The sequence below is a fragment of the Lissotriton helveticus genome, chromosome 7 (genome assembly GCF_964261635.1).
Source record: "Lissotriton helveticus chromosome 7, aLisHel1.1, whole genome shotgun sequence".
Classification (NCBI taxonomy): Eukaryota; Metazoa; Chordata; class Amphibia; order Caudata; family Salamandridae; genus Lissotriton; species Lissotriton helveticus.
Window position 1 is genome coordinate 382771625 of NC_136068.1, and position 1153433 is coordinate 383925057.

At 45.8% G+C, this 1153433-nt stretch overlaps 3 protein-coding genes and 1 pseudogene across 5 annotated transcripts in view; all 4 read right to left on the bottom strand.

The window, feature by feature from the left end:
- Positions 1-724: 724 nt before the first annotated feature.
- On the bottom strand, positions 725-496984 carry LOC144768497 (CMP-N-acetylneuraminate-beta-galactosamide-alpha-2,3-sialyltransferase 2-like). 2 transcript variants are annotated; one of them, XM_078652207.1, is made up of 7 exons: positions 496848-496984; positions 279053-279770; positions 201989-202182; positions 143109-143288; positions 49787-49832; positions 30619-30738; positions 725-1016 (listed from the first exon to the last, which is right to left on the bottom strand). In XM_078652207.1, exons 2-7 carry the CDS (start codon positions 279365-279367, stop codon positions 849-851), a joined length of 1023 nt encoding a protein of 340 aa, XP_078508333.1. In that variant the 5' UTR covers positions 279368-279770; positions 496848-496984; the 3' UTR covers positions 725-848. The 2 variants fall into 2 exon arrangements, with proteins under 2 accessions (XP_078508333.1, XP_078508334.1); XM_078652208.1 differs by having other exon boundaries at positions 496533-496982.
- A 192857-nt stretch (positions 496985-689841) lies between these two features.
- Positions 689842-692780, bottom strand: LOC144769099 (uncharacterized). The gene is made up of 2 exons (XM_078653099.1): positions 692041-692780; positions 689842-690079 (listed from the first exon to the last, which is right to left on the bottom strand). The coding sequence occupies exons 1-2, from the start codon at positions 692778-692780 to the stop codon at positions 689842-689844; spliced, it is 978 nt and encodes a 325-aa protein (XP_078509225.1).
- Positions 692781-779260: 86480 nt separating this feature from the next.
- The window catches only part of LOC144768499 (arf-GAP with SH3 domain, ANK repeat and PH domain-containing protein 1-like), a 1182076-nt gene continuing 807903 nt past the window's right edge, over positions 779261-1153433 (bottom strand). Inside the window, exons 18-29 of the mRNA XM_078652209.1 lie at positions 1077599-1077785; positions 1073649-1073734; positions 1050962-1051077; positions 1047773-1047840; positions 1023859-1023966; positions 971139-971370; positions 968440-968598; positions 939823-939883; positions 910052-910107; positions 853723-853889; positions 785204-785326; positions 779261-781542 (exon numbers count right to left, since the gene is read on the bottom strand). Of these exons, the coding sequence (XP_078508335.1) occupies positions 781468-781542; positions 785204-785326; positions 853723-853889; positions 910052-910107; positions 939823-939883; positions 968440-968598; positions 971139-971370; positions 1023859-1023966; positions 1047773-1047840; positions 1050962-1051077; positions 1073649-1073734; positions 1077599-1077785 (1438 nt within the window). The 3' untranslated portion in view covers positions 779261-781467. The remainder of the gene's footprint in view (positions 781543-785203; positions 785327-853722; positions 853890-910051; positions 910108-939822; positions 939884-968439; positions 968599-971138; positions 971371-1023858; positions 1023967-1047772; positions 1047841-1050961; positions 1051078-1073648; positions 1073735-1077598; positions 1077786-1153433) is intronic.
- On the bottom strand, positions 981324-982154 carry LOC144768500 (diamine acetyltransferase 1-like; annotated as a pseudogene). The gene is made up of 2 exons (XR_013598553.1): positions 981773-982154; positions 981324-981660 (listed from the first exon to the last, which is right to left on the bottom strand). The product of XR_013598553.1 is annotated as a diamine acetyltransferase 1-like (transcript).

A 1153433-nucleotide genomic window follows, 5' to 3' on the forward strand; every position in this document is an offset into this window, starting at 1 on the left:
TGAGACGAGACAGACTTGGTTAACAAAAAAGATCAAACCTTCTGCTGACAAAAGAGGACATGTGAAAAACAAGACATGGGAAAAACAAGCTATCGGGGACGAATTTTGTTTGCACAATTAACCATAACTTACTTAATACTATACACTACACTGTAACTTAATTTAGTCGGTTTCCCGTTTTGTTTCTCAACAGGATCACTTCAGCTGCGTTTTCCCCTGGACTTTCTGATTTTAAATATATGTTTATGTCTTATGAGAAAAGATATATACAAGATTGACATTTTCATTAAAAACAAAAACTAAACCGTGGGCAGCAAGGTATTGCCCACCCACCCTAAGGACAATACAATTTCTCTCAATATTTTGTCATTCCTGAAGCTAGCTGAAATTTAATTAAATGACACCTAAAGTTTATTTCTTTGTGGGAAGCACTTATTGACGTGGGGTTCCCCTTGCAGTAAAATTATGTATAAGAGGCGTTCTTGGTATGTAACCTTTTTTTTTTTTAGCCCAACTACCTTATTTTATGTTGGAAATGTGTCTTTCCACTAGTTAATTTGGGACCTCGAAATCAATAAAAGAAGAGAGAAGAATAGAATCCAATTTAGGAAGATAACATACTAACGATTATACACAGGATTCATTACATTAAATAGAGGCATTCCAAGCTATGTCTGTTGATCAGATCTTCAGTATGACTGAGAAAAGAATGAGCAATAAATCCTTATGAAGGCTTATTTTTTTTTATTAACAAAGCGTCAAAAAGTACAAACGTTGTTCAAATGTTAACAAAGTGCATTTATTTTTGCTCCTTTAGGGGCTTTGTTAAAGGCAATCTGGAAGGCACTTTAGAGGTAATATGTCACTTTGCCCTCATGCGCTAATTGTTTTATTAGATTCTGCTCAAAATCTGCATTGTGCACCCTGGTCCGGCGAAAGGCTCCAGCAAACTTGTTATGTTCCCAATAATGGTGCCAGTCTCCTTTGGAGTCGGCACCGTAGCCAAACACAGACACCTAAATGGGAAAAAGAAGATTGACACATTAAAAAAATTGCATAATCTATGTGAAAGTATCTGAACTACCAAACTCAAAATTTGAGTAGTTCACACCCCCAATCACCCTCAACAATAATAAACTGCATTAAGCTCTTCATTCTGTTTGCAGTTACCTAGACGAAGCTTTAGACATATAGGCCCATACAACTGGCACTAGAAGTAGACAGCCTAGTCCACAAAAGAATACTTGCTCCTGAAACCTTAATCCAGAAAGTAGCACAATTATAGACGCTGTAGTTCAGCACTGCTCCACACTAGCGTAACTAGAGCACGTGCATATCACTCCTTAGTGCAGAAAGGAGGGCGGGAAAGGGACAGAACGTTTGGAATATCAGCCTGCCCACCCGTCACGCAACTGTTTGCACTGAATGAATAGTAGGAACGACCGCAGAGTGGTAAAGAACAGGCAATGGGGATGAGAGGAACACATGAAAGGTTTTTAATTCTTAAAAGTGGAGTTACACTCCTTAGTAGAACCTGTCAACCTTTACAACTGCCTCTTACTTGGTGTATAACAGATTTTTCTAGTTTTCCTAGAATAGTTAATTTAATTATGTACGGGTCGAATAATAGGCGAGGCAGCACCTGCTTGAGATATAGCGTATAGCGAAGTTCTTGCTGCACCCAAGGTTGCCAGAACTGTTTCTGCAATCTACCTCTCACCAGTCCACAAAAACGTGCAACACTGAATATCTCCTCAACCTCAAGCTAGTGACCCTTTTGGCTATAGTCCCAAATCAGAAGGCTTTTTTTGGATAACAAAAAAACAACAAATAAAGGCTATCTATGTGCTTTGATTTCTTTGTTAAGATCTCTCATGCACACTGAAATTATTTATCAGCTCTATGTTCATGAATAGCTTTACAAACCATTTCCTCCTTTTTTGCCCTGTTGCAAAAAGAAAATGTTAGTTATCCTGTAAGCATCTGTTTGTGGCATGTAGTGCTGTAGATTCACATGCTCTGCATACTCCTGCCATCTAATGTTGAGCTCTTACATATGCAACTTTTTTTCTTCTAAGAAGTCTTTCAGGATCAAGGTATAGTGACTTCTCCTACTACTGGAAATGCGCATGGGTATCAGCTCTATTGTTTTCCAGCAGATTAGGATGAAATGGAGCATGGAGAAACAGATGAGGACTATTCAGGGAGTTTGAAACAAAGGCATCTACAACAAATTGAGGCTTCTGGGAAAGGGTGGGTGCATGTGAATCTACAGCACTACATGCCATGAACAGATTCGTACAAGGTAACATTTTCCATTTGTGGGATGTGTAGCTGTAGATACACATGCTCTGCATAGATTGTAAAGCAGTTCTCTCTCGAGTATGTTACAGAGGCTGGAAAAGTGTATGTAGAACAGCCTGGCCAACATTATTTTGTAATGCTTTGTGAAAGTGTGGGGTAGACTAAATAGATGCCTTACATATGCCATCTTTATGGATGTTAGCCAGGGAAGCCATGGATGCCTCCATTTTGCGAGCAGAGGGGGGTCTGGGTACGGCAGGTAATTGCCTCTTGGCTTTAGCATAACAGGATAGAAGCCATTTGACCAACCACCTGGTTATGTTCACTTTGGAGAGAAAATGGCCTTTGTTTGGATTTGTGAATGAGACAAAGAACTGCTGAGTTGTGCGGAAGGGTTTTGTCCTGTCAGTGTAATACATGAGGGTCCTTTTGATGTCTAGTGTGTGAAGGGCCCTTTCTGGCGCAGAGTCCAGGTCTGGGAAGAACACTGGGAATTCATTGGTTTGGTTACTATGGAAGGAAAATACCACTTTAGGCAGAAATGTTGGATTTATTCTAAGGTCAACTATACCATTGTGCACCTGAAAGAAAGGTTCTTTGAGGGTAAGAGCTTAAACCCCACTTGCACGCCTGAGTGAAGTTACGGTGACTGACTAAGTAAGCCGCCTTCGAGGATAGAAACTGTAGAGGGCATGAATGAAGAGGTTCAAAGGGAGAGAGCATGAGTCGTTTGAGAACAATGTTGAGATTCCAGACAGGTGCCAGTGGGTACTCTGGGTGGAATGGCCTATGTAAGTCCCTCCATGAAGGCCTTGATGACTGGGAACCTGAACAGTGAAGCCTGTTCCCTATTCTGAAGGTAAGTTGCAACTAAGGCTAAGTGAAGACAGACAGAAGTGTAGGCGAGGCCTGACGTCTGCAAATAAGCAGGTAGGAGACAATGTCTTGGACTGCTGGCTTGCAAGGGTTAATATGTTTAGAGGGGCAGTTAGGGACACATTTTTTCCATTTAGCCACATAAAAGGCCAGTTGTGGGTCTGAGGATAGACATTCTCAGGAGGAAGATTGAGGTAGGCAAACTGTAGGACTTTAGGAATCAAATTGTGAAGATTATGCTGCATGTGGTTTGAGGGCCTAGTTGTGAGTGAGAAGGAATGGCAGGTTGGGCAGCTTCTCGTGGGTCACTAAGGACAAGTCAAGAAGGGTGGTGAATAAGGGGTGTCTTGCCACATGGGAGCCACCAGGGTGAGTGATGTTTGCCGAAGCTTCCAAACAACAAATGGAAGGAGTGGGAGATGCGAAAAAGTGTAGGGTAATATTCCTGACCAGTTCTTCCACACTGCATTGCGCATGGACTGAAGGTTTAGGAGCCTGGAGGTGAAGCTAGGGTATTTGGCTGTTGTTTGGTGGTGGCGAAGAGGTCTATGTTGGGAAACCCAAACATTGGAAGTATTGCAGTAGGACTTGCAGATGGAGTTCCAACTCATGGACTTGTTGCTGCCTAATGCTGAACAGTTCTGCAAAGTCGTAGCCCATTCCTGGCAAGTACTCCACCAGTAGATGGACATTGTGGTGGACTGCCCATCACCAAATTCTCTGAACTAACCCTGACAACTGTGGTAAGTGAGTCCTACCCTGTTTCTGGAATCATTCAAGTCTGTGCTGATTAGAACCACCTTGTCTTGCTGGTTGCAGAGGCGGCTTTGAGTGCTAACCGGATGGCCAGTTGCTCTAAGTGGTTGATGTGGAGAGCCAGTTGGTGTGGTGCCCAAATGCCATGAACAGTCAAGTCCTCTAAATGCGCCCCCACCAAATTAGGAAATAGTTTATTGTGATGGTCACTTGCAGAAATAGGTAGAGAAAAGCCCGGCCCTGCAACGGATGGTTGCTATTCAACCACTGCATTGAGTGATGAGTGATGGTCCAAACAAACACTAGATCTTTTCAGTGACCCTCAGATGAGGAACCTTGTACAGGTAAACACTCCTGCAATGACGCTTGTGTAATCTGGCATGGGTAACTATGGCAATGCAGGAGGCCATCATATCTAGAAGGTGCCGGATTGTGCTGGCCATTATTTGGAGATGTGGCTGAAAAACGGGCAGTAACGACTAGAAAGCTTGGGCTCTAGTTTCACTGGGATATTTGCAGTGGTTGCCCCCAAGAAGGGCTAAACATGAAGGTGTTGACAGTGGGACCTGAATATGTTGAAGGTAAACCCTAAAGTGTGAAATAGGTCTTTGGTGGTCTGGGTAGGAGCCAAGCACTGTCATTTATTTGTGCTCTTGATCAGCCAATCGTTCAAGTAAAGTAACACATGGATGCTAGCCCTTCTAAGATGGGTGGCTGCACAGACAAGACACTTTGTGAACACCCTGGGGCTGTGTTGACCAAGAAGGGTAGCACTTTGAACTGAAAATGCTGGCCACTTACCACTAACCGGAAATATCTTCAATGTGCAGGATGGATGGGAATGTGAAAATAGGCATCCTTCAGGTCAAGTATGGTCATGCATCCGCCTTGCTGTGGTAGAGGGATTACATCCTGGAGCGTAACCACGTGTAAGTGCTCTAACGGGATTTATTTATTGAGGGGTCCGAGGTAGAGCATAGGTCGAAGCGGCAAGTCATTCTTGGTCATAAGGAAGTGCAGGGAGTATACTCCTTTGCTGTGTTGGTGTTGCAACTCAGGCTCTATGGCCCCCTTGCAAATAAGAGCCTCTACTTCCACCTGAAGTAGGTGCTGAAGTTCTGGTAAGAGGGTGTGTGTGCAGAGAGGGATGCTTGGGTGGGTTGCAGGGCGTTCTAAGCAGTAGCCCTTCCCTATGATGGAGAGAATCCACTGGTTGGATGTGATCACATGCCACCATGCAAGAAACCCCTGTAGCCTTCCCCCAATAGGTGTAGTGTGATCAGGAGAAGAAAAATACGAGTCACTGTTTTTAGGGGCGGCTCCTCTGTTGGAGCGGCACACTTAAATGCCCCCGAGATGAAATATAAAAAGGTGATTCATTACCATTTTATTTTTCATCCGCTCGTACTGTACAGAGCGTCAGGACGGGTCAGGTCCTGCTGAGTGACAGCAGCAGGATAGGCTGTCTATGCACTGTTTAAAGTGCACATGCCTTTTTGGCTGGCCATCTTGTGCACTTTAAACCCCTCTAACCCAGCTGTCTTAAGACAGCTGGGTTATAGCAGGTGCAAGGATCCAGAGTGCTGTGGAGCACTGAGTGAGGAAGCTCCTCCAATCAGGGTGCTGCACACATGCTGGATGTCAAGGGAGTTTCCTGGTGGCTGGACTGCAGTCCCGATTAGGACCTCCGGAGTGAGGAGCTCTTGTCGAGTTTGGCAAGCGTTTCTTTTTCTTTAATTTGCCTGCGCGGCCTCTGGTAGGTGGTAGTCGTTTTTATGGTAAGTGGTCTTGGCATCCCCTCTGTAGTGGGACCTTGAAAAGGAGAAGGCGCGCGGAGAGCCCCCATAGCCTTTGCTGTATTCATGTCCTTCTTTGTATTTTGAAGCATCTGGTCAACATGCAGTGTCTGAAGAGGTGCTACCCATCAAAGGGCAGGTTGAGCAGATTATGTACTTCTGGCTTGAAGCAACAGACAGGCAGCAAGCCATGGCCCCGGAAGAGGAAAATTTCAATGATGCCATATGATGCAGCATCAGCAGTGTCCAAGGCACACCTTATGGTGGCATTTGAAATACATTTCCCCTCAGACACAAACTCATGGCTAGGATCTCCTCAATTTTGTCCCAGTACACCCGATTACACCTGGAGACCAGACTGACTAAATTGGTGATGCGCCAATCTCATACTGACTTAGCGGCAACTCATTTACCAGCAGCCTCTATCTTCCGGCTCTCCTTCTCAGGTGGAGGTGCATTTCCGGTCCCATGGGCGTTGGGGAGCTTGAAGGCCGCGTGGGCCATGAGAGAGTCCGGAAGGAGTTGTCCTCTAATGTACTGTGTGTCTGAAGGAGGGGATTGGTACTTTCTGTCCATCCTAGGGGTGACCACCCTGGCTTTTACTGGCTCCTTGAATACTTCAGGAGCTGTTTTCAGTATTCCCTTGAGCAAAGGGAGGAACTGCAGGGAGCTCTAGGTGGAGGACAGTCTTCCCCACGAGGATATCCTAATCTTCCTGGACCTTGTAAATCTCGACTTTATGGAAGGCAGTGGCCCAAAGCAGAACCTTGCGATAAGAGCTAGTGTCATCTGTCAGGGATAGTTTGGCAGGTAGAGGTCCGAATCAAGTGTCCCTGGGTGGGTCAACACAATGGTCATCCCCTGAGTCATCATGGGGCTGAGGGTTGAATGGGGACTCGTAGGGATCCAGTGGGCAAGTTGGACTGCCCCTCCAACAGATGAGTATGTGATTGAGGCAGAAGGGCTCCCAGTGTTTAAGGTGATGCAGGGAGTGAGGGAGATGATGGAAGAGGAGGAGGATTCAGAGAAGCTGGAGGAAGAGGATAGGGTCTAGCAGGTAGAGGGCTAGTACACTGATCCTGGTGCTTTTTGGTTTTGACTGGTGGTCCAGGCTCCAGGGCAAGAACTTCCTCAATAGTCTACTTCCTCTTGGAGGTTTGGTGAGGATCCTGATAGTTTGCAGGTGAATGAGGATCCTCTTTTATCTGGCACTGCAGGATAGGCTGCTCCTGGTCCTCGAATACAGTGAAGGACAAGCCTTTGGGCACAGATCATTTTGGTGACAAATATGGATTCTGGCTTGCTGTAATAAAGGGAAGTGTTGGCACCATTGGAGTCTTTGGACCTGAAGAGGAGGATCTGTTGTTGCCCAAGGTGTTGTTGGTGCCGGGAGCCGGATCTTTTGCGGCTGTTTCAGTGACAAAGGCTGACTCTGATCCAAGGGCATATGTTGGTGCCAACTATGGCCTTCAGGCATTATTCAGACTGGAAGCCTGACATTGGGCTCGATGCCTGACCCCCACGAGAGTGGTGTTTATCCTGAGTTAGGTGTCAGGGAGTTGGAGGGGGGAAGGACAGAGTACTCACAGTCGACGACTTCTGTGGTTTGACCTTGAAGACCTGTAGTTCTTCCACCTCCAAATGGTAGCTTGGCTCAGGGCTGAAATGAAAGGGATGCTCGCCTGAGAGCCCTGGCTCAGTTTCCTCCTTGACTGATCGGTACCCGAAATGGTCAGGTGTGTTGTCTCCTTGCCGTTGCACCATAAGTCATCAAGCGAGTCGTCAATTGAGTTGGTTCTGCAATGTCTTTCTTGAGCGAATGGTGAGGCCGGGCGCGCAATATGCATTGTCATGCACAGAGGACAGACAAAGGATGCACAACTAGTGGAGATTTGTCCAAGGATACTTTGCGCGACACTATGGAAACTACTGAAAATGAAGACATGTCCATTATGCAGTCAACATTTCCAAGAGAAAAAAGGTAGGAGAAGCACCTGAAAGGGAGCATCAAGTAGAGCCAGTCGCCAAGCCCAACGAAGGATGCAATGACACTGAAACATACTGCGAGCACCAATTGTTTTCCCAAACAGGAACGGAGGATCCTAAAGGGCCCAACGGCTAACAGCACAGGGCATCGACCAGGAGGGGGCACAGTATACACACCCAAACCTGTGGTAGAGAAAAAACTATCTAACAAAGGAGCCGATGCCCATGTGTGTTACCAGTAATAGGAGGAGTCACTATACTGCGTAACTCGGAAGACTTCTTTGAAGAAAAACAAATTGCACATGCCCAAGATCAAAACTAGATGGTAAGAGTATGCAGAGCATGTGTAACTACAGGTACACATGCCACAAACAAGACATTATTTCATGATGTAATGCTGGTCTTGAACTGCAGATATTCTAATTTAATTTATTAGTGGCATTTCCTTATTTGTTTCACTTGTTTGCCCCTGATATTTGTTCCATCACTTAATCTAACTGGAGTGGCTCGATTAATCTATTGGTTACTAGAGCGCTCTAATAACTGGAGTGGCTGGATTCAGCTGTCTATTGGTTATCAGGGCTCTCTTCTGCATTTGAGCAGCTATAATTTGGATGGGATGGACCTGTAAAGTTTCAGGGGTAAATGAGGTAGACGTTAGCTGAATATCAGGAGGGTGTGTATAGGTTGAGGCCCATCAACCCCTCTGTCAGAACCCTTGGAGCCTTGACTTACAAGCTGGATTTACTTGGTTCAGGGGTCTTTGCTTTCCTAGCCAGGGATTGTGTTGAGAAACAATTAGCCAGGGATTGTGTTGAGAAACAATTGATTAAGGGACTTTCTGAGGCTGATTGTTTCTTAGTTTTCTTTATTAATGTGCTCTCCTTCTCTTCCAAGAGCCTCTGTTTATGTTATATGTGGGTTTTCACAGTATGAAATAGTTCAGCGCACAATGGAATGGAATTTATCCCAGGACAGGAGACCTTGAAGGGGATGGTTTTAGGGGGAAGAAATCTCCTTAAATTGCTGTGAGTCTCTGAAAATCAATCTAACTCACTATCACACCATGCTTGGATGTCATTTGGGTGTCCCCACGATTGCAGTTGCGACCCCTGGCTTTCCCCTTGTACCCATGGCACTGCCTTTACGACCCCTGGCCTCAGAGGTAGGAAAATCAGTGCCAACAATACAGAGTGTGTACGATGCAGCACACATGCAAAGTTGGAAAAACAAGGAGAAATGAAAACATTCTCCTGGTTATGCCTGCCCGAAGGTGGCATAATAATTTGTTGCAAATTCTGGTCTATCAATGTTTGTATCTAGGGATTTGCATTAAACCCCAACGGAGGTTGCATGGAAACGCCCATGCACCACCCATGGAATGCCCCTTGATACAAAATAACACAAAGCAGTGCAACGCGCAACTTTGCCTTACATTGGGATACTATGCAAAGCAAATCCGCAAATATTGCAATATTAGGGTCATGTGTAATGCCTTATTGGTAAAATCGTGGTCGTGGGTAATGATGTCACTTCCTGTGATGTCATTAAAGTCAAATGGTATGTGATGTCACTTCCGCTACCTATGGCATTTTGGTGAATTGAAACCCATGCCACCATCCCGCTTTTACCAAGTAAATTGGTTGGACTACGCCCTTCTGAATTATAGAGAGCTTTACAATACAATGTGATCCCCAGGAGTAGGCAATACACATGGGCCCTTTTTTGATATTTCTAATACTCTCATACATTGGTTTAATAGGGACTGGATTCCAAGGCTTGATCTTTTAATAAAATCAGCAAAAAGAGCAGATGTCCCCACTCTCCTTTTATCACAACTCTTATCATCTGTTGTTTTCATTGCACTTAATTTGATCCTGGTTTTAGATTCAGCCATTTGAGGTCCATACCCCGACTTCTTGCCCCCTGTGAGCCTTGTTCTTTGAAAACTGACTTTAACACAAGATCCAACTAATTGTCTCTACAGCCCGTGTGTAATGATGGCAGGTTTGGATACAGTGATACTTCAAAGGGTTACCTGATGGACCTGAAGTATGGGCGTAAGTTAGCTTCCAAACACCTCTGATTTTCACTCTGGCTGTGCTAGTCATGGACGTTCAGGAGAGAATAATGGAAGACATTATAAGCATTGGCATCTGCTTTGGTGTAGGATGTTCATTAACTGAAGGGTACAGCTTAAATGGAATTAATGGGAACTTTTCAGGGAACAGGGCCTTCTTGACTCACTTTTCACTGGCATGCCGCTCTTGGGACAAACTGCTCCTACAAAACCTTAGCACAGACCCTGGAGTCTGTTGTGAAAGCAGCGTTATATAAGAACAAGAGACATTACTACCAAGCAGAAGCAAATGTCCCTTAAAACATCCACGGCAATAAGTGCATGTAGATGCTGGCACCCGAACTTCTATGCCTGTACCATGTGCCAGTTTAAAGGAAGACTAGAGAAAAAGAGGTGCAGAGAACCACTCAGCATCAAGAATACAATACCTACAAACAGCAGCACCCTAGTCACCAAACTGAACTGCCACAAGAATCTGGAAGCCATCAGCTCCACTGCAACACTCTGCAAGCTACTTGGCCTTCAAACTTCCTGGAGCCTTTGGAAATGTCAACCACCAAACATCTGGGCACATTATGAGGTGAAGGCTCCTCGCAGGTCTAGCCAGTGCATAGAACGTCCATCTGCCAACACTGAAGCACTGCAGATACACCGCGAACAGGCACTGCAAGCTGCCCTGAACAGTATGAAGGATCAGGCTTGAGGGGGTGCATATGTTCACCCCCCCTGCGCGTCCGCTGAGATTTAGATCTACAAAATCATTATGCCACATGGAATAGAAACAATCTGTGCACCTTAATGTTTTGTGTTGTTAACTATGTGGTGTACCAAAATTACTATATGCTCCCCATGAAAAACCCTTTGAATACTGTACAAACATTCTTCACAGGAGAAAAGGTGTGATGTCGACAGTCATCGGGGGTACTCTGAGTAATCCTTAGTTGGCAGGTGTGAGGAATGTGCCATCTTCCTCTATATTTTTGCCTTGTAACTGGCAACCAAAGTCAGGCCTAGGGACCTGCTCCTAATATTGACACTGGTCAGAGCGTTGGCTGTCTTGAAACCTTGGGGCAGCTTTCATTAAAGATTTTCAACGCTATAGGCAAAATAATATTTCGCTGTTTCCACGTACTCTAGCAACAAGGCCAAATGCGATGCCTTTTGTTTTGCGCTGGCTTCTTATGGCGCTGCAAGGCATCTGTCTACAAAGTCTTAATGTAGCGTCCGTGCCACCTGAGGGCAGAGGGCAAGGAGATGGCCTTTCAAGTCACATCACCTCTTTCTGGACCACTGTGAAAAAAGCTCTTTCTTCTCCCCATGCTGTGTTCTGCAGACAGCAACCATTCACAAAAATACATCAGATTTCGGCTTTGCTCGCTCCATTTCTGGTCTTTCACTCAAAGTGACACGGGTCTATCCTCTTTGTTTAATGTGCTATTAAAATTCCCTGATTAGTGCCAGATCCCCACTGCACTCTACACACGATCCGGGCCTATCGAAGAAAAAAGTTTGTATTTTTTAGATTTGTGGCATAAATATTTACAGTGTAAAATTGACTCCCATCCAGTTGCCCTACAAAGAGCACATACCTTTCATTTTGGAATCCAACACAGCACCGCTAGCCACCCTACAGACAAATGAGTGCTAAGCATGAGAGACCTGATCTTCCACTTTGAGTGTCCATCACACAAATGACGGCAGGCGACAGACATAATATCAAACTGATATCACATATTGCATCTGATATCTCACATGATAATGCCACTGAGCGAGAGTGGTGGCCTCCGCTTGGCTAGTCAGTGCCTCAATGTTACTGGCACTGGAGTTTGTTTTCAAACAAACATGATGATTTGAAGGATTAACAACTGCCCCTTCTCCGTTGGGACTTAGTCCAACCCACAGCTGGCAGAACGCCCCGGCCCTCAAGAACAAGTGGTGATTTAGAGCACAGGCGAATATCGGCACAAATTTAAACTGACCCTACGTCAGTATCGTTTACAGATGTGGTAGGATGCAAGCTAGCCAATAGAGCACAAGCTTCTAGACCGTAGGAGGCAAGCTAGCCAATAGAGCACAAGTCTTCTAGACCAGCAAGCTTGCTACTCGTTTAATCACAAAAAGTAAAAGCCAAAATTATTTTCAAGAACGACTCGCGAGTCTATGAACTGTGTCTCTGCCTTCCTTTAGCAGGTAGGGAGATGATAGAAGGCACCTGAAATATCTGAAAATAGCCAAGTCATACAGGAGAATGTGCAGCCTACTGCCTTGCTGATCCTAGTAGGAGAAAATAAAAATTGTGATGCCATTGTTGGATGGAGTATTGGGCATTATAGAACTAAACAACATCCAATCAGTGTACAGTATACAGGATGGGAGATCCTGAGCAACCTACACTAAAATTGTTGGTTTTTGGTATCCTGTGGAGCGCATATTACCAAATCATCAAGCTTTCAGCTACCCACAGGTTCTAAAGTGTGGGCCAATGCTTTAAGTGCTAGAATTTCTTATATATCCCGATGACATAACTGCCTGACAGATACTGGAGTAACAAACTGCAGTTCTTTTCATTCCTGGCTTCCATGTAAGAAGACCAGTTTTATAAGTTGTGTCTTCACTTATAGTAATGTGGCCACTCATTTGACAAGTATGTGGGTCTCGCCTCCACCTTCACGGTTACAAGCCTAAAACAAATAATGAGTACCTCCCTTTTGGCCAAAGTAGACTCAGGGTGAAAACACGGTCTGAACCTTGATAGACAAACTGTCCCGTGCACAGGCTTAGGTGTTTTCTGGGCCAGCCATATCTGCACAACATTGACAATAAGCTTAAGCTTAGAGATCTACAGTATGGGAGAGATAAAGAATAATTATGATGTCTACGGAGGCAATGTTTGTCGGGTGGCATAAGCACTGTACAGAAAACAGGTAGAATACTTTGAATTTAAATTAGTCATTGGACAGAATTCAAGACTACTTCTATCCTCACTCAAAGGAGGAACCACTGCCTGCAAACGTGCATGAAGCAGCTAGCATCCAGCGTGGTCATGGAGGTCACTAAGAAGTTACAATCTTCTTCCATGGGTCGAACTTTGTGGCATGATTCCAGAAGGGTCAAACTAATTGTGTGAGTTGCTCAGGAGCAAATTACGTTTGAAGCCTGCTCTGCTCCCAACACCAAGTTGTCTCCCATTTGGCATGTGGACTTGCAGCATGGCTGATGGCAAACTCTGGGTGCCATACTGGAAGGCGCCTTGAGCTGTGTCTTTCGGCACTTCCCATTGAGTCTGCTATATTTCTACACACAGTTACTTTCAGTGACACAACTGTTGCTTGTGTTTCCTCATCATCACTGTAAGCTGGCTTTCATTGAAGATGTATATGTGCATGCATACGCTCGACATGCACCCTTCTTAACTCATCTCGTCATTCTGGAAGATGATTCTCCATACACTTGCCAAATAGACTCTTGCTTGATGCGGTTTAACATGGTTGCTTTATTGTATGTATTTGCTATTTATCACATTCAAACTCTGAAAAAGTAAATTCACAATGTATGTAGTAATCATGCCTAGCCCATCATGTACAGTCCTAAACTAGACAATTCCCAACTAACATTCTTTACCAGGTTAGAACAAGTATTTTCTGCCAAATGAGAAACCATCCACAATCCAGTTTCCATAAAAAAATATTTAAGTCTTACTATACTCAAGGCATTAATTCGTAAGTCCATGTCTAACAAAATAGCTTGAGAACATCTCAAAATGTATCAGAGATTAATGGCAGTAATGCACCTTATGGTCTGCATTCTGATTTCTGGAGGTCTCTGACTAAGCAAGCTACAACACCAAAAGTATGCAGAATATCTACGAGAACCTATGGGAGCCATAATTAGAGGCAAATGCTGATACAGCCTATCAATAAGCCTACTTTACCATCTTCTCTGGGTACTGGAAGAACTTATCAATACTGTTGCCGTTTTTTTATTGACGGATATCAGCCTCTGCTGACAGTACTTTTTTCTGAGACATAAAATGATGTTTAACCATCACCCTAAATAGACTGGTTCAGGCACCAATTTCTGGAAAGGTTTCACTTTGTATGTGGATTACCTCTAGTTTGACAAAATTGACTTCTGCATCTTAACCAGTAGAGATATCCTCAATCCACGATGGGACTTGGTGTTTTCAGGCAATCACATGTAGAGAGGAATGTGATGAGAGCATGTCTGAAATAAAGGCATGCACTTGTAGATGCCACTTGCAGGGGATCTTATGCAGATGAAGACCAGTGTCAATGAGGAGTCTTCAGGCAACAGCTCAGAAAGAGTCAGTAGCATTGGTAAGAAGACTATTTTGGAAAAAAGAGTGGAGGCAGAGATGAATTAGGAGTGAATGAAAAATGGGAAAATGGGATGATAGTGGGAGTTCAGTGGGGAGATGTGAAGTGAGAAGGAAGCAGGAAGAAATTAAATATATCAAGTAGGTATTTCCCTAGGGAGGTGCCGCTAGCTAGAAGGATGCTTCTAGGGCTTAATGGGTTAACAAACCATTACCCCACCCACCCACTCCTGGAAATGGCCATGAAAAGCTTGTTTAGTAATTTAGAGTGCACAGACCCAAGTAGATAGCCGTACCACTGACCGTCTCTCTTCAGTCCTGAGCAGACCCAGCCAGTAAGAGTAAGAGATGCCTCTGTTCGCCTAGTTGTGCCTAGCCGTGCCGTGCCTAGCCAAAGCCACGCCCCGCCAGACCAATTGCTGGGATCACAGAACCACAGAGTGGAGCAAGGAGCGCGGGATTCAGGAGCTGGAGGATACGGAGGATACGGAGCAAGCCCTTGTCAGCCGGACTCCAGCGATAGGCGGGTAACGGGCAAACCGATATTGATTTCCGCTTCAACCTCCGCAAATAGCGGAGCCCTCGGAGCTCTCGGGGAGAGGCAGGGAGTGACGAGGGGTGCGGGTGTGAGAGCGGGAGCAGCGTGAGCAGGAGGGCTCGCCGAGCATAACGAGACTCTGCACACGCAGCTGCCGCAGAGAACGCCACTGATAGCCTGCACCAAATTGGACCCCCTTTTCAGCCCTCATTCTTGCAGACTCCGACTATTAGCTGGATCGGTGGATTCAGCTGAGTCTGCAAGTCAATAGCTTTCGAACTTCGGTGTTGTAAACTGGTAACAAATGGCGTGTAATTGAAGCACTAGCCCTCAGAAGACCAAACACCACCAGTAAAGTCGGAGTCTTCAACACGAAGTATAAGTGGGGCAAGGCAACAGGCGGAAGGCAACTAAGGCAGAACAGAGGTAAGTGAACAATTTTTAACAAAAGTAAAATTAATAATTAAGAGTTACCACCCGTAGTATAACAACAGTTGTTTTTTTGACTAAAAATGGCACCTAAAAGAGTGCAAAAATTATTGGATGAACTAGGAAGGAGTAAATCATTGGAGGGCTCAAAATCTCTGGACGAAAGCCAGGAAAGTCATGCATCATCTATGGAAAATAGTAAGGGGAGACAAAAGAAAAGAAAAGTCAAAAGAGCAATGAAGAATGCCCAGAAGGCAAAAAGAGGCTGCAATCAAACATCCAATAAACAGAAAGAGAACACGGGAGCGGCGAAGTCTATAAAGGACTTTGTAGGCAAACACTATAAATCATTAAACCCAGCAATAACATCGGCTCTTGATGAAGAAATAGTGGAAATTGGCGGAGAAATTGGTGAAAATTCAGGCGTGCCAGATGTAAACCAAAGACGGTCAAATAAGGGAGAACTCCAGGAAGAAGTAAATCTTGATAATGAGGAAGATGGAGTGAACCGTAAATCACTAAATCAGACACAGCAGAGCCAAAATCACCAAATTTCGGCACCTCGACTATCATCTTCACCAAAGATGTTCGCACTGTTGTCACCAGGGATTGAAGATCATAGGAGAAATGAAGCCCAGAACCAGAGCGATACCTGGGGAGGCGTACCAGATCAACTCCTACAATACCTACCATTGCAAAAATCCCCAATACATCAAGAGAGCTTAAGGACAAGTTTCCCAGCAATCCCTGTCAGGAATACTACACAGGACTCGGTGCTCTCTGAAACTCCTACATCTTCGTTGATGGATCTAATCTTGCTATTGCAGAAAGCTCTTCAAGGAATCCTGGAAGTAACCCTCTCGAACAACGGAGTGATGAAAGCTCAGAAACAACATCTAAAGAAAATAGAAGAAGAACTCGGAGAAATAAAGAGCCAATTGCCAAGTAGAGTAAAGATAATTGATATAGCACCACCAAATGAGGAAAGCGAAAGGATAATACCTGAAGAAGAAAGCATGGTAATCCTCGAAAGATCGCCGAAACCCGCAGAACAATCAGCAAAGGATGCTGCAGAATCTGTGGACAATGTGTATATATCAAAAAGACCTATGCTGATAAAAAGGCACGGAGGGTATGTCACACTCGGGACCAAGAACCGGATAGGAAAGCCCAGGCAAAAGAAACATGCAGGAAAGAGAAAAGGGATGGAAACAACGAAGGGGGGGTTGCAGTCAGGTCTAAATGCCTCAGCCCCAACATTTATTACACATAGATTTACACAGGTAGAGGCAAAAACTTCAACACCCCCAAAGACCCCGAGAGCACCAAGGAAAAAGCAGACTCATAGGGAGGAAACTGAGAACCCCCCCTCCACCCGTACGACGAGACAAAAAGTAAGGCTATTGGATGGATCTGTAAGACCACAGATACATGAAGATCCCAACGTGAGAAATAAAGGTCGGAAAGGAGGGAGAACAATCACCAGTCAACAGACGCATGAAATAAACATGAATTCATATGAGAGAGATGATAACAAATGGTTATTTCTGGACCTGATACCAGCAGGGAGAAAAGAGAAGTTGACAAGAAAAGCTAATCCCCTGAATAGGGCATTGATACTGACCGCATTTGCAAAATGCGGCAGTTTGAGGGGGATTGGTACAAAAGATCTCCAGCAGGTTGGTTTTGTAGAAAACAGGTTTGGAAAGGAAATAACAAAAATCACTCTTTATTCAGACCTGGTAAAAAGGGCAATCCTGAAAGCCTCAAATGAGATAACGAAACAGGGAATAAGGATTATCCCAGAGAGAGACATAAAAACCTCTAAAGATAATCTCTTAAAACAGCATGCCGGGCTACAGAAGAGGCAAGTGACTCTCTATAAAGAATCAAAAGGTGATCGAAGCACTCTGAACATTGTAATTGACAACACAGGGAATGACTCCTTATGGGGTAACTGGTCGTTACACAGCAACTCCGAGGGAGAAAGTAATGAGAGAAATACAGTGGACACAGATGATGAAGGTGGTTTGAGTGACGTTGAATAGGATGGAGTGGGTTCGCAAGAACTAGGTCTCTTAACCTGGAACGTAAATGGGCTAGGCAACGAGCAAAAATGGGAATATATAAAGGAATCCATAAATAAAGTGGACATTGCCTGCCTGCAAGAGACCTGGTTATGTGACGACACCCCATCCCTCGACGGCTATGCCCAGATACATCAGCCAGCCATAAAGAAAATCGTGGAAGGCCCTCGGGGGGGGGGGCTGTTGACATTGGTATCAACAAAAGTTATGAGGGAAATCAATCTGTTGAATACAAAATGCAAATGGGTACAATCAAGTAGAATTGAACTCATGACGGTGGATCTAAATTATAAAATGTTGATTTTAATGAATGTATACATGCAGTGGGACAATGGGGAGGAGTATGATAGGGAAATGAGGTGTTTTAAAGAGGATGTAGACAGTACTCTAGAAAATTACCCCGCAGACATAATAATTATAATGGGCGATTTCAATCATAAACTAAACCCAAAAAAGGCTGACCTTTGGAATAGGGAACAGTTAGAGGTATATGGAATAAATCCGGCAAGGTTTCCAGTAGGGGAATCTTCGAAACAAGATCTAGCCTTAATACACATCTTAGGAGGCAGGGGTTTTCACTGCGTAAATGGGAGAATAGAGTCAGACTCACCTGCAGGAAAAACGTTTATCCAAGGGCAACAGAATTGCCCAATTGACTATATATTTTTGCAGGCCTGTAATTTTCACCAGATTAGGGACTTTAAGTTATATCAAAAAGAGGTGAGTGATCACAAACTCCTTCACTTAGTGATAGCGGGGGGAAGGAAAATACAGAGAGAAACGGTGATTACCCAGGAGGTTGAGTACCCCAAACGCGTGACGACACGTTTAACTGAGGAATATATGGAAAAACTGAAGGCCTTGCAAACTAAAATGGCACCTGAAAACTGTGAGAATAAAAAATTGGAATGGTTTATTGGAAAATTAGAAGAAGTTGTTCAATGCCTAAAGATAAAATTAAAATGGAACAATCCCATTGGGGTAAAACATTTAAACCGTGGTAATGAGTTCTCTGTGGCGTGTCAAAATAAGAAAAGGGAGATAAGAGCAGCTCAAAGGAAACAAAAAAAGAACTTTACACAAGAGAGACAGGAACAACTAGTTAAGCAGAAAAAAGAATTCAAGCAAATGGTTCTCTCCGCAAAAAGGTTATATAAAGAAAAATGCTGGTCAGAATTATTAGAAGCCATAGAGAACAAAAATCTAAGGCAATTTTGGCAATTAGTAAAGGCTGCAGTCGGAACAACAGATGGTGAACTAAATTGTGTGGTGAGTGAGGCAGCATGGGAAGTGTACATAAGGGAGTTGTACAGGGCAAGGACGCCCAGAGAGGAGATGGAGATCAAAACATGGCAAGAAATCTCAGATGACCTCTTATTGGAGTTCAATGAAGAACAAGTTGAGCTCACAATAAAAGAACTTAAGCTAACTCGGGCAGCAGGCCCAGATAATCTGCCTGCAATAATTTTGAAGACCGATGTTAAATGGTGGGCAAGATTCCTTGCCAAGATGTTCCAGGTAGTCCTAACAAAAGGGGTAATGCCTCCAACCTGGAAGGGGGCCATAATCAGGCCGATCCACAAGAAAGGGAGCAAAGAGGAGCCAAAAAATTATCGGCTGATTAACCTCCTAGATATTGGTGAGAAAGTGTTCTCTAAAATTGTATTGAAACAACTGAATGCATGGGTAGATGAGCACCAAATAATTCCCATAGAACAGGGTGGATTTAGAGCGGGCCACTCGACAATAGACCACGGATTTGCTTTATGGGCGATGGCGAGGAAGTCGACGGAACAAAATAGCAAGTTATGCTGCTGTTTCGTCGACTTCAAAGCAGCCTTTGATTCTGTGGATCGGGCCTGCCTATGGGAGACCCTAAAGAGGTTAAATATTCCAAAAGACCTCCTTACTATAATAAAAGAATTACATAGGGAAAACTGGGGACAAGTAATTAAAGATACGGTGGGTTCCTTGACCTTAAAAATACCGATTGCTAATGGATTAAGACAGGGCTGTGTGCTGGCCCCCCAGCTTTTCTCGATCTTCCTGTCAGATCTCCCGGTACACCTAGAGGTGGAGGGTAGTGCCAGCCCAAAAATGGACGGAAATAAGATACCCTGCCTACTGTACGCGGATGATCTGGTAATAGTAGATCAGACTGAGAGGGGCCTCCAAAGGAAGCTTAATGCCTTCAATACATACTGTGCCAGCAAATTTTTAAATATCAACCTGGATAAAACTAAAACCCTATGCTTTGGGAAAAAGTTAAGCAAATTCAGTTGGTACATAGGTGATCTCAAATTGGAGACAGTCAATGAGTACCGATATTTGGGTATATGGTTCGATAGGACTCTAAACTGGAATACCCATTTGGAAACCCAAAAAGCAAAGGCACTCTCTTCCATATGTGGCCTAAAAAGATTTAATGGGGACTATGGTGAGATGTCACACCGACCAATGCTTAGAGCTTTTGAAGCAATGACCCCCCCCAAGTCTTATATGGCGCAGAGATCCTTTATTTGAGCGGTAAGGGATCTTGGGACGTGATAGAGGGGAATTGCATAAAAAGGCTACTATCACTTCCTCAATCTGCTATGATTCAAGCCATCAGAACAGAAATAGGCACAAAATCCTGGGCGATACTAACCCAGATGGCTGTGATCAGATTTTGGAAGAGATTAGAAGACCCTGAAAGTAAAAAAGTAGCATACTGGTGTCGCAAAGAGATCCAGAAAAGCGAGCTAAAATGGGCGACGGCCAGTAGGGAAAAATTGAAGGGAATCTGCAACTCATTAGAGATCGATTTGGACATGGGAACATATCAAATCCCTTGTACCAAAGGTGACCTGAAGCAAAGGGGGAAAGAAGTTTCCAAATTACATGATATAGGCTACTTAACAAAGAAAAAATCAGTGGCGCATATGCTAAATGCTTGGCCCCATGAAAACTGGTTCCACTACCTTGATAGATTACCCAATCGCGGATTCAGACAAGAGATCCTGAGACTTCGAATTGGGATCAACCCATGGCTAATATGCAGAGACCTTAAAACAAAAATGTTAGATCAGGAAGGTCGCTGCAGGTGTAATTTGGGAACTAAGGGAGACCTGTTGCATATTCTGTTAGACTGTTTGACACTCCTAGAACATAGAAAACTTTGGCTGCGCCCAGTTTTTATAAAATATGAAGTAAAGACAAGGTCGCAGGCGGCCAGCCTTCTAACAGAAATCCCCTACATCGATATTGTAATTGCCCTCGGGAAATTTATAAAAGTGGCCCTGAATGCATTGAGAGCCAAAGAATAACATGTAGTACTGTATGGTTTTAGTGGAATGAAATTGTTTGGAGTAGTAAGAATGTGAATAGGTTTTAATATACAAAATAAGTTTTAAGTAACTGTAATTTTATAGACTTTTGTACTTTTTGATAACGGCGTGTATGATCTTTTTAATGGATACGTTTTAAAATAAGTACATGAATTTATGGTGCATACTCCACTCTGCGTTACGTTCACTGTATTGTTTAAAGACTATGGTCACAATAAACATATATTTTGACTATGACTATGACAGTAAGAGTCGAAGGAGCCAGGCTCAGACAAGAAACAATGCTGTTTTCACTACAAATCAGATGAAAATGCCTTGTAGAAGTAGTATTCTGGGGATTTCTGGTGGAAGAAGAGGATTCTGGCTGGAAGAATGGCATTGGACTCCTGTTGGGTGCTGTATGTGTTCAGGACAATGGCAGTGCTATATTATTCTTTCAGTCATTACATGGGGCCTAACCTTTCCGGAATACGGGCAAATTGGTATGCCAATACTGGGGGCTGCTCACCTGTTATAGCGGAGAAGCCCCCCCCCCCTTGCAGGCTGCCAGCCGGGCCGAGGGAGGCGAAGGGACATTCTTAGTGATACTGCAGCACCAGGAAGGAGAGGAAGTGGTGGCCACTGCTAAGTGCGCATGGCAAACTTGCACACTTAGACTTTCTCCAACCTGAGCTGCATTGCACAGCTGGGTGGAGAGGCAACACAGGCTCTCAGTATCTGTCTGAGGGCCGAACTATGGCGCTCAGACCAATCTCAGCACTGCTATCATGCTGGGAATAGTATTCCCAGCATTAGATGGGATTGTAAACTGGGAGCCTGTGCAGTGTGCATCAGTTCTTGGAAGGAGAAAGGTTGCGGCTGTCAGAGCAGGTAAGAACTATTTCATGTATTTGTAATTCTGCCTTTTTTTGTGTACACTTCACAGTACGAGCGACCACTACTGGGTAATACTGGAATGGTAATGATCTTCTACATTTTTCCATAATAGGAATTAATGTAACAAAGTTAGCAAAATCCACTCGAAATTCCTTGCGTGGAAACCCAATCCTAAAAAAGCTTATCAATGACTGATAAAGTATTGATTTACAAAAACAGGTGTGTGAAACGTACAGGGAGTTTAGAATGTAATAAGGGCTACAATATGTGGTTGTCTTTTAATTATTTTGTACCTTCTTCCCTTTCTCCCCGGACGGAAACTTCTAGGCACTGCTTAACATTTACTGTGTTATCTGTTAGAGTTGTCAGTCCGAAGATAAGATGAGGGTGAGCTGCAATTTTGAACGTTCCAGGAGAGTTTAGTGAGCAGTAACAGAGAGATGTGATTAAAATACAAATAACCTAGTATAGCAAGTAAAATTAGATTGCAAGATGTACCTAGAAACACGCCTACAATTGGGAGCATAGCAGAGGATCAAGTAAGCTTTTGATCCACTTCTGTGCATACCCGTGCACTTATAGTGACCGATGACCAGCTGTGAGTCCGGAGCTTGCTGTGCCCTAGGTATACCTCACTACTGAGATCCCACAAACCTGAAACTCATCAGAGTTTGCTTATGCTGTGCACAAGGCCTAACAATTCTAGCTAGACTACTTTTTCGGGTGAGGCAGAGGGGGACATGTTGGATACATTTAAAATTTTATTTTATTTGAGAGTTTTCTATATTGCAAACAGAACCCGGGGGCATCAGAGCGCCGAATAAAAGATTCAATGTCCCCCTGTAAGAGTGGTTACATAGAATCATGTTCAGGTTAAATATAGAGGTTGCATAGGTTCACATTAACTATATTCAGGTAAGCATGTTTCCTCCTCATAATCTTCCATCTGAGGTAGACATTAAAGACTCATTTGTAAACTATGGATTGTCCACCAGTAAAAATGGTTACATAGGTTCAAGGTCACTTAAACATATGTTTCATATATAATAGAGAAAAATACCAACCTGCATTAGAGGTTACATAGAATCACATTATGCATATTCAGTTAAGCATGTGTTCACTCCTTATATGTGCCATGCGAGGTAGATCTAGAAGACTTCTTGTGAACTATGAATTGTACGATATGACCTCTTGATATTTCCAGTAGGTAGACTTAGGAGGTTATTGGTGATTAATGTTTAATGACAGCATTGTAAGAGTACTCAATATGCATTTATGCCAACATGTCTTTACAGCAATATTGTTTTCAACTTTTTCTTGAAGTTGGCTAGGGACAGGTTGGTACGCAACTCTGGAGACGGGGAGTTCCAGATTCTAGGTGTGTTGCCCGAGAAAGAACAAGCATTTGTCTTTTCCTTCTTGAAGCGGGGCAGGGTCAGTTGAAGTGAGTCAGTACTTTGGAGGGTGCACAATTTTCCTGAACTTTCTAGTTTCTCTGAAAGGTATTTAGGTGTATACCCAGGAAGAGCTTAGTGTGTGTTATACAAGTTTCTTTGTAAATGCATCTTGCTTCTATCAGGAATCTGTAGGATTCCTGTATGCAGCTGAAGGAAGACGCTGGAGGGGTGTTGGTAATAACAAATATAGGTTTATTCTTAAAGAGGAGGAACCAATCCAAGCCACAGCCAGAACAGGTAAATCCAAGAGTAGTTTTGAACACATACATTCTAACACCAAGGACACAAGAATACAGAACACAACTGCATTCTCCCAGGTAACCAAGACAATGATGAATAACAAATGACAGGAGAAATGCCACACATCTTGCCTCCCAATACAACAAAAAAAACAAGAAATTAACCCCTTCGATGCTTGTGACGGAACCGTTCCGTCATCAGTCACGGCTGAGCTGTGCTGATGACGGAACGGTTCAGTCACGACCGTGCCCTGTTCTGGAATGTCCAGCACAGGGGCGGAATCGGCACCACACGCAAGGTGTTAAGATACATAATCACTTAAATAACTTGGTTTTCTAACAGTCCTACAAGAAGAACGAGATGAACCCAAAGGAGTATTCTTAACTTTAGAATAGGTATCAGAATTCTCCAAGTCCCCGGGGCCTGAGAATATAGAAACTCTATTAATATTCCAGATCCTGTGATCTTGGGTTCTCACAGCATTCTTAAATACCTTCACAACTCTTGTAGGTGCAGAGAATTTGACCTTCGAACCAGGAAGTTTGATGACAACAAGGTCGCCAACACCCACCACAGTATTCTTAGTCGACTTTTTGCAATCAAAGGATAATTTCCCACCCTCACACCTAAGTTTCTCTCTTAAACGTCAAAAAGGTTCTTCTGAAGGAGATTTAGAAACAACTTCACCTAAATGTCTTACCCAAGAGGGTTCAACAAGAGTACAAGGATTTCTACCTTCCAAAAGAAAAAACTGACATTTTCCAGTAGATGTATGAGGCGTAACACCATAAGTATTCACTTTTTTGAGAACTTCCTCCTTCCAATTGAGCCCAGAGGCGTTGGCCCAAGAGATGGTCTCCTTTAACACCCTGTTAAATCTTTCTACCATGCCATTTGTTTCTGGGTGATAAAGTGAGCACCTCTTGTGCCTAATTCTCCTATTCTTCAAAAAGGTCTCCATTTCTTTTGAGACCAACTGTACCCCATTATCAGTGAGGATAGATTCTGGGTATCCCTCCCTGGCTATAAGAGACTAAGAATTTTATAACTTGAGAGGTCTCAATACCTGTGGTGAAGTGGATCTCAGGCCACCTGGAGAATAAGTTTAAGAGAACAAATATAACATTTTGCTGGCCATTAGAATGAATGGGGCCTACAATGTCCAACGCCACCTCTCTCCAAGGTCCCTTGGGAAGCTCCCTAATCACCATTGGCTGAACTCTCACCACCTTGGACTTTTCACTAGAGGCACAGACCACACACTCCCTTACAACCCTCTCAACCTGTATGTCCATGCCTGGCCACCAGTAGGAACCACTGAGTCTCTTTGGTTTTAGACATCCCATAGTGAGATTTATGTGCCAAGTCAATCAACACTCTACGAAGATCAGAAGGAGGTACAAGCCTAGTTCCACGTAAAAGTACCTCATCACAAATTGCCAACTTATACTTGACAACCCAACACTTAGATGCCTTAATAGAACCCTCTTTTTTCGTATGCCAACCCTTGTGAATAAGAGACCTAACCTCTGATAAAATAGGATCAGAAGCTAACAAGACCCGCCATTGCTCTTGGTAACAATCTCTTCATCATTTTGACAAACATGAATATCAGGATCATCCCACTCATCCAAAGGAACATCATCCTGACAAATTTCTACCAAGCACAAAAGAGTGTCAGCAACACTTTTTTCAACCCCAGGAATATACCTCATCTCAAAGTTGTATTCCTGTAAAACAATAACCCATTTGGTGATCCTACTTGAAATAAGGTCAATTCCTCTTTGTAAAAGGTTTCACACAAAGGTTTGTGATCATTTTTTACTAAGAACTTGGTGCCCCACAGACATTTTTTAAATTTCCTAATGGCCCAAAAAACCGTCAGAGCCTCACGTTCGATGACTGAATAGCGAGACTCTGGATCCTTTAGTCCACGTGAGGCGAACATGATAGTTACCATACCATCCTCACCCTCCTATTGGAGGACAGCACCCAACCCCTTAAGACTGGCACCAGTAGTAATGACAGAAGTCTTGCAGGGATCGAAACTTGTTAACTTGGGAGCACTGCTAAGATTAGCCTTAAGAGAAGTAAACTCTTTGTCAAAATCAACATTCCACTAAAACTCAGAACCCTTTCTTAGAAGTCCTCTCATGTTGGAAGACAGCTCAGCAAACCCTTCAACAAGTTTATTGTAATACTCAATCATGCCAAAGAACTTGGTGAGTTCCTCTCTACAACTGGGGGGGGTGGCATGCGAGCTATAGTGTCTACAAGACCCGACTTGGGAGTTATCCCATCCCCTGAAATACTGTGGATTCAATAGTGAATGGATGAGGTCCAACATTTGCATTTTTCAGACTTAATGGTGAGATTAACTTTTCCTAAATTACTCAAAACAACAATAAGATTATCTTCATGCTCTTTGTGATCTTTACCAAATACAAGAATATCGTCTTGATAAACACAGCAGCCCTTGCAACCTTCCAGAGTCTTTTCCATGATCCGTTGAAATACAGATGCCACAGATACAAGACCAAACGGCATACAAACAAATCTGAATGTCCCAAATTGAGTGACAAAAGAGGTATAATCCCTTGAAGTTTCATCCACCTCGATTTGATGATAGGCAGAAGTCAAATCAATGGTACTGAAGATTTTGGCTCAATTCAACAATGTGAGTAGTTCAGAAATGTTGGGTAGTGGATAGTGATCCACCACCACCACACATTTATTTAATTGCCTCTAGTCCACACAGAGGCGAAAAGACCCATCAACCTTGCGAGCAGCCCTAACAGGAGAAAGCCAGTCAGTCCCAGCGACATAAGAAACAGTAGAAATACCACAGAAGCAATCTAATTTTGTCAGTGTGAGGGTTAAGTGGTTGTGTCAACAGTTTCCTGCTCTAAGCCAGACTGCTGCATTGAGGTTGGCCCTCACAGATACCAGGTGCGATTTTGGTGTGCATGTAACAGTTGCATTGCCATAGTCTAGTCCGGAGTACTAGGGGATTAAACCACAGTTTTGAGATCATCCTCGGTAATTAAGGGTTTGACTTTTTCTTACTAGTTTGAGGTAGTAAACTGAATTTCTCACTGTGAAAATGTATGTTATGCACCATGTTCAGGTTTTTGTCAGGTGTGATTCCTAAAGATTTTGTAGATCACGGTTTAGGGCATCTCTGTGCGTGATTCATTCATTTCTAGATTGGGAGAGGGGGCCCTGGAGAAGATAGCAGAAGGTTCCAGGACACCCCCACGCCGCACGGCCCACCAGCTGTAGGCACGGCTCTCCCCCAGCGCCATAGGTCCATCCCTGACCCCAGGTGCCCCCTCGCTGCTGCTCGCTATTTTTGCCCCTTTTTTTCCGCTTTTTGCCCCTCTGTGCCCAGCTGTCATTGTTCTGCTTTTCTACTGTGATTTACTGTTTAGTGCTTCTTTTTTGTAAGTAGGATTATTGCTCCTTGTATTTTTTCACTGTTACCCTAGTGTGACCCCCCCTCCGCTCCCCGCTTTCCGCCGCTGCTCCCTCGCAGCCCCACCCCTTTTCATTCTGTCAACCCCATTGGCCCCCCCGCTCCCGCCTCCCAGCTGCTCCTCCCTCCCACTTCGCCTTAAATGGAAACCGCACGTACGCGCCGATTGTGCGCCGAAGGCGTGCCAAAGGCAAGCCCGTCTACACCCGTCCGCGCCTGGACCGCGCCCAGCGCCAGGACCCCAGGCTCCCGACGATGCCAGCCCACACGACGGACCTACGACGCCGCCACCCTCAACGCACTCAAACCCGACTGGAACCCCGCTTGCTACCGAGCCACCCTGAAACGCACCCACGGACCCTTCAGCTGCCAAGCCTGCAAATTCACCTGCACCGCACCCAAAAGACCAGCCACCAGCAACAACCACCTCAAGTGCATCCTGCTCAACACCCACTCCGTCCACAGACACGCCGTCGAACTTTGGAATCTGCTCGACACAACATCACCAGACGTCTCCTTCCTCACGGAAACCTGGATGAACGCCTCCTCAGCGCCCGACATCGCCATAGCCATCCCGGACGGATACAAGATCACCCGGAGAGACCGCGTCAACCAAACCGGAGGAGGCATCGCCATCGTCCACAGGAACACCATCCGCATCTCGACCGACTCCAACGATACCTTCACCGCCGCAGAGCACCTCCACTTCCAGATACACATCGACCCCAGGACCACCCTCAGGGGCACCCTCATCTACAGGCCCCCGGGACCACGCATCCAATTCAGCGAAGACATCGCAGACTTCATCAGCCCGCACGCCCTCCTCTCCGCTGACTACATCCTCCTAGGGGACCTCAACTTCCACCTGGAGAACACCAAGGACTGCAACACCACCACCCTGCTGGACAACCTCGCCAACCTCGGAATCAAGCAACTGGTGAACACCCCCACCCACTACGCCGGCCACACGCTTGACCCAGTCTTCTCCTCCAGCAAGCACATCTACTTCAGCCACTACTTCAGCCACTCCACCGGACTTCATTGGACAGATCACAGCTGCGTCCACTTCTGCTTCAGAAGAACCACGACCCACCACCACCCGCAACAGGCTCCTCGCAGCAGCTGGAGCAAGATCACCGTCGACCAGCTCACCACCTCCCCCAGCCTGAACCCTCCCGCCCGCGCAACGGACCCCAACGAAGCAGCACGCACCTTCACACAGTGGCTCACCAACTGCGCCGACGACCTCGCTCCACTGAAGAACCCTCCCAGCAGACCCGGCAGCAAAAAAACCTCCTGGTACACCGACGAACTCAAAACATCCAAGAAATAAGGCCGCACCCTCGAAAAAGCCTGGCGCCACGACCAGACTCAGAAAACATGACTGCCCTCAAGAACGCCACCCGCACACACCACCAGCTGATCCGCACCACCAAGAGGACTACATTCAAAGAACGACTGGACAACAACACCCACAACAGCAAGGAACTCTTCAGCATCGTCAAAGAGTTCTCCAACCCCAAAGCCGGAAACAACGACATTACACCCTCGCAAGACCTCTGCGACTCACTCGCCACCTCCTTCCACCGCAAGATCACCGACATACACAACAGCTTCGACGCACAGACCACGCACCCAACCACCGAACCAACACAACAGCTTCGACGCACAGACCACGCACCCAACCACCGAACCAACGCCCACCACCACCACCCTCTGCAACTGGACCCCGGTCAGCACCGAAGACACCACCCGCACGATGAACACCATCTGCTCCTGATCGCCAACCGACCCCTGCCCCCACCACGTCTTCAACAAGGCCGACTCCATCATCGCACCCCAACTCCGGGACATCATCAACATCTCCTTCGACACCACCACCTTCCCGGAGAGCTGGAAGCACGCCGAGCTCAGCGCCCTCCCGAAGAAACCAACAGCTGACCCCACCGACCTCAAGAACTCTCGCCCCATCTCGCTCCTCCCTTTTCCTACCAAAGTCTTCGAGAAGACCGTCAACAGACAGCTCGCCGTCTTCCTCGAGACAAACGGATCCCTCGACCCTTCGCAGTCCGGCTTCCGAGCCAACCACAGCACCGAGACCGCCCTCATTGCAGCCACCGACGACATCAGATCCCTGCTCTACAACGGTGATACAGCGGCCCTCATCCTCCTGGACCGATCTGCAGCGTTCGACATGGTCTGCCACCGCACCCTAGTACAGTGCCGCAGCAATATTGGTATCCAAGGGAAGGCTCTGGAGTGGATCATCTCATTCCTCGTCGGAAGAACCCAGAGAGTCCGCCTCCCCCCGTTCAGATCCGAGGCCACCGAAGTCATCTGCGGCGTACCACAAGGATCCTCACTCAGCCCCACCCTCTTCAACGTCTACATGAGCCCCCTCGCAGCCATCGCACGCCAACACAACCTCAACATCATCTCCTACGCCGACAACACCCAGCTGATCCTCTCCCTCACCAATGACCCCGCCACCGCCAGAGCCAGCCTACACGAAGGGATGAAAGACGTCGCCGAGTGGATGAAGAACAGCCGCCTGAAACTGAACTCAGACAAGACGGAAGTCCTCATCCTGGGATCATCGCCCTCCGCCTGGGACGACTCCTGGTGGCCCCCTGCCCTGGGCACCACCTCCAAGCCAACAGACCACGCAGGAAACCTGGGCTTCATCCTGGACTCCTCCCTCACGATGACCAGACAAGTCAACGCCGTGTCATCATCGTGCTTCAACACCCTGCGCATGCTCCGTAAGATCTTCCGATGGATCCCCACCGAAGCCAGGAAGACAGTCACCCAGGCACTCGTCACCAGCCGACTGCACTACGGGAACACCCTCTACGCGGGAACCACTGCCAAACTACAGAAAAGACTAAAGCGCATACAGATCGCCTCCGCATGACTCATCCTGGACATCCCTCACCACAGCCACATCTCGACCCAACTGAGAGACCTGCACTGGCTCCCCGTCAACAAGATGATCACGTTCAGACTCCTCACCCACGCACACAAGGATCGCCACGACATGGGCCCGAAGTACCTCAACAGCCGCCTCACTTTCTACACACCCACCCGCCAGCTACGATCGGCCAGCCTCGCCCTCACCACCGTACCACGCATCCGCAGAGCCACTGCGGGAGGAAGGTCCTTCTCCTACCTGGCGGCCAAGACATGGAACTCCCTCCCCATCCACCTACGGCTGACCCAGGACCACCTCTCCTTCAGGAAACAACTCAAGACCTGGCTTTTCGAGCAGTAACGGACCCCCCCCCCCCCCTCCCCCCTGCGCCTTGAGACCCACTGGGTGAGTAGTGCGCTATACAAAAATTGTTGATGGATTGATTGAAGGAATTCGGTCTTCAGGGTATTGAGTTTTAAGTGGTTTGTAGCTAGGTAGTGTTGAAGTTGCTTTTGTGTTTTTGTTCAGATTGAGGATATCATCAAGTGAGGAGATTTTTAGGTTTAGTTGTGTGTCATGTGTATTGGTGTTAAAAAGGTTTAGCACATTGTAGAATTGTGGTCAGTGGCTCCATGTAGAGATTGAATAGGCTGGGTGATAAAATTGAGCCTTGATAGACTCCTTGGTGTATGGGAGATGGTTCTGAGTATGCATCTTTCATTTTTACAAGTTGTGTTCGGTTGTTGAGGTATGAGGTAAACCAATTAAGAACTGTCCCTCCTATACTGATGTGTGTTTAGTAGTGTTTTGGGGCTGACAGTGTCAAATGCTGAGATCCAGCAGTATGAGCAGGCAAGTTTCCTGTTTCCATTGTCTGTTACATTGAGTATACCTATTTCAATGCCATACCATGCTCTGGATTGGTTACCATTTTACAGAAAAACTCAAAATAACTGCACACAAACACAATATCAACAAAAGGTTCAGGATCCTTTTCACTCGAGCATATTCTTCCCTAATTTTACGGTTGTATGAGTTTTACCACTCACTAGCTTAGAACAATGTTGGTGGGATGTTATTCAAATGAACATCTGTGAATACATCATAACTGCAGTGTGTATAGGGATTGAAACCATGCTACTTACCTCATCACATATGTGTATTGCAAAAAATAATGCCAACATTCCTGTGGAGGGATATTTCCCATGATGGTTTATCCAGTTGTCATGGACGTATTTTAAAAATGAAGGATTAAATATTAACACCTGGAGGAAAATGCAAACATACTTAGATGAAATACTGCAACAAAAATAGCAATCAGCAAAACTCACACATTTACTGAAGACCATAAAATATGTTTGTGTGAAACTCATGCAAGATCATATACAGGTGGAAAGATTTAAACCAAAATAAAAATCAGTTAGACCGCAATTGAGCCGGATATTACATTCAGAGAAAGAATCAAGCAATCACCATGTCATAAATTCTAAAATCAGAATACATTCTAAAATCAGAGTTCAGAACACATACACTTATTATGAGAAAGAAAGAATAAACTATCAATTTACACAACCGTCATGATACACAACTTTAGTACATGATACATTCACCTTACATTCTCCTTACTCTAGCGGTCTTCAAACTTTTTGCTCTGAGCCCCCTACCCAAAAAGTTTTGAAGTCAGGCCCCACTCCTCTATCCAAAGCTTTATGGAATGACTTGGAGGAGCCGGAGGGGCAGGGCTAAACGCAGGGTGTAGGGCTTTTGCGATCATTTCAGGACTACTTTTTCAGTAGCTCATAATACACACTAAATGTAAGACTTCTTAAAGAGCAAATACACACAAAAACTGAAATAGACAAACAAACACTACTCCCATTAATAGGGGTGTTGTGACCCCTACAATCTCCTGGATCTCAATGAAACTGCATTTTCTTCACTAAGTGTTCACCTGCACCACAGTCACCGAAAACTCTATCCACTCATCATAGGAACTCTGCGCCGCCCTCGCCGTTCACTTCTACACCAAGACACTAACCAACTATAAAAACATCAATCCCAGACTCTTCAACCTCCTCAGCCGCCTATCGACCACCACCACCTACCACGTGCTCAATGTATTGAAACAACTCAGCACACCGAACACCACCACCCTTATGAACTCCATCCACTCGGGAGCACGCACCGACCCCTGGCCCCACCAACTCTTCAACCACGGAAGAAACACAATCAGCCACCAACTACGCCTCGTTAGCCACGGCTTCCTTACCAGACGCCTGGAAACAAGCAGAGGTCAGGTGCCTCCTCAAGAAACTCTTGGCAGACCCAATGAACTCCAGAACTACCATCCGATCTCACTGCTCCTGTTTCCCGTGAAATCCTGGAGAAGCTCCTCAACCCCCAACACCTAGAGAGAAACAACCTACTTTACCATTCCCAATCAGGATTCAGCACCAACCAAGGCACAGACAGCTCTTATCGCCGCAGCAGACTAAATCCACACCCTATTCGACAGAGGAGAATCAGCTGCCCTGATCCTGCTTGACCTCTCCGCTGCCTTTGCTACAGTCTCCGACCTCATCGATCGCCTGCCCCAGACTGGTATACCACACGATGTGCTCAGATTTATTTATCTATTTTTGAGATTTATACAGCGCGTACAATTGCCCGTAGGCGTCTCGGCGCTAGAAACTTTGAATGTATTCCCGAGGTTAGGCTGGTAACTATTCTTGATCAAACAGCCAGGTCTTTATCTTTCTGCGGAAATGCATCAGGGATGGGCTGTCTTTGATGGAAGCTGGCAGGGAATTCCATAATCTGGGAGATGCCACAAGGAAGCGTCTATCGCCCCAGTTAACTGTTTTTGTTTGTGGTATTTGTAGGATTTTAAGGTTGTTATATCGGAGCGATCTTATAGAGGACTGGTATCTGAGTTGGGATTTCAGGAAATGTGGGCCACAGTTGTGCAATGCTTTATAGAGTATGCACAGCGCTTTAAACTTGATCCTGTTTCGAATCTTGAGCCAATGCAGGTCCCTTATAGTCTCAGAGATTGGTGAGAACTTTGGGATTCCTGACAGGAGACGGGCTGCAGCATTCTGGATGGTCTGCATTTTGTTGGTCACTCTTGCTTGGGCGTTGATGAATAAGCCGTTACAGTAGTCAAGAGATGACAACACGAGGGCGCTTACCAGCGTCTTACGTGCTGAGGTTGGTAGAAACGGCATGATTTTCTTGATCAGCCTGAGTTTATGATGGGCTGTTGCTGCTATTTTAGTTGAGTGGGCCATGAAATTTAATTTATCGTCAAAAATCACCCCCAGATTTCTGACGGGGATGGCTGGTGTAGGTGGTGTTCCGTGCGTAGGGGGCCACCAGGTGTTTGACCATCCGGGGGAGAGATGTCCAAATATGACGACCTCCATTTTTTCAGCATTTAACTTTAGGCAGTTAGAGGCCATCCACTCACCGATCGCCCGCATGCCCTCTTGGAAGTTTTCGGCTACCTTGTCTCCATTCCCGTTGATGGCCAACACAAGCTGGGTGTCATCCGCGTATGAGGTAAGGCTCATCCCATAGGCCTTGATGACAGAGGCCAGGTCCGACACGTAGATATTGAATAGTGTCAGACTGAGGGATGAGCCTTGAAGAACCCCACACGGTAGTGACAGCTTGTGCGATTGGAAGGGGCCCAGTGTGACCACCTGTGATCTACCGGCCAGGAAGGAGGAAAGCAGATTTCTAGCCATGTGGCGGATGCCCAGGTTTTCGGCACGGTCGACCAAGATCTTGTGGTCGACCGTGTCGAAGGCTGCCGACAGATCGAGCAATACGAGTATTGCTGTACCTCCTTGGTCCCGTATCACTCTTATGTCCTCTGTAGCTTTTATTAAGGCAGTTTCGGTTCCATGGAACTTGCGGAAACCAAATTGGATGACATCCTTTCACACAAGATGCACCCATAAGGTTTGCCTCCCTCCCTTCCCAATGCAAGCCAAGCACAACATCTGCAGCGTTCCCAAAGGCTCATCCCTCAGCCCAACCCTCCTCAAAGTCTACATGACACCACTCGCACACATTGTCAGATCGGACCACATCATCTCCTACGCCGACGACACACAGCTCGTCCAATTGCTCTCAGTCGACCCCACCACAATGAAGACAAACTTCCACAACTGTATGAATAACGTCTCAGTCTGTATGAAAGATGCCTTAAGCTCAACACGGACAAGATTGAAGTTCTCATCTTGGGCAAACACACCGTCCTCCAAAAGTCAGTCAGACCTACTACCATGCCGAAAGACCATGCCCACAACCTCGGCATCATCCTAGACAGCGTACTCTCCATAAAACGTCAGGTCAACACCACCTCTCCAGCCTGCTTCCACACACACTGCGTGCTCCGCAAACTCTTCAAGTGGCTCCCCATCAGCACCAGGAAGGCAGTAACGCACGCCTTCATCACCAGCTTACTAGACTACAGCAACATATTCTATGCTGGCACCACCACCAAATTCATACAAAGACTCCAGACGATTCAGAACGCAGCCGTCATACTGATCCTCAACCTGCCCAAGAGAACCCACATGACCCAGCACCTGACCCACGGCTACAAAGCCCTCCTTGGCCAAGGACCTGCCTACATGAACCACCGCCTGCTCTTCCACCGTCCCCCCAGAAATCTCAGCTCCGCACACCTCGCACAGATCCCTCACATATGCCACTGCCAAGCCAGAGGATGCTCCTTCTCCCATCTTGCTTCCAAAGCCAGGAAAATCACCCCCTCTGCACCGTGCCTTCGCTGACAGACTTCAGGAAGGGACTCAAGACCTGGCTCTTCGACTGAGACCTACAGCAATTGCCTGGATACCCTCTGGGTGATAAGCCGTGGTCTACAAATACTACTTGATTGATTGAACATTGAGTAGCAGGCTAGCCCCTTTGCCTCTTTCACGATTTTCCTACTAATCCTGGCCATATGTCCAATTTTTAAACAGACTTTGCGCCCTTTTTTTGAGTTTCTTGAGAAGGGTCGACACTTCCTGACGCAGCCGATCTAGGTGTAGATGACGTGACTTTACTGGAGGAATATTTCTTGGGGCAAGCAAAAACGTAGTGCGTACCCATTGTTCAGTATATTCAGCACCCACTGGTCTTTGGTGATGTTGCGTCACTCTTGTATGTAGTTTGAGATACTTCCTCCCACTGGAGTGTGCAACGGTGCTAGAGGAAGCAGAAAATCATTGCTTGCCTTGAGTATTTGCTGCGGAGGAGGACTGTTGTTGGTGTCGTCCTCTTCCTCTCGAGGAACGACGGCCTTGAAACTGGGACTTGTTCTGCTTGTTTTGTTTGAACCCTCTGTTGGTAGTTTTTACGATCGTAGGGCTTGTAGCGTCATTTAAACTCCTTTTTCTTCTCCAGGCCCACAGCCTTTAACGTGTTTAACTCGGCTTTCATTCTGGCCACTTCCTCATCGGTGTGTGATCCAAACAGGGAGGTTCCAGAAAACGGAAGATTTAAAATGCGTTGCTGTGCTTCCGATTTCAACCCTGTCAGGCGCAACCAGGAAGATCTTCGTGCACATATGCCATGTGCATACGAGTGATCAGCCAGAGACGCCCCATCCACTCCAGTGCTTATTACCTGGTTGGCCACCAGTGCCCCTTAATAAAGAATCTTGTAGAAGTCCTGTTGGTCCTCCTTTGAGAGTTTGTCTTTAAAACGCTCCAGTGAATCCCATAAGGACCTATCTTAACGGCGCAGCAGGGCAGCAGTGTTAGACAACTGAAGAGAAGATGCTGCAGAGCCGCATGCCTTTTTACCCCAAGAATCCTGCGCTCTACTTTCTTTATCTGGAGGAGCTGAGGAGGAAGCAGCCACCACGGTGTCTTATTTGCTACTGCAATAATGACAGAATCCGGTGGTGGATCCGATTTCAGAAAAAGAGCATCTGATGCAGGAGGTTTATATTTTTTCAGGATCCGAGGCGGAGCTGTTTTAGCCGATGATGGAGTGAGGAAGATGCCCATTACTGGCTCAATGATACCAGGAACCAAAGGAAGCAATGGCCTAGCCGCAGATCTCTGATGAAGAGTCTCGAAAATGATGGAAGTGGTGATCTGAGGAGCTGACATGGCTATGCCCTGCTTTTGTGCTCCTCTAGCGAGAGCATCGTGAAAGGTATTATCATCATCTAAGGGCAACACCCTAGAAGGCGGACTATCCGTAAGTTGGATAAGTGTGTCGAAGACTAGGACCAAGATGGCGTTTCTCCGTCTCTAGTGATGACCCCGAGTCGACCTGCGCTCAGGGGACCTCCTCTGTGTTCTCTGGTCCGAGTAGTGCGGGACCTGTTGTCTACTTCCTGCACGAGACGTTGTAACAGGGATCTGTGCAGTGGACTGGAATAGTCCGTAGGTCACTGCGCATGAACAGAGGGTCCTTTTTGACAATGATGGAGAGGTTGGAGCCATCTGGGCGAAAGTGGATTGACGGAGATCGCTGTCGCCTCAGAGAGCCTCTTGGAGGCTCAGATGAGTGAGCAGAAGAGCTGCGTTAAGTCGCAATAGTCGGGGGTGAGCTCCTTATAGAATGAGAGGACTCTCTGGGACTTCTGGAACGTGATCGGCGTATTGATGAACGATGTGACGTCGATGGAGAGGGCCTCGACCGGCTCTGCGTCACCATCTCTGGTGAATCCCTAGAGCGTGATCTTCTCCTCAACGTCAACCTCTCCGTGTGCTTCGACGTTGTATGATGTGAAGTCGAACACCTGGAGCCAACAGACTTCACCTTCGACGTTGAGCGTGCAGGAGACCTCAACGAAGTACGGATGCATGGAGAAATCCTTCTCAATGTTGCTTCTTGATGCCTTTCAGATCTCTCTCTCGACGCTGATCGTCTACTGGAAGTCAGCGGAGTTGAGATCGGGGCACTTCTGTTCGTCGATGGAGACCATCGTCTCGACGTCGAACGACGTCTGGTGTATTTCACTCTGGGTCTCGCCAACGAATCTTTCTTCGTCATCGGTGAAGATCGAGCCTCTGACATTGAGCGTCGCTTGGATGACAACGGAGGCGATGAATGCCTTGCCTATGGTGACGAGGAGCGTCTCGACGTTGACCGCCGCCTGTTTGACGGCAATGGAGATGCCTGCTTCGCCGCCGATCGCCAGTGACCTTGCAACGGCGGAGCATGTCTCGATGTCGAGCCCGCACCAACAGAGAGTGTCTCCTCGGCTCCGATCGTCGCCGGGTTGACGACGGCAGAGGATCCAACGTACCTGTAGTCTTCGTCGATGGTCTTCTCGTCGACGTTTTCGTTGACGATGAAGGTATTTGTGGCGCCGAGCCAAACGCCGATGGAGAGCAGACGGGGACCCTACTTCTAGATGGAGTGGTGGCTCTCTCTTTCCTCTTCTTCATCGCAGACCTGCCTCTTGAAGGTACTTTCCCCTTCTCAGCCAGCCCATAGAGGCAAATTCTCTCCCTGTCCTTCAGAGTTCTTTTGGACAGCAACTGGCATTGCGGACACGTCTTGGGAGCATGAGCAGAAGGAAGGCAGAGAATACAGACAGGGTGGGAGCCTGTTTTAGCCTTCTTCTTGCCATAGGAAGGGCAAGAGTCAAAGAGAGAGGGCATTTTTGACTGGATATAATGCTCAGCTCTCTCAAAAATAGTAGAGAAGTACTTCAACCTCAAAAAGACGTCAAAGTAAAAAGATTTTGACAAAAAATGAGAAGTCATTTCTGACAGAAATCAGAAAATGCAGAGTTGAAGTTACCAGGGTCCTGACAGAAGGAGCCGGAAAGAACAGCTTACCTAACTGTCACCACTGAGGTATGATGGGAAGCTAGGGGTCATGGCTGCCTTAACTCCTTGGATGCTCATGACGAGCTCAGATCGTCCTGAGCAACGGCACTCCGGTGCTCATGACGAGCTGAACTCGTCATGACCACGCCCGTCCCGTGGAACGCTCGCACGCTGGGCTAATTCCCTCGCTGTGCTGAACGTTCCATTGGAACGGGCGCGGTCATGACGAGCTCAGCTCGTCATGAGCACCGGAGTGCCGTGGCTCATGAAGAGCTGACCTCGTCATGAGCATGGGGGCGCTGTACGCGCCACCCCCCAGCACAGCGGGGAAATATTGCGAGCAGTGAAGGGGTTAAAGGCACAGTGCCAGTGTGTTTTCTGTGGGTTAGCTGTTCAACTTTCTATACTGAGGTTTCTGCAATGCAGCCTATGTGCTGATAATGTTGTTTCATTCCTCTTGCAGGATTATGTTTTCTGCTGTATATTAAAGAAGTTCTCAAATGTGTTTCTTTCTCCCAGCTTTATTGAAATTGTATTTATATGCCAGGGAAATTCTTACAACATTGCTCAGCATTGTGTGGTATATGGAAGGCTGCATTGTGTGTTTATTGTGATATATATATATATAGCTACATATATGGTTTCCACATATATGTTTTATATGTTTCCGGGATCCAGCGCATGGGTGGGTGGGAATATTAATTTGCCTATGACTTTTGAGGAGGATCCCCTGGAAGAGAACCATGTTCTATGAACAAACACTTTTATTCAGTACACCTATGGGAAAAGAAAGGGTTAGCACATGTAGATGGCACATCAACTATGTACACTGTGTGGCCCAGTGCACTCAGACCTACCCAAAAGTGCACTTAATCCTAAAAAGTTGGGCGTGGTGGTGCACAGTTGAGCTCCATGGTAAAGGAGATGAGCAGTGGTCGATGGCCTCTAAGTCAATACAGTGAAAAAGGGGCAGCAGTGAATGCCAAAGAATGGCTGGTACAGATGGTAAGACAGACTCAGCCACATTCAGGTGAGGAATGCCAGGATGGACATGTGAAGGCAAGTTGCAAAGTCTTGGCAAGATGGCACGAGGAAGGCCACAGATGGGATTAATGCACCATGCGGGAATCCAGGATCTGAAGTTAACAGCAGGGCAATAGCGTTGGTTATTAGCAATCAATCCCCCCCACCTCCCAATAATGAACAGGGAAATGCAGCAATTCGCAATGGGTGCCACAGACCAAGATAGCTGCTCTTCAGTGAGTTATGAGGCACAGCCGCGCTAAAAAACATCATGTAGTAATCCACTCATGAGTACCTACAGAAAACTGCACAACTATGAACTCTATAGTGTTGATGAATAATTATAAACTAAGCTCCAGGAGGTCCTGCCATGGCCTGCATAGTTTAGGGTCCCAAAACGATCTAAGTAGGAAAATCAGCAATTGTTTGAGGAGGTGTGGGTACTGCATGGAGTAGAAATGGGTGGATTGGAACACAGATTCCATGGCCTTCTGGTGTTGACAGCTGTCGGAGGTTCTTTCACTGAGCGGAAGGAAGGTCAGGAGTACGACTCTATCCAGTCTGAATTGGACTTGGCCGGTGGGCAGGCTGAAAACTATGGTGGTGATTATATTGCAGTTGGCTCCTGGTATTCACTGACTGAGGCCCTACAGGACAGTGACAGCCATGTTAGCTGTCTGCTGAACCTGAGCAGTGGTGGAAGGCCTGTCCGATGAAAGATGTCTCACAGAGGCAGGGAACAAGAGTACCAATAGGTTATAGAGCAGGCAAGATTAATTGCTTCCTCGAATGTGTATGCATGTATTTTGACTGCGAAAAAATATTATGTCGCTGAAATAGTTCTATACACCCACTGGCTCTATGCCAGTGGGTGTGTAAATGTACTTATGTATGTATATGCTATTTCTATAGCACAAACCTAGCCAAAAGGAAGTGGAGTGCTGTACATGATCAAAGGCAACCTTAAAGTCAGTGAGTAACAGGAGCAGAAATGGAGTTATAGAAATGTGCTCTTGGTTGAATTGAGCTTCAGGAAGGTGTTGGACAGTCCGGTCTGGATGATGTGAAAACGTTGTTTGTGGCATTGAATGTAAGAAGCTTAGGATACTTCAAGTAGAGTTGTGTATCATCAACATTTTGGGTAATGTAGATGCTGTTATCTGTGAGTAGAGCGCCAAGTGGCACCATTTAAAGGTTGAAGATGACAGGAGACAATATGGAACCCGGAGGAATCCGCTGGTGATAAGAATCTTTTCTGACCTGACGCTGCACATGCAAACACACTGGTGTTGCTTGAAAAGATAGAAGAGAGGCAGTGAAGGACATTGCTGGGGAATCAGATTTGCCACTCAAGGAGATGTATGAGGGTGGGATGGATGACTTTGTCAAAGGCAGATGATAGGTCCAACAACATCAGGATGCAGGGGTCATCTTCACCTGTGGTCAAGAAGGCATTGTCTACAATGTGCAAGGCGGCAGTCTCCATGCTGCACTGTGAGCCGAACCCAGACAGCGGCTGTGCAGGATATAGTTAACACTGATGTGATCTTAGAGTTGAACATAGATTGCTTTTTTAATCATCTTGCCAATGAATGGTAGGTGATTGATGGACTAGTAGTTGGCGAGGTCATCAGGATCTAGGTTTCTTTACGAGTGGGAGGACCTGCCCAGACTTGAGAGCTTCTGTGAAGATGCCTTGATTGAGGGAGGCATGGACAATGTTTAGTATAAGGACATCCTCAGAGAGAGCTTTGATGTAGGAGGATGGCAAGACATCTTCATAAGAATTGACTTTAACCCCTTCCATGCTCATGACGAGCTCAGCTCGTCATGCAGCACACTGCTTGTGTGCTCATGACGAGCTCAGCTCGTCATGAAACATGGGACTCAAAGATTTTCAGCACAGAGGATGAATTGCTGTAGCATTGATGTGGTTAAGGGAGTTGTGCATGTCAGCCGGATCTGTGACAGATAGGTCTTTGAAGACTGACCATTGTGGAAATCCAAGAGAAGGGGTGGGTGTGAGGGATGAAGCAGGCTTTGTGTTGCCAATGTGCTGTTAGATCTTCTGTATTTTTTCAATGTAGAAAAGGCTGATGGCATTGCACTTATCTGTGAATATGGTACTGATGCATTTCACTGATCACGTTTTGTACTGTTTGGATGCTGAAATTAAACTCAGGAAAAACAGAGGTGCTGGTAAAGAATCCGTCCCTTTGTGGATCGCAGTGCTGGCTGGTCACTCTGGGTGATACCCCTGTCCCCACCCCCAACGTAAAGAACTTTGGTATTTTAGTGGATTCTAAGCTCTCTATGAAGCCTCAGGTGGCAAAGGTGTCTGTTACCTGTTTAGCGACCTTGAAGTGGTTATGCAAATTTATATGGATTCTTCCTGAATCTGCCCAAAGAACTGTTGTCAAGGTACCTATCTTATCCTGACTGGACTATAGCAGCATTCTGAACCTGGGGGGCTGGCAAAGCCTCTATGAGATTTAAGCAAGTGGGGCAGAATGCTGCCGCAAGGCTGATCTACAGATTGCCCAAACTTGCATGCGCTACATCTCTTCTTTGCAAGCCGCATAGACTAAAGGTGGAGAAAAGCATTAAATCTAAGGCATTATGCTATGTTTTCAAAGCAAGGGCAGGCACTGCAACCACAAAATCACTAGCCTGATAAATTCCTATGAGCCTGTTCACGGCCTGTGTTATAGTAACCTCTCCTTTTACACTGTTCCCAGGAATGAAATGCCTTGCCTGGGCGGCGGATCCTTTGCATACCTAGGCCTGAAACTGTGGATTGCTCTACCGGTACACCTTAGATATTGCACTTCAGTGGTCCCCTTTCACAGACAGTTAAAAACATGGCTGATCTGATTTAGCTGGACGTGGGTCCCCTTGTCTGTTGCTAAAGAGCCGGGACACCCCATGTTAGGTAGCTGCTGCCCTTTATAATTTTTATAAATGAATACATAAATGGCTAAATGGAAAAGTAAGGGAGGCACTTGAAGAGGTACTTGTATAAATCTTGAAATTATTTAATTACATTATGTGCTTGGTTTCTGTCAGAAGAACAATATAGGTTACCTCTGGAATAAGTAATCATCGTTTTATGACCCTGTGCACATATTGACTCAAGAAGGTTAGTATGCGAATTCATAAAGGAGATTTTATACATTTTCAGGAGCAGAGAGTGGTATTTGACATGTAGTATGTAACCTCACCAACAGTTTTCCCTAATAATCAAGGAGATCCACTACTGAAGTGGCCCAAATGGTAAAAACTATGCAAGAGTATGTGGCACCAGTCTAAGTTTAGAGAGAAAATTGTCTCTTCCATTATACACTCTGGGAGCAGAAGGTTGAGATATACTGGAGAATTTACCCGAACTTCATCAAGAAGATGCTAATGGACTGAATTAATTTGAAGAAGTAATAAGGAAACTTGATCTTCATTACCTGCCATGCATGAACACAGTTCTGGAACGCTATCACTTTGGAAGGTGAGTGCATAAAGACAATGAGACAAAGGAGAAATGTGTAACTGATGTGAGAAAATTACCCCCTACCTACCAATAAGGGGCTTTTTTTAACATATAAGAGATCAGTTTTGTTACATTGCAACAGTGACAGAATATGGAAGAGTTGTGGTGAAAAGAAGATCCTCCTTTGGAAGATGTGTTAGCAACAGAGTTCTGCACATGTTAAACTCCGTTGAAGAGTTACAAAAGGAGAATACAGTGAAAGATCTTATAAAGACTGTAGTTCTGAGGAGTGTAGGCAGACATGTAGGAAAATTTGAAGGTAGGTGTTATACGTGTAGTCAAATCGGCACATGGCAAACTGTATTGAGTGTCTAGCTTTGAGAGCGATTTGTAACCAATGTAGTCACAAGGGCACTTTGTCAAATGCTTTCATACTCAGTAAAGGAAATAAATCTAGTGACTAAAAGGAATTGGGGAAGAATTTGGTTACATATTAAACATAAATGGAATACACAGGAGAATAAGTAGTTCTGCAGATGGGAGTCAAGGTGTCTGAAGACAAGGTCATGGTGGAGGATGTGGAGATTGTTTTTTTGTTAGATTTATGTTCACAGCTCACTATGATTGCCAATTCTACTTTGTGAAATTTTTTGCAAACAACCAAACCCTATGTCACTTGGATATAAAACCTAGTGGCTATGGTGGACAGGAAATGAAAATGAAGGGATATTTTATGATCTGTGTAGAGTATAAAGGACTTGATAAAGTGTACATAGTCTTCAAAGGAAATAACATCCTAGATTAGCAACATAAAAAAGAACTTGGTATTTTCCATGATCCCAATGCACAGTCTCAAGTTGAAATAAGACAAATTGAGGAGTGTTGTGCTGATTTTTGAAGTCTATTGCCAGATGTTTTACTAACAAATTGGGTTGTCTAATGAATTACACTAACCATATAAGACTGGAACCAGATGCTACACCGTAAACCTCTAAAGTAAGGAAAATCTTGTTATGTGTGCAGAATGATGCACTCAAATAACCAGTTAGATTGGAGACCGTAGGGATCACACCTGTTCATGCTACAGAAGGGTTGCCATACACAGTGGTAGCCATGAAGCCCACTGGGTCAATTCGTTTTTGCATTGATCTCAAAGGTTTGAAGAAGGGAGTATTGGTAGACAAGTAACCCCTACCCAACAATTCTGACATTATGTTTTATCTACTCTAGTTGGGGCTAGGGTTATCACCACCCTTGATCTGGCATCCGCTTACCATAAGATTGAGTTATATTCTACCTCAGAAGGCCCAACTGCTTTCATAGCTCCCACTCATATTTTTAGGGATGTGTTGGGATGGAAAAGTTCCTCGCATGATGATAGACGTGTACCCCTCCTCTGAGTGCCCCACTTGTAGTAATATCTGGATCCTTGGTAACAATTTTCAGTCATCAGCGAGCACTGATCAAGCATGTGCAGTATGACCTTGGCCTGTCTCATAGACTGCCATCTGCTTAGACCAAAAGGGGTGCCCAAAACACTACCCTCAAGTGCTGGAAGGGTACTGCCTTAACTGGGAATTAAGTAGCATGAGCACAGTGTTGGAAGCATATTGTGCTTTTTGGTTTTTAGTAAGAGTAGAGTGTACCGGCCTTTTTTTTACCTGTGTCACATGAGTGCCGTCTCCTGCCCCACTCTAGTAAAGTTCCAAGGCTGTGTGCTTCACTCACCCTTGGTCTGCATTGGAATATGTGCAGCCCTGAGATGTGTGTGTTCCTGTGGAAAGGTATGGTGCATTAGAATATAGTGTATGTGGGCACTGGAATACATGCATCTCTGAGAAAGTACAGTGCATTAGAAAACAGAGTATGTGGTAAAGCATATGCGTGGGGCTGTATGTGTGCCAGTAAACTGGTACTGGATTCAGGAGTTAGCAAGCCGTATTGCAGGAGTGTGCTGGGTTGTATGGATGGCCATTCGAGGGTACAGTACATTGGAGGCTGCACATGTGTTTATAAATGTATAAAGTGGTATGTGTGTGTGCTTGCAAGGCACATAACACATGTAAGCCACTAGGTTCCATTTAAGGGAGGCTCAGTGCTTGCAGGAGGAGAAAAGAGAGGTACAGGTATCCTCCAGACAAGATTGCAGATTGCTGCAATCCTGAAAGCTGAGTGGGAGACAGACTGGAGGAAGGAAGAGCCAGTCTCTTCAGTGCACAACAACAGGAACTCTGATTCTGAAAGGTCTTCACTGGTCAAAGGGGCCCGAGCATATTTTAGGAAGGAGATGGGGCTGAAAAGAGAATCAAAGATTAGGGCTGGGTTCCTTTGGTAACTTTTCAATGTGCATATCACTGAGGCTGACATCAAGGTGTGTACCTCTAGTCACTCTCATGGCCTGTGTTTGGGGCGTCCATCCCTGGAAACTGTCATGCAGTAGTAAACTACTATATGGAGGAAGAGCACGACATAGGAGATGGCAGTTCAAAGTGGGCACCTCCAGAACACATACTTCAAAGACACTAAATCACAAGTGAGTCTCTGATGACATCTCAAATGACATTACTGATGACATCATCCAGTGACTGTGTGTTTCTCTAAAGTTTAAATATATATATATATATATATATTATAGTTAGCGGAACTAACTATAATGGCGGAATTTCTCTGGTTTTGTATGAAATGTCCAACTAACCATAACGTTCCTGAAACCTTTGGTTTTTGCAGTGAAATATATATATATATATATATATATATATATATATATATATATATATATATATATATATATATATATATATATATATATATATATATATATATATATATTAATATATATCCACACGAACCTCCAGTAAACCAAAGGAAGAGGCCACACGGGGAATCCAGGAAAGGCTTTTATTCGGACAGCAGTTCAGGCATTATGCATTTCGGCTATGGTGCCTTCCTCAGATGCCACTGCTAAACTGGAAACACAGGCACGCCTCCGCTTTTGAATGTTCCTGCAGCCCTCCCACAATGAGAAGCACACTCCTCTCCCCAACCATGTGATCGTCCACCAGCTGTAACGTTGTGGACACTACAGCTCCCAGAATACACTGTGACTGGGCGGGTGGTACGTGGGGAAAATGAGTACATTTAAGGCCATGTGGCAACAGTGTGTCGCAGGGCAAGGCGACTCGTGTCCAGTTAAAATACAGCCCTACAGCCTCCCTGGGTCCCCGCATACGTCCTAACCTCTGTGGCACATGTCCGCCGGGCCGTGGGCTGATTTCAATGAATCCACGCTCCTCACGAAGTCATGAGCTGCCGCCTGGCAGTGGTCCTTGCTAGACCTGCACTTAGGAGGTGGGCTGGCGCAGTTCCAAAACCTTGGACGAAAAGAAAACTGCAATGCAGGAGCCAGTGATGCAGCCAGCCAACTTGACAGGACGGGGCCCCTTAACGCGTCTCTGGCTGACGCGGTAATATCCACACGAATCTCCAGTAAACCAAAGGAAGAGGCCACACGGGGAATCCAGGAAAGGCTTTTATTCGGACAGCAGTTCAGGCATTATGCATTTCGGCTATGGTGCCTTCCTCAGATGCCACTGCTAAACTGGAAACACAGGCACGTCTCCGCTTTTGAATGTTCCTGCAGTCCTCCCACAATGAGAAGCACACTCCTCTCCCCAACCATGTGATCGTCCACCAGCTGTAACGTTGTGGACACTACAGCTCCCAGAATACACTGTGACTGGGCGGGTGGTACGTGGGGAAAATGAGTAGTAAAGAACTATATGGAGGAAGAGCACGACATAGGAGATGGCAGTTCAAAGTGGGCACCTCCAGAACACATACTTCAAAGACACTAAATCACAAGTGAGTCTCTGATGACATCTCAAATGACATTACTGATGACATCATCCAGTGACTGTGTGTTTCTCTAAAGTTTAAATATATATATATATATATATATATATATATATATATATATATATATATATATATATATATATATATATATATAATAGTTAGCAGAACTAAATATAATGGCGGAATTTCTCTGGTTTTGTATGAAATGTCCAACTAACCATAACGTTCCTGAAACCTTTGGTTTTTGGAGTGAAACAAAAATATATATATATATAATTGTAAATAAATATATTATAAAAAAAATAGTAATTTTTTTGTACTTTAACATAACTATTTCAAAAAGATTACATTAATTGAAATTAATTCTATACAAAACATTTTGTAACCTTTACTATGCAATTAATAAATATTACAATAACTGGTTTTTTTAAATAAATGTTTAAAAGAATTTAAATGTAATGTAATACATTTAAATTAAATATTTAAGTTAAAATTATGTTAATAATGCTGTAGTTTTTTTATTTTGTTTTACATTTAAAACAGAAACATAAAAATAATTTAAATTATCATTAAATATAACTTTATTTTACTTTTTTTATTTACCTATACATTACCACAGGGAGATATCTACCCAGTGATGGAGACATCCGCTTAGTGTGAAAAGCGACTTCCCGTCATTAAATGCTTTTCTAGAGAATTTTTATCAGCAACAGAAAAAGCAGAAGCACAAAGGTTTATATTTATGTGCATGCTTCTGCTCTCGAAGTATATAATGAACCAAACATCATTCTACGTAAAATGATGTATCAAGGGATTATGATAAGTACTCAGGTCGACTTAGTCTAAGCAGAGACCCCGTTAACCTGTACAGTTTACAGACAGACTCAATGAAGAAAATAAACGGGGTGCCCAAGACCCACTTACAGGCATTCCTCAGATTCAGGCAAAAATCACCCGGTATGTTTGAGGTGTTGTTTCATATATTCTACAAGGTTTATCCTTTGTCTTACTCTACCTTAAATATGTTTGAAATGTATCCGGTATGAGTGAAAGCTACACACTCGTTATCATGTTTAGATCTCGCATAGCCATTCCCAGCAAAGACTGTATCGCCATATGACACAAATTATACTGCCTCCTAGTAAGTTAAACATTGTACAAGGATTTCTGAATGTAACGAAAGTCAATGGAAGCATTAAATATGCTACTAACACAGTACATTCAAAAAGCAAAAATGTAAGGCATTGGTCATGGCACATATCATTTACTCAACCACACGTCCGTTGATTCTACCAAACATGGAAGTTGAGCGATTGACCATATTGCACTGCATATCATCAACACCCAGTGGCAACATTACAGATAAATGTTAAAAATACAGAAGATACAATAGCACATTAACAACACCAAACCTGCTTCCCCTGACACCCACTCCTCATATGGATTGCACAATGGTCATCCTTCAAATCCCTGTCCCTTAAAGACCTCACCAACAGGTTTCTCTCCCTCAAGGACCTGTAATAATTTAATTAGGCCGTAAAGACCAAGGTTCCTCCCTAATCTAGCTAAACTTGTAAATTCTGTTGAGGTCTCCGTAGCACTAGCTTTGTATTCTGTGTAGTTGGTACTTTGACAACTGGGGTCGTCATTACCTCTGAGCTTCGTTCAATCTGAGGTGGTGCAATAAGGGTTACTTGCGAAATAGCTGAGTGACCACGGTTATTGATCGTCTCTACTGATGGGACAATTTGCAAAACTTGTAAAGGTCTTTCAATTTAAGCTAATTCTGGCTGTACTGGGGCAGTGGGCATAGTCTGAATCACACTAATGCTTATCTCTCCTGGATCCATATAGGTCACAGGAGCTACAAAGATGGTGTCATAGCCTAATCGTTCAACAAAGACCTCTCTGGAGAAGCTCCCTTACCACTACACACCATCCTCACTGCCGCCGTAACTCAAGGCGTCTTCTATGAAGCTCCCAGGACAGGCCAGTTCCTTCCATGCCTGAAGAAACAAACACTAGACCCTTAGCATCTGACTAAGTACAGGCCCATCACTTAACTAACCTTCATTTGTGGGATAACTGAAAAAAGCAGCGTAAGCATAACTTTAAGATCACATCAACGCCAGTCGTTTCCTGTAAGACTAGAAGTCCAGCTTCAGACAAACCTGCAGCATGGGGACCGCTTCCTTACAAATCATAGATGACTTCTTGACCGCAGATAAAATGAACCTTGCCTGCAGGGGCTTAACACAGGCCCCCGCTGTGAGGGGGGGGCGAGTTGCAGGGGTCCCCTCATCACAGAACTCAGGCCTGAGAGTTCCAGATTAAATCCAGAGCGGGTGTCCCCTCAACTTTCGTTATGCCACTGCTTGCCTCCTGACACTACTAGACCTATTAGCTGCCTTCAACAGAACACCCTGGGATCCACACCCTGAAATCTCGAATGGGATTCACTGGAAATGTCCTTCACTGGTTCTACCCCGACTTCTCAAACTAACACCAATTCATTCATAGGGAAACCACTACGTCCCACAAGACTCATATTAAATGCAGAGTTCTGCAAGGTTCCATCCTGTCCCACTTATCTATCTTCAACCCCTACTTGGAGCCCCGTAGGGCTCTACTCACAGATAATTTCAAAATAACCCAAAGCACTGATGACACACCGATATACGATAGTTGCCTCTGCTCCAGACCTCCAACGCCTGCTATAACACAGCCTGCAACTCATCCAGATTTAGATGTCTTAACACCGATCTGAAGCTTACCTCCACCAAAACAGATTTCCTGTTATTTGCTGAGAACAAAAAGCAATTACTTGCAATAACTAGTTCAAACCCGGCTCATCGACATGAACCTAGGAGACTCAAACCCAACATTTCACCCAGATTCAAGTCACTTGGATTCACCCAAGACACCACTCTCACCTTAAAGGAAAACGTCGGCAACAAAACCAAGACGACCTGGTACCAGCTCTCTTTACTTAAAGGGCATAGTCAATCTCGAACAGCTGTCAATTTGTAAATAAATAATAATTAAATAAATTAAGTGTCATGATGATCCTAGGTCATCGCTGGCACTACCCACTGCAACCCCGGGTGTGCCGCTTGTGTTCCATACATTTCTCTTACAACACTCTGTACTGCTATGACCAGTGCTCCGCGGAACCCCAACTAGATGTGAGCAGCAGTCTAGAAATATCAACGCAGGCATTACAATACAGTGCAATTAGAAATGGAAGCAACGAAATTAAGTCTAGTTACTCTAAAATGTGCTCCAGAGCCGAGCCTGAAAAATAATACTACCTCAATTTAAGCACTGACTTCAACCCACCCCTTCGGTCTACAGTGATACCGGAAGCCCTGGAGCAACAGTGGAGTGATGGAATCTGCAGAGAATAGGACCAGTGTAGGTGATGGACTCCTGCCACAGGTCACCGCCACGAGATGTTAAATGTATGCCGACTCATTTATGAGCACGTTAGAGTGAGCCATATCTAACCAATTCCGGCAAAAAGGAATCATTTCATTTCCGCTAGGCCAGAGATTGATCCTGTGTATGACAGAACGCTGGTGCATCCAAGTCCTCTTCTGCAAACAATGTTAACCACCGGGTGCTCCTTTCCCAGAGGCAAATACTTGCTTGGTATTACAAATAATATACAATTAGGGGGCTTTTTAGTGGGGAAGTACGCCAAAACTAAGTGCACACTGGCCTACTGCTCGGTGTGTTACTGATCCTTGAGCACAATCAGGCATGGCCCTGCCAGGCCCGTCTCTCTCCCATGCCCTTCTGGGCCACCATACATCAAGGTTTTCGACTAGTAAGGAGGCTGGCCTGCCGCTCCCGGAAGCTGATCTAGAGCCCTCCTTACTGATGTGAATGACATCATCTCCTCTCTAAGAAAAGGAACTGTTCTTCCGCTTAACAGCCCACTCGTAATTTCTTAAGTGCTCTAATGCCTTTGGACAATTATTCAACATTAATATGTTCAGGAATTATCTTTAGCAAGAAAAGCACACGTATCTTCACTATAAAGAAGTACCACAAGGTGGCGCGGCACTTAGCTTGAGTGAAAAAATAGACAAGCCCAAATAATTAAAAAGAAAATCAGAAGAACATGAAAGTCTGCCTTACCTTGTCTTTATCGGCCTTAATAAACTGCTTAACTCTCGTGTATGTGCTGAAGGAGAAAATATTGTGGAATTTAAAAGCATTGTCTATCAAGGTCTTTCATTTGTAATATTACATAAATGGACACTGTAATTAAACACACATTAACAACTATAATGTTGCACTGGAGGAAATGGCACCATTCATTTAGGAACAAAATGAACACAGCGACGATACGGTCTTTCTAGACCACTTCAAAGCGGCTGAAAGATAAGACTCGCGTCAGTCAGTGTGCAACCATAACAGTACTAAATCAAAACTGTCAACGTTTACGTTAAAATACATTCATGGTGGCCGTAAGACGAGACCATATTTCCAGACAGGAAGCAAAATAAGAAGGCGTGGACAGGTAAAATGTGACAACTGCACAATACTACAATTAATAAAACTGATGCTTTTTTCCTAACACTGACATTTGCTAATTAATGATGAATGCTTAACAAGATTACTGGGTAACACTGCCCAAAACTTAATGGACTTTCAAGATACTTTACTGCCTTATGTAGAAGTTCACCACTAGCTGGAATTACAATTCGCATAATGAACACACCCTCGCAGTTTTCCCCTGGCAGCTTCCAGGAGGTCAAGCCTGAAGAAATGTATTGTGGGTGGGGGAAGGCCCGGCCAAAAGGCAAACGTGGAATTCACTATGTTAAAAAACACGATTCTGCAGGTTATGGTGACCGAAATTACCGCATATTTAGAAATAGACATATTTTAGCACAGTAGGGATGCAATTTAGAACATATTTTAACATCAGTAAAATGCATATTTAGAAATTACTTGAAAAATGTGTGATTATCGTTTTGTAGAATAAGTAAATACAACCAAAACATATTGTAGTGTGACAAATATAGACATGAAAGATGCTATTAGAAACTCTTCACTGAAATTCCATGTATTTTAAAATTTGCACTAAGCAACTATACTTTAGCCTGTGCAGCGACCAGTACTGAAGCTTCTTTCGACCTTTGCCCATAGTAAACTTAGCTGTGCAACAGCCTAACATTGATGTAATCGTAGAAATGTGCTGACTTTAGTATTATCTTCATTTAGTTTCTCTCACCCCATGTTAGCTAATTTCCATTGAGAATAATAAACTTATTAAAAATGAATAGAATAAATGGTGATGTAGACTTATAATATTGCTTAATTATTAACTCAATATGTTTTCACATTTGCGGACTATGCTTTGTTTCTAGGCTGAAAACTCACAATGCGTCTTTAACTCCGGTAAGAGGGTTCTCATGTGAACCTTCCTTCATGTAACAACTGTGCCGAAGGATGGAACTTTTAACACCGAATTTTAGGCCATTTAAGGGGAAAATTGTATGAAATGAAGTCACCACCTCGACCTATGCAATACGAACCTTTACAAATGTGGGGAAAAGTTGCAAAGGAGAAGGAAATATATCAGCGGAGAGCACGAAGAGCAATGAAGAATTATGCAGACACTCGATGGGAAGAAGAGCAGCGTAGGTGGAGAAAGGGCATTATCGAGGGAACAAGATTATATCCAGTTCTTACACCAGAAGAGAAGGATAAAAATGCAGTTAAGCAAGAGAAGAGGAAGATTAAGATATTGATTCAGGAGATGAAATATTGGAAGAAATGCTGTCATCCCGACCACCTCCTGTGACCTATACGGATCCAGGAGACTAAAGCTCTAGCGCGATTCACACTATGCCCACTTCTCCAGTACAGCCAGAATTAACTTAAATTGAAAGACATTTACAGGTTTTGCAAATTGTCCAGTCAGTAATGAGGCGACCAATAACTGTGATCCCCACTGACACTGACTAAGCTATGTCACAAGTAACTCCTACTGCATCACTTCAGACTGAATGAAGCCCAGACGTAATGACAACTCCAGTTGTAGAAGAACCAACTACACATAACACAAAGCTAGTGCTATGGAGACCTCAACAAAATGTACAAGCTTTGCTTCAGGATGAGGCTGCAGGCATCGAGAAGAAGATCGGAGGAGGTCGTCCAACGCTGGATCCAAGGTAAATATCACTGGAGGGACCTCGTTGGGGTGTTGGGCCACTCAGACTTGTACCGTGGGCGTTGGGTGCAGCGTGGTGAGGGCTTGCGGATCTGGCTGGACCTGGAGTCCTGGTTTGGGTTGTTGGACAAATCCGGTGTCCAAGGAAAATCAGAGTTCTTTGAGAAGGCAGGGCAGGTCCCCAGCGTTCTATGAGGCTGCTGGCTGCAGGACACGCCGGTTTCTTCTTCTGCAGCATGGCTCTTCAGTCCTTCTTGTCAAGTCAAATCTGGTTTCTGGGTTCAGGGCTGCCCCTAAATACTGTGCTTAGGGGGCATTTTAGGGGTCTTGAGGTAGTAGCCAATGGGCTACTGTCCTTACGATGACTGCACCCTTAGGGTGCTCAACCCATTAGGGGGGTGGACACCATCCCTATCCCTCAATGGAGGGTGCCTGCCATCTGCAAGATGGCGGGCACTAAAGAGTGGGCTTCATCTTGCCTCCCCCACCTGAGGGGTAGGGTTGGCAGACAAGAGCATACCTTCTGGGTTGATCTACGTTTTCCCGCCTGTCTTTTCGCCGAAAAGGTGTCGAGACAGGTAGCGAACGCTCCTCCTGATAGCAGGTTAGGCTGGGGGTCGATGTGTAAAGGTGCCAAAGGCCTTTGAAGCGCCATTCCTGACCTGGGAGAGGGGTGAACACCTCTTCCCAGGAAAGGCTTTGTTTCTAGGCCGAGAGAGCAAAGGCTCCTACAACAGGGGTCCAGATTCCTGTCTCATGGTGGCAGGCTGGTGGTCACCAGTCAGAATACCCACCAGAGGCTGGTTTAGTTCAGGGGTCCCCTCTAGAAGGGACCTCTGAGTGCAGTGAATAGGAAATCGGACACTCGGATCAGTGCAGGTTTATTCATTACTTATTTTTTAGAGTTTTATATAGCGCAAACTAGATATCAGGTATCAGAGCGCTTTACATGAACACCAGTTTCTTTACACATAGACACATTCATTTTTTTTTGTGTTCGCCACGGGGAGATCGAGTGATTTGCCTAGAATCACAGGATGTTAAGCGTCGTTGCCAAGCCTCGAACCCGGTTCCCCAGTTTCGAGGTCGACCACATCCTCTCCAATTTTGTCTTTGATACCAAACATCTCAAGATTAAGTAAAGCCGTTATGGTGCTAGGTAATTCGTACAGACCAGTTTCCAGACCATATACCCTGGATGGCTTTACTGTGCTCTTATAATATTTAAGAATGGCCTTAGATATTATAGGGGCCTGTCTGCTCATGCAGATAGGCCCTCACATGAGACATAGTGCCCCCTACCTGAAGGGTGACTTACCTAGGCCTCATGCAGCACTGGGCAGGCACACAGGGGTGTGTGCCATATCGACTCTTCACTTTTAGCTGTGCTAAAACATGCAGGCGGCAATGGCAGTGGTTCATGTTTGTGGCGAGAGGTCTCTGAGGGTGGCATAACACATGCTGCATCCCTCAGAGGCCTTTCCCTGGCTACTGAGCCCTTGGTACCGTGGGTACCCCTTACAAAAGACTTATAGGTAGGCTAGAGTTGTGCCAAATGTGGAAACAATGGTACAGTGTAGGGAAAGAACACAGGGCCTGTGAACCTGATTGGCAGGGGCCCAGGGCACACTCAGTCAAATTGCATCAGGTATGTGGCAAAACATTTAGGGGCAACCCTGCAGAAAGGGCACTTTCCTACACAAGCACCCCCCCCCCCCAAACGAAAGGGGGCGATACTAATCTTTCCCAAAAGAGTTGTCCCCATCTAAATGGAAATCTGCATTGGAATGGGCAGTCCCAGGTCAGTGTTCCACTGAAAAGTCCATTACCTGTAGGGAGATGGACCACCTCAACAGTTTGGGGTTTTCACCATTCATTTGCATTAGCCATCTGAGAGTTCTGTGGTCAGATTGGATTAGGAAGTTAGTCCCAAACAGGTGAGGTCTCAACCTCTTCAGGGACTAAACCACAACCAAGGCCTCCCTCTTAAAGACACTCCACGCTGGCCCCTAAGGAGTAGCTTCCTGCTTAAAGGAGCAATAGGTTGGCCCTGGCCATCATCATTGGTCTGGGATAGGGGTGCTTTTATCCCTAGCTCAGTGGCATCAGTCTGTACAGTGAACTGCTTGGAGTAGTCTGGAGCTTTGAGAGGATGTGCTGAGTGCATTGCCTCTTTCAGGGTGGCAAAAGCCTTTTGACAGTTCACTTTCTTTGGCATCTTCTTAGAGGTCAGTTCTGTGAAGGGGTCCACTGTGACGCCATCCCTTCACGAACCTTAGTTAATACCCAGTCAAGCAGGGGAATGCCCTGATTTGGGTATGGGTTGTTGGAGCCTCCCAGTCCAGGTCGGTCTGAATCTTGGGCTGTAAAGGCTGCACTTGGCCCCCACCTACAAGGTAAAACAAGTATACAACAGTTCCGTGCCCTATCTGGCACTTGGATGTCTTGGTATTTAGGCCTGCAGATTGCAGAGACTGTAAAACCTTCCCCAGGTGGACCAGGTGATCCAGCCAGGAGGAGCTAAAGACAGCAATATCATCAAGATTTGCTACACTAGAGGTCTCCAACCCCGCAAGGAATTGATTCACCAACCTTTGGAAGGTGGCAGGGGCATTCTCAAAACCAAAGGCCATAACAGTAAACTGATAATGCCCATCAGGTGTGGAAAATTCAGTTTTGTCTTTGGCTCCTGGGCTATGCAATCTGCCAGTACCATGAAGTTAAGTCAAAGGTGCTGAGAAATGTGGCTGCCCCTAGTTTGTTTATGAGCATGGGGTGAGCATCTGTCTTAGTGACAGCATTGAGCCCTCTATAGTCCACACAGAACCTTGTCTCTCTTTTTTGAGGTTTGGGGACTAAGACCACTGGGCTGGCCTGGGGACTTTCAGAGGGTTCAATTACCCCGTACCCCAGCATCATGCTTACTTCACCATTATTGCTCTCTTTGACTTGGTCAGATTGTCGATAGATCATGGTTTTAGCAGGCAAGCTGACCCCAGTGTCCACATCATGGGTACACCAGTGTGCCTGGCCAAGGGTCAAAGAGAAGAACCCAGCATACTGTTGCAGGACATGCCTGCAAACAGCCTGCTGTTGGGGAATGAGAGTTTCTGAATAGATGAGCCCATCAACCGACCCATCTTGGGGGCTGGAAGAGTGAGGTCAGGGAGAAGTTCACTCTGTCTCCCGACCCTCATCAGTGAACAAGAACAAGGACACATCTGCAGTGTCACAAAAAAGTTTCAGGAGGTTCACATGGATCACCCTCTTGGGATACCTGCTAGTGCCCAAGTCTAAAAAGTAAGTGACCTCACTTTTCCTTTCTAGGATAAGGAAAGGGCCACTCCATTTGTCCTGAAGAGCCCTTGGTGCCAAGGGCTCCAAAACCTACAACTTTGCCATGGTTGGAACTTCACCAGGGCAGCTTTTTGGTCATACCACAGCTTCTGAAGTTGTTGGCTGGCCTCAAGATTTTTGGATGCCTTTTCTATGTACTCTGCCTTCCTCGAACGTAGGCCTAGTACATAGTCCACCACATCTTGTTTAAGTTCATGGACAGGTCTTTCCCAACCTTCCTTTACGAGATCAAGTGGTCTCCTCACAGGATGGTCAAATGGAAGTTCAGAGGAGGAAACCCTACTCCCTTCTGAGGCACTTCTCTATAAGCAAAAAGCAGGCATGGCAATAACACACCCCATCATCTTTTGACTTTTTCAGGGAGCCCCATGATCATGCCCTTGAGAGATTCAACGAGACCATTTGGTTGTGGGTGGTAAGGTGTTGTGAATTTGTAGTTAATTCCACACTCGTCCCTAGGCTATCCTGTTTTAGGTTTAAACCAATTATAACTGATAAAACCCCACCAAAAGGAAAATAGCCCTCCCCATTGTAAACATATAAACACTGAAAAAACACCTGCACAACCACAAACTAAATGCCTTTCAAAGAAAGGAAAAGGAGAGTGAAAGAGTAATTTGTATTTCTTCCTGAAGGGGCCAATACAATGTAACTTTGTTATACAAGGTAGCAGCAACAAAGACAGGCTAACCTGCTTGGGGTTTGTTGTTTAGGAATGTCTTCTTCCTTTTGCTTTTTTCAGTTTTGTGGTCTGTGGTCTAAAGATGCAGTGTTTAGAAGCATGTTTTAGGTCTTGTTTAATTATTTTATAAACTGTAGAGAATTAGGAAATATCAAAATCATATTTTATATTTTGGCTATGCTTGATTTGTTCACTGATAGCTAAAGGAATATGCTACTTACCAGTATGCATCTGTTCTTGGCATGTAGGGCTGCTGACATTCATATCTGTGCATAGATCGCCGCCTAGTGTTGGGTCCGGATGATTGCACATTGTTGTCCTGGAAGAGTCTTCGAAGTATCACAAGATAGGTGGCTCCTCCCTCGGACTACAGTGCGCATGGGCATCCTCAGATTGTTTTTCGCCATTGTGGCAGAGATGGAGTATAGTACAGTAAGAGATGTCCATGCAAAGAGTGAATGCTGCAGCTGCGACAGGCACCGGGGAGGCGGGTGGGCGATATGAATGTCAGCAGCCCTACATGCCAAGAACAGATGCATACTGGTAAGTAGCATATTCCGTTCGAGGCATGTGGGCTGCTGAATTCATATCTGTGCATAGAATGTATAGCAGTATCTCCCCTAGCGGTGGCTGCCTGTGTCAGCTGCAGCAGTCTGAAAAAGAGTTTTGAGAACAGCCTGTCCTACAGCAGCTTGCTGTTTGGAATGTACATCTACACAATAGTGTTTGGTAAATGTATGTATAGTTGACCATGTGGCTGCTGTACAAATTTCTTGTAAAGGAATATTCCCTAGGAAAGCCATGGATGCCCCTAGTTTGCGTGTAGAATGCGCCCTAGGGGGAACTGTTAAGGTACGTTTTGCCTTTAAATAACATATCTGAATGCACTTAACAATCCATCTGGCTATACCAGATTTTAAAATAGGGTTGCCTTTGTGTTGCGGTGAGAAAGCAACAAACAACTGTTTTGTCTTTCGAAATGCCTTAGTTCTATCTATATAGTAGAGCAGAGCTCTCTTGACATCTAGAGTATGCAAGGCCCTTTCAGCTACTGTCTGTGGATTTTGAAAGAACACTGGCAGTTCTACTGTTTGATTTATATGAAAATGGAATACCACTTTTGGCATGAATTTAGGGTTGGTTCTGAGAACTACTCTATTTGCATGTACTTGAATGAATGGCTCTTGAATAGTTAGGGCTTGCAGCTCACTACCTCTTCTAAGTGAAGTAATGGCAATAAGGAAAGCCACCTTCCAAGTAAGAAATTGTAGTTCGCATGAGTGTAGTGGTTCAAAAGGTGGTCCCATAAGTCTGGTTAAAACTATGTTTAGATTCCAGACTGGTGAAGGTGGGTGTTTTGGTGGAATTACTCGTTTGAGTCCCTCCATAAATGCTTTAATTGCTGGCACTCTAAACAGTGAAAGGTGTTGCCTGTTTTGGAGATATGCTGCTAACGCAGCTAAATGTATCCTGATGGATGAGTAGGGTAAATTGCAACGTTGTAGGTGCAAGAGATAGCAAATGATGTTTTGTGTAGAAGCATCTAATGGGTTGATATCGTTGTTACTGCAGTAAATGACGAAACGTTTCCACTTAGCTGCATAACATGCCCTGGTAGTGGGTCTTCTTGCCTCTTTGATAATATTCATGCAGTCTGGAGGCAAGTTCAGGTATCCAAACTCTAGGATTTCAGGAGCCAGATCGCCAGGTTTAGCTGTTGCGGGTCTGGGTGTTGGATTTCGCCATGGTTCTGAGTTAGAAGACTGGGTGTGAGTCGCAGTCTTTGATGAGGCACCACTGACAGTTCTAGGAACGTTGTGTACCATGGTTGCCTCGCCCATGTGGGAGCAACTAGGATTAGCATCAGCGAATGTTGGCGCATTTTGCGTGCCACTAGCGGTATTAATGGAGCTGGGGGAAAAGCGTACGCAAATTTGCCTGATCAGTTCATCCATATCGCATTGCCCTGCGACTGCGGATGTGGGAACCTGGCGGCAAAGTACTGGCATTTTGCGTTTTCGCTTGTGGCAAACAGATCTATCTCCGGTTGTCCCCACTGCCGGAAGAATGGTTGGAGCACATTGGGGTGAATCTCCCATTCGTGCATCTGTTGACTGTGCCTGCTGAGCAGGTCGGCTATTTGATTGTCCTTGCCTGGGAGGTGTTCTGCCATGAGAAGCATGTTCCTCTGAATGGCCCACTTCCACACAATCTGAGCCAGGTGCGACAGCTGTGGGGAGTGTGTTCCTCCCTGTTTTTGAATATAATACATAGCTGTCATGTTGTCCGTCCGGATCAACACAGTCTTGTTGCATAAGTGTTTCTTGAACACTTTTAGGGCTAGAAAGACCGCCATCAACTCTAGTAGGTTGATGTGCATCTTTTTCTGTTGTATAGTCCATAGTCCGTGGACTGTGTAATGCAGGACATGGGCTCCCCAGCCTAGCAGGGATGCGTCCACTGTGGGACAGGCTCCTGGAACAGTCGTCCTTTGCAAAGGTTTTGTGGATTCCACCAATGCAGAGAGTTGTATGCCCGACTGGTCACCAACACTAGGTCCTTTAATTGTCCCTGAGCCTGGTTACACTGCCTTGCTAGGCACTCCTGTAGCGGACGTATGTGTAGTCTGGCATGAGGGACTATGAATATGCACGAGGCCATCATGCCTATTAGTTGCATAAACACTCAAGCTGGCAATGAGTGTTGTGGTTTGAACTTTTGGATTAACATTTGCATTCCGTTGATCCGTGCTGCGTTTGGATATGCCTTTGCTGCTAGTGTATCTATTGTTGCTCCCAGGTACTGTTGGACAGGGGGGGGGGGGTTGCAGGTGTGACTTTGGGTAGTTTAGCGAGAAGCCTAGACAGTGCAGGAGATGAATGGTCTTTGAGATGTGGCTGGCACATTGCTGGGCCGATGGCGTGTGTATTAGCCAATCGTCCAGATATGGGTACACATGAATGTGTTGTCTCCTGAGATGTGCCGGCACTGTTGCTAGGCATTTGGTGAATACCCGTGGAGCTGTTACACCGAATGGTAGGACTTTGAACTGGTAGTGCTGTCCTTGAATAGTAAACCTCAGATACTTTCTGTGAGCAGGGTGTATTGGTATATGAAAGTATGCGTCTTTGAAGTCTATAGTTGCTAGGAAGTCTCTCTGGCGCAGCAGTGGTAAGACTTGTTGGAGAGTGAGCATATGAAAATGCTCTGATAAAATGTACAGGTTGAGGGGCCTGAGGTCCAATATTGGTCTGAGACAACCGTCCTTTTTTGGAATGAGGAAGTATAGTGAGTATACTCCTGTTCCTTGATGTTGGAGTGGGACTGGTTCTATGGCCCCTTTTGCAGCATACTGATGACCTCTTGCTGCAGTAATGTTATATGTTCCTGTGACATTGGACGGTGTACGGGTGGTATGTTGGGTGGTGTTGATGTGAGTTCTAGGCAATAGCCATGTCGGATAATTTGCCTGACCCACTTATCTGTAGTGATGTTTAACCAGACTGGCAGGAATTGTTGTAGTCTTCCCCCGACCGGTGTTATATGGTCTGGGGGTAGTGCCAAAGTCACTGTTTGGTGTTAGTGGAGGATCTATTGGCATTGCCTCCACAACCTCTGCCCTTGTTATTATTTCCTCTGTATCCACACCTGTTTGTGTTTTTATTGTATGTGGATTGCGTGTTACTTTTGTATGTGGAGGATTGCTGCGATGTGTTACCTCGCTCTCCTCCTCTATAATTGGAGCGACGAAAGGAGCCTCTGTGTTGTTGTGACTGAAGAGCTCCCATGGACTTTGCAGTCTCTGTGTCTTTTTTCATTTTGTCCAGAATTGAGTCAACTGCTGGACCAAACAAAAAATCTGGATTTATAGGCTGATTAAGAATTGTGGCCTGTACTTCACTCTTAAATCCAGATATGCGAAGCCATGCGTGCCTCCTAAGCAGTACGCTTGTGTTGATAGATCTGGCAGCTGTATCTGCCGCGTCTAGAGCACACTTAATGGAGGCATTGGTGATGAGCTTTCCCTCCTGTATAAGTTCATCCGCCTGCTCTTTGAAAGGCTCAGGTAAGTGTTGGAGAAGTCCTTCTAATCTGTCATAGTGCGCCCTGTCATATCTGGCCAGCAAGGTCTGAGTATTGGCTATTCTCCATGAGTTTGCTGCTTGAGCTGCCACTCTCTTGCCTGATGCTTCTAAAATCTTTGACTCCTTGTCAGGAGGAGGAGCCTCTCCAGTAGTTTGTGAATTAGCACGCTTTCGTGCGTTGGATACCACCGAGTCTAAAGGCAGTTGTCCCCTGATGTAAGTAGGGTCTACTGGTGCAGCCCTATACTTCTTCTCTATTCTAGGGTTGATGACACGTGCCCTAGCAATGTCTTTGAATATGTCATTTGCGTGCTTTAGGACGCCCTTTAGCATGGGGAGTGTTTTGACACTTCTTTCTGATGTTGCTAGCGTATCAAATAGAAAATCTTCTTCTATAGCATCTGAATGCATGTCTACATTATGGTAGATTGCTGCTCTATCTATTAAAGAGTTAAAAGCCACTGTGTCTTCTGTGCGTGATGGCTTAGCTGGGTATACAGTAGGGTCTGTAATGGGTAGAGCCCCCTCAGTGTCTGCCCCCCCCTCTCCCCTCCCCCCTCCCTGGCTGTGAATTCGGGTCTACATATGGGTTTTGTGGATATTCAAAACCCACATCTGCATCCTGATCTTCATCTGGGTTGTAGTCAGAGCGTGCAGGTGAATATGGGGCATGTGGAGTAGTAGGCATAGCTGGAGAGATAGGTTGGAAAAGAATAGGAGAGGTTGCACAGTCTCTCTTCTTTTTGAGTGGAATTCTAGAAAAGTCTTCAGCAGGCACTGGTCTTTTCTTTTTTGTATAAACAGTCACTTCCCAGTATTTGGGTCAATATATAGCTTGGACTGATCTTCTGTGGAGGGGTCTGGATGGATGATCTCCTCTTCCACAGTCTTTTGCCTTGGCGTCGTAGTTTTTGGTTTGACCTTTCTTCGGTTCGATGCCTTTAATCGGTTCGACCGCTTTTGGTGCCTGGATCGGTTTTTGAGGCTTTCCGACTGGTTTTGTCGGTCCGACGTCTTTTACAGGTTTCACCACTTTTTTCGGACCTAGCGGTTTCGTCGGTTCGATAACTTCTTTAGGCTGTAGAGGTGTCCTCGAAGCCTGCGGCTTTGGCTCGATGCCCTTCTTCGGATCGATGGGCTTCGGCTCGACTGCTTTGGTTTGGTCTCCCTTAGGTTTCGCCATCGGTTCGACGACTGCCTTGGGCGTAGCCCTTTTGCCTTCGTTGACAGGCTTCCTTCCTTTTTCGACAGTCGAACCCGATTTGGTCGATTCGAAGGCCTTTGGCTTTGAAGGTTTATATGGAACGGTGGCCTTCGGCTCGGCGCCCTTTGGCTTTATCACCTTCGGTTCGACGACATTCGGTCCAAAGACGGTTCGACGACATTCGGTCCAAAGACTGTCGTGTCGATGAGTTTCGGTTTCGATTGAACCGGCCTTGGATTACGTGTCTCAGACGGCTCTTTTTGTATGTTCTTAGCCGGGCGGTACGGCGGGGCTATAGAACCAGTATTTAGATCTTGGCTAAGGCCTGTTGGCGATGCCTCGACCTGAGTCTCTGATATTGGTGTAGTGTCTGTGTGGGGCGGTGTACTCACGGTTCGCCTCTCGTTGTCATCGGAGTCGTCTTCGACAGCTACGATGTCTTGATCGTATTCTTCGACATCGACGATTTGTTCTTCCTCGTCGATATAATATTCAGAGTCGTGCTTGGAGTATTGACCTTCCTCTTGATCCGAGTCTTCGGCGTCAACTAGTTCTTCCTCATCGTCGAAGATATTCTCGGGCTCCGGTGCCGACCTCTGCATTTCTTGCCTTGCCGCCCGCCGATTCCGGATCTTCTTTTTGGACCGGAACTGGGCACAAGCTAGGCAATTATCTTCATTATGATCTGGAGATAAACATTTGTTGCACACAGGATGCTTATCTGTGTGCGGGAACTTTGAGTTGCACTGCGGGCAGTATTTGAATGGACTTCGTTCCATCGACCGTCCGTCCACTTGGCGTCGAGAAGGCCTAACTGCCCGATTCGACGACCGGAGTGCAAGCAAATGGTGAAGAAAGTTTATCGGTACCGATCGAAAACAATACCGACGAATCCGAAGACCTTTTGGCCTGTTTGAAAACTTTCTTTTGATTCCGAACTTGGAGTGCTCGAAAGTACATCCGAACCCAATGGCTGAAAAAACCAATCTGAGGATGGAGAGGATGCCCATGCGCACTGTAGTCCGAGGGAGGAGCCACCTATCTCGTGATACTTCGAAGACTCTTCCAGGACAACAATGTGCAATCATCCGGACCCAACACTAGGCGGCGATCTATGCACAGATATGAATTCAGCAGCCCACATGCCTCGAACATTGCTGTTTTCATAAGAATCTTTTCCAATATGTGCCATCACATTTACCCACAAAGAATTAATAAAACCCCTTGATACATCAGCCCCCTTTTCTAGGGAGTCAGTATTGATAGTAGGTAAATTGCAAAACACCCCAAGCTTTAAACATTCAATGCAAGGTGTAGAAAGAGGTATATGTGAAAAGAGTGATGTCACCAAGCATCCGGAACAGAGGTAAAAACATGACACCAGACGTTTGGAAAACATGGAATACAGTGTCACTTGAAATGCTGCTGTAAGACGTTCTTATCAAGTTCAACAAAGATTGTAGTGCTATTATTTGTATTTGCAGTGATTCAGCTAAGTATATGAACAAGCATTTTCAATGCAATAGGTCTCGCATTTGCGAGCGTTTAAGAAACCTTGTTTACTCCTGAGGCGGAAAGCCGGGAGCTGTTTATATTTTAATATTTGTGTGTCACTCGTACCTTGCTGATTTTAAGAGCACTTACCCTTCCCTGACACTACAGGACTCGGCTCCTGGGATCACCGCACAGCTGACTCTGCGCTGTCTGCGGACTTTGATTCACAAACAATTCCCGCCGCCATTCTCGGCGTGCCGCGAGGCCACGCCCCCTTGGAGGCCACGCCCCCGCCCTGTTGGTATAAAGCGCTGACTGCTAGCGCCTTCTCCCAGAAACCTTGTTTACTCCTGAGGCGGAAAGCCGGGAGCTGTTTATATTTTAATATTTGTGTGTCACTCGTACCTTGCTGATTTTAAGAGCACTTACCCTTCCCTGACACTACAGGACTCGGCTCCTGGGATCACCGCACAGCTGACTCTGCGATGTTTGCGGACTTTGATTCACAAACAATTCCCAACGCCATTCTCGGCGTGCCGCGAGGCCACACCCCCTTGGAGGCCACGCCCCCGCCCTGTTGGTATAAAGCGCTGACTGCTAGCGCCTTCTCCCAGAAACCTTGTTTACTCCTGAGGCGGAAAGCCGGGAGCTGTTTATATTTTAATATTTGTGTGTCACTCGTACCTTGCTGATTTTAAGAGCACTTACCCTTCCCTGACACTACAGGACTCGGCTCCTGGGATCACCGCACAGCTGACTCTGCGATGTCTGCGGACTTTGATTCACAAACAATTCCCGCCGCCATTCTCGGCGTGCCGCGAGGCCACGCCCCCACCCTGTTGGTATAAAGCGCTGACTGCTAGCGCCTTCTGCCAGAAACCTTGTTTACTCCTGAGGCGGAAAGCCGGGAGCTGTTTATATTTTAATATTTGTGTGTCACTCGTACCTTGCTGATTTTAAGAGCACTTACCCTTCCCTGGCACTACAGGACTTGGCTCCTGGGATCACCGCACAGCTGACTGCGCTGTCTGCGGACTTTGATTCACAAACAATTCCCGCCGCCATTCTCGGCGTGCCGCGAGGCCACGCCCCCTTGGAGGACACGCCCCCCCGCCCTTCCTTTCCCCTTTATATTATGTGCGTCCATCGTACGCGCAGCGGACGGGCGCGCCTTTTGCGCGCCAAAGGCGCGCCTAAGGCAAGCCTGTCCTCGCCTCTCGCCTGTCCCCCTGCTCAAAATACATGGACTGGCTTTCAGTATGACAGAGATTGCCTCCATGTACTCAACTCGGGCCAAAGATGTGACAAGTTAGTTGGTTGCCTTGGTCAGACTGGCCTACAATATAAGTCCTGCAACTTTGTCACTCCCAAACCGTGCTTATCAGGGCACAAAACCAGTATGCCTAAACACTTTCCTTTTATTGTCCTCCAACTTAACGTTAGGTCCCTTGTTAAGCACCACCCGGAGGTTAATACTCTCCTTACCGATGAGAACCCTGACGTCTTATTCCTTTGCGAAACATGGCTACAGGAAGAGCTGACCAGCATTCCGAGTCTTAAGCTGCCGGGGGGTTTCTCTATGAAATCTATTAATAGAGATACTAGGGGAGGCGGCATAGCCGTCATTTACCGTACACTATACTCCTGTTCTTTTCTGAAGGAAGACATTAAGGGGTGTGAATGTGCCCGGTTTAAAATTACTACAGACCCCCACTTCTCCCTTTCCGGCCTTTACATTTACCGACCCCCGCTTCTAAGTTTACTGAGGAACTCCTAGAGTTAGCACTTGCTCTGGTAGTGACCTCGGCCAACTTTTCTATACTGGGAGACCTTAATCTCCACTTTGACTCCACTTCGGACCCCACCATCAGAAATCTTCTGGCCGATTTATCTGCTCTACAGCTGACCCCTCTTATTCACACCACTACGCACTCTGCTGGCCATTTACTTGACCCTGTTTTTACCAACATCCAGGAGGCCAGAGCTGACCTACCTAAACCCATGGGATGGACTGACCACTTTCTCATTAAATTCACGATACTGGTAAACAAACTGTCCTATAAAGCTCCACCCCCCTCTTGCTACAAAAGACCTTGGCATAAATTACAAACTGATGATCTCCTCACTACCCTTGGAGAATTCCATCACGAAGCCTCTAACGACATCAACACGTCCTATGATGCATTTCTGGACTGGATCATTAAAGGACTTGACACCCTTATACCAGCTAAATGGACTAGAGGACGTAGCTCCCCCTCTAACCCTTGGTATAATGAAAATCTGAAACTTTTGCGGAAAAAAGCTAAAGTAGCCGAACGCAACTGGAGAAAGGAGTTTAAAGACAGGGATAAAGCTCTGTACCTGTCTAAATTAAAACTATACCACAAAGCCATACGCGCGGCCCGCGCATCTTTCTACGCTAAAGAAATCAACTCCAGCTCCAACCCCACAAAAACCATCTTCAATCTGGTGAAAAAATTTCAAAACGGCGGCAATCCAGCCTCTTGCATTACCTCCGCACAGCTATGCGAGGACCTCGCCACCTTTTTTATCGAAAAGGTGAGGAAAATCTACAGTGCCTTCCCACAGGACTCCTCCAATTCTATTATATCCTCCAACCTTTCTATTAAAGGCACCAAGCTACCACTTCTACCCGAGATCTCCCACAGTGATCTAGCCAAACTCTGTAGGAAGGTTAAGTCCGGCTCCCCGTCAGATCCCATGAGACCGGCTCAATTTATTGAATCTTTGGATTTCTTTCTGCCCTCACTGGCCACGCTTCTAAATCTCTCATTTTCTTCAGCAGTGGTCCCCACTTGCTGGAAGCAAGCTTGGGTCACCCCCATTATTAAGAAGCCAACATTGGACCCCTCAAAATCAGAAAACTTTAGGCCCATCTCACTACTCCCCTGGGTGTCGAAGCTAGCAGAAGCTCATGCTAATAATGTCCTGTCACATCACATGGCCCAAAATAACATCCTGGACCCATCCCAGAATAGGTTCCGGCCAGGTCATAGTACTGAGTCTGCCCTTTTGTCCACCACTGAACATCTTCGGAGGATACTGGATGCCGGTCAGAGTGCGGCGCTGATTCTGCTCGATCTCAGCGCAGCCTTTGACACGGTTTCCCATACCATCCTGCTTAGACGCCTGGAAGCTATAGGGATCCGTGATCTAGCCCTTGACTGGTTCCGTTCTTTTTTGACGGACAGATCCTTCCGAGTCTCAGCTCCTCCCTTCATTTCCCAACCTCACTCCATAGGTCAAGGAGTCCCCCAGGGCTCTGCACTCAGCCCTTCCCTTTTTAACCTCTACGTACAACCTCTGTCGGATGTGGCCAGAGAGTGGGACCTCACGCTGGTGTCATACGCCGATGACACTGAGCTTGTCATCACTCTCACTGAGGGCCCCCCGACCTCAGCCTCGAGATTCAGGGATGGCCTGGCTGCAGTTGCTCAGTGGATGACAGGCAACTGCTTACAGCTGAACGCAGGGAAAACGGAGGTGTTGCTCCTCGGAAAAAACTCCAGCTGTTGGAGCGATCACTGGTGGCCTTCCTTGCTGGGCTCCATCCCATCCCCAAAAACTCTGGTAAAGAACCTAGGGGTTTGGCTGGACTACTCGCTGAGTTACCAAACCCACACAAAAAAAGTGGCCGCTACCTGTGTGGGCCTGCTGAGAAGCATTAATCCTATACTTGGCTTCTTCGACTCCAAAACGCGCCAGCTCATAATCCAATCCATCATCCTCTCTCGGTTGGATTATGCTAGTGTCCTTCTTCTTGGCGCCAACAAAACAGAAATAGCGAGGCTTTAACGGATACAGAACTCAGCGGCCAGGGCTGTAGTGGGTCTTCCCAGGAGGTGCTTCGCTAGAGCCACCATACAAAGACTTCACTGGCTCCCGGTTGAATCTAGAATTCAATTTAAGACCCTCACCACTGCTTTTAAAATTCTCAAGAATGATGGCCCTGAACTTCTTCGACCGCTTTTAGTACCCTATACCCCTCAACGCAACCTGCGGTCCACGGGCCAACATCTGGTGGTGGTTCCGCGTACGAAACTCTGCCGTGTTGGGGGCCGCTCGTTCAGAGTTTTGGGAGCAAAACTATGGAATTCCCTACCTCCTTTCATTCGCTGCCTGGACAATCTGTCCGCTTTCAGGAAGGCAATTAAAACCCATCTGTTCCCACTGTCCTAACCTTTTGCATCCTTCCCCCCCTCCTATCTGTTGGTTATTTTATGGTTTCAGCGCCGGGACGCCTCGTTGCTGAGGCAGCTGTCGCGCTCTATCAAATACATAACATACCATAACATTTGCATTGTAAGAACTATTGTTACTTACCTGTAAACAGGTGGTTCTCCAGTATTGGTGTCTTTCATAGATTCACATGCTTGAATATTCCCCGTCGTCGAAGTGGGAGTCCCACGGTACATAAAAATAGCAATATTGCTAATATAACATAAATGATAATATCATAGAGTACTAAAAATAGAGATAATACACTGTAAAACCTCTAAATGGTAACTTCCATAGGAAGACATTACAAGAGAAAAAACTCATTTGTAACATATCAGTGTCATTATGTTGGTCCAAACTGCAGCCAATCAGGCTCAAGCACCCTCTAGAACCTTCTCCTCAGAAGCTCAAGCCCTCAGATTTTCGTAGCACTAGTAATAATAGCGTATGAGGAGAAGAGAGCCTCTGAGGGGAGGAAGGGTGGGTCGCATGTGAATCTATGAAAGACACCAATACTGGAGAACCACCTGTTTACAGGTAAGTAACAATAGTTCTTCTCCAGTATTAGGGGTGTCTTTCATAGATTCACATGCTTGAATAGAATAGATAGCAGTAACTCCTTAGCACTGGGATTGCAAGCATCTTCACAAGAAGTAAACACATAGCTTAAAAGCATATAGCAATCACAGAAGAAAAAGGAGGAGGGAACAGAGGCTCACCTTATTTAAAGAGATGGCGAAGCACTGCTTGCCCCACTGCGGTATCCGCCTCATTGATGGAATCCAAACAGTAATGTCTGGTAAAGGTGTGCCTATTCGACCACGTTGCCGCCCGGCAAATCTGGTGTAGAGGCACTCCGGCAAACAAGGCGGTGGAAGACGCCATCGCTCTCGTCGAATGTGCCTTCACAGGACACTGTAAAGGCTTGCCAGCTTGTTGGTGACAGTAGGATATGGCTGCTGAGAGCCATCTTGCAAGTGTTTGTTTTGTCACTGAATGTCCCCTTCGCATTCTTCCATATGCTACAAAAAGTTGATCTGATTTGCGGAAAGGGGCAGTTCTTGAAATGTAAAACTTTAGACAACGACTGATGTCTAAGGAATGAAGGCGTTGTTCTGCCGGTGACTGTGGATTCGGGAAGAAAGTCTTCAAGAAGACAGGTTCGTTCAGATGGAAATCTGTAGGCACTTTTGGCAAAAAAGAGGGATTGGTACGAAGAGATACTCCATCGGGTTTGAATTGCAAATAAGGAGGCTTGATTGTGAAAGCATGAAGATCGCTCACACGGCGAGAAGATGTTAAGGCCAAAAGCAAAACGACCTTCCAGGTAAGAAATTTGTTGTCTGCTCTGTGGATTGGCTCAAAAGGAGGCTTCATGAGCTGTGACAATACCACGTTGAGTTGCCATGCCGGAGGCGGGCGTCTGATAGGAGGAAACTTCCTGAAGAGACCTTTAAAGAATTGTCTGATAATTCTGGATGAGCAGAGAGAGGTTGAGCCATCATGCCTGAAACGTGAAATAGCTGCCAGAAAGACCCTCAAGGTGGCATGAGAGAGGCCAGACTGAGCAAGGCTTAGAAAGAAAGGCAACAGCTGTTCCGGGGCAGAAGTGAGTGGATGGACATTTGCTTTTGCGCACCAATGGCAAAACCGTTTCCACTTTAGTTTGTACGTTTGAACAGTTGAGGAAGCTCTAGCAGAAGCTAGAATCTCTCTGCATTCTTGGGGCATCTCTAAGTTCGCGAATTCGAGGTATTCAGGTTCCATGCCCATAACTGAAGAGTGGTCGGGTCTGGATGGCAGACTTGGCCCTCGTCCATGGACAGAAGGTCCGGACGTGGATGTAGACGAATGGGCGTGCATTGGGACAACAGAAGAAGTTCTGAGAACCAAGCCTGTCTGGGCCAACGAGGTGCGATCAGTATCAAGTGGCAGGGTTGCCTGCGCATCTTCCACAACGTCCTCGGCACCAATGGAATGGGAGGAAATGCATAGGCGAACAGGCCGCTCCAGTTCGTGAGAAGGGCGTTGCCGCTGGACCCCGGATGAGGATGCCAGCTCGCAAAGGCGGGGCACTTCCGATTCAGTGGAGCGGCAAAAAGGTCCATCAGGGGACGACCCCATCGGCGGAACACCATGTCCAGAGTCTCTTGATGAAGCTCCCACTCGTGGGTCGATGATGTGGACCTGCTCAACGAATCCGCTAGTATTTTTTGAAACCCCCGGCAGATGGACCGCCGTCAGGGAGATTCGATGGCGAAGAGCCCAGTTCCAGATCTTCTGAGCTAGCCGAGACAAGGGCTGAGATCTTGTGCCGCCCTGTTTGTTCATGTAGTGCATGCTGGTTGTGTTGTCCGTTTGAACCAGCACGGACTCTCCTTGCACTACTGGCAGAAAAGATCTGAGAGCAAGGAAGATCGCCAGCAGCTCCAATCTGTTGATATGCCATGTTCGTTGTGACGGAGTCCACTTTCCTTTGATTGAAAGGTCTAGGAGATGAGCTCCCCAACCCTCCATGGATGCATCTGTGGTCAGTGTTAGATCCGGAGGAAGGGCCAGAAAGGAAACTCCTTCGTTTAGGTTGGATGGTTCTCTCCACCAAAGGAGACTGTCTTTCATGCGAGACGAGACTCTCACTAGATCGTTGAAGGATCCTGACACTTGGCGCCATTGCAGGTCTAGTTCCTCCTGAATAGGGCGAGTGCGGAGCCTGCAATTCGGGAGTAGAGCGATGCAGGACGACGCCATCCCCAGAAAGGACTTCAACATGCGCACAGAAACTGACTGTTTTGAACGGATGAGGGTGACCAGACGTACTATTTTCACCTGTCGTTCTTGGGAAACGAAGGCTTTTGATAATTCCGTGTCGAGAATGGCACCCAGGAAGTTCCTCCTTTGTGATGGTGTTAAATGTGACTTGTCCACGTTGATGGTCAACCCCAGTGACTCGAAAGTCCGCAGGCAGAGACTTGTGTCGTGAGCCAGCTGAAGAGGAGACGGAGATTTCAGGAGGCAATCGTCCAGATAAGGAAAAATCTGCACTCCTTGAAGACGTAGATAAGCCATGACTGGGGCCAGGACCTTCGTGAAAACACGAGGCGCTGAACGCAGGCCGAAAGGCAGCACCTTGAATTGGTAATGGACAGTGCCCACCTTGAACCTCAGGAATTGGCGATGTTGTTGCAGAATCGGCACATGAAAATAGGCGTCTTGCAGATCTATCGTGGACAGGAAATCTCCGCTGCAGAGAAGCCGCAAGACTTCTGACAATGTGAGCATGCGGAAAGACTGCTGTTTTAGAAAGAAATTGAGCGCCCTCAAATCCAGTATAGGCCGCCACTCTCCCGTCTTCTTGGCAATGAGGAAAAAACGTGAGTAGAAACCTGTCCCTTGTTGTGATATAGGAACCACTTCGACTGCACCTTTTAGTATGAGAAGACGAACTTGATGTTGCAATTCTAGCAAATGGGGAGGTGGCGGGCCTGATGGCGGAGAATGAGGAGGAATCTCTGTGAACTCCAAGGCATGACCCTTGCGAACAATGTCCAATACCCATTGGTCCGATGTTATCAGAGACCATTGGGAATAAAACTGCGAGATTCTCCCTCCAACTCCTTGTGTGACATGAGAGTCACTGGCGTTTGTTGTTGGCACCCCTATAAATAGGTTTTCCTTTATAGGGTCTTGACTGATTTTGGCGAGTAGACTGCTGGGAGGAGTAACGTTGATTGCCTTGGTTGAATTGGCGGTACTGAGTGTGTCCTCCTCGAAAAGTTGTGGAAGACGAACCTCTTCCACGGGCGCCACGAAAGGGCTGCTTCTTAAATTGTAAAGAGACTAGCGATTTTGCTGTATCGGTGTCCTTTTTAATTGACTCAAGCGCCTCGTCAATGTGAGCGCCAAAAAGAGATTCACCGTCATAGGGCATGTCGAGTATCTTCGACTGGACTTCTTGTCGGAAAGAAGTGGATTTAAGCCAGCCCTGGCGGCGGAGAGCCGCAGCACTGGCGAGGATGCGAAATCCCGTACTCGCCACATCAATCGCACAGTCAATCATTTCCTCTGACGCCCTCATGCCATCCTGGAGAACCTGCTGGGCTTCCGCTCTGGACGCTTCTGGAATTAGTGAAACGAATGCGGAAATGTCAGACCACATTTGCCTGTCGAAACGACCTAGAATGGCCAATGCATTTCCAGCGCGTACAGACGTAGAGGACATGGTGGAAAATTTCTTCCCAATGGCGTCCAAACGTCGACCCTCTCTATCCGGTGGAGTAGTGAGAGGAGTCGCCGGATTGCGGGATCGTCGCTGTGCCGCCTGTGTGACAACCGAGTCTGGTTTGGGGTGCGACAGCAAACAAGCAGGAGAACCTGCAGGAGCCTTGTACTTCCTTTCCAGGCGAGGGACTTGTGCCGGCAAGGAGTTTGGAGAATTCATAATCCTCATCCCTTCTTTCCATACAAATTCTATGATTGGTATGGTGTGAATTTGTTTGTATGGTTTGTTTTTGAAATCGTAGAGAAAGCAATCTTCTTGCCGCTGTTCTCTTGGCAATTTAAAGCGGTCCGCCGCTTTATTCATCAGCACATGGAAGCTTGCTGTATCAATGGAAGGCGAATCACCTGCCTCTGGCTGTTGCGGAGAAGGTGTCTGTATCCGATAGTCGTCGTAATCCACCATATCTGGATCTTGCTCATCGTCAGTATCCTGGTGTAATTCTCCTTCTTCACTGTCCGACTCATCCACCCCGTGCGCACTAGGTTGCGGAATAAGAGGGGGGTGAGGGCGGGGAAGCTCTGGCAAAGCAGGCTGCTCCAAAGACTGCGGATGGGTGGCAGGGCCGGAGTCCTCCGCAGGAGCGTGGCTTGGAGTACCCTGCGGGGTAGGCGGAAACCTTCGGTTGTAGTCATCCAGCATATGCTGGAGGTTTGAAAACAAAGAAACTGGGAAAGATGCCATAGGAAACTGGACCAATTGGTCATCCGGTTGGACCACTTCCTCCACCTCCTCCTGGTCAGAACTGGAGTCTTGACATTTTATGATTAACTCCGATGGACTGTGAGCTTCATCGTCATCCTCTTCCCCCATAGATCCAGTCTCGTGATCAGTTGCCATCAAAGGTGAGGGTAATTGGAGATCAGGAGGTGGCAACTGCAGAGAAGAGTCCCTGCCAGAGGTCAAGGAAGGCAGTGGTACCAGAGGCATGGTGGCAAAAGAACCCAATCCTGACGAGGATCCTGAACATGCCGCTGAGGAAATCGCCATCGTCGACGAGGTAGGGCCCACTGAGGGATTCGTCGTCGACGGTATCGTCGTCGACGGAACGTGCGTCGACGGAGTCTTCTTTGCTGGGATCTGAGGAGACGGCAGCCTCGTCGACGGTGTCTTCGTCGACGGTATCTTCGTCGACGATAATGTCGTCGACGGCATCGTCGTCGACGGTACCTTCGTCGACGGTACTTTCGTCGACGGAACCGGTGTCGCTTTCTTCGACGACAACGCCGTCGTCGTGGAGCTGGTCGACGGAGCACTCGACGTCGACGGGGCTCTCGTCGTCGAAACCATCGTTGCCTTCTTCGTCGACGATGTCGACGTCGACGAGGTGGTCGACGGAGAGGCTGACGTCGACGGGACCTTCGTCGACGATGAATCCTTCGACGTCGAAGAGGTTTTCTTCGTCGACGGCAACTTCGTCGCCGACGAGACAATAGGGATCGTCGACGGGATTGTAGTAGCTCTCGTCGACGCCGAGGACGTCGACATCACCGTCGTCGACGACGAGGAAGCAGACGTCGTCGTCACAGAGGTCGTCGACGAAGACATCAAAGCCAATCTTGTGGACGGAACGGTCGTCGACGAGCCCGTCGACGACCTGGGAGTCAAGACTGTCAGAATACTGATAGAGCCTGGACAAGACGCCTGAGAGCCAGGTCTCGTGGGCGTTGACACAGAAGGCATAGAACTTGAAGATTGTGCCACAGGCAAAGCCAGCTTTTTCTTTTTCTGAAGAAAAGGAGAAGGCAAGTCTTGAACACTCCCACGCTTGGAAGGGACAGTGGAACAGCCTGACTGAAGACTTACTGCGTCTGACAGAACATCTTCTTTATCTTGGAGGCGCTTCAACCATATAAGAAGACGACCTTCCCTGTCTCTGAGAGTCTTAGAAGGAAGAGCTCTACAGAATTTACATTCATCCACCTTGTGGTCAGGGTACAGGCAGTAAATACACTTTTGGTGGGGGTCCTTCTCAAACAACCGTAGTTTCCCACATGAAGAGCAAGCTCGAAACAAAGACTTCTTACTTGACATTCTGGAAAAAATAAGTTGAAGAGACAAACTCTGAAGAAAACTGAGCAGAGCTCAGGGAGACTCCCTTCACACGACGTGCGGTAGAAAATCTGAGGGCTTGAGCTTCTGAGGAGAAGGTTCTAGAGGGTGCTTGAGCCTGATTGGCTGCAGTTTGGACCAACATAATGACACTGATATGTTACAAATGAGTTTTTTCTCTTGTAATGTCTTCCTATGGAAGTTACCATTTAGAGGTTTTACAGTGTATTATCTCTATTTTTAGTACTCTATGATATTATCATTTATGTTATATTAGCAATATTGCTATTTTTATGTACCGTGGGACTCCCACTTCGACGACGGGGAATATTCAAGCATGTGAATCTATGAAAGACACCCCTAATACTGGAGAAATGACGATACCTTTTATTTATGTGTTTTTAAAAGCAACACATATATAAACGATATTGTTATTTTTAATGCCAAGAGCTTAAACTCTCACAAATGCTAGAGCATTTTAATGTTGGCAATGCCCCTTTTTGTAACGCTGCTTGCATATTCAGGCTACTGTGAGCAGCGTCTAAACAAAGGGGTGCAGCCAATATTAAAGTGATAAAAAATAATGAATTTTAAAAACGTATGTAGCACGGCCGCTAAAGTGAAAGCGGAACGCGCTGTATATTAATTAATTAAATAAGCACAGCAACTATAGTTTAAGTGAACCACGTTGTAATTTGAAAAAAAAACACTATTAAAATAAAAGCGGGCGGGAGCTGCGATGTCCTGGGTGGAATTGGGGATAAGCATTAAAGAAAATAGTGCTCACCAATTTATATAGCAGACCATGTAACAACACCAGTAAAAGTCCAGTCGTTATGGGAGGTAACAAATGCAGACAAGGTGGTACAAAGTAGGGACTAACAAGCCTAATAATGACTCGGATGCCAGGGTTTACAAATACCAATGACAAGCAAATACAAAATATGGGTGGAGAGTGGGCAGTGCTTCTAAGACATACTCCACTACTGCATGCCTCGCAGCAGCGCATGCACTGCCCAGGCTCGACCTAAAACTAACATAAAGCAAATCACCAAGCAAAAATTAGCATGGCACAAACCACATGATGGAAATGACATGGAGTAAATCACACGGGGGACCAAATTACACAGAGGATAAGATCACAATGGAGCAAATCATATAAAGCAATGTTGTGGGGGTGGAGTTATACGTAGTAAAGCGTAATCAGACATTTTTTTTTTGCTGGAGACAAATACATGCATGTATGAATGAGTCTGCCTAAACAGACTTTTTAAGAGGACTAATGCAAAAACTACTAAGGTTTAGTACTGTGACACATTCAAAAATAGTATATTTCCGATATTTTGAGTAGAGGTGGGTGAGCCACTGAAAGCTCGAGCCCGAAGCATGGCACAGGCTCAGCTCGGGGTCCTGTTGGAACCTCGAGCCTATATCGAGCTAACCATTCATGTGGCTTCTGCTTGCCACACTCGCTCTACAGAAAGAGGTAAAAAAAGCATTAACATATGAAGTAAAAATTAGAGACAGACAACTCTATGGTGCCTGATTTGTCCAAAGTAAAACCAGAAAGCCTGCATTCATCGCAGCTTTTTGGTTAACTAAATTGCGTGATCTTGGGCAAATACTTTATTTGACTGATCCTCCTTTTTCATCACTCTCACAAATGAATGCACCTTCTTATTTTCATGGGTATACAACACCAGCTGTATTAAAACGTACTGTGTTTGAACAAATAAAGAATAATGTCGCTCTATCTGTAAGAACGCATCAGGCACATACACCGGTCACCACATAAATACTCACGCAGACACACACAAATAGACTGTCTAATTAAAGCACCAAACAAGAATCGTGCCAGCATCAAACAAATAACAGAAACTGAAGCAGAAGAGCACAGCTGAAACAAGCCTTCGCCGAGTCATTCGTACAATTGAATCGCATTAAAGACATCTCAGGGTTAAGTAAATGACCAGCTAACTCCGATGTGAAGGTTTGGTTCAAAATCCAACTTGTAAACAAGTGCGCCTCATATACAACCTACCACGTGTAATGCTCATCACTTACCAGCATTAAGGATTTTTTTTAAACTACAATTATGTTTTTCATGGATAACATACAATGCAAACTTTACATAATGCACCACGCCTCTCCTGTTTATTATTGCCATACAAGAGACGCAGGTCAGAGGAAGACACTCGGGTAATTTGGGCAGGATCACACAACACAGAGCAGATGCAACCAATTTGCAAACCCGGATCTCTGGTTCCGAAGAGTGCAGTTTAGTTACCAGATCACTTCTTCTCATAATCATACAAAACCAGACATGCTGTATTTTTGAAGACACGAAACGCGAGGGTTGTTGCGTAAAAGAGTACTCCGGTCAAAGCTGCCTCATGCACCCTACTCACTTCCGGCCGACACGCTGCGGGCCCCCTGCTACCAGTGACATACCTTTCCACTGAGTGACTGACAATACAATAAACCTGCAAAGCGCGTACACATATCCACTGGATCCGTGCACACCAAAAGTACAAAAAAATCAGAGTACATACAAGTGCACATAATATAGGAGCACGTGACAGCCAAAACCGGGATCCAGACAGCGAAACTGAGGTGGCGCTGTCAGGAGCAGCAGCAGGCAAGGGCTGCGCAGATGAGGAGGAAGACTGGCAACAGTGGATTCAGAAGAGCATAAATTAAGTGAACTTACCGGGGCCCCAGAGAGGATTGTGCGACACCTCTCAGTTCCGCTACGCTTCAGAGCTGGCAGCTTCAACACTCTGAGGCGGGGGTCGGGAGGGGCCTGTGCGGGAGAGATAGATGACCGACCACAGCCAGTGCACGCTCACACCACCAGGGTTTAGACATACTGGGAGGGGGGTCCATGCCAGCAAGCATGCAGCGTGTACCACACTGTATCTCTGATCTCTGATCAGCAAGTGGGCAAAGAGCGAGCACCGATGTGCCCAGTGCAGGCCCTAGCCTGCTGATTATCCTGCTGGAACCTAATGATTAAATTTGCGGCGCTCCTGAGCCAATTCAGTGAGTTCTCACGTGTTAGTACTGTTCCTGTGTGCAAGCTACGTGCGCACAAACACATCGGATCCTGCACGCACATGCGCAGGCAGGACAACCCTGGAAAGAGTGGACGTGGATACAAATAAAAACAAGCATTTGCAATGCAATAGGACTTGCATTTACGCGAGACCTATTGCATTGCAAACGGGAGTGCGTACGGGCGGGAGGGGGCGAGAAGGCACAGACATCGGGAGTGCGTGGGAGGTGCGAGAAAGCAAGGAAATAGGGAGTGCGGGCGGGGGAGCAGGAAATAATAGTGCTTGTATCGTGCAGTGTAACACTCCAAGTAAAGGGGCCAATAGCTATGAGAGGGGTCACATGATAACATGGACATAATAAGGCAGGACTAACAAGCCTCATAATCAATCAGAAGACAGAATTTACGAAGGACAAAGACAGAAGCCAATAAAAAATATGGGCAGAGAGTGAGGGAGTTTGTCTCCCCATACTGGTGCTACTGCATTGCGTGCTGCTGCTAAAGCTCGACCTAAAAAGGTGTGTGATGACCTGTCAAAATCGATACCGGAGCTGAAGTGCTTCACTGTAAGAGATCCTTGCCACTTGCTAGATGGTATGCCAAAAGCATCTTTACAATCTTCAGAGTTAATGAAGACTGCTATTGACTTTAGTCCAGTCATGTGCACTGTTTTGTTATGCGTGGGAACTAAATCGCAAATATTTCTAATTTTGTGCTTTGCGTGGCATCAAAGAAAGATTCATCCCAACTGTGCCACTTAGCTGGTGGTTCTTAGTCCTTGAGGCTGTGAATGCTATATTATACATGTGCCAACAGTTTACAGAATTGTTGCTGAGTGATGATGCCAAAGGCAAGAATTGTGAGGCTCTTCGGTCGCATAGTGATAGTGATGTGAAAAAAAGTACACTGTACTGCTTATTTAGATTTTTACAGGAAAACATGACTGTTATAGTGGACATAATAAAAAAAAACTAGAACCTGAAAACATCTTTGTCTACCAAGTATTCAGCATAATTGGTGTAGATGTACTCATGGAGAGTAGGCTGCACAACACTTTTAGCTTTGGCACTGCAACATGTTCCTTGCCACTTATTAAGCAAGGAAATGTTGAGGAGCAATTTAGGAAATGTAATTTTACACTGTATGAGAAATGGCTTGCAATGATCCATAGAAATGTCCCTTCACCAACCACGGCATTTGAAGTCAATGAAGGCTCAGTGTGGAAATCTGCACAAATTCTAGATCCCTTCAGTAAAGGGGAATTTTCTTTGGACCATTTCAATAACTCTGAAGGCATATGTGCCCAGTTCCAAACACATTTCTTGCAGAACCTGTCGCGGAGAATCGCAATCTTCAGGTGCACTTGTATTGGCATGGAAAGCTATGTCAGTGGCCAGAGTTAACAAATTGTGTACTGGCTGTTTTGGTGTTGCCCGTCTCAAGTGCCAATGTTGAGGGGGCCTTTTCACTGATAATAGTTTACATCAGAAGGAAAGAGTAAGCGTGCATGACCAAAGACTCACCGAAGAAGTATTATATGGTGTATTACAATAAGTTTGATCTTGACATATTAATTTTGACTTCATATACACTGTACGTACACTGTCTATATACCTTGCACTATCAGTGCAGAAAGCAAAATGTTCCATAAACACTAGAAAAACAAGGTCTCTATTGTTTTCAACAGCTTGAAAATGTGTAACCACTGTTTTTAAAGGTACTGAAAACCCCGAAACCCACCCCCACCAGAATTTACCAAAAATAGAAACCGAAACAGGAAAGCCTACTCATCCCGAATGTGCTTCAGGTATGCAGACATGAAGTTGGTACCTCTGTCTGACACCACCTCCTTAGGGAACCCTTCCCTGGTGAAGATACAAAGGAGGGCTTGGTCTACAGGTAATTTCCAAGAAGACAGTCAGGCAGCTGGAAGTTTTGGGGAGACCAGCGCCTGCTTCAGGCCAGTAACTCCCTCTACTCTAATGTCACCATGGTCATGGAATGGTCAGTTGTGACACTGTCAGCGTTGGTGACTGGATAGATTTATCCAGTCAGTTATTGTCCTAGGGAAACCAGTGCATCTCTCACAAAGGTGACACTGCCACATGTTTTCTTCAGGGTTTCTAACCTAGACCCATTCACTATGGGGTATTGCAAATATTTTCTAAGCTAGGGGGCCAGACAGCTAAAGCGCCCAACTCACCCTCTCCTTCAGAAACTAGAACAGCTTCAGTGTGAACACTGATTTACTCTGGGCACACTGTTGAGCCCATCTGGAGATTTGCCACACCATTGCTAACTGGAGGGGGACTAGGAGCATTTTTGCTTGGAGAGGCAACATCTCCAGTTGGATATCCAACCTTCCTACAGTTGCGACACCAGGCGTTTAGGGGATCAAAATGTTTACCCTTAGACCTACCAGTGGGCTGGGAAGACTGTTGGGCCCACCCTCCTGAACAGGTTTTTTTGGGCTTTTAAGAAGACTCTTGGTTTTTATCTATGGGGGTGGGGGATCACCCCCTTGGGAGGTTTGTAACCCCCTTTTTTGTTGACCCCCAGTGGAACCTTGTCCAGACACAATGGTCTGCCTTTTTTTCCCAATTCCTGGGGAGAAATTAGACCTAGGTCAACCAGATACTGATGCATCTTTTCATTTGTGTAATTACATAACATGTTCTTTCATCAACAAATTGTAAAGACCAACATGGCCCGGCACATCTCTTCCAATTAACCAACCAATTAGTGTTTTTACTGAGTAGTCCACCAAGTCATCCTCGGATTGGCTTGGAGTTTTGTGAGCCATTCTGAATCTAATCTTATACTCTTCAGTTGTGAGTCCAAAGCCCTCAATCATGGTACCCTTCAAGAGGTAATAGGATTCAGCATCTTGCCCAGTGAGGGTCAGTAGGCTGTCTTTGCAGTTACCAGAGAACAATTCCCAAAGTAAGCCCCCCAAGTGCGACTTCTTCACTTGCCTCATTCCCACAACCCCTCTCAAAGGCTGTGAACCATTTGGTGATGTCATCACCTTCCTCATATTTGGGGACAATGCATTTGGGGATTTTAGGGTCATAAGAACTTTCTTTCTCCCTCGGCTTGATATTACTGCCACCATTACTGGGGGGACCTATCCCTAATCTTAATTTTTCAAGAACCAGGAGTCTGAACTCTAGGTCTAATCTTTTAGCCAACCCTACTAGAAGGATGTCCTCTTCACTGAGGCTGTCTTCAGTGATTTCACTAAGACCTGACCCACCTGATTGGGTTCTAGGTGTGGCGAGTGCTATTTGTGGAGTCAGATACACAGGGGCCCTGTTCTCCTTATTTAGTGAGGTAGGTTGGAAGTTATTCTTACCATCCCTGGTTTCATCTACCTCTGAGGGGGGATCATTCCACTCAAAAGGGTGGTCCCTTGAGTATTTTGCTCCTGGAGCTTGACCTTGGAGGATGGGACCCAGAGAGTATTTTCTTAAGTTTGCATAGAGACCTTAACTCAGCCAACTCCAGATAGAGGAAGGGGCTGGTCTTGAACTCCACACACCTATTCTCTATGTCAGCTATTACTGTAGTCATGTGTGGGATCTTTTTGAAAGAGGTCAAAAACTTCTAAACCCATGGAGGAGCTTGGCGGGCATCCGAGATGGCTGCGTGAGCACAGCGCTCCCCGGACACCCGCCACTCCCGGCATGATATCCTGAACTTATCCTGACTTTTTACGAGGATTTGTGTAGAGGACACTGGGCTGATTGCCCTGGACTTTTTGGAATTCGATTTGGACCCGGGGTTCCGGAGTTACGTCTGTTTGAACTTTCGGGCTCCACTCTCGAGGTACGCCCGGGACTGGGTGAGGCTCAGTGGCCGTCTTGGAGTTGAACAACAACGGCAGGGGGATTCGACCTGTGGGTCCCCCTCTTAAGTTTCGGTTTCGTTTCTGCCTCAGACTGAGCCATCTGGCAGAGGAGCCTGGCCTGGGCTGCGGTCTGGGCACGGAACGGCTGTCGGGCATTTGGCTAGCTTATTCTCCTATCTGTTGGCCCTTCTACTAGTGGTGCCCTAGCTGCGGTTCTTTGGTCCCGAGGCCCTACTTTCCTGTGGCCATTCCATCCAGCCTGGTTAATCACCTGGTGACGCAGTTCTGATATGGCGGGCAGAGGGGACCGAGAGACTCGGAAGACCAAGACGCCCCTGCGTGGGGGCCCGGTCCAGTCTAACGTGATGGACCGCTACACCCATTCCAAGGGGTCCCCCGGAACCGCCCTGCCCGGAGCCAGTAATGCTGATCTCCCTGTGGACGCGTCGACGGAGCCTTCTTTGCAGGACATCATGGGCGCCATTTCTGCTATGAAGGAGACGATAGGCCAACAATATGAAGCTTTGGCCCACAAAATCGACACCGTGGCCATTGATGTAAACTTGATTCGTGCTGACCTGTCGAAAACCAATGAGAAGGTGAAGTCACTGGATCTTAAATCATCCAGTCTCACGGAGGACGTTTCGGAGATACAGACGGAGGTCGGCAACCTTCGCAGGGTGAACGACTTCATGACCCGGCGCTTGGAGGACTTTGAGAACAGGGCACGTCGCTGTAATGTACGCGTGGTCGGGGTTCCGGAGAATCCAGAACCTCACTCTATTGATCTCCTTGTTGAGGACTTGATCCAGAACCACCTCTCTCCGTCTGGTCTGACGAAGTTTTTCGCTGTGGAACGTGCCCATCGTGTTCCGGGGGGCAAGGGTAAACCAGGCGCCCCGCCGAGGCCTATTGTTGCGAAACTCTTCCATTATAGGGACCGGGACGCTATCCTGCAAGCATCGCGTGTGAAGGGCCCGGTGGCCTTTGAGAACGCCACGGTGAACTTCTATCCGGACTTTTCTCAACAGGTCCAGAGACAGCGTATGGGCTTCCGTGATGTCAAGAAACGTTTCCGAGACATGGGGCTTCGCTACGCCATGCTTTTTCCGACCAGGCTGCGCGTTGAGTACAACGACCGAACCTTCTTCTTTGATCGGCCTGATTCTGTAAATGACTGGATGGACTCTCTGCCTGATCGATCTCCTGGGACTGAGTCCGCCGCCCGCCCGGGTGGTGCTGAGGGTGGTGTGGAGAGCTGAACAATTTGCCTACGCCTGGGCCCTCGAATAGAGTAAACTCTTCAGGGATTTAATGCCTCAGTGCCTCTGCTGTTTGAATATTCTCCTCCTTATCTATCTGTCTTACTCGGGGTGGCGGGTGGGCCGGAGCCTTTCCTCCTCCGGGGTTCTTTTTGTAGAATGGGGGTTCTTGGGCGACAGGCACACTGCATGTTGGGGTGGCTATTTAGCATTTTGCAGGGGTGCAGGGTGGGGGGTGTTTTCTTGATTGTTGGGTGGTGGGTGGTTGGGATGTTTGATGTTTTTGTGTTATGTTTTCAAGGCGAATCAATCTGGCTTCTGCTCCTTTTTATGTCATGCTCATTGCGGGGGGGTTTCGGGGTTGCTGTGTGGGATGGGGGGTAGCGGGTTGAGGCTTGTTTCGTGGAATGTTAATGGTCTGGGAGATTGCATTAAGCGGAGTGTGGTGTTAAAATGTCTACGCCGTTTATCTCCCGATATTGTTTTCTTGCAAGAAACTCATTTGGTGGGCAATACTTGTCGTGCGATGAATAGGTGGGGGTATCGCCTTGCTGCACATTCGGGGTTTACCACGGGTTCCAGGGGGGTGGGTATCCTTGTTCGGGCTTGTATGTAAATGTATGTATAGGCATTTATATAGCGCACTACTTACCCGTAGGGTCCCAAGGCGCTTCGACCGCTGCGAAACCCTTCCTGGCTTCCCTGAGAGATGGTCCCTTAATGGGTATCTCCAGGGTGAGACCAGGCATCCCCGGCGGTCTGGTGGGGCCGTTAGTGAAGATGAGGCAAGCTAATGCCCAGAGTTGCCGAGTGTGAACGCTGATCAGAGTGGGCACCGAGGCGAGAGAATTATCGAGTCCGCTGACCCTGGTCCAGAAACCTGCCGCGCCGGGAATCGAACCCTGGTCCCGGGCCGTCCTCTGCTCTCGGGTCTGCCGCCTCTAACCAGTGAGCCACACTACTTCACTTCCTCCCCCTAGCTATTGATGATGTGATCCTTGATGATCGGGGGCGTTATGCTGTCCTCGTGGGTCACTATGAAGGTCGTACCCTCTCCTTGTTTACTGTTTATGTGCCCCCCGGCCTACAGACTTCTACCTTTGCCGATTTGGGCCGTGTCTTGTTGGACCTTCCTGATAGTACTCTTTTTCTTGCAGGAGATTTTAATTCTGTGATCTCCGGTCTACAAGATCGCTACCCCCCTAGGGATACTCCTTTAGCCCAACAGTGGTTAGGTGGGTTTTTGGATACGTTTGGTTTGGTGGATTGCTGGAGGCTCCTGCATCCTACCCAGCTTCAATACACTTTCCATTCGGGGGCCCACGGGAGTCTGTCTAGACTGGATTATTTCCTGATGCCCGCGGCGCAGACGCCGGCGGTGCGTGAGATCAGACACCTTCCCCGGGGCATCTCCGATCATTCTCCGCTCTGGCTTTATTTTGAGTTAGGGGTGGAGGCGGTGGGCCGAGTGGCTCCAATTAACCCCTGGTATATTGCCTCCCCTGAGACCCGAAACCTTTTGACTAAGTCTTTAGATGCTTACTTTTTGGACAACGAGGGGTCAGTTTCCTCGGCGGTATCCCTGTGGGAGGCCTTTAAAACAGTGATTCGTGGGCAGGCCCTTTCTCTAATTGCTGAATCCAAGAAGGCTAGGAATCGGGAGGTGGTGGACCTTGAGATAGAGATTGCTGAGAGGGAGGCCGACTTAGAGTCTGAGATCACCTCTAATAAACTCCACGCCCTGGGTCTGAAACAATTTGCTTATAAATCCTTGGTCACAGATGCGGCTAGACTGATGTTCCGGGAACAGCAGGGTCGTTTGTATGATGTGGGGGACAAAGCGGGTAAATTGTTGGCATGGTTGGACAAGAAAGAGAGAGCGAATCGTGTTGTGCCTGTGATTCAGTCGTCGACTGGTGTCGGAGTGACAGACCCGGTTGGAATAGTTGAATGTTTTGCTGAGTATTTTCGTGTGGTGTATACCCCTGTGTCTGAACGAGATGTGTCTGACTCTCGCCTTTTGTTGCGAGACATAGCTTTGCCCAGTGTTTCCGATCTGGACCGTGTCTCGTTGGAGTCCCCTTTTACTACGGATGAAATAGCGACTGCCATTCGTTCGCTCCGCTCGGGCAAGGCCTTGGGCCCGAATGGGTTGCCAATTGAGCTGTACAAGCTACGCCCTGACAAGGTGGCGCCCTATCTCCGTGCCATGTTTTTGGAGTCCCGGGAACGGGGTATTCTCCCGTATGACCAGCGTCTTGCTACGATAGTCGTAATTCCTAAGGACGGGAAGCCGCGGGACCTTTGTTCGTCTTATAGGCCCATTTCCCTGTTAAATGTTGAGCCTAAGGTCCTGGCTAAGCTCCTGGCAACCCGCCTGCTGACGGTCATTAGCGACTTGGTTCATCCGGATCAGTCCGGATTTATCCCACATCGCAACACGGCTCTTAACCTACGTCGTCTTCACGGCGCTGTTGCGAGGGCGGGGCTTCTGACGGAGCCGGCCATTTTGGCCTCGTTAGACGCCTCGATGGCTTTTGACACGGTTGAGTGGCCCTATCTTTGGGCAGCTCTCGAAAAATTTGGTTTTGGACCTGAATTTATTGGATGGGTGAAGTTGTTGTATGTGGAACCCTTAGCGCAAGTGGTGGTGAACGGTAGAGTTTCTGTCCCCTTTAGCCTTGGTAGAGGGACCCGTCAGGGTTGCCCCCTGTCTCCATTGCTTTTCGCGCTGGCCTTGGAACCGTTAGCTGCGTGGCTTCGTTGGGAACCCTCCCTCAAAGGGATCCGCTGGTCACCGGACTTTGAAGACCGCGTCTCTCTCTACGCGGATGACATTCTTCTTTATCTGACATCCCCGCGTAAATCTTTGAACGTCTTATTTGATGTTCTTACTTCGTTCGGTGCTAACTCGGGCCTTGTTATTAATTGGGCTAAGTCCTGTGTGTATGTTCTCTCGGGTGTTTTGCCCTCTTTGCCGGCCAGATTCCCTATCCAGGTGGTCCAGTCTGGCTTCAAGTATTTAGGGATTTTTATTACCCGGGATTCCTCTCTCCGGTTTGAGCGTAATCTCCTCCCCCCGCTTCTTAGATTGCGACTGGATGTGGCTCGTTGGCGTAAGCTGCCCCTGTCTCCTCTGGGTAGGGCTGCTCTCTTTAAAATGATGTCTTTGCCGCGGTTCCTCTACGCCCTTCAGAACTCTTTCGACGATGTTCCTGCTACTTATTTCAGAGAAATCGAGAGTCTGCAAAGACAATTGATTTGGGATGGGCGTCCACGTATAGCCCTTGCGAAACTTACTATCCCTTGGTATGACGGGGGCATGGCACTCCCCGACATCAAGAGGTACTACTGGGCAGCCCAGCTATCGGCCATTAACCATGCGATGTACTCGCCGGGTCGCGATCCGGCGTTTGAGATGGATAAGCTCCAGTTGCCGAGAGGGGACTTTAATAGAGCGCTATACTCCAGATCGGCCGGGCGCCATCTTGTGGGCCCGACCAGGGCAGCGGTCAACGTATGGCGCGCAGCGAATGTGAGTTTGGGATGGGAGAATCGGCTGACGCTGGCGACTCCGCTTTATGCTTCTGAACGTTTGGGATGTCTCTGGTCTTCTAAGGGCTTTGACCGCTGGGATGTGATTGGGATTTGTAAAGTGGGTGACGTTTGTGTAAATGGTTGCGTGAAATCATTCCAGGCCCTTAAGACAGAATACGACTTGAGTGATAGAGAGTTTTTCCGGTATCTGCAGGTCCGACATGCCTTGGCCTCGGTTCTGACTCCTGATGTGGCCCTGCCCGAGTCTTCCCCCCCTTGAAGATCGTATACTAGATGGACACTTGCCCGACAGCACCATCTCTCTCATCTACAAGAAGCTGATTCATAATCGCGCTGATTTGTTGGTCCGACTCCGAGAGATGTGGGTAGGTGATGGATTGGAACTAGATGACGAGGACTGGCAGTCGGCACTCTCCTCCCCGAAGGAGGTCGCCATTCCCGCCCGTCTTCGTTTGGTGCAACTTAAGATCCTCCACCGGGTGTATGTGACTGGTCCGCGTCTGGTCGTGATGGGTTTTTCCCCGGATGGTTTGTGTAAGCGTGGCTGTGGGATGAGCGCTACCTTTATGCACATACTTTGGGAGTGTCCTGTGGTGGCAGCTTATTGGGTGGATGTGCTTGCGTTGATGACTGTGGTGACTGGTGTTGACCTGCGGCCTGAGGCCCGTCGATGTCTGCTGAATGTGTGGGAACCTTCCGATTACTCTGTGGCCCAGACTAGGTGGGCGACCCTGGGTTACATGGTCGCGAAGCATGACATTGCGCAACTCTGGGGCGCATCCCGACCTCCGGATGTTTCGGTGTGGGAGGACAACATGGACTGGTCCATGTTCCGTGAGAAGACAGTCTACGTGGCTAGGGGCAGGCCGGGGGCGTGGGCGAAAATTTGGGGTCAATGGAATGCATACCGTGGAGAAATTTGTACCCCTCCCTTGGTTGCCACCTCCGATGTTACCCTGTCTCCTTAGGCTGACATTCCCGAACTTTTTCGCTCTGTTCTAGGATTTTCCTGTCCTCCCTGCTCCCCCCCCCTCACGGCCTTCCCGACTCGCATTGATGTATTTCTGTTCTCCTGTTTCGTGACCTCCCCCTCTGCTATTTGGGCTGACTTGATTATTGCACTCGCCTTATGTTTGTGTTGGTTAATTTCATGTTTTATATAGAAAATTGTTGTATCCTGTTCTATGTCTTGAGCAATTTTGTTCTACGATTTGGCCTGACCTAGGAAATGATTGCTTATTTCATGTGTCGTATTATGCGACTTAGCGGCCAGCCCGTGTGGTTGTGGGCCCATCTATGTAATTTTATGTGATTGCTCAATAAAAGTTTTTAACCAAAAAAAATAATAATAAAATTAAATAAAAACTTCTAAACCCTTTACCCCTAACTACAGTGTGTTTGATACTTAAAAAAAATGCTAGTGTGGCTTAACCAAGGCCCTAACGAGACTTACGAATTTAGAAAAATTGTCAATTCAAAGAAATGAGTTGAACTAAAGTCAATTTTTGATTGTAGTCGTGTGATCAGGTGTTGACCAAGTGGTCCAACAAATGCAACATAGAACACCCCACCGCTGATCCACCAATGTAGAAAGCTGGCTCAGTATATACTATACCTAAGTAAGGTATAGTGTGCACAGAGTCCAGTGGATCCTCAGAGGTATAACAGAGGCTAAAGTAAATAATACCTTACTCTCTTTTGGGATAGTGTGGTTGAGCAGTCAGGCTTATCACAGGGTGGTGTTAAGCATTTGTTGTACACACTCAGGCAAGAAATTATGTCACGCTCAAGCACTGAATCCAGCTCAATTGTTTGTATAAAAAGTTGGTATTTTTATTTCTAGAACCAAGATTTACTCAGTAGCAGGTAAGTTATACTTTTCATACAATGTTACTTTTCAAAATACAGTGTGCACTGGTTTTGTAGGAACATGCAAAATACTTTTGCAGTTGAGAAAATGGTTTACAAGCTGTTCAGAACACTTGAAATTACTTTCAGATTACTTTGTAGTTACTTTTCTAGTTTGGCATGAAACAAACTAATAACACGGTCTAAACATCACAGAACACCAGTAAGCAGGTTACCTCTTTTAAAGACACTAAGGAGAATTCAAGGATAAAAGAGTGAAAAAGCTGAACTGAGTCTATATGAAGTTTATTTTTTTAGGTATCTGTTTTACTTAAAACTAACCTAGGCCCAAGAAGAAAGTTACAGGAAAATAGGGATAACATACTAGGAGAACACAGAGCAGGGTTAAGGATTGTCTGACAGAGACCTGTTCAGAAGAAAAGAAAAAAGAAAGAAAAAATACATTTTAATTGCAAACTCCTAAATTTCTGACTCAGATGCATTATGTGCGTGAGTTTCGTAGTAACAGTTATGATATCAATAGTATTAATTGGATTCTATTTGACCCCGTACCTGAAACACCTAGAGTTAACATTACTAATGCGTATGCACAAAAATTCTGCAACAACCCCTTTACTACACACTTTGGAAATATTAAAAGGAAAAGATGATTCTACTAATGTTTATTCTTGGTTAGTGCAGGAATATACGAATGCTTTAGATGTTAAGGACTGTTATGTTTATGCAAATTTGCCATCTTCAGTTTCAGAAGACGTTACCTACTATCACTTATTCTTATCTTATGAAATCTCATGTAGTATTCTGCTTTCATTAGTTTACAAGCAGGAACACTTTGAATATTTCTACTCCAATTATGATTTAGTGCTTTCACAAGTAACTATGAGAGAGAGCTTGAATTTACACCCACAAAGAAAAACAATAGAGACAGCTTGGTATTATTTCTTCCCACATTTATCAGTGAACACCGTAGATGCTTACAAAATAAATGTAATTTGCTTAATGCAGCCCAAAGAAAAGGCATACATTATGATGTTAGAAGAAGGATACATCAATATGAAAAAGAATGCTGATCAAAAGGGGGATGTATTGGAAAATGTATGGAAAAAAGGGGGGAAATTAATATATAAGAAAACTAACATATCCAAAACTTAGATTAGACGCCCAACATAAAGGAAACGCCTGCTTTTATAAGAAACTAACACAGAAACGAACAAGACATGTAGGGATCAGCAGTTGCAACCACACTTTCAAATTATTGGGGGGAACTTGGCAAATTTTACAGGGAGCAGAGAAAGTCATTCCCAGGGTATACTACATTTGTGAACAAAATGCGTATGAATTGAAACACCAAGTCTGTATGAAAATTTTGGGAAGGGTTTAAATACAATTGGCAACTGGTTCTCAACAGCAGGCATAGGGATAGTAAAAGCAATATTAATGCCTATACTATTTGTCGGATTATGCCTGATAATCCTATATATTCTACTTACTTGACCTGTAAATATATACTACGCAAGAGACATGCTGCTTATCAATGACAATAGTTTGAAAAACAACCAAAAAATCGGGGGGGGGGGGGGGGTTAAGGCTAGGTTTACCCTCCTGGGAAAATAGAGTAAGGAGGGTCAAACAAGGGGGGAATATTTAACGACCATAGCAACTCAAAACCCTACAATTACTAGAAAATACAATGAGAGATGCTAGGTCTGTAGTGTTGTCTGTCAGTTGTGTTGGGCCAAGAGACGTGAGTCCACCAAACCACTATTGAAATATTGCTGGGTTGAAGAAAGTTCCCATCAGCCCACCCTTATGATGGAATATCGTCATGTGGGATAAATCTCATAAATCCAGATCTCACCCAACGCACCTCCCACTTGTTTGCCTGTTACTCTGTTTGTCAGGGTTAGACTTACAGGATCTTGTTTATCAGTCAGCTGTTCCCAGCTATTTTCCTATATTTTCTTATATGTACTAAGCTATGTTATATGATATATATTAGCCACCACGCTCTCCCTGGCCAAATTGGGTGAGAATAGAATGGATTCTTGTCACAAAGACTGGCCTTTATACCTTTTCTTACAGCCAATTCTATGTTAAGGGTGAGTCTCTCTTTTTTGAAAACTGGGTCATTTAGAAATCTATTGGGAATGATGGATCAATATATCAATACACCTCTAAAAATTGGCTCTGAGGTGGTTTTTCTTCATTTTCCATTCTAACAGAGCGGGGCCTCCCTTTTTCCCCGAGCGGGTGCCGGGTGAGGTGAGGCGACTTCCCACAAAATGATGGGTAAGTTCTATTTAACTAAATTACACTACAAAATTTGTATTGTTAACCTCAGGAGTACTTTTCTGTCTTCTGACCGGCACAGAGAGATTTTCTCTTTGCCTTGTTTGTGTTGTTGTGTTGTGTCCTTCTTATTGTGATGTCTCCATGCACTATTTTTACCTGCTGGTCTGCACAATCTTCTCTTTCCAGGAAGAAAAGAATGATTGGATATCCGCCAGATTAGAATTTTGGTTCCATATTTCTGGTAGGAGTAATCCATTATCTTTGTGTATGATTATTAGCATTATTATTCATAAATTTCACACTTTTGCAGTCGCTAGAACCATCTGGTCCTGAAGAAAGCTTGGACACTACATCCATTAGAGCTGAAACATGTTGACCCCACTGCACCGCGCCAACAGATAGTTATTATTTGAAACTATCAGGCGTTGTTTTAATTTTTGACCCTAGGATAATATCTATTAAACATATTTTTTGTTCTTTGAGTCAATTTTATTGCCACACTTTCTCACTTTGTTTTTCACTAGCACGCACTCCATCTGCACCATTTGAAAATTGCTGTGGTTGCGATAAATATTATCAAAATCCTTCTCCGCACAATCACCAGGTGCGTTGGGTGAGATCTGGATTTATGAGATTTATCCCACATGACGATATTCCAACATAAGGGTGGGCTTATGGGAACTTTCTTCAACCCAGCAATATTTCAATAGTGGTTTGGTGGACTCACGTCTCTTGGCCCAACACAACTGACAGACAACACTACAGACCTAGCATCTCTCATTGTATTTTCTAGGTTTACCCTCCTTACTGTATATAGTTTTACAAAATTAGAGTATATCGAAAAAAAACTAACCTATGGGGGATGTAGAATTCAACAAAACTTAATTGTAATCACCTTACTAGAAAAAAATACTCTTTTTCTACAGACCCCTCACCCACTAGGGTCTCCCCTAGGTGGCATGCTTCATCATTGGGGTTCCTCTCAATCCTCTACTGATTGAGGCGTGCTGCAACTTGCGAACTACGTAGGAGCACTTAGTTTTGGACTATGTGAGGTGCAGTGATGTGGGGTAGAAGGAAGAGAAGTCATAAAAATACCTAACTAGTGAGCTACTATTTTATTCCCGCCCCTAGCTGGTATGATTAAAATCCCCCGCCGACCTGAGGCGGCCTTGGCCTTAACACGGGCGGCGCTGACTGTCACAATGAGACGCAACGTACTACGGAGTGCGCCTGGCTCCGCAGCTACTATCTCCCGACCATGGGCAAAGCGGACCCCAAACAGCCCAAGATCCCATTTGAAAGCAAGTGCCACACACGCACCATGGACACGCTGACGGAGGCCTCCAGGGCCCATTAGATAATGCGAACGACTTGGAGGAGGACATGAGATCCATAATGCTGGAGGTGCGCACTGGTCTTAAAACTATTGATAGTAAAATCGAAGCCCTCACATCCAGCCTTGATGCAGTCAAGAAAAAGGTGGACACACATGAAACCAGACTATACGTGCTGGAGAATAGGTTGTCTGACACTCAGTACTCCAGTGCTGAAGCGAGGACACAGATCCTCAATATGAAGAAAGTGCTGGAGGTTATAAGGATGAAAAACGAAGATTTGGAGGCGCGCTCAAGACGGAATAACCTTCGAATAATTGGTCTTCTGGAATCGACAGCCACCTCGAAAATGGAGCCCTTTATAGACAACCTGCTACATGAACTGTTTGGTCCGGTGCTATCCCCAGTCATGGTTGTGGAGAGGGTGCCGGGCACACCGCCGCGCTCGATAAAAGCGCGCCTCCTCAACCATGCAGACAGGGACGCTATTCTCCGTGAGGCAAGGGTAAAGAGCCCCATTACTCATTAAGGTAATAATCTGTCCTTCTATCCAGATTACACTCCAACAGTGCAAGCAGCTCGCAGAGAGTTCATGCCAGTAAAAAGGATTCTACAGTCCGCCTCCGTTCTCTACGCAATGCTATACCCTGCTAAATTGAAAATCACTCACAATGGACAAGCACATTTCTTTACAGATTCCAAGGCGGCTCTGAAATTCACGAAACACATCTGTCCCCGCAAACCGGCTAAAGCCGCTTCAAAGAGCTCAACGACGTCGCCATCTTACAGTGATGCTGATTAATACATGACTTAATTGATGTACATTATTGTTGTTTAATCACGGAAATGCAAATATGCACATAATAGCCGGTGGTACTATAGAAAAGCACGGGATCCGGCCACGGCGCTGTGCTGTGCTGTCAGTATACTGTCACTAGTGTTTAATATTTATTTGTTATGGATGGTTTTATCCAGCACATTTCCTCTTACAGTGTTTGTAGAGCTAGGAGGTTCCACTGATATTGCAGCATGGCCACCCCGAGGGTGATCCCCTAGTTGCTTGTATTCTCGATCTAATTGGGAGGATGTAGAGGGAGGGGGTGGGCAGGGGGTTCTATGCGTATGACACCAGCCACTGTACATATACATATATGGAGAAGATTGTTTATTGTGATGGTATCGGAACCAAGACTTAGAGTTATGTTTTTGATCCAGTGTATTATGATAGCCAATCGCTCGATCCAGTTGTGAATTGTCATGCTAGAGGGGTCAATGGGTGAGGATTATAGATTACTGACATGGAACATTAGAGGGCTAAAATCAGACATGTTTTTGCATATCTTAATCGCCACACACACACCTGACCAAGGTCTCAGAAGCGAAGATAGCGATTAAATGGGCGGGGTTCAGGTTAGCCTCCTCTTACTGATTTTATGCCAGGGGGTTATCATACTGATCAAAAAGGGCATTCCGTTTACGCTACACAAGACTCACATTGATGATGAAGGCTGATGCGTAATGGTTCAGGGTAAATTAGGAAATTCATTAATCACCCTTGTCAACAAGTACGGTCCCATAGCAGATGAGCCAGAAGTGTTTCAACGAATGTATGGCATACTAAGACAGTGGCCTGAGACAGCCATAGTGTGGGGGGGGCCTTAATACTTATCTGGATCCCACTCTAGATAAATCTAACCCACAAAGCACTTAAACGCCTGGAGTAGCCCCCGAGTATCAACCAAGCTAGATTGGAATTTGAACTGGTGGATGTCTGGAGATTGCCCAACAATACGGCAAAAGAGGGAACACACGCCACACCCGCGCATAACAGTAGGTCTAGGCTAGATTACTGGATCCTCAGCGAGAGCGCAGAGGAGTTGGTGACTGATGTCGCCAACTACCCACGCACGCTCTCTGATCACAATCCAGTGAAACTGGTTCTGCATATCCCCACTTCGACACGTCGCCAATTCACGTGGCGTTTCCACTCAGATGCGCTACTGGACCTCCTGTAGAACGATGCAATCCACACAGCGATAGAAAATTACTTCCTGGAGAATAAAGGCACCATAGATAGTGCTGCATTCTTTGGGAGGCGTTTAAGGTGACAATCCAGGCAGTTTGTATAGGTACCGCAGCTGGTATACTGAAGGATCTCAGAACGCAACTCCCCAAAATACAGACCACACTAAAAACCCTAGAGAGAGCGTACACAGATAACCCTACTCCCGACACACTATCACGTATCCACACATTGTTTCAGGAATACAAAGTGGCCGCAGAATCAGAAATACGCTACATCTCATGCCGCACAGTAGCTAGGAAATACGGAGAGGGTGGTAGACCGAGCCGTAACCTTGCTGAGAAAATCAGGGCACGAGATGACCATCATCATATACATAAAATAACAGACTCTCAGGGAAGGGAACACTACGCTCCACAGGACATAGTGGAGCAGTTCAGAGATTACTATGCCAGTATGCATACTTCTCGGGGAGCAGGCCCATACTCCGCAGTTGAGGAGTACCTGGAGGACATTGCCTGTGCCTGGTTGTCGGATGGGCATCGGGAGTACTTGAGTCAACCCATAGACGAGGTGGATAAAAAAGCTGCGTTCCATGCCTTGCCGAACGCAAGAGCGCCGGGACCAGATGGTCTGAATGTAGAATTTTATAAAGCCTACGCGGATCTCATCACTCCATTACTATTAGAGATGGATTCTGAAGCACATGAGGCTGGCGCTCTAGTGCCGTCTCTTAGACAAGCACTCATTATTACCCTTCTGAAGAAGGACAAGACCCCTGATGCGTGTGAATCCTATCGGCCCTTGTCCCTGATTAATATTGACACAAAAATACTTGCCAAGATCCTGGCCACAAAACTCCAGCCATTGATATTGTGCTTGGTTCTACCGGACCAATTGGGATTTATCCCGGAGCGCTCTACCTCTCATAACCGTAGGACCGTTTTTGCGATGATGCATGTTCTCGACCCCAATTTCCATGCTGCGGCGGTCATGCTTGACGCGGCCAAAGCATTCGACTCTATAGATTGGAACTACATGTTTCGTGTGGGTAAGGATACTGTATACTGACCCGTCGGCAAGGGTCCGAGTGGGTGGACTAACATCCGATTCCTTTTCTATCAAGCAAGGTACCCGTCAGGGCTGCCATCTATCACCACTGCTATTTGCCACTGCAATTGAGCCCCTGGAGTGCGTGATACGCCAAAGACACAGAGAGACAGCTTTAAATTTTAATCACCACCCAGTTGGTATTTCGCTTTATGACGACGACATGGTGCTCTTTATACATGAGCCTGTTCGGTATCGGCACAGGTGTTAAGAGAATACATTAGATTTGGACTAATCTCAGGCCTCAATCTCAATTGGGATAAGTCGATCATCGTTCCTCTGACACCAATCACCCCGGCGCAGCCCTTGGAATACCAGAGTGTATGGTCAGCAGACCCGGTCAAATATCTCGGGGTCTGGGTTCATCGAGACCCAGATGTAGTTGTACAGGAGAAGGAGAACTATGGGCCAGCCTGTGTGGCACTAGATCACAAAATAGATACATGGGTAGCATTGCCGTGGTCCCTGATGGACCGCATAGCTCATTTAAAAATGGTGGTATTGCCCCGCTTTCTATATCTCTTCTCTAACATCCCTATAAAGCTGACGCAGGGGTTCTTCGCTACATTGCGAACAACACGGATACAAATGATCTGGGGAGGCAAATAGGCTTGGGTGGCATGGGCAACCATTACTCTGGATTATACCAAGGGGGGGAATCGGTGCACCGGGCCCATACATGTATTACTTGATTGCCCAAGTACAATATACATAGGAAATGCGTTACTTACCTGTAACAGCAGTTATCCAGTATTGGTGTCTTTCATAGATTCACATGCCTGAATCATTCCCCGTCGTCGAGACGGGAGCCTCCGGTAAATAAAAAAGTAATGTCCTATAGACATACATAGAGAAAATAGGCCCAAGGGTCTCCCCTTAGTGGCCTTTCCTTGTCCTTATGTAAAAAGGACCAAACTCTTACAGTCAGCCAATCAGCTCCGACCTCCCTCTAGGACCTCCCTGGGAGGAGCCCCAGTCCCTCAGATTTTCGTACGCACCCAACTAGGTTGGCGTAATATTGTTAGAGAGGGATGTGAGACCTTCCAGGGGAGGCGGGAGGGTTGCATGTGAATCTATGAAAGACACCAATACTGGATAACTGCTGTTACAGGTAAGTAACGCATTTCTTATCCAGTATTTGGGTGTCTTTCATAGATTCACATGCCTGAATCAGAATAGCTAGCAATCAGATATGCACCTGCGTGATGGAAATGCTCTGTAGTCACAGTAGACAATGCATGTGTCGTCATACAACATGTGGACAGCATAACAGTAACATCACAATAGCAAGGAACGTGCATACCTGGATGGCGGGATGTAGGAAGGCTCACATCACTGAAAGAGATGGCGAAGCACTGCCTGGCCCACTGCCGCATCCTTCTGAAGTTCGATATCCAGGCAGTAATGTCTGGAGAAAGTGTGCGGTGACTTCCAAGTCGCCGCTCTGCAAATGTCCAAGATTGGTACCCCAGCGAACAGTGCTGCGGACGTGGACATCGCCCTGGTGGAGTGAGCAGTAACATGCTCAGTTAAAGGCCGTCCGGCCTTGTCGTGGCAGAATGCAATCGCTGAGGATATCCACCTGGAGATGCTTTGCTTCGTGAGAGGCAGGCCCACTCTTGGTCTGCTGTATGCCACAAACAGCTGTGAAGATTTCCTGAGAGCCTTAGTTTTGTCCAGGTAGAATTTTAGGCACCTCTGAAGGTCCAGAGAATGCAGCGCTCTTTCCGCTGCTGTGGACGGATTTGCAAAGAAGGACCTGAGGACAATTGGCTCGTTGAGATGAAAGTCCGAAGGGACTTTAGGTATGAATTTAGGGTTTGGTCTCAGCACTACCCTGTCTTGTCTGAATTGCATATATGGTTCCTGAATGGACAAAGCTTGCAGCTCGCTAACTCTCCTGGCTGATGTTAGAGCGAGCAAGAGTGCTGTTTTCCAGGAGATGTGTTTGATGGATGCTCGATGGATGGGTTCAAACGGACTTCTCATGAGTTGGTTGAGTACCAGATTCAGTTGCCATGTTGGAGGGACTTTCCGAGGCCTCGGAAAGGATCTGTAGAGCCCCTTCAGGAATTGTTTGACTAGTCTACTGGACCACAGAGAAGGTCCTGTGAAAGTCCTAGCGAATCTAGAGATAGCTGCGAGGTGAACCTTTATGGATGCATGTGCCAGGCCTGACTGTGCTAAATGCAGCAGGTATGGTAGTATTTGTTCAGGGGTGACTGAGAGTGGTCGTAGATCCCGATCCACACACCACATGCAGAACCGTTTCCACTTGAGAGTGTAGGTTTTGTTTGTACTATCCGCTCTCGCTTTCGACAGGATATCCCTGCAGTCCTGCGGGATATTTAGTCCACTGAACTCCCTGTGCTCAGGAGCCAGGCCGACAACTTGAGTGATTGGAGGTTCGGGTGTTGCACCTGACCGTTGGACATTGTTAAGAGGTTCGGGTGCTGCCTCAGACGGATCGGTGACCTGATGGAAAGTCGAAGTAGATCCGAGAACCAGTGTTGTCTCGGCCAGAACGGGGCAATCAGGATTAGGGTACATGGCTCCGCCTTCATCTTCCTGAGGAGCCTCGGGATCATTGGAAACGGAGGAAAGGCGTACGCAAGCGCGCTGGACCATCCGATGGAGAATGCATTCCCCAGAGACCCTTGTTGGGGATGCCAGCTTGCGTAGTGCGGACATTTGGTGTTTTCTTTGGTGGCAAACAGGTCGATGTTCGGGACTCCCCATTGAGAGAAGACGTGTTCCAGGGCGTTGTCGCTCAGCTCCCACTCGTGGGAGAGGGATCGTTGCCTGCTCAGGGCATCCGCGATAGTATTGTCTTTTCCGGGGACATAGTCCGCCTTGAGTTGGATCCCGTGTAACACCAGCCAGTTCCAGATTTTCTGCGATTCGCGTGATAGAGAGAGCGAACGCGTTCCCCCCTGTTTGTTGAGGTAGTGCATCGTCGTGGTGTTGTCCGTTTTGACGAGCACTGGGGAGTTCTGGATGCGTGGCAGGAATGCCTGTAGAGCAAGATATACCGCCCTCAGCTCCAAGAGATTTATATGGAGCAGTTTTTCCTGAGAGTCCCACTTGCCGCTGATTCGAAGATCTTGTAGAACGGCGCCCCATCCTTCCAAGGAGGCGTCCGTGGTGATCACCAGAGGTGTCGCCGGAAGGAGAAACGGTAATCCTACATTCAGATTTTTTCGATTCCTCCACCAAGCTAGGCTTGTGGACATTTTTGGTGTGATTTGCACAATGTCCTCGAAAGAGCCAGTGCTTTGGGTCCATTGGGTTGCGAGAGCTTCCTGCAATGGGCGCATCCTGAGTCGGCAGTGAGGGATAAGGAGTATGCACGAAGACATCATTCCCATGAGGGATGTGTAAGTGCGCACTTTGATGTATGTTTTTGTCGCCACAGCCGTGGCCAGAGATAGTATCTTGTCCGCCCTCTCCTTCGAGGGAAAGGCCTTCACGCACTCCGTGTCCAGGATAGCCCCTAGGAAGGTGATCCTTGTCGTAGGGGTGATGCAGGATTTTTTGAGATTGATGGTTAATCCTAGCCTCTGAAAAAGATTGGTGCAGGCGCAGGAGGATGCTGCCGCGTCCTCGGCTGAGGGTGCTTTCACCAGCCAGTCGTCTAGGTAAGGGAAGACTTGGTGACCCAACTGACGCAGAAATGCCGCCACCGGTGCTAGGCACTTCGTGAAAATCCGCGGCGCGGACTTGAGGCCAAATGGTAGGACTCTGAACTGATAATGTCGGCCCGCCACCTCGAACCGCAGGAACTTTCTGTGACGCTTGAGGATGGGGATGTGGTAGTAGGCATCCTGGAGATCTAAGGATGCCATGAAATCTCCTTGTTCGAGAGTGCCCAGGATTTCTTGAATCGTCACCATCCTGAACGATTGGCTCCGTAGGAAGGCATTGAGTGCCCGAAGGTCTAGAATGGGCCTCCACTTGTCCTCTTTCTGTCTTACAAGAAAGAAGTGTGAATAAAACCCCTTCCCCTCCTGGGATGCTGGAACTCGTTCGATTGCTCTTTTTTGTAGCATTATAGCGAGTTCTAGGGTAAGGAGCCGTAGATGTTTGTGCGTCCGTCTTTTGGGAGGTGTGTTGGGAGGCAGGGATGTGAACTCGAGAGAGTGTCCGAATCTCATAATTTGGAGAACCCATCGGTCCGTGGTGATGTGTTGCCAATTGTCGAGGAAATGGGTCAGTTTTCCTCCAATTTGAAAGGATGTAGAGGGTGGTGGGACTGGCTGGAGTAATCGGTCACTGGCGTCCGCCAGCGCCCCTTTTGGAATTCCTGCCCCTGAAGGTAGATCGTCCGTATGAAGATTGACGGGCTTGTTGGTGTTTATGCTGGTATTGATTTTTGTTGGTAGAGGAATACGAGGACCGGTTCTGGTAGGAACCGCGATAAGAGGACTGACCTCTGGATCGGTTTCCTCGAAAGGACTGGTTCCGGGACTGTAACGTGCCTAGTGCCCTTGCAGTGTCGGTGTCCTTCTTGATAGTTTGCAGTGCCTCGTCGATCTTGTCCCCAAAGAGATGCTGGCCGTCGAAGGGCATGTCCAGCACCTTCAATTGTACTTCCTGGCGGAACGACGTCGCCTTCAGCCATCCTTGACGGCGTAGCACAGCAGCTCCGGCTAGTTGACGGAAGCCAGTCATGGCTGCATCTATAGCGCAGTCAATTATTTCCGCCGCCGAAGATTGACCTTCCGACAGGAGAGCCTTGACCTCCCCCCTTACGGCATCAGGCAGTTCCTTCAGGTATGGGGCTATGTCCTCCCAGAGTTGGCGATTGTAGCGCCCCAACAAGGCAATGGAGTTGGCGATCTTGATGGTCATGGCCGACGTGGACGTGAATCTCTTCCCTATCGTGTCCAGCTTCCTGCCTTCCTTGTCCGGAGGAGCGGACAGTGGGGAGGAAGGGTTGCGGGAGTGTTTCTGGGCCGCCTGCGTGACCACCGAGTCAGGTTTTGGGTGCCCGTTGAGGCAAGCCGCCGCCTTAAGTGGGGCTTTATATTTCTTGTCCAGGCGCGGAACAACAACAGGCACGGAAGCGGGTGTCAGCATCAATTTCTTGCCCTGTTCCCACAAGAACTCTATGATTGGAATAGATTTGGTTGCCTTTTGTGTCTGCTCTTTGAAGTCATGCAGGAAGCAGTCCGTTTCCGTTGATTCCACTACCATATGGAATCTCTTCGCTGCCCGTTCCACAATTTTGTGGAAGCCTGCTATGTCCACAGGCGGCGAATCCGCCTGTCGCGGTTCAGGTGAAGCCGGGGATGGCGCTACATACTCGTTATCTCCATACTCGTTATCTCCATCCTGGTCCGAGTGGACTTCCTGGACCTCTCCTTCCTCCAATTCTTCCTCCTCCTCGTCGTCGTCCGAGGAGTCCATCACCTGAGGCTGGGTCTCACGGTGGGTTTGAGGGAGAGTTTGAGATCGTTTTGGGGCAGACGCTGGTGTATGGTCTATCGGTGTCTGATGACCACTGTCCGCATCCGGGAATCTTTGCTTGTAGTCCTGTACAAGGAACCGCAGGTCATTGACCAGAGTCGCCGGTAGGCATATCATGGGGGTGACCTCCGTGCGGACACTAGTGTGGATGGAGTGTTCCTGAAAAGTTAGCTCCTCCTGCTCCTCTTCGGTGCTTTGGCACTTGACGTTGAGGTCCGAGATGGAGGTAGCTGGACCCATGCGGTCATCCTCTTCGGATTCCTCACTTTGGAAGATGTCGTGAGGTGGTTGCATCTCCACTTTGCTCGGAGACGTGGTTTCCGGGGTAATTTGCGTTTTTCTAGACTTGCTAGACGCAGCATGTGTTCCTGTCGACGTCGAGGGCGTCGTCGACGGCGGTAGCATGAGGGTCGGCATCTCTACCAGTTCGGATTTTTTCCATGGTTCCGATGCCATCTCCGACGACGAGTCTTCCTTCGTCGTCGGCGTCGTCGACGTTCCCTTCGTCGACGGTTCCTTCGTCGACGGTCCCTTCGTCGACGGTCCCTTCGTCGACGGTTCCTTCGTCGACGGTGCCTTCGTCGACGGTGTCGTCGTCGACTGCGTGGACGACTGTACCTTGGTCGTCGACGACTTCGATGACGATGTTGTCGTCGTCGGTACCTTCGTCGACGGCGAGCCCGCCGTCGACGGTGTCTTCGTCGTCGACGTCTTCGTCGACGTCTGTGAGTTCGACGACGACGGTGGGCTCGTTAATGACGATGCCGTCGTCGATGGTGTGGTTCTCGTCGTCGACAGGGTCTTCGTCGTCGACGACGATTGCAGTAATATAATAGAGGAAACAGGTCTACCTGATGATGTTGAGGAAGTAGTCGTCGTCGCTGAAGGCGATGACGCTGATGTCGTCGACACAGTGGTTGTGACAGAGGTTGTTTTGTGGGTCTGTCTGGTAGACGATGGAGCAGGCCTTTTGAAGGTGTGATCAGCCTGAACAGACACTGAAGATGACGTAGATCTTGCCTCTGAAGACTTTTTTGTCTTCGTAGGAGGAGTGTCTGAGGGGCCCGGGGAAGATACCCTAGGCCTCTTTTTAGAGACTTCTGAGCTTTTGGAAACACTGCCCTCAGAAGATTCTAGATTGTCTCTGTCCTTCAGCCTGTCCAGCCAGATGAGAAGGCGTCCTTCCCTGTCTCTCACAGTCTTTTTAGGGAAAGACCTACAGATCCTGCACTTGTCCGAGACATGATCTGGGTAAAGGCAGTACAAGCATAGCTCATGCTTATCATCCACATGGATCCTCTTCTTCCCACAGGAAGAGCAGGCCCTGAACAGGGCTTTCTTCTGTGACTCCGACATGGAAGAAGTTTGTGGAAAGAAGCCACTTACTGCAAAACAGTGTAGTGAAGAATCCTTGAAGGGTTGAGAGCGAGGAATCACTTTTGAAGAAAGTTAGATGATTATAAGTAATCTTGAGCAGAGCTCAAGCTGGAGACTCCCTAGCACAACGTGCGGTAGAAAATCTGAGGGACTGGGGCTCCTCCCAGGGAGGTCCTAGAGGGAGGTCGGAGCTGATTGGCTGACTGTAAGAGTTTGGTCCTTTTTACATAAGGACAAGGAAAGGCCACTAAGTGGAGACCCTTGGGCCTATTTTCTCTATGTATGTCTATAGGACATTACTTTTTTATTTACCGGAGGCTCCCGTCTCGACGACGGGGAATGATTCAGGCATGTGAATCTATGAAAGACACCCAAATACTGGATAATATTGGTTTACCAGGCATCACTTCATACCCCACGTGGCGGTTGAGAACGGCGATGCCTTCCCGGTTCCTCTTCGTAGTATCATCACTCATACGCGACGGAACACTCCAAAAATAGAAATAAACATGATCGATACTACAATAGCAGTACAAAAGGGGGTGGTGATGGACGGAGCATCCGAACCAATCAAACACTCACACCCAGTCAACAGATCTGGGTTTAATCCATCACCATTCTTTAGCCCACTCTGCCATCCCAGTTCAGACATGGCCATATGCAAATCTGTCTGAACCTGTGCCTCATGGGAACAGTCCAGCCCGAACTGCCAAGCCATGCCTTCCCTGGACCGGAAACAAGCTTCCTAGGACCGGTTTCTGGCATTACAGCTGTCTTCAGCCAGGCTTGCTTGAATCCAGTGGCAAAGTGAGCAAGGGACTCACGTCTGAGCAAACCCTGCCAACAATAGCGGCACGGCAAGCTATAGGACAGCTCGCTGACTAATTGCCTATATATGCCCTTGCGATGCCGCTGGAACATCACATGGCGCTATCGGTAACCCAGGAAACTGGCTCATTGCGCCTGTTTGGGGAGGCAGGACTGAGCACTATGCAGGACTTGTATCCAGGTGGCACATTCCTCACACCTGAGGACTTGCAATATATTGTTAATCCCACGCTGCTCTTCAGATTCGCTTAACATAGGCTAAGGCATGCTATCAAATCACACTACCGCACATACCCGGCCGAACTCCTGTTTCTCCAATCTTTACAGTTAGTACTGACAACTCCCTCATGAAGGAAGCTAATTACGAAGTTATACAGGGCAATAAGGGCTGAAAAAACTAGCATGCCAGACAAGAGCTTGGATAGTTGGAATGCTGTGTTGACCCCTCCCCTTATAACATTGGCGGAATGGGAGCATGTGTGCAGTCTCACCTGTAAACTCATCCCTAATGGGAACCTCCACATAATTAACTACAAATACCTGCATCAGGCCTACCACACACCCGCTTTGCTTACACAGATGTGGTTTAAAGAAACACTAGTAAATGTAAACAATGTGGTCAGATGGAAGCAGATTTCAAGCATCTCTCTTGGGAATGTGGGAGGGTGGCCTGTTATTGGCAACAAGTGGTGCAGAATATACAGGAAATGTCTGGGTTGGAAATTCGATGTACACCACTGGTTTGTCTTTTATGCTATGTTCCTCATGTAAAAGGGGTCCTTGGAAAAGTCATATGCATTGCTCTGCTCATGGCTAAACGCAGAGTTGCTATAACAAGGAAAGCTGCACAGGCGCCGAAAGCTGCGCACTGGATCAGAGACATGGTATACTGTAACTTGGAGTTATATGCGGAGGAACTGCCGATATCATTCAAACCCAGAGACATGTGGGAGCCCCTGCGCCAGTTCTTACAGATACAGCTCTCGGCTTAAAAAGCAGGATTGAGACAGAGTGAACACTATGCTGGAAAGCACCTCTGGCTTATCCAAAGTGCACTGGACTCAACAATCTAATATGTTATGTATTAAGTCTTATAGTGTTGATCGATCACAATGTATTGATGGGTGGTTTGACGCAGATGCCAGTTTGTATAGTGGTATTGATTATTATTTGTGAAATGCAATAAACAGAAATACATTTTTTTTTTTTAAAAAGGTTCAAGAAGTCAGGGGCGAAATAGGGGCAGATCAAGTCCCTGATAACCCACATATGCCAGGTGTACCAACCCAGCAACCAGAAATACGGCTGACATGATGGAACATAGCTGGGCTGAAAAGAAATCTAAAGGATGTCAAATGGCAGGAATATATTGATCACAGTGAAATCTGCCTGCTGGAAGAAACTTGGGCCCTGGAACCTCCCACAAGCTTGGGTATAAAACATTCAGCGTTAATGCCATCTCCTCAGCTAGAGGTAGACCCTCGGGTGGCCTTGTCATATGGGTAAAAATCACCCTAAGCGTTCATATAACCCAGCTGGAATTTCCAACACAAGATATAATGGGGATAAAGATTTCAACATATGACAAAACTGCAATCTATATAGTAAATATCAATAATAGACTAAGTCCATCCAGTAAGGAATCCCCAGCAACAGAGCTGCTAGACAAGTTTTTAAGCACAATTGACCCGAGGGCAATAGTAATTGTGGGGGGACTTTACCCACAAATTTGAACCGGTAGTGGGATTAGAAAATAACTTTGAAGATGAGGACATTGCAAATAATATCCCTCCTATGGATAGCAGCCCGCAGTCCCCTGCACAGTTTCAGTATCGCAACTTACTCGACTAGTTTCAGGGCATGGACTCATGGCCTGCAACGGTCGACTGCCGTCTGATAGACCGAGTGCTCCTATATTTAGCAGGGGGAGTGGTAAGAGCAGTAACGATGATACATTGGTATTTATCAACTTCTGGCCAAATGTCCCCGATCTAATAGTTGAAATTAGAGATAATAGTAATAATTTTCCTCTGTGTTAAACATTAGCAGGCTCTCTTTCAACCCATGAAACTGGAGAGATAATGACAATAACTCAATTCCAATTGAACCCAGTTAGTAACAATGGTAGAGCCTTGAAATGGCCATCAATAGTGGGAAAAGACGAGGTTATAAGGATCTATAACACCTTTTCAGATGTCATCTCTCCTTATATCGTTTAGCCTGTTGCAGAGATCCCCACAGTGCAGATCCACCATACAATGGTAGGCAAATTAAAACTTATCTTGATGAGGATCCCCAGGGAGAATGGGAGAGGGAAACAGCTGTCAATATCTCAGTTGATCAGTATTACAATAATGAATGCCGCAAAGGCAAGAGTGAGATTATGGCAGCTAAATCAAATGACGTCAAGACACAAAGAGACGAAAGGTCCGAGTACAAAAGATTACTGGTGCAAACCAAGAAAGACTGGATCGGTAGTGTCTAGACAGAATTGATTATTGCAGCCAAAACCAAGGATCACGCAGGCTTCTGGCAAAGGTAAAAATTGGGAATAAGTAATAAGGACCTTTTCTTAGACTCGGGTATTTATTATTTATTTTATTTATAGTGTTTTATATAGCGCGAACAAGACCCGTGGGTATCAGAGCGCTTAACATAGAAGATTACAGATTGACATTATAGTAGCAATTATAACAGCAAAACAGATATGAAGGTAGAAGGTGATATGCAATCTGGGGTGATTAGATAAATATATTCCTAACGCCTGTGCAATTAGCATTAAGAGGTGCATAAGGTTTAGCTTGTGTCATAGTCATACAGTCAGCTCGGTGAGGTAGGGTTACATAGTATTATCAGTACAATTACCTGAGTAATTAGCAATAAGAGTTGAATGGGTTTAGCTAGTAGCAAGGATCATAAAGATAAACAAAGTAAGGTAGAGGTAATATCTTTTTGGGTGTGAGATACAGTGTAGAGATCACATAAATATGAGGTAGCAGTAAAGTGTACAGCCGAGGCTTGAGCGGTAATCAGTCATTTGTCTTATTGATCTTCAGATTATTCATGATGAGTCCGATCCTCTTTTGGCGTAAATGTTCATACCAATGGTCTGTAGGCATCTCTATGTAGGGTATTTACTCATCATGTGGCTCTTCAGTTCCCGTTTAAATGTTGCAGTATTTTTAATCTTCCTGATGTTAGGAGGGAGTGAATTCCAGACTCTGGGGGCGGCTCCGGAGAATGCTCGGTCATAGGTCTTTTTCTTCCGGAAGAAGGCCGGCTGCAATAGCAACTCTTTAGCGCTTCTAGTTGGTCTGTTACCTCCCGATAGCTTAATTTTCTTGGCTAGATATCTAGGCGTGTTGTAGTGGACCGCTTTGTGGGTAATACAGGCTATCTTCATTTTAATTCTAGCTTCGTATGGTAACCAGTTTAGTGCCTTCAGGTGAGGAGATATGTGATCGAATTTCCTCGTTCCCGTGATGAGTCTTGCCGCTGCGTTGAGACAGGCTTTTAGTGGTGCAGTGGATGTTTTCGGTAGGCCAGCTAACGTGGTGCAGCCATATTCGATCCTCGAGATAACTAGCGATTGGATAGCAAGTTTTAGATCCGCTTCTGAGATAAAGTGTTTCAGTTTTCTTAGATAGTTCAAGTGGAAACGGGCGCTCTTGGCCATTGAGTTGATGTGTTCTTTCATGTCAAGGTTCTCGTCTAATGTAATTCCTAGTGATTTGGCTGAGTTAACTAGGGTCGGAGTGCAGTTAAGCGCAGTCACCAATTTAGCCCATTCCTTTACCTCTGGTTGACTCCTTGTCGGTGAGATTAACAGGAATTCTGTTTTGTTGGCATTAAGTTTCAGATGATTGGCTGTTAGCCATTGCAACGCTTTCTTTAGAGTTGCATTCATTAGGTCAATGTCATCACTGCAGGCAATCTTCATATATATTTGCGTGTCGTCTGCATGCATGTGGTAGGAGATCTGTGATTTTCGAAGAATCTCCGTGAGAGGTTCTACATACAAGTTGAATAGATCTGGGGATAACGTTGAACCTTGAGGGACCCCGATTGCGTTAGGGCATGGGGAGGAGATTGCTTGGTTGACCAGGAATAGTTGAGTCCTGTTCTGCAGGAAGGAATTAAACCATTTCAGTACGTTTCCAGATAAACCCATCCTGTCTTGTAGCCTGATCATCAGGATCTCATGATTTACCGTGTCAAATGCTGATGACAAGTCTAGAAGGATCAGTAGGCACGCATGATTTTGGTCAAGGGCTTGTAAGGCGTCATCAACAATATGTAGGATCGCAGTTTCAGTACTGTGACCTGTTCTGAAACCTGATTGGCAGTCATCAAGTAATGAGAACTTAGCGATGTGTTGACTCAGTTGGCCCTGCACGCATTTCTCAATAAGTTTGGCCAGTAAAGGGATGTTGGACACTGGTCGATAGTTATTCGGGTCTGTTGCATCCGCTGTCGTTTTTTTGATGATGGGAACTACCTGCCCCGTTTTTAGGCAGTCAGGGAGGGTCCCTTGTGCAAGTGAGGCATTTATTATCTCAGTCCAGATCGGAACTAGAGTGTGGCTGATTTCTCTTACACATTTTGCCGGTAACGGGTCTTGATAGTGGTTGTTCGGTCTAAGTTCCGCTAGCGTTTTGGCGATCTTTCCCTGGTCATATAGTTCAAATGTGTCCCAATTTGCCTTATTTTTTGTTTGAAGATCTTCCGTTGTCGCATTAGCCTCATTTTTAGATGAGGGAAGGGTCGTGAGGTTAGCCGCTGCACTTGTGAGCTCAACTTCTAGCAGTTTGGTTTTTTCCGTGAAAAATGAGGAGAATTCCTCGTAGCTTATGGGATTTTTTGGGTTCTCTTGAGCCGTTTTGGTTAGTTTATTTGACTGTTGTTTTAGGATCTCGAAGAGTTTTCGTGGTCTGTTTATGGCATTGTCCAGTTCAGCCCTTATAAATTATTTTTTGGAGTGGATTATCTTTTTGTTATATTGTTTCCTTGTTTTTCAGAGGGCTTTCAGCTCGGGGGAGGAGGGATGTTGTCTCCATTTCCTTTCAGCCATTCTCAGTTTTTGCCTGTCCTCGTTCAGTGCCTCATTAAACCAAGGATTTTTTGGCTTTTCCGAGACTCTTTTCAATTTTTGAGGCAAGGTGTCATTAACTATATTACCGATCGAGGTTATGTAGTGATCCGTCAGCTCATTGACATTCTGCCTGTTGTTACGAGGCTTCAGGTCTTTCTCACATCTTTCAACCAATAGTTCAATATTAGCTTCTTTTGTATCTCGTATCAGTTTTTTGAACTTACGGGGTTGCACGGTCCTGCCCTTTTTCATTGTAGGTATCGCGAATGTTATGGCGTGATGGTCAGACCAATCACACGGGTCTATAGCGAGGATTGATGTCTCTTTGTTTCTTGGGTACTTGGGTCAACCATTTTTCTAAACTGTATTCAGGGACTATAACGGACACAATAAACAACCAGCAAGGTCATATAACAAACCCCGCAAAAATCACCCCGATTTTTAGTCCAGAGGACACCTTAGCAGCAATCGACGCAGTAAAGCCCGGGAAAGCTCCAGGCCCAGACAAACTACAAGGCGACCTGTTGAGACATGATAAAGCTGTCTGGGGGCTATATGTCAATCTTCTCTGTAATGCAGTGGCAGCGGGCGCCTCAGTGCCAGAGTCATGGAAAGGGGCTGAAATTATAATTGTTTTTTAAAAAGGTGATCACCAAAAGACCCTGCAAATTACCGGCCTATAAATTTAATCGATACTTTATGCTAAGCAGATTTTATCAAAATTAAATGACTGGATTGAGGAGAACCATATTTTATCACAATACCAGGCTAGGTTTTGAGCTAGGACCAGTACAATTGACCAGGTCTTTAGATTCCTCTGTATACATACGATTAAAAAAAAAAAGGCCACTTGTACATAGATTTTATAGATCTGAAGGTCGCCTTCAACCGCATCCCCAGAGATTTGCTCTGGTGTTCCTAAAAAAAAAAAAATCAAGGTGTACCAGAGGATCTTCTTGTGCAAATAATAAGACTGCATGAAGAGAACTATGCAAAAGTTAGATGGAGTCTGAGGGGAGAGCCTACTGAGGCAGTCCCCGTAAGGAGGGGCGTAAGACAGGGCTGTGTACTGGCACCCACCCTATTTTCACTATATGTAAATGATGCCCCAAAATATATTCTGGGGTGTAGGCACAACTCACCGAAGCTAGTACCAGCTCTTTAATTTGCAGACGACACTATTTTAATATCCCACACTCCGAAGGGACTTCAATGTCTATTAGACTTCTTCGGCGTTTACTGTGATTCTAAGATTCTAAGGGTCTAGAAATAAATTCTAGCAAAACAAAATACATGGCAGTTAACCCACACAAATCGTTCAAGAAGAACATAGCTGTCCAAAAACAGAAGCTAGAGTATGTGTCGAATTTTAATTACCTAGGTATCACACTCGACACTAAAATGACCTGGTACACACATCTGCAAAAAAAGCAAGACCATCTGGCTCCAAAATTCCTTACCAATATAATAAAAAAAATGCGAATAGTACTACTAAGGCAGTGTCCCCTGCACTTGAAGTGTATAAACAAAGGCACAATCGGCATCTCTTTATGGTGCAGAATTATGGGGGGTACCTGTAGGAATACTTTTGTGGGGGAAGAAAATAAGTTTTTTAGGAAGTTGCTACGTCTCCCTGTTATTCCTATTGTCACGGATTTGAACATAAAACGCATTGACCACCAGGCTACACTGAGACCATTGTTGTTCTGGGTGCGATTGTGGACCACTACAGAACTAGCAAGTTATAAAGAAGGGCTAGAAGAGATTTTAAGGTTTGACCAAGGTACTAGCCTCCAGTGGTTCAAGCATGTGCACATATGGTTTTGTAGACTTGGGTTGAAGCATTTCTGGGAAGCACCTACTTTATTGTCACCAGCCTCCAAAACAATATTGAAAACCGCTTTTTGGGCGTACATACAAAATAGTGCTTCCCATAGCCCAGATATTGGTAGATTATAGTCTCAGTTCCTTCTTTTAAAACCAACCCCGGTTTTTGAGCAATATCTGGATGAAGTGCAGCCCCAGTTGGCTAAATCTTTGTACATGAAATCCTGCTATGGTGTTTTGCAAGTTAATTTAAACACAGCAAAATGGGGTCGAATAATTGGTAAGAATAATAATAAGGACTGCTGTGTACTATGCCAAACCAAAGCACAAGAAAATGATTTACATATGCCATGGCGAGGCAAAAATGGATTAAACCCATCTGTCGAAACTTGGGAATAAGGTCTTTTTTTGAGGCGAAAAGAATACTAAAAACCGACACCTCACAGCAAAATGTTTCTAGTGTTAGCAGATATTTGTTCACTGTGGGTATCCTAAGAGAAAACAAAAGATTGAAATGTTAATGTTCTAAATGTAATATGTTGTCCTAATTTTTCATATGCACCCTTCTGCATCTACACTTTAGAACTGTCCAAAGATTAGGCAGAACGTATTGCTGTGTACGCTACGTGCTGCTCAAGTTTGCTTATAAGCACCTTTAAAGCACTTGCACTTTTTTTGCTGTTCAGATTCTGAGAGATAACTATCCATTTATATGTACCCTTCTAGTATTTGCATCTTCCTAACCCAACCTTGATTTTATATTCTCTTCAATGTTTTAATTACATTGGATTGTAGCTTAGCATTCTTATCATATTTTACCTGATATATCGATTGCCGGTATTTTATTCTAATTGTAAGTATTTTTAGTATCTGCATTTTTCTAAGGCGGCACCAATGGAATGTTTTGTATTTTAACTGTGTATTATCAAGCAATATGTATGAATTACTTATCTTGCATCTTTTATGTTTTTTTTCAAACCAAAATAAAGATTAATGAATAAATGACAGACATCCAAGATTACAATTCCCGTCAAGTAAAATTGTGATTGAACAATTGGGGAAAAAGGGCATCTCTAGACTATCTTGCACTAGTGACCAATGCTCCTGACCAAATGGTCCAACTGAGGTATAAGTCAGAACCAGATTTGAGTGAGCTGGAGGATGACAAGTGGGCGAAGGCCAAGATGGCACCTCAGAACCTGGCTTTAACCTCTTGCCTAAAGCTTATTCAATTTAAGTATCTCCACAGGTCTTATTATGCATCAACACAACTATGGCATATGGGTAGGGTCCAGCACCCCAACTGCCCTGGGAGCAATGTTCCAGACAGCGACCTCTTCTACATGATTTGGACTTGTCCCTTTGTGAACTGATACTGCAGAAAACAGGCTCCTTCCTTGGTAATGTCATTGGTCATGCAATAACACCAGACTTTAAAATAATTTTGCTATAACTGCGTGACGCATGGGTAGAATGGAATTTTGAGCAAAGACCAAAGAATTGGTTTATGAGGTCCACGGTGCATCAGAAAATAATCCAAAATATGATGTCTATGGTGGGAATATTCACAGCTTTATTTGGATTTGTTGTTTATGCTCTTACCCTCCTGCTGGGAACTACGCCATTCATTCCACGACTCAGTGCTGTTCTCCTCGCTGCATCCATCCATCTATGAGATTTTACACTGTGCTGCCATTTAATTCTAACTTATACCTAGCTATAGGATGCAATGCATGCTTTCTGTGTTGTTATGATGAAATGCCGATAAAGTGTAAAAAAATAAAAGAAAAACAGTAAGAAGCCAGAGTACCATAGGACTATTACAGCAACAACATCTTAGCATTGACTGGTAAAACTAACTAGGCATTTTTACTTTAACCAAAATACTAGAAGAACTGGTCTTGCTAACAAACAAAAAAACTTGAAATGGGACACCAAAAAGAAGGTTGTAGTAAATGTTTTGTGAGAAATGGCTACCTCGAAGGGATTTGCCAAATCGTGAAGTTAAGTCACAGCAATAAACTGGTCATGTCCTTGCGACCATAACAGAGGTGTGTGCCTTTCTAGTACGATGCTGATTACCCCTCTAACAGACGGTCGAGAGATGTACGAGAGTAAATGGCAATATCTAACTAGTTACTCAGACATGCTTCCATTGCTGAAGAGGATATTGATGAAGACCTGTAGATGCAGGATTGTATTCTGGAATATCGAGTACAAAAATATTATGGACAAGATATTGAGAGATAAGATTTTGATAAGTAAGTGCACATAGGAAAGTATAGATTTACTTAACTTAACTCCACATCTATGTGCCTTGAAGATATATATTTATCTCTAAAGCACAGATGTTGAGTTAGGTATAGAAAATCTACACATACTAACCTTTCGATATTTTGTCCCTTGATATTCTGCCAACAATATTAGTGTCCCACATGCTTCTGTAGTCGATATTTAGCATCCAGACCTTGAAGAAAGTGTAGAAATGAGTGTATAGGTCTTCCAAAACCTGGAGCAATTCAAGAACATGTACCTCATTGAACCATCTCATCCAAGCTCAAGGTCACAGCAGCAGTGCAAAACACGGTCTCTCTGAAAATCAAAAGGGTAAACTCAAACATGCAGACTCTGCTTTACAAAGTCAACTGGCAGGTTAACTGATGGCGGCTGGCAGTTCTGAACAGACATCAGCTGGAACCTACAGCGTGGAGCATGAAGTCGTAAGTAGGACAGTTTGTCTACCAACTGCCAAGGACTGAGCTGAAGCCGACAGGATATGCAATACCTTCCAACTGTCTGTGAGCTCAGGAATCTAAGCTAGTCCTGCCTGAACCGAATACACTGTCCCATTGAAAAGGCATTATCTGTTAGGCCAGAAACCTGTTGGGAGCAGGGGAAAGAGTGCATTGCAGTGACTCCACATTATGACACTAAATACCCACAGTGTATGCCATTTATGGCCTTCACTACGCAATGTGTGCTTGAGGCACTGTGGTACCTATACCCAGGCCAAGATTTCCCTTTCCCATGGGACTGATTTTGACCAACATAAAATGTGAATATCATCATGCGCTTACAGTAGCATATATATGGGATTGAAATAGCACTCCTTTAGGCGAGTATAATTATTTTTGGAGGGCTAAACAGTGCTGTGCAGCTGGTACTAAGGGCTGTATCAAGAAAAAAGACGGTAGGGTGGGAGGCTTGTTCTTGGGACAATAACCAGGTGAGGAATAGAGGCCTTAGTGGGACTTGATAATCATAGCGAACAAACATAATATTTTCTTACAAGGGCAGTTGTTATGCAACATTTAAAAGAGTTACATTTTGGAATAAGAATAAGTTCATTTGATAGGTCATTCCCACTTTTTGCTCCCACGAAACCACATGTTTGACCCCAAAATTTAACTTCTGCACAGGATTGTGCTGTGGCACTTAATATAAGTAGTCTAGATGGCTGGCAATTACAGACTATTTTTGTGGACACTAAAAAAGGACGGCAAAGAAAACAGGGGAAGCATTCAGAGAAATGCATGCATATCTGTTCTTAGCATACTGGCAGGCTCCTCAGGGGGCAATGCTGCTCAACTTTTTTTAATTAATCTCTGAGTGATCTAAACAGGCCTTGTCTTCCTCTAACTCCCCTGGGTAAATAAAAAAAATAAAAAAAGAACCGAATGCCAAAGGGAGAGGTAAATAAGTTCACAACTTTGTGCAAAGCAGAAAAAGATGGTACAAGCAAGCACTCATATCTGCTTACCCAAGGAAAGGTTGGATGGCATAGTGCCGGTCATAGTGTTAGTCCTAGTTTTGCGATACAAAATCAAGATAACTTGCACATACCACACAGGGTGGTGAAGAAACTGAATGACAAACCATGTAGATTGCAACAAGAATATTACACCTCCTAGAATGTCATATTTAAACTCTATAACATTTTATCAACGCTTTACTGAAATTTCCCTGTTTGCATTTAGCCAGGATGTTCCCACTGAGTATGGAGATGTGAGTATGAAGATGTGAGATACTATACCTGATCGGCTAGAAGAGAGTTGAAAGAACCCCCCTTGGGGGAACAGGAATCCTTTGGCAGGCCTCATAATGTCCCAGTAGAAAGATCGCAGGTGGATGCTGAATCGCTCAATAGCATATCATGCAGCAGTGCAAGCTTAAAGTAGTGGTGGCACAAAGCACCGACACATCAGACTTGCACATCTTTCCTACTAGGTATCTTCGGCTGAACAGGCAGGCACCCTGAGTGAAATTAAGGTGGAGAGGTGTGGCTCAGGGGTTAGAGGCAGCAGACCCGGAAGCTGAGATCAGTCCTGGACCAGGGTTCAATTCCCCGCCTCGCCGGGTCTTGGGCTCAAAAATTCCACGGACTCGATAATTCTCGTTCCGGTGCCTACTCGACTCACGGGTTCACACTCTGCGACTCTGGGCAATAGCTTGCTTAATCTCCACTACGGCCCCTCGTGGCGGGATGCCTGGCTTTCACCTTGTGGATACCCTGCTGGGGTTATCTCACAGGGGAATACCAGGACGGGTTCCCAAGGCAAGCGCCTTGATGCCTTCGGGTGATACGTGCGCTATATAAATCGCAATACATTTACATTTACAAGGTGACCCTGGACTCGAGTCCACCAATAACGTTGTTGACATCTACTAACTAAGTTAAAGGTAAACCAGAAACAAGACCCATTTTAAAACATTTTAAATAAGCACATTTCACACACATTGCCTGAATTATAATTAACACATAATTAGAAATTGTAATTCTTTAAAAAAAAAAATACAAATGTTAGTAAAAACATTTTTTCCATTTTACAAGTGAAATATTTTTTTGGGTCTTTTCTTGACATTTGTAATAAAAAAAAGATTTGCAAGGCTTTAAAACTAATCCGATAACATAAAGATCTATTACTTCTTTATCAGTGTGCAGGTGTTGGCCAGAAAGCAAAAGATACACAAATGATGGCCGGAATGCAGAACAAATCAAACATTCACCCCAGTCAAGAGATCTGGCTTAAATCCATCATTCTTTTATTCGGCATGCCACCCCAGTTTAGATCCAGTAATATGCAAATCAGTCTTGATCCTGCTCATCATGGGAACAGTCCAGACAGAACTGGCAAGCCTGGCCCTCGCTGGACCAGAAACAAGCATCCTGTGACTGGTTTCGGGGTGGCATGGTGAGGATGCTTGTTTCTGGTACTGGGAGGACCTGACTTGGCAGTTCGGATTGTGGATTGGGTTGCCTTTCACTACCCAGACTCAAGTCAGAGCTTTTCTGGGCCTGACTGGGTACTACAAAAGATATGTTAAGGGGTATGGGTCCATTGTGACTCCCCATAATGACCTCACCTCTAAGAAGATGCCTAGGAAGTTGAATTGGACAGATAGCTGTCAAGAGGCCTTTCATGCCCTGAAGAAAGCTGTGTGCTTAGCTCCCATTCTGCAAAGTCCTGCCTACTCCAAACAACTTATTGTCCAGACAAAGGCCTCTGAGATAGTAGTAGGAGCAGTGATGTCACAACTTAATGAAGAGTACGAGGATCAACTGGCAGCTTTTATCAGCAGAACCTTGACTCCAGAAAGAAATGTTGGTCAGCTATTGAGAGGGATGTCTTTGCTGTGGTCTGGGCCTTGAAGAAGTTTAGGCCATACCTGTTTGCCACTCACTTCATTGTTCCGACAATCATGGCTAAAAATAGATGATGGGTGAAAACCTCAAACTTTTGAGGTGGTCAATTTCCCTACAGGGAATGGAATTATTTAGTGGGACACAGACCTGGGAGTAACCATGCCAATGTAGATGTACGTTCCTAATATTTCCACTTAGAATATGAAGACTCCGCTGGGAAAGGCTAGTCTCATCTCCTTTCAGTTGGGGGGGGGGGGGCTTATGTGGAAAAGTAGGATCTTTCTGGCATAGATACCCCCACTTTTGCCTAGTGTTAGTGTGATTTGACTGTATTTCACTGGGATCCTGCTAACCAGGACCCCAGTGGCAGTTCTATCTCCTCTAAATTAAATGCTACTTTGTGCACCCCATACTAGGCATACTGGGATACCCTTGTAAGTCCGTAGTATATGATACTGAGGTACCAAGGGCATTCCTAAACCAGGGCTCTCCCATGGACTGCAGCATGCATTATGCCACCCATTGGAGTCCATGCAAACTGTGTCTGTAGAGCTGCCATGGCAGTCTGTGTAAAATGGTACTTGTACCTTTCACTTTGGATAGGAGTTTCCCCTTATATCCCAGTCACTGCACGTTAAACCTATAAGTCACGCCTTTAATAGGTCCTTCAGTCCAAGGGTAGGGTGCATGGTTCTAGGTGTGTGGGTACCCCTGTATGAGCAGGGGTACCCTTACAAACCATGGACTCCATTCTCAGGGCTTTATAGGTGCGGGTCATCAATTATAAGGTATGTAGTTGACACTGACAAGTCAAGATATCCAACTAAAGAGTGGCTGCTCTGAACTTGGTCATGTTTAGTTTCAAACATGTTAGAATCATGCAACTACACTGATTCCAGTGTTTGGTACATGATTTCATGTACTGTGCAGCTTCTTAGAGGACCCCCCTTACCTACCAGTGTAGCCTTACAGGGTCTGCCTGCCAGCCAGCCACGCTGACTGACCCCAGACAGTGTTCTACCCCTCTGCCTTCACCTTTTTAGGGTTACTAAGGGCTCCCCTGATGGTGGGTCCTTGGATTCTAACCAACATCAACTTCAAGATCCGACTGCCTGTTGTCTTAAGACTGTTCAAAAACTCTTCTGCTGGTGGACACAGGAACTCTGCTGCTCTCAAGCCGGGATCTATGACCAGACTGCTTTTGTTGGGAAGATTACAGCTGTATCTTCATCCCTATGCTTTTTCCAGTTCTGCAACTCCATGGACGTGCATTCTCTAATTCACCAAGGACTCAGCCTGCATCCAAACCAAAAGAAATCTCCCTTGAAGTGAAGGAGTCACTTCCCTGCATCTGCAGGCACCTCTATGATGACGACCGGTTTGCTGATACTGTTGTCCCACTGACATCACCCGGCTCTGCAACTAAGGTGGTAATTTGTTGGCTCTCCAGAGGCCTGACCAGTCTTCCCTGCAACTGGGGTGACTATAATCCCTCTCCAGCCCACCTGAAAGGCCTCCTTGCGCACTGTATCTTTTTGCTGTTGTCAAGGCTTGTTGGATCTCTCCACAAAAGATCTTCAACCTCAAAGAAGCCCCAGCCTTCAGCATTGCACAGCTCCAAGATCGGCATCCTGCCTGCATTCTTTGCGCCGTGGGCCTTTATCTACTGTGTGCTGTTGAGGCTTCCCTGCGACTCCCTGTGCCTGCTGTCAGAGGGTCCTCGAGGGGGACTCAGTCAATCCCTGCTGGCTCTCCTGCATGTTGATGGCAGGCTCTGACTTTAAAGCACAAAAAGAATGAGAAGAGGGTCCAAGGGAAGGCAATTTAAAGACCTGCGAGAAGAAATTCCCCAAATACAATAATCATTACACAGTACTCCTCGCGTCTAACGTGAAGTGAAAAGTGTCTCTCTCAATAATGCCACTACGGGGAGCAATCCCTTTTAGGACAAATGCCCTCACCCACCATAGGTGGCATGCTTCATCATATGGCCTTCTCCTCCCAGTGGGAAAACCTAGTCCCACTAAGGGCTACAACTCCCTCACTGTGAGGTAGGAGCTCTGGGATGTTTTTTTTGGATGTCCTAAGATGTTAAGGATGCTCAGATCCCATATGTGAATACTAGGCATTGTGAGGGTGCAGCGCTGAATGAAATTGGGAAAATGTGCGAGATTCTAAAACTACCTAGTTGGAACAAAATAATTATTTATTCGCTTGTCCGAAGTAGCAGGATTAAAAAGCAGTGCAAAGCAGTATGAATTTATACTTCTAAGTTGGTAAAAACGGTCGACATGTTTCAGCCTATATGGTCTTTAAAAGTGTCCAGGCTTTCATCAGGACCTTGAAGAAAACCAATGCTGCTACATACGTGAGGAAAGTAAAGAAAACGATACAATACAGTGATATCAAACCAGTAGTCAAAGTTTGTTTTGCATGGTAAAACTGGAACCTATCTGTAGATAAGAGACACAAAAACACAAAGTGCAACCAGTCAAAATACAGTGCAATAAATATACCTTATTGTCAACGTTTGTGGGACATTACTTGTAAACATGTCCGCTCTGACTTTGCCTTGCAGGGCTAGTCCCACATACTTTGACGGTCTACAACACAGCATCTTCTCCCACGAACCGTTTGTGTTTGCTAAGTTTTGTTGATGGTCCTGTTGGCCACTGACATTCCTGCTCTCATCGACCAGCGTGGGACAGCTCGTAGACAGCTCCTATGCTCCTGCATCATTGCCTGGTCTCCACAGCTGGTGTTTTAACCTAACTGTGCTACAGCAAAAACCTCAAACAGGACTGGTATGGTGCTCCTGTGCCTCCTGGACACTTCCGGGTGGTTTGGACTCTGTCCCCTCTGCTTTCAGGTTCTTCTAGTCTGGATTCCACATCCTGGTTGCACGGGCATGGTCCATGAAACTGTAGCAGTTGATCTTACACGAACCTGCATTGGCGTCTATGGGTGGTTCCGACACCACTTCAGCCCTATGCACATGGGCTGCCTGGTGCGGGTGTCCTGGTTCCTGGGGTATCTATGGGTGGGGTGGCTCTCCAACCTTCCCTGATTCAAGTGGTTCCTTCGGGTCCTTTGGGAAGGGTCCTAGAACTGTAAATCTCCAACCCTGTGTTATCCTATTGACGTTTTACCCTGCGTAACGACTCTGCACCCGGGCACCTTGGGGTCCCTGGCTACTCACCTTGGGTGGCTCCGTGCTTCCACGGGGCGTCCTCCACCCTTGGGTATTCGTCCAGTTTTGGAACTTACCTCACATTCCACTATTTTAGTATATGGTTTGGCCCCCTAGTTGTGTCCCATGTGTTTTCTTATACTACTTCTGAATATTTCTTGTGTGTAGTTGATATCTCCGGATAGAAGATATACCAAGTTAGTGTCTAGTGTGTGTTAATAAATACAAAGTATTTTTATTCTCACCTGGTGTAGTTCTTTCTTGTGTGAAAAGCTTACTGGGTGGGTAAAGTGGTAAATGCACCTGCTTTACAACCTCCTGAACAAGCCTTAACTGCTCTCCACAGCCACCCCTTGAGAGCTCCGTTTTTCAGAGACCTAAACACTATCACGAAGGATTGCCTGGACTCAGTGCACAGTGCCTCACCATAGGTGGACACTATGTACTGAGTCAGCCTCCTACAGTGTTCATTTCAGAAATACATAGGTTTCTTTGATACCAATTTTTCACTCTACATATTTCACCATATAATTTGGTCTACACTCAGTACACAATGAAAAAACATTGTATGCTGCAACTCGGTTGTTGGATCTGGGTGCCTTGGATTCTTTGAGAACCTACAAACCCTATATATCCCCGCAACCAGAAGGGGCTAGCAAACGATACGGTATATTGCGTTTGTTAATCGGCCATGGAGACAAAAAGTTGCAGATGCAAACATGGTCACAAATGTCAGTTTTTCCTACTCATTTTCAATATTTCTTTATTTCAACAGTTAGTTTCTCTGGGAACACGTTGTCCCCTTGCTGAATTCAGAATTTTGTTTACTTTTCAGAAATCTGTAGCTTTCCTGTATCACTCATGGGTTTCACACCACAAACTGGAAGTAGGTTGAGAGCAAAAAAAAAGAAAAAGGGCGCCTCTCTGAAAAATTCCCAAAAACTGTGGTGAAAAATTCGATTTTTTATTTAGCTCTGTATGTTCCTGAAAGCTGGAAAGATGGTGACTTTAGCACAGACACTTTTATCCAGAGCACTCTTTTCTCTCAAAAAGTCAAAAGTTAGCTATGCTTTGCAGATTATGTCAGTCCCCTCCAGGGGAACACACACACTGGGAACCTTTAGAATCCCCACGATGTTGGAAAAAAAGGAAGCAAATTTGATGTGGATACCTTATGTAGAAAAAAAGTTATGCAGCCCTAAACGCAAACTACCCCAAAAAGCCAAAGAAGGGATCAGCACTAGGGGGAAAAGCAGTTAAGTGGTTAATGCTGTATCACTCTTGAGTAAATAAGCTCCAGGATTCTAATTCCAGGAGGCTCCAGGATTCTAATTCCAGGCTCCAGGAACCAAATCGCAAGCTCCCCTGATGCGTAGAAGTCTGCTGCAGTTAACCAAAGTGGGTGGGGTCGCATACACTGGCTGGCAACATTGCCCCAGGTCTCTGCAATGCATGTTAGTACGTGCTGTCACAAACAGTCTTTCCTCACTGTAGAGTAGTGGTTGTATCAAGCTCAAGCATAATGTCAAGGTTGAAAATGAACGTTTAGCCTGTGGTAAGGTAACATACCCTTAATTTGTAGCAGAACCAGATAAATGGATACCAGACAATAGAAGAGTGAGGTCGTGTAGCCAGGCCTTATCCAAATGAGTTACAAAGCACTCCTACTGTACTCTTCAGATGCTTTGCTCTGCATTACTGCAACCTTGACGTACCTCAAAGCAAGCTGCTTTAATAATGCAATGTTAGACAGTTTGTGCAGATACTCTGTGACAGATTTGTTTACGTACTGAAGCCATAGTTTTGCTTCGCCTATCCGGTTTGTCCCTCCTTGTGAGCCTGTTAGAGAAGCTTCGTCAATTTTTCAATCATGGTCTCACAAACAGGAGTTCAAAACATGAATTTGTTGAATGGAAGTACTAGTGGTATCAGGAGGATGTCACTCCAGACTTGGGCTGTATCAGGAGCTGAGCTATGTCCATCAGGGATCAAGATTTGTGCTGTAACAGCATCAGCAGCTGAATCATGTGCATTTGTGAGCGAGACTAGCTTAGCCATAACAGCATCTGAATTATCCTACTGAGATCGCACTCATGCAATAACAGCAGTGAAGTTGTGTGCATCTGGGATAGCGACACAAACAATAACAGTAGATGAACCATGTGCATCTGGGATTGAAACTCATACTACAACAGCATGTAAATTAAGAGCATACAGGATTGAGAATATTGCCATGAACAGTAGTGAGGCCAAGTGCATCTCAGACACTCACAGTTAACCAAGGCTTCAGACATCAAAATCATTTTTAGCTCCTTAATCTCTTTCGCATTGTTTTATGACAACGGGATGTTATTTTGATTAGTCTAAATATTGACATTTTGCTTTCCATTGAATCAACACTAAATCTTGGCTTTAAGATATACTTTAAAGTATTATCAATATTTTGCTTTTAAAACAATTAATTAGCAAATCAGTCTTTTAAATCACACTGACTATCTTTACCATACATTTTATTTCTGAATTTAATAAAATGTTTTTAGGAAAGAATGTCCTTTGGTGATTTTCTGCTAAAATAAATGCATAATTGAGGGCTTGATCAAATTAATGGATCATTAAGGACCAGTGCACAACAATTGGAAAGGAAACCAAAAATCTATGTACAGACACTGTATTTTCAATCTATATTCGGATCTATTGAAAGTTGTCTCTGCTGCGAAACAATGGAAGCAAATGCTATATGGTCTGATAAAACTTCAACTTTTGACAATCCAGAAGAGAAATTCATTTTCCTCCACATAATAGAAGGGAAGGAAATTGGAAATACATGATTCACAGTGCTTTGCTATTATCGTGTTCACTCTTTCTTTTATAATGTATTTGACTTCCGGGCTCTCTCTTATTGATACTTACTATTTCAACACTTTTTTTCAGATCTTGTCTCTTTTGAAGACATTTGAAGTTTTAGTGTTCCTGTGTCTTCTCGTTTCCCTAAATGTACACTCATCAATGTATTGTCTTGTTGTGGTAAATGATTTTCTTGTCACTTCTATATTATGCTCTCAGAATACATAATGTGTTATCTGTCTTCTTCACTTCGGTAGATCTCTATCCAACAGTTATTGTTTCATCACTTCCATTTCTCTCAGGGGCTGGTCTTCCTTTTTTCGCTCCACCCTCTCCAGGTTTAATTATCTTCCATTCTTATCTTCCGATTTATTTGGCTTTAGCATTTTGGCCAGTTCTATTCAACTAACATGGGGAGTTTCATCGTCTCCCTTCTTACCTCATTTGTCTTTTTCATAGTCCTTTCTTTTTTAGGTCTTGGCCTAGCGTACACTGTGCAGCAGTGTTCACGCAGCCAGAGTCCTTTTGGCAGGGTTTTGTAAATGGACCTGGAAATTCCACACGCTTGTGCGTGTGATTTCCCTTTTGCGGCCAGCCTATGGCCTTTCACTGCTTGCTTTTTTGTAAAGTAGACACCAATAGGCCAGAGGCGGGCGCATAGCTCCGCCCCTGGCCTATTGGTGTCTATTACGTGCATTTCCTGCCATATGCTTTCAATTATCAGGCTCAGACACGGGTGTGATAATTAAAAGCATATGGGCGTGCGCGCACCACTCACAGCTTTGTTGTTGACAAAGGCAATCACTTTCAGTTTTGCGACCGCCTTTCTCCTCCCTCCCCACTCCCCTTTCATCCCCTCCCCGCCATCACAGTAGCACCACTCACCAGGAATCAGCAGGGGCCGGCTGGCAGGCAGGTCCCAGCAGGTCAGCAAGGTGAAGAGGCTGAAGCGGCACTGAGGCAGCGCGGCGCGGGCTCCAGCCGCGCGCCCGCCGCGTGATCCAGAAGGTAAGCATGGCAGAAACTGCTTTCTGCTAAACTTTGCCTAGTGCTCTGGCCCTGGCTCAATACTGTATTTTTAGTCCTTCTCCGTGCCTGACGCGGGCATCCGTGCCAGTCTGGGACGGCGGGCTCCTTGGAGGCTGTCGGAGCCTGCCGCAGTCCGGGAGCCTCCTGTTCAGCGATCCCGGCGGGCGAGTCTTCTCGGGCCGGGGCCCTCAGACGTCCCCTGCGCTCCCTCCTCCGCCGCCAGGCCTCGGAGCCAGCAGCATGGGCTTCACATGGAAGAAAGGGGCCGGCTGCTAGCAGGGGGAGTCCGAAAATGTATTGCACAGCACCAGAACTGCCCCATTATTCGTAGTGTGGTATTCAAGTTCTGGTGCTGTCCTACACAAGTATTGAAGTCCTCAGAAGCATTAGTACTGTCCCGCTAGTTATATTATAGTCCTTAAGTAGCGGTGCTGCCTTGTAGGAGTACTGCAGTCCTCGGAAGCACCGGGGCTGTCTCATTAATTGTATTATACTCCTTAAGTATCGGTGCTAGCTGTACGAGTATTGCGGTCCTTGGAAGTTCAGTACCGTCCCTTTAGTTGTGTTATATCGCTCAAGTAGAAGTGCTGTCTTTATTGCGATGCATCTGTGAAGTTTTCCTAATGTTTTATTAGTCCTATTAGAGTCCTTAAGTGCTGGTGCGGCGCTACATAAATATTACAGTCCTTCTGTGAATAATGTCTTTTAATCATATTACAGTCCTTAAGTGTCAGCATTACTCAATTTTAAGTATTAGCCTTGAAGTGCCGTAATGTCCTACACAAGTATTGCAGTCCTCAAAAGTCAGCAGTTCTCTGCAAAGCTATTGAAGTGCTTCTGTTAGGTGTCACTAATTTCTTAATAGTCATATTGTCAGTACTACCCTACAATAGTACCAGAGTCCCTCTCAAAAATATTGCTACTGTCTCAGTAATATTACAGCTCTTATATTTTGGTACTGTTCCAAACAGGTAGTACAGTTCTTGTGTGGCAGCACTGCCCACCATAAGCCTTACAGTCCTTCTGTGAAGTTTCCCTAAAATCCTATTCATAGTACAGTCCTTAAGTGCCAGTATTGTCCTACACAAGTATCACAGTCCTTAAGTGCCGGTACTGTCCTTCACAAGTATTGCAGCCTTCCTGTAAAGAGTTTTCTTTGTCATATTCGTCCTTAAAGTACTATTTGTATAGGACAATACTAGCACTTAAGTGCAAGTACAGTCCTAAACAAGAATTTGAGTCCTTAAGTGCCGCTACTGCTCTATACAAGTATTACAGTTCTTAAAATCCACTACCGTCCGACAATTGCTGGAGGCCTTCTCAAAAGGTCAAAAGTCCAACTGTCATTAGTAATATTCTAATTCTTGAAATTCTTGTCCAGCCCTGTACGAGTATTACAGTCCCTGCGGGGCGGTACAGCTGTGCAGTACGCGCGCAGTCCTCCTGGGAAGTACCTGTCCGCCGGGCTCTGCGCCACATCCTACCCCGGAATGCTTCACGCGCGCGAGCGGTGTTCATAAAAAGGCCGTGCATTCGAGGCGGAATGCTCGCCCGCATTCCATCCGCTCTCTCTCTAAATGGCCCGTCTCTCCTGCCCGTCCAGAAAGCAGCCATAAATCGCATTGGTCTTGGGTTCCTGTGAAAGCACATTCTTCGCCATAAACCTTTTATATGCCTTTCCCAGCTGTGGCTTTAACAGGGCTGAATCAGATTGCAGCGGAGGTGCAGGGGCCGGGAAGAGCAGAAGGTCAAACTTTATGGTCACTGCTTCTGTGGTCAGGATGCTCCCCCAGCCCATAGATACCAATACTCCTTTTGTAAACTAAGGTTCTGGGAAGGACGATACATTGGAGGATGGTGCAGGATTTTGTAAAGCCTCAAAACTCTTGGGGCTACCTTTATCAAGTAGGTGCTTGTTCCTGATTGGCCACCCACCTCTAGAGTCTTGGGAGTACCATTAACTAATTAACACCTGCTTCTGGCTTGTCAACTATCTCAAGAGTCTTAAGCGTACCATTAACCGGTAAATTTGAGCTCTGGACTAGCTGCCCACCTCAAGAGTCTTGGAACTTCAATTAACAAGATGCATATTCCTGACCTAGCCATCCACCTCGGGCTCCTTGAGACTACAATTAACCAATAAACTTCTCCTCTTGACTGACCACCCACCTCAAGTCTCTTGAGAGTACCATTAGTAAGTAAATGCCTGCTCCTGGCTCGCCATCCACCTCAGGCACCTTGTTATTTCTTTCTACCTGTTTTCCGCTTGTTTTTTCTACATTGTCTTCCCCTAGCCTTGCCTATGTACTGTTTTCATTGTTCATGCAATGTTCAACTCACTAATATCACACACTGTGGTAATCATCATGTTAACTATTTTTCTTTTTATGACTATATCACATGACTAATCTTCATTTGGTATCACGAAATGTTAAAGGTCTCCACAATACTTTAATAAAAAACAAAGAGTTCTCACCCATTTGTCTAGACCAATATGCCATTTTGCTCTCTTACATGAAACACATCTTTCAGATTTTTTTTCTTGCTAAAGAAGTAATGGTTGGTAAAGTTTCTGGTTGGACGGCTGCCTTGCTCGGACCAGCCCGACATGCATACTTGAACCCTCACCTACCTGCAAAGCTAGGAGCACCCACATTTCCAAAAGAGCATTGGCAGCTCCTGACCCAGCCAATCCTCGTGCTCCTCTCATGCTGTTCACAGCAAGGGAGCAGTGGATCAAGAGTTGTGGTGGGGTGGGTCTGGAGGGTCGAACTGGTGAACAGTGAACTCCCATTCACGCCTCGAGTGAAAGTGCTCTCTGCTCCGTGACCATGGCGGACTGAATGGTTAGTAGTAGGCCTGCCGCTTGCTAATTTTTGTTTAAAAAGCTGCGTTCTTAGTGCCTCAGTCTGTGTTTCTTCTTCCCCGGACCTATGTTTTCCGTAGCGCAATGGCATAGGTCTTTTGCTATGGCCCTGCTTAAACACATAAACCCCGCATAATCTTTAGAAGGTAGAGGCACGAGAGAGGGGATCAGAAACTTCTCCTACTGCGTGGGTTACCCAGGCCAGCCAGTCCAGTCTAGGTGGGAAGTTCAAGTTACAACGGGGGAGCTTTTGAGACCTCACGTTTTTCTTCTGTTAGAGCTTAGAGGGCAGCAGCCAGCACACCTCAAATTTGGCATGCCCTTGTCGGTTCATTAGTGCCTGTCTTTCCGGCTGCGCTGTCTGCACTGTGGGTATTATTGTGGGACTCGGAGTTCCTGTTGTGCAGAACAAAGGATCCAGGGTCTACATGGAGAAAGCAATGCCAACTGTTCTTCTTTGTAATCTTCTTTGCTGTGCTGCAGACTGCTGCTCGCCAGGGCCAAGGCCAGTGCTGAAGCGGAGTCTCTTCCTGATGCTGCCAGCCACAGGATCCATGAAACCACCATAAAGCAGAGGACAGACATCTGGAGATTAAAGCAGTCCGAAGGAGTGACTCCCCTCCCTCACCTGCTTTTTCATCACCAGCTGCTACCAGGAGGATTTAGTCGGGGAGTAGTGCAGCAGGTCCCTCTCTGAGGAGTCACCACTCTGCTCAGTCCTGAAGCATCTACTGAGAGTGAGGAGATGAATGTGTGTGGTTTCGAGAGCTTAACATGGCTGTGAGTGATGGCTTGCAGGGGTTCCATGTTTAAATATCGATTACAAAAATATAGTTTACAAAAATATAGATGTAAAAATATCGATTACAAAAATATCGACTCCCTATACTTAAACGGGTAAGTACAATAATATCGACTCAAAAATATAGATGTAAAAAATACCGACTTAAAAAAATATTATAACTTAAATTAAATAATTAAATATTATTAATATTATTAAAAAAATAAATTACATTACATTTATATTTTAACTATTTATAACAAATAAACTTAATTTAATCATTATAAACTTAATAAATGTGTACATATACATATATTTTCTTAAATACATTTTATTATTTTCTTTATTTAATTAATAAACTTTAATATTTATATAAAGTTAAAATAAAAACATATATAAAACATTTTGAATAAAATAACATTTTCTATATTACTATTCCCACTCCAGAGGGTGCAACAGTAGGGAAAGCATTGGATAGCGTAGGTGTAAAAATTACTATTTCCACTCCAAAGGGTGCAACAGTAGGGAAAGCGTTGGATAGCGTAGGGGTAAAAATTACTATTTCCACTCCATAGGGTGCAACAGTACGGAAAGCGTTGGATAGCGTAGGAGTAAAAATTACTATTCCCAATCCAGAGGGTGCAACAGTAGGGAAAGCATTGGATAGTGTAGGGGTAAAAATTACTATTTCCACTCCAAAGGGTGCAACAGTAGGGAAAGCGTTGGATAGCGTAGGGGTAAAAATTACTATTTCCACTCCATAGGGTGCAACAGTAGGGAAAGCGTTGGATAGCGTAGGGGTAAAAATTACTATTCCAACTCCAGTGAGTGCAACCGTAGGGAAAGCGTTGGAGAGCGTAGGGGTGAAAAATACTATTCCCACTCCACAGGGTACAACAGTAGGGAAAGCACTGGAACCCAAAACAATAAAAAAAATTAAAAAAAATAATAATTTCCAATATAAACATAATTAATATATACATTTAAATATTTTATTATTAACAAAGATAATAAAAAAAAATATATTTACACATTATTTAACACTATATCCACCACACACCTAAAAATAATTACACAATTACATTTAATATTTACTAATTAATTAATGATAATTTTTTTAAATTAATTAATTATTTAATTAACCGATTTCACACCATATACACTTAAACACCACAACACAAACCTAAATTTAATTACACATTTACAATTAATAATTACTAATTAATTAATGGTAATTAATTTATAAAGTATTTAATAATCAATCAATAACAATTTAATTACTTCACACCATTTACACATAAACTCCACTACACACACCTAAAATTAATTAAACAATTAACATAATTGATTAACATAATTAATAATTGACTAATTGAAATTAATTAACTGATAATTATTAAATTAACACATTAATTAATCAATTAATTTTATATATTTAAATTACTTCCCACCCTATTCCCCTATAAACCCACAACCCGCTACGAAACTAATAACACAAAATTCAACATAATATACATGAATAACTATTAAAATTCAACAACATATATTAAAATGACAAGCAATTCTCATTAAAAACACTAAAATACATGACATTATTAAAAAATCGATATTTTTGTAAACTATATTTTTGTAAACGATATTTATTACAACTATATTATTGTTATCGATATTACTTACCTGTCTGTCGATATTCTGGTCAAACTATATTTTTGTTATCGATATTTCTTCAATTCGATATTTCTGCGGGGATATTTATGTCAGACGATATTTCTCTGACGATATTCCTGCTCTGCACCCCTCAGAGGGGTGCGCATCAAGGTGGGCGGATGGCATGGTAGACCTCAAATAAGGGGAGGGGCCATCAGAGATGTAAGAGAGGAGATGGCACAAGGATTGCATGCTTCTTGAAGTGCTGTAAGAGCTGTTTGTGTTTTAAAAATGCCAGTAATTAAGGTTCTCCGACTGCTTCTCGTCACCGACGATGCTGTGCTGAACTCACACCAAGCTTCAGATTAAGCATCTGGTGAATTCTGGGAGTAATAGACCAGCATTTTGCGTCAGTACAAACTTTTGACTTAAAAAGTGAAGTAGGAGTAAGAAACAATCTATTATAGAAAAAGTACAAGGTTTGAGTGATGCTCGCCGAGTGAGATGTGGAGTCCATTCTTGACAGTATAATGCTCCATATGTGAAGTGGAAAATCTTGTTAAAAATCATTTTCCCATTGTATCTCGACCTTCGTTTTATGTGTGCCTTTTCTCCCCTCAGTTACTTGCGTTATATATTGAACCATTTATTCAATCTCTTAAACAAGTGAGATACAGTCTCTGACACTGAATAACTATAAAATTAAAATCCTGGCCTACGCGGATGAGGTTGCTGTCTTGATCCCCCTGCTCCGAACAGAGGCTTACGTGCAGGGGTTTTACCAGCCCAATCATCCGGAGAAGTCGCTGTTTACAAGTTAAATTCAGATAAGACTCAGATCTTATCCAATGTGGCTGCTCTGGGTCAGGATGAGAGATGGGCACAGTCATTGGTGCATCTTGGGGTTACCCTAATTATTAACATCTCGGAGACTCTGGAGTATAGTTATGGGAAGTTGTACCAACATTCCATAGAATTTTTTTGTAAATGGAATCGTTGTAATCTTATTAAGATGATTCGCCTCCCTCTGTATATTTACCTTTGCATCCCACTTTTTCCCAGTGGATTTTTTCCCTAAAGTGAAGGCATTTTGGCAGAAGTTTATTTGATGTTATCAGAAACCTCACTGTAAGATTCAGTTCTTACAACAGCCTAAGGTAGATGGTGGGGTCTCACTTCCGGTCCTGAGGTTTTATTATTTGGAGTCATTTTTTTCACAGCTTTGGTTGGTTTTGTGTTGAGAGGTGTCGCCACAGGGGCGTATGTTCACAAAGTTTCTTCCGCTTGGCAAATCAATAGTCCCCGGTGTGGTTATCATGGACAGATTATACTTTAAGCAAACTCCTTTTAAGACACCTAAGGTTTTTCACCTCATCTTTGGTTCCTTTAAGGGAATATATTCTGGTATCACCCCATTTAATCAGGTCACATATTTGGGCTATTATCCTAATTTTTCTTATTGTATTCATGATGGTTTTAGAGAGACCTGGGGAAGGGTTCACCTCTCAAATTTAGGTCAACTATTTGATGGAAGAGATGCTGTATCTTCATTTGCGAATATACAGCAACAGATCGCTCTTCCTTATACAGTTTTTAGGTCTCAGCCTGCGTAGGCTGCACTTGCGCAGTCTCGCCGGCGAGATCTTATGTTTCTTAGTGTTGGGCTTAAACCTGCCCCTCTTCTCCATTGGCTGGCTTCCTAAACGGAGGCCAGCCATTGGAGGAGAGGGGCGTCTTTCCCTTTAAGCCCCGTCTTTTTGGGATTCGGAGTTTTTTTTTTTTTTAGTTTCTTTCTCCTCTTCCTATTGGCTGGAATTTTACATCCCAGCCAATGGGAAGAGGAGAGAAAGAAACACACGCCCTCATATCCGAAAATGACGGGGCGTTTCTCCAAGGCATTTCTGCATGACCTCGGAGAAAAACGGTGGTGTTCGACTGCCCTCCTGACGACTTGTTTTCTCGGGGACGGAACTGCGGGGTTTGGTTTTAACTGTGTCGGAGCTGGTTTTGGTGGGAGGAAAGGGAAGGAGCCAGGTGCGGGTCCCGCATTGGCACACTTGTTGCTGCTGTAGTCGAGCAGGATGGCGGGCTGCTGCCTTTCGGAGGAGGAGAAGGAGCAGCACAGGATCAACTCGGAGATCGAGCGGCGGATCAAGAAGGACAAGCAGAATGCCCGCCGCGAGCTCAATCTGCTGCTGCTCGGTGAGTGACCGCGGGCTTCGAGGCGCTGCCCTGTTACTTCTCGTTGCAAGTCCAGGCAAAGGTGTTGCAAGCTTTTAAATGCGTTTTAAAGATCTTCCTTTGGCTGTGGAGTCTTGCGAGCTTTATCGAAGTAAGATGATAGCCCTTGCAATAACTCAGTTCTTTTACTGCAAAATCAGTGGCTTCCAGATGAAAATATACCGTGCCCTGGCCCAGGACTGCTGTGTAAATTAAGCTCAAAGATAAACAGAGAGGGCTCCGTCGAGAACAGTCCTCTTACTGCGCTGCAAACCGAGAGAAGAAAATGAGCTGCACTGGGCCTAAATAAAACGTAAGTGTGTCCCGCTGTGAAACCGGAGTGCCCTCAAACCAGGCCTCAGTCTAGGTTTAGTTATTTTTGTTAGATAATTGTAGGCACACCGGGAACAGGTTTTCTATATCATAACGCAGTGCCTTGCGTAGTAAAAATAGCACTATTTGCATTGAGAAACATTGATGAAGGGATTTTGTTCAGTGACATTTTTCTGCAAGATTCACGAATACTCAAGTTAGGAATTCCATAGGCAGCATCATTAAAAGTTTCCTTTCAGATATAGGTGGGCGGCAGCAACGGTGCAAGATGCCATGAGCAGCGTTTTTAGGTGCCCTGAGCTGCGTTGTAAAGTTCTTTCTCTCTAGCACACACGGATTTAATGTAGCCATCAAAACCCTAGCAAACGTACCTCACAAACTGAACGGAAAAGGCAGAGGTAATGCGCTCTTGCCGTTGGTACACACAGTCACAGCAAGGGGGAGGGGGTGTTGGGGTGGGGGGGGGAGCGGGGTGTTGAGGTGTGTGAGGGGGTGTTGGGAGGTGTGTGTGGGGGTGTGAGGGTGGTGTGCATGTGTGCGTGTTAGTGTTGGTGTGTCCTAAAAAGTTGTGGTGTTGTGATGATGGATGTTTGTTGGGCCATGCGATGGAAAATGCATTTCCGAGGGTACCTGAGTGTTGATGCCTGCTTACGAAGCTTTGGCATTTGGCGTTCTCTCTTGTGGCAAAGAGGTCTATTCGCGGAGTTCCCCATTCCGCGAAGATGTTCCAGCACTTCCATATCTAGTTCCCATTTGTGGGATGGAGATCCCTGTCTGCTCAGAGCGTCCGCCAAGACGTTGTCCTTGCCCGGGACATACTCTGCTTTCAGCGTTATCCCATGTTCCACAAGCCAGTTCCAGACCCTTTGTGATTCTCGAGATAGTGAGAGCGATCGCGTCCCCCCCCTGCTTGTTCAGGCAGTGCATCATCGTGGTGTTGTCTGTCCTGACGAGCACTGGGGAGAGTTGAATGCGTGGTAGGAAGGCTTGTAGAGCTAGGAAGACCGCTCTTAACTCCAATAGGTTGATGTGGAGCTGGGTTTCCTGTTCTGTCCACTTGCCATTGATCTGGAGTTCTTGGAGGACCGCTCCCCAGCCTTCTAGGGATGCGTCCGTTGTTATCACATGTGGCTCTGCGGGAAGCAGGAACGGCAATCCCTGTGACAGGTGTTTGAGCGATCTCCACCACTGTAAGTGGTTGACCATGTTTCGAGTGACTCGTATGCGGTCCTCGAATGATCCTGTACTTTGTGTCCATTGGTTTGTCAACTCCTCCTGGAGTGGGCGCATCTTGAGGCGGCAGTGGGGTATGAGCATGATACATGAGGACATCATGCCGAGGAGGGACTTGAAGGTGCGGACCGGTAAAGTCTTCCTTGATGCCACTGACGTGGCCAGGGAGATGAGTTTGACTTTTCTTTCCTGAGAAGGGAAAGCCTTGACACGTTCCGTGTCTAGAGTCGCCCCAAGAAATGTAATGACCTTGTTGGGCTCCAGTGCAGACTTCTCGTGGTTGAGGGTCAAACCTAGGTATGGGAAGACCTGGTGTCCTTGTTGACGAAGGAAGGCTGCCACAGGGGAGAGGAATTTAGTAAATATCCGTGGAGCAGATTTGAGGCCAAACGGGAGGACACAAAATTGGTAATGCTGCCCCGCCACAGCAAACCTGAGGTACTTCCTGTGCCCTTTGAGGACAGGAATATGGTAGTAAGCGTCCTGCAGGTCTAAGGACGTCATGTAGTCCCCTTCCTCCAATAGTCCCAGGATCTCCTGGAGTGTTACCATACGGAACAATAGTTTCCTTAGGAACACGTTGAGTGCCCTGAGGTCGAGGATTGGTCTCCACTTTTTCCCTTTCTTGTGGATCAGGAAGAAGTGTGAGTAGAAACCTTTTCCTTTTTGGGTTGGTGGAACTCTCTCTATCGCTCCCTTCTGTAGCATGGAAGAGATTTCCTGAAGAAGCAATCGTAGGTGCCTGTGGGACCGTTTGCGGGGTGGTGTTGTCGGGGGGATCGTGACAAATTCCAGAGAATGTCCAAATTGAATGAGCTGGAGCACCCACCGATCTGTTGTTATCAATCTCCAATTGTCTAGGAAGTGTGTGAGATTCCCTCCAATTTCGAAGAAGTTCGATGGTGGATGGACTGGCCATTATGTAGTATAACAGGGACCCCCTGGAGAGGATAAAAATCCTGGGACAGGGAAATTGTTCAGTACAAAGGTATATACCCAGGCCTACAATTATGAAGACAACCAAGGCTATTTCAACAGCAAGATTAAAAAGGTGAACACACAAAATGACAAAAAGTTATTTTCTGATATTTAAGAATTTAATTCTAGTGATAAAACAATTGATCAATAACATATCGACATAACAAAACTGATATATTGAATACACTTAATACATTAAAAAATTATTTTCATTCATCAATTTCTTAAAAACGACATTTGTTCTGATAGATACGCAGATTTACAGATAGGGTCTTCCCAGATATTGTTGGGAGGGCTGTTTATCTCAACGCGTTTCGACACGTAGTTGTGTCTTCATCAGGAAAATATTTATACAGCCAATTATCTAAAGAGAACAAAACATATTTTTAAATTTTTTTTTGAAACATTTAAAACTGTGTGTTGAGAGACAAAATATGGTTACATAGCCTGGTTTGGTTTAAGGATAAAAACTATTTTATAATGCTGAAGTATTAGCTTTCTAGATGCAAGAAAGCTAATACTTCAGCATTATAAAATAGTTTTTATCCTTAAACCAAACCAGGCTATGTAACCATATTTTGTTTTTTCATTTTGTGTGTTCACCTTTTTAATCTTGCTGTTGAAATAGCCTTGGTTGTCTTCATAATTGTAGGCCTGGGTATATACCTTTGTACTGGACTGGCCATTGACACAAGTCATTGGCGGTTGCCAGCGGGTTTTTTCTGGTTCTTTCCCCTGCAGTTCGACTTGCCTGACGCCCTTGCTGCTGTTGTCGCGGTTGGTATTGCGTTCTGTTCTGGTTGTATGAATAGGAGGACCTGTTCTGGTATGTGCCTGTATAAGAAGATTGTCCTCTATTTTTGTCTCCACGAAAGGACTGGTTCCGGAATTGTAGTGTTCCAAGGGCTTTGGCAGTGTCCGTGTCTTTCTTGATAGTAGTTAAGGCCTCATCAATCTTTTCTCCAAAGAGATGCTGGCCGTCATAGGGCATATCAAGAATCTTCGTTTGCACCTCCTGGCGGAAAGAAGTGGCTTTGAGCCAGCCTTGTCTTCTGAGTACAGCCGCACCTGCCAGTTGCCTGAAACCGGTCATGGCGACATCCATTGCGCAGTCAATGAGCTCAGAGGCAGATGTCTGGCCTTCCAAGAGAAGCGAATGAGCCTCCTCTTTTACATCCTCTGGCAGGTTAGATAGGTAAGGTGCTATATCTGCCCAAAGTTGCCGATTGTAGCGGCCCAGAAGTGCGATGGAAATTGCCACCTTCACTGTCATGGCCGACGTGGTGGAGAAACGCTTGCCAATAGTATCCAGTTTTCTGCCTTCCTTGTCAGGTGGTGTTCACAGAGGCGATGCTGGGTTACGTGAATTTTTCTGTGCCGCCTGGGTTACTACAGAATCTGCCTTGGGGTGACCTGTGAGGCATGCTGGCGCCGAAGAAGTCGCCTTGTATTTCTTGTCGAGCCTGGGTCCTATTACTGGGAGTGAAGCTGGTGTTTGCATCAGTAATTTCCCTTGCTTCCATATAAAGTCAATGATGGGAATTGACTTGGTTGTCTTTTTAGTTGGTTCCTTGAAGTCGTACAGGAAGCACTCGGTTTCCTGAGATTCCATAGCCATATGGAATCGTTTGGCTGCACGCTCTACAAGGTTATGGAATTCACCGATGTCTGCGGATGGTGATTCTGAGGACTGTGGTTCCGGGGAGGCCGGAGAAGGAGCGATATAGTCTTGATCAACATCTGGGTCAGACTCGTCTTCATGGACCTCGCCCTCTTCCTGGTCTCTTTCTTCGTCATCAGACGAGTGAATTTCTTGCACTGGCTCTTGTTCCCTACTAAGCACCAGTGGTGGCGGCTTGTGTCGGGTCAATGGAGTGGGTGCGTGTACAGCCGTAGGTGTAGGCGTAGTGGGTTTCTCCGGAAACCGCTGTTTATAGTCCTGTATTAAAAATTGCAGGTCTGATACTATGGCCGCTGGTAGGCACACCATCGGCGTAACCTCTGTGCGGACTTGAGTGTGGACTGTATGTACCATATCTTCCACTTCCTCCATTTCCTAATCAGTGCTTTGGCACTTGACCACAAGGTCTGATGGGCTTGTTGCTTGTGTGTACATCTCTTCCTCCGACTCCTCACCTTGAAGCAGGCAGGTTGGAGGCAGCTTTTGCACCCTACTAGGTGACGTCAGGTCTGGCGTAATTGGTTTCCTCGAGCTTTTAATGCCCATATGGACGGTCTGTGGCGGCAAGGTATCCATGGCTTGAGAGAGTAACACAGACTCTTTCCATTTCCCTGTTGGCGGTGCCATATGTGGCGCTGATGACGACGATGAATTTCCAGGGGTCGTCGACGACTTCGTCGACGGCGTCTTCGTCAGCATTACCTTCGTCGACGGTAATTTTCCCGTCGTCGACGGTGCCCCCGTCGACGGTGCTCCTGTCGACGGAATTCTCGTCGACGTGTTCTTCGTCGACGGGATGATCGTCGTCGACGGCGCAATCGCCAGCGACTTTGACTTCGTCGTCGACGATAAGATCATCGTCGTCGATGGTGTAAATGGAATCGTCGACGACACTGGCATACTCGCCGTCGATGAAGGCGTCGTCTTCGTCATCGAGGAGGAGGCCGACGATGCTGTCGTCGTCGACACTGTCGTCGTCGACGTTGAAGCAGTTTTCCGCGCTGAAGAGCTAAACAACGCTGTCGTCCTCGAGGTCAGCGGTAGCTTCCTGGAGACAGGAAGATCCTTGTCAGACACTGAGGTTTTGCCCTCTGAGGACTTCTTGAGAGTCTTCTTAGGAGGGGTGTCTGAGTGGCTAGGGGAAGTAACCCTTGGCCTCTTCAAGGAAAATTGTGAAGCACCAGATACACTCTCACCGTCTTCTGACACCAGGTCGTCTGTCCTCTTCTTCAGCCTGTCCAGCCAAAGCAGCAGGCGTCCTTCTCTGTCTTTCAGGGTCTTATTTGAGAAGGTCCTACATATTTTACAGTCCTTGGGTAGATGGTGAGGGTAGAGGCAATATAAGCAGGTTTCGTGCTTGTCCTCTACATGGAGCCTTTTCTTTCCACACGAGGAACAGGCTCTAAAGAGACCCTTTTTCTGTGAATCAGCCATGAAGTACTAAGTTTGTTAAATTCGTTTTTTGAAGAAAATCCTGAGGAGAACTCAGGTGGAGACTCCCTAGCACAACGTGCGGTAGAAAATCTGAGAGACTGAGGCTCCTGACAGGAAGGTTCTAGAAGGAGGTAGTAGCTGATTGGTTGGCTTCTTTACTTTGGTCCTTTTTACAAAAGGACATAGATAGGCCACTAAGGTGGGACCCTTGGGCCTACTCTAGTTTGGTCCTTTTTACAAAAGGACGTGGATAGGCTACTAAGGTGGGATCCTTAGGCCTATTCTTTTCTATGTATGTCTATAGGACATTACTTTTTTATATACCGGAGGGTCCCGTCTCGACGACGGGGAATGATTCAGGCATGTGAATCTATGAAAGACACCCAAACACTGGATAAGTCAGAGATATCAACTATAATAATATTTACAGTCTGGTATTCTTTGTAATCGTCTAGGGAGCATTCTGTTTAGTCGCACATAACTAGGTAGATCACATTTTAAGGAGAGAAAAGTAGACACAAAAATAGCAGTACATGCTCACACTCATGTGAACATATTCACTTCTCTTTTCGAATATATGTATATATATATATATATATATATATATATATATATCTATACACACTCTATGGCATGACATTTAAGGACCCCCCCCCTACTTTGTTCCAAGGGCTGGGTTGAGCCCCCTTGGGTCTTAGACTCTGTGAATGTTAATTTGCCCTTCAATAAATCCTCCTGCTGTGCTGCAGTGAATAAGACCAGGCAGTACAGCAGGAGACCCTTATCAATAAGCTCTGTCCCAGGTGTAATGGGAGGGATAGTGTAACATGAGCGTGCACAACACTATTAAAGTGTGGGTGCTCACCGACCTCTCTTTAAAAACCGGAACATGGAGTTATTTTTGCAAAATGTGTCGACACCGGGACAGTCCATGAAAAACTGAGACTATCCAGGCCAATTCTGGACGTCTGGTCATCTTACACATAACGGATTTCTCTTTCCTCTCATCTTTTGGATTTTAGCTTTGCTTATGCGCAAATACTAGCGCTTGGTGCCTTAGTCACTTAACTACATAGGTAATGCTTAGGTCAGGTCTGGATTGGTAAACTTTGCCTTTCATTTAGTGTAAATACCACGTTAGATTGAGCAACTAGCTCAAACACGTATAGTCTATATAAAGTACTGGATAAAGACTTGGTATAAAAAGCGCTTTTATAATAATTAACTAATCCACCAGCCCGTGGAATCGAGGTGTTTTGTTTGTATTCTTTTATAAGCAGTCATATTATAGCCAGTTCCCTTCCCTCATTGAAACCCATCAGAAAAATGCATCACACCAGTGAGTGATCTAGGAAATGCGAGCAGCCCGGTGGCAGTGGGCTTGCTGGCAGGAACTGGATGGTTGCTCTCTCGTTTTAAACTAGCGCATTTTGTCACACTGATTGCGAGCGGTGACACGCTTCTGTTAATGCTGGAATTGAATGTTTTTAATTGTGCACTAACCTGCCCTGAAAATCAACAGGTTATTAACCTTTACCTTGGATCCTAGGGGCTGTGCGTGGCTGTCTGTGAGCTGATTGACATCGCGGGCTTACAGCGGCCGCGGCCGCCATCTTGACTTGGGCTGGATCGCCTAACCCCACCCACGCCACTCCCCCCACGCTACTCCTCCATTTAAACGGCCCACATGTGTCAGCGCAGCGGACGAGCGCAGCGGGCGCGACGTAGGCGCGCCGGAGTCACGCCAGAGTCGAGCCCGTCTGCGCCCGTCCGCGGCAGGCCGGGGCATGGGGCACCTCATTATGTCCCCTTGCTCACATATTCTTCATTCCATCGCTGCTCATACTGGAATCCCAGCTCGATTGGACCCACTGTCACGGACCTCCTGACCCATCTTGGTCTACTTTCCTTCCCCTCCCGCACTCCACCCGCTATTATATCACGGCTGATCTCCTCGCCCACCATCCTCCCGCCTATTCCCTCCCCCCCCCTGTCCTCCATACTCCGGTATTTAACACCGCAGCCACGCTTCTGAACACCAGGTCGGTGGTCAATCATCAGTACGAGCTATTCGATTACATCGATACATATGAACCGGATCTCCTGTTTTTAACGGAGACCTGGTTCAAGGCCGACTCCCTGCCTAACGTTCTAGCTGCACTGCCCCCCTCATACTCTGCCATTCGAGCGGACCGACCGGAGGGCAGAAGAGGCGGCGGAGTGGCCCTGATAGCTCGCACTGACCTTCATTTCCAGATCCTTCCCTTCCCTCCCATTCCTGAAGTGGACTACTTGGTAACTCGGTCGAGCTCCCATCAAGCTCCTCTGACCTCTGTTCTTATTTATCGTCCCCCTCACTCCACCCCTTCTTTTGTTTCCAGCCTCTAAGATCTCCTGGCCACACTGGTAATAAATAACTCCTCAGTGTTAGTCCTAGGTGACCTTAACTTCTGGCCGAACGACCCTGTTGAAAGCTCCCTCTCTAAGGAGTTCACCGACCTCATGACTAGCCTCAACTTTACATCCCACATGCACAGCCCCACTCACACTCAGGGCCACACGTTGGATCAGGTTTGGACCCTGAATATCCCCACCTCACCTCCCCTCATTTCCCCTTGCTCCTGGTCTGACCACTCTTTAATTTCATTCTCCCTTGCCCTAGCCCCAGAGACTAAGCCCCCGCTCCTCAAGAACACCTGGGTTAGGAAATGGGGCAAAGCCGACATGCCATCTTTCTGCTCGTCTCTGGCCAAATCCAGCCCTGACCTTTCCGGCCTTGCAGCTCCTGCTCAGCTGGCTACCATTAATAATTGGCTGACCCAAGCGGGCGATGAATTCGCCCCTCTGAGGCGAATCACGGTTAAGCGAGCTCACGCTGCTAACCGCTGGTTCACCTTAGACCTTAAGGAGAAGAAACTTGCCGCACGCAGAGCCGAGCGAGCATGGAGAAGAGCGTATTGCCCTGTTTTAAAAGCCACTTATCTATCTGTTCTCAAGATATACAAACAGGGCATTCTTCACGCCAAAACTGAATTCTACTCTAATAGGATACTGGCAGCGGAGTCCCAATCAAAAGAAATTTTTGCCACTGTGCACGAACTGGCCTCATCTGATAGAACTACGGCTATGATTCCCCCCTCCCAATTTCTCTGCGAGTCGCTCAACGATTTCTTCGTTGATAAGGTCGCAAAGATCAAAACCAACATCTCTCCTCCATCCTCCACATTCATCAATCCCTCCCCTCCTCCCACCATCCCTAAATTAACTACCATTCCCCTTCTGACTAAAGCCACATTCCTCCCCCTGCTTCAAAGGGTGAAGTCGGGCTCCCCCCTGGACTTTGCCCCTGCTTATATCCTTAGAGAAATCTTCCTAGCTTGTCCTACCCCGCCCCTCACACTTCTCAACGATTCACTTAGCAATGGGGTTGTCCCTACCCCCCACAAATCCGCGGTCATCATCCCTATCTTAAAAAAGGCCGGCGCCGACCCATCATCCCCTTCGAACTATCGTCCCATCTCTTTCTTGCCTTACTTGGGTAAGGTTTTAGAAACCCATGTGACCAGCACCCTGAGCACCCACGTGGAGATAAATCATTGCCTCTCCCCCTGCCAGGCGGGCTTTCGGCCCTCCACTCTACGGAGAAGGTGGTGATCTCAGTGATGGACGGGCTACGTGAAGGCATCGACACCAACCTCCCGCAAGCCCTCATTCTCTTAGATCTGTCCGCCGCTTTTGACACGGTGGACCACTCCATCCTCCTCACCCGTGTCAGGGCGGCGGGCATAGAGGGCTTAGCCTTCGCGTGGCTCGAATCCTTCCTGAGCGAGAGGGCTCAGGCGGTCCATCTTGCCGGTTTCACTGCCGCTTCCCGCAAGGTAGTGTGTGGTGTCCCCCAGGGCTCTTCACTTTCCCCTCTTTTGTTTAATTTATACATCTACCCCCTCATTTTTATGTTGCAGCAGCTCGTGGTCACGGTGTTTGATTACGCCGATGACCTCCAGCTAATCTTTAACCTTTCCTATTCTTCCTCATCCGCCCTGAATGTCCAAACTGTCATGTTGTTCATTCAGGACTGGATGAACTGCAACCACCTCAAACTCAATCCGGACAAGACGGAGCTGGTCTTGACCGGAGGTGGTTGCAGCCCCTGGTCTCCGTCCCACTGGCCCCCTTCACTTGGTGTTCCCCCACTCCCTGTTCCCAAGGTCAAAACTCTTGGTATCCTCCTTAACTCCCAACTTTCTGTTCACTCTCAGGTTAGCTCTGTTGTGTCCTCTTGTTTTTTTCCCCTCAGGACAATCAGGAAGATCTCCCGCTTCTTTTCCCTCCCGGCTCTAAAAATCATTGTGATGGCAATGGTGCTCTCACGCCTTGATTATGGCAACATAATCTATAATGGCGCGCCGGCCTATGCTATTCACCGTCTGCAACTAGTGCAGAACCAGGCTGCTCGCCTGATTCATGGCCTGCCTAAATTTTATCGTGCCACCCCTCTACTGCAGGCACTACACTGGTTGCCTGTGAAAGAGAGAGCCTTATTCAAACTTGGCTGCCTCACCTTTCAGGCCAAAATGGGCACCGCTCCGGAGTTCATATGCTCTGCCATCAAGCCTTACATGCCGGGTAGAGAACTCCGCTCCACCCACATGGCACTCCTGACCACTCCACGATTCAAAAAGAAGAAGGCTGGTGGAACAAAATTTTCTGTCCTCGCCCCAGCTTTCTGGAACTCTCTCCCTGTGGGACTTCGCACCTCACCTTCCTACATAGAGTTCCGAAAAAGTCTTAAAACCTTGCTTTTCTCCCGAGCTTTCGCTGCCTAATTTCTCCTTGCCACTGTTGTTGTTCGTAATCTGAAAAGCGCCATGAAACCGCTTGGTAAAAGCGCGCTTAATAAATATTTTTAAATTCAAATTCAAATTCTAACGTTATAATGTGCATTCAACAGTGCACGAGTAAATAACTACTATATCTTCAGTAGGCAATTAAAATAAAACTAAAAATGTGCTCCTTTTTAAAATCTCGAGTGGTTGCCGTGGGGGAATCTAACAAGCCAAGAAGCAGAGTTAGAGGACCACACACTGCCATTCTATAATTATGCATCTATGAGGGAAGACTTTTGGTGTTATGAGAGGTTTAGAGGGGAGTTCCAAACGTGGTAAAAGTAGCTGCACATATGTACGAGGGAAGTGAAGAGGAGTATGAGGACTACAGTCACATCCTGCGTCTACTTACGAATTTGTGGCAAAGTAAACAACACCCGGGGAAAGAATACCGAGAGCAGGGTGATAATTGCCAACTCAGATAGGACACACCAAGAGCCGCGTGGTCAGTGGCTCTGTATGTGTGTGTGGCTCTGTGTGTGTGGCTCTGTGTGTGTGTTTGTGGGGCTCTGTGTGTATGTGTGGCTCTGTGTGTGTGTGTGGCTCTGTGTGTGTGGCTCTGTGTGTGTGTGTGGCTCTGTGTGTGTGGGTGGCTGTGTGTGTGTGGCTTTGTGTGTGTGTGTTTGTGTGGCTGTGTGTGTGTGTGGGTGTGTGTGGCTCTGTGTGTGTGCAAATGTAATAGGTCTCTCATTTGCGAGAGATTAAGCTGTTGGCATTGTAAATGACAATGCCATTTATTTCTCTTTTCAAAACCAATACATAAATAAAAAGTTTGTCATTTACAATGCCAATAGCTCTAACTTTTGCAAAGGCGAGACCATTGCATTGTAAATGCTTGTTTATAGATCTCTTCAGCTGCAGCACTTTATCTGAAGTCTGATGGAAGATTTGAGTTGATTTAAGTTAACCTCAGCCTGGTCCTTATAAGGAAAGTCCCATTCAAGAGAAACATTGGGCTGGTCTACAAGTTAATATATCTGTCTTCTCAGGATCATTTGGATGATCTGTTCCAGCTGAGGGTAAATAAGTGGGGCGATCTGCTCAATACAGAACTAACAGTTGCTGACCTCCGACCAACCAATGTGTTCTCACTCAGCTTTGGAAGTGTCACTATTAAAGTACATAATCTCAAACGTGTCAACGACTGGTACTATACCCCACACTGTCTCTTCATCATGAAGCTATGGCTGGAGGGATGTGGTTTCTGCTATGGGGTTGTGGGAGCTTATGTGGTTCATGTCTTTGCATCTTGCTCTATTTTGCGTTTGCATTGGGAATTTGTTTTCATTAAGTTGTATGGCTTCTCTAACCTTGGGGTCATAGCTCAATCAAAGTGATTATGCTGGGACATTCACCAGTTATTCCTCCCTACCTATCTGGCTTATATTTTTTTCCCATCTCGCTGGCTGGACTAGTTTTGTCACGTTTCTGGATTTCTAGTGAGCCTCCCAATCCATGGATCTAGTCGTGTGAAGTCTTGAGTACGTTGAAGATTGTGCTAATTGAGAACAATCCTCGGAGGAGTAAGCTGGGCCGGATTTGGGCACCTGTTCAGGGCTGGTTGGCTGATGCGGCTGCCTCAGAGGACTTGTGTGCCTACTTCTTCTTTTAATTCTTCCTCCACAGCGCCCTCCTCCACCCATGCAGTTATTTGTCTCCTTATGACCAATGCTGTTGGTTTAGCTTTGCAGCACATTTTGCTCTTACATTATTTGCTGGATAAGTAATTTTTGTGTCCCCTTGCTTTTGGCATTTTTAGCTTTCTTTGCTATTTCAAAATTAATAAGGAAAGGATCAAAAATTAAAAAAGTGGTAAAGTGCACGGAGCCCTAAAAACAGCAAAAGATAGAGCCATTTCTCACAATTCTGCACTGCTGCCTTCGAAGCCCTGGTCAGAGTAACAATAACCTGAAGATATGTGCTCTCTTGGGTGGAACCAAGCCTTAAGTGACAACTTCAGTCAGTCCTGGGTTTACAGCCTACAGTGCGTTTTATACTGGGACTTGTTGGGCCACACCTGTAACGTGAAATATAAGCTACAGGTCCCACAGTTACTAAAAATGTATGAGCTTAAAAGGACACATGTGCAATCAATGGCAGCCCTTGACAGGTACAAAATATTTTCAGTACGCATGTGCATGTTCTTTACTTGTTGTCCAAATCTCATTTTGTGTTCTCTTTAAAGTTTTTTTCTTTTCTATATAGTAAGAAAAAGCTGCGCTACATTTACTATGCAACAGCACAAAGGTGCAGAATTATTTTTCAACACACGCTATTCTTAATAATGCTTTACACTATGACTTCCAAAAGAAGACAAGATCTTATAGTCCACTATCAGTTTAGAATTTCTGTGACTGTGGAAGTTGTAACAATCTAACAGGTTTTATAGACAAAAAAAAAAGGGAAGTGGCCAACAGGAATTCCGTACGCGAAGAGCATAATGGTAAAAGGTTGCGCTAGGCCCATCCAGAGTATCAATACTGTTTCATGTATATAGCTTTTATGACATGTACTGTCAAATAAAGCTTATGATGAGATGATGAGTATCAATATATTGTCCCATCATTACTCCCAAGCCTTATGCAGTCACCTGATTAATCAGAGTTATCATTTTGCCTGTACTGTTCTAACATATCTATAGTTTGCTTGTTTCATTTATTCTCTTAATTTTAGGTTTATTTTCAATGTCCTTCTCTCTCCCTAACCCTCACCAGAGCTGAGGTGATCTCTAGTGCTAGTAATACTCTTTTAGATTATTGTACCAGACCAGCTAATCAATTCGTGATTAAGACCACTAGTGGGAGACAGGGTACTCAGCTAAGGAAACGAATTACTTTCATCTACGTCAAGGGTACAGATGGCACAAGTAACAAATTCCTAAAGTTACTCATAAATTGTGGTAACTGCTTTAACCCAGTGCTTCGTGACGATTGTGAACCTCAATGTGGCTTTGCATCATGGATTGGGCTATTCAGAGGCCTGTATTTAAGAAAAGGACAAATATTCTTCTTTCCAGTTATCGCCTCTTTGCCCTGACAGACCCCAATGAAAAACACAACTTTGCAGACTTGCTAGCATGGGCTACAAACACCACAACTTACAATCGGTTTCAGAGAGGGAGGGTTGCTGGCCTCAGTTTTAGATCTTTCAAGATGATGACAGACAAGACAGGAGAGAAGAAAACGGCACCCTTACTTTATAAATTGCTTAACTTCTCCTACTTCCATTCGATAAGGTGGAGGAAAGGTCACTAAGGAAAAGATAGCACCCCAAGGGACAAAATACCACTGCTGAACTCTTATCAAGTCCACGAATAGAGATATTTGGGTTAGAGTAAAATATGAATTTAAGTTCCAATAAAAGAACAGATCTAAATACCGATCCTATCCTTCCAGTATGGTAAGATGAACCTTTCCAGAAGCAACTTCCAGAATTCGAAGTTAAGCATGAGCAACCAACCTTCTCATTGTGACACTGGAACCGCCTATGCTACACTTCATTGCGATACCTAAAACTGGATCTTATTGAAAGACACAACTATATGAAAATGAAGGTGCCCCACAAAATGGTTTATGAATTGAAAACTTGCCTTGGGGAAAAAAACGAAATAACTTTTAAAATGAAACACGTGATCGCTCAATGAACTATTTTACATTGATTATGTTTTGCAATTTGGATTATTTTGATAGAATATTATGCATTTGTAATTTGGACACTTGCTAACGAACTCAAAGTTTCTTTGGTTTATTTTGTTTAAAAAAAAAAAAAATTCTCAAGTGCAATAAGAAGTCTTTTGCAGGAAATAAAAGCTATCCCTTGTGTTTTTTTGTAAACTCCTCTTAATAAAGTTAATGTACATCATAGTGGAGATGTGGACTCCCTAACTGGATGCAGCAGTAATAGCGGTCTTTTCCTACTTTCGCCCCACTTGCATTCCACATAAACCTGTAGCTTTATCAAGCTGCTTAGAGGTCACTCAGTAGATCACCCTGAGATCCCAGTGAAAAACAAGTATACACGCAATGTTTTTCGAAACCTACGAAGTGGCAATGCTTGTTATTATGTTCACAGACAAAGCCTTTTGTATTTACGCATAATTATTTTCTTAACGCTTCACACAGCTAGTACATCAGAAGTCAAAAATAATCAAGCCTACTAAGCAAAGTGCTCTTACAATTTGAGCTCTCCGGTAGAAAAGGCACTGGTGATCCATTTCAGGTCCTGAGGTTTGAATGAAATCAGCACGAGGTGCACCCCGGGTTGAAGGTTCACAGCGCTCTCTGGATACATGAAGTGATGAGTCGTTTTGCCTCCTACGTCCTCTTCGAAACCATCAGTTGTGGCTTTATTCATCCTAGAACAGAACAATGTGACGTTATTCAAGTGCTGCCCAGCAAATTACTTCACACATTTTGTCTAATATTACAGTCGGAACTTAGTTTGTCTGCTACTGAGATGCAATGATGAACCAGATCATCGCTGAGTAGTTTCACTGTGCAGTTCCTGTAGAATTTCAGGCATCCATAAAGGGCGCGGATGTACTATTTTCCTGCTTAACTATCACAAACTTTAGGGGAGAGGAAGAAAAGAAAAAAATGGAAGTTTTGGTTATCAGAACACACCTTCACTTATCACACTACAGGTGACTTTGACGCCAGTCTCTGCAATCGAAACCATGCTTTTCAGACAATGCCACACACTCCTATTCTGCCCACCCCAGCTACTTGTATTCCATCCTTAATTCTAGCATGTTAGGGAATACAGAAATACATTACTTACTGCTCATTCTCATTAAACTGAGTTCTGAATCTCTAAAAATATTTGCAACAAATTGGGAATGAGTAGAACGTGTGACAAAGACAACAGAATTGCCCGGGCCAGCAGATGGGAAGGACATGATTAGCACTTCTCACCCCAACCCTGCAAGAAGCCAAATGGTCAGTTGACCTCAAGGAAGATTAATGAAATAGAGCAGGACAAACTAAACCAAATTAGATCAGATCAAACACCATAATCTGAAGAGAGAAGCAGAGGGAGGAAGTGAAGACAATTGCAGCAGAAACTGTATGCATACTCCTAAAACACAGGGTGGCCCTTTTCGTGGAGCATGTGTCTGTTGTTATTTGATGGTGGTGGGGCTTCTGCTGCTGAAAACACATGAAAGTCCATGTGAAGAGAATCTGTACCTACTGTGGCAAAAAGTAGAGCAGCTGTTTGAGTAAAGGCTAAATTGCAATGACTTAATTATATATGCTCACTGCACTCAGCCTGCATGTTGACCCACATGCTAATCCTGTAGCGTGACGTTCCTCAGGCATTCGTCTGTCTGCACCCTGTCCTAGGTGTTTCATTTCCACAATCCAGGAGACAATTGCTGGGTAGTCAACCTTGAGCCCTAGGCGATGCAAAACTAACATGGCAGTGCTTTGTAGCTACTCAGCTTGGCCAGACCAAAATCAGTGGCAGCTGAGTTGCAGAATTGGGCAAAGAGATTAATTTTACATGGGCTAAACACAACCTTACTGTACCAGAAATAAGAGTGTCTGACCGTGGGGCTGCATGGGAACGGGGGATGAAAAGCATCATAATGCAACTGCAGCACAAAATGTCATATGTTACAGAATGTCATAAGTAATAGTTAAGAAATGTAACTCTCGTTGCTTGTCTCCTCTTCCCCCCTTGTTTCTATCCCCTTTCTCATCCTGTCTCTTTCTCTTCTTCTCTAACTACAGTCAGGTGGGGTTAGCTAAACATACGGGACATACACGTCTCAACATATCGAAGTATAAAATGTGCTTAAAACAACTCTGCTAACCCTGTAGCAGAACAGCTAAGATGTTCATGTAAAAATGTAATAAAATATGTGAAATCAAAAGATTCCCATCAAGACTTTTAACCGAAAAGACTAACAGCAAGGCTGAGGTCTCCTCCAGTAGCAGAGCACTGTTAATTAAGTAATTTAACAGAATGTGCTTCAGGCAAGGGCAGATCAGTGTGTGGTCTGAGGCAAACAGCTAGAGGGCAAAGTTATATTGCACAATTAGGAAGCACAATGTCGGCCTAATTGCCTTGTATTCAGTCTTGCATGTAGAACACGTAATTTGATAATAGCTACATTTTGGCCAGGACTTTCACTCTTGAGCCAACTGATTCTCACAATCTCAAGAAATGCCACAATCAACAAAGAGGAACAGAAACGTATTTGAAGTTGAGAGAAAACAACTTTTTGTGCAAGACTGCAACAATCAAACAACTGTTTCCTTTAACTGTCTACGAGAAAAAAGTTCAAATTAAGCGACAGTTAGTATAACCTAATCAACTCAAATGCAAGGGCAACACCAATCTATCAGTGGAGGACTAATGAAGCAAGGCTTTATTTTATTTGACAGTGTGAGTAACACAACAAAAGGGGAAGAAACACAATACATTTCGAGAAAATAATTTATATTTATTTAATGCGATTTTATATAGCGCAAACATTACCCGAAGGTGTCAGAGCGCTTTACATAAGAACCAGTTGCGATACATAAGGACTTAGGATTAAATGAGTTACATAAAAGATACAAACAGAAAAAAAATAAGAAAAAAAACTTGCAAATGTACAAGTGGTAAAGTCACACAAGTTGTAGAGTCACACAAGGACGAGATACAAACAGAAAAGATTGCAAATGTACAAGTTGTAAAGTCACTCAAGGAAGAGATACAAATGGATATACTCTATGAATCACATAGGAATGGTAGAGAATACAGGACTACTACATATACTAGTGGTTAGAGTTATCTCTATATACATATATATACAAATAGTAGATTTTCTCAGGTCAAGACCCAAAAAAACAGGAAAGCGGGGTTCCATTAAGTGGGGTCGGAGGGGGGACGTAGTCACAGCACCAAGGGAGGGTCGGAGGGATACAAGAGTATGGAGAAAAGGCAAATCAGAGGATCGTCAAGGGGGAAACGAGGGAAAAGGACGAGGGAACGGACGAGGGAACGGACAAGATGGCGGGTCAGGGTCCTGAGAAAAGTGGCTAGGAACAGCAGCAACAACATTACCCGAAGGTGTCAGAGCACTTTACAAAAGAACCAGTTGTGTTACATGAGGACTTTGGATTACATGAGTTACAAAAGAGATACAAACAGAAAAAAAATGCAAATGTGCAAGTTATAAAGTCACTCAAGGAAGAGATATAAAAAGAGAAAAATTGCAAATGTACAAGTTGCAAAGTCACTCAAGGAAGAGGTATAAACTCTAAAAACACATAGGAATGGTAATAAGTACGAAGGTCTACTACATATACTAGTGGTTAGGGTTCTATATATACAAGTAGTAAATTCACTATTACATAGGAACATAAAAAACATTACACAATTTCATCCCACAAGATAGGTGGGGTAAAGAGCAGGGCAGCGGGGGAAAGTAAGAGGGTCGGAATGAGGAGCGGAGCAGGAGGAACAGGTAAGGGTGAAAAAAGAAACTTAAAGGGAAACCAAAAATCGGGGTTAATATCAGCACAACCGGTTGGTACCCGCAAACAAAAAGACCAAAGTCGGGTTCAGATTTTGCAATAAAATAATTTTGGACAAGGAAGGGGTTAGAGGGGGGGTGGGGAGGGGGGCACAAGGCACAGTCCAGGGTCATGCATGGTCCAGTAAGTCCATTTACGCCAGAAAGACCGTCAAGATGACTGCAATTGTTGGTATTGTTTTTCTATGTGCTGCAATCTTTCAATAAAAAGATTTAATACTAAAAAAGCGACTAGAGGGTCCGGGAGAACCAAGAGGTGTGGGCCAAAGGAAGGGCATTTACCTCCTAAACCCCCGTTCTCCCTTACGTCCAATTTTAAAATCATGGAGCAGGTTGCTGCTTCCACAATAGGGGTGGGAAGTAAGGCCGTGGAGATGCTACCCCACGTTGAACCGCCGCCTTTGGAGAATGGCTTTTCTCTACTAGCAGAAAATCAAGATGACACTCAAGCTGATACACAAGTTACCCAGGAAGATATAATGGGTAGTGGGGCTGTGGGCAACAGTCCTAGCCTGATACAGGATAATGGTGGGAGTCCTGGGTCAGATAATCACCCCCTAGAGGGGTCTTCCCTAGGAAATCAGGTAGAGAATCTACTCCTTACCTTGAGAAGTGGTATTCTGATTAAATTTGAGATTTCCGTACATAATCAAAAGGGCATCCAAGAGAAATGTGGGATACTCAAAGAGAAAATAGATGGAATCGCCCAACGTAACTCAGTTTTGGAAGGAGAGGTCAAGTCTCTGTCAGTTGCTTTGGCCGAGAATACCAGTGATATTGTAGGTCTTAAAACGCAAAATAAATAGTTGCAAGAGGATCTGGGGAGGCTGGAACTACATGCTAGGCGCAATAATGTAAGACTTCTCAATATTCTGGAAAATTCTGAAAATAAAGACATCAAAGCTTTTATTTGTAAGCTTTTGGGGGAGGACCTGCTACAGGATAGGCCTGATATTGATTGGGATAGAGAAATTCAAAGGGTGCATAGAGACCCATTCAGGCTAAACCCAGCGAGGAAGAAACCAAGGAAAATTTTGATAAACTTCCTTTCTTACTCGGTTAAGGAGTTAGTGCTGGGACGTGCAATGAAGGAACTCTCTTTGAAGTTTGGAGACATTAACTATCAAATATGATTGGATGTCAGTAAGAGAACAGCGCAGAGGCAATGGGAGCTGAGCACAAAAATGAATAATCTACGCAGTAAAGGGGCCCAAGTACAGATGAAGTTCCTTGCAATGCTGAGGATAATGTGGCGGAACAAAGTGCACAATATCAGAGACCCAGAAGAAGTGGACTCTTTGTTGGCGCAGATGGAAGGGTCAGAATAGTGGAGTAGAGGATACATCTACATATTGATTTACTTTTTTTTAACTCTTACTCACGCCTTTCTCCCTTCAGTATTAGTTATTTTCTTGGTACTCTGGATTCCCTCCCCAAGCTCGGGGGGTCGAGAAAGGTGATTATCTCGCCTAGGGATAGGAATGGGGGTTCCCCAAGGTGGGTGGGTGGTGGGGTGCACTGGGTGGTGGGAGCATAGGGGAAAAATAGAAAAAATTGTCCTTGTTCTGTCATATGCCCATATGATCTTAGTTATGGCGGGCCTTTTGACCCTTTTTAGGGGGGTAGCCGACTTTGAGGAAAGGTCAAGGTGGGTCTACAGGAGTTGGGGGACTAGACTTAAAGATGAGTAAATTAAATCTGGTCTATTGTATATCATGAAATGTGAATGGTCTGAGGTCTAGGAAGAAGTTGGCCAGGGATTCTGAATTCCTTAGGAATAGCGAGGCTAGCATTATCTTGCTCCAGGAAACTCACTTGGAACGGGAGGAGTGTAGGTCCTCTTTTATAAAATTGGGTTGGGTTCAGGAAGCAGTCTGTTCGGACCAGAGAGGCAACTCAAGAGGTGTGGCGGTCATTATTTGAAACAATTCAGGCATAAAGTTAGAAAGATATGAATCTGAGTCCTCTGGCAGATCGTTGGTTGCCAACTTGATGATACAGGGTATGCCTGTAGTCTGTGCCAATTACTATGGTCCGCATGAGGATGCTCCTGATGCTTTAATTAAGCTTGAATTATGCCTCTTACAGGCTACCGCCCTGATAATAATTGGAGGAGATTTTAAATTAGTGCAAAATAATGACCTGGATAGAACTTCCAAAGTTAAATATGTTAGTCCCCCTAAAACATTGGCAGTGCCGAAGACTATGATCCAGGAGCTTAATCTGATAGATATTTGGTGGAGTAAGATGGGGAGACCAAGGATTTTACTTTTTACAGCAAAAAATATGGCCATCACTCCCACATCGACTATTTCCTGGTAGATCAGGAGTTATTAGCATTGGTTGAGGAGGTTAAACATTTGCCTGCTATTCTTTCTGACCATTCGGCAGTCCTCCTGTCCCTTAGGCACCACTACAAACGTCTTAATAAAAGGTGGACCCTAGATATGACTGTACTGTTACACAAAGGGGGTGGTTTTAGGTATAAGAGAGGAGGCCTCGGTCTTTTTCCAAGCTAATTTGGGTTCGGCTACAACTCAAGTTATCTGGGACGCCTTCAAAGCTTTCTTAAGGGCAATAGATAGTTCCATGGGAACGAGGCAGGCAATGAAACGGGAAGAGGAGGAACAAATTAAAAAGATCAAGGGTAAGGAGCGTGACCTCCAAAATGCATCATTGGAAGGTTCTAGTAGAGTTTCCCTTCTTGGCAAAGAGTTAAAACATCTCCAGGCGGAATATCAAGGGCAACTCGATAAAAAGTTATTAGACAGGTGGAAGATCAGTAAGTTGCAGCATTTCTCATATGGAGAGAGGAGTGGGTCACTTCTTGTTTGGAAAGAAAAAACAAATAAATCTAGAAACCTAATCCGAAACCCAAGGGTTGCTGAAACAGGAGCTTTACTAGAGACCAATTCAGATATAGGTACAGAGGCCCGTAGGTACATGAGTAGGTTATATAAGGATGATATTTCGCCAGGGAGGGCAAACATAGAGGCTTGGTTGGGAAAGATTGAACTTCTGAGTGTAAACGATGACCAAAGGAGGTTTCTAAAGGCTGAGATAACTGAGGATGAGGTCCAACTACAGATCAATAAAATGGCAGGCGGGAAGGCGGCTGGCCCTGATGGCCTCCCGGTTGAGATTTACTCCAAGCTTCTCGATATCATTGTACCAGTACTGAAAGATCTATTTAACGCTATACTTATGGACGGCGAAAAAGCCCCGCTCTCTTGGGCTGTGGCCACGGTAACGTTAATCTTGAAACCAAATAAAGATCCTCTGGCGGTGGACTCGTAGGCCAATATCAGTTTTGAATTCTGATTATAAAGTTTTCTCGGGGATATTGGCCTCTAGGGTCTCCCAGGTCATCAAATGGGTTATCCATCAGGACCAAAGAGGTTTTATTTGCGGGAGGCAGATCAATGAGCTTAATTTTTGGATGCTCTGGGTTGTGGACATGGCAGAAGCTCAGAATTTACCTGTAACAGCAGTAGCCGTAGACGCCGCAAAGGCGATCGACCAAGTCCATTGGCCCTACCTGTGGGATGCTTTAAAGATCTTTGGGTTCCCGCAGAATATGGTAAGGGCTGTTCAAAATGTTTTTATAACACAAAAAAAACATGGGACTATACTCGCACGAAGACAGATAAATAAATGCCGGACTGGGGTCTCACAAAATCTCCACAGGGGAGAAATCCTATTTAGGATGAATGCCCTCACCCACCATAGGTGGCATGCTTCATCATATGGGTTTTCCCCTCCCAGAGGGAAATCCTGGTCCCACTGAGGGCTACAACTATCTGAGGCAAGAGCTCTGGGATGTTTTTAGGATAGTGCTACACTGTTAAGGATGCTAAAATCCCATATGTGAATTTTCTGGTGTAATGAGGGAGCCGCGCAACTGAGTAGAGAAGTAAATTAAAGAAGTAAGATTAAAACTACCTAGTGGGGGCAAAAAGGAACCTTTATTCACTTGCTCTCACTGGTAGGGTTAAAATGCAGAGCAATAAGCAGTATGGTTATAAACTGCTATGTTTCAAAAAACGGTCGACATGTTTCAGCCTAAGTGATCTAAATAAGTATTCAGGCTTTCTTCAGGACCAGAAAGAAAATAAAGCTGCAGCTAATTCAAAGAAAAGATCATACGAAACCAGTAATCCTATGTTTTGTTGTTGAGTATTACTGGAACTATCTATAAAAGTGAGACAAAAGGGAACAAATGTGCCAAGTCAAACAAACATCAATCTGCCATTCTGAATCTGATACATGTTCCTTTTTAAAGGATTAAGTATATATCCTTTCAAAACCATAGGGGTACTCGTGTATTTATGTAGATTCACTTACCCAACAGTATTGGATAAGTAGCCACACCTCAACCTGGCAACAGCTCAGGGAAGGGGGCCCGCTCTGTAAAAAAAACAAGATGGTGTGTCATACGTTTTTGTGTTATAATGGTATTTGAAAAGGGGATATTTTCCATGCAGGTCTCTAAACTTTCTCCCTTGAACCCTCTCCTCCTGTTTTTTGTGTTATTTGTCCAAAATGTTTACCATCTGCCTAGAGCCAGGGTTTTAGTCAGTGGGGAGCTATCAGACTGATTTAATATTACACGTGGAACCAGGCATGGGTGCCCCTTGTCTCCGCTTTTATTTAATCTTTATATAGAGTCGTTTGCCTCATTGATAAGAGCTGATTCTACTATTTTGCCGTTTAAATTTGCGGGGCTGGTGGCAAAGCTGGCGTTGTACGTGGATGATCTTATACTCTATACTATTATTCCAGAGGTAGCTATTCCAAACTTAATGGCTAAGGCGGAATCTTTTGGGAAGATATTGGGCTATAAGATAAATACAGGGAAGACCGAAATGATGAAGTGGAACCAGCCTAGGCAAAGTCCGGGGGCTAAGACCAAAATGCGTTAACTGGGCATAATAATAATGCAGAAGTTGGATGATGTCTCTAGAGTTAACTGGAAGAAAGTAAGTCAAGAGATTGGGAAGCTCTTGGTAAGGTGGGCAAATTTACCTTTAATCATATATGGTAGGGTTAACCTGATTAAAATGATCGTCCTCCCTGAGATCACTTTCCTTTTTAATTTCATACCCTTACCCTTTAAGTTTTCACTTACACTGCTATTTTAAAGTAGAAGCCTTTCACTCAGGAATTGCCAGATCTTCAGAAGGAGTTCTGCTGTTTCTGTCTTCAGGCTGGTGAAGACCTATATGGAATGGTTCTGTTGTATTCAAGAGTTATCATCTCTCTCTCTACATCTAAGTTGCACTTATTACTGGGTTTCTTATCAACGTGTCCCATAAAATCGATTGAATTATCACCAAACAGGTTTTAGCTTTAAGATAGATGTGGCATTCTCACTGCTGAAGTAATTTTAAAAGTAATGTTAACCTAAGGGTAATGTTCCTAAACTTCATCTTAGTAAGTCCCTGCTGCAAACTAGAGGATGAATTCCATGAGGACCTTTGCTTGTACTATTTGACCTGCTCCAGTAATTAGCATTTTTACAAATATTTCTACATTTTGCAATACCTAATATTTTCTTATTTGACAATCTAATTTCAAAATATTCATAAGTACCTACTCTGCATGTTCCCATCATCCTCAGAATGGCCTATATTGACATTTTAGTATCTAAGAATGGCAGAAAGTTCTACAAATTCTGTAATTAATGTTCATGAGTAAACACTTCTAAATATTTGTATTCTTATATTGAATTCTGAATATTTGATAGAATGTTAGAATATTTTTTCAGGTAACGTGCAGTTACCTTAGGCCTCCTATAATACTTAAAGTCTGGCTGTACGTCCTAGGTAACAGTTAGACACTCAGCACCCTGACAAAAGGGAGAGACCAATTATGAGATAAAAGCCATTTTGACTTTGCCTCTAATCATTTTGAAATGAAATTCCTCCAGCATCTAATAACTTCACAAACGACCCAGGATATGGAGCACTGTTTGTTCATTTTTGAGGTCTGAAGCACTGCAGTTTATTAAAAATGTCAATACTAAACTAGGCGAGGCCACTTTGGGGAAACACCAGCTGATCCACACTGACTAGTCCTTTCCTTGTTTCTCAGCACAAGTTCTGTCACATCGAACTTCCCACTTTGGAACCTGACAAGGATGGGGTTTACAGTGAGAAACCTACATTTAAAAGCTAAAATAGATGCCTGAAGCATGGTTTGTAACCAGAAATATAAGTATAAAACCCAAATCAAAATAACTGCCCCCACTCACTATCCACTTAGGAAAACCTCAGAGACCAGCTGGGCAAACGCCCTCAACACCTCCAACCCTGCTACCGCCACCTACCTCAAACAGGGAGTGAAAAACTTCAACGCCTGAGTCACCAATTGTGCGGACAGCATCATCCCCATCAAGAGGAACATCAAGAGAAAATCCTCCAAGAACTCAGAACAGCAAAACGGGACAAGAAACAGTTGGAGAGGAGATGACGCACCAGCAATGACACCTCTGAAAGGGCAGCCTTCAAGACCTCTCTCAACCTCTACCATCCCCTGCTGTGGGCAACAAAGAAGACAGCCCTTGCCACACAACTCGAAACCAGCGCCAAACCCACCAAGGAACTTTTCAACATCGTTAATGAATTCTCCAACCCATCTGCCAGCGAAAACAACATTGCCTACTCCTTCCACAACAAGATTGCAACTATATACAGAAACTTTGAACCCCAACCCACACCTAAGGACTTTCTCTATAGATATGCCACCAGCGTAACAGACACGAAAAACACACTGAGCACTTGGAGCATACTCTCTACCAGGATACTTCCCCCACCATGAAATCTATCCACTCTGGAGCTCCCACAGCCCATGCCCACACCACATCTTCAACCTCGGAAACCAAATGATCTGCAAAGAACTCACCACCCTACTCAATACCTCTATAACCATCGCAACATCTCCCGAAGCATGGAAACAGGTTGAAGTCAGACCCCAACTCAAAAAACCCTACAACGACTTCAGCAAACTCAAAAACGACCGGCCAGTCTCCCTCCTACCATTCCCAGTGAAGGTACTGGAAAAGATCATCAACAATCAACTAATGACACACCTGGAGCAGAACCAGCTACTTGACACCTCCCAATCCAGCTTCCGCAGCAATCACAGTCCCAAAACCGCCCTGGTCACAGCCACAGATGACATCTGAATCCTCCTTGACCGAGAAGAAACAGCAGCTTTGATCCTCCTCGACCTCTCGACAGCCGTTGACACAGTATCCCACCATACGGTGATCAAAAGAATCCAACATATCAACATCGGAGAGGATGCGCTCAGATGGATCACCTCCTTTCTCACCGGAAGAACCCAGAGCATCCACCTCCCACCTCTGAACCCAAAGAGATAATCTGCCGTGTCCCCCAGGGCTCATCCCTCAGCCCCACGCTCTTCAACGCATATATGACCCTGCTAGCAAACATCTTCAGATCCCACGGTCTCAACATAATTTACTACGCAGATGACACCCAACTCATCCTCTCTCACCAAAGACCCCACCACCACCATAACCAACTTCCACAGATGCATGACAAACATTACCGACTGGATGAAAAACAAATGCATGCAGCTGAACACAGACAAGACAGAACACTGATCTTTGGCAACAGCAGCAACACATGGAAGGACTCCTGGTGGCTATCAGACCTAGGACCCGCACCCACTACCTCTGACCACATAAGAAACTTCATCTCCTCCGCCTGCTTCCTCACTCTGTGCATGCTACGAAAAATCTTAAAGTGACTACCCCTACACACGAGACGCGCCATGACACAAGCCCTCATCACCAGCCGACTGGACTATGGCAATGCCCTTTAAGTAGTAATCAACGCACAGAGACTTCAGACCACACAGAAAGCCGTCGCCAGACTCATTCTCTGCATGCCCTGAAGAACCCACATCACACCCCACCTCAGGCAACTCCACTGATTCCCTGTACAGAAGAGATGCCAATTCAAGCAGCTGACCCATGCACACAAGGCTCTAGACAACCAAGGACCTGCATATATTAACCACCTGAATGAACTTCCACCAAGCAGAGTAGACTACGCTCCATCTCCTTTTCACTTGTCCATATTCCCCGCATCTACCTAAACAGAAGGGGAGGACTCTCCTTCTTCCACATATAGGAAAGACCTGAAACATCCTCCCCACACACTTCCAGACCATCACCTAACTTCCGAAAATCCGAATGGCCCACAAGACCTGGCTGTTCGAATAAGCCTCCGGGACCTGCAAGCACTTGGATACCCTACTGGGTGATTAGCTGCACTTTATTAATCCTGATTGATTGACTGACTTATAATTTTAGGGTGAGTGCAGCATTTTTAATGTACGTTCTCAGGTAGCCAAGTCACACCAGAGAATGTACCAGCTATGACCGACTGGATGATCAACTCAATCTAGAATTCCCTTTGGCCATCTCTGTGTAATGCGAAACTGTCACTCATGTGTGACATCTGGCCACATGAAACACATTTCCCAAAATAGAAATACGTATATCATTTTGATGTATTTGTTAAATTAAATGTTTAGCACGATGTGCGGCAAATTAATACATCCACCCTGCAGGTTTTCTCTGAAAGGTTTGAGAATAATTAAGATTCTCTGATTGGTACACATTTGTGTGGTATATAATATACACTCTGAATGAGGAACTGGCACAATTAAGTGTGTATTAGTTGCCTTGTCTAACCTCTCTTAGCACCCACAGTAATGCAGCTGCAGTTTCACAGATTTTAAGGTGCCATGAGTGAAGTTCTTTGGCATAATTCCAGGGAACTACATTTCAGGGAAAGATGGGGCTGCAGTACAGAGGATTCCAGGACGGAAACACTGGCTCGAAGTGTCTGCATTCAATGGACTGTGACCTGCAGGGTTGGACTGAGGCACATCTATACTGTTTTTGAGTTACCAGAAACCCAAAGAGCCTCTAAATTACCATGGACAGCCAAAGCTTTATGAGGCTCAATCTATTAGAATAGCAGACAGAGCGTAAGGAAAAACAGGCTCAGCTGTGTGGAGTGAAATAGCATAATAGTATGGAACAGGGTAGAGGTGATCATACAAAGTACTATTTTTCAGCCTATAGCCTCACGCAGGAGAGTTCTATGCAACATTTTAGCTGAATACAGAAATGTTGAGACGTTCCCCTAATGTGAGGATGACATGAAACTTTAAAAAAGAACAGTTAAAATCACTAAGATAATTAATTTCACAATGAATTGCATACATTTTGATTAACAGAAAACTTCAATATGCACTACACGGAAACAAACATAAGTATGATGGTTAGTCAGTGATGCATACACTGCTGTTGAGGGCCACTAGTTGACAAAGTGGGTGGTTCCTGCTGTGGTTGCTTTCTAAAAAATAAGTTTGACTCCAGCACTAAACATTTTACAAATTTAGAATGGGGGCCTAAGCAAAGACTCAATTGGTATCCACTATCGGGGACTGCAATAATCTCACCCACAAGACTGTAGTCCATTGTGTTCTCTTTTACCCACTGTAAATAGGCTTCTTCTATGTTTTTCTGAAACTGATTTTTTTTATTATGAATAGGTAAGAAATTTGGTTACCGGTTGAGGACAGTGAAGCCCTACTCAAGCAACTACCACAATCCTTGTCAGGTTGAGGCACAAGTAAATTAAACTGGCTTGGCACACAGAGCATTCAGGCTTAAGTTAGAGGCAATGTGGAAAGTATTTAAGCAGCACTTCAAAAAAGTGGAAACGCAACACAAGAAAAATCTCACACCAACTTAGAAAAATTGAGCTAAATTTAATGAATGAATCAAGACCAAAACGCCATAAATCCAGTCAGTAGAACTGGAGATATGCAACTTGAAAGATTTAAGTGAAAATATCGCCAAAAAGTCCAAAACACTTCTTGTGACTATCTGGTTTTGCAAGACCAGTAAAAACTCACAAGCTCATTCCAACCGCGATGGAATGTGGTTTGGATTTAGGGGTCAGGTTAGTTCTGCTGAAAAGTTACTTTCTCAGTCCAGCACTAAGAGTCCAGTTTCAGTGGAGGGGGGCAGGAGGAGCAGGGAAAATGCTGCAGAATGTCGTCCTTGTAGAGTGAAGAGCATGCCTGGCATCACGGTTGGCCCTCGCAAACAGTTGTCATCGGCAATGGTCAGGCCGAAGCTTCGCAGTGGTACTCCCCGCAAATGGTTGATGCTGTAGCGCAATTTGGCGGTCGACAGGACTTCGCCTTGGCGGGCAGTGTGAGCCACAAGATTTTGTTGCTATTGGGCTCATCTGCTTTTGTAAAGAGCCCAAAAACTTCAATTCGGCTCTAAGGAAGCAACACCAAAAGTTCGGGACCTGAGGGGCACTACGTGGGGGTCAGGGGCTTACTCCAGCTGTATCTTGATGGTTCAGGTGGCTGGGTACCTGTTATGCCCCTGTGGTTCTGAACAGGAGGCCAGGAGACTAGCCACTGGAGTCATTCTGGGAGTCCTTAATTCAGGTGCAGAACCAATCCCTCTGACTCAGGAAGGAGGTTCAATACTTATACCAGGTGCCTCCTTTGAAGTGGAAGAGGCTACTAGAAATTTCGCTTTGAAGTGCACAGGTTTCTAGCCTCTCCTGTCCTGCCTCCACATTAACTATAGAGGGTATTGTAGTGTAGTTCCTATATTCCCAATAGGCTCTGCGTATTGGAATAATATATCCTATAGATTTGACGTAGGACTGAGGTCGCTTAGGTCTCTATCGAATATATTAAACTTAATAGTGAGTGACAGCTAGCTCAGAGGTCACTAGAAACTTTCTCGAATAAACAAGAAGGGATTCGTTTCTGACAACCGCATAAACATGACAACTTTGTTTACCAAGAATAAGAAGTATCTCTAGAGTCGCGGAAACAATAGATAGATATTTTACTCAGTCAATCGTGCATGCTTCGTTTCATCAGAGGTGCAGAGAAATAGAGAGACAGGCCTTTTCAATAAAAAGGTTTATTCAACAGTCTTCTTTCTCATGCAAAAGAAATGAACCGCTACAATCGTAATGCAGGCTGCAAAGTATAATGCGTGCAACAAGAATAGTATTATGAAATAATACTGTCAAAGCATTGTATGGTTTCTAAACCATATATAAATACATACATACATAAATAACAATGGCTAAAAGTACTCAATTGGTGCTTTTAAAATACGTCAACCCCAAGGTACCTAACCTAAGTCTAGTACGAGGGAAGAAGTAAGTGTGGTGTAGTATAGGTTTAGTTTATTTGCCAAGAATCTATCCAAGATTTCTCTTGGGGGGGGGGGGGGGGGGGGGGGCGTGGCCAGCAACATGGCCGAGTGAGTCGCACGGTGCTGCAGCTCCGATGAGCCGAACCTATCCGTCGTTCTTTTACCCATCCAGCTGCCCGAAAAGTCCGCAAGAGTTGTGGAGGGAAGGTCGCAGACATTGGTGGCTGCCTTGGATGTCTCCCGGAGGTCAGGGAGAGGCTGAAAATTGCCGAAAAAGTTTCAGAGCCCAGAGCTGGAGCCGAATCCAAGATGGTGGCGCCCGACGCGGAGTGTGAGCGGAGCCGGAGACCGAGCCCGGCGATCGTCCCGGGAGACCGGGGGAGGAGTACCGCGGTATCCGAGGGCTGCACAACAGCAGGTGAGCCCCGGGAGGCCTGGCCAAGCCATCGGTCAGGGAGCGCGACCCTGTGAGGACACAGAGGCAGAGACCCACGCCCTGCACGGCGGTCCCCGGATTGGAGGGTGCGGCGGCTCCGGGACACCACTAGCAGCGACGGGGACGTGGACAGGCTTCTTCTCCCCCCCCCCCCAACCGCCCAGAGCTGAAGCGGCGCACCGAGGGGCTGACAGAGGCCAGGTGTGCTACACGGCGTGCCCGCCACTCTCCCCCTCCCCCCCATTTAACACCTGCAGAGTGGGAGAGGTGGCGCTGAAGACGGACCAAGACCCGCGGCCGAGAAACGGCTGAGGGCGGGCGGTGCTTGGTCCTAGCAACATCCTGGGCATTTTGGGAGACGATTCTGAGACCGATTGAGAGTGGAGGGGGTCCCTCATCGCCCCCCCTCCCTGTCTCCCGCCGACTGGTGGTCCCGGCGCAGCTACAAAGGAAGGGACGGCCCTTGATCGAGGGAACGCTCTGAGACTGGCGTCGGGCCCGGGGGAAGGCTGAGGCAATCACACTTGGAGGCCGAGTGAGGAGAACACCTGATACCACTAGATCCGGGACAGGGGAACCAACCCACCCACGCAGCCCAATCACCATACGTCGGTGCACACGACCTCCGGCTGGATATACCGCTCATAGTGACCCAGTAGCGAAGGAGATCCCACCGACCCCCTGGGAAGAGTGCGGAGGTGTGGAAGACTTGGGACCCACGCCTGCCGCACACAGCTATTGAAATCTGATTCACTACCACCAGACAGGGCCGGCAGAGAAGCGACGAGGTGGAGGGCAGGAGAGAACGCCGGAACGCTACGAGGCACGCAGATATTATCCCCCCCCCGCCCGAGGGACCAGTCCAACATGGGAAAGAAGGAGGCGGCCCTCAAGGTCTCGAAACAAGGCCCTATCGATAAATTCGCAGTGGCACCGCAGCTGAACGCCATGTAGGGAGCGAGCTCTGACACAGCGCTTCTTATGGGAGCGATACAGGCCTCTAGGGAAGACATTCAGGCCTCGCGAGCGGCCCTGGAGGTGAAGATAGGGGAAGTGGGAGTAGAGGTCAACCTACTACGCAAGGATTTTCGAAACCTCAAGGAGAGAGTCACCACTGCAGAAACAAGGCTGAGTGAAGCGGAGGACGTCATACATACCTTACAGAGGGATGTTAAAGAACTGAAGGACTCACACAAACAGCTGCAGTGGAAGGTGGACGATGCAGAAAATAGGGCGAGACGCAACAACCTCCGCTTTGTGGGATTTAGGGAAGGAATTGAAGGGTTCAACATGGCGGAGTTCCTGCGAACATGGCTGGTCAAAACACTACCCCAAGCGACTTTTTCCAATGGATTCATTGTAGAAAGGGCGCATAGAGCACTTCTTGCCAAACCCGCGGCTGGGGCACGACCCAGGCCTATCATTGCGAGATTCCTAAACTTTGCCGACAGGGATGTAATCCTACGGGAAGCCAGAAAGTTGGGCGAGATAAAGGTTGAAAACTCGCATATAATGATCTTCCCAGATTACAGCCAAGAAGTGCAGAAGATGAGACGCTCTTTCAACGCGGTGAAGGCAAAACTTAGAGACCTAAAGATCCAATACATGCTCCTCTTCCCTGACAAACTTAAAGTAATATATAAAAAAAAACGTACTTTTTTACACATCCGGATGATGCATGGCAGTGGCTGGAGAAACGGCCGCCACCGCGAAGGAGAGAGTAGGGAGAGCGAGAGGTGGCAGTGGGGGGCCCCACAACGGGGGGACCACTGGGAGTTAGTGAAAACACAATGGAGACGCAGAATAAGGGGGACGAGGAAGACGCAAACGACCCCGTATCCCTCACAGAACCGGACTTCCAGGACAAAGCAAGACCCTGGTACCCCGCAGCAAGACGCCCAAGCAGATTCTAGGTTCCGCCCCTTGGAAGTTCCGGAACACTCTGGGGGAGAGGAGGACACAGGAGGCGGCCTGTCAGGGAGCGAAGAGGAGGACCAGTCCCTTCACCCTTTGGTGGCAGCCATCAATGAGCTGGAGCGAGATCCCGCCACTGAAGGGATCCCAGTGCAGGGCGAGAGCAAGGACCTTCCTGAGTGAACAAAAAAAGGTGCTGGATGGACGAGATATCGACTACAAGGCCTAGGAGCACGCAAGTGACTTACACGCTCCCCAATTTTTATGTTATATATTGTTCGTTGCTTGTTTTTCTACCTTTCTTCTTTTTCCACAGAACAGCAGACTTTGTGGGACTATATCCTTGCCAGTTGTTCTTTGACAGACAGGTTGGGGTAGGTCGGTAGAGAAGAGGGGTATTAGGGAGGACGAAAGACCTTTTCCTACCAGTAAGTCCTATCGTAGTGGGGGGTGGATGATGGGACTGCAGGGGGAGGAAGGTGGGGAGGGGGGAGCGGGAGAAGTTGGGGTTGTTCCTTGAGTCAGACAACAGGGGTTATATGCAAGAGGGGGAGGGCGGGTGGGGAGTTGGGGGACGTTGGGGGGGAGAGGGGAGGGGAATTCATATCATGAGGACCGCACGACCTGGCACCATAGACACCAGCCCCACACAAGAGACCGGCATTATAGTCCAGATACCAATACAGGATGTTGGGTGATACGAGGGGACAGGAGCTGGAGAGAGAGGGTTTCACGGTATTAACGTGGAATGTGAACGGCCTGGGCAGCAGGATAAAGAGGGGTCTAGTGAATGCATACATAAAAAGGCTAAACCTGACTTGATGCTGTTACAGGAGACACACCTTAAAGGGACACAGTGCGCCTTCCTAGCTAGAGGTCAATATAAAGTATTGGCGCATGCAGGATATACTATGGGCTCGAGAGGGGTGGCCATACTCATCAAGAAGCCCACACCAATCGCCACTGCTCAGACGTGGACGGACCCACTGGGGACCTATGTCGGGGTAAAGGGACTGTGGAAAAGACGAGAATACACAATATTCTCGGCATATGGCCCTCTGAAACTGCAAGCCGCTACGCTTACGGGGGTTGCGGCGATACTACTGGACACGGCTGACACCATACATGTTCTCGGGGGAGATTTTAACGACGTCATGGACCCAGCGCTTGACAGAACGGGACTGGGCTCTAGAGATAGGACTCAGACTGCACTATCCAAAACTATAGCTGAAATTAGGCTGATACACGTGTGGAGGTGGTTGCACCCAGAGAGCAGAGCCTTCTCCTTTTTCTCGGGTGCCCATAAAATGAACTCGAGGCTAGACAATATCTTCCTGCCCAGACAAAACTTGAAGGTAGGGAACGCAGAACAATACAAGAAGAGAGGGATCTCGGCCATTCCCCACTCCTGGCACAAGTGGGAGGTGGGAGACATGACAATAGAGGCACATGGAGATTGACGGCCTGGGACTTACAGAATATTACTATATTGAAAGGTATCAGGGCGGACGTCAAGATATATATCTCGGATAATGTAGGGACGGTTCAATCTAGGACAGTTTTCTGGGAGGTGCTCAAAACAGTCATGAGAGACAGGGTGCAAAATAGATTGGCGGGGGAGAGGAGGAAACTCACAACAGAGATAGAGGCGCTGGAGGTACGAATACTAGATCTAAAGCGTAGGTATCAGGCATCGGGGGAGATAAGGGCCCTCAGAATGCTGACAGACGTGGAGCAACAGTACCGGGAGGCGGTGACTGGGGAGGCTAAAACACAGGCACTGGCCACACTACACAGACTGTATGACGTAGGGGACAAGTCAGGGAAACTGATGGCATGGCTCAGTAGGAAGGAACGAGCAGCTAGATGGGTAGAGCAAATTAGAAACCTGCAGGGGGAGCTGCTCCGCTCTGACACTCAGATAGCGGAGGCGCTCGCTGCCCATTACAAACTTTTCTATAGGGCCAGAGATTTTGGGACCAGTGAGGACGCACTGCACTATATGGCGGCGATTGAATTGCCAGCCCTAACCGTCGAGGCTCAGCAGGGTCTAGAGGCGGACATCACGCTGGATGAAATTAAGGTGGCCCTGACCAGGCTGCGGACGGGGAAATCACCGAGCCCGAATGGCTTCCGGGCGGAGTTTTTTAAGCGGACGGCAGTCCTCCTGGTGCACCACCTCAAAGGATTGTTCGAGGAGGCAACTCTGGAAGGGAGACTCCCACCAGATTTATGTATGGCAACAATAATACCGATACATAAAGAGGGAAAACCGAAGGAAGACTGCACGTCGTACCACCCCATCTCCCTCTTGAACGTAGAGGTTAAGCTGTTAGCGACTGTCCTGGCGCTGCGACTGCGTGCTGTAATAGACGGACTGATCCACTTGGATCAGACGGGCTTCCTCCCGGATAGGGCCACAAGATTTAACCTCAGACGCACACACAATTGGCTCCAGGGGGTCCAAGGGAGGGAGGAACCACATTGGTTCCTATCCCTCGATGCCGAGAAGGCATTCGATGCGGTCCATTGGTCGTTCCTAGAGGGAGCATTACTTAAATTTGGATTCGGCCCAAAATTCCAGAAGTGGGTCCATTTGCTGTACATGGAACCCAGAGCCACGGTGAGGGTGAACTGGGTGGTCTCTCGAGACTTCCCGGTTCGGAGGGGGACTAGACAGGGGTGCCCGCTGTCCCCCCTCCTCTTCGCGCTTACGATAGAGGTGCTAGCGGTCAGGATACCTCAAAATGAGGTGATTAGGGGCTTCAGAAAGGGGGTGGATGACCTAACAGAGGAGAAAATATCCCTGTACGCAGACGATGTCCTGCTTTACATTTCGCAGCCGGAGACCACAATCCCGGAGCTGTTCGAAGACTTCGAACGGTACGGAAAGTGTGCGGGGTATCCGATAAATTGGCACAAGTCGATTCTATATGACCCTAAGGGGCGAGAGTCTTGGCCGACATTGCCTAGACGTCTGCTGACGACATTGGATGGGTTTAATTCCCTCGGAGTATACATTACACTGGACCGGAAAAGGTCATTTGAGAATAATATTGAAAGGATAATCAGGAACTTTACAGAGGACTCAGCCCGATGGTGACAGCTGCCCCTCACCATATTGGGGTGAACAGTGATGTTCAAAATGATCACTCTACCCAAATTTCTATACGCCATGCAAAATGAGTACTACCCTTTACCACGAAAGGTATTTGACAGGATTAACGCAGAACTTCGGTCCTTCCTGTGGTTAGGTAAACAACCAAGGGTGGCATTGAAAACACTACAACGCCATCAATACAGCGGAGGGCTGTCACTGCCGAACCTGGAGGCGTATTACTGGGCGGAACAAATAGCTCCGATCAACGACTGGCTACATATACAGGCAGACCATCCCACATACGCCCTCGAGCGGTATCGCATGTCTGCGCGGACACTGATGTATTACCTATATGGCGGCAGAAGAGATGGGAAGCTTCTCTCAGCCACGACACTCACCCTTGGGTTGTGGGACAAAGTTACTAAATGTATTGGATGGGGGAAAAGAGCCACTCGTCAAACGCCAATTTGGCAGTGTACGTGGATGTCGGAACTGCACAAGTTAAAGGGCTTCCAGAGGTGGGACGATATAGGGATATCGACCCTGGGAGACAGTGGCGAAAGGAGAGCTGAAACCGTTTTCGGCCTTAAGGGCAGAGTATGGTCTGCATCACACGCAGCTTTTCAAATATGCACAATTACGACACGCCTGGAGAGCACAACAGATTCCATCGGGCACACTCCCAGAATAAGCACCACTTGAGGGTAGATTGCTGAAAGAGCGGATACAGGAAAAGGCAATATCACTCACGTATAAAACACTACTGAACAACATGACGGACGGCCTGGTCAAACTCAGGGAGCAGTGGGAGAGAGAAGTAGGAACTATGGATGACGTGGATTGGTACACGGTTTTAATGCATCCTAGGGAGGTAGCCATAAAATCCAGACTAAGACTAATCCAGTTTAATGTGCTCCACCGTACCTACTATGACAGAGAGAGATTGCATAAGATGGGCAGGTCTGATGAAGCGAGATGCCTCAGATGTCTTGCCGCGGAGGGGAACTATTACCACACCATCTGGTTGTGCCCAGTGATTCAGAGGTACTGGCAGGGAGTGTTCAGTGAGCTGAGCGAGGTGTTAGAGACCCCCCTCCAGGCGGAGCCTAAGCTAGCCCTCCTAGGTATGACAAATTACGTGGATCTGGCCCGCCCGCTGTTGATCTTCCTGGTGCTGGCATTAGTAGTCGCAAAGAGAGACATAGCCAAGCACTGGGGAGCGGCCGAGCCACCAGTACAGGAAGAATGGAGGAGGGGACTGGATCTCTATATGGCGGCGGAAAGGGTCACATATAAAGCGAGGGGTTGCCCTAAGAAGTTCCGAAAGGTCTGGGGCAAACGGAGAAAGTATCACAGGCTGGATGGGGGACTATGAGCTGAGACGGGAGAACCTCGGAGGGGCACGAACACTACTATGTAAGCAACGAAAGTATAAAACGTGGGACACACTCGACTCTCGTATAGCCCTTCACGGGAACGTAGGACGAGAGGATCAAGAGAGTAATGTTGATGTATTGCTGGGGGGGGTGGTGGGTGGAGTGGGAGGAAATGTGGTCTGAACATGATATGATGTTAATGTTGACTAATGATAAAATACAAATACAAATATAAAAAAATAAAAAAAAGATTTCTCTTAGGGTCTAATCAGCTCCACACCTTAGTGTAGAATGAAGGAGGTCTGGTATCTCTGTCACGGACTCGATTTCCCAGCACCCTGCAAGGGGAGCTTGGAAACACTGGAGCTGGATTCTCAGCAAGAGAAAGGACAGCTTCTCGATCAGTGTGTCAGCTGGAGGGTCGGCTTCCTTCGGAACTTGCTGTAGCAAGCTGCGTTGGGCAAGTAGATAGTCGAACTGCTCCTGAACCACCACGCGTTTGATAGAGCAAGTGAAGGCATATTTATACCTGACGGTGCCTAGTTTGACGTACAGTCGGGCATAATAACGTCAGTAAAGAACTCCAACAGAATGGTAGTTCTTTGCAAACTCCAGGAGTTCTTGGACAAATCAATATTCAAGCAAGGGGATGTCCCTGACTGCCTAAGCCGATGTTCCAAGAAATCGTTGTGGTTTTTTGGTATGGGTGGAAGTAGCCAAGCCTGTATTTGGACTGTATGGGCTACGTCTAAATATGGGTATGATTTCGATGCCTATATTAGGACAATGTGAATTGCACCTATTTAAGGGCATGAATCGGAAAATATTCACTCGGTGCCTAAAACACCACCCAACACCCACTCCACTTTATTATGTACGACATTACTAAGTTCTAAACACATAAAAACATAGCTAAACAAGATGTGTTAAAACCCACCCCAAAATACATTAAAATGCATTGGTTTCGGTTGTACATGAAAAAGAGCATTTGTGCTGTACGCATTTAAAAGCAATGTTTCATTCAAAGCATATAGATGACATTGGAAATGCTATCCGAATGAATTACGAAACGACATTTATGAAGTGGCTCTTAAATACAGAAAAAAAGTCGAGACCATTCCATGGCAGAATATATAAACTGTTTAGGTTGTGGACAAGGTCGCATATTGTCTCTTGGAAGTATTTCAATGAATTCTTGTTCTCTATAAATAGTTCTACTCTAAGCAGATCACTTTGTGCCAAAAAATGAATTTGGAAAAACAAAAGTCTGATAATAGAAAAAATAGAGTCCCATAGACCGACTGCACAAAAATGTGAAGCATCGCCGTCAGCGTCAGCCGCATTAGCAATGTTCAATGGAGATGGAGATGGTACCTGTGTGCCTGTCGATCCACGTATCTCACCGTCAGCAGACTGCGTCTGTGAGACCTCAATGAATGCAGTCATCAGGATTGGCGGCCTCTGGGGACAACACAATGCATAGGCCGTTACCGAACCAAGCAAAGTATCAACATCCGTTGGCAGGACTGATGGGAGTGTCAGACAGATGTCCAACATGCATTCTTCTCCACATAACAGGTAAGATGCAATCTTGCCAGATTGGTCGGAATGATAGAAACCACGTGGCATTCAGATCTCTTAAACGAGCCAAGCACAGAATCTGTATCATGCGCTCACAACACTTCATTGCCAGGAGAGTGTTCTCTATGGTAATCTGGGTGACAATGGTCACTTGACTTGCCATATCGGATCAGAAGGAACAAAAATAGTATTCCTGCTACGAGTCCCAAAATGATTGGCAGTCTGCCGAACACAGAGTGCACGAAGTTTGGAAATATGCCGATGACTGCTTCAAAAGGTGCCAACAGTCCCGAAAAAATATTCTTAAATACATGTATAATACCACTGGTATCAGACATGTTTAAGATACGACCTAACATTTCTGCAAAATGTATGGGGCAGTTTGTGGATAAAAGGGCATGTATCTCTGCAGAAGACCTTGCAACCTGTAGTTCTTACGTCTCTTTGGACGAGGTCAGTGGCACAGTTTTTTGTTAAAGAATGGCTTTCATTCTGCTTAAAGTATCAATTCGTATAGAAGAGATGTTTAGTGAAGGCCATAACGGCGACTCCCCTCTGTCTTAGTTTTAGGAAACAATACTTGCATACAGCAAGTGACCCTGGCTGACACAGTTACGAGATAGGCTATTCCTGGCAACATTCCACAGCAGCTGTGAGCATTCAACATAATATAGCTTCCGTTAGAAAGCTGCCAAAAAATTGGATCTATCACTGCAGCTGGAGAACCTTGCAGGTGGCAGGATAAGTTGTGTGAAGAACCATCGCAGGCCCCGTGTAAATTAATACCCTGACATAAAAGTGTACTGCTTAGTGCGCTTTTGCAGTTTGTACCACTAAGAAATACTTCTTTTCCCCTACTCCAACATCTGTGTGTATATGGTAAATCCCAGGTTGACTTGATGTATTCTTTACCCAACCTTTCATATACGCCGGTTGGTATATGTTTCAAACAATATTGAAAATGGAAAATTTTGACAGGCAGAGTGATTGTATCATGTATTAGCCATTCTGTTGAAGGTTTTTCCGAAACAGTTAATGGTAATCTTTCCAGTTTTTCAATGCTCAGCACCGTGTAGTCTGCTCCTCTTTGTGCCAAAGTGATTTGTTTATCTGTTAGGTTAAATACAGAAAACAATGACGTGGTGTTGATTAGATGCCATGGCACATATCCAGAACGAAGATTTTGTAACATCCAGCCTAAAAGCATTATAGAACATAATTGTGACTGTCCATGCTGTAGCATGAGCAAGTCCTGTTCCATTATGTCTATGGCAGAGGATACTATGCTGTCCAAAGAATAAATTCTGAGTGACAGACTTGTTAACCCATTGCCAACTACAGAGAAAGATTTCTCTAAATTAATACAATCAATTTCTCGCATTCGTTCTGCAGTCTCTGCTTGTGTCGCTTTCCAAGCTTCATTATAAATGGCATATATACCTGCGTAAATAAAACATTTATTACGCCGTTTCGCAGGACCTTGTAAGAAGTCCCTTAAATCAACGCCATCTTTCAGTAAAGATAAGTGTTGTTTTACCTCTGTCAGTGTGGATTTTTGCAGCCAATCAAGGCACAGTTTCCCTACACTGTATGTTGTTACTATCCCTGTATGTTATCTCTGGACATATCTTGGATCTGGCCTATTGAATGAAAACCCTTGTGTCTAATTCAGGAATCTATCTGGACAGTTGTTTGTGTCTGTGGGCCAGTTTAACCATTTTTTCCAATCAGGATCAGTTCTGTTTTTAAGTAAAATTGTTTTTATGTCGACCCCTCCTTCTGTAGTGTTTTTACTATCAGGTGTAGGTATGATGAAAAAGGGTTCAGGCGGGTCAGGTCGATTACCCCTTTTCTAGGATTGCCCGGCGTTAGCCGCTTCTCACCCAACTAACGGTTACCAAATAAAGAGGCAGGCGCTGGAGACTGGAAGGCAGGAAACAGGAGTTTATTTCCGACGGAACAGAACACGTCAAATCAGACAACAGGGTATCTTCTCGAGGTGCTCTCTAGACATCTCTGAGGCCTGGCCTCTTATACACTGGTTTATTACTTTATTACATGCAACACATTCTTGGTAATGCTTTGAAGTACGGAAAAGGCGTCTTTGGAATCCCCGGTTCAGGCCCGTTCCCACACATATCTACAGTAGGAGTCCCCACCCCAATCTCAGCATGATGGCTATCGCGCAGCTGGACATTCCGCTGGGAACAGGAATGCGGGCGATCGATCGGATCTAGGGGTGTGAGGGCATTGATTAATCCCCGCTCCTTTGAAGTGAGGCGAGGTCTTACTGTAGGGGCAATAAACTGCATCTGTTGGGCTAAGTAATAGCCTGGGATCAGGCCGAACAATAGGGCAAGGAGGAAGAGGTTATCAAAGGGCCTGTTTTATGAATGAGATGAAAGGGTGTGGGGTTCAGCACGGGATGTGGCTCGGAGGCAGGGTCGCGCTGGAGGTGCGTTTAGGCCCGAACAGGAGAGACCGGGGGCTGTCGGGGCGCGAGGGGGAGAGAGAGAGATGCAGGCTATTGGCAGTGGGCAGAGAGGTCACGACACACAAAATGGCTACTATCTATGTTCGTAATGGGGCCTAAAAGGGGACCAGATGGCGGGGCCACTGCGCCGTGACTTTCGCTTTAACTTCAACAGTGGTGAGGGTGAACACAAATGAATGCCGCTTATGTACATATACATTGTCATTTTCCACAGTCGCCGCTTTTTAACATAAGTTAAGTCATTTGTGTTTTTTTTCATAGCTGACGGGGTGTACATGTATTATATACGGAACTTAAAACAAAACATAGAACAGTACTTGGCCAAAGATATTTCTTCCTGCATGCTGCGCATCCTTAGTATCCTATTTAATTCGCTTGGCTGTCTTTTGCTGTTGGCCTCTGTTGCAAATACCTTCACTTTCGTCAATTGTTCGGGAACTAACCTGGTCGGGCTAGTACTTACGGTGGAATCTTTGAATCCTCATTAGTGAATGGGTATCCAGGCTGAGGCAACGGAGGGTGTCAGTCGGGGGAACAATGGGCAGCTTCGAGTTTCATGTCTTATGAGGATGCAAGAAGGAGGTAGTAACTCTTAAACATTTACAATATTCTCAGTCTTCCAGGAGGAGGGTACTTGGGTAAACCTCACCCGAGAACAGCCCTGAACCTTCCCCTATTTAGTTATCGTATGAACCTACTCGTAGGTGCACGTCATTCTTGGTTGCATTATTCGGGGCCGGTTGGAGTCATATTTTTGTCATACTGCAATAACCCGTCAAGTTTCTGTTTCGGCCCCCTTCCAGTCGTCGGGTTCAGAGAGAGAGAGATGGTCGTTTCTAAGTAAGGCAGTGTTATATCTATGTTTGCTCGTCGTGTATAGGCACCATGTTCAGACCCCCTTTCTCCTCATTCCATCGGTCGTTTGATCATCACTCAAGTCGTACAAAAACATCTCTCCTATCAAGTCAACGCGTGCAACGTACATCCAGTCGAGTTATACACTTCCCGTCATACACGCGTGCATTCATATCACCCAAAGTCGTCATGTCCTCAGGGGCAGTCCCCATGGATAATGTATCATTTTTCCCCGCGGAACCATGGCGCGTTGCTTAGGTCTTCTCAATACTTTTAGTCGATGTTCCGATGTGACCTGCAGAAAGAAGGGGAAAAAGAAGGGGTGGGGGCAGCGTTTTAAGGCACATCCGCGCACATAAACCCAAAAGGCATTTACTTACCACGTATTCGACCTATCTCTGCGGGGTGCAGTCCTTTTCATCTCGGCGTTTTAAGCCCAGAGGGACTGGTAGTGCGGGAGGCATAATCATTGATAGACTGTACATTGCATAGATCGCCCATGTCTGGTATTGCGGATCTTGTGGGGGGTCTTGCTTAGGGGCACCTGAAACAATTTCCCTGAGATATGTGGCATATAAAGTAAAACAGAACACCGGGACCTTTATCGATTGCCTTATGTTGCACAAAAGTAAAAAAATACACGTAACAGACTTGGATCATTCACATTTTCACTATTTCTGGGCACTTTGCTTTTTGACCTTTCAGTAACCGACTTGCTTTATTTCGCCTGTATTTTACGTAGATCGGAAACAATGGCTATGTATTCGAACTTACCAATCCAAGAGCTACTATTATATTTGGTTTTCACAAAATCTTTATTTAAAAATGATGACGTACAAATGCAGGCATACAACCACGTAAGTGATGATGCACAAATGCAGGCCTAAAACCACGTGGGCCAGCCACGGAGCAGACTGGGACTGTACATGAGGGCATATTTATCTGAGGAAAACATAACTGAGTCGGTGGTCATTTTATTTCATCAAGGTACGATAAGTGCAATAGAATCATATCGAAAATTCATTGTGGGCAAGTACCATCAGTGTTGAAAAATCGACCTTTCAATAATACTGTAATTAATGATGCGTCAGAACTTAATATCAATTCATTGTCCGAATGTTCAAGCAATACTCATCCCCTCCCGCCATGTGCTTCAAAAACTGCATCCATATTTCATGATCTCAAGTCTGAGCATCCGGAACACAACGGGGAATTGCGAGTTTCGTTTATACCGGCGCCATTTTGGGTGGGGTCAGGCGGGCCCAAGTATAGTAAAAATGTCTCCACCAACTCTGGGTTGGACCAGAATCTCTTTCGGCAGTCCAGAAGTTCCGTTAAGGGGCAACAGAAGGGACCGGTGACATGAACCATCAATCAAAGAAAAGGGAGGGGCAACAATCTTTCCTACCGGGTCATACTGATGTTCCACCGGAACCGATCAAATCAGTAGTCTGCAGGATTTTTGGTCATTCAAACTGAGGCTGGCGTCAGCATGAGAGCGCCAACGTCTCGTGGCTACGTCTTGGTCGTTCTGCGGGCAATCATGGCAGTCCTTTCCCATCGGGGGCGGTCGGGGGCCCGCGGAGGTCGAGGGCCCTCCGCAGTTCTCATAGAATCTTCAAAGCTGAGGAGAACGCTTCTGGACAGGGGCCCATTTTCTGGTTGACAGACGACCAGGCCAACCTCTCATGCCAGGCCCATTCCTGCAAAGTCGGCCGCCATTTTTAGGAGATCTGCAGCCACCGGCAGTCACTGGGTTGCAAGAGCAGACGGACTCCAGCCTGTCGGGCGAAGCGTCGTTGCACCGCCACAATGGACGAGACCCTGCTGGGTGAGTGGAGCGTCGCTGCACCGCAAGAGTGGGCGAGTCCTTTGCCGGGCGCGTGGAGCGTCCCTATACCGCCACAGTGGACGAACCCTTTGCCGGGTGCGTGGAGCGTTGGGGGTGCAGCTGAGGGGCCTCCACCTGGGGAGGCAGGAGAGGCTCGTCCGCGCCGCCTCTCCCTCCCAGTGCACCCCACGGCGTCTCGCTGACATTTGTTATGGCCGGACCAGGCGATGAAGAGGGGGGGGGGTCGGAGGCATATGCAAGACATCCCCCCCTCGTGGCCTGCAAGGCGCCGAAAGAGGAAGGGAATGGGAAGACCAGTACATCTTGGGTCGGGCCCATGCCTTCTCCGGCCGATGGCGGCCGGCCGCTCTTTGCCACGGCCCCAGGAACGGATCCCTTGGTTCATCCTGGGGACAGGCCTTGGCGCGTGGTGTCGCCTCCGGACTATTCGCGTAATGGTTCTCCACCCCAGGCCGTTGCCGACGGCTTTTGTAGACTTTCTGACACCCAAAAACCCTACTAGAAAGCAGCCCAAAGTAGCCCAACATTGCTACTTTGGGGAAGGAGGGACAGGGACGGCGTCAAGCAGACGGCGAAATGCATTGTGGGTTTGTTGCTGCAGCCGTTTACCATGTGAATAGTTGTTTAATATATTTTTGTTCAAATAAAAACGTTTTAACCTGTTACTTTGCTATCGTGTTGTATGTTTCTAATATTTGCCTTGGGTTTGTCGTTAATTGGGCGGGGTGTTTCGGTGGAGCCGAGTTGTCTCGCAGTCATCATGACGTTGAGTTCGGCTTTCCTCACTAGTTTCATATTTTCCTGAGGGGTTGTTCCTAATGCTTCCATTTCAGTGAGGTTGAAAAGAGATCTCATCAGTGGCCTACTGATTTTACTCGATTCCTTTTGTTTTTCCTAACGATTTTTATGTTCTTTTATTTGCTAGCACGATACCGCGGCTAATCCGCATTTTTCTTAATATATGTCCTTTTTATTAGGGGTGTCCTCCGGTGGAGCCAGATGGTCTACCTCTAATAAATGGTCCGGGCTGAACCAACTACTGAGCAATGGGGAGAAGATAGGCATGACGGGTTACAACGGGGACAAAAGTCAGCACTACCTATCCTTCACTACTTTGCGGAGACTAGGTAGAATATTTCTATTCTACAGTATTCGCAAATAGGGAATACCCAAAGAGAGAACCAATTCCAAACAGTCAAGTTCGGACAAACAATCAATCAATCAACTGAGGAATAAAATAGGCGCGACGGGTTACAACGGGGGCAAAAGCCTGCGCTACCTACCCTTCACTATCTGCAAAGAGAGAGACCTTCCTGTTCCTCTCTGTTTGTAGGCAGAGAAGATCCTTTCCGAGAACCAATTCCGAACGATCAATGTTCGGTCAAACAATCAATCAGTGGGGGATAAAAATAGGCACGACGGATTACAACGGGGGCAAAAGCCTGCGTTACCTATCCTTCACTATCTGCAAAGACTAAACAGAGTATGGCGACTCTGTGCTTGTTTGCAAATAGAGAATGATCCAAAGAGAATCAATTCCAAAACAATAAATGCTTGGATAATAATCAATCAAATGGAGAGGGAAGAGTAGGCGCGACGGGTTACAACGGGGGCAAAAGCCTGCGCTACCCACCTTTCTTTATCTGCAAAGGGAGAATACTCCTATCCTTCCCCGTTTGTAGACAGAGAATCTCTCAGGACAAAACAATCGAATGCGTAATTGTGACAGGGTGGGTCCGGGGTGGCCTGAGTCACCTGTCTCCCCTCTTTTTGTGCAGCATACCGACGCCTGGAGGAGCGCGGAAGACTCCGACGGTCTGGATCACGAGGAGGCTGGAGAGTCCTGCTTCTTTAATTGGGCGGAGCTGGACAGAGAAGACGTCACCACATACGGCCCCTTTGAGCAGGTAAAAGCCGCCCACAACACCACACAGGTGTGTTACACACCCGGAGGTGAAGACGGAGAGGCGGACGGTTGGAGAGGCGAGGACGAAGGCGAGAGGAGCACGAAGGCGGAGGAGAGACGAGAGCAAAGGAGCGAGGGAGGCATCGGAGCAGAGCGGAGCCGGGAAACCAAAGAACATCTGAGACCCGAGGCCGAAGCAAGAGCGGGAGAACGGAGGAGAAGCGCGGAGGCGAACCCAGACGAGGAGAGGGAAGGACGCACAGAGGGTCGACATCGGAAGGGAGAAACCGACAAGCCAGGAGGCCACCAGGAAGGCGCTTCGCCCAGCCACACTTCAACAAGGGAAGTGTGGCTCCCAGAGGTACGTGCACGGCTTCCAGGTTGGGCGGGCTTGAAGTGGTTTAAACCACGATAGTAGTTACACACTCACATCCTGCCGCACTACCCCTCCCTCACCTCTCACCACCGTAGTCCTTAGGAGTTGTGCACGTGTGAGCCCTCACTCCCTCCCCCGTGATTGCGACACCGGCAGTCAGCTAAAACGCTGTTCTTCTTTCTCCCTTGCACGGCGGACGACTTGGCATCGTGGAGGACGGCTCCAGGACTCCCAGTCCCAGAAGCCACCGGGACGCGCGAAGAGCTGCAGCGGAGAAACGCCTACAGAGACTGACAGAGGAGGCGGAGACCGCGCTGCCATACTACAGAAAGACTGCATCTCGCAAACGAACATTTAAAACAATAAAACCTGCGTTACCCCACACACCGGTCTCTGTGAGTCTGTTTGAGGGGGCGGTAGACCCGACCCCGACCCCCCTAGACGTTCACCCCGACCCCGAGGCGCCACAGTAATACTAGTATTTTCCAATGACAATCAAACAATCAATTCGCAATTTGTCGTGTATACACGACCTTACCCGGACCGTATGGACAGTTTCTCGTCTTCCGTTTCCAGCGCCCGATCGTCCTCTATTCTCCGTAATTGCTGTGGCACTCCTGATGGTTCCCAGTCAGGACCGTAGATCACTCGAGAGAGGTCTGTTCGGAACCAGTGAAGTTCGGATGATCGGCTGCCAGACAAGGGTCTATCGGGCAGGAGCTCTTCCCGATCGTTGCAGTCGTTCACTCTGTCGTTGGGACCTCTCTCACTGGATCCACGTGTCGCTGATGGGCCCCACGCTTGGGACGCCAATTGATGAAAAAGGGTTCAGGCGGGTCAGGTCAATTACCCCTTTTCTAGGATTGCCCGGCGTTAGCCGCTTCTCACCCAACTAACGGTTACCAAATAAAGAGGCAGGCGCTGGAGACTGGAAGGCAGGAAACAGGAGTTTATTTCCGACGGAACAGAACACGTCAAATCAGACAACAGGGTATCTTCTCGAGGTGCTCTCTCGACATCTCTGAGGCCTGGCCTCTTATACACTGGTTTATTACTTTATTACATGCAACACATTCTTGGTAATGCTTTGAAGTACGGAAAAGGCGTCTTTGGAATCCCCGGTTCAGGCCCGTTCCCACACATATCTACAGTAGGAGTCCCCACCCCAATCTCAGCATGATGGCTATCGCGCAGCTGGACATTCCGCTGGGAACAGGAATGCGGGCGATCGATCGGATCTAGGGGTGTGAGGGCATTGATTAATCCCCGCTCCTTTGAAGTGAGGCGAGGTCTTACTGTAGGGGCAATAAACTGCATCTGTTGGGCTAAGTAATGGCCTGGGATCAGGCCGAACAATAGGGCAAGGAGGAAGAGGTTATCAAAGGGCCTGTTTTATGAATGAGATGAAAGGGTGTGGGGTTCAGCACGGGATGTGGCTCGGAGGCAGGGTCGCGCTGGAGGTGCGTTTAGGCCCGAACAGGAGAGACCGGGGGCTGTCGGGGCGCGAGGGGGAGAGAGAGAGATGCAGGCTATTGGCAGTGGGCAGAGAGGTCACGACACACAAAATGGCTACTATCTATGTTCGTAATGGGGCCTAAAAGGGGACCAGATGGCGGGGCCACTGCGCCGTGACTTTCGCTTTAACTTCAACAGTGGTGAGGGTGAACACAAATGAATGCCGCTTATGTACATATACATTGTCATTTTCCACAGGTATGGACGGTTGTATTTAAATATTTTATCTTGGCTAAGCCAAGATAGGATGTGTGTTGAACAGTGTCATTCAAAAACATTATCTTTCAGGGATAATGCAGGCTCGAAATAAAGCTTTGATTCCCTGCACCTGCCAGTCTTTTGTGCCACAGATAGTTTTTGTTTCAATGTTGTCTTTCCAAAAGTCAAAACCTAATGTAAACAGCTGAGAATAAAAGAACGCAGAATAAATTTGCTTTGTATTTGTCAACATATTTTTCATTCCTGTCCTGATTCTGGATTTGAAACCTTATAACCTGAAACGTATGGAAATTTGCCATAAAATGTTTTTGAGCTACCGTTTGGTGGCGTTGGACAATGTTCCCATTGATTATAAGTATAAACATTTCTAGGGTTTGTAGATTTGTGCAAGAAATGATGACCATAATGATGATAACAGTACATTTGTTCATAATCTGATGAACATTCTAAGTATTCATATTTTGTAAATTTTGCAGGCATTTTTAAGTCTGACATCATATTATTAACAGTCTCAAAGTCCCAATCACCAGAAAATGTGCTGGGTGAAACAAAGTCACTCAAGGAAACCTTGAATTGGTGTAGAATCTTCAACAGCTCTGCAGGACCAAAGATGTCATAATCAGTTCTGCCCCATGCTATACCACCAGGTATAGGAACGGCTGTGATGTTCACTGATATTCAGTCTCTTTGTTCAGGATGAGATGATTTGTGTGGTTTGAGGAATACGTTGATGTTCTTACTTGCTGTGTCCATTTTACTATATCTTCCATTTATCAGCATTCCCAAACTTAATACAAGAATCAGCCAAAGTAGGAGAAAAAGCACGCCTAGCACAATACAAAGTTCAAACCATGGTGAAACCAGATAAGTCTTTTCCAGTTGATGAAAAAGTTCTGTTGCTTGTTCTTTAAAAGTTTTATTTGCAGGCGTCGTTTCAGGTTCACTGGGATCCTCGGAAAGCGTATCAAAGTTAATGAAATAGCCAGAGGCAGTTCTGTCAATTGTAGGGATTGCATCTGGATTTGTTGAAATCGCTGGAATCAATCAATCAATCAGGAGTTTGTTAAAGCCCGACTACTCACCCGTAAGGGTCTCAAGGCGCTAGGGGTGGGGGGGGTTGGGGGGGTGCAGGTTCCATTCCATCAAGGAGGGGGTCTGTCGAAGAGCCATGTTTTGAGGTTTCTTGTGAAGATGGGGAGCGATGTTGTCTGTCTGAGGTGGAGCGGAAGGGCGTTCCATTCTTTGGCCGCGAGGAAGGAGAAGGAGCGGCCTCCCGATCTGGTCTTTCTGGTGCGGGGGACCACAGCGTAGGAAAGCTGGGCTGATCGTAGGGTCCTTTGGGGTGCGTGGAATTTGAGTCGGCTGTTCAGGTATGCTGGTCCGGTGCCGTGGAGGGCCTTGTGTGCGTGGGTGAGCATCTTAAAGGTGATTCTCGCCTCGACGGGGAGCCAGTGGAGTGTGCGCAGGTGCTGGGAGATGTGGCAGTGTTTTGGCAGGTTGAGGACCAGTCTTGCGGCGGCGTTCTGGATGTTCTGTAGCTTGCAGATGAGGTTTTTGTTTATTCCGGCGTAGAGTGCGTTGCCGTAGTCGAGTCTGCTGGTGACCAGGGCGTGAGTGACTGTCTTTCGGTGTTCGAGGGGGATCCATTTGAAGGTCTTACGAAGGAGGCGGAGGGTGTGGAAGCAGGAGGATGAGACAGAGTTGATCTGGCGGTCCATTTTGAGCTCGGAGTCCAGGATGATTCCCAGGTTGCGTGCGTGGTCTGTGGGGGTTGGAGGGTTTCCGAGGGCGGTGGGCCACCAGGTGTCACTCCAGGCGTCGGGGTTTGGGCCCATGATGAGTACTTCTGTTTTGTTGGTGTTTAGTTGTAGGCAGCTGTTTTTCATCCATTTGGCGACGGCTTCCATGCCTTTTCGAAAGTTGCGTCTGGCGGTGTTGGGCTCGTTGGATAGGGAGAGGATGAGCTGGGTGTCGTCTGCATATGACACGATGTTGAGTCCGTAGGTTCTGACGATGGGGGCAAGTGGAGCCATGTAGATGTTGAAGAGCGTCGGGCTGAGGGAGGAGCCCTGGGGGACTCCGCAGGTGATAGGTGTGGGGTCCGAGAGGAAAGGGGGGAGTCTGACCCGCTGCGTCCTGCTGGAGAGGAAGGAGCAGATCCAGTCGAGGGCCTTGTCCTGGATTCCTGCATCATAGAGTCTGCGTATTAGGGTGCGGTGGGAGACTGTGTCGAACGCCGCTGATAGGTCGAGGAGGATGAGGGCTACTGTTTCTCCTTTGTCCAGTAAGGTGCGGATGTCGTCTGTTGCGGCGAGGAGGGCGGTTTCCGTACTGTGGTTTTTTCTGAAGCCGGATTGGGAGGAATCGAGGATGTTGTGTTCTTCAATGAATGTGGCGAGTTGGCTGTTGATGGCTTTCTCGATGACTTTCGCTGGGAACGGGAGCAGGGAGATGGGTCTGTAGTTTTTGAGGTCGGTGGGGTCCGCTGAGGGTTTCTTTAGGAGGGGGTTGACCTCGGCGTGTTTCCAGTCGTCGGGGAATGAGGCGGTCGCCAGGGAGCAGTTGATGGTTTGGCGGAGGATGGGTGCGATGGTGTTGGCGGCTCTGTTGAAGATGTGGTGGGGGCAGGGGTCCATGGGGGCCCCTGAGTGGATTGACTTCATTATCTTCAGTGTGTCTTCGGTGGTGAGGGGTGTCCAGTCATCAATCGCTGGTTTCCGGGTGTCGGGGGTGGTTGGTGAGGGTTCAGTGTGTTGGTTGTCTTCGTCGAAGTTGTCGTAGATGCTCTTGATTTTGTGGTGGAAAAAGATGCTGAGTTTGTCGCAGAGGTCTTGTGAGGGAGGGATGTCGGTAGACTCGCTGGTGGGTTGGGCGAACTCCTTGATGATGCTGAAGAGTTCCTTGCTGTTGTGTGCGTGGGTGGAGATTCTGTCTTCAATCGCTTTTTTCCTCGTTTCTCTGATGAGTTGATGGTGGGCGTTGGTGGCGGCTCTGAAGTTGTTGTGGGCTTCTGTGGATTTGGTGTTTCTCCAGGCCTTTTCGAGGCGGCGGCATGTGCGCCTGGACTCTCGAAGTTCGGTGGTAAACCATCTGGCTTTCTTGGCACGGGTATTGTTGTTTTTCTTGAGGGGGGCTATGGTGTTGGTGCTGTCCGAGATCCATCTATGCAGGGTTCGGGCTGCGGTGTTGGGGTCATCGTTTTCCGCGATGGTTGGGGTGGAGTTGTTGAGTGAGGAGGTGAGCTGGTCATCGGTGATTTTGGTCCAGTTTCTTTGTGGAAGCAGGTGCTGGTGTCTGTGGATGGTGGGTGTTCTGAAGGTGAAGTGGACGCAACGATGGTCGGTCCATGGGAGTTCGGTGGTGTGGCTGAAGGTGATGGAGTTTCCTGTAGTGAAGAGGGGGTCGAGGGTGTGTCCTGCTGAGTGCGTGGGCTCGGTCACGATCTGGCGGAGTCCAATGTTGTGGAGGTTGGTCAGGAGGGATGTGGTGTTGGGGTCCAGTTGATTGTCGAGGTGGAAGTTGAGGTCTCCCAGCAGGGTGTAGTTGGTGGATGCGATGGAACCACTTGATCACTTGTTACATTTGTATAGTCAGCTGCTATTTCATTGTAGACAGGCGTTTCATGACAAACTGTTATTTGGGTCTCAAGAGGCACAAGGTCCATGGCTTTGTTGCTTAGTTCTTCTTTTCGTACTACAGATTCTTCAAAGGTGATGAGTCTCTAAGTTTGAACCTCTTGGATAGTAGCCAGATTTGGTTGTCTGCTACATCTTTGGAGTCCACTTGGCCTATTACTTTTGCTTGGCCATATGATGTGGTTTTACCCGGTCTATGGACACTAACCTGTTCTCCTTTCTTCAAGCAAGGGGCGGCAGTAACACTGTTCTTGATCCGTGGATTGCTAGCACAGGTACTGGTTGTCTGTAAGAAGGCCCAAATTCCTTCTTATCCGCGATCTTTTCTCTGACTAGATCCCCAATCTTTGGAATCCAGGCAGGCCTTGCTGGGATGGGTGGTTCCCCTTCAGTGGTCGCTGGCTTCTGTAATGTGTTGCTTTGACTTCTCCTTGTTTCATTTAAGTCCTGCAAAACAGCCAAACGGTCTTTGATATAAAAAGTTTTTTGTTCTACCACTGAAGTGTGACGATCATTCTAGTACCAAAAAGGATTTCATATGGAGTGATTCCACCCAGAGAACTTCTTGGCAGATTATTAGACTACGTTGGACACTTATTAGATGTTTGTCCCACCCGTCACCCAAGCCTAATACCCTAGCTATTATAGATTGCTTTATGTCCCAGTTTTTTCTCTCCACTGCAGAATTTCCCTCAGGAACTAGAATACCGCATTGCAACACCCAGATTGGCCATGACCTCCTTGTAAGCTTTAGAGCTAAACGCAGGACCCTGGTCAGAATGTAGCGTGTCGACTGCGTATGTGCCGATAAAGACTCGCATATCTTTTATAACAGTTCGAGCATCAGCAGAGTGCTGAGGCCACATCCAAATGAATCTGTCCTAATAGTAGCGGGATCGCATTTGTCCATGGGGACGTCTGCGTGTAGATAGTCTAATGCTGTCTAATAATGGTGTCTGTACTGGGCTGGCTACACTGTAGTCCGGTATCTGTTGGCGTTCTATGCTGCGATCTCTGTTGCAGTCATGGCAATTAATTGTAAATTCGTGAATGTGACCATTTATTCCTGGCCACCAGGACGTCTCTTTTAATTCTAGTATAGATTTAGAGATCCCCTGATGTATCAGACCCTCTCCCAAGTGTGCTTCGTGTATCAAACCTACTCTACGTTTCCTGTTTGGAATGAATCTATCACCCACTTCAGGAATTCGAGCAAAAGGAACGGAGTTTGCATCAATTATGTATGAGTATTTGAGTGGAAAGTGTTGAGGTAACGCTGCACCGCTGCCTTTGCTTGTTGCATTGACAGCTAGCATTATTTCGCCGTCTATTTTTGTTTTTGAACGAGTGAGTGCAGCTACGGAAGCCGTTTGAACAGCTGCCTTTGCGGCTTCATCAGCCAATTAATTCCCTGTCACGTGAACGTCATCACGTTGATGACTCGTTGTATGGATCACGTGAGACTTTTGTAGTTCTTTTTGTAGCTGAACTACTTGTTCCCAAAGCAATTTATGCTTGATTGTGCCACCTTTTGCATCTTTGAAACCGTTTTGAATCCAGTTCTGCAAGTATTCATTGTAAAATTGAACGCAGTAATTGGAATCGCACACTATAAGTTTGGGGAATTAGCGATCCGTATTTTCAAGTGCCATCTTGAATGCTTCTAGTTCAGCTCGCTGAGCTGTACAATCTCCGAGAGATTGAGTTTTTGTGACCATAGGTCGGAATTTACCATCGCGCCAGCGACCTTTAACGATCGCACATGCAGCACTATAAGCTTGATTACCCCCAATTGCGGGTTGTGCCGTTCAGTCTGTATAAATTATACATTTGTATTGTTCCAGAGGCAGAATCTCAGTGGGCAGAGGACATTCTTGTTCATATTGTAGAAATTCTTGAGTTTTCAAGTAGGGGTCAAAAACTTATTCAACGTCTGTTGCAGCAAGAGAATTAACCCATTGTATCCATCTCGGATGTAAAGCCTTTGCATTCGGAATGCTTGCTTTTGTTACTGCCTCCAAGGCAGGTACAGGTGTAAAGACCATTATGCGTTTTCCCTGTGCGAGGGCTCCCTCTTTTGCTACAGCAGTTTGAACCGCTGTCAGAATTTTCTTTGTAGAAGTGAATTTAATTTCAGCTTGTGTGTACAAGTGTGATTTATAAGCGATTGGTACTTTTTCACCTTCATTAAAGGTTAAGTACGTGAATCCGCATCTTCCTGGAATGATTCGGATCACAAGGTTGCATATGTTTACGCAGTTTTGTAAATGTGCTGTTGCTAACATGTCTGTTTGCACTGAACGCACATTTTTGTGTTTTTGAGTCCAATTAACTGTTTTGAAATCAGGTTTGATTAATTCGTAGAGAGGTTTAGCCCTTTCTGCGTAGTTTAGAATGTATGTTCTTCCGAAATTTAGGAAACCTAGAATTGACTAAGTTTTTCAGCGTTTTTGGAGGTTGGAGCAGCGCACACTTTTCTAAAAAGTTGGCTGCCAGGTTTTTGCCTTCACTTAATAACTTGTATCCTAGAAAAAGGACGTTGAGGTGGGCAATTCTTGATTTTTTTAAATTGAATTCATACCCTTCAGAGGCGAAGCCAAGTATAATGGTATTTGTGAGAAGTTAGCCTGGCATATGTTGTCCACTAGTTCTAGTGAGCACCTTGTACCAGTCTAATCGACCCTTATTGATGGTGGTTGTAATGTCAACCTTATAGAAAGCTATCCTAGTGGTAGCATGGACCAGCAGTCATCTGGCTAAGACTTCAGAGAGTGTATTAAGCAAGTTGCTTTACCAATTATAATCCCTTGAGTACCAAATGAAAGGACACCACACAAGGTATATATATCAAAGATATATGTATTTATTCTAAACACAACCCCTCTGCACTCTTTATGAGGTCAGAGGTAAAAGTACAATACAAGTTACTTAATTAGCATACGATAAGTTGCACAGTATACGTTTTGCCCTAGGGGCCTGACAAACCATATACTAAAATAGTGGTATAAGAACAACGTGTGATTTAAAAAGCAGGCTCGGGGCCTGTGGAATCGCTGGGGCTACTCTAAACAACCAAAGGTTAGGAAGTAGAAGGCCCACGGGAGACGCGTGCTGTGTCTAAACACAGCTGCAGGTTACCATTGACTTTCTATGGGAAATAAACAAGTTCCAAATTTACAATTTAAGGATACTTCCGGATTGACTACGATGGAACACTTTTAGATGTAGACACTAGGAGGGCCAATACCCTCGAGACTACCAGAGTACTCGTGTTACCTCACCCACGGAAGCCGGGTACATAGGTGTCTTTTCATGTCGGGTTTCGTCATCGATTTCAATGGAGAGCTGCAAAGAAGTGCTGCAGGCGACCAGAGGAAAACTGTCCGGGTGGATCCAAGGGTGGATCGAAGATCTGAAGAAGGGACAGAGTCTGGGTCACTTGCCAGTGACCAGGATGGCGATGGAAAGCTGCCAGCCAATGTCTGTGATTTCAGGTGAAAAGGTGAAGCTTGTCTCTTCAGCCACGAGGTCCAGAAGGTGTCGACAATGACCAGGAGCTGGATTCGAGCTGTCCCACGAAGGATCTAGTTGACTGCGGTGTCGGTATCCGGATTGGACCCAACAAGCCTTGGCAAACGCAACCCACGCAGGATGTCGAGATTGACTTTGTTGCAGACCAGCAAGAGCTGGGGCGCTTCTCCTTTGTAGGGAAGCTGGAGCAAGCCTGGGGCAACCAGGAAATCAAGTTAGATTCAAAAGGAAGTCTGCCAGGGGCTAACTAGCCAACGGACTAGGAACCGGGAAGACGCGTTGAGCTGAAATGCAGAAGTGGGGCCCACGGGACACTCGTGGAGTGGGGTCTCTGAGCTTCGGTGCAAATGGTGCTCGGGTTGGGGGCTTCAAGCACCCCAATGCACCACTTCGAGATACCTTGTGAAGTGAATGCAGCTTGCAAAATGCAGGATGTCCAGGAGTTCTGGTCTCACGACTCTCGTGCCCGCCACAGGTCTCAGCTTTGCTGTGAGCGAAGGTCGGGGTCAGAGATGTCTGGAAGTCCGTGTCCTGTGTCGCAGATTCTTCAGGATCCGGCAGGAGCCTCGAAAATGCAGACAGGCAAAGTTGCTGTTGGTGCCTGTTTGAACAGGGTGGTCACTCCTTGACCACAAGAGAGATGTCTTCCGTCTTCCAGTCGTAATGGAATGTTGTCCAGGATATATGTTTCAGAGTTTCGTCCAGGGTCATCTAAAGTCCTAGGGACTGGGTTCCTATACTTATACTAAGTTTAGGGGCTGGACTATCTTTAAGGTCCCTCCTGTGGGTGGACCTGAGAAGGGGGTGGTTACTCCCCTTTCCCTTTGTCCAGTTTCGCGCCAGAGCTGGGGCAGAGTGCCCCAGCAACCGGCTTGAACTGGGAAATGCATGGAGCACCTTGTGTGCCCCATGTAGTGTCTGGAAACCATTCACTGAATGCAGCCCTCCCTGCCCCAATATACTAAAGTGCTAGCACCTCCCTGGACAGGAAATCTATTGTCCAGGCCTCCCCTGCCGGAGTTTCGTCCAGCAGCAGGAGGGCAGACTCGTGTCTGTGCAGCAGCATCCATTTTGTGATGCTGAGGCTCTGTTTAACTTTAACCGGGTTTACCAGTAACTACATCTTCTCCCTCTAGAAGAGTGGAATGCTACCCCTGCCACCAGAACTGGCGGGAGGGGGGGGGTAGTACTCCAAAGTGTTTGACACCTTACACAACAGGTTTTGATACAGCCATACCAAAGTTAGCATTAACCATGAGGATTATAATGCACTTAAGAGTATATGGTATGGCTATATCATAGAACAGCTATAAGGAGATGGTTCCGAAAGCTGCAGAGGGGCTCAGCTCATGTTAGGGCACCCTCTCACATAAAACCAAGCACTCTACCTCCAGGATTGTCGAGGTCTGCCCTAGGCGTGGCTTATAGGTGTATATGTGTTAATATATGTATATAGATATAGGTATACTATATCTAAGTAAGGGGTGATTACACCACCTTACCCAGGCTGTGTGAACAGACCTGTGGTGTCAGTTTAGAAGGCAAACCAGAGGTGGCACAATACATGCTGCAGCCCGTGGTATGCCTAGGGTGCACCTATGCCCTGGGTACCTAGGGTACACTATACAGGGGCTCACAAGGGTGACCCAGTAACCAATCTGGTAGTACCTAAAGTACATGGTATCAATTTAGAGAGAGAACAGCTAGGCTGTGTGCCTGATTAGCAGGGCCATAGCCAGACTAAAGACGAAAAACCAGAGAATCACAGCAAAAAGTCGGGGTAACCATAGGAAGCAGACCCTACTCTCCTACAGTATTCACCCTGTTCAAGTGCCTATCCAAGTCATCATCCGTTAGATAGATGTCATCGACATATGATAATGCCTCTTCATCATAGGTTTGTAGTAACTCTGTTACTCTGGCTGAAAATAATCCTGGACTATTCTTGAATCCCTGGGGGAGACAACAGAAGTTACGGTGTGTCCCCATGATTGAGAAAGCGGTCAAGTACCTGCTTTCAGGTGCAATGTTTTGACAGAAGAAACCGTTAGAAATACCTAATGTAGTTTTATATTATTTGAGCACGATGTTATTTATTAATGCTGTAGTGTGTGGATTTTGTACTGCAAAAGTTTTGCAACAAGAGTTTAAATGTCTGTAGTCCAAAATTAGACGATATGTATTGTCTGGTTTGGAGACAGGAAACAAAGGATTGTTCATTGACGAGGTGCATGTTTCAATCACCCCTTGGTATTTAAGTTGATCTAATATCTCCCTGACCTGTTTTTTAGCTTCTTGCTTAACTGGATACTGCCTTGGTGCAGCTGGTTGAGTTTTTAATTGGATTTTATGGCGAGGGGAATCCTCATCCCATTCTACATGATTTTTAGGTCTCGCACCTGCGATGCGGGGCGAAGCTCTGTCGCAGCGAGACCTATAGTTGGCGGCTGTGCTTACAAGGAGACAAGAGATGGGCACGCGCAGCATGCCGGAATCGGATCAGGTCGTGCGCGTGAACACGCGCTCCGATTCCGGCATGCTGTTCCCAGTCACAATGGATCAGGACATGTGCATGCATACACACACACAGACACACACGCGTACACACACACACACACACAGACACACGCACACACACACACACAGACACTTGCACACACACAGACACACGGGCGCACACACGCGCGCGCACACATCCCCCCCCACACTCACCGGGCTCTTTCCGCGTGTCCCTCTCTCCCTCGGCAGCCAGCGGGTCAGTCTCGGCAAGAGGCAGGGCTCTCCACGAGCACGGGAGCCCTGCTAGCTCACACGCAAATCTTCCGGCTGGCTTCACGGGCACAGGAGCGCGTGGTAGGCTCCCGTCTGCTTCCTGTCTTTTTGCGGCCCCGCCCCGTTCGAAACAGGTTGCCTGGCTTCCTGTCCAAGCCGGGCTGCGGCGGTGAGTTTTTCAATACCCAACTTGTTATTTATTTAATAGAGTGCCCGTAATGCTTGTTATTTAACCTTGCACTATGTGATCACTTCTCGCACTGAGCAACGTGTCTATTATTGTTGAAATTGCATACCTTTCCTAATATTTTGGAACTTGGTGATTACATACAACATGGTGTGTATTCTACTTCAGCTGTTTAGTAATTGATTTAAGGGTTAATTAATTGCACCATAATATGTTAAACTGAACGTTACAAAAGAAGCTGACCACATTGAAAATGTATTTTGGTTAATACATATTGTACTGCTGGGGTTCCTACAAGCCACACCGGACTGGATATACCATTTAAATGTTAGAAATACCTTTCTTTGGGAAATGTTCCTAGGTGCTGGATGTAATCCTCTACTATGGAAGCTTCCCTATCGAAAGCATTCTCTGCTTCCTTGCCTCCTGCTCAAACCCACTGAAAACCCACACAGCTTGCACACTGCCAATCTCAGGAGGGAAAACAGATGTTGGTCAGGCCTTGTCAGGGACATCTTCCTGCGTGAGAAAGGTTGTTTTGGGAAACAAAACTGTTGAAAACCTGCCGAACGTCACGTTCAATTTGTTGGCACAACAAGCAGTTCGCAATGGGAACCATATGATGTGAAGATGTTAAGAAATATATATTTGTGATATGTTTTCATATAATCCAGGGATGATACTTTTAGTCAAAATACAGGTACCTCAAACTGCTGTTTCCCTTTTTAGTTGCTTTCCAAATTTCCCAAATGTACTGCACCCTGCTTACCACTTTTGGACACCATGGAAACACAGAAACTCCAATATGCGCTACCCTCACACGTAGGTAATCCAACAGAACATGGATGTGTTCCAGAGAGGGGGAGATTGAAAGGATGTATCATGGTTTGGAAAAAAACTGACAACTGTCATGTCAGTGTGTTCTTCTGGCTAGCCGGTCACGGAAAGAGATGTCTGGGTAAATAGAATCCTTAGGTCATAAAGAATTTGAAAATGTATAGTTTCTATGATTTCCATATTGGCCAGAGTTTGAAATGTGAGATCAAATGACCTATGGACAGTGATTCTGCCCCAAAAAATTTATCTGCACTAATATTGCATAATTGATTTTGCAGACTAAATTACTTAGAAAAGCCCACATTTATTTGCTATAGCCAGAGGTCAGGCATTCTAGGTAACAGTTCCCTGTTTGGCATTCAGGTTTGTTAATTTGAGAAATACACCAAACAAAATAAGCACACATAACAAAATTAAAATATTAACACAGTTTTCATTATATTTCTAGGCTGCAATGAGATATTGATGAAGGATTTGCCCCAATGGATAGTGCTCAATATGCAGGAAAAACATACAAGCGTGTTCCTCCATAGCAGAAATGTGCAGCACCCCAGCAGTAAAATGGTTTATGCACAATGTGGACAAAAAAGTGAAGTCACAGAATTTAATGTTGCTTTTGCATGCGAGTCAAGTCTAGTATTCAACGTGGAATAGAACACTTCATAAAACATTTTTGGTCGAGCCTGGGAAGTGCTAAGCTGCTCTATGAGGCATGCTGTATTCCGTTGGGGACTTTCATCTCCGCTCACTCTCCACCCATATTTTTCATCGGCTTTTGTCACTGTCCACTGTAAACTGTGGCTGTTCATTGATCAATAGGTTTAGTAGTCCCTCCGTACCACTGCCTTGTCTTATTTTGTAACCTCCCATGGCAACACCCCCTGTTACCTGTGTTGTTACTCCGTCGGCTTTAATTACAGCTTCCGAGCACTATTTTCACAAATAGCTTCGTCCTGCCTGCTGTTGCAGGCAGGACACGCTCTATCCTAACGCTTTTTATAAAATGTTATAGCACGAAAGCATTCGCAATCCAATAGGTCTCGCATTTGCTAGAGTTTTAGCTATTGGCATTGTAAATTACAATGTCTTTTATTTATCTATTTTAAAAACAACACATTAATAAAAGGCATTGTCATTTACAATGCCAATAGCTCAAACTCTCGTAAATGCGAGAACTATTGCATTGCAAATGCTTGTTATATAATGCTGGAGCGTGGGCTACAGCCCATTTTCTGGCATAAGTGTATTTTAAATGAATTGGAATATGATTGGAGAAGGCTGCCATAATGATGTGTTCCCCATGTGGGCATTCCTGACAAATTTTGGTGGACAGTCTTTTTCAGCTAGAAGAATGTCATAACCCTTAGGCAGCTTCTCCCAAAAGAGTGCTCTTATCTTCCTAGTTATGTCCCCCTCCATCCGGAGCGTTACTTCATATAACTTATGGGGTATACTAACCCTGGTACCAGCAGTTTCAACTTGGATGTACTCATTCAAGTCCACTGTCTCCAGATGATCCTTCAAGAACTTGCGAGCTATGGTGACTTCTGCGTTGTCCAGCATTGTCTGGGCCCACTCCCCGTTCTTGAGTTGTGTCCTCAAGATCCTCGGCATGTGTGAATTTTAGACCTGCTACTTTCTTTTTGGTGAATTGGGTTTTCCTATTTTTTGGAACATGTTGATAGTCTTTGGACTTCACGCGTTCTTCCTTGTGTTCTGACCGTCCTCTTCTTTCCGATTTATGTGAGGAAGTCTGAAAGGTACAAGAGGAACGTGTATCAGTATCTTAATATCTATCAGGTTTTTTCAAATTATCCCTGTTCCTGAGGTTATACCTCTTTTCAGAGGGCTCCTTTTGAGGAGACCTTCCTCGGGATTGAGAACGCTTCTCTTTAGAAGTTTGTTTAGTATTCTCTGACTTCTTTTTGGGAACAGTGAGAGTGTTTTTAATAAAGACCTTTTCAGGACTCTCTGTTAGTTGTGGTTTGACTGGTTTCCCACCCAAACTATCTCTACATAGTTCTTCATAGGATTTTTCAATTATTCTGGCCAGTTCCTATGGTTGCTCAGTTACATCAAATTCTCTTAATGTTTGGAGGATCGCCATGGATGCTGCCTCGCCTTTAATATTGGCTAATAATATAGCTGAGACCTGTTTGAAATCTCTCAGTAGTTTCATACCTAAATTTAAAGCAGGCTCGGCCCCGTATTCATTTTGAATCTGTTCCAGGGCATCTGGTATTACCGCCATGGACGGAACACCATGTGTTTTTGTGTAGATTGCAGCAAAGACTGTACCCCAAGTGTCACGGTCTTCCAGGTGTGGTGCGATCCCCATTGGTAAACAGATTGTTAAAATCCTGTGTTTCTCATGAGGGGTAGTATGGGAAATACTGCCTCGATTTGAGTAATTGTTTGAGCTATCCAGAATTGAATTTGTTCCCTTTTTGCAGACAATTTACTAATGACTGATTGTATAGTCTGTGGTGTGATTTTATTTGTGTTCCCCTGGTGAGGGGTTTGTTGTGGAATCCTTATAGGAGGTTGGACTGTTAGAGTCCGCATGACATATTGAACCAATTGTCTATGGATTTTGATTAGTTGTTTTAGTTGAACTAATTGTTCTGCATCTGACATTTCTTTAATGGCAGGATGTGGTGTATAGCTGGCTAATACCGACCATGTTGCTCCTGGTCTTCCTAGTGGACCAAGCCTGGTAATGTGATTTTGATGTTGTAGGGAGCCTTTAAACCAGAGCACATGCTCTTGGTAAGTTAGTGGAATTTCAACATCCTCGAAAGGAGTGTATTCCGTTGGAGGTGTGATACTGGATTTGCTTCAGGGAAGATAATCCATGAATAGAATACCTCTGTCTGCCGATACTCATGCACCTCTATCACAAAAATTACCCTACCGCCTCTTGATGATAGGCCATTTGTTATAAGCTTTATAGTGATGGCTTTCCTTAAATTTTCCGGGTCGATTATAGCATCCGGTCGATCTCTTGGAAACCTGTAACGTCAAAGCCTGGTTGGGCTGCAGCTACCAGCTACTGCAGCTCCACCGGTTGAGTTGTAGTCTCTGTTATTTGACATTGTTTAAAGAAAGTTTGCAGAGCAAGTTTCAAGGAAACAAAGATAAGGTGCACAATATTTTGGAACACTGTATCCTTCAACGTTGAACAAACCAAAAACTAATACATAGGAATATAGGATTTTTGTCCTGCTCAGATATGGCAGATATTTTATCCTTTTACCCACTTCAGACGTCTTTGGAGTATTTTACGGGAAAAAGGGGTCTCTGTGAAATGCACGACTGAGTTACTCTAGTATCTAGCGTTAAATTAGTGCCTTACCAAACGTTGGGTGCCATGTAGTGCAGTTCCAATATTCCCAATAGGCTCTGCGCATTGGAATAATATATCCTATAGATTTGACGTAGGACTGAGGTCGACTAGGTCTCTATCGAATATATTAAACTTAATAGTGAGTGCCAGCTAGCTCAGAGGTCACTAGAATTTTTCTCGAATAAACAAGAAGGGTTTAGTTTCGGACAACCGCATAAACATGACAACTTTGTTTCCCAAGAATAAGAAGTATCTCTAGAGTCGCGGAAACAATAGATAGATATTTTACTCAGTCAATTGTGCATGCTTCGTTTCATCAGAGGAGCAGAAAAATAGAGAGACAGGCTTTTTCATTAAAAAGGTTTATTGAACAGTCTTCTTTCTCATGCAAAAGAAATGAACTGCTACAATCGTAATGCAGGCTGCAAAGTATAATGCGTACAGCAATAATAGTATTATGAAATAACACTGTAAAAGCATTGTATGGTTTCTAAACCATATATAAATACATACATACATAAATAACAATGGCTAAAAGTACTCAACTGGTGCTTCTAAAATACGTTTACCCCAAGGTACCTAACCTAAGTCTAGTACGAGGGAAGAAGTAGTTGTGGTGTAGCATAGGTTTAGTTTCTTTGCCAAGAATCTATCCAAGATTTCTCTTAGGGTCTAATCAGCTCCATACCCTAGTTTAGATTGAAGGAGCTCTGTCACGGACTCGATTTCCCATCACCCCGCAAGGGGAGCTTGGAAACACTGGAGCTGGATTCTCAGGGAGAGAAAGGACAGCTTCTCGATCAGTGCGTCAGCTGGAGGGTCGGCTTCCTTCGGCTCTTGCTGTAGCGAGCTGCGTCAGGCAAGTAGATAGTCGAACTGCTCCTGAACCACCTCGCGTTTGCTAGAGCGAGTGAAGGCATATTTAAACCTTGAAAGTGCCTAGTTTGACGTAAGGTTGGGCATAATAACGTCAGTAAAGAACCCCAAAGGAATGGTAGTTCTTTGAAAACTCCATGAGTTCATGGACAAATCAATATTCAAGCAAGGGGATGTCCCTGACTGCTTAAGCCGATTTTCCAAGAAATTGTTGTGGTTTTTCGGTACGGGTGGAAGTAGCCATGCCTGTATTTGGACTGTATGGGCTATGTCTAAATATGGGTATGATTTCTATGCCTATATTAGGGCAATGTGAATTGTACCTGTATAAGGGCATGAATCGGGAAAATTCCCTTGGTGCCTAAAACGCCACACAACAGTATGCAATGCTTTGTGTGGAAGCATGACTCAGCATATTTAAGTGTAAGTAGGGATGTGTCCATCTCCACCCTCCCATCCTGTCAGTGAAGGCCCATCCAGGCACTCCTAAGCTCTCTATTGTGTGTGGTTGTCTAAAAGGAATACATAAAACCCATGTGTCAGCTTCACCCAGTCATGTGGTCCAGAGACAGGCTGCAGGCATTAAATGGCTAAGGCTGGTGTTAGAAAGTGGGTAATTGGTAGGGGCAAATGTAGGTCTGCCACTGGCAATAAGGCCACTAACACATGGTACGACCCAGCATAGGTCTTAGAAAATTATTCCTATGCTCAACCCTTGGTAACGTGGCTGCGAGCAGACAGGCTTAACTTTAAAGACAGGTATGTAAAGCATTTAAAAACACCATTCAGTAAATAATTAAGACACAATACAAAATAAAAATCCAACACTAATTTATAGAAATAGGTAATATTTTTATCTTTTACATGACACCAAAACGAAAATAATCCACTGTACGGAACCAGAGATATGAATTTTTAAAGATGAGTCATTTTCTAGTGCTTAGAAACCCACAGTGCCCCTTTCAGTCATTTAGTTTTCTCTGACAGGGACACACCTTTAGAAATTGTTCTGAAGAATTTTCTCACCCCTGTGTTGTGCCGCCTTCTTCAGAAAGCGGGGTCCAGTTAGAACTCCTTCCTTAAGTTCTGCTTGCGGGTCCCAAAGTATCCAAAACACAATCCAAGGTTCTGTAATCTCCAAGAGGGTTCTTGAAAGTGTGAAACTTCAATTCCGCAATCCACTTGAACAAAACCCTGACAAATCCACTGATGGGTCTCCCCAGTGTAGATTTAGTTGATGATGTTCCAGTTGAGCTTCTTTTAACCTGTAGCCTTCAGGGAGTCCACTCCTTAGTTCTTTTCCAGCTAGATAATCCACAGGGCTGTAGTTTCAGATGGTGCAGTCTTGATAGGTCAGGCCTTAGAGTTCCTTGCACAGCAAAATCTTTTCAGCAGGGCACTTCCTGCTTCATTCAGTTTCAAGCAGCAAATCTGGAGGACTCTGCCCCTCTCAGATACTTATTCAAAATTATCTGGGTCACGCACTAGGTCACTTCTGACCAATGAGAGCAGGGTAACTCCTCATAGTTATGACCACATCCTGTAGAGTGTGGCATTATCTTGTCCCAGAGTGCACCATTCTTACAAATCCATAATGGCTGATTTTCCAGAAAGGAGGTAAGAGCTGGCTAAACACACCCCTGGTATGGATTATCTCCATGGCCTCTCCCCCTACCATCTCCACATACCTACCTTAAGCCTAGCCCTGACTCTGGGTCAAGAGTGTAAGAGTGAAACTGAAGCTCATGCCTCCCCTCTGCCTTTGAAGAGCATGGTTTACGACTCCACCCCCTGACCTGGCATTCCTATGGAACAACACACTGCCCTCCCAGGACAGTTGGTAACCCCAGGGGCCCTTTATCACCTCTTCAAAGCAGCATGGCTAATCCACTTATCTCTGACCAATCAGGGCAGACCACTGGAAGGCTGAATTTTGACTTACAAACAAGAAAGTCTTATAACTTCTTGTATGTACATTTTAGGAGAAATTCAACAATATAATATTGTTGGATTTACTACTAGCATTCTGGGAAGTCTTTGAATGGTAGGCATAGTCCTCTCCTATCAATTATTTATTAATCAATAACTTCCTACCATGTTAACCTATGGGCCAAGGGGTTTGCAATGGGGAAAATGACTAGTTTTCTAGCACCAGGGCTTATTAAAAAAACATATGTTATAAATATTTCCCTAATTTCTACAGGACCCCACCCCCTGTGCAACTAGGGGAGACTTAAGGGGTTCTGAATCTGTGGAAATATTGCAGATTCTATTTACCCAGTGCTCCTAGCATCAAAGTCGATTTTGAGCAGTACCTTACAGGGATGTGGAATTCCTGTAGCCCGATGCCCAGGACATATTGTTTGGGGTCAAGGGCAACAAGTTTTAATGTGTATTTTGTCCTTGGGACAAGTAGGCCCAACCCCTGCAGCACAAACCCTTTGATTGCCAGTTTGCAGTACCACATTATGGATCAGGGAAGGGCACTGTCTGCAGTTAAGGTAATATTTTTGTCCATATTAATGCTGTTCAAACTTGTATTTATGGTTCTTTAATTGAAAGCCTTTATTATCAGGGTGAGCACTCAAAGTAAATGTTGTAAGCTCTGACTGCACTACTGACAGTGGTTCCAGTATAAAAATGTATACACACATTTTTAAAGTTTAGCAATATGAGGCTATGTATAATGCTCCCAGAATGCTCTCTGATTTGATGCACATATTGGCAGAAGCCTGAAAGCAAGATTGATGATTCTTTGCTTTCAAAATAAAATGTTCATAAAAAATGAAAGCAGGAAAAATAATTTAGCCAAACTACTGTAAAATTTCAGGTACCATTTCTTTGTAGCATCATCATTTAGTAACATGTGTTGATGCATTCTTGTATTTCCCAACATATTTATAATGAAACATCAGTGTAACCAGTTTAAATATGGGACACAAAAATAAACAAGAACTGGCAAATCCAGTAGGTCTGAAATTGGTGGTCATCTTTTTAGTTTTATCAATGTGTGACTAGTTTTGGCATGGTTTTTGTAAAACCTTATTGGTGTGGGAGCTGTCGGGCTCTCTCCATTATAAAAAAAAAATTGGCAAAAGCAAAACTGTGTGCCAATATGCTCCCTGTGAAAGAGTATAATGCTGTGAAGCCAGCCAATACAGAGGGAGAGACAATTTTAATAAATGCAAAAGGTCATGACCAGCGCAGGCCAAATTAGGGGCCCACTTATTAAAGAGAGTCTCAAAAGTGCACCCATGATATATGTCCTTGCATTAAGTTCAGCTATACAGCTTTCGTGAATTCCCAAGAATTTACAGAAGTAGGACAAGAAATACTACTCCTAGAAAATATTTGTGAACTGCATTTTAGCATGAGCAAATGTGTATGAGTAGATTTGCTCATGCGAAAGTCTGAGCGTGTGCAAGTTCACTTTCCGTCCAACCACTTTTTTCCCAACTCTGGAAGAAGGTTTACGTCTGCCATTGTCAGGAGAACATTTCCAACATTTCTCTGCATGGGAAAAGATTAGACAAGAGTTGTTGAAAACCCTTAAAACATGCCAAGTTAGTAAGTTTGCACAGACTCAAACGGGCATTCCAAATCTGGAACTATTGCGTACCACTCCCTTCAGCCCCAGTATGTAGATCTGAGGAAACGTGGCAACGTAAGTGGATTGCAAGTATTCAAACACTATTATGGTATGATCCCTGGCATAATCAGAGAGGCTGTATCAGAGCTCTTATATAATGAGATTGCTGCCATAATTTGTCGCTGCACTACATGGCTCCAAAGGGACATGTGGATTTTGTTACAGGGCAAGTGGATTTATAAAGCAACCTGCCCCATGGACAAGTAGATATTTTATTAAATTCCATAACCTTGACCTAAAAACAATGTGAGGAGTAAAATGTGAAATTTCACTTTACCCAAGCATATAAAAACTCATTTTATAAGGGTGTACCTTATAGATAACGGACTCCCCACCCCTGGGATACCTAGGGGAGACCCTGGGGTTCCCTAAAATGCCAAAACACTGTAGGTTTCCATGTTTAAGTGTCCCTACCACCAAAGTCGAGTTTGAGCACAATTTACTTTTTAAAAGCAGTCCTGGCAGCCAGGCCGGTTTTAAACTGACCCCAGGCTTCAGCAGTGTACACATGCAAGTGCAGAAAAGCTGCTGGGCTCTAAACTGCCATGCCCCAGGATACGGGGGATTTTTAGGTAGTTTCAATCCCGTGCCCTATTATATACTAGGGGCTTATGGGGTAGGTCATGCCAATTACAGGGGTACCCCACCATAGTGTACCCTAGTGTATGTTGGGTGTCTTAACTGTATTCTAATGTGTTCCTTTCAGCTTGGCACTGGCCCTGGGCCTGGTTAAACAGAGCCCAGGGTTAGCCAGAGTCAGTTACCACCAGTTCCAGTCAGCAAAAAGTTGGATGACTTTGCAACAGCTGGAAAATGCCAACATTCTAAAAGTGAATGGAACAAATGATGGACAGAATGCTTAACAATGCAAACATTCACCCCCAGTCACAAAGATCTGGGTGTAATGCATTGTTCATTTGATCACCACACCACCCCAGTTTGGACCCAGCCATATGCAAATCAGTCTTGACCCTCCCTGTTCCTCATGAGAACAGTCCACCACAAACTGCCAAGCCAGATCCTCCCTGGGCCAGAAACAAGCACCCTGGGATCAGTTTTGGGGCATCATCACTCATCAGCCAGGCTAGACTGAATCCAGTGGCGCAGTGAGCACGGACCTACGTCTGGGCATACCTTTCAATACAGACGGTAGGACAACAAAGGCTGATCTTATAGCAGTCATATAACTTGGAGATTGTGAATGGATAAAAACCTTAAGAGCAACCTATAGGAGGACCCATCCATTGAGCAAAGTCTGAATAGGAATCAAGAATCTGAGAAGATCTATTAGATGCAGCTAAGTGTAACACAAAAATATTTTGGTATCTAGTGTCACATGGTGATCTAAACCATTTTATGAAACCCGAGGTCCTTATTCAGGCAAATGACTGGGTCAAACATTTTCAGGATTTTATAACTACCAGGCAATAACTGATGCTCCAGACACCCTTGTAAAAGTTTGTTTGGTTAAGCGAAAGCCAAATCTTGTGTACGTGGTTACTTTCTCCTTAAGAGAAACTGCAATAGATGTCAGAGCACAGAAAAATGCTAAAGTAACCTGGCCAGGGTAAAATCCTCTCTGATCTTTTCCTTTATGAATTGGTAATGTGGGATCAATACATAAATACTCTATCTAAAGCAATAGATGATGGGGCACCAATCCCAGATACCTTGAGGGTTGCAGAAATAGTTGCAATATACAACATGGGAAGCAGTACTGAACTGGGTAAATACTGACCCATAACCAAGATTGATAATCTTCAGAAAATGTTCTGCAAGCAGGCATTGGACAAACGTACCGCCTAGATTTTTATTTGTTTTTATTTATTTAAGAGTTATATAGCGCTAGCAAGATCCGAGGGTATCTGAGCACTTCACTGCTCACACACTCAGTTTACACAAAATAAAAGTAAAATCAGGACAGCAGATTTGAGTTCAATCAAATCATCGGGTGAGCATGAAGGGAGAGAAATTGCACGGAAGAGGTTAAAGAGAGCATGGGATGAAGAGTCTCTCAATGATAGGCAATTAATAACCTCCTAGTTGAGGAGTCTGTGGAGGAGGAGACTCTTTAGCTGTCTCTTAAAGCTCAAGAAGGAAGGGTTTGTCCTAATGTGTGTTGGTATGGAGTTTCAGATTATAGGGGCATTGCACGAGAAAGAGTATGCCAGAGTTTTTTGTTTATGGACTTTAGGTGGAATGAGGAGTAGGGTGTTTGAGCTTCTTAGATTTCTTGTCTGACCTTTTTTGAGTTTTGAGGCAAGGTAGGCAGGTTACCCGTGTGGAGCAGTTTGTGAGTGAGAGAAGCAGTTCTAAAGCTGCATCGAGATTCCATAGAGAGCCATTTCAATTCTTTCAGGGCGGGGGTATGTGGTCATATTGTTTTAATCACGTGACCATTCTAGCTGCTGCACTGAGTGTGGTTCTCAGGGGAGCAAGGTGAGAGGCAGCAGCTCCTTTTAGGGTGGCTTTCCCATAGTCTAATCTAGGGAGCACTAGAGCTTGCATGGCAGACTTGAGATCATTGGGTGGTAGGTAGGGTTTGATTTTGTTTAGCAGTTTCAAGTTGTAAAAGGCACTCTTCGCATTGTTCTTTATGTGGTTTTTCATGGACAGTTTGCGTTCCAGTGTGATTCCTATAGATTTGAGGGAGTTAGCTAGGTTAGATTGCAGTTAGGAGCATCTATGGAGTTATTCCAATCATACATCTGGGGTGAAACTTCTGATTTGGATATGAGGAGAATTTTGGTCTTGTCTCGGTTGTGTTTTAGGTGGTTACATATTGGTCTCCTTTGAGGGTGGAGTTTAGCCGGTGTATGTTTTCTAGTAATTCCATGTATAGCTGGGTGTCATCTGTGTATAGGTGGAAGGGGATGTTTGCTTCGTTGAGAATGACAGTGAAGGGTCCCATGTAGACATTAAACAGAGTGGACGAGAAGAATGAAAATAATATACTGAGCCAGTTGCAGGCCAGGTTTAGATGCAAAACAAGCACCATCGTTAAGGTTTTTGCTTCTTTTTGGTCGGGCGGACAGTAGTCGATATCAGCAGAGGCAACATATATCGTGCCTGTCGATTTATGGGATGCCTTTAATATGGTCCCTATCTGAACTAGGAATCCCTCCAGATCTTTTCTATATAAATAGGCGACTAAACATTGGTAATTTTGCCCAGGTTCTGTGGGGGCCCAAATGGAGAATTGACCAACAGGATTAAGGTTAAATAAACAAAAAGGCACCCACCAGGATTGTGTTTTGGCACTAACTCTTCAAACTAACTTCTTTTTGTAAACAGCTATACGGGCTACTTAAAAAATTGTGAGAATGACTGCTATGTTTTGGACAGTAAGAAAGTGCCTGATCTTCTTTTCGCTGATGACATCTTGCTTATCTCCAAAACACAGAAAAGGATAGGGATTCTCCTCCAACTGTTTGCCTCATTTTGCAGTACAAAATGTTTAGAAATATAAGTACAAAAGACGACATTTATGGCATTTAAGCCACACAAAAACTTCTGTGGCAAAATGACACTAGGTAACGCTCGTCTAAAAACAGTAACTGAGTTTGATTATTTGGACATCAGTTGGTCTGACTCACAGCACGAGTAAACAGAAAATTATTATTGAAACATACACCATGCTCACAGATTATATTTGTCAAGCCTGGTGTAACTCATCCGGCATTACCTGTCCTCGAGGTATATAGAGCTCAGACAGTTAGGGCAGCTCTCTAGCTCGAAGCTATCGGGATTTGCAATCTGTAAAGCCTTCAAGTAGGCAGAAAATGACTTCACAAATTCCTTGATGAGGCTTTCAAATAGTTCCCTGCTGGTGCCCATTAGACTTGATCTGGACCAGAACTCGATTGCTGGACATACATAATTAAGACCTATGCTGTTTTGGATGAGAATATAGTCGACGATGGAGCTCAGATCATATAAACAGGATTTTTTCAAAGAAATTACGAAATCACAGGAGATTAAGATCCAATAGCTGAGATATATAAGACATAAACTGACTTGAGGTTTGGAGATTATTGGTATAATACCTTATCCATCACTAGAACCACCTGCCATGCTGTTGATGAGCAAGATTTCGCATCGCGACTTGCTCGAGTCATGAACCTCGAATCTGTTGTAATCCTATAAACAAATTGTACGTTTTACTAATCTCCTTTATTTTGATTGTGCGTGTGTATTAGTGAAGCTTGCCTATGTGTTCTACTAATACAATTAACCCTTGTACCTAAAATGGCCGCTGCTTGAATTTTCGCTTCTGCGCATGCGTTAGTCACACTCACGTGACGTGACGTAGTGGAAATCTGGAGGGAAAGGGTGCGCATGCGTAATAGCTATAAGATGGCCGCTTAGCGTGATGACGAGGTGAAGCTTGCACCACTGCTCTTGTGATGTTGTCTGTTGCACTTACCTTAATCGCATAGCATATTTTTATAATGATAAACCTGAAGTACGAAATCATGATATGTAATACATTCATTTATTTCTATGTTTTAATTTGTTTTCGCTTACTTTTCATGTACCGCGGTGTTGTGTATCTGATGCGAGGCTCAAGACTCCATATTAAGACGATAGTCTGCGCATGCCCGAACTGTAGCTGTGGCATTGACAAAATGCCAACTGAAGGTCCCTGCCAAGATGTGCCTGGGAAGATGCACCTTCACCCAGCTATGAAACTGAAAATGTTCTGTACTTGATACATTTGTATACTTTCCTATTGTATTCTGTCGAATAGATCATGGGAACCCCAAATCTGCTAGGCAGTACCAAATATGAAAATTGAGACTTGTAGAAGTTTGTTCTGATTGGTGTGTTAACCTATCCTACTTGGGGACCAATCCAAATTGGGGATTCTGACACTTTGCAACATTCGGGGTGGTACACTGACCCAAAACAGTATATCTAGCCTAGGTTCAGCTAGAGAAATTGTCCTACTTGTCCGAATAGCTGACCTGTCACTGACCCAACGCACTCAATAGGTGACTGAATATACAGAGCGCTGCGGAGCACTCTGTCCGAATTTGACCATAGACTAAGGTTTTACTAAACCTAAGTGCTGGCGGAGCACTTTGCTGGGGAGTTCGCTAACCCAATCGGGGTTCAGACTGGTAGCTGCAGAGAGGGTGGAGCGCAGGCGTTGCTTCCGAACTGCGGGTGCTGGTCGTGCCTTGGTGGTCCTGTCCTGATCCGAATCTGGGTTTCCTGTCCTGTCCTGAGGTGCCCATTCTGCATCTGCTGTCCCATTGATGTCTGTCCTTCTGTGGGGTATTTCCTGTCCTTAACTGACCCGTGGCCAGGGTTGGTTTTCACACCAGTCTAGGTAAATATCGTTCTGAAACTCCTAAACTGCACCTTTCTATTTTTTCTGTCTTTGCTTCAATAAAGACATACCTTTGCATATGATAAATTTCCATGCTTTCCGCAACCATTGCATCTCATAAAGTCATTTGCATTTGAATTTCATAGCGTGTTCCTATGTTACCCTACCTTTTAGAAATCATTTTCTCCATTACAGTTTGCAATTTCCTGATGTGGTCTCTAATTTTCTCTCATAAAGCTGACTAAAGTAATTTTGATTTATAGCGTGCTTCACTTTTGTTCATTCTAATAGCTGTTTAGGATTCCAGAGTTCCTAGATATGTTCATAAAGTATACCCAATAGCTTAATTTTACTTTTGCATAAGCTTGCCCATTCATAAATGTCCATTTTTGCGTTACCATTTTTCTCCACTTAACGTGTTCCCTGTCTCATTATTACTTAGAAAACCTAAATGATTGCCCTTTCACTGTTCCTTTATGGTTATATGCTTTTTTTTGTTATCTTGACTATTGTCTGTCCTTTAACTGTAAGCCTAATGCTCTATGAAAACGAAAGCTAGATAAATCTTTTAAAACTTCCAGTTGTCCGTGGTCATTTTATAGAAAATCAAAGTTTAAATGTTGGGTTTGTATTTCTTCTGCCTTTCCTTTTACAGCTAGCTCCCTGACCCATCGTGGTCATAGGTACCCGTGACAGTGGTTGGTAAGTCGGGTACACTGGAAATAGTAGAAAGGGACTCACGATTATTGGTAGTAGATTGTAAGGTCATCTGATCAATGTAGAAAGTGAATTAAAGTATATGGGCCCGAGACCGAAGTGGTGAAAATATTGGTCGGGTGACCTGCGATCTCTATCACTGTGAAAGAGAGATATTGGTATTGTGCTCACGAGAGACTGTTCTTAAATATAGAGATCGGCCAAGTGACACGTACGTTCTGATCCATGAAGCACAAATACATTTTTGAGGAATATATGTACTTTATCTACTTCCCCTCTACCAGGCCCTATATATTAAGTTTAGGATAGGCACTCTACTGCTAGCCACTTTCACAAATATGTGGTCCAAGTTAGAATCTGAACTTAAGCTATGTAACTGTGTAGATTAATTGATAAAACTGAGGAGCATGTTCTTTTTTTGTATCGCATATAAGATGCCAAGTTTGAAGTGGATTAAACCGCTTTGTTTACTATTGGTTATAAGATAATGCCACCTTGCTTTAAGAATATGCAATCTTAACACTAGTACTTGTTTTTTGTTTGCAACTGCAAAATTATTGCAATCCACATTGTACCCAAGGGCCAGAGGATTAAAATTCGAATTGCAAACTGTCTAGTTTAGGAAATGTACTTTATATATAAACTATTTCACAGTTTTCCATTTGATTTCAATCTGTAATTTTTGTATACTACGATGTTAAAATGTATTTGTCGATACATGTTTTGTATCTAAACTGGCAATAAAGTAAAGTAAAGAGCCAGATGTATGCTACTTTCAGGGAAAAAAGTATTACGGTTTACAGAGAAGAGGAGCAAGATTGGTCAACAATTGACACCTGGTGCCCAGTTGACAATTCAAGTAGACCATGGCCATGTGGTTGCTTGTAAGCTACTACGCCAGCTGCCTACCAACAGGAAAATAATTGAATTTAAACTACTGCCAATTGAAGAATGAACTTTCAACGAAGTGACCCATGAAAAGTGATCGCTCTCGAATCCCAGGACAGTCATAGATTGGCATGTGTTACGAGTACCACAAGATGTGAAATATAAGATCTCCTCGTGCAGAAAGATGGGCAGAAGGAACCACAAAAAACAGGACTTGATTGCATGTAATCCTGGAAGAAGGACACTAAAGAGTAGGACATTTTCAGATGTCGCAGAACCAGTGTATCACTTTGAAGCAGCCCAAGGCTTTTGACCTGTAGACACTGACATACTGTGGCACACAGGCAAATCTGGTCTGAAGCGTGATACCTCAATACAGAAGAAATAATATTAAGAACATTGACAGGTGAGTGAATTTTGCAAACCTCAGTCTTACAAACTAGTCATGAGATGCTGCAGCGATAGAAGTAAAAAATAACTTTATTAGTTGAAACTGCAGTTAGACATTCACAATTTGATACTAGTTGCAAAGATATAGAATACAGTATAGCTCAACCCATAGTTATAGTTTGTGGATATTTTAGGTTTTTCAAGTTTTATAGTGGTCTGTTATTGATCCTAAAATGAAGAGTTTGGACTAAGTGATGTTGGCTGATCTGATCTAAATATCTACTTTGTCACTCAAAGACTACTTTTGCAAGGCTTATTTACTGACTTACAAAACTGTTCTGGGTGTTTGTTTGTTGACTGTAGTTTCAACCTTGGACCGTCACGAATTAGGCCTTATAATTTGTTTTCACTACCATTGCTTTGTTTCATTATAGTGGGGCAGTACAGCAGTCTACAACTACTAGCATTAGGAGGTGTCTATCTTCCAAGAGAAGACTTACCTTATAACAACATGATGAGAGTCAATTATTCCCCCATACTTAGTGCCTTTGAGATTTCCTGAGTTTCCAACGACAGCGCATGTCCTGCACAGGGCTTCCTCCCGTGGATCTTCAAGCTCATCAGAGGGTATCTCAGCAAAAAGTTTATCCAAAGCTTCCTGGACCTGGCCTTCATTACTGGATCCTTGTAATTTCTTTGACGAGAGTAAAGCATATAGAAGTATTAGCAAATTTCAGAGGGAACAAGCTAGGATTTAAAATAGATAAAAGACACAAAAAGGCTAAAATGAAAGGAGAAGCAGACTCTATAACAGGTGTTCACAAGTGGTAGGGATTTGAAAAGTGTTTGTTCTAGCTCAGTGGTCTCCAACCTTTTCTTTATTGAGAGCTACTGAAGTTCAATGAAACGCATTGAGAGCTACTAATATTATTAGTGTTGTATAATCTCAAATTCTTTAGAAGTATATTAATTCAGCCAAGCAAAAGCTTTATAATTTAATATGCTGGGCTGCACACAGGTGAGCTACTCAAAGGTAGCCAGAGAGCTACAGTAACTCATGAGATACTGGTTAAAGACCCCAGTCTAGCTTCTTGCACTGTCTAGAAAATCCTGATCTCACTTGCAAAAGCAGACAATGAGACGTGAGAGACTGAAGTCCGTTGATGAGTGTGCAAGAGTTTGAATGAAGTTTTTGTTCTAGAAAAGTTGAATTCTATCCATGTTTAATCATTCTTGATGTCATTCATGAAAATGAAGATAGTATAACACAGTATTGTATCTGTGACAACGTACGCAATGTTGGAAGAGACTATGATGGAGTGGCAGTAAAGGTAGTATCTTAACTGGGGAAATTACTATATTTTCAAAGTTTTGGTTAGGGCCAGTTCTAGGGCGGTGCGACCGATGCAGCCACACCTATCGCTAACCTCTGAATTGCCACTGTTTTAGAAATAACTTATGGTTTCAAAAGCACATGCTGCAGAGTTCCTCATGTGTGGGACAGTTTTCAGGCAACAATAAAAATGTCAAGATAACTCTGGCGATTCATGTTCCTGCTGGACAGAGATGAATTTTGTCTATTGACAGTTATGACTCATCATAAAGTAGCGCAGAGGGGTAATATGCCTGCTGAAAAGAACATGTACATGTAGATCACAGAAATGCATTTATATAAATAGCTCACAGGTTACTACTTTTGTCCCAGATATCCTTTAGTTACTTGCATTTCATTAGTTACAATTCTAATATACCATAGTGACCCATGAACTTGCAGATCTGCATGCAAACTGCAAGTAATAGTGTTGGAACCTTCTGTTTTTCACCAATCTTTCATCATTCTAATGTTGTTAAAAAGGGTTAGGGCCTGATTTAGATCTTGGCAGACGGGTTACTCCTTCACAACTGTGACAGATATCCCATCAGCCAAAATCTAAATTCCACAGGATATAATGGGATTTATATTTCGGCTGTCGGGATGTCAGCACCATTGTGATGTAGTAACTGTCCGCCAAGATCTAAATCAGGCCCCTTGTTTGGTTAGAAATACATTCTTGTTAGTAAAGGCAACACCAACCACTGTGGTACGTTTTAAATCTAGAGTTTGTGCTTCTCCAGACCAAACACTCTTAAAATGTAGTGCCTACTAGTATAGATGACGTGATTCCCTACACCTTGTAATCCTCATTGTCTTATGTAGCATTTTTTTATAGACTGATTAATATACATATGTCTTATTGTCTCTGGTTAATGTGTGTGATGTAAAGTGCTATGACTTCCTACACTGGTAAGGGTAGTGCTGTAAAACAAATGAAATGCATGTGAGAGAGGGGCTATGGAGAGATGAAGGGTAATATTGGAGCGTGGTAGTGAGGGTATCCATGAAGTGAGAGGTACCTAAAAATATTGTTGCACAGGACACCACCAGCGCTAAAGCTGGCCTTGATATGCAGTATTAAGACATGGTGATCCCTAAATATGCAGCCCCACCGCTTGCTTGTTTGTTCAGGGCACTTAATTTGTTGATAGATTTACATCTCTTTAATTGGCTGACTTGAGCATCGCCTTGATTTTTTTTTGTTTTTTAAATAAAGATGTTTGAAACTTGGCTAGCCTTATACCCAATCTTCAATTCACAAAGAAGAGGGTCCCGGGTAAATCAAACCTGCCCCTGAAATAATTTCAGGTGCAGACACAGTGCAGGAGCTGGATGCAAATGTTGCTGTTAATGAGACTAAGGGCGAGAGGGAAGCAGGTCCAGGGCCAGAACTACCTGTGCAGTCAGACAATCCAGTTGTACCAACTGAAACAAACCATTCATTACAACCACCTCGAATATCGCCTTATAGAGGCCCAACTTTCAAAGTAAACTTCTCATCACAGCCACCTCGAATATTTCCTTTCAAGGGATAAACTAAAGAAGCCACAGTTGCAACCGTTGAAAACGGATCAAGGAGTGTGTGTTTAGACTCCATTAAGGAGCTTTACAAATCACTCCATCTCTGCAAGACACACTCAAAGAGTGAGGAGAATATTTTCAGAATGGGAGCTAGCCGCAATAGATCTTCTCCCATACCCCAGCTTGAAAACTCAGTCTCTGTAATGGCTGCACCAGATATTACACCTGGAGCGCAAATCACGGACACCCGCAAAGGGACTTGCACACTTCTCTGCCCAGACTATATTTCCAAATGTCCATTTGATAGCCTGAATCAGAGCAACAATCTGAAACTCACTCGACTGATTCCCTCACTCAGGGGACAGGGAGTCGCAAATACGGACATCATCTCGATCAAGCTCCTTGACTCTGGTCCTGGACTTCGCAATGAAACCCCTAAAGCAGAGGTCTTCAAACTTCTTTGCTCTGAGCCCCCCTCCCACCCCACAAAGCAAAATGTTTTTTGGGTCAGGCCCCTCTACAAAGCTTTATGGCAAGGATTGGGGGAGCAGGAGGGACATTTATTTTATTTATTTATTTATTTTAGCAACTTATAAAGCGCCTGGTGACCCGAGGGCATCCCCGCGCTATAGAGATTAAATCCTGCTGAGGGGGATAAGGGAGAAGGGTTTATTTAGGAAACAGGAGGGTTTTAAGTTTTTTCCTGAACGTCAGGTAATTGGGCTCCAGTCTGAGGGAGCGTGGGAGGGAGTTCCAACCAGTGGACGCTTTTACAGAGAAACGTCGGCCTCCGGTACGTGTCCTCTTGAATTTGGGGATATTGGCCAGGTGCTCGTTCTCAGACCGTAGAGCTCTCGGTGCTATGTAAGGGGTGACCAAGCCGCTGAGAATCGCAGGTCCCGAGCCATTGATTAGTTTATGGGCCGTGCACATGGCTTTAAATTTCACCCTTTGGCGGACTGGGAGCCAGTGCAGAGCCTTAATAGCGGGTTTGGCGGATACTCTGGGAGGTACGCTCATGATTAGGCGAGCTGCTGCATTCTGGGCTCTTTGCAGTCTCTCTAAGGTAGCTTCCGGCGCACCCAGGTAGACCATATTGCTATAGTCTAACCGTGATATTATGAGGCCCTGAACTAGAAGTTTCCTGGACACGGGCGGTAGAAGGGGGAAGATTTTGCGGATAGTCCGCAGAAGCCCAAGACAGGTCCCGGCCGTTTTGGCCGCTTGGGTCTTCATTGAGAGATCGGGTTCTAGCCAGACTCCGAGGGTCTTGATTTCGTGTTTCGGGGTGGGGATTTCCCCGAACACGTCTGGCCAGATCGCCGGGGGGATGGTCGCCCATTGTTTGCCCATGAGCATCACTTCGGTTTTGGAACCGTTAAGTTTCAATGACGATTCGCACATCCACCCGTGAATTTCGGTGAGACAGTTTGGTAATTTGTCTGGGTGGTCGTCTAGTTGGGATAGGGAGACGACCAATTGTGTGTCGTCAGCGTAGCTCACGATTTTTATCCCGAATGGTGATACCACATCTTCCAAAGGGGCCATATACACGTTGAAAAGCGTGGGGCTCAGGGAGGAGCCCTGAGGAACCCCGCTGGTGAGTGGAAGTGTGGACGAGTGGTATTCACCGTCCCAGACCTGGAACGTGCGTCCGGTGAGAAAGGACTCTATCCAGCTGAGTGCCATCCCGGTGAGCCCTGCTGTCGCCAACCGATGGAGGAGGACACGGTGGTTGACCGTGTCGAAGGCGGCACTCAGATCCAGGAGGATCACTGCCACTGATCCTCCTGAGTCTAGAATGCGCCTTGCTTCCTCGATGACGGCAAGAAGGGCGGTGTCTGTACCGTGTCCCGGACGGAACCCGGTTTGGGATTGCCGTAGGATGTTATTTGTCTCGAGGAATCGGGAGAGTTGACTATTCACCAGTTTCTCGGTAATCTTGCTAATCCCCGGGAGGAGGGATATGGGTCGGTAGTTTGCCATATCAGTTGGATCAAGCTGAGGTTTTTTAAGGAGTGCCTTCACCACTGCACTTTTCCAGCTGTCGGGGACTGATCCTTGTGCAAGTGAGCAGTTGATAAGCTCCGTGAGTGTAGGGGTGATAGCGGGGGCCACGTTTTTGAGAAATCTCAAGGGTGCAGGGTCTAAAGGAGATCCGCTTTTTATTTTATTCAGGGTTGCTTCCACCTCGTTAGGCGTTACTGGCCTGAATGTCTCAAGTTGGGGACATATTCCCGTCTGACCGGGGGGCTGAGTAATATTTCTGCGGGTGGGGGAGCTAGGAAGAGGGAGGGATGTGAGGATACGGGCGATTTTATTGTTGAAATATGTGGCTAGGTCATTGCTTCTGTCTACCTGGGGGGTGGTGGACAAGGGAGAGATGGGAACTTTCAATAGCTCCTTCACGATGAGGTAGGATTCCCTAGAGGAATTTGAGGCTTCCTTTATCCGGGTGTCATAGTGGGAGGCTTTGGAGAGCTTAATAGCAGTTTTATAGATTTTGACTGAGGAGTGGTAGGCCTCTTTGCTGGCATTATGCCAGTCTTTTCTCCAAAGCCGTTCGGCTCTTTTACAGTTTTTGCGGAGCTGACGAAGTTCTGGGGTGAACCACGGTGCAGAACCCGTGTTGTTGGTTTTGTCTTCGCGCATTCTGAGTGGGAGCACGGAGTCAAGGGAGGTCGTGATCCAATTTCTGAAGTTACTATCGGCGTTGTCCGGGATATCTTCATGAATCGGGGCAGTAGATATCAGGGTATTGGCCCATTCTTCAATGGGAAGTTTGGACCAAGTCCTGCCTCTGGTGAAAGTGGGCAATTTCTGAGGTTTCCTAAGGGAACCTGGAAGTTGGAATAGGACCAAGAGGTGGTCCGTCCAGGGAAGGGGGATGGAGTCTATTGTTTGCATCGCGGGGGAGCTGGTGAAGACTGGGTCCAGCAGGTGGCCTTTAATGTGAGTGGCTCCTGAGTTAAGGAGACGGAGGTCCGAGGCCGCTAGTTCAGTGATCAGGTCGACTACTCCAGAATCTGAAGTGTCTTCGAAGTGGATGTTCAAGTCTCCCACTAAAATAAAATTCGCGACGGAGTGAGCCTGTGTAGCTACAGTGTCTAAGAGGGCATTGGGAAAGGAACCAGGGTGGCCGGGGGGACGGTAGACTAGAATCCCTGAAAGGGAATTCGTAGGGTCTAGTTTGATTGAGAATTGAAGGCTTTCAGAGTCTGAGATTTGTGCGTCGCTGGAATTGCAGATGAAAGAGTCTCGGTAGATGATGGCAATACCTCCACCTCTACCTAGTGGTCGAGGGAGAGACTGGATGAGGAATCCAGGTGGTGTGGCTAACACTATGTCCGAGTCAGAGTGTGGGGTGAGCCACGTTTCCGTTAGGAAGAGAATGTCAATCTCGTAGTCTTCTATTAAGTGGTGGATTGGTGTTGCATGTTTAGGGAGGGAGCGACAGTTCAGCGAGGCAAGTTTGAGGGTTGCGGGCTTCAGCACTCGTGTGGAGAGTTTAAGCTGGGCTGGCTGGCAGTTCGTGCAGCTGACAAAGGGTCCATTCATATCATGGATATATCTGCATGAGGGGGCGATGGAAGGTCTGAGGCTTAAAAGGTCACAACGGGAGTATGTGGTTTTGGTGGAGGCTCTGGGTGCCAGGGGGTCTGGCCCTAGGCCCGGTCGTGCGCGGACGGGCGCAGACGGGCTTGCCTTAGGCGCGCAAACGGCGCTCCCGCTGCGCTCGTCCGCTGCGCTGGAATGGCCGACACATTTGTAGTAGGTATTATGGGCGTGGCCTCGCAGTGGGCGTGGCTTCGCCTTTGACCGCGCTGGCGGTGTGGGCGTTTTCCCCCTCTGACAGCGGGGACTCGCTGTGTTTTGGAGGGTCTGGGAGGGCAGGCTGAGCGCGTGAGTACGGCGCTTTTGCTCAGGTGAGCTTCGTGGTCAATTACAGTTTTTAAAATCAACAGTAAGTGAAGACAATAGTGACAGAGTTTAAAATACAATTCAGGTGCAGCGTGCTAACCTCCGGCTTTCCGCCTCAGAGGGAAATTAATCAGAAATGAGTGTTGCGCTGTTACGAGCGTTTAAGTAGTCCGGTGGGCGTGGCCTCGCAGTGGGCGTGGCTTCGCCTTTGACCGCGCTGGCGGTGTGGGCGTTTTCCCCCTCTGACAGCGGGGACTCGCTGTGTTTTGGAGGGTCTGGGAGGGCAGGCTGAGCGCGTGAGTACGGCGCTTTTGCTCAGGTGAGCTTCGTGGTCAATTACAGTTTTTAAAATCAACAGTAAGTGAAGACAATAGTGACAGAGTTTAATATACAATTCAGGTGCAGCGTGCTAACCTCCGGCTTTCCGCCTCAGAGGGAAATTAATCAGAAATGAGTGTTGCGCTGTTACGAGCGTTTAAGTAGTCCGGTGGGCGTGGCCTCGCAGTGGGCGTGGCTTCGCCTTTGACCGCGCTGGCGGTGTGGGCGTTTTCCCCCTCTGACAGCGGGGACTCGCTGTGTTTTGGAGGGTCTGGGAGGGCAGGCTGAGCGCGTGAGTACGGCGCTTTTGCTCAGGTGAGCTTCGTGGTCAATTACAGTTTTTAAAATCAACAGTAAGTGAAGACAATAGTGACAGAGTTTAAAATACAATTCAGGTGCAGCGTGCTAACCTCCGGCTTTCCGCCTCAGAGGGAAATTAATCAGAAATGAGTGTTGCGCTGTTACGAGCGTTTAAGTAGTCCGGTGGGCGTGGCCTCGCAGTGGGCGTGGCTTCGCCTTTGACCGCGCTGGCGGTGTGGGCGTTTTCCCCCTCTGACAGCGGGGACTCGCTGTGTTTTGGAGGGTCTGGGAGGGCAGGCTGAGCGCGTGAGTACGGCGCTTTTGCTCAGGTGAGCTTCGTGGTCAATTACAGTTTTTAAAATCAACAGTAAGTGAAGACAATAGTGACAGAGTTTAAAATACAATTCAGGTGCAGCGTGCTAACCTCCGGCTTTCCGCCTCAGAGGGAAATTAATCAGAAATGAGTGTTGCGCTGTTACGAGCGTTTAAGTAGTCCGGTGGGCGTGGCCTCGCAGTGGGCGTGGCTTCGCCTTTGACCGCGCTGGCGGTGTGGGCGTTTTCCCCCTCTGACAGCGGGGACTCGCTGTGTTTTGGAGGGTCTGGGAGGGCAGGCTGAGCGCGTGAGTACGGCGCTTTTGCTCAGGTGAGCTTCGTGGTCAATTACAGTTTTTAAAATCAACAGTAAGTGAAGACAATAGTGACAGAGTTTAAAATACAATTCAGGTGCAGCGTGCTAACCTCCGGCTTTCCGCCTCAGAGGGAAATTAATCAGAAATGAGTGTTGCGCTGTTACGAGCGTTTAAGTAGTCCGGTGGGCGTGGCCTCGCAGTGGGCGTGGCTTCGCCTTTGACCGCGCTGGCGGTGTGGGCGTTTTCCCCCTCTGACAGCGGGGACTCGCTGTGTTTTGGAGGGTCTGGGAGGGCAGGCTGAGCGCGTGAGTACGGCGCTTTTGCTCAGGTGAGCTTCGTGGTCAATTACAGTTTTTAAAATCAACAGTAAGTGAAGACAATAGTGACAGAGTTTAAAATACAATTCAGGTGCAGCGTGCTAACCTCCGGCTTTCCGCCTCAGAGGGAAAATAATCAGAAATGAGTGTTGCGCTGTTACGAGCGTTTAAGTAGTCCGGTGGGCGTGGCCTCGCAGTGGGCGTGGCTTCGCCTTTGACCGCGCTGGCGGTGTGGGCGTTTTCCCCCTCTGACAGCGGGGACTCGCTGTGTTTTGGAGGGTCTGGGAGGGCAGGCTGAGCGCGTGAGTACGGCGCTTTTGCTCAGGTGAGCTTCGTGGTCAATTACAGTTTTTAAAATCAACAGTAAGTGAAGACAATAGTGACAGAGTTTAAAATACAATTCAGGTGCAGCGTGCTAACCTCCGGCTTTCCGCCTCAGAGGGAAATTAATCAGAAATGAGTGTTGCGCTGTTACGAGCGTTTAAGTAGTCCGGTGGGCGTGGCCTCGCAGTGGGCGTGGCTTCGCCTTTGACCGCGCTGGCGGTGTGGGCGTTTTCCCCCTCTGACAGCGGGGACTCGCTGTGTTTTGGAGGGTCTGGGAGGGCAGGCTGAGCGCGTGAGTACGGCGCTTTTGCTCAGGTGAGCTTCGTGGTCAATTACAGTTTTTAAAATCAACAGTAAGTGAAGACAATAGTGACAGAGTTTAAAATACAATTCAGGTGCAGCGTGCTAACCTCCGGCTTTCCGCCTCAGAGGGAAATTAATCAGAAATGGCTGCACACAGGGAGCAGGGCTTATGAGATGATTTCAGAAATACTTTTTCTATAGCTTATGAACCCCACTAAATATGAGACTTATGAAACAGCAAATGCATCAAACAAAAACAGATATCATCCCAAACAAACTGCTCCCTATAATTGGGGTATTGCAAGCCCCTCACACTCTTGGACCTGCAACTACACCTGCTGCGTTAATCATAACTGCAGTCCTGAGTAGCAGGCAATCTCCTCTGCATCTTTTCCCTCTTCCCCACCATGACGGATCGTCACCTCGGTCCTAATGCTTGAAAGTAAAATAAGCTGCCATGTCCTTTTTTAAAGGTAGAAAGTTATAATTGTGATGCAGTGGGCCACTCAAATCCCTGGGCCCCTGTCCTGCTGCATCTGCTTCCTTAATGATAACTAGCAGTGGCTATTTACACACTTGGCAGTAGTACCAGCTTCACTAATAAATGTCCCTTAAAAAAAAACACATATTGTTCACTTCTTTGGGGTATTTCTTTGAAGAAGCGGTCTCTGGCCATTTGTAAACATAAAAACGAGTCCCCATACAGTGCTCCCGATTCTGGGCCTTCTCTTTAACAATATCTATGAATCTCGCTCCTTTCCTCTGTCTCCTAGACCATTACTGTGAGGCTGCAGGGATCGAGAGGATTGGGGCTCTGCATCTGAATGCAACCCTGCTGGCCTTCTACTTGTCAACCCATGGACTCCGCTTTCACACAAAAAACTGCCCCTTAATGGTTAATACTGACTTTGAGGTGCCTCTGCCTGAAAGCGGAGGGCGTAGTATTGCAGAAAGATAAAAAAGAAACCAGCTTTTTTACCAGCCATTAATTGATTGAGTCACCTAAAGTCAGGGCCACTGGAATTATGAGTTTCTGTAGTTGTTTACTGCAGTATTTGGGTGTTAAACTGGTACTAATGAGGTGAAATATTTCCCCTAACAGCGTTATCTTGAGTTAAAATGACATAATAATGAAGTAAGGCTAACCACAAAATCTGGCGCATTGTGCTGCATAATTTACCTTTTCATGCTGCATAATTTAGTCAAACCTGACGCCTAATGTGGTCTTTTTCTGCTGAATAATTCCAGTGCCATGGTGGCAAAGATTTATTCTTTTTGAGATCTGGAATAGTGGAGACACTTACAAAAATGTCTGCATTAGATACAGTTTGATTACTTATTACTAAAAAGTATATTTTGGAAGAACTTGTTTTATCTCGATCACTGCATCATTTTGAAGCAGCCTAGCGTAGACAATGCAAATACTTTTTTTAAATAATGACTTAAATATTCAGTGCTTTCTTCCACAGGCTGGGCCCTTAAAGCACTATAAACAGGGCCACTAGAATTATGCGCAGGAGAAGGCCAAATTATGCAGCAGGGTTAACTAAATTCTGCAGCAAGCAAAGGCGAATTATGCTGCATAATCCATAGTTTGTGATAGCTTTACTGCATTGTTTAGCAATTTTTACACTTAACACTGTCCTGGCTTTAATTGGCCTCATAAGTACCACATTAATACTCACATATAACAATAAGCAACAGAAAGGAGACTAGTCAACCATTTGAAAGGGCCTTCCACTGCGAGGTAACATGTGTGGCTGCATTTTCAGTAACTTTTGAACAGTTTGAGCTAGAAACTATTTTTTTTTCAAATCTGCAAATTAGCAGCAGATGATGGATTATGTGGCAAACGTGGGAAATCCATAACTATGTGCAAAAAGCCAAAAACGCATAATTCCAGTGGTCGACTATAAATAAAACGTCACTATTTCCCTGCAGCAACTATGGTTCAATTATGTGTTGCTCAGCTTTAACACGCAGAGAAATCTGCAGTGATGGTAGTCGCTAACTGAGATTTCATAACCTAAAAGAGTGCATTTATCACCAGTTAGTTTAACTTGCATTTATTATACAATTATTCTGTTATTGCATTATTTTATACACCCTTGCATTACTGTGAAAACACAAAACACTTAGGCTTTTTTTTAGCAACCTCTTTGACCCTGCCAGCACACCAGGTGCAACTAGACCCGAACTTCGGGGGAGGGGTGGGCTAACACTCCCATCCAAGGCTGGCCCTAGCACTGGTCGCACATGGTGCAACAGTCTTTTTTGCCCCCCCCCCCCCCCCATTTCCTCCTTCTCCATTAATTCCCTAGCACCTTTCAGACAAACATTTAATTTTTTTATTGCGCTACTCTCTTTACTCACACTCAGTTCTGTGATCTGCATGTTCTTTGTAGCAGGCACATTAACTTTCTACGCTGTGTGGGAGCAGGCGTGCCCATGTGAGTACACAATGAGCGATGCAACAGTGTGAGAGTAGAGTAAGAGGAGTGACTGCAGGGGGAGTGAGGTGACCATATGACTTTGGGTGCGGATGTAAGTGCAGAATGAGACGGAATAATGCATCGTTAGTGATCGGCTTGTTTGAGTGAGACTGCAGATTGAGTGGTGAGGGGGACAGGTGAGTGAAGGGTCACATGAGTGCAGGATGAGTACTGTGCTTGTGTGACTGCAGGGTGAGGTACAGGGTGAACAGCACAAGTGCATTGTGAGTGCAGGGTGATAGCTGTGATTGCAGGGTGAGCGTGAAAGTGAAGGGCGAGAATGAGGAGTGAGTTGTCTGAATGCAGGGTGCATTCACAGACACCTCAGCATGTTATTGACGGCGGCGTAGGGTTTCAGATATAAGTTAAACTATTGCTATTATGGCATTAATAAGGGATAGAGGGTGGAGGAAATAAATGATGTGCCGATCCTGCTACAAACTTTCAGTCTTATGAATAGGGTTGCCAGATCATTATTTTGATGTCCCGGACTGTACACATATAAACAGTCACCTAAAGCCGTATTTTCAGCACTGAACTGTGCGTACTTCAAATAGAAAATAGAAATAGAAAGCGCTTTTAATAGTGTTCTAGGGATGCCTGAATGATTCATGACTGATAATTAAAAGGACCAAAGACAGAAAAGTCACATTACAAATGAATACACACTTTTTTATTTATAACCCTATTTAGTGTCAAAATAAGGTCTTTGCAGGCTCTTTAACCCATTCGCTGCTAGGCCTTTTCCCCTGCTGTGCTAAGCCTTTTTTTGGCTATTTGGGGTAGTGTGCGCTTAGGCCCCTGTAACTTTTTGACCACAAAAGGTATCCATGCCAATTTTGCGTCCTTTTCTTCCAACATCATGGGGATTCTAAAGGTACCCAGGGTTTGTGGATTCCATTGGGGAGGTCCCAGAAATTAGCCAAAATACAGTAAAATATTAGTTTTTTTAAGAAATATGGGAAAAACGGGCTACAAATGAAAGCCTCTGGGCTTTTCCCTGCAAATGTTATCAAAAAAGGGGTTGTGGGGCTGATATCACCATTTTCCCAGCTTTTAGAGAATGACAGTCTTTTGTCAGAGAACCAACATTTTTTACACAGTGTTGGCATTTTTCTGGGACATAGCCTATTTTTGCTATTTTTAGTGCTTTCAACCTCCTTCCAGTTAATGATAAAAATGAGTATGAAAGCAATAATGGATCCTGGAAAGCTATACATTTTAGAAAAGTAGACAAAATTCTGAATTCAGAAAGGGGTCATTTGTGTAGATCCATCGAGGTTTCTTTATAGACACTAACAGTTAAATATTGGAAAAAGTGAAAATTTGTTGAAAAAAACAGCCTTTTGTGTCAACGTTTTCACCTGTAACTCCTTGTAATTATGACAGCTCTTTGAAAGCAAAATACCGTTACATCCGCTGGACCTTCCTAGTTGTGGGGCTATATAGGACTTGTAGGTTCACCCAGAAGCAGACGAACCCAGAGTCAAAAACTGAGTAGAAATTTGAAATATCTTTTTATTATGTACCGGGTATATAGCAATTATTGTGCGAAAATGTATACATGGAAAAATCGGTATGAAAGACTTCTATGTATTTCTGAAAAGGGTAAAATTATAGAGTTTAGAAACAGTACATATTTGCACATTTTCAAAATTGGGAATACTCATACTAGCATGAGAATTATTGGTCATTTTTCAAAATGACTTCTTTTTTACACAATGTCTTTCATTTGGAAGGCAGAAATGCATCAAAACACAACAGGCAATAACATTTCCTTTACAAATCTGAATTACCGTAAGTCCCCGATAAAAATGGTACCTCACTTGTGTGGGTAGGCATAGTGCCCACGACCGGAAAGGGCTCAAAACCCAACGTGAACATACCACATTTTAACAATGACAATTTACCTTTTTTTTTGCGAAGTGTGTAGCTGTTGTTTTTGAACCCTAGCTCTGCCGGCACCTAGGGAAACCTAGCAAACCCATACATTTTTTAAAACTAGACACCCAGGGGAATCAAGGATGGGGTAATTTGACTGCCTGCCACCATGGTCTGTTACCCAGAGTCCCTTGCAAACCTAAAAAAAAGTCAAGAAAGCCACATTTTCCTCACATTTCTGTGGTGAAAAGTTTTGGAATCTGCGTGGATCCACAAATTTCCGCCCACCCTGCGTTCCCCAAAGTCTTCTGAGAATAATGGTACTTGTGTGGGTATGCCTAGTGACTGCGACAGGAAACGGCGCATAACGCAAACATAGTCACACCTCAATTTCGCAGTGAAAAATGACCCTTTTTTTGCTAAGTGCCTAGCTGTAGTTTTTTAACCGTAGCTCTGTCGGCACCTAGTGAAAGCTAGCAAACCAATACATTTTTGAAAACTATATACCAAGGGGAATCCAGGATGGGGTGACTTGACTACCTCCCTCCAGGTTCTGTTACCTAGAAACCCTTGCAAACCTAAAACATTGACAAAACAAAACACATTTTCCCCACATTTCTGTGGTGGAAAGTTCTGGAATCTGTGTGTATCCACAAATTTCCTTCCACCCTGCGTTCCCCAAAGTCGTCCGAGAAAAATGGTACCCCACTTGTGTGGATCGCCCTAGTGCCGGCGACAGGAAACGACGCAAAACGCAACGTGGTCACACCTCAATTTCGCAGTGAAAAATTACCCTTTTTTGGCAAAATGCCTAGCTGTAGTTTTTGAACCCTAGCTCTGCTGGCACCTAGGGAAACCTAGCAAACCTATACATTTTTGAAAACTAGACACCCAGGGGAATCCAGGTTGGGGTGACTTGACTGCCTTCCACCAGGTTCTGTTAACCAGAAACCCTTGGAAACCTAAAGAACTGACAAAAAAACAAATTGTTACCACATTTCTGTTGTGGAAAGTTCTGGAATCTGCGTGGATCCACAAATTTCCACCTACCCCGCGTTCCCCAAAGTCTTTTGAGAAAAATGGTACCTCACTTGTGTGCGTCGGCCTAGTGCCTGCAACAGGAAACGGTACAAAATGGAACGTGGTCAAACTTCAATTTCACAGTGAAAAATGACCCTTTTCTGGCAAAGTGCCTAGCTGTAGTTTGTGAACCCTAGCTCTGCCGGCACCTAGGGAAACCTACCAAACCCACACATTTCTGAAAAGTAAACATCTGGGGGCTTCCAAGGAGGTATGGCTTGCGTGGATCCCCCAACGTTTCCTTACCCAGAATCCCTTGCAAATCCCAATTTTAGCTGGAAAAAAAAAATCTGTTTTTTCACACATTTTCGTGTGGGAAAGTGTGGCATCACCAGGCTCACACAAATTGTCTACCACCTAGCGTTCCCCCAGGTCTCCCGATAAAAATGGTGCCTCACTTGTATGTCAAGTGGGCTTTTTGCCCCCCCGGGGGGGCAGATTGGGGGCTACTGCCCCCTTCTTCCCTCCAGGGGGGCAGAAAGTCTGTAATTGTTGCGTTTTGGGCAACCTACACCCTAATAAAAATGTGCCCAAAAAAATCCCTGGTGTCTAGTGGGTTTTTTGACCCCCCAGGGGGGCAGAAAGCCTACTAGATGCCAGGGATTTTTTTGAGCAAATTTTAATTAGGGTGGGATTTGCCCAAAACGGGCATGCCAATGCCCACACCCTAATATAAATTTCCCCCAAAAAATCCCTGGTGTCTAGTGGGCTTTTTGCCCCCCCAGGGAGGGCAGATTGGGGGCTACTGCCCCATCTGCCCCCAGGGGGGCAGGAAGGCCGTCATTTTTGCGGGGGAGTGGGTGGGGGCATGGGCAAACCCGTTTTGGGCAACCCCACCCAAATTCAAATTTGCCCAAAAAAAACCCCTGGCATCTAGGGGGCTTTTTGCCCTCTTCCCCCCCCCCCGGCGGGGTAGATTGGGGGTTAATGCCCCATCTGCCCCCCAGGTGGGGCAGAATGTCCACTAGATGCCAGGGAGCTTTTTGTGCAAATTTTAATTAGGATGGGGTCTGCCCAAAACAGCCATGCCAATGCCACACCCTAATAGAAATGTGCCCCAAAAAATCCCTGGTGTCTAGTGGGCTTTTTGCCCCCCACCCGGGGGGGGGCAGATTGGGGGCTACTGCCCCATCTGCTCCAGGGGGTGGCAAGAAGGCTGTAATTTTTGCGGGGGAGGGGGTGGGGGCATGGGCATGCCCATTTTGGGCAGCCCCACCCTATTTCAAATTTGCCCCACAAAAAATCCCTGGCGTCTAGTGGGCTTTTTGCCCCCCCCCCGGCAGGGCAGATTGGGGGGTAATGCATCCATCACTCCCCCAGGTGGGGCAGAAAGTCCACTAGCCGCAAGGGAGTTTTTTCTCCAAATTTTAATTAGGGTGGGGTCCGCCAAGAACGGGCATGCCATTGCCAAACCCTAATAAAAATGTGCCTAAAAAAATCCCTGGTGTTTAGTGGGCTTTTTGCCCCCCTGGGGGGGCAGATAAGGGGCTACTGCCCCATCTGCCCCCGGGGGGGCAGGAAGGCTGTAATTTTTGTGAGGGAGGGGGTGGGGGCATGGGCATGCCCGTTTTGGGCAGCCCATCCAAATGAAAATTTGCCCAAAAAAATCCCTGGCGTCTAGTGGGCTTTTTGCCCCCCCCTCTGGCGGGGCAGATTGGGGTAATGCCCCCATCCAGCAGCGGTGCGTCCATTGGGGCGTAGCTCCACTAAGCCTGTGGACGCACCTGCGCTGCGTGACATTGTGAGAGCACCGACGATAATAAAATAAAGCGCCGCTTGAATCCGCTTGCGGGAAACACCCGATGTAATAGGGAGTGGCAGGGGGTGGGGCTGGCTGGCTGGTGGTCTACAGTCTGCGCATGAGGAATTTAGGAGGAAACTTTCCGGAGCATGCGCGTTAGCGTGAAGTTGCAGTTCCCATTAGAGGCTGGAAGGGGCCAGGGGGTGGTGCTGTTTTATCCGGGCCCCGTCATTGGTCATTTTAAAGGTTCCAGGGCGAGTAGTCTGTGTGCCTCTCTAGCCAATCCTGGCGCTTATGCAGCGACAGGATTGGCTGGGCCACCGCAGGCAATCCATTATTGGATGCCGCGCGTGGGTGGGGCACACTGGCTAGGCTCAGCTCATCATGGCCAATCACTGTGACTTCAGGATGTGAAGCCATTCAGTGATTGGCCATTCGGGAACGTGCGCTGTGACATTGCAGAGAAGTTTGAGTTTCTAGTAGGGGCCGGGGCTCCCTCTCCTCTCTGTCTCTCGTCTCGTGGCAGCACCGGCGGTAGTAGCACGTCCGTCCAACGGCATATGAAAGAACAACTCCTGCATTAGAAATAGCGGCCCCTGGTTTCAGGAGGTGAGTGAGTGGGGTATATTGTTACGGAAAGTAATATAAGCGAAAGTTTGTCCATGTCTGCATCTCCTTATGCCTGCCTGCGGCCTGCCTTAAGAAGTCGGGCAGAAAGAGCTGTCGGTTACGTAGCACTAGGACAAGACGATAGCTGTGTTTACTTGTTTTTTAGTTATGGAAATTAGTCTGCTGCAGTACACTTGGCATCTTCCATTTTGCTAATTAACAAGTTCCTCTCTATCGCAGAAATGTGCCAGTTGTGCTTCATTTTCGGTAAACTGACCTCAAGCACAGTCACTCTCAGTGGCTCATTCACTAAAGCACTAAAGTCTTCCCTTCAGTGTGCCTCTCTCCGCGTCAGACTCGCCCTTTACCTTTGTCTCTATTCTTCCTCCACACTGTCACTCCCCTCCCTCCTCACCTGTGCTCCCTGCGCTCCAGTCAGTAACCCGAGTGAGCTCAGCGCTGCAGTTACTTAGGAGGTCGCCTCGCAGTCAGTTGTTTCTCGCTCTAAGTCGCTGCTCGTCCCAAGTCCGGACCCCGAGGGGAGAAGCTGCCCGTGAGGATGAGGCGCCCAGAGACGATTCTGCTGTTGGGGGTCCTCTTGGCCGCCCTCCTCGGAGAAGCAGGTACCTGCTCACTTTACCGCTCATTCACAAAGTAATAGTAGGGAGGAATGGACAGTAGGTGGCACAACCTCCCCGCCCTACTTCAGGATGTTCTGGAAATTTCAACGACAGGCCATGGCTAGCTAAGTAGTACTATGCATGCACTAGGGTTCGTGTCTTTAAGGAGCTCGCTATAGCCCAATTTACTAACAACGTGGCGGCCACGGAAGCATATTTTCCTTGCTTGCATTAGGTCCTATGACAGTAGTACCACACTGAAATTGCTACGACGTCAGAGTTGCTAAGTCTGACTTAGCTTCATATCTATTTATAACTTTTATTTGCTCAGCTCCACATGTCACCGATCAAACAGCTTCAGAGCGTTATGGATGTTACTAGACAGGAAAAGCTAACATGTGACAGGTCACATTGGTTACTACTCAAAGATAGGCTTGTCAGTTGATGCGTAGCCTTACCTTGTAGCTGAGCCATGAATAATCAAACGTGGTTTGATGTTCCAGCTGTTCTTAAGCAGGGCTTCACTGCACATGAACACCTGCCATGCTGTAGCGAATGGGAATCTGGATGGGTGGATGTTGAAGCGGGAATGTCCTTTGCCTGTTCTACAGAGGCAAACTCGAGCCGTGTAGGGTGTATTGTCCCTGTTTGCCCTGTTGCACAACTTCAAATGTGTGCACTGGTCTCAAATAAGGGCAGTGCGCCCTATTACTGTGAAAATGTGTTCCCCGAAGGCAGACGCAAGCTCAGAGCTCCCCTGGAGGCAGTGCATTAGAGAAAGACGGAGCAGCTGCTTAAAGCAGCCATTTTATTATGGTCAGGCAGTGTTAGCTTGTTCAGATCTCTCATCCTGCATGCCCTAGTTTGGGAACTGTAGCGTATAACAATGATAACAGAGGAAGGCAAGCTGTGCTCAAGATCAATACCCCGGAGTAACGTGCTACTTGCTGAAAAAGCACTTTGACGCCTCGTCAGGGGTAGTAAGTGCTAAATAAATGCAATTACAATACAATACACTGGATGGCCCCTTTAAGCAGAGGAGTTATGTGGAAGGATAGGTGAACAATCACAAGAGGACTGTTCAAAGGGAAAAGCGTATTTCAATTAAATAGATTGAAAAGAATGCTACCTATTAGTGATCTAATAGAAATGTTCCGAAAAAAGCTAAAGGGAAGTGTTCGCATTAACGTTAATAAAAAAGCGAGAAAGGTGGAGGGGGAAGAAAGTAGGGCATGGGTAAGATGGCAGTTTCAGTTTGCTTATGGAATCAGTTCACATTTAAATAGAGGCGAGTGGGAGTAAGAAGACAGAAGTAGTGTAAAAGGAACAAATCAAAGGGTGTCTCCGTTTTCAAAAAGTACAGTTTTTCTCAGACAAACAAATCTTGCTTTAACCACTTGACTGTGAAATAATGAACTTTATTTGGCACAATAAGTTGCACAGACTCGGAATATTTTACACATGGTGCGCTTCCAGCTCGACCTTCCCATGAGCCATGTTTATATGTTACAGGGTCTGCTGATTTCAATGCCCATGTAAAATTGACTGCACAATTCCATGCATCAGTCTTGGAGGGCCTCTATAAAGTAACACATAAGCTTCCATTATGTGATCATCAAAGAAGGCAGTGGGCATTTATGTACCTGTCTGCGCTGCACTTCCCTTGTGGCAGAACTCTGTACTTCCAGATCTGTGATTGTGGAGGATGTAATTGGCACGTATTTTGGTTCATCCCCCTCTGAATAGCATTTGCTCCATCACACCCTCTTGCATGACTGAGCCCCAATCTTTGTCACGAGGCAGATACATGGGAGCAATGTGTACATACATAACACATTTGTTTGTGTGCAGATGTGTGAAGATTTTGTTAGTCATTTCATACCAACTGCACTAGTTATTCTGTTTCGGTGGCGTTTAATTATACATGTGGGCCGTGGCTTGTGGCATTGCACATTTTCACTGCTTCCTGCTCAGTACAACAGTAAATGTTGCTGCACCCACCATAATGTGCTGCATAGCAAAATACTTATAAGGTCCCAAAGGCTAGACTGATTGGATTGCAAATGCTTGTTGTTATGGTGATACTTCCAGCCAGGGACATTGGCAGACCCGCCCAGAGTTTTGATTTGCGCTCCAACCAGTCCAAGAGTTTGACAAAGTTTATGGACCAGATGTCCAGATGTTGAACACGCGGGGTAATGTTTGCAGTATCATCCAGTGCAATACTACCGTGGCATGGTCCGATAACGTGTGCAGCAGGTGCAGTGCGTCTATGGTCCAGGATGCAATATCACTTGTTACAAGCCAATAATACAGTCTGGACCAGGTGCTGTGATGTAAAGTGATGCATGTACCCTCTCTGGCATCTGGATTTCTGCTACGCCAGATATCAATATGACTGTGGACCAGAATGATAGTGTTTAGTTGCTGAGCTGCCCTAATATGTGGAGAGCGTGATATATTCAGACTCAAGGCAAGAGAGAAAGGATAGAAGGGTGAGGAGGAAAGGTTACACGGCCAGTGGTGGGGTGGGCTTTAGTAACTGGGAATGTCAGGTTCCCCCATCTTCTATCCCCTGGACTCCCTCCTCGCAGAGGAGGGCCCTGGCCTCTCTGCTCTGCTGCACCTCTGGGCCAGAAGCGACCTCTGCTCTTTTTCACCTCTCAAGGTGAGGTACCACCGGGGCAGGACACCTGTGTGTTTATAGAGACCCGGCTCACCTGTGTGCCTGTAACACACCTAATGGGGTCTGAAGAGGCCTGGCTCACCTCTGTGTGCCTGTACCATCTACAGGGTCTGAATAGGCCTGCCTGCCTGGCTCACCTCTGTGTGCCTGTAACACACCTCACAGGGTCTGAAGAGGCCTGGCTCGCCTCTGTGTGCCTGTAACATCTACTGTCGTGTATTTCTATAGGTTCTGAATCGATCCCCCTATTCCTGACCATATTCTGGTTAACCTACCTAGGTAGTTAACTAACAGTCAGCCCATGAGGCAAGAAATCCCCCATGATGCAGATACCGTTATCTGACGCAGTCACACTACGGCACAGGAACGTGTTATCTGATTAGGTCATAACGCTTGAGATCTAATTAGACAAGCGACATTCCTCCAGCCCCTGATAAGGCATACGACGTTCTCATAACAAATCAAACCTATGACAACCTGGATAATCCGTGCGGCCATTGTTTTGATTTCACAGAGAACTTTAGTAAAGAATGTGCTAACGAGCAAGTCGTATGACATCTTTATTGACGTACCTATGTCCATCCTTACGTCAATCCCGGCACCTTTAAGGTATAAATATTGCCGACCTTGCCCTATGCAAACACACGCGTGGTGACAAGACGGAGCAGCCATACTTGCCGAAGCAGAGAGCAGAAGCAGACCCCGCAGGCAACAGCCCCGCCTTCCTGACGCGCTGAGAGACGCGCTGCTATCTCAAGCCGAGAGACCCAGCACCGGCGCTTCTGGGCAGCCCTCGCAGGCAGCCTGGAATATCGAGAGCAGAGAAAGAGATACCATTCCTCATTCATCCTAAATTCCAGGTACAGAACTGAATAACCCCTCCTAGAGAATTCTTTAGTTATTCACTTGGCAAAAACAAACTTAACTTAAACTGTAACTTTCTATTCCCGCCCACGTATTAGACTTAGGTCAGGTACACGGGGTAGGCGTATTTAGAAACACCAGTTGAGTACGTTTAGTCAAATGTATATGTGTATGTAAATATATTTTAATCATTTTAAACATCATATGGCTCAGAAACCATATCAATGTTTTTACAGTATTATTTTATACTATTGCTTTTAATGTATGCACTTTACTTAACTATAAGTATTGCAATAATATCGATCCATTTCTCTTGTACGAGAAAAGAGACTGATCAATAAATAACATCTTTTATTGAACACGCCCGTCTCTTCCTTTTCTCTACATTCTGATGAGACTAAGAATGCACGTACTGACTGAGTAAAATAATTGCCTTGTGCTCACACGACTCATGAGATTGACTCTTGATTAGGGGAGAGCAAAGTTGTCATGTTCTATGGTTGTCAGAAACTAAATCCCTTCTTGTCTAATCAGGGGAGTTAATCCTTCCTTGAACATTCGAGAAAGTTTCTAGCGAACTCTGAGCTTAGCTGGCAAACCCAAAAATTAAGTCTAGTATCGACAGTAGTAGACCTAGTTAACGTCTGGCCTAGGCCTTTACTGCTGTAGGTACTATTCCAATGCGCAGAGCCTATTGGGAAAATAGGAGCTACACTACATGGCGCCCAACGCGTTTGGAAAGGGCGATAAAACTAACGTAAGACATTTAGAGTAACTCAGTCGTGCTTTCTCACTCAGACCCCTTTTTCCAAAAAACTCCAAAGACGTCTGGAGTGGGTGAAAGGTTATAATATCCTCCAAAACCTCGCAGGAGGGAACTCCTATGTATGGTTCTTGGTCTAGTCAACGTTGAAGGATAAACAGTGTTCCAAAATATTGTGCATCTAATCTCTGTTTCCATAAAGAAACCTGATCTGCAAATAAACATAATACCATCCTGTCAGCAAAATGGACAGCGATGAAGAACGAGAGGTTACTAGATTAGCTACTGAAATAGCAGATGCTGATGCTACCATGCAAGCAGCAGACGCGGATATAATACTCATTCCGGTCGCCAAAAGGAGATCTATAACCTTAAAACTTATAGAAAATGGACTGACACCTAGAGGTGGCACAGTCATATTCGTAATCGAGGCACACGAATATCGGCAGACAGAGGTATACTATACATGGATACATTTTCCAGCAGCTAATACTATAACAAAGTACTTCCACTATTACAAAGTAGAGGAACCTCCTAATGAGTACACTCCTTTCGAGGAGGTGGAAGTACCACTCAAATTCCAAGAGCATTTGCTCTTATTTGATGGCGCCCTAAAACATAATAATCACATTACAAGGCTCGGTCCTTTAGGAAGACCAGGAGCAACGTGGCCGGTCTTAGCCGGATACACACCATATCCAGACATCGAAAGAATGCCTGCAGCAGAGCTGTTAATACAGCTAAAACAACTACTAAAAATTCACAGACAATTAGTTCAGTATGTAATGCGGACTTCAACAATTCAGCCAGCGATTAAACTTCCACAGCTGACCCCTCACCAGGGGAACACAAAAAAAATTACACCACAGAACATCCAATCCTGCCTAGGTAAAGTTCCAGCTAAACGGGAACAGATACCATTCTGGTTGGCACAGAAAATTACCCAAATAGAGGCGGTGTTTCCTGACACCACCCCGCTGGAAAAACACAGGATTCTGACTATATGTCTCCCAATGGGAATCGCACCACACATTGAGGACTGTGACACTTGGGGTACAGTCTTTGCTTCCATCTACACAAAAACGCACGGTGTTCCATCCATTTCGGTAATACCAGATGTGCTAAAACAAATTCAAGATGAATACGGTCCAGAACCTGCTTTAACTCTTGGTATGAAATTACTAAAAGACTTCAAGCAGGTCTCGGCTATATTACTAGCCAACATAAAGGGTGAAGCAGCAAACGTGGCGATCCGCCAGAGGTTAAAAGAGACAGATATAGCAGACCAACCAGCTGAAATTGCCAGAATCATAGAAAAATCCTATGAAGAACTAGGCAGAGATAGTCTAGGTGGAATACCAGTAAAACCGCAACTGACTACAAGTCCAGAAAAAATGTTTTTTAATAATAATAATAATTCACCAAAAAAGAACTGGGATGGGAACAAACAATCCAATCCAAAAGAAAAGAAATTCCAGTCCAGAGGAAGGTCTCCTAGGCGAAGAGAGAAATCTCCAAACCCGAGACAAAGGTCACCTCAGAGTGAACCCTCTGGGAATAGATATAACCTTAGAAATAGGGATAATATTAAAAAACCTGATAGATATCAAGACATTGATACACGTCCCTCTCAATCTTTTCAGAATTCCTCGCAGAAATCGGAAAGAAGAGGACGATCAGAAGAGCACGCCAAGTCCAAAGACAAGGAACCTGCTCAACTGAAAAAGAAATCACAATTTCCAAAAAAGAAGGTAGCCAGTATCAAGGTAGTTAACAATGCCGAGAATACTGAGGACACAACTGAAAAACGGAGAATGGGCTCAGACAATGCTAGACAGCGCAGCAGAGGTGAGCATAGCTCGCAAAGTCCTTATGGATCATCTGGAGACAGTGGACACGAATGAATACCTTCAAGTGGAAACTGCAGATACCAGAGTTAGCAAGCCCCACAAAATATACGAGATAACATTACGTATAGAGGGAGATAAGACTAGGAAAATAAGGGGACTATTTTGGGATAACCTCTCAAAGGGTTATGACATACTTCTAGCTGAAAAAGACTGGCCACCAGAGTTTGTCAGGGAGTGCCCTCATGGCGAAGAAGTAATTATGCCTGCCTTCTCGAATCAAATCCCGATTCATAAAAAATACACACTTGCTAGAAAGTGGGCAGTGGCCTTAGCACCTGCTTTATATAAAAATCATGTAGGATGGGATGAGGATTCTCCTCCTCACAAAATCCAGTTAAAATCACAACCAACTGCACAAAGGCAGTACCCAATTAAGCAAGAAGCTAAAAAACAAGTAAATGAAATACTAGATCAGCTAGAATACCAGGGGGTGATTGAAACTTGCACCTCACAAATGAACAACCCTTGGTTTCCGGTCTCCAAACCAGACAATTCATATCGTCTAGTTTTGGATTACCGACACCTTCACATGTTGCAAAACTTTTGCAGTGCAAAACTCACACAGTGCTGCACTAATGAATAACATAGTGCGCAAAAAATACAAAACAACCTTGGACATCTCCAACGGATTCTTTTGTCAAAACATAGCACCAGAGAGCAGATATTTAACAGCTTTCTCAGTAAATGGCACTCAAAAACAATTCTGTCGGTTAGCCCAGGGGTACAAGAACAGCCCGGGGGTATTCTCAGCGAGAGTAACAGAATTACTACAACAATATGATGATGAAGCATTATCTTATGTCGATGACATTTACTTAACATATGATGACTTGGAAACTCACTTGAAAAGAGTGAACACCATAATACTTGGTTTCGCTGCAGAGGGTTACAAATTCAACTTCAAAAAATCCAGAATTGCCCATCTGACAGTCCTATTCTTAGTATACGAGTTATCAAGTGAAGGCAAAAGCCTGGCAGACAATTTCCTAGAGAAATGTGCCGTAATCCAAGCTCCTAAAACACTAAAAAACCTACAGTCAATCCTAGGCTTCCTAAATTTCGGAAGAACTTACATTGCAAATTACGCAGAAAGGGTCAAACCCCTTTACGATCTAATTAAACCAGACTTTAAAAGATCCAGTTGGACTCAAACACACACAGAAATTTTGAGATCCTTACAAACAGACATGCTAATTAAAACAAAATTAGAAACCCGTGATAATACACGCAACCTTGTGATCCGAATCATCCCAGGGAGATGCGGATTCACATACCTGACCTCTAATGAGGGAGAAAAGGTACCAATTGCATTCAAATCACACTTGTACACAAAAGCTGAACAGAGATTCAGCAACAAAGGAAAAATTGTTCAAGCAGTTCAAACCGCAATAGCTAGAGAAAAAGACATAGCTGACGGTAGACATATCACTGTCAGAACAGCTGAATCAGCCTTTGAAGCATTAACAACACCGTGTAATTTACCAACAACAACATTGGATCCAGAATGGTTACAATGGGTAAATTCAATCACAACGGACAAAGTATACTACTTCTTTGATCCAGAACTAGAAGAATTAAAAAATCTAAAATATGAAAAGACGTATCCTCTGCCAATCGACATTCTGCCTCTACGACATTACGCCTGTGTAATCTATACAGACGGACATGCTCAACCCTCCGTTTGGGGAGAACATGCATACAATCCCACATGTGAGATCACAAAAGAAGTGTGGCGCGGAGGTAAACTAAGACCTCTAATAACAAAATCACACTCAGTAGAAACAAATTCAGAACTGCAAACTGAAATAATAGCTTTGAAAATGGCGCTAGATAATGCGGATCGCGAATTCCCGACACTTATAGTGTCAGATTCATATTTCTGCGTCAAAGCATATAACAAGGATTTGCAGACATGGATTCAGAACGGTTACAAAGATGACACAGATGCACCAATAAAGCAGAGACTTCTCTGGGAACAAGTAGCTCTTTTGAAGAAAGAACTACCAAAGACTCACGTGACTCACTCACTGAGTCATCAACGTGATGGCGTTCACGTTGTAGGGAATTCATTGGCTGAAACAGCCGCAGCGGCAGCCAGTAAACCGGCTCCCGTAGATCGAAAAAAGCGTACATTAAAATACATTGACGGCGAAACATTGCTGGCGGTGAAAACGTCATCAAAAGGCGACTGCTCAGCGTTACCGATCAACTATCCACTCAATTATACATACATAATCGATGCAAACTCCGTCCCTTTTGCTCGAATCCCTGGAGTGGGGGATAGAGTGATTCCAAACATGGACAGGAGAAACTTGTTAATCGCAGACGCACACATGGGCGAGGGTCACAGACACCTTAAATTAAAAGATTCTCTGGAAGATTTACAATCACGGTACTGGTGGCCAGGCATGAGCCTCCATCTTACCATCTTTGTAAAAAACTGCCCAAACTGCAACAGAGATCGCAGTGGGGAGAGAAGCAGTTTAATACCTCGTCGTATCAAGGCAGATAATATTACCAGCAAAAAGAATGGCTTGCGATTAACATATACAGGCTAGTTCCCACTTATAATGTAGATCCACAGCACTCAGCTGACGTCCGGACTGTTATACAAGATTTGCGAGTCTAAATGGCATATACGCTAAGAGCATGCTACGTTCGACCATTGTTTTCTTTTTCTCAGGCAATCCAGCCTGGGGGGGGAAAGAATGGCCAAATGAGCACAGCCCAGCGGGAATCTTCTCACTTCCTTCCTGAGGGTATGGGATGGTGTAAAGAAAAAACCAAGACAGAAAGCAATCTATAATAGAAAGGATATTAGGTTCGGGAGCTGGGTGGGTCAAACATCTAATAAGTGTCCAACGTAGTCTAAATAACCTGCCAAGAAATTCTCTGAAGGGATTCAGTCCGTACGAATTATTATTCGGAACTAGGATGTTGATCTCTGACCTTGATAGTCAGACTTCAGTGGTAACAGAAAAAAGCTTTGATGTCAAAGACCGTTTGGCTATTTTGCAGGACTTAAACAAAACAAGAAAAGACCTGAGCAACATACAGTTGAAACAACAGCCAACAACCACTGAAGAATCACCACCTGTCCCAGCAAGACCTGTCTGGATTCCAAAAGTCGGGGATCTAGTCAGGGAGAAGATCGCGGTAAAGAAGGAATTTGGGCCTTCTTACAGAAAAGCAGTTCCTGTCTTGTCTGTCAACGGGACAAGATCAGTTGTACTACCGCCACTTGCTGGAAAAAAGGAGAACCGAGTTGTATCCATCGACCTGGTAAAACCACAACATGTGGCCAATAACAAACAGTAGGCCAAGTGGACTCCCAATAAGTAGCAGAACACCAAGGTTTGCTACCAGTACAGAGGTCCTAACAAAGAGGCTCATCACTTTCGAAACGCCTACAGAAGAACAACAAGGACTATGCAACAATGCAATAGAACTTAGACCTCTGAAAACCCAAATAAAGACATTTAGCAGAGACACACCAATCTATACTGAAGTACCAAGTGAAAATGCAAAAAACAAAAATCCTGAACCAATTGGAACAATTGACAGAACTGCATCCGGTTACTTCATCAACTTCGATGATTCCTCTGAAGGCTTCAGCGAACAAAAGACACAGCCATCATCAAAATCCTTTAAAGACAAAGCGAAGGAACTTTTGAAACAACTAAAAGAAACATATCTGATTTCTCCATGGATTGAATTTTGGGTGGGTTTTGGTGCATTTATCCTCATACTTTGGCTCATCATGGTATTTACTTTGGGACGCTTCATTGAGGGAAAATATGCTAAAATGGACACAGCAAGTCAGAACATCAACTTGGTCCTCAAACCACACACATCTTCACACGTCGAGAAACGAGAACTTTCTTCAGAACTTTCTTCAGCCAACTTCACAGCAATTCCAATACCTGGTGGGGTAGCCTGGGACAACACTGACTATGAAATTTATGGTCCAGTCGAGATCCTGAAATATCCACACCAAATTAAGATCTCTTTGAGTGACTTTGCAAAACCAAACTCATTTGCTGATGATTGGGACTTTGAAAGTATAAACAATATGATGTCTGACTTAGTAATGTCTGCTAAATTTACAAAACATGATTATTTGCAAGGTTCTACAAATTATGATAGTATGTATTGCTATAACCACTATGGTAACCATTTCTTGCATAAATCTGCACAACCTAGAAATGTTTTAAATTTTAATCAATGGGAACATTGTGCTACACCTCCAAAAGGGAGCTCTAGAACCGTTTATGACAAATATTCATACTTTCAAGGTTTTAACACTAGTAATGCTGAAACATTTTATTATAAATTGTCAAACAAGACAGGGACCAAAACCATGATAACCAACACAAAATTGATTTATTCTGATTCATTCTTTGAAAAAATGAATACTTTTGGATTCGATTATTGGGACAAAAATGTTGATTTGAAAAGTGTTTGGGGCACAAAAGAATGGCAAGTACAGGGTTTAGAAGCTTTGTTTAGAGCCTGCATGATCCCAGAACAAATGATATTTTTAAATGACACTGTTCAACAAACCACCTGTCTTGGCTTAGCCAAAATCAAAGATTTAAATAACCCGTCTATTCCAAAGCCAACAATGTTTAGCAATAACTCTGATACAGATGAAGAAATAGACATAAACCATATACTTAACCAAAACAGAACACATCCTGATTGGAAACAATGGTTGATCTGGCCCACAGATACAAATAACTGTCAAGATAGATTCCTGAATAAAACACAGGGTTTCAAAATGACCAGGCCAGACCCTAGATATCCCCAAAGACATCACTCAGGGATAATAACAACCTACAGTGTGGGCAAATTATGCCTTCAATGGCTACAGTCTTCCACACTGCCTGAAATTAAGCAACACCTAACTTTACTTACTGATGGTGCTGACTTGCGTGATTTTATAATGGGACCACGCAAACAGCGTCAAAAGCGTTTCATAGCAGCCTCTGTATATGCAGCATACAATGAGGCCTGGAAGGTTACTCAAATTGAGACAGCAGAAAGAATACGGGAAATTGACCGTATTAATTTGGAAAAATCACTTTCTGTAGTGGACAATGGGTTAATGACTCTGTCCTCCAGAATTTTTTCATTGGACAGCATTGTGTCTTCAGCAATCGATATATTATCGCAAGACTTACTGTTATTACAACATGGTCAGTCACAATTGCGCTCTATTGTACAGCTTGGCTGGACGTTACAAAATCTGCGTTCAGGCTATGTGCCTTGGCGTTTAATCAACACTACGTCACTATTCCAAATCTTTAACCTTACTGATAGACAAATCGGTATGGCGCAGAAGGGTGCTGATTATACAATCTTGAGCATTGAAAAACTAGAAAGATTACCGTTGACAATGTCAGAACGACCTGTCAGTGAATGGATAATCCACGGAATCATAAATATTCCAATCTCAACCTTCAGGTTTCAATACTGCCAGAAATATATACAGGCTGGCATGTACGAGAAATTGGGAAAGGGGTACCTTAAAACAACTTGGAACCTGCCCTATTCACATGCATGTGTCAGTAACAAAGGACAGAAAGTGTTTCTTAGTGGCAACAATTGTGCTATGTCACTAAGCGGCACGCTTCTGTGTAACGGTATTAGTTTGCACGGAGCCTGTGAAGGGAATTCATACAACCTTTCATGTCACCAGCAAGGCGCACCTGCAACTGAAATAGAACCATTCTTTCAAAGACTCTATAATGGGAGTTACATTCTTATTGTAGACCGCAGATGTTGTAGTCTTATGCCCGGGACTCCTTATCTCGTCACTACGACGGCGAAGGTCAAGTGCTGTGGACGTTCTTTGTTCCCCAGCTCCTTTCCAGACAGGGAGGCGAGGGCATGGCCCAGTTTGAAAATTACTTCTATTCGAATAGACACTTTAAGCAGAATGAAAACAGTGCTTCTTCAGACGCCTACAAGGCTCACGTCATCAAAAGAAACGTATGATCTACAAGTCGCAAGGACGACTGCAGAGATACATACATTATTATCAACCAATTCCCCCGTACATTTCGCGGAAATCCTGAGCGAAATCTTAAATATTTCTGATACCACAGGGGTCTCAAAGGTATTTAAGACAGTATTTTCGATGGCATTAACACCATTCAAAGCCATACTGGGTATTTTTCCAGATTTCGTCCATTCGATTTTTGGCGGACTTCCCCTGATCCTGGGACTAATTGCAGGAATCCTATTCCTAGTCCTTATTTTTCGTTATGGCAACCCATGTCACAGATCAAACTCTCGCGACAATGGAAGATACGATCCTAGCCATTGGATACCGGGACCGGATATCAAAAATCCTGGGACTCTCCCGGCTTAGAGACCTAAACATGACTTGGTTTCTATCATTTCGACCAATGTGGCAAAGGTGTGTTTTACCTGTACTAAGGTGTCTGCTATGCGGAGAAGAATGCGTGTTAGACACCTGTCTGACGCTACAATCGGATGCGCCGGTGGATGCAGATACACTGTTGGTTCCTACCAAGGTTCACGCACTGTGCTGCCCTCAAAGGCTGCCAATTCTGATGACGGCATTCCTGGAATCTTCACCACTGCGATTGAAGAGTAGTGAAGTTCAAGATGAAAGCAGCATCGAACAGGTACGACCTTCTGTCAGCAATGCAAATCAGAATGTCAATGCAGACAATCATGCGCATGAATGCATGGTTACACCTATTTCCGACTTAGTGGAACTTTCCCATGAAGCTGTTGACAGTTTTTTCGAAAGCCTGAATGATATGATGTTCTCTCCGGAACAGAAATAGAGACTTTTGAGTAAACTCGCACACGGCGTTCCCTGAATCCGGCCTTCAACTTAAAAAATAAAGTCACATGAACAATTACAATCCAGTTCACGGACAGCAACTTTTTTCAGCAAGCCCTTAAAATATTTTTTTATATATTTTTCCCCGGGACACTGATCTTCTGCTTAAAGTAAGAAACTATTCCTAGAGAACTAAGATTTCTATTTTTTTAGATACTTTATAGACTTTATATAGACTTTAGCTGCCCGCTGGTATGTTCACAATATATTTTATGTGATGAAATGGTTTCGACTTTTTTTCTGTATAGCCATATTAAGAGCCATTTCATGTGTATTTCTCATATACCAAAAAGCAATAATGCATAACAATGCGTGTTTACTTTTGCATTTAATTCATAAGCTTAAGTGCATACTATATATATGACTGCAATTTTTCAGTATATTTGAAAATTTCAAAATGCATTTATGTATTTTGGGGTGGTAAGGTATACACTATACTCTATAGTATGTTGTACTATGTTATACTATGCATAGATTAGTAGATATGACCATAGTTAGCGTGGAGTGGGTGTCGTGTATTTCTATAGGTTCTGAATCGATCCCCCTATTCCTGACCATATTCTGGTTAACCTACCTAGCTAGTTAACTAACAGTCAGCCCATGAGGCAAGAAATCCCCCATGATGCAGATACCGTTATCTGACGCAGTCACACTACGGCACAGGAACGTGTTATCTGATTAGGTCATAACGCTTGAGATCTAATTAGACAAGCGACATTCCTCCAGCCCCTGATAAGGCATACGACGTTCTCATAACAAATCAAACCTATGACAACCTGGATAATCCGTGCGGCCATTGTTTTGATTTCACAGAGAACTTTAGTAAAGAATGTGCTAACGAGCAAGTCGTATGACATCTTTATTGACGTACCTATGTCCATCCTTACGTCAATCCCGGCACCTTTAAGGTATAAATATTGCCGACCTTGCCCTATGCAAACACACGCGTGGTGACAAGACGGAGCAGCCATACTTGCCGAAGCAGAGAGCAGAAGCAGACCCCGCAGGCAACAGCCCCGCCTTCCTGACGCGCTGAGAGACGCGCTGCTATCTCAAGCCGAGAGACCCAGCACCGGCGCTTCTGGGCAGCCCTCGCAGGCAGCCTGGAATATCGAGAGCAGAGAAAGAGATACCATTCCTCATTCATCCTAAATTCCAGGTACAGAACTGAATAACCCCTCCTAGAGAATTCTTTAGTTATTCACTTGGCAAAAACAAACTTAACTTAAACTGTAACTTTCTATTCCCGCCCACGTATTAGACTTAGGTCAGGTACACGGGGTAGGCGTATTTAGAAACACCAGTTGAGTACGTTTAGTCAAATGTATATGTGTATGTAAATATATTTTAATCATTTTAAACATCATATGGCTCAGAAACCATATCAATGTTTTTACAGTATTATTTTATACTATTGCTTTTAATGTATGCACTTTACTTAACTATAAGTATTGCAATAATATCGATCCATTTCTCTTGTACGAGAAAAGAGACTGATCAATAAATAACATCTTTTATTGAACACGCCCGTCTCTTCCTTTTCTCTACATTCTGATGAGACTAAGAATGCACGTACTGACTGAGTAAAATAATTGCCTTGTGCTCACACGACTCATGAGATTGACTCTTGATTAGGGGAGAGCAAAGTTGTCATGTTCTATGGTTGTCAGAAACTAAATCCCTTCTTGTCTAATCAGGGGAGTTAATCCTTCCTTGAACATTCGAGAAAGTTTCTAGCGAACTCTGAGCTTAGCTGGCAAACCCAAAAATTAAGTCTAGTATCGACAGTAGTAGACCTAGTTAACGTCTGGCCTAGGCCTTTACTGCTGTAGGTACTATTCCAATGCGCAGAGCCTATTGGGAAAATAGGAGCTACACTACACTACAGGGTCTGAAGAGGCCTGCCTGCCTCACCTCTGTGTGCCTGTAACACACCTCACAGGGACTGCCTGCCTGGCTCGCCTCTGTGTGCCTGTGTAACGCATCTCATACATTCTAAAGATGCCTGTCTGCCTGGCTCACCTCTGTGTCTGTAACACGTCTAACAGGGTCTGAAGTCGCCTGGCATGAAGGGTGTGAGCATAAGATGTAGTCATCTCACACACAAAAGGGGAGAGGGTCTAAATACCTGTCTACCACCCCGAACCCCCAGTAACAACTACAATAACCACACAAAAGAGGGGCGGAGACAACAAACAAAAAACACAGACTCAACACCCCGGTGCAAGTACTGGCACGCTTCTGGGTGGTGAAAAACTGCCCTCACTCACACACAATGTGTGTGACATGCTTCATCATAGGGTCTGCTGCGACGTCCGAGCGTAGCCACACAACGGACGGAGCATAGGGAGGGGGAACAGAAAATGTATATACACACAAACACAGACACTGGACGTGACCATAAGGTCCACATGCAATGACTCGAGACTGGACACAACAAAAGACAACTCAAATTGCAGTAGGTAATATTAAAACTGACTCATGGATACCAAAGGCAACTTTATTATTAGGTTCCACGGACAGGATTAAAAAATGATAGGATGGTGGTGTTATAAGTGGTAATTAAGACCCACTAACACCCCACTCTCACTGCTTGCGTCATAAGATGTAGGCCTGCTAATGCAGGGTTACATGGAACCATTCTTATGGGGCTGTGGTACAGAGCGGGGCTGTGTGTTATGGAGCAGGCACTCAACATCACGGGGCTGATGCAGTTTGCTTTGGAGCTGTAGCATAATGCGGCAAGGAGCTCTGGCCAGTGCCATATGACGTTGTGTAGAGGGAGATATGGGGCTGCTTGCATAATGTATCACTGCAGTGTATTAAGAGGGCGTAGCACAGTTACTTAGGGTGGTACAGCTTGTTACAGAGTAATATAGAATTGATGAGTACAGTATGCACTTCACGTGGCCTGCACCCTGTTGACTTTTTCAAAGGCAACTGCATATTGCCTACACCACCTTCTCTGCATTTGTGGTGCATTGGAATGTTAAAAACAAGTATGCTGTTTGACTAGTGATGCATGAGTACGGACTGTGACTGTTTTACCATGTTGTTAATCCAATAACTGATATTATGACTTTATAGAGAATTTCCAGCAATGTTTGCTCAGAAATACACAGCCTATACTAGAGGGTCATTATGATATACATTCCCGCAGGGGCATTTGAAAGGTTGTATGTTCTAGTCCGCCTTTTTGCACGTGGCTTCAAAACGCTGTTATAATATGGATTCTTTATTTCTGCGTTTTGCGCATCTGGGGCCGCGTGACCAGCCCTGGCCTGTCTTACTTTTAAATGTTGTTCATGTGCCCCGAGGTTTATTCCCTTATAGATTGTTACTTGCACTTTATCATACATTGGTGCTGCGTGTCGTGAACTCTTTACACACATTTGTAAGAGTAGTTTTTATCTAATGAAATATTGTTTATCCTGTATCATTCACAAAGGCAGTGTAGTTGCTATTCTCTTCTGCTTTTAATCATGATGCTATTTTAACAATGTTTTAATTGTTTTGATGAATTATGAAACTGTACTGTATGTGGTGTTAAGGATTTTTTAAATCCGAAAATAACTTGAGGATGATGACTAATAGTCGCTAAACAAACGATAGTCTGAAAAATGATAGTGGTGAATTCACGGGCTGGTTTTTTATTGATTTGTTTTTTATCTGCGCCCTGACTGTTGGCCCTATGGTGTCGTTTGTCAGTGTTTTCTTTCTGTTTTTCTGTCTTGGCCCAAGTCTGTCTTCTGATAGGCTTTCAGTGTTAGCTGTTAACTTGCTGATCTGAAGGCTCGAGTACCCATTAATGTTTTCAGCACATGGTGGTTTCTCACAATACACCACTTGTCGACTGCCCCTCCACATTTATTCATGTTTAAGGGTAGGTTATGTGTATTTGTAGAGCGCTCCACCGCCCACGAGGGTATCCAGGCGCTGTGTACGGGTCCAGCCTCGCCTAGAGGACCTAGGGAGAGTTATTCGAAGGACCAGTTCTTCTTCAGCTGTATGTGTGGTGGGAGTAAAACACAACTTGTTCTTTATCCATCACATCTTTTGTTTTTGATGTGCGTGTAAGCCACTGCTAATCGCCCAAAATTGGCCTCCGAGCAACTGAGGAGTACATACAGAGCCGGCTTTAGGGCGGTGAGACTGGTGCAGCAGCACCTGTTGCTGACCTTGGTGGGGGGCACAGTTTAAATTACTTATGGGTTTAAAAGGACTCTGATTCTGGGCAAATCACTTAATCTCCCTGTGCCTGAATGTGTCCCTGTGTAACATAACCGGTGCTCATGTAAAGTGCTCCAATACCTTTGGGTCAAGTTCGTGCTATATAAATCTGCATTAAAAAAAAAAGGCTTATTGTATGTTGATGGCAAGGAAACCAGTCGCACCTTTTTTGCTGGTGCGTTTGAATTAGAAGGCTCATCTCTCCCGTTTTGTCGCTTTCACTCACAGAGTTTTTTGGGAATATCCTGATTAAGTGATTTGTAATGAATCTGTCACACATATATTCCTCATTGCTTCCCCAGTGACTTCCCAGCCAAAAGACAACTGGATCACCTTCCAGCAGTATCTGAGTCTGAAATGTGTCTCTGTTATGTAATGCTCACCTTAAATTTAGCCTTTACTACTCACATCAGTGGCACCTCATTGTTTTGGTTGTGGGCAAAGTTTTATAATTGGGTAGCTCATGTGCATTTTCATGACTAATGGGTGGGACAGATGCTAGTCTATAAGCGATCCTTGGGGATGGTCTGAGAACAGTTCAATACATTTTACTCCTCTGCATGTACCATTGTTGCTTGCTTGGCATCAGTCATGGGTCATTGACATCCCATTCTAGTTGCTAAATGTTCTGATTTAAAGCTGTGAAAACACAAGGAATCTATTTAATCCACATCAAAAACTGTTTATTGGTAATGGGGTAACAGTCAGTACCAATGTTGTAGGACAGGATCTTGATATGGCTGCCATCCTTCCATCATGCTGCCTTATCCATGGTTGCTGAGTCCATCTTAGAATATCTTCACTCTGTCAATGCCACCAATTGCAATGATTTGATCTTTCCTTGTGTCATCACCCACAACAACTTCTTCTACTCTTAGAGCTGAGATTTTCATGAAAGTCTTATAGTCTGAATTCAGCACCTGAGCGTAATAGGACGGAATGTATGAAGCTCTGTGGTTATATTGAATAAGCAGCTACCTATGTTATGCCGCCATCTATTAATGTAATAACAGCACTTTCACAATTGCTTTATTAACCTTCCTGCTTTCTCAAATTTGCTTGAAAATGCACGATTTTTCTTCTTTTTTTTCAAAATTTTCTTGGGGGGGGTTATCCCCCCAAACCCACCTTCTGGGGTTCGGGCTCACTCGCTGCGCTCGCTCGCTACGGTGCAGTATGCAAGTCACTTTGCGCCTCACCACTTTGAAATGTCACCCACCGCCCCTGCCCCCATCTTCCGTCAGAAAGTCCACTACATGCCAGGGAGTTTTTTGGGCAAATTTTAATTAGGGTGGGGGCATTGGCATGCCCGTTTTGGGCAGACCCCACCCTAATAAAAATTTGCCCAAAAAAATCCCTGGTGTCTAGAGGGCTTTTTGCCCCCCCCTGGGGGGCAGATTGGGGGTTACTGCCCCATCTGCCCCCTAGGGGGCAGGAAGGCTGAATTGTTGCGGGGGATGGGGTGGGGGCATGGGCATACCCGTTTTTCAAATTTGGCCCAAAAAAAATCCCTGGCGTCTAGTGGGCTCTCCACCCCCCCCCCCCCCCGGCGGGGAAGATTGGGGGCCAATGCCCCCAAGTTCACTAGACGCCAGGGAGTTTTTTGGCCAAATTTTAATTAGGATGGGGGCTGCCCAAAACGGGCATGATAATGCCCCCACCCTAATTAAAATTTGCCCAAAAAATCCCTGGCCTCTGCTGGGCTTTTTGCCCCCCCCGGGCAGATTGGGGGCTAATGCCCAAAGGCTGTCATTTGTGTGGAGGAGGGGTGGGGGCACTGGCATGCCCATTTTGGGCAGCCCCCACCCTAATTTAGATTTGCCCCAAAATATCCCTGGCATCTAGTGGGCTTTTTGCCCCTCCGGGGGTGCAGAGTGCCCCCCAGGGGGGGGCACAAAGGCTGTAATGGTGGCGGGGTGCGGGCATTGGCGTGCCAGTTTCGGGCATCTCCCACCCTAAACAAAGTGCCCCAAAAAAATCCCTGGTGTATAGTGGGCTTTCTGCCCCCCCCGGGGGGGGCAGAAAGACTGAATAATGTAAATTTCTTTTTTGGGGGGAGTGAAGGCCCTTGCCCAAGGGACCGCTCCCCCCTCCCTGGTGTCTAGTGGGTGCATCCCTGCTTGGGGATCGCCCTCCTAGGGCGATCCCCAAGCAGGGATCCACTGGGAGAGTCTCCCCTTTCCAATGATACCTCTCCCGTCTTTCTACGTGCTCAGGAGGCTGAGATAGCCCCCTGAGCATGTAGAAAGTGAAACTGAAATGAGCCTAAAGGTTCATTTCAGTTTCGGTTTGTGTTCAATGACGACAGCGCGACGTGCACGCTGATTTCCATTGAACAGAAACCAGGGAGGGGGCCTCAGGAGCTGGGGAAGATCTTCCCCAGCTCCCAAGGTCACAGGGGAGAAAAGGAAATCCCTCTGCTGTCTGCAGCAGAGGGATTTCGTGCCCCTGGCCTCATGACGGAATGGTTCCGTCATGAGCACAGGGGCACCGATGCTCATGATGGACCCATTCCGTCATGAGCATCAAAGGGGTTAAACAACACATGGCTGGCATGTTTCTTTTGGCAACCCTACTTTATATTCCTTTTTTAGCTTTTTTTCCCATCTGAGTAGGAGTGAATGGCCACACCCTCCACCTGCCTATCTTTTTGATATGGTATAGCATGGCGAGATTTCTGTGGGCGATAAATTCGCCCCCCAGGCACCTTTACTGCTTAGGGTATACCTATTTGGAATACTATTTGTTTGAGGTTTATTGCTGTTCACCCCTGCGAGCACCTGTTGTGCCCCAGCACTTCCAGGTTTTATGCAATCCGCAAAACCCACATTTATTTTAGTCCTCTCTCCTTCAAGAAAGGGCCCCCACGCCCCCTTCCCTTTCCTCTTCCGCGGGAGGCCATCATCATCCGCTGCATCCTTCCTGCCACCCTCCTGTTGCTCAGCCACCTGTGGTATTTTAAGCGGGCTTCCACCCTTCCACAGCCCGATTCTGGCCGCTACGCGTCGCCCTCTGGCGACCTGTAGCACTGCCTCCGCCCAGATCCCACCTCGTGGCGGCAGGTCGGCGCTCCCTGCAGCCTCAGCCACAGCGACAGCGACGATCGCGGCGAAGTCCCCCTGCCCGGGAAGAAACCAACAAGCACTTCAACGCGAGCCCTGACCCTGACCGCAGGCCACGAGAGCACGTCTGAAGACGGGTCGTGTGAGGGCGAACCGCAGCACCAGCGCAAATTCACGCACAAGTATTGGTATGCGCTGCAGGCTACGGGAGAGTATCAGGCAGTATCAGGCAGTCGACGTGAGTAGGTAAAACGAACCGCTGGACAAAAGATATGCCCCTCGGAGCTATTCTTAATTACTTAATGTTAAATTCATTAGATACAATTAAATAGAATAGAAGAAATGCGTTACTTACCTGTAACTGCAGTTATCCAGTATTGGTGTCTTTCATAGATTCACATGCCTGAATCATTCCCCGTCGTCGAGACGGGAGTCTCCGGTACATAGAAAAGTAATGTCTTATAGACATACATAGAGAATAGTAGGCCTAAAGGCCTCATCTTAGTAACATATCCATGTCCTTTTGTAAAAAGGACCAAACTCTAGAGAAGAGCCAATCAGCTATCAACCCCCTCTAGAACCTTCCTGGCAGGAGCCTCAGTCTCTCAGATGTTCGTACGCACTAAGCTAAGTAGGCATGACACTGAGAGAGTTAGGTGAGTCCTTGTGAATCTATGAAAGACACCAATACTGGATAACTGCAGTTACAGGTAAGTAACGCATTTCTTATCCTGGTTTATGGGTGTCTTTCATAGATTCACATGCCTGAATCAGAGTAGCAAGCAATGCAGAGTGCACATTTCTGATGGAACAGCATATACAAGTCCTTAGATAAGACACATCATGCGAGCATGAACCATCATTAGACCTCCACAATAAGTATTACTAAAGAAATGTGCACACCAGAGTAGGATGGAGGGATGGAGGAAGGCTCACCTTACTGAAAAGATGGCGTAACACTGATTGTCTCACTGCTGCATCTTTCATCAGCTCCGTATCCAGGCAGTAGTGCCTAGTGAAGGTATGCGGCGACTTCCATGTTGCTGCCCTGCAAATGTCAATGACTGGCACCCCTGCAAAGAGAGCTATAGAAGTGGACATAGCTCTCGTGGAGTGCGCTCTCACTTTGGAATGCAATGGCTGTCCAGCTTGGTCATGACAGAAAGCAATGGCTACAGAAATCCATCTGGAGATGCTCTGCTTGGCAAGCGGTAGACCTTTCCTAGGTCTGCTGTAAGCTACGAATAGCTGGTTAGATTTCCTAAATGTTTTCGTTTTGTCAGTGTAAACTTCAAGCATCGCTTGAGATCCAAAGAAAACAGCGATCTCTCAGCTGCCGTGCTTGGGTTTGGAAAGAAGGAACACAGAACCACAGGTTCATTTAGGTGGAAGTCCGACGGGACTTTTGAGATAAACCTAGGATTGGTTCTCAGGATTACACTGTCGTTATTAAACTGTAGAAAAAGATCCTGGATTGAAAAACGCCTGTAGCTCACTGACCCCCCTTGCAGATGTGAGCGTCAGGAGGAGTGCTGATTTCCACGAGGCATACTTTAGGTCAGCTCTGTGTACTGGTTTGAACGGATGTTTCATGAGCTGGTTAAGAACCACATTGAGATGCCAGGTAGGTGGCAACATCCTTACTGGCGGGAAAGATCTGTATAATCGTTTTAGAAATTGCTTAATCAACCCGCTTGACCAGAGCGATGAACTCGTTGAAGTTCTTTATAACGAGATATTGCTGCTAAGTGTACTTTAATGGAGGAGTGGGCTAGGCCCGACTGTGCCAGATGTAATAGAGAAGGTAATATTTGCTCCGGTGATGTGGAGAAAGGCTGAATTCCGTGATCTGCACACCAAACACAAAAGTGCTTCCATTGCAGGGAATACGTCTTGGTCGTGCTATCCGCCCTTGCTCTGGCAAGAATGTTTGCAGTCTTGTGGAATATTCAGATTGTGGAACTCTCTGAACTCAGGAGCCAGGCGACTAACCTGAGAGACTTCAGATCCGGATGTTGCACTTTATTGTTGTTCATTGTAAGCAGAGATAGATACTGCCGCAGGAGGACCGGCGGCTCCAGGGATAGACGGCGGAGCTCTGTGAACCAATGTTGCCTCGGCCAAGTTGGGGCTATTAAAATTAGAGTACCAGGCTCCACCTAAATTTTCCTGAGGACTCTGGGAAGCATCGGGAATGGCGGAAAGGCGTACGCAACAACGTTGCGCCATGCGATGGAAGATGCATTCCCTAGAGACCCTGACTGGAGATGCCAACTTGCAAAGTGTGGGCATGTGGCGTTCATTGTCGTCGCAAATAGATCGATTTGCGGCGTGCCCCATCTGAAGAAGATCTGGTCGATAATTTGTTGATCTAACTCCCACTCATGTGACAATGTTTTCTGCCTGCTCAACACGTCGGTGAGCACATTGTCTGTGCCTGGGACATATTCCGCTCTCAGGGTTATATTGGGGAGTATGAGCCAATTCCAGATTATTTTTTGCAACTCGCGAGAGTGTGTCAGCGAGCGTGTCCCTCCCCCTTTGTTGAGGTAGTGCTTAGTAGTGGTGTTGTCTGTCCGGATAAGCACCAGGAAATATTTTATTCTTGGCAGGAAAGCTTGAAGGGCCAGGAAGGCCAGAAGATTGATATGTAGTTTCTTCTCCATAGGAGACCACTACCCGCTTATCTGTAGCTCTTGCAGAAAAACTCCCCAGCCTTCCAAGGAGGCGCCTGTTGTGACAACATGAGGAGCAGCCGGAAGCAGGAATGACAAGCCTTGAGACAGGTTTTGAGATGACATCCACCATTGCAGGTCTCCGACCATTTGAGGATTCACTTTTATGTGGTCGTCGAATGACCCTGTGCATTGGACCCACTGCTTCGAGAGCGCCTCCTGTAGATTCCTCATTCGTAGTCGACAGTGAGGAATCAGGAGGATACACGCTAACATCATCCCCAGGAGGGATTTGAAGAGACGGACTGTCAAGACTTTCTTCGAGGCTACTATAGCAGCTAGAGCAAGGGGCTTGTTCATCCTCTCTCTGGATGGGAAAGCTTTTGCTGACCGTGTGTCCAAGGTTGCACCTATGAAACTGATGCACTGAGAAGGTTGTAGGACCGATTTTTCCTGATTGAGGGTGAGACCCAAGCAATCGAAAAGCTTTAAACAGGCGTTGGAAGACCTGGACGCGTCTTCTAAGGATGGAGCCCTGACCAGCCAGTCATTCAGATACGGAAATACTTTGTTGAGGGCACTGTCTGAGATATGCCGCCACCGGGCTACGACATTTCGTGAATATGCGCGGTGTAAACTTGAGCCCGAAGGGCAGAACGCAAAACTGCAAGTGTCTGCCCGCTACTGCAAATCGCAAGTACCTTTTTGTGATTCCTTTGAATTGGGATATGGGAGTAAGCATACTGTATGTCTAGGGACGCCCTAAAATCCTGCTGTTACAGTAGTTCAAGACCTCCTGGATCCTTACCATGTGAAACGACTGCTTCTTAGAAATTTGTTGAGGGCCCTAAGGTCCAAGATTAGTCTCCACTTCTTGTCTTTTTTCTGGATCAAAAGAAGCAGGAATAAAACCCTTTTCCCTTCTGAGATGGAGGTACTCTCTCTATTGCTCCTTTCTGCAGCATAATCGAGATTTCTCATAGAAGCAGCCGTAGATTTTTGTTATGTCCGCTGTCCTTTACCTTGAAAGGACAACCTCCCAAAAGAGGATTGCTTGTTTTGCTGTTGTTGGCGCCGTTGGTATTGCGGTCTACTCTGGCCTGAAGGGCAGGAAGACTTGTATTAATAATTTCCTCTGTAGGAAGACTGTCCTCTTCCTCTATTTCTAAAGGACTGATTCTTATACTGAAGAGTGCCCAAAGCTCTCGCAGTGTCTGCTTCGCCAATTTTTTTTTTTTTTTGTGCCAAATAGTAACTGGCTAACATATGGCATGTCTAAAATCTTTGTTTGCACTTCAGGAAGGAAAGACGTTGCCTTTAGCCATCCTTGGAGCCGCAATACTGCTGCTCCAGCTAACTGGCGGAACCCTGTCATTGCGATATCCATCGCGCAGTCTATAGTTTCTGACGCCGATGCTTCACCATCTAGCAGAATCCTCTTTACTTCCTCTGTGGATGAATCTGGCAATTCCGACAGCTATGGGGCTATGTGTGCCCACAATTGCCTATTATAGCGTCCCAAGAGAGCTAGGGCCGTCATTGCCGATATTGAGGAAAACCTGTTTCCAATGTTGTCCACTCTTCTTACCTCCTTATCAGGAGGAAGCGACAAAGGGGCCGAAGGATTCCTGGAGGTCTTCTGGACCGCCTGTGTCACCACTGAGTCCGGCTTAGGATGTCCTGTTAAACACGCCGGTGCTGTATCTGGCGCCCTATACTTCTTATCCAACTGAGGGATCACTGGTGATACAGAGGAGGGGTTCTGCATGACCTTTACCCCTCTGACTATAGGTAATCGATAATCGGTATTGACCTTACTGCCTTCTTGAGAGATTCTGTGAAGTCATACAAGAATCGGCATCATAGACTATGCCGTCGTAGACGAGCAGTCATAGACTAAGCCGTCGTAGGCGACGCCATAGACGATCTGTTGTAGACGAGGCCGTCGACGACGAGCCATCGTAGAGGAGCAATCGTAGATGAGGCCATCGTAGATGAGGCCATGGTAGACGAGGCCGTCGTAGACGAGCCCATTGTAGACTAGGCCATCGTCGACGCCGTAGACAGGCCGTCGTAGACGAGCAGTCATAGACAAAAGGTCGTCGAAATTTTAAGAACTGCGCCCAGAAGACCCATGGGTGATCTTTTTGAGGGCCTTCTCAGGATTTTCCCCTGAGGAATGAGTCTGAGGAGATTCTCTTCTCTTTTGAGGTCTCCTAGACGTTGAGGATAATGCCTCATCACAGACACTGGAGAAAATAAAAAACCTCCTTTCTGGTCTTAGTGTTTGACACCATATTAAAAATCGCCCTTCAACCCGGTTGAGATGTCGTGTATTTCTATAGGTTCTGAATCGATCCCCCTATTCCTGACCCTATTCTGGTTAAACTAACTATCAAGTTAACTAACAGTCAGCCCATGAGGCAAGAAAACCCCCATGATGCAGATACCGTTATCTGACGCAGTCACACTACGGCACAGGAACGTGTTATCTGATTAGGTCATAACGCTTGAGATCTAATTAGACAAGCAACATTCCTCCAGCCCCTGATAAGGCATACGACGTTCTCATAACAAATCAAACCTATGACAACCTAGATAATCCGTGCGGCCATTGTTTTGATTTCACAGAGAACTTTAGTAAAGAATGTGCTAACGAGCAAGTCGTATGACATCTTTATTGACGTATCTATGTCCATCCTTACGTCAATCTCGGCACCTTTAAGGTATAAATATTGCCGACCTTGCCCTATGCAAACACACGCGTGGTGACAAGACGGAGCAGCCATACTTGCCGAAGCCGAGAGCAGAAGCAGACCCCGCTGGCAGCAGCCCCGCCTTCCTGACGTGCTGAGAGACGCGCTGCTATCTCAAGCCGAGAGACCCAGCACCGGCGCTTCAGGGCAGCCCTCGCAGGCAGCCTGGAATATCGAGAGCAGAGAAAGAGATACCATTCCTCATCCATCCTAAATTCCAGGTACAGAACTGAATAACCCCTCACAGAGAATTCTTTAGTTATTCACTTGGCAAAAACAAACTTAACTTAAACTGTAACTTTCTATTCCCGCCCACGCATTAGACTTAGGTCAGGTACACGGGGTAGGCGTATTTAGAAACACCAGTTGAGTACGTTTAGTCAAATGTATATGTGTATGTAAATATATTTAATCATTTTAAACATCATATGGCTCAGAAACCATATCAATGTTTTTACAGTATTATTTTATACTATTGCTTCTAATGTATGCACTTTACTTAACTATAAGTATTGCAATAATATCGATCCATTTCTCTTGTACGAGAAAAGAGACTGATCAATAAATAACACCTTTTTATTGAACACGCCCGTCTCTTCCTTTTCTCTACATTCTGATGAGACTAAGAATGCACGTACTGACTGAGTAAAATAATTGCCTTGTGCTCACACGACTCTCGAGATTGACTCTTGATTAGGGGAGAGCAAAGTTGTCATGTTCTATGGTTGTCAGAAACTAAATCCCTTCTTGTCTAATCAGGGAAGTTAATCCTTCCTTGAACATTCGAGAAAGTTTCTAGCGAACTCTGAGCTTAGCTGGCAAACCCAAAAATTAAGTCTAGTATCGACAGTAGTAGACCTAGTTAACGTCTGGCCTAGGCCTTTACTGCTGTAGGTACTATTCCAATGCGCAGAGCCTATTGGGAAAATAGGAGCTACACTACATGGCGCCCAACGCGTTTGGAAAGGGCGATAAAACTAACGTAAGACATTTAGAGTAACTCAGTCGTGCTTTCTCACTCAGACCCCTTTTCCCAAATACTCCAAAGACGTCTGGAGTGGGTGAAAGGTTATATCCTCCAAAACCTCGCAGGAGGGAACTCCTATGTATGGTTCTTGGTCTAGTCAACGTTGAAGGATAAAAACAGTTCCATAATATTGTGCATCTAATCTCTGTTTCCATAAAGAAACCTGATCTGCAAATAGACATAATACCATCCTGTCGGTAAAATGGCAGAGAGTGATGATGAAAGAGAGGCAGTTAGATTAGCAACTGAACTCGCAGATGCTGATGCTACCATGCAAGCAGCAGACGCGGATATAATACTCATTCCGGTCATCAAAAGGAGATCTATAACCTTAAAACTTATAGAAAATGGACTGACACCTAGAGGTGGCACAGTCATATTCGTAATCGAGGCACACGAATATCGGCAGACAGAGGTATACTATTCATGGATACATTTTCCAGCAGCAAATGCTGTAACAAAGTACTTCCACTATTACAAAGTAGAGGAACCTCCTGAAACGTACACTCCTTTCGAGGAGGTGGAAGTACCACTCAAATTCCAAGAGCATTTGCTCTTATTTGATGGCGCCCTAAAACATAACAATCACATTACAAGGCTCGGTCCTTTAGGTAGACCAGGAGCAACGTGGCCGGTCTTAGCCGGATACACACCACATCCAGACATCGATAGGATGCCTGCAGCAGAGCTGTTAATACAGCTAAAACAACTACTAAAAATTCATAGACAATTAGTTCAGTATGTAATGCGGACTTCAACAATTCAGCCAGCGATTAAACTTCCACAGCTGACCCCTCACCAGGGGAACACAAATAAAATTACACCACAGAACATCCAATCCTGCCTAGGTAAAGTTCCAGTTAAACGGGAACAGATACCATTCTGGTTGGCACAGAAAATTACCCAAATAAAGGCGGTGTTTCCTGACACCACCCCATTAGAAAAACACAGGATTCTGACTATATGTCTCCCAATGGGAATCGCACCACACATTGAGGACTGTGACACTTGGGGTACAGTCTTTGCTTCCATCTACACAAAAACTCACGGTGTCCCATCCATTTCGGTGATACCAGATGTGCTAAAACAAATTCAAGATGAATACGGTCCAGAACCTGCTTTAACTCTTGGTATGAAATTACTAAAAGACTTCAAACAGGTTTCGGCTATATTATTAGCCAACATAAAAGGTGAAGCAGCAAACGTGGCGATCCGCCAGAGGTTAAAAGAGACAGATATAGCAGACCAACCAGCTGAAATAGCCAGAATCATAGAAAAATCCTATGAAGAACTAGGCAGAGATAGTCTAGGTGGAATACCAGTAAAACCGCAACTGACTACAAGTCCAGAAAAAATATTTTTTAATAATAATTCACCAAAAAAGAACTGGGATGGAAACAAACAATCCAATCCTAAAGAAAAGAAATTCCAGTCCAGAGGAAGGTCTCCTAGGCGAAGAGAGAAATCTCCAAACCAAAGACAGAGGTCACCACAGAGTGACCCCTCTGGGAATAGATATAACCTTAGAAATAGGGATAATATTAAAAAACCTGATAGATATCAAGACATTGATACACGTCCCTCTCAATCTTTTCAGAATTCCTCGCAGAAATCGGAAAGAAGAGGACGATCAGAAGAGCACGCCAAGTCCAAAGACAAGGAACCTGCTCAACTGAAAAAGAAATTACAATTTCCAAAAAAGAAGGTAGCCAGTATCAAGGTAGTTAACAATGCCGAGAATACTGAGGACACAACTGAAAAACGGAGAGTGGGCTCAGACAATGCTAGACAGCGCAGCAGAGGTGACCATAGCTCGCAAAGTCCTTATGAATCATCTGGAGACAGTGGACACGAATGAATACCTTCAAGTGAAAACTGCAGACGCCAGAGTTAGCAAGCCCCACAAAATATACGAGATAACATTACGTATAGAGGGAGATAAGACTAGGAAAATTAGGGGACTATTTTGGGATAACCTCTCCAAAGGCTATGACATCCTTCTAGCTGAAAAAGACTGGCCACCAGAGTTTGTCAGGGAGTGCCCTCATGGCGAAGAAGTAATTATGCCTGCCTTCTCGAATCAAATCCCGATTCATACAAAATACACACTTGCTAGAAAGTGGGCAGTGGCCTTAGCACCTGCTTTATATAAAAATCATGCAGGATGGGATGAGGATTCACCTCCTCACAAAATCCAGTTAAAATCACAACCTACTGCACAAAGGCAGTACCCAATTAAGCAAGAAGCTAAAAAACAAGTAAATGAAATACTAGATCAGCTAGAATACCAGGGGGTGATTGAAACTTGCACCTCACAAATGAACAATCCTTTGTTTCCGGTCTCCAAACCAGACAATTCATATCGTCTAGTTTTGGATTACCGACACCTTAACACATGTTGCAAAACCTTTGCAGTGCAAAACTCACACAGTGCTGCACTAATGAATAACATAGTGCGCAAAAAATACAAAACAACCTTGGACATCTCCAATGGATTCTTTTGTCAAAACATAGCACCAGAGAGCAGATATTTAACTGCATTCTCAGTAAATGGCACTCAAAAACAATTCTGTCGGTTAGCCCAGGGGTACAAGAACAGCCCGGGGGTATTCTCAGCGAGAGTAACAGAATTACTACAACTATATGATGATTGTTGGAAATGGGATCCCCGGCTGGCCAGGGCTTTCGCCAAAGTCAGTCAGAGACCACCACACCCAAGTCAGGGCAAGGGAGTTACACGCCAAGATAACCCCTACTCACCCTCTAGGTAACGTGGCGCGAGCAGCAAGGCTAAACTTGGAGGCGATGTAGGCTAAGTATTTGCGCACGCACCCCAGCAACAACAACCAAAGGCCCACCACAAAGGAAACTCCACACAAGGTTATATAAAAATAGCCTTTGTATTACACCAAAACACATTAGATAAAACACACACTTTACAATGTGCCAGAGGCACGGGCAGAATTTACAAGGGATTATTTACAAGACAGGGCCACCTGGACCACTGTCAGGAATCAGAAGTAGCACTTTCAGAAATAGCACTTAGTACATAGAATGTAGCACAAAATAGCACACAACCAGTAATCACTGGTAACCAGGACCTCACTAGCACCACCTGTACTAGGGAGAAAACAACCACCTATGTATTACAATACCTGTAGGGGTGTAAGAGGAAAACACATGATGCAATGCATAACATTCATTCAGAGGTGTAAAGGCACATGACGCATAAAAACACATTCAGAGGTGCAGAAAGTACAATTGCGCCAAACTCACGTAAGTCACCACCTGTGACTGTCCCTAGGCCCTCTGGCCTTGTTGGGGCTAGGACGCCCTGTGTCCAAAGTCAGGGTCCTAAACGTAGCAGTTGCCCACAAAGTGCTGGGCAACTGGTGCAATTGAGGAGGATGTGGCCACCCACTAGAGCCTCGCAGGCTCTGGCAAATAGAATTTCCCCTAGAACCTCTCTGGGCTCAAAGAACCACCACTGTGGCACTGGTGAGCCTCTCTTAGGCTCTCTCACCAGCAAGGGGGGCTGCTGAGCCTCACAGGGCTCCAGCAACAGGAAGGTACAGCCTCGCTGGGCTGGGGGGTCCCTCGCTCTGGGGACCCAAAGCAATAATGCTGGCCAAGAGCCTCGCTTGGCTCTAACGCTACTGGTGCCCCCGGGGCACCTCGTGGCTCCACAAACGCGGAGGTGCTCTCTCTCGTTGGAGCCTCTCTGGCTCGGGTTGGAGTCCCCCTCTTGGGGACTCGGGTCGCTCACAAGTGCCCCCTGAGCCCTCAGGCTCAAAACACAAAGGCGCGAGGTCGCGCTACAGAGAGGGGGCGGGGCGGACACCGGCAATGTGTCCCGACGCTCCCCCCTCCTCTGCAGGCACCTACCGGGTTCGCGCTGGGCTCTCCAGCGGAGGCGGGTCTCTCCCGCTGGTCCCGGGGCTCTCCTCTTCACACGGGAGCCTCGGGGACCCGGCCGGCAGCTTCTCTCTCCCCGGCTCGTCGGAGGAGGCGGGACTTCCGGTCGGCCTTTCCTGGGCCGCGCTGCGATTGGCCGGGCGCTTTACTACTTCCGGGTCGCCGCGGGCAGCGCGGCGGCTCGCTTCTAGGCAGGCAGGCGGCTTCCCAGATGATCCGAGGAGTGGGCTCCCTCGTAGATCGATAACCACGGGCACAACAAAGCGGCGAGGAGCGGGGTGGCACCCGCGCCGCCAAAGCAAATATAAAGCGAGGTAGGCACTCGCTAGGCCACCACGAGCAGGGTGGGCACCTGCACAGCAATTGGCGCCCTCCCAAGCGCTAGGCAGATAATCACAGCGCTCCAAGCGCTATAATTCAAAATAAAGCGCTCTCAGCGCTGGGGTGAAGGCACAGCGCTCCCAAGCGCTACAAGCCAAATAAAGCGCTCTTAAGCGCTATGAGTAAAATAAAGCGCTCCCAGGTGCCCTCAGCAAGCAGGGCAGATTCCCAGCAGTCCTTGGGCAGGCAGGGGGGACAAGGCTGGGCCCAGAGCCAGCACACTGGGTCTCCAGGCAGGGAGACACCCAAAGTGGCGGTCCTCTGGCCCAGCAGCAGCAACAGCCCCCCTCAGGATCCTGGAAGAGAACAACATCTGTGGGGACACAGCCCCATTTTTATACAGTGCATTCCTTTGTTCAAGGGTGCAGAGTGGGGGCGGAACCAGTCGCAGCTGGTTCTTGAGTACTCTGTTTACCTCAACCACCCTCTCTATTCACTGGCAGGGCTTGGGTCATTAGACACACCACAGGGGGGCGGAGCCAGCATTGTGTGGGGAAAACCCAGCCCATCCAGGACACAGGTACACTCCTCCCACACATCACTCATGCTAATCTCCCACTCACCACCGGGCAGACCCATCCAGACTTCCTGGAGCCTGGCATGCCAGCCAGCTCCAGCCAATCACACGCCAGCACCCTCACAGCACACGTACAGCCATGTCTAGAAATGGCGCTTCGCTACTAGACACATACATGCTGCATACACCATCTCGCAGCATTCACTCTCACGAGTTCACACATACCAGACTCAAGCCTGTACACCCCACGCATCAGGAACTACCAGGGACACATACATTCCCCATGCATTCCTATGGGCGGGCAGGCCTAGCTCAGCACATGCACTCAGAGTGCGCACGCACTTTCCACTGGGACACAGTGAAAGTGCGCACAATCCAAAAATCACCATCTCCAGGTCACCATTTCAAGCAAAAAGTCTCGGGGTGAACCTGCCCTAAGGGCCAAAGTCCAACATAACCCCCTTCCAGCCAAAACGCAGGGGAGACCAATCACCACCGTGATGGACTTCCCTGCTTGGGGCGATGGAACCGGACGCAGGCCCGCAACTGCAGGGACACCCTCCTGTTCTACGCCACGGTGAACCCATGGGATTCCTTCTCAACACACTGCCTGGACCAACTGGGCTACCCCACTGGTACTCCCAAGTTGTCCGCGGCCAGGACCAGGCCCTGGGCCACCCAGGTGCCACTGGTCCATGCCAATTCGCAGAGCGGGGGGTAGTAACCCCTGGCACATAGGAGCCATTCTCCACTCTTCCTGTCTGCAAGACAGGACTAGACTGCCACTGGTTCTCCAGCCTAGGGCCTACAACCTCAGGCGGACCAGGAGTCTCAGGGAAGGCTCTCCTCCCCCTACCTCTTCTCCTAGGGTTCCTCCTCCCTCTGCGAGGGGTACCCCTAGAACGCCATTCCAACCCAGGACTTATCCACTCAGGTTGCACCGGGGTCAGAGGTGGGCTCTCCCACCCTCTGCACCCCCTTCCAGAGGTCTGCCCTCTCCCACCTGGAGAAGTTCCTCTGGAAGAATAACCGGTCAGGACACTGGTTACAGTCGTCCTACCCTTCAGGTCAGGCTGACCCTGAACCTGGCCTTCCAACCTCTGGTCTAAAACCTTCGGTGGAACAATTGCCTGGCACTCCAGGACTTCTGGGGACTTACCCTCCATCCCCCTGAGGCTAACAAATGTCACATCTGTTGCGTGACTGTCTGTCTGGCGCAGATCTCCCGCCCTCTGTCCACCTGACAGTGCGTGAAGATCCCCCAGACCAGAAGTGTTGTTACCATGGTCACTACACGGGAACCTAGCCCAACTGGGTAGTCCCTGACCCACTGGTCCTTCCACTGGGGAACTCCCCCAATCACTCCTCACTCTGGACTCCTGTACCCTCCCTACCGGAGCGGTACTGCCAGACTCTAGAACCACAGGAGCTCTGGTTACAGACACTCCAGGTCCTCTACTCACTAGGAGATCCTCCTCAAGTGGACTAACAGGACAGCCTAGGTCCCCAACCTGGTGTTCCCTCAAGAAACCACCCAGGTTCTGAGACAGGGCTTCGGGCCTCTGGGGGCTCTCAGCCACCCACTGACTCCTGCTCCACTGAGCCAGGCAGTCAGCCCCTACACCCTTCTCACTAACCAGGGACCTAGCTGGGCTACACTGAGCTTCTTCCACCACGCTGGGCTGGAAGATCCCTGACCCACTACTTTTGGAGTCACTCACCAATGACTCTACAGAACCTCTGGTCCCTTCCCAGCGGTCTGCTTCCTCTGCCAGCTCACATGGTTCAGACAATCCACACCCTAACAGGTGTTGGCGCAACCCTGGTGAACAACAACTGAGCAACTGCTCTCTGAGAAACATATCGAACAATATGTCCCAATCACATTTCGTGGGCTCCCGTACCCAATCACACAGGGCTCTACAACAGTCATCCTCAAAGTCTTCCCAAGACTGATGAGACGGTTTCCTAAGGTTCCTAAACCTCAACCTATTCTCCTCCTCTGGGGAAACAGGAACCATACTCTGGGAACTGGGACTTTCTAGACTGAGATTTAAATAGCTGCCACCACTGGACCCAACCCTCCCTGGGGGATCCAGAAACTCAACACTGCGCGCAGGGGATAGTCTACCCTCCAGAGCTACTTTGCCTCTGGTGGCGGCCCTCTCAGCCTCCTCTATCCTGTCCTGCGCTAAGACCCTCTCGGTCTCCAGCTGTTGCCTTCTAATGCCCAGCTGTGCCATAGCCTGGGCATGCTCCAACCTGAGCTTTTCTAAAGCCAGCTGGTGCTCCCTTTCTCTCCTCCTATCTTCCAGCTCCTCTGGGGACAGGGAAAGGGATGAGGCGCTGCCTCCTAAACTGGACCCAGCAAGGGACTCCCTATCTATGGGGTCCTCACTATCTGCTGGCGTCCCTGTGCTATCATCTTCTTCCTCCTCAGACTCTTCAGGGCTCCCCTCTGACCCACCACCCTCATGGTGTGAGACCCGGGCCCTCTCCGCACTGTGCTCACGCTCCCAGTCATCCTTCTGCCATTGGATCAGGTTACCCCTAAGTTGGGACTGGGTGTCTGACTCATTCACTGCAATGTCTCTCTCTTCGCAAAACTCTCTCAGTTCATGCAAAAACAGACCCCAGACATTAAAAGCAGACTCCATCTTGGCAAGATGCTCACAGACACGTGCAACACAGGGGACGGAACAATCTGAAGTAAGAGGACACAATTCCAAAACTTCAACAATCTCCTTATCAAAGAGAACTCATACTCATGCGTCCAGGAAAACACACCATTCATCCACACACACCCTCCCCTCGGATCGGTAAGGCAGTTTCTACCACCCCTGACTTCTCAACCTGACCAAAAGCGACACAGGTACCAAACTCTGGAAGCAGGGCAGGGGACAAATGTACTGAACACAATCAAATGACACTCTTCAGGAGAAGAAACAATGGAATTTCCAAAACAATACAATCCCCTAAAATGTGGTCATCTAAATGCAGAGTTTTGTGGTATGGCCAGTTACTACTAAGGTACAACGCAAACACAAATCCTTATCCCGCCGCTTGCCGCCAAACTCACGTAAGTCACCACCTGTGACTGTCCCTAGGCCCTCTGGCCTTGTTGGGGCTAGGACGCCCTGTGTCCAAAGTCAGGGTCCTAAACGTAGCAGTTGCCCACAAAGTGCTGGGCAACTGGTGCAATTGAGGAGGATGTGGCCACCCACTAGAGCCTCGCAGGCTCTGGCAAATAGAATTTCCCCTAGAACCTCTCTGGGCTCAAAGAACCACCACTGTGGCACTGGTGAGCCTCTCTTAGGCTCTCTCACCAGCAAGGGGGGCTGCTGAGCCTCACAGGGCTCCAGCAACAGGAAGGTACAGCCTCGCTGGGCTGGGGGGTCCCTCGCTCTGGGGACCCAAAGCAATAATGCTGGCCAAGAGCCTCGCTTGGCTCTAACGCTACTGGTGCCCCCGGGGCACCTCGTGGCTCCACAAACGCGGAGGTGCTCTCTCTCGTTGGAGCCTCTCTGGCTCGGGTTGGAGTCCCCCTCTTGGGGACTCGGGTCGCTCACAAGTGCCCCCTGAGCCCTCAGGCTCAAAACACAAAGGCGCGAGGTCGCGCTACAGAGAGGGGGCGGGGCGGACACCGGCAATGTGTCCCGACGCTCCCCCCTCCTCTGCAGGCACCTACCGGGTTCGCGCTGGGCTCTCCAGCGGAGGCGGGTCTCTCCCGCTGGTCCCGGGGCTCTCCTCTTCACACGGGAGCCTCGGGGACCCGGCCGGCAGCTTCTCTCTCCCCGGCTCGTCGGAGGAGGCGGGACTTCCGGTCGGCCTTTCCTGGGCCGCGCTGCGATTGGCCGGGCGCTTTACTACTTCCGGGTCGCCGCGGGCAGCGCGGCGGCTCGCTTCTAGGCAGGCAGGCGGCTTCCCAGATGATCCGAGGAGTGGGCTCCCTCGTAGATCGATAACCACGGGCACAACAAAGCGGCGAGGAGCGGGGTGGCACCCGCGCCGCCAAAGCAAATATAAAGCGAGGTAGGCACTCGCTAGGCCACCACGAGCAGGGTGGGCACCTGCACAGCAATTGGCGCCCTCCCAAGCGCTAGGCAGATAATCACAGCGCTCCAAGCGCTATAATTCAAAATAAAGCGCTCTCAGCGCTGGGGTGAAGGCACAGCGCTCCCAAGCGCTACAAGCCAAATAAAGCGCTCTTAAGCGCTATGAGTAAAATAAAGCGCTCCCAGGTGCCCTCAGCAAGCAGGGCAGATTCCCAGCAGTCCTTGGGCAGGCAGGGGGGACAAGGCTGGGCCCAGAGCCAGCACACTGGGTCTCCAGGCAGGGAGACACCCAAAGTGGCGGTCCTCTGGCCCAGCAGCAGCAACAGCCCCCCTCAGGATCCTGGAAGAGAACAACATCTGTGGGGACACAGCCCCATTTTTATACAGTGCATTCCTTTGTTCAAGGGTGCAGAGTGGGGGCGGAACCAGTCGCAGCTGGTTCTTGAGTACTCTGTTTACCTCAACCACCCTCTCTATTCACTGGCAGGGCTTGGGTCATTAGACACACCACAGGGGGGCGGAGCCAGCATTGTGTGGGGAAAACCCAGCCCATCCAGGACACAGGTACACTCCTCCCACACATCACTCATGCTAATCTCCCACTCACCACCGGGCAGACCCATCCAGACTTCCTGGAGCCTGGCATGCCAGCCAGCTCCAGCCAATCACACGCCAGCACCCTCACAGCACACGTACAGCCATGTCTAGAAATGGCGCTTCGCTACTAGACACATACATGCTGCATACACCATCTCGCAGCATTCACTCTCACGAGTTCACACATACCAGACTCAAGCCTGTACACCCCACGCATCAGGAACTACCAGGGACACATACATTCCCCATGCATTCCTATGGGCGGGCAGGCCTAGCTCAGCACATGCACTCAGAGTGCGCACGCACTTTCCACTGGGACACAGTGAAAGTGCGCACAATCCAAAAATCACCATCTCCAGGTCACCATTTCAAGCAAAAAGTCTCGGGGTGAACCTGCCCTAAGGGCCAAAGTCCAACATAACCCCCTTCCAGCCAAAACGCAGGGGAGACCAATCACCACCGTGATGGACTTCCCTGCTTGGGGCGATGGAACCGGACGCAGGCCCGCAACTGCAGGGACACCCTCCTGTTCTACGCCACGGTGAACCCATGGGATTCCTTCTCAACACACTGCCTGGACCAACTGGGCTACCCCACTGGTACTCCCAAGTTGTCCGCGGCCAGGACCAGGCCCTGGGCCACCCAGGTGCCACTGGTCCATGCCAATTCGCAGAGCGGGGGGTAGTAACCCCTGGCACATAGGAGCCATTCTCCACTCTTCCTGTCTGCAAGACAGGACTAGACTGCCACTGGTTCTCCAGCCTAGGGCCTACAACCTCAGGCGGACCAGGAGTCTCAGGGAAGGCTCTCCTCCCCCTACCTCTTCTCCTAGGGTTCCTCCTCCCTCTGCGAGGGGTACCCCTAGAACGCCATTCCAACCCAGGACTTATCCACTCAGGTTGCACCGGGGTCAGAGGTGGGCTCTCCCACCCTCTGCACCCCCTTCCAGAGGTCTGCCCTCTCCCACCTGGAGAAGTTCCTCTGGAAGAATAACCGGTCAGGACACTGGTTACAGTCGTCCTACCCTTCAGGTCAGGCTGACCCTGAACCTGGCCTTCCAACCTCTGGTCTAAAACCTTCGGTGGAACAATTGCCTGGCACTCCAGGACTTCTGGGGACTTACCCTCCATCCCCCTGAGGCTAACAAATGTCACATCTGTTGCGTGACTGTCTGTCTGGCGCAGATCTCCCGCCCTCTGTCCACCTGACAGTGCGTGAAGATCCCCCAGACCAGAAGTGTTGTTACCATGGTCACTACACGGGAACCTAGCCCAACTGGGTAGTCCCTGACCCACTGGTCCTTCCACTGGGGAACTCCCCCAATCACTCCTCACTCTGGACTCCTGTACCCTCCCTACCGGAGCGGTACTGCCAGACTCTAGAACCACAGGAGCTCTGGTTACAGACACTCCAGGTCCTCTACTCACTAGGAGATCCTCCTCAAGTGGACTAACAGGACAGCCTAGGTCCCCAACCTGGTGTTCCCTCAAGAAACCACCCAGGTTCTGAGACAGGGCTTCGGGCCTCTGGGGGCTCTCAGCCACCCACTGACTCCTGCTCCACTGAGCCAGGCAGTCAGCCCCTACACCCTTCTCACTAACCAGGGACCTAGCTGGGCTACACTGAGCTTCTTCCACCACGCTGGGCTGGAAGATCCCTGACCCACTACTTTTGGAGTCACTCACCAATGACTCTACAGAACCTCTGGTCCCTTCCCAGCGGTCTGCTTCCTCTGCCAGCTCACATGGTTCAGACAATCCACACCCTAACAGGTGTTGGCGCAACCCTGGTGAACAACAACTGAGCAACTGCTCTCTGAGAAACATATCGAACAATATGTCCCAATCACATTTCGTGGGCTCCCGTACCCAATCACACAGGGCTCTACAACAGTCATCCTCAAAGTCTTCCCAAGACTGATGAGACGGTTTCCTAAGGTTCCTAAACCTCAACCTATTCTCCTCCTCTGGGGAAACAGGAACCATACTCTGGGAACTGGGACTTTCTAGACTGAGATTTAAATAGCTGCCACCACTGGACCCAACCCTCCCTGGGGGATCCAGAAACTCAACACTGCGCGCAGGGGATAGTCTACCCTCCAGAGCTACTTTGCCTCTGGTGGCGGCCCTCTCAGCCTCCTCTATCCTGTCCTGCGCTAAGACCCTCTCGGTCTCCAGCTGTTGCCTTCTAATGCCCAGCTGTGCCATAGCCTGGGCATGCTCCAACCTGAGCTTTTCTAAAGCCAGCTGGTGCTCCCTTTCTCTCCTCCTATCTTCCAGCTCCTCTGGGGACAGGGAAAGGGATGAGGCGCTGCCTCCTAAACTGGACCCAGCAAGGGACTCCCTATCTATGGGGTCCTCACTATCTGCTGGCGTCCCTGTGCTATCATCTTCTTCCTCCTCAGACTCTTCAGGGCTCCCCTCTGACCCACCACCCTCATGGTGTGAGACCCGGGCCCTCTCCGCACTGTGCTCACGCTCCCAGTCATCCTTCTGCCATTGGATCAGGTTACCCCTAAGTTGGGACTGGGTGTCTGACTCATTCACTGCAATGTCTCTCTCTTCGCAAAACTCTCTCAGTTCATGCAAAAACAGACCCCAGACATTAAAAGCAGACTCCATCTTGGCAAGATGCTCACAGACACGTGCAACACAGGGGACGGAACAATCTGAAGTAAGAGGACACAATTCCAAAACTTCAACAATCTCCTTATCAAAGAGAACTCATACTCATGCGTCCAGGAAAACACACCATTCATCCACACACACCCTCCCCTCGGATCGGTAAGGCAGTTTCTACCACCCCTGACTTCTCAACCTGACCAAAAGCGACACAGGTACCAAACTCTGGAAGCAGGGCAGGGGACAAATGTACTGAACACAATCAAATGACACTCTTCAGGAGAAGAAACAATGGAATTTCCAAAACAATACAACCCCCTAAAATGTGGTCATCTAAATGCAGAGTTTTGTGGTATGGCCAGTTACTACTAAGGTACAACGCAAACACAAATCCTTATCCCGCCGCTTGCCGCCAAACTCACGTAAGTCACCACCTGTGACTGTCCCTAGGCCCTCTGGCCTTGTTGGGGCTAGGACGCCCTGTGTCCAAAGTCAGGGTCCTAAACGTAGCAGTTGCCCACAAAGTGCTGGGCAACTGGTGCAATTGAGGAGGATGTGGCCACCCACTAGAGCCTCGCAGGCTCTGGCAAATAGAATTTCCCCTAGAACCTCTCTGGGCTCAAAGAACCACCACTGTGGCACTGGTGAGCCTCTCTTAGGCTCTCTCACCAGCAAGGGGGGCTGCTGAGCCTCACAGGGCTCCAGCAACAGGAAGGTACAGCCTCGCTGGGCTGGGGGGTCCCTCGCTCTGGGGACCCAAAGCAATAATGCTGGCCAAGAGCCTCGCTTGGCTCTAACGCTACTGGTGCCCCCGGGGCACCTCGTGGCTCCACAAACGCGGAGGTGCTCTCTCTCGTTGGAGCCTCTCTGGCTCGGGTTGGAGTCCCCCTCTTGGGGACTCGGGTCGCTCACAAGTGCCCCCTGAGCCCTCAGGCTCAAAACACAAAGGCGCGAGGTCGCGCTACAGAGAGGGGGCGGGGCGGACACCGGCAATGTGTCCCGACGCTCCCCCCTCCTCTGCAGGCACCTACCGGGTTCGCGCTGGGCTCTCCAGCGGAGGCGGGTCTCTCCCGCTGGTCCCGGGGCTCTCCTCTTCACACGGGAGCCTCGGGGACCCGGCCGGCAGCTTCTCTCTCCCCGGCTCGTCGGAGGAGGCGGGACTTCCGGTCGGCCTTTCCTGGGCCGCGCTGCGATTGGCCGGGCGCTTTACTACTTCCGGGTCGCCGCGGGCAGCGCGGCGGCTCGCTTCTAGGCAGGCAGGCGGCTTCCCAGATGATCCGAGGAGTGGGCTCCCTCGTAGATCGATAACCACGGGCACAACAAAGCGGCGAGGAGCGGGGTGGCACCCGCGCCGCCAAAGCAAATATAAAGCGAGGTAGGCACTCGCTAGGCCACCACGAGCAGGGTGGGCACCTGCACAGCAATTGGCGCCCTCCCAAGCGCTAGGCAGATAATCACAGCGCTCCAAGCGCTATAATTCAAAATAAAGCGCTCTCAGCGCTGGGGTGAAGGCACAGCGCTCCCAAGCGCTACAAGCCAAATAAAGCGCTCTTAAGCGCTATGAGTAAAATAAAGCGCTCCCAGGTGCCCTCAGCAAGCAGGGCAGATTCCCAGCAGTCCTTGGGCAGGCAGGGGGGACAAGGCTGGGCCCAGAGCCAGCACACTGGGTCTCCAGGCAGGGAGACACCCAAAGTGGCGGTCCTCTGGCCCAGCAGCAGCAACAGCCCCCCTCAGGATCCTGGAAGAGAACAACATCTGTGGGGACACAGCCCCATTTTTATACAGTGCATTCCTTTGTTCAAGGGTGCAGAGTGGGGGCGGAACCAGTCGCAGCTGGTTCTTGAGTACTCTGTTTACCTCAACCACCCTCTCTATTCACTGGCAGGGCTTGGGTCATTAGACACACCACAGGGGGGCGGAGCCAGCATTGTGTGGGGAAAACCCAGCCCATCCAGGACACAGGTACACTCCTCCCACACATCACTCATGCTAATCTCCCACTCACCACCGGGCAGACCCATCCAGACTTCCTGGAGCCTGGCATGCCAGCCAGCTCCAGCCAATCACACGCCAGCACCCTCACAGCACACGTACAGCCATGTCTAGAAATGGCGCTTCGCTACTAGACACATACATGCTGCATACACCATCTCGCAGCATTCACTCTCACGAGTTCACACATACCAGACTCAAGCCTGTACACCCCACGCATCAGGAACTACCAGGGACACATACATTCCCCATGCATTCCTATGGGCGGGCAGGCCTAGCTCAGCACATGCACTCAGAGTGCGCACGCACTTTCCACTGGGACACAGTGAAAGTGCGCACAATCCAAAAATCACCATCTCCAGGTCACCATTTCAAGCAAAAAGTCTCGGGGTGAACCTGCCCTAAGGGCCAAAGTCCAACAATGATGAAGCATTATCTTATGTCGATGACATTTACTTAACAGATGATGACTTGGAGACTCACTTGAAAAGAGTGAACACCATAATACTTGGTTTCGCTGCAGAAGGTTACAAATTCAACTTTAAAAAGTCCAGAATTGCCCATCTGACAGTCCTATTCTTAGGATATGAGCTATCAAGTGAAGGTAAAAGCCTGGCAGACAATTTCCTAGAGAAATGTGCCGTAATCCAAGCTCCTAAAACACTAAAAAACCTACAGTCAATTCTAGGCTTCCTAAATTTCGGAAGAACATACATTGCAAATTACGCAGAAAGGGTCAAACCCCTTTATGATCTAATTAAACCAGACTTTAAAAGATCCAGTTGGACTCAAACACACACAGAAATTTTGAGATCCTTACAAACAGACATGCTAATTAAAACAAAATTAGAAACACGTGATAATACACGCAACCTTGTGATCCGAGTCATCCCAGGGAGATGCGGATTCACATACCTAACCTCTAATGAGGGAGAAAAGGTACCAATTGCATTCAAATCACACTTGTACACTAAGGCTGAAATGAAATTTAGCCCAACGGAAAAAATTCTTACAGCAACACAGACAGCTATAGCAAAAGAACGAGCCCTGGCACAAGGAAAACGAATAATAATCGTGACACCAATACCAGCCTTAGAGGCAGTAACAAAGGCAAGCATTCCAAATGCTAAAGCACTCCATCCCAGATGGATACAATGGGCGAACTCTCTTGCTGCAACAGACGTGGCGTACGAATTTGATCCTTACTTAAAAACACAAGAATTTCTACAATATGAATTTGAATGTCCTCCGCCGACCGAAATTCTGCCTCTAGACCAATACGGCTGTATAATATATACAGACGGATCAGCACAGCCCGCAGTAGGGGGTAAACAAGCTTACAGTGCTGCGTGCGCGATTGTTAAAGGTCGTTGGCACGAAGGGAAATTTAAACCAACCCTCACTAAAACACAATCTCTAGGAGATTGCACAGCTCAGCGAGCTGAACTACTAGCATTCAAGATGGCGCTTGAAAATACCGATCGAGAATTCCCCACGCTCATAGTGTGCGATTCGTATTATTGCGTTCAATCTTACAATGAATACTTGCAGATCTGGCTTCAAAACGGTTTCAAGGATGCGAAAGGTGGCACAATCAAGCATAAAATGCTATGGGAACAGGTAGCTCTTTTACAAAAAGAACTACCAAAGACTCACGTGATACATACACTGAGTCATCAACGTGATGGCGTTCACGTTGCAGGGAATTCATTGGCTGATGAGGCCGCGAAGGCAGCTGTGCAAACGGCTTCCGTAGCGGCCGTCACCCGGTCAAAAACAAAAATAGACAGCGAAATATTACAAGCTGTCAGCGCTTCAGAAAAGGATTCGATAGAACCACTCCCTAAAGGCTTTCCAGTAAAATACTCATACATAACTGATGAAAACAATGTTCCTTTTGCTCAAATCCCTGGAGTGGGGGATAGGGCAATTCCAAACATGGAACATAGATTAGGACTAATAATAGCGGCACACGAAGGGCTTGCTTCTACCCATGCTGGCGTCTCAGCCACAGTATCATTATTAAAACAGAGATACTGGTGGCCACAAATGAGAAGACAAACAAGGAACTATGTTCTAGCATGTGAAATATGTCAAAAAATGAAAGTATCAACTGTGAGACGTCCAGCACAGACGCCCCTTCTAATCTCGGATAAACCATTAGCCTGTGTTTATCTAGACCACTGCGGTCCCTTACAAAGGGATGGTAACTATAAATATATCTTGGTCGCAGTGGACTCATGCACGAGATTCATATGGATGTGGCCCCAGCGAACGGCTGACGCCAGAACTGTTATAAAAGATTTGCGGGTCTTTATCGGCACATACGCAATTGGCATTCTGCATTCGGACAATGGTCCTGCTTTTAGCTCTCGGGCTTATAAGGAGGCCATGGTCAGCATGGGCGTGCAATTGCGGTACTCTTGTCCATTTCACCCTGAGGGGAACGGAATTGTTGAAAGAAAAAACCGTGACATAAAGCAATCTATAACGGCAAAGGTATTAGGTTCGGGAGCTGGGTGGGTCAAACATCTAATAAGTGTCCAACGTAGTCTAAATAACTTGCCAAGAAATTCTCTGAAGGGATTCAGTCCGTACGAATTATTATTCGGAACTAGGATGTTGATCTCTGACCTTGATAGTCAGACTTCAGTGGTAATAGAAAAAACCTTTGATGTCAAAGACCGTTTGGCTATTTTGCAGGACTTAAACAAAACAAGAAAAGACCTGAGCAACATACAGTTGAAACAACAGCCAACAACCACTGAAGAATCACCACCTGTCCCAGCAACACCTGTCTGGATTCCAAAAGTCGGGGATCTAGTCAGGGAGAAGATCGCGGTAAAGAAGGAATTTGGGCCTTCTTACAGAAAAGCAGTTCCTGTCTTGTCTGTCAACGGGACAAGATCAGTTGTACTACCGCCACTTGCTGGTAAAAAGGAGAACCGAGTTGTATCCATCGACCTGGTAAAACCACAACATGTGGCCGATAACAAACAGTAGGCCAAGTGGACTCCCAATAAGTAGCAGAACACCAAGGTTTGCTACCAGTACAGAGGTCCTAACAAAGAGGCTCATCACATTCGAAACGCCTACAGAAGAACAACAAGGACTATGCAAGAATGCAATATAACTAAGACCTCTGAAAACCCAAATAAAGACATTTAGCAGAGACACACCAATCTATACTGAAGTACCAAGTGAAAATGCAAGAAACAAAAATCCTGAAGCAATTGGAACAATTGACAGAACTGCATCCGGCTACTTCATCAACTTCGATGATTCCTCTGAAGGTTTCAGTGAATCAAAGACACAGCCATCATCAAAATCCTTTAAAGACAAAGCGAAGGAACTTTTGAAACAACTGAAAGAAACATATCTGGTTTCTCCATGGATTGAATTTTGGGTGGGTTTTGGTGCATTTATCCTCATACTTTGGCTCATCATGGTATTTACTTTGGGACGCTTCATTGAGGGAAAATATGCTAAAATGGACACAGCAAGTCAGAACATCAACTTGGTCCTCAAACCACACACATCTTCACACGTCGAGAAAAGAGAACTTTCTTCAGAACTTTCTTCAGCCAACTTCACAGCCAATCCTATACCTGGTGGGGTAACCTGGGACAACACTGACTATGAAATTTATGGTCCGGTCGAGATCCTGAAATACCCACACCAAATCAAGATCTCTTTGAGTGACTTTGCAAAACCAAACTCATTTGCTGATGATTGGGACTTCGAAAGTATCAACAATATGATGTCTGACTTAGTAATGTCTGCTAAATTTACAAAACATGATTATTTGCAAGGTTCTACAAATTATGATAGTATGTATTGCTATAACCATTATGGTAACCATTTTTTGCATAAATCTGCACAACCTAGAAATGTTTTAAATTATAATCAATGGGAACATTGTGCTACACCTCCAAAAGGGAGCTCTAGAACCGTGTATGACAAATATTCATATTTTTCAGGTTTTAACACAAGTAATGCTGAAACATTTTATTTTAAATTGTCAAACAAGACAGGGATGAAAATTATGATAACCAACACAAAATTGATATATTCAGATTCATTCTTTGAAAAAATGAATACTTTTGGATTTGATTATTGGGACAAAAATGTTGATTTGAAAAGTGTTTGGGGTACAAAAGAATGGCAAGTACAGGGTTTAGAAGCTTTGTTTAGAGCCTGCATGATCCCAGAACAAATGATATTTTTAAATGACACTGTTCAACAAACCACCTGTCTTGGCTTAGCCAAAATCAAAGATTTAAATAACCCGTCTATTCCAAAGCCAACAATGTTTAGCAATAGCTCTGATACAGATGAAGAAATAGACATAAACCATATACTTAACCAAAACAGAACACATCCTGATTGGAAACAATGGTTGATCTGGCCCACAGATACAAATCACTGTCAAGATAGATTCCTGAATAAAACACAGGGTTTCAAAATGACCAGGCCAGACCCTAGATATCCCCAAAGACATCACCCAGGGATAATAACAACCTACAGTGTGGGCAAATTATGCCTTCAATGGCTACAAACTTCCACACTGCCTGAAATTAAGCAACACCTAACTTTACTTACTGATGGTGCTGACTTGCGTGATTTCATACTGGGACCACGCAAACAGCGTCAAAAGCGTTTCATAGCAGCCTCTGTATATGCAGCATACAATGAGGCCTGGAAGGTTACTCAAATTGAAACAGCAGAAAGAATACGGGAAATTGACCGTATTAATTTGGAAAAATCACTTTCTGTAGTGGACAATGGGTTAATGACTCTGTCCTCCAGAATTTTTTCATTGGACAGCATTGTGTCTTCAGCAATCGATATATTATCGCAAGACTTACTGTTATTACAACATGGTCAGTCACAATTGCGTTCCATTGTACAGCTTGGCTGGACGTTACAAAATCTGCGTTCAGGCTATGTGCCTTGGCGTTTAATCAACACAACGTCACTATTCCAAATCTTTAACCTTACTGATAGACAAATCGGTATGGCGCAATAGGGTGCTGATTATACAATCTTGAGCATTGAAAAACTAGAAAGATTACCGTTGACAATGTCAGAACGACCTGTCAGTGAATGGATAATCCACGGAATCATAAATATTCCAATCTCAACCTTCAGGTTTCAATACTGCCAAAAATATATACAGGCTGGCATGTACAAGAAATTGGGAAAGGGGTACCTTAAAACAACTTGGAACCTGCCCTATTCACATGCATGTGTCAGTAATAAAGGACAGAAAGTGTTTCTTAGTGGCAACAATTGTGCTATGTCACTAAGCGGCACACTTCTGTGTAACGGAATTAGTTTGCATGGAGCCTGTGAAGGGAATTCATACAACCTTTCATGTCACCAGCAAGGCGCACCTGCAACTGAAATAGAACCATTCTTTCAAAGACTCTATAATGGGAGTTACATTCTTATTGTAGACCGCAGATGTTGCAGTCTTATGCCCGGGACTCCTTATCTAGTCACTACAACGGCGAAGGTCAAGTGCTGTGGACGTTCTTTGTTCCCCAGCTCCTTTCCAGACAGGGAGGCAAGGGCATGGCCCAGTTTGAAAATTACTTCTATTCGAATAGACACTTTAAGCAGAATGAAAACAGTGCTTCTTCAGACGCCTACAAGGCTCACGTCATCAAAAGAAACGTATGATCTACAAGTCGCAAGGACGACTGCAGAGATACATACATTATTATCAACTAATTCCCCCGTACATTTCGCGGAAATCCTAAGCGAAATCTTAAATATTTCTGATACCACTGGGGTCTCAAAGGTATTTAAGACAGTATTTTCGATGGCATTAACACCATTCAAAGCCATACTGGGCATTTTTCCAGATTTCGTCCATTCGATTTTTGGCGGACTTCCCCTGATCCTAGGACTAATTGCAGGAATCCTATTCCTAGTCCTTATTTTTCGTTATGGCAACCCATGTCACAGATCAAACTCTCGCGACAATGGAAGATACGATCCTAGCCATTGGATACCGGGACCGGATATCAAAAATCCTGGGACTCTCCCGGCTTAGAGACCTGAACATGACTTGGTTTCTATCATTTCGACCAATATGGCAAAGGTGTGTTTTACCTGTACTAAGGTGTCTGCTATGCGGAGAAGAATGCGTGTTAGACACCTGTCTGACGCTACAATCGGATGCGCCGGTGGATGCAGATACACTGTTGGTTCCTACCAAGGTTCACGCTTTGTGCTGCCCTCAAAGGCTGCCAATCCTGATGACGGCATTCCTGGAATCTTCACCACTGCGATTGAAGAGTAGTGAAGTTCAAGATGAAAGCAGCATCGAACAGGTACGACCTTCTGTCAGCAATGCGAATCAGAATGTCAATGCAGACAATCATGCGCATGAATGCATGGTTACACCTATTTCCGACTTAGTGGAACTTTCCCATGAAGCTGTTGACAGTTTTTTCGAAAGCCTGAATGATATGATGTTCTCTCCGGAACAGAAATAGAGACTTTTGAGTAAACTCGCACACGGCGTTCCCTGAATTCGGCCTTCAACTTTAAAAATAAAGTCACATGAACAATTACCATCCAGTTCACGGACAGCAATTTTTTCAGCAAGCCCCTAAAATATTTTTCTATATATTTTTTTCCCAGGACACTGATCTTCTGCTTAAAGTAAGAAACTATTCCTAGAGAACTAAAATTTCTATTTTTAGATACTTTATAGACTTTAGCTGCCCGCTGGTATGTTCACAAGTATTTTATTATGTGATGAAATGGTCTCGGACTTCCTTTCTGTATAGCCATATTAAGAGCCATTTCATGTGTATTTCTCATATACCAATAAGCAATAATGCATACAAATGCGTGTTTACTTTTGCATTTAATTCATAGCTTAAGTGCATACAATATATATGACTGCAATTTTTCAGTATATTTGAAAATTTCGAAATGCATTTATGTATTTTGGGGTGGTAAGGTATACACTATACTCTATAGTATGTTGTACTATGTTATACTATGCATAGATTAGTAGATATGACCATAGTTAGCGTGGAGTGGGTGTCGTGTATTTCTATAGGTTCTGAATCGATCCCCCTATTCCTGACCCTATTCTGGTTAAACTAACTATCAAGTTAACTAACAGTCAGCCCATGAGGCAAGAAAACCCCCATGATGCAGATACCGTTATCTGACGCAGTCACACTACGGCACAGGAACGTGTTATCTGATTAGGTCATAACGCTTGAGATCTAATTAGACAAGCGACATTCCTCCAGCCCCTGATAAGGCATACGACGATCTCATAACAAATCAAACCTATGACAACCTGGATAATCCGTGCGGCCATTGTTTTGATTTCACAGAGAACTTTAGTAAAGAATGTGCTAACGAGCAAGTCGTATGACATCTTTATTGACGTATCTATGTCCATCCTTACGTCAATCTCGGCACCTTTAAGGTATAAATATTGCCGACCTTGCCCTATGCAAACACACGCGTGGTGACAAGACGGAGCAGCCATACTTGCCGAAGCCGAGAGCAGAAGCAGACCCCGCTGGCAGCAGCCCCGCCTTCCTGACGCGCTGAGAGACGCGCTGCTATCTCAAGCCGAGAGACCCAGCACCGGCGCTTCTGGGCAGCCCTCGCAGGCAGCCTGGAATATCGAGAGCAGAGAAAGAGATACCATTCCTCATCCATCCTAAATTCCAGGTACAGAACTGAATAACCCCTCACAGAGAATTCTTTAGTTATTCACTTGGCAAAAACAAACTTAACTTAAACTGTAACTTTCTATTCCCGCCCACGCATTAGACTTAGGTCAGGTACACGGGGTAGGCGTATTTAGAAACACCAGTTGAGTACGTTTAGTCAAATGTATATGTGTATGTAAATATATTTAATCATTTTAAACATCATATGGCTCAGAAACCATATCAATGTTTTTACAGTATTATTTTATACTATTGCTTCTAATGTATGCACTTTACTTAACTATAAGTATTGCAATAATATCGATCCATTTCTCTTGTACGAGAAAAGAGACTGATCAATAAATAACACCTTTTTATTGAACACGCCCGTCTCTTCCTTTTCTCTACATTCTGATGAGACTAAGAATGCACGTACTGACTGAGTAAAATAATTGCCTTGTGCTCACACGACTCTCGAGATTGACTCTTGATTAGGGGAGAGCAAAGTTGTCATGTTCTATGGTTGTCAGAAACTAAATCCCTTCTTGTCTAATCAGGGAAGTTAATCCTTCCTTGAACATTCGAGAAAGTTTCTAGCGAACTCTGAGCTTAGCTGGCAAACCCAAAAATTAAGTCTAGTATCGACAGTAGTAGACCTAGTTAACGTCTGGCCTAGGCCTTTACTGCTGTAGGTACTATTCCAATGCGCAGAGCCTATTGGGAAAATAGGAGCTACACTACAGAGATAGTTGAGGTGTTTGCACAGCACTTTCGGGTCGTATACGCGCCGGTTTCGGGCCTGCCGGAGGAGGACTCGTGCTTGTTACTTCGTGATCTTGACTTGCCCAGTCTCTCGGAGTCGGACAGGGTGTTAATGGAGGCTGATTTTTCCCTTGATGAGGTTGCGCTTGCTATTCGCTCTCTTCGTTCGGGGAAGGCCTCGGGCCCTAATGGTATACCGGTTGAGTTGTATAAGTTATGCCCAGACAAAATGGCGCCGTATTTGCTGCGTATGTTTGCGGCCTCGCGAGATCTTGGCTTTCTTCCTAGGGACCAGAGACTGGCCTCCATTGTGGTCATTCATAAAGACGGCAAGCCTCGCGAGCGTTGCGCATCGTATCGTCCGATTTCACTTTTGAACGCTGAGCCCAAGATATTGGCGAAAATGCTGGCAAATCGACTGGTCACGGTGATTGGCGGACTGGTTCACCCGGATCAGTCCGGTTTTATCCCGCAGCGCAATACTGCACTCAATCTTCGTCGTCTCCATGGCGTCATCGCGAGGGCGGGATCTCTTAGTGAGCCGGCCATCTTGGTTTTCCTTGATGCCTCGATGGCCTTTGATACGGTCGAATGGCCGTATTTGTGGGCCACCCTCGCCAAGTTTGGCCTTGATCCGAAATTCATTACATGGGTTAAACTCCTGTATGAGCAGCCGCTGGCACAGGTGGTGGTTAATGGTAGAGCCTCGGAGCCCTTTGCTCTCGGGCTGGGCACGAGGCAGGGATGTCCTTTGTCGCCGCTGTTGTTTGCGCTCGCACTTGAACCGTTGGCCGCCTGGCTCCGATGGGAACCCACCCTAAAGGGTATTCGGTGGTCTCCGGATTTTGAAGACCGTGTCTCATTATATGCCGATGACATCCTGTTGTATTTGACTTCCCCCCGTAAGTCCCTGGGAGTTCTCTTTGATGTTCTGCACTCCTTTGGCCGTAACTCCGGGTTGGTTATCAATTGGTCCAAATCCTGTATCTTTCCGCTCACCAATGACCCTCTTTCTTTGCCCCGAGTATGCCCGATTCCGGTTTCCGCCGATGGTTTTAAGTATTTGGGGATTTATATTTCGCTTGACCCTGCGCTGCGTTATGATCGGAATCTGATGCCTCGGCTCGCTCGGCTACGGTCGGACGTTGCGGCGTGGTGTAACCTGCCCTTATCCCCCTTGGGACGGGCAGCATTGTTTAAAATGATGTCCCTTCCCCGGTTCTTATATGCCGTACAAAACACACTTGATCTGGTGCCGGCTAGCTACTTTCGTGAGATTGAGTGTCTCCAGAGGAAGCTAGTGTGGGCTGGTCGTCCCCGTATTGCATTGGCTAAACTCACGCTGCCCTGGTATGACGGGGGCATTGCACTACCCGACATACGTCGTTATTACTGGGCATCTCAACTGAGTGCTGTGAACCATGCTATGTATGGCCCAGTTCCGAATCCTGCTTTTGAAATGGACCGATGGCTCTTACCCGGGGGGGACTACTACAGGGCGTTCTATTCTAGAGGTGCTAGGAAGAACTTGACGGGTCCCACGGCGGTGGCGGTGCGGGTGTGGGGCAGCGCGACCGCAGCTACTGGGTGGGCGGATAGGCTTACCAGAGCGACCCCTTTATTTGCTGCGGAGAGGCTGGGTGAGCTATGGACTTCAAGGGGGTTTGACAAGTGGGATCTCATCGGGATCAGTAAGGTGGGTGACCTCTGGGTCAAGGATAAAATTAGGACCTTTGCTGAACTACAGCAGGAGTATGGTTTGAGGGATTCGGAATTTTTTCGATATCTTCAGGTCCGTCATGCCATTGTGTCGGTTTTTCCGGCCGGCTCTGATATCCCGGAGAGCTCCCCCATGGAGGATAGGGTGCTGGACGGGCATGTTCCGGACAGCACTATCTCTCTTATTTATAAAAAACTTATCAATACTCGATCGGACTTGCTTGTTCACTTGCGTAGTGCCTGGACTAACGATGGGCTGGAACTGGATGATGAGGACTGGCAGGCCGCGATATCCTCTCCTAAGGAGGTCGCGATTCCGGCGCGTCTGCGACTTGTTCAGTTGAAAATTCTGCACCGTGTCTATGTCACGGGTCCCCGATTGATGCGTATGGGTTTCTCTGAGGATGGATTGTGTCGGCGGGGATGTGGCCTACTTGCTACTTTCCTCCATATTGTATGGGAGTGTCCGGCGGTTGTGTCCTTTTGGAAAGGTATACATGAGGTGATGAGTGAAGTCACGAATGTTCATATGCTACCTGAAGCTAGGCGCTGCCTATTGACTGTATGGGAACCGAATGATTGTAATGTTGCCCAGACTCAGTGGGTGACACTGGGGAACATGGTCGCGAAGAGGGACATTGCACAATTGTGGGGATCTCAGAGGGCTCCATCGGTCTCCGGGTGGGAAGATAATATGGACTGGTGCATGTTCAGGGAGAAGATTGTTTATATATCCCGTGGCCGACCCAAAAAATGGGGTAGGATTTGGACCCAGTGGAACGCATTCCGTGGGGATATATGTGAGCCCCCCTTCATCGATCCCCCTGATATTCCTTGTTCCCCTTGACTGTACGTTTCGGCTCCTTCCTGTGCTGTATCACTGATAGTTCATTGGCTCTGGGTCCCCGCTCTGCCCCCCCCTTTATTTCTCATCTCCTGTAGAATCCCCTACTTTTAGTGTTGTCTGACTGCTTCTCCCCGCACCTTATGGAACGGATCTACTGACTGGAATACAGCCTTGTTTTTTTTCCTCGTTGTTTTTCTTGTTTAGATGTTATAAAAATGAAACCTTTCTATCTCCTGTCATTCTGGAACTTACAGATTTCACTACTATGGCTGCCGGACCCCTGGTTGTCGGCTGATGAGCTGTGTACCACACTGTCGATTTGTGATATTGCCATAGCCGGCCCATTGGGTTGTAGGCATGTCTCTGTATTTATTTCTTGCAAATAAAGGTTTTAAAAAAAAAAAAAAAAAATCGCCCTTCACGACCTCTCAAAAACTTACTTGAGAAAGTGCGACATACCTTGAAGTCTTTGGCCTGTGGTATAGAAAGTAAATGGGTCCATGTGAGGATCAAAGCAGAGCAACCTCTAGAAACAAATTGCACAGGCTCTTAAAAAATCTTTTCTTCTCCTTACCAGACCTTCTTTAAAGAATGTTTTTGAAGATAATTCATTTTAGAAAAGAATCCTTGACAACAAAGTAATTTAATGAAGTGAAAAAACACAGAATCTGAGCAGAGCTCAGAGGATACTCCCTTAGCACAACGTGCGGTAGAAAATCTGAGGGACTGAGGCTCCTGCCAGGAAGGTTCTAGAGGGAGGTGATAGCTGATTGGCTCTTCTCTAGAGTTTGGTCCTTTTTACAAAAGGACATGGATATGTTACTAAGGAGAGGCCTTTTGGCCTACTATTCTCTATGTATGTCTATAAGACATTACTTTTCTATGTCACGGAGACTCCAGTCTCGAAGACGGGGAATGATTCAGGCATGTGAATCTATGAAAGACACCCATAATACTGGATAATAGACTTTAAGGGCCAGATGTAGGTAGAACTTATTTACCGATTCTTAATTACCGAATTTTACCGATTCGGTAATTAAGAATCGGTAAATAAGAAGGGGGGGTATGTAGGAACATCCAGATGTTCCATTTACCGAATCGGTAAATATCTGTATTTACCGATTCGGTAAATACCGACCGGTAATGCTCCATTCATTCCTATGGGCTTTGAAGCCCATAGGAATGAATGGGGCATTACCGGTCGGTATTTACCGAATCGGTAAATACCGATTTTGACAAGGGTGCAGGGGGTGTCACTTTGACACCCTCTAGCACCCCCAAAAAAGGTTCGGGGGCCATGTGGCAGGCATACCTGCCCTAAGGGCAGGTCTGCCTGTCATATGGCACAGGTGTGCATGCACACATGTGCATGCACACCTGAATCGGTATTTTACCATCAAATTGAATTTGATGGTAAAATACCGAATTTGTAGGGCTTGTGGGACTCAGAAGAGTCCCACCTACATCTCAATTTTACCGATTCTGTAAAAATACCGGTCGGTAAATTTACCGACAGGTATATTTACCGAATCGGTAAAATTACCGAAATGGCCTGTTGCAATCCCCCTACATCTCAAAAGCCAAATACCGGTCGGTAACGGCCGAAATCGGCCGTTACCGACCGGTATTTGGCTACCTACATCTGGCCCTTAATGTTTAAGTAGCTACATCCATTGTTTTCAGGCTCTCCTTTCCCGTCTGTTCAGAGGTGACGAGACCGCGACCGCTCAGCTCTGACTGTCGGCCGCCATGTTCCCCGTCCCAAAAGAGTTTAACAAACAATATTGATTACATAGAATAATTGTTGAAAATGTTTGTGTTTATATTACAGTAATATAAAATTGAAATGGATAATGAAATGGAACTTTTATTGTGAACAAATAACTGAGTCAGTTTATTCGCCTAGAGAAAACTGCACGCTTTACAGAGAAGGCCTCAACCCACTGTTAGGGTTAATTTGCTTTTTAAACGTGGAATGCAGAAAATTTTATTTTGTCCTTAGTTATGATTATTGTGTTCGTTCCTGGTCAATGGCTACGTGATTGGAGTATCAGTGGAACTTCCTATTGTCTGAGGAAATGTTTAGTTTTGAGGATAACTTCTCTAGTAAATTGTAACAAATGTTTCCAAAATGTGAGCAAGCCTAGGAAGGAGAATATCGTGATTTTCTCTGCTGAAGGACGCTGATGACTGAATGAGTCTAAAGAAAGAACTTTTGAGAGTAAAGAGCGACAGGTGTGGTGTGACTGAACATCCTATGCTCCTGAACCAATGAAAGCTGTGAACTGCTTTGACTTTGCTACTAAATTAGGGATGGACTTTAACATTTAGGGTATAACTATTAGTGTAGAAACTATGCTTGCTGGAATGAGAGAGAGGAGATTATGCTAGACAGGCGTGGTGAGGGAGAGCATCTTCATGTGAGCTGTTTCCCTTGAGTTTCTCTTTGGCTGCTGCTGTCTGATCTTGACTCTAACTTTTCTCCTCATACCTTTGTGAGGTTGCCCCAGCTTCCCCTTCCGGACAGAGGGTTAGCTCTTCAGACTATTAGCACGCGGTGCTATAGTTTTCTTAGCTATGCTTGCAGGTCAGGCCGCCCCCCCTCCGCACGGGTCCGCCTGTGTTGTGCCTGCCTTGAGCCAGCTGCTGATGCCTCGTGAGTTTGCCGCTCCCCCCTCCCGCTGGTATATTGTACTGTGTCTCTCTCCTTGATTTTCATTTTTATCCTATATTGTACTGTGCCTTAGTATTTACCGTTCTCTGTTGCCCTGCATTGTTGACTGTTTTTGTGCCCCTGCCCAGCTGCCTTTTTGCCTTCTGTCTCTCGCTGTCCCGTTCCTTTCCTGCCACTGCTTCCCTGCGCCCCCCCCCCGCTCTCCCATTCGCCACCCCTCTCCCACCTCCCAGCTGCTCCTCCCTCCCACATCCCCCTATATGGGGGCCACCGCCCGATAGAGGGAGCGACCCGTGACCCTGCTTGCAGGTCAGGCCGCCCCCCATCCACACGGCTCCGCCTGTGTTGTGCCTGCCTTGAGCCAGCTGCTGCTGCCTCGTGAGTTCGCCGCCGCCCCCCCCCCCTCCCACTGGTATATTGTATTGTACGGAGTCTCTTTCCTTGATTTTCGTTTTTATCCTATATTGTACAGTGCCTTAGTATTTACCATTCTCTGTTGCCCTGCATTGTTGACTGTTTTTGTGCCCCTGCCCAGCCCCCTTTTTGCCTTCTGTCTCTCGCTGTCATGTCCCTTTCCCGCCGCTGCCTCCCTGCAGCCCCGTCCCCGCTCTCCCATTCGCCACCCCACTCCCACCTCCCAGCTGCTCCTCCCTCCCACATCCCCTTATATGGCGGCCGCCGCACGGTAGAGGGAGCGACCCTTGACCCTGCTTGCAGGTCAGGCCGCCCCCCTCCGCACGGCTCCGCCTGTGTTGTGCCTGCCTTGAGCCAGCTGCTGCTGCCTCGTGAGTTCGCCCCCCCCCGCTGGTATATTGTAATGTCTCTCCTTGATTTTCGTTTTTATCCTATATTGTACTGTGCCTTAGTATTTACCGTTCTCTGTTGACCTGCATTGTTGACTGTTTTTGTGCCCCTGCCCAGCCCCCTTTTTGCCTTCTGTCTCTCGCTGTCCCGTTCCTTTCCCGCCGCTGCCTCCCTGCAGCCCCGCCCCCCGCTCTCCCATTTGCCAGCCCACTCCCACCTGCTCCTCCCTCCCACATCCCCTTATATGGCGTCCACTGTGAGACCGTGCAGCAGACGCGCGCAGGGGGGCGCGCCGCTGGCGCGCCGAAGCCGCACCTACGGCAAACCCGTCTGCGCCTGGACCGCGCCCAGCGCCAGAACCCCTGGACCCTGCAAACGCCACATCACCAGACTCCAGTACGACGCCAGCACCCTCCACGCACTCAACACCGGCCGAAACCACACCTGCTTCCAAGCTGCCCCGAAACGGACTCATAGACCTTTCTCCTGCCACACCTTTAGCTACACCTGCAACAGAGCCACCAAACCGCCAAGGACTGGACCCAACCACCTCTCCTGCATACTCCTCAACACCCGCTCCGCACGCAAACACGCCATCGAGCTCTGGGATCTGCTCGACACCTCCGCCCCAGACGTGGCCTTCCTGACCGAGACCTGATGGAACAACTCCTCGGCGCCCGACATCGCCATAGCCATCCCGGACGGTTACAAGATCACCCGCAGGGATTGCGCCAACGGAATCTGAGGAGGAATTGCCATCGTCCACAAGTCAACCCTCAAAGTCCCCACATACACAGACGACACCCTCAACACCGCCGAACACCTGCACTTCCGGATCCACACCGACCCCAACACCACCCTCAGAGGTAAACTCATCTACAGGCCCCCCGGACCCAAGCTCAATTCTGCGACTCCATTGCCGACCTCGCCAGCACCCACGCTCTCGCCTCCACGGACTACATCCTCCTCAGAGACCTGAATTTCCACCTCGAGAACAACAACGACGCCAACACCGCCGCCCTGATCGACAACCTTGGCCTCAGATAACTCGTGACCGCACCCACCCATGCCGCTGGCCACACGCTGGACCCCGTCTTCTCCACAGGTTCCCACGTCGCCTTCAACCACACCACCGAACTCCACTGGACCGACCACCGTTGCATCCATTTCACCTTCAAGAAATCAACCACGCACCACCGCACCCAACAGCTACCCCGCCGCTGCTGGAGCAAAGTCACCGACGACCAGCTGATCACCATCCTTGCCCAAAACCCTCCCACCGACCCCACCAACCCAGACACCACAGCCCGCAACCTCAGACAGTGGATCAACGACTGCGCCAACACCCTTGCCCCACTCAAGAAACCCTCCAACAACCAGGCCAGTAAGAGAGCAACCTGGTTCACTGACGAGCTGCAGATGTCCAAATGCGCATGCCGGAAACTGGAGAAGATATGGCTCCACGAACGCACCCCGGACAACCAGGCAGCCCACAAGGACGCCACCCGCAGACATCACCACCTCATCAGACTAGCCAAGAGATCCTCCTTCAAAGACCGCCTGGGTAACAGCACACACAACAGCAAAGAGCTCTTCAGCATCGTAAAGGAACGCTCCAACCCCAGCGCCAATGCCAACGACATACCGCCCTCACAAGAACTGTGCAACTCACTAGCCATCTTCTTCCACCGCAAGATCGCGGACATCCATGACAGCTTCAACACCATGACCACCCCGACTACACCAGACTCTACCTCCCCTGTGAACACCACCAGCGCCAATCGCTTGACCTCCTGGTCCAACGTCAACGACGACGAGACACACAAGGTCATGAACTCCATTCACTCAGGATCTCCGTCAGACCCGTGCCCTCACCACGTATTCAACAAAGCAGACGCAGCCATCGCACCCCAGCTACGGAAGGTCATCAACATCTCCTTCGAAACAGCGGCATTCCCGGAAAGCTGGAAACATGCCGAAATCAACGCCCTCCTCAAGAAGCCCAAGGCGGACCTCAAGGACCTCAAGAACTTCCGGCCCATCTCCCTGCTCCCGTTCCCGGCAAAGGTCATCGAGAAAATCGTCAACATACAACTGGCCCGCCACCTGGAAGATAACAACATCTTGGACCCATCCCAGTCTGGGTTCCGACGAAACCACAGCACTGAGACAGCCCTCATCGCCGCCACAGACGACATCAGGCGCCAACTAGACAACGGCGAAACATCAGCCCTCATCCTCCTGGACTTGTCAGCTGCCTTCGACACGGTCTGCCATCGCACTCACACGCCTCCTAGAAGCCGGAATTCAACAGAACTGGACCACGTCATTCCTCTCCGGCAAAACCCAGAGCGTCCGCCTCCCGCCCTTCCGATCCGAGGCCATCGACATCATCTGCGGCGTCCCCCAGGGCTCATCCCTCAGCCCGACGCTGTTCAACGTCTACATGGCCCCCCTCACACAAGTGGCCCGCCAACACGACCTTAACATCATCTCCTACGCCGACAACACCCAGCTCATCCTCTCCCTCACCAAGGACCCGTACACCGCCAAAACCAGCCTCCACGATGGAATGAAGGCCGTCGCCGAGTGGATGAGCAACAACCGTCTGAAGCTGAACTCGAACAAGATGGAGGTCCTCTTCCTCGGAACCACCCCCTCAGCCTGGGACGACTCCTGGTGGCTTACCACACTGGGATCAGCACCAACACCCACCGACCATGCACGCAACCTAGGATTCATCCTCAACTCCTCCCTCTCCATGTCTAAACAGGTCAACGCCGTCTCCTCCTCCTGCTACAACACCCTCCGCATGCTCCGCAGGATCTACAAGTGGATCCCGACCGAAACAAGAAGAACGGTGACACAGGCCCTCGTCAGCAGCAGACTGGACTACGGCAACGCACTCTACGCAGGAATCCCAGCCAAACACCTACGACGACTACAACGCCTCCAAAACGCATCCGCCCGACTGATCGTCAACGTCCCCCGCCGCAGCCACATCACCCCCCACCTGAGAGTCCTTCATTGGCTCCCCGTTGACAAGAGGATCACCTTCAAGCTCCTCACCCACGCACACAAAGCACTCCACAACGCCGGACCAGTCTACCTGAACAGCAGACTCAGCTTCTACACCCCACCCACCAGCCTCGCCCTCGCTGCATCCAACGAACGACCTCCGGTGGCAGATCCTTCTCCTACCTCGCCGCCAAGACCTGGAACACCCTCCCTACGGCAGACCCAAGACCTACTCACCCTCAGAAGACTCCTCAAGACATGGCTCTTCGAACAGTAGTGCCCCCCCCCCCCCCCCCCAGCGCCTTGAGTCCCTCACGGGTAAGTAGCGCGCTTTACAAGTACTCTGATTGATGATTTATGTTCATATGGTACTCTGTAATTGCATTGATTTGTTACAATGCTCTTTTGTCTCTCTTCCTATCCACTCACTCAGGCTCGTTAAGAGGGATGTTAATGTGAATTACCCTATTTTGTTTCTCTTATGTGACAAACTGAGATTCGATGCGGCACCTTTGTTTGACCATTTCATATGCTTTCAAAGAATTAGATAAAGCTAAGTGAATAGTAAAACTGAGTCTGTCATTATTGATAATTGTGATTAATGAGGTTTATATATTGTGATGTATAGTTTGGTTTGTAGAATATTCCCTTTGTTGTAGGTCCTCATAAGGGGAGTATTATCTGTCTTAACTATTGGCAATCCCTGTCAACTCTCAAAAGGTTCATCGGAGGACCAGTTATAGGTATGGGTCAAATTTTGTTTTAATAAAGAAAGGTTATTAAATTGGTTATGTGTGGTGAATATGTTACCCCATGCTCTCTGCTGTATCACAGGTCCCTCGGGCACCATCAGTTCCTGATAATTTTAACTGCAAGCATTCATTCATGAGGTGCAGGTCTCTAAACGTTTAGTGAAATTCATTCATGAAAAATGATGAAGGCGGGGACTTAAAGGAAAGCCTTGGGATTTGATTGGAAGGTAGACTGGAATCTTAGAGCACAGAGGGAAACGGTGCAGTCTTTTCTCTCCCCACAAAAAGTGTAAAGATTTAACAGGAAACAGAGGAAGGAGTGTGAAGGACGGAAAGAAGCAGCATCCTGCAACTGCCGCCTTAAATGAATCATTGGAAACTGATCACTCCTCAATCTGGATAAGGACAAGGATGCTTGATCCGGTTTTAACAGCACAAGTTGACGTCAGTGTGACACAGCGTCCCTTGTCTCACGTTAAGCATTGACGAAGCTGGTGTATGTAAAGCTGCTTCCCCTCAAATGTTGGCTCCTTTAAAACTGATAACATCCATGCTAGGGTATGTCCATTCGTCAAAGTCTTAACAGCAGTGGTCTGAAGTAAAGTTCTAAATGGACACATTTCACATAGCTGGAAAGAACGCCCTGTATGCCAGAGGATGAAAAGGAGCGTCTGTCCCGCTACCTGCAGTGCAGAACACCACCTTAATGCAGCCCAACCTACGAGGCTCACTATGGACATTACACGTGTGAAAAAAGGGCCATAACCCGAAGATGTTAAACCCAAAGAATAAAGCAATCGAACATAAACTATGCAATTTTTAGATTTCCATTGTTATTTTGCATTATAAAAAGTTTGTACAGTAATTATTTAGCGACAAAACAATCAGAAAAGTTGCATATTAAAGCTACAGCAGTTTGAGGGATTACTCACCAACCACCACCTTTGCACATGCACAGGAATCTCTGGGTTTTGGGCGGTTAGCAGCGGGCTGACTGAGGAGTTGAAGCGTTCATCAAACCAGCTTGATACTCCTTTCTCAGAGATGCATTTTTTACAGCTGCATGGCCGATGCCTCCTAGCCTGGGTCAAATTCCAGATGCTGCTGAAGCTACAGTAAGGCGACGAGTGATAAATGCACATGATCTGGTACATCTTGTGCACCAGGAGTAGTAGAAGGAGGAGGGCCGGGATAAATAACTTCTTGTGCTGCATCTTTCTGCAGTGGTTTGCTTTGTAATTCATCATTTAAAGTTTTCTTAGTGAAAAGATCACCAGCTAGTACACTTCTCGCAGTTTATTAGGACAAATGCATTTCCAGTTTGGACTTTAGAGAGACGCATTTTTTTTTTTTACGGTTTCTTCAGCCTCGAATAAGAGCCATGGAAATTTTTCTTCTTTCTTTCAACCAACTGATTTGTTTTTCTTTCCAGCTTTATCTCATTACCTATGTGGATGTAAAGCATGATCTACAGCACACGAGAGGAAACCATCAAACTCCGTTGGCGAAAAGGTCTGTGCAACATGCAGACAAACGGAAATCTCTCCAGTCAATAGAAAACTTCGAATTTGCAGTCTTTGGTGAAATCCTCACCTATGCTTCACACACCAAAAGTTCTTCCACAGAAGATGGTGTCTGGACTTTAAACATCTGAAAAGGAAACATGGATAAGAGTTGGATCATTGTTAAATATTTTTAAAGTGGTATGCGTATAACATTTCTTGCCAACAAAATAACAAAACAATCTGACATATATATTTCAAAAGTGTTAGAGATGTTCTACGACACAATTTCAACTCATAGCTGTAATCATGGATAGATTTTCAGAAGCAACGAGTGATCAGTTATCAGGATCTTGCTAGGTTTTTCCCCACTTACCCAAAAGTACCTTTGTCTATACTCTTTGCAGGCGTCACAGCGTTTGATCTTTTACGGCTCAACCTGGCACCCAGTGCCGTTATGCCCAAGGGGGGCTGCCTAACCTCACTTTGCACTAGGATATGCCTCCTAAACTCTGAAAAATTGGAGGTTAAGCCTTGAAGTGGGGGCTAGAAATGTGTCCAGCCTGTGTGTGAACTGCACACTATGGGTCATATGTATCATCAACCTGATTTGCGATTCTGAATTTGCGATTTTTTAGAAATCGCTATTTCAGAATTGCAAATAGGGATGTATGTAAAATTCGCTATTTTTTTTGCGAATTCTTAGTATTCCTTAATTGCGATTAGCAATTTGCGTATTGCAATTAAGGAATACTTTCCCATTCATTTCTATGGGCCAGGAGGCCCATAGGAATGAATGGGAAGTTATTCTTAATTTGCGATTCGCAATTTGAGAATCGCAAGTTGAGAATAATTTCATGGATGCAGGGGTGTCCAAAGGACACCCTGTTGCACCCCTGAAATAAGCATGGGTGCAAATGTGGCGCAGATACAGGCCCTAAGAGCATGTATGTGCGTCACATGGCACATTGAAAAACGCAAAAATTTGCATTTTTCAAGGAATTCGCAAATTACCACCAACTTCAAGATTCCTTAAGGACAATTAGCCTTTTTATTGCTTCATACATTGCATTTAAGGAATCGCTAAATTTGCAATTCCTTAAATGTAATTGAAAAATAAGGAATCGCAAATTGTGCGATTCCTTGTTTTGCACCAGATTTTCCTTAATACATACCATTTGGCAAATTCGCATTCGCAAACGCCAAAATCAAATGCGAATTTGCTTGATATATATGGCTCTATGCAGCTAAAACTCGGAAAAGAATGTGGCGCCCAGGATTGAAGAAGTTGTCTTCATCACGGTTTCTGAGATGGGCGACATTACCTTTGATTCCGGACCTTCTATTTTTAGGCCTGGCATTATTCCATGAGCAGAAATTAAGCAGCTTGTTGAAAAGCTGCCAGAGCATCTGGAATGTGTGACTAAAGAAAATGTGCTTATCTCCTTCATGTCCTACAACATTACACTTCTCCTCTACCCAGCTATTGCTCTTCTGTGACCCATCTGTGGTTTGCAGTGTTGTTGGTCCCTGTTCCAGTTCCTAATTCAGGTCTATACTGTTTTATCAAAGCTGGTGCCAGTCTCCGTCTGTAGGCTATTTGGGAGCATATCACCTGTCCTCTCAACTCGCTCTGTTTAAGTTATTGTTCGACTTACTCTTGCCTTTAGGGCATCCATACAATGTGCGCTTTGTGCATTCTAAACTTTATAGGCTATGTCATGTGCATTTGTGAACTACTTAACCCCTTCCACGCTCATGACGAGCTCAGCTCGTCATGAGTTACGCCTGTCGTGCGCTCATGACGAGCTGAGCTCGTCATGAACCGCTGCTTTTTAAAAAAGTCAGCGCACAGCAGGAAAACCCGCAGCACGCATGGGGTTAAACACCATTTGGAATGTCCTGTGGCACTTACGGAATCTGCTCACCCTCCAAAGTTCTACGGTAGTCGCTAACTTCAGTCAGTGTGGTCCGATAACCGTGACAGTTGGGTGTGTTTCATAATCTTGATCAGTGAGTCACAATGCAGTGTCTGGCAAGGGAGAAACAGACTAGTGTTGCGTTTAGTGATGAACCATATCGCATAACTGCCAGCTAAAACTGGTTATCGATTACCGTGGAGCATTACGTATATGGAAGTGTGCATTCTGAAAGACACTCATTTATTTCACTTTCTGGGATTTATGGTTGACCCTTGCTTGGCATAGGGTAGTTATGTTTTGAGGCATATTTGCCTAGGAGAAGGTTTTAGCTAGTCATATGGCTTGATCCGAGTTGTTTGCATGGTTGTGCAGGGAGGGGAGTTTAGGGTCTACTGTTGATGTAGTCGAGTTATTTGGATATCCTGGACATGGTTGTGCTGACTTGATGGAAAATCTTAGGCAACAATTTGGCTTAGAGGCGTGTTGTGCTCTTGATGGCACCAGGGGTTTTGTTTCATGTGTATTGCTGGTGCAGTGTGACATATGAGTATGACCTTATACGGAAGTGACACTAAGGTGGCAAACCCACATTCAAATGTATGGTGTCTAGAGAGCGTGTGTGTATGTATTTGTGTGTGTGTCTCATCACTTCAACTATTTATTAATACTATGGTCTGGTTGGGGGTGTGGCTTGGACGGCAGTGGTAATGGCTGCTTAACCGGGAGCTCCGTAGTCCAGGAGAGCGACTACAGCCTTTATCCCGGTGATTCCCCGCACTAACTCGAGCGCAAAACAGAGACCACGAAGCCTAAAACCATGAGGTGTCCTCCGGTTTCCTGATCTGCGACCCCAGACGCCTATTTGCAGACTTTTCTCCAGTTTTCGTCCGCCCGTGCTCCGGCTCCGAGAAGCCCTCAAAATGGCGGCGCCCGGTCACAGACTCATTGCCTGACACCGAAGGCTGGTTCTACACCCACAGCCAGCATCCACCCTCCACACGACCCGGTGATGGAAAAGAACACCTAGGCATACATACAGATCCCCACCGAGGTGAGAAGACCCTACGAAAGTGCCGCTACAGCCCGAAAATCGGCCCGACGTGCTGGACCTCAAAATGGCGGCGCCCTCGGAATTTCGAAATATCTTTATTCACTGTTCCTAATGAAATGCCTCACGTCGCGGGGAAGCCATCTATCGCCACAAGATCCCTTCGATCTGCCCTACAAGAAGAGAGATGCCCTGTGAGCAACACAGTCGTGTTTAAACGCAGCAAAGGTATTCTCCACACCTCGTGCTTGTCACAATAAGACCAGACGCTGATCACCAAAAGCCCCCTGCTGCCTCCACACTGCGGGGAGTGATGCCCCATATCCCGCGCTTTCAGCCATCCGTGTGATGAGGATCAGCCCTACACCTCTTGTTCATCGCCATTCAGTTAGGTGCCTCTGCCCTTCATAGACTGTCTCCAGGGGTAAGAAGGTCTCTAACCGACATTTTTAGAGAGCTGTACGAGGCTCTTGCCTCCACTTCGACGTGCAGTGACTTGCTCACTTTCTACCTGCGACCTCCTGAACCATCTGACCCTGTCCAGTCGCCGGATACATCCCGATGCTTCTAAACAAAGCCCATTGAACACCGTCTTCCAGCTGTATCTCCACGCCAACTCCGGGCTCTGCTGACTCTCACACTCCTACGATCAACTCACTCCGGCTCCAGGCGGTGACCTGTAAGAGAGTTGTAGTCTCGCCTGCACAGTACACCTTTAACCGGATCATATTCAATCACACCTGGACTAATCACAAAGAGCGATAACCGCGACTACAAGACTCACCTATAAGTTCTCCTACAATTCTTATCGCTGCGACCACTACTCTATTCTGCCACAATGTCGAACAGAGAAGATAGAAATATTGTCAAGAAAGTAAAACCAGAACCGACTATCTCAGAATCACCCATTAAAAACAAAACAGACATGGCGGCCACGATGGAAATGATTCTTAGGAAATTAGCAGACCTCCATGAGCTCTCTAAATTCACCAAAGCTAACACCGAATCCATGCAGCTCAAACTCACAGCGATTAGGGCCGACATGAGCGTACTGAATACAGGATTGGGGGTGGCCGAACAACGCATTAGCGACGTGGAAGATCTATCACGACAATCAACGAAGAAAATCCAACACCTAGAGAATACAACTGACTCTCTCAGACGTCACAACGCTGAGTTAGAAGATCGGAACAGAACGGGGAACATTAGAATTTTCGGCGTACCGGAGAATTCTGAAAAGGACGCGGACTCTTGCGTGGCCTTCCTGGAATCATGGATCCCCATGATCACCAAAATAGACTTCCCACACGGCCTCGAATTGGACAGGGCACACAGGATCCCCACCTTCGCTAGTAAACACACCAAAGGCCCTAGGCCGCTGATATGCAAGCCGCTCAGGTTCCAGCACGTTGAGATGATCCTCCAATATGCAAGGAAAAACCACTCCATTCTATGGGAGGGCCAAAGAATCATCTTCACGCAGGATTATTCAAAGGACACGGTGGAGTTGCGCAAGGGTTTTCTAGACCTACGCGACAAGCTCAGATCCAAAAACATCACCACCTCTTTCGCAGGCCCCGCTAAATTCAAGATTATGTTAGACGGCCGCCCCAGATTCTTCACGAATCCCAAAGTCCTAGCACATCTCCTCGAAGACCACACTGCACAAGAAATGGATCAATCAACCGGTCTCTCCAATAAAAGGAAAACGGCGGCTCTAACCCCTCATGATGCAGCCCTTCCGATTCATTGACACCCTGTTCTGGCAGGGTCAAGGTTTGCTACCTGCGAGCTCGAGATGTGCTCGACACTATGGACCTCTATCCAGGTGCCACCAACCCTCCAATCAAGAAGTGCAACACCCTGCCTGAGTGTTCTCTTGTTCCGTGAGTTTATAGCCTAGACGGTAGGGCCATGTTAGTGACTTTAAGAATCAGGTTAACCAGTGCTAATGTTCTACTTAGGCTACTCTGGTTTCGAACACTGTATTCTTGTTCCATACAATGCGTATACCGCAAATCAGACAAAGCTCTATCTACCCAGCTCTATAGTTCATATCAAAGCCAGGCTACCACCTAGACCTGGGTAACCTACATCCTCACTGTTTGTTTAGTTACTAATTAGAGCCAATGGGCTCACACAATAGGTTCCCAACCTTAGCCCCTCCTGCCGATTTAAATATTGGCTCGGATGGTTTAATATTTGTTAATCCGGCTCTTACAGCGGGATTGTATACTCCCAATTGACTCTACTACAGGGAATGTTACTATGTTATTGTTAATGTTACTCCTGTTCTACCTAGCAAGGTACTGTCGTCGTACTCCCTACGTACGTATTTGTGGGGGGGGGAAGGAGGGGGGAGACATTGGGTGAAATTGGAAGGGAGGGAGTTATAGAGGGTTAAGATGATCCAGAAGTCAAGAGATTCTACCTATATTTTGTACTGCTTTTTGCTTATGTTTGTTCTTTGCAGGTACAGCACTCACTTTTTCTCGGCACAAACACCTTTTGCTACATGCTGTAACCTCCACCCTCTACTTAAAGTTGCATCTCCATACACTGAACTATGCAGGCTATCCTTTCTGCATACAAAAAGTCAAGGCCTACATCCACCACCCGATCCACGCGGGCAACCACGGCACCCCGCTCACCGAGCGCTCTTTCCACCAGATCAATCCTTAGCGAGTAAGGCTCACACCGATGGCTAGCGCCAAATCATTAGCAGACGACCGTAACATAATCTCCCTGAATGTCAAAGGACTTAACCACCCGGTAAAAAGACGAACATTTTTCGAATACCTCGCTAAAACAAAAGGGGACGTCATCTTACTCCAGGAGACCAAGCTGTCAGAGGAGGACTTACGTTTCCTGAACATACACTGGGCGTCACAAATACTGAGCTCCCCCGCAACACACAAAAAAGGCGGAGTTATCACTTTACTGGCGAAAAAATCCAACTTAACTCTAGTCTCACACACACATGACACGATGGGAAAACGATCGGTGACACACCTCCTAAGGGAAGATGACCCTATACATGTTGTGATTATCTACGGCCCCAATTCTGATGACCCCGAATTCTGGGACTCAGTCTCTCGCTCGATAGAACACATTCCACAAGACGATCTACTTGTAGTAGGGGGCGACTTCAATCTCCCCCTGGACCCAATATTGGACAGGCAATCCAAATGCACATTTCACTCCTCCCGTTCACACGAAGCCCTCTTACGCCTTTGTGAGCGATACTGCCTAAAAGACTCCTGGCGCCTCCAAAATCCAGATGTTAGAGACTATACCTTCTTTTCTGCCCCACATAAATCATATTCACGCATTGATTTTTATCCTAATATCAAGCTCCTTCACACACCTGATAGAGGAAACTGAAATAGCCCCTAAATTAGTATCCGAACATGCCTGTATCCGCACCAAACTTGCTGGCTCCCGCTCGATCCTTCCCCCTAGGAGATGGAGATTTAACGAGGAAACCTTATCCGACCCCTCTAACAAACTACTCATAGCTAACGCCATTGAAGAATATTTATTACTGAATGATGTTCAAGACACTGCACCTAATACCTTATGGGACGCACTTAAGGCTACGGTTCGTGGGGTCATTATCAGTATCAGAGCCAAAACTAACAAAGCATTAAATAAGGACCTAGAACAACTGAAACAACAGATTGGTCTCCTAGAATCCCACCACAAATCCAATCCCCTTGATTCCAAATCTCTAGAACTACTGACCCAAAAGAAATATGAATACAACACCATCACTAGTAAGAGAGCGGGTGTATGGATCAATCGCTTCAACGCCCTAAAATTATGTGAGGGAAACAAGGCAGGCAAGCTCCTCGCTTCCTATCTCAAACATAAACAGAGACTGTCCACCATATCCTCGATAAAGGACTCCACAAACAACACCCATACCAGACAATCCAAAATCCCTGAGACATTCAAAACCTTCTACGAAGACCTATACAAAAACGATAAAACATTGGACATGGCAGCCTGCAATGACTATCTTGCGTCCCTACAACTCCCCAAATTATCTGAAGGCGATAAGTCTCAACTAGGGTCCCCCATTACAAGCGCAGAGATTACAGCGGCCATCAAAACATTAAAGAACAATAAGGCCCCCGGGCCTGATGGCTTTTCCGCGGCCTTTTATAAAGCCTTCACTAACCAACTCAACCCCGCGCTCCAAACCCTTTTTAATTCCACAGCGACCAGTGGAAGCATTTCCCCCTCGATGAGTAAAGCCACAATCATAGTCATCCCCAAGGAGGGAAAAGACCCTCTCCTAACCAAGAACTACCACCCCATCTCTTTGATAAATCTTGACTGCAAGATTTACGCCAAAATCTTAGCGAATAGATTAAATTCCTTCCTCCCAAAACTGATTAGCCCGGCACAGGTTGGCTTCCTGAAACATCGGATGTCGAAAGACAACACCAGATTACTGTGTCACCTATTGGAGAAAGCTAAGAACTCTACCTCCCAAATAGTGGCGATAACCTTAGATGCAGAAAAGGCCTTCGATAAGGTCTCATGGTCTTTTCTCCAACAATGTATTCATAGTTTCAACCTCGGTCACTCCTTTATCAAAATGGTGATGGCCCTTTACTCCTCCCCGTCAGCTAGAATAGCAATCAACGGTACCCTCTCCAACCCGTTTCGACTCTATCAGGGCACCAGGCAAGGCTGCCCGCTCTCCCCAGCACTTTTCCTCCTAGCCCTTGAACCCCTCCTAACTGATATCAAGCGCAACGAAGAAATCGCCGGAGTCTCTTTCGGTGACACCCGGGTAAAATTAGCAGCCTACGCTGACGACATCTTAATCGCAACAGAAGACCCCGCTAAATCTATCTCTGGACTCATGTCCTCAATCGGTAAATACTCAGCCCTATCAGGATATAAATTAAATAAGGACAAATCCGAAGTCAAGCCCCTAAATTTCCACACCACCAAGGAGGTCCTAGGTGACTCGGGACTAGCATGGCAAACGGATGTTATTAAATACTTGGGAATGGAATTTACTGACTCCCTTCTGAGCACACTCAGACACAATGAATCCACTACCCTTACCAAAATTAAACGCCTACTTGATGGTTGGTCTCCCCAGTTTATTACCTGGTGGGGTCGGGTGGAAACCATAAAAATGATGGTATCCCCGTTAGTCAACTATCTCAGCACGATGCTACCCCTCACCCTCTCCAAAGAATTCCATAACAAGCTAGACAAAATGCTTTCCTCCTTTCTCTGGCAAGGCAAAAAAGCCAGAATTAGTCTAAAAAAGCTACGATTAGATAAAAAACTGGGAGGTGTTAATCTGGCGGACTTTAAGCTATACCAAACCGCCTTTCTGGCCAGACAGGGTTCGTATTGGATAACGCCACAGACGGACTACACCCCGGTGTGGCTGACCGTGGAAAAATCCCTCCTCCAAGGCCTCGACCCCTCCACCCTTCTCACCATTAAAATTCGCCCCAACCTAGGCTCAGGCCCCATCTTTAAAAATACCAAAATGGCCTTACTCTAAGTGAGCATACACCTACCACACCAATTCCAGAATTCAAGATGGGAATCGCTCAGGCAGAACAACACCCTAACATATAAAGGGAAACCACTGCACTACACCACATGGATAGCCAAGGGGATACACTTTCCACACCAACTCTACAAGGGCTCGTCACCGCTCCCCTTTAGTGCACTACAAAATAGATATCAGCTCCAACGCATGGAATTCTATAACTTTTTACACATCAAAGTGGCACTCACAAAGGCAGACTTAAGTGATCTCACCCCCTCCCTCCCTGACTTCCTCCATACGCTCAATAGACTTGGCCATCAAGTTTCGAGAATCTACAAATTAATCCGCCCACAAAGTTCCACCTTGACTGACCCCCTAAGATTATACTGGGAATCTTATTCGTCCACACCAACTTCAGAAATAGAGTGGGCCAAACTTGGGAATCCACCACACGTCACAAAATCAGCCCCACTCTGTCCCAAACTAAGTTCTGGCTTCTCCACAAAGCCTTCTGGACGCCGAAGAGGCTATTCCTACACAACATTAGGGACGACGACACCTGCTGGAATTGCAAGGAAGAAAGTGGGGATCTCGAACACCTAATACTTAAATGCCCATGTGTCACCACCTACTGGGACAGAATCTTTGATTTCGTCACCAAAGTCTTACATGTCTCGCTTCCGAGGGAATTCTCAACCCTCGTGTTGGGATTTACCAAAGCTATCACACTCAATGATAATGACAAAGCCCTACTTGACCTACTACTGACGGCGGCGGTTAAGATCATACGAAACAATTGGAAGGACACAACTAAAGCCTCCTTTCCCCACTGGCTTAACCGGGTCTCCAATCTCAGAGGAGCCGAAAATATAGCCCTTGCCACTACCCCTTGGCGCCCCCCCACATAGGAAACTCTGGACCTCACTGGATGAATACTTTGACTTACACAAACCACCATGATCGCCTGATGAACCCACGTTATTATGACAAGGTTGTTAATACGTTCATGTATCCTGTATGCCTGCTTGCAGACTTACCGTCATATCAGTGAAATGTTGCAACGCTCTTATATTTTATTTCTGTACATAATTTCTTAAATGTAATTTTGTATGTATAATTTATATGCACTTTCATCTGTTTCTTTGAGCTTGCCACCATCATGTAATCTTTATTTCCTTCATGTAATATTTAATTTGTACTTACGATTGTTTTACATGCTGATCACTTCTTAAACTCCTAATAAAAATTTGTGAACTCAAAAAAAATACTATGGCCTGGTTGCTTATCTGGTGATTGATCATCTAAGCGAAGTCGGGGTTAACAGCACATCTTACTATTACTCCTCACAATGGTACACATTCTATTCATCTGGTAAGGATGAAATGCAGTGTTTATATAAACGGGCTTGAACCAGGGACAGTAATTTTTTTCACTGATCTCTGCAAAGGATTCGTTAGTTGACTGCTTTATTTGGCTTGCATTATCTCAAAAGTATGTTTTACTCTTTTTGCCAATTGTCTTGAATCAGTGCGAAGTGCTGCTCTGCCCCTTGGACCACACTCACTCAAAACACTCAAATAAAATAGGTACCCGTCCAAACCTCTCTGCGACAACCAGGTAGCAATCTTCCTTTTTGCATCTAGTGTCGAATGATGGTGTATAATAATGAATAATGCATGCTTCTCTTAGCATTCTCTTCGAATGGGTCTGATAAATAAAAGATTCCAGCAGGTGTGGAAAATTAAAGAGAACTTTTCTATTCGGAGGATCTCAGACAGCTGCTATGTTTATGTCTCACTTACAGACAACTTTTATAATACGAACACTAAGACGGCGTTTTGCACCACTGATCATCATTGGTTTGCTTCCTTGTCAATCATTTGCTAGTTTATTATTCATTTGTTTTCCTTCTTTTTCTTGTGTTTCTCCCTCCCCTTGAGCATAGCTTATTTACCATCCTTTTGAAATGATGGTTTGTATCTGTCCATTGCTGACATCAGGGAATTATTTCCTTTTGTTTCAGCACTCCATGGGAATGCATGTATTTTCTGTCACTCTCCTTCGTGTGTGATGCGTCCCCGTCATATCCCCTCTTTCTCTGCACTCTCCATGCTGCTCCTCTCAGTTCGTCTATAATTTCCGCCCGTCCTGCTCAGCCTTCTTTTGGGGCCCATCGGGAGACGGGGAGGGGAAGAACCGACCGGACACAGATGTAAGGTGTGATAAAGGCCGCTTTTATTGGAAAACAGGTGCATCCTGAAAACATACCCCAACCTTGGCCTTTGCCGTACAAAACTAAGCCTAACTAATTATACATATACCTGACCAATCCCCCCACCCCCACCCCTAAACAGTTCCCCGCCAACATCATAAACATCCTTGTCAGTTACCCAAACGCCTGCCTCAACTGTTTTAACATCTGCCATATGTACACTCCCTCCCCTTCAACCAGTAAAACTCCTTCCTCCTATCCTACCCCCCCCCATTTAACTAGGGAAAAGCGCCATCCGACATAAAACATTCCAGCACCTGCTCCCAGCGACAACACTTCTCAACCCTAACACAGAAAGCACCTGCGACCAACAAAAACCCTTCTTCCCAACCCAGAAAACAAGAACCCCCGGACCCAATCCCCCCTACACCCTCCAACAAAAACCTATCCTAAGGGAGGGCGGGTGGGACAACGCTAGACTATGCCCCCCGGCTGCTGGGTCACTGTCCCACGTAATGGTGCACAGTGACCCAAAATGGCCGCTTTTCAACCCTCAGAGCCCAAAACCCACCAACAAGCCCAACCAGCCCAAGGTCCCTTCCTGTGTCCCCTCTAAATTCCTCCCCCCACCCTTCCTCCCGGGGCCCCAAACTCCCCGGGGGGGCGAGCCTCCCTCCGGCCGGCCACCCCCCGCAAAGCCCCATTGCCATCCCCCCAGCTCCTCAGTTGCTTTGTAGCACTCATCTGAACCGATCTGCTTAATTCCCCTCTGATATGCCCGTCGCAGCGCTGCTGACCCACAACAGCGAAAACGTAGAAAACAAAAAAAGTTTGTTGCTGATGTTGTTCAGCACCGACAAGTTCTATCAACACCAAAATGTCATCTTTCAAATATGAGAACTATTGGCTTAGCCAATGCTTGTTTTCTTTTAGGTGCAGTAGCATTATTTTTTAGCAATGTTCGAGAGCAAAAACATATGTTTAACAAAGGAAAAATGACTTCCACGAAATTGAATGGCATGTAGGTTTTATTTAAAAAAAAAAAGTCAAGCGTGAAACCCTTGGAGCCAAGCATTAAGTTTGCCTCAAAATGTGAATGGTCAACATGTGAAGAGTTTTTGTCCAAGGTTTGGAGAAGGCAACACTATTGGAGAAGGCAGTGCTAGGGTGACCAGTTTATAGGCCATATTAGGGTAAGTATGGACAGGGACGACATGGGGTGAACGGAGTTCAGATCTAGAGGCTAGCAGGTGAGAGCGCTTGGCATGCCTGGTCCCTTCCCTCGCACCAGGGTCACGACATTCCCCTAAACTGCCCTTGCACTCTCTCGCCCCTGACAAGCACTGTATTATGATTAGCTTGTGTGTTAATGCATGAATGTGTAGATGAATGTGTAACAGCATATGTGTGCGTATTTCCATAAAAGGAAATCTACAAGTATACTTTTACTGCAGTTGTGTATGTCCATGCACATATATGTATTTCCTTCCTTGATCAAGTAGTGACAATCCTATTTTTCCTAGAGCTACAACTTGCAGGAATAGTCTCATATTTATCATTTGCAGGTTTCGTAGAGCTCTTGTTATTCAGAACCTACCAAATCTATATTCTCAACTATTTTCAAGTAATTGCTGCTCATACCTACAAGCCACATCCAGGTGCTTGTATATCAAGATTTAAAATGCATATAATAGAACTAAACATTTTATTTACAGTGTGGCATCAGATACCACAAAGTTTTATAATGGTAAAGTGTTTTCACAGTGGAAATCAAATAAAACATTTCTACCAATGAATTATCCCTCGTACAGGGATGTGGAATGCATTGATGGCTATGTCGGATTTTTATTTGTGTTTGCTTTGGTTAGGATAAATGGCTATAATGTAACCTTTGGGCGGACACAATGTTAGCAGCAACTAAAAACACATTACTGTGTTTACCTTATTATGTAACCTTTTGTTCACATCTTTGTACAATTTTATTAGTTCATCTTGCTAACCTCCCCTACCCTCTCTTCAACGTCCCCTTACTTTGTTCTGATACCCTTCGGGGTCTTGTTTGCGGGATCTTGTTTGTGCTATACAAAACTTTATATAAATAAATAAAATAAGTAAATAAGTGCACGGGTGCGTAAATACATGGATATGACTAGATTTAGGAGTGTACATTTGCCATATGTTTCACAGATGTGTGCGTGTGTATGCACTTGCACTACAAGGTAATACCAGGCCATACAGTGGCACTACTTGGCATATGGCGCCAGTTAGCAGCACCTAATGCTATCCCTGAAACCCAGGTTATCAGACGTGATTAGAAACAGCAAATCCAGTGCCCCCTCTCTCAGGTTCCATGTGTGCCTGATAATTCCACCCACATGAGTTACAGGCCTTAAAAAACTGTAACCCCCCCGAACCCGCTGTGGGTTTTAGCCCATTTCACGCACTTGTGATCACCCACCATTTATGACCTACTTTACATACCAGCTCGAGTACCTGGACTCGAACTATGTCCATTGCATCCTTGTCACCTATTGCTACAAACAAGTAGACCATTAACTGGGACCCCGGAATTTCGACTTTGGATCAGTTCTTTGGCACCCTAAACCCATACTTTTTTCTGTCCATAAAGAGGTTAGTTCATTTTGTATGATAGGCTTTTTTTTTAACTTTATCACATTTTTGTCATCAGAGGCATTATCTTCCCCTTGTAGTCACAGCTTCTGAGAAATCAGGACGAATGACAGATGCATTATAGCATGGTTGATACACCTTAACATTCTATTCAGCACATTCATTACTATTGATTGGGCACTGTACACAAAGCCATAGCAAAACAACTGAGGCCAAACATGTTTCCAAAGGCTGTTGAAATCTAATGTTTCATTCCCATAGAATAGTATTGACCATAGACCTCAGTGTCAGAGTACAGCGCCTTAGCATTTAAACACTATGCTCCTTGTCTAGACCATACAATGATTAGTTTTAAAGGCAACTTTGTGGACTATTAAAGAAATCGAAGCTCAAGCCGAATTATAAGGCTGGAAATGTTTAACAGAAAGAACGTTTAATATGGAAATCACAGAGCCAGTGCGACAAGAGGATCCTCTAGTATTCAATAAGTACAAATACAGATAGATGCCCACTAGTACAGAATACAAAATGTGCATGTTTTCATATGGAGGCTCCAATGGAGATAATGTGACAAAAGCAAAACAAAAAGATCTATGCAGGTGCAGAAATGTAATGGTGGGATAGTACACACTCAACATTCAAACTGTTAGAAAAATTTAGACTCTCGTAGCGAGAGAAGCTATTCAAGCATTTCTGGGCTACAATACAAGGCAGGAGAGTGAGGCTTTGCACGTCAGATGTGGGCACAACCTCATATCATTGAGCAAACAATTACTGCCGCTATTAGTTACATTAAGGTAATATTTTTAATTCCATATGAGGTGACAAGGGGAGAACCAAAGATGCCCTAGTGCTGCTGCCTCTCAGGTGGGAATGCAGGGAGACCCTTGCTAGAACACTTTTTAGGTCGAGCCTAGCGTCAGCGCGCATGCGCTGCTCTGCATGGCATGCTGTATTCCCTCTTTGAGTTTGGCCACGCTCTTCGCCTTTCATAGCTTGCTTAGCCTCCACACCGGCCCCTGTTGGCTCTTTTTTTCAGCCTGTTGCTTTCGTGTTGTGTTGTGTTGCCTACCTTGTCAAGCGCCAGGACGCTCCTTTGCTGGAGCAGCTGTGCGCGTTATAAGTTTACATAACATAACATAACAGCGCTAAGGATGCCTGGCTTAACCCTGGGGGTGCCCAGGAGTGGACACTTCACAGGGAAAGCCAGGAGGGGTTCCACAGCGGTATGAGTATCAGCGCCAGGAAGCCGAATAGGCGACACTGCAAGGTGACCGTCTGGTGACAGTGCGCTCTATAAGTACCATGACATTTACATTTCATTGGTTCCTTCCTGCCCCTTTCAAACTGCCTTTCTTTTGTGTGGTGAATTAGTGGGATTTATCCCTCCTTTTGGTGTTTTTGTCATGCCCATAGCAACTGACCCTGTTACAGGGGTAATTTCGCTTCAGGCCATTTCTCTTACTTGCAGCGCACTATTTTTTAACATTTGTTTTTGGCCGGAACACGAGCGCTCGTGTTTTGAGTCGCTGTTGGTTTCTGGCCAGAACATAATTTTTACATCTCCCACCACTGCGTCCACACAACCGGAGATTCTACCCTCCCCTTCTTGTTATCACATTTTTTATTTATGTGTTTTTGGGACATAAAAAATGTACAATATTGCCCCAAGGTATCGCAGCTCCCCAATGAGGTCCAGAGTTTGTCATCTCAGGCCATGCTTGTGACGCGGCGTCGCAGTCTGCGAATACCATACAGGTTATCTTTAAGCAACGTCTTTTTCAGGGGTTCTCACAATGCGAAGATGCAGTAAAAATAGGACTATGTCTCGCCGGCTGAAGTTCCCTCGCGAGGCTGCCACAGAAGCCTGGGAGCGGGCTCTTCGGGATTAGTAATAACACGGGAGCCGCACGATTCAGGTTAGTTTTCCTGGCTGGGAGGAAGTGATCCTTCCTCTATTACACATCAGTGTCACCAACAAGGCTGCCCCACCGCTCTATTGTGCTCCCAACAATAACACAGTGAGTAAAAATGCCCATGGAAACTGACCGTTGCACTAGCACTGCGGGAGTCTCGTTTTCCCATAAAAGAGGGAGGGGTGTCTGTGAAAAACGGAGGATGGAGGGGCACAGAGTAACACGTAACACCTCACTTTTTTAGGTGACAACACATTCCTCTGTTCTGCATCCTTCACATTTTAAATACTTTCGTTTTTTTGTTTAAATATGTTCCCATACACTCTATCTAATAAATCTATGAAAAAGGTGTGACAGGACGGGTTTGAATTATTGGCCACATGACTAAAAGTCGTGTACATCCGCAGAATGTGTGTTGTGATAAAAATGGATGCCTACAACCAGGCACCGCGAGGGATCAGGAGGACATATATTGCTGCATTTGTTTAAACTGGGAACTACTGCAAATGGACGACGCTTAGTCACAAGCAGGATGTTAATATCCAGTCGATTCCAAGACAAAGTAAAAGCCAGAGCTCCACTGTACAGAAATCAATTAATTAGAGCAAGAGCTGCCACTTTAGAACTGGGAAACCTGGCTCCAGTCTCAGCGTCGGCTCAACAACCTTTGATTCTAGGCACATTTAATCTCCCCTGCCTAAAAACAAAAAAATTGACCTTACTGGTTCTCATGTAAAGCACTCCAGTGCTTTCGGGTAAAGATTGCGCTGTATAAAACTGCACAAAAGTGTGCCTGTGTTTGGTAGCTTTAACTGAGGCACATAAGGATACAGCGACAAAAGAAAAGCCAGAGCTTCACTGTACAGAAATCAATTAGGGCAGGATAGAGGATGAGGATTTGTCGTTTTCGCCAGAGATGCCACTTTGGAACTAAGGAACCTGGCTCCAATTTCGGCAGTTCTCAACACCCTTTGATTATGGGTACACTTTATCTCCCCGTACCTAAAACAAATTAAAACAATTACCTTGCACTTTCTCACTGTTGCTCATCTACAGTGCTCCAATGCTTTCAGGTGGAGTTCCCGGTGTATAAAACTGCCAAAAAGTGTGCCTGTGTGTTTGTTAAAGACAGGGCAAGAGTCCTATAAAAAAAAGTGGGGGGACTGACAATATGCATATGACCTCATGACGTCACGTGCTGAACGTGTCCCGGGACACATTCAGCATAAGAATATGTTTAGAACATTCAACTGAGCCACATTAAGATACAGCGACTTGCATTGGACCATTAACCACAGAAAAAAATGGGAATTTCAGCTGGCCACTTATGAATTGTTTCCAAAGCAAACAGTTGCTGCTTCTGTGCTTTGGACCGTGCGCTTTTTTTGGGAAATACCATTCTGGCACTCCTGCTTCTTAGGCCTGGAAAGTATAAAGTAAATATATAAAAAGTTGCTGCTTAGAAGGGTTTGTCGTCTAGGTTTTCCTTACCATATACGTGGTTTTCTCGGATGTCGGAGTTCCTGTCAGGCGGCAAGTGAAGGCTGCTATTGCACCTCCCCCTCCCCTCCAAGAAGTTTGGTAGATGGGGTGTGGGGGTAATTTCTGGGGCATGTGTTTGGTTGGGTACCCTCTTATTTTAAGTTGAGCCCACTAGGCAGCGCATACGCTGACCTTTGCTAGGCATATTGTGCCTCATCATATCATGAGTATAGAGGGCTTGAAGCCCGCCCACTGCTTACCATTGGTTGGCATTCTATGTCACACTTATTTGCTTGCTTCTTATTTGAGCCCCAGCTTGTCAATGTTGTGTTTGTCCATCAAATGAAGCATTGCCTCTTTATTATTTCTTTGATTGGGTGTCATATCTGCTTTTATCGCTTGTTTTTTGATTGGGTGTCATATCTGCTTTTATTGCTTGTTTTATTTTAAGGTATAAAGGAGTGGCACTTAAGGATACCTGTCAACTGGACCTCATTTGGATGCTGGACATTTTACTCATACAAAACCTTTGAAATTCCTCCGTTATAGTCAGTTGTACTAAGTATAACTCGCGTGCCCGCAATCCACTGCTAATTATGTCACATATTACATAATTCATGACATGGTCAGTGACATCACTGATGACATCTCAAATGACATCACTGATGACATCACCCATGTGACAATCAGATACACCTCATCATACACTAGTATAACCTTTCATCACTCACTGTAAAATACAGAGTACCATATTTGAATCCATTGGCAGACCAATACAATTTTCTAAAAACCCACTCAGTGATTCCTAGATCTACACACACATCTAATTACTTGCCTGACCGTTTTCACTCATGTAAACACTCCTAGATGATAAACTATACACAACCTTCATATTAAAATGTACAAGTTTTCTTATACGAGGATACATATTGCTCTTTAAGGCTGTTTACTAAAAGTCTTTTATTGTTTTTACCCTTTTACTTTTAGAACGACAGACCTATTGTCCTACTACTCATCATTGACAGCATTTACAAACGCTCAAAAAATAACCCAATTTCCGTATTTATCCACACTTTAAAATAAATACAGAGAGGAAAATAGTTTTCTGTCCGTATTTATCTGTAAAAATCAATAAAAACATAAATCAAGGAGCCCTACTTATAATTTAAGAATATTTTCAACTTAATTAGCAGTAATTAACATATAAGTGTGGTAAAAGTATGACGAAGCACCTATAATACCTGACTTTCAAGAACAGCGTTCACAGTTCGATTCCAAAGTCCATCAGCATCTTAGCCCACCACTATCTCACTGTAGGTAACACCTTGCTTAATCTTCCCAATGCCTCAAACGCCGGCACACCTTTCCGGGGATAGCTTTACGCTTTACAACTGTTGGCATTTTTTTTTTTTTAAAAGCATAGTGATAACAAATATTAATACGTCCTTTTTTTTATTCTATTATAAGCAATATATTTTTTTTATATCTTCTATTTAGATGTTTTTAATCATGAGAATGCAAAGGACACAGTTTACCGGGTAACACTTTTTAAACTCTCCAACGTATGTAGATAATAAGGACCCTATAAGTGTTACTATGGAAATCGAAACCTTTACAGCTTCACAGTTTGTAACTTTTCCCAACACGTGCACAAGTAAAACAGTTAAAACGTGAGCACATGTAAACTGTAAAACGTGACAACTACATAGGCGGAGCCGAATCTTCCTTCCATAGACTACTAAACAGCCAAAAACTATATAAACCACACCTATTGTGCGATTAGTTTTGTTTTCGCAAGTTATGTCTGCGTCGCCAAGCTGTGATGCAGGTTCCCTTTTCTAGCATCGGATTCTTGTTTTGCGTCAACAAACATTTTCCGGAGTTGTACGTTGTTTCATTATGGCATAGTAGATTGTTATAATTTGTGGCTATTTGTTAATATTTAAACATTTATATCTAGAAAAAAGTGTTATTGCAGGTTTTTCCCATTTTCTCTGTAACGTCAACAGCTTGTTTTCAGAAACAGATAGATTACAACAAACATTGCTCCTTTTCTGGCTCCTTTCAGCTTATATATTGTGACTTTCTATATTATAATATTGACACTGTACTTCGCTTCAGAGGTGTTGGTGACCTGTCGGCGCAAACCCTAAACATTTACAATCAACGTCACCACCTTCCAGTTGTTAGTGTGTTTTCCCCTAGGGATTATATACTGTTAATATGTAGATGTGAGGGTGACCCCTACCCCATCCGTACCCGTGTACATAACCCCAAAGACATAACGGGGATTCCCTACCATTATGAGAATGAGGAGGAAACCAGTACCGATCGCCATCGCTAATACGCGACTCTTCCCTCCTCCTGCAGTATTCTGGAAATTACCCGGATACAGCTCGCTCCTTGGGAGGCGGGTCAGACGACCTACGTGACCAATCAGGATTCCGCACAGAAGAACAGCAGCCGCTAAAAAGGGAAGGAGAGACACAATTGGGCGCGACTGCAGAGGAGACACCGGAAGAAGATTACCGGAAGATCCAGGAGCCGCCGAGGAAGAACGCCGACTTCGAAACCGAGGAAACTGAAGACGAAGAGCCGGAGAGCTGGAGCGAAGACTGGTGGAGCCCGGAGGACGCACGAGCCGCTACAACTCAGGCGAGTTGTGGCTACTAGCGGTACGTGGCGGACAAGGGCTTAGGGAAGGGGAGGGAGGTTGCAGTTGGTGAGAAGTTAACTTGGAGAGAGGGTGGGTTTTGACGGCAAGTCTCTTTATGTTTCACGCCTCACCCTGATAATTGCCACTTATTCGGACCGCGTAAACTGCTTCACGCCTCTCCCTGATACTTGTCCACATATTCGGCCCGAGTAAAGTGCCTCACTTGTTTTAGGGCACGCCGGGCCTCAGAATAATACCCCCCTACTTTCCCTTATAATCTTCACTAATGCTAGAATGTCCTACACGAACCTCTCTTTTGTAGCACTCACGTGGTTTTGACGGTATCCCTTAGTATTAAAAGGGTAGACTCTGACGCCACTCTCTTTTGTTTGAGGTGCCTCCGCGAACCGGACAGAACACCAGAAACCCGTAATAGGTTTCTCAAGACCGGGAAGACCATCAGAAACCCGTAATAGGTTTCGAAGCACCCTGAAGAGAGGAGTACCCATCCCCGGATTGTCTACCACGTCACCCTGCTTCTGACTTTCCATTGCTGCTTCACCCTGACTGTTTGCCTTATAATTGTAACGTGAAAGTCAAATAAAACCCTCATTATTGACCCCATACGGCCTCCTCGCTTCTGCTTCCGACCATCCCTCCGACATTATATTATAATATTAACAGTTATGCTAATCTCAGTGGAGTTCATGACCCGTCGTCACAAAGAGTAAAGATATATAAGCATCGTCACCAGCTTCTGGTTTTCAGTCTGTTCCCCCTTTTGATCACATCTGTGAATATATATTATAATTTTCACAGTCATGATCTCAGAGGAGTTCATGACCCGTCGCCAAGATCATCAAACTTTTTGACCTCCCGGAGAAAAGAGGCTCAGAAAATAATTACCGCTCGAATGTATTTCGTTATGGGTGTTCTGTTAAATAGATAACTTTATTTTCCTTTACTTTTTACTGTAACAATGGTATCAATCGTTATATTGTAATAGATTGTCCTATTGTTGCAGAAGAGGAATAGGAGATTTTTCGACACCATCTGTAATACAGCTTAGGAAGCATTAGAACGTACTTGATCAGTTTTTTTTTCCAGTGAGCATATTTTATGAAATTGCAGAATAATAAATATAGCTTTCATGCATACTTTGTTACTTTAAATATTTGATAAACCCTACATTTCTGAATGTTATTTTCTAATTTCTATTTTTCTCATTTGCGGTTCCTATTCACCTTCTCCCTAAAGAATATATAGGACCAGTTCTGTATATTATAATAGTACTATCCTATATATTCTTAAGTGAGTATGTGATTTGTTAGCGGAACAGTGTGCGACCTCTAAGCACTACGACAGAACGTTCCTGAATTCTACAGAATAAAAAATTTGAAAAATAATAATGCATACATTTCTATGTAATATGAAGTCACGTGTATTTAACTGTTTTTTACTTGTTCTCCTGACCTCAGATAATGTAGTGCGGGAGTGTTTGTTGTAGCACTTCTATTCTACTTTAAAAGTAACTGATGCCCTCTTACATTATCAAGAATATGGGGCAACACTTTTACAAACTATAGCAGAAAAAAGGAGGGTATGGCCACGCTTAACTGATATTTTCTGAAATTGCATTTTTGTCACCCCTTTCTTATATACAGCGTCAGTTTCTGAAGAAAGTTTATTTGTATTTGCTAAATAAAAACTGTTTCAAACCTAGACTGAAATTTTTGCCTCGCAACCACAACTCCCCATCAGAAAAGTAAACACCACATTATAAGTAAATAGTGCTCCCGGGAAGTATCCCACCCGCAAACTTGATATAAAAAACACCGCAAGACACTGTCATTTTTCCACCGTGATTTGTACACCACACAGCAAATATATAAATGGCCCTTAAAACATATAAAAACAATTTTTACCTTCATAATCCCTGTTCACCACCTTGTGACCACTGTACAGAGTTAATAGTGTTCCTAACCTCCCCTCTACTACTTTCTTTTCCCATACTCCTTTGGAAGTGCGATACAAAATCACTGACAACAGTGGACCGTTCCCACCCAATAAGGAGCAAACTTGTGCTCGAAACACTTTAGCCAATAAAATGTCCATGTGGTTCCGCAGAGGAAGGAATGACTGCCAAAACTTCTACTTTTAATGCTTCATACCCAATGAACATTAAGCTTCGTAAGGTCCCGCTTGGAACACGTTACCCAATTAATTGTCCCTAATACTCCGCGAAGAGGGAAGAAATCGCTGACAACACTTCTACTTTTAACAGTTTACAGCCAATCAACATTAAGCTTGGGAAAGTCCTCCTTGGAGCACATCAGAAAATCAGATGTTCCTCCTACTCCGCAGAGCGGAAGTGAATGGCTGGCAACATTTCTACTTTCAATAGTTCACAACACACGAACATAAAGCTCAGTAAAGTCCTCCTTACAACATGTAAGCCAATTAGATGTCCTTGTTACTCTCCGGAGCAGAAGTGAAGTGCAGAAAACCCTTCTACTTTCAATAGTTCGCACCCAATGAACATTAAGCTTGCTGTTGGAACACCTTAGCCAATTAAACGTTACATTTGTTTCACGCACACATACAGAACACACCGTCCTACATATTAATAAATTTCCTGTAAGAAAGGGACTCTATCCGTAACAAAAGTGAACACTGCCTAATAAACATTATTCCACATTATATTAAAGAAAAGCCACAATAAGCCGCATAGTTGTTTTCCCGATATAATTTACACAGCCTACTGCACCCCCCTCCCAACATGAATGAAGCCCCGGGACTGTGGAGGCCCCAGCGAACCCCCACTATTATTTTTATTATATTTTCCACAGACTTCTTCTACGACCAACGGTTCCTATGGAAAACTTTTAAAACTCCAGCACAGTAACTGTTTCGATTAGCAACATAGTGTGATGAACTTCTAACCTCTGTGCTCACTCAAGTGTTCCATGGACTGTTATGGTAACAGGCAGTAAGCAGTTTTAAACGGCTGCAACCTACAACAAAAACGCTGAACCTGGACTTCAAAATCCTTGGTTATCTTACCAGAAAAATGTCTCAAAATTGCTGTTTGCTATCCAACAGTAAGAGCCACCCCCCAGAGCTATAAAATAAATGGTTGGAGTGGGCTCCAAGCCCCCCCCCCTGCAAAATTAGAAGTGGAAGGGCCTCAACGACCCCCCTCAAGCCCCGGGAACCACCACCCCTGGGGCTTTGTGTATTGAGGGAGGCTGCGTGGCCCTCCGCCTGGAGCCCTCGAGGGCCCTGGGGACCTCCACCCCCCAGGGTCGGCTTCTGCAGTGTCCCGGGGTGCCTACCCCTGGGACACTGCTGTTTGCTATGAGAGGGCGGGGGTCTCGCGGCTCCCGCCCTCCCATAGCAAACTTGGTTTGCATTTTGAAAGACAGAGCAGTGAAATCTGTTCTCACTTTCAAAATCCAAACCAGATTGCTTTTCCACATGCAAGTTAGCATCTCCCCATGTGGAAAAGCAATGCTGGCTCCCGAAGGACGCGGGGAGCCGGCAGGACCGTGAGCGCATTTTGGCTCCCCCCACGGTCCCCAACATTTTATATAAGCCCCAGGGGATGGGGTCCCCGGGGATATTAGAAATTACTGATAGGGGCTTTTTTTTACTGTAAAATTAGAAGTCGCACACCCAGCTCGGCGCTCAGTGCGGCCCCCTGGTGTGCACGCACTGGATGCACGACTCATAATCTGTAGGGTGCGCGACTCTAGCGCCTTTGGTGCACAACTTCTACGCGTTTGGGAGCCTGCATTGCTTTTCCACATGGGGAGCTACTAACATGCAGCTCCCCATGTGAAAAAGCAATCTGATTTAGATTTTGAAAGAGAGAACAGATTTCCTTGCTATGGGAGGGCGGGATGGACACCCCGGGACACTGCAGGAGCCGACCCTCCCACAATACATAAAGCCCCTTGGAGTGGTAGTCCCCAGGGCTTTGGAGACCTTGCAGCCCCCCCAACCATTTGTTTTTGTATCCCCAGGAGGTAACGGGCCCTCGAGTGCTCCAGGAGGTGGGACACGCAGTCCCACTCCCACAATACATAAAACCCCGGTGGTGGTGGCCCCCGCGGCTTTGGGGACCTTGGACCCCTCCGCCCACCATTTTTTTTTTAGCCCCGGGGTGTGACGATCCCCGGGGCTGCCCCATAAAATGTAATAATTATGCCCCCAGTATTTAGCCCCCCCGGGGGCTAATTACAAAAAAACACTCAGTTTTATTTTATTTATTTTACGGCAGAGTCCGCGCACACTACACGTACCTGCCGGGTCTTTAAAAAAAAAATTGTGGGCCCTGGAGGTCCTTCTGGGACCCCCTAAGTAGGTCTAAAGGGTAAAATAATTTCTACCCTGCCCCCTTTCTTCGTTTTGCACACAAATTCCACTGACTTCCTCAGCCTCGCTTCTACCAAGGCACAAAATGACTGCCAACAGTTCCCGGTTTCGAATGTTGGCAACAACTTGACAGCCAATTAGCATTCAGCGCGTGATCGGAAGGGTGCGCTTATAGTACGATGACAATGCGCGCAGACTCCGCGGATCCACTGCGCCCATAGATATATAAATGATTTTAACTGTAATCTTCTCAGGAACTACTGAACAGGTTGACACATTTAAGCAAAAGGCACAAGTCCGAACTGAGGGCTACCTCTTTGCCAAATTTGGTGTCATTCCGTTCAGCAGTTCAAGCTGTAGCTGTGGCTAAAGGTCCTATGGGAAATTGCATGGGGAAAACACGTTTTGGGACCCCACTTTTTTCTCGGCCCCCACTTGATGAATCACCGTGAAACTTTCAGGATAGGAGCGGACCAGAGCTGGACAAAAATTTGGAAAATTTCGCAAAGATTCATCAATCTGCACCAAAGTTATTGGGAATAGAATGTTGTGGATTTCCAATGCATAATAGGCTCTAACTATAACTACCTACTGGCGACCGCCAGTAGGTAATCCACACACACATATATACACACACACACACACATATATATACACACACACAAATATACACACACACACACGTATATATACACACACGTGTATATATACACACAGATTATATATACACACACGTACACACACAAATACACACATACATGACCTTGCATATATACACACATATATATATATACACACACATATATACACACACACATATATACACACACCCACATATATATACACACACACACGTGTATATATACACACACGTGTATATACACACACATTATATAAACACTCACATACATATACACACACATACACATAAACACGCATATACACACACACATATATATACACCCATACATATATACACACACACACATTATATATATATATATATATATATATATATATATATATATATATATATATATACCAGTGTGGGAGCAGAATGGTACCCAAATATAAAGCACACCCAAAGTTTAGATCACTCAATCTACATTAGATGGTTCTCACCAGGGTTTATCTGCCAGAAAAAGGCACCCTACTCAACATCAATTTAGCATAGTAGCTCAATAAATCATGGGCACTACTCATTAAATGAATTCTAATTCAGGGGAAAAGGTGATTGGCTGTGTGTTTCTAACTAAGTGTGGCATCTGACTTTATGGTGTTTTTGGGAATGCCCGTTCCTCCAGCCAACCATGTTTTATTGGGGGCCAATCTCCTGAGACCATTGTGGTGTTGCTGCCTACCTGTGGGATCGATGTGGGTTTTCCTGTTCTCAAGTTTGTCGAAGGGTTACGGGCCCCCGTGATCTGTCAATCAGTTGCTTCAGGCCTAGGTCGCAGGGCCAGCCTGACCACAAATTTCTGACTCTGGGTTCAGGGGAGATCATATCGGGTGAATTCAACAACGGAGATGTGAGTTCGTAATTATATGTACATATATCGTGGAGTACATCGACATCGCATTTATCATTATTATCAGACCTATCAAGCAGTTCTTGGGAATGGATCAGTGGTGATTTATGCAGTGTGCTCATTGATCAACAATTGTTGGTAAATGTACACATACCACCCAGATACCTTGAAGTGTAGATGTTCAATTTTACTTCAGAAGAAGCAATGACTCCAGTCTTGATAACTCTTTAAAAGGGGACCACACAAACAAAAACAGGCATGCCATGAAACAACGATGTACGGATTAGTTATGTAACAGCAATGGAGTAACATAAGGAGAATGTATGCATGCATGCGTTTATGTGGGATACAAATGCTCTGTATTGAAGCAACCTTGTGCATGAGGATTCAGCATGTTGTAGGCCAGTCAAGCTGTAACTGATATGCTTGCAATGTACAGTTTAAGTTGAAGGTTTCTTTAATCAAACAAAGGCAGTGGAAACATAAGGCGGTCTGTCAAGCGTGCACTGTCAGGGTGCAATACTGAGAGGACCAATGCTTTTGAAGCAGAATTTCAAAATTTATTCCTTGAGCACTTCACTTTGACAATTAATGACTGTAATGACATGGTTGTGCACTAGCAGCCAGACGATGTGCTGTTGTGTTCTTTGTGCTGCTCTGCTTACTTTGGCATTTTCTTTTACATAGTAAATGAACTGCTGTTTGTGCTACGTGACTCACCTGATCTACTGCTGTATCACCCGCCACGTGTACTACCCCTGGCATTTTGGCCAATCGATGTCCATTTGTGATTGGTTAGGTGGACTGATGGGCCAGAATGTTCTGAGACCTAGAAGGAAGCCTCTTAGGAAACAGTGGTGCTTGGCAGACCTAGGAGGTCATCTCGGGTCCAGCCTGGAAGGGGTAGTCCAGGGCAGGAATGTAGGCAGTAGGTCCATCCTGGCCCACGAGTGCTTTATCTCTTGTAACCACCTGTCACTCACCAGATCCAGGCCTAGACAAGTCCTCGTTCAGTTGTGACACAGGATTGGCCACCAAGATTTCTGGAGAGAGGGAGTTCAAGGGAGAATTGTCTTGGGGTACTTGCACAGATTCTGCAAAGTATGTCCAGGGAAAATGTTGAACACTTTAATATTTTTCTGGGAGAAGCTCCTGCTCTAAGACAGTGCAACGAAGACCCCGCTGATATCAGGTGCCTCCACTATCATAAGTCTTGGACAAGAACAGAAGCCATTACACTTGGTGTCTGTTCGTGTTCCTTGGACGCATAGAATGTCATGTATGACAGCAGGCTATGAAGAAAATTAGAGTGGACCTTGCCCCCAAGTGCCTTATTCATGCCCTCCCATAGGAGTGCAATACGGGCCAACAAATGTACGCCCGCCAATCAAGGGCGTATGGCTCACACTACCGTCTCTGTGCTTCTTTGGCGGGAATAGCAATGACGGTTGTTGGCTGCTAAATCACCACGTGGAAGTATTTGATATGAATTAGTTTTCATGGGCTCCCCACCGGGAGGCACTCTTAGCAACTATCCTGAGGCTCGGAAGACCACCTTTAAGAGACACACGATTGTTCCACTTTTAGTCTCAGCAATGGTGGACAGGGTTAACAATGGAATACACTTAAATGTCTTTCATGTGAAGCCAAACAATTTAGGCAATAACGGAGAACGTAGCATTGTAGTTAGATATATGTTTGCTAGTACAAGCACTGTCAAGTACAAGGCTTCTATTTCATCGCTATTTTAGAGTGTATTTTTAGTGGGCCACTTCCTGCCGGATCTGCAGTTCCTGCATGTTCTCGTGCAGCCCGACCAGCCCAACGTTCTTTTCATGAAGCCAGTCTCTCTGGAGCTGCTCAATCTGTATCTCTTGTACGTAATGTGGATGCTAGAGAGCAGAGCCACGGACTGAAGCAGATCTGCAGCCTCTGCCAACGTCTGGGCTGAAAGAACTGTGACAAATGTCAAGGCTGTCATTTCATAGAACATCGTTTTCTTTTTTTAGACTTCTGAGTTCACGGTGTACAAAAGGTTTTGTTTAGCTAGAATCTTATTTGATTCATTTTATTGTTCCGGTTTTCTGCAAAACCCCACCTACTGGCTTTAAAAGGCCGTGTCCATACCTATTGAGTTTAGATTCAAAATCCATAAGACCCTACCAAATTCCCAGAAGCAAAATCGGGTTGGAAGTCTTGCAGCACCCAGGTGGAGAAGGGTACATTTCTGAATCTCAGTTTCAATGTTGAGCAAGAGGTGTTCGGTGGGTAAAGGAGATCAAATGAAGACCAGTGGATTAATGCACTAAGAAAGTCCCGGAGTCTGAATGTCCAGTGGTAGTTTCAGTAAATGTTCCTGTAGGTGTGGGTGATGGAATATAAGATCGGTAGGTCTAAGATGTGAAGCGCTGGCTAGTGCTGGGAAGCTCAAAAGACTAGATCGTTAGACCAGTGGGTAAATAAGATGGGTAAGGATGTGGAACCCACAGGCCAGACGACATTAAGTTTAAAGGAACCAGGAGAGGGAGTGGTGCATTTAAAGGAGACGGGGTCAGGATATATTTTATGTTAGTCGGCTGTTTAGGCTACTTTTGTCAGGCGAGATAGCAAGAATCATAGTTACTATATAAGTGTACACATCTGTCTCCTTAATGTGACCTATAATTGTTGTTTCGATGGCATGTGAGAAATGCCTTCTGCAATTAGTTTACATGGTGAGGGTATCGATGAACGCATCTGGAGTTACTTCCAGAAAGGGAGGCCATGCTCAATGACCTTCTGAAAAGTAGACAGAACAACTCAAAAGGCAGACAGGTTGGCCCAATGGTACAATGAAAAGACTCAAAAGAGCATATGTAGAGGGAGAAGTGGACCACAGGACATCTGTCCAGTCACCATGGTGGCATTCTTAAAGCATAGGCCCACTTAGCAAGATTGCAAGATTCCCTGCCTCACCTCGATCCTTTTGGCAGAACACCCTATGTAGTCCTACATTGTTGCTCAGCTCAGAGAGAGTGGTGTTGGAAATCACCGATAGAAAGTGTTGTTATTCTCCACAATGGAAGTAGAAGACTACAGCATAATTTTAGCTGTGGAGACAATTCTGGGAAATTTTTAATTGAGGCAACTGACTTGTTACATTTGCAGATTTCCCAGTAAGCATTGGGCTATGAGTGCAGCGATAATGGTTTCCATCCCATCTGAAAACTGGTTTAAGAAATCCATTTCTTTTGAGTATGTTTGGGGCCGGGTATGCACGTATGTATGGTGTTGCAGAACTGGTGACATCAGTATGTGATGTTATATCAGAATGTTCAGTGTGGTATCTGCGTGTGGCTGAAAGTGGTATGATACAAGGCTTTTTGATCCTGGCTGGCATCGTAAATTAGGCCCAGATATAATTTCACACCACAGAACTACTTAGGGATACTCATGAAGTGGCAAGGAGGCACCTTTTCTAATGACCAGAAGATGCCCTATCCAAATGCTATGCAATTTCATGGAGCCAACCTGGTTAGACAAAACCTTCGATTATTCTTGAGGTGTTTATATTTGCTCGCTGGAAAACGGTAGCAGGTATTTATGTGAAAGAAGTAGCCAGATTAGCTAATAGGTAAATCATTATATAACCAATCCACTACACAAAGCCAAGTCACTCACATGATACATTTCTTTCTTTCCTATACAGCTGTATAATTCCTTCTCCAGTAAGTGCTTTGGGGTAATGAATTGACGGACCGAGGGAGCCACTCTAAAAAGGTAATTGCTTTAAAAATGTTTTAAGTAAAGATATAGGTCATTGGTCACACAAGTCCAGTGGCTACACTTATTTCTATTTTGCCAGTTTAAATATTACGTAATGTTATCCTCGTCCGAGCCTTAAAATAATTAAGAACAAGATGGAAGCCCATATGGGCATTATATTACAACAAAAGTACAGCAGGCTACGATAGTCACACTGGTGACAAGGAATGTATTTTGCAGATCATCAGTTTCAACAAGAACACAGGACACCCACTCTCTTCTGCGAGAGTGCTACTCCTGCCAACCCCCAGTTTTTAGGTTGAGCCCAGGCAGCGCATGTCTCTCGACAAGCTGTATCTCCTCTGTCGGCTTTTGGCACACCCATCGATTTCCATTTGTTAATTTGTGTGCCGTTCTGAAATGCAGGCTTTTTATTGGTGCATTGGTTGTATCTGTCTCGCATTTGTGTGCTTGCTTCCCTCCAATGGGACTGGCCCTCTTATGTGCTGTTTACCAACTAAAATGTGTCTGAGATAGCTTTCCCTACTCTCCAACCCACACCACCCCTCCCCAACCCACTCCATCCTGCCTCCAGGACGTGATCTCAGCTGGAGCTGTGCCATCCTCAAGCTCTTGGCAGCCAGGGGAGTTTGCCTTGCATGTTGGTTAGTATTATGGGGAGCAAGAGGGCCTTTTTAACATGTCCACAGGCAGGTTTGTATAATGAGATTATCTCCCACTGCATACGTTTAATATTTTGTGCTTTGGCTATGCGGGTTTGTAAAATCCAGCATCACAATATGTGGTACTGAGGTAGGCCATGAAGGGTATGGATGGGAGCTCTTGAGTGGAGGAGACCTTGAAGAGTCATACAGCACTGGTAAGACCAAGCATGCGGAACCAAGTAGCACAAATGAAGAAAATATGGGCATTATTTACCAATGTCATTCTTGGTTTAAGGCTATATTTCCACAGGTTTTTCTTGGCTTTATGCAGCCATAGGACTGTATATGCCACATTAGGCCTCGTCAGTCTTGGGATCCTATTCTGTGTGCTGAAGCTGGCTCCATTCTAGCGTTGGATTAGCGTTGTTCCACTGAAACGACTGCCGTCTCTGTGCGGCTCCCACGCACCCTTCTTTTTTCATGCTTGAACTGCTAAATGGCAGTCGTAATTCGGGGATCACGGACATACTATCGAGGTACATAATATCGACTAGCAAAAATATCGTTGACAAAATATCGACAGACAGAATATCGAGTTTGTATCTACAAAGAGGTAAGTACAAAACTATTGAGTAAAAAATATCGTTTACAAAATTATAGTTTATAAAAATATCGACTTTATTAAAAACAGTGTTAAATTAATATTAAAAATTAATTACTAAAGTATACTTAAAATACTTAAATTAACTTATAATAATTAAATAATTAATGAAAGTTATAAAAAAAATTACAATCATATTTGTTAAAACATATATATATATAGTAACATAATATAATTAAATAATATCCAATATTATTACCGTACGATAGCGGAAGTGTAAAAATTACTATTCCCACTCCAGAGAGTGCAACAGTAGGGAAAGCGTTAGATAGCGTAGGGGTAAAAATTACTATTCCCACTCCAGTGGGTGCAACAGTAGGGAAAGCATTGGATAGCGTAGGGGTAAAAATTACTATTCCAACTCCAAAGAGTGCAACAGTAGGGAAAGCGTTGGTTAGCGTATGGGTAAAAATGACTATTCCCACTCCAAATAGTGCAACAGTAGGGAAAGCGTTGGATAGCGTAGAGGTTAAAATTACTATTCCCACTCCAAAGAGTGCAACAGTAGGAAAAGCGTTGGATAGCGTAGGGGTAAAAATTACTATTCTCACTCCAGTGAGTGCAACAGTAGGGAAAGCGTTGGATAGCGTAGAGGTAAAAATTACTTTCCAACTCCAAAGAGTGCAACAGTAGGGAAAGCACTGGATAGCGTAGGGGTAAAAATTACTATTCCCACTCCAAATAGTGCAACAGTAGGGAAAGCGTTGGATAGCGTAGGGGTTAAAATTACTATTCCCACTCCAGTGGGTGCAACAGTAGGGAAAGCGTTGGATAGCGTAGGGGTAAAAATTACTATTCCCACTCCAGTGGGTGCAACAGTAGGGAAAGCGTTGGATAGCGTAGGGGTAAAAATGACTATTCCAACTCCAAAGAGTGCAACAGTAAGGAAAGCGTTGGATAGCGTAGGGGTAAAAATTACTATTCCCACTCCAAATAGTGCAACAGTAGGGAAAGCGTTGGATAGCGTAGGGGTTAAAATTACTATTCCCACTCCAAAGAGTGCAACAGTAGAGAAAGCGTTGGATAGCGTAGGGGTAAAAATTACTATTCCCACTCCAGTGAGTGCAACAGTAGGGAAAGCGTTGGATAGCGTAGAGGTAAAAATTACTATTCCCACTCCAGTGGGTGCAACACTGAGGAAAGCGTTGGATAGCGTAGGGGTAAAAATTACTATTCCCACTCCAGTGAGTGCAACTGTAGGGAAAGCGTTGGATAGCGTAGAGGTAAAAATTACTATTCCCACTCCAAATAGTGCAACAGTAGGGAAAGCGTTGGATAGCGTAGAGGTTAAAATTACTATTCCCACTCCAAAGAGTGCAACAGTAGGAAAAGCGTTGGATAGCGTAGGGGTAAAAATTACTATTCTCACTCCAGTGAGTGCAACAGTAGGGAAAGCGTTGGATAGCGTAGAGGTAAAAATTACTATTCCAACTCCAAAGAGTGTAACAGTGGGGAAAGCACTGGATAGCGCAGGGGTAAAAATTACTATTCCCACTCCAAATAGTGCAACAGTAGGGAAAGCGTTGGATAGCGTAGGTGTTAAAATTACTATTCCAACTCCAAAGAAAGCAACAGTAGGGAAAGCATTGGATAGCGTAGGGGTGAAAATTACTATTCACACTCCAAATAGTGCAACAGTAGGGAAAGCGTTGGATAGCGTAGGTGTTAAAATTACTATTCCCACTCCAAAGAGTGCAACAGTAGAGAAAGCGTTGGCTAGCGTAGGGGTAAAAATTACTATTCCCACTCCAGTGAGTGCAACAGTAGGGAAAGCGTTGGATAGCGTAGAGGTAAAAATTACTCTTCCCACTCCAGTGGGTGCAACAGTGAGGAAAGCGTTGGATAGCGTAGGGGTAAAAGTTACTATTTCCACTCCAGTGAGTGCAACAGTAGGGAAAGTAAATACTTCATATATTACTTAAAAAAATTTAAATTAATATATATTAAAAATTATTTAAAAGTAATTACCAATTTAATTTAATATACTAATTATTCAATTAGAATTACAAATTAAAATTAATTATTACAATTAATTACCTATTAACACAAATTATTTACAAATTAACAATTAATAATTTAACATTTAAAAATTAATTAACAATTAATTCAAATTAAATACAATTAAATAAATTGATTTATTTAATTTATTATAAATAAATTACTTCCCACCCTATTCCCCTATAAACCCACAACCCGCTACAGAAAATAAATTAGTAAAATTAACATAATTAGCAATAACTCAATGAAATAAAATTAATTGGCAATTCAAATTTAATTAATTACCCATAAAACATTAATTAACAATTAATTCTAAATAAATACCAATAATTTTACATATTTAATTAATTATTAATAAATTACTTCCCACCCAATTCCCCTATAAACCCACAACCCGCTACAGAAAATTAATTATTAAAATTAACATAATTAGCAATTAATAAATTAATTAAAATTAATTTCCTATTAAAATGTTATTAATGACCAAATATAAATGAATTAACAATTAATTAAAAATGAATACCAATAAATAAACTTACATATTTAATTATTTATAATTAAATGACTTCCCACCCTATTCCCCAATACACCCACAACAGAAAATAAATTAGTAAAATTAACATAATTAGCAATTAATCAATTAATTAATTGCCAATTAAAATTTAATTAATTACCAAATATAAATTAATTAACAATTAATTTAAAATGAATACCAATAAATAAATGTACATATTTAATTAAATATAATTAAATTACTTCCCACTCTATTCCCCTATAAACCCACAACCCGCTACAGAATTAAATTACGCAAAAATTTTAAAAACTAAATTCATTAATTAAAATAAATTATAACATAAATACACACTTTTCACACATATAATAACATAAAAAACACTATAAAAAATTCGATATTAAAAATTCGATAATTTTAATAACCTATATTATATACTTCGATATTTTAACTTTCTATATTTTTAACATTTGATATTACATTACTTATCTTAAAAACAATATTTTTGATGTCTATATTCTGTCCATTCGATATTTTGTCCATTCTATATTTAAAACTCGATATTATGTCCATTCGATATTTTGTAGTCGATATTTTGACTGTTTACCGTCATTCGGTATTTGCTAAAGTTTGCATACGTATTTTATCTTTTTAATGGTGAATGATATTTCTATTTAAGAAGCTTGCAAAATAGCATGTGGAGTTACCACCTTCCTCTAGGTCACTATGCAAGTGGGTTCCTGTCCTGGACTATTAAGTGCCCCAATACAGGATAGTGGATGTTGTAGTTGGCTTGCTTTTATATACCTAATTAGATTTACATCCCCGAAATCAGTGATTTCTAGATGGAAAATTAATGTCTGAATATCGTGCTGCTATTTTAAGTTTTTTGGTCTCATCTTCGAGCCTCCTGTATTTACACTGTGGGGTAAGTGTACTCCCAGGTGCACGCTCATTGCTGCCATTGGTTCTTTGTAGTGCCTCTTGTAAAAGCATGTCTTTTACTGGTCACTTAGTTGTACTTGGCCCTTCATGTTGCTCGGTTTCCTGCCATGCACACTGCCCTGTTACATGCACACTTACTCTATTCGTAATGTATGTGTTTGTCAGCGTACTATTTTATTTTTTGGTTTGGCTCGTTTCCAGCTTTAGAATGGTGACTGTGACACTACAGTCAAAATGGAATGCAAGTTCTGCATCCAGCCGCTACCGTGCTCCCTCATCCCCACAGCACTCAATGCTTCTTTTATTCTTGTTTGCTTGTTAGATTTACAGGCTTGTTACGTTTTAAAGGAAGCCCTTCAACCGTCTTTCAAAATATTCCATGAACTCCCCTCGCCATTGTTTTTTTGTTTTTAGTCACAGAATTAGACAGGCGGCTGGATAATGAAGCCATGCAGCTCGAGCACAAAATCTCATAGCAGGGGCACGGCATCTAGCACAGCTTGAAATAGGGCTCCATCTTCAAACGCCGCTGTGCAAATCCACCTTCCCCTCTGAGGGTCTGTGGTGGTGTGCCCTTCCCTTGTCCTCAGCCCCAGTGTATAAATGAGGCGGGCCAGCAGAGACCTATCAAGAAGGACACAGGACATGATGTCAGCTTGTTTCTTAATGCTATTTAAAATGCAAACTGGCGTTAAATACAATGAAAATGTATTGTGCTCGCTATTTAGTTTTAATAACACAGCATTGACCCTATTTCGGCGTACACCTCATACTGGATTGGCTTTTGGAAAAATGCATGTGATTATTATATCCATTTCAAAGGCATTCACCTTGTACATATAGACTAGTTGAAAGGGAGAGTCAATCATGGCAGTGATTCATATCTGTCGCTTCTAGGTTTCTAGTGTCCAATCACTGAGCAGTAACATAGTTTTTGTGTGTCGACAATAGCCACAGTCAGTGCTTTAAATGGGCTGGTACTCACTGGTACTGAGTACCAGCACTTTTGATTTTTCTTGCCGTCAGTACCGGTACTTCTCTACAGGGTTGGATTGGGATTGAAAATCGGCCCGGGCACGCCAAAACAAAAATCGGCCCACATTTGCATAATCACTCCTCAAATCACTGCTTTGGCGTAATCTTATAAAAAAACTTTAGGAGGGGTGTTAAAAAAATGCATGCGTTAGTTTACACTTGTGAAACAAGTGAAGCCACTTCTACTCAGGCCCCCTGCCCCCGCTCAGTATGTGCACACATTAATGGGCCAGCCAGCGAGAGAAAGGGAGTGACACCTCTGCCTGTTGCTAAACGGAGGTAATAAGCGCCCATCTGCCTCTAGAAAGGCCACTCAGACACCCACTGGGCCGCTGGCTGAGCCTGTATTCGAACAATAGACACAGCGCCCAAATTGCTCCCCAGACTGCTAAAAAAAAGCAGCCCACAGAAGAACTCGGACACCGGCCCCTCGGGCATTGCCCGAATGCCCGTGTTACCTATCCTACGCTGCTTCTCTATAGCCAGGGAGAGTACCGGTACCCTGATCCCCGGCACAGCAGGCGAAGGTTAGGTTTCTCCTCCAGTGCAGGGCAGATGCCGCTCTGCTTCCGAGGAGCTTGTAATGATTAAACCGATACTTATGCAGAGTTGCAGCGCCCATTTGAATGTCCCCAAACTGCAGGGGTTTGAAAGGGCTTGTGTCACACTGTGATTAACTGGACAGGATCTCTAGACAGACCCTGCACTGTCAATCAGGTGTGCAGCGGCCATTTCGGTTAAAGTGCAATCATGGCTTTATGTATAATAAATGTATCTGTTTTATTGACATAAATGCATTTCTCGTGTGCTTTAATATGTGCTGCAACTAGTACAAAAGTCATGTATGATCACATCTTGCCCTTAGCCCCGCCCACTTTCCACACCTCTATTTTATTAAGTGCCTGCCTGCACTTATTTTTTTCCATTTCAGGCACAGGTCACAGTGCATTTTCAGCGCCTCGCATTCATATAGAAATCTAGGATTTCCTGATCGAAACACTTAATGAGAAGAAGCATTGAGGTATTGGCTGTGGGTTGCTGATACTCTTAACATTCCGCAAGAAGGATCATGCCTTAATATGAACCAAGTGTCTTTGTGTTGGCTGCTCTACTTTAAAGTTTTGTTAACAGCCATGGGTAGATGTGCAGCGGAGCCACCATTTGCCCCAAGGCCCCCCCGAAAGAAAAACAAGCATTTGCAATGCAATAGGCCTCGCATTATTAAAGTTTGAGCTATTGGCATTGCTAAATAATGCAACACCAATAGCTCCAACTTTAATAATGCGAAACCTATTGCATTGCAAATGCTTGTATTGTTTTGGGTTTTGGCCTCGATCTTACATGGGTTTTCTGACTCTGACCGACCTCATGGCCTTTCCTGTTATCGTCTGTGCTGTCTGGATTCTCTGTGTTACCTTTGCCTTTATTTGGGACTACTTGAAGAAACTCCCCACCTTCTTAATGACACTGGTTTTCTGGTGATGAATAGTTAACTAATTGGCTGGTTGGCCGCCGGCTGGAGCCATTTCCTCAGCTGATTTTTTGGCAGGTTTTGCTGGAGCGACTGGAAGGTATCTGGTGAGTAAAGTGGAAGAACAACACTTCCCTTGATGTGTCGGTGTCTAGCTGGCTCCCTGGTATCGTCTCAGGTCATGGTTAATCGCAGGTCGCTGTGCAAAAGTTCAGATATGGTTTAATAGTATGCCAGGTGTAGACTTGCTTGATTTACTCTTGTCCCAACTATGAGAGTATAATCGTGCGAGGTGGTGAAAGGGGTAAGGAGTCAAACGTTAAGCATAGTCGTAAGCTCAGGAAAACCGGAAACGGCCCGTGTTGAGAACACCGTTACTGGCAGTTTCCGGTTGGTACAAGTGAGCACAATCAGGCTGTGAAAAATTAAGTGCTGCGAGGAGACGAGCGGGTGGTGGCTCTATGAGCGGGGCAATCAGACCTAGCCGGGGCGCCTCTGCGAATTCGCAGAGCACACACTTGGCAGCCTCCCTCATGGAGGGCTGCGCTCATACTTGCTCACACTAACACGCTCACCGGCGTCTCGAGGCTGGTTAGGACTGGCTAGGGATGGCTCTCGGCTCTCAGCAAGAGTTCTGTCTTGCTTCGCAAGAGGTGGTCGTGCCGGAGACGGCCCAAGAAGGTGAGGCTAAAGGTGGTATCAACGCAGCGCTGAAAATACTCCCCCCTCTAGCAGGCGGGGGGCTGTTGAGAGAACCTCAAGGTTGCCGAGGGGGTTGGATGCTTGGTGCGGGACCCACTAGTGGCAATGGTTTTTTTACAGCCTCCTCGCCACAACTAACAACCGCTGCCGACTGCCACAAAGTGCATAGTTGCATGTTCTCTCGAGTCTCGTGAATTCTCGTCTAGCAACAGGGAGTTCACTCTTTCACAATCACTGCAAACTAACAGGGGTGTAGCCCCAGGGCGGTTTTTTTCTTCCCTCTCTCTCCTCTGGGCGGTGTGTTGCTCTCTTCGGGAGCAACCGCTGGCCCCCAGCTGGGTCGTCCCTCCCCCCCCTCCTCGCAGCTAATTAGCGTCGCGGGTCAATTTGCGGGCTGTTTGCTGGACGGCTGGGGTCCGGAAAGCTGGAAAAGCGCTGTAGACCTCGCCGATCCGATCTCAGTGTTATGCTCCGCCCCTCGTAGCGTGTGCTTGCCTCTGTAGTGTAATTTCTTCCACGTATGGAGAAATCTGAGTAGCAAAGGAAACACTTGCACTCTGACAAGAACAAGATGATTCTTGAAATCATGCACAAAGAAGCCAAAGACATGAAAACGGCTGATGATGTACCTTTGAAAATCCTTGCACATAACAACTTTGTGGGACAACAGATATCATTCAAGAGGCGGTCTGGCCGAGAGCGGGACGGAGGAGGGATGCGGGCAGAGGGAAGGGGGGCGAGAGCAGGACGAGGAGGGCTGCGGGCAGAGGGAAGGGGGGCGAGAGCAGGACGGAGGAGGGCTGTGGCAGAGGGAAGGGGGGGCGAGAGCAGGACGAAGGAGGGCTGTGGGCAAAGGGAAGGGGGGGCGAGCGGAGCCGAGCAGCTCCAGAAAGAGCTGAAGGCGAGAGACAGACGCAACGCCCACGGATCACATCAAGCCGGGGAAAAGAGTATGGGACCTCGGCGAAAGGGAGGGTGTGGGGGGCGGGACTTAAAAAACGAGACAGAAACGCCCACGGATCGCATCTAGGCGGGGAAAATAGTAATTGACATACCTCTCTTCCAATGGCTAGGCTCCATTTACGAAGCTAGCCAATGGAAGAGAGAGGCGGAATAAAGCACACTGTTGAAGTCATTAAATCTCGGGCTCCGCCCACACTGCTTACGCAGTGTGACGCTAGGCCAGAGACCTAAAAAAGCTCTAGGACGCCGCCAGTACTAGCCGTGGCAAAGCACTTTTTACCAGCTTTTCTAATGGTTCTTTGACATTGCCACCGTCGTTGCCACTTGCCATGTGGCTCCCAACACCTCCTGCTAATGTCTGTGTTTGTGCTATGCGCTATAAGTGCGACTCGGAGGGCGATGGAAATGGAGCTGTTTTCTTGACTTCTCTACTGCAACGTGGCTGATTTCTCTGCACCCTTGTGGTAAGCATCAATCCTAGAGCGGATCTCATTGTCTCCAGATAGCCCAAAGGGGCTACCGAGCTTTCTGAAGATCTTGGTTGCTATAACAGAATTTTCCTTATTGGAAGTGCCCGACCCTCATACAGTAACGATTCCTTTTACCAACATGCTGGGCTAGCCCTTTACGCAAAGAGATCTGTCCTGGCTTCTGGTGCCATTATCCATGTATTTCTTTCCTCCTTTCAGATGCCTCATGCTGTAAAAAGTAGGCGTTACTATTGCAGGTCGCAATGGTAATCTTTTTAGGAGTGCTTAACCCAGTGAGCTATCCCAAAGGCGTGTTTGAATTCTGACGCATTTCTTATGTCAATACCTGCTTTGTATCTTATAATTTTGGTGGCTGCTGTCCTGCTCACCGTGGAACCCTTCTAGGGGCGCTCAGAGCTGAAGCCTTGCTAAGTGGTATTCAAAAGTAGAATGCAGACATTAATCATATTTCTTCAGGCCTTTCTCACTCCCTAAAGCTACAACTCACCCATGTGTGTAATAGCAGGCAAACAAATGTAGAAGGTAAATAGCCTTTAAATTGAGGTCTAGTTTTGGGGCCACATTGGCATAATTAGTTGTCACAAAAGACATCGCTTCTAGGCACTGACTTTCTGTGAAATGTGTCACAGGACAGGCCCCTCTTGACCCTGAGCTTCTGCAAAGACCATTCGAACTGCAGTCGGTTCAACTTGTGCAATGTGACAGCATGAGGATGCTCTAATATTAAAGGCTTTATTCAGGGGTGTAGCTTGCTCAGTAAGATTTAGCTTTATCTAAATCAGGAGCAAATTTGTTTTTGAGGTTGAAATGGGAAGGCTGTCAAAATTACTTCCGGTGTGTCAGAATGGATTTCATTTCCCCCTTGAAAAAAGAGTTTGGAGGTGCAAATACACATTTTATGGCTATGTAGAAATGCACTGCTACGTGATTATTATTCTTGGAACTGAAAATCCAAAATGACTCGTGTCATGACGTATAAGCATGTATGCATGTTGATACGTGCACAAGGATATGCTATCATGTATGCTGGGGCAATCACAGCCTTATTACACATACATATGCATGCTTTATGATGCATCCTTACTTCGACATCATCGCCCCAGGCATTTTTATTTGTGTTTTCGGTTCCGCAATAAACCTTTTTTAATCTTTCTTTTTGTCAATACTGAACAGCATTGGCAAAAAAGCACCTGTTTTTTTTTTTAGCTGGGTAGGGTTGTCTGATCCAAAGGGGAGAGGAGGTGAGAAGGCAGTTTGAGGGCCTAGGAATTGTACATGTTGGGGCACTCTGGATTAATGCTGTGCACCCATCGAAATCCACAGCCTATATTTTCAAAGGACAATGTGCCAATCCACCTTCCCCTCCAAGGGTAAGATTCGCTTTTTTTATAAAACAAAATCCACAACTAACACTTCCAATCCAACCCACATAATTCCACTACACCTCATATACATACACATGGGTAAAAGACATTGCTATTTTCAAACGGCAATGGCTCTGACTTGTTTAATTTCCAATGCTTGTTTTGTTTTGAATTGCCACTGTTTCTTTTAGGGATGCAATCTAGTGAATTTGTCTATTAAAGACTGCTTCTTGAGTGCACGCACATTCTTTGCAGACCCCCATTTGCTTGTCTGCATTCTTGCCTTCTAATGGTGCATTTATGGGGTCCGGTCAAATACTGGTGGTATGCGTTTGCTCCGTGTGTGTCTCCTCACATCTGCTGTTGCATTAAGGAGTTTGAGAGTGTGGGAGAGATTATTCTTGTTTTAAACAGTTTTTTACTCAACATTTTTGCACTTCAGGATAAAATTACAATTCATCAATTTAACAAGGGAGCTAGTTTGATTTATTTTTTTACTACACTCACCGGAGTACCATATGGCATGCCTGCATGTTTAGTTTAACACACAATGCAAAACCACACAACTCAACTGCACACAAATCAACAGCACCCAATGTATTTACACACCACATAAGACCACTCAGCACAGCATAATTCGACTCCACATAATAACACTCTACTCACTACCATATAATTACACACAACATAAATGCAAACTAAACTACATAGCAACAATCCACATAAAACACACTGCACCATGTCACATAATGTCATCAGCTTAATTTCATTTCACATTTCCATGCCACACCACATAATTCAACAACAAATCATATAATTCTAATCAACAACACAATTACGTATCATCACATACATCCAAAATACACCAAATAATCACACATCATACCACAAAATTCTACAAAGCACCACATAGTTAAACTCTACTACATAACAGTCCACAGCACAAAATAACATTCCAGATAATTACACCCCATAACACACAATCCCACTAAGCATACTTCCAATACTCTTGAATACACCATAATTAATTACTATGCACATGATTCCACTACACACCATGCCACAAATTTGTACTACACAAATCCACTCCACAACTACTAATTCTAAAACAAACCACACAATTCCACTACACACCACATTCATCTAATACACTCCATAACACAGAGGTAAAGTACATTTGCATTTACAACGCCAATAGCTCTAACTTTAGTTTCTGTCCTTGTCCTTACTTTCACACCTACCCGCACACCTCACACCGTAATATCATTGCTGGCAGCAGCTGTTGTAATCTGAGCCATATTGTAACATTAGCTCAATAGCTTTGTTCTTACTTTGATGTCTAACACATATGCCTGTTTTAACTATATTTGTGGCAACTATGTGTATGGCATAGTTCTGTGACATTTGTTTAAACTGCTGTAGGATTTGAATGTTTTTACACCATAAATGTGCTGGATATATAAATCGATCTATCCTACATACAATAATGTTGCGTTACTAAATGTGTATGTTTTATCTGGTTTTTCATATTAATTACTTTAGGCAGAGGATTTCTGGATGTTGCAGTCTTCATTTTCTTTTTTCGCTTCTTAAATCAATGGCACTGGTTGTGTCTTGGATGATGAACAGGTCGAGGAACACTGTGTTTTTTTAACTAAGTAAAGCACATGGCGAACACATTTAAAAGTAAAAAAAATGTTTTAAAAAACATTTCAGTCTTGGCACTTGGCATCAACACAACATATGGGGATCTTGGAAAATTTCCACTGTCGATATTTTATCTACCTGGTCTTTTCATGTGGTAGAGTCAGCCAAATTGCAACACTAGTTGAAAAAACTTTCACTTTCACGTCTAAAACATATGCTGTATTTACCATATCTGTGGCAACTACGGTTTAATGGCACACGCCTGTGTAGACCTTTGTAGGCCTTTGTAGGCGTCATGTACTACACTTCGTGAAAACGCATAGACGAAATTTTGTGAAATATGCACACTGCAATACATATATATAATTTTGTATTTATATTCGTCTCTGCACTGTACCACCTTCATGAGAGTAACGCTGCTTTTAACCCGCTCTCTATACATAAATAGCTACTGGGAACTGCTAAGAGTGGGGTCACACCCCTCCCAGGATGCTAGCTTTTCTTGCCCGAATCTGCACTAAGGGCCAGATGTATCGAGCCTTTTTGCGTTTGCTGCCCGTTTGCGAACGCAAAAAATGCTTTTCCGATGTAGCAAACCCAATTTTGCAATTCGGTAACCTGTTACTGAATCGCAAAAAGGGTTTGCGATTCGGTATTAGGAAGGGGCGTATTTAGGGGTCCCTTTCTAATACCGAATCGCATTGGTATGTATGAATGTTTTGTGATCATAAATGCGGTCGCAAAACATTCGCATTTTACCACCTACTTCAAGTAGGTGGTAGCCCATTCGCAAATGGGAAGGGGTCCCCTAGGGACCCCTTCCCCTTTGTGAATGTTTGTAAAACCATTTTTAAAAGCAGGCAGTGGTCTGTAGGACCACTGCCTGCTCTTAAAAAATGAAAAGAAAACTTTTCATTTTTCTTTTTGTAAAGCATATCGTTTTCCTTTAAGGAAAACGGGCTGCTTTACAAAAAAAAAGATTGTTTATTTAAAAGCAATCTAAGACATGGTGGTCTGCTGTTCTCAGCAGCCCACCATCCCTGAGATTTTGGTGGTTCCTAGGGAGTCGCAATTTGCGACCTACCTCATAAATATTCATTAGGCAGGCCCATTTGCGACCCACTAGGAATTGCAAAATATGTACTACACACCTTCATACATTCCATTTTGTGATTTCCTCATTGCGATCCCTTGTGATTCGCAATTGGGAAATCACAAATTGGTATATTCATACATCTGGCCCTTTATACACTGTGAGAATGCACTTCAATACAGAGAATGTGCGCTCCGACTCCACTCGGTTCTCTGAACAGCCTAGATGCACTTCTACTTTACGATCTATTGTGAAGCACTAAATGCGCAAAGTTCCTTTCTGGTGTTTATTGCAGTTCTGACCGCGATTTCAGGGTTAGGGAAGGTTAAGTCACAGATTGGATGCATAAATACATCGTTGCGTGCGTATCTTCCACTCGTCTTTATTTTTGGATCTTCCTATTCTTACTTTCAAACCCACTGCACACCTCACGCCGTACTATTATTGCTGGCAGCTGCTAAGCATTGGCCCATTTGCAGATTTTGATAGCGCAAACTCAACCTGAAGGTATTGGAGCGCTGTACACGAGCACCAGTTACGTTACACGAGGAAACATTCAATTTTGGTAGGCATGGGGAGATTAAGTGATTTGCCCAGAATCACAGGATGTTGAGCCGAGGCTCGAACTTGGTTCCCCCCAGCTCCAAAGTCGACAGCTCTGGGCGTAAGTTTACTCAGCTTACTCAAATTTAGCTTTTTCTGTGGCCAGGTATCTAGACCTTTGTACCCACACTTGTAAACCTCTGCCCACAGAAGAGATAATAAGAAAGACCCTGGACCTGGAAGGTTGTAACATAAGAATCATAGACAGAGGGAGGGAGAAGTCTCTGATGGACTTTGCCTGCAGCTGACCCCCAGGACTGGATGGGTCTTGCCAGGGCCAGTGGCACTCTGCCCTTTATGCCTCCTAAGGACCAGCTGCAGGAAGATTTGGACTCCACTGCCACCTCATAAGATAGCCAGGAGGCTCTGGGGCTCGTGAGTGTGGGAAGGAGGTTGTTCGCTGGCTTTACAAGATGTCCCCACCAGCGGGAGAGGAGCAACCAAAGAGGAGAAGACTGGTGCAGGAAGTAAATAAAACTAGCAACCTAAAAAGTGCATCTGTGTGAGGCCTTGAGGTCTGTCTTGGTGGCTAGGGCTCACCTCCATGAATCAAATATGCCAAAAATAATCAAAATCGATCCAACGGGGCATGAGTTATGAGTCCCAGAATATTTACCCATTTTAACGGGCCTGGCGGGCCGACGAGCGCATACATCCCACCATACTTTACAACAGTGGTTCCCAAATATTTGACTCCTGAGGACCCCCACTGAGTCACCACTGGAAGCCGGGGACCCCCAAGCAATTTGTATGATTTAAATTTAATTAAAATAGTAACTTGAAAAAAACCCACACATGTGCACACTAAACAAAAACTGGAATTACTAAGGATTTTTGTATTTTATATTGAAAGAATTGCAAAACGTGATATGTTTTTATAGGAAGGCGGGTGCTGCGTCTCCCTGACTGATTTTTAAATGGTTGGTTTTATTTCATGGAAAGAGGCTTCTGCCAGGGGCGGACTGGAAACCGAAAGCAGTCCTGGCAAATGTTTTCAGAGCAGTCCACATACGGCGCACAGCAAGTGCAGTGAGTGAGCCTGGCCACAACAAAGGGAGCTTTGGCAGGTTCTCCCCCCCAAGAAAATGTAGGGAACAATAGTGCATTCTAAAACACATTTATCATTATATATTGAATTGTATTAGCTTTTAAAGAATAGTAAACAATGGCCTTACTGTGCACCAGGATACGACAATCTTTATTGGGGTTCTTCAATGATTCCCTCACTATCACCCTCCAACAGCGCCTCTCATCTCTCCTTAGCCCCTCTGTCACATGTTTTTCATTTGTTTTATAGCACCTCTTATACCAGTGTAGGATGTCAGAGCACTTTACATATCACACATATAGAGACAATAAATCATATGTGTAAATCAGCGTATAGAAAATGTTGCACAAGGCAAAGGAGACTACAAGGTGTAGGATTCACACATCATCCATACTGGTAGGCGTTTTGAAAGAGTGCTTGTTCTGGAGAACCAAAACCCCAGGATTCAGAACATGAAGTGGTTAGCATTGACATTAATAAAAACAATGTATTTCTACACAAATAAACCTTTTTAGCAGCTTGAGGATAATGAAAGACTGGGAAAAAACATAAGTTACTAACTTGTACCATGCAGTTTGCAAGCAGCTCTTTAACAGTTTATAGGTCACTGTGTTAGATTACGATTGTAACTTATGAACTGTGCAGTAACAAAAGAATCTCAGTCTGAAAAGCAGTAACTCACTGAGCTATTCACATAAAAGTTTTTTTAAACTGCATGGTACACGTTCTTTGCAGTAGGCATATTAACCCTCTGTGCTACCTTAGATAACTCAAAGCTGCTACCGGACAAAACTCTAATCTCTCTCAAGCAGGTACATTAATTACTGGTGTTCTCTTGACACTTTTATTGTTGCCCAAAAACTGCTAACTATACAAGGAACTTTGCCGAGCTTTTAAAACTGCTGCCTGTGGACCCCCTGGGAATGTGTCACAGACCCCAGTTTGGGAAACACTTCTTTACAAGTTATACCCTCGGGGAGAGCCAAGTCCACGGGGTCTGCGTAAACTCACAAATATATTTCATCGGTGGTGGAGGCCTCTGTTAGGCCCCGAACAAGAGGCTCCTTCAGCCCAGGGGACTCCTTCCCCTGAGGCTTGGCACAATACAGACTGGGATCCCAGACCCCATCTTCAGACCCAACCTGAGGAGAGGGAGAGCCATTATGCACCTGTGTGCTGACACTGAAACCCGCTCCCCTAGCTCGTGGCTTAGGGGGTGTAGGAAACAGGTACAAGGCAGATGCCCACCTGCAAGTAAGGTGTGCTGAAGATCAATGTGAAAAATATATAAAACTCGCTATGGGGAACTCAAAGTAGGGGCACAGGCTCTCCAGAGCAATTCATGAGCCCTTTCCATTCCAACACAGACACATGCAGTTGCAGCAGCAGCAGAATAAAGTAGAGAACTATAAATTTTTGTTCCAAATCCCTGCTATAATAGGGGAATTGCTGTCTACCATGAAACCAACATGAGCCAACACAGGTACAACAGAATCAATGCTGCACAAAATACTTGCAGTGATAGACTCAATATCCTTTAACACACCGTGGATATCCTGGCAATCATTAATAAATTAATACCTGCTGACTATAAGAAAATCTTAGAAAAAGATACATACCTAAAGGGATGTTAAGGTCTACTGGTGGCAGTAACCTACCTACAAGAGGAGTCCAAATGCCCTGCACAAGACCAGGATGCAGAAGACAGATTACTAGAGTGCGTGAACGTGCAGAGCTGTTGCGGAGGATCCAATTATCAACCATTGAAACCAAAGGATTTAACTGCTTCTTTTCAACTGAAAGGGTGCACAGGGCGCCTGTGCCTCACCGCAGAACTGGGTCTCTCCTAGGGCTATAATAGCATGCCTCCAATTATAAGGACAAGGAGTTGATCCTACAGACTGCAGAAAAACATGACCCAATAGTGTATGTGCCAAAAGAACAATTGATGGGCCAAATGCTGAACAATGTCAAACATTCACCCCCTGTACAGAGATCTGGGGCTAAATCCATATTCTTTTTGCTCACCCCACCACCCCAGTTTTGGGCGTAGCCATACACAAATTAGTACTGACCCTGCTCCCCATGGGAACAGTCCAGCTCGAACTCCCAATCAGGTCTTCCCTGGACATCAAACAAGCACCCTAGGACTGGTTTTGGTTATCACCCCTCATCAGCCAGGATACCTTTCAATCCAGTGGCATGACGAGAAGGGACCCACGTTTAGGGACAGTTGGTGCATATGGGCGAAAGAGGAGGTGCACTGCCAAACAGAAGAGGAGAAGAATGAAACACACAAGCAGCCCAGTGAGAGGACTGGCTGCTCCATAAGGCTCGAGATGTGTGTTTTTTTGTTTTGTTTTACAGAAAATGTAATAGTTCCTCTGCCTAGCGAGATTTTCACTTGCCCCTAAGGCAAAGTGAGAGTTCTTGTGTCATTGAAGAGGTGTAGCCTCTTGTTAGTGTCAGTGGTTTGATAGGCTCAAGGGCGATTTATTAGTGGCCCTGGACATGGCCAACTTGGTGCCATTGGCTTCAATGGTTGGGGAGGACAGACAGGCACAGTCAAGGCAGTAGTGGGTGGTGCAGACTTAAAGGAAAGTCATGGGCTCCACCCTCCTCTTGCTTTCTCCTCACTATTGGTTGGGCTTGGTGAGGGGCTGGGGAAGAGACCAGGAAGGAGACTGACTCACTGGCTCCTTCCCAGCCCTTCCTAACAACCAATTACAAGTAGACGCTTGCCAGACCAAAGAATTAGCTTCCGTGAGTGGCTTGCACATGAAGTGCACTTAGAGAGTCAATCTCTCATGCAGTGAGTGCTTCGGTCCAGGCTCCAAGGCCTACTGCTGTATGCATGCCATGTAAACAAGAGTTAAGCAGCTTTAACGAGCCCCTCTTCAATTCTCACATAGGACTCAGCTGGCGGCAAGAAGAAACACCAGTAGGCATTGCAGACTGTGTCCCGGCAGTGCTTGTGCAATGCCACTGAAAACATACTGGCAGTGCAGTAATGCAGACTCTTTACCCTCCTTCATTCAGGTTAGTGTTTCGAGATGGGAGGGCGTGTTTATTTATGTTTATATGGTAGCAACTGTTTTCATCCCCTAAAAGCAGGTTTAACTGCGCACATTCAAAATCAATGAGGTAAGTGCGCCCTACCACTTTATAATTTCACCAGCCGCCACTGTCCACATCTGCATATCTCCGTACCACTTGGGGTGACAAATGCAAAAAGAACAATGGATGGACGGAATGCTGAACAATGTCAAACACCCCCCCCCCAGTATCTGGGCCTAAATCCATAGTTTTTTTGCTCGCCACGCCACACCAGTCTGAACCTAGCCGTATGCAAATCAGTCTTGACCTGTGAACAAAACTCCTAAGATAGCCTTCTTTCTACAAATGCATACAATCTCCCTATGAGGGAGGGATGGACATTGCAACCCAAGGTTTTACTAACGAGGCCTTCAAAATTCAAATTATCAATGACTGGCTGTTCCGGGATCCTGGCACTCTTGCATTCCGCCTGGAAGTGCACCTGATCGGAGGAAAAAATATTGAGGGTTTGCTATATAGGGATACCCTCCCAGTATAGCTCCCTGAGGTCATCTTGGTGCCTGTCCTGTGCTGGTAATCAGTCGTCTGATGCATCCAGAGGGACCGGAAGCCCCTGCAGGAGACTCCACTATGGCAGGTAGGTAGCTTCTCCAGGTGGTCTGACTAGAGGGATTTGGCTGATGGAATGTTAGCAGCATATCCTAGTTGGGCAACGTCTGGAATGTTTCACAGATTAAATCATTACAGGAGCTTCAGATTGAATTCGAAATCCACAGACCCAATTCTGTATTTACAATTGTGCCACACATTGACAGTGCTTAACCCATTGGAATACAACCCACTGGAATTACTCTCAGCCCCTTAGGGCGAGACGCCCCATCGATCCTCTACCGGTCGAAACCGTTTTGCTATTTTGATAGAGAAGTGGGTAAGTTGGTTGGGCCTTCTGGATGAAACTGGAGGGACGCAAGGATGACCCCTTGTGAATTGGTCATTCCCATCAGTTTGCCCATTATAATACTGAAATACTTGCATCTATCTTATCTCACTTCTCAACGCCAATGGAGGATGGGGACACCTGCCACACCCATCTGCCCCAGATGTTCTAGTGTGGACTGTGGCTTCTTTGATATAACTTGGGAATGTCCCAGCGTAGAGCGTTCCTAGTTCAAGATTTTCTCTACTCTTTCTGGAATACTGAAATGACACACTGATTGCTCCCCCCGCATTGCTCTACTGGGCATTCTAGAGGTTGTGGGTGACCTTAGAGGGGAGCATACCATTTTAGGCATTAATTCTACCTTAGCCAACATTGGTTGAAATCCTCCCAGCCCCACCCTTGGCTGAATGGAGGGAAGCAATGGACTGATGTGCTAAACTGGAGGAACTGCTCTACAAATCGCAGGGTTGCCCACGCGAACATGGAAGGATCTCGGCAAGCGGTGGTCCTATTTAACATACTTACTCATCGATGTACTGTGTTGCATCCTCCTATGAAGTCACAATAGTTTCTATAAATGCGATTGCACTGTGAACACGGTTTACTTTGTTTTGCTCTCTACAATATAAAAAATAAAAAAACAGACCTCTTTAAACACTTGCAAGACCTTACCACCAACCTTCATCTTCTGAACACTATCTAAAATGAAACCAATGACTAAATAGTTAAATAAAAAATGTTTTGTATGTTTTACAAAACCATAAAATACATAAATATTAAAATGACTCAATAACGGAGGAGCTTCGCGCGCAACCGGGATGGTCGCGTGAGCACAGGGCTCCCGGACCTTCGCCACCTCCGGCACTTATCCTGACTATAATCCTGGTTATGACGACGGATCATTGAGGATGCAACCCAGCTGATCTACGAGCTGCTTTAAAAAAATGATTTGGTCCAAGGGAACCGATTTTACGACAATCTGAATTTTCCTGGCCTGCTCCACGGGCCTCTCCCCGGGCTCGAGTTGATGATCTGCCTGGGCGGTAATTGAACAACAGCGGTTGCCCCTGATCCAACTCTCCACCCTGGATGTGGCTTTCGGTTTCGCTTTTGGTCCAGACCCTCCTACGTCGCGTATTTGACCTCGCTGCCTACGGATTGCTTTCCTTCGTGGTCATACTCAGAGGCCGGGACTGTGCATCATTGCTTGGTGTGTGACGTGATGAGCATCTGTGAGTGATTTTGACGTAGCCATTTTCACCAGATCTCAGGGTCCCCTCGGGGACTTAGCTTCCAAGATGGCCGGCAAGCCCGAGGTTGAAAAGTGAAAGACCAAGACTATTCACCGTGGGGGCTCCATACAATCTAACGTCATGGACCGATACACTCATCCCAAGGGATCCCCCGGTGGAACGGGCAAGCACCCGGTGTACAAGGGAGAGGATTCTATGGCAGACGACAATCTGACTCTGCACGATGTTATGGGGGCCATTGCGAGTATGAAGACCTCAATCGGTGAGCAGTATGAAACCCTGGCTCACAAATTGGATACGGTGGCTATTGATGTCAACTTGATCAGGGCGGATTTAGCTAAAACAAACGAAAAAGTTAAATCCCTGGACTTGAAGACTTCTAGCCTCACGACGGATGTCTCCGACCTACAGACGGAGGTCCGTGATTTACGGTCCTCTAATGATTTCTTCTCCCGCCGTCTGGAGGATTTTGAAAGTCGTGCTAGGCGGAACAACGTCCGTATTGTGGGTGTCCCTGAGAATTCCGACAACTTAAATGTTGACCTCATCGTGGAAGATCTCATCGTCAACCACCTTGCACCCAAAGGTCTGAGCAAATTCTTTGCGGTGGAGCGGGCGCATAGAGTGCCGGGTGGTAAACCCCAAGCTGGGTGCTACCCCGCGGCCCATAATCGCCAGGATATTCAATTTTCGTGATCGGGATGCTATCCTGCAGGCGTCGCGTTTGGGTGGCCCCACGAAATTTGAGAATACAACGGTGAGTTTTTACCCAGACTTCACTCAGTTGGTGCAGAAACAGAGTGGGGTTCCAAGGAGTGAAGAGACGATTGAGAGACAGGGACATGAAATACGCAATGCTATTTCCAGCTCGGCTACGTGTGGTACATGGAGATCGGACGTTCTTCTTTGATCACCCTGAGGCTGCAAGTGACTGGCTTGACACGTTGCCCAGGCGGCAGGAACATTCTGAACACTTTGGTGGAGCCGAAGGTGGCCCGATGGAACAGGAATAGTAATGGCACTTGGTTCGCCGGACTCCGTATAGATCTTTCAGCCATGGTTTGCGGATCCTTTAATTTGCCTTAATGGAGCTGGGGTGGCGGAGGACGTGGGTCTCTTCCTCCTCCGGGGTTTCTTTTCATAGATTAGTTATTTGCTAGGGCGACAGGCACACTGCAAGTTGGGGGGGGCCTTTGAGTCTAATGCAGGGGTGCAGGGTGGGGGGTTTTGTTTTTGGGGTAGATTTGGGGGAGGAGGGGGGGGGGAAGTTGTTTTTTGTTTGGTTCATTTCAAGGCACTGTATCGATGGACTTTTGGGCTTGGCTGTTGCGACTAATGGGGGGTGGATGCTGCGACCATATTTGGGATGGGGGGCAGGGGGCTAAAATTGCTATGTTGGAATGTTAATGGGTTGGGGGACAGGATAAAACGTGGTGTGGTGTTACAACTTTTGAGACGTCTCTCCCCTGATATCGTGTTATTGCAAGAGACACACTTGATAGGTAACACATGTCACGCTATGAATCAACGGGGCTACCGTCTCCTTGCACACTCTGGTTTCACCACTGGCTCTAGGGGGGCGGGTATCCTGGTCAGGGCCTCCCTCCCCATTGAGATCGATGCCGTCATTCTTGACGACAGGGGGCGATATGCCGCCATTACAGGACGGTGGGAGGGGAAAATCATCTCTCTGCTTTCTGTTTATGTCCCACCTGGCCTTCAGACTGCGACCTTTGCTGATCTGGGGAGGGTGATACTGGGGCTCCCAGAAGGCGTTCTTGTGGTGGGCGGCGATTTCAACTCAGTGGTTTCCGGGACTAGTGATCGCTACCCACCCGGGATCTTGGGAGGTCCCAGTCTTGGCTGGGTGGCCTCCTTGACACCCTGGGATTGATAGATTGCTGGAGGCTGCTACACCCTGGACAGTTGCAATACACCTTTCACTCTGGTGCACATGGTAGCCTCTCAAGACTAGACTATTTTTAGCAGGATTTGGCTGGGTTTCGTCCCCCTCCCTCTCACTGCATTTAAAAGTTTGTATCACCGCCGTTTTGGCGGGTCCAGGTCCCGGGGGTGGTTCTTGTGGGCGACATCTTGCCTTGGGCTCGTTATTCTATCTACGGGCGCCATTTTGGAGCGTTCTCGCGCTCGCGCTGGGACTGGGCCGCCTATTTAAAGCTTTCCTCTCCCGCGCAGTGGGACGCCCAGGTGGGACGCCCTCGCTTAGCCTGAGTCGTGCCAGAGTCCTGCCCGTCTGCGCCGGTCTGCGCCCGTCAGCGACGAGGAGGCGCGAGACGTGGTAGGGCTCTGTTTCTTTGTTCTTTGGTTGCTACGTTTATTTGGCACGCCCTACCAATGCTTAATTACACTCGGGCTGATCTGTTAACAATTGGGAAAAGGGTTGCGGTCTGCCTATGTGATCCTGTGGACCCTCTATCTGGCCCATATGTTTGCGCCTGTAAGGATTGGTGCATAGAGAGCCCGACTAAGATCCGCTCACTGGAAGATGTCATCCCGATCAAGCGCAATATTAATGCAGACCGGGGCCTCCGGATCTGGAGTTTAAATGTGAGGTCATTGGCCAAACATTACCAGCTTATACGTGACCTCATCGAAAAAGATGATCCTGATCTTTTTCTTCTTACTGAAACCTGGCTCCAGGATTCGGATACCGCCATTCTGAATCTTACTTTCCCATCAGACTACACAATTTTCACTCTGAATCGGACGACGAGAGGAGGCGGCATTGCCATGGCTGTTAAATCCCGCTTCCCTGCTGAATGGAAAGCTCTTGGGCTGCCTGCGTGTGAAAGCGCCCTCTTCAAAGTGGCTTTTAGCCATCATTTTATGTTTAGCGGTCTGCTTATTTACCGCCCACCTGGCAATGACTCTGTCTTCAAGTCCGCTCTTGCCGATACGGTAAGTTCCTTAGCGCTTGGCTGTGCGAATTTCAACATCATGGGTGACCTTAATATTCATTTTGACAACAGGTCGTCCACTGCAGTTAACACCTTGCTAGCGGATCTTGAAGCTCTTCAACTGGTCCAGTTAGTTACTCTTCCCACCCACACTGGAGGTCATATCCTCGATCCCTTTTTTTCCACTCTTGAGAGGGTGAATGTGTCTGACCCGATGTTGATGGGATGGACGGATCATTTGCTAGTGGAAGTCTTTTGTCCTATTCACGATAAGCCATTTAAACCTGTGGATAGGTTAACTTTCAAAAGGCATTGGCACAAGCTTAAACTTGAAGAGTTTTATAGACTACTGGAGCAGAAACCCCTGAGCGCTTTTTTGAATGTGGACCATGGGTACCATCTATTTTGCACATGGATTTTAGGCGCTCTTGATTCCCTTATACCTATGCGCTGGTCGAAAGGTCATTCAAAGTCACCCAGCCTGTGGTATACCGATTCTCTCGCCGAGCTTAAAAAAACTTGCCGGAAAGCGGACAGGGACTGGAGAAGATCTTATGATCCTGCCCTGAAAACCTTGTATTATACCAAACTCAAGCACTATCACAGGGCAATCTGCAGAACACGGGCCGCATTCTATGCTCAGGAATTTCAATCTAGTAGTAATCCCTCTAAACTAATATTCAAGGTCTTGAAAGACCTTATGAATAAAAGAGCTACCTCGGCAGAGATCTGCACTGACTCCCATTGTGAGAATTTGGCAACTTTCTTCTTGGAGAAAGTGCAGAAAATATATCGAGGATTTGACCCGTGCCGACCGGATCCAGAGCCAGTTGACCCTAATTCTTTGGGGTACGAGATGTTGACTTTTTTTACCTGATCTGTCTGCTGAGGCTTTTGACAAACTTAGCCTTAGCGTTAAATCAGGCTCTGCCCTGGATCCGCTAAAGCCAGCTCTTATTAGTACGCTTTCCCCGCTGTGTCGAGCACCGATTCTTACTTTAACTAACATGTCGCTGTCCACTGGAACGGTCCCTTCTGCGTGGAAGCTGGCGGTAGTTACCCCTATCTTGAAAAAGGCAAATTCTGATCCCCTTTTGCCTGAGAACTACCGCCCCATATCTCTTCTGCCATGGACTGCCAAAGTCACCGAAGCCCATGTTAATTCAATCTTATCTGCTCACCTGGCCCGTAACCAGATATTGGACTCCAGCCAAAACGGCTTCCAGCCAGGACACAGTACCGAGACCGCCTTGCTCTATATTATCGAGCATCTACGCCTGGTACTTGATTCCGGACGTACGGCAGCGCTCCTGCTATTAGATCTGAGCGCTGCTTTCGATACTGTGTCCCACCATATACTGATTCAACGCCTAGAGGGAGCTGGAGTAGCAGGCACCGCTCTTCAGTGGTTTCGATCTTTCCTTTCAGATCGAACCTTCAAAGTGGCAATACCACCCTGCCAATCTACTATCCATCCCCTGGGCCTGGGGGTCCCACAGGGCTCCTCGTTGAGCCCTACTTTGTTCAACCTATATGTGAAACCGCTAGCTGCAGTCGTCAAACAGTGGGGTCTGACGATGACCTCATACGCTGACGATACGCAGCTGGCGGTGACACTAAGTGGAGACCCTGAAGTGGAGGCCCCCAGATTCCGAGCCGGACTAGTAGCAGTAGCGAGTTGGCTTCGTACCAATTGCTTACAGTTGAATGCCACCAAAACTGAAGTGCTGGTCTTGGGGAAACATGCTGAGTTATGGGGAGACCAGCGGTGGCCTCCAGAGCTGGGCATCACTCCTATCCCAGCCTTAGAAGTGAAAAACCTAGGAATTTGGCTGGACCCCGCGCTCACCTTCATAGGCCACACGAAGAAGGTTGCAGCCACCTGTTATGGTATCTTGCGTGGCATAAGGCCAGTTCTGAAATACTTCGATCCTCCCACTCGGCAGCTCGTGGTCCAAGCTTCAGTTTTATCCCGGCTGGACTACGGAAGTGCGCTGATGCTAGGGGTGAATCAAGCTGAGGCATCCAGACTTCAAAGGGTACAAAATGCCGCAGCGCGGGCCATTGTTGGTCTTCCCAGACACTGTTCCGCCTCGGGCACCATCTCGGCCCTACATTGGCTACCGGTCAGGCAGAGGATCAAGTTTAAAGCGCTCTGTCTGGCCTTTAAAATCATGAAGCTTTCGTCGCCGCCGGTTCTGACTAACCTACTTATTCCTTACATCCCTTTGAGATCCTTAAGATCAGAGGCTCTTCATCTGGCAGTTTGCCCTCGCTTTAAACTTTGCCGAATGGGTGGCCGCTCTTACCGGGTGCTTGCTGCGGGGCTGTGGAATTCGCTCCCGGTGCACATCCGAGCTTTGAATGATCTGCTCACCTTCAGACGCGCCATCAAAACTTTCTTGTTTCCTGCATCTGAGTAGCTGTCCCCTTTTCTCCTTTTTCTTTTCTGTGTTATGTTACAGTACCTGTCTAAAGCGCCAGGACGCCCCTTTGCTGGGGCAGCTGCGCGCTATAAAAATAATATTAACATAACATATCTTGATGCCCGCAACACAAGCCCCGTTGGTTAAGGAAATTAGACACTTGGCTAGGAGCATTTCAGATCACTCTCCCTTATGGCTTGTAATGGAAACTGGGCCGGGAACTGAGGGACGGGTGGCCCCGATTAACCCATGGTATCTCCGTGACCCTAAGATCCGATCGGAATTGATCAAATCACTTGACCATTATTTTGTGGATAATGTGGGGTCTGTGTCATCGTCTGTCTCACTATGGGAAGCATATAAAACTGTCATCCGCGGCCACTCCTCATCGTTAATTAATAATGCTAGGAAGCGTAAGTGCGAGGCAGTGGTCCGACTTGAAACTGAGATATCAGATATAGAAAGAGACCTGGAATCCGATGTTACCCCGGATAGGTTGCACCTACTCAGCCTCAAACAAACTGACTATAAAGCATTGGTCACTGATGCCGCTAAGGTGATGAGTAGGGAGCAGCAAGGCCGTTTGTATGACGTGGGAGATAAGGCCGGAAAGTTGATTGCTTGGTTGGACAGGAAGGAGAGGGCTAGTCGTGTGGTTCCTTTGATTGAAAAGGCGGATGGTGTGAGAGTGACTGACCCAGTTGAGATTGTGAAGTGTTTTTCTGAATATTTTCAAACAGTGTTCTCTCCAGTATCGGGTAGGCCGGAACAGGACTCGCATCTGCTTCTTAGGGACATTGCTTTGCCCTGCCTGTCGGATCTGGATAGGGAGCTGATGGACGCGACACTCTCCGTCGAGAAGGTCACCGCCGCGGTCCGCTCTGTGAGATCCGGGAAGGCCTCGGGTCCGAACGGACTTCCCATCGAACTTTATAAGCTACGTCCAGATAAAATAGCACCACATCTCCGTTCTATGTTTTTAGAATCGCTAGAAGCTGGTACCCTCTCATATGATCAACGACTCGCATCTATCGTTGTGATTTATAAGGAGGGGAAGCCACGGGATTGCTGCGCGTCGTACAGGCCCATCTCGCTCTTAAATGCCGAGCCTAAGATCTTTGCAAAAGTGCTTGCGAATCGCTTGATCACTGTTATCTGCGACTTGATCCATCCGGATCAGTCCGCACCGTAATACGGCACTGAACCTTCGGCGTCTGCATGGCGCCCGCGCGAGAGCGTCCTCGCTGCGCGAATCGGCCATTTTTGCCTCTTTAGACGCCAAGATGGCGTTTGATACGCTGGAATGGCCGTATCTTTGGGCTGCCCTCGCCAAGTTTGGTTTTGGCCCTGTCTTCATCAGTTGGGTGAAATTACTGTATCACGACCCCCTAGCTCAGGTGGTCGTTAATGGTCGTGTCTCTGGCCCATTTTCTCTCGAGAGGGGCACTCGTCAGGGGTGCCCATTGTCCCCGCTTCTTTTTGCCCTTGCTTTGGAACCCGTGGCGGCTTGGCTGAGGTGGGAACCGTCAATGAAGGGTATACGTTGGACCCCCGACTTCGAGGACAGAGTGTCGCTTTATGCAGACGACATCCTGTTGTACCTCACATCACCTCGGAAGTCGCTAATAGTGCTATTCGATGTATTGACTTCCTTCGGTAAAAACTCTGGCCTTGTGATCAATTGGTCCAAGTCCTGCGTGTACGTTCTCTCGGGAGATTCTCCTCTCTTGCCGCGTGGGTGCCCAATACAGGTGGTACACGAGGGTTTCAAATACTTGGGGGTCTTTATCACCCTCGATCCTGTGGTTCGCTTTGAACGTAACCTGCTACCCCCGCTTCAGCGCCTACGGTCCGATGTTGAGGCATGGCGTAGACTTCCGTTGTCCCCGCTCGGACGAGCGGCTCTAGTCAAGATGATGTCGCTGCCCCGATTTTTATATGCCCTCCAGAATACTTTTGATACTATCCCGGCCAGTTACTTTCGAGAGGTCGAATGCTTGCAGAGACAATTGATGTGGGGTGGGCGGTCCCGCATAGCTCTAGCCAAGTTAACACTTCCTTGGTATGACGGTGGAATCGCTCTCCCTGATATTAAGCGCTATTACTGGGCCTCTCAGCTGGGAGCGATTAACCACGGCATGTACGACCCCGCATCGAATCCCGCGTTCGCAATGGACAGATGGTTGCTGCCCGGTGGAGACTACAACAGGGCGCTTTATACGAAATCCGCCGGGAGGATGCTCACTGGCCCTACCAAGATAGCTGTGCAGGTATGGCATCGTGTCAATGATGCTATGGGATGGAAGGATAGACTTACACGCGCAACCCCTTTTTACGCTTCCGAGAGGCTAGGCTCCTTGTGGAAGACGAAAGCTTTTGATAGGTGGGACGTTATCGGTATAGGCAGGGTGAATGATGTATGGATTAAGGATCAGGTTAAAACCTTTGAGGAATTGAGACTGGAGTATGACTTGAGTGACAAGGAGTTTTTTAGATATGCCCAGATCCGACATGCGTTGATGGCGGTTTTCCCTCCGGGCACTACCGTTCCGGAGGCTTCGCCGCTTGAGGATCGGGTGCTTGACGGGCACGTTCCAGACAGTACGATTTCGCTTATTTACAAGAAGTTGATAAACAATAGGACCGACCTTCTACAACGCCTCAGGGAAGCTTGGACCGGTGATGGCTTAGAGTTAGATGACGAGGATTGGCAGTCGGCTATATCCTCGCCGAAAGAGGTAGCAATTTCGGCCCGCCTCCGATTTGTACAGCTCAAGATCCTTCATAGGATCTATGTCACCGGTCCGCGCTTGGTCAGTATGGGTTATGCTTCGGACGGGCTGTGCAGGCGTGGTTGCGGCCTCTTGGGCACTTTTCTTCACATACTCTGGGAGTGCCCGTGGTTGTTCGTTTCTGGACTCGAGTGCATGCAGTGATGGAAGAGGTCACAGGTGTTGCGTTGTTGCCAGAAGCTAGACGATGTTTGCTGAATGTTTGGGAACCCAATGACTATGATTTGGCCCAGACGCAGTGGGTGACCCTCGGTAATATGATTGCTAAGAGGGATATCGCCCAGTTGTGGGGCTCTCAGAGGCCGCCCACAGTCTTGGCATGGAAGGAAAATATGGAGTGGTGCATGTTCAGAGAGAAGACGGTGTATGTTGCACGTGGCAGGCCCCGCAAATGGGGTAAGGTTTGGGGTAGATGGAACTCCTACCGGGGAGACATCTGTACGCCTCCCTTCACACACCTAGTGGCGGATCCTCCTTCCCCTTGACCTGACATTCCTCCTATTGTAGTGCTTGGATAGTCTCCGGACTTGCTTCATCCCTCTTCCTCCCATCCTGTAATGTCATTGTTTGTATTGTGATCTTATGCCTTCCTCCCCGCAGTACGCTTCGCCATTTAATTGATTGTACTGCCTTGTTATTTTTTCTTGCTTATGTTGTTAAAAGTTTTAATAAAAAGAAATATAAAAAAAAACTTACTCAATAACTCAAAAACATGATGCTTCCCTTTTAAATAAAAAAAATAGACAAAATTATAGTGCAAAGTCAGAGTAATGGGTGATGAAGAGTGAGGGGCTACACCAAGGGAGTGGCTAGAACATTTGTAATGTGACCCACTTAGTACTAAACCTCTAATGACACAGAGTGATCAAAGTGGCCCTTCCTAGAACAGTTCCATTTACTCATCTATTCATTAATATTCCCACCCTCCATTCATGCATCCTTTCACCTTTCCATTATTTTACGCTTCCTTTCACCATTCCATGCATCCGTTTACACATCTACCCTCTCCTCCATCTATCCACCATTCTAAAAATACCATTCCATAGTTCCAGTCATCCTTTTCCACGTTATTCCTTTGTTTTCAAACTTCCTTTCATCTATTCTTTCAGTTGTCCTTTCTTCCTTGGTTCCCTCCTTTCACGTTTTCTTAGTTTCACCCTGTCTTTCTTTTCCCTAATACCCTTTCCACTTTTTTATTTTTTTTATTTCAAACAACAAAGTTTCTTTTTCCCCCCTCATCTTATTTTTCCCTCTTACCTTTTCCCTCGTTTTTGTTTCTTTTTGCTCTCGCTTTTCTAGATTTCCATAATTTATTTCCCTGTCTACTTAAAAAAACCTGGCTCGCTTAGGAGCCCTTGACCCCGGACTCAATTCTGACCTGGGATTTCCTTACCGGCATTTAATGAGCTTTTATCTGCATAATCCAAAGTGAAACTAATGCTCCTTTTAGTGGGTCATTTTACCAGCCATCCGGTCAGGAGGCAACCCCCACTTTCGCTGCTAAAGCAGGGGTGGGGGATCTTGTAATGCCAGCTGGGTTCAGAATATATAAATCTGTCACAGCATGGTATGAGGTGTGCATTCTTAAATACACAGCTTAAGAAGGGGTTGTAGTAAGCCCTGCACAGGCAGCAGCTTCTAGGGCAACATGCGTCAGGGATGGTGTTCTCATTTATAGCTTGAGACATGCTTAACCAAAGTACATTTCTGGAAAGCTTCCAAGAAAGCATTTGTAATTTTTGTAATTCATGGATGAATGAATAACCATCGGGCCCATTTCACAGAACAATTTCCTACATAGTTTTCAGCTCTTTCTCTTCACTGATACCATAGAAGTATGATAAAAAAAATTGAATAGCCATCATTAGCTTTAAAAACATGTTTATAGGCGCTACGGCTAACCAGGCAAAAGGGCGTTGGTTCCTAATATAGGAAAGCGGCAGACATGCACATACTTGGCTTCAGCATGAAGGACTGGCACGGGAGGGTATTGTGTAGTTCTGTCGCCCTGCTTCTTGCAGATCCTCGGTCATGACGTGCACTAACTTGAGTGGCCCATACCAAGCCTGACTTTCTATCCTCTGCACTCACTCCCATGCCAGTGATTGCTACCACGTGCTCGCCTAGGCTGGCAGGAGGGCCAGAGTCAGACCGGGTCAAAAGGTTTCCACTCAGCTATCCATTCTGGGACGTATGCCAGTAGTAATGCCATTGGGTCTCTAGCGGCAGGCGTCTACAGGACCCGGGGAACCCAGTTGGAAGGGAAGGCAGGATTTCCACCACAGGAGGGACACCATGCAACCAGGTAGGACTAGGTAGTGAAGGACACTTTTAAGCTAGGGGTTTTGTTGAACTCGTGCAGATTATCTGTGGTCACTTGGAGGTAGTAATACCCCTGGTTTGCCATCGGTGTAGGAGCTCAAGTGGATTCATCATCCACCTGGGACCAAAGGCTGCCCTTAACAACTTATAATCTTCTTGCTCTTCCCTGCATGCAAAGCCCTTCAGCTCTACCTACTACCATCACCAGCCAAGCAGGATCCTACCCTATCTTTGGGCACATCTGTTGCAAGCTGAGAGGGATAACATTGAAGGCAGGACTGAATGTCATGTCAAGAACGGAAGCTAGCATTATGCATTAGCTCTTACTTGCTACTTCATGGCACCCATTATAAAGCATATCAGTTAATCACAATAAACATTCCATTATTAGAACATCTGTCTATATAAACCTCAGCACAGCAGCCATCTTCCCCTTTTCTTTGCTGCTCCATGACATATAATCACTTTGACTGTTATATATTTGAAAACATTTTACGTAGAAATATTGTAGCAGACGGTACTTTTTATAATTATTTTAGTATGGTAATGTGTTTTGGACGGAGTTGCTATTATTTTTCCAGTTTATGGGAGGTTAGGGTGTTTACTTAACATTCCTAGATATGGATTTGCTTAGATCTGTGTGACGTATGACGAGTGTATTTTGAAATGTTTCAACATGAGCAGATGTAAAATAGGTTTTAAATAAGGTAACTTTTGTATGGAGCGCTAAGGGTGAAAAAAGAGAAGGAGGAGTCAGGAGGAAGGAATTTCTGGGAAACAGGTTCAGTGGGAGATTATTAAACAATGTATTCAAAAAGAGGTGAGGTCATCAGTAAAGAGGCTTTGGAGCTTGTTTTGAAGATGAAAGAGAAAGATTTAGGAGTTTTGGTCATTAAATGAGAAGGAACCTAAAGATGTGAGGAATGAGGGTGGTAAACGAAAGATGAAAAAGAAGCATGAGGAGACTGTATATGATGAGAGTATAATGGCTATGGAAAAAGGTGGTCTGAGCACCAAAGAATAGGCAAGTGTCGCTCACGGCACAACAGAAGGTGTCCTAAACTGTACAATCGAGATTTAGTCTAAACCGGAAGATAAAGCTTTCTATTTTACACAAGATGGGCAAGTGCCGATAAAGTATTTTTAGATGAATATGTATTTGATGCCTATGGGGATGACTATTGGGGGCCTGGACTTTGACAAGAAGAAGGTTTTCAAGTAAGAAAGGAGTGGTTAAGGAGCCTCAGGGAGCGCATATGTTTAGTCCAGATATGATAAGGCACCCATTCAGTGCTGATTAGTGGCCACTAGATCAGGTTTCTGAATTTACCAAGCTATGAATGCTTAAGCCGTCAGAGGAGAGGCTAGGGCAGGTATGCAAACAGAGTATTCGCAGCCAATGAGTGATAATACATCATGTCGCACCGGATCTGAACCCAGATTTCATAAGCTTTCTTGTCAAGATGGGCAGAGATCCAAGGAAGGGTCTAGAGAGGGCTCTTAAACAATGCCAGGATAGGCGTCTGGATGTTATTGGTCCACCGGCTAGGAATATGGACATGGCCGAGGAGGCAAAGTCAAAGGGAGTGACTGTTGACATTGATCTGTTAAGAGGTTGGAGTTAGAAGCAGTCAGTTTTTGGGAAAATGCGAATGCTGTTCTAACAACAGAAAGGAGGAAGGCGGTCCTTATGAGGATAAGTTCTAAATTGAGGGGCTTTGCAAAAAAAGAGTCAAGCAAGAATCCTAGAGGGATACTTATTAGAAAAGGTTTAGTAAAAGGAGTTAGCAAATACGTTTCAACCTTCACCAGCTTGGACAAGACTCAGTCCTCTCTTAGGAGAGTTTTTGGAGGGAGAGTTTTTGACAGGGCTGGAGGAAAGGGATGTTTTTCTGGCCAAGGTTTCTCAAGGTCCCAATATCGAGCACAATGACGAGGAAATTTCAGGGGTTTCTAGGCGGCTTCTGCATTCTTTCTGCAGAGAGGTAGATTTGGCAGAGGAAAATAGTCATGAGAAAGAGGTCAGAAAATGTAGAGTAACCAAGGTAAGTATGAGGTCTTCAATTGGTTCTTTCCAAGGAAAGGTAGGGGGTCAGTTAAAAGATTTTCTGAACAATTGGTGTTGGTCAACAAGAGATCAGTGAGATTCCTTTTAAATATCAGGAACCAAGGGAGATATTTTTTTCCAGAAGAACTGCAAAAAAATAGAGTTTGATGTTCAAGAAATGCTGAAAAGGGTACTGTAGAACAGGTGTTGGAAGAGACTAGCTTTTGTGGGTAAAATTTTTTGAAAGCTAAAGAAGGGCAAGCGCTGGAGACCGGTGATAAATTTGAGAAATTTAAACTGGTTCCTAGTCTACAGACAGCTCAAGATGGAAAGTACCGGGAGGAGCTACGCGCGATTCCAAGATGGACGCGTGAGCTAAGGGCTCCCGATACCCCTTCCGCCTCCTGCGACTATCCTGAAAAGATCCTGATTCTGACGACGGGTACTTTTTATTGAAGCCCTGCTGATGCCAACGTTCTTTTCGGAAATCGATTTGGCCGTCGGATACTGGACTTACTGCGCATTGAACTTTGAGGCCTACATCGTATGCCAGCCGGGGGCTTGGGTCCCCGAGGTACCCAGGTGGCAATCGAACAACAACGGCTAATAAGCCACGCCCGCTGCCCCTGGTGTACTTTCGGTTTCGTTTCTGCCCTTTGTTGTGAACGCTCACTTCCAGATCGGAGTTCCGATTCTGCTATCGCTGCCAGCCTGTTGCTAGTGCTGTGCCCCTAACTATTCGCAGTTCAGAGCCTGCCACGACGACAATCGATTTGACTGGATTCTACAATTCCCGTTGGAGCCCCCTCCGCGACATGACGGGCAGAACAGTCGTTGAGAGACGCGGCACTAGAGGCTCGTCCCGAGGGGGGTCACCCAGTCTCAGACCATTGATCGATTTACTCGACCACGGGGCTCCCCGGGCGGATTGAGTGGTGCCCTGGAGGACGCTGGGGACGGTACTCCTGACGACGAGGAGCCAACATTGAAGGACGTTATGGGCGCTATTGCGAGTGTCCAATCCGCCATGGGCCAGCAATATGAAACTCTGGCGGCTAAGATTGATACGGTGGCGATTGATGTCACCCTTATCAGAGCGGACCTTGGGAAGACGAATGAGCGTGTCAAATCTCTCGACCTCAAGACTGCTAGTTTGACCACGGATGTCTCAGACCTACAGACCACGGTCCGCCATCTTCGGACTACTTGTGACCTGTTTGCCAATCGGTTGGAAGATTTCGAGGGCCGGGCCAGGCGCAACAACGTCCGCATTGTGGGTGTCCCGGAGAATTCTGCCGACATGCCCGTTGATATCCTGGTGGAGGACCTAGTGTTAAAGCATCTGGTGCCGAAAGGCCTAAGTAAATTCTTCGCCGTGGAGCGGGCCCACCGTGTTCCGGGTGGCAAGCCGAAGTCGGGAACCGCTCCGCGGCCCATAATTGCTAGACTCTTCAACTTTCGTGATAGAGACGCTATGCTGCAAGCTTCGCGCACCAATGGGCCCACTAAATTTGAGAACGCTTCAATTAGTTTTTACCCTGACTTCACTCAGGCAGTTCAGAAACAGAGGATGGGCTTTACAGGTGTGAAAAGGCGTCTTAGGGACCTGGGACTGAAATATGCTATGCTTTTCCCGGCCCGCCTGAGAATTGAACATGCTGATCGTGCATTCTTCTTTGACCGCCCTGAGGTGGTTAGTGACTGGTTGGACACTTTATCGACACGTCATGTGGTCCCGGAGGACTCGAGAGGCGCAGAGGGAGGCGTGGAGGACCAGGAGCAGTGAGTCTACATCGGCGAGCTGGAATCCGTTGCAGTGGCTTAGAGACTTTGTTTCAAGCATGGTATGAATGCCCGGGGGTGGGGGGGGTTCAGGGGATCTTCCTCCTCTGGGGACTTTTCTCTCTTTCTGTAGGTTAGTTCAATGGGGCGACAGGCACACTGCAAGTTGGGGTGGCTATCAGGTCTACCGCAGGGGTGCAGGGAGGGGGGTGTGAATTTGATGGGTTCATTGGGGGTGGTGGTGGGGTTCTTTTCTCTTTGTTGTTTCCGAGGCTGTGCTTTGCTATACAATTGCTTTCATGTGTCTGTTTCGGGGTGGGAGGGGCGGTCGGTCTTCTTCCGGGATGGGGGGTAGGGGACTTAGGGTGTTGAGCTGGAATGTTAACGGTCTTGGGGACAGGATAAAACGTGGGATTGTGCTACAATATTTGAAGAGATGTTCCCCGGATGTGGTCTTGCTCCAGGAGACCCATTTGGTAGGCAAAACATGTCATGCATTGAACAGAAGAGGCTATCGTTTGGTGGCGCATTCCGGCTTTACCTCGGGATCGAGAGGGGCTGGTATCCTGGTCAGGAATTCCCTTCCTCTGGAAATAGACAGCACAGTGCTGGATGATAGAGGCCGCTATGCTGGCATTACGGGGAGATGGGAGGGGAAATTGATTTCCATACTGTAGGAGAGTAGGGTCTGCTATCCTATGGTCACCCCACATTTTTGCTTTTTGCTTCACTGGTTTTCGACTACTGAGGCTGTGGGCCTGCTGATCAGACCCCCAGCCTGCTGTTCTCTCACTAAATTAATGATACATGTGCTATAGGCACATACCACAATTGGAAATGGACTCCTTGTCAGCCCCTGTATAATGCACTATAGGTGCCCAGGGCATAGGGGCCACCAAGGCCTACCAGGGGCTGCAGCATATCTTTTGCCACCCCTGGCTGGTTCTTAAATTGACACAACTGGCTGATCACTCAGCTGGGGTAAGGTGGTGTAAGCACCCCTTACTTAGATATAGTATACCTATATCTAAACCTATATCTGGACACATATAAACCTGTGAGCCACTCCTATGGAAGGCCTCATCAATCCTGGAGGCAGAGTGCTTGGTTTAATGTGAGATAGAGCTCTAGCATGAGCTGAGCCTGTCTGCAGCCCTCGGGAACAACTCCCTAAGCTGTTTCAGGATAATGCCATACCATATACTCTTAAGTGCCTTATAATCCTCGCGGTTATATAGCAACTCTGGTTTGGCTTTATCAAAACATGTCGTGTAAGGTGTCATACGATTTGGAATACTATCCCCTCGCCAGTTCTGGCGACGGGGATAGCATTCCACCCCTCTAGAGGGGTAAGACATGTTACTTTACTTAAATGCGGTTAATTTCTAAAAGGACCTTCGATCCACAAAATGGATGCCTCTGCCACAGACAAGAGTCTGACCCCCTGAAGCTGACCGAAACTCAGCCAAAGGGGCCTGGACAAAGGGTTTCCTGTCGCAGGGAGGTGTTACCACCCCCCAGACAGGAGATAGTGGATTGTAGCAGGGAGGTTTGAAAGAAACCAGACACTGCTTGGGGCGCACAAGGCTGCCCCTTGCATAATCCGGCCACACCGGTTCTGGGGCACTCCAGCCCTCATGCCAGGGCGGCCTGGATCAAAGGAAGGGGGTGTATCCACCCACTTCCTGGGTCCCACCCATAGGAGGGGACCTAGCAGGTAATCCGGCCCCCAAAATTAGTATAAGACTGGGAGCAGTGCCAATGCACTTCAGATTATCCTGAAGAAACATAAGAAACGAAATTCTGGACCCTTCGACATCCTACTCGACGTAGAATCCCGAAGAATCTCCCTTGTGGTCAAGGAGTGACCACCCTGTGCAAACAGGCACCATCCAGCCATCGACGTCTGCTTTGTTGCAGTTCCCGCCGGAACTCGAGCGACAGAGATCGACGAGATCAAGCTTGCCTGCCTTCTAACAGCCCGATCCACAGTCCCTGCAGAGCTGAGACCCGTGGAGGCGACCGGAAGCGTGGGGCACGCCATCTTGGAAAGACCACGAGACGCTGACCGTGCAGCCCACGAGTGACCCTCGAAGCTGTACAACGGGGTTTGAGAAGCCCCAACCCTGAGCCACTCTTGCACCGAAGCTCACCCCTCTACACTCACCGAGTGCTGCGTGGGGCCCTTCTGCTACTTTTGGCTCAACGCGTTGGCCCGGTCACTTGCCAGCCGGCTAGTGGCCCCTGTGCCGACGAAACTTGAAATTCGACCTGCGATTCTGGTTGCTCCAGATTTGCACCAGCTCCCCTGAAAAGGAGCCCCCACTCTGACCCTCCTGGTTCGAGTGAGAAGCAATCTCCCGGTTCCGCGTGGATTGCTCTTGCCAAGTGTTGTTTGCTCCAAACTTGAAGCCGACTGCGCCGACGGTGAGAGCCCTCGTGGGACAGATCGTGACCCGCTCCTGGACGTCGCAGATGCCCCAGAGCCCACGTGACAACGGAGAGAAGCTCCTCGACGACCACCTGATTGCGCCCGACATTGCCTGGTTCCGTCCTGGTTCCACCCTGGTCACTGCTGAGTGACCCAGACTCTGTCCCCTCTGCTTTCAGGTACTTTTCGACTTGAGTCCACCCTTGGACTCCACCGGACAATTCTCTTTCACCCCGCCTGCAGCCCTTTCAGCTTCAAGCACCAAGAGCCTGCGTGACGAAACCCGACTCAACTTCGACCCTGTGCACCCGCTTCCTGTGGGTGAGGTAACTTTGCTCCGCCGGTGTACCCACACTGGTACACATCTCTAGGGTCTGTGTCTTAAGTTTTGTTCCTCTAGGTTCAGCGGAAGTGTCCTTAAACTTTAACTTTACAACTTTTACGCACCATTGGTTAACATTGGTGCATGCGTGCGCTTTCCGCACTGCACCCGAATCCCGTGGGCCTTTCCCGACTTCAGCATTGCTTGTCCCGACTGCTCCCAGCGATTCCCTAGGCCCTAGGCCTAACCACTGTTCGATTGGTATCTCTTATACCACTTGTTTAGTATATGGTCTGAGTGGCCCCTCGCCCTCATCCATATTTGTGCAACTTTGTATGTTATACTGAGATTTTGATTTAACGCTTGTGCCCCTTTATTCACAAAGAATACTGGGGATTGTTTTTAGTAATAAATACATATATTTTTATAATATATACTTGTGTGGTGTCCTTTCATTTGATATTACAGGATTGTATGTGGTAAAACAGCTCGCTTAACACGACCTCTTAAGTTAAGCCTTTAGGCTGCTTAGTCCATGCTACCCCTAGGATAGCTTGTCTAATAAGGTTGACTTACAACCAGACACCATAAGGGATTGTTTGGTCTGATAACAGGTGGTTCCAGAATTGGAAACATCACCTATCAGGCCAACTTCTCACACATACTGTCTATTTATGTCCCGCATGGGCTGCAATCTACCACATTTACCGACTTGGGTGAGGTTGTTCTGGGTTTGCCCGATGGCTTGATGGTGTTGGGTGGAGACTTTAACTCTGTGGCGAATGGAGAGAGTGATCGTAGCCCCCCCAGGCTCCTCCCTGCATCGCAGTTATGGTTAGGGAAATTCTTGGATGCCTTTGGTTTGGCCGACTGTTGGAGACAACTGCATCCTGGCCGATCTCAGTACACCTTCCACTCGGGAGCCCATGGCAGTCTCTCGAGAATTGACTATTTCCTTGTGCCAATGGTGCAATTGACCTCTGAGCGTGAAATTAAACACTTGGCTAGAGGGATCTCAGACCACTCCCCGATGTGGCTCCACTTAGACGTCTGTTTAGGGAACGAGGGCCGAATTGCTCCAATCAATCCATAGCATTTTCAGAACCCCAAAATAAGATCCGAGGTGGTCAAATGCATGAATTTTTATTTCGCCGAAAATGAGGGATCGGTGTCTTCCCCGGTCTCCTTATGGGAGGCATATAAAACTGTTATCCGTGGTCAGACTTTATCCCTAGTTGCTGACGAGAAGCGGCGTGCACAAGAAGAGGTGGTGAGTTTGGAGTCTGAGATTACTGTGTTGGAGGAGCGGTTGGAGACTGGGGTTACGCCTGAGACATTGCATGTTTTGGCTCTTAAGCAGTCTGCCTACAGAGCTTTGGTGACTGCCTCGGCTGAGGCAATGCATCGTATGCAACAGGGGCGTCTCTATGATGTGGGTGATAAAGCAGGGAAGTTGATTGCTTGGCTGGATAAGCGAGACAGATTGAATCGTGTGGTGCCTGTGGTTGAGAGGGTTGATGGGGTGCGTGTCGTGGACCCGGTTGAGATAGTTGAGGTGTTTGCCCAGCACTTTCGGGTTGTGTACGCGCCGGTTTCGGGCTTGCCGGAGGAGGACTCGCGCCTGCTACTTCGTGATCTTGAGCTGCCCAGTCTCTCGGAGTCAGATGGGGTTTTTTTTTTTTTTTTTTTTTTTTTTGCAGAGTTTTATATAGCGCGAACTAGAACCGAACCGAATCAGTTATCAGAGCGCTTTACATAGCACCAGTTACGTTACATGAGGACACACTTTCATTTTTAGCCACGTTTTAATGGAGGCTGACTTCTCCATCGATGAGGTTGCGCTCGCTATTCGCTCTCTTCATTCAGGAAAGGCCTCGGGCCCTAACGGCATACCGGTTGAGCTGTACAAGCTATGCCCGGATAAAATGGCACCGTATCTGCTGCGTATGTTTGCCGCGTCGCGAGACCTCGGCGTTCTTCCTAGGGACCAGAGGCTGGCCAATATTGTAGTCATTCATAAAGACGGCAAGCCCCGCGAGTGCTGCTCCTCGTATCGCCCGATTTCGCTTTTAAACGCGGAACCTAAGATATTGGCGAAACTACTGGCGAACCGACTGGCCACGATGATTAGTGGACTGGTTCATCCTGATCAGTCCGGTTTTATCCACCAGCGAAACACTGCACTCAATCTTCGTCGTCTGCATGGGGTCATTGCGAGGGTGGGATCTCTTAGTGAGCCGGCCATCTTGGTTTCTCTCGATGCCTCGATGGCCTTTGATACGGTCGAATGGCCATATTTGTGGGCAGCCCTCGCCAAGTTCGGTTTTGGTCCGAAATTTATTGCGTGGGTTAAACTCCTGTATGAGCAGCCGTTGGCGCAGGTGGTGGTAAATGGTAGAGCTTCGAGGCCCTTCAATCTTGGGCGTGGCACGAGGCAGGGATGTCCTTTGTCGCCGCTGTTGTTTGCCCTTGCGCTCGAGCCGCTGGCCGCCTGGCTCCGGTGGGAACCCTCCCTGAAGGGTATTCGGTGGTCCCCTGATTTTGAGGACCGGGTTTCGTTATATGCCGATGACATCTTGTTGTATTTGACGTCCCCCCGTAAGTCACTGGGAGTTCTCTTTGATGTCCTGCGCTCCTTTGGACGTAACTCCGGGCTGGTTATCAATTGGTCCAAATCCTGTATCTTCCCGCTCACCGGTGACCCGCTCTCTTTGCCCCGAGTATGCCCGATCCCGGTCCGCACCGATGGTTTCAAGTATTTGGGTATCTATATTTCGCTTGACCCTGTGTTGCGTTATGACCAGAACTTGTTGCCTCCACTCGCCCGGCTCCGGTCGGACGTCGCGGCTTGGTGTAATCTGCCCTTATCCCCCTTGGGACGGGCGGCCTTGTTTAAAATGATGTCTCTTCCCCGGTTCTTATATGCTGTGCAAAACACACTTGACCTTGTGCCGGCTAGCTACTTTCGCGAAATTGAGTGCCTCCAGAGGAAGCTAGTGTGGGCTGGCCGACCCCGTATCGCGTTGGCTAAGCTCACGTTACCCTGGTACGATGGGGGCATCGCGTTGCCTGATATACGACGGTATTATTGGGCGTCTCAACTGAGTGCCGTGAACCACGCTATGTACGGTCCGGTTCCTAATCCTGCTTTCGAAATGGACCCCTGGCTCTTGCCCGGGGGGAACTACTATAGGGCATTCTACTCTCGGAGTGCTAGGAAGAATTTGACGGGACCCACTGGAGTGGCGGTGCGGGTGTGGGGCAGCGCGACCGCGGCTACTGGATGGACAGACAGGCTGACCAGAGCGACCCCTTTGTTTGCCGCGGAGAGGCTGGGTGAATTGTGGACTTCAAAAGGGTTTGATAGATGGGACCTCATCGGGATCAGTAAGTTGGATGACCTCTGGGTTAAAGACAGAGTTAAGACGTTTGCTGAATTGCAACAGGAATATGGCTTGACCGATTCGGAGTATTTCCGGTACCTTCAGGTTCGTCATGCCGTTGGGTCGGTTTTTCCGGCTGGTTCTGCCATCCCGGAGAGCTCCCCCTTGGAAGATAGGGTGCTGGACGGACATGTTCCGGACAGCACTATCTCCCTTATCTATAAGAAACTTATCAATACTCGGTCGGACTTGCTTACTCACCTACGTGTTTCCTGGACCAACGACGGGCTGGAGCTAGATGATGAGGATTGGCAGTCCGCGATATCCTCTCCTAAAGAGGTTGCGATTCCGGCGCGTCTGCGACTCGTTCAGCTGAAAATTCTGCACCGGGTCTATGTCACGGGTCCCCGACTGATGCATATGGGTTTTTCAGAAGATGGATTGTGTCGACGGGGATGTGGTATGCTTGCTACCTTCCTCCACATTGTATGGGAGTGTCCGGAGGTCGTGTCCTTTTGGAGTGGAGTATATGCGGTGATGAGTGAAGTTACGAATGTTCAGTTGCTGCCTGAAGCCCGGCGTTGTCTTTTGAATGTGTGGGAACAGACTGATTGTAATGTTGCTCAGACTCAATGGGTTACACTGGGGACCATGGTTGCGAAGAGGGACATTGCACAATTGTGGGGATCTCAGAGGGCTCCATCAGTCTCCAAGTGGGAAGACAACATGGACTGGTGCATGTTCAAGGAAAAGATTGTCTATATCTCCCGTGGCAGGCCCAAAAAATGGGGTAGGATATGGGGCCAATGGAACTCGTTCCGTGGGGATATATGCGACCCCCCCTTCACTGATTCCCCTGACACTCCTTGTTCCCCTTGATTGTGCGTTTCGGCTCCCTCCTGTACTGTATTATTATTGTTAGACCATTGGCTCTGGGTCCCCCTTCCCCCCCCCCCTTTTTTCGTCTCCTGAAGGTTCTCCTGTTTTTTCCCTATTATTTTTGGACTGACTCTTCCCGCATCATATGAAACAGACGTGATAACTTGGACATAGCCTTATCTCTGTCTTCTTTGTTTGTTTGGTTGTTTAAAAATGAAACCTCTCCTTATCCTGTTGCTCTGTAACTGATTGATGTCATGCACCATGGCTGCCGGACCCCTGGTTGTCGGCTGATGAGCTGTGTAACTTAAAGATTGTCTAGTGCTATTGCAATGGCCGGCCCGGAGGGTTGTAGGCGCATTTTTGTTTTATGTTTCTTGCAAATAAAGGTTTATAAAAAATAAAAAAATTAAAAAAAAGATGGAAAGTACCCACCTATTGAGTGATATCGTGCACATGAATGTCTGGCCTCTGACATTGGAAATGTAAAATAAGCATCTTTTAGCTCCAACTTTAATAACCAGTTGCAAGTATCTACTGTTCAGGTGCTTAAGTATTCTTTACTAATTAACTTGTCATCCTTTTGGGCTGGCTTCAGCATCTTGGTGTTTTACGAAGGTACCACATCCAGTGGCTGCATATCACAGAGAGAGGTGAATAAAACTGATCATGTATTTGGATTATATTTTATTTTTATTATGTCCCAAGATCGAGAGGAATTGAAGAATCAATTAAAGGTTGTGATGGATCTTTTTAACTCATTAGGGTTTTTGATAAACATGGAGAACTCAATAGGCAATCCTTGTCAGATTTTGGAACTTTTAGGATTTTACGTAAATACTGTTCAGGCAGTTTTGAGTTTGCCAGAGAAAAAAGGTTGAGAGAATAAAAACACAAGTGAACAATGTTTTGAAGAGGAGTTTTCTAGGACAATAGTGAGGATAATAGGATTATTTTATTCCTTGATTAAAGCAGTTTTTCCATGTCATCTTCACTACACAGCTTTGGAGAGGTTGAGGCGGAGAGTTTGAGGAGAGGTTTATGGCATGGAGATTGGAGTGTTCTGACTTTGGAAGTAAGAGAAGAACTGAGCTGGTGGCTCTGCATGTTGGATGCTTGGAATGGTCGGGCGATATTTGGACTTTTTCCAGAATTAGTTTTAGTTACCAAAGCAAGTCTGTTTGGTTGGGGGGAGCATGTTTAGGAGAAAAAGAGACAGGTGACAGCTGGTCAGTGTAGGAGGGATTGAGTCACATGAATGGTTTGCAGATGAGGGCAGATTTGTTTGCGTAGGAGAGTTTTGCAAGTTCTTTAAAGAATTGTAATGTTTTATTGAAAAAGGACAATGTTTCAGCAGTACATTATATAAACCCATTTGGTGGAAGCAAACAAGAATTTGACAGAGTTGGCCCAGGAGCTTTGGAATTTCTGTTTGTGACACATATAGGTTTGCGAGCGGAGTGTTCTCCAGGTTTGAACATTTTGACAGCAAATTGGAACTCTCAGTATTTGAGGGATTACTGTGATTGGAAGCTGAATGTTCAACTCCTTCAGAGATTACGGGACATTTTGGGACCTTTCAAGGTAGATCTGTTTGCATCAAGACTACTAAAACAGTTGGATCGGTATTTCAGTTGGAGAACGGATCCACAAGCAGAGACAGTGGATGCATTTCACCAGGATTGGAGGAATCTTCGGGGTTATAAAGTTCTATCAGATGCCATGATTCAGAGAGGGTTGCTGATGGCGAGGAGACAGAGTTGCAGGATAGTTCTCATAACTTCTTTTTGGGTAGCTCAACCTCTGCTTCCAGGGGAGCAGGAACTAGCGGAGGAACTATCTTCTCTGGCCCAAAGTACAAAAGGTTTACTGGTAGGACTAAAAGAGGTGGATCATCCTTTGGTGAACGCAGAAATGTTTAACCTTCTGGCTTGTAAGATTTCAGGGAAGAAGAGTCGTTTGGAGGACTTTCGGAGAAGGCTCAGGAGCTGCTCACAGAATCTTGGACCCCAGGCACACGAAAGACATATGTTGGAGCATGGAGGTGCAGGGTTTGTTGTTGCTTGCAAAGGGATTTGGATCCCGTGGAGGCTTTCCCAATAGAGTTGTCAATTTGTTTAACAGGCTTTTATGGAAAGGGCCTGTGTTATAGAATAATAAATTGTTACAGATTGACAGTGGCTGTTGGTCACATTCATGTTAATGGTTTTTCAATAGGAAGAGATGCTTTAGTTTGCAGAGATATGAAGGGCATCAAACTGTGTAGACCTCCTAGACAAACCTAATTTTTTATGGGAATTGAATTTAATTCTTAGGAAGCTGGAAGAGTGGCCTTCAAACGTTTTTTTCTTTAGAATAGTTATTAAGTAACTTAGCAACATTGTTATGCCTGATGTCTTTTAGGAGTGTATCAGATGTGGAACTTTGGAGGTAATCGTTTTTTTATAAATCCAGATAGGGTGCTGTTTTAGATCGCGCAGAGGACAAAAACAATGTTTTCAAGTATTTTTTATCCATGAATTGATGAGCACCCAAAATTATGTGTGGTTAGGTGCATGAAAGAATGGGACGATAGAATGGAAGAATATCGCAGGGATAGAGTGAATCAATTGGTAATATCCCAGGGGCGGCTGGTGTCCACGGGGGAGATGGGTGTCGCCCTGCCTATCTGCTCTGGGGGATTAAAAAAATGCCTGATGGAACACTGAACAGCTAGCAATAAATTATGCTGGCTTCTCAGTGAACAAACATTGGCAAATCTGGATTTTACTTTAAGGTGGTGGGGGAGGATGGCCCTTGCTCTGCGCATGCTTTTTTGGCTAGGTGAAGATTACTTCGACCTGGAGCCAGAAAGCAGGGCGGGGACGACACACTGGGTGGCACAGCCTGTGTCTCACTGCCAGAATAGTATTTAGATTTTTGGCGTTATTCTCTTGGCCTGGGGAGGAGTCGGAGACCCTCCATTAATTTCAATGGCTGGGGGCGGGCAGTCCGGCTTAGAGATATAGAGATCCAGAAACAGTTGCTTGTTTTAAAAGTGATTGGTTTGCTGGAGTCTGCGGGAGGAGTCCAAATCCAGTATTTTCCAGTTTGACTTGCGTGTGCTATAGTTGCTATTGCAACGCTGTCTGCACTGCAGTCCTGCTGTCACGAGGAGCCTGATTTGAGAAGGATAACGTTCCATAGGTGACAAAGGTAAGCGACCCACCCCACAACAACCTCTTGTTGGACCCGGTCCTTTGGGCAGGTTCACCCCGTGACTTTTTGCTTTTTCCTAGCCTGTTTTTGGAACCTGGGTTGGTGATTTTAGGCCTATGCGCACTTTTTCACTGTGGTACAGTGTAAAGTGCGTGTGCTCTCTGTGTATGTATGGTGAGTGACCTGCCCTCCCATAGGAATGAATGGGGAATATGTATGCCCATGGTAGATTCCTGATGCGTGGGGAGTGCAGGGTCGAGTTTGATATGTGTGAACTCGTGAGAATGAATGCTGCAGAATGGTATATGCGGCATGGCTGTGTCTAGTCTAGAAGCGCCACTTTTAGAAGTTGGCATATTTGTGTAGTGAGTCTGCTGGCACGTGATTGGCTGATGAGCCTGGCCCAGGAGTGCCTGGGCCTGCTGGTGGATGGACTGTCTGTTTTGAGTAGGACGGGGTCTGCAGGGCCCCGGAGGAGGGGGTCTGAGTCAGCCGTAGATGAAAGGCCCCCATCTGCTGTCAGGGATGGGAGGAAAGAGCGTCTGGTGGAGCCAGGCTGTGCCTGTCGGCCCACCATGCTGGCTCTCCCTCCTGATGGCCCACTGTCACCTCTGACCTGAGGCTGACAGGAGAGGGAAACCAGATACACCCAGGGCTCAGGGCTCGCTTACACAAAGACTTCAAAAGACTTCAAAGCCTTTTCTGTGTATAAAAAGGGGCTGTGTCCCCTTCCAAAATGTTCTTGTTCTTGCTCTTGAGGCTGACTTGAATCTACCAGGGACGGGCGCTGCCCAGCCCCTGGATGCCTGGAGGACTCCTGATGGACTCTCCTGGATCCCTGGACTCCTGGGGGACCCCTCTGCCCTACCTGGGCTGATGGGGGGACTTGGCTTTACCCCTGGGAAGCTCTGGGACCGTTGCAGCATGGAGAAGCTGCATTTTTCTGTGGAAAGCTGCCTGGAGGCGCTGAGCTTCCCCCTGAGCGCTCTGCCTGTTTGCTAGCGCTGTGGAGCGCTTGATTTCCCCCTAGCGCGTAGGAGCGCTTTATCCTTGGCCATAGCGCTTAGGAGCACTTTATTGTGTTCTGTTTATTGGATTGATTGGGCCGATCGAGTGCCTACCTCGATTTATTCTTTTTTAAAGAAGCCGGTGCCCACCCGGCATTTGCCTCCCATTCACCGCCGCCGCCCGGGCTTGGAATCGCCTGAAGAACCGAAGGCGCCGCGCTCTCATTGGCTGAGAGAGCCGAGCCCCCTCACCAACGCCGCGACGGGATAGGCCCGTGCGGCGCAGCGTCATGGCCCTTGTCGTGCCGTGATTGGAGGAGGAGAGGAGACTCGTCATCGGGGCCGCGACGGGATTGGCTGGTCGAGGCGGCCCCGGGAAGAAAGGAGAAGGCGCGGGAGATGGCCGTTCGCGGGGCTCCTCTCGGCTGAGGGAGCCCCGAGGAGAAGAGGCGGCCGGTTGGCAGCGCTCCCGTGTGCCGAGGGAGCCCTGCAGAGAGAGAGAAGGCCGGCGCGAGGCTCCCCGCATGGAGGGAGAGCCTCGAGTGAGCAGAGACCTGCCGTCGCCCCGCCCGCGATGGGCTGCCGGTGAGTCTGGGCTGAGGGCCGGGCAGAGTGGGGCAGAAGAGAGGAGGGGCGCCGGGACACGTTGTCGGTGTCCGCCCCCCCCCCCCAGTGGCGCGAGCTCGCGCCTGTTGCCAGTGCAAAGCCACGAGGGCTCCAAGGGCGGCCCCAGTGGGCAGTGGGTCGCCCCCACGTGTGTTAGCCCAGAGAAGCTCAGAGGGGCCATATTTTGTTCAAGAGCCTGTGTGGCTCCAACGACCCCACAGTTGTTCTAAGAGCCTGCTAGGCTCAGGGGGCATATTTGTTCGGAGCCTGTGTGGCTCTGCTTGGGCCAGTTGTTTGAAAGTTCCACGGAGGACTTGGGGGCAGGTGTATTTCTAGAGCCAGATGGCTCCAACGCCCCACAGCTGTTCAGAGCCTGTGTGGCTCCAACCTTTTGCGCAGTTCGTTCTAGGGCCAGTGAGGGCCCCGGCGCAGTTTTGATTCTCCAGCTGCCCAGCAATTAGTGGGCAGCTGCACCGTTTAGGCGCAAGATGGAGAGTGAGTCAATGAGAGGGATAGAGATGGCACAGAGGTGCCCGGCCAGTCACAGCTGCGCAGCACTTAGTGCCAGCTGCAGCGTTTAGGCCCTTGTGAGTGTTCCCAGGTGCCCAGCAAGTAGTGGGCACCTGCATCGTTTAGGCCCCTGACATTGAGACTCAGGGCGTTCTAGCCCCAACAAGGCCAGTTGGCCTAGGGACTGCCACAGGTGGTGGCTTGTGTGAGGTTTTGCGCAATTATATGGTTATTGCACCCCTGAATGTATTTCCTTGCATCATGTGTTATTCCTGCACCTCTGAATGTTTTAGACATCATGTGACTTTTGCGCTACTGTATTATTCTGGTACCTCTGAATGTATTTTTATTGCATCATGTGTTTTATTCTTAACACCGCTGAATGTGTAGGTTTATGCATTATGTGTTTTTCTTTACTACTCCTCTGAATGTGTTTTATACATCATGGGTAATGTGTTCTTTCTTAGACCCCTAAATGCTGTGTGATACTTAGGTGGTTCTTTTCAGTACAGGTGGTCCTAGTGAGGTCCTGGTCCCCTGCGTGACAGTCTCCTAAGGGTTTAGGGTTGCGTAGGTGGTACTTACCTGTCCCCAGTAGTTACTGGATGTGATCTATAACTGTTACTTTGTGTTACAGTGATTTTATACACTTTTATTCTAAGTTCTATAAGTACTATTTCTATTTCTAAAAGTGCTGATTATGACAGTGGCCCATGTGGCCCTGTCCTGTGTAAATAATCCCTTGTGAATATTGCCGTGCCAGTTGGCACAATGTACATGTGTGATTCCTATCTGATATGTTTTGACAATACAAAAGTTATTTTAATATAACCTTGTGTGGAGTCTCTTTTGTGGTGTGCCTAGTTTGTTGTCGCTGTTGTGCGCTGACGCAAATGCTTTACACATCGCCTCCGAGTTTAGCCTAGACTGCTCGTGCCAAGCTACCTAGAGGGTGAGCAGGGGTTATCTTGGCGTGTGACTTCCTTGCCCTGACTAGAATGGTGGTTTCTGCCTGGCTTTGGCATCAGCCTTAGCCTACCAGAAATAGCCGGTTCTAACACCTCCTAATTATAGGGGTACTGTTTTTGTCACCTGCGATTACTGACGGGGGGACTTTGAGCCCCTGCCGTGGCGGTGTTAGTTGGGGGTGGCTTTGAGGCCCTGCCATGGTGGCGTACGGTGTAGGTTCAGGGTGCCTTTGAGGCCCTGCCGGTGCACACTGATAGGATATTAGCACAGAAATTCCAACGGATATCCTTAGGGCGCCACTGAATACTTTGCAAGTTGGCCTGGGAGGTTTCTCTGCTCTCCGGCTTCCTCGCTCTTTTGAGGCATTACATGGCGGCGTGGTTATGTGCAGGGGGAACTAGTGGTGAATGGCAGGAGATTATTGCGAAATGTACAGGCTGTTGTGAATGTGATGAAAGGTAATTTTTTACAGAACAAGAAAAATAAATCGCTATTCGCGCCGGTGATCCATCTGAGAGGAGAGGATATGCTAATCGGGCCCTCTCCAGTGCACAGCACTGCACAGTACAACTGCTCCTTGCCCGGTTGCCCCCAGACCTACTTCTCTACCAAAACGGCACAAGGAGACGGCCCAGTTTCACTCCGAATCATTCCTTCAAAATCTCAATAATGGTGCCTGTCACTACTCAGGACCGGACATTGTGCCCCCTTTTCAGACATTTCTCTGGGAGGGTCGTGGACAGCGTTAGCACCTACACAAGCGCAATTCCCACAAAAGAGCGAGGAAGCTGGAGAGCAGAGACTCACACCGAGGGTTAGACAGCAATGTGCGTCCACGAGAGAGAGCAATTCATAGGCTGGTCTAATTCCCTTAGAGACTCTGACATAGGAGAGGCCTGTGTCCTGCTTAAGCACTTTGAGGCAGCACTCACAAGAGCAGGTTAAGAGATGTGGAAATCAAAAGCTGTCAGTGAGGATTTGACGTCATTCAATGTCCAAGTCCACTGTGACTATGGACTGGTGTCTGTTAAAGACCCTGCACTCGGAGTGGTCCGTGTTCTCCCGTTTCTCTTATGCTGCGTGGAAAACACAAACTAATTCCTTGTAGATGTGATAAGGGACTCAGATGGTGACACTGGGGGATAAGGCAGTGGTCTGCCTCCCAGGGCAGGACACAGTGCACCAGGACCTGCCTCAGTGAAAAGCACTCAGATAGGAGGGGCTGTTTCTGACTTTAGTCTAAGCTTTCTGGATGTTTTCACAGGAGTTGGTCAAGGGACGGAAGTGGCAGAGCAGAGGCTGTCACAGAGGACCAGGCAACCTTCAAAACACACAGGAAAAGGCAACGTTGAAGACAGCATAGATTCTGCTTGCCACTGTTGGAGTGTGTTGTCCGTGCTGATTGTGAGCTGGTGACACCCAGGACTAACAGCCTCTAACTGTAAGTGAAACCAGTGACTGATGGATGAAGTTGGGCCACAATGTCCGAGTAGCTGGGGAAAGGGAGGAATTGCGGGCACCCAACAGTGACTTCTGCAAATACCCGTGCATCCTGTTACGTGTAAAACCAGTTGACTGACGTGTGCACTTGCGTGGCATGTGCTACGAATAAATGCAGCTCTATGCATGCGTGAATCAATATGGGCACTCTCATGCATGGCAGCTCCGCTGTAACACAGGCAGAGGGTAGAAGGGTGCGGTGCTGGTTGGTTCACTCGCAGATCTTGGTGCACATAGCTGCACGGACGATGCATTCAAGTGCCTGGCCTCTACGAGACACTGCCCGTGTGTAGCTGTCAGGACAGCAGTACTTGGCTTGCGCTAATCCTCTTAGAGCCCGACTCCTCCCTTGGTGAATGCGCCACCTGACATTTAATAGAAAATGAAGAGGAGTAGTACGAGTTACTTACCTTCGGTAAGGATGTATCTGGTAAAGACGATTCTAGCCGCAGATTCCTCAACGTAGAATTATCCCCAGGCGTGAGACTGGATCTGGAAAACTTTTTGCCACAGCATCCCTGCGCGCTGGGGGGGCGGCATCACCCGACTCCGCCCAGGCGTTGTCCGTGTATGTGACATCCGCGAGTTCACATAAGCCCCACCCCGGCGCTCCTACGTCAGTTTTCTTCGGAGAACTTTTCGGCGCCACAACGCAGAGCCAGCAGGCAAAACTGTGAGAGTATAGGAACAGTGTGCAAAAGAGCAGAAAAAATGGAAAAAGGAATGGTGAGGAACAACAACATGAAGAGCAGTGCCAGGCACTGCAGTCCCCAAAGATACGGAAAAGAATAAAGAACAGAGCCCAGCCCTGAGCAGCAACCCTGCCAGTACGGAGATAGCCCCCCATTGGAGACAAAGAACATATGTAAAAATTTCATGATAACATGTAGCAGGACTACAACCCCAACCAAAAACAATAAAGGGTAACCAGTCCCGGACAAACCAGGAACGGCAAAACTCAGAGACAGCCCAATCACAGAGTGTGACAACCCTCATAAGGAACAAAGGGCAGAGGCACAGCCAAAAGACCCCAACCTAGATTATAGCAGAGGGCCCAGAACCCTAGTAATAAAGGGGGAGGGTGGCGGGGTGGAAGGTAGGCCCCAACCCGGAGCAACCAGAGCACAAGGGCACCAAAGTACCTATAACCCATCCTCCAATATGCCAAAAGGGGAGGAAAGGAAACAAATAAACAGGACGAACATCCTGTCAGAAAGAAGGAAAGAATGTACTCATAGAAGACACAGCCGCCCACAGGGAGGCGAGTGCAGAAGACCAAGTCCTCGCAGAACGGGGAGGAAGGGCGGGCCGTGAAGGAATCTGCGACTAGAATCGTCTCTACCAGATACATTGTTACCGAAGGTAAGTAACTCGTACATCTGATAGAGACTACTAGCCGCAGATTCCTTAAAGTAGACTAGATACGCTATCCATACCCAAAAGGGAAGAGGGTCTGCAAGAGGACCCCACCCGCCTGGACAAAAAAGAGTCCCACAGGGGACGGTTCAAGCGGACAGGGCGAAGAGCCCCGTCCCCCGAAGTAAGGGGAACCCCTACACTTAGAGGACCACCGACCCCAGAGGGGATGCAAGAAGACAATAAAAGAGGTAGCCCATCCTCACTCAGCAGAAGAAAAGAGGGCAAGGTGAAAGGAGGCCAAAGAACCCCACGCCCATACAAGGCAACGGAACCTCCATCGAAGGCCAAGGCAATAAGAGGAGCACAGAGGTGGAAGAACAGCCTAGAGACTCCAAGGAGAAGAGGAAGAGCAAAGGCAAGCCCTCCCACCGGAAACACACCCAGTGAAGAGGGCAGCCAAGCCCATCACAGTCAGAAGGCAATAGACCAGACAGAACGGCGCCGTCAGCAATAAGCAGGCAGAAGCAGACAGGAAAGCCCAAGGGCACCCAGGAAGAACCAACCAACGCTCTTCAGGGACAGACTGCCCCCAAAAAGGGGGCAAGAACCATCTCATCCCCAGGGAGGAGAGTTAGAACTGAATGCAGGGCCTACTGGAAGAAGCGGACAAGGCAAGGAAGACTGTCCCACGAAAGCACCAAGAAGGCACAATGGTGCAGAAAGACAGTAGGTCGGCAGCGGCAAGCACAGCAGATGCCGAGAGCACAACAGAAGGATGCACTCAGGGCAAGCCAGACGTCAGCTGAAGACAGACAGCAAGAAGGTGAAGAAGGGTCCGGACACGCTCCAGGGAGGAGTCCGCGCACACAGCCCAAAAAGAAGTGGAACCAGACAGAACCAAGACACCAGGCCGCAGACAGCAGGCCAGACCAGGCGAACGGCGCAGTAACCCCAGAGAAGGACACCCGGGGGCGCAACTCAAGCCATTCCAAGCCCTCAGCAAGAGGACTGCATCCGCAACATACCCTAACCCCATGGAGAACAGAGGCCCGAAGGCGACTACAGCTCCCCAGCGCATGACAAAGCAATATAACAGCTACCTCTGCCCTACATATGGCATGTTACGTCCCAAGACATGGGAACCTCTTAGGAAAAACTTCGGCAGCAGAGGGCAACAGAAAATACCTGCGGAAAAACCCACAGAAGGCTAGTCAAGCAGCCAAAGAGAAAAAACAGAAGGCCTAGTCTCAGGGCCAGCATGGTATAGAAACCCAAAGCAAAAACACGCAGTCATGAAGGGCCGGCCAGCAGCCAACAGAACTACAGTCCCAACAAGGAGGACTCGAATGCACATGAAGCAAACAGATCACACAACTGGGGCGACCCGCCCCAACGGAAGAACACCTCCCAAAAACCAGATCAACTCACAGGTCACTGAGGGAAGAAGGAGGAGGAGGAGGAGAAGGAGGAGGAGGCCAAATCCTCGCCAAGAACCTCCGAATAGCCGAGTCCGCTGGGGCATTGAACAAAAGAGCGCCATCAAAAGGAAGGTCCACCAGCCGTTCTCGAACGTTCTCTGGGAACACACTGTCCAGAAGCCAGGCATGGTGCCGAAGCGCAACCGAAGAAGCCATGGCACGACCAAGCACCTTAGAGATGTCCAGAGCGTAGTGAAGAATAAACGCTGCCAGCTCCGGCGACCCAACACATGGTGCCTCAAATCAACACACGCGGTACAAAAGGGGGTGGTAATGGACGGAGCATCTGAACCAATCAAACACTCGCACCCAGTCAAAAGATCTGGGTTTAATCCATCACCGTTCCTTAGCCCACTCTGCCACCCCAGTTCAGACATGGCTATATGCAAATCAGTCTGACCCTGTGCCTCATAGGAACAGTCCAGCCCGAACTGCCAAGCCATGCCTTCCCTGGACTGCAAACAAGCTTCCGAGGACCGGTTTCTGGCATTACAGCCATCTTCATCCCGGCTTGCTTGAATCCAGTGGCAAAGTGAGCAAGGGACTCACGTCTAAGCATACCCTGCCACACTTATGGCGGCCAAAAGCGGTACAAAAGGAGGTGGTAATGGACGGAGCATCTGAACCAATCAAACACTCACACCCAGTCAAAAGATCTGGGTTTATTCCATCACCGTTCTTTAGCCCACTCTGCCACCCCAGTTCAGACATGGCTACATGCAAATCAGTCTGACCCTGTGCCTCATGGGAACAGTCCAGCCCGAACTGCCAAGCCATGCCTTCCCTGGACCGGAAACAAGCTTCCGAGGACCGGTTTCTGGCATTACAGCCGTCTTCAGCCCGGCTTGCTTGAATCCAGTGGCAAAGTGAGCAAGGGACTCACGTCTGAGCATACCCTGCCACACTTATGGCGGCCAAAAGCAGTACAAAAGGGGGTGGTAATGGATGGAGCATCTGAACCAATCAAACACTCACACCCAGTCAAAAGATCTGGGTTTAATCCATCACCGTTCTATAGCCCACTCTGCCACCCCAGTTCAGACATGGCTATATGCAAATCAGTCTGACCCTGTGCCTCATGGGAACAGTCCAGCCCGAATTCTCTGGGAACACACTGTCCAGAAGCCAGGCATGGTGCCGAAGCGCAACCGAAGAAGCCATGGCACGACCAAGCACCTTAGAGATGTCCAGAGCGGAGTGAAGAATAAATGCTGCCAGCTCCCGGCGACCCAACACATGGTGCCTCAAATCAACACAGGCACCCTCCTGAGAAGCGGCAGACATAAGGGACTCCGACGAGTCCCACAAGCAAGACGTGGCCCTAGCCAGAACGCACAGAGTGTTAAGAGCCCTCAGAGCTGCACTGGTAGAGGCGAACATATTCCGCCCCCAGGAGTCCAGCCAGCGGGCCTCCCGTGATGGGGGAGACAAGAGCGGCGGCAGAGATGGAAAGGCATTCTGCAAAAGAGGGCCTCTGGTAGAGGGGTGGAAGGAAAGATACACCGGATCACGCGGCGCCAGATGGGGGCTGTGCAGAAGGTGTTGGGGCACCGGGTCCCCGTGGCCGGACGGCCCCAAGTCCCCAAAAGAGAAGAATGGAGCGAACATTCAAAGGGAAACACCAGCCCCTTACCACCAGAGCCCTGGTGGAGAACCTCCAGAAGATGATCCTCAGGGAAATGTGCAGCTGGATCACCCATGCGCAAAATTCCCACAGCCGTGGAAACAGCGCGAGCGAAGGCCGCATCCGCCTCCGTAGGGCCCCGCGGTGGGGAAAGCAACTCCTCACTAGGCGACGGCTGCAAGCTAAGGCGGCTGTCCCCAAGCCCACCGTGGGAAGGAAGGGCCAGGTCCAGAACGGAGGAAGAGGGATCGAGGAGTAGGAGACCTGCGGCTCCTCCGGCAAAGACCGCGGCGACGGCGAGGAGCCGTCCTTAGACAACGGGGGGGAAAAAGCCACCACGCGTCGGCCCGTCTCTGGTGAGGATGACACTAGCAAGCGTCGAACCTCTGGAGAAGAGGCGTCGGAGGACGAGTCAACAGCCCGACGTCAGCCTGGTGCCGTAGAGTCCGCAATCTGAGGCAGGTCATCGTCATCCGACGCCAGGGGAGATGCCGGAACGACCTCGGCCACAGCGCTCTGAGCAGGAGACGGGGGCTGGCCCAGAACCAGGGCAGCGAGGGAACGGTGCCAGAAAGCCGCCGAACCAACCTCCCACGAGGCAGCCGCCTATGTGGAGGGGTGAGAGGGACCCAGGGGAGAACGAGGAGTCTCCCGTCAACCTCGACCCGTGACTGGACGAGAAGGGCCCTCACCAGCCCCTGTGGCGCTGCCAGGGCCAGCAGCTGCCAGCTCCGAAGCGGCGTCACCTCAGCCGAGGCCACCGCCTGTACTGAGGACCGAGTGAGACTCAGGGGTACGACCAGAGTCCCGGCGACCACCCCCAACACCACAGGGACTCCCACGGGAGTTTACAGCGAAGCAGAGGCGCCGTGGGCCGAAGGAGGGACTCCCGAAGGGCCGCACCCCAACGGCGCAACATCCTCCAAGCCTGGATCTGAACCAATTGGCGCCGCTGCGGAGGGCCCCACACACAGCAAGGGATCTGCTGACGTCCCAGGAGGGGAAGGAGGAGGAGGAGGAGAAGCCATCAAGGCCTGTAAAGCTGCCGCATATGTCTCCATCTGGGCTCTAGTCAACCCCACGCCAGGAAATGGTGGATAGTGGGACGACATGTGGGGCCGCACCACCCGCGCCCCCAAGAGGCCAAGAACCAGCCCTCGGGGACAATCTACGACATTTACCGACAGGTGAGCGATGCTCGTGCGACCCAGGAGAGGGACGATGTCTAAGACGGAGGCGACGGTCCTGAAAACCCTCGGCAGGGGCCAGGCGTGGCGACGACAACGACATGGACATGAGAGCTGAGAGAAGTTTCCTCCGGCGCTCCCGCCAGGACTTCGGTTTCATCCGCTGGCACGCCTCACAATCAGTGGATTTGTGGTGTTCCTCCAAACACCACATGCAGATGAGGTAAGGATCTTAAAGCCCGAAGGCATCTGCATACTGTTCCCATACACACGCAATAGCGAAAGGGAAAGGCCTGAACAGGCCTGGAGCACAATCCGGATCCGCGATGCACGAGGAAAAGGAAAAACTGACGTAGGCACGCTGGGGTGGGACTTATGAGACCTCACTGAGGTCACGTACGCGGACAACGCCTGGGCAGAGTCGCGTGATGCCGTCCCCCCGGCACGCAGGGATTCTGTGGCAAAAAGTTTTCCGGATCCAGTCTCACGCCTGGGGATAATTCTACGATAAGGAATCTGCGGCTAGTAGTCTCTATCAGATATAATAATTTTAGAGCAGCTGGCGCCTGCCTCTATAGTACAATGGCCCGCACATTCCAACTTCAATGCCACGCATTCATCTGTGTGACTATTGTGTTTGGACTCACAGGTTTGTTCGAGGGGGGGGTGTAAGGGCTGAGGCATACTATCATTATATGAATGGCATCACTTAAATAACGTATTTTTTTGTCAAAGATGTTTTTAATACAGTTTAACACCATACATCTGAGATAGAACCAGGGCCGCATCCCTCACAGGGGAGCAAAGGAGTGTAGCATCAATACAAAGTCCAAAAAGAAAGGGGATGTAATGCTCAAAATAAAGCAAGCTCCACCCAAATAAAGTAATCCAAGTAAGAGACACAGCTTCTCAACATTAAGGAGCTTAGAGATAGCCTGACATATCCAGCAGAAAATGATCATTTTCACCGCATATCGTCCAGTATCTACTACAGCATGCTCTACATGTCCGAAGCATAACGTATAGGATGTGCAATAACCAATATTCATCGAACATAGAATCTCAGATGTACAGAAATTGAAATAGGAACTGAAACAAAAAATAACCCCCCCGCCCCATAGACCCAGCCCCACACTCCCTGTGGTGGCGGCAACAATCACACAGTTAGGAAGTCACATGACCTAGGGCACTATTCAAAATTGAAAGAGGTGAAGAGCTGTTATGGAAGCAGGACATACAGCAGATGGAAGGCCCGGTGAAAGGAAGGAGACCAGCGGGCCCCACTTAAACTCAAAGTTCTTATAGTTATCTCTGAAGTTATCAAACATATGCTTTAAGCTGAGCAATTTCCACAGGCGAGAGTGTCAAAGGGAAGTAGCTGGAGCTTCCTTTCTCTTCCACGCGGCCGCCAAATTAATCTTAGCTGCTCCAAGACATAACCATAAGATCGCTTTGTCGGCTTTGGTCTGGTGCTCTAGGGCGAGGTCACGAAGTCCCAAAAGGACACCTGCAATGGTAGCAGGGACGGGGTATCCCAATATTTCCTTTATATGGGCCAAAATTTCCTCCTAAAAAGGGGCGGATGGTCGGGCAATCCCACCATATGTGCTGAAAATCACCTAAAAATCCACATCCTCTCCAACATTCAGCAGAGGTGGGGAGGAAAATTCGACTCAACTTGGCGGGATGCAAGTTCCAATCCATCATAGTCTTCAAATGTGCCTCTCTAAGCTCTGTGGGGTGATTAAATCTTGCAATATCGGACCATAAATGCACCCACTCCTCCTCAGCTATAGGACGGTGTATCATATCTTCCCACAGGGACATGTATCGAGAGCGCGGAGCCAGATAAGTTTTAAGTAGAAAGCTATATATAAAGGAAATAACCCCTCTCAGATAAGTGGTCTTGGGGAGGAAAGCTTCAAACTTTGCATGGGGCAGAGTGGCGGCATCTTGTACTGGAGGGGTAAGAGCCCAGTGCATCAATTGGGTATAGTGATATCTCTCTGAGTGTCCAAGTTCATAATCCCGTTTACAGACATCAAAAGTAAGAGGGTCGAAGTTGTGAAATAGGTGTGTCAACGCTAAACAACCCCCCTTCCTCCAGGCATCAAAGGGTCCCTCAGATAGAGCCGGGGGAAATGCGGGATTGAAGTGAATTGCCGTGAAGGGGGAGGGGAACGAAGTCCATCTGTCGTCGCCCGAGACAGAGTCCCAAACCTTAAGGGTAGTGCGCATAGGGGTGCTAATGTACGAGTTTTTAGGCCCATCTTGTCTAGGGAGCCAGACCAAATCCCAGATAGTCCTTCCCGTGATGCTGCGATCCATGTGTAACCAATGCTTCTCAGAGTCCCGTTGCGACCATTCAACTAAAACCTTAACTGCGCAGCCTTATAGTATAATTGAATATCAGGGAGCCCAACTCCCCCTTCGCTACGGGAGCGGCGAATTAAAGAATAAGAGAAGCGAGCCCTTCCCCCCCCTGCCAAATGAAGCATAAGATCATGGCCTTCACTTTCCGGAAAAAATCACCCCCAACTCAATCGGTAAGGCTTGAAACAGGTAAAGAAGCTTGGGCAGGAGAGTCATCTTCACCGTGTGAATGCGACCTAGCCATGAGAGAAAAAGAGGTTTCCACTTCGTAAGTTCAGATTGGATGCGAGCAAGGATAGGAGGGAAGTTGGCAACATAGAGGCCCTCTAAACTCGGCGTAAGCTGAACCCCTAAGTATTGAATGGAAGATGTAGCCCAGGGCAAGGTCGTAAGGGCTTGGAGCTCGAGAACGTCTGCAGGTGTGAGATTAATGTTGAGTATATACGATTTATCTATATTGATTTAAAACCCTGACACCCCTTCAAAACGATTGAGTTCCATATGTAGGTTAGGGAGGGAGGTAGCAGGCTCAGACAGGGAAAAAAGGACATCTTCCGCAAATAAGGAGATTTTGTGGGGCTCCCCAGTGAAAGGCACCCCCATAATGCCAGGATTAGTCCGGATCGCTAATGCTAATGGCTATATACTAAGGGCAAAAGCAGAGGCGAAAGGGGGCACCGCTGCCGAGCCCCTCTGGAGTGACGAAAGGAGGATGATTGCACCCCGTTGACTACTACCGTGGAATAGGGGTGAAGATAATTAGCTCTAATCATAGTGAGGAATTTGGGCAAGAAACCAAATGCTGTAAGTGTCTGGAAAAGATAGGGCCACCCTATCAAAGGCTTTTTCCGCATCAAGCCCCACTAGGACTGCAGGGATATTACGTCTATTGGCCTTTTCTATCAAATGAATAAGTCGTTGAGTGTTATCATGCGTTTGACGTCCTTTAATATAAACCCCGACTGATCCGGATATATGAGAATGGGCATAATGTCATTCAGGCGTTTGGCTAGACTCGCAGAATAAAGCATTGCGTCCAAATTTAAGAGGGCAATTGGCCTATAAGATGCACTGCATTGAGGGTCCTTCCCTGGCTTAGGTATCACTGAGATCACGGAACCAACCATAGTGCCGGAGGTCGTGCCTTCTTCCGCCATAATGTTAAAAAGACGACCAAGATGAGCGCTAATATCAGGGGCAAACGTTTTAATTGAAAAGTGCAGTATACCCTGTGGGGCTTCAGGGCTTTAATGGCCGTAATAACTTCATTCTCCGTAATATGAGCCGTAAGTATATCATTCCATGCATCTGACACTTGGGGTAGGGGCAACGTCTGGAGATAGTCCCTCTGGGCCTCTAGATCCAAGACTCCCCAGTGTAAAGATTTTGATAGAAAGAACCAAAGAGGGTAGCCTTTTCCTCATCCTTGCAGTAATTTCCCCCGTTGGTCCTTTAATGCCACCTATATACTCTCTCTCCCGTTTATCTCTCAATTGTCTAGCAAGAGGTTTACCAATTTTATTACCCTGCGTGTAGGAGAGGTGCCGTAACTTGAGGAGTGTAAATTCCGCCCGAAAACTATATATAGCTCTAAGTTTGCCTCAAAGTGCTGTGAGGTTGCGTAAAGGTTGCCTTGTGGGATTACGTTTGTGCGAACGCTCAGTAGAAGTTAACTCTGCTTCCAATTGTTCTCTCTCACTAGTCCGTTGCCTGTTTAACGTCGCAGTGAGGGCAATACATTCCCCTCTAAGGACAGCCTTAAAGGCATCCCAGGTGATGAGCTCTGAGGTGTCATCCGGACTATTAGTCTCGAAGAAAGCAGTGATAGCTTCTCTTAGCTTAGTACGGGACTCCTTATCCCGTAGCAACGCTGAGGGAAAATACCATCTAGATGTGGACGTGGCGTTTCCACACCAGGAGAGGCTAATGGACAGCAGGCTATGGTCGGACACTGCAAGGGGGGAAATCTTGGCATCTTGTAGGGCGTCCTGTAATGATTGGCTAAGGAAGGTATAATCGAGCCGTGAATATGTTCGATGGACATGCGAGTAAAAGGTGTAGTCTCGCGTCCGTGGAAAACGAGAGCGCCAAGCGTCCAAGAGACCCAAATCATGTAGGCGTTGTTGTGTGGTCTCTGAAAAAGAGCCCATACCTGAGCGGTGTGTGTGTGAATATATCTAAGTCTTTCTGCCACACCTGATTAAAATCACCCATAAGGATTAGTGGGCCTTCCAGGAAATCTGTAAATTTCCCCAAAAAGGTCTGTAGAAAGGCCGACTGTCCAGTATTGGGTGCGTAGACTACTGCAAAGGTACAAAGTTTCCCCATTAACCGCCCTTTAATCACAAGCCAACGGCCCTCCTTATCATTCTGAACCCCCAGTGGCTGAAATTGTACGCCGAGCGAAACATGATGGCCACCCCTCTGTGTTTTGTGTGGGCGGAAAGTGTTTGTGTTTAAGGCGAGTGTCCTCAGCCCTAGCTAAATGCGTCTCTTGCAAGGCCACTATGTCAAGGTGGTGATCAACAATATACTTCCATACTTTTTTACACTTTTGTGGGGAATTCAGCCCTTTAATATTCCAGGTTCCGATAGTAATCGGCATCAGAGCAAGGAAAAACCATTATAGCTCACCCAAAGTCCCGCTGGCCTCCCAAGATCTTCGCTTCTGAACCCTCCCTCTGAAGATAAGTAACAGCCGTCCACACCTGCTACGCTGTCCCAATAGTCATATACCCATTCAAATGCACTTGAGAGCAAGCCGCCATCACAACCCTCCCACACCCACCCCGCTACCCCTAAGCAAAGGAAAATAAACATAACCAAGGAAACAGTACAAACAGTACAGTTGGGCCCCCAGCGAGGCTGAAGAGACCCCTCTGGAACCAGGAGGGACAGCAGGTCCAAGGACCCCATCCACGCCTGCCACAGGGCAACACCGATTCGAGAGTTTGTGTAAGCGGCTAATGGCAAAGAACCCAAAGGCATCTTAGAGAGAAGTCCAAAACGAAATGGACACAGCTGTAGACAGCACGTACATGTGCGAGTAACATAAGAAACATAAGAAATAACATTCTGCCTCCTAGATTGTGCCCAGACGTAATACTTATCGACCTGTTCGTCTGTAACAAACTGCTATGAAAAGAAGAAACATAGCTCTTACATATAGAGTCCTCAATGTCCATGAACCACCTTGCCGCGTACTTAGGACAAAAGCTGGAGAAGCAAGAATAGCTGCTGGACTAAGAGACAGGACTGTTGTGGTGTCCCAGAGCATGGCTCCAGCTGAGGCCAGCAGTGGCAAGCAACACAACGATTACCAAATGGTCCGTACGTGCGCGGACCATTATGTGAGTTTAGCTGGCATTAGCGTCTTCCTCTCCGTGACCCAGCTGACCATGCTGATGCGGACGCAGATCCACGAGACGATTCTCCATGTTTCTTTTGTAAGGAAGTATCCTCCTCAGAAGGGAGTCCCAACAAGTCGATACCCTTCTGTAGATCAGTGATATAACGTCGTTTATTCTGGTATTCAAAAGAGAGCCCAAAGGGGTAAGTCCATCGATATCTGATTTTATCCTCTCTCAAATTAGTGGTGATGGGCCGGAACAGTTGCCTCCATGCAAGCGTGGATGGCCATACATCCTGATAGATCGTGCAAGAATGGCACTGGAATGAAACAGAGTCTTTCGTTCTGGCTTGAAGAACCGCTTCCTTGACCTTAAAAGAATGGAACTTTGCTAGGACGTCGCAAGGCCTCTTCTTCTCACCATGTTGCAGGGCACCCACTCGATGTACTCTATCCAATTTTATTGTGAGTCTGCGGGGACAGGATCTCTGAAAAAAGACCCACCAGGAAGGTCTCCAGGTCAGGCCCTTCCACTCCCTCCTCCAGGTCACATATGCGTAGGTTCTCCCTCCACGCTCTGTTCTCGAGGTCCTCCGCCTTAAGTTGTGCTTGCTGCAATTGTTCTTTGAGTGAACGGACATCGTCCCAGAGTTTCGCAGAGTATTGGACCTGCTCCCGCTGTTGTGTTTCAAGGTCAAGAATTCTAATGCCCACGGAATCAACATCCTGCTGCAGGGAGGACAAGCGTTCTGTCAGATCTGAGCGCAGCTGATCTATAGAGGATTTAAGATCTTGACTAATGTCACTACGTAGTTCAGATTTGAAGTCTTTAAACATGGCCAAAAGGGCGGTCTTCGTGAGTGCCATCGTTGTCGCTCTTGCGTCACTCCGCAATGCGGAACGCTTTTCCGTCGTAGTAAAGAAATCTGAGAGCTTATTCGGTGGTTAGTTTGTAGACTTCTTAGGCGGCATGAGGCTGAGACCTTCACAGCAGTGCAGGTAATTCAAGGAAGTAGGGAGCCGGATATCGTCGGAGGAGCGTCATAAGGCAGCCACATACACATGAAGCTGTGCTTTAGAATTGTGCTCTACAGCATTAATGTAGAGTTCTCCGCAGGTATTGCACTTCCCAGTCAACTAAAGTGGTAAGAAAAAAAGATGGAGTCCGCAGCCACATAGGGAGAGCACACTTAAAAGAATTGAAAGACATGTCGGGCCACTGCCACATCCAAAACGGCCACCGTAAAGAGGTAACTCTAGGTTTGGCAGTGAGGCTACCCCAGGTATCTTGAAGAGTCAACACCCCCTGATGTTGAAATCCAGCGCTCCTTGAGAATTCATCCGTGGGCAAGGGCGCAGAAGAAGGTGCGCTGCACTATAAGCACCAACAGCAAAAGCTTCGTATCAGGCCATCTGCAACACAAGAAGACCACCCAGGCAGAAGATAAAGGAGGCGCTGAACATCATATCAAAAGCGCCCCCTGCAAGAACCGCCGGTATCCCCAGGACTTCAGGTGCCATCAGTGAAGTCTGGCGCCATTTAGCGAGGAACCGTCGCCATCTTAGGGTCAGGCAAGGAGGGAGAAGGCAGCGCCCAGCATAAAACAATAAGGAGCCCCTCACTTCGCTGACAGCCACAGTGAAACAATACCTGGGGCATCAAGGAGCTCCTCATTTCTGCAGCCGCGTCCGCACTACCGCTCCGAGAGCAGAACAAAGACCAGTTAGCTCAGAAGGCGAGCCGCCGTTTTGAGCGCGGTGCGAGCCTTCTCCATGGCAGCGGCAGACAACAAGATCCTTCCCATGTCGGTCAAAAGGTAAAAGTGGCCGCCACGGGTGGTTCACATCTTCCCACGCCGCGGGGTCCGTTTCCAGTGCCTCAAGAGTGTCTGTAGCCGCACGTAGCTGCCCCAAGAGCGCGCGTGGACCGGGAGCCGAGACGGATTATGTCCGATCGGCCATCTTACCCGGCCACGCCCCAAATAATGTATTTTTAAAGAATCCCATACTACCTACTGGCAGAGGCAAAAGATGTCAATGGATGTATCTGACCCCCGAGTCTAGAATTTTGTTTACCACTCGTACAACAATGTGTGATTCTGGGCGAATGTATTTTGGTTCCTGTGCCCCTGCTCTTGTTTCTGCATTAAAGGGGGTGGGGCGCTAAGCATTTAAACAAAGCACAGGCTAGCAAAAGAGGGGCGTTTGGTTGGCATTTTAAATAGAACACTAACATCAACTCAGGTTTCTTACATAGTTGTTTGCGTTTGTGTTGATTTTGTAATATACGTGCTTTAAAGATGAACACAGTTGTGAGGACCAAGGCCAGAGAATATGTTTATATGCGCGGCTGCGTGGGTCGCAGCCACACGGCTTAGTTTTTCGATGTCTGTGACCAGACAGGGATTGATTAAGCACATCTTGTTTTGCTGCAGGTGAACTTGTGGCTCAATGTTATAGTTCTAGAAGCATTAAGAGGCACAGTGTGTCCGGTCTATGGTCTGGAAGGTAGATCCTTACCGTTAATGTTTGCACACAGTATACAGGTGTGATCTTCTGCACATGGGTTCCGAGCAGACGCGGCTGAGCTGGGTGTGTTTACGAATATCAGAGAACTGAGAGGCACTAGAGTTGTCTCTCGGGTTGTGAACCTTAAGGCACTGCTTCGATTAACAAAGCTTCTATTGTTATATGTTTGAGTGTCTGAGATGCAGGGATATTGGAAATAGTGCAGTTCTGGTCTCACACTTTCGTGTCCTGTATCCGCTCCTAGAAGATTGCTTCGAAGCAGTATATTAATTCTGTACTAAGAAGTAAATGGAACATTTAAAAAAAAGGAATGCTAATCGATAAGTACATAGAAATCGATCCGAGTAACCACATAGACAGGAATACTAGTCTCTGACTGTGCTGGGTGAGAAAAGAAAAGATCCCTTTGGGTAGATAATATTACAGAGTAGAATCTATTTTCATATGTCACACATACCTATATAATCTTTCTCATTATCCACACATACCAAGTTTGGACCATATATAATAGGGAAAACAACTTCAACACTTTCTGTAAAAAATGATATCACATATATTTATTGTTTGTTTGCATACAAAATTTCACGTTAAAAAAAGCCCGTAAATTCATACATTTGAAAACACAAAAATTAATAAAAACACAAAACATTAAAAAGATTTGATCACAGTAGGCATGAAAACATGTGAAGAGTGAAACAACCAAAAGCTAGACATAAAAATTCGGTCTTAACAGTTTACACCTCCGTCATAACATCATATCACAGGCATCGAAATATGCAATTTGTATTTAGCTTTCTTTCACCAATGCCCAATGAACGGATTGTGTATCAAAATGTAGCGTCGCCGCGTTTCGTTGGAATCGCCTTATAAATCCATCTTTATCAAGACTTGTATTATATACACTGTCTTTTTTTTATAAACGTTTTCATGCGGTCACATGAGGTAATATGGACCAAGTCTGCCCCAGCGTTAGGCGGACACCTCTCACTCTGGGCGACTTCTTGTGAACACTTTCCCGTTATCTGGTTCCTAAGCTGGTCAACTTATAGCGGAACCGCACATCTCATATACCGCATTGGGCTAGTCTTAATTTGGTGACCTCTGTAGCCGCATCGATTTAAATATCGGCTTTCTAATATCCACAAACCCCCAGCGGCGTGTAGATGCGTCCGTCCTGGTATCGTATTTCAAGGACTTGTACAGACAGTGACGAAGACGTAACTAGGGCCGAACTGGACTGCCTCAAGTTGAGAGGCCCTGGTGGGATCATCCTTTCTTGGCTCTGACCCTTGTGAGAACATGTGCTAGCTGTGTCTGTGCGCTGAGGTACATGTGGAGAGAGTTATAATATAAAAATCCCAGAGTTTGCTGAAATATAATTTCTGTTTATCTGGCTAATACTAAAAAAAATCAAGGATGAACTGCAATCCTGGGATGGATCTCTTTCGTCATCTAATTTTTTAAGAATTTGCAATGTACGGTGTTACCAATGGTGTGAGCCTTGATGACTTCATCAAACAATACAGTAAAGAGGCAGAGATATGTTACAGGTAGAAAACACTTAGAGGGCCTGTTTCCATTGGTTGTGTGTGCTTGACTTGGGGGGCCATTTTGCAAGCAGGCCATTTCGAGGATGGGACACATTTTTCATTTGTTTCTATTGTTTTCTTCACATTTATGCTTTAAAATGCCATATTTGAATCCCTTCTTGCAACAATTTGCAGTAAATATGTGGTGTAAAAAGCCACAATTTGAATCCAGTTTTTGCAAAATGTTCTTGCGGGGAAATACCCCCCCCTCCTTTTGCAGTTTGGGCTCGCTCATTATACTACGATACAATTTTTCACCTCACTACTTTCAAAATCCCCCGGCCGCCACTGAATATCCCATGTGAGGCCTTATAATCCAGTTAGTTCTGCGACTATTGCACGTTGGGTCACATTTTGCAAGGTCGAATGGGGAATGCTTGGGAAACATTTTGTAAGAGCAGCAAAGGGAAGTAAGGTTTATTGTTCAGGAGGTGGATTGAAAGAGATTTTGAAAATGGGGATTGGCTGAAAGCTGGAGTTTTTGTGAGATTTTACTTGTAATCTGTAGATCATATATCTTCTGTAGCTATTCCTAGCTTTGAACATGTATAATGCTAGCCTCAGTTCTTGATAGGACTTGACATCCAGATTCTCCAATCACTCAATTTGGAGAAGCTGCATTCCTGGAATACAACTGCACATAGCTGTGTCTTTCAGCATGACTCCAACAGTTTCACAGTACATATGTGTTTGTTGTCCAACCTAGTCCTTCCAGACACAGGGAATATAATTTATTTATATAGTGTGTTCTTGTGTACTAATGCAAACTTGTAACTGTATTGTGAATAGTTGAGCCTGGTATTTCTCTCCTATTGCAGATGCCGTGCACACACTCAATCCCAATTGTCTACTTCAGTGTACTATGGAAGTGATAATTAACAATAACACACACACACCCACACTTTGCAATACTGCACAAACTCTCAGAAAAACACTTCAACCGGCCCCTTTCTTTACAAACCAAACACAGGTAAACTGTTCGCCTAGACACTCGAGTGAGCATGAAATTCTCTTTACATCCCCCAGTTTTCAACCCAACCTCAACCACCACCAACATTCTACTCTTTCAGTGTAGCAATCAAAACTTCTCTGACGGACACAAAACATCCCTGACCGAACATGGAAGGCGTTTCCGCTAAACTTATGGACCATATTTACTCTTCTGCAGCTTTAAATCACTCGATTCTCAGCAATAAATTACCTCAAGTAAACTGTCTTTTAATTATTGCATGTTTAATAGTCAAAAACTAGTACAACATCCTCGTTGTACTGGGGGAAGACAGAATTTAACATACTTTTCCAACCGAATGCTAGGTTGGGGTAGACCATGCCCAAATGTTTTATTAAGCCATCCAACCACACTATTCTACCTAGGCACAATTCCATTAGTAGCAGAGGCAGTAGTTTGGCCACAGTATGCAAGGGTACAATAACTTTCAACAAAGCTGAGGAAGTGAACATACAAGGTTCTGAATCTCTTCTTGTCAGCAGCAAGCCTAGCTCCACCTACTTATGCAACTTCCTCTATGAGTCACCTTCCAACGATGGAACATTTTCAGACACCTTTTTAGACTAGCTATAGGACTTATATAGCACTATCAAAACCTCTGTATTTTGTGTGGCCTGAATATCTGGATCGACAAGCCTAATGTGCGACATTCCAGAACAATCCATACAAGCCTAGATACCCACGACCCATGCCATCTCGTTCCCAATACAAACCACATTTCTGGACACAACTTTAATATCATTTTCAGCAACCTGGGACTAGTCCCCTTCAAAAGAATAACCCCAGTCAAATGGACAGATCATCACAGTCATCTTCCAAAACATGATTCTATAATAATCTCCAGCCACATGCAACTTACCTGCAACTACTTACATCCCTTGCAACAAAATGAATATGGAAGACCTAGAAACCTAACTTATCTCCAACACAGACTTGAAGAGAAAAGCTGTAAAGAAACTCTACAGATGGCTCCAAGAGTCATATGGCACATTAATCCCCCAGAAAACAACCCAAACGAAAAAGCCCCTTGGATCAGTGCATAATTAAAAAAGCTAAAACAAGTTGCAGACCTTCAAAGGATCTAGCATAAATCCAAAAATCCACATGATAAAATCCACCTACACAGACATAATAGAATGTACAAGTCGCAAATCAGAAAAGTCAAAACATGCTACTACTCAGGGATAATCTACAATGCAAACTGTGTCATTAAAGAGCTCTTAAATTTCACAATCTCGAACCCCTCCAAGAAACCCGTCCTAACTCTCAGGACCTCTGTAATAAACTGGTGACTCATTACATAACTAAAGCAGACATGCTGGAGTTTCACTTAATACATAAGAAAACCATCAGCCCCAAGCCACTCAGAAACCCCTGCTCAAGTAGAAGGGCTACTCTTTCCCTGTTATCTTTCCAAGAACGGTCAATGAGCAAACTCCAGAAACTTGTTAAAACTAGCAAACCATACGGCTGCCCCCTGACCCTTATCTTTCCCAAATCTTCAAAACCATCATTCTATCAATATCTGCAGCCAGTCACAGACCTGTCAACACTCACCATTAACCGGAGACTTCCCACAAACTTTACAAAAGTCCTACAAACATTCACTACTAAAGAAAAACAACTTGGACCATGAACACCACAACGATTACAGAGCAGTAGCAAATTGTCCATTTCTTGTCAAACCTATGTAGAGAGTTGTTTTCAAGGATATCTCAGATTTCATGGAAGATAAATGCCTACTCTTAAAATTCCAAACTGGTTTGACCCTGGAAGAGACATAGAATCCGTCCAGATCACCTTCTTTGGATCTTTCAGCAGCATTGGATACTGTCAACCATGACACCTTAATCCTCAGACTTACAGAATCGATGTTGAGGACACCACTCTCACATGGATATTCTCATATTCATATCTACACATTTCAGCCAAAATCACAAGTTGCCCCTTCCTCATCTAAACTCTACAATATAATTGCAATAGTTTTTTAAGGCATGATCATTTCCGTGCTTCTTTTCAACATTTACATGAAATCCCCATGGGGGCTGAAAGTAATTATTGCCTCTTTTGGGGTGTGGCATGGCGCAATGCCCGTGCAGGCCACCCCATCCTTTTGTTTGCTTTGCAACCATTTTGAAATCCGTGGTATATAGTGGGCTTTCTGCCCCGGAGGACCTGGGACGGGCAGAATGGAGGAAACCTCCAATCTGCCCCCAAGGGGGCAGAAATACTGTTGCACATTTTTTGGGGAGGAGGCATGGCCATGATCATGGTAGGCAGCTCCCACTACTTTTTTTTCTGTCAATATCCCTGGTGTCTAGTGGGCTTTCTGTCCGCCTGGGGGTGGGAGGAGCAGAATAAGGGTAATCAACTTTGAGGGAGAGGCTAGTGGGAGCACAAGCCCTTGCCCAGGTGGTTGCTACCCATGCCTAAAATCCCTGGGGATGTGTGGATGGATATGTGCTGGGGAATAGCCCTCCAATGGCGATCCCCAAGCAGGAATCCACAGCGAAAAGGGAGATTCTCCCCTTTCCAACAATACCTCTCTCAACTCAATCAGTGCTCGGGGGCTGAGATTTGCCCCTGAACACTCCTGCAGTGAAAGTAAAAACAAGCAGATTGTCTCCTTTTCCTTTCACTTTAGTAGTAATGACACCAGCACACCCTGTGCGCTGACCACCATCCTCAAAGAAAAAAAACTGCCTCTGGTTGCTAGGAAAGCTTTTCCCAAGTCTAGTTTTCCTTTCACTTTAGTAGTAATGACACCAGCACACCCTGTGCGCCAACCACCATTCTCAAAGAAAAAAACAGCCTCTGGTTGCTAGGAAAGCTTTTCCCAAGCAGCCGGTGCTAAAAATTAAAAAAAAGGAATCCCTCTGGTGCAAGTACCAGAGAGTGCTTTATAGCCCACCAGAGCATCGGCCACTGGCCATCAGACGTTCTGGGGAGGGAGTGCGTTCCTCAGCCATTGGCCAACACACGCATTTAAAAGGTTACAGCTCAAGGTACAATAGCTCTCATCCTTTCTTAAGTGGACTATAACAATAACCTGTCCCATGGCTCACCTTTATCAATGCTGAAGAGACTACAGATAATTCAGAACTCTGCTACCAGACTGCTTCTACATCTCACTTGCCTTGAAAGCCCTCCACTAGTTACCAGTTGCCAGAAGCAAGGCAATAAATGACAATGGACAGGTATTCCTCAGGAATAGAATCACCAAATATATCCAAAGCAGGAATCTACTCATTGACGAGTACCTTGCCTAACAATCCCAGCACACAAGAAAAAAAACACATTCTTGGCACATCTTTGTCAATACAAGCTGCCAAACTATGGATTTCCACATCGCAAAGATAAGGGCCACTGAGAATCCTATGGCTTACACTCTATAATATCCAATCAGCAGTAACAGAAAGAGCATACCACCAAACATAACTTCAGGTCTGATAGGATAAACTTGTACCAAACTATATCTATCTATCTATCTATCTATCTATCTATATATATAACCATAACTGATATAAAACCTATGTTTTTTTTTAATGAATATATATATATATATATATATATATATATATATCAAACACACGAGTTTGCCTGTTGGAGAGAGGACCACACACAGGCGAGTTGTTATCTTGCTTTATTGGTTGACCAGGAGGCATTTCTTAGCGACTTGTTGCACAGCAATAACATAAAACAGTCCCTCCCGACGCGTTTCGTGCCTGGTAGGCACTTCTTCCTGGGGTTGTGGGCTGGAAACAGTGGAGAAAGCGTAGATTTCCAACACTCCTTTTCAGGTAAAACAGAGTTCCGCCCCAGTGGGTGTGGCCACCAGCGTGGCCTGATGGTACATGTAGTGTTGTTTGTTTGCCTCTAGTGAGTCTTTGCTTTTCACCACGGCGTATATCAGAAAATTAATCCCAAGTGGGTTTGTTGTGTCAAGTTTGTCGCACGGAGTGCCGCTTACTCCCATCAGCCGCGCTCTCCTGTCCCAAGGCTGAAGCGTAGGTTGACGCTTCTGCAGGACTGCGCGAAGCGCAGCGGGATCCTCTCGTGACCCAGGCAGAGCCACATCACATCAAACACACGAGTTTGCCTGTTGGAGAGAGGACCACACACAGGCGAGTTGTTATCTTGCTTTATTGGTTGACCAGGAGGCATTTCTTAGCGACTTGTTGCACAGCAATAACATAAAACAGTCCCTCCCGACGCGTTTCGTGCCTGGTAGGCACTTCTTCCTGGGGTTGTGGGCTGGAAACAGTGGAGAAAGCGTAGATTTCCAACACTCCTTTTCAGGTAAAACAGAGTTCCGCCCCAGTGGGCGTGGCCACCAGCGTGGCCTGATGGTACATGTAGTGTTGTTTGTTTGTCTCTAGTGAGTCTTTGCTTTTCACCACGGCGTATATCAGAAAATTAATCCCAAGTGGGTTTGTTGTGTCAAGTTCGTCGCACGGAGTGCCGCTTACTCCCATCAGCCGCGCTCTCCTGTCCCAAGGCTGAAGCGTAGGTTGACGCTTCTGCAGGACTGCGCGAAGCGCAGCGGGATCCTCTCGTGACCCAGGCAGAGCCACATCACATCAAACACACGAGTTTGCCTGTTGGAGAGAGGACCACACACAGGCGAGTTGTTATCTTGCTTTATTGGTTGACCAGGAGGCATTTCTTAGCGACTTGTTGCACAGCAATAACATAAAACAGTCCCTCCCGACGCGTTTCGTGCCTGGTAGGCACTTCTTCCTGGGGTTGTGGGCTGGAAACAGTGGAGAAAGCGTAGATTTCCAACACTCCTTTTCAGGTAAAACAGAGTTCCGCCCCAGTGGGCGTGGCCACCAGCGTGGCCTGATGGTACATGTAGTGTTGTTTGTTTGCCTCTAGTGAGTCTGGTCAACCAATAAAGCAAGATAACAACTCGCCTGTGTGTGGTCCACAACCCCAGGAAGAAGTGCCTACCAGGCACGAAACGCGTCGGGAGGGACTGTTTTATGTTATCTTAGTCGCTAAGAAATGCCTCCTGGTCAACCAATAAAGCAAGATAACAACTCGCCTGTGTGTGGTCCTCTCTCCAACAGGCAAACTCGTGTGTTTGATATATATATGGGAACCATCTTTTAACTTTTTGAGGTATGTTCTATGCCTCTCTCAACACGGTAGAACCAATAACTTCCCAGTTATTATTGAGAACATTTAAGTAATCTTTTGTTCCATTATTTATAGATTCTGCGATAATGTTTTGAAGAGCGAGTGTTGCAATTTAATATACTTTAACAGGTATTTATTTGATAGACTTCTTACTTCTCTGACTTAGGATTACCCAGAACTCTGAGTTTAATCAGTCTGATGTCATGTTTTGTCATAGGAGTCTGAAAGATCCTTTAAATCTATATGAACCGTCAACAAAGAGCACAAAATACTGCGGTACATAGTGTTTTTATTCAGGTAATAATATGTGGATTAGCTCCTTCCTTAATTACGTGCTATAATAATAAACTGCCCCACACTTTTTGCTTAGTGTAATAAAACCTATTTAATATCCATCCATTCGGGAAGGGTAGATATATACTTGATAGAATACTCTTTTTAACATAAGTATATGTCATAGATGAGTTTGTACCATATGTTACACTATAGTGCCTTTAATAAATAGGTCAATGCAGTAACATCTCGCCTATAATATTTTTCTCTTATCCGAAACAGTAATACAAAATCCCTGGTAACAATTTTGAAGCATCTATCCACGGCTTCGGAACCTTTTTGAACTATCATTAGGTAAAGAATATTATTTTCAAAGTTTAATCATTATCTGACATCGTGTCAGTAAACATTAGATTTACAAATTATAGAAATCTGGTGTCTCATTCTCTATGTTCTTATTTAGATCATTGTCGTACAGAAAAACGAGTCTGCACTTTGGTCTCTTTATCCTGTAACGCTGTTGCTTTATTTATGTAAGTACATTCTGAAGAATTGGGTGCCCACCGTTCCCCATAAGATATTTGATACCCCTCATGTAAGTTTTAGGTTAATTTCAAGTATCGTAACGCCCCCCCTTCCTAGTTCCCCAGGGTATGTTGGGCGTGTAATGCACAAAGAAATGAAGGCCCTCAGCAAAGACGCAAAAAATAAAATGTATATTTGTTTGACAATATGAAAGTGATGTGAAATGTAGGTTTGTTTACATAATGATTTTATAAATTATTTAGAGATGACATGCTTTTATGAATATGCTATAGGCTAGTATAATTTTTAAATCTGGTTATTTTTTTGCTCCTCTCTTTTTCTTCATCGCACAGGATATACGTGGCAACTCCAGAAGAAGGCGCTGGCCGCCGAACCGCGCGTAGAGAACTTATTTATTAATGCCACAGTTTTATAATTCTTTCATTTGATGTCTGAGAATTAATTTGTTTAAGATTTCATAAATATGCTTTGAATGTTTCTTTTGCTGTTAATTTTTTTAATTGTTTATTTTTCCCCTTTTTAAAGTCTTTTTTATATATATAATTTGTATTAGTGTTTGTGATCTCTTTTTTAATTCAATTAGTAATAAAATTTGAATTCAGACCTACTTACACTCCTTCCTCATTTGTGATATTATCAATTTGTTCTTCAAGTGCCTTGGTTGTTACTTTTCGCTCTGTGGTCCTCTCTCCAACAGGCAAACTCGTGTGTTTGATATATATATATATATATATATATATATATATATATATATATATATATATATATATATAGATATATATATAGATATATATATGTGAGTTCATTCGTTGTTTATTCTTAACAAAGCATCATCAGTCCAAAAATGTGGGGGCGAACATGCAAAAAGAGGCATTTCCTTACAAAGTGGAAAACTGAAAGCATTTTTTACTGAGGATACTGTAGTAAATTAGGAGACTAGGGAGCATCATAACAAAAACTTCTCCCAAGATGGTAACCAGAGGAAAAATAGTCCAAATGTAGCACAAATATCACACCAAAGTTGCCCAAGTATAGTGCAATGACAGAAGTGTGCAAACACTTTTAAATTTGTTCGCAGTTTTACATAGCTCTGACGTGAACCAAAGGTATTGAAGTGCTTTACATGAGGATCAGGTACATTACACAAGGACACATTCATTTTGGATTTAGGCATAAGAGATTAAGTGATTTGCCAAGAATCACAGGACGGTGAGCCAACGCCATCACTCGAACCTGATTTCCCAGTTGCAAAGTCGGCATCTCTGGCCGTAACACAAACATCCTCTCCCATAAGTGCAACAAATAATCAAGTGATTGACTGGATAAAAAAACAAATACAGTAAGTAATTTAAAAGCGCTTTGTCACTATGTGAGAACTCAGAAAATGTCTCCTCATTTTAGTTTGTTTGAGCATTAACCATAATTTCTATGGGACAAAGACCCATTTATTTTTATAATATCTAAAGGAAATGCTTTAGGTATTACAGGTTTGATTACATCAAGATGACTTCAGGCATGCCACACTTTTGTAATAAATATACAATGTTAGCAATCTAGTTGTTCACAGAATCAGACAATTGATGGCAGGGAGGAGGGGGCAGAGGCAGCAAAATGACCACGCTGGGAGGGGCAGTGGCTGCACAACGGACCATCCAGGGCAGGGGAAGGGGACAGGGGCAACAAAGCAACCTGACAGCACAGGCAAGAGAGGCTGTGGAAAAACAACAGTCCATTGAGAGCAGAAGAGCAGTGGTAGTACAACCATACATGCCAACATACCCGATTCAGGCAGGAGACTCATGGTGTTTTTAAGCCCAAACAGGCTGTATTTTAGCAGTCTCCGGCCTAAAATCTACTCTTTTAAAATGTAAGTCAATGGGGAAAATTAATTCCCCAGATTTGTTTTCTCCAAAATCCCACCTCTTACCAAAGTTCAAAATGTTAGCATGAATGATGCATTGGACCAATGAGGGCAGGAGGAATGGGCTAGGGACATAGAGTTGGAAAAAAGAGGGCAGGAGAGAGGTGAGCAGGGGCACCAAAATGACCTTACAGGGCAGGCGCCAGGGGGTTACAGAAGCATGATACACCACACAGGGCAAGTGGGAGGGTAGTGCGGCATTAAAAGACCATGGAAAGCAATAGGGAGGGGACAGGGCCATGCAAATGGAAAACGGAGGGCAGGAGCAGCAAGCTGACCATTCAAGGAAGGCTTGATGGGCACTGGAAGCACAACACATCGTGGAGGGCAACAGGAAGACTATAATGGCATACACAGACAACGGAGGGAATGTGGGAGGCGGGCAGGGGCAGCAAGCTGACCACACAACCCAGGTGGGAGGAGCAGTGGCAGCACAAAAGACCATGCATGGCTAGCAGGAGGGTTAGTGGCAGCACAACGGCTATGGTGGCCAAGAGGGAGGGGGCAGGCCCATGCAGAAAGGACCGTGGAGAGCAGAAGGGAGAAGTTGGGTCTGGTCACAGGCATGAGAAGGCAGGGGAAGAGAGAAGAGATTTCAAAAAATAACATTAGGAAGAGCAGGAGGAGCAGCTGCAGTTCAATAGAGCATGGAAGGCAGAAGGGGGTGGCTGCAAAACGGCCCATGGAGGACAGGAGGGAGGGGATGGGGCATGGAACTCAGACGATGGAAGGCAGGGTGGAGGGGGCAGGAACAGTCGGCAGACATCTGAACATACTGGGCAGGCAGGAGGGGCAGTGGCAGTTCAACAGAACACTCAATAGACAGGAGGGGCAGTGGCAGGTCCATGAAACATGGTGGGCAAAGGGGAGGGAGCAGAGATATCGAAGGACATAGGGAAGGGATGCTAGGGACTTAGACTGGAGGAGTGGGCAGGGACATCAAGCTAACTGAAGGGTAGTGGCAGCACAACCAACCATGCAGGGTAAGAGAGAGAGGGGGCAGGAGCATGGACCCGGACAACAGAGGGCAGAGAGCAGGTGGTATGGGCAGCAAGCTAACTATGCTTGTCTGGTGGGAAGGGCAGTGGTAGAACACCCACACAGGGTTGGACGAGGGGGCAGGGGTATGGACTTGGACAATGGAGGGCAAGGAAGAAGGGGCAGCAAGCTTGGACAGGGGCAGGACAATGGCAGGCCAGACCCTGCTTCCAATGCCCCCTCCTTACATTATGATGGACATCTTACTAGCAGAGCTATCACTTGCGCCCCAGCCATGCACTGCTTATGACTTCACATATATCACTCATGACATGTTCTATGACATCATTTATGACATCTTAAATGACATCATGGATGATATCATCCAACGAGTCTGCTAGTTTATTTTTTAGTTTACATAGTGGCAGGTAACTACCATATTATTTATCTTCCTAATTCTGTACAGCCTGTGTCCAACTAATGGATGTGTTTGCAAAATACATGTGCTCCTAATGCATCATAGGTGTGTAGAAGTATTAAACACGTTATAAATCTTTGTATTGAAGAGTAAGTTTGTGTGCTGGTAACAGTTGACGACTTGTGTTCAGCATGTTCCACACGTTTCTAGGGTCTGCAGAACAAATTTCCAACAGGGCAAAGATTCTACATAATAGATACTAGGTTTTGTAAGCAGCCTTGAGTTATTTGACAGAATCATCTCAACATGACAACTTCTACATAACATACTAACGTATGTACATGTGCTTTTCCTTCAGAAGATGGGCTATCTGTAACATTTTCACCACAGTATGAAAACTGTAGGTAGAATGATTTTTATCATCTTCAGAACTTGGTTATTTGAAGGAAATAGTGTCTTTACTGACATGTGTTGCATAGACTGTACACTGTTCTTGGTAGATACTTTATAATACTGTGTGGTGTATTTCACATGAGAGTTTTACTGTCTGGAAAACAGCATGATATAGAATAAACTCTCTCCATAGAGAAAACACTGTTAGCTGTATCCACTTTTCCACTCTTATCAACTTAATTTCTCAATGTCGGTTCAGTGACTGTGACGGGTTTGATACAGGTAAAAGCTGGCTGGAATGGGGCATTAATTTTGGAATAGACGTTGAGTATTTTGAGGCACTTGGTTTTCTTTGAACAGTTGTATACATATTGAAGAGGGTTTTCCACAGATCTGTGGTTGATTGTTAATGTGAAATAGGTTACCCGTGAAGTGTATGGTAAGGATCGATGCTGCACACAACAGTTGCTTGCTACATCTAAGGAAGTTGCATCTGTGATTGCATTAATGATGCGTCATAGTACTCTGAGCTATTTTGTACTTTCAGGCCTCCAATGCCATACTAGTTTACAGAGCATTGTGTACAAAAAAAGCTTTGGTGATGTGTATGTGATGTCATCAATGATGTCATAGGACATGTCATGAGTGAAGTAATATGAGAGGTCATAAGCAGTGCATGATGCGGCACAAGTTATAGTTAATTCTATTAACTTTAACTGGTGAATTTCAGTGGTTTATTTTAGTTCAAAACAATGTTGTTACTGACATATTTACCCAACTATAACATCACTTTATCCTTTGTTTTTTCAGGGAAAATCTCTTTATATACACTTCCTTTCACAATCACCCATTCATATAACCACCCACCCCGTTTGCATGCACCCCATTTCTCTGGTCCACTCTTACATCGAATCTACTTTTTCTCCAATCCAGACTCCCAAGGACTATCTATCATAACCACATTTAAAGCTTCCCTGAATCGTTCTATTCTATTCACCTAACTAACATTAGCTCAAATCACTCTTTGCAATGAACGACTGTCCCTTGACTAACACTGGAGTAAATGCGTGAGTATTTGAGTGCACAAGAATTAACCCAATAATTTACAAAGTACAACAAAGCAAACTAATCAAACAACGGCTAACTTTGGGTTCCGGAGAAGTATTGGACTTGACAAAAAGTCCTTCAGTGGCTTGTCAGGGATAATAAAAAGTGCTATATAAACGCGGTTACTATTAAAATAAACGCTAGGCCAGAACGAATGATCTTGTCAGTTTTGCTTGCTTTCCAGTTAAGTTTCATCTATGCATTTAACTTCATCCTCCTCGTTTCCTCCTCAGACAGTGTCGTCGTGCGTTTTTGTTTTTTCACTGACAGCTGCACTCTGTTTGACAAATTACTCACCGTTTACATTTCTTAAGTCTATTTAGGGCACTTATTGAGTCTTCTATGCTGTGAAATATTGATTTTGAGGGCTCAAGGGATATGTTAAATGGGTATAAAGTAGGCTGTAGGATGTTTAAATGTCCATAATCATTTTTTAATTGCAGCTCTTTGGTGGGTGTCATTTCATTGCACTGTTTATAATTACATATTCCACTTCTTGAGAAAGGAGGCAGCGATACCAGGAAACACTCCTCTTATGTGAATACAATTAGGCTTTTCATTCAGAAAGGATTTTGCGTTCAGCATGGTAGCTGTGTGGATGCGGTTACCAGCGCCTTCAGAAATGTGGGGTGAGAGGGCTACTGCGTTGTATAGAGAAGATAGAGAAGCGGTGAAATAAATAAGGCGAGGCTGTAGCTTAAAAACACGCCTTGGCACACATACACAAACGAACAACACAAGGAAACAATGTAGATAGAAAACAACCAATAGGCAGAGGTGTAGATACCACATAGACTTCTGTATACTACTAGGTTAGTAAGTGTCATACTTTCGCCCGGTACTGTCCACATGACAGGAGTTGCCATAACATGAAACTTATTAAGATAGGTGTTGTCACCATATTTCCAGGCACTGGCATAATATACACATGTTCCACAACCATGTTCTCGGTATTGGCATCAAATTCCCAGCTATTTGGACCATGTGGCTTCTTTAGCCAGCATAATCACAGACTTGCGCTCAACATGGATAGAATGACCACCAAATCTACAGGTACTGCCACACTAAAACAATAGGTTTACTTCTTCCCACCACCTTCTGGGAATTTCTATCACACGGCCAGCTACTTTCCCAATATCGCTGGCAGTACCTTGATTTTGGACACACACACGCAAAAAGTCACATACAAGCCCTCATGTTGTCATACACTCAAACATCAGTCAAAATCTTTATTCGGTTTTCATTATTCGAAAAAAAACATAAAAACACAAATTTAACGTGGTTCCAGTTAAAATCATTTAAAAAGAAGAATACATAGTATGATTAATAAATAGGACAATCATTAGTTAATTTAGATTAGGACGATGATTTACACAAAATTTTAAAAAACAGACAATGGATTTAGCATATAGTTCATTTTCTAACAACTGAAGTGCTAGGAATGCTGGGCGGCAGGATCGAAGTCCCATTTGTCTCAGTAACGGGAGAATCCATCGTCTGCGTGGAGCCTCATAAAATTTGCAGAACAGGGAAACATGGATTGAAGATTATGGCGAGTTGTGGTCACACGGACATGGTGGCAAATTCTTAGTCCAGTCATTCTGCTTTGGGAACGAGACCAGCCTGTGGAATATAGTTAATCTGAATCGAGTGAGCAAAAATTTCTCAAATTGGGTTAGATTGTACTTCAGATATGGCTGAATCGAGAAGGTGGTTTAAATAGTCAGCAGATGTTGCACTGAACGCTTTCCTATTTCTTGAACCAATTGAAGGTCGCCCAGATGAAGGAGAGAGATCCTTTTTAGCTCTCTTCTGGGTATTTCAGAGATAGTGTCTGGGTGAATAAAATATCTCTGCAGGCCTAAATCATTAAAAAAGGACTTTATGTAAGCTAACCATCTGATCTTTTGGGTATTATCAAGTAACATGCATTCCTCAATGAGGGAACGGGTTAGCTCACACTGTTCAGTGGTCCAGATAAGCCGCCACAGCATTATGGGCTGGATTTTTATAATATCCGATATGTGGTCCAGTCCTAGTTCTAAGTGGCAGCCATATGTCGTTGTGCTTTGGGGAACTGACAAAAGGTATCTAATAAAAGAGTTCTCTACCTTCTGCAAAGCTTCAGTGTTTAAGTAACCCCATAGCCCTGAACCATAACTGGCGACACTGGTGCATTTTGACTGATAAATCTTTAACATCTCTTCAGGCGATCTCTTGCCTAGCTTTTGAGCAAAAGCCACTAGCGCTTTCGTAGTCCTTAAAAAGGATAACTTCCTAGCTTGAATTGCCTTTGCCCAATTTATCTTGTTGTCTATTAGGATCCCTAAATAAGGGTAAGATGTTGTGGTCTCTAAGCTAGAGTTGTTAACGAATATAGCTTTACTTTATGTTTTATTTGTTCCCGGACCAATATGCATTGTGAATGTCTTTTTTATATTAATTTTAAGATTTAGGGAGCTCATGAAGTTACAGTAGGTGGTTAACGAGCGTTGTAGCTGTACAGGGATTCTGGCCAGGATGACGGCGTCGTCGGCATATAAAAGTGCCGGTATAGGTCGACGCCGTATTGTTGCTAAATCTTGGCTCTCTTTGACCATCTCATATTGCAACCCATTAGTATACAGTGTAAATAGGAAGGGGGCCAAGACACACCCCTGTCTGACCCCCCTCTCTCTATCCTAAATGGCTCGGTCAGCTCTCCCTCTACCCCATATCTTACCCTAGCCGATGCATCCGAGTAAAGCTCTCTTAGGAAATTCACCAGCGGGGGATCTACCCCATGTCTAAGATTATCACCCACAAACTTTGAATGACTAACACAGTCGAAGGCTGCAGTTAGGTCTACATAGACCATGTGCAGGGCTCCTCCCTTCGCTGAGACATACTTCCCTATTAATAGGGCTAAGTTCAGAGCCTGATCGACCGTGCCCAGGCCTTCTCTGAAGCCATATTGTAAATCCGATAGTATACTATTCTCAGAGGCCCACACCAGAAGGCGGTCTAAAAGGATTAGTCCAATGGTTTTACTGAGGGAATCCAAAAGTGATATGGGCCGATAACAGGCCGGGCTATGACAGTCTTCTTTTTTTTAAATTGGTACCAAAATAGATGTGGACCATGACTCAACTAATCCTATACTGATTGCTGCCTCCAATACCCTCGTTAAAATGGGAGACCACAGGTCTAAGTTATATTTAAAAAGGTCTGCCGGGACCCCGTCCGGGCCTGGTGCTTTGCCGGATTTTGACAATTTAAGGGCAGTAATGACTTCTTTATGTGCAATTTTTAGCTGTAATGGATAGTTAATTTGCTTCAAACATTCTGCTGGACCTAATAAGCTGTCATCTTCTTTTCTGAAGATGTTTAAAAAATGTTCGACCCACTCGGCGGCGTCTATCGCCACTTCCAATTTTGGTGAGTCATTACCATCGCAAAGAAAGGGAGATTTAACTATCCTCCAGAAAGTGATGTTATCTTTCTTGGTGCAACTCTCATGTAGCTGCTTCCATAAGTTGTCCTTAATCTGTATTTTGCGATTTTTTAGGGCTAGCTTATAGCTTTTCCTTAGTTCCACTATTTCATTTCTGTCCCTTGTTTCCCTTGTTAGAGCTACCTTTAATTTTGTATAGGCTTTTGTACAATCTGTGCTAAACCAACCCTCTCTTGTGAACCCTTTCGATTTCTTTTTACATAGCAATTTATCTCTTATGGTTTTAATGATGATATCATAGTTAGACAATACCAACTCAGGGGTAGTATATGGATCTAAACAAACAAGGACCATGGGAAGAGCTTTTTTTAATACATTAGTCATTAATAGTTCTTTGTCAATCTTACCCCATTTCAGTGAGAAACCATTTAGTTTGTCTAAGTAAAGAGATTGCTGGTCCAGGATGCTCCAATAAGCTTTCTCTGTCATAGCAGAGAGACTGCTCATTGAGATCTTATTTGGAAAGTGGTCGCTAACTGCATTTGTGATTGTTTCAAACTTGCCTAATCTTGATACAATATTTTTTGAGGTGAGTATAAAATCAATTGTGCTATTAGCGCCTCTTCCATTAAAGGTTGTAGAAAAAGGACCGGTGGGCTGACTATTTCGTTTGCAAAGCCCAGATTTGTGGCTACCATTATTTCATTCACGTGGTCTCCGCCAGTCGTGTGTGAAAAGTGTGTTCAATTGTTCCCACACTCGTCCTCGATGCCACATTTTTTGGTGCCGCTTTCTTTGCACAAGGTCAAATTAAAATCGCCGCCCTGTATTAATATTACAGATTTTTTAATGTATTTCTGGGATAAGTCCTGAGTTAAAAAGGAAATCTCATTTAAAACATCAATTAATTCTGATGTGTTCATATTATTATAAAAATTTATAATAACAAAAATGGTGGGAGTTTTGTCGGCTATCATAAGGGCCTGATAATTAGTGCCTAGCTTTAGAACTTCGATTTTGTCAGCGGGAAGGGTGTTACATATAAATATTATCAAGCCCCCCTTAGCTCTTCCAGAGGCTGATGGAATGGCTTTTGAAAAATAGGTTTTGTATCCCAGCAAATGAACTGGGGTACATAGCCATGTTTCCTGTAGGGCGATAATGCTATGTGATGTTACTTCTGTTCTCCAATTAGTATTCTTAAATTTATTCTGTAGTCCGGCCACATTCCAGAAGATGATGTCTAATGTTGAATTCTTTTTGTCTGCCTCAACTAATAAATTAGAATTCAGTGAGGAAGATACTATCTGGGGTGTACCGGTTAAATGGATCTGTTCAGTATCTCCCTCCCCAGGTATGCCTCCCATATTTCCAACTACCTTGGGGCTTCTTGGGTCCAGCATGCTAGATAATGGGCCCTTGAAAACAGTTAGTGAATCCGTTGTTTTTAATACGGATGAAGCCGTGGGCAATACATTGATGAGTCAATCTACCCCATCCAAACCCGTGAATGCAGCAAATCGTTTTGAGGTATGGATGTTGAAGATTGAGCCCCCCAGGATGTTATGATGTGGATTCATTAACCTTAATTGCTGGGGTAGTAGTGACCTAGGATAAAAATAACTCCGGTCATGTATCCTGATCCCCTCTTCTCCGCTATCATTATACCAGTCGTTAAGGTACGAAATGACCCTGTGGTCCCTGAAATTGATCATTATAACATCGCCATGAGTATCTTTGGGCCTCTGTCCTACCCAACCAAACCTTCTCACGTTTAAAATGTCCCCGTTAATATTGGGAGGTAAAGGTCTGTTGTTCCTTAACCAATATATTACCTTGTTTTTGAGCTCTGAGTACAATTCAGTTTTCCCTATTTTCAGTTCTGGGACCCTTGTCAGTACCGCAACGTAAGGGGCTGCTTCTGGGGGCAGGTCAATTTGTATATTGGAGCCATTTGAGTTCCTGATATTTAACTTCTCTCTATCACTTTTTCTGTGCGCGTCCAGTGGCTTATTTTGATGTTCAACAGGTCCTTTCGTCCTGGATGTTTTAGTTGTTTTTGGGTCACTGTTTGTCTTCATAAGGGTCGGTGTTTTTACCGGCAATGGGTGTGTCGGTTCTAATGTTTTGTTCAACTTGCTAGCATTGTGCAACCCAGATTCCACTGTTAAAGTTAGTTTTCTGTGTTATCTTCTACTAGACCCTGTAGTAAAGTTGTGTTTGAGGTGATGGCATCCTCTATTGACCCCAAATGAGTTGCTAACCTTTTAACTCTTTCCACAAGGGGCGGTAGTATGGGTTTTACTAGGATCTCGATATTCCCCATTAGGTCTTGGTTTGAGGGGGGAGTCGATTTCTGACCTGGTGCTGTATTCTCAGTTCCTATACTATGATTATTTGGGGGATGCTGGGAAATGTTAGGTAGTTTAGCCTGACACCCCCCTATGTCTATTTCCCCCCTCTTTCTCTTTAGTGTGTGCCCTTTTGAATGTGTTAAGGGTTGTGGGTTGGTCTTTGGGTTGGACATTAAAGGATGAAGTATCAGGGATTCTTCAGGGATTATTTCTAGTATAGGATCTGTACTAGAATCCCTGTTGCTATTGGATCCACTAGGGTCAGATATTGTTGTAGCATCAAGGAGTAGAGAGGGGACACTAATATCGCTATTTATCGATTTATCCTTCCCATTGGTTGAAGTAGGAGTCGTAGCCCTAGCGAAGAGCGTCTATTCTGAAGTTCTGTCGAAAGGCGGCGCTCAGTGTTGGCAATCTCTTGTTCCAGCGCTGAGGACGCCTTTGTAATGTACTGATCGATGGTCCCCCTCAAAGAGCCTCCCAACTAGGGATTTCCTACGCTTAACAGGCTTTGCACCCCTTGGGGGCATGTTCCCAGACACTTCCGTACTAACTTGCGACGTAAACTCTAGCACAATGATAATACAAACAACCAAGAGCAGTATAGCAATGGGTCAATAAATACTAGAACCGAAGTTCAATGTACCTTCTGTTGCAGGGTCTATAGTATTCTGAGTCAAAGGGGAAAGGGAGTAGGCCCGGCCTGGCCTCCTCTGGCCTCCGAGGGCCACAGAGGGCCCGCCATTTGCCCGGCGCCGCCCGCGTGCGTCCCGCGACGCGGAGGGAGTCAGGTCTTTTTAAGCGCCTCCGGGCGCAGGCTGAAGGTAGGCGGCGTCAGCCGCAAGGGCTCTTGGGGCTGTGTTCCCCCCCCTCCCGGCTGCGGCGCGGGATGGAGTAGCGTCACTGGTGGCAGAGGGGGACCTGGGCTGAAGGCAGGAGCCCGCAGCAAGGAAGCGGATGAGCCCCAGAGGACCTGGGCGTGTGGCAGGAGCCCGAGACAGCAAGGAACACCACGGGTAGGCAACCGTGTAGTGCAAAGGATTCCCACTCTGCCGAGGGAGTCAGGTCTTTTTAAGCGCCTCTGGGCGCAGGCTGAAGGTAGGCGGCGTCAGCCACAAAGTCTCTTGGGGGCTGTAGTCCCCCCCTCCCGGCGGCCGCGACGCGAGATGGAGTAGGGTCACTGGCGGCGGGGGGGGGGGGGGGAGACCTGGGCTGATGGCAGGAGCCCGCAGCAAGGAAGCGGATGAGCCCCAGAGGACCTGGGCGTGTGGCAGGAGCCCGAGACAGCAAGGAACACCACGGGTAGGCAACCGTGTAGTGCGAAGGATTCCCACTATGCCCGAGGGAGTAAGGTGTTTTTAGGCGCCTTCGGGCGCAGGCTGAAGGTAGGCGGCGTCAGCCACAAAGGCTCTTGGGGGCTGTAGTGCCCCCCTCCCGGCGGCCGCGACGCGGGATGGAGTAGCGTCACTGGCGGCGGGGGTGGGGGGGGACCTGGGCTGATGGCAGGAGCCCGCAGCAAGGAAGCGGATGAGCCGCAGAGGACCTGAGCGTGTGGCAGGAGCCCGAGACAGCAAGGTAACACCACGGGTAGGCAACCGTGTAGTGCGAAGGATTCCCACTATGCCGAGGGAGTCAGGTCTTTATAAGCGCCTCCGGGCGCAGGCTGAAGGTAGGCGGCGTAAGCCGCAAAGGCTCTTGGGGGCTGTAGTCCCCCCCCTCCCGGCGGCCGCGACGCGGGATGGAGTAGCGTCACTGGCGGCGGGGGGAGGGGGGACCTGGGCTGATGGCAGGAGCCCGCAGCAAGGAAGCGGATGAGCCGCAGAGGACCTGAGCATGTGGCAAAAGCCCGAGACAGCAAGGAACACCACGGGTAGGCAACCGTGTAGTGCGAAGGATTCCCACTCTGCCGAGGGAGTCAGGTCTTTTTAAGCGCCTCCGGGCACAGGCTGAAGGCAGGCGGCGTAAGCCACAAAGGCTCTTGGGGGCTGTAGTCCCCCCCCTCCCGGCGGCCGCGACGCGGGATTGAGTAGCGTCACTGGCGGCGGGGGGGACCTGGGCTGATGGCAGGAGCCCGCAGCAAGGAAGCGAATGAGCCGCAGAGGACCTGGGCGTATGGCAGGAGCCCGAGACAGCAAGGAACACCACGGGTAGGCAACCGTGTAGTGCGAAGGATTCCCACTCTGCTGAGGGAGTCAGGTATTTTTAAGCGCCTCCGGGCGCAGGCTGAAGGTAGGCGGCGTCAGCGGCAAAGGCTCTTGGGGGCTGTGTTCCCCCCTCCCGGCGGCCGCGACGCGGGATGGAGTAGAGTCACTGGCGGCGGGGGGGGACCTGGGCTGATGGCAGGAGCCCGCAGCAAGGAAGCGGATGAGCCGCAGAGGACCTGGCCGTGTGGCAGGAGCCCAAGACAGCAAGGAACACCACGGGTAGGCAACCGTGTAGTGCGAAGGATTCAAACATAAATGCATGCACCTACACACAAACACACATGCGCCCAAAAAAACAATTAAACATGACCGTCAGTGGTTTTGGTGCATGAAATAAGAAACGGATATATACAGGTTAGCCCTCTGAGACTGCACACAAACACATGCACTGACTCCCATATATGGCCTCAGACACCTATGAAGAGTACTGCTGTTGCCTCATGGATGCAGACTGCCTACATCCTTCCAAAAAATCTCCTTAGATCGGAAGAAGAGAAATGTACAGAGACAGAAACCACGTATGGAAATATAAACAAGCATTGGTATTTTCAGAGGACCTGAAAACCACAAATCAATGGAGTGGTAATAAACTGCGTATTTCAACTCACAAAACAACAAGGTTAATCTAGTGTCCTGAAGCTAATAAAAAAGAAGCGATAGGAGCAGCCGTAAACGGCCTTTGCGAACAAGTCAAAACCTTTCATGGAGACTTTCAGATACATCTATGCACAACAGCAAAGGCCCCAAAGCAGGGCCTGCGATGAAAACACGAGCACTCATGTGAAGTGCTCTTAATCAAATAAACATGCATTGATGAGGGAGGGTGGGAGCATCGAACAGGCGCTTGGTGAAAACAGCATCTGACACTTGATCTCGGTCTTTGAATGTACCGCAAATGTGGCCAGATAAGAACAACATTTACAGGCCTGTTTACAGAAATGGAGCGGAGCGAGTGAAAACAGGACAAATCGTGTAAATTGCTTTTTAACAAACAAAAAAGTAGTACCTAAAACAGATGTTAAAATGTGATCAGTGGATTGATATAGTAATTGGTCCGTGCTCTCGAGGAGGGCTAAAGACAGAAAGAGGCATGACACATGCATGCCATGGACAAATGGGGAGAAACCTTGGAGCCTGCCCATTACTTACCATTGGTTGGCTTCCATGACACACTTGTTTACTCAATTCTGATTTGTCAGCGCTTTTGCTGCTTCCTGCTTCCTCCAGGACCTTCCAGATTGGTTCCTGCTGTGGAACACGAACCAAGTACAGCGTCCTATCTGCGGCCAGTGTCTTTCCACTGGCCGTGCGCTCCAGTAGACCTTTTTTTATTTTCTTCAAAGTTTTGGACATGTACCCTCGAAGAGTACATGTCAGCAGTCCGTCTCCTGCCCCCTCTCGTTTTGCTTGTCCCCCTGACCTCCTCCTGCTGTCTAGTGTGTTGCTGTTCCACCCCCCTCCCATGTTGCTATTCACCCGCTGTTCGATGTTGCTGCTTCCATCCTCCTATATCACACGTGGTGCTGTTGCTTTATTTTAGTAGTTTTATGTAGTGCAAAATCGACCAGAAGGTACTGAAGTGCTTTACATAAGAACTATTTACATGAAACTATTTTTAGGCACGGGGAGATTAGGTGAGCTCCCAAACACCCATTTTTACTGCTCCACTGCTGTGCAATGTGGCTTCAAGTTTTAACAAGCATTTGCAATGCAATAGGTCTCGCATTAGGAAAGTTTAAGCCATTGGTATTGTGAATTACATTTTTTTATTTATGTGTTGGTTGTGAAAATAGCTATAGTAATAGCTAAAGTAATAGCTTTGTCATTTACAATGCCAATAGTTTTAACTTTCACAAATGTGACACCTATAGCATTTGTAATGCAATATGTGTTGTACTTTCACGAAAATCCAAGAACAGAAGTGAAATATTAACATTTTTTTGTGACATTTATAAGACAGACGTCATTGTCGAGTACTTTACGCTGGTGTTTGGATTCCTGTAAATCCCCAGTGTTGCAGGGTGCTTAAGAATTTTGTGATCACAGTGGTACTGTATTCCGGGCTGGGGGGAGGGGAGGAGAGAGAGAGAGAGAGAGAGAGAGACAGGGGAGAAGAGAGAGAGAGAGAGAGAAAAGGTGGGGAAGAGAGAGAGAGAGAGAGAGAGAGAGGGGAGAAGAGAGAGAGAGAGAGAGAGAGAGAGAGAGAGAGAGAGAGAGAGAGAGAGCTTGGGCTATAGTATGCGGCAGCGTTGGGTATAAAAAATAAAAATACAAAAAAGAGGCCAAATTATGTGGTAACAAATGTATAAAAATCACAAAGTTGTATAAAACAATTATCAGTTATTGTATGGAAAGGCGATGTGGGATGGCGCGACTTGAAAGCAGTAAACCTATTGGAATCCAATGAAGAAGAGGTTAATTGGGGCTAGAGCGGGCCCACGGTGCTACCAGGGACGTACCAATATGCTGGCTTTACTGTAAAGGTCCTTGGTAGGTCTGTGCGGGCCATTCACAATGTTGAAAACCTGCTGCACACACTTGTAGAAAAGGACTGCGAACGCTTCAACACACACCATTCAGCAAGTGAAATGTGACGAGGGGGAGGAAACGATACGAACTGACTCACCCGAGCTAGTTCAGTCAGACCAATTATAGTTAATTATGCGGTCAAAGCGCCAGACAGGCGAGCGGCGTAACTTGAGCTTCAGATGAAATCCTATTAGTCTGTCCCGCTTTTAATTCTAAGCTTTGTGCCATTTAATTGGGTAATAATACATGAAGAGCAATCTTGAAATTACAGGAGCGTGAAGGGAAGTGCTACATAGGCAGCATTTTATTTTAATGTCAAAACGTCACCTATCCGTAAACATTAAGTGGAACAGCAGCTGTCTAAGAACGACTTTATTCTGTGACAGACAGCTGTGCCCACAAATGAACAGTGAGGCATTAACCGCCCTATTTCAAGTCAGTCGAATATAGGTGCAGGAATGAAGGTGTCTCTTTTCAGTCGTCATCTGCATGACGTCACGAGCTGTCAGCAAAACCAAGCGCTGCTGAGTTTCGGAGCAGAGACAGAGGGTCCGAAGCGCTAGAAGCGGGTCCGAGGCGCTAGAAGCGCATCCGAAACCAGACATCCAGGAACACAAACCAACCGGCAGCATCGAAAGAGAAGCTGAACACTCGTCAGAGGTTACAGCTGCCAGTGAACACTGCAGGGCACGGGAGCTCTCCAGAGACACCGGGAACTTCCTGAGACAAGCATTGTGCACCCCGAGGTGTGTACATTTCCATGCATAACCTGTTCTTCAAAAGGGACCTCAAAGTTCTCCTCCTCCAGAGACACCTCCAAAAGTAATTCACGTCCTCTTGCTATTGTGAGGAAGACTTCCCACTACTGATAATTTCTACTTTCCATGACCATGGAAGTGCCTTCCCAGTGTATGCCTGTGATTGGAGGGTCTGCCTTTTTGCAGTATTTTCCATGTACTGGTGTTCGGTGCCCTTTTGTAACATGCACACACCACTCTGCCCTTGCAACACACGGCTGCTACCTCTCACATGTCTTTACCGTTGATACTTGCACAAGTGCCACCTTGCTCATGTAACGCTTGTTCCTGAGCCTGAGTGTCTAGCACTTATTGCAGGACTATACCTCTAATCATACTCTGTTTTCTCTTATAACTGCACACTTGTCACTTTCATTTCCTCTTGTGCACTTTTGACTACCTCATGTATTTTGGTTGCTCACAATTGTCACTATTACCTTATGTAAGTAACGTATGTTTTTGCAACCTGTTCTTTTGTAATGTTTCTCATTATGTTTCATTTCTGTTCCTGTTGTGAAGCCTCCGACGCCTTCGGGTAAAGTCCGCGCTATATAAAAATGCATAAATACATGAATAAATAAATACCGCCTTCGGGTAAAGTCCGCGCTATATAAAAATGCATAAATATATGAATAAATAAATACCGCCTTCGGGTAAAGTCTGCGCTATATAAAAATGCATAAATATATGAATAAATAAATACCGCCTTCGGGTAAAGTCCGCGCTATATAAAAATGCATAAATAACTAAATAAATAAATACCGCAAATCCAACATCCTCGTCACTCTGCCGGCCTGCGACCAGGAAGTCAGGCAGGCCGGCGCGACAACCGGAAACAGGAAGTAGGAGGGCGGGAGCCTACCCCGCCTCCCACGGAAGAGCCGCGATTGGAGCCGTGTTGGGAGCACCGGAGCAGGCAGGAGCCTACCCTGCGCCCCGGTGCCGAAGGAGGGAAGAAGAGTCCTGCTGCCGCCTTGCAGCTGAGGAGAGGAAGCCGGTGAGTGCGTTGCTGAGCTGCGGGCGGGCGGGCAAAGGGGCGGGGAAGCGTGTGTGCGCGCGCGCGCGCGGGGGCGGCCTGTGTATGTGTGTGTGCGTGCGTGCGTGTGTGTGTGTATATGTGTCTTGGAGTGCGTGTGTGTGACTGTGGGGGAGGGGGTGTGTGTGTGTGAGCGAGTGTCTGACAAAAACGAACGAAAGCATTCAGTCTACAAAAACGAAAGAATTCAATTAAAGCGATCGCGCTAGAGAAAACGAAACTGACATCACGCTTACACAGCCAAAGCGCGTGCACGCAGTCAAATCCAGGAGAAGGAAAGCTCGTACACCTTTTCGTCCGTCCTTCCCTCGAGACAGATAACTATAAGTCTCCAACCTGGATGCTTCCTTCGGAAGCTATTCCAGGCGAGACCTAAAAAGTGAAATGAAATTAAATGAAAAATTGCATTTGTATAGCGCATAACTGCCCTGAGGCCTCGCAGCGCTTAAGTGCAACAACACGGCCAGCGTTGACAGAGTCATAGTGATTTTTTTCTTGACTTTAAGCCATGTTGCACAGCAATGCTGGCTGCTGTGCAACATATAAAAAAAAAACCTTGACAAAGCCAATAAACCTCGCATAGGTAAAACCTAATAGCTTTGCCGATGATTGCTTTTATACGGCCTAGACAAGAAGCAAACTGAAAGATTATGGTCTGCGCACTGAGTGCATCCAATGCACTTCGCAGATTTTTCTGCATGCTTGCCATACCAACACAGGGTCAGACTTGCCTCAAGGATAATTTGGCAGTGCTTCAAGGGCTGGTCTGACAGGTCAGTGTGCAGGGAATTTTTTAGGCAGTTTGTGGACCTGTTTTCTGGAATAGTGGACTAATATTTACTCTCGATTTCCTCGATATTACCGCAGACATTGTCTGCAGCAAGTACCAATGCATGCAGCCTCCCATACCTTCCAAAACACCTACTCTGCGTTACCTTCCAGGATCAAACTGCCCTGATTTCCAAATGTGGGTCACATTTTTAGCTAACTGATTCGCTAATGGGGGTCACTTTTTTGTTGGAGCCTGGACCCGGTTTCTGTCCCAGTCCGAACACGCAGAAGCACAATTCCCGTGGGCATACATACTTATCGTGGGTGCTAACGGAAGTTGTCCTAGTCCACATTCAATTCACTTAGTCTTTTGTACAGTTCACTCGTAACTTAGTTGCATTACTCATTCCCACAGCCGGCTGTTTTCCTACACGAGTAGTTCGGCAGACCACTTCTGCTCCGCCTATTATCGTCTTTTTGACAGTCTTACGCCTGATTTGCATAACACGGTGCAACTACATTAGCACAGTCATGGTCCTAAACCTACCACCTACTAGGAAACTTGCAGGCATAAAGCTCTGATAAGCTTCTTACTGGCAGCCCCAGAAGAGGCTTAACACGACGTATATGCTAGGTACCGAATAGAAATGATTATTTGTTTTAAAATTATTATCGGAAAGCCTCGATCTGTGTTCACTTTCAGTGCACTAAGGTACCCAACAACCCTCCCCACATGCATGCACTCTAGGAACCTGCTCTCAGGGTCTACACGCCAGCCAAACACCAGTAAGACAGGAGCTGAAAGCTTGCTGGGCCACTAGAGAAAAACAATCCCAAAAATATAAATGCAGAATGGACAGACTCCTGGCTCAAGACCACTTGGGCTAAGTCCCCGACCTCTCTCATCTTCATCTCATCACACTTTCAGTTACATTGGGGCTACCTCAAGGGCATACTCACACCGAGTTTGACGTAAGTTTTCCAACTAGTGCATGCCTTTAGTGCAATTTTTCAGCTAATACGTGTTTACCCATTGCCCACCTATACATCCGTAGCAAGATTTAGACTCACCTCTTCATAGCTCCTACACAATCCATTCCACCTCTTGGTAAGCGCCCTATGCACCCTTTAATCCACGTGACAGCACTTTAAATAGCTCAATAAACAGATCTCTTCCTAAACTCATCTTGGGACAATTCCACTTGAACATGAGCAGAAAGGAGGTCCACAAAAGGCAGCAAGCTAATCCGTTACACTTATTTTTATATATTTTTAGAACACAATATTGCCATTGGATAACCATAGGGAGCACCAACTGCTGAATGCATCAATGTTACGTCACTGTTGATGAGCACGTAAACATACTGGACGTCTCAACTTTCATTCTGGGGAGGTATTGTAAGTAAAGCCAGGACATGCTTGGCGCCATTGTTTTGGTGTCTAAACAGTAAAGAACTCCAGCGTATGTTCTAATAATTTAGAAAGACCTTCCGCTTACCATCTAAACAACAGTTTTCCTGAAATTGTATTGTATTGTATTGTATTGTAATTGCATTTATATAGCGCTTACTACCCCTGACGGGGCGTCAAAGCGCTTTTTCAGCGGGTAGCACGCTACTCCGGGACCCATAGAGGATTAGTGTTGAATTAGTATAGTGAAACATGCAAGTACGTTTTATGTGGTGGATAGGTTAGTCAGTTATTTGGATATGAAATGATAGCAGAAGGATAGAGGAGGACAAAGGTTTGTATTTATTTATCGCTTGTTGACGCACGCTATTCCGGAAGCCTATAAAGGATTAGTGGTGAATTAATACGGTGAAATATGAGGTAATTTCAGTGGTGGATATTAGTCTGGTACTTGGAGTGAGAAGGATAGCGGAGGGATAAAAGGGGAAGAAAGATTAGCATTCATATAGCACTTGTTACCCCTGATGGGTGTTGAAGCGCTTTTCTGGCGAGTAGCGTGCCACTCCAGAACCCATAAAGGATTTGTGTTTAAAATTAGTATAGTATAAATATGAAGTCATTTGAGTAGTAGATATGTTATTCAGATATTTGGGCAGTATATTAGTATAGTTGAATATGGAATTTGAGAAGTGAACATGTTAGTCTGTTAACTTTGATTGAAAAGGATAGTGGAGGGATAAAAGAGGGAAAGTTTTTTTTTTTTTTTTTTTTTTTTAGGTCTTAGCAGTAGGAAGAGAAATGAGAAAAGGGCAGCATTTCTGGCCCTAGTCCCCAACAGGCTCAAAGAGGCAACTACCCTTGTCCTCTCCGCCCTTAGCCTCGATGCCCGGGCTGAAACGCACTAACCCTGGCCTCGTGTAGCCCTAGTAATCAGGTGACCCCTTCAGCCAATGAGAACCCTAGCCCTAAAACTATCCAATCACAACACTAGCCCTAAAATCTAGAACCAATAGGAGACCAGGACCTTACTGCCAATGTTAGCCCTAGTCCAAGCACCCAATCAGTTAAAAAACCCTGATCTCTACGTCCAATAAAGGCCTTAGCCCTACCAATAGTCCCAACCCAAGTCCAAGCAGCCAATCGTACAGGTAGCCCTAGTCCCTACTTCCAATAGAAATCCTAACCCTAGCCCTAGTCCCAACCCTACAATGATTGAATCACAGACCCAGAAACCAATCAGAACCCTCAAATACCCAACCAATGAGGACATTAACCTTAACCCAATAGAAACACCAGATACAACCACCAATCAGTGTACACATGTGCCAACAACTAGCAGACCATATAAGGTCCCAGCGACCTCAGATAAGGTTTGCTGGCCAGGGAGTTGGAAGTTGCTTCTCCTGTTCAGAATCTCCTAGGAGACAGACAGGGTCAATCCACACTTTGGACTTCTGCAGGAAAAGGCTTCACTAACTCGAAATCTAACAATACTGTTTGAATGAAACTTGACTCCCCCTGCTGGCCAAAAAAGGAAGTGCACAGGCCCCAGTAAATACAGTTTAAACAGCTCACAGAAGCAACCTCTGATGTAGAATATCCATGTTTCCATGTTGCTGAGGGGAGGGGGGGGCAGGGGGGCTGGCCTCACTGGCTTGTGAACACAAAATGGTGGCTGGGGGTGCACTTTTTTAACACACAGGTCTTAGCACAGAGCAAAGGAGAAATTTGGAGGGAAACAGATTTGTCACCAAGGAATGAGAGGGACAAACTACAGAGGTTGGACTGCAAATCCCACAATTCAACACGTTAAATGCAAGCAATCATGGGCATGGAAAACCACAAGTTTAAAACACAAAACAGGTGATAAAATGTGCAATCACAGGCAGGTCAAAACTGCAATTTTAAACTGTAACAACCACATGCAAAGACAGTAATCACAGAAAGGGAAAATCGTTTTTTTAAACAACTTTTGTTTTGGGAAGAGACAGCACTAGTCTGTCTCCTTACCACTTCCTGGACTCTGCTCACTGCAATCTGGGTCACAGGTAGGCTGCAATTCACAAGATGGAGGAGTTCTGTGTATGTGCAGAATCCCTGCAACACTCAGACACAGTGGAGCTTGCACTCTCAGTCACAGTGGAGCTTATAGTTCTTCATCTAAACAGATGGCTGGTGCCCTCTCACAGGAATATGGAAGGTACATCTACCAGTACAGGGGAGTATGCAGAGCTTTTCTCCACTGAGGATACCATGAGTTAAGGCACAATGATTGGAGCTCTTTCCTTTGTTTGTGGTGCCAGCAAGCCATACATGAATGATTAGCACACATTCACTAACAGAGACTCCTGCGGAAATCCCTCCTGTTTCAACCTTAAAGTTGAGCTGTCCTCATAAGCTTTATGCTTCACTCCTCCACTCACTCACTTTGTGGATTGCCTGCTTCAACCACGCCAGGGTAGTGCATGTATAAAACATGAACTCCTTCAGTATGTGAAGGGTTTACATTTGATGTTTCACTTGAAAAATAATTTTAAATTGGACTAGACTGTCTTTTACAATTCTAAAACATAGTGAATCTGTCACATGTGCAACACCTTCACTCCAAACCCAGTGCTTAATTTGCTAAAACAAAAATGTATGCTGGTGACCAAAATGATTCTTTGGAGATTGGTCTCGGCACCATCCACAGCCAGTTCAGTCATTGCCCAGTGACTCAGTGAAAGGCCGACTTCTGATGATGGGATCAAAAGGAAGGGGTGAAAAATGCTGTAAAGTTTGCTTTAGTCAACGTAGTCACCGCCTCCTCTTTCCACACCCTCAAAATACTTAATTAATCTTCAAATGGCTCCCAGTCAACACATGCAGAATGGTCACCTAGAGCACTCATCACCAGCAAACTGGACTACGGCAGCACACTCTGTCAGAATCACGGTCTAACTGCTAGAAGACTTCAGACCATACAAAACCCAATGGCCAGACTCACACTTGGACTTTTTCCATGCTCCCAACATCACCCTGCACCTCAAAGAGCTCGATTCGTTCCCCATTGACTAACCCACACTGGTAAAACTGTTTACACATGCATTCAAAGTCTTGTACAACCTCTACCTCGCATACCTTAATAGTTGCATCAACTTCAACACACCTACGAGACACCTCTGCTCAGCCAGACTCCTGCTCGCACACACTGCATGCATACACAGAACCAGAGTCGCCTTCATGCTTCCTTCCTCGTGACCAAAGCCTGGAACGACCTGCCCATGCACCTTAGAGCTACCTCCTCAGGACTTGAGCCCTGCAAGAAACTGAAAACATGGTTCTTCACCTGGACAAGGCCCAGTCACAGCAGACATAGCCCCTGCTTTCTCAGCACTACAATTATGTCCATGGTGAGTTGTGCACTTCACAAATCATCCTAACATAACATAAAGTATGCCTTAGCATCATTGTTTTGCTGTTGTACATACGTCTCTCACTCTGCTCTGGTATTTCCTGTTTCACACTCAGCCTCTATTCTTTTCCATCTTAGCCACACTCTCCTCTCATTTCTTTCTCCTCTCTGCCTAGCATTTCTGTCCATATTCCTACATATGCTTAGTTCTCTTTTACTACTGTCTACCTTGTCTCTCCCTCTCTCTTCAATTGCTTCGCGCAATCCCTTCTCTCAAACTGTCTTACCCCCTCCCAATTTCTCCTCTTCACCCCTATCAGAAACAGGTCATGTACAAGATTGACCTGGGCGAGAGACTTGTCATACACCAACAGAATATTAGCTGGTCTCAGTTTCTCAGTTCCCACAGAACCTCAGGTTTTATCATATAGGAATGAATACTGAAAGAGCTCAACTCTGAATGTGAACTGACTGAACTTGATCTCTGTCCGTGCAGGGGCTCAGCTACATACTTGGAATAGCTCAGCTCTGTCTTGCCAAGGCTGCAGCACTACGTATGCAGGAGCTCAGCTGTCGCTCAAAGAAAGAAATTACCTATGGGTGCATGGTCTCTGCTCTATCTGTGCATGGGTTCTGCACTAGGTATGCAGGGACTTGGCTGTGACTGTGCTGGAGGTCAGCTCTGTCTGTATAGGGTGATCTAAGATGTTTGTGGCAGATCACGGTCTCTGTATGCACAAGAACCTACTTCTCTATGTTCAAGAACTCGTTATTGTCTTCTAAGCACTCAGCCTATCTCCAGAAGAACAACCGGCTTCCTCTGCTTAATAAAATATGCACAAAAAGGAGCTTCTTGATACAGAGCAGACTTTACCCTTCAGAATGTTACTTCGAGTCTGGGCACGTGGTGCTTTGTTTCACAGTTGCCCAGGGTGATGCTGAGCATAGACCAAGTGAATGGGGTGTCGATTGGCAAGTGAAATTAGTTTTATGGTTCTTTCATTTGAACTCTGACTCCTCGGTTGCAAAGGGGAAGCAAGGACTATTGAAGGACAGAAGGTACTATGGCATAATTGGTCGGAGGGGGGAAGGTGTGTGAAAAGAAGCAAACATGTTTACAGAAAGAAGGGGGAATAACTAAAGTCGCAAATGTTATGTAAGACATGGCGCAAGAGAGCAAAAGAAGGTAGTAGTGAAGAATGCAAAGGAAAGAAAGGAGGAAGGAAAGAAGGGTGTAAGAAAAACCCACAAAAAAAGGAAAAAGAAAAAAATGGAAAGGAGGAAAGGAAGAAGGAAGGAAACTTTCCTTGGGGAATCAGTTCCTTGCACGTTCCAGTCACTCGCTCAGACATTTGTTTTTTTTGCTACTCCCTTGGCGTAGAACCCCGCCGTCTTTCCTCATTTCTCGAGGAGGCGCCGTGCAGGAGTCAATGTGCACAACCTGATCCTCTGAGCTTAAGGAACACGATCTGAAACCTTTCCAAGAATAGCAGCCAAACACTATTGCTGAGACGAAGCCGCACTCTTGTAAAAGCAAGAGAATACAATTACCGTGCGATAATTAGTTTCATGAAATTAGGGTTAAAATAAACTCAATAAGAACTGAAAAGCTGAAGCTTGCAACCGTTTCAAGAGGTAAGAATCAGTAAGAATTGCAACCACATTGGCAGGTATAACTTTTAACCCCTTCTGTGCTCGTGACGGAACCACTCCGTCACGAGCCACGGACGCGCTGTGCTGGTGACTGAGTGGTTCCGTCACGGCGCCGCCGCCCCGCCCACGCTGCAGGAACCACTCTGTCACAAGCACAGCGCGCCCGTGGCTCCTGACGGAGTAGTTCCGTCACGAGCATGGCGGAATTACCGCCGCGGCCAAGGGGTTAAGGAAACATGGACATTGGGGGAATGCATTGAGTTGTTGAAAACTGGAAAGGGAGAATGACACAGTGAATTACCTCCTCGTCTGTCTTCCCAACCCATTCCTTAAACAAGCATTTGCAATGCAATAGGTCTCGCATTTGTGAGAGTTTAAGCTATTGGCATTGTAAATGACAATGCCTTTTATTTATCTGTTTTGCTAATTAACACATAAATAAAAGGCATTTTAATTTACAATGCAAATAGCTCAAACTTTTGTAAATGCGGGACCTATTCAAAGAAGTGACCGCCATTCTCCAGGCTACTCGGAAAGTTAAAGTCGCATGGTGAGCTGATTGTTGCAGGAAAGCAGGTCGTGCCTGCCGTAGGAGAAACTCGTTAAAGAAAATACCGTGTAACAACCGAAGTAAAAGGGCCAATCCACATGGGAGGTTACAAGTGAAGACAAGGTGGTATAAAGGAGGGACTAACAAGCCTATTAAGGAATCAGAAGCAAGCATTTACGAAGGACAATGACAAAAGCCAATGACAAATATCGGCAGAGAGTGGGCGGTGCTTTTATTCCATACACTAATACATCGTGCCACAGAGCAGCGCTTGCGCTGCCCAGACTCGACCTAAAACAACCTTTAACCTCTTGACTGCGAAAGCTTTCACCCCGGTGCGAAACCTTTTTGGGATGTTTGGGTTACCTTGTACTTAAATTTTCTTAACTTTTTCAACCCAAAAAAGGTATACATGCAAAATGTGTGCCTTTTTTTCTCTCAACATCTTGGGGATTCTAAAGGTACCCACCCAGCCTTTGTTTATTCCCCTAGAGGGCACTGAGAAAATGACCCAAATATAACCACATTTTACTTTTTGTAAAAAAATGGGGAAATGTGCTGTGCAAGAAAGTCTTTATTTTCTTTCTAATCATGGCATCAATTAAATGTTGGTGCTGTGGGAGTGTGGGGAGTACCCACACCGGATCCTAACGGTGCTCCTGAGTAGGTATTATCCTCTGAATTGTGCGCAATTTATTCAGGTTCAGTAAGCCAAAAATTGTAGTTCAAACAAAGTTTTTATTCCAAAGTCATGTATTCAAAGCATATAGACTTAAGGAATGTTCAGCGATGATTCATCGTAATTATTATTCACAAAAATATCTTTCAGAATCCCAAATCCCAATGCATTTCGGGACAAAGTCCCTTCCTCAGGGGATATGTAGGTGATCCACACGGTCAAATGACCACGCTCAAACGGCGGGTCTACGTTGTTACGAAACGAAGACCCGCCGTTTGAGCGTGGTCATTTGACCGTGTGGATCACCTACATATACCCCGAGGAAGGGACTTTGTCCCGAAATGCATTGGGATTTGGGATTCTGAAAGATATTTTTGTGAATAATAATTACGATGAATCATCGCTGAACATTCCTTAAGTCTATATGCTTTGAATACATGACTTTGGAATAAAAACTTTGTTTGAACTACAATTTTTGGCTTACTGAACCTGAATAAATTGCACAAAATTCAGAGGATAATACCTACTCAGGAGCACCGTTCGGATCCGGTGTGGGTACTCCCCACACTCCCACAGCACCAGTTTTCACTTCTTGTTCCTTATCTGCCGGAAGGGACATTCCTGCGGCGCCCAGAAACGTCACACCTGCACCTAGGATTACTGATTGTAAAGTCTCCATAAAGTTTGGTGTGCCACACCACCCCGCTTTTATATCAATTAAATGTTTGCTGTGCTAGGATCACCATCTTACCAAATTTTAGGAACAAACAGTTGTACATACTATATTGCCCCTTCTGGGGTAGGATATGGCTCGAAGCCAGGGTAGACTGCCCCTATCCTTTTGTTTGTTTTTGCGCCATGTTAAAATCCCTAGTGGGCTATACAGCCCACTCAAGGCAAACCGCTCTCTGGCCCGACCCGCCCCCCCCGCCCTGGAGGGTGCAAAAAGACTGGTTTTCCCCTTATGCATGAATGGAACATCACTGGTGTCTAAAGGGCTTTCTACCCCCACTGGGGGATGAGGGTGGAGTTAGGGGCAACTTCCCCAATCGGGACAAATCTCAGTTAAGCCCCAGATTGACAGAAACCCTCTGTTGCCCCTTCTGGGGTGGGGTGTGACTCGATGTCGGTGTAAGCTATCTCAAACCTTTTGTTTTTTTGGCTCTATTTTGAAATCCCCTCAGTCCACCTCCACCTGAGGCAAAGCCCTTCATGGCCCCTTGGGGAGGCAAGTTGGGTAGAAAGACGGCAAGGCTATTTTTGGTGTGAGGATATGCCCCGGTTCATGGTAGCGCAGGCGCCAGGCGCTCATCTTTTTTTTCAATTTTTCCCTGGTGTCTTGTGGGCTTTCTGCCCACTCTGGGTGGGTAGATTGTGGTAAACTCCTAATCTACCCCTTGGAGGTGGGAGGGGTGGGGGGATATGGCCTTTTTGGCAGGGTATGTGGTGTGCCACCCCACTTCTTTTTTTTTAATGTTCCTGTTGGCCAGTAGGCTTTCTGCTCCTCCCTCCAGGGGGAGTCAGATTGGGGGCAAGAGACGCAGTAACTGTGCAGAAATGTCAAGGGTCACGCTGCACTCTATGCACGCTCTGCAAATCAAGAGGTAGCAGGTGATGAGAATGTAGAACATTCTTACAGACATTTTGAAAAAGATGTGCTGATTTCAAACAAAACAATAATTTTGTTATTTCATTTACAGAATGGATGGAAATATTATTCATCCCATACATCGTAAGTTAACATACAAAAGCAACTGAAGCTGCGTGTCTTAGAATTATTTTTAAAGGGCAAAACACAGACCACGAGTACCGTTTTCTGAGTGCGAACAGAATTTACTAAAATCAACACCTAACAAAGGGTTTTAGCGATTCATACAACACTTTGCAACTGTACACAAGCTACTGCTACAATGTGCGTGCAAAAGGTAAAGGAAAAAGACAAGATAGGAACAGTTACTAATTATTTTTGCTGAAAAATTACTCTTAATTATTTATAGTACAAAACCATAAAATCGGTTACATATATCTAAGATTTAAAAACATCTCGGGTTTTCTTTTTATTCCAAATGTGGCTTCTTTACAAAAGCACAAAGCTAAACTCAGCCTAAATAAACGAAAGGTTTACAAAAATGAAGTTAATGGTATTAACAGAGAGATCATTAGAAATGGTACAGTTAAATGTTTGCAAGCAAGAGCATTAATTAGGCTGCTGTTGAAAACTACATGCGCAGCAAAAAATAAAGCAGAGATGAGGAAAGAATGTCTTTTTAAACAATATTTACTTTACTAGTAGCCACGTTGTCAGCATTTGCAACAAAAAGAGAGCGAGGGTGAGTGGGACATCGATCATAAAACTGAATGACCACAACAGTTTAAATAATGAACGGAACACTTCCATAAATAAAACATTTGATGACAAGTTTCAATATCACGTTTAACAACAATGGTACAGTTTACAGGCAAGCACATATTGTGGCCAGCCAACAAAACAAATTGCTGTCAATCAACCCGTCAATGGAATGATCGACTGTCTCTCAAAAGATGGGGGTTTGGTGATAAAGCAGACACAGAAAGCCATTGGCTATAGGGCTGGCCATTTCCATAGTATATATCGGTACCCAGTACGCTCACCCAAATTTTTATTGGCAATCAAACTAACCAATGACAAAAGAAAGCGGACTGAAAGAATATGCTGAATGTACAGCTCACGGCTAATGCTCTCTCTATGCTAGCTTTTTTCTGGTGAGGACCAGTGCTGATAAGTAGGGTAATGCCCCTGGATCCCGGGTCCATAAGGTATTTCAAGGGCAGATCTGGGATCCCACGACTCAAAGAAATATGCTGAATTTGTCCTGGTGTCATTCTCCAGCACCGGGACATAATTCAGCAGCGTCCACACGTGGTTTGCTTTTTGTTTGGAGCAGCAACGTGCAGAGGGCACGTTTTTTTTTTTCTTGTATTCACTTCCTGCTGGGCCCAAAACAAAAGCCTGATTTAAAAGGGCATTACCCTCTTTCGGTATCATTATTACTAGGAGCAATGGAAAAAAACAAAGACACTCTGCTTATCAGTTCACAAGTACTTTAGAGAAACTATGACCTGGAGGCAGGTTTTTGACTTTGTTCACCTCCCCCTTCCAAGTAAGAAATGTGCATGCACTGTGAGAATATACGATGTAGCTGCGTGTATGAGTAATTACAAAAATAATGATTTAAAAGGCACCTCCTAGTCTAGCCCGAGCCAGCCGGAGCTGCCAACGTGCACATCGCCTGTCCGGGCGCGTGCACAGCGCGTGAGGGGAGGAGAGCAGTGCGCCCGAGCCAGCCGGAGCCGTGAACGTGCACATCGCCTGTCCGGACATGTGCACAGCTCCTGTCCCCCTTCCCAACACAACCGACGACAATAGATCTCGCCAAGGCGTGCAGCGCATGCGCTGCATCACTAGGCGAGACCTAAAAATTATCAGCTCGGCTGCTCCTGCAGAACCCTGTTACCCAGCAAGGTCAAACACTTTACCTAATATGTCTATATTATCGGTGGATTGGAAGGTTGTTGATGGTCCTTTTTTGGTTTAATTCCGAAAGTGACATTACTGTTGCCTATGTGGAAGATGTAGTCATGGTTGCTGAGGGTGCAGTCACAGCTGCGGAGTGGGGCAAGTAAATGGAAATGGATGGTGTTCTGAAAAATGTCACATGTTTGTTGAACAAGGGTTCCAGGAGAGAGAGAGAGTTGTGTGTCTGTCTCAGTACGCCCAAATGTTAAAGTTCTGCATGAGTTATCTCTTTGTGATGACAATCTTTTAAAGAGAGGTGAAAGGTTTGGCCCCCCCATTTCGATTGAGGAGGAAGTTGCTGGCGCATGAAGTTCATTGGGGGCACCGACCCAACAGAACCTCAAAAAGCAATTTTAGTGGCCTGTTTTTTTGTTTTTGTTTACAGAGTTTTATATAGCGCGAACTTGACCCGAAGGTATCGGGTATCAGAGCGCTTTACATGAGCACCAGTTGCGTTACAGGAGGACACATTCTTTTTTGTTAAGCACAGGGAGATTAAGGGATTTGCCCAGAATCACAGGATGTAGCGTGTACTTGCCGAGACTCGAACCCGGGTCCCCGGATTAGTGGTCGACCGCCCTTGCCATTAGGCCAACTCCTTTCCCTTTGAATGAGCAAGTGGTGATTTGGGTGGAGATGTGTACTGTGTGTAAAGAAGTTGAGAAGAGACTCAAGGTGGGTTCTGGATCTGAAATGGGACACATTGATAATCCAGGAGAGGCATGGCACAGCATTTGTTTGAACTTTATTGATCCCATGTAAAAGTTAGCCGGTTGCAACAGATTTGCCATTGTGGTGGTGGACGTGTTTTCGAAGTGGTTGTGTGTGAATATTGTGAAGTTTGTGAAGGTGATTTCCACAGAAAGTACTATCAGGTGTTTGGGGGCATTGTTTAGAGAGAAAGGGGTGCAGCCCATCCTTATCACAGATAATGGGATAATACTGGTCTCATGTGACATGCAAATATTTCTGAAAGGGTGTGGTATTGTCTACCATTGTACTTTCTTGTGCAACCCGCAGGGGAATGGTTTTTGTGAGAGGGCCAAGATTAGTCAAAGGAATTGTTCAAATTGGGTGTACTAACGGCTGTGTGGTGCAAAGAAAGGTAGATGAGATGATGGCTAACCGTACCACCAAACAAGGTACCCGTGGGTAATCACCCTTCGAATAGATGCGGGGGAAGGTCTTCATGTTCCAAATTAGTACCTGCATGGATGAAAGAGTGGGTATCTCATGGTGGAAGGGGTGATAAATCTCAGAGTAGTAGGCCATCTTCTGGGGGTGGCTGTGTCAGAGTGGATTATTTGGTGAAGATCAACAGTGGGAGAATTGGCAGTGGTCTTTCTAAATTTAAGGGACCTTACAGGGTCAAAAACGTTTTTTGGAAAAACTGTGGTGTTGGAGAACGGAGAGAGGTGGAATTTTCAATGTGTGGCACTTAACCAGAAAGGTGGTGGTGTTTCTGGGGAGGAGGTATCACGCAGTAGTGGGTATGTTTTGGCACAAGAGGATGATGATTCTGGTGTGTCAGTTAGTCATATGGTGGGTTCAGCGGATTGTGAGGGTTCAACATTGCCTCCAAAAAGTACCTTGGGTGTTCCGTATTGTCTTGGTGCAGAAAGTTCCAGTTTTATAGGAGGCACAAGGAGTCGCAAACCACCTATGTATTTGAAAGACTGTATGGTGAAAACGTTTTTGTTCTTTTTTTCCCCTTCATTTCTCTACGCTTTCAGTTTTTTTGTTTTGTGGGTGGAAAGGGGAAAGATGTGTTATACTTAGTATGCATTCTAGTGTATTGGAATATTGGTATTGTAGAGTTCCATGCTATGTTTCAAAGCGGAACATTTCTCAGCGTGTCAGTTGTTGTTTCCTGACCAGCTGGGAGAAGTCCGCTCCTCTTAAGTCTCCAATCGAAATAAACCAGAATTTCTTACCTCCAGAATCTGGTGTCAGGCTTCCTTTATCACATGCTGCCCAATTTTCAACACTAATCCTTTATGGGTTCCGGAATAGCGTGCTACTCATCCAAAACAAAAAAGAGCTTCAACACCCCATCAGGGGATAACAAGCGCTATATAAATACAAACCTTTTTTTCCCTCTTTTATCCCTCCGCTATCCTTCTCACTCCAAATAACTGACTAATATCCACCACTCAAATTACTTTCATATTTCACTATACTAATTCTCCACTAATCCTTTATGGGTTTCCGGAATAGCGCTTTAACACCCCATCAGGGGTAACAAGCACTATATAAATACAAACCATTTCTTCCTCTTCTATCCTTCCGCTATCCTTCTGAATCCAAATAATTGGCTAGCCTATCCACCACTTAAATCACTTTCATATTTCACTATACTAATTCAACAATATTCCTTTATGGGTTATGGAGTAGCGTGCTACTGGCAGAAAAAGCGCTTTGATGCCTCATCAGGGGTAGTAAGCGCTATATAAATGCAATTACAATACAATACAATACCTAGCATGCATAATGGGAGAAGCGTGTCAACACGGCAACCCAGGGACGTAACAAAGGCTCCTGCTGCTCCTGCTAGGCAGGGGGCCCCCTGCTTACTCATACTGGAGGGCGCCCACTCAGCCCCTACTGATGAAAGTGTGAGCAGCCCTTTTAGGATAATTTGCAGGCGGCCCCCTCACATTTTGTTATGCCACTGCGAAAGCCTATTTTTTTTCTGTGATGCAGTCCCGATTCCCAGGCAAGGACAGGTAAGTTGTTTTAATTCTTACTTGTTTTTCCCTTTGTGACTTGCTTTAGCAGTCATACTGTCTCTGTGGCCTGCCCGCCCTGCTCAGCGGGCATTGGTCTTTTTTGTGGGCAGAGGCATGGAGCGTCCTTATGCCTGTTTTCAGCCCCTGCTGTTTTCAGCCTTTTGTCTTGTGGCGTTAACCCGACTGGGCTGCTTTTCTGCTTGTGGGCACTTCTTGCTTGTCAGCGCCTCCCGCGAGAGGTCAGGGGCCTTGAGACTTTGTTTGCTTAGAAACTAGTCCAATGCAAGAAGCACCAGTATTCATGATTGATTGCAGTCATGGAGCCTGCAGCAGCTTCTGGCTCTGTGGGGGTACCCTCATTGGAAGTGCTGCGCCTTCTTATCAATGAGGCTGTGGAGACTGCATTCGGGGCAGGGGAGGATAACGGTCCTCCGGCTAAAATTCCTCATCCTGCTACCCTGGCTGATATGTTGATCCTGATGAAGAGGATGGCAGAAGGGGTTGCTTTGTGCAGTGAGCGGAGCTCTCTGGCTTGTTTACCCATGTCAGGGAAAATTTGAGTTTTCCTTCATCTGTGATGGACGGTTTGGAGAATGATTTTCTTTACCCAGTATCACCAGCCTGATCTTTGCACGGTGCTGTCCGCTAGGTGCTGGCCCATGAATGGCGAGACGTTGATAAATCTGGTTTTCCTCACTTTCTGGGTGAACGTTACACTTTAGAGGGGTTTCGAAGGCATTCACTCAGTCAGTCAAGGTGGTAATTTGATGGCTGCCCTTCCTTCCCAGGGCATGTTTCTCTCAGATGACGCCCTTTCTTCCCACCCTGTCAACAAGATGGTGGAGGGTGCTGTGAAACGGTCTTACGCTGCCTCCAATTTGTCCATTAGGTCTACGGCCTATACCAATTATATGGTTCAGTCCCTGCTGAAGGATTTCCAAGCTCTGGCTCTTCAGTTGGGTGAAGAAGGGGGGGGGATGCTTCCTCTCTGTTGACTGTCATGGAGCTCCAGGTTTGCTACCAGTCCGACATCTCCTTCGATAACTTGTGTGTGGCTGCTGCGGCATTAGGGGCTTCCATTGCTGCTCGTCGCGATAACTGGATGCGGACTTGGAAGGCGGAGGCCTAGCCAGGGGTGCTCACCAGCTTTATCGCCGCAGGGGTCTTTGGGAACCTGAAGGTGACAATTCCCGGTCCCAGTCCAGTGCTGATTCCTCCACTGCTTCTCTAAACCAGTGACTGTCCGCCTATTCCAGTCGGAGGTCACCTTAGTCTCTTTTGCCAGCACTGGCGGGGTCTTTCTGATGCCTGAGCGGTTCGAGCAGTGACATCCGATTATCGGATCGAATTTTCATTTCGCCTTGCTATGGTGTTCAAGGAAAAACCTCTGCCAGGGAATCTCCTGCGGTGGGCAGCTTTGCTGGAAGGCATTTGACTTCACTTAGAGAAGGCGTCAACCATGGGGGTTCCTCCCCTGGAATGGGGGCTGGGTTATTAATCCATTATTTTTCTGGTCTCAAAGAAAGATACCATGGACTTTCGACCTGTGTTGTATCTGAAGGGGGCGAATCTACACATCCCTCATCGTCGTTTCAACATGGTGACTTTGCATTCGATCCATCAGCTGGTGCACCTCAACCGGATAGACGCCTTTCTGCATGTTCCCATCCATCCAGCAGATCAACAGTTTGAGCTTTGCAGTAGGCTCCTGAAACTTCCAGTTCCAGCTACTTCCTTCAGCCTTTCATTGGTGCCAAGGGTTTTTACGAATCTCTTGGCACCCTTGGAAGGTATTCTCCATTCATGGGGCATTCAGGCGTTTCTTTACCCTGATGTTTGGCTGATTGTTTATCTTTCTTTCTTTTAAGCCACAGAGGATGTTCATCAGGTCTGTTGTCTGCTAGATTCTTTTGGGTTCCTCATAGCCCACAGGATGTCATCCCTTCGGCCCTCCCAGTCTCTGAAGTTCCTCAGGGCCCTCTTCCAGATAGATCTGGGGATGGTGTTCCGGTCTCCAGAAAGACAACTGTCTTTGTTCCAGCAGCTCTCCTGGGTTCTTTCCCAGTCGTTTGCCCGGCTCTGGCTGCAGAGTATGGGGGAGATAGTCCTCCACACTGCATGTCCTCCCCTGGGCCCGTCTCCATTTGTATTCCCTCTTGAATCACATTTTGTGCCAATGGCATCCTGCATTTTAGGCCTAAGAGGCTCTCATTCTTGTGTCCCTGGAGAGTCAGGATTCCCTTCAGTGGTGGTTGCCTACTCACAATCTCTCCAGGAGTTTTGATCTTCTTCCTTCTCCTTCCTTGGTGGTTTTGTTGACCGATTCCACTGCCTCCGGGTGGGGAGCGGCTCTGGGGAATTCCAAGGCCCAGGGCCAGTGGTCCAATTTTGAGGCTCTTTAAGCCTCGAACTGCCAAGAATTTATGCTGGTTTGGCAGACGCTTCTTTGGTTTGCTCCCCTCCTTCAGGAGTGAACTTTTTGCATTCAGACCAACAACCAGGTCGTTGTGCCTATGTCAGCCAGCAGGGGGAAGCACAGGTCTCTAGTTTTCCTTTCCCAGAATATCGGTATAGTATACTGAAAGAGGCTCCAAGCCAGGTAGCTTTTCCAATGTAGGTTTATTGTGTAGCAGGATACATAATAGAGTGAGTAATCCTTAAGTCAGAGTAAGAAAGAAAGTAAGTGAGAGCCCCACCAGGAGCAGCTTCCCTGCTGCTCAGCCCATCCACCAACTGATTCACACATGCAAACATTCCAAACACCAACATTCTAACAAGCAGTCAATCTGGCTGAGCAGCAGGATTCCACAGATCTCGCTCCTTTACAACAGAAAGGAAGGACGTTTCAAAAGGCATAAAAAGTAGCAAGAAAAAAAGAGGATAAAATACTGAAAGAAGGGAAGGAAATTAAGAATGGAAACTGCAAGCAGAGGAAGTAAAGTGAACAGGAAGAGACAGGAAAGACGAGTACAAACAACACATGCACCATCTCCCTTTCCACAAGAAACACAGCACACACACCCATACCACAGTAAAATAAACCAAGTACTAGGATCATGAAAGCTGGCCAGGCAAACATGAGGAAAGTACAGGGTGCTAAGCAGAGAAGTAAAGAGAAAAGGTGAAAGACAGCCATAAACAAAACAAGTAACGAATGGCTGCCCTCCACAGAAACAGGAGCATGGGGAAAAGTCCCTAGAAGCACAGCAAATAACGTGGTGTAGGGCTCACAGAAATAGGAACAGAGTGGAATAGAAGAGACAAGCTACACCAGAGAACTTCCCCCAAAACAGGTTGAGGTGGAAAATGTGGGTGGATACCACACGGTACAATGCAATTACAATTCAGAAACTGCAGAACTACCCCAAACAAAGGCTGGGGTGGAAGGTGCCCACACAGCACAACATACAAATGTAAAATGCATGAAAGGTAGGCCTACCCCAAAGACAGGTAGGGGTGAAATGTGTAGAGTAAGACCACACAGCACTCATTATACGCAAGAAATGCAGTATTTCCCCCAGCGCTAGCTGGAGTGGAACATGTGGAATAAAGCACACGGCACAATGTAGAATGCAGAAATTTGCGGAACTTCCCTCAGCACTAGCTGGGGTGGAACGTTTGAAGCAAAGCACACTGTACAATGTACAAAACGTAGAAATTTGTGGAACTTCCCTCAGCACTAGCTGGGGTGGCACGTGTGGAGCAAAGCACATGGCACAAAACACGGGGTAGAAATGTAATAATAAATGCAGTACAGAACCCCTTGCACAACATAAATAAAGAAAAAACCAGCATGTAAGAGAAAAAGCATGCAGTCATGTAAATATAAAATGCACAGGAAAAAGCAGGAAAAAAAATAAACAATATAGGAGAATAAATGTCAATACAAATTGTAAGTTGACGTCACATTCATGAATCCTTGTAGCGCAGCAGGGTGAATCCTTGTAGCGCAGCATGGTGAATCCTTGTAGCGCAGCAGGTAAAAATAAAGAATTAGATGGCACAGTAGAAAAGTGAAGGTCCAGTACTTGGAGTCTGCCAAGTGAAACGGTTGAAAAATGCAAGATTAAAATCAGCAAGCGCACCAAAAATTGCCAAGATAGTTTTGCAGAGAATGTTTGATTCACAGACCAACGCAGGATGAGATATATGAAAACACAGTACCTGCATAGGAGCACGAGTATCCACTAGACGATGTCCTTGAAATCAAAGCACATGTCAGAAGAGGAGCGTTCAGCCTCACGATACTATAGCTATATTTTGACGAAAAACGTGGTTGGCAAAGGCAAACTGGTTGGCAAAGATGTTGGGGCAAACTGAAAATGGCGGCACGCATGGTGAAGCCGCGCCGGATGGCCCCCGGCATCACTGTGCTGCTAAACACTGCAGCTGGCTGGAAAACAACGTCATAGAGGCAATGAAGATGGCTGAGCAGAGGTAAGGAGTGAGGTGACGGCTTCTTCAGGTTGATGAAGTTCTGCACTCCTGGTACCAAAATGTAGTATATTGAAAGACGCTCCAAGCCAGGTAGCTTTTCCAATGTAGGTTTACTGTGTAGCAGGACACATAATAGAGTGAGTAATCCTCAAGTCAGAGTAAGAAAGAAAGTAAGTGAGAGCCCCACCAGGAGCAGTGTTGTAGGGGAAGATACACAGCCAGCAATGATTTATTGATTGATCATTGATATTTATTAAGAACAGCAGAGAATAGTTGGTGTCCCCATCAAGGCTAGCAGGTAACCGACACAAGATGCCAAGACATGGAACACCACCACGACAAGGAATCTAAATAGAACAAAGCATTTAAAGTGAAAGCACAACTTAAGTACAATGTAAATACAACAAGCAGCTTCCCTGCTGATCAGCCCATCCACCAACTGATTCTCACACGCAAACATTCCAAACACCAACATTCTAACAAGCAGTCAATCTGGCTGAGTAACAGGATACCACAATCTGCCTGTGGGCCGAGAGGAATCTCCTTTCTCTGTTGGCAGTCTGTATCCTGAAGGAGGAGAATGGATCTGCGGATTCTTGAAGTCGGGTGTTTCCCTTATCAGTGACCATGTGTCCATCTCCCCTACTTTTTCAGCAGATTCTCTACAGGTTCGGCCTTCCCTGACTGAATCTGTTTGCCTCAAAGGAGACGGTACTTCTACATTTCTGCAGCCTAGTTCCCTCGCGGTTGGCCGAGCCGATCAATGCTTTCTCCGTCCTGTGGTCCCAGGGGCTCCCGTTTGCCTCCCCCCCTTGTAGGAAAGTAGGATCTTTCTTTTATGGTTACCCACACTTTATGCCTGGTGTCAGTATGTTTTGCCTGTAGTTTGCTGGAATCCTGCTAACCAGGACCTCAGCATCTGTGCTCTGTCTCCCGAAATGGCATTGGTAAGTATTTTGGTACCTCCACAATTGGCTACTGATGTACCCTTATTAGTCCCTAGAATGTGGTACTGAGGTACCCAGGGTATAGGTACTGGTCAACCGTGAGGGAACCAGGCCGCAAAAATGTAGAAATGCTGTCTCCTGTGAGCAAACAGATCCAGCCAGGAAAGGCTGAACCTGGAGAGAATCCGCCAAAAACGATGGGTCTCCCATGGTCTGCAGCATGTATTGTGTCACTCATAGGAGACCAATTAAACTCCGACTACAGGCCTGCCATAGCAGCCTGTGTGAGATGGTGCTTGCACCCCTCATGACAGATATGTTTTTTTTATATCGGAGTTCACTTCACTTAACACCTATAAGTTGCCCTTATAGTAGGCCCTTCAGTGTTGAGGGCAGGGTGCTTATTTAGAAGTGTGAGGGAGCATCTGCATGAGCAGGACACCCCTACAAACCCTGGGGTCGAATCTCCGGGCTTTGTAACCACGGTCAGCCATTTTAAGACATATAGTGGACATTAGTCATTATGAGATGTCTAACTATATAATGGCTGCGCAGAACCCGGTCACGTTTGGAATCAAATATGTTGGAATCATACCCTAACACCGATTCGGGTGTTGAAGGTATGATCTTGTGTACTGGGGGTCCCTCACAGGAGCCCCCTGTACTCTCGGTTACAGCCTTTCAGGGTCGGACAGCAAGCCAGTGCTGCTGCCAACCACAGACACTATTCTGCCCTCCTGCTGCTGAGCTGAGCTCGAGCAGGGGAAGGTAGAACAATAGGTTTCCTGTCACAGGGAAGTGTGACCACCTCCTAGACAGGACTTACTGTTTTGGACCGGGGTGAGGGTGCTTTCCAGGGCCACCAGACTGCATTGCAGGGCATATTTGGTGCTCTCCTTGCATACACCAGTTTTAGCCAGTTCAGGAACCCTGGGTTCCCACTCCGGCACAAAACTGGACAAAGAACAGGGAAGTATCCTCCACTCTGTCCAGCCCCTCTTCTGGGAGGGGTCCTGGAGTTGTTCCAACCCTTTCCTTGGGTATTTAAGGGCTCCTCTGTGGGTGGGTCGTCAGATTCATCATGGAATAAGACTCATCTCTGGTATCAAGACACTCTTCGACCGTCTGGACACTGAGACTTCGCCTGGACGAGATGGCATCAAGGAAGACTCCTGCTGCTCCTGTTCTAGCTGTTCTGCAAGTATTCTGCCTCGTCTGTGTAGGAGTCACTCTCCTGTATCTGCAAGCACTGCATCGAAGCTGACCGGTCTGCTGCTCCTATCGTCCTATGTACTTCCTGAGGCTCACCAACACAGGCTGTGGTTCTGTGGCTCCCCAGAAGCCTGACCTGTCTTCCCTGCAATTTGGAAGACAGTATCCCTAGTCAGAACCTCTGGGACTGCGTTGACTTGTCATTGCAAAAGCTTGTTGGCTCTGCGCTACAGAGATCTTCAGGCTATAAGAAGCTCCAGCATCTCATTCTTCAAAGAGCAGCATCCTCCCTGTATTCCTTGCATCATGGGCCTCAATCTTTGGTGAGCTGCCTAAGGTCATCTTGCGACTCCTGTGCCTTCGGCCTCTGGGTCCTCTCGAGGATATTATTCTGCTTTTGGGGCTCCCTCGCTTGCTCGGGGCCTGTTCGGACTTTTCTGCACATGGTGAGTGCCTTGGACCCTGCAGGTCGCAACGATTGAATCTTGTTGTCTTCCACACCAGTTGCGGCTACCAAGGCTTGTTGGTGCTTCCGATGGACACAGACCACCTGGACACCGACATCCAACATGGGAATGCTCGTGTATCGCCCCTGGTCTTCCACAGCATCGCCAGATTTCCACAGCTGGAGCGACAAGGTCCTTGTGAACTCTTCTGAACTTCCTGATTAAGGTGGGCATTGGGCTTCCGTGCCTCCTGGTCACATCCGAGTGGCATAGACTCTGTTCCCTCTGCTTGCAGGTTCACCTCTTCAAGAATCTACCCTTGGATTCCACCGGACATCTTCACAGACTTCTCCAGAGGCCTTTCTTCCTGAGTCGCCCACTGTTGTCCACGAGAGATTCCAACATCATTTCACCCCTATGCAGCCAGCTTCCCTAGTGCAGGTAGCCTGGTTTCTGGGACATTCATGGGTGGGATGGATCTTTAACCTTCTGTCCTCTAAAGAGTTTCTTTTGGGTCCTCTGGGAAGGGTCCGTTTTCTTTAAAGCTGCAACCACAATATCTCCATTGACTTCTATTGGACATGCTGTTGTGTTTCCACTCTGCAAACAGCCTCCTTGGGTTTCCTGGGTACCTACCGTGGGTGGTTCCTGGTTCTCCAAGCTCTTCCAAGTCCTTTGGTCAAAGTCCACTTCTCCTTTGCAGTTTGCATTCCACTTATTTAGTATATGGTTTGGTCTCCCCCTAAAGACCATTGTATATTTGTGCTGCTTACCTGATTTCTTTTAAGTATTCCTATTTGTATTATTGATATCTCCGGGTAGGAGATATACCAAGTAGCAGTGATTGTGTTGTGTTAATAAATATACTTAATTTTCATAAACACTGTGTGGTTCTCTCTCGTTTAATCTATGCTCATCTGATCTTTCTGTGACCCTGTCAGGGCATTGAACTTTTTGAAGGATGGTTTTGTCATGGGTCTGGGGATGGTTTTGTCATGTGCCTGGCTGTCTCCAATCTTAGTGCCCAATGGGCTGCCATTATTGCCTTTCAGGTTCTGCTGTGGCTTCGGTCTTTCCCTTGGCGTCTACCTTTTGTCGAGTTTTTTGCTTCAGTGTAGGAAAGTAGGATCTGCTTTCATGGTCACCCCCACTTTTTGCTGATGTCATTATGTTTTACGGACTAGTCTGACAGGGATCTTGCTAACCAGGACCCCAGCCTCTGTGCGTCTTCCCTAAATAGGACATTGTGAGTACTTAGGTACACTCCAGATTGGCTACAGGTGTACCCTTATAAGTCCCTAGTATATGGTACTAAGGTACCCAGGGCATAGGTACACTAGGTTTCTCCCACGGGCTGAAGCATGTATTATGCCACCCATGAGAGACCACTCAAATTGTGATTACAGGCCTGCCATTACAGCACCACTTACGAAAGATATAAGCTTCCTTATATCGGAGGTCACTGCACTTAAAACCTATAAGCCACCCCAAAGGCAGGCCTTTCAATCCTGAACGCAGGGTGCTCGGTTATAAGTGTGATGGTGTCCCTGCATGAGCATGACACCCCTACAACCCTCGGAGCCTATTCGCCCGGGTTGTAAGTGTATTAGCCAATATGATACATAGAGTGGCCATGTGTCATTATGCGATGGCTTTCTCTAAACTGGCTGCAATTAACCCGGTTGTATTTGGTATCAAACATGTTGGAATCATTAAGATGTGGGTGTATGATTCCATGCACTGTAAAGCTCCTCTTGGAGGCCCTCAGTGCTCCCGGTACCAGTCTCTAGATACAGACAGGAAACTATCTCTGCTGCCGACCAAAGACCCGATTCTGCCCTCCTGCTGCTGAGTGAACGTCGAGCAGGGGAAGGCAGGACAATAGGTTTCCTGTCGCAGGGAGGTGTGACCACCTCCCAGACCGGACTTAGTGTATTGAGACAAGGTGGCAGCACCACTAGACTGCTTTGAAGGGCACATTTGGTGCCCTCCTAGTATACTCCAGTTTAAACCAGTTCAAGGACCAGTTAGCTCCCACAATGGTGCGAAACTGGACAAAGGACATGGGCGTCTCCTCCCCACTGTCCAGCCTCTCCTCTGGGAGGGACCCCTGAATCATCCCAACCCTTTCCTTAGGGTACTGAAGGGCTTAGCTGTGGGTGGATCCCTAGATTCGTCAGACAAGATTCAGATCCGAAACCACTTCAACTTCAACCGTCTGGGCACTTTGGGAACCAAGACTGCAACCAGGAAGACTCCTGCTGCTCCTAGTCTCGTTGCCAGTCTTCTGCAACGTCTGTGCCTGTGCTCCATACAGGTTCTTGACAAGGCCTGTGGACATCCAAGACACCCGGAAGAATATCTAGTGGCATGAAGGAGTCACTACTCTGCATCTGCAGGCACATACAAAGCTGACCGATCAGCTGTTCCTGAGCACCTACGGACTCTGAAACGTTTAGCAACACAGGTGGCGCTTCTGCAACTCCCTTGAGGCCTGCACTGTCTTGACAACAAGTTTGAAGCCAGTATCCATCATCGGAACCCCTGGAGCAGTACCCTTGTGCGCTGTGTCGACTTGCCGTTGCCAAGGTTTGTTGACTCTCTCCTCCAGAGATCTTCGGGCTCCAAGAAGCTCCAGCTCCAAGCATCTCCTGCAGCCAAGACCTTCAACTGCACCGCATCCTATGCACCGTGGGCCTTCATACTTTGGTGAGCTGCTTGAGGTCCTCTTGCGACTCCTGTGCCTTTGGCCCGTGGGTCCTCTCGAGGGTCTTATTTGGCTTCAGTGGGCTACCCTGATTGCTCGGGCCTGCTCTAACTTACCTGCTTGCGGAGAGTCACTTGGACCTTGCTGATCCCGACACTGCACCTTTTTCTACGACTATGTTGGTTGCGGTTGCCAAGGCTTGTAGGTGCCCCTGCCAGGCACTGACCTCTTGGCTCTAGACATCAGATGTGGGACAGCTCGTAAACAGCTTCTGGTCTTCCACAGCATCGCCTGGTCCACACAGCTGCAACTTCAAGGGCAGAGTCAACTCTCCTGCATTTCCAACATCCGTGGGCAGTCGTGTTCCGTGCCTCCTGGTCACTTCTGAGTACTGGTTTTCCTGTTCCATTCCTGAGCCGGTCTCTCCCTCCCTGTTTCTGGTGATTATTTTGGGTTTGTCTTTTTCTTGAGTTTCTTTGGTACGCTCAGGCTGTCATGGTGACGGACTTCCCCCTTTATGCATGCCGGGTAGGCAGCGCCATATTAGGGCAAGTGTTTGACCTTGCTCGGGTAATAGGTTTCTGCATGAGCAGGCAAGCTGCTTACTGTTACGGAATGGAACGGGAAGACCAGGACTTGGAGTAATGAAATTCCAGGCGAGTAATCGAGCATTCTAGCAGGATGAACATTTGCATTCTGAGGCAGGGTGAGCCCCTTCAGCAGGAATGACATGTGCCGGGCTTTAAATGTGATGAAAAAAGTTGGGTGTGGAGGAGGATCTCTAAAAGAGGTGCAGTCTAAGTAATTAACCCCTTACTGCTGGACCTTTTCCACCCTAGTGCGGAGCCTTTTTTTTTTTTTTTTTTAACTATTTGGGGGTAGTTTGAACTTAGGGCCCCATAACTTTTTTCCCCATAAAGTATACAAGCCAAATTTAGGTCCTTTTTTCCCCAACATCCTGGGCATTCTAACTGTAGCCAGGATTTGTGGATTTCCCTGGAAGGGACTGAGAACATTGGTAAAATATAGCTAATTTTTAGGTTTGAGGAAAAATAGGAAAAAGTGCTGTGAATAAAAGTATCTGTTTTTCCCCAAAAAGTAGGATCAACAAACTACTTCCTGTGCTAAAGTGACCATCTTTCCAGCTTTCAGGAACATGCAGAGCTGAATAAACAAAACATTTATTTTGACCACAGTTTTGACTTTTTTCAAAGAGGCAGACCATTTTTTCAATGTTTTGTGCTCTTAACCTACTTCCACTAGAAGTAAACCCATGGGTGATCCAGAAAAGATATAGACTTCTGTAAAGTAGACAAAATTCCAAATTCAGCAATGGGTCGTATAAGTAGATCCCTCAAGGGTTTCCAAAAGTAAATAACTGTTGAAATGGATGAAATATTGAAAATGAGTAGGAAAAAACGGTCACTTGTGACGTTTTATTCTGTAACTTTTTGTCACAATAGCCGATTTACAAATGCATTATACCATTCCATTTGCTAGATCCTTCTGGTTGTGGGGATATATAGGGTTTGTAGGTTCCCCAAGTACCCAAGGTACCCAGACCCAACAACTGAGATGCACTGTACAATGGTTTTTTATTGTGTTGAGAGTATAGACCAATTCATATGGTGAAATATGTAGAGCGAAAAATGGGTATCAAGAAAAAATATATTTCCGAAATGTGCACAAGATATAGGATGTAGGAGCTTTGGTTCTTTGTATACCTCTGAATTTTTAGGTACTTGTACTAGCACATGAATTAGAGTACTTTTCAAAATGTCTTCTTTCGTGCACACTGACTTACAATGGAAGGCCCAAATACAGTGAAATCCAATTGTAATAACAAATGTTCTACTATTCCATGTTCCCACGTCTTCCAATAAAAATGGTACCTCGTGTGTAGGTAGGCCTAGTACCCACATACATGGAATCGGCCAAAATACAACATGGATGCATTACACATTTGTCCACTGAAAGCTGACCTTTTTTCTAATGTGGGTAGCTGTGGATTTTGGGCCCTAGCTCAGCCGGCACCTAGGGAAATATAGCAAACCTGTAAATTTTTTAAAACTAGACACATAGGGGAATCCAGGGTGGGGTGACTTGCCTGGCTCTCACCAGATTTTTGTACCCAGAACCGCTTGCAACCTCAAACTTTGACAAGAAAAAACAGTTTTTCTTTACATTTCAGTGATGGAAAGTTCTGGAATCTGCTGGCAGCCAAAAAAGTACCTTTCAACCAGCCCCAAGTCTCCCGATAAAAATGGTTACTAACTTGCGTGGTAGGCCTAGTGCCCACAGCATGGATACATCACATTTTTCCTCCAAAAATTCACACTTTTTTCGCCTAACTGGGCAACTGTCGATTTTGCGACCTAAGACAGCTGCCACCCTAGAGTAACTTAGCAAACTTGCACATTTTTTAAAAATAAACACCTGGGGGAATCCAGGGTGGGGTGACCTTTGTAGCTCTCACCGGGGTTTTTCTTTTACCTAGAATCCCTTTCAAACTTCAAACTTTCACTACAAGTCACATTTTCCTCACATTTCTGCAATGGAAAGTTCTGGAATCTACATGGAGCCACAAAAGTCCTTCCCACCAGAATTGCCCCCAAGTCTCTGAGAAAAATGGTACCTCAATTGTGTGGGTAGGCTAACTGCCTGCTACAGGAAACGCCCCAAAACGTAACATAAATATATCAAATTTTTCCAGTCAGAACTGACCTTTTTTTTGTGCCAAGTGGGTAGCTGTGGATTTAGGGCCCTAACTCAGCCTGCACCTAGGGAACCTAGGAAACTTGCACATTTTTCAAGACTAGACACCTGGGGGTGAGTTGGCCAGGAGACTATAACACAAAAAAGTCCTAAAGCTCTACATTGAGAGACAAGCAATTGGGGTAGCTGCTGTATTTTGGGCCGTGCTGTGGTGCCACCTATGCACATCTACGAAACAAAGACTATTTTAAAACTAGACAACCAGGGGATTCCAAGATGGTTAACTATGCCTGCAATCACACATTTTCGAACATTTATAGAATGGAAATTTCACTGCCCAGCGCTACCCCACTTCTGCCGATAAAATCTTTGTGCCACTTCTGTGGCTAAGACTAGTGCCCATAACACAAACGGATCAAACCAAGTCAACACAAGCTGCGGGGTGGGATTATTTTGGATTCCGGAAGATCCCATCACAGAAATGCCATCTGGTGCCATCTACTGGTATGACCCTGTAAGCTGCCTCATTAATAATGGCAGGCTTGAGTTAAAATTTTAAAAATACACTTCGTGCCAGGAGCACGGAGCCCTGACAAGTACATGACCTAGGTCATAGTGCCGTCTCTGGGCTACTCCCCCCTCTCTGCTCCCACACTCCCTCCAGACACTCTCCTCATTGAGAGCATCCTGGACCAATTTTTTATAACTGAGAGCTGCCAAAGTGGTCAAACACACAAACCAGCCTCTAAAGTAAACTATAAAAACATTACAGTTGGCAAAACAATATACCACCCCCAATAAAAGGCAAGAAGTAGGATTATTTGATTTCAAATCTTCAAACCCAAGGTTTAGTGAGGGGATTTAACCGACATTAAGACCCTTACTGACTAAAGTAATGTCTGGCATACCTTGTAACAAAATAACAGACTACTCTCTTGAACACATTGTAATAATTCACTACTAAAGGTCTATTGGCTTTAACAAATGCTTATCACAATATATAAGCAAGGCATACGGAATTTGATTTGTCATAATCTTCAACACACAACCGAGAGTTGGCATCAGACTTAACTATTCCTAGTGTACAATTCAGGCCAATAGTCTTTACCATTGGCTTGTCATCTTCACCAACTCAGGCTTACTGTATGGGCATTTGCTTTCCCACGATGCAATCAGCGCTACATACGTAACATTACAAAAATATGCAAAAGTACAGTTGACCTCAAATATATACAAAACCAAGGCCCTAACAAGGATTATCAAAGTGTAAATGTTCCCCACACAGGGTTTGTCAGAGGAAGTAACTGACACCAAAACGTAATACATTAATGTGTGAGATTCTTTGTGACAAAATACATCTCTACAGGCTTTAGCCCAGTGTGATAACAATCCACCCTTAAATCCCTATTTGCTTTAACATATGCATTTAACAATAAATGTTGCAGGCCTACAGCCTTTGTTGTGGTTTAACATAATAAACAGTCCAGGCAAATAGCCTTCAGCACTGGCTTGCCACCACAAACCTCTCACTTCTGCCGTGTCATGCAGAAGCTTTACTACTAGGCAAAAACTGTGATACAGGCATTCTTTTTCACCGGAAATGTTGATATGGAAAAAGTTGATGGTGATATGAAAAACGATACATTAAATTATGTGAACTAGATCGCATTTTTAGTAACTATTTCACCCGTTGCGAACTCCACATCAACCCCAACTCGCAAATACATAGTCAAGCCAGCACTGAGACGTAGGCCCAAGGTTATTGATTGACAGATCACAGGTCGGGTGGCTCGTAGCCAGCAGGCAAACGCACGGACAGAAAAATCTTAGGTCAGTGATACTCAAAGTATGGCCCGGTGGCCAAATGCGGCCCTCATGACCTTTACATGCGGGCCCCGGGTCAACATTAGCACTGGGTTGTTGTTTACTGGACTCAGCACGAACAATAAAAATATGTAAATTAAACAAGCAAGCATTTATTTAAAGGTTAATGGAAGTTAAAGAAAAATAGTAACTAAGGTGTTCTGTACAGCTTAAATTCAGAAACACCTTAATTTTTAAAGACAGCTTGCAGCAAATGTGTAAAATGATAACGTTTGCTAAAAAATCAAAGGGAATTTCCTTAAAATGCAAAACAGTTACACCGAAGTACATCAATTTTTATTTTTAAGGGATAGTTTTCAAACTTGAATTTAGAAACATTTATTTCCCCCCTACCCCGACAATAATTCTAATAGGGAACGATGAAGAAAGTCAGTTGTTAAGTGCACTCTGGGTGGCCTGGGTTTCTGTTATACATGTAAAAAATTAAATCAAACTCACATGAAGGCTTTGTACAGCGCACATCTTGAAGTAATATCTTTTGAGGTCCACTTATATGTGAGGGATTCATCCCAAGTTTTTGGTTTCACATTGAACAATTCACACACTATGCTTTGCTTCCCCTACACCCAACTTACTGCCAACCCCACTCCCCGACTGCCACCCTGCTCAAGTACCAGTGCCTTAGACCAATCCCACAGATCGATGCAGCAACACTACAATGGTCAAGGGACTCTGGCCCCAATAAAGCACATATAGCTGGAGGGGGTGGGGGAGAGGGTTTTGCATGCTCTTTAAACACTTTAAAGTCAGATGACACATAAATTAGGAACATATAGCCAATCAGAACACAGCACATGCAGTGATCACATGTTCCCAATGCCTGACAACTGGACACGTTATCCAGTGGCCGCACTGTGTCCTTGAAAGTCGAGGTCCATCTGTATTATCCATTCGACAATTATTTATGACTCCAAAGGCAGCAACTTACATTCCTCGCCATACAAAGATTCCCTGAAACACTTTATTGTGTTACTTGAGGAACCCCAGTAGGAAGTGTGAAGAAGAGGGGGGTTATCCAAAGGAAGGCCAGATTCTTCCAGGATAATAGAGCCACAAGAATTAGTAGTTTCTGCCAACGCGGTGGATTCCACTGCTAAGTCTCATGACCAAGGATCGACCTACATAAAATGAGGTTTGTGTGCATTCGTGTTGATATTTTTCACTTCGGCAAGCATTAGATTGATAGGACGAGCATAGATTGAAAATGTGCTCATCATGGAACACAGACAACGTCGAGCAGTTAGGTTTGGAGCCATGAAGGCTCAACGTACCCTTTCATGAACTAGAAATCAGCTACAAACTTGGCTTTTTTTAGTCATTGTGCTCTGCATTTTTTGGTACTCCATATCTCTTAAGAGGCAACAGTGAAACCACATTGTGCGACTAGATCGTACTCTAGAAAGGGAATACGTCAATGTACGCTTGGGACAGAAGTTTAGTAGCTGGGATGACGCAGGCGGAATTCAGACTAGGAGACGGTATTTTTCGTTATTGCACCTATTATAACCTTACCTTCGACTCACTCTGAAGTGCGCCACGTGGCATAACTAAGTTGCCTGGGTGGGAGGCCCGGACTGGCTGTACTATGCACCTGGAATCTTTGATAGTGGGCCGGCAGGGTAGGGGCTATTTTTACTGCTGATGGAGGCAGATTTCATTGCTGGGTGATGGGCCAGCATTCTTTCCTGCCTGCAGTGCCTCGCTGCTTTACAAACAATGCAAAACAAATGGTTTTACTCTGTGCTGGTCAGGTCATGATTACCATTTGTCTTTGGAGTTGGTTGGTTCCAGACTCCTGCAGGGTCATCAGAGCAGCACTGACCTTCAAGGGGGAGGGGGGAGAATGGGAGGGGCAGGTCTGTTGCAGGACGGCGGAGAAACCAGACCACAGATGATAACGACTCTTCAAAATTGTGTATTACTTTACTATGTGAATGTTGCAATACATTTAATTATGTTAAATTATTGTAGCGCTGCTGTCCTCGAGGGGTCGAAACAGGTCGGCAATACGCGGAAACCACAAGGGCACTACAACCCCCAGAAGGACCTGGGCGCGGGCGAACCGGAAGTGGTTGTGGGACCAGAGATATAAGCAATCCTCCTGCGTAGCTCAGTGCTTATCAATCTTGCCTTCGTGTCAGGAGAGAGAGAGAGCCTGTGCGCGGACGCTTGCCTTCCCGCTAGGAGGACGCCGGATAGAGTTGTGCGCGGACGCTTGCCTTCCCGCTAGGAGGACGCCGGATAGAGTTGTGCGCGGACGCTTGCCTTCCCGCTAGGAGGACGCCGGATAGAGTTGTGCGCGGACGCTTGCCTTCCCGCTAGGAGGACGCCGCGGACGCTTGCCTTCCCGCTAGGAGGACGCCGGATAAGGTGGTGCGCGGACGCTTGCCTTCCCGCTAGGAGGACGCCGCATCGTTTCCTACTCGAACACTTAGAGGTAGGAACCTGTAAAGCACGGCCGTGCTAGAGAAACTGTTTCTTTTATTTTCCTTAGTCCAGAGGTGGAGCAACAGTCCGTTGTTGTCTTACTTCGTTTACTACCTCCAGTGACAGTAACTAGTAGGTGCTATCGAAGCCACCCCTGTAATCCTTTCAGGGTATCTAGTGGTCAAGAAACTTTTGAGTCTCAGGATTACCGTCCCGTTACTACATCACCCAGAATCCTTTTGGGCATCTCCCCTGTTAATTTTTGTAAGTACGGGTTTCTCCTTTAATCCTGTGGTAGTCTACGAACTGTAGGCAGGGAACTAATGTTCTGTTCGTTTGTGTTTTCCCAGTATTTGTGACTTGAAGACCTCCTTCCCTTGTGACCAGACCAAGAGGGGTACTTCGCAACAACATCCACCTTCGTTGTTCTCTCCCTTTTTCCTGGAGTGCCTTCTGTCCCTTGCATGTGTATAGTGCAGGGAGAGTGGGCATTATTTGGGAACTGGGATACTATTCTTCGCGCTGTGGTCCCCGCCGGCCAGTACCTGAAGGTTAGTGGCTTAGGGTTTCTCTACGTGGGATATCTGTGGGTTGCTAACCGTTACAATTATACACTTTCATTGACTGACAATTAGCATTAGTGATTTTAATTATGAACTTGGAACCATTCATGCTCCTTCACCACTGCCCTGAAGAAGATGCTATTAGTTAATGAAGAGGTTAGGTGTATTTTGCTTCCACCCCCTTAAATGGCCTACGCCTATACCATTAATTCAAGTGTGCAGCCACCCTTCCACCTCATTTTCTACAGGAGCAATTCAAAGGTGGGTGACTGGTCTTGATTATGTACATTAGCATGATTTTCATCCTCTATTTTATTAGTGATGCTTGAATGGTGTTTTATATACTGCATTCTTTTACTTTATTATTTATCTTCTACATTCCAGCTTTTGACTATAACTTTAATAAATCTTAAAGATTTACTTGTTATTTATAGGTTGGTAGTGGCACTTCCCTATGGCCACTATTACGCTTAGCCAAATTACCACTTCTCGCCACTATCCCCGTTACTCAAAATGAGATGGTACCATTTTTTCCCAAATTTCCTTGGTGGGAGACCCCCCCAAAGTTTGCTTTGCAGTGGCCAGGCTCACTCACTGCACTTAGTACTGGGACTGGTCTGACAACATATGCCAGGGCGGCTTTGGGTTTTCAGTCTGGCCCTGGCAGGAGCCTCATACTGTGAAATAGAACCAAATATTGAAAGGTTAGTTGCTGAGATGCAGCACTAACCATCCCATAAAAAAAAATCGATTTTGAGAATTCTTTCTATATAAAACATTAAAATCTTTAGTGATTCGTGTATTTGTTTGGTGTGCACAAGTGTGTGTTTACTTTTTTCAAACTACTGTTTTAATTTTTGAAATTTAAATCGTACAAATTGTTTGGGGGTCCTTGGCTTCCAATAGTGACTCAATAGGGGTCCTCAGGAGTCAAAAGTTTGGGAATCACTGGCCTAGGGTGTTACTGGAAAGTAGCCTTTCAGTCTTGTATTTTTTGGGCAGCGTATACCCTGAACTGTACTTAACGGTGCTCTAATGCGACGATGAAGGAAAAAAAGGCACTGTGAAAAAGTAATTGTACTGGATCACACAAAGTGGCCAAGTGGAAGCTGGGATTTGATGCAGGGTTTCCTGGTTTCACGTTGTGCAATTTCGGACACTACGTGGTTTTCTCCTATTTCAGACGAAAATGTTGTGCTTCATTCTTAGAAACCCTAAATCAGCGCTCTGTATTAAATACATACAAACCATGCATGTTTCACAGGGATTGATGGTGGTAGTGTTTCAGAAGGACGATATATTAATACGGAGGTTATAAGAACAAAACAACCATCGATAGCTGTCCCGTTTCCAGTTAGAAAGAATGTCTGGTGATTGTGCAAGGCTTTCGGCTTCCTGGAACAGATTACACAACTCACCCGGAGCGGTGGGGGCCGGTGCCAGACCACATAGTAGGGAAGTTAACAGAATGTCCAGGGTCACAGTACCGCTGGGAGGGCTGGGGCTGAGGCGATCACTTCACGGTCATATGTGAAAGGCTGGGGGTAGGGGATGGGACGAAGTGGCTCACTGGAATACAGAGCTGGGGCACAGTGAGTCACTCCAAGATTACCGCTTAAAAGCCGGGAAGGATGGGGCAGAGAGTCACTACAGGATTACCGCTTAAAGGTCGGGAAGGATGGGGCAGAGAGAGTCACTACAGGATTACCGCTTAAAGGCCGGGAAGGATGGGGCAGAGAGTCACTACAGGATTACCGCTTAAAGGCCGGGAAGGATGGGGCAGAGAGAGTCACTACAGGTATACCGCTTAAAGGCCGGGAAGGATGGGGCAGAGGGAGCCACTACAGGATTACCGCTTAAAGGCCGGGAAGGATGGGGCAGAGAGAGTCACTACAGGATTACCGCTTAAAAGCCGGGAAGGATGGGGCAGAGAGTCACTACAGGATTACCGCTTAAAGGCCGGGAAGGATGGGGCAGAGAGAGTCACTACAGGTATACCGCTTAAAAGCCGGGAAGGATGGGGCAGAGAGTCACTACAGGATTACCCCTTAAAGGCCGGGAAGGATGGGGCAGAGAGTCACTACAGGATTACCGCTTAAAGGACGGGAAGGATGGGGCAGAGAGAGTCACTACAGGTATACCGCTTAAAGGCCGGGAAGGATGGGGCAGAGGGAGCCACTACAGGATTACCGCTTAAAGGCCGGGAAGGATGGGGCAGAGAGAGTCACTACAGGATTACCACTTAAAGGCCAGGAAGGATGGGGCAGAGGGAACCACTACAGGATTACCGCTTAAAGGCCGGGAAGGATGGGGCAGAGAGAGAGTCACTACAGGATTACCGCTTAAAGGCCGGGAAGGATGGGGCAGAGAGTCACTACAGGATTACCGCTTAAAGGCCGGGAAGGATGGGACAGAGAGAGTCACTACAGGATTACCGCTTAAAGGACGGGAAGGATGGGGCAGAGAGAGTCACTACAGGTATACCGCTTAAAGGCCGGGAAGGATGGGGCAGAGAGAGTCACTACAGGATTACCGCTTAAAGGCCGGGAAGGATGGGGCACAGTGAGTCACTCTAAAGTTACCGCTTAAAGGCCGGGAAGGATGGGGCAGAGAGAGTCACTACAGGATTACCGCTTAAAGGCCGGGAAGGATGGGGCAGATGGAGTCACTACAGGATTACTGCTTAAAGGCCGGATAGGATGGGGCAGAAAGAGTCACTACAGGATTACCGATTAAAGGCCAGGAAGGATGGGGCAGAGGGAACCACTACAGGATTACCGCTTAAAGGCCAGGAAGGATGGGGCAGAGGGAACCACTACAGGATTACCGTTTAAAGGCCTGGAAGGATGGGGCAGAGAGAGTCACTACAGGATTACCGTTTAAAGGCCTGGAAGAATGGGGCAGAGAGAGTCACTACAGGATTACCGATTAAAGGCCGGGAAGGATGGGGCAGAGAGAGTCACAACAGGATTACCGCTTAAAGGCCGAGAAGGATGGGGCAGAGGCAGTCACTACAGGATTACCGTTTAAAGGCCGGGAAGGATGGGGCAGAGAGAGTCACTACAGGATTACCGCTTAAAGGCCGGGAAGGATGGGGCAGAGGGAGTCACTACAGGATTACAGTTTAAAGGCCGGGAAGGATGGGGCAGAGGGAGCCACTACAGGATTACCGCTTAAAGGCCGGGAAGGATGGGGCAGAGGGAGTCACTACAGGATTACCGCTTAAAGGCCGAGAAGGATGGGGCAGAGGGAGTCACTACAGGATTACCTCTTAAAGGCCGGGGCAGAGGGAGCCACTGCATGACTAACACGGCAATAGACTAAAGTCTAGGATGTTACAGGAGACGAGAAACGCAGAGACCAGATAGGCCTGATAGAAAAAGCTGTGGGCCACTTATATGTGGATTAATAGCTGCACTAAATATAACAACTTCCTCGTACATTGACCCGCAATGTTGCTCTCGGTATCCGTTATAAAGACGCATGGTTCCAACACACTTCCTTCCTCCTATCGTTTCCCCTATTTATAAACAAACGGTGATTGGCAATTACGAGTTGCTATTCTCTTACACCAAATTAAAGGTGGGGGGGGCAATCAAATTCTTCTTACTTTAAATAAAAGAAATAATTCACTGAAAATACGCCTTTTGAAAGTGCTAGAGCCGGTCTTCCTCCTCAAATCCATCCGCCCTTCTCTTCTGCGTACTCTAATCTATATTAATGTGAATATGCAAAACGAGAAACATCTGGCCCGTGATCCCCGGGAGGAATGTGTGCCTGGAAGCAGAGGGGCTCAAAAGGAGGGGCAGATTGCAAACACTCTTCGGCCTCACGGCTCTGAACTAGGCCGTTAGCTCAGCGATAAGCCACTCAATCCGCCGGCTGCAGAGAAGCGCGCGCGGCTTCCGCCCTGACTCAGCACTTCCCATATCCCAAATCGATAAACTGAGAACTATTGAGTAGATGTGGCGAGACACTGGAAGCTCGAGCCAGATGCCTGGCCCAGCTTGAAGTCTTCTTAGACCCTCAAGCCCAAAACGAGCCCAGCTCTAATATGGCTTTTGCCTGCCACCCACGCTCTAACTTCGTGTGCCAAGAATGTAATGCGAGGTAGTATCCTTTGATGCAAAATGGGCGCGAGAAAGAGATCTAAAGGCTAAATGGCATAACGTGAAATCAGAAAACCAGGATTCAATTAGGATTTCTCCGCTTTACCAAATTTGTGATTCACGACAAATATTTTATTTCACTGATCCCTCTTTTCCTTCATTATTACATGTTACAGCTCCTTTAAAAGGCTAAGGGTGTTCGCTGTACAAAAACCTTTCGCTCTTGATCTAGTGGACCATAATATTGCCTCATGTATAGAAGACTAAGCCAGTTAGACTATAATACTGCTTCATTTATAAGATTCTAGGCCACACATGATTCTTGTTGGGGGCAGGAATGTTTCTAAGTTCATGTATAAAAACTATCCCTTTTATTTAATAAATCCATCGTTATATATATATATATATATATATATGTATGTGTGTGTGTGTGTGTGTGTGTGTGTGTGTGTGTGTGTACATGTAGTGTTTTTGTTTACAAAGGTGAAACGATTCTGCATGTTTACGTAATACACTTGTTTGAATTTTGAAGAGGCTTTATCATAGTTTTACAGAATGTCAGCTGGATGATTTAAATGCCATATATTCCCAGGGTTGTTGCACAGGCTCGTAGCGTGAAGCCAATCTCTCTGTTAATTTCTTGACATGTCCACCTCTACCCATATGCAGGGCGATAGTAACATCTATTGGGAGCACTCTTCAACTTACAATCATTAGGCAGTAAGTGCTGTAGCAAAATGGGTTCTGCCCATTTAATCCGCCTGGATTTTTCGCTTCTTTTTTATAACTCATTTTTGGAATATCTACTATGGGTGAGCCTTATCACTGGTGTCTCACCAAGAGTATTCACATGGTAAACAGACTGGGCACATTTACAGCCAGTGTCCGCTTTTTAACACAATGCTGCTGCGACGCAGTAAGGGTCCCTTGGCAGGTTACACATGAACACGTGCGCACAGGTGAGGGCAGCACATGTGAGACTACCATTGTGTGCAGCTTGGTAACTGTGCAGATAGTCTGGCAAAGAAGGGACTCTGCAGGGTTAGGTATTGACCTGGGGTAGTAGGCCTTATAATATTTCTGAAAAGAAGGGGATTTACCTATGCCTCTTGTAAGCACAATTATACCAGCATTAATGTTCAGCAAAGAGAAAACCACATCAATTAGTTAACTCAGACATTTAATTTATGTCATTTGCTTTTGAAATTTGTCTGTTTTGGTTTTTTTTAAAAGACAAGGAAAGATACATAATCAACTTCACATTGAGCAAACCATAATTTTTGCAAGGGAAAAGCAAGGAAAACAAACAGTATGTACAATTAATGAATAGAAACAAGTGAAAATGTGCATACAAATTGTATCAGTGATCAACAGTTATCTCAAAAACAGTGAGGAAAAACAGTATCATCAAGTCATATGAAAAATATAAATTAAGGGGTTAAGTCTTATTCACTACCAGCCCGACTTCCTGTCACAATGTTATTGCTAGAGTTCATTTTATGTCAACACAGGAATGGGAACCCAAAAATCAATTTGGACAAACACAATGACTTATTGCCGACGCGTTTCGAATCCCAATGTCAAAATCATCGGATTCTCATCAGGGCGTGGAATTATATCCGCAGATACTGTTTAGAGAGAAGAGAGGGAATTTAATTTAGAAAAATAAACCTTACATAGAGAGTACAAATAGCTTTATCCCAATGAATGCACCCAGGGATGCAGCATACCTCATGCCACCAATGGTTTGTGGTCACTAAGTCTTTTTATAGAATAGTCCTCATGCACCGTGGATGTCAACCTGCAAGGGAGCGACATTGCTACGATCAGTAATGCACTGTAACTATGGGCTGGCACAACTGTGTGGTTGTGGTTTTTGTTTAAGCGGAGAAAATTTACCTTCGAATCTGATGCGTCCGCTCAGAACTCGAGGTGAAAAAAGGGGGGAGTGTGATTTCGATCCCAATGTTCTGTCCCTTTACGTGATCTACAAACAGAAATTGATGTATAGTCTTAGCGAGAAATTATTTTTATCGAATTAGGAAAGCCCAAGGTAAAAATTGAATGGCTTACTTTATTCGTTAATTTAGTATGAGGAAGAATTGTTTCCGTCCGGTGTCCTGTAAAAGGAACAAACGGAAAACCAATGATTGGCATATGCTTGAAAATGCCCAACAGTCAAGAAAAAATTAGCTGGCTGCCGTGGGGTGTCTTACCATTGATTTGGACCCTCGGTGCGTTGTATTAAACATCAAGTCTGAGGGAAGAGCTGTTATAGTCTGTCGGATTGAATCCTGAAACAAACCGACAAGTCAATAAAAACAGTTGTGCCAGCCCATAGTTACAGTGCATTACTGATCGTAGCAATGTCGCTCCCTTGCAGGTTGACATCCACGGTGCATGAGGACTATTCTATAAAAAGACTTAGTGACCACAAACCATTGGTCGCATGAGGTATGCTGCATCCCTGGGTGCATTCATTGGGATAAAGCTATTTGTACTCTCTATGTAAGGTTTATCTTTCTAAATTAAATTCCCTCTCTTCTCTCTAAACAGTATCTGCGGATATAATTCCACGCCCTGATGAGAATCCGATGATTTTGACATTGGGATTCGAAACGCGTCTGCAATAAGTCATTGTGTTTGTCCAAATTGATTTTTGGGTTCCCATTCCTGTGTTCACATAAAATGAACTCTAGCAATAACATTGTGACAGGAAGTCGGGCTGGCAGTGAATAAGACTTAACCCCTTAATTTATATTTTTCATATGACTTGATGATACTGTTTTTCCTCACTGTTTTTGAGATAACTGTTGATCACTGATACAATTTGTATGCACATTTTCACTTGTTTCTATTCATTAATTGTACATACTGTTTGTTTTCCTTGCTTTTCCCTTGCAAAAATTATGGTTTGCTCAATGTGAAGTTGATTATGTATCTTTCCTTGTCTTTTAAAAAAACCAAAACAGACAAATTTCAAAAGCAAATGACATAAATTAAATGTCTGAGTTAACTAATTGATGTGGTGTTCTCTTTGCTGAACATTAATGTTGGTATAATTGTGCTTACAAGAGGCATAGGTAAATCCCCTTCTTTTCGGTATTACAATAGGCCCTACCTACCCTCTTTCCCACAGGGCCAAACCCCTCCTTTCTTCTCAATTATAATATTTCTGGGCACTCATAGGTAAAGTCAGTATGGTTTACTGTTTTGTCAGCAGTGATGGTTTATTATACACATAGGGGAAAATCTATCTTGGAGTGCAGTTTTGCTTCCCTTTGGCCTACAAAGTCCAGCAAGATGTCAAACTGGGGTAAAACACGTATGCTATTATTGAATATGCAAGTCCCAAGCAGAAATATGTACACCTTATGGGCAGTCCACAATTTTCATATTCCTCTGGCGCTGCTGCTCAGGATTAGAGCCCAGGACTTTGCTACCCTGCCTGGCCAAGTTAATTACACTTCTCCCCAGCAGAGGGAACAAAGGCTTCCCCACATAAAACAAGCAATTAACAGTGCTTCACTCAGTCCTGACGAGGAATAACTGCATCTGGTAACTAGTGGTCACATTTCCTAGGAGTGGGATAGCCCAGGCTCACTAAACAAAGGAGGAACACAGACCTCTGAACAAACACAAGACTCCTATTTGGAGTTGTGGTGGGAAAGGCCCAGGCAGTGATGTCAGCTAGGGGCGGAGCTGAGGCTCCCAGAGGAGATGTGAACAATGACTTCTTGATGGTGCCATCTTGCAGGATAGTTGAGATGAGGAGGAGCGGTGATGTGGTACCCTAGAGTTGGTTAGGGGTGCCTGACTTCTAGAAGTTTCCATCCCTTTAAAAACTTTCACAAGGGAGAAACTTTTCTGTTGGAGTTGGGCTATAGAAGTGGACGGTGGCAACACCATGGACAACTAGAAGGTAAAAACTCCTTATGCTCTAATGGACTAAGGGCTCTGCTTAAAGTTAAGCCCAGGACCGATGGGAATCTCCCGGACCAGAGAAGTTGGTTCCCTTACATCCCCCTAAGGATCAGTTGGGGAAGTACTAGACTTATGCACCCAAACAAGAGGAGAGGAGCATCAGGGACAAGAAAAAAGGAGAAGGGCTGCTGCAGGGAACCAATGAAAAATAAGCCACCGTAGAGGCCCATCGGCGTGCTGGAAGGGCTACGGGTAGCTACGGCTAGCCACCAGGAGCACCATGAAACCAAGATTGGCTAAATGGTTTAACATTGCCTCAGATATCGCCGGGAGAAACATTTGACCTTTGACCCCCACCTGAGAAAATGGAGCATGAAGAGCTCTGCTGTAAATGCTTAAGGAACCCCCAGTTTGAGCCAGTGCCTGGGGGTCGACGCAAGCTATATTAATAATTGATGAACTCTGGAGCATGCATGGTGCCCCCTCTCCATGGCTCTTGTGGCCCGGAGATCCCAACCCCCGGGCCGGTTCATGCAAAGGGGCCCATAACTCCATCTGGGGGCCCCTGCCAAGAAATAAAATGGGGAGCACCGTCGCAAACCTTAAGATGGAAGAAGGAGCCCGGGACCCTCTCTAAGGGTCCCCGACCCTGGAAGAGGGGAGCACCATCACCCCCACCTCCAAGGTGAAGAGGCCCAGGACCCTATCTCTGGGGCCCCCATCAAGGAGGAGACAAGGGGAGAGCCTCTGGACCCCCCACCCCTCCAAACTGTGGTAAGCTCGTCCCCGCTCGCTGTCCCTACATCTGAGAGGAGCCGATTAGACAACACAAAAAACACCCTGCCCATGGAGTGGGCAGGGGAGTAGCAAGCTGCCGGCTTCTGCAGCAAAGGAGTCGGACTCGGGGGAGCCAGCTGGACAGCTGGGGCCCCAATGTATTGTATAGTAATTGCATTTGTATAGCGCTTACTACCCCTGATGAGGCGTTGAAGCGCTTTTTCAGCAAGTAGCACGCTACTCCGGGACCCATAGAGGGTTAGTGTTGAATTAGTATAGTGAAACATGCAAGAACATTTTAAGTGGTGGATAGGTTAGTCAGTTATTTGGATTCAGAAGGAAAAAAGGGTTGTACTTATATAGCGCTTTATTATCCCTGATGGGTAGAGGCCTGTCGGGGTGCCTGGGTGGGACCAGTCATCCTCAATAAAAATAAAAGCCTAAAAGCAAAGAAATTGCGGGGCGCAAAGTCCTGTGCAACGAAAAAACAGCAGCAGCGGAGCCATTTATTGTTTATTCATGCTCCCCTGAGTGAGCACCCCGTAATTCCCTGTGGAGCAGAAGTAGCCTAAAGTTTCTTACTGGATGTGGTGGCCCCAGGATGGTAGGGAAACCAGTTTTTCAAAGCGTGTGGCGGGGCTGCAGGAGTGCAGCAGCTCTCCCATAAAGACATATTGAAAAGTAACCCTAAGTTTACAGGGTCAAGGAAATTATGCCCGCTGTCTTTCTGCTTAAGTTTTAAGCACTCTCAAGGCTGGAACTTTTGTTTTACAGCCTGGAGGTGCCGCGACCTCTATTGGTTTGTTCTATAGATGCAGGTTTTGGGACTTAAATTGGTTAGAGAAAGACACAGATGCATATAATATGGTTTTGCAATGTTTTATTTAAATGTGCTGTTATTGCGGACAGCAATGATTTTTCATGAAAGATTGCAATGTTTTTTCAATCATAATGATTGCAGACATTTGCTATGCTTTATTAATTACAATGGTTGCAGACGGATTATAGTTACTGAAGTCAGTGATCGAGTGATGCATTATAACACGTGACCCTGGTCTTTAAGTGTGGTAGCACTGATAAATCCAATAGGTATGCTTGGTTCACCGTTACACTCTCCTATATGGTAATGTGCTATATTGTATGAGGGGTACTTCTGTGATTTTTGCCGTCATGGCCCTTTAGGGATAAAATGTAAAGTCAAAGGTATTTCCACCAGCCTCGTGTATATTTGCAAATTACTGAGTAGTGTTGTAGTGTTCAGAAGTGTGTGTGTGTGTGTGTGGGTGTGTGCGTGTGTGTGTGACAAATGTACTTTCTTTTCGAAAGAGAAAGCACCAACTAAACAATTTGAATGTTATTATTGTGTGTCAGTGAATAGTGATTACCAGAACACCCCACCTCCCCTCAGTAGGCCTTGGACTGCTTTGCTTTGCTACCCTGAAATAGTCAAGCGCTACAATGGGGTGATTGGTTCCCAGTGAGGGGTTTTTATGGACTTCATATGCTGCAGAACTAATAGCCCGGTTTCCTTACAAGCGCTTTATAAATGTTATAGTTCAATCCACGGAGACATGTATGGCAGTGTGTTTAGTTTAGGTCAAGTTTGTGTGTACCTGTACCCCAAATCACATCCATTGATACAGAAAGAGATTCTTCAAAAATTGTACTGGCATGTGTACAGCTCTTTCCTAGACCTTCCATAGAGCAATGCTCTAAGCTGTCCTACTTAAATATGGTTTTGCCTACTTTCTAAATACCTTGCTGTCTTTACCTATCTGTTGTAAAAAAATATATTATGGGCAATACCGGCATTTACACAGTGGACTTTTGTTCGACCCACTACTTATTATTGGCTGTATTATTGTCTGGTTTTCTCCTCTACTTGCTTAATTGATTGCTTTCCTCCAGCTTCTTAAGTTTGACCCCCCTGTACTATAGCTTCCTGCATCTTTCTTACTGGGTAAGTTGAATCCTTCTACTGCTTACATTCAGAGAACTACTCATTTGCTTTTTTTTAGCACTCAATGGGAGTACGTGTTTTCTTTCTTTCTCTCACATATGCTGCTTCTCCTTCCCTAACAATTTCAGCAACAAGCATTGGCAAAACCAACATGTAACTACTGCCTTTCAAAGGTTCAGAGCTACTGGCTTTGCTAGGGCCTGTTTTGTATAAAACAGTATACAGATTGGTGAGAGGATGAATGACAGAATGAGTGAAGGAGTGGGAAAACCTGCAGACATCATAAATCATTTACACACTTAAAAACCCACATATTATCAGACATCCACACTTGATCAGACATGCACAAACATCATCAAAGAGCAATGTACACAATCAGACACTCACACATACCTTCATACAATCACATACACTGCACACACATCCACCACTCTGTGCTTTAACATGAAATACCATCAAAAACACAATAGGCATTTGGCAAAACAGGAACAGTTCTTTTCATTAAACATTACGCCCGGGAACACAGTCACAGAGATAGGGTCTGAGGACTGTCTCTCCTTACAATCATTATGAAGTAGGTTTCATACAGTTCACTGAAAGTCAAACAGTTCAGTCGATCCTTTTTTGACAAGGAATGTGAATCGCTGTCTAAGGATTAATAAATTAATGCATTTGATACAAAAGCCAGGTGGGCCTCCGACCTTGCGTGGACACAATGCAGCCAGTGAGTAATGTGTCCAGATGTCCAGCATTGGGAACGAGTTATCACTTCGTGTACTGTGTGTGCTGCGCCCTGATTGGCTAGGAGTTCCTAACTTCATGTGGCACCTAACTTTATGCTGTTTTGAGAGCGAGTGCATGCCTCCGACCATGTGTGCTTTATTGAGGCCAGTCTTCCTGGACCATTGTGGTTTCGATGTGCCTATCTTTGGGATTGATCTGGGGTTTCCTGTTAAGGAGTTAGTCTGCCGGTTACGTATATAACCCCACCTGTGACCTGTGACCTGTTGATCAGTGACCTCAGCCTGGGTCTCAGGGCCTACCCGACTGTGCATTTCTGCGCCAGGGTTGACGTGGAGTTCATAATGGGAGAATTCAATAATAATGATGCGATCTCGTTTGTATACATGAATGTATCAATATTCCTTTTGTCATCGACTTTCTCCATATTAACATTACCCCCATCCCCAAGTTGAATTTTGAACTACACTATCTAACCCATACTTTATGACAGTTACTTTATTGGGGGCTGGTTGTCCTTCAGTTTTGACAATTACTACTTTCCTAGTTACTTGCATTCTACCCAGTGTGAGGACTGCATTTTTAAAGCAGGAAATACCCATTGCATGGAACCACACAAAAACAAGAACACAATGAAAACTGGCAACAACGATGAGCACAGACCTGAAAGCCATCGGTGGAGCCAGGAGAATCAATTTGAGAATCACTCCTGCTCAGGGGCACCTCCCTTCTCACACGTCTCTTTGTAAACAATACAGTGCTTGGATGGCAAGAGCCAATGTCCCATTATCTAGGTCATTTCCTGGGATGAACATGCAGCAGGACGCACTGATCTTTGCACACATCCCTCCCTCCATTGTGGTCATTAAGTCTAACACATACCGATGCTGCATCACCATGTGGAGGATTGCTCTCAGTTCTTCCTTGATTGACTTAAGGCCAAGCTCAGTGCTGATCATTTTAAGCATTTCCCATCTGGTGATTTGAAGCCAGTGTCTGTAAGGTAAAAAAGGGTATGGACCCTCCTGCTGATACATGTGTCTGTGAACAGTCTGAATTCTTCTGGAATGTTCTTGTACTGAGTCCAGCCAAAATAATCTGCAGTTCTTTTTTCACAGCCTGACGCAGCAAGGTCATCTTCCTCCTTAGCGGGATGCTGGTACAAGTCTGATAATTCTTCTCCGGAAATGATCGGGGTAGGAGTGTGTATGATGACCAGGGAACAGAGTCCGCTCTATCTGGGAACGAGCTAAGTGTTGGCAAACTCGTTGTACTGCCAGTAGATATTCATCAGCACGGAGGTTCCGCATTGCATATCCGGAATGCGCAGACATGATCGTGCCACAGTTCTCATTCGTGCCCAATGGAAGCATTCCTTTACCTCTGAAACAAAAGGAATACAGTTTAAGTTTCCGTACAATTAGAGGTTGCCCCTTCCCTTATAGCCAAGTTTATCCACCCACCTCGGTATCCCAGATTTGCTGATATGGGGTGTCAATTCTTTGGTTCAACCCTCACTTATGAGACTAATTTCTCTTTGTATCGTCAAGCTCAATGGTCCTACACAGAATCTTCACATCTGGGGTCGACTAGTTGTTAAAGGAGAACGCCCCAAATACACTAAGGGCCACCCTTGGACCACAAATGGAGGTAGGAGCTGATGTGTTTGTGCACTGAGTTGAGGGCTTTGCTACCTTCAAGAATCTCTTCTCTAAATAGTCACAGGGTCAAAGCGTATTCTCCACCATGGTGCCCTTTCTGCACATCCTGTCTAGCTCAGTTTGGATATCACTAGGCTCAGTGAAAAGGTATAGAGCCGGGAGTTTGCGCTCATGTTGGGTCAGATTCACTACTATTCTGTGAGGTTCTACCTTGTTGGACTGGTTTTGGCCCTGATTCTGTATAGGTACAAATGGAGAAGGCATTTTGCTTCTTCAGGAGCTACCTCTTGGGACAAGTAGTGTCTGTCCGCACCTACTGCGTACGGTATCCGCAAGCAGATGTAACAACTTGGCTAATGTCTTGGAGCATGTAATGAATGTGCTTTTCACTAAAAGGACACACCCAAACCCTGCCCTCCCACTTTGGAGGAAAAAATACCACTGCACCTTTAATAATGCACTTTGAGCAACACCCACTAAAGACGAGGCAAGAACACAAATTCAGGTGCATTTAAAAACAACACACACAAGTTTAAAAATGCAATGTTCAGAAAGGTAAGCCAAATATATCAGTAAATGCAGATTTCCAAATGTCAAATGAATGATTAAACAAACAATTGAAATAGCAAGCAAGCATATATATATATATATATATATATATATATATATATATATATATATATATATATATATATATATATATATATATATATATATATATATATATATATATATATACACACAAGTAGCAAATAATAGAAAATATGCACAAAAATAGTTAGAAACAACTCACCGACTGATTCTGCAACATCCTTGCCAACTCTAGCTGGGGAAGCCCGTTCAACAGCCCAGGAAGGAGTTCAGTCAGGAAGGAGTTCAGTCAGGACTCATGTTCCATCACCTCCACAGCAATACGTCTATTCTGTGCTGAACTTCCACCTGGCTCTCGAAGGTTCCCAGCTTAAATATAATTACTAAATGCAGGACAAAGCTTCTAGAAAACCTCGCCCCCTTCTCATTGGAAAAAACCGAGCTGGCTGTACCAGTCTGTGTCAAGGCCAAGACGGAGGCTGGCCAAGCTCCCGTATTTTCACTTCGAGGCAGAGTTGCACATTCTATAGATGATATCCAGTTCACTCTGGTCGGTGAGGTGCGAAAAACAAGTGAGGAGCAGAAAGGCCTTGAATATGAATCGCAAGCCCGGCTGTGCACGCAGGAGTAAGGCAAAGTCAGACATGCGGCCATATCAAAGCCAATAGTAAGCACTTATAAATATAAATGTACTGTTCTACTCCATGACAGCTCTCACTAAAAGACAACAAGATTACAAGACAGAAGAGAAGCAGGCATATGCAGGACCGTTCTACATTAAGGCTAGAGTAAAATAACACACTAAAGTCAGTTAAAATGGTGGTAGTTGAAGGTCATCATAGGTGCCCAACCACAAGAGTGGCTCTTTCACTACAAAGCACACGGCAGTCATATGCTGATACCACGTGTTGTGCAAAAGGGCGCTGTGTAGTGTATGTGGAATGCTAGTGTTGGAGTTGGTTTAATTGTAAGTGACATGTGCGAGATCTCTAGCCAAGCCTTGTGATAGTTTCTGAACAGACTCCATTCGGCCAGGCAGCTCTTTAACAGTGTATAGATGCAGCAGCACCCAACAAACACAGAGGGTACACAGAAGTGCAATAATACACAACTTTTTATAGAACATTGCAGGTCTTGGTAGGGATACAGGGGAGGTGTCTGCAGTCCTCTGGTGATTGGGGTTTCGGCTTATTGGTAATCAGGTGAATTAATCTATTTTATGAGTCGTTTAGCCCCCCCTCTTTTTTCGCCTCACCTAACTTGGAACTCTGATTAGAGTAGAAAATGTTTAAGGAATGGTCTTGATCACATGGATGGGTTGCATCAGTTTCTGGCTAAGGTTTTATGGGCACCGCAAGTTTTTCCAAGAACATGTCTCTCCTGGTGTTTGCATGCAGGCACTATCGCTGTGGGCTGCATCTTTCAACGTACACTTGCGTGGAACTGTGCAAGGAGGGGCGTGTATCTATTAAGTGTGTTGGTGGTGGCAACGTGCCCCGAGATCTCAAGTGTGTATATCTACGCTCCCAGCATGCGGTGTGCAACGTGACCTTCACTCATGGCGCAAAGTACTTCGACTCCATCCCTTCTCTAGAGACTTCTTTTGGGCTAAGTTTGGGCTTCTTTGGTTGGGTTTTTGAGTGTTTCGCTAGGTCTCACGTAATCTGCTACCTCACTATCATGAGGCCCAGGGGGTCGGAAAACTGTTCCATAGCCCCCATGTACCCCTGATCGTACCATCTTGTGGTGTCCGAGGTCGGGTCTACTGCTTTTTCTGGGTGGTATAGGTGAGGCTTGGTGCCTTGGTTAGCCGCTAGGCCTGATACCGGGACGAGAGCATTCAGCTTTCTACTTTTGCCTGGAGCGGAAATGGACACTGGGTATCTCCCTATTTCCAGGCTACCCTTCCTCTCCCTCAGACAACACCCTGCTCATGCTAGGGATCTCTAACAAGCAGACATGTTACTGTTGCTATTTTGGAGGAGTCTAGAACAGCAAACAGATTTTAGAAATTTGAAAAACCTGAAGTTAGAAAAGAAAACAAAGCAGGGATCATAAGAATGTGGGGAGTACGGTTCCAAGGCAAGAACTCTTGCTAAACTTTGCCTAGGGACGATTAATTAATTAATTAATTAATTAATTGTGGGTTTCTAAAGCGCTAGAATCGACTTCCGAAGGAGTATCTCTGCACTGTAGACCGCTGGGGAACCCGTCCTGGCTTTCCCTGTGAGATGGTCCCTACTGGGTATCTCCAAGGTGAAACTAGGCATCCCCGGCGTATGTGGGGGGCCGTTGTGGAGATGAGGCAACCTAATGCCCAGAGTTGCCGAGTGTGATCCCTGGTTAGAGTAGGCACCGAGGCGAGAATTATCGAGTCCGCTGACCCTGGTCCACGACCCTTCCGCGTCGGGGATAGAACCCTGGTCCCGGGCCGTCCTCTGCTTCCGGGTCTGCCACCTCTAACCAGTGAGCCACACCACTCCAGTGATGACTGGACCAGGGCTGCCTCACAATTCTGGAGCGTCTGGCTAACCGGACATACCTACCGATTTATTGCGGTGCCATGCGGGCACCTCGCGATGTTTGGTCCTTATGCGTGTGCAGTGGAGGTTATGGGATTTTCACTATCCCCGCGTAAGGGAATCCAGGTTCCCGTCACTTGAGGACAGCTTCGTTCTAGAACTTAAAGAGGGTCTTCATTTAGCCGGAGGCTTTTACTTTTTGGGGCAGCTGTTGGGGCTACAGGCCATAAATTAAATAACAGTCAGAGGTGCACGAGAATGGGAATCTTTCAATTTGGTCATTAGAACCCGACCCTGCTGACTTTGGATGCGGAGACCTGGGTGCCTGTTTAAGTACTAGGTCTGGGAGCCTTCCTGCCACGTCATCAGAATGCCATCCTCCTGGGGTGTGGCCAGCCTACCCCACCCTGGGGTAGGCCGTGGCTCCAGCAGGAGCCCTCAAATGGCAAGCTTTAGTGAGGATACCCAATTAACAGAACATGCACAGCAGCCCTGAATTCCCAGATGCAAGTGAAGGTTTTGGATTCTTAATGTTGACTCATTGGCCATTCTTTTTGTTTTGGCACAGTATATGTTTGGGATGTGGGTGACTGGGCGGTATTTACTCTGTGGGTTTATCTTACTGTATATTTGGACTCTGTGTTTGTGTAAAGGCATTACCTCGCAAGACAGTTACCTCTCCCTGCTGAGGCTTTGGCCCCGGTCCATGTTGGACTGAGTTCCCAGTCTGCGGTTGCTGTTGGCACATGTTTGTCCAACTACCTGATCCCTGTTGTGGTTGGGTGGCAGCTAACTGACCTCCCTGTGACTGAGTGTAAGGCGCATTCGAGTTTTCCTGTGACTGGCTTTATGGATGAGCATTTGTGAGGTTTTGTGGTGGTTGGCCCTGGCTCATCGATCTCTGTTCATGGTATGCTTTTAACCAGCATCTGTCTGCCATGTGGCCCATCCTGTAGCAATAGTAGCATTCCCTAGGGTCTGGTTGCTTCCAACCTCCCTGACCTCTCCCGCTATAGCTAGGTTGAAACCCTCTGGAATTTTGTGTGGAGCTCCCTTTAAGACTGGTGCCACTGGTTCCACTTAGGATCTCCTCCTTCATGTCAGATTCCTTCTTTAGGTATGGCCGTCCTCTGGTTCGAATTATCCTTCCTCCGGCCAAGGTCTACAGTACTGGTCTTTTCCCTTGGTCCAGTAGGCTAGCAGGAGGCAGAATGGGCTCACAAAGGTCTTGCCTATCCCTCAGGCCACTATCTCCTTTAGGGTCAGTTTGTCCATACCACACGTTCGGGTGGAGCAGCGTACATCCTTGCAGATGCTCCCCTATTGCGCATGCAAAGGTATCATCCTGCTTTTCCTATGTCTTGGTTGGGTCAGCACCAGGCAACCTTGGTCGCTTATCTCTTGGTCAACCCCTCTCTCATGCTGAAAATTTGGTGAGGCTTGAATCCCAGCCAGAAGTCTTTCATCCCTCCCTCACTCCCGCTAGCTGAATCAATGTCTAGAACAGTCTAGAACCGCCACAAATCTCCCTGTCACCTGTGTGTGTTCACCCAAACCAGCAAGAGTACATGTTATCCATGCAGCTGGGGTTCTATGTCTGGGGCGCAATGGATGGGGTCGAACCTCTGGGAGCCCTCGCACCAGCCAGGGGTTGCTAGGTGACTGCCTAGGCCTGTTGCCTGTTAGTCTCATGCCTGGAACTAACCATTAGTTGTTCGAAAGGGGACCCACCAGCTTCTTCAACTGGAGGACTGGAGTATCCTAATGTGGAGAAAGCGGGTGAGAGCACCTCCATACCTGCATATGGTGGAGGAGGTGCTGTCGCCTTGCTTGCTAACTGTGATGTAGTGGTATCGATCTGGGCCTCCTCAAAGATGGCCCATACTTCTAATAATGCCTGTTTCCGGTCGTTCTTTTGACCTGTGTATTTAGTTTGTATGTGTATTTTCATGTGTCTAATTCCGTTGGTGTCAAAAGTTCCCTCCTTTGGTCAAGGTAATGTGTGTGCCTTTGTGTGTGCATGCCATTCTTGAAAAAACTTATTTTGTTTTTTAGCCTGTGTGGGCAACCTGGTTTGCATGTGTTTTAATGGTGACTCCATGATACGTTTGGTAGTTGTAAATGACAAGATACACCGTAGCCCCTTTGTTTTAGGGATACTTTGGTTTTGATCTAATCGGGGGGACAATATACACAATCAATCAATCAATCCATTTGTAGAGCGCACTACTCACCTGTGAGGGTTTCAAGACGCTGTGGGAGGGGTGGGGTGCTGCTACTGCTCGAACAGCCAGGTCTTGAGTAGTCTTCGGAAGGTTAGCAGGTCCTAGGTCTGTCGCAGTCGGATGGGGAGGGTGTTCCAAGTCTTGGCGGCGAGGTGGGAGAATGATCTGCCGCCGGCGGTTGCTCGTTCGGATGCGGGGGATGTTGGCGAGGGCTAGATCAGCGGAGGGAAGCTGGCGGTTCGGGGTGTAGAAGGTGCGTCGTTCCCTGAGGTACGCAGGTCAGGTGTTGTGGAGTGCTTTGTGAGCGTGGGTGAGGATGCTTAAGACAAAACACAGTTTGCAGTAATTATGTCAGAGCTCCAAGTAATTTACCTGATATCTTCTTGAGTTCTTGCACGGGAGCAGAGATGCTAATACCCGAATCCCTAAAGACAATGCCAGCAGGTCTTCAACAGAACCTCCCTACATCATCTCCAGGGAAGGGGGTGTTGGATAAAATAACAAACAGAGAAGAGACTGGTCCGGACTGTTTCCTCAGACTCCTTCTTTCTGTGGTGTCTGCATTACAGGAAACCTAGAAAAGTAACACACCATTAATTCCCTACTCTCCTTAACTCTAGTCTAACTACTTCCTACTAAAAGAACCTTACCCACCCTAACATCTCTGGACCTGGCTCCTCTTCTTTTAGGTGTTGTGTTGTTGCTCTCTCTCTTCTAGTTAGTTGTCACTATATTGATTTTAGAATTAAGTAATACATTAATAACTTCCTATATTACCATGCTGGCCAAACTATTATTTCTGTCTAGATACACTTACTTCACTGACTAGATGAGAATCTGTAATATTGGGGTTCTGAAGGTTGATGAGTTTATCGTTTTATTAATTATCTTGACTTAACCTTTCTTCCTTGTCTGCCTTACAGGGATTCTTCAGCTTCTGTCAAGGTTATTTTGTATTTGGTAAGTATTTACACTGTTTCTTATTTTTTATGATACTCTGGCATGTCTACATACTGTTGATAATCTTTTCCTCTCTCCCACTTATTATTTGTCAAGAACTATATTACAGCAAGTTCTTAAGATGAAAACATTCGCTACGCAATTGAAGAGTCTTTTACTTTCTTCTGTTTGGCCAAACACGAACGTTTTCTTTTACTTAGCTTCGTTATCCGTTGAGAATTCCACAGGTCTAAGTCTTTTCCTCAGCCGAGGTAAACGTTACCTTTTCTTGAAGACGTTTGGGAGTTTGTTTACCTCGTAATGCGCTATAGGTTCTAAGGGCTCAAGGGAGTTAGTCACGCGCTTGAGTTACGCGCCGTGACTAGTTTTCCTCTACACTCGCACTAAATGCGGCGGAGTACTACAACTGTTTACTGAAACAAAAGGCAATAGATTTTCAGTCAGAGCTAAGGCGTTGCTTCTCTTCAGGCGATGGTCACGGTGAAGTGCGTAGCCTCTAGCGCTCGCGCACTACTCGTACCCCTCAGCCTCAGAAGTGTCACCAGGACTAGAACGCTAACCTCACATCACCATGGCCACGGCGGCGGCCATCTTGTCTCTCCAGAATCGGACTCTTTCCGTCCAGGTAATACAGACAGGGATGATCTGATCAGCTTGGGCCGATATAGAGCCACATATTTGTGAACCCGTCTGTTGGGTTCTGACAAATTACCAGCACCACAACATCACATCAATAATCTTAACAAAAAACTGACAAAGAAACAATTATGACTTTGGTAAAAATCCTTTAGCCCGCTCCTAGCACATGCTACCCTGTGACCAGTAGAGGCTCCGCATGGTACATGGGACTAAGTGAGCCTGATCATTTGCCAATATCAGCTCTGCGACAAAATAATAACAATAGTTCATGACAAAAAGGGAATAACTTGAGAACCACAGGCCCCTCTTGGCCAAATAAGTCACACCTAATCCCGCTCCCTGTATCATGCCCAGGAACCAAGTTTACCATCTGTGTCCTGCCAAGAGGTCCAAGCAATACAACACCTTTTACTTCTTCCAGATACTAAGTGTTAAGAAACTGATGGCACTGAGAAAACCCTTTTAGACTAGAAAATAATCTTGAGCTGCCAACTCGGCCCAATCAGGATAGCTTTCTCGCAAAATAGCATCCTGGGAGCAATAAAGTGTTATATAAATGAATAAATATTCACCTTTCCTAACGTGCTGAATATCGAAAAAAGGGGACTTATGCAGTATCTCCTCAAAGGTCGCCTTGTGACTACTCTGCCAGATTTCTGTCAGTGGCAGGGCGCTCAGGTTATCTTTATACCTTTCTCCCTAGTTTGTTAAACGCCAAATGCTTTACTAAGGTTTTGATGTGGGCTCTTACCCTCTCTGACGTCTGCTTCCGGAAGGTACCCTACCCGGCGGATTCAGCAGAACTTTCAATCAATTGCGCTGTCTGTTCACCTTCCTTGTAGTGCAAATGTGAATCCCTCTGGGCTGGTCCCCTTGCTTTGACTGCAGTTGGGTTTGAGGTTTCAATCAGCTATGAAAGTGGCTTGCCAAAATGCTTATTAAACATAAAATACCTTAAAGAGACAAGAGGTGTTTGGCACAACAGGAAGTTTGTTTAATTAAATATTGCATCCGGGAGCACAGTCTTGGGACTGCCTCTCCTTGCAACCAATCCGAAGTAGGTTTTATACAGTTCATTGAATGTCAAACAGGTCCGTCGTTCCTTTTTTGGTAAGGAATTTGAACCGCTGTAAAAGGAGTCCTAAATGAATGCCTCTGATACAACATAGAGGTGGGGTTTTACCTAGCGTGGCACAATTCGGCCAGTGGGTAATGTTTCCAGATGTACAGCATGGGAACCTGTACTGTATGTGCTGTGTCCTGATTGGCTATGTGCTACTAACTTCACGTGGCATCTGACTTTATGGTGTTTTGGGAGAGCGCACCCCTCTATTGCCATGTGTGCGTTATTGGGGCCAATCTCACTGAACAATTTGGTGTTGCTGTGCCTATCTGTGAGATTGAGCGGAGGTTTTCTGTTTGCACGTTTGTCTACCGGCTACATGCCACCCCACCTGTGACCTGTCAATCAGTGACCTCGGGCCTGTGTCTCAGCACCTGCCTGACTGTGTATTTGAGTCAGGGTTGAAGTGGAGTTCATAGCAGTGGAATTGGTTAATAAAGCTGTGAGCGCGTTTGTATACATTAATGTATCGTTATTCATTTTGACATCTACTTTCTCCATATTAACAATTCTATGTCCACACCCATGATCAGAGACCCATTCACATCACTGAACAACTAAGTACATAATCAGATATCTGTGTATGTCATCACATACTGATACAGACACACACACACACACAAACGATCAACACCCATCCACACTGGCAGACACCCATGCATGCTACGAAACGGTGACTCACACCTATGATCTAAACCCGGGCAGGTAACTCCGCTCCGCCAGCGGAGTTTTGTCTACTCCGAGTTCCGTTGCGTACATCCTGCGCATGTGGAAGACGTACAACGTAAGGGTTATCAAAGAACAAGGACGACGAGGAAGGAAAGCAGCCATGGCGAGGAAGAGGCAGCCACAGCAGTTAAGTGGCTTTTTTTCATTTTTTACATTACAATAACTTTGGGAGGTGCGGGGGAGCGAAGTAGAGTTCCACTGAGTTTTTTTCCAAATACATGGAAACCTGCGTAGAAGCACTACGTCTGCTTCGCCCAACCTTAGTATGATCATGGTCGGAAACCTAAGCAGTCAATGAAAAATACACAACACACACTCAAACACTCACATATGCTGAAAAATACCCTTGCATGCTAGCGGATACCAACTGCTAACATTCCACAGTCAGTAAACATGATCATTTAGCTGTTCAGCCTGAGGAGGTACATAGTTTTTCAGTATGATGCTGGCTACAGCAATTTAGGGAGAGTCAGTTATGGATATTTTACTGCAATTTCCAAATCTGTGTTAGATATTGCTATCAGAGTGGTCTTATGCTTGGAACCCATCTTGGCTTTCAACATCAACCATGTTAAAGACAATGACCAACAGCATTCCCAAACTAATGTGATTTCCATAAATACTTACTTCCCTCTGGGTCACTCACAAGATCAGCTTACGAGAGAATTAATAAAGATCTGAAATGATTCACTAACAAAGATCTGTAATGATTCACTATGAAAACTATAACTGATACTGAAGTATTCTCTTAGAACTTAGCCAAAGACGCATCTGTTATATGGGCAGGCAAATCTGAATGTCAATCATTGCTTAGGAAAGCTGGAAGACATGTTCCATGTGTCTGAGCAGAATTAGCTATATAGGTGAAGCAAGCAAAGAAAGGCTGAAGAATCCCATTAAATGCAAAAAGAAATAGGAACATTCGTTATCTGAGATCACACAAAACGTTATCCCTTTCAGAAATGTGTGTATGGCTACATTGCGGCTGTGAGGCTGCCTGGGACCAAACTCTATCCCCCACAGACCGGTGCAGCAGGAGGAGGGAAAATCATCTTCACACGGGATAAAAAAGTGCAGTTTTTCCCCTGAGGCCCGTGGCCTTCCAAGGCTCCTGCCAAAGCCAAAGGCAGGTCCGTATGCGCCCGTCCACGGCCGGATGAGGCTGGGCTTGGCCTACTCGTTAGGTCCTGGTCCTTCCCGGTCTCTACTGCCTTCGTTGTACTTGGGCCTCCTACCACCCCAAGATCTGACCAGCACCTAACCGAAGCTTATCTAACATCAAGCTGGCACTGCCCCCAGGTACTTACAAGATCTTGCCAAGCCCTACTTCCCCAACCGCAACCTTCGCTCTTGTACAGCAGTTCCCAGGTACAAACTGGCCAGAATGGGTGGGAGATCCTTTTCCTACCTAGGGCCCCCCCTCTGGAACACACTCCCCCCCCACATACGCAAAGAAGAAAATCATCTGAGATTTAGAAAAAGTGTTAAAACTTGGCTGTTTGACAAATAGTTGGCTGCTGACTGTCTCCTCTCCTGTTGTGTTTTGGACTCTGCTATCTTGGCGCCGGGAAACCCTTTGTGGGTAGCTGCGCGCCTTATAAGTGCTATAAAAATTTTTTTGAAGTAAGTGGATTATTCCCTAAGCGATATGTAACGACCAGCTCTATCTTTCTGCTTCCTGAGGCTGTTCTGTTGTATAATTTGAGCGCTTCACTACTTATGGGTTAAATATTCTGCTAAACCGGAAAGCATTTTCGTACTTACTGGTCAATATGGGTAAAAGAACGATCAAGAGCGTGAAACCAGCGATGGAAGCGAATCGCACCACCATTGACTCATTCCTTGTTTGTGCTGCTGGGGTGATTTCAATGGAGATTGACCTGGCAGAACGCTGTCTGTCCATGGGTTTGGATGGGCTCGATTGGGCCTGTAGAGGCAACCGCTGGGGTAAAGGTTAACGTGCATAGAGAGCAGGAGGTGCTTAAGAACCATAATATTAGTGAGGCCTAGGATGACTCTACTACTCACTTGCGTTCCCCCCCCCCTATATTTGTGACAGTCTTTCCTACCAAGACTCCTCCCTCCTTAAACTGTTCACTAGCAGCTAAGCCGAAAAGGAAGAGCCGAAGAGCCTTAGCTGCTAGCTTAAGTCCCACTGCTCCTCCAGAATTGGACAGTAATGGGGCTGGTAATCACTCTGCCTCTGGACGATACCTTTGGGCTCCCATCCTGTGTTGGTGGATAATGTTAAAGACTTATTATCGCTATTTATGGAGAAACTAGATATGATGGAAAAAAAACGAGAAGCTAATCTCTCTTTGCCAGAATATGACAAGCGTCACTGTAGTGGAGCCCCCCTTCTGACCAAGGGATTCTGTAAACTATTGCCCAGCCGGGTCCTGCTCAATCATTTATGAGGGCTACACCTAGGGTTTGCATAGTCCCAAGGGACCAGCCGAAAGGAAGTGTGCATGGGGCTGACCTAGGATCCTCTTCCATGGTAACCAACTGCGGATAACTGTCAATCAAATCATTCATCTTCTCTAGCCAACCTGACACAGCTTCCAGCGGGGGGCTGCAATGCTTTCAATGGAATAGAGACCGCATGGGATACTTATGACCCAGTGACAATTAACTTACCTCCAACCTATTGCCCCTTTGCGGCTGTTCTGGTTAATGTCCCCCCCTAAGCCCGGTATCAAGAGAAACTCCAGAAACTTTAAAGAATAAAGTTGTGCACTGGCTTAAAATGCACCATATATTTCCATCTAGTAGAGCACACCACATTCTGTAAACTATGAGAGTGAGATGGATTGGGCTGTAAAAGGAAAACTTCAAGAGGGATTGTAGTATCATTAATTTCAAACAACCACGTTTTGCAGGAGAAACCCTGGAATGGTATACACCATCCTCCCCTTTTGCTAGGAACATTTCTCTTTTCCCAGTGAATTTTTTCTATCATCATTTAAGTAATTCTGATCTGGGTTTAATGACAAGCCTTACCTGCAAAGGGTCACTGGGTGCGATCCTCCTTTCTGTTCCCCTTTGGTTATGTTCAACAGGTTTCAGGTGTTGAACTCACTGCAAGATATTGAGTGACTTTAATTATAGAGGGCTCGATCACCTGATGTGTCGCGAAGAACGCACCAGAGGTAACATGGTGGATTCTCCTGTAGATCTGCTTAACCAAGAATTACTGGGTACTACTGGGTTGGAGATTGGTGTTGCAAGTGTTAATTCACTGCTACCAACTATGAAGATAGCTTCAGCCTTAAACATCTGTCTACTAATGAGTACTACAAGTCACAAATCTGATGGTTGTTACAATCTAGTTACATGGTAGGTCGGAGTCTTCAGAATAGGTTGGGAACGACTGACTGGATAAAAATTATGTTATCTGTATCCAAGAAACTTGGTGTGTGAACCCGACACGTAGAAGGTGTCTCCTGATATTATTTTAGGGCGCTATACTTTCCTATGCTGGGCAGGCCAAAGGAGCGCTCTAGATACTAATATCCAACAAGCTCCTAATAACGGTTAAAAAGCTCTCATCTGTTGGAAAACATGCTCATTTGATGTAGGTAACTATTAATGGTGGGCCTGGATTTGGTATTAGTTAATTTTTACAATGTCTTTGACTCCTCTCGTAGTAAGGTGGTCCATGAACTTGATTCAGGCCTGGAAGCCTTTCTGCACACTACTTTGTATTAATTTGGGCAGGCAACTTTAACATCCAGGCTTGCCCCCTTCCGGCAAATCACGTATGTGGTTTTGGTAACCTGGATGGGGAGGGGTTGGTACACTTATGTTACAATGAGAATGGAGATGTACTGAATTCAATAATTTCAAATATGATCTCCATATGCTGAAGTGTAATTGTTGTTCTAGGGGGGAACAAATACTGTTTTTTACTGCCAGAAATGCTTCTACCATTATTGATCATGTCCTGCCGTCTGCTTCCGTCATTTGCATGATCAGTACCTCTAGCATTGTACAGTCTGTATTAAGTGATCATGACCCCATTATGATACTCTTTTCTTTTTAGGGCAAGGGAAGTCTTTCCGCTAGCTACTAATACTACTCCAGCCAGGCTTATTGGTGTACGACTCAAATGGTAAGGAATCAAGCTCAATAGTATTTTCCAAGAAATAGTAACTAACATTTTAACGAAATTAGCTATTGTTCAAATGTAGAGGTGGCTCCTAATGAGTTATTGCCCAATTTTAATCACATAATCTGTTCCATAAACTCTCTTCTGGCCCGGAACTTGAATGCCGCTCAAGCTAGAAGTAGGTAATGTTTGACCATGCATGTACTCCGGCATCACAGCGCCTGAAAGTGGCTCTCCACAGTTCCCCAAGGGTAACTTGACAGTTAAGACCCTTCATTTTGAATATAGACAGGCCCTTGCAGCAAGGTAGAGTGCGCTCCAGAAAAGAGGCATGGATAAAATTGACCATTGCTGCAGAAATAAATGACAATGAGCTATTCTGGGATACTGTTAATGGCCCTTTTCTAAAAAAAATTATACCATTCCTGAGTTTAATTCTCTTGTTTCTAGTGAAGTGTGGGTGAGATGTTTTTCTGAAATGTTTAAACAGAACCAAGAGGATAGCGACCTAAAGTGTGTGAGGGAACCAGGAAAGGGAATATTCTCCGCCTGGACATTTCTATTGACAAGGATACTCTTGCCCTACAGGATAACGTGGGGGAAGGGCCCTGATCCAGATAAGGTGCCAGTAGATGCTATTAAAGCATCCAAAGAATTATGGATGTCCATCCTGACTAGAGTGTTTAATGCAGCAGCAGTCTATAGAATACTTCCCTCATGGGCCACTTCAATAATTGTACATATCTATAAAGAAGGGCGATAAGTCATATCCCAAAAATTATTGTCCTATTTTGCTCTTGGACTCTTCGGTAAAACTAATGAGTAGGATTTTGCTGAGGAGGCCAGCCCAGTATGGATTTAGAAAGGGTTTAGGTACTTTAGAGCAATGTGTCAACTTGGACCTGCTGATTGTGAAGTACACCAAAGCAAAACCGGGATCTCTCTATCTCTGTTTTGCCGATCTAAGTAGTGCATTCGATCGAGTTGACCACACCATCCTTTGGTCAGTGCTGTTCTCCCTTGATGCTCCTAGGGCAATTACTGGATTATTGCACATTTGTATTGGAACCTATCAAGTGAAGTTTGATATGGCTCTCAAGGGGAACGTTCAAACTCCTTTAATGTTGGGAGAGGAATCAGGCAGGGCTGTCTCTTAGCCCCTTTATTGTTAACACTTTTTATCAATGGGGGTAAATGTCTTGCCGGTTTTACAACCTGATGATCCTTGCGTCGCCAGGTGTTTTATACCAGTATTATCATACGCCGAAGATGCTGTACTGCTATCCAGGACCTCGGTCCGTTTACAGAAATTGATGAATGCTTTTGGGGAGTTTATGGTATAAATAAAAATATGGATTAACAAGTCTTAAACCTATACTATGGTTTGTGAGAATGGTGATACTCCCATTACTATAGTAAATTCCTTTTGCTACCTAGGAGTTTAATTCACGAGCAATGGCTCCTGGGTACATCTGATTCGGAATACTAAAGCTGAATTGAGCGGGAACTCACATGGGATCTTTAGGTTCTCATCAACATTGGGCCTGTTGAGCAGATGTGTGGGGTTAAACCCCGAGCAACCCTCTACAAGTTGAAGAAAATAGTTTTTTTAATGCTTGCTTTGTTTACCTGCCTCATCTTTGATCACCCATCGAGAGGTTGGGCTACAGTACTTGGGAGGACCTACTTTTGGTAAGATCCCTGTTATTATGGTTTCTTATATGGTCCAAAGCATAAACTAGTTTTTCTATATCAATCATTTTATATTATCCAACTGTAGACAATGTTTCTCGCATTCCTTGCTTAGCCTATATAAAATAATTTTTTTGCACTTGATTTAAATTTGTTAATGTGGTCAGACCCACTCTAGGTGCCATCGCTTACCAAGAAATCTATTAAAGAGACTATTTATATGTTTGACTCTATTTATATTTGGTACCGTGCACCACCTGTTTGCTTTCCCCACTATGAGATTTTTCCCCCAGACATGGCCCCTTGTGAAGGTCTGATCAAATAAAGCACATTGCACTTTACTTTGTTGTGCAACTTATATATAAATTTTAGGCGTTGCAATCTTAAACCTATTTTTGTTGCACAGAACACTAGGTCCAATAAGGATGCTCTGAAAGGTCTGCTTGCATTAAATGACCATCGTGTGTGTTTTAATGTTGCCCTTTTTATTATGAAGTCCATTTGCTTAAGGAAAAGTGTTATGTTTGAGATACCATCATGATGTGGAATGTTTTAATGACTGGAAGGTGACTATGATTTGTTTAATATCCGTTTTAACGCCGTATATTTTAAACAAGTGTGTATACTTTTATGTCTGTAACGATAATAGGAAGGAAAGAACGATGAAAGAAAGGATGAAAGAAAGGAAAAAAGAAGGGAAAGAACATACAAAGGAAAAAGGAAGGAAACGGGTATATAGGAAGAAAGAAGGAAAAACATGAAGGGGGCATTCGTCAAGAAGGAAGGCAAAGAAGATGCAAAGTAAGAAGGAAGGAGATGAAGGAAGGAAAGGAAAAGAAGGACGGACTTCCTGGCGACAACACTGTTCTCAGATAAGCATCGTGGAACAAACAACACAGTGAGGAGTTATCTGCAGGTCAGGAGTGCAGAGATTTATTGTAAGCACATTCTTGGAACCTTTGGGAAGATCGCAGCATCCTTGATTTTCTTCCCAGGCCGAAGAATGTCTCTTTACGAAACAAGTTGAACACCCTAACAGCTGACGAATCTGTTGTTCAAACAGACCTCCGTGTATCTACTTTGTTAAACCAAGCCAAACTGCAGTGCATGTACCAAGATGTTGTTGTAGTACTGATTTCCAAGCAACATGCATTTATTTTTGAAACTGCATTCAATACTTTTTTCATATTACATATCAGTATATTTTCTTTATGAACCTTCTGCTAAATAACAACATCGCTTGCCTATGTTAAGGTGCTAAGACAGACTCTCTTTTGACCCATCAACAACGTAAATGATCAGTTTTCGATACACCCACCAGAGTATTGAAGGACAGTCTAACCAGTGAATAGCTGGGGGTGGGGTAACAGCTGAAGGGAGCCGACCAAAGTCCTTTCACTGAATTGTACACAGGAGGTCTTTGGCTTTGACAAATCCAACAAGCATTGGCAATGACAGTAGGCCTGGCTTATAACTTAAAGTACTCCTTCAGTCAATGGAGAGTTTTGGCACTCACTAGGTTGTCAAACATCCACCCTAAGCTGCCCAATGGCTGTAACATTTTTTTTTATAATAAATAAGCTAGACTACACCTTTGTGATAACTTTTCTTAATAAACAGATCAAACCTATGGCATCTGACGAACCCTTTCCCACCGAATCAAACAGAACTGAAGCTTTATAAATTGGCTCATCACCATAAGCAACCAGTCCAGCTATATTGAGCGTAAAATTTCCCACAAGGCAACCATCAGGCATACAGCATTACATTCTAACTATGTAAAATTTTACAGTTTGGAAAATAAAATGCAGTCCCTCTTAAAGAGCCTAACAAGTATTCTAACACTGCAAATATTAAACCCCAAGGTTTGGCATAGATAGGAACCAAAACCCCAATATATACATTTCAGGTGAGGGATAGTTTTAAATTTATGCAAGTAGTGAACTGGCCTAGGCTAATACATCGGACGTGCTTAAAATTTAACTGGAGGTTCTGCAGAAATAGGTCAAAGTTCACATTAGTTTTAGGAAATACACAAAAGTAGCATGGTCAATTTAGCTGCACTGAAAGACATACATAGAGTGTATTTCTTTGCAGCTTCAATCTTGACAGCACATCAATAATTAGTACAGATATCACAAAAAAGGCCACCACACTTCTTCCATCTGTTAAACAAGGAGAGGGCGACAGTAGAAACAGTTTTTGCACTATCGTGGAGCATCTGGTAAAGGGTGTTTACAAGGGTGGATTCTATCTTAGCGCAACCGTGTTGAGAATATGTTAAAATCAGATAGGCCAGGTTGGGCCCATTAACGTCAAACAAGAGATAATCACTCACTATGCAGAAAACCAAAACTGTTGTTCTAGGTTATTTCACCTTAATTCTGAGAATCTCATCTTAATTCTGAGAACTATCAGCCTGATTCATGAAGCGAAATAGCGCCCGCAATGGCTGCGAAAACGCAATTGCGGGTGCAAAACACGGAATCGGCATTCAAGTACGAAATAGCGAAATCGCAAAAAAATAATAGCGATTGGAATAGCGATTACGCTGTAATAGTCGCAGACTCCGGGAAGTCGAGCATTAGCGATACGGAAATAGCGACCAACCACGGAATCTGCGAAATGAATAGCGAAACGCAATATTGTCTCAATCGGCATTCATGAAAGAAATACATTAGCGAAAAAGCGCTAAATCGCACGTTTGCGCGGCGCAATTTAAGGACAACTCAAAGCAGGTGGTAACCATAAAAGCCATGATTAAGTAAAATTTGAAAAACTGTTGGCCAATCACCAACAGGTCCAGGCCTGACCAATCACACATAAGGACATTCAGCAGCAACATTAGGCGTTCCACAATGCCTGGGATGTACATGGTGGTGAGGCGGCGAAGGCTACAGCGAGCAGCACGGAGGAGACGCATGAGGCAGGCAAGGATTTACCGGCAGCGGGTCACCTTGCTGGGCCAAACCAGAGAACAGATTTATGCAAAATACAGGCTGAATGGGGAAATGATCACCTGGCTGATACAAGAACTCGACCCCATCATGCAGCACTCAACAAGGCGAAACAATTCTGTGCCCACACATGTGCAGGTATTGTGCAGCCTGCACCTCCTGGCCTCCGGCAGTTTCCAGGGCATAGTAGCCGCTGCTGGGGGGATATCCCAGCCCACCATGTCACGCTGCCTCCACACTTTTGTTGACGCCATGCTCAGCCAGCTCCACCGGCACATCACATTTCCCACGAGCCAACAGGAATTGGACCTGACAAAACTACAATTTTATAATGTCGCCCATTTTCCCCATGTCCTCGGCTGCATAGACTGTACCCACGTCGCCATCTGCCCACCAGCTGGCACGGAGTATATGTACCGCAACAGGAAGTCCTACCACTCCCTCAACATACAGATGGTCTGCAATGCCAAGAACATCATCACTGACATTGTGGCCCAGTACCCAGGGAGTACCCATGACTCCTTTATCTTCAGGCACAGCGGACTCCACACACGACTGATCAGGGGAGAGTTTGGGGAAGGACACCTACTTGGTAAGTACACTTTGTCGACAATGTCACATTGCTATGAAGTAACTGCGCTGCACAGGCAACCAACATCTGCTCCTCTCATTCAGGTGACAGTGGCTACGCCCTACGGGAATACCTCCTGACCCCTTACCTCAACCCTGCCACACCTCAGCAACGGCGCTACAATGTTGCGCACATCCGGACAAGGAACTGTATTGAAAGGACATTTGGCCTGCTCAAGAGCAGGTTCCGTATACTGCACAAGACAGGTGGGGCCATGTATTACAGTCCTGCAGCGTGCTGCCGCATTGTGGCTGTCTGTGCAATGCTTCATAACATTGCAACCAAGCGCCGGATACCAGTTGACATCTCAGGCAGTGAATCTGAGGGGGACGACCGGCCACCAGCACATGCGCACCATGCACGCGGGGAGAACCCAGCTGAAGGCCACAGACGTCGCAACCACATCACAGCTAACAATTTCTAGCCCTCCCCCTTCCCCCACCCCACATATCACAATTGCATGCAAAATGTAATGATTACACAAGGCGAATGTGTGCAGCAAAATAAATGTATTTGTTTGATTCACAAGAAAAAAGGGTCATGGTAACAACTATTTACGAAATACAGTATTCCTGCATACTGCATGTGAAGGTTCATGGCAGGCTTAGCGTCAGCCTGCGCCTGTGTCCCTCACACAATGTCATTGGCGCCTCCGGCGCGTAATTCCCAGGCGCCTGTGAGGCTCTTCCTCATCCTGGGCAGCTGTACCAGGCGTAGCCCTGGTGCTGCGCCTAGGTGGGGGGACCTGCGTGGCAGAGTGGCTGCTCACACTGGAGGCACCCTCACTCGCATCGTCTCCCCCTACAATGGCCGGTAGCACAGGTGTATGCAGTGCGGTAACGGCAGTGGTCAAGTGCTCCAGCACCCGGGTAATGTCCTCGCAGCACTGGACCAGTTGGTGCTGCTGGGTCAAAGAGCGCCGCGACAGCTGGGTGGTGGCATTTGCTGCCACATAATTTGACCGACTATAGGTCGACAGCCGGCTCAACAGTTGGTGGTGGCGCCTGCTTGCAACACTGCGGTGCTTCACGAGCGCTGCAGTATTGTCCTCCATTGCCGCCGTCATGCGGTCCATGGCCGCCGTCATGCGGTCCATCCGCTCGCCGACTCCCGCCACATTGCGGCCAATCTTATGCAGCTGGAGCTGGATGGCTCCTTGCTGCTGCGACTGGCGCTGGTGTATTCGGAGCATGCGCCGCTCCACGCTCATGCAGGCATGGAGATGCCCATTGCCCCTCCTGCTGTGCGGCCGCTGTGTTGCGGATGTGGCTGGCCCAGATCTGGTTGGACGAGCTGCAGGTGGTGTAGCAGCTGGTGTTGCAGGTGCGGCAGGCACTGGAGGCACATTGGTGGGGTGCCTGGCTCTGGCAGCCGGTGGGCCTGCAGATGTAGCAGCAGGTAAGGTGGGGGCCCTGGCCTTGGCAGCCGGTGGGCCTGCAGATGTAGCAGCAGGTAAGGTGGGGGCCCTGGCCTTGGCAGCCGGTGGGCCTGCAGATGTAGCAGCAGGTAAGGTGGGGGGCCTGGCCTTGGCAGCCGGTGGGCCTGCAGATGTAGCAGCAGGTAAGGTGGGGGGCCTGGCCTTGGCAGCCGGTGGGCCTGCAGATGTAGCAGCAGGTACGGTGGGGGGCCTGGCTGCTGGTGTTGGCGCAGCGGCAGGGGCTGGTGGCTGGGTATCGGGTAGGGATTCCTCCTCCTGGGCCTCCTCATCAATCAGCAGCCTCTCGCTGTCACTGCTATCATCGGCACCTGTGAGGGTAAGTGGATACTCATTAGGTGCATGTGACTGTCAGACGTGCAGATGTTACATGCATGCTGGGTGTCATTCCCTGGATGGCTGTGGATTTGCGCACTTTGGAACCTTTCTGGCCGCATTGTGGTACTACTACATTGTGGACATACTACGTCTCCCACAATGCTTCAGGGCATTTCCTGATGCACAACATAGGCATGACTAAGGGCCAATGAGTGAGCCTATTTGGTCAGGGACGGTCATAGGGGACAGGGTCGCAGTCGCATGCCACTTACCTTGGGTGTCTTGGGTGGGGCGGGAGGAGTCCAGAGGGGTCACGCCAACACACGCCTCCCTCTCCAAGGTGTCCTCAACCTGGTCCTCCAGGGGTGTGTTGGGTGGGACATTCGGTCCACCACCTCCAGTGCCTGATGCCTCACCAAGGCGCTCCGCCACCCTCTCCTTGGCACGCCCTCGGAGGTCGTACCAGCGCTTTTTCAGCTCCTCCAACGACCTGTCCGCAACGCCCACAGAGTTGACGCTGGAGGCTATCCCCACCCAGATCCTCCGCTTCTCCTGCTCTGGGACCCTCCTGGAGTTGGCACCAAAGAGCTGGTCGTGGTTGGCCACCACCCCTTCAATCAGGTTCTCCAGCTCCTGCTCGGAGAACTTGAGTTTGCGCTTGCGGCCAGCGCTGTTGCTGGGGCCAGGGACAGGTTCGTCGGACATGGCGGTCGCTATTTCGGCCGGTTCGGGAGTCGCTAACGGAGGTTTAGCGTCAGCTTTCCGTCGTGAACACTCGAAGGATAGCGTCGCTGTGGTGTTTGGGGGTGGGATTTGGCTGCTTCCTGGTTGTGATGTCATCACGGTGCTCGGAATGCGTCTTCCCGTTTTCCAGATCCCGCGAGAATGCGACTCGCATTCCAGATCGCACGGGATTGCGACTCGCAATCCCGAGCGATCGGGATTGCGAGTCGCAATCCCGATCGCAGGTAGCCGGAAATAGCGATTTTTCTGCGTTTTTTGTAGGTCGCTAACGGCTTTAGCGCCCGCGTGCGAGTCGCTATTTTTTCCCCGAAAAGTACATGAATGCCGTTTTGCGTTTCCTCAATAGCGAGTCGCTATTAATCGCTATTAGGGACACGCAAAACGGCCCGTACATGAATAAGGCTGTAAGCAACAAGAGGGGGCTTCTGCTAAACACTGACACACACACAAATACTAGTTTTGGCAGTATCTTATCTGCCCAGCTTGCTATTTGCATCATGGAGGAATTTGAAACCTGTGTTTTTTGTGACTTTTTCAGTAAATATATATATTACTGCGTGAAATCCAGAACTTTGAACTTCAGACTTTGGGCTCTTTTTGAGACTGGCTGACTTTCCCAATTGATTAACTGATTAAAAACAATATTATTGTGGAAAACAGTTTTTTCTTACTTTATTAATAGATTTGCCTACTATGGTGAACTGTTATATTCCATATTGGAAAACACCTGCCTACAGGCTATAAACTCGGTACAACTATTGACCCATAAACTCCTACTAGCTTTAACATACTTTTCAAAATAAATATTTAAGGCCTACTGTCTTTGTCGTAACTTTTCACGATAAACAGATCATATGGCATCCAACCTATTTTTACCTATTAACCAATCAGCCATTTAGCCTTCATCATAGGCTTGTCATTAGAACCAGGTCAATCCTGCTGAATCGAGTGTAAGCATTCCCATAAGGCAAAACAGTCTACAACACCTCCTGTGATGCGATAGCAAGAATCTTCAATCTGCAACTCTTTTACTCCCAGGGCTTGTTAGAGAGTGTCGCAAACACAAGATGATGGACGGAGTGCTGAAACTTTTCAGCCACTTCCAGGTCTCTTGACTGGGGGCGAGTAGCTGAAAAGTTTCAGCACTCAGTCCATCATTTTGTTGTGTTTGCCTTGTTAGAGAGGGTGACAACACCAAAACCCTTGCTACTACAATGATCTGTGAGATTCCATAAAACAAAATACCTGTCCACAGGCTTCTACATTGTATAATGACAATCCACTGTTAATTCTCATGGTCTCTAACATATGATTTTCACAATAAATATATCACAGCTAAAGCCTACTGGCTTTGTCATAACTTTTTAGACTAAACAGATCAGGCCTATATCCTTGATAATTAGCTTGTCGCCATAACCAACTACGTCCTGTAGTAGTAAGCATAAGCTTTCCGGGAGACAAAATGAGCAATACAAGCACTCGGTCTGAGTGGAAGCATACAACTTCAGCCCAATTAAATGCTTTACTCCAAGAAATCAACTTGTGTGTAAAGCTGATATCCCTCTACAAAGAGTACTTCTAAAAGCTCTTTTTAGCTCTTTGTCTATTGATCACATAAGAAAAAAGCAGCACCGTAATGCCAGACCTAAAAAAGGACATTCCACTTCTAGTTAATCTCTTAAAACTCTGCATCTTATGCAGACCATTTTTTATGAACCTAGTTGTCTTAATGAGGTGTTTAGAGGGAGTACTTTCCTCAGGTGTGGTGAGACAGAGCCTGAACGCACTTGTGCACCAGTGTTTCAGTTTTAGACAACACTTGCGCCTTGTCCTGTAGTCTACGTTACTTAGCCACAAGCTTAGATGCAGAGGTTTGCAGTCTGTTTAAAAATTTCTATAGGTGTAGTAAAATACATTACCTACCTCCAAATATGGTTCTGGCCAAGGTTAACCGGTCTTGCTTTAAGCTAGTGGTTAGAGTCCACAATTCAACTTTAGATAATGGGTAAAACTACTAGTTACCTTATTCATCTGCAGCTCAGCTAGACTCTTTTTGTACTAACTTCAGGCAAAATAGGAATCTCACACCTCATGTAAGAATCCTGTGTTCCGTGTTCACAGTTGGTGAGAATGTGTTGTGTAGTAAAAATGATTACTCTTTCCTGTCACTATTATGGGGAAGCCAGTTAGCAACATCAATGGCTTTATTGTGGTGTAAAGGTGTTAGACATTGGGTGTCTGGTAGGCAGAGGTATGCACCCTATGCAAGCAGGAACTGCAATCCTACTCAGGGTCAGTAAACCACACACTTAAATTAACCTGTGCTCACCCTCTGGTAGCTTGGCACAGAGCAGTCAGGCTTAACATAAGAGGTAATGTGTAAGGTATTTGTGCACACATAGATACAGTAACAAAGTGAAAACACCACAAAGAGAATCATTGCATTGGTATAGAAAAAAAAATAGACTCTTAACTGGGGTCACATTAATTGGGGAGAAACTACCCAAATTCAAATAGGGAGGGTTCATTATTACTTCCTTGCAAGTTCATGGCCAAAATAGTACTCAAAGCGGCACTTTGTAGAAAAAGGGTTCCACTGGTCCCTTGGGATCAGTGCAATTGGGTAATTTCAGCCACCAGCGAGAGCATAGGTCGGCTACTGGGACCATGCCGGTCTAGAGGGAATGCACAAAGTGTAGCTGTGATCACGTGTAGTGGAGTGACCAATGTCATTAAAAGGCAGTGGACAGGCCCATCATCACATCCAATGAAGAACCAGCACTTTTTATTTGGCTTTACAGTGTATCCAGTCATTGGCCCATGCTTGCTGCTGGTAGGTTGAAATCCTGACAGTCCATTTTCTTTTCACATTTTAACTAGAATTCAATTCGTCTTTTTGTTATGCATTCTATACAAGTCCGGTGTCATTGCTACCAACACACGGTTTAAAGAATATTCTTTTTATTTAACTTTTTTAACTTATTCTCTCGCAACTTCTTGCTTTCGTCATTAAGATACAAGAGATGCAATCATTATATGGAATACTTATCACAACTTCCTTTCGGTTACATTTAATGGGATTTAGCTCGGGTATATAACATTTTTGCAAAAACGTATTCCTTTGCCTCTCTTAAAGTATATTAGTAACATTCTCAATGGCCATGGTCCTGATGGACACTAAATCTTCTACTGATTCTGTTGAAGGAAGCCACTGCTATTTGGAATCTTTATGTTTCTGTTGAAATTTTCTTATATTTCGCCTTTGTTTACGGGTTGCCCTAATTAATCAGTTACCATCATTTAAACAGTATCAATAGTTCACATTTTGAGCAATATTATTGCTTGACCTATAAAATACAGATGATGCCACCTAAAAGGGTACATGTTTTAATAAACCCTAATGCAATAAGCAATCTGTTTTGTCGATAGCCTAACAGACTCAGACGGCTCTGCACTTTAAGTGGGGGGGGGGGGGGGGGGGGGGGGGGACTGCCAGTTGTCACCTCCACATTCCCCACATCCCTTATGGTTCCCACTTAGATCGTAGAACGCAGCAAACAGTATCCCGAATGACCTAGGGCAATATAGGGGATATGGGGGAAGATGCCCCATGATATCTTTGCTCCAACCTGGCACAGGCGAAGGACAGGTGGAGGCCAATTGTCAACCCAAACACCTGGAGACGGATAGCCTGAATTCAAGTTATAACCTATGAAGAATGGAAACCAGCTATATGACAGGGTAACAGGGAGGAGTGCCTGGAAGAGGCCCTGATGTGGGTGAATACCAAACCCAGGGTAGGCTCCATGACAGAGAAAATATGAACTGTGAAAGGAGTCAGGTAAGCTGATCCTGACTGGCTTGTGATGCCACAAGAACCATCCAGAACTCCATCAGGGGGGCAAGGCTCCCCAAGGTGGATGCGAACACCACTGGTCAAGTAATCCCAAATCCAACTTTGCCTCAGAATTGATCAACACTGCTGGCAACCATCCTCTGGAGATGAAAGCATATAAATCAATGCAGTCAGGTGCACTCTGTCTGTTTGTATTCGGAAGGCTGCTGTGTGCATAGAGGAAGAGCGAAAAGTTTACCCCTGAGATGCTAATTCTTAGGCATAGATGCCTATTACGTTCTGCAGATCTGAAACACCAAGGGAGACGGAGAAGCTTTGAACTTTTTGAAGTGGTTTTGGAAAACAGCACAGCATCTGTCGTGAAGCCAATTCACACAAAGGGCCTCTAAGCACTTTTAAAAGAGAAGGTTACGTACTAATCATCTTCTATCCATGAACTGAAAACGCCTTTTATGTGGGAAAATACACGTTTCTAGATGCTTAGGCAAAAGGGGATAGAGAGAATTACTATTTGCCAAAAATGTTTTCTGATCCTGTGAAAGGGAGGAACTTTCAAAGGGTGGGCCTTAAGAGCACACGTAGGATGAGCCAATCAATCAATTACAAATGTGTTATAGGTGAGAGAGAAGAACAGGAGCTACTTTCAGAGTCAATCAAGCAGGTGGGGAACTGAGTTTCAGCTTTAAAGCCAGAAAACGATGGTTCCTTAATCATTTATCATAGTTGATGATTTAATATGTAACTCTAACAAATTGGTTGTTTGACCCTCTTCCCAGACAGCTTTTTGTGCGACTCTAGGTGTACAATTAACTCTCAGGTTACAGCGAGGAGCATATCCTATTGACCAAACTTTTGATTGGATGACTTGCCCTGCTCACATATAGGTAACTACTTTTGCCTTTTACATTAAGTGCTGCCTAACAGTGAATGCCTTTTATTGCTCTTTCATTTGCTGTTTAAATATGTGCACTCCATTGCGTCCTCTTCCCCCACACCCCACCATTCCTAAGGTTCCTCGCCTTACCATGCAGTCCTCAAAATAAATGATTTAATGTTTTCCTTTTTTTAATTTACTGATTTTAAATTGATATGCGTCATCTTGGATCAGTAAATAAAGTTTACAAAAGTTTTTTTTAAATGGACAATAGCGCACGTGTCATTCTATCTACATACAAATGCGTGGTGCTGCATGTGCATAAGTTATCACACATGCACCTTTCACCACTTGAAATATCTGAAACCCCTTTTTAGGTCAAGCCTAGCAGCAGCACCCATGCACTACTCGCTCTGCGAGGCATGCTGTATTAGGGTATACACTAGCCGTCCATATTTGTGATTGGCTTTTTGTCATTGTCTTTCATAAAGGCTGGTTTCCGATTCATTATGAGGCTTGTTGGTTTCTCTTTAGCACCGCCTTGTCTCCATTTGTTACCGCCCATAAGGACTGGACCTTTTACTTGGCTTGTTACACGGTCTGCTTTATCTAGTGGGTGAGCACTATTTTGATAATGGACACTGATTGGGACAATGGCAGCGTTTTTTTAAAAATACATGCATGCTGAGCGCTCAGCGCTCAATTTAAATGTTTTTTTTTTTAAAGCTTTGATGTTGAGCGCATTGCCTGCTTCTTGGACACTGCGCTCTATTTTTTTTTTTTTTACTTTAATACTGAGTACGCAGCCTGCTTCAGGGACACCCCGCTCAGTTTAATTTTGTGTGTGTGTAATTTTAGTAATGAGCTTGGCGCTCGCTTCATGAACACAACGCTCTGCAATGAAATAAGTGTTGCTTTTGCGAAGGTTTGTGCTGTAGGTAGTGTACCGGAAGTAGCAGCGAGAATGGAGGGTTTTTATCAGTATACGGCAGTGACCCCTGAAGAAGTGCAATGATGCACGAAATGCATTGGGTTTTTTCGAATAAACGCTGCCTGAAATGAATTATGCTTCAGTCATATTCTTGCAAGAGGTCTGGACGGACACAGTCAGAACAGTAGAAGTTTGGGAAATGGCATGAACACTCTGTGTGTGGATTTGAATAAAAATGTGAAAAATTTAATGAGAAATTATGGAATACAAGGAGTACATTGACAATTTTTGAATAATATGAATGAACACATTATTGTCACGATGGCATCACCTAGCTGTGCGATTGTTTGGGGGCGAGAGCACGCTCCCTTCCAGTTTTGTTGTTTATCTCACTGCTGTGTGGGCATGGCACTATACTCAATCTGCACGCATTCTTTGAATAAACTGAATAGTTATGTAAAACACGAAAACGAGGTGTGCATCCTGTCCCTACTTTGATGTATTGTAAATGACAATGCCTTTCAATTGTTTATTAAATGAATTGCCATTTAGTGCCAATGGCTTGAAGACTCGCGATTGCGAGACTCATTGCATTGTAAATGCTTGTTTTATGGGGTATTTTGAATAGCAATGTTAGCTAGTATGATGCATTGGGGAGATGAACAATTGATTATGTGATTACCGACATTTATTGGATATTTGTTTTTGTTGTGTCTGCGACCCCTCCTCTTCCTAGGACTTAAGCTGTTTGTAATGTATTATAATGGCGGCCCTGGAATTGGGAATCTTTTTTTTTTATATAACTATTTTTATTAGAGGAAAAAACAGCAGGAGCAAATACAGTACATAAGCAGTTCAGCTGTTGATACATACATTCAAGTAGGAGTATAGGGCGCATTATCTTTCAAGAGCATCAACTATAACAACATCGAGTAATATAATGGTCAGTATAGAGGGTTACATTTGTGTCCACAAGTCTGAGAGTCACTGCTTCTGCACATGTTTTGTCGGCACAGGGAAATATGTTGTCACGTCTGTGTCCGCCACCTCCAGAATTGCGTTTCTCTCTCGTCTAAGTTCCACTGTGGGAGAGATACAAATATCCCCCTATGTTTATTCCAACGCCCCACTTTTGATCCCATTTTTTAGGGCAGCCTCTACCTTTATATACAGTTTTCTCCGCCACTATAGCATGGTAACATGTCTTTAGGCCAATCCCGCAACAGTGGTAAAGTATCCACCCCCCACTTCTGGGCAATATTTCTTTTCGCTATGCTCCATCCCATGGTGGCCCATGATTGTTCGGTTTGGGTGAGGTCCATTGCCTCCCAGATGTTAAGGAGGCATAGGCGGGGAGTTGGATGTATGTGTTTATCACAAGATCTAGTCATTTGTCGGGTAACATCTACCCAGTATCGCATATGATGTGTATGAATGTGCCTAATTGATTGCAGTGTCAAAGACAGTTTGTGTCTGGTCTCCTGCCCAATCTAAATAGCAGTTTAGCATCAAAATCTACACGGTGTAGGATCTTAAGCTGGACCAGCCGGAGTCGCATTGGGATGGCCACTTCGCGGGGGAAGCTAGCGCTTCAAGCCAGCCCTCATCAGTGACAGCACCCTGACCCGTCCCCCAATTGGCACACAGTTTTAGCATGGGATCGGGCTGGTTGTTGACAAGTTTCTTGTTTGTTAGGGAGAGAGCCTTGCTGTCCATTGGGTCCCGCAACAACCTGTCCTCCAAAGGAGAGGATTCTGGGAGGGAGGTGTCTGTAGGAAGGGCGCTGTCTATGGCATGGCTAATCTGAAGATAACGGAAGTGTTCTGATGGTGCTAGCTGATATTTAAGTTGGAGTTCTGCAAACGAGACCTTATTGCCCTTAATCCGCATGTCCCCCACCTTGGGGATGCCAATGATGTCCCACTTATCGAATTCTGCACAAGCACTGAGGCGTCCCAGGATGTCGGGGGGTCGCTTTTATCAGGCACCCCCGCAATCCCATACGCCGTTGGACTCCATGCCACACTTCTACTGTCGGGTCGTAGGGCCAGTCCAGCCTAGTTACTAGGGCTTTGAATATAGCGCTCTATTGTAGCCACCCTTCCCCATTAACCACAGATCAGTGTGGAAGCTTGGGTCGGAATGGGATCCAAACGCCCATCTGCTAATAGCAACTAATTGAGACACCTGGTACTACAGGCGCATGTCCGGCAACCCGATGCCTCCATCGTACCAACCCATAGAGAGCTTGCGTATGGCTATCCGAGGTGGCCCATTATCCCATAATAAATTTCTGACTGTTGAGTCGATCTGCGAAAGTAGAAATTGGGGACCGGGAAGGGGGTGTTTTGCAGGGCATAAAGGAAGCGTGGCAGGGAAAGCATCTTGAATAGAGACGCCCTGCCCAGAAAGGTGAGAGGTAGCACCCTCCAGTGGGTGACATCAGATTTAAACCTTTGCAACTGACCCAACAGATTCCATTCATAGAACACTGTCTCGTCAGTTGTTATAAAGATGCCGAGGTAGCGAAAGCCCTGGGCCGCCACAGGGATGGTATATCCTCGAGGGCTCTGCGGCGGATCAACCCAAAGGGAATACATCTGGGATTTGGACCAGTTTATCTAGTAGCCGGAGTGGGCCCCGAATATATGAAAAATGTGAAGGATGCGGCGAAGGGAGCGTGCCGGCGAAGTGAGATAAAATAAGAGGTCGTCCGCGTATAGTGATATGCGGTCTTCGTGTTCATCCGTCCATTTAAACCCGTGGATAAAGGGGTCCCCCTGATCCAAACCGCTAAAGGCTCGAGGGCCAGGGCAAAGAGGAGTGGGGACAGAGGGCAGCCCTGCCTCGTGCTCTGACACAAGGGGAAGGAGCCCAAACGATGGTTGTTCACTGAGACATGTGCGATGGGAAGGTTGTATAGTAAACTCACCACCCCATCAACTTGGGCCCTAGACCAATGCGAGGCAAGACCGCAAATAGATAATCCCATGCCACTGAGTCGAATGCCATTTTTGCGTTAAGCGCGAGCAAGATCGCTTCCTCCTCTATAGTCGCCACATGACCCAGCGCCATGAACGCGCTGTAAGTTACGCGCCGTATTACGGCCTGGCATAAACCCCGACTGGTCCTGGTGAATCAAGCCAGTGAGGTATGGAAGCAGTCGGTTAGCCAACAGTTTGGCCAAGATTTTGGCCTCTACCGTTATCGGTGAGATAGGCCGGTAGGATGTGCACTCGTCCTCCGGTTTGCCAGGCTTGCAGATAACCACAATGGTGGCCTCGCGGATGTCGGCCAGGAGCAGGCCGGTTTCATAGCATTCATTGTACAAATTCAATAAGTGAGGAGCGAGATTTGTTGCCATGAGTTTCATGAGTTCGATCAGAAGCCCATTGGGGCCATCGCCTACCGGCCCAGATATCCTGAATTGCTTTCCGAATCTCTTCAATGGAGAGATCGACCTCTAAGGCCTCCCTATCTTCTTGAGAGACAGTTGATACCTCGATAGTAGCAAGGAGCTCCGCCGCCCACGTTGCCTGCGAGTCTCGTGGCATTTTGTAAGTTTGTTCATAGTATTTGGCGAACGTCTTTGCGATGCCCTGAGGGTCAGAAATCAGGACGTCATCTGGTCCCTTGATCGCGCGCATCCATCTGGCCGCCTGTTCTTTGCGTTCCAGCCATGCCAGAAGTTTTCCCATTTGCTCGCCTTGTTCATATATTCTATGACAGGAGGCGAGAGTACGCCTATTGGCGTCCTCTAACAGCAGTTATTTATAGTCTTGTCTCTTGACATTAAGGTTATGTAGAAGATTTTGATCGGGGTTCTGTGAGGTGGTGTGTTCAAGAGTCAAGATCTCTTTTTCCAGCTCTGTCACACGCTGGTTGCACTCAGCCCTGTGACCTGCCATCAAGGACAGTGCTCTCCCCTTTATAACTGCCCCAAATGCAACCCAGAGCGTTGTTGCCAACTGGACAGATCCTGTATTCTCCTCAAAATAGAAATCAGTGTCTTTACGCAAGCTGTCCCTGACATGTGGGATCTTTAGCGCCCAGGGCTGAATCATGATGGGGCCTGGTTTCACTGTACAGTGCTCTCCGAAAACTGCAGTGACCGGTGAGTGATCAGATACACCTCTTGCCAGGCAGGCTAAAATGGTCAAGTCCTGTATGTGTTGTGCTTGGGTAAACAAGTAATCAAGTCGTGATTGGCTGTCATGCACCCCTGATTGGAATGTGTAGAATGTGTCCTGGGGGTGAGACCATCTCCAGATGTCCACTATCCCCAGGGCATTAGTTAAGTCATGTAGTTGTGAGTCACGTCTAGGCGGGGACCGGTCTATCTGGCCATTCATTACTAGGTTAAAATCTCCTCCCATCACCAAAATGCCCATGGGTAAGTTCAATAGCATCGCACCCACATCTGTAAGTGTCATGCTTTGGAGGCCCGGTGGGGCATACACCAAGATGACATTAAGAATTCTGCCCTCCCAAATGCAAGTACAAGCTGCATATCTGCCCTGTGGATCAGTCCACGTGTCGTGTATCATGTAGGGACAACCCTTACGAAGGAGGATCCCCACCCCCCTGGACCCCTGGACCCTGACGTAAAACCTGCGTGTGTGACCATAAGATAACCATTCCTATCCATGGCCTTGCAGGAGTTACCTATTAGATGAGTTTCCTGGAACAAAACCATATCTAGCCCCTGACAGTGAATATATTGTAGCACTATTCCATGTTTAATTTTGTCTCCTAGCCCATTAACATTCCATGTCATGAGTCTAAGTCCTTGACCTCTCACCATAAGATTCTGATAGTAGTTTGATGGAGTGCACAGAGTGTACCTGGTGAGTGAGACCCTCAGCGACAATTCCCCATGCTGCTAAAATTATGTTAAAGCGCTCTGGGACGTCATGGAGTGTGAAATAAACAAGCTAAGCATGAGTATTGACCAGAATGCACAGATACAAGATGCAATTTTGTACAAAGCTGTAAATGTGTAAGTAGGTACTTCGTCCTGCTGCAAAGTGTCTTCCAATAGCTGCTCCCAAACAACGTGAACTCAAAAATACCCTAAGAACAACAAACTCCCCCCCTCCCTGCCTCCCTGCTCAGCGGGACTAAAACCGCCCGCCACCCCCAACATGCAGAGTGCCTGTCGCCCACCCATGAACAATTTCAGGGAACGCGGGTAACCCCACTCCCCGTTTGCATAACGTTATATGACATTTCATCGCTCCCCGTCCCAATCCGACCCTTAAAACATTGAGTTACACACCCAGAGGCCCATATCGACCCTTGCGAAGTGCCCCGCGGCTCCCACCTCACCAATGACAGTTTAATAACAGTTCTTCCCTGATCCCGAACTGCCCAAGATGCCAAACAAACATATACAACAACAGCGTAGGCATTATATGCAAGCACTAGGGGGATCCCCCCCAGACCAGGCAGCCTCAACGGCCCAGGTATCAGGGATCCACCCTCGTATCCCCCCCTTACTGTTATTTGTGCAGAGTCACGTTCAGAAGGTCATGGCGCCAGGACCATGAGTCTGCAGGAGAAACCTTGCCAATCTCACACCATCAAACCAATCACGGAGTCAGCGCCCTCCCATGTGTGCTTGTGAGTCAGAGTCAGAATGCGGAGGGGATCGTCTCTGTTGGCGCCAGTCAGTATTGTCATCCGCTGCAGAGAATGCCTTTTTGCCTTTCTTTTCGACCGTGGCCAACCATCAAGCCATTCCCAAGCTTCCTCTGGACGGGTGAAAAACCAGGATTTGCCATTTACTTCCACGCGGAGCTTGGCAGGAAACATCATCGCGTGCTTAGCTTCCTGGTCACGTAGGGCCTGTTTCACCTCCAGGAAACTCCGTAGTTGTTTCTGAACTCTCATCGTGAAGTCTGGGAAAAACATGATTTTGCTGTTTTCCAAGATGAGTGGCGGAGCCGCCCTGGCCGTCTGCAGAATTACATCACGGTCTCGAAAATTGAAGACCCTCACCAGTAGTGGTCTTGGAGGGGCTGCAGGCGTCTCCCGGGCACTCGGTGAGCTCTTTCGATCGTAAAGCATTTAGAAAGTCCTCTGGGTTGGAGATGTTTGATGACCAGTTCCTCCACAAAGAGGTCTGCTGCCTGCCCCTCTGCTCGCTCTGGCACACCAATAATGCGAATATTGTTCCGCCGCATGCGACCCTCGTAGTCATCCAGCAGCAGGGCCATTGCCTCGTTGGAGGAGCGAAGGTCTTTGATTTCTTTCTTGAGCAGAGCGGTATCCACAACCAATTATTTGATGGTGTTCTCTACAGTTCTGACCCTTTCTGTTATTTTCTTCATGTTCTCTCGAATCAGTGCCACATCCGTGGCCACTGTGTCAATCCTCACCTCAAGGGAGGTCCTTATCGCCGTTATTGCTTCCAGTAGATCCTTATTTGACGGTTCTGCCGCCTCTCCCGCTGTCACCGCCTCCATTCGGTCTTCTGTTTGCTGTTTCTGCCAGGCGAACTTCTCTAGCTTGGTCTGAGTCTTCACCCGGTTCTTGCTGTGGGGACACCACTGCCGATCAGGGAGCTGCCGCTACTCCCCGCCGCCTGCGGTGAAATACTTCACCCGGCCTGTCGGCTTTCGCAGGAGGCACCCCACACAGAGGGGTATCTAGTCAGGATCGCCCCACGAGCGCTGCCGCAGGAGGGTCAACACGTGTCTGTGCCCGGGCTTTGAGCGGACCGCCGAAGATCAGGGGCGCATCTCCCGTGGCTGCGGGAATCCCTTAGTAGAAGTAGTACTCCGGACTTGTAGAGATAGGCGTGCAGGTTCCACTGGCCAGTGGCCCCCCGGATGAGGAGCGGCTATGTTAGGCTCCGCGGGTTCACCGGGACTTCAGCGCCTCAGCAATGTCCAGGTCTACGATGGCAGAGCCGGCGTGTCCTGCATCTGCCAAGTCCAGTTTCGGTATTTCGGGGCCTCACAGTCACGACCACGAGGTCCCAAGACCCTGGCCGCAATCGGTTCGCTTCACACCACCCCACCAGGCTCCTTCCACTAAGCTTCAGTCCAGGCACAAAGACCATGGGGTGAGTAGAGTGCAGGGCTTGAAAGTACCTCCATTGTAGGCCAGAGTATCCTTTTATTGACAGGCCCCCAACAGCGGGACCGCGGAGAGACTTCCAACAATGGAGATCAAGGGCCCCAGTCAGTCTTTGACCCCCAGACCAATATTGTCCACTGTCGTAATGGAGAAGGCGGCCAGGCCACTTCTTGCACCTCTTCAGCTGGATGGGTGGCCCAGGTATCTATATTTCAGTACGCCATGAATTGCATCCAGTAAGGGGCCTCACTGCTGGTCATAAAGGTGGCTCAGGGGGCCCCAGTGTGCACCCCCCCCTGTTGGGGCCACCGCCCTTGCTGTCTATCTGCAGCCATATAGCTGTCTCAGGCCCGCACGTGGGCTCACACGCATGCGGTGGCCTTGCTGCGCCCCGCCGCGCACCACGGGGGCCGATGCACCGTCCCAGCTATGGGTGTCACTCAGGCACAAGCAAGAGGCCCCGTCCCTTTAGGCCGCCGCTGCGGCCTCACGTAGTGCTGGGGCGGCACAGCCTCACTCCTCCGCCGGCAGGGGCAGCCGCAGGGTCTCGGACTCCGGAGCACTCACGGAGCAGTTCCACCAATCGTCACCAAAGTGGAGCCAGCGACCAGCAGACACCACAGGAACACTTCCCCGGTACCAGGGTGGGAATCGGGCCGGCTGGAACGATCTAATTCAGGATTATTCCGGAGTGGCGCTCCGGAGAGAAACTAACGAGCGGCCATTCCCGTTGGCAGTTAGCCACGCCCCCTGGAATTGGGAATATTTACTGCGCGGGTCAACTGATGTTTTAATGTATTCATGTTTTTATATATTTTAATGTTTTATGGATAATTTGCATCTTTTATGGTTATATTTTAACCGGATAAAGATCTATGCATTATGCCTACAGAAACATGTGACCGCCAGCAGCGTCATCGCAACTTTTTTTCCTTGCAGGTGCTGAACAACATCTGCAAAGAGCACTGGTAAAGCCATTACCTCTACGTCCCTCGTCCTCGACCCAGTGATCACATATGCGGTACATTCCAATGCAGAAAACAAAACAGGAAATGCTTGATGGCTCTACCCACCTGCCTGCCAGGGGCTATAACACCATAGCCAGCAGCAAGTACTTCCTGTTTTGTTTCCTGTTGGTAGACATGACGGGGGATGCGGAGGTAATTGCTGGGCTCTTACTTCCATTCTGTTGTCTCCTGACTTCTCCTCCTGCTGGGCTCTGGCAGTGTCTTTTTTTATTTATTTTTTATTATGTTTTTGATTTTCAAGTACAGTACAAAAACATTGCATAAGTTCAAATCGATGGCAGTAGTACAGTGTACACATTATAGATGGTAACAGTGTAAAGAGCACAGCGATATAAACCAGAGTAACATATGTAGTCAGGGATACAGACATGGCGTTTTCAGACAGTTATACATACAGCGAAGGTGGGCAGGTCAGCAGTACCAGTATAGTATAGACATCACACATCTGAGCGCAACAACAGGTAGGAAGTGAGCGGTCCCCAAATATCACGGGGCCTAGAGACAGTAGGCAGCTCCTCTGCGTAACACAGAAGTTGGTCACGACAATATGTCAAGTCTTGTAGCCATAGTTTAGACGTAGGTGCAATTCTACTCCCCCAACAAATAGAAATTCTTCATTTCGCTATAAGCAATGCTAGAGACACAACTTTTTGATTAGAAGGTGCTTCCTGAGCCCCAATCCTCAGCAGGCATAGCTTCGGATGACATACTAGAGGTTCGTAAATCATGAAGCACAGTATTTGAACAACGGAGCCCCAATATGCAAGTATTTTAGGACATTCCCAAGCCAGATGGTAAAATCCGGCTCCCGGTGCACCACAGTGTCTACAGGCATTAGTTGGCCGGAGCCCAAATTTATAAAGCTGTGCAGGAGTATAATATAGCTAATGCAGATACTTAAAATGCACCAGCCGTAGATTGCCATTTGCCGTCAAACGGCCCATCAGGCAACAGCTGTCGAGCCAGTCGTCGTCAGATAGTGGCTCCGGCAGCACAACATTCCAATTATCAAGTGCATTTGTACCCACAGGAGCCAAGTCATGCAGGGAAGCTCTATAGAGTTGTGTGATTATTTTTGTTTTGGATGTAGCAGTATATAGAAGTTGCAGCGCCTCAAGAGTCGGCGGCTCAGAAGGAAAATGTGGATTAAACGCACTCATTGCTGAGCGCAACCTTGTATAAACAAAGATCTGCATGGCGGAAGGGTCTCCCCGGGCGGCCAGGCCATCCAACGTAACAAATTGACCACCAGGGTACGCATCCGCCATAACAGTCAATCCCATCTCTGCGAGCGTCTTCAGTGTACCAGCCTCTTGAGTGACTGAGATCTGTGAATGATGTAGCAGTGGCATGTTAGGAGCATATAACAGTAGTTTACCCGCCCGCCACCCTAGATCCCGCCAGGCTCTAGACGTAAGTTGTATTGTGTCAAATTCCCCTTTCCGGGTGTGTGTTCACTATCATGGCCTTAAGCGGAATGGGATGCACCGCACCCGCCTCCACCGCCACAGGCGGAATATATGCCGGGTCATGTTGCCAGTAATAGGCAAATTGTGCCTGCGCACAAAGGTAATAAAGATGGAGGTCTGGTGCCGCAAACCCCCCCTGTTCATACGGCAAGGTGAGCGTCTCCCATTTGAGCCGAGGTTTCTTTCCCCCCCACGCCAGGGTAACCAGAAGCGAACGACGAGTGTCAAAGAAGTGTTGCGTTAGTTGTACAGGTACGTTTAAAAAGAGATATAAAAAATGCGGTAGGACAATCATTTTCATCAGGGCTATACGGTCAGCGAATAATAGAGGCAGTTTGACCGACCGACCAACCTGGTCCTCCAGTCGCGATATTGCAGTACCAAAATTTGTTTGAATGACCGTCTGTTGGTCCCTGTGCAACCATATCCCTAAATATTTGATCTCATCAGTACACCATGTCAAGGGGTATTCCATGTCAAACTTGCAGGTATTGTCAGTAAGTGTCAGTATGGTGGAATTGGACAAGTTGATCCCCAGACCGGAAAACCGTTCAAACTGAATATATTCACGAATAAGTTGAGCCAGCAAGCGCGCCGGTTCCCGCACATATAGAACCATGTCGTCAGCGTACATGGATATAGCGAGCGGGCGTTGAAAAAAAACGCAAGGCCGAGGTGGCAAGTCGCTGGCGCAGTATACATGCCAAGGGCCCCAGCACCACCGCAAACAACAACGGCGAGAGGGGACACCCCTGCCGCGTGCCGAGATGAATTGAAAACTTTGCCGACAGATGCCCATTAATTCTAACCCTAGCCTCAGGCTTCGTATACAACAATTTAATCCAGTTCATGAATGCAAACGGGACACCCATACGATGGAGGACCGCAATCATGTAAGACCAGAAGATGGAATCAAACGCTTTAGCAGCGTCGAGCAACACTGCCACAGCTGGTAATGGGGGCTTAAAGACATGCATCACCGCAAAGATGGTACGCAAATTATGAGAGGTGGAGCGGGTGGGAATAAAACCAGATTGGTCAGGGAGCACCATGGCCGGAAGGAGCAGCTGAAGACTGGTGGCCAAGTCCTTTGCAAGAATTTTTACATCCGTATTTATGATAGATAGGGGGCGATACGAGTCGCATTTATGAGGAGGCTTATCGGGTTTCAGAAGAGCAACCATCAGCACCTCGCGCAGGGTCGGCAGCAAACATTGGGCATTATATGCCTCCTCATAGAGTTGGAGCAGGTAAGGAGCCAGCTGGTCGATATACTCTTTATAAAATTCAGCCTGCAGGCCATCAGCGCCCGCAGCTTTCCCGTTAGGCAGTGCAACTATGGCACACCCAATGTGAGCTGGTGCCGCAGAAAGTCTTGTTGTCCCCGCGATAGCCACACCAATGCCACATCATCAAGATAGTGATCCAGTTCGGCAACGCTAGCTGTAGGCCGGTGGGCATACATCCCAGTGTAGTAGTCAGTAAACGCCCACAAAATGTGTGGAGTCGTAATAGGTGTCATTATCAACCGTGATTGAGTGAACGACCGGAGCCCTGCGGTGCGTGTCCATGATGCGGGCCGCAAGCGTCCTCCCCGGCCGGCCCCCCTCACCATAGTACCGAGCTGTATGATGACGGGAGAGATGTTTAACTTCTTGATCAGCCGTGTAATTATATTCTAAAATGTTCTCCTTGATATTTGCTAATATAGTAGGGTTGGGGCAGACGCTAAATTTACGCTCCAGGTCACTCAATTCCCGCTCTAGCTTAGTCATGGTGCGGCGTAAGGATTTCAAAACCCCAGCATGAAGGCCTATACATCTTCCCCGAATGGTCACCTTGAAGGCCTCCCACAGTGTTTCCATAGTTTGGACCGACCCAGTATTAAACGGGAAATAGTCAGTGATAGCCGCACGAATACCCTCAGTAAACACAGGGTCAAGGAGGGAGGAGGATTGTAAGCGACATTGAAAGGGAGGGGGAGTGCAGGAGGGAAGTGTCATGTCCGCAGCTACAGGGGAGAGGTCGGACAGTGTTCTGGGCAAGTGTCGTATCTGTGTCACCCAGGTGCAAATATTGTGCGTCCCCAGCCAGTAATCAATGCGCGCCCAGGATTGTCGCGCATATGAGTGGCATGTCCCTTCCCTGGCCTGTGGATGTCGCAATCTCCAGATATCGGTAAGACCCAGTGTACACATTCCATCATGCACCGCACTAGCAGCCCTATGGGGAGGAAGAACTGTCGCTGACTGTCTATCCATTGTGGGATCTAGCGCTACATTAAAATCACCGCCACAGATAATCGTTTCAGGGGAAAGACTATAAATTTTACACAACAGGGCCTCAAAAAAGGCAGGATCGTCCGTGTTCGGACCGTATACATTTACTATAGTTAAGCGCGTATTATACAGTTTTCCCTGCACAATTATATACCTGCCATCAGTGTCTTCATCGACATGTGTGGGCACAAATGGAACTTTTTTTTTTACCAGAATCATAATCCCCCGAGCATACGATGAATACGATGCAGCCAGCCTTATCCCAGCCCACCTTGTGGCAATATGCGAGACCGCCTGCCTCGTGAGGTACGTCTCCTGTAACAGGGCGATCTGCACGTGGTGCCTTTCCAGATAAGCCATTACTTGTCGCACCTTCTTAGTATTACTAAGCCCCCTGACGTTCCAGCTGATCCAAGAAATAGTATGCAGATTTATGTCAGCCATGCCATGTAAACTGGAAGATATCAATTACAACACATTGGTTTCCACATATGACATACCATTTAGTACACTCATGAGTGCATTCTGTACAGTGCCATTATACCGAAAAAGAAATCCCCAACCACCCCACCCTCCCACAGCGGTCTTTAAAACAAACCGCATACATCCCCAAGTGTTAACAGAACCCGAAACAGAACATGGGATTCCATAATGCATAGCAAGGTAGGATGAAGGAAATATAGAACCCCAATAAAGGCGCCAAAGTGGCATCAACAAAGAGCCAAAACTTTGTGGGGAACTCCCATTTTGTGGGTCGCCAGTGCCCTTGGCCCCCCGCACAGGCAGGGTGGGCCGAGCCAGAATGAAAGTGGATAACCCACTCACGGCTTTGTAGTTGATACTAGGTAAGTTCAATAACTATCTGACGATAGCTCATCCATGGAAGCACAGTACACTACGAAACAAATCATTGTATCCAGAAACTGTAAGGACAGTATACTTAGCATAGCATATGCGAAAACGAAAAACCGATCCATACAATGGACGCAATAGTTCAAGATATAAAGCCTAATAACAAAACTACATGCAGTGTGCCAGTAAGGAATATATACAATAAAGAGGTAAAAGCAGATTCAGAGCACTCTCACGTTATCATCCCTCAGAATCAGAATGTCCATCCTGCTCACGGCGTGATTCTTGGCGCTCCAGTCGTCGGCTATATTGCAGTGCGTCCTTCGGTGTTGTGAAAATGCGTGCCTTCCCGTCATGCTGTATCCGGAGACGGGCGGGATAGAGCACAGCGTAGGGGATTTGGAGAGATTGCAGTTTTTTCTTAACAGACTGAAATTCACGACGAGCTTGCTGCACTGCGACAGTAAAATCCGGGAACAGTTCTATTTTCATCCCTTGGTAGTCGAGCTTTCCTTTTTCCCTTGCCAGACGGAGCGCTGTGTCTCTGTCCCTATAATTAAGAAGCCTGGCGATGATAGGGCGCGGAGGCGCTCCCGGAATAGGTCTTGCAGCCAGGGAACGATGAGCGCGTTCAACTATAAACACTTTCAAAAGGTGTTCAGCACCTAGCAGAGTGGTGAGCAGCGTTTTGACGTATGTCTCCATGGGCCCGGTATTGGTGAATTCAGAAACACCAAGGATACGAAGGTTGTTCCTCCGTGACCGGGCTTCAATGTCCTCATTCTTGGCCTTGATTACCTCCAATACTTTCTCCATGGTAGAGCACGAGGCCCCCACCACGATCTTCCGTGGTCGAGATGCGCTTCTCCGCCTCTGCAATCGGAGCGCTGTGCTTTTCGAGTTTCGAGGCCATAGTGTCCATGCGGAGATTGATATTGTCGATCTTGGCATCAATAGTGTGCAGACTCTACTGCATGGTGAGCATTAAACGCTCCAACTTTGAGGCTGAGCCCTGTTCGGGATCCTGCTCCGAGTCCGAAGCAGCGGGTGTATGGGGCTTAGAACTTTTTTTCCTCAAAACGAAGCTTACTCTGCTGTTTGCCTGTGCGCCCCATAGCAACAATAGGGATAGCACTGTGTGAAGCCGTAAAGTGGTGTGAAGGACGCAAGCAGAGTCAATATGGAGTGCACTTACCAAGAACGACACTCAGAAACCGGGCTTGGATGAGGCACACGCTGGAGCCAGTGGCACTGGAGGGCAATCTAGGCGAGAGCATATAATTGTAGAGCACATTCAGAGCCAGAGCCCCACAAGAATCCAGGTGGTACACGGCCAGAAGGATCAAACACAGCCACAGACAGGAAGTCCCCACTCAGCTCGTATGCCGAGTAACCAGGGCCCAGGGCACAGTTAGAGATCACCGCCGGCAGTAATCCCAGACGACTGCAAGGCTATACACCTCCCCATCGTGCAATGTAGAAAGGCCAGCAAAGAAGCCTTAGCAGGAGATGCTGCTACAGAGGGGGTCAGGGGAGAAGACACTCGGCACTCACCGCTATCGGCCAGAGCCAGGCACAGGCACCGCAGTTCCTACCGGGCTGCTCACACTCTCAGCGGTCCCGGCACATGTCCAGGAGAAAGCAGGCCAGAGGTCCCCAGGCAGCACTCAAACCAGCAGGACGCCGAGCAGCGATCAGCACCTCCCCTCCAACGCTGCGCCGCAACCACCACAGGCGTCTCAGAGCTCCGGCGCAGGGAGAAGCGCCGGGGCAGTCGGGAGCATCTCGGTACTGCAGACAGGACACACAGCTTGCCGCAATCCAGGTAAGGCTCACAGCGCGACCGCCCGTCAACCAGGGGGATATGTAAACAGTCGCTAGTAACCTCCAACTCACCGCTAGCGCACAGGGCAGGCTCAGCGATTCAATGACTCCCCGACATGGCGTCCGCCATCTTCCATGTGACCCGAAACAGCATACCGTTATTGAAGAGCAGGCAGCAGGGGCCGACAGCCTCACACCCCCATCGCCCACCAGTGCTCTGGCACCCCACGCAGAGGTAGATTATGTCCAGCCGCTTGTCCCGAGGACAGATCACCTAACAGCCCGCCAACCGTGGGGCCGCCATTTTCCCTGCAATGCGGCGCAGAGGGGTAAAGTCGAGCACAGGGAGTCGGAGGACGCAGAAGTTGGAAATTTCGGCAACAAGACGCTCCGCAGCAGTGCTGGAGTGGATAGTTGTTGTTAGCCGTGGATCGGGCCAATATAGGCGGATAGATAGCTCGACCAGCAGAGCTACACTAAGGCACAGCCATCTTGCTCTGGGCTCGCTAGCGCCCCCCTCTGGGAATGTCTTTAGACCGTCCTGGGAACGGCTGGAGTTGGAACGCAGTTGGTGGCCTCCGGGACTCTGCGAGTTACTGCTGGGTGCCTGTCTTGCTGGTCTCGGACGGGCCCCTGTTGCCTTGTCTGTCTCCTTTTTCAGCTGCTTTCTGGTCATTGGGCCGCATTGCCGGCACGTCCTTCTCCATTTCCTTGGCCGCAACCTGTTATGAGCGATATGCTTGTCCCTCTGGCACCTCCTGCGTTTGCATTTCTTTGAGTCTGTGGTGGAGCCGACGTATTCGTGAGTAGCTCGCGGGGCCAACCGGCATCAGATACTGGTTGCTAGGATAAGTGCATTTCTGCTGCGGCCTCCCTGTGAGAGTGGAGGCTGCTCTGCCATTTTAAGTCTGTCTGGGCCCGCCTCTGTGCTTTGTGCGGCTGGAGCCTCTCCCCATGTGGTGTGGCCTACAGTGGCCTGATTGTCAGCTCTTTCCTTGCTTTCTTGGGTTGCAGCGTGGTGTTCTGTGGCCACGCCTCTGCATTCCGTTCATGCCACACGGCGGCTGACAGAGTTTTTGTATCTCCCGGTCACTGCATTCACGGGGCTGGTTAAAGGCGGTATTTTCTGCTTGCTAGGGAAAAATGTAATTAAGTAGGTTGTTTGTTCTGTCATTTACCTATGGTTCGGTATGGGATAGCATTTTCAGAAACCTAGACATTGCTCGCCTGATTCTTCGTCCACTTCCTCAGGGGGCAGTGTGAATTTGGCGCCTCTTTTGCAGAACTGTAAGGGGGGTGATTATGGACGGCTGAAGAAACTGATTTTGGAGACTTTGTCTGCTAAGTCTGCTAAAATATCTTCTAAAAAGGCGGCTGGTGTTCGTTCTGGAGGGAGGCATGACCTCTAATCGGATATTTCCAGCTCGGAGTCTTCGGATGGTTCTTACTTGGGTTCTGTGGACCCTATGGGAAAATGTATATCAACGGCTATGTTGCCGGACATTCTTCCCCATGTGAGTGATAACATGGGTTTCCCACATGAGATGGTTGCCAGCACGTCCAGGGACATGGTTTTGCCCCAGTTTCGGAAGTAGTCTACTGAGGCATTGCCCATTTATCCTTTCATGATGGACGTTCTTTTGAAGGAGTGGAAGGATCCCGACTGCATAACGATGCCTCGCTTCATCTCTAAGCTGTACCCCTTGCAGAACACAGTGGATACTATTGCAGAGTCTATTGTGGCCAGTCTGGTGGGGCATCCGTCCATGGCTGAAGATAATGTTCTTAAGGAGGGTGCAGAAAAAGATTGACACTTCTTTGAAGAAGGCTTATGCAGGATCCCATCTCGCCATCCTTTCTGGGGTGTATGGTCCATATGTGGCGAAGTGTTATTATTCAACTTCAAGTCCTTGTTCTCCACTAGGCAGGATGGTAGACATTGCCCTGAGTTGATGGGACCCACGGAAAGTCAGGCTGAGTTCCTCTCTGACATTGCGTTTGACTCTGTTCGTGCTTCTGCTCTGTCCTGAGGTGCGTCTATTGCTGCCCGACGTAACTTACCTCTATAGGGTTGAAACACGGATGCTGATCAATGGTTCATGGCTTTGCGATTGCCGTTTACTGGTCCTTGTCATTTTGGTAAAGACTTTGAGGAGAAGTTGCACAGGGTGTTCAAGGAACGGAAGCATTCCTTTTCTTTTGTCGTCAGCAGCAGCATAAGGAGGCATTCTTTTCCTCGGCAAAGTCTTTTCAGGTGTCTTTTCATCAGCAGAGGAATTTTTTTAGGAACCAGAAGGGCCCTAGGAGGGGTTTTCAGGGGAAATTTCAGAAGAAGCCTCCTCCTGATGTGGGTCCTGGGAATCAGCGTTTCATACAATGCCGCATTGCAAGGCGGTCCTCCTGGAGTTCTGCCAGAGGTTGGTGGGAGGCTGCACCATTTCCTGTTGTTGTGGCGTCTCAAGACGAGGGACCAATGGATACTGAATGTCCTGGACCGGGATTACCAGATTGAGTTCCTGTCCCCCTCCCCGCGTCTGGCAGGGTGGGGGCTATGATTCCGTAAGAGGTGTTGCGGCAGTGGCGGGCCCTGTTGGAGGGGGTTCAGCTGTTTCAGAAGAAGGCAATTGTTACTGTTCCTCGGTCGGAGTGGGGTCAGGGCAATTATTTGGTCATCTTTCTGGTGCCAAAGGTCCCAGGAGACTTCCGGATCGTGATCAGCCTTCAGCCCCTGAACAGGTCTGCCAGAAGATAACCTTCAAGATGGAGACCCTGCAGTGTGATCCAGTTGAACCAGGTCGGCTGGGTGATGTCTTCAGAATGCGTATCTGCATGTGCCTGTGGATTAGGGTTACTGAGGTTTTACCTGGGGGTGTTGTCATTGGCAGTTTTGTGAACTCCCTTTTGGCCTGCGTTCCTTGCCCAGTCTTTACCACGGTGGTGGCTCCCCTTGTGGCTCACCATCTACTGGGGGTGTCTGTTTCCCTACCCGAACGACTGGCTTCTAAAGGCTCCCTCTGCCATGTCGATGTTTCAGCATCTGGATTTGACCATTCGTACTCTAGTGGCCATGGCTTTCTCCAGAATTTTCAGAAATGCCATCTTCATCCTGCCACCAGGCTGTCCTTTAAAGGGGCAGACTTCAACTCTGTTCTGGGCAAAGTGTTCCTGCCTCCCTCCAGGATCCTACGCCTGCAGTCGTTATTGGGGGCTCTGTTGTCTCGGACTTCAGCTTCCCTGCTTCATTGGATGGAGGTGCAGAGGCATATGGCAGCCTCCATGATCACGGTTCCGGGGGCAGGTTGCATCTTCACCCCCTTGATGTGGCATCTGCACCACTTTGTTCATTTCGCTGTTCAGGATTTCTCCTTGAAAGTTCCTGTGTGACCGGATGTGGTGAGCAACCTAAAGTGGTGGATGGCCTCTCCCAATCTCTCCCACGGCATGTGGTTGCATCCATCTCCGCCGGTGGTGGTGGTGGTGCTGATGACGGATGCCAGTGCGTGGGGTTGGGGTGCAACTCTGAGTCAGTGAACTGTGCAGGCTCATTGGCAGGGATCGGAGTCCAACTGAAAGTAATGGTCTGCTGTGGAAAGGGCCCTTCAATACTTTCAAGGTCCTCTGTTGGGTTGCAATGTCTGGTGAGGTCCGACAACACTGTGACTTATGTGAATCATCAGGGCAGTACTCACAGTCAGTCATTTAATCTTGTGGCCTGTTCTATTGCAAGTTGGGCGGAGCTTCTGCTCCAGTCCATCTCAGCTCAGCACATTGAGGGCTCGGACAACGTGGTAGCATATGCCCAGAGTTGCAGGTTTCCATCCTCTCTGACGTTGTGCCTGTCTCCCAGAGTGTTCAGTTTGATTTGCCGGAGGTTCAGGACCCCCAAGATGGACATGTTTGCTTCCGGGACCTATGCTACCCTGCCCCTCTTTTGTTCCCGGATTCGGGGCATGGGGTGTGAAGTCCTTGTCTCTCACGTGGCCTCCATTGGTTGCTGTATGCCTGCTCTCCATTTCCCCTCATTCCTGTTGAAAGTCCAGAGAGTGGGGGCTCAGGTGGTGGCTGTGTTGCCTCACTGGCCCGGAGGTCTTGGTTCCCATTGTTGTTGACTCTGGCGGTGGGTCCTCCTTGGATCTTGCTGTGGTGCCGGTCTCCTCTGGTGGGATGCGGGGGGTGCGGTCCGCACTGGGTGACACCATGATATGGGGGTCACACCAATCTGGTTTATGCGCACAGCTCTAGAGCCTCGCCTCTGCTCTGCTTTAATTATAATAAGGAGAAACAAATATTGCAGTGCACGCCAGCACCACACACGCACCACCTACCACCATAGTGGTGATGGTGCGATGCGCGGCGGCGGCGGCCCCAGTTTGTGGGTCCCAGGACGTCAATCTTCTAGCGCTACCAATGACGGCCCGGGCCAGCCCCCGCGCTGTTCTCCTCTGACGTGCGTCACCACCACGAGCTTAAACAGAGACGGTCTCGGTAGGGGAGGAGTGCTGCTGGGCGATTTGCAGAAGCAGAACCCGCATGGTAGGGGCCCAGCCACCACCACAGTGAAGTCTGAAAAGGTAAGATATTTATTGTAATCCAGTCAGGCTGCTCGTAGTACCCGGAAGACCACACACACTGCAGTTACGGTTCATGTAACATTACAGCGATTCACCTGGAGTCAGCTTGGATGCCCTGGCTGGGAAGAGATGCAAGCACGAGGGCTGCTGTCGGACAAAGGCAATGTCACCCACTCACGAGTACCCCTGCATCCACCCACTCACAAGTACCCCTGCATCACATGTGCTGATAGATACTGAGAAAGGTCAGGGCGGTTGCACCACTGTGCCATGCACCTCGTTATTAAACTACCCACTGTAAAAACGTAATGAAACGTATGCCTTTTAAACGTAAACACCGCCTACCTAAGGGGTTTATGGCGTGCGTAACCACATGCATATATGGGGTTTCCAGCAAATTTCATTTTCAAGTCAGTTCCTTTACTTTTGCTGGACCTATTAAAATGAGCGTTGACAAAGTCAGCAAGTCTGATTAGAACTAGCTAACGTATGTAAACAGAGGAATGCATAAACAAACACAGACAATGTATGCGGTCTCTCAGTGGAGCATGCTTCTTTTTAGGTCCCCTCAGACTGGACATTTTTTATGCTGTTTTTTATAGCGCAAAACCGTCCCAAGAACATTAGTGCACTTAACAACAAAACCATACTACTTACACATTTTTTCATTGTTAAGCAGCGAAAGATTAAGTGATTTGGTCACAAAAACAGGCTGCTAAGCCTAGACAAGGATTTAACCACTGCTCCCTAGGTCAGCAGCTCAGTTCCACTAGGTATTCACCCAACACCATTATGTGGCAAGGTACTTGCACTGTAAACTGAGGAACAAAAAAAAGCAGTACCAGATGTTTAGGACAAAAAATCCAGGGCACAGACAAAAACACAAACAGAAAGTGACAGGTTACACATAGGCACCGCACAAATAGTCTGTTGCCATTTGTGTTCACCTACCTGTGGTTGCATGCCTTAGCAGCAAAGCATTTCCCAAACTGTGGCTCAGGACCCACTGGAGGGTCTAGCTTACTTTTGGTGGGTCTTGAAAGTAAGTCTGAGCAATAAACCAAGATGCTTGTACATTCTTTATTTATCTTGTCACATTTCATATGCTTCAAAGATAGAGGACCTGACCTGACATATGACTTCTGACAAATTGCTGCTTATATTTTTTCAACGTGGAGGATTGGTATTTACAAACTTCTCTCACTTTGTGGTCAGAGAAAGTAAAGTGAATTATATGACAATCTTGCCAGGCACAGGGAGTGCGAAAGGGAAGGCTGTCATTTTTTGTAACCCACAACAAAATGTAGATACCTGTAAATTAAATGTACACATTCACCTGTGAGAAAACCAAGCACAAAGTCCATTTAGTTCTGAAGAGTTATGGAAACACAGATTTGAATAGGGTTCAATCAGAACACTCAACTTATTGATGCACAAATGACGGATGGTCACAGAAACCCAAGCTCCACACATCATCATTTGTCACCAATACAGTTTTAACAGTAAAACTGAATGTCTGTGCAAATTTAGTGGCCATTTTAATGGACAAACTAAAATGACACCCAAAGAAAACAAACAATAAGAATGGGTTTTGTGACATCACACTGCGTGCAGTGGGCACAGTGTGATTTGGTGACATAAGTCCACAACAAGGAAACATTTTCTGAGATGAGTCGGTGTGCATTGGGACGTTCAGCTTTAGAACATGACGAATGCCAAGCATATAATGCTGCATGTCTGCACATGCCTCCACAATAAAGTAACATGTTATTGAGCAGACATTGCCTCTGGGAGTTTTTTGGTGCCCCAAGGTAAGACCTTCCTGCTGATGACCTAAACAACATGAAGAAAAAACCTTCAGCAGTAGGCACAAAGTTATTTATATGGCACAATACATACCTGTGGGCCCTGCTTCCTACTCCTCGGTACTCACTGTGGTTCATGGGGTTATCCTCAGGTGATGCCACCAGGTGCAGGTAGGCGGTCCAAAACCCTAGGATCAGCAGGCCTAGCGCCACAACCGTTCGAAAGCGTCTTCAGGGGCAGCAGCTGTGGGATGCCGCTCCACCACATCCTGGGGGCATCGTGGGGACGCATCTGCTGCCCCCGTCGCCGCGTAGGCCCAAATCTGTAGGGCCTGCACTGCTCCGGGCCCTTGACGCCTCCAAGGCCTCCACGAGCTGTGCTCCTGGCCCTGTACAGACAGCAATAATCCAGGATCCAGGTCCCACGCTTCTCTTCCAGTCCACCACGCTGGCTGCCGGCGACACTCAGGCTCCGCAGCTTTGGTCCCCTCTGCTCCTGACCATGCTGAGAATCCACACAATTCCCCACCGCACCCCTGGCCAGGCCTCACACAGGTGCAATGTCCTCCGGCCACAGTGCTCAAAGACAGCTTTTCTGTGTGGGCCTGTGACTTTGTGGGCACCAAACCCTCCACCAGTGGTGCGCCTGGCCACACGTAAATGTAAATGTGGGTGTACTTGTAAAGCGCACTACGACTCCAAGGAGTATCTAGGCGCTGAAGACCGCTCGGGAACCCGTCCTGGTTTTCCCTGTGAGATGGTCCCTTTCTGGGTATCTCCAGGGTGAAACCAGGCATCCCCGGCGTCTGTGGGGGGCCGTTGTAGAGATGAGGCAAGCTTAATGCCCAGAGTTGCCAAGTGTGTTCCCTGGTTAGAGTAGGCACCGAGGCAAGAATTATCGAGTCCGTTTTGACCCTGGTCCACGACCCTGCCGTGTCGGGAATTGAACCCTGGTCCCGGGCCGTTCTCTGCTTACGGGTCTGCCGCCTCTAACCAGTGAGCCACACCACTCCACGTGGACTTCAGACCCTGCAGCAGCCACACGTCGGGCCCTTGATGGGTCCTACACTCTACCAGCCTTGCTTCTGGGCGCATGTGGGCTCCGCACCGTACGTCAGCAGTGCTCCTCGCCCTTTGTGGGCTCGAAGCCTTCAACCAGCCACTGTGTTCCTGTGTTCCTACAGCCACTGTGCTCCTGTGTCCCTACAGCCACTGTGGACGGTACTCCTGTGTCCCTACAGCCACTGTGCACCTCTGTCCCTAGAGCCATTGTACTCCTGTGTCCCTACAGCCACTGTGGACTGTGCTCCTGTGTCCGTACAGCCACTGTGCTCCCATGTCGCTACAGCCACTGTGCTCCTGTGTCACTACAGCCACTGTGCTCCTGTGTCTGTACAGCCACTGTGCTCCTGTGTCGCTACAGCCACTGTGCTCCTGTGTCGCTACAGCCACTGTGCTCCTGTGTCGCTACAGCCACTGTGCTCCTGTGTCGCTATAGCCACTGTGCTCCTGTGACCCTACAGCCACTGTACTCCTGTGTCGCTACAGCCACTGTGCTCCTGTGTCCCTACAACCACTGTGCTCCTGTCTCCCTACAGCCACTGTGCTCCTGTGTCCCGACAGCCAGCCGTGCTCCAGTGTCCCTCCAGCCGCTGTGTCCACTGGCGGACTCGGAGCGGAGGAGGTCCATGCGGTAAGTCGTGAGGGGGTGACACCATGGGTTACTCGCACCGGGTGACACCAACACTAGTGACGCCACTGCTCTGAAGTATCCCACTGAGGACCTGCTGGTCCTTCTCACCAAAGTGATCTGGAGGTTGAACGGCGGTCACTTGGTGGCCAGGGTTTGCCTGACCACATTATTTCTGAGATGGAGGCCTCGCGTCGGAGGTCCACTTTGTCTTCTTATACTAAGCATTAGTCTTCTCTCGACACCTGGTGTTCTGGTCATGGTCTGTCCTCTACTTCATGTTCTGTCTGAGATTCTGCAGTACTTGTTAGACAGGTTCCCTTAGGGTTTCGCTCTACATTGAAGAACTAGTGGGCGCCTGTCCGGGATCCGGATTCTTTGTCCTCTTCGGATGGACTGTTGGTGTCCCAGTTGTTCCAGAGCTTTCCCCTCTCCTCACCCATTGACCATTGTTCGGTGCCTGCCTGGGATCTTTCTCTGGTCCTGCGTGCTCTGCTGTACTTTCCTTTTGAGCCTTTGTTGTCTGTTTATGTCAAGTTCTTGTCTTTTAATGTGGCTTTCCTGGTGGCCATCACCTCGGCTCAGAGGTTGGGGGAGCTTTCTGCTTTACGCTGTTCTCCACCTTATTTGAGATTTGTGGAGGATGTTGTGATTTTGCTTTTGGATCCTGGCTTTCTGACTGAAATACGATCTAAATGTTATGCTTCACAGGATATGGTGTTGCCGTTGCCTTCTTTCTACCCTTCCCCTTCTTCTCCTTAAGATTATTTGCTGCACTCTTGATGCGGAGCGTACTTTGACCGTGTATGTGGACAAGTCGGCTGCTTTTAGCTAGTCTAACAGTCTGTTTGTGAATTTTGGACTGGCTGGCCGTGGGAAGGCTGCCTCTCTGCTTCCCATGGGTCGTTAGATTAAGTCACTATTTCCTTGGCTTATCAGGGCTCTGGTTTGCTGTTTCCTTTAGGTATGCAGGCCCGGGCCAAGAGGGGTGCCTCTGCTTCCTGGGCTGCCATTCATGGGGTTTCTTTGGATGAGAGGTGTCATGCTGGCACTTGGGCTTCTGAATCTATCTTTATAAAGTATTACAGGTTGAATTGCACTCTGGATGACCGTTTGAATTCGGGTGTGGTGTTTTGTGTGCTGTGGAGCCTGTTGCTTCTTGATGATTCTTTTATGCCATTAAAGAGGTCACTGTGGTGTGATTCTCTCCTGTGTGCTGTCTGGTTTATTTTCTGCCAGTGTGCCAAAGGCCTTCACTTTGTGGGGGTTGCTTTGGTATGCCTCATGTGTGATGACTGTGTTGAGGACAAGGGACATAGAGGTAATGTCCTGATTACTTACCGGTAATCCTCAGTACTCTTAGTCCTACTCCTCCTCGACCAAGTCATATTTACCACCCACCTTCCCTGTGTCAGGCATTTGTTGTGCTTGGTCTGTCATGAAGTGCTTGGTGCTGGCTATGGTGTTATTGCCTCTGGCAGGAGGGTCGGTAGAGCCATCAAGCGTTACCTGCTTTATTTCCTGTCAGTGGAATATACATCATATGTGATGACTGAGTCGAGGACAAGTAGGACTGGGAGTAATGAGAATTACCAGTAAGTAATCAGCGCAATAGGCCAACATGGCAAGATCAATAGACTTTGCCAATGCTGCTTCTTCTCTGTATCCAGGCACCTTTACTTGCAATCTCAGAAGCCCCTTCTCTTCGACGAGGGACACTTGTACAAGGGTTCGGTCCAGAGGCCTCAGATTGTCTGCATGGACAAGTTTAATTAATTAGAGAAGGAAACTAAGTGTTAAATTATCTAAAGGGGTATCTGTACCTTCTGACTTGATGAAGGAGCTAGCACCATGATTATTCGATTCTAGTCTTGGCTTCATTACACACTCTTTACCCAACTTGATGAAAAGTGATTTTTAGTCATTTTTGTGACCAACTAGTGAAATTTAAATTGCTTTCTCGGTCAGCAGCCCTGCAACTGAGCAAAGCTAACAAAAGCAATTCTAATGTTTCACAGCACTTATTTCCATCTCACTTCAATTTCCATCTCACTTCAACCCTAACTGAGATTTTACATCTAATAATGGTAAATGCACAACCAGGATTATTGTGTAATCTTTATACTCTTAACTGGTATCCCAACTTCGCAAGGTATGATTTACCAAGACAGTAATTCCAGAAACTAGAATAAGGCCTTTTATAGATGCCACATAGATAAGTTAGCTTTGTTCGTTTGTACAAAGCCTTTTTTATCGCTTAGTAATAAACATCTGTTGGCAGACCAATGGTTTCCATTATATAACATATACTTAAACTGGACTTTGGGACAGTCCTTTGCTCAAGATTGGTCTCAGATAATAGAAATGACATTTAGAATTAATTTAAAAAGGAGGTGGGGGGTTTGGAGGGTCTCGTTCTTCTCAAAAAGAAATAATGTATTTTATATATATATATATATATATATATATTAGTGTAGGAGGTTAACTTACCTTAACTATACTTACCTTGTGTGGTAAAAGGCATGTGTGGCAAAGGAATGTGTGTCCACCTCAATAAGCCAGTGCAATATACAGTGCTCAAGGTTCCCCTAACCAAGTCTCATTCAAGAACAAAAAAATAATGGTATAGTTAAGAATCAGATTTCAAATTATGCAACAGCTTGGGAAAATATCTAGTATTGATAAGAGCAGCGTGTACAAAGCAATAATTTTTCAATAGTTGAACAAGGAAGGTGGCTAATGAAGAAAAAAATGTACCCTTGATTTCCTTAGGAAAAAAAGCTTCTTTAAAAAGTTTATTTATTACCAATGGTCTTATCGCCTTGGTTCCTCCCAAGTGTTTTCCAGCCTTGCCAAGCAAAGCAACGTGTAGCAAGGGGTTTGGATGGGTTCCAGTCGCGGACAGGTGGAAACAAGCCAACTGTGCGCCCACTCCGTGGCTGCACAATAATAGCTTGTATGTATGCCCCCACAGGCCAACATACGCTCAGTCGGGTCAGGAAGACTAGCACTTAATGTGTGAGGGGTCCAAAGTCTAAAACAGTGCTAGTTGAAGGATCAAAACAGAATGACAAAAAATTGGTGGACAGCCACCCCTTACATCCACCACGAAAATAAATACAAATCACTTTAAACGCAGCCCACGAGATCCACTAACAAAGGGATTTAGGTAGAAAAAAACGTTATCACTCAGGAATAGCAAACACTATTTAGTTTGAACATATAACTAAAACAGAGATAAAATAACGTTATACGGCACAGATTAAACAGCATTGTCCTATAAAACAACATTACCATCTTTGCAATTTTCCCCAACAAAACGTATTTAAAAAAAAAAGGGAAAGGCTGAGACCGAATGCGGGACTAGACAATAACAAAAAAACAATGTCTTGCAATACAAGATTAAATTAATTTAATATGCCCAATTGGACTCATGTTCCATCCTGCAACTTGGAGCTCATTATGAGAAGTTATCTGTGTTTTCACTGTCTGAGTGGTGGAATCAATACTTTTTTTTTAGAATATATAGCTCTACATCACAGTGTGATATTCCAATATTATGCACGTGTCTCACTTGGAAGCACTTTAAAATTAAATTAAAAGATCCGAGTTACTGGGCTTTATTATTTAAGAATGAATTATTATTTAAAGGTTGAAGTTTTAACTTCCTGATAAAATTGCTTTGTATAAATGAAACCCCGACCCCCAACTCCCCCAGCAAGAATCACTTTAGGGATCTTAAAAGTTGTCCAGAAAAGGGGTTCCTGCGTGTACTAGTAAAATGAAACATAATGCGCATAGAGCTGGTGACGAGCTATATTTTAAATTCCATTAAAAGCATACAATAATCCATTTGACAACAACCACAGCTTAGAGGTTTGAGGTAACCCGCAGACCCGAGAGGGCGCTGCATTGGAGGAGGGCCAAGGCCAAGTTTATCTATGTAATGCAATTCGGCCATTTTTTCTTAATAATTTACCTAATGCGACTATTGTTTGCAGAACATATATGAAAGCGCACCAGTTTCACGCAAAAATAGTGGTTTATTTAAATCATTTCATACTGCTTTGTGTCTTTATCCACTTTCCGAAATCGTTTAGGTAATTTTGCTTGCCTCTATAAGATGTTTCTTAAAACTCGAGCACTTCAAACTATTTAAAAAAAAAAAAACACAGGTGTACCAACCATCTAGTACTCGATTTTTTTCAATCAGAATTCAAGTGGTTTCACATACAGTAGGAATAAGCAACCGAGACCAATGTGCTCTGTGATACTTGTAATCTTACATTTTGAATAACGAAGTAAAACTACATGCACTGGCTTGTACCATTTGTTCTCTTCACTCCCCACATGGAACACGTCGAGAGTTGCCCTTCTCCTGGTATTCTTTGGTTCTATGCGCTAAAGAGAGTTGAAGCCCGTCCATTCCTCACCACGAGTAGATAAATTCCTGTCTGAACATATCCCTGAGCTCCAAGGAGCAGTAAATTAAATTAACTTTTTACCTTTCCCGGCCGGCGACGGGTCTCGAAACCAGGCTCGCAGTGGGAAACTCGACTCAGCGACCCCTTGTGGTTGAGCCCTTCAAGGGTCACTGGGTGCTCAAGACTGGCTCTTTCTGCCCGTGGTCTCGCGAGCACATTGCCTCCCGGCAGCAGCTTGGTCTGGGCGCGGCACCCGGCAGCTGGTGGATGCGGAGCGCCTTGCGTGTATCCCGGGAGCTCCTCGCCCTGCCCCGCTCGCAGGAGGCGCTCAGAGGAAGCGGCAGCGCTTCAAGCGCGCAACGTCTCGCGGGACAAACAGAGCTGCGCACTCCTTACCTACGCTCAGAAGTCTGCATCCAAATGCTGTGGAGCCTGGCCGTCCTGCGAGAGCCTGTCCGAAAGAGCCGGGTGGGGCGCCCTGCACAGGATTAGAAAACCGCTAGGCTGTGTGCATCAAGCAAAGAGGACGGTGCCGCTTCTGGGCAGCTTTTTTTTTCAAACATCCTGTATGTAAAGGGAAAAAAACAGAACAGGAAACATCAGCCAGCGCGATGCCAGCCATGCTGCAATCACAGGGCCTGCACCTGGAGAGAGCTTCGCTGACAGAGCTAGAAAGGCGACCGACCCTGTGACTCAGGGGCCCTCCTGCCCCCCTCTTTCCCCCAGGCGGGGTTAGGGATCTCAAGCTGACACGTTAGAAACGAGTAATCTTTATTTTTTGTTTGCTGATTTATATAGCGAACTCGAACCGATGGTATTGTACAGGGTACAAGTCCTTAAAAAAAGAAGTGGGGGACGCTGACGTCACGACAAAAAGTGACGTCACGAAAGGTGACTTGTACCATCAGACTCATTGCCTCCACTCGCTCACCCCTTAGATGCGATTGCATCAGAGAAGCCAGTGCGTAAGCAGCATTCTGGATGAGCTCCGATCTCGCCCCAGAGAGGCCAAATAGTGAATGTGTGGCTCCATTTGCTCCTGTTATCCAGCTCTCGGTAAAATAAGTGGGGGGATGCCATCCACCCGCGTGGTACCCCGACTCGAGCCCTGGTATTGTACCGCTTCTAAATGAGCACCAGTTCAGTTACAAAAGGACACATTTATTTTTGGTAGGCACGGAGAGATTAAGTGATTTGCCTAGAACCACAGGATGGCGAGCCAGACCCAGAGGCTTGAACCTGGTTCTTCAGCTTCCAAGTTGGCAGCTCTGGTACTAAGGCCATGGCTCGCTTTATGGCCGTTCTTTACACAATAGTTGTAGTTTTGGTTAACCTTATTAATACAGGGGTACAATTTTGAGGTACCACAGGAAAAAAAGAAAAAAACAGCAGGTTAGGAGAGCTGCTCAAGCCTCCATTAAACAAAGTGGGATCTCTGCATGGGGTATACCCAAATCGTCTGTCAATGCTGAAACCTTTCCCTTGGAGGTGGGAAGATGTGGGGGTCGTCTTGTTAGGTTTCACTTAGACAGCGCATGCGCGGTTTCTTTGAGACATGTGGTTTACTGTTAGTGGGCTTGGACCCCCTCCCATTACTTAGAATTGGTGGGCTTCAAAACCACTCTTGAGTGCTTGCTTCCTGCTGTTCATGTCTGTGGTCTGCACTTCCCCTGCATGCAATCCTCGCCTAAAGCATGGCCCAAGTACTTGAGTCATTCCACTGCTTGCACTTTTTCGAGTTATTTTTATCTTTTTTGTTGCGCCAGTCTTCAGAGTGCATCTTTTGTAGCTGGCTTTGTCATCTGCAAGTTACCACCCTGCCATTGCCTGTGCCCGCTGGTTTATTTAGCTTTCCCCACTGTTTGCAACTGCATCTTGGCCACATCTTTTACTGTGTTTTTTTAACCAATTTTCAATTGTCTGAGTTAATGTGTTTAACTTGTGACTGGGGGGGACCATGCATGTATGTGTTAGTTTGTTTATTAACTGAAGCACAACTCATCTCCTTTGAGGAACTGCTTGCCTGTTATAGAGTCAGCCTGTTGCATTCCGTTTCCTTTGTGATAAGAAAATGTGGTTCCAGCACTCTCTTGAGCAAACAGTTATGGCAACGCCAGACTTTTACTTTTATGGGTTCCCTAGCGTCTAAAGCCATACAGGTGATCAGGTGTCAGCGGTGAGGTCTCTGAACAGCTGACTCCCCTCCTGAGAAAGCTTGAGTTGTCCTTTTGGTGGTATCCACACCAACGCACTTCAATTATTTACAGCTTGTTCACTTAACATCAGTTGCCACCCAAATCTTTTCTTTTGCGCCAGGCTCCTGACAAGTCAGAGCGATACCCCGGCTAGTCTCCACAGTAGCTTTGGATTTAAAATGTCCCTTGAGGGTTTAAGGAATGCAGTTGTGATCTCAGGCCCCACTGTACGGACTCCCAGTGACCTGAGGAATTCCCTTTTGGATACAAAATCCACTATTTCGAGGCCTTTGTAGTTGTATCAAGCTTTAGGATCGCCCTGTAACTCCGCCAAGTCTCGAGGATGGCACCTCGCGATAACCAAGGCCCTTCCACCTGTGCTGCCTCCTTCCTTTCTACTAGGTAGCCGCAGCCACCTTCAAGGCTTCCCCACTATTGAGCAGGAAAATAAATGTCTTCCCAACACCAGATAAATGAACCCTATGCGGTGCCCAGTTTTTACTCAGCTGTCTATTCAGGGACTTTTGTGTAATGAAGCCCAAACCAGATTCTGTGTCACGACCGGAGGCGAGGATTATGCTTTAACTCTCTTTGCTTTTATTATAGCAGCCTTTAATAACATTTTCTTTTTTTTCTGAAAAAAAGAAGCGAAGAAACCACATTTAACCCCCCCCCCCCCCCAAAAACCATTTAAACTAAAAGTCCCAGGAGTCTTTGGGAGAAGGCTCCCATTACGACCAATAGCAACATGCTTGTAGTCCACAGGGGCTGCCAATCCAGGACCCCAATTCTGTACATAGTCCTTCTTCGCCTTTGTTCACCCTCTTTCTTCGCTGCTCGCAGCCCGAAGATAAGTCATAATCATAATCTTTATTCGATCTCTTTTTATAACATCATAAAAGAATCATTTCATCGAATACATTTTACTATAAAAAGACAGTAAAAACATTTTAAAATCTTTTAAGATTATTGCAAGTTTCAACCCTTGGGGCCTGCACAAAGTGATACTGTTTAAAACCATATAAACGACTAACACAATCTTCATAAAATGTTTAACTTTTTAAGTACACCTCTCTATTGGAAATCCAAGTATTGCAATTATTTTAATCAGCATACCCCAGTTCTTCCTCTTTCTCACACATGCCCATAGAAAACAAGCTACAGAAAAACAGATAAAGGGTTCAGAAAGCGCTTTTTAAAAAATACAGTGCCACCCTGCATTGCAAAAAATGATGGTGCCTTAAGATTGGAAAAATAAATATTTTTCTCTCAGTTTGATAGAACGTACAAAATAAATTTATTCGTAGATCTATTTGAGGTGAGTGGTTATCACAGGGGTAAGGGGGCAAATCAGAATGTTTGAACTTCCTCACTGTAAAGGCCAACATCAGGGGGATATAATTCAGGCAAAAACGCAAAAGTATGAATCTATGGTGGGAATAGGTAATACACGAGAGGTATGAGAATCCCTCCTAAGGTCTAGGTGGAATAAGTTCATATGCACGTAATGCCTTTTGTTGCTGATTCTTTCCCTTCGAAGAAAGTTGGCCCATTGTAAGAACAGATCAGTAATTTTTTGTTTGGAGATCTTCCTACAAAGTGAGGGGTCCCTGAACAGCTTCCCTTCCCCAAGTGCTGTCAGCTCAGCCTCCTCATATCTAAGCCATCCGATCCTATTGTAATGGTCCAACTTCAGAAAGCTGGCAGTTATTCGTTGAGTTAAATTGACGGTGGACCTACGCCAAATCGAAAGCCAAAATAAAATTGGAGCCAGTCTAATAGAATCCAACAGGTATGGTAACCCCAATTCAAGATGTAAAATATAATTAGTGTGAGAGAGGGGTGGTGACAACCGGTTATTAAAAGAGGTGTCTTCCATGCTTCTTAGATGGTCCGAAGGAGCCATCCCCCACACTCCTGCTCCATATGTTACCATTGCCTTCGTTTTGGCACAATAGATATTTTATATCCTGTCCAGAGAACTGGTTCCCAGCTTCCTTGCAAATCCCTTAATAGCTTGTAGACTCCTTTCCATGCCTAGAGCCCTTGCAGCCACCAGATTGTTCCAGAAGTGGTTCTTATCAAATAAGACCCCCAGGTATGGAAAGGAGTCCACCACTTCGATTTTCTCTGAAGCCAGGTGGAAATGGGGTGGGGGGGGTTTGCTCCTCTCTTGGCTCCTGCTATAATGACAAAAGATTTTGTCTTGTTGACCCTGAGATCTAACAAGGCCATAAAAGCAGCATATGAGGGTATGAGAGATTGCAAGGCGACCCCTGTCCTGGCAATTAGAACCGCGGCATCAGCGCACGCCAATATTGGAAGGGGGGTGTTATCAAATGCAAGTGCCAATACTGCTCAATTCTTTTCTCTGACACAACTCAAGATGAGTACCACGTCCTCATCTTAATAGACCACTCTTTCAGTCCTGAAATGTATCACAAAAAATGTATGTTTATTTTTACATTTGTTTTTGAAATTTTAGTATTTCTTTTTATATTTTATACATCAGACAATAAAGTTTTTGATTCTCTATTCAAAGCAACTACTTCCTTCCTACAATTGGAAGGAGTGAAGAGCTCCTACTACTAAAAACCATGTGTGAATATATACATTGGGGTGTTAGAAGGCATGTGCAGACAGTGCAAAAAGGACTTCCAAACTGAACAGCTTCACTTCAAACTCATTCATCAGAATCATACAACCAACATAGTTACACCATACGAATAACACAAGAAACAAACAGTGAGGGGTAGTGATAGTTGTGTGTGAAAAGATATCCCTAAGCTTGTATCATTTCTTAAGCTAAGGATACAACGATAATTAATAACAACTTTTTATCACAATAAGTAAATTAGGCCACCATAAACTCAATCCATTCAGGCTATTTACAACAATGATTGGCCTAAAAGAGGACAAGAAAAAATCGAGAAAAGCTAGGTCAACTAAGAAAGGGGGTCGACGCGTTTCAAATCCCTTAGATTCATGGGATTCTCTTCAGGACCAAGACAGAAACATATCTGAAAGACATAAGATCCACAAAAGGACATTCAGTCAGTTTGAACAGCTAAGCGACTCTCAACTTAACATTCAGACCAGCATACATTCATGCAGTACCTGTTGGGCTTGCTTGAGGTCTTGTCAGTGGAGAAACTGTAGGCAGAAAGGGGGGGGCCATGTCAGTCTTTTAGTTTGTTATTCTCCAAACAGTGGGGGCGGGGGTTCTCTTTTATTGGTGGAAATTACTCACTTTTATGTGACCAGTGCGCTGGTTCTCCTGTTAATTAATCCAAATGCCAGTTTTGTTTGAAGATCAAACAGTAATTATTCAATTCATTTCTGTTGGAGAAATGCAAAAATGCCTCATTTAATTCATTTATGCCGAACTTGTTGGTGCAAAGAATTGTTGTCATGTATGACGAGCGGTCGATTTTTCGTGTTTATCACTAGGCAATCCCCCACAAAGGCCTTTGCTGAACTGCCCACCTAACCCACTTGTCGGGCCACAATAATTTTATTAGCCAAATCATGGTTGCTCCAGCCCGAGTTCTTAAGATTAGTTAAGAGCCAGTGGAGGGATTTGTCCATTAACTGTGAAGTCGATTCAAGCTGATTAACCCAAAGTGATGGTATGTCGGCCAGAACCAATGTCAAAGCTGAGGCTTCCGGTGGCAGATGGAAAACTGGTAACAAACAGTCGACTGCGGGCGCGGGGTAGGTGTTTTGTGTTCCCATGTCCAGATCGTGTGCTCTTAATTCCTCCCTCACTTGGGGGAATCTGTTGTAGTGTGTCACATTGGCCCTTATCTTGTAAGGGTTGCGCCTCCCTTTGTACATTTACGTGTTCACTCCTTATGAGGGACGACCCACTCGGCCGAGTTTCATGATTACTTATATGTCCCATCACTGATGATGCATTTGGCCGAATTTGGGCTTCAGACGAAAGAATTGTAGGTGCCTCTGGCAATATGCACATTTGTTCCGCTCTACAGGGCTCGTTCAATGGTCGATCAGGTTTGTTAAGTGCTTCCAGACTGGCTAGACGCTGCTCAATCTCAGTTAGCTTACTCAGGATGGGGTCCAGGAGTATAGTTAATCGTTTGCTTGCGTCTTCCCATAGATCCTCATTGAAAAAGGCTTGAGGAGATTATATGTTAGAATTTTGAACCACTTTTGGCGTAAGATGGCTCGGCGTGGATGCTTTAGGGTGTTTCCCCTTGGTTTAAAGGCATGGGTGGGTTTAGTTTGCTTAGGTTTATTGATTACACTAGCCCTTCACCGCTTTGCTGGGGGATCATTTATGGTGTCTCGCAATAAGATTGCGGGAACTGGGGACGCTAGGGCACTTCTAGTTGCATTGGAGAGGGAAGAACGTGCGTGTGGCAATTCCTGTTGGCCTGGTGGGAGGTCATCAGATATTGTCAAAGTCGGTGGGTGAGATTTTAATAATACCTCCTGACTGCTCTCTGCAAGTAACTCCGGGGAGGGGAAAGGAGGGGTTCCATTGATAGGCGCCTCTCTGTTAGTTCTATTTCATGCCTGAGGACGCTAACTGCTCTAATCAGGAATGCATCCAATGTTGTTCCCGTCCTTCCTCCCGCTCTTTCCATGTGGCCTTTGCACTTTCCTATAATAATGGAATAAATATAACCCCCCCAGAAGGGTACAGTACCTTTAGTTAGATGATAGACGTTAGATAGGGGGCCCAGCCTCTGACGGGCGTGGACGGGCCCGCCCTTTGCCCGGGCGCGTCTGCGCGCCCGTCCTGCGCCGCTTGCTGGCATCTTGATTTAAAAAGCGCATCCGCGCGCTGAGACTGCTGGTGTTGTGGTCCCCCTGGACCTGTCCGGGCGGGCTGCGTGGCACCAGAAGACAGTTTAGGCGGCCACATCTCTTGGATCCACCAACGGAGATACTAAAGTAAGGAGGGGGGTTGGAAGGCCTGGGAAATAATCCTTATCTCAAGGTTGAGAGGTTTGTAATTTGCACATTGAGAAGCCAGGCCCCTCGCTGAGATGGGGAGAAAGAAACCTATGCCTGCACCAAAATGCACACATACTTCATTCGATGGCTTCCTACAAAAGACCGTGGGGGCACTTAACAAACAGATTGAATTGTTGGAACGCAGGCTATCGTTAGCCCCATTACTCCTAGCTCTAGACATAAACACACATACTTCCCAGCCTGGCCCCCTAATAACCACAGAGGACCCCAAGCGAACAATGTCTGTGATCTCTCCCTTTCAGCAAGAGGAACCACCAATTGCACTCACACCCACCATCATTATCTTGAGCCATGGTCCGCCGGGGGTAGAGCCAAAAGGCATGGACACCGTAACATCAACAATCACTGGGGACAAACACGCAGCCGGGGGAAAAGGAAGAGCATTGACCCAACTGGGACTGAACAGCGGACTTTGGGTCTACTGCCCAGTGTTAAGAGGACAGAGCAAAAAAACCCGGTCCCTGCGGGGAAACCTCGAGGGGGAGGCAGGCCTGCAAAGACAAAAACTCTGCCTGATGTGGACTTGGTGGCAGCTCGATTTGGGAAAATGTGACCGATTCACTGGAGCCTATTTTGTCGCGATTGGCCCGTATAGAGGAGCAGCTTGGCCAATTACTGTCACTACCAGGGTGCTGGGTGAAGCAAAGTGGGCCTAAGTAAAGGTGTTCTTTGGGTAAAGGCCCGATAGAAAGGGGGGGAAATGTCATCCTTTGTGCTCCAGAGAGTGAGAGGTCAGCCACAGATAGACCAATAGCTATAATAGCTACAAGTGCAGAGGCTAATATATTAGTGCCCTATCGGGACAGGGTTAAACGTACAGACTCTCAAATAGTGCCGCAAACACAGACAAGCGGTCAAGATAGGAGGGTCAACAGAGAACAAAGGGAACTTAATTTCCCGGGCACTGAAAATGATTGTAGTGGGAGCCAAGGGATCAAGAGAGGGTCCAATAAGGGCCTCGAGCAAACCCGACGGGATGATAATATTGTATTAGACCTCCTGCCAAAGTGTACCATCAGCATGTTGATCCTGACAGGGGTTCTACACCTTCAACCAGGTCATCATGAAAGCTGTCAAAAGCCTCATTAATAAATCTGCCTATTGGTGCTCTAGCAAAATACAGTCACAGGTAAATTGGTGAAAACACATTATAATGGCAAGACGAGTGAGCTGGCTGGGGAAAACACAAAAAGATAGAGAAGGTGATTGTGTGGTCCTGAACTTTAATGATAGGAGATGGGCGGAATTTACCCTCCCCGTTGGAGCATCTGCAGGCCCACCCATTGCGCTTCTTTTACCTTCCCCGCCAAAGGGGTATTACGACCTGCCCACGTTTTCAGAGTAAAATGCCCCCCACATGGCACCATCATAACCGTTTTGAAGCTTTGTCTGATTTAACAGACATTGACTGACTACCTTCGGACCCATATAGCCCAAGTAAGCGGTTGATGACAGGAGGGTTATCCAGGAAAACCCACTGCACAATATTCATATACCACAGACACTATTATTAGTAATGAGGAGTTGTCTACTTTATTTGACTCAGGCAGGGGGGGTCCGGTTTTAGACTTTGCGATTGTTAGTAACAGGGAGGACCCAGTTATAAGGCCGTATAAAACCAGACCCTTTAGAATCGTCTCCTGGAACATAGTAGGCATTCGCTCGAAATGTGGTTAAAATCTGTAAATGCCTTCGACATTATCTGTACCCAGGAAACATGGTCTAGGGAGAATATTGAATTATATGGTTACTGTTCCCTCAATGTTCATGCAACCACAGGACCTGCGGGGAGAGCGAAAGGGGGACTGGCGACCTTGATCTCTCTCAAATATGGGGCTATTAAAGTTAAGTCAGTAATTAATTCACCATGGTATCAATTGATTTTTAACTTGTTTCAGGTAAAGACTGTTTTAATTAACTGGTACTACAATGTTTTCGACCCAAATAGATGTGATATTATTGTAATCCTAAAGGAGGTAATTGACAAGATCCCGGGGAAGTGGCAGCCCCTATCCCGGGGAAGTGGCAGCCCCTGTGTACAGACAAGGAATGTGGGTTTACAGATACTGAGGGTCAACCACTGATGCATTTTATGCACACTCCACAGGGAGACGCCTTAAATTATATTTTTGTGAATGATTTGCTTTTCGTTGACACCTTGGTCAGTAACACAGAAATCCAATATCCCACCTATATTGGCAGAGGTAGGGAAAGTGTTATTGACTTTATGTTAATATACAGAAAAACCGCCTTCCTGGTAGACAGTTTTGAGGTGGAGCCAAATAATGCCAGCGATCATACCCCCCTCACTGCCTCCTTATTTTTAGCTTCCCCGGAGAAGGAAGGTGATGGTCGCCTCCTCCATTATAATTTAAACCAAGGGTTGAGAATGAAATGGAATAAAATAAACCCCCCCCCAATTTGAGGAGAGCACTGTTAAATCAAACTTAAGCTATATCCTGAAATGCCTTGATTATGATTCCCTCCCTGAAATGGTTATACAGGGATTCCATGGAATTTGCAGGGACGTATCAAGAAACCTGACGAACCCATTAGCACTAAGGGAATCAAGGGGGACTAAATGATTTAACGCTGAGTGTACAAGGGCCCAAAAGGACCTAAAGAAGCCACTACACACAAGTCTGCGTTATAAAGTGCAAGGCAATCTTATAAGACCATAGTTGCACAGAGGAAGCAAGACCTGAGAGAGTTGGCCTGGGAGGACCTAGAGAGAGCAAGCGCTCTCAAAGATTCTAGGAGCTTTTGGGAGGTAATAATCCGCCCATTATTCTCAGAGGACTTAAGGGGTATGGACTCATTAAATACCAGGGAATGTGTGGGAATCGCACTATACCAAGATATTCAACCCAAATGCTATTACTAGCCAGGAAATAAGTCAGGAGGTCCCACTAAATCCAACAACCGCACTCCAGCTTAGGGCTTCTCTTTCAGTGAGTGAGGTTGAGGATGCCCTTATGAAAGGGATACACCTAAAAGCCCCAGGGCCGGATGGGGTACATCTGGATTTATTTAAAAGTAATCTCCAACTCTGGGCACCCCTCCTGACGAATGTCTTTAGAGCAGTAATAATTGGTCCTATTCCCATATCAAGGAAAGAGGCCATAGTGGTCCTGGTGTACAAAAAGGGAAAGAAGGAAGATCCGCCCTGTTATAGGCCCATTTCCTTGATTGACTCTATGGTTAACCCCTTGCATGCTGGTGACGAACCCCAGCCGTCACGCTCTGCGGTGCTCGTGTGCTGATGACGGCTGGGGTTCGTCACGGCCCCGCCCTGTTCGTTTGTTTACCGCACAGCGGCGGAAACGGGCCAGCAGCGAAGGGGTTAAGGTGCTAGGGAGGGTGATCTTAGCACGCCTTGAGACCTGGGCAGATTCCAAAGGGCTAATGTCCCAAACTCAATATGGCTTTAGAAGAGGTATGGGGACAAATGAACAGTGCCTCAACTTGGCTCTGATCATGGGCAAGTGCACGAAGGCAAGGAAGGGGTCAATACACCTTGCTTTCATAGATTTGCCCAGTGCTTTTGACATGGTTAACTGGGGCAAACTGTGGTCCATGATGGGGAAATGGTTTTCGAGTAGCCTCTCATCACCCTATTGTGTAGGTTGCATGCACCCACAACGGTAGCCATACGTACGGCCCTGGGGGGGGGCCCATTATTTCTACGGAGGGAGTTTGTCTGGGGTGCATATTGGCCCCCTTTCTCTTTCTCTTGTATACAAACGGACTAGAATCAGCTCTATTATACCAGGTGTTAGACTTCCCCAGAATTGGGGGAAAGCTGATCCTTTGTTTGACACGGTTTTAATGTCTTTAACTGCTAATAGTCTACAGCAGCGTTTCCCAAACTGTGGTCCGCGGACCCCCAGGGGTCCGTGAGACATTGTCAGGGGTCCGCAGGACTCGAGTGCACAGCGGCTGGGGAAACAAGCCGAACAGAAGGCAAAAGGGGCACAAAAACAAGGAAAAAATGAGTGGCACAGAAGGCAGAAGGGCACAAAAACGAGTGGAACAGAGAGCAGAAGGGCACAAAAACGAGGGGAAAACGAAGTGGAACAGAGGGCAGAAAGGCACAAAAAACGAGTGGGACAGGGCAGAATGGCACAAAAAACTAGGGGAAAACGAAGTGGAACAGAGGACAGAAAGGCACAAAAAACGAGTGGGACGCAGGGCAGAAGTGCACAAAAACGAGGGGAAAACGAGTGGAACAGGGCAGAAAGGCACAAAAAAAGAGTGGAACAGGGCAGAAAGGCACAAAAACGAGTGGAACAGAGGGCAGAAAGACACAAAAAACAAGGGGAACAGAGGGCAGAAGGGCACAAAAGAACGAGTGGAACAGAGGGCAGAAGGGCACAAAAACGAAGGGACAACAAGTGGAACAGAGGGCAGAAAGGCACAAAAAACAAGTGGAACAGAGGGCAGAAGGGCACAAAAAACGAGGGGAAAACGAGTGGAACAGAGGGCAGAAAGGCACAAAAAACAAGTGGAACAGAGGGCAGAAAGGCACAAAAAACAAGTGGAACAGATGGCAGAAGGGCACAAAAAATGAGGGCAAAACGAGTGGAACAGAGGGCAGGAAGTCACAAAAAACAAGGGAAAACGAGTGGAACAGAAGGCAAAAGGGGCACAAAACTAGGCATAAACGAGTGGCACAGAGGACAGATGGGCACAAAAAACGAATAGCACAGAAGCAAAATATAGAATACAGAAATATAGGGGCAGCTAAGAACAGAAGGCAGAACGGGCAGAGAGGCACGGGGGCAGCGAAGGGAACAGAAGTGAAAACCGGGCATAGACACGGGGCAGCGAGGGGTACAGAAGGAAAGACCGAGCAGAGAGAGCACTGGTACAGCGAGGGGAACAGAGGGAAGAAAAAGGGGCACGGCCCGGGTAGAGGCAGCGGGGGAAGACAGACTACAGCAGTCACAGACACAACAATGAAAATACAGGCAAAACAATAAAAGCAATAAAACGTTGAAAGGCACATGTGTATAGGTTACCGTTACTTGACAAGCGGGTAAAAATAGATGCAGCCATGATCAGCAGTAGGATTTTCGTGCTGCTGTCTGATTGCTCACTTCCCACAAGCCCTTGGGTACCACTAAATAATACACTGCTGTATGCATACATGTCCATGCCAATAGACCCAATTCAGGCTGTCTCCCTTTTGAAATTGCCTCTGCTTCAAAAGGCGTTTTTAAAAAGAAATGTAAATTGTACAAATTGCTTGGGGGACCCTGGCTTCCAGTAGTTATTCAGTGGGGGTCCTCAGGAGTCAAAAGTTTGTGAACCACAGGTCTACAGAAGTCCCTGAGTGCATTTACTGATTTTATGCTAGCCCTGGACCTAAATGCAAATCCTATATTATGGTTTGCGGCCCTAGTCACACTAAATCTAGAAAGTTTACAATAAAGGGTAAGACAATCGACAAGGTTTCACATTTTAACTACCTGGGGAATGTTTTTAATAATTAATTGAACTGGGAACATCTTATTATATCGAGGGTGCTGAACACTAGCCGTACCGTGGAAGGTCTCTTCCGCTTTGCGTGTAAATTGGGCCACAAGCCAGTAGCGGAATTAATAACCTTATATAAATCAAAATGTTTGGCTACTGCTACATATGCGGAGGGATTCTGGGGACACTATAAACGCACACAACTTCAAATGCTAGAAAATAAGTTTTAAAGAGATTGTTGATCATCCCAAAAAACGCCCCCACAGCATTCTGTGGTAGGGGTGGATTTTATTGCTGATCGGATTAATATTGCCCCACTGATCCTTTGGGCCAAAGTTTGGCTGTCAGAAGACCTAAAGCTCACAAGAGAAATTATCAAGGATTGTATGATGCTGGATAATGCTGAGGCTATACCATGGCTTTGCTATGTGAAAGGAAAATGTAATGAAATAGGCCTAGGGCATTATTATGATAATCCTGACAGCATAGATACAAATATGAAATCGATCATAAAAAATGCATACTGTGGTGAGCTTGATAATCGCCGGAGGTCTAACAGGGCTGCAACCCCACATTGATCAGCCTCTTTTATATCAACAAATTTACTTGTCTTTTATCGCAAACACGCAGTTCAGATTTCTTTTGACTAGACTTCGGCTTTGCACATTGCACTTTTTAGTGGCCTTTTCTAAACAGGCTGGATGGTGCAATATCCTTACCCCATTGCCCTTGTAATAACTTAGCACAACAAAGCACCTTGCACTTTACCCTATTTTGCACACTTAATAAGGATTCAAGGGCCCAGTTCCTTATCACACTTTTAAGAGAAACTCGCCCACGTAATGACCAGGAGGGTTTTAATTTCCTATGCTCCTGATCTACTGAAACTATCTGCATGGCAGTACTACATTTTATTAGGATCGCACTCTTAATAAGGAAACGATATGAAATGTAAATGAAATTGGCGTCTCCCTTTTAGACTCTTGTATTCCAAATCTCTTTTTTAAACTGTGGCGTATTTGAGTAATGTAACATTTTATTGTACTAATTCGACATACAAACTTGATGCACTTTGTATGTATGTTATACTTTTATGGTTTATTTAAACCGAATAGAGTTATTCTTGACTTGACTACGAGCAAGATGGCTTTGAAAATGGCACCAAATAAATGCTGAAAAAATATCTGCCTCGTGCAGGTCAAGTCTTTTGCCATACATTTGAATAGTACAGCCTCAAAAACGCAGAGAGTTGCTCTGTCGCCAGCTTGCTCTTTTGACACCCTGTCCCACGTGGTTTGTTGCTTGTTACCTTCCGGTGCTCAAATTACCTTAATGATTCGATTTAGGTGTCGCCTCTTGCCAGCAAATGTTAGTGTGAAGACTTGGTGCACTAGAAAAGGCACTATGTAGTGCCTTGTTGTTATTAACCTTACTTCACTGCACAGTGACCCTTTCTGCAGCAGAGCGCAATGGGACCTTCACTGGGGGGCAGTGCCGGCTCCTCCACTAAGGAGGAGGAGGGTCGTCCCACTGTTTTTAAGCACTGTTACTATAAGAAAAATAAAAGGATAATAACTCTAAGTTATTAATTACCATTTTATTTTTTCCTTGTTGCGGCAGCTGGATGGGTGGGGCTGCTCTGCTGGCAGAGCAGGGAAGGGATGGAGTGGTTTGCACTCCCTAAAGTGCACATGAATGTTTTGCCAGCCCTCTGGGACTGGCCAAACATTCATGCGCACTTTGCATGTTCTCCACGCAGGCTGCATTACAGCCTGCATGGAGAACATGCTTAGCCTCCCATTCTCTGGCCGAGCGCCCATCCACGGCGCTCTGACCAATCACAATACTGCAATAGTGTTGTGATTGGCTTTCGGGAGTCTTGGAGCCAGGTGCATCCTGCTTCCTGCCCTGGAAGAGGCTAAGAGGATGGAGAGGAGGCGACGGCAGACAGGTAAGTGTGTATTTTTTTTTTATTTCATCCCCTCCTCTCCCTGTGACTCGCCTCCCACACCACCTTCAAATACCAGCCGCCACCTGTAATAAACCAGGTGTGTGAATCACTGCTAATGTCTCGCAGACATCGCCGCTTACCAGCAAGATGGCTTTGAAAATGGCACCTGAATGTTGAAAAACAGCTGCCTTAGCGCAGGTCTAGTCTTTTGCCATTTACTTGGATAGTACAGCCTCAGAAACACAGAGAGCTCCAGGTGCTATAGCCGCCTCACAATCGCTCAGTTGAGCTCTAAAACGTTACGGATTCCTATACATTGAATCCCCAAATCTCGATATGTCCTTCACTACCTTCATGTTGCCTATGGCCCTCTTACCTATGTACTCGGCTCCCCAATGTAGCAAGCCTCATTTTTTATTTTATTTTTTCGAATTGAATAGTCATTGATGGGGATTATTTCAGCTAAAACAATGCACTACTCTTGTTCACAGAATTACCTCTGCCTTCAATAAAAGTATAAATCTGACTTATCTTCCCAAAGGAAAACCACATCACGCACAGTGATATCTCTCTGCTGCGGACATTGCGGGCAGGTGAGGTGAATTAAGCAAATGTAAATTGTTTACAAAGGTGAACCGTGACAATCAAGGCTTAGCTACTGTTCTATGATGAATGTCACGCTGTTGAATACTGATATTAGGGACTACTTTTCACCTTATACATTTTTTTATTGAAATTGAAACGGTGGGTAAGACTATTGGCTTTGACACTTCTTGTTGCCTTCTTGTTATAGTCCCTCTCCTTTGATTGCATGCAGCCCACGGTTGGTGTGATTTTCCTGTTCCTCACTAGCAGGCACCTTCGCAGAACTGTCTTACAATAAAAAAGAACACATTTTGGAGCACTCTACATTATTTCTTTATCTTTCAACCGTGCTTTCTCATGCGATATCATTTTAAATTAGTTTTCCTGTCAGCGGCACCCAGTCTGTCACGGTGTAACTTGACTTTGCTCTTGTTCTTTTTCTGTTACTGTTGTTGTGCTTTTTATGTACAGTTCATTGACTTGATACACTCAATAAAAATCGAAATCCGAACTGTCTTCCTGGGGCAAAACACATCACACACAGTGATAGCGTTGCTGCAGAAATCGTGGGCAGCTGATGTGGATTAAGCAAATGTAAATTGTTTGCAAAGATGAACCTTGACAAGCGCGGCATAGCTGCTGTTCTGCGATCAATGTCACACTTTTGAATACTGATTTTATTGAATACTTTTCACCTTATACAAATTTTTATTGAAAGGAAACGGTGGGTAAGACTATTGGCTTCGACACTGCTTGTTGCCTTCTTGTTATCCCCACTCTCCTGATTGCATGCAGCCCACGGTCGGTGTTTTTTTCCTTTTCCTCACTATCAGGCACTTTCTCAGAACTGTCTTACAATAAACAGAACATGTTTTGGTTCACTTGACATTGTTTTTCTATCCTTCAACAGTGCATTCTCATGCAAAATACTTTTGAATTCGTTTTTCTCTCTGCGGCACCCACTCTGACACTGAGTAACCTGACTTTGCTCTTGTTCTTTTTGAACCAGGTGAGTGGGTGGGAAGCTTTTCTGCAGATTAACATTTCTGTTTCTGAATGAGATAGCCATGCTACATCTAGTATCACTTATCTCAGTACCAACTTCTTATTTGCGGAGCGGTTACAACAGACTTAGTTGATGTCAGAATAGTGAAAATAAAAATATAGTCTGGCATAGCTAGTGTGGTCTAAATAATGTTTAGGGAAATATTGTTCCAATAGATGTACATTTTTAGGTCTCGCGCCTAGCGTTGCACTGCGCAGCAGTGCTCGTGCAGCGCGAGACATTTAGTAGGTGAAAAACGGGGATTCTCGCTGACCTAGGAATGGCACATGCACAAGCATATGCCTTTCCTTCTGTGGCACATTATTGGCCTTTGCGTGCGTGTTTTTTGTCCCAGGGCTGAGTCAGTGCCGCGTGGACTCGCGATCCGAGGCAGCGCAGGTCAGTGAGGACTCAGTCACCAGGCACTGCTGTGTAGAATAACGTACTGTCAAGGCAGTGCAGAGCATGGGGTCTCATTCCCAAGGCAGTGCACAAGGGTCACCACCCGGATGAATGGTACAGGGCTTCCCTCATTCCTACAGCATCTGTACTCGCCCATTCTCAGGGGCGACAGAGCCCACCGGGTCTCTGGCCGCCGATGGGGGGGGGTCTTCACTTTATCTTGAGCATCTAAGCACTATCTGGAACTGTGTGCTCCTGGAATGCTTGCACTCACCGGATCTCAGCCTTCCATTGGATCCTTGCTCTGTTGTTTGTCCACCGTCAGGAAGAAACCTCACCCCTGGGATCTGCTCTCCCGCCCAATAGGAAGATTCCTCACTTCAAACAGTCATCTGGTCTTTCAAACCCAAGAAGACGCCTTATATCGCTGGATCTAGTCTTCCACAGCGGAAAAGCTCTCCATATTCCTGGAATCTGCTGTTCCACAAAAAAAAACACAACTGGAACACCTCGTTTCCCCGGGATCTGATCTCCTACTACGAGAAGGCAGTTCTTAACTCTGGGATTCGGTCTCCAACCACAGAAAGACGCCTCACTTACCTAGGATCTGCTGTCCTATACCAGTTAGACACCTCATATCTTTGGGATCTGGTCTCTGGCTGCAGGCAGACACCTACTTTTTCTAGGGTCTGCTCTCCCACCCTCCAGGAAGACAGCATACCTTTAGCAGGCATTTACTGTCCTACCTCCTAGACTTAGTGTCTGCTCTGCTCTAGAAAGACTGATGGTTTCCCCGAGCTCTGGTTTACTACTGACCAGGGAGGCCCCCCTCATCTCTGGATCTGTGCTGCCACTCCTAGAGACAGAGGAAGAGGCTGGGCTGCTCACACCATAGGCCACGGCATGGATTATAGGGGCATCTCCGTGCCTGTAACCCCCACTTTTGATCATGATTACGATGACAGTCGAAATCGGTGAGTACAAGAAATATTTTGCCGTGTAATACGACGTATTCACCCTGTTATATTGCAATTACATGTATATAGCACTTACTACCCCCGATGAGGCATCAAATCGCTTTTCGCTGAATAGCATGCTACTCCAGAACCCAACAAGCATTTGCAATGCAATAGGTCTCGCATTATTAAAGTTTGAAATATTGGCATTGTTAAATAATGCAACACCAATACCTCAAACTTTAACAATGCGAGACCTATTGCATTGCAAATGCTTGTTTGTTATTGACTGCAACATGGCAATATGTTTGTAAACTGTATTTAGGACACGCTCTTTTTGTCAGATGATACTAAAGTCACAATTTTGTAGAGTTTTGTGAACATGTTATAATATTTTTGCATTATTAACAAAGTGCAGAATAATGGTCTACATTTGAATTTATGTGTGTACACTGCCACTAAGCTATTGACTTCGAAACGATTTTGAAACTACTTTTTAAATAGCATTTTCTTGCCTTTTCCTAACCAAGCCACATCTTCTTCTCAACACCGTCTTGTTAAAAATGGATGTCACATTCATTGTTTATTATTTCTGCTGCAGACAGCGAAGCAAAGTCATGCTTGTTTATTTACTATTTACGCTGTTCTCGAAGAAGACTATCTAGCATGAGCTCAGTATTCGTCAAGATCCTTCCTAGGCTGCACCCAATTGCAGGGAGAAATCATCTTGCTACATTATGCATGTTTATATATGAATGGATATAGGTACTATCTATCTATCTAGTACTGTTAACTGCACCCTTCCAGACTTTTCATGTTATCTGTTTTCCTCTCTTCTCATTGCCGTCTCTTTCTCCTTTCAGTGCAACTCACAAACCACTCTCCTGTTTCTACCCCTTGTCTTATGCATACATCTCCTGTCACTGACTGCTTTACAGCTGAGACCATTCTCACCATTCTCCCTGCACTCATCCACTGCTCCCACACCTCTTGTTATTAATCCCAAAGGCAAGACCTAATGCATTTACCAATGATTGTTTTACCTATCAGCTCTTAACTGTTGCAAAATGGTAATCGTGAACCAATCCTGTTTTTAAGAAAGTTGACAACCCTATTTCTGATGGGACGGGCCTGTAAGAAGCAAAATGATCCATTGACAGCGACGCTTGGACCTACCACTCTAGCAGAATTAATGTATCAGATGGAGATACTGATGGAGCAGATTTCATCTGCAGTCAGGCATTGTTTTATTTTTGTGCTACACACAGACTGCATTTAAATTGCCACGCACATTTTGGTGCAAGTTAAAAACATGGCACATGAAAAACATGAAAGTGAGGCCTAGTCAGTCTGAAATGCTTGTGCTGAATTAACGTGTTTTTTTTACAGTCTAGAGAAAAGTGGCCTTTTTAGCTTTGAAGATTAATGGAATGTGTTTCTCTCTTCCCAGCTCATCCTTGCGATTCACTATTTCTGTCTTAAAATGACTTGTTGCATATTTTGATAAATATTTTCAGTTAATAACACCTCTTTTTATAATGTGTGTGAATTAATAATGCACCAAACACTACACAGGGGACTAAATGCTTTTTTGCATGAAAAGCTATCTAAAACACTAAAGCATGTGTGTGTGTTGTATTAACTGGGTGCACTATATTAATTGTGTGTGCTTTTAAAATTTACACTACAGCATGAAAATGCTATGTTGCAGATTGCACATTTATTTTGCATGTTGTCATAAATAATAGAAAAGCTGCTTGAAACTAATAGCTTGGCTAGGTAAACATTTATAAGGGGTATTAGTATGGAGTTGGGAAACATAATGGGCTGATTTACATGAAATTAATAATATCTTTGTGTTTGTTTTATTTTTGGGGCCTACACAAAACATGGCTGCCTGTGAATCCATCAAGGCTATGGCTTGCAATTTAATGAGAAGGGAGCATGCGCAGACTGTGGCAGCTTTCCTCATGACAAGAAGTGAAGGACATCTTGAACTGTAGATTCTTGTGACTGTGCCAATGTACCAGTTAGTTAAAAGTATCCGTCCTACTGCGCTGAGAAGGGAAGGAAGATAATTAGAATGAAACATTTTTCCTAGTAAATGTTGCAAATGTTTATAAATGTAGTTATTCATGTATGCTTCTTTTGTTAAAACTGGTAAAGTCAGGATTTTAGAATGAGTCAGGGAAGTGAGAACTCATGCCATCATGACTGACCAATCACGTGCAGGTTTTCCTGAAAGATGCTACATCTTTGTGTAGTCTGCCAATAATTAGAGTATAAAATAATGTCCTCTCTGGATGGGGGCTGGCTTTCTCAGCTCAGCTGGCTTCTATGGGTTAGGTACGCGAAACGTCCCGGGAGATTGCTGAAGGGGAGGTGCGTCCGAGGAGAGTGAGGGGGAGGTTTCTTGCTTCCACGTCATATCTTGGCACTGCAGGCCACATTCCTTTGAGGTCTGGTGAAGGGCGGGCTGTCTCCCTCCTTTTTGCTCTTTAGACACAGAGATGCATAGAGCAGCAACAGATAGAAAGGCTCTTTAGATTTAGATGCTAAACTTTAAGTTTATGTTAATTAGGTATAAAAAGATTTATTTGTTTTATGCATTTATTTCTCTTTATGGGAGATTTTTGCCAACTATTTAATTGATTAGCTTTGCAAGACTATTTTTCTTAGAAACTCTTTAAGAATTTTGCGCCACATTTTCATAACTACATGTAATGCTTATATGCAGACTGTAATGTGTTCTGTATTATTGATATTTTTCCTGTTTTCCAAATTCTGTAACCTGATTGATATTTTACTAATGAATAAAGGGTCAGAGAAAAACTTAACTTTTGACTAGAAAATAAAACCCTTTAAATACTCAACAACTCTCTTTATTGGCTTTTAATAATAATTGCATTTTTGAATGTTCATCTTTATTTAAAGTCTCCTGAAGGTAATACATGGTGTGAAGGGCCCAACACCTTTTGAGCGGTAAATTAGAGGTAGCATGAGGGTTTTGCATTGAGAAACTACCAGAAGAAATTACTGCTCCATCAGTTTTTGGTAATCAGAGGATGGTCAATATTGATTAGTTTGGTGATTAATGATTATTGATTTCACCATCAACTATTCAACTAATGGATCATTGACCTTAGTAGGGGAGTAAAATAATTGCCCAAATTAGATAAAATGTCCAAGTCCTGATTCCTGACTCCAATGCTCAGAACCTGAAGACTGGCAAAGCAGTACTGGCAGGTGATGCAAGAAGTGGTGTGAGTATCAATAGGGTTGTGAAATGTTGTTAATGTGCTAGCATGTATTTTTGAAGTGTTGAAAATAAGTATTTTTTTTACTGTTGGTGAAATTTCGCTTATTTTGAATTGATGGTGTTCTTGATTATATTGGTAATTTCATAGGACATACTTTTTTGGTTATTGATTACATGTTTTAACTCTTCATGTTAAGTTAGTGTCTTGTTCTATGTTGTCTGGAACACGCAGGTATGCACACCTGTGGAATCCCGGGAAGGAATAGCGGGTGGTAAATGGAAGCCACACTGCACTGAGTTTATTCGTCTGCTGGAATAACACTGAGAAGCTAGGTAGGACTGGCAGTGTTAAATTAGGGACTATTTTCTGTGTGAGTGATTGATAGCAAAGAGTTCGCTGGTGAAACTTTGGTCTGATATCACCTAGAAAGGGTCCCACTAAAGGAGTAGCAGGTTCTTCTGAGCTTGATTGACAGCAAAAGGGTTCGCTGGTGAAACTTTGGACTAAGATATATCCTGAAGGATAAGTCCAAAGGAGTAGCAGGTTCTTCTGAGCTTGAGTGAAAGGTAAGTGGAAGGGATTTACCTGTAGTGTTTGAAGAGTAAACGGAAAGTCTTACTTTGTGAAGGGTAAGCGGAATGTGTTACTCGCAGTGAATATAAATCTATCCTTTATTTAGCACAACAGACAGAGTAGCGAATGTATTTATGTTGTTACTAATAGAGTTATTGATTAAGAAATATTGTAGAAAGATTTTGTGGAGGGTCAGTGGTAGGAGTAAAACTGACTAAAATTGAGACTGACAGCTTTGGAGAAAAGAAATTGCATTGAACTATTGCAAAAATGAAAATGTTTGAAGCTGTTAGGAGGTAAAGTGAAAAATTTGTTTTTTATTGGTGATGCTCCTGAAGGAACACCTGTGCATTTTATGTCTACCAATTTGGGACAAAACACATGTATGTGGGTTCACCAATGGTGCAAGATTACTGAAAAAGAGGGTGCTTTGAGGTTTCCAAAAGATGGTACTTTTGAATTGCAAATCATTGACAAATTAAGGGAAGTGTTATGTGAAATAAAGACACCATCTAAAGCTGCACAATTTGAGGCCTTAAGCATGTGGGAAAAGACAGCAAGAGAGAAAGCAAGTGAGGATAAAAAGGTAAAGCACCAGATACAGGAGAAGGGAATTAATGATGATAAAGAGCTTCAAATAAATAATGATTCAGGGGATGAAATAATGGATGCATTGATAACTGAGTGTCCACCACTTTATGTGGTTCCCATGAAAAATACTGAAAATAGTGTACCAGTAAATACTACAGGGGCTACTGCTTCTGTTGAACAGAGAGAAATACAGACTGAGAGAACTGTGCAGACATTTCAGATTGAACCATTACCTGTTGATTCAGAACTGACAGTGATACCTCCAGGTGTTACTGCTTCAAATGTGCCTGATTCAGTCAAAGAATTACAAACTGCAGATGCACAGATAATGCCTAGAAAAATTATGACTGTCCCAATTAATATGGTCCCTACTGAAAAGGTTCAAAGAGCTGCAGAAGGAGTGACTATGGCAGGGTTTATGTCAGGAACTCAGAATTCACAGATTGAACAGAAATTACCCCAATCACTGAAAGGTGAGGCAAAAATGGTATTTACAACATCTGCAGCCCAGGATAAAATGAATGTAATTGAAAATGGGATTTTTCAAACCTGCTTAGAGGAAGCAGCAGTGATTAAAAATATAGAGAACATAGGGGAACATATTAACACAGGCCCTGAAAAAGAGAGACAGCTTAGTGTTTTAAATTCAGCATTTGAACATGGGGAAAATAACAGTCCTTGCTGTTTAAATAATGAAAACGTGAACCAGTGTCAGGAAAAAGAATTAATTTCCCTGAGTATGGAAACAGCTACATGTGCATTAACTACCCATAATGGACTGAGATTTGGCTCATAAATATGAAACTGATGTTTCAGGAAGTTTTCCACCTCAGAAAAGTTTTAGGGTACATATGGATGATGAAGCAATTGAGAAAATGTGTTCTTCCGGAATGAATTTGCACATTGCAGAAATAAAATATATTTTTAAATGCAATGGGTTTGAGAAATTAGGAGAGAAATGGGCAAGAAAACATGAGAAGAAAAAGAAACCACCAGACCTAGCAAGGAAACTGGATAAGGAAAAGAAGCCACCAGATCTAGTTGAGATAGTTGAGAAAAATAATAAGCAGAATGAGGGAGAATCTTTTGCTTACTCATTGAGAGAAAAGGTGGGAGAAGTGCATGTTCCTATGCTACAGAATAAAAGTGAACTTGCAGCATTTCTGAAAATATTCCCACAATTGAGAGACAAGATTGTGCTGTGGTACCTACAAGTTGATGGATTTGATAAAAGTTTAAAAGAGTTGTGCATTCATTTGGAAATGTTCTTTTACACTGCCATGCAAACAGAATTGTGGTTTGAATCTAAAGTTGTTGTGGAAAGGCCAGGTGAAGAGACAGTGAAAAAGGTTTGCATGAATGCACCATCATTTTCTGTTGTTATGGAGGAAAATATAGCAGTGATTACTTTCCTGAAGGGCAGAGTGCCAGCAAAGGATGCTGATTGGGTACAGATTAAAAGAACACAGGATGGAAGTAAAGGTGTTTTGGTTTGTGCACATTCAGGTATGGATGTTGTACTGTTGGAAAATGTGTCCTTTTGCCATCTTTATAACAGATTTGAGCATTGGAAGAAGAAAAATAAATGTAAAGATGATGAACAAAATCATGGAGGAATGCAGATGCAAAATATGCCAGCTAAGCAAATGCAAATGTCAGTTCAGAAACAGGTACCAATGGCAGGAATTTTCCAAGCACAGATGGTCCCACAAAATATGGAAAATGCTAAAATGTATTTAAATAAGGTGTCCAGAGCCAATGTGAATCATTTCCAGAGACAAAATCAGAATCCAGTCCAACAGGTTGCTGTGTTTGAAAATGAGAGTTTTAACCCTCACAATTCTGAATTTACCAATTCCATTGTAAAGGTAGTGGAAAGTCCAGATTTAGTTGCAGGAGTTTTAAAGAAAGAAATTACAAACCCAGTATTAGAAGAATTTGCACCAAAATTAGGCCCATTTGAGGAAAATTGCAAAACTGTTGCCTGTGACTCAGGCCTAGCAGAAAAACAATTGTTTTGCAAATTAAGCAGCACAGATTACTGTACACCAGATAATGTTAATTTTCAGATTCCTGATGAGGAGGTACATTTTAAAATGGAACAACAAGAGACAGCTGTAGCATTATTTTCAGAAAAGACAGTTGAAAAATTACCTTCTGCTTTGGAAAAAATAATAAACACAGAAATAAGAGAGTTTTCAGAGAAGGATGCCAGATTAATAAAATGTGCAGAACATGTCTTATTAAAATTAGAACCAAATGACATGTATTCAGGAACACAATCAGTTGCAGGAATTTTACCAATAAAAGGATTTTTGATGGAACTGATTGGAGGTTTGTGTAACTTTTTGATCATAGGTTCACAGAAAATAAATGAAAAGAACAGAATAGTGCAGCAGATTAAAAGCATATTTTTCCCATGTTGTCCTGTTGTACCGAATCCAGCCAATATATTTTTTCACATTCCATGTGGTGAAGAATGGCTTGTTTTTATTGATTTTTGCCAAGTTCATGTCACAGTGCCATTGGATGAGAATAGTCAGGAGTACTGTCAAAAAGAAGATGAATACTTGGGACACAAACTTGAAAAGGGAGGTAGAAAGGTGTCACTAGAGAAGGTGGAAATAATTTCCAAGATGAATACACTTAAAATTCAGAAAGAAGTCAGGACATTTTTGTGAATGGTTAGCTGCTGTAGAGAGTGGTTACTAAACATTTCCCTAGTGGCTAAGCCTTTACTGAGGCTGACACACTCAGGTGTGTCTGATCCGCTTCCATTGGACAACATTTGCACAAAAGCATTCCTAGAGTTGAAAGAGAAAAAATGTCGCTCCCCAGCACTAGGAATGAAAGTTTATTTGAAAGAAAATACACCAATTTGCAGTGAGAGGGAGGGCTGCGCTCTCTCATTGCCTATTGTAAAAGATGACTGTGTTCAAAGGTCTGTGATGTATTGCCCAATGACCTTTGACCCTAAATTCACAGAAATGTTAGTAAATGAATTGGATTATGATGAAAATGAATATGAGTGTCTAAATATCATGAAAATATGCATACAGCCAAATTCAGACTGTAAGGATGAACGTCTGAGTCAGCCCAACAATGTCCATTTTGTAGATGGCCCATGTTTGAAAGCTGACACATTAAAAGCAGCACATTCTGTGCTCCTTATACATGATGTTGTCAAAGCTTCATGGCTTTTAGTAATTACCCCAGCCCAAAATTCGAAATTGATTGCCCTTACCATAACATGCAGTATATCTGCTCAATTGGGAGTCACTGTTGTCATGGGAGAGAGAAATGCTAATTCAGTTGCACAAATTTGTGTTCTATTAGCATATACATTCAATGGAATCTTCACAGTTGAATTAAAAGAGGCTCAAGAAAATGTTTTTGAAGCAGCACAACAGGGTTGTATCAGAACTATTTTTGAAAAAAGTGACAACTGCATAGTGGCAAAAGTGTTATTGCAAAGACTGATGCCCAGGTATAGATTGCCAGTTTCTCTGAAATCAGATCATAATGTGGTCTCAAAGATAATGAGTGCAGAACAACAGATTGGACAAGGAATGGATTGTAGCTATCTGCCTGAAGTGTCAAGCATAATAAAGCAACACAATGGCAGCACAGAGTTACCTTTAGCAAAAGACTGTGTTTCAGCAGCACTAAAGTGGCTTGAAAATGCATATGCAAATGCACTTGTGGAAAACACTGAGGAGAACACTAGCCATTGCTGTGTAGGTCTGGCTGATGTACAGTGTGCAGTTTCTCACCAGATTGCAGCTGCTACACAAGATCTGCATAATGGATGGTGCAACGGCTTTGGTCTGAGAGATGCTGTTGTGAAACATCTGAATCTGATCAAAGTGAAAATAAGAGTGAAACGCCTTGGTTGAAAAAGTGCAAAGGATTGATGGTGCTCTGTCAGAGTTTCTCAGCACCTAAGTAGTCTAATTTGCATGGAAAAAGGTACAGAATGCCACACTGTATGAGCAATTCTGATGGCAAGCTGATGACACAGAGCAAAGAAATGCTGAAACTGTGCTGTTTAATTTTCTTTTTTTTATTATTTTAGTTACTTATTTTAAAGAAGACTAACTGTTCCAAGAAGCTACTTACAGAACTCTGCACTAAAACATTTGAGCTTGGCTATATATGATCTGATTACGGATAAGACTTGTGTTTGCCTTGGAAATAGAAGTAACATTGTTATATGCTCAGCTTTTGCAATTAAAAAATATATATATATATTGTCACTTGTGAAATGAAATATGTGTGATGAATTATAAATCATTTTATTATGATTTGAATCATCAGAAGGGTGGATTGATGGAGCAGATTTCAGCTGCAGTCAGGCATTGTTTTATTTTTGTGCTACACACAGACTGCATTTAAATTGCCACACTCATTTTGGTGCAAGTTAAAAACATGGCACATGAAAAACATGAAAGTGAGGCCTAGTCAGTCTGAAATGCTTGTGCTGAATTAACATGTGTTTTTTTTACAGTCTAGAGAAAAGTGGCCTTTTTAGCTTTGAAGATTAATGGAATGTGTTTCTCTCTTCCCAGCTCATCCTTGCAATTCACTATTTCTGTCTTAAAAGACTTTGACTTGTTGCATATTTTGATAAATATTTTCAGTTAATAACACCTCTTTTTATAATGTGTGTGAATTAATAATGCACCAAACACTACACAGGGGACTAAATGCTTTTTTGCACGAAAAGCTATCTAAAACACTAACGCATGTTGCTGTGTGTGTTGTATTAACTGAGTGCACTGAGTGCTTTTAAAATTTACACTACAGCATGAAAATGCTATGTTGCAGATTGCACATTTATTTTGCATTTTGTCATAAATAATAGAAAAGCTGCTTGAAACTAATAGCTTGGCTAGGTAAACATTTATAAGGGGTATTAGTATGGAGTTGGGAAACATAATGGGCTGATTTACATGAAATTAATATTATCTTTGTGTTTGTTTTATTTTTGGGGCCTACACAAAACATGGCTGCCTGTGAATCCATCAAGGCTATGGCTTGCAATTTAATGAGAAGGGAGCATGCGCAGACTGTGGCAGCTTTCCTCATGACAAGAAGTGAAGGACATCTTGAACTGTAGATTCTTGTGACTGTGCCAATGTACCAGTTAGTTAAAAGTATCTGTCCTACTGCGCTGAGAAGGGAAGGAAGATAATTAGAATGAAACATTTTTCCTAGTAAATGTTGCAAATGTTTATAAATGTAGTTATTCATGTATGCTTCTTTTGTTAAAACTGGTAAAGTCAGGATTTTAGAATGAGTCAGGGAAGTGAGAACTCATGCCATCATGACTGACCAATCACGTGCAGGTTTTCCTGAAAGATGCTACATCTTTGTGTAGTCTGCCAATAATTAGAGTATAAAATAATGTCCTCTCTGGATGGGGGCTGGCTTTCTCAGCTCAGCTGGCTTCTATGGGTTAGGTACGCGAAACGTCCCGGGAGATTGCTGAAGGGGAGGTGCGTCCGAGGAGAGTCAGGGGGAGGTTTCTTGCTTCCACGTCATATCTTGGCACTGCAGGCCACATTCCTTTGAGGTCTGGTGAAGGGCGGGCTGTCTCCCTCCTTTTTGCTCTTTAGACACAGAGATGCATAGAGCAGCAACAGATAGAACGGCTCTTTAGATTTAGATGCTAAACTTTAAGTTTATGTTTTGACTAATTAATTAGGTCTAAAAAGATGTATTTGTTTTATGCATTTATTTCTCTTTATGGGAGATTTTTGCCAACTATTTAATTGATTAGCTTTGCAAGACTATTTTTCTTAGAAACTCTTTAAGAATTTTGCGCCACATTTTCATAACTACATGTAATGCTTATATGCAGACTGTAATGTGTTCTGTATTATTGATATTTTTCCTGTTTTCCAAATTCTGTAACCTGATTGATATTTTACTAATGAATAAAGGGTCAGAGAAAAACTTAACTTTTGACTAGAAAATAAAACCCTTTAAATACTCAACAACTCTCTTTATTGGCTTTTAATAATAATTGCATTTTTGAATGTTCATCTTTATTTAAAGTCTCCTGAAGGTAATACATGGTGTGAAGGGCCCAACACCTTTTGAGCGGTAAATTAGAGGTAGCATGAGGGTTTTGCATTGAGAAACTACCAGAAGAAATTACCGCTCCATCAATACCATTAAGGTCAAACACTTTCCTAAAAGTAAGACGGGTAACACCATACAAATGTCTTGAGTTTCCAGGTATGAAGTGGGAGGTTTTCATCTGTAATACAAATTGTTCTGGAGTAAATCGCACTATATGCGTTTTGAGAGGTCCGTTTAGTCAAGCCACATTAGACAATGTGTCCAAAACCTAAAAATTGAATCTTAGAAGCAAATACTAAGTGAATTGTTAACGTGTCAGGGGAAGGCAGAAAAATGACTCGCTCGTAATGTGAACCATAACCACTGCCTTTAGAGCTACGTTGCCAAAACAGGACCTAACACAGTAAAAACAATAATGCATAGAATCAGCAAAGCACTCTGTAGTCACAACTAAGTAAAAGGGCGTTATTTGGTAAAAAGACGAGTGAAGCAACATGGTCATGTTACTTGGCAAGGTTGTCTGCCACAGGGCACAAACCAGCAACTCTGTGTCTAGAATGTTTTAGCTCCATGCTAGAAAATGTCACAAATGAAAGTCCAAAGCATTTAGGATCCTGCGGGCACCATAGTCCCAGCAATATAGAAGACATCGCTCGAGGGCTCCTAACTCTAAAGCAGGGCGTGGCTTCTGTTGGTGCACCAGATGCAGTGGCACCGGGGCCCAGAAGCCTCAGGCGCCCCACTGAACCCTCATTATTGCTGTAGATTATAATTCAAACAGCAGCCATGGGGCCCACCCCTTTCCTTACACTAGGCCCCATAATAGACTGGATACACCATTGCTCTATTATATATTTACAATTTGTTCGACAAGGAACGCCACCGAAATACATTTTTTAAAACCTAGCACTTATCCATCATTACATTCTTTGTAGTGTTCAGTTTCATGATCGATGCCCACGACTGCCTTTCATGGAAAAAGCACAAACATGTTATCTACTCAATTCTACTTCTTTTCTTAGGTAGAGCCTGGGCAGCACATGCCCTTCTCCGCGAGGCATGCTGTATTCAGTATATGGGCTATCAGGGACTATCGACATGCCCACCGCTTTTGGTTGGTTAGTTGGCCTGCTTTTTAAAATTCCCTTTCTCTGGTTGGTTAATATTGTGCATCTGTCCAGCCTTTCGGTGCTTGGATCCTCCCAGCGGACATCACCAATTGATTCTTTTGGTTGGCCAGCTCTTGCCATTTCTTGACTCCTCGCTCGCACAACCTCCCCCCCACATAATTGCTGCTGGCATGAAACTATTGATGGGGTAACTGTTCTAATGGCGCGTTTTTTTGATAGAAAATGTGAAATAAATAAAGCAACAGTCCATTACAATAAAATAATTTCATGAGCTCTCCCCCCAACCTCCGAGCGCAAATGCAGCATCCATCCATTTCGTTATCTGGAGGGGGTACGTTTAGGTCCTTTTCTACGGGCCACTGGCCTGCTGTTGAAGAACGTCATTGGATCCCGGAGGTAAGATCAAGTTTAAACATACATTTTCAATGCAATAGGTTTCGCATTACTGAAAGTTTGACCTATTGGTGTTGCTAATAATAATGCGATTAATCAAAGAGGACTAGCTTAAGTTGACCAAAGTGTTGCAGTACTCGAATTAGTTCTGTCACGGGCACCTTGTTGGTGTATTCATGAAGCCAATCGTGGAGAATGTGCAATCAAAAGAACTTTGATGACATCCCTTAGGCACTCAAAACAGGTGAAATCCTCCAACAAATTCAATGGGAAATAAGTTCTTTCAACTGAGTTTAATTTTCATTTTTCATTTTTCAGTTTTTCATTATTTTCATTTCAAAAGAAAATATCCACTGCCAAATGCATATTAATATTCAAAATCCATATTAATGTTGCTGCTCCAATGCATTTCGGGCTAACAGCCCTTCATCGGGGAGCCTATACAAACAAAAGACGAACATATCTGTCATATGGTGGTAATTGATTGTCAATTGAGATTAAAAAACGGTGATTGTAAAATGATAGTGATAGTGAAGATAAAACCTTATTTCCAGGTGTTCACCAGGTAACGTGAAAGAAATGGTGTCAGCTACGCGATGCTAGATCTGAGGGTAACTAATGGGTGAGTTCGGCAGAGCGTTAAAATAACGTGGTTCACCGGTGGCTTGTAATGGAACTAACTTGAAATACTACTCAATACGGAGAAAGTGAAACCCCAAAGGTGAAGGCGTGCTATACTAGCAATGCAGAAATTCTAAAGTGGCGTGCAAAACTTACTTTTCTAGCAGGGTTCACAGCGTTTCTGGAAACGCTGACCGCAGATCGGCGTGTTAGTCCGGAAATGCGGTGAAAGTAAATAAATGGCCGTGAGTGGTTAGTGCTAGGGCACGTGATCGCGACTAATGAAAACAGAAAGTGGACTAATGGTAAACATGTCGAACAATAAAGAACACAGTGAGATGCGCCTAAACAATGTATAAAATAAAATAAAATAAAATAAAAAACTGGCTAAACTGAATTAGTAAAATTGTAAATTAGTAAAATGGTAAATTGACAAACGTCTGTGATGAAACCACACTGTGGATTTGGGATCAGAACAGATGCACCCACATGGTGCATTATATACAGTAAACATTGTTACAAATAACACGAAAATTCGATCCGTTCATTTAAACCGAAGGGCTTGATCGAATTTAATTTGTAAATCCAAAAGTTTTCTCTTTGTAGCAATGCCCTGTTGTTGTCTCTTCCTTCCGATTTAGGGACAATTTCCAGTGCCATGAATTTCAGTTGGGCTATGGTATGGTTAGAGTCCAAAAAGTGTGATGCTATGGACGATTTAAGATTTTTAGTTCGAATGTTCGATTTGTGTTCGTTGACACGGGTTTTTAACTTGCGCTCCATCTTGCCCACGTATACCTTCCCACATGGGCATTTGAGGAGGTAAATTAAATTGGTGGAATCGCATGTAGCCGTGACTTTCAAGTTAATGTTGTAACCTTTCATAGGTTGGTTAGTTGGCCTGCTTTTTAAAATTCCCTTTCTCTGGTTGGTTAATATTGTGCATCTGTCCAGCCTTTCGGTGCTTGGATCCTCCCAGCGGACATCACCAATTGATTCTTTTGGTTGGCCAGCTCTTGCCATTTCTTGACTCCTCGCTCGCACAACCTCCCCCCCACATAATTGCTGCTGGCATGAAACTATTGATGGGGTAACTGTTCTAATGGCGCGTTTTTTTGATAGAAAATGTGAAATAAATAAAGCAACAGTCCATTACAATAAAATAATTTCATGAGCTCTCCCCCCAACCTCCGAGCGCAAATGCAGCATCCATCCATTTCGTTATCTGGAGGGGGTACGTTTAGGTCCTTTTCTACGGGCCACTGGCCTGCTGTTGAAGAACGTCATTGGATCCCGGAGGTAAGATCAAGTTTAAACATACATTTTCAATGCAATAGGTTTCGCATTACTGAAAGTTTGACCTATTGGTGTTGCTAATAATAATGCGATTAATCAAAGAGGACTAGCTTAAGTTGACCAAAGTGTTGCAGTACTCGAATTAGTTCTGTCACGGGCACCTTGTTGGTGTATTCATGAAGCCCTCACCCACCAACCTAGTTGGTGGCATGCTTCATCATCGGGCCCACCCAGTGACACCTAGTATGTCCTGGGTGTGCTACGACGCCTGATTACAGCGGAGCTGGTATATTGCTGAGAGTGCAGTGAGTGAGGTTGAGTGAGTTGTGATTTAAAACGGCTTGGTGGTGGTCCCAGTACCCGAGGGTAAATTAAATGCAACACTTTGGTCAACTTAAGCTAGTCCTCTTTGATTAATCACATATAAACCCTCGGGGACACGGACTAGCTATCTAGTCCTCTCTCTCCCTCTTGTTACGCGCTAATAATAATGCAGCACCAGTAGTTCAAACTTTCAGTAATGTGAGAGCTACTGCATTGCAAATGCTTGTTTTATTATTTTTATTATATTATTTATGTTTAACCTCATAATGCAGCAATAATATAATAGCGCTGCAGCAATGCCTTGCGGGGAATTCACTTGTATGAACGGGAGATGTTACAGAGTAGCTTCCAACTTTGTAGAGCTTCCTGGAGTTAATTGCCTACCTCCTAAGCGTTCGGACGAACAGTGCTGTTGGCCTACTTTTGCTATACCTTAAACTAAATTTAAGAGCGGTCGTGGTGCAGCATTTTATTACCTTGCAGAGGCATCCGGTCCCAAGTAATACCCATTTTAAAACTGGTGCAGCACCACATGTCCTACCAAGGGAGAAGGCCACCCCCCCCACACAACAGTTAATATAGTGCCGAGCACTAACACCACATGCAATGCAATTTGAAAATGTCTATCCACTCCACACACGACAGACCATGATGCATTAAGATGGTGTGCGTATCGCTGCTGCACCAAGATGACTGGCGAGAGTCGTAGTGAAGATATGAATATTCTTTGAATGTTGGTGCCTGTGTCCTCAGAGGATGGCATGCACCAAGTGTCAACAACCTGTGCCCTCTGTAAAGGACTGGGTAGGGGAGCAGCATTTTTCAACAGTCAGCAGAACCGCAGCCCCTTCAGACGCCATTCGGCAGAGACCAAATGTGTGGTGTAGTTCCCACTAATCAGTGGGAACTGTGTGTTTATGGACAACATAAACTTAGGATGGTGCCATATTGATTCCATGCGCCCTTGCAGGATATGTTATCCCTTGGACCAGCTAGCTCACAGTGCCACTGTTAGTCCCCCTAACCTAGACAGAGAGCGAACAGTTCCGGCAACTACTGAACATGACAACCCTGTTCCCTAAGGAACCGTGGTGACAGACCTAGAACCTTTCGCTGAGACACGCGTGCTCTCCTACACTCAGAGAAATATACAAAGAATACACAAAGGGACTTTTTTCAGTATTTATTGAACCAAAGTGATTCTTGTATAGACAATATACACTGCAATGATGATGATGATGATGGTGGTGTGGAGTGGAAAAACGATGGATTTGGGCCCAGATCTTTGGACTGGGGTGAATGTGTGACATTGATCCACATTCTGTCCATCACTGTTGTGTTTGCAATTACCGCTCTAAGTGTACTGGGGATGCTCAGACGTGAGTCCCAGGCACTCCACACCACTGGAGTCAAGCTAGCCGGGCTGATGAGAGGTGTTACCTCGAAACCGGGCCGGTCCTCGGATGCTTGATTCCGTTCTGGGAAGGACATGGCTTTTGTAGTTCGGACTGGACTGTTCCCATGGGGCACAGGGTCAGCGCTGATTTGCATATCGCCATTGTCTAACCCAGGGTGGTGTGGAGTGGAAAAACGATGGATTTGGGCCAGATCTTTGGACTGGGGTGAATGTGTGACATTGATCCACATTCTGTCCATCACTGTTGTGTTTGCAATTACCGCTCTAAGTGTACTGGGGATGCTCAGACGTGAGTCCCAGGCACTCCACACCACTGGAGTCAAGCTAGCCGGGCTGATGAGAGGTGTTACCTCGAAACCGGGCCGGTCCTCGGATGCTTGATTCCGTTCTGGGAAGGACATGGCTTTTGTAGTTCGGACTGGACTGTTCCCATGGGGCACAGGGTCAGCGCTGATTTGCATATCGCCATTGTCTAACCCAGGGTGGTGTGGAGTGGAAAAACGATGGATTTGGGCCCAGATCTTTGGACTGGGGTGAATGTGTGACATTGATCCACATTCCGTCCATCACTGTTGTGTTTGCAATAGGCAGAAGCAGACAAAAGTTATAATAAGTGTTGAGACAGTGAATAAAACAAAGAGTTCCACCATCTTAGTAAGACAACTTATATATGCATTCATATACAGTATCATAACAGTCTAGCGTATTCCTACCATGCAAACCCTAACCTACGTGTCTAGGGTGTGAATGTATGTTCTGCCTAAAAATCCCCTTCTGGATGATCTAACCTCATTACCTGGTGGGTAAGAGTGTAGGATCCCTGTCTTGGACTCAAACTGGCACTCCTCATGGACATGTCAGTTAGCTGCTGGGCAAAAGCTGCAGCATGCAGGGACTCCTCGAAGTCAGTAGAAGCTTCTCCTCTGATTATACTTCTAAACAAAAGGTTATTTATAGAAAAAGACATCCTTGCTTGGGCCGAGATTGTGATGGGGCTGCCATTGTTTTGTGTTCCACAGATAGCTGTGTCGTCATTTGGACGTAATCAACATATATGTATAACACATTTGATGGCCTTGCACACAATGCCAAGTCAATGTGATAGTATTCTCATGAAGTTTTCCATGTTCACAAGGTCGGTGTTTCCAAGAAACTAACCCGAGTGTCACAAATGCAAATATGTGTCAGAAGTCTATGTGACAAAGTGGAGGCAACTTTAGGAAAGAACAGTGTACATTTAAAATGGCAACTATTTCCTACTAGGCCTAACTAGAGGAAAACATGACAAAAGGGTAACATTAGCTTTGTAAAGCTGTTGCCACAGTGCACATGCCTCACCATGGGACAATCTGTGCACTTTAGGGGAGAGGGCGTGGGGGACAACCAGCCCAATTGACTTAACAATTGAGACCCCTACCGCACTGGTTAGTGGTTAGCACTTGGGTGCTTGGAGACTGCTCACTATGGCGGAGAGGAGACGCTAATCCTCATGATGCAACCCCAAATTTCATAGTGTGAGGGGAACGAAAATCAGCTTGGCCACTTTGGATTGGGAAATTCACCAGGCCCAGGTATATATACAGCCACACTTGCTCACTGGCACTAAGAGCCCTAGCCCAGTGTGGCAATGAAGAAAACAATTGGGCTCTGGGATACAGTGGTGGAGAGAAAGGGCACAAGCAGCACCACCAGACCTTTTACCCTGGGCAGTGGCACCACTTCAGTCCCCCTGAGGTTAATCGAATTGCTATGAACCTGGCTGACAACCCCATAAAGCCTCAACTCCTGCTTAAAATTGACACTGCTTCTGATCCAGACATGCTGAATCGGACCTTGCATGTGAGGTCTTATTTATTTGCTTTTATTCCACATCTAATAATGTTGTCTTTCAATTATTTTCGTCAGACAACTTTAAACAATCGTTGTGAATGTAAAAATACAGAATGTGTGCAAGGTACATGGGTAAATGTTACTCGTCACTTATTTTAGCTTATGGGTGTCCAAAAAGCGAACAAGAGGGCAACATTTACATTCAGCTTTAAATTTACCTTTTTTCCACCTCAGACAATGCTGCCTTTCATTTTTAATATCACACAGCTTTGATCCAGTGTTTTCTGGGCCCACTCTCTTACCATATATCTCCATCCGAAGAACCTTTCTTATGCGCACTGAGGTGGTGAGGAGAGTTAGTGTTTCATCAATCAATATCAATTATCAGTGTAACCTATTTGGCTACACATTGAGAACCAAAAATTGGTGGCTAAAGTAAAGAAGGTTTATTACAAATTCAAAATCAACTTTATGTGAAGAAGAATTAGGTTTCAACACCTGGACTACCACATTCTGCAGTAGAACACTCTGGGAGATAATGTCCATTTATTAGCAAAAAGAAAACAGTCATAAATCCAATCCAAATAAGTAGGAAAAGTAATGAGATGACAATCCAACTATAAAACCATGGAGGGATCAGATAAGTGTGTTTCAGTCAAAGAAGAAAATCAACTACACCATATAGTGAGGAATATAAATCCATAAAATAATAAAAACAATAATTATTTACATCAGATAAAAAATACTTAGGAATATTGCATGTTGCAATTTAAACATCTGTGATGACTCTCAATACATCGAATTTAGATCAAATGTCACCTCATGGCTCTACTATACTGCTCTTATCAAATTTAAAAGTAGCAAGCTGTATTCTCCCATCCGATGTATGGCTTGTATTTGTAGCGGTAACAGGAATTAACAATAGCTCCTTCTCTGCCCTCTCTAGCCGGGAGTACCAACGTTGGTGTTGCTTAAAACTTATGGAGTAATTTTCTGTATGGTATTGAGAAGAGTCTGAAATACCGAAGAGACCACGTGGCCTACTGTGTAGAACTGGCCACATGATGCAAATTCACTTGATCTATTGAGACAAGTTGTTTGTCTTTACTACCAGCAAGCAGTGGCAAAATCATGGTTTGTGTACCTTGAATACCGAGGACTAGCACCAGTGCATGGTAAGCGGGGCCAAACTCCTCCTTTACTGCTAGGAAGCTGGGCCAAACTCCTCTTTTACTGTTATCTTCTCTCAAACGAGATCCCTAACTTTTGGAATCCATCCGGAAAGTGCTGGTTGCTCCTTCACTCCACCAGTGGCAGAATTCTTTGAAAGTGTATTAGACCACTCATTCTGGAAGTCTTGTAGTTCCCGTAAGATAGCGAAATGTTCATTAATGTCAAAGGTGTATCTGCGCCACTGCACCAGGACTGTGTAGATATGGAAAGTACATCTGGATGCCAAACAGGACCTCGTAAGTGGTCCGGACACCCAAAGATTTTCTAGGCAGATTATTTAGTACTCTCTGGAAACCATACAGCAATGGATCAAGCAAAGACCTGAACCTAATACTCTAGTTGTTGAAGATTGCTTTAAGTCACAGTTTTTCCTCTCGACAATCAAATTTCCCTCAGGATGATGGGCTGGGGAATAATGCACAGTGTCGTGACCCGACAGATAGGGCGACAGGACAAGGGGACACTAGGACCCTGTGGGTCATGAGGGAGGTGACCAGGTCACCGGACACCACATCCCTTTAGGGACAGGAAGGACGGCAGATTGACCAGGACGAGCACCAGGACGGACGTGCATGTAACCAGCTCCAAGAGTATCTAATAAACGAAGCGTTGTATAACTAACCTGTGTCCTGGGTATGATGTGCTGCCTGGCGACCACTGCAGAGAACACGACAACTGGCGACGAAGGGAAACGAGCCGACGTGTAGATCGGCGTGCATCGATCGACGGCGACATCAGAGTATCAGGAAGAACCAGGTGCCCACCCTGGATGTGCAAGAAATAAGGGAGGAAAGGAGCGACATCGGAGCCCACCCGACCGCTTCTAAAGAATCACCAGCAAACTGCGGTAAGCGGGAAGGAACGCGTGATCTCGAAACAAAGATCCAGAATAAAGGAAAAAGGACTAAGAAAGCCCATAAGAGGCTAAATAAAGTGAAGAAAAGGAATAAAAAAGAAGAAACAAAAGGGACAAAAGATCACAAAAGAGGAAAGAAAACAAAAAGAAAGAAAGAAAAGAGAGAAGAAGACGAAAGGCAAACAAAAAAAACAAAAAAAAGAGACAGTAAAAGAAGAAAAAGTAGAAAAGACAAAGAGCAAAGGAAACATAGAACAACGCACAAAGGAGCGAAAGATCAAAAAGAGGAAAGAGCATATAAAAGCAAGAAGGCAAGAATGGCAGACCCAAAACCCAGCGCACAATACAGGAGGCCTCTGCCATTCAACTTATCGGAGCCACAAATTGGAATTAGGTGGGAGAAGTGGATCAGACGGTTTGAAAGATATATGGAAGCGACAGCTGTAACAGACGGAAAGAGATTAGGGTTACTACTGAACTTAGCAGGAGATGACGTCGAAGAACTTTTGGTGACACTGCCTACCGAAGAAACAAAGTCATATGAGAAGTTAAAGAAATGCCTAACGGCCAAATTTGACCCACAAAGGAATGTTGACTTCGAACGATATACATTTACCATTGCGTGTCAACAAGTTGACGAAACGCTAGATGACTTCGCGACAAGACTGAGAAAACTGGTGACACATTGTGAGTTCGACAAATTCGATAACGAACAAGCAATAAGGCTACGGATCATTGAAGGCTGTCGTGACACAGGATTCAGGGCAAGAATACTAAAAGAACCGACCTCATTGGAAAACATCCTGTCACTGGCGAGAGCAGAGGCGAGAGCAACAGAACATGCCAAAGAAATGGAAAGAGGGAAGAACGTCAAAATCGAAAACGCACACCTCATGACAAACAAATATCGCACAGGCCGGTGGAAGAATGACTGGAGGGAAGAAACAGAGAGGAGACAACCTGAAAGAACATGCTACAGGTGCGGAATGGAATTTCCACACAGAGGCCCGTGCCCAGCATTTGGCCAGGCGTGCAAAAGATGTAATGGAAGAAAACACTACGCCAGCATGTGCCAAGGCGTACAATTAAGAGATGACAGAGGAAGAACAGGAAGACAACAAGAGTCGACAACAAGACACGTCAGGTATGTCGACAGAGAAAGATGGAGTTCATCACGAGGGTCAGGTGAAGAAGAGGACGAAGAGGAAAGTGGAAAGACTATACCACATGTCGGTGGTTCACACAGAACTGAGTGGGGGAGACTAAAAAAGAGAAACAACACACCCAACAGGCAGAAGCACCCAAGAAAAGACGGACTTGGCAAAGATAGGAGTAGGAGCACATGAAGCGGAATTTGTACTGGACAGTGGTGCAACATGCAATGTCATGTGTGCATCAGAGTACAAGAAGATGGAAGCCAAGCCGACACTGAGAGCGTCCATTATTATTATTATTATTATGGACATTTATAGAGCGCCTGGTTACGCGCCCGGGCGTGTCCCCGCGCTATGATAAGTGGAGTAAACAATCCGAACCGCCCTCAAGGTCGCCTACCTCCCGTATAAGTGAGTTTTAAGTTTTTTCCTAAAAATAGACTCTGAAGGCTCCAAACGTAGCTCCATAGGCAGGGCATTCCATTGCTTGGCGGCTAGATATCTAAAAGACCTGCCTCCCATTCAGGCCTTCTTTATTTTTGGAACTTTCAATAGCCCTGTACAGGAGGAGCGTAGAACGCGCGAGGGCTCGTAGCGAGTCACCAGCTTCTGTAGCGGAGCAGGGGCCTTACCGCTCAGGATGCGGTGACACGTGGAAAGAGCCTTAAACTCCACCCTTCTCCTGACAGGGAGCCAATGTAGTGCCTGGAGCGCTGTTTTGGAGGGGGATTTCTTGGGGAGCCTCAGGACTAAGCGAGCGGCTGCATTTTGCAGCACCTGGAGGCGGCCTATGGCCTTTCCTGTTGCCCCCAGATACAGCAAGTTGCCATAATCTAGGCGCGAGGTGACTAGGGCATGCACTAGCGTCCGGCGAGCTGTGATAGGAAGGAGATCTAAAACCTTCCTTAAGGTTTTCAAGACACCAAAGCAAACCCCTGCCACCCGTCCAATCTGGGGGCCAAAGGCCAGATCAACATCAAGCCACACTCCGAGATTCCTTGCTTCCTGACAGTGGACTGTGGTATCTCCCAGGCAGGGAGGCCACCATGCCGACGACCAAACAGTCGGCCCTCCCCCGACCACGAGCACCTCGGTCTTGCTACCGTTAAGCTTCAAACAGTTGGCGGACATCCAGGTTGCTAGTTCTTGCATGCAAACTCTGAAGATGTCCGCCGCAAGACCATGCGTAAGAGGGAGATGACCAACTGCGTGTCGTCGGCATAGGACACTAGGCACAGGCCATGTCTTTCTACAATTGCTGCCAACGGGGAGACATAGAGATTGAACAGGGTTGGGCTCAGGGACGAGCCCTGAGGCACGCCCTGGCCCAAACTGATCTCCCTAGAGTAGCAATCTCCCAGGCGGACTTGAAAGCATCTGTTAGCCAGAAAGGGCAGGATCCATCCAAGCGCATCTCCTGATACCCCTCCTTCATTCAGACACTGTAGCAAGATGGAATGTGCTACAGTGTCGAATGCTGCGCTTAGGTCCAGGAGGATCAAAGCCATGGTCTGGCCCTCATCCACACCCTGTCGTAGAGCCTCTACTGCCATAAGGAGTGCTGACTCCGTTGAGTGTTGAGGACGGAAGCCAAACTGGGAATCGTGGAGCAGGGAGGCCTCTTCCACAAAATTAATCAGCTGAAGGTTCACGGTTTTCTCTGCAACCGTCGCCATGTAAGGCAGGAGAGAGATGGGACGGAGATTATCTAATTTTTTAAAGCTGATATTGGGCTTTTTCTGCAAAGGGAGTACCACCGCCCGTTTCCAGGCAATAGGTACAGTGTGGGTCTTAAAAGACGTGTCAAGTAGATGACGGATGTAAGGCTCTAATACATGCAGACTGCCCAACAGCCGTTTGGGCGTGGTGGGGTCCCTAGGGGAACCTGATTTTATAGATCCACAAATTTGGATGAGCGCCTCCGTTGGCGGGGCGATGAATGTAGTCAGCCGTTGATCCCCCCTCACCTTGACAGCCTCCTTGGGCTCAGGTCTGTTACTTGCTTGGTTAGGAAAGGTAGAATAGATCTTTGCTACCTTGTTGGCGAAGAACTCTGCTACTCGATTGCAGCTATCCACCGAGCAAAATTCTTTAGGGATTGCCATAGGCTTCCCTGCCGAGAGTGATTTGTAGATTAGGAACAATTCCTTCGTGGAATTTTCCGCTTCTTTAATCCTGGTGTCAAAATAAATTGTCTTAGCCAAGGTCCAGTGTGAAGATTTTCACCTGGGGGTCAAAGGAACCGGTAACAAGCCTGGGAAAGTTCACAGAGGAACTGAGGCATAAAGACAAAAAGAACAAAGAGGACGTCCATGTGCTGAAAGGCGATGTCCCAGGACCATGCCTGCTGAGCAACAGCACCGCCCAAACAATGGGTCTCATAACCATGACATATGACACAAAAAAAATGAAAGACACACTGAGAGCAAGCAACGAGAAGACGCAGGGACCAGAGAAAGAGGAAAAGAACGAAAAAGAATCACTGAGGGAACAAACACAACAAAGGGCAGCCGTAGAAAGAGAGGAGACAACGGAGATGGCGCCAGCTGGCCCACACCAGTGGGCACATGGCAAGGAGCTAGAAGCAGATGAAGAGAGACTGGCAAGCAGAGAGCAGAAGGAGGACAACCAACAAACAGAAGCTGATGGCGGAGAACAGCGACCAAAAGGGCAGTGCAAGGGGACAAAGAGACTAAGTGATGAAACGTAGGATTCATTCATATTCTCTCTCTCTCTCTCTCTCTCTCTCTCTCTCGATCTATACTATGAACATTTGTTTGCAACAAAGGGGGAGATGTCGTGACCCGACAGATAGGGCGACAGGACAAGGGGACACTAGGACACTGTGGGTCATGAGGGAGGTGACCAGGTCACCGGACACCACATCCGGTTAGGGACAGGAAGGACGGCAGATTGACCAGGACGAGCACCAGGACGGAAGTGCATGTAACCAGCTCCAAGAGTATCCAATAAACGAAGCGTTGTATAACTAACCTGTGTCCTGGGTATGATGTGCTGCCTGGCGCCCACTGCAGAGAACACGACACACAGCAACACCCAGTGTTTCCATAGTAACCCTTCAAGCTATAGAGGCAAAAGCAAGGCCCTGGTCTGAGTGAAATGCAGCTACGGCACTTGTCCCAAAAAAAATTATTGCAAATCTTTAATAAGAGTGCGAGCGTCAGCCGACCATTGAGGCCACACCCACAGGAATCTGGAACAAAAATCTACAGCAAACTAAGAGGGGTGTCTGTGGTGGGCATGCAGTGGAGGAGTTTTTAAATTGTTGGCAAATGTCACAACTAAAGACATACTGTTTTGCCTGCTTGACCAGACCATGTCACCAATATCTCTTCTGTAGTAAAGAAACTGTGGTCATCACACCTGCATGGGCAGACACTACACCCTCCTGGGTAGCTATGAGGAATTCTAGCCTGCGGTTCTTGTTGGGAATCACACAATCGCCCACTCCCGAGATGGTAGCAAAAGGAACATTTTGGGCACTTAAGTGATAGGAATATTTTGCTGAATATTATTTTGGTAAAGGGTGCCGTTGTGTGAAGCCATGATATCTTCATCAACCCTCGTATCAGAACAAGTAATTGCAGCTACTGTAGCTGTCTAACGGCAGATTTGGCTGCGTAATTAGCCAAGAAATTCCCTGCAACATGTATTTCAACATGCTGATGACTCAAATGTGTGTATCACATGAGCCCAAGGCAAACTGTCTTTAAGTTGTGCCACCTTTCTCCAAAGCAACGTATGCTTTATAGTTTTCTTTTTTGAAACTCTGAATCCATTTGGGGGCCAGTAATGTCAATTTTCATTAAAATACTGTGCACAATCATGCGAATCACACACTATGAGTGTGGGGAAAACTAGATCTGTATTTTCTAGTGCCAGAATCAAAGCTTTGAATTCAGCCAGTTGTGCAGTACAGTTTCCTAGGGACTGTGAAAAGTTTTGGGAGGATGGAATTTTTCATCCATCATGACACTGTGTACTGCCGCACAAGCCTCTAAGTATTGGTGTTTGATGCCAATAGCAGGCTTGGCTGAAGCATCAGTATATATTATGTGTTTATACTGGGCAAAAGACAATATATTACTGGGCATGGGGTATTCAGGTTCATATTAGAGAAATTCTTCAGTTTGTAATGTGGGGTCAAAGACAGTCTACATCAGTAGCTGTCCGGGAAGTGGCCCATTGTATCCAACTAGGATGTACGGATTTCATGTTAGGAATGCAGCCCATTGTAACAGCCTCAAAGGCTGGGACAGGACTAACAGCAATAATGCTTTTCCCATGAGCCAATGGTCTTTCCTTTATGACAGCCAACTAAATTGCAGTGAGTAGTTTTTTCAGTGGATGCAAAACGCATTTCAGCTTTACAATATACATGCGATATATGTGCAATCGGCACTGTGTCACTTTAATTCACTGTGACATATGTGAAGCCAATGTCACCTGCAATGATGTGGATTACCAAGTTAAGCTTCAGAATGTAGGGACTGAGTCCATGTACACCATCAGAGACTTTGTCCAATTCCTAGCTAGCTCACAGTGCCTCACCTGAACCCCTAACTGTTCTGGAGTGGCAGGTGATTTTGGCAACCTCAAACATAATAATGATCCCCAAGAGAATCGTGGAAACAGATCTTACCCTTTTTGTTGCTTTATTTATGTATGCCCATGGTAAACAAAGTTTTCAATACATTTATTGAAACAATTGTAGTCTTGCAAAAAAAGAATGAACTGCAATTATTAGGCAGATAATTAAAAACAGTGTAACCAGCATGATGAAAATGGTGAAGAGAATATACGGTTCAACCATGGCAGTCTAATTTATATATATTTCTACCTATCTGTCAGACTCTTACATTTTATTCTATGACAATATATGTCTTACCACTTAATCTGCACGGGAACAGAGATGCTAGGTTCCGAATCCCAGTAGGCAATAATCCAGAGGTCAACCTAAAATGAACCTCTAGGCTATTCCCATGGGGGAAGGGGAATTGGATAAAATAACAAACAAGAACAGACTGGTCCTGGCTGGTTTCCTCAGTTCCTGATCTGTCCTGCAGACTTCAATGGTTGTGGAACGAAACCTAGAAAGGAATGTACAATTAAGTATCAACCCTAGATGTCTCTCTCTTCTAATTCTCCTCTACTAACTTTCACCTACCCTTATTTTCCAGGATTTATGCTTCTCTTCTATCTTGTCCTGAAATAGTTCTCATCTATATCCCGTGACTTTTAGTTGAACTTGCAATTAGTAATTCAATTTATTTACTTTTAGAAGATCTCCATATCCTGTTACCTTTCTATTATTATTCCTCTTCTCTACTTACTTCACTATTGGACGTTGTTAACTTTTATCTTTTTCTTTCTTCGATGAGATTCCTTCACTATTTCTGGGACCTTTCTTATTGTTTCTATAACACAAGCATATCTGTTAGGTTTCTTTCCTACTCTATACTAAACCCCTTTTATATTGTCTACCTTGCTTATCTCCACTTACTTCCTATTATTTGTGTTAAGCCTTGTATTGCAAATCTGTCTTCCTGCTTCTTTTAGTTCTGTAGAAAGACGACTTTTATTATAACTAATTGTCACTTATTTCTCTATTTCTTAGGATTCTTGAAGATACCTTCACCTCAGACAATTCGGTAAGTAATTATCTTAACATTCGCTTTAAGAGATGTATCATTATCTACATGTCACTTAGCTTTGGGTTTCTTTTGACGTTATCTCTCTCTCTCTCTAGATTCGGTGCGTCAGCGTCGTGGTATTCCTTCAGGCGGTGACTGTTTCCAACTCCGTTACTCTCTCGTGAGTATTTCTCTGGTAAGTTCTTTTATCTCTTTAAATCTCTAACTTCCAGGACTCTCATCTCTATTCTATACTTCTAGGAAAGCAATATCGCTAAAGCTCGCAATGCTTCCAAGACTCCAAAAATTCACTGAAACTTGAGCTCTTCAAAAACGCTGCCTCCAGGGTCGATGTCGCGGTGAAGTGCGCAATTCCTTTAGCGCTCGCGCTTCATCTAGATTGCCCTGCAGCTGCGGCTCGAAAGACTAGACCGCTAACTTAGAGCTCGGAATCGGCGGCCATCTTAGTGCACCGATTCCGAATAAGTACAGTCCAGGAGTGGTTCACGGGCCGTTTCAGATCTGATTTTACCCATTCCATGCCTGTGGTTATTGCAACTCGTGCGGGGGTCCTGACACTATCACAAGGCCTACTGTGAGATCATAGTGGGTGTATCCTCTGCCCGATCTCTTAGATTAGCCTAAGCCCCCATACCAGGATAACTTGGTCAAGGAATGGGCCCGAAGCGGTATTGGCAGTTCTCCTCTGAAGATCAGCGTCAGCAAAGCTGCATGTTGAACACAGTCTTTGATCCAGGACAGTTGTGACTGGAGTGCTCTTCTGCCCTCTGAAGGACAGTATACTGTTTATATAATACAAAACACTGTGTTAGAGGTAGAACTCTGATGCAATGATATGTCTAGATGTTAGAAGTTGTTCCGAACAGGTAACGCAAGCACTAGGATATTTTGTTCTGTTTTCCTAGCCTTGAATAGAGCGTACAGATTACATGATAAAACATACTTTCTACAAACAAGCAGCATGTACAGCAACTTCTCAGAATAGTATTGTGCAAGCAAAATATGTAGAAATAACATTGCTAAAACTTTGTCAGCCTAAACATGTAAAATGTAAAACTAAAATGGAGAACCAAAGTGGGCTCAAAAAGGCCTCAAGACAGTATGACATGCAGATCATAGATTTGTATTTTATGAAGACAGCTCAGTGGGTTATTGCTTTTGACATAGCGATCCCTTTGTTACTTGGAGCTCAAAACTAAAAAAATTCAAATATAGCAGATTGAGGCATGTACTGGCATCAAAGTGTTGCATGCAAATTGAAAGCCATAGGTTTATAACCATATTGTTTTCCCCATCAATCTTGTATTATTCTAAGGCTGCCAGAAAGAGTGCCTTTGGGTAGCAAAACAATTTTATTAGTATGACACTCTAATCATTGTGTTACATTTATGGGGAGGGTTTGCTATCACTTTGTGCCTGGTTTGCATCACAAAATTGATGCAAACCAGATGCTAAGTGTTATTTTGGGGCTTACTTTCTATTGTGATGGAGGGGGATATGTGAGCCTCAGTCGCTTGGTAAAATCATCGAACAGTATCCCCAGTGGTCATATGGACCTTTGGGTGTCACCTTGAATCGTTGAGAGGGAGCGAACATCAGCAAACGCATTTCAAATACGGTAAAACCAAAGGGCTTCACAACGATGACAGAGCGAATGGTATTTCAACCACAAAGGTTTATTTCTCAGGTTATTAGGCAATTACTAGTCAACAAATTTGGAAATGGTTAAGGAAGTATATCAATAAGCCATCATATTCAGGTGCTCAAGTATTCCGAATGTAAGTATTAAGAAGTACAGGATAGTACCAATCAATATGTAAAGAATGCAAAATATTTTCTACGTATCGAATAAAGAAAATCAGAGATTTCTAAAAAAGAAGGGAAGAAGGTGTCAGCATTCAGTGAACCTCTGTAGAAGTTCAGAAGAAACAAAGAGTGTCTAGGATAAAGCTTTCTGGGGAAAGGACAACATAAAATCTGCTCTCCTCTAAGCCAGAGAAAAGTCTGCCTGAAATTGATTATGGAACATTAATGAAAAGCACAATCAAAGGTTTCAGAACATCCATATCTTGCTCTCACAAAAACCAAACCTGTGCCAGCATTTGCTGGGAACTTGTAGACTCCCCAAGTTCCCACTCTCACACAATTAGGTACACTTCTGCTCATCCTTGAGAGTTGCATCTTCTTAGCACGATGGGGGAAAGTCATTTCACCGTCACCTCTTCATGTCTGCTGACAGCTTTCTTCTCCCAGGCCTCCTTTTCAGTCTAATACATAGCAATAAACCTTTCTCTAGCTAACAAGGAAAAACACATGCAGAGGAACGAAAAACAGCACCCTGGCATACTTTAATATATGAAAATAATCCGTTACGGCCCAAAAGTTAGGCTAAGTTAGCTTGAAACCAAAATGGAAGCACATTACAATAGTATTAATCCTTAGCAATCAAATGATTATTCTCATTCAGTACGTACATTCAATAAACATGATAATTTTGGTTATTATGCAATATATTATAGCTTCTCAATAGGCTCATAAATCATGACCTAATATAATTGGAACACAAATTCATGAACAATAGACACATATCAAATATATGAATCACACATAAATGCATACAAATGATATATAGAATGACCATGAATGATGTAATATGTGATGTCATCATCAGTGCATAGCGGGGGGTGCGAGTTATAGTTAGCTGAACTAACTATAACGCCGGACTTTCTATGGTTTTGTACGAATGAAATGTCCAACTAACTATAACGTCCCTGAAACCTATGGTTTTTTTCAGTGAATTTCTAAGGTTTTTTAAATGCTAATTTCTAACTATAACATGCCTGAAACCTATGTTTTTTTTCAGTGAATTTCAAAGGTTTTTGAAACGGTAATTTCTAACTATAACGTACCTGAAACCTATGGTTTTCAGTGAATTTCAAAGGTTTTTTAAACGCTAATTTGTAAGTATAACGTGCCTGAAACCCATGTTTTTTTCAGTGAATTTCAATAGTTTTTTAAATGCTAATTTCTAACTATAACGTGCCTGAAACCTATGGTTTTTCAGTGAGTTTCAAAGGTTTTTGAAAAGAAAATTTGTAAGTCTAGTATACCTGATTCCTATGTTTTGAAAAATTTTCTCTATATATAGATATATATATTTTTAAAAAATTGAAAATAATTTTTAGTTAGGAAAACTATATTTATTCTTTTTAAAAAAAATATTATACCGAAGTCGCGTACTCTTCGCGCACCCTACATGATGGCTGGGCGCATGCTGGTAGCCATTTTGAAAAGTCGCGCTGGGGTCGCGGTTCTGGCGTAATTTGTAAAGTATGAAATGTTTAAATTAATTATAAATAAAAGTTTTCCTTTAAGTGTTTGTCTACATTTATAAAGTATTATTTTTAATATAATTTTGATGAAACTACAGTTACGAAATACACGGTTTCGCCTCTTAATGTGCACAACGTCTCCTCGCACGTATTTCCGGGGTCGCGCCGCAATCGCGCCAACATTGCGTTGAAGTCACGACTTCGGCGTATTTTAAAAGTTGAAAACATTACTATACAAACTTAAAATATAATATTACAATGAACAGTTTTGCTAATGTACTTATTAAAAGATTATACAAATTTCCATTTATAGTATATAATATTATATATGATTTTCGCGGGTGTGCGAAGGGTGCGTGACGTGTGCGCGCATTCTACGCGACTCCATGTCAGCAAAATCAAAAAGGAATCTGATTGGTTCAAATCAATTTAAATATGACAGAGGGAGGATTCATCCTTTTGATATTTTCCTTATTCTTTGAACTTCATAGAGAGAAGACCCGTTTGTTTATTCTCTAGAAATTAATAGTTTTTTGTGTTTTTTTATTTTGAATCTACTATGGCTTCAAATTTTGCAGAAGTGGACGTACTTGCAGTGCAGGAGGAAGAACAGAGACTGCAGTAGAAGAGGAAGAGAAGAGAGAGTATTGTGTAGGTTTTTTTTAGTGTTCCGGGAGAGAAGAAAGTCAATGCGAGAAAAGTTACATGCATCATTTGCCAAAGAGTGCTGTCCAGAGGGTCTGACTAGAAGTACTCTTGTGGAACAAGCAGTATGAAAAAACACATGGAAACCATCCATCCAGTGACCTAGCAAGAGAGGAAAAGAAGAGAAAATTGGATGCTGATAGTGAACAGGACCCCGGTACACCTTTGACTTCTGTGACTCCATCTGCAGCAAGGCCTCATATTATGCCTGAGTTTTTAAACGCATCTGTCAGCTGCATTAAGTGCGCCACCGGGCTCTGCTTTGGTGAACAATGTATAGACGTGATTTCTGCTGATCTGAAAGCGCACACATTTTTAAAAACAATTTTTTTATAATGAGCTTTTGTTTTTCTTCAAGAAACTATTTTTTGTTGTTTGTTTTTCATAGTTGTTTTTATGATAAAAAACACACACAAAAAGTAAAAAAGGTTGGAAAAATAAAAAAAATTAAAATTGTTCTAAAAAAACCCAGTTCTTAAGGAACCACCTCTATTGGTTAAAAAAAGAAAAGTGATTGCATGAGAGTATGTACAGTATGTGGGTGATTGGAAAAATGCAAGTGTAGTGCATGGTTATTTTACGAATGTTTACAACTGGCAACGTGATTGAATGAGTTCATGGATATTAGCAGGGTAATTGGAGCAGTGCATGAGTATTGTATAAGTGATTAGATGAGTCCATGTGTAGTACACATGTGATTGTAGTAGTGGAGAGTTATTACCTTGATCATTGCATGAGTATATGGCTACTGACTGGATTTTTACAGTGTTGTAATCAGAGTTCATGGTGAATTTATAAGTATTTGGGTATTGGCAGAGTGATTGGATAACTACATGGTGCTGGATGGGTGATTGGAGGTGCGCATGGGTAGTGACAGGGTGATTGCTAGACTGTATGGGTAGTACCTGAGAAAATTAAGGTGTGAATGAATAGCGTGTAGATGGTTAGTGGACTACATGGATAGTGCAAATGTAATTGTAGCACTGCATGTGTTAGTGTCTGAGTCATTTCATGAATACATGGGTAGTGAGTAGATGATTAGAATACTGCAAGGAGAGTGTATGGCTAATTTATAAGTACTTAGATATTGGCGGACAGATTGGATTAGTATATGGTACTGTCTGGGTGATTGGAGATGTGCATGTGGAGTGACAGAGTGCTTGCTGGAGTGCGTGGGTAGTACCTGGGAAAATAAATGTGTGAATAAGTAGCGTATAGGTGGTTAGAGGATTGCATGGATAGTGCACATGTTATAGTAGCAGAGCATGTGTTAGTGTGTTGGTCATTGCATGAGTACAGGGGCAGTGAATGGATGATTAGAGTACTGCAAGGAGAATGTATGGTGAATTTATAAGTGCTTGGGTATTGGCGGAGAGGTTGGATTAGTATATGGTACTGGCTAGGTGATTGGAGGAGTGCATGGGGAGTGACAGGGTGATTGCTGGACTGCATTGGTAGTGTTCAGGGTATTGTTGCAGTAACTGGAATGATTACAGTGCTGCAAACAGAGTGCATGGGAATTTATAAGTGCTTAGGTATTGGCAGAGTGATAGGATAAGTAGATAGTGCTGGATGGATGATTGGAGAAATGCGTGGGACAGACAGGAGGATTCCTATACTGCATAGGTACTAACTGGGTATTTAGAAGAGTGAATCAATAGTATGTAGCTGGTTAGAGGTCTGTATGCATAGTGCACAAAATATTGTAGCTGTACATGTGTTAGTGGCTAGGCCATTCCATAAGTACATGACTACTATCTAGAATGATTACAGTGCTGCAAACAGAGTGCATGGTGAATTTATAAGTGCGTAGGTATTGGCGGAGTGATAGGATAAGTATATAGTGCTGGATGGGTGATTGGAGAAGTGCATGTGACTGACATGAGGATTCCTAGACTGCATGGGTACTAACTGGGTAATTAGAGGATTGTATCAATAGTATGTAGCTGTTTAGAGGTTTGCATGGATAGTGCACAGAATATTGTAGCTGTACTTCTGTTAGTGCCTAAGCCATCCTATAAGTACATGATTAGTAACTGGAATTATTACAGTGCTGCAAACAGAGTGCATGGTGAATTTATCAGTGCTTAGGAATTGGCAGAGTGATAGGACAAGTAGATAGTGCTGGATGGGTGATTGGAGAAGTGCATGGGACTGACAGGAGGATTCCTAGACTGCATGGGTACTAACTGGGTAATTAGAGAAGTGTATCAATAGTATGTAGCTGGTTACAGGTCTGCATGGATAGTGCACAGAATATTGTAGCTGTACTTCTGTTAGTGCCTAGACCATTGCATAAGTACATGACTAGTAACTGGAATGATTACAGTACTGCAAACAGAGACAATGGTGAATTTATAAGTGCTTACGTATTGGCAGAGTGATCTAATAAGTAGATTGTGCTGAATTGGTGATTGGAGAAATGCATGGGACTGACAGGGGGAATCCTACACTGCATGGGTAGTACCTGGGTAATTGGAGAAGTGAAGAGTACACACATACTGACTGGATGATTAGAGTAGTGCTAGGAGAGTACTTCTGTTTTGGCAGACTAATTTGGCATGGTAAATTTATAACTGCTTATGTATTGGCAGAGTGATTACATGAGTACATAGTGCTGAATGGCTCAATGTAAAAGTGCATGGGCAGTGATAGGGAGATTACTGGACTGCATAGTTACTACCTGGGTGTGGAAGGGGAATGCCTCTCACCTCGACAGGGCGGCGCCTGAGCAGGGATTCCATTACCGCTGACCCTCCCGTGTCCCTGACGACCAGGACTCCTCCTCTCTCTCTTTCCCTGCAGGAAACGGAACAACCAGCGGGGTAGCGCAACGAACCGGAAGTGAACTCCTGTGACCCCGAAGATCCCGGAAGTCCCGCCCCCATCATCAGCCCGACACACAGAAAAGCCGACGACGAAGAGAGAAGAGCGTTCAAGGCGGCGGACTCGTGGCAGGAGACAGCGTGCGGAGAACCTGAGATGGAAAGCGGAAGGAGCAAGAGCGGAAGCGAAGAGGAGGAGGACGTCTGGACCGAAGATTGGTGGCGTCCTCAGGAGGTTGCTGGAGAGCGGCCGCAACTCACTGGAGAGTTGCGGCGGGGCACGTGAGTACATTGTTATCTTTTCTCCGTGTCCCCCTGTAGATATTTGTATATTAGCTGTACATAGATCCCCTCACGGACAGTACACTGCTGCACTGTATATACGTAGTCGTTTCACTGCACTTAGCCCGTTGTATCATAGCCCCTGCACTCCCCCCTCACCGCAGCACGCTCGTCCCACTTCTCTCTCTCGTCTACCCCCTTCCCTGAAACCTCCCTTTTCGCCCTCACCCTCACGTTCTCTTTGGCCCCCTCACAACCCGGTGGTTGGTGACAGTACTCCGACGGTCCACAAGCAGAAAAGGACTAACTGACCTCTTCTCTCTCTTTCCCCTCCAAGGCAACACCGGATCCCGGCCTTAGACCCGAAGCCAACCCGAAGACCTCCTCACCCGAGCGGACGAGAACGGACTTCAAGCCATCCAGCCTCACCTTCTTGCAACCCCTCTTGTTTACCGTGCTTGGGGACAATAAAAACAGCTGAAATAGCGCAATACATCCGGCCTCCACGCCTGTTATTCCGGTCCGCACGTACCCCTAGTCCACACTGGGTAATTGCACAAGTTAATCTTTAGTATGTAGGTGGTTAGAGATGTGCATGGATACTGCACATTGGATTTGTAGCCGTGCATATCTTAGTGCCTGTACCATTGCATGAGAACAAGTGTACTGACTTATCTTTTTACAGTGCTGCAAAGAGACTGGATGTTGAATTTATGTGCGTGATTATTAACACACTGATTTGATAAGTGTATGGTGTGGGATGGGTGATTGGAGGAGTATATGAGTACTGACAGGGCAATGGCTGCTCTGCAAGGACAGTCCTTACGAGATTGAAGTAGTGCATGAATCTCTGCTGCTACTTTACCATTTTACAACTACTTTTAATGTTACACCTAGCCAAATAGAATGCAGGAACCATTCACATTTCTCTGCTATAAGTCTCACCATATTACTGAAAAACATAAATGGATGTCTCTCTAGCAAAACAGTAGCTACACCTCATAAATTCACAGAACAAACTTCAATTTTAAACCAAACACCAAAAATGATGTGACATATTTCAACTGTACCCCTCTAGAGACTTATAAAAACTAGTCTCATCATTAATACCTTAACTCAACATATGCATTTACAATTTGGAATCAACACCTACAAATATGCAGTATACTACTAATGCACATATCCACACACTGAAACAAACTGCCATAATCAGTAATCTCTATTCCAAACACACATAATACTATACAGAATTTATATTAAACAACATTTAAATACATTACAAAAAACTGCAGTAAACATTTCTTCATTACAAAATATATCTCAAACTTCAAATTTCATTATTTATATTTTATCTTTAAAAACAAAGGCACCACATAGTACACCTCACAAATTGATAACTCACCTTTCAAGTTGATTTGTAGATTATGAAGTATCAGAATCTCACACCAGATTTTCTTATGCACACAATCAATATAATGCACTGCTCTTAGCAAAACCAGTAATGGCAAACGTTCCCTCTCTTTCTCTACACATTTAGATGTAAATAACAAATCACATTGCTTCCCATATTATTTCAAATTCTCAAACACATTTCTATTGGTTACACATATCAACTCTTCCCAACTGACTTCTAACTGAACCCAAAATGCTTCTGGAATTTTCTGGAGTTGCGCCTGCACCGTGCACCGTAAGTGATGACACAGCGAATCCATACGGGAGTTCAAAAATATATTACAAATAATTTTATCACTTTTTTTAATAATACACTACTTCTAAAGATAGCAAAGACTTGGGAAATCTCACTGTAATAACATATTACTTTAATATGTATAGCAAATTAATTTTAATGACACAGTTAACTTTCTAACCTACCCCCATTCTTCTTAATGCCTGTTTTCATAAAAACAGTTCTTGGAACACTCACTGAACTCACAGGTCACAAGTTCAGCACACAATGTTGCAAATACAAACAGCAAGTGTGTTTGACTTTCCAAAATATGAGATTATCCTATCTAATGTACCTTTCAAACATGTTTTACTAACCAATAAGAACCATGCTTTTTAAACACTGAAACATGCACCCTATTTTTGACTATATAATATTCTTAAACAGCCAATCAATTCTCTTCTTTTTTTAAAACTACATCTTGTCCACCATTTTAGATACCTCTCATTCTACCAACTGCCTACTGCTGCTACAGACATCTTTTCAGTGCATCCAGACTTCCCTTCAAGATGCCGAGAGTGTAGATTGTGGGACACAGCTATGTTTTCTGGTGCAAAAGGTTTGCTGAACACAGAGGTATAGACAAAGAAGTAGCTTTGAAAAATGTGGACATTAAATGGATTGGACAGAGAGGATTAAAGTGGCACCAATTGATGCCTTTGATTAAAACTTTTTTACATCTCTAACCCCCTGACCTCATGATTGGGCACTGTGGTGGCAATGACCTAAGCACATTGAGTCGGGTAGGTCTGGAAATGCTAATGAAGGACACCTTTGCAGAATTGATCTTGCTTTTGCCCAAAACTGCCTTTGTATACTCTAACATATGCCAAAGACAGAAAAGGAACTGGCCCAATCAATTTTGTCCTCAGATTGAGAAAGCTAGAAAAAATGTAAATAAGGCTGTTTCTGCTTATCTCAAAGACCATAGTATGGGCTCCATATACAACAACAATCTGCATTTCAATATGGATGGCATCTACAGGAGTGATGGTGTACATTTCACAGATAAGGGAAACAGAGTCCTTCTCAACAACCTAAGGCTCTGCATCGGCGCTTACATGTAGCTACAAAAATCTCCCAATAAACACAAGGGCTCTTTTTAGAGCCACCTAATAACCCAACATATAATTTAGTTTTTGACCCAGCACGACTTTAAAGCCGCTCACCCATCGCGTTCATTCGGGGACTGCGCTGAAAGCTGCGCACCCATCGCGTTCACACAGAGGGCCGTGCTAGGGTCGCAATTCCATTTTTTTTTAAACGTCCACTGACACTAATTTACATTCGCCTCGGGACCCCATCCCCTGAGGCATGCCCACATATTAATTATTAATCAAACACAAAAAAAACAAGAGGAGGGCCACGTGGCCCCCTCCTAGGCCTTATCTGGCCCTGGGGACCCCATCCCCCGGGGCCTGGCTGCTCCGTTGGGGACCATGGGGGGAGCCCCAATGCCCCCACGGTCCCAGCCGGCTCTCAGCCTCCTGCGAGAGCGAAAATTGCTTTTCCACATGGGGAGCTGCTGACATGCAGCTCCCCATGTGGAAAAGCAATAGGCTTTGGATTTTGGAAGCGAGAGCAGGTTTCTCTGCTCTCGCTTCCAAATTCCAAAGCAAGTTTGCTATGGCAGGGTGGGAGCCGCACGGCTCCCGCCCTGCCATGGTAAACAGCAGTGTCCCGGGGTTGGGTACCCCGGAACACTGCAGGAGCCAGCCCTGGGGGGTGGCGGTCCCCAGAGCCACCAAGGGCTCCAGGAGAGGGGCCGCGCGGCCCCCCTCCCACCTAGTGCACAGCCCTGGGAGGTGGTGGTCCCCGGGGCTCGCATTTGCATATTAGTGCCCCAGGGAGGTGACGGTCCCTGGGGCGTGTAGGGGAGCTTGAGCCCCCAACATAGGTTCATTTATTTAATTGGAAAAGCCCCTGGGGTGGTGGTCCCCGTGGCAGCTGGGGGGCCATGTGCCCCCATGAATAATTACTAAAAGCCCCGGGGTGGCAGTCCCCGGGGCTTGGGGGGCCTTGGAGGCCCCCCAAACATTAAAAAGGGAGCCCTGGGGGTGGCGGTCCCCGGGGCTGCGGGAGGGCTGAGTGCCCTCCCGCACATAATATTAAGCAAGACCCGGGGGTGGCGGCCCCCGGGGCTGTGCGGGCCCCCGCATATATTTCTTAGTAATACCCCCAGGACCTGGCCTACCAGCGGGCCTCAATTAAATGAAACGCGGGAGCCCGCTCTTCATTTAAAAAAAAAAAAAAATTGGTGGGCTTCGCGACTCCAGCGTGAATTTTGCTGATTTTTAAAAAATATATATGCTTTGTTTGGCCCTTGGGGTCCTTGTGGGATTCTCTAAGCAGGACTAGGGGGTCAGGGTATTTCTACCCTGCCCCCTTTTATTTTTTTCACCTTTTTTTTTCTGTTTTCTTGTGACTCGGTTCTACTGAGCCACAAGATGGCTGCCAACACTTCCTGGTTTGGAGTGTTCGGAGCCAATTATAATGAAGCGCGTGGTCGGGAGGGGTCGCGAACCCACCGCAGCCATAGATATCAATATTTTTATTTTTTGAGTTTCACAGCAACTACTGAACGGATTTGCACCATTTTACAAAAGGTCGCTTTCAGAACCAAGATCTACCCTTTTGCCAAATTTGGGGTAATTTTGTTCATTAGTTTCGGCTGTACCCTTGCCCAAAGTTTTGTATGGGAAATTGATTTTTGTACTCTTATGTTTTTTTAAATTTCCCAGCAACTACTGAACTGATTTGCACCATTTAAAGAAAATTTTGCTTTCTGAACCAAGCTCTACCTTTTTGCCAAATTTTGGGTAATTCCGTTAAGCAGTTCGGGTTGTAGCCTGTCTCAAAATTTCCTATGGAAATTAACATTGGGAAAATGCGTTTTGGGCCCTCCTTTTTTCTCAGTCCCTGCTTCACGAATCACCCCCAAACTTTCAGGATAGGAGCTGATCTGGATAGACTTTTTTTGGGGAGAATTCTTCAAACGACGCCAAAGTTATTAGCAAATCAAAAAGTGCTTTTCCTATGGAAACTAGGTTCTAACTATAACTACCTATATATACTATATACTATATAACAAAACAGCGGCTCCCTCCTTTTCCCTGGTCGGAAAGAGAGTCACAGACCCAGTCTTCGTGGCAATGAACAGGTTATTTGAAAATAAGCCGTATGACGCGTTTCGGGCAGGGAAATGCCCTTGATCACATAGCGAAAGCGTAGTCCACTATCTGTATTTATCATTACATTGTGGTTAACACCCATAGTTGAAACAAACAAAATACTTGCGTAACATATTCACTAACAGTCTTTCTTTTACCATCAGCTAGTTGTAACCACTGGGATCATTCTACCTATATTGCATACCATGTTTATATGCAGTAATTACATATATTAGCGCTCAAATATAATGCACCATATTATAAGTTACATAAATATATAAATAAATACGTAAATATTTGCATATATATAATGATACATAACCGAGTAGAAAAAGCTTAAAATCACATAGTGAAACATTATTAGAGAATCAAAATGTAAAATATAATTTAAGCAAAAAATTTGCAATCCCTCCCGTAATCAGTGATAAAAACCAACTGAAACACATTTTGCTGCATGAATGCTTAGAGGGATATAGGCATGAAAGCTGTGCAAAAATGCTATATATGTAATTATTTCTTATTGACAACATTGTTCTCAGGGCACATATATGTTTCTGTATTGCAGATCATATTAATTTTAATGTGTCGCGGAGCTGCGCTCCTGTTGCTGCATAAATGTTGAATCGTTATAACAATAGTAAATGCCCTAATACAGCTTGCTTTATTCGTAACATGGTATTATGTGCCTTTAGCAGAATGGAAAGTGTGGATACAAAAACTCAGACTTGGCATCACTGTATGTTTTAGTAAAAAATGTATGTTACCCAGATAAGTGCTGGTGTGCAAAACATAAAAGCTAGTAAAGCTTTAGTGTTATCAATAAAGTGCTAGTGCTAAAATAATTTTATATAAGGGTAGAATTGATAAATGTGTATAATTAAAAACTTCGGGAGGGGGATAGCATATATATATATATAAATATATATTTTGTTCCTTACAAATCGTTACGTTTAACGAAAAATGACGGCACTCCAAAAGTCTCTCATCCAATTGTGAATTTTATTTGGCAGACCCCCTGCCCCCTTGACAAACGCGTTTCACCTCTCGGGCTTCGTCAGTGTCCAAAAAAAAATATATATATAAATATATATATATATATATATATATTCTTCAACGAAGAACGGACCCAGCCAGCTCCAGTTCGCAGCCAGAAGGTCAGAAGCACCACAGCACAAACAGGGTCCAACACTCGATTTCAGGTAAGTTTTTTTTATTGTTCTTTCAACACCATCGTGCATATATCCTTCAAAATTATCATCCACAACCCAGCAACTTGACAAAGGCTCTATAGTTGAAACACGTTGTTTTGCACAATAAATTTGGTGCTAATCACTTGGTGTACTGCTTCGTCATTCTGGATTGGGGATGATATTTTTGAAGGATATTTGATGGATGCTGTCTCCATCACTGGCACTGCTACTGCGAGGTGGCGTATGAACAGTGTTGCTGTAAATATATATATATATATATATATTCCCTACTGGCGGTCGCCAGTAGGTAGTTATAGTTAGGACCTAGTTACCATAGGAAAATCGCAACATTCTATTCCCAATAACTTTGACGCCGATTGACAAACCTTCACGAAATTGTCAAAAGTTATGGCCCGCTTCGATCCGCTCCTATCTTGAAAGTTTCGGGGTGATTCGGGAAGGGGAGGGGCGAGAAAAGAGGGGGGGTCCCAAAACGTGTTTTCTCCATGCAATTTTCTATAGGAAACTTTAGACAAGGCCTTCAGCCCGAACTGCTGAATGGAATTACACCAAATTTGGCAAAAAGGTAGCCCTTGGTTCAGAAAGAGCCCTTTTTGTTAAATGGTGTAAATCAGTTCAGGAGTATTTTGAAATATTAAAGGAAAAATAACTGTATATATCTGGACAGAGCCTAACCACACATCTCATCGTGAAATCTGATTGGCTGTCAGCACTTCATCCAAGCCATCTTGGGACCAATATACATGATAACACTTCATTAAAAAGCAATGCAATTAATAGAAGGTTTTAAGACTTTAGTTACATTATAAATCATTTGTTGATGGTACCATACTCATTTTAGAAATTGTGGTGTGTTCTAAGGTGATTTTACCATGCTAAAAAGCCTTCTGCTGGGATATCATGAATCATGTTTGAGAGAAACTATTTTCTTATGCTTTTCCCACAGAGGTTTGGAAGGTGATCTATAAGCTAAACCGAGAGCATATTTTCTGTAAATTCACATTATCTTTCTCAGTCATGTGAGAATGAAGTCTGACATTCTCAGTAAAACATGTACATCCAACAAGAGCAGAGACTGTCAGTTGATTCATTTGTGTTCTACTGCAGCTTCCCAGAGTGTTCTAAAGAACAACAAGAGCGCTGTAGTAATGAAGACAAAGATCCTGGTTACGGGTAACTTAAGATGGTATTTTTTAAGGTAGATGGTTCCAGGTTACAGGCAGGTACAGATAGCCCCACCAGGAGTAGCCTCCTGCTGCTCAGCCCATTCTCCCATTCTCCCAACTGACAAACTCACTCACCCAACATTCCACAGCATCATCCATACCAACATTCTGAACCACACTCACACTGGCTGAGCAGCAGGTACAACAAGCGCCAACAGTCCTACTTATGACAAACGTATTGCACACCTGAAGCCATCTTGATTGGAATAAAGTGGTAACTCTTAAAACATTTAATTTAAAAAGGAACAAAATGAGGGAGTTCATTTAGCCATAGAAAGTATGATTAGTGCTGCAGAAAGAAAAAATAGGGCACATTTTGAGTGACTTCTCAAATCCTCTTCTATTTCATTAAAAAATTCTGACATGCAGACTGAAACATGCACTTTCAATACCAGCAGCAGAGTTCCCTGATGAGCAGTAGCTTTACTACAGTGATCTAATAAGCAACTAGAGTGCTAACATTCTGAATTTATGACAAATGTGTGACCCATCTGAACGCCTTCTTGATGGAATCAAAGTAAAAAACTGAAAGTATTTCCTACTGTGGAGACTGTAGTAAATGAGGAAATTAGGAAACTGTATAACAAATAAGTCTCCCAAGATGGCCACCAGAGACAAAAGAGCCCAAATGTAGCACAAATATCACCGAGATGTAGCCCAAGTATAGCCCAATCACAGAATGTCCCAGAGTGTTCTAAAGAACAACTAGAGCACTAACAGTCTTACTTATGACAAAAGTATGACACACCTGAAGCCATCTTGATTGGAATAAAGTAGTAACACTTAAAACATTTAATTTGCAAAGGAACAAAATGAGGGGGTTCATTTTGCCAAAAAAATTATGATTAGTGCTGCAAAAAGAAAAATGAGGGCACATTTTGAATTCTCAAATCCTCCTCTATTTTATAAAAAACATTCTGACATGCAGACTGAAACATGCACTTTGAATACCAGCAGCAGACTTCCCTGGTGAACAGTAGCTTTAATACAGTGATCTAATGAGCAACTAGAGTGCTAACATTCAGTATTTATGGCAAATGTGTGACACATCTGAATGCCTTCTTGATGGAACCAAAGTAAAAAAACTGAAAGTATTTCCTACTGAGGAGACTGCAGTAAATGAGGAAATTAGGAAACTTCATAACAAATAAGTCTCCCAAGTGGCCACCAGAGACAAAAGAGCCCACATGTAGCACAAATATCATCCAGATGTAGCCCACGTATAGCTCAGTGACAGAATGTCCCAGAGTGTTCTTAAGAACAACTAGAGCGCTTACTGTGTTACTTATGACAAAAGTATGGCACACCTGAAGCCATCTTGATTGGAATAAACTGGTAACATTTAAAACATTTAATTTAAAAAGGAACACAATGAGGGGGTTCATTTTGCCATAGAAATTATGATTAGTGCTGAAGAAAGAAAAATGAGGGCACATTTTGAGTGACTTCTCAAATCCTCTTCTATTTAATTAAAAAATTCTGACATGCAGACTGAAACATGCACTATTAATACCAGCAGCAGACTTCCGTGGTGAGCAGTAGAATTACTACAGTGATTTAATGAGCAACTAGAGTGCTAACATTCAGAATTTATGACAAATGTGTGACATATCTGAATACCTTCTTGGTGGAATCAAAGTAAAAAACTGAAAGCATTTCCTACTGAGGAGACTGCAGTAAATGAGGAAATTAGGAAACTTCATAACAAATAAATCTCCCAAGATGGCCTCCAGAGGCAAAAGAGCCCAAATGTAGCACAAATATCACCCAGATGTAGCCCACATGTAGCCCAATGACAGAAGTGTGCAAAACACTTTTTATTTTTTGTGTTTTTGCAGTTTTATATAGTGCAGATTGTCAGGTATTGGAGTGCTTTACATGAACATAGGTTACATCACACAAGAACAAATTCATTTTGGTTTTAGACATGGGGAGATTAAGTGATTTGACCAGAATCACAGAATGTCGAGCTTAAGCAGAAACTCCAACCTGGTTCCCCAGTTGCAAAGTCTGCAGCTCTGGGAGTAACACCACATCCTCTCCCCTAAGTGCAACAGTTAATCAAGTGGTCAACTGGATAAAAAACATAAAGATAACAAATAATTTAAAAGTGCTTTGTCGCTATTTGAAAACTCAGAATGTATGTCCTCATTTTTAGTTTTTTAGAGCACTAACCATAATTTTGATGCAAATAAGACCCTCTCATATATGTACTTTCTAAAGGAAATGCTCTAGGTATTACAGTTTTGATTACATCAAGATGACATCAGGCGTTCCACACTTTTGTAATAAATATAGAATGTTATCAATCTAGTTGTTCATTAGGATACTGTTGAGAGGCAGAGGCCAGGGGCACGGTCTCCGAAAATTGAAGGCAGGTAGGAGGGTACAGAGGCAACAATTTGACCACACTGGGCAGGCAGGAAGGACAGTGGCAGCACAACAGACTATGAAGGGCAGTGGAAAGGGGGGCAGGGGCAACAAACCAACAATACAGGACTGGTAAGAAAGGCTGTGGCCATATATTAGACCATTGTGGGCAGAAGGAAGAGGCAGTGGTAGTACAACCATACATGCCAACAGACCTGATTCAGCCAGGAAATGTCCAATGTTTTTAACCCCAAATGGGCTTTATTTGATCTGTCTCCTGTCTACAAGCTCCTCTTTTTCAATGTAAGTCAAAGGGGAAAATCAATACCCCAGTTTGTTTTCAAAATCTCGCTCTTACCAAGTTCAAAATGTTAGCAAGTATGGTACATTGGATCATGGAAGGCAGGAGGAATTGGGGTAGGGACATGGACTCTGATAACAGAGGACAGGAGGGACAAGGAGAGGTGCACCAAACTGACCCTACAGGGCAGGCATCAGGGTTTGCAGCAGCACAATACACCACAGAGGGCATGCAGGACGGGAGTGCAGCACAACAATCCATAGAAAGCAATAGGGAGGGGACAGGACCATGCACATGGACAACAGAGAACAGAGGGAAAAAAGGCAATGGTAGCTAGCTGACCATAATGGACAGACAGGAGAGAAAGCTGCAGCATAACGGACCATAAAGGGCAGGAAGGACGGATCAGGGGCATTACAATGGAACAGACAAGCTAGGAGGGAGGGAATAGGGGTCTGCACATGGAAACAGAGGGCTGGCGGCAAGGGGGCAGGGCAGGAACAGCAAGATGACCATGGAGGTCAGGCAGGATGGGCACTAGAAGCAAGACACACCAGGGAGAGCAACAGTGAGACTATAATGGCATACACACTCCACACAGGGAAGTTGGGAGGGGCCATGGCAGCACAGAAGTCCATGCATGGCTAGCGGGAAGGCTAGTGGCAGCACAATGGCTATGATGGGCAAGAAGGAGGGTGCAGGGGCATGCACAGAGGACCATGGAGGATAGAAGGGAGGATCAGGACCTGGGCACAGACAAGAGAGTTCAAGGGAAGGGGCCTCACAACAGACCGCGCGGGGCAGACAGAGCAGTTGTAGCACAACAGACCAGGGAGGGCAGAAGGTTATTGCAGTAAAATGGGCCGTGGAGGACAGGAGGAAGGGGATAGGGGCATGGAATGTGGACAGGCAGGGTGGAGGTGGTAGGGACAGGTTATAGTCATCTGACAATGCTAGGCAGGTGGGAGGGGAGTGGCAGCTCAACAGCACACTCAGAGTAGATAGGAGTGGCAGGTCCATGGAACATGGTGGGCAAAAAGGATGGAGCAGGGGCCTGCACACAGACATCGGAGGGCAGGGGGGAAGAGAATAGGGGCAGCAAGCCAAGCACAAAGGCTAAGCAGGAGGTCAATGATGGGGCATAGAATTGGGCGATGGAGGGCAGGAGGAGTGGACTGGTACATGATGCTAAATGGAGGGCAGTGGCAGCACATCAGACCATGCATGGCAGGAGAGAGGAGGCTAGTCCATGGATTCAGACAACAGAGGATAGGGAGGAGGTAGATGGGGCAGCAAGCTAACTGTTCAGAGAAGGCGGGAAGGGCAGTGGCAGAACAACGGCCACACAGGGCTGTAATAAGGTGAGCAGGGACATGGACTTGGACAGTGGATGACTAGGAGGAGGGAAGGCAGGAGCAGCAAGACTGGGTGGGGGTAGCACAATGCCAGGCCCTGCTTCCAACCCCCCACCATCCATTGTGATATGCATCTTACTTAACGTTAAAAAAAGCATAGAAATTTGCTGAAAACCAAAGATTACAGGGACGGTATAGTTAGACTCAGATTTCACTCATACACAACCAGTAAAATTCAGCAGTTATAGTTACCTGAGCTAACTATAACCTACGCCCGCAATGTATTGCTAATGACTTCAGACATTACATCATTCATGACATGGTCAGTTACATCACTCATGACATCACTCATGACATCTCAAATGAGCTGTGGATGGAATGGAACTATAATCGCTAGAACTTTATTTAGGGGTAGTGTGTGTATATTAACCCCTTCAGTGCTGCGCGAATTTCGCTGCAGTGCTGAAGGGTCATAAATCAAATTGACTCATGACGGAAATGTTCCGTCATCAGCACCGGAGCACCGACGCCGATGACGGAACCGTTCCGTCATGAGCATGCAAGGGGTTAACACCCCTTTTTTCTTTTCTTTCGTGTAAGAACCATTATAATACACAACATGCCCAGATTAATATGGCCGATAGCCTTTCACTTTAAAGTAATGTGTAGTCCATTGTTTATGTTGATGTTTGCAATCCTAAGTATGTTTATTATGAATAAGTCACGTTGACGAACATACATAGCGGTCACGGGGCAAGATATGCTGAAATGATATTGTGTGCATATTAACACCTTTTTTCTTTTCTTTATTGTATCAATTCCTGATTTTTCACATCGTGACCAGGCCAATATGGCCGCCAACTTTTTGGATTAAAGTATTATGTAGTCTTTTGTTAATGTTGGCAACTTTAGGCATTTGTACATTTAAATAAGGATGCTACAATGACGTCTTCTATCGTTATCAAGGTTCGGACGAGCCGAAATGCGTGGATCACGTCCTTTGCAGATTAAATACGTCCAAACTACAACCTGAGTGCTGATTCCTTCCTTGTAAGAGTGAGAGGAGATTAAATACATATACATATATATAAAATTCACTGAAAAAAACATAGGTTTCAGACATGTTATAGTTAGAAATTAGCATTTAAAAAACCTCAGATTAACTGAAAAAAACACAGGTTTCATGGACGTCATAGTTAGTTGGACATTTCACTCGTACAAAACAAGAGAAATTCGGCCGTTATAGTTAGTTGTGCTAACTATAACTCGCGCCCCCGCAATGCACTGCTGATGACGTCACATATTACATCACTCACGACATCACTGATGACATCATCCACGTGATCATCTGATGCACCTCCTCACACACTAAATTACACACTACCATTCTCTAAACCATAGACACACCAATACAAGAACAGCTACAATATTCTGTGCACTATGCATGCAGACCTCTAACCAACTACATACTATCAATACGATCTTCTAAATACCCAGTTAGTACCTACGCAGTCTAGGAATCCTTCTGTCTGTCCCATGCACTTCTCCATTCACCCATCCAGCACTATCTACCTATCCTATCACTCCACCAATACCTAAGCACTTATAAATTCAGCACTCACTTTCTTTGCAACACTGAAATTACTCCAGTTATTAGTCGTATACTTAAGGAATGGCGTAGTCACTAATACAAGTGCAGGTACAACATTTTGTACACTATGCATACACACCTCTAACCAGCTACAAACTATTGATACGCTCTTCTAAATACCCAGTTAGTACCTATGCAGTGTAGGAATCCTCCTGTCTGTCCCATGCATTTCTCCAATCACCCATCCAGCACTATCTACTTATCCTATTACGCCACCATTACGTAAGCACTCATGAATTCACTATACACTCTGTTTGTAATACTGTAATTATTCTAGTTACTTGTCGTGAACTTATGGAATGGCCTAGCTACTAACACAAGTAAAGCTATAATATTTTGTGCACTAACCAAGCAGACCTCTAACTAACTACATACTATTGATACACTCTTTCTAAATTCCCAGTTAGTACTCATGCAGTGTAGGAATCGTCCAGTCTATCCCATGCACTTATTTAATCACTTATCTACCACTGTCTACTTATCCTATCACTCCACCAATACGTAAGCACTTATAAATTAAGTGTTCACTCTGTTTGCAGCACTGTCATCATTCCAGTTACTAGAGGTATTCTTATAAATTGCCCTAAGCACCAACACAAGTACACAAAAAATATTCTGTGCATAATCCCTACAATTCTCTAAGCAGATACATACTATTGGTCCACTCCATTAAGTACTAAAGTAATACCCATGCAGCGTAGGATACCTCCTGTCAGTCTCATGCAATTCTTCAATCACCCATCCAGCACTATGTTCTTATTGTATCAGTCTGCCAATACCTTAGCACTTATGGGGCAGATTTACAAGCACCGTGCGCCACCAGTACGTCACTTTTTGTAACGTAGTGATGGTGCCAGGTATCCTTCATATTTGCAAGGAGAGGAAAAGCCACCCTGCATGGTTTTTCCTCTCCTTGTAAATACGACCCCTTCATACACAGAACTTTGCGTTGAAGGGGCGTTTCATAGGTGTTGCTGTGGGTGTTCCCACGCAACACCCATAGAACAAGACACATCTCCAGATTTATGAGAAATGAAAAATCTGGAGATGTGTGTGAATGCTGCGCCATCCTAGAGTTGGTGTAGCAAGGCGCAACAAGGAGAATTGTTTTCATTTCTCCTAATTTTTTCCCCTTTCAATGCATGCTGCATTCCACAGCATACATTGAAAGAGGAAAATGCCTTTAATGATTGTTTTTGTGTAGGAAGCTGTCCCTTCCTGCACAAAACCAATATCCGCACGACAAAGACACACTTGCACCATGGTGCAAGGGTGCCTGTGTCACCGCATGGCTGCAGTTTGTGCAGCAGTTCAGAGGGAAGCACAGAGTTGCAACATATTCATGTACATATGTCACATCCCTGCGCTTCGGAAGTGCCACAGTGCAGTGCAGCTAAAGAGCTTTCAGTGTCATGCTGCAGTACTTCCTCATAAATCTTCACCTATAAATTCACCATACACTACAAATGCATTCTTTCAGTCAATCATGCTGTATACATATATTCAAACAAACGTTCACACATTACCTTGCAATTATAGTTCTTTCTTTAACCAGATAAGGTATTTCTGATAAGAACTTTTTTTTTGTGTGTTTTTTTTTTAACAAGTTTGTATTTTTTGTTGGTGTTTTTTCAAAAAATGAACAAAAAAAAGAACGAATAAAACAGGAAACTTTTGGAATTACTTATCATTCCAAAAACAGCAACAACAAACAAATTAACGATGGTTGCGTTGCGCAGCACAAACTGCATCCACTGACTGCTCACCGAAGCATATTGGGGCCAGATGTATGAAGCTCAAATGGGTTCGCAAACGCCGAAATTCGACGTTTGCGAACTCATTTGAGCAAAATGGTATGTATGTAGCAAATTTCAGTGCAAAAAAAGGTGCAGTATTCCTGCTAGTGTGGGATTGCTGCAGGGCCAAACCACCACATCCTCTCCCATTCCCTCTAGAAGCCTGCTGCAACAACTTCTTTGTCTTCAAATCCTTTTGCTTCTTCTCCGTCCTTTCCTTATCCTCATTCTCCCTGTGTTCATAATACTGTGCCATATTCAAAATAACAGAAGGGGAAGAGGTGGACCAGGTGCTCTCGGAAGCCTGCAATCGAGTCGCTATTTCAGGAAGGAAGTTAGAAACAAACCTATTGACAAATAACCGAACGCCTCCCTCAATAGGCAAATCCTGCCCACTATAACCCAGAAACACATCTTCAAACCGAGTGAAAAATTCAGACACACTCTCATCTTTCTTCTGACGACAAGCCAATAACTTGTCCCAATCTACCTTTCTCTGTAGAATAAGAGAATGCATATACGTGATAAAGCGGTACAAAAGGGGGTGGTGATGGACGGAGAATCTGAGTCAATCAAACACTCACACCCAGTCAAAAGATCTGGGTTTAATCCATCACCGTTCTTTAGCCCACTCTGCCACCCCAGTTCAATCATGGCTATATGCAAATCACTCTGACCCTGTGCCTCATGGGAACAGTCCAGACCGAACTGCCAAGCCATGTCTTCCCTGGACTGGAAACAAGCTTCCGAGGACCGGTTTCTGGCATTCCAGCCGTCTTCAGCCCGGCTTGCTTGAATCCAGTGGCAAAGTGAGCAAGGGACTCACGTCTGAGCATACCCTGCCACACTTATGGCGGCCAAAAGCGGTACAAAAGGGGGTGGTGATGGACGGAGAATCTGAGTCAATCAAACACTCACACCCAGTCAAAAGATCTGGGTTTAATCCATCACCGTTCTTTAGCCCACTCTGCCACCCCAGTTCAGACATGGCTATATGCAAATCACTCTGACCCTGTGCCTCATGGGAACAGTCCAGACCGAACTGCCAAGCCATGTCTTCCCTGGACTGGAAACAAGCTTCCGAGGACCGGTTTCTGGCATTCCAGCCGTCTTCAGCCCGGCTTGCTTGAATCCAGTGGCAAAGTGAGCAAGGGACTCACGTCTGAGCATACCCTGCCACACTTATGGCGGCCAAAAGCGGTACAAAAGGGGGTGGTGATGGACGGAGAATCTGAGTCAATCAAACACTCACACCCAGTCAAAAGATCTGGGTTTAATCCATCACCGTTCTTTAGCCCACTCTGCCACCCCAGTTCAGACATGGCTATATGCAAATCACTCTGACCCTGTGCCTCATGGGAACAGTCCAGACCGAACTGCCAAGCCATGTCTTCCCTGGACTGGAAACAAGCATCCGAGGACCGGTTTCTGGCATTCCAGCCGTCTTCAGCCCGGCTTGCTTGAATCCAGTGGCAAAGTGAGCAAGGGACTCACGTCTGAGCATACCCTGCCACACTTATGGCGGCCAAAAGCAGTACAAAAGGGGGATACGTGATAAAGCGGCCTGGCAAAGCAAGTATCTCTGCTTTAGGCTTCTCACCGGGGTTCCCCTCCTGATCCCATACTTTAATTTGATCCCAGGTACCACCCAATTCTGCAACATGATCTGTTTCCAAATATCAACAGGAACCAGTAATATAAAGAACATTTCAACATCTGCAAGTGTCATTACTGTTTAAGAGGCTGCTTCGGTCAATTCTTTATATTATGCAGGAGGATTTTTCCTAGGATCAGGTACCCGAGTCTGAAGAGACAAGACTTCACTCCTTTTCCATGGAGTATAAACCCATTGTTCTTGGAAACGGGCTGCTATACCTGGTCTAATAACAGCATAGTGCTGATCCCTTAGCTCTGGTATCTCGGGGTGATATATAGGATGAACCTCCAGCATCGGAAACTGAGATACTGAGGTGGGGCTCTTCTCAAGTAGCCCACCCCGGTATGCAATCACAGTTGTAATACTACCAAAAACTTGATCAGGCCCCATATTGGTGACATAGACATGATCTTTAATATCATATAAAATCTGCGGTGCTGCATCGTTGAAACACTGCTCCCAAAGACCAATCAGAGTATCGGACATATGCTTAAGGGCATGCGTTGTACAAAAGGCTAATAATCTTGCATCACATTCCACACGTCTCCCCCCGTAAGTGGGATTTTGAGCCCACTGAACAGCCTGATTAGCTACAACCCTTTTTTGCACCATCTCCCATATCAGATCGCACTAACGTCCGCCTCATATGTTCCTTAAATTTCGTCCAGTCTCTATCCTCAAGTCCACGTACTGGTGTCCCACTACTCAGTAATGTTGGGGGATGAAAAAACAGAGTGGGTGTAGCAACAGAAGTAACAGGCACTAACGTTGGCTGCGCCGTAGGTTTAAGGGCTGGCGAAAGGGATGCTGAAACAATAGGTGTGGCAGGGGTACTAACAGTCATCATTGCCGCAGATGGCGAGGACAAAGAAAAGGCAGACGGACCTGTGGCCAAAGCAGCCTGATCAACAGTAGCAGGAGCAGAAACAACAGAGACAGAAGGAGTGGGGGGCTGGGACTGTGAGGGAATAGCAGGATATATCCTCTGTGGGGCATAGGGAGGTGGGGGTCGAGTATCTAATAATTCTTCTACGAAAGTATCATTTTCTCCTTGGGCCACATAAGATTTATCAATCTGTAATCAAAACCTCCTATCTTCACGTTCAATCCCTACCTCCTGTTTCTCTCTATCATGTGCTACAGCTTTTTGAATCAATGCTTGCATTCTCCCCTTCCGGGCCTCTTTCTCTGCTTTCATTCGCCTCTGCTCAGCTACTTTTTGCTGTGTACGAAGAGAATCAAACATAGACTGCCTACTTCGCTTCGCAAACACCTTTTCCATAAGAAACCAATCTTTTGTTCATCAAAAGTACCCGTCAATGGCCGCTGCAACTCAGCATTGTTCCTCATATATTTGTGCCATGGCGTACTAAACATACTAGGGCCAAGGCCATGCTTCACAAAATTCGGAGTGCCTTCTGGAGGCCCTGGCTGACTTTCTTCCAGTCGAGCATCAGCAGAGCAAAAACGACAGCACAAAGAAAACAGTTTGCTTAGACCAGGCATTCTCAAAAGAAAACAAGTGCACTACTTATGCCTGGCAAAGTACTTGCAAACACTTTTCACTAAATTCGGTCCCCAGACCGCACCAAATAAAAAGCAAATGGTACCATATCCACAAAGAGCCAACACAAACTCACCTGATATATGCAGGTCAAACAAATTTATTCTCCACTGCCGACTCTTCAGACCAAACGGTCAGATCCAAGTGTTTCGCCGTTCAGGACTCCAGTCGGGATGACCACTGTGCGGGTACCGTCCGGCGGGACAGAACGGACAGCTGCGAGTACAGGAACTCTCTCGCGCAGGGATCCCTGATCCGTCCGTCCGACGATGGCCCCGACCTCCCCACCCGTCTGCGGGAGGGGATGGCTCACTCACCCAAAGGAGTTCCTGTTGGGGCGCCAACTGAAGGAAGTGGCCCCGTTAGGGTCACCCTGGTCACTGGCGACCACCTCTCAGCCTTCCATACCAAATGAAGAGTCGGTCAGACTGTAGAGAATACAAACCAATATATGTTTGTTCAGATACACTCGAGCGGAGCCCCGTCTGCCCAGTCCCTTAGGGGTGCTGCGGAGAGGACTGACATCAGCAAACATAAAGATTCATTATGTACATTTCAGAACCAAGGAAGGCACGCCCATAATGGAATTTTCCAAGCAGATGCATCTAAACAAAGAAGTATACTAGGATGGGTTTCAACTCTGAGGCGGGGAACACAGTATATTTTAACCAAGGTCACTCTGTCCGAGCCCGCAACTAGACGGCTGGGAGAAGGCCTCTATCTAGTGGGAAAGGTATGCGCTAATAAGAACAGTGTATTCATTAGCAGAGCAAGGCCTTGGAGGAATAAACATAACCAGAAAACGTTTTCAGAGAGACAGACATTAGCTTTGATCAAAGTTCAAAATGGTAGCTAAACATAAAATGGTGCAGCAGATGCTAACTTGAATGGAACAATGCACGGACAAAGTAGTTACAAACATTTTAATTTCAACAGCCTCTGGTTGTCAGGGTGGGCCTTTAAAGATTGTCTCCATTCCCCAGTTTGATCCGTACTCAAGTGTTGGTATATAGGGTTTCTATCGCTCTCATGAGGTAGGGTGGGATTTGCCAGGTCTTCAATTTTTCCCATAGCCTGTTCCGGCCCACTCGATCAAAAGCGGCCTAAAAGTCGATGCAACATAGGTGAAGGGGAAGCTTTGAGGCTCTAGAGTGGTTAAATATAAGCAAGAGGGCCATTAGAATTGTTATAGTCCCTGTGTTCTTGGTGAACCCTATTTGATTGTGGTGAATGACAGAGTTTGAGTCGGCCCAGTCCCTGAGATGCTCAAGTAGGACTCCGGTGTAGTATTTGGCCTCATTGTCAATCAGGGCTATTAGCCTATAGTTTCCTGGGTCAAGTTTATTCCCTCCTTTAAAGATTGGTGAGATGATGGAACCCCTCCAGGACAGTTGAATTGATCCCCCATTTAGGTTGTAATTAAAGAGTACCAAAACTGTGGGGCTACCTTCTTGCCCCACTTCAGTGGCGACAGCCTTCTTTTTAAACAGCGCATTTGCATCCATTTTCTTCATTTAAACAATGCTTCATCTCTTTATTCACGATTTTTTCATATTGCTCTTTCTGATTTGTAATATTCAATCATCCATTTTCTCTGCACCCTCATGCATGGAAGTGCTAATTTACATAGTTTCTCATGATCTGGCGGGCCATCCGAACCTCTCGACCAAAATCACGAACAAGAAGCGTGGTTCTTAATAAGCAGTATTTTTTATTTCATTTTCCAATGCATTTCGGACCCACCCGGTCCTTCGTCAGGGAAATACTGTAAATAATTAAACATACTTTAGCACATTTTGTTTATCAAATTGAACACTTTCGAAAAATTCAAAAACATGCAATTTCACATTTCATCCTTCCCGTCTATTTTGCATTTATAAACACTATCGCGGCAAGCGGACTCTTTTCATTAATTATTTGTGACAGGTGCCCATCCCACTGTTTGTAAACATCCTTTCACTCTATTTGTTCTTCAACCTCCCTCCAAACCGATACACCTACTACCTTAACGCTATCATCTTATTGTCCCTTTATTTCCATCACTTTTTATTACGTTCCTGCAAACTACCGACTGAACTTTCATAAAACAGTGAGCACGCCGCTCGAGTTAAAAATTGGTTCTGGATTAAACTGTTTTGAAGTGAGGTGTGCAACCCACCTTATGTGAAAGTTGTAATTAAAGAGTAGCCACAATGCTTCTGCCCATTTAGCCAGGTTGTTTTTATAGATTGCTTGGGGGATCCAGTTTGGGCCTGGAGTCCATGTGTACCGCCACTTAGTTATCTGTCGATGCACCTCTTCAAGCTTGATTTTTATGGTTCCTGGCTTGGCTAACCCGCAATTCGGTGCCAGTCTATGGTCCGGTATTTTCTTTTCTCATGTCGGTTTGTATTTATGTCTGCTTGAGAGTTAAAATGGGCTGATAAAAAAGCAGCCCAGTCGGATTCTGGTACGTTTGAGCCTAGCTTTCCGTGGGTGGAATTTTTCAAGGAGTTCACTATGTGCCAGAAGGTCCTCGCATTGTTATGCTTGAGGTCCCAAATACGTTTTTCCAAAAGATATCAGCGTTTTCTCTTTTTATTGCCCATATTGCACGCCTGAAGTCCTGCTTTGCACCTTTCAGAGTGGCACTGTTTAAATCATTTGAGGGATAACGCTGGACTGCTCTCAAAGCCTTATTTATTTCCCACTTTAGATGTTTGTGCTTAGCTGACCTGTATAAGTTGTGGCTAGGTGAGAGGGTATGTCTAAGCTGCTTTATTCTGAGGTTCACATTGGTGGCGAACTGATCTGTATAAGTGGGAGTGAATTCAACCCATTTGTCCACGGTAGAGCCTTTAAATTGTTGGGATTTTTCCCGGTGGGAAGTTGCTTTGTGCTCCAGTCTTTCGATTGAGTTCGCAGTCCACCAAATTCCGTTTAGGTTAATTGAATATATGGTTCCGGCTACGTCTGCTGAAGGCTTAGAACTCAGAAAATATGTCCTCATTTTAGTTGTTTAGAGCACTAGCTATAATTTCTCTGGGAATAAGACCCTCTCATGGAGGAGGGTGCAGAGTCAATAAGTTGACCACACTGGGGGGGTGGGAGGGGCAGTGGCAGCACAACAGATGTCATTGACCAATGTCATGAGTGATATAATATGTGAGGTCATAAGCAGTGCATTGCGGGGGCATAGGTTATCGTTAGCTCAGGATCTATAACTGCTGAATTTCACTCATTTTGTGCGAGTGAAATCTGACCCTAAGTATAATGTCCCTTTAACCTTTTTTTTTCCAGTGAAAAGAAATATATATGTATATACATATATATCCACCCCTGAACACTAAAAGCCCCCTTACCTCCTTTTAGCAAGACCTGCCCTAAAGCCTAAAAACCATTCCCTCGCTATACTACTACCCGCCCGAACCCTGGAACCCTTTCCCTCTTTTTACTAATTCCCACCCCTGAATCCTAAAAAAAACTCTTTAAAGCTATTACTACCCTTTACCTTTACCCACTGTGAACCCTATAAAATCGCTACCACCATGAACTGTACGCATCACATAACATTCAAAGCCCCATTTTGTTTTACATGAAATAATAATTATCACATTGAAAAAATACTTACCTGTTTGGTAAAGTAGCATGTAGTAAAGTACCAAAAATGGATAGTAAAGGCATGCGTGGTAACATCCTGTAGGGTAAACACTCTGTGGTAAAGGTTGCATACCCTTTGAGCTTCACCCATTATCTGCCCCCATTTACTATCGTCATTTCACTTTATGCCCCCCCCTTTGTTCTATGATAGTAGCATTGAATCTGCTAGAGGCACAATATTTTGTCACATATTTCAGAACTAACATCAGTATAAATACATTTCAAAATGTGGAAATATGCACTGACCTCTTTTCCAGTAAAACAGTGTTCTTGTCCCACTACATTTATTTGCCAATAGTGCTTCTTTATTGATTTTTTAAAGTGATAAATTACGTACCAGAAACTCGGAGTTTTAGACTTTCTCCTTAAGTCCACACTTGAGTGAATTGAAGCCTAATTCAGGAGAAGGATGTGATTACTATGAGCTTAAAGAACTTCTTGTTTCAAAATTGTGTGTTTTAATTTGAGAGTATTCTTTTTTTAAATTTCTTCCTCTTTAGCGTAAGCTTGCCTTTTTACCAGAAAACATCCTCTGTTATACCAAGCAAAGAAGTGAGGTCATGTTCAGTGAGGTAGTGGAGATGGAGGATACAAAATTCCATGGCAAGGACAACTAAGACTTGAAGCAATGAAGATTACATTTCAATTATTGGCTAATATTTATTTTATAGCACAGACTTTCCCCCAGGGCTTTAGATCACTTTACAAGAAAGCAGGGTGTGTGTTCTGGAGAACAAACAAAAGGATTAGGCAGTTCATATACACATAAGAACAATCTCATAAAAGTGCCAAAAAGCGACCAAAAATAGAGGCAGCTGCTTAAATCGGGCTAGGCAGTTCGAGTCAGCCAAGGTGATGTGACAAACCTCATTTTAACCAAAGTGTCTCTCAAATAAGCGGATTTTAAGATTACATTTGGAATTTGATCAGGAAAGAAGTTGTGTGACGGGTTGGTGGGAGGAAGTTCCAGTGTATTATTGCACAGAGAATGATTGTTTCATATAGTGCTCTTGCCTACTGTCGGAGGTTCATGCAGGAGGGATTCAGCGTTTCTTGATTCTTGTTTGGCACCCTACACTTTCAGTTTTCAAACCAGGTAGGAAAATGAGGAGTTGTAGAGGACTTTATGGATGATGCATGCTATCTTGAATTGGTCTCTTGCCTCAATGGGGAGCTACTGCAGAGTAGGAGAGAAGTAGTCACATTTCTTGTTGCATGATACAAGCGGGCAACTGTATGCAGTACTGATCTCATAGGTGCAGATGTGATTTAGGGAGACCAGATATGAGTGAGTTCACTCAAATCATCCTGGAAAGAACCAATGCATTGACCATGGATTTCAAGTTCTGCTCATTAATGAACTGCCTGATGCCCCAGAGCAGTCTTCGCTGGTTGCTTGCTTTTTTGTCCATGGCAAAGACGTGCCACAGGAGGTTCAAATGATTTTTAAGATTAAATAACAAGAAATGCACATTCTTTATAAGAGCCAGATTGCAATCCACGTTTGAGAAGGATTCCAGCCATTCTTGAACAGGGAGGTTACATTTTTTTGGGTTAGACTAGTAACCAAATTTAGGTTAGATTAGTAAGGATTCAGTTTTTGTAGGATTCAGTTTAGGCGATGGTTAGGCATCTATTTTTTAATCCTGTTGAGGTTGATAGAGAGGAGGGCCATGACTTTTGAGGATGATATCTTCAGACAAATCTTTATATCATCCACATCCAGTATTCAGAATCTCACCTAGTTGTCAAGGGAAACATTAAATAGAGTTGGGGAAATGATCAAGCACTGTGGAACCTCTTGCTTTAGGTTGTTTTGCGCAAAACCGAGCTCCATATTTATACCATATGTGACCAGATAGAAGTTCTTCTTGACAGTATTGCAACTTGCTCGTGGACACCTTGTGTCCGTTATTAACCAGATGATTTAAGAGAGCTATTGTGTCCTGTTTATAGGCTTCTTGTGTACTTGATGCCACAAGCAGGTCATCAATGTACTGTACAAAAACTGAATTGCAAGGCATCTGCAGAGTCTGAGGATTCATATCTGCATACCATGTGGATCTCGTCACCCTGCCAAAACTATATCTCTAAATATAAATGAGCGCAAGAATTGACTGTCTTCATGCAATGTAATAGAGAAAAAAGCATGGAAAAGATCCACAATGGTAAACTACTCTCCAGTGGGGAAGTTGAAAAAGTATTATTGCTGGATTTTGTACGACTAGACAACATGGGACAGCTGGTAAACAGACATAATATCGACTACAAAATATCGAATGGACATAATATCGAGTCCAAAATATAGGCTGGACAAAATATCGAATGGACAGAATATAGACATCAAAAATATCGTTTTGAAGGTAAGTAATGTAATATCGAATGTTAAAAATATAGAAAGTTAAAATATCGGAGTATATAATATAGGTTATTAAAATTATCGAATTTTTAATAATATCGAATTTTTTATAGTGTTTGTTATGTTATTATATGTGTGAAAAGTGTGTATTTATGTTATAATTAATTTTAATTAATGAATTTAGTTTTTTTAATTTTTGCGTAATTTAATTCTGTAGCGGGTTGTGGGTTTATAGGGGAATAGGGTGGGCAGTAATTTAATTATAATTAATTAAATATGTAAATTTATATATTGGTATTCATTTTTAATTAATTGTTAATTTATATTTGGTAATTAATTTAATTTTAATTGGCAATTCATGTTAATTTATTGATTAATTGCTAATTATGTTAATTTTACTAATTTATTTTCTGTAGCGGGTTGTGGGTTTGTAGGGGAATTGGGTCGGAAGTAATTTATTTATAATTAATTAAATATGTAAAAATATTTATTGTTTTTTTTAGAATTAATTGTTAATTAATTTTTTATGGGTAATTAATTAATTTGTCATTGCCAATTAATTTTATTTAATTGATTAATTGCTAAATATGTTAATTTTAATAATTTATTTTCTGTAGCGGGTTGTGAGTTTCTAGGGGAATAGGGTGGGAAGTAATGTATTCATAATTAATTAAATAATTCAATTTATTTAATTGTATTTAATTTAAATTAATTGTTAATTAAGTTTTTAATTGTTAATTAATTTATTGTTCATTTGTAATTAATTTGAATAGGTAACTAATAGTAACAATTAATTGTAACTTGTAATTTTAATTGATTAATTATTATATTATATTAAATTGGTAATTACTTATAAATAATTTTTGATAGATATAAATTTATATGTTTTTTACATAATATAAGAAGTATTTACTTTCCCTACTGTTGCACTCTCTGGAGTGGGAATAGTAATTTTTACCCCTACGCTATCCAACGCTTTCCCTACTGTTGCACTCTTTGGAGTGGGAATAGTAATTTTAACCCCTACGCTATCCAATGCTTTCCCTACTGTTGCACTCTTTGGAGTGGGAATAGTAATTTTAACCCCTACGCTATCCAACGCTTTCCCTACTGTTGCACTCTTTGGAGTGGGGATAGTAATTTTACCCCTACGCTATCCAACGCTTTCCCTACTGTTGCACTCATCGGAGTGGGAATAGTAATTTTTACCCCTACGCTATCCAACGCTTTCCCTACTGTTGCACCCACTGGAGTGGGAATAGTAATTTTTACCTCTGCGCTATCCAACGCTTTCCCTACAGTTGCACTCTTTGGAGTGGGAATAGTAATTTTAACCCCTACGCTATCCAATGCTTTCCCTACTGTTGCACTCTTTGGAGTGGGAATAGTAATTTTAACCCCTACGCTATCCAACGCTTTCCCTACTGTTGCACCCACTGGAGTGGGAATAGTAATTTTTACCTCTGCGCTATCCAACGCTTTCCCTACAGTTGCACTCTTTGGAGTGGGAATAGTAATTTTAACCCCTACGCTATCCAATGCTTTCCCTACTGTTGCACTCTTTGGAGTGGGAATAGTAATTTTAACCCCTACGCTATCCAACGCTTTCCCTACTGTTGCACTCTTTGGAGTGGGGATAGTAATTTTACCCCTACGCTATCCAACGCTTTCCCTACTGTTGCACTCATCGGAGTGGGAATAGTAATTTTACCCCTACGCTATCCAACGCTTTCCCTACTGTTGCACTCATCGGAGTGGGAATAGTAATTTTTACCTCTGCGCTATCCAACGCTTTCCCTACAGTTGCACTCACTGGAGTGGGAATATTAATTTTTACCCCTACGCAATCCAACGCTTTCCCTACTGTTGCACCCACTGGAGAGGGAATGGTAATTTTTACCCCTACGCTATCCAACGCTTTCCCTACTGTTGCACTCACTGGAGTGGGAATAGTAATTTTTACCCCTACGCTATCCAACGTTTTCCCTACTGTTGCACTCCTTGGAGTGGGAATAGTAATTTTTACCTCTACGCTATCCAACGCTTTCCCTACTGTTGCACTCACTGGAGTGGGAATAGTAATTTTAACCCCTACGCTATCCAACGCTTTCCCTACTGTTGCACCCACTGGAGTGGGAATGGTAATTTTTACCTCTACGCTATCCAACACTTTCCCTACTGTTGCACTCTTTGGAGTGGGAATAGTAATTTTTACCCCTACGCTATCCAACGCTTTCCCTACTGTTCCACCCACAGGAGTGGGAATAGTAATTTTTACCCCTACGCTATCCAACGCTTTCCCTACAGTTGCACTCACTGGAGTGGGAATAGTAATTTTTACCCCTACGCTATCCAACGTTTTCCCTACTGTTGCACTCTTTGGAGTTGGAATAGTAATATTTACCCCTACGCTATGCAACACTTTCCCTACTGTTGCACCCACTGGAGTGGGAATAGTAATTTTTACCCCTACTCTAGCCAATGCTTTCCCTACTGTTGCACTCTTTGGAGTGGGAATAGTAATTTTTACCCCTATGCTATCCAACGCTTTCCCTACTGTTGCACTCTTTGGAGTTGGAATAGTAATTTTTACCCCTACGCTATGCAATGCTTTCCCTACTGTTGCACCCACTGGAGTGGGAATAGCAATTTTTACCCCTACTCTAGCCAATGCTTTCCCTACTATTGCACTCTTTGGAGTGGGAATAGTAATTTTTACCCCTATGCTATCCAACGCTTTCCCTACTGTTGCACTCTTTGGAGTTGGAATAGTAATTTTTACCCCTACGCTATGCAATGCTTTCCCTACTGTTGCACCCACTGGAGTGGGAATAGTAATTTTTACCCCTACGCTATCCAACGCTTTCCCTACTGTTGCACTCTTTGGAGTTGGAATAGTAATTTTTACCCCTACGCTATGCAATGCTTTCCCTACTGTTGCACCCACTGGAGTGGGAATAGTAATTTTTACCCCTACTCTAGCCAATGCTTTCCCTACTATTGCACTCTCTGGAGTTGGAATAGTAATTTTTACACTTCCGCTATCCTACGGTAATAATATTGGATATTATTTAATTATATTATGTTACTATATATATATTTTCTTTTTAACAAATATGATTGTATTTTTTTTATAACTTTCATTAATTGTTTAATTATTATAAGGTAATTTAAGTATTTTTAAGTATATTTTAGTAATTAATTTTTAATATTCATTTAATTTAACATTGTTTTTAATAAAGTCGATATTTTTATAAACTATATTTTTGTAAACGATATTTTTTACTCGATATTTTTGTACTTACCTGTTTGTAGATACAAAGTCGATATTCTGTCTGTCGATATTTTGTCAACGATATTTTTGATAGTCTATATTATGTCCCTCGATATTATGTCAGTGATCCGGGACAGCTATGTTGTTAATTTTCTGAAGATCTGTTGCAATCCTGTATTTCCCATTGAGTTTATGTAGACCCATCATTGGAGAATTTCAAAGAATTTCAGCAATTTCTCTTAAAATCACTTGCTTTAGCATATTTTAAATCACTTGTGTTATTCCAGACACTGTGCCTAGCATTAGATTGTAATGTGGCATTCTCAGCAAATTCACATTTGGTTTTACTGTATTTCAGATTAGTTCTCCACCTTTTATTAGTTCAATGTTGTTTACTGAAAAAATCCCATTCTTCTGTTTAACTGTATCTCTCAAATCAGAAGGTAAATTCTCTGCCATTGTCACAGGATACAATCCTACAGCTGTCCTTGTCCGGCCTTTTAAATTCAATATCTTCATCATGTGCTTGAAATTCAACACCTTCTGGAGTGTAGTAAATAGTACACTTTAGCTTGCACAAAAGATCCCTTGCTAACAGATTTACAGGACTTGAATCACATACCACAAATTGGTGATCTTCGTCAAATGAACCTATTTTTACAGGCACTTTCTTTGAAACAGGATTAGTTATTTGTTTATATGTAACACCTTGGATTTGTTTTTGAGATGAGTAGGACTGGGAATTCCGCTATTCTAACAGTGGAACGGGTAGCTCCTGTGTCAATAGGAAATTAGACTTGGTGTGTGTTAACCTCTCCCTCTATGAATGGTCCACTCTGGTCTACCTCTAAGACTGCGCCAAGTATGCAATATTTCTCCCCATCAGGCACTGTCATTGAGAATTATCAGAATCGGAACTCTTGTTCTCCAACATAGAGAATTGTTGAAATGGGTTCTGATTTTGGAATGGATTTGAATTTGCTCTAGTTACCGGATTCATATTTAACCTGGGAGTACCCATATTCCTTGGGGCCATTGGAGCTTGTGGGACTTGCTTCATAGGAAGTTGCAACTGTGTTGGCATTTGAATTTGTTGGGATGGTATCTGAACTGGAACATTTTGCATTTGCGTTTGCTTTACCCCTTGCATTTGTCCATCTTCGCTCACTCGATTTAGATTAAATCTACACTCTCTCTTCCAATGCCCGAGCCTGTACAATAAGGATAAGGAGTCAATTTCCTCAACGTTGCAATGTCTGTTCCAGAATTCAGATCAATTGGAACACCACAACCTCTACCCTGCGTAACACCAATTCCTCCTTGGGCAACCTGACCTCCAACTTGAAAACCAAATCCTTGAATTCCACTAATATTTCCTCTAGACGACTGATTCTGAAACCCCTTATCAGCAAGCTTTGTCTGCGCTAGTATAAACTTCTCTTTCAGCCTCTTCTCCTTCAGCTCTTGCTCATTTCTACAGTATTTTGTACACCTCAGAATCCCAGCTAAAGGTTGTGTCTGCCAATAAATCACATTCGGTTGTATGTGCATAGTAATCTCCGTGCACAACCCAAGCACGAATTGTGACACAAAACTCCCCATATCACCTTTTTCAGGATTTTCTTGTCCACAATGTTGTTTAAACAACTGCAACAGTCATTCATATAAGCATGCACTGACTCCTTAGCTTCTTGAGCAATGCAATTGATTTGTAACCAAATAAATATCCCTTGCTGGAACCTTTCCTTTCAAAAAGGTAATCACTTAGTCTGCATAGTCATTACTGTAGGCGAAGGAGTACAAGTATGTGCATCTCTTGGAGGTTCAGAAATTGACAATTGCACAGCTATCTTACATTCAGGCCATCGGTCACTCAGTATCATAATGTCAAAGAAAGTATTCAAGTGTGTCCACAAAACCTTTGCGATCTTTATAAATCTATCAACTTGTGGATACCACTGTATAGGATTCTCTGTCAGCTTTGGAAAGTTGTTCATAAATGTTGCAAGACCACATCTACTCCACGACACATGAACATATCCTCCACCTGGTATCTCCCTCATAGGAAAGGTTAAAGCCTCATCTTCATCTGGGGATGTTGGGGGTGGCTTGCCATTTGCCTCTGTAACATCTTATTGTTTATTTTTTTCACTGTTTGTTTGTCCACTTGCTCTCTAATCTGTCAAAATCACTCCATTTGCGGGTGCACTTTACCAGTTCTGCAATAAGTAATCTCATTCCTCAAGACCGCATTGCCACAATAGCTTCATCATTTAACTGTGCCCTGAAACTTTTCTGGAAAGGAACACTCATAGAGAGGTACAAAAGGGGGTGGTGATGGACGGAGCATCAGAACCAATCAAACACTCACACCCAGGCAGTTCGGGCTGGACTGTTCCCATGAGCCACAGGGTCAGACTGATTTGCATATGGCCATGTCTGAACTGGGATGGCGGAGTGAGCTAAAGAACGGTGATGGATTAAACCCAGATCAGTTGACTGGGGGTGAGTGTTTGTATTGTCAACACTCCGTCCATCACCACCTTTGGTTTTTCTTTGTTCGCCCTAAGTTGGCAGGGTATGCTCAGACGTGAGTCCCTTGCTCACTTTGCCACTGGAGTCAAGCAAGCCCGGCTGAAGACGGCTGTAATGCCAGAAACCGGTCCTGGGAAGCTTGATTCCGGTCCGGGGAGGACATGGCTTGGCAGTTCGGGCTGAACTGTTCCCATGAGGCACAGGGTCAGACTGATTTGCATATGGCCATGTCTGAACTGGGATGGCGGAGTGAGCTAAAGAACGGTTATGGATTAAACCCAGATCAGTTGACTGCGGGTGAGTGTTTGTATTGTCAACGCTCCGTCCATCACCACCTTTGGTTTTTCTTTGTTCGCCCTAAGTTGGCAGGGTATGCTCAGACGTGAGTCCCTTGCTCACTTTGCCACTGGAGTCAAGCAAGCCCGGCTGAAGACGGCTGTAATGCCAGAAACCGGTCCTGGGAAGCTTGATTCCGGTCCAGGGAGGACATGGCTTGGCAGTTCAGGCTGGACTGTTCCCATGAGGCACAGGGTCAGACTGATTTGCATATGGCCATGTATGAACTGGGATGGCGGAGTGAGCTAAAGAACGGTGATGGATTACACCCAGATCAGTTGACTGGGGGTGAGTGTTTGTATTGTCAACGCTCCGTCCATAACCACCTTTGGTTTTTCTTTGTTCGCCCTAAGTTGGCAGGGTATGCTCAGACGTGAGTCCCTTGCTCACTTTGCCACTGGAGTCAAGCAAGCCCGGCTGAAGACGGCTGTAATGCCAGAAACCGGTCCTGGGAAGCTTGATTCCGGTCCTGGGAGGACATGGCTTGGCAGTTCGGGCTGGACTGTTCCCATGAGGCACAGGGTCAGACTGATTTGCATATGGCCATGTCTGAACTGGGATGGCGGAGTGAGCTAAAGAACGGTGATGGATTAAACCCAGATCAGTTGACTGGGGGTGAGTGTTTGTATTGTCAACGCTCCGTCCATCACCACCTTTGTTTTTTCTACACTCATAGAGCGGTCCATTTTATCTTTTGCTACCAATTCAGTTAATTTATCATGTGTGGCAGCTGCACGTCATGTGATTTCTGTGCACAAATATATCAGTTCGCTTTCCTGATATTGATTAAAATGTGATTCTCTCTCATCTTTGTAAAGTTGTTCATAAATGTTGCGAGACCAGCTGTATTCCACGGCACATGAACATACCCTCCACCTGGTATCTCCCTCTTAGGAAAGGTTTAAGCCTCGTCTTCATCTGAGGGTGCTGTTGGTGGCTTGCCATTCACCTCTGTAGCACCTGATTGTTTGTTTGTCTTTTCCTGTTTCTTTGCCCATTTACTCTCTAATACGTCAAAATCACTCTATTTGCAGATGCACTTTACCAGTTCCTCAATAAGTAATCTCATTCCTGAAGTTCGCATTGTCACAATAGCTTCATCATCTAACTGTGTCCTGAAGCTTTTCTGTAAAGGAACACTCAAAGAGAGCTCCATTTCATATTTGTCTGCCAATTGAGCTAATCAAGCATGTGTGGCAGCTGCAAATCTCTGGATTTCTTTATTCAAATATATCAGTTTGTTTTCCTGATATTGATTCAAATGTGAAATATCTAGAAATCCTCTAATAATCGCTTCTAACTCCTCCTACAATTTTGGGAAGTCTAAGGGCCTACCTCTTTCCTGGCTAGTAGATGGTCTCTCTGTATCTCCCATCTTTTTATTTACAGAAGGTTCCTCAAACCATGAGGGTAAAATCCCATCATCAAATGGTCCTGTCTTCCCTGTGCAATTGGTGTCATAAAGACAATTCTTCTCTGTTCTCTAAATGATTGAACATTTTACAGTAGCGTCCTGTCAACAATCTGTGAATTCTGCGATGTTGGGATGAACCCTGGTGCAGCTTCTTCTCCCACTGCACATAAAACAGATGGGCTTGGATTCCACATATTTGTTGCATCACTGACAGAATATGGACAACCACAATATCGAGGTCCCAAAATATCGACACCTAAATATTGAAGTCAAGAATATAGACATCCTCTCTACATCATGGTAAGTACAAAAATATCGTTTTTTTTTTTTTAAATATCGTTTTTTTAAAATGTTTAACAAATAATATAAAATAAGGTAAATAATACATATAATTTTTTTAAAAGATAATTACAAAATGTTTAAAATTAGAAATAATAAATATGTTAAAAAATTAAACACACATATATAAAATACAATATATATTTACTTAATAATATTAATAAAAATATTATTATAATAAATTATAAGATGTTAGAAACATATTAAAAATTACAATTACACATATATATATATATATATATATATATATATATATATATATATATATATATATATATATCTCAAACCAGGGTGCCTTGGATCTTTTAGAGACGTCACTCCAACGAGGTAGTAGGTTGCAAACCCTTTATTGTCAAGAAGCTGCACATTACAACTGTTAAAAGCAAGCTCCCGACGCGTTTCGCAGCTCACGCTGCTTCTTCATGGGACGGCAATCCAACAAATTGACTGGTACCTGCAGCCATTATTTACCCATTGCCGCATGCTCTCTTTGGTGAGATGCATACTGGTGGTTGCAGTATGCTTGTCCCCCTTTAATGGAGTCCGTCAATCCGTCCTTTAATATTATTGCCATAATTGTATTCTACAGCCCTCCAGTGGGCTACAGGCGTAATGTTCAGCTTCCAATTTACAGCTTCCTCGCGCCGCACACAGGCCGCCCGATGACAGCCAAGCAAACCCGCCTCCATATTTCACGGCGGGCGGTGCATCTCTCGCGGTTAAGGCAAACCGCATACAACTTCAAACTAGGGTGCCTTGGATCTTTTAGAGACGTCACTCCAACGAGGTAGTAGGTTGCAAACCCTTTATTTTCAAGAAGCTGCACATTACAACTGTTAAAAGCAAGCTCCCGACGCGTTTCGCAGCTCACGCTGCTTCTTCATGGGACGGCAATCCAACAAATTGACTGGTACCTGCAGCCATTATTTACCCATTGGCGCATGCTCTCTTTGGTGAGATGCATGCTGGTGGTTGCAGTATGCTTGTCCCCCTTTGCTTTTAACAGTTGTAAAGTGCAGCTTCTTGAAAATAAAGGGTTTGCAACCTACTACCTCGTTGGAGTGACGTCTCTAAAAGATCCAAGGCACCCTGGTTTGATGTTGTACGCGGTTTGCCTTAACCGCGAGAGATGCACCGCCCGCCGTGAAATATGGAGGCGGGTTTGCTTGGCTGTCATCGGGCGGCCTGTGTGTGGCGCGAGGAAGCTGTAAATTGGAAGCTGAACATTACGCCTGTAGCCCACTGGAGGGCTGTAGAATACAATTATGGCAATAATATTAAAGAACGGATTGACGGACTCCATTAAAGGGGGACAAGCATACTGCAACCACCAGCATGCATCTCACCAAAGAGAGCATGCGCCAATGGGTAAATAATGGCTGCAGGTACCAGTCAATTTGTTGGATTGCCGTCCCATGAAGAAGCAGCGTGAGCTGCGAAACGCGTCGGGAGCTTGCTTTTAACAGTTGTAATGTGCAGCTTCTTGAAAATAAAGGGTTTGCAACCTACTACCTAGTTGGAGTGACGTCTCTAAAAGATCCAAGGCACCCTGGTTTGATGTTGTACGCGGTTTGCCTTAACCGCGAGAGATGCACCGCCCGCCGTGAAATATGGAGGCGGGTTTGCTTGGCTGTCATCGGGCGGCCTGTGTGCGGCGCGAGGAAGCTGTAAATTGGAAGCTGAACATTACGCCTGTAGCCCACTGGAGGGCTGTAGAATACAATTATGGCAATAATATTAAAGAACGGATTGACGGACTCCATTAAAGGGGGACAAGCATACTGCAACCACCAGCATGCATCTCACCAAAGAGAGCATGCACCAATGGGTAAATAATGGCTGCAGGTACCAGTCAATTTGTTGGATTGCCGTCCCATGAAGGAGCAGCGTGAGCTGCGAAACGCGTCGGGAGCTTGCTTTTAACAGTTGTAATGTGCAGCTTCTTGAAAATAAAGGGTTTGCAACCTACTACCTCGTTGGAGTGACGTCTCTAAAAGATCCAAGGCACCCTGGTTTGATATATATATATATGTATATATATATATGCAACAGCTGTAGCCTCCCAGAGCTCCGTTTCACACGACCATGGAAAACAACATGAATCCAGCGTAATTGAAGGCACAAAGGTTTATTTAAAAGCTGAGCCTTACAAAATTTGACGCGTTTCGGGCATCCACCCTTGCTCACAGACAGTCAGTAAGTAAAATAAATATATATACACACATATACCAGTAAAATAAAAATAAAATATATCTATAATAAATAAAAAAATATATATATTTTTATTCTTTTACAATTACATTTTACATTAAATTAACAACTATAGTAGGGAAAATATTGGATAGCTGATGAGAAAAAAATACTATTCCCAGTCCAGGGACTGCAACAGTAGGGAAAGTTTTGGATAGCGGAGGGGAATCATTTACTATTCCCACTCCAGCAAGTACAAAAGTAGGGAAATTGTTGGATAGCGTAGGGGAATAATTTACTATTCCCACTCCAGCAAATACAACAGTAGGGAAAGTGTTGGATAGCGGAGAGGTAACAATTACTATTCCAACTCCACAAAGTGCGACAGTAGGGAAAATGTTGGATAGCGGAGGGGAATAATTTACTATTCCCACTCCAGCGAGTGCAACAGTAGGGAAAGTGTTGGATAGCGTAGGGGTACAAATTACTATTCCCACTTCAACGAGTGCAACAGTAGGGAAAGTGTTGAATAGTGGAGGGGTAACAATTACTATTCCCACTCTAGCAAGTGCAATAGTAGAGAAAGTGTTGGATAGCGTAGGGGTAGAAATGACTATTCCCACTCCAGCAAGTGCAACAGTAGGGAAAGTGTTAGATAGTGGAGCGGTAACACTTACTATTCCCACTCCAGGGAGTGCAACAGTAGGGAAAGTGTTGTATAGCGGAGGGGAATAAATTACTATTCCCACTCCAAGAAGTGCAACAGCAGGGAAAGTGTTGGATGGAGGAGGGGAATAATTTCCTATTTCCACACCAGCGAGTGCAACAGTAGGGAAAGTGTTGGATAGCGGAAGGGAATAATTTACTATTCCTACTCCAGAAAGTGTAACAGTAGAGAAAGTGTTGGATAGCAGAGGGGTAGCAAGTACTATTCCCACTCCAACGAGTGCAACCATAGGGAAAGTGTTGGATAGCGGAGGGGAATAATTTACTATTGCCATTCCAGGGAATGTAACAATAGGGAAAGTGTTGGATAGCGTAGGAGTAAAAATTACTATTCCCACTCCAGCGAGTGCAACAGTAGGGAAAGTGTTGGATTGCATAGGGGAATGATTTTCTATTCCCACTCAAGCAAAATAAGTAACATTAATAAACAAACAATTAATAAATAAAAAAAATTGACTCCCACCATATTCCCCTATAAATGACACCACCAATGTTCTAAAACATAACACTATTAACATAATTAATTAATAATTATGTCATTAATTAATTAAAATGAACAAGCAAAACCATAAATAATAATTTAATTCACACAATTAACAATATTAAACAACTTAAAATACATTTTATAATTAAAAACAATATTGAAATAAAATTATTTCCCAGCCTACTCCCCTATCAACACACAACACACTCTAAAAAATTACACAAATAACATACATAATTAGTAAATAATTGATAATTATTATTAACAAATTAATAAATAATTAACAATATATGTACCACAATTTTCAATATAACATTTTAAATACATAAATATTAAACAATTAAAAATATAAATTAATTATTTTTAAATTTCTTCCCACCACACTCTCCTATAGACCCACAACCCACTCCTAAAAAATAACACAATTTACGTATTAACAATTAGTTATTAATGATTAACAAGAAATGAATAACTATTCAATAATACATTTTTTTCCACAATTAAAATAAAAATATAAATACTTAATTATTAATTAATAACAAATATTAATTAATTAATTATAATTAAATGACTTACCACAATATTCCCCTATAAACCCACAACCCGCTCCTAAAAAATAACATAATTAATGTATTTGTCAAATAATTCATAATAATTAGCTATCAATTAATAACGAATTAATAAAAATATTAATTACCACAATAAACAATATAACATATTAAATATATCAATAATAATTCATAAATAATATAAATTAATTCATTATAATTACATTACTTCCCACCCTATTCCCCAACAAACCCACAACCCACTACTGAATAAAAACGCACAATGTAATTAATGATAATTTTTAGAAGTTATTAATTATTTTTTAAGTTATTATAATTAAATTACTTCCCACCCTATTCCCCTATAAACTCACAACCCACTACGGAACTAAAACGCAAAATTTACTTAAATTTCTTTTATAACTTCAAAAAATGTAATACATATATTAAAAAATACATACAATACTTAAACAAAAATATAGAACACATACATTTAAAATACATACTAAAATACATAACACAAATACAAACATTGATATTATTAACAACGCTATTTTTACAAACGATATTAGTGTCTTCGATATTTAAAAAAACAATATTTCTTACCTTACAATCGATATTCTGGTCCACGATGTTCTTGCAGTCGATATTCTTGTACCTCGATATTTACAACTCGATATTATGGTACTTTGGAAAAAAACTTGATATTCTGTCTGCTCACCATATTTATTGATGCAGTTGCTGCAGGAATCTCTAAGGGTCGAGCTGATATGACCTGTGTCACAGGTGCAGAAGCAGTCGCAACAAAAGCTGTAACACCTGGGGCTATTACTGTTGTGGCTGCTTCAGCAGGTGCTGTTGCAATTGGAAGTGGTCTCTCAGTCTGGATTGTCTTCAGTTCCACTGGGGCTGTATCTACTGTAGCACTAGGAATTGTAGCACTATCAGTATTTGTTGTAGGGGCCAGATATGGCGGTGGACACAAGGCCAACAAAGCATCTAAATCAGTGTCTCTTTTCCTTGTAACTTCCTCATCATCATTTCCCTGCTTTTGATTTTCTTTAGACTTTTCAGTAGTTAAAGCTGGATACATTCTAGCTCTCTCAACTATACATTTCCTTCACCTCTGCTTTCCTTTATCCCATTGTGTATCTGTATAATTTCTAACTGCTCTCTTTCCACTATTCTGATACCTTTCCTTTTCCTTAGCATGAGCTGCTCATTCCCAAGAATGTAATGCTTCATACTGTGTAGGTCTAGGAGGTGGCTTCATCTCATTTAATTTCTCCCTTAAATGTTCACTAACCTTTAAATCAAACGTACACTGTTGTGGAAATTTAAATGGCCCTTCATTTTCAATGTTCTTACACCATTGACGAAGCTACAAACCTATATTTGGCATCATATAATGATCTGACGTACCTTTCAGTGGAGCCTTTTCACCTTCCTGAACTGGGACCTGTACATCACCCCAAATCGAATCCCTAAGAGCCTTAAAACATTTCATGATTTTAAATATTCAATAATAAATGAAAAGTGATCAAATTAAAATATTACAATGTTTTTGTTCAGTTCGCAATTCTAAATACATCAGTCCTTCCTTCAATCTCATCCCATTGCCTTCCCTACAAACCTATTACAACTTAAGCTTGTCAACTCTTCACCCAATCTCAGTGCGATTCTTCACACCAAACTACCAATACCAGCACGGCACACGCTGATGCAACTATTCACTCCTTGCAGCGGTTCACCCTCCTTCACAATTTTTCTCATTTACAAGATTGTACAACTATAAGCAAGCACAATTAAGAAATAACGTTTCTGTGCTCCACTGAAGAATTCAAAGTAGTTAATTAATTCAAGAGATAATTGCAAACAACATTTTAACACCTTACAATTTCCTTACACACACATACACATGCAAAATAAATCTCAATCAGGGAAAATCACGCTGACTGATGCAGCTTCCCCTTTGTGTAATAAGTTCCACTAACACACTCAATATTAGTACACTGACAACAGATCATTATAGTCCCTACCTCAATTGTGCAGTCAATGGTACCTCATGAATCTGCACCACAAACCTCAGCAGACAAATTGCACCTTTTATGTCTCAACTTTCCTGGAATCAGAGATTACTTCCACTCTTATAACATCTTCAGCTGCTCATCTTCAGTGCTTAGACACCACTACTTCACAAAACATAAACACATAACCTCAAAGCATAATCTCAAAAAAAGACAAGTGTGCCGCATAACAATATTGATACTTTTACCTCCACCACTGCAATTGTCTTCAAAACCGCAAACTCCGTCAATCTTCAAGTTCATGCTTTGGGCTTAAGGGCCATTGGCATCTCTAAACTGGGGCAAATTATTGCAGCCCCTTCTCTTGTGACATAAACCATCCTTTCACTACCACTTGCGGGAGTGGGGTTTTCTATACCCCAGTCTCCTGGTGTAATCATTAACAAACCCCGCCATGGTCGCATGGACCTTTGATTGTTGATAGAGAAATGAGGAGCGATTGTCAACATAAGAACATAATATCAAATATTAAGTATTTAATTCAGTCAATAAAGAGAATTGGTGTGAGTTAAAGGGTTTTATTTTCAAATCTGTTAGCTTTCCATCTTTAATTAATTTTGTATTATTATTTCACCCTCAGCATTAAAAGTAAATATAATCCGATAATCGATATTTGATCTTATAGTATTAATACAACAAGCATTTTCCATAAACGAAATTTCCTAATTTATATTACGGTAACTGGACATAATATCGACTACATAATATCGAATGGACAAAATATCGACGGAAAAATATCGACATTAACAAAATATCGACTATAGGAATATCGTTGAAAAAAATATCGACTGCAAAAATGACCCAAAAATATCGAATACAAAAATATCGACTTAAAAATATCGACTAGACAAAATATCGAAATATAGTGAAAGTAAAAAATATCGAGAAAATGTTAGAAAATATTGATTTTATAAAATAATATATATATAATATATAAATAAATAGTACCAAATGTTTAGGAGCGGGTTGTGGGTTTATAGGGGAATAGGGTGGGAAGTAATTTAATAATAATTAATTAGTTAATATATGTGTGGTAATTGTTTTAATTAGATTGTAATTGGTAATTAATTAATATTAATTAGTTAATTGTTTAATTGATTAATTAGCATATAATTTAATTGATTAATTGATTAATTGATTATTAATAATTAATATTTTTTAAAAAAATTTGTATATGATTTTCATTGATACATTGGTTATTAATTAATAATAATTAGTGATTCATTGTATTAATGTTTAGGAGCGGGTTGTGGGTTTATAGGGGAATAGGGTGGGAAGTAATGTAATAATAAATAATTAGTTAATATATGTGTGGTAATTGTTTTAATTAGATTGTAATTGGTAATTAATTAATATTAATTAGTTAATTGTTTAATTGATTAATTAGCATATTATTTAATTGATTAATTGATTAATTGATTATTATTAATTAATATTTTAACAAATATTTTGTATATGATTTTCATTGATACATTGGTTATTAATTAATAATAATTAGTGATTTATTGTATTAAGAATTAGTATATTATTTACATTTATTAATTGCTAACACATTAATTATAATTAGTTAATGATGTCATTAATATATTGCATATCATTTAAATAAATTAATTGGTAATTAATTTATAATAATGACTTAATTACATTAATTGTATACATTTAAATGTAATGTGTTAATTAATGTTGATGTTAATTAATTAATTGGAATTAAACAATATTAATTAATCTAAATTATTATTATAGGTAATGTGATAATATATTTTATAATAGTTTTTTGAAAAATATTTGTTTTTTTTATATATTTATGTTTAATGTTGTGTTCATTATTATTTATAGTGTTCTGGCTTAGTTTCATATTTTTTGTTATAGGTTAATTGTTTAGGGTTCAGGGTAATTTTGGTAGTCGTGAGTGAAGGTGTATTTAGTGGGATTTGGGAAATTTTTACGTTTGTGGGTAAATGGGTATTTTTGAGGTTGAGGGTCAGTTTTCTGTTCTTGTGTAAAGGGCTATTTGTAGAGTTCAGGGTCAGTTTTCAGTTTGTGGGTGAAGGGCTATTTGTAGGGTTCAGGGTCAGTTTTCAGTTTGTGGGTAAAGGGGTATTTGTAGTGTTCAGGGTTAGTTTTCAGTTTGTGGGTAAAGGGGTATTTGTAGGGTTCTGGGTCAGTTTTCAGTTTGTTGGGAAAGGAGTATTTGTAGGGTTCAGGGTCAGTTTTCAGTTTGTGGGTGTAGGGGTATTTGTAGGGTTCAGGGTCAGTTTTCAGTTTGTTGGGAAAGGAGTATTTGTAGGGTTCAGGGTCAGTTTTCAGTTTGTGGTTGTAGGGGTATTTGTAGGGTTCAGGGTCAGTTTTCAGTTTGTGGGTAAAGGGGTATTTGTAGAGTTCAGGGTCAGTTTTCAGTTTGTGGTTGTAGGGGTAATTGTAGGGTTCTGGGTCAGTTTTCAGTTTGTGGGTAAAGGGGTATTTGTAGAGTTCAGGGTCAGTTTTCAGTTTGTTGGGAAAGGAGTATTTGTAGGGTTCAGGGTCAGTTTTCAGTTTGTTGGGAAAGGAGTATTTGTAGGGTTCAGGGTCAGTTTTTAGTTTGTGGGTAAAGGGGTATTTGTAGGGTTCAGGGTCAGTTTTCAGTTTGTGGGTAAAGGGGTATTTGTAGAGTTCAGGGTCAGTTTTCAGTTTGTTGGGAAAGGAGTATTTGTAGGGTTCAGGGTCAGTTTTCAGTTTGTTGGGAAAGGAGTATTTGTAGGGTTCAGGGTCAGTTTTTAGTTTGTGGGTAAAGGGGTATTTGTAGGGTTCAGGGTCAGTTTTCAGTTTGTGGGTAAAGGAGTATTTGTAGGGTTCTGGGTCAGTTTTTAGTTTGTGGGTAAAGGGGTATTTGTAGGGTTCAGGGTCAGTTTTCAGTTTGTGGGTAAAGGGGTATTTGTAGGGTTCAGGGTCAGTTTTCAGTTTGTGGGTAAAGGGGTATTTGTAGGGTTCAGGGTCAGTTTTCAGTTTGTTGATAAAGGGGTATTTGTAGTGTTCTGGGTCAGTTTTGGCCTTTAGGGTCAAGGGGTCTTTTTAGTGTTTTGGGACAGTTTTGGGTATTTTAGAGTGCTGATGTATAGTTTAACTTAACAGTGATACATAAAATTTATCACACGAAAATAGATATTATTATAACTTTACATTAGTACACTTTATTTAGATTAAAACTATTTATGTATTAGCATGTTTCCAGACAGTAGCTAGAGTGGAGTTGGAATTCTAATTATTAATTGGTTGGTGTCCAGCACCATCAGTAATATTACCAACACTGGAGTTGGATTAATAAAAATACATTGGTTAGTCTCCACCACATTTTATGGTATTACCTTGAGTGTAGTAGGAATAGTAAAATAATTTTTGCTAGTGTCCTGCAGCTTCTATGATTTTAGATTGACTGGAGTAGTAACAATACATATAAAATTGGTCAGTGTGCAGCACATTTGTATACATTTGTTCATTACTGTATTTTAATAATAAAAAATTATGCAACATAGATGTTTTCAAATTAGTTTATTAAACAATTTTTAATTTTTTTATTGTGTACTACAATAAAATCAATAACAAATATAACATCACATTTTTTTTTACTTTTATTATTCACACAATAACATCTTTACATTTATATACATGTGGTCAATGTAAACAATAATTTGGATTACTAGATTCTTTCAGTAAATTTTACATATTCCCATCAGTCATTTACAATTTAAAGTATTTATATAGAAATACATTAAACAATGATTTGTTATATATTTCTTACATTAATATTTAATAATGTTAATATTAAATATTAATATAATAAAATATATAATACATATTTCTTTGTAACAAGTAACATGACTATTATTACATTTCTTAGGATAAATTGAAATACCAAAATAAATTTTCTTGGTGTATATTTCACACAATGTTGTTTTTACATAAAACATATAAATCGCTTTGGTTGTAAAGTTTATAATTGTATAGGGAAACAATATGTTTAATTATAATATCTGGTATTTATCAAATATTAGTAAAGCAATTATATAATTTTGTTATAATTAGAAATAATTATATAATCTTTTTTTAATAATTAATAAAAATAATAATTATTTTAATAATTATTATTATTATTAATTAATAAACATAAACATTCATTGATTATTAACAAAAATATATATATTCACAGATAAAATAGAGACTTTTTTCAGGGCATTCTTTATATACTAAATGGTTCTACTTGTTATATTAATAACAATAAATAAGTTATATTATTTATCATTATTAATTATTCCCATAAACATTTATAATGTTTTATAAAAATTATACACAAAATTATTCTTATAAATATACAGAATAACTAAATATTTACATCTTTTATTCAAAGTTTTACATAATTATTTTATATTATTAATATATAATACATATTATATATTAATTAATATTAAATATATTATTTTTTGTTAATAAAGGAAATTTGTCATGAGTATAGTGTATTAATTTGTTACATTATACATGTGTATGTATTATATATTTTTTATTTCACATTGTTTATTCTATTATCCTTTTACACAAATGGGTTAAGGGGACTACTTTTTTACCGCGTAAGGTTATTGCGCTCCATTCAGGACTGGAGAAGCTCGCGGTTGGGAGTTGCTTCGCTTGGAGAGAGGTAAGGTTATTTTGTAATACTAATTATAAGTAAGTGGTCATGTTTGAGGGTGTAATCAAACTCTGTAGTGTTTTTTGGTGTATGTATTATTAGTTTAAGTAGCGTTTGGGTGAAAAGTCTGCGTTATAGATGTGTCGTGCTTTTTTTCCTTCAAGTCTAATTTTAATTGTTCGGAAATGTCTTCTTACATGGTTAATGTTAATTGTTAGTATATTTACAAATGTGAAGGGGGTATTTGTGGGTGGCTTTCGTTATGTATGTTATTTTACAGGTTTCGGTTCCTCGCATGAAAACTACATGGAAGGAAGCGTGTTTTTTAACGGAGAAACAAATGTTTAAGTTATTATGCTTATATTTTGACTTTTATCTCCTATTTTTCGTGTTTGCCTGGAGCGTTTTTTTCACTTTTTAAACCTTTTTCGGGTTTTTTGGAGGGTTTCGAATCGGATTGATACTTTGATATGCGTGACCGTTTTTTTTAAATTGTGTGTATATAACTTTAAATCCTAACGTGTACACACTACTGTTTTCGGGATTTCCTGGAGCGTTTTTTTACGTTTTACAATTTATTTTCGGGTTTTTGAGGGTTTCCCATATTGGAATAGTAAGATATTGGATTGGATTGTATGGATTGATTTTTCCTTGATTGCGTCTCTTAATTCTAAAAATTTTTTGTATTTATTTTACAATTTTGATTGGGTGGGAAATGTCGATTTCTAATGTTATGTGTATGTTATAAAAAATTATAAACATTGCATATTTGTTACGAATTTTTTTACATATTTTTTAAAAGTTTGTCAAACAAATATGTTTTATTTATAATTCATTATATATGTTTATGACATGTGATTTTTATTAGTATTGTAAGAAGACATTCGTATATTTACTTGACATTTTTATAGAAGACTTTTTGCTATTATTGCCAGGTATTCTAAACCTCTAGTTGTAGGGTATAATGTGACTTGACTTTGAAGTAGTCGGAACATTTGTTGGGTTTGTTTAGTGAGTTTGGGCCCTATTTGTGACACTGATTGTTCCATTCTTAGTTCCTGATAGCTTTGTTCTTTTTTCAAAGCTTCAAGAAGGTTGTGGAATGTGGGTTTGCCTCTGTTTGTAGTTGCTTGGAAAGCATTATGCCACCCTTCAACACTGTTGTTGGTTTTCGCCTCTTGGTTTAAAGTACTGAGATAGACATTCCACCAAGGGATTTGGAATTTGGGCTGGCGTCGATGTCCTGATCTGTGCAACCTTCCCACCCAAGTGTCTTCAAAATAGTCTAGCAATGGTGTTAGCTTATCCTCATTCCTCTTATAATATGCGCTGTCAATTAATAAATTGTAATGTTCAGCAACATCTGTAACAGGGACGTAGGCCAGGGCTATTAACTTTTTAACTTGATAGGCAAAGGTGCTATCTGTAGAGTATAGTACACTTAAAGTAGATTTTTGGAGATGCCTCCATATACTCTGATTAAAATGATAATAGCAACCCTGGATTGCTGTGTGGGGAAATGTTCTCAAAATGCTATTTATCATAGCTAATTCGAAATCAATAATTATTTTTTCGGGAAAATAATTATTGATTTCCGTTTTGAGAACATTTAAAATTTCGGTGTAGGTTGTTTGCTGTTTGTTGGGTAGCAAACAGTAAATGAAAGGTATGTTAGAATGATGGTATAAACCGTGGATGGAATACAGTTGGTAAAAAGGTTTTGGGCAGGGTTTAAATGTTCCATCCATCATCCATTGGGGACACTGTTGGATTTTTCGTAAATTACTTGCAGTTGCAAACATAATTATTCTGTTTGTACTGCTTTCATTATCAAAAAGAATAAATTTATCTTTATTGTGTGTGATGGCCATTTCGGGTGAAATAATAATTTCTTCAAAACAAGTTGGGTTGGGTTGGGTTGTGCTAGTGAGTCGTTTGGTGCGTGCAATTGTGCGTTTCAGGGAATCAATAGAGGGTAGTTGCCCTGAAGCATGGTTAGGGATTTTTACCAGTTCTTCTTTAAGTATTTGGGTGGTGGGTTTGTCACTTTGTGTGCTAGCACTTTTAATACTTTCTAAGGCATCTCTAATTTCAATTTCGGTGACATTTGGGGGATGATTATGTTCTCTAGTAAATAGCACATTAGTTTCCTTGGTAGTGGCCCTCCCATAACATTTGTTGGAGTAATATTGTGTACACTTCCAAAAAACCTTTCTACCACTTTGTCTCTCCTGATTATACACATAACCCATGTAGCATAATAGCAATTTATTTTTCTGAGACATGACAAATTCTGCACCTTCAGTCATTTTGATTTACTTGTTCTAGGAAAGAGTAGAAAGAAACAAAATCAGTACACATTTTTTTACTTATGTGGTGCTAACATCATTAGTGATGCATTTATACTTACAGTTAATCAAAGTAGTAGTCACAGAAGCAGAAATGTCTTTTGAATGATGTTCTTGTATGTATGTCTTTATTTGCTGTTGGTATGAAAATATAGAAAAACAACGTTAATGTTTATATATAACAAATGTATTTCCTACTCAAAAGCAGTTGTCATTTTTGTCTACTAGTGCATTTGATGTAAACATTACATATACTTACTTGTTTAAATAGTAGAATAGTAGTAATTGCTGGAGTTCATCAATTTAGTACAGGTATGATCTGTAGAGTAGATAGAAGAAATAAAAGCAAAATATTATAATTTTAATACTGAACCGTTTGGAAATGTAACAGATTTAAACGTATACTAACTTCTAAATATGTCGTTTTCTTTGTTGTAGGTAGAATAGCTGTATGATGTATTCAGAATATCTGTAGAGGAAATATAAAATAGATAAGATGTTGTTAAGAACATAGACTGTGTTATTTTAGGCAGTTTTAGAGAAATGATAAATATACTTACATTTTTTACAAGGCGATTCTTCTATATTGGTATATTTTGTGTAGGATGTTTTCATATGATATGTAGAATAGATGTATGATGTTTTCTGAATATCTGTAGAGGCAATTTAAAATAAATAACATGGTGTTAAGAATATAGTTAGCGTTTTTTGTGCCAACATTTTAGCAAATAACAATTATACTTACTTTTTTCTGAAGGGTATTTTTGTGTTTTGCTATAGTTGATCTTGGATTTTTCAAATGATCTATAGGGAAGATGTAAAAAGCAAGATATGTTGTTTAAAAATGTGCATTAATGAAATTGGCCGTTTTATAACAAACACATCTATACTTACATGTGTAATTAGGTTAGTTTTATCGTTTTTGCTGTAGAAATAGCACCATTTCTGTATATCTGTAAATATAATGTCAATGAAAAATAAATACTCTTGTAAATTAGTGTTTAAACAAAGCAGTTGGTGTGTAACAGAGAATTATTATATACTTACTATCTGATTTTGCACATGAAGAAATATGACCATGTAATAGGAATTGTGTTGGAGTAGTTTCTATCAGAAAAGTAGGAAGACATGAAAATAAAATAAGTCTAAGAGTTAGGAGATGTAAGGAAAATAGTGCACTTCTAATGTAGTTTTCTACTAAAATGCTGTGTTACTTACTTGATTAATTAGCTAGTAAGCTGGATCTTTAAAGATGTTTATTCTGCAACAAAATCTTCAAAGTGTTGGCATCTACTTTCCAGATAGGTAGCAGCAACAAATGGTAGAATGCATGTAGCACTTTTATAGTATATGTGTTATGTGTGCTTTGATTTGATTGGTTGTAGGATGTAAGGAAGCATAATATAGGCTAGTTTGAATTTTTTTAAGTTAATTGGAGTGTTTGTTGATGTGAGAATGGTGGTATGTGGTTGTTCCCGCATTAAAGCAGGTTCGTGTTTAAATGAAATATATTTATATGTGAAAATAAGTAATGAAAATGTTAGTTAAATGCAAAGAATAATAGAAAATGATAAAATGCATGTAATAGAATGTATAGTAAATGTGGATTAATAGTAATTTTATGTAAGAAACAGGTATATGTGAAAAGTTTTTTTTACAGAGAAATGACTTTTATTGATGATAAAGATGGTATTTTAGAAAGAAAAGTGTGCAAACATGAACTCGATATTATTTTTTTTACGATATTGTGGTAGTCTATATTTTTGTAGTCGATATTTTTGTAGTGTTAGGGCTAATTTCATGTCCAACGATATAATTGTAGTCGATATTTTTTTAAGCGATATTTATGTTTTCGATATAGTTAGTACTCGATATTTTTTAGTCGATATTTTTGTAGTTTGTGTAATAAGTATAGTAAGTCGATATTTTTGTTCTCGATAATTTGTCAACGATATTTTGGTAAGTCGATAATGTGTCCGTCGATAATATTTCAGTGATCCTTATATTACAATTGTGAGAAAATATGTCAGTTCAGATATCTATAAAGACTTCTGATGAGAGAATGCAAAGCATAAAGCTTTGCATAATGGGCTAGAAAGTATTCTCAGCTATAAAGCAGCAGACAATCAGAAATTAAGGTCAGCTGTCTCCCCTGAAGAGTGACATTTGCAAAGATCCAAGTGAGAACAAACCTCTGTATAGAAGACTACATTCCTCTACTAGGAAGAAGAATGGCAAAAGGATGATCTCCTACTCTAGGAGCACGCACTAATATACACACACAAAATCTATGTTGCATTCTTCATGATGAACAATAGGATTTAAGCACGCTCCTGGGAACAAGTTCATTCACTATCTTCTCACCAGAATATAATAGACTTTGAGACATTAGTCCTTGACAGGTTAAAACATTGTTTTCTTGGTCCAAACACTCCTTCCCATTAATCATTCTTACTGCTGCTTTGTCTTCCCCTGTTGAGAACCTCACTATCAGTTGTCTAACACAAAACAAGTGTCTATTCACTAGCTAATAGTAGATTTCCGAAATAGCAACATCTGCAGTAAAGAGAAGAAAACTATCTTGCACAAACAACTATACATTGCCTTATACTGTTAATGCATTATTTTTCAGTTAACATGGCATCAACAGTTAGGCTAACTTAAGTCAATATTTCTACTCATATTGCAGGCCTAGAAAATGTAACTATAGTTACCCAGTACAAAATTAGCATTTAGCACATGTTTATTTTAATGTAAACTTTGCACATTATTTAAATAAAAGCATTTTGTCCGCGAATACAATTTGGTCAAGCAATAGCAACAGGACTGTCTCCAAAGTCTCTGAATTCTTCTCAGCCTTAGGGAAAACAGCAACTTTCCATGTGCTCTTCATGGTTAGGTGCACCTCGTGCAGGCGTATCTGAGCTTCTCCAGAATTGCTGATGAATATACCCTACTGGCTCAGGGAGGGTGAGCATTTATCTCAATGTGAGGGCACTGGCTTGACGCCAAAGCTTTTAGGTTTGAGAGAGAGTTGCAAATATCATACAATGAGGCAATCAAGAGGGAAGCATCTTCACTGCTTCCTTTCTATGCTTTCAAATTGAAGGAGAAGAGTAAACCCCAACTTGTCAAATTCAATGCAAATTTCCAGAGAGGAAGCGAAGGCCCCCCATAGTGGGGGCCCTGCAATTGATTTACAGATAATTTTCTGCAGAGCACAATGGTCAATGCAGTGAGTTATCGACTGGGCACCAATGGCCAAACAGCAGAATTCGAGGTAAGCTATAGCCAGGCATATCTGGAAACAGATCTGCCCAAGCAGTCTAACTGGCTCAGGTCAGTTAGTGTTTCTTAACAGTGAGCAGATGATGCACAAATTTTTAAGGTGAGAAAGAAAACTCTATTTAAAATAATTTTAAAATACCAGTGGTTGCAGTTCTGTTCTTTACTCCATTATTCAAAAGAGAACTCTAACAAACCTAGGGGGTCATTAGGATGGCGGGCGGACTTTGCCCGCCCGCCATCCCATCGGCAAACGGGACCGCCCGCCATGAGGGCGGGGGTCCCATGGGGGGCATTAGGATGTGTCCGCCACAGTGGCGGGCACATCCTGTATTTTTAGTATTGTGGCAGGCGGAGCCCTCTGCCCCGCCCGCCACAATACAAAAATTGCTTTGCTGCATTTACATAAACGATGCGGCAGGCACCGCATGGTGCCTGCCGCTTTGTATATGAAATGTGGGGGGGTAGTACAGGTACCCCCCGTGTGCATGCCCCGTGTGCATGCCCCGTGTGCATTGCCGCCACGGAAAGGCTTGACAAAATACCTATCATAATATGGCTGGCGGTGTCTGCTTGACACCGCCACCGTATTAATCATTTTCTGCCCCGGCCGCAATGCGACCGGGGCGGAAAAGTGGTGGGCGGTGTTTTGCTCCGCCGTGGTCCCCCCGCCATCCTGGCGGGTGCAATCCACCCACCATCTTAATGGACCCCCAAGTTTGCATTCAGCTGGATAAGAGATTCTGTATGTTTGATATGTGGCTAGCGGCAGGGATCTTATAGGCTAGAGCTGAGAAAAATCCCTGCAGGGCAACAGAAAGTGTCACAAGCTTGTCTGAAATTCTTGTTAGCCTTACCAGCCTCAATATTACTCTCAATTGATTCTGTCTCTAAAGAGTAAAGGTATATTAGTGGCAAGGGTTTTTCCTTTGACACACTACCTCTTGATCTCTGTATGTCTCATAAGATGCAACCTACTACAAGACAGTTTCCTCTTTCCTCTGGATTTGGATCTGCCTGATCCTGATATGTTTGTGCCAGCACTGGCTCTGGGACCAATATTTTATACTCTTGTTAAACTATGTTTTTGACTATAATTTATTGTTCATGACTGTCTATGGGCACTTTCAGGGCTAGCTTGGCAATCTGCTATATTCCCAACTACAGCCATTGTTCACAATATTATAATGAACTTTTAATATTAAAAGAGTAGAACTACAAACCTTAGTGCCTAAGACGACAAAAAATAGAAAGTAGACAGTGCCTTAAACAACAAGCATTGGCAAAGCCTATAGGTCTCACCTATGCGAGAGGTATAGGCTTTGGCAATGTATTTTAACCATGTTGTACACCAGTGTGTCTGCTGTTCAGCATGGCTCAACATTAGTGGCAAGGTGTGGGTTGGGGTAGATTGGAGTGGGGTAGATAGGGGTAGAGTGGAATGGGGTAGATTGGAGTAGTGTGTAGTGGGGTAGACTGGGTAGTGTGGAGTGGGGTAGGTTGTTTTTGAGTAGCATGGAGTGGAGTAGATTGGGGTTGATTGGAGTGGGGTAGATTGGGCTAGATTGGAGTGGGGTAGACTGGTTTACAGTAGAGTGGGGTAGATTGGAGTAGTCTGGAGTGGGTTAGATTGGTTTAGAGTGAAATCGGGTAGAGTGGGATAGATTGGGGGAGATTGGAGTGGGGTATATTGAGTGGAGAGGAGTGGGGTAGATTGGAGTGAAGTGGGGTAGAATGGAGTGTGGTAAAGTGGGTGGGGTAGATTGGAGTGGGGTGGGGTAGATTGGAGTGAGGAGGGGTAGATTGGAGGGAACCAGGTGGGGTAGATTGGAGTGGAGTTGGGTGGATTGGGTGATATAGGAATAGATGTAGGTGGATTGCAGTAGATAGGAGTTCGGTAGATCAGGGTAGATTTGGGTAGATTGGAATGGGATAGATTGGAGAAGAGTGGAGTGGGGTGGATTGGATTGGATTGGATTGGGGTAGATTGCAGTGGAGTGGAGCAGAGTGGGTTGGCATACTTGGAGAGGGGCATATTGGGTTGAATAGAGGGGGGTAGAATGGAAAGGAGTGGGGTAGATTGGAGTGGAGCATGGGACTTGAAGTAGGGGAGATGGGGTGGATTAGAGTAGGGTAGACTGGAATGAAGTGGTATAGATTGGGTAGATTAGAGTGGGGTAGTTTGAATTGGGGTAGAGTGGAGTAGGGTAGGTTGGAATGGGGTGATGTGGAGTGGTGTGGAGCGGGGTAAAGTGGGGTGCAGTACATTGAAGTGAAATAGATTATAGTGTAATAGATTGGGTTAGGCTATACTGGAGTGTGGTAGATTGGGGTGAGTGTGTTAGACTGGAGTGGAGTATGGTAGACAGGAGTGGTGTGTGGTAGATTGGGATGCAGTGAGTTAGATTGGAGTGGTGTGTGGTAGATTGGAGTGGGATAGGCTGGAGTGAAGTAGAGTGAAGTAGAGTGGGTGGATTGTAGTAGGGTAGAGTGGAGTACATTTGGGAAGATTGGATGGATTGTAGTAGAGTAAGGGTGATTGGGGTACACTGGAGTAGGGTAGATTGGATTGGAGTAGAGTGGGGTAGATTGGAGTGGAGTGGGGTAGTCTGGAGTGAAGTAGACTAGAGGTAGGTTGGAGTGGAGTGGGGTACAATGGAGTGGAGTAAATTGGGTCGCCTAGAGTATGGTACATTGGAGTGGGGTAGATTGTAGTTAAGTGGAGTAGGGTATATTGGAGTGGGGTAGATTGGGTTGGGGTAGAGTGGAGTACAATGGAGTGGGGTAGAATGGAGTGGAGGGGTATGGAATGGGGAGCCATGTCGTAGAGTGTTTTACATTGGAGGGCTGTAGAGTGCCATGGCATAGAGTGGAGCAGAGTGTTGTAGAGTGAAGTGGTGTAGAGTCTTGTAGAGAGGAGTAGCGTAAAGGGGAATGGTGTAGTGTAGCATATGCATGGTGCGATAGCACACTGCCAATACAGATAACACATTTCCAATTGAAAATGGGCATTACATTTGCAAAGACATCCAGTTTTACTGTGCACAAATGATACTGTGTGGAAATGTCATCACCATTTGTTTTGATCTTATGAAAATATTTGTTTCCAACATACTTCAGAATAACAAAAAATGTGCTCCATTTCTACAGTTCTCATATTGGTGTATTCTGGAATATCAGCACAGTTCATTTTTGTTGTGTGCTAGAAAAGTAAAACCCTTCAGCCTGTCATCTGGCATGGGTAACCAGCAGGATGGATTGTCACATAAATTCTCTCAAACGACAGAGCCAGCTAGGAAAGATTCTCTCTGTAGAGTGGCTCAACAAAAAGAAAAGAATAGGTCCGAAAAGTGCAAGCAGTGTAAGGACACAAGTACTTGGGCCATGCTCTAGGGGAGGGTCACATGCAAGAAGAGGGAAATGCCAAACGCAAAACTGACCAGCAGGAAGCAGGCAATTGAGAGTTATTTTTGAAGCCCAACAATGGTAAGTAATTGGAGGGCTCCAATCCCACTAACAGAAGATGAGACTATGCCCCGGAGAAAAAAAACACCTACAATATTCTGTTAAAAGACTATAAAAGTTCCATCCTCCAGACAAAAATATCATACTTCTCTCTGAAAATTACAAACTCAGCTACTAAGACCAAAGAGATTTTCACAACCAGACAGAGTGATAGGTAAACCTGTCCCCTCACAAATACTCTGTGACTCTTTAAATTCATACTTCATGGAGAAAATTGCTACCATCAAAAGCAGCATTTGCCCTCCTGTTCTTTTAACTACCTCTCCCCCTTCATTTAAAAATTCACAGGTGCTGCATCAAATACCTTTGATCTCTAAAGAGGAGTTCCTGGCTCTGCTAAAAAAAGTTGGTACAGGCTCCCCTACAGACTGCTGTCCCCCACACATTTTACGAGAAGCTTTTTCCACTAGTCCAGATCCCCCTCTGGCACTCCTCAACAATTCTCTTAGACAAGGCATTGTCCCTGATATTTTTAAACTTGCCGAAATTGTCCCTATCCTGAAGAAACCCAACGCCGACCCTTTGATACTGAGCAACTTTCGTCCTATTTCGTTACTCTGCTACCTTAGTAAGATTTTAGAAGCTCAAGTAGCCAACTGCCTCAGCTCTTTTATCGAACATTCACAATTTCTTGACCCCCAGCAAGCAGGATTTAGACCAGCACACTCCATGGAGCTGGTCATCCTAGCTGTCATGGACGAACTCAGGAAGGGGGCCGATCAAAACATCACCCAGGCCCTGGTACTCCTGGATTTGTCGGCGGCCTTTGACATGGTCGATCATGATCCTCTGATTGACCGTTTCAACAATGCTGGCATCCAGGGGCTGGCCCTGAGGTGGCTCTCCTCTTTCTTGGGCAATCGTTTCCAGGCATGGAGACGAACGCCGCGGATTCAGCGTGTGAGGACGGCAGCAAGCCTCTGGAGGCGGGGTAGGTCGATGGTGGAAGCGCGGTGGGGGAGGCGAGTGCCGCAGCAGCAGCAGTAGTCGGCTGGACAAGGGCTGCCCAGGAGGTAGGAAGGGGGAGACGGGCAGCGGCAAAGATAGCACTAAGAGCCGGTGGCGGTCGCGGTAACGGACTGGAGCCCATAAACGCCAAAAACGCCAAAGCAGGGCATAGCAAGCCGGCTCCCATAGTTGCTGCTTCTGCCACAGGTACGGGGGCGGACTCGGGGAGGTCCGCATATGTATTAAGGAGCGCAGGGGTGGTAGCAGTAAGTAAGGCGGCGGTGGGGGGTTCACAGAAACAGTCGGAAAGTCTCAAAGAAAGAAAAGGTCAGACTCGAAGCAGGCCATTAAAGCAGCACAACGCAGTTTGGAGCAAAAAAAACACAAAGCAGCTCCTTCTCCTTCTCTTAATACATACTTCAAAACAATCCCAAAAACGCAAATTTTGCGACCGAGCATTGACAGGGTGAGTTCTGAACAAGGCCAGGTCCTTCCATTGAGTCCTAATAGGTATCAGGTTCTAGGGGAGGATTCGGGGGGCTCGACTCAGGGGGAAGGAGTGGAAAGTACGGCTGACGGTGGAGAGGAGGATAAGGCTGTAACAAGCGTCTCGGATAGTGAAGACATGGAGCCTTTGACGGTGGTTGAGAGCAAGGTAGAGGTCATAAGGGAGACGCGGGATCCCTCAATACAAGAGGACAATCTGCACTTTGGGGGGAACACAGGGATGCCTGAGCAAGATGAGGCTAACCCAGATATACATATAATTACCCTTCTAAGGAAATTAGATAGAGACATGCAGGAGGGATTTCACGTTGTGAAGACTAATCAGGCAAGCATTCAGGCTTCATGTAACAGTTTAGAGGCCAAGTTTAGTGAACTAAGTCAGTGTACAGAGGCTCTGGAGCTAAAGGCTAAGAAGCTCCGCGAGGAGGTCGTGATCAATCAAAAGGAAATTTATGAGATTACATTTCGAGAGAGAGCACAGGATGAAAGGGTGGAGCGCTTAGAAAATATGCAGAGGCGTAATAATTTAAAAATCTTGAAGTTGCCTGAAAACAGCGAGGGTACAGACATAAAAAGATATGTGGCGCATCTTTTGAGCACAGAGTTAGAGTTAGAGGGAGACGAGGAGACTATTTTTGCTGATATACAGAGGGTACATCGAGATCCTTTTAGGTTGAACACTAAGTCCTAGGACGCTCCCGCGCCGCACGGCCACCAGCTGCTGCGTGTGCTTCCCCTTCCACTGTGCCTTGCTGCCCGACTGCCGCCTCGTGACCACGCCCCCTCCTCCGAGCGGCGTGGTCCGTGATCGGCGCTCCTCTCCCTGTGCCCCTGGTGTATTTACTGTATTGACTAAGTAGAATTGTTATTGTCATAATTGTTGTTTCTCCCGCTGTATTTGTTATTATTGTTGTTTCTCCCGCTGTTTTTCCTGTTCTTTCCTGCCTGTTGCCGCCCTCCGTCGTCCCTCCCCGCTCCCCGCTTCCCGCCACCACCGCTGACCCCGCCCCTATTTTCCTTCTGTTCCCTCCCCGCTCCCGCCTCCCAGCAGCTCCGCCCACCCGCGCACTTGGCCATATATGGCGACCGTGCGACGCAGGTGAATGTGTCCTAGTCCTAGGACGCTCCCGCGCCGCACGGCCACCAGCTGCTGCGTGTGCTTCCCCTTCCACTGTGCCTTGCTGCCCGACTGCCGCCTCGTGACCACGCCCCCTCCTCCGAGCGGCGTGGTCCGTGATCGGCGCTCCTCTCCCTGTGCCCCTGGTGTATTTACTGTATTGACTAAGTAGAATTGTTATTGTCATAATTGTTGTTTCTCCCGCTGTATTTGTTATTATTGTTGTTTCTCCCGCTGTTTTTCCTGTTCTTTCCTGCCTGTTGCCGCCCTCCGTCGTCCCTCCCCGCTCCCCGCTTCCCGCCACCACCGCTGACCCCGCCCCTTTTTTCCTTCTGTTCCCTCCCCGCTCCCGCCTCCCAGCTGCTCCGCCCACCCGCGCACTTCGCCATATATGGCGACCGTGCGAACGCGCAGCGTTGACGCGCAGCGGATGCGCCGATTGTGCGCCGAAGGCGCGCCAAAGGTAAGCCCGTCTGCGCCCGTCCGCGCCTGGACCGCGCCCAGTGCCAGGACCCCTGGCCCCCACCGACGGAAGCCAACCCGACGAACCTACAACGCCGCCGAACTCATCGCACTCAACACCGGCGCCATCCCGAGATGTCACCGCGCCTCCCCGAGGCACACCCACGGACCCTTCAGCTGCCACGCCTGCAAGTTCACCTGCACCCGGACTTACCCTGCACCAGCACTCGCCAAGCCGAACACCAGCAGCAACCACCTCAAGTGCATCCTACTCAACACCCGCTCCATCCACAGACACGCCGTAGAACTCTGGAACCTCCTCGACACCACCGCCCCTGACGTCGCCTTCCTCACAGAGACCTGGATAAACGCCTCCTCAGCGCCCGACATCGCCATCGCCATCCCAGAGGGCTACAAGATCACACGGAGGGACCGCACCGCCAACCAGACGGGAGGAGGCATCGCCATCATCCACAGAGACACCATCCGCATCACGACCAACACCGACGACACCCTAACCACCGCCGAACACCTGCACTTCCAGATCCACACCGACCCGAAGACCACCCTCAGAGGCACCCTGATCTACCGACCCCCGGGCCCACGCACACGATTCAGCGAGGACATCGCCAACTTCATCAGCCCGCATGCCCTCCCCTCCGCCGACTACATCCTCCTGGGGGACCTCAACTTCCACCTGGAGAACAACAGCGACCGCAACAGCATCACCCTGCTCGACAACCTCGCCAACCTCGGACTCAAGCAACTGGTGACCACCCCCACCCACCTCGCCGGACACACACTCTACGCCGTCTTCTCATCCAGCAAAGACGTCACCTTCAGCTACGCAACAGGACTCCACTGGACGGACCACAGCTGCGTCCACTTCACCTTCAAAAGAACGACGATCCACCAACACCAGCAACAGGTTGCCCGAAGAAGCTGGAACAAGATCACAACCGACCAGCTCACCGCTTCCCTGAGCCAGCACCCTCCCGCCAGCTCAGCGAACCCCAGCCAGGCCGCCGACAACCTCACGAAGTGGATCAGCAACTGCGCGGACGAACTCGCCCCTCTGAGAACCCCGCCCAGCAGACCCGGCAGCAGAAAAACCCCATGGTTCACCGACGAACTCAAGAGCTCCAAGAAGAACTGCCGAGCCCTCGAGAAAGTATGGAGAAGGGAACCAACTACGGACAACATGACCACCCTCAAGCTCGCCACCCGGAAACACCACCAACTGATCCGCGCCACCAAGAAAAATACATACAAGGACCGGCTGGACAACAACGCACACAACTGCAAGGAACTCTTCAACATCGTGAAAGAGCTCTCCAACCCCAACGCCGGAAACAATGACATCACCCCGTCGCAAGACCTCTGCAACTCCCTCGCGTCCTACTTCCACAACAAGATCGCGGACATACACAACAGCTTCAGCATCCAACCAACGCACGCCACAACCGCAACAACGCCACCCACCACCACCCTCCGCACCTGGACTCCGATCAGCACCGAAGACACCATCCGCGCAATGAACTCCGTCCACTCCGGATCTCCGACTGACCCCTGCCCCCACCACATCTTCAACAAGGCCGACGCTGTCATCGCACCCCACCTGCGGGACATTATCAACACCTCCTTCGACACCGCCACCTTCCCGGAGAGCTGGAAGCACGCAGAACTCAGCGCTCTTCTCAAGAAACCTACAGCAGACCCCACCGAACTCAAGAATTACCGTCCCATCTCGCTCCTCCCATTCCCGGCCAAAGTCATCGAGAAGACCGTCAACAAACAGCTGGCCGCCTTCCTCGAGACGAATGGATCCCTCGACCCCTCACAGTCTGGCTTCCGAGCCAACCACAGCACCGAGACCGCCCTCATCGCTGCCACCGATGACATCCGAACCCTGATGGACAACGGAGAAACAGCTGCCCTCATCCTCTTGGACCTCTCCGCGGCTTTCGACACTGTCTGCCACCGCACCCTAGTACAGCGCCTCGGCAACATCGGAATCCAGGAGAAGGCACTGGAATGGATCACCTCCTTCCTCAACGGAAGAACACAGAGAGTCCGCCTACCACCGTACAAGTCAGAGGCCACCGAAGTCATCTGCGGCGTCCCTCAAGGATCCTCGCTGAGCCCCACCCTCTTCAACGTCTACATGAGCCCCCTCGCGGCCATCGCACGGCAACACAACCTCAACATAATCTCCTACGCCGACGACACCCAGCTGATCCTCTCCCTGACCAACGACCCCGCCGCCGCCAGAGCCAACCTGCACGAAGGGATGAGAGATGTAGCCGAATGGATGACGACCAGCCGCCTGAAACTGAACTCAGACAAGACGGAGATCCTCATCCTGGGCTCCTCGCCCTCCGCCTGGGACGACTCCTGGTGGCCCCCCGCCCTGGGCACCGCACCCAAACTGACGGACCACGCACGCAACCTGGGCTTCATCCTGGACTCCTCCCTCTCCATGACCAGACAAGTCAACGCCGTCTCCTCGTCATGCTTCAACATCCTACGCATGCTACGGAAGATCTTCTGGTGGATCCCCACCGAGACCAGGAAGACTGTCACCCAGGCCCTCGTCACTAGCCGACTGGACTACGGCAACGCCCTCTACGCCGGAACCACCGCCAAGCTCCAGAAGAGTCTCCAGCGGATCCAGAACGCCTCAGCCAGACTCATCCTCGACATCCCACGAAACAGCCACATCTCCGGACATCTGAGAGACCTGCACTGGCTCCCCGTCAACAAAAGAATCACCTTCCGTCTCCTCACCCACGCGCACAAAGCCCTACACGACCAAGGCCCGAGCTACCTCAACAACCGAATCAACTTCTACACTCCCAAGCGCCACCTCAGATCAACCAGCCACGCCCTCGCCGCCGTCCCCCGCATCCGAAGAGCGACAACAGGAGGAAAGTCCTTCTCCTACCTGGCCGCCAAGACCTGGAACTCACTCCCGACCGACCTGCGCCTGACCCAAGACCACCTCTCCTTCAGGAAGAAGCTCAAGACCTGGCTGTTCGAGCAGTAACGGCCCCCCCCCCTAGCGTCTTGAGACCCTACGGGTGAGTAGTGCGCTCTATAAATGACTTGATTGATTGATTGATAATAGGACTAAACCGAGGAAAATATTGATTAACTTTTTGACGTATAATCTGAAAGAGAGTATCTTGTCAGTAGCCTTGAAAAAGAAATCCTTAACAGTTGACGGAGCAAAAGTAGAAATTAGATCCGACTTGTCCCCAGTAACGGCAAACAGGCAATGGGAGATGGGGAAACGAATGGAGCCTCTAAGGAACTTGGGCGCCACAGTTCAGCTTAAATTTCCAGCATTTCTTAAAGTTATGTGGCGAAATAAGATGCACTCTTTCCGTACAGTTGAGGATGTGGATGACTTTATTGAGAGATGCGCAGAGATGACACTTGATGCATCCACTTTAAATTAGGGAATGTAATTGTTCCTTTCGTTATAGGCCTAAGACAATACCTGTATAAGAATATTCGGAATTAGAGAAGCAGCACTACCACCAACGCACTCACAAGGCCTATGGCCATGGGCAGACAGGAAGTGTTTTCCAGAGGGAGGGGGGATGGGGGAAGGGTAGGAGGCGGGAGGTGGGGGGGGGGAAACTAAAAAAATAATCCTCAGAGGCCGAAGGGTCACCAGCGATGTAAAGATCAGTTGTTTTTTAAGAGAGAATGACGGGGGTTAACAGGAAGGAATTAAGAATTTTGTCCTGGAATGTTAACGGGTTACGGGTGAAATCCAGGAGAATGATTATTTTCAAATATTTAGAAGACTCATTGGCACATATAGTTATTTTGCAAGAGACTCATTTAAATGCAGTAGAGAGTAATGACATGTTTGGAACCCAGAAGTGGATAGCTCATAAATATTATACACCCCAGACTATGGTGACTAAGGGGGTTGCAATTTTGGTTAGGGAAGGGGTGCAGTTTTCTTTTGGTGCTATAGTGGCAGATCCTGGAGGGAGGTGGCTCATAGTACAGGCCACAGTGGCTGGGAAAGACCTTGTCCTGGTTGGATATTATGGGCCAAATATTGATGACCTGGGACCTCTGGATAAACTAGCGGCTGAATTATTAAGTTTTTCTGGCAACATTGTCATGGCCGGAGACTTTAATACGGTCATGGATAAAGACCTAGACCGTTCAGGAAAGAGAGCGCAGAGGAATGTTAAGATGTCTAACAGAGTAAGGGTGCTGTTAACACAGTTTGGAATGTGCGATATTTGGCGCATTAAATCAGGCCAGAAGGTGGGCTATACATACTATAATCAAAAGTATAGACATAAGTCAAGGATAGACTATTTTTTGTTAGATCTAAGGATGGTGAAGCATGTTAAAAGTATTAGTCATGTAGGTGTGCATCTATCAGATCATTCAGCTATCCTTTTACATTTGACGTTTGGCCAAAAAACGCAGAGCCCGGTTTGGAGATTAGATCGTACGATTCTGTTAGATCAGGAAGCCATGGAGATTGTAGAAGGCAAACTGGATGTTTTCTTGACTGCGAACATAGACTCTGCCAAGCTAGTTGTGGTTTGGGACACGTGTAAGGCCTTTTTGAGGGGGAGGTTGGGGGCCTTAGGGGCAAAGAAGAGAAGGTCATATTATAGCAAAATTACTGATCTGGAAGAAAAAATCTGACAAAATGAGGCAAGGATCATGGGAGAAAATGAGCACCAGATAAGGGACCAGGCCATTTTTGACATTTCAAAACTGAAGGCTGAATTAGTTACAGTTCTTGCAGCTAGAAATAAGGAGAGATGGGATGCTAGCAGCTTGGCACATTTTAGTTATGGAGAGGGGTGTGGTAAGCTTTTGGCATGGAAAGCAAAGAAGACCTGGTTCTAAACTTTATTAAGGAAATTAGAGTGGATGGGTCTGAAGGGGACATAGCTATTACAGATAGTGGGGAGATTGCAGAAGCTTTTTTTGAGCACTTCTCTGCGGTTTATAAGGAGGAGTTAGTATCAGATCTACAAGAGGTGAGAGCATTGGTACAGTTAATAAAGCCACTTCCAGTCCAATATAAACAGATTTTGAATTCAGAAATGTCACTGATGGAGGTGGAAAAAGCCATAAAGAGTGGTAAGAGAGGTAAGGCCCCGGGGCCAGACGGTCTCCCTCTGGAGGTCTATAAGGCCCTGATTGGTTCAATTGCTCCTCCATTACATCGATTATTTAATAACATCTTTAGAGGAGACACAGTGATGCCGGAGTCTTGGAATGAGGCGGTAATAGTTCTGATCCCAAAACCCGGCAAATCACCCAAATATTTAGATGCATACAGGCCAATATCATTATTAAATAATGATTATAAACTGTTCACTAAAATCATGGCCGATAGATTGAGTCTAGTTATCTCGCATTTAGTTCATGAGGACCAAAAGGGATTTATGAAGGGTAGATATCTAAAAGAACTCACTTTCTCAGTGGTTGGCGCAATAGATATGGCTACAGTTTTTAATCTTCCCCTTGCTCTTATTGCCCTCGATGCCGCTAAGGCGTTTGATCGCGTGAATTGGCTTTATCTGAAGAAACTCATTCAGCATTTAGGACTAGGTCCAAGCTACACCAACACCTTGCTATCATTATATAGCTCCCCATACCTCTAAGGTGCTTGTCAACGGCATTTTGACACCCTCCATTAGGGTAATGAGGGGTACGCGTCAGGGATGCCCTATTTCTCCATTATTATTTAATTTGTATATAGAGCCACTTGCTTGTAGGATTAGAGCTATGGATACAATAGCTCATTTTAGGGCAGGTGAATGGAAGAAGAAGATTGGTCTCTACGCGGACGATATTATTATTTTCCCTTCAAACTTGAAAGAGTCAATGAGAAACATATTTAAGTTCACTAAAGAATTTGGCAAGGTTTCAGGGTATGAAATCAATGAGAGCAAAACAGAGCTAATGGCATGGAACTTGGATACTGAAGACATTAAATGTAAGAAGGAGATGAGATACCTAGGCGTGAGAATAACGCAGAATATAGCGGACTTAACAAAAACTAATTTTTTTAGGGTGAAGGAAGAAATAGGGACTACATTGCGAAATTGGAGTCATCTACCTCTCACCCTGATTGGTCGTACTAACTTGATTAAAATGGTGATTTTACCAAAACAAACTTTTCTGTTTGAAACAATTCCCTGGGACTTTGACAAGAATGGGTTTAAGAGATTACAAAGCGAGATTTGTTCTTTCATTTGGGCCTCTAAGGGATCTCGCCTATCTTGGAAGAAAATTAGAAGAAGATGGGACAAGGGCGGGCTGGCAGCCCCAGACTTTTTGTTATATGACTGGGCTTTTCGTTTAAAAAATTTGAGAGAGCTTATGGGAGTACCGAAGGTTACAACCAACGGGTATATCTTTTTGGCTATGTTAAGCTTGAGCAACCATGATGAGGACGGATTCATGTATAAATTTTCAGACCCAAAATTTTTCAAAAAGGTGAAACTGAAAACTTTACGGGAAGCGGCAGAGCTCTGGTATAAAATCAGGAAACAAGCAAAGTTGAGTTATTATGGGTATAGGTCGTCTATTTGGGATACACCAGGAACACCGTCTTGGGCAGAGGATGCATTGGCTATCCCGTTGAGAATAGCAGGCTTAAAAACTTGGGGAGACCTGTTCCCAGAGGGAAAGCTGATTGGCTGGATACAAGGGGCACAGGTGTGGGGTAAAGGGCTATCTAAATTTAAATACTTGCAGATGCAAAGTTGGGCAAACAAGTTGGACACTGTTATCGGTCTCCAGAATGACTTTGAAGACAAAATATTTCTACCACAACCATTTAAGAAGGAAGTTGCGATATGGTACTGGGCAATGGTGGAGATGGAAGATGGCCCATTCACACTGCCGGAACTGCTATGGGGAGATTGCTTGCCGGACATCGCTACAGAAACCCAATGGCAAGTAATGATGACTATACTTTATAAAACTGTAAAATGTGCAAATTTAAGGCGGAATGTTCTGTTTACTATCCATAGAGCCTATTGGACTCCCAGTAGACTATCGCAGTTTAAGGCCGGCGGACGGGTTGAGTGCCCAAAGTGTAGAAATATAAATGTGGACGACCTGCACATGTTCGTGGAATGCTTGAACATCAGGGAATTTTGGGAGGCGGTAAGCAACTGTTTGTCACAATCAATTGGCTGCACGATAGAGGTAAGCCCTGAATTAATTATTACTGGGAGACACGATCTACAGGATAATATAATAAATGATAAAGTAAAGTTAGTTTTTTATGGGGTTCTGCGTGCTCGCAGGGAAATCTGTAAGGTATGGGCAGAAGCTATGACACCGACACTTATGGATTGGTTAAAAAGCATGAGATATTTTGCGACACTCGATTCCAAGGGTCGGATGAACAAGAAGCACAGATTTTGGTCACTTTTTTTGCAACATTTTGGGTAAGGAGTGGGCCTTAGCCTTGGCATATTGTAAGAGATCAAGACATGAAAAAAAAAAAAATCCTATGATTAAGGCCTTGGCCTATCTCGCACAGATGACCTGAAATGGACAATTTTGAAATCTGTCAAGTTACCCCAAAGAGGAGGCAATTTGCAACAACTTCTGAATCATGAGGAGCTGAAATCCATCATACAATTCAACACCATCAACACAGGCCTGAATCGGAGTGAGGACTGGACCACGCTTCTGTGACTCACAAAACATATTGGTGCTGTAATAGGAGAATGCACTTTGAATGGTCTGGCATTGCATTCTCTGGAATGGACTCCTGATTTGATGCTCTGGGCTAAAGAACAATCTGGATGCAAGTAAACACAGTGTTACAATAGCAGGCATCTGTTGGAGTAACGTTAATTTTTAAAAGTCAATTTTTTCATATGTCACTTTTTCACTGTCACTAGCATGTTTCACCAGACCATCCCCCCGTTTCACCTTCATAGTCTGTAATTATCGATCCACAAAACCCCTAGCCTGTGGAATTGTTAACCTGGTGCTGCCTAAACATCCACTCCAAGATGGCGGCCAAAGACCGTCTGAGCCGCCACCAAAGACTCTCTATCTCGCCTTACCACTCCAAGATGGCGCTCGGAGTCACCACCACGTGACCGGGCTGCTGTCCTATAAACATTTCCGCCAAACGCGCAACGAGGAACCGGCATCGAGTCCGAGTATCCTGGTCACACGCAAGTCCCACCTTGACTTGGTAAGTAATGGAGAATTAAACCCCGCCCGGCTTTGGCTACAAACAATGGGTGCACCCTAAATAACCCCCTTTGCCTTATCTGATTTCAGCGTCCCATTACCCTATTATCGGGTTAACGAGTGTCTGGCCCTTGAGCCCCACTCCCACAAACTTGAATTTCGGGTTGTTTGATTTCACAAATAAGGTAGGACTCATTCCTTGCTGTAACAGGCTTCGAGACTTGACTGACCGGACCAAGCAACTCATAGAAATGTATCTTTCCCTCTCCAGCACGCCGCACCAGGCGGAATTACAAAGACCAGGACCCCTCCTTTTAAAACATTTTTGACTCCTAGGAAATTAATAAGGAGTACACTGCGTAGCAACCCACGGGTATGAATTATATATTTTTTGCCCTGTATTGACATCGGGTAATTCCTAAGGCCCGTTTCCTCTAACCCCCTGTTTTATTTACCCATAGCCCGATTGCACGCCCTAAGCGGAATTCCCTGACGCCCCCTGCGCGCCTCAGTCGAAAATTCCGTTCTGATGGTGGTTTCCTCATTTTGTGACCATAACCTACGTACAGAGGTGGGTCCAAGTAATTTCTAGTCCCCTCCACAATCCAAACCGCGTTGAAAAAACCTCTGCCCTTGTAGCGCTAGGAGCACAGTACTCGGCTCACTCACCATATCACAGAGCTGTTTGTGCTATTTGTAAACACCCTCTGCACAAGCCTACCTTGGTCACAATTATCGCACAGCCCAAATCAGTGAATGTCACGATTGTCACTGCGATTCCGAATTGTGTCATAAAAGTGCTTCATGGTTTTCATTCAATGTCACCATACACAAAACACTCACTGCGAATCCGGTATGCTTATAAAGATGAAAGACATGCGAAGACTGCTCTCCGGGCGATTGTTTAAACTTTTGCATATTTCCTTTTTCTGTCTCTAAACAGGCTACATTATGCTCAGGCAAATCTAACTTTTAGTCCTGATGATGATCCCAACCAATTAACTGAGCTTAAGGGATCGAAACGTCGACACCCATGAGTGGGCATGCATATATTTTATTGTAAATGTGAATGTTTGCTCTACTCGAGGTGACACTGTTATTATTCTACAAATCAACTTACAGTGCCCTGTTTTTGCTCTTCTCTCTTGCCTGAAAACACCCTTCCACCTTTTGCTATCTTTTCCTCTCCCCTCTGGTACGGCACAGGCTTGTGTCATGCTACTTCTGTAGGAATATAATGTTCATCTGACATTTGTCTACAAATAAATCCCTTGTCCGGCTGGGCAAGGATTTTTTGCATATAGTATTCCATTGTGGTCTATATTGTATTTTGATGATTTTGAATGAGCTAGGAGCCCTTGTCTTTATAACATAGTTATACCCATGGTTCTTAGCTATCCGTTGGGTCCCCCTTGTCCTCCAAAACTACTTGGCCTATCTCGCAGGCGTGTGGAGCAGGTCCGTCCATCGTGAAGGCGGAGTCGGAGACCGGGCTGCGGCCTCCAGTAGGGCTGTGCCATAGTTCTACAGGGCGGTATAGAGGGCTTTGGCCCAGTGCAGGCTGGAGAGCCGCATATGCCCGAGTCTATAGCCAGCATATGAGATAAAAGCCCAGGGCGGAAACAATCAAACATTGGGTGGCGTAAAGGCTAATGAGGATTAAAAAAAATAAATTAAAAAAAAACATCACCCAGGCCCTGGTACTCCTGGATTTGTCTGCGGCCTTTGACATGGTCGATCATGATCCTCTGATTGACCGTTTCAACAATGCTGGCATCCAGGGGCTGGCCCTGAGGTGGATCTCCTCCTTCTTGGGCAATCGTTTCCAGGCAGTTAGTCTTGCCAACTTCTCGGCTGAGAAGGTTAGGCTAACCTGCGGGGTTCCTCAGGGGTCCTCTCTTTCACCCCTTCTTTTTAATTTATACATGTCACCTCTGATCCGGTCCCTACGCAACAGTAAAGTTGCCGTTTTTAGCTATGCCGATGACCTTCAGTTGGTGTTTGATATCGATTCTTCTACCACCTCAGTTTCAAACTTCCAATCCACCATGAACCTCATTAGAGGCACTTCCAATCCTTGGAACCCCAACTTCTGGCCTCCTCTCCTAGGTAATTCTCCTTGTCCCGCTGAATCCGTAAAAGTCTAGGGGTTATAATAAGCAAAGACCTGTCCATGAAATCCCAGATTGGCGTGGTGGTATCATCCTGCTTCCTCCACTTACGAAGAATCCGGAAAATGTGTAGATTTCTAACCACCGAAGCTCTAACTTTAGTCCTTCTGGCCCTGGTCATCTCTCGCATTGATTATGCCAATTCACTTTATGGTGGCATCCCAGGATACCAGCTCCATCGCCTACAACTGGTCCAAATCCAAGCAGCTAGGCTCATTTTCCATCAACCCAGATACCAACACGTCCGCTGTTGGAAATGAGATTCCCTGTTGGCTGAGGGTTGCCCCAAAGCCAAGTAGGAACCCCACTCCCACGTAAGAGAGGGGAGGTGCACTCCCCGAAATAACCCCTGCTCCCCCTTGTAGTACTGTAGCCAGGGCAGACAGGTTTACTCCAGAGGTAGAGGCTACAGCATTTCGAACCACGTACAGTAATAGAAGGGACCCGCGACAGATGGACGTGTTACGGCGGGATTTCTAATTTATTGCTATAGATCTAGATCCCAACTCAGGTCGACTGAACCGTTGATACCTGTCATAGAGTAAAAGGCAATCCACTACTAGGTCAATCGGTTAAGGACTTACACCACTCTAAAGAACCACTTACTACGAATAAGTTTTAAAAGTTTATTATAAAGCCAAAGTTAACTGGAGATACAAACATCTCAAAATAAGGTTCAAAAGATATACTGGTATCAATACAAACATACATTTTCTAAATGCTCTTAGTCGGCAGAAGAATATCACCAAAACCAATTCAAGAATCATCAGAGTTGCAAGAATAGACACAAGCTGTAACTTGTGAGTCATTTACAGAAAGGAAGAAAATCCAGATTAGACTGTCCCTACACTAGACTAAGTGACATCCCTACTTAGTAAAATCTTAACCTAAAAAGGTGTCAGCCGTGGTGACTTCCAAAGAAGATCACTCACTTCCCTTAGTCTTCGTTGTGAATCGGTGTCTCGCAGTTATCCTATCTGCCTACCCATCCGCTCTCTTAGGTTCCTCAGACCATCTGCCCTAACTCCACCCAGGGGTGCTGTCCCTAATACAAAAATCACATTTACAATAGAAACGCCCTTTAGAGACGCCCCTCACGTGGTGTCGGTTCTGGCATTTTCCATGCTGATACTCCTCTGGGCCCATCGTTAGCGTTGACCTTGCTTCTCAGGCTCTTCTCCGGCAGGACGGTACCCCCCCAGGAAATTCCTGAAGCCTCCTCCAGGCCTGTGCCTGGCTCACTGAACAAAACTCTATTCATCACTCTCTTGATTGGAACCTCCTCGCACCTGCAAACAGACACTTGTACAGTGGGCCCCAAATTCCGGCCTCCACCGTATCTTCTAAGTCGTAAACCTTCGAGCAGGCTCCGCAATTTATGCTTAACATGACCTTCCTCTAACTAAACATGAGAGAGAGTAGCGTGTGCACACCTTCCCTTTAATTACTTATGGCGTTTCATCTTTTTAAACTTTTCGGAAGTTGCGTGCAAAACAGAACTGTGTTTGTCCCAACACAGGGGTATAAAGATAAAGAAGAAGGGGGTTCGCGTTTCGCGTCCCCGTCTGCTGCACTGCTGGATAGCCAAGGAACCATTCCTCGTGCATATCATTTATTCAGCTCTTGTTCAACAATATAATCCATGGTAATCCATATTTTTGTATGATTTTACATCGTTCTCCTGTTTCAAGTATGCTTCAAAAGAGGATCACTCCGGAGACAGCCAGGTGGTACTTAAAATGTTTTATTTTGCATTTTCAAATGTCTGATGTTGCCGAGGCTTTTCCATAGACATGTGCTTCCAACATTATTACGAGCAAACCATTATAATCACCCAATGCATTTCGAACTTTTAGTTCTTCTTCAGGGGTACTGAAAAAAATAAATAAATAAGGGCCACATCAACCAATGTCTGAAAGTAACAAATTCAATTCATTAAAATAATACAAATAAATTCATCAACGTTCAAAAAAACGTATCTTTTAACCTACAATAACCATTGCCGAGTATGCAGTTTAATCACGCCGTGTTCGCAGCGGCCCCTTCCATTTGACTTTCCTCTCATATCTACGCATAGCAGAATCCAAAGACTTAATCCGAATAGTATACTCTCCCCACACCCCTAGTTAGTCTTAAAATCAAGCCTCTAAATCTAGATGTGACATATACCTGGTGATATGCAAAACAGCCAGCGGCTTGTAACGAGTCTTTTTCTTCATATGCCATGAGTTAAGCCACAGTCCCATCGACCTGAGGTTCCCCTCCTAACTTGTTCTTAAATCCTCCACCCACGTGTTTACCCGCCTCTTTCTTAATTGTCCTCACGTGATCTGGATCGGTCACCGTGTGTCTTTATAACTAGGGAAACTACCTGTCCCACCATGCACCTACGTTTTTCAATTAAATCGGCATGCTCAAAATTATCACAAAAGGTTTTTAAACCGACATGATCATCAATTTATGAATATAAATCATCGATAAATACTAAACAATATATTAATAGGCATACAAATGAACCATGAATCAATCGAACATAAGTTCAACGAAAAGTAAATAAAATGCAGTTTCAACTTAGACATGAAATTAACATAGTCCATATTTGATGTTATCATTTCCGTTGTGTTTGGACGTATAGCTGTCTCCTTAGCGAAATAATCCTTCCAAAGTTTATACAGAAATAGGTCAAACAGTTTGGGGTGCACACAGCAAGTTGGACAAAAACTGTTTGCTAAACATGAGAGAGAGTAGCGTGTGCACACCTTCCCTTTAATTACTTATGGCGTTTCATCTTTTTAAACTTTTCGGAAGTTGCGTGCAAAACAGAACTGTGTTTGTCCCAACACAGGGGTATAAAGATAAAGAAGAAGGGGGTTCGCGTTTCGCGTCCCCGTCTGCTGCACTGCTGGATAGCCAAGGAACCATTCCTCGTGCATATCATTTATTCAGCTCTTGTTCAACAATATAATCCATGGTAATCCATATTTTTGTATGATTTTACATCGTTCTCCTGTCTTAAGTATGCTTCAAAAGAGGATCACTCCGGAGACAGCCAGGTGGTACTTAAAATGTTTTATTTTGCATTTTCAAATGTCTGATGTTGCCGAGGCTTTTACATAGACATGTGCTTCCAACATTATTACGAGCAAACCATTATAATCACCCAATGCATTTCGAACTTTTAGTTCTTCTTCAGGGGTACTGAAAAAACATAAATAAATAAGGGCCACATCAACCAATGTCTGAAAGTAACAAATTCAATTCATTAAAATAATACAAATAAATTCATCAACGTTCAAAAAAACGTATCTTTTAACCTACAATAACCATTGCCGAGTATGCAGTTTAATCACGCCGTGTTCGCAGCGGCCCCTTCCATTTGACTTTGCTCTCATATCTACGCATAGCAGAATCCAAAGACTTAATCCGAATAGTATACTCTCCCCACACCCCTAGTTAGTCTTAAAATCAAGCCTCTAAATCTAGATGTGACATATACCTGGTGATATGCAAAACAGCCAGCGGCTTGTAACAAGTCTTTTTCTTCATAAGCCATGAGTTAAGCCACAGTCCCATCGACCTGAGGTTCCCCTCCTAATTTGTTCTTAAATCCTCCACCCACGTGTTTACCCGCCTCTTTCTTAATTGTCCTCACGTGATCTGGATCGGTCACCGTGTGTCTTTATAACTAGGGAAACTACCTGTCCCACCATGCACCTACGTTTTTCAATTAAATCGGCATGCTCAAAATTATCACAAAAGGTTTTTAAACCGACATGATCATCAATTTATGAATATAAATCATCGATAAATACTAAACAATATATTAATAGGCATACAAATGAACCATGAATCAATCGAACGTAAGTTCAACGAAAAGTAAATAAAATGCAGTTTCAACTTAGACATGAAATTAACATAGTCCATATTTGATGTTATCATTTCCGTTGTGTTTGGACGCATAGCTGTCTCCTTAGCGAAATAATCCTTCCAAAGTTTATACAGAAATAGGTCAAACAGTTTGGGGTGCACACAGCTAGTTGGACAAAAACTGTTAGCTAAACATGAGAGAGAGTAGCGTGTGCACACCTTCCCTTTAATTACATATGGCGTTTCATCTTTTTAAACTTTTCGGAAGTTGCGTGCAAAACAGAACTGTGTTTGTCCCAACACAGGGGTATAAAGATAAAGAAGAAGGGGGTTCGCGTTTCGCGTCCCCGTCTGCTGCACTGCTGGATAGCCAAGGAACCATTCCTCGTGCATATCATTTATTCAGCTCATGTTCAACAATATAATCCATGGTAATCCATATTTTTGTATGATTTTACATCGTTCTCCTGTTTCAAGTATGCTTCAAAAGAGGATCACTCCGGAGACAGCCAGGTGGTACTTAAAATGTTTTATTTTGCATTTTCAAATGTCTGATGTTGCCAAGGCTTTTCCATAGACATGTGCTTCCAACATTATTACGAGCAAACCATTATAATCACCCAATGCATTTCGAACTTTTAGTTCTTCTTCAGGGGTACTGAAAAAAATAAATAAATAAGGGCCACATCAACCAATGTCTGAAAGTAACAAATTCAATTCATTAAAATAATACAAATAAATTCATCAACGTTCAAAAAAACGTATCTTTTAACCTACAAGAACCATTGCCGAGTATGCAGTTTAATCACGCCGTGTTCGCAGCGGCCCCTTCCATTTGACTTTGCTCTCATATCTACGCATAGCAGAATCCAAAGACTTAATCCGAATAGTATACTCTCCCCACACCCCTAGTTAGTCTTAAAATCAAGCCTCTAAATCTAGATGTGACATATACCTGGTGATATGCAAAACAGCCAGCGGCTTGTAACAAGTCTTTTTCTTCATATGCCATGAGTTAAGCCACAGTCCCATCGACCTGAGGTTCCCCTCCTAACTTGTTCTTAAATCCTCCACCCACGTGTTTACCCGCCTCTTTCTTAATTGTCCTCACGTGATCTGGATCGGTCACCGTGTGTCTTTATAACTAGGGAAACTACCTGTCCCACCATGCACCTACGTTTTTCAATTAAATCGGCATGCTCAAAATTATCACAAAAGGTTTTTAAACCGACATGATCATCAATTTATGAATATAAATCATCGATAAATACTAAACAATATATTAATAGGCATACAAATGAACCATGAATCAATCGAACGTAAGTTCAACGAAAAGTAAATAAAATGCAGTTTCAACTTAGACATGAAATTAACATAGTCCATATTTGATGTTATCATTTCCGTTGTGTTTGGACGTATAGCTGTCTCCTTAACTAACACATGCAGATCAAAAGAAATGACCTTATCTATTCAGGCCTATTAGAATTACATGAAACGGGCCTGTGCACTCTGTAAACCTTTAATTTCTTAGTCTAAACAGTATTCTAACTTTTTTTTTTTTTTTTATTGTGTAAGTCGTTTATTGCGCACATAGCTAGGAACAATATAGGTGGTATGCCTACAACCCCAGCGGGCCGGCCGTACACTGTCTCAGCAGGAGCTGCCTTATGTTGTACACAGCCATTTAGCCGACATCCACCGGACCGGCGGCACAGTAGTAGCAGACATGTTTAATTGTTCACTCAGTGCATCTTGTTTCTCACAGCATATATGTACACTTACGTTTTACATTTTCTTATCCTTATATAGAACTGTAAGGACCGTAACCAAACCAAGTAACTCTACAATTGTAGTCCCCGTGTCACAGCATTCTCCTCTCCGCATATCAATGTGTCCAATACTTCCACATTCACATAAACTATAAGATCACAAAATGCACCATTAACATCAATCCATTCCCTCTGTTGCCTGCACCTGCAAATAATCCTTTAAAAACATCCAGAAGTCCGTGGGGCGAGATCCAGTCGGCAATTCCTCCCCGTAAGTTGCTAGCGTATCTTGACAGTAAGTCAAATCTGTTAGCCAGTCTTTCATTCTTGGCCCCTGCTTCACATTCCAGTGCATTGCCACCCTCCTCTTAGCCATTAGCAAAGCAATCACGCAAAACTTCCTCTTTTTTGCTCTGAGCTGCGTTGCCAGTCCCAGTAGACATACCAGTATCGTGCAGTCCAGTTTTTCCCCAATCATCTTACCAACCTCTCGCACCACCTTCTCCCAGTACTCTCTAACTAAGGGGCAGTGCCAAGCTAGGTGTAGGAAATCCGCGTGTTCCTGCCTGCATCGCACACATCTCGAATCTTCCCGTAACCCATATCTGTGGAGCCTCTCCGGCGTATAGTACACCTGGTGTATGTATTTGTAGTGTATGATCCTGAGGTTCCCATTGGGTGTCAGCATACCTGTAAGTGAGCACGATGTTTCCCAATCTTTCTCCGATAATGCATCGTTCAGTTGCGCATTCCATTTATTTCTCATATGTTCAGTGTTGCCCCCCACGTCTCGCTGCAAACTCGTGTAAAGTCTGGACACCAAGTGCGTGGCCGCCGGGGTCGCAAGAAGTAATTGTAGTGTGTCTAGTGTTTTAGGCTCTTCCGGGAACGCAGGGAAGTGATCTTTGATCGCTCTCTGCAACCTGTAATACGTGAAGCTGAACAACAATGTCGGTGGCTTATGTAGTGTAAGCTATTTAGTGTTCGGAAAACCCCGTCTTCGTATAGGTCCCCCAACGTGTCGATGCCTGCATGTCGCAAGAGATCCATCCCCACCTGTTCCTGTGTGACCGAAAGAGCTGGGTGATTAGCTAGAGGAAGCTTCGGTGCATATATCGGTAACTTTCCGGACGCCCTACCCATCTGTCTCCAGGCCTCAATCGTAGTGTTCACTGGATTTATGTCTCTATCATGTAGTCTAGGCCTCCTGTGTGTTAGTATGTTTACCAAGGGTATCGGATCAGCATCCCCTGACTCCACTGCTACATGAGATAGAAATGGTATTTCATGAAACCAGTGATGTGCAAATTGAGCTTGGGCGCAGAGGTAATATAAATACATATTTGGAATCTTAAAACCTCCCTTTTCGTATGGCAGCGTCATCGTTTGCAATTTCAGTCTAGCATGTTTACCTGCCCAGAGTAAACTCAGTATCATTTTAGTAATGTTCCGGAATACCTCCGTTGGGGGTCTAATGGGGATGTTTGTAAATAGGTACAGAAGTTTGGGCAGGATGACCATCTTCACTATAGCCGCTCTATCTGCTAACGACAATGGTAGCCTGTTCCAACGTTTGATTTTGTCATCTAGAGTTGATATCACTCTGCCATAATTAGTTCTTATTACTAGTTCCGGGTCCCTGTGGAACCACACCCCTAGATATTTCGTGGGTTCTTCCTGCCATTCCAGCGGGTAATCTAATGGAATCGGGGCCGTGCTGTCTGTCATAGCCAAAATTAGGGACTTCGACCAGTTTATTTGTAGTCCAGAGTGTTGTCCGAATTTAATGTATTCGCGTATCAGTGGGTTAAGGTGTTGCGCTGGGTTTTTAACGTATACCACCATGTCGTCAGCATAGAGGGAGATGTGAATCGGTCGGGATGGGAGTTGGATTGCAGATTCGTGGTGGTGTTGTCTTATTTTGCAAGCTAGGGGCTCCAACACCAGCGCGAATAACATGGGGGATAACGGGCAACCTTGTCTCGTTCCCCGACATATGTCAATCGGCTCAGAAACGTATCTGTTAACCCGAATCCGTGCCGATAGCTTCGTATATAGCATGACTATCCATTGCGTGAATATGGTTGGGAAACCCATCCTTATCAATACCGCGTGTAGAAAAGGCCAGGCTATTGTGTCGAATGCTTTAGCCGCGTCCAATAGCACCGCCACAGCTTTTATATTAGGTGCCAGATAATGTGCCAGGGCAAATAGCGTTCTAGTGTTGTGTGTCGTAGATCTGTCCGGAATAAATCCTGACTGGTCTGGCCTGATCAGTAATGGCATTAGTGGCTTAAGTCTGGCGGCTAGAAGACTTGCTATTATTTTCGTGTCCACATTAATTAGGGACAAGGGGCGGTAGGAGTCACATTGCTTCTCGTCCTTTCCTGGTTTGAGCAGGGCTATGAGCATTGCTTCCCTCATGGATGGTGGTAGTGTTTGTGCTTCGTGTGCTGCCCCATATAGTCTGACCAGATGTGGCGCCAGTGTGTCTGCGAAAGTTTTGTAGAATTCTGCTGTGTAGCCGTCTGGCCCCGGTGCCTTGTTGTTTGGTAATTGCTTTATCGTTTCTAGAACATCCTCCACTGTTACAGGGCGGGCTAAGTAATCCCTATGTGCGTTTGATAGCCATGCAAGTTCAATGTCAGCCATATAGGTCTGCATGTCCGCCTGTGTCGGTGTGGGTCTTGCTTCATATAGAGTACCATATGTGGACCTGAATTCCCCCAGTATCCCATCTATGTCTCCAATTAGCGCTCCCTCCCGTGTCTTAATCTCAGTTATGTGATGTTGAGGTCTACCCTGGCATATTTTCTCCGCAAGTGTTTTGCCCGGCCTCCCCCCTTCTCCATATGCCCTCGCTGTAGATCGTTTGGAAAGATAGTTCAGCTCTTCTGACGCAAATTGTTGGTGTTCCTGCAATAATGTTTTGATGCTTGCTAATAGTGTGATGTCTCTCGATTGCGCGTAGTCTTGTTCAAGTCTTTGTATTGCCTTTTCTCGCGATGTCAGCTGTTGCCGTATGTCCCTCAGAATACCTGTTGTGGTGCTGATACATACCCCCCATAGTGTGGCTTTGAATGCTTCCCAAATGAGACTAGGATCATCCGATGTAGGGCAGTTTAAATCAAAGTATTCCACAATAGCCTTATGTATTGTGTCGGTGTATAACGGGTCTTTCAGAGCTCCTGCATTAAACCTCCACGTGTAGGGCGGAGGAGTGTAGTGTGGTATCTGTAGCTCTAAGAGCACCGGACTATGGTCCGATAGCGTTCTAGGTAAGTGACTGATCCCGACTGTCCATGCCGCTAGTTCATTCGTGCCTAACCAATAGTCCAGTCTGGACCAACTGTTGTGTGCTGTGGTAATATGTGTTGCCGCCATCACCCCCGGGTTCCACGCTCTCCATATATCTGACATCTGTAGGTCATCGAGTGCGTCTGTCAGTTTCAATCTCGCCCGTTTGTGTGGTTCTATCGTGTTGTGTGACCTGTCCATCTCGTCTTGCATCGCTATGTTGAAGTCTCCACCCCACAGTATGTGTTCTACCTGGAGTTGTGCAATCTCCTGCCATAGTTTTGTGTAGAATCCAGGGTCATCTATGTTGGGGCCATACGTGTTTACCAAAGCTAGACGTTGGCGTCTCACCAACCCAACTACTATTATGCTCCTCCCCTCTGTATCCCGATGTATCGTCGTAATCTCAAAATGCACTCCTTTTCGTATTAATATGCTGACCCCACGAGAATAAGTGGAATAGTTCGAGCTGGATACCGACTCCGCCCACCTTGCTCCTATCTTGGTGTCAGTGCCAGCTGCCAGGTGCGTCTCTTGCAAGAACACAATGTCTACGTGTAGTCTATCCAAGTAGGAAAAGATTTGTCGTATCTTCTTTGGATTCCCCAGACCCCGAATGTTCCATGTCATGCATTTAAGTGTGGCCGATGGTGTCATGTTATTGTTAGTGGAAGGCATCTTGGTGTAGTGAGATACTAAATCTCCTGGATGCATACTTTTGGTATCGTACCGTCTCGGAACGTGGCGTATCTTGCCAATCATTCACCTTGCCAATTACGGAGGTCGCAATGCTTCTCAGACACAGTGACAACTGTCGAACAATTCTCATTTCCCTTTCCTTCCCCCCACCCACTTCAGCGCCCAAACTTTGCCAAAGCCATCCCTTTAATACAACTAAGTAACTTGTAAAACTGTTGTAAGGGCGCACCCGCCTGGGGGTGTCGCCAGGTGCACACTTCTCCATCCACATGGTGGATGTGGATAGGTGCCTATGTCAAAATTATTACTTTTGCCTGTTCAACCCGTAGTAGTACTCTCCGCCTCCCCCGTTATCTTTTAGTGTGGAGCCAGTAGTTCTGTAGACACACCTTACATTCAGCACCACGCTTGTTCTAGTGTCCGCAGTTCTGGATTCTCCCTTCTCCTCACTTCCCCCCCATGTCTGCATTACCTGCGAACCTCGATTTGGTTACTCACTGTTCCAAACTCATGGGCGGTAACGGATCATTCCATAAGACTGCTCACTACTGTCCATTGACCATTGTTCTTGTAGTGCCCACATCTCGTCCCGTACATTGTCTGTGTTCTACCGCTGCAGCAGTCCGAGGGACACGTATAGTCCGTTGCGTGTGAAATTGGCCAGGGGGCAGCAGCGTGTCTCAATTTCGAGCGGCACCAGTTGTCGACGTCCTGCAATTATTCATCTTCGCTACCTTGGGTCTCCCGCTCCTGCGATTTCCTCCTCCTGCCCAGTTTTTTAACAAATTCGTGCGCTGCCTGCACAGTGAGCAAAACAGTGGGCTTACCCTCCGCGACGACTCTGAGTCTTGCTGGGTATAGCATCGCATATTCAACACCCATGTCCCGCAATTTCTTTTTTATCGGTGCAAATTCTTTCCTGGCCAGTTGAACTGCCATGGTGTGGTCTGGATAAAATTGCAGTGCGTTGCCCTGATGCTTGACGATTCCCTTGTCTCTCGCCAGACGCAGTACAGTGTCTCTATCTCTATAGTTTAACAGTCTGGCTATTATCACACGAGGTGGCGCTCCCGGTTTGGGTACAGGCGCGAGAGAGCGATGTGCTCTTTCCACTAGAAAGACTGACGACAGACTATCTGCTCCGAATAATTCCTTCAGCAGAGCCTCCACGTAATCTTCCATTTTCCCTGTGTTTGTGGTCTCCGGCAGGCCCGCTATTCTCACGTTGTTGCGCCTGGACCTGGTTTCTTGGTCTTCCACCTTAGCGCGTAGTACCTCCACTGTCTTTTCTAGTCCCCCACATATTTTTGAAGTGTTGGCCGAGTCATCCTCCACTTTTGAAATGCGTTGTTCCGCTTCCACCAACCTCTCGCCGTGCTTATCCAGTTTGGCGGCCATGCTGTCTACTCGCAGAACCACGTTATCTAACTTGTTGTTCATGTCGTGCAGGCTCTGCTGAATAGCGCGCAGTATCTTCTCCATGCCTGACCCCTCGCCGGACTCACCGTCTCCCTCAGTGTCCGACAGCCTGGCTGCGCCGCTTTGTTGCTTTTTCGCCTCGAAATGCAGTTTCGTCTGTTGCTTCTCTGGTTTGCCCATAGCGCAGGATCGCGGTGGAGCGTTCCGTCGCGGTTTTTCAACGGCGCCACTGGTTAACTCGCCACTCGACTGGTGTTGACGGTTCCTGGGTGTATTCGACCTGTTGGGTCCTGCGTTGCTCATCTGGTGCACACCAGTTGATTGGACCGTCCCTTCGTGAGTTCTAGCCTCCCTGGAGGGGCACCAGGTTGGTATTGTGTCGATGATCTGATGCTGCCCTGGATGTTCACCGTTTCCGTTGTCACCGGGTAGGCGGAGGGTCACCGCAGTAGTAGGCGCAGCCGCGGCTCCGTTAGGGTCGGCCTCCGTCTGCCTGTGTGGTCGTGTTCAGTGCCCTTAACGTGATTTACACCTCAAACAGTGACAAACTTGCTCCCCTCCCCCCTCTCTCTCGGCAGCACAGCTCTGTGTATTGCGCAGTCCGCCACCGCAGCCGCAGAATCTGATGAGTACTCCAAAAATACCGCTCGACCCCTATTTTGCGGCGATTGACCCGCCTACTGGCGATGTATGCTGATTCCCGTTATAGGGGAAGCGCTAGACCGGGCTCCGTTGAAGCTTACCGGTATGCGTTCCACTGCGGCCGCCATCTTGTCTTCGTTGGAACGCACGGCAACATGTCGATTCCTTAGCGCTCTCGGGTTAGCGGTGAATTCGCCTGCCGCACCTGGTTTGTCCCCACATCTCGGAGCAGTTAGCGGTGTGTGAGGAGTCGCTTCCTTGTGTCTCCTTCGGGCTTGAGGGTCAGACGCATAGAGGTCTCGCGTCCGCCATCTTGTCAGCTCGCTCCGTCCGGAGGCGTTTTCGTGGCTCATTCATGTTTTTAACGAGTCTGCACTCGGTTTCTCCTCACCGGTGCGCAGCCATGGCTTTCCTACACCCTCAGTGGCATTTTCAGAGTTATCACGGCGGTGCACACGGGTTGTTTTTGATCTCTGAGGCACCCGTCCGGCGGAGCTGACTCACGAGTCAACCATCCCGCTGTGCGCCCTCTAGCGCCCCCCAAACAGTATTCTAACTTATTACACACAATGGTTATATGAAACACTTCTATAAAACATATATTTCAGTTCTATGATCAATAATACTTTGAATTACAACAACATTAAAAATCCGTATCATGTGAGAGTGTAACAGCACCTTTCATTCTCTGTGAACTGCCATGTGGCCTACACATTTCTACGTTTAGCAGCATTACATTCTCCTCTACAACAGCCACATAACATGGGATTTCAACATCATTCTAACATCTCTACACACTTCTACATTAGCTTTTCACACTGATATATGTATTCAATTTTAATTAAACACTCTTATGTATTTTCACTCTATAAATTCGACACTCTTATGTAATCTTTACTAAACTGATGCAACGTGCTTGTAAATATGGTGCACTTCTATTTTTTTCTCGATTTGCGCTCTCTCAGTTCCCCCCTTTGATGAATTTTAGTAGTCATCACCATCACAACACCATCCCTGAGGTATGAACTGAATCAAACAGAACTCGTTGCAGTACTCTCTCGTTTCATCATCTCTAGAGCCCTCAGACTCCTGTACTGATTATCCTGCATCGCAGCTAATCTCCTCTCCTGCTCTCTCATGGATCTCTGCAACCTATTTGATCTATACCATTGGTACAGCCGCACCAATCCCCACAAGGTGATTATACAAATCACTATTATGATGATAGGTTTCAGTGTGTACCAAATGAAACCCTTTCCTAGGTTGGCAAACCAACCTCCAACTTTACCCATTTCATGACCTACTTTTTCCCACACATTTACCTGTGCCAAATCCTCAATCTCATGATGAATTTCAGTGATGTTCCGTATATACTTTTCTAGAGGTTTTGAATTGTCTGGAATGTAAGTACAACATTCCTGAACCTTCAAAGCCTTACAGACTCCTCCCTCTTTGGCTAACAGAACGTCTAGAGCAAGTCGGTTCTGAAGAACCATTGCCCTTATCGATTGCATCTCTCCCTCCACCAGCATTAATGATCTAGCAGTACTGGCGGACAACCTATCTACAACTGTTGCCAATCTTCTAATCTTGACATCATTCAGTGCTATCCCTAAAAGAGGAAACATAGCACCAAATACGTCTCCAACTACCTCCTCATAGTTTACATCCCTTCTTCCTCTAGCTTGAGTTCCTCCCTCTATAACTTCTAGATCCTTAGCATGGTATATTTTGGGGAAGACAATTGCTAAATAACATGATCCATACCAATTATCCGGTAGTTTCACATATGCATTTCTTCCACAAACAAAATATACATTCGGGATCACCTGCATTCACTTCAAGAAATCCTTTGTATAATATTCTAATTGGAAAGCATGTTCACAATTTACTTCTCCCACAAACACATTCTGATAATAGGTTTTACCCCTATATATACACAGTTTCCCTTTTTTCTCTCGATCTAAAGCTATTGGACCATTACTACCCTTTCTTTTGTGTGACCTTTCTTCCTCGGTCCAATCTGGGGGACGGTGGCAGCTCTCCCCGACTCCGCTTGGCGCCATTCTCAGAGCATTGCTGCTCCTCATTGTTTTAATTGTTGAAAACCGGCTCCGTGAGCTCGTGATCATTTTTACTCTGTTATTCTGGAGTAGCGTTTTAAAAGGGGAATAATTGTTGTTTGTGTTTAAAACTGATTACTAGTTGCACACTGCTAAAATAATTCCGCTTACCCACACGCACTGAGGGACCAGCTCCTATTGTAGTTCGACCTGTGCCTGCACGCCCAGTCCGACCCTCCAGCCAATCACGGGTGCGGAAGGCGGGGCAGAGCCAGGAACATCCAGGGAGGCGAGCGGTTAGCGCTCTAGCTCTCCCATACTCGAGGGCTATAAAGGTAGCGAGGAGGCACCCGACTTCGCGGTAAGGGGGACGGTGGCAGCTCTCCCCGACTCCGCTTGGCGCCATTCTCAGAGCATTGCTGCTCCTCATTGTTTTAATTGTTGAAAACCGGCTCCGTGAGCTCGTGATCATTTTTACTCTGTTATTCTGGAGTAGCGTTTTAAAAGGGGAATAATTGTTGTTTGTGTTTAAAACTGATTACTAGTTGCACACTGCTAAAATAATTCCGCTTACCCACACGCACTGAGGGACCAGCTCCTATTGTAGTTCGACCTGTGCCTGCACGCCAAGTCCGACCCTCCAGCCAATCACGAGTGCGGAAGGCGGGGCAGAGCCAGGAACATCCAGGGAGGCGACCGGTTAGCGCTCTAGCTCTCCCATACTCGAGGGCTATAAAGGTAGTGAGGAGGCACCCGACTTCGCGGTAAGGAGGACGGTGGCAGCTCTCCCCGACTCCGCTTGGCGCCATTCTCAGAGCATTGCTGCTCCTCATTGTTTTAATTGTTGAAAACCGGCTCCGTGAGCTTGTGATCATTTTTACTCTGTTATTCTGGAGTAGCGTTTTAAAAGGGGAATAATTGTTGTTTGTGTTTAAAACTGATTACTAGTTGCACACTGCTAAAATAATTCCGCTTACCCACACGCACTGAGGGACCAGCTCCTATTGTAGTTCGACCTGTGCCTGCACGCCCAGTCCGACCCTCCAGCCAATCACGGGTGCGGAAGGCGGGGCAGAGCCAGGAACATCCAGGGAGGCGAGCGGTTAGCGCTCTAGCTCTCCCATACTCGAGGGCTATAAAGCAACTCGTCGGCTCAACGCGCAGTGTTGACGCGCAGTGTGGCGCCTACTCCTGCGCCTAAGATGAGCCAAAGACCAGCCCGTCTGCGCCCGTCCGCGACAGGACGGGGCCAGGGGCAGGGGGCTATGGCGGGTACTATCATTTGCTCGGAGCCATTCCGTCGCCTCGCTCCCTTGTATACCAGCCAGACCCTAATGGATATAGGCAGGTATGTCACAACACTGTGCTCCCATAGGGTAGGGAGTAGCCTGGAGGGACCGTTTACCTGCAGGGAATGCTTAACACAATTTACTATTAGCGCTGTAATCACTCCGTGTCAGCTAAGATCTACCTTATCTGTCCCTACTAAAGACCCTATAAAGTCGACTGTCAGCCCTCCTAACGATCCACTTTTAAATTGTAAGAGCCTTCTGTGCAATGTTCGCTCCTTGGTTACTCACTCAACTCAGGTTTGGGATCTCTTAACATCAGAGAACCCACATCTTTGTTTTTTAACTGAGACTTGGCTCAAGCCCCACACTGTCCCGGCCATAACATTGGGGGTGCCGTTAGGATATAAAATGGTAAGGATGGACCGCCCTATTAAAACTGGAGGTGGGTTAGCCATTGTTTTCAAACAGGAAATGGAGGTGGTGGTTACCGAGACGGTGTGTAACCCACAAATGGAGCTCCTGATTTTCACTATTAATCCTAGCTCCAGGGACACCAGGAAGGGAGCACTAGTCTATCGACCCCCAGGTCCTCCTGGGAATTTCTCCATTCATCTTGTTGAAGCTTTAGCTCCCCATATGCAGGTGAATTCAGATTTTATTTTGGTAGGGGACTTTAATGTCCACAGCGAAATGGCTACCTGTGTGGAGGCACAGACATTACTGGCGGATCTGGCCACACTTGGCTTTAACCAAATGAATCAGGGACCCACACACCGAGCTGGCCATACACTGGATCTTGTGTTATATAATTCTACAGCTATAAAATGTTTGCCTCCCTTTCAAGTGGACTGGACTGACCACTCCATCATTGAATTCTATACTCGCTCTAATCAGAAGGTAAAAGGCATCCAGAGGACTATGGCTGATGTCAGAAGACCCTGGAATAAACTAACACCAGAGAGTTTTAGGGGGAAACATACAGAACCCAATTGGGTTGAATGTGGGGACAATGTCACCACAGCATTAGCCAATTTTAATGAAGCTGTAACCACAACTATAAATCATGTTGTTCCTTTTAGGACATATAAACCACGGCCTGCCCCAAAACAAGAAGTTTGGTTTACAGACGATCTTAGACAACTAAAGCTAACTGCGAGGAAGTTAGAAAAACGATGGAGAGTCACACGCAAGGTAGAGGATAGAGATAATCACAGGACTTCTCTAAAAAGCTACCATAAAGCTAATCGGACTGCTCGGAAACATCATATAGCAGCCCAATTATCAGCAGCTGGTAAAAATGCTAAAGTCCTCTATCAAATCTTACAAACTTTTACCAAGCCCATAGCCTGTGAAACAGAGGGGATTGAGTCCCAGGAACTCTGTAACAACATCTCCCAGTTCTTTGTCAGAAAAATTGAAGGCATTTACACTAAGATCTTAACCTCAAAAACCACCCCCAACAACACGGGAACTGTTGACAGTATGGTTCATCCACACCTTAGCACAGCGGAAAACAAGGCTAATAAACTTGTAGAATTCCCGCCAATATCTTTGGAGGAGATAACCATTCTAATCACTCAAATAAAGAGTGGGTGCCCTTCAGATATTATTCCAGCACGGGTCATGTCACTTTTGAGTGACGATCTGGGTGTTGGAATTCAGCAGGTCGTTAATCTATCCTTGAGTACAGGGGAAGTCCCCCTTGACTGGAAGCACGCTCTGATGAGGCCTCTACGGAAGAACAACTCCATTCCTTGGACCGACCTGACAAACTTGAGACCCATTTCTCTCCTCCCTTTCTTAGGGAAGCTCACTGAGAAGTTTGTAAATCAGCACCTATCCAAATACATTGAAAGTACGGGGGGACTAGATCCCTCCCAATCGGGGTTTAGGCCAAGGCACAGCACTGAGACCGCCTTGCTGTCCGTCGCTGACGATCTTCATATGCTACAGGATAAAGGTTACTCCGTTATCCTGGTGCTTTTAGATCTGTCAGCGGCGTTTGACACTGTGTCACATGAGATCATGACCTCCAGACTAGTTGACATCGGTCTGGGAGGCAAGGCGCTGGCCTGGTTAAGGAGTTTTTTCACCGAACGTACTCAAAGAGTCATACTGGGTCCCTATCAGTCAGAGGAGGTGGAGATCTCAAAGGGGGTGCCACAGGGCTCCTGCTTGAGCCCAACGTTATTTAACATCTACGTGGCACCCCTAGCTAACATCATGAGATCCCACGGGTTCATTCCCGTATCGTATGCAGACGATACCCAACTCCTTTTTCCGTTTAAAACCATGACTCCTGAAGTACGTATCTCCTTTGCCCAAGGGATGAAAGAAGTGGCACACTGGATGGCAGCAAACTTCCTTCAGTGCAACGTCTCTAAGACTGAGGTGATGCTCTTTGGGGAAGCCAAACGCCTGTGGACTCCTGACTGGTGGCCTCAAGACCTAGGCCCAGTCCCTGAGCCCAAAGTGGTAGTGAAAGATCTAGGAGTTAAACTGGATCAGGAGCTCACCCTTAAACATCATGCTAATCAAGTGGTAAGCTCCTGTTTCCATGTTATTGGGCTTCTCCGACGGGTATTCCCCCTGTTACCTGATACCACCAGAAAAACACTAGTTCAGTCGCTCGTGTTGAGTAGACTGGATTATTGTAATGGTTTGCTGCTAGCCGCAAATGAGGGGATCATTGCCAGACTACAAGTTGTGCAGAACACGGCTGCTCGCCTTGTTCTCAATGCCCCGGCCCGTACTCCCTCAAAACCACTACTAAACAAACTTCACTGGCTCACAGTGAAACAGAGGGTGTTGTTTAAAACGTGCTGCATCATCCACAAGTGCCTCACTGGTAATGGTCCTCATTACTTAACAAAAAAATGTATTCCATACATCCCCTCAAGATCCCTGAGATCTGGAGATCGTGAATTGTTATGTGTCCCCAGGTTCTGGAAGACAAGACAAGGGGGAAGGGCTTTATCAGTAGCAGGCCCGAAGTTTTGGAATGAACTTCCTTATGAAATCAGATCATGTAAGGAACATTTTCTCTTTAGGAAAAAATTAAAAACTTTCCTGTTTAACTACTAGTTCTGGTTGGACAATTAAAAATATAAGACAGGGCTGTTTTGTTCTCAGATGCTGCCAAAGGCGCGGAGATACTCCTCAGGGAGTCGATTCCTAGCGCGGTAAAAGTGTGCAAATAAATAAATAAATTGGCCTGAAGCCTTTAAGATCTTCTGTCTCCTATACCGATCATCCACCTGTCCTATAAACCTTTTCTCAATTTCTGACACTTTACAAGTCAAATTATTTCTTCGGGCATGTGAAGTATCCAACGTTTTCCAAGGGATGAAACATTTCTTTAATCTATCTTCACTCTTATAATAATCCCATTTGTTCATGTGCTTGTAGTTTGGAACTTCTGGTAAAACAGCATCAAAATTTGAAAAATAATACTCAAAACCATCACGTTCATAAACTATACTAAGCAACAAACTACATGTGATTCCATAAGTCAATGGAAGATGATGATATCTAATACCTTCGTCTACAGAGGCTGGCAATTGCATGCACACATAGCAATCCTTTGCCGCCATAGTATCAATATATTCATAAAGCAATTTAGCATATGCATTTGATTTGAAATGTCCCTGTGATTCATCCACATGCAACCTACGAGTCTCTGCTGCTAGTAAAGCTTTATCTTTCTCTGTATTGTCCCCCCTTTGACCAGCAGTAGTAGGTTTCTGTATCGATACAATTTTTGCTTCCTTTGTTGCCTTCTCTTCATTTTCATGTCCCACTACATATGATATAGTAACTACTAAAACTAGAAGAAAAATTACTCCCACTAAAAGTGTGCCTACTATGCATTTTGTCTTGCGGTTTGGGTTGCCGGCCTCCATGATCTCAAGACAGTGTAGTTCTGATTTTCTTTCACAACACAAAGTCTCTTTTCTTTGCTTATTCAGCCTTTCCGAACCACACCTGGAAGCTGATAATCCCTTCTGCAAGATCAGTCTTTGAGTTCTATAGCAACAGACAACCCTAGCCCTTCTCCGTCCACTAAATGGGAAGTCCCTAAATTTCTTCTTCTTCCACTTGGCGCTAGGTTATCTTTCAATCTGTTTATTTACAAAGTCTTTAGCAATCTGGAATCATACGTGTTCCAGCGGCTCTAATCACGTATTCTAATATTTCTAAACGAAGAATGATCTCCTCGAGTGTTGGCATCGTTGAACAAAAAGTCGAAAATTCTATTCTGTTTAAAACCAGTTCTCTTATCATGCTCAGATAAGGAGGATTGGGGATAGTGAGTGTCAGCAACCCTTCGACCTCCACTCCTGGTACCAACAACACTACTTCCAATGTTATGATTGGGTCAGTACTGGTCACTGTCACTTCCCTCACCCTCCCGGATCTCCGTGCACTGGACATCTGCTGCTAGGTAGGTCCACTCAGGAGTAGCGTATCTTCTGCAGGGCACTCGCACCCTCCTCGATCTTCTCGGACCTTCCTGTTCCTGTCTTTGTGCACCTTCGTCCAGATCCGAGTCTTCAGATATAAGAGCAAGAGTTCTCTCTGGAGTTGGCTTCAAGCTCGGCCTCTTCTTTCTCTCAGGCCAACTAGCTTCTCCACGCCTTGTTCTCCTATTTCTTGTCCTCACACTCGGTTCTTGATCACTCTTGTCTTGATACGTGTCTGAGCCGTATTCACAGCAACTTTCTCCTTCAGTAGCAACTTCAGTTTCACTGTCGTCCTGTCTTTCTTCTGCTGGATCTGTAGCACTCCCAACTTCTTTCGACACCCCCACAGCTTGACTGATCCCCTCTAGTGGTTCGCCGTCCACAGCTGGATTTTCATCTGTGAGAGGAGCTGTTTCTTCTAAGGGTGCTGGAACCCTTCGAGTATGGGAAGCATGAATCCAGTTTGGCAGCCCTCCACACTTTACAGCAGTATTCATTGTCAGGATTATTTGATAGGGCCCCTTCCAACGCACGTCTAGGCAGTTCTTCCGGACGCGTTTTTTCACAAGCACCCAATCACCAGGGTACAAGTCGTGACATAGGTCTCTTGAAGATGGAACTTCAGCAGCCTGCACCTGAAGAGACACATAATGAATGACATCAGAAAGTCCCTTGCAATAATCCAGGATCAGGTCATCTGTAATATTCAACAAAGCTGTAGTTGGAACAGATGGAAGTCTCATTGCCCTCCCCATTAAAACCTCATGTGGAGAGAGACCTGTCCTCCTGTCTGGTGTGCTACGCATACTCATGAGTACCAAGGGCAGAGCATCAGGCCAGCTTAAGGACGTCGATGAACATACTTTGGCCATTCGGGACTTTAGAGTTCCGTTTATCTGCTCCACGATACCTGAAGCCTCTGGTCGATAGCTACAGTGCAACTTCTGATCAATGTTTAATGCAGAGCAAAGCATCTTCACAACTTCACTGTTGAAATGAGTTCCTCTGTCTGATTCCAAGGAGGTCGGCACCCCAAAGCGCGGGATCAACTCTCTAAGCAACAACTTTGCTACTGTGAGTGTATCGCACCTGCGTGTAGGGTATGCTTCGACCCATCTGGAAAATATGCATACATCCACCAGAACATACCTGAGGCGGTTGATTTTTGGCATCTCAATAAAATCTAATTGCATTCGGTTGAAAGGCCCCGCAGACCTCCCAATGTGACTCATTGTAACTGGTGTTCTTTTCCCTACGTTCAATTGCTGACATGTGACACATCTTTGACACACTGCTTCTGCTGCAATCCTAAACCTTGGATTATACCAAGTCTGCCTAAATAACCTCAGCATGGCATCTCTTCCTAAGTGTACTGGACCATGTATCTGTTGTGCCATTGGACTCACTAATTCATCAGGTAATACTGCCCTTCCATCTGCTGAAACCCACAAATCCATTTAGCTTTTCACACAACCTGCTGTTTCCCATGCCTTTTCTCTCAGAATCAGGTGCGTTCTCTTGCATGTCTTTTAAATCCTCCCAAGTATCAACTGTTTCTAGCATCATGTTTAACTCTGTCTTTTCCTGAGTCCCACCTACTTCCACTTCCGTGAAAGAATATCCTTGCTCCGCGCAATAGCGAGCAACTTCGTCTGCATATCGATTACCTTTGCACACAAAATCTGTATTTTTGGTGTGGGCTACACATTTAACGATCGCAATTGCTGCTGGACCTTGTAATGCTTCTAACAACAGTCGCACAAATTCCCCATTTCGAATAGGCGAACCAGAGGAGGTCATGTAACCTCTCTGAGACCACAATTGCCCAAAATCATGAACTACACCGAAACCATATTGGCTATCGGTATAAATGGTGACTCTAATTTTGCTACCTGCTAAACAGGCACGTGTCAATGCAATGATTTCGGCTACCTGAGCGGAGTGTACTCCTTCCAGGCAAGCGGCTTCCACAACTCCAGTAATGGTGCAAACAGCATAAGCTGCTCTCAACCAACCAGTATCGTCTCTTAAACATGAGCCATCAACAAAGAAGATTTCATCAGGGTCAGTCAACGGCTCATCCACAATATCTGGTCTTGGCTTGGTGCATAGTTCAGTCACATCAAGGCAATCGTTATCTTCACATTCTTCGCCTTCTATATCATTAGGAAGTGGCATCAATGTAGCAGGATTCAAAACAGAGCACCTCTTAAGGGTCACGTTCTCCTCAGCAAGAATAACCTGCTCGTAGCGCGTGAGCCTATTATTGGTTAAGTGCTGTGTCTTGGTCCTGGTCATTAACAGTTCTACAGAATGAGGTACATACACCACTAATTGGTGTCCCATTACTATATTTTCACACCTTTCAATGCTGACACCTGTTGCCGCAACGGATTTGAGACATCCGGGCAACGCTGCGGCTACCGGATCTAAAGTAGCCGAAAAGTATGCAACTGGTCTACGGGCATTTCCATGAGTTTGTACTAAAACTGACAAAGCACAACCCTCTCTTTCGCAGCAGTAAAGTGAAAATGGTTTTTCGTAATCAGGCATCCCCAAAGCTGGAGCACGGCACAAGTCCTCTCTCAGCTGTAGGAATGACATCAAACAATCCTTGTCCCATGGTACCGGATCACTCACCTCCTTGTGCGTCAGTTTTTGTAAGGGTTTTGCTTTCAGGGAAAAGTTAGCTATCCACTGTCGGCAATAACCGACCATTCCTAAGAACATCCTGACTTCTCTCTGTGTCGTAGGCGAGTTCATCTTCATTATCGCCTCTATCCTATCTGGTGACACCTTGCGCTTTCCTTTTTCTATCCGGTGACCCAAGTACTGTACTTCTGTCAGACAGTACTGCAATTTGCTCGGAGATACCTTATGTCCATTTTCAGCTAAATGGTTCAGTAAGGCGATGGTATCTATCTTACAAGCTTCTTCCGTTCCTGACGCAACAAGTAGGTCGTCTATGTACTGGACCAGAACCGAGTTCTTGTCAGGAAAGGTCGTAGCCTCAGTTAGACATACTAGCCACTAACCTTAACTGGTCTTGCCTGCAGGGACCACGGCTTGAAGAAAGACCTCCCAGTTCCCTTAAGCGCCAACTTCCCGACAGTGATGCACACGGCTAGGAAAGAACGCACTCCGGGGAAAAGGGAAGGGGATAAATGATAGAAGTCTGGTCGGGACACCCCTCTAGGTCTGGTCTCAGGAGAGCGGCCTCTGTACCCCGAATAGCTATTGAGAACAAAATAAAGAAGAGTTTGCTTACCACACACAGGGAGGTATCTTTGTCTCAGAATAAAGTAACACACTAATTTGCACTTACTCGAGGTCCCGCTATTTGAGATCCTTGTTCCTGCACAAGTGACCGTGTCTCTTCCTCCAAGTTTCCCCCGAACTGTTGACTCACAGTTCTTCCTCGGATAGAGTCCTGTTCTGCTGTATTTGTTTCAGCCTCAGGTAAATGAAGACAATTGCTGCGGGAGGGATCTCGTAGTTAACTTCACTACTGTTCCCTAGCATGAATATAAACTGTGAGGGTCCTACACTGTTTGTTTAACCCTACTACATTAGTCTCGCTAGCACAGCTGCGCGTTACTCCTACCTCGAATCCGGCGGGCAGGCAAGCGTCCGCGGCCCTCAGCGACGTCCTCCAAAGCGGGCAGGCAACCGTCCGCGACCCTCAGCGACGTCCTCCAAAGCGGGCAGGCAAGCGTCCGCGACCCTCAGCGACGTCCTCCAAAGCGGGCAGGCAAGCGTCCACGACCCTCAGCGACGTCCTCCAAAGCGGGCAGGCAAGCGTCCGCGACCCTCTTCTATGGCGTTCAGCCTCGGCGGAACACTCATGCACTAGGCTTGTTACGGGAAACAGGAAGGATTGACAAGCACCCTCCCCTTCCTGGGAGGTGCTTATGTAGCCCAGCCGCCACTAATCTCCGGACCGCCTGAGCCCAGGGGTTTCTGGGAGATGTAGTGCGGCTGTGTGCCTGACGCCTGTTCGGACCTGCCGTAATCGCTACAGTTCTGTGGCAGTACTAGACTTTCAAGATTTTTCTTCAATAGCTGGTTGAAAATTGATGGGCTTTCTGTATACCCCTGTGGGATACGACACCATGTTAGGACACGATTTTCCAACTTAAAAGCGAAAAGAAACTGGCTCTCCTCATCTAATGGAATTGAAAAGAAAGCCTGACAAAGATCTATCACTGTGAACCACTCAGCTTGGAATGGTATCTGAAACAATATCACTGATGGATTCGGTACCACTGGACAACATCAAACAACTATGTTATTAATCCTTCGAAGATCTTGTACTATTCTAAATTTCCCACTAGGTTTCTGCAAACCCATAATCGGGGAGTTGCATGGACTACCCACGATTTCCTTCAGTATTCCCTGTTGAATCATAGAGTCGATTACGGGTTTTATTCCTGCAATCGTCTCCAGGGTCAATTTGTATTGAGGCGTTCTTGGATATTCAACATTTGGTTTTACCATGATCTTCACTGGTTCTACTCCTTTGATCAGTCCTATCTCTTCTCCAGTATAATCCCATAACTCTGATGACACTGTATCTCGTAAGTCCCAAGGAAGCTCCTCCACAGTCAGGGTAGGATACAGTTCTACGCATACTCTCGAATTTGCAACTTTAAAGGTAGCATCCTCGTCTGTAGTCTGTACCTCCACTCCCCGAGGTGTGCAGTATATTGTGCAGTTCAGTTTGCACAATAAGTCTCTTCCTAACAGACACACAGGACTAGAATCACATACTACAAACTGATGTTCATCGGTGTAGTTTCCTATTCTCACTAGCACTGGTTCCGTCAAAGGGTTAGTCATTCTCCTATTTGCGACTCCTACCACTTGAATTGTTTCCCCCGACATTGGTAGATCTGGAACCACTGCCGATCTCAAAGTTGATCGAGTAGCTCCGGTATCTACTAAGAATGTTGTAGGACACCCTGCCACTTCAGCCTCGACAAACGGTCCTCTTTGATCCACCTCTAGAACTGCCCCGAGGGTACAGTCCTCCTCTCTACTTACACGTCGTCCCGTCAATGGATCAACGTAGTGACACTCTTCTTCGTCTATAAAAAGAGGCATTTGTCTATAGATCTTTCCCCCTGTCGTAATCTTTGGTGGCTGCGGGAACTGAGCTCGTGGAGCCGAAGTCCCCCCTTTGGCCACCTTACTCTTTGGCACTGTCACCCCTTGAACTGGAACTTCTTGAACTTCCTCCTCCTCTACTTCTAGGTCTCCGTTCTCAGGGTTATAGGGACACTCGCGTTTCCAATGTCCCACCCGGTGACACTGGTGACACTTTGTCGTTTTTTTCAATGTAGCAACGTCTATTCTAGATCTCGGGTTTTCCTCGTTGTCCTTATTCTGACTATTTGATTTCCTTCCCATCGTCCCTGTTCCCTGTTGCTGCTGTCCACCCTTTCCAGCCGACTGCATCTGCACCATCATCAGTTTCTCCTTTAGTTTCTTTGCTTTGGAATCTATTTCATCACTGCAATACCTAGCGTATCTCAAAATTTCATCCAATGGTTTGTTTTGCCAACAAATTAAATGTTGCTGAATCATCAAACAAATATCAGGTCTCAACCCCAAAACGAACTTCGATACAAACTGTCCTATCTCCTTGGGATCCATTACATCTAATCCACTGTATTGTTTGAACGTTTTCAGCAATCGCTCATAAAACTCATGAACTGTCTCCTTGGGTTCCTGTCTTGTTCGGTCTATTTTTACCCAATCTATATGTTGTGGTGGCACCTTCTCCTTCAGCCATGTCATCACCCTTTCATATTTTAACATTACTATTTCTGACGGTCCATTATTACGAGCATCCCTTTCTGGTTCTGCAGTTGGCCATTCGACACTAACCTTGCATGCTATCCACAAGTCTCCTGGGACCACAATGTCGAATAAGGTGTTCAAATCAATCCACAATACTTTTGAAATCTTGACAAACCTCTCTACCTGCTTATACCACTCTACAGGACTTTCCCTTAACTTCGGAAATGAGTTGGTAAATGCAGCCAAATCTCCCCTACTCCAGGGCACGTGTACATAACTCCCATTCGCTATTTCTCGCAAAGGGAATGCCTCCATCTGCAGTAGCCTTCCCTCCGGAGACATCACATTCGCGCTCCGCCTAACAGTTCCCTTTTTGGACCACCTCTCTTCCCATTTGTCCAGATCTCTCCATGCTCTTATTCCTGTGATCAGTTCCCTTATGTGTGTTTTTAATCCAGTTGTCCTCCTCTCTTCTAGGTCCTGATCTGAATAATGCAACCTATGGTTACCCTGCAATGCCTTTGTTCTGGACAAATCTACCATATACTTGTCTGCCAGTTCAGACAGTTTCTCATGAGTTGCTCTTGCCTTTCGAGTAATATCCTTTGCTATAAACAGCAGCTCATCTTGTTCGTACATGTCAATCCTTTCTAAAGGCAACGCACCATCTATTATCTCGTCCAGGTCAGATTTTAAGCTGGTCACATCGAGTCTTTTGGCTTTTATCACAGCTTTCAGTATGCTATCTCTAGAGAGTCCATTTACATCTCTCCCATCACAGCTCTGAGTCCTACGTCTGGGCTCAGGCGTGTTATGGGGAGTCCTCCCATGCTCCCATCTCTCCAGGTCCCATGCAGTTCCATCCTCTCTGGGTGTATAGTGAAACACTTCTCTATTTCCCATAGTCCCACATTTCCCATTCTGCCTGGTTTCTCTAGGTGCATGGTAAGACATTCCATTATTCCCCATGCCTTCGCAATTTGCCTGTGACCTCTGATCACTCGACGCATGGCAAGATCCTTTGCGGTTCCCCATGTTCCCACGATTCCAGTGCTGTACGTTATCATCAGGTGCGTGGAGAGTGCACTTAAACCTATCCCTGTACTCTTGTGCCCTTTGGTCTCCCTCACTTTGAATGAGACGAGACGTCTCTCCACACTCCGTACTTCTACCTTTTCGCTCCTGCCCATTTCCACCGTCAATATGACGTGTAACTCCTCTACTCTCCTGACTTTTACCGTCCCACTCCTGACTGCTTTCGCTAGCCCCGCAGTGAGACAATGTCCCATTGCCTCGACTTCCCCATTCAGCTTCTGCTCTTGACCTGTTGCTCGGTGCTTCTGTGGACCTATCCCATTCCTTCAAGTCAGCCCTCAACTCTTTATAGGATTTCGGCCGTGGTCCCCTCAGGTCCATCGGTCCTCTCTGACCCCCCTGTTCTGTTACGGGATCCACTGCTGAATCCAATGGGGTGCTCCACGTTATCGGTCCTGGCAATTGCCTCCAGGCATTTGTTGTGTTATTCCTTCTTTCCATCTCAACTCTTTCTCTGTCTAACCGTACCTGTTCTTCCTCTCTCCCTTTCTCTGGGTGATAAACCGACACTATAGGACCTATGGTAACGAGTACTTGAAGAGCATCTGGCAATCCATAAGACTCAACCCTCTCTGTTGCTGGCATCTTCTGCACCACAACCCTTCCGACTACTCTCTGTACAGGACTATGTTGAGGTGTCTCCTCACCTTTGGTAGGTACCCAATTCGTTATAGGGAGTGGCCTATTTCCTTCTATGTCAACCCTATCTGTCCTTGGGAGCTCAGTACCTTCTATCTCCCTATTATCCGGAGGCGGTCTATCTATCAACAACCTATTTATTAGGCCATCCTCCGACTCGCTCTCGTCATCCTCTTCTATGGGTCTCTTTTCTCCTGTAACCTCTCTCACTGGGTACAACTTATCCACTTCAATCGTCTGTACCCTCCATTTCTTGGCTTCCGCATCCCATTTGGCATCTTGCACTGCCCTTACTGATCGCCTTACCCTTTCTTGGCGGCTGTTCTGATTCCTGTCGTGCGCCGCCCTAATCCACGCATTAAGGGCCTCAAACTGTGTTGGTCTAGGCAAAGGTCTCAATGAGGACATAACTGCTTTCAGCTGATGCAACACTTCTAGTCTAAACGTTCCGTATTTCGGAAAAGTCAGTTCCTCATTCCCTTCTGTAATCTTACTCCAAGTATCAAGCCACAGTATAGTATGCAACCCAACGTTCGTTGCCATATAGTGAGCTGGTGTACCCTCTGGCGGTGCCTCTTCCCCGTAATAAGATTCTCTTCTTTTTCTCTTAAAGATCGCTCTCAAACATTTAAAACACTTCATGTTCAAAATCTAAAAAATTTCTATTTTCTCCGCGTTCGTTTACTTCCTGATGACAATCCACCAATCTCAGCGCGGTTCTCGCTAACCGGCCTATCACAGCGCGGCTTCAAACCAACCGGCCTATCACAGCACGGCTTCACACCAACCGGCCTATCACAGCACGGCTTCACACCAACCGGCCTATCACAGCGCGGCTCTCGCTGACGTCACTCGTCTCCCCTTCGCAGCAGTTCCCCTCCTTTCTCAGCTCGTCTCCCGGTCATGCATGCGTCCCAGTCATACTCTGAAAAATGATTACTTCCGACCAAGCGATCACTTTCCTTGACTGTACGCCCACAGTCTAACTGTAATTGTCACCTTAACTGACGAAATGTCTTTCCGTATACGTCCAGACAATCGCCTTAACTGATAGGTTACTTACACACGGTAACTTTCGACCTGCGTCCGTTACCCACACACTCACTCTTGCGTTCCCCCTATCTCGGTCCTGCGGGCGATCAATGGTACCTCATGACCCCCTTTACTCTGGTCGACAACTACTCTGGATGTTCGATACACCCGAACCACTTAAGCTCTTCTCCGAACTTAAGATTTTCACCAGCACCAGTTTGCCCGGTTGCCAGGTTGCGCGCGCTCACAACCCTCTCTCAATCACACTACAGGCATTCAACTCCGCATGACATTACTATACAGATACAACACAAAACACCGCAATCTGTCAACGCATGACCCTTGTTATACTCACTCTCGTCCGACCCTGCTGCTTTTCTCTCGCACCGTCAGCACCTTCTTCGGCAGGCGATTCTTCCGCTGCTCATCTCTCGATCTCTAGGGACCTTGGGGTATTCTTAACCTAGTCTAGATCACCTTCCTCTAGAAGGTAACCATCCTTCTCTGCTACCAACTGTTACGGCGGGATTTCTAATCTATTGCTATAGATCTAGATCCCAACTCAGGTCGACTGAACCGTTGATACCGGTCATAGAGTAAAAGGCAATCCACTACTAGGTCAATCGGTTAAGGACTTACACCACTCTAAAGAACCACTTACTACGAATAAGTTTTAAAAGTTTATTATAAAGCCAAAGTTAACTGGAGATACAAACATCTCAAAATAAGGTTCAAAAGATATACTGGTATCAATACAAACATAAATTTTCTAAATGCTCTTAGTCGGCAGAAGAATATCACCAAAACCAGTTCAAGAATCATCAGAGTTGCAAGAATAGACACAAGCTGTAACTTGTGAGTCATTTACAGAAAGGAAGAAAATCCAGATTAGACTGTCCCTACACTAGACTAAGTGACATCCCTACTTAGTAAAATCTTAACCTAAAAAGGTGTCAGCCGTGGTGACTTCCAAAAAAGATCACTCACTTCCCTTAGTCTTCGTTGTGAATCGGTGTCTCGCAGTTATCCTATCTGCCTACCCATCCGCTCTCTTAGGTTCCTCAGACCATCTGCCCTAACTCCACCCAGGGGTGTCGGTTCTGGCATTTTCCATGCTGATACTCCTCTGGGCCCATCGTTAGCGTTGACCTTGCTTCTCAGGCTCTTCTCCGGCAGGACGGTACCCCCCCAGGAAATTCCTGAAGCCTCCTCCAGGCCTGTGCCTGGCTCACTGAACAAAACTCTATTCATCACTCTCTTGATTGGAACCTCCTCGCACCTGCAAACAGACACTTGTACAGTGGGCCCCAAATTCCGGCCTCCACCGTATCTTCTAAGTCGTAAACCTTCGAGCAGGCTCCGCAATTTATGCTTAACATGACCTTCCTCTAACTAACACATGCAGATCAAAAGAAATGACCTTATCTATTCAGGCCTATTAGAATTACATGAAACGGGCCTGTGCACTCTGTAAACCTTTAATTTCTTAGTCTAAACAGTATTCTAACTTATTACACACAATGGTTATATGAAACACTTCTATAAAACATATATTTCAGTTCTATGATCAATAATACTTTGAATTACAACAACATAAAAAATCTGTATCATGTGAGAGTGTAACAGCACCTTTCATTCTCTGTGAACTGCCATGTGGCCTACACATTTCTACATTTAGCAGAATTACATTCTCCTCTACAACAGTCACATAACATGGGATTTCAACATCATTCTAACATCTCTACACACTTCTACATTAGCTTTTCACACTGATATATGTATTCTATTTTAATTAAACACTCTTATGTATTTTCACTCTATAAATTCGACACTCTTATGCAATCTTTACTAAACTGATGCAACGTGCTTGTAAATATGGTGCACTTCTATTTTTTTCTCGATTTGCGCTCTCTCAGACGCTACACAGAATGTATGTAAAAATATCTGATTCTTTATATAAATTTGTCACAGGACCAATAGCGATAACCATCCACAGTATTACTTTAAAACGAGGCTTATGTGTCTTCTTACAGATGCTTAGGCTGGATGAGTTTAGTTTAGTTTAAGTAAGTTCTTTAAACAGCACCCCTTTTTACTTGTAGTGTCTCAAGATAACTGGGGAACAACGGAGAACCAGGCCCCTTCAGCTGGGGCGACGTTGAACAAATGACCAGGCCCCTTCAGCGGGGGTGACGTTGAGCAAATGACCAGGCCCCTTCAGCTGGGGGGATGTAAAACAAATGACCAGGCCTCTTCAGCTGGGGTGACGTTGAGCAAATGACCAGGCCCCTTCAGCTGGGGCGACGTTAAACAAATGACCAGGGCCCTTCAGCGGGGGCGACATTGAAGAAAAGCAGGGATGCGCACTGGCTGGTGCGGGTGGCCAGTACGAGGCGTACAGGCCGATATGGTGCAGCTAGTCCGTCGCTGCGGGTACGGTGCGGGTGAGGAGTACGAGGCGTACTCGAGGATCCTTTGACAGGCTGAAGGACGATGCGCACTGGCGGGTGCGTGCAGTGAGTCCGAGGTGTACTCGGCTGATTAGGGAGGCTGGAAATGCGACGCGCACCGGCGGGTGCGTGCAAGGAGTACGAGGCGTACCCGGCTGATCCGGAAGGCTGGAAATGCGAAACGCACCGGCGGGTGCGTGCAGTGAGTACGAGGCATACTCTACACTAATACTTGCGGTTCGATGAAGAAAACGGGCTTGAGCCGTAACGAAGTCAGCAGGGCTCTTGAAGAAGTTGCGTAGCCTGGAGCCGCGACGAAGTCAGCAGGGCTCTTGAAGAAGTTGCGTATTCTGGAGCCACAACGAGGTCAGCAGGGCTCTTGAAGAAGTTGCGTAGTCTGGAGCCGCGACGAGGTAAGCAGGGCTCTTGAAGAAGTTGCGTAGTCTGGAGCCGCGACGAGGTCAGCAGGGCTCCTGAAGCAGTTGCGTTTCTGCGCTTCCAGTCTGCTGGTGACAAGGGGTCACTAGAAAGTACCCCAGCAGCGGCTGGTACTCCAAACCCCCAGCAAGGGGTTTCAGGGGAAGACAGGAAGGTGAAGTCTACTGCTCCTGAGACTTCAGTCAGGGGGCCAGCTCAGTCCCAGGCCCTTGGAGATCTTCCTTTCCTCAAGTCTTGAATTAAAAGTCCTGTTCCTTAAAGTTCTCTCCTCCCGCAGTCCAGCAGGCTTCTTGAAGTTTTCCAAAGGTAGTCTGCCCCTCTAGTGCGAGGGTCTTTCCTTTATCCAGCGAAATGTCTTTGAAGTCTTTGATGTAGGCAGGGAGTTCCCCTCCCCAGATCCCGGTTGTGGGTGTCTCCTGTCATGGGACACCTCATTCTTTGAAGCAGGAAGGCAGGGTCGTCAGCCGCCCAGCAGGAACCGGCATTGGCATTGTGAAGAGCAGGACACAGCCCAGAAACCACTCCTCCCCCTAATCTACACGGCTGACAGCTAACACCAGATGCTGGAGTTTCCCCAGGCCCTGTCACTATCTCCAGACGGGGAATACACATGCCAGCAGTAGCACACAGCAAGGTTGGAAGAGGAAACAGTCAGCCCTAGACGTATTATTTCCAGACGTAGAATTTAGGAAGCATCCTTCCCAAGGAATGCATCAATAAATTCGGATCTCAGGGATGCCAGTCTCACATTTTAAACATGTTCCCGGGGTCAGATAGATCATCCAATGCAATAATCAAACTTGCCCATTCTGGCCTAGGGGAGGCAGGTATCCTTACAGTAAAAACGAAAATGGTTGTACTTCATTACTAGGTCATGCCACACACATCAGGGCATGACCTACCTTCAGCTGACAATGCACCCTGCCCACGGGCCGACCATAGGAGTGTCTGATATGTAGCAAAGGAACCCAAATACGTTAGAGAAAAGGGTAAATGTCTCGCAAAGTTTAGGGGTTAGCCTTTAAAAAGAGGGCCAGGTTCAACATCCGCCCTTTGATGAAGAGCCTTCATTGGCTCCCGATGGCCAAACGCTGCGTTTTTAAACTGGGATGTCCTATCTTCAAAGCTTTGGCCGGCCACGGCCCAGCATTTAGCTCCTCTTTGATACATCGTTATACCCCTGTTCGTGAACTACTTTCCTCCCACTTGAACCTGCTCATCATCCCCACTGTCAAACGGAAAAAACATGGTGGTCTTAGATTTTCCCTCTTGGCCCCTCAATTCTGGAACTCCCTCCCCACAGAATTCAGATCAGTAATCTCCTACACCCAGTTCAGAACTCTTCTTAAAACCCTTCTATTCTCCCAGGCATATGAGTAAGCTTCCGTCACCACATTACTGTTGCATCCCGTCCATTAGCGCCCTGAAACCACTTGGTGTAAGTGTGCTCTACAAATGATTTTAACATAACATAACATACAAATAAAGAAAATATTAAATTGAAATTTTTTAAACTCTCTGTAAATGTGAGATCATTTTAAATTGGAGGCTAAAGGGGTGTGGCCTAGCTTCACGGCTGAATGGACATAAGCGGGTTAGCTCCAGGCCGGCCCACTGAGAAAATCCTAAATTATCTGGACTTCACCCTCAGCCCAGACCACAGAATTGTGATTAGCTGCATGTGGTGCATCTGCGATACGTCTCCCATGCAGAAGCATGGCGTAACAAAGGTATTGAGAGCGGGCCTGGTCGACGCGGGGTTCCGCGTCGCAGTGGGCCGAGAGAGGAGTGCGACTGGGGGCTTGTGGATGGCCGGAGCGCTCCATTGCCCTGGGGGACGGGGCACGGGGCATTTGTCCGTTCTGTCACCCTGGTGAAAATCTCTATCCCCCTGAAGCGGCATGGAAGGAGGCAGCTGTATTGGAGATGGGCTCCGGGGGTGAGGGAGATGCCGCTGAACTGGGCCGGTCGTTAAGGGGGAGGAGCCGCGCTTTCTGACATTAGCAGCGGGAGCACGCCCGCTGGACTCTGAGATGACTGTGCGGGAGTGAGACCTGCAGTCTGGCAGTGGAGGGAGCCTTTGCTGGAAAATCTAGGGCTGCAGTGCTGAGAAGGCCGAATCAGGCCCGCCCAGGATGCAAGAAGGTGAGAAATCCCTGGCGGCCATCTTGGAATGTGGGAACTGAAGAGACTGGGGAGCCCCTGTGAGTTATTGGACCCAGCTAACCCAAACGAGTGTACTGGAGGTGGGGCTCGTCCTCTGGGGGAAATCGTTGGCCCTGCACCCCCTCCCCTCACTTATCCTGCGTTATTGCTGTGGGGCGAGGAGTCTGGTAGGAGCCTCTGTGTGACCCATGCGGCTGTGATGGGGTGACTCCTTTGGACTTTTGGACCTTGAACATGATGGGGGCCCCCTACGCAGATCTCCATTCTTAAGCCGTAGGAGGTGCGGCAGGCAAGGGGCACAGCGCGCAACGTGGGGCTTGACGGGCTCTAGCGCCGGGCGGTGAGTGAAGAGAGGGCGGATGGGACCCATGGCGAGTATTGGAGGGAAAGACCCATAAACTCTCAAAATTGTAACAACCGGGATGCCTAGAGGGATAGAAGTGGAGGGAAAAATCACAAACTGTGAAAAGTGAGATAACCGGGAGGCTTAAAACAGCCATGCCTGACCTTAAAATGGCGCCCAAAATCAGACAGTGATATTCGTGGAATGTGCAATATCCCGGATAAGAGGAACCAACTCGAGTTTTGGGAATGCAACCAATGAATAGAGGTCATACCTTGACTAGGGCAAATAAACTACACTGACACTACCTGACAACAACCAACAGAGAAGTAGAACCAGTCGACCAGGGAAGATGGACTAACTCGAAGAAGTGGAAAGAGAGAAAGTCCCCTCTGCCCACTGAAGAACCACTGAAACGGCAGCCATCTTACAATGACTGCATACTATAATACACAACCCAGAGCATAACAAAGGGAAGTCAGCTAGTTACTAATTACTAGCATCAAGAGCCACAACCATTAAGAGATAACTAAGAGAACTAAGAGATTACTAATTATTATCATCAGGAACCACAACCACTAAGAGGAAACTGGAAAAAAAAAAAAAAAATATGTGAAAGAGAAAATATATCACTACTCGTTATCGATACACGCCTAAATCTGGAAACAACATCAGCAATTTTCTACCCGGAATCAAACAGAGAAAGAGACACCATAAGACATGCAACACGGAGCTAGAATGAACAGAAGATACCTAGAGACTGTTGGCTCGAATGCCCAGAATATAAAATACCCTCCTAATTTAACCAAAAATGCAGCTAAGAAGTTCAAACACGACACCCTGAGAAAAAACCAGGACACACTATTTGTTGACCTATATTTCAATGTAATTAAAGGCGCGACAATTAATGACCTCATATTCTACACAAATAAAACAGCTAAATGGCGCAATGCCTTCTCAAGGATGCTTACCATAAAAGCTACGAAAAACATCCCTCATGGCACAAAAATGATGACCTCACCATCAACAAGATGCAGAGCCGAACTATGCATAACCATATATAAATCGGGAATTGTATTGATACAAGCAGCAAATCAAGAACTGGAGAAATTTGCAAAGATATTCCAAACAGTAAAAGATTCACTAGAAGGCCCAAGACACCATCTACACCTGACCCCACCAGAAGACACGCCCGACACCTATGATATCACCAGAGGCGCCAATAGAAACAGGGGACACCATGCTCAAAGCACTAATCCGGAAGATAGATTTGAAATAACAATGTCTGTATCTGAGAACGCGACAGAAAGAATAGAGAGGTCTACCAATCAGGCAAACGAGGAACAAGACCAGCTCCAAAGAGAAGAGTCGCCGTCGCTTCAAAACGATGAGACGTCCCACGTAGAGCATACATCGGCCTCGAGCGTAATACCCTATGACAACCTGGAATTGGATGAGGTAGAAGATACCAACCATCCTATACCTCTCTCTAGTACAATACCAGCGTCGTGCAGACCCCCACCCACAGCAACACAGAACGTAGCTAGCACTGTCGACATCTCCAATAGAAACGGAAGGGAAAATCAAACATGGGATACACAGAAAAAGGCTACGGAACTAAGAACAGATCCAAAACGGAAAAGAACAGAATACAAATCCCGGATAAGCAGATCAGTCTGCCCTAAGAAACGACGCCAGAACAAGAAAGATATTAAGGAGCTTCAGAAATTAGTGAGCAAGCTGACACAAGTCGCTATTAATACCTTACAAGCGATCGAAAAAATTGGGGAGATGACGGCGAGCACTCACTCTAAGGTCACGCACATCCAAAACCTCGTACATTCCTCACAAAGAAAGAGTAATGAGACGGCCAGGCAGTTAAAAAATAGAGACAACCGACCTGATAGGACAAAACCATTGTCAAAGGAGGAAACTCGGACCTTAATCCGAACATATGAAATACCGGACCACGAGGGAGAGGAAAGAATCAAAACAGTACCACTCGATTCTAACAGAACATCGAGAAAGAACGATAGAACATCCAACCCTTACAATTTACAGCACGTACAGTTAACTACAACAGAAACCGAAAATGAGAACTTTAGCAACAAAGTAAAACCTCTGACGTGTCTACTACTCAACTGTCGGTCGGCAACCAAACATGCTTCGGACATAGCGGACCTCATCATCAACAAGGACATTGATCTGGCAGTCCTTACAGAAACATGGCTTACGGAATCCTCATCGCCAACCATGGATCTCTTGGTACCACCTCAATATAACATTCTGAGACTGGACAGACTCAGAAAGTTAGGTGGAGGAATAGCCTGCATTCATAGATCTGTAATAGAGGTCAAACAAATCCAAGCCGACCCACTAGAATCCTGTGAATATCTAGGTCTTAATATAAGATCAACTAACAATCAAAGATGCAACCTGCATACTTTTTACCACCCACCAGGAGACAACGGAAAGTTTACGGAGGAGTTAATGGAGATCATAACGGCCAACGCTAACAACGGAGCCAATAACATATTTCTTGGTGATTTCAACTTACATTGGGATGACTGCAATGACAAATTGGTCAACACGATTAAAGATTTCCTCGTCGAATTGAACCTCACCCAAGCGTGCACACAACCCACACACGCGAAAGGAGCGACATTAGACTGGATTATTTCAAGAAACAAAGATGCAACAATCCTCTCCATAACGCCATGTGATTGGTCCGATCATCATGCCATAACATTCGTGATACCCATAATGGAAAAAGGCAAGACCAAGCAACCCTTCAGATCCAAAAAATGGGCTCGAGACACAAAAGAAGCAAATATGGAGCTATTGGATGAAAGCTGTGAAAGAGACCTAAAGCCCCCCAGCAACCTGCAGAATGTCAACGAGCTGACCGATCACTCGATAACAGCTGTTGAAAACATCGTCAATAACACCATGCCACTAAAACTAAAAAGAATCCCGGAGAAGACAAAAAATCCTTGGTTTAATGAAGCACTAAATGAAGAAAGACGCAAATTGAGAATGGCCGAAAGAAAATGGAGACAACACCCTTCATCCCCTGAGCTGAAAGCCCTCAGAAAAATAAGAAACCAATATAATAAAAAGATCATCAACTCAAAAAAAGAATTTATAAGATCAGAACTGGACAATGCCAAAAATAGACCCCAAAAACTCTTTGAAATCCTAAAGCAACAATCAAACAAACTAGCCAAATCCGCTCATGAGAATTCAAAAACACCCCTAAACTGCGAAGACTTTTCCAAATTTTTCACGGAGAAGGCGAAATCGCTTGAAATAGAGCTCATAAACGCCGTGGCGAAACTTCCAATTGAACACCTGCCTACGAGCGATATTGACGCTTCAACGAAATGTATTAAGGCAAAAAACAAGGCAAACTGGGATACGTTCGAACTGTATGACCAGCACACTATCGCCAAGACGCTTTCAGAAATCAAACCAAACAACCACTACCAAGATCCCCTTCCCGCAAAATGTTTAAAAGAAATCAACCACGTTTTGGTTCCGATATGGACCGAAATTATAAATGCGTCACTATCACAAGGGATCCTCCCTGACTGTCTAAAAACAGGTCAAGTTGTTCCCATAATCAAAAAACCTTCAGCAGATACATCAGATCCAAACAACTTTCGCCCAGTGACCAACATCCCGCTACTGGCCAAGCTAATTGAGAAATGTGTACAAAACCAACTGAGCAAACACATCACCAAGTTCTCCTTGCTAGATGAATGCCAATCAGGATTCAGAGCAGGACATAGCACGGAAACAGCGATCCTCCATATTGTTGATGATGCGCTACAGGCCCTTGACCAAAATCAAGCATGCTTACTGATCCTCTTGGACCTGTCTTCGGCTTTCGACACGGTAAATCACGAAGCACTACTGACCAGGCTGCGGGACAGGATGGGACTGTCAGGAACTGTGCTGAACTGGTTTGATTCTTTTTTACAGAACAGGACACAGCGATTCCTGGTCAACCAATCAATCTCGCCTCCATGCCCTATTTCAATAGGAGTCCCTCAAGGATCGACGCTATCCCCAGATCTGTTTAACCTATACGTCGAACCGCTTACAGAAATTCTCCAAAAATCACAGATATCTTATCACATGTATGCAGACGACACGCAAATATACATAAGGATCGCATCCCTGAAAGACATTGGACGAATGAACGATGCTTTAAAAATGGCCCTACAATGGTTAACTACCAATCAGCTGAAGCTAAATGCTCACAAAACAGAGTTCCTACTAATCTCACCAGCAAGGAGCCATACAGAAATAAAGGAATGGACGAAATTCGTGACCGCGCTAAACTGCACCCCAACACTAATTCATTCAGCTAAATCGCTAGGAATCACCTTAGATGAGAATCTGGACATGAAAGCCCACATTAACTCAATGGCTAAAAATGCCCGCTTCCACCTGAACTACTTAAGAAAATTGAAACCATTCATATCAGAGGCGGATCTCAAATTGGCAATCCAATCCTTAGTTATCTCGAGGATCGAATATGGCTGCACCACCTTAGCTGGCTTACCAAAAACGTCCACAGCACCACTGAAAGCATGCCTTAACGCTGCGGCAAGAATTATCACCGGATCTAGGAAATATGATCATATATCCCCACACTTGAAAGCTTTAAACTGGCTACCTTATGAAAAAAACGGTGTTGGATCTAGCCCAGATCTCTTGACTGGGTGAGAGTATTCTGCTTAATTCAGAGACTCTGTCCCTCACCACCCCTTGTTGTAAATATTTTTGTCCACCCTAAGCGTGGAAGGGTATACTCAGACATGAGTCCCTTGCTCATTGCACCATCAGGATTCAAGCAAGCCGGGCCGAAGACGGCTGTAATGCCAGAAACCGGTCCCCGGAAGCTTGTTTCCTTCCCAGTGTAAGAATTGGCTTTTGTAGTCTGGTCTGCCCTGTTCCCATGATGCACTGGGCCAGGGACAGACTAATTTGCATACAGCCAGGTTCTGAAACTGGGATGGTGCAATGAGCTAAAAAACGGTGTTGGATCTAGCCCAGATCTCTTGACTGGGTGAGAGTATTCTGCTTAATTCAGAGACTCTGTCCCTCACCACCCCTTGTTGTAAATATTTTTGTCCACCCTAAGCGTGGAAGGGTATACTCAGACATGAGACCCTTGCTCATTGCACCATCAGGATTCAAGCAAGCCGGGCCGAAGACGGCTGTAATGCCAGAAACCGGTCCCCGGAAGCTTGTTTCCTTCCCAGTGTAAGAATTGGCTTTTGTAGTCTGGTCTGCCCTGTTCCCATGATGCACTGGGCCAGGGACAGACTAATTTGCATACAGACAGGTTCTAAAACTGGGATGGTGCAATGAGCTAAAAAACGGTGTTGGATCTAGCCCAGATCTCTTGACTGGGTGAGAGTATTCTGCTTAATTCAGAGACTCTGTCCCTCACCACCCCTTGTTGTAAATATTTTTGTCCACCCTAAGCGTGGAAGGGTATACTCAGACATGAGTCCCTTGCTCATTGCACCATCAGGATTCAAGCAAGCCGGGCCGAAGACGGCTGTAATGCCAGAAACCGGTCCCCGGAAGCTTGTTTCCTTCCCAGTGTAAGAATTGGCTTTTGTAGTCTGGTCTGCCCTGTTCCCATGATGCACTGGGCCAGGGACAGACTAATTTGCATACAGCCAGGTTCTGAAACTGGGATGGTGCAATGAGCTAAAAAACGGTGTTGGATCTAGTCCAGATCTCTTGACTGGGTGAGAGTATTCTGCTTAATTCAGAGACTCTGTCCCTCACCACCCCTTGTTGTAAATATACCTTATGAAGCCAGAATCCAAATGAAGTTAGCATGTATCACCCATAAAGCGCTACACCACAACACCCCAAGATACCTAGCGAAGAAAATTCAGCTGTCCGGTGGTAACCGACCAGCTAGGAGTGCTGAGGAGTTTCTGTTACGGCCAGCCTTTTTCCGAAAGAAAAAAACCTATGACAGAGCGTTCTCAGGAGCTGCCCCCAGAATTTGGAACTCACTCCCTCCTAACGTTAGGAAGATCCAGAACTTGGCAACATTCAAACGGGAAGTGAAGAGCCTTCTGATGAATAAATACATTACTTAGAGCTGATTTCTGAGCACGGATTTGATCTACTACTACCCTAATACAAAACAGCTATGACATCAGAAAAGGAGGCACAATCAGTAATATAATGAATGCTAATTCTAGGATGTTAGACCGACCTAAAGTATATCACCAAACGTTATCTTGACCGAACTGATAACTACATCCTACATGAACTTATAACGATCTACCTCATATATGTCCATATGTCTATGCATATATATTTGCCTATGATAGAAGTTTAGCCGCAACTGACTATTAACACTAACTGCACATGTGTTCTGAATATATATCATCTACCTCATATCTGTTGTTCGTATAACTGTTAATATATTTGTTTAATCCTTTACTTCTTCTATGTTAAGCGCTCTGATACCCACGGGTCTTGTTCGCGCTATACAAAACTTTATAATAAATAATTAAATAAATAAATAAATAAACGTAAACGGCAGAGGGGGTGCTGAGATGGCTGCATCTCTTGACCCCGGGTGGTCCTGCTTGTAGGAATGCAGAATTGGGGGTGTCCTCCTTTCCCTGCGGATAGACCAGAGGAACGGCAGGGGCTGGCCCGAGGCACAGTACTCCTCTGTGGAACAGGGCTGGAGCTGGGAGGGGAGGGGCCTTTGCCCCAGACACATCTTTTAGCGGAGTACTGTGCCCCGAGAGACTGTGGAATGTGATTTGTTCACAACATGGGCATTCTACTATTGGGACCATAGCTGTTGACTGCCATCTGCATCAGAACGGATGAAGAAGAGTGAGTGCTATATTGTATTACACTGAAAATGCTGGCTGGGGTGTGGGAGCCCTTGGGCCTCTCTGCGAGCTGATAACAGGAACTGGCCTGGCGGACATAGTCACAGTTTGGCGTGGGCACTGATAAACAGGCCAATGTGGTGTTGCCCTATTTCTTAACGGTATGGGTAAGGACAAGAGTACCAAGGCGAGAGCATCAAACACTATCACCCAATACACAACTCTGTGTCATCCCCCGCAGCGTATAACACGCCGAACAACTGGAACGGACCGAGGAGGATGGAGGGGGGATGCCGAGCCCATGCAGGCAGTGCTCCTGGCAGCTATACAAGGATCACAAAAGGCACTGGAGGCCCGAATACATACTGTCTCCATAGACGTAAATTTACTGCGGGCTGACCTTCGCAAGGCAGCTGTCAAGTTAACAGTGGTGGAGGAGGACGTCTCTGCCTCAAGGGAGAAATGGCGGCTTTGAAAAAGCAAGTGTCGCACCTAACCTCATCAACAAAAGTGCTGGAACCCCGCGCTGAAGATGCGGAGGGTCGGGCACGACGCAGTAACATCCGCATGTTGAGCTTTCCTGAGAGGGTGGAAGGGAGGTCGGTAGAGTTGTTCCTGGAGCAGTGGATCAAGACCCAGCTGTGTCCTACAGACTTATCCAATATATTTGCCATAGAGATAGTGCACAGGGAACTGGTGCCTATACCACTGCCATCCCCCGTGGGAGTTCATCTCAAAAATCCTGAATTACAGAGACAGGGACTGCATCCTAGGGGCTGACAGAGAGCAACAGGGCATCCTCTTTGAAAATAGTAAGATCTCCATTTATTCTGATTGCACCAAGCAGGTGCAAGAACAAAGGAAATCGTTCTTAGATGTTAAGAGGAAGCTGAGAGACATGCACCTGCAATATATGATGCTATACCCTGTGAAACTCGAGGTTCTAGCGCAGGGTAAGACGCATTTCTTTGGGTCCCCTGACGAGGTGTGGGAATGTTGGAGATACAGGGAGATGCTCTACCTCCACGAGAACCACGGAACCGGTCCAGGAAATGGGGTACCAGATCATCACAAGGAAGACTCTGGACCAGATCAAAGGATCACGGTTGGGAGTGATGGAACATTGCATATTAGTGAGGACTCCCTTTCGGTACCGGAGGCAGAGGAGGATACTGCTAATCCGGACATTGGCAAATTAGCGCAATGGCAAAATGCAGCACTGGAGTTGTCCCTGAAACATTGCTCGATCAGGAGGTGGAGGCTGAGGGGGGCAGGTGGAGGGGGGGTAGGTGAGGGCCTCTGTGTTGGGTGGCTTGTGGGGACTTATCTCAGGTGAGTGTACCCTTTTAAAGTCTGAAGTGCCTGTTGTATGAAGGGGTGGGTGTTGACATACACGCTATTGGTGGTTATTACCAGATTGTTTGTCACTACCTTGAGCCATGTAGATTCAAGCCATGGAGCATTCACACCGGAAGAGGTGAAAGGAAAGGTCATGGGAGGGGTGGGTTCAGATTTCCTAGTTTTAGGGTGGCTAGAGAGTATCTTGCCCCAGTTGGGCTGTACAGGGTGAGGCGTGTGTCCTGGCACCTCATAGGGGGAGACATTTGTTATCAGTTTGTTGTTTGCAAAATGTCTGTGGGAGGGGGGATGTGTTTTGTTAGTACAAGTTTTCATGTTTTGGTTTGCTGGGAAGGTTTGCATTGCAGTTGCTAAATTACAGATGGGCAGGGAGCGACTCCGGGGGCTGATGTGAGCATACTCCATGATGGGGGCAGAGTACAAAATTTTGTCCTGGAATGTGAGGGAGTGGGGCACTTGCACCAAAAGTCATAGGGTGCTGACATTTCTCAAACGCCACTACATATCAATTGCTTGTCTCTAGTAGACGCACTTGGATGATAGTGGGGCAGGCAGAGTAGCCTAGAAGTGGTGAGGACAGATCCGCCATTCGTTCTTTTCCACATATGCTAGGGGTACAATGATTTGGGTGGCCCCGGGCACACCATTTACTCTGACGTATAGTGAAGCAGATGTGAATGGCAGATACATACTTCTGCAAGGTTCCCTAGATGGCAGGGAAATTCTCATACTAAACACATATGCACCAAAGATAGATGATCCCGCCTTCTTCCAGGTCACCCAGGAACTATTGTCCAACAAATTGGACATCCCATACATATGGATGGGCTATTTTAATTGCGTCCTGGACATGTCAGGTCACCTACTGGCATGGATTGTGCGGGAAGGAGCAGATGCCCCCATCGACTACTTCTTTGATAAGTGCCGGAGGGAGACCTGTTTACACCAGGGCTGGGATCCTAGAGGTGTTCCAGCATCATCGGCAGCGGGTGTACACTGCAGACCCTGGAGTAAAGGCAGAGAGGTTTGTCCCCATTGTTGAGGGTTTGGCACTTCCGCAGCTCACAACCCAGGTCTAGAGGAGCTAGAAGCACATATCACAGCTTAAGAAGTTCAGGAGGCGCTCTGGGCCATGCCTGGGACTAACCCCCAGATGCATCATAGTCCCGTTTTGCGAGTCCTTAATAGCGTTTATTAAGGAATCGCTATTAAAGACTCGCAAAACGGGATTCATGTAGAAATCGCAATTTTATTTGCGATTTCTACAGCTTCCTTATTTGCGATTAGCAAATTGCTAATCGCAAATAAGGAATGACTCCCCATTCATTCCTATGGGCCTAAGGCCCATAGGAATGAATGGGGAGTCATTCCTTATTTGCGATTAGCAATTTGCTAATCGCAAATACGGATGCGATTTCAAGGGTGCCAGGGGTGTCCAAATGAAATGTAAATGTAGGTTGATGTTGTGCACACACATGTCCAAAGGACATGTGTGTGTGTGTAACATACAACTTAGAAAAATGCACTAAAGTGCATTTTTCTAAGTTTTTGCTATTTACCACGAAGTCAGACTTCGCGGTAAATAGCGGCCAAAAATAGCAATTTCGCAATTCAAAAATGGTTCATGAATTGCATTTAAGGAATCTCAAATAGAGATTCCTTAAATGCAATTCCTCGCAATTTAGCGATTTCGCAATTTGCGATTTTTGCATTTGGGATGATGAATCCCAAATGCAAAAATTGCGCTCGCAAAAGGCCAGATTCTCAGAATTTGGCCCTTTGCGAGTCGAATTCTCGTTGATGAATCTGGCCGTTAGGTCCCAGGGGCGGAGGGGTTCCTGTTGGCCTTTTTTCAGGTCTACTCAAATCAGCTTATCCAGCCCCTGCTCAAGTATACGAGGAGGCCTTTGAAAAGGGAATATTGCCCCCAACAATGCACGAAGGAGAAATTGTCATGCTCCTTAAACCAGGGGGGAATGAACAGGACCCATCTATGTACCGCCCCCTTATGATGATAAATTCAGATGTTGAAAACGTATGCAAGGTTCTCGCTGCTAGATTGGCCCCGCACATGGTACATCTGATCCACAAAGATAAATGCGGGTTTATAACATCCCGTGACACTGCCATGAACATTAGGCGGTTAACGCATATTTTGCATGAGGTACGACATAGAGACGAGGACCTGGCACATGTTTCTATAGACTTCAGAGAGAATACATTGCATGGCACTAGTAGGCCCAATGTATGCCCAATGTATGCCCCAGGTGTCACAAAGCAGGGGCCAATTTCCTCCATTTGGCCTGAAGTTAGTAGTTTCTGGTTGGAGGTGGTGGAGTGGATTAAAGGCAGTGTGAGCAGGAGAGTACAACTGACACCCAACCACTGTCTATTAGGGTTGAGCCGTAAACCCAAAAAAGCAGAATAAGATGGGGTATAGGTTCCTGCAACTTCTCATGGTGCTGGCGAGGCGTAGAATTGCCATTGTGTGGATGGGGGTGAGGGCACCGAAGATATCAGCGTGGATTCGGGATGCGCCAAATGGACATTAGCTGAGGAGATACACAAGAAGAGGTGTGCAGGGATGAGAAACTAGATGATGATTTAAGGCTTTGGAGGGAGCTCTGTCATGACTTTTTGGCCGAAGATTATCAAATGGGTTCTCAGAGAGACATCACTGGGGGAAGTGATGGGAGTTCCGAAGGGGAAGGGGTTGAAATGCTTCTGATGCCCGAATACGGGCTGCGGGTGGAGGGGAGCTGTGGAGGGTCCGTTGTCTAGAACTGTAATCATTGTGATTTATTGCTATTTGATTTCTTTGATGGCTATTGCGTGTACACCAATGCTAAGTTTTTATGAAAAAACTTCAAATAAAGTTTATAAAATAAAAAATTGGAGTCTAAAAATTAAGTTAGGATCCTTAGCTTAATTTCTGAGAGCAAATAAAATACTGCTAAAAGTATTATGGACGATTGCTGCTTCAACTGAAGCACTAGCAATCTCTGACAAAAAAAGAAGATGCTTTTGGAGCCCAAAAAAAGCAAAGTGATAAACTGGAACCTAGCATTTTGCTTTTTTTTAAGACATACACCCACACTTTACAAACCTGCACCATCCCCTTTAAAATGTTGTTGAAAAGCAATGTCACACCAAAAACTGGAGGAAGCCAGAGTCCAAGGCACCAGCCTGCAAATGGCAACAACTGCAGCCAGAAATAACACCTAGAAAACATTCCTGTCATACATGAACAACCAAGACCTAGAAAGCCAACAACTAATGCTGGGCTCATGAACAATATTAATCAAAGTCAGGTCAACATCAGATGGTCTACTGCTGAGAGGGCCAAGGATATTCATCCACACAACCCTCCAAGAATTAGCTGTTAGCACATGTGAAGACCCACAGAATAGGGGGTTCTAGTGACAATCAACAAGTGCAGAGGAAGAAAACGCAAAGCACCGGCAATGAGAGCAAGCAGAGGAGATTCAAGCCCAGCCAGCTCGAAACAGGCAAGTAGGTTCTAGTACAGGATTGTTCATCAAAGAGTAATTTCTGAACACCATTAGAATGCATTCCATATCGAGAAGTGAAGATCTAATGAATATGTTGCTGGCCTAGAGAAAAAGCATGACAGTCCCCGGAATGTGTTGCTGTTCACAAAAATGACCCCGTTAAAGGATGACCCTCTTCACATTGTTTGCAAGTACCAGGAGCTAGCCACATGTTTATTCTGTTTGAGGAACCTCGTGTTCACTGTGTTTTTCTTCTGTGGCATGGGCCGTTCAGGAACCTCTTGACCAGTGCCACAGCCACGTCAGCAAACGATCAGTTTGTGGCATACAAGCCAGTGCAGCTAGTCAATGTTAATCCCCGCTTCAGCGGTGAAGGTCGCTCAGGCACACACTGGCAGGTGCTATGGATGCAAAGGGAGGGATGGATGGGGTATGAACTCAGGCACACCTCAGCAGTGCTGTAGATCCTGGCTCCGGTTCGGTAGCACTCCAGTCACCCTCTTGTGGTGGATGGACACACAGCACCAAGGTTAAATTCTCTTACTCATACCAGCAGTAAGCTCCACCTGTAGAGTTGGCTAGCTCCTTCCCTCTTCTCTCAGGCAGGATTTTCCGGGCATTACAGAACTGAGAAAGAAATTCTTACTCCAGATCAGACGTAAGGTGATGTCCCCTCACCTTAGGGAAGCTTGTTTTCAGCTCCGTGGTGCCGTAGTTCTCTGGGTACACATCGGAGTACCACCTCCTTGGTCAGAGAGAACTTGCAACCGGAACAACCAGTTCCCACTTTTATAAAGGTTCTGCAGACTGCAGATGTGTAAAATCTCTGCACTTTCAGAACCAGTTTGGGTCAGCTCTCCTCTTGTGTGTTCTTATCATGCGATCATCGAGACTGAGCCTTTATCTGGAGTGATACTCCTCACAGCAGGGTCAGATCCAGGCTGGAGCACCCAGAACAGAGATACAGAGAGGTGTGAGCATTGTGCACCTGGCCATCAGCAGCCACGCCTAAGAGTGATCAGGAAAAGAAAGCAAAAGACTGATTCCCTTCTAAATACCCTTCAAATGTGTTTTTTTCTCATTTAAAAGGTATTCATTTTCACAGCATATATTTATAAACCTTAAATCATTGTTTGCATACAGTGCAGCACATCAAACATTAAATAATTAAAAAACGAAATATTTACTATACTCTGCCTCAAGGTTTCGTGATGTATTTCCTCAAATTCTTGAAAATATTGTTAACAAAGCAGGTCTTTGAATATAAATTAATTATTTTTCTTGAAATTATTGAAAAATACAACACTTTGTGCTATTTATGTTTTGGTCACTGGGAAGAGGAGGGGTCTTGTCCGTAAGGTACCAGGTAGGTCAATAAAAATTATTAAGAAGGAAAGAAAATCACCTGTTTACCACTTTAGAATGCTGCTATTTATTTTTGCAGGTTTGGTGCCGTGACCACACTGTTCATAGGCACATTGTGACCTTTATCATATACATTTTTTATATACTTGAATGCTTTTTTTTCAATTACATATGTCTGAGAACGACACACAAACAGTTGCTTCCAATATTTTTAAACAAATAACAGTTAAGTAATAATGAACAAGAGACATAAATTATTCAAGCTACAACAAATAGGGGTTGATTCCGATTCGGGTCGGAAATCGGCCAGACCGACTCGTACCCAGAACGGAGTCCGACCGACACCTACCGGCACCCCACGACCCGTGCAGTACGATGCAAAGCCTGTGTTTCACAACCGAGCCGTATGGAAACCAAGCTGTCCGACCGAGCCGTACAAAATTCAGCCATCCGGCCGGAAAATGGACACGAGCCGCACCAACCGAACCGCACCCGCAATAAACCCGACCGATACGTACCCGCGACATCCGAGCCGCACAGTACGATGCCAAATGCATGAAATCAGGCAGAATCGCATGGAGCCCAAACCGCACGATCGGCACGGACCGAAAGCGTACCTGAAGCGAGAGAGACCACCACGATTGACTTGCATGCAACACAGAACACAATCAGCGTGAAAGACACGGAGCAGCCCGCACAAGCCAACATAAGAGTCCGACTTGGTCAGAAGAACGTCTCCTACATGCCCACCAAAAACAATACCAAAAACACAAAAAAAGGACCGGTCAAGCCATTACAAAGTCAATAAGTACACAAAAATTTAAAAAAAAACACAAAGACACACCCACAACTCCACTTATAAAAAGGCAAAACTACACTACCATGATTCTTTGCAAAAACAACAGAGCAGCCAGCACAGAACAACTTGAGACACCAACCACAGACACACACACAACTCACCCATCACACAAACCACACACCATCAGCACTCCTTCAAAAGCTCTCACACATACACCTAACAAAACTGACAACAATTGCACCCACACACCCACCCACCCACCCACATCACTCCTCACCACCACCCATCACCATGCCCCCTAAGAAGAATCCACCGTTCACAGACACTGAGTTAGAAATATTGGTAGATTAGATCATCAGAGTGGAGCCACATTTGTTTGGCACATTGGTACAAAGGACACCCATGCCACAGAAAACCAAGATGTGGGACAGAATTGTGGACAAGGCGAATGCACAAGCACCCGCGTATCGCACAAAGACCGACATCCAGAACAGGTGGTATGACATGCGCAGGAGGGTCAAGAAGCTTCTCCAGAAGGAACACACCTTGAGTCATCACACTGGCGAAGGCCCTCCTGCCAAACCAATCTACTTCAGGTCCTGGGAGGAGAAGGTGCGGGACAACCTACCACCAGAGGGCGTCCATGGCCTACCTGACATACCAGAGCCTGGTGAGTACACAACCAATATGTCTAATATTGTGTTGCAATACACACACAGCACCGTCAAGGGGACTGTGAAACCATGCACTGAGAGACATCCCTGCCACCACAACCAATAACTCACAATGAAGCTGACTGACAGGAAGGAATAGTGGGTATGCTTGCAAAGTGAGTGTACACCAAAGCATGATGGGTGTTGTTGTCACAGATAATGCACCCACTCACAATTGCACCATCAACACCTATCTGAACAATGCTCACCTCACAGGAGCATGGAAATGGGCTGGCAAGTACTCTGGGACTGGGCCCTGTTGTGGGGAGCAAAAGGCCCTGCTGGGAATTGGCCACCACCAAACACCAGGACTCCACTGTCAGCCATCTTGCCCTTGCTGCCACATCCCCTCACAGGGAAGCACAGTCAGAAGGAGGGAAGTGAGGGCATACTGGGAAGGGGGTATAGCCCAGAGCATGCTGGGAGTTGCAGTCCCTCACAAACCTCAGCCACCTACATGGCCCACCAAGATCACACTGAACCATGCTCACCTCACAGGGAGTGGAAATGGACTGACAAGATGTCTGACACAGGGTCCTGTTTTGGGGAGTGCAAGGCCCTGCTGGGAACTGTGCACCAACAAATACCAGGACTGCACTGTCAGCCATCTTGTCAGCACATGCACACACCCTCACAGGGAAGCAGAGTCAGAAGGAAGGAAGTGGGGCAGGCTGGGAAGGGGGGGTGTAGCTCAGAGCATGCTGGGAGTTGCAGTCACTCACAAACCTCAGCCACCTACATGGCCCAGCAGGATCACACTGCACCATGCTCACCTCACAGGGGGTGGACATGGGCTGGCAGGTACCCTGGGACTGGGCCCTGCTGTGGAGAGCAAAAGGCCCTGCTGGGAATTGGCCACCACCAAACACCAGGACTCCACTGTCAGCCATCTTGCCATTGCTGCCACACCCCCTCACATGGAAGCACAGTCAGAAGGAGGGAAGGTAGCGCTTGCTGGGAAGGGGGGTGTAGCTCAGAGCATGCTTGGATTTGCAGTCACTCACACACCTCAGCCACCTACATGGCCCAGCAAGATCACACTGCACCATGCTCACCTCACAGGGGGTGGAAATGGACTGACAAGATGTCTGACACAGGGTCCTGTTTTGGGGAGCACAAGGCCCTGCTGGGAACTGTGCACCAACAAACACCAGGGCTGCACTGTCAGCCATCTTGTCAGCACAGGCACACACCCTCACAGGGAAGCAGAGTCAGAAGGAGGGAAGTGAGGGCATGCTGGGAAGGTGGGTGTAGCTCAGAGCATGCTGGGAGTCACAGTCACTCACAAACCTCAGCCACCTACATGGCCCAGCAAGATCACACTGCACCATGCTCACCTCACAGGGGGGTGGAAATGGGCTGGCAGTTACCCTGGGATTGGGCCCTGTTGTGGGGAGCAAAAAACCCTGCTGGGAATTGGCCACCACCAAACACCAGGACTCCACTGTCAGCCATCTTGCCATTGCTGCCACACACCCTCACAAGGAAGCACAGTCAGGAGTAGGGAAGTGAGGGCATGCTGGAAAGGGTGGTGTAGCTCAGAACATGCTGGGAGTTGCAGTCACTCACAAACCTCAGCCACCTACATGGCCCAGCAAGATCACACTGCACCATGCTCACCTCACAGGGGGTGGACATGGACTGACAAGATGTCTGACACAGGGTCCTGTTTTGGGGAGCACAAGCCCTGCTGGGAACTGTGCACCAACAAACACCAGGACTGCACTGTCAGCCATCTTGTCAGCAAAGGCACACACCCTCACAGGGAAGCAGAGTCAGAAGGAGGGAAGTGAGGGCATGCTGAGAAGGTGTTGTAGCTCAGAGCATGCTGGGAGTCGCAGTCACTCACAAACCTCAGCCACCTACATGGCCCAGCAAGATCACACTGCACTATGCTCACCTCACAGGGGGTGGAAATGGGCTTGCAGGTACCCTGGGATTGGGCCCTGTTGTGGGGAGCAAAAGGCCCTGCTGGGAATTGGCCACCACCAGACACCAGGACTCCACTGTCAGCCATCATGCCATTGCTGCCACACCCCCTCACAGGGAAGCACAGTCAGAAGGAGGGAAGTGAGGGCATGCTGGGAAGGGGGGTGTAGCCAGAGCATGCTGGGAGTTGCAGTCACTCACAAACCTCAGCCGCCTACATGGCCCACCAAGATCACACTGAACCATGCTCACCTCACAGGGAGTGGAAATGGACTGACAAGATGTCTGACACAGGGTCCTGTTGTGGGGAGCACAAGGCCCTGCTGGGAATTGACTACCAACAAACAACAGAACTCCACTGTCAGCCATCTTATCAGCACAGGCACATCCCCTCACAGGGAAGCTGAGTATAATATCAACAGGGATCACACCCCTGTTTCAGCCACCTGATGGCCCTTGAGTAAATGGAAATCCATACATGAGCTGGGTATGTGCACACATCAACATGCACATAGAAAGGCTTCATGTTGGCAGGACAATGCGCTACCACCACAACAACCTCTGTCTGTGACGAATGAAGACAATGCAGTGTTCAGGCATGCACCCTGATGTCATGTTGCAAATGTCATGTATATGAAACCTTGTTACAAAGCTCAAGGAGGGGTGAATGGTCTACTCCTCCTGTGCAACCTGGTTCATAACTGATTGTGTTGCCTCAATTGAAAGCCACGCATATGTACACATGTGCTTCTGACCTGCCACAGTTGTCCCTGCCCATCCCCCCAGGACCCCAGAACCTGTATTGGATGTTGGTCTTTGGGTGCAAAGCGTTCACCTTGTTGCATATGTCACAGGTCCCCATCATGACATGGAGGGTCCATGTTGTACCAATGTAGAAGATGAACGTGGACTTCACTCTGGACATTTCATCTACCAATACTTCTAACTCATGTGTGAACTGTGGATTCTAAACCTCATGTACAGCACTATCTCCACACATGTATGTAGATAAAATCACCATTACACTATACTTGCCTATGTTGTGATTCAAACTTGGAATGTGTCATGGAGATGATGACATGCTCAAGCACACAGTGCAAGCCGACTACTACAGCAATATCATTACCGTTATGTGACTTATGTTGATGTGACACCTATGAGGGAAACACACCAATAGGGCTCCACAACACATACTTACCATGGACATGTGACACATTGCCTATAAATATGGTTGCCAGATATACGGTGGAATGCACAGACACCACACCTTCCCACAGTCACCGCCAATAAGCCCACAGGTGAGGTTACCAAATGTCAGTCAGATGTGTGAAGACAGACAACACACATTAGCAAGTGAAGGACAGGTACATTACAAATCAGAAACAAGTTTATTACACAACAGTTTCAAGGTGAATCCACATGACAGTGGGCACATGGTCAACAACTGTTGTCAAATGGCTCTGTAAGTTCGAATTGTGTGTCAGACTTGCCCCAGCAACTGGCAAAGAACCTTGGGAAGGACTGAAATGAGACACAGTCAGAAGCACACCGGAACAGGTAGGAAATGCAATAAACATGTCACAAGAAACCTACACAGTAACAACTTAGCATGTCCACACAATTGTGGACTACAGACCATCGGACCGGACACATCACAGCACGCTTCCAGTCAAGTACCACACGGACAAACACAAACAGCAACTCAGCCTCAATTGAAAGCCACGCATATGTACACATGTTTTACTGCATCAGTGTACTGTAGCAGCAGCATCATTAACTCCCCCTTGTTGCAAATATGCTGTGCCTCCAGCTGGAGGTAACTTGGCTGGTTCCTCAGTAGTGCCCAGAGGAGAAAATTGAGTGTGTGTGTTTGTGCTCAAGTGCTGTGAGTCAAAAACACACACAACACAGGCAAAGGAAAAATGTTGAACATTGTGATGTATGAAGTTACAAACAAAAGTGTTGTGTCTGGATCCAGCTACTCATCCACCACACCAGGGTTGGTCACTGTTGGTCAACATGTAGCAGCCCCATGTGATCCTAGACCTAATATCTCCTCTAGACACTACTGGGAAAGCAGCCAGTCTACCTCCAGGCGGAGGCACATCAGATTTGCAGTAAAGGTGAACCAAAGTAAATTCACCTACAGTACACAGAGGTGGCAATCCAAGTAGCACGGCCCAATTCCTGTATACGTATGGGAGGGAATTTACTAAGGAATGAAATCATGTACATATCATGGCTGCACAGGATGAGTGGTCCACTGCCCCCTCCTTCATTGTTAGTACTACCCATTGCAAGATTAATGTATCAGTACCTCTCCCCCTCCCTGTTGCAATATACATAGGTTAACCCTTGATGTATGTAGTAACAGAAATGACAATGTCTGTCTCTTCCAAACACAGGTGCCACTGGGGTTTCAGCACGAAGTGAAGAAGAGTCCCTGGCCCAGACTGGAGGATGAGCTCTCTGGTGTCGACCTGGCTCTGTCCTCTTCGGATGATGACAATCAACCTGGAACCTCCGGTGTGATTCATCAGGCAGCCCCACCATCAGAAACACCTGCTCCCCCTGCAGCCAGGTCAACACCATCGGCCCACAGACCTACCACCCCCGCTGACACGGATCGACCTAGGAGACCAAGTACAAGCTGCACAGGGGCCCCGGGCAGCCCAGGAGGCTACCAACAATGACACCAGTGGCAACAGCCAAGGGGGCCCCGGGTCAACTGTGCCTGCCACCACAGGGACAGCCCGTGTGTCTAGGGGTGGTGGGAATGGTGTTAGGCCGAGGACACGGTCTGCAGAGGGGCCTGGACTGCCTGATGACCCCCAACTGGTACGCATCATAGATGCGTACCAGGATAGCAATGGAGGATTCACCCAGGTAGTGCGAGTCCTAAGGACATGCAACAGGAGCAGGCTGCCCATCATGTCTGCATGGAGGTCAAGTGGAACAAACTCACAGCAGTGCATATGGACATGTTGACCTGTCTCCGCCAGATCAGCAGAAATATGTCCACACCTCCCTGTGTGCCACAACATCTCAAACAACAACATATGCTAATGCCACAGGGAGGGAGGATGAATCTGGTGGAGACTCCGATGCACCGTCAGCGCCTTCTCCTGAGGATCCCCCACAGAAGAAGAGGAGGGGTCGTCCGAAGAAGGACAAGTGAGCCACAGTTGTCCCTGCCCATCCTCCAGGAACCCAGAACCTGTATTGGATGTTGGTCTTTGGGTGCAAAGCGTTCACCTTGTTGCATATGTCAGAGGTCCCCATCATGACATGGAGGGTCCATGTTGTACCAATGTAGAAGATGAATGTGGACTTCACTCTGGACATTTCATGTACCAATACTTCTAACTCATGTGTGAACTGTGGATTCTAAACCTCATGTACAGCACTATCTCCACACATGTATGTAAATAAAATCACCATTACACTATACTTGCCTATGTTGTGATTCAAACTTGGTATGTGTCATGAAGATGATGACATGCTCAAGCACACAGTGCAAGCCGACTACTACAGCAATGTCATTACCGTTATGTGACTCATGTTGATGTGACACCTATGAGGGAGACACACCAATAGGGTTCCACAACACATACTTACCATGGACATGTGACACATTGCCTACAAATATGGTTGCCAGATATACGGTGGAATGCACAGACACCATACCTTTTCACAGTCAATGCCAATAAGCCCACAGGTGAGGTTACCAAATGTCAGTCAGATGTGTGAAGACAGACAACACACATTAGTAAGTGAAGCACAGGTACATTAGAAATCAGAAACAAGTTTATTACACAACAGTTTCAAGGTGAATCCACATGATAGTGGGCACATGGTCAACAACTATTGTCAAATGGCGCTGTAAGTTCGAATTGTGGTTGTTGGTGTCAGACTTGCCCCAGCAACTGGCAAAGAACCATGGGAAGGACTGAAATGAGACACAGTCAGAAGCACACAGGAACAGGTAGGAAATGCAATAAACATGTCACAAGAAACCTACACAGTAACAACTTAGCATGTCCACACAATTGTGGACTACAGACCATAGGACCGGACACATCACAGCACGCTTCCAGTCAAGTACCACACGGAAAAACACAAACAGCAACTGAGCTGCACTAATTAGGGAACCTGCTCCTGCTCCTACCTGGAATTGAAACAGTGATCAATCTCTCCCTTAGAGATGGGCATGTGCAAGGTGAATGGAAAAGAGCGGTGGTGAACCCTATTCGAAAGAATGCAGCCTTGCCATGGTCGGACCTTTCTAACCTCCGTCCTATTTCCCTACTTCCACACATCAGTAAGATGACCGAGAAACATGTGAATACCTATCTATCTAAGTTTATCGAGGCAGCGGGTGGTCTGGACCATTCTCAATCTGGGTTTAGACCTAACCACAGCACTGAGTCGGCCCTCCTCTCCGTGACCAATACCATTAGGATGGCACAGGATAGAGGAGGTTCCATGATCCTGGTGCTGTTGGATTTATCCGCTGCCTTCGATACGGTTTCACATGATATTCTTCTCGGTCGTCTGCAGAAGGTGGGAATAGGCGGTTCGGCTCTGGCCTGGCTGGAAAGCTTTCTCTTGGGTCGATCACAAACCGTCAAGTTGGGCTCCCATTATTCCATCTTTAGGGAGCTCACTAAGGGGGTCCCTCAGGGCTCATGCCTAAGCCCCACATAATTTAATGTGTATGTGGCCCCCTTGGCGGATATTGTAAGAGAATATGGGTTCACCCCAGTATCGTATGCTGACGATACTCAGCTTCTGTTTCCCTTCCATACCATGACACCGGCAATTAAACATGCATTTGCCACCGGTATGAGAGCAGTATCTGACTGGATGACCTCCAATTGCTTACAATGTAATGTGAGCAAGACGGAGGTCGTGCTTTTTGGAGAAGCCCCCCTCCTATGGTCGCCTGAGTGGTGGCCCACGTATTTAGGAGCTGCTCCTTGCCCTAAGCAGATAGTGAAAAATCTGGGAGTACGGCTTGATCAAGCATTATTACTAAAGGAACATGTGAATCTGGTGGCGGAAACCTGCTTCAGGACCATTGGGCTCCTGAGGCGTGTGTTCCCATTCCTGGATGATTGCTATAGGAAAACACTGGTTCAGACATTGGTCGTCAGTAGGCTGGACTACTGCAATGGACTGCTCCTCTCAGCCAACGAGGAGCAATTGAGCCGTTTGCAGGTGGTCCAGAATACTGCCGCCAGATTAGTCCTTGAGGCTCCTAATAGGTCCCCGTCTCGCCCTCTTCTGTATAAGCTCCACTGGCTGCCCATCCGCCAGAGAATTGAGTTTAAAGTCTGTTGTGTAATTCACAGATGTCTTTGTGGATCTGGCCCTAAATATCTGGCTGAATTATTTCAGCCTTATATTCCGACCCGCTCTTTGCGATCTAGCAATTTATCATTGCTGCAGATTCCACGGATTAAGAAGGCAAAACAAGGAGGTCGTGCACTGTCTTATAAGGGCCCCACTCTCTGGAACACTCTTCCCCTAACCTTAAGACAAATTACCAATCTACATGCCTTTAAGAAATCCTTGAAGACTTATCTGTTTCCGGCTGTGTAAGATCTAGGGCTCCTATGACTATGGTTTGATCTGGCATCCTGGAAGATCCTAAAAGCGCGGAGATACCTCTTGGGGTCGATTCCGGCGCTATATAAGAAACAAAATAAATAAATAAATAAACACATCACAGGCTCACTCAGGACATTGACATGACAACGCTGTCAACTCACCTTCAGCTGAAGAAGTCGTTGATGAGCTGCGTGCGGACATCAGCCTCATCATCATCACTGGCATTGTGGCCCAGGCCAGGAGCCTCCACAGGTGGTGGTTGTTGGTTGTCATCGCCCTGGATGAGAGGCATCTCCTTCCATACTGCCTTGTGGAGCATGCAGCAGATGATGATGATTTTACACACCTTTTCAGGCTCATATGGGAGGGCCCCTCCGGTCTTATCCAGGCAGCGGAAGCGGCTCTTCAGGAGTCCAATGGTACGCTCGATGACTCGCCTGGTTCGACCATGTGTTCGATTGTATCTCATCTCGGATTGTGTCACAGGGTTCCTCAGGGGTGTCAGCAATCAAGGCATGTTGGGGTATCTAAAGTCATCTACATACAAACAATCACACATTAGTTGAGTACTGTAAGGGGGTTGGAGACAACAATGCAAAACACACACAACGTTAAACAGTACACACCAACAAGCCAGGCCCGCTGGTTTGGCATCTGTGACATCATCACCGGGATGCGACTCCTCCTCAAGATGTAGGCCTCGTGGGCCGAACCAGGAAACCGTACACACACATGTGAAATAACCATGTCCGCCAGACAAACCACCAGAGCATTTATTGAGTGGTAATGTTTGCGGTTGTGGTAGGTCTGTTCATGTGCCCGTGGTGGTATCAGGGCCACATGTGTGCCTACGATTGAGCCAATCACATTTGGCATCCTCCCAGTCCATAGAAGGCATCCTTAATCCCTGAGAGTTCATCTGGTGTAGGAAACTTGATGAATGAGTCAAGGTGGTGCAACATTCCCTCCAACACATCCCGTAGCACACGGCTGAACATTGTCTGTGACATAACCCCAATACTAGCCACAGTGTGTTGGAAGGTACCGGTGGCAAAGAAGTGCAGGGCTGCCATCACCTTCACCATTGGCGTCAGTGCTGTCGGGTAAGTGCGGCCAGGTTGCAGATGTGGTGCCAACTGATCTGCCAACTCATCAATCAGGCTCCTGGTGAAGCGGTACCGACGAATGCTGTCGCGTTCCATCATGGTATCGAGGTACGGGACCGGTCTATCGACTGCTGGCGCCCTGCAGTACAGAGATGGGTAAGGTAACATTATACATTCAGCTACCCATGTAGCAATCATCTTGCAGAAAATCACAATATACATCATAGCAATTCAGAATTAACTAAGGTGTGTGCTTTCTTGTTATGGATGGACACATATGTCACCTTCATGTCCATCATCTCACATATCATTGACACATGTGTGCATGAGTTCCCTGTGGCACTATGGCAAATCATTGGGCTGTGGCACAGTACCCATGGACTGCTGTCACATTACAAACACACAACACAGTGACAAGTGATGACAGATGTTTCACAGGCCTCACAACTCCATGTCAGGGAGATAGCCCTGGTCCCTGTATTTCCACATGTGCACTGGAATGCCATGTTGTATCATTGACATCCCACAAACAATAATGACTTCCCCAGTTAGTGGGCCCTGTGGTCCCTGCGGGCCATACATGGATGCCCCTTACACACACAGCATGTAATAGCATGCACAAGGCACATGGTGGACCCTGTCTCACATTGGGTCCATGGAAACACAAACATCAGAGACACACATGCACACAGAATTTGTGGATATCTCATGAATGTAGCCGTGACTCTGTCTGTGACATACATGACATGCAACCCTCTACTCATGTTGTATGTGACAGGTCATACAGATCTGCTAACTGGTACTGTGTCCATGACTCATGCCCATAATCCAACACTTTTAAATTACATTAATGAGTTGCACCACACCAAAAGTAATCTGTCCCCATGAACTCATGCCCAGCCTGGGAGTGGGTTGACCTAGGTGCCATTAAAGGATAGAAATGTTGCCCACCCCATACATACAAAGGTGATACAGCCTTACATGCCATGGGATGCAGAGTGAGACATGCTGTGGTGTTGAAGGTGTGGACATGGCACTTAAATCAGTGTTAAAACCGTCTGCAAGTCACACCAATGTGATCCGACGCGTCTGACTTTTATGCAGACGGGCCGTACATGCATGGACCGAGTTGTGCACACACCTTGTCCATTGACTGTACGATGCGTATGCATTACAGTCACCCGCATCGGATCACATTGATGCCAATTGGCAATGCGTGTGCACGGCTCAGTTCATGCATGTTGGACGCGTATGCAATCTGACCCGACGCGGGTGAGTCATAAGCAGGCACATCGTACAGTTATGGACTGAGCTGTGCGCACGCGTAGCCCATAGATTCGTATCCAGACGGATGCGTCTTTTTTAAAATAAACACGTCAGATAGTCAGTTTTCCGAGCCGTGCGCACTCATTGGCAATGGGCTTTCATGAAGACGGACGCAAATTCAAAAAACGCTAGAGTCGTGCGCTGGAAATACAGTTGGATGCGTACAACAATGTTGCAAACCTAGGCGTCCTGAAGGTGAGTGTTGTGAGCGATGCGGAAGACGTGTAGGAGTCTTTCATTTCCATGGATTGGACAGATTCACAGAATGCAACCGTGTCTGGCCTATCAGCGAGGGGGCAATGTCACAGAATATGCCTCTGCAGCACTCATTTAAGGCTGGCAGGCCCCCAGGGACCTCACTTGCCTGCACTACATGCTAGAGGACCACTTTCCACAATCCACTGCTGCTGCTGTCTGTGCTTCCTCTGGATTCTGCAATGGCACGTACTTTGGAGAGGCCCCCAGCATTCACTGAGGAGGAGAACCAGGCCCTGCTGGATGGGGTCCTCCCAGAGTACAGCAAGCTGTATGGGACACCAGGGGAGCAGGTGAGTGTGCAGTCCACTGCCTATCATTTTATGCAAGTTGTATGACTAAAAGTAATGGAACTGTGCACAGCAGTGTGAGGCATAGGCAATGACTACTTTCAGCTACCTATTCATGTGGGTACATGTGTTGAACAGGTGTCCTGCTGCAGTGGTGCAGTAGTGCAGGCCTTACAGTCCTAGCCAATGTTACCTTGTCAGACCTGCAGCAAAAATTGCACATTTCTATGGTTGCACTACCTATGTACCTCTTTTGGCTTTGTGATGACTACATGTATGTTAAACTGTATGCAGAACAATTATGTGGCATGTGTGGGGTATACACCCGTTACGACGCAACTTTTACTCCGCACTACCATTACAACGCGGGCATTACAACGCATGGCATTACAACGCATTGCGCTGGGGGGCGCTCTAGGATAAGAGGTAAGTTTAATTTACTATCCAACACCTTCCCTAGGGTCCACGGGGACTGGAGTTAGAATAGTAAATTATACTTACCACTATCCAGCACCCCAAAGCGCTATGCGTTGTAACGGTATTCGTTGTAAATACCGCGTTGTAATGGTACGCGGAGTAAAAGTATGCGTTGTAACGTCATACATCCCATGTGTGGTAATGTCCTCTTCACTTTGTCATCCTCACAGGTTGATGCCCACCAGAAGCAGGAAATCTGGCTGACCATCGCCCGGGCAGTCAGATCAGTGGGGGTCTGCAAGCACTGGATCCGCAACTGCCAGAAGAGGTGGCAGGCCCTACGTGGCTGGACCCGGAGGATCGCAAGGGTCCAGCTGAAGCTGTCGCCTCCTCGCCGTAGGAGCGGACACCGGACCCTGACCCCCACATGCTCCGGATTCTGCCGGTGGTCTTCCCGGACCTGGATGGGCAACTGAAGGCCAGGCAGCAACAAGGAGGGGGTAAGTCCATGCCTGATCTGTAAACATGTCTGACATGCTATGTGCAGTGGTGTGGCCTTGTCATACTCCCACATTACATTGGTCTTGGAGTCCAGGACTCGTGTCCCTCTATTGTGTAAGTCACACTCCTCACCTGACCCACAGTTCTGGCCCCTACAGTCTGTGACTATTATCAACTTGGGCTCTGTGTTCCTTAAATGAGCAATGCTGATGGTCCTGCACAGCATATGTTACTGTGACTCTGATGTGTGCATAGTGGGTTGGTCTCCTTTTTGCACTATGCTTGGTCTCTGACATGTGTTGTGTGTGCCTTTCATATGTGTTCAAATTGCAGGTCTAGGTCACAACATGTGTGTGGGGTACTGAAAACATACCCATGCAGCAGCTGAGTCCATGTAGTGTCCTCAGTAGAGGAAGTATGTCACACTGGCCCAGACACCTGCCCACTGTCCATGCCAATACACTGTATTTGGTTTACCTGCTCTGTCATGCCCACTCCAAGGCATAGTGAGTCTCTGCACTCACGTGTATGGACCCACTGGTTGTGCTTCCTGAAATGTGCCATCAGGTGTCTGACACAATCTCTTTGTAGTTTGGCTTCCTATTTTGTGACAACTGATGTGTTGAGGATTTTAGTGTGAGCAGGACATCTGAGTTGCGACTGGGGATGGTACTGGTGCAACATATAGGAGTGTGGTCAGATGTATGAGCACAATGCTGTATGCAAGAGTGACTTTCACGCAGCTGTGTGTAATTGTCAGCAGACTGTGCGGTGCTCATGTTCAGGTAGTTGTGTTTGCAGTCACTCATATGTCAGATTTAAGTGATGTATGATCATCATAGTCCTAGAACAGTGTGTGGCAGGGGACAGACTGGTGCACTTGTCAGCTGCAGAGTTTGGTATGGGAATGCTTATGAATTTGACGCAGTGCAGACTGATGTTTTTAGGATGCAATTCCCCATGACATGTGACAGTGAAGACTGACTTACCATGCATGTGTGTGCCAGGGCATTGACTTGCTAGGAGAGATCCTACATGGGAGTCTGAGGTGCTCCATGCACCCCATTGTGTCATTTAGTGTCAGGACGTTAGGACATCATTGTGTGTTGTGCTGCTAGGTATCACAAGATTGTGAATTGTGAGTCTGGGCATACATTCATCCAGACACCTGTACTGAGTGATTGGCATGCGATGTGATGCATGTTAATGGTGATGTACTTCTACATGGTCATTTACAGGTACAACAACTGTGTATGTGGTGCATGTGTGCACTTTGCGGTATTGTCAGCCAGCATGCAACAGACATATGGGTACCTGTCCAGGAGGGATATGAGTGCCATGGTTGATGTTCAGATTGGGTATTGACCTATGTACCCCTGTGTGTGCATTTTTAGTACATGACAGCTAAGGATGCCAGTGCATAATGTTGGATATTGACAGTGTTGTGTGAAGTCAGTGCGAAACTAATGTGGTTCTTCTTTTCTTACTTATATGCAGACACATCCATGGGCACAGGAGACAGCGCCATGGACTAGGATGAGCCACAGAGCCCGCACGGGCCATCAACTGAGGAGTCGGAGGGGCCCAGTGGCAAGGAGGGTGAGGGGAGCCACACTGAGGAGTCCTCAGCACCTTCCACCTCAGCTGAGGACCACAGCAGCTCGGAGGATGACTCCCTTGTGGGGGCGGGTGTCAGCAGCCAGGAAACAACAGAGGGTGAGGCTGTCCCCGCCACCACCATCACGACCACCTCCACCACCACCACCACCCTCCCCTCGGCTCCCATCCCAGAGGTCCGTGGCAGCTCCCGTGTTCGGGAGCATGTCTCCTTTGTGCCAGGCACCGCACTCCCTGCCTCTGTGTCCCCTGCTGCCCTGAGTGTGGAGTCTGTGGACATACTTAAACAGATCCATGTAGGGCAGACATCAATGCTGAGTGTCCTCCATGCACACACCGGTCTGCTGACACAAGTGGTGTCGTTCATGGAGGGCATCTCATCTGGCATGTCTGCCCTACAGAGGACCAATCAGTCCATGGCCTCCTCACTGACGGCAGCAGTATCCCTCCTCCAGCAGTCCCTGACCCCTTCAGCCTCAGCCCAAACAACTCCTCCAAGCACTCTACCTGTCCCAGCACACACACACCTGCACGGTCACCCAAACACACAGACACAGACAGCACACAGTCGCCCACACATAAGTCTAAACATGCACGCAAGCAAAGTCAGGCGACTGATACCACACACATAGGGAATGGGTCTCAGACACACACACAGGCATCCACAAGCACTCCGCAGTCCTCCGATCCCTCTCCCTCCAAGAGCCCTTCCCTTGCCTCACCTGCAACCCCATCTCCTAAAAAGCTCTTCATGTGTGACCTAGGCCTCTTCCCCTCAGATCCAGCATATCCTGACTACAGGCGGAAGGGGAAGTCCCCACACACAGGGAAAAGTGCCCCTCACACCTGGACACCCTCCCCCAAGCACAGGCAGACTGAGGTCCCCACCCGCAAGTCACCCCATAGCCGGCAGAGCAAGACCCAACCCCCACCCCCCAGATCCACTGCACAGTCTCCTTCCTCCATCCCCCAGATCAGCACACCACAGGTTCCCCCGCCACACCCTGTCCCAGGTTCCCCCACCCACAGATACATCATCCCCAAAATGATCAGGTCCTCCCCCCCTGCCACTTACTCTTCCACTGACACCCCCACCAGTCTGTCTGTTGCTGCAACTACTGTGGGGAACGTGTCACCCCCATCTGTCCTGCCAACCCCACCTGCACCCCTTTCCAATCCCATGGGGTTAGGGACTGCAGTGGAGTCCACGCCCACCCAGTCTGACATGGGCACTGCAGTGGGGATCATGTCCACTACACCTGACCTGCCCACTGCAGTTGTTCCAGCACCCACCCCATCAGACTTGTGCCCCACAGTTGTGACGGCACAACCCATGTCAGACCCCTCCACTGCAGTTGCCACTGACTCTCCTGCACCCAGCACCCCTTCCCAACCTCCTTCTGAGCCCTGATCCTGTCCCTGCGGTGCCTGGCCTGCCCAATGTATGCCCCTCAGAGTGGATGTCCCCTAGTCCTTATCAGTGCAGGCAAGCAATGGGTGACAGGTGTCACTGACACCATCATTGGACTTTTGATTTTCTACTGGACATTGGACTACATTAATTAATTTATTTTGCCTTCCAGATGGCAGATTGCTGAATAAAGCATTTTTGTTCTCCCTGTGCATTTGATTTAGCTGTAGATTTTGTTGCTGCTGTTTACCCTGACCTTGGTGTGAAGATGCAGGATTTACAAATGTCTGTTACTGAGGTGTTGATGTGGTGTACTCCATGTGGGCCATGAGATGAATTTTATGTTCAGGTTGGTATCAATGTCATCCTTTGCAGCTGAGTGGGGGTGTCATAATTGACTAATTTGGCACAGGGATGGTAACATTTCTTTGGCATGGCCACATCTGTGGCTTGCACCCATGCACATATGATGTGCTTCACAATGTCCACATATGGGTGGGGTGGCATCAGTGATAGGTAACATGCCCCTATGGGTGGGGTGGAATCAGTGATGGGCAACATAACACATATGGGTGGGGTGGCATCAGTGATAGGCAACATAACACATATGGGTGGGGTGGTAGTAGTGGTGGCCATGGGTTCCCTAAGGAGGCGTGGTAATGGTGGGCAGGGTCTGGACCCCCTGGATTTGTTTGTGAGGTGGGTGTCGGACTTACTGTCTACGCCGTCCGAGTCTGTTCCTGATCCGGTCATATATATACAGGACCGGTATGACCCCCGCGATTGGATTCATGGTCCGTCTCGATCAGTTCCTAGGTGCTCAGGTTCGAATCCGTGGAATGGGTTAATGGCGCGAATCGGAGTTTAAATGCAGCTCTTCCCGGTCCTGAGACGTCCTGTACATGGAGACCCGTCTGGAACGTAGGAACTGCGCATCGTACTTGACCGGCCGGAAGTAGCGGTGTTTATGTTGCCGCGCGGCACGAATCGAGTGTTTCCGGGTCAGGCTTGGTCGGAGATTGATGATGGAGTCGGAGCATGCGGATCGGTCGGGATTTTGGCACTTTTCCGCATCGTACTTCGTCGCCCGGACGGTCTCGCTCCTGGTACGGTTCGGCCGTAAGGTAAGGGCTACTGACATCTCTCGGTGGGCTGACCGACCGAGATCGGAATCGGCCCCATAATGTTACACAAAAATTACATTTATTCACAAAGGGCCGTCCACTAGTCAATGTCTAGCCACCTGTCTGAGGAGGCTCCATCCAAAGATTTAGCCCCCCAGAAAAACTGCCCTTGTGACTGCAGTCCTAATTAATTAAGGCATTAAGTAGCAGGCTTTAGGATTGCTTAAATTTATGATGATGGTGTAATAGTTGCATGTTGTTATTTAGTTTTTGTGTAAAATTATTTGTTGTAGCTTGAATAATTTATGTCTCTTGTTCATTATTCCTTAACTGTTATTTGTTTAAAAATATTGGACGCAAACCGTTTGTGTGCCGTTCTCAGACATATGTAATTGAAAAAAAAGCATTCAAGCATATAAAAAATGTATGTGATAAAGGTCACAATGTGCCTATTAACAGTGTGGTTAAGGCACTAAGCCTGCAAAAATAAATAGCAGCATTCTAAAGTGGTAACCAGGTGATTTTCTTTCCTTCTTAATAATGTATGTTTTGGTGGCTTTGCACCAGCAAAAACTATGGATAAATCAAAACACTGTTTGCTGCAATGTGTTGGGAAATTAGGTAAGTATGGGTATAGGGGTATATGTTTTGGGATACTGAGGTATATGTTTTGGGGTGTTTGGGTATTTTAAGGGTTCAGATATAGTTTCGGGTTATGGGGTACAGGGGTAGTTTTAGGGTTTAGGGATAGGTATGGGTTTTGGGGTACAGGGGTATTTTTAGGGTTCAGGGCTAGGTTTGGGTTTTGGGGTATAGGGGAATTTTTAGGGTTCAGGGGTAGGTTTGGGTTTTGGGGTACAGGGGTATTTTAAGGGTTCAGGGCTAGGTTTGGGTTTTGGGGTACAGGGGTATTTTTAGGGTTCAGGGCTAGGTTTGGATTTTGGGGTACAGGGGTATTTTAAGGTTCAGGGGTAGGTTTGGGTTTTGGGGTACAGGGTTATTTTTAGGGTTCAGGGCTAGGTTTGGGTTTTGGGGTGCAGGGGTATTTTTAGGGTTCAGGGGTGGGTTTGGGTTTTGGGGTACAGGGGTATTTTAAGGGGTCAGGGCTAGGTTTGGATTTTGGGATACAGTGATATTTTAGGGTTCAGGGGTAGGTTTGGGTTTTGGGGTACAGTGGTATTTTTAGGGTTCAGGGCTAGGTTTGGGTTTTGGGGTACAGGAGTATTTTTAGGGTTCAGGGGTAGGTTCGGGTTTTGAGGTACAGAGGTATTTATAGGGTTCAGGGCTAGGTTTGGGTTTTGGGGTACAGGAGTATTTTTAGGGTTTAGGGATAGGTTGTCGGTTTTGGGGTACAGGGTATATTTATAGGGTTAAGATGGGTTAGTGTTTAAGGGTGTTGGGGTATTTTAGGGAGTAAGGGTGAGTTATGATTATGGGGTGCAGGGGTATTTAAAGGGAGCAGGGTGGGATTAGCACACGATATGAGACATGGCATGAAGGGCGGAACGTACCACACGCCCCCAGCGTTTGTCACGCCCCCAGCACACGCCCACAGCACAACGCAGACACGCCCACAAGGGACTACTTTGCTGGCACGGTTCTTTTACCTTTTAAATGTATATGGTGGGCGTCTGCATAGCCTATGTCCTTCTGCTGTAACTGCCCTTTCCAACGCTGTATTGGGTGTTGTGATTGGTGCTGTGGTTCCTGAGATTACCCGCCTCAAAGGTTTGGGCTCTCTCTTTATTATATTAGTATGGATTTAGAAAATGTGAAAGTTTGTAACATGGCGGTGGCTTTTATTCAAAGAGCGATCAAAAGAAGAAAGCTTAATTCACACCTTGAGGCCCTACTTTGTGAAGAGAGTAGGACACATATTGATTAATGGTGTTAGGGGTGTTATGCTTTTTTATACTTCATAAATATTTGCACATATGCACTTTATGTATAAACCATTATCTAAATTTCTCCACCTTGACATAGACACATTATTATACCATGTCCACAGTGTTTACCAATCTATTGATTGATTTAACACATTTTATGCAATTTATTGTACTAATAATGATGAATTATGAACAGGATTATATTTCTTAGAATGCATTTATGGTTGTATTTCTTTGAACTGAATAAAGCTGAATTGATTTAATTTGAAATATATCTTATATGAGGTTACAAATATTTGGGAAACAAACAGTTTGAGAAATAAGGTTTTTAGTAAAAATTAGTATATTTTTAATACAGTTTTACAAGGGTGGTTAACTTTAAAATCTTTTCAGGTGTCCTGAAATACATTGATTAACAGTATTTCCTCAATATTCTTACCATATAAATATAAACAAGGTGTCTTATCCACTTGAAAATAGCCATCATGCAAACCTCAAAGTTTTATTGTGTTCCAAAATAATGATCTTCAACCAATAAAATGTTATGCCTGTTAAATTTGTGAAAAAATTGAGTTGACAACAGAGGAACATACTAAGGATCTGATTATGATGTCGTCCAGAAAGCAGTCCGACCGAATCAGTTACGGAATGCTTTCCGAATGGCTCTGTGTCGGGGAGTCCGTCCGACCGATTACAGTGTGTCTGAACACCGTTCGGTCGGACTCCCTTTGACTTCAACGGGAGCCTGTGTTCCGAACGAGAACACAGGCTCCCACTGAAAAAAGGGGTCGTTGGGGAAAACCTTGCACCCTGTGGCGGGCACCCCATGGTGCCTGCCACACTGTGCATGCATGGAAAGGGGGACCCATGGGCCCGATTCGGAGGGCCCCGGGCGAAGGGATGCCTGCTACGGGCTAAGTCACATTCCGACAGCCGATCCGTGTTGGAACAACTGATTCAGAAAGGCTGTCCGAATCCGACATCCTAATCGCTCATTCGGAAATGCGGCCCGTAGACCTGTACAAGTCGGCTCCGACCGACTCGGTTACTCCAAATGCCGTTTGGAACCAAGTCGGACAGTTCGTATGGATTCTGGACATCATGATCGGTCGTTCAGAAATGTTTCTGAGTTGGCCCGAAACAAGGCTTCCGAATCGGGTTTGAAATAATCAAATGCCGTTCAGTGCCTTTCCGAACAACATCATAATCGACTCCTAAATGGTTAATGGTGAGATGTCAGTTTTAAATATGGGCAGCTTTAAAGAAGATATATGTTGTATGCAACAGTGAATTGTGTACATGCATTTCTTGAAGAGGGAGAATATACTTTTTGAATTTATTCATCCACATTTTTGCAAGTAAAATCAAAAGTTGATTTGTTTAAATGTTTACATTCATGATATAAAGACTATATGTGAAGCTGTGTCTAAAGTTAGAGATCTAGTAGGATTAGTGTGCTTTATCCAAGTAGATCAAATTTACCTCTGTGGTTAAGCACCTTTGCCCTCATGCAGTTTCTCTGTTTAGCAACAGACATAAATTTGACTGAGATTGCTCTTGAAAATTGTTATATTGCATGTTTAAATAAAATGTTCATAACTCTGAGTCAAATGCACAACAGCTTTAGCAGTTACAAACAGAGAATCGGGCCGTTTGCAACCTCTAAAAATGACTTTTTAGCATCTACTAAGCCTATTTTGCGAGTTGGTAACCTATTACCGACTGGCAAAATAGGGTTTACAAATCGCTATTAGAAGGGGGGCATGCCAAGGTGATCCCTTCCTAATAGTGAGTCTCAAGAGCATGTATGATTGTTTTGCAACCGGAATGCAGTCGCAAAACAACCACAGTTTACCTCCTACTTCAAGTAGGTGGTAAGCAACTCCCAAATGGGAAGGCTTCACCAGGGTACAACTTCCCCTTTGTGACTGGCAGCAAAACCTTTTTTAAGAGCAGGCACTGGTCCCACGGACTACTATATTCTGTTAAAAAATGAAACAGAAATGTTTCCTTTTTCTTTCTGAAACCATCCCGTTCTCCTTTAAGGGAAATGGGTTGCACTTAAAAAAGGCCCTTTATTTAAAAGCAAAAACAGACATGAGGGTCTGCTCTCCCCAGCAGGCCACCATCCCTGTTTTGTTGCCCATTCCCAACAAGTCTCATATTGCGACCTGCCTAAAATAATCTTTATTCGGTCTAAAAAAGACCATAAAAGCACATTTTAAAAATAATTACAAACATCCCACACATTTAAAACATAAAAATCAATTACTGAATTGTACGTCATCATTTCCCTTCCAATGCCTCATAGTTGAATCACACTGCATATTTTTTCCTCAAGCTCCTCGCCTGGGTAATAAAATTCAACACTGCATAACCAATTGTTGGGGATTCACAGTGTTGTAAAAGCAATAAAACTTCTTGATGTGTTTTAAAACCTTTTACGGATAAAACTGCCCATATACACCGGGTTCTAAAAGCAGAATATAAAGTGCAAAATAGCAAAGTGCTTAATGGACTGTTGGACACTCCGTCGCCTGGGCAACAGGGTAAATATGGAAACCATGTCCCAGATAGGGGGAAAACCACCAGGAAGAGTATGGTGTTTTCTCAAAGGCGATTTAAAAAATATCTGTATACTGGTGCCTTTATCCATAATAGATAGGGCTCCATGCCTTTGCAGGTTGACAATGGTATAAATGAGTGGACAGATACTACGTTTAGAAATTTCTCAAATCTCATCTTACCTCTAGGGGCATGGTATGTGTCCTTTACCAAGACCTTCGTGTGTGAGCCAATCTCCCTAGTATTTTCAAAGGCATTGGGTAATCCTAGGTTTTGAAATGTGTTTTTATATACTTAATCCATGGGATGGCTAGCATATTAGACTGTTTCAGACAATCCTCCAACATTCCCACAGTGAAACTTAACTCTGGAGTGGACCAGATTTTAACCCACAGCAAGATGGGTGCCAAGCCCACCGTATCATCTATGAAATCTAGGCCCTTTTCATTATGAGTGATAAAACTAGATGTTGACCTGGGAAGTCCTCAAAGCCTAGTTAAGAACTTGTTTTCTGCTGCCTGGAGAGTTTTTATAGATGTCCCCATTCTCCTGCTCCATATGCACCCAGCGACAGACATTTGCTTCTGTATAACATTGTCAGTTCTTTGGGGGTTTATGTCCTAAAATTTTCCCAAATCTAAACAAAGATTCACAGACTGGCTCCATCGACTGGAATTTTTGATTGATCAAATGGTCCTATTTCAAATTGGCGCTAAATAGGATACCCAGAGAGCTAAAATTCATTATTTTCTTATAGGTGTATGTCCACTAAAAAACATCTTTGAACTGGTGGTCTTTGGCCCACAGGTTAAAATATAAGACTGATTGTTATTTACCTTGAGGTTTAGCCTGCATGAAATTATAAAACCCACTAAAAGAGCTTGCAGGACATTTTCAGTGTGAGCAAAGAGGATGGCAATGTTCACCATAGTAAAACAGGAACTAGACACAAATCAATTTTTGGAGCATCAGGAGTACAGTTTGTTAAAATGCAGGCAAGGGCATAAATGTAAAAGAGAAGTAAAAAAAGGCGCCAGAATGCAGCTTACTGGATAGGAAGTATCTGCTCACCTCACTGGGAATTGCAAACTCTCATATTCGTATCTTGGTGGAGACTTATTAGCACATGCAATAAAGATGAATCCCCTCCAGCATGCTCCATAATGTCCCACAATTTGTTTCAATCCACTAAGTCGGAGGCACAGGAGAGGTATATGAAGAATGTAGTAACCACAGAGGCAGTGGTTAATGAATAAAAGGTCTTTATTCATATACGTACAGCTACACAAGTGTACAGCAACCTCCAACTTCATCAACTGACCATTCTCTCAGAATCTCCCAGTGATGTCATACTATGGCATCGCTGGGTTCTACAATGGGAGAATGAAATCTCCACACATCTCCCCACTTACAAGGAATTGCAATAAAACATAATACTTATACATATTAAAATCAATAACAAGAAATGAATATACCCAACAACAATAACATAATACTCAATAAAATGTCTTTCTTACATTTGCACCAATTGCTCAACAGAATTAGGAACATCCACTTTGCATAAATTACCCATACTCCACATTTTTCCATCCTCCAGAGTTTCTACTGAGTTCAACACTTTTATTACTCTATGAGGCCTGGAAAACTTGCTCTCACCTTTTCTCACAAATCCCATTTTCTTTGTAACCACCCAATCACCAATAATTATTTTAACATCACACACCTTGTCCTGCCGTGAGGGGAACGACTGTGTGTTCAACCAACAGCAGGTCCCAGCAGGCGCCGTGAGGGAAACGGCAGCGCGGATACATCAGCTGCAACCGGGGCGGAATACTCCAACTCCCAGGTGCCCAGACGGCCAGGTCGCGTCTGTGACGCCTGCACTGCCCCCGGAGGCACCAGAAAAGCACGGAGCGCCGAGCGCTCATTGGGGGCTCCTGACACACCTTGTCCTGCCGTGAGGGGAACGGCTGTGTGTTCAACCAACAGCAGGTCCCAGCAGGCGCCGTGAGGGAAACGGCAGCGCGGATACATCAGCTGCAGCCGGGGCGGAATACTCCAACTCCCAGGTGCCCCGGCGGCCAGGTCGCATCTGTGACGCCTGCACTGCGCCCGGAGGCGCCAGAAAAGCATGGAACGCCTCTCGCCCCGTGAGTCGCGACCGGGAGAAGCCCGGGACAAGGGCGGGACAGTCTGCGACAGTGCGCGACTGGCCGAGGCTGGGCTGGGCCACTAACTCTGCCTGATTGTACCCAGAGGACTGTGGACTGTTTATGGTAAAGTTTTTATTTGTATTAGTGCTCTAGCTGCCAGTACTAATCATAGCAGTTGTACCTGGACTACTATATACTATTTATTACTGGGTTCCTGCTTATTTTCATTTCATTGCTTGTCGGAATTTTAAAAACCAATTTTTTTTATTATTTTTAAATTAGGTTCCCCTTCATCTTATCTGTGTTGTGTTTTCCCCTTGTAAAATGTCTAAAAATCTGGGAGGGAACGTTCGATCTACTGTAGCAACACTCGACAACTATCTGGTGAAAGTTGTTGATAAAATTAACAAAGAACGTAGATTATCCCTGGGACGGGGGATTGTCTCAGACCCACCGATTACCTCCACTGAGATACCAATTACTCCGTCCACCCCCCAGTCTATTCCAGCCACCGATGACAGCGATGTGATAGGCTCTCTGGATAATTCCACTATCCAGGGTAGCACTGTTTCGCCGATACCACAGGACAATCAAGATACTAATGCTCCCATAAATGATCGCGAAGCTCCTAGCACACCAATTCCAACCCCTAAAGTACAAAGAGTAGTACTGAGGTCTGGGAGACATTTAAGTAGAACAATGCCGCCAAAAAGGGGGGTAACCCGGAAGCATAAAAGAAACACAGACCCTACATCCAAGGGAGTAATTAACGATGAACACAGACCCCAGGATGATATAAGCCCCACCAACTTTACACTAGTCCCCGACCAGTTAGATGCCTTGATTGGTATTATCGATGCCAAGCTCGAAAAAATTGTCTTACCGATACTGGACAAGCTCGAGATAGTCTCCAGGGAATTGACACGCTTGGGGGGATTGGTACAATTTAGTTTGAACCCAAACATTAGCCCCTTACTGGCTCCTATGGCGTGTGGTGGAACTAGCATGCCTATACAACCTAACAATGGTTCATTAGGTGCTGCTGCGGTCCGGCCTGACCCTTGTCCGCCTCTACAGCAAAGTAATACCTCTAACACAGCTGTCGCGGTTCAAGGTCAAACTAACAAACCTTCACAGCCGACCTCCAAAGGTCCAGCTAAAGTAACAGCAGCGATACCCACATGTCCCAATTCCGCCCCCCCCCCACCCTGCCTTCTACCGGGACTTCAGGTAATCGGTCTACCAACACAGATAGGGGGAAGTCCAAAAACCATTGCTATCTGCACCCGAATCTTCCACCTGACTGTGCTCCGTATGTGGCGGTACTGACCAACGTCCCGCCAGTTAAGGATGAGGGGCTTTACCGTGCAAACGAATCACAGGATTCGCTTAAACACAAAACCGTTGCATGGCTTAACCGTGAATGTGGCTTTCCAGTTGCACTGGCGGATCAGATTTTGGTTTCCACCAGAACCAATTGGATTGGTACTACCCCCAAGAACATTCCCGGTGATTGCATTATCATAAACTTTAGCAATCCCCATCTTGCAACTACTACCCTATTCAGAGCCACCTCCCGCCCCTGTAATGAGAATGGTATTTCTCTTCGCCCCCTAGGCTATTTCTATAGACAGTTTATAGGCCAGTCTCACAGGGACGATGGTCAGTCGAAGAGGAGGGGTGCAGGTTTTTATGGTGAGCAAAGTGGATTTCAGGTGGATACTTCCAATCGTTTCCAATGTCTGAGTGGGCTAGACCTTACTGATTGACTGGAGACTGCTTTGATCACTATTGATAATAAGGAGGAGCGGGGTTCAAGTTGTGGTGGACATAGTTCTCACCCACTGGGGTGTATAACCGCCGCCAGTGAAGTATGTACCCCTGTAGATTGTATGTCTGTGGCCATGGTGGATGAAATTGGAGAAGGTATGGAGAGTCCATCTAAGATTACCAACTCCGAGATTAGTACACAGCTCGTACATATCCAGCATGGTAATGGGCGAACATCCTATGAAGAAGGCTTCTGTAGCTGCCATATTGCTAGTTGGAATGTCGCAGGTATTAGGTCTAAATCGGATTGTCTGGGCTGGACAGAATTTTTAGCCTTATTTGAAATTATATGTTTCCAGGAAACCTGGTGCCTGGATTTCAAGGGCTATGACGGATTCGTTTCATATCAGCTGCCCGCAATTGGATCTCTGTCAGGGAGAGCTAAGGGTGGTCTCCTGGTTCTCATATCTGTTGAAACTCCTTTGCTGGTTAAAAAATATGTAAAAGTGGGGGTGCATTCTCAGATCTTGTGGTTGTATTATGTAGATGGTAGGAACATTCTTTTAATACATTTTTATAACAATATATTCGACAACACCAGGGATCAGGCGGTAAAAGCATTATCTAGTGCCCTTGACGATATTATTATTACCTCTAATGTCGTCTTTGATTTGTTTATGGCAGGGGATTTCAACGCTGCTACCTGCCCACTCTCTGACCTAAATTTATGCGGGGTGGAAAACTGTCAAGGAGAGGGTGCATTACATTTTCAACACAATCACTATGGGGAATCATTAAATCTCTTTCTCCATGGACATAATATGAATATTATGGTTAATGAAAAAAATGGCTGTGAGGAACATACCCCGACCTTCACAGGCCGTGGAGCATCCTCAGTGATTGATTACATCTGTATCTCCTCGAGCCTAGAACTCTGGATTATGGCACCCAAAGTTGTAGACATGCAGCTTAGTGACCATAACTGTTTGACCGTTGAGGCCCTGTTATGGGGAAACAAAGGGACTCCTAACACGGGGAGTATTCATAACATTGAACCCCACCGCCCCAATGGTGTGAGAATCAGATGGAATGTGGACAAGGCTGAGATTGCGTCTGGTTCTATCATTAAAAGTTGTCTGACAGATATAGTAGGGATTTTAGATGACGGTGACGCCACTGCTAACTCTATTAAACGTTTTATTTATATTAATTCTATTATTGATTCTAAACTTACCATTACTGCTAAGCATAAGGAAGGTCGCCTACGGGGATGGTTTAACCAAGCATGTACATTAGCCCTCAAAGAATTAAAAAAGGCACTAGCAACCAAACCCAGAGACAAGAGCTTGGTCTTAAGTCTCAGAGGCAGTTACAAGGAAACCTTACAATGCAGGAAAGCGGAGCTCCAGCAGGATGCGTGGGACAACCTGGCTCGGGCCGCTGAACTGAACGATTGTACCCTGTTTTGGAAAACAATTAATTCCCCTTTTCTTAAAGATGAAAAAACCCCTGAACTAACAACCACCGTTCTTAGGGAAGAGTGGATTTCTCATTTCTCTAAAATCTTTGACTCCGACAGTGTCAAGGAGGATACAGTGGTTAGATGGCCCCATCTGCCACTCAACATCTCCATTGCAGAGGTCTTAGACAGTATCAGGGCTAGTAAAGGAGGGAAAGCACAGGGTCCAGACGGGGTTCCAATCGACGTTTATAAATTAGTACCCGAGGTATGGGGCCCTCTTTTAACTAATATTTTTAATGCTGCAGTCTGCAATGAGGTACCTCCGACATGGGAAGAATCCATAATTGTTCCAATATTCAAGAAAGGTAATCGTGGGGATGCTAAGAACTATCGCCCGATTTCCTTGCTGGATTCCTCCGTAAAAGTCATGAGTCGAGTCCTCATGGTAAGATTAGAAGAATGGGTGGAGGAGAATGGTATATTGGCTGACAGTCAATTTGGTTTCAGGAAAGGTCGAGGCACGATAGAGCAATGTCTTAACTTAGACTTGCTTATCGATAAATATACTTAGCAAAATCAGGCACTATTTAACTCTGCTTTGCGGATTTAAGCAGTGCCTTTGATCTAGTGGATCACGCCATCCTGTGGGCCAAGCTTATTGAAATGGGGGCCCCCGAGTAAATGTAAATGTAGTTGAGCTTATATAGCGCACAGCTACCCGCAGTGGGTTTCCCGGCGCTTGCTTAGGGAACCCGTCCTGATATTCCCCTGTGAGATAGCAGGGTATCCACAAGGTGAAAGTCAGGCATCCCGCCGCGAGGGGCCGTTGTGGAGATTAAGCAAGCTATTGCCCAGAGTCGCAGAGTGTGAACCCGTGAGTCGAGGAGGCACCGGGGCGAGAATTATCGAGTCCGTGGAATTTTTAGCCCAAGACCCGCCGAGGCGGGGAATTGAACCCTGGTCCAGGACCGATCTCAGCTTCCGGGTCTGCTGCCTCTAACCCCTGAGCCACACTTCACCACCGAGGGTATCGTATTTTTTCTGGCACGATTGTACACCAAATTACGTGCTTGTGTACGTTACGGTATCCAAGGGGACTGTACCACCAAGTTTAAAATTGGGCGTGGAATTAGACAGGGATGTGTGTTGGCTCCACTGCTCTTTACGCTTTTTATTAACGAGATTGATTCCATCCTAAAATCTATGGCAGTGGATGCCCCCATAATACACGGTGACCGCGTCCCAGTTTTATTATATGCGGACGACGCGGTTCTAATCTCACGCACCCCCATAGGCCTCCAACGGTTGATGGATGGTTTTTCCCTATTCATCAAAGGAAGAAAGCTAGCAATTAACAAATCCAAAGCCTTTGTAATGGAATGTGGGAGGAGGAACGGAGAGAAGCCCTTTTCATATTTCATTGATGGGCACAAGGTTCAACTTGTTGATAAATTTTCTTATCTAGGGGTTACTTTCTCAAACAATAAACATAACAAATGGTCTAGCGAACACAATAATGTAAGGTCTAAGATGGCCAGGAGTTCTAATGGCATTTTTACGTTGGCTACGAAGTTGGGGGACACGCGTGTCTATGACATGCTCAAAATATTCCAGTCTCGATGCCTCTCTACTGCCCTGTATGGAGCAGGTGTCTGGGGCTATGCCCCGGCGGGACCGCTCCAGGTAGAGGAGAACACTTTTTTAAAGAGACTCTTGTGTCTGCCCAGCTCAGTTTCCAACGTTCTAGTGCACAAAGAATTGGGTATTCTCCATCTTTCCGATTTGGTTCTCCTGAGACCACTTATGCTCTGGCGCTCAATATGGATGAAAGAAGAGACGTCCTTGTGTAGATCGATTATATCTGACTGTTTGTCCCGGTATAACTATCGAAGGATTCCTTGGCTAAAGTATAATGTGGACAGTTTTCAGGAGTACTTTGGCCTGGATGTTTTTACTAATCATTGTGGTGCCTCTGATTTAGCCAAACATGAAATCAAGAACTCTTTTTTACACCACCAAGCTAACAGACGGCACCAGGACAATGTTGAACTTTCCTCTTGTATTTTATATCATGATCTAAATGAATTTTTGGACTTCCAACCATATTTATCGCAGGTGACTTGGAAGGCCCACCGGTTTGTGCTGACTAGATTGAGAACTGGGATAGTCCACAATCTAGTGGCCTTCCCACAACAGCGTTCACCTCCTATTGGTCCCTGCCCTTGTGATAACATTTGTTTACAAAGCACTAAGCACTTTCTTTTGTTTTGTCAACTGTATAAACACTTGCGGATTGCTTACCTTAAACCAGTGTTTGTTAAGTTTGGAGTTAGGACTGTAAAAGACTCCATGAGACTGCTTTTTAATCTGAACCACCCTGATGTGTGTTTTTATACAGCTACCTTCCTTTTAAAATCAATCAATGCCAGGAAAAGTATGCAGTTTAAATAATTTTTAACTGATCTGTAAAATTTGTGTTAGTATGGCCACCGCTTTTCTTAACTGTATTTTTGTATGTTGTGCTTTTATGGACTTGTTTCTTGCTCCGAATAAAGCTTTATGAAATGAAACATCCTTTACTCCTTTCCTTCTGTCATAATCATTTTTGTTCCTTTCTTGAGACTCCTTAACTCTTTCTGCTATTAATTCTTGATCCACCCAGACTTGATCTTTCTTTTGCAACCACACAGGAGATTCTTTGGTTGCTGGTTCTCTTCCTTTTAAATCCACAAAAGGTGATACACCAGTAATCGAATGAGGAGTCACCCAGTGAACCCAGATCATCTTGTCTAGCTCCTCTCTTCACTTTAAACCATTGCTCAAAGACAATTGAACGCTGTCCACTATGATGCGATTAACTCGCTCAACTAATCCATTAGCTTGTGGTCTGAACAACGCCACTCTTTCATGCTTTATACCCAATCCCGTAAGAAACCTTGACATCATACTCAAAACCAATTGGACTCCATTGTCCTTAACCAGACACTTTGGCATTCCTTCTTCTAAAAATGCACTCTTCAGAAACTCAATCACTACTTCTGATGTAATATGTTCTACTGGTTTCACCAAAAACCATTTACTGTGGTAATCAACTAATACAATTAAAAATCTGCTTCTCACACCCAATCTCTCAATTGGCCCTAGAAAATCCAACGCTAATTTTTCCCAGGGTCGATTGGGAATACCTACACAACCCAGTGGTGGTTGCCGGATTACCCTAGACTTGTCGCTATTACTGCACGCTTGACAATCTTTTACTACCTCTTCTACCTCTCTATACATTTCCGGCCACCAAAAATTCTGTCTCAATCTCCTTTTGCACATGCTTCTCCCTAAGTGTCCCTCGTGTACAAGTTTGATTAATTTACTTCTTAACATCTTATGTGGGACTACACGATTGCATCTCAAGACTTTATCTGTTTGAATACTTAACTGGTCTTTGATTTTTAAATATTACTTTAATTCCTCATTCAGGCTCATCACATCTCCCCAACCATTGCGTATGACGTCCTTGAGCTCAGTGTATTCCTTATCACAGCTCAAGGCTTCATTCCACTCTTCTTGTTTCAAGGCTACATCTAATTCATTGACAATACATGGAGATTCCACCTCAGATACCAAAGAAAAATTCTCTACGTCCTCCTCAATTGGCATCCGTGACAAGCAATCAGCTATAACATTCTTGTTACCTCTAACAAAATCAATTAAAAAATTGTACTCCATTACTGATATCAACCATCTAGAAATTCTTGGAGTAGCATTTCCTTCAAGACCCCTTCCTCATTTGAAGATGTGCACTAAGGGCTTATGATCAGTTCTCAAAACACAAGGCAGTCTCCATAAATAAAATCTAAAATGATTTATCCCCCAACAACAACCCAAAGCTTCCTTCTCAATGTTTGAGTAAGATCTCTCTGCCCCTTGTAGGCGTCGTGACACAAACCCAATCACACTTTCTCCTTCAGCTGTCCTTTGGGTTAAAACCGCACCTAATAAACATTACTGGTGTCAGTTGTTAATATTGTTTTCTTCGAGACATCAAAGTGAGCTAAAGTAGGTGCAGTAACCAATGACATTTTGACATTTTTAAATGCCGCCTCACATGAAACATTCCATTCAAATAACACTCCCTTTTTCAATAACATCCTCATAGGCTCTACAATATTTGAGAAGTTAGCTACAAACTTCGAACAGTACTCTGCTAGACCAAGAAATGATTTCTACAAGTCTTTATCCGACGGTTGAGGAGCATCTATAATTGCTTTTACTATACTTTTCTTTGGTCTTAAAACCACCAGCAGATATTTCATGACCAAGGTAGTTCACTCGGTCTTTTCTCAGTTGACACTTTTCTTTCTTTATCGTTAGACCATGATCAGCAATCCTTCCCAAAACTTCTTTCATTCACTCATTATGATCTACAAAAGACTTGCCTACAATCATTATGTCAATCTGAAAACACAAAACGCTATGCATCCCTTGAAATATATTTTGCATAACTCTTTGAAACACCGCAGAGGCTGAAGCTAATCCGAATGGCATGCGCCGATAGCGATAAGCCCCTAACGGTGTGACAAAGGAAGTTAATGGCCGTGACTCTGGATGTAAATTTATTTGGTGATAAGCAGCGGACATGTCCAATACGCTGAAAACTTTTCCGCCACCCATCACACTCAACATCTCTGTTATATTTGGTAGTGGTTGTCTGTCAACCCATATGTTTTGATTTAAATATCTTAAGTCTATGCATAGAAGAATCTTGTTTCCTTCCTTGGGTGGGACGACTATCGGAGCAACCCATTCCGATGATTCAATCGGCTCAATGATCTTACATTCCAGCAGTTTATCAAGCTCCTTCTGCAATGGTTCTCTCATTAACAAAGGTATAGGCCTAACCTTATGCACAACTGGGCAAGTATTCTTTTTCAAAATTATCCGGTGAGTAACATTTTTAAGCATACCCAGATCATCTGTGAACACATGGGAAAATGACGCCATTAACTTTTTCCCCCAATCTGAATCATCTTCTGAAACAGGCAAATTACATATCTGTGTAGATTCTATCACCATTACTGGTTCCTTAGCATTAGGATTAAGAATGATATTCAGATCTTTTTGGTGACGCCGTCCTAAGAGATTTGAACCTTCTTCAGTTACATATACTCTACCATGGACACTGTTGTTTTTAAAGAACATGTCCATCCATTCCATCCCCACAATGTTTATTTTTTTCCACTATAACCCACAGCACTTATATCGGAATGTTGTAAATTCTTCAGATTCCTTTTTAATTCTTTCACGTACTCTTCTTTAGGTATCAGTGTGAATAAACTACCTGGATCCGCTAACACTTTAATTCCAATATTACCAAAAATAATTTTACAATGAGGTTTCTCTAATTTCTCTGTACTTTCCATTTTTATACCTTTGTTTTCATGAACAGTTATTTCTTTTTCTGACATATCACATTCATCTATAGAAAGCATCAATTCTTCTTTTATCTCTCCTAGATTTTCTATGGTCTTTACAGTAGAACTTTGATTTTTAAATCAACACATCTTAGCTAGATGACCCTTTCTTCCACACGATCTACACGTTACACTTCTAGCACCACACGAGAGGCTGGAAGCAATGTGCCCAGGACATCCACACCTATAACATGTAATTTTCCTCCTCACAACCATATTGGGTGCATTAGGTGCATTAGAAGTTTTTTCGTTCTTGAAATTAGTTGCATTTGGAACATCTGCCTTAGGAGTTTTTTTTAGTCCCACTTCATCCACATCTAAAGATACTACTTCTTTTTCCGAGGATTTAATGTTAATTTTTCCAACATCAATTTCTTTCATCCAAACAGCAGTGTGCTCTAAGCTTCTAGCAATTTGTACTGCTTCATCTAGTGTAGGGTCTAGAGATAAAAGTATTTCTTTAACTTTTTTGTCTTTGGTACATCTAACGATTTGATCACGAATGAAAGATTCTGTTAAATTTTGGAATTCACATGTCACTGCTAGACCACGCAGCGTAGCTACATAAGTCATGATGTCCTCATCTTGAGCTTGTGCACGGCAGAAGAATTTATGTCTCTCAAAAACTACACTAAGTTTAGGCGTAAAATGTTTCTCTAGCATTTGTATTGACATTTCATTCACATTTACAGGCTGTCCATTACCAATTCCTAAAGAAATCTCTGGGAGGTCGTCATAGATCCTTCTTCCTTCTGTTCCTAAATGGTGTAAAAGGATCGCTTGTCTCCTCAATGGACCATATTTATCTCCGCCTATAGCTAAAATATACGTGTTAAAAATGTTCTTCCACCTTTTCCAAGGAATACTAGGCTCACCAGGAAGTGGTAAAAATGAAGGTGTAGAAGCCATGCTTTGATCCGACATACCTGCAATTAAATTAAAAATAACAAGCTACCAAAACTAAAATAATAATTTAAAATAATTATCTAAAATAACAATCTAAAATAACTATCTAAAATAATAATCTAAAATAATTATTTAAAATAATTATCTAAAATAATTATCCAAAATAATTATTATTTCTTGTCTTGTTCATTCTGCATTGTTTTCACTTTATGAGTCTTTCTTCTGTTTTCACAGGTACAGGAAGTGTGACTGGACAAACTTGAAGCAATCGAGAGAATCCTCACAGTGACACTGGTAAGAATGAACTTCAACTCTGTTTCTTTATTTCACTGAATTGCTGCATAAACTCATATTTTAATTTGGCACTGTCTCTAGAATGGCAATATTCACTTCGGGTACGTTTAAATACATGTTTTTGTGTTTGTTTAAACAACGCAAGATTTCCTTCACGTTAAACTGATTGCGCTCAGCTGAATCTGTTTATCTTCAAATTAGAGTGCACGCGATGACAGCTCCCTTCACGCTTGCAGTGGGTGTGCGCTTCTCACACGTCGATAATTCAAAAGCATAAACATATATTTCTAAACTATTCGAATCTGCTCAATCGACAAGATACAAGCTTTGTTTGCATAGGAACTCCATTTAGTCATCCACAATGATAAGCTCAATTGTTTTAACGTCGTGGACTCATGACATGAGTATTTTGAAAGAGGCAATAGTCCAATAATAACAGTTTAAATGCCACAATGTCAAGACTCAAGCTTCTTATCATATCCAAGCGGCAGAAAATAGTTCCTTCCTTAAATCTTCTTCTTTAAAAACAAACAAGCCTTGACAAAACCACACATTTACTCACAGTTTAGAAATTACTTTTTTCTTTTTCCAGGGGTGGACGTCACTCAGTCATCTGCCCCCTGCGCAGATTGTTGTCCTCGTCGCCATGAAATGTAGTAACCACAGAGGCAGTGGTTAATGAATAAAAGGTCTGTATTCATATAAGTACATCTACACAAGTGTACAGCAACCTCCAGCTTCATCAACTGACCATTCTCTCAGAATCTCCCAGTGATGTGATTCTATGGCATCACTGGGTTCTACAATGGGAGAATGAAATCTCCATAAAGGCCATATGTTTGGCCCCTCTCCTGGCATTGACAAATTTACCCAAGATTAGGGGGAGATTTAAAGCTTGCTCAGTAGTGCCCATTCTTGAGCAGAGCCCATATTGCACTTTGGTTAAAAATAAAAAGAGTTTTCACTCAACCAGGCTTCTAGCTTCCCTAGGATTACCCTACCAAAGATTTGTACTGAAGAGTCCAGCAATGCGATTGGGCAATTATTGTAAGGGACGTCCTGATCACCCTTTTTGTTTATGGGAACTGTGACTGACTGCCTCCATGACTCAATTTGCCCCCCAGCCTTTATAGACCTAAAAACAGTTGTGAGCAGTGGGACCAGAGTTCTAAATTGTGTTTTTTTGCGGCAGGTCATGTGAGACCCCACTGGGAATCGCTAATGTGTCTGAGACACATTAGTACATTTCATTTTGCAACTACAAATTGCGACTTGCTAAAAATGGCAATTTGCGAGTCACAACATGTAATGGTCGTATATCTGGCCCAATATTATATATAAGATTTTGAAAGTCATAGTAAGAATACTTAATAAAAAAAGGGTTACACTAGTGTATCTAAAATTTTTAACATTTCTTATTTGAAAGAGCAATAAATTCACTGTTATTTACTTTTTTTTTAAATTTAACTTTTTGCACTTTTGGATGAAAATGAATGGAACAGCCTGACCTTTAGAAAAGGAAGGTACATACGCATACTAGCCATGCAAGAAACTTTTGAGGAATGTCAAATATGTATCTAAGCCACTAAGGGAGGCTCACACAAGTAGAGTTCAACCACCACCACCAGCTGAACAAGAACGACGGTGCCACTAACTAGTAATTGGCAAATGAAAATATTAAATTTATGAAGACTAAGTAATGCATATCAAGAGATATGTAAGAAATGTAAATAGATATCATTTGTGCTAATACATTTAGGAGGATGCACTCAAGCACTTTAAATAGTTGTACACCAAATTAAAAATATATATACTTTTCCCTTTTTGTTATATAGTTGTTGGTGGCAATGAGGGAAGGGGGTTAGTAGGATATTGTACATAAGCTGTTATAGAGAGTAGAATAGGCTTAGGCCAATGAACTTAGATTAGTGTTTGTGTACACTAGCATAGGTATTTACATGTTTTTGTTTAGGGATGAGGGAGTCTGTTATTTTAAGAGAGTTTTATTTCTTGTAGATATTAGAATAGTATTGGTGGTTTAGCTATTTAGATTACAGTTATTTTGAATATTTGTGTATAATTTTAGATTAATACTGATGGGCGTATGGATTTATTGTTAAAATAATTAATATAATTTACATTTATGAATATCACTGATGTACTACTTATTCAAAAATGTAAAGTCCTTCTACGAATTTACTGTAATATTTATGCCTAACTGTTTCTGTATTTACTCATACGCAAAGAAAAGATCTGTATCAACTGCATAATTGTATATTGATTCATCCTATGCACAGCCTTTCCCTCTCCCCCTCAATGTAACCCGCCTTTCCCACTGTATATTTATTTATTTTGCCACGGTCTATCTCCGGTTGTAAAACTTAATAAAAATATATTGAACTTAAAATAATTATTATATTTTGAGTTGCATCTTTGCATCTGTGTTGTTTGTTATAATTCTTTATAGTAAGATTTATTTTTCTAAAATATATTTTGAAATAAATTGAAACATTTGTTTTACATATAAATATTTTACCGTACGTTATATGGAAACTCATTTGTTAAAATTAACTATAATCTTTTCTAAATATATTAAATCTAGAAATAGATCAGGAATGAATTGGTTGTTAGATTATATTTTTTTGTTTTTTTTTTAACTGTCAAACAAGATGCAAAAATTTTGGATTTTTTTAAAAAGTGGATAGAACACTAAAAATATATTTTTATAAAAAAAATACAAATAATATATTCTTCAATGCTAAACAATTGTATTTCTAAAAAAATGACCTTTATTGAAGAAAATCGTTTTTTTACAATTTGTCTTCTTATGAATCGATCTTCCTGTGTATCAAATTCTATTTGAGTTACTATTTGCACCTGCACGTCATCATTTACATGTCCACTTCTTCAACCAACGGGATAGAAGGATATACAGCTAAGTTGCATAGTGTAACACAAAAAATTATTTTGCACACAATTTCAAGTGTATGTAGCAGGTATCCCCCCGACTGACTGATCTGAACACTGAAAACTGGATTGAAAAATACCAAGTGTCAGTTAAATTACACTTTTTTTCCGAGCAGAATCAAATCTATTTTCTGCCAGAATATTTGGGTTTTCTATTGGTGTTATCAACCATTGCTGTACCGGCATGCCTTGATCCCCAATAACTAAATACTAATCACCAATTCTATGTCAGGACTGGATGCGAGGATTATGCCTTCTTTTCTTAACTTTATTTTACAGCGGCCATGTATAATATAAACAAAACTACTTTTCCCATGGGACATCAGGGAAAAAACGTAGTTCAAACAACCAATGAGAACACCATTGTCAGCCAATCAGCGTATAGATAGTCCCATATAGTTCTTTCTCCTTGTCTCCTTGTCCTCTTTCTTCGCTGCTGCTCAGCCAAGATAAGTACTCTGGTTTTCTCTCTCTCTTAAATTTGACTAAGTTCTTGTTATATAAATCATTTGTAATTCAAGCCATCACCGCTTTGTTAGGCACGACACGACTCTTGTAGCATTGTTTTCCGATTGTATGATTTTTCCTTTTTGTGGTACTATTGCTTTGTGTCCTTCGTTACAGGTTTACGTCACGGGTTGTACTGTGTATTTTCTTTATTGCCTGTTATTTTGGCTGTGTTAAGCGCAGGGGCTGTTCAGGACGCAAGATTGGTTCTTTGCTCTTACGAATCCGGTCCTGCGCCTCCCGCCCCTAGAGGGAGCGAGAGGCGCAGCGGGAGCGGCGCTCACTTTGAGTTCCTCTCAGAGGAATTTTCATTGTTTGCGTGCTTCCTGCTGCTTGTCTGCCGGTGAGGGTAATGCCCATAAAGGGTTCGTACATCGCGTTGTTATACCGCAAGACCAGTTTAATCCTATGCTCTGTTTTAGAACTAGCAGAGTCGGTAGTGGAGTTCTTGACACCTCATTGAGGTCAGGTACTGGCCTTTGTTGGCTCCTTGTCTGGGACATTACCCCTGGCTTAACCAACTGCTGAGTAACATGTGTCTGCACCAGGCTGTGTCCCAGGGCTGAGACCCACCATTAAAACAGCAACACTCTAGCAATATTCCTTTGGACTGACACCCAGTCCCCCATAAAAAAAGGGCCACTTTATAAAGGGCTTACAGTCTGCTACCCAGACTTTTACAAATTGACTCCCTGTTTTTGGTGTACCTAATTTGGGCCTAATTACTTAAAAATGGAGTAAGACGATGACTCTCAGAGGGTGGCGGACCCAATGGCGGATCTCCCGTGGGATGACAATCTGTATGATGTGGTGGATGCTTCAATATATAGGGCAGTAGGGGAGGCTATGACTCATTTGGAGGACTTTCCTGCCAAATTGCCGAAGCATTCGAAAAATGGGTTCCACCTCCCGCGTCAGTACCGCCTGCCCCTACTTCTGTGTATTTTTGATCCAGCGGGGCCCCCTGTGAAACGTACCCGTGATGCAGGGGTGGATTTAGATGCCTTTGATAGGCTACGCCAGGCCTTTATGGCAACTCAGCCTGCTTTATCACCAGGGAATGGGGGTTTGCCCCCTACCACTCTTCCTTCTACCCCTAAGGGTTCAGGAGATCCAGACCTGGTTCCTGGTCCCTCTGGTCCCGATGGATCGTTACATCCGTCCACCTCCGCCAATGATTTATCAGACATGTTGGACCCGGAGGATATAATTCATCTCCGATCCTCTGAATGGCCACCAGCCGATAAGGTTGCTTGCTATGTAGCAAGTCACATACGTAGACCTCTTAAAAAAGATGCTCGGAACTGCTTACGTGCGGAGTGCCCTCGCCCTTCTCTAGAGGGGAAAGTGGCCTTAGATCCCGAGATTGATCTTCCATGGCCACTTTCTTGCAAAAATTTATGAAGGATCCCAAGAAGGGGATAGACCGTTCATGGCGCGCATGCCAGGATAAACACCTGGATGCCTTGGGACCTCTAACTAACATCCTTGACATGGCGGAGGAAGCCAAGATTTCTGGTGCACTTATTTCCCCCAAGACCCCTTCTGACTGGGCACAATGTGCTATAATATTTCTGGGCAACGCAAACTGTGCCTTATCAACCGAGAGACGCCGATCTTTCCTCATACAAGTGGATCCAAATTTGGGAGATTTAGCAGATTCTGAAGCTGGTGCTGGCGCGCAAGGTGGTCTCTTCAGAGAACCGTCTGTTAAAGAAGTAGGAAAGTTTGTTAACACTTTCATGTCCTTAGACAAGGCACAGACAATGATCAAGAAGGGGTTTCCTCAGGTTTTCTGTGGGGCCAGTCGAGACAGGGGTCGCTCGACCGGCCGTAGAGTAAACCAGTGTCAGCAAAAGGGACAAGGCCCCCATCAGTACCAGGACCAGCCATGGTTTGGCAATTTCTTCCCTACAACAGGATGCCGTGGCAAAGGTAGAGGATACAGAGGTGCAAATTTATCCACAAGCCCCGGTGAGTCTACTCTCTTCTTCCCATTTAAAGTTAGGGGGGTGTCTGGCGATTTTTTTTCCAGCATGGATTTCCATCACAAAGGATGCATGGGTCCTGCAGACGGTTCAGGGATTGCATTTAGAGTTTTTCGGGAATCCTATTTAAAAGAGGGCGTCCTCGTCCGCTCTCTCAGCAAGATACCATTCTGGTAGATCAAGAGGTAAACTCTCTTCTTTCCAAAGGTGCTATTTGGCCTACCTACCTTCATCCAACTGGTTTGATCAGCAATATTTTTCTCGTCGAAAAAGTCAGTGGTGGCCAAAGGCCTGTAATAAACCCGAGCGAGTTCTACGAATGGGTGGTTTACCACCATTTCAAAATGGAAGGGATCCACCTTCTCCGAGATGTCCCGAGGCCTCTGGATTGGAGTGTCCGTTTGGACCTCAAAGATGCATATCTAGTAGTCCCGATTTTCCTCCTCACCGGAAATTCCTACAGTTCACCTGGAGGGGTCAGACATACGAGTTTGCATCCCTTCCATTCGGTCTGTCCTCTGCCCAGTGGTGCTTTACCAAGGTTCTCAAACCAGTGGTAGAGCACCTCAGGACTCGAGGGGTACGACTGATGGCGTATCTAGATGATCTGATCCTTAGGACTCTTGTTACCAAAGGCTCCTCTCACATCTTCACCCGGCAGTGAATCTTTTGCAGGTAAACTAGAAGAAATCTCTCTTGACGCCTTCTCAGTCTGCAACGTTTTTAGGTTTCGTGATAGACTCCATCTCCTCTACCTTAAGTCTTCCATCAAGGAAGGGGGCAAAAATTCATCACAAATTGAGACATACTCTGTCCAGGGCTCAGGTGACGCTCAGACAGCTAGCTCGAGTAGTGGGCCTCCTCTCTTCATCAATCCAGGCAATCTTACCGGGTCACTTACATTACAGGGCCCTTCAACGTCTGAAAGTGTCCCACCTTCGCAGGGGTTGTCCTTACTCTCACAAGGTGTCTCTGTTCGAGGAGTCTCAAGAAGCTCCAATGGTGGCTGTGTCACAAGAAGACTTGTAATGGCTGAGTGATCTTCGGTTCAGCACCAGATTCAGTTATAGAGTCCGATGCCAGCAGAACAGGCTGTGGGGCCAGATGAGGTGCAGTTTCCACGGGAGCACTGTGGTCACCAGAAGAACAACGCTTACATATAAATTGCCTAGAACTTCTAGCGGGTTCTTTCGCAGTGCGTTGTTGGACAAAAGGTTCAATCCAATCGTGTGAAGATGGACAACGTGTCTGTGGTCTGGTACATCAATCATTTGGGAGGCATTCGGTCACGGGCTCTATCTGACCTGGCAGTGGCCTTTTGGCAGTATTGCCTGGACCTTCAGGTCTCGGTCACTGCGGAATACTTGTTAGGGTGCGAGAACCAGGAGGTAGACTTCCAATCTCGCAATATCAGGGATGCCAGTCTCTGGAAACTGGACCCAGAAGTATTTGCAACTCTGAATTCTTGGAGCGATCCGTTTTCCATAGACCTTTTTGCCTCGAGACTGGATCTCCAACTTCCTTGCGTCTTCAGTTGGAGACCCGACCCGCTGGCTTTAGCACGGATGAGTTCCTCCAGGATTGGAGTCGGGAGAAGGGGTATGCTTTTCCCCCTTTGGCAATGATCAGAAGAGTGACAGCACAAGCCGGGAGGCAAGAGGCGGAGGTGGTTCTGGTCACTCCCCTCTGGAGGTCTCAAGTCTGGTTTCCAGTTCTTATTGAACTTTTCTGGGATTCTCTAATCCTACTCCCCCAGTTTCCGACTCTCCTCAAGAGTCCAGACCAAGTTCCACATCCTCTACTTCAGGAGAACTCACTGTGGCTCATGGCGTGGTGGATTACCGGAAACACTGGGAAATCCCAGGACTTTCGGATATGGCTGAAGTCCTCATGTCAAATGCGGGGGAGGATTGTACGGTCAAGAGGTACAAGTCTGCTTGGGGCAGATGGTCCGGTTGGTGTATGTGAAGGTATCTCAATCCCCTGGACGCAGATGTAGTCCATATCCCTAATTTCTTTGCTCATCTTTTGCTCATTTTGCCCATTTCGGCCGGCCACGTCCCAATTAATGATACAGCGGTAAGCGAACATCCTGTGGTCTGCAGATTATTTCGCGGTATCAGTCTCTTCCCCCAGAACCTCGCTATTCATCCCTTTGGGATGTCAATCAGGTTCTTAACCTTTTCCTTTCGTGGCAATCTAACCGGTTTCTTTCCAGGAAGGATTTGTCAGCCAAGCTGGCTATGTTACTTTGTCTCATTTCTTGTCACCGTGTCTCTGATGTAAAGGTATTGGATATCACAAGCCACATTTGTTTCCCCAACTGGTGTCACCTTTACATTGCATAAGAGGACAAAATGCCACACTAGAGTTATTTCCTATTTCGAGTTTCCAGAAGCTCCAAAGCAATGCGTAGTGCGATATCTTTAAGCATATGAGGAGATGACGGAGGAATTCCGTCCACCCGGAGAGCGGCGACTACTCATTGCTCTCCGTAAACCCTTTAAGGCGGTCTCTTCTCCCACTATTGCTTGGTGGGTTCGATGGGTGATGCAAGAAGCCGGGATAGATCTCAGGATTTCTGGGGCACACTCGGCCAGAGGTGCAATGGCTTCTAAAGCTTTCGGTTTGGGTGTCCGTTTGGGGCCAGATTGGTCTTTGGACTCCACCTTTAGACGGTTTTATTTCAAACCGGTGCTTAACATGGCACATTTGGTGCTGAACAAGCTTTAAACTAGCATATGCCTCACCTTCAGTCCTGACATAGAATGAAACATTTCCTAGCTATCGTAACGGAAAGTTTCAATTCTATTAAGGACTCGAAGGCGAGGATTATCCCACCCTAGAGATTCCTTCAAAGAGATCACCCTTCCCGTAGTGGAGTAAGTAATTCTTACATTTAACCATATATTTGAATATTATATTGGTTTACAGTATGTAACTGATTTGTGATAGGTATCTTTCCACACGTTTTTTATTAGTGGAAGATCTTTTGTGGTGACAATTGTCCTTATCCTTGCAGGTTCTGATGCTAACAAACAGGATACTTGATGGTGATCATTTGGCTGACTCAGCGCTTCAAAAGAGGACAAGGAGACAAGGACTATACGCTGAGTGGTTGACAGTGGTGTTCTCATTGGTTGTTTGAAATTTGTTTTTTCCCCGATGTACCATGGAAAAAGTAGTTTTGTTGATATTTTACATGGCTGCTGTTAAATAAAGTGAAGAAAAGAAGGCATAATCCTCGCCTCAGGGTCCTTAATAGAATTTAAACTTTCCGTTACGATAGCTAGGATATTTTTCATTTTTTTTTAAAACAGGAAATATGTAAGAACAAACAAAATCTTAGAAAATGTGGGTCTTAGATTCTAAGGGGCTGATTGCGAGTTTGGCAGTGCTGCGCCGGCACAGCACCACCAAAGCCGTGCATGGTCCGCCAGATTACGTGTACAACTCGTGTCTGGCTGGCTTTTCTTTTGCTGTTCCCACGGCGGTGCCCTGGAAATGGGCAGTGCAATGGGAACGCAAAAGAAGTTCCAGAATGGCATTGACTATGAAGTCCATGCTGTGCTGGAACTTGGAATGCATGCACACAGGGGGGCACATGTTGTGACCCTCTGAACGCATCCCCATGGTGGCGTGGGCATTGGGGTACTGTGAGGCCCCTTTTGTTTCCCCACCACCAGCATCTTCATCGCAGGCTCACCGCCATGAAAAGGCTGGGTGTGGGGAAACTTGAAATATGCTTGGGGGACCGCGGTGGTTCCGCCTTGCATATAGGATGCCCCTGTCCGCTGTGCCAACACCAAGGAACGTCAGTTCCATGGCACAGTGGAGCATGGTCCAAATGGCCGCCTCAGAATAGGGCAGCTGCAGGACACCACCACTGCACCACCACAAGTCTGGTGGTCAACGACCGCCAGACCCCTATTCAGCCACAAAGTTCTTTGTAGCCCAGAGTGTCTTTGCTAGGCAATCTAGATAGATAATTGCTGCAGCCAGCAAGGAATTTGTTTTTGGAGTGTTTGATAGCTGTTTCATGGAAAGACGATAAAATACTTAAATGATACAGAGAAGTGTATTAGGGCAATACTTTTGTTTAAGGATTTAGAATTTGTGATTGACACTATTTCCAGGAGTCATCCCTTAGGGATTATGAATTCTTACATTTGCACCCAGGTGTTTCCGCGAGAGGAAAAGAATCCTCATCTTTGCACAGCTTTTGATAATATTTCTGTTGATACACATATGTTATTACGGTGTTGATTTATATAGGATAGTGATTGTTGATAGGTGAACTCTGCTTTGCTGATTTTTTAACCCCTTTAGCGCTGATGACAAAGCCAGCTCGTCATGGGTGTTACCTGCGCTACGCGGATGACGAGCTGGCTTTGTCACAAACCGCGCATTTTTCAAATTCCAGCGCACAGCGGGAAAACGCGGTAGCGCGGTAGAGGTTAAACAAACTTTATTTGATTTTACATACATAATCATGTATCACTTTCGACATCAGAAATATTATCTCAGGAGGTACCGCCCGCTATTCTCTGCGTGCTTCAATTGACTGAAAAGAGCCCCGCTAGCCAGGGCCCGCCTCCCTCCAGATCCTGCATTTACCCCATAACACACAGGTCTAATCTTCCATGCCTGGTAGAATTTAGGTCAGAAAATTAATTCCCTATGTTACCCCATTCTACCTACCGCCACCCTCCCCTCCCTCTAGGCATGCCACTTCCCGATGCACGCTGAGTACGGTTACGGGCAACAGCGGACACAGTGACCACACTCCCCTACTGTGTTCCGTTCGTGTTTGTTTCAACAATAAATCCGGCTGAGTGTGCACAAGCTACTCCAGCACCTGCTGTTGTTGGGTGCCAGCTGCTAGGTAGATAAAGAATGAACCCAAAATTTGGAGTGGGGCACCACTCGATAGTAAAAGTTGTTTGTCAATAAGTCGTATTGTCTTGTTTGTATTGTCTTAATAAATCCTTTATTTTCATAAGTATCCAAGTGCAAAGAATTGCTAGCCACTTCCTGATGCACGACTGCTCGGAGCCGTCAGGTATGCCCCCCAGCATTTTTGTAAACAAACTTTATTGGGTTTTACAAACATATCCACTTATCACAAATCAATGTCAGAGAGATAAGCTCAGGAGGTAGAGTCTGCCATGCCCTGCATGCCTCTTTGAACTGAACAGGTCAATCCTCCCGCATTTTGAACTTCAAAATTCGCGAGCTTAACATCCCATGTTACCCCTCTCTGCTCACCCCTTCCCACTCCTCCCCCTAGGCGTGTCACTTCCCATTGTGTGACCATTCTGTGCAGTCAAGTATGGCCCCCTTGCATGTTGAACATCGCGGGCCCCTTGCATCTAGCATAGGTCCACATCCAGTTTACTCATGTCTTACAGTAAGTAGCTTTAAGACCAACTCCACCTTATACTTTAGTGTGCCCACTTCATCCGGGATTCTCAGGGCCTTACATTATTCGGTCGTCTGTTCCCATACCCTCTAGGTTCTTTAGTGATACCACCAGTGCCTCCCAAGCTCTCGCTGTCTCCGCCGCTTTCTCGGGGGGGAGCTTTCCCGTCAACGGGAGTATCGTTTCTTCGGTCATAAGCCTATATAAATATGTGACCGTCCTAAAGGTCCCTGCCGCCATCACCACGTATTGGCACCCCACTGACAACTGTGGTTCCGACAGCCCCTCCCTCCAGTGCTGTTATACAGCCGCAATTAGCGCCGAGTGTAGGAGGAAGTCACCCTTGGGTAATTCATATCTCGTCTGAAGGTCCTGGAATGGAATCATGGTGCCTTCCTCAAATAAGTCCCCTAGTGTTTGAAGCCCTAGGTCTCTCTATGTTTCCATCACCCGCCAGGTTCCTTCATGAGGCAATGCCTCACAAAGCAGCAACATGATTTCTGGGGCTTATGAGCACTTAATCCGCGCCTGCCTCAAACTCCTGTTCCAGCACAATTTGGGATAGCTGTCTCAGTGGCGGGAGATCGGCGCGTGGCTTTTCTATCCCCCTGAGTCTGCCTGCTATCCATCTAGTGAACCACTGCAACTGTGCCGCTAGATAATAGGTCTCGAAATCAGCCAGTCCCCCCTGCGATCTTGGCCTCATGAGCACCCCCAGAGCTACCCTGCGCCTTGCAGTCCCTCACAAAAAGCTGGAGATCAGTAACTTGAGCTGGGCGAAAAATTTCGCCGGGATCCAGACCGGCAACACCCCAAAGTAATACAAGAGTCTCAGTAGTGTAATCATTTTGAGAAGAGCTACTTGGCCCATCTCCGGGAGTGGGAGAGTTCCCCAAAAGTCAAAGCTGCTTTTCACCCCTGTTATGGCTCTCCCAATGTTACCCTCCAATAGGTCTTCTGGGGTGTGATTAATTTGTGTACCAAGGTACATCAAGCTGCAGTCTTCCCATCTCACCCCATCCGTTTCCTGCGGGCCCACTCTATTCCGTATGGGAGGGAAAAGGCAGGACTTAGCCCAGTTTACTTTGAGCCACCCCGTGTCACCTAGCTCTCGCAGCAATTCCTTTGCTCCCGACAGTGCTACTCGCAAGTCTGCCAGGAACATTAGTAAGTCATCGACAGAGTGCGATGTATCGGATTCGCCCATCTATGTTTAGTCCCTGTTACTGCTGTCCCATTCTGGCTCGAGCTGCAACGGCTCCATGGCCAGGGCAAACAATAGGGGGCAAAGCGGGCACCCCGTCAAGTCCCTCGGCCAACTCTGCAAGCATCTGAAATGAACCCCCCCCCCGGTTCTACCCCTGCCAGTAGAGTCAGTGTACAAAAGAGCCGCCCATTTTACAAATTCCTCCCCTATTCCCGAATTTCCGCATCACTCGGAACAGGTAGGGCCATTCAAGGCTATCAATATCAAATGCCTTTTCAATGTCCACCGAGAAGACAACAACTTCCTCTTTCTGGTAAGAGTCTGCTTCCAGGACCTGACGGAGCTGCCGAATATTTAGAGCCGTGTTTCTAGTGGGGATAAACCCTGCCTGATTACTGTGGATTAAGGTTGTTCTATAGGGGAGGGGCCGAGTGGCCAATATACGACTTCGAATCTTGTAGTCCAAGTTAATCATGGAGAGGGGTCAGTAGGCTGAGATAACCCAGGCCGAATTCCCAGGTTTAAGGAGTGGAATTATTATCGCTTCTTGCGTTGTGGCCGGGAGATGCCCCACTTGTTTAACTTCATATAGAGCTCCACAAGCCTTGGGGCTAAAAGCTCTCTGAATGCTAAGTAGAATTCTGATGGCAGCCCATCTGTTCCTGGTGTTTTATTTCTGGCCATGCTTTTAATAGCCACTCTCACTTTGCCCAGCTCCGCTTTGTTGCCCAGGAGACCCACCATGTCCTCCTTCAATGCTGGCAATTCTGCCCCTCCCAGGAACGTATCTAGGGCTTCATCCTCGGACTCACTTCTGTATAGTTCAGTGCAAAAATCATGAACAGTTTGTTAATTCCTTGTTGCCCATAACATCCTTCCCCATTCTGTTTCTTTAGTTCGAGAATCACCAATCCTCGTCTACCTGGGTTAGCCAGCCAGGCCAACAGGCCCCCAGACTTATCTCTCTCAGTGTGAGCTCTAGTGATGTACTGCAGGTAATCGAAGCAGCATAGTCGCTCAAATTCTGCTGAAACTGCTTCCCTGGCCGCTAAGAGCTCCTCTTGCTTGCCCGCCCTCCCAGGTCTTTGCCACTCTAAGTCTCTGAGTTTTTGATCCACCCTTTGTATGTCCTGTAATAGCACCTTACGCACCCCCATCGTCTCCGATATGCACGGCCCACGAATGACCACTTTAAACGCATTCCACTCCCCTAGCGAGTTTGTTGTTGTATTAGCATTGTTCTGAAAGTACTGTTTGATAGCATTGCCCAACGCCTTGCGGAAAACCTGATCTTCCAACACGTCGGGTTTAACGCGCCATGTGGGTATTTTGGACCTTGCCCGCGACCACCTCATTTCGAACAATATTGGATTGTGGTCAGAGATTGTTCTAGTGAGGTATTCACTGGTGTGTACCACTTCATGTACACCCGGCGAACACAGGATAGCGTCCAGTCAGAAATGCAAGTTGTGTAAAGCGGAGAAAAAGTAGTAATCTCTAGTGGACGGGTGCTGAGTCCTCCATGTGTCCACCAATCCCCACCTCTGCTGCCAGTGTCGGCTCGCTCTGCTATCTTGTGTATCTGTGCATTAGGAAGTGGCAGATGTGAGATCTACATCAGTGCTAGAATTTATTATTATTTTTTTTTATAGGTGTTTTATTGGGTTTTAAGGCACATAATCATTGCAGTCGAACAATCCCCCCTTGAATGAACATACACAGTACAATCGCTGGAATCACAAACCTGAGCCCCCTTCTTACAGAACATACACAGCCATACAGCCAACAACCCGACAGCGCGGCGATCAGAACCATCCTCAAGGTCTCAATTATGCATAGGGGCTGACCCCCCTAGAACCTCCAGCCCCCTCCCACTTCCCAGGAAAGAGCACCTCCCGGTCAAGTCTGCCGGATATGATACACCATTCCCGCGAGTGGGGTTTCCCTAGGGAACTCCTATTGTGGAGCAGTCACTTCACCAACCTCAGTGGGGCCCTGAACCGCGCCATCAATGCTTCTGCCAAGTAAATGTGTCTGATACAGGCCCCAAAAGTTTTTCGGGCGGCTCTTGGGTGGTAGCAATTCGCTGTAGTGCTCAGATTGGGTGCAGCAATATAACATGTCATGTGTCCATCGTTTTGTGGTGGGTATGGGCCCTCTCATCCCGCATAGGGCCACCACTCTCTTAGCTATGAGCATCCCCATGTCGACCAGCCTGCGCACAGCCACGGGTAATTTCTTGGAGAGTTCCAACAGCGCCAGCGCCGGGTCCGGGACCAACTCCACCTCCACAATTCTGCTCAGATCTGTAAAAATGTCTTCCCAGTATGCTCTCACTCCCGGGCATTGCCACGCCAAGTGCTGGAAATCCGCAACCGGCACATGACACCTCTCACATTCAGCCGTCTGACGGAGACCATATCTATGCAAACGTTCAGGTGTGTGATACACTCTGTTGAGAAACTTAAAATGAATCAGTCTATGTTTGCCATTCAAAGAAACCTTCCAGGTGTTCACACAGCAGTAGCGCCACATGCCATCATCTATTGTGATTAGTAAGTCTCTCTGCCATGCCAGCCTGGTCGCCGAGAATTGATGTTCTCTATGCGACATCGCTATTTTGTAGAGGTTTGTTATCAGTTTGCGAGGGGATTCAGTTTTCACTATATAGGAGAGCTCCGGGACCTCCGGCGGCTCCGCAAGGTTGGCTCCCAACTGCTCTAAAAGAGCGCCTTGTACCCTGTAGTATTGAAAGTGGAACAGTAACGAGTTATCTCCCCCCGACCCAGCTACCTGTTCCCAAGACTTCACCACCTCGTCGCAAAAGAGGTCACCCGCGAGCTCGATGTTCAACTTATGCAGAGCAGATATCACTCCTTTATCCCTGCAGGGGGACAACCACTGGGCCCACTCTACCGGCATCTTGGGCGAGTATAACACCCCTCCCTGTTGCTGCAAGAGGCAATGCCAGGCATAATTTGTGGCCGAGATCGAGTCTATGATCCCAGTTCTATGATCTGCTAATCGGAAGACCGTCGCCGGGAGGGAAAGTGGGTCCGCGAACAACTTTTCCATTCGGACGTGGGGTATAAGCTTATCTCCGTGCACCCAGGTGTGGAGGTGCGCCGCCTGAGCAACCCTGTAATAAAGCTCCAAGTCAGGGGCACCGAGGCCCCCCATGCTGTACGGCAACGTTAGTATCTTCCACTGAGCTCTGGGTTGCCTACCAGCCCACGCTAGTTTTGCAATGAGTTGTGTCAGTGTCTGGAAATATACCTGGGGTAACACCATTGGAAGGCTAGAGAACAGAAACAGCAATCTAGGGAGCACCACCATCTTCATAATCGAGATGCGGCCAAAAAGAGAAAGCAGGAGTTTGCACCAGGCCTCTACGTCGTCCTCGAGTCTGCTAAACGCGAACCCATAGTTTTCCCTGAACAGTGTCTCGGAGGAGTCTGTGTGCAGCCGTATGCCCAAATATCTAATCGAGTCAGTGGTCCACTGCAGCGGGAACTCCATGTCGAATTGCTGTGTAGCCAGAGTGAGGGGGAATGTCAAAGATTTCGACCAGTTCACCTTCAGGCCAGAGAGGGCGCCGTAGTGTACCACCTCCCTAAACATTGTCGTCAAGTTACGTTCGGGGTCACTGACGTATAACAATGTGTCGTCCGCATACATAGAGACGACAATCCTGTAGGTGGGGAAGCTAATACCCTCGTGGCCATGGTATTCCCGCAGCGCGCACTCCAGCGGCTCTGCGACCAAAGCGTACAACAAGGGGGATAGCGGGCAGCCCGGTCGGGTCCCCCTGCAAATGGGGAAGGGATCTGTAACTAAATCACCGAGACGGACTCTCGCCCTCGGGCCGTTGTACAAGGCTCCTATCATTTGCATGAACGGCATTCCCAGCCCCATCCTCACGAACACCTGTCGCATAAAAGGCCACTCCACGGAGTCGAAGGCCTTCTCCATGTCGAGGAACACAGCTACTGCCCTCGTGTCCTGCTTAACGTGCTGTATAGTGCCGAGAACCGTGCGTATATTATACGTTAGGTTCCTGCTCGGGATGAATCCTGCCTGTGCTACCAATTGCGGGGCCAGGAGCGCTAGCCAGTTTGCCAGCACCTTGGCGTAAATTTTGGTGTCAACGTTGAGTAAGGAGAGAGGTCTATATGAGCTACACTCCTCTGGCGTCTTGCCCGGCTTGAGAATGGCGACCATAATCGCTTCCCTCATGGATTCCGGCATGTGACCTTCACGCAAATATCATCAAATAGTGTTGACAAATGTGGGAGCAGTTGGTCCTGGAACGCCTTGTAAAAGCCCACCGTGAGTCCATCCGCTCCAGGGACGCTATTAGATCGCATCCCCATCAGAGCTTCTACAATTTTGTCCTTTTCAATAGGCAGCATTAGGAATTTCCTATGCATATCGGTGAGAGAAGGGAGTTCTATGTGTTCCAGGTAATCAAGAATTTCGTCACCCATATCCCCACCCTAGGATGAATACAAATCTGGGTAGTAGTGTCTGAATCTGTGGGCTATTCCTGCCTCTTCCGTGAGGACGTCACCCTTGGCCGTCCTGAGCTCCGTGACCTGCGGTCTACCTCTCCTGCCCTTCAGCACCCTGGCAAGGACAGAGCTGGGTCTCTCTCCCTCCCCGTACGTGCGGGCCACCGCGTACTTTCCCATATGTGTAACCTCCCTGTCTGCCTCCTCATGAAATTCAGCCAGCAAAGCTTTAATGTCTTCAGTCGTTGCTGTATCAGGAGCTTCCCACTGCCGCTCCTCTAATTGTACCAGCTTTTGCCTGATAGACCTGAGGACTCCCGAGTGTTTCGCCATCGCAATGCCCCTTATATAAACTTCAAAGGCCTCCCATACTGATTGAAAACTGTCTACAGAGCCAATGTTGGAGTCGCAGAACACCTCAATAGCCTCCGCTAGCTCACCTCTAAATACCGGATCAAGAAGGGAGTATGGCGGGAATCGCCATGTAAATGGTGGAATCGCTTTCGCAGGGGAGGCCAGCACCAGCAGAATCGGCGAGTGGTCAGACAGGGTCCTCTGGAAGTCTTTGCTGACCCGTACCCGTCCCAGCAGGCTGGAGGACGATAGCCAGTAGTCTATTCGAGTGTGAATGTCATGGAAAGCTGAATAGTGTGTAAAGCCCCCCTGTGTAGCGTGCCGCGCCCTCCAAACGTCCTCTAGGACTAGGCTAGTAAGAACACTATGCAACTTTTGCGCTGCCGTTGAAGGCCTGCGTGTTGGGCCTGCCGACCTGTCTAGCATCGGATCTAAGACCAGGTTGAAATCCCCTCCCCACAGGAACTGGGCCGAACTGTATTCAAGGGAAGTCGATGCCAACAAATCATAGAATTCCGGGGAGTCATAATTGGGGCCATACACGTTCACTAGTACGACGTCCAGCCCCCGCCCCCCGCATCTAGCTATCACAAATCGACCTGCCGGATCAGCTCGTAGGAGCTCCAGCGTGAACTTCCATTTAGGGTTTGCCCAAGTCAATACCCCCCTGGCGTGTGTCGCGAAACCTGCTGAGACAATATGGCCCTCCAAACCTCTGCTATGTAACTTCATGCTCGTTTGCGGTAGGTGGGTCTCCTGTAGGAGTGCCACATCTACTTGATGTCTCTGTAGGTAACTCAGTACCTTTCTCAGCTTGCGATAGTCGTTAAGGCCTCTAACATTCCATGTGATCACTCTGATCGAGTCAACAGGTCTAGGGTTCTCGGGTTCAGCCATACCCGCCATTGTTGTGCAATCTGGGCGTCGAGCGTGCACGCTCACTGTGTGTTTCCAAGCTATGTTCTGTGCGAAAAAACCCAAACATTCCCCCACAACCCCCTCAACACCTGCCCCAAACACCCAGACATCTCAACCCCCCTCCCACAGCAGACCACCCCCAACCTGGCCTTGCAGAATCCCTCGCCACCCACCCTCCCTCCGCCCCACTTTTCAAACTTTATGACTCTCTCGGAGTCATTAGGGTGCATAGCACGCGAGGGCCGAGGTTGCTTCACAACCCGTTGATCGTGCGTCTGCACCGTATACCAAACACTCTCCTCCGAACTCTCGTTGCACAGTAGCACTTGCACCAATAAGGCTTGAGTCACATAATCCCTGAAGCGGGCTTAATATCACTGTAAATATCCCCATTCTAGAAGACACCTCGCCTCATTTACCTAGCATACCATCCAGCCGGAGCCGGTCAGCCGTACAGGCCTCCAAGCGTGAGGAACCACAAATGACCGGCTGACTGCATTTCAAGAGCAACCAGTTGGCATCACAGTACGGAGGTAACAGTCGGAGCAACCAGGCCCCCCCACCCACAAACATCCGGAGTCCAAACCAGCCCCTAGGGAGGCCCAGAGGCTGGACCTCACCGCACACGGTGCCTCATATCCACTCGAACTGCCGGAGGCACATCGAGGGAAAGTCATTCCTGCTCATCCAGCTGGCTGCCCCTCTCCTCGCCATCCGTTGGCCTGTTCGCGTCCATGCGATGTTCTCTCGACCATCCTTTTAACGCTTGTTGCAGGGCTCTTGGATCTCTAAAAAGGTGGGAATGCCCCTGCCGGTTAACACGCAGTTTTGCAGGGTACAACATTGCGTAAACTAGGCCTATGTCTCCGAGTTGTTTTTTGAACGGGACAAATTGTTTACAGGCTTCCTGCACTTTGGCTGTGAAATCCGGGTACAGCGAGATCTCTGAGCCCTCGTACTGCAGCGACTTTTTGTCTCTGGCCAGCCGTAACGCCGCATCCCTGTCCCTATAATTTAGCAACTTCGTATAATGATAGGACGCGGCAGTGCTCTGGGGCGCGGTCGAGGGCCCAGTGAGTGGTGAGCCAGCTCCACCACAAACATTTGAGAGAATACACCCTCCCCAAGTAGCGTAGTCAGGAGCTTTTCAACAAACAACTCCATGTTGCCTGTCTGGGTCGTTTCTGGAAGGCCTGTGATACGTAGGTTGCAGTGACGCGAGCAGACCTCCAAATCCTCCGTCTTATCTTGCAAGGCTTGCATGAGCTTCCCTATCTCCTTTTGATTTGTGTCCAGCTCCGTTTGCGCTTCTTCCACCTCAGTCAGTCTTCTTTCGGACATGTCAAGCCAGGAGCATGCTTTTATTGTCCGTGCCTACTGCAGCGTCCGCTCCACCTTGTGTGCTGACCCTGTCATCGCCCGTCTCGTCCTGTGACTTCGAGCACCTTTGTGAGAAGGATAACTTGGTCTGTGTCTTGTCCCCTCTTCCCATGGTGCCAGGGGCGCTAGGTGCCGTTGCCGCCGTGTGTTACAGAGTGCAATGTCCACCAGCGAGTTCGTACTGGCCTAGGCCCCCAACGCACAAGCTATGTGACCCTGGACCGACTCAGCGCAGCAATGGACCCACTTCGCTGGAAGTCTGCGATCTCAAACCTGTCTCCTCGTGGTAACTTCGAAGTATCCTGCCGCCCAGGTCTTTTAGCGCCGCTTCTGTGCCCCGCTCTGGGTCTGTATATCGACCTAGATTTCGCTGCCTTGCTTGATGCGGTCCTCAGTTACCACACAGCGCTCAAACTGTGCCCAGGCTTCCACTGCAAGGAGGGGGGGGAAGCCCTGCTACAACTCCGAGCCGTTGTGAGGCCATGGCGCTCTACCGCATGTTCCCTCTCAGCAGCACAGCCTAATGGAGTGCGTCCCAAGATGACCTCCAATGACAGCCCCCTGGCTGGATCCACGTTCCCTCAGTCCCCGCGCTGTGCGGGTCGGTCCCAGCACGGGTCTGGCATCAGACCGCATCTTGCACAGTCCCTGGGTTGGCCCTTCCACTCACCGGCCACCCAGGGTTCCCCTCCTCCTGCGCTGTGCTCCTCTATCCCCAGGGGGCCACAGTCCTCCGCAGCGTCTTTACCACCACAGCAAGCCCAGCTGAGCGCCCCCGCACAATGTCCGTCGGTCACCAGGTGTCAGCACCAGCACACTCCACCAGTGTAGCTACGTCTAAGGGTAATCTCCTCCGCTGCCTCGTGATAATAGGCTAAGGGGGGGAGGGGGTCAGGGGAATGCCGCCCGGCCCCTCAACAACGCCACCCGGTCAGGCAGTGAAAACACGGGCTTCTCCCGACCTCCCGGTCCGCCGCCGAGTCCTCCCCTGTTCTCCTTCCCGACTCTGGCTGTACGCACTCTGACGCAGCGCGGCTCCAGGCAGCACTCGAGGTCGCGGCTGTTTTTGACTGACCCCGGGCTTCAATTCCTGCTCGCGAAGCAACCACTGCGAGCTCCGTCTGTCAGCAATCACAGGGGCAAACACAGCAGTAGCGTAGCCAAGCTCTGATGCAGGATAATTAAGGATGTTCCGTACAACGATACGGAGCTCAAGGCTCAATCTGCCATGTTGGTCGCTGGCAAGCTCCGCCCCCATCAGTGATAGAATTAAACTCCCCCCTAATATCACTGAACCTGTCAGTATTGATGCTAATTTCCCAGATAGCTGCATCAGGAAGGCCGTTTACTCCAAATTGGGAGAGTACAGTCTCCCGATCACGATGTCTCTACCATTTAACCGCCCAGACACCACTACATACCTCCCTTCCGGGTCTGTGACCTGTCCCGTACATTGAAATGGAACACCCGCTCTCACCAGATCAATACTCCCTGGACAAATGCGGAATAATTCGTGTAAAATACTTTCCCTCTCCAGCGACGCTGCAGCGCCAACACTTCCTTCTCCATTATGTGAGTCTCCTGGAGAAGTGCTATTTGAACCCCCCCTCCGAATTAAGTATGCACAAATTTTGTGACGTCTCAGCATGGAATGCATTCCCCGAATATTCCAGGATATACATTTTAAGTCGGGGGAAGCCATTGTATATTATGGTTCTTTTTCCCTGCTAAGTCCTCCATTGCGGCACGCCTGGTTCAAAATAAGAACCCTTTAACCATGGAAACCCCCCCTCCCCAGGATAGGCTCTCTAAAACTAGTCCCCATCCAAACTTAATCTAAACTTTTAGAATCCTCTTGTATGCCCTGGGTGCGCGGCTCAACCTTCGAAGTCCGGAGCCCTGTATACCCACCCCCCTTACATTCAGCCTGGATACGGAGCCCCAAACTGTTATCCTCAATTTACAGACATCCGTGCCATTGGCAGCTTCCATAGTTCCTCAACCCAGGTCTTCATTCTACCACATTTTCTCAACCCAGGTCTTCATTCCACCACATTTTCTCAAAAAAAGTGATCCGCTGTTTGTGGCGTAACTACCTGCTATTCCATGTCGGAGTCATCATTATCACTATGTATTGATGATCCTTCTGCTCTTCCTGTCTCTGTTCCACTTTTGCTTGATTCAGGTCTGCAAACATTTTGACTGTGTTCCACCACAGCCTGCAGCACTCTGTGTCGCTCCAAGCTGAGCTCTCTTGGGGAGGGGGCTCTGGACCCTACTTTATTATTGCTGGTGTCCAGTTGGGTATTCTCCGCCGTTGAGTCCCATTGTTCGCAGGGCTGTCTAATATCTAACCAGTCCCAATCCTCTTATTGCGTGTTGAAAACTTTGCCCCTTTTGGATCAGCCACTCGGAGCCGCGCCGGGAAGAACATGGCATACGGGAGTTGCAATTGGCAAAGTCTTTATTTTACAGCCAGCAATGATGCCCTGTTCCATTGGACTTGCCTGGTAAAGTCCGGGAATATCATTACTTTGCTATTGTCAATCTGTAGGTTTTGATTCTTACGGGCTCGTTGCGTAATATGGTCTCTATCTCTGAAGTGCAGCACGTGCGCTACTAGGGGGGCATTCCCCTGATCTGGGCAGTCGGGCCAGGACTCTCTGAGCTCTCTCCAGAGCATAGAAGAATGATAGTCTCTTTGGGCAACTTCCACCCGGACCCAGTCCTCCAGAAAAGCCACCATATTCTCTCCTTCTGCACTCTCCGGCACCCCAATGACCCGTTTATTATTTCTGCTTGACCGTCCTTCACTATCCTCTGCCCTGACTTCTAGTATTGTAACCTTGGCCTTCAGCTCTGCGAGTGATTTCTGTAACACAGACACTGTGGCCGGGAGGTCGATCAATATCTTCTCAGAGGCTCCGACTCGTTCCTTTAATATACGGTGGTTGTCTTTTAACTGACCCAAGTCCATGCCACTGGAATCTATTTTCCCCTCCAACACTTCCCTGGAGGTTGTAATTGCTTGCATTATGTCCACTAGTGTAGGCTTCGAGGGAGTCGGGTCTCCTCCCGTCTCATTCAGCTCCTCTTCCTCGTCTGTCTGATTCCCTGTGCCCCCTGCACCCTGAGCAACACTTCCCTTCTTCCTCGATATTTTCCCCATATTTAGACGTGCAACCACTTCTCGTGCGCCCTGATAATCCAAGTCAGGCAGGGGGGGCACCGATCTCGTGCTACATACAGTGGTAGTAGAGAGGGATAGCACTGCTCCCTTTGATAGGGTGATCACCACCCGCGTCCACTTGCCCCCGCGAGGCTTCACTAACCTCCAGTGAGTATAGTTCCTCACCCCCTCACTGCTTTCTGCCAAGTAAGCAACAGTTATGGTAGCAGTTGTGCGTGCGGCCTCCTCTGTGCTGGGGTGCAAAGGGTCCAACTGGAGCTGGGCCCTAAAAGTTATGGCAGCATGGCCCCATATAATCTCTTGCCTGGGTATCTGTCACGTGTCAGCCCAGCCAATCTTGCTAGCTGTCAATGCTCCAGGGCAGCAGCCACTCACCCAATCCCAGGTCGTTTTCGGCCCTCTTTTGCTTCTCCGACCCGATCTCTGCAGGCCCTACACCAGGCTCCTCCTCTGGCACCGCTGCGTGTCAAAGAGAGCCCGCAGCCCTCTCTTCTCTCTGTGCATCGGTCTCGGAACCGCGTGCCAGCCATCAAGCAGGGTTTGATCCCCCTCTGAGTCACTCTTTCCTCTGGTGTAACTCCCATCAAGTTAAAGGCGCTCAGGCTGCAGGGTTCATCACCGCCCTTACGGATCAGCTCGCCCGCGGTCCTACAGCCGTCTGCTGGTCCCCCCGTCTCAGTCTGCCATACCCTTATCTGCAGTCGCTTCCACGATCTCTCGCTGTTAGACCCATCGGGAGTCTCTCTGCACCTCAGGTATACTTCAGGGGCTTCTTGGTGATTGTGTCCGGCGCAGCAGTCCTTGGGCACCATCATAGTTGCGCCGCACTCGGCCCGTCCGTCAGTTCTTATTCCGTAGTGCCCCCTTTTCCAGGGGAGTTCGAGTCCGCCAAATATTGTCCCGGAGAGTCCGGGCCCCCCTTCTCCCAGTTTGGGGCAAATATCCGTGCCCGGGGCTCAGGATGGGTGTAATTGGGGTATAGGGTAGATGAAGCGCCGCAGCTCGCGTCCATTCATCGCTGCTTTATGCCACGCCCCCTCTGAACTCCTCTATACTGATATGCATTTATTATATTGCTGTTTATGAATCTGTTATGTTGAATACAATCTGAATTAGAGAACTTCTTTGTAGAACACAGAAAGTAGTCGTCTATGGTTAAAAAAAGGCAAAATAGATCAAAATATTTTTGAGTATGTTACATAGATTTCTATTGTGCTTCAGCTTTAGGAAGACACAGTTTCACCGGAAAGATGGAAATACATGAATGTTTATAAGGTACATCATATAAAAGTGTTAAGAATTAGGTCCTTTAGCCCAACTAATACAATTAAAAGCTTCCTTTTTCTTTAAATATCAATGATCCCACATTGAAGACTATTTCCAACGGTGTGAGCAGGCAAGTGACGATATCGAGTTTCTCCATTTCTGTAATGTATCCAATTCCCCTCGACCACTATCCAACCAACATATTGATCAGTGCATGGTTGGCACGGACTACAGAGAAGTGTGGAAGCACACATCACTTCCTTTGCATACGAATTTCAAGGTTACTGCATTATGATATTCAGCTCTGCTGGGCCCTGCAGGTCCTTACATAGCATTAGTGCCCTGGGTACCCCTCAATTAGGTGGCCTTTTTTCTCCATACAACCTTACTGTGTTACAGAAATACCTAACTAGAAAGGATTAAATATATAATTTACTTTCCTTTCGACAAATAGAAGGTATACCTTTTCTAGCTGATGATTCCAACTTAATATGGTTTGTACTTTGGACTATCTCCCCACCTATCATTACTTTTTACTGCTATGTGTGTTTACAATACACAGGATGGCATGAGCCTATTCATAACATCTATCTCCTAATAATTCAATGGCGTCTTCCTTTCTATTTTTTGTTCAATGTAGACCCTGTCCTGAAACATATTAATGCACACATCCTTTAGGACATTCATCATTGTACAACGACCTCTGTCAATAGTCCATGTGATTTTTCCAAGCTTGCTATTACTTGCCAAATTCTTCATGTTGTGCATTATGTGAATGATATATTTAACAGCTTACTGTTGGGATAACTGTCAAATTTTGTGATGTAACATTTTTCCAGCTCTCAATATAAGTTCTGATATTCCTGAACATCACACTCTGAATCTTGATAAAGTGTAAATCCCATTTCTAGTATGACAAGTACCTTTAACAGCTTGGTTTTCTGACCTCCAGACAACATACTCTGTGGCAGAAAAAGCACATCTTCTAGGCACTGAAACAACCTACTCATTTTGCAGATATCCTCAATGCATTGTTGCTTCTAATATATTTTGAGAATGTAGCCTGTGGGCTACTTTCAGACTGTTTTTGGTATCATTCTATCTTTATTTTTGGCAACAGTGACGTAACTAGACCTTTGGCCCATGGGCGTCCGCAGAAATTTTTCCGGGGGGGGGCAAAAAGTTAACGTCATCACCACCCACCGACATGATGTGTGCTAGGTGGGGCATAAGAAACACTGGGGAGCAGGACGAGCCATGGGGGGCACACCATCTCCCCTTTCTGTACAAAAATCATCAATGCCTCAGGCTGTGTCCCAGACTCCCTCCAACTAGGAAAAATTAAACCCATTCTCAAGAAACCTGGGGCTGACCTTAACGATCTTAACAACCTCAGACCTATCTCTAACCACCCATTCCTTGCAAAAACTTTGGAGAAATGTGTTCTCCTCCAACTCAAAAATCATATTGATAAGTTCAACCTCCTTGATGCCTTTCAATCTGGTTTCAGAAAAGGCTGTAGCACGGAAACAGCTATATTCAACGTTGCGGTCGACATTCACAAGGCCCTAGACGAAGGGGATGCCTGCCTTCTCATCCTAATTGACCTTTCTGCGGCATTCGACACAGTAAACCATCCAGCCCTTCTGGAGACCCTGTCAAAACGGTCCGGCATTAATGCCACAGTTCTAAAATGGTTCACCTCCTTCCTTCAACACCGCTCGCAACAAATTAAAATTAACTCCTGTCTCTCAAAGCCAACTAAAGTCACTCTTGGGGTCCCGCAAGGCTCGATCCTCTCCCCGTCCCTCTTCAATCTCTTCATGGAGCCCCTCACAATCATATTGAAAAAAGCCGGAGTGAATTACCACCTTTACGCGGATGAAACCCAAATCTATTTCAGGATCAAGTCTCCTAGTGACATCCAACTTCTCAATACCACCCTAGCCGAGATACAAACTTGGTTCTACATTAACCACTTAAAGCTCAACCCAGACAAAACTGAACTAATCCTATTCTCTCCAAAAAGGAACCATCGCCCAATCCAAGAGTGGCTCAAGAATCTAGTTGCTCTAAACTGCCCCTTACCCTATCCGACTCAGTTAAGTCTCTAGGCATCACTCTTGACAAGAACTTGTCAATGGAGGCTCACATCAAAACTCTGCTAAAAGTGCTCTATTTTCTCTAAAACACCTCAAGAAACTGAAACCTTTTCTACCCCACGATGACCTCAAGACAGTAGTCCAATCCCTAGTTCTCTCTAAAATCGACTACGAGAATGCCATCCTTACAGGGACTCCAAAAGCTCACCTAGTCCCTCTAAGAGCAGTGCTGAACATGTCTGCTCGACTCGTATCTGGAGTCAAAAGGTTTGAACACATCACTCCAGCTCTCAACTGCCTCACTTGGCTCCCAATGGAAGGGAGATGTATTTATAAACTGGCCTGCATCACACACAAAACCCTTCACTCTCCTGACCCCAACTACTTAAATAACAAACTGAGAAGAGCAGGTCAATCCAGAACACTAAGAAGCTCCAACTCACTCCTTCTTATTCCTCCGAAATTGAAAAAGAAAACCACCCAATACCACTCGTTTTCTGGCAACGCGCCCAGGATATGGAACGCTCTCCCTGGAGTGCTCAGATGCAACACCTCCTTCTCCTGTTTCGAAAGGGACCTGAAACTCCATCTCCTAAACAAATACTTTCATGACCAACGTCAACTAACCTAGTCCTCCTTATCCAAGTTGTCTCCTCCCTATCTGGACATTAAAGAATAGTGGTGACCGGACTATGTCACTCTCGCCTATTTCTTTTATTGCTCTCTCCCCCTCCGCTCCACTGCATATTTATCTACCATGCTGTATTTATTTTCTGCGGTTTGCTTCCTTACTGCCTACTATGTAATGTAATATCCTTCTGCTGTTTACTGTGTGTTTGTAAAGCGCTCTGATACCTATGGGTCAAGCTAGCGCTATATAAAACTTTAAAAATAAATAAAATAAGGGTTGTTATGCCACAGCCATCTCGTTCTTTTGTGGCACCCCAAAATCCATACCCGCCCTGGTCCCCAAAATTACAACCTACCACCCCAAAACCCATACTCACCCTGATCCCTAAAATTACCCCAGCCCCCCCAAAACTCATACCCGCCCTGAAACCTAAAATTACGCCTGGCAATCCGAAACCCATACCCGCCCTGAACCCTAAAATTACCCCCTGGAACCCAAAACCCATACCCGGCCTGAACCATAAAATTTCCCTTGGCACCCCAAAACCCATACCCACTCTGAACTCTAAAATTATCCCTAGCATCCCAAAACCCACACCCACCCTGAACCCTAAAATTACCCCACTGGCACCCCAAACGCTGAACACCACAGGGCAGATTTACAAGACCCTTGCGCCACTTTTGCGTCACTTTTAACATGGGAAAAGTGATGCAAAAGTGGCCCAAGGGGCTTGTAAATCTGTCCCTACAAGCTTACAGTACATTTGCATATTCGGAGGGGCCTGTCCTCCTTGACGTGTAAGTCTAGAACACTGTTCACTTAGAGTAACCTAGATATGCAGCCACTAGGTAATGCTGGTGATGCTGTAGAATGATTCAAGTTACTGGAACTTATTTAAAAACTGAAACACAGCCATAAATGGCCACATTAATGCAAGAGCATCTTCCAAAGAATTTGACAAATCAAGTTTTTTGTGTGAATTTTAGTACGTGCCAGAGAGATTTACAATGCAATAGGTCTCGCTTTTGCTAGAGTTTATGCTATTGGCATTTTAGATTACAATGCCTTTTATTTATTTGTTTAAAAGACCAACACATTAATAAAAGGCATTGTAATCTACAATGCCAATAGCTCAAACTCTAGTAAATGCGAGACCTATTGCATTGAAAATACTTTTTTTAATCTCCAATCACTTGCTCCCTTCTTAGTTGCTCCCTTCTTGCTACTAAGGCTGCTTTTCTACATCCACTTTTGAAGGTCCTATGCATTCTAAAATTCATGCACATGGTAAATCAGCAATTAGCGTAACTCGCATTAAACAGTCATGTTTTGCTTGACCAGGTTATTTCATACAACACTAATAACTCTAAATCTTAAAAACGCGAGACCTGTTGCAGTGCAAATGCTTGTTTTTGTTGTGAGCCCTGCAGGATGCTCTGCTTTTCCTTATGCAGGGGCAGGGCTCACTTTACACCTCAGGAGAGCTCAAGCATCGGCCTAGCCGCTGATATCATGCAGATGCAGTGATTAGGCTAAGAGAAAGAGGTGTCAGTAAAGGAGGGCCAGAAACCCAGCCCTTTCCATTATGCCACAGCTGAAAGTGATGTGGGAGTCAAATTACCCTTTCAGCCCATGGCAGAAGGGACCAGGAGAGCCACCTTGGGTCTTTCACGGTTCACCTTCACTGCGTACCACAAGGGAGGAGGCTGCCCACATGGAACTTGTACAATGGCACCTTTTGAACAAGTAGAACTTGTGGGGGGGCCCGTCGTAGATAGAAGTCTGTGTGCCCTGGGCTGCTGCCCCCACTGCCCATGCCTAGCGCGGGCTCTGCAAGGAGGAGTGCTCCGGGGAGGGGGGCAAGCGCCCCTCCTTGCCCCCCCTGCGGACGCCCATGCTTTGGCCAACCATGCGACAGCCACAGGTAAGAGCGGGTGCGGTGCTGGCAATCCTTGCGTGTTTGCTGCCCCTCGAGGGGCACAGGTAGGAGCTGGGAGGAGCCTGCCACCCCCAAAACTTGTGCCCCCCCTTGCTACGCCACTGATTGTCAAACATATTTACTGGATTGCTCCATATCTTCATTATTTTAGTATCAAACTTCTTTCCAATGTTCTTCAAAGATGACTTTGCCATAGCCACCTGAGCAGCCCTGCCGCTTTGCAACTTCACCCTGGGGGTAGCTCTGCTTACACGCTTGCATGCACACTGCTCTCTGAACATTCAAAGCTACTGGCAGCAGTGGAAAGACCTATGTTTCAATGCTGCTACAGCTTTAACATGACAGTGCTCACATCAATCTTTGCTCCTAGTGGATCTTTGGGAGCTCACCCAGCCACTTATATTCCAAGAATTCATATGGGCAATGCATATGCCCATCATTACTACTGCTGTTTATAGAACACAATTTCTGTCTCACGTGCCTACTACAGAGTCTGCTACACAGTTTTGTAATCCAATGGCACTTAAGTATTTTGTCTTCTGCTGTAGCTACCATGGAACATCAACCTGCACCAACAATGGCTGCCTTTAGACCTATAGGCCCACTATCGGCCATCATTTTCAGTGGCAGCTGGCACAGATCGGGGTGGGAGGGATGGGGAGAGGGGGTAAAGAAGAAAAAAAACTTACCTTCTCGCTGCTCTCTCCACTGTCGTCTCCAGAACAGGAACACAGAGCACCCAGGCTCCCCTGAGCCTTGGCGCACCTAAGCCAATCACAAAACTGCAATGCAGCATTGTGATTGGTCTGAGCGCTGTGGTTTGGCGCTTAGATGGGAACTGGGGGCCTGGGCATGTTATGTAGCCTGAATGAAGAACATTTAAAGTGCGTATGGCTGTTTGGCCGTCCTTAGATTGCCAGCCAAACATTCATGCGCACTTAGGGAGTGCAATCCACTCCTCCCCTCCCCTGCTTTGTCAGTAAAGCAGGGCCACCCGCAAAGCTGCTGCAACAAGCAAAAAATAAAATGATAATAACGACTGCTCCTCTGAAGGCATTGAACATTTAAGTTCACAGTTCCGTGTTTCGAGCTTCGTGGGGTTGTTTCAGGCTTTTCTGTCTTCCAAAGGCAAGATATAAATGGCACTGACACACTGGAAGTCCTCTTACGGCGTGGTTTGCCAGTTTTGCTTTCTCTGGCAGTCCTGAATAGAAACATTAATTACATAAGACCATCTACTCTGATAAAGAGGAAATTGTATTTTAATTGTAGGGATGCATCATAATCATGTTTAGAGCGCATCCCCATCTGATCACTCGTTGTATTAATGTGAAGTGTTAGGATTTTGAAATGTATTAATATGAATACGTGGTGTATTTTAGGTCGTTGACAAGTAACATTGAGAATTAACATAGAGGGGGACTGTAACTAGCCAGGAACATTAAAATGAAGAACTTGTGTTGTAAAACTGACAATTATTCATGTACTACATGCACTTATTGATTAGGTTATTTCGTACATAGGTAAATGCATTAGTTGAAATTGCATCAATGTTATGTGAATTCGCAAAAGCTTATATGGTTCTTTCTAATGTTAGCTGAAATTTGCGGGCCTTAAATGCAAGTCCCTGAAAACTCTCACTTTAGGATTAACAGTTTGAATTTCATGTGTGCTGTGGAATTTGTTCTTTCTCATGTTTCGTGTTGCAGGTGAAGACACACTCTTGTTAGATAGATTCATGTCTTTGTAACTTCTTCTCTCCTTGCCTGACAAGTAAAACAATCGTGTGGTTTGAGGCGATAAAGGAAGGTCATTGTGCTTCACAAAGGTGAAGGCCTGGGAACCAAGGACAAATTGTATTGAGGAAGGTACACCGTTGACATTGTGGAAAAATTTCCTTCAGCACTGTACTCAAGGTTGATGGAGTGATCCAAGGTGCACCATGGGAGTGCCATCTGAGAATAATTGTATGTTGGAATTAGGAATAGCGTGCAACTTCTTTCTTACCTTCAGAGAGAGAGCATGTTAGAACGAGCTCTGTCTTTGTAGCTTTATGCTACTTGACCCATTGATCATGGGGAAGCCTCTTAGGAAGACTCCTCGTGCTGACACCTTTTTACCCTTCCTCCTGAAAATACTTATTTTGGTATGCCACCTTAATGTTAGTGTGGGGATAGATTTAATGCTTTTCACCCACCAACCCTTGATGCAGGGAAATTTGGACTCATGCTTCCTGATTTTCTGTATCCTATTTCTTGAATTGATTGTGCTGATTCTGCTGCACCATCTAAACTGGATGCACAGATTTGGCTTCATGCCGATCCCTCTGTATTTCTATACCCTTGGTGTTCAGGTGTCTCTGTTCAGTTATTTTGGCATTGTAATAAATTAACCAACCATAAGTAGTTTTCTGTGGGTTATTATGTATCCAAAGGAATTATTGCCTAATTGATTGTTTTCTTACGACTTTTCTTCCCTTTACACTTTCATGCTGCGAAAAAGAACCATCAGTGTGTTACTCTAGAACAGTCTACAACTTATGGGCCCAGCCCTTTCAGTTGGTAGAGGTGTAGGATGATTTGCACATGAAGCAAGGGGATAATTTAGAAGTAGCTTAGAACAAGTGGAACCTAGAACCCCAAAGTCCGGAATAGAGCTCAATGATTGAGAACAGAAGGCGAAGACCAGCAGAGTTTGAGGGTTTGGCGAGTTCAGAGGCGGAAGGGAGGAGTGAGTATTAATAGGGTGTATTTGGTGTGTTAGATTGCAGGAATGATTTGATTGTGTGATGTCTTGTGAAGTTGGAATGAGAGTTGAGTGAATTTGGTCTCGGGTCTGACATGGTCTAAGGATTGAGATTTGAGTTGCAGATCCTGAGGTGACCTAAGATCCCGGGATATATTAAAAGGTGTGGAAAACACCAAGATTGTGATTGTCTGACCGAAGAACTGAGGAGATGTTGTGAGAGTTCATCGGCAGTACCACCTAAGTCAGGGAACTTTGTGCAAATGGGACGCATGGGAATCGTCTAATGGACCTTGTCTACGGGGGTTAACTATACTGGTTCTGGTGATCCACGCTGGTCGAGTGTTACTGTGTGTGTGATAGTTCTTGAGTGGTTGAATTCTATCGATCCTTTTAGATGGCAGGAAATTACAGATTTAGGACGATTGTGTGAGTGACTGTGTACAGAGAAATTGTGAAGGAGGGTGAGCTGCTGCAAGTAGCAAGAGTGACATCATAGTAAGTCGCACTGCGATAGGTTGGTTGGTGTAACACCACGCTGGGATTGGTTGGTAAGGTAGAACAGGAGTCAAACCCATAGACCTGGTCAGGATCAGGGTACGAGGTGGAGCTGGGAACAATATCCCAACAGGTAATATTCAATAGGCAATTACATATGTATGCAAAAAGCATTACACGAACAGAAATAAAGGAGACAGCTATACACTGTCTGTTGTAGTTATTCAAATTGTATTTAGAAGAGGGTAATTAGCAGGGTCATGATTATACAGTTAAAGCAGCACTGTATTAGACAAATCATATGACAACCAAAATTATACTTGGTGCTCGAAGGTGTATGAGTGACAGTGGCGACGCAAGTGGTGAGAAGGACAGCGTGAACGGCGCAATGTGAGCATAAGTGAAGATATCATACAGTGGGTGGCTGGGTGAAGGGAACAAATCAAGTGACTTAGGTGCTCAATTCACGATTAAGCAACAGCCACAGTAGAGAATGCGCCAATAAATGAGCTGTAGAGTTGACGGCGTTTCGATCCTCAATAGATTGGGATCGTCATCAGGACTTGGTTGTCTTGAGTAGTGGTGCTGAGTGGTGGATACCGCGATGGATCCCTGGGGAGAGGCAAGCGTAAAGAGCGTCTTGCAGAACCGATTTGCGCGGATCTTAGGTGAGGATCCGCGAAGTAGGAGACATTCTTCCTGGCCGGATCTGAATTGGGTCGACGCGAGCGCGTGAGTCAGGCGTCCGGGTTATCAGGGCGATCCGGTGGACCGTGCGATTTGCAGGACCTGGGTAAATCAAGGTGCCTGTCTGAGTAAATTTGTTCGGTGCTTCCAGTTGGTAGTCATTGGAAAGTTGTGCCTGAACAAGTTTGCCAGTTGTAATCAATTGAATGAACATTTGCATTTTGGAATGATGCAGTGTTTTAGGGTGTTGCAGGATCTTTTTAGAGGTGCAAAGGGGTTTTTCCTCAAGTGAGCGAAGAGGTACCACCCAAGGATACTCTAGCACACTATAAAGCGCGACAAAAGTTGGCTCCATGCTATAAATTGTCTCCAAAATTGGCATAAGATCATTGAGTAGTAGGGTGAATTGTCATTTTCACACTTTGGTTCATTTCAGTTGGATGTATTGAATCAGCTCAGAGGAGCAATGTTTATGCTGCAACCTTTGCATAGACCAACACAGTTTGAAGCGTTAGATGCATGCATGCATGCATGCAGCTCAAGCTAAGCAGAGGAAGAAATACCAAGCGAGAATGAGGAAAACTGTAAGGGGCATTTCAGGATGCACAACTTAAGAGATGGAGAGTGGACACCATTGAGGGAGAGAGGTTGTACCCAGTACTAGTAGGAGATGGGGAGTCACCGGACAGAATTAAAAGGCTAAATGAAAGTGACAGTAGTGACAACGAAGACAGCTTGTTGGATGGGTTGTTCGCTGAGTGTCCTCCACCTTACAGTCCACAATTGGGTGAAGAAGGGTGAGACTTGTGAAGTGCTGTGAAGGATGCGGAGTGTAGTAGCTCATGTGGGTCCGATTCCAAGAGTCGTGGGAAGAATATCGACAGGAGTGTCCGCCTTGGGAGGTATGGAACAGAATGGAGTTCATCTTGCTTCACGGTTGCCGGAAGCTCTTATAGTACTGGTTACCATTGGTCCTGTTGTTCCTGTTTACGACTCGACTTCAGTGGAACCCTTAGTTAGAGTCAACGCATACATGCTGAAGGAACTGGATTGAGAAGAACAGGAAGGACAAATGGGAATTTTCCTTCATTAGTTCCTATGGGATCTAGTACCCCCTTTAGCGGCTATCGCTGACCCTTCCAGAGTACATGTTGGCTCCAGTACTATACGGTCCATACCCATGGTAAGCCATAGTTCAGATGAACGGATGTGGGAAACTCCTGTGAGAGTACCAAGTGGTGCGACCTTAGTAGCAAGCACAAGTCAGAGTGCCCCTAGAAACCAACATGTTCTAGACGTAGCAGACTATGAGTCCTGATTGATAAACCATAATAACAGCAAGTAAAGTTAGAGTAGTACGTCGAGTCAGGGTACCATCAAGGCTGCAATGAAGGTGAAGTTGGTAGATGGGGTGAGGCTGAAGGCTGAAATAGATAAAATCATCAGTGGCAATCTAACTTTAGACAGAATAGAGACCTATAAGCCAGATGACCTGTTGTTTGTAGGGAAGGAGGTCAACCGAAGGGCAAGACAGGCACATGAAAAGTTGTCGAAGTTGTCTCAGAAGAATGGAATGGACTTGTCCCGAGCGAAAACCTTACAGGGAAATCATAGGCTTACTTACAGTGACCAAGAGCTAGAGGAAAAGAGACACACATCCGAGAGTTCGTAATAGGAATAAGGGCCTGGAGTATGCTGGATAAGTGGCAAGAGAGATGGTCAAAGAAGAAGAGTGTAAGAAAAGCGACAGAAGAGACACAACCTCCAGGAGGGGGAACGCAGGGAGTAGAGGCATATCCGTTAGGGGAAGTGCCTAGCCGAGGGTACGTGCATGGTCCCTGGAGTTTGTTAGGTTTGAAAACCCCATTCTGCATTATATACTTGTTATGTGCCATAGTAGGTTAGCAGTGTGCAGCTAAATTAGATCTCATTTGTATTCACGTTATGCAACTCACTGAGTTATCCTTTTAATGCACGAGCTTCAGTTAGCAAGTGTGACTCCATTTTGTATTTTGCAATCCCCATTAGGCTGTGTCTGAACTAGGCCCCGTTATTCATCTTGCTTGCCTCATCAGAACACTGTATTTAGTTATTATTTTCTTTTCTTTTCAAGGTTGCCTTCAGACTTACTAATGAATAGGCCATTCCGCCTTTGCATACCTATCCATGTGTGAAGCTCTGCTCCCACGTTAGGAGATGCTGAGACCCGGCATGGCAACCTTGAAACTGTGTGTACCCATCTAGCAGATGGTAGTCCATCCTTCTGTGCCTTCTTTGTTCACGCCTGGCCTAAGCCAGTAACTTTCCACTGTGGGCATGGTTGGGGGTTCTTGGAGGAATGGTTATGCGTTGCAGACTGTTGTGGGGCCAGTCTCTCGGCAGACATCTTAGGGTGCAGGTCAGATTGGACCCCTCTGCAGAGTATTACTAATAAATGCTTGTTTGTATTCTCTACTGTCTGACCGACTCTTCATTTGGTGGAAGGTAAGTACAAGGTTGTAAATAATCCGAGTGGCCCGTAAGGGCCACTTCCTTCAGTTGACGCCAGAACAGGGACCCCGCAAGGTGATCGACTCACCCTTAATCAGGTTGCAGGGTCGGGTGGCGTCTGGTCGGTCGGGCGGATCGGGGATCCCCACATGATAATAGCCTGGTTCTCTTGGCTGCCCCGCTCATCTGATCAGGCGGTTCCTAGTCTAGTGGTTACCGGCTGGGGTTCTGAGAAAGCGAAACCTTGGATTTGACCGTTTGGTCTGAAGAGTCGGCAGTGGAGAATAACCTTGCTTAACCTGAGTGCACTAGGTGAGTGATTTCATTCTTGGAAAAATGGCGCCATTCTTGAACAGCACAAGCCTATGGGCTGTGTCCTGGTACAGTCTCGGGACCGTCTTGGTGCAGTTTTCGGACCACCTTGCTGTAACGGCACGAGGCCAAAGGCTGTGTCTTGGTACGGTCTTTGGACTGTCTTGGTTTGAACTTATTGGGTTTGCGGACCCTTAAAAGACACAGACTGGCAGATGCATCAAGCAAAATAACTCCCGGTAAAATACCGAATCGGTAAAACAGGCCCTTACCGAACGGTAAACCAGAAAATGCCATGCATCAACCAAAAATCGGAAAAAAATAAAGAATCGCTAACAACATCCCCTCGGAAAATTACCGAATCGCTAATCAGACAATCGGAAATAACGAACACCAAAGCTGACCTCGGTAATACCGAATCGCTATTAAAGAATCGCAATGGAATGCATGAACAATCGCTAATACCGAAAAACGCTAAAATCGCTATTTAGCATGAGCAAAATAAGGGGAATCTGAATCAGGAGGTAAAGTTATTTGAAGGAAAGAAAAAAAAATAACAAAAATTCCCAGCAGGTGCTGACAATCAGTAAGCCTTCACATATGCCCTGGGAAACACCACAAGTCATCCAAAATGGCTGCCCTCTACGTGCTTGCTAGGAGGAGGAGGATCAACGCCCAGGCTCAGCGCAGGAGGATGATCCAGGACAGGGTCTTCAGGGTGCGCATCACTTTGCTGGGGCAGACCGAGGAACAGGTGTACGATAAGTACAGACTCAACCAAGCCATGATCATGCGCCTGATAGCTGATCTGGAACCATTACTGCAGAATGAGACCCGTAGGACCAACGCCATACCAGCCCATGTCCAGGTCCTATGCTGCCTGCACCTGCTGGCATCTGGAAGCTTCCAGGGGGTAATAGCTGAGACTGGAGGCGTGTCGCAATGTGCTTTATCACGCTTCTTCCACCGGTTCCTAGAGGCCATGCTGACATTCATGAATCGCCACATCACCTTCCCCACAACCCCCCAGCAGCTGACCCGCACCAAACGGGAATTCTACCAGGTGGCACAATTCCCCCATGTGATAGGGTGTGTTGACTGTACGCATGTCCCCATCTGTCCTCCATCAGCCACCGAATACATATACCGCAGCCGGAAGTCTTATCATTCTATTAATGTGCAGGTTGTGTGCAATGCTAAGTACATAATTACGGACCTTGTAGCCCAATTCCCCGGGAGCACACACGACGCTTACATATTCCGTCACTGTGGCCTCCACAGGCGCCTGATCAACGGTGAATTTGGAGAGGGACACCTACTAGGTACATATTGATGCAGCATCGTTCACTCCATCCCCACATGTATCATTGCAATCATGCTGATGACCTTTCTCTCCCCATCCTGCAGGTGACAGCGCTTACGCATTGCGTGAATATCTACTGACTCCCTACCTCAACCCAGCTACAACGCAAGAGCAGCGCTACAACAGAGCACACATCAGCACACGGAATGTGGTCGAGCGTACTTTCGGCATCCTCAAAAGTCGCTTCCGAATACTGCACAAGACTGGAGGTGCCTTGCAGTACAACCCAGTGACCTGCTGCCAGATCATAGCAGTCTGTGCCATCCTGCACAACATCGCCACCCGCAGGGGGATACCCATAGAGGTGGACAGAGAGGATGAACTACGTGCACAGCAACCCCCCCCAAACCCAACAGGCGCATGTGCCCAACACAGCAGAAGGGCAACGGAGGCGGACATACATCACACAGCATCATTTCTGAGACAGGTGAGTGCCATGACAACAGTATTTGATTAGGAAGGGTTTAATGAAAACGAACACCTGACAGGTGCAGAAATATGTAACTCAAACATGATGCAGCTGCAGTAGAAGTTAAACGTAAATTGTCCCTTCTCAACACGGGTGATGCATGTGGCACTATAGTTGGGCCATGGTTACGTCACCATGGATAGTCTGACTTTGCCACATGTTTACTTGCGTTTGCCGCGTACCCCCAGTCTCTTGTCCTGTGACTCCTCTGCTTCTCCACGATGGGTGTCAGTGGCAGTTGCGCTGCGCACACTGCGCCTCCTCCCGCTAGTCTCCGGCAGGGAGACGCTGCTCACACTGGAGGCTGCCTCACTCCCCACATCCACTCCCACACTGCTGACACTGGCTGACCCAGGCTGCAGTTGCTCCACTGCAGTGGTCACCCTCTCAAGGGCCTTTGCCACATTCCCACAATAATGCCCTAGGTCCACTTGCAGGGACACGGACCTGCGGGACAGCACAGCTGTGCTGTTGCACAGCTTATTGATGGCCTTGTTGGTGGAGTTCAAAGCGAGCATGACCTGCTTGTGACGCCGGCGCTCACTTTGTTGGCCTGTGACTATGGCACGTGTCATTTCCTGCAGGCAAAGCTTGATCTCATTGTTGCCCGCAGCTACGGCAGTGGTGTGCTCACGCACAGCGTCAGTCATGTTGCCAATTTTGTTGCACAGTTTTGTCATTGAGAGTTTCATTGCACCCATGTGTCTCCCCTGCAGGCGCTGGACACGCAGCATCCGGGCCTCCACAACTCCGTACCCTTCGGACGGATCCACTTGTCTTGCTGCTGCCCTAACCTGGGGCACAGCCCTCTGTCTGACCCGCTGACGTGCTGCAGTTTGGGTGGTTGGAGTGACGACAGCCTGGCGTGGAACATTTTGGGGTGCTGAACTCTGCTCCGACTCCATCTCGACCAGGGAGGGAACATCTGCCCTGCGGCTCTGCGGAGTTGACCGCGGTGGTGGTGGTGGTGGTGTCTTTGCCCGCGAGGATGGCGCTGGTGGTGGTGTCTTTTTCCGTGTGGATGGCGGTGGTGGTGGTGTCTTTTTCCGCATGGATGGTGGAGGTGTTGTCCGCGGTGGTGGTGAAAGGGAGGACATGGCTTCATGTGCCTGTGAGCACTCCGCATCGGTCAACACTGGTGACTCCGAGATGACGAGGCGGTCACTGCCGTCAGAATCCATGGGGGATGCATCTGTGTGTGAAACAGTGCATAGTTAATATAAAAGTATTGTATGTGGATATAGCATTGTTGTCTCAAAATAAAGCTGTTTTTTGGACAGACATTTGGCCCTTTGCTGCTGTATTCATTTCATTCACCTCTGGGGTCAGACATGCACTCATTCATGTATTGACTACAACTCCCATGGTGCAACACTGTGGTGAGGCTATGTGTTTGAGGCACGGCTACATGTGCACTGGGCATGGCATAAGGGAGTGGGCAGGGATTGACTACACGCTGCATTGCTACGCTGCCATGCATCTTACCTTCTCCTCCTTCCGCAGCACCAGAGGTGTCCAGATGGGTGACCCCACAACAGCTTCCGGCTCAATGGTAGACTCCACTAGGTCCTCCAGGGCTGTGTTAGGTGTCACATTGGATGTGCCCCCACCTGTGCCAGCAGCATCCTTGACCCTCTGCGCAATCCTCTCCTTGGCCCTTTTACGCAGGTCATACCAGCGTTTTTTTAAATTGTCGATGCTGCGGTGGGTGACTCCGCAGGCATTGACCTTGTCCTTGATGCGCAGCCACATCTTTCGTTTTTCAGCCTCAGGCACCTTCAGCGACAACTTCCCAAACAGTCTGTCATTGTTGCTGGTCACACACTCTATCAGGATTTCGAGTTCCTTGTCTGAGAACTTGCGCTTCCTCTTTCTGTGTGTGTCCTTTCCCTGCTGGGGGGCCTCCTTCTCCATCTTGACCTGCTTGCCTAGTCCTGGTTGCAGCTGGTTCAGTCTGGCTCCTCAGCTCCTGTGCTCTGCCTCCTCCTCTGAGCTCCTCGGGCACAGAATGGAGCATGGACTGTCCTACTTCCTGGTTGTGATGTCATCAGCCTGCTTCCGATGCGTCGCGTATTTTTGCCGTTTTCGCTATTACCGATTTCGCTAATACCGGAATCACTAATACCGATTCGGTATTTGCTAAATCGGTATTTGCTAGTCTCGCTGACGTTGTTTCGCTATTTAATAGCGATTTTTACTGATTCGGTAATTAATACCGAAATCATTGATGCATCGCGGTTTGCATGTCCTTAATAGCGATTCCTTATTTTTCGCTATTAAGGACATGTAATACCGATTTTTGATGCATATGGCCCAGAGTGTTTGCAAACAATCTGCCAGGCCAACTGGGAATTCGGCTTACTCTTGAAAAGATCTGGGGCTGAAGCCTGTCTTCTTGAACTTGGTGCAGTCTCCGGACTGTAGGGTGCGGTCCTCGGACTGTTTTGGTTTGGTTCTCGAACCCCTTGTTGGTTTGTGTTATATTTGTACGGTGGGGACAGTGCATGTGTCTTATATTATGATGCCTTGTCTATGTAAACTAGGGTGTTTTGGATGTCGGTGTTGTTCTACTGAGGCTCGATCAGAAGAGAGCCAGCCTGCGCCCTAGGAGGGTACACCAAATATTGATGTAAACGTCAAACACGGCATTGGCCCTATTATGTTTAGCACGTTGTGGCCTTAATATACGAGGGACAATACTGATTTACAGTGGCCGCTTACTGACACATTTGATGAGCAAAAATGGAATTTCTTGCAGGACAAATTGTTAGCCAAAAAGAAAAGGCAGTCTATGTTTGATTCTTTAAGAGTATGGCAGAAGGAAGCAAAGCAACGGCGTATGAGAGCAGAGAAGGTGGCCTGGAAGAGACAGATGCAAACAATAACGCAGAAAGCAATGGCCTATGATTGAGAAAATATAGAGGAAAGAGATAGAATGTGCAGATAGGAAGTTTCGGTTGCAGAATGATAAATGTTATGTTACTAGAAAGGAAGGTGATGTTTTCATTGAGGAGTTACTAGATTCTCGACCCCCACCTCCTATGCCCCTGAGCGGATATATCCAACAGTTCTGACATTACAGTCTCAGGCCCCTGGTGCCGTTCTCCCTAGTATTTCTGTTTCTAGCCCTACTGCTTCATCCCCGGCCCAGCCTGCTTCTTCTTTACTTACGCAAGTCACAGGGGCGGGAGCCGTTAGCTCTCCTATTCTGTTGACTGGCTCCATATCTGCTGCAATGCACCATTTTACTCTTACAGCACAGTCTCCGTTCACTATGGTACCGGTCTCTTCATCTGCTCTTTCTCCCTTAAGTGTGACACCTCAAACACTGCAAAATAGCGAGACGCCTGTGCGTGGGGTGCATTGGGCAGCAGCGCGAGACTGCATGGAGAAAGTGCTGCTGAGCTCTGCTGTGGGTGATGAGGAAAAGCAAATGGTGGCGAATCAGGCAGCTCAGTACCCGATCTATAGTGTGGAAGATGTGTGGAGTGTGATGAAAGATTATGAGCCCTTCATACAGCAGCATGCTTTTCAGCATATGTTGGCTACGCTAATAGGACTGTGGGAGCAGTGTTTTCAGGGTGTTGCACCGCAGATCATCTATGACATACGGGACAGGGTTCATGCTACGGGTATGGCCTCTAATGAGGTTTTCTGTAATGTAACAACACTGGTGGGTTATTGGGGTAGATTGCTTCAGAAGGTCCCGACGATAGAGACACAGTGTCCCATGAGGGAGGTCTATCCCATTTACCATCCTGAAATACCAGAATTGCGCGACGCAACAAATACTGTAATTAGGCCACAATTCGATGCTCGGTTTCAGAAGCAGTGGATCTACTTTCCCTGGTAGAGGAGTGAGGTAATATCCCTTAAAGCTCAGTTGCTGTACCCTCGGAAAATGCCGACTACGTACTTCAAAGAGTTTATAGAGGCGGCCTCCTCCACGGTGATGATGTTAGCTGATAAGGAGTTATTTTTTGGCCTGTTGATACCGGTAGACATATAGAGGCAAGTGCATACACAGGATCATGTAGTGGAATTGGGTGGAAATTGGGATCAGATTAGGAAGTGGGACAAGGAATGCATGCCCGGCAAGAAGCCGAAGGTGGAGTTATTAGCCTTGCTGGGTTGCATTATCACTTATATGCATTCCCTTTTCCCGCTGAGACGAGTGGATTGGGACAAGTTAACTACATGTCGTCAGAAGAAGGCAGGAGTGTGTCTGATTTCTTTACTAGGTTTGAAGGGGTGTTTCTAGACTTTAGTGGCCAGGATCTGTCGTTGGAGAGTGGTGTCCGGTTGTTTGTCAGCAGGTTTGGTAATAAGTTGCTTCCCGAGATCGCAACTAGGTTGCAGTCTTCGGAAAGTACTTGGAGCACCTCCTCCTGGTCAGTAATATTGAGTATGGCACAGTACTATGAGCATAGGGAGAATGAGGAGAAGGAGAATGTGGAGAAAGAGTCAAAGGAGTTGAAGACGAGGGCGTTGATGCAGCAAGTAGCCAGGGGAAATGGAAGAGGCAGAGTTTCGGGTCGGCCCAGAAGGTTACCCCGGTCTAACAGGGGTGGTGCTTTGGGAGCGCCTGTTAGGCTCAACCAATGTGCGTATTGTAAGCAGGAGGGACAGTGGCAGAATGAGTGTCCGGAGTTATTGCAGAAAGGTGAGGCCCGGAGAGGTCAGGGTTTTAGAGGACGTGGAAGGGGAGGAGGAGGCTGGGGGAGATGCAGTCAGAGAATACATCGCATACTCGGCAGAGCGGGAACTATTTTGACGACCCCAAGGAAGGCAGTACTATCATGATGACTATGATATGGAAGAAGTGACGGGGATGACCCATATCTAGGATAGCCAGGGACAGGTCGAGGGACCAGACCCGGTGCCTGTAGATCAACGCAGACCCTACGTCACTGCGGATCTGCAAGGCACGGCTACAACATTTCTGATTGACATGGGTGCTAAGAATAGCTCTGTTTCTCATTCGCTGGTAACAGGGGCAGCCTTGTCTGGCCAAAATAATGTGTTGGTAGGCTTTTCAGGCACACTGGTTGTTTGCCCCATTTCCAAACCTCTTGCTTTGACTATTGGCCCCTTTACGGTTGATTCGCCATTTTTGTTAACGTCCAATTGTGGGGATAATTTGAAGGGATTGGATTTGTTAAAAAGATTACAAGCGCCCATCTTTTGTTCTCCAGGCGGCGTTTACATGACCATTGGGCCAAAGGTGGCTCGTGCAAAACAATGCTTCGCAAAGGATGCCCCCCACACCGCTGAGTGTAAAGACGTGCCACCCACATTGTGGGCTACGCGAGACATGGATGTAGGGTTTCTCCAGATCCCACCGGTCTCTATCCAAATCAAAGACAACTCCATATTGCCACATATTCCCCAGTGAAAGATAGCACAGGCAGGAGAAAAGGCCTTATTGCACATAATACAGGATCTGATTGAGTCTGGTGTGGTTGAGGTGACAGTGGCGAATGTGTGTAATAGCCCTATTCTTCCTATTCTTAAGAAGGTACCCTTGGATTCTTCTGATGCTCATCCTGATGTTCATCGCTTCGTAATTGACCTTAGAGAGGTTAAGAAAATAGTAGTTCCCCAGTATCCTGTAGTTCCAGACATTACCACGATCTTGACAATAATTCCCCCATCAGCAAAATTATTTTCTGTGATCGATTGGAAGAATGCATTCTTTAGCATTCCAGTCCATACAGATATCAGATATCTGTTTGCATTTGCCATAGCCGGCAGGAGCTTTAGATTCCGTTGTGCTCCACAAGGCTTTACAGAAAGCCCTAGTATCTATAGTCCAGCATTAAAAACTCATTTGGATTCTTTGGAACTTCCCCCTGGTAATGTGCTATTGCAGTATGTTGAGGATCTCCTTGTGGCTTCTAATACGGAGTATGGTTGTAAAGATGCCACAGTTCAACTTCTGGTGCATTTAGCACATCAAGGACACAAGCTGTCTCTTTCAAAATTTCAATATTGTCGACAGGAGGTCACCTATTTAGGTCACCTACTGTCGAAGGAGGGTTGCAGACTAACACCTGAACGCATAGCTGCTATCACCAATATACCTGTTCTTAAGACCCAACGCGAGGTGCGTGCCATTATTGGTATAACCTTGTATTGTCACCACTGGATTCCCAATTATTCCTTACTAACAAAACCCCTCCTTTACCTCACCACTAAAGATGTGCATGAACCCCTGCTGTGGACATCTGCGTGCCATCAAGCTTTTGAGCACTGAAAGGTTGCGCTTTGCTCTGCTCCTGTGCTTGGTACTCCTGATTACCAGAAGCCCTTTGTGCTCTATGTACACGAGGAGGATGGTTGCGGTTACCATGGCCCAGCACACATTAGTGCCAAATGAATATGTAAGCTGCTGGACCCAGTATGGCAGAATGATAATATTTCTAAGGTAGCCACGCATCTAGTGAAACACTGCATTATTTGTATGAGACATAATCCTGGGAAAGGCACCCCTACTCCCTCAGGGAACTTTGCACCGCCTTCCTTCCCTTTCGAGGTCCTCCAGATGGATTTCATCGAAATGGAACGAGTGAATAATTTGAAGTATGTGCTGGTTGTGATTTGTGCATTCAGTAAATGGAATGAAGCTTACCCAACGAAAGAGAACACAGCTGTGGCGACAGCGAAGGCACTCGTAAAAGTGTTCTTCCCGCGCCACGGATTGCCACGTTTGATTTGGAGTGACAACGGAAGTCACTTCAATTCAAAGGTCATCAAATTAGTGTGTGAGGATCAGCACATTAAACAGAAGTTCCATGCAGCTAACCTCCCCAGTCAACTGGTCTCGTGGAAAAATACAAAGGGACCCTCAAATTGAAGTTAGCAAAGATACAAGAAAGAACAGGTTTGCGGTGGTCAGATGCTCCACCTTTGGCTTTGTTATCTACTAGGAAGACCAAGCATTCTAGAACATAGTTGTCCCCGTATGAAGTTGTTTTCTGTCACCCTGCTAATGTCTGGGGCTTTCCGAGACCCAAGACCTTCTCTTCGATAGAGTACACCCTGCTTGTGGATTATCTGTATGAATTGACTGAAGATCTTCATTCTATCCATCAACAGATTCAGGACATGCTGAGGCCAGTACCAGAGGGGCCGGGCATCAGCTATAGCCTGGTGACTACGTACTCCTAAAAAAACTTCCAGAGGAAGAGCTGCTTGGAGCCTTGTTGGAAAGGGCCACTGCTGGTCCTCCTTGCCCCTCGCACTGCGGTGAAGCTTGACGGCCGGAAGCACTGGGTGCATGGGACCCATTGCAAGAATTTCCTCTCCCACTTCCTTATGACAAGTGGGTCCTCAATGGCATTGCTGACCAGGAGGGGGAACAAGTGCCCCGTTTTGCTTCCTTCTTTGACGCTCGATTCAGGTGGGCGCATACGGACGAAGAAAGTGAGGCTGCCTTACCTGAGGCGGTCCCCCTAGATACTCCCATTTCTGATTCACAAGAATGTGAGTCCCAGTGCCCACCTGACCCTGAGTTTCACCCACTTTTTGTTGATGAGACCGTGCCTGGAGTCACCAGGTATAATCTGCGCCCCTGGCGGAAAGACAGTGCATCAGAGGGACAGTCTAGGAGTTAGGGAAGGACTTGAGACCAGGTTGTAAGTACCCTGTCTAAGGTACCAGCGATAGAGTAGGGAAAAGAGATTGGTGAACTGGCCTGGACATTGGACAGGATTAGTTGAGGGTGTCTTCCCTGGGGGAGGGTGCTCTATCCTGAGACAAGAGGATTTGTTTTTCAGCAAGGGCTGCGATTGAGCCGCTCCCCAGAGGGAGTGCTTCCTAGCACCGTCGTTCATGAACAATGTGAGTCTACCAGTGAGACTCTGAAGGACACTGGGTAACTTGTGCCCCCCTGGTTCTGTTGTAGTATTAGTGGCTCCAGTTCATGATCTTTTTCTGAAAAATAATTTCCTCACGAGATTCTATAGATGAATCCATTTGGTCGTGCTTTCATGGAAGGCAGTACAGCCCCTAGCCTACTAGGGCAGAGTAGTCCTGGTTGGTCTAGCCTGTCCACTTGGAGTAAGATAGTAGTGATGATTTTCTTTCTCATACTCTTAATCACAATGTTTGGGGTAGTATGGTATTTAGAATAAAACCATCCAACACACACGCTGATAGGGAATAGACAGACAGGCATACGTCAACAATGCGTTTGTGCAAATGCTTCACCAGGTGCACCACACGACCAATGCCACAAATTGCTGGGTGTGTGGGTTACTCCCCTCTGTCGTACACAAGAATGATTTACTGGTGTCTTTACCCTTCTCGTACCTAGGTAGCTGTGAGGCATGGTTTCAGTTGCTTTCTTTGGTGTATATTCATTATCATGCTGACGCTATGGACATGACGGAGTCTGATTACCAAGCAGCATTAGAGTATGTAGTGGTACACCAGGGTTATACTCCCGGGATAGGAGGAAAGGAGGGTACTTTACGTCCAGATGCTTGCATGAATGTCTTTGAGAATAACAGAAATGTTACACAGCTGCAAGATGAAATGCTGGATTTCAGGGATTCAATGTCACTGAATGCTTAAAATGTTTCCATGCATGAAATATCACTGAAAATGAAATTATGCCCGTACCGGTCATCAATACCGCAGCTTGTTTCTGTGTTGAAGGGTCTTGGAAAATTCCAATGGGACTAAGCAGCTGTAATTGCACATATAAATTGAACACCACTAGTAGCCCACTATTGCTCACACCCCCTAGTGTATACTTTGTTTGTGGAGCACATGCTTATACCTGGCTCCCTAGAGGAAGGTCTGGCTAGTGTTAACTCTTTTCTTTTACCTCCAGTTTACATTGCACCATCGAACTATCACAGAGACCATAGACTGCAGTGAAGGAGTGCCTACTTGTCCCGAGTAAGGAGAGTTATTAATACAGCAGACATTGATCAGACTGATACTACTTTACAGCAATTCCCGGATGCCATGACGGGTATTCTGCCTTTCTGGGGACCCATGCACAATAGTCTTAATATTCGTCGCCTCACTAGAGTTGTAGAAGAAGTTATCAACACCACAGCAGGTATACTCACTAACCTTACAGCTGAGCTCCAGGCTACCAGACTTGTTGCTCTTCAAAATCAGATGGTTTTAGATGTTATCCTTGCAGATAGGGGTGGAGCTTGTAGCCTCATCGGTAGCAGTTACTGTGTTTACATCCCTGACCACGCCCCTAATGTATATTCTGCTATCCAGAAGCTACATAGGCTTGCATCTGCTATTCATCAAGACACTGGTTCATGGTCCTTGACGGGTGGTTCTGAGGTCTGATATCATCCAGGGGTTGGAAGATACTTCTTTTCCTAGTAGCTATAGCTGGTGTCATCTTTACGTGCTGTCTATGTGTCAACTGCCTTCCAGCATGCTGTACTTATTGTGTGAGCAAGCTCACCCCTATCCCTAAATTGCCAGAATGCGATAATAAAGTCTCCACTATGATGATGCAAGTCATACAGGATATGATGTTGATCGATGAGGGCATTTTTGAATATTAACGATGTTTTATATACAGGTGCCTTATTTTCTTCCCTGCTTAGAATTGTAAAGACCCTACCAGATAGCGCCAAGAAAGCATTTAGCCTTCACTGCTAAAAGGAGGGTCTGTTAGGTTTGAAAACCCCATTCTGCATTAGATACTTGTTATGTGCCATAGTAGGTTAGCAGTGTGCGGCTAAATTAGATCTCCTTTGTATTCACGTTATGCAACCCACTGAGTTATCCTTGTAATGTGCGAGCTTCAGTTAGGGAGTGTGACTTCATTTTGTATTTTGCCATCCCCATTAGGCTGTGTCTGAACTAGGCCCTATTATTTGTCTTGCTTGCCTCAGCCAAACACTGTATTTAGTTATTATTTTCTTTTCTGTTCATGGTTGCCTGCCGACTTACTAATGAATAGGCCATTCCGCCTTTGCATACCTATCCATGTGTGTAGCTCTGCTCCCACATTAGTAGACACTGTGACCCGGAATGGCAACATTGAAATTGTGATAGTTTGTACACATCTAGCAGATGGTAGCCCATCCTTCTGTGCCTTCTTTGTTCATGCTCAACCCAGTAACGTTCCACTGTGGGTGTGGTTGGGGGTTCTTGGAGGAATGGTTATGCGTTGCAGACTGTTGGGGGACCAGTCTCTCGGCAGACATCTTAGGGTGCAGGTCAGAGTGGACTCCTCTGCAGAGTATTACTAATAAATGCTTGTTTGTATTCTCTACTGTCTGACCGACTCTTCATTTGGTGGAAGGTGAGTAGGAGGTTGTAAATAACCCAGGTGGCCCCTGAGGGCCACTTCCTTCAAGTTGGGGTGACCTTGCTGCATTCACAAATGATTTTCCGAAGAAGAAACCTGTAGATCGATTTGTTAAAATCTCGAAGGTGTTGTGAATTGACTTGAATACCTTATTTGAAATTGTGGTTTCTAGTGATCTATGGTCTGCTTGTAAGATAGCTATTGAGTGATCTGCTGCTGAGCCAGAGAGGGATCCAGTGACTCATGGTCCTTTTCCTATGGTAATGAAGAAGTATGATCAGGTGATCACATGGTTGCAGTCCAAAAAAGACTCACAGGGCATCAATTGGGTTAAGATGGATCGAACGACCCAGGAACCTAAAGAGTCAATACATGCTTACTATGAGAGGCTATTGCAAGCCTTTAAGCAGTACGGTGGGTTAGACACATTCAACCTAAAGGTATGGGACGATTTGTATCCAAATTTATGACAGGACTGAGGCTGGAAATCAGCCTCATGACCCAACAGCACCTATGTTGTTGACAAAACAAGTCAGTGAACGAAATCCTATGGTACGCCAGCATTTTAACTATTAACTCAGTCTGGGAAATGCTGGTTAGCTTCACTATATGTTTTGGGGCAGGTCTCCTGCTGGTCTAGGACTGCTTCACTGCAGGGGTTCTAATATTTCCTCCAAATTTGCATCAGTGCTTTGACCTGTAAAGGACATCAATGCAGAGTGAGAGGGCCTTCTTTCAAAGTCAGATTTTAATTATTATGACGCCTGAGATCTGGGCGGAACTGCTGCACTGAAAACCCCATCCCTGAGTTTCTGCTGTTTACTTTCCTTTGGGACAATCCTGCCTTTTAATGAATGCTTTTCCTTGGGCCGCCCATCCATCATGTATTGCAACAATGGGAATGCGTGTAAATTCGATGAGGAGTGAGAAGACCAGAGCATTGTAGAGCTCACTCCACTCTTTAATTTCAAAGCTCTACTCTGCAGCTTCAATACCCAGGGAAGGGACCCCACTCTCCTGGGCCCCTCTGCGCTGGATCATGGCTGCGAAGTCATGGGGTTGGGCCCCCTTACCTTGGCCATGCAGATAGTATCCAGTGGTGTGAGGCCTATAGCAGGGAGTCACCCACTCCTGGGCTGCACAATGCTACACTATGGCTGTGATGCCTAGGGTCTGAAACCCCCTCCTCTTGTCCTCACAGCTCATGGAGTAGCTTAATGTTGTAGAAAGTCATTGTTGAGATATCAATCAGTGTTCTACCCTGTAAAGCGTGTCAAAACAGATGCGATCCAAATTACTGGGAGGCTTAAGATCCAAAGAACCTGCCTCGCTCAAAGCAATGACCCTGGGTTTACACGGCCCACCATGCTTTGGTTCAGATCTGCTGTTAAACAAATGCTTTTCCCTACCCTGGACTTGGAGTCTACATCATAGTGCTATGAGTCCCAGGAGAGAGGCCACTGGGTCATAGGCAACACAGCACCAGATCATTGCTGCGATGAGGCCTAGTGTGGGGTGGGGACTCTCCGGGGCTTGGCCTCCATTATCCAGCGATGTGATGCTCAGGGGAGGAGGCACCTCTCATGGGCCACATAGCACTACATTATGCAGCGCGGTCCAGGGCAGGTAAAAGTATTTATTAAAAGGAATAACTTTGAAAGAAGTCTATATTGTGCTCTATTCTGATATCCTTTAAGTGCAAAACGCTGGTAGATATATCAACAATGAATGTAAAAATCATTACAGTAATCCATGTCTGTCATACCTGTGAGGTGGCCCTATTTGCATTTCCCATTTCTTGCCTAATTTACTTCCCGAAGAGTGTTTGTTTTTTACTGGATTTTCTTTTAAAGTATTTTTGCCATGCAACTTAATAACCTTTAGTTCTGCATACTGAGTATCGACTCGTCTATGTGTATTTGTGTGATTTCACGTTGAGAGGGAGTGAGTACAATGGGCCATGATTGAGAGCACTGGAGTACAGTCTAAAGGTAGTGTGAGGTTCCCACAGTGGCTGGTAGTGGGTCACAAACGTGTTTAGAATACCTGCTCAACCAATCTTGTTTGGCCCCTCTGTGGAGGGCAGAGAGCAATGGTGACATGTACTAATTGTACTTGCAATTATGTGCAAAAGTGTGTGAAAGAGGTACAAATCTCCTGTTGCAATATTGACAGGGCAAATACGGTGTTCAGAGGTAAACGGCCAAGTTGTGTGTGTGTGGTGGAGAATGGTAAAGTGAAACAGATACAAGATAATATCTGCAGAAGGAGAAAGTGAAAAGAGGGTTAAGAAAGGAAAGAGAGGAGGTCTGAAATATGTACATGGGAGATTTCAGAAAGCAGTAGGTACAAAAAGTGTAAGTGTCTAAGAGCTGTGGCAGAAGAAAGTGGTGTGAAGAGACAATAGGGATGGGTATGGCACTCTAAAGGCCACTTCCCCTTCCACAAGCTTCAGTGATGTTTACCTCAGTCCCATAGTTTCAGAAGTCAAACTATTTCATTTCTAGTTATTCACAATAATGTCAATCTTATAACTCGTTTATCTGATTCTGTTAAGAAGTGCTAGATGGACTTATTTGAGTATTTTTTTTAATGATGTTACTGATATCAACATTAGGCTATTTCAGCAATACCAAAGAAGATTAATAGTCCGGTGATGTCACTTCCTGTGATGTCACATCAAATGCAAATTAGAGGGGCTCACATCTTCCCTTTCACTTAGAGTCCTAAAATACCTAGGATTGGCCCTGCTGTGATTCACCTTTTGATGCACATATCACTGTGGCTGACATCCAGCTGTGAACTCTGTTTACTCTCAGGAGTAGTGTTGTGGGACAATCAGCTTAGGAGTCTTGTCTGCTGTAATAGACATTTTTCATGAGGAGAGAAGAAAGAGAGAAGTATCCACTGCAAAAGAAGCAGAACTCAGACACAGAACTTCAAAGACTCAGACCCTAAATCGCATTTGGTGACTGGAAAAAGACTGCAAGAAGGGACGGTTGAGTCCCCAAACATTTGTCATTTGCCAAGCAGCCAGACAGGTTGTGTGAGAAGAGGAAGCTTAGCAAGACTTCTGCCTATGCCCAGGACTTGCGGCAAAGGCCTGCTAGTCTCCCTGCTGACTGAAGGGCCATCACCCATGACACCAAATTCACCTGCCCTGGAGCACCATCACCTGCCTGCTTCCCAAAACCAGTGTGCTTGTGAGGGAGAGGAGAAAGTTGGATGGTGCGAGGTTCAGTGGGGAGCCCTGCACGAGGATTTATTGAATGAGGTGTGAGGGTGTGCACCAATCAAGCAGTTGTCTGTGTGCAGTATCGGCAAACCCCTCATGCCAGGAGAGAGTCACCTTGTTCTGAGACGTATCAGAAGTGCTGTGTGGGAAGCACCAGGCCGCACTGCCGCTGTGATGCTGTATGCCAGAGGAGGTCAACGGTGAACTGCTTTTGGGCCAGGAGTGCAGGACTTGTGACTGCCCAAATCAGTGACCCCATATGCCAGGAGCAGGAGCCGTAGTGAGGGCCATTGCATAAGGAGAGTCTGCGCCTGGAACCGCTGCAACCCTGTATTCCAGGAGCAGCTGTCAGTACTACTTTGGCCAAGGGTTTGGGTCATCACCTGGACCAAGGTATACTGCTGTGAACAGTGGGTTGAGCGCCCACACTAGTGCAAGCAGCTCTGATCACTGGAATGAACCGCAGCTCGATAGAGAGAGACTGCACCATAGGGTGCTGCTGTGTACACTGTGAGCAGCCCGACTTCGCCATCCAGGATCCGTACTCATGAGCACCCAAGGAGAGGGCACTTGCTGCACTGTTGAACACAGCCATACTGCTGGAGTAGGCCTGACTGGAACTGGGCCTTTGTGAGCCTGAGGGGCTCGCTGCTAACAGTGCTGCAGCACCATGGACACTTTTGACTAATTTCTAAAGATTCAAAAGGGAGAACTCATGAGTCCAGCCTAAAAGTTTTCATTCCCTGGAAGCCGCCACCAGCGAAATGGGGAATAACCCTGAACATGTTACACGAAGGAGGGTGGAGCAGGGATATGCCTGACAACTACTAGAGCCCTGACCTCAAAGTGTTACTGCTTCTGAATGTCGTATACCTTCGCACATGTAGAGTTAAAAAATAAAATACTTATTTTTCTCTAAAAGCAAATCATTGGACTGAACATTGATTTATTGCTCATACTGTGTGCATTTTAAATCGGGAGTAATGTTCACTGATCTTTATCTACACCCCCACCCCGCTGGAGCATTGGCACTCGACTACAGTTACCATTGAGAGCCACGTGCAGAAGGGGTACTTGGCACAGTTGCCCAGGACCCATAGTAGGTCGGGCCCTGGGACATTAGGGTTCAAAAGCCTCAACCACCATGGTTGGGCCCTGTTTTTGATGCGTGCCCCGTGGCCCTCTGAAAGGGCTTCTGACACATGCAAAACAATACAGTACAGTACTCTAAGAAGTATCAACATCTTAGAAAGCTCTACTCTGCCCCTTATTGCAGAGGCAGCTCCTCCGCAAAAGCGGAGGCACGTCGCCCCACTATCTAGTTCAGAGCCAGCAAAATATAAATTAAAACTATGTTCCTGCATCGTTGTAAATTACATTTGGTGGCTCTTAGCCAGAGCTGTTGGGAGGGGCGGGTGGAGGTATGGGGGGGGAGGAGTGTGAGAAGTTGGCCTGGTATATGATGTTCACTATTCTAGTGAGCACCTTGCACCAGGCCAAACAACCCTTATGGTGATTGGTTGCAAGTCAACCTTATAGACCAGCTATCCTAGGGGTAGCATGGACAAAAGCAGTCTTAGGCTAAACTCAAGAGGGCATGTGAAGCCAGCTGTTTTACCATATGCAATCCCTTTTAATACCAAATGAAAAGACACCACACAAGTTATATATTATAAAATATATGTATTTATTACTAGAATAATCCTCTGTACTCTTTATGAGGGCAGAAGCACAAGCGTTAAACAAAGAACTTCATCTAACATACAAAAGTTGCACAAATATGGATAGGCCCTGGTGGCCCCTAAAACCATATACTAAAATAGTGGTATAAGAACCACATCACGAACAATGGTAAGGCCTAGGGCCTTGAGAATCGCTGGGGCTACACTGGACTAACAGAAGTTAGGACGTGGGAGGCCCACAGGATGCGGGTGCAGTGTCTGAATGCACACGTGTGCACCAATAGAAGTCAATGGTGCGTAAAAGTTAGAAAGTTGCAGATTTGGAAGTCTTCCGACTGGACTAGAACTTAGCCACTTTAAACTAGGACACTAGGGATGTAAATCTCTACAGGAGCAACGTAGTACTCGCGTTACCTCACCCACAGGAAGCGGGTGCATAGGTGTCAAAGTGCGTCGGGTTTCGTCGTGGAGTTCTATGGAGCCTTGGAGAAAAGATGCTGCAGGCGACCAGGAGAGAAGAGTCCGGTTGGATCCAAGGGTGGATCGAAGATGTAGAGTACCTGAAAGCAGAGGGGACAGAGTCTGGGTCACTAGCCAGTGACCAGGAAGGAACCAGGCGATGTTGGGCGAAATCAGGTGGTTGTCGTGAAGCTTGTCTCCGCTGCCACTTGGACCAGAAGGTATCGACGATGACCAGGAGCTGGGCACGGACTGTCCCACAAAGGCTCTCGCTGTCGGCGGTGTCAGCTTACGGATTGGAGTCAACAGGCCTTGGCAAATGCAACCCACGCAGGAATTGAAGATGGCTTCTGGGTCAGACCAGCAAGGTCTGATGGGCTGCTCCTTTTCAGGGGAGCAACTGCCAGTCTGGAGCAACCAGACCAGCATTGTAAATTTGAAGGTTCATCGTCACAGAGGCCACTAGCCAACGGGCAAGTGACCGGACAGACGCATCGAGCAGGAAAATGCAAAAGGGTCCCACGCAGCACTCGGTGAGTGTGGAGAGGTGATGTTCAATGCAAATGATGCTCGGGCTGGGGCTTCTCAATTCCCAATGCACAGCTTCGAGGGTGCCTTGGGAGCTGCACGGAAAGCAATTTGCTGGCTTTCCAAGATGGCCGGTCCCACGTCTCACGTCGCCTCCACGGGTCTCAGCTGTGGCTGTGGACCGGGCTGTTGGATGTCTGGGAATTGGGATCTTGTTGATCTCTGTTGCTCGAGCTCCGGCAGGAGCAGCAACAAAGCAAACCGTTGAGCGCTTGATGGTGCCTGCTTGCACAGGGTGGTCACTCCTTGACCACAAGGGAGATTCTTCAGTCTTCTATGTCGAGTAGGATGTCGAAGAGTCCAGAGTTTCGTATCAAAGTTTCAGTCAGGATTATCTAAAGTTTATGGAGACAGCTCCTACCTTCATTCCAAATCAAGGAGCTGGATTACCTGCTAGGTCCCTCCTATGGGTGGGACCCAGGAAGGGGGTGGTTATACCCCTTTCCCTTTGTCCAGTTTCGTGCCAGAGCTGGGGCTGGAGTGCCCCAGCACCGGTTTGACCGGGCTATGCATGGGACACCTTGTGTGCCCCAGGCAGTGTCTAGTTTCATTCAGCCCTCCCTGCCCCAATCCACTATCTCCTGTCTGGGGTGGTGCTAGCACCTCCCTGCGACAGGAAACCTTTTGTCCAGGCCTCCCCTGCCGGAGTTTCGGTCAGCAGCAGGAGGCCAGACTTGTGTCTGTGGCAGCAGCATTCATTTTGTGATGCTGAGGCTCTGGTTAGTTTTAACTGCGTTTAAGGAAAGTAACATGTCTTCTCCCTCTAGAAGGGTGGAATGCTACCCCCGTCACCAGAATTGGCGAAGGGGTAGTATTCCAAAGCGTATGACACCTTACACGACATGTTTTGATAAAGCCAAACCAAAGATAGCATCTAACCGCGAGGATTATAATGCACTTAAGAGTATATCGTATATCAATACCCTGGAACAGCTATAAGGACATGGTTCCGAAAGCTACAGACAGGCTCAGCTCATGCTAGAGCACGACCTCACATAAAACCAAGCACTCTGCCTCCAGGATTGTTAAGTCCTGCCGTAGGAGTGACTTATAGGTGTATATGTGTCCAGATATAGGTTTCGACATAGGTGTACTATATCTAAGCAAGGGGTGATTACACGACCTTGCCCCAGCTGAGTGATCAGCCAGTTGTGTCAGTTGGGATGGCCAGCCAGAGGTGGCAAAAAATATGCTGCAGCCCCTGGTAGGCCTTGGATGCATCTATGCCCAGGGTACCTATAGTACTCTGTACAGGGGCTCATAAGGTGACTCAATCCCAATTGGTGATGTACCTAAAGTACATGGTTGTGAATGTAGAGAGACAACAGCAGGGCTGTGGGTCTGATTAGCAGGCCCACAGCCACATTAAGTCGAAAACCAGTGAAGCAAAAAGCAAAAAGTGGGGTGATCATAGGAAAGCAGACCCTACTCTCCTACATAACCCCTCCGCCCCCCCAACGCAGGGACATTAAACTTAACCTTGACCAGATAAGTCTTCATGTTATAAGTGGAAATATCTGGAGAGACCATCTGCATTACCATGGTCAGTCCCAGGCCTATGTTCCACTGTAAAGTCCATCCCCTGTAGGGAAATGGACCACCTGAGTAGTTTGGGATTTTCACCCTTCATTTGATTTAGCCACAAGAGGGGCTTATGGTCTGTCTGAATCTTGAAGTGAGTGCCAAACAAGTATGGTCTCAACTTCTTCAGGGCCCAAACCACAGCAAAGGCCTCCCTCTCAATAGCTGACCAACGTTTCTCTCTAGGGGTCAGCCTTCTACTAATAAAAGCAATGGGCTCGTCTTGACCATTTATTTATTTATTTATTTAATTTGTATAGCGCGTTATAACCACCGGGGTCTCTAAGCGCTGATTTGTCCAGATTGCGTAGTAAGGTTTGACAGGTACATGATCTTAACAGTACATCTAAGAGCTGCTCCATGCTTGTTTGAACAGAACCGTTTTTAATTTCTTCCTGAAGGCTAACAGATTGCCTTCCTTCCTTAGTTCCGGGGCCAATTTATTCCACAGAGCAGGGAGTGTATTGGAAAAGGCACGCCCTCCCATCGTGGCCAACTTAAAACGAGATTGAGAAAGGAAGGTAGCATCCGACGAGCGCAAAGTCCTCCTCGGCGTGTAGGGAGATAGGCGAGATTTCACATATTTTGGTGCATTGCCATATAGCGCCTTATGCACAATGCACAATCCTTTGAATGCAACCCTTTGCCGAATCGGGAGCCAGTGTAGCTCCTGCATCAGTGGGGACGAATGTGCCGTCCTAGGTTTTTTGTAAATCAGCCTGGCAGCGTCATTCATTACCCCCTGTAGCTTATCCAGCAGCCGCTGGGGTAGCCCTATATACAAGGAGTTTCCGTAGTCCAGCCTAGCCAAAATTATGGCTGAGACCATGCGTCTCAAGGTGGAAAATGAGAGTAAAGCTGAAATTTTTCTCAGTTGTCGCATCAGGCCAATGCAGGTACCCACAACTGTCGAGACTTGTTTTCCCATGGAGAGCTTCTCATCCACGTACAAGCCCAAACTTTTCACTGCGGCCGCCGGTTTCGGTGGTACACCCAGCTCCACAGGCCAGAATTTCTCGTTCCAGGGGTTGCCCGTGATGGAAATGGGCAACACTTCCGTCTTGTCCGGGTTAATTTTTAAGGAGTTTTTAGACATCCAATTAACCGTGGCTTTAAGGATGTCCTGCAGCCTGGTAGACGCTCCTGGACCATCATCCAGCCGAATGATTATCTGGGTGTCATCGGCGTAGTTGTATACTAAGCAATCCATCCTGTTCAGGAGTGCAATTAGTGGCTGTAAGTAGGCATTAAAGAGTAAGGGCGACAGGGCGGAGCCCTGTGGGACCCCGCAGGTGATGGGTGCGGAGGTGGAAAGCAGGTCCCCCAACTGTACTCTTTGTGTCCTGCCCTGCAGGAAAGATGTAAGCCATGCAAGAGCAGAGCCCCTGATACCAAAAGATCTCAGCCGCGACAGAAGTTGTTCATGACACACGGTATCAAAGGCCGCGGAGAGATCTAATAGTACCAGGGCACTCGGTGTTTTTTTGTCAGCCCGACTCCTCAGTTCGTCCAGGATTGATAGCATCACTAGTTCCGTGCTATGATTAGCACGGAACCCTGCCTGATTAGCCTCCAGCAGGTTGTTGCACTCTAGATGTTTTGAGAGTACAGCCAACACATGCTGCTCGACCATCTACATTAAGTTGTGAAAGCACAGCTCCCACCCCCAACTCAGAAGCATCTGTTTGGACAATGAACTCTTTGGAGTAGTCTGGACTCTTTAAGATAGGTGCAGAGCACATGGCCTTCTTCAGGTCATCAAATGCCTTTTGACAGCTAACTGTCCACTGAACCTTTTTTGGCATCTTCTTGGATGTCAGATCATTGAGTGGTGTCACAATGGACCCATAATTCTTGACAAATTTTCTGTAGTACCCAGACAGGCCCAAGAAAGCTCTGACCTGTGTCTGGGTGGTTGGAGGAGCCCAGTCCTGTATGGTCTGGATCTTACTCTCCAGTAGTTGAACCTGACCCCCACCTACAAGGTGGCCAAGGTACACAACCTTACTCTGCCTTATCTGGCACTTTGTGGCCTTGATAGTTAGGCCTGCCTTCTGCAGGGCCTCTAAAACCTTCTTCAGGTGGATCAGGTGATCCTCCCAGATGGAGCTGAAGACAGCAATATCATCAAGATAAGCTGCACAAAAGTCATCCAACCCAGAAAGGACTTGGTTCATCAACCTTTGGAAAGTGGCAGGTGCATTCTTCATACCAAAGGGCATCACCACAAATTGATAATGACCTCCAGGGTTTGAGAAAGCTGTTTTGGCATTGGACTCCTCAGCTAACCTGATTTGCCAATAGCTAGCTGTCAAATCAAATGTGCTCAGAAATGTGGCAGAAGCCAATCTATCAATGAGCTCATCTGCTCTTGGAATGGGGTGAGCATCTGTCCTAGTGACAGCAATGAGACCTCTATAGTCCACACAGAACCTCATCTCTCTCTTACCATCTTGGGTGTGAGGTTGTGGTACAAGGACTACTGGGCTGGCCCAGGGGCTCTCTGATGGCTCAATTACTCCAAGTCCAAGCATTTTCTGCACCTCAGTCTTTATACAGTCCCTGACATGGTCAGGTTGCCTGTAGATCTTACTCTTCACAGGCAGACTGTCACCAGTGTCCACCTCATGGGTGCACCAGTTAGTCTGACTAGGTGTTAATGAAAACATATGTCTGTGGGCCTGTAGAACTTGTCTGCAGTCCCATTGCTGCTGGTCAGAGAGGCTGCCTGCCAAGGCTACTCCATCCACTGAACCATCATCAGGGTTTTGGGATAACAGGTCTGGGAGAGGGTCACTCTCTTCCTCCTGTTCCCCATCTGTAGCCATGAGCAAGCCCATGTCTGCCCTGTCCACATATGCCTTCAATCTGTTGACATGGAGCACCCTGTGGGGGCTCCTAGGGGTGCCAAGGTCCACCAAGCAGGTGACCTCTCCCTTTTTCTCAATTATGGTGTGGGGTCCAGACCATTTGTCTTGGAGGGCTGCTGGGGCCACTGGCTCCAACACCCACACCTTCTGCCCTGGCTGGTACTCAGTCAGCACCGCCTTTTGGTCATGCCAAGCTTTCTGGAGTTCTTGGCTGGCCTCAAGGTTTTTGGAAGCCTTCTCCATGTATTCAGCCATCCTGGAGCGGAGACCGAGTACATAGTTCACTATGTCAAGTTTAGGCTTTTTGAGAGGTAACTCCCATCCTTCCCTCACAAGACACAGGAGTCCCCTTACAGGGTGCCCAAACAAAAGTTCAAAAGGGCTGTAGCCAACCCCCTTTTGTGGGACCTCTCTGTAAGCAAACAGAAGGTAGGGTAAAAGGATGTCCCACCTTCGCCTAATCTTTTCAGGTAACCCTTTTATCATCCCTTTGAGGGTCTTGTTGAACCTTTCAGCACGCCCATTGCATTGTGGATGGTAGGGTGTAGTGAATTTATAATTAACACCACACTCCTTCCACATAGCAGTCAGTCAGTTCAGTTCATGAAGCTTTATTCGGTTCATGGTAAAAATGACCATAAAAGCAAGGCAAACAGGCAAGAAAGTTAAAAAGTACAAACATAATTAAAAACTCATTAGGTTTCGCCTGGGGCACGGAGCTTTAGCTCCGCCCCCAGGAGAAATCTTATGTCTCTACAGTGTACTGCTTAGTCCCGCCCTCTGTTCTATTGGCTAGCTCCATAAATGGAGGCTAGCCATTGGAACAGAGATCTGTCCGTCATGGCCGGACCAGATTCGTGGGCGTTCCTGCATTTTTTTCGCTCTCCACCCTTTTTGCATCGTCATTGGGCGGTGGGCGGAGTTTCGTTTTTTATTTTTATTTGTTTGTATTCGTCATTTCATGCCGACCACGGCCGCCGGAGGAAGTCCAGGTCCAGGTGAGTGCTGGCCGTTCCCGCCGCCCCCCCCCCTCCCGCCCGCTGTCCTGTGCCCGTTCCCGCCCCCCCCTCCCGCTGTCCGTGCGGCGTTCCCCCCCCCGCCCCCACCCCGCCGTGCTTCATGCTTGTTAATCCTTTCCTCTGTCTTCCTAACTTAAACTCCTGCTTCCTTCTGAGCCAATATCCCGTTTCCCAAGCTAATTATCTACCCTGGCCCCTACGTATCCTATCAACCCACTCAGCCTCCGTCTACATCTAGAGCTGACGAACTGGGATCTGGGGAGTCCGGTTAGTCTCACCGTCGGCCAACATCCTGTGATTCTAGGCAAATGACCTCATGTCCCCATGCCTCAAAAAATAAATGAATGATCTCCCCCAAGAAAGAGCGATCATTCTCCATTGCCTGCCCCAGCTCCGTGCTTTTACTTTACTAGTGGTCACAGTCCCAGAGTCCCCTCCTCCGCCCCTTAAGTACGTGTATTTGTGAGGGGGCGTGCGAGAGGCGTCGTTCCATTCCAGGGAACGTTTCGACTGCCGGGTATCACCCTTCAGGGCCAGCGACAGTAAGGGGCTGCGGGGCATCCCCCCGGCACTTCTCGGTCACTGGAAAGACCCGTGAGCAATCAATCTTTAAAGGGCATCGTGCGCGGGATCCGGCGTCGCTCGGAATGAGACGCACTCCGCTTTCGTTTCTGTAAGTGCTGCGGCAGTCTTGTGGCTCCCGTGCTGTTTTCCATCGGTCTCCGGTGCCAGACCAGGGGCGGCGCCCCCGGCTCTTCGGTGTCAGCATCTGCTGCGTGGCTGCAGGCGGACTGTAGCGTCCTGGTGAACGTGGTGCGAAAGTGAGTACCAAATTCTGTTCTCAACGAGTTTGTCAAAGTATGAACGTGCGCAGTGGGCGGGTAGAATATGCCGCCGAGGGGGGATAGTCATGATCCCTATATTTTGGCATCACTTTTGTATTTCAGTGATACAAAAACATATGTCATGCGTTCGGCGTACTTTTCCTGTGAGCGGGACAGCCTCGGGGAGGGGGATAGGCGTTAGTGCTTGGGGCAGAGTGCGGGTTTGGCCACATTCTTAAGTGCATAAAACAATTTCCCCACACGGTCTGTGTGCCTCAAGATCTTTATTCGCTCAGCGAGAGAAACGCGCTCTAGATGGGGTCGAACCAGAGGCTTGATCCAGATGCCTGGCTTGCGCTCAGCTCGAGGTCCTATTGAACATTAGAACCCAAAGCGAGCCGAGCCTCCACGTGGTCTCTGCCTGCCGCCCACACGCTAACCCCATGCGCCAGGAATTCAAGACAACCATTAGCCTTTGATGTAAGCACGGGAAAGAGAGATACCATATCACCTGGTGACTGAATTGCGCAATAAGAAACTGGAAAACCTGGGATGGGTCCATCTTCCTTGCTTGGGCAGATCATGTGATCACGGTTGGATATCTTATTTCACGGTGCCTCCTTGTTGCTTATCAGAGCGCCCTGAAATACACGAGTTGGCGATGTGCGCTGTTTATTATTTCGTGTTTAATGTCGTTGTTTTATTGCGTTGCTCCATCTATAATAAGGAATAAAGAAGACATAGTGTAGAGAGGACAACCGACTTGCCTCTTAATTCACTGATGGTGGGGAGGGTGCAGGAATGTTTCAAATATTAAAAACGTTACTTTTAAATAAATGCCACCAAGTGCATAATCCGATATAAGATCACCTTGCGACCCGTTTTTGTGTGTGCCTCTGTTGCCTGCTTGTGACCCGGTTTTGTGTGCGTGTGTGTGGGTGCAAATGCAATAGGTGTCGCATTTGCGAGAGATTAGGCTATTGGCTTTGTAAATGACAATGCCATTTATTTATGTTTTCAAAGCCAACACATAAATAAAAATGTTGTCATTTACAATGCCAATAGCTCTAACTTTTCCAAAGGCGAAACCGTTGCATTGTAAATGCTTGTTCTAAAAGCCATAGATTTACATATAAAACTGGCAGTATAAAAACATATATCGGGGTGGTCCAAATTATACAACAAACACATAGCATCCTCCACATTTAAGACTCCATACTTAAGAAATAATGGTTTTAAAAAAGAGATCCTAACGTTCTGAAATAGGGGGCAAATGAGCATAAAGTGCATTGTGCTTTGCTTGGAATGTCCGTCACAGGGACATGGACCCACAGGGGGCTTTTTAGGATGTGGGAAAGCCACTAGTACATGAGCAATGCCAACTCTTAATCTGGTCAATACAAACCTATGCGTTGACCAGGTTACTACGTTCAGATAACGTTGGAATCCCTCGACAGCAATATATTTATTGTAAGTTTTAACAGTAGCGAGGGAATTGGTTATTACTGAACGTTTAAGAGCTTTATGTGACATAAAAGTCTTTTTAAGATCCTGTTTCGCAAGACCTCTAGGGGGGCAGTTTTCTAACAACAAATTGATATCAAAGATGCTTTTAAAACAATCTACAACATATTTAAGCCATGGTATCTGCATACAGTTCTCTAATCCAAGGCAGTCCCTAATTATAAGTTGATTGAACTCGGTCTCTTCCTTAAGCCAAATCGCTCGATAAAGCAATAGAGGCCTAAGTGAGGCGAGCTCCGTTAGGTGAAAAACCCCTGCCTCTCTATGGATCAACTCTGTTGGAGCAGATTTAGGGAGGCACAGTAATTTCTTGAGAAAGTTGTTTTCTTCTATCTGTAGACAATCAGTTTTGCAGTAGCCCCAAAGCCCCGCCCCGTAAAGGGCAATGGATACACTGCGTGCCTTGTAGATTTCCAGCATATCCTTGATTCGCCTATCCCCCAGTTTTGACGCAAATTTGAAAATGCCATAAGAGCTTTTGCTCATTTTAGTTCGAACATTCGTTAGTTCGTGCCCCCACCTACCATCACTAGTAAAAGTAACCCCCAAGTAGCAAAAACTATTCACATTCTGCACTTTGACCCCTTCTATAAAAAAGGGGTGATTTCTGCCCACTTTAGTCCCACAGATCATAGTATGGGTCTTATTCTTATTGATCAGCAGTCTCCTGCTCCCAATGAATTCAGTGAACTTGTCCATCAGACGCTGCAGACCAAGGGGTGTCCGGGATAAGAGCACCGCATCGTCTGCATATAGCAGAACTGGGACACTATCCCCTGCAACCTGTGGCGCATCAGCCTTGATAGTTTTCAAGGCGGCTTCAACCCCATTAACAAAGAGGGTAAATAAAAGGGGCGCAAGGACACAACCCTGCCTAATTCCCCGTTGAACTTTAAAATTACTAGTACATTCCCCACTGACGCCATACCGAACGCATGTTTTCAGCTTACTGTATAGTCTGGCGAGAAAAAAGATAATTTCTTTCGGGGCGCCCATATCAAGCAAAACTGTCCAAAGAAGTGAATGATTAACTAAATCAAAAGCACTGCTAAGGTCAGCAAAGCAAAGATAGATGTTGCCGGGTTTGGCTCTGGTATACTTGCCTATCAACAACTCCAGATTCAGGCACTGGTCTAGGGTCCCTCTACCCTTCCTGAATCCATATTGTGAATTTGCAAGTATTCCATTCTCATCAGCCCACTCCTCTAATCTGAAAAGCAGAACTCTGCTCATAATTTTTCCAGACGAGTCGAGCAGGCTGATGGGCCGGTAATTACTTGCCAGGGCTTTATCTCCCTTTTTATATATTGGGACTATAATGGAGTCGCCCCATGTTGGTGGAATCATGGTGGTTACGGCAGCGTTAAGTACCAATGTGAGTATTGGTCCCCAAAGCTGCGGTTGAGACCTGTAAACATCTATTGGGACTCCATCTGGCCCCTGGGCCTTGCCCCCCTTGCTATTTTTAATACCATTTTCCACCTCTCCCAACGTAATATCTAAAGGTACTACCGGCCAAGTCCTGTTTTCGTTGGCCGTCATGGTATTATCTTGAAAAATCGCGGAAAAATGGTTCACCCAGTCCTCGCTACCTACATTAGATGAAAGATGCGGGATTTTATCATCTTGGAGGAAAGGTGAGTTAACAGTGGACCAAAACAGGCGACTATCGGCAGTTTCTGCTGCCTGGGTAAGATGCTCCCAGGCTTCCTGCTGTAGTTCCCTCTTTCTTCTGGATAGCGCCTGTTTATAATCAAATCTTAAGAGTTTGACTCTATCCTTGTCCCTTGGGGTATTGGCCAAAGCTTGTTTGAGTTGTGAGAGCAGGGACGTACAGGCATGGTCAAACCATCCAATCCCTTTCCCTCCTCTGCCTACTTTTTTCCCCGTGAAGATGTTATTAATGACAGTATTGATATTAAGAAAACGAGTCATAACCTGAGCAGACGGGCATCCTAGAGATAAGATAATGTCAATGTCCATCATGCATTTATTTATGATTAAAGGTTCCACTGTGGCCAAATTTTCACCTTTCCATCTCAGCCTAACCCCATTGGGTCTATGCGGCTCTATATTTACCAGTAGTCTAGTGGATGGTTCATTTCTAATCATCCATGTAGTTATTTGCAAGCTAACACAGTTATGGTCACTCAGGGAGGATGTATCCTTTACTTTGATTATGCAATGGGGTACCAAGTTAGAGGAGACCATAATATGATCGATGATGGAGCTCAGGTTCCTTCCAGTAAAGGTGGGAATTGGGCACTCACTTCCCTCCTGTACAGTACTCAATAGCTCTAGATCATGCGAGACCATAATGCTATTAATTGCCTCTCCATAGGCATTATGTGGAAAGTGGGCCATATTCTCCCCACTATTAGTTAGGATCCCACATACCCTAGAGGAGGATAAACTACACATTTGTAAATTAAAATCCCCCACCCAAACAAAAATAAAAGTGCATGTTGCTTCGCTTACCAGCTTCATTAGAGCACAGGATAGCTCATCTATCACTTGGTGCCGAAAATTAGTAAAAATATTATTATAAAAATTAATTAAAAGCACATTAGTGCTATCCGGTAGACGTACCCACAAGATTTGTGAGTGTGGTTCGACTAACAAGTGTTTAATGATAGTCAACTTAACATCTACTGAGATAAGAATAAGGAGGCCTCCCTTTGCCCTACCATGGCTAGATTCAGAGGCATCCAAACTGTAACATGTATACCCCTCGAGGCTGGGTTAATTAACACACCACGTCTCTTGCAGGCATAAAATATCGTAAGATCTTACAATTTCCTCCCATTCTACTTTAGATGCCTTAGATGCCCACCCGGCAATGTTCCAACTCGCCATAGAAACCCCCACAGGATGACAGTCATTGGCGATATCGACAGTGTTATTAGAACAATTACCTCTATTACTTAGGTCTGACCCCGGTACATCTATACAACTGCCTATAGCAGTCCCTGTAGCAATCACTGTATCCTCAACAATCTCATTTGCACAGTGAACTACTGTCCCACTTTCAGGATTGCCCATAATGGCAGAACATAGATCCTCTCTTGTCTCACTTACATTGTTCTTGATGCTACTTAGGGTAACGTCCCTCCCAGTCCCAGGCCCCATCTGATGTCAATCATTTTGGTCCAGAATACTCAAGGACTGGTACCTATTCTGGACTGGGACTTGATAAACCATCCCATTAACCGGCAAGAAAATGTTATCGCAGTTAGGTGCATGATTGGTAGTATATGTTACAAATCTATTACCACTGGGGACAGGATTCAACAAGGGCGAGGGCAAGACAGAGCTGCCATCAAAAAAACCAGGGTTGAAAGTAGGTATCAAAAGCCTGTTGCCATTGGATATGACGTTAGAGTTGGAAACCCCGTCTCTACAATTAGCAGAAGGCAACCTGTTAAGATGATTGTAAAAGTAGCCTAAAGGTCTTGCGGCTACATCAGTCTCGGACTGTGTTAAGGCAGCTGCTCTGAGTAAGACCGTTGCAACATGTTGGGGGTGTTTAAAATTAATTATCACACAGTCACCCCCACAAGTCTTCCTAGTGTTACCGATCCAGTTAACCCTTCTGATAGATATAATTTGGTCAGAGTAGTTGACTGGATAGCCACAATGACGGTTTAACCATGAGACCGTTTTATTTTTTAAAGAATCCCCGGACTCCTGATGGTGCGGAGCCTGGATTAAAGGCGGAACATTAGTTAAAACCACAACATAGGGTACACACTCTGGTGGGAGATCTACTGGGCGGCCATTTATACCTACATACACCCCACCGGGCCCTGCTACAGCAGTTGGTGTAGCTGGTGATTGCATGGGCCTGGCTCTGTTTGGTGCTGGTAAAGTACGTGCACTGGAACTTACACCTGCAGGCCCTGAGGCCGCCGGTATAACCACCGGTGCCTGCACAGAACGACCCGCATTGTGTGCTGGAAATGGTTTCGGGCAAGTTGAAACAGGTTTCGCCTGTGGTAGTAATCTTCCTGCATTTGGGCCAGAGGGGGCAGTATTGACATGGTGAGGCCTTCCCTTATCTGGATTAGGTGCAGGTTGGGAACATGTATCAACTCTAATAGGTAGTACGGGATTATCCAATTTGGCTACATGTTGATCCACCATAGCCCCTAGTCTGGACACTTCAGCCGACAGTGCATCGATTTTAACTATTAAAGGCTCCACAACCAACTTCAGTTTGTCATCGATACAACTCACTAACAGGTCAAATTGGTTAATATTAATGGTAACACAATTGTCATTAGTAGAAGTCCCTTGATCACCAGCATTCTCCTTGGGGGCGGTGTCCTTTTTCTTCCTGGCCGAGTGATTCCCCCGTTTAAGAGGTTTCCTACATGCTCTCATAAAACGGGTAGCCCTAGTGGATTGTTGTGGGGTGCCACGGATGTGGTAACGAGCAGGTTGAAAGGCGGAGAGACGCCGGGATTCTGAGAACACCCGGCGTGAAGATTTTCCCCTGCCGCGAGCTCATGGCACACTTCTCACAAAACAAGTGTACACTTTTCCTCATATAGAGGGGATGAAGCGCTAGAAAATTCCAGTGCTTTGGGATACAAATAAGGTCGTATTCCTTTTTAAATACATATTTCTTTACTTCATATGATAGTAGAGCCTTAGCGTGCTTTACACATATGTCGTAATTGTATCGGTCCTGACGAATGCTGAGCCAAGTTGTGCTCCCGATAGCAGAAACATGTTGACCTCCTATTATTTTCACTTATAGGACAGGGTGGTTCAAATTCGCATAAACACCAATCTGCCCGACTTTTTCACTGGTTTTAATGGAGTTAGAGTTACTCCTAATAAAGTAATGTTTTCGAGGAGTAACCCACACTTCTTTTAACTCACTTATTCACTTTTTCTGAAAGAAATAGAACCCAATGAAGACAAATGGCAACCAACTGTCTTGTTGGTGCCTGAGGGCTCTTTCTCTTCACTTTGTGCATGCCACATGAATCTGTCTGAATGATTGGAACCTACTGAAAGGTTTTTCATAATGTTATGAATTAACTCATTCTTTTCTTACTGTCACTCTTCTGTTGATTTATTTGTAGATTCCTTTAGGGGTATAAGAGTGGCCTTTGAGCCCTTTTCTCTCTTGTTGTTTATTCACGTGCCATTGAGAGCCTCAGATTGTTCAGGTAAGTCTTCCGCTACAGTGGGATCATCTAGGGCCTCTGCAGAAACGGAATCAACATTAGTACTGATGCTATCGGTCTCAGCTACCAAAATAGTATTGTTACTGCCCTCATTAGTGGAATCCACTGGTAGGTCCGATGGAAGGTCAGGTAAGGTGCCTTTCCCTAGCGATTTTCTTCTGTCGCAGTTAATTCCGTTGACAACTTTCAGCAGATAGTTGTCCGTTAGGGTAGTTTGGATTGACATGGTTGCTAACGGGTCAAAGCAGCAGTTACAAAACAGTACTTAAAGGATCAGAAGTGCAAGACCCCCGCAAAACTTGCCAGATGCTTGATGAACAGTTTTTCAGCCCTAAAAGTATGAACTGGTACTCACAGTTACAGCCAAGGGGGATGGCCCGTCCCGTCCCTGGTTGTCCCCGGACGGCCACAGACGGCCCCGCCCTTGTCCCAGGCTTCTCCCGGGCGCGCCCGCGCGCGTCCCGCGGGACGAGGGGGCGTGTTCTCCTTTATGCGCCTTCCGGCGCTTCCTGGTTGTGAGGGCGGTGGCGTCCTTGCCGCGATGAGGCTGCTGGGGGTTGAAGTTCCAAATGTCCCCCGGCGGAGCCAAGCCTGGCCAGGAGCACCCACAGCAAGGGAACAGGAATGGCGGAGCCAAGCCCGGCCAGGAGCACCCACAGCAAGGGAACAGGAATGGCGGAGCCAAGCCCGGCTGACAACGCTCAGCGGAGCCAAGCCCGGCCGTGTGCAGCAACTGGTAATTGATTTGCGCCCCCCCATAGCAGTCAAATATCCTGACATGAAGTTTGCACCTCTGTCAAAGACAACCTCCTTTGGAAAGCCCACTCTGGAGAAAACTCCAAGCAGGGCCCTTGCCACAACAGGAGATGTTGTGGTCCTCAGGGGAATAGCTTCTGGATACCTGGTGGCATGGTCCACTACCACCAGTATACATCTGTGCCCAGATGCTGTTTGGGGGTCCATTGGGCCAACAATGTCTATCCCCACCCTTTCAAAGGGTACCCCCACCACAGGTATTGGTATGAGGGGGGCCTTTGTTGTGCCACCTGATTTGCCACTGGCTTGGCAGGTCAAACAGGAGCGACAAAACTCCTTGGCATCTTCTGACATATGGGGCCAGTGAAAGTGAGGGACAAGCCTGTCCCAAGTCTTGTTCTGGGCTAAGTGTCCTGCTAGAGGAATATCATGGGCCAAGGTTAGAAGGAAGCCCCTAACTTGCAGGGGTATAACCAACGTCCTGGTAGCACCAGGCTTGGGGTCTCTAGCCTCTGAATAAAGGAGCCCATCATCCCAATATACTTTATGGGTACCTTGAGCATTCCCAGCAGCCTCAGCAGCAGCCTGCTGTCTGAGGGGTTCAAGAGAAGGGCAAGTTAACTGAGCCTGCCCCAGATCTGCCCTTGAGGGTCCCCCTGTCCCCAGAAACTCAACCTGATCAGGTTCAAGCTCTTCCAGGACAGTCTCCTCTTGGATCACAGAATCATCCTCCTGAGAGGGCTGATCCTCAACATGGGGCAAGGGGGAAGGCACTGCCTTAACCCTCTTGCTCTTCCTCTTGGGTTGGGGCTGGTCTATAGTTTCAAGATCCAGCTCAGGTTCAGGTAGGCACTTCTTGGCCTGGGACCTGGTTACAGAAAGGACATGTGCTGAAATACCTAGCATCTCTGCATGAGTCCTATACTCCACTTCTGACCATACTGAGTCTTCTAGATCATTGCCCAAAAGACACTCAACTGGGAGGTCTGCACTTACCACAACTCTTTTGAGGCCAGTTACCCCTCCCCAGGAGAAATTACCAACCGCCACACTATGTGTAGTAGTGACATTGCTAGCATTGGTCACTAGGTAATTATCACCCAGTACAATTTGTCCAGGGTCCACAAAGTTAGGTGTCACCATAGTGACACTGGCACATGTGTCCCTGTAGGCCTGAGCCACGTTTTCATTAATCAAAGGTGTCTGCCTGTACTTGCCCAAAGTATTGGGACTCACAGTAGTGGACATAGCCATGTCCACATCACAGATCAGAACAGCCTGAGTAGGAATCCTGACTAGGCCAGAATCCATCTCAGTACCCATGGTTAACCCCACTATAGCCTTGGGTTGGGAACTACCACTGTTGACTGTACTAGGGAGTGCAGGTGCCTTAGGGGCTGCAGTGGCAGGGGCTGTACCTTTCTTAGTGCACTCACTAAACCAGTGAGAGACTGACTTACAGTAATTGTACCAAGGTTTTCTTTGGGCCATCATTCTTCTTCTTTTTCTTTCCATTTTGGGACCCCCCCTCATTAGAAGTATTTTGGGGACCTGAAGAAGACTTCTGGTCTTTTTGTTTTTGATCTCCACCCTTCTGGTCTGCCTTTTTCTGATCACCTCCATGGTTCTGGGGTTTCTGCTTAACCCTGGTTCTGACCCATTTGTCTGCCTTCTTTCTCAATTCTTGGGGAGAGGTCAGATCTGAGTCAATCAGGTGTTGGTCCAACAACTGGTTCTGACAGGTATTAAGGATTTTCTCTCTCATGATCAAATTATACAATCCTGTATAGTCCTTAACTTTACTACCTAGCAACCAACCTTCCAGAGCCTTAGTGGCACAATCAACTAAATCAGTCCAATCCTGAGTCTGAGCTTTTTGGGTATCTCTGAATAACAACCTGTATTGCTCAGTGGTTAGGACAAACCCATCAATAAGAGCACTCTTCAGGACAGTGTAGTTTTTAGCATCCTCAGGGCTAACAGTGAGGAGTTTGTCTCTTCCTTTTTCTGAAAAGGAGAGCCACAAGATTGCTGCCCACTGATCTTGGGGAACCTGCTGTACCATGCAGGCCCTCTCCAGAGCAGTCATCCATTTGTGGATGTCATCCCCATCTTTGTAGGGGGGCACAATCTTACTCAGGTTTCTATGATCATAGGACCTGTCTTTATCCTTACGGATATTGCTGCCACCAATGGAATCTAATCCACTTAATTTTCTTTCCCTTGCTAAAGCAAGTTCAGCTTGGGCCAGGGCTGTTTCCTCTTTCTCTATCTGAAGTTGGACAGCTCTCATCCTAGCCTCATGTTCTTTTCTCTGAGGGGAAGTCATTCCCCTTTGAGAACCCCTTGAGGCATTAGAGAGGAGAGACTCCCTGGAAGGAGATCTTTCCCTTCTATTGCCTGGGATAAGCCTACTATTAGGTCTGGAGAGGTGAAACTCCTCTCCATTCCCATGCAAGCTTAGGTTAGCCTGGCTAAGCCTTCTGACCTGAACCTTGCCCTCCCCTCCATTATCTGACTCATCCTCATCTACCTCCTCAACTTCTGGGGTGATGGTCTCATCATCTATGGGGGTTACTCCTTCTCCTGTATTACCTGAGGGGCCTGCAGAAGACTTCTCAAGGTCAGCTGTCTCTAGGACTTGTATCAGGGTGGGGATGGTAGGGTTATGACCCTTTTTCAGCCTCCTTGAGGTACACAAGGCACTCAATTCTCTGAAGCTGAGTTTTTCATAGCTGGAGGGTGCCCTGGCAGGGTCACTTTCCACAGATAGAGAACTGATTTGTTCACCTGTGCCAGACATGACTAGTGAGGTGTGGGTGTGTGCACCTACCTACACTAAGTGTTACCTACTTGAACCTTTCTAGTGAGTTGTAGTCAGGGTGTGCTAATCCCTTTGGTCTACAACTACTAAGTTCAGTAGAACTTAAGTATTTAAAGCTTTGTTTATATGTACCTATGGTACTTGATGTGATATTTCAAATGATATTGTCAAAGATTACAATTAGTAAAACAACAGCAAGCTCAAATCCCAACCGCTGCACACCAATGTGAGAAGTTGGCCTGGTATATGATGTTCACTATTCTAGTGAGCACCTTGCACCAGTCCAAATAACCCTTATGGTGATTGGTTGTAAGTCAACCTTATAGACCAGCTATCCTATGGGTAGCATGGACAAAAGAAGTCTTAGGCTAAACTCAAGAGGGCATGTGGAGCCAGCTGTTTTACCATATGCAATCCCTTTTAATACCAAATGAAAGGACACCACACAAGTTATATATTATAAAATACATGTATTTATTACTAGAATAATCCTCTGTACTCTTTATGAGGGCAGAAGCACAAGCGTTAAACAAAGAACTTCATATAACATACAAAAGTTGCACAAATAGGGATAGGCCCTGGTGGCCCCTAAAATCATATACTAAAATAGTGGTATAAGAACCACGTCACGAACAATGGTAAGGCCTAGGGCCTTGAGAATCGCTGGGGCTACACTGGACTAACAGAAGTTAGGACGTGGGAGGCCCACAGGATGCGGGTGCAGTGTCTGAATGCGACTGGACTAGAACTTAACCACTTTAAACTAGGACACTAGGGATGTAAATCTCTACAGGAGCACCGTAGTACTCGCGTTACCTCACCCACAGGAAGCGGGTGCATAGGTGTCAAAGTGCGTCGGGTTTCGTCGTGGAGTTCTATAGAGCCTTGGAGAAAAGATGCTGCAGGCGTCCAGGAGAGAAGAGTACGGTTGGATCCAAGGGTGGATCGAAGATGTAGAGTACCTGAAAGCCGAGGGGACAGAGTCTGGGTCACTAGCCAGTGACCAGGAAGGAACCAGGCGATGTCGGGCGCAATCAGGTGGTTGTCGTGAAGCTTGTCTCCGCTGCCACGTGGACCAGGAGGTATCGACGATGACCAGGAGCTGGGCATGGACTGTCCCACAAAGGTTCTCGCTGTCGGCGGTGTCGGCTTCTGGATTGGAGTCAACAGGTCTTGGCAAATGCAACCCACACAGGAATCGAAGATGGCTTCTGGGTCAGACCAGCAAGGTCTGATGGGCTGCTTCTTTTCAGGGGAGCAAGGGCCAGTCTGGAGCAACCAGACCAGCATTGTAAATTTGAAGGTTCGTCGTCACAGAGGCCACTAGCCAATGGGCAAGTGACTGGACAGATGCGTCAAGCAGGAAAATTCAAAAGGGCCCCACGCAGCACTGGGTGAGTGTGGAGAGGTGATCTTCTGTGCAATTGATGCTCGGGGCTGGGGCTTCTCAATCCCCAATGCACAGCTTCGAGGGTGCCTCGGGTGCTGCACGGAAAGCAATTTGTTGGCTTTCCAAGATGGCCGGTCCCAAGTCTCATGTCGCCTCCACAGGTCTCAGCTTTGCTGTGGCTGTGGATCGCGCTGTTGGATGTCTGGGAATCTGGTTCTTGTTGATCTCTGTCGCTCGAGCTCTGGCTGGAGCAGCAACAAAGCAAACCGTTGAGCGCTTGATGGTGCCTGCTTGCACAGGGTGGTCACTGCTTGACCACAAGGGAGATTCTTCAGTCTTCTACGTCGAGTAGGATGTCAAAGGGTCCAGAGTTTCCTATCAAAGTTTCAGTCAGGATTATCTAAAGTCTATGGACACAGCTCCTACCTTTATTCCAAATCAAGGGGCTGGATTACCTGCTAGGTCCCTCCTATGGGTGGGAGCCAGGAAGGGGCTGGTTACACCCCTTTCCCTTTGTCGAGTTTCACGCCAGAGCTGGGGCTGGAGTGCCCCAGCACCGGTTTGAACTGGGCTATGCATGGGACACCTTGTGTTCCCCAGGCAGTGTCTAGTTTCATTCAGCCCTCCCTGCCCCAATCCACTATCTCCTGTCTGGGGTGGTGCTAGCACCTCCCTGCGACAGGAAACCTTTTGTCCAGGCCTCCCCTGCCGGAGTTTCGGTCAGCAGCAGGAGGCCAGACTTGTGTCTGTGGCAGCAGCATCCATTTTGTGATGCTGAGGCTCTGGTTAGTTTTAACCGCGTTTAAGGAAAGTAACATGTCTTCTCCCTCTAGAAGGGTGGAATGCTACCCCCGTTGTCATTATTGGCGAGGGGGTAGTATTCCAAAGTGTATGACACCTTACACGACATGTTTTGATAAAGCCAAACCAAAGATAGTATCTAACCGCGAGGATTATAATGCACTTAAGAGTATATGGAATGGCAATACCCTGGAACAGCTATAAGGACATGGTTCCGAAAGCTGCAGACAGGCTCAGCTCATGCTAGAGCACCACCTCACATAAAACCAAGCACTCTGCCTCCAGTATTGTTAAGGCCTGCCATAGGAGTGACTTATAGGTGTATATGTGTCCAGATATAGGTTTAGACATAGGTATACTATATCTAAGCAAGGGGGATTACATGACCTTGCCCCAGCTGAGTGATCAGCCAGTTGTGTCAGTTTGGATGGCCAGCCAGGGGTGGCAAAAGATATGCTGCAGCCTCTGGTAGGCCTTGGATGCACCTATACCCTGGGTACCTATAGTACTCTGTGCAGGGGCTCATAAGGTGACCCAATCCCAATTGGTGATGTACCTAAAGTACATGGTTGTGAATGTAGAGAGAGAACAGCAGGGCTGTGGGTCTGATTATCAGGCCCACAGCCACATTAAGTCGAAAACCAGTGAAGCAAAAAGCAAAAAGTGGGGTGACCATAGGAAAGCAGACCCTACTCTCCTACAAGGAGTGCTAGTGCATTCTACTCCTTAAGTGCGCATATGTGTTTTGCTCGGCTGTCTCAGGCCGACCAAAACACATATGCACAATAAGGTTAGGGACCAGCAGACAGGAAACTGGAGCGGCTGACGGCAAAGGTGTTATTTTTTTAAATATTCAATGCCCTCCCACACGACGTCTACTGTGCGACTCCACCCGCCCCACCACCCTTCGTTTATATCGGCAGCCACTCGGTCGGTGGTTGTAGTGCTGCCAGGCGGTGATGTGGAGCGGGGGAGGGGCAGGGTGGAGGGTAGTAAACTACAGAATACGGCTAAATACAGATAAGTAAACATATACATAAAGAAAACAAATTTTGTTGCACGCACTGCATCGCCAAATGCGATGCAGTGCACGCAACAAAATAAGTTTTATTTATTTATATGTTTACTTACCTGTATTTGGCCGTATTCCGTAGTTGTCGTCGTCTTGCAGCACTCCCACCACCGACCGCTACTGCAGCCGCTGCATTATTGGCAGTCATACCATCTGCCAAAAAGCCACGTTCCCCATGAGCGAGCATAATACAGTTCCCATGTTGCCCTCATGAACATCCGCCTCTTAGTGATAGATCCTAACTCCCAAATATTTAAAGGTGTGGGTCTCCCATTTAATGCCAAATCCCGCACCACCTCCGGGGCCTGCAGACAAGCTGCAGAGACCAGAAACGCACAGGTCTTTCTCTAATGTATGCAAAGCTCTGACACCCCAAAGTCCTCTAAGAGATCCTCGCTCAAAGGAATGCCTGCTTCAGCATCTGGTAGATACAAGAGCATATCCTCTGCATAAAACAATATCACGTTCATGATCACCCAGCAGGACGTCACTGTCCTCCTTCCTCGCTATGATAGCATATTGTTCCACTGCTGATGCAACAAACATTGAAAATGCAATAGGTCACGCCTTTGATTAAGTTAAAGCCATTTGCTTTGCTAATGGTATTGTATACTAGCTTTGCATTATTGAGTGTATATGTGTGATATGTTGTAGTTGTATGTAGTTAGAACTGTTTTGTTAGCTGTGTAGTAGTTTAAAGCATAGCGTTAGTAGGAAAAGAGCAGTGTTTCAGATTTCGGAGGTGAATAAATAGAAGAATATTATGTGTGTTAATTTCATAAAGTGATTATTGCAATAGCATGAGGCAGAGGAAAGGGGGAGGGGAGAGGAAAGGGGGAGGGGAGAGCAAATATATGCACATATCACAAATATACACTAAATAATGCAAAGCTAGAACACAATACCATTAGCAAAGCAAATGGCTTTAACGTAATCAAAGGCGAGACCTATTACATTTTCAGTGGCGAGAGATACAAATCCCACATTTAGTCACTAACCAGCTCTACAGGGGTGACAAGAAGTAAGGTTTGCGGGCTGGGGCAGTTCTTTCCACAAGGTGACATAAGAACGAGTACAAACAAGTGTTTAGTAAAAAAAGAAAGAATACTTGAATATACCAAGGACTTTCACTCAAAAATTGCTAGCACTGTGAGATAAGGACTTGATACAATCAGCTGCTCCAACATAGGGATTCACTGACAATGTGCTGGAAATTAAACCCCATGTTATAAAGTCACTGTTGAAATGATAGTAAACCTGCATTACAACGCAAATGTTACGGTTGAGCGCAGAAAAAAGTGAACTAACTAACTGAGGAAACTTGGGTTTGTGGGAAATTTGTAATTCATACTGTAACTTGCCCGTATTGGAGAATAAATTGAAGCAGCTATGTATTTATCATATCACTGACAGGCATGAGATGGAAATGGCCAACATGGGATAACCTTTTCACCTCTGAATGGTGAGGACAAACAGAGTTCAGGGTCATCTGTTGATCTGCCGCCAAGTCACTAGGTTCAATATTACTTATTAAATTGGATTACTGCAATAACCTGCTGGATTTTCCTGCAACCACACATCCCTCCCCCGTGCTCCCGGATATCAGAGTCTGCCCCGCTCATCGGATTCAGAAATACCCTGAGACGCCATCTGCCGAGTCGGGAACAAAAGAAGAATTAGTGACAGCACCAGAAGTGTAAACAGGCCCATCCGGTCATTTCTCCTTCCACGACTGTACAATTTGTGTTTTCTTTCCAGGGTATACCTCTCCCGTATCAATAGCCGTGTAGCGCTCTTGCTGTTTTTCTCGCTGATCGTGTGCAAAGAAACCCGGAATCACTGTGTCGGTGTAACATGGTGTCTGTTCTATGCACGGTTAAATGAATATGCTTGGAAGCAAAAACTAGGTACATTTAAACAAGCATGTGTGTCTGAAATGTGACGCTGACAAGGGTTGAAAAGCTGCTCAAGTGAGCGGTGGAAAACAATGGAGGGAGGGGTGGGGGAGAGGAGGAAACTGTTAAGGAAAACGAACAATAAAGAGAGTGAATCCTTACTGCGTGCGATCTCTTGTCTTTATGGGGCCATGTGTTTAAACACATGGCCCCACAAAGATAAGAAATCGTTTGTGACGAACGGGAAGCAGGCAAGCCCGTCCAAGTGGGCTGTCTGAAAAAGCCAAAAGTACACGTCATAAAAAGCTCTTTTCCAATGGCTGGGCCCCGTTTAGCATAAACGATGACGCCAGCCAATGGAAAAGAGGGGCGGGGCTTAAAGCCCTTTACTGAAGCTCCTCAAAATCATTAAATCTCGCAGAGCGAGCTGCGCGTTGTGCGCAGCCACGCTAGCCGAGACTTAAAAAGCATCGGAGACAGTGGGCAGCCCTGCTTAGTCTTCAAACATAAGGGCAGTCCGACAAATGCAAGCCTTATTATTATATTAAATAAGTTCTAAAAAATATTTCAATAAAACGATTAATGAGAGAAAAGGTTGATAAACCATTAAGGGCTCTAAAAGAGGACTTTATTCCAGAATTGATAAACAGCAAGGTGCATCGAGGGTTTCTCTAATTCACTATGAACAATCTCTTTCTTATGATTACGAATCTAGTGTTTGCCTGTACATCACTAGAGACACTAGCCTATGGCAGTTCCTGTAAAATGTCAATATAAAAATATATTCCACCAAGAAAACAAATATTACACTTTTTATAGCACAGAGAAAAAATACTTTATTTCATACATTCAGCCTTAACAATATGGCAAGTTAATTTGCACCAAAATGTTTTAAATATCACATACATTTCATCTTCACCATTTCTTTGTCAAGATGTCTTGGTTCCTTGCTAAACGTAGGCTGGTTAATATGAATTAGATTCACTAAATAGGAAAACACGGCCTAATATTTGATCGGTTAATTAAAAATATGTACAAACAATGCATTCAGGTTGCTCTACTCACGTACCACATTTCATAGGGTGAGAAAAACATAAAAGGCTAAAGTAAAAGATAAATATACTGAGACACAAACTCTTCCCAAACATTCTTTGGAAATTGCACAAACATTTATTATATAAAATATGCCCTAGCTACCATAATATTGTGCCTTTTTATAGTACAGTTTTAACAATATGCAACAGCTCTTGTAAGTCAAAATACATCATATTCTGTCATTTACATGTACTGTACTTTTTTTTACATCAACAACTATCAACAGTAAGGTATCAAGCGACTTTAAGACCAGCAGTATATAGAGTTGTGGTCATATATCTCACGAGGGACGTCAGAGCTCCGCTACAGGAGACGGAATTCGGGGGATTTGTGCTAATCACTTATTGGCACTTCATAGAAAGGAGCATTTTGTCCTGTAGCCTTTGCGGAGTTCAGAATTCCATCGCTAGTGTTGCAGAATTCTAAGAATACTAGTTTCTCACGCAATAGCTTGTATGTATCGGACAAGCAGTCATGAACATGATGCCAACAAATATCCTTGAAGAACATAGGAAATCATAAAGACAAGTGGCACACACGTAAATGTATAGCGTTTAAAAGATATTGTTATATTCTACAGGTAATACGCATGAAAGGGTGTCTTCAAAGCTCTGTGAATTGAAAAATTTCGACTGGGGCTCTAAGAAGGAAACAACGCTCTCCACCGCTTTAGCCAGGCCTAGTTTAAGAGCAGAGATCCGCGACTAGATATATGGCGGGATCCCCCATACATGCGTTACTTGATTCCTAAACACATGGCATGAAGGTGAGCGCCCCTCGAAAAGTGTATGCAACTTTCCTGTGTGTTGGCAGCCCTTATTGTGATATGGAACCAAGGCCCAGTTCTAGGACAATGGCAACAGAGCAGTCCCCTAAGCCAAAACCAGCAGGGGTGGCAGTATGTGACCCCATTGCCAAGAGTGAGAGTGGCAAAAAAAAAACTTCATGTATGGGGGGAAAATCCTTACACTGGCTGTAGATGTAATGGCTATCAAGGTGAACACCAGTGCTCTAACCAATGGGGTTAATGAATTGCTAGTGATTTACCTGCGTAAGTATGGTCGTAGAGTTTGCTAAATCTTGCAAAATAACTCTTGCTTTGGCCAGCTCATTGCCAACGTAACACTTTGTCAGTCATCAAGGGCTCAACAAACTCTGCTCAGTGGAGAGAAAGAGAGAAAACATAGATAATCCCTGAACCCTGCCAAAGATCCTGCACAGTCCCATTAAGCGGGAAACAGGTACATTTCTTATTTAGTCACTAACGATTTTCTATAGCATCGTCTCTCCTCAGTGACATTGTTTTTTGGCTAAAAGAGTACATTCGAGAAGAAGGCAGGGCATTCAGGGGCGGCTCTAGGCTCATGGCGGCCCTGGGCAGGGAGCGTAGGTAGTGGGCCCTGGAAGAGGGGGTCCGGGCGGGGGGTGCCCCCCGGAGCTCAGGAAGGTGTTTTAATAAAACGTCCAGAAAAGGCGTTAGATGACCAGCCAATCAGGAACTAGGAGGAACGCAGGCGCAGAGGCCAGTGAAGAGGGGGGGGGGCAGGGTGTTTGGGAGTGGAACAGAGCCGGAAGCCGCCAAATCCCCTGCCAGGGGCCGCCACGCAAATATGTATCCATCCTCAGAGGATTATTATATTAAGGATATGTATTGGTGTTTGGCGGGCCTGTGCAGGTGCACAGCTTGCACATGCCTAAGGCCGCCCCTGGGGCATTTCCCATCTGATATGAGTGACCAGGAGGTAAAGCGTCCTCAGCACCAATCTGGTCGTTCTAGTTCCATCAGCAGCAAACGTGAGAGGCAATAAAAGTATTTACTATCCATTGAAAATAAAAAACACTGATTGACTCGGAATTTAACACTAGGGTTTGAGACTCATGCCAGCGGAATCAATCGCTTCAGTTCTATAAGATAAGCTTTGACTTTTATACATTAGATGCGAGGGCTTTGGGCTGCACCTTCCAGCCTTTGCTTCTTCAAAGTCTTCAAGATCGGAACGCTGTGTAGAAATAGAAATTCTGAGCAAATCACTAACTTGCTTGAGTACGTGTGATGCTTGTCGTACTTTTCTTGATTCTTCCTCTGCTTCTCCAAGATATCTTATGTACAGTGGCGGCTCCTCCGCTAAGGCGGAGGAGCTTTGCCTCACTGCTTTGTTGCAGTGACACAAAGGGAAAATAAAATGATAACTCGTGTTATTATAATTTTATTTTCTACTACATCCACCCCCTTTGCGTTAGGGGGCGGGAGAAGGGGAGGAGTAGTAGCACCCTCCTAAATTGCGCAGTGACTTTTTGGCCGGCCCTATCGGGCCACCCAAAATAGTCTTACCCACTTTGCATGTTGTCCATGCAGGCTGCATCACAGCCTACATGGAGAACATGCCCAGGCCTCCAGTCGAGCGAAACACGGTACTCAGATCAATCACAGCGCTGATAAGGCAGTGTTGTGATTAGATGACTGGTCTCCTGGGTGTGCTTCCGGTAAGGCCGAGCGAGGGAGGACTACAGAGGCGAGGAAGCGGCAAAAAGGAATGTTTTCTTTCTTTTTTTTATTCCTGCTTCCCCCACGTCCGGCCCCCTCCCACCCCCTACCTCCCGCCCGCCCTCCTACCTCCTGCGTCCTCCCCCCTCCCTCCAATCAGTGCCGGACGCCGCTGCTTACGTATGTTTTTGCTTTGTCCTGCTTCTCCTGTACAGATAGATCTCTTCTGTTTTTTGCACATACTGCTCCTTCATGGTGCTCAGCTTGCTTCTGCCTGGTGCCAACATTTCATCTGTGTACCAAGAATCTTCCAGTATATCTTAGATCATTGTGATAAACCCTCTTTCTGATGCCTTTAAGGTCCAGATAGTTCTGAAATAGAACATATTCTTGACCAGGAAGGAAAACTATTTAAATGCTAATTTCTCAAAACCTGCTGAACAGAGCTACACCAAATCGAACAAAGGCACTTCCTTACTTAAAGTTTTACTTTCATGCCTAGCTTGGTGTGATTCCATCTAGCCGTTTTTCCTATATTGAGGAGTAAGGGACCTATTTGGAGGTAAAGGGAGAGATGTCACATTTGGGTCCCCCACCTCTGTTGTTTAGAGCCTCCTACTTGAAAGACCCACACAAACCAGCTATGATGCACCATAAAGTCGATAATTTGTTTGTATTAGAAAGTTTTGTGCAGATTCCAAAGGTACCAAAGTTATTAGCAAAACAAAAAATGCCTTTTCCATTGATACCTGGAAATAACCTGAACTACACATTGGCTATCGCCAGCTCTCTAAGATCTATATAACATATTTGAGTGCATTTAATGCACTGGTATAAAAACCCATATTTCACAGAGAAACATGAACTGTGTAAAATATTTCACAGGTCCCTGTGAAATATGGATTTCATCACCACCGTGTCAGCCCCCACACCACTCTAGGGAGCTTTACAATTGTCAGAGCCAGTTGGAAATCTGAGCACCACCACAACACTAAAATTCTGGATAACCAATATTTTTCAAGAATTGCTGCACCTAAACGTCACTACACTAAATGAACACTGAAGAAGAATATAGCATTCTTTTGAGGAAATTTAATTCAATGCGCATCGAAGAAGAATATTTTATTTTTTGTGAGAATTTAATTCAACGGGGAAGGGTAATGTTTTCATTATAGGAAAATAAATCTGGGCAGATGGTCAGATTAAAATGTATTCACTTTTTATCATCCTATTAGACAGAAAATGTGCAAGACAAGATTGTTCAGAACCTGAAGGAGAGAGAGGTTTGGCATTTTAAGGCTAACAATAGTTTTTGTACCGATTTTGTTAGTTTTGCTGATATATAGAGGCATCAAAATGTGGTTTGAATGATACCCTGTTTCTTTTAAAATATATTCCTCTGCTATAGATATTTCCCCCCAAATGCATGTTTTCTATGTGTGTGTAAAGAAGGTTTTCGATTGCCTTACCTCTCTCGCCTGAACTGTGCTCAACAGACCATTTAAAAGTAAGAAAGACAGCCAGGGGCAGAGGAAAAAGGCTTCTGCATACGATGTAGCTTAAGGCTTAAGGTAATGATAGACAAGAAGATACCAATTCTGGCAAACAAATCATTTTTTTACCAATTTAATCCCTGGAGGGTTTTTATTTGTTAGCCTTGTTTCTGCCAAATGGATTAGAGCAATGGATTAGAGTGTTAACGCATGGTCGACCTGACATGTGAAGCCTGGCCTTTGCTCACCTTGGGCTACTGGCCATGAGTGGAAGACACACTGTGAGATTTGGTTCCAGGTACAGGTGTAAGTCCAGACTGTCTGCATCATCAGGAAAATGCTGTCTATGAATTGGTTCTGTGGAACACATCATTGCGACCGCTCAATAGAAGATGACGTTCCTTTAGATTTTATTGCCTTTCTCAACATTTCTGGTCTAGGCCTAATCGGATACACTCTCTACAAGTTACTTGCCAACATGTAGCGGGCTGCAGTACAGGTTGCCCCCTCTCTCCCATCCTTTGCTCTAAGACTGGGTCTGGTGGGTACAAGATGAAAGCAGTAAACATGGACAGTTGACAATGCAAAGAAATTCAACGGTTTCCGCTCACCGCTTGTTTTGGTGGCTTCTGGGCCCACTCCTTTTACAACTCTCTGTTGTAAAATTTCCGTTCCGAAAGAAGCCTCATCTGGTGCCTTCTCTGGGTAAGAGGCCAAAAAGCCTTCTTGCTGTGTAAAACGTTTAGTTTGTAACCAGCTTTTACTAGCTGTTTTCTGGTCAAGCTTGTACACATAAAATATATTTGAATAAGGCAGACAAAAATGCAATTACTTACTAACAACATTGGTTTGTGTGCATGCCACTACCTGTCAGATTCACAACACGATGTCTATGCCTCATCCACAGAGGGGACTTTGAACCGGACCATAAAGTGTCTGGGTGCCAGATTGTGCTCCGCCATCAAAGACAGCTCACTTCCTGACAACCTCGAATTTCTAAGCATGGATTTCCTCGCAGTTACACTTTCCTGGGAAAGCATCATGGGCACAAAGAGCTGGTCAGTGGAGGAGGTGGTGAGGGGGTCTGGGAGGGAAAAGAGTTGTGAGGTTATACTGATATTAAATCACAAGAATGCCTGTATTATTGTGTAGTAAATTTCCTTACACTCCACCTTTCCCAATTCATTTCCAACACCGATTGGGAAAAAGTATTTCACCATTTAAAATGACAGGAAATACAATAGGAGACAGAATAAACTCTATGGATTTCTGCAGAACAGGCAAGCCCAAAGGGTCTAAGCTATCATCGTTTGCTACATCAATAGTGAGCCAAACTTTCAGAGTTTTACAATGGACATATTATAAGCAACATTTGTCTCTGTTTCCAGGGTGTAAATCCTGTGAAGGAATACCAAATAGATGGCAACAAACATCAAGAAGCATGTGATGTCTCTGACCTAAAAGCCTTGGTCAGAATGCTTAGTTCACACAACCGTTTTATGAATGAGTGGCTTATACTTGTCTTAGGTGTGGTTTACTCATGAAAAGTCAGGAGGACCAGCTCTCTACTGCTAGATGACAAAGTTTATTAATAGAACCCTAAGTGTGTACACCCTTCCTATAAACAAATACAGATGGAACTTAAAATCCTAAACGTCGGCCAGAGCCAAACAGGGACTCACACTTTGTTTAGCAATGTTCATTGCATGAATCAAAATACTTTCCCCTCTCAGCTCTTAGAACGTTGCTTGAAATTTGGAGCATTTACATGGTTTGGGGTTAGCTTATTTTGACTTTTTTCATCTAGCAAGTATATAACATATTTCATTATAGAATATTTGAATCAGACTACAACATTTTCTAAAATCCACCACACATCAGTATATCAATCACATTTACGGGTTTTCAAAAGGCACAAATTTCTTCCCAAGAATCTAACCTCGGTAAGTTTAATGTAGCAGTAAAACCCGATTACTGATGCAGAAAGTGGTGGATTTGCCCACACTCACTGGAAATGTTATTTTCATAAAATTGGAATTTTTTACCAACAATACTCCATAGTTTTGACTATATAAACTTTGTTGAAGGTTTGGCTGTCTTCTTTCTGGTCTAGCACTAAAGAGTGCATGCCTACCACAGGCATCATACAATAATCTGTTTTATTTTTGGACTTCTGGTAGATGTCATGTTTAACATAGCCACTCTTAAAGCTCAGTGTCTAGTTTAACTAGCTTAAACTAGACACATTTAATTCCAGTAATGGGTCCACGTTGTAACTATACATAGTCTGAGAAAGAAAACACTCATCAGCAAGCTGCTGTGGCGCTGCAGAATGCAGAGGTTGCCAAATACCAAGGCTAACTAGTCTTGATCTTATCTCCTGCCTCTTTTACCCATCATCCTAACCTCTCTACCACTGTATTTCACTCGCACATGCTATTTTTCATCCTTACTTTCTCCCATTGTCACTATTTTCTCCATCTTTCTCTGCATCCTTCTTCCCCCTTTTCTGCCTTTCCCTCTCTTGGTCTGGGTCAAAGTTTGATGATGAAAAATAGTCCCGGTCTCCAATGGGCTCAACCTGCAACCATCGACTCAAATGAAGCATTCACCAAACATGATACAGTGCTTTCCTGAGATAACTCTCAATGTAACAAACCCTAAAACAGGGCAAATAAAGCGCAATGATTTAACACAGAAGAAATATTATAAAAGAATTCGCTTTTAGATTGGTGTTGTTGAATGCCTGGCACAGCCTAAACATAGAGGACTTCTTTAAATGTATTTTACTCATCACGATTCCTGGCCTTGGTCAACTGTAATACTGGGAAGAGACTGAGGTATGTTTATTGTTGCCCTGCATTTCACTGTCTAGTCGTGTTCATAGAGATGAGTAGATTTCGTCATTTAAACTCAGCTGTCCTGGACTAGCTGAGCTCTGGCCCAGTACGAACACTCCGACTGGAGAAAAGCTGTCCTTTAAACCCATATCTGTCGATTATGTAAACTGAATTTTAAAGCATTACTTTCATTTTTAATTTAGGAGTATTACATGTGTGGTAAATCCAGTTTTTCTTTACACAGCACACTTACCTCGTGGAAAGGGGGCAGTGGCTTAGCAAGGGGGGTCTGCGCCCGGCGGCACACATTTTGGTGGCGATGGCTCCCCTGCTTTCACCTGCCGTCTTGGGTCCGCAATTGCCAGCACACGCACCCCCCCATGCTCACCAATGCGAGGCGGCAATCAAACACCCACCCCCCCTTCTATGCGGCTGCAGTGGGGTGGCAAACGCAGGGACTGCAATAGGCAGCCAAAGGGCTAGCTACACCACCGGAGGAGGGCAGGGGGGTCTGTTTGAAACTGTTGGGCTAAGCACATGGTTATTACAGTTGGCCTAGCATGTCCTGGTTAGCTCACATGTTTAGGTAGGGTGAAGCAGACTCTATGGCTACACCAAAAGCAGGCTAAATTAGACTACTCTTACCTCGGCGGGTGGCCGCTGGATTTTACTCGCTACAAGGGAAATCCATTGCTAACCTCTGGTTTATCCCCCAATGAAGGTAAAAAACGGGTAGTTTTAGGACATAAGAAGTAAAACCTGAAAATTAACGACACACTGCGCACAATAATCATCGGCCTTTTGGTGACTGTTTTGGACAGATAGAAGATTATGTTGTACAACGAACTGAATAACAAAATGAGCAGTAGTGGGGCCACCACATACACAGAGGTCCCTCCACTCATTATATTGCCCTGTGACCCGCTTCACAAGTCTGAGCTCCTTTTAATAGTCTCTGGTAATACATGATAACAAACTGGGCATTTGTCATTGATATATATATATATATACACATCAGTCGCTTCTATGCGAGTCTACCTTGGCAGACAAATCTGCAAACCGGCCATCCTAGCTATTTCTGGACTTATACATTCCTCTTCCCAAAATCTTTCGGGAAATTTAAAAGACAGCGCTGCACCACCGCCTCAACAGCTTTTGGATAATGTATATACTCTCCAGTTCCCACAAAGAGTTATGGCCTCCAAAAATTAAAACAGTTACAATCCAGTTCTAATTTACCAAGACGAACGAGGCAAGGGGATACATTCGTAGCCCTGGTGTGGTGTATGATATCTTTACCCTGATATGTCCAGCTACCCTTAAAGTACCCCCACAATTCAATGAATCCTTGAAACATGTCGAAAATGAATTCAACCGGAGAAATCTTGGTTTCGATGTGGCCCAAAAGTCACTTCTTTCTGCTTTCCGGAAAACAACAGAGACCAGATTTCAGATTTGTTCGAAGTGGCTTTTGTCTTTGTTGGATCTTTGGGTTCTGCGAAGTACATTCAAAGTAACAACAGTAAAAACCGCATCAATAAATGCTTAACATCTGAACAGGCTCCAACCAAAAGAGAGAATAGAACTTATTGTGAAGAAGAAGTTGTGTGCTAAGGAGATTTGCATATTTAATTCTGCATCACAGATCTGCTCTGTCTAATATTGTAGAACATCAAGGCAATAGCACTTCTAAACACCTTCGGTAAGTCAACGTGTTGCTCTCTTGACTTCTCAAATTCATAGAGCATATTCAGTGTTCTGAACTCTCATTCGACCTATGGGTAGCAGCAGTCTTTAAAATAATTATATTCATGCCATCAACACTAAAAGTGATTACCAGTACTTCCTTGCAGACTGCACTGTACATTAGTAAGGGCCAAGTCCCTCTAGACTCTGTCTTTTTCCTGTTTTTCTTTTTTAAGTCTATTTTTTAATTGCACCAGTTGATACGTTTAATATGACTCAGTTTTATACAATTATGTCTGACACAAAGCAGCTGGTTAAACAAGAACCTACATCATTCAGCAGTGTGAAAACAACAAATATTTGGCAGGCATTGACTGTTGGTTTTCACAGCAGAATAAACAGAGATTAAATGCCTCGGAGATACATGGGGTGGAAACAGGAGCCAAGACAGGACTTAAAGACATACTGCCAGCAACATTCCTAGGGCCATGTGAGACTCCAATACCACAAATGAGAAATGAAGACTTGGGCATGCCTGAATCTAACTCAAACATATAAATATCCATCCATATAGTAACAATTTTGTATTCAAGAGTCCATCTTGTCCTCCCAACAATATACTTACATGATCTAAAGACAATGAACACCTGCGGCTTATACTGAGCAGTGCAAATAAGCTCATCCTCCAGGACTCGCAACAGATAACCTACCAAAGTGGGGTGCTCTTATGGCTACTAATGAGGCTCCATGACAAAATTGGGTAGTGGCTCCTGTTGCAACCATTTCTTAATTCAAATCATGATCCGAGTCCCAATCACAACCACAGCGGGAAAAAAACAGAGCAAATTTCCTTGGAGCGAATGTTTTTAACCACGTCAGTAAACAACTTCTGCGATTCATTATACATGCGAGATCGGCACTTAACAGCCTTGTTTGTTGATGAATGTGTAAGTGGATAAAGCCTTGAGTTCTAAGGAAGAATTGCTTATATAATTGCCTGGTAAGTATGCTAGATACTAAGCACTTTGACTGCTTTCAAAACATGTGAAGTTAATGAGACATCTACTATAATTTTTGGTGGTAGCAGTTTATTGGCCCCTTTGCTGAATTTCTGCTTTCTTATATAAGTTGGGGATGTACTTGGATTAAAGTTATTTTGGTCTAAAATGTTTCAGATTCTGAAGGGTGTAGTTAACACATGAGCCCAGATCCCTGAAAAGTCCTTTGAAGTTTGTTCTCACTTCCTGTATCCAATCTGACAGATAAAGCAAGGTGAACTCTTCATCTATTTTGTCCTTAAACCAGACTATTTTATTTATTTATTTTATTTATTTATTTATTTATTTATTACATTTGTATTGCGCACAGCTACCCGTAATGGGTTTCCCGGCGCTAGGGACAGACTCAAGGAGAAAACAAGCCATTGCTAGAGAAAAAAACAGAACAAGCTAGAACAGAAAAGTTTTCAGTTTTTTACGAAAAACCAAAAGGTTGGTTTCTGTTTTTAACGCCAGCGGGAGAGCATTCCACATCTTTGGTCCCACTATCTCTGATTGAAACAATCCCTGTGTCTTGTTTACCTTATTACCTTACAATTCAGCCTGGATGCGGCACACAAACAATATATCTTGTAGCCCTGACCATGAAATGAAATTTGGGGTTGCTGCCAGAACTTCATCAAACCCCTTGGCAGCCTGCTGAACGCCAACACTCAAATGCATATACGCTGCTTGAAAAGCTTAAATTGACTAGGAATACATATAAATCTCTAGTTGTTTACATAGTGCTGTTTGCAATCATTCCCAATTTTGATATATATGAAAGCTGAGGCACACGGAGATGAAGTGATTTCTCAGAATAAAATAATGTTTTCAAAAGGGGGCATGTGGTAAGACCTCCAATATCTTGGAACCTCCCAAAAAAGTGAAATCCTAGGCCTTTAACAACATAATTATACTGTATTCCTGAGGACCGATTCTGCTTTTGAAGATATGCAGACACATTCTATAAAGTTCTGGTTTCAATTCTAAGTGTAAATATATCTCCCAAATGATTGAGAATAACAGGGACAACACACCTGACTGCTTAACACCCTTCTGAAGCAGTTTAAGCATAAGTGCTTTGGCTCAAGAATCACATCTTCTCAAGAGAAATGGGTTAAGTGCCACATCATCTTCTGTACACAAATCCAAGACACTAGACTGAGGATAACAACACTTTCTGATATTGAATAGTGCCTTGCTAGAACCCGAAATAGAGTGAAATACATGAAGTCTAGAAGCTCTTTTCCTGATCAATTGCAGTAGCAAAATGGATGTCATTATTACTGGAGTTGACATAGCAGCAATTATAAACGTTCTTTTCTATATAACACGCTACCCTTGGGACCAAAAGAAAGTGTTGCCCCACTACTCAAACATACATCTAAAATAAACCTGGACAATCCAGATTTAGAATAATGCATGCCACTAAGACATTCAGTAGCAGAGAGTATTGATGAAAGATTACAGAACTGGATGGTTTTGATCCTTCCTTGTTGGACAAACCCAACAAGTAAAGGCTTTATGTTCCTAGTAAATAGAATGAACAGTGATGCTCCACAGAGAGCAGCACTCTATCCCTTTTACTAATATATACACATGTCCATTAGATGAGGCCATCAAACACTTTGTTCTAAAAATCTATAGATACATTGATTATACTAGCTGGCAGTTTGTTAGAAAGGAGACGAGGGAAGCCAGACTGTATGGTCTCTCTGACTGTCTTTGATTTTGCCAATGAAAATCTGAGAGGGCTATATGAAGCAAACCTGATTTGCCTTAGACCTTAAACTTGAAGACACGCGTGTTCTTCTCTGCGGTTAACACTCTCTATATAATCTTAAGTATCCTTGAAGAAAAGTCAAATCCTAGGTTACAAAGCGGACAGATCGATACATAGTCTTAAACCCCGCGATCATATCTAATCACACTCAAACCTTGTCATTGTATTTGAAATAGAACACTGACCCACTACGAGGTACTCTGAACTATGCATTCAGGTATATGGTGAAAGGGCACTCTTTATCTACAGAGAACTGTTCGAAAATATAATCCAGCCCTAGTAATGAGGTCAGCTAAAGCAAGTTTGATGATTGTCTAAAGATTCAAAAATAAACACGGTCCTGTTGGCCGGATGCCTGCTGGTCCCAATCCAGTGGACACACCCCGCATTAAGAGAAAGCATGAAGAGAAACAGAACCACTGTATGAAAGCCAAAAGCCTCTTTCATGTTCCATTAGGAATCAAGACTACTCCCTCTTCCTTTCTAACCTCCTTTCCCAGCATGCGCTTTGAAGCAGCGTTATGGCATCATCAGTGCGATACAGACTGACGATACAGACCGGTCACAACACTGTCAATCAAAGCAGTGCAATGCTAGGCTTAAATGACTAAACGTGATGCTACATAGAAAACAGCAAAGGAAATAGTGCCCTGTTATCGGCAGTCAAGTAAACTAAAGAAACACTTTCAAAGAGACCATCTGGTTATGGTAAAAGATTAGGAATGATGATATAGAGATACGTGGAGATGGTTATATCTTGATTTACTCCACATCAAGTGCAATAGACCATGGTCCAGGAGCTGGCATCAAGGCTTTGTAAATTCAGTATCAGCATTTCTCTTTCAGAATAGCGAATGTTTAAAGTGTGTTGAATCTGTGAAGAGATACGACAGCGCCCAGAAGTTAATTGCGTTGCAAATTTCCCGCCAGTGCATAAATGAGCTAACAGCACAGGTAATGCAGCTCAGCCATTTTTTAAATGTATTTTCAGATGCTTGAAAGCGATTTTCCTGTGAAGTTCCAGTCTTTTATTCAGTCAGAATGTGAACAAATGACGCAGGGAAGACTCCTCTTCTATTTAAGTGTCCCTCAACATAGCCATTCTGAAAAATACAAAGAAAGAAAAAAAGTATATGAACTTCATTGGTTAGATTTACTCAGCAACAGTAGAACATTCTGACTTTGCAGAGATGGAAATTTACAAGCAACACTTGCAAACATAGAACATGCTTTTTACATAGGACAATGCTGAGATGTTTTAGAGAGGCCATCATTACTCCCTTCGACCTGAATGAAGGAAGGGTCAATGTGAATTAGGGCAGAGTATAAGTAAGATGACAGATATTATTGCATGAGGTCAATAGTTATTTTATTCTCTGGTCCCCTACTTCAAAAAGAGTTCTAAGCAGTAAACAGACAGCCAGACAGCAGACGTGACACACAGTGTGGATCCCTCAAACAGATTTCTGAAGATTGTCTGATCATACCGAAAGCCTCCTTGAAAAACGGTGCGCAGGAGCCCATTGGGCAGCTTTGCAAGTTTCATCAGCGGCTATGTAAATTTAGAAAGCACCTGCGGCTTTCTTAGCTCTGACAGAGTAGAAGGAAGGACTACTGTAGGCTGATGCACTTTGAAAGTCACCATGCACTTGATGTACCACAGATGTTTGTGTAGGTAACACATTGGTAAGGTGCATTCCTGGAGTACACCCTATCTGATAATAATAAAAAAGGACCATTTCAAGCACAATTGCCGCTATTCTATCTTGTCTAAAAGTTGGCCTCTTTGTAAACAAATCACTGCAGCAACAGATAATCTGACAAGAAGTCAATGAGCTGAACATGATCATCTCAAAGACTGTGGGATTCCCATCCTGCTGCACGCATTCAAAATATTCGCTCAAACTCAACCCCATCCATCCGAATGGGAAAAGGGTACGGTCTTGCACATGCACAAGAAAGGAGATGCAATCCTACAGATGCCTTCAAGCTACTCAGGCACTTCAATCTAACTCTCATCTGTAGAAGTCTTCTGTTGGCAACCATGGACTGGAGAAAAAGATTTAAATGTGCCCAATTCAAGGAGGCATTAGAAAAGACTCACCAGCAGTTGGCATGTTCCTTGTGCTTAGTCACTTGGCTATAAAATACTTCCTTATTAACAAAATATCTCTTTACCCATGCCCTCTTGGACAACAGTAAGATCTTTCATACAGTAGACAGGGAGAACTTATGGCAAAGGTGCTGAAGATCCCAACGCATAAAACGTTTCCAAGAGAGCAATGGCCAGAAATATTGGCATTTATGTATAGTTTGAGAGGATGCCTTCTTTATCAACACACCAATATTTGCAAAACAGAAGACTAGTACTCCTGGCACACGTAAACAATCTTTCTGTCAATAAGATCTTGACAGCGTGCTTAAAAGTCACTCCAACTTATTGTCCATGCTGGGACAACCCCATTTACTCACCCGCACATTTCTGTGTATAAATGTAATAAAACCATCTGAAATTGAATAATCGGTTTTACCATAAAGGAGCTGGGTATCTCCTGAAAAATGAAACATCATCTGGATCTTAAAGGAGGTGGAAGGGCACACAGTAGACTTCTTCCCGGAAAAGGCGATAGTATACAGAATAAGGGAAGATATTAACTACCACAAATGTCCCAAATATGTTTTGGAACACTTTGCCTAGACAATGAAAATCATTTAGAAAAAGCCAAGGAACAGCAGACCCCCACGAGGAACCTAATTCAGAAATGTTGTAGCAGGAGCAAAGGTTTTTATAGTGATATTTGTTATTACAAAATTCAGATGAACCACTTCTTCTAAGTACTCCCTAAAGAAGACAATAAGAAATGTTTTTTTTCGCATACTCATTTACATCTCATATTTCCCATTCATCTTCACTCCTGTCATCCAACACTCTTTCCTGGCACATTTTTAAGGCCAGTGTGTATAATACTTATTCTTTGGCAGCTCTCTTTTCAAGACAGATGTCAATGGTGGTGAAGGCGCTTTGAGAATAAAACACTTTGCTAGAGCAGGAAGGATCTCATGAGTGTACAGTACCATTGTTCAAATGACTTATTTCAGAGGTGGTTGCTAAATGTCAGTGCAGGGTGGGTTAAGTACCCCCGTGTGAGCATAGGATTCTATAGTACTAATATAATATGTGTTGGTTGTTTATATTCCATATGCTTTATGTAACTGCTTTCCAACCCACATGCAGACTGTCCATTAAATGATTCACTACTTTCATTTCACAATTTATGTATTTGATTTACACATGGTGAACATAGCTACAGAGTAACTGGGCACTGTACAAGAGAGGGAGATAGAGAGAAAAGGTTTTATGAGTGTGTGCGAGATAGTGTGGATTTGGTAACTGGAGGAGTGAGAAACGCTGTGACTCGAACAGAGGAGAATGGCAGTGTAAAAGAGGAAAGGAGGGTGAAGAAAATCCTCTTTGGGATGGATTACGTAACCTGGAGGTTACACTACTAATGTTCCTACTAAGGTTGCTACTTTTTCAGATTTGAGTGGACATTTGTAGGTCTGGCTTGGAGTTAGCATTAGCTGTGGTCAGCCATCTCATGTAAAAAAACATCACATGAATGGTTGCATACATAGAGGGGCTTTGGGTTAACCATAGTCATCCAATGGGGTAAGGACATTTATGAGGTTATGTTAAAATGACAACATAAAGATAGGATACAGGCAGAGGGAATTTTAATGGTGCCACAATCCACCAAACTAACATCACTATCTCTCAGGATGGATCTTCCACTTTCTCATCTGTCACTGCATTGTGGGTCTTGCATAATTTCACTGTTCATTTGTTCTATTGGTTTGTGTTCTCAATAGCTCCAATTTACATGTCCCAATGATTTGTAGATGAGAATACATTTTGTGTCAACACCTGACTGGTATTGAACTCTCTCTGGGGCTCATCAGAGGAGAGTTGCAGTGTCCGTTTTTAAGTGGTCACATGTTCACACAGCATCATGCACCAGTATCCGGTCAGTCTGTGTTGCAAGGGAGCATCTTTGAAAGTGCATCACTAGGCCCTTAAGGTAGCCAAACAAACCAACATCAATCTCTCCCAGACACGATCCTTGGCTTTAATAGCCCTTTACTAAGCATTATGATGGTGTGTTATTTTTGGGTCAATTATCTCAAGATACCATCATCTAAACTAGAAAATACGGTAGCATTGGAAACAATAACATCTGGATTGGTACCGGTAAAGGCTGGGGCTAGAATGAGGATAGCTCTAAACAGTACTTATTACAACTAGAGTAAAATGAGGTAATGGCAAAGGATAATGTTAAAGGGGATACTGTGGTGGTTCCCCATATAAATTCTTTAAACAATGGAAATTCCAAGATTAAACTCAACATTCATGAGAGAAATGATCATAGATTTATGCAAAAAAAAAAAAAGAATAGAAATCTAACATTATTCACTCCAAGATTAATCTTGAATTGATGAATAGCTCCATTATTCACTCCAAGATTAATCTCGAATTGATTAATAACTCCAGAAATAACACATAAAACCATGCCACAACCTGTAACCCAGACTACAGGTGTCTTGCTAACATGGTTTAGATATTTGAAGACTCCTTTGATGATTAGGCTTTTTTTTATCTAACATATAACTCACTATACAAAAACAGCATTCCTGGTAGGGCATTGTTATGCTTAGGTTACAAATGTGAAGAGGTGATAAAGATATGCTGAAGCAGCCAATACTTACCCACCAGTTCTGATCCTCTTCATCAGTCACCACCAGGATTTCTCCTGCAGAGAAAGTGAGCTCATCCTCACGATCCGCTCGACACTCATATATAGCTTTCACTCGACGCAGCTTGGGCTTACTCTACAACGAGAGACATTGAGACAGCCATCAGATTTCCAAAATATAGTGTGAAATGAAAACATGTTTTTCTGGGCTAATTCTTCTCACAAATGACTATTATTAATCTGATACTGTACTTCATAGAAGCATCCAATACACTTTTGTTGCTCCATTTCATTCAGGTAATTGCATGATAAATTTTTGTTTTTCCACAGAAAATAGGTCCGCAGTCATCACCTTCCATAATGTTGTAAGACGGTGTACACAGCATGGGATAACGAGAAATGATACGTGGGGAGAGAAAATGCTCCAGAAAGGAAACGATGGGTGGAGAAAAATGTAACCCTACATCAGCGCCTCGCAATGTTAAAATTCCAAGTGCCTTTTGAAGTATTGAACAACCTTCAGAGAGTTTTGGACCCCATGATTTACCTCAAACTATACTCTTCTATTTCTCCACTCCTCTTACCCTGTTTTTACATGTACCTTGCTTGTTCTAGAAAGAGGTTGTTATGTTGCAGGAGCACACGGCTAAGACCCATAGCCCTTATTCAAACCTCACTTGCACGTGTGGAGTATTTGGGGTGTTTGGTACCTAGATCGACACAGGTTCAAACTGCATCCTCTCTCTATACTCTCTGAACACCACTTTTTTCGGAAAGCCACTTCTATGCACACTGGCCTGGCTTTGTGCATAGAGAGAGAAAGAGGTTATGGAGGCAGCCCTCTAGTCTCTTTTGTGGACTGATGTTGTTCAAAATACGCGGAAGTCTTGCAAGGGTTTTATTATTGTTTCTGCAGCTTCACACACTAGTCTGTGATCTTGTTAAGTGGCAACATCACTTTAGACCCCAAGGAAGGTATCACGTGAAGCCAGTATGAATCCAAACCTGTGACCTATCCCTCCCCACACAGAGGCACACACTAGAATAATCTGAACTGAAATGAAAATACAGGTTGCAAATGGCACCGATTCACATCCTGACTATTTTCTGCCAATATAGTTGTCTTAATGTTCTCAAAATATGATGCATACATTTAAATTGATAGGATTAAAAAACTGACTACTGCATAAAAAGTAAGGTATCTAAATATATGATGGTTACAAAAATGCACACTTAAAATACATTATACAGCACAAGTGTTCAAAATGGGTTTAAAAGAAATTATATTCAATAGTATAGATGGACTGAATTACTGTTTTCCCAGTAGGTGTGAACTAAAGTGCAGTTACCATAATCAAATCTATATTATGAGAATATGTTTTGATTCCAGCAATGTAATTTACTCCTTTATAATTAGATGCATGCATTTATCAAAACTAACACTACAGGTTACTTTGAGATACAGGTTTGAAATAAACCTGAATTGAAGTTTACTTACAGATTTCTCCATTTTCTCCACACGAAGAAACGGCTCAGGCTCTAATTTAACTGAATTTTAGAACATTGAAATCACCATAAGTCTACCATTCTGTCTTCAATATGTTTTACCTTTTAGTCACGTGTTCACACGTTTGTTGATTTAAAGTACTGATCTATTCCCCATGTAACACAATCTACAAAAACACTGAAGTAAATTAAAATATAGGGCTTGTTGCACATTTGCCAATGTTTTACTAATTGAGTGAATACTGTTCACGAGTATTTCTTTTTTCAGCAAAATACATTCTTTGAATTTATAAATTGGAACAGGTTGCCCAGGATTTCATAATCCTTTTTCATCTCTGGTATTTAGAAAATGGCTGAAGATTAGGTTGCGACAAGTAGGTATAAATGTGATACTTCCATAATATAAACCTCGCCAAAAGGAGCTGCACAGGAGCAAATACAAGCATAATGGCATAACGCTGGTTTGTGGGTTCTTAATGCATTGTGATGTAGTGTTCTTTAAAGAAGTACGTCTTCAACTCTTTCATAAATTAGAGCAGTGTTGGGGAGGTCCTGATGGGTACACGGATGTTGCTCCAGGCCCTGGGTGCAGAGATGGAAAAGGCCTGCTGCCTTGATTTTTCTTTTTTTACAATTTTTATTCTATTGTCTGATGGTGTTTTGGCTACGGTGTGTCAAGAACCATCAGAGATAGTGAGCTTGTCAGCGCGATCAGCAGGGATGTTAGTAATGTTGGCTTTGTCAATAGTGGCGCTGCCCTTCAGGTAGAGAAAGCTGACTGCCCTGATCAATTGATGATCTCAAGGACCCAAAGAATACCCGATGTAGCTGGAAAGCATGGTGCTCTGCCACTACCATTAATTATTTACTTTCAAGATTCTTGACTGAAGAAAGAATACTAAGCAAAGCCAGGTTCAGGAAGAAAATGTAGTGGGCCACAGGATAATAATTTTCTATCTTCCGGGATTACTCCTACCATACAGCAAAACTATTAATAGATAAGAGCTTCTGTATGAAATTGGATCATTAATTGAATTGGGGGGGCTAGAACCGACTTCTAATAATAATCACAATCCTTGTTAGGGTGAACCACTTAAGTCACTAAAAACACCTGTGCTTAACCCTCTGGTAGCTTGGCACAAAGGAGTCAGGCTTAACTTAGAGGAAATAGAAAATATTTTAATAAATTAAATGACACGAAAACAACAAATATCCAGTAAGTAGAACCAGAGATATGAATTTTTGAAGTCTGAATTCAAAATAGCGCCAAAAATAACATAGTGCCAACCTCGAGTATCTTGGTGCGCTAGACAGGCTCAAAGTCAACAGTTAAGGCTGACCACAATGGATCGCTGGTCGGATACAGGGACCAGGTTCGTCCTGGTGGAAAGTTTATCATTTGACTTAGAAACTCTTATGAAGAAAAAATGGTTGTTGACGAGTTGCCGGTGGGTGAAGCTGCAAGCTGGATCTGAAGCAGGGCTCAAAGACAGTGGGCTGCTAAAGAGCGGGGCTTCGTTGACATTGTTAGCGAAGTCTGGAAAGCACTGAGCAAGCGAAGTCCGGGCCGAGGAAGGCCTCAGCGCTGATCAAATATTGCTTGCCGTCACTCCCTATGATGCCCTCTACATTCAGACTTACAAACGTTTCTGAAAGTCTGATTTCCTTCACTGGGGCAAACTATCAAGTTGAGGACGACCAGAGATTTGACATCATTGACTGCGGTTTCAATGCCACCCCCTGTCACTGTTGGTTCTCTAAACAAAAAGTTGGCAAAACGTTTTTGACTACCATTTTTTGCAGTTTGGGTAGAAGAAGAATAGTCTTTAACACCTGTCACGGGTCTAAGAACTGGGGGAATCACTTAGGGGCTAGGACTCCCTCTAACAGAGACCAGCCACAGGGTCCACGGCTAGTCAAGTTAGAACTGGTCAGCTGGGCAGTTGCAGGGAAAGAGGCCTCTGGAAGTGTAGTGTACTTCCTATTATCCCAATAGGCTCTGCGCATTGGAATAATATCTTCAATAGTATAGACCTAGGGCAGAGGTTAACTAGGTCTTCTACCGACGATATTAGACTTAAAGTTTGTGTTTGCCAGCTAGCTCAGAGTTCACTAGAAACTTTCTCGAATAGGCAAGGAGGATTTTAACCTCCCTGGATAGACAAGAAGGGATTTAGTTTCTGACAACCATAGAACATGACAACTTTGCTCTCCCCTAATCAAGAGTGTATCTCTAGAGTCGTGTGAAAACAAAAGACAACTTATTTTACTCAGTCAGTTCAGTGCATTCTTAGTTTCACCAGATTGTAGAAAAAAGGAAGAGACGGGCGTGTTCAATAAGATGTTATTTATTGATCAGTCTCTTTTCTCATACAAGAGAAATGAATCGCTATTATTGCAATACTTGTAGTTAAGTAAAGTGCATACAGTAAAGACAGAATTATGAAATAATACTGTAAAAGCATGTATATGGTTTCTTAGCAATATGATACTTAAAATGGATAAAATAGATACATACATATATACATTTGACTAATCGTACTCAACTGGTGCTTCTAACCACGCCTACCCCAGTGTACTTGACCTAAGCCTAATACGTGGGCGGGAGTAGATAAGTAGCAGTTTAAGTTAAGTTTGTTTTGCCAATGGACTGACTCGAGAAATCTCTGCAAGGGGTTATTCAGTTCTGTACCTGAGATCTAGAATGGTGGAGGGCTGGTATCTCTTATCCCAGGTCTTGATATTCCAGCTGCCTGCGAGGGCTGCTTGGAAGCGCCGGAGCTGGATTTCTCAGCAGGAGAAAGGCAGCGTCTCCTTCTCAGCGCGTCAGGAAGGAGGGGCAGCGCCTGTGGGCTTCGCTCTCTGCTGGGCTCCTCGGCACGTCTCGCTGCTCCAATCTCGTCACCACCGCATGTGTTTGCTTAAGGCAATGTCGGTAATATTTATACCTGAAAGGTGCCGAGATTGACGTAAGGATGGACATATATACGTCAATAAGGATGTCATATGAACGGGTTCGTTCGCACATTCTTTTTCTGAAGTTCTCGGTGAAATCAAAACAATGGCTATGGGAATTTCCCAGGTCGCTGTAGGTTTGATTTGTTTTGAGAACTCCGTATGCCTTATCAGGGGCTGGAGGAATATCGCTTGTCTAATTAGATGGCATGCATTATGACCTAATCAGATAACGCGCTTCTGTGCCGTGGTGTGGCTTAATCAGATAACGTTTTTTGCACCGTTGGATGGCTGCTAGTTAATTATTAACCAAACCAGGGTCAGGAATAGGGGAATCGATACAGTACCTATAGGAATACATCACACCCACTCCACGTAGACTATGTCCATATTTACAAATCTAGGCATAGTGAACCCAGTAGCGTTTGTGTATACCGTACCACCCCAAAATACATTCATATGTATTCTGAAAATTGGAATTATGAAATATACGAAACACAAGCACATGTACTATCACGTGTACTATATGCACAAGCAGTCTAATAATGCTAAACATATAACGCATATTTTAAAATTCAGCATGAATAAAATGCGAAAACCACACATGAAATGGCTCTTAATACAGAAAAAAAGTGCGAGACCATTTCATCACAATCATAAAGTTTTGTATGAGAGTGCTAGAGGATAGCTAATGTCTCGTGACTACCTAAAATAGAAATTCAGTTCTCTAAGAATAATGTCTACTTTAAGCAGAAGATAAGTGTCCCAAAAAATCGTAAATATTTTGGAATTGGGGAAAAAAGGTTCTTGCAGTCTGAACAAACTGATGAGAAAATTTTTCATATCGCTTTTTTTTTTAAAGTTGAAGGCCAAATTCAGGATGTAGGGAACTCCGAGTGCCAATTTGCTCAAAGTTATTCCTGCTGCTCTGGTGAAAACATCATATCATTTAGACTGTTGAAAAAACTGTCAACAGCTTCTTGCGTAAGTTCCACTAACTCGGAAAAAGTTGTTACCATGCATTCATGAGCCTGAGCATGATTGCCTCCATTGATGTTTTGATCAGCATAGCTGACTGAAGGTCGTACCTGATCGATGCTGCTTTCATCTTGTACTTCACTACTCCTCAATCGTAGTGGTGAAGTCTCCACGAATGCCGTCATCAGGATTGGTAGCCGCTGGGGACAGCACAATGCATGAGCCGTTACCGGACCCAACAAGGTATCTGCGTCCATTGGCACATCCGATTGTAGTGCCAGACAGGTGCCCAACACGCATTCTTCGCCGCATAGCAAGCACCTTAATACAGGCATAACACAACTTTGCCACATTGGTCTAAATGAAAGAGACCAAGTCATGTTCAGGTCCCGAAGCCGTGCTAGTCCAAGGACTTTAGTTATGCGGTCCCGGTAGCCAATGGCTAGGATCATTTCTTCCCTTGTCGCAGGTGTTTTGTCTGTGACATGGTTTGCCATAGCGAAATAACAGGGTCAAAAATAGGAAGCCTGCCACTAGTCCCAAAAGGAGAGGAAGTCCGCCAAAAATTGAATGGACAAAATCTGGAAAAATACCCAGGATGGCTTTGAATGGTGTTAAAGCTCCTGAAAACACTGTCTTAAATACACATAAGACACCACTGGTATCAGAAATATTTAAGATTTCGTTCAGTATTTCTGCAAAATGTATGGGGGAATTAGTTGATAACAATGAATGAATCTCTGCCGTTGTCCTTGCAACTTGGAGATCATACGTTTCTTTTGATGACGTTAGCCTGGTCGGCGTCTGTAGGAGCACAGTCTTTATTCTGCTTAAAGTATCAATTCGAATAGAAGCAATTTTCAAATCTGGCCATAACCTTGCCTCCCTGTCTGGAGAATCGTTAGGGAACAATACTCGTTCACAGCACATGACCTTCCTAGTCACGGGTATGAGATAAGGTTTTCCGGGCAGCAAACTACAACATCTGCGATCTACTATTAGAATGTAACTCCCGTTCGAGAGTCTCCTAAAGAATGGTTCTATTCGTGTTGCAGGTGTGCCTAGCTGGTAACATGAAAGGTTATTTGAAGTCCCTTCACAGGCTCCATGCAAACTAATACCCTGACACAGAAGTGTACCGCTTAGTGATCTTGCACAATTATCGCCACTGAGAAACACTTTCTGGCCTTTATTACTGACACATTCGTGTGTATAGGGCAAGTTCCATATTGACTTGATGTACCCTTTACCCAACCTTTCATACTTGCCTGCCTGTATATATTTTTGGCAGAATTGAAACTGGAAAGTAGTTATCGGAATATTTATTATTCCATGTATTATCCATTCAATGACAGGTCGTTCTGACATTGTCAATGGTAATCTCTCTAGTTTTTCAATGCTCAGAATTGTATAGTCAGCACCCTTCTGTGCCAAACTGATTTGTTTATCAGTAAGGTTAAAGATATTAAATAATGACGTTGTGTTGATTAAACGCCAAGGCACATAGCCAGAACGCAGATTTTGTAACGTCCAGCCAAGCTGTACAATAGAACGCAATTGGGACTGACCGTGTTGTAACATCAGTAAGTCTTGCGATATTATATCGATTGCTGAAGACACAATGCTGTCCAGAGAATATATTCTGGAGGACAGAGTCATTAACCCATTGTCCACCACAGAAAGTGATTTTTCCAAATTAATACGGTCAATCTCCCGCATTTTTTCTGCTGTCTCAATTTGAGTTACTTTCCAGACTTCGTTATAAGCTGCATATATAGAGGCCGCTATGAAACGTTTTTGACGCTGTTTGTGTGGTCCCATAATAAAATAACGCAAGTCAGCACCTTCTGTAAGTAAAGTTAGGTGTTGCTTAATTTCAGCCAGTGTGGACGTTTGTAGCCATTGAAGGCAGAGCTTGCCCACGCTGTAGGTGGTTACTATCCCTGGATGTTGTCTTTGGGAATATCTAGGGTCTGGCCTAGTCAATGTGAACCCCTGTATTTTGTTCAGGAATCTGTCGTGACAGTTATTTGTATCTGTGGGCCAGATCAACCATTTTTTTCCATTCAGGATGTGTTCTGTTTTGGTTTAATATATGGTTTACGTCTATCTCAACATCTATAGAGCTATTACTGTTCACTGTTGGCTTTGGAATAGACGGTTTGTTCAAATCTTTGATTTTGGCTAAGCCAAGACAGGTAGTTTGTTGAATAGTGTCGTTCAAAAATATAATTTGTTCTGGGATCATGCAGGCTCTAAACAATGATTCTATACCTTGTACTTGCCAATCTCTTGTACCCCAAACAGTTTTTGTTTCAATATTATTGTTCCAGAAATCAAACCCAAATGTATTCATTCGCTCAAAAAATGAATCGGAATATATCAATTTTGTGTTTGTAAGCATGGTCTTCATACCTGTCTTATTTGACAATTTGAAATAAAATGTTTCTGCATTACTTGTGTTAAACCCTGAAAAGTATGAATATTTATCATAAAATGTTTTCGAGCTATCTTTTGGAGGAGTAGCACAATGTTCCCATTGGTTATAATTTAAAACATTTCTAGGTTGTGCAGATTTATGTAGATAATGGTTACCATAGTGGTTGTAGCAGAACATCTGATCATAATTAGACGAACCCTGCAAATAATCATGTTCTGTGAATTTAGCAGACATCACAAGATCAGACATCATATCATTAATACTTTCAAAGTCCCAATCATCAGCAAATGTGCTTGGTTTTACAAAGTCACTCAATGAGATCTTGAATTGGTGTGGATACTTCAGGATTTCAACCGGACCATAGATTTCATAATCAGTTTTGTCCCATGCTACACCGCCAGGTATAGGATTGGCTGTGAAGTTCACTGAAGAAAGTTCTCTTTTCTCGATGTGTGAGGATGTGTGTGGTTTAAGGACCAAGTTGATTTTCTGGCTTGCTGTGTCCATTTTAGCATATTTTCCTTCAATGAAATGTCCCAAGCATAGTACCATGATGAGCCAAAGAATGAGGATAAATGCACCGAAGGTCACCCAAAATTCAATCCATGGAGAAATCAGATAGGTTTCTTTCAGCTGTTGAAAAAGTTCCTTAGCTTTATCTTTAAAAGTTTTTGTTGATGGCTGTTTCTTAGGTTCACTCAGATCTTCAGATGAATCATCGAAGTTGATGAAGTAGCCGGATGCTGTTCTGTCAATTGTTCCAATTGCTTTTGGATTTTGCTTTGTTTCATTAGCAAAGTCTGTAGTTACATCATCATAGGTTGTTGTTTCTTGATGAAAAGCTTTGATTTGGGTTTTAAGAGGTTCAAGTTCCATTGCTTTGTTGCATAGTCCTTGTTGTTTCACTGTAGATTTTCCAAATGTGATCAGTCTTTCAGTTTGAACCTCTGTATTCGTAGCAAACATTGGTGTTTTGCTACTTCTTGGGAGTCCACTTGGCCTACTGTTTGTTATCGGCCACATGATTGTGGTTTTACCAGGTCGATGGATATGACTCGGTTCTCCTTTTTACCAGCAAGGGGCGGTAGTACTACTGATCTTGTCCCGTTGACAGACAAGACAGGAACTGCTTTTCTGTAAGAAGGCCCAAATTCCTTCTTTACCGCGATCTTTTCTCTGACCAAATCCCCGACTTTTGGAATCCAGACAGGCCTTGCTGGGACAGGTGGTTTTTCTTCAGTGGTTGTTGGCTGTTGTTTCAACTTTATGTTGCTCAGGTCTTTTCTTGTTTCCTTTAAGTCCTGCAAAATAGCCAAACGATCTTTGATATCAAAGTTTTTGTTTTTAACCACTGAAGTCTGACTATCAAGATCTTGGATCATCATTCTAGTCCCGAACAATAGTTCGTACGGACTGAACCCTTTCAGAGAATTCCTTGGCAGGTTATTTAGACTACGTTGGACACTTATTAAATGTTTGACCCACCCAGCTCCCGAACCTAATACCTTTTCCGTTATAGATTGCTCTATGTCTTGGTTTTTTCTTTACACCATCCCGTATCCCTCAGGAAGGAAGTGAGAAGAGTCCCGCTATGCAATGCTCATTTGGCCATGCTTCCCCATAAGCTTGAGGGCTAAAGGGAATACATTAGTCAAAACGTAGCATGCTCCTAGCGTATATGCCATTATAGACTCGCAAATCCTTTTATAACAGTCCAGACGTCAGCCGAGCGCTGGGGTCTACATTATAAGTGAAAATTAGTCTTTTTATGTTAATATAACGTTTTTTCGTGATGGGTACTTTCTTATTGTTGTTGTTTTTCTGGAGCGAAGTGCCATGGCAATAGTCCTCCTCGCTCGCCACTGCGATCTCTATTGCAGTCTGGGCAGTTTTTTACAAAAATGTGATGATGCAGGCTCATGCCTGGCCACCAGTACACTGATTGTAATTCTTCCAGAGAATCTTTTTGCTTAAGGTGTCTGAGACCCTCACCCATATGTGCGTCTGCTATTAACGAGCCTCTCCTGTCCGTGTTTGGAATTACTCTATCCCCCACTCCAGGGATTCGAGCAAAAGGGACTGAGTTTTCATCGATTATGTATGTATAATTGAGTGGATAATTGATCGGTAGCGCTGAGCAGTCGCCTTTTGATGACGTTTTCACCGCCAGCACAGTTTCACCGTCAATGTGTTTTACTGTACGCTTTTTTGTAGCTACGGAGGCCGGTTTAGTTGCTACCGCTGTGGCTGTCTCAGCCAATGAATTCCCTGCAACGTGAACGCCATCACGCTGATGACTCAGTGAATGTATCACGTGAGTTTTTGGTAGTTCTTTCTTTAAAAGAACTAATTGTTCCCAAAGCGCTTTCTGCTTTATTGTGGCACCTGTGTCATTTTTGTAACCGTTTTGAATCCATTTCTGCAAATCGTTATTGTATGATTTGACGCAGTAATACGAATCGCACACAATAAGTGTCGGGAATTCGCGATCGGCATTATCTAGCGCCATTTTTAATGCCATTATTTCAGTTTGTTGTTCTGAATTATTTTCCACTGAGTGTGTTTTGTAAGTAGAGGTCTTAATTTGCCTCCGCGCCACACTTCTTTTACAATTTCGCATGTGGCGTTGTAAGCCAGCTCTCCCCAAACTGAGGGTTGAGCATGACCGTCTGTATATATTACACAGGGGTACTGTCGTAAAGGCAGAATGTCGATTGGCAGAGGGTATTCTCTCTCATATTCTAGATGTTTTAATGCTTTCATTTCTGGGTCAAAATAGTATTTTACTTTGTCTGTAGCAACAGAATTTACCCATTGTATCCATTCTGGATTTAGTGCAGTTGTCGGTAAATTACATGGTGTTGTTAATGCCTCAAAGGCTGATTCTGCTGTTCTGACTGTAACCTGTCTACCGTCTGCTTGGTATTTTTCTTTTGCTACAGCTGTTTGAACCGCATGAACAATCTTTTCCTTAATGCTGAACCTTTTTTCAGCTTCTGTGTACAAATGTGATTTGTACGCTATTGGTACCTTCTCTCCCTCATTAGAGGTCAGGTATGTGAATCCGCATCTTCCTGGGATGACTCGTATCACAAGGTTGCGTGTGTTGTCACGTGTTTGTAGTTTTGTTTTAACTAACATGTCTGTTTGTAAAGATCTCAAAATTTCTGTGTGTTTTTGAGTCCAATTGATTCTTTTAAAATCTGGTTTTATTAGATCATAGAGAGGTTTAATTCTCTCTGCATAATTTATAATGTAAGTTCTTCCGAAATTTAGGAAGCCTAGAATTGATTGTAAGTTTTTCAGTGTTCTAGGTGCTTGGATTACAGCTCATTTCTCTAGTAAATTGTCGGCCAGGCTTTTGCCTTCACTTGATAGTTCATATCCTAAAAACAGGACTGTTAGATGGGCAATTCTTGACTTTTTAAAGTTGAATTTATAACCCTCTGCTGCAAACCCAAGTATTATGGTGTTCACTCTCTTCAAGTGAGTATCCAAGTCATCATCTGTTAGATAGATGTCGTCGACATAAGATAATGCCTCGTCATCATATGTTTGTAGTAATTCTGTTACTCTCGCTGAGAATAATCCTGGGCTGTTTTTGAACACCTGGGGCAAACGACAGAATTTTTTTTGCGTGCCATTTATTGAGAACGCCGTCAAATATCTGCTCTCTGGTGCTATATTTTGACAAAAGAATCCATTAGAAATGTCTAATGTGGTTTTGTATTTTTTGCGCACTATGTTATTCATTAGTGCAGCACTATGCGAGTTTTGTACTGCAAATGTTTTGCAACATGAGTTAAGGTGTCTGTAGTCCAAAACTAGACGATATGAATTGTCTGGTTTGGAGACAGGAAACAAAGGGTTGTTCATTTGTGAGGTGCAAGTTTCAATCACCCCCTGGTATTCAAGTTGATCTAGGATCTCTTTTACCTGTTTTTTAGCTTCTTGCTTAATCGGGTACTGCCTCTGTGCAGTAGGTTGTGATTTTAACTGGATTTTGTGAGGAGGAGAGTCCTCATCCCATCCCACATGATTTTTATATAAGGCAGGGGCTTGAGCTACTGCCCACTTTCTTGCAAGTGTATATTTTTTATGAATTGGAATATGGTTTGAGAAGGCAGGCATAATTATTTCTTCGCCATGTGGACACTCCCTGACAAACTCTGGAGGCCAGTCTCGTTCAGCTAGAAGGATGTCATAGCCCTTGGAGAGATTATCCCAAAATAGACCCCTTATTTTTCTAGTCTTATCCCCCTCTATACGCAATGTTATTTCATATATTTTATGAGGTTTGCTAACTCTGGTATCTGCAGTTTCCACCTGAATGTATTCATTCGTGTCCACTGTCTCCAGATGATTCATAAGGACTTTGCGAGCTATGCTCACTTCTGCTGCGCTGTCTAGCATTGTCTGAGCCCATTCTCCGTTTTTCAGCTGTGTCCTCAGTATTCTCGGCATTGTTGATTACTTTAATACTGGCTACCTTCTTTTTTGGGAATTGTAATTTTTTATTCAGATGAGCAGGTTCTTTGTCTTTGGACTTGACGTGCTCTTCCCTGTGTTCTGATCGTCCTCTTCTTTCCGATTTCTGTGAGGAAGTCTGAAAAGATTGAGAGGGACGTGTATCAATATCTTGATATCTATCAGGTTTTTTTATATTATCCCTATTTCTAAGGTTGTATTTTTTCACAGAGGGCTCCCTTTGGGGAGACTTGCATCCTTGATCAGGAGTTCTTTCTCTCCGCCGAGGAGACCTTCCTCTGGACTGGAATCTTTTTTCTTTAGGATTGGATTGCTTATTTCCATCCCAGCTCTTTTTTTGAGTGTTTAAATAGTTTTTTATAAATACCTTTTCAGGACTTTCAACTAGTTGGGGTTTCACTGGTATTCCACCCAAACTATCTCTTCCTAGTTCTTCATAGGATTTTTCTATGATTCTGGCAATTTCAGATGGTTGGTCTGCTATATTTGTCTCTTTTAACCTCTGGCGAATCGCCACATTTGCTGCTTCTCCCTTTATGTTGGCTAATAATATTGCAGAGACCTGCTTGAAATCTTTCAGTAGTTTCATACCGAGAGTTAAGGCGGGTTCTGGACCGTATTCATCTTGAATCTGTTTTAGCACATCTGGTATTACTGACATGGATGGTACACCATGTGTTTTTGTGTAAATGGAAGCAAAGACTGTTCCCCAAGTGTCACAGTCCTCCACATGTGGTGCGATTCCCATTGGAAGACAGATAGTCAGAATCCTATGTTTCTCAACAGGGGTGGTATCTGGAAACACCGCCTCTATTTGAGTGATTTTTTGTGCTAGCCAGAAAGGAATTTGTTCCCGTTTTGCGGGTACTTTACCTAGACAGGACTGTATGTTCTGTGGTGTAATTTTATTTGTGTTCCCCTGATGAGTGGTCAGCTGTGGAATTTTAATTGCTGGTTGGATTGTTGAAGTCCGCATTACATATTGGACTAATTGTCTATGTATTTTTATTAATTGTTTTAGCTGTGCTAAAAGATCTGGTGCAGGCATTTCTTCAATGTCTGGATGTGGTGTGTATCCGGCTAGGACCGGCCACGTTGCTCCTGGTCTGCCTAGTGGACCGAGCCTGGTGATGTGATTATTATGTTTTAGGGCGCCATTAAACAAGAGCAGGTGCTCTTGGAATTTGAGTGGTATTTCCACCTCCTCGAAAGGAGTGTACTCATTAGGAGGTTCCTCTATTTTGTAATAGTGGAAGTCCTTTGTTACAGCGTTTGCTGCTGGAAAGTTTATCCATGAATAGAATACCTCTGTCTGCCGATATTCGTGTGCCTCAATTACGAATATGACTGTACCACCTCTTGGTGTCAGTCCATTTTCTATAAGTTTTAAGGTTATAGATTTTCTTACGTTGACCGGGATGAGTATTATATCCGGGTCATTTTGCAGCAGAGTATTGTCAGCTGCTAGGAGTTCAGTTGCTAATCTAGCTGTCTCCCTTTCTTCTTCAGTTTCTGACATACTATTGTCAAGAAGATTATTTTATTTATTTGCAGATCAGGTTTCTATGGAAACAAAGATTAGATGCACAATATTTTGGAACAGTGTATCCTTCAACGTTGAGTAAACCAAGAACCATACATAGGAGTTTCCTCCTGCGAGGTTTGGCGGATATGACCTTTCACCCACTCCAGACGTCTTTGGAGTATTATGAGAAAAAGGGTCTGTGTGAAAAAGCACGACTGAGTTACTCTAATGTCTTGCGTTAGTTTTATCGCCTATCCAAACGTTGGGCGCCATGTAGTGTAGTTCCTATTATCCCAATAGGCTCTGCGCATTGGAATAATATCTTCAATAGTATAGACCTAGGGCAGAGGTTAACTAGGTCTTCTACCGACGATATTAGACTTAAAGTTTTGTGTTTGCCAGCTAGCTCAGAGTTCACTAGAAACTTTCTAGTTTCTGACAACCATAGAACATGACAACTTTGCTCTCCCCTAATCAAGAGTGTATCTCTAGAGTCGTGTGAAAACAAAAGACAACCTATTTTACTCAGTCAGTTCAGTGCATTCTTAGTTTCACCAGATTGTAGAAAAAAGGAAGAGACGGGCGTGTTCAATAAGATGTTATTTATTGATCAGTCTCTTTTCTCATACAAGAGAAATGAATCGCTATTATTGCAATACTTGTAGTTAAGTAAAGTGCATACAGTAAAGACAGAATTATGAAATAATACTGTAAAAGCATTTATATGGTTTCTTAGCCATATGATACTTAAAATGGATAAAATAGATACATACATATATACATTTGACTAATCGTACTCAACTGGTGCTTCTAACCACGCCTACCCCAGTGTACTTGACCTAAGCCTAATACGTGGGCGGGAGTAGATAAGTAGCAGTTTAAGTTAAGTTTGTGTTGCCAAGGGACTGACTCGAGAATTCTCTGCAAGGGGTTATTCAGTTCTGTACCTGAGATCTAGAATGGTGGAGGGCTGGTATCTCTTATCCCAGGTCTTGATATTCCAGCTGCCTGCGAGGGCTGCTTGGAAGCGCCGGAGCTGGATTTCTCAGCAGGAGAAAGGCAGCGTCTCGTTCTCAGCGCGTCAGGAAGGAGGGGCAGCACCTGTGGGCTTCGCTCTCTGCTGGGCTCCTCGGCACGTCTCGCTGCTCCAATCTCGTCACCACCGCATGTGTTTGCTTAAGGCAATGTCGGTAATATTTATGCCTGAAAGGTGCCGAGATTGACGTAAGGATGGACATATATACGTCAATAAGGATGTCATATGAACGGGTTCGTTCGCACATTCTTTTACTGAAGTTCTCGGTGAAATCAAAACAATGGCTATGGGAATTTCCCAGGTCGCTGTAGGTTTAATTTGTTTTGAGAACTCCGTATGCCTTATCAGGGGCTGGAGGAATATCGCTTGTCTAATTAGATGGCATGCGTTATGACCTAATCAGATAACGCGCTTCTGTGCCGTGGTGTGGCTTAATCAGATAACGGTTTTTGCACCGTTGGATGGCTACTAGTTAATTATTAACCAAACCAGGGTCAGGAATAGGGGGATCGATACAGTACCTATAGGAATACATCACAGAAGCTTGTTCTATCCCTGTAGCTAAAACATGAAGTCAGCCAACCGACCCACAGAGTCACTTTGTGTTTCTGTGTTCAAGGCGAGCAAGTCTAGTCTTCCTTCAAGTTCTTCAGACAGTTATGCAGTTCTTCTTCTGATTCTTCACTGATCCAGGAGGTTTCTGAGTGGAGATCTGTGGGGTCCACATTTATGCCCAGTTCCTGCCTGTGGATGGGGGGAGGCAATCATTTGTCCCTCTTACCTTCAAAACCATTTCTAGTCAGTCCTACCACTCCCTCTGGGTTTTGGAGCCAGTCTGACTAGATAAAAGAGAGGTAGGCATGGGTGTGACCTTCATCTGCTAGTGATAGGGTAGACATCCTTTGAAGCTCAGGGAGGGGCTTGCCACAGCCCCCAGGCCACCATCCTGTCAAGGCTGTCAAGGAAGGAGACCCCCCCACACTCCGAGCCCTTTATCCACTGTCTTGGAGGAATGCACAACTTGCTAAAGGAGACCATCAGGGGACAGCTAGACACTGGCAGGTTAAGCCTTTTGAATTTAGGCATGAAAATGACAACTTTCTAAAAGCATCATATCCAAAATAGTAATATAAAATCTGATTTGACCATTTTGTTAGATTGTAAATTACTATTAAAATAAGTCCTGATTTTATTTTCTAGCTAATCCGCCACTGAATTTAGCAAATAAATGTATTAGTGTACACCAGTGTTGACCTACGGGAGAGCTAGCCTTGCCACAGTAAAAAATGACTTTGGGGGTTTTTCACTGCTAGGACATCTAAAACATTAAATATACATGTCCTACTTTTAAATGGCATGCTGTTATAATGAAGTATGAGGCAATGATGAAGAAATGGAAGAAGTTTATTTAAGTTTCCAAATATAAGAACCTCAGCCACAGGAGAACCTCACAGAGCAACCAGCAAGATCGCAGTCTTGAGTCAATTCCATCTCAACCGCCACAATCTCCTAGGTTACAGAACCACCCGAGGAGCTGGTTCTATAACCTAGGATACCACATTACCTCCTTACTTATAATACACAAATAACTGAAGAAGAAAAACAAAATAAATACAAATAAAATAAAGAATAAATATAAATAAATAATAATAATTTAAACACATTCTTTAAAACAAATGGGTTTACATTTTTTACATTTAGGTCTGACAACACACTATCAGACCCACCTTTTTTAGACTTCAATAGAACTGGATCAGAAGCTGGTTTAACCTTAGAAGACAATGAAACATTTTCTGGCTCATACAAACATTTTGAAATTCTGTTCAAATTCCAAATCCTATTGTCATCAGTTATAACAGCATTTTTAAATAATTTCTTAACTTGACAAGGCATACCAAACTTTGAACACTTTACCCCCTTTCTTGGAGATTTGATTCTCCCCCAATCACCTATTTCAAGCTTAGTATCCTTAACAGCCTTCCTCATGTCAGATTTTTTTATTTCAATTTTTTCTCTTCCATCGTTGTCTTCCAAACCTGTAGGAACACACATGTCCTTATCAATCTTTAATCTTTTATAAATGAGCCAACCAGGACTGACTTCACAACAAGGTAGCCTCCCTTTAAACAAACAAAAAAGGTGAGACCCCCTGTATTGGAATGAGGAGTCAACCTGTACTCTCTCACTTTCTTCCTCAAACCTTCCACCCAGTTAGAGACAGAAACTAAAGACAACTGCAGACTTTCCTTTAAAACCTTAACAAAGCGTTTAACAACACCATTAGACTCTGGATGAGAGAGTGAAGCCCTCTTATGCTTCACACCTCTCTCCTTAAGAAACTCTTCAACTTGCTTAGAGGTACATTGCACCCCATTATCTGTAAGAAGACTAGAAGGAAAACCTTCTCTCTCAAACAGTTCCTCCGAAAATTTCATCACATCACCTGACTCAATTGAATTTACAATTTTTATTTCTGGCCACCTCGAAAACATGTCCACACAAACAAACACATATCTGTCCTCTGAACTGACCTTTACAGGACCAATAATATCCATTGAAACATCAACCCACGGACCTGCCTCTCTCTCTCTAATAACCATAGGTTGGGTCCTACACTTTAACACCTTATCACTTTTAGCACAATCCAAGCATTCTCTAACCTCTCTCTCAATCATCAAATCCATTGAAGGCCACCAGAAACTTTCTCTGACCCTCTCTTTGGTTTTAGAAATCCCCATGTGACTGGAATGAGCTTTTTCACCAGAACTAACCTAAAATCTCCAGGAGGAACACGTTTGCTACCTCTCATAAGTAAACCATCAACAATAGAAAGTTCATTTTGAACTTCCCAAAAACTCATTAAAGCTGTCTCACACTTATTTTTCACCATCCAACCCTCCAAAATCATTTTCATGACCTTCTGCAAACAAGTGTCCTTCTCCAAAGAAGCTTTCCATTCTGTTTCCTGTATTATACCTTCAGTAACAAAACACACCTTGAAATCCTCACCAAAGTCTTCACTTCCAAAGCTTTCTTTCGAGGGTTCTATGTCATAAACAGATTAATCAACCATCCTTGAAAGACAATCAGCTTGTAAATTACTAGCACCAGGGATGTAATTTATTTGAAAATCAAACTCTTGCAAAGCAATTACCCACCTATGTATCCGACCTGAGATCTGATCCACACCCTTCTTTGAAAATACCTCCTTAAGATGTTTGTGATCCGTTTTTATTTCAAATCTGCGCCCCCACAGAATTTTTTTTAGTTTTCTTACCGCCCAATAAACAGCTAAGGCTTCTTTTTCGATAACTGAATAACTAATTACAGCACCACGTAAACCTCTTGAAATGAAAGCAATAGTTCTATGCACACCTATTGATCTTTGCAACAACACACCACATAAACCTCTAGAACTAGCATCAGTCATAACAACCACATCATCATTAACTTCAAAACTCCCAAGGTCAGATGCATTCTTTAAGCTGGATTTGATATCCAAAAATTCTTTTTCACACTGGTTGGACCAGACAAATTCTGTTTTTTTTTTAACAAAGATCTTAAACTTAACGATCTCTCAGCAAACTTGAGAATAAATTTGTTGTAAAATTCGGCCATACCTAAGAACTTAACCAATTCCTCCCTGTTCTTCGGAGAAGGCAAATTCTCAATAGTGTCAAACAACAATTTTTTAGGTTGAATTCCTTTGCTTGTCACTAGATGCCCCAAATACTCAATCTCTTGAACCCCAAACTTGCACTTAGCCTTTTTAAAAGTCAAACCAGACTTCTAAATGATATCTAAGACTTCGCAAAGCCTTGTATTGTGTTCTAATTCAGTAGAACCAGATACCAATATGTCATCCTGATAGAATTTCCTCCCACCACACCCTTTAATATTCTTTCCATGGCTCGCTGAAAAACTGAAGCTGCCGAAATGAGGCCAAAAGGCATTCTTCGAAATTTAAATGTAACAAAGGGTGTGGTGAAAGTCGTTAATTCCTGGGATTTTTCTGTGAGTCTAATCTGGTGGTAAGCTGAACTGAGATCTAGGGAGGAAAAATATTTTGTGCCATTGAGCATACTCAACATCTCACTAATATTAGGTAAGGGATAATGGTCAACAATTACAGTCTTATTTAATTCTATCAAATCTACAGAAAGACGAGCCTCTCCATTGGCCTTACGAGCCATCACGACTGGAGAGACCCATTGATAAGCTTCAACCTCTTCAATTATCCCATTGGCTACAAGCTTGTCTAATTCGGCTTTCATATTATCCCTAACAGCCATGGGAAAATTTCTAACTTTGGCAGCTTTGGGAATTGCATTCTCTTTCAATCTAATCTCATGAAAGTAGTTCTTTAAACACCCAAGATCATTCTTAAACACATCAGAAAACTTGTCTACTAAGCTGTTACAATCAATGTCAACTGAGTTGACAGATGGTCTATCTCTTAAACAGACCATAGGTTTAGCATTAGGATCCAGGAAGACAAAGAGATCACGTTGATGTATCCAGCTTATCAACGAGTCCCCTTTAATAGAAGCATACATTTTCCCAGAGATGATTCTATCCTTAAATTCTACAGAACCCCAAAAATATCCAGCTAATTTTATTGGTTCTCCACCATATCCTCTAGGCTTTATATCTGGTTTTAACAACTTCACACTGTTCTTAAGTTTGTTTCATAACATGTAAATGGTATCAATGTAATTTTTGCTCCTGAATCAAAAAGCATAAGAACTTCTCTTCTTTATCAGTAACCAAAACTTTTTCAAGTGGTCCATCAAGTTTTTCAACACAGTTTTATAAAATAACAATTTCTTCTACAAAGTCTTCATCATCACATTCAACCTCTCTGACTTTGTTCTTGTTTGATGTGTTGAAACGACAACACTTAGAAGCGTGTCCTTTCTTGCCACAAACTTTACAGATGGCCTTCCACTCAGGACATAGTTTATTAGCCAAGTGTCCCACATCTCCACACCAAAAACACTTTCCTACAAAGTTTTTATTTCCAAACTTATTTTGTGTAGAGGATTTTGTGATGGAAGAATTAGGTATCTGAAACTTGTCCTTGTCAACAACTTTTACACTAGCATCAGGAATTTTATTTGAGGTCAAGGCATCTTTCTTTATGACCTCTACACAAACCTTCGAATGCTCAGAAGTTTTGGCCATAGTTAATACCTCATGTAATGATGGATCATTTTTCTCCCACATACATTCTTTGGCTTTTTCTAGGTTGCATCTTAACATGAACTGATCTCTAAGACGTTCATCAGAAGAAGCCCCAAAGTTGCAAGTAGAAGCCAGCTTACGAAGAACAGTAATATCTTGTTCAACAGTCTCACCTTCATGTTGCATCCTTCTCCTAAAGTGATACCTTTCCAAAACCATACTTAATTTAGGCAGATAATGAATGTCAAGTTTTTTTATAGCAATTTCATATTCATTCAAATCCGCGACAATATCTTCTGTGAGTTCTGGAAGATGCTCATACACTTCTTGACCCTCAGCACCAAGGCAATGCAGCAATAGAGATGTTTTCCTCTCGGCACTTAAATTGGCACCACACACTTTCGCGTAATTGGTAAACACTTTCTTCCATTTAGACCACTTTAATGGTGAATTACCAGGTGAATTTAAGAAAAATTAAGGTGCAGGAACATTTTGCATAACCATAGTAATAGACAAAATGAGAGAAAAGAAAACTAAATAATGAAATACATAGAATAATAAAAATGTTAAACTGATGTGGATCTCAACACGTCTTGTAACCTTTACAATGTATTTGAAATAATGGTGTGCACGTCACCGCGCTGACTATTAATTAAATTAATGCTGTGCACATCACTGTGCTGTTTTTAATTAGTATGTTACGTTTAATTGGTGTGCGCATCACCGCGCTGTCCTTTAATTAATATGGCAACGTTCAATTGCTGTGCGCGTCACCGCGCTGTTCTTTACTTAATATAGGAATGCTTCACTCTGCGCTCCTTTAATTAGTGTGGCAATGTTCAATTGGTGTGCGCATCACCGCGCTGTCACTTAATTAGCATCACTCTGTGCTCCTTTCTGTGGCAACGTTCAATTGGTTTGCTCATCACCGCGCTGTCACTTAATTAGCATCACTCTGTGCTCCTTTCTGTGGCAACGTTCAATTGGTGTGCGCGTCACCGCGCTGTCGTTTAATTAGTATGACAATGCTTCAGTGCTGTAAATATATAATTTATTTGGTGTGCGCGTCACCGAAGGAGAAACTTCAATTGCTGTGCGCACGGTCTGCCTGACAACATGGCCGCAAACGTGGTCACGCAACGTGAAGCGTTGCGTTCCAATGACCACTATCCATGAGCCAATAGCAGAAGGATAGACGTCATAGAGGAGTCTGATGTGCGCAAGGAACTGGAGCAGCAATGCGCGAGGAAGCAGAGCGAGGCAATACCAACAGACAGCGAGAATTTTAAACAAAACATGAGTAAAAGGTAAACTCACAGAGATGTTAATTTAAACAAAGTACTTGCTGTGAATATCCGTGTTGAGGTCCAATCTTCTTTTGTTGAGGAAACACTCCTTCACGATATGTCAACGCCGAATATAAAATTCTCGATAAGTTGAAACGTGAATTGCTCCAAGTCGCCAGTGTAATAATGAAGTATGAGGCGATGATGAAGAAATGGAAGAAGTTTATTTAAGTTTCCAAATATAAGAACCTCATCTACAGGAGAACCTCACAGAGCAACCAGCAAGATCGCAGTCTTGAGTCAATTCCATCTCAACCGCCACAATCTCCTAGGTTACAGAACCACCCGAGGAGCTGGTTCTATAACCTAGTATACCACACATGCACCTTGCCTTATGGTTTTTAAGACCAACCATAGGAGGGACATAAGTGGCATAGAAAAAGATTTATTTTGCCAGGTCGAAATGGCAGTTTAAAACTGCACACTCATGGCTGCAGTCGCAGGCCTGGAGACAGGTTTTGCAGTGCTACTGTAGAGAGTGGCACAATAAAAGCTACAGCGCACAGGTAGCATTTATTTTACAGGCCCTGGGTACAGGTAGTACCGTTTACTAGAGACTTAGAAGTAAACTAAATGATTAAAGGGGTGGGCACACACGCTTTACTGCTGGTTAGCAGGTATAAAGTGCACAGAGTTTAACAGTCAACTAAAATAAGTTTCAGTAAGAAAGGCAAAACATTCCTGCATGACCATACAAGAAGAGACATTCCCAAGAAATAATCAATATGAGTTAAATAAATGGGTATAACTTCTTCACTTGTAGCACTAAGAAGCTTGAAGACTGCATGGCAGAGGTAACTGCAGGTGTTTCAAGAGCCAGATGAAGTTCATAAATTTGTGCCAAAATATCAAAACGAAATTTGTTAATGATAATAAAACTGATCCCAGATATAAATATTGACAACAAACATTTGCCAGAAGCTGTAGCACCATCTTTATGAATGCGAAGCAGCATTCCCATCAAAAATATAAGGGGATGTGCATGAGACCCGCTCCATTATCAACCCTTGATGGGCCCTATCCTGCTCAAGGTTAGGTTAGATCTGAACATCAGAGATGAATATGATAGTATGTTAAATGGGTTGGTCAAAGGGGAAATCAAGGCACAAAAACAATGTTTTCCTTTAAAGAACTGAACATATTCATTTTCTATCAACATATCAGAACTGTATGTCTAAACCATTAAGGATTATGCACTCAATGTAAGGGTCTGAAAGCATGTCCTAAACTTAAAATTAAGGAGGAGATTAAGCAATATAAACCTGATATTGTTTGTCTTCAAGAAACTAGGGCTGCTTATCAAGATTTCAATATATATTTGTGATTAGGAGCCAAATAATTCTACACGATTATAAGTCAAGCAAAAGTGGATATGCCTTTAACGACCTGCACATCAAAATGTCTACTTAGTATTCTCAACAATAGAAATAAATTCAGTATTGAGTGCAACCTTGGTGTCCAACGCTCATCCACCTAGGGCGCTAAACTCTGCATCCACAAGAAGTGAAAACAGATCTAACTTTATCAAAAAACACCAGGGCACATCGCGTTTAAGTTGCTCCCATCCTCTGTGCAATCAGCACTCTTCTTCAGTAAAAGTTCTTGTATTATAGACTTCCCAATTAATAAAATTCACGTCTAGTAGATCAATCAGGTTTTATTCCATTAAATGACACAATGTTCCACAGCCGACACGCATTTCGCCCTATTTGGACTTCATCAAGGCTCGCTGCCAATATAGCTCACCTTTCATTCTCCATACCAAATTATGCACTTCTTGTGTCAATTGCTAATCCTCTCAAGTCACCTTTGTTATGGAGTCATGATACGTTCCATCGCACGGCAATATTTTACTCAGCGTGCATGTTGATTCCAAATCCTTTTGTTGTTAGCAATTGACACAAGAAGTTCATAATTTGGTGTGGAGAATAAAAGGTGAATTTTACATCAAGTATTTTGGAAATTTCTCATAAACTCGTACCTGCAGAATCCTATACTACGTAAATTGTATTGATTGGGAAGTCTATAATACAAGAACGTTTACTTAAAAAGAGTGCTGATTGCACAGAGGATGAGAGTAACTTAAACGCGATGTGCCCTGGTGTTTTTTGATAAAATAATTCTACACTACTTATCTAAATGCCTCCTTCATTGAAAGGAGCAAATTATTTTATTTGATCCACTTTTAAAGGTCATACGGAGTCTTTCCATATGGTAATGCGGTTTTCTCAGCAACACGCGTCTATTTCCTGTTCTCATTGTTATTGAGAACTGCTTAGATGCCCATCACAATAGTTGCACTCCAAGCTAATTGTTCTGTTTTTACAATTACATAATTGGTTGTGGCTTTCCTACGCTTAGTGACAAACTCCAGTTTAGCTGGACTTCACCTTTGCAATGAAAGTGTACCAAGGCAATGAAATACAACACTATGCATTATCACCTGAAATAGCAGAAAAATAGGTGGGGTTGGGAATTCTCCAACATGGATAGGCAACTGAAAAATTCTTACTTATTGACTTCTTGACAGATAAGATTAGGCAGACAGCCACTCATCAAGCATGCTCTCCGTTCTTCATCCTTGCACTTCGTCTCACACAAACACAAACATACACACACGCTGTACAAAATTACTACCAGTTTGTGCTGGAAACCTCTTAACACCTACAGCCGGGACCTATATCAAAAGGATGTATGACGTTACAACGCATACTTTTACATCGCATGCCTTTACAACGCGGTATTTACAACGAATACCTTTACAACGCATAGTGCTTTGGGGCGCTGGATAGTGAATAGTTTAATTTACTATTCCAACTCCAGTCCCCGTGGACACTAGGGAAGGTGTTGGACAGTAAATTAAACTTATTCCCTATCCTAGAGCACCCCCCAGCGCAATGCGTTGTAATGGTTTGCATTGTAAAAGTTGCGTCGTAAAGGCACTGCGTGGTAAAAGTTGCGTTGTAAAGGATGTTTCCCATATCAAAACTGATGAATTTTTCTATACCACTCCAGCAAGGGTTGAAAGGTTGTAACCCAAAAATGCTCTCAACATTGGGACACATATAGAACATGCTTGAGAGCATCATGAAGCAAAAGAAAACAATGTGTTTCAGGATCTTTAAAGTGAAATTATAAACAAAACACTATCGTAGGGGAGAGCAAACATTCCGACATTTTAACGGTTAACAAAAAAAGCAGTGTGATGTTGATGAAAAAAATAAAACGTGCATGTTTAACATTGGTATGGGTATCTGAAATTGTTTCCATCATTTGTTTTTCAGATGCATTTCGTTCAATAATGTCAAACGTACAGTGTGGACTAACACACTGTTCAAGGCTGGCCACCCTGCTGCATCTGTTTTAGCCATGTCTAGTGTTCACATACTGCAAGTAATCTCCATTTCCAAATAAGCATTGGCAAAGCTAATTGGTTTCGCATATACAAAATCGATTGCCTTTGTCAATGTTTTTTACATGGTGGACAGCAGTTGACCTGCTGTGCAACATGGCTTAAAGTAATAATTACAAAAAAGTGCTATGATGTGGCCAACTTTGACCAGGTCATAGGATTTTATATATACATTAAGCAATGTTGCACAGCAGCTCAACTGCTGTACAACATGTAAAAAAACATTGACTAAGCTAATAGATTTTGCATAGGCGAAACCGAATGGCTTTGCCAATGCTTATTAAGAAAGCAATCTTTTTTTTTTTAAATGACGCATCCTGTTTTCCTCAAAGTTAAAGCGGATGTGTTTAAAAATTAAAAAAGGAAACTCGAAGTTAAATTTTTTTAAGTGTATTCAGTGGTTTGTGAAATGACTGTCTGCTCTTAAATAACATTTTTGTAACATTCTCAAAGGGGAAGGGACCCCATCCTACTTGCAAATGGATTACCACCACTTTTTAAATGGTGGTAAAGTATTACTGTTTTGCAACCGCAATTCGTACACAAAAGATTAATACATACCAATACAATTCGTTATTTGAGAGGGATGCCCAAAACATGCCATTTCCAAATATCGAATCACAAATGCAAATTACGATTCGGTAACAGGTTACAGAATCACATTTTGTATCTTGTACATTTGGAAATGCATTTTTAGGGTCGCAAACGACACGATTCTGCGAACTGGGCTGTTTGCAATCAGAAAAATACTTTGTACATCTGGCCCATCGTGCTTTCATACGAATGCATAAACTCCATATCAAAGAGAATAAATGAAGTTGCACATGTTGCAAGCATAAAGCAAATTCGACTTAAGTGATGTGATGCAGGACATTTGAGCACTTTTGGATGGAGGTTAAGGATCACGTTTCTCTGATTTCGGAAGTCCAGCCCGGGGTTTAAAAACAGGCCCGGACTGGCCGTAACAGGCACCGGGCAATCCCCCGGTGCGCCGCACAGGTGGGGGCCGGTTTTGGGCCCCTGGTGGCCGATTTTGTTACAGGGCCGTTTTTGCAGCATAGCTGCAAAATCGGCCCAAAATAAGCTAATATTGAGTTAAACTTAACAAATAATATATTGTCGAAGGTCAGTGAACTTTTATTAGAACTGCTACAATAATTGCTAATAAAGGGGTTCTGAGATTCCGTGGGAGTTTAAATATGGAAAGATAAATGGAGCAGATGATCTCTCAAGCAAACTTGAGAAAGGTTTGTATAAAAGGTGAGGTGGTATTGAGAAATGTGATGCTAGCTGATCAACATTTGAGTTATGTACTAACCAATGTGTAAGTTGATGCGATTCACCTCATTCTCCCTTTCCATTTGTCTGATTTCCTGTTTGCTTCTCTCACTGTTTTTAACTCTTATATTTTATGGCAATCGGTTGTTAGGCAATGCTATACTGTATCACAAAGTTCCCTCAATTAAAATGTATTTTAGATTTTCTTATTTGCTAATCTAGGCATTACCGTGCATTGTGTTATAAACGTATATGGTTCATGTTTTAACAGAAATATTTCTGTTTAAACATCTACTGTGCACGGGTACAAAAAGGAAATCCATCCCACTATTTCGTGGTGCTCAGCTGTATCTTATGTGCCAGATGTGTGTCTGGTTTATATGGAGCGTTAATCAAGAGGTATTTTTCAAGGGGACACCACTTCAGGGATGGGATAGGCAGAGTGGATGAGTTCCCATTTCTTGTGGAAAATGTGTTCCTTGAAGAGGTTTGTCTTCAATCCCTTCCTGCATTACAGAAGTGCTGGTACTTTATGTAGCTGTGTTGGCTTGCTATTCCAGATCCCAAATGTATAGCAGTAAAAACCATCTCCTTCCTTCCTTTATTTTTTGTATTTGATATTTTTATTTATTGCATGAGTACAATGTTGCAAAATGCACTTTGATTTTCAAACAGTTTACAAGTACATCGGTAGAAAGACAAATCATACATATATTAATTCAACACATTCAAAGTTACACGTTTCTGCTGAATACCTTTTTGTAAGAGCAGAATTATATTGAGTCAGCAACATTTCCTCATGCAAAATTTTATATGTTTTTTTACACCCTCTCCCACCCCTCCCTCCCCGGGGTTAGGCACACACTTAAATAAAGTTAATGTTAGAAGCGCCGGACCGAAGATCACTTTGAGCCCCACTCAATGGTTCCCAGATTTTTAAGCCTTTCGAGCAGGACCGTGGCCCTCTTTTTTAATAGATGGCTTTTTCAAAGTTATAATTCGCCACTAATCGGGTTAGTCATTGATGATAACCTGGGGGGGGATGGATCTAGCCAGGCTGAGGCTAAAGAGAGTTGATACACCTCCATACCTATGAAAACTAGTTGGTCTCCCGGCTTCCCTTGGATCTCCTGGTCCACCCAAAGACAAATCAGGGCGGGCGAACGAATAACATCCCTCCCTAGCGCATCTTTTAAAAAAAATTCGATCTCTAGTTTTAAGATGTTTAGCATATCGCAAGACGCAAGCATGTGATTGAGATCCGCCCGATACAAAGAGCATTCGGGGCAAAAAGTCCCATTCCATGTCCCCCACTTTGCGATCTTTTTCAGATTATAACAGAGCGAAAAGCAGGTTTTATAGTACTGAGCTTGGAGCCGTGCTGGAATTAACAGCTTTTGTGCTAGCTCAGTTGAGTGGAAAAATAAGTCTTCAGAAATATCAATTTCCTCTTTCCACTTCCTGGCCCGCATTTCCAAATTATCTGGCATTAATGCATTAAAAGAATTATATACGCTCCGATAGATGGATGGTTCTTTCTCAAGTTGTCTATAATGGAGTTATTAATAAATCCTGATGGGCCACCACGTTTTTTGCTTAAAAGTCACATACTTGCAGATACTTATAGACATCCCTCCAATCTAATTCATATCTTTCTTTGAGGTTTTCAAAAGATACTATATCGATTAGGGAATAAAAATCGCCGTGTTTGGACAGTCCTTTGTCTTGCCACTTTTTGATTATTGGCTCTTTAAAAATTTCAGGCAGATTGAAGTTGTTATAAATCGGTGTATAATAATTCACACAAACCCAGTCCTAACATTTTACGGACCGCTTTCATGGTTTTGTAACCAGCAGCCAGCGTCTTGAAGCATACCTTCTTATAATGGGAATCATTCAGAAATCTCCAGATCCATCCCCATACATCTTTACCCATTATGAGTTCAATAGGTGTAGGTATGTTTCCAAATGGGTTATCTATTGGCTTATCAGAAAAAAGAGTGAGGTTATACAAAAGAGTGGTTGCCCAATATTAAAGTCTGATATTTGGAAGAGCCAACCCACCCCTTTTCTTTGACAGGGAGAGATACTTATATGCTCTTCTGGGTTTTTCATAAGCCCAGATAAATCGAGAAAACAGATCTTCAAACCTTATCAAACAAATTATACTAAATTCTAACGGGATAGCTCTTATGAGGTACAAAAATGTAGGGAAAAAAGCATTTTAATTATATTGCACATGCCAATTATTGAAAGATGCAAATTATGTAGTCAAGGTAATTCGGGTTTCATTTTATCTATAAAGGGGTCAATATTGCAGTCCACTATCTTTTCAACACTAGCCATTATATCTACTCCCAGATATGTAGCCCTTTCTACCTGTCTAGTGTTGTCGCCCATACTGACATTCTTGCAAAGAATCTGGGTTTTAGATCTATTAAGGAAGTGTCCTGATAAAAGTCCATATCTGGCCGCCTCTGCTTCAACCTCAGCCATAGATGTTTCAAGATTAGAAGTTACCAGGGCAATGTTGTCGGCATAGGCCAATACCTTCTTTTCCCAGCCGTGAGAAATAATAGGGCTAATCTTTCGATTGGCTTCCAGGACTCGTAATAAGGGGTCTATATACAGGGCAAACAGGAGAGGTGAACTCGGACATCCCTAACGGGTACCTCTAGTTATTTTGAAAGTATCGGGAAGTGCGCCATTTAAAAGTAATTTTGCGGTGGGCTGAAAATATAGCATCTTGATTGCCTGTATAAGTCCGTGGCCTATCCCGACCCTTGAAGAGACTCCCATAAAAAAGGCAAAGTCCTTCTCTGCGTCAAGTAGAATAAGTGCTATTGGGTCTCTGGAAATGTGGGCAGCATCGAAAAGTGAAATAGTTCTCCTAATATGATCTGTGGTACCCCGTCCAGGGATGAATACATGTTGCCTAGGTGATATGACTTTGTGTATTACCCCTGCTAATCAAACCGCTAGTATTTTAGAATAAATGTTTCTGTCCGCATTTATCAGGGTAATAGGGCAATAAGAGCCAGGATCTAGAGCCGATTTATGCTTTTTCAAGAAAACAATAATTTTTGCTTGCGACCATGATTCAGGTGGCCTCACCCCCTTAAAAACATGTACGAGTAGGAGTAGCATGACCTCTTTTAGTTCAGTAGAATTTTTTTTATAATTTTCAGCTGGAATGTTGTCTAAGCCAGTGGCTTTACCATTAGGAAGGCTATTGATGCAAACCAGATCATTTACCCATTGAGGGGGCTCTTCAAGTTGAGCTTGGTCATCTTGAAATAATTGCACCACTGGCATTTGGTTAAAATAAGTTGTGATATCATTTAAATGAGCATTGGTGATTTCATGATAGAAATGTTGGTAATAGGCAAGAAACTCTTTACGTATACCCTCTGGATCTGAAATTATGTCTTGTGTGGAGTCTTTAACTGCAGTAATAATGTTCCTTGTAGCTTTTTGTCTTTCCCTAATCGTGAGGTGATGTCCGACCTGCTCGCTACATTCATATGGTTCCTTCCTCCAAATCGCTAATCTATCTGCAGCCCTTTTGGCTAATATCTCCATGACCGCTGATTTAGCTGACATTATTTTTGCAAGTGCATCTGCGGGGGCGTCACCGTCCCGGAGAGCAGTAATTAAGTTTTCTTCTGCAATAGCCAATCGGGTTTGCAGATTATCCAGCAGTTGATGTTATTCCCTATTTGAGGAAAGCGAGAAGCTCAGTGTCTCTCCTCTTATTGCTGCTTTTAGTGCATCCCAAACGACTTCAATCCCTGTGCTACCTAGATTTTCCTTGATAAATTGAGGGATCCAGTGCCTCATATGTGTACAATATTCCTCATTTAAAAGTAGAGATTGTTCAAAAGTCCAGCTAGCCATATCTCTATTAACCACTGTTACCCCTTTTATTTCCACCACTAAGGGATTATGATCTGCCACAATACATGGGGTCTTTTCTATTGAGCACGCGTGAAGAATGGAATGAGATACGAATATAAAATCTAATCTCACAAGCTTGTTGTGTGTAAAAGAATAAAAGGTGTGACCAGAATCGGTGGGGTGTTGGGGGTGCCAAATATCAGTGAGTGCCTGTTCCTGACAAAGTCTTCAGAGCTTTGAAGACCTTTGGTTTCCGACTGGTGTAGATCAAATTTTTATCCAAAGTTATATTCTTATTAGCGGGCAAATTTATATTAAAATCGCCGCAGATGATTATATGTAGCGGCCACTCAGCCAATTCATTATTCATAACATCAAAGATTGCAGGATCATCTGCGGTACTACCATATAAAGTGCATACAGTGAGTATATCTCCATTTTTCCTTCGACATTCCGTAATAACCCACCTCCCATTTTGATCAGCTGATGTATGTATAAATTGTACCGCCTTTGGCCGCCATAAGTGTGGCAGGGTATGCTCAGACGTGAGTCCCTTGCTCACTTTGTCACTGGATTCAAGCAAGCCGGGCTGAAGACGGCTGTAATGCCAGAAACCGGTCCTCGGAAGCTTGTTTCCGGTCCAGGGAAGGCATGGCTTGGCAGTTCGGGCTGGACTGTTCCCATGAGGCACAGGATCAGACTGATTTGCATATAGCCATGTCTGAACTGGGGTGGCAGAGTGGGCTAAAGAACGGTGATGGATTAAACCCAGATCTTTTGACTGGGTGTGAATGTTTGATTGGTTCAGATGCTCCGTCCATCACCACCCCCTTTTGTACCGCTTTTGGCCCCATAAGTGTGGCAGGGTATGCTCAGACGTGGGTCCCTTGCTCACTTTGCCACTGGATTCAAGCAAGCCGGGCTGAAGACGGCTGTAATGCCAGAAACCGGTCCTCGGAAGCTTGTTTCCGGTCCAGGGAAGGCATGGCTTGGCAGTTCGGGCTGGACTGTTCCCATGAGGCACAGGATCAGACTGATTTGCATATAGCCATGTCTGAACTGGGGTGGCAGAGTGGGCTAAAGAAAGGTGATTGATTAAACCCAGATCTTTTGACTGGGTGTGAATGTTTGATTGGTTCAGATGCTCCGTCCATCACCACCCCCTTTTGTACCGTATGTATAAATTGAAGCGAGCGTATAGCTGATAATATTGCCACTCCCCGAGTCCTGGCATTTTGTGTTGTGGCCCCTACCACCGTAAAGCTGAGCGAGTCTAAAAGGTGAATCTGTGTTCTTTCGATATGCGTTTCCTGCAAGCATAGGATATCTCCTTTAAGTAGTCGGAGTGCTACAGCCGTATTACGTAGTTTCTTGGGATCATTAAGACCACACACGTTAATTGTTGCTATACGTAATTTACTCATTACATTTAGCAAAGTTACTCCAATACACATACCCACAAACCAAATGGGAGAAAATAAATTTGAGTTGTCCCTCTTAGTGCCAACCCCTTCCCCCTCCCTACCCCTTCCCCATCCCACCTGAATCCCCCCCACCACCCACCACCTACCACTGAGGCTACCTGGTTCTCCAAGAACCAGGGTGAGTGCATCCGAGCAATCAGGACACCGTGCCCCCCCATCCTCGGTCCAACCCCTGCCCTAAACTATACGTTTTATCTGTGCTGAAATCAATTTGTAACAATTTGATCTGGCTAAAAGTCCCTAATTTAAAGCATTGGGCCTTAAGTCCTAAACATTTTATTCTTTAGTTCTGTCCCTTCTTGACTCTGTGATCTCCAGCAGATAGGACTGGGCCTGGACTTCAGAAGTAAAACTGCGAGTGACCACCTTGAAAATAATTTTTAGGCGTGCTGGACTCTGTAGAAATGCTGTTGCCCCTATTTGTTGCAAAGGGGCAAATAAATGCCTTAGCCTCTATCTTCGCTCAACTGTGGCATGGGCAAAGTCAAGCCTGGTGAAAAAGGTTACTGCATTGAATTCCCTCTTGCTTGTTGGTCTTGCTAAGTCATAGAGTGTCTGGCGTAAAAGAAAATTGCCAAAATAAACTAACATAGCACAAGGGTACTGCACTGAGGACATAGGACGTTTGGAAGGTGTTAATGGGAAGTGGTGAGCACGCTGTATCTCCTTGTCCCAGTCCCAGGAGTGCAGCTCAGGAAATGCTCCTTTGAGAACTGTGACCATATAAGCCCTAGGGTCGCTCCCTTCCACTCCTTACGGAACCCCAAGGATGCGAAGATTGTTGCGTCGCGATCTGTTCTCCTGCTCCTCGATCTTATACATTAAGTCTTTGACTATGCCTTCTTGCGCATCTCCCTGTACCTTTAGGGAGGAAACGTCTTTTTCCAGGTTCTAGTTGCGCACTTCAACTGACGACATTCTGTCAGCAATTTCCGCACAGGTTCGACCTACTTTCCTTATTGCACCCTTTAGTTTTTGTGTAGCTAGTCGGTTCTTTCGATTATCCAGCTTCAACTCTTCTTGAAAACTCTTGATTGAGTGCAAGACATCGGCAAGGGTGGGCTCTGTCTTGTTTCTGGAGTTTCCACTCCCCATGTCTCCCATAGCTAAGGGGTTACCGCCTGAACATACAGTACAGTCTGAGTCCGTACTGCTTCCCCAGTCATGTCTCCCTCCATCACTGGATGTGGAGATACCAGTCTCATACATCTCCGATTCATCTGTGATTGAGTGGTGTTTTTCCATGTTGTCAGGTATTTTTAACTGCTAGTTTACTATATTTGCAGGATTCCTTTGTACCATGGTTCCAATATTTACAATCTCTGGGCTCAGTTTCAGAAGCTCTTATATCCAGATTTGTAAGATCTGCAGGGGGCATTTTCTGCTTGCTCACGACCCATGTTTGTAACTAACTCTGCGGCTGCACCCGTGTTTTCTGTATTTTCTGGTGGTGCGGAGGTTGCTAGGACCGGTGTGTTGGCACCACCGGCAAAGAGGCTACAGAGTCTTGAGATGCCTCTCCGACGTCTACGAGGGGTACACCTGGAGCGGTTAAGGTGATCTGGCCCTCTAGTGTAGTCCCCTCAGCCAGATCGTTATATGTTTTCCCCTCTATTGGGCCAAACATATTGGAAATTAGGGGCTGAGAGTTATGCGTCTGGGTGTTATACGTGAGCATAGCATTTTTGACATGCCATCTTTTCCCTTTCTTTGACGTCCACTCAGTCATATCTGCGGAGTTCACCCTTTCTGCTTGCTCCCTGCTTTTAGCCCCCCGTGTTTCTGGGCGGCTCTGTGGGATTTCTGAGTGATTTTGCTGTGCAGCTTCGGTTACCGCCTCATCCCGTCATCCTTACTGGATTTCCTTCAGTGTCCTGGGAATAAAGTATCCGCCACCTTTGGCTTCTGCGGCACAAAAGGGGGTGGTGATGGACGGAGCATCTGAACCAATCAAACATGCACACCCAGTCAAAAGATCTGGGTTTAATCCATCACCGTTCTTTAGCCCACTCTGCCAACCCAGTTCAGACATGGCTATATGCAAATCAGTCTGATCCTGTGCCTCATGGGAACAGTCCAGCCCGAACTGCCAAGCCATGCCTTCCCTGGACCGGAAACAAGCTTCCGGGGACCGGTTTCTGGCATTACAGCCGTCTTCAGCCCGGCTTGCTTGAATCCAGTGGCAAAGTGAGCAAGGGACTCACGTCTGAGCATACCCTGCCACACTTATGGGGCCAAAAGCGGTACAAAAGGGGGTGGTGATGGACGGAGCATCTGAACCAATCAAACATTCACACCCAGTCAAAAGATCTGGGTTTAATCCATCACCGTTCTTTAGCCCACTCTGCCACCCCAGTTCAGACATGGCTATATGCAAATCAGTCTGATCCTGTGCCTTGTGGGAACAGTCCAGCCCGAACTGCCAAGCCATGCCTTCCCTGGACCGGAAACAAGCTTCCGAGGACCGGTTTCTGGCATTACAGCCGTCTTCAGCCCGGCTTGCTTGAATCCAGTGGCAAAGTGAGCAAGGGACTCACGTCTGAGCATACCCTGCCACACTTATGGGGCCAAAAGCAGTACAAAAGGGGGTGGTGATGGACGGAGCATCTGAACCAATCAAACATTCACACCCAGTCAAAAGATCTGGGTTTAATCCATCACCGTTCTTTAGCCCACTCTGCCACCCCAGTTCAGACATGGCTATATGCAAATCAGTCTGATCCTGTGCCTCATGGGAACAGTCCAGCCCGAACTGCCAAGCCATGCCCTCCCTGGACCGGAAACAAGCTTCCGAGGACCGGTTTCTGGCATTACAGCCATCTTCGGCCCGGCTTGCTTGAATCCAGTGGCAAAGTGAGCAAGGGACTCACGTCTGAGCATACCCTGCCACACTTATGGGGCCAAAAGCGGTATAAAAGGGGGTGGTGATGGACGGAGCATCTGAACCAATCAAACATTCACACCCAGTCAAAAGATCTGGGTTTAATCCATCACCGTTCTTTAGCCCACTCTGCCAACCCAGTTCAGACATGGCTATATGCAAATCAGTCTGATCCTGTGCCTCATGGGAACAGTCCAGCCCGAACTGCCAAGCCATGCCTTCCCTGGACCGGAAACAAGCTTCCGAGGACCGGTTTCTGGCATTACAGCCGTCTTCAGCCCGGCTTGCTTGAATCCAGTGGCAAAGTGAGCAAGGGACTCACGTCTGAGCATACCCTGCCACACTTATGGGGCCAAAAGCGGTACAAAAGGGGGTGGTGATGGACGGAGCATCTGAACCAATCAAACATTCACACCCAGTCAAAAGATCTGGGTTTAATCAATCCCCGTTCTTTAGCCCACTCTGCCACCCCAGTTCAGACATGGCTATATGCAAATCAGTCTGATCCTGTGCCTCATGGGAACAGTCCAGCCCGAACTGCCAAGCCATGCCTTCCCTGGACCGGAAACAAGCTTCCGAGGACCGGTTTCTGGCATTACAGCCGTCTTCAGCCCGGCTTGCTTGAATCCAGTGGCAAAGTGAGCAAGGGACCCACGTCTGAGCATACCCTGCCACACTTATGGGTACAAAAGGGGGTGGTGATGGACGGAGCATCTGAACCAATCAAACATTCACACCCAGTCAAACGATCTGGGTTTAATCCATCACCGTTCTTTAGCCCACTCTGCCACCCCAGTTCAGACATGGCTATATGCAAATCAGTCTGATCCTGTGCCTCATGGGAACAGTCCAGCCCAAACTGCCAAGCCATGCCTTCCCTGGACCGGAAACAAGCTTCCGAGGACCGGTTTCTGGCATTACAGCCGTCTTCAGCCAGGCTTGCTTGAATCCAGTGGCAAAGTGAGCAAGGGACTCACGTCTGAGCATACCCTGCCACACTTATGGGGCCAAAAGCGGTACAAAAGGGGGTGGTGTTGGACGGAGCATCTGAACCAATCAAACATTCACACCCAGTCAAAAGATCTGGGTTTAATCCATAACCGTTCTTTAGCCCACTCTGCTACCCCAGTTTAGACATGGCTATATGCAAATCAGTCTGATCCTGTGCCTCATGGGAACAGTCCAGCCCGAACTGCCAAGCCATGCCTTCCCTGGACCGGAAACAAGCTTCTGAGGACTGGTTTCTGGCATTACAGCCGTCTTCAGCCCGGCTTGCTTGAATCCAGTGGCAAAGTGAGCAAGGGACTCACGTCTGAGCATACCCTGCCACACTTATGGGGCCAAAAGCGGTACAAAAGGGGGTGGTGATGGACGGAGCATCTGAACCAATCAAACATTCACACCCAGTCAAAAGATCTGGGTTTAATCCATCACCATTCTTTAGCCCACTCTGCCACCCCAGTCCATCACCACCCCCTTTTGTACCGCTTTTGGCCGCCATACGTGTGGCAGGGTATGCTCAGACGCGAGTCCCTTGCTCACTTTGCCACTGGATTCAAGCAAGCCGGGCTGAAGACGGCTGGAATGCCAGAAACCGGTCCTCGGAAGCTTGTTTCCGGTCCAGGGAAGACATGGCTTGGCAGTTCGGGCTGGACTGTTCCCATGAGGCACAGGGTCAGACTGATTTGCATATAGCCATGTCTGAACTGGGGTGGCAGAGTGGGCTAAAGAACGGTGACGGATTAAACCCAGATCTTTTGACTGGGTGTGAGTGTTTGATTGATTCAGATGCTCCGTCCATCACCACCCCCTTTTTTTACCACCTTTGGCTTCTGGGATGTGACCTTCCGCAGTGATTAGCACATCTCTCCCCGCCTGTCGGAGCTGTCAGGATTTCATGGAGAGCCGATAGTGTTGCTTCAAGGCGGCACGTCAATGAGAGCCGCCGCAGGGCAGTACGGGGCGAAGATGCCGGAGCCGCGCGGTTCTCTGTTAGTGAAGCTGCTGCCGGGCGTCGCGCTACAACTCGCCGCCCATTCCGATCAGCGGACCACGCAGGGATCACAGCAACAGTTATGCTGTACTGTTGGTCCATGCGAGGTGATTTTAGCAAATAATAGCAGATAATACTCCAACTTCTTGAATGCGATCACGGCAACATAGGAAAGCTTCTTTGTGTCTGTTTAGGGGTCCGACCGGCGGAGCTGGATCGGGTAGCTGCTACTTAGAAGCCATCTTGCCTCGAAATAGACTGATTCCAAAACCATCTCCTTCCTGCTCGCTTTTTATGTAGCCTTGTTAGTGTTGGACTGTTACCTGAGAGGTTACTCTAATATGCCTATAGGATGTCGTGTTGATTGCTAGGTTTTTCTGATGTTTTTTTGTCTGATGGTGGATTAACCATGTTAGAAATGAATGAAGTGATACTTCAAAGGTCAGTAATGTACATGTACTGTGGGGTCACGTTTAGTTGTATGTCTTTATTTGTGTTACTTTTACTTCCAAATAACTTCACTTCCCCACCTTTACTTAACACCCCTACACATAACACTGAAGGGGTAAGTTATCATCGTCCCCTTTTCTCCATCCTACCTTTACTTTGTTCCATATTCCTAAACTTTAGCAGAGAGTGGAGTAGGGTAGAGATTAGAGTGGAGTGGTGTAGAATATGGTGGAGTGTTGTGGAATATAGTAAAGTAGAGTGCAGGAAAGTGGGGTAGAGTACAGTAGAGTAGAGTGGATTAGCATAGTGTAGAGTGGAGCGTCTTAGAGTGGAGTAGCGTACAGTGGAGTGGTGCAGAATAGGGTGCAGTGGTGTGGAGTAGCATAGGATGGAGTAGTGTGTCATAGAGTGAAGTGTCAGAGTGGAGTAGAGTACATGAGGAATAGCATAGAATGGAGTGGAGTGGAGTGACAGATTTGGCTTGGGTAGAATGGAGTAAAGTAAAGTGGTGTAAAATGTTGTAGAGTGGAGTGTCTTAGAGTTGAGTGTCCCAGAGTGGAGTGTCGTAGAGTGTAGTGTCGTAGAGTGGAGTGTCTTAGATTGGAGTGGAATAGAGTGGCCTGGCGGAGAATTGAGTAGTGTTGTGGAGCTGCATGGAGTAGAGTGTGATGGAATAGAGTGTGATGGAATAGAGTGTCATGGACAGCCGCGGTGCGTCCATTGGGGCGAAGGGGCGTAGCCCCACCAGCCCACATGGACCCGCATGGCGGCCACCGGCAAAATTCCTGACTGTACAACAATGTACATAAAAATCAATACGCTGATTAATTCAGCCGCCAGGAATCCGGGACACACCCGGCGATTTCGGAGAGCGCAGGGGGGTTGGCCTGCTGCAGCTTGAGTGACAGACAGTCACACACTCAGGCTGCAGCAGACCGTAGTGCGCAAGTGCGATTTGGTTTCCAACTAGCCAAAGAATGCGCACTGAAGTTCCCCAACGGGACCCAGGGGTACTTGTTCGCCTGCCACTCGCCTGCCACAGCCCAGGTTTACAAAGGGCGACAGGGCGAGCAGCAAATGTGCCCCCCTAGCCAATCCTGGCGCTGCATGCAGCGCCAGGATTGGCTGGTCCACCACGCTGCATCCATCATTGGATGCCGCGCGTGGGGGTGGCACACACACTGCCTCTTCCACCGTGCCACAACTTAATGGCCAATGACTGCATGGCTTCACGGTGAAGCCATGCAGTGATTGGCCATTTCGCCGGGATGCGTGGGTTCCGTTCTTCCTCTGTTCTTTGTCATATTTTTTCACGGATTTGGGACACCCTGTGGAATGAGACAGGCTGATATATTTACCATCCCCACTGTGGTCTGTTAGTGGGAAATCCACGTGGTGGCAAACCTGGGCTGCCTGCCTCCGCCAGTCCGCCTCCCACCGCTGACCCCACGGTACAACAAGCACCTCTCTCTGTGGTAACTGAGTGTGGCTCCACCCTCCGACATAATGCTTGTGAGTGGGAGAGAAGCGCTGCGCAGACAGCGAGGAGGAAGAGGCGCTGTGCGAGGGAGTGGAGAAAAGTGCACACAGTCATTCAGTTGAGTGAGAGAGGCGCTTCGCAGGCAGTGAGTGAAGTCAAGTGAGAACACAGCACAATGCAATGCACGCAATGAGATAGGTGAGTGAGGGGCACTGCACAGGGTGGGGACCAAGGAGCACCCCTGCACGCACGCAGCGCCACGAATGACGGCGGCACGGCGCCCCCCACCAGAGTCCGGGAGTCCTCTGCACTCTGCAGACTGCGAGGGGGCGCTGTACTGGGAGGAGCGCTCTACAGACAGCAGGGAGAGCAGACGATGAGCGGGAGAGGAGCACTCGGCCTACATTCCATCCCTGCTCCCTCGGGGTCCTCCATTTTCTCAGGGGGTCTCCCGCAGGATTTCAAACTGCCACTTATGAAGCAATCCTGGGTGGATTGTGGCGCAGCACGGCAGGCCTACTTCACTTAATTGAACTAATCGAACTATTACACCTGCAATTAGAGGTACAGGACTGGAGGGTGTGTCCTCATTAATTTTAATTATAGCGTTCCCTAATATAAATGATTAATATATGCCCTTCTGACTGCTCTTTGTAATAACTGTGTTATATTAGCGGAATTGTTTTCTGCTACTTAGTCGGCAAGACGGCTCAACAGTGCTTAAAATGAGCGGGTACTGCCCAGTACCGAGTGCCTGCACCACTTTAATTTGAAAGGGAGAGCACATGCACCTCTCAGCACTGTTGCAATACACTCAAAGGGAGAGTACCAGCACTTCTCTGGAGCAGACAGGCACTCTGAGTTAGCAGCTGAACTTCTATATTTCCATTTTAAGTACTGAGGCTCAGTGAATTTAACTTTCATATCACAAATCTCATGATCAGCATGTCATCAATATGTCAGGGCCAATCCGTCCTTTCATGTTTAGAGGTCAATACATTATTTACCATTCCATTGAGGTTTAATAGCACTTGCATTTACAGTGCTTAGAAGTTGACAAGGGGTTCATGGTGCACTATATCTAAAAAAATAAAAAATAAAATACCACTGCGACTAGCCACGGCAATGCCAAAAGCTTGTTTAGCAAAGCAAAATCTGAGCTGAAGGTAGCCACTTTCTGAATTACTACAGATCAGTAACAATTCTTCACAGCGACTCCACCTGCTGAGTAAAAGCAAAACCATCACTAGTTGTTTTTCACATCAAGAAAGCGGGGCGGAACAAACATTTGCCACCTACCTTACAAAAACTTGTTACATGTCTGGCACATGGAGTCCTTTACTCGGTGCTTAATTTGAACCAGTGGTTACAGGCAGTGGTTTCTGGCTGTCACAGTCATCACAAGGCACGTTTTCAGAACTCACAAGTTGCACTGACTCCTTCCGTCTGTTTGGTGCAGTTGTAACTTGGCTGTGCGCTGTATAATTTTGGAAAAACTATGCCACGCTACTTTAAGCGCCTTTTGGGTGGTAACCATATGATGGCGAAATATCTGTTTTTAAATATTAATCTCAACCTATAGAGACTTCAAAATTTTGACTTGCACTGTATTGTCGAGACAAGTGGAGTTACAGTAGCATCTCAACACTTCTCTATGCCTAACTTGGCGTTCCAGTGCAATTTGATATTGTCACAACCTGTTGGGTCTGGTAATGAACGCAAACACACTCGGCCTCGATGGACCTTTGTGAATGTGGCTGGCTGGGTCCACCCATGAGCTTCTCTTAATTACTTGCAATGGCTTGTGTGTCCTGGTGCATTAACATGCTACTGTGCATGTGAGTCTTTTAGCCAAAAACCTAGGGTGCAAGCTGGCAACCAATTTTAGTACTAGCGCACTCTACCGTGTAGATCTAGCGAACGCAGTGTTTGCCTGAGTAGCAGTGTAAGACTTGTGCATTGGGTACTGTGTGGCCCTCACTATCAGATGTGCATAATTCCTGTAGTGATCAGCAGGATGTGCCTAGGTACTGTATGGTCCTTACCAGAAGAGATGCGCAGCGTAGTTGCAGTGCGGTTATCAAAAAGTGGCCTTTGTGCAATACACTGCCTGCACCGTTAGATCTGCATGACAACTTTGTGCGTTTCTAAAGGCAGACTTATGGATAGTTCTGTATCTGATTGGGTGGCTTGTTGATGGTTTTTGCTCCACTATAAGTTTAATGTATAGCTACTGTGCACATGGTTAAGAGACCTGGTTAGTTTGTGCATGGACCTATATAAATCCGGCTTGTGCATAGATGGTCTGTGTGCAACATCAGAGGGAGGGAGCTGGGGATGTGGAAATCTACTAGTGAACGCTAAAGAAACCCAAGCACATCTATCTTTTTATTCAGTTGAACATATCTGGGTACGACACACAGCTTCACTGAAATGGCTCCAGTCACAGAGAGAAAATAGAGTAAGGAAACCAGGCCACGTAGTGAGGAGCAGCTTTTCCATACAGGTTTGTCTTTAAGGTCCTGCAACTGTATTTGTGTGCTTTGTTTTGAAAGAGGGATGTTGAGCCATTGACACGTTTGAAGGCGAGGCAGGTGGTTTTGAAACCTGTCTTTCAGCGATTACCAATAGACGCTTGTCACCTGGTGAGTGCTGTGTTCTTTATTCGGGTGATGGGTATGATAGACACTTGGCTTTTTTTGAGTCTCTTAAATGGTTAGTATTGGAAGCCAGGGTACAGTGTGTTGCAGTTGTCTAGGGAGCCTGCTATGGTGGCGTGGTGAGGTTTGGGTATGAAACTAGCGTGCTCTACAGCACGTTCAGTTATTAGAAGGCAGATTTAACCACAATTCCAGTTTGTGAGATAAAGCAGGGATCGCTTTCCAGCTGGTGCCCTAAGTTCTAGCACTTGTTTTGATTCTCACTCACACCCTCCTTCCCTCCACGTCATCTTTGGGTATGGTTACCGGATGCACATCATTGTGGACAAAGAGGGTGCACATGGTTAATGCGTGTGTATGGTTACTGTGAGCGCCCGAGACTTCTCTTTGGTTATTTGGTACATTACAAATGAGATGCTGAGGGCCCCTTCTGCCTTGTTCTTAATTTGTGACATCTTTTTCTTTCACTTTAATCCGCATCTACATTTGTTTTTACACTAGCAATTTAATGATGAACTCCTTCTTTGTTTGAGTAGCAACCTTCTCCAAACATACAGAAAATGAATAGTGCTTAAGCCAGAAATGTTATGAAAGTTCTATAATGTGACCATGAGTATGATGAAAGTTGGATATTTGTATGCACCATTTCATCCAGCAGTTTGTGGTAAGTCACCGGTATATAAAGTCATAGAAGTTAAGCATGGTAAATGGGCGAGGACCTCTGCCCTGACTTAAGTCACTACAAGTCACTCTGGTATCCTAATTTCCGTTTAGTAGAGAAAAAAACTAATTCTTCATGTATGTGAGGCTCAGACACAAAATTGACCATGAGACCCAGAGCCTGTCTCTGAGTCCAAGAGGGGCACCTGCAGAGCGCACTCTAGTTAGCACACGAGCACAGCCTGTATCTCTGGGACATCTACTGTGAGCATTGATGGCAACATAACCCACTATTCTTTTAATAGGGCTTTTAAACTGTTTTGAGTGCCTGCTTGCATAAAGTTCCTCTAGCATGTCACAGACACTGAAATGACGTCCCAGTCTGCAAGTCCATCTGCGTTGTACATATAGTGCCTGGTAGCATACTAGATGTTTGAGAATGTGTATGCTATAGCCAGAGGAATCATTTTTTGGATTGCCCAGGTTGTCACGTGACACAAGATTTTGTGATTCAGCCTCCCTAGACCGTGGTAGTGCACTGCCTAAATTTATGTGCTACAGGGTGTAGCTCGACACTGAAGTGTGGATGAATGGAGACTGCTACGTTTAGAAAATCTGTGACCTATTTAGCAAGGTATTGTGTGGTAGACCTTGCTCAGCTTTTCTATTTGGTTGATGGTGGTGGTGTCACTAGCTGTCGTTGAGGGAGAGAAGTTTCTAAGCAGGACCTGAGCCTTCTGTTCTCTTTTGAGTGGCCCTTCTGGTAAAACTGACCGCAAGGTGTGGTGCTTCACACAAGTTGTGCTCATGTGACGGGTACTCCTGCTGGGAGCCAGCATAATCACTCCTGCTGCAAGAGCCGTCCTCCTACACAAAATCAGCAGAATGAGAAGCAAGTTATGGAGAAGAAACACTTCAAATTGGTTCCTGAACTGTAGATGGTAGATCAACATTCCTTTTCAAGAAAAGATCTATCCGACTTGGTTCCGGTTCCAGGTTGCTGAGCTGCCCATCAAAAGCAGATCGCCAAGGAATTGTGTCCAGGTCTAATGTGCATTAACCTGAGAGAAGGCTTTCCAGCCCTACCTTAGACCAGATTCGACCATGGTCCAGTAGTCGCTACAGGGGAAGAAAGGGGACCTGTGCAGACTCTACTTGATGAGCCCTCAAGGGCCTCGCTCCAGCATCACGGTGCGGAGGAAATCATCCTCCCACCATGAGTGATGGAACGTCTGTCCAGAGCGACTTGACTGACCCACAGCGGTACTCACAAGCCTATCGCAGAGGGTGAAACTGTGCTGTCCCTACGAGCTCAGATGGCCGTGAGCATGGCTGTTCACCCCATGCAGACAAAAGCCGCACATTTCCGGAGTGTTTCCCACATCAGGTGAACGCCAATGTTTGAGGCATCGACTTAGTTGTTAAAGCAGATGTTGGTAGACTCTTAAAGATGACTGAAACCCACAAACAGGAGCTGCAAAGTCAACTGACCCAAGTGTCACATAATACAGGAAAGCTGTTCCACTACACCATTTGAGCATGCATCTGTGCTTAATTCTAATGTCTTCTCCGTATGTCGAACCCCTTAGGATGCATTCCTATAGTTCTTTTCAACATAGGCTGCAATATGTTTTCATGCGATTAAAAGAACTTCTTATTTGTTTAAAAAGGAAAGCACTGGTGTCTGTATTCACTCATTTAACCTATTGCTTGAGTTCTGAGTCTTTCCCCTCCTCGATACCTTCCCAAACAGCCTTGAACTGCTCCCGTGCAATCACTGCTCTTGCTGTCCGGTGTTTTAAGGATTAACTTGGCCCAATATGCAGCGCTGTACTAGAAGGAATTCCAACTCACTGGAGAATAAGGCCCCATCAACCACATTTGATGTCCACTACCCTCTGCTTGCCCTGTGGCTTCTGGTAGAGTGGGGTGAATGCAGGCCTACAGCTGATGTGCCCTCCGTTGGGTCAGCGGCCATTGAGGGAAGTGGACGGATAGCCTCTTCCACCGTGCCACAACTTAATGGCTAATGACTGCATGGCTTCACAGTGAAGCCATGCAGTGATTGGCCATTTCGCCGGGATGCGTGGGTTCCGTTCTTCCTCTGTTCTTTGTCATATTTTTTCACGGATTTGGGACACCCTGTGGAATGAGACAGGCTGATATATTTACCATCCCAACTGCGGTCTGTTAGTGGGAAATCCACGTGGTGGCAAACCTGGGCTGCCTGCCTCCGCCAGTCCGCCTCCCACCGCTGACCCCACGGTACAACAAGCACCTCTCTCTGTGGTAACTGAGTGTGGCTCCACCCTTCGACATAATGCTTGTGAGTGGGAGAGAAGCGCTGCGCAGACAGCGAGGAGGAAGAGGCGCTGTGCGAGGGAGTGGAGAAAAGTGCACACAGTCATTCCGTTGAGTGAGAGAGGCGCTTCGCAGGCAGTGAGTGAAGTCAAGTGAGAACACAGCACAATGCAATGCACGCAATGAGATAGGTGAGTGAGGGGCACTGCACAGGGTGGGGACCAAGGAGCACCCCTGCACGCACGCAGCGCCACGAATGACGGCGGCACGGCGCCCCCCACCAGAGTCCGGTAGTCCTCTGCACTCTGCAGACTGCGAGGGGGCGCTGTACTGGGAGGAGCGCTCTACAGACAGCAGGGAGAGCAGACGATGAGCGGGAGAGGAGCACTCGGCCTACATTCCATCCCTGCTCCCTCGGGGTCCTCCATTTTCTCAGGGGGTCTCCCGCAGGATTTCAAACTGCCACTTATGAAGCAATCCTGGGTGGATTGTGGCGCAGCACGGCAGGCCTACTTCACTTAATTGAACTAATCGAACTATTACACCTGCAATTAGAGGTACAGGTTTGGAGGGTGTGTCCTCATTAATTTTAATTATAACGTTCCCTAATATAAATGATTAATATATGCCCTTCTGACTGCTCTTTGTAATAACTGGGTTATATTAGCGGAATTGTTTTCTGCTACTTAGTCGGCAAGACGGCTCAACAGTGCTTAAAATGAGCGGGTACTGCCCAGTACCGAGTGCCTGCACCACTTTAATTTGAAAGGGAGAGCACATGCACCTCTCAGCACTGTTGCAATACACTCAAAGGGAGAGTACCAGCACTTCTCTGGAGCAGACAGGCACTCTGAGTTAGCAGCTGAACTTCTATATTTCCATTTTAAGTACTGAGGCTCAGTGAATTTAACTTTCATATCACAAATCTCATGATCAGCATGTCATCAATATGTCAGGGCCAATCCGTCCTTTCATGTTTAGAGGTCAATACATTATTTACCATTCCATTGAGGTTTAGTAGCACTTGCATTTACAGTGCTTAGAAGTTGACAAGGGGTTCATGGTGCACTATCTCTAAAAAAAATAAAAAATAAAATACCACTGCGACTAGCCACGGCAATGCCAAAAGCTTGTTTAGCAAAGCAAAATCTGAGCTGAAGGTAGCCACTTTCTGAATTACTACAGATCAGTAACAATTCTTCACAGCGACTCCACCTGCTGAGTAAAAGCAAAACCATCACTAGTTGTTTTTCACATCAAGAAAGCGGGGCGGAACAAACATTTGCCACCTACCTTACAAAAACTTGTTACATGTCTGGCACATGGAGTCCTTTACTCGGTGCTTAATTTGAACCAGTGGAGTTACAGTAGCATCTCAACACTTCTCTATGCCTAACTTGGCGTTCCAGTGCAATTTGATATTGTCACAACCTGTTGGGTCTGGTAATGAACGCAAACACACTCGGCCTCGATGGACCTTTGTGAATGTGGCTGGCTGGGTCCACCCATGAGCTTCTCTTAATTACTTGCAATGGCTTGTGTGCCCTGGTGCATTAAAATGCTACTGTGCATGTGAGTCTTTTAGCCAAAAACCTAGGGTGCAAGCTGGCAACCAATTTTAGTACTTGCGCACTCTACCGTGTAGATCTAGCGAACGCAGTGTTTGCCTGAGTAGCAGTGTAAGACTTGTGCATTGGGTACTGTGTGGCCCTCACTATCAGATGTGCATAATTCCTGTAGTGATCAGCAGGATGTGCCTAGGTACTGTATGGTCCTTACCAGAAGAGATGCGCAGCGTAGTTGCAGTGCGGTTATCAAAAAGTGGCCTTTGTGCGATACACTGCCTGCACCGTTAGATGTGCATGACAACTTTGTGCGTTTCTAAAGGCAGACTTATGGATAGTTCTGTATCTGATTGGGTGGCTTGTTGATGGTTTTTGCTCCACTATAAGTTTAATGTATAGCTACTGTGCGCATGGTTAAGAGACCTGGTTAGTTTGTGCATGGACCTATATAAATCCGGCTTGTGCATAGATGGTCTGTGTGCAACATCAGAGGGAGGGAGCTGGGGATGTGGAAATCTACTAGTGAACGCTAAAGAAACCCAAGCACATCTATCTTTTTATTCAGTTGAACATATCTGGGTACGACACACAGCTTCACTGAAATGGCTCTAGTCACAGAGAGAAAATAGAGTAAGGAAACCAGGCCACGTAGTGAGGAGCAGCTTTTCCATACAGCTTTGTCTTTAAGGTCCTGCAACTGTATTTGTGTGCTTTATTTTGAAAGAGGGATGTTGAGCCATTGACACGTTTGAAGGCGAGGCAGGTGGTTTTGAAACCTGTCTTTCAGCGATTACCAATAGACGCTTGTCACCTGGTGAGTGCTGTGTTCTTTATTCGGGTGATGGGTATGATAGACACTTGGCTTTTTTTGAGTCTCTTAAATGGTTAGTATTGGAAGCCAGGGTACAGTGTGTTGCAGTTGTCTAGGGAGCCTGCTATGGTGGCGTGGTGAGGTTTGGGTATGAAACTAGCGTGCTCTACAGCACGTTCAGTTATTAGAAGGCAGATTTAACCACAATTCCAGTTTGTGAGATAAAGCTGGGATCGCCTTCCAGCTGGTGCCCTAAGTTCCAGCACTTGTTTTGATTCTCACTCACACCCTCCTTCCCTCCACGTCATCTTTGGGTATGGTTACCGGATGCACATCATTGTGGACAAAGAGGGTGCACATGGTTAATGCGTGTGTATGTTTACTGTGAGCGCCCGAGACTTCTCTTTGGTTATTTGGTACATTACAAATGAGATGCTGAGGGCCCCTTCTGCCTTGTTCTTAATTTGTGACATCTTTTTCTTTCACTTTAATCCGCATCTACATTTGTTTTTACACTAGCAATTTAATGATGAACTCCTTCTTTGTTTGAGTAGCAACCTTCTCCAAACATACAGAAAATTAATAGTGCTTAAGCCAGAAATGTTATGAAAGTTCTATAATGTGACCATGAGTATGATGAAAGTTGGATATTTGTATGCACCATTTCATCCAGCAGTTTGTGGTAAGTCACCAGTATATAAAGTCATAGAAGTTAAGCATGGTAAATGGGCGAGGACATCTGCCCTGACTTAAGTCACTACAAGTCACTCTGGTATCCTAATTTCCGTTTAGTGGAGAAAAAAACTAATTCTTCATGTATGTGAGGCTCAGACACAAAATTGACCATGAGACCCAGAGCCTGTCTCTGAGTCCAAGAGGGGCACCTGCAGAGCGCACTCTAGTTAGCACACGAGCACAGCCTGTATCTCTGGGACATCTACTGTGAGCATTGATGGCAACATAACCCACTATTCTTTTAATAGGGCTTTTAAACTGTTTTGAGTGCCTGCTTGCATAAAGTTCCTCTAGCATGTCACAGACACTGAAATGACGTCCCAGTCTGCAAGTCCATCTGCGATGTACATATAGTGCCTGGTAGCATACTAGATGTTTGAGAATGTGTATGCTATTGCCAGAGGGATCATTTTTTGGATTGCCCAGGTTGTCACGTGACACAAGATTTTGTGATTCAGCCTCCCTAGACCGTGGTAGTGCACTGCCTAAATTTATGTGCTACAGGGTGTAGCTCGACACTGAAGTGTGGATGAATGGAGACTGCTACGTTTAGAAAATCTGTGACCTATTTAGCAAGGTATTGTGTAGTAGACCTTGCTCAGCTTTTCTATTTGGTTGATGGTGGTGGTGTCACTAGCTGTCGTTGAGGGAGAGAAGTTTCTAAGCAGTACCTGAGCCTTCTGTTCTCTTTTGAGTGGCCCTTCTGGTAAAACTGACCGCAAGGTGTGGTGCTTCACACAAGTTGTGCTCATGTGATGGGTACTCCTGCTGGGAGCCAGCATAATCACTCCTGCTGCAAGAGCCGTCCTCCTACACAAAATCAGCAGAATGAGAAGCAAGTTATGGAGAAGAAACACTTCAAATTGGTTCCTGAACTGTAGATGGTAGATCAACATTCCTTTTCAAGAAAAGATCTATCCGACTTGGTTCCGGTTCCAGGTTGCTGAGCTGCCCATCAAAAGCAGATCGCCAAGGAATTGTGTCGAGGTCTAATGTGCATTAACCTGAGAGAAGGCTTTCCAGCCCTACCTTAGACCAGATTCGACCATGGTCCAGTAGTCGCTACAGGGGAAGAAAGGGGACCTGTGCAGACTCTACTTGATGAGCCCTCAAGGGCCTCGCTCCAGCATCACGGTGCGGAGGAAATCATCCTCCCACAATGAGTGATGGAACGTCTGTCCAGAGCGACTTGACTGACCCACAGCGGTACTCACAAGCCTATCGCAGAGGGTGAAACTGTGCTGTCCCTACGAGCTCAGATGGCCGTGAGCATGGCTGTTCACCCCATGCAGACAAAAGACGCACATTTCCGGAGTGTTTCCCACATCAGGTGAACGCCAATGTTTGAGGCATCGACTTAGTTGTTAAAGCAGATGTTGGTAGGCTCTTAAAGATGACTGAAACCCACAAACAGGAGCTGCAAAGTCAACTGACCCAAGTGTCACATAATACAGGAAAGCTGTTCCACTACACCATTTGAGAATGCATCTGTGCTTAATTCTAATGTCTTCTCCGTATGTCGAACCCCTTAGGATGCATTCCTATAGTTCTTTTCAACATAGGCTGCAATATGTTTTCATGCAATTAAAAGAACTTCTTATTTGCTTAAAAAGGAAAGCACTGGTGTCTGTATTCACTCATTTAACCTATTGCTTGAGTTCTGAGTCTTTCCCCTCCTCGATACCTTCCCAAACAGCCTTGAACTGCTCCCGTGCAATCGCTGCTCTTGCTGTCCGGTGTTTTAAGGATTAACTTGGCCCAATATGCAGCGCTGTACTAGAAGGAATTCCAACTCACCGGAGAATAAGGCCCCATCAACCACATTTGATGTACACTACCCTCTGCTTGCCCTGTGGCTTCTGATAGAGTGGGGTGAATGCAGGCCTACAGCTGATGTGCCCTCCGTTGGGTCAGCGGCCATTGAGGGAAGTGGACGGATAGCCTCCTCTTTGCAGAGATGGTCCATGTTTCTGGCGGTGAACCCTCACAGAGCCGCAGTTATACGCGGCAAAAGCACGAATATTCTGGAGTGAGTAGAGGACAAGTGTGCAGCATCCTTCCTCACATTACGACAATAAAAAAGCATACCATATGCACAGGAATCAAATGTTCCAAAAAAGGTTGAAAGCGCACACATACCAAAATGGTAGTTTTAACTTGCACAAACTTGGTTAGCATGAGTAATGAGACCTTAAGTGTGCTTTCTCTCAGTCCTACTTTGCCTTTTATTTGGCTAATGCGCCGCATGGTGCCATTTGATAGCTTTTTGGAGCATCTCCGTTTCTCTGCATCGAGACTGGTCGATGAGAGCATCTGTTAGTCGCTTTGGCGGTCTGCTATGAAATGTTACGCAAACTCTTTTATGTATTGAAAACAATAGGTCTACCTTCAGCCAGCTAAAAGCCAAAACTTAAAAAGAAACTCAACAAAATAGAGTTGGCTGTAAAACCAACCTGAAACATTAAGTCTTGCTGGAACCATTTTCAATGTAACTAAGAAAATGCAAAATGTAAACCAGTAATCAGAGTTCTCGAGCCTGAAGTAACCTGTCAAGCAATGCAGGACTCAAGGCGTGACCCAGAGCAAATAGGTTTGAGGCTATGCCGGTCTTGGTAGGGACTGTGATGATGGAGCAGCAAGAGACGGCAGCAACAAAATCTCTCAAAAGCCAGTGCTTCTCTCAGACCCAGAACATTTCTGCTGCAGATACATGGCGGTGAATGCATTAAAACCACATAATCTTAGGGTCTCCCCCAGATTTGTGCACTGGTTCTTCTGGAGAGCCGTCCGACTGTGTTCATGGCTCTGTAGCCAGCCCTTGTAGTTCTTCTACCCTCTCTAGGAGGGAGAGCAGCCTGAAGAATTCCTATCCTTCCTAAACAAGAGATTACATCTTGGAATAATGTTTTTATTGCTGGGTTGCTATTACATGCATATCTGATATTTTATTAATTTTACAGGTTTCTTTATTACGCTGTAAATTTTGCTCTGTCATTTCGCTTTTTTGCCCATGTATGTTTCCTATTCCTCCCCTGTTTTTTGTTATTTGACTAGTTCATTAATCCGCTTTTGTATGGTTTAAGGGAGGGGTAGTTCCACTTGTTTTGTTCTGCTTTAGAATATGCTGTAGAACCTTGCATGGTCATTCTGTGGTTATACTGAATAAGCAGCTACCTATGTTATGCCATCTATTAATGGAATAACTGCACTTTCACAATTGCTTTATTAACCTTCCTGCTTTCTCAAATTTGCTTGAAAATGCACTTTTTTTTCAAAATTTTCTTGGGGGGGTTATCCCCCCAAACCACCCTTATGGGGTTCGGGCTCGTACGCTGCGCTCGCTCGCTACGGTGCAGTATGCAAATCACTTTGTGCCCCACCACTTTAAAATGTCACCCACCGCCCCTGGTCATGGAGTAAAGTGGCATAGAGTGGAGTTTCATAGAGTGGAGAATGGCAGAATGGGGTAGAATTTAGTGTCATGGAGTGGCATAGAGTGTCGTGGAGGACATAGAATGAAGTAGAGAGGTGTAGGGTAGTGTTGCATAGACTGAAGCAGCATGGAGTGGAGCAGAGTGTTGTATAGTGGAGGGGCATGGATTAGAGGGTTATAGAGTGTAGTGTTGTAGAGTGTAGTGACATAGAGTACTGTGTCATTGAGTTGGGCTGCGTAGGGTGGAGTTTGCATGGTGTGGTAGCACACTGCCATTACAGATAACATATTTTCAAATGAAATTACCATTACATTTTCACAGACGCACAAACAATACTGTGTGTAGATCGGCATCACCTAGTAAATTGATTTGTTTTGATCGTATTCAACTATTTGTTTCTACCACACTTAAGATTTGTTTTTAAATGTACTCTATTTGTGCGTTCCTAATAGAATATATTCTGACATATTTCTACAGTTCATTTACTGGCATTTAAATTTTTGTTTGCGCTAGAAAACAAATGACATCCTACAACATTTCCCACCCCAAGTACCCAGCAAGATTGTCACATAAATCTTCTCACTTTGCAGTCAGAGAAAGAAAAGTAAACACCAACCGCCCTCAGAAGACAGAGACCAACATTTGATCTCTGTCTTTGAATGTACAGCAAATGTTGGAAGATAAAAACAAATGTGAAGATTTATTAATTAATTTCTGAGTTTTAGCATGGTTATTTTCGGGGTGGTACAACACCCCTAACTCCCAGAGTCTAGGGCATAGACATGAAATTGAGGTGGAGGTTTGTTTAACTTGAGCTATTAGTAAGGAACACAGCCCAAAATAAACTAGCTCTTTGACGGAACATTGTTCGTCACAGGCATGTGAGATTTGTGAACTAGGGCAAAAGATAACTAGAATCAGTCAAACAGAATGACAAACGACATGTAACCTCTTCCGAGAAACACAGCATGCTTACTGCTTCATAAACTAGCTTTTAAACTTTCAGGGTAACTGAAAACACATTTTCTCCCGTGGAGTGCCTCATGAAAAAGGAAAAAAAGAGTTCTTAGAAAGCCAGCACTTGTGGAAGAATATAAGAAACCAATAGGGGAGGTGGTAATCTGGATATACTAGACAGATTAAAATAAATAAAGCCAGCAAATAGAAGGCAAGCAACTGGGAGTTACAAACCAGAAAGCTAATGGCAAGCAATGGGTGGGATGCATGTATTCCCAGAGAAGCTTTCCGAATGCCCCCAAGAAGTCTTTCGCAACCAGACAGCAGTGCTACCTGGTAGGCTTCCACCTAAAAACGACTATGAACACCACTATACCATTACACGTAATCCTATGACGTATTCTTTGAGTTAATTGGTATATTGGCTGACAGTGATAGTGTCTACTTGCGCCCCGCACGCCGCATGACACTGTGCTCTCTCTGACCTAGGAACGACCTAAAATGCTATTTGGCACCTTTTGATGTACTGTATGGTATTTTAACTGCGTCACTCTACTTTAATACTATCAGTTATTTTTATCTCGCATTGTACCTTGCATTGTACTTGGCTCATGTGTTGCCTCTCCACATTCTCTTCGCCTGCCTTCTGCTCCGGTCCGCCATGGCGTTAGTTGGCGATTGAGCGGAGAGCAGAAGACACGCGCCCTTCCTGGTCAGGCACTTACTGGCGGGCGGGCAAGCAGTGGTCTAATTGTTTCCCAGACTCCCCTGCCTACTTAAGCTCATGCTGGAGCGGCCGCGCAGTGGGCGTGCCGCTGGCACACCAAAGGCGCGCCTAAGGCAAGCCTGTCTGCGCCCGTCTGCGCCTGGACATATCCAGACGCTAGACATGCTGACGGTTTGGCCGCCAAGCAACGGCCTTATTCATGGAACATTCTCATTGATATCGGTAAGGGCATCCATCATTGTACATATCAGCCCGAGGCTCCCTTGGAAGGTCCTTTTGTTTGCACTTCTTGTGGTTTCAAGTCTTTGGCAATCGTTAGTCCTGAGTGCACTCCCTCGCCTGCTATTAGGCTTCTTAGTCTCAATTGTTGCTCGTTGGTCAAACAATTTGCTGACGTGTTTGACCTAATTCAGGATGAGGCTTTACATTCTTTTTTTAACTGAGACATAGCTCACTGCTTACACCGAGGCAGAGCCTAACCTGGCACTGCCCCATGGATATGCCATTAAAACACTTAATAGAGAAGGTAGGGGTGGTGGCATTGCTATTATTTTCAAAAGTGGAATTACCTGTACCCTGACCAAAGAAAGCATTGTAGACTCTGAATGTTCACTGTTTAACATTTTTATTAAGGCTAACTTTACCCTTTCGGGCCTCCTGATTTATCGCCCCTCAGGGCCTTCTAAAGGTTTTATGGAAGCCCTTGTCACTACATCGGTGCTGTTGGCTACTAGGCTGAACAACTTTAACATTGTTGGGGACCTTAACCTGCACTTGGAAGCAAGTCAAGATAGGGAGATTAGTAATTTTCTTGCGGACCTTGCAGCCTTCCAACTTATACAATATGCCCTTAACTATACTCATTCTGCAGGCCATCTGTTAAACCCTTTCTTCTCAAACTTATCTGCTCTCACAGCTAGCCCTCCCATCCCTATGAGCTGGTCCAATCACTATCTGGTGTCATTGACACTACAGGGTATAGGCCCTTTTCAAGAGACCCTTCGGAAATCCATTCTAAAACACCTCTGGCATAACTTGGACGCTGTTCACTTCTGTGACCTTCTCCTTACTCAAAGGCCTAACCTTCCCAACAATCTGGATAGGGCTAACAGTATCCTGTCAGACTGGCTCTCCCAGACTCTTGACACTCTGATCCCAGCTTAGATGTCCCACAGCTGTAGAACACAATCCAGCCCATGGTTTAATGGCAAACTGGCTCATGCTAGGAGGGCCTGCAAAGCCCTGGAAAGGGCTTGGAGAAGACAGTATGACCCTATACTGAAATCACAATATTGTGCAGCTTTTAACCAATACCACAAGTCTATTCTGAAAGAAAAGTGCTCACTTTCTTGCGGAGAAAATTAAAAACAGTAGCAACCCCACTAAATGTTTATTTTCCTTACTTAAGGACCTTAGACCATCTGGGCAACGTTTGTCATCCCCTTTCACTTCCAACAAGCAATGTAAGATTCTTGCTGCCTTTTACATTAAAACGGTGGATGATATTTATAAAGCCTTTCCACACACAGTGCCTCCAATAGGTCAGCCTATCCCCATGGCTGCTACTGGCCCATGACTTTCCACCTTTCCTGAGCTTTCCCAGGAAACCATGCGGCTTATTTGTGACAAACTTAAATTCGAATCTCCGGCTGATCCCCTCAAACCCGCCCAATTTAAGATCTTTTTACCGCAACTATCAACCGTGTTCTGTGTACTCATAAATTTAGCTCTATCCTCTGCTGTGGTCCCCACTGCCTGGAAACATGCTAAAGTGATCCCACTCCTCAAAAAACCCACATTAGATGACACCAAGCCAGTAAATTTCTGTCCCATCTCCCCCCTTCGTTTGACAGCCAAGATCACCGAAGCCCACAATAATTCCATCCTTACCAACTATATCTAACTAATAACTTATTGGACCCCTCTCAGAACAGTGTCCGTCCACAACACAGTACGGAATCTGCCCTTCTGGTGGTCACGGAACACCTGTGGCTTACACTGGATTTGGGAGGAACTTCTACCCTGATCCTATTGAACTTAAGTGCTGCATTTGATACACTATCCCACCAAATTCTTTTGCAGCCCTTAGAGGACACTGGCATCTGTGGCCCGGCCTTGGGGTGGCTCTCTTCATTTCTTTCGGAGAGATCCTTCCAAGTGATAGCCCCCTCTTTTTTCTCTCAGACACACAGTGTGCTCCAAGGGGTCCTGCCGGGCTCTGCCTTGAGCCCAACCTTATTTAAAATCTAGATTCGACCCTTGGCAGTGGTGGCAAAGGATAGGGGCTTGACTGTGGTCTCCTATGTGGATGACACAGAGTTAGTAATTGCGCCACACGGGATGCCTCTAAATTCAAAGAGGACTTAACAGTGGCCGCTGACTGGATGACATCGAACTGCCTCCAACTAAACACCACCAAATCCGAAATCCTGCTGTTGGGGAAAACACTCATCTGTGGAGTGAGCAATGGTGGCCTTTCGCCCTTGGTGCCCCACCTACACCCAAACAGACGGTCAAAAACCTGGGTGTTTTGATGGATACGGGACTCACCTTCCAGCCCCAAACCAAGGGCAGTGGCAGGAGTCTGTTTCGGCCTCCTTCATGATCTCAAACCTTTGTTGGGCTTCTTTGAGGCTAATATTCAGCAGGTCATTATCCAGGCCACTATATTATCTAGGTTGGATTACACTAACGCTCTGTATTTAGGGGTTACCAGAGCAGAGATACAGAGCCTTCAAAGAATACAGAATGTGGCCAGCCGACTACTGTTTGGGCTTCCCAGGACCTGTCACACTTTGGAGTTTATCAATAGACTTCATTGGCTCCCAGTGAAGAAGCATGTTCTTTTTAAAGCTTTGTGCATTGCCCACCAAAGTCTAAATGCTCAGTCCCAGGAAATCCTACCAGATCTCCTCATACCTTACACTCCACTCGTCTCTTGCGTTCTTTAAGCCAGAATCTGGCGTCTGTCCTTCGGGTTAAGAGAGCCAGAGCTGAAGGATGCTCTTTCCGAGCTGTGGCCCCCAAACTCTGGAACTCCCTTCCAGTGAGTATCAGAAGCCTTCAAAATCATGCTGTTTTCCACAAGGCCATAAAATCTCATATTTTCTCTAAATAATTGTAACGGCGTGGGTCCGCCGTCTAACCAGGGGCGCAACACTGAGACTATCCCGCAGTTGTCACCTACTTCCTCCCCTTCTTTCTGTTCCCCACAGAACATTAATCTGGACTCACTGGATCAAGAGAACGATCAGAGGAACTGGCCCTTTAATTTTGAGTCGGATGATGAAGGGGCGGGACTACAACAAAACGTGAAGACGTCTTATACGGACGAGCACGACCCACAGGTGTGCTTGTACACCCGGAGGGAGAGAGTTGGCGGGAGCAGTGGAGAAGAACGAAGGAGCGTTACGGACGAGGAGATGTTGGAGGAAGCCGAGCCCAGGAGAACACACACTGCGGACGAGGAGAGAAAGCCAGGAGGCCAACGGTCCCACGAGTCGCCCCGCCATACACCCGGGGGAGGTGTATGGCTTGCCCAGGTACGCAACCGAATCAGGGGTTGGGTCGGACATAAGGGCGGTTCCCGTGTATGAGTGTGGTATTCCCGTACCCCGGTGTTTTCCCCGTCCCGAGCACTTTCCATCACTTGATTGTTGTTTGAGATGTAAAGCACGGGTTTCGAATTCCTCACTCCCTTCTCCCTGATAACGTTAAAGATAAAAGAATAGTACACTCACCAAGTGCTCTATTATCTTGTTTATCCCGAGAGCCAAGACGGAACCGGACAAAGTACTGCGACGACGGAGCCGGGAGAAAACCCACCGAGACGAACTCCCAAAAACCTGTCCTCTGAGGTCAGACAGAAGCCGTTCACCACGCCGGACTTTGCCCAGGAAGAAAACTTGTACTGACTTGTTGTTTAAATCAATAAATACCACGATAACCAAAACTCGCTGGATGCCTATTCCTCCTGAGCCCATTACAATAATCATTTGCAGCGTTTTCAGCCCTGTCACCTATCTTTTGTCTGAGCTTAGCACTGTGATGCCTCTTGGCTGTGGCAGCCATGCAATCTATAAACAGTATAACATAACATATTTAGTTCTGTATTGAAATTCATGGGAAAATAGAACAAGACAGATGTCTTACCTAGGACTCAAACCGGCCATAGTACAGTGCCTTAAAAGTGGAAAGGTAAGAGACTATACAATGGCTTTAGGTATTTGGGCTCTGAGAGGAAAGACATGTGAAGCATCTGTTGGCTGAGAATATTCAGGGGAGCTTGGAACATACTGAGGTCTTGTGCCACAAAGGGAATCATTTATGGCAAATATTGGTGTTATTTAAATTGTGTTTGTTGCTAAGTTCCTCTATGTGATCAATGCCTTCCAGTCCTTCTACTAAGAATTGTGGATTCCGTGTAGGTTTTTAAAGTGTACAAGAAAATGTGGCGCCTGTGCTGGTAGCGGAAAGTATGGGTAAAGACACAAGATAAGAACGGTGCAACACGGTCAGAGGAGACCCAGTAATCCTCTGTAGGGGTTGGCAAGGACCCAACCAAATAGATACATCACAAGTCCTGTGCACAAGTTATAAAGAGTTAATCATACAGGTTTCTTTTAGAAGAAGAATAAGGAGCGCAAAAACATTAGTAATGAGACAAGGTAGACACATATAAATAGTTTATTTCAGGTGTATTGGGCCTTCCTGTTCTGGAAGGTTGACATCAAGACAAAAAAACAACAACCAGCCGACACGTGTTTCGTCAAGCGAGCCGTTAGCTCGTGACTCTTCAGGGCTATGGGCGGTGTGAGTGAAAACGGTTTGGGTAGCCAGTGATAGTTCCAACCCGGCATAAACGGGTTAAATATCATGGATATTCGGTAGGGTTAACAGGAAAGTAGAACAACGGGCGGGTACATCCGTCGTTTTATTTGGCAATCTCGATGAAGATGCCAAATTGGGTAAAGAGCGTGGTGTTTCACGTCCATCGAGATTGCCAAATAAAACGACGGATGTACCCGCCCGTTGTTCTACTTTCCTGTTAACCCTACCGAATATCCATGATATTTAACCCGTTTATGCCGGGTTGGAACTATCACCGGCTACCCAAACCGTTTTCACTCACACCGCCCACAGCCCTGAAGAGTCACGAGCTAACGGCTCGCTTGAAGAAACATGTGTCGGCTGGCAAACGCCCACCACCCTTTCAACCCGAGCCCTAAACGCAGTCAAGTTACCAAATTTCACCCCCAAGTTCCTCACAAAGGGCGCTGAAGGGGTAGGGACCTTACTGGGTCGGTATTGACCATTCTGCAGCAGGGGCAGAGACCCAAACAACAAAATCACAGTTTTTCTGGAATCGCACAGAAGATTACTTAGGCACATCCAGCGTAACACATCTGAAAGACAAGTCTTGAATTTATCCAGGGAATTCAGCATGTTCTTATCCAGCATGAGGACAGTTTGGGGGTTGTCAGCGGAGGACACCACCTGCGGGCCCGTAAGATTCAATTAGCGATGCGAGAGGAGTCATATAAACATTAAACAACGTGGGGCTCAGTGCAGAGCCCTGGGGACTCCAAACTCATGGGGCTATGGTTACAAGGAACGGGGTGCCATCCAGACTCCTTGGCTACAGTCTGATAATTATTGGACCCAGGCAAGAGCAGAACCACCAAAACCAATATTTCCCAATCGTTGTATTAAGATAGGGTGGGATACAGTGTCAAAAGCTGCAGATAAATCGAGAAGAAGCAAAGCAACCTACTTCCCCATATCCACTGCCAGCTTAATGGTGTCTGAGACCTCAACGAGTGCGGATTCTGTACTGGAACCTGGTCTGAAACCCGATTGGGAAGGATGTATTAACTGGTGCTGTTCCAAATATTCAGACAGGAGCCGTTTGAACCACTTCTCCAAGATTTTCGAAAAAGCTGGTAATAGCCAAATGAGTCTGAAGTTAGCCAAGACAGACTTGTCAGCAGATGCTTTTTTAGCAAGGGAATTAGCTTGGCTTGTTTCCAACATCTCAGCGCAGTAGCTGAACTTAGGAAGCCTTTTAGCAGAAAGTTTAGGGTAGAGTTAACAGCCACTTTTTGGATACCTATGGTGATTAGGGCACCGACTTTGTAGTATTTACTTGAGTCTAGGTTAGCGAGCCACACATAGTGTAGCTTTAGACCCCTTGTGTTCTCTTTGTGTATCATGTAGTGAGCTGGGGACTTGAACCAGGAGTGGTCTTTAAATATTTGTATGTCCCTTGGACCCTCTTCCTTCCCTTGTTTGTTATGAGATTGTGAGCAGCCGTAAGACTGCGGGTCATGTATGATTACTATACTGAATAGATAGTCAATATACACAGTTACTTTGTCTAGAACTGTCTTTATTACTCTGCATGTGTCCGTCCTCCTATGGAAATCTCTCTCTCTCTAGGCATTCCTAATCATAGCATTTGAATTGACTGTCATTACCTTTGGCGAATATGGCAGAAATAAGTGGTCTGGCATATGATGATGCTGTCTATCAGTCGATCTTGGACAGCATGCCTAGTATGCTTGAAGCACTACCCACAGTGACCACTGGCACTCAGGATGAGTGGGCAAAGGTTTTATCCCTTAAGAAGTCATATTCACGTACCTTAGTGCACGGCATATCAATGGCCGAATACCTGAGGGCGAGTTGTGCACCTCCTGGCCTGATCGTGACAAATGCGCCACGTCTCTTCCTGCAGGACAAATCATTTTTTAAGGACTGGTCCCTCATAGCCTGGCGGTGCACGAGGGATTGGTTAATCCTGATTATCAGCACCGCGAAAAGGATAGCTGACAACATTTTGATAGAAATTCAAGTTTTAGAAGCATCTATCAAAACCACCATCACTGGTCCCTTGTTTAAAAAACAACAAGACGAATCCAATAAGACATCGAAAGAGTTTAATGATTCGATTTTACAGACCAAGCTAGATAAATTCAAGAAGGATTTGTCTAAGTTTAAACATGAACGTGTGTATCCCTACACCAGTGACACGTATACCCCACCAGACTTCAGAGGTAATGGTAAACTCTATGGATCCAACTATTCAGGCTCCAGCTCTGATAGCAGCGATTCTGACAACACCGGCACTCCATCTTTTCCTAGACGGGGGAGAGGGCGATCTAATAGATCATCCTTCCGTGTAAATTTCCCACAGGGTCAATTTCAACAATGGTGGCCTCCCACTCCTTGGGGTTACCCACAACATCAAACAGCATACCCACCACCACCAGGGCCGTTCCACGGTTTTCCAAATGAATTCCATAACCAGCCTTTTTTAGGGTATGGCCCACGCAGGCCGCGGGGCAGAAATCGCTCAGCACAACAACCAGGGGTCCACTGGGCAGACCAATCAGGCCCCTCTGCAGGGAAACGCAGTCAGACGAGCAAGAATGTACAGAAGGCAGGACCATCAGGGAACCAACCCTCGTAGTTAATCTCTCTACAAGAATATTGAGCGAGATTGAAGAGCGGGTACTTAACAAAGGTTTGGGGTTTGTCATGACCAGCGATGGAGACCCTTTCCTGCTGCAATGTGAACTCAGCCAATTCTTTCGGAAATTACAACTCCACTACTTTTTCAAGGACAGGGATACTGAGTCGGTGGTTACGCCTGGAGTAAACACAAGATTGCAAGTAAAATCCAAGTTTCAGCCACCTGCACATGCAACCCCCCCACAGGTCCTAGCCTTTGAGAGGGCTGTGTTGGATGATGTCGAAAAGACATGGGAAACTAAGAAGAGATCTTTCAAGAATCTCTCAAGAGAGGAATATGCTGCTCTTAACACTCTCTCTGAAGACCAGTCCATAATTATAAAGCCAGCAGACAAGGGGGGCTCTACAGTCATCTTGAATACCATTGACTATAGAACTGAGTGTTTGCTCCAACTAGGCAATAGTCAAGCTTACAGACCACTCAATCAAGATCCGACGGAAGATCTCAGAAGACAGATCCGCACCCTAGTGGAGGAGGCATTGGCGGAAGGATGGATAACCGCAAAAGAAGCTCAATTCTTGATAACCGGAAACCCGGTTATGCCGTACTTTTATATCCTTCCTAAGGTTCACAAACAACAGAGGCCCCCTCCCGGAAGACCTATTATCTCGGGCATCGGTTCAGTTTTGGAACCGTTATCCACATTTGTGGATGTTTTCCTTAGGCCCATCGTCCAACAGATTCCAACTTACCTTCAGGACACGAAGGACGTTTTGAGAGCACTGCCTGAAATCGACTTCGACTCAGAGAGAGATCTATTGGTCTCTTTCAACGTTGAGTCGCTGTACACGTCCATCCCCCAGGATGAGACCCTTGATGTGGTTAACTCTATTCTTGAAGCACGGGATTTAGATACTATAACACCCGTCCCATTCATCATGGCTTTGGCTAGATTAGCCATTAAAGATAATTTATTTCGCTATGAAGAAACCATGTATCTGCAAACATCGGGGACCAGTATGGACAGCGTCTTCGCGACCAGCCTGGCTTGTCTATACGTCCATCAATTTGAACAGCAACATGTTCTTACTCCCACAAATCCATTTCACGCTTCGATCCGTTGGTGGAAACGATACATCAACTATGTGTTGGTGGTGTGGAGAGGCAATGAGGAGTCGGTAGCAGCCTTCCATCAGTGGTTGAACAGCAGGAATGAATATTTAAAGTTCACTTACGAATTCAACAAAGAAAGATTGGCTTTCCTGGACCTTTCCATATATGTTTTGCCTACAGGCTTGCAGAGCGAACTTTATAAGAAACCTACAGCCAGGAATTCCTTGCTGCTATACGAAAGTCATCATCCGAAAGCACTTCGGGACAACCTGCCCTATGGGCAATTCCTCAGAATACGGAGGAACTGCTCGAACAAGGGGGACTTTGAGATCCATGCGAACAATCTATCAACTCAACTTCTTGAGAGACATTATTAGCGCACGCTAGTGAAGCGTTCTCGTAAATGGGCGAGTAACAATAATCGAGAATCACTCCTGGAACCTCCAACTGGCAAGGCTCCGTCGGAAAGACTCACGTTGGTAAGCACGTTTAATACCAGAAGTAACCAGATCCAAAAGATTGTACGCAGACATTGGCGGATCTTGAACCATGGAAGCGACAAAATTGCTCCACCACTATTCGCTTTCAAAAAAGCAAGCAGAATTCGGAACCGACTGGTGCACACTCGCCCCAAGGAGGTACCCAAAAGGATCCTGGGAACACTATAGGATTTGCCACCAGTTACAGGACACCATCCCTGCGGTACTTGCTCGGTGTGCCCCCAAACCAGACACTCAAATCAAATTGACATCGGGACAGATCGGCCGTGGGCGCAGACCCACTTCACGAATTGCAACAGCGAGAACCTAATTTATTTGCTGACATGTCCATGCTCCTTGCAGTATGTGGGCATGACCATGCGAAAAGTGAGAGTGCGGATGCTCGAACACAAGAGCTCTTTTCGCTGTAAGAAAGCAATGACCGGCTTGACCAAACATTTTCTGGATAAAGAGCACAGAGAAGAAGACTTCCAATGGACAGTGCTAGAAAAACCTTGGATTCCATCGCATACCAGTGATGTCCCTAATTATCTATTTAGGAAAGAACAGAGATGGATCTACAAGCTGCGAACGAATGTGGTGGGACTTAACGACGATATACCTTGGGTCTCCCTGTAAATCCTGTCATGCATACCATCATCACATATTGGGTCTCCCTGTAGATCCTGTAATGCATACTATCACCACATATCGGACACACTTAGGCTTGAAATGCTCACACAGTGATAAGCCAACCTTCTAATGTTGCTACCACGACTCTTTACATATGGGTGAATTTGCGGGTAACCATATACATTACCTAGCACATGAGTTATGTCCTGTGAACCAGTCCTTGACATACTCTCCAAAGCAGGCCCTATTCACATACTAAATTGGAATAATGTTAGTGATTATGACCCCAACGGTTGGAATAGGCATGTTCACTCCACCCCACATTGGGGGTGGACCTGGTGCCCAAAATAATAGCTACGCTGTAATACGGTGCAACAATGGCATCATTAGAGTGACCTCAAAGATCAGAGTTTCAATTATATACAGACCACCAACGGTGCCCAGTGTTGTTGTTTTCTATAGCACACAGCGTATGAACATTGTCACAGTACCACGCATCGGCACCGTCAGATAGGCTACTATTACAACGGGCGCTAGTTTGCATGTTCATTATACAGCAGTCACCTATTGACAGTAATATACGGAAGGATGGCTTGCAGCGTGTATGGAGTACATGTATTTAGTTATGTATTTAGTTATTCATTTATTTATTTATCACCCCCGCGATAAGTGCAGTACTGATACTGTACTTCGCGGTCCACCATTTAGAGTATGTAGGAAGTATAACCACAGAGTTTAAACAGGACGATTTGCAGCTTCTATGGGGTATACTTAGATATGTGCGTTCGCATGTAGATTGATTCATTTATTCCACCCAATTCCAGAGAAGCGCAATGTAGACACGACTAAAAGAACTACACGAAGTGACGCTGTGACGTCACTTCGTAGTCCATTGCCTGTACCAGTAATTGATGGCCGTGGCGGTCAAACTACGAGGAATGATGCGCTGACGTCACCCTGTAGTTCGACGCAGCATCGTTTTTCGAATATCATTCCGCCAAAGTTATTTGCGGAACAACGAGCATTCAGTAGCCTAATTTAGACTGTGGACTAATTTCCAGGCCAGCGATCACCAGGTATGTGAACTGGCAGTGCCTGTTGCACATGAGTCCTGGTATGATTGACGAACGGCGCGCATTAACATTAAAGAGTGCCTTTGGTTGTTTACCTTCAAAGACGCCTCAAACTGCCATTCGGTGCCTCCCCCAAAGACTCAGGCGTGAGCTTTGAGGCACCGACGGACAGGTAAGATAAGGCGCTTCTGTATGCCCACCATCGTTTGCCCATTTGTATAGTTTAGATCTGGGTATTTTATCATGTAAACGATTGGTTTTGCACTGGCCGACGTGGGGATTAGAGTGTTTTTCCTGGCCATTGGATTCTATAAGACTTCTTTCAGTAACGAGCACAGTTATAAGACATTCTGAGTACAGTCTAAGATGCCTTTTTGATTGAGCATAGGCATGCCATTTGAACATTTATGTGGGCAGTTCGTACTTATCAATATGTAGTATTATGTGTTCAAAATACGACAGTTTAAATTATGATAGGCTCCACCTCAACTGAGTATCATTATTCATCTAGCAGTGAGCATGGGGACATTTTAGCTGATAAGTTTAAATGCAAGTGGGTTTCCAACAGTTAGACCAGTGTTTTTGAAAGGCGTAGATTACCATCTGCTTTTTTCTTTTACCTTTAAACATGATGTAACCCACATGCGCTATTGGATCATGTTTAGATGAGAGAGAGTTGCCATTTCGGACGTACCTGTATGTGGACAAGTGACTAGTTTGGTAACCAGAAGGTACTTTGATAAATTCGAGAGTTCAATTATCGATGTTTACCCCTGGCTCTTTGTCTGTTGTCCACCAGAGCGGGCCTCTTGATACCTGAGCACAGTCTAGGTGAGGTGAGGTCCAGTCCCCGGTCAAGCTGGGTGAGAACAATATTTTAATTTAGTATGATTGTGCATTTAATTTCGCAATGGGAATGGTGCATGTTATGCATTTACATACAGTATTTCTATCACACAGATTTTGATTTGTTTTTTTTGCATCCTTTTCCAGATGTGCTTGTGCATCTATTGATCAGGAGGATTAGCTTTCGACAGGTTGTATTTGTTCCAACCTACGACAATTGTGTTTGACATATGATTTACAGCACGTTTAAAAGCAGTAGCATTATACTAAGAGCAGAGGCCCTGATGAAAGCCGGGGGACTTTTTTGCCCCGTTTGGTAGAAACATGTTGGCCTTGTTTAACAACAGATATTTGTTTTTGCTGTCGCCTGCACTGTTCTGTTTTTAATTAGGGGGCGTGTCTTTTGCCTAATAAAGATTTTTTAGGACATTACACTCTATTTTACATTCACCACATTTTTGTTTGCACTGCGTATTCACTTTTTTCAGCACCATCAATGATCAGCCACTGTATGATCGTCCATAAGTGCCTATGGACTCATCTCTGCTCCACGATCAACTCCGGATTTGAATGGTCTCGATGATCAAGGGACCTTTCATGTGATATTGGTGAGCCAGATGATATGACTGATCACGAAGTTCAATTTGATGGTTATCCACTTACGAGCTTTCGGGATTGAGTAAATTGGCACTGTATGTACGTGAGTCCATGCACACGGACCCGTTGTGGTTTTGCACTTCACTTTTTGGCTACCTAGGGTGATTAGGGGTGATTAGGGCACCGACTTTGTAGTATTTACTTGAGTCTAGGTTAGCGAGCCACACATAGTGTAGCTTTAGACCCCCTGTGTTCTCTTTGTGTATCATGTAGTGAGCTGGGGACTTGAACCAGGAGTGGTCTTTAAACATTTGTATGTCCCTTGGACCCTCTTCCCTCCCTTGTTTGTTATGAGGGTTAACAGCTGAACAGTTAGCCGCAAGAACGAGAGGAGGGCAAGGATTGTAGGGTGCACCCAATTTGCAGGCTTTTAGAGTTTTTTCTTAGTCTTGCAGCGTAATCGGACTAAATTCATGAAGGGAACAGACCCCGGACAGGACAGGAGTTGCCAGTAATTCATCAGGCACATCTGTCTCTGAGGGGCCATCTATTCCCTTCAGAGCGTCAAAATATCTCTGATTTTGGGCACAGAGCATAGAAAAGGCATCTAAAGGAAATTTAAGTTCCTCCGGATGAGTTAATTTATTTGCGTTTTAAAAACATCTTTGGATCTACATCTGGGGTCTGCTAAATGTCTTGCGAAGAAGTACACTTGAGCCCTTTTCATAGCCTGATGACAGGCCTAAAATGCACTTTTAAAGAGACTCTTATCCTCTGGTCGATAAGCCTTTAACCAGCCTCTTTCCAATTTTTTGTATTGCTTGTGCTGACTCCTAAGCTCATCATTGAACCATGAAGCAAGCCTGCCCTTGGCTGAGCTAGAACGTTCCTTCATTGGAGCCACAGTGTTAACCATCTGTAAGAGCCAGTTATTAACTGACTGAGAATAAACTTCCATATCCCTGCTCTCTTCATTTCATGCAATGCTGTGAGAGTTGTGTATTTTGGATAACTTATGCTATGCTTTTTGACATGTCTCAATAGTGCTGGGGAGAGAGATGACTAAGCAATACAATTTTGAAAATATTTTAACTATGGATATTATACTGGAAACGAAAGAGAATTATTTTTTTTTACTGAGTTTTATATAGCGCAAACTTGACCCGAAGGAATCGGAAATCAAAGCGTTACGCAATCACCAGTTGCGTTACATGAGGAAACATTCAATTAAAAAAAATTTTTTTTAAAAGAATGTAGGCACGGGGAGATTAAGTGATTTGCCCAGAATCACAGGATGTTCATCGTCATTGCCCAGACTGGAACTAGGTTCCCCAGATTCGAGGTCGACCGCCCTAACCGTTAGGCTAACTCCTCTCCCCAATTGTTACCTATTTTAAATGATACAATTATGGAAGAGTTGTATGAAGAAAGTGTGCTTTTTTGCATTTTGAAGCGTCCCTGTGGAACAATCATGTGCTTAAAATGTATAACAAAAATGTATAGGAAAAGGTGGAGTTATCTATGAACTGGAATGCTGAAAGATGGAATGGTAAAATATTTTCTTGGTGCATTTGATGTGTGTTTGATGGTTTAACTATGAGCTTGATTTTGTTTACTTTCAAAGTGATTGCTTGGTTCATTGTGTTTGATGCCTGTTTGGTGTATGTTTGATGGTTTAATTATGAGCCTGATGGATAAAAGAAATATAGATATGATCAACTATTACAGTTATTTCACATGCAGTCTGTGGAGATAAATGTTGCTCTCTCAGATCCACAAACTGTGTTCTCCTTGCTGAAATGACATACTGTGTTGTCAAGTTAATGGAGTAAGTAACACAATATAACATGTGTATTTGTAAAGTGCACGCTCACCTGTGGGCATCTTGGCGCTGAATAACAGATGTTTATTGTTACCCAACTCAATGGTACTCATTTTAGGTGGCGTACATAATTGTCCGGTTTTCAGCCTTTGAATCAATAGGATCATGAAGGTATATCTATTGTATCACAGAGTGGTTAATACATTATCACTCGACTACCATAGGCATAGCATGTTTACTTTGGATAATGTGTTGATTCAATAACAGTTCTGAGTTGAGCAACAGTTCCTAATATAACTTAGCAAAGCCATGGCTCTGGAAAGGTTTGTTGTAGAACAATGAATGCATTCAGCACGCACACATTGCCCATGTTGCAAGTATAAACCAATGTGAAGGTGAGGAAAGGGCTGAAAGTACTAGTTCCCAGCAGAGATGCTGTATAAATGTGGGTTTCGGCTGATTCAAAATTAGATGCATCTATCTATGAGAAAAGCAGAGCTCCCATCCCTCAGAACCGCTACCACCCCAGTGTGGTCAGCTGAATAAATAAGAATGAGGAGGTGCGGATTTCTATGCGGAGAGCCACAATTTTATAAATATCTTACTGGATTTGCCAGTGGTGAGAATTATCTATACCTTAAAAAAAAGGTAATGCACTGACCTGAAGGGAAATTTCAAAATTCCCTGCACTTGAATAGAAAATAGATGTTGGGAATCTGTGATTTTGGAGAACGTGCCTGGATACCCTCCGGTATACCCTATGAAGAACGCGCCTGGACACCCTGACAGATACCCTCCAATATACCCTGTGTAGAACACACCTGGATACCCTGATAGATACCCTCCGGTATACCCTGTGGAGAAAGAGCCTGGGTACCCTCACGGGTGACAAGTAGTGCTCTACAAATCAACTGATTGATTGGTTGATTGAACACATTTATTTGTTACACATAAGACCTGGGCAGCAAAATCAAATAACTATGCTCGGAGCTACAGGAGATACAACACACCCCTGAAAGGACATTGTGGATTCAAGTATCTGGAGAGCGCTCATACTGCCAACCAGTCAACTAAAAATAGGGAATTTAACTAAAGGATTTACCCCCAGATGCATCAAGAATCCATTTTGCGATTCCTTATTAGCGAAAAATAAGGATTCGCTAATAAGGAATAGCAAAATGCCATGCATGAAGAACTCGGTTAAAAAATTGCGATTTCTTAAAATTCCTTAATTGCGACTCGCAAATTGCGAGTCGGAATTAAGGAATACCTCCCCATTAATTCCTATGGGCCTAAAGGCCCATAGGAATGAATGGGAAGACCATCTCAATTTGCGATTCTCAATTAGAGAATCGCAAATTGAGATTGCAATTTCAAGGGTGCCAGGGTGTCAAAAGGATACCCTGTTGTACCCCTGAAATCTGCATATGGGTACATCTTTCACACACACATGCCCTAAGGGCATGTCTGTATGTAAAATGGAACTTTGAAAAATGCACTTTAGTGCATTTTTCAAAGTTTTTGCAAATTACCATGAAGTTCAACTATTAGCGAAATCGCTATTTTTTTTTTTACTTTAATGCATTGCATTTAAGGAATACCAATTTGAGATTCCGTAAATGCAATAGCAATTTAAGTAATTGCAATTTTGCGATTTCTTAAATTGCGATTTTTGCATTTGGGATGATGCATCCCAAATGCAAAAATACCGGTCGCTGAGGGGCAGATTCTGAGAATCTGACCCTTTGCGAGCGGTTTTTAGTTTGATGCATCTGGGCCTAAGTCCAATAGAAAGACACAGTAAGATAACCATGAAGAGGCCCAGTCAATGGTCAAATGTTGTTTCGAAGGGATCACCACGAGGCGAGCATGTTCAGAGATTTTTAGAAGCTCAACATTTCCCACACTACTTATGTGGTAAAAGAATGTGAACCGGACACAGTCCCAGACATGTTGTCAGATAAACAGTCATGCCCCGCAGACCATGAAATGGAAGAAACTGAGAATGCACTGACTGAGGTGTACAGAGACCAATATTTAGAGAGTGGAGCAAACAGGGCACGCTAGGCCGTTTTGCTTATGGCGAAGGGCGAGGTTTGTGTAAACAGAACCCAATTTTCAGAAACACTACTAGTTGGAACTTCACTTTAATGCCGTCTCTTCGACTAAACAGCCTTCTGCTGCTATTGAACAGAATTTAAGAAAAATGCGTCTGTGCGACACCCGTAACATTACGCTGAATGTAAATGTATGTGGTGAAGGTTAACACAGGAAATTTCACAACAGAAACCAACAAAAGCGCCCGACAGTACCAGACTCATCCGCCTCGGAAGAGGCTGAGGCGTATCTAGAGACGCCGCGGAGAAGCAATCCGGGTCCGGCAGTGAAAATGTCGGCGATGGGGAGTTGGAGTGGGAGTGGGAGCTTCTTTGGTTGCTGTGTCTGTGATGAAAGTAGGACTCGGATTTCTTCTGAACACCTGAAACAAAACAATGTCATCTCTTAGTTTTCAACACGCAATGGAGGCTTCTTTGCATTCTGTACATATAATATTCACTCAAACGACTTCCCTTCTATTTTGCCGGATTGTGACAGAGCCCGACAGGTTTCTCATTATGGGCCTCATTCCAGTTGGCCGGATTGCGGGCAGGGATACAGGAGGGCCAAAATCTCCGATGCCCGCTATCTCTGAACCGAAATACGGGTAGTATGAGTTGTAGTCTCCCGAATAGGTAGCAACCATGCAGATCTGGTAATACCGGAATCAAATCTGCATGTTTTCCTCTATTCTGGGGGCTATTTCAAAGACATTTTCTGCCTCCTACTAGCGCTCGGGGTCAAGGAAAAGAAGTCTGGTACAGGGGACTGTCTGGCGCGGACATGGGAGCTGTCTCTCTCTACTGCTGGTGGGGTGGGTATGGGAGCTGCTCTCTCGCTACTGCTAGTGGGGTGGGCGTGGGAGCTGCTCTCTCTCTACTGCTGGTGGGGCGGGTATGGGAGCTGCTCTCTCGCTACTGCTAGTGGGGTGGGCGTGGGAGCTGCTCTCTCTCTACTGCTGGTGGGGCGGGTATGGGAGCTGCTCTCTCGCTACTGCTAGTGGGGTGGGCGTGGGAGCTGCTCTCTCTCTACTGCTGGTGGGGCGGACATGGGAGCTGTCTCTCTCTACTGCTGGTGGGGCGGGTATGGGAGCTGCTCTCTCGCTACTGCTAGTGGGGTGGGCGTGGGTGGGAGCTGCTCTCTCTACTGCTGGTGGGGTGGACATGGGAACTGTCTCTCTCTACTGCTGGTGGGGCGGGTATGGGAGCTGCTCTCGCTACTGCTAGTGGGGTGGGCGTGGGAGCTGCTCTCTCTCTACTGCTGGTGGGGCGGACATGGGAGCTGTCTCTCTCTACTGCTGGTGGGGCGGGTATGGGAGCTGCTCTCTCGCTACTGCTAGTGGGGTGGGCGTGGGTGGGAGCTGCTCTCTCTCTCTACTGCTGGTGGGGTGGACATGGGAGCTGTCTCTCTCTACTGCTGGTGGGGCGGACGTGGGAGCTGTCTCTCTCTACTGCTGGTGGGGCGGGTATGGGAGCTGCTCTCTCGCTACTGCTAGTGGGGTGGGCGTGGGTGGGAGCTGCTCTCTCTCTCTACTGCTGGTGGGGTGGACATGGGAGCTGTCTCTCTCTACTGCTGGTGGCGCGGACATGGGAGCTGCTCTCTCGCTACTGCTAGTGGGGTGGGCGTGGGAGCTGCTCTCTCTCTACTGCTGGTGGGGCGGACATGTGAGCTGTCTCTCTCTACTGCTGGTGGGGCGGGTATGGGAGCTGCTCTCTCGCTACTGCTAGTGGGGTGGGCGTGGGTGGGAGCTGCTCTCTCTCTCTACTGCTGGTGGGGTGGACATGGGAGCTGTCTCTCTCTACTGCTGGTGGGGCGGACGTGGGAGCTGTCTCTCTCTACTGCTGGTGGGCGGGTATGGGAGCTGCTCTCTCGCTACTGCTGGTGGGGCGGACATGGGAGCTGTCTCTACTGCTGGTGAGGCGGGTATGGGAGCTGCTCTCTCTCTACTGCTCGTGGGGCGGACATGGGAGCTGTCTCTCTCTACTGCTGGTGGGGTGGGGGTGGGAGCTGCTCTCTCTACTGCTGGTGGGGAGGACATGGGAGCTGTCTCTACTGCTGGTGAGGCGGGTATGGGAGCTGCTCTCTCTCTACTGCTCGTGGGGCGGACATGGGAGCTGTCTCTCTCTACTGCTGGTGGGGTGGGGGTGGGAGCTGCTCTCTCTCTACTGCTGGTGGGCGTGGGAGCTGCTCTTTCTCTACTGCTAGTGGGGTGGGCGCGGCTCTCTCTACTGCTGGTGGGGCGGATATGGGAGCTGTCTCTCTCTACTACTGGTGGGGCGGGTATGGGAGCTGCTCTCTCGCTACTGCTGGTGGGGTGGGCGTGGGAGCTGCTCTCTCTCTCTACTGGTGGTGGGGCGGACATGGGAGCTGTCTACTGCTGGTGAGGCAGGTATGGGAGCTGCTCTCTCGCTACTGCTGGTGGGGTGGGCATGGGAGCTCCTCTCTCTCTACTGCTGGAGGGGCGGACATGGGAGCTGTCTCTCTCTACTGCTGGTGGGGTGGGCGTGGGAGCTGCTCTCTACTGCTGGTCAGGTGGGCGTGGGAGCTGCTCACTCTACTGCTAATGGGGCGGGTGTGGGAACTGCTCTCTACTACTGGTGGGGTGGGCGTGGGAGCTGCTCTATCTCTACTGCTGGTGGGGTGGGTGTGGGAGCTGCTCTCTATCTACTGCTAGTGGGGAAGGCGTGGGAGCTGTTCTCTTTCCTGCTGGTGGTGAAGGAGCCGGAGCTGCTCTCTCTCTACTGCTTGTGGGGCGGACATGGGAGCTGTCTCTCTCTACTGCTGGTGGGTGTGGGAGCTGCGCTCTCTCTACTACTGGTGGGGCGGACATGGGAGTTGTCTCTCTACTGCTTGTGGGGTGGGTGTGGGAGCTGCTCTCTCGCTACTGCTGGTGGGGCGGACATAGGAGCTTTCTCTCTACTGCTGGTGGGGTGGGCGTGGGAACTGCTCTCTATCTACTGCTGGTGGGATGGGCATGGGAGCTGCTCTCTCTCTACTGCTGGTGGGGTGGGCGTGGCAACTGCTCTCTCTCTCTACGGCTAGTGGGGCGGGCGTGGGAACTGCTCTCTACTACTGGTGGGGTGGGCATGGGAGCTGCTCTCTCTCTCTCTCTCTACTGCTGGTGGGGTGGGCGTGGGAGCTGCTATCTCTCTACTGCTAGTGGGGAAGGCGTGGGAGCTGCTCTCTCTCTACTGGTGGTGGGGCGGACATGGGAGCTGTCTACTGCTGGTGAGGCAGGTATGGGAGCTGCTCTCTCGCTACTGCTGGTGGGGTGGGCATGGGAGCTCCTCTCTCTCTACTGCTGGAGGGGCGGACATGGGAGCTGTCTCTCTCTACTGCTGGTGGGGTGGGCGTGGGAGCTGCTCTCTACTGCTGGTCAGGTGGGCGTGGGAGCTGCTCTCTCTACTGCTAATGGGGCGGGTGTGGGAACTGCTCTCTACTACTGGTGGGGTGGGCGTGGGAGCTGCTCTATCTCTACTGCTAGTGGGGAAGGCGTGGGAGCTGCTCTCTTTCCTGCTGGTGGTGAAGGAGCCGGAGCTGCTCTCTCTCTACTGCTTGTGGGGCGGACATGGGAGCTGTCTCTCTCTACTGCTGGTGGGTGTGGGAGCTGCGCTCTCTCTACTACTGGTGGGGAGGACATGGGAGTTGTCTCTCTACTGCTTGTGGGGTGGGCGTGGGAGCTGCTCTCTCGCTACTGCTGGTGGGGCGGACATAGGAGCTTTCTCTCTACTGCTGGTGGGGTGGGCGTGGGAACTGCTCTCTATCTACTGCTGGTGGGATGGGCATGGGAGCTGCTCTCTCTCTACTGCTGGTGGGGTGGGCGTGGGAACTGCTCTCTCTCTCTACGGCTAGTGGGGCGGGCGTGGGAACTGCTCTCTACTACTGGTGGGGTGGGCATGGGAGCTGCTCTCTCTCTCTCTCTCTCTACTGCTGGTGGGGTGGGCATGGGAGCTGCTCTCTCTCTCTCTATTGCTGGTAGGGCAGGCGTGGGAGCTGCTCTCTCTTCTTTCCTGCTGGTGGTGAAGGAGTGGGAGCTACTCTCTCTCTACTGCTGGTGGGGCGGACATGGGAGCGGTCTCTCACTACAGCTGGAGGGGTGGGCGTGGGAGCTGTTCTCGCTCTACTGCTGGTGGGGCGGACATGGGAGTTGTCTCTCTCTACTGCTGGTGGGGTGGGCGTGGGAGCTGCTCTCTCGCTACTGCTGGTGGGGTGGGCGTGGGAACTGCTCTCTCTCTACTGCTGGTGGGGCAGACATGCGAGCGGTCTCTACTGCTAGTGGGGTGGGCGTGGGAGCTGCTCTCTCTCTCTACTGCTGGTGGGCGTGGGAGCTGCTCTCTCTCTCAACTGCTGGTGGGGTGGACGTGAGAGCTGCTATCTCTCTACTGCTAGTGGGGAAGACGTGGGGGCTGCTATCTCTCTACTGCTAGTGGGGAAGGTGTGGGAGCTACTCTCTCTCTACTGCTGGTAGGGCAGGCGTGGGAGCTGCTCTCTCTCTTTACTGCTGGTGGTGAAGGAGTGGGAGCTGCTCTCTCTCTACTGCTGGTGGGACGGGTGAGGGAGCTGCTCTCTCTCTACTGCAGGTGGGGTGGGCGTGGGAGCTGCTCCCTACTACTGGTGGGGTGGCGTGGGAGCTGCTCTCTCTCTACTGGCTGGTGGGGTGGGCGTGGGAGCTGCTCTCTCTACTGCTGGTGGGGTGGGCATGGGAGCTGCTCTCTCTCTACTGCTGCTGGGGTCGACATGGGAGTTATCTCTACTGCTGGTGGGGTGGGCGTGGGAGCTGCTCTCTCTCTTTACTGCTGGTGCTGAAGGAGTGGGAGCTGCTCTCTCTCTACTGCTGGTGGGACGGGTGAGGGAGCTGCTATCTCTCTACTGCTAGTGGGGAAGGCGTGGGAGCTGCTCTCTCTCTCTATTGCTGGTAGGGCAGGCGTGGGAGCTGCTCTCTCTTCTTTCCTGCTGGTGGTGAAGGAGTGGGAGCTACTCTCTCTCTACTGCTGGTGGGGCGGACATGGGAGCGGTCTCTCACTACAGCTGGTGGGGTGGGCGTGGGAGCTGTTCTCTCTCTACTGCTGGTGGGGCGGACATGGGAGTTGTCTCTCTCTACTGCTGGTGGGGTGGGCGTGGGAGCTGCTCTCTCACTACTGCTGGTGGGGCAGACATGCGAGCGGTCTCTACTGCTGGTGGGGTGGGCGTGGGAGCTGCTCTCTCTCTCTACTGCTGGTGGGCGTGGGAGCTGCTCTCTCTTTACTGCTGGTGGTGAAGGCGTGGGAGCTGCTATCTCTCTACTGCTAGTGGGGAAGGTGTGGGAGCTACTCTCTCTCTCTACTGCTGGTAGGGCAGGCGTGGGAGCTGCTCTCTCTCTTTACTGCTGGTGGTGAAGGAGTGGGAGCTGCTCTCTCTCTACTGCTGGTGGGACGGGTGAGGGAGCTGCTCTCTCTCTACTGCTGGTGGGGCAGGCATGGGAGAGGCTCTCTCTCTCTACTGCTGGTGGGGTGGACATGGGAGTTATCTCTACTGCTGGTAGGGTGGGCGTGGGAGCTGCTCTCTCGCTACTGCTGGTGGGGCGGACATGGGAGCTGTCTCTACTGCAGGTGGGGTGGGCGTGGGAGCTGCTCCCTACTACTGGTGGGGTGGCGTGGGAGCTGCTCTCTCTCTACTGGCTGGTGGGGTGGGCATGGGAGCTGCTCTCTCTACTGCTGGTGGGGTGGGCATGGGAGCTGCTCTCTCTCTGCTGCTGGTGGGGTGGGCATGGGAGCTGCTCTCTAATGCTGTTGGGGCAGGCATGGGAGAGGCTCTCTCGCTCTACTGCTAGTGGGGTGGACATGGGAGCTCTCTCTTTACTGCTGGTGGGGTGGGCGTGGGAGCTGCTCTCTCTCTACTGCTGGTGGGATGGGCATGGGAGCTGCTCTCTCTACTTCTGGTGGGACGGACATGGGAGCTGTCTCTCTACTGCTGGTGGGGCGGGTATGGGAGCTGCTCTCTCGCTACTGCTGGTGGGGTGGGCGTGGGAGCTGCTCTCTCTCTACTGCTGGTGGGATGGGCATGGGAGCTGCTCTCTCTACTTCTGGTGGGACGGACATGGGAGCTGTCTCTCTACTGCTGGTGGGGCGGGTATGGGAGCTGCTCTCTCGCTACTGCTGGTGGGGTGGGTGTGGGAGCTGCTCTCTCTCTACTGCTGGTGGGGCAGACATGGGAGCTGTCTCTCTCTACTGCTGGTGGGGTGAGCGTGGGAGCTGCTCTCTCTCTACTGCTGGTGGGGTCGGCGTGGGAGATGCTCTGTAATGTAATGCGGTATTTATAAAGCGCGTACTGTCGTTCCGAAAGGAGCATCCTGGCGCTGATGTGCAACGAGAAACTAAGCTGGAGAAAGTTAGATTGCAGCCCAGACCACTGAGGCCTTTGCTTTAAAATTCCATGTTTTCAGATACTTGCGGAAGTACTACTCTCTCTCTACTGCTGGTGGGGTGGGCGTGGGAGCTGCTCTCTCTCTCTACTGCTAGTGGGGCGGGTGTGGGAACTGCTCTCTACTACTGGTGGGGTGGGCGTGGGAGCTGCTCTCTCTCTCCTGCTGGTGGGGTGGGCGCTGCTATCTCTCTACTGCTAGTGGGGAAGGCGTGGGAGCTGCTCTCTCTCTCTACTGCTGGTAGGGCAGGCGTGGGAGCTGCTCTCTCTCTTTCCTGCTGGTGATGAAGGAGTGGGAGCTGCTCTCTCACTACTGCTGGTGGGGTGGGCGTGGGAGCTGCTCTCTCTCTACTGGTGGTGGGGTGGACATGGGAGCTGTCTCTCTCTACTGCTGGTGGGGTGGGCGTGGGAGCTGCTCTCTACTGCTGGTGGGATGGGCGTGGGGGCTGCTCTCTCACTACTGCTGGTGGGGTGAGCGTGGGAGCTGTGCTCTCTCTACTGCTGGTGGGGCGGACATGGGAGTTGTCTCTCTACTGCTGGTGGGGTGGGCTTGGGAGCTGCTCTCTCTCTACTGCTGGTGGGCGTGGGAGCTGCTCTCTACTACTGGTGGGGTGGGCATGGGAGCTGCTCTCTCTCTCTACTGCTGGTGGGGTGGGCGTGGGAGCTGCTATCTCTCTACTGCTGGTGGTGAACGAGTGGGAGCTGCTCTCTCTCTACTGCTGGTGGGGCGGACATGGGAGCTGTCTCTCTCTACTGCTGGTGGGGTGGGAATGGGAGCTGCTCTCTCTCTATTGCTGGTGGGGCGGACATGGAAGTTGTCTCTCTACTGCTGGTGGGGTGGGCGTGGGAGCTGCGCTCTCGCTACTGCTGGTGGGGTGGGCGTGGGAGCTGCGCTCTCGCTACTGCTGGTGGGGTGGGCGTGGGAGCTGCTCTCTCTCTACTGCTGGTGGGGCGGACGTGGGAGCTGTCTCTCTCTACTGCTGGTGGGGTGGGCATGGGAGCTGCTCTCTTTCTACTGCTGGTGGGTGTGGGAGCTGCTCTCTCTCTACTGCTGGTGGGTGTGGGAGCTGCTCTCTCTCTTTACTGCTGGTGGGGTGGACGTGGGAGCTGCTATCTCTCTACTGCTAGTGGGGAAGGCGTGGGAGCTGCTATCACTCTACAGCTAGTGGGGAAGGTGTGGGAGCTGCTCTCTCTCTCTCTACTGCTGATAGGGCAGGCGTGGGAGCTGCTCTCTCTCTACTGCAGGTGGGGTGGGCATAGGAGCTGCTCCCTACTACTGGTGGGGTGGGCGTGGGAGCTGCTCTCTCTCTACTGCTGGTGGGGTGGGAGTGGGAGCTGCTCTCTCTCTACTGCTGGTGGGGTGGGCATGGAAGCTGCTCTCTCTCTACTGCTGGTGGGGCAGGCATGGGAGAGGCTCTCTCTCTCTACTGCTGGTGGGGTGGACATGGGAGTTATCTCTACTGCTGGTGGGGTGGGCGTGGGAGCTGCTCTCTCGCTACTGCTGGTGGGGCGGACATGGGAGCTGTCTCTACTGCTGGTGGGGTGGGCGTGGGAACTGCTCTCTATCTACTGCTGGTGGGGTGGGCATGGGAGCTGCTCTCTCTCTACTGCTGGTGGGGTGGGCATGGGAGCTGCTCTCTCTCTCTCTACTGCTAGTGGGGTGGGTGTGGGAACTGCTCTCTACTACTGGTGGGGTGGGCATGGGAGCTGCTCTCTCTCTCTCTCTCTACTGCTGGTGGGATGGATGTGGGAGCTGCTATCTCTCTACTGCTAGTGGGGAAGGCGTGGGAGCTGCTCTCTCTCTCTACTGCTGGTAGGGCAGGTATGGGAGCTGCTCTGTCTTTCCTGCTGGTGGCGAAGGAGTGGGAGCTGCTCTCGCTCTACTGCTGGTGGGGCGGACATCGGAGCTGTCTCTCTCTACTGCTGGTGGGGTGGGCATGGGAGCTGCTCTCTCTCTACTGCTGGTGGGGCGGTGATAGGTTTCATTTTCCGATGCCCCGCCCACCGACATTTACGTTTATGAGTTAGCATAATGTGTCTAATGATGTATTCATATATACATTTACGTTTATATTCTCCATTTCATTATTCATTTATGCGTGTGATGTTATTCAAATTTCTTAGCTTAGCCTGTGTGCCACCATTTTAGGTTGCTTCTCTCTGCGTGCGAGTCGCACTCGCTCACTTCCCCTCCCGTAGGAATATGAAAAACCCTGAACGCAGCAGTTCTTGTTTCTTAGCTAACTGTGATCGAAACTAATAACAAAAACTCTTATCAGTCATGTTCTCATGCGCTACAGATGCTGAGGCCCGGCTCCGTGGCCTTGGGCAGAGATAACCAAATGTTGCTACTGCAGGTGCAGATGCCTCTTGTATGAGGCCATTGTTCGCCCTCTCCGGGGTCCAGTACTTTTCCAGTATGGGTGTGTTTTACGTTGCTGTACCATGTTATAATGTATTGCTGTGATGAGATGAGTCAGTCCTCTTGGCGCACTCTTAGGGGTGAGGTCGGACAGGGCCCTCTCATATGGGAGTCTGTGGCCTAATAAAATACTTTGTTTATTCTTCTGCACTGACCGGCTGACTTCTTACTTTGTGATTATAGGTGAGTGCGGTAAGTCACTCGGGTGGATTTGAGCCACGCTTATCAGATGGCGCCCGAACAGGTACCCCGCGATAAGGATCTTTCTCACCCGTAAGTGGGTAGCAGAAGGCCGGGGACCCTCTGGTCGGCACGGTGGGTCTGGGTACCCACTTTGATGCCGAGCTTGTTTCTCACAGCGCTGCCCCACCCTGCTGATCGGGAGAGGTCCCGGTTCATAATCCTGAGCCGGGGTCCGGAAGGCGGAACTTTGGAGCTGACTGTGCTGGTCCCAGCAGCTGGCGGTGGAGAACGTTAGAGGTCGGTACCGCGTATAGAAGGTGAGTGGTCCGACTGTTGATTGAGGGAGCTGGGATGCTCCAAGAGGCCGGTGTGTCTTCGAAACCGGTGTGTCTCTAGTGGTTGGAGGAGCCTGTGTGCTCCTGGGGCTAGTGTGCGCCGGGGAACTCAGAGTGCGAGTGGTGCTCTGACAGACTTGGCGGAGGTTGGGTGGACGCTTGTTTGTGGTCATCCGACCGGATGGTACTGCGGTCGAGGTGTGGCTCATTGCGGGTGAATTCTGGGACTCACCCGAACCCCTAGCGTGTGTGGTACGTTGAGAGCGGGTCCCGGGTCTCCCATGGTAAAGTGCGCAGCGATCTGTAGTGCCGCCCGGGTGGCGGATGTGTTTCCCAACCTCGGAACAGCAAGTGTACTGTTCGGTCTGCGGTAGGGTCCAGGTTCCCCAGGACTTGGTCGACGGGCCTTGTCCCATTTTGGTAACACGTGTTTGGCAGGGATTTGATGCATAGGAAGCGCGAATGTATGTGTCTAGTAGTGATTGTGCGTTCTGGGTGTTGGTGAGAGGGTGAATGTGAACTTCGTGTTGATGTGTGTAATTGATTGGCTGTGAAGATGCCGTGTTTCAGTAAGCTACGGTGCCTCGGGTGCTGCTGCGGCGCCTCGGACACTAGATTGGCTGAGAGCCAACACGCCCCAGTGGAGGGCTCACCTAATTTCCAGATGTATGTTAAACATGGATTGACTCCGATTTTGTTCAATACTTTGAGGCACAAATACACAAAGGGTAACGTAGATTTGCAATGGCCGTTGACTGGTTCCTTCGATGTGGCAAAATTAGATTATTTGCAGGACAGATTATTTGCTAAGCGTAGTCGCCAGAGTATGTTCGATTCCTTGAGGATGTGGCAGAAAGAAGTAAGGGAACGACAGATTAGAGAAGAGAAAGTGGCTCAGAAGAGAGCAGCGCAGACGATGGCACAAAAGGCGAGAGAACATACTAAAAAAGAGAATGAGATACAGATTGAGCGCGCAGACAGACGTCATCGGTTACAGATGGATAAAAGCTATGTAGTAAGAGAGGAAGAGCAGGATGAGATGGAGGACATTTTGAATGCTTGGCCCACTCCCCCGTATGCTCCGCAATCATTGTACCCCGTGTTGACAGGGTCTTCTTCCCCAGCGGTGGTTTCAGTTCCACAAACGTCCGGCACCCCCACTTCCTCTGTTTTGGCCCCTACTTTGTTGAGAGATGTTGAACAAGCATTGTCTTCTGTCACTTCTTCTGTGACTGCGCCCTTGGTTTCTCTCTTCGCGGGGAGTTCACCCGCCCCCTCCGTGATCTCCTCTGCAGCTCCCACTGTTTCTGCTAGCGCCACCCCCCAAGGTGAGTTGACGACCCCGATTCGAGGTGCTGGAAGTGGACTATTTTCCCAAGTACGTAAATTGCTTACACGTTCTGCTGTTGGGTTGGATGAAAAAACGATAGTGGCTAATCAGGCTTGTCAGTGGGCTAGGAGTCCTATTTATACACTGGAAGACATCTGGTCCACTATGAAGGATTATGAGCCTCTGATGCAGCAGCATGCTTTATGGCATATGTCAACGACGCTGATGGCGTTTTGGGAACAGGGTTATGGTGGAACGGCGCCCCAGGTTCTTTATGACATTAAGGACAGAGCCTATAGGGCTAATACTAGTGTGAGGGATGTGGTACAGAGTGTGCGGATTTTGCTGGAATATAGAAATGAATTGCCGTCAGCAGGAGGGCCCTCTTTTTCTGAAGTGCATCCAATGCGCTAAGTTCACCCTATTTTCCATCCTGAAGTGCCTGAAGTGGTAGACCCAGTAACTCATAATGTGACCAGAGCTCGTGTGGAGGCTCGTTTCCAGGAACAGTGGGTATACACACCTTGGAAACTGAGCGAGGTGTTGGCGCTGAAAGCGCAGTTGCCCGACACAAGAAAAAACCCGACAGCCTATTACAAAGAATTGACGGAAGCAGCTTCCTCGACGGTTATGACTTTAGCTGACATAGAATTGTTCTTTGGACTACTGGTTCCGGTGGATGTGTGGAGGCAAGTGAAGTGGACGGATCATGTGGAGGAATTGGGAGGTACTTGGGAGGAATTTAAGGACTGGGACAAGGAACGGAAGCCAGGGGAAAAACCGAAACCTGAGATCTTAGCATTACCGGGGCGAATAATAAAATGTATGCACTCTTTTATTCCTCCAAAGAAGGCGGATTGGGATAAGTTGACTGCATGTAGACAAAAGAAGGATGAAGCGGTTTCGGATTTTTTCACTCGTTTCGAGGAAGCCTTTATGGATTTTAGTGGTCAGGATCTCTCTTAGGATGGGGACTTGCGGCTTTTCGTGAATAGGTTTGTAACTAACTTGTTACCAGAAATATCGGCTAGATTACAGGCATCGGAGAGCACGTGGACGACATCCACCCCCTCTGGTATTCTGAGTATGGCTCAGTACTATGAACATAGTGAGAACGAGAACAAAGACAGACAGGAAAAGAAAGCCAAAGATTTGAAGACCAGGGTGCTGCTGCAGCAGGTGTCGAAGGGTCGGGGACGTGGAGCCCCACCTATGATAGCGGGTCGAGGTGGAAGTAGTTCTGGAAGGGGAGAGAAGAGAGAGCGTTTGGGGCAGAATCAGTGTGCGAACTGCAAATGGGAGGGGCACTGGTGGAGGGATTGTCCGGAGATTCGGTCCAATGTTGGACCAGGCAGAGGTAGAGGTCACGGTGAATTTCGCAGGGATGACAGACAGTTTGTTGAAGGAAGGCGACCAGGGAGAAATTGCTTTGATGAAGAGTGGGACCAACAACATTTTCAAACTGAAGGTGACCATGGCAGAGACAGACAATACTACAATGATGCATATGCATTGGATGACTTGACTTGTTTCTCCCATAACTAGGACAGCGTAGGACAGAGCATGGGACCAGTTTCTGTGGATGTCGATCAACGAGGACCCTATGTGACTGCGGATTTGTTGGGGTCCCCTCAGAAATTTTTGGTGGACACGGGTGCTATGAAAAGCTCTGTGGCATGTTCTCAGGTCCCAGGGGCGGCTCTATCTGGCAGGAATAATGTTTCCGTATGGTTCTCAGGTACTCCGGTAATTAGCCCCATTTCTAAGCCTCTTACACTTACGATTGGTCCTTTTACTGTTGACTCTCCATTTCTTTTGACTTCGCATTGTGGCGAGAATTTGCTGGGTTTGGATTTGTTGAAGAGATTTAATGCCACTATTTACTGTTCCCCGGACGGAGTGTACGTCACTTTGGGTCCTACTGTCGCGCGTGCGCAACAGTGCTTCTCAAAGGACAAGCCCCTTCCAGCTGAGTTTGTGGGAATTCCAGAAACTTTGTGGGCCAGTGGTGATAAGGATGTGGGAAAGATGGATATTGCACCAGTGTCCATCAAGGTTAAGGTGGGAGCACGATTGCCACGAATACCGCAGTACAAGATATCTGGGGATGGTGAAAGGGCTTTGCTACAAATAATACAGGATTTGATACGGTAAGGTGTAGTGGAGGAGACAGACTCTAACATTTGTAATAGCCCCCTTCTCCCGATCCTTAAGAGGCCTTCTGCTGATGCAAGTGATGGTGCACCTGATGTCTATCGATTTGTGATTGATTTATGCCACATTAATAAGGTGGTTGAGCCCCAATATCCGGTGGTCTCTGACATTACCACGATTTTGACAATGATCCCTCCCACAGCCAGATATTTCTGTTTTAGATTTGAAAAACGCTTTCTTTAGTATTCCGGTACACCCTGACAGCCGTTATCTTTTCGGATTCTCATTGGCTGGCCGCAGCTTCAGATTTTGTAGAATTCCTCAAGGCTATACTGAGAGCCCCAGCATTTATAGTCAAGCTTTGAAGGCTCAATTGGATGATTTGGAACTCCCCAAAGGCAATGTTTTATTGCAATATGTAGATGATATTCTTATAGCATCTGACACCGAAGATGGGTGTCGAGATGCCACAGTTAAACTGTTGCACCATTTGGCTCGACATGGACACAAAGTGTCCCTTCCTAAATTTCAATACTGTCGACAGGAGGTTACCTACTTAGGTCATCTCCTATCGAAGGAGGGGAGGAGGTTGACACCGGAGCGCATTAAGGCGATAACTAACATGGCTGTACCTAACACGCAGTGAGAGGTGCGAGCGTTCTTGGGCATAACATCGTATTGTCGCCAGTGGATACCCAATTATGCTTTACTAACCAAACCCCTTCTGTATCCGACTACTAAGGAGGTGCGCGAACCCCTACCCTGGACTCCAGCATGTCAAGAAGCTTTTGAGTTACTAAAAACTGCTTTGTGTTCTGCACCTGTTTTGGGAACTCCTGATTACCAGAAGCCTTTTGTGCTTTATGTACATGAGGCGGAAGGTTGCGCGTTGTCTGTCCTAACTCAATGTTTTGGAGGGAAACAGAGACCTTGTGCTTATTTTTCTGCTATGCTTGACGATGTGGCGAGAGCGTTGCCGAGCTGTCTAAGGGCTACAGCGGCTGCTGCGGTCTCAATTAGACAATCGGCGGGGCTCGTGCTGGGTTCAGATCTCACAGTGATGGTACCGCATGCTGTGGATATTTTATTGAACAGGACGCAGAAGCAGCATTTAACTAGTGCTCATCTTACTGGTTATGAGATGACATTATTCGCACCCCATGTTACGATTAAAAGATGTGCCACTTTGAACCCGGCCACGTTGCTACCCATCCCTTCAGAATAGGACGATGAAGTCCATGATTGTTTGTTTCGGACAGAGGAGGAGACGAAGGGAAGGATAGATTTAACGGACACCCCCTAGATGATGCCGACGGGGAGCTGTATGTTGATGGTTCCTGTTTTAAACTTGCGGATGGTACCTCAACTGCAGCATACGCAGTCACAACATTGAAAACAGTGGTGGAGACTTCTAGGGTCCCGTACCACTCAGCCCAAGCGGCGGAAATAATAGCATTGATGCAAGCGTGTGAATTGGGTGAAGGACTGGACTTGAATATTTACACTGACAGCCAATATGCCTTCGGCGTGGCTCATAGTTACGGGCGACTGTGGGCAGAAAGGGGTTTTTTGACATCACACGGACAAAGGATTCAGAATGGTCCATTGATATTATGACTATTGACAGCATTGACGCTTCCCAAATGATTGGCTGTGATCAAATGTAGTGCACACAAAGCGGTGGTGGATGATGTAGGACGTGGCAATGCATTTGCAGATCAGGCAGCTAAGGAGACAGCTAGGACAAAACTCCCACGAATGTTTGTGGCAGCACCAGCTAGGTGGGTACCGGACGTTGACATGTTTATGAATACTGTACAAAGTGTGCAAAACATACAGGAAAAAGCGACTGAGGATGAGTCGAGGACATGAAAGGATGGTGGGGGGGCGGTTGGACTCGGATGAGTGTTGGACGAATGTCTCAGACAAAAGACGATGGTTACTCCCGGACGCATATGTCCTCCCAGTGGTGATAATGGCTCATGGGTCAGCTCATATTAGTGCAAAAGGAATATGTAAATTACTAGACCCAGTGTGGAGTAATAAGAACATTTCCAAGGTGGCGACACATTTAGTGCAGCAGTGCATGGTTTGTTTGAGACATAATCCTGGAAAGGGAACACCTGTTCCGGTTGGCAATTTTGCTCCCCCTACCTTTCCTTTTGAAGTGATCCAAATGGATTATATTGAAATGGAGAGAGTTAACAACCTCAAGTACGTCTTGGTGGTGGTATGTTCTTTTAGTAGGTGGGTGGAGGCTTTCCCAACTAAGGATTGTACGGCTATCTTCAAGGCTAAGATGTTAATCAAAGAGTATTTTTCACGATACGGATTGCCCCGGGTGATCTGGAGTGACAACGGCACATCTTTTAATGCCGAATTGATGAAACAGATATGTAAGGGACTACAAATTTCACAGAAATTCCATGCAGCCCGACATCCCCAGGCTGCAGGTTTGGTTGAGAGGTTCAACGGTACTTTGAAGTTAAAGATGGCCAAGATACAAGAGAGTACAGGGTTACGTTGGCCAGATGCACTTCCCCTGGCTTTGCTTTCCACTAGAGTGACAGTTAATTCCAAGACAGGTGTCTCACCCCACAAGCTTATTTTCGGCCGTCCGGCCAACGTGTGGGGTGTCCCTAGGCCTAAATGTTTCTCGGAAATAGAATATCCTTTGTTGATAGATTACCTGCATGCTTTGACTAAAGATCTTCGTTCTGTTCATCAGCAGGTAGCAGACACTCTGAAGCCGCTGCCGGAGGGGAAAGGACACACCATACAACCCGGGGATTGGGTTGTCATCAAGAAGTACCAGCGGAAGTCCTGCTTGGATCAAAGGTGGTCGGAGCCGAGGCAAGTGCTCCTCACCACCCGCACCGCACTCCGGATCCAGGGCCGCAAGGCGTGGACGCATGCGTCACACGTCAAGCGTGTCCCCCTGCCACTGCCATATGACGAATGGGTGAGAAACGGCGACGCTGACGACGAATGTGAAGCAGTTCCTCGGTACATACCCTTCTCGGATGCTTTGTTGAGGGGTGAGGAGCCGGATCAAAGAGGAGAGAGGCTGGCTCTGATTGCAAGTGGTGAGGCCTCTCCTAATCACAGTGAGCAAACGTCAGCGGATAAGTCCCCTGCCATTGAGCCCCCCATTCTGTTCACAGATCCAGAGGTGCGAGGGAGCACTCGTTATAATCTGCGGCCCAGGAAAGGAAGGAAGGAGAACTGAGCACTGGAAGAAGGGCTAATTTAGGGACTTAGAAGAGAACTGTGCTGAAGAATAGTTAAGTGTTAGGGATGGACTGCTGGTAAGAGCCCTGGTGCACTGTCAAGACATTGTCAGATGGGACACTAGGATTGCACCTGGGCCCGGATTAAGTGCTCCTGAGTTGCAAAAGCTGTGCGACTCCGTCCTGGGATTAGGGAACGAACAATAGAAGCCTGCCTGTGAGGCTTTAACGGACACAGGGAGAAGATCCCTTCTGAGGGAGAAGACTCCCCCCTGGCTGGCTTCGGTGTGACTGTGACTGTTTTGATTACCTTTTTAGTTTAGTTTTAGACTTTTTAGTTAGGGAATATGTACCCCTTTGGCCGTCCTATTCCAGAGGAGGAGCAGCCTTTTGCAGCTCCTCGTAGATCAGAACCCGACTCTACATGGTTTTCTCTGTCATGGAAAGGGAAGATTGTGGCCATTGTAATACTCATCATTGTATTTTTAATAGTTCTTGGAATACTGTTCTTCCTAGATGAAGCCTATCCTGTTCACATGTTTATCCCTACCCCTTCTGCCCTTCCCGAACACCACATGGTTACCGTTGATTATGGCGAACAATGCTTGCGAAAAGGTTACCGTGATAATGTTTTTATCAAGACTTTACATCATGCTCATGCTGTGTATAATGTGAAAGATTGTTGGGTTTGTGGGTTGCTACCTTCTGCTGCCTATAAAAAGGATAGGTTGTTGGCACTCCCTTTAACTCCTGTGAATAGTTGTGTGGGATGGTACACTTTATTTGGCATGGTGAAATTCTTTCAACAACCTGACCTTCTAGATCCTCGATTACCTAGCAAGCGTTCTACTTTGACAATGCGGGTACGCCCTATGCCAACCTCTTCTCTAGGACAATTGTTTAATGACAGACGTTTTGATCAGACATTTATGGAAACATGCTCGAAGAAAGTGGGACGATTTGTGACTCCTAACGACACTGACAAAGTTAGGGAGAGTTTCCTACAGTTGAACTCTTCTCTGGCTTATAGACACCCTCCTGTGACAAATGATAGTAGTCATTCTTTGGTGCCCCTGGCAGTTGTTGGGCCCTCACCATCCTTCTGTATCCTGGGGAGGGGCCCTGTAAAGGTTGGGGATAGTTCTTGTAACATGACTGCCTCAATTAGCTTGCCCCTTAGTCCTTCATTTGTTTGTGGAGAAAATGGATACCTGTAGTTGCCCGAGGGTTGGGGTGGAGTCTGTTATCTGGCTTATCTATTTCCTCCTGTCTATGTAGCACCCTCAGACTATCATAAGACTCATCGTCGGTTTGCTATAATGCCCGGACAGCGTAAAAGGAGGGCACTCCAAGTTGAGGATGTCGATCAAACTGATACCTCTTTGCAGCAATGGACAGATTTCTCTAAGGGTTTACTGTCATTCTGGGGTCCCATATTTAATAGCAGGGCTATTCGGAGACTGTCAAGGGTGATGGAAAAGGTAGTGAACACTGAGGCTGACATAGCAGCTAATATGTCCGTTGAGATGCAGGCTATGAGATTATTTACGATCCAGAATAGGATGGTGCTTGACGTCGTCCTTGATGATAGGGGTGGAGCCTGTCGCGTCATCGGGACGTCTTGCTGTGTGTACATTCCTGACTCGGCCCCCACTGTTAACTTAGCTGTACAGAAAGTTCATAGATTAGCGACTGAACTTCATCAGGACACGGGTGCTTGGTCATTACAGAAATGGCTGTGGGGTGTTTTCTCCTCTTGGGGCTGGAAGATTTTGATGGGCATTGTAGGAGTAGTGGGGATATTGCTGACCTGTTGCTTATGTGTTTATTGCCTTCCCCTTGTTGCTCCATGTGTGCCAGTAATTTTCAAAATGCTAAAAGACCGACCCGCCAATATCCTGTTTCTAATGACATGGAGCTCAATGATGTTCACTGGTTGATGCTTATTGATGCTGATGTTTTTGATTGATACATTTTCCCCGTCCCTAGAATGATGTGTAAAGACCTTATCTTTCAGCTAATAAAGTTCAAGTTCAAGTTCCAGAATTTATATAGCGCACTACTCACCCAGAGGGTCTCAAGGCGCTTGAGGGAGGGAGGGTGCATTGCTTATCGAAAAGCCAGGTTTTTAGCTGCTTTTTGAAGGAGAGGTGGTTCTGGGTAAGGCGGAGGTGCGTGGGAAGAGAGTTCCAGGTTTTGGCCGCTAGGTAGGAGAAGGATCTTCCTCCCATGGTGGATCTGTGGATGCGTGGAATTGCGGCGAGGGCTTGGTTGGATGATCGTAGTTGGTGGGAGTCTTGTGTTGAGGCATTTAGGTCCTAGGTCATAGAGGGCCTTGTGAGCGTGGGTGAGGAGACGGAACGTTATTCTCTTGTTGACGGGGAGCCAGTGGAGTTCTTTCAGGAGACCGGAAATGTGAGCTTGACGAGGGATGTCCAGTATGAGTCTGGCTGAGGCGTTTTGGATGCGTTGGAGTTTTTTCTGTAGTTTAGCAGTGTTTCCGGCGTAGAGGGTATTTCCATAATCCAGTCGGCTGGTGACCAGTGCGTGGGTGACTGTCTTTCTTGTTTCGGCGGGGATCCAACGGAAGATTTTTTTGAGCTTGCGTAGGATGTTGAAGCATGAAGATGAGACGGCGTTGACTTGTCTGGTCATCAAGAGGGAGGAGTCCAGGATGAAGCCCAGGTTACGTGCGTGATCTGTAGGTATGGGTGCTGTGCCCAGGGCCGGTGGCCACCAAGAGTCGTCCTAGGCAGAGGGTGATGGTCCTAAGATGAGGACTTCAGTTTTGTCCGAGTTTAGTTTTAAACGGCTGTTCTTCATCCATTCGGCTACTTCTTTCATTCCTTCGTGTAGATTGGTTTTGGCGGTGTTTGGGTCTTTGGTGAGGGAGAGGATCATCTGGGTGTCGTCTGCGTAGGAGATGATGTTGAGGTTGTGTTGCCACGCAATGGCTGCGAGGGGACTCATGTACACGTTGAATAAGGTGGGACTGCGTGAAGATCATTGTGGTACGCCGCAGATGACTTCGGTGGCCTCTGATTTGAATGGGGGGAGGCGGACTCTCTGGGTTCTTCCGGCGAGGAACGAGATGATCCAGTCCAAAGCTTTTCCTTGTATTCCGACATTGCTGAGGCGTTGTATGAGGGTGCTATGACAGACTGTGTCGAAGGCGGCGGAGAGGTCGAGTAGGATGAGGGCGACTGTTTCTCCGTTGTCTAGAAGCGTTCGAATGTCGTCTGTAGCTGCGATGAGGGCGGTTTCGGTGCTGTGTTTCGCTCGAAAGCCGGACTGTGATGGGTCGAGGGAATTGTTGGATTCAAGGAAGGTGGCGAGCTGACTGTTGACGGCTTTCTCGATGACTTTGGCAGCGAATGGGAGGAGTTAGATGGGGCGGTAGTTCTTAAGTTCAGAGGGGTCGGCTGTGGGTTTCTTTAGAAGGGCGCTGAGTTCGGCATGTTTCCAGCTTTCCGGGAAGGTAGCGGAGTTGAAGGAACAGTTGATGACATCGCGGAGATGGGGTGCGATGATGGAGTCTGCTTTGTTGAAAATGTGGTGGGGACAAGGGTCGGTTGGTGAGCCTGAGTGGATGGAGTTCATCAGGCGGATGGTGTCTTCAGTGGTGATTGGGTTCCAGGCGCAAAGGTTGTGAGAGAGCTGTTTTGGTTCGGAGGTGAGTGGAGTGGACTGATCCTCGGGCTGGTTTTCAAAGCTGTTATGTATGTCGGCGATTTTGTTGTGGAAGAAAGAGGATAAGGAGTCGCAGAGGTCTTGAGAGGGAGTGATGTCGTTGGTGCCGGCGGTGGGGTTGGTAAATTCTTTGACGATGTTGAAAAGTTCCTTGCTGTTGTGGGCGTTGTTGTCGAGTCGATCCTTGAATGCTGATTTCTTGGTGGATCGGATTAATTGGTGGTGTTTGCGGGAGGCATCCTTGAAGGTGGTCAGGTTGTCGGTGGTTGGGTTTTTTCTCCAGGTTTTCTCGAGAGTACGACATAACTTTTTGGATTTCTTAAGGTCATCGTTGAACCAGGGGGCCTTTTTGTTGCCTACTTTGATCTGGTGGTTTTTCAAGGGTGCTAATTCGTTAGCGCTGTGAGTGATCCATTGTGTGAGTTTGGTGGCAGCATGGTTTGGGTCCGATGCTATTGTAGGTGGGTTGAGGTTAAGCGATGTGAAGAGTTGGTCGGTGGTGACTTTGTTCCAGTTTCTTCGTGGAATAGGTTGTGGGGGGTTGTGGGTCGTGGTCTTTTTGTAGCTGAAGTGAACACAGCTGTGGTCTGTCCAATGGAGAGCTGTGGTGTGATCGAAGGAGATGTGTTTGCTGGAGGAGAAGATAGGGTCGAGCGTGTGTCCGGCAAGGTGGGTGGGGGTGTCAACAAGTTGTTTGAGTCTGAGATTGGTCAGGTTGTCCAGAAGGGTGGTGGTGTTGCTGTCGTTTTTCTTTTCCAAGTGGAAGTTGAGGTCTCCCAGAAGAATGTAGTTCTCGGAGGCGAGGGCATGTGGGCTGATGAAGTCAGTGATGTCTTCGTTGAATTGTGTGCGGGTTCCTGGTGGTCTGTAGATGAGGGTGCCCCTAAGTGTGGTCCTGGGGTCGGTGTGGATCTGGAAGTGAAGGTGTTCGGCGGTCGTGAGGTTATCGTCAGAGCTGGTCGTGATTCGGATGGTGTTCTTATGGACGATGGCGATTCCTCCTCCTGTTTGGTTGGTGCGGTCTTTTTGGATGATCTTGTAAGCGTCCGGGATGGCTACGGCGATGTCGGGGGCTGATGAGGCGTTCATCCAGGTTTCTGTAAGGAATGCGACGTCTGGCGATGCAGTGTCGAGTAGGTCCCAGAGTTCAGTGGCGTGTCTGTGGACCGAGCGGGTATTCAGCAGGATGCACTTCAGGTGGTTAGAGTCGGAGCTGTGTTTGGAGGTTGTGGATTTGGTGTGGGTCCTGATGCAGGCAAATTTGCAGGATAGGCAGGTGAAGGGTCCATGGGTATGTCCCGGGGCGGTTTCGCAGCATTGTGGTGTGCGTCCAGGGTTAAGGGCAAGGAGGGTAGCAGCGTCATACGAAATGCGGGTGGAGTGGGATTTGCGAGGACCAGGGGGTCTGACGTTGGGCGCGGTCCAGGCGCGGACGGGCGTAGACAGGCGTACCTTTGGCGCGCCTTCGGCGCGCATGGGGCGCGACCGCTGTGCGTGACCGCTGCGCGGGAAAGCATCTGTCATATGAGGATAGTGGAGGGGGGAGGGGCGAGGGAGGAGCAGCTGGGAGGCGGTAGCGGGGTGGAGAGGGCGGGCTCCGAGGCCCAACAACAAAAATGGCGGCAGAAACGAAACCGGAACCGGTTGGGGAAATTAAATAAATAACGCTGTGGGCAGAGAGGCACTAACGAAATGGGGTACAAGTAATTTAAACAATCTGGCAATGCGAGCGCTAGTCAGGGCAAAGCGGCCAAATGATAGAGGCAGGGTAATATCGACAATTCAATGCGAGCAAGCACAGTGAAGTACAATCGATTCAGGGCAGCAGAGCAGCGCTATGATACCCAGGCAATATAGGCACTATAGACAATCAATGCGAGCAGGCACAGTGAAGTGCAATCAATTCAGGCCAGTAGAGCAGCGCTACGATACCCAGGCAGCAGAGCAGCACAGCGTTAGCCAGGCAGCAGAGAAGCACAGCGGTAATCACAAGAGACCAGGGGCCGTAGGGAGCGACCGCTTCTGACGAAGTCAGGACGGTCACAGCGCTTCAATCGGCGGGGAGAGCCTTGGCACTGAGTGGGAGGGAGGAGCAGCTGGGAGGCGGTAGCGGGGTGGAGAGGGCGGGCTCCGAGGCCCAACAACAACAAAAATGGAGGCAGAAACAAAACCGGAACCGGTTGGGGAAATTAAATAAATAACGCTGTGGGCAGAGAGGCACTAACGAAATGGGGTACAAGTAATTACTATAGACAATCAATGCGAGCAGGCACAGTGAAGTGCAATCAATTCAGGCCAGTAGAGCAGCGCTACGATACCCAGGCAGCAGAGCAGCACAGCGTTAGCCAGGCAGCAGAGAAGCACAGCGGTAATCACAAGAGACCAGGGGCCGTAGGGAGCGACCGCTTCTGACGAAGTCAGCTAATAAAGGCTACGCGCATGTTAGCCACATAATGCTAAAAGGAGGGTCTGATAGGTTTCATTTTCCGAAGCCCCACCCAGCGACATTTACGTTTATGAGTTAGCATAATGTGTCTAACTAATGATGTATTCATATATACATTTACGTTTATATTCTCCATTTCATTATTCATTTATGCGTGTGATGTTATTCAGATTTCTTAGCTTAGCCTGTGTGCCACCATTTTAGGTTGCTTCTCTCTGCGTGCGAGTCGCACTCGCTCACTTCCCCTCCCGTAGGAATAGGAAAACACCTGAACGCAGCAGTTCTGGTTTCTTAGCTAACTGTGATCGAAACTAATAACAGAAACTCTAATCAGTCATGTTCTCATGCGCTGCAGATGCTGAGGCCCGGCTCCGTGGCCTTGGGCAGAGATAACCAAATGTTGCTACTGCAGGTGCAGATGCCTCCTGTATGAGGCCATTGTTCGCCCTCTCCTGGGTCCAGTACTTTTCCAGTATGGGCGTGTTTTACGTTGCTGTACCATGTTATAATGTATTGCTGTGATGAGATGAGTCAGTCCTCTCGGCGCACTCTTAGGGGTGAGGTCGGACAGGGCCCTCTCATATGGGAGTCTGTGGCCTAATAAAATACTTTGTTTATTCTTCTCCACTGTCCGACTGACTTCTTACTTTGTAATTATAGGTGAGTGCGGTAAGTCACTCGGGTGGATTTGAGCCACGCTTATCAGCGGACATGGGAGTTGTCTCTGTCTACTGCTGGTGGGGTAGGCCTGGGAGCTGCTCTCTCGCTACTGCTGGTGGGGTGGGCGTGGGAGCTGCTCTCTCTCTACTGCTGGTGGGGCGGATATGGGAGCTGTCTCTCTCTACTGCTGGTGGGCGTGGGAGCTGCTCTCTCTCTACTGCTGGTGGGCATGGGCGCTGCTCTCTCTCTCTACTGCTGGTGGGGTGGACGTGGGAGCTGCTCTCTACTGCTAGTGGGGAAGGCGTGGGAGCTGCTATCTCTCTACTGCTAGTGAGGAAGGTGTGGGAGCTGCTCTCTCTCTCTACTGCTGCTAGGGCAGGCGGGCAAGCTGCTCTCTCTTTCCTGCTGGTGGTGAAGGAGTGGGAGCTGCTCTCTCTCTACTGCTGGTGGAGCGGGTGAGGGAGCTGCTCTCTCTCTACTGCAGGTGGGGTGGGCATGGGAGCTGTTCCCTACTACTGGTGGGGTGGGCGTGGGAGCTACTCTCTCTCTACTGCTGGTGAGGTGGGCGTGGGAGCTGCTCTCTCTCTACTGCTGGTGGGGTGGGCATGGGAGCTGCTCTCTCTCTACTGCTGGTGGGGCAGGCATGGGAGAGGCTCTCTCTCTCTACTGCTGGTGGGGTGGACATGGGAGCTCTCTCTCTACTGCTGGTGGGGTGGGCGAGGGAGCTGCTCCCTCTCTACTGCTGGTGGGGTGGGCATGGGAGCTGCTCTCTCTCTCTACTGTGGGTGGGGCAGGCATGGGAGAGTCTCTCTCTCTCTACTGCTGGTGGGGCGGGTATGGGAGCTGCTCTCTCGCTACTGCTAGTGGGGTGGGTGTGGGAGCTGCTTTCTCTCTACTGCTGGTGTGGCGGACATGTGAGCTGTCTCTCTCTACTGCTGGTGGGGTGGGCGTGGGAGCTGCTCTCTCTCTACTGCTGGTGGGGTGGGCGTGAGAGCTGCTCTGTAATGTAATGTGGTATTTATAAAGCGCGTACTGTCGCTCCGAAAGGAGCATCCTGGCGCTGATGTGCAATGAGAAACTAAGCTGCAGATTGCAGCCCAGACCACTGAGTCCGTTGCTTTAAAAATCCATGTTTTCAGTTACTTGCGGAAGTACTACTCTCTCTCTACTGCTGGTGGCGTACATGGGAGCTGTCTCTCTCTACTGCTGGTGGGGTGGGCATGCGAGCTGCTCTCTCTCGCTACTGCTGGTGGGGCGGGTGTGGGAACTGCTCTCTACTACTGGTGGGGTCAGCATGGGAGTTGTCTCTCTACTGCTGGTGGCGTGGGCGTGCGAGCTGCTCTCTCTCTACTGCTAGTGGGGCGGGTGTGGGAACTGCTCTCTCTCTACTGCTGGTGGGGTGGGCATGGGAGCTGCTCTCTCTCTCTCTCTACTGCTGGTGGGGTGGTCGTGGGAGCTGCTCTCTCGCTACTGCTGGTCGGGCGGACATAGGAGCTGTCTATCTCTACTGCTGGTGGGGTGGGCGTGGGAGCTGCTCTCTCTCTACTGCTGGTGGGGTGGGCGTGGGAGCTGCTCTCTCTCTCTACTGCTAGTGGGGAGGGTGTGGGAACTGCTCTCTACTACTGGTGGGGTGGGCATGGGAGCTGCTCTCTCTCTCTCTATCTACTGCTGGTGGGGTGGGCGTGGGAGCTGCTCTCTCTCTCTCTACTGCTAGTGGGGCGGGTGTGGGAACTACTCTCTACTACTGGTGGGGTGGGCGTGGGAGCTGCTCTCTCTCTCCTGCTGGTGGGGTGGGCGTGGGAGCTACTGCCTCTCTACTGCTATTGGGGAAGGCGTGGGAACTGCTCTCTCCCTCTACTGCTGGTGGGGCAGGCGTGGGAGCTGCTCTCTCTCTTTCCTGCTGGTGGTGAAGGAGTGGGAGCTGCACTCTCTCTACTGCTGGTGGGGCGGACATGGGAGCTGTGTCTCTCTACTGCTGGTGGGGTGGGCGTGGGAGCTGCTGTTTCGCTTCTGCTGGTGGGGTGGGCGTGGGAGCTGCTCTCTCTCTACTGCTGGTGGGGCGGACATGGGAGCTGTCTCTCTCTACTGCTGGTGGGCGTGGGAGCTGCTCTCTCTACTGCTGGTGGGGTGGGCGTGGGAGCTGCTCTCTCTCTACTGCTGGTGGGGTGGGCGTGGGAGCTGCTCTCTCTCTACTGCTGGTGGGGTGGGTGTGGGAGCTGCTCTCTCTCTTTACTGCTGGTGGTGAAGGAGTGGGAGCTGCTCTCTCTCTAGTGCTGGTGGGGCCGGTGTGGGAGCTGCTCTCTCTTCTCTACTGCAGGTGGGGTGGGCGTGGGAGCTGCTCCCTACTACTGGTGGGGCGGGCGTGGGAGCTGCTCTCTCTACTGCTGGTGGGGTGGGCGTAGGAGCTGCTTCTCTCTACTGCTTGTGGGGTGGGCGTGGGAGCTGCTCTGTAATGTAATGTGGTATTTATAAAGTGCATACTGTCGCTCCGAAAGGAGCATCCTGGCGCTGATGTGCAACGAGAAACTGAGCTGGAGAGAGTTAGATTGCAGCCCAGACCACTGAGTCCGTTGCTTTAATAATCAATGTTTTCAGTGCCTTGCGGAAGTTACTTGTGGAAGTACTACTCTCTCTCTTCTGCTGGTGGGGTGGGCGTGGGAGCTGCTCTCTCTCTCCTGCTGGTGGAGTGGGCGTGGGAGCTGATATCTCTCTACTGCTAGTGGGGAAGGCGTGGGAGCTGCTCTCTCTCTTTACTGCTGGTAGGGCAGGCGTGGGAGCTGCTCTCTCTCTTTCCTGCTGGTGGTGAAGGAGTGGGAGCTGCTCTCTCTTTCCTGCTAGTGGGGCGGATATGGGAGCTGTCTCTCTCTACTTCTGGTGGGGTGGGCGTGGGAGCTGCTCTCTCGCTTCTGCTGGTGGGGTGGGCGTGGTAGCTGCTCTCTCTCTACTGCTGGTGGGGTGAGGTGGGCGTGGGAGCTGCTCTCTCTCTCTACTGCTGGTGGGGTGGGAGCTGCTATCTCTCTACTGATAGTGGGGAAGGCGTGGGAGCTGCTATCTCTGTCTATTGCTGGGAGGGCAGGCGTGGGAGCTGCTCTCTCTTCTCTACTGCAGGTGGGGTGGGTGTGAGAGTTGCTCCCGACTACTGGTGGGGTGGGCTTGGGAGCTGCTCTCTCTCTACTGCTGGTGGTGTGGGCATGGGAGCTGCTCTCTCTCTATTGCTGGTGGGGTGGGCGTGGGAGCTGCTTTCTCTCTACTGCTGGTGGGGTGGGCGTGGGAGCTGCTCTGTAATGTAACGTAATGTGGTATTTATAAAGCGCGTACTGTCGCTCCGAAAGGAGCATCCTGGCGCTGATGTGCAACGAGAAACTAAGCTGGAGAGAATTAGATTGCAGCCTAGACCACTGAGTCAGTTGCTTTAAAAATCCATGTTTTCAGTGCCTTGCGCAAGTTACTTGCGGAAGTACTACTCTCTCTCTACTGCTGGTGGGGTGGGCGTGGGAGCTGCTCTCTCTCACCTGCTGATGGGGTGGGCATGGGAGCTGCTATCTCTCTCCTGCTAGTGGGGAAGGCGTGGGAGCTGCTCTCTTTCTCTCTACTGCTGGTGGGGCGGACATGGGAGCTGTCTCTCTCTCTACTGCTTGTGGGGTGGGCGTGGCAGCTGCTCACTCTCTACTGCTGGTGGGGCGGACATGAGAGCTGTCTCTCTCTACTGCTGGTGGGCGTGGGAGCTGCTCTCTCGCTACTGCTGGTGGGGTGGGTGTGGGAGCTGCTCTCTCTCTACTGCTGGTGGGGCGGACATGGGAGCTGCTATCTCTCTACTGCTAGTGGGGAAGGCGTGGGAGCTGCTCTTTCTCTACTGCTGGTAGGGCATGCGTGAAAGCTGCTCTCGCTCTTCTATTGTTGGGGCAGGCGTGGAAGCTGCTCTCTCTCTTTACTGCTGATATTGAAGGAGCGGGAGCTGCTCTATCTACTGCTGGTGTGGTGGGCATGGGCGCTGCTCTCTCTCTCTACTGCTGGTGGGGTGGACGTGGGAGCTGCTCTCTACTGCTAGTGGGGAAGGCGTGGGAGCTGCTATCTCTCTACTGCTAGTGAGGAAGGTGTGGGAGCTGCTCTCTCTCTCTACTGCTGCTAGGGCAGGCGGGCAAGCTGCTCTCTCTTTCCTGCTGGTGGTGAAGGAGTGGGAGCTGCTCTCTCTCTACTGCTGGTGGAGCGGGTGAGGGAGCTGCTCTCTCTCTACTGCAGGTGGGGTGGGCATGGGAGCTGTTCCCTACTACTGGTGGGGTGGGCGTGGGAGCTACTCTCTCTCTACTGCTGGTGAGGTGGGCGTGGGAGCTGCTCTCTCTCTACTGCTGGTGGGGTGGGCATGGGAGCTGCTCTCTCTCTACTGCTGGTGGGGCAGGCATGGGAGAGGCTCTCTCTCTCTACTGCTGGTGGGGTGGACATGGGAGCTCTCTCTCTACTGCTGGTGGGGTGGGCGAGGGAGCTGCTCCCTCTCTACTGCTGGTGGGGTGGGCATGGGAGCTGCTCTCTCTCTCTACTGTGGGTGGGGCAGGCATGGGAGAGTCTCTCTCTCTCTACTGCTGGTGGGGCGGGTATGGGAGCTGCTCTCTCGCTACTGCTAGTGGGGTGGGTGTGGGAGCTGCTTTCTCTCTACTGCTGGTGTGGCGGACATGTGAGCTGTCTCTCTCTACTGCTGGTGGGGTGGGCGTGGGAGCTGCTCTCTCTCTACTGCTGGTGGGGTGGGCGTGAGAGCTGCTCTGTAATGTAATGTGGTATTTATAAAGCGCGTACTGTCGCTCCGAAAGGAGCATCCTGGCGCTGATGTGCAATGAGAAACTAAGCTGCAGATTGCAGCCCAGACCACTGAGTCCGTTGCTTTAAAAATCCATGTTTTCAGTTACTTGCGGAAGTACTACTCTCTCTCTACTGCTGGTGGCGTACATGGGAGCTGTCTCTCTCTACTGCTGGTGGGGTGGGCATGCGAGCTGCTCTCTCTCGCTACTGCTGGTGGGGCGGGTGTGGGAACTGCTCTCTACTACTGGTGGGGTCAGCATGGGAGTTGTCTCTCTACTGCTGGTGGCGTGGGCGTGCGAGCTGCTCTCTCTCTACTGCTAGTGGGGCGGGTGTGGGAACTGCTCTCTCTCTACTGCTGGTGGGGTGGGCATGGGAGCTGCTCTCTCTCTCTCTCTACTGCTGGTGGGGTGGTCGTGGGAGCTGCTCTCTCGCTACTGCTGGTCGGGCGGACATAGGAGCTGTCTATCTCTACTGCTGGTGGGGTGGGCGTGGGAGCTGCTCTCTCTCTACTGCTGGTGGGGTGGGCGTGGGAGCTGCTCTCTCTCTCTACTGCTAGTGGGGAGGGTGTGGGAACTGCTCTCTACTACTGGTGGGGTGGGCATGGGAGCTGCTCTCTCTCTCTCTATCTACTGCTGGTGGGGTGGGCGTGGGAGCTGCTCTCTCTCTCTCTACTGCTAGTGGGGCGGGTGTGGGAACTACTCTCTACTACTGGTGGGGTGGGCGTGGGAGCTGCTCTCTCTCTCCTGCTGGTGGGGTGGGCGTGGGAGCTACTGCCTCTCTACTGCTATTGGGGAAGGCGTGGGAACTGCTCTCTCCCTCTACTGCTGGTGGGGCAGGCGTGGGAGCTGCTCTCTCTCTTTCCTGCTGGTGGTGAAGGAGTGGGAGCTGCACTCTCTCTACTGCTGGTGGGGCGGACATGGGAGCTGTGTCTCTCTACTGCTGGTGGGGTGGGCGTGGGAGCTGCTGTTTCGCTTCTGCTGGTGGGGTGGGCGTGGGAGCTGCTCTCTCTCTACTGCTGGTGGGGCGGACATGGGAGCTGTCTCTCTCTACTGCTGGTGGGCGTGGGAGCTGCTCTCTCTACTGCTGGTGGGGTGGGCGTGGGAGCTGCTCTCTCTCTACTGCTGGTGGGGTGGGCGTGGGAGCTGCTCTCTCTCTACTGCTGGTGGGGTGGGTGTGGGAGCTGCTCTCTCTCTTTACTGCTGGTGGTGAAGGAGTGGGAGCTGCTCTCTCTCTAGTGCTGGTGGGGCCGGTGTGGGAGCTGCTCTCTCTTCTCTACTGCAGGTGGGGTGGGCGTGGGAGCTGCTCCCTACTACTGGTGGGGCGGGCGTGGGAGCTGCTCTCTCTACTGCTGGTGGGGTGGGCGTAGGAGCTGCTTCTCTCTACTGCTTGTGGGGTGGGCGTGGGAGCTGCTCTGTAATGTAATGTGGTATTTATAAAGTGCATACTGTCGCTCCGAAAGGAGCATCCTGGCGCTGATGTGCAACGAGAAACTGAGCTGGAGAGAGTTAGATTGCAGCCCAGACCACTGAGTCCGTTGCTTTAATAATCAATGTTTTCAGTGCCTTGCGGAAGTTACTTGTGGAAGTACTACTCTCTCTCTTCTGCTGGTGGGGTGGGCGTGGGAGCTGCTCTCTCTCTCCTGCTGGTGGAGTGGGCGTGGGAGCTGATATCTCTCTACTGCTAGTGGGGAAGGCGTGGGAGCTGCTCTCTCTCTTTACTGCTGGTAGGGCAGGCGTGGGAGCTGCTCTCTCTCTTTCCTGCTGGTGGTGAAGGAGTGGGAGCTGCTCTCTCTTTCCTGCTAGTGGGGCGGATATGGGAGCTGTCTCTCTCTACTTCTGGTGGGGTGGGCGTGGGAGCTGCTCTCTCGCTTCTGCTGGTGGGGTGGGCGTGGTAGCTGCTCTCTCTCTACTGCTGGTGGGGTGAGGTGGGCGTGGGAGCTGCTCTCTCTCTCTACTGCTGGTGGGGTGGGAGCTGCTATCTCTCTACTGATAGTGGGGAAGGCGTGGGAGCTGCTATCTCTGTCTATTGCTGGGAGGGCAGGCGTGGGAGCTGCTCTCTCTTCTCTACTGCAGGTGGGGTGGGTGTGAGAGTTGCTCCCGACTACTGGTGGGGTGGGCTTGGGAGCTGCTCTCTCTCTACTGCTGGTGGTGTGGGCATGGGAGCTGCTCTCTCTCTATTGCTGGTGGGGTGGGCGTGGGAGCTGCTTTCTCTCTACTGCTGGTGGGGTGGGCGTGGGAGCTGCTCTGTAATGTAACGTAATGTGGTATTTATAAAGCGCGTACTGTCGCTCCGAAAGGAGCATCCTGGCGCTGATGTGCAACGAGAAACTAAGCTGGAGAGAATTAGATTGCAGCCTAGACCACTGAGTCAGTTGCTTTAAAAATCCATGTTTTCAGTGCCTTGCGCAAGTTACTTGCGGAAGTACTACTCTCTCTCTACTGCTGGTGGGGTGGGCGTGGGAGCTGCTCTCTCTCACCTGCTGATGGGGTGGGCATGGGAGCTGCTATCTCTCTCCTGCTAGTGGGGAAGGCGTGGGAGCTGCTCTCTTTCTCTCTACTGCTGGTGGGGCGGACATGGGAGCTGTCTCTCTCTCTACTGCTTGTGGGGTGGGCGTGGCAGCTGCTCACTCTCTACTGCTGGTGGGGCGGACATGAGAGCTGTCTCTCTCTACTGCTGGTGGGCGTGGGAGCTGCTCTCTCGCTACTGCTGGTGGGGTGGGTGTGGGAGCTGCTCTCTCTCTACTGCTGGTGGGGCGGACATGGGAGCTGCTATCTCTCTACTGCTAGTGGGGAAGGCGTGGGAGCTGCTCTTTCTCTACTGCTGGTAGGGCATGCGTGAAAGCTGCTCTCGCTCTTCTATTGTTGGGGCAGGCGTGGAAGCTGCTCTCTCTCTTTACTGCTGATATTGAAGGAGCGGGAGCTGCTCTATCTACTGCTGGTGTGGTGGGCATGGTAGCTGCTCTCTCTCTCTACTACTGGTGGGGTGGACGTGGGAGCTGCCCTCTACTACTGGTGGGGTGGGCGTGGGAGCTGCTCTTTCTCTCTACTGCTAGTGCGGAAGGCGTGGGAGCTGCTCTCTCTCTACTGCTGGTAGGGCAGGCATGGGAGCTGCTCTCTTTTTTTGGGGGGTCGGTGGGCATGGGAGCTGCTCTCTCTCTCTCCTGCTGGTGAGGAGGGAGCTGCTCTCTAACTCTCTCCTGCTGGTGGGGCGGGCGTGAGAGCTTCTCTCTCTCTCTCCTGCTGGTGGGGCGGGGTGGGACCTGCTCTCTCTACTGCTGATGGGGCGGGCATGGGAGCTGCTCTCTCTCTTCTGCTAGTGGGGAAGGCGTGGGAGCTGCTCTCTCTCTCTACTGCTGGTAGGGCAAGCGTGGGAGCTGCTCTCTCTCTTTACTGCCGGTGGTGAAGGAGTGGGAGCTGCTCTCTCTCTACTGCTGGTGGGGTGGGCGTGCGAGCTGCTCTCTCTCTCTACTGCTAGTGGGGCGGGTGTGGGAGCTGCTATCTCTCTACTGCTAGTGAGGAAGGCGTGGGAGCTGCTCTCTCTCTCTCTACTGCTGGTAGGGCAGGCATGGGAGCTGCTCTCTCTCTTTCCTGCTGGTGGCGAAGGAGTGGGAGCTGCTCTCTCTCTACTGCTGGTGGGGCGGACATGGGAGTTGTCTCTCTCTACTGCTGGTGGGGTGGGCAGTGGGAGCTGCCATCTCTCTACTGCTAGTGAGGAAGGCGTGGGAGCTGCTCTCTCTCTCTCTACTGCTGGTAGGGCAGGCATGGGAGCTGCTCTCTCTCTTTCCTGCTGGTGGCGAAGGAGTGGGAGCTGCTCTCTCTCTACTGCTGGTGGGGCGGACATGGGAGTTGTCTCTCTCTACTGCTGGTGGGGTGGGAGTGGGAGCTGCTCTCTCTCTACTGCTGGTGGGCGTGGGAGCTGCTCTCTCACTCTCTACTGCTGGTGGGGTGGATGTGGGAGCTGCTCTCTCGTTACTGCTGGTGGTGAAGGAGTGGGAGCTGCTCTCTCTCTACTGCTGGTGGGGCGGGTGAGGGAGCTGCTATCTCTCTACTGCAGGTGGGGTGGGCGTGGGAGCTGCTCCCTACTACTGGTGGGGTGGGCATGGGAGCTGCTCTCTCTCTACTGCTGGTGGGGTGGGCATGGGAGCTGCTCTCTCTCTACTGGGCCGGCATGGGAGAGGCTCTCTCTCTCTGCTGCTGGTGGGGTGGACATGGGAGCTCTCTCTCTACTGCTGGTGGGGTGGGCGTGGGAGCTGCTCTCTCTCTACTGCTGGTGGGGTGGGCATGGGAGCTGCTCTCTCTCTCTACTGCTGGTGGGGCAGGCATGGGAGAGGCTCTCTCTCTCTACTTCTGGTGGGGCAGACATGGGAGCTGTCTCTCTACTGCTTGTGTGGCGGGTATGGGAGCTGCTCTCGGTACTGCTGGTGGGCGTGGGAGCTGCTCTCTCTCTACTGCTGGTGGGACGGACATGGGAGTTGTCTCTCTCTACTGCTGGTGGGGTGGGCGTGGGAGCTGCTCTCTCTCTCTACTGCTGGTGGGGTGGGCGTGGGAGCTGCTCTGTAATGTAATGTGGTATTTATAAAGCGCGTACTGTCGCTCCGAAAGGAGCATCCTGGCGCAGATGTGCAACGAGAAACTAAGCTGGAGAGAGTTAGATTGCAGCCCAGACCACTGAGTCCGTTGCTTTAAAAATCCATGTTTTTAGTTACTTGCGGAAGTGCAACTGTCTCTCTACTGCTGGTGGGGTGGGCGTGGGAGCTGCTCTCTATCTCTCTCTACTGCTAGTGCGGCGGGTGTGGGAACTGCTCTCTACTACTGGTGGGGTGGGCGTGGGAGCTGCTCTCTCTCTCCTGCTGGTGGGGTGAGCGTGGGAGCTACTGTCTCTCTACTGCTAGTGGGGAAGGCGTTGGAGCTGCTCTCTCCCTCTACTGCTGTTGGGGCAGCTGTGGGAGCTGCTCTCTCTCTTTCGTGCTGGTGGTGAAGGAGTGGGAGCTGCTCTCTCTCTACTGCTGGTGGGGCGGACATGGGAGCGGTGTCTCTCTACTGCTGGTGGTGTGGGCGTGGGAGCTGCTGTTTCGCTTCTGCTGGTGGGGTGGGCGTGGGAGCTGCTCTCTCTCTACTGCTGGTGGGGCGGACATGGGAGCTGTCTCTCTCTACTGCTGGTGGGGTGGGCGTGGGAGCTGCTCCCTACTACTGGTGGAGCGGGTGTGGGAGCTGCTCTCTCTACTGCTGGTGGGGTGGGCGTGGGAACTGCTCTGTAATGTAATGTGGTATTTATAAAGTGCATACTGTTGCTCCGAAAGGAGCATCCTGGCGCTGATGTGCAACGAGAAACTAAGCTGGAGAGAGTTAGATTGCAGCCCAGACCACTGAGTCCGTTGCTTTATTAATCCATGTTTTCAGTGCCTTGCGGAAGTTACTTGTGGAAGTACTACTCTCTCTTGCTGGTGGGGTGGGCGTGGGAGCTGCTCTCTCTCTCCTGCTGGTGGAGTGGGCGTGGGAGCTGCTATCTCTCTACTGCTAGTGGGGAAGGCGTGGGAGCTACTCTCTCTCTCTACTGCTGGTAGGGCAGGCGTGGGAGCTGCTCTCTCTCTTTCCTGCTGATGGTGAAGGAGTGGGAGCTGCTCTCTCTCTCCTGCTAGTGGGGCGGATATGGGAGCTGTCTCGCTCTACTGCTGGTGGGGTGGGTGTGGGAGCTGCTCTCTCGCTTCTGCTGGTGGGGTGGGCATGGGAGCTGCTCTCTCTCTACTGCTGGTGGGGCGGACATGGGAGCTGTCTCTCTACTGCTGGTGGGGTGGGCGTGGTAGCTGCTCTCGCTCTACTGCTGGTGGGGTGAGGTGGGCGTGGGAGCTGCTCTCTCTCTCTACTGCTGGTGGGGTTGGAGCTGCTATCTCTCTACTGATAGTGGGGAAGGCGTGGGAGCTGCTATCTCTCTCTATTGCTGGGAGGGCAGGCGTGGGAGCTGCTCTCTCTCTTTACTGCTGGTGGTGAAGGAGTGGGAGCTGCTCTCTCTCTCCTGCTAGTGGGGCGGATATGGGAGCTGTCTCGCTCTACTGCAGGTGGGGTGGGCGTGGGGGTTGCTCCCTACTACTGGTGGGGGGCATGGGAGCTGCTCTCTCTCTACTGCTGGTGGGGTGGGCGTGGGAGCTGCTCTCTCTCTACTGCTGGTGGGGTGGGCGTGGGAGCTGCTCTGTAATGTAATGTAATGTGGTATTTATAAAGCGCGTACTGTCGCTCCGAAAGGCGCATCCTGGCGCTGATGTGCAACGAGAAACTAAGCTGGCGAGAATTAGATTGCAGCCTAGACCACTGAGTCCGTTGCTTTAAAAATCTATGTTTTCAGTGCCTTGCGGAAGTTACTTGCGGAAGTACTACTCTCTCTCTACTGCTGGTGGGGTGGGCGTGGGAGCTGCTCTCTATCTTTACTGCTGGTGGTGAAGGAGTGGGAGCTGCTCTCTCTCTACTGCTGGTGGGGTGGGCGTGTGAGCTGCTCTCTCTCTCTACTGCTAGTGGGGTGGGTGTGGGAACTGCTCTCTACTACTGGTGGGGTCGGCATGGGAGCTGCTCTCTCTCTCTACTGCTGGTGGGGTGGGAGTGGGAGCTGCTATCTCTCTACTGCTAGTGAGGAAGGCGTGGGAGCTGCTCTCTCTCTCTCTACTGCTGGTAGGGCAGGCATGGGAGCTGCTCTCTCTCTTTCCTGCTGGTGGCGAAGGAGTGGGAGCTGCTCTTTCTCTACTGCTGGTGAGGCGGACATGGGAGTTGTCTCTCTCTACTGCTGGTGGGGTGGGTGTGGGAGCTGCTCTTTCGCTACTGCTGGTGGGGTGGGCGTGGGAGCTGCTCTCTCTCTACTGCTCGTGGGAGCTGCTCTCTCTCTCTCTACTGCTGGTGGGGTGGATGTGGGAGCTGCTCTCTCTCGTTACTGCTGGTGGTGAAGGAGTGGGGGCTGCTCTCTCTCTACTGCTGGTGGGGCGGGTGAGGGAGCTGCTCTCTCTCTACTGCAGGTGGGGTGGGCGTGGGAGCTGCTCCCTACTACTGGTGGGGTGGGCATGGGAGCTGCTCTCTCTCTCTACTGCTGGTGGGGTGGGCATGGGAGCTGCTCTCTCTCTACTGGGCTGGAATGGGAGAGGCTCTCTCTCTCTGCTGCTGGTGGGGTGGACATGGGAGCTCTCTCTCTACTGCTGGTGGGGTGGGTGTGGGAGCTGCTGTCTCTCTACTGCTGGTGGGGTGGGCATGGGAGCTGCTCTCTCTCTCTACTGCTGGTGGGGCAGGAATGGGAGAGGCTCTCTCTCTCTACTTCTGGTGGGGCAGACATGGGAGCTGTCTCTCTACTGCTGGTGTGGCGGGTATGGGAGCTGCTCTCGGTACTGCTGGTGGGCGTGGGAGCTGCTCTCTCTCTACTGCTGGTGGGGCGGACATGGGAGTTGTCTCTCTCTACTGCTGGTGGGGTGGGTGTGGGAGCTGCTCTTTCGCTACTGCTGGTGGGGTGGGCGTGGGAGCTGCTCTCTCTCTACTGCTCGTGGGAGCTGCTCTCTCTCTCTCTACTGCTGGTGGGGTGGATGTGGGAGCTGCTCTCTCTCGTTACTGCTGGTGGTGAAGGAGTGGGGGCTGCTCTCTCTCTACTGCTGGTGGGGCGGGTGAGGGAGCTGCTCTCTCTCTACTGCAGGTGGGGTGGGCGTGGGAGCTGCTCCCTACTACTGGTGGGGTGGGCATGGGAGCTGCTCTCTCTCTACTGCTGGTGGGGTGGGCATGGGAGCTGCTCTCTCTCTACTGGGCTGGAATGGGAGAGGCTCTCTCTCTCTGCTGCTGGTGGGGTGGACATGGGAGCTCTCTCTCTACTGCTGGTGGGGTGGGCGTGGGAGCTGCTGTCTCTCTACTGCTGGTGGGGTGGGCATGGGAGCTGCTCTCTCTCTCTACTGCTGGTGGGGCAGGAATGGGAGAGGCTCTCTCTCTCTACTTCTGGTGGGGCAGACATGGGAGCTGTCTCTCTACTGCTGGTGTGGCGGGTATGGGAGCTGCTCTCGGTACTGCTGGTGGGCGTGGGAGCTGCTCTCTCTCTACTGCTGGTGGGGCGGACATGGGAGTTGTCTCTCTCTACTGCTGGTGGGGTGGGCGTGGGAGCTGCTCTCTCTCTCTACTGCTGGTGGGGTGGGCGTGGGAGCTGCTCTGTAATGTAATGTGGTATTTATAAAGCGCGTACTGTCGCTCCGAAAGGAGCATCCTGGCGCTGATGTGCAACGAGAAACTAAGCTGGAGAGAGTTAGATTGCAGCCCAGACCACTGAGTCCGTTGCTTTAAAAATCCATGTTTTCAGTTACTTGCGGAAGTGCAACTGTCTCTCTACTGCTGGTGGGGTGGGTGTGGGAGCTGCTCTCTCTCTCTCTACTGCTAGTGGGGCGGGTGTGGGAACTGCTCTCTACTACTGGTGGGGTGGGCGTGGGAGCTGCTCTCTCTCTCCTGCTGGTGGGGTGGGCGTGGGAGCTACTGTCTCTCTACTGCTAGTGGGGAAGGCGTGGGAGCTGCTCTCTCCCTCTACTGCTGTTGGGGCAGCTGTGGGAGCTGCTCTCTCTCTTTCGTGCTGGTGGTGAAGGAGTGGGAGCTGCTCTCTCTCTACTGCTGGTGGGGCGGACATGGGAGCGGTGTCTCTCTACTGCTGGTGGGGTGGACGTGGGAGCTGCTGTTTCGCTTCTGCTGGTGGGGTGGGCGTGGGAGCTGCTCTCTCTCTACTGCTGGTGGGGCGGACATGGGAGCTGTCTCTCTCTACTGCTGGTGGGGTGGGCGTGGGAGCTGCTCTCTCTCTTCTGCTGGTGGGGTGGGCGTGGGAGCTGCTCTCTCTCTACTGCTGGTGGGGTGGGCGTGGGAGCTGCTCTCTCTCTCTCTCTACTGCTGGTGGGGAAGGCGTGGGAGCTGCTATCTCTCTCTACTGCTGGTAGGGCAGGCGTGGGAGCTGCTCTCTCTCTTTACTGCTGGTGGTGAAGGAGTGGGAGCTGCTCTCTCTCTACTGCTGGTGGGGCCGGTGTGGGAGCTGCTCTCTCTTCTCTACTGCAGGTGGGGTGGGCGTGGGAGCTGCTCCCTACTACTGGTGGGGCGGGTGTGGGAGCTGCTCTCTCTACTGCTGGTGGGGTGGGCGTGGGAGCTGCTCTGTAATGTAATGTGGTATTTATAAAGGGCATACTGTTGCTCCGAAAGGAGCATCCTGGCGCTGATGTGCAACGAGAAACTAAGCTGGAGAGAGTTAGATTGCAGCCCAGACCACTGAGTCCGTTGCTTTATTAATCCATGTTGTCAGTGCCTTGCGGAAGTTACTTGTGGAAGTACTACTCTCTCTTACTGGTGGGGTGGGCGTGGGAGCTGCTCACTCTCTCCTGCTGGTGGAGTGGGCGTGGGAGCTGCTATCTCTCTACTGCTAGTGGGGAAGGCGTGGGAGCTGCTCTCTCTCTCTACTGCTGGTAGGGCAGGCGTGGGAGCTGCTCTCTCTCTTTCCTGCTGATGGTGAAGGAGTGGGAGCTGCTCTCTCTCTCCTGCTAGTGGGGCGGATATGGGAGCTGTCTCGCTCTACTGCTGGTGGGGTGGGCGTGGGAGCTGCTCTCTCGCTTCTGCTGGTGGGGTGGGCATGGGAGCTGCTCTCTCTCTACTGCTGGTGGGGCGGACATGGGAGCTGTCTCTCTACTGCTGGTGGGGTGGGCGTGGTAGCTGCTCTCTCTCTACTGCTGGTGGGGTGAGGTGGGCGTGGGAGCTGCTCTCTCTCTTTACTGCTGGTGGGGTAGGAGCTGCTATCTCTCTACTGATAGTGGGGAAGGCGTGGGAGCTGCTATCTCTCTCTATTGCTGGGAGGGCAGGCGTGGGAGCTGCTCTCTCTCTTTACTGCTGGTGGTGAAGGAGTGGGAGCTGCTCTCTCTCTCCTGCTAGTGGGGCGGATATGGGAGCTGTCTCGCTCTACTGCAGGTGGGGTGGGCGTGGGGGTTGCTCCCTACTACTGGTGGGGAGGGCGTGGGAGCTGCTCTCTCTACTGCTGGTGGGGTGGGCTTGGGAGCTGCTCTCTCTCTACTGCTGGTAGTGTGCGCATGGGAGCTGCTCTCTCTCTCTCTACTACTGGTAGGGCAGGCGTGGGAGCTGCTCTTTCTCTTTCCTGCTGGTGGTGAAGGAGTGGGAGCTGCTCTCTCTCTACTGCTGGTGGGGCGGACATGGGAGCTGTCTCTCTCTCTACTGCTTGTGGGGTGGGCGTGGGAGCTGCTCTCTCTCTACTGCTGGTGGGGCGGACATGGGAGCTGTCTCTCTCTACTGCTGGTGGGGTGGGCTTGGGAGCTGCTCTCTCGCTACTGCTGGTGGGGTGGGTGTGGGAGCTGCTCTCTCTCTACTGCTGGTAGTGTGAGCATGGGAGCTGCTCTCTCTCTACTGCTTGGGGGGTGGGTGTGGGAGCTGCTCTCTCTCTACTGCTGGTGGGGCGGACATGGGAGCTGTCTATCTCTACTGCTGGTGGGGTGGGCGTGGGAGCTGCTCTCTCTACTGCTGGTGGCGTGGGCATGGGAGCTGCTCTCTCTCTACTCCTGGTAGTGTGGGCATGGGAGCTGCTCTCTCTCTACTGCTGGTGGGGTGGGCGTGGGAGCTGCTCTCTCTCTACTGCTGGTGGGGTGGGCGTGGGAGCTGCTCTGTAATGTAATGTAATGTGGTATTTATAAAGCGCGTACTGTCGCTCCGAAAGGCGCATCCTGGCGCTGATGTGCAACGAGAAACTAAGCTGGCGAGAATTAGATTGCAGCCTAGACCACTGAGTCCGTTGCTTTAAAAATCTATGTTTTCAGTGCCTTGCGGAAGTTACTTGCGGAAGTACTAGTCTCTCTCTACTGCTGGTGGGGTGGGCGTGGGAGCTGCTCTCTCTCTCCTGCTGATGGGGTGGGCGTGGGAGCTGCTATCTCTCTCCTGCTAGTGGGGAAGGCGTGGGAGCTGCTCTCTCTCTCTCTACTACTGGTAGGGCAGGCGTGGGAGCTGCTCTCTCTCTCTCTACTACTGGTAGGGCAGGCGTGGGAGCTGCTCTTTCTCATTCCTGCTGGTGGTGAAGGAGTGGGAGCTGCTCTCTCTCTACTGCTGGTGGGGCGGACATGGGAGTTGTCTCTCTCTACTGCTGGTGGGGTGGGTGTGGGAGCTGCTCTCTCGCTACTGCTGGTGGGGTGGGTGTGGGAGCTGCTCTCTCTCTACTGCTGGTGGGGCGGACATGGGAGCTGTCTCTACTGCTGGTGGGGTGGGCGTGAGAGCGGCTCTCTCTGCTGCTGATGGGGTGGGCGTAGGAGCTGCTCTCTCTCTCTACTGCTGGTGGGGTGGGCGTGGGAGCTGCTATCTCTCTACTGCTAGTGGGGAAGGCGTGGGAGCTGCTCTTTCTCTACAGCTGGTAGGGCATGCGTGAGAGCTGCTCTCGCTCTTCTATTGTTCGGGCAGGCGTGGGAGCTGCTCTCTCTCTTTACTGCTTGTGGGGAAGGAGTGGGAGCTGCTCTCTCTACTGCTGGTGTGGTGGGCGTGGTAGCTGCTCTCTCTCTCTCTCTACTACTGGTGGGGCGGGCGTGGGAGCTGCCCTCTACTACTGGTGGGGTGGGCGTGGGAGCTGCTCTTTCTATCTACTGCTAGTGCGGAAGGCGTGGGAGCTGCTCTCTCTCTACTGCTGGTAGGCAGGTATGGGAGCTGCTCTCTTTTTTTGGGGGGTGGGTGGGCATGGGAGCTGCTCTCTCTCTCTCCTGCTGGTGAGGAGGGAGCTGCTCTCTCACTCTCTGCTGCTGGTGGGGTGGGCGTGAGAGCTTCTCTCTCTCTCTCCTGCTGGTGGGGCGGGGTAGGACCTGCTCTCTCTGCTGCTGTTGGGGCGGGCATGGGATCTGCTCTCTCTCTTCTGCTAGTGGGGAAGGCGTGGGAGCTGCTCTCTCTGTCTACTGCTGGTAGGGCAGGCGTTGGAGCTGCTCTCTCTCTTTCCTGTTGGTGATGAAGGAGTGGGAGCTGCTCTCTCTCTACTGCTGGTGGGGCGGACATGGGAGCTGTCTCTCTCTCTACTGCTGGTGGGGTGGGCGTGGGAGCTGCTCTCTCTCTACTGCTGGTGGGGCGGACATGGGAGCTGTCTCTCTCTACTGCTGGTGGGGTGGGCGTGGGAGGTGCTCTCTCGCTACTGCTGGTGGGGTCGGTGTGGGAGCTGCTCTCTCTCTACTGCTGGTGGGGGGGACATGGGAGCTGTCTCTACTGCTGGTGGGGTGGGCGTAGGAGCGTCTCTCTCTCTGCTGCTGATGGGGTGGGCGTAGGAGCTGCTCTCTCTACTGCTGGTGGGGTGGGCGTGGGAGCTGCTATCTCTCTACTGCTAGTGGGGAAGGTGTGGGAGTTGCTCTTTCTCTACTGCTGGTAGGGCATGCGTGAGAGCTGCTCTCGCTCTTCTATTGTTGGGGCAGGCGTGGGAGCTGCTCTCTCTCTTTACTGCTGGTGGTGAAGGAGTGGGAGCTGCTCTCTCTACTGCTGGTGTGGTGGGCTTGGTAGCTGCTCTCTCTCTCTACTACTGGTGGGGCGGGCGTGGGAGCTGCCCTCTACTACTGGTGGGGTGGGCGTGGGAGCTGCTCTCTCTCTCCTGCTGGTGGGGTGGGCGTGGGAGCTACTGTCTCTACTGCTAGTGGGGAAGGCGTGGGAGCTGCTCTCTCCCTCTACTGCTGTTGGGGCAGCTGTGGGAGCTGCTCTCTCTCTTTCGTGCTGGTGGTGAAGGAGTGGGAGCTGCTCTCTCTCTACTGCTGGTGGGGCGGACATGGGAGCGGTGTCTCTCTACTGCTGGTGGGGTGGACGTGGGAGCTGCTGTTTCGCTTCTGCTGGTGGGGTGGGCGTGGGAGCTGCTCTCTCTCTACTGCTGGTGGGGCGGACATGGGAGCTGTCTCTCTCTACTGCTGGTGGGGTGGGCGTGGGAGCTGCTCTCTCTCTTCTGCTGGTGGGGTGGGCGTGGGAGCTGCTCTCTCTCTCTCTACTGCTAGTGGGGCGGGTGTGGGAACTGCTCTCTACTACTGGTGGGGTGGGCGTGGGAGCTGCTCTCTCTCTCCTGCTGGTGGGGTGGGCGTGGGAGCTACTGTCTCTCTACTGCTAGTGGGGAAGGCGTGGGAGCTGCTCTCTCCCTCTACTGCTGTTGGGGCAGCTGTGGGAGCTGCTCTCTCTCTTTCGTGCTGGTGGTGAAGGAGTGGGAGCTGCTCTCTCTCTACTGCTGGTGGGGCGGACATGGGAGCGGTGTCTCTCTACTGCTGGTGGGGTGGACGTGGGAGCTGCTGTTTCGCTTCTGCTGGTGGGGTGGGCGTGGGAGCTGCTCTCTCTCTACTGCTGGTGGGGCGGACATGGGAGCTGTCTCTCTCTACTGCTGGTGGGGTGGGCGTGGGAGCTGCTCTCTCTCTTCTGCTGGTGGGGTGGGCGTGGGAGCTGCTCTCTCTCTACTGCTGGTGGGGTGGGCGTGGGAGCTGCTCTCTCTCTCTACTGCTGGTGGGGAAGGCGTGGGAGCTGCTATCTCTCTCTATTGCTGGTAGGGCAGGCGTGGGAGCTGCTCTCTCTCTTTACTTCTGGTGGTGAAGGAGTGGGAGCTGCTCTCTCTCTACTGCTGGTGGGGCCGGTGTGGGAGCTGCTCTCTCTTCTCTACTGCAGGTGGGGTGGGCGTGGGAGCTGCTCCCTACTACTGGTGGGGCGGGTGTGGGAGCTGCTCTCTCTACTGCTGGTGGGGTGGGCGTGGGAGCTGCTCTGTAATGTAATGTGGTATTTATAAAGGGCATACTGTTGCTCCGAAAGGAGCATCCTGGCGCTGATGTGCAACGAGAAACTAAGATGGAGAGAGTTAGATTGCAGCCCAGACCACTGAGTCCGTTGCTTTATTAATCCATGTTTTCAGTGCCTTGCGGAAGTTACTTGTGGAAGTACTACTCTCTCTTACTGGTGGGGTGGGCGTGGGAGCTGCTCACTCTCTCCTGCTGGTGGAGTGGGCGTGGGAGCTGCTCACTCTCTCCTGCTGGTGGAGTGGGCGTGGGAGCTGCTATCTCTCTACTGCTAGTGGGGAAGGCGTGGGAGCTGCTCTCTCTCTCTACTGCTGGTAGGGCAGGCGTGGGAGCTGCTCTCTCTCTTTCCTGCTGATGGTGAAGGAGTGGGAGCTGCTCTCTCTCTCCTGCTAGTGGGGCGGATATGGGAGCTGTCTCGCTCTACTGCTGGTGGGGTGGGCGTGGGAGCTGCTTTCTCGCTTCTGCTGGTGGGGTGGGCATGGGAGCTGCTCTCTCTCTACTGGTGGTGGGGCGGACATGGGAGCTGTCTCTCTACTGCTGGTGGGGTGGGCGTGGTAGCTGCTCTCTCTCTACTGCTGGTGGGGTGAGGTGGGCGTGGGAGCTGCTCTCTCTCTTTACTGCTGGTGGGGTTGGAGCTGCTATCTCTCTACTGATAGTGGGGAGGGCGTGGGAGCTGCTATCTCTCTCTATTGCTGGGAGGGCAGGCGTGGGAGCTGCTCTCTCTCTTTACTGCTGGTGGTGAAGGAGTGGGAGCTGCTCTCTCTCTCCTGCTAGTGGGGCGGATATGGGAGCTGTCTCGCTCTACTGCAGGTGGGGTGGGCGTGGGGGTTGCTCCCTACTACTGGTGGGGAGGGCGTGGGAGCTGCTCCCTCTACTGCTGGTGGGGTGGGCTTGGGAGCTGCTCTCTCTCTACTGCTGGTAGTGTGCGCATGGGAGCTGCTCTCTCTCTCTCTACTACTGGTAGGGCAGGCGTGGGAGCTGCTCTTTCTCTTTCCTGCTGGTGGTGAAGGAGTGGGAGCTGCTCTCTCTCTACTGCTGGTGGGGCGGACATGGGAGCTGTCTCTCTCTCTACTGCTTGTGGGGTGGGCGTGGGAGCTGCTCTCTCTCTACTGCTGGTGGGGCGGACATGGGAGCTGTCTCTCTCTACTGCTGGTGGGGTGGGCTTGGGAGCTGCTCTCTCGCTACTGCTGGTGGGGTGGGTGTGGGAGCTGCTCTCTCTCTACTGCTGGTAGTGTGGGCATGGGAGCTGCTCTCTCTCTACTGCTTGGGGGGTGGGTGTGGGAGCTGCTCTCTCTCTACTGCTGGTGGGGCGGACATGGGAGCTGTCTCTCTCTACTGCTGGTGGGGTGGGCGTGGGAGCTGCTCTCTCTACTGCTGGTGGCGTGGGCATGGGAGCTGCTCTCTCTCTACTCCTGGTAGTGTGGGCATGGGAGCTGCTCTCTCTCTACTGCTGGTGGGGTGGGCGTGGGAGCTGCTCTCTCTCTACTGCTGGTGGGGTGGGCGTGGGAGCTGCTCTGTAATGTAATGTAATGTGGTATTTATAAAGCGCGTACTGTCGCTCCGAAAGGCGCATCCTGGCGCTGATGTGCAACGAGAAACTAAGCTGGCGAGAATTAGATTGCAGCCTAGACCACTGAGTCCGTTGCTTTAAAAATCTATGTTTTCAGTGCCTTGCGGAAGTTACTTGCGGAAGTACTACTCTCTCTCTACTGCTGGTGGGGTGGGCGTGGGAGCTGCTCTCTCTCTCCTGCTGATGGGGTGGGCGTGGGAGCTGCTATCTCTCTCCTGCTAGTGGGGAAGGCGTGGGAGCTGCTCTCTCTCTCTCTACTACTGGTAGGGCAGGCGTGGGAGCTGCTCTTTCTCATTCCTGCTGGTGGTGAAGGAGTGGGAGCTGCTCTCTCTCTACTGCTGGTGGGGCGGACATGGGAGCTGTCTCTCTCTCTACTGCTTGTGGGGTGGGCTTGGGAGCTGCTCTCTCTCTACTGCTGGTGGGGTGGGCTTGGGAGCTGCTCTCTCGCTACTGCTGGTGGGGTGGGTGTGGGAGCTGCTCTCTCTCTACTGCTGGTGGGGCGGACATGGGAGCTGTCTCTACTGCTGGTGGGGTGGGCGTGAGAGCGGCTCTCTCTGCTGCTGATGGGGTGGGCGTAGGAGCTGCTCTCTCTCTCTACTGCTGGTGGGGTGGGCGTGGGAGCTGCTATCTCTCTACTGCTAGTGGGGAAGGCGTGGGAGCTGCTCTTTCTCTACAGCTGGTAGGGCATGCGTGAGAGCTGCTCTCGCTCTTCTATTGTTCGGGCAGGCGTGGGAGCTGCTCTCTCTCTTTACTGCTTGTGGGGAAGGAGTGGGAGCTGCTCTCTCTACTGCTGGTGTGGTGGGCGTGGTAGCTGCTCTCTCTCTCTCTACTACTGGTGGGGCGGGCGTGGGAGCTGCCCTCTACTACTGGTGGGGTGGGCGTGGGAGCTGCTCTTTCTATCTACTGCTAGTGCGGAAGGCGTGGGAGCTGCTCTCTCTCTACTGCTGGTAGGGCAGGTATGGGAGCTGCTCTCTTTTTTTGGGGGGTGGGTGGGCATGGGAGCTGCTCTCTCTCTCTCCTGCTGGTGAGGAGGGAGCTGCTCTCTCACTCTCTGCTGCTGGTGGGGTGGGCGTGAGAGCTTCTCTCTCTCTCTCCTGCTGGTGGGGCGGGGTGGGACCTGCTCTCTCTGCTGCTGTTGGGGCGGGCATGGGATCTGCTCTCTCTCTTCTGCTAGTGGGGAAGGCGTGGGAGCTGCTCTCTCTGTCTACTGCTGGTAGGGCAGGCGTTGGAGCTGCTCTCTCTCTTTCCTGTTGGTGGTGAAGGAGTGGGAGCTGCTCTCTCTCTACTGCTGGTGGGGCGGACATGGGAGCTGTCTCTCTCTCTACTGCTGGTGGGGTGGGCGTGGGAGCTGCTCTCTCTCTACTGCTGGTGGGGCGGACATGGGAGCTGTCTCTCTCTACTGCTGGTGGGGTGGGCGTGGGAGGTGCTCTCTCGCTACTGCTGGTGGGGTCGGTGTGGGAGCTGCTCTCTCTCTACTGCTGGTGGGGGGGACATGGGAGCTGTCTCTACTGCTGGTGGGGTGGGCGTAGGAGCGTCTCTCTCTCTGCTGCTGATGTGGTGGGCGTAGGAGCTGCTCTCTCTACTGCTGGTGGGGTGGGCGTGGGAGCTGCTATCTCTCTACTGCTAGTGGGGAAGGCGTGGGAGTTGCTCTTTCTCTACTGCTGGTAGGGCATGCGTGAGAGCTGCTCTCGCTCTTCTATTGTTGGGGCAGGCGTGGGAGCTGCTCTCTCTCTTTACTGCTGGTGGTGAAGGAGTGGGAGCTGCTCTCTCTACTGCTGGTGTGGTGGGCTTGGTAGCTGCTCTCTCTCTCTACTACTGGTGGGGCGGGCGTGGGAGCTGCCCTCTACTACTGGTGGGGTGGGCGTGGGAGCTGCTCTTTCTCTCTACTGCTAGTGGGGAAGGTGTGGGAGCTGCTCTCTCTCTACTGCTGGTAGGGCAGGCATGGGAGCTGCTCTCTCTCTTTTGGGGGTGGGTGGGCATGGGAGCTGCTCTCTCTCTCCTGCTGGTGAGGAGGGAGCTGCTCTCTCACTCTCTCCTGCTTTTGGGGCGGGCGTGAGAGCTTCTCTCTCTCTCCTGCTGGTGGGGCGGGGTGGGACCTGCTCTCTCTACTGCTGATGGGGCGGGCATGGGAGCTGCTCTCTCTCTTGTTGGTGGCGCAGGCGTGGGAGCTGCTCTCTTTACTGCTGGTGGTGAAGGAGTGGGAGCTGCTATCTCTCTTTACTGCTGTTGGGGCGGGCGTGGGAGCTGCTTGCTCTCTCTCTACTGCTGGTGGGGCGGGTGTGGGTGTTTCTCTATCTGTCTCTACTGCTGGTGGGGTGGGCATGGGAGCTGGTCTCTCTCCTGCAGGTGGGAAGGGGGCTGCTCTCTCACTCTCTCCTGCTGGTGGGGCGGGCGTGGGAGCTTCTCTCTCTCTCTCCTGCTGGTGGGGCTGGGGTGGGAGCTGCTCTCTCTCCTGCTGGTGGGGCGGGCGTGGGAGCTTCTCTCTCTCTCTCTCCTGCTGGTGGGGCGGGGGTGTGAGCTGCTCTCTCTACTGCTGGTGGGGCGGGTGTGGGAACTGCTCTCTCTACTGCGGGTGGGGCGGGCGTGGGCTGGATTCTACCTCTGACCCTATCTAGCTGTGGACTTTCTGGGTCCAGGCACCCTTTACACCATGTCTGGAAAGACCTGGACGGCTAGAAGTATGGTAGGACACTATGCTTTTTCTAGGCAACTATACTTATAAAAAGGTAGTACGTCTTATCACAAAATTGTATTTACTATTGTTCAAATACTCAAAAACGTTTAAATAATTTGCAATGTTGAGCCAGATTTATCTTTTTCTTAGTATATAGATCACGTTTTCCAATTTTTGGATGTAGGGCATAGTAGGGATCAAACCCACTTTTCCAACATTAGGTGCACAAAGTCCCTTTTTTGGGAATATTCAAAGACTGGATGAGTTTAAGGCCGCCACATTTGGCCTGGGAGGCCACTGCTATCACAGGGTTGCGGGAAAGGCCGGGGCAGCAGTGGAAGGCAGATGTGCGGTCGATGTGGAAATTAAAATTGTTTCTACTAGAACATCATACCCACAATGGGTGGGCCAAGCATGAGGAACATAAGAGTGGGGCTTTTGCCCTTCATTAAAGGAGAACATGAGCACTCTCTCTCTCATCCATCTTGCCTTCCTTGGCATCTCCACGCCTGAATGCTCCTCAATTCTTTGATGTATAATTCAGTTATTTTCCCTAGAATATAGGTCAGGGTTCTAGTGTGCACAAGTCGCCTAAGCCTGAGGCCTAGTAGATTGTTACCTCTGCTTGATCAACTTCCCACACTTGGTGCCAGCCTCATATGTTAAGAATACCCTAAAGCAGGTTCGGTTCTAGCAGGGGGCTGTGTAGGACAGGCCCACCCAAACAGTCACGTCACAGAAGAGGTTATGGAGCACTCACCTGTTAAGTGCTTCCTCCATGATGACGGCTGAAAGTTAGGGTGTTTTTTCAGTTTGTTTACTTTAATTATCATTTAGGGGCCATTAAATAACCTCTAGAACACCCTTTAAAGTGCCTTGTTTGTAATGATAAATGTAAACAAGCATTTGCAATGCAATCAGTCTCGCCTTTGGGGCCTTACATGTATTTAGCTATACAGCACATTAGCCTGGGTGCTGCAACATCTACTGTTCTTTAACATGGAGGGAAAGTAAGCACCAAACTGTGTGACATGCCAGGTATGGGAACTCATGGAGAGAAATATTGCCTTTCAGCTGGAAATGGTATAGTCCAAAGCCCTGTTTTTAATATAAAATCAGGGCTTACTGTGGTCATATCACTGAAAATACAAGATTTGAAAAAAATATTATTGTCTACTGGTGCTCGTGGAAGGCAATTTCTATGGAGTAGAATCTAGAGAATGGTAAAGTGATTCTGGTATTTTACTGACCACTGCTGGCTGTTTTCGATCAAGAAAGTTAAATAGAGGCAGTTGCCAGAAAAAAAAAAAAAAAAAGAAAGTCCCTAAGCACAAAGCAATTCTGGTATTTTACTGACCTCTACTGGTCATTTTCTATCAAGACAGTTAAGTAGAGGCAGTTGATCAGAATAAAAAGTCCCCTAGCGGAAGCAGACAAGTCCTAGGGCCGATCTCCAGAGCCTACAAAGTACATACACATATAAGTATATACTAAAGTATATACAAGAGATCTTGAATGCTCAACCTAAAATTACTGGCTTTGGATGATTATCCCTATTTTTGTACTGGCTCAGACATTTTATTTTATTTTGAAGGATTTATATAGCACCAACATGACCCTTGTGGGTATCAGAGTGCTTTACAAGTGAGGTAATTAAACAAAAGAGACAATGTACAAAAGAAACACAGTATTTCGAAATAAAGTCTTATGTTCGGCTGGTTGTTCTAAGAGTCCGATTCAATGTTCAAGTGAATTTCGACATGAGAAGAGATTTGACTTCTTTTTTGAAGTAGGCAGTTGAGGGGTTAAGTCTGGTTTCTGGGGCATTCCAAATCCTTGGAGCAATACCAGGGAAGGCGCGGTTATATGTTTTCTTCTTGGCACATCTTTGAGGCTTTAGAAGGTTGCTGGCACTCCTGGATGATCTGTTTCCACACGAAAGCTTCAGTTTCTGGGTCAGATACCTTGGGGCGTTGTGATGTATGGCTTTATGTGTTATGCAGGCGATTTTTAATTGAATTCTTGCTTTGAAGGGTAGCCAATTTAGCGCTTTGAAGTCAGGGGAGATGTGGCTATTTCTTAATAGACCCTGTCATGAGCCTGGCCGCTCAGTTGAGTGATGCTCTTAGGGGGGCAGTTGTAGATCTAGGGAGTCCACAGAGAGTTGCACTACCATATTCTAGTCTGGAAATTACTAGTGCTTGGACTGCCAGCTTGAAGTCATTTACTGGGAGGAAGGGTTTTAATTTCCTCAGAGTGTTCATCTGAAAGTTTGCTCCTTTTGCTGCGGCACTGATGTGTTTTTGCATGTTTAGGTTACTGTCCAGAGTTACGCCTAGTGATTTTGCAGAAACAATTATAAGAGGTTGGCAGTTGAATGCTGTAAGTTGTTTAAGCCGTTCGTGTATGGTGGCTGGTTGGTTAGGTGGGGTGATTAGTAAGAATTCAGTTTTGAGGGCGTTTAGTGTGAGGTAGTTTTCAGTCAACCATGACTAAGTCTTTGGTAAAGTTAGATTGAGAGATTTGATGTCATCCGGAGAATTTATCTTTAAGTATAGTTGTGTGTCGTCTGCGTACACGTGAAAGTGGATATTTGATGAGTCGAGAATCTCAGTGAGCGGCTCCATGAATAGGTTAAACAGTGTAGGTAAGAGGGAGGAGCCCTGCGGAACTCCTAATGTGACTGGGACGGTCGTGGACAGAGATTGGTTGACCTTGAACCTTTGGGATCTATTCAGGAGGAAAGAGGTAAACCAATTTAGTACTGACCCTGATAAGCCCATTCTGTATTGCAAGAGATCTAGAAGATTATCATGTTTGATGGTGTCAAAGGCCGAAGATAAAAGTCGAGCAGGATAAGTAGGCAGGTTTCGTTCTGGTCTTGGATTCATAGTGCGTCATTTACTATGTGGGTCATAGCCGATTCAGTACTATGTCCTGCCCGGAAGCCAGATTGGAATTTATTGAGCAGGTGGAAATTGGTGATGTGGTTGTCTAACTGCAAAAACAACCGTTGATGGACAGAATGCAGAACAATGTCATACATGCACCCCAGTACAGAGGTCTGGGCCTAAATCCATTGTTTGTTTGCTCCCCATTCCAGTTTGAACCCAACCATATGCAAATCAGTCTTGACCCTGTGCCCGATGGGAACAGTCCAGCCCGAACTGCCAAGCAAGGTCCTACTTGGACTGGAAACAAGCATCCTAGGACCGGTTTTGGGCTTCAGCCCTCATCAGTTAGGATAGCTTAATTCCAGTGGCATGAAGAGCACGGGACTCACGTCTGGGGGTGAGTGCTTGCAATGTTCAACACTCCGTCCATCATCCTCTTTGGTTTTGCTTTGTTTGGCCTAAGTTGGCTGGGTATGCCCAGACGTGGGTCCCTTGCTCACTTTGCCACTGGATTCAAGCTAGCCTGGCTGATGATGGCTGATTAGCCAGAAACCGGTCCCAGGACGCTTGTTTCCGGTCCAGGGAAGACATGGCTTGGCAGTTCGGGCTGGATTGTTCCCAAGAGGCACAGGGTCAGACTGATTTGCATACGGCCATGTCAGAACTGGGGTGGCGGAGTGAGCTAAAGAATGATGATGGATTAAACCCAGATCAGTTGACTGGGGGTGAGTGCTTGCAATGTTCCACACTCCGCCCATCATCCCCTTTGGTTTTGCGTGGTTGTCTAACTGGCTGAGAACACATTTTTATAGGCGTATAGCCAGAGTTGGTATGTTGGAAATTGGTTGGTAGTTATTTAGGTCCGTAGGGTCAGCTGTTGTTTTTTTAGGATGGGGGAACTTGTCCTGATTTGAGAATTTCAGGAATAATTCCTTGGACTAAGGAGGCATTGATAATCTTTGTCCAAAGTGGCAGTAGCGCCGGTATGAGATCTTTGAGGTAATTTGCAGGAAGGGGGTCTGAGAAGTGGTTGGAAGGGTTCAAGGACTTGAATGCTTTTAGAATTGCTTTTTCGCTATAGGTTGTGAAGGTGGCCCAGGAGGCGTTATTTTTTAGGGCGAGCTTAGATGAGCCGGAGATTGGGGTTGCTAGAATGTGAGATGACGAGTCCTTCTGAGTGTTAGACAGAGCTAATGAGGCCTTAAGTAGGTCAGTTTTCAGGAGTTCTGGGTTTTTTTGTGAAGGAGGAGGAAAATTCTCCGCAGCTGGGTGGCGTACCTTGTCCCGCTTGGGAAGGGCGAGCTAAGCCACTAGATTGAGTTTTAACTAGTTCAAATAGTTTTTTGGGTCAGTTCTTGGCTTGATCTAGCTGATTTTTTAAAAAGTTTGCTTTTGAGTGTCTGATCTTTCTATAGTACGAGTTTCTGGTGGATCGGAGCAGTTTGAGATGATCCGTTGAAGGCGATGACCTCTAACGCCTTTCAGCTAATATAAGGGCTTGTCTGTCTCTTTGCGATACAAAAGGGGATGATGGACGGAGCGTTTGAACAAATCAAACACTCACCCCCAGTCAACTGATCTGGGTTTAATCCATCACCATTCTTTAGTTCACTCAGCCACCCCAGTTCAGACACGGCTATATGCAAATCAGTCTGACCCTGTGCCTTATGGGAACAGTCCAGCCCGAACTGCCAAGCCATGTCTTCCCTGGACCGGAAACAAGCATCCTGGGACCGGTTTCGGATTCATAATCCTCATCAGCCAGGCTATCTTGAATCCAGTGGCCAAGTGAACAAGGGACTCACGTCTGAGTATACCCTGCCACACTTAGGGCGAACAAAGCGATACAAAAGGGGATGATGGACGGAGCGTTTGAACAAATCAAACACTCACCCCCAGTCAACTGATCTGGGTTTAATCCATCACCATTCTTTAGTTCACTCAGCCACCCCAGTTCAGACACGGCTAAATGCAAATCAGTCTGACCCTGTGCCTTATGGGAACAGTCCAGCCCGAACTGCCAAGCCATGTCTTCCCTGGACCGGAAACAAGCATCCTGGGACCGGTTTCGGATTCATAATCCTCATCAGCCAGGCTATCTTGAATCCAGTGGCCAAGTGAACAAGGGACTCACGTCTGAGTATACCCTGCCACACTTAGGGCGAACAAAGCGATACAAAAGGGGATGATGGACGGAGCGTTTGAACAAATCAAACACTCACCCCCAGTCAACTGATCTGGGTTTAATCCATCACCATTCTTTAGTTCACTCAGCCACCCCAGTTCAGACACGGCTATATGCAAATCAGTCTGACCCTGTGCCTTATGGGAACAGTCCAGCCCGAACTGCCAAGCCATGTCTTCCCTGGACCGGAAACAAGCATCCTGGGACCGGTTTCGGATTCATAATCCTCATCAGCCAGGCTATCTTGAATCCAGTGGCCAAGTGAACAAGGGACTCACGTCTGAGTATACCCTGCCACACTTAGGGCGAACAAAGCGATACAAAAGGGGATGATGGACGGAGCGTTTGAACAAATCAAACACTCACCCCCAGTCAACTGATCTGGGTTTAATCCATCACCATTCTTTAGTTCACTCAGCCACCCCAGTTCAGACACGGCTATATGCAAACCAGGCACTCCACACCACTTGGAGTTAAGCTAGCCGGGCTGAAGAGAGGTGTTACCTCGAAACCGGTCCGGTCCTCGGATGCTTGATTCCGTTCTGGGAAGGACATGGCTTTTGTAGTTCGGACTGGACTGTTCCCATGGGGCAACAGGGTCAGAGCTGATTTGCATATCGCCATTGTCTAACCCAGGGTGGTGTGGAGTGCAAAAAAACGATGGATTTGGGCCCAGATCTTTTGACTGGGGGAGTGTGTGACATTGATCCACATTCAGTCCATCACTTGTTGTTTTTGCAATTGCCGCCCTAGATGCGCTGGGGATGCCCAGACGTGGGTCCCAGGCACTCCACACCACTTGGAGTTAAGCTAGCCGGGCTGAAGAGAGGTGTTACCTCGAAACCGGTCCGGTCCTCGGATGCTTGATTCCGTTCTGGGAAGGACATGGCTTTTGTAGTTCGGACTGGACTGTTCCCATGGGGCAACAGGGTCAGAGCTGATTTGCATATCGCCATTGTCTAACCCAGGGTGGTGTGGAGTGCAAAAAAACGATGGATTTGGGCCCAGATCTTTTGACTGGGGGAGTGTGTGACATTGATCCACATTCAGTCCATCACTTGTTGTTTTTGCAATTGCCGCCCTAGATGCGCTGGGGATGCCCAGACGTGGGTCCCAGGCACTCCACACCACTTGGAGTTAAGCTAGCCGGGCTGAAGAGAGGTGTTACCTCGAAACCGGTCCGGTCCTCGGATGCTTGATTCCGTTCTGGGAAGGACATGGCTTTTGTAGTTCGGACTGGACTGTTCCCATGGGGCAACAGGGTCAGAGCTGATTTGCATATCGCCATTGTCTAACCCAGGGTGGTGTGGAGTGCAAAAAAACGATGGATTTGGGCCCAGATCTTTTGACTGGGGGAGTGTGTGACATTGATCCACATTCAGTCCATCACTTGTTGTTTTTGCAATTGCCGCCCTAGATGCGCTGGGGATGCCCAGACGTGGGTCCCAGGCACTCCACACCACTTGGAGTTAAGCTAGCCGGGCTGAAGAGAGGTGTTACCTCGAAACCGGTCCGGTCCTCGGATGCTTGATTCCGTTCTGGGAAGGACATGGCTTTTGTAGTTCGGACTGGACTGTTCCCATGGGGCAACAGGGTCAGAGCTGATTTGCATATCGCCATTGTCTAACCCAGGGTGGTGTGGAGTGCAAAAAAACGATGGATTTGGGCCCAGATCTTTTGACTGGGGGAGTGTGTGACATTGATCCACATTCAGTCCATCACTTGTTGTTTTTGTCTGTCTCTTTGAGCCTGCTGTCATACCAAGGTTTTGAGTCTTTTGTGGAGATCCACTTCAGTTGTAGAGGTGCAGTTGTATTAAAAATCGAGGACATGGAGTTAAAGTAGTGTTGTGTCAAAGCTTGAACATCAGTTAGGTCTTCCGGGGTGAGCAGGAGGTTGACACTGGTGGATGTGGATAGGTCTGTTAGGGTTTTTTTTCAGATTCCTCGTCCATATTTTAGGTCTTGAAGGTTGTACTGTGCGTAATTTAACTGATTCATTGATGAAGAAGGTGATGGCATGGTGATCAGACCAATCACATGGGAGGATTGTGCTAAGCTGGATAGCTTCTGCGTTGGCAATAACCAAGTCAAGTTGAATCTTTGACATGTGTGGGGCTATTGCAGATTTGGGTGAGGTCAAGGACAGAAAGGAATGTTACTGCCGGGTCGTTAGGGCTGTTTCAGTGGAGATTAAAATCACCAAGGAATATTTGGGTATTATGTTGACCAGTATGAGTCGTCATGATATCCATGAATTGCTCGATGAAGGTGATGTTATCGCCTGGGGGTGGTAAAATATGTGCAGTGAACAGATTGGTCTGTTATTACTTGTGATATCTAAGCAGAGGTATTCACATGAAGATAGATCCGGTGAAGGTGAGCTATTCACTGAGAGGCTGTTCTGGTGAATGCAGGTAATACCGCCTCCTAATCTATCAGGTCTTTCTAGTCTGGTGATGTCATGATGAGGGGGAACCAGAATATCTAGGATCGGTGTGGATGACTCATTTAGCCATGTTTCAGTTAGGAATAGGAGGTCAGGTTCATGAGTGAGTATTAGGTCAGCCATGTCAACTGCATGTTTTGAGGCTGATTTACAATTTAGGAGAATGCATTTGAGACGCGGCTTGGTGGTAGCAGGAGGTTCCAGTGTTAATGGAACGTGCATCAGATTCTCCAGGATTATACCTCTGGTGTTGTGAGTTGGGGCTCTGTGTGCCATTCCATGGATGGTTTCGATTAGGGAGGGTTTATTCGGATTGAACGGGTCTGCTGTGGTCTGGCTTGGTGTGGGGGGATGATAAGAAAGAAGTAGGGAATGTATATCCTTGGCAGTTAGAGTATTTTTCCTGCGGAATGGTCGGGTTGTGGAATTGCGGTTAGATACAGTTCTCCATCTTGGAGGCGGATGCTTAGGGGATTGTAACTGCACCTGATGCTGGAGTGTGCGGCTGTTGCTGTGAGGGTTCCAGTTCTTATCATCGGCATGTCGTCTAATCTTGTGTTGCTGCCAAATCAGGTTCCATAGCGTTTGGAGGTCATCTTTAATATATTGTAGTGAGAGAAGGATTTCATCGAGTCTAGGGTCTGGTGTGGGAGGCGTGTTAATTGTTTGGTCTGGGGGTAGGGTAGGGCCGGATGGGTTTGGGGTGTAGATTGGAGGGTAGCAGTGATCTGAGTCTACGTGGTGAGATCTACAGGTAAGGCTGTCTGAGGAGGGGGAGGGGGGAAAAGCCAAAGAGGGAGGGGGAGACGTATGTATCATAGGGGTGTTCATCGAGATTAGGGGCGTGGATGGGTTTGGGTTGTAGATATGAGGGTAGTATTGATCTGAGTCTTCGTAGTGCGATCTACCTGTAAGGCTGTCCAGGGAGGAGGAGAGGGGAATAGCCAAAGGGGGAAAGGTATATACTGACGATACGGTCCTGATGCCCTTGACTGCCAATAGACTTCAGGCCTGTTTGGATGCTTTCACTGAATATATGATGTCACTAGATTTGACGGTGAATTATAAGAAATCCTTTGACATGGTATGCGGGCCCAAATTAACGAAAATACACAGTGAATGGGCAGCTATTGAGAAGGTAAACCATTTTAGTTATCTGGGAAATGTTTTTAATTCTAACCTTAATTGGGACCAACTTTTAGTATCCCGGTTGCAACAAGCTTCAAGAGTTATTGAGGGGCTGTTTCGATTTGCGGCCAAACTTGGTCATAAGCCAGTTGCAGAGTTGATAACCCTATACAAATCAAAATGTCTGTCAGGAGCAACTTATGGTGCAGGAGTGTGGGAATATCAAAAGAGTACACAGATCCAAATAATTGAGAACACATTTTTGAAGAGACTCTTATTTATCCCGTCTAGTTCGCCTACCTCATTTTGTCACTCGGAGGTGGACATGGATTACATTACAGACAGAATACACATGGCATCCCTGTTTCTATGGGGGACAATCTGGTCTTCAGAGGAACTTTATTTCTCCCGACTTGTCTTAAAAGATTGCATGAATCTAGACAATGCAATGGCGGTACCCTGGTTACGCTATGTTAAACTTTTTATAAAATAGGGTTAGAAGATTTTTGTGATAAGCCAAACATGAAAAGTCCATAAAAGAAGCTTTTGGATCTGAGCTGAGTATATCTTCTAGGTCCACAGACAGACCGTACCCCCTTTTTTAAAACAGCAAAAATGTTGTCTTTTAGCTTACAGGGAAATGCACGTTTTTTAATGACTAGATTTCATTTAGACACACTGCACTTTCTTGTGGCTTTTCCAAAACAGGTGGGGTGGTGTGAGAGGCTACCCCCCTGTTCTTGTAACAACACAGCCCAACAAAATACTATGCACCTTATGTTATTTTGCACACTATATAAAAACCCCAGGGCGCGTTTTCTTAAACCAATTTTAAACGAAAATTGTTTCCGTTCCCATAGAGAGGTTTTTAATTATTTACATTCCCTAGCAAATGTTTCCATTTGTAGATCTGTGCTTAGTTTTATAAAAACTGTTTTTATAATAAGGAAACGATATGCAATGTAAAAGTACGTAATTGGGTGTTTTATTGTCTGTGAAAGATATCATTTATGCTTTTTTGTAAATATTGTCTTATTTTATGATTGCATGTCTTCCTTGTGAACTTTTATGATTCATCTGGAATCGAATAAAGGTTTCTGACTGAGGTCTCTTATTTACAAGAGTTTGAGCTTTTGGCATTGTAAATGACAATGCCTTTTATTTATGTGTTAATTATCAAAACGGATAAATAAAAGGCATTGTCATTTACAATGCCAATAGCTTAAACTCTCGCAAATGCGAGACCTATTGCATTGCAAAGGCTTGTTGTCACATGCTGTGGCCTAGATACAGGCAGCACTAAAAACCTCTAATTCTCATAAAGATTACCTCCTGTGTAACCCCTTGCTGATCATTATGGGGGACATTTTGTTTCTTCAAATTTGCTTACACATTCCACCAGGGCCAAGGCGACACTTTGGTTCCTCCAGGAATGTTTATGTCAGAGATTTTTAGGGCAGCTACATGGAGAACCCTACATACATTTAACAGACACTAACGTCAATGTTTCATTCCGAAGGAATGAACAGTGGTCCAAGAAGTCTTTAAAAACCTGCGTTTAAGTCATTGTCTGGTCCTTTTGCCTCTATTGTATCCTCCTTGGCTGTGAACTCTAATAAAAGTTTAGACATTTGAGAGAGTTTGTTGGAGTAGAATGTTACCTTTATGAACCCTCCATTGCTACTAGTCTGCGGACGTTCTCCTGTTCACAACCATCGCCTGCCAACCCCATAAGAAACAACTGTCAAATTGATCCCTCCTTTTAAAGCAGGAAATGGCAGGGAAGGTGACCCGTGTGTATACACACACACACACACACATACACGAACACGCACACACTGCACAAAGTCGTCATATACAGCTTTTAAGCAGTTTCTGATTCCCCCAGCAGAGGCAGGGTGTGCATAGGTACGAAATAGCAGAATGTGCTTACAGACCCCTATTAAGAGTCAAACTAAAGGTAGCTTAATCCATCGAATTATTCATTTTCGAGACCTTCAGTTGTGAACTTGGCAGAGAGCAGTTTCAATTTCCAATATAATAGCTTCGGCAGGGAAGATGTTATTTAGAGTGCCATGAAATTGTGAATATCCTTAAAAGGTAAAACTATTATTCATAGGTGATAATAAAGGTCTAATGCTTAAAATGAATAAGCAAACGGTGGCCTAACAGCTATGCAGAGGTAAAGTTAAGGCGCGTGTTTGCATTGCACATCACAACTCAACATCCTGTTGGATGGAATATGTACATACCCTTTGGTGGGATTTCTGGAACTTCATGTAGGCTGGTTAGCTTTGGCGATCCTATGCTGCAACACAAAAGTGCAAAGAGCATTAATAACAACGTGTCCTTTGTTTCATTTGAGGAACTACAACAGCAAATGCAAGCTGAAGATATAAAAGGATATTGGTACACTGGGAACTATACAACCCTTCTGTACTTATTCAACCAAGGCACGGATGCAGGGAGGGCGGATGCAAGCTGACCAAGGCAGAGGGCTGCTCAGGTGAAATGACAATCAAATGCCCACAACAACTGGATGTGATGTAGTTGTAGGAGACAACACACTCCAGCTTGAGAAAGGATTAAATGAGGATACAAACTATTTTACTGACCTTAACAAGAGGTATAACACTTAAACACTGGAGGGGACATTGAGATTACCTGCCTGATACCACTGCTCAGAAAGCTGACACCTTTCATTAGTAAATGTGACTAGTGTCCCAGAAGGGACACACAGCTCCTCTAACCCATAATTCGTGTGCACCTGTAAAACTCTCAGACCTCCATGGTGATACCTCCTTTACTAGTCCCCATTTTCCAGTTAGTAACGACTGGTGATGACCGGCCAAACAAACCAAAGACCTGATGATCAAGGATCGTAGGTTCATACACATTGACCTGAAAGATGATCTGCTGCCAGAGTGTAAAGTAAAGCTTCTGGTTACAAGTAATCCAATAAAGAAGAAAAGGAAACAGGATACTGTGCAGAGCGTCGTTTATTCCCTCGGAACTCCAGACAGGTTCAGTTATGAATGCCGCAAACCGCCACCCGCCATGATAAGTTACCAGCGTCCATTTCAAAACAATACATCCCACGCGGGATGACATTTGAAGTAGACACGAGCGCGGACGCACTCGTGCCAACTTCAAATGACAACATATAACACACCTCCCCCCTTTTATTTAACAATAAAAATGCATAAATAGATAAATAAATAAATACGTAAATAAATACATTGCATATTAGGAAAGCACAAAATCTTTGAATTTAGTGGGTAATTTGCGAATCCTTGAGCTTCTGGTAGGACATGTTGAAGCAGATATACATTGTTCACCGCTAGGTGATTCTGTGATTCTGTGCTTGAACTGCTCACCGGTTTTTCATTCACATCCAGAAATACATTGGAAGAAGAGTTATCACTAGGATCCTTTAGGCCTTTATAAATTGAAACGCTGTTAAAATTCCAAACACTCCCATCTTCCAGTCCTACAGCATTCTTAAACACTTCCACCACTTTCATCGGATCCAACCAATTAGATAATCCCTGACATACAGAACAGCCTTTCTTCAACCGTACCAACTCTCCAACCTGAACAAAAACATTCCTGACAATCCTATATATATATATATTTTTTTAAACATATTTTATTTGTCAATTCGCATATGTTGTGCAGGACTCTGCACACCAGAGTCATCTGCCAAGGCAAACCAAATACATCCATTACAGCAAACAGCTTTTGCTTTTTCTCCCCCCCATGATCAACAATACAATACGTAAGATCAGTTAATGATGTCGCACCCCTCCCCCAACTCCCCCCCCCCCTCGCCCCCAGGGTCGCACAACTCTATACTACCTCACCCATAGCATTAAAAAGAAGAAGTTCAGAAGGTCTTTAACCAGGCCCAACACCCCCTTGCTCCTTCCCTCCCCTCCCCCTATACTGGATCCTCGGCTTAAACCGGCACCAAAGGCTCCTCTTACACCGGGGGTTCCAGCCTGAGGCCCCGATACTCCACCCATCTGTTCCATATTTTATAGTGTTTGCGCAGGCACCCCCTGGCCACAAAGATGGGTTGCTCCAGACCCATGCAAAAGTCCAGGCCATTTTTCCAAGCTGCTACCAATGGAGCCCTCGTCGCCTTCCAGGCTTTATCAATGTCTCGTTTTGCCAGGGTAAGGCCAAGATGCATGAGGTGTCGTCTATAGACATTTCCCCCCACCCCCTCCATAACATGCAGCAGTGCCAGCTGTGGTGTGCGGGTAAGCACCCAGCCCAAGACTTCAGAAAGACAGGCAAACACCCTACTCCAGAAGCGATCCATCGATGTGCACTGCCAAACTGTATGAATAAACTTACCCTCCGCTCGGCCACAGCGAAGACATTCCAGGGAGGCGATCATCCCCGCCCGCCACAATCGCGTCCTAGTAAAGTAGACCCTGTGGAGGTATTTGAATTGGACTAGGCGAAGCCGCATCGCTATGACCGCCCCCCACGGGGCTGCCAGGGCCTCCGTCCAATCCTCCTCTTCCAGCCCTCCCACATCTGCCTCCCAGTCCCCTTAGAGTTTCTGATGTGTAGGGGAGCAATGTGTGACCAAGGACTGATAAATACGCTAAATCTTTTTTTCTTTTAGATCTCCCATAGAGATTTTAGCTTCAATGGGACTTAACTCAGGAATGGACTCCAGACCCTGAAGGCTAGGGGCTAACGCATGGGGCAGCTGTAAGTATCGATAGAATGAAACTCCTCCTGGAGATCCCGAAAGGATTTAAGTGTTGTGTCCTTCAGTAAATCACCCAGGGTGGAGAAACCAATGGCATCCCATCCTCGAAACCCCGGAAGGGCCGCCAAGTGGGGAAGGCGCCCATTGTTCCACAGGGGAGTCTTCCGGGTCAGGACGCCCGACCAGCCCATGCCCCACAGCGCCTGCCTCCAAACCATGAACACCACCCTTGTAACTGATGGCAGCGCGCTCTGCAGCCGCGCCGAGTACAAAAGTGTGTGCAGTGTGTGATGTCCCATAAGGTAGCGATCCAGTGCGTACGCCGGATCCCCCCTATCCCATACCACCACTCATTGAGGACCAGTTGATGCGAAGCCTGATAATACGAGAGGAGATCCAGGATGCCAGTCCCCCACAATAGGTGGATAAGAAGCATGTACGTATGGCCACTCGCACCTTCCCTCCCTCCCACAGAAACTGCCCCAGCACAGAATTTACCAGTCGGAACCATCTAGGCGGGATCGGATACAGGTGATTCTGCAGCTGGTAGAGAAGTCGGGGGAGAGCTACCATTTTGAAGATCGCCGATCTACCAAACAGTGTCAGGGGCATACGGGACCAGGACTTAAGGTCTGCACGCACCCGTTACCACACAGTTGTCATGTTACGCTCCCAGGCAACGACCGGGTCATCCGAGAGTACCAACCCCAGATATTTCAATCCACCTGCAGCCGACAGAACCGCGGTCGCCCATGAGCCCGCCCTCGTCAGCCCCGCAGCGCCCACAATATGGATTTGCGGGGATTCATGTAAAGACCCAACGTTTCCCTGAAGATCTCCATTATATGCAGAAGCCGTGGCCTCGTCCTGTCGACTGCCCTCAGAAAGAAGAGACCGTCGTCCGCATACAACCCTATTCTATCGGAAAGGCCCGTGGCCCATTCAAATCCCCGTACCTGGGCGTCCATGCGCACCCAGGCCGCCACGGGCTCCATGGCCAAAGCAAACAGATACGGCGACAGGGGACATCCCTGCCGCATGCCCCTCTGAATAGCAAAGGTGGAGGAGGCCGCGCCTGTAACCCGCACCAACGCTGTCAGGCCCGTATATAGGAGCTTCACATAGAAAATAAATTGCGGGCCCAGGTTAAGTCTAGTAAGCAGAGCAAACAGGTAGACCCAACCCAGGGAATCAAATTCCCTGTCCATGTCTGCCAAAAGTAATGCCGCCGGCTCCCCAATTCATTTAATCCCCACAACCGCCACCTGCGCCCTTCTAATATTGTGCCGAGTAGCCCGCCGAGGCATGAATCCCGCCTGATTGGGATGCCAAGCGACGTGATATGGGGCAATAGTCGATTGGCCAGCACCTTTGCCAGGATTTTGGCCTCCACATTTAAGAGGGAAATGGGGCGATAAGAAGTGTGGTGCTCCGGGGGACGCCCGGGCTTATGGAACACAACTACTTCCGCGTGTCTCCAGTCCGGGGGAAGCACACCCTTGTCCCAAGCCTTCTCCACCACAGCCCGGTAATGTTGGGCCAATTGCACGTTGTACCGACGAAAGAACTCGCTCGGAAACCCGTTGGGTCCGGGAACTTTCCCAGGGTTTAGTTCTCCCAGGGCCGCTCCCACTTCCTCGTCCGACAAGGGGGCCTCCAGCTGGTCCCGCAGCTCATCTGATAGTGCTTTGGGTGGCAAATCTGTAATAAACTTTTCAACTGTAGCAGTCAACAGACATTCCCGGGGGGCATAGAGGTTTGCAAAATATATAGCGAAACTCTCCGCAATAGCAGGAGGATCTGTAAGCGAGGTCCCCGCCGGATCCAAAATTCCCGGTAGGGCCTGGGAGTGAAAGGTGCCCTGACAAAGGTGATGCAACATCTTACTAGACTTGTCCCCCCATTGGTACACCCTGCTGCGCGTTGCCAGCCAGACTTCACGTGCCTTATCCATCAGCAGGGCTGCACACTCCTGTTGGGCCAAGAGCAATTGCCGCACTCCCAGCTCGCTCCCTGACTCACAGTTCTGTCACTCAAGCATCTCTATGTTCGCCTCCCACAAATGGCAGCACCGGACACGGATCCCGCATTCTCAGTCAGATACTGAGCAATGGATTCTCCCATATGAGTGTTATATTCCGCATTCTGGAGATTCCACACCACCAGGCGCCACCGAAACGGACGCCTTCCCCTGCTGGTATCCAGCTCTATGAGCACGGGGGAGTGGTCCGAGAGACCCCGTGGCAGAATCTCAGCCGCCACCATCCTACCAGCCATTGCCCGGGGAACAAAGATATAATCCAGTCTAGAAAAGGATTTGAGGACTGCTGATAGGTAAGTGTAGCCCGAACCGCGCCATGCGCACGCCGCCATGTGTCGACCCAATCCATTCCCATCACCAGGGCATGTAGTTTAGTAGGAATATCACTCCTATGACCATCCCCAACCCCTGTCCTGTCCTGAGCCGCATTCATAACATCGTTCCAGTCCCCGCCCACCACCGACATTACATCAGACATATCGGCCCACAGGGATTGCAGCCGCTCAATTAAATTCCACTGCAAAGGGGGTGGGGCGTATACACTACCCAAAATCTGGGGGTTCTCCCCGACCCTATCCTGGACAAACAAGTAGCGCCCCTGCATGTCGGTCCATTGCTGCTCATGCGTGTATGGTACACTGCGATGTATCAGTATGGCCATGCCTCGGGACCCTCTCATAAAGCCGGCATGAAAAACTTGGTGAAACTCATACCGCTGCAAAGCAAAGGGCCTTCTTACCCATAAGATGCGTCTCTCGTAACATAAGAATATCCGCCTTCGCCCTCTTCGCGTGTTGGAGTATGGCCCCCCACTTGATCTTGTCTAGAGCCCCTCGGACATTCCTGCTTAGGATACGAAAACCACCCTGCGTCCCTTGCCCACCCTCGGGTGTTTTAACCATAGGGGGCTGCATCATTGTTTAACACAGATACTGAGCCTCGGTGGCGTGTGTGTAGCCTGTAACGGACCTGTGATGGAAGTGCGACCTGTAAACAGAAACAATCCCTTCCCAACAAATCCCCCACCCCATACCTCAAACGAAACACTGAAGTATCTGCCGCAGCAGGACTGGTCCCCAATCTCCAACAGAGGGACGGGCACCGCCCCAACCAGCTAATTTACGCCACCTTCCACCCCACTCCGGCTCACCCATCATGACATTGAACCAGTGAGTCTTGCCACCAACCATGGATACTTAAGATTTTGGCCGATGTCCATTGGAACTACCTTGATAGCTATAGCGGATTTGGGCAGTGGACTTCCCCCTCGGCTGTCACCTACCCAGCTGGACATTGGAAAGACTTTCCCTTCGTCTCTTTGCCGTATCTCCCGCCTCGTTACCCTTTTACACTACTCCCCTTTCCCTTCCACACGCCACCAACCAACATATATAACTTGTAATTGATGTATCATTTGTAACATTGTGTAACTTGTAATTAATGTAATTTCCAAATGTAAAGCGCTCTGATAGCTCCGGGTCTAGCCAGCGCGATATAAAACTCAAATCAATAAAAACAAAAACAAAAAAAAATGGATCCCCAACTCAAAGCCCATGACCATCTGGCAGGGCTCCCACCAGCTCACACCTGACGGTAAAATAAGCCCAGTTCAGGACATCCCGGTAACCAACAAATGAAGTTCCGCAGCACCATCCTGGCATCCTCCGCTAAGGTTCCAATGTCTGATCTTCCAGGGAGGAAGTGTTGCAGGACTGCGAGCGCCGGCGGGACCTTGACCGCCTGTTCCCCTTCTGCCGCTGACCACAGGGGCCTCCCCGAGCCGCGTCACTCATGGATGAGTCCGACTCCCTTCCCGGTGGGGTATGGGGCCTCACCCGCACCGTTTCATCCGTCCAACGGAAGACCTCTTCTGGAGAATCAAAGAAGTGAGTGCGGGAACGAAATACCACCTGAAGGCGAGCCGTAAAGAGCAGGGCATAAGGAAGTTTGAGCTCTCTCAGCCGGGCCTTGGCGGTCATGAACGACTGGCGTTGCTGCTGAACTTGCCGCGTGTAGTCAGGGGAATATACATAACATTTGTGGGGAATGTAAAATATGGTGTGAAGAGTAAGGCAAGGAAGCAACTTGCACTGCCTTGAGTATTTCCAGATTTACCAGGTAACGCAGGACGACACAAGGTAGCCTTGGATTACTTCTTAAATCTAACTTAAGTATTGCGCTGCCCTTGTGACACCATGTGTGATGCGAGGGTAATGCGCTACAATTATAAATCTGTCCCTCCATGATATATTGTGACACGGTATACCGTGGTTACTTCACGGTATACCTCAGTAACTTCGCGGTATGCCGTGGTACATGCTGAGGACAAGGCGGTACATAATTGGCTAATACCTGCCTTTCACAAAATTAAAAAGCAAGCATATCTGTTTTACTACACTTTAGCTGTGTTCTGGGTTAGGGCCATAAATATAGGGAAGTACTAGGTTTTAATGTTGGTTCCTATCTATTACTACTTTATTAAAATGTTAATAGGTAGGGAAATGTATTTATATTTTTAAATTTTTTTGTTAGAAATTTTATGGCATACCGTGATAGTACCTAGGAAGTATAAAGCTTTTAAAAAATGTGCCTTTTAAAAAAATATTTTTACGTTGAGCGGTAATTTCTTGATATTTCTGTGGTATTCTGTACACTTTTTTATAAAAAATATATTAAAAAAATTCAAACGGTGTAGTACGCTTTATGCGTTAAATATAAGTATTGCAGTGTTTTTTTTAGTTGACATTTTTGTTTCTTTTTTTTAAGTACTGAGTACTTTGTGAATTTTCTTTTAAATATGTAGAAAGTATTTATAATTTTGCCTACCTATTACCACTTTAATTAGGTGGTAATAGGTAGGAGGAAATTATAAAACCTAATACCTACATCTAAGCCCCTAACTCAGAAAACAGGGAAAGTGGCCTTAAAACAAGATGGCTGACTTTAACTTTTGTAAAGACAGACAATAGCCTATCACATAATAACTTGTCATTGTCATGTAGCACTGTAGTTTTGGAAAATTTGGCGACATCTTGCAAAAATACAGCAATTACAGATTTCGTTAAGTTTAAATGCCTTATAACTTTAAAAATACTTATCCTACTTACTTTTATTACCAGAAAGAATCATCTGCACATCATAAACTATAATCCTGCTAAATTTTATTGAGACCTGTTCAGCTGTTTGGCCACATCGTCTGAGTACAAAGCCAATGGAAAATGCATTGGTAAAAATGAGTATAGGGCGCCCCTCCTTTTTTATTTGCACCCGAAACCCCCCTCCCGGCATGGCGAATCTCCACAAAACTTTGCTTGTTCACCAATGTAGAAAAAGCTATAGGTCTGGAAAGTTTCATGGAGATTCGTCAAATGGGTGAAAAGTTATTAGGAACAATATCAGAGAAATTCTTATCTCTGGGAAAGCTAACTAACATGAGATATATATTCCACAGTTGTGGTCCCGTCATGACCAAGAAGAAGGTGCACACCAGGCGTATGAAGTTTTAAATTTTGATTGACAACAGGTTAACAAAACACTGAACAGATATGTTTTGTCACGTTCACACATATATATAGGTACAGGTTATGAACTGTGCACTATGGGAAGGGTTATTATCAAGTATCGGACTTTGAAATCCATCATTATTCCCGTTGCACCTGGTAAAAATCCCCGGTATGAACAATGAGGGGTAGAAAGACTTTGGCAAGAGACTGACCAATCTCCTCCCTCCTTTAATCAGTTGTATCCAATGAGAAGTGATCTAGCAAGTTAAAAAGGTACAGGCACTGTTACTACCGGAGATTCAAAATGTTCAATAGCTGGAGAACCAACCTCTAATAACTGCCAAGGTTTATCAGTTCACAGCTAGGAGTGTTCACTGGCCAGAGGATAGGGAATCTGAAAATTATAGTAACCCCACAAACCTATCACCGAAGCTCAAAATTCTATCATGGAATGTGGCAGGTCTCCGCTCAAAAATAGAAAACCCAGAGTGGGGTGCCCTTATCCAAGACTCAGATATATGTATGTTGCAGGAAACCTAGGCCAGGGAGACCATCCATAGACCCGGCTATGCAACCTACGCTATACCCGCCATATCTGGGGGGAAGGGCAGACCATCTGGGGGACTTACCACTTGGGTTGCTACACACTTGAGTTGTACAGGGCAGCAGGTGGAGACCTCTTCTAGTGACATTCTATGTGTTATCCTGAGCTCCCCAGCCAGGCCGAGGTTAGTGCTCATTAACGTATACTCACTGCCAACCGGAAACGGGCAAGAGTCCTCCACCCTAGATAAATTATCATCATTCATATCCACAGTCATTGACTATGACATAGTGATTTTGGCTGGTGATTTCAATTGTCAGTATGAACCATTGAGGGACCTAGAGGCTGACTCGCTGTGTTGGCTTTACTGACTTCTGCACTTTGCATTACTTTGCCTGTTTGTTTGCTCCGTCCCGCCGGCCATTTTGTTGTTGGTATTATTGTTGTCGGCCCTGCCCGAGTCTCCGCCCCGCTCCCGCCTTCCCAGCTCACCCTCCCTCGCCCCTCCCCTCTCACTATCTACATATGACAGTTGCTCTTGCGCGCAGCGTTTACGCGCAGCAACCGCGCCCAATCCGCGCCGAAGGTGCGCCAAAGGTAAGCCCGTCTACGCCCGTCCGCGCCTGGACCGCGCCCAGCGCCAGACCCCCTGTTCCTCGTACCTCCCACCTCCCCCGCATTACTTACGATGCCACCACCCTCCTAGCCCTCAACCCCGGCCGCTCCCCCATCTGCGTCCAAGCCGCTCCTGGACACACCCATGGACCCTTCTCCTGCTACTCCTGCAAGTTCGACGGCACCAAGAACAAGAACAACTCCTCATCTACGAACACACAACAGATATCCGACCCCAACCACCTACAATGCATCCTGATCAACACCCGCTCGGTCCACAGGCACGCCATCGACCTCTGGAATCTTCTAGACACCATCTCTCCGGACGTCGCCTTCCTAACAGAAACATGGATGAACGCCACATCAGCCCCAGACATCACCATTGCCATCCCGGAAGGCTACAAGATCATTCGCAAGGATCGTACCGGCCACACAGGAGGAGGCATCGCTATCGTCCATAAGCAATCCATCCGCATCTCAACCAGCTCAGACGCAAATCTCGCCAACTCTGAACACCTTCACTTCCAGATCCACACCGACCCCAAGACCACACTCAGAGGCACCCTCCTTTACAGGCCACCAGGACCCCGCGCACAATTTAGTGAAGACATCACGGACTTCATCACTCCACACGCGCTCCCCTCCGAGGACTACATCCTTTTGGGAGACCTCAACTTTCACCTTGAAAAGAACAACGACCGCAACACCACCACCCTTTTGGACAACCTCGCAAACCTCGGACTTAAACAACTTGTCACTACCCCCACACACATCGCAGGTCACACACTCGACCCTATCTTCACTTCCAGCAAGCATGTCTCCTTCAGCCACACCTCAGATCTCCTTTGGACTGACCACAGCTGCGTTCACTTCACCTACAACAAGCCCACATCCAACAACCACCCCCAACCCACTCTGCAAAGAAACTGGAACAAAATCACCATCGACCAGATCTCCTCATCGCTTCTTCAAAAGCCCCCCGCCCACTCCTCAAACCCAGACCAAGCAGCCACCAACCTCACCCAATGGTTATCCAACAGCGCCGACATCCTAGCACCACTGAAAAAACGACAAATCAAACTAGGCAGCAAGAAGGCCTCCTGGTTCAACGATGATCTTAAGAAATCCAAGAAACTCTGTCGCTCCCTCGAGAAGGCCTGGAAAAAAGACTCAACCACCAGCACCAAGGACGCCTTCAAAAACGCCACCCGCATACACCACCAATTAATCCGAAATGCCAAGAAAGCAGCCTTCAAGGACCGTCTAGATAACAACGCCCACAACAGCAAGGAATTATTCAACATCGTCAAGGAATTTACCAACCCCTCAGCCAACTCCAACGACATCACCCCCTCTCAAGCCCTCTGCGACTCCCTAGCCTCATTCTTCCACAACAAAATTGCAGACATCCTCAACAGCTTCGACAACCAACCCGGAGACCAACCCACCCAATCCCCTGCAGGACCCCCACCCCCCCTGAACATCCTCAATGACTGGAAGCCTATCTCCACTGAGGACACCATCCGTCTGATGAACTCTATCCACTCAGGATCCCCCACAGACCCTTGCCCTCACCACATCTTTAACAAAGCAGACTCCATTATTGCACCGCACCTCCGAGACGTCATCAACTGCTCCCTCAACTCCGCAACCTTCCCGGAAAGCTGGAAACATGCCGAACTCAGCGCTCTCCTGAAGAAACCCACAGCTGACCCCACCGAACTCAAAAACTATCGCCCTATCTCACTCCTTCCATTCCCGGCCAAAGTCATCGAGAAAGCGGTCAACAACCAGCTCGCCGCATTCCTTGAAACCAACAAATCCCTCGACTCCTCACAGTCCGGCTTCCGAGCCAAGCACAGCACCGAAACCGCCCTCATCGCAGCAACAGACGACATTCGAACTCTACTGGACAATGGAGACACAGTCGCCCTCATCCTCCTCGACCTCTCCGCAGCCTTCGACACAGTCTGCCATAGCACCCTTCTACAGCGCCTCAAAAACATCGGAATCCAAGGAAAAGCACTGGAATGGATCACCTCGTTCCTCTCCGGAAGAACCCAGAGAGTCCACCTTCCACCATTCAAGTCAGAGGCCACTGAAGTCATCTGCGGCGTACCTCAAGGGTCCTCACTCAGTCCCACCCTCTTCAACGTTTACATGAGCCCCCTCGCGGCCATCGCACGCCAACATAACCTCAACATCATCTCCTACGCCGACGACACTCAACTGATCCTATCACTCACCAGAGACCCTAACACGGCCAAAACCAACCTACACGAAGGAATGAAAGAAGTAGCCGAATGGATGAAGCACAGCCGTCTGAAACTGAACTCAGACAAAACTGAAGTCCTCATCTTAGGTACCTCCCCCTCCGCCTGGGATGACTCTTGGTGGCCAGAGGCCCTTGGAAAAGCACCCATCCCGACGGACCACGCACGGAACCTGGGCGTCATCCTGGATTCCTCACTCTCGATGAACAGACAAGTCAACGACGTTTCTTCATCTTGCTTCAACATTCTTCGCATGCTCAAAAAAACATTTCGCTGGATCCCTACCGAAACTAGAAAAACAGTCACCCACGCTCTGGTCACGAGCCGACTGGACTACGGAAACACCCTCTACGCCGGCACCACCGCAAAACTCCAGAAAAAACTACAACGCATCCAGAACGCCTCAGCCAGGCTCATATTAGACATCCCGCGTAAAGAACACATCTCTGATCACCTGAAAAACCTCCACTGGCTCCCCGTCAACAAGAGGATCACTTTCCGGCTCCTAACCCACGCACACAAAGCACTCTACGAAATCGGACCCGAATGCCTCAACACACGACTATCCTTCTACACCCCCTCCCGCCAGCTACGATCCTCCAACCAAGCCCTTGCCACTGTACCTCGCATCAACAAAACCACCATGGGAGGTAGATCCTTCTCCTACCTAGCAGCTAAAACTTGGAACTCACTTCCCACCCACCTTCGCCTTACTCAGAACCACCTAGCATTCAGAAAGCAACTCAAAACGTGGATATTCGACAAGTAACTCCCCACCCTTCTACAAGCGCCTTGAGACCCTCTGGGTATGTAGCGCGCTATATAAATCATTTGACTTGACTTGACTTGACTAACCCAACAACGAGGATCTGACCTGGGCCATCCCAGTGGCCAATGCACAGCCAGTATGAGCATGGACACCATTAGTTGTGCAACTGAACACCCTCACACTGAATTACTCGCTTAGGGCGTGTAATGGGAGTTTCAACAATGACAGTCCAGCAAATTTCCCCTATAACAGGTTGGGTTCCCCTTCAATCCTAGATTACGTTATGGTGAATACTAAATCTTGGCATCGGTTAGCCAACTTTAAGATTTCTCCCAGATTTGATAGTGGCCATAATGCTTTAATATTCCGGAGAAGCCCTTAAGGACCAACCGTTGAAAACAGCAGGGCCAATTCTCACTAGATGCAGGAGTAGAGTAAGATGGGTGTGAAAGCGGTCAATAACACAAAGGACGCTTAAGAAGAATAACTTTGAACGTTTATTAAATGCGTGGTTACCCTGACGACCTCAGCCACAGCCGGTCACAGCCGCCAGCCCGAACTCTCGCCCCCGGCGCTCGCCTTGGAACGCGGGTCGCGGTGACATTCTAAGTGATGTCACCACGAGCCGCTCCAATACATGCGGAGCCGCCGGGGGGAATTATAGGTGGGAGATACCACACATCCCCCTCCCCTGCGGAAAGAAGCATGAGGGTTACAAAAGAACAAAAACATTACAGAGCATCACATCATAACATAATGATCAAAATATCTAGGGGGCCTGGTCACTCTCCTGCTAGACCTACCACCTGGGTGGGGGACCAGCGACTGCTTCTTGGTGCTAGAACCTCTGCTCTCCCTCACATCACTTTCCCCCTCCCTTCCACTATTCAAGTCATGCCCTGGTGGGTGAAATCTCACTACTCTTCCCAGGTTCCAGATTTTCCCCTCTTGGGTCTTAATAGCGTTCTTGAACAGTTTGGTGATCTTGGTGGGACTACTGTATCCTGACCAACTTGCTCTGCCAGTAGGGGTTCTGATCTTGATACTATCCCCTACTTTGAACCCGGCCTCCCGTGTAGATTTGAGTCGGTCATATCTTTCTTTCCTTTCCATCATGGCTCCCTCTTGTTTCTCCAGGCTTTTCGCTTCTTTGGAGTGATCCGACCATCCCTTGTGCCACTCCATCCATCCTGGGGATAGCTTAGTGTTGGGTACTCTTGCCCGGAGCTGCTCGAAAGGGGTGACCCCCGTTGTTTGATGCGGGGTGAACCTGTATGCTTCTACGCGCCTCCACATTTCTTCCTTCCAGTTTAAGCCACTGGCCTTGGCTAGTTGGATGCTTTCCTTGAGGGTTTTATTAAAACGTTCGATCATGCCGTTGGTCTCAGGGTGATACAGGGCGCACCGTTTGTGTGTGATACCTCTCCCTTCCAGGAAGTCTTCCATCTCTTTGGAACATAATTGCACTCCATTGTCTGTAAGCAGGCTGCTGGGTAGCCCTTCCCTGACAAACAACTCTTGCATGAACTCGATGACGACCTTAGTTGTGACTTCACTCACTAATCTCACCTCCGGCCACCTGGAATACATGTCCATGAGCACCAGAATATACGGTGTGCGCACTTCTCCCGTCAATGGACCCACAATGTCCAATGCCAATTCCTCCCATGGACCTGACGGTGGTGGCCTGCACACCATTGGAGGTGTATGTTGTTTCAAGATTTTGTCACTGTTGCTGCACGGAATGCAGTCCCTAATTTTCCTTTCAATAGCAAGGTCCATGCTTGGCCATCAGTAATTCTCTCTCAGCCTTTGCTTTGTCTTGGTGATGCCCATGTGGCCTTCGTGAGCTATCTCCACTAGGTTCTCTCTCACCGTCGCAGGTGGTACTAGTCTAGTTCCCCTGAACAGGCATTCATCTACTATGGAAAGCTCGTCTTTGACAACCCAGTATGGCCGTAGGGTCTCCTCCCTTTTATCTTCATGTTTCCACCTCCCTTTTATTCTTTTACACACCTCCTCCAAGATTTCGTCTTCCTTCATTGCATTTTTCCATGTTTCTTCTCCCAGAGCCCTCTGGATTGCGCAGACATTTTCCATCTGATTTTCATCCACTTCATCCTCCACCCTGTCCTGCGTCTCCTTTGCTTCCTCTTTTTTCACGAGTCTCGACAGACAGTCTGCTGCAAAATTGCGCGTTCCCGGAACATACTCAACACAGAAGGTGTACTCCTGCAGGCTGACCACCCACCGCCTGATCCTGCTGGAGATGGCATCCAGGCCCTTCTTGCTGAAGACTTCTACCAACGGCTTGTGGTCAGTACGCAACGTGAACTGTGTGCCCCACAGGAAGTCTTTGAATTTTCCCAACGCCCAGGATACTGCCAGAGCCTCTTTTTCTATTACAGAGTAGTTGTTTTCAGACTTCTGGAGTGCTCTAGAGGCGAATGCTATCGTTTCCTCCCCGTCTTTGCCTACTTGAGTGAGGACTGCTCCCAGCCCTTTTGCGCTTGCATCAGTGGTGACCACTGTTGCCCGGTTGGGTATGTAGGACTTTAGGCTGGGGGCTTCTGCTAGTGCCCTCCCTACATCTTCAAACTCCTTCTGACACTCCTGACTCCAGTTGAACTCCGTCTCCTTCTTCAAGAGCAGCCTGATGGCGTACGTCCTTCCTGCAAGGTTTCGTATATATTTCCCGTAGAATTCTAACATCCCCATAAATTACTTGATTTCGTCTTTGCTTGAGGGGGGCATCAAACTTACTATGGTGTTCTGGAGCTCGGCCTTGCGGCAGATTCCTTCGGCTGTCACCTTGTGACCCAAAAAGTCTAATTCTGCACAGCCAAAGACACACTTTTCTTTTTTCACCGTTAGTCCTTGCGACCTGAACCTTCCCAGCACGCGTCTCAGCCTCTCGTCATGCTCTTCATGGTCTTTTGCAAATATCAGCACGTCGTCCTGATAACACACGACGCCTGGGATGCCTTTCAAGATGTTCCCCATGAGCCTCTGAAACACGGCGGCCGCCGAGACTAATCCAAAGGGCATCCTTTTGAACTTGTACGCGCCCATGGGTGTCACAAACGCTGTGAGCTCTTGCGACTCTTCGTGCAGTTTGATCTGAAAGTAAGCCGAGGTGAGGTCGAGGGTGGAGAACACTTTTGCCCCCTCTAGCATGCTCATCATCTGGGTGATGTTCGGTAGGGGAAATCGATCGACCACGACCTCTCTGTTCAGCGCTCTCAGGTCGATGCAGAGCCGAACTGACCCATCCTTTTTCTTTGCGGCCACGATGGGTGCCAACCATTCCGTCGCTTCCACCGGTTCGATAACTCCTGCCTTGCACAATTTCTCCAGTTCAGACTTCACCTCCTCCTGGATGGCGATTGGAAGCTTCCTGACCTTGGCTACGACTGGCCTAGCGTTCTCCTTCAACCTTATTTTGTGACAGTAGTTTTTTAGGCATCCTAGCTCTTCACTGAATACTTCTTTGAATTCAGACACTACATCTTCCTTTTGTTCCTGTATCTCCTGTATCAAGATCTGGGGAATACTATTCGGATTGAGATAGACCCCCAACTCCTTCTGTGCTTGCCATCCCAAAATGTTATCTCCGACTGTAGACACATACACCTTGGACACTGTTGACCTGTTCCTGTACTCTATCTTGCCCCAAAAGTACCCTTTCATTGAAATGGGGCGGCCTGCATACCCTCCAGGTCTCACATCCATTTTCCTCAAAATTATCTTCCCCTTGGACACACAGGCAAATTCTCTAGCATTAATAATTGTTATTCTAGAGCAGGAATCAAACAATGCCTCTAACTCAGTGTTTCCCACTCTTATGGTGTTTTTGGGGCTGCTGACTTGACTCTCATCGACCTGCACCACAATTTCTTCACAGATGGTGTCATTACAGCTTTTGACCTGACTTTTGTTAACTTACACCACAATTTCATCGCAGACTACGTTAGTCCTGTCTCTACTCTGTCTGCTGAACCCTTGTCCACTCTTGCAACACTGCTTGAAGTGACCTCTCTTTCCACACTTGTTACATGTGAATCTGAGGGCAGGACACTCTTTGTCATTGGCTAGATGCCCCTGCTTGCCACACCTGTAGCAGGTGCCCTTGAATGATCCTCCCACTCTGTTTTCCTTCTGCTCTCTACCTGTTACCTTTTGTCCTTTGATCACAGACACGGCCTCGCATTCGGTCACCACTTCACTCACACTGGGCTTATCTTCGTTCCTTTTCTCCCCAGTGTCTTCCTTTATTTCCTTGACACACTGCAACATGTGCTCAACTTGTTTAGCTATAATTAAAACCTCTCTCAAGGGCGGATCATCCTTAAGCCATAGCTCCTCAGGTACGCGTTCCATCCTGCAAGCTAACACAAACTGATCCCTGATCCTTTCTTCACTCGCACCACCAAACTTGCATGTCGCAGCTAATTTCCTTAACTCAGAGACAAAATCTTCAATAGATTCCCCCTCCTTTTGGGGCAGATTTATGTTAACTGGCGCATCCCCAGGGATGCACCAGTTAACATGCGCCACAGTGCGCCACTGCTCCGCCACCCATGGTGCGCCGCATTTATGATGCGGCGCACCATGGTGCAAGGCAGTGAGGATGCGTGACGCATCTCTCGGCGTACGTGCGGCGCATTGCAGGAGTCATGTCGCAAGTGCGACATGACTCCTGCAATGCATAGGAGCCACCTATTCTATGCATGCTGCGTCACCCTTACGCCTGCTTCAAGCAAGCGTAGGGAATTGACGTAGAAAGTGACTGAGTGAAATCTCATAGATTTCACTCAGCCACTTTTAGGAGGCGTTCCTGCGCAGGAACGCCCCCCCCCCTGTGCAGGAACGCCTCCTTATGGCGCAGGGGTTTCCAACGTGACGCATCTCCTAGATGCGTCACGTTGTAAATAGGGCGCATTGTTTGCGCCGCCGTTGCGTCACATTACGTGACGCAATTGCGGCGCAAGGAGGCGCAAGAGCCTCATAAATCTGCCCCTTAGTGTTCTCTTCCCAAAATGGTACCTCTCCATTATGGTGCTAGTCTTAGGTAGGTTATGTAAATCTAATTTCTTAAGTCTCACTTCTAGCTCATTGAGGCCCCTCGCTTCCTGCGTCCCTAACTCTGGGAGGTGATCTAGAACTTCTTCTCCTTCTGCCCCTAGGTAGTATGCTAGTAACGCTACCTTCCTTTCTAGCCCAAGGTTTGGCCCACACACAGTGGCATAATTCAAAAACACTTTCTTCCACTTTTTCCATTGAATGCTCGGGTCACCTGGGTTAGTCAGGAAAAAGGGTGGGGGAGTCACACTCTGCATGGTATAGTGTACAGGGTGTTATAGCAATAACGAACCCCAACCCGTATGAGTAATGCTGGGCTACAATGGTGGGTAGGGAATGGGGTTGGGCACAGTGACAGGAGGCGCTGTAGCAACGAGAAGGTCAACCCACTGGGAAAACGCTATTAAGTTAAGTACAGGTGGAGCAAAGTGTTATACTCAACCCACTGGTATAATGGGGTACAAATACTCAATTACTCACACATTTTCTTTAGTTTGTCTCACAACAAGTAGGCACCATGGCGAGCACACCAATCCATGGGGGCGCAATACATACTATAAAGGATACTTTTTCTTAAAATAAACAAAATGATGCAGAGCATGCAGTGAAGGGCCCACAGTTACGATTTTATAGTTCCCTCGAATCGTCTTACAAAGCTAACACCCCACAGGCAGAATGTCAAGGGCCAGTGAGGAGGATTCCGCAATAATGCGCAAGTTCCAAAGTAATACACAGCCTGTGCTTCACGCAGTAATGGCGTCAGTGTCAATGTTACGTGAGGAAGTCTCAAAAGTTTCCCTTCTCCTTCACGTGGAACAACAGGGGAAAATGCGCTGCTACGCTGCCATACGCTTAGCCCAGTGCGTCGATATACAGTTAAGAACACTCAAGTTGGTCCTGGTGCGCTGACGACTTCCTGACGAAAGCAAAACGATCGCAAATGAAGGCGCGAGCCTGGCCTGAAGAAATCACGCCGTCCTGTCAATAACCCGCTTTCTCCTAGCTCTCTGAAGACATCACAGGCCGCACCTCCTACTTCCCTTCCTTGGCGCTGCACATGAGTAGGACGTGGATTATAACAGTCCGCTCACAACCGCTTCCGTGACTGCTTGACACACGCTCCTCACAGGCTCCTCTTGTGGGCGTAGGAACTGCGGGCCTCACGCTTTCATCTAAGGTGCAGCTTGCGCTTCGCTTCACAGATTGACAGGCGTCCACCACCACCTTCGCCTCACACGCTTAGACGACCCCGGTGACGGGTTCAGTTCTGCCAGTTTATTGCCCCTCGTTTCAAACACAACGCGCTGAGAACAGCTGATAGCTTACTTATGCTTAGGTGCAGACGTGCACTTTTCTTCCTTCCGGCCAGCAATCGTTTACTTCAAAGTCTTTGCCGCACTTCAAACTGCCACGGTTCCGTCAGTACTTCTCACTGTTGCGGCACACTATACTCTTCATACCGATAATGTCTGCATCCGGTGCGTTAAGATGTATTTTTCCCCGTCTGCTTTCTAAGTCCGTTTCTTCAAGCGTGTTGAAGTCGCAGGTGTGAACTCGTCCTCGTCGCCAGTGTGAAAGCGGCCAATAACACAAAGGACGCTTAAGAAGAATAACTTTGAACGTTTATTAAATGCGTGGTTACCCTGACGACCTCAGCCACAGCCGGTCACAGCCGTCAGCCCGAACTCTCGCCCCCGGCGCTCGCCTTGGAACGCGGGTCGCGGTGACATTCTAAGTGATGTCACCGCGAGCCGCTCCATTACATGCGGAGCCGCCGGGGGAAATTATAGGTGGGAGATACCACAATGGGGCATCCTTTGCGAATCCCAAGAGAGACTATCTTTACTCTATCAAACAATCTTGCCATATCTGGAGGTTACAATTCAAGTAGGCGAGTCCGAGATTCTGTCTGCACCCTCAGTAAAATAGCAGAAAATCATCAAGGATTAGTGACGGCTCTAGCAGACAGCTTTGTAAAAATAATACAAGTAAAGGCAGGCAGTGCTCCTAGACATCCTTGGTACAGTGCCAAATGCCGCAAAGCTAAGACAAACCTGGTGACATCAATCAAAAGTAATGATAAACTGGCGATAAAGGGCTACAGGATACTATATAAACTCGAAATCAAACAAGTAAAAATGGAGTGAAATTTAGAAAAGTGGGACAGTCCGAGAGATGCCCTAAACAGGAGGGACATGAGGACCTTTCGGAAACTAATAAGCTCAGACACAATGGAGGATAAACACGCCTTTGAACCAAACTTGGGCGCTGAGGTCTGGAGGGCACACTTTCAGTCACTCTACTCCAGGGAAGAGGGTGCCCTTGAGCAAGCTGAAATCTTCACTTCTCTCCCACATCTAGTCAGTTCAAAAACTCCGGCAATTTCTCTAAAAGAGGTTACAGCCGCAATTGCCCGAGTAATACATGCTAAGGCCCCGGGGCTCGATAAGATCCCTGGAGACCTTTACCGAAATGAACCTAGTGTCTGGGCTCCTAATCTCTGGAGCATATTTAACGCTATACTACAGGGAATGGAGATCCCCATCACATGGCTAGGGGCTGAAATTATCCCTATTTACAAGAAGGGCTCACCCCTCCTTCCTGCAAATTATCGGCCCATTAGCCTCATCGATGTTGCACAAAAAATCTTCGCCCGAGTGCTTCTGGACCTTTTGCAGAATTAGATGGAGGAGTTTTCTATTCTTACCCCCTATCAGGCCGGTTTTTGTACTAAAACATCCACAATTGATCAAGTTTTCAGGTTGCAACTATTGCACTGGAAAACAGTAATCTTGGAGGGTGGCAGTCTCTATATGATTTTTGTGGACCTGAAATCGGCATTTGATTTAGTACCCAGAGAAAAACTATGGGCTATTCTACTTGAGTTAGGAGTGCCACCCTATTTATGTGAGATTCTGAAAAGACTGCATGTGAACAACTATGCCCAATTTAGATTTGGAAAAAATGGAGAACTCACTGATCGCATACCCATAGAGAGAGGTGTGAGACAGGGGTGTGTTTTAGCCCCTACCCTTTTTTGTCTCTTTATAAATGGCCTAGTTGAAGCTTTGGCAGCCGGAGGGGATCTAGATGCACCAACACTAGCGGGCCGCAAGGTATCTGCCAGATGATACCCTCCTGCTGTCAAAATCTCCGATGGGTATTTTAAGGGTACTGGATATTTTTTACCTATTTTGTAAGAACAGGGGCCTGGAAATAAATACCCAGAAAACTAAATATATGGGGGCAGATTTATGTCGGCCTTGCGCCACGTTTACACCGCCGTTGCGTCACGCAACGGCGCGGAAACGTGGGGCATCCCTGCGACTTATTTACAACGTGACGCATCTAGGCAGATGCGTCAAGTTGTAAAGCCCTGCGCCACATGAAACCTGCGTCAGGTTTCATGTGGGCGTTCTGTCGCAGGGTGGGCGTTCCCTCGTAGGAAAGCCCTGTAAAACTGACGCAGTGAAATCTACAAGATTTTACGGAGTCAGTTTTACGACGCTGCTGCCTCAAATCCTTAGGCCTGCTTGAAGCAGGCGTAAGGAGTGACGCATCACGTTATGTATGGGTGGCCTCTGTACATTGCAAGAGTTGCGTCGCACTTGCGACACTACTCCAGCAATGCGCCACCCGTACACCACAAGATGCGTCACGCATCTGCCCTTCCTTGCACCGTGGTGCGCCGCATTGTAAATGGGGCGCATCTGTGGTGCCGGAAGGAGGGAATTGCGTGAGGAATCAGTTCTGGCGCATCCCTGCTGATTTGCAGAGATGCGCCAGAACTCATAAATATGCCCCATGGTGTTCAATGCAGGCCACTCAAAGCGTCCCAACCCACAACTATCCGGAGAATCTTTAGAGAAAGTCACTGTCTGTGACTATTTGGGCCTAACCCTCAACAAGAACATGGAGTGGGGTGAACAAACCAGGAAGGTTTGTCTAAAGCTGACGCAAACGTCAGGGGGCCAAGCAAAACAGCAAAGGAAGTGTCTATGTAAGATGTTGGGGCCGGTGCTGGAAATTTATAAGGCGCAAGCTAGAGGGGCTGCTTTGTACGGAGCCGAATTATGGGGCCATAGGCCAACCGACCAACTTGCAAGGATTGAAAATTATTTCCTTAGACAGTTGGTGGGCCTTCCTAAAAGCACTCCTTTAACCCCGCTCTGAATGGACTTGGGCGTAAGACCAATGGCACAGGAGGTAGCGCTCAGACCCCTTCTTTACTGGTGCCGATTATGGAGCACCCCAGAGCTATCCACTTATAAGGAGGAATTGAGGGAGTGGCCAATCACAGGGGGGCAAGCAAAATCACCTGGCTCACCCACATTAAGAATTCCTTTGTAGCCATTGGAATGTAAGACATATGGAATAGCCCAGAAGAAAGTTTTTGGGTTACACCAAGAAAAGTCCTGATAAAAAACTTTAAGGACTATCACCTAAATTTACTCCAGAGGGGCCATACTACATCTTTCCTAGATGTAAAATTCTCATACCTCCTAGAACCTAGCATCGACAATATACATCCCCTTCTAGCCAAAAAACTCTACATGCAGTTTAGGCATGGCGTACTCCCCTTACATGCTGTCACCCATAAGTGGAGGGTAGCCAGACGAAAGTTTGCCCATCTGGCAAAAACTGTACAGAGACTGGCTTGCATGTGTTGATTTTTTTGCCCTACCTACAAGGCAATAAGGGCTCGTTAGCTAAGACAGCTTTGCAGGAACCTTGGGACCTCCCACTGCCTATAGGCCTATAGAATTCTGAAATACGACACTAGCATGCCAATGGTTTACTCTGTGTCCCGTTATCTTTTTTCAATGTGGTGTGCTCGGCGTGCAGTTCTAAAGAAAGTACAAGCTTAAACTGCCCATTCCCCGTACTTTCCAAAGACCCCGGACACCTCATTTCATTTACTTCCACCTCTTAATTTATTTGACTTTGTTTTTATGATAAGATACTTATTGCCTAGCAAACTTTTTAATCTTTTACCTTTCTAACTTTTTTCAACTGTTTTTATATTCATGTGTATACAAACATTTCTAAATTGATAAATTGCAATGAATTTGAAAATCTTTTATATGTGCTTTTATGGTCTTGTGAGGCCGAAATAAAGTATCTTTTGACTTGACTGGCATATGCGAGCAGATGGAGGCAGAACGCCGAAACACGTCCTCGCACGCAAATAAATCATTGAAGTAACCCCGTGAGTGCAGTAGGCGCCAAATTGGACATTTGGAGCAGTGATTGAATAGCGCCAAGCACCACCGCATGGGCACCCAAGGCACCAGCATCGATGGTATCGCCGGACATACAGACCGGAGGGGATTTGGATATCTACCGCCCCCTGCGCCATGTGCCACGGAGCCCTAGGTCTGACGGAGGGGTCTCTCAATCAGAGTCATCATACAACAACGAGTGAGGTACCTGGGAACATTTGGCAGCGACGAAGGGAGGTACACAAGTTATGAACTGTGCACTATGGGAAGGCTTATTATCAAGTATCGGGACTTTGAAATCCATCATTATTCCCGTTGCACCTGTAAAAACCTGGCTCCCCGTCAACAAGAGGATAACCTTCAAGCTCCTCACCCACGCACACAAGGCACTCCACAACACTGGACCAGTGTACCTCAACAGACGACTCAGCTTCCACACCCCCACCCGCCAGCTTAGCTCCGCCGACCTCGTCCTCGCCACAGTCCCCCGCATCTGAGGAGCGACCTCGGGTGGCAGATCTTTCTCCCACCTCGCCGCCAAGACCTGGAACACCCTCCCCATCCCCCTACGGCAGACCTAAGACCTGCTGACCTTCCGAATACTCCTCAAGACCTGACTCTTTGAGCAGTAGCAGCTTCCCCCTACCCCCTCCCCAGTGCCTTGAGACCCTCACGGGTAAGTAGTGCACCTTACAAATGCTTTTATTAATTGATTGATTGATTGATCTCCAAGCAGGGATCCCCGGGGAAGGGGGAGTGGCTCCCTTGGACAAGGGGCACGTTCGCGGCGTTCTGCGTGACAAATAACTCTGCTATGCTATGCGGCGTTCCGCAAGCAGTTGAGTGCATTAGTAGTAATTTTTAGTGCTGGGTCGTTGTCCCGAATTGGAAAATCATCACAAACAGCTCTATGTGCAGTGCAAGAAGGCGCTGCTTTTTTTCAGCTGCTCGGGTAGATTTTCTTACCGAGCGGCAGCTTTCTCAACGTGAACAGAAGGTTTCTCAAAGCAAGCGGTACTAGCATACGCAACCACCTGCATTGAGAAATCCGACCACTCGCATTGAGAAATCTCGCTCGCACTAGCCAGCCTGATGTTGAAGAGCGAGAGCGAGGAAAAAAACTCTGCACCACGGAACGTGGAGTGCGGAAACCTCTGCAAACTCCGCAAGCGGAGCAGAGTTCACCGCCCAAGTTTACTTTTGCTCCCCCAACTTTTTTGGGGAATATTCAGTCTTTCTGTCCGCGTAGGGGACAGATGAGGGCAATAGCCCCTGATCTGCCCCCAGGGGCAGAAAGCCCACTAGACAACAGTTTTTTTTTTAAAGAATAGGGATGGGGCTGCCACAATGGGCATGGCCATGCCCTCACCCCACATAAATGGAGACGGAAGTCTCTTGCCCCTCCCCAGCCCCAGAGGGCAGAGAGCCAACTAGACACCAGGGATTATTTCTATTTCTTAGTGTATGGGTGGGGGCTGCCCACAATTGGAATGCCAATAACCCCACCCCCAAAACAACGGGTGCAGTCTTTCTGCCCCCCCAGGGGCACATAGGGGCAATAGCCCCTGATCTACCCCCCGGGGGCATGCCTTTGCCGCCACTGCACCCCTCATAAAAATGGGCACAGTCTTTCTGCCTCCTAGGGGGTAGATATGGGCTAGAGCCCCAATCTGCCCCCCCGGGGGGGGGGGGGGAAGAAAGCCCACTAGACACCAGGGACTATTTTACACCAACAAAACAAAACCGAGCACAGTTTTTCTTCCACCCCTGGGGGGCAGATGGTGGTTATTACAGCCTATTCCACCCCCCCTCCCGGTGGGAGCAGGAAGCCGACTAGGCACCAGGGATATATTTTGGGGCATGTCAGGGAGGGGTCCCATAGTCAAGGGTCACTCTCCTTTTTTTCAGGTACACACTTTAGCTGTTTCTGGCCCCATGGGCGGCAGATCAGCTATATTTTAGGCCCATATGCCCCCAAGGGGAGCAGAAAACCACTAGAAACCAAGGAGAGAGAGAGATAGAGAGAGAGAGAGAGAGAACTGCAGTTCAGCTGACGGTCTGCATGTACTGGTGTTTGGCTGGCTTGTGTGTGTACTGCAATTTTGCTGGTGGTGTGCGCGAACTGGCACTTTATTGGCAGTGTGTATGGACTGGCGCTTGGCTGGTGTTGTGCATTGGATGGTGCTTGGCTGGCGGTGTGCATTGGATGGTGCTTGGCTGGCAGTGTCCATTAGATGGTGCTTGGCTGGCGGTGTGCATGGATGATGGTGCACGTGGACTGTTTGGCTGGTGGTGTGGATTTCGTGGATCCCCCAACATTTTCTTACCCAGAATCTTCTACAAACCACCTAAAACTAGGCTAAACTTTTCTGTATGGGAAAGCTGGGGCATTATGGGGCCGGCACAATTTTTCTACCACCCAGCATTGGTCTCCTGATAAAAATGCTAACTCACTTGTGTGGATTGGCCAAGTGCCAGCAACAGGGAAGGGCCCCAACTGTATTGTGGAGACATCACAATTATAGATCACAGAACAACCTGGTTTTGCAAGGGGTAACCTGGGTTTGTGGTGCCGGGCTTAGCGGCCATCTAAGGAAATCTACCAAACCCAGACATTTCTGAAAAATAGACAGTTGGGGGAGTCCAAGGATGTGTGACTTGCATGGATCGCCCAACAAGAGCCAGTAACAGGTACGGGGCAAAAATGTTTAGAGGGATATCACAGCGAACTGATAAGCACTATTTTTTTATATGTTTTTAGGCTGACTCTGCTTTGGGCACCTAGATAAGTGAGGTATTATATTACTCAGGAGATCGAGTGGAACGCTAGGTGGTAGGAAATTTGTTCCGGTGTGGTGATCCTACAGAGAAATGGGAGAAAATGTTTATTTTCTTTTAGCTAAATATGAAGTTTGCAGGCTGATTCTGGGTAAGTAAACATTGAGGGATCCATGCAAGCCACACCTGACTGGACTCCTCCACGTGTCTAGTTTTCAGAACTGTCTGGGTTTGGTAGGTTTTCCTAGGGGTCTCCAACCTTTTCTGTAACTAGTGCTACTTACGTTCAATGAAAGTGATCCTGAGCTACTAATCTTATTAGTGTTGTAATAGGGGCCACGTAAAATAAGATTACTGTACTGGCCACCCTCATGCAAGATAACCCACAATGATCACCGTGAATCATGCAGAGTTGCTAGCACTAATGTTAAAACGTGTTTTCGATTTGGAATTCCTCTATATGGGTATTACTGAGCAATAATAATTGCGTATAATAGAGGAAATGGTTCACTAAAAAAACACATTGTCCATATTTAATTACTTTATGGTATTTTTTAAACACATTTAAAGATGGCACCCGTATTTCACTGGCGATCACATGACCGATAGTCCACTTTCTATGTTAATTTCACTTGTTTAAAGTTACTCGATTAACTCAAGATACACTCGAGAAACTCTTCACAACACTGCTGATAAACGCGATAGACTGAACACGAGGTAAACGCTTACAGGGAATGAGGCTTGCTATGATTGTTTAGAAGTGTCGAATAACAATTTGGGTACGAAGAAGACGTGATCACACTAGCACTATTGTATCAACTTGCTTAACCTTGTTTCCCAGAATAGGAATTAAACGCACGATACTAGCGTACTTATTACAATGTGTCACCGCAGTAAACACGGTTGGACACGCTGATGTAACTGATGTGAAATGTAATCTTTATAAAACTCACCTCATGAGTACGACGACATTGTATTTATCGCGGTTAACTATAGCTCGACATGATGATTTATAAATCAGACACGGCCACAATACGATCGTTTATTTGACGATTGCGCTAACGTTTTAGTTCAATAGAGGTTTTCAATAGATAACTTCATTGACAATAGCAAGCAACCCAGATAACAGGTTTTCTGTTCACTGTTTCATAAGGTCAATACATGCATGTAGATAATGTTGATGACAATTAAATGTACCATTCTGTTTTTTCAAACATGCTAAATACACCGTGATGTATCTGTTTATATAAAGCCTTGATACTTTTATAATTTAATGCAAACCAATAAATGTATGCACAAGGAGTGGAACCTCATTTAGTTCTTTACTTTTTTGTTACACTTAGATTCCCCTGAAGAAGTGCACAATAGTGCACAAAATGCATTGAGAACATGATCTGATATCAGTCTGTAATACGTTGATTTAAAATAATGTTGGATACAAGAACAACGCAAATTGAATAAGCTTATGAATTGACGAACTAAATAAACACATCATTCAAAGACAAACTGCATGGTGCAATATTTGAAGAAATATTGACTAAACTGAATATATCGCTTTTTGCGATTTCAACTGTTGTGCTCAGAGGGTCGACCTCTATGTTTTGAGAATGCTTTCATAGTTCTATGGTCCTATATTCACAGCTAGGTACATTGCAAAAAAAAGGGTATGTTTTCAGTGGACAAATGTGATGTGTCCACGTTGCTTTTTGGGCCGTTTCCTGTGGCAGCCACTTGGCCTACCCACACACGTGAGGTACCATTTTTATCGGGAGGCTTACGGGAACACAAATAAATAGTAGATCAAGTGCTATTACAAATTAACTTTCCATGCATTTCTGCCTTCCAAATGTAAGACAGAATGGTAAAAAGAAGTCATTTTGAAAAATGCCTTCTAATTCACATGCTAGTATGTGTACCCACAAATTCGGAGATGTGCAAATAACCACTGTTTATAAACTCCATATGTTGTTCCCATTTTAGAAATACATAGGTTTCCTTTTTATCTACTTTTCACTTTTTATATTTTACCAAATGAATTGCTGTATACCCAGTACACAATGAAAAACCATTGCAAGGCGCAGGTCAGTTATTGGCTCTGGGTATCTTGGATTGTTGGTGAACCTACAAGTCCTATATATCCCGCAACCAGAAGGGTCCAGCAGACATAACGGTATATTGCTTTCAAAACTCTGCCATACTTAGAAGTTACAGGTGAAAATGGAGGCACAAAAGGCTATTTTTTTCAACTCAATTTCAATATTTTTTTATTTCTACTGTTACTTTCTATAAGAAAACCTTGAAGGATCTACACAAATGACCTCTTGCTGAATTCTGAATTGTGTCTGCTTTTCAGAAATGTATATCTCTCTGGGATCTATTATAGCTTTCACACCCGTTTCTACCACTAGATGGAAGGAGGTTGAAAGCACAAAAAATAGGAAAAATAGTCTGTGCCCCAGTAAAATGCCAAAACTGTGTAGAAAATGTTGGTATTCTGACAAATGACTTTCTGTTCCTGAAAGCTGGGAAGATGGTGCTTTTAGCACCACAAATGCTTTGTTGATTCAATTTGTAGGGAAAAAAACAGACACTTTCTTCTGCAGCTTTTGTCTGCTTTTCAAAATGTAGCTGTATTTTGACTAATTTCTCTGTCCCCTCAATGGGAATCTACAAACCCTTGATGCCTTTAGAATCCTCAGGATGTTGGAAGGAAAGGACACAAATTTGGCGTGGATACCTTATGTAGACAAAAAGTTACTGGGGCTGAAGTGTGAACTACTTAAATAACCAAAAAAATGCTTCGCACGGGGGAGGCCGAGGATGAAGGGGTTACATTTTGAGCTTAGTATCATAATAAATCCTACAGATACACCATTTACCTATTGCTGTGCATCTTGCCTTGGATCCCATGGATAATGGCCTGCCCCTAGTTTGATGAATACATTTAGGGAACCTTCAACCTGGTTACGCTGCTTTCAACAACATTAGATCTCTGCTCAGAATTCCAGCAAATTGCATTTGAAGAGAGTTCTCAGCTCTTTTACCTCCTCAGAATAGGGATTCAGATGTTGTTGTATATGCTTGGAGTTAGCCTCTGCATCAGTAGTGTTCCAGAGAAGTGTACCGGCTGGTGGGGAAAGCAATAATGTGACCTACTGTCAGGACAGTATTTTAGTTTACTGGTCAGGCACAGAAGAGCACTTTAGGTGTTAAAGGAAGTTTTGAACATTTTGAAGGAGAGCGGTCCTACCATAAAGGGGTAAAATACAAATCAGGCATTAGTGGAGTAGATTACCAAGGCCACCACATTGACAGTGAGGGAATTAAACCAAAGGAAAGCTTTATTAAGGCTATCAAAGATGCTCTCATTTTTGCCAGCAAGGTGCACGTCTGCTCACTCTTAAAACTAGCAGAGTACCACCAGAAGGTTATAGCACACTTCGCAAACAAACAGAGGATGCAAGGTTAAAATGAGGAGATGTTTTTTGATGGGTGTTTCTAGCACTTTGATATGATGTGCCAAACGATTATAGTAACTGATGTGAGCAACACTATGGCCTTGGTGCCATGGTAAACTAATATTCACCTAATGATTGGCCAGACGAGAGATCCATGAAAGTGGTTCGGTGGTCGCAGAGGCATACACAGATTAGTAGTGAATCAGAAGGTGTAAGAAACGCATATTCCTATAAAAGGGTAGCTTTGTTCAATATCAGGAGAAATTCCAATTTCAAGGGTCTCAGGATGAGTCATAACGGTGCATTTGGACTAATTTTGACAACGTTTCAATCCATAGTTAATCAGAGGGTCGTACTCAGGACAGGTGATCGATATTTACCGAGATTACAGAGAATGGGTATGGGCTCCTCATACACGACCAGTTTTCAAAAAGGAGATTTTTCAAGCTTTATATTATTCACAAACAATTATATCTTAGTAGTAACTTGTATTGGGCCATTTTTTAAATATTAGAGGTGATTCCAATTGACAAGTAATTTGTATAAATGCCTAGGTAAGTGATATGCCAGTGCTCGCCACTGAAACTTAATTTTACTTCTGCTGCTCCACATAAAACTTGAACTGAAGATCACATTGAAAGCTTAAAAGTCACAACAAATTCATATTTATTCATTACATTCCTATACATCTTTTGCTCCGTCTTTAAGGTTCTTTAGAGCAGGCTGCCGAAAATGCTTGTGAGGTAAACACATTTCCCCAATTTAAGTAAACTTTTGAAAAGAAAAGCTTTTATTAATGCTAGCCGAAATGTTGACTGTTTGCTTGTTTTGACAATTTTGACTGATCATGTATTTCAAGTTTTAGACTGTAACAGTGATGGCACACATAGTGTCATAAACTACCCTAAAAAAAATGTGACATGAAAATGATTTAGAATTATGCCTTTCTTTTGCATTCTCTAATTAACTTATGCAAAAATGTAAAAACGGTGAAAATAGAAATAAATACCTTGGTCTTCGTTGAGAAGCATCAGTATAAAGGAACTTTGATGGGGAACATGAACCATACTCTGTGAAGCGAAGCAGAAAGCATTACAATATTATTTGCAAACTTGTAACATAAATAGAAATCTCAACATCTTCACGTGATAATTTAAGTACGATACACAAATGTTTGTAGCGCTTTTAAGTCTGAGCTAGAAGGTCCTTCAGTAGAGAAGAGGTGGAAGTAAAATGCATGAGGAAATTCTTCCAAGACAGCTTATTATCTGTAAACGTAACATGTTTAATGATTTAAGTCCACAAGATCACATTGCAACCTTACAGTCACAAGTAAACCACAAAACTGAAAGGTGTTGTTACTAAAAGCGAAACCAGGAATTATTCCTGAAAAAGCCAATTTTTCTGTCGGGCCAGAAAGCCACATGTGATGTAAATGAAGAGAGAAACTCAAAAGCGTAAGCGACAAAATAGGAAAGAACGTAAAGAGGACAATCAAAGTAGAAGGACATATTTAGATTAGCATTCAGCAACATCCTCCCTCTTTGTGCCCAAAAACAGATCATAAAGTCTGCCCTAGAATTCTTAATAACTTGCACGCTCTATGTCAGAATCAACCAGTCTTCAAACAGCGTAGATCAAAACACAGCTAGAAGGCCAATGTCCAGGTAGGAGCACATCTCCTCTATACCATCTCCTACACTGGGCGAGAAAGGGAGTGAGAACAGAGCTCAATCAATCAATCAAAGTTATGTTTATTTAGATCATAGTCTTTAAACAAGTGCAGAGAAATAATTTACAGGTTTAAAATATTCTACAGCAATACAGAAAAATAATTACAGGTTAAAATTTTCTACAACAATATTTATAAACGTTCACACAATAAATACGAAGCTTAAAAAAAGGTACCAATAAAATCATCACTTTCTTTGGGTGGTCCCACCCTTTAAAAATTATTATCACTTATAATCAACCTTTTTTCTTAGACAAGCTATACAATCCATTTATTTATAAAGTTTCTAAAAATGTTACTCATATATTTTTAGGAATCTTTGTACTACCTTTATATAATTCCCTAGAGCAATTGCAATTTCGACGGAAGGCATTTCCGTAAGGAGGTTGACCGCCTGTGTCCGCGTTCTTATATCATATTTTAAAAATATTGGACGAAGATATACTTTACGCTGTTCTAAAATAGTTTTACAATCTAACAGGATGTGCACTAAATCACCTTTTGTGCCCAGCCTACACTTGCAACACCCTTTGTGGTCCAACATAATTCTTTGTTTACAAACCACGGGTTAATCCCAATTCGCATTCTTAATATCTCCTGTCTAAACCAATGATTCAGTAAGATATCCAGATAAGGGAACCAGTTTTCCTTAGACCAAGAGTTCATCATATACTCTACAGATTTTTTCTTTGCCAGGTATTCCATGTCAGTTCTTCTAGACACTTCTTACCCGTGAAACTTCAAATCACTTTTAGTGCATTCTACTCATAGGGATTCTTGGCAGATGACCACCTTTATACACTCACAGGCCTGCACCATTTTCTTCCTACTCATTTTTGCCCGTTTTAGATTACTAGATTGCATCTCTTTTCTACACCATTGTGCTACTTTCTGGCCTTTTTCATTTTCCAGGCGTTTCTAGAATCTAATCACTGCTATTTGTGATTGGACCCCCCAGGCTGTTATTCCTAATTCAGTTGTTATTGCTTGGACCATTGCTGATGGGGGCAGGGACAAAAGGGTTTTCAGGCATTTTCCTTCCTCCAGGTCCCAGACTCCTTTACCGCTAAATAAAGGATTTCTGCGCCGTAGAGTACTTGTGGAAGTTTCATTGCACTGAATGCCTTTAGCAACGGTCGGTGAGACATATCCCCGAAATCACGGTTAAACATTTTTAGTCCAGAAATTGATGTATGGGCTTTCACTTTCTGAGCTTCCAGATGCCTTTGCCACTTTAGGGACTTATTAAACCACGTCCCTAGGTAGCGATATTCATTAACAGATTCCGGTTTGAGGTCACCTAAGAACCAATTAAACTTAATTACCTTTTTTCCAAAGCATAACATTTTTGTCTTGTCCAAGCTTACTGTAAAAAATTTCCTTGCACAATATTGACTAAAAAATTTAAACTTTCGTTGGAGGCCCAATTCAGTCTGGTCTAATATTACCAGGTCGTCCGCGTATAGAAGACAGGGCACCTTTTTCCCATCGATTCTTGGGCTTGCACTACCTTCAACTTCTAGACAGGCAGGTAAATCAGATAAAAATATAGAGAATAGCTGTGGGGCCAAGACGCAGCCCTGTCTCAGGCCATTGTCAATGGGTATTTTTGCGTCAATGACCCCTCAGTATCCTTAATTACTTGTGCCCAATTACCTCGGTGTAGTTCTTTTATTATAGCCAGCAGGTCTTTCGGTATGTTTTTATTTAAAAGGATTTCCCAAAGACAGTTCCGATCTACTGAATCAAATGCTGCTCAAAAGCCAATGAAACAACAGCAAAACTTACCACTTTATCTGTGACTTTAATATTATTGCTGGGAGATTGTCTGGCCCTGCCGCTCGGGTTAATTTCAGATTCCTTATTGTGCTTTCTACCTTCTGTTCGCTGAAGTCTAATTTAAATTCTTCTGTTATTGCCTGCCAATGCTGGGGCTCCATGACTCCTGGATGTTCTCGAGGTCCATACAGTTCCCTTAGATACTTCTCCCAGGCTGCCTCGCTAACGACACATTTCATTTCTCCTGCTGTGGGAATGGATGCTGCTTTTACCAGCTTCCAAAACTGTCTTAGATTTTATGCTTCAATTGATTCTAGCAGATTTACCCAGCATTTCTCTTTATACGACCTTTTTGCATCAGTAACCATCTTTTTTAACTAATTTTTCAGCTTAATAAGACAACTTTGCCTCTCTTGGTTTAACTTTTTTCTTAAGTTTCTTGATACTGTCCTTATCTCCCTTTTTTTAGTTTGGCAGTTGACGGAGAACCATTTCAGTCGGCTGACCGGGATTATTGTTCCCTTTCTTTTATCTTGTTTTAGTTCTATCTGGAGACACTGTACTACTTGGACTATTTTCTCCTCGTACCATTCCACATTTTTACTCCCTAATTCCCCCAGTTCAACCTTATACTGAAAGGACTTTAATTTTTCCAGATACTCCTCTGTCAGTCTTGTTGTCGCTCGCTTGCGGTAATTAACTTCTTGTGGGATCACTTTCTCTCTATGTTCCCTACTTCCCCCATATACATTCAATTGCAACGGGTTGTGGTCGCTGCCTTCACTTTGGGGTATCTTAAATTCCCAAACTAATGGGAAATTCCAGGCTGGCATAAAAACAATCAATTGGGCAATTTTGTGAGCCTATTTTAAAAGTCTTCTCTGCACGGCAGTCTGTTTTAAATCTGCCATTCAGGCAGAAGAGACCCTTCGAACCTAGATAGTTTACCAATTCTATGCCCTGTTTCGAGGATTCACAAACTGGAAATCTGGCATGCTTTATTCCATAGGCATCCAACAATTCCCTGTGCCAGAGATCAACCTTCTTTGGGTTCAGCTTATGGTTAAAATCCCCCAGAATGAGAAACACGTCTAAAGCATGCTTTTCTAATAAAGAGTCTATATCCTCTTTGAAATACCCCATCTCAATCCATACTCTGCCACATTATCCCAATGCATATATACATTTAGAACAGTTACATTTTCATATTTCTTGTCCTGGGTCAGGAGAACTAATCTACATGCCAATAACCATTTACTTTTCACTTTTAGCAAGGTTGCATTACTTTTGTCGATATGAGAGTCATAATTTTCCCCGATGGACGTCCAAACTTTTTTTCTTGGCCGGTCGGTTTAGTTGTAGGTAACCTTCGAAAGTATGGGTTTTGTCGCATAACTAAGTCTCTTGCAGACAGGCAATTTCCGCATTGTTTACTAATTTCTTTATATGCTCTTGTTTTATGCCGTTACCTAAGCCATTTATGTTCCATGATAAGAGACTTAGGCTATGCAACACCCCCTCATCCTATTCCACCTCACTTAGACCACCATCTTCAGCCATTTCCTCCATATACCTCTTGGAGGATTCTCCCAGGGTGCTTCTTTGACTCCTGTTACCCCTAGAGTCATCCTTTACTGAATTGTTTACCACTATGTTCAAGATGCTCCCCTCTTCTTTGTTATCCTTCAGTAACCTCACCTGTCTCCTACCAAGGCCTGCATGGCACTTTAGGAAACTACTTCCTGATTGGGCATTTCTCTATAGTTCACTCTCTGGGATTAAACCTTATTCCCTCATGGAGTACCTCACTCGCCGCTTTTCCAATGGCCATTTTTACCAAGTCAGAGTAAAGTAGTACTCTTGTTATTTCCTTGCCATTTGTATTTTCTATGAAGCCCACCTGTCTCAGATCTTTTAAACCAATCCCGCTCAGACTTGGGCATTTGGAGAAGGAAGTCTGGATGTGTGCTCTATTTAATGGGTTCATTTTCCTCAGTTTCTTCCCCCTTTGTTCTGATTGCACCAGTTCCAGGTACACCCATTTATTATTATCCACCTCTAGTCCTTTCTTGGGAGTTTCTAGATTTAGCTGTCTACCATTTACCCATCCAATGAGCCCCATTTTACTTTCCACTTCTGCTTTACCTTGAGGCTGTGGTACTTCTTCTGGGTTAAAATACCTCTGGTAGTTTCTGGTTTGTACCCCTAGGGACGGGTTTACTCTCTGATTTGCGAATTTGATTTTTGATAACTTCTCGTTTAGACCCTTCCTACTCTGACTCTTCGTTTGTACACTTGGGGCGTTTCTTTTGTTCTCAGTGATCGGAGACCTAGTGGGCACAAAAGTCAGGGCGGAGGCATTTAAGCTTAGCTCCTCCTCTACCTCCCTTTCCTTCCTTTTTCCCTTTGTTGCTGTTTTAGGTACCAGCTTCTTGCTTGTCCTATCTTTAGTATAGACCCTTACATATTCACATCTTCTTTATATCAGCATTGATCATTTAGATATGTATACGTTATCTGGTGCTTCTGCTGTCTCTCTAACTACACTTTGTTCTGTGGGCTGGGGGGCAGCTACTGGTCTTAACAACACTTGCGGCTCGGCAGCGCTGATGGATACACGCGCTCCGGAGGGGTACTGATGAAAACACTTGGGCCACACAAAGAGTTTTCGCATCTGGAGAAGCTTCCAAAAGGACATGAAAATAATACAACGATTAATTGAAAAGCCCAGCATTTCCCAGTCTTCAACAGTCACAATGGAACCAATTATGGTCCAACCATAAAGGCCACTGGACGGCCCATTAATAAGCGCTCCTGCACCTTTAAGTCCTGAAGAAGACCCCAGCATGAGGCTTTAATCAACCCTTAATCCAGGGGTCGAAACGTAGACCGGATTGTACCTACCTTCTTAACCTAGAAAGCAACCTATGGATTAATATGGACCCTATGTTAAAGAACCGATTGGAACTAATGAACAAAATTAGTCCGTAAAGGCTGTACTGAATACCACTGAGATTGTAGTATGGTCACAACACCCTTTACCCAGTCCTCACCTTCACCCAATCACACCTATCCCACTTAACTGTCTCTTTTTCCTTGTCACTTTGAGCGCGTCGAAATGTCATTTTGTAGACAATACATGTGAATCCATTAGAAAGTTTATACATTGATCTGACTGAGACTCGTGTCCCTCAGTATGTGTATGACCCAATGAAGTAATTGGTCTTCGCAAACTTTCCATTGTACTACTTTTGACACTTTTTATGATAACAATTATACTGAATACCAAAATGTGTGAATAAATACTTTTGTACTGCACAGAAGAAATTCAAAATAATTCATTAATGTAAAGATTCTTATGATATAATCTGTGTTATAATCAATAGACCCTGACCAATATTTCTGTATCTATATAACTGACCCAGGTCAGAGAGTTGTTTAGGGTATACCCCGTTATAAACTCACTGGTCTTAACATAAGCAGCATTTGCCCTTTGATTCCTACCAGCTCCTCTTCGATCTTTTTTAAGAACAGCTTTTGTGATTTTAAGACTCCATTATTCAGCATTGTTACTTCTATAATCCCCTGGAGGGTTTTCTGTTGCATCAATAATAAGTCCATCATTGAGGATGAGGCTGACGCTGAAATGTCCAAGTCCTGGAGACTGTTTCTCTCGGGAGCTGCTTGGCTTTCTGTTCTTGAAGTATCCTGCTGGATTAAGTTTTTTAGCCCGCTTAGATGTTGTGATAATCGGTTGGGTGAGTCCCCCCAGACAAAACTTGGGCCATGGCTTTCATTTCCCAATAGCCTTACATTCTCCAACTCCGATACTTGCAATGAGCAAAGTTTTGGGGATGATGAAAGACGTGGTGCTGCTATTTGTATGTTTTGACTCAGGAGGGAGTGGTTTAATAGCAAGCGATCCTCCATTTCCTCTTCTGGAAAGACTCCCATGCCGTTCTCAGTCCGGTGCTCCTCCTCAATTTCCAATTTATTACAGGTTTATTACAGGTTGCTCAGTACTTTTATAATGTATCCCCTACAAAGTCCTTTATGTATTTAGTGACTGAGGAGCTACCTTTCGGATTAGATATTGGGGTACAACCATTTTGGGCTTGCAAGGATTTTTTGGTGGCTCTTTTATTTTTCTTCTTCTTTCGTGTCCCCTTACTATTCTCCTTGGGGGAAGCCTGGCTTTCCTGGCTCTCTTCCAAAGTCCTAGACCCCTCTAGTAACTCGCTCCTCCCTGGGCTTTCCTCCAAAGCTTCCTTGCGTGGTTTTTGCTTCCTCTTTGGGGCCATCGTCCTTTAATTTAGAGCTACTCCCTTTTGTTTAAACACTTTTGGCACAGGTATTGCAGTATGGGGCGTAATTCTCACTTCACCCCCTGCAATTATCCCCTAGACGTCGCCAATAATTTGTAAATGCTGCTTAGCGGGGTGGTGGGTTACTGCAGTTATTCTTTCACTCACACACTCACCTACCTCTGTTGTGCCATTTGCCCGCCAAGCCTGCCAAGCTGTTTTTTGAAGAACTCTTTGTGAGACACTTTTGTGTATCTCTGCTCTCTGGTCAGATGGCCTCCCCCTTTCCACTTTCCATTTTTTCAGCCGGCGTCTGAAACAGCCTGGGGGAGCTGCCACTCAAAAGTCTGCTTCGCTTCACCTGATCCTTCCCCTTCAGGGAGTTCTCAGGGTTCGTTTTTCCCTCTACGCCTTGGGGATCCTCTCCCCTCTTGGGACTAACTCCGCCCCTCCCCTCTTGTCCGGGGCAAACGACAGACGGCCTGCGTAATTACACCAGGCGCTCGACTGCCGCCGCCGATCCGCTGTGTCCCTCCCGCTAGAATCAGGCGGCGCGGGAAGACTCAAGAAAAAACTCCGGTTGGGCTCAGGGTCAGTTCCCAACGCGCTCCCCTGCCGACCCGCGGTCCGATCCTTGATCCGTGACCTGGACTGCGCACGTCTCGGCTCACGTCAATTCACACGTCTGATGGACAGCTGGCTGGCGATTAGGTAGGCGGCAACAACAGAGGTACAGAGCTAAATTCAAGAACGTATTCGTAAAGCAGTAGGTACTCTAGTGTGTCACATGATGATGTATTAGGCACACACTCAAGGCTGCATCCTGACACCGAGCACAGTGCCAGGGGTTCGTTAATGTGCGGGCAAGGTTGTACAAGGAGCCTTGTAGATCCCGCTGAGGCATCGTTTGGGTGTCTTGGAACTGGTTGCCGCTTTGGCTTTTGTCGCAACACCACCTTGGCCATGAGGATGTCCACGTCACCTTAACAACTGTGGTTTGTAAAAAATCATGATTCAGTGGTTCTTAGGAGCCTACAGGCATACTCCACACAGCACCACCCCATGTTCCCTGGCAGACTTAAGTTTCAGGTGAGCGGGACTGGACGTGATACCCCATGAGCAGTCCTGGACCCAAACACCCATAGACATGGGTGCTAACCAACAGAAGAAGAACAGACACAACGGAAGGATGAGTCCAACTCGACACTCCAGGGAATCCGACATCAAAGCAAGTGAGATGGTGCTAGCGATTTATACAGAGTAGAGGCAAATTTCATTTACCTTGTGAGAGACACCTCTTGGTAGTAACAGGGGACTTTGATTACTGCAACAAGTGGTGTTAACCATGTTGCCAGGAATGTGTCAACCTTTAAAAAGTGGAGGGAAGAACCCCTGAGGGCAAGTGGTGATCCAGATCCGGACATTAAAGCCAATGAGGATGTCTAGAGTCAGGAAGGCCAGAGTTGCCAGAACCCCTCCTCGGCCAGAGCCACCACTACAGAGAATGGACAGAGGCTGGGAATTCCCAGGAGTGAGGGAGTAGCCAGAGACAGTTCCTGCTCTGAGTGCTTAGCAGTATGACTTGAGACCAACTATGCAGCAATAGTGAAAGCTAAGGAACCATATCTGTTGAGTGTCATAAGACTGAATGTTTGTGTGTGTTGATACGTGTACAATTAGTTAGCCCCCAATCAGGGCGGGTTGTTTAGTTTGAAGGAAAGTTGGGGAGGAATGTATGTTACATCGCACATGTGGAGACGTATTACAGACACATGCATGCCTGCTTTCTGATGCCGTGCACCGTGTCAGGGGTTCATTAATGTACGAAGCAAGGCTGTGCACAGAGGCCTTGAAGTTCTCTCCGCAGCATTAGTGTAGGTGCCAAGTTATTGGTCTCCACTTCACCATTTGCCACACCATCACAGGTACTTTGCAGCCAAGCTACTGTTCTTTTCTGCCACTGCAATGCTCATTACACCCCCATCCTGTCTTCCTCATCACAGTGCTAGTTGAATGCAGGCCTCCCTACCAAGACAGTCACTTCCAACCTGAAGAAGTACTTTCACTTTGCTTACCCACCTTAAAAATTAATGTCTTTTTTTCTATTTCCTACAAACTGGTCCCACCTCTCCCTCCCGGATAGAGAAGCCAGAAACTGCCCAGCCGGTAATGTCAAGCGTAAGTAATTAATTGCAGTGGGAGGAGAGAAATTTGGAATGTTATGAGGAAGACCTGGAACAGAAGAAATGAAGACTACTGGCAAGTAATCCAAACATCACAAGTCTCAACTGCACCCACCCTCTCAATTTCCAATTCAGAATGAACAATTCAGAAGCCTCTTCCCTGAACAGGCCTCTGTGACTCTAAAAATCCAATACCACCAACAGTCACCTAACCAAACACATGCTAAAATTTGGGACAAAAGCTCTCAAGAACTTCTAATTCTGACAACCTTCTCACTACATCAGACTTTAGGAAAGCTCAAATCACTCTTCCATACAGCATAACCCCTACTAGTGACCTACACACTGCAACACTACCCAGCTCCATCCCATCCACCTGATAATGCAAACTGAAATGTGTAAACTAGCCGTCCGGACCACCCAACCCCGAATCACCCATGGAAACCAACCAGCATACGGAATGTAACACCCTAATGCCCCTAATCAAAAATAGGTTTAGTGGTGGGTGTTACCAGGGTTCACACCTTTAAACGTGCATGTGGGTTTGTGTCCTAATTTCAATTATTATTTGCCACTTGACCAACTAGTTGTCTAAGGACCTATTGACAACTAGGTTACCTCATTTTTGAATTGCCAAAGACAGGGGACCTTCTGCCTCCTCTGCAAATTCATGGTTTACCTTTAAGATTTGTGTGGAAATTAAACAGTGTTCCTTTTCAGCCGTCAATGCCATCCGTTGACCGTTGTATACTCACATGTATTGTGTTGAAAGGACTCCATTCTAATAATGTAAATGTACTGTACTTTGAACAATGACTTACAATGTACCCCTCTTGTACTCCTCCATCATACCCCCTCCTTCTTTCCTCTGATCCTCTAATTTTTGACTCATAACTTTTCCTCCCATCTGCCTCAATCCCTGTTTCATCCCGGACCCCACCATGTATCACCCTTTACCCACCAACCACCTGGCTCACTATGTTAATAACTTTTCCTGGTCCTGCCCACCCATCCTCCGTTTCTCCTCCCCCTCTCTCTCCACTCACTATTTCGTCTACCTCTCCTTCCTCCCCTCGTCCTTTCGTCTCTCCTCTCCCTCTCTCTCCACTTACTAAACTCCCCCTTCTGAACTTCACACCTCCTAACTCCCTCTTCTTAACACCATGACTATCCAACTGTCCTGTCCCCTACCCATCCACAACCTATTTTGATAACCTTGTTTCCTATTACCCAACTATCATGCTTGCAGCCTTGAGAAAGCCCTGGCTTTTCAACCCATGGGCGAAACACGTGTTGGCTGTCTTTCATCTCCTGCACATGGCTTCAAATAAAAGGAAAAAATACCAAAAAACACCAAAGATGAGTTCTTATTTCCTCAGTATATATGATGCAGAAAACTACATTTGGGGTTTCTATTGCCCCTGAATTCTATATTTGGAAGAGCATAAAACCAATCATACAACACATTCCCTAATCAAAAATAGTCAGGAACATATTACACTTTCTTGTTTCATCATATTTAAATATATTTACTGTTTTCCTTTGGGAACAGAACTTACGAAGGACCTACCAATATTACATTGTCAGAATGCAAAACAAGGCACTACTGGTATTGTAGATACAGATTAAAACATATTGCGTTGCTACCAAATGGTATAGTGTACTATGTAAAACTGTACAGAACTAGAGGTCACAAAGTTAGTAATAGCTTCATTATGCGCTTTTCTTTTTTGGTGTTACTAGTGGGCATAGTTATAAACTTAAGTGAGACAGCAGTATATGTAATGAATGCACATACTTACATTTTGTAAAGACATAAAAAGAAACATTTTAAATACTACTTTTGAATATATCTGCGTAACTAGATCTGTACAAGTAAAAATCGTGACGTTCAGAAATAAAAATGTATTCATGCTGACAATTTTCTGACCTTTGTTACACAGCATCATCACACTAGTAAGAGGACGGGATTACCACTAACAAATGGTGCAGGGCAACCACTCGATTAATGCAGAAAGTTGACTGCCAAGCACATGGGGAAAGGTATGACCAGCAGCTATTCAGGACAGAGTGACCGCCACACAGGACAGAGGTACAAACTAGCACATGGGCTGGATAACTAATACACATGTGGGATATGGACATCTTCCATCACATAGGACGAGCGGCCAACAGAAACAAGGCACAAGATGGAGGAAAGGCAGCATGTTTAACTGTGAATAGTACCACATGGAAAGCATGACAAATGGGCACGTAGAGCAGGGTAACCAACGTGTACATGGTGAATAAGGAAACATGAACAATGAAAACCAAGAGGCTGCAGGCCTTGGCTAATTAAGAAGCAGATCGTCCATCTTGAAAATGTGGATAAATATTTCTGACTGACTGATTATATTTCTATCATGCTCACTACAGTTGAAGGTAACATAGAAGGAAGGAGTAGTCAGTCAGAAGGCAGCTAGTGCAAGAGATGGGAAACATCCATTACAAACACAGTCATTACAATGACCTACCTTTACAACTCAACTGTTACAACACAACTGCCTTTACATTGCATGCCATTACAACACATGCCATTACAACGCATTATAAGGTAAGTAATAGAGATTTTTCTTAGTATTAGGGTGGGTATAGGTTTTGGGGTACATGGGAATAGTAATTTTTCCCCCTACACTAACCAACAATTTCCCTACTGTTGCACTCACTGGAGTGGAAATAGTAATTTTTATCAATACACTAACCAACACTTTCCCTAATGTTGCGCTCACTGGAGTGGGACTAGTGAATTTTACCCCTACACTATCAAACACTTACCCTACTGTTGCCCTAAAAGTATTATGCGTTGTAAAGGTATGCACTGTAATGGTATGCATTGTAATGGTATGCATTGTAATGGTATGCATTGTAATTGTAGATTTTAAAAATGCGTTGTAATGGCATGCGTTTGAAAATCATGCAATGTAATGGTAGTTGCGATGTAAAAACTGTATTGTAAAAGCATGCATTCTAATTGCATGCATTGCAACATCATATATTCCAAGAGATTATTCTTATGAAATCTCAGAATTAATGCACCCTGCAATGCATGGTCCCGCCCCAGGCCATGGAACTACTTCATCGGTTATAGAGGGCGAAGAACATTACTCACTTACTTTACTGTTTGATATCTACTGATTTTGACATTTTTATTAAACCTTCCCCTCACCCCTGGACTGACAGCTGAGTAAAATATGATTGTAATCTAGGTCTTTGCCCACAGTAAAAGGTGGCATCAAAATTATGCCTCTTTCTCTGCCTCTGCTCACTGCTGGGGCCTATTATATCTGAACAGGTTTACTGCAGGAAATACATTCTGCGTGGGGACATTGAACCTTTAAAATGCACAGTTGGCTGACATGGGTCTGCATGTGTGTCTTCCACCATTCAATCATGTAAAATAAGATTTGTCAGCTACACCAGGTGGGTAAAAATTATTAAACTGGGCATTTTAGGCTCTTACTACAAACTATGTAAAAATTCCCCTATCAAAGACTCAACCCTCCGGCAGGCTCGCGTTTGCCTGTAGTTGTTGAAGTTGACATACCTAATTGATGAATCAACTGGAAACGGCTTAAAGTCTAGTAGCAGACGTAATCTGGTTGGACTGGCTCTTTTCTAATACCGTCTGAAACCGTGTCCAGTCATTTCATGTGTGTTGCTGAGAGGCCTCTCCCTGAGAGTCAAATAAGTCCCTCAGAAAAAAGCAGCCTGAGTTAGGTATTAATGAGAGGGTCGACACTTCACCCTGGTCTCTAGAAGACAACCCGGGTCGATGGAAGAGGGGCGTCTAGTGGCAAGCCAATAGCGTTGCACAGTTTTAGCATTTTCCATTGCTTAATTTGTGCTGACAAAAGGTCTTTTTGGCGATCGGGTCTTAATTAGCATTTTGAGAGTTTGATACCGAACAAAAGAGACAAGGCAGAAATGGGAGAATAAAAGGAGGGGAAGATAGGAAAACAGTGACAAAGGGAGTAGGCCTTGGTGAAAAATAACCTACAATAAGAGTGAGGCAAAGAGACAGGAATTGTAGGATGGTGGGATAAAGAAGCATGAGGTGGAATCAGGAACAAAACAGCCTTTGGACATGCCAATACGGTCATTCGGCAACACCCGTCGAGAGCTCTTAAGACAAACTTTGGACCCAAACATGTTTTTATTTGTTATTGTTTTTCAAATAAAGTAGTGACATTTTGTGAATAACTTCAGATACTAGGAGTGAGCTCAGAACCCCAACAGCCCTGTTGCCATCACCATAACCCACCCCGATATTTGTTGCTGCGGCTTTTACTACTGCCCTGGAATTTTTGAGGAAGTCTTCCTTTATCTAGAGAGTCAAATTCTTCCATAAGTGATCTTGTCCATTTTTAAACCTGCTTTGATGAATACTTTCTGCCCCTTGGCTTTTCCCCAGCTAGAGGTGCCCTTGTAGATAGAAGGAATTCTACATGGGACCAGGAGCAGAAACAATGTTGCTCAGGGGAAACGAGGCTATAATAACTCTTGTGCCCAGCACCTTGTCACAGGCCAGCGCAGATACCATCTGAATTCCCGGACTCTTGCGTCATGTAATGGAGAGATCAGAAGCTTGACTTGGACATTAGCAAACAAACCAGGTGTTCTCGGCCTAATAAAGCAAACAGCCATTAATATCAGCGCAGCTACAGCCAGTCCTTTCCTACTTATCTGCCAGAGAACAGTCCCTGCAGGGAATGGCAGGGGTTTGAAGAATGGCAAGGAACACATTGGAAGGAGATGGAGGGAGGCCAAGGTAAGCTGCTGCCCTCGGAAATTTTCAGCAGGAAGCCACTTTAGGAACTATAAGGAGGACTTGCCTGTCTCAATGGAAAATACACTGGGAAGAGACAAATAGTTGTCCACGGTAAAGAATAGAGCAGATCACAGTAGGTGTGGACTTGCTTTTTCTTGAAAGGTTAACAATGCTCAACACTTAGGGCCATAAGTACGAACACATTTTCCCATAGACACAGAATGGGTAAAACCCTTTGATATATCTGGCCCAGAGTGCCCAAAATGCAGCAATAGGTAGGAAGACTCCTTGCGTTCAGGGGTACCCGCAGGAACACTGTACACTAGACTGCAATGACTAGCATTTCAACATTGGCTGCTGTCCACTGCCTCTCTTGTGTGGATGTCAAACCCCAACCTTTAAAAAAGAGGTCAAGGGGAAAGGAGAGAAGAAGGGACAGCAATTGACAACAAAACACACAAGAAAAAATGCGTTCTTACATGCATAGGCTAACTGGTGTTACAAGGCATGACTTCCCCTTTACTCTGTGCTCAGTAGTGACAAGATACACAAGTCCTATGGAATCAGGGTTACTGATGTGATCCCTGTAAGAGCCCAGCATGGAGGTACACCTTATTGCAGTATTCTACCAGGATATCTATACTGCACACGGTCTTTGGCTGTGTGTGGCAGGGATATGGTGTGCGAGTGTGTGAGGTTTTTTTTCCCCCAATGGGCTTCGGATCCAAGTACCACAGTTTCTCAATTCGTGGCCCAAAAATGTTTGGGGCCAACTTCTTGCCCATGGAGAGTCCCTCAAGGACCCCTCTATGTTTCCTATGTAGTCAGGTAACTGTCTCCTGACCCCATATGTGTTCTCGTGTTCAAGGAACAAGGGTACCCTATTCACAGAGAACCAGGGTATATAGTGTAGATAGACAAAACAAATATAACCCATGACATAACTGAGCTGGAGGAATCAGGTGCCGGAGAAGGATTAGGACTGATATTTGGATCCATTGGCTAGGGATTTGCCAAGATTGGGGAATGGCTTAGTAGTGTTGGGGGAGGAATTCGGAGACAGCTTCTAAACCCTCTTTTGCTTATATTGCTTGGCATTATTGGTGTGTTTGTTTCCTTGAAATTTTGCAAAAGAATTTCACAGCAAAATATGGACTGAGGGTACATACAAAATGTTGTAAGCAAAGGCAGGGAGAAAGCGGAAGAGACTTGATGCAAAGGTTGCAGAAATGCAAAGTGATCTTTATGACACCTTGAAGGACTTGGGCAAATCTAACAAGAAGAACTTAAAATTAATGAATGACATTTTGTAAAAAAAGAATTGAAGAATTTGAAATCATCAGATGGAGGTTGTGGGAGCTGATTCCCTTTCACCTTATATGCATCGCAAATCGGGAAGTGCGCTAACTTAAGTCGTGTTTACAACGTCCTCCATCATGTACCAACATCACCAAGATCACATAAAAATATTAAGACTCACTCTAATAACTTGAAAACTGTTCCCATAGACTTCTTTGTTATGTACCAAGGACACTTCCCTTGTTCCATGCTATGGACATACACTGTATCCATCGGTCTGCTGAACCAATTGTGGGAATATCGGCACATTCAATTTAGTGCTACCATGAGAGAATCTCCAAATGTGTTCTGTAGTAAACTGTTTCTTATTGCTTGTTCCCTATTGTTGCATGCCCTGAGAAACGCAAACCCATGTAGAATGTATGACTATTTTTGTCCAAACCCAATAATAGAACACGTAGGTTTCTATGGAAGAGATCCTTTTCCCCACTCTTCGAAGGCAAATCTATGCTGGATTTCTCTTAGAGCTCTACGGAGTTCTTTGTACCTATGACTTATCTGTGTTGCTGCATAATTTCCTAATGCGATACAAAAGGGGATGATGGACGGAGCGTTTGAACAAATCAAACACTCACCCCCAGTCAACTGATATGGGTTTAATCCATCACCATTCTTTAGTTCACTCAGCCACCCCAGTTCAGACATGGCTATATACAAATCAGTCTGACCCTGTGCCTTATGGGAACAGTCCAGCCCGAACTGCAAAGCCATGTCTTCCCTGGACCGGAAACAAGCATCCTGGGACCGGTTTCGGATTCATAATCCTCATCAGCCAGGCTAGCTTGAATCCAGTGGCCAAGTGAACAAGGGACTCGCGTCTGAGTATAACCTGCCATAATTTCCTAATGGCACATATTTCGTAACCTGCCTATAAATCTTTATATAAGGCTTTGAAACTACAACCTTTGTCTCTCATTCTAATAAGAAGGTTTATCACTTGCTACCAAACTTAATTGAGTTAACCATAGTGACAGTTTCAGTCGGAGAGCAGCAAAGTCCATGTCGGGACTGCACCGCTCCCGATCCTAGGTGTTGGCGCGGCCCATGTATGAGATTTAAGGTAGAATGTTCCATGCTAAAAGCTTTCCCTAATGCAGGTGTGACTATTTCTCACTGATTCGTTCCTCTGTGAGAATTCAGGATGAGAAGTGGAACGATTCACCACACAAGGTGGGGGCGTTGAGGAAGGGCTTTCTTCTCAATAAAAAATATTTTTCCATTAAAGAAAAAAGTGTGTATTTGCACAGGCGTCTGGCTCCATTCTCCCTGAGCGTTGTTCTCTACTATGCTGAACTCTACACAGCACAAACAGCACCCTGGGGGAAGAGCCACCTGACATTCCCAGTAGTATGCTTGGAAACTTGTGCCTAACACAGATTTCCAGCCATATTATTGAGAATTTTGGTGGACAACAAAAAGTAGCAAATCTGTACCCACACCAAACCTTAAATTTACGGTTGTAAATGTACTACTGTTTTGTGAATCAGGGCACATGGTTCTTTGTGCTCTTGAACCAAGACTGGAGCACTAACACTTTCAGAACCACGATGCAGGAGGTGCCTCAAATCCTGAAAATGTTAACATGAATTTATGAACAACAATATTGCCAGTCTACAGTATAATGTGTCAAGAGGAGAGAGACCAGGATGTTGCAGGATGCGAGATCCAAATATGTAACTTGTCACAGGACAATCAGTAAAACGTGATTATTACTAACAATCATTTTCCACCTCCAAAAATAACATTATGATTGACTTGATTCTCCATTTTTAAACTCACTCTTTATTTGTGCATACTTTCAATTGTTGGAATTGTGTGGGTGGAAAGACAGTAGTCTACTACTATAAGTTGGATGATGATACAAGGTGCCCTACTTTCTTGTTTTTTCTCCCTCCTTTGCTAACTCTTTAAAATGTATTTCGTTTATGCTCTATTTCTTGCCTTCTGCTCATTTTGCTCATGGTGTGCAGGTCTTGTTGTCTGTAGTTGTCTTACACACACAGATAACGAAACAACTGCTGAAAACGTGATACAAGAAATAGATTCTTTTAAAATGGACCTTATGGTTTTTAAATAAAGCACATCCATTCATTAACTAATGAGAAAAAACAATAAGACTTAGTGTTCATAAAAATAAAGCTTTGATGCCTTCGCCCATTGGTGAAGGCCCAGCTATAGTTATTAATACAATGGGTTCAATGGCACTGGGGCCCAGCAGTATAAAAGTCCCACTGCACCCCTACCGGTCTTTTACTGCCCATCGAGTGAGCAGGGCGGGGTGCCTTTTCCTTGCTGTGCTAGGACCCAAGATAACTCAAATTCAGGCATGAGAAGGTTCTCGGTCAGACCATCTCTGCTCTTAAATGCTTTCCCTATTTAACAAAAGTCTTCCTTCTTTAATATGGGCGAGAAGTTCATACTTTTGCTTAAATGAAAAAATTTTGCCACTGATTTGCACCACATAAGCACACTAAATCGTTTAAAATTGTTGTCACATTCAATTCTAACTCGTGCATGCATTCTATAAAAAAAACACAATCCCTCTTGCTTCCTTCCTGTTACTCACTTCACTGCACAAAGCATTTTGTTAATGTTTTCGTTAGAATTCAAGTGCAAGCTAGTTAACAACATGGCCTCCTAATTGCTTTTTGTTTACCACTTAGGGCAGTCTGACCCCAAAATGGTAGTCTCAAAGCCAGTGAAACACTCAATTCAAATTCCCAATTGCCACCTTCTTACAGAGATCACATTATTATATACGGAGGATAGCAGAAGTATTCATTTTCAAATTGCGTCACTCAGTTTAAAAAGGAACGCCGAGTTCACCTTGCCAAGTACTGCACTCATAACCTCCGTGTTGGAAAGAGTGACTTCACAAAAAACAGGTGGGTACATAGAATGCGCTTTTGTTAGTACAACAGAAGCAGCCACTTTGCCGCGACTGTCCAACATCACAGCCCAAAAACATTTTTCTAACGCCACCCACATGCCAGATCTCCAACAATGGATGTTCTGTGCTGCAGTCTATAACAAACACTCTGTGCGGTTCATTACTAGGGTTGCCATCTGACCCGACCGGTGTTCTACCGGCACCAGCGGTATTTTAATGTCCCAGCCGTAGCAAAAAGAAGCAACATCGCCTAAGGTAGGTATTTTTTTGCCATATCTGTACATGCTTCAAATAGCAAATAGAAAACGCTTTTAAGTGGTTCTAGAGCTGCATTAATGATCCGTGCTAATAATTAAAACACGTTGGAAAAGAAATGGTACAAGACGAGTTTGTTTGCAGTCCTATTTAGTATCACATCCTGGCCTTTGCAGACTATTAAAACCACAACAAACGGCCGTTGTTTTTGACTTGGAAAGGTTGCAACCCTATACATTACTTGTTGTCATCGGCATGAGTTGAACTCTCTGAGCCACCCTGCTGGCTAATACATCTTTTTAGCAGGTGACTAATGCTGCAGGACTATGGGAAAGTATCATATTGTCAGCTTTGTAATCCATGCAGGTCGATGGTTGCATACATATGTTTCTTGAAAGTGACTTAAGATATAAAACATGGCCGCCAATATATTAACTTGAGTCCTTCTTCTCTTTTGGCACACAAGACACTTCCAATATCAGTACATCATTCAGCTAGACTGTAGCTGGCTAGATGCTCATCCTACATTGGTGGCAGCTATGCAAGATGCTTCTCTTACATTACTTATTTTTCTGATTAAAAGAGCTTCCCATCACTTGAACCGTCTTAATGTCACAACAAGCTGGGCAGCAGCATGGAGCAGTGAGCTGCTGAGGACCTGAGGAGAGCAGTTAGCCCAACGTTTCTTGATTGCCCGCCATCAAGCGGGGCAGCGGCACAGAGAAACGACCAGTGAGCCGTGGTGAGGTCATTGTCGGATCTGAGGAGAGCTGTTGGCCCAACATTTCCTGCTTGCCCTGCTTCCACCTCATAGCAAGCAGGGCAGCGGCGGAGCAGTGAGCCATGGAGGGCTCATTGTTGGACTCAAGGAGAGCCGGAGAATCAAGTGGGAAGACGCAAGTTGAGTTCAGGGCTAACTAGCAGCACAAGGCGCCATTAGGGGAAGTGAGTGGGTTTCACGGAAGTGGCCCATAAGGTCCTGGTGCGGCTTGCGGCCCTGTATCTCTCTGGTGGGTACCGTTGCATCCACCATTGGAGAATGCTGCACATGTTTGCTGCTAGGGTGCCAGCCGCTTCCTCCATCAAAAGCAAAAGCGCAGGGCCGACCCCAGCCCATCTAGTTTATTCTAATTCAGTGGCTAGGCACCAGACACTGCGGACAAATTGGTAAAATAAGTGAGCCACAGACGCTCTGCACCTGTAGCTAGCACTTTGCAGAGAGTAACACTAAGCAAGCCGTAGGCCAGAGGACCCTCCATCAAGTGCCACCCTTAGTAGAGGCCTTTTAAGGGCTTTTGTAAGGCAGCTTTCTGGGCCTATATTCCCAATGAGGTCAGGAAAGGTCAGGAGGGCCATTCTCAGCAGGACCGACAGGAAGAAACGCATCTCACAAACAATAGGCCCGTTTGCACAATTCAAAGGAGCCCAATGAACATCCTGGAGGAAGTTTGACAACTTGGATCCATAACCATCAAGGGAGGACCTCTATTTCAATGGAGGCGTCTTGCGGCTTCCAGCCAAAAATATCCATAAAATGTGGCTTTCTGAAGGACGCAGGATCTTTGCTTTACTACAGCAATGAGGGCCTAACTGGGTTGCTGACCCCGTTACAACCAGAAGTTGTTACCCTCCCTCCCCCCACCCCGAGGGGGCCTCATCTCACCTGGACATTTCAACCTCATTTGGAACTTCAACCCAAGGAACGGAGGCAGGGATGGAGGGCAGTAACTGGACCCTTGATGGCCCCAGTGATTGGAGATCTCACCGCATAACGGAGGAGGAAAACATAGAAGGAAGTATGGGCAGCAACCCGGCCCTAAACTATGCAGGACTTTCAAGCTCTAGCCCTCTCTCACAGCAGTCACCTTCACAGGGACCAAACAGTAACTAACTCTGCAAACAATCCTACAGGGGGTGTGATAAATGAACCTAGTACAGCCAGGAAAATGTACAACCGTACTGAGTTTACAGAGCAAATGGCCATGTTTTATTATCCAGCTGAAGGAGCAACACAAGGACATTACATGGATCCTATTGAACCCACAGACTTAGGCAAAGCCTTACCCTGCACAATATCCTCTGCAAACAATGAGGCAGAGTCGGCAATACATTGCTAAAAGATCAGCCCACTGCGTTAACATGCTGTCAAGAGGCAAATGCTAGACAAGAGCACCTCGACCAGCAAAGCTCAGTGGACGCCCAGATAGCACCAAATGACATCTACCTTATAACACAAGAATGGGAGGTGATGGTAGATTTGTATCCACACAGAAGTTCCACCAGAAGCAGCACACAATGTACTAAAACTAACCGTGGGAGAGAGGAGGACCTACAGGAGAATAGGTCCAGGTCATCCCTATTAAATCACCATACAGTTATCAGGGGATCCTCTATAAAACCAATGAAATAAAATGGATATACAGATTTCATTGCTCAACACAGTAACAGTTTTTGTCTCTGGCATTGATGAAAAATTGGGTGACCTCAACAACATCATCAAGCAAGCCCAGCTTGACTCGTAACAACAACAAACAAACTGTACTTGTGCCCCTGTCCTGGACAGGCTAGTCTCCCTTCCTGCCATGCTCAGTAATTTACTCACAGATATAAAACAAACCCCCAAGCCAGCACAAGGGGGGCAGCTATTACCCTCCGATTCCAATCTGGAATTTCGGGGGCCAACACAAACTAATACGTTCAACTTCCCAAATGAGGGAGGATCTGATGTAAAATCCTTCAATGTAATTACACAAAATACTCAGCGCGCCATAGGAGATCAACATCTCCACTCCAATAACCAAGAGGACATTGTGGTCAGAACCAGAATAATCATCAATTATCTCTAACACTTCAGGGCACACACAAAGTCTCAAATTGTTGCGTAAGCAATGGAGGAAATGTAAATGTAAATGTAGTTGAGCTTATATAGCGCACAGCTACCCGCAGTGGGTTTCCCGGCGCTTGCTTAGGGAACCCTTCCTGGTATTCCCCTGTGAGATAGCAGGGTATCCACAAGGTGAAAGTCAGGCATCCCGCCGCGAGGGGCCGTTGTGGAGATTAAGCAAGCTATTGCCCAGAGTCGCAGAGTGTGAACCCGTGAGTCGAGGAGGCACCGGGGCGAGAATTATCGAGTCCGTGGAATTTTTAGCCCAAGACCCGCCGAGGCGGGGAATTGAACCCTGGTCCAGGACCGATCTCAGCTTCCGGGTCTGCTGCCTCTAACCCCTGAGCCACACTTCTCCAGGAAAGATCGGAACAAAAAAAATGACCTTAACAATCAACTTGTGCCGTATCCTATTTCAACACAGCTAACAGAACTGGTAAGGACAAAGATGAGGCAACATCACCCCAACCACCCGCTTTAACAGCATTAGGGAATCAGCCTAACAAGATACCTGAGGATTGTAACCCTAAACAGTGGGTGGCAAATAATGGAGAACCTTCGAGTGAGTAGAGTTGTAACAAATTCGATGCAAAGGATGCTGAAAACTCTGTGGGTTTAAGCGAGAAAATCTTGAGTCTAGAAGACGCTAGCAGCTCTCTGTCAAGAGAAGATGAACAACCAAGCGCCTTGCAGGACATAATGGCAGGATCTGCACTGCAATCAATGAGCAACTAAGCTCTCTATCAGGGGATGAACCCCAGGAAAACACCCCACCAGCAACAATGGCAGATACAAGATATGAAGGGCTCAACAGAGAACAGGACCAAATCGAGACAGTTCTAAACCTGGGGTCCTAATAGGAAGTATTTTTTTATGTATTTTTATTGTAAAAGATATTACCTGGTTACACAGCTGTATGCCCACAACCCTAGGGCCAGCAGCATGTCAGTTTAAGGCGTTCAACACAGCTTCTAAGCCCACATCCCGGAGGCATGGCAGCATCACGATTAAGGATTGTAGCTCTCATCAGCGTGCCAAAAGCGTACACTGCGCATCAATTTTTTAAAAAATATTACACAAATTTTATAACAAAGGGATGTCAACTCCACCTTCCGCTATCAGGACCTATGTTGCTAACCACAACTAATGGCCATAGGGGCTATCTGCTGTCGCCTCACTGAGCCCATTCCCTCCTGTTCGTGTCCCCAAGTGGCGTCAGATCGCCCATTCTAGTCGTCTATGCTATCCATCAGTCAGTGCTTCACTTGTTGTCCTGTGCGCAGTGAGTACCCAACTGTGCAAGAGGATGCCATCTACTGTGAAAGGGGAGAAGAGGTCCCGGCCTCTAGCACTGTCGCTGTCTCTGCAGTAGTGTCCACCCCTCTGTTATTCAATTATGTTGTGTATAGCTCCTAAAAGTTCTTCGGCCTACTCCTGGGGGGAAGCAGTTCACTGAAGTTTTCTGATTGTGTGCGTACATAATATCTCATGTCCACTCTGATACAGTCAGTAGAGGGCCCCTCATCCAGCACATAGCTACTCTGCGCTTTGCCACCAATAAATTCAAGTCCACCAATCTGAGAATTGCCTTCTGTAGCATTTTAGAATACCCCAACAATGCCACAGCCGGGTCGGGGGGAATCTCTGAACCCACTATGGCGCTAAGCTCTCGAAATACCTGACCCCAGTACTGATAAACTTCTGGGCAGATCCACGCTAAGGGGCCGATTAGGATGGCGGTTTTTCCGCATCCTCCGGGCCGGCGGAAGTGTCCGCCGGCCTGGAGGATGCGGAAAAACCGCGGCGGAGACTCCAAAGACCCACCGCCAAATTAGGATGGCTGGTGGGTCTGGAATTCCGTCCGACCGCGGCGGAAAAGCTATAACATGGCAGGCGGTGTCTATGAGACACCGTCCGCCATATTATGATGTTTGTGTAAATATGCTTTTCCACGGCGGCTTTTCCGCCATGGAAAAGCATACGGACATTCACTTTGGGGGCCCGTTGCGGGCCCCCTGGGTGAATGGGGGGTGCACATGGGGGGTACCTATGGTACCCCCCTGCATTTGCGTACACAAAGCAGCAGGCACCGTGCGGTGCCTGCCGCTTTGTGCATGTAAATGCAACACATGCATTTTTAACATTGCGGCGGGTGCAGCTTGAAGCTGCACCCGCCGCAATGTAAAAAATACAGGATGTGACCGCCACCCTGGCGGTCACATCCTAATTGCCATGGAGGGACCGCCGCTGCCCATGCGGACGGTCCCTCCTACTCAGGGGTGGCGGACGGACGCAAGTCCGTCCGCTATCCTAATCGACCCCTAAGTGTATGAAATCTACTACCTGGGAGTTACATCGGTCATATGCCGACTCCTCCCTCAGCCCATATCTTTGCAGTCTTTCCGGTGTGTAATACATTCTATTAAGGAATTTGAAGTGTATAAGTCTGTGTCTACCATGTAATGATACTCGTTTCGTGTTGTTGCAGCAATAAGACCACATGGCATCGTCTAGCGTCACCTCCAGGTCACGCTGCCAGGCCAGCCTGGCCTTAGTATACTGGTTTGCTCTGTGGGACATTGCAACTTATAGATATTAGAGACAAGCTTCCGAGGTGACTCAGTTTTAATGCGATACGTCGGCTCCAGTACTTCCGGCGGCTTGTTCATGTCATCTCCTAATTGTTGATGCAGCGCCCTGCACACCCTGTGAAACTGGAAACTCTGCAACACCGTGGGGGCTTCCACTTCAGCTATGACCTCCTCCCACTTCTTTACAATGCCGTTCATGAACAAAACGCCTGCTTTACGTATTCCCAACGCATTAAGTGCATGCGTAACCCCTCCGTCTCTACAGGGGTCCAACCAAACCATCCAGTTTATAGACATTTTCGGGGAGTATAACAGCGCTCCCGCTTGTTGCTGCAGCAGGCAATTCCATGCATGCCTTGTTGCATTGAGGGAGTTCAGAATCCCTGTTCTGCGATCTACTGGTTCCAAGATAACCGCCAGCAGTGGAAGGGGGTCAGTGAATAGCCTTGCAAGCCGGAGATACTGAATTTTCTCTGCTCCGTGGATCCAACTGTATGCCTGCGATCCCTGTGCCGCTCTGTAGTAAAACTCTAAATCGGGCGCCCCCAGCCCTCCCATGTGATATGGTAGGGTAAGCACTCACCATTGTACTCGCGCCTGTCTGCCCGCCCAAGCTAGTCTTATTAATGATGTATTAATTCTGGCAAAAAATTAGTGCGGCAAGACTATCGGGATATTTACGAACAGGAATAGGAACCTGGGCAGCACCACCATTTTCATTCTCGAGGCCATGCCAATGAGAGACAGTGGCAATCCAATCCAGATTTCAACATCATCCTCGAATTTAGCCACTATCGTGCCATAGTTCTCTCGGAATACAATTTCCGAATCAGTGTGTAACCTGTTGCCCAGGTAACGTACGAGTCATCTGTCCACTGTAGAGGGTATTCCATCTCGAATTGCGTAGTGGCCGGGGTGAGCGGGAAAGCAATAGATTTTGACCAGTTGACCCTTAACCCCGACAGAGCACTGAAGCGACCTAATAGGAAGTCTTCCCATCTCATGGACCATTTGTTTCAACCTGCCAGACACTTCCCCCTTAATAGACAAGAGTCTAGAACAACTCAAGGTGACCTGGAGAGTAGCGGCTACTGACCAACCGAATACAAATACTCTAATCTTTTACCCTGAATACAAATCTAAAGGGATCTGTCATATTTTGAACAGGGAAAACATTTTATGGCTAGTAATGTTGATCCCAGATGAAGGAACTAAGACTATCCGGAGGTCGGCGGACCTAACACACAAAGTATTAAATGAGTGGCCTGCCTTCTGGAAGAGGGGAATAAGGCAGAGGCCCTTTCACGTGCCAGGGTTATTAGCCTCAGACTTACGCAGTGAATGTCTCCCTCCATCCAATTCTACATATTCAGTCTTCAAGGGTGATATGGAAAAATCACCATAACCACACGCCTTATCAAGGAAACAGACATGGCTTCATAAGCACACATCCGGGTCTCCAGATCTTGATTGTACAAGGCTCTCGCTATCGATAAATTATAAACTGCATTAGTTGTGATAGAATACTGCCGTATCGGGCAAATACAGTGCAGAGATACCTCCACTCCAAAGAGTCAAAGGCCTTCTCAAAGGCTTAGACCAGGCATCCTGCATGAGGTCACAACTGATAACAGTCCCTAGCAGTCATGAACAGAGACCAGCGCACTCACCATCTACCTCGCTTCAGCTAGCAGCAGGTCACTCGTCTAACAATACATCGCCAACAAGTGTTGGGTCAATTAGATCGTAAATATCAAAGGGAAGACGTGATGGGATCCCTGGGCCAAATAATAATATGGGTAGCGTTCCCTGGATTAGGGGGCGTCCATCTGAGCACCGCTGAGGACCCCCAATCAGTTGAGTGAGGGATCTAGATAATTGTAGTAACCAGTAATCACAAATCTTCTGCGAGTTTACATCATGATGAAGTTTTATTCTAGTGTTGATATTTCGTCTTTCATATCAAATACGGATGCATCAAAAATGAAAAATTACATCTCTCGTCGTTTGAAACGTGTCTCCGGACATATTTCGGGCATCAACATGGCCCAAAAGCATGACGCAGCCTACGGGGGGAAAAAAACTATATTAAACTATATATATATATATATTATAACTAGTTGTTCATTTGATCCTTTGACTCTTTGACTTCAATTGAGCAGTCCACAGCCCCCCCTATTTAACCTCTCAGGCACTCCCTGTTTGGGGGGGGGTGCAGCATTGTCCCTACATATGTCGGAGCTGGGTGGCTCCCTACACCCCTCTTCACTCTGGTAAGCATGTAAACCCTATTGGTTACTTTTTTTGCCTGGGGGGTAACCAGGGCATTTTCTATGGAGTAATCCTGCGCGATGTTGCGCAGAAAAAGAACCCTCAGGCACCAACTGAAAGTCGGTTGCCAGTTGTCTTCATTGGGCTCTAGTTTGGAATACGTGAAATGGTATCCAACAGTGGTGGAAAGTGAATTAAAAATGAGTGTTGGCTACTCCCCAGACTAGAAAAATTGTTTAATATAGGGGTAGCTCTAACTCCATTAAAAACAATAGTGCAAAGCGGACATAAATTTGGTTGTGTAAATTTGAACCAAAATGTAGGGGTCAACATGTTTCTGCTATAGAGAGCCAAGAGTCGGCTTAGCATTCATCAGGACCAAAAATAAACGTCGCCTCGTGGGTAACGCACGCTAAGGCGCCACTACCACCTGGGGCGAGAAAGGCAAAGGGATTACAAACTTGAATGTAACCGGTGCACAGGAACTTCCTTGTGCGTCCCCTCCAAAGCGTATTTGTGGAGTAAATACAGCCTAGTGGCAAAAAAGAGACATTTGAAAGACCCGAGGATACAACACATACAATGTCCCTATGCACGCAATTATGACATGGTTTATGACCTGTATCAGGGTACTAAAGCCAACAGTGAATGTACTGATGCCATGGTTTGTACATGTAAAATGAATGCTATCAGCTGGCACATGCATTGATGCTATGATTTTAAAGATAGAAGATAGAGATACCCACCAGTGCATGCAATGCCATTAATAATTTACAGAAACAAACTGTGGCTGCCAGGGAACCCAATGCCGCACCACCTATAGTATGCACTGTAACAATACAACCCTATTGTTCACCTCTAACAGCCTGCTGCTCATTGGTCGTATATTAGAAATACTTTACACTGAAAAAGAGAGGCAATAACCAAACGTATATGTAAACAAACAGTCTATATCCTTTTCATATGCATTTAATCTTTTTATTTAGGTTCATCCAAAAAGCTAGAGCGCAGCCAACATGTTTCACCCTAACAAAGACTTCCTCAGGGCAATTTCTTCCATCCACTTGTATCTTCCACAGATTCACAATGTACAATCAAGAAACCAAAGGTCCATTCTTAAGGCAGAATTCTAAGCCAACTTGAGTCAGTGCATTTCTTCCAATGAAAATCTTAGACCTCGTAAGGTCAGACGATGTATTTATTCAAAGTTGGGTGATTAGTCATTCCAACTAAAACTCTGCTGTACTGTGCTATAGAAATAGTCCAGGAGAAGGCAGGAGGGACATCATGTGTCCCAGTTTAGCTCTTCTTCACAGACTTAGATGATGATGTCGGTCAGGGTAGCTTTCAGATCCACGTAGGCATCACTTCATTCTCGGTCTGCATGTGCTGCTTCTCTGTGTCTTTTAACTGTGCTTCATCCTCATTTCATCACTTCATCTTCCCATTTTCACAACTTTTCACTTCTGGCTCCTAGACTGTAGAATAAAATTCAACCTTGTGTAAAATCCGGTCAGTTCTAACCCTCCAGGGGACAGTCAGGGTCCGGTTATGGATTAGGGAAGGTTAGCAGTCCGTTGATAAGACGCACAGTGAGGATGAATCTCAGTGCACATCTGTTTAATGTAATTATATCAAATGGGCCTTTTCTACATTCATAAAGTAGATAATGTATACAAAGGAGCTTGTGCATTGGATAACACACATTGCCTCAGAATAGCACTATTATCACGATTTAACAGTCGAACAACATGGACTTGTTTCTTGGTATTACTAATGCTTTAAATGCACATATAAAAGTGCAGGTACTCACTATTTAGAGTACCTGGTTGCTCCTGACAAGTTCTGGTACTCTCACATTAAATGCATTGCAGCAGTGCAGAAAAGTGCAAGTACTGTCCCTTTCAAATTAAAGAAGTGCAGGTACTCAGTACAGGACAGTGCCTGCCCATTTAAAACACTGCATAATAAAGTCAATATGTTATGGGCACATCTCATCCAGCTCTACACATCATCAGAATGCTGTTCCCAGTGCTTAATTTATAAAAGAATGAGTGCTGGTGCCCAAACCTTGGCTCAAAAGCCCGCAGCTGATGCAATTAAATGCTGGCACGCCGATTACCAGTGCTGCTTAGTGTAGGCTACCCCTTATGCCTCTTTAACCCACTACCCGACACTCCTGCCCCTTTCTCTCACTCCTGCTGGCTCCTGCTTTCTCCCTTGTGACAATTGTTTGGGTTCCCTTCCTCCGTCTTTCCGCTTTGTTTGTTTTTCCTTCTCTTGCTCTAGGTAAATGTCTGATGCAGAAAAATAAGTGCCAGTCCACAAAAAGTAAGCACTGGCTGTTCCCATTAACTGTGTTGATCCTCTTTTGTTCTTTGTACTTCTGAAGGTGACAGGTGCCAAAATCAGGGTACACCACAAAATACTCCCACTATACTTCAAAGCATTACATGGAATTTCGCATAATCACCTTGCTGACATTCTAACTCACAAATCTTCAATATGCCACCATTCCCATCCATCCTTTCATTAAAGACCTAATTATGTAGAAGCAATACATGGAATTACCAAACTGTACGTTGCTTTGGCTCAGTGGGCTGTGTGGAACCACTGGGGACGGCTCCGATAAGGCTCGCTTGTGCTTTGTAGCGAGAGGCGGCGGCGGGATCTTCTTTGTGGTTGAAGATGGACTGGAAGGAGGTGGGGGTGGGGGTGGCACACAGGGCACTGCAGAAAAAGAAGAACAGAGATTAAAGCTTGCCCTACTGAAGCACTGGTTTCCAGTGAAAGGAAGCAAGCATACTGCAGCACTTCAAAGTTATATCCCACTAGAACCAGCCAATGTGTGCCCAGAAACACAGGGGTTGGGTGAGGTGATGAATGTTTTTCCCGCCATATAATGCGCGAGTAAAGCAGTATGGCTTTTCTCTACTTAAAACGCTTGGTTGGGGCGCATTAGACGCTGCTCGCTTCATATGTGCCCGTAGGTTTTGACAGCCATGTGTCTTTTTGGCATCATCACGCTCTATTATGATTATATTTCTGATTTAGTGTTCCTTCTTTTCTTGATCTTTATTCTTTCAGAAGTAGCGAGGGGTGACCATTTCGGCGCCAACGCAATTCTGAAACTGATTCGGAGCTGTTTGCCCCGCTGTGTTTCTTGCGCTTGCACTACATATTTTGACAATATTTTAAGTAAGTAGTAAACTTCGTCGTGCACTCTGAAAAGCTGTTTAGCTTATGGTTCGGTATTTTTGTCATTCTAGTGTGTTTCTCGAGCCTTTGAGGTGATTTTATATGACCCGACAAACTTTGGGTGACATTTGGATGAGTATTTTTGGTTGGAGGTGCCCCACCAAACATGTGTTTGTCCTCGTATATAAGGTATGCCACTAACTATTCACTGTGGTTATGATAGGGCAAGTACTGCTCTATTTCTTTTTATTTTTATTTTTATCCGTATTTTTAGCCTAAATTTGTATTTTTCTCTAGCAGAAACGCAAGGTTCGCTTTTCAGAAGTTCGTGAAGTATACTCTATGTGACGAAGCTATGAAGCGTTTTATTGCTGCAATCTAATGACAGTATCACAGCTTGTTGAAAGGTTAGTGTTTAATCGGTGATGCGTTTTGGCGCTTGCAGGATTGTATAATATATAGGAACTTTTGCCTTTATAAGTTAATATAAGATAGTTCCTTCTCCAACATAAATCCTTGAAATAAGTGTCAAAGCAATGCTCTGACTAAATAGGTCTCAATTGAAAAGGGTTGACTATTATGAAATAGAGCCTTATCCTTATATGTTGACAACACTACAAATATTCACATGTTGTCTGGAGAATATATGGTCATATGCATGTAATTAATGATCGATTAATTGTTGGAAATGCTATTACTAAATAAACTCTATTTGGGGTAGAAGTACTGATGCTTATTAGACCTCTAGGTCTCCTGCCCTTCCTATATACTGATCAATAGGAATTAGTCCTGACTCAATATGAGGCAGTGTGTGATATATATCAGATACGCGTAATAAATGCTTACTGCACCATTTGGACACAATATAGTACTGTTAAAATATTGCACTATAAATAGTATTACTATGTTTTTGTATGAATGTTATGAGGTGTTTATAAATTATTTTCCTGTCTATGTAGTAAAGATGTATTTCTATATGTTTTATGTTAATCAGGAGGCTCTGCTAAAAAACATAGTAAATAATTGTACTCACATGTGGTTTTTGTAAGGCACTAATTGATGCTCACCATGTGTAATTTTTAATTGCAGATTTTATGGGATGGTTGTATTATTTCCCTGAAGAAGGTGTTGGCTTTTTCATAAGCGCACACCGAAACGTGTCGATGCTCAAATATAAGGAGAAATACTTTAAGCATCGAGAGACAACAATTTTGATGAAAAGCTAAATTGATCTAATTTTTGTATCTCCTTTTTTACAAATAGGAATTAACTTTTCCTTTCATCTGTATCTATCCCGTTATTTGTTATGCAAATATTTTAATGTTTCCTATTGTGGAATGATTTAGTGAGCACAAACCACATTGGTTATGGTTGTTTTTATTGTATGTGTTTTAATAAACTGAAGTATAATTTTTATATATATATATATATATATATATATATATATATATATATATATATATATATATGTTTTTTGCATAGCCTTTCTTGTTTGTTTTATTTGTTTACTTGGTATTTTTCTGTTTTCAAATGTGATATTGCGAGGTCTCATATATATATATGTGTGAGTGAATGCCTTTGTGTTAATCTATCCAAAGGGAATCGCTTTTACTGACTGAGCCTTTTCAGCCAGTGCTTGAAATGGAAAAATAAACGTGAAGGTACTCAGTTGCAGAGTACATGCTTCTTTCTGAGAAGTGCTGGTACTCTCCCATTAAAGGTATTGCATTTCTCTTGAGAACTGCCGGTACTCTCCTCCTCAAAATAAAAAAGTGCCGGTAGACCGTACCGGACAGTACCGGCCCATTTAAAGTACTGCTTTCAGCAGAAAATGGAGTAAACTTCACAGAACAGCTTAGCATTTAAGACTTCCAGTGATTTTCTCAAATTAAACTGTTCCCGACTAACGAAAAATGTAAATGATCCCACGCATCTAGTTGGGTAATATGTATATACTAAATATTCATTCATGTTCTACTATTAATTTTAGGCATTTCTATTACTTAGTGCCACAAAACAGAACATCTGCTTTTCAAAAAGTTCCAAACATTATGTGCATTTTAATGTCCCACCTCTAATGGCATTCCTTGGTGGAAGAGGAGGCGTGTAGGATGAGAAAGTGGGGGTGAGCGGCGTTTCGAGGCGGCGGGCATTAGGGGATGGCACCGAATAGATATCCTGCCTCTGGTCCTGCGGTGCTAGGCTCCCCCTCTTTGATAACGACCCCATGTCTTGCGAGCCTCCACACGTTGAGGGAAAGCAGCTGTAAGGTCGTAGAGATCTCTCCTTTTTAACAGGGCCCAACTGGAAAAAAAGGCAATATGATATATTGAATGTTACAAACTTTTCTCACTACAATTAATGTAAAATTTTCATACTATGGGGAGAACTGGAAATAAGATACCTTTGTAGTTCGGATTAATAATACCATTTTTAGGTGTTAACATTAACTATCAATCAACCAATAATGACATTTATATAGCAATCAAAATTAAAAGGCAACAACGTTCTTTGAGAAAGGGTTTGATGCAAAACACAGTCTACTCATCAAAAAAGACTGTTTTATAAGTTTTCTCAAAAGAAAAGTAACTGGTCATCTAGGCATAAGTGATCTGGTATCTTGTTCCATAGCTTAAAGCCACAGATAGAAATCCTGAACTCTTACCCTCTTCTGCTGGATTTAGGAGTAACTAATCGCTGTTTTCCATTTGAACAGAATGCCATGTATGAATGGTGTATAGTAATTCAAATTTCTAGATCTTGGAGAGAAGTGGTTCTTAACCTGTAGTCCTTCGACCCTTGAGGGTCCGCGACTGTTTATAAAATTAAATAATAGCATTTATTTAGCGATTGCTTTCACTGATCAGTCATCGGGATTCTATAACTTGAAAGCATACACTGCTTGTAACCTCACATATTACATCACTCATGACATGTTAAATGATATCATTGATTATTGTTCAAATTACTAATGAGTATCGCAGTACCCAGGGTAATATGTGAAGTCTTAAGCAGAGCATGATGGGGATGCAAGTTTGTTATTTTACTTAACTCGAACTGGCATATTTCAGTGTTTTTTTTATTTTTTTAACTTTAACTCTTGTCTGATTTCAACATCTAAGTATAATGTCACTTTAACCTTTAGTGTTGAGAGAGAAAGAGTGAGTGTGTGTGTAATCCAAAATAAAGATAAATGTTGCTTACACTCCTTAATGCCTAATACATTTTGTGTTAATGTTAATATTGATGTCGATGTTCGCAATGAAACATGTATGTATAGAAACAAGATCCAATCCCTGTTGTTGAAATCCCCCAATATGACCTCTCCTCTCCATCAGCCCAGATTCAGATATACGTGGTCTGGCAGGCCCTGTGACCAAGGCCTGAGGCTACTGATTGACAGATCATAGATGGGGTGGCATGTAATGAGCAGGCAAACTGGAAAAACCCAGCTTAGTCCCAGAGAAAGGCAGCAACACCACAATGGTCTGAGGAGATTGGCCCAGATAAAACTCAGATGGCCGGAGGGGCGGAGTTCCCAAAACACCATAAAGTTAGATGCCACATGAAGTTAGAAACACTCAGGAAATCAGGACACAGCACATGTAGAGACCACGCTCTCCCCATGCCGGACATCTGAACATGTTACCCACTGGCCCTCATTGTGTCCAGGCAAGGCCAAACCCCACCTATAGGAAGCTGGCTCTGTACATGACATTGCCAAAAGTTGGTAATACTGGGCACAGAGTCCAGGGGTTCCCCAAAAGTGTACGGAGCTCAATGTAAACCCCAAAGCGCTCTATTAGTAGTAGTGTGGGCGATCAGCCTTAGGCCCAACACATAGGAGTGTAAGACATTTATTGCACAACAGTGATCAATAATGAACACACGACTCAAGAAGGAGTACCAGACCAAATTTAGAAAAATATACTTTGTTTCATTTTATTTTAAGACCAAGGTCTTCTTAATAAGGTAAGTACATTTTTAATTAAAAATACTTTTCACTTTGAAAAATCGTCACTTAGAAACTTTTCAACACAGTTCACTGTTATCCTATGCGGAAAACAATATTATGGTTTAACAGGTAAGTACTGCACTTACAATCCCAGTCTTCAGGCTGAAAAGTCAGCAAGGCCAGAGGTCAAGTGAATATCAAAACTGCACCACCAATGGCACAAGGGTATCCGAGTGCAGAGGTCAAAATTTTAGTTCAACCCCATGCTTTCCAATGGAGATAGGGGGCGCCTGGAGCCACACTGCTTGTAGGTAAGTAGATCAATTGCAGGGGCCAACGCTTTGGAGGTTAGGTTAAGCATGGGGGGGGGGGGCACAAATAGCACTAAAAATACACCACCAGTGGCACAGGGGCAGCCGGGTGCAATTTCAATGTCAGGCGCCCAATGCTATTCAATGGGGATTCTTCTTCCACAAATAGGCTGTAGGCGTGGAGCTGGAGGTTGCAGCAGCAAAACCAATGACAGCAGAGATAGGTAGAGATGTAGGGGCACATCTGTTCAGCTCACCAAGGCCCAGGGGCTTCGGGTGCAGGGGTGCCTTTCGACATTGGAGTTTTCTTACAGGAACAAGTCGCAGTTGGGGGAGCCTCTGGATGCACACTGCAGGCGCCATCGTGGAGGGTAGGAGCAGTCAGCCAAAACTAGACATGAGGTCAGGACCACAGGGGAGAATTCATTGCACAGGTGAGCTAATCAGACTCGAGCCATGGGCATCGGGTGCAGAGTGGGCAGGAGATGTGGATCTGTCTGGATCAGGAGTCCTAGAAGTAGGTTTCTTCGAGACAGGTCCGCTGTCCACAGGAGACTGGAGTTAGTCTTCTCTGCGGGGTTATCTTTTTGCTTCTTAGGTCATCGCAGATTTTGTTTCTAGGTCTATGTGTGCCACCTAAATTTTAATTTAGGACGCGTTTTAGGGGAGTAGCAGGTCGGGCCAATGGGCACCTTACGTGGGGGGACTTCACCCTCTATTATGCAACGCTCCTGTGGGAGGGGAGCACAGACCTAACTCTGGTTGGAGAGATCTCCCCATATTCAAGATGGCAGGGACTGAAAGTTGTGCTTCACCTCATCCCCCACCGTAGGGGTGGGTTTGGAAGAGGTGGGCACAACTCCTATTCTTATACATTTTTCCCGCTGGATTTACAGCCCAAAGTGGGGGTGTAAACTGGGGGCTGCCATCTGCTGCTAGCAGCAGAGGCTGGGGGTTGCATTACAGAGGCAGCAGGACTTTGAAGCTTCCCTCTTCGAGCACTGGCCCATCCTAGGGGAGAAGGTGTGACACCTCTGCCCAGGATGTTCATTGTTTCTGATCCTAGAGAGCAGGGGGTTCTCTACCCAGGGAACCAAAACATGCCTGGTGGCTGACTGCCTACAGCCGGTCAGAGACCACACCAGGGTTGGTAGGCTTTCAGGAGGCACCTCCGAGGTTTGGCCTCGGAGTATATGGTACAATAAATCCCACACTGGCATCAATGTGAATTTATTATAAGGAGTGGTTTAGTACCAAAGACTCCTGTGTTTAGTGAAGCCATCATGGTGCTGTGCAACTCGAGGTGTCGAGTTTCCAGCCCATGTATTCTCTATGGCTTCACTGGCACTAACAATATCAAGGCATGGACCCCAATATTGTGTGGGGATATATGCTCCTGTAGATATGCCCTCTCCTGTGCTAAAATACACCCTGCCTTTAGAGCTATGAGGCCTGCCAGAGGGGTGACTTTCCTATACCTTCAGGCAGTGCTGGTTGGCATGGCACCCAGGCAGGGTGGCATGTCGACTGTCATTTTTCTCCCTCACAGGGGCATGCAAGCTACAAGGGCAGTGGCATGGTCCCTGTGAGGGGGGCCTCAGGGGACACTTCAGCTCCCAGGCCCTAGGTACCCAGGGTACAAAATTACAAGGGACTTACAGGGAGTAGAAGTGACAATTGGGAATATGTGTTTGGGGAAAAGCACTGGCACATGGTACCCGGTTGGCGGGGGCTCTGTGCACTACATTTGAAACCACATCAAAACCAGGCAAAAAGTATGGGGGCTAACCATGCAAAAGAGACACTTTCTCACGCCGCCTGTATTTGTCTTCAAGTGGGAGTAATTCATGACTCCATAACTAGACCTATATCCCTCGCCCTAAACAGGATCTATGAACTGTTTTATGATGCTTCAAGAAATGTATAAAAAGACTCGCAAAAGGCTGGTACTTTGAGTCAGTAATCAGACCAGTTTCTATGTGCTGTACTCCTGGCCGCAGTGTTTAATTAAATCAACTGTTTCTGTTTTGCCAAATGTCTTTCGTCTTTGTTTTTTCAAGGTTAATTCATATTGAGTATCATTAGTGTCTGTTCAAGCATTTCTTCAAAAGAGAACAGCACTTGTGGCAATGATTTACATCGTCATTGTACTGCCTGACCTGCCAACACATGAAAATAAATTAAAAAGAGAGCATTTTTTTCTCTGTGGACAGAGCTTTTAATTTGCCTGAAATCTTTGGCAAAATAGTTAGCCCCTCTTTTATATCCTCTTAAAGCTTAATGGAGTCAATTTTATAATGAAAATCAGATGCATTAAGCAATCTGCAGTTCTTGTATCTTGATCTCGGAGTATTAGGCAATTTCCTAAGATTTGTTCCAATATCATTTCAATGAAGATTTCTTGTCTTGATCTCCATTTAACATTTGAGCTTATTCAAGGTGGGGTCTATTATTACGGCCTTGTCGCTGCCTACAACCAGAATTCTCTTAATGGGGGCTATTGAGATATATATATATATATATATATATACTAGCAGCCCGTCCCGACATTGTCCGGGTATGAATTGCTGCCGGCCAGTAGTATATTGTTTTGTAGGATTTCGTTTTGATAGCATTTCTTATCTGTGACAGGCCTGTGAAACGCTCCGATTCACAGTGCACTGCTGATGCACTTAAGAGTGCGCGTTCAGTAGTGTGTGAACTCGAGTTTCCCTACTTTATTTTTCCTTGCAATATTATATAGCGCGAACTCGACAACATGGCATGAGCACAATTTACATTACAGAAGAACACATTCATTTGTGGTAGGCACGGGGAGACAAAGCGATTTGCCTGGAATCACAGGATGTTGAGCTGATGCCGAGATTCGAACGTAGCTCCCCAGCGCTAAAGTTCGCAATTCTAGAACTTGTAGCGGGAGGTGTGTCTAAAAGTGTATGTCGGTGCTGGCCATCAATGAGAGAGACCTGTGCATTTTTCAAATGGGTGGTGAAAAAATATGAGTATGTTGCTGGAGATGTGGGCCGCCGTGCCACCAATGTACTTACCGGGGGAGGGTAAACACCCATTATTCCCCAACTTTCTTTCCGCATACCATCACTCCGCATACTTTCATTACGAAAGTACCATGACTCCGCAATGCCAATATAACGCATGGCATTACATTTTATATGCATTTACCACGCATACATTTACAACGAAATTCGTTGTAAATGCATGAATGGTAAAAGCATGTTTTTTTAAAAATGTTTGGCTAAAGTAAGTATGGGTATAGGGGTATATGTTTCGGGGTACTGAAGTATATGTGATTGGGTATTTTAAGGGTTCAGATATAGTTTTGGGTTATGGGGTACAGGGGTAGTTTTAGGGTTTAGGGATAGGTATGGGTTTTAGGGTTCAGGAGTATTTTTAGGGTTCAGGGCTAGGTTTGGGTTTTGGGGTATAGGGGTATTTTTAGGGCTCAAGGGTAAGTTTGGGTTTTGGGGTACAGGGGTATTTTAAGGGTTCAGGGCTAGGTTTGGGTTTTGGGGTACAGGGTTATTTTTAGGGTTCAGGGCTAGGTTTGGGTTTTGGGGTACAGGGGTATTTTTAGGGTTCAGGGGTAGGTTTGGGGGTACAGGGGTATTTTAAGGGTTCAGGGCTAGGTTTGGGTTTTGGGGTACAGGGGTATTTTAGGGTTAAGGGGTGGTTTTGGGGTACAGTGGTATTTTTAGGGTTTAGGGATAGGTTTGGGTTTTGGGGTAAAGGGTATATTTATAGGGTTAAGATGGGTTAGTGTTTAAGGGTGTTGGGGTTTTTTAACCACTTGGCTGCTATGCGTTTTCCCCCCCGGTGCTGGGATCGCCCATTTTCCATTATTCATGACGAGCTGGGCTCGTCATGAGCGTGCGAGGAGGCTACACCATGACGAGCCCAGCTCGTCATGAGCGTGGAAGGGGTTAAGGAGTGAGGGTGGGTTATGATTATGGGGTGCAGGGGTATTTAAAGGGAGCAGGGTGGGATTAGCACACGATATGAGACATGGCATGAAGGGTGGAACGTACCACACGCCCCCAGCGTTTGTCACGCCCACAGCACAACCCAGACACGCCCACAAGGGACTACTTTGCTGGCACGGTTCTTTTACCGTTTAAATGTATATGGTGGGCGTCTGCATAGCCTATATCCCTCTGCTGCAACTGCCCTTTCCAACGCTGTATTGGGTGTTGTGATTGGTGCTGTGGTTCCTGAGATTATCCGCCTCAAAGGTTTGGGCTCTCTCTTTATTATATTAGTGTGTATATATATATATGTATATATATATATATATATATATATATATTCACTGAAAAAAACTAAGGTTTTACAGACGTTATATTTAGGAATTAGCATTTAAAAAACCTTAGAAATTCACTAAAAAACCATAGGTTTCAGGGACTTTTCAGTTAGTTGAACATTTGACTCATATAAAACCAGAGAAATTCACCTGTTATAGTTAGTTGAGCTAACTATAACTCGCACGGCCGCAATGCACTGGTGATGGCGTCACATATTACATCACTCATGACATGGTCAGTGACATCACAGATGATATCACTGATGACATCTCAAATGACATCACTGATGACATCATCCAATAAATGTGTATTTCTGTAAAGTTTAAATATTTTTCATATATATCTATGCCAAGGTGTATTGAACAATGAGTGGATTTACAAGTGCCTGAATGGATTATTTAGTAGGTGCGTGACTAACTGTATAAGTGAGTGATTGAACGTGTCTTACTGAATGCATGGGTTAGTGACTAAACTGTGTGAAAGTCTGTATTAGTCTCTCAGTTGGAGTGTAAGCGGCTGCATGGGTTGGTGAGTAGCTACATGAATGTCTATATGGGTTATTGAGTTGTTGTCTGAGTATCTGTATGGGTGCTTGAGTGTCTGTGTGGGTGGGTGGGAGGGTGTGTGACTCTGTGCATAGATGTCTGAGTGGGTGATTCACTGGTTGTTCAAAAGTGCATCTGGGAAGAGCTGTATGGGTGAGTTAGTGTGTGTATGTATAAATGAGTGTCTGCTTGTGTCAGTGATTGTATAGGACAGTAAATATGTGTTAGTATCTGCATAAATAAGTGATGTGGTGTGTGTATAAATAACGGAGTTGGTGTGTATAACTGTATACATGAGTAAATTGGTATGTGATTGATTCTTTGCATGACTGACTCGGTGTGTGAGTAACTCTATGGATGATTTGTGGATTGTTACTGCTTATATAGGTGTATGAGTGCATATTACAGTACTGTATTGATGAGTAACCGCATGTATAAGTGACTGGATGTGTGTATAGACGTAGTAAATAGTGGGTGGTATGTAGTATCTGGCATTCTTGTGTTTATGGTTTAAAAAAGTAGTCTGTATTTTAGAATGCGTGTATCAAAGTTTATTTTAGGGCATCAGTATATGCATCAGATTTTCACGTGGATGATGTAATCAGTGATGTCATTTGAGATGTCATCAGGGATGTCATTAGTGAAGGTTATTTCTTAGTGAGGGCGTGTAACTCACCGAGGTGTTTGTTACACCAACGAAATTTTCTATTCCCTCCTTTTGAGACTGGAAAAGTGTGAAGGAAAGCGTGAACCGATTTTCTTTCGGAAAGAAACTGCTTATACCCCTCAGGGTGGTGCCTTGGCGCCCCCGGCTGGGGGGGTCTCATAGACCACAATAATCAGTACCCTTGTCCTGATGAAGCCAGAAGAAACCACTGGCGGAAACGCGACCGCGACTGCGTCGACAGATAACTAATATTGTTTGCTTTACCCCCCCGTGTTTTTTTGTTTGTTCAGGGTACATAGTTGTATATTTGTAGATATTGTAATTACTTCTATTTGATTACTGTATATAGTCTGGTTATCTTCCTTTCCCCCCCTAGTTTCTTGACTCAATAGGTTGTCCTTTGTAAAAATTATAATCATTTATTGTTGAAAAAGAACGTAAAAAACAGGTTAATAAATTGTTTCCTGTTTTGAAGTAGCGTTTGCTTAATTTATCCCTTAATACCTTTTTGTCTACTTTCTCATCCTTGTGATGTTCCTTGCCCAGGTATGGGAGGGTAATATGGGCAGAACCCCTGTTCATTACGCAGTCATTAGTGATGTCACTGAACATATCATGAGTGATGTAATATGTGACGTGATCACCAGTGCATTGCGGGCGCGCGAGTTATAGTTAGCTCAACTAACTATAACAGGCGAATTTCTCTGGTTTTGTAAAGGTCAAATGTTCAACTAACTATAACGTCCCTGAAACCTATGTTTTGTTTAGTGAATTTCTAAGGTTTTTTAAATGCTAATTCCTAACTATAACGTCTGTAAAACCTATGGTTTTTTCAGTGAATTTCAAAGGTTTTTTAAATGTTAATTTCATATTTTAATGTTTATAAAACCTATATTTTTTTCTATTATATTTTTAAATATTTTGGAACTCTATTATACTTCTTTTTTTAACTTTCAAAATTATGTAATGTTTTATATCTTCCCCAAAAAATATGTATTTTTTTGGGGGAGAAAACTGCACTCCCATACCGGTAGCGTACCAAGCTCCATCACCACGCGAATCCCATCCACCATATTGTTAAACTCGTAAATGATGCGCATTTCGTATCCGACGGGTTCATGGCACCGCGTCCCGCGTAACATCATATAGGCATGAAGTCGTCCCAGCTGCTACTTTGGTATTCGACGGGTACGCAGTACCAAACCACGCGTTACGTCATGTACGTATGGGGTCGCGCCCACTGCATGTTCCGTATGAAACGAGTGCACGCCGCCAGGCCCTGTGTTACGTCACAGATGTATGGTGTCATGCCGGGTACGCCATTCCCTCTTTTTTTGTCTCAAAAGTATGTCTAAATAACTTATAAACAGTATATGAGAGCAAGCGATAATCTTAAATATTTTAAACATTTATATATTTCTAACTGTAATAAACTTATATTATGATATATATATTTTCTCAAAATCGCGTCGGGTGCGGCCTCCTTATACACTCAGTGCGCAATTGCCATGTGACCTTAAAAAAAAGCATTTGATTGCTTCATAACATTTCCCATTGTGACAGTTGGACAACCCCACCCATTTTAGTCATTCTCTCTACAGCGTTTGATGAGACACACCCCTTCTGCTTAGAGAGCTTTTTTGAAAAGTGCTTTGCTGTATACACATATCTTATACTACACACAACATGCAACTATCATCTTGATCAATATTCATGGTCTGTACATTAGCCTTCCACTTGTGATGGGCATGCATCTCAAACGTTACATCAAAAACAAATGTGTGTTACACAATGCCCCTGGTGTGTGTGTCTGTGTGCACATTATTGTACTGCCTTTCGGCCTGGGTATTGGTGGCTCTAAGAAGTATCATCAGCCACAGGTAGAGTGCACATCCTAGATCACATGTGACAAACAGTAAACAGTTATGTGTAGATTTGTATTGCTGTACGCTCTGTTGTCAGGCTTTACCAGTATAGTAGTGTGTTATATGTGAGACTTTCAGATTCACGTTTGACATACATTGCTTGACTGTAATGAGCGTTATCACTGTGTATGACGTAGCCTCACTGCTGTTCCTCCCTCCATCCGAGCACATTCACATTTGTGCGCTTTGCGATAGCAACACTTTCTTTTATTTATTTTTTATTATTCCTTTTATTTATACAACAATGGATTAAACAAACTCCCTTACATACCAGTGTGTACACTGTACACATTTACAAGACACTCACAAGAATGAAGCTTTAAATAATTGAAGACTGCAAGGTGAAATTTTTTTGTAAAAAGAATAGTGTACAACTGGCTTTGCTTGGAACCTTTTGTGCCAACGTCTTTATAACTACTTCATTTCGTTAAGAGCAAAAACGGTATGTTACAATGCCACTGGTAATAAAGCTTTTAAATTAATGCCCTTGTAAACCTACTACATTGTCTTACTGAAAGCTAAATAAACAGTTTAAAAGTGACATGGTTGACTAGATTAGCTTCACTCCTCTGTTGCCATTTTGCTCAAGTATTCCTTGTCAATTTTAAAGAGGCGCCATCCTTCCTCACTGGACAGATCTGAAGCACCACGTCTCTTGTAGAACTTGATCGATGGCTCATTCCACTCTGCCACCAAAAAGTGCATGCTGCTGCAGCGGTACCTAATAGCTAGCTGACTCAGCTGCTTGAAGATTTCGGATCCAATGCCAGGACCTCGCAACTCGTCCATTACATAGAAGTCTTCAAGATAAAGCAGTTTTCCAATCCATGGGTCGTAAGTGAAGTAATACATCGCAAATCCCACAATAGTATACCCTCAAAGTTATCATGATCATCTACTTTATTGTGTAACAGATCTTTTAGTTACCTCCCCGCCCATCCATGTACACGCTAGGGCCATGTACATGGCGAAGCTAGAGACTGTAACCATCAGCAGTTTGATTTTCTTTAGGGACTTCTGCAACAAGACAGTGGTAGAACGGGTGATCGCCAAAGCCATCTTCAAGGAGATCTTTTTCAGTTAACACTACTTGGTCCTCCATTTCTTCGTATTTAGCCAGCTCCTTTCTAATCGCAAAATGTCGGTACAGTCACCGGGAACGGCAGTCCGCACTGTATAGTTGGCCATTTTCGTAGTTTGCTCTTTTTCCCTCTTCTGACGAGACCCCTGTATTTGAATAGTAGTAAGAGGTATTTCTTCATTCACGCCCCCAGTGGGTCCCTTCCTCAGTCAGTCTGGGAGCCTGACCCGGCGTAGAACATCAAGCTGCAGCCACTGATCCACTTTGACTGGAATTGCCCGAACGGACTTAAAGGATATAGCAACACTTTCACTAATACTGCACACCATTGACATGCGTGTCTGCGCATATCCACAAGCTTGACAACGACATGTGATGTTGGCCATTCAATGTTTTGGAACAGCATCTCATTAGTGATAGTTGCCGCCCTCCCGGTGCTTGCTACATTAATGTAAATTGTGCATTCTGCGACGTCAAAAGTGCAAAAGAAACACACATAAGTACACTTCCTGGCCAGGCATGAACTGAACAATGCCCAGATTCCCAGAACAATTATTCACACCCCTACGCTGGCCTGGTGTACACAAGACCAGCCCACTTTGCGTACGTATAAATAGGATAACGACAAAGCCACATATCCCAGTTCTTCCACACTGCCTCAGGTGATATGGCCGCATCCACCTCGCACATCACAATGCGCAAAAACAACAAGGGATCCATGAGGTGTATACCATCCTGGCAATCATCACTGGCTCTAAATTGTGAACCCTACTGCCAGTCATGTTTCGAAAGGGATCCATGAGGTGTACACCATCCTGCAATCAACACTGCAACTGAATTGTGAACACTGCTACCCGTAGTGTTGGCACACATAACAATGACAGCAGGTGAGCAGTGGGGCCTGGGTGCACAGCGGCTCCAATAGAGCGCGATGCTGCGGGAGGGGTGGGCAGCATCAGCCTGAGTGCGCAGGGGCGAACAAGCGAAGTTGCCCTGCGTAATGGTGTGATCTCTGACCTCATTCAGTCACATCTTGGTCTCATTTTAAAGACCTGCTGGACCGTACTGTTGGCCTCAGCCAGCGAGCAGCGCTGCCGAACAGATACGTGTTGAGCGCAGTGCTGCGGTAGGGGCGGGGTGCATCAGCCTGAGTGCGCAGGTGCGAACAAGCAATGTTGCCGTGCTTAATGATGTGATCTCTGACCTCATTCAGTCACATGTCTGTCTTATTTTAAGGACCTGCTGGACCGTACTGTAGGCCTCAGCCAGCGGGCAGCGCTACCTTACAGACACGTGTAGAACGTGGTGCTGCGGGAAGGGTGGGGGGCATCAGCCTGGGTACACAGGTGCAAGTAAGTGATGTTGCTGTGTGTAATGATGTGATCTCTGACCTGATTCAGTCTCATCTCTGTCTCATTTAAAGGACCGGCTGGACTGTACTGTAGGCCAGAGCCAGCGGGCAGCGCTGCCCTACAGACACGTGGCGTTGGCTTTTAGTGCACTGCAGCGAGCTCATTACTATGTGTACATGCACAGAAGCTTCCGCCACTGCATTACACGTGCACATTATGCTTCTAACATGCGCTCTGTTCCTTTGTATGTAAACATTGGCATAACATATTATTTAACCTTCCGTATTCTCGTGCACTCCAACTCCTCTTTGAACCACGATTACCACTAACCGTTGGTAGATCGTACTTCAAAAACGAAGGACGCACTCAACTGGTGTTTTCTATTAAGCTTGAAAAAAACCTTAATTTACCTCCAGACGTTTCTACCATTAATTTATTACATTATTTCTCCCTTTTCGGACGGTGAATTGATTGAGCCAAAATTGGCTGAAGGGTGCTCACCCCGTCATGATGCCTCAGCATTCTGACGCCTTCCATCGTGGTATCAAGACATCGTCCCCAACCGGAGACCTGCTCTCCCGCCCTACAAAGGTACCCCAGACTCAGAGCTTGTACCAACACGTCAAAGACACACCGATGGTGGCAGGTGAGCATTGGAGCCTGGGTGCACAGGAAATACAATTGAGCACAGTGCAGGGGAAGGTGATGGGGTGCAGCACCCTGGGAGCACAGGTGCAGGCAAGCGATGTTCCCATAGCTAATAATGTAATCTCTGGCCTCATTCATGTTTCATTTTAAGGACTTGCTGGACCACACTCTTTCTCGCGGACCCCAGCGTCCTAGACAAACGGGTGACGAGAAGTAAACACTGAGGGCTGGCTGCAGTAGGCCGACGCTCTGTCTCCTCCTCCCTCTGTTCTATTGACTCTCCCTCCCCTTCTCCCTTCCACCCACTCCCTCTCCCTCCCATTCTCACTATCTTCCTTTCATTCGGACTACCTTTCTTTTTCTCTTCCACATGGCACACATACTTAAGTTTCATTTTTGTCTTGCAGGTTTTGTACGCTGTTTCCGGAGTAGTCCCACCCACGTATTTCATATTATACTGTTGTTTGTTCTAATAAACTTGCGTTTCCATTTATTTGTGTTGTTTTAATAAAGGTTATTTTTTTCCCCAATAAATAAGTGTATAGGTCTTCTTTTTCTGACAACACTTGTCTGTAGTTTATTGTGCAAATTGTCTGTTTACAGGAGGTCATGATGGAAAACATTTGTAATTTTGCGGTGCACCTACCAAATACAAACCAACAGACTATTACATAAATGAAGCCTGCGTAATTCTACAACTGCAAGGGTTCTATGTGTGTATCACTTTATAACACCATGAGTACTGCCTGTGTGATTACAGAACCAATAAGGCACTGCCTAGGACCACCGAGGCTTCAGGGACTGCCGAGGTCCACCCTGCATATTTAAATAAAGCCCCGGAGGGTGGCGATCCCCGGATTTCAGTTGGCCTCGAAGCCCCCCGAACAATTAGTAAATGATACACGGGAAGGTGGTGGTCCCCTAGGCTGCGAAACGTCTCTGTGCCCTCCCGCGCCTAATTTACATGTTCCCCTCATGACAGCCCTACATTACATACTTACATTCTAGTAGAATTACATACTAACATTCTACTATGACTTACATTGGAATACTACACAGAGCACATGACTTTACAGCAATGAGCTCATGCTTTCATCCAAAAGTCTTGAGACCGGTACAGGTGAGTAGTTCGCTTCCCACTCCCTGTATTGTATAAACGCAGACTAACACTACTTCCACAGGTATACTGCAGTGCCCAGAGCACATCACTTTACAGCAATGAGCTCACAATTTAGGCTCACGGTTTAATCCCCAAGTCTTCAGACCAGTAGGAGAAAGTAGTTTGCTACCCACTCTCTACTATAAACGCATACTAACACTACTTACACAGTTATACTACAGCGGCTAGTATCCTACAGCGAGTCCAGGCACCAGGTCCTACATAGCCTCAAAATATATAAGGAAAAAATAGTAGACAAACAACAAGGACGTAAGTGATTGTCGGTGAGCCTCAAAGTAAGTCAATGGATTGCCATCAATCTGTCATGATGATCAATCCTCTCATTTGGTCCTCCATACATTGGGATGGTATATCTCTTGATCATTGAGACTTTTATCCATACCCACTGTATAAGACTGAAAAATGGGTCAAGCCCACAATCACATTCCGACCATGAGAGATATAGTCTGAGGGAATAGTGCAGTGCAAAAAACAGAAAAAGAAGTGGTGAGATAAAATAGGGTGAAGAGACCAGGAAAGGAAATATTTTATTTAAGTACTGGCTCTGCCCCTAATTAAAACCAAGAACAGTGCAACAAAGCAGTTTCGACCAAATAACTGCCAACGGGCCAACATGTTTCAGCCAAATGGGAAACCATCCCTCGGCTTTCTTCAGGGCCTCGGCTCTATAATTATTGCTACTGCAAAAAGTGATGATACTAACTACAAAAAGGATACAAACTAACGTATAGGTGTTACTGTTCCTCTATGTCAAGTGGTGTGTATCACATCTATAAAACAAACAAACACATAAATACCGAGTTATTCACTTACTTTGTTCCATACACAAATTCAATTACTGAAATACAATTTCTTATAGCTAACCCAGCTTGACGGGGACCGGACCTCACCTCACCTAGACCAATCTCAGGGAATAGGAGGCCCCGCTCTGTAGAAGTAAGGCATGAGATGCACGGGTTGAAAAGAGGAACACCAGGGCTCCTATAAACTCCTCTTACTCCACATACCCAAATGCCATCCCTCCTTCTCAGGCTAACACTAACGCTCTGCATAACTCAGTGTGGGAAATGGAAACCGGCTCCCTCTCGCAACCATTTAGTCGGATGTAAAACTGTGTTATTTATCCTGCTTTGTTTAAAATAACACCCACCCTGTACCGGTCGTTGCCTCCCCCTTGACTCAGGTTCCGCCCGAGGCAACGACGGACAGGTGGGTGGTTAGGCTTTTGCAGGCTGAGGGTTTGACTAGGTAAGGTTCTGAATGCATGACCTGTGAGGATAATAAGTTTATGAACATAGAGTCCACTGCTTCAGTGTGCCTTTTCAGTCGGACTAGGTTGTTACAGATTTAATATTGTTATTTTTCCAACACGCAGGCTTTTGTCTGACGATATCGTTAAGCACAGTCTATCTAGAAAATACATTGAGCACTGCCCAATTTAAGCAGAGTTGGGCTGCGCTATGTATCATTGAGTCTACTCTTGAAAGTGCTGGTTTCTACTCTGACCAGCAGCATTTCATCCATGCCATTACATTGATGCTAATGTTGTTAATGTGAATGTTAATACACAGTTTTACATCCAACTAAATGGTTGCGAGAGGGAGCTGGTTTCCGGTTCCCACATTGAGTTATGCAGAGCGTTAGTGATAGCCTGAGAAGGAGGGATGGCATTTGGGTATGTGGGGTAAGAGGAGTTTATAGGAGGCCTTGTGTTCCTCTTTTCAACCAGTGCATCTCATGCCTTACTTCTACAGAGCGGGGCCTCCTATTCCCTGAGCTTAGTCCAGGTGAGGTGAGGTCCGGTCCCCGGTAAAGCTGGGTGAGCTATAAGAAATTGTATTTAAGTAATTGAATTTGTGTATGGAACAAAGTAAGTGAATAACTCGGTATTTATGTGTTTGTTTGTTTTATAGATGTGAGACACACCAATTGACATAGAGGAACAGTAACACCTATACGTTTGTTTGTATTCTTTTTGTAGTTAGTATCATCACTTTTTGCAGTAGAAATAATTATAGAGCAGAGACCCTGAAGAAAGCCGAGGGATGGTTTCCCGTTTGGCTGAAACATGTTGGCCCGTTGGCAGTTATGTGGTCGAAACTGCTTTGTTGCACTGTTCTTGGTTTTAATTAGGGGCAAAGCCAGTACTTAAATAAAATATTTCCTTTCCTGGACTGTTCACCCTATTTAATCTCACCACTTCTTTTTCTGTTTTTTGCACTGCACTATTCCCACAGACTTAGGGGCACATGCATCAATATTGCATTTTGCGATTCCTTAATTGTGAAAAATAAGGAATCGCAATTAAGGAATTGCAAACTGCAATGCATCAAGAAATCGCTAAAAAAATAGCGATTTCTTAAAATTCCTTAATTGCGATTCTCTAATTGAGAATCGCAATTAAGGAATACCTCCCCATCCATTGATATGGGCCTAGAGGCCCATAGGAATGAATGGAAAGACATTCTTAATTTGCAATTCACCATTAGAAATTCGCAAATTAAGAATGCAATTTCAAGGGTGTAGGGGTGTCCAAAGGACACCCTGTTGCACCCCTGAAATCTGCTTAGAAGTACATTTTTCACACTCACATGCCCCAAGGGCATCTGTGTGTAAAATGGAACTTTGAAAAATGCACTTTAGTGCCTTTTTCAAAGTTTTCGCAAATTACCATGAAGGTCAACTTCATGGTAATTTGCTCCCCTTATTTGCGAATTCGCACATTTTTAAAGTTTGATGCATTGCATTTAAGGAATCTCAATTTGAGATTCCTTAAATGCAATCGCAATTTAAGAAATCGCAATTTAGCGATTTCTTAAATTGCGAAAATCACAAAAATGTTAATGCATCCCAAAAATTGGAATTGCATTCGCAAATGGCCGAATTTTGCGATTCGCACCATTTGCGAATGCAATTTCCATTGATGCATGTGCCCCTATATCTCTCATGGTCGGAATGTGATTGTGGGCTTGACCCATTTTTCAGTCTGATACAGTGGGTATGGATAAAAGTCTCAATGATCAAGAGACATACCATCCCAACGTATGGAGGACCAAATGAGAAGATTGATCATCATGACAGATTGATGGGAATCCATTGACTTACTTTGAGTCTCACCGACAATCACTTACGTCCTTGTTGCTTGTCTACTATTTGTTCCTTATATATTTTGAGGCTATGTAGGACCTGGTGCCTGGATTAACTTAATCAAGGAATCTGGCCTTGTGAAGCTGATTAAATAGCTTCTTGTGAGACCCCCTGGTTTTCTGTGTTTTACATAAGTACAATTGGGGATGCAACCAGGGCAAGTCTTTAAATATCCCTGTGACCCTTTCACTCCCTGCAGTGTTTTTTGGTTTAGTATCCTACAGCGCCCAGAGTCCATCCCTTTACAGCAATCACCTTGCTTTGATCCCCGAGTCTTCACATATGTAGGCGTGAGTACTTCGCTTCCTGCTTTCGGTATAGTGTAAACACACGGTAGCGGTCAGTAGTTCACTTCCCACTCCCTGTATGGTATAAACGCCTACTAACACTACTTGCACACGTATACTACAGCGCCCAGAGCACATCACTTTACAGCAATGAGCTCACGGTTTAGGCTCTTGGTTTCATACCAGAGTGTAGCAGTGTATAATTTCAGCACCATGTCACTCTGAGCAACACCGCACTTTCAGACCGGTAAGAGTGACTACTTCGCTTCGCACTCCCCCACAGAGGTTACAGTGCTCCTACCCTCCTTTCCTAATTTCGTTATTTCTCCGAAACTAGTGAACGGATTTACACTAAATAAACAAAAATGTGCTTTCTAGACCAAGACCCTTCTCCCTGCCAAATTTGGGGTAATTCCGTTCACCCGTTTGACCTGTAGCCTTGTCTAAAATTTCCTATGGAAATTAACATAGAGAAAAAACGTTTTGGTACCCCCCTTTTATCTCGGCCCCCCCTTGACCAATCACTGCCAAACTTTCAACATAGAAGCTGATATGGACAAAGAATTAGTTTTGACAATTTCATGAAGATTCATCAAACACGCCAAAGTTATAAGCAAAACAAAAAATGCTCTTGCTATGGAAACTTGGTCCTAACTATAACTACCTACTGCCGCCAGCCAGTAGGGTAGGGGGATGGGGATATATATATATATATATATATATATATATATATATATATATATATATATATAATTCAGCTTTTCCCATTAGGGAAGTTTGTTTCCTCATGCACTCCCGTGTGAGAAATTTCAAAACCACACCGGGTTTAAAGTTCAATTATGTATTCTTTATTCAGCAACCAGCACAACCCAACGCGTTTCGGTCTCTACGGAGACCTTGCTCACAGGTTAGTATTTTTTAACCAATTGTTGCTGTCAAATAAATACAAAAAGAAAGAAGGGGAAAAAGGGGGTGGGAACCCTTACAGATTACATCACTTCCTGTGAATTTATACAGGTATTCTGGGACATGTAGTTTGTTGGCAGAACTTTGACTATCGTAGGTCTATTTACACAAAATAAACATAATTTTGAGACACAATTAGAACTGATGTGTGATTTAAGCATTAAACTCATGCAATTGTAATTGTAATTAGACCATAACGGAATTGCAATTTCTCAACACCCTCTTCATAAAGCCCTCCAGTGGGCAAATTCATTTTTACTTAGGCACGAGTTCATAAGTTATGCATTTGTGTCAAGCAATATGAAAAGCAAAATAAGGTAAACAAAAATAACAATAATAACAGTAATTATTAGATTCCAGCCCTCTAGTGGGCAACACCGGGTTCTGCACCTTAGTTCATACTTTAACATGTCCTGATTAAAGAAACTTTTTGTGAGAATAGAGAGTTTTTATGAAAAAAAAGATAATTAGTGGGCATCTGTCATTCTCCGATAAATGCAACTTTACAGGTGGTAATGTAGTTCTTCGTCCTGATTGTGCCCAAACGGGCTCAGAGTGCGGAAATTCATAATGTGTTTCGACTCTTTTTGTCTCATCACCAATTCACGGTCTCCGCCTCTTCGATTTGGTCCAACACTTTCGATTCCATAAAAGATCAAGGATTTCCAATCACCTTTATGTTCCTTCTCCATATGTCTTGCCATGGCATTGCTGCGATCACAGTTAATTGTGGCACGAACATGCTCCAAAATACGCAGTTTCAATTCTTTTTTGGTGCTACCAATGTATTTCTGGGAGCATGGACACTCGAGGGCATAAATAACAAACTGAGTCTTGCAGTTGATTAATTGTTCAATTTTCCAAATTTTTTTATTTGCCATTTGTAACTCCTTGGTTGTCTTAGCAATACAGCATACCTTACATCCTGAACATTTGTAGAATCCTTTTGGTCTACGCCAAGCTTCCGGTTTCTTTTGTTCCTGAAAGTGACTGTGAATCAATTTGTCTTTCAAGTTTTTTGCCCTTCGATAGGTTACATTTGGATGATCTCCTACAATTTGAGCTGTTGTGGGATCCATATGGAGAATATGCCAGTTTTTTTTAAGAATCTTAGTGATGGCCTGGTTAGCCGTTGAGTGGGTTGTGATGAAACGAATTTTGCCTGATTCATCCTCTTTTGTTTTGTTTTTATCCGCCAATAGATCAGTTCTCTTTATCATTGCTGAGCGATTGGAGGCAGTTTGAATCCATGCTGGATTATATTTCCTCATTAGAAATCTGTTCCTGGCAGCTTCTTTGTGTTTTTGGCCATCGTTTTCGTTTGAACAAATTCTTTTGATTCGGAGAAATTCTCCGTATGGGATATTTCGCAGAAGACTAGTTTGATGGAAACTCTGCGCATGTAGAACCGCATTTGTCGCTGTACTTTTCCGATGCAGTGTAGTGTGCAAAACATTGTCTTTGACAAAGATCTCCGTGTCTAAAAACACCACTTTTGAGTCACTGATAGTGTAGGTAAAGTGTAAACCAAAATTGGAATTGTTGAGAATTGCAAAGTACTCTTCAAACTCTTCATTAGTTCCTTCCCAAATGAGCAACAGGTCGTCTATATATCTCAACCAGGCTATGGTTTTTTGAACCGCTTGGTCGTTCTCTGAGTTCCATGCCCAAGTCTTTTCCCATTGCCCCATTGTTAGGCAGGCATACGAAGGGCTAAAAGAAAAGCCCATCGCGGTGCCTTTTGCTTGGCGATAGATTTCATTACCGAATAGGAAAATATTCTGCTCCAGGCACATCGAAATCATCTCCAATAACATGTTGCTGTGATCGGCCAGTTGTATACTTCTGTCTTTAAGGAAGGATTTACATGCTTCCATGCCAATTTTGTTTTCAATATTGGAGTATAGAGATATTACATCCATTGTAATCAATTTATATGTTGGTTGCCATGGAGTGTCCTGTAATCTTCTTAGCATGTCACCAGTGTCCTTTATGTAAGATGTTAAGCCTTTTACATAGGGCAATAAGAAGACATCAATATAGTTGGCAATGGGCTCTAATAATGCTCCTTTGGCAGAGATTATTGGTCTTCCTGGTGGTCTAGTGGGATGTTTGTGAATCTTAGGCAGAAAATAGATTGTTGCCATTTTAGGGTATTTCGTATGAAGGTATTTATGCTCTTCAAAATCCAATAGTTTTTGTGCAAACCACAAATCCAATTTTGTATCCAATTCTTCTTTGAGTTTGGGTAGAGGATTAGTTTTTAATTTCTCATAGTATTCCCGATTTTGTAATTGTGAGTAAGCTTCCTGCATGTATGCCTCCTTGTCTTGAACAACGACGTTGCCACCCTTATCGGCAATTTTGATTTCAATTGAATCATCCTTTTGCAATGAGTTAAGTGCCTGGCGTTCTTGTCTAGAAAGATTGTATTTGGTGATAGGTAGGTTGAGTTGGTAAAGATCTTTTACAACACATTCCTGAAAGAAATCAATTTTATTCCCTTATGAAGAGGGTGTTGAGAAATTGCAATTCCGTTATGGTCTAATTACAATTACAATTGCATGAGTTTAATGCTTAAATCACACATCAGTTCTAATTGTGTCTCAAAATTATGTTTATTTTGTGTAAATAGACCTACGATAGTCAAAGTTCTGCCAACAAACTACATGTCCCAGAATACCTGTATAAATTCACAGGAAGTGATGTAATCTGTAAGGGTTCCCACCCCCTTTTTCCCCTTCTTTCTTTTTGTATTTATTTGACAGCAACAATTGGTTAAAAAATACTAACCTGTGAGCAAGGTCTCCGTAGAGACCGAAACGCGTTGGGTTGTGCTGGTTGCTGAATAAAGAATACATAATTGAACTTTAAACCCGGTGTGGTTTTGAAATTTCTCACACGGGAGTGCATGAGGAAACAAACTTCCCTAATGGGAAAAGCTGAATTTATGTAATCGCAGCGGGTCCTGCTGCGCCTCGCGTGCACCGCCTGAGAGCACCCGGGAGCCTCCGACCTTGGGCCAGACGGATATATATATATATATATATATATATATATATATATATCAAACACACAGAGTTGCCCCCAAAAAAGGACGAGCCGCCACTCAGGTAGGTAATGTTCACCGTTTTAATCAGGAGGCACAACAGAGTCAGCAGAATGTCACGCTTTCATAGCGCCTGACGCGTTTCGTGCAGAGATGCACTTCATCAAAGGCAGGGTACATATAACAGCGCAAGGCATTGTGGGCACTTTTCTTCAAATCTTAGGTACCCGCCCAGTGGCTACTGGCAAAGCCCTCTGGTACCTGTAGTGTCCATAAGTATTCCTTGAGTAAGGTGTTCAGCGCTGCATCTTATGTAGACATTAAACCCCCAGTGGGTAACGTGAAAAACTGCTGGGCGCTGCTGCGTCGTATAACTCCTGAAACGACCTCCTGCTTCGCTGGTGATTACCATCTGGCATCATCAAAGGACCGCTTCCATGCGGCGGGGCTTCGTCCACGGCTGGGCCAGCCGTCAAAAATCAAACACACAGAGTTGCCCCCAAAAAAGGACGAGCCGCCACTCAGGTAGGTAATGTTCACCGTTTTAATCAGGAGGCACAACAGAGTCAGCAGAATGTCACGCTTTCATAGCGCCTGACGCGTTTCGTGCAGAGATGCACTTCATCAAAGGCAGGGTACATATAACAGCGCAAGGCATTGTGGGCACTTTTCTTCAAATCTTAGGTACCCGCCCAGTGGCTACTGGCAAAGCCCTCTGGTACCTGTAGTGTCCATAAGTATTCCTTGAGTAAGGTGTTCAGTGCTGCATCTTATGTAGACATTAAACCCCCAGTGGGTAACGTGAAAAACTGCTGGGCGCTGCTGCGTCGTATAACTCCTGAAACGACCTCCTGCTTCGCTGGTGATTACCATCTGGCATCATCAAAGGACCGCTTCCATGCGGCGGGGCTTCGTCCACGGCTGGGCCAGCCGTCAAAAATCAAACACACAGAGTTGCCCCCAAAAAAGGACGAGCCGCCACTCAGGTAGGTAATGTTCACCGTTTTAATCAGGAGGCACAACAGAGTCAGCAGAATGTCACGCTTTCATAGCGCCTGACGCGTTTCGTGCAGAGATGCACTTCATCAAAGGCAGGGTACATATAACAGCGCAAGGCATTGTGGGCACTTTTCTTCAAATCTTAGGTACCCGCCCAGTGGCTACTGGCAAAGCCCTCTGGTACCTGTAGTGTCCATAAGTATTCCTTGAGTAAGGTGTTCAGCGCTGCATCTTATGTAGACATTAAACCCCCAGTGGGTAACGTGAAAAACTGCTGGGCGCTGCTGCGTCGTATAACTCCTGAAACGACCTCCTGCTTCGCTGGTGATTACCATCTGGCATCATCAAAGGACCGCTTCCATGCGGCGGGGCTTCGTCCACGGCTGGGCCAGCCGTCAAAAATCAAACACACAGAGTTGCCCCCAAAAAAGGACGAGCCGCCACTCAGGTAGGTAATGTTCACCGTTTTAATCAGGAGGCACAACAGAGTCAGCAGAATGTCACGCTTTCATAGCGCCTGACGCGTTTCGTGCAGAGATGCACTTCATCAAAGGCAGGGTACATATAACAGCGCAAGGCATTGTGGGCACTTTTCTTCAAATCTTAGGTACCCGCCCAGTGGCTACTGGCAAAGCCCTCTGGTACCTGTAGTGTCCATAAGTATTCCTTGAGTAAGGTGTTCAGCGCTGCATCTTATGTAGACATTAAACCCCCAGTGGGTAACGTGAAAAACTGCTGGGCGCTGCTGCGTCGTATAACTCCTGAAACGACCTCCTGCTTCGCTGGTGATTACCATCTGGCATCATCAAAGGACCGCTTCCATGCGGCGGGGCTTCGTCCACGGCTGGGCCAGCCGTCAAAAATCAAACACACAGAGTTGCCCCCAAAAAAGGACGAGCCGCCACTCAGGTAGGTAATGTTCACCGTTTTAATCAGGAGGCACAACAGAGTCAGCAGAATGTCACGCTTTCATAGCGCCTGACGCGTTTCGTGCAGAGATGCACTTCATCAAAGGCAGGGTACATATAACAGCGCAAGGCATTGTGGGCACTTTTCTTCAAATCTTAGGTACCCGCCCAGTGGCTACTGGCAAAGCCCTCTGGTACCTGTAGTGTCCATAAGTATTCCTTGAGTAAGGTGTTCAGCGCTGCATCTTATGTAGACATTAAACCCCCAGTGGGTAACGTGAAAAACTGCTGGGCGCTGCTGCGTCGTATAACTCCTGAAACGACCTCCTGCTTCGCTGGTGATTACCATCTGGCATCATCAAAGGACCGCTTCCATGCGGCGGGGCTTCGTCCACGGCTGGGCCAGCCGTCAAAAATCAAACACACAGAGTTGCCCCCAAAAAAGGACGAGCCGCCACTCAGGTAGGTAATGTTCACCGTTTTAATCAGGAGGCACAACAGAGTCAGCAGAATGTCACGCTTTCATAGCGCCTGACGCGTTTCGTGCAGAGATGCACTTCATCAAAGGCAGGGTACATATAACAGCGCAAGGCATTGTGGGCACTTTTCTTCAAATCTTAGGTACCCGCCCAGTGGCTACTGGCAAAGCCCTCTGGTACCTGTAGTGTCCATAAGTATTCCTTGAGTAAGGTGTTCAGCGCTGCATCTTATGTAGACATTAAACCTCCAGTGGGTAACGTGAAAAACTGCTGGGCGCTGCTGCGTCGTATAACTCCTGAAACGACCTCCTGCTTCGCTGGTGATTACCATCTGGCATCATCAAAGGACCGCTTCCATGCGGCGGGGCTTCGTCCACGGCTGGGCCAGCCGTCAAAAATCAAACACACAGAGTTGCCCCCAAAAAAGGACGAGCCGCCACTCAGGTAGGTAATGTTCACCGTTTTAATCAGGAGGCACAACAGAGTCAGCAGAATGTCACGCTTTCATAGCGCCTGACGCGTTTCGTGCAGAGATGCACTTCATCAAAGGCAGGGTACATATAACAGCGCAAGGCATTGTGGGCACTTTTCTTCAAATCTTAGGTACCCGCCCAGTGGCTACTGGCAAAGCCCTCTGGTACCTGTAGTGTCCATAAGTATTCCTTGAGTAAGGTGTTCAGCGCTGCATCTTATGTAGACATTAAACCCCCAGTGGGTAACGTGAAAAACTGCTGGGCGCTGCTGCGTCGTATAACTCCTGAAACGACCTCCTGCTTCGCTGGTGATTACCATCTGGCATCATCAAAGGACCGCTTCCATGCGGCGGGGCTTCGTCCACGGCTGGGCCAGCCGTCAAAAATCAAACACACAGAGTTGCCCCCAAAAAAGGACGAGCCGCCACTCAGGTAGGTAATGTTCACCGTTTTAATCAGGAGGCACAACAGAGTCAGCAGAATGTCACGCTTTCATAGCGCCTGACGCGTTTCGTGCAGAGATGCACTTCATCAAAGGCAGGGTACATATAACAGCGCAAGGCATTGTGGGCACTTTTCTTCAAATCTTAGGTACCCGCCCAGTGGCTACTGGCAAAGCCCTCTGGTACCTGTAGTGTCCATAAGTATTCCTTGAGTAAGGTGTTCAGCGCTGCATCTTATGTAGACATTAAACCCCCAGTGGGTAACGTGAAAAACTGCTGGGCGCTGCTGCGTCGTATAACTCCTGAAACGACCTCCTGCTTCGCTGGTGATTACCATCTGGCATCATCAAAGGACCGCTTCCATGCGGCGGGGCTTCGTCGACGGCTGGGCCAGCCGTCAAAAATCAAACACACAGAGTTGCCCCCAAAAAAGGACGAGCCGCCACTCAGGTAGGTAATGTTCACCGTTTTAATCAGGAGGCACAACAGAGTCAGCAGAATGTCACGCTTTCATAGCGCCTGACGCGTTTCGTGCAGAGATGCACTTCATCAAAGGCAGGGTACATATAACAGCGCAAGGCATTGTGGGCACTTTTCTTCAAATCTTAGGTACCCGCCCATACTTATGGACACTACAGGTACCAGAGGGCTTTGCCAGTAGCCACTGGGCGGGTACCTAAGATTTGAAAAAAAGTGCCCACAATGCCTTGCGCTGTTATATGTACCCTGCCTTTGATGAAGTGCATCTCTGCACGAAACGCGTCAGGTGCTATGAAAGCGTGACATTCTGCTGACTCTGTTGTGCCTCCTGATTAAAACGGTGAACATTACCTACCTGAGTGGCGGCTCGTCCTTTTTGGGGGCAACTCTGTGTGTTTGATTTTTGACGGCTGGCCCAGCCGTGGACGAAGCCCCGCCGCATGGAAGCGGTCCTTTGATGATGCCAGATGGTAATCACCAGCGAAGCAGGAGGTCGTTTCAGGAGTTATACGACGCAGCAGTGCCCAGCAGCTTTTCACGTTACCCACTGGGGTTTTAATGTTTACATAAGATGCAGCGCTGAACACCTTACTCAAGGAATACTTATGGACACTACAGGTACCAGAGGGCTTTGCCAGTAGCCACTGGGCGGGTACCTAAGATTTGAAAAAAAGTGCCCACAATGCCTTGCGCTGTTATATGTACCCTGCCTTTGATGAAGTGCATCTCTGCACGAAACGCGTCAGGTGCTATGAAAGCGTGACATTCTGCTGACTCTGTTGTGCCTCCTGATTAAAACGGTGAACATTACCTACCTGAGTGGTGGCTCGTCCTTTTTGGGGGCAACTCTGTGTGTTTGATTTTTGACGGCTGGCCCAGCCGTGGACGAAGCCCCGCCGCATGGAAGCGGTCCTTTGATGATGCCAGATGGTAATCACCAGCGAAGCAGGAGGTCGTTTCAGGAGTTATACGACGCAGCAGTGCCCAGCAGCTTTTCACGTTACCCACTGGGGTTTTAATGTTTACATAAGATGCAGCGCTGAACACCTTACTCAAGGAATACTTATGGACACTACAGGTACCAGAGGGCTTTGCCAGTAGCCACTGGGCGGGTACCTAAGATTTGAAAAAAAGTGCCCACAATGCCTTGCGCTGTTATATGTACCCTGCCTTTGATGAAGTGCATCTCTGCACGAAACGCGTCAGGTGCTATGAAAGCGTGACATTCTGCTGACTCTGTTGTGCCTCCTGATTAAAACGGTGAACATTACCTACCTGAGTGGCGGCTCGTCCTTTTTGGGGGCAACTCTGTGTGTTTGATTTTTGACGGCTGGCCCAGCCGTGGACGAAGCCCCGCCGCATGGAAGCGGTCCTTTGATGATGCCAGATGGTAATCACCAGCGAAGCAGGAGGTCGTTTCAGGAGTTATACGACGCAGCAGTGCCCAGCAGCTTTTCACGTTACCCACTGGGGTTTTAATGTTTACATAAGATGCAGCGCTGAACACCTTACTCAAGGAATACTTATGGACACTACAGGTACCAGAGGGCTTTGCCAGTAGCCACTGGGCGGGTACCTAAGATTTGAAAAAAAGTGCCCACAATGCCTTGCGCTGTTATATGTACCCTGCCTTTGATGAAGTGCCTCTCTGCACGAAACGCGTCAGGTGCTATGAAAGCGTGACATTCTGCTGACTCTGTTGTGCCTCCTGATTAAAACGGTGAACATTACCTACCTGAGTGGCGGCTCGTCCTTTTTGGGGGCAACTCTGTGTGTTTGATTTTTGACGGCTGGCCCAGCCGTGGACGAAGCCCCGCCGCATGGAAGCGGTCCTTTGATGATGCCAGATGGTAATCACCAGCGAAGCAGGAGGTCGTTTCAGGAGTTATACGACGCAGCAGTGCCCAGCAGCTTTTCACGTTACCCACTGGGGTTTTAATGTTTACATAAGATGCAGCGCTGAACACCTTACTCAAGGAATACTTATGGACACTACAGGTACCAGAGGGCTTTGCCAGTAGCCACTGGGCGGGTACCTAAGATTTGAAAAAAAGTGCCCACAATGCCTTGCGCTGTTATATGTACCCTGCCTTTGATGAAGTGCATCTCTGCACGAAACGCGTCAGGTGCTATGAAAGCGTGACATTCTGCTGACTCTGTTGTGCCTCCTGATTAAAACGGTGAACATTACCTACCTGAGTGGCGGCTCGTCCTTTTTGGGGGCAACTCTGTGTGTTTGATTTTTGACGGCTGGCCCAGCCGTGGACGAAGCCCCGCCGCATGGAAGCGGTCCTTTGATGATGCCAGATGGTAATCACCAGCGAAGCAGGAGGTCGTTTCAGGAGTTATACGACGCAGCAGTGCCCAGCAGCTTTTCACGTTACCCACTGGGGTTTTAATGTTTACATAAGATGCAGCGCTGAACACCTTACTCAAGGAATACTTATGGACACTACAGGTACCAGAGGGCTTTGCCAGTAGCCACTGGGCGGGTACCTAAGATTTGAAAAAAAGTGCCCACAATGCCTTGCGCTGTTATATGTACCCTGCCTTTGATGAAGTGCATCTCTGCACGAAACGCGTCAGGTGCTATGAAAGCGTGACATTCTGCTGACTCTGTTGTGCCTCCTGATTAAAACGGTGAACATTACCTACCTGAGTGGCGGCTCGTCCTTTTTGGGGGCAACTCTGTGTGTTTGATTTTTGACGGCTGGCCCAGCCGTGGACGAAGCCCCGCCGCATGGAAGCGGTCCTTTGATGATGCCAGATGGTAATCACCAGCGAAGCAGGAGGTCGTTTCAGGAGTTATACGACGCAGCAGTGCCCAGCAGCTTTTCACGTTACCCACTGGGGTTTTAATGTTTACATAAGATGCAGCGCTGAACACCTTACTCAAGGAATACTTATGGACACTACAGGTACCAGAGGGCTTTGCCAGTAGCCACTGGGCGGGTACCTAAGATTTGAAAAAAAGTGCCCACAATGCCTTGCGCTGTTATATGTACCCTGCCTTTGATGAAGTGCATCTCTGCACGAAACGCGTCAGGTGCTATGAAAGCGTGACATTCTGCTGACTCTGTTGTGCCTCCTGATTAAAACGGTGAACATTACCTACCTGCGTGGCGGCTCGTCCTTTTTGGGGGCAACTCTGTGTGTTTGATTTTTGACGGCTGGCCCAGCCGTGGACGAAGCCCCGCCGCATGGAAGCGGTCCTTTGATGATGCCAGATGGTAATCACCAGCGAAGCAGGAGGTCGTTTCAGGAGTTATACGACGCAGCAGTGCCCAGCAGCTTTTCACGTTACCCACTGGGGTTTTAATGTTTACATAAGATGCAGCGCTGAACACCTTACTCAAGGAATACTTATGGACACTACAGGTACCAGAGGGCTTTGCCAGTAGCCACTGGGCGGGTACCTAAGATTTGAAAGAAAAAAAGTGCCCACAATGCCTTGCGCTGTTATATGTACCCTGCCTTTGATGAAGTGCATCTCTGCACGAAACGCGTCAGGTGCTATGAAAGCGTGACATTCTGCTGACTCTGTTGTGCCTCCTGATTAAAACGGTGAACATTACCTACCTGAGTGGCGGCTCGTCCTTTTTGGGGGCAACTCTGTGTGTTTGATATATATATATATATATATATATATATATATATATATATATATATATATATATATATATATATATACAACCACAAGTTGCCTGTTGAGAAAGGGCCAGCACAGGTAGGTAACTTCAGCCAATCTTTATTTGAAGTAGCAGCAAAAACCAATACAGCACGAGGGTTTCAACAGAGTCCAGCTCCAGCCCGACGCGTTTCGTGCAAACAGCACTTCCTCATGGGCTCGGGGCGATGAAAGGCTTGCAACATGGCAGTTCTTTGAAGCACATATATTCAGTGGTAAGTCCCGCCTCAATAGGCGTGGCCACCCGAGTGGCGTTCTGGGACATGTAGTGTTTCAAGTTTTTTTCTCCAGTGAGTTGCCATCTTGCCGACCTTGGTAATCAAATTGCATAGTCCCAAGTGGGTGGTGATCCCTTAATGCAGCCTGGTTCCGCTTGTGATGCTAATCCAATGGCACCACCTGTCCCGAGTGCCGCAGCGTCGTGTGGCGCCGCAGCGGGACTGCACAGCAGCGAGGCTCCTTTCGCGGCTCAGGCGGGGCCGCCAAACATTTCAACCACAAGTTGCCTGTTGAGAAAGGGCCAGCACAGGTAGGTAACTTCAGCCAATCTTTATTTGAAGTAGCAGCAAAAACCAATACAGCACGAGGGTTTCAACAGAGTCCAGCTCCAGCCCGACGCGTTTCGTGCAAACAGCACTTCCTCATGGGCTCGGGGCGATGAAAGGCTTGCAACATGGCAGTTCTTTGAAGCACATATATTCAGTGGTAAGTCCCGCCTCAATAGGCGTGGCCACCCGAGTGGCGTTCTGGGACATGTAGTGTTTCAAGTTTTTTTCTCCAGTGAGTTGCCATCTTGCCGACCTTGGTAATCAAATTGCATAGTCCCAAGTGGGTGGTGATCCCTTAATGCAGCCTGGTTCCGCTTGTGATGCTAATCCAATGGCACCACCTGTCCCGAGTGCCGCAGCGTCGTGTGGCGCCGCAGCGGGACTGCACAGCAGCGAGGCTCCTTTCGCGGCTCAGGCGGGGCCGCCAAACATTTCAACCACAAGTTGCCTGTTGAGAAAGGGCCAGCACAGGTAGGTAACTTCAGCCAATCTTTATTTGAAGTAGCAGCAAAAACCAATGCAGCACGAGGGTTTCAACAGAGTCCAGCTCCAGCTCGACGCGTTTCGTGCAAACAGCACTTCCTCATGGGCTCGGGGCGATGAAAGGCTTGCAACATGGCAGTTCTTTGAAGCACATATATTCAGTGGTAAGTCCCGCCTCAATAGGCGTGGCCACCCGAGTGGCGTTCTGGGACATGTAGTGTTTCAAGTTTTTTTCTCCAGTGAGTTGCCATCTTGCCGACCTTGGTAATCAAATTGCATAGTCCCAAGTGGGTGGTGATCCCTTAATGCAGCCTGGTTCCGCTTGTGATGCTAATCCAATGGCACCACCTGTCCCGAGTGCCGCAGCGTCGTGTGGCGCCGCAGCGGGACTGCACAGCAGCGAGGCTCCTTTCGCGGCTCAGGCGGGGCCGCCAAACATTTCAACCACAAGTTGCCTGTTGAGAAAGGGCCAGCACAGGTAGGTAACTTCAGCCAATCTTTATTTGAAGTAGCAGCAAAAACCAATACAGCACGAGGGTTTCAACAGAGTCCAGCTCCAGCCCGACGCGTTTCGTGCAAACAGCACTTCCTCATGGGCTCGGGGCGATGAAAGGCTTGCAACATGGCAGTTCTTTGAAGCACATATATTCAGTGGTAAGTCCCGCCTCAATAGGCGTGGCCACCCGAGTGGCGTTCTGGGACATGTAGTGTTTCAAGTTTTTTTCTCCAGTGAGTTGCCATCTTGCCGACCTTGGTAATCAAATTGCATAGTCCCAAGTGGGTGGTGATCCCTTAATGCAGCCTGGTTCCGCTTGTGATGCTAATCCAATGGCACCACCTGTCCCGAGTGCCGCAGCGTCGTGTGGCGCCGCAGCGGGACTGCACAGCAGCGAGGCTCCTTTCGCGGCTCAGGCGGGGCCGCCAAACATTTCAACCACAAGTTGCCTGTTGAGAAAGGGCCAGCACAGGTAGGTAACTTCAGCCAATCTTTATTTGAAGTAGCAGCAAAAACCAATACAGCACGAGGGTTTCAACAGAGTCCAGCTCCAGCCCGACGCGTTTCGTGCAAACAGCACTTCCTCATGGGCTCGGGGCGATGAAAGGCTTGCAACATGGCAGTTCTTTGAAGCACATATATTCAGTGGTAAGTCCCGCCTCAATAGGCGTGGCCACCCGAGTGGCGTTCTGGGACATGTAGTGTTTCAAGTTTTTTTCTCCAGTGAGTTGCCATCTTGCCGACCTTGGTAATCAAATTGCATAGTCCCAAGTGGGTGGTGATCCCTTAATGCAGCCTGGTTCCGCTTGTGATGCTAATCCAATGGCACCACCTGTCCCGAGTGCCGCAGCGTCGTGTGGCGCCGCAGCGGGACTGCACAGCAGCGAGGCTCCTTTCGCGGCTCAGGCGGGGCCGCCAAACATTTCAACCACAAGTTGCCTGTTGAGAAAGGGCCAGCACAGGTAGGTAACTTCAGCCAATCTTTATTTGAAGTAGCAGCAAAAACCAATACAGCACGAGGGTTTCAACAGAGTCCAGCTCCAGCCCGACGCGTTTATATATATATATATATATATATATATATATATATATATACACACCATCCTGCTCCAGAAACGAAGAAGGCACGCACTCGAGGATGTTGGATTAGGGCTTCTTTATTGTTAAGGGTCTCCTTCCACCCCGCAGCTAAAGAGAGACACGTTTCGGCTTCCCAGAAGCCTTTGTCAATCTAATTGGTGCCATGAACATATAAGTATTTACAGCCCTTCCCAATTAGGCAACAATAAATATAAAGAAAATATTATTATGTATATGCCTTTGCACTAGTACCACCCCTATTCAATGTATGAGCTGTATTGTGACATAAACACAAAGATGTGACTGATGAGACTTGAGATCACATAATATAAAATAAACTTGCATAATGCAATTATTTAAGATGCATATCATAGTCTAGTGTATAGCCAGTCAACAGAAATCACAAATTTAACGTAATGGGTGTATATATGTGCAGCACGAGAAATGAATTTCTCCAGCCTATTTGGGAACATGTCACAAATTAACTTAATACAGCCAATCTCTCAATATTGCCCTTTATATATATCCCCAATCCGGTTTCCTATTAAAAAAACAGGCGCTGACAACGTGGAGATATGATACTGGAATTCATTCCTCTAGAAGACCCTGGTGCATTTCGACGGCCGAACCGCTTTGCTCACAACGTCGTTTTTTTCTGGATATTGTGGTGTATCTAGGAGACAGAGGTAATATTTCCTGCTCCCCAATATAATCCTCATAATTTATAAGAATGCTTTATTACCAAAAGACTTGCAAGCACAAGCATGGTATTTGGCATCTCATTAAAAGTGATTGTCAAGTGTTTACTAAAGGACAAATGATCTTTCGGGAGCTATTCCCAAAGGTAAACTTACATGTGATTAAATCTACATGCGTGATTTTACTCTTACAATTTTAAGTAACTTTACTGCTTTTAGCTATTCAGCATTTTTGAGTGTGAAGTTACTCAAAAGTGTAAACATACATTTTCCATGATTAAAAATGTCATCTACTATCGTAAAGTTAGCAGTGTAAGAATGTGTTTGACTTGTCACAGACATTGCGGAGAAATTCCCAATTGGGGAAGAAATTGCTCTATGGTAAAGTACAGGTGAATTTTGAAAAGTAATTAAAGTTAAAAACATATTTTAAGGTCGAAATGTAATGTAAATTAATAATGTTTATTCATTGTAATTGTATATTTCAGGTACATTTTCTTTTATTAGTTTAAGTATTTTAAATTTACATTAACTTTAAAAAAGAACACCTTGATACAGTATAATGTTTATATTTATTTATTTAGTTACTAAAAGTTATAAATTGAAGACTTTTAAATTAACTTAGTTTATTTTTTTAAAGTTACATTCACTGTTAAATTGAAAAATGTTACTTAAACATGTTAACTGAAAGAATATATATAATTTTTTTACATTAAAATACATTTATATATTTAAAGTTTAAATACATTCACTTATTTTAACATTTTCTACTCAATTTAATATTCAGTCCCTACCTTCATTATTTTCTATGGGAGGTTGTTGTGGTAGCTGTAAGTGGCCATGGATGGTGCCAGAGTAAATGTAAACAGTTGTTGCTCCTTTTTGGCTGTAGGAACTATAAAAGTGCAGTTTGTGACTAGCAATGGTCCTGGCCTTTTGTGGGTGGGTGCATGTCCCGCCTTAAATCCCTTTCTTGCCCTTCCTTATCCCCTCCCTAGTCCTGCCAAAACCCCTACCCTTTAATTATATACGTACTGCCCATTTTCAAAACACTTCCCTGCCCACATTTGCTACTAAAATATGTACCTATGCTAGAGAAGATCTTTGCAGTGGGGGTGTAGATCTCCGTACATGACAGATAGGAGAGGCAAAGCTGTAGGCTTCCGCACATACGCTAGTGAGTAGCATTTTGTTGTAGGTTTAGTAGTACTATTGTACTGCTACTAAACATACCTCAGAATGCAGTTGGTAAACTGACCACTCAGAAGGTAAAGGTCAGCAGGAGATTATTCAATAATGTAGCTAACCTGTAGAGACTTCTTCTTCCTCCTGCTTTCAAGTTTAGTACTCCGGGTTGAGCAGCTAGAATGTTATCTTTAGACCGTAAATCTTTGCTAGCTGACACATTTGAGCCCTATTTTTTTTTAAATAATCCATTGCTGAACTGTAGATAGCTTTGAAGGCCAGCATCAATGTAAAAATGTCCTCACCTGGGTAATATATTGTGGGAGAGGAATGATCTTTACTACCATAGCTATGGTATTTTAGAAAACCTGCAGTTTGGGAATATTGGTTTTGGAACTTCTTATTGAGGGGGCATTGCAGTAATCCATCTTGGACATTACTATTGCCCTGGCAAGGATAGCTTTGTTTATCTGCTCATGGAGGGTCTGTATTTTGTGAGCAATTGGTGACAGTAACTGGTATATGATTCTACTGTGTTAATATGATTGCCCAGAGCTAATGTTTTGTCAAGAAGTACCGCCAAAGAATGTGACTTTTCTTTGGGGAGGGAAAACAGATTCCCGATAAAAGTGGAGAAGGACTCCAAGCCATTACCTGTGGCTGTCATTCTTTTTTCCATGGGACTCTGTTGACAAGCGTGATAGTTGGTGTGGGTTGGTGCTTGTAGGGAAGTGGTCTTTTATCAATCATACTACTGACCTTTGCTTGTTTCAATTTTTGCTCTGTTTCTTGCTTTTTTAATCACTCAGATCCTTCCACTGGAGGATGGGCGTATCTGTTCTGCAATTTTTTAGTTAGAAGACACTTATATCTAGAACTTTATTGGAATAATACAACAGTGTTGAAACGAGAGGAGCGACCTGGATCAGGGATCCAGCAAATGGAGTTGCGTTTTAAGCAAAATAGAACACGAGTGTGCATTGGGCGAAAAACAACATGAAGTAAAGGACATCAGAGTAACTTGTTAACTGGAATTCAGGAGCTTTACAATTTTGTTAGAATACTATTCTGCCATTAATGCCATTCAGATGTATTGAGTTTGGAGAGTAAGTAAGTAAGGGCTTATAAAGCGCACGAATGCCGTGGCGTCATGGGCTGAAGAAAGCAAGAAAGGTACAGAAGTCAGGAGGGGGTTGATCGCTATTGGGTAGGGAAAAGCAAGGTTTTAACACGGTTCATTCCAGAGCTTGGATGCCAACAAAAAGAGACATCTGCCTTCCCATCTGGTCTTCGTAACTCTAGGTTCGTGGACCACGGCTTTATTGGCAGATCTGTGTGTGTAGTCCAAAATAAAGATAAATGTTGCTTACACTCCTCAATGCTAAATACATTTTGTGTTAGTGTTAATATTGATGTTGATGTTCGCCATGACACATGTATTTATAGAAACAAAATCGAATCCCTGTTGTTGAAATCCCCCAATATGATCTATCCTCACTATCAACCCAGAGTCAGATATAGGTGGTCAGGCAGGCCCTGTGACCTAGGCTTGAGGCTACTGATTGACAGATCCCAGATGGGGTGGCACGCAATGAGCAGGACAAACGCGCAAACACAGAAACCCAGATTAGTCCCAGAGAATGGCAGCAACACCACAATCGTCTGAGGAGATTGGCCCCAATAAAACGCAGATGGCCGGAGGGGCAGTGTTCCAAAAACACCATAAAGTTAGATGCCACATGAAGTTAGAAACACTCAGGAAATCAGGACACAGCACATGTAGTGATTACGCACTCCCCATGCCTGACATCTGGACATGTTACCTACTGGACTTCATTGTGTCCACGCAAGGTCAAAACCCACCTATAGGAAGCTGGCTCTGTATATGACATTGTCACTAGTTGGTAATACTGGTCACAGAGTCCAGGGGTTCCCCAAAAGTGTACGAGGCTCAATGTAAAACCCAAAGCACTCTATTAGTAGTAGTGTGAACGATCAACCTTAGGCCCAACACAGAGGAGTGAACACAAAGTCCTGCGTACTCAAACAGAGTATAGACAACAATGTGACAATAAACAAGATTGAAAAGAAATTTTATCCAATGTCGTTTTCTTGGAGGTTCATATATCTCTCCTTTTTATTAGGTCATCAGATCAATGATAATATACAGCCAGCCGACACGTGTTTTGTTGTAGGACTGTACATACACAGTAACTACAACTCTTCAGGGCTCAATGGCTGAATCCTCAGTAGTTAGGCCAAGTTCCGGTGATACTTCCAACTCGGAAGGGTACCCCCTGTAGTGGTATGAGCGAAATATAGTGGTCACCGCTATATATACAACAATCCAAGGCGCCAGCTAATCCATGTAATTTCAAAAAATCAAGTTGGTATGGACGTATCCATGTAGTGTCACTCAGTAATTAACCTGTCACCCACGAGTATGTGTGGCACGAAGTTCTCTGGTACAATCGCCCTCGCTGCACTGGCGTCTGAAACCCGGAAGGAGATATATGAACCTCCAAGAAAACGACGTTGGATAAAATTTCTTTTCAATCTTGTTTATTGTCACATTGTTGTTTATACTCTGTTTGAGTGCGCAGGACTTTGTGTTCATGTTTATAAGGGTGATTTGTTTCACACTTAAATTGAGGGATTTTATGGGTCTCCCCTCCCTGCTGGCACCATTACTTTTGACAAATACGTATTACGTTAATTGTGCTTGAGCGCCTATACATCCCGTATACTTAAAACCCTACCTTTGGTATCACCAACACAGAGGAGTATAAGACATTTATTGTACAACAGTGATCAATAATGAACACACGACTCAAGAAGGAGATCCAGACCAAATTTAGAAAAATATACTTTGTTTGCATTTTATTTTAAAAACAAGGTCTTCTTAATAATGTAAGTACATTTTTTATTAAAAATACTTTTCACTTTGAAAAATCGACACTTTCAAACTTTTTAACACAGTCCAATGTTATCCCATGCGGAAAACAATATTATGGTTAAACAGGTAAGTACTGCACTTACAATCCCAGTCTTCGGGCCCAAAAGTCAGCAAGGCCAGACGTCAGGTGTGTATCAAACCTGCACCATCAATGGCACAAGGGTGGCCGCGTGCAGAGGTCAAAATTTTAGTTCAACCCCATGCTTTCCAATGGAGACAGGGGGCGCCTGGAGCCACACTGCTTGTAGGTAAGTAGATCGGTCGCAGGGGCCAAGATTTGGGGGGTTAGTTTAAGCGTGGGGGGCCACAAAGCAGCACTAAAAATACACCACCAGTGGTACAGGGGCGGCGGGGGTGCAATTTCGATGTCCGGCGCCCAATGCCTTTCAATGGGGATTATTCTTCCGCAAATAGGCTGCAGGCATGGAGCTGGAGGTTGTAGGAGCAAGACCAATGACAGCAGAGGTAGGTAGAGATGTAGGGGGTTGTAGGGGCGCATTTGTTCAGCTCACCAAGGCCCAGGGGCTTCGGGTGCAGGGGTGCCTTTTGACATTGAAGTCTTCTTACCCAAACAGGTCCCAGTTGGGGGGAGCCTCTGGATTCACATTGCAGGCGCCATCTTTGAGGGTAGGAGCAGTCAGCCAAAACTAGACATGATATCAGGATCACCGGGGAGAATTCACTGCACAGATGAGCCAATCAGACTCGAGCCATGGTCATCGGGAGCAGAGTGGGCAGGAGACATGGATCTGCCTTGATCAGGAGTCCTAGAAGTAGGTTTGTTTGAGACAGGTCCGCTGTTCACAGGAGACTGGAGTTAGTCTTCTCTGCGGGGTCATCTTTTTTCTTCTTAGATCATCGCAGCTCTAGGTTCTAGGTCTGTGTGCGCCACCTAAATTTTAAATTTAGGAGGCGTTTTAGGGGAGTAGCAAGTAGGGCCAATGGGCACTTTACCTGGGGTAACTCCATCCTCTATTATGCCACCCTGATATGGGAGGGGAGCACAGACCTAACTCTGGTTGGAGAGATCTCCCCATCTTCAAGATGGCGGGGACTGAAAGTTGTGCTTCACCTCATCTCCCCCACCGTAGGGGTGGGGTTGGCAGAGGTGGGCACTTCTCCTATTCTTATGAATTTTTCCAGCTGGATTTCCCACCCAAAGTGGGGGTGTAAACTGGGGGCTGCCATCTGCTGTTAGCAGCAGAGGCTGGGGGTCACATTACAAAGGCGGCAGGCCTTTGAATCTTCCCTCTTTGAGTACTGGACCTTCCTGGGGGAGGAGTTGTGACACCTCTGCCTAGGATGTGCATTGTTTCTGATCCTACAGAGCAGGGGCTCTCTACCCAGGGGTCCAAAAACTTGCCTGGCGGCTGGCTGCCTACAGCCGGTCAGAGACCACACCAGGGTTGGTAGGCTTTCAGGGGGCACCTCCAAGTTGGCCTCAGAGTATATGGTACAATAAATCCCATACTGGCATCAATTTGGATTTAATATAAGGAGTGGTTTGGTACCAAACACTCCTGTGTTCAGTGAAGCCATCCTGGTGCTGTGCAACTCAAGTTGCCTAGTTTCCAGCCCATGTTTTCTCCATGGCTTTACTGGCACTTACAATATCAAGGCATGGGCCCCAATATTGTGTGGGGATATATGCTCCTGTAGATATGCCCTCTCCTGTGCTATAGTACACCCTGCCTTTAGAGCTGTGAGGCCTGCCAGAGGGTGACTTACCTATACTTTCCGGCAGTGCTGGTTGGCATGGGACCCAGGCAGGGTGCCATGTCTACTTTGCCATTTTTCTCCCTCACAGGGGAATGCAAGCTGCAAGGGCAGTGGCAGGGTCGCAGTGAAGGGGGTCTTAGGGGATTCTTTCCAGCTCCCATGCTCTAGGTACCCAGGGTATAATTTACAAGGGATTTACAGGGGGTAAAAGTGCCAATTGGGGATCTGCGTTTAGGGAAGAAGCAAGGCACAGGGTACCTGGTTGCGGGGACTCTGTGCACTACATTTGAAACCACATCAAAACCAGGCAAAAAGTAGGGGGCTAACCATGCAAAAGAGACACTTTCTCACGCCACCTGCATTTGTCTTCAGGTGGGAGTAATTCATGACTCCATAACTAGACCTATATTCCTCGCCCTAAACAGGATCTACTAACTGATTTATGATGCTTCAAGAAATGTATAAAAAGAATCCCAAAACGATTGTACTTTGAGTAAGTAATCAGATCAATTTCTATGTGCTGTCCTCCCGGTCTCAGTGTTTAATTAAATCACTGTTTCTGTTTAGCCAAACGTCTCTCGTCTTAGTTTATTCAAGGTAAATTCATATTGTGCATCATTAGTGTCTGCTCAAGCATTTCTTCAAAAGAGAACTGCACTTGTGGCAATGATTTACATTGTCATTGTACTGCCTGACTTGGCAACACATGAAAAAACATTAAAAAGAGAGCATTTTTTTCACTGTGTACAGAGCTTTTAATTTGCCTGAAATCTTTGGCAAAATAGTTAGCCCCTCTTTTGTATCCTCTTAAAGCTTAATGGAGTCAGTTTTATAATGAGAATCAGATGCATTATGCACTCTGCAGTTCTTGTATCTTGAGCTTGGAGTATAAGGTAATTTCCTAAGATTCTTTCCTATATCATTTCAATAAAGATTTATTGTCTTAACCTCCATTTAACATTTGAGCTTATTCAAGGTGGGGTCTAATATTACAGCACTGTCGCTGCCTACAACCAGAATTCTCTTAATGGGGGATATATCCCCCCATTAAGAGAATTCCGGTTGCATGCAGTGACATCCTGCTCCCCATGTCATCATCATCACCATTTATAAGCGTGCTTTATTACCAAAAGACTTGCAAGCACAAGCATGGTATTTGGCATCTCATTAAAAGTGATTGTCAAGCGTTTACTGATTTTGAAAGAATCGCTACAACACTATTAAGTACATTCCAGGTACATTTTCTTTTATTAGTTTAAGTATTTTAAATTTACATTAACTTTAAAAAAGAAGACCTAGATAAAGAATAATGTTTATATTTCTTTATATAAGAAGTTACTTAAAGTTATAAATAGAAGACATTTAAATTTACTTAATTTAGTTTTTTTAAGTTACATTCACTGTTAAATTGAAAAAGGTTACTAAAACATTTTTAACTGAAAGAATATATATCATTTTTTTACATTAAAATACATTTATATATATTTTTTTAAAGTTTAAATAAATTCACTTATTTTAACATTTTCTACTCGGTTTAATTTTCAGCCCCTACCTTCATTATTTTCTATGGGAGGGTGCTGTGGTAGCTGTGAGTGGCCATGGATGGTGCTAGAGTAAATGTAAACAGTTTTTGCTCCTTTTTGGCTGTAGTAACTATAAAAGTGCAGTTTATGACTAGCAATGATCCTGGCCTTTTGCGGGTGGGTGCATGTCCCGCTTTAAATCCCTTTCATGACCTTCCTTAACCCCTCCCTAGTCCTGCCAAAACCCCTCCCCCTTTCATTATATGTACTGCCCATTTTCAAAACACTTTTCTGCCCCTCCCACATTTGCTACTAAAATATGTACCTATGCGAGAGAAGATGTTTGCAGTGGGGGTGTAGATCTCCGTACATGACAAATAGGAGAGGCGAAGGTGTAGACTTCTGCACATAGGTTAGTGAGTGGCATTTTGTTGTAGGTTTAGTAGTACTATTGTACTGCTACTAAACATACCTCAGAATGCAGTTGGTAAACTGGCCACTCAGAAGGTAAAGGTCAGCAGGAGATTATTCAATAATGTAGCTAACCTGTAGAGACGACTTCTTCCTCCTGCTTTCAAGTTTAGTACTCTGGGTTGAGCAGCTATAATGTTATCTTTAGACAGTAAATCTTTGCTGGTTGACACATTTGAGCCCTATTTTTTTTAAATAATCCATTGCTGAACTGTAGATAGCTTTGAAGCTCAGCAAACACGTCCTCACCTGGGTAATATATTGTGGGAGAGGAATGTCCTCTACTACCATAGCTATGGTATTTTAGAAAACCTGCAATTTGGGAATATTGGTTTTGGAACTTCTTATTGAGGGGGCATTGCAGTAATCTATCTTGGACCCTACTATTGCCCTGGCAATGATAGCTTTGTGTTTCTGCTCAAGGAGGGCTCTATAAAGAGTCTTATAGAGCGCACGGCTACCCCCGTCGGGGGTAGCCGCGCGCTCTATAAGACACTTTATTATTATTATTATTATTTTGTGAGTAATTGGTAACAGTAACTGGTATATTACTTCCATTTGGCCGCATTATAATTAGGTATGTCCGCAAGAGCTGGGACGCCCTGTTGCTGGGGTAGCCATGCGCGATATAAATAAATATAACATAACATAACATTTATGATTCTACTGTGTTAATATGATTGCCCAGAGCTAATGTTTTGTCAAGAAGTAACGCCAAAGAATGTGACTTTTTCTTTTGGGGAGGGAAGACAGATTCCCGATAACACTGGAGAAGGACTTCAAGCCATTACCTATGACTATCATTCTTTTGCCATGGGACTCTGTTGACAAGCGTTATAGTTGATGTGGGTTGGTGCCTGTAGGGAAGTGGCCTTTTATCAATCATACTACTGACCTTTGCTTGTTTACATTTTTTTTTCTCTGTTTCTTGCTTTTTTATTCACTCAGATCCTTCCACTGGAGGATGGGCGTATCTCTTCTGCATTTTTTTAGTTAGGATACATTTCATATTTTTATAGAGTAGCGTAGCCCATAAACATTCCACATAATTATTGACTAGATGTGATCAGTAAATCATATCCTGTTTCTTTGATTAGCTTCATCACCTTTACAACTGTTACTTTGCCCTCAATCAAAAATATAGCTTCCCAATCCATTTAATTACTTCAAAATTTGATGCACTTTGCAATCTGTTTTGCAATTTCATCATTCGGTCTCATGATTTTCAGAGTTCATGTCACAAGATGTTCCTTTCTTTTAAAAGCTACATAACTGTGGTGATTTGTTTAGGCAGATGGTTTGCTAAGTCTGCTTCTCAATCATAACTTGCCTCTTCGGGATTGGACTGAAATCACCCAGGGCTATGATTCTCTTTTGCTCTTGTACGAATCATGATCTGCCTTTAGTGTGTGTTATCTGGGGAACAAGGCTTATTGTAAGTTGGTATAACCCAACATCCTGATTTAGTCTATTATTTTGTGAATGGGACGCTCTGACTATGTATAGTGTTCTAAATTCTACTTGGAGGGCAGCAAGAGGCATCAGAACAAGAGAGACATTGATTATCCAGATTAATATTATGAATGAAAGTTAGAAGACACTTATATCTAGAAGTTTATTGGAATAATACAACAGTGTTGAAACGAGTGGAGCGACCTGGATCAGGGACCCAGCAAGTGTAATTGCGTTTTAAGTGAAACTGAGCACGAGTGTGCATTGGGTGAAAAACAACATGAAGTAAAGGACATCAGAGTAACTTGTTAACTGGAATTCAGGAGCTTTACAATTTTGTTAGACTACTATTATGTCATTAATGCCATTCAGATGTATTGTGTTTGGAGAGTAAGTAAGTAAGTAAGTAAGGGCTTATAAAGCTCACATATGCCGAGGCGTCTTGGCGCTGGAGAAAGCAACAAAGGTACAGAAGTCAGGAGGGGTTTGATCGCTAATGGGTAGGGAAAAGCAAGGTTTAAAACTGGCTCTTACACTGGGATCCAGATGATAAAAGCCTAATATTGAGTGGAAGTTCATTCCAGAGCTTGGATGCCAAGACAAAGAGACATCTGCCTTCCCATCTGTTCTTCTTAACTCTAAGGACGTGGACCAGGGCTTTATTGGCAGATCTTAGCATCCTGCGGGGGCATGCCATGTTGCCCCTCCCCCGCCCCCCCATAGAGGGCTTTATGAACCAGGCACAGCGTCTTAAACACAGTTTGCTGCTTAACTGGAAGCCAGTGCAGATTTCTGATGATGCTGGAACTGTGACTATATTTTGGAATGTTTAGCAGGGTACATGCAGCCGCATTCTGTAGGGATTGAAGTTTCGACAGCTAGTGTTTGTCAACAACCCTTTTCCTCAGCTCCATAGGTAGAAAAGGTAGGATTTTACGAAGCATTTTTAAATGTAAGTAACAGGCTGATGCTCCTCCTTTTTAGGGCTCGCCCCTAGCGATGCAGCGCACAGCATTGCTCGCGCAGGCAAAAGCCCTTTTGTCCGGCGTTTGAAAACGGAGCCTGGAATCGCACGCGCTCGTGTGTGTGCTTTTCCTTTTGGCTGCCATTATTGGGCTTTGAGTGTGTGAGCACGCAATAGGCCAAAGGTGGGCGCATTGCTCCGCCCATGGCCTATTGGTGTCTGTTACGCGCATCAAAGGCCATGTGGTTTCAATTATTGTGCCCAGACACGGGCATGATAATTGAAAACATATGGCTCGCTATGGCACGCGCGCACCACTCGCGGCCGTGTTTTTTTTTCAGTGCCGCTTATTTACTTAATACCTTTAGATCTGCTACAGGCTTCAAAACCCTACTTCTTATTTTCCTCTGGTGTTACTGTTAAGAGGCGGAAAGGTATGGCTATGTCATTTTCAAATGACCTTCCTTGGGCTGTGGACATGTTTTGGTGCTAAAGGAAGTTTCCAATATCTTCCTACCCTATCCTTTGCTGGTCTTTGTTTTTAACTCTTGTATTACATTGTATATTGCGTTTTCTCCGTGTGTAAACGTACTTCCGTGCGTAATAAAAAAGGGATATAAATAGATGAACTAATAGAGCCTGCTATCCGTCCTCTATCCCCTCACCTGCTCAGACTCGTGCAGCAGCAGGAGGGGACTCCATTATGGTGCCTTCCTGCAGCCTACATCTAGCAATATGTTTCCCATCCCAGTATCCTTTCCCTTGCCAACCCTCTGCCTCCCTCTCTGTTGCCAGGTGCACACAAGCAGCCTCTCTTTCGCACTGCACTACCGGGTCAGGCAGCAGAGCCTGCAGCCAGTCCTACTGCTCCTTCCACCCCCTCTCTATTTCCATCCCTCCCCTGTCTGCTGCCAGTTACTATTTAACTAGTGCGTACACACATACGTACACACACAGTTACAGCTGCTACAAGGGATGTCAGCTAACAACACATCCATCAAACAACCGGGCACTGCACTGCACCTCCAAACGGGCAGGCTTGAGGCAAGAAGCAGCTGCGTCTCTCGTGCCTGCATCTACCCCCTGCTGCACGCTCCATAATCCGGAAGGGTGCACCCTAGCATCCCTGTCACTCAGGCTCTCACCACCCGCTCGCACCCCCAGCCAACCCCCGCGGCCACCAACACCTGCCATGTCCAAAAGCCTGAAAAAGAAGAACCACTGGACCAACAAAGTGCACAAATGTGTCCTGGCCAGGAATGTATAGGGGGAGCTGGCCTTTGAGATGAAAGGGGGCGCGGAGAACGGGCAGTTCCCCCACCTGGGCAAGGTGAAATCCGGAAAGGTGGCTTATCAGAATGGCAAATTAGTCCCGGAGGAGCTGCTGCTCGAGGTGAAGGAGACCCCTTCACCACCAGGGATATGCTGGCCATCATCAGGCACTGTACGGACCCCATCAGGTTGAAACAAGGTAAGGCTGCTGACGTCTGTCCCGCCGCCCGGGATGCTGCATGGCTCGTGCTCGCTGCGGCTCCTCGCGCTGAGCCTCTCACTTCAGCACTGCAGGTTCACACTGGCGCAGTGACAGGCGTACTTCAAGTAACTTTCTTTGGGTACTTAAAATACTTTTAAGAAGTGCGCGTTGGGAGGGGGGCTGAGCGGATTTCCTCAGGTAAATGAGAGCAGGTGAAGCGGGGTGGAAAGTGTCAGTGCTGTGGGTGATGCGAAGTAAAACGGATGCGCATCATTGTCTGTAATGTGCATTGGGGGGCACAGTTCTTGGTGAGGAAGGAGTTAAAACGTGAGTCAGTCCGTAAAATAAGAAAAATGGCTGTGAAAATATTTCTGGAATGCATAGCCTGGCACCAAGCTGGTGAGGTAACTGGAAGTGGCAGTGTGGCACAATACCGAAACGCACTACTCCCGCTTGCCCAGCTGTGTTTACGTTATTTCAGAAGTTAACAAGCATTTGCAATGCAATAGGTTTCGCAGATCCCTATAAGAAAAGAAGAAAGAAGACCCGCCGTGCAGCTGCTAACAACAGGAAGACAACAACTGACTTGGCCCCAGCCCTACCGGCCTGTCGATCCTGGAACCTGCTCCTGCCTAATCCCGGTGACTCCTGCGGACAGAAACCTTGGGACACCCAGAGGACCTGCCTGCCTTGACCCTTTTAAAACCTGGGACTCCCATCAGCGGAGGCTCTACTGCAACAACACCCCTGGTGCCAGCCAGGAAGCTCTGGACCAACCCACTCTGCACCGCCGAGCCCGGCCCGCGCCAGAGTGATCCAGGACCACGAGGACGTCCCCCCAGTGACTTGGACCCAAAGTCCAGTGCCCAAAGACCTTCCTCGACGACCCCGACGACGCCTGCAGCCTCAGGACAGAAGACCCTCTGACCGCGACCAGAAGGGGGTAAGATTTCCCGGCCTCAAAAGACACCCCTGCACCCGCCGCCCCACGGCCCCCTGTGCCCAACCCCTGGGTGCCTACCTATCCTACAAGACCCCAACTTACCCCTCGAAGTGTTGGTCGCTCCAGAAGATCCTTTGTCCACGAGCCTGCAGCCTTTGTTCCCTTTTCAAGTTCCTCATTGAATAACATTGAGCGCCCGACGGCTCAAAAGCACCCTGCACCCAGTCGCCCGAGTGCCCCTGCCAGGGCAACCTGTACCCTATCCTACTTCCCCATTTGCCCTGAGCAAGTGACCAGGAGTCCAGCTCCCACAGCCGTGTGGCCTGCTAGCAGGCAGTCACCAACCAGAGGCCCCCTTTCCCTCATTGGATAACATTGGGCCTAACTACCTCTGCACCCGGCCGCCCATGCGCTGCTGGGAGTGAACCAACTGTACTTACCTGACCCTGGGTGACCCCTGAGTCTATGCCTAGAACCCTAACTTCACCAGCCAAGTACTCACCTGGAAACCGATTACTCACTTACCTGCCATTTGATAACATTGACTGGTTTGACTCGAAAAATCTTCTAAGTGTGAAGTTTTGGAAACTACAAATATTCATATAAAATCACCCGAATTTCGAAGTACTCATCTGTGATCGGGGGAGAAGCCAGTACTGTACCTTGTAGCCCAGTACTGAACCACAAAAGTAATCCTTACCGGGTTTACTAGTAACTTGTATTTTCTCCATAGGAATCCATTGTCTACTTTTCTATGAAATTTCTTCTGTCTACTTTTGAAAACTAGAAATATTCTTTAAAAATCATACGAAATACTGAAACGTAATTACTTACCTGTTTTGAGTTGAGTCCCCAGTGCTGGCCCCAGGAGACCAGTACTGGATTACAAAAGTAACGAGATCGTACTTTACCTGCAACCTGAATTTTCTCCCATTGGATAACAAACATTGCCAGATTCCTGTTAAAAAGTTTCTAAGTGTGAACTTTTAAAATAGATTTTTATTCCTGAAAAATCACTACAATATCTAAAACGTTTTTGCTAAACTGTTTTCAGCTTAGACCCCAGGGCTGAACCTAGGAGCCAGTCCTGGAATTACCAAAGTAATCTACAAAGTAATCATCTGTGTTTATATTAGGAAATCCATTGAGCTCAATGCTAAATTGTGTGTAGAATTGTGTTGCCTACTGCAAACCCTGTACCTATTGTCTTTACAAAGTTTATTGCCTTTCTGCAAAGTACTCATCTGAGACGTCTCATATTGAGAACAGTATATTTTTTTATACCTGTTGGTTCTAGAAATAAAACTATATCTTTTGATATAAAAACAATTGGCCTGGAGTTCAGTCTTTGAGTGTATGAAACCTTTTGCTGACTGAGTGTGTACAACAAATGCTTTACACTGTCCTCTGGTACTGCCTTACTGCTCGACCAAGCTACCACTTTAGAGAGTAAGGTCACACTTGGCTTTAACCTCTGTTATACCTTTGGGGTTTGTGGACTCTATACACACTGTACCTTATTCTGGTCCAGTATATATATAGAGCCACTTTCTCACAATAGGCCAACCATTTGCCCCAAATCTTGTCCCATTTCTTTTGGCATCCCTACTTTGATACACCACTTTTTTTAGCTATGCAGCACCAGTCTAAATCCTCTTTCCATTCAGTGACCCCTGGTGATTGGGCTGCCCCCCATTTCCGTGCTATGTTCCTTTTGGCTACCATTGCAACCAAATTAAGTAATTAAGCTCCTAACCGTTTTGTAGGAAACAGGAGTTCAGTGGATTTGCCATCAAGCCAGTTTCCAACCTTTTGGTGCCATTGTTGTGGATATAATGCATTGTATAATGTGGTTAGTTGTTTACAATTTATGATCAGCCCTACTCCATAGGCCTGTGCAATTAACCCTCTATCTTCTCTTCAAATGTTTTTAGAATGTGGGTGTGTTCTACTGCTCTGCTTTAGTAAATAGGAAGTTTTTCCTGACTGCAGCTTTCGATGCCCTTCCTGATCCCAGTCCGAGGCTTTGAGTGGTTGTTGCTTTCAACATCACTTTATAAAAAACAGCAAGCAGGGGAGCCCACGCCAAGTAGTTCTACTACTTCTCTGTCCAGGACTGTTGCCTTAGAACTCTACAGCCAACTCAGTTTTTGGCATTCACCACGGTCTCTCGCTCTCACAGCCTGCCCAAAATGCAGGTTTGTATTAAAGGTGTGGGTATATAAGTGCAAGCTTATATGTCCCTATAGCAACCGTTTACCATTAAGTGCTACTATAAGTGATGAGCGGTCCATAGGATAACATGGACTGGCACCCAGCGAAAACTGAGACTGCAAGCTCCATCATGGTAGCACCAAAATATGTCATGTTTGGTATCAAACAATGTGCCTCATCACCTCTGACAAGATTCTCGTGTCAAGGGTGATGTGGCATTCACCCAGGTAGCTAACTTCGAGGTTGCCCACCTGGTTTCCCCAGCTTTTCCTGTGCTCTGCCTGCCACCATGCCGCTGCTGCTGCAGCCAAGACAGAAATCTGACCCCCTGCCAGGTGTGAACTCACCCAGGAGTCAGAAACAGTGGTCTAAATGGGAGGAGGTTATACCTCCCTCCCTGACAGAATGGCTAGTGAAGTAACAGGCGGTGAGCATCAGAGGCTTCACTGCCTACGATAAGCAGTGAGGCTGCCTCCCAAAGGAGGAAACAGCCTTCACCCTGCTCCCAGGCACATTTGCACCCAGGTAGGCGGTAATATTAGGAATCCAGGAGGCTTATACCCCCAGAAAGCTAGTCTCACCTTTAGGGTGGGCTATCTAGTCTGTACAGCTAAGTAAGGTTTCTACCATTTTTAAAAGAGGCAGAATAGAGGGTTCTGGGTAGAAAAGGTGACCCCCCCACCTGAATTTGGCCACCTCAGGAGAGGATTAGCTGTTGGGGCAGCAGCCCTTTGACTAGATGCCCCACACCGCTAACACCCCTAAATCTAGTATTTATGGGTACCTCTGGCACCAGAACCTTAGTTCTGATCTGACTTGCAACAATGAACACAGAAAAGACCTGAGTCTGTGACAAAAGGAGCTGCACAAACCTAAGGGAGGATACCCTGCACATGAGACGACCTTTCTGGAACAGGACGTGGACCAAAGACAAGTTCCCACAGACAGAGGGACCCCTTTGAGAGCCAAAGGTAACTCCAGACACCCCTGGACTAGTGCCAGTAATCCCCTGCATATGGCAGCTAAAAACAATGTGACAGAACCAAATAACAGATGGCCATCAGACCCCATGAGGGATAGTCCAAATGTAGATGTGCAGTGCATGGTGGGAAATTCAGTCCTGACCTACAGCAAGTTTCAGGTGGCTACCATTTTCCCCGGACCTCCAGGCGTTGAAAAAAGGCCTGCTCACCTTACTGCTGCCAAGGCTTATTGGTGGACAGTCTGGCAACCACTACCTTTACTCGACGCTGCAACTCGAGGGAACACCGCACAACCTTCGTCCGACATCAGCAGTGGCCTAGTTGTCAACTTTTTGCACCTGTTTTCTCATCAGCACCATGTACGCTGTAAAACCAGCTCCACCACACCTCCCACACCTCCCACTTCAGCACCAAAGGAAGCCAGGACAACGCTGCACCTGCGCTCCTCGAGCCAGGTAAATTCAAACTGACTGTTGTTGGCTTGGCCCTGGGACCTGTATCAACTTCACCCTCCTTGGGTTCCACCCAACTCGACCTGCACGTGACCGATTGTTACTAATGTTTTTCCCATTGACCGCAGTGCTAAAGTTTTGCAGTGATTTATTATTGCTTCTAACATCCAGAACACCGATTATACTTTACCTTGTTTTGTAGTCTAAATGTATGTTTTATTTTTATAAACTAGTTCAGATTTCTTTCGAGTAGTGTCAATTACTTTTCGTCCATGTTGGAACTCTGAAATGCTTAACACATGTTCCTCTAGTAAGTCTGACTGCACCTTGCCACCCTACCAGGACAAAGGTAAGGATCTATTATTGTGAATCCAAGGACAATATTTTGGGTGTTGTGAGAGAATTGCACAGTGAAGGCTAACCTGTAGCACTATATAACACTCCACCTCCCAACAATAGTTACAATAAATGAAGAGACTTCCGGCTGCCTCAGGAAGTCTCTAGGCAGTATTTTCTGGATCAAGAGTGGTAAAGATCATTCATGTCATTGGTACTAATACATTTTGTCCTGGGGCTTTTGGACCTAATATGTGAAATAGTCAAGTTTGTTTCCAACTATATACATCCCTCATTTCATTTTACTGATACCATATCATGAAAAATGTGAACTGGCAACCCTTAGTGTCACTGTAATTGTATGATCTGCAATTGTGAGCATCTCCTTAATCATGCGCTTGGTATCTTTGTCTAATTCCTGCCAAATCTAGTTTATATGTCTGCTCACAATTCATACTAGACAGTCCTTCAAGCTAAGGGAACACATGTGAATGGGCAATGGTGAACTTCGTGTCCAGCATCTGTACAGGAGTAGAGTAGGTTTCAAAGCTGATATGGCTTTGCTAGACACCAATGCAAGCAGAAAGAGTCCTCATCAACCACTGAAGATTGATGGTGCTTGAACTCAGGTTGGTACTCTGATGAGTCAATATTTCAGGTAGTGGTCGAGATGAATGCTATGGTGAAGCAGGAAGCTCTCTTCCATAGCTAGACTGTTAAACACTTGTGAAGAAGCAGTTTACATTTACTATTGGATGGTGCATGTATGTCTTTTGACACTTAACCTTGAACAGGATATATATTATACCAATATGATCATACTGAAGAGGACGTCAGGAATCCTAGTGATAACGACGACCGCAAGGGGGAACTGGATTGTCACCGACTTTTAAGGTAAGGATTCTCCTCCTATCAACGTAAAACAACTCTAAAGGGAAGTGTAGCTTCTGCTTTAGTGTTCCATCCATGCCATGAAACTGCCCTGGCAAAAGAAGAGGGCTGGAAACATGAAACCTCACAGCACCCTCTGGATTAATGTTATGTTACGTTATTGATTATTTGTATAGCGCACAATCACCGGGTATGTCTCTTGGCACTAGGTAATAAAAAAGACGAGGATCCCAACTATTTGTAAGCTTGTGTAAACAACCACATCTTTAGAAGTTGCCTAAATTTGGTGTAGACAGATGTCCACCTCATTTCCAATGGAAGTGTGTTCCAGATGCGAGGAGCTGCGATAGAGAACCAGCGTCCTCCAATCCAGAGTTTCTTGTAAGTAAGGGTGACCAAGAAGTGAAGGTAGTGTGATCATAGTTCTCTCGTCGGACAGTATTTTACAATGCGAGCTCTCACAAAACCCAGGCATCTCAAATGCAGCGCCTTGAACACCGTCCAGTATACCTTAAATCTGCATCTCTGTGCCACCGGCAGTCAGTGGAGGTCCCGAGTCGCCCGAGTGATAGAACCCCCTCTTGGAAGCTGAACTATCAGCTTGGCAGCCTGGTTTTGAATTAACTGAAGCTTGCGCCAGAGGGATTTTGGGAGATCCAGATAGAGGGAGTTAGCATAATCCAATCTGGACACAACCAGTGCCAAGATAACTTGGATCAAGGCTGCTCTCATCAGGAATTTCTTAATCTTTTTTAACTGCCGAAGTTGCAGGAAACAAGCCGAGGTCACTGCACTGACTTGCTGTTTACATGATAGAAGCTCGTCAATGATCACACCCGGGCTTTTTGCTGCCCTTTTCAGAGTTGTCGGGGATCCCATCTCACTAGGCCATCACCCCGGATTCCAACCTACCGCTTTACTCATAGTGAGCACTATCTCAGTTTTGTCTGAGTTAAGTTTCAGTTAGTTATCATTCATCCATCCACTGATGAATAGCATGGTGTTTTGGAAGTGCAATCTAGCTGCATCGCTGTTGTTGATTGCAAATAACAGTTGCATATCATCCGCATAGTTGAATATGTTTACTTCCATCATCTTAAGGGATCTGACCAAAGGTTGGATGTAGATGTCGAACAAGTGGGGTGAGAGAGAGGACCCCTGGGGCACACCACAGCTCACCTTAACCTCTTTTAAGGAATAAGGAGTGAGTCACACTGATTGGGATTTATCTTTTAGGAACAACGTCATCCAGTTCAATGCTTCGCCAGTAACCCCGTGGCCCAGGCACGGTCAGCCAGCAGAGCATGATCCACTGTAACAAAGGCAGCTGACAGGTCAAGCAGCACCAACGTCTGAGTGTTCTCCTTATTCACATCTCTTCGCAATTCGTTCAGCACTGAAGTGACCATTGCTTCAGTGGAGTGTGCTGGTCAAAACCCTGCCTGACACTGGTTCAGAAACTCTGACTTCTCTAAGAAGTCGCAGAGATCGTGAGCCACGTGGGCATCCAAGATCTTGGCTAAATACAGGAGACAAACTTCTGGGTGAAAGTTCTTTATGTCTGAGGGGTCTGGCCCCACTTTCTTCAGGAGAGGTACAATGACTGCCTTTTTAAAGAATTTAGGTACCTGGCACGAACTGATAGAATAGTTAAGAAATTGTCGGAAACTCTCTCCACCATAGGTTGCCACTCTCTAAGGACTCTCGGGGGACAGATGAACCTGATTTAACTTTTGTCATAAGTTCCATCAGGTCGTCCTCGGTACATTGGAGAACTGCGAGAGCGTAATGCTGTTCATGTCTCCTGGTGGGGAGCCAGGAGCAGACAAGCCCAAGGGGATTCTCCTTTTTATTGCGGCAATCTTGTCCCCAAAATATCCATTGAGAGTGTCACACAGACTTTGTGACGGTGTGATAGGGAGAGTCACCCTATCTCAGTTAGATAATTCGTTGACAATTCTGAAAATTTCCTTAGATTTATTCGATGATTTAAGGATTTTATTCGTGAAATGGCTAACTTTAGTTTGCTTTACTAGAGACTTATACAATTTAAGTTGTTGGATATGACAGGTTCTCAGGGCTGGCGAATATTCAGAGCGTCATTTCCTTTCTGCGCGTCGGAGATTCAATTTCGCCATTCTCAGCTCTACAGAGAACCATTTGTTGGCCTTGTGGTTTCTTATCTTGTTAGAGCTATGCCTGCGGGCATGGGTGTCACTGGTCTCCTTCAACCATTTTGCTCATTGTCATCAATATCGTCTCTAGGCGCCGGAGGGGATTTCACCAGGTCCTCACAAAACTCTAGGGTTAACCTGAGCCCAGTTCCTAAATGAAACCATTGGTCCCCTAAGGGGTCTTAGCTCCTTTGGTCTGGTCACCGAAAAGGCGATAAGATGATGGTCTGACCACCCACATGGGACAATGCTCAAGTTCTTCACTGGTAGTTTCGAGGTCCAGATTTGATCTAATATGTGGCCTTTAATATGAGTTGGTGAGTTCAATACATTGAGATACAATCAGAAAGTGCCCCAACAACTCTGTCGGAACTTAAAACCAGTCATACAAAGTGTGTACATTCCCATTCAACTTTTTTCATGATGAAAAAAAATAAATTACAATACGAATCTCATTGGCTGATGTGATTGCTTTCTGACAATGGAGGGCATGAGAGTATAAATGAAAGTAAAAGGCTATGCTCCAAGCTGAAGAATTTGTCTCTGCGATGGCAAAATGTAGCTGCACTAAAATACTTGGAATCACAACTTAAGTACCTCTATACTTAATAAGAAAACAATTCATTAAAAGTCAACTTTCTTAATGAAATATTCTCCATATGACAGAACTACTACCAATAAATCTTGTATTGTCATGTAAAAAAATATTTAAAGCTATTCAAGCCAATTAAAAAAGAATACAATTATATTTTATCAGAGTGCTCTCTAGCTCCAAACCAAAACAGATTTTTAAACACTCATTCTACCAACCAAAGCCCTCATCTTCCTGTTCAACCAAAAAGAGAACTCACCTTCTCATCAAGGTCATCGTCACTCTCGTACATGTCCTCTTGACGAAGGCGCCACTCATACTCTACATGGACACGCATGTTGAACTGACTGGCTTGAGCCTGGCACAGCTGTAATACAAAATAAACGTTTTTAGGTATGGGTGCATTACAATGTTGCAGAGGAGACCTGTCTCTAAAAGCTGCATTAAAGCAATGGCTATGCAGGGCTGTGTATTAAGTTGCTCACAGGAAATAAGACCCCCTTTAAAGCATTCAGGTCTCTGTACGTGGAATCCCATGTTCAGAGAAAAGACGGGAGAGTCAATCCGCCACAGACATCATGGGTTGTGGGAGTGGTCAAAAGCGAGGTCTAGGTCATTTAGGGGTCACCAGGGGTCGCAGTTGTGACCCCTAGTTTGCCCCTTGCTACCCCTGGAAATGCCTTGGTGACTCCTTGCCTCAGAGGTGGCAAAATCAGTGCCAATAATACAGGGATGTCTCCCCATTTCAGAGGCAGGCTCTAACCTCGTTTTATGTTCATTTTTATTACATTAATGGTTTATTATTCACTTTTAACGGAATAAAAAAGTGGAGCAGCAAGATCTGGACCTTCACTGGCATCTTAGATAAGAAAAATAAAATAGTTGTAATGAATATTGTGTGTGTGCATGTTGATGAGAGTGAGTTTGGGTGAGCGAGTGTGTATGTGTGTGAGCATGTATGTTTGTATATGGGATCATGGATGTGTGTGTGAGTGTCAAAATTAGTGAGTAAGTATAAGAGATTAAGAGTGAGTGAGAGAGTGCGAATGAATGACCCAGGGTGAGAGTGATTGCAGAAGAGTAGGTGAAAATTAATGAGAGCAAGGCAGTGCTAATGACAGAATGAGTCTGAATAAGTGAATGTAAGTGAGCATGTGTTTGGTATGCTTGCGGATCTGCTGTTGGATCTGGCATGCTTCGTGACTTATTATTTATTTATTTAAAACACTTGTAGAGCGCAACTGTCACCTGGCAGGTATCCTGGCGCTGAGAGCTTACTCCTGAAGTGGAAGAGATGGAAGGCTGTTTAGGGGTTGGACGTGACATGATTAGGGGAAGAGCCAAGTTTTGATTCGCTTCCTGAATGGCAGGAGCTGTGGAATTTGGCGAATGTCGACCGGCAAACTGTTCCAAAGCTTGGCGGCGGCCACTCTGAAGGATCTTCCCCCGGTCCTTACCTTGTTAAATCTGGGTACCGTCACAAGGCAGGCTGTGGTGGATCGTAGAGCTCTGGTGGGGGTATACCAGGAAAACATTTTTTGTAAAGATCTGGGGCCCGTTCCGTGTAGTGCCTTAAAGACCAGGCAGAGTGCTTTAAAAGCTATTCTTTGCTTCAAAGGGAGCCAGTGTAGCTCGGCTAAGGCTGCTGTGGCCGAGGATCTCCGAGTCCAACCAAGGGCCAGTTTGGCTGCAGCCGACTGGACTCTTTGGAGTCTGTCCAGTAGAACAGCTGGGGACTCGAGCAGAAGAGCATTACAATAGTCAAGGCGACTAAGGATAGTGCACCTGACTATCAGTGCTCGGGCCTGGGCGGGGAGTAGTGGCATGATTTTGCGTAACGAACGCAGAAGGGCCGAGCAGGTGGAAACTGTTTTGGTTACCTGTGTTTCCATGCTGAGGTTGTTGTTTAGCATAACACCCAGATTGCGGACACTGGTAACCGGCTGTGGTTTTTCTGGGTTTTCCGGGGGCCAGAATTCCGCAGGAAATAGGCGAGGAATCCGGCTCCCAGGACAGAACAGGACCTCGGTCTTGGAGGAATTGAATTGCAGGGAATTCAAGTGCAGCCAGCCGGCTGTATCTCTTAAGCAGTCATGGAATGATTCCATGGGGATTGAATCTTCCCCCTCCCATGAGAGGATGAGCTGGGTGTCGTCCGCGTAGTTTACAGTTTTCAGTCTGTGGGATTTAATTAAGGTGACCAGTGGTTTTAGATAAACGTTAAAAAGGATCGGGCTAATGGACGAGCCCTGGGGTACACCGTGAGGTACTGGGGAAAGAGCGGATTGAAAGGGGGGGAGGGACACAGCCTGTTTCCTATCTCTCAGGTATGAATGGAACCAGAGCAGGGCGGTGCCGTCGACCCCTGCCTCTCTGAGCCTCTTTAGCAGAGTCACATGGTTAACCGTATCGAATGCGGCAGACAGGTCCAATAAGATCAAGGCCACTGCGTGGCCCCTGTCTGCACGCATACGAAGTTCTTCCATGGCTGTAAGCACAGCCGTTTCGGTGCCATGGGCTGGTCGAAATCCGAATTGGAAGTCGTCCAGAATGTGACTCTGCTCAAGATGTGTCGATAGACAGGAGCTAACCCAGCGTTCCACCACTTTCGCTGGAAAGGGTAGAAGCGATATAGGTCGAAAATTGGATAGACACTCTGGGTTCAAGGAGGGTTTTTTCAGCAGCGGGGTGATGAGTGCTTGCTTCCAGGGGGTGAGAACAAATCCACAGCACAGAGATTGGTTACAGAACCTACGGAGGATGTGGAATAGTTCGGTTCCGCACGCTTTCCAGGTTTTAGGGGGCAGTGGGTCGAGGTGAGACCCAGAAGTGATTCCGTGTGCCAGTCTCTCGAAATCTGCTTCGGGGATAGGGGGGAGAGCCTGTAGACCTTCCCTGGGTAGGTGTCCTGGGCTCGGCCGGTCGAGGTTGGTAGTGTCGACTCCGGGGAGGTTTGGATTATCTTGCGATGGGGGTATTGCCAGATTGTGAACGCTGGTCTCAATTTTGTCCGTAAAGAACTGTGCGAGATTATCGCAGAGGGTCTGTGAGGGGGGGATGGTTTTCTTAGCACAGTCGGGGTGGATAAGGTTGTCAAGGATCTGGAAGATGCTTTTGGAGCTATTTGCTGCGTTAACTATAGTGGAGCAATAGTAGGTGGATTTGCTTTCCGTGATGGCAGATTTGTATTCTAGGAGCTTATTTTTCCAGATAATTTTATTTGTGTCGCGGTAGCCTTGTCTCCACTTCCTCTCGGCCTGTTTACAGGCTAATTTGAGGGTTTTCAGGGAGTCATTATACCATGGGGCTGGTGCTCTGCCTTTAGGTTTACATCTTTTTAGTGGGGCAATAGAGTCCGTGGTGGATACTATCCTCATACTAAAGGCTCTGTAGTTGTCTTCAACCGAGTTGGTTGAGGAGAAGCTATCTTCCACGTTGAAGACGGTGGTAGTGGAACTCAATTTTTCCAGAGCTTTCCAGTCTCTGTACATAAAATCTGGTGGGGCGGTTTTATTCAGCTTTCTAGTTTTTGTGCTGGTAATATAGAATTTAATAAGAGCATGATCTGTCCAGCTCATGGGCATAATGTCGTTCAAATGTATTAAACCAGGACTGGAAAAGATGAGGTCGAGTCGATTGCCTGCTGAGTGGGTAGGTTGCTTAACCAGTTGGTAGAGTCCCACACTTTCGCAAGAGAGCAGGAGGTTTTCTAGACCAGTGTCTAGACTACCGTTTGGCTAGAGGTTGAAGTCCCCTAAAATGATTAGTTTATTGTGGGAGGTAGCCATGTTCGTGAAGGTGGTGAGTAGCGCTTGCTGTTGTTGGGAGGTGAAAGACCCTGGAGGTCGGTAGCAAATAATTGCCGTGAAAATACCTCCTGAGTGGCAGTTTATGGAAAGGCCGAGGTGCTCAGTCCCGGCAACTGAGTCCATATCTATGGTGTTAATGTGCCAGGAGGCTCTGTAGATAATGCCTACTCCGCCACCACGGCCTTTGGGTCTGGGCAGGTGCAAAATTTTAAAATCTTGAGGGCAAGCCCATGCTAATTCAATATCGCAGTCAGCGTGAGTCCACGTTTCGGTTAGGAAGAGGACATCCAAGTGGTGGGATTCTATGAGGAGATGGATTTCGTTAGCATGCTTTGGTAGTGATCTGACGTTCAGAAGGCCTCCCAGGAGCAGACCCTTATGTGTGAAGTCAAGCAGTGGAAAGGCGGTGTCGTCAAAGATGAGCTTACCTTTGTGAGCGAATTCTCGCAGGTTAATCAGGGTTTCCCGGGTATACCGTGGGGGCTGCGAGCAAATTTGAGTAGAGTTGACGGCGCTAGTCGCGTCTTCGTCGCGGACGAGCGCAGACGAGCTTGCCTTAAGCGCGCCTTCAGCGCGCCATCGACGCGCCCGCTGCGCTCGTCCGCTGCGCTTCCGGCATAGACTCATGTTTTGTAGTGGAAGCTCGGGCGTCGGAGGGGGGGCGTGGCCAGCAGAGATGGGCGTGTCTCTAGGCTCCCTCGAGCGTGGTAATGGCGGCAGAAAAAAACGAGCGTTTTTGCCAAAGACAGCAATTGTATCAGCTGCTCGGCGAAGCTGGGGTGGGTGACAGGGTCAGTGCAATGTGCAAAGAACAGTATTAAAATCACAAGATACAATGATTAAAAACGATTAAATTCAGTGTCCAGGCTCCCGGCTTTTCGCCTCAGGAGTATCTCTATCAGTAGAGCCGCGCTAGTAATCAGCGCGCTCTATTTATATCTGTGAGGGGGGGCGTGGCCAGCAGAGATGGGCGTGTCTCTAGGCTTAACAACTAACAATAGTATCTGGGAGTCTAGTGGGCCAATCTATAATCTACTTTGAAAACAGCCAAAAAACCATATTGTGTGGTGATTGGAGTGAAGTGACTATGTGTCTTGTTGTGCACTAATTCTCCTTTTTTGGAAAAAAGTGCCCATCAGTTACCGCCTGTGTCCGCCCTACATCATCTGGGCTCTCCTTACCCAGGAGAATATATGGTGTTACTACCTGTTGGATAATGGTAGTGTACCTTTTGAAAGTTTCAAAAGTATGTTGTGGGGACTGTCAAAATATTGTTAAGCAGGTAACTCGATTACAGTGCCAAAATAAATGTGAGAAAAAGTGATGTTAAAATCAGGTAACTATTGAGTGGATGCATGTATTTTATTCAGTTCCCTCAAAGTTCCCAACGTTAAAATGTGAATAAACAAACAGATTTAACAAAATATCTGTTATTCAGTATGGTCAACATGTTTCAGCATGTGTGATGTATCTTATCACTGCTTTCTTCAGGACTAGGGGCCAGATGTAGGTAATTCGTATTTACCGATTCATAAATACCGAATTTTACCGATTCGGTATTTATGAATTGGTAAATATGAAGGTGGGAGATGTAGGTATTTTTAAAAATAGAAATACCGAATCGTTAATATTCGGTATTTACCGATTCGGTAAATACCGAATCAGTATTTCCTATTGATTCCTATGGGCTGTGAAGCCCATAGGAATCAATGGGAAATACCGATTCGGTAATTACCAAATCGGTAAATACCGATTCCTGCCAGGGTGCAGGGGGTGTCACTTTGACACCCTCTAGCACCCCAAATACAGGCATGTGTGCCATGTGGCACACAGACATGCCCTAAGGGCATGTCTGTCTGTCACATGGCATAGGTGTGCATGCACACATGTGCAAGCACACCTGGATTCGGTATTTTACCACCCAATTGGATTGGGTGGTATAATACCGAATCTGAAAGGCCTTTGGGACTCAGAAGAGTCCCACCTACATCTGGAAGTTACCGAATCGGTAAAAATACTGAATCGGTAAAAATACCGAATCGGTATTTTACCGATTCGGTAAATTTACCGAATCGGTAAAATTGGCCCCTACATGCCAATTCCTAAATACCGGTCGGTAACGGCCGAAATCGGCCGTTACCGACCGGTATTTGGGCTCCTACATCTGGCTCCTAGTTCTTTATGGCTACTGTTTGAAAAAAGGAAAAATATCACCTGTATACTTTCACTTTTGTTCTGTCTTCTCCACTGTAATTGGTGAACAAAAAACAAAATTATGTGCCAATGTGAAAACAAAGTAGAAACTTAGAAAGGCGAGGAGACTTCAGCTCATGTTCAGGCTGAGACACATTATCGTTGTAAGATTCGTTAGTTAATCACCATATCTTATCATTCCAAAAGCAAAATAGCTATTTTTCTTACCTCAAATTAATGGAGGGAAGGCATCACCCCACCTGGCCGCTGCTCAGGTATAAGGAGCACCGCACTAGTGAAAACACAGAATTTGACACTTAAGTTCGCACAGATAATGTGCGCGTGTTGGCACAATCTCTTATCCTTGTGAATAAACATCTCTTTCTGTTGTTTGTGGCATCTCTCAAAATCGGTCTGTACTTGATTTGCCATGTGTTACTGAGGTGCGCATGTAGGTATATAAATACGCACCCAAGTTTAGTAACATGACAAAGTTAATCTTATCGATGCCTTTATTAATTAGCAGACGGGTTACTTAATTATGGCAATCTCTCGGGGCACATCCGTCGCGTTCGACATAGATGTTCAAAACCACCGTAAAGCACCAATTTGTGGTCTATGAGTAGATTTAAAATGGTAATGAATGGTAATGAGTGGTTATTCGCACCAACAGACACGAGTCACAAGCTGTGTCATAGAGACTCCTTATAATATATGTCTATAACTCGTATCTCCAGTTGCATTTGGATTGTACACAACTATTTCAGACAAACTGCTTTTTAGAAAACTGCTTTTTAGAAAACTTTCTCGGCATCGTGCAACTTACTCATCACTAATGTCCGCTCAGTTTTTACACAAGCATATATCTAGCGTTGGGTGTCTCTTACGATTGCAACTCGAGAGGCACTTAAGCTTTAGACGTCGCTTTCGCCTCTCGAGTTACAATCATGAGAGACACACAACGCTAGATATATGCTTGTGTAAAAACTGAGCGGACATTAGTGATGAGTAAGTTGCACGATGCCGAGAAAGTTTTCTAAAAAGCAGTTTGTCTGAAATAGTTGTGTACAATCCAAATGCAACTGGAGATACGAGTTATAGACATATATTATAAGGAGTCTCTATGACACAGCTTGTGACTTGTGTCTGTTGGTGCGAATAACCACTCATTACCATTCATTACCATTTTAAATCTACTCATAGACCACAAATTGGTGCTTTACGGTGGTTTTGAACATCTATGTCGAACGCGACGGATGTGCCCCGAGAGATTGACATAATTAAGTAACCCGTCTGCTAATTAATAAAGGCATCGATAAGACTAACTTTGTCATGTTACTAAACTTGGGTGCGTATTTATATACCTACATGCGCACCTCAGTAACACATGGCAAATCAAGTACAGACCGATTTTGAGAGATGCCACAAACAACAGAAAGAGATGTTTATTCACAAGGATAAGAGATTGTGCCAACACGCGCACATTATCTGTGCGAACTTAAGTGTCAAATTCTGTGTTTTCACTAGTGCGGTGCTCCTTATACCTGAGCAGCGGCCAGGTGGGGTGATGCCTTCCCTCCATTAATTTGAGGTAAGAAAAATAGCTATTTTGCTTTTGGAATGATAAGATATGGTGATTAACTAACCAATCTTACAACGATAATGTTGTCTCAGCCTGAACATGAGCTGAAGTCTCTTCGCCTTTCTAAGTTTCTACTTTGTTTTCACATTGGCACATAATTTTGTTTTTTGTTCACCAATTACAGTGGAGAAGACAGAACAAAAGTGAAAGAATACAGGTGATATTTTTCCTTTTTTCAAACAGTAGCCATAAAGAACTAGGTCCTGAAGAAAGCAGTGATAAGATACATCACACATGCTGAAACATGTTGACCATACTGAATAACAGATATTTTGTTAAATCTGTTTGTTTATTCACATTTTAACGTTGGGAACTTTGAGGGAACTGAATAAAATACATGCATCCACTCAATAGTTACCTGATTTTAACATCACTTTTTCTCACATTTATTTTGGCACTGTAATCGAGTTACCTGCTTAACAATATTTTGACAGTCCCCACAACATACTTTTGAAACTTTCAAAAGGTACACTACCATTATCCAACAGGTAGTAACACCATATATTCTCCTGGGTAAGGAGAGCCCAGATGATGTAGGGCGGACACAGGCGGTAACTGATGGGCACTTTTTTCCAAAAAAGGAGAATTAGTGCACAACAAGACACATAGTCACTTCACTCCAATCACCACACAATATGGTTTTTTGGCTGTTTTCAAAGTAGATTATAGATTGGCCCACTAGACTCCCAGATACTATTGTTAGTTGTTAAGTATCAGTAGGGCATGTATCTGGCGGGTCGTTAAACGAGCCCAAGGACCCCATCCTAATGTAATTGTTTTTCCGTGTCTCTAGGCTCCCTCGAGCGTGGTAATGGCGGCAGAAAAAAACGAGCGTTTTTGCCAAAGACAGCAATTGTATCAGCTGCTCGGCGAAGCTGGGGTGGGTGACAGACTTATAGAAGCATCCTTGACAAAAGGTTGGCACTGGAATACTGGAGGCAATCTTTGCATATGTGATACCTTTGCTAAATATCTACTGCTGCTACTCTGTAGGTAAATTTTGGCATGAAGCACCCATGAAAAAAATCTGAGCGCTGGACTCCTGGAGGAAATTCTTGGTATAGTTGGCACCTGTGGTAAATTGCTTGTTATGGCACATTGGAGGAAATTCTTGGCATATGGAAAAACAACTGTGGCAAGGTCATGGGGCGATCCATGGCAAAATGTGGTCATTGACATAATAAATATAATCTTTGAATTAAGGAGAAGCAGTATTAGGAACATTCTGGCACTGGCATATTGTATGTAATGTTTGGGCAAAAGGGGCCACCATGGCAAAATGCTTGTTTAAGCAATGGAGGTCATTTTTGACATAATGGGGCACTAATAGGACGTTTTTAAAAACATAAGTGGGGACTGTCAGATTTCAGTAGCTTGTCACGTAATAAAAGGACTTTAATATTTAGTGAGTGTTATTTTTTAGAGCCTAACACTTTTTAGCACATTTCTGTGAAAATTGTGCATTAAAATGCACTAGTAAAGCCCATTTTTATAAATATTTTCTCACAGAAGAGAAACCCTCACCCTTTCTTCTCACCTGGAAGAATATATAATATTAATTATGAAACTTCTGCAATGTTAGCTATTGTGATGTCATCAGGATTAAGGGTATGTTACATCACTTCTTGGGATGATGCAGGGTCAAAAGTCATATGATGTCACTTCCTGTGACATCATTAGGGTCAAAGGGTATATGATCTCACTTATGCTAACCCAGGCATTTTGGTGAATCGATGTCCATGGCATGTCTCTGTCTCCAATGGAATGCCGGTCACCTTTTTGCTTTGATGCAGTGGGACCTGGAAAATGTCACTAGACTTTTGACTGAGATTTCACAGAAGTAAGCATTTTTTAAATAAATATTGTGTGCTGACATCAGGTATTTTTTCTTTTCCAATAGTCATTGTCATTTTTGGAAGTTTTTACTTATTTTTCTCCACTAAATACAATAAGTTTTTTTGGTGCTGTTGAGAGTCTTATCTACCATTGTTTAACTGACCACTCTAAAAATATATATTTATACATTCTGTTTCATGCCATAAAATAAATGCAAAAAGATCAATTGATGGACAGAATGCAGAACAATGTCATACATTCACGCCAGTACAGAGATCTGGGCCTTGTTTTTTTGCTCACCATACCATTCCAGTTTGAACCAAGCTATATGCAAATCAGTCTTGACCCTGTGGGCAATGGGAACAGTCCAGCCCGAACTGCCAGGCCAAGTCCTCCCTGGACTCGAAACAAGCATCCTAGGACCGGTTTCGGGGTTTCACCCCACATCGGCCAGAATAGCTTGACTCCAGTGGCATGGAGAGCATGCGACCCACATCTGGGCATACCCGTCCCACTTGGGGGTGACAACTGCAAAAACAATTGATGGACAGAATGGAGAACAATGTCATACATACACCCCAGTGCAGAGATCTGGGTCTAAATCCATCGTTTTTTTGGTTCACCATGCCATTCCAGTTTGAACCCAGCCATATGCAAATCAGTCTTGACTCTGTGCCCAATGGTAACAGTCTAGCCCAAACTGCTAAATTCAGACATTCAAATGCCTAGTTCACCGCTTGACCTCTGAGCATGACTCACAAACTGAAGACAGGAAGTACTTGTCACTTCTCTTGTCCAGGCTATGATATGAAAGATATGAAAAACACTCTGTTCAATGAGTCAAGACATCTGGGACAGTATTACATGAGCGGTCCAGAAGCGCAATGGGTGTTTATGCCATTTATTTTGCACCCTATAGCACTTTGGAATTATAGAAGGAGCCACAGATGCCTGTGCGGCCCCTGGGGATTTGGGGATCAGAACATTTGCTGTAATAGGGTGCACTGTCTCTGTCTGCCCTTGGAGCAACACATTAAAGACTTTTGAGATAATCCTGGTTAAGAGTGATTGACCCTTGTCAGGGGATTAGCAGAAACTCCTAAATATGACCTTTTTTTGGGCAGTGCCTGAGTGAGCAACTGTAGTAAAGTGTCCCTTTTTGCAAGTGCTAGAACTGGGATTTCTGGTTGGCTAAGGTTTACGCCAAAGCCAGGCAGAAACCACTATTCTAGTCAGGGCAAGGGAGTTCGGTTATGTGCCTGACAATGAGACTGTCATCGCTTCATACCAATGGGATTGCAGATGGAAGGTTAAATGTAGTTATACCGTGCCCCCTCCCTCCTCTGCTCATTGAGTACCCCTCAATTGCCACAGTCACATCATGAGGTGCGTACTATGGCAGCATTGAGGGCTGTTTTTGTAGCTGTACATGAATGACATTGCCTTTGTATTATCTGCTCAACCCATAGAACCTAGACCTGTTCTACAGCTCTGGAGTCTTTTGAAATGGAAAATATTTTAAACAGTAAATTTAGGCAAAGGTTTACTTCTTTGAGAAGGGAAGCAAATTTGACTACCCCAGGGGTCCTTTTTCGGTCGGGGTAAATTGCTTGCTTCAAGAAAAAAAGAAATTGGCAAATTTCCTCATCTGATATAGGAATTAGGGCAAGATGTATGACCCTTACATTCTGCAAGTCGCAAATTGCGTCGCTTTGCGACTCGCATAATGCAACTTACAACAGTGTCTCAGACACTGTTAGCAATTCCTAATGGGGTCGCAAATTGCCCGCCTCATTAATATTCATGAGGCAGGTGCTATTTGCGACCCCATTAGGAATGGCCAGCACTCCCAGGGATGGTGGCCTGCTGGGGTTAGAAGACCAACATGTCTGTGACTGCTTTTTTAATAAAGTAGTTATTTTTTTAACACAGCCCGTTTTCCTTAAAGGAAAACGGGATGCATTAAAAAAAGAAAAATTAAACGTTTCTGTTTCCTGGGACCACTGCCTGCTCTTAAAAAATATTTTTGTACACACTCACAAAGGGGAAGGGGTCCCCTGGGGCCCTCTTCTCATTTGCAAGTGGTTTACCACCTACTTGAAGTAGGTGGTAAACTGCGAGTGTTTTGCGAGCGCAAATGCGGTTGCAAAATAATGGTACATACCATTTGGACTCGTTATTAGGAAGGGATGCCCTTGGCACGCCCCCTCCTAGTAGCGAGTCACAATCCCTAATTTGTGAGTCGGTAATTGGTTACCGACTCGCAAAATAGGGTCTGTGCTTTGGCCAGACCAATTTTGCGGTCGCAAACGGGCCGATATCCATTTGCGACCACAAAAAACGGTCGTACATCTGGCCCTTAGAGACTAAGAAACACTTCAAAGTTTCGCTTATGAGTAAGCCGTAGCCTCAACCTTAATAGTGGTTGATTATTGTTCGGAAGACATAAGTTGACTCTTTCTAAAATAGGTTCCTTTATCTGCCATGTTCATTCACTAAATATTTGACTAGGCCTTTAATTTGAAAATATATCCAGAGTTATAGGGAAAGGAAGGGAGGCGGGTTGCCAGAATGTCTGTGAGCAACTAAGGTACACCTAACACAACGTACCACCAACTCTCCTGAAGATGGCATACCACCCCTGTGAAACACAAGCATGCAAAAATGTAGACTGTAGCTTGAAATTTAAAAAGGCGTTTCCAATGCCAATAGGTCTGGCTTTGAAAGAATGGTGTATGGTAAGGTGAATCATTACAAGTAGATAGCATGGGAATGGATATATATTAATGTGGAACCAAAGAACTGTTGAATAATATTGGTGTGGGTTAAAAGTGCAGATGACAGTTGCACTGTCAACACAGACCTAAAACTCCATGCATGTTAATGACTGCCACCTCATACGTGCTGCTGCCAGAGAATAATACAATAAACTATCTATCTATGAAACACACTTTACTAGCATTAATGTCATTTGTGTGTCACTGAAAGTTCAACTGCAGGCAGCTAGATAAATAAACAAAATGATCACAGCTGTGTGAAGAGCAAGCACTTTTTTGTGGAAGCACACAACTTCTGCTCAATCAATACAAGTACTTATGACTGAAAACATGTGGGTGAAGCCAAAGCCCCTCTTCTGGTGGTTCTTTCATAATTGTTTTGTGACAGCTGTACCGTTTAGCCAGACCATCAACGGGGAACAGATTTAATGGAAGTGGGCATCAGTAAAACCGGAGGGCAAAAATGCAGTGCCAGTGATTAATGTGGTTGACCACCACGAATACCCAGACTCAGCAGTTCTCTAACAAGGTAAAGCAAGCCCTGATTCAGCGATGTGCCTGAGAGAGTGAAGTAAAGACTACTCCATGTAGCTGTAACCCAAGGTGTGACTCCTGCCCTTTTTTGTCAGGTGGATTCCTCCTCAGATACATATTTCTATTTAGATCATTCGTTGTTTTTCATATTTTTTTTTAATATAGAGCAAACTTGACCCGAAGGTGTCAGAGCGCTTTCCATGAGCACCAGTTGTGTTACACAGGGATACATAGGCACGGTGAGATTCAGTGACTTGCCCAGAATCACAGGATGTTGAGCGTCATTGCCGCAACTTGAACTGAAGTACTGGGTTTTCTAGAACCCAGCGGTGCCAGGGGACACACCCAAAGACTTCGAGTTCTCCTGTCTCAGACTACAGAAACGCAGAGGCTTCTTGGTGACGTCAAAGATCAATTTTATTGGCTGCAGCCAGTAACAGGTATCCTAGAAGTACAACACGGTGTATATTCTCAGGAGACTGCTCCATCTTACAAAGTCAGTCAACTCTTTTTATACAAAATATTATGCTTCAGGCAAACATTCCTTATTTACAGTAAACCAATCCCATGTGTACAATAAAAGCATTGCATGACAAACCCACATTTCATCGTCCAGCCAACTATCGATTACCCGGCAAGACCCAACACTCTTCATCAGATAAATCGGCTGGACCCCTAATAAAAACGGGCACCTCCTCATCGTAAAACAGGTCATAAAGAACGGATCAGAGACAGGTGTGTGCAGGGTGAGCAGTGTGTGTGTGTGTAAGGTGAGCAGTGTGTGAGTGTGCAGGGTGAACATTGTGTGAGTGTGCTGGGTGAACAGTGTGTGAGCATGCAGGGTGAGCAGTGTGTGAGCATGCAGGGTGAGCAGTGTGTGAGCATGCAGGGTGAGCAGTGTGTGAGTATGCAGGGTTAACAGTGTGTGAGCGTGCAGGGTGAACATTGTGTGAGTGTGTAGGGTGAGCAGTGTGTGAGTGTGCAGGGTGAACATTGTGTGAGTGTGTAGGGTGAACAGTGTGTGAGTGTGCAGGGTGAGCAGTGTGAGAGTGTGCAGGGTGAGCAGTGTGTGGGTGTGCAGGGTGAACAGTGTGTGAGTGTGTAGGGTGAGCAGTGTGTGAGAGCGTAGGGGCAGTGTGTAAGTGTGCAGGGTATGAAAACACGAACTAAGTCCACCACACACACACAATAAGACCACACACATAAGACCACACACACATCACACACACACACACACACTCACCCCCACACACTCACCACCACACACTCACCACCACACACTCACCACCACACACTCGGAACCACACACACACACCACCAGCCGTCAGTGCACGCTTTCACCGGGCACAAACACCACCAGCCGTCAGTGCATGCTTTCACCGGGCACAAACACCACCAGCCGTCAGTGCATGCATTCACCGGGCATAAACACCACCAGCCGTCAGTGCAGGCTTCCACCAGGCACACACCACCAGACGTCAGTGCACGCTTTCACCAAACACACACACACCACCAGCCATCAGTGCACACTTTCACCAGGCACACACAACACCAGCCGTCAGTGTACGCTTTCACCAGGCACACACCACCAGCCGACTGTGCACGTTTTTACCAGGCACACAACACCAGCCGACTGTGCACGCTTTTACCAGGCACACACACCACCAGCCATCAGTGCACGCTTCCGCCAGGAACACACACCTCCAGCCGGCAGTGCACGCTTCCACCAGGCACACACACCACCAGTCGTCAGTGCACAATTTCTACAGGCACACACACCACCACCCATCAGTGCACACATCAATTGTTAACGCATCCACAATTAACTATTGTAGCAATCGCAGTATGGTGCACTTTACTTTTAAACATATTCATCTAAAGTGCAGCAGGCCACCATTGCTACAATTCCAATCCAACGCACATAAATCCACTACACACCACATGCATACACTCCATAACACATTGCTGAAAGACATTGCCATTTACAATGCCATTAGCTCTAACTCAAATAAATCCATGACCTATTGCATTTCCAATGCTTGTTTCTAAGAGCGGTGATTTTGAAACCGTAATTGTTAAAGGACTGAAGAGAACAGATTACTGTGTCGGAAATGCATGTTTCTTGAATGTTTATTTTTGTTAACGGTTTCCCTGACAATGCTTTGTGAGTGACTCGTGCTTCCTGCACTCGGCAGATAATTACTGTGTAAATTCGGGGTTCTGCAGGAGGCACACTGATTAGAGCTGCCTTGAAAGGCGCCTCAGAAGCAGACCTGCTGGCTGAGACCCTCTTGGTTTCTCTGCAAGTCTGTTTCAATTTTGCAACATTTCATCTGTCAGCCTGTTAATTTGTAAATGCATGAAGACAAGGGGGAAGGTAAAATTCTTCTCGTTTCTAATGCTATTGCAGGCCCTACCCCTCCTCCAATGTCCGGCCTATGGCTTACAAAAGAAACAGAAAGAATCTTGCCTTTCCCCTGTCTTCATGCATTTACAAATTAACAGGCTGGCGGAAGAAATGTTGCAAAAATGAAACGGACTCGCTGAGTTACCAAGAGGGTCTCAGCCAGCAGGTCTGCTTTTGATGCCTTTCTCTCCCACAGGATTTTCTCCCACCTGTCTCTGTCTTACTTTTTATCCCCTACGACCACTCGCGTTTCCAATATTCCCACTGTCATGAGGGTCGCCAGGCCCTCTGTATTTTTTAGGGGGACTTGTTCTTTAACTTTTCTTGTTTTGTCTATACTGAGCATGCGTTTGCTGCCATCTTTGAAAACTGGAACATGTGTTCATGTAAAGAAATTGGTCACTATGCCAGGAAAACTGACCAAACGCGTAACGCCTGGTCACAGAACAGTGCTGATGTACTGGTATGACTATAATGGCAGGGCTGTGTAAACGCTTTGCGATGTAATGACTTCACTAAGTAATCTTGATACTATGTAGGGGTAGTTATGTAAATCTTGGTGGGTTTTGACTCGTGCTGCATGCAGAATACCTCACAGGGAAAACAACTTAGATACTCTAGTTTTAGTACAGAGCTTTCCAATTAAACCCTCTCAATCCACCATTGACGCTCCATTTTATCCCCTAAAGCAACTTTTTTTCAAAGTCTTTAGGGATATAGATTAGTACAGTATTGGCATGTGATGAAAGGGTCAAAAGCTGATCTTCGAAGCTGGCATACGTTGAATAGATCGGAAGATGTGGTGAAAGGATTCAACTGTTTGCGACCTACTACACCTATCGCAATATGTAATTAGTTTTATGAGTCCTCCACACCATTACAAGCGGTATGTCCAATAAACTTTGTACTCAATATTGGTGTGGGAAGTGATTCTTTGTCATTCAAACTTTTCAAGGATAATTCGGTTATGTTTGTACTTCCGACACATGATACGCTCATGGCATGAGTTATAACCTGATTGAACAGATAACCAAATATGGCTGATACAACAATATTACAACACCACTTCCTGTGACCTTCCAAGAAACTTTATGTGCCAGAAGAAGGCTCCTTGCGAAGCCACCTGAGTGAAACACGTCGGCTGCATGAACATTGCCTAGAATCAGCCTTGAAAATATTGAATGACCATACAGAACCACTGCTCATACCAATCCGTATTCAGTACAATGTTTACCGGATGTACTGCATTTAATGAGATGCTGGGCTCCTATAACTTGACTCGCATGTAAATCCATTACTTGAAACAAACATTCATTTCTCCAAGTATATCTTTACAGCTTTTGGATTAGTAGAATACCATCCAAGCTATACTCCTCTTTATGAGTGAAAACCACTTGGGTCATTTTATCCAGGGTCGTTGCTTAGCGGAGTTTGCTCTAGAGTGCCGGCCTGCAAAACGTATAGGGACCTTGATCTTGTGCCTAATGCTTTCTGTCCAAGGAGCTCCATATGGGAGAGTTTGATGCAGCTTTATACTGGAGTTTTCTCTCAAGTTAATGTTCAAATTATAGACCTTCCGTTACTGGCCAAATATGGCATCCCTGACTTCTGAAATAGGGGCTCCTAAACCACTTTCAATGTGTTCTTTCATGCTTTCCTGGTAGAAATTATTCTTGTGCAAGTGGTATTCTGTTCCTGGTTCTCTGATGTATGAGTGGGAAAATCAAAGCACATTTTAAACTCTGGCCTACACGGCTGTTTAGAAATCGGTGAGGGCTTATGTTCTCTCTTCTTCATATAATTGCCCTTTTTGCTTATTAAGGAATCAATATATTTTTCCTAGAGAGTTGGGGCCAGATGTAGGTAGCTTTTACCGGTCGGTAACGGCTGATTTCGGCCTTTACCGACCGGTAAATGGATTTTGAGATGTAGGGGGCATATTCTTACAGAATCGGTAAATTTACCGATCGGTAAATTTACCGAATCTGTAAATTACCAAATCGGTATTTTTACCGATTCGGTAAATTTGAGATGTAGGTGGGACTCTTCTGAGTCCCACAAGCCTTACCGAATCGGTATTTTACCATCAAATCCAATTTGATGGTAAAATAACGATTCCGGTGTGCATGCACATGTGTGCATGCACACCTCTGCCATGTGACAGGCAGACCTGCCCTTGGGGCATGTATGCCTGCCACATGGCACCCAAGCCTGTTTTGGGGGGGCCAGAGGGTGTCAAAGTGACACCCCCTGCACCCTTGTGAAATTCGGTATTTACCGATTCGGTAAATACCGAATCGGTAATGCCCATTCATTCCTATGGGCTTCAAAGCCCATAGGAATGAATGGGCATTACCGGTCGGTATTTACCGAATCGGTAAATACCGAATTTTACCGATTCGGAAAAAAAACATCTGGATTTTCCTACATCTCCCCCCTTCATATTTACAGACTCTTAAATACCGAATCGGTCAAATTCGGTATTTAAGAGTCGGTAAATATTATTTACCTACATCTAGCCCCTGGTTTTGCAGACCATACCTTTATAAACCATACATACTTACTTAGACTCCTAGATGCTGGCACGCCAATCAAGAGTTTCCACTCCTATTCATTCCAGCTCGTCTCGTACTAGTTGCTCTTCCACTCCCTTGTTAGGCCTTGTCTACTAGACAGCGCATGCGCGGTCTGTTGCGAGACGTATTCATTAGCTTAATGTGGGCTGCGTCCACCCGTTACTTAACATTGGTTGGGTCAGTGTCATCTTATTGCTTTTTGACGCCCGGGGCAAGACATACCTAAGGATCCCTTTGTATGCATTTTCTGATAATTCAAGCATGAGTAGTTTCAAATAATATTAAATAATACATAAAAACTTCATAAACATGAGTCCTAACAAAATCTATGTAATATGTCTTGCCCATGGCTCTACTAAACATATATAAAATGATAGTGGATAGAGAGAGTGAACGAGTTGGAGGTAGAGAGAGAGGGGTGAAGCTAGAGTAATTGACAGCGGTGAGATGAGCCAAAGGAACACTTTCACAGGGGGTCCCTTGAAAAGGGGGGCCTTGGGCAATTGTGCACTTTGCCCATGCTTTAATCCGCCTCTGGGTTGGCTTCATTTCCGCTCTCATTTGCTTGTTCTTATTTACAGATCTACGTTCCAAAAAGACCACTTCGCTCATCCTCCACCCATTTCCTCTTTGTCCCACGTACCAGAACCACTACCTGGGGAGATAGACGTTTCTTAGTAGCAACACCTAGGCTATGGAACTCTCTCCCACTGTTCATCAAAACCAGCCGCACTCTTTTCAGCTTCCGTAAACTCCTGAAAACCTGGTTATTTAATCAATAATTACTTAGCTGCTTTCCGGCCCAGGAAGTCCGACATGCTCCGAGACACCCTCGGGTAGTTGTGCGCAATAAAATTTTCAAAAACATAAACAAACATTTGTTTGCTTGTGTGGGCATTCCTTGAACTCCTTTTGTTTATCCCTCCCCTGGAGCTTGGATGCATTATTTGTGTCCTTCCAGAGCTCATTTTTGAGGCGCCTCTTTTTGTTTACACTCTCTACCAGAGTGCATCTATTTTCTAGCTGTCTCCCTGGTGTTCTTCTCTTCCATCCTCTGCGCTCCGTGCTGTGCTTTCTCTTGCCCATGTGCTTCTCCCTTGCCCGTTCCTGTTGCTCTCTCACCTGGTTACTTTGCCTCCCTCCACAATGCTTTACGTTGCTTTCCTTCCTCACATTATTCTTAATGTTGCTACCCCCATCCGTGCCCCATATGTTGCTTTAGCCCTGCCCTCTGTGTTGCTGTTCCTGCCCTCCTGATCTTTCCTTTCACCCCATCCTCTGTGATCCTGCCCCTCACCTCACATTGCTGTCTATCGCCAGTGTTTCTCCCATTGCGCTTGACTCTCAGAGAAGCAGAGGATATTTGTATATGCTTCGCCATAGAGCAAATGACCTGCATAACTTTGATGGGAAACAAATACTGCAGCTCCACTTTTAGAGACGCACAGTGTTACCAAGACCCCCAGGTTCTACAGTCGTAGCCTGGGTGTCCCAGTGGAGGAGTCAGGCCCCTCTGCTTTCTTTCACCAAAGTGCATGCCTCTCCCTTTGACACACACCACCAGCTATGCTCCTGCCTGCCCAGAGATGCTGCACATTGAGTCAAGTGCCGAAGAGTAGCAAAGTGGTTGCTCTTCCTTTCTGCTACACGTTTTAGATTCGACTCCAAGGACTCCATAGTTTTCCATCATCACAATTTTAAGGTCTCTTCTACAAGACCGCTTTTAGCTGTCTGTGAGCAAAAGCCTGTTGGGGACCACAGTGCTTTAAGTGGAATGAAAATGGAGGGGAGGGATCTCTCAGTGGGGTGTGACCTATGTGCTTATGGGTGTGGCTTGAAGCATGTGAACTACAATCCAATGCTTTACACAGTTTTGTAGGTCTCGCTGAGCCCAGGTCTCACTTTTGGGACCTTATAAGTATTTATTTATGCAGCACAATATCCTTGGTGCAACAACATCAACTGTTGCATGGCTAAACACTTATAAGGTCCCAAAGGCGAGACCTATTGGCTATGCCAATGCTTGTTCAGTCTTATGATCGGAGTACAATTTGCAGCTCAAGCCTTCTGCTTGAGGTAGAGGTTTCTATATGTTGTACTCGCAATTTTGGGCTTAACAATTATCAGTTTGTATGGCAGAGAATAGGCTAAGATGTTTTTCTTAAGATGATTGCTCTTTACATGCATATAGCATTCCATTCTTTTTTAGTCAATGCACAATTTGTTTCTGCAGAAGTCAGCCTATTTTCAAGCTGTTATCTGGCTACTCACTGTTATGCTTTATCAACCTTTGTTACTTCATGAGCCCTAATCCTATTAGCTGTACTTCCACAAGGAAAGGAAATGGCAGCATGTTGGGAATGTATTTTGTGAAGCAATGTCTTTACCAGACACTAGGCTGCCTGTGTTTTGGTTCAGGAAGAATCCGGCTTGGCAGTTTTAGCTGGATGGTTCCTATTGGAGCAGGGTCAAGACTGATTTACATATAGTTGAGTCCTAACTAAGGTGGCATCTTAGGCTAAAGAATCTTGGGTTGGAATACTACCCCAAGTGCTTGCCAGTGGTTAGAATTATTGGAATCATTGCTTGTTTGCCAGACACTAGTACCTGAGATAAAGTGCAGATACTGGCAGTAACAGCTTTCATTTCTCTTTAATGATTATTTGGTGCTGGCACCCGAAGAAGAGGTGGCAGCTTCAAACCTTCTGTTTGCATTGCTCTATTGATACTCATGCAATAATAAATGCATCATTGTACCAGAAACTACTTACATGCAAGCCTTCATGATGAGGTAATGAGCGATACTACATACAGCTAAGCAAGACCTTTTGAAGACATGCTTTAACTCTCAATTATGCAATATTTCTGGAAAGTCTTATTTAAACCATCAGTATATAGGCATAGAGGTGCAAATCAATTAATCTTGCTTGTCAGAGCCATTGGAGTAAAAATAAATACAATTTATTTTTATTAGGCCTGTCTTGACAGTGCACCTGTCTGCAAGGCCTGTTCTTTCTCATTCTTTAAAATAGACAAGTAGGCTCTGTTCAGGGGAGACCTTCTCTCTCACAGCAAGTTATTGGCTGTCTGAGGTATCATTTCACCATGTAGAAAGTGCTTCCGCTCGAATAAATGATATACATATGAAAAGTAAATCAATTTTCCTCGCATTCAATCCTTCATCTGCTATGAGCATTCAATACTAAAAGCAATCTAAGGCACCCAATTTCTCACAAGAGTTTGTTGTGCAGACAGATGCTTCAGGCATGGTGTAAGTGCAGTTCTCCCACAATTGAACAAAGAGGGCTTGGACCAACATGTAGCTTTCATCAGTTGGAGGCTACTTACCAGGGAACAGAGGTGGATTGTATTTGTGCGAGAAGCTTTTGCTGTGGTCTGGGTACTGAAGAAGCTAAGGCCCTACTTTTTTGGGACTCACTTGGATTTCTGTTTTGCTTGCTTAGATGCTTTTGGCACTTTGCCATTGCTAATCCGTGTCTATGTGCAAGAGCTCCCTGTATACATTGTTATTGTGATTGGTTAGCCATGATTGGCATATTTAATTTACTGGTAAGCCCCTAGTACAGTTACTGGGTGTGCCGAGGGCCTGTAAATCAAATGGTGCTAGGGGGCCTGCAGCACTGATTGTGTTGTGCCACCCACATGAGTAGCCCTGTAAAGATATCGGATGACCTGCGTGCGCAGTTTTAAACTGCCATGTCGACCTGGCAAGGGCAAAACAAACAAGATGATGGACGGAATGTTGCACAATGGCAAGGGCACCCACTTGTCAGTCCCCAACCTTCCTTTTTCTTACATGTAAGGCACCCCTAAGGTAGGCCCAAGGTACCCCCATGGGCAGGGTGTAGTGTGTGAAAGGTAGGACATGCACTAGTGTGTGTAACATGCTCTGATAGTGAAATACTGCTAATTTCGTTTTTTACTATTGAAAGGCTATCCATCCCATAGACTCACATTGGAGTTACTTTGTAACATCTTACAAGTATAACTTACCATTGGGACAGGACAGAGAAATAACGTTTAGGCTCTCTAAACTCAGAATTTAATAGCACATCTGTGTTTGAAAATGCCTCTTTTTAGAAAGTAGGCATTTTTATTGTTAAACCATTCTGTGTGTCTATGTTGTTTGTGTATTGACTGTCTGGTTTTGGAGTGACAGGAGTTGGGGAGTTGCATTCACTGTAGACAGCCACAAGGTGAGGGGGGATTGAGGTGTGTTCTGCCTTTCCTGGGTGACTCATAGCTGGGCTGAATAGTCCTTGGCTACATTTGGAGTGGTGGGAGGAGCTTCACTTGCACCTGAATATGCTGTGTCTCCTTTACACAATGTGGTACCCACCACCTGTGGTCATGCTGGACCAGAGAGAACAGAACTGGTTTGGACTGGGTTCAGAGACCCTTGCCACAAAGAGAACAATGACAAAATGAGTTACAAGTATTGGACCTAAAACTCCAGGACTTTAGATTACTTCAAGGAACAAGAGGACCCTGCCAAGAAGAAGAACGGAAGGACTGTGTGAGGAGCTTTGCCTTTTCTATGTGAGGGGTGGGTTGGCCTGCAGTGTTGCTTCTGTCTGGGGAAGATGAAATGGACTGACTCTTTTTGCCCTGCTGTGGTATCCTGCTTGAGAAGAAATCTCCAAGGACCTGGGTGTGCTGGCCTCCTGTTCTGGGAAACTCGGGGATATCAAAGTTTCCATATCCTGTGCTCTACAAGCTTTACTTTGGCAGAGCTCTGAGTGCTTTGCTCAGAAACCGTTACTTTCGTGGAGCTTCGTGTGCTTTGCATGCGCGCTGAGTACTTTACTTCTGCCAGAGTGCTGTGCGTTTGGCTCTATTACAGCGCTGTGTGCTTTACTGCCTGAGAGCCCGGTGGGCTCCCTGTTGCATGACATCAGGATGGAGCAACCTGCCTGGGGCGCCACCCATACACCGCCTTGGGCCCGAGTCTGAAGCCAATATATTTCTGCTGCGCAAGATATACCCGAGATACCTGTGCCGCCACTCCACCAACGCCGCAGGGCCCTAGGCGTTGCTAAACAACCTCTTGATGTGAGGAAGAGAATCCATGACTCATCACAGCCCCACCCAGCAGGGGGCTGGTCTGGGCCCTGCCCCGAGAACAACAAGGATTATGCTCCAGCAAACAGGAGCTTCGCCGACACACTACAGGGAAAGCAAACCCCTTGAACCTCCCCTACCGTTGAGCAGGGCTGCCGACCTGAGGAATCTGCTGTTCCCGGCCAGGGGACCAGTTGAATGCCTCCGCCTGGCATATTCATGCCCTCACAGTGGTGCCCCCAGTAGGAGCTGAGAGAAAGGGGCACGATCAAGCCACCAGATAGGGATGATAGCACATGGTGGCAAACCAGAGTTACTTGGCATCCACCCAGACTGCATTGCTAGGATCGGCAGGGTTCCGACCGACTGGTAATTTGCCCACACGCCCAACTGGATTGCAGGTCCCTGCTTCAAGGCCTGGGCAGATAACCCTGAATTAATTTATTTAACAAAGTGATTTATGTGGAAAGTGAGTGTACTGGCTACAGTGCACTGAAAGTAGTTATGTTTACCTAATTGACAACGCTCTTTTTTTTAATATACAAAGTGATTTAAGTGCAAAATACATGTGCTGGCTTCAGTGCACTTTTTGTGGTGTGCCTAGTGTGTCACTGGTGTGTATGTGTTGCACAAACGCTTTACATATTGCCTCTGGGATAAGCCTGACTGCTCTGCCAAGCTACCAAGGTGGTGAGTAGGGGATATCTTGGGTATGTAACTCCTTTACCCTAACTATAGTGGAGGGTTCTGCCTGGCTTAGGTGCTTACCCTAGTTAACCAGAAACCCCATTTCTAACACCAGGTAAACATGGCAGTTAACAACTGATGATGCAGACACTACAGTGGCAGGTCTGAGACACATTTACAGGGTGACTCATGTGGTGGCACAACCAGTGCTACAAGCCCACTAGCAGCATTTGATTTACAAGCTCTGGCACAATCAGCGCACTTTATAGGGACTTACCAGTAAATCAAATACGCCAGTCATGGATAATAATTCATAATTTACACAGATAGCATATACACTTTAGCACTGATTAGAAGTAGTAAATTGCCCAGAGTTCTAATGCCAACAAAATCAGGTCTGGGAAAATAGGAGGAAGAAGCAAAAAGTTTGGGGATAGCACTGCAAAAAGGGCCAATTCCAACACGAATGCCTAGATTGTTTCCAGCATTCTTATTCCATATATACATTGCTTGGCAAATCAGGAAAGTATCATAAACGTATGTGAAGTAATACAGTTTACTACTAGAAATTACAGCACACTGCATTTATTACTAAACATAATAAAACTACATTTAAAATGCAGTTCTTACCAGCTGCTCACATTGGGGATACCTCTGCCTCTTGGCCATGTCCATTGCTGACTCACCGGCCTCATTTCCTACGTGAAAACAGAATCAAGATATGGAACGGTCGCTTGAGTTCAAAATCAAATCCATCCATCCTTCCATCCATCCATCCATCCGTCCGTCCGTCCGTCTGACCATTCTAAATAGCGCAAACTTGGCTCAAGGCATTAGAGCATTTTCTGCAAGCACCAGATTATATTACATAAAATCAGATTGATTTTTTTTTCAGGCAGATGGAGATTAAGGGCTTAATTTAGATTTTGGCGGGGGAGGTTACTCCGTCACAAATGACGGAAATCCCATCTGCCTTATTAAAGTGCATTATGTCCAATCCCACTTGTAGTAAGGCGGATGGAATATCTGTCATTTTGTGACGGAGTAACCTGTCTGCCAAACTCTAAATCAGTTCCTAAGTGATTTGAGCAGAATCACAGAATGTTGAGCAGGTGCCGGGACTCAAATCTGATTGCCTAGTTCTATAGTTGATGGCTCAGCCCACAACTTCTCCTCTACAAACCACTAGGTATAAAGGATAAAGAGAAGTAAGGAGATAGGTAACATCCTGCACATAGAGTAATAGGGAGTCCTGTATGTTCTTTTCAAATTCCTCCAGGAACAGGAGCCAGATTTGATAGTTCAAGAAACTCCCCACACACTGGTTCTTTCTGTAGTATTTAATCTGGGGCGGGAAGGAGAGAGAGGTCTTTGTGTCTAGCGAGTCAGCATTCACAAACACACATTTTAGAAAAACCTAAAATCAGTATAAGACAGGTATAATATCATTTGTGAACTTTGATCCAGAGTTTAGTGCATTGGAGTACCAATGGGTTTTCCAAGGGCAGCAGTTGCTGTTTCTGGGGGTCTTTCAAACAACCTGCATGGCTACAATTACCTTAAAAGGCTGAGCCATTCCTTTGGAGATCCATCAAGCAAAGCCCAAATGTACCAGAGGCCTGTGCTTAGGTAAGGCATTCAGGCACAAAATACTTCACAAAAACTATAGGACACCAGATGAAAATACAGTAGCTGATGAAAGTTGTAGAATCATCTATCACTGAAGGATGAAGACTTCAACCAGGAGGCCATCTAGAAATAAAATCTTGTACATAGGCCTGAAGGTTTCCAGTTGCAGCTGAAGGAGGGGCCAACATGAAGGAGCAGCAACCCTTGAAGCTACTGCTGGCTCTCACAGATCACAGGCTACACCTCCATGTATAGAAGGCAAACGATTCAACTCTCTATTCAGGAACAGGCCTATAGTTCTGCAAAGGACTGCAATCTGATTGGAAGACGTTCTCATACCAAACTTGACTGAGGAGAATTGATCAGGAAAAGAACTAGGATAAATTCATTTGAAGTCAAGCAGATGAGACACTGGCTGAATCACACCAAGAAGAGAAAACAATATGTCTACTCACAGATCTGAGAAACTCTGGTGGCATAAAGGTAAACACTCTGTGAAGAGATCATCTTAAGCCTTCTAAAATGGTATTTAAAGGACTCCTCAGGCCTGATCTTAAGTGTGGTGAACTTGCTGTCCAGAGTCCTCAATTTTTAGATGAGATCTATGTGCACTGTTCACCTACTGCTACAAAGTGCCACTTCTGGGAGCAGGAGTGAACGAATGATAACGTTATATATCACCTTCGGTGCACCCTGTCACACCCACAGCCAGAACACGCCCAGATTGGACATGAAGATGTTCAAAAGAAAAACAAGACAACAGGCATTCTCCGTTTCTGCATCCAAAATCTGGAACAACATCCCTGTATCCATTAGGACTACCTCCACCGTGCTCCAATGTAGGAAAGAGATGAAGTTGCACCCCTTTAAGGTACTCTACATCCCAATGAAGTAAATTCCACCTCCAGGCGTGGAGCCCAGCATCTAAGAGGCAAGGGTGCCATAGGACCCGATACAAACAAATAAAGTGATACGCAAACAAATGATGGACGAAATGCTGAATAAATCATACATTCACCCCCAGTCAAGAGATCTGGGTTAACTCCATTGTTCTGTTGATCACCATGCCACCCCAGTTTAGACATAGCCATATGCAAATCAGTCTTGAACCTGTACCTCATGGCAACAGTCCAGACCGAACTGTTAAGCCAGGTCCTCCCTGGACCGGAAACAAGCATCTTGGGTCTGGTTTCTGGGCATTACCCTTCATCAGCCAGGCTAGCTTGAATCCAGTGGCACAGTGAGCAAGGGACCCATGTCTTGGCATACCCATCCCAACTAGGCTGAAAAGTGCTACGCAAACAAATGGTCGACGGAATGCTGAATAAATCATACAATAACCCCCAGTCAAGAGATCTGGGCTAAATCCATCGTTCTTTTGCTCACCATGCCACCCCAGTTTAGACCCAGCCATATGCAAATCAGTCTTGACCCTGTGCCTCATGGGAACAGTTCAGACCGAACTGCCAAGCCACGTCCTCCCTGGACCGGAAACAAGCATCCTGGGACCAGTTTCTGGGTATTACCCTTCATCAGCCAGGCTAGCTTGAATCCAGTGGCACAGTGAGCAAGGGACCCATGTCTGCGCATACCAATCCCACTTAGGGTGAAAAGTGCTACACAAACAAATGAGCCTGCCCCACCGCCTTGTGTGATAGCAAAAGGCAACCTTAATTTGGTTGCTGCGAACTCCTCAAACCCCTGAGCCCCAGGGTTACTGCAGCTGCATTGCTAGCTATGCCACTGGAGCCCAGATCTGCCTTCAATCACTCAGTAACTGTATCTCTGCCTATGACCCTGTCCAGAGGTCTGCTGCCTATTGGCTGGGTTCACACTCTACAAATACCACATATGTACAGTAGAGGGACACATGACAGCAAAAGGATTTCCCACAGGCCAATTTGTTATCACATTGCCTCAGCATTCCCACAAGAAACACATACAGTCAGTGCTGGCTTGCAAAGCGTGTCCCATTTCAGCAAAACCACGTGGGAAATGGCAAATCAATGGAGAGGTCTCTTCAGAAATATGTTGATCATGTTTTATGGTTCAGCCTCAGACAGGTAACACATTGAGATATCATATTTGTATCAATAATGTAGTTAACTGCACAAGTACCGTAAGGCCCACTGCCCAACAAACAAACAAACTGCTCACTGAGCAAGGAGAAGGCAAGTTTCACCCACTTACTGATGGATATGTCGACTTTGGCTTTGAGAAGGAGTTTGATACATTCGGTTTTGTTGTACAGGCTGCAGTAGTGGAGCGGCGTGTTCCCCGTCACTGTCGGCTTCACCAGGTTTCCACTATGTTCAAAATATAAATATATATCAGCATAGTCTTCTACACAATAAAGAACCAATTTGGAGTATAGACTAGTATGAAAAGATTTTCTTTTGTGTCAAAAGAGTAAGAAAAAAAGAAATCCACTAGAACATTAATTTAGACTTAGCTGAAAGATTATGGGGCCAATCATGTAGTACTGCTTCACAGGAGAACATTAAGGGCCAGATGTTGGAGTTTGAGATGTAGGGGGCCTAACTTTACAGAATCGGTAAAGTTACATATTCAGTATAATTACCGATTTGGTAAAATACCAAGGGCCAGATGTAGGAGACAAAATACCAGTCGGTAACGGCCGATTTCGGCCGTTACCGACCGGTATTCAGGATTTGGCATGTAGGAGCCATCATTTTACAGAATCGGTAAATTTACCGATTCGGTAAATTTACCGATTCTGTAAAATACCGAATCGGTATTTTTTACCGATTCGGCAAATCCACATGTTGGTGACACTCCTAAGAGTGTCACAGGCCCTTAAGAATCTGTATTTTACCACCCAATCCTATTGGGTGGTAAAATACCGAATTCAGGTGTGCATGCACATCTGTGCATGCACACCTGTGCCATGTGACACACAGACATGCCCTTCGGGCATGTATGTGTGCCACATGGCACACATGCCTGTAATTGGGGTGCTAGAGGGTGTCAAAGTGACACCCCCTGCACCCTTGCAGGATTCGGTATTTACCGATTCAGTAAATACCGAATCGGTATTGACCATTGATTCCTATGGGCTTCAAGGCCCATAGGAATCAATGGGCAATATCGATTCGGTATTTACCGAATCGGTAAATAGCGAATGTTACCGATTCGGTAATTGAAAATTAATTTTTACCTACATCTCCCACCTTCTATTTTACCGATTCATAAATACCGAATCGGTAAAATTCGGTATTTATGAATTGGTAAAATAGAATTACCTACATCTAGCCCCAAATCTGTAAATTTACAGATTCTGTAAATCCAGATGTAGGTGGCACTGAAAACAGTGCCACAGGCCCTTAGGAATTCATTATTTACCACTAAATAATACTTGGTGGTAAATAGTGAATTTCTGTGTACATGCACATCTGTGCATGTACACCGGTGCCATGTGGCACACATACATGCCCTAAGGGCATGTATGTGTGTCACATTGCACACAAGCCAGAATCAGGGGTGCAACAGGGTGTCAAAGTGACACCCTGTCCCCCTTGTAAATTCGGTAGTTTTACCGAATCGGTATTTACCGATTCGGTAATTGACATTGATTCCTGTGGGCCTCAAAGCCCATAGGAATCAATGGCAATTACCGAATCGGTAAATACCGATTCGGTAATTACCGAATCTTACCGATTTGGTAATTGAATATTTAAAAATACCTACATCCCGATTGCCAGTTCTTAAATACCGAATCAGTATGATTCGGTATTTAGGAATCGGTAATCTGGGATTACCTACATCTGGCCCTAAATGTTATTACCTAAGAATTCAGTTCAGTTCTGGAGTATTCATAAATGCCCTTGTGAATTGGCCCCCATATTTTGTAAAGCACCTCACTGTTTTTATAACATTTCCAGGGCCCGACAACACACTATCTGGAAATGCTGCCGAGCGCTTTCTTCCAAAATATTGTTTGTTCTTGGGTGAAGTCGCTTTTCCAAAAATGTTTTGCATTTTTGCAAGGTACCACTTACTCGGGATTTACCATCTGTCACTTTAAAGTATTTCAAATGTCAGAAACTCTATCCCATATGACTATTATAATTCAATGCCAAGAATTAGCATATTTTCCGCGCCGTGTGCTAGGCTCGTTGCATTACGCCAGATGGGAAATAACCGTTTGCCAATGCACAGCATTCCTAATAGGGGATTATTTCAAAATATATGTGAATGTATACTTCAAGCTTTGAAATGATTCCTTCTGGTGAGATTGACATACAAACACAACCTGTTACTCACACCAATGACACAAGTTATGCACTCTGCACGATACCCATTTACTACGCTACTAAGGTACACATGACAGTTCCTCAGAATCCAAGCTGTCACAATATTCCATCTCTTTCTTTTATATTTGCGGCTTGGGTGATGGCGGAGAGCCTCACAGCACTTTGATACATTTTTGTCAAAATTCTTTCTTTTACAAAATCCTTTAGGCAGTTCATCAGGAGCTTATATGCAAAATCTTACAAGCATCTGCACAGCCATTAGTATTGGTTTATATTTTCAATCCAAACAGAGTAAAAAACCCTGCTATGGTGAAAAAATAACAATTGCTCTCGCTATACAATGCATGTATTCGGTAAAGAATTAGATGTGCAATTATTCAGCGTAGATTTGAGATGTAAAATAGGCCCTCGTGCCTTAAAATTGAAACATTCATTCTACAGGAGGCAGAATAGTAAAGGGCCAGTAGCAGGACGTGATCGGTATGTAGTCCACTAGGTGGAGCCAAAGGCCAGCCTGTTTTTATTTGAAAGCAACTCTATGATTAGGTATGAGACAGCAGCACTGTCAAACCAGACCTACTAAAAATGAACCATAAGAGCTTGCAACAATGTACTCGTCTTACAATAATAATTCAAAGTTTAAATAGGTCATGCATTAAAATGCATATTTTCAGTATTGCTTATATATTTCAATTCAAGCTTTTAGGTTCCTAGTTTATTAGTCTATGCATCACTAATTCCTTGCCATAAGGCGCTCTGCTGCCTTTTATGTTGGTTTGCGCTATAGAAATACAGTTTCAATTCATGAGGCAATGAGGTGTAGGTTTGCCTGTCCACAACACATCATTGATTCACTAACTTGCCTGGGGTAGACATGGTATCACGCGCACACTGATTCGCGAATCCCTTACCCGCCTCTAGCTTCTTGCCTGACCGCGCTTACCTGTGCTGACCGCAGTGTTGAATTCAGCTGCTGTCTTAAAGCACTGTTCACTGGCACTGCCTTCTTTATCTGAGACCAGTGGTCGAAGTGGGCGGGATCGGAGGGGCACGGCATGCCCCTACTTCTTTTATTAAAACGATTGCGATCCCCTACTTTTTCTTTTCAAAACTGTGTCCCAGGACAGCAGAAATAGCAAAGGCATTCAGATAAGGCTCGGTTTGCTTTCGTGGACGTTCGGGGACAGGCAGAGAAGGAAAAGGACTCGGTCTCTTCCTTACTGCCCAGCGAAGACACCAACAATGTCCTCTTCTTTTCTGTGCTGGCAGCTGCCCCCCACTCTCTTCCTATTATTCCCTCTCTTTCTGTCTTGCTTCTCTCTTACTGAAAACCATGACTTGAAGAAACGGTTCACAACCTCTCTTTCCTTCTTTCATTTAGTTGCTTCCCTGTGAAATGGATCCAAAAAAGAAAAATACTCTTGTGGGAAATGCCCTTTTTCTGACATTTTTCTATTCCAAAATGCAGCCTTGGGATGGAGAGAAATAAAAGGTTTTAAAAATGAGAAATAAATACATAACTAAATAAAGCAAGACAGAGTGGTTGCAAAGTGGCCATATTGGTTTTATTCACATCCAAACACATCAGCTTCACTCTACAGACTTTGTAGTGAAGCGCTTTTGTTTTCTCATCTTTCTTTAAACAGCATGTTTGTCCCCAGGTGGGAAAGTGCACCATTCCTGGATGTATTGCAATACCTGGTTGATGGGTGGATTGGAAAACAAAATGTGTACCATGGCTCTGTATTTATGGATGTGATCTTTTTAAACCATACTGCTTACGTTTTGTAAGGATATAAGCAATGGACATTGAAACGGTTCCCTTCAGGGCCCTGTAGTCATGTCCTTAACTTTTCTGGTAAAACCACTCGCTGATTTCTGAATAGTGAGTGAGAGATCGTTAAGGTAACCATGTTGTTTCTGCTTACATTTCACATGCTTTACTTAATCTTGCATTCCCTATGAGTGTTTGCTTTTACTTTTTTTTAAGCAGCATATTACTCTTATCAAGTGCATAATTTGAATTGAGCCGCATCCAAGTGTTTATAGCGGGCACAATTGGGTTGTAGCTGAAGGCAGTGCGAGTTTCTCTCAGTGGGGCAGTATGGTGTTCAGTGGGGGAGAGGATGTGGCACTATGGCCAGAGCTGTCGAATTTGAAACTGGGGAACCGGGTTCAGCTTTCGTGACCAGACCACTCTACTAAGGGAGCATATTCTCATGCTAGACCTTAAAAGACACCACTAGACCTTAGAAGGCCTAATGTCTTAGCACATGCAGGTGTGCCCTAGTGGTGTCAATTGTGGGTTAACCTTGAAGGCCTGTCCATCACAATTCATACTGAAGTTCATCTCCAGTCCTGCGGGCAGGCCTACGAAGCAGCACACCCTAGCGCAACAGTGATCCAGTCACTGTGACTGTCACTGAGGTCACATGAACCTTGAACAAGTTATGGGGGTGCGAACGGTGTGACCGCATTGGGTGCCTATTTCGGGTGGGTGCGTAGTGTTTGCAAGTATATTATGGAGGTTGCTGCCTCCTTCCTGGCCTCCAGCAATTTTCAGCAACAATAAAAATGTCATGATAACTTTGGTGATTAATGTTCTTCCTAGAGAGAGATCGCAGTTTTGTCTAGTGGAAGGGTTGACTCCTGGAAAGGTAGCACAGAGCTTTAATGTGCCTGCTGCAAAGAACATGTACCATGCAGATCACAAAGTGCACATAATGTTAATTAGGTTAGAAAGTTACTGCTTTTGTCAGAAAGATCCTTTTGTTACTTGCAGTTTATAAGGTAAAATCCTAACATAGAACAGTGAGCTATTAAACTATACTGCCTACCAGTATGGTTGTCATGGGGCTTCTACACCTTGTAGTCCTTTGTCTTATGTAACATTCCCAATACAGTGATTTACACAAGTATAAATGATTGTCTCTGTGTAGTGTGTGTGATGTAAAGTGCTCTGACACCGTACACTGGTATGAGTGGTGCTGTAAATCAAATTAAATGTATCTGAGAAAGAGTGTGGTTATGGAGACTTGAGGGGGACTGTTAAAGTGTGCTAGTCATGGATTCCGAGGCGTAGGCGATCCTTGGGGGCACCAACAAACATTGTTGCACAGGGCGCCACCAGCACGAAAGCCGGCCCCCCCATCGAGACCAGTCCACCTCACCCATTGGTACCTCAATTGGCCTTGTTTCAGCAGTAGTAGCTGCAACTCAGCAAGCATCGGCAATGCAGGATTTTCACTCACACCAAACTAAGTTTGCAAACTTCACAGTCTCTCTGCTTCATGCACAAGCACTTTTAACATGTGCTACCTGCTCTGGAGCCACTGGAATTATGCAGCAATGGGGGACAAAATTATGCCGCAGTGTTGACTAAATTATGCAACAAAAAAGGCTGCAGCATAATGCAATATATTTTCTTATACTTTATTATTTAGACATTTTTACACATGTTAAGTCTCTGCAAAGATTCTGCCTCATTAGTATCAGTATAACATACAAATGCAGCAGTGAGAAAGGTGATCAGTCAACCTTTGCAAAGGGCCGTCCACTTTGCAGCCACTCAAGTCACGTTATTTAGTAACTTTTCATCCGTTTGAGCTACCATAATGATTAGTTAAAACTGTAAGATTATGCAGTGGATGAATTTTTATGTGGTAAATATGGCAGAGCCATAATTATATAGAAAACATTTGCAAACTAGGATATTTTGCCATTCATGTTTGAACTGCTTTGTGGAAGAAGGGAGGAGAAGTGCTAATGAGAGAAACTGCATGGCTTGGAGACAAATGGCTTGTGATTCCACATATAAGCGTATTTGGGACATTATTTGATTGGAAATATATCCCACTTTGTTAATGTATTTAAATGCCAAAAACTCCAATAAAACCTTAAATAATCAAGTGTATCCATTGGTTGAATTAAATAACACAATAAGCTGCAAATGGTCGGTGAAATGCCAAACAAATTCCAAAAATTGGGATGTTTGGCACATTCTGGCAACACCTCTGACTCCGCCCACTGATCAAATCCTTGGGTTATCCCCGCCCCCAGAGTCTCCGCCCACAGTTCCCCTACTTTTTTTCCCCCACTTCGACCACTGTCTGAGACCAGGCATAGGCACCAAAGTTCAGGCCATGAGCATGCCGCAGCGAACAGGGGCTACCCATAATTAACTCTGCTTTACTCATTTTAAAGGGGAACAGCATTAAATCACCTTATGGTGCCTATTTGGATGTGTTTCATTTGTATGAGTCAGTCATAGTCCGTTATCACACTGAGGTGGAAACAATATCCATACTTATTTTCTGCACTGTGATCCCCATAGGGCAGAAACACATCTTATCTTTTTCTCGTCCTGAGATATTCACCTAGGGGTTGGGCTTGATTCATCAGACAGACACCCGGTAGGAGCCTTTGGCTGTGAGACAGAGCCGCAGGTCCAACCAGGCATGGTGTGCTAGTTCTGCATGTACCTTGAACCGAGAAACGTAATGCCATCTCACCAGTTCAATCCTAAATTCACCAGCAATGCGGATGGGAACCTAACCCGGCATTCAATGCATGGTGGATTAGCATGATGTATTTGTTTTGCTTGGTGATCATTGGGGGGCACCATCTTGGGGTAATAATGCATTCTGGCTCAATCTACCCGTTGATATCTTCAAAAAGATGCTTGGGTTTCACTTAAGAATAAAGTTGAACGATCACAGCGAACCAATCATATGCCAGTGAAGTGGATGTTGAAGGGAATATGAGGGGCGTACTTTATTAGTTTTTTATATTGCATCTGAATCAGCAGTGAATGCAAATGCCTGTGGTCATAGGCCAGACACTTGTTATAGATAAAAGATATAAGATGTGTGTATATCCGCATGCCTGGAACAATGGAGCAACCAGGCACTCTGCAATAGTGCGGAAAGGGTCTTACATAGCTATTATTTTGTTAACATTTAGTGGTAAAGACCATAGGCTGCACAGTGAAAATACCTCTATTAACTTTGTTCTCCACCAAAGGCTCTGGATAGGCTACTCAAGACTCTGACTGGTTTCTAATGTGTATGCATGAATACCTCTTTCTTGCAGACTATGTGGACGGGTTGGCTAATGTGAGTGCTGTCGCGTCCACCCCAGCTCTGGAGCACGCAAATGACCATGCCACACATAGAGCTCTGTAACACGTCTTTATTCTTCCGCATGCAACCGTTAACTGAGCACACTATGTGATAGACTTTATTGACAGCACCCAAATACCTTCCAACTGATTATGTAACTTTGTAAGGAGTCCGCCTAGGACCACAAGGATCCTACTGAACATGATCACATGACACTACATCTCCCACAGTAAAAAAATGGACAACATATATGCTTTTGAGTTCTTCAATGAGTCGTTGAAGTGCTTGACCGGCACTCAGGTGGACTTTTCCCACTCGTGAGGTCTGGAGCAGTGGTGACCGCCACAAACACAAAGTGGTGGGGCGGGTGAAGGGGATGCAAGGGGGAGGTTAATAATAATTCGAAAAAAGGAAGTTACCTGAAGCTGCCAGCTGCCAGCTGCCGGCTGCCTCCAGCGTCGTGCCTTGGTGTTCTTCTTGCATCAAAGACTCCCTGTGCATTCCCCGTGCTGCTCTCATGCTATGAGAGCATCATGGGGATTGGCTTGAGCAGGCTGGTTTGACGCTCCACTCAGGACAGGGAGTCTGTGCTGTTTTTCCAACCTGGCTGTTCAATACAGCCTAGTTGGAGAAACCTAAGTGAGCATGTGTGTTTGGCAAACACACATGCCCACTTAGAAGTGCATAAACCAGTCCTTCTCCCCCTCCCATGGCCCCGGCCCACCCCTCTTTATGCACACTGGCTCAGCCAGCATACGAAAAATAAAACAATGATAGAATGTAATTTTATTTTTCACCTGCTGACTCCTTTGCGGAGGAGCCGCCCATGGTCTGGCACTGACAGGCAGATGCTTTAAATGTGTCAAGTCTCTCGTAATGGACTTTCCGGGACGTTGACCAGTGACTATATGTCCTAATGAACCATCAGACTTGCATGTCTGTTTTTGTTTGATTAGGACCCTGTTTCCTTCCTCGAAAACCGTGACCTGAGCACATTAGTGTTAATCTGCATAGACCTTCATCTTACTTTTGCAAGAATTGCCCTTGACACGAATATCATTAGTGTCTATTACTCGTCTTGTGGTCCAGTGTGGTAGCTTTGTTCCAATGGCTCTCTCAAACAGCAAGGTGGCCGGGTTTTCATCAGTTGTAGAATGCCGAGTTGACTGATATGCATTAAGGCCTGTACATAAGGCTGACTTGAGATCGATTTTTTCAAGTGCAGCGTGCTAAACCACTTTCTTTAGGGTGCCCACAAATCGTTCAACAGTGCCATTTGCCTTTGGCCAGCAAGGTGTGCTTTTCTGATGCTTGACTTTCAAGCGACTAAGAAAGTCCTTAAACTTTATTCTATTGAAGGGTGGACCATTGCAGATTTGAGAATGGAGGGAACACCCCACACTGCAAAAATATCATCCATCCTCTCAATGAGCTTGTTGTGGATGGTTGATGATAAACTTTGACTAAGGGAAAACTTGAGTATTCATCAAGTACTACCATGAGAGGATGGCCATTGTTTTAAGGTCCGAAGAAATCAACCGAAATTTTCTCCCACGCTCGTTTAGGAAGGTCAGGCATATTTAGTGGATGCTGTGTTCTCTTGGGAGATAAGCCGCTACACAGGTGACATGCTTTCAGTTCCTTCTCCACTCATTCGTCAAGGCGAGGATTCCACACTCCGTCTCGGAGGGTTCTCTTGGTGGCTACAATGCCACAATGTCCTTTGTGCGCCATTTCAATGACGTTTTGTCTCGAGCTCTCAGGCATGACATTTTTTGAACCTCATATTATAATACTTTCTTGAGTGACAAAATTCTTGCACTTTTTGAATTTTTTATATTTAGCGTCATCTGTGAGAGGTTGAGTATGCTTTCTCCATGATTGCATTACAATGAAATACTTGCGGGTGAGCATGTCTTTGTCTGTGTTCATGCAAGCAATGATCTTCTCAATGGATAGCGCGGCAGGGGTGCTGGACTTCACCAAGAAATTGATATATGCTTCAGCCGCTTTAGACTTTGCACTGTAACGCTGTAACAGCACTCGTAACAAGTAATCTGAAGGGTTTTGATCCTTACCTTGGCTTATGCGCAACAGTGTAATCATACTCTTGAAATCTCAACCCCCCACCTCTTGATGTAAGGGGACATTTATAGGCTTTTGGATATCCAAAAATGGTGAGCAATACCTGGTGTTCAGTGACAAGGGTAAAAAGCGTTCCCTACGGAAACACATGAAAATGTTCACAAGCCCATACTACAGCCAGGCTCTCTATTTCTGCTGAGAACAGGCACGTTAAGTCTGAGATAGGCAATTTCAGTTGTATTTTCAATTTTGTGCTTGATTTTCTTGAGGCTTCGGTCACATTAGGAGGACCACTCAAAGGGAACATTCTTCTTTGTCAACTCTCTTAATGGGTTACTCACCATGGCAAAGTCACAAATGTATCTGGAGCAATAGCTGACTATATCTAAGAAGGATTGCAGCATGGTTACATCTTGCGGAGGACAAGTGGATGACAATGCTTTTACTTTTTCTGGGTCAGGAGTCATTCCCCCTTTAGAGAAAATATGGCCAAAGAATTTGAGTTTAGTTTTGTGAAGTCCACACTTTTCTGCATTTAACGTGAGACCTGCCTCAGTGAGCAAACTCTATACTTTGTAAGAGCTTTGTCATGTTTCTTTCATGTGACTCCACTCCAAACACTAGTATATCATCACTGTAGTTAAAAGCATGTGTGGCAGATTGAATTACTCGACGAACTACATCCTGAAAGATTTCTGCAGCCGACAACACACCAAAGGTAAGTCTTTTGCATCTGAACAAACCAACTTGAGTTGAAAAAGTAGTACTGTACCTACAGTACTTTTCCAGTTCAAGTTGGTGGTATCCTTAGTTCAAATCAAAACGAGAGAAGACTTTGGTGTAATTCAGCAGTGTAATCATGTCCACTATGTGTGGACCTGGATGTCTTTCTCTCTCAATTGCTTTGATGACCTCGCGTATATCAACATAAATGTACACTGCACCTCCACTGTCCTTTTTTGGCACTACCAATATGGGCGAAACCCATGGAGTTGGACCAGGAGAGAGCTCGATTATGTCATGCTTTAATAATGTTTCTAATTCTTTCCCAATGGCCTCCAGTAAATAAAAGCAATCTGACTGTATCTCTGAGCAACAGAATGAATGTACTCATTAATGTGAAGTTGCACCTTCATTGTCTTAAGTTTCCCTAGTCAATGGAATAACGACAGGAATTGATTTACTTTTTCAGAATGTGCATTGAGGTTGTAATTGATGGATATCAGTCCCATGTCAGTAGCAGTGCTGAAACTGAATAGACATTCACTCAATGAAGTACCTTGGAGGACATGAATTGGTGCTTGGAGGATAGTTTTCCTATGCCTCCTGGTCACTACAAATGACCCTTCACTTTGCAATGGCGTAGAAACAGACTATGTGTATTCCTTTGTTTTCGATGGTGTTAGCCTTGGAATCGGAGACAGTTTGTTGTATTTTTCTGCAGGCATGATATTGATCGATGCACCACTGCCTATAGTAAAAGTAAAAGGGCAGCCATTCACCTTTGGAGTGATCTTGGGGCACTGGCCAAATGAGTTTGGTTGCTTCACATCACAATTTCTCTGTGATTTGTGTTCTTCTTTGCAAGCAGCTAATCCTGCATGTGCACATAGTTTTGCAGTCAACATCACCGTTACACATCCATCTTCTTCCCTGTGGAGTTTAAACAGGGGAAGAGTGAGATATATATGTATATATATATATACACAAATGTTGGATTTATAACGGCCTTCCCGGGTCGTGCAAAGAGCTCACCACGTGCTACCCTTCGTGACAGTGGGTCCGCAGCGGCACTACCAGTGAAGCATTGAGCGGAACGGAATTGAGCAGGCATTTTGCAGAACGTGTCTGTTCGCCTGTCAGTGACAGCAATAAAGCAGGGCAGAATACTTTTTGAAGGGTGCCTTTAATATATGGACATTGTGGTTTGGAGATATTGCACCCACTGAGGTTTGTAATGGCGCGGACTTCAACTCCCAAACGCCGTGAGGCCACGCCCATGAGGGCGGGAGTGGGGCACTTAAGAACTGGCTGCGCCAAAGAACGCTTTCTCCTCGCCTTCCTGAAAGCCACTGATGAAAGGATTTACCTCCTGAAACGCGTCTGGCTATACTGATAGTTTGAACTTGTTTGCCTTTCATAAATGAATTGCTGTCAGCATGCTGCCATTAAATTGACGGTTAAGATGATTTTCCGTATGGCTCTTTCAAATTGGGACTCTGCAAATGTTGGATTTATAACGGCCTTCCCGGGTCGTGCAAAGAGCTCACCACGTGCTACCCTTCGTGACAGTGGGTCCGCAGCGGCACTACCAGTGAAGCATTGAGCGGAACGGAATTGAGCAGGCATTTTGCAGAACGTGTCTGTTCGCCTGTCAGTGACAGCAATAAAGCAGGGCAGAATACTTTTTGAAGGGTGCCTTTAATATATGGACATTGTGGTTTGGAGATATTGCACCCACTGAGGTTTGTAATGGCGCGGACTTCAACTCCCAGAACGCCGTGAGGCCACGCCCATGAGGGCGGGAGTGGGGCACTTAAGAACTGGCTGCGCCAAAGAACGCTTTCTCCTCGCCTTCCTGAAAGCCACTGATGAAAGGATTTACCTCCTGAAACGCGTCTGGCTATACTGATGGTTTGAACTTGTTTGCCTTTCATAAATGAATTGCTGTCAGCATGCTGCCATTAAATTGACGGTTAAGATGATTTTCCGTGTGGCTCTTTCAAATTGGGACTCTGCAAATGTTGGATTTATAACGGCCTTCCCGGGTCGTGCAAAGAGCTCACCACGTGCTACCCTTCGTGACAGTGGGTCCGCAGCGGCACTACCAGTGAAGCATTGAGCGGAACGGAATTGAGCAGGCATTTTGCAGAACGTGTCTGTTCGCCTGTCAGTGACAGCAATAAAGCAGGGCAGAATACTTTTTGAAGGGTGCCTTTAATATATGGACATTGTGGTTTGGAGATATTGCACCCACTGAGGTTTGTAATGGCGCGGACTTCAACTCCCAAACGCCGTGAGGCCACGCCCATGAGGGCGGGAGTGGGGCACTTAAGAACTGGCTGCGCCAAAGAACGCTTTCTCCTCGCCTTCCTGAAAGCCACTGATGAAAGGATTTACCTCCTGAAACGCGTCTGGCTATACTGATGGTTTGAACTTGTTTGCCTTTCATAAATGAATTGCTGTCAGCATGCTGCCATTAAATTGACGGTTAAGATGATTTTCCGTATGGCTCTTTCAAATTGGGACTCTGCAAATGTTGGATTTATAACGGCCTTCCCGGGTCGTGCAAAGAGCTCACCACGTGCTACCCTTCGTGACAGTGGGTCCGCAGCGGCACTACCAGTGAAGCATTGAGCGGAACGGAATTGAGCAGGCATTTTGCAGAACGTGTCTGTTCGCCTGTCAGTGACAGCAATAAAGCAGGGCAGAATACTTTTTGAAGGGTGCCTTTAATATATGGACATTGTGGTTTGGAGATATTGCACCCACTGAGGTTTGTAATGGCGCGGACTTCAACTCCCAGAACGCCGTGAGGCCACGCCCATGAGGGCGGGAGTGGGGCACTTAAGAACTGGCTGCGCCAAAGAACGCTTTCTCCTCGCCTTCCTGAAAGCCACTGATGAAAGGATTTACCTCCTGAAACGCGTCTGGCTATACTGATGGTTTGAACTTGTTTGCCTTTCATAAATGAATTGCTGTCAGCATGCTGCCATTAAATTGACGGTTAAGATGATTTTCCGTGTGGCTCTTTCAAATTGGGACTCTGCAAATGTTGGATTTATAACGGCCTTCCCGGGTCGTGCAAAGAGCTCACCACGTGCTACCCTTCGTGACAGTGGGTCCGCAGCGGCACTACCAGTGAAGCATTGAGCGGAACGGAATTGAGCAGGCATTTTGCAGAACGTGTCTGTTCGCCTGTCAGTGACAGCAATAAAGCAGGGCAGAATACTTTTTGAAGGGTGCCTTTAATATATGGACATTGTGGTTTGGAGATATTGCACCCACTGAGGTTTGTAATGGCGCGGACTTCAACTCCCAGAACGCCGTGAGGCCACGCCCATGAGGGCGGGAGTGGGGCACTTAAGAACTTGCTGCGCCAAAGAACGCTTTCTCCTCGCCTTCCTGAAAGCCACTGATGAAAGGATTTACCTCCTGAAACGCGTCTGGCTATACTGATGTTTTGAACTTGTTTGCCTTTCATAAATGAATTGCTGTCAGCATGCTGCCATTAAATTGACGGTTAAGATGATTTTCCGTGTGGCTCTTTCAAATTGGGACTCTGCAAATGTTGGATATATATATATATATATATATTACCTACTGGCGGTCGCCAGTAGGTAGTTATAGTTAGGATTGTTTTCCATAGGAAATCCGCAACATTCTATTGGGAATAACTTTGGCGCCGATTGAGGGATCTGCCTGTAATTTTCCTTAAATGTGCCTCGCTGCGCTCCGCTCCTTCCCTGAAAGTTTCGGGGGGATTCGTCAAGCGGGGGGCCGAGATAAAAGGGGGGTCCCAAAACGTGTTTTCCCCATGTTAATTTCCATAGGGCGGTTGGACTCACTTTTAGCCCGAACGGCTGAATGAATTTCCACCAAACTTGGCAAAATTGTAGGGACTGGTAGCCCGATGTGCCTTTGCTATGTCTCAAGATATGTGCTCCAGTGGATTTTGAGTAATATAGGTTAAAAAAAATATATATATCTATAAGCGCGCCCCGGTACGCGCACCGGGGCGCGCACCAGCGCGCTACGCGAGTTCGCGAGCGGAAAGCTGATTGGCTCTCGGGTGTCTGTCAACATTCCATACAGTCCGGAGCGGCCGCCATCTTGTGTCTCGGTAGGGTCGAGACACAAGAGGTGGCAAAAACAAAGGGGGAAATGACCAAAAGGGGGCAGGGTTTTCACGGGGGGAGCGCCCGGTATGCGCACCGGGAAGCGTACCCTGGAGAAAAAAGAATGACAGAGTTTTTTAAAAATGTAGCATTTTTTTATAAATTGGAGGTAGTTCTAAAAAGAACTGTTTTTTTAATTCTTTTTGTTGTTTTATATTTTTTTTATTGTTTTTTGAACATTTTTTACGTTTTTTGGCTTTTATGAACAATTTTTTATATTTTTTTAATTTTTATGGGGACAAACAAAAAACAGGGAATTGTGAACGGCTCAACTGGAGCAAAAAAAAATCAGGAAAAAATTAAGGTTTCTTTCTGCAGTTGTGGTTGTCTCCAGCACGGTTGATCAATTTGATACTTTGCTCTCCATAGCAAATTGTAGTCCCGCATAATATACAAACTATTTTAAAATATCCAAACTGGGGTTGGATATTTGGGACCATCTCCCTTGTCTCTGGACCCGATGGAGTGGGTTGTTTGCTTTTGGAGGTGCTGGGAGAAGATTGGGGAGGGTTTCTGGTCAGTTCTCTGACCTCTGCCGCAGCATAGTTGTTGGGGTGCCTGCGTTACATATGGCGAATCATAGTATTGTTGCCAAATGAATACTTTTTTGCAGGGTTACCCCTGGAAAGCACAGTGCCACAGATCAAACATGTCACTTTTGGCGCATTGACTTTCTTTAGTCCCCGTGGGATTTTAAAAAACTCCCACACAATGTGCTCCTTCGGTTTATAGGGGTATTATCTTCAGGCAGGAACTGCCTCTCCTCCTCTTCTTCTTCACCACCACTGTGGTGTTGTGGTGGTCCTTGTGGTGGTGGTGGTGGTGGTGGTGGTGGTGGTGGTTGAGATGCTCCTGCTGCTGCTGCTACTGTAGCCATTTCTCATGTACTAGAAACAGGTCTTCCTCAGTCAAAGTACAAAGTGAGAATGAGGAAAAAAGGTGGGGGCTTTTATCATTTGGAAAAAAAACTGTTCTGAACCAATGAAAATTTTTATTTTCAGGTCACATGACCCGACGCGCTCACGTAGCGCGATCGTATGCGCTCGGGCGCTTCCGGGTGCGCTTACGCCGTGCGTCATAAGACGCATCGCGCGGCTACGCGATACGTCACGATGATGTTTTCGTCCGCGGCAATGGCGCTAACGGGAAGTTCACCGGTACGCGCACCGGGGCGCGCCGGAAGACTGTGCTTACCGGTGCGCTAACCGGTACGCGCTCCAAGGCAAAAAAAATTAAATTACAAAAAAAACATGAATATACATAAAAAAATAGTATTACATAAATATACAATATAGGATTCATTATAAAAAATATTATATTTCATAGCTATAGAAATTTGCTATTAAAAAACCTTTGAAAATCAGTGAAAAAACCATAGGTTTCACACCAGTTATAGTTAGGAATTAGCATTTAAAAAACCTATTAAATTCACTGAAAAAGCCATAGGTTTCACACCAGTTATAGTTAGCTGGAAATTTTACTGACATAAAACCATTGAAATTCCCACGTTAAAGTTAGTTGGACTCACTATAACTTGCGCGACTGCAATGCACTGCTGATGACGTCACATATTACATCACTCATGACATGGTCAGTGATATCACTCATGACATCACTGATGACACCATCCTTGTGACAGAGTGACAGACCTCCTTTCAGTGTAATGTAACCCTTGAAACACATATTCAAAAATAGAAACAAAAATTTTCAAAAAAATGGAGATACCCATACCAGTTACAACAACCAATTCATTAATTCCACCATCTATATACACATACCCACACTACCACCTTACTTCTAAGGAAACTTACACATACTTACTCTCTTAAACAATCACTTATAGAAACACATACTATTTAAACAGGAACACTTACAATCTCTCACTCTCATATATACTCACTTATATACATCAATACTCACATATACTAGATTAAAACATATGTAGTTACTGATAAAGACACTAGTGAGACAGTCATTCACTCACTAACACACACATATACACACTTATCCACCCATACAGTCCTGCACATATGCTGTCTTCAAAACACATACAAACAGTGAGTCAGTCATTGATGCATCTAGGTGCTAAGTAATACCCCCACCAAACCATACAGACACTCATACTGATACTAAAAAAAACATCTAATAACCCATATACACACACATGTATCTACTCACCAACCCATGCAGCCACTGATACACAAAGTGAAACACTGATACATATATTTAAATATTTAAACATTACTCGCTAATATATGTATTCACTAAGATACACTTAATAAGCCAGTTAACCAATCAATTTTTTATAAAAAAACATCCATTTAGACACTTATTTAAACATTTATTCTTCCATCGACCTTTACATATACATATATAAAACATATTTATTATTCAGAAAGACACACATTCACTGGATGGTGTCATCAGTGATGTCATGAGTGATGTCACGGACCATGTCATGAGTGATGTAATATGTGACGTCATCAGCAGTGCATTGCAGTCACGCAAGTTATAGTGAGTCCAACTAACTATAACGTGGGAATTTCAATGGTTTTATGTCAGTAACATTTCCAGCTAACTATAACTGGTGTGAAACCTATGGTTTTTTCAATGAATATATATATATATACACATTTCCCACTCTCCCCTTGTTTAAACTCCAGTCAAGAAGACTTCTGAGCAAAAAGTATTGTTTTCCTCTAAATATCAAAAGCATTCTAGAACCATATAACAAATCTCAACTATGAGGACCTACTGTCAACTCCTCTTTAGCAATGGCAAAGTGCTTGACTTACGCACATTTCCTGGGGCAGTTTTTACAGTCTTTTCTAATTGCCAGCATGCTATTTCTTTCTTATTTCGCATATCACCCTTCCACTGGCAAACTCCACATGATCCAACACCCCATTCTTCACCTCACTCACAGGTTCCCTTGAAACATAGTTGGCACCTTCAATGTCTTGTGATAATGTGTAGTATGACCCTTGTGGTCCTAGGCGGACTCCTTACAAAGGTACGTAATCAGTTGGAATTATTTGGGTGTGTCTGGGTGTGGCCAATAAAGTCTGACGTAGTGCATTCAGTTAACGGTTTTATGCCAAAAATGTTTTTGGCGAGGTTGAGGTGCAAGAATTACAATGCAAGAAAATTGGGCTTGACATTGTGAGATCAATTAATACTTTGGAAGACAAGCAGTGATTTTTTTAGTTGTAGTAGTTTACTGTTCCAGGAAGCAGAAGATACATATTGTGAAAAAATGGACATTAAAGTTGCTTTAGTTGTACTTCATAACATATCTAAGTGAGTGGGACTATATTAAGATTTATTAACAGGCAATGGTGTCCAATTTTGGTCTGTGGATGCATGAATTTGTGAAGTATTCCTTTTTCCATGGAGGCATCATGAAATGTGAGAGCTAATGGATAAGACGGACAAGCTGGTAGATCAGTGATGGAAAGCTTTCACTTTGCTTTATATAGTGGTTTTGTTAGGCATTAAGAGGTTAGTGATATGTTATGGGCTTTTTGTACCATCACTTCTACCAGCAGATAGGCATAATTTTCAGTAATGTTAGTTACAGTGCTTCCGACCAGCTTATATGGTGAGTCATCGCACAGGAGAGGTGAAATAAATATTCTGATGAGTCATTAGAGAATGGAACAGAGTAGCACCAAAGAATAAAGTGCTATTTTGATGTACAAATTGCTGTCAGCAAAGTGAATAGAGAGGGTGGACATAGACCATAAAATTCAGTTGCCATGATTGTTTTCTTTTTTTTGTGTTTTTCTTAATCATTTTTCAAATTAGTACAAAAATAAACAACATAAACACCCACTTTGTGGGCGCATTTAGAGAAATAGTTGACTATTACATAGTTGCGTGAAGGGCCATTCAGAGAGGAAGTTACATTGGCTTATACAGAATAGCAAGGTATTTAATACATTAGGCAGTGAGAGAAGCTTCAATTGAGCTCATCATAGGAAATAACAACTATGGTTAGTCCTTAAGAAGATCAATAAGAAATATAAGGTAGTAGAGGTAACGAGGAAAGTATCATCTCGTTCAGTCCGAGTCTCGGCTTTTCTGTAATAAAAGGTAGTCACGGAGTGGCTGCCAAATGTCTCTTGGTCGGGATGTGAGGGGGTTGTAGCATGCTATAAATCTTGCTGGTGGTATCACAGTATGTCAACCTTTTCAACCAGACAGGAATAGAGGGGCATTGTCAGCCATGCTTTGGACCCCTATGGACTCCACATGCTTTAACTGCCACATATTCCAGCAATGCTAAAAGCATGTCTAGTGCTAAGTCAGCCATAATCATTAGTGGGAGTTGATTAAAGACTGCACCCACAGGACCGCAAGATCATGTCAAGCTTGCAAAGTCAGTGTTGGTGACCTGGCACTCCAGGCAATTGGATGGCCTAGAGGTGTCAATTTTAGCCAGGGTACTCGGTGTGGTGTATGTACGCCTGATAAATTTGTAATGTATAAGTTTGTGTCAGTGGTTAGGCGATATGAGCTTGGTTTGGTTGCAGCAGTAGTACCAGACTTTGCCAGGAAGGGGTTGACCCAGTTCGTGCTTCAACCTCCCTAAGCCTCGCATCTCGGGCCAGCAACTGTGCTACACAAGCGTGGTATAATTCGGAGACCAGGGGTCCTCTGTCAGGGTCTGTTATTGCCATTCTCAAGGGATGGAACTCATCGGGCCAGTGGGTATGAAGAGAATTGCAAATGCAGGGCACTGTGGACACACCGCAATATAAAATGGCCTAGGGGGAAGTGTTGGCAAACCGAGCATCATCTGCGTGTGAAAGGACATTACCATCCGGGAAGCGGTCTCCAAACGCGTGCAAAACTGAGTTTGACAATGTTAGTTGCACTAACCTCTCCCGTGATTGTTTATCGGCCAGTGGCAAAGCGGGATAATAAAGGAGGCTACCCCCAAGCAGGTGAAGGAGCTTCCTCCACACTCAGCTTGTAGTAGAGAGTGTCTGAATGTCAGTGGGGTCCAGAGGAATACCCTGCGGAATGATGGATGTGGGCTCTGCCTGGTCACGCTCTGGTATGGCAAGTCAGGCATCACAGTGGTACCAGTGGTATGCAAAATGGCACTGAAGAACTAAATAGTAAAGTTGGAAAGGTGGTAAACTGAACCCGCACCAGTTATAATAGAGTACCAACGTGTCCCAACCCACCCAGGGCCTATGAGCCACCCAGACTAGCCACAAGAGAAGCCTCCATAGCATAGAGAAGAATGCATTGGTAAGGGGAACTGGAAAATTTAGAAAAAGATACAGAAAGCGGGTAAGAACAACCATTTTGGTAATGGCTATTTGGCTGGCTAACGACAGTGGGTGCAAAAACCACCCTTTGACTTGTGTCATTAATTTGTCTATGACTGGGCCTTAATTCAGGCAAATTACCTGCTCCTGGTCCTGATAAATCCAGATGCCAAGATATCAGACATGGCACTCTCACCATTTCAGGGGGAACTCGTATGCTATCGGTGAGGTGGCATCAGTAAGTGGGAAAAGTTCGGTTTTATTCCAATTTATGGCGAAGCCAGAGAATTTGACGAAGCGAACCACCACGAGTAATACCAGAGCATCTCTGCCAATATGTAAGCATTTTTCGCAACTCTGGCCCCATTGGGCAGCAGCAGCTTGGGGATGAATACACTACCCCAGGTGAGTTAAGCAGAAGAGCCAAGGTGCATCATCAGGCTCTGGCGTGTTTCTCAAGGATGCGACCTCTCACTCAGCCAACTCCCGAAATTAGTACAGACGCGCCGTCTGGTGCAAAAGTTGTGGACCATACCATTGTTGAGTTGCTCAGCTATCAATATTGCATAGTTCAGGTTCTACGTCGACTAGTGTATTGCGTATGTCACGCAACACATTAGAGTGTTTATAAATGGAGATCCCCCTAATGTAAGCATTGAATGCCTTCCACAGGGTGTCCTGCGTGGAAACCAAATTTTTATTCAATTGGAAATATTCAACAATGGAAGTGTGAAGCTCAGACAGAAAGACATCATCAAGCAAGGCATTACACAGGAAGCGCCAGCGTCTCTACACTCCTCCCCCATATGGCATTACCAATAACATCTGGACTGGGGAGTGACCTGAAACAGTGCGCATGAGATAGGCCACCCACTCTAGCCATGGAGTGGCAGTGGCCAAGAGTAGCCAAAAATCTAAGTGGCTCAGTGTCTTCTGGGGGCAAAATAAAATGTATACCCGGGGGTTTCGGCATAGGTCAAGCTCCAGGCATATTTCAGCACATACCTGTCGCCAAGGGCATAAAGGAACTGCAATGATTGCGGTGTGCCACCAGGAGTCGTGGATGGGGAGTCACGAAGTGGGTCGAGAATGAGTGTCCCGATCCCGAAAGTTAAGGAGGTGGGCTATAATAGGGCGCAGTGTGGCGCCGGGGCATGGCTGCAAACCATGCGAGCGGTGAGCGCACTCCACTCCAATTGTGGGTGTGAAATTTTGGTGGTGGGATCGGTCTAAAAGGAGGTGCTTGACAAAGAGATCCATTAGATCTGTGTAGGTAGATTCCGCAACTCCCAAGATGTGCAGGTTGATGCAGCGGGATCTGGCCTAGAGGACCTCGTTCTTGATGGCACGGTCTTGAGGATTCATTCAATTTCCTCCAGCTGCTTCTTCACGGTCATTAACTAATCTCCCACGGTCAAGACGCGCTCCTCCGCCCATCCAACAGGACATTCTAGCCGTCCAGGTACTCCCCCATGCGGTTAATGCCGCTTGTAAGGGTGTCAAACCATGCATCTATGGAGCAGAATCCCACACAAAATTCTGTCATGATTGCTGCCATGCTAGATGAGTATTCCTGGTCTGTGGTACCCATCCCTCCCCACTCCATGTCATTGGGAGTCCCTGATCTCTCTGTTCCCCTGACATGCTCAAATGGGGGTTTGCACTGTTACGGGTCTTTGTGCATCATGGTCAGTGAGGACCCAGTTGCTGAATATGTCCTATGAACCAAGTGTGTGCAAACATAGATGCAGCAGTCCTGACAAATCAGGACATCTGCTAGATGTCTCCCCAGCACCAGTTGTGATAAGCGCAGTCCTCTGGTTACATGTGACAGCACTTGCATCATTGAAGGGCCAGAGTTGGGAAGGAGGCCATCAGGCACTAGGGTGGCAGCACCAGCACCCACCTGGCTGGCTTCCCCAGTGTCCAGGACCAGAGAAGGGGGAGCTGCTATCTGGGTGCCCCAGGCAAGTCAAGGTGGTGGCCCAAACAGGACAGCTGCTGTTGCCCCCTTACCCACCTACAGCCCAAGAAGCTGGGAAGCTGCCTCCAATAAGGAATAGGTTGCTGGAAGTCAAATGCTGCACTGGGGGGACACAAGAAATAGGCAGGCAGCCAGTCAGATGGGGTCTTGGTGGGAATCTTCTATCGTCATCTAGCTCCACCCCAACCGCTGACCACCTGTGCCACTGCAGCAGAGCTATATGGCTGCTGTGAAGAATAAATGGGACATATTGACCAAGAAGTGAGAGTGGCTATGGTCTAAAATGGGTGAAATATGTGATAGAAATCTCCCTTTTATGATGCAATGTATTCACTGCAAGACTGATGATCACACACTGTGAGGCAGGGCACTAATGAAGGGGTGCAAGTGCCATGAAAAAGCATGGGCTCTAGGCCCACATACTTTGTAAATAAGTGCGAAAAGACACAGTATTATGCTGCTTAGAACTGGCCATGAGCATGTGCACTCGGGCTCTTTTATTGACTGGGTCCCCTGATGGGGTTCGCCTGTGTTTGATGGGTGTGGGGTCAGTGTATGGATAAGCCTTCCTGGGAGTGGCCGGTACAATACTAGACTGTGTCCAGGGGGACAAAACACGCCAGATCGAAGGGCGACTTCTTCAGCAGGATGACCGGCAGCTTAGAATTCACAGCAGTAAGATTACCCGTCAGAGTCAGGTCAATATATGCATTGGACTAATAGTTTTATTACACGCACAAAGTCTATTTATGCGTCACGTCTACTTTTCTTGCTGCGCTTTGGACAGTGTTTTTTGTTTGCTGGGACAGACTGCACCAATATATTTACTGTGATAATAACAGTTCATGTTGTCTAATACAAACCATTTATGATACATCATGGTCTGGAGAAGGAGTATCCTTGTCTTGGCATTGATTGCGTACACTCCGGTTGACTGATTAATGGAAATTGAAATTAATGTTACCAATGAGATCTACGTTGATTAATGAAGTGAAAAGAACCTGAAAGAGTGAGATAAGGGGCAGCAAGTGCGTGGTAGTGGTGGCTTAAATTGGTATTAGGGGGAATCAAGTGTACGCAGCCTTTATATTCGCACTCTCGACATCAATAGCGCCGGACGTGGGGCTCAGAGTATTATTGCAAATGTGACTTCTGCATTTCAACCTTTCAACTGGACCCAATAGTAAAAAAATGTTTTTTTAAAACAATGCGTTTGTGTTTCAAGAAACCTCACCTGTTATACACAAGAAAATCGACAATGTGCAAAGACGTTCGATCCGACAGCAATACTGCTAGATGGAGAAGTGTCTCCCCAGGCTCCTGTGGACCAGAAAGAAAGACAGTATTTGAAAGAATAGACCACTGGCATTGGCACAACTTTCTCACAACCAATATTGGGCCAGCATTGCCACACTATATGGTGAGCGATATCATCTTGCAACATTTATTGAATGATCACTGTTGTAATATAAAGAGGTCCAGTAGTCCAGGTGTAGATTACGTAAAATGGTTTATTAAGTAGTTGAGATCAAGAGCCCCACCAGGAGCAGTGTTTCTGCTGCTCAGCCCATTCTCCAACTGACTCTCACAGACAACCAACATTCCTCTGCCTCACCACTCACCAACATTCCACAACACACTCACACTGGCTGAGCAGCAGGTATAACAATCACGTCAGTTGTTCTAGTGCAAGGGGTTTTGTCGGCTCAGACAAAATTAAATGTTACCGTTTTGTTGCTTCCCCTGGCAGCAGGACAACATTTAGGGCAATTTTTTGCCATCTGGCGCCCCATTTTGGTGCTGTTATAAGTTATCTGCCGATTAGCCACCTTAATGTAGAACCAACCTTGCAACTGCATTTCAACTTTGGAAATTGTTCATTTTGTTAAAAAAAACAAAAGAACCGACAAAACATCTGTTAGTAATAAATTATGCATTTTTTTTTTTTTAAAACATCTTTTTATTATAGCGAAGTCACAGGAAGTAGGACACAGAGCATAACGGTGTCGGCACTAGCACTAGACGAGCAATAATAGAATGCAAAACTAATATCACAACACAGCCATAGAAGGCCCACATCCCGGAGGCTGGGCGGCGTCAGATCAAAACGTGGTCTTAAGCAGAGGATATTGCGGTCACGCTTCAATGATACGATACCCAGCAGTGTCTTCGCAAGTATTACCATTACACTCAAGTATAATACCAAACAATTCAACAACAACTAGCAACCCCTCGAACGGCATCGACAGTACTGACTCAAAAATGTAGGACATTCGTGTAAGGGCCAGGGTTGGTCCATGCAATTGACAACAGCATCTACCCATGGGAATCAGATCAACAAACATACATACATATCAAGGGTATGTAACATGGCAATGTGGGACACCTACACCGTCCCCTAGCTTTCCCCACCAGCCCCCTCCCCTCCACACTCAGATTCCGAGGCATCAGAGGAAAACAACTCAGCACTGGTGGCTTCCGAGTCATCCTCCGCCAACCCCTCCATGCAAAGTGTCCTCCAGGCAAGTAAGTCCTCTTGCAATTTGTCGTCCTTGTGGGAGCGCTGCATGTGAGTCTCCTCTGCCAAGGCCCACTCCCTCGCATCCCTCAACCACATAAGGACATCAGGGGCCCTCTGACCCATCCAAGTAATAGCCACTCGTCTCCTCGCCAAAACCAATAGGAGTTGCAGTAACTTATACGATAGTTTCTTTTTTTTTGGTCTGGGCACCAACGCCAGAAGGCATTGGAGAGGGTCCAGCAGAAGTCTGAGGTGCGTAGCCCGAACGACGTATCTCACCACCTGTCGCCAAAAATCCTGAACAAGAGGACACTCCCATGCCAAATGCAGGCAGCCCGCCCTCCCCATTCCACATCTAGGACAGTTGTGACTTCTATCCGCCGAGATGCGGTGGAGGGAGACTGGTGTCATGTACGTGCGGTGAACGAAGTTAAAGTGAATAAGTTTAAATCGAGCATTACAGGAGACCTTATGAGTCAAGAGACCAATCCTCGTCCTTTGTGCGGGCTCTAACTCCACCCCCAGGTCTGCCTCCCACGCCCCCCATGCTGGGGCTAACGGGGGAACCGAGTCCCGACGCATAGCGGAGTAAAGGAGGGAAATCAGGCGTTTACCTCTCCCACAGGACATGATGACGTCAAGGGTATTGGTGAGCGGAGGTGCCTCGGGGAATTGGGGCCACGTGATCCTGGCCACTTCTTGTAGGCTACCGTAATGAAGATATTGTCCCTCAGTTAGTCCAAACGACTCCCTGGCACCCTCAAAGGTCACGAATGAGTCGTTCGGGTAGAGGTCTGCAAGAGTCGTACAACCACCAGACCGCCACTCCCGGAAGGACATGGTTTCCTCCAAACGGCGCATCGGGGCCAGGGACCAAACTGAGAGTTCTCTATGGAATGGCGCTCGCAGCAGCACCCTTTCCACAAAGCGCTGCCAAATATTAGCCGTATGACGCACCACAAAAGGTAAAGTGGTGTCGGCTCCGCGCCCTTGCATCAGTGCCTCCTGTAGGGTCGTATCGGTCGCGGCACCAGCCAGCAATGCCAGTTCCCAGTTCTCACCCGCGGCAAACCATCTGGCGGCAGGGAGAAGCTGCGCCGCGTAATAGTATAGGTCAAAGCGCTGGGCTTCGAGACCACCCTCTTCCCAACATCTTGTCACTGTGCGCAGGGCGACCCTACTGCGTCCACCTGCCCAAAGGAGCGAGGTGAGGAGGGAATTCAACGTGCGGAACACTCGGGGAGGTAGCGGGCATAGAGAGTTCTGCAGGACATATAAGACCCTAGGAAGCATCACCATTTTGGCAATTGCCAAGCGCCCCATGAGAGAGAGGGGAAGCGTGTTCCAAAAGACAATGGATTTGCGGAGGGCCGTAAGTACCCCGTCGATGTTGCAAGCCAGTAGGGCCTCCGTAGATGTGGCCACCTGGATGCCCAAGTACCGGAACGCCGTGCTCTCGTACCGGAGACCCAAGTACTGAAGCTCCACGCCCAGATCCGGGACTGAATCCGTTAACGGGAAAACTAGGGATTTGGTAATGTTTATACGCAACCCAGAGGCCGCGCCAAAACGATCCAAGAGTCGTAGTAGTTCGGGGAGGGCCTCAACAGGGGAGTACAAATAAAAAAGCGCATCATCCGCATAGAGGGAGACCACATTGGGGGTATCATGCACCTCTATACCCCAAGCCCGCAGGTCAGCGCGAGCAGAAACGGCAAGCGGCTCAATTGCAAGTGCAAATAGGAGAGGGGAGAGAGGACAACCCTGGCGGGTGCCTCTCCCCAGTGACCACTCCTCCGAGCGGGCCGATCCCAGTCGTACTCTGGCGCGTGGCGCCTGGTAGAGCACCCGGATCCAGTCCCGGAAGTGAGGTCCGAACCCCATTTTCTGGAGAACCTGCAACAGAAATCCCCAGTGCACTGTATCAAAGGCCTTGGCCAAGTCAATGGCGACCAACACGTGAGGACCCTCCCGTCCCTGCACCTCATGCATTATATAATTGAGACGACGCAGATTCATCGCCGTGTTACGACCCGGGATGAATCCACACTGGTCAGGGTGGACTAGGCTTGTCATGAATGGAGCAAGGCGCGTGGCAAGTAACTTGGTAAGGATTTTCGCATCCGTATTTAGCATAAATTATGCATTTTAATCCGATTTCCCTAAAATGGACTTTTGATCTGTTTTTAATGACACAAAAACAGATTTTGAGAGAGAGAAAATACCACAAAACGCCCACTAAACTGGATGTTGTCGAATGCTCACTATTGTGCTGAAGAAGTGCGAAAAAGAAGCCGGCCATGATTAAATTGTCCAAAAATGATGTAGATGCGCAATGATTTCCAATTTTAAGGCCATTAAAAAGAGCCATGGAAGAAAAAAGACAGGTGGAAGAGAGGCAGCAGGCTCCACCCAGGGTGCCTTGAAAGCCTGTCTTGCAAAATGCTAAAAGGATTTGATTTGTACCATATATACTGTGTCTTCACAGTAATCTGTCAACCCGACAGCAACACATGTATCTCTGGAAGAAGAACATTATGGTGCCTTCAGTGAACTGCTCCAGAAAAAAGAATATGTACAGTACCATCTTGACCTTGGTGACAAGTAAAGAAAAGTCACATTTTTTGGACGAAAGGTTTCAAATAGCTGAAATCTGCTCTCACCTGTATCGGCTGTGGTACTGGTTCTGTCAAATCCACCTTCTCTGCATAGGCTTGAAGCAGTGCAAATATATCTTTAAATTTCACAGCCTCTTGGAGGTCATAGAACCTCATAAGGGGATTCCCGCTCGCCCTTTTGGCAAACTTCCACTGCACATACTTGGAAGTGATGAAGTCTTTCCGGAACGTCCTGCAGGTTCAAGGAAAACAGGTGGTTATTGAAGCCTAGTAACCAGATGGCCTGTCACAAGAAGGCATTGCTTTGTAAACTAAGGCCATTGTCCAATATCAAAAAGGAGCATTAACAGTTCTCATTAGCAACTATGCAAAAATGAACAATGCGATAGGAACGTAGAATGACCTCAGCAAGTCTTCTCAACTGCCTGCAGGGAATGACCAAACATATTTTAAATTTTTAGGAAATGTAACACCTGCACTTTGTTCTGATTGGAAAGAGCATGGTTCTAATACTCCATTGAATTGTGTTGTCTAACAGGAACATCTCTCCAAGGTACCTTCTGAAAGCATCCACAAGAGGACACAAAAGAAAAATGTGTCAAAACATGTAATTTAAAAGAAGGTAAGGTATGCGAGACACGTTCAAATGGCCCAAATACTGCCCCATTTGATGCACAGATTCAAGTACATGTATTGTCCACTTCTATTTCCAACAAAGCACAGTTTATAACCCAGGTCTCCCCCTGTGTCTTTAGCAGTTGTATGTATATGTATGTATAAACCATTTTATAGCGCGCTCTATTACTTGGGAGTATCCTGGCGCGGTGGATAAAGGCAGAGAAAGACAGAGAGGGGACCAGCTTATGCCACGCCGGAAAACAGATGAGTTTTCAGACTCTTCTTAAACTGACTCACGCACTGAATAGAGCGTAGGTGAAGGGGAAGGGCATTCCATGTCCTGGCAGCTACCACGGCTATGGACTGACCCCCTAATCTAGTCCGCTTAAAGCGAGGAAGAGTCATTTTAAACAGGGAGGACGATCTAAGGGTGCGTGAAGGGGCATAGAAAGAGAACCGTTTCTTCAGGTAGGCTGGCCCTTGATCGTGAGTTGCTCTAAAGGAGAGCACTAGGGATTTAAACAGAATGTGCTGTGCCACAGGCAGCCAATGAAGGCTGCACATGTAGGAGCGAACGCTCTTCCACCTCGGAACATTAAACAAGAGGCGGACAGCGGCATTCTGAATAACCTGTAAGCGTTTGACCAGATAAGCAGGAATACCGCTGAACAGAGCGTTCGCGTAATCCAGTCTTGATAAAATGAGAGCCCGGGCAACAGTCTCTTTTGCTTCTCTAGGGAGCAGTGGGAAGAATCTTCGCAGCGCTCTCAGGGTGGCAAAGCATGTCCCCGATAGTTTCCTTATGTGGTCCTCAAATCTTAAATCCTCCACAAACCATATACCAAGGTTTTTTGCGGGGCCACCCATCACCTTAGGGCTGGGAATGTTTGGAGGCCACAGCAAATCTTTAAAACTGGAGGGAAAAGAACCATAGAAGAGAACCTCAGACTTGTCCTCATTGCATTTCAGCTGGGCTATGGTCAACCAGCGAAAGACTGAGGACAAGCAGAGCTGGACTGCCGTGGTATCTAGATGATCGTCCGGCCAGGTGAACAGCAATTGTGTATCATCGGCATAACCAATTATCTTAGCCCCGTACTGTTCCGCCAGGTAAACCAGGGGAGTGATGTAAACATTGAACAGCAGGGGACTAAGAGTGGAGCCCTGGGGTACCCCAGTGAGAAGTGGTTTGGGCTCTGAAGCATGGGGCGGCATCCAGACCTGTTGCGTCCTATCTGATAGGAATGATGTTAGCCAGGCCAGGACACAGCCACCGATGCCAATAGCAGACAGCCTGGCGAGGAGGAGCTCATAAGGAACGGTGTCGAACGCGGCAGAGAGGTCCAGAGGAATCAGGACCGCTCTGCCGCCACCGTCCAAACACTCCCGGATTGCCTCCGTCATTTCGACCAGAGCTGTCTCAGTGCTGTAGGCCGCCCTGAATCCCGATTGAGCTGGATGCAGGGCGTTGGAGGTCTCAACAAAGTTCTCAAGTTGGCGAAAAGCCACTTTCTCACAGATTTTTGCCAATGCCGGCAGAAGGGATATAGGACGGTAATTCCCTGGAACAGCAGCATCCAGCCCTGGTTTTTTTAAGAGCGGCAGAAGCTTGTTGTTTACTGTTTTTATATCCAACCCTACTGCCGGGAGTTTGGCCAACAGCAGACAGACTGATGCTGTTGTGCTGCCCGCGTAGTGGATCATCACGCACTTTGAGGACTGCTATTATTGAAGGATTCATCTTCATTGGAAAATACTTGCCTCTATAGATGGGCTCCATACCATATGTAGATACAGACCACCATATTGAACATTCGTGATTCACAGGTCAGCGCAACAGCACCGCTTGTGATTAACACCAACTCCAGAGTTCCTCATCACCGTCTTCATACACTTCTCAGTGTATCATCAACAAATAACAGTGTTCATCTACCCATAGACGGCCAGCCTTCACTCTCACTTGGGTACCCGGCTGGGTGTTCTTGTGAGTATCTCTTTTTCCTTTTCCTCCTTCACCCACTGGGGGCACGTACACCTCATGCGGCTGCGCATTCTACCCTTCAGATGTCCCTAAATCCATAGGTCCTGATGAGACCCTAGATCAAGTATAGGGTTGAAAGGTCGTCGACAACAAAAGAAAGTGAACCATTAACACCGCGTATTATTGTATATTGTATATAGCTGCTGTATATTATGTATTGAGTTGCTAAATGGTCGACTTTTTTTATTACCTTGGAAACCTTGTAAAATACTGTCACAATGATATGACCAATATTTTAGGTTCCTGTTTCTCACTGGGGACACTACGCACATTTTTCTTTTTCATTGTATATAGAATTTTGTTTGTAATATATAAAATATGATTGTATCAAATTAAAACCATAGGTGTATGTGGTTTCTTCGCCCTCGAACATCATTTTAACCCTTCTATTGCGATTGGGCACCTTAATATCTATATTGATTCTATTATTCCACAGGAACTACTGTTTCTGACAATAAGGGAGTTTGTTTGATGCATTCACTACCCACTGCATGAGCATTCTGGCTCTATACCTACAATTACAGCCCTCAATAAAAGTGTCCTCTTAATAACGATGGGCCAGACGAGTGGAGTTTCTTTGGCCTTTCGAACTATACGTTTTGTGATAAGACTGCTGTCGAGTGGTATTCTGCCAAGACTATAAGTAGCAGTGAAGGCCGGATTAGCTCGGGAGTGGAAGGTGCGGGCGCTGGGGTATCGATTGTACATTTTTTTTTAACTTAACTTGCCACTGAGTCCCCCATCTCTGCTTCTACTCTCCTCGAGGAACAGGAAGCACAGCCAGGCACCACGGACCAATCCCAATGCTGCAATGCAGCATTGTGATTGGTGGGCATCTAGTCTCACCTGATTAATCACAAAGATACATTGGTTTTGAGCGTCCTGGTTTGACGTTCAACCAGGGAATGGGGGCCTGGGCATGATCTCCACGCAGGCTGTAATGCAGCCTGCATGGAGAACAGGGAAAGTGTGCATGCTGGTTTGGGCGGCCCGAAAGGGCTGACCAAAAAATTATTGGGCACTTAGGAATGGGCAAACCACTTCTCCCCTGCCCTGCTCGGAAAGCAGAGCAGCCCCTCCTGCCCGCCCGCCAAGAAACACAAAAATAAAAAGATAATAACTGAAAGTTATTATTATTTTATGTGTTTCTGCTTCTCACACTGCTTGAAAGCAGTGCGGCGACGCTCCTCTGCCATAGGTTGAACAGTGGGGGAATCAGCACACATGGTAAGTCTGAATCTCCCTTATGTGATTCCCCTAAACCTTATTTCTACACCCCCAAAAGCAACCACGACAAGTGTTGTGGTAATCCTTGGAGGAGTATGGGAGATAATAAAATGCCAATCATAATGAGCGATGTCACTTCCAAGTCTAGGAGAATTCTTCCAGTGAGAGGCGATAATGTGGTTATATTTATGCTGTTCATTCCTCTCAAGAACCTTCCTGTTGTTCTTACATCCTCATTCTCTCCTTCCTCCAGTCTATGGACGTGTAAAACGTTTGACCTTCTCCTTGGGCGATTTATGGTTTTAAAGAATGACTGATGCAGTGCTTAATTTGTAAAAAATAAGTGCCAGGGCTTTCGTCAGGAGGCCACTGCAGTTTGCACCACCCATTGCCCCTGTCACTGCTGCCAATGACACTACCAGCACAACTACTAACCATAACACTCCTACAAGTGTGACAATTCAGACTGTATCAGGCCCCCAAAGCTCTAAGAAAAGCTAGGGTGGCAGGTAATAGTCATTTTTAATGTATATTGAATTACTGTTGTTGTGTTCATCTCAGACAGCGTCACCATGTGGCAGACGGTCACAAGCGATGGTGTTGGCAATTAAGTGCCGGTGCCAAGCATGGAAACAGCCGGCTCAAATTAAGCACTGAACTGATGTGGTCACCAGACTGTACAACTCAAATTGTCTTGAATGTTTTAAGGACAGTGGCCTTCAGTAGTTGACATATTTCTCAAGATATGGCTTCCCTAGCCACCTGGAGAACCAATGTCTTGAGTATAGTTACATCCGCCTTGTCAGATTAGTTAATATCTCTTGTCACTTTGAAGGTAACAAGATATCCAAAAAGGTTCCCTGTTTCTTGACCTTTATAAACTCATCTTTCACATTGTGTGCTACTCCTCATGATGTCTGTGCCCTTAACTAAAGGACTTGGCAGCATTTAACATAACCCACCAACTCTTATATCAACCTAGCAGGGCATTATGGAAAGCCCTGCTGAAATGTGATTATATCACATTCATCATCTTTTCACTCGCCACTGCAGTGATTGGAATCATTATTTGCCATTTAAGTATGGTCACTGCAGTTATTTGATTCTGCAGCTGCATCGTTTTACACGATTATAGGGATTTGCCATACTCTCCACTTAATCCATTAGGTCCTGCATAATTTAAAGATTTTAATAAAAAAATAGTTTGCAACTCAAACGGATCAATAGTTACTACAACATTGCCAAACATGCAGCCACACGTTAAAATCCCTTTGCAAAGGTTGGTCGTCTTTCAGTTGCTGATTGCTATATTTAGGTGTTGCACTGATGTTACTGAGAGGAATCCTTTGTTCACATGGTGTTAACACGTGTAACAAGCATTTTCAATGCAATAGGTCTCGCATTTATGAGAGTTTGAGCTATTGGCACTCTAAATGACACCGCACCCGGAACAGAAACACAGACTCGAAAGAGTCACGGCCGAAGCATCCCCGCACTTCGGGGACCTACTGACCTATAAGGCCTCTTGCCTTAAACTTTGAAGACACGGAGGTCCTGTTCAGCATCAATACGCACACTTCGAGAAACCAGGTCCTCATCCAGGTCTTCCAACTAAGGACTATCACAGCACTGCGCGATAAACATCGCTCCATTTTGCGAAATCCGTGTTTTCAACAATACCCGGTCTCGAGCGGAGCCGGGTCGGAATTATCACCGGCACCGCGACCTGCTGTTCTTACACCTCTCTCCTACAGCCCTGAGGAGTCGCAGAAACAGTGTGGTTTCTTGCGACGAAACACGTGTCGGCTGGCTCATGTACGAACAATAAAAGAAGATTCTTTAATTTTGTGGACAACTTCTTCGCCCTTGAACTTTGCACCTTATGTCCATTGAGACATCGCCTTAACTTCATTTTTCCTACAAGTGTGCTGCAGAATTTGTTTTTCGTTTACTCTAAATGACAATGCCTTTTATTTATATGTTGTTTTTAAAACCGATGAATAAAAGGCATTGCCATTTACAATGCTAATAGCTTAAACTCTCGCAAATGGGAGACCTATTGCATTGCAAATGCATTCAGTGCCCGTGCTATAAAGATTTTTTTTTTTTTTACATTAGGAGAGAGCGCGTCCTGTCTGCAACAGCAGCAGGACAAAGCTAATAGTGCTTGTAGGCTGTAATTAAAGCCTACTGAGTAACTAAACACGTAACAGGGTGTCCTCATGGAAGGTTACAAAATGAGATAAGGCGGTACTAAGGAGGGACTACTAAGCCTATTGACCAATGAAAAGCCACAGTTTACAGTGCACAATGACAAAAGCCAATGAAAAATATGGGTGGAGAGTGGGCGGAGCTTCAAGTCCATACCTGAATACAGCATGCCTCGCAGAGCAGCGCATGCGCTGCCCAGACTCGACCTCAAAATGCCAAAATAATGTAGTACTACTGCCACATAATGTGCTGTATTACAGTGTAGAATTTGCAGTTTCTGGTCTCATAATTTGGTCAACCTTGCTACAAAGGTTTGTCAACATCCGCCACATAATCCCAGTTGCCCTCCAGGCAAGTTAGTATAGGGGCAGTGTGTGGATGTCTGGGTGTATGCGTATAGTGTTGGAATGTATATGTGTGTTCTGTGGAATGCTAAGAGTGAACGGGGTGTGCGGTTGGGAGTTACCCATTAATGGAAGTGTGTGGGAGCCTGACAAGTTTCAAATGCCCTTCAGGACAGCTGTGAAGAACAACATGTGTGCATTCAGTACAAACACCAACGCAAGGGACTCCATTACATGTGACTGGCATTATTTTCCTTTTGTGAAATCCCACCTCCATGGATCTCACCTAATTCACTGCTTCAAAGGCATTTCACTAGTCTACTTTTTGTAAAAGATTCCAGAAACTTCCCCACTGCTGACGTTAGACTGCCAAAAAAGAGAAGACTATGATAGCAAATCAAAGGTGAGGCAGAGAGAAATAACTGGTTCATGGCTAAGCATTGGCAATTGTTTTGGATGAATTCCAACGCGTTGCTTTTTAGCTCATCTGTGCCATCGTTGCTCAAAACCAGCTATCTGCGTAAAGTCATGGCCCTGCCCATAAATGGACAGTTAAGCTCGACCTGCCAGGCCAGGTCACCCATGAACAGAAGCACAATCACCAGGGCTTTAAGTGGGCCAGGTCCTGCCTGTGCTCAGCGCCGTCAGTTCTAAAACGTAGGTGTTGAAACGGGTCCCTATCGGGCTTTCCATTTCTGCTCTCACCCTTAGGGTGAAAAATAAATCTCAACTCTGCAGCAGTAGCAGCCTTCACTGCCTTTGAGGTAACTTCAAAGAGACTCGCTATAGTTCTTTCGCAGTTCCATCATTTAAAAACTGAAGCATTTTCTACATTCTATGCAATGGTGCCATAGTAGCTTATTTTTATCTTATGTAACTAACAGCCGTTGACAAAGCCAATAATCCTGGTTTGTTCTAGGTGTAATGTTACTTGGAATATATATCTGGATGCAATGACAGACACAGAAGAATACCAGTCGGGCGGCACACTATGCTAAGCACAGATTTTTAGCTTAGGTGGTTTTAAGCCATGCCCTTAATTACATCGGCCACGCCCCTCTGAGAGATACCCCTCAGTTTTTTCATCCCAGTTAAAGCCCTGAGAACCACAGCACCACGCAACATCTCTCATGACCAGCACACGGCGAGAGCAAAATATGTGTCATGCAGGATCACAACTCCTATTCTAAAGAAGGCCGCATCAGGGCAGATTTACAATTGTACCCCATTTTGTCAAAATACCAGATTAAAAATGAGTGTTTGTAATTGCCCAATGAGGTCACAAACCATCACTAACACAGAACACGTTTTCAAAACGTCAGTAATGCAATATTAGACATTAAAATCTGCAGCAATTAAATAGTGATCTTTCGGTATAAATATAAAACAGGCCTCAAAATATAAATCTGCATAAGCATGTAATGGCTGGAACAGCTATGTATGGATGAACAGAATTCCTCCAACATAGTAATATACATTGGGAGGCAGCGATGCATGCTTCAATGGCTTCACCAGTGAGGGGCAGTATGAGCTCATTGGTAAGATGCAGGCACACCCAAGTCATTTATGGTGAACCACTCAGACATTATTCAGTACTTGCTGGCAATGCTTCAGTCAAATTGAACAATGGTAATTACTCTGGGGACATTACATCCATAGTTGTACTTTGTCTGTGCCAGTTCTGTCAAAGACTGATTACATACAAATAAGTCTTAACCCAGCCCAGGCTGTGAGGTCATGTCCCCCCTCTGCACAGGAATGCACACATCCATAACCCTTTCTGACCCTTAGGACTTGTCAATCATGGGCTCTGTGCTTACGTCACAAAACGGACTCAGACTTTGCTTCATTGATGCAGTCCAGCAGAGCCGAAACATGTCTGCATGTCACCTTGAATGGCCGGGGTGGTCCCAATCATAGGTCTCATACCTGTTGCCACAGGATTCAACCAGCATCTCACTAAAGAGGCACAACAAGACTGAAACATGGCTGGGCCCTGTCATTAATTGCACCAAGAAGCTAAAAACAATGGAAAGGAATTATCAGTGCCCTCTGACTGATTAAAAAATGTCTATCTATCATGTTTGTGGCCGGTTTTCAGGCAGGAGGCTCCTAATGGCACATAGCATGTCAAACGGTGTTACTGTGTAGCAAATCTGGATCATATAGGCTCTTCCAAGGAATGAATGATGGACGTGTGTATAAGGATTTGTAGAATCGCCCAGCTAGAGAGCAATGGAGCACTGAACAATGGCTGGAGTCCTGAGCTGCGAATTCATGATCATTTAAAATGAAGGAGGATATTCCTGGGCGGTGACTGAAACCACATGGAGGCTTATTGTTCTGTGTAGAGGTCTGTCTGTCTGAAATGCAGAATAGTTGGGCAGGGGCGGCCTTAGGCATGTGCAAGCTGTGCACCTGCACAGGCCCACCAAACCCCAGGGGCCGCCACGCCAATATATATATCCTTAATATAATAATCCTCTGAGGATGGCTACACATTTTGCGTGGCGGCCCCTGGCAGGGATTTGGCGGCCTCCGGCTCTCTTCCACTTCAAAACACCCTGACCCCCCCCTTCACTGGCCTCCGCGCCTGTGTTCCTCCGGGGGCCCCCTACCTGTTCCTCTGGGGGCCCCCTACCTACACTCCCTGCCCAGGGCCGCCATGAGCTTAGAGCCGCCCCTGGGTTGGGACATGTGTGGGATGTTGTTCCAGGTCCTGGGAACAATGATGGAAAAGGCTGCGGTGTCGTGGCCTAAGTGGTATGAAATATGACACATTAGCCAGAGCTCTTCTCCTGTTACCCAGCAATTTATTAATCTTAAGCGGCACGTTTGCAATTTTTATAGCTTGTCACGGGTCTTTGGTTTGCAGGGAATCAATGTTGGTACCAATGAAGTATATGCACTAATTGAAATTTCTTCCTTGGATTGAATGTCTTTCTCCCACACAGGTAGATCCAGGCAGGTAGAAGACGACTCAGGGTAATATTGCTATCCCTGAGACGCAGTATTTCCTTTCATTTCCTTTCTTTTCATTTATACACATTTTTTGATAACTCACCATATAGGTCCTGAAGAATCGCATGGTGATTATACCAAAAGCGAGAAACATGTCGACCAATACATAATAACAAGAGCACATAGACCCGCAGACAGGCTCATGGTTATGCCTTGTTTCACTTTTTTTTAATTAGGACAGGAGACCCCACAGAATAAGATGTGTCCATTTAAGGTACTCCCAGCCCTATTTTAACCACCACTTAGCATCTACACTTCCTAGACCACACACCCACACGGCAGTTGGATAGAAGATCTCCGACAAAAAGCCCCTTTTTAGGGAGCCCGTTGGGGATTGCACCGCCGCCCCAACGAGGAGCAGCCCAGATGATGAAGCATGAGACCTGAAAGGGTGTGTGAGGGCATTATGATCGAACAAAAGGATCCCCACTACTACCCTGCATAGGGAGAGTGAGATCACTCCACCACACTTCTCGTAAACATCTACTCCCCTTTAGAAAGGAACAACATAGAACCCATTTTGTAAATTGCATAATTTGGTACTGAGCCGGCCTTTTAACATCCAAGAGTGTTGAGCCCCCAACTTAAAAAAAATATATACATAATTTCAAGGATGCCCGAGATAAGGGTCTTATTTTGATATAATAGCAAGGCTCCAGATAATAGCTCCCCTAGTAAGGGCGGCACACGAGAACCTTTGATCCCTGGAAACTTGAAGAGGACCCCTAACTACAGAGGAGCTGAGTGATGCAGCCAGATTGCTTTATCTGATTGGCTTTGGCAGAGAGCCTGAAATAAGGAAGGATACTCTGGAACAGCTGATGCTGGATCATTGTGGGAAGTGGAGCGTCAGACTAGAACTGGGATATGGGCAGGTCAAGGGCCCAGCACCAAACCCTAGACTCATGCAGTGGGTTTGTGACCCCAACGATGAGTGCTAGAATGGATGCCTCACAAGTGAATGAAAAGGTGAAAGGACAACCTCAACCCTCCTACCAGATAAGCTAGATAAAATCATATAAGCCACTACAGCCATGGACACATTTAAAATTAAATCGGCTCTGTGGCTGCCAATGTTCAGCTCCTGTGGGATGACCAGAAGAAAAATGGGTTGAGCTAGTTAAAAGCACAAATGAGGCACTCCAGACAAACTACAACCTAGTATGAAAGAAGCAAGTTCAAGATCTCTAGGAGAGGGAGCGTTTGAGAATTATAGTCTAAATTCTCAGAAAGTCAATCTAGAACGATAAATAAAGGTGCTAGGACTTCCTGAGAAATGTGCATGTCTTGCATAGTGGCTTACACATGAACAGTGGCTCTCCAAGATGGCCACAGTGCAGGGCCTTCTTGTTTTTTGCTACTGAAATGTCCCATATTATGCCTGTATGCCCTCCTTCTTTGGCCTCACCACCTCTTACAGTAGTGGCCCAACTCAAACTACAGTAACCAAGATCTAATCCTGCAGAATGCCCACAGCGTAGGCTACTGCAAAGGAGACAGTAGTTATGTTATGGTGAATTTTTAATGCGCACTAATACTCTCAAGTGTCCTGGCGCGGGAGTTGGCTAGGGTAGAGGTGGGAGACAGATTAGATGGTCTGACTGAACAGATGTGTTTTTAGGTGCTTTTTAAAGAGTTGGAACTCTTGTATAAGTTGAAGATCTGAAGGGAGCGCTTTCCAGGCCTCAGCAGTTTTGACAGAGAGCGACTGGCTTCCCAAGCCAGCTCTGCGGAAACGCGGGATAATCATCCGGCGGAGAGAGGCGGAGCGCAGAGGTCGGTTCGGAACATAGAAAGCAAAACGCTTCCTGAGGTAAGTGTGGTTATTAACTTTCCTGAGCATATGGGGGTGGCAGTGATTAATGTGGGCTGGTGGTTGCTGGTGGGGTGGCTTTGGCACTTATTTTCCCTCTTCAGACATTTCCCAAGAGCAAAAGAGGAAAAACACACACAAAGCAGAAAGACGAAAGAAGAGAAATACGGAAAAACTGTCATAAAGGAAGAAAGACGATACCAGCAAGAGAGAGAAAAAGGGTGCAGGGAGTGTCTGCCAGTGAATAGAGACGCTGGGGTGGATTCAAAGCTATGCAGCCATGGTATTAGGTGCTTTGACAATAATAGACCTGGCTTAGGGCTTCAGAGCACAGCGTTGGGCACCGCAGGGGCGGGTCCTCCGTTATGGAGGAGTAGCATCGCCCCACTGGAAAATAAAATTATAATAAAACCACGTTATTATCATTTTATTTTTCTTTACTCCCAGCTGAGGTTACGGCAGGGTGGGGCCATTTTGCCGAGCATCATGCTGCAGGAGGAGTGTTTGGGTGCTTGCAAGTGCGTGTGTCTGTTTGGAAGGCCGTCTCGGGCCGGCCAAACAGACATGTGCACACGTGTTTCTCCAACCCAGCTGTGTTGTACAGCCGGGTTAGAGAAAAGCCCCATGCTCCCTGGGCCTGAGCGAGCGTCAAGTCAGCCCACTCAAGCCAATCACAGCGCTGCTCTCATGCTGGTAGTCTGTGTAGCATCTGAAGAGGAGCACCGAGGCGGTGGCCACAAGAGCAGGTAAGTTTAAAAAATATATATTTTACCCTCACCCCTGCCTTCCAACCCCCGCATTGCCCCACCACCCCAAAATTGGAGCAGTCGCCACTGTGTATGTCACATTTAAAATGCTAACCGTATAGAATGCCATTTACACAATCGGGAGTTTGATCCGGAAAATTTATTTGACTTATTCCTTCTGCTCGTTCCTATTAATGGCGCCATTCATTAAGTAATACTCTCGCGGAATGACTAGCATAATATTGGCCTGGATATAGGAATGGGCAGAAGGAATAAGCCAAATTAATTTTCCGGAGCATACTCCCGATCGTGTATATGACATTCTATACTGTTAGCATTTTAAATGTGACAGAAATGGCAGCGAATACAATATGAAAGCAAAATAGTAGAGAACATGGCTCAGGGTGCATTGTGCGGCATTAAAATGACACTAGCTTCACAAATGAATTTAGGATTGAATGGAGACGAGTTTTTTTTTCATTTAATTTTGCATTTCCTGCTTTCTTTCTTTTTTTTACAACAGCAGGGATAAGATCGGCTGAAAAAAAATAGTAGCGAAACAATATTTTGATTTCTCTTGACGTAAAGTAATCAATAAGCCTTGAACGTGTGAGTCACTCCACGAGAGGTTATGGGGGCACCCGCTACTCTCTGGCCCGGCTTGGTCTGAGTGAATGCGGGAGGCCCGCGGTCCCTGCAGGGGACCCCATAGGAGGGCAAACCCCGTAGTAGTGCGCAGGGAACCGCAGGCCCGCCTTGGGGAGGGTGGGTGGGCGGGGCCGGGATCCAGGCCACCCCCCCTTCTGGGGGACTGATATGGGGCGCACTTCCTCCTTGGCGCCCTCTTTGCTGCTGCCCCTTGTCCCCGTCGGTCGCTCCTCCTGGCTGTCCTCGCCAGCCTAGTCACAGGCCCCGAGCCCCCTCCTTCTCCCTCACTTCCCCCCACGACGCCGGACGCGAGGCCCGGAGAGGTGTGGCGCCGCGGCCAGGGCGACTGACGCTGGAATCTGGGGACCACGGTTCGATCCCCGGCTCCGGCAGCAGGTTAGCCCAGCACCATGTGACTCTGGGCAATAGCTCGCTTAATCTTCCCGACGGCCCCCCAGCGCCTAGAGACCCTTACGGGTGATTGTGCGCTTTACAAATGTGGACTTTAATTTACCCTAGGGACAGCAAATGGCATGCCATATCATTTTGTAAGGGATCATTTTAGCCTCCCCCCCGAGCCCAGTCCTCGGAACTTTCCGAGTCGACAGGGCTCCGTGGTTTTACCACGGGGGAGACCATGATCCGAGTTAATGTTGGATCGGGCATGCGTTCCAAAGGCGCCGGATTGGGGCCTTTGCTGGGGGAGGAGTGTTGTTGATTTGAGCTCGAGGCAGGGGAAGGCGATTGCAGTGGCGGGGATCGTCTCGTGGGTCCGCCGCCACTGACTTCCGGGGGGAAAAAGTTTGAAGATGTTTAAAATCAGTGCAAAGCAGCAGTAAGAAGGGCGGCAGTGGCGGGGATCGGCGTGTGGGTCCGCCGCCACTGGCGACGGGTAAAATTAATTAATAGAGTTAGCTTATGCCTTCCATGTGTGGTGTTCCGGCGAAGACGTGGCCGCATGTTACTGCATTAGGCCGGCGCTAACGAACAATTTTATGATTAACAGCTTGTGATGGGTTAGGTTGCAAGATGATGCGTGCCCCGGCCACGAGGTTAAAGATATGTGAACGGACACGTGGTGGGAGTAAGCTGGCGACTAAGCGCGACCATGGAAGTATATGGTTAGCATAATCAATGTAGAATGTGGAATGATACTTGCACAAGCAAACGGGTGAAATGTCGGGGGGTGGGAATGAAACGCAGCGTCAGTTTGCCTGAACGGACAAGACGCCGTCGTCGGGTGTGAAGGCGCCGCTTTCAAGCGCCATCACCCCCCTTGTCCGAGCTATGTGCCGATATAGGCGAGCTATGTGCCGATATAGGCACCGTAGGCAATGACCGCGATGCGAAGGAAAATAGGCCGGTAAAACCCCCCTCCCCTCGTCCTAGCGACGGTGTGAATGCGCCGCTTTCAGGCGCCAAAAATCCGCCAGCCACACCTACCCCCTTTTTTGCAGCGGTGTGTATGCGCCTCTTTCAGGCGCCGCTTTCAGGCGCCAAAAATCCCCCCCCCCCACCCCCCTTTTGCAGCGGGTATGCGCCGCTTTCAGGCGTCAACACCCCCTTGCACGACCGGCCCAGTAATGGCCGCTGGCAGGCACGCTCGCTACCGTTGGGTGGCGCTGGGGGCAGGGGGCATTACCGCGAGGGAAATGTGAATACGCCGCTTTGGCAAAATAACGCTTTCAGCCGCAGTGTATATGCGCTGTTATGTGCATTTTAGGCCCCTAGCCTATTTTAGGCCCCTAGCCTATTTTAGGCCCCTAGCCGCAGGCGCCACCACCCCTCGCACGACAGCCTCGCATTGATGGGTAAATGCGCCGCTTTCAGGCGCCATGACGTTTTAGGCCCCTAGCCGCAGTGAATTGTGCCGCTTTCAGGCGCCACCACCCCTCGCACGACCCAGCCTCGCATTGATGCCACTCTAGAGGCGCAGGCCTAGATCCTGCATGTTCTACGCAGACGCAGTGAGATTTCAGTCATACTAGGGAATTGTTCAGTGAATTTCTCCTTTTCGTTTTAATAAAAGGTCTAATCTCCATTACTTCTCTCTCATATAGCGTCACAATGTATGTCCGCCATGGGACAAAAAGGGCGGTGAAGGTCCAGTTTGCATGCGGGGCGCAGGGGCAGGCAACAGGTGTTGCACTAGCATAGGCTTGTCCTACCAATGCGGGGGTGAACACTGCAAACCAATACAGTACAGTGTTAAACCCCCCACCCCCCCTTAAACTCATGAAGGTCACTGCTCATACACGGTTTCACAGTGCGCTTCGTAATAGGTTATGGAAGTAAAGGGAAGGGCACGTCAGGAGTGCCAACACCCCGTTTGGGTGCGTCAGGGGATCAAAAGTGAGGACTTTTAATGTTTATTCTTGTGGCGATAGGCGCACTCAGAGTTAATTACTACAAGAAGTGTGCTGAAGGGGAAGGAATGTCATGAAGAAATTGTATATTCCTGCTGCATGTTGTAATTGCGTGTTCCCACATTCCAGGCAACTAAGGATCGTGACATACCGCGACGGGAGCACAGTATATCCCCCCCCCCCTCAAGTGGAAGGTAAGAGACACAAGGGGGGTTGCCCATTGCAGGGGTAGGGATGTGCAGCCTAGGGGGCCGGTGTTCATGGTCCGGTCCTCCTAGTTTTGTGTGACGGTGGCGCGACCGGGACCGGTGCTTTGGCCCGGCCGACAGGCTCCCAGCTCCAATCAAACTTTGGGCTAACGTGAATGGTTTATGTCAATATTTACAGGGCCGGGACACCGGACAGGTATCGCTTCGCTGCGTCGCATTCAAGGAACAGCGTGGCCCTCCTCTTTGTTTAACAGTTCTAACTCAAAGTAAGTATTGGAAGGTGATGAGAGTGTAATTTCGAAGGTTGAGGATACATATGAGGATAGGTCCATTAGTCACGACGTTTTTCTTTGCAGGAAGCGGCACGATGTCGGGAGCAGGGACGGCCGTTACCGAGGCGCAGGCGGCACACGCGGCGATTTTCCTTCAGTTAGTCGAGACGAACGGGGTGGCGTGGGCCACCAATTTACTGAAGGTCAACCCGGCGAATTCATGTGTGAACAATGACATTATTGCAGTCGAAGACGAGGATACCAATAGTACAGGACACGTTAGGGCGTCCAAAAGAGCTAAGGTGCCCACGAATAAAGACTTCCCGCCACCGCCTAAAAAGAAGGGCACTGTTAGCACCGCAGTCGCTGTTGTGCATGACGTACCGGCCACTTCGTACGTGTCAACCAGGGCTCAGGAGCCCCCTGGCCCATCAAGCTTGCCCGCTAACATTCCCCCGGCGGCGGAATATGCTACCAGAAGTGATCTGGGTAAGATGATGTCCACACTGGAAATATTCATGAAGGAAATGAGGGAAAGTGTGAGGCCTGGGCCTAGCGGGGGGGGGGGGTTCTACCATCCAATGTGTGGGGAGTCGGTGCTGTTGAACACAATACATCGGGAGATACTGGGAGGGGGCGAGAGGGCACCGGCATACCCAGCATATCACCCGCATCTCCGACATACCCTGTTGACCCCCCGGGTCCGCTAGTCACGCCAGCAACTCCGGCAGTGCCCGTGCCCCTGCCACCACAGGCACCAGACTCGATAGCCCCCCCCAGCTGCGCCAGCTCCCCCTTCTAACACAGCGATACCTGACCCCACGCCAACACCCCCCTCCCCAGCGATGCCAGGCCAGGATGATGTGCAATTCGATGCCCCCTTACTATCAGGGCGCTCTTGCTTGTCCTGGGAAGTACCACAGGCAGCAAAGGAGTTAATATGGAGGCGAGAATCTTTAGATATCTTCTCTTTACTGATGCTGGGTCAGCAAGGGGCAGACGCACGCAAGGCTGGTGTGAAAGAAGATGAAAAGAAAGTGAGATACCAGCCTTGGCCAGAAAAGAGTATTGATAATTGGTTGGAGGCCTTTGCTATACTGTCCTCGGTCATTATGGAGAAGTTTAGCGAACAAGGACCAGCGCTGGTACAGTATGGGAGGCTCATACACAACGAGGCAAAAAAGTGGGGAGGTGTAGGCTGGTTAGAGTATGATAGGGAGTTCAGAAAAAAGATGTCTAGATCTCCTAACATGCGTTGGGACCATAAAGAGGTCCAGTTGTGGATGGACCATATGGGGTCCAGGGCGCTCCAAGGGGTGACGACTAACAGTAAGACACAGGAAAGCCAGGCGTCACCCATTGACAAAACCAGCTCCACAACCCAGCAGGAACATATGATGCCGCCCTTTCGAGGGGGCCACAGGGGGAGAGGTCAGAAGAGGGGAAGCGGGAAACCTCCATCAGGGTCATCCACAGGGTCATCCACAGGGTCATGTAGATTATTCAACGGTGGACATTGCCATTGGGGGAGTTCCTGTAGATTCACGCACACGTGTAGCAATTGCGGAGGGCAGCACCAGGCGGGGTCATGTAGGTCTAACAAAGGACAGAGACAAGGCAATCATCACGGGGGCAGGGGTGGGCAACACAAGTAATCCCCCCCCACCCCCAGCGCGCCCAGGTACCTCCCCTGGAACCCCCCTCCCCCCCCCCTCTCGGCATTCTGCGGCGTAATGAAACACCCACGGCAGGCGCATCCCTAGAATGTCCGCTAGTTTCACCAGAATTAAGCGCTGCGAAAGGGCCCTCACCGATTAAACTGGAGCGAATGATGCCGTTACTGAACAGATACCCCAACAAAATTGATGGGAGATTGCTCCTGGGGGGTTTTGCTGAAGGTTTCATTATCCCATACGTAGGTCCCCCGGCCGCCAGAGATGCAGACAACTTGAAGTCGGCCAGGGACAACCCTGAGGTAGTAAGAGCCAAAGTTAGCAAGGAACTGGAGCTGGGGAGGGTTGCTGGCCCTTTCCCGCTACCTCCACTAGACAACTTCGTGGTATCACCGCTGGGGATAGTTCCAAAGAAAGAGCCAGGAGCATTCAGGCTGATCCACCACCTGTCATACCCAGAGGGGGAGTCAATTAATCACAACCTTGAAGAAGGGGTATGCTCTGTCTCATATTGTTCATTCGATGTGGCCATGGACCTCGTGCGTAGGGCCGGGAAAGGGGCCTGGTTAGCAAAGGCTGATATTGAGTCTGCGTTCCGGCTCCTGCCAGTGCACCCCAGCAGCCAGAACTTACTGGGCTTCCGGCTGGGCAATGAGTACTATTACGACAGATGCATGCCTATGGGTTGCTCCATTTCCTGCGCTTTCTTTGAGGCCTTCAGCACGTTCTTACAATGGGTACTGCAAAGCGTGGAAGGTGTACTAGGCGTCACCCATTACTTGGATGACTTCCTGTTTGTAGGCGAAGCAGAGTCAGAGGATTGCGCAGAGGCATTGGCGAAATTCCAGAGAATGACAAAGTATCTGGGAGTGCCCCTGGCTCCAGGGAAGACCGTGGGTCCAGCGCAGGCCTTAGTGTTCCTGGGGATAGAAATTGACACGCTATCAGGTGAGGCCAGGCTCCCGGCAGATAAGGTCACAGAGCTAGCGGCCCAAATTAAACAGGTGCTAGGGCAGGACAAGGTATCACTAGACGACATCCAGAGCCTGCACGGGAGATTAAGCTTCGCTACAAAAGTGATACCTGCGGGCAGGGCCTTCGCGCGCAGGTTGACTAGGACAGCAGCAAAGATCAAGCGCAGGCACCACCAAGTGAGGTTGAGTTTTGGGGTCAAGGAGGACCTTAAGGTGTGGGGGGATTTCCTTGAACATTTCAACGGATCAGTGATATGGAGGGAACCCTGGACCAGCAGCCAGGAACTGACGTTGTTTACTGACGCGTCAGGAAGGGATGGCTTCGGGGCAATTCTGGACAAAGATTGGTGCGCGGCGGGGTGGCCTAATGCTTGGAGGAAGAAAAAGATTACCTCCAACATAACAGTTTTAGAACTATTCCCGATTGTGGTGGCTTTTCACCTCTGGCCGGCCTTACTGTCTGCGAAAAGAGTGGTTTTATGGTCAGATAATATGGCGGTAGTCCAAGCCATCAATACCCAGTCAGCATCTTGTGCACTTGTGTTATGTCTATTAAGGGAACTGGTCAAAGTGTGTTTATATAACAATGTGGAATGCAAGGCTAAGCACATTCCGGGAGCCTTAAACACGGCTGCTGACGCACTTTCCCGTTTCCATTGGCAGCGGTTCCGAGAGGCGTGGCCCAGGGCGAGGGAAGAGATGACGCCTTTCCCGGCTCGGCTATGGCTCCTGCTGCGGTGGCGCAGCGCATCAGAGAACTAGGCGAGATGTCAGTAGCACCTAGAACGATGAGGAGATACCAAAGTTGTGTGAGGACATTCTGCGAAGTCATGGGCCCTTGGGAGCGGGAGGACTCTAGGCAGTTTGAGAAAGTGCAGGCGTTCATGGTCTGGGCAAAAGATGAAGGGAAGAGCCACTCATGGATGGCGGGGCATTTGTCCGCCATCGGGCACCATGCTCGATTGTCAGGTCAGAAGGACCCCACGACAGAGTTCACAACCAGGGCGGCACTCAAAGGCTGGGCGAGAGTGATGCCCACATTGGCGGACCAGAGGGCCCCCATTGATTATGACACCCTGAAGAGCATGATAGACGCCTTGCCGGCAGTTACGAGCTCCGCTTATGAGGCAGCCCTCTTTGCAGTAACGTTTAGTCTAGCATTCTTCGGAGCATTTAGGATTAGCGAATTAGTGGCACGGTCTAAAAAAGAGTCCAACTCCAAGGCCATCTCGTTTAGGAACACCCGCGCAACAGCAGAGTCAGTTGAGATCTTCCTACATTCCTCCAAGACAGACCAATCAGGCAAGGGCAGGACCATCACTTTGCAGCGTTTGGGGAATGACAGTTATTGCCCGGTGGCTCTGCTGGCCGCGTTCCTGCCTCGCCGCCCTCAGTCAGATGGCCTGCTACTTATCCACTCTGATTGTTCCCCAGTCACTAAGTATCAAGTGGACCACGTGATGCAGGGGTGCTTGTTCTTGGCAGGATACATAATAGAAGGGGCCAAGTTTAGCACGCATTCCTTTAGGATAGGCGCAGCCACCACGGCCTTCAGGGCAGGCCTCCCTGAGGAAACAATTAAAAAAGTGGGTCGTTGGGACTCCAACTGCTACAGGAGGTATGTCAGACCGCTGAGTGTGATACTCCCGGTGAGCAGACAGGTGGTCAATGATGTGTAAATAATGTAAATAATAATAATCATGCCTTAAGTAACATGGTGGTTCACAATTTGGTAGCCACGTGGTGTGTGTTTGTCATTGCAGTGCCTTTGAAGTATGTCAATAAAATACAATTTACAACACACTATGTTTTATTGCAGGGAAAGAGGTGTGGGTGTTGGGGCACTCCTATGTCACGAGATTGGCGAGATGGGTGAATGCCACCACATGGAAGCACGGGCTTACCAACACCAAGATATCATGGTTCGGCTTCCCGGGGATGCACTGGGTTGCACTGTTAGGGACGCTGCGTAGATTAGTGAGGGAACACAAGCAGAGGCCGAGCATTCTAGTGGTGCACCTGGGAGGGAACGATCTGGTCGCATTAGGCAAAAGGCGTCTGTTAGATACGATGAGGAAAGACTTGAGCACCCTGAGCGGCGAGCTAGGACAGTGCAACATCTACTGGTCAGAGATTTCCCCCAGACCAATCTGGCATGGGGCAATATCACGGGAAGCACTGGAAATAACCCGCAGGCGCGTAAACGCGGCAATGCGCAAATTTAGTGAACAAAGAGGCATAGGTTTTATCAGGCATGGCTTGCTGCATGCCAAGTCTATTGGTTGCTGGGAATCCGATGGGGTGCATTTGTCCAAAGTTGGGATGGCGATTTTCCTCTTAGACTTGGGGGAAGCGCTAGAAAGAGCCGGATGTAGATAAGGAAGGGAGCTAAAGGCTAGGTAGTGGGGGCTCTGGGCGCAGCGGGTGCCACGCCCAGGGCTGTGGAAAAGAGAAGGCGACCCCCATACAGGACAGGCGCAGGAACAGGACCGGAAGCCACAGTGCGAGAGGCACAATACTGAGTCATACATAGCCAAGGGGCCCTTCTTGGGGACTTGGTTCAACGGCACCCCGTTAGTCCTTAGGGCGGTTGTAAACCTGAGCAACCGGGGGTTTGCTAATAACGCCCCTCCTAGCTGGGCAAGGTGTGAGTTGACTCTCCCTTGTTCAGAGGTGGGCGGGGCAGGTGGACGATAGGTCCATCGGGGGAGGCTTGCCTCCCGGGTCGACACGTGGCCAGGGCCACTAGTGTCTGCTTCTTTGGCTCTACTTCAGGCGCCCTGCAACAAGGGGTTGCGGGGTGGAGGGGTCGCCTGTCAGTTAACCCGCTCTGTTATTTGTACCACAAATAAACCTGCAACTTTTTATTCCCAAACATACTTGTCTGTGTATCATTTGGGTGGAGGGTTGTGGGGCAAGGGTACCGATGCAACTACTATGCGGGAGGCCCGCGGTCCCTGCAGGGGACCCCATAGGAGGGCAAACCCCGTAGTAGTGCGCAGGGAACCGCAGGCCCGCCTTGGGGAGGGTGGGTGGGCGGGGCCGGGATCCAGGCCACCCCCCCTTCTGGGGGACTGATATGGGGCGCACTTCCTCCTTGGCGCCCTCTTTGCTGCTGCCCCTTGTCCCCGTCGGTCACTCCTCCTGGCTGTCCTCGCCAGCCTAGTCACAGGCCCGAGCCCCCTCCTTCTCCCTCACTTCCCCCCACGACGCCGGACGCGAGGCCCGCAATTTTACTCCCCTCCCTACCGCTCACCCGATGGAAGGGGGGAAGTGGGGAGGGGGGAATAGTAATGATGTTTTTGTCTTCCAGGTTGCAGGAGGAGTTACAAGGCGACCCCCATACAGGACAGGCGCAGGAACAGGACCTGAAGCCACAGTGCGAGAGGCACAATACTGAGTCATACATAGCCAAGGGGCCCTTCTTGGGGACTTGGTTCAACGGCACCCCGTTAGTCCTTAGGGCGGTTGTAAACCTGAGCAACCGGGAGGTTTGCTAATAACGCCCCTCCTAGCTGGGCAAGGTGTGAGTTGACTCTCCCTTGTTCAGAGGTGGGCGGGGCAGGTGGACGATAGGTCCATCGGGGGAGGCTTGCCTCCCGGGTCGACACGTGGCCAGGGCCACTAGTGTCTGCTTCTTTGGCTCTACTTCAGGCGCCCTGCAACAAGGGGTTGCGGGGTGGAGGGGTCGCCTGTCAGTTAACCCGCTCTGTTATTTGTACCACAAATAAACCTGCAACTTTTTATTCCCAAACATACTTGTCTGTGTATCATTTGGGTGGAGGGTTGTGGGGCAAGGGTACCGATGCAACTACTATGCCTTGTGTGGCGTTTTTTTGTCATCAGATTGGAGTGAAAAGCAGTCTGTTCGCAATATCCGTCGTTGCTGTAGTGTACAGATTTGTAGTAGAGTAGGGAGAATGCCCCAAGTTGGCGACACCCAGGTGTCTGACAAACCTTCCCACTCAGTAATAACGTGTTGTCGGCAGTAACATGGTTAAGGCTTTTGCAGTACTGCAGTGCCTAAGGGCCTTTGCACACTGCAGAGAAACCTTAAAGCAGGTCAGTCATAGCTGCACACTTACTTGGCTTTGTTGTTCTAGAAGAAAAGTTACTGCATGACGGTGTCATCTTCTTTCATAGCCAATAGTACAGCATTCTGTATCCTTAAGGTTCGGACAGATAGTGATAGTACCTTCATGGTTAGTGCCCAGTATGTAGAACTACCTACAAATTCGTTGTAATTTGTGCATTTCTGCAATGTAGACCTCGCATTTTCGGCACACCCATAAATTTAACATCTGCAGTCAATATTAGTGACCGTTCCTAACAGAGTGGAAACACACACTAAGAAGCTAATTTTTATATATACATCGCTCTGCTGTCACTAGGGTGGCATCGGGGAGCTGCTACCTTGCGAGGGCAGTCACACACAGATGAGGAGGATGCTGGTGTGACCTAACTGCAGTGACTTGGGTGATGAGTATGAGGGGTGGAGATTAGAAGTGCTCAGTTGCCTCACGGAGTGTGGTGCAGCACATAGATAAGTATTAGAACAAATATTCCCTTTCCTTCTTCAGGCGCCGCTCTCGATTTTCGGCATGGGGAGGCCCTCTGCTGGGACTGTTATCCCTCGGCATTTTGTTTCCTTGCGCAACACCAGTAGTAAGTACACGTAGGCTCGCCAGTTCGGGACCAAACCTGGTTTATACAAAAGGAGAAGGCGCTGCAGACAACAGGAATGCACGGGATCTGGGCAGCACGGCACATGCTCATCAGTCGCTCCAGTCACAATGTCGGTGGCAGGGCTGAAAAAGCAATTCTACAAAGCCACTCAGGTAGGGTGGGCTCTGCCTGCAGATGCTGTCTGTCCTCTGTGATCTGCCTGTTGTTCTCTGGCATCCCCTGTATGGAAGGTACCCATCTCCCCAGGCAAGCTGCTGCAGTGCTCGCAGCTGATGAAGTTGTCCCTTGTTGAACTTGAGCTTGAAGGAGATTTGCTTTGGTGCATTGTCTGCTGCCAGGGTGGATGCCCAGAGATCTGGTTGTCCTTGCATTGGGGGTACCGTGTGCGCTATAGGTGGCTGTGCACCACATGGCACGGCAATGTATGCACTAAAAGGAATGGGGTCTAAGGGGTAGATGTATGGTGTGTTGGGTGCTTTTCTTGGTGTGGCTTTGTGTTTAGTAGCTAGAATGGTACCTATGTTCTTATATGACATCTCTTTATTAATGTAATAACTGCACTTTCACAAATGCTTTATTAACCTTCTTGCTTTCTCAAATTTGCTCGAAAATGCGCCATTTTCCCAATCTTCTTTCAACATTTTCTCAGGGGAGAACACTCCGAACCCCCCTTACGTTGTTTGGGTTTGCTCGATGCATGCGAGCGCCATGGTGCACTCAGACACCAAATTTTAAGGCTCACCACTTTCAGATCTCAACAGCCGCCACTGGTTGCTTGAATGTAGTTGAGGAGTTGCATGATGACTGACGTGATTGAGTCTATAAGTGTTAAGTTAGCTTTCTTCAGGTGACACACCTCAGCACATATCTGCCTTGTGTGGAACATTAGTGGTATGAGCACAACCGTGAAGCATATAGAATTCATGATGTTTGAAAAGAAAGAGCCTGGAACAGCATTTTTGCAAGAGACACATCTGATATAAGAAGAAGGAAATATGCAGAGAAAAGCTCGAGAGGCAACTATTCTCCACAGGCTTTTGGTCCTATGTGAAGTGGGCCTTGGTATAAGTAGGACATGGGGTGACATTTATACCTGACAATGTCAGTGAACCAAGAAGAGAGATTTAGGCAGCAGCGGCCTGTCCCCTGCCAAAGTGGTGGGCGGGCCAGAGGAGGGAAAGGGGGTGGGAGGCCGAATAAATAATAAATAAAGAAAAATAAACTTACCTGATCATCGCCAGGGCCGGGCTGGCCGTAGCGGGCACCGAGCAATCCACCGGTGCGCCGCACGGGTGGGGGGGCCGTTCTGCGGCCCCTGGGGGACGTTTTTGTTAAAGGGCCGTTTTTGAAGCGTAGCTGCAAAATTGTCCCTGTAACAAAATCGCCCGAAAACCGGCCCTGGCAAAGAGCTCGGCGGCACCCACAACCGCACTGGGGGATGGTGGGGGGAACCGGCGGAGCACTTTGCCAGGGCCGGTTTTGGTTCCCAGTCCGGCCCTGATCACCGCCGCCCATGGGCGTCCGCAGAAATGTTTCCTGGGGGGGGGGGGGGCACATTTTTAACTTCATCACCATCTTCCGACATGATTGAGCACAAGTATTACATATATATTTTTTTAATCTGATAAGACAGCTTAAATAAACAAAGAAACCCATATGGGGAAGAGAAAAATCTTGTGAGGCGCCACAGCAGATTGATGTGGTTCTAGAGAGACCCACATCACCACCTCCTATATAGAGTCAGTGGAAAAGCAAGAGAGGGAAATCTCAGTGCAGAAGTAAATGTCAGGTGCAGGAAAACTGAAACAAGGAAAGCAGGGGGCTGAGAAATGGGTAGGTTTTAGGGGTACTCTGCAAGTCATTGAACATGGAAGTGGCAGGGCTACATGTCCTCCAATGCACATCTCTTTAGAACAGAGGCAGAGACAAAAAGGCAAACAATAAGGATGGACAGAATGGAGTTCATGGGTTTGGTGAGATGGAGTTCTGAGAGACATGAGAGTTACATTCAGCTAGGAGTAGGGCGGCAAGAAAATGGAGGACAAGCTTAGCCCTATTTTACGTTATTCAGGGGCCTTGCCCATTCTAGGGAAGAAACCGTGTTTTGAGGTCACTTAATACAAGCATTAGCATAGCCAATAGGTCTCGCTTTTTGGACCTTATAAGAATTTAGTTATGCAGCACAATATCCTTGGTGCAACAACATCAACTGTTGCATGGCTAAACACTTATAAAGTCCCAAAGGCGAGACCTATTGGCTATGCCAATGCTTGTTGTTCTTGGAAGTAGACAGCTTGTCATGCCCACATGATCGACCAGTTCACACAGTCAGGGGTATGGTCCAGAATGCGGTTTTGGTGCAGGGGATGAAAGTTCCCTATTATGGTGCCTACTGAGAGGTATAAAGGCTTGAGATTGGTTGATAGCTCCTCCTTGACTGCACCTTTCTGCAATGGATAGTCTAGTGAATTACTTTAACTGGGTCTACAGGGTTTCCAGAGGGGACACTTTTGCACAACATACAGCAGTTTTTAACATCTTGCACTAGGCATTTGGACACAAAACTAATATGCTCTCCTATTCAAGATTTTTATATACCCAGATCAATTGAGTGGCCTGTATGTCATTTGAAAAGAACCTGTTCACTGCCATGAAATGAATCTGAGGGGACCTGGGAAATCGATGGAGAGCAATTAAAAGTAACTTTCCACCGATAAATTGAGATAATCTGGAAGGCTTCATTCCTTCTTCATGGGTCTTCATGGGTCACCATGGCCTGTTAGTCTGAAGGACTCTTCAATGTATCGCTGTGTCACTGCGTACCCTTGTGGCCTCCGTCTTCACCGGCCTGCTGCTATGGATCACTTCTTACTACCCCCTGGTAGACAAGGGTGAGGTTAATTGGTGGATTCCTATCTTTACTCATTTCGTTCTGCAGTGGGGAAGTTGTCAGAGCCTGCTTCCCTTGCCAAAATGTTTTGTTATATTACATTATGTTATGATAACCTTTATAGATCGCACTATTATCTGGAGGCCTGCTGGCAGTAATGGGACCCTTGTTTTACGAAGTTATCAGAAAAATTATCCAAAGATTTGACCGAAAAGCAGAGTTAAAATGCGTCTTAAGAGCAAGTGTGAAAGAATAGATGTGACATGAAGAGGGAGACCTTTAGAAACCTCAGAACCAAGGTCGAAGAATTGAATTAATTTATACATGTGCGAGTGATAGGTTCTAGACCTTACTTCATTTGAGCCAGTGGGTGAGGGGGTGCGCACAGCACTCATTTTTGGGGACCAGTACTTATATTTCTTTGTCAGACTTTTATCCAAAGCAAGAGAGTGGAAAACACACAAGGAGCAAAGGAGGAAGAAAAAGGCCAAAAAAAGTGACAAAGGTTCAAAGCAAGAACATGCAAGAGTGAGAGAACAGGACAGGAGGTTGTGGAACAAGGAAACAGGCGGCGGAATCAAGACTGTGCAGCCATGGCTTTCAGCGTGCTAAAATACAGCAGCTCCTTCTGAGCAAAACTGTGAGCCCCAGGGCTTCTACTTACAAATTAAGCAACGGTCCTAGAGGAGTGTAGGTTCTTACATAATGAGAAACAAATGTGGGAACAGTCAGTGGTGCTGGAAATGTGGATGCAGGAATTGATGAACCAATCCCATTAAACTTGAAAGATTTTAGTAGGAAAATTAAAAGTAGAACCCCGTGATATGTTTTTCGTTTGTCATCATTTGTATGTTTTCTGACACAGACTGTTAAATATCAGGCACCCTTTTCTGGCAAACTGCTGTAATTATTTTAACATGATGACCTCTGTTTTAGTTTCCTTTCTGTCACTGCCAAGTGAGGAAATGTTCTAATTTGAACCGAATCTCCCCACGTAGAGGTGTATGAAAGGGGAACATTATATCCAGTTCAGAGATGAATTTGTAAAAAAGAAAAAAAGTCCCTGTCCCCAAACGTTTGTTAGTGGCCAGTTTGCCACTACCACCACTTGCGTGGGCTGTTGGTTCATAAGCACCTTCAGATATTGGAACTGTAGCTCTACTTTGGTTGTGGCTGACGATTATGGTGTTGTTTCTCTCTTCAAATATTTAATGTTGTCAATCATAGGAGTTAATCTGTTTTCTGAGTCGGAAGGGAACACCTAGATTTATTTCTTTTTTGCCTTCTTCCCACCTCAGCAAAAAGGATTACATACTGTGTCTTTGAGCTTCGAACACAACCAAAAAACGAAATCGGTAATCGTGCATTGTGTGGCCAGAGACGTGCCATCAGGCTTTGGCGTGTGTGAATGATGCCTTTAGAATTGCCATGACCTGTGGCGTAAGAACGGGTAATGACGAGATCCGACCAACGTTGTCTGGCACATTCATGTACCATAAGTAGTGCTGCTCCTAGGGAAAATCAGACACAGGCCCTGCTGCACTGAACAAAGAAACCAAAGTAAATTCTCTCCCCTGTTAAAATAACATAAGAGGAAATGCAAGGTTGTCTCTCTGCTTGAAGTTCTTCCTGCCTGCCTTCGGTTTGATTAGATGCCTCCTTACTATAAGGAGGCCCTTGAGAGGTTAAGAAACGAATTTGCATCTTTCACTTTTGGGGAAAGGGGCCCAACCCGGGCAGGGTTCCAGAATCCACCCCCAGACGACAATAGATGCTAGAGTAAACAAAACAGAATTGTAACAAAATAAATAATAATAACCACCTCTCTCTCCGTTTTCTGCTCTTCTCCCTTTCCATTCTTTGGGAGTGAGCAGAGCCCATTGTCATGTGACGTCACTCTGTTGTTGTTTTTTTTTGTGAGCCCTGCAGGATGCTCTGCATTTCATTCATCAGGGGCAGGGCTCACTTCACACCTCACACCACAAGTGTCTGCCTAACGCTGTTATCATGCAGATGCAGCGATTAAGCCAAGCGAAAGAGATGCAAGGAAAGCTAATCACGGCCACAAACCCTGCCCTGCCCAGTCTGCAGCACCTCAAAGGGATGCGGTGTCATGTTGCCGTTTCAGCCCATGGCAGCCCGGCCCAGGAGAGGGCCCCCTGACTGGGCCCACACTGGCGATCCAGGGGGGGGCAAGCGCCCCCTCTTGCCCCCCCTGCGGACGCCCATGCAGCCGCCTCCACTGTCCTCTCCATCGCGATCTTCCTGCTTCTGGGACAGGCTCCCAGACTGCTCTGCGGCCAATCATGAGAGTGCATGAAAGCAGCATCAGGATTGGCCTAAGCGCTGGGACTCTGCGCTCTAGACAGACTGGGAGCCTGTGCCTGCTTTCTCCAGCCCCAGCATCGCATCTGGGCTTGAGAAAGCTTCACTGCGCATGAGGTGTTTGGCTGGCCTGAAATGGCCGGCTAAACCCTCATGCGCATTGAAGGGACAAGGGAGTGCACTACCACTCACCCAACACATTGTTATCCCCTGGACCCGCCCACCAAGGCTCCCCAGAATCCTTGGGGCGGGTCTAGGGGGATTAAAATAAAATGATAATAAAACAAGTTTAATTCCAGTTTTATTTGCGGGTGGTGACAAGGGGGGGGGGCAGAGCTCCGCCGCCCTAGCAGAGGGGCCACTGCTGGATTTGGGTTGGTGGAACGTAAACTAGGGGGGAGGAGGTGCTACTGGCTAGTGTACACGCCACGCACTGAATGTTGATCAGCCCGTACTCTTTAAACAGCTTTGTACAATAGACAGACCAGAAAGGAATACCTCTGCAGGACTATCTGGGATCATAACCTACCACAGTGGGTCACCAAGGTGGGGAGACCATGAATAATTATCCCCACTTGAGAACTGCAACAGCACACTACAGGATTTGTGCTAATTGGGAAGAAATTCAGCATTACTGTACAGAGAATGAGGGTATGGCACTTGCAATTATGGAATACGAAACGTTCAAGGTTGTAATTAAGGGAGACTGTGAAATAACATATTGTGAAGTGGTAAACACCAAAATGCGTACATCACACACAATGCTTTTACCAGCCGCGGCCCATGGAGGGAGTTGCGGTGGGGCAGGCAGGCGGGGAGGGGCAGGGTGGGAGGTGATAAACACCGGAATCCGGATGATTGCAGGTAAGTAAACAATTAAATTAATAAAACAAATTTTGTAGCGCGCCCTGCATCGCATTTTGCGATGCAGGGCACAGGGCGAAATTCATTTTATTCATTTTACACATTGGCACCACCCAATACCAAGCTCATAGGCGGACCATATTTGTGGTAGCCACTCTCTTCGCAGTGCTGAATACCTGCTTCTAGAACCACAGAGATTCAGGAAGCTGAATCTCCAGATCTTTCTCTGGGAGTGTAACTAAAATATGGAACTGGATCGCTCTGGAGATATGCACAGATCCTTTGTTCAACACCTTCAAAAAGATTGTTAAACTCTTTGGTTCAGAAATATCTACTTACAGAACGACTTTTATATTTCTATTAGAAATGTGTAGCTTTATTTCACCTTGTGTTTAGAATCAAAAACCCACCCCACTAGTTATAGTAAATGTACGGTATATATACTGCTAAAATGATTGTTCACTGCTTTAACACTCCTAGTCATTTATTATAAAGCGCTCTGACATGTCTGGGTCATGTACACGCTATGTAAAACTGGAAATAAATAGGTAAATAATAAATACATTGGAGAGAGGCGTGAGTAATTGAAACTCATTTAAGAAAACTCGAAAAAGAAGGGTCCTTGATTCCCAGAGTGGTGGACACACTGCTCGAAGAGGGAAATACATGCTCAGATCATGAGAAGTTGGAAATCTAGGTGTATGGGGAGTACATGAAAAGATAGCACACAGAGGGTGAGAAGACTGCAAGACTATTGGCATTGTTGATAAAACCAGAGACTAGAGGTTCACCAATCCCGAGTGTCCGTAACAGGGGAGGAAAAGGAGGACACTCCCTAAGTCAGATTTCCACAACTTTTTATTTGAAGCTTTCTGTGAAACACAACTAATTTAGTGAAGAGAACATATGGTGCTGAGGTGGATAACTTGACATCAGAGCAGGTCTACTGGAAGACCCTGTATTGGTCCCCAAAATTAATAAAGCCATTTCAGAACTGGTGGCTGGCAGACAGCCATGGGCTGATGACTTATCAGCGTACAGTCTAGAAAACGCTGTCAGTATCAATAAGGGGGAGGATAGCCTTGGCCAAGAAGGTACGGCTTCTGTGTCTCATATATTACTTTGCTGACCTCCAGTGCAATTAAACTAAACGCTCTTAAGAAACTGAATATACTGTACTATACGTTACTATACATCTGGGCTGGGGACATAACAGACAGAGCTAGACTTCATAAGTTCAGACTCCCATTAAGTGGGTTGTACTGGTCACCAAAGTCAGCCCTGGCAAAGTGAATGAGCGCATTGATTCTCTTGGGTTTACAATAAAAATATTAAAAAAAAAAAAAAATGATTCTCTTGGGTAGGGGGGGCCGTTTCACTGCAGTGTGGGGACGGTTTTGTTTCTGGGGACCGGCCATCCACGTTCCTGTCTGTAGGAGACATGAGCCACCATATCCAAAAACAAATGGTTTTAAACCATTTGTTTTGTATTGTTTATTCATAAGCACTGCGGGCAGGAAAATGGACTGTTGGGCCGCAGCAACTAAACCGGCCCCCACTAGCAGGGTTTCCCTGCCAGCCCACTGGAGAAACGCCTGATGCCCAGTAATGCCAGTCCGGGACTGCCACTAACTGAGGGAGGTCCCAGAATATGAGCTTTAAAGTTTTGCAGCTCAACTTCAGTGGGTGATGCATGTATTTTTCAGAAACTGAGCTAATGAGGGATAACCTGGCTGGAGAATTCCTCAGGCTGGGGGCCATGAAGGGAGTCATCTCCATCTGTTCAAGATGGTTCTCGGTTGCTGGAAACAAAAATGGTGAAACTAGATGCGCCATATTCATCCAATAAGTCTTTATCGCGATTATTGGGGTTAGTAGAAGAGTTGAGAACCTGCAAATGAAATCCTGGTGCAGCAAAGGTGTAGAAATGAGCGATTTACATGAAACAGGATCCCTTAGGCCACTTTTTATCCTGGAATGAAATAATGCTTCACCTGGAAAATTCCTAAGATACAGAAAAGTAGCAAGGGAAAGTTGATGGATACAAGGGCTGTGGTGCAAAAACAGAAACCACATGTAACAATGGACTGCTTATTCAATTTGAGTGAGGGTAATGAGAAATGACTCTGCTGGGAAGAGCACTAGTTGACACCAGCCAAGGTAAATTGGTGAATCAAATGTAATAATGGTCCAAAGACAGAGAGAGGGCTGGAGTAAGTGGATTGGAAATTCATATCAAGTGACACTCCAAATGTATCACTGAACTCCAGATTTAAACTGCTTCAGTTCAACTTCCTTCATGGAACCTGTCTCACCAGCAAAAGGTTGGGCAATATCAAACCCATGCTGGCACCTCATATCCCATATCTAGCACCACAGACGCCACATTTTATCATATGGTCTGGGCGTGTCCAGTTCTGAAAGACTACAGGGGAACAATCAATACATTGCTCACTAAACTGACAAGAAGAGCAGATCTATTCAGCCCAGAAGTTTGCTCGTTAGACCCACTGCCAAGATCTAAGAAGACAAAGATGAGTGGTAGATTTCTTGACCTTGCACTGGCCGTCATGCCGAGGCAAATGCTTATGGGGCGGAAATTATCAGGAACCACCAGCACATGGAGATGGATGAGAAAGACTCCACAGTGGGGGGAAACAAAGAGTGCACTATTGCACATGGAGAGAAAAAAGGAAGGAGGAGCACCCTTATGATCCGGGCTTGAAACAAGATAATAAGAGTCCTGCAAATTTAGAAAGGGGATAAAAAGTCACTTTGGATTTTGGTGCAGAATGGGATGGTTTGGGGTTCCTTATATATGGCGTTAGAAATTTGGAATGGTGAAAATTAATGCATCTATGTAAATATCTTGGGATGGGGAGTAAGGTCATGGCAAAGCTTTTATTAAGCAATGATGCATTTAAACTTGACTCACAAAGAAAACTGACACATATGCTAACTAGCAATATACCAGCTATCAAAGTTTGCTAAATTAGAAAAATGCGAAAGCACAGACTCAAACAATTGTAATTTTCTTTTAGCTAGTTTACAGATTTAGGGCCAGATGTATCAATACACCATTTTGCGAATCCCTAATTGCGAATCCTTGCGATTCGCAAATAGGAAATCACAAAACGGCATGCATGAAAGTGTGTTGAACACCTTCTGCGAATCACAGGGTATTGCAAATGGCCTACCTCATGAATATTATTGAGGTAGGTTGCAATTTACGTCCCCTTAGGAATCGTGAAAATCACAGGGATGGTGGCCTGCTGGGGTCAGCAGACTACCGTGTCCGTAATTGCTTTTAAATAAAGCAATCTTTTTTAAGCAGCCCGTTTTCCTTAAAGGAAAATGGGATGCTTTACAAAAATAAAAACAACAACTTTTCCTTTCATTTTTTAAGAGCAGGCAGTGGTCCGTGGGACCACTTCCTGCTTTAAAAAAAGGCTTTTACAAACATCCCAAGGGACCCCTTCCCATTTGCTAATGGGTTACCATCTACTTGAAGCAGGTGGTAGAATGCAAATGTTTTGCGACCGCATTTTGGTTGCAAAACATTTATACATACCGCTGCGAATCGGTATTAGGAAGGGACGCCCTAAACACGCCTCTGCCTAATACCGAATCGCAAACCCATTTTGTGATTCGGTAACAGGTTACCGGATCACAAAATAGGGTTTGCTACATCGAAAAACCCTTTTTTGGGTTAGCAAACAGGCCGATTCTGTGAGTAGGCCCATTTTCAAATGGCAAACTGCCTGATAGATCTGGCCCTTTCTGTTTAAAATATCGGAAGGAATTGTGTGATTACATTATGAATGTCTAAGGATGCGACCAGCATTGACAACAAATATTGTACAGGATCCTACTATTCCAAATTATCTAAAAGATAATAAATTGTCTGTTACATGGAAAAAGCTTGTCTTCTGGTTTTGTCTTTCTTGCAGATTTTTGTTTGCAGGCTGGTGATGTACTGGCTTCTGATGTGATGCTCTCTGAACTGAGATAGTTAATTACTGTGCCAGGTGCCGGTTCTAGTAGCTTTATTTTTGTGCAACTTATTTGGAAGATGCAACTTTTAACAGGGAGCCGGTGTTATTCTATCAGGGGTGGAGGGGTACGCTTCGCCAGTAGGTAGTTATAGTTAGGGCCACATTTACATAGGAAAAGCGTTTTTTGACTTGCCTATATATTTGGTGCCATTTCACGAATCTTCACACAATTTTTCAAAAAAGGTGTGCCTGTGACCACTGGTGTGGTGGGGTGAGCAAAAGAATGATGGTTTAAACTCAGATCCTTGTGACTGGGGGTGAATGTTTGCATTGTCCAGCATTCCGTCCATGAATTGTTTCTTTTGCATATGTCGCCCTAAGTGGGAAGGGTATGCCCAGACGTGGGTCCTGTGCTCACTACGCCACTGGATTTAAGCTAGCCTGGCTGATGAAGGGTGATGCCCTAAAACCAGTCCCAGGATGCTTGTTTCAGGTCCAGGGAGGACCTGGCTTGGCAGTTCGGACTAGACTGTTCCCATAAGGAACAGAGTCAAGACTGATTTGCCTATGGCTGGGTCCAAACTGGGTGGTGTGGTGAGCAAAAGAATGATGGATTAAACCCAGATCCTTGTGACTGGGGGTGAATGTTTGCATTGTCCAGCATTCCGTCCATCAATTGTTTCTTTTGCATATGTGATTCTAGTTGAGCATGGAACGTTTTGGGGCGATCCGTCAAACGGGGGTCAAGGAAAAAAAAAGGGATCAACAAAAGTGCCTTTCCCATGTTAATTCACATAAGAATTTTAGTCACGACTAAAGCCCGAACCGCTGAACAGAATTACACCAAATTTGGCAGAAAGGTAGATATTGGTCCAGAAAGCTACCTTTTTGCTATTTGGTGTAAATCCATTCAGTAGTTCGGGAGATGTTAAAGAAAAAACATATTTAGATATCCATGGACATGAACGCTCAGTAAACCCTCCCGATCTTGTGCTGAGTTCTGATTGGATGCCAACACTTCAACCAAGTAGTGTTGGCAGCCATCTTGGGTCTCAGCTTCAGCCGAGTCTCTAAAAAAAGGTTAAAAAAATGAAAAGGGGACAGGGTAGGAATACTCTGACCCCTTAGCTCTAGTGCTGGGGTCCCATAAGACCCACCCCACCAGGGCAAAACTGCATTAAAAAAAAATGCCACTGAAAATCATGGTGGATCCGTGACTCTGGTTAAAATAGAAATGACAAAATACTAAGCGCAGGCTCCCCTGCTTGTTTTGAAAAGAACCCCCAAAGGACCAGGCCCTGGGGAATTGTTAAAAAAAGAAGGGGTGCACGGGGCACCCCTCCTGAGGTTTTTGGAGCCCTGGGGACCACTACCTCCCGGGGCTTTATTTATAAAAAAGGGAAGGGGGACTCACAGACCCCCGTCCAATGCTCCTCTTGGTCCCGGGGACCACCACCTCCCCGGGGCTTTTTTGGTAAAAGGAGGTGAATGTGTGTACCCCTCTCCAATGCCCCCTTGTCCCCAGAGAGCACCATCTCCACGGGCCACATTTATAATAATGGGAGTGGGGCTGGGCAGCCCCCCTTCCCAGACTATTTACAACCCAGGGACCACCCACTCCCGGGGGTTTATTTCATTAATGGAAGGCGGCCTCGCGGCTTCAAACCACCTGCACCACCACCTCCACAGGGCTAATTCAGCAATAGTGCGGGAGAACGCATGGACCCCATAGTCCAGGTGTTAGGCTTTGATTTCACTCGTACAAAACCATAGAAATTCAGCAGTTACAGTTACCTGAGCTAACTATAATGTATGCCCCTGCAATGTACTGCCAATAACCTCACATATTACAACACTCATGACACTCTCAGTGACATCACTGATGGCATATAATTTTTATTTTTTTTTATTTTTATAGAGACCAAACATTTAAACAGTACAAATTTACAATTGAGCTACTGAGTTGGCTATACAGAATTCATAAAAAAATACATAAAGCAAACATTAATTCATCGAATAAGACAAATAATAACGCAAAAACATACCAGCCAATTAAAGCTAAGAAAAAGCACTTTCAGAAACATATGAATAGGATACTAGTACAGAAATACCGTCCTAACACCACTAATTGTTTATCCGATCCATTCGGCAACAGGTGCCCAAACTTGGGTTGCCAATTGCCGGCGTCTCCCCCCTCTACAAGAGAATGCTGAAAATTCTAAACGATGTATGGCAAGTAATCTTGCCCGCCACTGTACAAATGTGGGTGCTTCCGGAGATAGCCACTGAGAGGTAATACATAGACGAACCTGTGACATAGCGATAAATATAAGGGCTGATTCATTAAAGGTGTACCCACCAACTAATATATTTCCTACATCTACCCCAAGCATCACCAGTGCAGGTGTTATTGTACACCGGATCTTAAGCGTAACATTAATAAAGTGCTCAATGTCATCTAAAAAGGCCCGGAGCGATAAGCAGAAATAGAACATATGTGTTACATCAGCTGCATGCAGCCCACATCGCGGACATGCATTACCTTTTGTGGCCCCCCATTTTGCAATCTTAGCAGGCGTGTAATATAAGTCCAACATAGCCATATAATTTTGAGTTTTTAAAGAGCCAGACACTATAACCTGATTAGCAAATTCTATCGCCGAACTTAAATCAATACCTGCTATACCCAATTTCGCTTCCCACTTGGCATTTTGAACAGTCAAATCATCGGGGAATGTTGATAAAACATAATGATATAAAATACCAATTCTACTTCTCTTTCTTATAAGCTCAATAACAGGCACTTCCTCCAAAATACAAGAATTTATCCTAAAAGTTTTTTGAATAAAACTTTGAATCTGTAGATACTTAAAGAAATCTCGTGGAGATAACTGAAATGTATCCCTTATTTCCCTATATGATAAAACAGCGCCATTCTCTGTAATATCACCGAGCACAGAAATACCCTTATTTTGCCATCTGTACATAACGTTATCCTGAAATATGCTAGGAAATATTCGTATAGCACTAAAAGGTGTATATAAATTCATGTTTGGGATAATTAACTTCCTCCTAATCTTTCGCCAAATGGTATATGCTGCTAGCAAGACCTTAAATCGAGTCCTCTTAAAATAGCTAGGCTCCAGGAATTCAAGTAACATACCTTTCGCAGCTGAACCTAGCCCTATCTCATAAATAGTGGGAGAGTTACATATTGGTATGGTCACTTTATCCCCACACAGCAACACACCCATTCCCTGCAGCATTGCAGCCCAGTAATACAAAACAAGATTAGGAACCGCCCAACCCCCTCGATCCCTGGGAAGGTACATCCATTTGGCTGCTCTTCGTGAGCGTCTATACCCCCACAAAAATCTGTAGCAAACTCTATCCGCTTTTGCCAAACATGTTTGAGAAAACAAAAGAGGAATGGCCCTAAATAAATATAAAAACTTGGGTAGTATTAGCATTTTGATGACACTGCATCGTCCAAATAAGGAAAGGTGTAGGCTATCTAATCTTTCCAGTTTTTTCTTGGCTTCATCTATAACAGGTAAGATGTTTAGATCAGGTATACTCTCCACTACAGAGGTTATACGCACCCCTAAGTACATGGCTTCCGAGACCACTGGAGCATCTGAAATAGCCATGCCAGGTGTCTGAACCACCTGCGTCTTTGAGACATTGAGCTTATAGCCCGACACTACCCCAAACTGTTCTGCCAGTTGCTTAAGTTCCCTAAAAGCTGAAGACACTTCAGAAGTTATAACCACTATATCATCTGCGTACGCTAGTAAGCTGTAAGACATATTAATAACTCTTATCGGTTTAATACGCAGATTAGCCATAATCTTAGAGAGAAAGGGGTCTATATAAAGAGCAAATAATAGGGGAGAACAGGGACACCCCTGTCGCGTGCCTCTAGAAATAGAAAAAGAACAAGTCTGCTGGCCAGAAATACGGAGTTGAGCCCTAGGAGAAGTATACATTGCATAAATTGCCTGTATAAATTCTTTAGGGAATCTCTTCCACTTCAGGACGGCCCACAAAAACCCCCAGGAGACCCTGTCGAACGCCTTTTCGGCGTCCAACAGGATCAACCCGAGAGGAGAATTAGTGACCTGAGCCCAATCCAGTAATGCTATGGAGCGTCTAACATGATCAGCAGTATCTCGGCCAGGTATAAATCCATGCTGATATACTGAGACGAGAGGGGTAATCGCCTGTACAAGTCGACCGGCCATTATTTTTTAATATATTTTGGAATCACTATTAATTAGAGAAATAGGTCGGAATGACGATGGTAACAGCTCAGGTTTGCCTTTTTTTTTTAACAGAACTATGATTGTATTTTGCCACGATTCTGGTACCATACCCCTCTGGGCTGCTCTTAATACCTCCAAGAAGAACTGACCAATTTCAGGTAGAAACACCTTATAAAACTCGAGAGGTACAGCATCTGGTCCACAGGCCTTGCCGTTAGCCAACAATTTTACTGCCATCTCGACCTCCTCCCATTGAATGGGGGAGGCCAGGTACTCAGCCTGTTCAAAAGAAATTACGACAGTCTGCAGGTCTGTCAGGTAAGCTTCGGCAGCTCTCTCAATATTGAGCCGAGTGGTATCTTCACTGTATAAAGAAGAATAAAATCTTAAAAAGACATCGTTAACCTTTTCCTGTGATTCGTGTACCACTCCATATTCGTCTTGAATTTTCACTACTTGGCTCTAAATGCTCCGCTGGCGTAGCCTCTTAGCCAGGACCCTGCCAGAGTTCTCCCCGAATTCAAACATTTCTGTGCGATACTGTAAAAATTTTAGCGCAAGATCCTGCCCAAGAGGCTCCAACAGAGCAGCCCTAAGAATCGCTATCTTTTGTAAACAGGGAGCTATATCATTTCCATTCTTGATATTTAAGGTCAATGATATTTCAGCATCTCTAAGCTTACTAGCTCCCTTACGCATCCGTTCTTGCTCTCCTTTCCGCCTAAACGAAGAAAAGCTTTTAGTCTCCCCACGTAACACAGCTTTCAAAGTGTCCCAGACCACTTGATCTGTAGCAGACCCTCTATTAATACTCAAAAATTGAACTACCCATTTTTTAATATGTGCGCGATACCCCTCATCAAATAGAAGCTTCTTATCGAAGGTCCAGTCTCTTGGTGGTTTTCTAGCACAAGGCCAAGGACACTGAGCAGTCAGTGGATTATGGTCTGAGAGAAAACGTGGTAAGCAGGAGATATTACTAACCGCTGCTAGCTGTTTAGATAGAAAAACAAAATCTAACCTGACATTTTTCTTATGAGGCATGGAGTAAAACGTATAGCCATCTTCAGTTCTCTTATGAAGATACCATAAGTCTGTAAGTCCATGCTCTTGAAGAAGAGACTGAAGGGCCCTAAAGACTTTTGGTTTTCTCCCCGCATAAGTACTAACATTGGAGAAATCCTTATCACTTGGCATATTAATGTTCATATCACCACAAATGAGTAGTGGGTTAGGCCAAACTGCCAACTCAACATCTAAGTATTCAAACACTTCGGGGTCATCTAGATTCGATCCGTACACATTACAGATTGTTAGCGACTTCCCCCCAATGCACAATTCCACTATAACCCACCTACCCATTTTATCGGCCAATGACTTTTTACATTTACACAAGCCACACCTTGCATATATAGCGACCCCTCTAATCATGAATGTCTGTTTAGAACAGACTACTAACTCAAAACCAGGAACTTTCAAACATTCCCTCTTCCCCCATGGAATATGTGTCTCCTGTATGCAAAGAATATCTACATGCATAAAATCAACAATTCTACGAAAAAGAGCCCGCTTTTTAGCGTCATTAAGGCCACATATGTTCCAGGTGCCAATAGTTATTTTATCCTCCCCCATCTAAACCCTGAAAAAATACAAAAGAATTTGTACAACCAATTCTACATGATAGGTCTCAATTTTTATTTTTTTCCCCAACCCTACTCTTACCCCACCATCCCAAACCACCCCTTCCAACACCATCCCCCCTCCTCCCACACCCACCCAAACCCCCCCCCCACCACCCAAAAAAGAGGCTTAAGGACACTGTCCTCATTGATGTTGAGATGCGTCAACCGTTCCCCCCCCTGTCGAGTTCCCTGCCCTAAATATATGGTACTCTCTTACTTCTCTTCTCAAATATAGTTGACTTTTAGTCGTTAATATCGGTATTAAGTCATTCTTTGAACACAAATCCCTAAAGAACTATTCGAAATAATAATAATAATAATAATAATAATAAAGAAACTGCACTGTCTATGCATACAAACAATTTTAAACTAATACAATTAATACATTATCTCCCAGGGACCAGCTCTTAAACAAGCTAATGGCCTACTCCCCTTTTATTTGTATTTTTAACATAGCCGATATTTATATGAAGAGAGATACACTCTTTAACTTTCAACTAAAAAGAAAAAAAGACATTAATCCTACCCATCACCCCAGATTCAGGAGTTAAATAATAATTACAAATTGTCGGTTCAGATTCAAATTATTAAAGCAACATATCTAAATAAATCAGCTTCTCCTGTTGAAAAATTTGAACAGTAATCATCTATTTCAACCTTCCTTCTTTTTGATGTCAGACAAATAGTCTTGTGCCAGGCGACTAGACGTAAAGTACCTCGTTTGCCCATTGAAGACAACCTTTAATTTGGAAGGATTAAGCAAAAAGACCTGGGCACCTGCTGCTTGGAAGGGAGTAAATAACTTCTGCATATGCCATCGTTCATTTACAGTTGTCGGGCAAAAGTCCGGGCGTACGAAGAACTCACAGCCCATAGCATTACGCTTTTTCCCAGGACGGGCAAGTTCATAAAGGGCTTCTCGCAGCAGATAATTATTCAAACAAATCAATATGGCCCTTGGAGATAAATTTTGAGCACCCTGTCTATCCCTCGCACGCTGTCGTGCTACAAACGGATATCTGTGCGCCCGAATTACCTTCCTTTCCCAATCCCAATTAGACAGTTCTGGAAAAGCCTCCTTGAACAGCTGCACAACAAACTTGCGAGGATCTGACCCCTCTCTTGTTTCTGCTACACCCAAAATTCGCAAATTATTGCGTCGTGAGCGATTTTCTAAATCCGTAAGCTTCCAATCTACATCAATTTTTGCATTTTGTAAAGTCTCCACAGCAGATTGTTGCTTCCCCAAAATATCTTCTACAGAGGAGACCCTCTCCTCTACTTCCACCACACGTGATGTAACTTCTGCACAAGTTTTAATTAGCCTCCGTACATTGTTCTGTAGTTTCCTCACCGCACCTTGCGTTCGCAGACCCTCCATTTTTGTCTCATTACGATGAGTCATGATAGTCTTATATATGAGGTCAAGTGTAATTGCCTCCTCTTCCAGCTCTTCATCCAAGTTAATCTGAGCAAATAGCTGTTCTTGGACTAGTTGTGATGTTTCACCAATATCCTTCATCTTCCTCACTGTAACCGGAGTCTGAAGTAATTCCGGGTCCTCTCCATCCTCATATTCAGGTAGATCCGCCCACCAAGATTGCTGGCGCTATCCAATTCTTGCTCTTTGTCAGAAAAGTTAGTTAAGTATGACTGAGTAAAATTTCCCTTCTACCTCGGATTCAAGATCTTTATCCAAAACAGCTTTTGTGCTAGTCTGGACAGTCGTACCTTCAACCTCCATTACATCCCGACTCATGGCTGACTCAGAGGTGTTCACTTCCATCTCCAGCTACAGCATTTCTGGCGTTAAACTCGCTAGTGAGCTCAATATTTAATTCAGTAGTTTGTTTCAGCCAAGTTCCCCGCCTTTTATCAAAGATTGCTGCAACAGCGGTAGTTTTTTGTTTAACGGGTGTCTCTTGAGGCTGGTGAGCTGCCGAGTCTCTATAGTTTGTCTGTAGGTCACCTAAGGCTCCTTGCCCATTTCGTGCATGTAACTGTGAAGTAGAGTGCACTTTTGTATTTATAACGTTAGACTTTCCACCTATACCAGCATCTACAGCTGTCAGATTCAGTCGACTTTCCGCCTCAGGAACCTTGGACTTACAGGCAGCTCCTCTCGTTTTTGTACCAAAGTCATTCCCCTCAGCAAGCCCATTCCTTGTAGGAGTTCCAACCGGAGTTTCAATCACTCCTCCGCCTTTGTTTTTCATGTTTCCCCTTCCTTTTGGTGCCATCACAAAAACCTGTATAGCACAGACGTTTATTAAGCTGAGGAATTTAGCTTTTATACTCTGCTGGGGATTTTATATATATTTTAGTAAAAGCGATAGTGAACTTGGAAATTATAGTCCACTCTCACCTGACTCGGCAATGTTTTCAAATATGCCTCAGGGGTTACAGTTCGAGCAATAGACACAATGTTTCCCTTTTTCTCTCCTCCACTGAGTAAGTCCCTGCCGCGTAGCTCAACAGGCGAACAAACTGCACACTCCGAGCTCCTCTGGGCGTCTGTGCGCGTCAGCAAGCAAGCTGTATGCCCCAGCCCCTCCCAAGGTTGAGGCGGGATCGGAACAGACGTCGACTCGGCTCGTACCTCCGCTAGCTCAGGCTCAGGCTCCCGGACCAGCGCAGCTGAATCCTCTGACACCGACCACGGGAGCCGCCAAGGATTACCAAGGATTGCTGCAACTCCGCTAGAAGCCCTCGGACCTCGCCCAGCAGCCACCGGTCAGACCATTAGCAAAGCACCATTCAGCTGAAGCCGGAAAGGTAGGAAAAATCCCGATAGACCGGGAATTCGGCTGGGGATACGACGCTGCACCTCACACGGCCGTGATGACGGCCGCCATTTTGCCCCGTCTGATGGCATATCAAATGACATCACTGATTACATCATCCATTGAACCACTCACACACACACTCACCCATAAAGTAACTCACATTCCATTGACAGACCCATATAACTACTCACACACCCACCTATACACCCATAGAGCTGTTCAAACCACACACTCACCCATACAACTACTCATATTCTCACTTTTTCTCCTACAGAGCCACTGACAGAGCAACTCACTCACCCATATACACACTCATACAACCACTCACTCACCAAAACAGCCACCTACACACCATGATACAGACATAAATTCATACACCCAACCAACCAATCACACAGCCACTCGCTCACCCATACAGCTACTTACATACCCACTCATTCACCCATACAGCCCCTCACACAGCCACTCACTCGCCAGTACAAATACTCACACACCCACTCACTTACTCATACAGATTCTAACACGTATTCACTCACCTAAACAGTCAACGAGACAAGCACATACCCATACAGCCTCTCACACATTCAATCACTCACCCATACAGCCACTCACACACCTACTCACTCACCCTTACACCACTCCTGCACTCACCCATAAAGACACTCACAAACCACTCACTCACTTATAGTCTCTCACATACCCACTCACTCATCCATATACCACTTATACACTCACTTACCCACACAGCCACTCACTCACCCATATATCCACTCACTCAGACAGCTCCTGACACCCAAACTCACTCACCTATACAGCTACTCACATACCCCCTTATTCACCCATACAGTCAGTCATACACTCACTTACTCACACATAGACATAGACACTGACATAATCCATGTTTAAAAATGTAAACATTCAGTAGAACACAAACTATACTAATTTAACTTTTGTGGTGCCTTAGTATATATGTTTAACACTTAAACGTTTAGAAAACAGTCAGATCACTAGATGATATCATAAGTGATGTCATTTGAGATGTCATCAGTGATGTCACTGACTGTCATGAGTGATGTAATATGTGAGATTATAAGCAGTGCATTGCAGGGGCATAAGTTATAGTTTGCTCAGGTAACTATAACTGCTGCATTTCTATGGTTTTGTTTGAGTGAAATCAGATCCTAACTATAACGTCCCTGTACCCTTTGTTTTTTTCTGTGAACATTCACACAGCGAATGCAATTGTAACATTCTCGCTGTATAATCAATGTACTAAAAATAAACATAAGTTCTCATTCTCAGGGGATTAGGAGTAAAAGGAGAGCAAGCCACATGATTAAAAATAAAGTGAAGGTCTGAAAATGCAAGGTGGATCCAAGTAGACAGAAGACCGTAGGATCAGTCTCCCTGTTGCTCAAAATCTTGGCACTTATACAGTAGTATAATTCTCAACCATTGTCTCCTCATACCTAAACATTAAAAGCTCTGAAAGTGTCACAAGAAAATCAGTAGCAAAATGTGCAAAGGAGATACATATACAGTTTGCCTCTGCGTGAAACAACACCATCTGCCTCCTGTATGGACGCCATCTGTATTACACTGAAGCACACAACATTACTCATACATGTTACTGCCAAAGATGCAGATCAGCTTCCAAACTGCAAAGTATTTGGATATCAAAATAAAACAAAACCAATCATTTGTGCAAGAAAAGAGGTTATTTGTTGAGGGAGTGAAACCGTACGCAAGCAGGAACCACAATCCTGGTCAGGGTGAAGTCACAAGCAATCCCTAAATTAACCTGTGCTCAACCGTCTGTTAGCTTAGAACAGAGCAGTCAGTCTCAACTCAGAGCTAATGTGTAAAGTATTAGTAACACAGTGAACAAACACCATAAAAGAATCCCACTCCAGATTAAAAAAATACAGTAATTTTTAATAAACAAAACAAGATTAAAACGACAAAAATCTAATCAGTAGAACCGGATATATGCAGGTTTTAACATTTCAGTGAAATTAGCACCAAAAAGCTTGCAGTGCCAAGTGTGAATATCTGGTCTCGTCACACCGGGACAAGGTCACAAGTTCAGGCCGACTGCGGTGGAGCATGGGCCGACTACAGGGACCTGTGGTTCTGAAAATTCTGAATTATATAATCGTTCTCTACTCGAGAATTAAAACTTCATCGAAGTCTTACGAATTTGGTATCAAAAGACCGAGAATGACGAGCACAACATGTACATGTATTTTCAGCACATTTGGGTAACGATTTCGCCTCGAAATCGTCATTTGCGTTCTGAACCCTTGGCTTCCATTTATGTGTTGCCCTTTACATAGGCCTTAATCCAGCTGAATTCGATTCCACAAGGACACACACTCCTTAATTGACTTTTCTTTGACCTATACAAGTTAGAACCATTGCCCCAAGCCAAACTCGTTAGGTCAGTCCCCTCCCAGTGGCCGAACAAGATAGCATCAGGGCTCAACAAGCCATAAAACCATTTCAGCGCGCACACCTGCCGTATCTCGCTCACATCTTTCTCTGCTCCTTTGCTTCACTTACTTTATGATGGGAAGGTGCCCGTTTTTATTGGGGGTCCAGCGATATCTGATGAAATGTTGGGCCTTGCGGATGATTTGTTATGGGCAGCACAACATGAAATATGTACATGTCATCATGACTCTGCTTTTCTTTTGTAACCAAAACCTGTAAATGATATGTTGCAAATTCGAAGAATGTTTGCCTAAGGCCGAATATTCTGTATAAAGAGAGAAGCCTGACTTTGTAAATTGAAGCAGTCTCCTGAGAACATACTTCCGTGTGTTGTACTTCTAGGACACTTGTTACCTTGGTTGCAGCCAATAAAATCGATCTTTGACTTAGAAGACTCCGAGTTTCTGTAGGTCTGAATCAGGAAGAACTCGAGGTCTCCGGGTGTGTCCCCTGGCACCGCTGGGTTATCGGTTCTTTACCGGTTCTTAAGAAAACCCAGTACCTCAGTCCCAGTTAGGCCCTGAACAAGAGTACTATAAATTCTGGTTGGAAAGTGTTGCAAGGTCCTCCGTTGAGGATCTGTCCAGCATCCAAGGCTATTTGTCAGTTCCGAGGAGCTGCAAGGCTAGATTCGAGGTCCTGCATCATCGTCAAGGAGCCCATAGATGAGGGAAGCTTGCAAGGTAAAGTCCAGCATAGAGAATGTGCCGCAAAGCTGAGGCAATGCATCATTTATGAGGAGCTGAGAGAATATGAAGTGGAGTCCTGGCACCAGGACAATCCACGTAGCAGAAGCGATGCATCAGATCTGCTCGGAATTGCTTCCCGCTGCAGAGGAGATGGGTTGCTGCTGGATCCACAGATGGACATGCAGAGCACCTTCAGGCCCACTTCCAAGGGTCCAGGACTGGGGTGGCAGTCAAGAGGCTTCCCTGTTAAGTACACAGGTTTCATGCTTCCCCTGCCCTGGCTCCAGAGTAACTACATGGGGTATGCAATCTTTTGTGTGAAGGCAGGGCACAGCCGATTCAAGTGTAAGTAGGGCAGTGATGGCCCATCCTGCATACTTAAGCTCTCTATTGTGTGTGGCTGTCTAGTAGGAATGTACAAAATCCAACTGCACCTAGTAATGTGACCTAGAGACAGGCTGCAAGCACTAAACAGTTAAGGCAGGAAAATGTCAACTTTCTAAAAGTGGCATTTTCAAAACTGTAATCGAAAATCGGACCTTACCATATGGGAGGATTTTTCACTACAATTCCAAAGACACCAAACATGAACAGTGTACCTGTTCCTATTTGGAAGCTACAGCTTATTAAATGTAATTAGGTAGCTCCAATGTTTTTCTATGGGAGAAGCAGGTGTTACTGTAGTGAACTACCACTGAAAAAATGGGCTGTTTAGGGCACACCCTAGGATTGAGGTATTTGTATAAAAACAACTGGTTTAAGCCTGGTAAAAGTTTTGTTTTGACAGGTCATTTTGGCAGTTAAAAACCACCACACACACTGGCTGCAATGGTAGGCCTGAGACAGGTTTGCAATCTACTTAAGTAGGTGGTACAAAAAGTGCTCCAGGCCTGATAGTAGCATTTAATTTACAGGCCCTGGGTACATGTAGTACCACTTTACCAGAAATTTACAAGTACATTAATTATGTCAATTGGGTATAGGCCAATTTCCCCATGTTTAGTGGAGAGAGCACACATACTTTAGCACTGGTTAGCAATGGTTAAGTGCACAGAGTGCTAAAACCAACACAAAAATATAAACAAATATGAAGGAGTAAGGCAAAAAGTTTGGGGGTGAACCTGCAGAGAGGGCCATGTTTAATAATTTGACAATAAGGTTTAATATACAGCAGCAAAGTTGCAAAATGCATTGTTAAAAGACTTGCATGTACTTCAGCTGGGAAGGCCTGATTGTCTGTCACCACTTCATACAAGAAGTGTTGGCAGCCATCTTGGGACCAATATACATGATAGCACCTCATTAAAAAGCATTGCAGTTAATATAAGGTTTTAAGACTTTAGTTACATTATAAAACATTTGTTGATGGTACCATACTCATTTTAGGAATTGTGGTGTGTTCTAAGGTGATTTTACCATGTGAAAAAGCCTTCTGCTGGGATATCATGAATCATGTTTGAGAGAAAACTATTTTCTCATGCTTTTCCCACAGAGGTTTGGAAGGTGACCTATAAGCTAACCTGAGAGCATATTTTCTGTAAATTCACATTATCTTTCTCAGTCATGTGAGAATGAAGTCTGACATTCTCAGTAAAACATGTACATCCAACAAGGGCAGAGACTGTCAGTTGATTCCTTTGTGTTCTACTGCAGCTTTTCTGAGTGTTCTAAAGAACAACTAGAGCGCTAACAGTCTATCTTATGACACACGTATTGCACACCTGAAGCCATCTTGATTGGAATAAAGTGGTAACTCTTAAAACATTTAATTTAAAGTGAGTTTTGAGTGACTTCTCAAATCCTCATCTATTTCATCAAAAAATTCTGACATGCAGAGTGAAATATGCACTTTCAATACCAGCAGCAGACTTCCATGGTGAGCAGTAGCTGTACTACAGTGCTCTAATAAGCAACTAGAGTGCTAACATTCTGAATTCATGGCAAATGTGTGACACATCTGAATGCCTTCTTGATGGAATCAAAGTAAAAAACTGAAAGTATTTCCTACTGAGGAGACTGCAGTAAATTAGGAAATTAGGAAACTTCATAACACATAAGTCTCCCAAGATGGCAACCAGAGACAAAAGAGCCCAAATGTAGCACAAATATCACCCAGATGTAGCCCAAGTATAGCCCAATGACAGAATGTCCCAGAGTGTTCTAAAGAACAACTAGAGTGCTAACAGTCTTACTTATGACAAATGTACGGCACAAAATGAGGGTGTTCATTTTGCCATAGAAATTATGATTAGTGCTACAGAAAGAAAAATTAGGGCACATTTTGACTTCTCAAATCCTCTTCTATTTCATTACAAAATTCTGACATGCAGGCTGAAACATGCACTTTGAATACCAGCAGCAGACTTCCGTGGTGAGCAGTAGCTTTACTACAGTGATCTAATGAGCAACTAGAGTGCTAACATTCCGAATTTATGGCAAATGTGTGACATATCTAAATACCTTCTTGATGGAATCAAAGTAAAAAACTGAAAGCATTTCCTACTGAGGAGGAAATGAGGAAATTAGGAAACTTCATAAGAAATATAACAAATAAATCTCCCAAGATGTCCACCAGAGACAAAAGAGCCCAAATGTAGCACAAATATCACTCAGATGTTGCCCACATGTAGCCCAATGACAGAAGTGTGCAAAACACTTTTTATGTTTTGTGTTTTTGCAGGTTTATATAGTGCAGATTTGTCAGGTATTGGAGTGCTTTACATGAACATTGGTTACATCACACAATAACAAATTCATTTTGGTTGTAGACATGGGGAGATTAAGTGATTTGACCAGAATCACAGAATGTCGAGCTGAAGCAGAAACTCCAACCTGGTTCTCCAGTTGCAAAGTCTGCAGCTCCGGAAGTAACACCACATCCTCTCCCCTAAGTGCAACATTTAATCAAGTGGTCAACTGGATAAAAAACACAAAGATAACAAATAATTTAAAAGTGCTTTGTAGCTATTTGTAAACTCAGAAAATATGGCCTCATTTTAGTTTTTTAGAGCACTAACCATAATTTTGATGCAAATAAGACCCTCTCATATATGTAATTTCTAAAGGAAATGCTCTAGGTATTACAGTTTTGATTACATCAAGGTGACGTCAGGCGTTCCACACTTTTGTAATAAATATAGAACGTTAGCAATCTAGTTGTTCATTAGGATACTATTGAGAGGCAGAGGCCAGGGGCACGGACTCTGAAAATTGAAGGCAGGTAGGAGGGTGCAGAGGCAACAATATGACCACACTGGGAAGGCAGGAAGGGCAGTGGCAGTACAACAGACTATGGAGGGCAGTGGAAAGGGGGCAAGGGCAACAAATCAACAATACAGGACTGGTAAGAGAGGCTGTGGCAATATAATAGACAATTGTGGGCAGAAGGCAGTGGTAGTACAACCATACATGCCAACAGACCCGATTCAGCTAGGAAACGTCCAATGTTTTTAATCCCAAATGGGCTTTATTTGATCTGCCTCCTGTCTACAATCTCCTCTTTTTCAATGTAAGTCAAAGGGGAAAATCAATACCCCAGTTCTTTTCAAAATCTCCCTCTTACCAAGTTCAAAATGTTAGCAAGTATGCTACATTGGATCCTGGAAGGCAGAAGGAATTGGGGTAGGGACATGGACTCAGATAACAGAGGACAGGAGGGACATTGAGAGGTGTACCAAACTGACCCTACAGGGCAGGCATCAGGGTTTGCAGCAGCACAATACACCACACAGGGCATGCGGGACGGGTGTACAGCACAACAATCCATAGAATGCAATAGGGAGGGGACAGGACCATGTACATGGACAACAGAGAACAGAGGGGAAAGAGGCAATGGTAGCTAGCTGACCATAATGGACAGACAGGAGAGAAAGCTGCAGCATAACGGACCATAAAGGGCAGGAGGGACTGATGAGGGGCATTACAATGGAACAGACAAGCCAGGAGGGAGGGAATAGGGGTCTGCAAATGGAAACAGAGGGTTGGGGGCAAGGGGGCAAGGCAGGAGCAGCAAGATGACCATGGAGGTCAGGCAGGATGGGCACTAGAAGCAAGACACACCATGGAGAGCAACAGGGAGACTATAATGGCATACACACAGAGGATGGAGGGAAGGTGAGAGGGGGTCTGGGGCAGCTAGCTGACCACACAGGGAAGGAGGGAGGGGCCGTGGCAGCACAGAAGACCATGCATGGCAAGCGGGAGGGTAAGTGGCGGCACAATGGGTATGATGGGCAAGAAGGAGGGTGAAGGGGCATGCACAGAGGACCATGGAGGATAGAAGGGAGGATCAGGACCTGAGCACAGACAAAAGAGTTCAGGGCAAGGGGCCTCACAGCAGACCACACGGGGCAGGCAGGAGGAGCAGTTGCAGCACAAATGACCAGGGAGGGCAGAAGGACGTGGCAGTAAAATGGACCATGGAGGATAGGAGGAAGGGGATAGGGGCATTGTTATGTACAGGGTTCCGACCGTTGTACACTCCATGGGCCCGACTATGGGGACAGATTGCTGGGAGAGGACCGTCGTCCTTCTCCGAGAAATACGGGCAATATGGAGAACGGCTGCAAAGCTACGGGACTACAGTTCTCAGCAACCTTTGCGGTTGGCGCGCGCGCACCGGAAGTGATGCTTCCTGGAGTTCTGGACTGCTACATATGCCGGAGCAGGTGAGAAGGATCCCGCTGATTATCCTGGGTTCGCCGCTGGACACGACCGAAGGACTTGAGCTGCTTCATATGCCGGGTGGGGTAAGGGTGTCGGTGACACCGCCAAGAGTTTTTCCTTTTCTCGAAGCGCTATCACCCTAGTGGCTGCTAAAGTAGTGCAAGGATCTTAGTTCTAAAAAACAGTTTGCAAGGGCGTGGCTGATGCAGTAATCTTCTCTGCTGTCTCCTTGTTGTTGGACAATTCTTATGATTTGGCTGGTATCATTACCAGGTGGTATAAGGTTTACCCACTTTATCTCGACTGCACCAGATCTGGTTGTGTGATATCATATACGCTTTGAATATGCAATACAGGCTGCTGCAACATTTTCTGTGAAACTCCATGTGTTATATGCGTGTGTTTGTTTTGTCTCCTAGCAGGGGAATAGAGCGAGGTAGCTGAAGTAAGCATTACCTTCCTCCCTTGTGAGGCCCACGCACACACCCCTTCTGGTGGGTAATTACAACTCCTATTGCATTGTCTCTGAGATAAGTAAGTTGGGAAGCCTTGTTTATATATGTCTGTTCGTTTGTCTACAGTTCTCAAGCCTGAGTATTACGTAAACTTCTTTTACACCGTAGAAGACAAGGTAGCCAACAGAAGGTCTTGACGAATGCCAAATCGTCCTTCATCTTGTAGCTGCCAGAACTGATTCTTTTACTTTACAGGTAGACTTGATCAGATACGGTTGAGCAAAGTATGACATGTGGCACCCTGATGTTTCAGCGCAGTGTGTCTTAAAAAGCCTTTTCTTTTCACTGGTCTCTCTCCCCTCTGTTCCCTTCCTTTCCTTCCCCCGATAGACCCCCATAATCTTCGGTGCCTTCCCGGCAATTCAGAATTGAGGTTGTCAATAGGTGGACCCCATTGAGCAACAAACGATCCTGAGAGGACTCGAGGGACCGTGACAGGCATGGAATGTGGACAGGCAGGGTGGAGGTGGCAGGAACAGGTTATCGTCATCTGACTATGCTAGGCAGGTGGGAGGGGAGTGGCAGCTCAACAGAACACTCAGAGTAGATAGGAGTGGCAGGTCCATGGAACATGGTGGGGAAAAAGGATGGAGCAGGGGCATGCACACAGACATCGGAGGGCAGGGGAAGGAGAATAGGGGCAGTGGCAGAACAACGGCCACACATGGCTGTAATAAGGGAACAGGGACATGGATTTGAACAATGGATGGCTAGGAGGAGGGAAGGCAGGAGCAGCAAGCTTGGGTGGGGGAAGCACAATGCCAGACCCTGCTTCCAACCCCCCACCATCCATTGTGATATGCATCTTACTTAACGTTAAAAAAAAGTAGAAATTTGCTGGAAAAAAATCAAAGATTACAGGAACTGTATAGTTAGACTCAGATTTCACTCATACACAACCAGTGAAATTCAGTAGGTATTGTTACCTGAGCTAACTATAACTTACACCCCCGCAATGTACTGTTTTTTTTTTTTATAAATCTTTTTATTAGAACAGAACCGCTCCATCAAGCCTCACATCAAAGCAGTAGCGGAAGTGCAATGGCAGTCACATAATACACGGATAGAACATTAAAACCCCACAGCAATTTGCACATTAGTGGTCAATCCCCAGATCCGTCCCAACTGAATAATCAATTGCGCTAGAAACATCTATTTCCACCCCACCAAACCCCCCTCCCCGACCTGAGACCCAACCCACCTCCCGCCACACATCAACTCTCCCCCTTGTGCAACGGACATTTCCAATCGGCATAGGCCAGTGACCATACAGCCAAGGGGAGCTCTCATGGACATACAAGACATGTTATGTAAAGGGGGAGAGCTCACCGAGAATGCCCTTAACCCGTTGGGGAAGCCTCCGGGGAGTGCATCCAATCCCCCCTATACCTCCTCCATGCGCAATGTACTGTTAATGACCTCAGATATTACATCATTCATGACATGGTCAGTTTCATCACTCATAAAATCACTCATGACATCTCAAATGAGCTGTGAACGGAATGTAACTATAATCGCTAGCACTTTATTTAGGGATAGTGTGTGCATATTATTTTTCTTTTCTTTCGTGTAAGAACCATTATAATACGCAACGTGCCCAGATTAATATGGACGATAGCCTTTCACTTTAAAGAAATGTTTATTTCATTGTTTATGTTGATGTTTGCAATTCTAAGTATGCTTATTATGAATAAGTCACGTTGACGAACATATAGGTATGGCGGTCACGGGGCAAGACAGCCTGAAATGACATTCTGTGCATATTAACACTGGTTTTCTTTTCTTTATTGTATAAATTCCTGAATTTTCACATCGTGACCAGGCCAATATGGCCACCAGCTTTTTGGATTAAAGTAATATGTAGTCCTTTGTTAATGTTGGCAACTGGAGGCATTTGTACATTTAAATAAGGATGCTACAATGACGTCTTGTATCGTTATCAAGGTTCGGAGAAGCCGAAATGCGTGGATCACGTCCTTTGCAGATATAACTCGCGCCCCCGCAATACACTGCTGATGACGTTACATATTACATCACTCATGACATGGTCAGTGACATCACTGATGACATCTCAAATGACATCACTGATGACATCATCCACATGATCATCTGATATACCTCCTCACACCCTAAAATACATACCATTCTCGAAACCATAGACACACCAATACTAGTAAAGCTACAATATTCTGTGCACTATGCATGCAGACCTCTAATCAGCTATATAGCATTGATACAGTCTTTTAAATACTCAGTACCTATGCAGACTAGGAATCCTTCTGTCTGTCCCATGCACTTGTCCATTCACCACTCCAGCACTATGTATGTATCCTATCACTCTGCCAATACCTAAGAACGTATAAATTTAGCATGCACTCTCTGTGCAGCACTGACATTACTCCAGTTATTAGTCATATATAAGTATGGGCGAATTTTGCGGATTCGCGGTCCGCGAATTCGCGCGAAATGGCAAAAAAATCAGCGAGTCCGCGGATTTTCCCGCAAACTAGCTGATTTTTTTGCCATTTGCACAAATAATGTGACCACGTGTGTCTGTAACTTTGCCACCGCACCGAAAGGAGCCGAGGTCCCTCGAGTGAGCTGTCCATCATAGTGAGGAAAGGGCGGGAAGACGTTGCATACCCTAGTGTGTGTGTGGCGGGGCCAAACAGGCGGGGCTTCTATGCGAGTTCTCAACATGCCTCTTGTTTATAAAGGGTCAGAGACCGATCAGAGTAGCAGATGAAAAGAAAGCAGCCTCCTGGTCACAGGAAGTACACGGGGATTGCGCTCGAGAAACTCATGGATGCAAAGACCTCCATCAAGGATTACATCTAATTGTAGGCGGTAGATATAGGGAGGAAGCACACCTGCCTAGCCTAGACCCTGCTCACTAGTTGTTTGGGCTGATTATTTGAGCTTCAACTCGGGCATGTGCAAAAAAATCCGCCCGCGAGAGAATTTGCGAATTCTTCAGTAATTTAGCGAGATTTGCGGATCGCGAAATTGCCGAAAATTCGCAAATTCCGCGAGCCGAATGGATTTTGCGCCCATACTTAGTCATATACTTATGAAATGCCCTAGCCACTAACCCAAGTACAGGTACAATGTTTTGTACACTATGCATGCAGATCTCTAACAAGCTACATACTATTAATACGCTCTTCTAAATACCCAGTTAATACCTATGCAGTGTTGGAATTCTTCTGTGTGTGCCATGTATTTCTCCAGTCACCCATCCAGCACTATCTTCGTATCCTATCACACCGCCAATACCTAAGCATTTATAAATTCAACATGTACTCTCTTTGCAGCTCTGACATTATTCTGGTTACTAGTCATGTACCTAACGAATGGCCTAGCCAGAAAAACTAGTACAGCTGCAATATTCTGTGCAATATGCATGCAGACCTCTAATCAGCTACATAGCCTTGATACAGTCTTTTAAATACTCAGTTAGTACCTATACATTCTAGGAATCCTTCTTTCTGTCCCCTGCAGTTCTCCATTCATCCATCCAGCACTATCTACGTATCCTATCACTTCACCAATACCTAAGCACTTATAAATTGAGCATGCACTCTCTTTGCAGCACTGAAATTACTCCAGTTATTAGTCATATACTTAAAGAATGGCCTAGTCACTAATACAAGTGCAGGTACAATATTTTGTAAACTATGCATGCAGACCTTTAATCAGCTACATACTATTGATACGCTCTTCTAAATATCCAGTTAGTACCTATGCAGTGTAGGAATCCGTCTGTCTGTCCCATGCATTTCTCCAATCACCCATCCAGCACTAGCTACTTATCCTATTACTCCACCAATACCTAAGCACTTTTAATAACTGAAAAAAATGTTTAGCGTGTTTTGATAAGTACTAATGTCTAGGTAAGATTAAGTAATCCAAACACTATCAATGCACAACTACATTCTGCTGTGTACTATATATATAAACCTCTAACCAGCTACTTAGTAAAGTACTACCCATGCAACCTAGGAATCCTCCTGTTTGTCCCATGCACTTCTCTAATCACCCATCCAGCACTATCTACGTATCCATCACTCCGCAATACCTAAGCAGTAAAACTTGAACAGCTACAATATTCAGTGCATTATGCATGCCAACCTCTAATCAGCTACATAGAATTGATAGTCTTTTAAATACTCAGTTAGTACCTATGCAGTCTAGGAATCATTCTGTCTGTCCCATGCACTTCTCCATTCAACCATCCAGCACTATCTATGTATCCTATCACTCTGCCAATACCTACGCACTAATACATTTAAAATGCACTCTCTTTCAGCACTGAAATTACTCCAGTTATTAGCCATATACTTAAGGAATGGCATAGCCACTAACACAAGTGCAGGTACAATATTTTGTACACTATGCATGCAGACCTCTAACCAGCTACATACTATTGATACATTCTTCTAAATACCCAGTTAGTACCTATGCAGTGTAGGAATCTTTCTGTCTGTCCCATGCACTTCTCCATTCACCCATCCAGCACTATCTACGTATCCTATCACTCCACCAATACCTAAGCACTTATAAATTCAGCACGCACTTTCTTTGCAACACTGAAATTACTCCAGTTATTAGTCATATACTTAAGGAATGGCGTAGTCACTAACACAAGTGCAGGTACAATATTTTGTACACTATGCTTAAAGACCTCTAACCAGCTACAAACTATTGGTACGCTCTTCTAAATACCCAGTTAGTACCTATGCAGTGTAGGAATCCTCCTGTCTGTCCCATGAATTTCTCCAATCACCCATCCAGCACTATCTACTTTTAGCCTATTACTCCACCAATACCTAAGCACTTATAAATTCACTATACACTCGGTTTGTAATACTGTAATTATTCTAGTTACTAGTCATGAACTTATGGAATGGCCTAGCTACTAACACAAGTACAGCTATAATAGTTTGTGCACTATCCAAGCAGACTTCTAACAAGCTACATACTATTGATACACTATTCTAAATACCCAGTTAGTACTTATGCACTCTGTCCTATGCACTTCTTTAATCACTTATCTACCACTATCTACTTATCCTATCACTCCACCAATACGTAAGCACTTATAAATTAAGTGTTCACTCTGTTTGCAGCACTGTCATCATTCCAGTTACTAGTGGTATTCTTATAAAATGACCTAGGCACCAACACAAGTACACATAAAATATTCTGTGCATAATCCTTACAAATCTCTGAGCAGATACATACTATTAGTCCACTCCATTAAATACTGAAGTAGTACCCATGCAGCGTAGGATACCTCCTGTCAGTCTCAGGTAATTCTTCAATCACCCATCCAGCACTATGTTCTTATTGTATCATTCTGCCAATACCTAAGCACTTATCAGGCAGATTTACAAGCACCCTGCACCACCAGTACATCACTTTTTGTAATGTAGTGATGGCGCCAGGCACTCCGTCATATTTACAAGGAGAAGAAAAGCCACCCTGCGTGATTTTTCATCTCCTTGTAAATACGACCCCTTCATACACAGAACTTTGCGTTGAAGGGGCGTTCCATAGGTGTTGCTGTGGTTGTTCCCACGCAACACCCATAGAACAATACACATCTCCAGATTCATGAGAAATTGTAAATCTGGAGATGTGTGTGAATGCTGCGCCATCCTAGAGTTGGTGTAGCAAGGCGCAACAAGGAGAATTGTTTTCATTTCTCCTCATTTTTTCCTCTTTCAATGCATGCTGCATTCCACAGCATACATTGAAAGAGGAAAATGCCTTTGCTGATTGTTTTTGTGCAGGAAGGTGTCCCTTCCTGCACAAAAACAATCCCCGCACGACACAGACATCCTTGCACCATGGTGCAAGGGTGCCTGTGTCACCGCATGGCTGCAGTTTGTGCAGCAGTGCAGAGGGAAGCACAGAGTTGCAACATATTCATGTACCTATGTCACATCCCTGTGCTTCGGAAGTGCCACAGTGCAGTGCAGCTAAAGAGTTTGCAGTGTCACGCTGCAGTACTTCCTCATAAATCTTCACCTATAAATTCAGCCTACACTACTAATGCATTCTTTCAGTCAATCATCCTGTATAAATATATTCAACCAAACTTTCACACATTAACTTGCAATTATAGTTCTTTCTTTAACCAGATAAGGTAGTTCTGATAAGAACTTTTTTTCCTTCTTTTTCCTTTTGTATTTTTTTGTATTTTTTTTAACAATTTTGTTTTTTTTGGTGCTTTGTCAAAAAATGAACAAAAAAAAGAACGAATAATACAGGAAACGTTTGGAATTACTTATCATTCCAAAAACAAACAAAAAAAATTAACAACAATGTTTGCGTTGCGCAGCACAAACTGCATCCACTGACTGCTCACCGAAGCATATAAGTTTCTTACACTCCACGCAGTGTTGCTCGAGAAAGGCGAATTCTGGCCTAATGTCCATTGCAGGTGTTCCTGAGAACGCTCCAGACGTACTTGCCAAAGCAGGTGAGGGGTTCAACGCAGCTCACCTCATTTCCTCCCGAGCAAGATTGAGAGGATGTGTGGTCCGGAGATGCTTGTACATAGAAGCCGTGCCACAAGAGTATTTTTTTTCACTGCCTCTTGACAGGACTCAGTCACAAATTTTGCACGTCACCTTTCTTGCATTTACTTTCTTCTCTCCAGGTGGAAAAGTGAAGAATTTCCACATGACAGATGCCGGCCTCTGTGGACGTGGTGCCTCCTGCAAGAATTCTTCTTCAGAAGATACTTCCTCCTGCTGCTGCTGCTGTCCAGAGGCCATTTTGTTTGATATTTTTGAAAAACACCAAAAAAAAGAAGTAGAAATGGTTCTGGTAGGAAAAGAGATGTCTCTCTAAAGATGCTCCAACAAGAATGAATAAAATGGGTCGGGTCCTTCAATAGTTACAGTGGGAAATGATATGAACCAATTAAATCTTTTTTTTTTTAGGTCACATGGGATTCGCGCACTCTGCGCTCAGGAAGCACGCACCAGACGCGACTTCGCGAAAATATATTTAAAAATAATATAAGGTTATTATAAGTACAAAAATATCATTTTTTATAAATATCTTAGATAATCTCTTGCCCTAATATGTATATTAAAGACACATACATATCATTTTAGAACATAAATATTTTTTGTGGGAGTCGTGCACCCAGCGCGCCCGAGCACGTATATGACGTCACACGGGACCCACCACTGCGCAAGCGTCGGGTACCGTAATATGCATGTGTCGCGAATGCGCGGGAGCAGGAGTCTTGGGCTGGTTGCATACCAATCGCGCACATCACGTGATATTAAATGTATATGATGTAACTGAAAAACACGCAGCCGTCACACACCGTACGCGGATCCTTCACGACTAAAATGGCGGCTAGAATCCGCGCACCCACCGTGATGTGTACGCTTTGGGTGCGCGACTCCGAAAAGAAATTTTAAAAAAAACTTAAAAAAGAAAATAATATAAGTGTATTAAAAAAAAAAAAGATAATATTTAAGGATCGATTCCGATTCAGGAAAAAAAGCGTCCGTCCGAATTGTATCCGGAGCCCTCTCCGTATGAATCGTACATGTCCGTCCGAATCGCGTAGTACGATTCGTACGGACAGTTCCCGTCTGAATCGTCGCGACCCATACGAATTGCACCGGAGATTCCGTACAACTTGGGCCCTTACAGTGGACCGTACGATTCGTACACATGCTGTACGACCCGACGAGTACGATCTGGACCGTGGAATGGAGACGCGATTCGTACGGTACACGTCAGGTAAGTGCGATTCGTATGGAGAGTCACACTTTTACATACAAACCGTGTACATACCCCTGCGATCATGGGGTGTATGCACCATACCCCATGATCGCAGGATGTACGCACCGTACACCTTGTGATCATGGGGTATGCACCGGTCACCTTGCGATCATGGGGTACAGTGCATACACCCCATGATCGCAGGGGTACACACCGTACCCCTGCGATCATGGGGTGTACGCACTATACCCGGGGGTTCCGTTCCATACCTGTTTCGAGGCGTACTCTGCTTTACCGACAGTTTTCAGCTCCCGTAGGGAAAGAGTCGTATGGAGGGTCGGAGGGAGGAATCGTACTTGCTGGGTCGGGAAAACCTGCTTCGAACCGTACAAACGTCGATTGCTGCGTGTTCGGCAGCGATTCATATGGGAATTCGAGTCGTACGGTTCCTGGTACGATTCGTACGGGGAGCTGCATTGGGTGAGAATCGTACTACGTCATACGTATGGGGACGTTGCAGGGTACGATTCGTACGGGAAAAAGACTCCGTACGGCTATTCGGAGTGCTTTTTCCCGAATCGGAATCGACCCAATAATGTTATATAATGAAAAAAATATTTATAAATAAACAGTTACAAAACTGTATAAAATCAGTACAAAAAAAAGGTATTACTACTATTACACTTAAAAATCAGCATTTAAAAAACCTTTGAAATTCACTGAAAAAACCATAGGTTTCAGAGACGTTATAGTTAGAAACTAGCATTTAATAAAGCTTTGAAATTCATTGAAAAAAACATAGGTTTCATAGACATTATAGTTAGAAATTAGCATTTAAAAAACCTTAGAAATTCACAGAAAAAAACATAGGTTTCAGGGGTGTTATAGTAAGCTCGACATTTCACTCTTACAAAACCATAGAAATTCCTCCGTTATAGTTAGTTCTGCTAACTATAAGCTGCGCGCCTGCAATGCACTGCTGATGATGTCACATATTACATTATTCATGACATGGTCAGTGACATCACTGATGACATCACTGATGAAATATCAAATTACATCACTGATGACATCATCCACGTGACAATCTGATACACCTCATCATACACTAGTATAACCTTTCATCACTCACTGTAAAATACAGAGTACCATATTTGAAACCATTGACACACCAATACCAGTTACTACATACCCACTCACTGATTCCTAAGTCTACACACACAACTACCCATTCAACAACAGAATCACTTATACATGCAGTCACTAATTAATAGAACACGATCAAATGCACTTATACACATATATAGACATTGACACATCAGCAGTCATCCTAGTCGGTTAGGCAGTCATCCTACTCACTCATGAAAAAAAATAATCACACTTACATTTACTTGCTTACACAATTATACACACAACACATCATTTATTCAAACACATAGTAACTCATACTTAATATGTTAAAAAAATCACCATTTCAATGATACACTCATTCATATAGTTACTCTCATAATCACTGACTCTTACATATACTTATTTATATACACCAACTCTCACATACAATGCCTTTTATTTTTTTACTTTGTTGAAGATGTACAGCTTAAACATATATTTGCTCACCAACACCCAAATAAATACACTCAGTCACCCAAACAACTGTTTCCACATGCACTCTTAAACCTATACACCTAGTCAATAAACCATTCACACATCTATGCATAGAGTTACACACACCCCATCCAACCATACACAAGCTCAGTGTCCCATATAGATACTCACTCAACTAATCAATAACTAATATACACACTCATGTAGTTAGTGACCAACTGATGCAGCATGTTATACAACAACAGAGACAGTGATGCACACATTCACATCGTTTTGTTACTAATCCATGTATTAAGTGAGACACTTTTAATTACTCACTTAAACAGACAGACAGCTACTAAATCCTCCATTCATACAGTTATATATCCACTCAATCTTCAATACACATTGGTATATATATATATAATACATATTTAAATTTCAAACTAAACCACATTCACTGGATGATGTCATAAGTGATGTCATTTGAGATGTCATCAGTGATGTCACTGACCATGTCATGAATGATGTAATATGTGACATCATCATCAGTGCATTGCGGGCGCGCGAGGTATAGTTAGCAGAACTAACTATAATGGAGGAATTTCTATGGTTTTGTACGAGTGAAATGTCCACTAACTATAACACCCCTGAAACCTATGTTTTTTTCTGTGAATATATATATATATACATCTTGAACTCCGCCTGATGAGACCGCCGTCCTATCCTGTCCGTTTCCCTCCAGACAGCTCACAAGGAGAAAACGAACAAGACAGACCCAAAGTTCCTTAGTGCAAATTAGTGTTTTATTTTAAATAAAACCCAGCAAGTCCGCATGACGCGTTTCACCTCCAACACGAGGCTTGATCACATGTATATATATATATATATTATGCTCAAAATTCTTCCCAACTTTGAAAGAAATATCCGCACTCACGGGGCTAATTCAGGAGGTTGTTCATTGTCAAACAACAGACAGACGCGTTCGCGTTTCGGCACACAGCCTTTCTCGATGTCAGTAGCCACTAGACATCGGCATGCATTTAAAACATTTTCCCCACAATAAAGGAAGGACTATAGCGTACTGACAATCACCAGCGCAATATTGGAGTGATACATATTCTCATAGATCTAATTGATCTTGTACATGTTTTTCTCACATTTTTATACTCCAATATCCTAGTACAGTCACCTATATGAAACAAAAGCAATTTTTTCGCTGCCTTACAGTCTCAAGCATCTCATTGCTTTATATTTCGAATAAATTAGCAACCGCCCATATGCTCATGTAGAGAGACGGTGATGGTGTCAAGTTACTTGGTCTCAAAACAAATTACGCCGTGTATCGGCCATTATCCTCCCTCTTATGTTATTCAAGTCTGTGTTTAAACGAATCAACCAATTTTTTGCCATCATTTGTATATACATTTTATACATATTTTCAGTGCATGTTCACCATAGCAAGAAATATATTGACAATATTCACATTTCATTGCCCACGGAATTTCCAAATTTATAGAACCAAACAAGGAACACATCCCAACTCATAATTCAAATTCAAAATTAGAAATTAACATCAAATCCAAAGAAATAACCTTGTTTCATCAAAGTTGTATCAAACACTGTTCTTTACAAAGCCATCACATTCAATTCATCCCCAGCAATATCATAGCTTTATCATTACCAAATGCCTACATTCAAGTATGTGCCATGAGATCTTCCCCACTGTTCATGCCCCATGAGGTCTTGGTATGAAGGTCAATAATGTACCTCGATTCTAATCTCCGAAGTTTTCTTAATCGGTCCCCACCTCTGACACTATCGGGGACTTGATCAAGACCTAAACAGATTAATTGATTCCGATCGCTTTTATGTTTCTCAGCGAAGTGTCTTGCGACCGGATACGATTGGTCCACCTTATCTATTGCCCTCATATGTTCAAGTATTCGTATTTTGAATGGGTGCACTGTGCTGCCTATATAGTGCAACCCGCAAGGGCAGATAAGACAGTACACCACATACGGTGTGCTGCAAGTGATGAACTTACTGATCTTCTTGACCATGCCTGTGTCCTGAATGGTATATGTAAGCGCTCTTTTGCTGTTACAACACGCTTTACATTTGTTACAGGGGAAAAAAACCCTCATATCTTTGAGGGTGTTAGTTTTTGGTGGTACCTTTTCCAAAGGGCTAGGTACCAACTGATCTCGAATGGACCTAGCCTTTTTTAATGTGACTAACGGGAAATCAGGACCATCTCCACCTATGACACTATCCGTTTTGAGGATGTGCCAATTTTTCTTCAGCATATGTTTTAAATAATTTGCCTCTGCTGAATATGGGGTGATAAGTCGGAATTTACCTCCTTCTGTTTTCCTGTTCTTACTTTGGAACAATAAGGTATCTCTCGAGATGGCTCTTACTTTGCACAGTGTTTTATTCGAGGTTTCAGGATTATATCCCCTTACAATGAATCTGCCTACACTTTCGGATGCTGCTATTTCAAAGTCACAATCGCGTGTGCAGTTCCTCTTAAGTCTAAATAATTCCCCATAGGGGATACTTTGCACTAGTTTAGGGGGGTGACTGCTAGTTGCAAACGAAATCGAATTGCCAGCCGTGGCTTTTGGATATAAGGAGGTCTCAATTTCCCCCCCTCAACGTGCACTCAGGTCCAAATAGTCCACTGCCACTGGACTAATTGCCCCGAGAAGTGCAGGTTGTGGTTGTTGTCGTTGTCGTTTAAGGTGGCGATATAGTGACATGCAGTCTCCTCTGTCCCTTGACAGATGATAAATAAATCATTGATGTATCGATGCCATTTAATCACCCAGCCACTTGATATGTCATTACTGTAGGTTCTGGGCACCTGCTCCTCCCACCAGCCAACGAACAAGTTCGCGTAGCTGGGAGCAAAGCAGGTGCCCATCGCCGTACCAGACACCTGTTTGTAGTATTCATCTTCAAAAAGGAAAATGTTGTTTGTGAGGCAAAATTGCAAAAACTCAATCAACATGCAGTTGTGTTGTGCATATCTTAACTGTCTTCTCTTTAAATAAACAGTGACCGCCTCTATTCCTTTCGAATGTGCAATACAGGTGTAAAGACTCGTATTATCAAGTACTATGAGAAGGTAGTCAGATTCCCATTGTACATTTTGAATTTTATTTAGGAAGTCCTTGGTATCTTTTACATGAGAAGATAACTTAGTCACCAATGTTGCAAGAAAATAATCAAGGAACTTTGAGACGTGTTCCGTCAGTCCCTGTACTGAAGAAACAATGGGTCTCCCAGGGGGATGCAGGCTATCTTTATGTAGTTTAGGGATATGATAAAATGTTGGGCAAGTAGGGTTTGAGCTGCGCAAATACAAATGTTCTTCCTTTCCAAGCATTCCTTTATTGTACCACTTATTTATGAGATCATCATATGCTTGGATACTTTGTTGATATACTTTGAAAGTGTTTTTTTGGTAGCAGCTACCGTCCGATAGTTGCCTGATGGCTTCATTATGATATTGTTCCCTTGTTTGTACCACCACATTTCCCCCCTTGTCCGAGGGTTTTATCATAATCGACTTGTCTTTTGCCAGTGTGTCTAACGCCTTTTTCTCATCCTGTGAAAGATTCCTACCACTGATGTATGTCCTCTGTTTCTTGCGAAACTCTGGGAGATCCTTCGTCATTGCTTCCGAGAATGTGTCTAAGGCGTCAAACGGCATTTGTGGGATGAAGGTAGAGCGCGGCTAAAGGGACTCTCTTATCGGTCTTGCTCTATTCCCACATTTATTGCACGTTGTACTACATCCTGGCTCATTGCATCATCCATCATTACCTCAGTTCTTAAATTCTCCAATACTTCTATGCCTGGAAGGTCATTGACAACAAGATCGTCAGTAGCTGTTAATCTTGCCGTAGATTTTTTATTGTCCTTCAAATGTGTTCTGATTTTGAAGTACTTATGAAGTTTCAACTTTCTTACAAAACTGAAAAGGTCAATCCTTGTCTGTGTATATTCAAGGCGGGCATCGGGGCAGAATGTTAGACCCAAGTTAAATACCCTATGTTCAAGATCGGTAAGGGGTCTCGCTTTTAAATTTACCACCATAATATTAGTGGTTTCCACTATCTTCTGTTCGGTCTTCTGCGGTTGGTCCAAGCTGTGGCTTTGGGCTTTCCTACCGCCACAGGATCTTCTTGTCCTCCTGCGTTTGTTTCTGGGGGCTTGTTTTTCCCCCCTCGTAACCATGATTGCCTTATGACTTGAAACTCGGTCTGAAAAGGGGTTTGCTTGTTGGATCCACCTGCGACTTGCACCGCCGGTTCATCGCCGGATTCATTCCCCGTCATCTCAGATTCAGATGTCACGACAATGTGCCGGCGTTTTTGTTCTAGAGCTTAGTTCTTTTCGTGAGACATCACATTTTTTTGCATAAGTTGGCACTGTGTCCTGTGTATAGTCCCTCTCATCTCTTTGAAATTTTTCTTGTTTACGAGATTTTATTTTCTGTTCGTATTTCAACAATCTTGTTTTCATCTGTTCCATTGATTCAGTTATCTTTTTTCCATCTTCTTCTTTACGCAGATCCTCCTCCAGTTGCTTAATCTCCGCTAGTGTTTTCTCGTGGTCGCTCCATGCGTACTTCACCAACAAACCCAATGTTCCTTTACAGTAGTGGGCCTTGTGTTCTGCCCAGTCGGTCAATAGTTGGGGATCGGGGTTTACATATGAGGGGACGGTATACACCCTCAGTCCTCGCAGGACTCTGTCCACCTCAATGTATCCCTGTAAGCTTGTGTCCTCCCACCATTTTCTGATCTCACGTTCATATAGACGCTCCAACTTCAACATTGTATCGTTGAATTTTGTCTTGGGTTGTTTCGGATCCGGCGAGCTCCACATTTTGCTTTTTGAACATGTCTTTAGCGTCTTCATGCCTAGTTGATTCGCAAAACATGCTGTAGTCTACTGGCTGTTGTCCAAGACACTTTTATTGCTTATTATTTTACAACCTCTTATAAGTATATCGCCCCTTGCGTCACGCTGCCACACATCTGTTTTTGTTTTCAAAACAGGAGGAGATTGGTAGCTCACCCAATCGCGGTTTCCTCGATTCACTGCACCTCTTCCGACGCGCTGCTCGTCGTGTCCCCGCACTTGGTTCCGCTTTCTTCCTCTCCTTGTGGTGTACGTGGTGTGACCGTTTAATGCCCGTTCAGAGCCCAGCTCCAAGTTTCCGCCATCACCGGCGCACTCTTCGACGGGTGCGGATAGCGGTCGTGGACGCCGCTAATTATTATGCTCAAAATTCTTCCCAACTTTGAAAGAAATATCCGCACTCACGGGGCTAATTCAGGAGGTTGTTTATTGTCAAACAACAGACAGACGCGTTCGTGTTTCGGCACACATCCTTTCTCGATGTCAGTAGCCACTAGACATCGGCATGCATTTAAAACATTTTCACCACAATAAAGGAAGGACTATAGCGTACTGACATTCACCAGCGCCATCTTGGAGTGATACATATTACCATAGATCTAATTGATCTTGTACATGTTTTTCTCACATTTTTATATTCCAATATCCAAGTACAGTCACCTATATGAAACAAAAGCAATTTTTTCGCTGCCTTACAGTCTCAAGCATCCCATTGCTTTATATTTCGAATTAATTAGCAACCGCCCATATGCTCATGTAGAGAGACGGTGATGGTGTCAAGTTACTCTGTCTCAAAACAAATTACGCTGTGTATCGGCCATTATCCTCCCTCTTATGTTATTCAAGTCTGTGTTTAAACGAATCAACCAATTTTTTGCCATCATTTGTATATACATTTTATACATACTTTCATTGCATGTTCACCATAGCAAGAAATATATTGACAATATTCACATTTCATTGCCCACTGAATTTCCAAATTTATAGAACCAAACAAGGAACACATCCTAACTCATAATTCAAATTCAAAATTAGAAATTAACATCAAATCCAAAGAAATAACCTTGTTTCATCAAAGTTGTATCAAACACTGTTCTTTGCAAAGCCATCACATTCAATTCATCCCCAGCAATATCATAGCTTTATCATTACCAAATTCTTACATTCCAGTATGTGCCATGAGATCTTCCCCACTGTTCATGCCCCATGGGGTCTTGGTATGAAGGTCAATAATGTACCTCGATTCTAATCTCCGAAGTTTTCTTAATCGGTCCCCACCTCTGACACTATCAGGGACTTGATCAAGACCTAAACAGATTAATTGATTCCGATCGCTTTTATGTTTCTCATCGAAGTGTCTTGCGACCGGATACGATTGGTCCACCTTATCTATTGCCCTCATATGTTCAAGTATTCGTATTTTGAATGGGTGCCCTGTGCTGCCTATATAGCGCAACCCGCAAGGGCAGATAAGACAGTACACCACATACGGTGTGCTGCAAGTGATGAACTTACTGATCTTCTTGACCATGCCTGTGTCCTGAATGGTATATGTAAGCGCTCTTTGGCTGTTACAACACGCTTTACATTTGTTACAGGGGAAAAAAAAAACTCATATCTTTGAGGGTGTTAGTTTTTGGTGGTACCTTTTCCAAACGGCTACGTACCAACTGATCTCGAAGGGACCTAGCCTTTTTGAATGTGACTAACGGGAAATCGGGAACATCTCCACCTATGACACTATCCGTTATGAGGATGTGCCAATTTTTCTTCAGCATATGTTTTAAATGATTTGCCTCTGCTGAATATGGGGTGATAAGTCGGAATTTACCTACTTCTGTTTTCCTGTTCTTTCTTTGGAACAATAAGGTATCTCTCGCGATGGCTCTTACTTTGCACAGTGTTGTATTCAAGGTTACAGGATTATATCCCCTTACAATGAATCTTGCTACACTTTCGGATGCTGCTATTTCAAAGTTACATTCGCGTGTGCAGTTCCTCTTAAGTCTGAGTAATTCCCCATAGGGGAAACTTTGCACTAGTTTAGGGGGGTGACTGCTAGTTGGAAACAAAATCGAATTGCCAGCCGTGGCTTTTGGATATAAGGAGGTCTTTATTTCCCCCCCTCAACGTACACTCTCAGGTCCAAATAGTCCACTACCAGTGGACTAATTGTCCCCGAGAAGTGCAGGTTGTTGTCGTTAACGTTTAAGGTGGCGATATAGTGACGTGCAGTCTCCTCTGTCCCTTGCCAGATGATAAATAAATCATCGATGTATCGATGCCATTTAATCACCGAGCCACTTGATATGTCATCACTGTAGGTTCTGGGCACCTGCTCCTCCCACCAGCCAACGAACAAGTTCGCGTAGCTGGGAGCAAAGCAGGTGCCCATCGCCGTACCAGACACCTGTTTGTAGTATTCATCTTCAAAAAGGAAAATGTTGTTTGTGAGGCAAAATTGCTATAACTCAATCAACATGCAGTTGTGTTGTGCATATCTTAACTGTCTTCTCTTTAAATAAACAGTGACCGCCTCTATTCCTTTCGAATGTGCAATACAGGTGTAAAGACTCGTAATATCAAGTACTATGAGAAGGTAGTCAGATTGCCATTGTACATTTTGAATTTAATGTAGGAAGTCCTTGGTATCTTTTACATGAGAAGATAACTTAGTCACCAATGTTGCAAGAAAATAAGGAACTTTGAGACGTGTTCCGTCAGTCCCTGTACTGAAGAAACAATGGGTCTCCCAGGGGGATGCAGGCTATCTTTATGTAGTTTAGGGATATGATAAAATGTTGGGCAAGTAGGGTTTGAGCAGCGCAAATACAAATGTTCTTCCTTTCCAAGCATTCCTTTATTGTACCACTTATTTATGAGATCATCATATGCTTGGATACTTTGTTGATATACTTTGAAAGTGTTTTTTTGGTAGCAGCTACCGTCCGATAGTTGCCTGATGGCTTCATTATGATATTGTTCCCTTGTTTGTACCACCACATTTCCCCCCTTGTCCGAGGGTTTTATAATAATGGACTTGTCTAACACCTTTTTCTCATCCTATGAAAGATTCCTACCACTGATGTATGTCCTCTGTTTCTTGCGAAACTCTAGGTGATCCTTCGTCATTGCTTCTGAGAATGTGTCTAAGGCGTCAAACGGCATTTGTGAGTTGAAGGTAGAGCGCGGCTTAAAGGGACTCTCTTCTCGGTCTTGCTCTATTCCCACATTTATTGCACGTTATACTACATCCTGGCTCCTTGCATCATCCATCATTACCTCAGTTCTTAAATTCTCCAATACTTCTATGCCTGGAAGGTCATTGACAACAAGATCATCAGTAGCTGTTAATCCTGCCGTAGATTTTTTAATTGTCCTTCAAATGTGTTCTGATTTTGAAATACTTATGAAGTTTCAAATTTCTTACAACACTGAAAAGGTCAATCCTTATCTGTGTATATTCAAGGCGGGCATCGGGACAGAATGTTAGTCCCAAGCTTAATACCCTATGTTCAGGATCGGTAAAGGGTCTCGCTTTTAAATTTACCACCGTACGATTAGTGGTTTCCACTATCTTCTGTTCGCTCTTCTGCGGTTGGTCCAAGCTGTGGCTTTGGGCTTTCCTACCGCCACCGGATCTTCTTGTCCTCCTGCGTTTGTTTCTGGGGGCTTGTTTTTCCCCCCCTCGTAACCATGATTGCCTTATGACTTGAAACTCGGTCTGAAAAGGGGTTTGCTTGTTGGATCCACCTGCGACTTGCACTGCCGGTTCATCGCTGGATTCATTCCCTGTCATGTCAGATTAACATGTCACGACAATTTGTGCCGGCGTTTTTGTTCTAGAGCTTAGTTCTTTTCGTGAGACAAACATTTTTTGCATAAGTTAGCAATCTGCCCCGTGTATAGTCCCTCTCATTTCTTTGAAATTTTTCTTGTTTACGAGATTTTATTTTCTGTTTCTTATTTCAACAATCTTGTTTTCATCTGTTCCATTGATTCAGTTATCTTTTTTCCATCTTTTTCTTTACGCAGATCCTCCTCCAGTTGCTTAAACTCCGCTAGTGTTTTATCGCGGTCGCTCCATGCGTATTTCACCAACAAACCCAATGTTCCTTTACAGTAGTGGGCCGTGTGTTCTGCCCAGTCGGTCAATAGTTGGGGGTCGGGGTTTTCATACGAGGGGACGGTATACACCCTCAGTCCTTGCGGGACTCTGTCCACCTCAATGTATCCCTGTAAGCTTGGGCCTCCCACCATTTTCTGATCTCGCGTTCATATAGACGCTCCAACTTCAACATTGTATCGTATCGTTGAATTGGGTCATCTTGGGTTGTTTCCACTATCTTCTGTTCGCTCTTCTGCGGTTGGTCCAAGCTGTGGCTTTGGGCTTTCCTACCGCCACCGGATCTTCTTGTCCTCCTGCGTTTGTTTCTGGGGGCTTGTTTTTCCCCCCCTCGTAACCATGATTGCCTTATGACTTGAAACTCGGTCTGAAAAGGGGTTTGCTTGTTGGATCCACCTGCGACTTGCACTGCCGGTTCATCGCTGGATTCATTCCCCGTCATGTCAGATTAACATGTCACGACAATTTGTGCCGGCGTTTTTGTTCTAGAGCTTAGTTCTTTTCGTGAGACAAACATTTTTTGCATAAGTTAGCACTCTGCCCCGTGTATAGTCCCTCTCATTTCTTTGAAATTTTTCTTGTTTACGAGATTTTATTTTCTGTTTCTTATTTCAACAATCTTGTTTTCATCTGTTCCATTGATTCAGTTATCTTTTTTCCATCTTTTTCTTTACGCAGATCCTCCTCCAGTTGCTTAAACTCCGCTAGTGTTTTATCGCGGTCGCTCCATGCGTACTTCACCAACAAACCCAATGTTCCTTTACAGTAGTGGGCCGTGTGTTCTGCCCAGTCGGTCAATAGTTGGGGGTCGGGGTTTTCATACGAGGGGACGGTATACACCCTCAGTCTTCGCGGGACTCTGTCCACCTCAATGTATCCCTGTAAGCTTGGGCCTCCCACCATTTTCTGATCTCGCGTTCATATAGACGCTCCAACTTCAACATTGTATCGTTGTATCGTTGAATTGGGTCATCTTGGGTTGTTTCGGATCCGGCGCGCTGGATTGGGCTCCGCCCACATTTTGCTTTTTGAACATGTCTTTAGCGTCTTCATGCCTAGTTGATTCGCAAAACAGGCTGTCGTCTACTGGCTGTTGTTCAAGACACTTTTATTGCTTATTATTTTACAACCTCTTATAATTATATCGGCCCTTGCGTCGCGCTGCCACACATATCTGTTTTTGTTTTGAAAACAGGAGGAGATTGGTAGCTCACCCACTCGCGGTTTCCTCGATTCACTGCACCTCTTCCGGCGCGCTGCTCGTCGTGTCCCCGCACTTGGTTCCGCTTTCTTCCTCTCCTTGTGGTGTACGTTGTGCGACCGTTTAATGCCCATTCAGAGCCCAGCTCCAAGTTTCCACCATCACCGGCGCACTCTTCGATATATATATATATGACAGGCTCAGCAACGCAATATTTCTCCTTTTCCCTTACGCGTTCCGGCACGATCAGAGTGAGAGAGTCCCCTCTCTCACTCTGATCGTGCCGGAGCGGAGGCATCTTTGCAGGCAACTTTGGAATATTAGCACTATGCAACAGACATTTTCATGTGACAGTGAGTGACTACCCCACTAAAAGATGAAACTTTCACTGTAAAGAACTGGACACCTGAAATGAAAAAACAATCTATTAAGATATAACTAGAACGTAATTACCAGTGCAAGTGCATCATGGGACTTGTATTGTGATGCTTGTCACGTGTTTTCAGGAGTTTTAAATTGTCCATCACCACCCCCTTTTCTGAATCGTTTTGGCCACCATAAGCGTGGCAGGGTATGCTCAGATGTGAGTCCCTTGCTCACTGCACCATCAGGATTCAAGCAAGCCGGGCCGACGACGGCTGAAATGCCAGAAACCGGTCCCCGGAAGCTTGTTTCCTTTCCAGTAAAGAATTGGCAGTTTGGTCTACCCTGTTCCCATGATGCACTGGGCCAGGGACAGACTAATTTGCATGTAGCCAGGTTCTGAACTGGGATGGTGCAGTGAGCTAAAAAACGGTGATGGATCAAGCCCTGATCTGTTGACTGGGTAGGAGTGTTCTGCTTAATTCAGATACTCTGTCCATCACCACCCCCTTTTCTGAATCGTTTTGGCCACCATAAGCGTGGCAGGGTATGCTCAGATGTGAGTCCCTTGCTCACTGCACCATCAGGATTCAAGCAAGCCGGGCCGACGACGGCTGAAATGACAGAAACCGGTCCCTAGACGCTTGTTTCCATTCCAGTAAAGAATTGGCTTGGTAGTTTGGTCTACCCTGTTCCCATGATGCACTGGGCCAGGGACAGACTAATTTGCATGTAGCCAGGTTCTGAACTGGGATGGTGCAGTGAGCTAAAAAACGGTGATGGATCAAGCCCTGATCTGTTGACTGGGTAGGAGTGTTCTGCTTAATTCAGATACTCTGTCCATCACCACCCCCTTTTCTGAATCGTTTTGGCCACCATAAGCGTGGCAGGGTATGCTCAGATGTGAGTCCCTTGCTCACTGCACCATCAGGATTCAAGCAAGCCGGGCCGACGACGGCTGAAATGCCAGAAACCGGTCCCCGGAAGCTTGTTTCCTTTCCAGTAAAGAATTGGCTTGGTAGGTTGGTCTGCCCTGTTCCCATGATGCACTGGGCCAGGGACAGACTAATTTGCATGTAGCCAGGTTCTGAACTGGGATGGTGCAGTGAGCTAAAAAACGGTGATGGATCAAGCCCTGATCTGTTGACTGGGTAGGAGTGTTCTGCTTACTTCAGATACTCTGTCCATCACCACCCCCTTTTCTGAATCGTTTTGGCCACCATAAGCGTGGTAGGGTATGCTCAGATGTGAGTCCCTTGCTCACTGCACCATCAGGATTAAAGCAAGCCGGGCCGACGACGGCTGAAATGCCAGAAACCGGTCCCCGGAAGCTTGTTTCCTTTCCAGTAAAGAATTGGCTTGGTAGTTTGGTCTGCCCTGTTCCCATGATGCACTGGGCCAGGGACAGACTAATTTGCATGTAGCCAGGTTCTGAACTGGGATGGTGCAGTGAGCTAAAAAACAGTGATGGATCAAACCCTGATCTGTTGACTGGGTAGGAGTGTTCTGCTTAATTCAGATACTCTGTCCATCACCACCCCCTTTTCTGAATCGTTTTGGCCACCATAAGCGTGGCAGGGTATGCTCAGATGTGAGTCCCTTGCTCACTGCACCATCAGGATTCAAGCAAGCCGGGCCGACGACGGCTGAAATGCCAGAAACCGGTCCCCGGAAGCTTGTTTCCTTTCCAGTAAAGAATTGGCTTGGTAGTTTGGTCTGCCCTGTTCCCATGATGCACTGGGCCAGGGACAGACTAATTTGCATGTAGCCAGGTTCTGAACTGGGATGGTGCAGTGAGCTAAAAAACGGTGATGGATCAAGCCCTGATCTGTTGACTGGGTAGGAGTGTTCTGCTTAATTCAGATACTCTGTCCATCACCACCCCCTTTTCTGAATCGTTCAGGAGTTTTAAAAGCGCGCCAAATTGCACTTTGTAAATGATTCTCTCCCCCTGCGACCAAGGCTGACCCGGTATTGGGCCTCTTGTTGTGCTTTCTCAGATGGAATTTGACCGGGCTGCTCCGTGCCTGGTGTTCAGAGGCCGCCCTGCAGGGTATGATGTTCCTTTGCTCGGAGGCTTTGTTGGAAATATATCTATCTATCTATCTATCTATCTATCTATCTATCTATCTAGTGAGGCAGATCCTTCATGGACCTACTCACTGGGATTCACGGGTACCCGTGAGCACCTGCAAATCTGTTCGAAAAGCAAAGCCCTCTTTGGCTTGCCGCAACCTCAAAGGAAATCTGAGGCCACACCATTTTCATTGCCAGTTGGCCTGGGAAAAAAGTATAAAAACATATAAGGGGTCAGGATACTGGTTATATCAGGCCTGAATCAAGGATCCGCTGGTACCTGTGGGCAATCAGTGTGTGCCATGGGTACCCGTGGGTCCGAAGCCCAATGGTATGAAAAACCCTCCCCCACTCATACACCATAGGCCAAAGGCTGTTTGCAGAGTAGGGGTGGCTGCATGGGGGGGGTTGGCTGCAGGGCCTGGCCATAGGCCAGACCCTGCGTCCAAACCCCATCGGCAGTGGTTGTAATAAAATAAGGTAATCCAATACTATTTTACGTTAAAAAACAAAACATTGAAATTCACTGTAAAGAAAAAAAGGTTACAGGGATGTTATAGTTAGGTTGATGTTTTACCCAGAGAAAACCATAGAAATTCAGCAGTTATAGTTATACTTATCTGAAGAAACTATAAAGTGTGCCGTAACTTCAGACCATGAGTTATAGCTGGTGTAGGCCTCCGGTTTGCTGCAGGAGAAGAGAGTCAGAACTGGATTTGTCAGTCAGTCACGCCCACCATTTTGAGTTGGGAAATGGAAATTGAAACCTTTGCGATGGCAGTCACAATAAATGTTGACATGAGTGGGTCATCCCTGGTATTGCAAATAAAAGCCTGATCAGCATGTGCTTATGTGAGCATGCACTATGCATGACTATATATCACAGAATTACTGTTGACAACCTACCCTGCATGCTTTGGGGGCTTACAACAATGAAGTATACCAATACAGTGGCAATGAGACATGCTTTGTTCATGAAGTTGCGGAATGAGCCCCCTAGTATCATGTTTGGCTCTCCCCATCAGTGGCTACAACCATATGAAAGATTAGTACTGGAGAGCCTGAGCAGTACCTTCATGCTGATTGACACCACCCCCATTTAAATTTGCGCTGATCTTACTGAAAATAATAACTAGGAGTTGATGGTGTGCATTATGGGGGCAGGTGCATGAGCAAAGACATGCCAAACTGTCATTTGAGAATAGGAAGAGTGTGAGGACTCCGCAGAGCAAGAGAACACACTGATTTTCATGGTAGAAATTAAAATATTCCTGCATGACCTTAAAACGAATTTGAAGTTCATTGATTATAAGATTTACTCAATGGCCCAGCACCATGATCACTTGAAGGAGAGAATCGACCTGCAGGTGGCCAGACTGGATGAAGAAAAACAATGAATACCTGACCTCAAAGAGGGATCCAGACATCCAAAGACCTGCTTGGTAACCTAGAAAAGTCAAATTTGCTCTGTAGCACAGGTGTGAGGACCATGAAGCATGCTTGAACAATGTACACAGTATGGGTGTAACTGAAACTACACTGACTGAGAAAGGAAAGCTGAAACTTCATCGAATTGCTATTTTCTGAATTATTTGGCAGAGATGCTTTCTTTCAATATTTTATTGTAGAACAAGCTTATAGGTCTCTGGCTCCTGGACCACTGCCTGGTGCGTAACTGGAACCCACCATTGCCAGACTATTAAACTACTGAGACAGGGATCAAATACTGAATATGGCAAGCCAGCGGAGGTCCCTGGAATATCGAGATGCCTATTTTACTGACTTTACAAGATCAGTCAAGAGGTTAGAAAGTACTTTGCTGAACCCAAGAAGTTCTTACAAGAGGCTGTGCCATGCTGCACCATGCCAAACTTAAAGTTACCCTAGCAGGTAGAGTACCATATTTTGCAAAACCAGATAAAGCTCTTACATTTTGCAAAAGAAGTGTGTAAAAAGAAATGCCAGACCATAGCCACTTACCATCAGTGGGCTTTCAATCAACCATGAATGACATAGAATGATAAGAGCCCTTAAACAATAAATTTAGAACATATCATTCCCAATTACGAGACTGCCTACTATATACATAGTTTATCTCTGAACAACCTAAAAGGAATATTTTGTACTGAATCTCCATAACCATTTATGTTTACAGAAAAATTATATTTTTGTTCTATCTTCATGTTTATACATGCCTTCTAGAAGATTTTTGTGCTGGAAGTGTAATATGTGGTTGGTGGCAGATGCACCAATATATGCCACTAAATACTTTGAGTATTAATGGATTTGGGGGTGACTACACTGCAAGTTGGAAGTAACAGTGTGAGAGGAAGGGGGAACGTTTACTGGGATGCTATGCAGTAATAGTTTATTATATTTAGTAGTACAGTCAAATATAACCGAATTTTGTATACAGGCAAGAATCACTGGTGAATGTATGCAATATATGCCTCTACTGGGTAAATGAAAAACAAAACGTAATCCCTCATATATGCAGGTTGGGATGTCCATGGGCTTATTGTAAGAGACCCGCCTCCTTTGTCACTGAGTAGAGTTGATAGTGTACTTTGCTTCCTTCAACTCTAATGCCTGGGGTGTGGCAACCTTAATCAGAAAATCTGTTGACTTCAATCTGAAAAGTACATACTCTGACCCGGTGGGGAGGGTATTGTTCCATATTGCTACTGTATATTAGCCCCTTTGCACATTTGCCTTTGTATATGCTCCAACTGGTGAGAAACAGTAATTTTCTGTTGATCTGGCTAGTGCTTAATGAAGAACATGACTCCTCATCTATCCTATGTGGGATTTATTTCAATGTCGCTATTGACACTCAGCTGGATAGAACAGGACTGTCAAGCCCCCATGACATAGTAGATGGTTGGGGCATCCTCCTCCTCCAAGAGGAATTTATTTTTGTGGAGCATGTAGACACCACACATGGCTTAGACAATGTGAATTCATAGCTACTCCTTAGTACACAAAACCTATCCATAGCCAGACTGGCTGATCAGCACATTTGATTAATTGATTGCCAGATATTGAATATTAGCCCCATATCTAGTCAGATCACTCTCAGTGGTTAAGGAACTTGATATCCCAGTGACACTTTTTTATTCTACTAACTGCTGATTTCCTTCACTGGCATTTTTTTTATAACAAATGTTATTGTTTTTTTTGTCACAAAACACACAACAATTGTAGCATTTCCTATGTCACCCCATCATATTTAAGTGATTCTTTACAGTAGAGTCCTAAATAGTGGGCCCCGGTATGGATTTCCTTCACTGGCATTACAGGACATGTTGCTTAATAAGGACTTTTGTGATTTTATTACTGAATTTGTATATATACTTGGGCTAAATTAAAGCTTTACACCACGGGCTGGGAGTCCTTTAAGGTCCATATATGGGGGATAGTGAGTTTGAAGCAGGGAAGTGTGTTAAGAGATATTCATACCCAATTAAAAAATACAAAGGAAATATAGCAACAGTAGAAAGACAGCATTTAGCCGACTGACAGTAAAACCCTGGCTGACAATTATTACTTGAGTACAGGGTCTAGCGGACCAAGCAGATAAATACTTGGGTAAATAAACATGGGGAGCATCCTATAAGGGCATTGCTTGGTGTGCTGAAGGCATCATGCCACAAGTCCTCTATGGGTCGTACAATTCTGACTCAGGGTAAACCTGGCTCTCGACCAGGGAGGATATCATTCAGGAATATGAATCATGCTATACACAAATATATGCTTTCTACAGAAAGATGAAGATCAGAAGCCATCCCTTGGAGGATGCTGCCTTGGCTGGGCTTGGGA

What these genes read in the sequence shown, in the direction of transcription:
- LOC144768497 (XM_078652207.1), bottom strand. Translation starts at nt 279,367, where the DNA reads ATGATGAATTACAAAGCAAACCACTGCAGAAAGATGCAGCACAAGAAG. An exon ending in ATGTGCAAAGGTGGTGGTTG is followed by an intron (nt 202,183 to 279,052) that starts GTGAGTAATCCC and finishes CTCTCGTCAAAG; the next exon opens with AAATTACAAGGATCCAGTAA. An exon ending in CAATACACATATGTGATGAG is followed by an intron (nt 1,017 to 30,618) that starts GTAAGTAGCATG and finishes TTTCCCATTTAG; the next exon opens with GTGTCTGTGTTTGGCTACGG.
- LOC144769099 (XM_078653099.1), bottom strand. Translation starts at nt 692,780, where the DNA reads ATGTCGGATCAAAGCATGGCTTCTACACCTTCATTTTTACCACTTCCT. An exon ending in AGGAAAATTACATGTTATAG is followed by an intron (nt 690,080 to 692,040) that starts GTGTGGATGTCC and finishes TGATTTTGTTAG; the next exon opens with AGGTAACAAGAATGTTATAG.